Genomic DNA, 1,153,433 nt, shown 5'->3' with positions numbered 1-1,153,433 from the left:
AACCTGAATGTGTTTCACGACTCAATCCCCGGGAATCCCTTATTCAGGTGGCCAGGGAAGGGCCATCGCTATTGGATCCCAACCCTGGGGGTGGCCAAGCAAGGGAGGATCACCTGGCTAGGGGGTCCTTGGGGAGTGGGGAGGAGGCACTGGAAGGTGAGACATGAAATACCCCATTTCCTGACAGATATTCACCCCATATTCCCTCTAACTGTATGGGACACTACAACTCCCCTCCTTTCCTTATCAGCCCAATTACTGAGATGAGTAAGAGGAAGACTGAGACTAGGAAGATTGCCACTAGTAACATGTACTGGTCTTGTCCCAGTAATAAGGCCAGGCAAGGTCACGCACTCAGTCACAATCACACACACCTGAAACTCAGGTGCTGTTTTTCAGACTATAAAAGGTGGAGCACAGAAAGACACAGGGAGAGAGACAGGGGCCAAGAAGGAAGGCCAGCTGGAATGTGAGATGGAGGAGCATCTTAGAGAGAGCTGCCGAGTACCAGGCCAGGGAGAACAGGATGCAGAGATGCTGACAGGCTGCAGATTGAGGCAGGAGAAAGCATGGCGTGGGAGCCGGGTCTCAAGAAGCCAGGAGAGTTTAGAGAAGGGAGCCTAGGGGGAGGTTAGTCCCTTTCCTCCATGCACCAGCAAACTGCTTGTTTCCTCCCATGGGCCGCAAGGCCGCCTGGGAGTGTCTGAGGGGCAGGTGGGCACGACCCTGACCTCAACGAGCTGAAAGCAACAGGACGTGCGAAAGCAATCACAGCTGGTGAGTTCAAAGGAAGGGAGAGCCTGCTTTGTGATACGCACAATTGTGGAAAGCTACAGTGTTACACACAAGGCTACGCATTCAAGGATAAACACATTGAACTGAAAACTTGAATGTTTAAGTAAGCCAGCGAGGGAGCCGATGAGAAACAAAGTAACAGAGCAGTGCCGTGTGAGACGTCACGTTGTGAAACACTTCTTGAAAGATAATAGAACAGTGAATAATTACAGAAAAATGTGTTGAAAGCCATTGAAGGGAAAGGCACGAGGGAAAGAGGGCGTGCAGAGATCACGAAAGGTTAATGTGAAAGTGAATGGATATTTTTGTGAAATGAGCAACAGAATGGCCGAGGGCCTGTTCTGCGAAACCAAGTGCAAGAGGCACAAATATTAAGAAACCAACCCTATTGTCAGAGTGGTCACGCATAGAAGTGAGAATACTGTGCGGTTGCAAAAGACTCTGGCAAGGTGATAATAATAAGGACCCTGCTGTCGGAGTGGTCGCGTATGGGGGTGATAATACTATGCGGTTGCGAAGGTCTCTGACAGGTGAACATTGTGAAAGAGAAGTACAAAGGTTGGGGAAAGGAGTTCTTCCCGAGCTCTGTGAAGCAGAGCTGTTTAGCTGGAAAGTGTTTCAGCCATGTTTAAGTGTTTGAAGACAGGCAAGGGCAGCCTGTGAAAGTAACTAAGAAAGAACTTTGTGAATTTCTGTTTGTTGGGCAATTGTGAAGCCGGGTGAGGGAAGCCTGAAAGAACCCACTGAAGAGAACTGTGATGCATTGTGAACTGACATTGAAATAGGCCAGGGAGCCCTAACAGATTTATGGGAAATCTTTGAACTGTGCATACTATCCACCTTGAAATAAAACTTTGTAAGAACCCTATTGAACTGAACTTGGGGGAAGGGAGTGGTGAGCCACTTTCATTGTCATTCTGATATTCTTTTAATACACTCTTTATTTTCATACATTTCCCCACACTTAGTTATTGTGACTGACTTTGATCTTTTTATTTTACTTTGATGGTTAAGCCTACTTCCAATCTAGAATTAGGGCCAGTTAGGAAGTCTCCAACCCCAGACAAACTTAATAAAGTTGTTGAAACGTGTTCCTTTGTGCCTATGTCCTTACTTGTGATACAATGCCTGCCTCACACTGGGTATTCAATTTGCTGCCAAAGGAACATGTTCCACCCAGGCAGAGAAGGCAGTAACCCTACTGGACAGAACAAGTAATGTCTTGTTAAAATAGGTTAACTCGTGTGGTTGTACTGGATGGTCCCCCTCACTTGAACTTTATAAATCGCAGGCAAGGGCAGCTACAATTTACATAGCAGACATCTGAGCCTTTGTCAATTGTTTCCAATTGCAAACTACTGAAAATGCTTTTTATAAAAAATTGTAATGGGCTCTCAAGAGTACACCGAATATGTCCCTACACACCGAAATAGCAAAGCCCCTGGTTGCCGAAATATTGGCTAACAGGCCTACTCCATATTGAATTAGACTCTGGGCAACCCCTGAACTTGCCAAATATAGAGATGCAATGTGCTATGTATTGTCGCAACCAGGTGGCAGAGGTATTCAGTGATGTACGCATGTGAGGAAAGAACTGAGCTCACTGGGCATCTATGGCCCAATCCGTAACTTATACATTTGCAGCTGAAGGCCCAGGTTAAGAAAGAATATTGTCTCAAATCCTAATGTAATTGATGACTACCTGACATCAACGGTCCAGACTAGGGAATACTCACGTTGTAAATTAACCCTAGGTAAAGAAGACTACCTGGATAACATCACTATACCATTGACGAGACCATTGTATGCGAAAAACAGGCTGGGAATGGTAAAGAAGACTACCTGGATAACATCACTATGCCCTTGACGAGACCATTGTATGCGATGACAGGCTGGGAATGTTGCCATTAAACACGCTACTCTACAAGTGGCGGGTAATTGATTCTGATCTTTGTAAACTATGCATGTCTGGCAGGGAGGATAATGTTAATGTTAAAGGATATTTATACCGCGCACTATCACCACCGGAGTGGTCCCCTTGCGCTTTGGTGGTTCTGAAAAGGAAGGGGGTGGGGTGAGTTAGTGGGATTGAAGTGGGAAAAGTACAAGAGAGCCGTGATGTGCCGTTGCCAGCCTCAGCCCGTTGGGTCCTTTGGCTGGGCTTGCGGTGCTTTCCGTTCGGCAGCCATCGTGTGTTGTTGTGCAAGTCTATGTGTGGTTTGTTTTGTTGTTGTGGTGTAGTAAAGTTTGTGCGGTTTGTTGTGCTGTATAGTTGTGTTTGTGTATATTTAGAGTTTGAGAGGTGTATGTAGAAGGTTGAAATTGTTAGTGGGTTGGTTATTGACATCGCCGTTTAGAGGTGCATTGCTAACTGTCTACGCTCTTTCTAGATGTGGCACGTGAACTATCCCTGCATTTCTATCTAGATTCGGCACTGGCTTTACATTCACAATTTCATCTAAGTGTGGCACATGCTAACGTTCGCAATTTTCACAGCACTTTGCACATGCTATCATACATATTTCTGTCTAGATGCGACGGGGCTAAAATTCACCATTTCATCCAAGTGTGGCGGAAGGCTAATGTTAACCATTTCATCTCAGTGTGGCACATGCTATCATACATATTTCTGTCCAGATGCGACGAGGGCTAAAATTCACCATTTCATCTAAGTGTGGCAGAGGCTAATGTTCACCATTTCATCTCAGTGTGGCACATGCTAGCATACTTATTTCTATCTAGATGTGATGCGGGCTAAAGTTCATCATTGCATCTCAGTGCGGCACATGCTATCATACATATTTCTGTCTAGATGCGATGGGGGCTAAAATTCACCATTTCATCTAAGTGTGGCGGAGGTTAATGTTCACCATTTCATCTCTGTGTGGCACATGCTATCATACATATTTCTGTCTAGATGCAACAAGGGCTAAAATTCACCATTTCATCTAAGTGTGGCGGAGGTTAATGTTCACCATTTCATCTCAGTGTGGCACATGCTATCATACATATTTCTATCTATTTCTAAGTGTGGCACATGCTGATAATCACAATTCCATATGAGTGCGGCACATGCCAACAATCACAGTTCCATCTAAGTGTGGGACATGCTAGCATTCTTAATTCTTTTTAAGTGTTGCGTTTGGTAATCTTCATAGTTTCATCTAAGTGTGGCACATGCTTACATTCAAAGTTTCATCCAGGTTTGGTGCACGGTAGCATTCACAATCCCATCAGGATGCGACGCAGGCTAGCGTCCAGAATTCCTTCCAGGTGTGACACTTGTTAACATTGACTAGTATGTTAGGATGCAAGGCAACATTTCCCATACTGGCATGGATGAATTCAGGCTGGTTATCACACATTTTTCTAAGTATGCATGGTCTGAGTCTATGTCAGTCTATGTTCTGGAATGGTAAGGTAGAGTGGCGGGGGCTTTCTGGTGTAGAGTAATTGCTCTACACCCCACCCATGCCACACTTACAGTTTTTTGTTGGTGTCTGTCAGCTGCTGGCTTCACTGGCTTCCCCTGCGGACACCTGCAGACACTTTGTGGAGCTGCCTCTGCTGGAGCCGCCCTTTGCCTTGGGGTCCTTTGCAGCAGGGGCTGCCGGGCAGAGGGCTGCCCTGGGAAGGTGGTTTTAAGAATATGGAATGAGCCAATCGGGGTGAGGGGGTGGGTAGGGAGGCGGGAGGAGGGAAGGAAGGGGAAACAGAGGCAAAGGGACACACGGGAGACCACAGAGGGGCAGGGGGTCAAAGGCCACAATGAAGGTGCTGGGAACGGGGACGAGGTCCCAAAACAGTGCCGTGCTCACCTGCTATGCCAAGCTGCAATAATCAGGACTCCAGCCACCGGATGGGTGCAGATAGCCAATCACACAACAGGGGCGGGCAGGGAGGCGGAGGAGGGAGGGAGGGAAGGGGAGACAGAGACAAAGGGACGTGAGGGAGACCATGGAGGGTCAGGGGGTCAAAGGCCACAATTGAGGTGCTGGGAACGAGGTCCCTAACAGTGTTGTGCTCACCTGCTACGCCAAGCTGCAATAATCAGGCGTGCAGGGAGCATTCGTGGACTCCAGGCAGCGGATGGCTGCAGACAGCCAATCACACAATGGGGGCGGGCAGGGAGGTGGGAGGAGGGAGGGAAGGGAAGGGGAAACAGAGGCAAAGGGATGCGCGGGAGACCACGGAGGGGGCAGGGGGTCAAAGGCCACAATGGAGGTGCTGGGAACGTGGACGAGGTCCCAAAACAGTGCTGTGCTCACCTGCTATGCCAAGTGGCAATAATCAGGCGTGCAGGGAGCGTTCGTGGACTCCAGCCAGCAGATGGCTGCAGACAGCCAATCACACAATGGGGGAGGCAGGGAGGCGGGAGGAGGGAGGTAAGGGGAAACAGAGGCAAAGAGACGCGTGGTGACCACGGAGCGGACAGGGGGTCAAAGACAACAATGGAGGTGCTGGGAACGGGGACGAGGTTCAAGAACCATGCCGTGATCACCTGCTACGCCAAGCTGCAATAATCAGGCATGCAGGGAGCGTTTGTAGACTCCAGCCAGCGGATGGACAAACACTTTTCCTACATATTCTAGGATTGGAGGTAACAATATTTATTTATACCCCTCCTGGAATATTTGGGGAAAGAATTTTAGGGGTCAGTCGCTACTTTTTCACAGCAAGATCATCACATGGAACCTATTCACTGTGCTTGGGTGCTGAGAAACAAGTTTCTTAAAACTAACCAGATGAAATGAGCACTGATACAATAACGATTGGACTATTTATTTTTTACTGTGGGAGATTGGCACTGGTTTATTTTATGTTTATCTATTTGCCATGGCACAACGACCCAAAATGGTCGATGTTTTTTCTGGAATCCTTTTAAGATTGGCGTTTTAAGGATGTACATATGTATTCATGTATTTATTGTGATTGTTGTTTTGTATGTACTTTTTATGGTGTTGCTGAAATAAAAGTTTTGATGATGATTTTCACAGCATAAGGGAAAAAAAGTGTAGAGTATTAACACACATTACAGACTCTATGAATGCAAGTATCTTATCCGAACGTAATGAGGGATGAAGTCAAATCAACCCACTCACTATTCTCCAATGCAAGGTGATGCTGACTTTTGGCGTTCACTTAGCAATATAATCGAACGCAATATGTACAACAACTTAATGTCCGTACCTCACCTTGCCCATTCGTTCAACAATTCTCCTTCATGCCCTTCTCCGCAGTCATTCTTCTGCCTGGTCTCTTGGTCCTCATCCTTATCCTTCGTCTACCTCACCCGAATAACCCCCACCTTCCTATTTCCTGGCCCTCCTTTTATCCTCCTCCTTACCTCTCCTTTGGCTACCTCCCTCACCTGGTTCATCGGGCCAACTGCTAACTTCCTTTAACTTCTTCAATGTCACAGTTCGTTTCAGGGTTCCCTGGAGCATACGGATGCCGGATATACAACCAGACCGCTCCATTTCCCATTAACAGGTAATTGTCCATTCCTTGTGGGAGTCTATGTTGCTAGCCAATACAGAGTCTTCTGCGCTTAGGGCTGTCTGTCTGGTGCTGATATTTTCTGCTGCTAGGGGGTCTCTCACTATTTCTCCTCTAGTAGGACCAGCTGCTTGGGATATTCTGAGAATTGTAGTTTCCTAGGTAGACAGAAAGAGATTGTGAGCATTGTGCAGTCTAGGTATTGTGCAAGACAAGGTGGCACTTGAATCATGCATGGAGAAGAAGCGACAGGCACAGGGACTGGGGCCTTCCCAACTCCCATACCCCGTCTCTGAGGCAGGGCTGGCTCTAGGAATGCCCAGGTAGGCCTACCACCCATGCTGAGAGGGGTCCCCATTCCCTGGTTAGGTAGCCAACCCTGTAACATGGAGTCAAATACATAAGAGGGCTTATAAGGCATAAGGCATCCAAATGTGCAAGTAATCACCAAACTCTTTTCTTTCTGCTTTCAAGAGCATTTAGGTTGCCTGATAAATTGGATAAAGTGTGACGAATCCCAGGAGTTCGTCACCTCTCCTGAAGGGGGAGCCTGGCTGCGAGCCCTGGTATGCTGCTTTCTGTAGCCTAATTCTGCTTTTCTTCGCCTCTCGTCCTGAGGCCTGTGGCCTCACGTAACCTCACTACAGTTATACTATGATTTCTATATATCTATATCGTGCTACGTTTCTCATAGGTTAGAAGTATTTGGCTCTTCCAGGCTCCTTGTATGATCCTGTAGTTCCATATGGTGAGTTGCAATAAGCATCTGCAAGTTTGCTCTACATCTCTTCTTTGCCTTGTGTTCTGCATTTCGCTAATGAGAAAAATAATAAAAGCTTTCGACAGTATGATCAGTGTTGTGGCACCTCTATCCTAAAGACGTTGACTGGATTAGGTTTGAATGGCTGTCTCAGAGAATATCTATTTGCATATGCAGATGTCACTGGCCTTCCTGGGGGCTGTCCAAATAGTGAGTTGCATCTTGCGTTCTTGACTCTTTGGGCTGCCATGTTCATGGGGGTGAGAAGGGGCATTCCAGGGACCCTCTCTTCAAAACCAAGAAACCAACTAGGGCACAAGTGTACGTACTGCACTCCATGTCAATGGAAGATAGCCAAAGACACGGCTACCCACCCGTATGCATCTGCTATCATACACTATTTGAAGACACATCGCACAACACCTCTCCCATTAGATTGCAGCTACGTCCCACAACATAAATTCGGTCTTGCTGGACACATAATCAGTCTCCTGCCCACACATACTCTCACGACAACCTCACAGCTAAAATGTGACCACCTCTACTTATCTTCTTATTGGCGAAGATGCACACACGCATTCTAAGCGGCTCTGACGAATTTCCCATATCTTTGACTTTGGTCGCCTGAGGGGGTTCACCTACAGCGCTTTGAGGCCATAGGAAGGGGCAAAGGCGCTATACAATGACAAATTAAATTACATTATTCTAAGAATGAAACTATCAATTTAGCAAGTGGGCACTAATATTATCACTACTATTATGGCTATAATCATTATTATTATTCATAGCGTGAAAAAAAACATTCAGAGTGCTCCTCATAAGACCTGCTTAGTCCTAAGTCCTTACCAGGTCTCATTCCAGCTCATCTTTCACGTCCATTATCTTCCTTTTTCTTTCTCCTCTCCTTTGCATATGTAAGGTGTTTCTCCCCTTTAGTATGTAGGAATGAGTGAGTAGCAACCTGTAGGAGACCTGAGCATAGGAGTCTAACACCTTACTGCACACATGTGCAAAATATACAAAACCCAGGGGGGTAATGGATGGAGCCTCATGAGGGCCTAGAGTTGGTCAGCCCAATTTACTGACAGATGTACAGGTGCCCCTGATTAAATACACAGACACAGTCTTACTTCTTAAAACAAGCGTGAGCCGCTTCCGTTTATGTAATTGAATTCTGTCAAACTAATTCTTGGTACATATGAACAATATTACTCCACTGTGCTCCTAGCGGAGGCGCTCTCTTCTAGTACATGGAAGGAAACAATACATTACAGTTCTCATTCCATCACTTTTCCTTAGTATTCATTACATATTTGCTGCCATAATATTGAAATAGGTCCTGGCGTGATCTCTGAGGACAAGTTCATTCACATTTGGTAATTAATGGGTTAATTGTGTCAGTGAGGTCACTTTGAGACCGTGTGCATTCTCATTTGGTAAATAAATCATCAAATGGACCCGTTGGGATCTCATTGACATTAAACGCATTCACATTTGGTAAATCAATAATCAAATATCTCTGTGGAGTCACCTGAGAACAAACGCATTCACATTTGGTAAATAAATGATCAAATATCTCTGTGAGGTCACCTGCAAACAAATGCATTCACATTTGGTAAATAAATAATCAAATATCTCTTTGGAGTCACCTGACATCAAACGCATTCACCCTGGTAACTAAATAATCAAATATCTCTATGGAGTCACCTGACAACAAACGCATTCACCTTGTTAACTAAACGATCAAATATCTCTGTGGAATCACCTGACAATAAACGCATTCACCTTGGCTAAATACCTAATCAAATATGTAGTAATTGCGTCCCCTCACTCTTGGTTGTGGCAAAACATGCCACTGGGACGTACCACACCCAGCACCACAAACCACCAATCACCCAATCAGAGCACCGGGCCGTAATCCACCTCTCTCCTGTGCTAGGCGAAGCACCTCTGATAGATCCTAGCGGGACTTTACAGATCCCCCTCAGGGCCACACTCGGCCTTTCACACCCCGTGTCCCTGGAATCGGCCAAAACCCTCCTCTTTCTTAGGCGAGTTCCCTCATCCCCTCACTCCACAGCGCTACTGATCGTGTACAACCTCTCTGTGTCACACTGACAGGAGAGGACAATATTACCTTCACGTCTAGTCCACTGCTGCCCACATGTTAGCTGTATTGCCGGCACACGCAGGGTTGAGGGTTCCTTTTGTACTCTTTCTCTATCTCTCGTATCTCTCCAGCTCTGAAATCTCTCCATTGGCTCCCACTGGATGCAAGGATTAAATTCAAACCTTCTGCATTGTCCACAAGGCTTTCTGGGGCCTGGGTTCAAAAAACCTTCAGCTATCCCTCCGCAAATACCTCCCCTCTCAAGCTCTTTGCTCCTCTACCTCCAACTCCCTCGGGGTCAATCGTTTTTCAAAGAAACGAGATGGGGATAGATCTCCGTCTTCGGCTGAGGCCTCCCTCTGGAACAGCCTCCCTGCCACTCTAAAACTTGAGGAGAACCATCTCTGGTTCCGGAAGCACCTCAAGACCTTCCTCTTTTCTTCTGCCTTTGCTCCCCCTCTCCCCTGCTGATCTGTTCTCTCTTGGCACCGTGCACCTGGCCACCCGCTCTCGTCCGGGCCCAGATACCTGCTCACCCTGCCACCCTCCCGCACTGCCTCCGGGCCACCCCTTGCACTGGGGTCTGTATCTTTACCCATACAGCCCCCCCTTTTTCTTCCTGCACTTATCAGACCTACCCTGTCTGCTGCCTTAAACCTAACACTCGCAAATTGCTGGCTGCACTACCACTGTTTGTTGCCTTTATTATTTATTGTTATTTATCTGTTTCTCCTCTGCTTTGCACTTTCCACTTCTAACCCCCTTCCATGCACTTTTCCCCTCCCCCTCTCCCAGGCACTTGCGCATTCTCAATGTCACTGGGCCTAGTAAGATCGCTGTTTTGTTCTCCCCTGTTACCCTCCCTTGCCTTATCGTGCTCTGAAACACTTGTGTACGAGCGCGATAGAAATAAAATATAAATATCAATATCCAACCTGATTGCTTTTACTCAGTGCGAGAACATACTCCGCTCTCTCTTCCTCACGAGCGGTGGCGGGCCGGTGTGGCACCCGCCAAAGGCTCTTCCAGAGTCACGACCTTCGGCACACTCTCTCGACCCCGGGAGGGGAGAGAGAAATACCGGCCCCGATGGGCAGACGGCCTATGGGTGGGGGCCCGTCCCTGACACAACAGAGGGCCTGGATGCCCTCTGTGACAGTATAGAGCTCCCGTCTCTGCTAGTCTCTCCCGGCACTCTACCGCAGACGCTCCCCTCGAGCTCTTATTCTCCCTGGGAACTCTCCACTTGTCTCTGCCAGCAGGGGGGCTCACGCTGGTCCTGAGGTGAAATCAACTCACAGACGGTCCCACTCCCCCTGCTGGTGGAACCTACCATGATTGCTCTGGCACACACTGCGCGCCAAAACCACATAGCACAGTGAATCAGACACTGTGAAAGGTAAATAAACAAACACGCTCTCCAGACCACGTGACACACAGCCCATGCACACACGGAAACCCACAAGAAATGCGGGTTTACACATACATGCCAACCCTCCCGATTTAGGAGCCTAAAACAATTCTAACCTCAATGCAAGCCTATGAAAAAATTAATTTCTCCCATTTTCCTTGTCAAAATCTCCCTCCTAGGTGCTTTAGAATGTTGGTGTTGTATGCCTTCTTGCCTAATGTTGCTTTCTTCTTATCTTACCTTGGCACCAAACAGAGTCAAAATTAAATGTTTGGTGCGTGGGTTGCCCATAGCTCTCAACTCTCACGCTTTTGGTGGGTGTCACCCGCCTGGGAATCAGTTTCAACAGCCAAACCCCTTATTTATCCATTCACTTCATTTGGACTCTCCCCTGCCTAAAACAAAATCGTGTGTTTTCACCCTCCGATGGGACTCAAAAGGTTGAGAGTTATGAGTTACCACATGCTACCTTTCCATTAATCAATTCATGCCAAACATACAAGGTTACCATACCTGCCTAACCTCCTGTTTTATCCGATAGACTCTGGGTTTTTACACTCTTCTGGGTCTTCAGGGAAGAGCGTGGAGTCTCCGGGATTTCAATCCTTTATCCTGGTCTAATGACAGTTTGATCGTCAAACAGGCTTTCTAAAGTAAGGAATAACCTTTCTTCTAACATAGAAGAAACACAGGCATTGTATATATATATATGTCTTTTGTTTAGCATCCAGGTGTCATTGGTATAACTTTGGAGTGTATGGAGGATTTTTTCCTGTTATAAAGCACTTAACATAATTACTCAAATCATTGTATTGTGGTATACGCCCCAGAATCAAATTAAAGAGGCTGAAAGGCCGTCTCCGAATGGAATGGTGTGTGGCAGAGTAAAATACATTGTAAATGCCTTTTTTGAGGGCACAGGCAATTTCATTTAGTGCAGTTTTGTGCACATAGTCGATCACACAATTAATACAGTTTAGGAACTGGAGGAATTAATTTAGTGTAACATAGGCAAATAACTTTCTTTAGGGATTGCAGCTTTGTTGTGCATAGATTATAATACAAATAGGTTTTCTTATTAAAAAAAAAATCACATGTATTGATTGCATTCCTCTGTAAAGCACAAACTGAAAGTGTTTCTAATGGCAGCTACAACAACTGTGTTTACATTTTTGAGATGTTGGCGGGCATGTGGGTGGGGCTTTGTGCAATTTGGCAGAGCCTGTGAGCCTATGGGCGGGGCATACATCTCAGGGATTTTGATTTTCAAATGTAGGCAGGTATGAAGGTTACCCATCCTTATTTTGTACCACCAACTTTCAATAATTGATTAATTTGATACAAATAGGGAAAAAGACAAATCTCGAAAAGCACTAGAAAAGTGATGATTTGTATAGACTTAGTCATGCGACTTTAGAATGAACTATATATTCAATGTGTATATCCGCCGGTTTAATGTAGTGCAGACTGATTTATCTAACTACAGTGGATGTCTAAATATTGTTTCCATATGGTTGGTTACATGTCCAATTAATTACAAATTAAAAAAACAAAGCAAGATACCGTTCAAATAATACAACGGTGAAAATTAATCATAGAGATTGTAACTCATTTTTCTTTTGCGAATTCAGGCCTTTTGTAAATATCCATCTAAAGAATAGTTAATACGTAGTTGTACACACCGTGAAATGTTTGCTGTCATTTCAAAGGCAACGTGTGTCGGGTGGTCTCTTGGACTGGCCATTCCAAAATGGCCGCTTGGTTCGTTTATTGTTAACGTCAGGTCACTTTTGTCTTTCTTTCATTTTATTGTCAGTTATACCATGCCTGTTTGAAAAAAAACAAGCATGAGACGGGTGCAACAACGGGCGTTAAAAGAATGCATTGCCCCTCCCTTCTGAGTACATCAAGCGTAACTTTCAAACCATCCAATCAGGTCTCGCTTCCTGCCCTCATCGCTGCACAGCTGGAGCTGTTCTGATTGGTGCAGCTGGTCATCATTTCAATGTATACCAGTGTTCGAATTGACAGCGATTGGCTCTTGTTCTAGGACTGTTCTGTCAGTGTTAGCCGCGTGCGCACGCATACTTTTTGATTGGTTGCCGGGTAGCGCGCACTGTTCAGTTCGCCTAGGTTACATGTACGCCTGCGCTGATAGTCCCGGTGGCAGATCGGTGCGGGGGAGGGGCGTTTGAGGACGGCGGAGAGGAGGGATCGTTGAAAGACAGAGGGGCAAAGTAGGGAGAAGAGATCGCAAGGAAATACAAAACGGCCGTACGCAACAGAGCTCGTCCACCCAGGCGCGTCACTTCCCTTTTATTTCAGTTAATAAAGAGTAGGCCCTAGTCCCAGATCATCACAAAGAAGGGGAAGAACCCCCGCACGGCGTTCTGGAAACGTCTCTCCCCCAGAAATGGTGAGTTCAGATGTAAAGTGGGATGGGTGACAGACAAGGGTTGCTAAGGAGACACAGTGCTTCAAATCTGAAGTGTGCACTTATGTGTTATACTCGGCAAAATACATATGTTCGGCGGCAGTAGTTCAGACAGTGGGACGCAAACCCTGTATACCTGTACATCAAATGTGCTAAACTCTACTGGCTTCTCTAACATCAACAGTCCAGGACACTAACGTGTCAAGGACATTGCTTGCGTTTTGTAGTGGTCACGGTGCCCTGCAAGTGTTTGCCCCGCTCCCGCTATGACTTTTGCTCTGTCTGAACACGCTGATCCGTCCTGTCCGTTAGTAGTTGCCACCGTGCGCTTATGTATTTTCATAGGCGGTCTATGTACCCCTTGCACAACTAAGTAGATCTGTTCATCCCCGCCATACTGTGCACATAAAAAATATAGACTTATTCACAAATGTGCAGAGTGCTCTGTCACAATCAAATAATATTCGAGTCTATGAAAATACCGTATGTAGACCATGTCCACCTCTTCTATGCCGTATGCAACTGCCATGCTCTTGCTATACAATCGTTATACCTTGGAATTAAGTTCCTTTTATGCCGAAGCAGTTAAGGTAGACCGGATTTTAGAAAACAGCACCCTAATAATGGCGGGGGGGGGGGGGGGTTATCGGGTCTCTTGATCAGGCTTCTTTTCAGTGAGGCAAAGCCGTAAAACGGGTAGCCTATATTGGCCTTGATATAAGGCACGACCCCATATGGGGAATCCAGTGTTCAATCATACAATTCATGCGGCACCACCTTTAACCATCTCATGCATACCCACCTATTGAACAGTCGGGCTACACCCAATTGCTCCGCAGAGTAGCCTTCAGGACCCCACCGGTTGTCTGCACGTTCCTTATCTTTCCAGTCTTTCTTCGGCTCGTTACACTTTGTGTATTCATCCCTTTATTCAAAAGCCTACAGTTTACAGTTCCCAAACGAGACATGAACAAGCCATATAACAGGTGACCGTAACCCGTACACACGATTAGTACAGAACAGGAGTTTATCTTACCTTACTGCAACTGTATAAAATACAGATCCCGCAGCCTCTAGTATGTAGCTGCTATGTATTTCGTGTACTCCATCTCAGGAAGTTTGCTCCGTTTTGGTTTTCATACCAACACCCTATTTGTAAACCAGCTGTCTAGCCCTATATTATTCCACCAGTTCTTGTGCATTCTTCCACTATTTTTTGGGAGCGACAGTGTTTATGATGTAATGTTTGCTCTTTTGTAAAATCTCAATAAAATGTTTTTAAACAAAAAAAATCGGAAATGAATTAGTATGTTAAACCATTTTTACACGTTTTATTTTTACTTTAATGTAAGAAATTGCCTTTAGTTTTTTGCCTACATAAAAATATACAACTTTTGGCGGCAGTAATGTTGTCTACGCTTATCTGTGTCCATAAAATGCTCTCTACCCCCGCAGAGCGCTGAAACCGCTCATGAAATTTGAAAAAGCAGGTTACTGCAATGGAATCTGAATTGTATACCATATTTATTTGTGTCGTCTTGTTTTTGGCCTTGTTTTTGCAGCTTTAATTCGTGAACACGTAACTGAGTTGGTAACACATTTTCCTTTTTAAATCCTAGAATTCAAACGTTGAGAATCTGCCTCCACATATAATCCGTTTGGTTTACAAGGAAGTCTCCACACTGACATCGGACCCGCCAGAAGGCATCAAACTCTTTCCTAATGAGGAGGATATCACAGATGTCCAAGTCACCATTGAAGGGCCAGGTAATGCAACATAGGTTTTATTTGACATTTGGAATGTACTTGAGGCCAACGAGAAGGCAAGTTCAGTTAGTTTTGATTTCGTTTAGGTACTTCCTGAGTGCCGCTAAACCTCATGTAGAATGGGTACAGTAAGATCTTATGTATTGAGATTCATTACCCAGATGAAAACCGGGGGTACTCACGCTTGTGTTGGTGTACAGTGGCTCTTCCTTGGACTGGAGGGTGATGCACATATGGAGCAACAGAAGTCAGTCTGGTTGCCACTGAGGCCTGCTCTTTGACCATGAGGAAGAGCTGAATTGTGGGCAGCCTTCCAAGGAGTGTTTATTGCATTCAGTAGCTGAGGATAACACTTCTCAGTGCTATTCTGTATCATGTCAGTATTCGGTTTATGTTGGTCTTGCAGTTCCCAGTACTCGTGGTTGCAACCAATCAAGGTCTCGTACATTTACTGCTGGGCTTAAGTCTCTTGGTTTTGAGTACAGGTGTGTTCTGTCCCATGTTGCTGCAGCTTGTTAACTGACCATGACATAATGTGTGAGCGATGCTTTGACTGTAAACCTCCTCAAAGCGCAGTAGATGCAAGTCCTTGGTTGTTTTGGTCTTTCAGTTATGGGCGCGCAGTCGTGGGGAATGAAGGTATGCAATAATTACAAGCCTGCAGTCCATCTGGAGGTGAGGAGGAGGACATTGCGAGCTGAAGCCGCAATCGGCCTGGTTGCACAGCATCAAGGAGTTGAATGGTTCTCTCTTGGTTTATCTTGCTGCGACAGGGTCAAAGGGCTTGCAGACTGGTTCATTGTTTGGCCATATCTCCAGGCTTGTGTTTGTAATATCACATACTTCCTTTTTTGGGAACGGCTGAGATTTTGGCTGGTGGTACCAGCTGTGTCATTCTCTTCTGTGCTGGCCTGCAGATGTCCCTTTGTTGGCCATGGTGGCCAACGGTTGGGACCCTTTGGGTCAGTAAATTGCAGCAAAAATGTAGTTGCTGAAAATACCTCTGCAGTGAAAAAGTTGCCAACCAAAAAGTAGTCTGACAATATAGCTGAAAAAGTAGCAAAAAAGGCAGTTCTGATGCGGTAATGGTTAAGGTGGGTTTTCTGGGTCTGTGATTTCCTGGTTTAAGATAGGGTTTTAGGGTTGGGATGGTTGCTGCACGGCTGGTAATGTTGGAGGTTAGTCGTTAGGGTAAATTGAGTTTTAGGGGTGGGATTATGCTAAGGCTGGGGCTGATGGGAGTACTGTTTCGGTAAGTGTTAAAGGGATAGGGATGTGTGGGAGGGCTGGTGGCGATGGCATAGGATAGGGTTACAGAATAAATCTAGTGGTTGGAGCAACGTAAGCATTACGGGTAGGTGTTAAGAGTTGCAGCTAAGTTTAGGAGCAAGGGTTTGGGTTAGGGCAAGGGTTTTGTCATTTGTGGCAAGCTGGTGATGGGGTTGAAGTTGAGTTCACTGTTCATTTCCATTGATTTTTGTATTCTGTAACATGCAATACAATGCCCCAGCTTGCTGAAGGGGTAATGTTCCGGTTAATAGTTGGGTGAAGGTTTAGGAATGGAATTAGGGTGACTTTGGAGGTTTTATTCAAGGTTGCCCATTGTTAGTTACAGCATTGTACTTTTGTGCATTTAAAAATCTTTTTGGGGTGACCTTTTTTCTGGCTGGAAGGGGGTGTGCCCGCCAGGTCCTGGGCTCCGATTTACAGTTTCTCCAGGTTGAAGGTCATGGGATGACTTGGCCCTCCGATATTGATGCTAGAGTAGGGTTGGTCGGCCCTCTAGTATTCCTGGGTTACAGTATCCTGGGGTTAGCAGTGGCTGCCCAGGGTTAACCGTGCTGTTGCCCATACTAATCATTGATGAGGGAGTTTGTTTTCAGGACTAACATTTTGCCTCTTATTTGGGATGTTTGGAAGACTACTATGGTTGAGATCGGACTGCCCTGTTGGGCCTCCTTCGCTATTGTGGTGATGTGGCCTCTCAAACTCTGGGTGTGAGATAATTGCTTGGTCTTGCATGCCTTAGTCCTAGGTTGCGTTTGGTTTCAATAGTTTGGCTGGCATGCTTCAAAGGTTTGCTCCGAGCTAACTGCATACAACCTTGTTTCAGATTTCTGGATACCATCTATGGCTGTGGGCCTGCTGGTCGGTTTCCAGCTGCCCATCTTAAAAGTGGGAAGAACTTACTGGAGATATGTGGCTCTTGAGGGGCGGGGGGTGGGAGATGTTGGCTGGATTGATACCCTGCATTTCACTGGACTCGGGTACCTATTAAGAATTTCCTCCAATCCTTTATTGTGGTAGCAAATAAAATCTGCTTGGGCAACATGTTGGAGGATATGGGTCTGAATCTGGGCACTTTATCTGGTTGTTCACCATCTGTCTAAATCCTGCTTGCATAGTGCAATGTTGTGGAAGACCGCCATCAAACGCCTTTCCCGAACAAGGTTGTACTCTGCCTGGGCTCCCTAACGTTTCTCTCACTCCCCTTAATCTATGGGGATGGCTATTTGCCGACTGCTCCCTCTGTGCACTGATGGCATTCTTCATGAATTTAATTCAAGCATGTGCTGGTTGTATTTTTAGGTTTTTGGTATACTTTGTGTAGTTATGTACGAGGAAGAGTGTGTGGTGATAATGCCGATGACTTGCGTGTAATCTTACTTTACTCGTTCTCTGGTTCTGACCACTTTCCTCCCTTCATCTCCCTCCCTGCCTGGTGGTAAGATTCTCAGTTTCTTTGTTATAGATATTATGGGGGCAGTCGGGTTCTTACACCCAGCGGTGAGGGGGAGTGCCTATAAAAGGGACAAAGAGAAGCCATTTCGGCAGAGGGTTTTGGTGGAAGGCAGCTTACCTGATGCAGGAGTATGAGTAATGGCGGTTACCAGTAAGTAATCTGAGCTTTTAGTGGCTCAATTGTCACCTTTAAAATACTGATGTCCCACTACAATGGTGACGAGTGCTTCAAAGAACTGTTTTCTGTTTGATGCAAACGTCAACCTGTTTCTTTTGTAGCTGGCTATTGTGGTATTTTGGATCATTGCTAATGACTGACTTTGCAGACCAGTGAGCCCTGGCACGTGCTTGAATCTTTTGGTGTCTTTCCATACCACTTTATTTTATTTATTGGGTATTTATAATGCGCCTATACACTGTTTCGGGGCGCAACAAGACAAGAGGGTGGGGGGGGGCAGGGACGACAAACTATCTTACTCGGGCTTGTGACTTCGGAACGTGTAAGTGGTGGGTGATCCGGGCAGAAGGGCCAGGGGCAAGTAGAGAGGGCAGGGGAAGGAAGGTCCGTAAGGTAAGGGGAAGGAAGGGCTACACGGGTGCAGGCTCAGCCTGGCAAGTCCAGGGGGAGGGGCCCGGAAGGGCAAGTGTAGGTTGAGGTGGGGTCCAGAGACCAAGTGCACGGGTAGACCGAAATGGGGGGGGGCATGGTGCCGTGAAGACTCTGAAGGAAGCAGGCAGCAGTCAAGAAGCAGACAGGGACATTAGCAGGGCAGGGGGAGAGGAAAGGGGGAAGAGAAAGCTTCCAGTGGTTCTTGAACTTGATCCTCACAGCAACCGGGTGCTAGTGGACGGATTTTTAGGGCTGGAGAGATGTGGTCCCTGGGTTCGAGGCCAAGGTTTAAGTCTTGCAGCAGTCCTATTCTGGATTTGTTGAATGGGGGGCAAAGGGAGGAGTTGGGTAGATCAAGGAAGAGGCTGTTGCAGTAGTCCAGCTTGGATAGAACCCGAGCTCAGAGACATTGAGCTTTTGGGAGAAGGGGAGAATGCCTCTGAGGAGCGGTGCAGCTGAAAGTCGGCCTTCTTAGCAAGTTCCATGTGAGGTGAGTAGAGGAGTCTAAGATTACATCAGGTTTTTTCTCATGTAAGGGGGCCCATGGAGAGTGTGGGAGGGAGCATGGGTCCCAATGAGAAGAATTTCTGTCTTTGGCATTAAGGTAGAGATTGGTAGCAGTGCACCATGCCTGAATAGCAGCCAGGCACTCGGGAATGAGGGAGGAGGCGGCAGAGGAGGGAAGCTTGAAGGAGTGCTGCGTGTCATCGCATAGCACTGGAAGAGAGAAGGTGGAGAAAAAGTGGACTACAGGAGCCAAGTAGATGTTTAACAGCCAAGGCGAGAGGATAGAGCCCTGGTGGACTCTGCTGGTGGAGAGAAAAGGGCCCAGTTGAAATTGGGAAGGACGATCCGAGAGGAAGGTCAACCAGTCCAGAGCCAGGGAGTGCTTCTTGTGTTGGAGGTAATGTGTGCAAGGTAGTACAAGCTCATGCTCTGGTGTGAGCCCCGAAGTTCCTGTACTGGCTTATTAAACTTTCCCTAGTGAGTCCTAATCACTACCTCGCAAAGGATACAACTTGTGGTTGTGACTAAGACTTAAAGATCTGCGGTTGAGGTGATTTTTCCTCCTGAGTAAGTACATTGCTCTATTGGCTGTGCATAACGACCAACCCCATTTTGGCAGTGTGGTTCTCTCCATTAGAAGCTTTTTTTGTGACAGAGGTTCACAGATAAACCCGGCTTCCTTTGTATAAAAGGGTACTGAAATGACAATTTATGACTTTAGGCAGGTACAGCAAAGAGCAACATTTGAGTTAAGATGTCTAGAGTTTGAGTCCACATTCTGTATTGGCTGGACAGCTTTCGTGCTGCACTTCCCAATTATAGAGGTGTTGCCAAATGCTTGAAAGGATGCACAATTGTGAATGAAGTGCTGCCGGTCTGCATATTCCTGCCTTAAAGGGGAAGTGTGCTCATTTTTTTATTGTCCCGATCGTTCAGGCCTGTATTTTTAAGCATACTGTAATCGATCTTAACATTTTTTCCTATGCATTTTACCTTAGTTTTCCTCACTTTTACACATGCGAAAACGGGTTGGGCGTGGCCATCCTGTGCTATCTGTTGAGGCATCACACTAACTTAAGTGCGCCTGCAGCAAGAATACAGATCGCATGCCCCTCAAGCTGACATCACTATTCCAGACGATATGCTCCACTTATTTTCATGACGTTAGTGGCCAGCGTAGTGAAACTCACACGCCATAACGTCAGTTAACGCAGAACCAGGAAGATAAACACAATCCTCTCACCGCGTGCACCAAATCGGATAGGAAAATATTTTAAAAGAAAACATAATTCTGCAATATAGCACAAAGCATAAATTAGTTTTCAAAAATTGATTAGCAGAGGTTGCTAATTTTTTTGATTAGCAAACAGACCCATTTGATTAGCAATTTTGGACTAATAATATTAATGTCACCAGAAGTTATTTGTACCCAAGACATGAAATGGGCAACAATACAGCAGTTTTGGGTACTACTGAAATAAGACATTGGAGGAGTCCGGCCTTGCAAATTCTTTAAAATTCAGCTAGACCTGCAGGTCGGGTAGTTTCCCTATTCAACCTAAGAGAAATGCACTCGACCCATAGTAATGGACGACAACACATTTAAAATGCAATTTGTGTACAATGGTGCATGTCACTACAAACTCACTTTGTTTGGCACACTGCTGCCACCCAGAGGCCAGCCATGCACAGTGAACACCTTTGACATTTACTGCAAAGTAAATGTTACATAAACGTTTCAAACATCTCTTGCACATGCTACACAGCCTGCATAAAATGTACTCAAATATGAGAGTGGGCAAAAAGACTGTGAGCCACCGCCGAGTGCCTGTAGAATGTAAAAGGTTAGCTGCATGAATGAACACAAACAGATATGATAAAAAAGGCTCTGAAAACAGTTTGGCCAGCTGTCACCTGCGGGTGGTAATATATTAATGCAATCTTAAAGCAAATCGAGCTCTGGAGGCTAACTAAAGTGTTTTGTATTGCAATAGATCTGTAGATGTAAAGATTGGATGGAACTATTGATCACTACTTTGTGTAAGCATCTAGTTCGTTTTGTGTATTCATTATGTAAGAGGAAAGAAAGACTAAGCAGGGTGGATTGCGTAGCGGCAGAGAATTGAGCAAACTAGATGGAATATTGTAGTTTGTGGTCATCTCAATTTCAGGGTACCTGGTATAAAGCAACTGGGTGATAATTTAGAATGTCAATATGGGCTCGCTCATGGGTTGAGCATCACTTGCAAGATGTATGCAACCGCTAGGTTACAAAACTAGGTTTGCCATCAAATGCATTTGATCATGTACATTTTCAAGTGTTGACTCGTCAATATGACATCTTCCCCAACAAAATTAAATGTAGTTGACAATGACATTTAGATACACTAACCTAAACTTTACTGTAAAGCATGGAGATGATACAGTATCAAACTCATTATGCATGATGTCACAGCTTGCATTTTAGGAATGGAATTGCATGGCTGTCTTCGACATACTGGTGTTTGCCAGACAGGATATAGAAAGGTTAATAAAAGTAGCATCCTGATTATTTTGGGTTTGCAATTATCTGAAAAATAAATTCTTGCCTAGCACTCAGACATGCCTTTAGCACTTAAGAGCGTAAGAGATGATTACTGCTGCACTTTCTCTCATTTAGGACTTGAAGGGAACAGAGAAAAGGGGGGCAAGAGACGAGCTATGCTTTCATTGAAGTGGGAAATTTAAATAGCTCTTTGCTGCACAGGTTTCCATTTGATTAGCAAACTGACAGAATTGCATAGCAAATTGCTATGCGACACTGCTTATTTTATGCCTTGTAGCAAGTGCTTTTATCTATCAAAGAACTCTCCCAAAACTATTTAAGTCCACGAAATGAACTGTTTCCGCCATACAGGTTATAGAATGTATAACTTCCTCACGATATAGTACCCCAATTGTTGTGTTTTATGTTACACCAGCAGAACTTTTAATGACACACATGGTGTTCCTTTCGTGAGAAGATATGGATTTGATGGCCTCTCAATTGCAACGCTTTCGCCTCAGCATCTTGCTACATCGGAAACGGTGACAGGTTGCTCCTTGTCGCTGGTACCGCCAAAGGGCATACCGGTCCCTGTCTGTCTTCCCACATCACCGTAATGCAAAAAGCTCAGTTTAGGCTTAATTGTTGATCGAATAATCCACCCGACGGTAACTGGAAGCTATGGCATTCGCAGAACGGTACAATAGGTCTGTGTAGATAACAGAATAATATTTTTAGTAGCCTTCTTTAAATGAATATATCCATTTATCGTATAATTCTGCACCGGATGAAACCTAATCAACACAAAACACACATAATGAACACACATGACAAACCTGGGGGATTATTTTAGACCACGACGTCTGACAGGTTAGCGCTGTGAAGTAGATATAGCTCCCAATGGGATGGATATGGAGAAACACAGACAGATGGCTTTATGGAATTGGGAAGATTATTGATCGAAAAGCGAACCAAGATCTCTCGGAGAATGTTCAGCCTCCGGCACTTCACCCCACACCCACTTTATGGTGCACAATAATGCAACGTTGACAGCCCATCTGGATATACCACGGGACAAAGCAGTTTAGATATCGATAGCCTCCTTACAGGTTGTGGTTGCAGGTCGTCTATGAATAATCATCACAATATTCTCCAGCTAACAACCAGTAACAAGGCAGTAAGACATACTGCCCAAAATAGTAAAATAGTCAACACCAGGTGTCCTTCTAGCCTAGCGGTTGCTGACTTTTTTGCTCAAGACCAAATAACAATAGCAGCTTGTTTTCAGTGATTGAAGCCAGAGACGGTTCGATTTTGTGAAAGAATTTCACAATACTAAAACAGACCGGACGATGAGTCAGTGTGACTTGATTAATTTCCATTCCCACAAGCACCAGCCCACGACCTGACCTTCACTCCATGGAGAGATGAGCCCACCTGACCCACATGGAATTTGAAGTACGCCTGAAACTAACTAAGCAATGTAGCACAATCGTGTATACTGTCTTACTAATCCCTAGTGTGGGTTTTGACCCTTTATGTGATGTCATTACTGATGCTGTGGCCTCTCGAAAGGGAACGTTCATTCTGGAGGCTCAACGTTCTCGAACAGCAGACACCTTTGCTGATATTTTTTTGAATTTGGTACAATTGAACCTTGTTATCTCTGCTAGCTATCTCTTGGCTTTTCATCACACTTATTGTCGACGGGGCGCACCTCCACCTCGTGCATATATAAAGCAGATACCTTATTGTAACAACTTATTGCGTCTGCTATGGGGAGGCTGTTGGAACGTTTTTTTTTTTTGTTTTGTTCTTACTCCAGCTTTTCGCTCCTCCGCCCACAACTCCCTGAGGGTCAGTCGCTTCTCCAAGCAACAAGTTGGTGGTTGATCTTTCTTCGGCTGGGGCCTACCACTGGAACAGCCTCCCTGCCTCTAGCATATCATTTCAGTAATACCATGGATAGTACACCCTATCCGTTGTACTGACACGCTCGGCAAGAAATCACATACTGTAGTGAACTGGGCAATACATTTTTCTGATCTAGTGATACTTGTACTAGGCACAGTATAAACCTTTAACTTTTAATCTGGATAAGTCATTTTATGGCAGTTGGACCATGGGGGTGTAATATTCAATTACAGTAGTTTCTCTGTTCAGACTAGGGGAAGCAATTACTCATCCTTAGTATAGGATAAGTTACTCAAGGTAAGTAAAACCAATACTATAAGCAACTGAAAGGCAGGTCAAACCTATCTGTCAAACGGACCATGCAAACCAAAACCCAGTGTTACACTGTATGAATGACCCAAAGTTTGTCGGCAACATGTAAGGCAGACTTTAGGCTAACAGCATGTCAATGGAACAAAACCAGTTATTATCCTTGGGGGGAGGGGGTTATAATCAACTGAAACAAACATTACTTTTGAAGAAGTCACAACCAGTTCACAGGCAAGCAAAATAACCTTATATATACTTTCAAGGATAGCATAACCTTTCAAAGGCAACAAAACTTGTATATACTTGGCAGAAAGGTGGGAGCATGATTTCTTGTGTTGTGAGAATAGTTTGAATCCTCTAATGAATCATAGGAGTTGTTGAACAAATGACTCCACTTGCCATTAATGTTAAGTTTGTCCGTGTTACTTAATTTATATTTAAAAAGAGAAAGGGGATACTATCACCAAAAGGGATCAAAAGATACTTTCTACCCTTCATGAAATGTAGTTCTGTCAGGGTTAGCCATTGAAAGTTAAGTGGTGCACCCAGTGCTCCAGATAAGATTTTGAGGTGGGAGTATTTTATGCATGCTTTTTCAAATTAGAGAGTAAATGCAATATCAAGAGTAAAAGTGTGTTCTCCTCTGCAAGAGAGTAAAACGTATCCAACACATACTATCGAATAGTATATTTTAAAGCGCAATATGCAGAGAGGTGATGGAAGTCTTTCTTGAAAGTAACAGCTTTAAAGTTTTACTGCGTTTGTTCCAAGTACATTTTTCTGAACAAATACAGTAAAACGTTAACACTGCCAGCTTCGGGGAAAGGCTTCCCTCGCCTCTCTGCCTAACAACAAAATGCAAGTGCACACATCCAGGGGTGCACCTATGCTAAAATTTAGGCGGGGCTAACCCTTCAAATGTTGGGAGGGGCACCAACTTCAGAGACGGTGAAGAAGTGGCAAACTTACTTGTGTAGGGGCATCTAACTGCATTACTCATTGTAATGAGACTATTCCATTGCAGCTTCAATGTTAGAGGAGGGGGGCAGGGGAAGAGGCTGCAAAAAGACAGGCGACTACAATTTACTATGCCTGGCAGCAATTGGGGTAGTGCCAGAGATTACAGAAGGGAGGGAAGGCGGTGTAGGGAGGGGCGGAGAGATGAGGGGGAGAGGAGGGGAAAGAATGCAAGGCAGGAAGGGGGTGAGGGAGAAAGGGAAACCTCACGGAGGGCAAGGGGGGGTGAGAGGTGGACTTTAAGAGAAAAGGGGGCAGGGGAGAGGAGGGTGCCCTGAGGGGGAAAAAGGGCCAGAGGGGGCACACAGACACACTAGGGGGGCAGACAGGCACTCCGGGGGAGCAGAGGGGGCACACAGACACACTGGGGGGGGCAGAGGGGGCACACAGACACAATGGGGGGGGCAGAGGGGGAACACAGACACACTGGGGGGCAGTGGAGGCCCACAGACACAATTCAGGGGCACACTGGGGGGCAAAGGGGGCACACAGGCACACTGGGGGGTAGAGAACAGACACATTCGAGGGGCAGTAGGGGCACACAGGCACACTAGGGGGGCAGAGGGGGCACACAGACAATTTGGGGGCAGAGGGGGCAAACGGGCACACTAGGGGGGGCACACTGGCACATTTGGGGGGCAGAGGGGGCACACTGACACATTTGGGGCAGAGGGGGCCCACACTCATTCGAGGGGCAGAAGGGGCACACTGGGGGGCAGAGAACAGACGCATTCGAGGGGCAGAGGGGGAACACAGGCACACTAGGGGGGCAGTGGGGGCACACAGGCACATTCGAGGGGCAGTGGGGGCACACAGGCACACTGGGGGGGCACACTTGGGGGGGGGGGGGCCAGAGGGGGGCACACGGGCGCACTTGGGGGGTCAGTGGGGACACACAGGTGCATTCGAGGGGCAGTGGGGGGGCACACAGGCGCATTCGAGGGGCAGTGGGGGGCACACAGGCGCATTCGGGGGGCAGTGGGGGCACACTGGGCGGCCGAGGGGGCACACTGGGCGGGTAGTGGGGGCACACAGCATACCCGCCTACATTTGAAAATCAAAATTCCTGAGATTTATGCCCAGCCCACAGCCACAAGACCCCGCCCATTTGCACACGGCCCCACCCACCTGTCAAAAAGGTAAACTCGGTTGTTGGAGCCTTCCGTTTGCTTACTATAGTATTGGAAATAATTCAATCAGTGCTATAGTAAGCAAATGAAGGCAGCGCCACCACTGAAATATTAGTGCTTTCAATCCATGTCATTGGATTTAAAGCACTATTATTGTTGCGGCGGCGCCCTCAGTGTGGTTACTATAGCATTTAATGATTTTAGTGCTATTGTAAGCAAAATTAAGGCTGCGCCGCCGCCGAAATAATGCTGCTTTCAATCCAATGGCATGGATTGAAAGCAGCATTATTTCGCCTTTGGCGCTGACTTAATTTTGCTTACTATAGCATTGAATTATTTTCAATGCTATGGTAAGCATAATGAACGTGGCGCCGCCGCCGTAATAGTGCCTTCAATCCAATGACATGGATTGAAAGCACTATTATTATAGTGATGCAGGCAGTGGGCGCGAACATTTCGCGCCGTTCCGGGTCCCGTCATATTCTCCACCTGATTGGCTACCGGCGGCAGTGAATCAGGTGGAGAATGACGGACCCAGAAAGAATCTCAAAATTCCTGAGATTCAAGGAACTTTTCCGAAGACCCGGAGAAATGCTTGAAATTCCGAAGTCTCCGGAAAAATTCCAGAGGTTAGGCAGGTATGGCACACAGGCACATTCGAGGGGCAGTGGGGGCGCACACACTTACGGGGCAGAGGGGGAACACAGACACATTCGAGGGGCAGTGGGGGCAAACAGGCACATTCAAGGGGCAGTGGGGGCACACAGGCACTTACGAGGCGGCATAGCGGCGTACCTTGGTGGACAGGGGTAGACCGGGCCAGGAGTGTCCGAGTGGGCCTTGTGAGGAGGGCAGGCCAAGGCTGCCAGCATCCTCATTGGCCAGTTGTAAGAGGCCATGCCCAATCACAGGCACCCAGCGCTGAAAACAAAAGCACACCGGCGCTGATGGAAGGAAACTGCCATCTTGGAATGGCCATGCCTCGTGGTGTCAGTGAGTCAGCACACAAAAAAGCACATCAGCAGACACACGACTCAAAATTCTCAAACACAATCCTAACAAGAAGCAGATGCCACACATCAGTTCAATTTAGCCAGAGTCGCAAAGTCAACTGTGGCGCCATCGTGCACCGGAACATAGAGCCCAGGAGGGGGCTTACCTACATATGATAATGCAGGGCATCAGGATGTGAAGAGGAACCCATTGTTCCAGCTGCTCTGGTCGCTGTAGAAGGAGAAAATGAAATCTAGCATTTGCTAAATGTGTTACAGCGCCATCTAGTGGAATGAAAGAATAGGGGAATTCTCAACAAAGTACTGTGGCCAGCCTGCGTAAATGGTACGAAAATAAAAATAAAATGTGGCATATTTACATTATTTTAATGCGTAAAAAGCACCAATACGCTCCTTATCTGGGGGGCTGGGTGCACCTAAGGCGACCTAGCAACAACGGGCACTTATTGCCAAAAAGTTGCCAAAGAGGATACATTTGATTACGTTATTGAGAGCTATGTAGAGGCCAAAATATCACACCCATCAAAAGACTAAAATATTTGCATGTGTAAAAAGGTGCCCACTCAGAGGTGTAAGAGAACAATTCACCAGTAAAGCGAAAGGTTCTGGTAGTTATGGGGTTGACGCGGGTCAGGCGATTTACCATTACTATGAAAATCTTACCTACCATAGGCAATCGGCGCCATGCACTGCATGTGTGGATGTGGTTTTGGTCTAGCAGAGGGTTTGACAGACACCAAGCCTTAGTGTACATTTGACTGATGGCAATTATCCTTTTGCATGTCGGTATTTCTGCCACCCAAATTGGCAGTGCATCACTGATGTGCTAGGGCAATTCTTTTGAAATATAGTACCAATAGCAACCGGAGACTTGTCTTCTCGATAGAGCACAAGTAATATAAATGAAGGGAAGTTAAAGGATATACATTAATGAATCATGCACCCAATTAAATCTGCATAATTACTTTTTAATACCATTGATGTTTCTGTACAATGTTCAAATATTGGGGAACATATCGAAAATGTTGTGAGCAGATTATGAAGACTGCTACAAATCATTTAAATCTGGAAGTCCACCTTTAAACAAGTTCCGGTTCCTGCTGTTTTCGCTTGTTCCCTCCCAACGTTCTTGTTGTGAGCAAGTACAGCTAGTATTGTTCTGGCCTCCATACTGTCTGCCGAAATGCAACCTTTTGGGCCTGTACTTGAGGGCAATATTATGGAACACCTCCAAATCTCTTGTATGAAAGTGCTCTGTGGAGGGGAACGTGGCAGCAGTACCTTCGATGTGCACATTCGTGGAAATGTTGGTTTTCTGTCCATGAGTGTATGTTGGAACAATGGTGCATCAATGAATGCCATGTTTCAAATATAATTTCCATCACAAGTTTTAGAGGTCCGCCAAAGATGGTTACTAATAGACTCGCGCCACTTATTTTCCATACCCTTTTTTATACCAGCAGGTGTACATTTATTGGACTGATTTATCAAAGTGCCATACATCAAATTGATGCTGAATGTGTGGAAACTGCTCTTGCATGGCTTTGTCTATTGAAACGTGCCTGTCAGTGGCTATCCGGTCTATTTGCATTCCCCTGGATTCCAGATGTTCGACCGATTTGATGACATGTTTCTGCATGGCCACAGAAGATGTACATTCAGACACCTGCACACACCTGCACAATCACCGGACTCGCAATTAAATTTCCATGCCTTGAAAGTGGTATGTGCAGTACATTGTGGGAAACCGGGACTGTTGCCAGCTAAAATGTTTCAGTTAATATACTTTCCATTGACATCTGTTTGATTTTCCAAGCTTGACTAATAGCAGGGAATAAGAATTCCCTTTGATATTTGTAGTAATGGGTTTTAGCAAGGAACTCCACTCACAAATTCACAGAAACTGGAAATCTTACGGATCGACCAGCTGAAAAGTAAAGCTGCTGAACATAGATTTCCAGCAGCCACTTTGCCCAGCATCGGTTGAGCGGACCATGAAAAGGTATTATGGAGGTGGACACAGCTGGCATGGATTTTCCTCACATACAATCCCTAGCTGGGAGCTGTTGAATACAATGTATTTTTGCTCCTTTAATAGCCAATCATGTGGCATTTCGACTGTGGTGGACAAGTCCCCCAGACTAGGCAAACTGAAGTCGAGATCTTGGGCAAATATCTCAGTCAGTTGCGTTGAAGCTTCAGCCTCTGTTCAGGCTGTGATATTTGCACATGTATTGAAGAAGCAGGTAACATTGAATGTTTCTTGGGTGGAACATTTTTAGAGTGTGTAGATTGTGTCAAGGGGTCTGCGAGCAATTGCAATGCATCTTCATTGTCTTCAGTTTCATCTTGTCGAATCGTTACATAATAGCAATGGTCCATGGAAAATTTGTACAGTTCGCAGGTGAGATTTCATAAATTTTCCGGCAACTGCACATAGGCATCACGTCTGCTTATTGACTGGACCAAGCTGCACCTCAAATAGTAGTTACTCCATTGTGAAATCAGTCTTTATACTTCTCTTCCTTCTGGGCCTCTAACGGATGTGTAGGAAAACATGCTCAATGTATAGCACACATACAGCAGATACGTTTTGCATCTAAAAACCTAATATGAATAAAACATCTGCTTAAAAACTTCTCCCAACCAAACTTGTTGGTTCTTTACCATTGGTTTTCTTAATTTCCTTCAAAACCGCGGGCTTCTCTTTGCCCACTGCACCATCAGGCTGTTTTTTTTTCCCATAAGTTTTAATTTGCATGCAAACAAACATATGTACATATCTACAAACAGGACCAACTTGAGTGACTTGAGAACATTACAACATAAAAATGTATTCCAGTGTGATGTCCAATTGTATTCAATATTAGGTTATGTTCACCTCTGGTTCATGTACCTCCTAATTCCACAAATTGGGTGCATTCCTTGAATGGAATATCCATTTAAATAATAAAATGTCGATAGTACTGGAAATTTACATCCCACAAAGCACTTGCACACAAAGTAGTATGAAATGATAACCAGAACCATTTACTAAGTTTGTAGTAGCAACCCATTTGAATGAACATACTCAGTGTACGTGATTTGTTCCTAACGTACATTTCAGTGTACGTGATTTGGTCCTAACGTACATTTCAGATTTCACCTCGTAACCTTCCGAGATGACACATGAGTTCACAGTGCAAAACATACTGATTGTAACGTCTCCTTCAAAAGTAGCTTGCTTTGCAATGTTTAATCTTTTCTGCATTAGGGAGGAAGTGTAATGTTGGAACCAAAATCAGAAAAGTTTGAAACATTGCAAGGTTACATACATTTCAGTATCAAATGAGGACCAGTACAATATAATTACTTGATAGGCAAGTGAGCTTTATGTTGACTCTGGAAAAGTAATTGATGCAGAATTTTGCTCCTTCATTTTCAGTACTTTATCAGAAAGTAGTTAGACTTTTAAAGGGCAATATGCCCTTGTTTACTAATGGTCACAATTAACTGATTTATTTTGAGGCTCCAGAAAGTGGAGGCGGGTGTGGTATAGTAAAGTAAAACATTTAAAAATTCAATAGAATCTGGTAACTATGGAAACATTAGTAATGCACATTTTAGTACATTTACGCCAAAAGCTCTAATCAGTTCATGAAGTTACCTTTGCAATACACACTAGCTTAATTAAATCGAGAGATCGCTGAGAATACTTATGCGGACATTGTCGTCCTACATACCAACAAACATAACTAATTCATCGTCTAGGACTCGCCTGAGCCATTGTGTGCGGAAATTTACTTAGGATTGTATTTGGAAGCAATTTACGATGAAATCTGGGTCGATGCTTTTGTTGAGTACTTTGATTGTTCGTACATTTCCTCGGTTAAGTGCAGGCTGCAGAGGCGGAATAGATTGGCCGTCGTGCAAGACGGCCCGTTCTCTACTTTAAATCTTGTCCACTGGAAAACCGCAATTTATAATCCATCTTCTTATTAAATAGATATCCTTCGGGAATGTATGCAGGACTGTGCCCAGACTTTTGGCATGGCTCTCAGGAGGGCAACCGAAAACGATACGTGAAGGCATTCTTAAAGTCTGTAAGATGTGTATGAAAACAATATAATTAAAAATAATACTTTATGCCTGTGATTGAAGGAATTATAACAGCTCTGTCTGCAATATGTTTTACTTAAAGAAAACCTGTGTGACCTAGTCGAATGAACACAGCGATAACTTTCTCACAGAATTGATTGATAAACCGCGAATCGTAATGTTACTCGTCTTTCGAATGTACTTTCAAGCATCAAAAGGAAACCTGCTTGCAAACATGGACTACGAAATATTCCATTCTATCACAATGCAGTGATGCAGTGTGCGATTTACCGAGGTCAAAATACTTCAAACATTAGATAATGGTGAAGTCTTTTGAGAGAAATTAACATTACAATACTGGGTACGTTGGGTGGAAATAGAATCTTTGAGATCAGTGATCGATAAATATAAACAAGTAAACAGGTGACCTACCCTTACCTGGACGAACAAATGAGCCAATTCAGCAAGCAGGGGAGCAAGTAGCCCTAGAACCAGTATTCCGGGTACAGGTAGAATGTTGACGAGGATCCTTGTGGATCTGAGATGTTCTCCTGTTAAATGGCAAGGTGTTAAAGTGGGTGTGTATGTGAGACGTTTGTTGACATCCACTCATCCTCTATTGCAATGTTTCACGCATGCCATACCCACCCAGCCCCCTTGCGAGTGTATGGCCACAGGTGCAAATTGCCTTTGATACTGGAGGGGGGATGGATGGGACTGAGGCGAGCGCAAAAAGGCCCTGAACACTGCTGAAGGGAGACAAACTTATGTGGTTTGCAGGGGCGGGGTCTGGAGGATATCTTTGCGTTGTACATAGTGTTTGACACCTTAGCCGTTCGTTCCCACCTACTAACGAAGTGGGATCTAATGGATGGGGGATGGTGGATTGTTGTAGACGAGGTGAGCGCAAAAGATCACCAAACATTCTTTTATGTCCCTCATAGACGAGTGAGCGTGTTCTTGATTCACTGAAAAATTCAAACAACTATTAGTATATGCTCATTTGTATTTTATTTAGTTGGGTGATGTTGATGGCACAAACAAACTGCAAGCAGTTTGTGAAAATCCTCTGTACTGTCTGCTGTCACTGGGGAATTTGGCGCAAATTGCTCCAACGACAAAGGCGGATATTTCTCGTCTTAACGCAGAATCCAAGCATCCCATAAAGCCACCATGTAAACAAACAGTAGGCCACCAGCCTGTACCACCTGTGGAAGAGCAACCTACATTCTCGGGAGGATGGCTCAGCAGCAATGTGCTCGCCTTGGATGCAAGACGACACGGAGCAACACTGGTTCAATCCCCGGTCCGCGCTTGGACACCTCGGGGTATTAAGCGCGTTATATAACCTGTCATACCATACTGTCATTGAATGAACCTGACGAGTGTACCGCCCTTAACTTGAAAATGCATCCTAAAGTCTATGGTATAGTTGCCCTTATAAAAGTAAATTCATCAAAATATATTTGGGCTTTGAAGTCTCGACTCATTACTAAAGTGAACACCCAATCAATCCATAACTGTTTGGGCCACAATGGCGAAGAGTGGCAGTCTTGCAGTCCACTATGCCCTGAACATTCCTTGTTCCTGTGCTATTGATTCACCTGGAGGAGACTGTTTGGTGAGTCTGTCTACAGTTGCCACTGGTTTTTTTTCCCTGTGGGAGGACCTACATAATCTCCACTTGCGGAGTGGCAGTCTTGCAGTGTGGCAAGCGGTCTGCAGTGAGTGACTTTCTAAACGAATACATTGAACATTAACTTGAAGTGATTTGAAGCGTAACGTGGGATCATGACGCTCTCAGACAGCTGCTTGGAGTCTCAAGTCTTCGTTACTGGGGTTTCTTCTCCTCCTCCACCACCAACATCCAATTTTCTTAGTGGAGAAATGGAGAAGCCGCCCAGCAATCATTACCTTAATAATAAAGCTCTTCCTCATTCAGAAATCACTCTTTGCTCGCACTAAATCCACATTTGTGGCCGACACCAATGCCCCCAGCCAAACAAATGCATATTTGAAAATAGATACTGACATTGGAACTAATTCACCTTTCAAGCTGACTCCTGTATCCAAAGGAGCAAAGGTCCCTCTCTACCGACAACTGAAGTTGCTGCTAGCTTACTGCCTTTTAATGTTGAAGTTGACATTACTGCAAGTACAAGATTCCATTGTGCAAACATGTATACTATCACCGACGAACACATCTGTGATGACTGATTCCACCCGGCGCGGTAATGCTCCTCTTACCGTGGTAGACATTGATGCTGCTCAGCCGGAGCTCCCCGGACATGTGCTGGGCGGTGGGGGAGGGAGGCGCCAGTGAGCCTTCGGGCAGGACAGCCGCTGAGTGTGGGTGTCCGCCGAAAGAGGGGGGAGGTGGTTGCAATGTGCCTTTCGGCATCGTGGCCGCTGAGCATGTGTCTGCCAGCAGCGGCTGCCACGAGTCAGGTCGATCTTGCACAGCTCACGGCCGACCCAGAAGTGGAGCTGGCGGCGAGTGTTTGGGTTTCGAGCTGAACAGGGACGCTGATGGCAGGGATGGTTTGGGGAGTGGGGTTGTGAGCGTTTTTGTCTCCCGTTTCTTTGCGCTCTCCCAGTGAACAGCATCGGCCTCGGAGTGCCTCGCACACAGCAGCCACACCCATCTCCTCCCCAACTTACCTTTTTAAACGAACAGCAAGCACACAAAAAGAAAATGCAACATTATGCTACACGAACAATGGCCGGCATACTTCCTTGCGAGAATGAGCAAACCTACAAGCTCATGGAAACAAACTACACTGAAACCTCACTGCAATCCTGATGTAGAATCCTTTCACTAAAAAAATATAAAAAACATCAATGCAACGAGCAAAGTAAACATTGAAACCTTTTTTCAATCTCTGCAGTGCCATGACTTTACGGATCACATCTCCAGAACCGCATTTGAAATCTCGGACCAACAAATGCTGAACATGTGGCTGTCAATGGAGCGCAATGAATGTCTGAAGCAGACCTCTGGCACAACAGTCAACTCGAAAGAGGGTCATGGGCTGCACAACCGTGAAATCGCCAATTGGGCAAACTGAGATGTAGGATAAACAGTCCAGTAAAATCCATGCAAACTCGTTCTCATCTGCATTTGTGAGCCAAGCTGCAGTTCGTGCTTCCCAGTTTATTAACCCAACAAAATTCAGACTGGGTCAATACTAATTCAGTAAGAACACAAACTGAAAGCACTAATTGCTCAAATGAACAAACAAATCGAGCCACTCCTTCAACTAACCATGAGTTCACAATGATTTCCACACTTGCGTCAATATTGTGAACCCCAAACTATTACATACTATAATTAGACCCCCAATCATAAAGGATAAACGAGCATGGAGGCTTTCGCGCTTTTATGAACCCATGTAACTTAATCCACCATTAATGCCGCTCCCAAAACAAATTTCCAAAAGTGGGGCGCAAACTGATTGTCCAATCCAGGTTTAGGTTGCTGCTCAAACCGACCACTCTTTGGTCAATTCAACATACTTTTAAAACACATTGATAAACCAACAACCCAAGAATCAGCTTTTGCTGAGGGTCACCTTCCAACGACCATTCCAACAGAGACACCTGCAGAACCGATAAACATGTGCCCGATATTTAACAAACAGAATAAAGCTTATACTGTAGTAGCTTCGACTTCACTAAATACGTGCCCATTAACAGGAAGACAACAAAGGCAAAGTCTAAGACATGACAAAACAAACAAGCAAAACCAAGAATCAATTGACAAATAATGTAACAAAATCAAAGCAAAGTAAATCATTTATTAAAAATATCACTTTACTGATTGCCGATCAATCATGGAAATTGTTAACGGATGAACAAACGTGCATGTAACCTTGAATCTCAGAAAACAAAATTATCAGAGAATCCTCAAAACAAGGAGTCTCCAACTATAGATTTGAGCACATATTCTATTACATCTTCCGGTCAACATATAGATGAAAATGAAAATGTCTCATTGCACGAACCGCTCATCAAATTCTGAAGACTATGCTGATCTAATGCAAAACCCAGTTGGAATAAACAACCGCAAGGTCCAGTGTTGATGCAAACCGAACTACGAACCAGGATTTTAAATCGTACAGTATCGGGGTCAATTTGCTAGACATCGAACGAAGTTCATCAAACCAGCGCGGTGTTGCAACTCCACAGGTGAATCTACTAACTGTAATACATGAAGAAACGGGACCAATGGCGTCAACTGACCAAGGAGGGACACTCCTGGTGGACAATTGTAATTCAGAGGCAAGAACAGCTCCAAACAAACTGGTTGAGCAACGATAACGACTACAGAATGTCTATACTAGTAACTATACTAGCCCCCAACAATCACTAAAAGAAAAGTGGTAGAAAAAACGCCCCACAATCCATCTAATAACAGCCTCGCTGCAATATCAGGAATGAAACAATCCGACACTTCAATCCGACTGGAAAGGATGTCTACCGAAGCCGACGGATTAACTCTATTAGAGTCGACGTCATTCGGTTATTTCATCTGCAACATTAAGACTACTAACAACCCGAGACCTGTCAACAATAGAATTCATTGACAGAAAGCGTCAATAGAAAATCATTATTCACTTAAAGTGTGCTAATAAAATTCTGTTAGAAGCATCAAATTTGCGTTCATTCGGATTTGCCTTAACTACATTACACAATTTGGACCCAATCAACAATGTACCAGCAAAGGCCGTGACAAGGCCGACCAACCCAAAGATCTTAATCAACAAAAAGATTCCACCCTTCACCCACGGTCGAGATTCCAATCGAACAAATTGAAGGGGATTACATTAGAAAAGTAGAAACTCTGACAAGAGGTCAACAGCCAGCCACTCCCGAAATTGGAACAGCAGAAAATTGGAGGTGGCTAGCAGGTTTGTTTGCAACAAAAATGTTGTTAGTTTATGTTGCAAACAAACCTGCTAGCCACCTCCAATTTTCTGCTGTTCCAATTGTGAGTTGGAATACTAGAGGATTTAACCTCTAAATGAGTCCACACCACTAAGATCGCAAGATATCTGTCTACAAGAAACATGTTACAATCAATGCCCAGCATGGAAGGATACTCGGTATTCCTAAATCCAGCTGTAAAAGGCCGTCGTGGAAGACAAACTTCAGGCCTTTTAATTGCAATTAAAAATTCACTAAACTTTTTTAACTAATTGCGTCTAACCACTGGAACTCCCATACGCAATGTGTAGTGTGCACCATGTCTGACACTACCTATAAGCGTTCAAACATTTTAGTGTTAATAAACCTATATTGGAATCCAGTAATAAAAAAATTGAATAATCTTCCCACTTACTCATTTGTGGCAATCTGAATGATTTATGTTGGAATGACAATGGCTATGACACAGATGATGACTCGATAGTTGCATCGGCTGCAAGAAAGAGGCATCACTTGGAGACGGCATATGTCGCAAAGAAATTGATAACCTGGATTATAACAAACCAGGTACTGCAACATGCAGAGGAAAGACCAATGAGATCGAGTTCAGAGAATGTCACACTACACAACTACAATGTAGGTAGTTGTGACATCTGAGTGACCACAATCTTCTACAGATGGAATGGGGCTGCTACCCTGAAAGCTTAACAGATGTCTATACTAGTCAACTGTAGGTGACGCAAGGAAGGAGCTGGCTAAAGATCTCTCCTGCTAAAATAATGATCTTTCAAGAGAACTTAAACGTTAATCAAACAGCGATTCGCAACATGTGGCAATTTCGTCTTTTTCATTACTACGTCAGATGTTTGAACCAAAGGACAAAAACGGGATTTGAACACAAGCATTGTTACCTTTTTATTGGCCACACAAAAGAAAACGGATTACAAGTGTCAATTTATCAGACCAAACTCGCATCATTAAGAAAATAAAACAAATTCCGTAACTGGAGAAAGCCATTTAAGATCATTAATACTGAAAGACGCTGAACAAATGTTGAATTTCATATCTAAAAATACTTCCGGAATATGGTCAATGATTAATCAGTTGGATATTCCACAAAATGCAATGTCATCGAATATCCCTGCATCATGCTGGTGCCGCCACTTTTCTAAGTTCTTTGACAAGACTTTACATCTCCCCGATCGAAAAGAACAAGGCTGCAATTGGGACATATTCGACATTAACACACAACTGTTCAACAAGCAATAAGTAGATTGAAGAGATCCCGTGCTCCGAAACCAGATGCTTCAACAAATGCTCTCCTTCAAGAAAATATTACTCAATGGTATAAAATCCTGACCGCCCTATTTAAGCTAATAATAAAAAACCAACAAATCCCGGCATTGTGGAAAAAAGAGGTCTAGTCCAATGAATTATCAACCAATTGCTTTACTCGATATTGCAGGGAAATTATTTGCTACCTTAGTCTCTAAATCATTGAGGCATTGGAGTACAGAATCAAATATTTGTGACATCTGGCAAAGCTGCTTCGTTAGATGTCTGGGAACAACATTACTTTATTTTAAACATCTTAAATGCCTAGACCCAACGAAATAAAGGCAAAAAAAATGTACGCTGCCATCATTGATTTAACTGAAGCATTTGAATGAGTAGATCGAAACACACTATGGTAGAAGATAAATTTGACGAAATGTCAACAGCAATTATGTAAGCAATTCAAGAATTGTACTCCCTTCAATTCATGTACGCCTCGATCGTGATGGGCACGAACCAAACCCATACAGACCAACATAGGGTTGAAACAAGGATGCCCTTTGGCGCCTGACCTGTTTAATTTTTTTGATAGCAGATTTTGAATATGCATTCCAACATACTGGGTGCTTCCCCCATCACCCCCAAATTGGAAGCACTTTCATGAATCCGCTTTTATACACGGACAACATTGGCTTTCTAGATCAAACCGCTGTGGGATTGCAAAGACAACTCGATGCATTCCATCATTATGTGCAATCAAATGGGTTCCAAATAAATCCGACCAAATCAGAGTGACTTTTGGTGAGAAAACCTCTACAACGAGGGGAAAAAAGAATAAGTTGACAATAAATGATGTGAACATCCCACAGGTAAGTGTGTACACTTACCTTGGGGTATGTCCGAACATAAGCCAAACTGATAAACCAAGATTTGATCAATTAAGAAATAAAGCTATTCGAGCTAGCCAAGGCAACATTTTATTAAAACAGTACTGTGAATTCTCGCTCAGACCATTGATATTTTATCGTTCAAAAGTCGTACCCTTACTTTTATAGTATGGGTATACTTAATCCTGAACTCATGCAGCTCGGTAACTTAGCGGTCGTGTGTCTGAGTTTTCTTGGCAGCAGCAGTTCTCCAGCTCATTTGGCATGACCTTGCAACGATTTTGTGACTAGGCTCGGGCTCATGATCCGGTGATTCATCGCCCCTACTATCCTTCGATTTTCCCCATCGTTTCATCCTCTTCTTTCAATTACTTCCTCCTCAGAATACTTAAGCTCGTACTGGTAGGGCTGTATTGTTGCCATTCTACAACACAAAACACAAACACTGAAATCTGTTAGATAGCTGAACAGAGCAGAAGCGAGTCACAGGGCTTCCAAAAAAAAACAGTGAAACGATTGAAAAAGCCACTCATGTCAGAGAAGGGGTCTGTTTATACTTGTTGAGGTAAGTAGAGTCCTGCCATTTCCGCTTGCGCACCCAGAACATTGACACGAGGCGTGCATTGGCGTTGTGAAAAGGGCCTTACCCGTTTAGTGATGTCAGCTTCAGGTGTGGGCGATCTGTATTCTTGCAGCGACTGCTCTTGAAGTTAGTGCAGTGCCTCAACGGATAAGATTTGCACAAGATGGCTGCGCTCAACCTGTTTTTGCATGCGTAAAAAGTGAGGAAAACGAAGGTAAGATGCATAGGAACATTTTAAGATCGATTACAGTATGCTTAAAAATACATGCATGAGCAATCTGGACAATACAATTTTAGAGGGCACTTCCCCTTTAACTAGAGGCAACTGAGCGTGTTCATGAATCTGTCCCGCAGACCAGCTGTGTTGTAAGCCCCCAAGAGCCCTCTGCTGCCAGCATATTCCTTCTTGCCCTGTGAGGTCTGATGCAGTGACTGGAGCATCAATTACCTAAGGTGAGTAACGGCTATAGATGCACAAATGGTAAAGACTGCCTACCGCAAAGTATCATCCATCCAATTCCTGGGAGTCCAAGTAATGGTGCAGGTGAGTAACTTTGTGCTTGGCTAGTAGCTTACGTTTATTCCTACTACACTGTACCCCAGTATCGGGCCACCCTTCTGTTCCAGCATCCCCTCCAGTGTGGTGGTTGACATGCTTATAGGAGTCTTATTTATTTTCACCACCAGAATAGATATAGCCAAACAGTGTCTCGTGTGCTGGGTACCTGAATTGTTAGTTTTTCTGAAGACCATCCATGGCTTTATGAAACTATGAAGCAATACAGAAACTCTGACTTTTAGTATAGACCTGTATTTGGTAGCATGGACAGATAGGTTATTTTTTGAGAGGGGGCTGTAGATGGGTATAAAGAATGTGTAGCCTACATATGGTCTAAAGAAACATTTGCTCACTGCTGTATTGTAAAAATAAAGGTTTATATATATATATGCAGGCCAAGAGAATTATTCAGAAAGAAAAGTACTATTCAAAGTTATAAATACATTAAAAAAAACAACACGGTTTATGATAAGTATACCAAAGCATAAACCACATTTAGAATGGATTTACAGTTCAAGGTGAGTAAAATCTAGTGTTAGACATTTAGAATATAGTAATTCAAGGGAAGTAAAACCACATTAGTGGACTTTTAGAATGGCAATGGGCAAGTCCAGCTAAGCAGACCCTATTGGTAGTACACTGTTCAGTTTCTAGAGTAATATTACTTTTCAGAATAGTGGAACACAGAATTTAAGGTAAGCTACGAGAACTGTATAATTTTTTCAGAATGGCAGTAAGCTAAATCTAATGTTACACATTTAGAATGACTGGCATGGTGAATATACCCTTTTTCTATTTCTGGAATATGTAGGCACACCAATATTACTTTCTAGAAGAGTGGAACACAATTCAAAGGCAAGTATATAACTTTGTATACTGTTCAGAGGGGGGCGGAGGGGCAGTAAGCAACTCAAAAGGTAAGTAATACTGTAACACTTGATTCCTGAAACAGAATGTTACGTTACACCACTTAACCACTTACACATACCAACTAAGTACTTTGCAATACTAGCTATATTTTCTGTCAAGGCCTATCCTTTTGGAGTCCTTTCCTATTTTAGGGCATGAGTGTTCTCCGAGGTAGAAGGGGGACCCTGGTGGTCCACCAGCCACCTGTGGGCAGATCGGATGAAGCAGAGCTGTATGAAGTTCTCGAGGATTTCTTTTCAGACAAGTATCTGACTTTCGATCTAGTGGAAGTGTTGAGGGGATTTCTTAGAAGGCTCCCTATGTGCGTTCCAGCATTCGGCCTGGGTAAACCTGAACCGCCACACAGGAGCCACAAGACTTTAGGTAAGTATTTACCCCAAGCCACACAATACCTTAGCAGTGAAGAGCTTGCAGACGGGCGCTACACTATGCAGCAGCACAGGACCCGGTCTCTGGATTCTTAGTCGTGGTGACAAGACAGGACACTAGGTGGGAACTTAAAGCTGCAGTCGAGAGAAAAGGCTCCTAACAAAGGATTCTTCGGTGCTTCTCGCGACTAATTTTTGGCAACCTTTTCAAGGTACCAGATTAAGGACCGTCGTTGCTGAGCAGATCTGCCTTGCTATCTTGGTCCAACACTCTGGTGAAGGGACTTCAAGGAGTGGAATCCTGCTTCTGTAGATCTTGGCGGAGTCCACCAAAGTTTCAGCGAGATTGGTTAAGTTCTAGGGTATTGAGGGTTTACAGTTCATGAAGGTCACAGCTCGTGCGATGGCTCGAAATGCTACTGACTGATTGGTCCCACCAGTCTATGGGTTGGAGTCCTCTTTGCATCAAAGTGGACAGCACAGGCATATCTGGTCACTGCAAGTAGCTGCAGCAGTCTTCTCTTTGTCAGATTCAGCTCCAGTGCTCGACTTGTCTTCAGCATCCAGATTCAGGCCATTTATACAGGAATCGACACTCGTCCTCTGCAAACTCTGCCTGCAGCTTACAGAAAGGGACGCGTGGCTGTCCGATCAGCACAGCCAGCCACCCCAGTGGGAACTGGATTCTCTCGGGCACAGGACTCCTCCCTCACTTCCTGTCTTCAGACACACTAGTGCCTCGGACTACACAAACGGTTCCCGCCAAAGCCTGAATCAAACGAGGACTTCCTCCCACCCAGGACGCTGAAGGACCGAGAAAGGATAAGCACACTAAAAATGGCGAAAAAAAGAAGCTGCCATTCTAGCAGATTGGTGACTCTTCTGTGCATTACCACGGCTGTAATGACAGCCTTCCAGTAAAAATAATCACAAAAATGCGCACTGACACCAGCCATAATAGTAAGCTTGTCACTAACTTAAATGTTGCAGGAGATTTGAGAAAGTGGATAGTTAATCCCCAACACTCCATACGTGTGCTGGTCTCGCAATATAATCGAGAGATGGTCTGTGGGAGCGGCTTATTCCTTTTTGAATTTGGGACTCTTCTAAGCATACCTGGCCAACCTTGATGTCTTGGTTAACCATAAACTGTTGGTGATCCAGTCGGCTCGGAGGTCACATGCTTGTGAAGTGGTTACTTGCATATAAATCTATATTGCCCTTTTCTGCCCAGTGAGAGAAATCGGTCTACTTTGTGTGCCTTCCCAAATTTAATGCTGTAAAAATTTTACCCTAGAGCAGTTTTCCTGGGAATTTTGCCTTGGCTGCTTAATGAATTTTATCAAGCCCTGCAACATCTTGCCTCTTGTTGGAAATGTTTTTCTTTATTGCGTCATTAAACGAACATGACCATTGGTGGTTCAGTTTCAGCAATGATTTTCATTCAAATAGTTTCAAGCATTTTTCATTGAAGTTTGCCAATGAGCATCTCAATGCTCCCACTTATACAGAGCTCTGACACCACACAGGATTAAACCATCAAAGGTAGGTCATGCTAAAATGTTTTGTTAATGGGGGGGTAGGGGGACATGTTGTGGCTGAGCAAGAATAATGTAAGGGAAAAAGTGAAACACAAACTACCCCTGTCTACCGCTTTGTATCTTACTGTACACTTTTGATTCTTATTTCACTAGAATTTATGTGGACATCCACGACCCTGGATTTAGAAAAATATATGTAACATTTATTTTATTTCAAACCATTAAAAAAAACATAAATTTCGACAAAATTGCTCTGATTTCTGCCAAACAGTTATTTTGATTTCAAATATAAACCATACTTGAAATGGCCATTTGTGAATATTTGTCCAGCAATGAATAGTGGATCGCTGTCTATATGGAAAAGTTCTCTATTTAGAGAAATGATGGCGTTTTCGTCAATATGATGTGGCAGGATTGAGTATCGACGTGTTTCAGCCTATCTGGTGATGAATGAACCACCTCCTGTAGTGGATTCGTCAGATATTGGTGTGAAGGCTTGACAGATGATCAAAGGGTAATGTTCAGGCTAATGTTCTTGTTGCTATGTTGGCAAAAGAAATCTAAAACAAGATAAAAAATGACTAAATCGGGAGAGTGGGACCATGTGAGGCCACACCGACTGTTAGCGGGGACTAGCGTGTAACAGCATTCAATGAAAATGAACATAAGGTGTATATGTTGAGTATATATATTTCACTCTAGACATCAATGCAAGTAACTAGATGATCTTGTTACAAAATATCAGCTGAGTGCAAACCCTATTTTATGCAGACCGTAGGTCAAGCTTGTCCTAGGTCCATAAACGTGGGTCACGTACCATCAGGTCCAGAACCTATTAGGAAAGGACCAAAGCTGCATTTAATAAGCTAGCGTGTGGCTGCACCGTCTATTATTGGTGCTCGGCCTTCATTACTTATGTGAAGTGTTTATGGGTGTACCCATTATCTCAGTGCGGGCATGCAGAGAATCTACTGCCAATTGACTGAACCACCTGGTTCCAGTGAGTGTGCCACCTCTATTTCTTATATCTCAAAAATGGAGAAGTGATCATTTAAGGAAATTCAGAAGGGATGATATTGTGCCTTATACCCCAAAGCATGCTTTGTCCAATGGTGAGCAAAGACTACCATAATTTGTATGGAGGGTGCACGTGTTATTCTCCCTCCCGAGTACACCTTCCGCCATAGCTAGGTTTTGATGGCGTGGAGGATGTATATAGACCTCGCCCCCAAGAGCATGGTATCCCGTTGTTGCTTTAAAGAAATGAAAAATGTGCTGTCGGTACTCTGGTACGTGGCCTTCCCCCACAGCTTCATATTTGTTGCTTACCAGTGTTTTGAATACATGCGTTCGGTCGCAGGAGCTTTCCCTTTTTACTATGTCCTAGCTGTAATGCAGACACTATCCCTGCCTACTGTGCACTCTCATCTAGGTTGCAGTGTTACAACGCCTGTCTAATAGTGACAGAGTAAGAGTAAAATTACCAACTTCTATAGTATGTAACACGTTCAGCCTTGTAAGTCCTGTACCACTCTCTTCCAGATGTATTTTGATTGGAAGAGACTACAAGTAAAAGAAAAAGCGCACCGGGGAAGGTAAAATTGATATTTTCTTCCTTTTTAAACACTTGTGTGGCATCTAATGGGGTAAACAATCCTTTAATAACCCATAGATTGTCACGCTGACCCTGGATTGCTAGGGTTAAAATGACACAAATGCAGGGGAAATTGATAAGTTCCTTTTCCTAAAACACAAAGGCAATACAGACAGCACTTCCCATCCATTTTGACGTTGTTTGCTACATCTAAAAAGGCGCCAATTAGCCTATTTTTGATAGCTTGAGCAAACCTTTTTATATTGTCCCACTCCCCTTTAGTAAAAACGAGTCATAAGCTAAATCTGAAAATGTTTGCTGCATGCCCTTCCATCTTGTTCAAAGCACTTATGACCACTAATTATGCTGCCTGCGCTGGATAATGTGACGGTAACCTCTGCTTGGATGCTATTACATATTCCCCTTATTGCGTACTATCGCTACTCCAGTATATCTCCCTCCTGTATTGGGGTCTCTGCTTCACGACTAGTCAATAAAGACCTCCTGCCCCTCTTTTTTGACCTGCATGTTCCCTTCCATCATGTCCATATTTGTAGCTCAGTCATGTACATGCCTGCCGCAGGTTCTGCTATGAATGTTGCCTGGTTTACCAAGCAACCCCTCACCGGCATGGCTGGATTTGTCTGTATTACTTTGTTCCCCGATGTCCTCGTATTGTTGTGCTTTTTAATTTTTCCAAGATGGCATATAAATGCTCCACACAGTACTATGGGGCATCCCACGGTAATTGTCAATGCCTTTTCTGTTGCAAACGCTGCAGCCAGGAGTGCTTGTTCGCAAGGGAAATGTCCCTGCATGACTGGGTCTGCAAAACCACTATAATAAGTCAATAGTTTGTGTCCCTGTGGCTTTTGCGTGAGGGCCACTGTCACCCCTGAGCCATCTGAGTGAGAAAACAAACATTTTCCTCATAGTTGGAGGGGGGGTGGCCAACCCTGGCGCATGGGCCGATGCTGCTTTTAGTTCTGTAAAGCTTTTGTTCATATCTGATGTCCATTTTCTTTCAGTCTTCCCCTTCTGTGCTTCCTTAAGGGCCTGTAGTAAGGGTTTTGTTGAATGTACAATAATCAAACTCATGCACTGCAGTAATTTCATAATCCCAGGAACGTCTGTTTCCTTGAGTGACGATCGGTTGTGTGAATTGCCTTTACGCTTGCCTGTTTTATCTTGTGTCCTTCATTGGATTTTTTTGTCCCAGGTACACAACCTCTCCTGGCAGTTTTGCCTTAGCCACCTTATACCCCTTGTCTGCTAGTAGTGTTAAGAGATGTGCCAAATCGACCCTACACTCTTCCTCAGTCTTACTGCACACTAACAAATCGTCAACCTTCTTGTATCACTGTGCTTGACACTTGAAAGCTGCTCAAGTCCATTTGCGTCACACTGTTGCGAATGCTGGGTGATTCGCAATACCCCTGGGGCAACCTAGTGTTTTAGTTCCCTGGTAGCTAAACACTGTCCAATATCTAGTATCTGGGTGTAGTGAGACAGAGAAGGCATTCATCAGTTCCTTGGCCGTGAAGTGCTTGGCTCTTGCTGGAATATTGCAGGGGAAACTGGGCCCCACCCTCCACGACCCACCGGTTGATTACTTTATCGGGTATATTTCTGTATGTGGAATGCATAGTGTGTGTAGAGTAGATTTCCCCACCTCCTGCCCCCCATACCCGCTTATGTGGACAAGGGGTCTTTTGCTCAGGGCAACAGTGCCCCTACCTTAATTTCATCTTCACTACCCCTTCTTTGAGTATCCATACATCACAGGCCCTTTGTCCATAGTTTCTCTGGAACCGGATGGGTCTGCTTTCCCCTCTTTACCAGTTGTCAATATTGGCACCAGTCTTTTTTGATTACTTTTACTGGGCACGGTATTTGTAGCTGGAATACCACCTCTCCCTCCTCCCCATCGGAGAACAGTTATTCATCCATTACTCCTGTTACCATCCGTGTGGGGCACCACGTTCTGTCTTAACACCTCTGTACTTCTGTAGCTTGTTCTGGCGGTTGTCACATTCTGTGGTGTCATTGCCTCATCAGTCAACCCCACCCTGCTGCCACTATGGTTGTGCTGGGGCAAATCCTTGCTACTGCGCTATTTGGATCACTTGTGCCTGAGCATGTCCGTGCGTAATGCCCCATGTTCCCGAAACCCTATATCCTGCATCCCTGTATCCCACCCCCTCTTCCCAGTTGCGAGCACCCTCTCCACATCAAATTATGCCCCTGCATGTAATTTCCCTGCTGTGTGGCTACCCACTGTGGAATATACTGTAGCTGGACATAAACACCCTTCGCCCCAGTTTCCCCACGGGAACCCCTCCCTGTTTGGCTGCTGCCACTGCAGCAGTGTCTGGTACAAGCATTTCCCCTTCCATTGTATACCATGCCAGTTTCTTTTATACCATTTCTGCCGCCTGCCTCTCGCGCTCCTTGCTTCCTTTTACCGTAGTGTAATATTGTTGTCTGGATCTCTGCCCATACCATCTTGTCTAACAATCCCTGGATACCCATATTTGGTCAAACAAGGGTATGCACTCGTCAGAGTTCCATGTTCCTTCATCAGAGATTCGGCACCGGTTTTATATATCCTGTGGGGTACTAATCTGGATTCATCTTGTGTGCCATTATTAAGACGTCGTAGCTCTCTGGGTACATGCTTCTCAAGACCTCCCACATGTCTGGTCGACAGTTGTTGCATGGAACCCCATCATGTTGGGGCTCAATTTCACCCCCTTGTGCCCGGCCTACTCCCATATTTTGTCCCCTTACTCTTCTATTATGGCCATAAATGGACTTTTCATATCCCCTATTGCCAGCATCACCCCAGCTGTCCTTCTCGAGCGCCTTTTCTCCAGCATGGGGTCTGGCATGGATTCACATGCTCATCAATATTCCCCGTCGTCAGGCCGGGAATCCTCGGTATAGAAAAAATCAGTATCCGTTTCGTTTCTGATCTGTCTTTCTCAGTAGTAACCAATCACTGGTCTCTGGGTCATACTGCCCCAGCCAATGACTGCCCTCTCCCTAAGCCCCTCCCCTGGCAGCCATCCTCAGATTTTTACAGCATGTGCAAGTGTTGGGAGTCCTCGTGCTTAGCTCTCGAGCTTTTGCTGCGTTTTCGCGCTTTTTTCAGGAGATTCTCTTTTTTCTCGGTTAAAAGAGCCTCAAGCTCCACCGTTTCTACTTCCGATAAACGGGGATCCGTTTCGGCGTTTTCTACGCCCCTCAAGGGTAAAGATTTCGTCGAGTTATGCTTTTGGAGCATTACAGAAGTTCCGAGGCCTACCCCGGACATGGCCCAGGAGAAAGGGAGCTCGATGCCCGGGAAGCTATTCAGGACCTGCCCTGGATGCCAGCTTCAGAACGTTTTCAAGGAGGACGAGCATTCGTTATGCCTCTGTCTCCATGAGGACAAGACGCACAAGGAAAAGGACTGCGCGTTTTGTGGAAACATGTCGGAGCGGACCATGAAGGATCGCCACATCCGTCTCGCCAACTGGCTGGAAGGTAAGAGCCCGCCAGGCGAGAAGAAGTCCGAGCGGTCTTCTAAGTCCTGTGAGGGTGCTCCGGCGATGGGGGCCCAACAAAAGGCTAAGCACCACGAGTCCGCGGGCACCGGGAGCGCCGAACGGTCGGGCTCCTTGGCTGCCAGGCAGGGCGCACCCTCCCCGGCGCCATCGACCACGGGCCAATGCTCTGGCTCGGGTAAGAGGAAGTCGGAGAAGCTTCTGGAGAGGTCCCGGTCGATCTCGAAGACTCCGGCAGAGGGGGAGCGAGGCTCAGACCCTCCCCCGAAGGTGAAGGCCCCAGGCGTACAGAAGGTGACGTTGGCCGTGATTCACCCTGCTAGGACCTCGATTGAGGATGCCGCGGCCCTGGCTCAGCCTGTGGAGGCTACACCAGTGGAGGCGCCCTCAGGTACCAGTCTCCCTGCCACCGCGGAGGGGGGAGTCTTTCAGGCCCATCGAGAAGACCCCCACAAAGTCCTTGTTGGAAAAAAGGGGGCAGGGGGTGGTGGCCGTCGTGGATACGGACAATGACCTCTGAGGAGCTCATCCAAGTCGTGGAGGAGACACAGCCCATCGGGAGGGATCCCGACGAGGGCGTTGTTGATGCAGACGAGGCTCCTCAACAGCCCTCGCGCCCGTCGTTTCCGGCGCCGCAGGACACCTCAGCGGCCATTTTGTCAGCCATCCAGTCCTTATGCTCGGAGATTTGCCCCTTCCCCCGACGGAGGAGCCTGAGCCAGGACCTTCAGGGAGCCCACCGCCTAAGAGGAGGACGCAGCATCCTAGGCCTCCTCTGCAGCCTACTCTGCCTCCCCCCCCGGTCCACTACCCACGGGGATGATACAGGCATGGACACGACTACGACTGGTACGGATCACGACGGAGGCAACGACTGGACGTGTCGCCCCCTGCCCGGGCGTCCCCGCCCAACGAGATTGGATCCTTCCATGCAATGATCTCCAGGGCATCCGAGCTCTTCCAGCTCTGCCCCGAGGAAAAGGAGGGGTTCCTTTACCAGCGGCGCGAGGCTAAAAGGAAGAAGGTCCTCGCCATACCGCTTCTTGATGACATCTGGGATGAGGGGCTCGCCCTCCTCAAGAACCCTGCCACGGCTCCTGCAAAGAGGGACCGGTACGAGAAGAAGTACCAGGTTCCCGACGCTGCCCCCTTGTGCCTTAGAGCGCAACCTACCCCGGACTCGGTCGTCGCGGCGGCCAAGAAGAAAGCGGGGGGGGGGCGGCATCGGCCTCGACTTCAACCTCCACTCCGGGCGGCGAGCGTAGGAAACTGGATGCGATAGGACGACGGGTCATCTCATCTGCGCTGACGACCATCAAGGCGGCCAACGCCCTGGCCATCGTAGCCCGCTACGACAGGGAGTTGTGGTTTAAGATCGCCCATCTGTTGGACTTCCTTCCGGATGCCAAGAGGGCTGAGGCCCTGGAAATCTTGCAGGAAGGTGGACCACGCCATTACGATGGCTATGGACATCGCCGACACCGGTTTCCGTCAGTTGGGCAACGGCGTTTGCCTGAGACGACGAATATGGCTCAGGGCGATGGATTTCCGCCAGGACGTTCAGACCAAGGTTTTGGACATGCCCTTCGATGGGAACAACCTTTTTGGCAAGGCGGTTGATGAATCCCTTCAGGCGATCAAGACGGACACGGAGACGGCCCGTGCAGTGGGGGTGCTCCAACAGCGACGGCCGTCCTTTCGGAGCTCCGGAGGCAGACAGGGTGCCTCCAAGGGAGCCGGCAGCAGCTCCTCTACTTAGCGTCAAGTGGCAAGGTCTTCGCAGGAGGCCTACAGGGGACGCGGCAAGTCGGGTGGATCCCACCGTCGTCGCCAAGGTGGTCAAGGAGGCAAAGCAGCCTCCAAGCAGGATTGAACCATCCGTCGGGTCGGGCCCCCCCCGAAGCACCCCAGTGGGAGGCCGGCTGACGAAGTTCGTCGGCGTGTGGGAGTCCATCTCCACCGACCGTTGGGTGCTGGACGCCCTGGCCCTGGGGCACGCCCTCGAGTTCCAGAAGTGGTGCCCCCGCATTCCTCCCGTGGCCAGGAAGGAAAATCACGTCCCTCAACTGCTGTTGGAAGTACGGGCGATGCTCAGGAAAGGTGCCATGAGCTTGTCCCGAAGAGGCTTCGGGGCTCCGGAGTTTACTCAAGATACTTCCTCGTGAGGAAGAAGACAGGAGGATGGCGTCCCATCCTGGACCTGCGACGACTAAACAAATACATCAAGGCACAGAAGTTCCACCCTCCAGCGCGTGCTGGGACAGCTGGAGGAGGGCGATTTCCTGTCGTCGTTGGATTTGGAGGATGCTTACATCCCTATTCTAAAGAGGCACCGAAAGTTCCTCAGGTTCGTGGTCAAAGGGCGGCACTACCAGTTCAAGGCCCTCCCGTTCGGATTAAAATCGGCACCCAGGGTGTTCACCAAGTGCCTAGCACCGGTGGCGGCGCGGCTGCACCTGCAGGGGATCCACGTCTACCCCTACCTGGACGTCTGGCTCATACGGGAAAGGACAAGGGAGCTCGCCGTGGAACACACTGCGAAGTCCGTCCAGCTGCTCACGGACCTGGGGTTCTCCATCAACTTTCCAAAATCCCACCTGGTCCTGTCGCAAGTCGCCCTGTTTCTGGGAGCACAGCTCGACAGTGGCGCGGCGGGCCTCACCGTCGGAGGAAAGGAGGACCATCCTAGGAAAGGTGCAACGTCTACTGGCCACGGACGTGGCCAAAGTGAGGTCTATCAAGTCCCTCCTCAGAATGATGTCCTCCTGCATTTATCTGGTGCCCCATTGCAGACTTCGGATGCGGCCCTTGCAAGAATTCCTCGACGCCCACTGGATCCAGACGGGCAGCTTCGAGGACAGGATCTTGCTCGACGAAACGTTCCGCCAGGCGATACGATGGTGGGGTGTCCGTGCTCATCTGACAGCGGGAACAGGCTTCCTAGCCCCGGCCCACCAGGTGACTGTGACGACGGATGCCTCCCTGGAAGGTTCGGGAGCGCACACCGGGGGCCTCCACGCGAGAGGTCTTTGGTGCTCGGAGGAGAAGACACTCCACATCAACATCTTGGAGCTCCGCGCAGTGTTCTGGGCCCTCGGGTCCTTCCTTCCGTCCCTCAAGGGCAAGGTGGTGAGGATCTTCACCGACAACACCACCACGATGTTTTACATTCAGAAGCAGGGCGGAACCAGATCCCCTGCCCTGTCCAAGGAAGCCCAGGATCTGTGGCATTGGGCCATCGTACAAGGCATGTTTCTGCTACCCTTTCATCTGGCAGGGATAAAAAAAACACCATCGCCGACTCACTCAGCAGGGAGCTGCGCTCATGCCACGAGTGGGAACTGCGCCAGGATCAAGTGGACCGACTCTTCCGACGATGGGGCGAACCCCAGATCGATCTCTTCGCCACGGCGGCGAACTCCAAGTGCCGGAGGTTCGCCAGCAGGTTTCCCCAACCGAGGAGCATGGGCGATGCTTTCTCGTTCCCCTGGGACGGCCTGTTCCTTTATGCATTCCCGCCGTTGCCATTGTTACTCCGGATCGTCAACCAGCTCAAAAGGTCCCGGTGCAGGATGATCCTCGTCGCACCGGTGTGGCCGAGGCAGATCTGGTTCCCGGACCTTCTGGACTTGTCAGCGTCCACACCAGTCAAGCTACCGACGGACGCGGATCTTCTCTCCAGAGAAGGAGGCGCCATTCTTCATCACGAACCAGAGTCGCTGAACTTGCAGGCCTGGCTCCTGCAGCACTAGAGTTTGGAGGATCCGACATACCGGCCGACTTCAGAGAGGTTCTTGCAAAGGCCAGGGCATCCTCAACTCTCAAGTGCTACGGACACAAATGGAAGAGGTTCTCTGTCTGGTGCCGAGCACAGAAGATTAACCCTCTGCGGATTACTGCCCCTCAAGTATTGCCGTACCTACTGTCTTTGGCCAAGGCTGGCCTATCTCATGCCTCCATCAAGTACATCTGGCTGCTGTCTTACGTTACACCAGAACTACAGGACGAGCGTCCTTGTGGTCTCGTCTGGTGAAGGAATTTATGAAAGGACTGTTCCGATCATTCCCGCCGGTCAAGGCCTCGGCCCCGGGGTGGGAGCTCATCGTGGTACTAACTAGGCTCATGGGGGGTGGGGGGGCATTCGAGCCTATGCATTCAGTGCCGTTGAAGTTTCTGTCGTGGAAGACAGCATTCCTCGTGGCCATCACCTCTGCACGACGAGTGTGAGAGATCCAGGCCCTGTCTTGCAAGCCTCCGTACATGACTTTTCACGACACAAGGGTGGTGCTGAGGACGCACCCCTCCTTCATGCCCAAGGTGCCGTTGGACTTCCACCTCAACGAGCCCTTGGTGTTGCCAGTTTTCTTCCCGTCGCCGGCTGAGAGGACTCTCCACTCGCTAGATGTGGCTAGAGCGCTGAAGTTCTACGTGGACCGCACAAAGAGTTTCCGGAAGACATCACAGCTGTTTGAACTTTGGACCTGTGAATCGAGGGAAGGCTCTCTCGAAGACTTCCATTTCCAGATGGCTCTCCGGCTGCATCATGCACTGTCACCGGTTGGCAAACCGACTGCTGCCCGGCCGTCAGAGCCCATTCGACCAGAGCGATCGCTGCTACTACAGCGTTCCTGTCTGGTGTGCCCCTGCTCGACATCTGCAGGGCTGCTACGTGGAGGTCGATACACACCTTCACGAGATTCTACTGCGTCGACCGGGATTCCAGAGAGGAGTCCAGAGTCGACCAGGCAGTGCTGCGCAACCTGTTCGCCTAAGGTGAGCCTGGTGAGGAGGTAAGAGTTGCTTAATGTTGAGTTGTTGTATTGCTTGATATTGAGCCTTGTGCCACCTCCCGTGGTTGTGCATGTTTACACTGCTATGTATTGTTATAATTCATGAGCATGTGAATCCATGCCAGACCCCATGCTGGAGAAGGTACAGGTTACTTACCTGTAACTGTTGTTCTCCAGCATGGGTCTGGCATGGATTCACATGCGAACCCTCCCGCCTACCCCTCTGCGGCTCTTCACTTGGTCATACTGCCACTTCACGTGCTACCAAATCTGAGGATGGCTGCCAGGGGAGGGGCTTAGGGAGAGGGCAGTCATTGGCTGGGGGCAATATGACCCAGAGACCAGTGATTAGACAGATCAGAAACGAAACTGATACTGATTTTTTTTCTATACCGAGGATTCCCGGCCTGACGACGGGGAATATTCATGAGCATGTGAATCCATGCCAGTCCCATGCTGGAGAACAGTTACAGGTAAGTAACTTGTTCCTTACAGGTAAGTAACTTGTTCCTTATCCATTTGCTGGGCCCTCCCACAAAGGCGGAAAGGCTACATAGTGTGTTGTCTCGGTCCATTGTCTGCCACAGCACGTAATGTGCGTCCCCTTTCTGTAACTGTGGCGTCTGCTTCGCCCTGCCCCTTCCACCTTTGTGGTCTGAGCCAGCCCTTTAACCTTCCCCTTCCTACTACGAAGGGAGGCTGACCAGTCCCTCCCCAGTAACTGCTGTCTTGTCTTTGCTTTCTCCCCCCTTCTGTCTTTGTCGGGTCCACTCCTCCATCACTACAGTCTCCACGTTATTCTTACCCCCTCCTTCTGTCTCTTACTCTTCCTTATCCAATCTGAATTGAATCCTCCTTGACAATCATTCCCCCTGGTCCCTTCTAAGTTTTCCTCCATACCTCCTCCTTCCATTACCCTCGGTCTTCATTAAATAATGCATACACCTGGTGTCGTGACTCTCTCAATGTCTGAGTATTTCCTCTACCTTCTCCCCCCCTCTCCCCCCCCCCTCTGTGTGCCTCATCCCGCCGTGTCTCTATCCTTCTTTTTCTGTCTTTGTCCTCCTCTGGGTTGTATAGCCTAATGCAGGCCGTAATGTCGGATAGACGCCTTAGGGTGGGGATGGAGAACTTGGTTTGTCCCCCCCCTTGTCCACTTTCTCTTCATTTCCTCATACACCTTCAAGAGCCCTGATATATTCTATATGCTCTACTACCGGGGTCTGCCCTCACTATGCAGCTCTTCTGCTCTAATGCAGTGGTGCCCACACTTGCATGTCCACTCCCTATTTGGTGGCATGTATGAATATCTATGACGGTCCTAAACGCCATAAAATAGTCTTACTGTAAAGTCATACCCCCTATAGCTAGACCCGATTGGAGCAGACCTGCCCTCTGTGCTCATCCCCCTCCCATGTGGCTCCACATTGTTTCCTGCTCACATTGCTTCCTGCTCCTCCCCGCAAACAGTTTGCAATTAGTAACACAATTGTTCTGACCTCTGGGTCTTTATTGGACTGCCATTGGCCAGCACCAGAAAGGAAGAAACACGAGACGCCCTGAACTAGTGCGAAGGGAGACCGTCACACGGCACCTGCCGGATGTTAATCATCGCAAATGATATTGTGGACACTTTGGGCTTATTACTTTCCGGGGACATCAAAACCTAACGTCGGATTGGCTCTTCTTGAGTGCCCCTCAGTTCCACAGCTTCCTTCCTGTACCTGCTGGCCAAGGGGTGATTCGAAACCGCCTTGATGCTGTGCAAGTTCCCTCTGGATTAGGTTGATTTCCCCAGCTCTCAAGCGCCCCCCCTTTCCCCCAGCCATTGCACACAGACTTAATGTTCAAATCCGGCCCATGATGTGAGGTCCACCTGTGATACCATCATGAAGTGTGCTTACCTGCATTGTCGCCACCCTCACCTTTGTGGCGGGTTCTCTTGTGCCAAATTGTTATATAGTGCCCCTCAGTGTTAGTCTGCATGCCTGGTCCTTGTGGCTGGCCACAGTTCCCTGGGGTGCTCTTAGGCTGTCCCAGCCCACACACCTTATTCCCACAAGTAGGTGTACCCGCAGCTTCTTTACATAACACAACTTGATCAGTGGATGCACGTTGTGGAATCACTGCCGATTTGGAATTAAAGTATATACTTTTCATGCCACAAGACTACCTTCTGAGTATATGCAATATTGGATTAGATGAAGCTTGTACTGACTTTTTAATTGGAAGACCTTTTTTAGTCTTGCCAAACATTACTTCCTAGTTCCTACATCTAGCATGACTGCAAGATGAGCTCCTGCTGGAATCTGCATCTGAGGCAACGGAACAATTAACTGCATGGTCTTTTTGTACGTCTCCAGTTTGCAAATGATTTACTGCTGCCCCATTTGGCAACTTTCCCAGCCGAAATATGAATATAAATTCACATAAGTACTTTTTACTGTAAAAGTCCACATTGGTGACTTCTTTCAAAAGGAATTCCTGAGTGCCACAATTTAATTTTCTGACCGGATTTGAATCTCAAAGCCGCGAATACCCACAAATTGCCAGTGGACATTGATACATAGTTCCATATAAATTAATGTAATATTTGTAAAATAGATTTATGAATGTAATACTGCACCTAATTGGGGGGCAGTGGGGCTTTACAGGGCATGGACAAACCGTGCCCAGTAGTTCTTGGATGAATATCACCCACATATTAAGAACTGAGTAAGCCGTAGGACATGCTGGCTGAAGTGCCTTCTGCAAAGTAATGCAGTTTTGCTCTGGGTCTTTGCATCGATAGACGCTAGAAGTGTAATTCTCCTAGCAACAGTTTTCATTTGTGGGCATTCGCCGTCTGTCTTCAGTGTCCATGCTGTGCCCATTGGTCTTGGATTGTCTTGCTTCTTTTACTTCATCAGTGATATCTGGTTGAAGCCAATGCATACAAGCCATCCATTTTAAATATCAAAAAAGGCTGGGCAAAAAAGTAATGCACGACTGACATATGTAGTAATAAAACCTGTTCATCTACATTTTTGTAAACTAAGGCAGAATGATGTGATGCAACTTCTGGGGGTAACGGTGGTCCAGGGGTGAATATCGGTTTCTAAACAATCAATGGGCCCCACACCTCTAGTACACTAGAATGGATCCAATCAGATTGGAAAGATGAGCAAATTACGAACCACTGTGCCCAATTTTTGTTAACGTGGATGAAACTGCAGGCTTATCTCCGAAAGGTCATGGATCGTTGGTTAGTTGCAACACAGCAGAAATTAAAAGGGACCATCCGGTCAATTTGCATAAAATCACAACAGACATTTCTAGCACACTACAAAATACTACCCACCCTGCATAGGAATGCAGAGGAAAGAGATTTCAAAGGAGGAAAAGAGATGCACTCTGGGAACTGACAGGCGGTTAGTCGGCCAAGTAAATACGCAACAGTTCAAGGATACTTGGTTTCAACTCGAAAGGAACAATGGCTCGTAAAATGTCACTAGCGGCCTTTGGAGACGGACCAATGGGACAGAACCACAATGTACCTTGTTCTGTTGGAGTTCTTGGTGCTAGACTGGGTTGACTGTTTCAGGGTGCTTTGCAGCTTTTGCAACAGAGTTCAAGACTGGAGACCGCTGTGATTATCAGGCGGCAGGCAGTTGGACAGATGGCTGCATGTTGGCCTACACAGCAGCATGGGGTCTGGAATCATTGTCTCAGTGCTGGTCAGCGTGTCTGAAGCAGTGGTCCAGGCCTCTCGGGCAGCCTTCTTGACTGCAGCGTAACATTGGCGCAGTGGTTGCAGCTCTGGAGTTGCTATTTCCCTCTGTTCCCTGGGAGTAGTTTAGGGGCAGGATTTTGCTTCCCTCTTGGAGGTTTTGGCCTTCCTTCACTGACGGAAGATGTAAGACAGACTATACCTTCAGCCAGGGTCCAATGCCAAGATCTTGTTGTTCCTTGCAAAGTCTTCAGATCTGCCAAAAGAGGGACTCGTCTTTTTAAAGCCAAATGGACCACATGGATTGCTGTAGGCCTTAATAAACCAATCCTGGGACCCCACCAACCATCGTCTGTGTGAGAGGTCATAACCAGAGTGCTTTCCAACAGAAAGTTAGTCCCACCCTTCTTCCTGTCTGTTGTGGATCAAAGGGTCTCTCTGGTTAATGTAGATTTTTGCGCTTCCGGATTAGCGGCAGGTCTCACTTGAAATTGCAGGGGGACCATACTGTGTCAAACCACATACATATGAGTCTGTCATCCTGCGGGGATGACTACAACACAAGTCCCAGACATTTCGATACTGAAGTAGAGAGCTGGCATTGGGCTGACACAGTGCATATGGAAGGGTGTTTCCTATCTTTGGCCTCTGCAGCCAGGCCCCATTTGGGCCAGTTTGAATTAAACTGATTGTTATGCAGATGATACCACCAGGTACATGGCTCAACAAAAGGACCGGGCGAATCCATGGATCCTTTGTTAGGCTGGCCATTGTAGGGGCAAGGTTTAACCCTCCCTTCTGGAGATGCATTGTGTACTCCACCTGTTGGATCCCAACTAAATATGACTGGTGGGCTGATGTCCTCCCAGAGAACACTGGTCTAGGAGTATGTCATGAGCCTAGGAAAATGTGTGTGGATTAGCCCAACACATTTTCTGGAGGTTGATCTGCCATCATTGAATTTAAATAAAAAAAAAAAAAAAAAAGTTTAAGCCCAGGCAAGGGCACACCCACTGGATGGTCTAATTCCTCACAGGTAATCTATTTGTAATATTACATTTGCCATACGTTTAAATGCTATGAATTTCACTACACACGTTACTTCTGGCAATTGCATATATTAAATCACATTTTAAGATCTTATTAGAGACCGGACCATGGCAGATCCTTTTGTAGTCAGAATTTTAAAAGCGGGAGTACTTGCATCCTCTGCAAATCTGCACTGTTAACCTACGGATAAGCACTTACGATGGAGAATGTCCTAGACGGTGACTTAGAAGGGCTTTATTTTGCACGTGACCATGGCGAAACAGATTTCGATTATGTATTAAGTCTTGTTAAGTGACTGCGGGTGTAACCCGGAGAGGTGCATGACCCGGTTAGGGCCGCCGGAGCATTCCATTTTAAATTGCCCATGTCCTCACCAGATGGCTCTGGCAAGCAAGGGTGGATGCCAGAAGTATATGAAAGGGATGCACTAAGCACACCATGAGGTGTGGCATGATTGATTCATTGTGCAATGGTGGTGAGGTGACATTCCTTGTCAAATACTTTGAGGATTGGCTTCTGTTCAATGCTGTGGTTGTGCAACCCTAATTGTCATCTGAAAGATCTGTCACTTGTTTAAGGGTTATAGTTGCTGGTTTGGGCAGAATTTAATTTTTATTTTCTTAACCCACTGTTTTGTCTGTATATGGACTTCTGAGGTCCAACCTGTCGCCACAATAGCTGTTTCAAGCAGCCTTTTATATCCCAAGGTTACTGAAAGTGTCCTGCTTAGGCTGGTGTCTACAGTTGTGATTTTGACTGCTCAATGCTTGTAGCCTTTTTTGTCTATATTGGTCTTAAAATGACCATTGGGTAGCAATGCAAAGGCCTACGCAGCCATTTTACTTTTGGCCATTGCTTTCTCTGGGCAGCATGATGCGGCCTAAATGCGGTGGGCTCACCCATGCACCCTTCATTGGTGGTTTAAGCTGGATGGGGTGTATCACCCCAGACTGCACACCCTACAGCCTTTTTGGAAGGGCATGGATTTGGAAGTTTTTAGGGAAGAGCATGGTTGCCTGGGCAGCCATACTTTTTGCATGATGCAGTGTTGCACAGGCCACGAGACCGATTTTCTTGCTGGCTACACCCTCAAGCCGCCCATCAGTTGGATCCTACTGTGACCTTGTTTATCCTGCCACTGTTCTTCCCAGTGGTTCATCCTCTGGTATCTGGGTTATTGCTGCTTTTAGTCTAGATCTTCTCTAGTTGAGTTTTCAGTATATTTGTCCCGGTGAACTCTGCTTCTGATAGCTAGCCCTAAAAATGGAACCCCTGTAGCTGTTTCTCCTGCAGTTTCCTGGTGGAGCCTGCTCCAATCTTCACCAAGAGTACCTGTCCCTGGTCTTAGGTGCCTGGGATTTGGTATTCAGGAGTGACTTGGAATAGGTTTTAATCACTAGTTTCTGTTCCCCTAAGAAATGCTGGTGATGCGGTGAGTCCCACTAATTGTAGGAGTGAGCTGTAACCTCGCCAGACCAGTACAGTAATTCCAGTGTATTTTGACCTGTGAGATTTTCTAATTCATTATACTTATCTTGGTACTTGGCCTTGTTTTCTGTTGGACTACTCTGCTAGATCGATTATAATTTATGCGGTGGAATAGATGCCTTCTTTTAAATTACCCATTTTAGTTCTATTACATTAACACAGATGACCAAACTAACAGTAACTTAACCATTGAGTGAGTTGGACCTGTATGGTTCACAGCCATCTCCGTGCTCCCCTTTGTGTATTAACACAATTGTTGACATGCTTAACACTCTGGTTCGGTCGACAGCTCTTCCTGATCTACTGGTTATATACAGACTCGGATCTTAAGGTTGGATTAGCAGGAGCCAGTTTATGACCCCTTAAGCTTTACATGTCTTGTGTCCTAATGTTCATTTATACATTGTCCTACATGCAGTTACATTCAAATAGATGTTTCTTGTGTGTCAGTTGTCCTGGAGAGCCAAAAGTAGCTCCTGGTAGCTGTTGGTGACAAGCTAACCAGGCTCTTCTTGGCTACACACAAGCGCTTAATAGCTCCCAGCTCCCCTCAATTTCAATTCCTGCAGATTAAGAAGATGCTCCATTCTTCTCCCAGGGATCTCCAAAGTTATGATGGACCTTTTAAGCCTGCTTTTCCAAGATCCAGTGCCTGACTTCTGCCTGTTCTAAAGGGGATGCTCTCTCTGGAGTTTTATTGGCCTAATAGATCGGACAGTTTTTTTTTTTGAGCATATGTTGATCGCTCCAGAAATTCCAATGCATTTTATTTACGGTTTTCCCAGTTGCACATGCAAACTCACGGGCGCTCCTCAAGCTAACAGCAACATGTCAAACCGATGTGCTCCACCTCTTCTCATGACGGTGGTGCATAGAGTAGCCAAACTTACCCTTTCATCGCGTTATCGAATGCAGATCCAGGAAGATCAACACACAACCAGCATAAATTGACCTCTTTTCACCAAAAGAAAACAATTTCTTTTTTTTTTTTTGGATCACTTTATTTTTAACTTCAGAATGAAACCTACAAAATAACAGTAACATCAACATATCCATTACATCATGGATTTGCACTCAGATTGTGAAATACATAAATTTGCTAAATCAATCATTAGTCTTGACATTAATAAACTACTACAAACCTCTATTTCACAACCACAATTTAAACATCTGACTGTAGTAGACAATACATCAACAAACACAACACCATATAACAATCACGATAATCCCCCCCCAACTACTGTATACAGAAAACAATATATGTGGTTAATGAGCTTCAGCTGCATAATTAATTAAAAGAATCCCAAATTCGAAAATAATGCCCCCCTCCTTGTTTTGTAGCATTACTTTCTCGTAGTTAGATGAGGTGCGGACATCTAACAGCCACTCATCTACATTTGGCTTTTTCCTTGATTTCCAAACTTTTTATAGATTGTATCCAAGGAATCGTGGAAAACATTTGCAGTTGTTTACTACAAGGCATATAGTTACAATGTTTCGGTAGACTCTCATTCCATCAAATCTATTAATCGCTGTACTTGGATTGTGAAATCAAAGTTCTTTGTGGTAAAATTTAATGCAATTGTGTTCTATTTTCGATTCATTATCGAAGACATGGCGTTCAGTTTGTGAGAAGTCTCCTTTCACGTCAAAATGCAACACTTTGCCATCCGCAAGTTTTCATACCAATAAAGGCTGGCATGTAGCTCTGGATAACTGGCAGCCAAAATGGTCAAACTGGTGTCTCACGATTGTCCCAGAATATGGCTATTACAATTCCCTTACTGATGGTTACTCTCCAGATTTGGTTAAAGAAAACGTCCACAGGAACATTGTAGCCATGGAACGCGCACATCCTAATCACCAAACTGTACATTTGGGAAGGCAAAAATATATTTCAGTACCCAATTTGAACACAAAGTTGGACAATAAATCCAACATGTTAAATCTACATTTACGATGTCTAGTCTTTGCGTCAACTTGAATCAGTGCGGCACATCGTTAATCATGAAGCATGAAATGGCATCCATATTAAGGTTCCTTACATTTGCTGGTTTTCATAGACTTGTAAGGTTGAAGCACCTTCTGGTTTGGCTCTTATGAATAGAAACTTCATTTTCATACGTTATATTTCATTATAGTAAATCACATTTCTTTGTGGTTACTCGGCACATTGTGTCCTTAAAATTGTTAGTACGAGGGATTCGGGGACAAATAACGGAGACCCTGTATGTTACATTGCCAAAGGAAAGATTTTCTGGAAAAAAATGCCACAAAAATGAAAAATATCTCCCAGTTTCTACTCCACGAGAACGGGGGGGGGGGTCTTGCTTCGTGTCCCTCTTCCAAGACCATGAAGTTGCCGTCTGAGGAGGAGCACACCAGAAACGGGTGTCCATGTTCTTTTGGTGATTTATACTGTGCACCACTTCCATTTTAATGGTCTCCAGGTTCCCTGTCCCACCCTGCTCTGGGCCACTTTAGCAGCCTAGAGCGGGACACCACACAGTGCTGTTCGGGCTGCCCCGAGGCAGGGGTCCTGCAGGCATCAGCTGCTTGCTTGACTGCTTATTGTGGCATGTTAAGGTTTGTCATAGATGCCCAGAAGGAAGGCCATCGTGCAGGGAGGGAGGCAGGCCCTGGGGAGGGGGTTGTTTGTACTGTGTGACATGCTTGGTTTTAAACCAAGCCTAGTTGTTGCTTGACTGTAGTGCAGTTTGTGGCTGTCAGTTCAGCACTTTCTTGCTGGGTCTTGATGGCTTCTGTGTTGCTGTGTGTTCATGCTCTGCCTGCAGAAGGACACTGACAGCAGTGTGGCCTTATGCTCCTGCTCTACACACCACATGCACAATGATTGGCAGAGCGTGAGCACACAGCTCCATGTCCCACTTCTGTCCAAATGTGAAGGTAATGAGACAAGTCACAATATGTGGGGGCAGGAACAATTGTATGTGTTATTTAATTTTCCAAGATGCATTTGGTTAGAGAAGTCTTATGACTTATTTTGTGGCATGACCCCAATCTTGAAACACTGGATACTCCCCCGATTACAGTTTGTAATATGCCACCTGCACCCAGGTGACGAGTATGCATGTTTCTGTTCTTGCACCCTCTATGGAAAAAACAAAACCAGCATCGAACACATGTTCTTACACCTAGGCACCAATAGGTGCCAACTGCGGTTTCTGCTCTGGCTGTTTGGTTATGGGTTGTAGGGTCCCATGAGTGGGTTTCGCAGTCTTGGTGATAGGTTTGAAGGATGCAAGGTATAGGGCTGGTGCTTGGTTTGTTGGGAGGCTAGATGTGAGCTCAGCAGTTTGTGCTCTGGGTCTTGGTAGTGTTGGCTTTTTTTTTTTTACTTTTTGCATTTACACGACTTACTGGGACTCACTAATATAATTACATTACTGTTGCAAGAGCTTTTACAACCAGGTGCCAGTATTAATTCAATGTAAATTCAAGCACCCCATCGCAACAAAACCTAACCAAATCACTTCTGGCCACAGTCAACCCACCTTTGCACCTCATCTAGTACTGTTACTGAACACACTAAACCTGCATTGCAACCTTAGACCTAATACAACTTGGACTAATGCAGAATTCGGTCCATCACTTATTCACCCTTGTGACCCCCGCCCTTCCCTCTAAATTAGTATCTGTGCTGGATAAAATCGCAGTCATTATATAAATCCTCTCTTCACGTCTCCCTCGACTATGGGCTTCAAAAGGCCGTTCAACTACACAGCACTTCTTACGTACAGCAGCATATTCGAGCATGCAATACATTATATAAGTTGGAAAAAAAACAATACTACAGGGAAATGGACAGACAGCGGGTGTGGGCTACTTGTTTAGGTTGGAGAATGGTCTATGGAGCTACAGACTTGGCCAAAAATGTTGATAGATCACCAGACCAATGTATACAGATGGATGGGTAGATGGATAAAGATGCAGACAGATTTACTCGGATCGAACGATCTATAGAGATGCATACATGGAATGTAGATTGCTAGTTCGATCAAAGTATACATTACTAAAAAACATATATTACATTTGCGGGATGAGATGGATGGAGCAATTCAAGGACAGTGATGCATCTGTACATTGATATAGAAAGATTCCATAAAGTATAGAGATATGGATAGACAAATATATAGTCGGGGGTTCTCGAATTAATGTATAATAAAAATATCTCGATAGTTACATTAGTGAAAGCATAATTAGAGCAAACCGTTAAATAGCTTCCCATCACCTCACCATGTGATACCACATTTTATTCACAACCCACCCTGGAATATGTTGTTGTTAATGAAGAAACAAAACTTTAATATACTGCCATTGGTCTGCACCACTGAGAACAGGTTACAAGACACCTTGCATCTGGTTGGAAAGGTGACATTCACACAGTACCTGTTAAATTACCTCCGTGGCCTCTGTGGTAGATACTTTGAAGGCTGGCCTCCTCGTCAGAGCTCAGGGATTTACAGTCTGAATGGTCCTCCCAGTATTGACACTCAGTCCAGTGGGTCTAGGCAGTATTGTCACCAGTACAGATACCGAGCCAGCCTCCCCTTACTATCCTGGGCTGTTTGGCTGACCGGCCTGCAATTACCTCATGCAGTTCTGGTTTTCTCAATTAACATATGACTTGTAAATTGAGCCGCCTCCCCACTGTGCAAATCCCTATCATTTTGATCACGTTTGAAATTCAAAAAGTTCCCGAATCCAGCCTGCTCCAAGGGATTTTGCTCTGTGAATTTGTTGTGCTATTTTTGTTCTTTCCCTCCTTTCACTTAATCCTAGAGCAATGTCTTGGACCAAGTTTACATCCAATGTTTTGTTACCCTCACCATTCCTGTTGAAGTCCATTATACAGTGCGTGTCTGGCACTGAGTCCATGTTGTTCCCCCATGTGGCCACCCCCACCGTGAATTTGCTTTATTCCTGTAGTTGATAGGTGTGTCCCCCTATCTGGTGCTGTATCTACCCAACCAATACCCCAACCCCCTCCTTCACTCTATGTTGCAATACTGCTTCCCCTTAATTTTTTTTTTTTTTTTTTTTTACACACCCATGCCCTTGTTACCCTGGTCATGTCCCTCTCTTCCTTGTACCTGTTCAAGTATTCCCCAAACATCAATATTTTTGTGCAGTCAGGCAAACACTCCCCTGATGCTTCATAATTCTCCAAGTCTGGTGGTGGTTCTGACTCACACTTTCACACTGAACTGTTACTCACCCAACACCTCCTTGACCTGTATTTTTTTTGAATTGCCATTGCATACCCTGTCTTGTGCTGGTGGCATTTACACACTGGATGATCAGATGACTGATGCAGGTAATGAGGATTGCGACGAGCAGAGGGACAGTTATCTTAAAGGGATGGTCTAGTAAACATTTTTATTTAAAAAATAGATAGGCCACATAAAAAAATACTACCACCCTCCATTTTAAAACTTCCTATGTAAAATTTTGAGCTATTCAAGCTCAAAATTCGAAAAAGCAAGCACAGGGGCGCAGCCATTTTGTGAAATGGAGGCCCTCCTGTGCTGGCTTTTGCTTTTGCGGCACTAATGAAGGAAAAGCCAGCCAGCTGTAGTAAACAGTCTACCGCTGGGTGGCTTTCCCTTCATTAGTGCCGGGACTCGGAGGACGCGGACCGGAGACCAGAGCAGGAAAGCTGCAGCTGAATCTCGGTACGTGCTATTCATTTTTTTACAAAAAATAAGCACTAGCTGCGGTTTTTTTCCTCCGAGCCGCAGGAGCCTGAGAAACTTGGAAAGAAAAACCACAGCGTTTTCCAACACAATAACGTTGTATATATGTTTGTGGTCGCTTCAAAAGCGACCGCAAACATAAATACGTTTTTAAAGCTGCATTTTTTTTTCTAGGTTTTCCGGGCTCCTCCAGCCCGGAAAACTTAGAAAAAAAACCGCAGCTAGTGCTTATTTTTTGTAAAAAAAAAATAAATAGCACTTACCGAGATTCAGCTGCAGCTTTCCTGCTCTGGTCTCCGGTCCGCGTCCTCAGAGTCCCGGCACTAATGAAGGGAAAGCCACCCAGCGGTAGACTTTGTTTACTACAGTTGGCTGGCTTTTCCTTCATTAGTGCCGCAGAAGCCAGCACAGGAGGGCCTCCATTTCACAAAATGGCTGCGCCCCTGTGCTTGCTTTTTCGAATTTTGAGCTTGAATAGCTCAAAATTTTATATAGGAAGTTTTAAAACGGAGGGTGCTAGTGGCCTATCTATTTTTTAAATAACATTTTTTACTAGACCATCCCTTTAAACATAGCCACAAACCAGTTTAGTACCCAGGCAAACAGTGACTCCAACCTGGATGCTGGTGAAATGTCTCTTCTTTCATGCAGTTTTTCCCTCTACCGCCTCTGTGCTAGTTTCATTTGTAGCGTCTTTGGCAGGAATTGCGGTACAGCGCATGCAGAGCTGCCTATCCTATGACGCACCCCTCCCTCCATTGTCGGATCGAGAACAAAACTGTTATTGTGAGTCGCCAACCGTAGTGCCTTTAGTTCTTCACGCACTGCGTCTTTTCAGTTACATTTGCTAGTTGGAACATGTTTGGAGCGCGTGATGGGATGGAATGTTCTGTAAGCTCTTGGCCGATCTGTTTACAACTGGACCTTCTCTTCCTCATTAACTTAGGTTTATTAGTTTATCTGCTGCCATTTTCTCCTTAGCCGTGGACCACCAATGTCTGGTTGTGAGTAGTCTGTCACAAATTCCCTTGCAATCTGGTGGTAATTGGCTGTATTCTCTTGTTCCGCACGCCTGCCAAGTGTCCATTACTACAGCGTTCCCCTTCAGCCGTGAGTGATGTCCATCGTCCTCCTGCAGCCAGTATTCATCTCCAGCCTTATTGTTCCGTTGCCCCTAAAACTGAATATTGTCAGTGGATTTGTTTGCTGGATGGGTTTTTCGTTTATCCATGTTCAAGCTTGCCCCGGTATGGGGTGCTGTTCTGCGCTGAGCAAGATGGCTGCTTAACTTGTGAGCTCCTGTGCTGGAAACATCCTCAACCTGGAAATCTCCCGCAAACCGCTAGTGCCGTGCATCTGGTCACCGAATATAGTTGGCTGAAGACATCTGGAGCATATTGTCTTAATCCCAGCCCGAATCGGACCCAGGATCCTGTGTAACGGTCCGCAGGCCTGGCGAGCGAGCCACTGCGCGCCAATTGTTCTCCTCACCTTCAGCCCTCTCGTTAAGCTGGAGGAGAGGGCCGACCGGACTGTTGGTGGGCCGAACACAGGCTGGCGGTCGCCCCTAGCTGACGTCAAGGGGTCTGTGGCTGCGGGGATCTCCCCCCATCACACCTCGTCCTGGGGGTGCTGTGGCTGCTGGAGTGGGCGGATCTGTGCTCCCCCTTTGTGGCCAGCTGCTGCTGCTTGCAGGCACTGGTGATCGTGGTCACCCTGTGCGGCGGAGGCGGTGGCCGCTCTTGGGCGGACTTGTTACCTCAAGGGGGTGCTGGGGCGTCCCGGTGGCCCACTTCTGGCCGGTCCTCAGCCTGCTACCGCTGGAGGGCTGTGTCTGCCCTGGATGCTGTGGCTGCTGACTCTTCCTTTCCCCGTCGACTCCGCGCCAGGGCGTCTGGGCCGGCCCGGTCCCCTGTGCTACTAAGCAGACCTTGCTGAGAGCTGGTGACTTCGGGAGGGGTGGCAGCTGAGGCGCTTCACAGTGGGGCGCTCGGGAGGTCTCGCTCCGCTCACCCTGCCCTCAGGTTGGTGATTCCGCTTGCTGGACTCCTGTGGGGTACATGTGGGAACCGCAGCCCCTTTTTTTGACAGTCCACGGTGGGGACACGGGCGGTGTCCTTGGAGCCTCACGCTCCATAGTCCTTCTCAATTGATCACATGCTCCAGAATTGTGCCTGCCGGGTGTGGAGGGCCACACCAGCTCCGGCTATTAACTGCAGTTCTACCCATTCCTCCGGTGGTAAATACACTCAATTGATTTACCCTGTTGACCATCCCAAGCAGGGATGGTGGTACTCGTAAACCCCTCTGCCCTCCCTGCCAGTCAGGGCGCGCTTTGGTGACGGCGCCCTGGAGCTCATCACAGGGAACCGTGCATACAATCCTCCCCCCGGGGACCTTGTTTGTATTATCTCTATAGCGCAACTGGGCCCTGCTGTTCCCATTTCCAGGCCCTGCTGGCTTGCCCTGGTCAAGTTTATCACCCCTAACCCAGGGCCTCTACGCACCTCCACAGCTCCCATATCATCTGAGGTCCCTGTTCATCCTTGGTGCTGGCTGTCTAGTGCTCCGGACCTTCTGGGGATGCTGAGGGAACAGGTTATTACAGGTGCATCCCATCCAATTCTCCCTCCTATGGGCAACCTTGGGCTAACTCTCGGCCATTGTCTGCGGCCCTCCCCTATCTGCTTACTTGCATTCCTCATATACCGCTCCCCTGCGCCCGCAGCTCCGTTCCTAATCCCCACCATGACTAAGGGCGCAGGAGCGAAAAAAGCTCCAACATGTTCGCCAAGACATTGGCTGGCCGTGCCGAGGGGAGTTCGAATACGGCCCCTGCCACCTCGTCTCCATCGGACCCCATAGACCTACAGAAAATGATTAAATGCGGGAGGGGTTCACCACTTTGCACTCCAGTTCGATGATCTGAATGGCTCAATGTCCTCGATCAAGGCACATATTGAAAAAACTGAAAGCCAAGTAGCTGAAATCGAAACAAGAGGACACTCTGTGCGCTCTTCGAGCAGAGGTCTCCTCGCTGTCCAAGCGGGTGCATGACATAGCAAAAAAGAATGAGGACCTAGAATCCCATTCCAGACATAACCACCTCTGCATTATTGAGGGTCCCTGCGGATAATATCAAAGAACCAATGTAGGACTATCTGGAGCGTGCTTGACTTGGACTACTGGATTCCCCTAAACTGTCACCCCAGTTAGCTATAGAGAGAGCTCATCAAGCTTTAAGAGCAAAGCCCAGACCTTGTGCGCCCCCGTGCCCTATTATAGCTAGGGTGCTGAATTTCCGGGATCTGGATGCCCTTCTAGGAGCGGCGAGGGTCAAAGAACTGTTTCTAGGGTCTTTCAGGATTCATCTATACCACGATTTGTCAACCGTAGTGCAGCAGGAACGCAAAATCTTCCTTGCAGTTAAGAGGCAACGTGACCTGCAAGTTTAACGCTCTATGCAGTACCCAGCCAAGTTGCGTGTTGAACACTCTAACCAGGTCTTTTTCACGATGCCTGAGGAGGCCTCCAAGTTCATAGATGAATATTTCCATGGCTAACTTTGCTTCGCTAGTCGGTTTCCCTACGGTCCTGTTTAGTTATGGTACAGAAGGGGCCTTGTACCCCATCCTAAAAGTGTGGGACCTCTAGCCAATAACCTGTTCTTCTCCAGCATGGGGTCTGGCGTGGATTCACATGCTCATGAATATTCCCCGTTGTCAGGCTGGGAATCCTCGGAAAAGAAAAAAGCAGTATCAGTTTCATTTCTGATCTGTCTTTCGTAGTAGTAACCAATCACTGATCTCTGCATCATACTGACCACAGCCAATGACTGCCCTCTACCTAAGCCCCGCCTCTGGCAGCCATCTTCAGATTTTTACTGCACTTTCAAGTGTTGGGATCCTCGTGCTATTGCTCTGGAGCGTTAGTGCTATTTTTTTCAAGTTTTTTTTCTCAAAAACTTCGATTTTTCGGTCAAAAGAGCCTCAAGCTCCACCGTTTCTTCCGATCAACGCGGACCCGTGTCTGATTCGTCTACGCCCCTCAAGGGTGAAGATTTCGTCGAGCCATGCTTTTGGAGGACTCCAGAAGTTTCTCAGGCCCATCTCGGACATTGCCCAGGAGAAGGGCAGCTCGACGGCCGGAAAGCTGTTCAGGGTCTGCCCTGGATGCCAGCTTCAGAATGTCTTTAAGGAGGACGAACACTCCTTTTGTCTATACTGCCTACATGAGGACAAGACGCACGTGGAGAAGGACTGCGTTTTGCGGCAATATGTCGGAGCGGACCATGAAGGACCGCCATCAACGTCTCGCCAACTGGCTGGAAGGGAAGAGCCCGTCAGGCGAGAAGAAATCCGAGCGGTCTTCTAAGACCTTTGAGGACGCCTCGGCGACGGGGGTCCAACACAAGGCCAAGCACCGCGAGTCCGCTGGCACCGGGGGCGCCGAACGGTCGGGCTCTACGGGCGCCAGGCAGGGCGCATCCTCCCCAGCACCATCAACCATGAGCCAACGCTCTGGTTCGGGTAAGAGGAAGGCCGAGCACCCGGCGAAGCTCCTGGAGAGGCCCCGGTCGAGCTCGAAGGCCCCATCGGAGGGAGAGCAAGGCAGTGACCCTCCTCCCCCCCCCCCCCCCCCCCCCCCCAAAGGAGAAGGCAGTGAGCGCACCTAAGGTGGTGAAAGCCTTAATCCATCCGGCCAAGGCCTCTATTGAGACAGTCGCGGCGGCCCTGGCTCAGCCTGTGGAGGCTACACCAGTGGTGGCGACCTCGGGGCTCAGTCTCCCTGCCACCGCGCAGGGAGTCCTCTTTTATGCCCATCGACAGGACCCCCGTGAAACCTTCGCCGGAGAAGAAAAGGGGGGGAGGGCAGGAGGTCGTCGTGGATTCGGCCTCAACCTCTGAGGAAGAGCTGATCGAAGTCTTAAGCCACAGCGTTGGCGAGGAAGAAGGCCAGCCCGTCGGGAGGGACCCCGATGTAGGAGACGACGATAACGTTGAGGGTGCCGACGGGGCCCCTGACTGCCAGTCGGACTCCCCTCACCCAGTGCCGCAAGACAACTCGGCGGCCATTTTGTTGGCTATACAGTCCTTATGCTCGGAGATAAGAACGAGACTGCCGTTACCACCAGCGGAGGAACCGCTCCCGACAGGGGACCCTGAGCCAAGCCCTTCTGGGAGCCCTCCCCCTAAGAGAAGGATTCATCCTCCACCTTCTTTTCATCAATTGCGCCCTGTTCAGCCCTCCTCCCCGTCCACGACTCGTGGGGATGATACGGGGACTGACACGGCCGCGACGGGTACGCGGTGAGGTTTACGATGAGGATCTGCCGTCGTCACCTCCCACCCGGGCTTCCCCGCCCGACGAGATTGGATCGTTTCACTCCATGATCGCCAGGGCATCCGAGCTTTTCCAGCTCTGCCCGGAAGAGAAGGAAGGTTTCCTTTATCAACGGCGCAAGGCCAAGAGGAACACGGTCCTCTCCGTGCCTCTACTGGACGATATTTGGGATGAGGGCCTCGCCCTCCTCAAGAACCCATCCACGACGCCGGCTAGAAGGGATCGGTACGAGAAGAAGTACCGGGTCCCGGACGCGGTCGTTTCCGCGGCGGCCAGGAAGAAAGCGGGGGGGGCGGCCTCTACGTCGACCTCCGCGCCGGACGGCGAGGGAAAGAAATTGGATACGATGGGACGCAGGGTCATCTCGTCTGCAGCGACGACGATTAAGGCGGCCAACGCCCTGGCTATCGTAGCCCGCTACGACCGGGAGCTGTGGTACAAACTGGCCCCCCTACTGGACTTCCTACTGGACGACAAGAGGGCGGATGCCCTAGAGATCTTGCAGGAAGGAGAGGTGGCGTCGGACCACGCCATTACGATTGCGACGGACATCGCTGACACTGGATTTCGCCAGTTGGGCAATGGCGTGTGCCTTTGGCGGCGTGGATGGCTCAAGGCTACTGACTTCCGTCAAGACGTGCAGACCAGAGTCTTGGACATGCCGTTCGATGGAAACAATCTGCTTGGGAAAACGGTGGACGATTCCCTTGAAGTCATCAAGGCAGACACGGAGACGGCCCGGGCTCTTGGGGTTCTCCAGCAACCGCGGCCGCCCTTTCGGAGCGGCGGAGGCAAACGGGGTGCCTCCAAAGGTTCCGGCGGCGGATTTTCCACCTACCGTCAAGCGGCCCGTTCGTCATCGCAGGAAGCTTACAGGGGACGAGGCAAGTCAGGCGGACCCCGCCGTCGTCTCCAAGGAGGTCAAGGCGGCAAAGCCTCGTCGAAGCAGGACTGAACCGGCCATGGGGTCGGGCCCCCACCGAAGCACCCCGGTGGGGGGGCCAGCTGGCGAGCTTCGTCAGCGTGTGGGAGTCCATCTCCACTGACCGTTGGGTGCTGGACGCCCTAGCCCAGGGTCACGCGCTAGAGTTTCAAAAAAGGTGCCTGTGCGTCCCCCCGTGGCCAGGAAAGAACATCACGTCCCTCAACTTCTCTTGGAGGTAAAGGCGATGCTCAGGAAGGGCGCCATCGAGCTCTTCCCAAAGAGGCTTCGGGGCTCCGGAGTTTACTCAAGATACTTCCTCGTGAAGAAGACGGGAGGATGGCGTCTGATCCTGGACCTACGACGACGGAACAAATTCATCAAGGCACAAATTCATCAAGGCACAGAAGTTCCGGATGGTCACCCTCTAACACGTCCTGGGTCAGCTGGAGGAGGGCGATTTCCTGTCGTCGTTGGATTTGGAGGATGCCTACTTCCATATTCCCATCCTAAAGGGACACCAAAAGTTTCTCAGGTTCGTGGTCCAGGGGCGGCACTATTAGTTCAGAGCCCTTCCCTTCGGACTAAGGTCGGCACCCAGGGTGTTCACCAAGTGCCTCGCACCGGTGGCGGCGCAGCTGCGCCGAGAGGGGATCCACGTCTACCCCTACCTGGACGACTGGCTCATCCGAGCCAAGACGAGGGAGCTCGCCGTGGAGCACACGGCAAGGACCGTCCAACTTCTCACGGACCTGGGATTCTCTATAAACTACGCCAAGTCCCACCTCGTGTCCGCGCTAGACGCACTGTTTCTGGGAGCGAAGCTCGACAGTGTCGCTTCTGGCCTCTCCGTCGGAGGAAAGGACGAGGGCCATCTTGGGCAAGGTGCAGCGGATGCTGGTTGCGGACGCGGCCAGAGTGAGGTCCATCAAGTCCCTCCTCGGAATGATGTCTTCTTGCATTTACCTCATCCGCCTGTGCAGGCTCCGGATGCGCCCGTTGCAGGAGTTCCTGGACGCGCGCTGGATCCAAACGACGGGCAGCTTCGAGGAGAGGATCACACTCGACGAGAGTTTCCGACGAGCGATCCAGTGGTGGGGCACCCGCGCGCATCTGACGGCGGGCATGGACTTCCAGACCCCCGGCCACCAGGAGACACTGTCCACGGATGCCTCCCTGGACGGGTGGGGAGCACACACCGAAAATCTGCACGCGAGAGGCCTTTGGCTCCCGACGGAGAAGTCCCTCCATATCAACGTCCTGGAGCTCCGTGCAGTGTTTTGGGCCCTCAGGTCCTTTCTTCCGTCCCTCAAGGGCAAGGTGGTGAGAATCTTCACCACCACCACCACCAACAACACCACCACCATGTTCTACATCAGGAAACAGGGCGGAACCAGGTCCCCAGCCCTGTCCAGGGAGGCGCAGGATCTGTGGCATTGGGCCGTCGCCCAAGGGATGTTTCTGGTGCCGTTTCATCTGGCAGGGATAAAAAACACCATCGCCCACTCACTCAGCAGGGAGCTGCCCTCGTGCCACGAGTGGGAACTACGACAGGATCTAGTGGACCGCCTCTTCCGACAGTGGGGCACACCCCAGATCGATCTGTTCGCGACGAACTCCAAGTGCCAGAGGTTTGCCAGCAGGTTTCCCCAGCCGAGGAGCATGGGCGATGCTTTCTCGTTCCCCTGGGAGGGCCTATTTCTATACGCGTTCCCTCCATTGCCATTTCTGGTCCGACTCGTCAACCAGCTCAAGAGGTCACGGTGCAGGATGATCCTCGTCGCACCTGCGTGGCCGAGGCAGATATGGTTCCCGGACCTTCTGGACTTGTCAGCGTCCCCGTCAATCAAGCTGCCAGTGGACGCGGATCTTCTCTCCAGGGAAGGAGGCGCCATCCTCCATCACAACCCGAAGTCGCTGAACTTGCAGGCCTGGCTCCTGCAGCGAGGTTCTTGCAAAGGCCAGGGCGTCCTCAACTCTTAAATGCTACGGACACAAATGGAAGAGGTTCTTTGTCTGGTGCCACGCACAGAAGATTAACCCTCTACGGATTACGGCTCCCCAAGTACTGCCGTACCTACTGACGCTGGCCAAAGCTGGACTGGCGCATGCGTCCATAAAGTTTCATCTTGCTGCGATCTCCCGATACACCAGAACCACGGGGCGGATGTCTTTGTGGTCTCGTCTGGTGAAAGAGTTCATGAAGGGACTGTTCAGATCGTTCCCGCCGGTGAAGGCTCCGGCCCCGGCGTGGGAGCTCAACGTGTTGCTGACCAAGCTCATGGGACCTCCGTTCTAGCCTCTGCACTCGGCTCCGTTGAAGTTCTTGTCGTGGAAAACAGCGTTTCTTGTGGCCATCACCTCCGCACGACGGGTGGGAGAGATCGAGGCCCTTTCCTGCAAGGCCCCGTACTTGACTTTTCACGACACAAGGGTAGTGCTCAGGACGCACCCCTCCTTCATGCCCAAGGTGCCGTCGGGCTTCCACCTCAACGAACCCTTGGTGTTGCCTGTTTTCTTCCCGTCGCCTTCGTCGCCGGCTGAAAGGACTTTGCACTCTGCACTCGCTGGATGTGGCTAGAGCGCTGGATGTGGCTAGAGCGCTGAAGTTCTACGTGGACCGCACGAAGAGTTTTCGGAAGATGTCACAACTCTTTGTGAACTTTGGACCTGTCAATCAGGGGAAGGCTCTCTCGAAGGCTTCCATTTCCAGATGGCTCTCCGGCTGTATCATGTACTGTCATCGGTTGGCAAACCGACCGCTGCCTGGCGGTCCAAGAGCCCATTCCACCAGAGCGATCGCAGCTACCACGGCGTTCCTATCTGGTGTGCCCTTGCTGGACATCTGCAGGGCTGCTACGTGGAGGTCGACGCATTCCTTCACGAAATTCTACTGCGTCGATCGGGATTCCAGGGAGGAGTCCAAGGTCGGCCAAGCAGTGCTGCGCAACCTGTTCGCCTAAGGTGAGCCTGGTGAGGAGGTAAGAATTGCTTAATGTTGAGTTTGATGTAATGCTTAATGTTGAGCCTTTGCCACCTCCCGTGGTTGTGCATGTGTGTACTGCTATGTATTCTTTATTCATGAGCATGTGAATCCATGCCAGACCCCATGCTGGAGAAGGAACAAGTTACTTACCTGTAACTGTTGTTCTCCAGCATGGGTCTGGCATGGATTCACATGCGAACCCTCCCGCCTACCCCTCTGCGGCTCTTCACTTGGTCATACTGCCACTTCACGTGCTACCAAATCTGAAGATGGCTGCCAGAGGCGGGGCTTAGGTAGAGGGCAGTCATTGGCTGTGGTCAGTATGACGCAGAGATCAGTGATTGGTTACTACTACGAAAGACAGATCAGAAACAAAACTGATACTGGTTTTTTCTTTACCGAGGATTCCCAGCCTGACGACGGGGAATATTCATGAGCATGTGAATCCATGCCAGACCCATGCTGGAGAACAACAGTTACAGGTAAGTAACTTGTTCCTTACACTGCGGGATCAACCATCAAGGCGGCCAACGCACTGGCGATCCTGGCCTGATACGACAGGGAGATGTGGTACATGTTGGGCCTGATTTTTGGCATTCCTCCCCGACAGAGGCGATGGCCCTCTTCCAGTTGGGGAGAGGTGGATTCTGACAATGATGTGGCTCTGGACATCGTGGGCACAGGGTTCCGGCAGATGGGGAACGCTGTCTGCCCCCATCGTCCAGTCTGGCTGAAGGCTACGAATTTCCACCAGGAGGTCCAGGCAAGGGTACTGGCCTTCCCATTCAGAGATAACCTTTTTGGGAAGGTAAAGTCCCTGCAGGCTATCAAGGCGGTTAGGGACTGCCTGTACCCTGGGCACGCTCCAGAACACAAAGGCTTCTCCTCGTACTGCCCGCCCTCCAGGTCCACGGGCCAGGAACCCTTCAGAGGCCGTTCCATGGCCTACAGTGGAGGTGGTCGGCTCTGCTGAAGCAGAACTCAACCAGCCAGGATGTCAGGCCCCACACATGCACCCCGGTTGGATGCCGTCTGACAGGATTTGTCAGCAAGTGGGAGATGTCCACCTATAGGTGCTGGACGCTCTCGCTCACGAACAAAACCTGGAGTTTCAGCACAGATGTCCGTGGATCCCTACGGTGGCCCTGCAGGAGCAGCACATCCCTCAACTTTTGGGTATTGGCCATGCTGCGAAAGGGGGCGATAGAGCTGGTTCCATGATGACTCCCGGGCTCCGAGTCTACTCCAGATACTCTCTAGGCAAAAAGGAAACCGGGGGCTGGCAGCCCATTCTAGACCTGCAGCGTCTCAAGTACCAAGATGGTCGCGTTGCAACACATGCTCAGCCAACTGGAAGGAGGAGACTTCTTGATGTCACTGGACCTGGAGGACGCCTACTTCCACATCTCCATTTACAAGAAGCACTCGCAGTTCCTAAGCTTAGTAGTGCAGGGACGACACTGCCAGTTCAAGGCCCTCCCCTTCAGCCTGAAGTCAGTCCCCAGGGTGTTCATGAAGTGCCTGTCACCGGTGGCAGCCGATTTGCATCTACGGCAGATACACCTGTACCTGGATGACTGGCTCATTCGGGCCAGTTCACGAGAGTTGGCCGTCGGACACACAGACGACCGTACAGCTGCTGACGGATCTGGGACTCTGCATCAATAATCTGAAGTCCTGTTTGACACCTCGCAGAACACTATGTTCCTAGGAGACAGACTCCATACAGTCTCCTGCCTAGCGTCACGAGGGTTGTGGCCATTCTGGGGAAAGCGCAACGGCTGTTTCACTGAAGACCGCCACGGTGTGGACCATCAAATCGCTTCTTGGCATGATGTCTTGCATCTACTTAATCCGGCTCTGCAGGTTACGGAAGCAACCTCTTCAGGAGCTCCTGGATGCTGCTGGATTCAGGTGTCCGGAAGCTTCGTGGACAAGATCCCGCTTGACTAGGTGTGGCGTTCACTCAGTTGCCCGGGGCATGGGGTTTCAAAGCCTCCATACCAGGAAACTGTCGCCACAGATGCTTCCCTGGAAGTCTGGGAGCCCACACCGGACATCTGCAAGCCAGAGGCCTGTGGCAGGCGGAGACATTTCACATCAATATCCTGGAGCTGCAGGCAGTGTTCTGGGCCCTCGAGTCTTTTTACGGGCAACACCACCATGATGATCTACATCAGGAAGCAGGCGGCACTCTATCCCCAGCGCTCTCCAAAGAGGCGCTGGACTTGTGGCACTGGGCTGTCGGACTCCTCGTCTGCTTTCACCTGGCGGGAGTCGGGAACACCATTGCTGACTCATTCAGCAGGGAGTGCGCTCCTGCCACGAGTAGCATCTTCGGCAGGACCAGGTGGACTGCATCTTCATCCGTGGGGTAGACCCTAGATCAATCAGACAGCGGCAAACTCCAAATGTCAGAAGTTTGTCAGCTGATTCACCAAACGTGGAGCATTTGGGGATGCGTTTTCCTTTCTGTGGAAGGCCCATTTCTGTACACGTTCCCGCCTTTGCCTCTCCTGCTGTGAGTCATCAATACACTCATGTGCTGATGCAGGATGATATTCATCGCCCCAGCATGGCCGAGGCAGATTGGTACCCGGACCTTCTAGCATCTCCCTGGATTTTCCACAGAGAAGGAGGCGCAATCCTGCATTCACAACCCAGGATTGCTGGACCTGAGGGCTTAGCTCCTGCAGACCTAAAGTTCGAAGGCTACAAGTTGCAAGCGGACTGCTGAAGGTCCTTGCCTAGGCCAGAGCATCATTGGCTTTGTAGTGCTACAGTCACAAATGGAAGTGTTTCGCCTGGCCCTGCAGATCCTCCCTCGTGTTATCCTTTGTCAAGGCCAGACTGGCGCACGCCTCGATCAAGGTGCATGTGCCGGCTATCTCCCGCTACACCAGTTTTCCAGGACGATCTTCTCTTTGGTCTCACCATCTCATCCTGGAGTTCCTCAAAAGACTGTTTCGATCGTTCCCACCTGTGAAGGCTCCTGCACTAGAAACTCAATGTGGTGGTGACTAGGCTCAGGTGGGAGTTGGGGGTGAGGGGGGGGGGGGGGGATGGACTTCAAGCCTATGCATCGGGCCCCTCTTGTTGAAAACTGCTTTCCTTGTGGCCATCACCCCTCAAGGAGGGTGGGTGAGATCCAGGCCCATCCTTACAAACAGCCATATCGCACTTTCCACGAGTCGAGCGTTGTGCTGCGGATGCACAACCTCTTTCATACCAACGGTGCTGTCTGAATTCACCTTGGTGTTACCCGAGTTTTAGCCTCCGGCTGAAAGGGCCTTTCACTCAGTGGATGTTGCCCGTGCCCTGAAGTTCTACATGGCACGCACAAACGTTTTTTGGAAGACATGAACTTTCGTGAACTTTGGTCCTGTTAACCATGGGAAAGCATTGTCCAAGGGCTTCCATCTCGAGGTGGCTCTCTGCATCACGCACCGTCATCGGTTGGCGAACCGACTGCTGCCGGCCAGCCGTCTGATGGACCACTCCACCATAGCGAATGCTGCAACAACGGCGTTCCTATCTGGCGTGCCTTTGCTGGACATCTGCAGGGCTGTTACTTGGAGGTCCATGCACACCTTCACGAAGTGCTACTGCGTCGGCAAGGATTCCAGAAAGGCGTCCAGAGTCGGCCAAGCAGTGCTACGCAAATTGTTCGCTTAAGGGGAGTCTGTTCCAGAAGTAAGAGTAAATGCTTCTGTTGAGCCTTGTCTCCTCTCGTGGTTGTGTAACTTTGTATTGCTATGTATTTGCTATTCATAAGCATGTGAATCTATGCCAGACCCCATGCTGGAGAAGGAACAAGTTTCTTAACTGTAACTTTTCTCCAGCATGGGTCTGCCATGGATTCACATGTGAACCCTCCCTCCTACTCCCCTGCGCCTCTTCTTGGTCATATTGCCACTTTACGGGCTTACCAAATCTCAAGATGGCTGCCAGAGGTGGGGCTTAGGGAGAGGACTGTCATTGACTGGGCGCAGTATGACCCAGAGGACAGTGATGTGTTTAGAGGAGAAATACAGTTTGTAAGGAAAGTGAGCAGTTTTTCTCCCAGCCTGACGGAATATTCTTGAGCATGTGATTCCACGCCAGACACATGCTGGAGAGCAAGCTACAGTTAAGGGACTTGTTCCTTTCACATTAATGAGGAGATTGAGCTCCCACTTTCTTTACAGATCCCAAGGAAGAGGCAGAAAGGGCTCTTCACTGCCTGTAAGTCAGAATTTTAGTGCTCTTCCATCTGGACAGAACGAAGGGCTTCCGCAAGACAGACGCCTCGTTTTGTCACGTTCAGTGGCTCAAAGCCGGGTCAGCAAGCATCCAAATCTTCCATGGTTAGATGGATGACCGCAGCAATCCAGGAGGCATACAAGGTGCAGCAGAAGGATCTGCCAAGGGGCATGCATGCAGGCTCATGCCATCAGGGCAAGGCAGCGGCGTCGCTTTTTGGCACCATGTGCCATAGCAGGTGATTAGCAGGGTGGTAACGTAGGCCTCCCCTTTGGCCTTTTGCAAACATTACTGCCTAACTACCAGTGCCAGGGATTACTCGGCCTTTGGCCAAGCAGTCCTGCGTAATTGTTTTGCCTAGAATGTCAAGCTCTCATCCCCAGGGTGGTTATCAGTAGTAATCGCCCGTACAGGATGGAGGAAATAAAGGGATGTAGGAGCAATTGAGTGTTACCCGCCATCGGTCCTTCGTCCGGTTCAGGGTCATGGGCTTCAATTTCCAATACAAAGTGCTACCCTTTGGCCTCAATTCAGCCTGAGAGTCTTTACCAGTCTTATGAACGCACTAGCAGCCCTTATCAGGGCCCAAGGTCTCCATGTCTACCCATACCTAGACAGACTCGTCTGGGCGAGTTCTCCAGAGGCGGTCCAGCGTACCTCCTCCGCCCTCATGAACAATCTTCAGCCAACAGTCTAATGTTCCTCGGCCTCATCTGGGATACGAGATCGGAAGGTTTTTCCCTTGGACAAGATTTCAGCCATCAAGGGGGCCACGTGTCACTTTCACAGCAGAGGTGACTTCAGCATGGTGGTACCAGCACCTCCTGGGTATCATGGCGGCACCTTAGAAGAAATTACAGCTGCAATTTGCATCAGGAGCAGGGTTCACAGGCGGAACTCGTCAGAATTCCTCCCTTCCTACACCATGACCTTGTCCTCCCTTCCCACACCATGACCTTGTCTGGTGGCGTACAGACTGCAATCTGAGGATAGGCAGGCCCTTGCGTCAACCAGCACCGCAGGTTACCAACACCATGGATTTGTCCCTGGAGGGATGGGAAGCTACCCTGGACAACCACAGCGTCCAGTTTGGTCCCGGCAGGAACAGAAAGCACATATCAATTGGTTGGAGCTGAAGGCCATCTGGCTGGCTCTCAAGGCCTTCCTATCGCAAAATGATCCTCATTCAGACAGACCACTTCACCAGCATGTATTACCTCAACAAGCAGGGTTGCACCAGGTCCCCTCCCCTCTGCACCCTCGCAGTCAGTATCTGGGAATGGGCCCTGGCGGATGATATTCACCAAACGGCGATCCACCTTCCTGGGTTGTTGAACCTGGAGGCGGACAGACTCGACAGGCTGGGGGAGGACAATTACTAAAGGCAGTTGGAACAACCAAGTCCTTCAGCAGATTTTCAACAGATGGGGTCATCTTCAGGTGGACCTCTTTACCACTTGGCTCAACAGGAAGTGCCCACAGTTCGCATCCTGGCAGGGACAGGGTCTGGGCGATGCGTTACAGATTCAGTGGAACAGCATGAACGCCTATCACTTCCCTCTACCTCCAAAGGTACGCAGGGTGATACGCAAGGTCAGAGTCCCCGCCACTCTGCATCATTCAGATAATTCTGTGGTGGCCGGCGAGGCCATGGTTCTTGGGGATTTTCAGCCTGTCTGACCTACCTTTGATGCACCTTCCGCTGGGCCGAGCGCATCTGTCATAACGGGGGCACAGTCATACACCCTACCCAACAAAAGTTAGTCCTTGCAGTGTGGTTCCTGAACTGGTTACTCTGAAACATCTGCGCCTCTCACAGGCTCTCCTAGACATTCAGGTTGCTAGGAGCGATGCTGCTAGGAGCCAGACTAGGTTTTGCCACTGGGCTGAGTCCAGGAAGTAGATACTCTTGCTCACTGGACGATGTGGAATTTTTCTCCACAGAGTGGAGATAGAGTGCAGATAGACGCATGCCGCACCTCTCTGGCGGCCATCTGAGCCTACCGAAATTCGGCAGAGGTTGTTTTCTCATCCGTCAATCCAGTGGTTGGACATTTGATGGGACTCACTAGGCTCTACCCGCCCATCAAGAAGCCACACCCTGTGTGGGAACTCAAGATGGTGTTGGGCGCCTTGGCGCATAAACCTTTTGAGCCTATGGTGTCCAGATATCGGCTGGTCACCATGAAGACTGCCCTTTTGGTGGGTCTTAAGTCTGCACGTTGTCAGTGAGATCAAGCTCTAGTGGCTTCTGATCCATGCACTACCTTTCACGGGGACAAGGTGGTCCTCAGAACGCATCCTGCATTCCTTCCTAAGGTAGTCTCGGCGTTCCACCTAAATGAGAGAATACTCCCTTCTTTCTTTGCAGACCCCAAGGACAATGCTCAGAGGGTTATGCACTGTTAGAACTTCAGCGCTCTCCTATCTGGACAGGACCAAGAGCTTCTGCAAATCTGAGGCTCTATCACCTTCAGCAGGTCAAGGCCCGGATATCCGTCTTCCAGGGCCTCCATAGCTAGATAGATGGTTGTATACATTAAGCAGGCATATGAGGGGCAGCACAAGCCACTTCCGGCAAACCTGCATGCCCATGCTGTCAGAGCCAAGGCCATAGCAGTCACATTGCAGGCACGTTCCGTGGCAGGTCATTAGCAGGGCGGCCACATGGGCCACTCCCTCAGCCTTTTGGAAGCACTACTGTTTGGATGCCAGCTCCAGGTCTGATGCAGCATTTGGGCAGGCAGTATTAAGGTACTTGTTTTCTTAAGGAGGGTCACCTCTCCACCCTGGGGCTACATTCAGTTTTAATCGCCCCTACAGTATGGAGGAAAGAGGAGGGACGTAAGAGTAATTAGTTGCTCACCGTAGTGACTAACTTACTCCCTTTCCTCCATACGTCCCATGACTCTGCCCGACGGGTCAATTGTTTCCACCAGTCAATGTTTCCACCACAGGCTAGAAAAACATTAGATTTTTGTATGTGGCTACAATGCCTCCGCTCATCGTTTATGTTGGGATGTTGGTGCTTTTATGTATCACATTGTTTAGGCATGATTAAAGGTATGGGTTATGCATTATACATGATGTATGTACTTTTTTAAAAACACTTTTTTTAACTTTTGCTATACATTTCTGTTGGAACGGACACCGTTGGTCTACCTTGCCTATGGCCATTGTATGTATTTAACAGTTTGGGTTGTGTTTAATCCCAGAATGGGGCACCCCAGGACGCACCCTGATGAGACTAAGTCAGGATGACTTCTCTCTGAACTCGATGAGCCTTGAAAGGAGTCACTCAGACGCTGTGCTCTGAAAAGGGTACCCACCAGGAGATTTCTTTCCCTTAGGTGGACTGGAGGAACGCTGTGGAAGACTTCTCCCACCTGAGTTCCCAGACCAAGGTGGGAATCTCACTAGAAGCATGAATTCCACTAATCTGTGCCTAGATACTCGCGTCAAATTGTGAGGCTCTGTCACTGCATATTAATGTCCACAGGAGATGCAGCGCGATGCCCTTGTGCTCCGGCATAGGCAAAAAAAAATTACTGCAGAACCGATGTAAGAAGACAAATTGAGAAACAGGGTGAAAAAAAGCTTTGCAGATGTTTTCGTTCGATCCAGACTGCTCACTGAAGGGCGATGCAGTGGCTAGAGCTTGAAAAGGCGAGTCTAGAGCCATGTGTGCCAGCCCTGCAAAAAATGGAAAAGGACTGTTTTTGTATGCTAACAGTGCTCTGGTCCTGTCCAGAATATCCCACCAATATGGAGGAAAGGGCAGGGAGCATGGGGGATTAAGATTTGTAGAATGCGACTCCTTGTTACTTGGTGGTAGCTCCTAGACACTGGTTAATGTGGTATACCCCAGAGCTGCTTTTTGTGACTGCTCATCCAGTCTGAATTGTTCCCTTTGAGGCCTACATAAATTAACTATTTTTATACATTCTGCCTAACTGTGGTTTCGCCATGTCTGCTTGAATGAACCCTTCACCGCACATCCTCCTAAATCTAAGCCTGCCTGTTTACATTTCCTTCCCACTCCCCCCCCCTCCCTTCCTTCCTTATCTATGTCTTAGCTCTTGCACTATCTGAAATGTCGTCAGGCCGAGTATGATGGCTAATTTCACATCCTTACTGTTCATGGCCTGTAAGGATATCATTTTATTTTCCCTTGTTCCCTCCCGTGCCTTGAAGTGCTTTGAAACATGTGTATAGGCGCTATATAAATAAACTGTCATATCATACTGTTCAGCCCCCACTAGATGAGGTTTGTCCCCGTCATCAGAATAGGGTGGCCCCTCAATCGGTCTACATGGCCGATTCTGAAAATCCAGTCATTTTAATTGTGTGTCTTTATCATCCTGCCTCTTTTGGGTTTACTTCTGTAGCATTTGTGATGTCTTAATTATGCCCAGTGAATTGAGCCTGCAATTTTGTAGAATGTCACGTGCTTGCTTAAGAGCAAGTTGTTCTGTACAAGAGAATGAAAGTGCTTGTGATTAGTGCAACAGCTTGACACGAAGTATGCTTAGGTAACATAATTCTCCTCTTTGTAGAGGGCACCCCGTATGCTGGTGGATTGTTCAGAATGAAGCTCATTTTGGGGAAGGATTTTCCAGCTTCACCACCAAAAGGCTACTTTCTCACAAAGATATTTCACCCAAACGTTGGCTCGAATGGAGAAATCTGTGTCAACGTATTGAAAAAAGATTGGAAAGCCGAGTTGGGCATAAGGCATGTGCTATTGGTAAGTAGCCCTGTACAATTTAGTGAAATGAAGTCTGCTGAATCTGTTAAATTGAGAAGTTCTTGCTGTATCCAGTTTTAGTTTACTTTATATCAGAGTGGTACATATATCCACAGGTTGCTCCTGTATTTATGTTGGGCTCAGTGACTCTGGAAAATCCTGATGGTCTACATGTTCGGCTGTAGGGCACAGCACAAGCCAAAAAGTGGGGATTCGAGTATTTGCTTTTCATTTACCACCAAAACCTTGCTCTTCCCATTTCCTCCCCCCCCCCCCCCCACCCTCCTCTCTTGAAACCCTCGATCGGCACACAAACACTGACCCAAACACACCACTCCTATCCCTCATTACACCCACGGAAGCCAGCAGCGTTTGCAGAGGCACACCGTGACAAATCTTGTTCCAGGGAGACGAGGACTGCAGAGACCAGCCAATTGCGTTTGACCAAGAAAAACAACCTTTAAGACTAACTCCAAGTTTACGGTATGTATACCTTGCACCACATGTGTGGACACGGGCATGGCCATCCTTCTATGCACCCTTGAATACCGCTATGGCTATGCTCTTCCGGTCTAAAGCTCACATAGCCGGCCACACTGAAACCCCTGACGTACCTCAACACCTATGCCATTAGTATACAGTGACAAGCTATGAAAATAGCTGGGCATATATCGAATTTCTCCAGCATGGGGTCTGGCATGGATTCACATGCTCAAGAATATTCCCCGTCAGGCCGGGAATCCTCGGTATAGAAAAAATCGGTATCCGTTTCGTTTTTGATCTGTCTTTCTTAGTAGTAACCAATCACTGGTCTCTGGGTCATACTGCCCCCAGCCAATGACTGCCCTCTCCCTAAGCCCCGCCTCTGGCAGCCATCCTCAGATTTTTACCGCATGTTCAAGTGTAGAGTCCTCGTGCTGTAGCTCTCGACCGCGCTTTCAGGAGATTTTTCTCATTTTTCAGTTAAATGGAGCCTCAAGCTCCACCGTTTCTCCATCCGATCAACGGGGACCCGTTTCGGAGTTTTCTATGCCCCTCAAGGGTGAAGATTTTGTCGAGTTGTGCTTTTGGAGGATTCCAGAGGTTCCGAGGCCTACCCCGGACATGGCCCAGGAGAAAGGAAGCTCGACGCCCGGGAAGCTGTTCAGGACCTGCTCTGGATTCCAGCTTCAGAATGTGTTCAAGGAGGACGAGCATTCGTTATGCCTCTGTCTCCATGAGGACAAGAAGCACGTGGAGAAGGACTGTGCGTTTTGTGGGAACATGTCGGAGCGGACCATGAAGGATCGCCACCGCCGTCTCACCAACTGGCTGAATGCTAAGAGCCCGTCAGGCGAGAAGAAGTCCGAGCAGTCTTCTAAGTCCTGTGAGGGCGCCCCAGCGACGGAGGCCCAACAAAAGGCCAAGCACCGGGAGCGCCGAACGGTCGGGCTCCTTGGCTGCCAGGCAGGGCGCATACTCCCCGGCGCCATCAACCACGAGCCAACGCTCTGGCTCGGGTAAGAGGAAGTCCGAGAACCCGGCGAAGCTTCTGGAGAGGCCCCGGTCAATCTCGAAGATTCCGGCAAAGGGGGAGCAAGGCTCAGACCCCCCCCACCCCAAGGTGAAGGCCCCAGGCATGCAGAAGGTGACGATGGCCTTAATTCACCCTGCTAAGACCTCGATTGAGGATGTTGCAGCGGCCTTGGCTCAGTCTGTGGAGGCGACCTCAGGATCCAGACGTCTCCCTGCCACCGCGGAGGAAGTCGTCTTTCAGGCCCATCGAGAAGACCCCCACGAAGTCCCTGTTGGAAAAGGAGGGGATGGGGCAGGTGGCCATCGTGGATACGGACACAACCTCTGAAGAAGAGCTCATCAAAGTCGTGGAGGAGGCCCAGCCCATCGGGAGGGATCCCGACGAGGGCGATGACGAGAGCGACTGTGTCGCCGACGAGGTTCCTCAAGAGCCCTCGCGCCCGTCGTTTCCGGTGCCACCGGACACGGTGGCCATTTTGTCAGCGATCAGTGCTTATGCTCGGAGATGAGGACAAGGTTGCTCAAACACCCTGCCCCCCCAACCCCCCAGCGGAGGTACCCGAGCCAGACCCGACGGAACAGGAGCCTGGACCTTCGGAAAGTCCACCGCATAAGAGGACGCATCCTCCGCCACCTCTGCGGCCTGCTCTGCCTCCCAAACTCCCCCAACCCCCCCCCCCCCCCCCCCCCCCCTCCTCGGTCAACTACCCACGGGAATGATACGGATACAGCTACGACAGGTACAGATGACGACGGGACGTGTCCCCGATCGCCCCCTGCTCGGGCGTCCCCGCCCGACGAGATTGGATCCTTCCATGCCATGATTTCCAGGGCATCCGAGCTCTTCCAGCTGTGCCCCGAAGAGCATAAAAAGGAAGGGTTCCTTTACCAATGGCGCGAGGCTAAAAGGAAGACTGTCCTCGCTGTACCACTTCTTGATGGGGGGGGGGGGTGGGCTCTCCCTCCTCAAGAACCCTGCCACGGCGCCTGCAAAGAGGGACCGGTACGAGAAGAAGTAATGGGTTTCCGACGATGCCCCCTTGTGCCTTCGGGCACAACCTACCCCGGATTTGGTCATCTCGCCGGCGGCAAAGAAAGCTGGGGGGGGGGCATCGGCCTCGACATAAACTTCCCCGCCGGACGGCGAGGGCAGGAAGCTAGACTCGATTGGACGGGTCATCTCATCCGCAGCGACGACTATCAAGGCGGCCAACGCCCTGGCTATCGTAGCCTGCTACGACAGGGAGTTGTGGTTCAAAATCGCCCCTCTATTGGACTTCCTTCCGGACGCCGAAAGGGCTGAGGCCCTTGAAATCTTACAGGAAGGTGAGATTGCTTCTGACCACGACATCACGGTGGCAACGGACATCGCCGACACCGGATTCTGTCAGTTGGGCAACAGCGTTTGCCTGAGATGACGAGGATGGCTCAAGGCGACGGATTTCCGCCAGGACGTACAAACCAAGATTTTGGACATGCCCTTCGACGGGAACAACCTGTTTGGGAAGGCGGTTGATGTGTCCCTTCAGGCTATCAAGACACACGGAGACTGCCCGGGCACTGGGAGTGCTCCAGCAACGACGGCTGTCCTTTCGGAGCGCCGGAGGCAGACGAGGAGCCTCCAAGGAATCTGGCAGTGGCTCCTCGACGTACCGCCAAGCAGCAAAATCTTCATCTCAGGAGGCCTACAGGGGACGCAGCAAGTCAGGTGGTGCCCGTCGACAGGGAGGTCAAGGAGGCAAGGCGGCCTCCAAACAAAATTGAACCGACCGTGGGGTCGGGCCCCCGCCGAAGCACCCCTGTGGGAGGCCGGCTGACAAGGTTCGTCAGCGTGTGGGAGTCCAGCTCCACTGACCGTTGGGTGCTGGACGCCCTGGCCCAAGGCACGCCCTCGAGTTCCAGAAGTGCCCTCGCGTACCACCCGTGGCCAGGAAGGAAAATCACATCCCTCAACTACTGTTGGAAGTAAGGTTGATGCTCAAGAAAGGTGCCATCAAGCTCGTCCCAAAGAGGCTTCGGGGCTCCGGAGTTTACTCAAGGTACTTCCTCGTAAAGAAGACAGGAGGATGACGTCCCATCCTGGACCTGCGACGACTGAACAAGTACATCAAGGCACAGAAGTTCCAGATGGTCACCCTCCAGCACGTGCTGGGACAGCTGGAGAAGGGCGATTTCCTGTCGTCATTGGACTTGGAGGATGCGTACTTCCACATCCCCATTGTAAAAAGACACTTAAAATTCCTCAGTGCAGGCCTTGGACCACGAACCTATCAGTTCAAGGCCCTCCCGTTCGGATTGAAGTCGGCACCCAGGGTGTTCACCAAGTGCCTCGCACCGATGGCGGCGCGTCTGCGCCTGCAGGGGATCCACGCCTACCCCTACCTGGACGACTGGCTCATGCGGGCAAAGACAAGGGAGCTCGCCGTGGAGCATACTGCGAAGACAGTCCAGCTGCTCACGGACCTGGGGTTCTCCATCAACTTTCCAAAATCCCACCTGGTCCCGTCGCAAGTCGCCCTGTTTCTGGGAGCCAAGCTCGACACAGTGGCGTGGCTGGCCTCGCCATCGGAGGAAAGGACCAGGACCATCCTGGGCAAGGTGCAGCGTCTGCTGGCCACGGACATGGCCAGGGTAAGATCTATCCAGTCCCTCCTCGGGATGATGTCGTCCTGCATTTATCTGGTGCGCCTTTGCAGACTTCCGATGCGCCCCTTACAAAAGTTCCTCGATGCCCGCTGGGTCCAGTCGACAGGCAGCTTCAAGAACAGGATCCCACTCAACGAGACGTTCCGTCAGGCGATCCGGTGGTGGGGTACCCGCTCATCTGTCGGCGGGCACGGACTTTCAGACCCCAGCTCACCAGGTGACGGATGCCTCCCTGGAAGGTAGGGAGCGCACTCCGGAGATCTTCACGCGAGAGGCCTTTGGCTCCCGGAGAAGTCACTCCACATCAACATCTTGGAGCTCCGCGCAGTGTTCTGGGCCCTCGGGTCTTTTCTTCCGTCCCTCAAGGGCAAGGTGGTGAGGATCTTCACCGACAACACCACCACGATGTTCTACAACGAAGCAGGGCAGAACCAGATCCCCTGCCCTATCCAAGGAAGCCTAGGATCTGTGCCATTGGGCCGTCGCCCAAGGGATGTTTCTGGTGCCTTTTCATCTGGCAGGAATAAAAAAACACCATCGCCGACTCACTCCGCAGGGAGCTGCGCTCGTGCCGCGAGTGGGAACTACGCCACAATCGAGTGGATCGACTCTTCCGACGATGGGGCGAACCCCAGATCGATCTCTTCACGACGGCGACTAACTCCAAGTGCCGGAGGTTCGCCAGCAGGTTCCCCCCTCCGAGGAGCATGGGCGATGCTTTCTCGTTCCTCTGGGACGGCCTATTTCTTTATGCGTTCCCTAAGTTGCCGTTGCTGCTCCGGCTCATCAACCAGCTCAAGAGGTCCCGGTGCAGGATGATGCTCGTCGCACCGGTGTGGCCGAGACAGATCTGGTTCCCGGACCAGCGTTCACACCAGTCAAGCTGCTGACGGAAGCGGATCTTCTCTCCAGAGAAGGCGGCGCCATTCTTCATCACAACCCAGAGTTGCTGAACTTGCAGACCTGGCTCCTGCAGCACTAGAGTTTGGAGGGTATGACATCCCAGCCGACTGCAGAGGTTCTTGCAAAGGCCAGGGCGTCCTCAACTCTCGTGCTACTGAGACAAATGGAAGAGGTTCTCTGTTTGGTGCCGTGCACAGAAGATTAACCCTCTGCGGATTACGGCCCCTCAAGTATTGCCGTACCTACTGTCGTTGGCCAAGGCTGGAATAGCTCACGCTTCCATCAAGATACATCTGGCCGCCATCTCACGATACACCAGAACTACAGGATGGGCGTTCTTGTGGTTTCATCGGCTGGTGAAGGAATTTATGAAAGGATTGTTCCGATCATTCCCGCCGGTGAAGGCCCCTGCCCAGGCGTTGAAGCTCAACGTGGTGCTGACCAGGCTCATGGGGGGGGGGGGGCATTTAAACCTATGCATTCGGCACGTTGAAGTTTCTGTCGTGGAAGACTGCATTTCTCGTGGCCATCACCTCCGCACAACCAGTGGGAGAGATCCAGGCCCTATCTTGCAAGCCACCATACTTGACTTTCCACGACACGAGGGTGGTGCTGAGGACGCACCCCTCCTTCATGCCCATGGTGCCGTTGGATTTCCACCTCAACGAACCCTTGGTGTTGCCAGTTTTCTTCCCATCGCCTTCGTCGCCGGCTGAGAGGACTCTGCACTTGCTGGACGTAGCTAGAGCGCTGAAGTTCTACGTGGACCGCACAGAGTTTTCGGAAGACATCACAGCTGTTTGTAAACTTTGGACCTGTGAATCAAGGGAAGGCTCTCTCGAAGGCTTCCATTTCCAGATGACTCTCCGGCTCCACCATGCACTGTCACCGGTTGGCAAACCGACCGCTGCCCGGCCGTCCGAGAGCCCACTCGACCAGAGCGATCACTGCTACCACGGCGTTCCTATCTGGTGTGCCCCTGCTCAACATCTGCAGGGCTGCGACGTGGAGGTCGACGCACACCTTCATGAGATTCTACTGCGTCGATCGGGACTCCAGGGAGGAGTCCAGGGTCGGCCAAGCAGTGCTGCGCAACCTGTTCGCTTAATATGAACCTGGTGAGGAGGTAAGAGATGCTTTATGTTGAGTTTTTTTGTATTGCTTAATGTTGAGCCTGTTGCCACCTCCCGTGGTTGTGCATGTGTATACTGCTATGTATTCTTATATTCATGAGCATGTGAATCCATGCCAGACCCCATGCTGGAGAAGGAACAAGTTACTTACCTGTAACTGTTCTCCAGCATGGGTCTGGCATGGATTCACATGCGAACCCTCCCGCCTACCCCTCTGCGGCTCTTCACTTGGTCATACTGCCACTTTACGTGCTACCAAATCTGAGTATGGCTGCCAGAGGCAGGGGCTTAGGGAGAGGGCAGTCATTGGCTGGGGGGGGGGGGGGGGGAGTATGACCCAGAGACCAGTGATTGGTTACTACTAGGAAAGACAGATCTGAAACAAAACTGATACGAGGAATATTCTTGAGCATGTGAATCCATGCCAGACCCATGCTGGAGAAGAACAGTTACAGGTAAGTAACTACTTGTTCCTTACTTCACTATCACTTCATCATTAAAAACGGCGCACCCGCCGACGTGCCTGATCTCTTGGCTGCTTACTGCTAACAGTCCACCTAAGTCCTAACTTGGCAAAATGCACACTGTGCTCCAGATAGTATTTTACTCCCCATTTTTAAAAGTTGGTAGTAAATCTTATTTATTTTAATTTTTTTAGGGAGTAAAACTAGAAGTCCCATTCTCAAGAAGTAATAAGCAAGTAAAAATTAACACGTTTTTGTAATTCTTTCATTGCACCTAGTTCATGCAAATTAAAAGATGCTTCCATCAAGTAGTTAGCATAGTTCTCCAGCATGGGGTCTGGCATGGATTCACATGCTCATGAATATTCCCAGTCGTCAGGCTGGGAATCCTCGGTAAAGAAAAAACCAGTATCAGTTTCGTTTCTGATCTGTCTTTCGTAGTAGTAACCAATCACTGGTCTCTGCGTCATACTGACCACAGCCAATGACTGCCCTCTACCTAAGCCCCGCCTCTGGCAGCCATCTTCAGATTTTTACCGCACGTTCATGTGTTGGGATCCTCGTGCTTTTGCTCTCGAGCGTTAGTGCTATTTTTTCACGTTTTTTCTCAAACTTCGTTTTTTTTCTTCAGTCAAAAGAGCCTCAAGCTCCACCGACTCTCCATCCGATCAACAGGGACCCGTGTCGGATTAGTCTGCGCCCCTCAAGGGTGAAGATTTCGTCGAGCTACGCTTTTGGAGGACTGCAGAAGTTTCTCAGGCCCGGACCTGGCCCAAGAGAAGGGAAGCTCAACGCCGGGAAAGCTGTTCAGGGTCTGCCCTGGATGCCAGCTGCAGAACGTCTTTAAGGAGGACGAACACTCCCTTTGTCTCTACTGCTTACATGAGGACAAGGCGCACGTGGAGAAGGAGAAATCCGAGCGGTCTTCTAAGACCTTTGAGGACGCCCCGGCGACGGGGGTCCAACACAAGGCCAAGCACCGCGAGTCCGCTGGCACCGGGAGCGCCGAACGGTCGGGCTCTACGGGCGCCAGGCAGGGCGCACCCTCCCCGGCACCTTCAGCCACGAGCCAACGCTCTGGGTCGGGTAAGAGGAAGGGCGAGCACCCGGCGAAGCTCCTGGAGAGGCCCCGGTCGAGCTCGAAGGCCCCATCGGAGGGGGAGCGAGGCAGTGTTCCCCTCCCCCCCCCCCCCAAGGATAAGGCGGTGAGCGCACCTAAGGTGTTGAAGGCCTTAATCCATCCGGCCAAGCCCTCTATCAAAACTGTTGCGGCGGCCCTGGCTCAGCCTGTGGAGGCTACACCAGTGGTGGCGACCTCAGGGCTCAGAGTCTCCCTGCCACCTCGGAGGGAGTCCTCTTTTGTGCCATCGATGGGACCTCCGTGAAATCCCCGGCGGGGAAGAAAAAGGGGGGGGCAGGGCGTCGTCGTAGATTCGGCTTCAACCTCGGAGGAGCTGATCGAGGTCTTAAGCCACGGCCTTGGTGTGGAAGAAGACCGGCCCGTCGGGATGGATCCCGACGCACATGACGACGACATCGTCGAGGGTGCCGACGGGGCCCCTGATCGCCCGTCGGATTCCCCTCTGCCAGCGCCGCAAGACAACTCGGCGGCCATTTTGTTGGCTATACAGTCCTTATGCTCAGAGATAAGGACGAGACTGCCGTTGCCGACGGAGGAACCTCTTCCGTCGGGGGATCCTGAACCGGGACCTTCTGGTGTTCCCCCGCCCAAGAAAAGGATTCACCCTCCACCTCCTTTTCAGCCGTCGCGCCCCGTCCAGCCCTCCTCCCCGTCCACCCGAGGGGATGATACGGGGACTGACACGGCAGCGACGGGTACGTACGACGAGGATCTACCGTCGTCACCTCCCACCAGGGCTTCTCCGCCCGACGAGATTGGATCGTTCCACTCCATGATCGCCAGGGCATCCGAGCTTTTCCAACTCTGCCCTGAGGAGAAGAAAAAGGAAGGATTCCTTTATCAACGGCGCGAGGCCAAGAGGAAGTCGGTCCTCGCGGTGCCTCAACTGGACGACATTTGGGATGAGGGCCTCGCCCTCCTCAAGAACCCTTCCACGACGCCAGCTAGAAGAGACCGGTACGAGAAGAAGTACCGGGTCCCGGACGCGGCCCTCCTGTGCCTCCGGGCGCAGCCTACCCCGGACTCCGTTGTCTCCGCGGCGGCCAGGAAGAAAGCGGGGGGGGGGGTGCGGCCTCCACATCGACTTCCCCACCGGACGGCGAGGGAAAGAAATTGGACGCTATGGGACGCAGGGTCATCTCGTCTGCAGCGACGACGATTAAAGCGGCCAACGCCTTGGCTATCGTGGCCCGCTACGACAGGGAGCTATGGTACAAACTGGCTCCCCTGCTGGACTTCCTACCGGACGACAAGAGGGCGGATGCCCTGGAGATTCTACAGGAAGGTGAGGTGCCGTCGGACCACGCCATCACTATTGCGACGGACATCGCCGACACTGGGTTTCGCCAGTTGGGCAATGGCGTGTGCCTTAGGCGGCGTGGATGGCTCAAGGCTACGGACTTCCGTCAAGACGTACAGACCAGAGTCCTGGACATGCCGTTCGATGGGAACAACCTGTTTGGGAAAACAGTGGACGATTCCCTTCAGGCCATTAAAGTGGACACTGAGACGGCTCGGGCCCTGGGGGTTCTGCAGCAACGACGGACGCCCTTTCGGAGCAGCGGAGGCAAGGGCGCCTCCAAAGGTTCCGGCGGCGGTTTCTCCACCTACCGTCAAGCGGCCCGCTCGTCGTCTCAGGAGGCCTACAGAGGACGAGGCAAGTCTGGCGGACCCCACCAAGGAGGTCAAGGCGGCAAAGCCTTGTCGAAACAAGATTGAACCGGCCGTGGGGTCGGGCCCCCACCGAAGCACCCCGGTGGGAGGCCGGCTGGCGAGCTTCGTCAGCGTGTGGGAGTCCATCTCCACCGACCGTTGGGTTCTGGGCGCCTTAGCCCGGGGCCACGCGCTCGAGTTTCAAAGAAGGTGCCCGCGCGTCCCCCACCCCCCCCCGTGGCCAGGAAAGAGCTTCACGTCCCTCAGCTTCTCCGGGAAGTAAGGGCGATGCTCAGGAAGGGCGCCATCGAACTCGTCCCAAAGAGGCTTCGGGGCTCCGGAGTTTACTCGAGATACTTCCTCGTGAAGAAGACGGGAGGATGGCGCCCCATCCTAGACCTGCGACGTCTGAACAAGTTCATCAAGGCACAGAAGTTCCGGATGGTCACCCTCCAGCACGTCCTGGGTCAGCTGGAGGAAGGAGACTTCCTGTCGTCGTTGGATTTGGAGGATGCCTACTTCCATATTCCCATCCTAAAGGGGCACCGAAAATTCCTCAGGTTTGTGGTCCAAGGGCGTCACTACCGGTTCAAAGCCCTCCCCTTCGGACTACTGTCGGCACCCAGGGTATTCACCAAGTGCCTTGCACCGGTGGCGGCGCAGCTGCGCCGCGAGGGGATCCACGTCTACCCCTACCTGGACGACTGGCTCATCCGAGCCAAGACGAGGGAGCTCGCCGTGGAGCACACGGCAAGGACCGTCCAACTTCTCACGGACCTGGGATTCTCCGTGAACTACGCCGAGTCCCACCTGGTACCCGCACAAAACGCACTGTTTCTGGGAGCGAAGCTCGACAGTGTCCCTTCTGGCCTCCCCGTCGGAGGAAAGGACCAGGTCCATCCTGGGCAAGGTACAGCGGATGTTGGTTTCCGACGCGGCCAAGGTGAGGTCCATCAAGTCCCTCCTCGGAATGATGTCTTCTTGCATCTACCTCGTTCCCATGTGCAGGCTCCCGATGCACCCGTTGCAGGAGTTCCTGGACGCGCGCTGGATCCAAACGACGGGCGACTTCGGGGAGAGGATCACACTCGACGAGAGTTTCCGCTGAGCGGTCCGGTGGTGGGGCACCCGCGCGCATCTGACGGCGGGCATGGACTTCCAGACCCCAGACCACCAGGAGACAGTGACCACGGATGCCTCCCTGGAAGGGTGGGGAGCGCACACCGAAAATCTGCACGCGAGAGGCCTTTGGCTCCCGACGGAGAAGTTCCTCCATATCAACGTCCTGGAGCTCCGTGCAGTGTTCTGGGCCCTCAGGTCCTTCCTTCCGTCCCTCAAGGGCAAGGTGGTGAGGATCTTCACCGACAACACCACCACCATGTTTTACATCAGGAAACGGGGCGGAACCAGGTCCCCAGCACTGTCCAAGGAGGCGCAGGTCCTGTGGCATTGGGCCGTCGCCCAAAGGATGTTTCTGGTGCCGTTTCATCTGGCAGGGATAAAAAAACACCATCGCCGACTCACTCAGCAGGGAGCTGCGCTCGTGCCACGAGTGGGAACTACAGCAGGATCTAGTGGATCGCCTCTTCCGACGGTGGGGCACACCCCAGATCGACCTGTTCGCGACGGCGACGAACTCCAAGTGCCGGAGGTTCGCCAGCAGGTTTCCCCAGGCGAGGAGCATGGGCGATGCTCTCGTTCCCCTGGGAGGGCCTGTTCCTCTACGCGTTCCCTCCTTTGCCACTGCTAATCCGGCTCGTCAATCAGCTCAAAAGGTCACGGTGCAGGATGATCCGAGGCAGATATGGTTCCCGGACCTTCTGGACTTGTCAGCGTCCCCGCCAATCAAGCTGCCGGTGGACGCGGATCTACTCTCCAGGGAAGGAGGCGCCATCCTCCACCACGACCTGAAATCGCTGAACTTGCAGGCCTGGCTCCTGCAGCGCTAGAGTTTGGAGGATACGACATACCAGCCGACTGCAGAGAGGTTCTTGCAAAGGCCAGGGCGTCCTCGACTCTTAAATGCTACGGACACAAATGGAAGAGGTTCTCTGTCTGGTGCCACGCACAGAAGATTAACCCTCTACGGATTACGGCTCCCCAAGTACTGCCGTACCTGCTGACGCTGGCCAAAGCTGGTCTGGCACACGCGTCCATCAAGATTCATCTTGCTGCGATCTCCCGATACACCAGAACCACGGGGCGGACGTCCTTGTGGTCTCATCGTCTGGTGAAAGAGTTCATGAAGGGACTGTTCAGATCGTTCCCGCCGGTGAAGGCTCCGGCCCCGGCGTGGGAGCTCAACGTGGTGCTGACCAAGCTCATGGGACCTCCGTTCGAGCCTCTGCACTCGGCCCCGTTGAAGTTTCTATCGTGGAAAACAGCTTTTCTTGTGGCCATCACCTCCGCACGACGAGTGGGAGAGATCCAGGCCCTTTCCTGCAAGGCCCCGTACTTGACTTTCCACGACACGAGGGTAGTGCTCAGGACGCACCCCTCCTTCATGCCCAAGGTACCGTCGGACTTCCATCTCAACGAACCCTTGGTGTTGCCTGTGTTCTTCCCGTCGCCTTCGTCGCCGGCTGAGAGGACTTTGCACTCGCTGGATGTGGCTAGAGCGCTGAAGTTCTACGTGGACCGCACGAAGTGTTTTCGGAAGACGTCACAACTCTTTGTGAACTTTGGACCTGTCAATCAGGGGAAGGCTCTCTCGAAGGCTTCCATTTCCAGATGGCTCTCCGGCTGTATCATGTACTGTCATCGGTTGGCAAACCGACCGCTGCCTGGCCGTCCGAGAGCCCATTCCACCAGAGCGATCGCAGCTACCACGGCGTTCCTTTCTGGTGTGCCCCTGCTGGACATATGCAGGGCTGCTACGTGGAGGTCGACGCACACCTTCACGAAATTCTACTGCGTCGACCGGGATTCCAGGGAGGAGTCCAGGGTCGGCCAAGCAGTGCTGCGCAACCTGTTCGCCTGAGGTGAGCCTGGTGAGGAGGTAAGATGCTTAATGTTGAGTTTGATGTAATGCTTAATGTTGAGCCTTTGCCACCTCCCGTGGTTGTGCATGTGTGTACTGCTATGTATTCTTTATTCATGAGCATGTGAATCCATGCCAGACCCCATGCTGGAGAAGGAACAAGTTACTTACCTGTAACTGTTGTTCTCCAGCATGGGTCTGGCATGGATTCACATGCGAACCCTCCCGCCTACCCCTCTGCGGCTCTTCACTTGGTCATACTGCCACTTCACGTGCTACCAAATCTGAAGATGGCTGCCAGAGGCGGGGCTTAGGTAGAGGGCAGTCATTGGCTGTGGTCAGTATGACGCAGAGACCAGTGATTGGTTACTACTACGAAAGACAGATCAGAAACGAAACTGATACTGGTTTTTTCTTTACCGAGGATTCCCAGCCTGACGACGGGGAATATTCATGAGCATGTGAATCCATGCCAGACCCATGCTGGAGAACAACAGTTACAAGTAAGTAACTTGTTCCTTACAGGTAAGTAACTTGTTCCTTCCTGTTGTACTATGTGCACTACTGAGCCAAACCTATTCATGAAGCTGTGAGGGTGAAAGCGGGGGTGCAAGATTCTTTTTTATTTTTTTTCCTGTTTTTGTTGGGAGAATTTGTACTCTGTATTTTGTCACCCGGCATTAATCGGTCTCTGGCTTGGACGTGACATCTATTAAAAATAGCCTGCACCGCACCCCGTGATCTTTGTGTTTTTCAGCATGCCACGATCTGAACACAACACACTGCAAGCAAGCTGTTTTGTACTCCCAAGAATTCGATAACTTGTGTGGTGCAAAATATTGCTCATCGGCTAGGCTTGTTGTCTCGGCCTCTATCATAGCTGGGTCTGTTGCTCAGTGGACTAATGCATTCATTTCAGGGACCTGTTTGAACTCCTGGTCACAGATTTCAATCTCGGCAGCTCCACTCAGCCCTTCATCCTTACAAGGTCGATAAAATAACTTCTGTTGGGTAGCAATAAACCTCTGTTCTGTCCATGGCGTCAAGATAACCCTCTTGGGGTGAACGTGCGCTCTACAAATAGACCCGTCGTGTCATGAGATTGCCGACTCTGGTTCGTGTCTATCCATGATAAAGGCACGAGACGCTCTTCCTCAAAGTTCAGAGTACTAAGCCCTCAAAGGAATGTCATGCCTATTCAGATTCAGTTGACCAGGTGTCTTTGAAGAAAAGAATCTCACTACTTTAGTTAATACCATCACCCCATCACTCTTTGATGTAGAAAGTCTCTAGTCATTGGAATTCTCGCTGGAAAGGCAGGTAAGGTTCACGTCTAAATCAGATCCTGCAGAGAACCTGAACAGTTTAGACTGAAAATGCTTGATGCGTTTGGAAAAGCAGCCCCATGGACTTTTCGGAGTCTACAGCAAAGGGTCAGAGCCCACTGTGTGAAGCAAAGCTGTCGGGGACTCCCAAAGGCTTGAGTGTGCAGACCTCAAAAGGGCCCCATGGTCGTCGGCAGTGTTCCGTAGTAACCGTTTTTGGAGATGTATTCACACCCTCTTTGAGAGGCCCATCAGCATCAAAGACCCATCAGTGCTGTGCTAATTATTGCTGAAGTTCCATTTGGACTAGAGCGCGTTAGGGATTGGGCTTTGTAAGTTTCAGTACAAGCGCCATACCATGGTGCATTGGGCTGCTGTCTACAGCAGTTGCTAACCTTGCTACATTTGAGACTTCTCTGGGATATGGGAGGCATCGATGGGACAAAATAAACGATGGGACAAAACGAATTTAGGATCTGTCTCCTCTCCCAGGCGTCCTTCCAACATGAAAAGATTAAGAACTCAATGATCACCTTCAATCAAGCTTTGCCTCCACCTCCTTTGTGCCTGGAGGGTGAAGACTATCTGACTTCGGCTCATTAGCTAATGATGCTCTTGTGAACTCAGTTAAGCTTGCTCACTACTCAGCAGAGCACCTTTTAATTACTCAGAATACTGAGAATAAGCGTTTCAACTATTGTGTACTGATGTGTCCCCCCCCCCACACCCCTCCTCTCTCGCGGTAGATTCTTTTTCTGGAAATCTAACATTAACTTATAAACTTCTTTGTATTAACTTTGTCCACTTTTTCCCTTTAAAAAAGGACTATCCAGATCTTTCAGCTATTTGAGGGACTCTAGGCAGACCACATTGTGGTGGTTGCTGGTCACATGACCAGGCACTGCTCCACCCATCTATTTCTGCAGTCCTCACCAGCGGCCCCGCTGGCAAAGGACATACAAACACCAGGGCTTCACCTTTGTGCCTGATCATGCTTGGGGCCAGACCTGCTGTCCTGCATTCACCAACAGTCTACTGCTACTACTACCACATCATCATGTCTCCTCCATCCATCTAGAGCCTATCCCGACCCTCGCTAGGCTTCTAAAGTCCAAGTGCCCTGGGCAGCCCCAGCAAGCTACCCTAGCAAACCTCATCCATGTCACCTATGTACCAATCCAACCCTCATGGACAACTCGCATGCCCCCTCAAGCCCCCCAACTGCCCACCCCTCCATTGCTGATGAATGCTCACTCAGCAGCCGCTCATGCTACTTGCTACCCCTTTATCACTGACATGGTTTACCCAATTCTCCGTAGGCTACTTCATCAACACATCGACAGACCAGGGAATGCAGAAGGTGTAGTGGCATTCATCCACAGAAAGCGTTATTCCAAGCTGAATATTGCCTCTCCCATAAGCTTGTTCGAACACTGCATGCCGGGTCCTTTTTAATCTCGCAGAATCGGTCACCATTTCCCCTCATCTACAGTCCAAACTGCAGGAATAGCTTTCATTTCCGTCCTCCACCTAACGCTCATTTAACAAAGTAGTAGTCTTTCTCGTATCTGAACATCCCAGTCTCACACAGACAACCACACCTAAGCTTTTTGCGTTGACTGGATCTTCTCCAGCATGGGGTCTGGCATGGATTCACATGCTCATGAATAGTCCTTGTCAGGCTGGGAATCCTCTGTAAAAGTAAAAATCAGTTTCATTTCTGCACAATCTTTCTCCTAACGACCAATTGCTGAGCCATACTGCCCCCAGCCAATGACTGCCCTCTACCTAAGCCCTTCCTCTGGCAGCCATCTTTAGATTTTTACTGCATGTTCAAGTGTTGCAAGTCCTTGTGCTTAGCTCTCAAGCTTTTACTTCGTTTTTCACTTTTTGGGAGAGTTTCACTCTCTTTTTCAGATTTCTCCAGCTCCCCTCAAGGGTGGATTTCGTCAGTTTCTTTGTGGAGGCTTCGAGAAGATTCTTCAAGCCCACACTGCGTGGACCATGTTGGAGGATTGTCCCTCTTTTCAAGATTTGCACCGACTGCGGCTTGCAGAATGTTTTCATGGACGACCAACCTTCCCAGTGCCTTTCTGCCTGTTCCTGTCGCACAAGGAAGATTGTGCATTTTGCTGTGAACTCTCAACACGCAGGTTGAAGGATCGGGGTAAGCGGCTGAATGAATGGCTACAGGCCAAGTCCTCTGCACTGGATGGGTCCCAGGAGCATGGCTTTCCTGGATCTGGGAAAGCTGAGCGGGATTCTACATCCTTTGAGGGAGTCAACGAAAGGCCAAGCACCGCGAGTCCACTGCCACCGGGAGCGCTGTTGCGGTGGGCTCCTTGGCGGCCAGCGCACGTCCAACATCTCCAGAAACTTTGATCACAAGCCAACGCTCATCGGAACATCCGGGACAGCTCAAGGTGGCCCCGGTGACGGCCAAGGAGAAGTCAAAGCCTGCCTGCTCTCGACAGAAGGCCAAGGGAGAGCGGGGCTCCGACCCTCGCCCTAAGGAGGAGGCCAAGCAGGACAAGGGACCGGTTCTGACTTTGAAGGCCCAGGTGAACCCAACAAAGGCCCAACCTTCCATCGGGGTGATGATGCACCCCTTTCAAAGGAGGCGGGCCCACAGGGTGCACCTCCGAAGGCAAGAGTGTCCCTCCCTGCCAGGAGGGAGTCTGCATTCCAACCCATTGAGAAGACCCCGGAAAAGATGCCGGTCATCTCCTCGAAACATGTCCTCTCTGGATGAGAAGAAAGGGGGGGGGGGGCAGTAGGAGCGGAGGTCCTCCAGGGCAAGGATATCTCCTCAGTGGAGGACCTAGTCTACCTTCAGACCGTCCAGGAGGGCGGAGGTGACGAGGGAAGCATCGGGCCCTAAGATGAGGGTGACGATGATGGTCTAGGAAGGCGACGGAAGGCCTCAGGGCGCCAAGGGCCTTGGCACTCTTTCTGTGCCTCGGCTTCCATTTGCCCTCTGCCGCCCCGTAGAGACCTCTGTGCCCTCTACTCTAGATACACTGGTATCTGAGATACGGATGAGGATGCCGGTTATGCTGACTGCCCCGCCCGCGGTGACGGCTGACCCTCTGGCATCGGGGCAACCACCGGCCAAGAAGAGGAAGAGGCACTTGCGGCCTCCTTACCACCCTCACCTCCCCCGAGGGATGAGACGGATCCTGACACGGCGACGACTGGCACGTATGACAGTGGTATGGGGGACTTCCCGTCGCCGCCCAGATACTCACCGCCGGATGAGATAGGCTTGTTTCATGCAATGAACTCGAGTGGTTCAGAGCTCTTCCAGCTCATGCCAGAGGAGGAGGGTTTCATATATCAGCGAGGCAAAGAGAAAGACCACCCTTTCAGTCCCACTCTTGGATGACATTTGGAACGAGGGCCTGTCTCTCAGGAAGAACCCTTCTACGGCCCCAGCAAAGAGGACCACCTGGAGAAGAAATAAAGGGTGTTGGACTGTGCGCCCAAGTGCTTGCGGGCACAACCGTCACCAGACGCAGTCTCTGCAGCAACCAAGAAGTCATTGGGCACTTCGACCTCAGCAGCGTATACCCCTCTGGACAGCGAGGGGAAGAAGTTGGATGCTATGGGACGACGTATCTACTCTGCAGCGACGACCATCAAGGCTGCCAATGTCCTCACTATCGTAGCGTGCTACAACCAAGAGCTGTGGTTCAATTTCGCGCCCATTCTGGACGACAAGAGGGCGGGGGCGTTAGGGATTCTGCACGAAGGCGAGGTGGTGTCGGACCACGCCATCACGGTGGCCACGGACAATCGCCGACGCACGGTTCGTCAGATGGGCAACAGTGTTTGCCTTCGTCGTGGCTGGCTCAAGGCCATCAACTTTTGACAGGATGTCCAGACGAGGGTTTTGCACATGCCTTTTAGCAGTGACCTTTTTGGGAAGGCTGCAGATGAGTCTGTACAGGCCATCAAGGCGGTCACGGCACGTGCCCTGGGCACGCTACAGCAGCGACTGCCGTCCCTTAGATCCTTAGTCAGCAAGCCTCCTCGTTCTTGCAATGATTTCGGCGGGGGCTCCTCTTCATACTGCCAGCCCTCCTGCTCCTTGGTTCAAGAGACCAACGGGGACCGTTCAAGGCTTTCAAAGTAGGACGTCATCATCGCCAGGGACCCCAAGGCGGCACTTCGACGTCCAAGCAAGAATGAACTGGACATGTCGGGCCCCCACCCGTGCACCCTGGTAGAAGGCTGGCTGGCTATCTTCCTCCACGTGTGGAAGACCATCTCCACTGGGTTCTGGACGGTCTCGCCCACACACAGCCTGGAGTTTCAACGGAAGTGTTCCCAAATACCACCGGTGGCCCGTCAGGAAAACCACGTCCCTCAGCTGCTGTTGTAAGTTCGGGCCACGCTAAATAAAGGGGCGATAAAGCTCGTCCCAAAGCGGCTCTGTGTACTCTAGGTAGTTCCTGGTGAGTCTTTGGGCTGGAGGCCCATTCTCGTCCTCCGACTAAACAAATTCATCAAGTTCCATAAGTACCGAATGGTCACTTCAGCATGTGAATGGACAGCTAGATGAGGGAGACTGTCGTTGTTGGACCTGGAGGATGCGTACTTCCACATCCCAAGTTTCTGTGCTTTGTCGTTCAGGGGAAGCATTACCAATTGAAGGCTCTTTCCTTTGCACTGAAATTGGCGCCACGGGTCTTCACAAAGTGCCTGGCGCCGGTAGCGGCACATCTGCGACTGCAAGGGATCCACGTCTACCTTTACTGGCTCATCTGGGCCTGCTGAAGGAGCATCGCTGTCGACCACACTGCGAGGACCGTCCGCCTACTGCCGGTTCTGGGGTGCTCAGTGAATTATGCAAAGTCCTGCTTGCCTATCGCAGGACACACTGTTCCTGGGATCCCGGCTGAACACTGGGTCATGCCTGGCGTCACCGTCGAGAGAGTGGCGGCCATCCTGGGCAAGGTGCAATGGCTGCTTGCTCTGAAGATCGCTAAGGTAGGGACCATAAAGTCTCTGATCGACATGTCGTCGTGAATTTCTCACCCGACTGCAGGCTACAGATGCGACCACTGCAGGAGTGCCACGATGCCCGTTGGATTCAGGTGTCCGGAAGCTTCCAGGACAAGATCGCTCTCGACGAGGGGTTCCGGCAGGTGATAAGTATGTGGGGAGTGTGCTCTCATTTGATGGAAGCGTGGATTTCCAGGCCCCATCACAGGCCCCATCACATCAGACTGTAACGACGGGTGCCTCCTTTGGAGGGATGGGGGTGGAGGGGGGGTCCACATTGGAAGTCTTCACGCCAGAGGCATGTCTGCCAGAGAAGACGTTGCACATCTACGTACTGGAGCTACAGGCTGATTTTTGGGCCCTCAAGTCATTCCTGCTGTTCCTCAAGGGCAAGGTGGTGCTCGTCTTCACAGATACCACCACAATGTTTTACATCGGAAAGCAGGGGGCACCAGGTCCCCAGCACGCTCCAAAGAAGCGCTGGACTTATGGCATTGGGCTGTCGCTCAGATGTTCCTCATCCCGTTTCATCTGGCAGGAGTGAAGCACAAGGTCGCCGACTCTCTGAGCAGGGAACTTCGCCCGTGCCACGAGTCAGAGCTTCGGCAGGACCTAGTGGAGAACCTGTTCTACAAATGCGGCAATCCCCAGATCGACTTGTTTTTGCAACTAGCACTAAGTGCCAGAGATTTGCCAGAGGGGAAGCATGGGGGATGCATTTTCATTCACTTGGGAGGCCTCTTTCTGCATGCGTTCCCTCCGTTGCCGTTGTTACTTGGTCATCAATCTAATGTGTTGGTGCCGGATGATCCTTGTTGCACCGGCGTGGCAGAGCTGATACCCAGTCCTTCTCAGCGGCACCAACAGTCAATCTGCTGGTGGTTGCATATCTTCTCACCTGAGGAGGTGCCATTCTTCACCACGATCCAGGGTTTCTGAACCTGAAGGCCTGGCTCCTGCAGCGCTAAAATTCAGTGGCTACGATATCCCGGCAGACTGCAATGAAGTTCTCGCCAAGGCTAGAGCATCATCTACTTTAAAAGGCTACAGACTCAAGTGGAAGAGATTCGCTATTTGGTGCTGTTCCAGAAGATTGACACACTGAGGTTCCAAGCTCCTCGGGTACTTCCATATTTGCTGTTGTTGGCCAAATCGGGGCTGGCTCACGCCTCCAAGGTTCAAATGGCGGCCATCTCCTGCTACACCAGATCCCCAGGACGACCACCGTTGTGGTAGCACCGATTGGTCAAGGAATTCGTCAAGGGACTGGTTGGGTTGTTCCCCCTCCCCCCCCCCCCACCAGTGATGGCCCTGGCGCGGGAACTCAAGTGGTGCTTACTAGGCTCATGGGACTTCTGTTCGAGCCTCTGCACCACTCAGTTTTTGTTGTGGAAAACCGCTTTTCTAGTGGCCATCACCTGTGCAACGAGTGAGGGAGATCCAGGCCCTCTCCTGCAAACCACCCTACTTGACTTTCCACGAGATGAGGGTGGTGCTGCGACGCAACCCTCCTTCATGCCCAAGGTGTCGTCGGACTTTCATCTAAACAATCCCTTGGTGTGTGTTTTTTCTGACGCCTTTGTTGCTGTCTGAAAGGACTTTGCACTCGGATGTGGCTAGAGCGCTGAGGTTTTATGTGGCCCGCACAAAGTTTCCGGAAAACCTCTCGGCTCTTTGAACTTGGGTCCTGTGAACCATGGGAAGGCCCTGTCCAAGGCTTCCATTTCCAGGTTGCTCGCCGGCTGAATCACCCACTGCCACTGGTTCGCAAACGACCACTGCCTGGCCGTCTGAGCCCACTCTTCCAGAGTGATCGCTGCCACAACAGCGTTCCTGTCTGGTGTGCCCCTGCCGTACATCTGCAGGGCTGCTACGTGGCGGTCCATGCACACCATCACAAGATTTTACTGCATCGACAGGGATTCCAGGCATGAGGCCAGAGTCGGACAAGCAGTGCTGCGCAATCTGCTTGAAGGTGAGGAGGTAAGAAATGATATTGAGCCTTGCCACCTCCCGTGGTTGTGCATGTGTGTACTGGTACATATTTATGAGCATGTGAATCCATGCCAGGCCCAATGCTAGAGAAGGAACAAGTTACTTACCTGTAACAGTTCTCCAGCATGGGTCTGGCATGGATTCACATGCAAACCCTCCCTCCTACATTTCTGCAGCTCTTCTCTTGGTCCTACTGCCACTTTACTTGCTACCAAATCTGAAGATGGCTGCCAGAGAAGGGGCTTAGGTAGAGGGCAGTCATTGGTTGGGGGAAGGAGTATGCCTCAGAGCTCAGTGATTGGTTGTTAAAAATAAATCAGTTTATTTTCCATCAAGGATTCCCAGCCTGACCACAGGGAATATTCATGAGCATTTGAATCAATGCCAGACCCATGCTGGAGAACATTTACAGGTAACTTGTTCCTTAAGCAACTGGTGCTCTGCTCAACACACAAAGGCATCACCCTATTGCGCCCCCTACCCCCCCCCCCATATCTGCCCAGACACTATCCCAAGCTACTGGTCTGGCCACACCACAATCCCACTGTTATCGCCCTCCTAATCACGGCCCACAAACGTCATGTACATCCTCCCTCGGCACCACTTCAAAAATCTTGGGTCAGTGAACTAGAAGCAAACTTCTCCAGCATGGGGTCTGGCATGGATTCACATGCTCATGAATATTCCCCGTCGTCAGGCTGGGAATCCTCGGTAAAGAAAAAATCAGTATCAGTTCGTTTCTGATCGGTCTTTCGTAGTAGTAACCAATCACTGATCTCTGCGTCATACTGACCACAGCCAATGACTGCCATCTCCCTAAGCCCCGCCTCTGGCAGCCATCTTCAGATTTTTACCGCACGTTCAAGTGTTGGGATCCTCGTGCTATTGCTCTCGGGCTTTAGTGCTTTTTTCGCGCCTTTTGTTAGGAACATTTTCTCTTTTTCGGTCAAGAGCCTCAAGCTCCACCGTTTCTTTATCCAATCAACGGGGACCCGTGTCGGATTCTTCTACGCCCCTCAAGGGTGAAGATTTCGTCGAGCCACGCTGACGCCCGGAAAGCTGTTCAGGGTCTGCCCTGGATGCCAGCTTCAGAATGTCTTTAAGGAGGACGAACACTCCCTTTGCCTCTACTGCCTGCATGAGGACAAGACGCACGTGGAGAAGGACTGCGTTTTGCAGCAATATGTCGGAGCGGACCATGAAGGACCGCCATCTGCGTCTCGCCAACTGGCTGGAAGGGAAGAGCCCGTCGGGCGAGAAGAAGTCCGAGCGGTCTAAGACCTTTGAGGGCGCCCCGGCAACAGGGTTCCAACAGAAGGCCAAGCACCACGAGTCCGCTGGCACCGGGAGTGCCGAACGGTCGGGCTCTACGGGCGCCAGGCAGGGCACATCCTCCCCGGCGCCATCAATCACGAGCCAACGCTCTGGCGCGGGTAAGGGGAAGGCCGAGCACCCGGTGAAGCTCCTGGAGAGACCCTGGTCGAGCTCGAAGGCCCCATCGGAGGGGGAGCGAGGCAGTGACCCCCCCCAGGAGAAGGCGGTGAGCGCACCTAAAGTGGTGAAAGCCTTAATCCATAGAGACAGTCGCGGCGGCTCTGGCTCAGCCTGTGGAGGATACACCACCGCGGAGGGAGTCCTTTCATGCCCATCCACAGGACCCCCATGAAACCTCCGACGGAGAAGAAAAAGGGGGGGGGGCAGGAGGTCATCGTGGATTCAGCCTCAACCTCTGAGGAGCTGATCGAAGTCTTAAGCCACAGCGTTGGCGTGAAAGAAGACCAGCCCGTCGGGAGGGACCCCGACGTAGGAGACAAGAACGTCGAGGGTGCCGACGGGGCTCCTGACCGCCCGTCGGACTCCCCTCAACCAGTGTCGCAAGACAACTCGGCGGCCATTTTGTTGGCTATACAGTCCTTATGCTCAGAGATAAGGACGAGATCGCCGTTACCACCAATGGAGGAACCTCTCCCGACGGGGGACCCAGAGCCAGGCCCTTCTGGGAGCCCTCCTCCTAAGAGAAGGATTCATCCTCCACCTCCTTTTCAACCATCGCGCCCTGCTCAGCCCTCCTCCCCGTCCACGACCCTTGTGGATGATACGGGGACTGACACGGCCGCGACGGGCACAGACGACGAGGATCTCCCGTCGTCCCCGCTTCCCCGCCCGACGAGATTGGATCGTTTCATGCCATGATCGCCAGGGCATCCGAGCTTTTCCAGCTCTGCCCGGAAGAGAAGAAGGAAGGTTTCCTTTATCAACGGCGCGAGACCAAGAGGAAGACGGTCCTCGCTGTACCTCTACTGGACGATATCTGGGATGAGGGTCTCGCCCTCCTCAAGAACCCATCCACAACGCCTGCGAGAAGGGATCGGTACGAGAAGAAGTACCGGGTCCCGGATGCGGCCCCGGACTTGGTCGTCTCCGCGGCGGCCAGGAAGAAAGCGGGGTGGGGGGCCTCGGCCTCTACGTCATCCTCCCCGCCGGACGGCGAGGGAAAGAAGTTGGACACAATGGGATGCAGAGTCCTCTCATAGGCAGCGTTGACGATTAAGGCTGCTAACGCCTTGGCTATCGTAGCCCGCTACGACGGAGTTGTGGTACAAAATCGCCCCCCTGCTGGATTTCCTACCAGACAAGAGGGCGGAGGCCCTAGAGATCTTGTAGGAAGAAGTGGCGTCGGACCACGCCATTACGATAGCGACGGACATCGCTGACACTGGATTTCGCCAGTTGGGCAACGGCGTGTGTCTTAGACGGCGTGGATGGCTCAAGGCAACTGACTTCCGTCAGGACGTGCAGACCAGAGTCTTGGACATGCCGTTCGACGGGAGCAACCTGTTTGGGAAAACAGTGGGCGATTCTCTACAAGCCATCAAGACGGACACGCAGACGGCCCGGGCTCTTGGTGTTCTCCAGCAACGACGGCCGCCCTTTCGGAGCGGCGGAGGCAAGCAGGGTGCCTCCAAAGGTTCCGGCGGTGGATTTTCCACCTATCGTCAAGCGACCCGTTTGTCGTCACAGGAAGCCTACAGGGGACGAGGCAAGTCGGGCGGACCCCGCCGTCGTCGCCAAGGAGGACAAGGTGGCAAAGCCTCGTCGAAGCAGGACTGAACCAGCCGTGGGGTCGGGCCCCCACCGAAGCATCCCGGTGGGAGTCCGGCTAGCGAACTTCGTCAGCGTGTGGGAGTCATCTCCACCGACAGTTGGGTGCTGGACGCCCTGGCCCAGGGTCACGCGCTCGAATTTCTAAAGTGCCCGCACGTCCCCCCGTGGCAAGGAAGGAACATCACTTCCCTCAACTTCTCTTGGAGGTAAAGGCGATGCTCAAGAAAGGCGCCATCGAGCACGTCCCAAAGAGGCTTTGGGGCTCCGGAGTTTACTCAAGATACTTCCTCGTGAAGAAGACGGGAGGATGGCATCCCGTCCTGGACCTACGACGACTGAACAAATTCATCAAGGCACAGAAGTTCCGGATGTTCACCCTCCAGCACGTCCTGGGTCAGCTGGAGGAGGGTGATTTCCTGTCGTTGGATTTGGAGGATGCTTACTTCCATATCCCCATCCTAAAGGGGGCACCGAAAGTTTCTCAGATTCGTGGTCCAAGGGCGTCACTACCAGTTCAGAGCCCTTCCCTTCGGATTGAGGTCGGCACCCAGGGTGTTCACCAAGTGCCTCGCACCGGTGACGGCACGGCTGCGCCTGGGGGGCGGATCCACGTCTACCCCTACCTGGATGACTGGCTCATCCGAGCAAAGACAAAGGAGCTCGCCGCGGAGCACACGGCGAGGACTGTCTAACTACTCACGGACCTGGGATTCTCCATTAACTACCCAAGTCCCACCTGGTGCCCACGCAAGACGCGCTGTTTCTGGAAGCGAAACTCGACACAGTGGTGCTTCTGGCCTCTCCGTCAGAGGAAAGGACGAGGGCCATCTTGGGCAAGGTGCAGCGGATGCTGGCTGCGGACGCGGCCAGGGTGAGGTCCATCAAATCCCTCCTCGGAATGATGTCTTCTTGCATTTATCTCATCCGCCTGTGCAGGCTTCGGATGCGCCCGTTGCAGGAGTTCCTGGACGCTTGCTGGATCCAGACGGGCAGCTTCGAGGACAGGATCACACTCGACAGCTTCCGACGAGCGATCCGGTGGTGGGGCACCCTCGCGCATCCGACGGCGGGCATGGACTTCCAGACCCCGGGCCACCAGAATAGTGACCATGGATGCCTCCCTGGAAGGGTGGGGAGCGCACACCGAAAATCTGCACGCGAGGAGCCTTTGGCTGCCGACGGAGAAGTCCTTCCATATCAACGTCCTGGAACTCCGTGCAGTGTTTTGGGCCCTCAGGTACTTTCTTCCGTCCCTCAAGGGCAAGGTGGTGAGGATCTTCACCGACAACACCACCACCATGTTCTACATCAGGAAGCAGGGCTTTACTAGATCCCCAGCCCTGTTCAAGGAGGCTCAGGATCTGTGGCATTGGGCCGTCGCCCAAGGGATGTTTCTGGTGGCGTTTCATCTGGCAGGGATAAAAAACACCATCGCCGACTCACTCAGCAGAGAGCTGCGCTCGTGCCACGAGTGGGAACTACGACAGGATCTAGTGGACCGCCTCTTCTGGCGGTGGGACACACCCCAGATGGATCTGTTCGCGCCGGCGACGAACTCCAAGTGCCGGAGGTTCGCCAGCAGGTTTCCCCAGCCGAGGAGCATGGGCGATGCTTTCTCGTTCCCCTGGGAGGGCCTCTTCCTAGATGCGTTCCCTCCATTGCCGCTGCTGATCCGGCTCATCAACCAGCTCAAGAGGTCACGGTGCAGGATGATCCTCGTCGCACCTGCGTGGCCGAGGCAGATATGGTTCCCGGACCTTCTGGACTTGTCAGCGTCCCCGTCAATCAAGCTGCCAGTGGACGCGGATCTTCTCTCCAGGGAAGGAGGCGCCATCCTCCATCACGACCCGAAGTTGCTGAACTTGCAGCCCTGGCTCCTGCAGCGTTAGAGTTTGGAGGTTACGACATACCGGCCAACTGCAGAGAGGTTCTTGCCAAGGCCAGGGCATCCTCAACTCTTAAATGCTACGGACACAAATGGAAGAGGTTCTCTGTCTGGTGCCACGCACAGAAGATTAACCCTCTACGGATTACGGCTCCTCGTACTGCCGTACCTGCTGACGCTGGCCAAGGCTGGACTGGCGCACGCTTCCATCAAGATTCATCTTGCTGCGATCTCCCGATACACCAGAACCACGGGACAGACGTCTTTGTGGTCTCATCGTCTGGTGAAAGAATTCATGAAGGGACTGTTCAGATCGTTCCCGCCGGTGAAGGCACCGGCCCCGGTGTGGGAGCTCAACGTGATGCTGACCAAGCTAATGGGACCTCCGTTCGAGCCTCTGCACTCAGCTCCGTTGAAGTTCTTGTCGTGGAAAACAGCGTTTCTTGTGGCCATCACCTCCGCACGACGGGTGGGAGAGATCCAGACCCTTTTCTGCAAGCCCCCGTACTTGACTTTTCACGACACGAGGGTAGTGCTCAGGACGCACCCCTCCTTCATGCCCAAGGTGCCGTCGGACTTCCACCTCAACGAACCCTTGGTGTTGCCTGTTTTCTTCCCGTCGCCTTCGTCGCCGGCTGAAAGGACTTTGCACTCGCTGGATGTGGCTAGAGCGCTGAAGTTCTACGTGGACCGCACGAAGATTTTTCGGAAGACATCACAACTTTTTGTGAACTTTGGACCTGTCAATCAGGGGAAGGCTCTCTCGAAGGCTTCCATTTCCAGATGGCTCTCCGGCTGTATCATGTACTGTCATCGGTTGGCAAACAGACCGCTGCCTGGCCGTCCGAGAGCCCATTCCACCAGAGCGATTGCAGCTACCACGGCGTTCCTATCTGGTGTGCCCTTGCTGGACATCTGCAGGGCTGTTACGTGGAGGTCGACGCACACCTTCACTAAATTCTACTGCGTCGATCGGGATGCCAGGGTCGGCCAAGCAGTGCTGCGCAACCTGTTCGCCTAAGGTGAGCATGGTGAGAAGGTAAGAATTGCTTAATGTTGAGTTTTGGATGTAATGCTTAATGTTGTGCATGTGTGTACTGCTATGTATTTTATTCATGAGCATGTGAATCCATGCCAGACCCCATGCTGGAGAAGGAACAAGTTACTTACCTGTAACTGTTGTTCTCCGGCTTGGGTCTGGCATGGATTCACATGCGTACCCTCCCGCCTACCCCTCTGCGGCACTTCACTTGGGCATACTGCCACTTCACGTGCTACCAAATCTGAAGATGGCTGCCAGAGGAGGGGCTTGGGGAGATGGCAGTCATTGGCTGTGGTCAGTATGACGCAGAGATCAGTGATTGGTTACTACTACGAAAGACAGATCAGAAACAAAACTGATACTGATTTTTCTTTACCGAGGATTCCCAGCCTGACGACGGGGAATATTCATGAGCATGTGAATCCATGCCAGACCCATGCTGGAGAACAGTTACAGGTAAGTAACTTGTTCCTTATCAGACTTGCCCACCATAAGGAATTCCTCGGTTCTAAAATTATTCAAAAACTGCTTTGACACTGGTGGACACTATCGGCCCCTAAAAAGCAGCCACGTCCCCCTATGACCCTGTCACCTCCCCCTCCTCCCGAGCTGTGCTCCAATAAATGCTCAATCTGAGACCTAGAGAAACAGGCTCAAAAACCAGAACTCTGGAGAGATCACCTCAAACCTCTCTGCACCAGCCATATGATTCTAATTGAGGCCAATGCTGCTTACTCCTCAACCCTTGCTCAAGTTTCTAACTGAAGTCAAGGCCTCTTTGTGCTGGGCAAGGGTTTGGTACAATGTTTTACTAGCGAGGTGCCACCAACCCAGGAGAAATGCAATGGATTAAACTTTTATTTAATAAAATACCAAATACAACATTGAATCGACCTCCCACAGCATTAGACATTCCCCCACCCCCTTGGCTCTTCCGGCACCTTAGCGCACACTTCCCCTCTGGACCGATGGCATCCTGGCCTGTTCAACTGATGGCTGTGTGCTCAAGGCTCATTCCTGGAGACCCTCTGGGCTGGTCTCCTACAGTCTCTTTTGGATAAACCGGTCTGAGACCAAGACTATCTTGCCAAGTGCTGGCCCATTAAGAACCCCCTTTTATTAATAAAATCTTGGAAAAAGTAGTTGCTACACAACTATTCATCACTATCGCGCAACTACTCCTCAACGACTATGTCTGGATTTCTCCACCGATGTAGTATCGACACTGCCACTGTCCATGAAGTGCACAATGCCCTCTAAATCATGCCTCCTTGTCCACATGGCTGCATTTGACAGTCGGCTACTTAGGCTTCACCATTGACAGCCGTCTATCCTTGCATAAACACTGCCAAGAAGACCCAAATGGCCTGGCTCCATTTCCAAATTTTGCAAAATCAAACCTTTCATCCCTCCGCTGGTGCTTGTTGTCTCTGATATTGGTGGGTGCAATGCTCTGCAGTTAGGGCTCTCAGCCAGCCTATCGGTTGGCTCCCCTAAAAGCAGGCCACCACTCGGCAGCATGTCTTATTATGGTTGTGTAGTGATTATCCTGGGGGGGGGGGTTGTGGTAAGGGGGGTGGTTATGGAGCCTTTGGCGGCGAAAAATTGAGCTCCCCCCCCCCCTCCCTTAAAATGTAGTATAGCATGCGGCCTCTGGCTTGAATGCCCCGCTGAGGCACAGCAGTCCCTTTTTCTGCACGGACTGTCTGACCGGGCAGCCAGTGCAGAGACCTTTTTTTTAAAAAAAGGTTTTTAGCTTTCCGTTGCTGCCCCTTTTTTTGTTTATTCAATCTTGCCTAACTTCCCTTCGGTGCCTTGCCTCCCCTGGAGCATTCCGGCTGCTGGAGGATTCGCGATGTCTCATGCTGGCCTCAGACCCCCATGCCTGAGTGTTTGTGGCCCGACTACCGCTGGGACACATTTTCCGCTTGCAGCGCGCTCGGTCTTAAAGCATTGAAGAATCAGTTGTCGCAGTGGAGATCTCCCACACTTTTCTTCCACCCCACCTGATTGACTTTGTCTCCAGGACCTCTCAAGATGTTGGCCCTCTGTTCTGCGTGGTGACTCCTTCCCCAGGGTTCCCACGAATAGGGGTTCCTCCAATTCAGGTTCTGACAGGTCTAAGGCCTCGAGGGCTACCGTCTCCCACGCTGGGGCAGACCTGAAGCCATCCCGACCACCAGCTCCCAAGCCAAGGTTCTTGTGGTCCCATACCAGGCAGTCCCCAGAAGGGTAATCAACTTCGTCCTCTTGGGGAATGGGATTGTCAAGTGCCACCTCAATGGGTCTTTCCTTGGCTCGATCCAGCAGGTGCCCAGGGCGTCCAGCCTACCGGAGGTCGCTCTGAAGTTGAGTTTGGGTATTAAGACTACCAGCCGAGGGCTCAGCGCCCACCCAAGTGATCTGAGGTAGACACTTGCGCTGCAGGTGCAGGACCTGAGTTGTATCTTGTTTCTAGGCCTGTCGTGGCTGATGGCCTTCCCGCCCAACAACCCTGGCAATGGCACAAGGCTTCAAAATGGCAGAGAGGCACGTGGTTAAGCCTGACAGGTTGGTGGCCATCTTGGATACTACTCTGCGCCGCCTGTGCTTTTGCCCATTGAATGGGCTTTGCGTGAGCCCAGCCCCTTCCCTCTGGAAGCGGCAGCAGATTGTGCAGTACAGGCATCTGGTCTCCTTAGATATACATTTACCCATGGCATCCTTATGACTACACGCCTTGGGCGCCTAAGCGCTTTGACGAGGAGTGGGTCCCATTGCCTCGAAGGGCTGGGCCCCTAAGGAACTGGCGGCTTGTGAGGACTGCTTCAAGCACTTCCTCCTGCTTGCCCCTCAGATGAAGGGGCTCCTGAAGGATATATAGGGAAGGTCATACTGCACATGGGCCTCCCTGTCCCCATCCTCTGGGCGGTACTCTGTTCCTACGGCGCTGCCAGACCCTCCCTGGCCCAGGCCTTAGCGGTTGTTCAGACCCCTCCACCGCCTCCTGTACCACCAGCGTCTCCCCCTCAACAGCTGTTAGAGAGGTCTTCAGAGCTGGGCTTGGTCCCCATTGGCACGTGTGTCCCAGGGCCCAGATTCACCTCCTTCTCCGGCTTTAAGGGATTCGGCGACCGCTGAACACGGGAGGCCTGACGGGTAGCCCAGCGACAACAGGAGGAAGCGGCAGAGAACTTTGTGTTTTTCCGCTACCCCTGCCGACGCCAAGAAGCTGTGACATCAAGGTCTGGGAACAGGGCTGATCCTATCTGTAGTCTCTCCGGGCTTCAGTCTTCCTCTTCCTTTAGCACCCTCTCCTCCTTAGTCGGGTTGGGTTCGGCTCTTATGGGAGGTGCTTATACCTGCATATAGCCATCAACTAACCGCATTGTAAGTTTCTGCGGTTCACGATTATTTCGTACCACTTTCAGTACGGGGCGCTGCCCTTCCGTCTGAACTCAGCCGCTCACGTCTTCACACAGTTGATGAACGCAGTGGCAGGCCTTCTCTGCTTGGAGGGCAATCATCTGTACCCTTTTTTTGGATGACTGGCTGGTGACGGCGGGGGGTCACTCAAAGGTGGGGCACGCCTGCCAGCGATTGGCAGGTAACCTTCATCGGCTGGGGTTCTCCCTCAACCAGAGGAAGTCAGTTGTGCCCATCTCAGGAACAGGTCGTTTTAGGGGTGCTTTGGTACACAAGCTTTCAGCAGTTGTCCCCTTCACCGAGAGGCTTCTGTTCCTCCGCAAAAGGCGGTGGGGCCTTTTCTGGCCAACTCGACCACCTCTGCTTGGTGGTTCCAGCACATTCTGGGCCTGATGGCCTCCTGCGTGGTCCCTGTCCAGTAAGCGTGCATGAAGATGACGCTGCTCCAGCTGGTGGCCAATTGGCATCGGGAGATGGGATCTGCAAGATTCCAATACCACTGCTCCTACTGCCTGATCTTCACTGGATGCTGGATGGCATTGTTTTAGTGGGAGCCCCCTTCAAAAGACCGGTGCAGGTGCCTATGCTGGTGGTGATGACCGTCTCCTCCCTTCCGGCCTGGGGGGTACTCTGGAGGACTACATGATTTGGTGCAAGGTCCAGGACGGGAACCCTCCTGCATATCCATCTGTTCGAGCTCAGGGCAAAGGGGCTGGCCCTCGAGGCATCTTTGCCCATCAGGGATACGTCTGTTCTGGTCAGGAGGGACAATTCTACTACAAGTTCTAAACTGAACAAGCAGTGTGGTACCTGCCCCCACCCTTCCAGCAACCCCCTCTCTGCATAGAGGCAGTATTAATCTGCGAATGGTCCCTGTTTGAGGGTATTTGGATTTCGGCATTCCACCTCCCAGAGGACAGCAATGCAGAAGCAGACCAGCTCAGCCGCTTGGGCTTCAACACCTAAGAGTGGGAGTTGCAGACTTTGTTGCCCGTGTTCCAGCATTTGGTCGGGTGAGGAGGGGTGGGGGTTTGCGGACCTTGTATCCCCTCTGAATTCCAAGTTTCCCCAGTCTGCTTCATGGGCACAACTGGGGTCTCTGGGAGATGCCTTCCAGATCTGCTGGCACAGCCTCAGGTGTTATGCGTTGCCGCCCACCCCTGTGCTCCAACTGACCCTTTACGTTCGGGCGGGCTTTAATGGGTTGCAGCCTCATCCTGATTGTCCCTAGTGGCCTTCAAGACCGTGGTTTTCATCTGCTGCAGTTCTCCTGGGGTCCCTTCACCTCTGATCTGCAGCAGGGGAGTCCCGGCACAGTAGGGCGAGGCATGGGAGAATCTGGACCCAGCCAAGCTGGCGCTGGTGGGCTGGTTCCTGACTAGCTGAGGCTTCAACATGCTCAATTTTCAGATGGCAACTTGGACATCATTCAAGGGGGGCCTCGACTTGGTCCCATAATAAGAGTACATGGTCTAGGTTCTGCCATTGAGCTCGTGACAAGGGTCTGGACCCTAGTAAACGGGGGTCAAGCCGGCGGAAAAGGAAAGAAAAGGTTCACTCAAAGGACAACGTCCAACCGTGAAGAAGGGGAGAAAGTCCCCTTAGCTGCAGTTCAGATCACCATACATGAAACAAGCAATAGTTTAAAATACTATTATTAAGGGTCTGGACCCTGTCAACTGTCTTCTGGATGACGTACTGGCTTTTTCAGCGCACTTGTCTCATTCTGGAGTTTAGGTGGATACTTGTGGCCATTGGGGCTTACAAGAATTCCTCTGAGCATATTTTTTGCACCCAACCCAGTGGTTAAGGCCCACCTTAAGGGTCTGTCTAGGTTTTTTCCGCCAGTTCATAAGCCGCACCCAGTCTGGGACCTCAATGTGGTTCCAGCAGCTTTGCAGCGCAAGACTTTCAAGCCGATGGACTCTGTGGACATCTGCTTGTTGACACTAAAGACTGTTACTGTTGGCTGTCACCTCTGCGTGCACGGTTAGTGAGCTGCCGGCATCCTCGTGCAAGTACATTACCACTCTTCATAGCGACAAGGTCATCTTGCACACTTGCCCAAACTTCTTGACCACAGTGGTCTCCATTTGATCTGAATCAAATTTGTCTGCCAGTGTTCTCAAACCCACAGAGGGGGGGGGGGGGGGGGGAGTCCTGCATTATCTTGGCCTCGAGGGTTTTATCTCTCCGATGAAATCCTTCAGCAAGTTGGAGCCATTGTTTGACCTTTTTAGGGCTCCTCCCAGCTTGCAGGCTTCCATCGCCCATTGGATGGTCGAGGCCATTTCGGAGTCGTACACAGCCATGGGCAGTCCTGTTACTGAGGGGATTCATGCCATGCGGTTAGAGCCCAGGCCACGGCTGTCGCGGTTTCATAGACCTGCTTCTTTGAGATGTCATCAGCAAGGCGGCTAATTGGGCCACTCAGTCAGCCTTCTGTAAACACTACACACTGGACGCTAGCTAAGGCGCGTTGCTGAGTTTGGTCAGGCTGTTTTTAAGAGCCTTTTTGCTTTGCTCTAGATATGAGGCAGGTTATTACAGCTCCACCCTATGTTCTTGTTCGGTGGAATCATCCACAAGGATGGAGGAAGAGGGATGGGGATGTATGAGTAGTTAGTCACCATAGTGACTAGAGTACTCCTTGTCCTTAGCCCCCTTGCCTCCATACGTCCCACCCGCCTTCTCCCTGCTAATATTTAATGGGTGTAGTCGGGTATCTAATCGCCTAATGTGCTCAAAGGGGTCTGAGGTAGCGCCGCGGGGATGGCCATACTAAATTTGAAGGGAAGCTCAGTTTTTAGCTGTCATTTCGGTACCGTCCCCATGTTGGGAGACGCCCACAAGGATGAAGGGAAAGGGAACTAAGGACTGCGAGTACTCTAGACACTACGGGGAGTACATTTAATTTTGAATATAGAACCAAATTGATTATAAAAAAAAAGCATGTGACATGGAAAAGTTAGTGTGCCTAGTTGACTAATTTCAGTCAAGTTTTGGTGACGACCGCACTGATTTCTTTCGTACTAAACATTATTCTAGGTTTTGTCGTGATTTGTTGCAGGCATTTTTCTCACCTTTCACAAGGGGTTATGCGTTTGCCCAAGGCTGTGCATGCGACTTAAGCAAATCTTTCTGGGGGTAATCTACAAGTAGCGTTAAGCCCCTCTTTTAATGGCTGTATAGGCATGTATTCAGTGACCGTTAAGCTGTCAGGCTTTGCAAAATGCTGGCCTGATTTCTGCAGGTCGTTTGATGCCTCTATAAAAAATGCTCTGCTCCTGCATGGGGTCTATCATGGATTCACATGCTTGAATATTCCCAGTCAGTCTGGGAATCCTCGGGGGGGGGGGGGGGGGGGGGGGCGGCGCTTAGGGGGCAGTAGGGGAAAGTTTTACTTTCACTTAACAAAACTGCATTTCTCCCATAAACCAATCGCTGTCCTCTGGTTCATGCTGCCCCAGCCAATTACAACCCTCTCCCTAAGGTCTTCCTCTGGAAGCCATCTTCAGATTTTTACTGCACGCTTCAGTGTGGTGTCCTGAGTTACTTCTAGGTGTCTGAAGTTATCGTCAAAGTTTCCAGAAGGCCATCAGGCCTACTTTGTGCCCTCCGACCATGACTGAGGAGAAGGAAGGAAAATCCCTCTTCAAGCCCTGCACCAAGTGAGGGCTCCGGAACATGTTTGTGGAGGACAAGCACCTACAACGCCTCTACTGCCTGCATCCAGACCACAAGGAAGAGGATTGCAGGATTTGCTGTCTTCTCCAAGAAGACTGCAAAGGACAGGCACAGTAGACTGGAGGCATCGATGAACACCAAGGTCTCTGCCCCAAGGAGGTGCATGAATCACCCAAGGTCGGTCAGCCCGAGGTCCCTGGCTTACAAGTCCTGTGCGGACACCTAATCTGTGTGGGCCCAAGATGAGGCAAAGCACTGCAAGTCCAGGTCCTTTGGGGCTGCTGCGGAAGTGGGTCCCACAGCAGGCAGGGTGCAATTGACATCACCCTCTGCCTCCATTGCCAGCTGGCAAGTTAGCTCCTCCTCAGATAGTCAACCAACCCAGCCCAGCTAAGCTGTGGACGGAGAAGGCCAAGCTGCCCAGGCGGCACAAGAAAAGGCTTTGAAGACGATTGAGCTGGTGGTGGCTGCTCTTTCGAAAGCTAAAGGGGCTGACCCAGAGAGGGTAGCCCCCACAGCACTGAAGGTATCCCTCCCTCTGAGGCGAGAAGCCGCCCTGGTGACTTTGACAAGGTCTGCCGCACGCCAGAGAAGGGGCCAACCCCTCAGATCCTGGTTCCAGCCCCTCAGGGTGCAGGGGGGTGGGGGGTGGGGCAAGGAGGCCCCTGATCAGTCTCAGACCGGGTCTCCAGCCATGGAAATGCAGTCCATGGAAGGCAAGGATGTGGGGTCCACGAGGGCGCAGGGCCCAGTAGTCCGATCACACCAGTCCTGCCGAGGGATGTGTCTCTGGACATCCGATCAACCTTCCACACCTTGGTGTTGGAGATCCAGTAGAGGATGCAAATCTAGTTGCTTCCAGAGGGGCTTCGGGAGAGGGCTGTCATTGGCTGGGGGTCAGTATGACCCAGAGGACGGTGATTGGTTTATGGGAGAAACCGTTTAGTATGTGAAAGTGAAACCGTTTTTCTTTGCCTGAGGAGTCCCAGCCTAACTGGGGCTATTCAAGCATGTGAATCCATGACGGATCCATGCTGGAGCACAATAGTTACAAGTAAGTAACTTGTTCCTTACTCTACAAACATGCAGAATTTGTCCAACCGGTTTGGAGGCAAGGTTGACGGCCACCTTACTCCAGATAACGCCAATCTTAACCTGAATTGTCAAAAAATGATTCTTTGCTGCAGTAGGAGAGGAAACCACTATGGTATGGAAGATTGTGGGTATGAAAAGAAGGGTTGTGTAGCCCTGTTGCATAACTAGTTGCTTGGTCACTGCATGCTTAACTTTTGTGTACTATTATGCTCCTGTGAACATGCTCCATGTGCAATGGTACAGACTTCAAAGTTTGGTTTAAAGATATATAAATGCAACTCGTACGTGTGCTTTCTGCCACTACCAGTGGTTACGCTTGTAACTGTAGAACAATGGTTTTTTGATTTTTTTTTTTTTTAAAATCAAACAGTCCACAGTAGTCTAAACCCAGCTCTCGCGTTTTGCTAGTCCTCCTTCCCAACTAGTTGGCAATTGCCTGTTCGCCAGCATGGGGTTTTCGAATTTTCTACGCCCCTCAAGGGCAAAAGCGTTGTTTCCACTTCTCTGAGGATTCCGGAAGATTTTGAGGCCTACCTCATGGAATTGGCCCAGGACAAGGGAAGCATAACGCCTACTGGATCGAAGCTGTTCAGGAGCTGGCCTGGCTGTGGGCTTCAGAACGTCTTCAAGGAGGATGAGCACTCTCGGTGCCTCTACTGCCTTCACAAAGACAATACGCAAGTGGAGAAGGACTGTGCGTTTTACAAGAACATGTCTGAACAGACGATAAAGGATAGTCGGACTCGACTCGCCAACTGGCTGGAGGGGAAGAGCCCAGCAGCAGGTGAGGAGAAATCTGAGTGGTCTGCTAAGACCTTTGAAGGCGCTCTGGCGACGGGGGCCCAACAAAAGGCTAAGCACCGGTCGGGCTCCTCGGCTGCCAGGTAGGGTGCACTATCACCGACGCAATAACCACGAGCCAACGCTCTGACTCGGTGAAGAGGAAGTCGGGAGAACCCAGGTAAACTTCAGGAGAAGCCCCGGTTGATCCCGACAGACAGCCGAGGTGGAGTGAGGCGGTGACCCAGCCCCCCCCCCCCCCAACCCCCAAGGTGAATGCCTCTGGCACGGCCAAGGCCGTGAAGGCCCCGATTCCCCTGGCTAAGGCCTCGATCGAGGGAGTCATAGCGGCCCTGGCGAAACCTGTGGCGGCTTCCCCAGTGGAGGCGACTTCAGGGGCTAGAGTTTCCCTGCCACCCAGGAGGGAATTGTCTTTTTCGGCCTATCGAAGACCCCCGTGAAACCACAGCAGGGAAAAGAGGGGGCGGGGGCACGGTAGCCATAACTGGCTGGATGCCCCCTCTGAGTTGGCAAGCATCCAAAGGATCCTGCCCAGAATTTCGAGGATTCCAGGGCCCACGGGAAGAATCTCGACGAGGAGAGCGACAGGGGAGCCGACGAGGAAGATAGGGCCGCGGAGGACCCAACACCCTGGGCGTCGGTCCCTCTGCAGCTGGTACCCGTACCACAGGACCATTCGGGAGCAATCTTGACCCTGTGCGCCAAGATGAGGACGAGGATGCCCTTACCCACCCCCAATGAGGAGCCCGCGGAGCCTGGTCCGTCGGGGAGCCTGCCTAACAAGCTGAGGCGAGTACAACATCCCCCCCCTCTTTTCAGCTTTCACCCCCATCCCCTCCTCCGAGGGACGAGATGGAGACGGCGACGACGGAATGGACCTCCCCTCGCCACCTCCTCGGGCCTCCCCACCCGACAAAATTGGCTCCTTCCATGCCATGATCGCCAGGGTATCTGAGCTCTTCCAGCTCTGCCCCGAGGAACGAAAGAAGGAAGGTTTCCTCTACCAACGACGGGAGGCCAAGAGGAAGACTGTCCTCTCATTCCCATTGCTGGGCGACATCTGGGACGAGGGGCTAGCGCTCCTGAAGAACCCGTCCAAAGCCCCTGCCAGGAGAGATCGGTATGAGAAGAAATACCGGGTCCCGGACTCTGCCCCATGTGTCTCGGAGCACCCGGATTCGGTAGTCTCCGCGGCGGCCAAGAAGGCGGCGGCAGGGGCGACGGCGTCTTCATCAACATCCCCACCAGACGGCAAGGGGAAGAAGTGGATGCCATGGTATGACGAGTCATTTCGACGACGATTAAAGTGGCCAATGCCCTCGCGGCACGCTACGACAGGGAGCTGTGGTTCAAGATCGCTCCTTTGCTGAACTTACTTCCGGATGACGAGAGGGCAGAGTCCCTACAAATCCTACAGGAAGGCGAGGTGGCGTCGGACCACGGACATCGCAGACACCGGTTTTCGACAGATGGGCAACGGCGTTTGCCTTCGCCGGCGCCTTTGGCTCAAGGCCACCAGTTTCCACCAAGACATGCAGACCAGGGTTTTGGACATGTCCTTCGACGGGAACAACCTGTTCGGCAAGACTCTGGACGAGTCTCTACAAGCCATCAAGGCGGACACCGAAGACGGCTTGGGCCTTGGGTGTCCTTCAACGACGGCCGTCCTTTCGGAACGCCGGAGGCAAGCAAGGTGCCTCCAAAGGATTCGGCGGCGGCTCCTTGTCGTACCATCAAGCAGCCCGCTCCTCGTCGCAGGAGGCCTACAGAGGATGCGGCAAGGCGGGAGGATCTTGTAGCCACGGAGGCAAGGCCGCAGCAAAAACAGGATTGAACCGACCATGGCATCGGGCCCCCACCTGAGCACCCCGGTGAGAGGCTGGCTGGCAAAATTCATCAGCACGTGGGAGTCCATCGCCGACCGTTGGGTGCTTGGATGCCTTGGCCCGCGGGCACACCCTGGAATTTCAAAGGTGTCCCCGTATTCCACCCGTGACCAGGAAGGAAAACCACATCCCCCAGCTGCTGCTGGAGGTACGGGCGATACTAAGAAAGGGGGCCATCAAACTCGTCCCAAAGAGGCTCCTGGGCTCTGGAGTGTACTCGTGATACTTTCTCATCCGAAAAAAGACCGACGGTTGGCGACCCATCCTGGACCTTCGTCGTCTAAACAAGTACATCAGGTCCCAGAAGCTCCGGATGGACACCCAGCACGTGCTGGGGCAGCTTGAGGACGACGATTTCCGATCGTCGCTGGACTTGAGGATGCCTACTTCCACATCCCCATTCTAAAAGGACATCGCAAATTCCTGCGATTCGTGGTCCAAAGGCGACAAGATCAGTTCAAGGCCCTGCCCTTCAGACTGAAGTCAGCACCCACAGTGTTCACCAAGTGTCTTAACTCCAGTGGCGATGCAACTGCACCTCAAGGGGATACACGTCTACCCCTACCTAGACGATTGGCTCATCCGAGCAAAGTCAAGAGAACTCGCCGTCGATCACACAGCGAAGACAGTCCGACTGCTCACAGATCTGGGATTCTCGATCAACTTCGCGAATCCCATTTGGTATCATCGCAAGTCGCCCTGTTCCTGGAAGGCAGGGTCGACACAGTGGCGCGACCGGCTTCTCTGAAGGAAAGGACGAAGGCTATCCTACAACTATTGGCCATCGACGTGGCCAGGGTGAGGCCCATCAAGTCCCTACTTGGCATGATGTCCTCGTGTGTCTACCTCGTGCGCCTATGCAGGCTGCGGAGCAACCTCTCCAAGAGTTCTTCAACACCCGTTGGTGGCAAGCGACGGGCAGCTTCGAAGACAGGATCTCACTCAATGAGACTTTCCACCAAGCGATCAGGTGGTGGGGCACCCTCGCGCATCTGGCGTCGGGAATGGACTTCCAGACCCGGTACATCAGCAAACGTGACGGATGCCTCCGTGGTGGGATGGGGAGCGCACAACAGAGTTCTCCATGCAAGAGGCCTTTGGCTCCCGGAGGAGAGGTCACTACACATCTGTCCTGGAGCGCCGAGCCGTGTTCTGGGCCCTCGGGTCGTTCCTTCCGTCCCTCAAGGGTGGTGAGGGTCTTCACCGACAACATCACCATGATGTGCTACATCCGGAAGCAAGGGGCCACCAAATCCCCAGCCCTAACCAAGGAAGCGCAGGACCTGTGGCACTGGGCAGTCGCCCAGGGGATGTTACTGATGCCCTTCCATCTGGCAGGAATAAAGAACACCATTGCCGACTCACTCAGCAGGGAGTTGCGCTTTTGCCACCAGTGGGAGCTGCGGCAGGATCAAGAGGATCTCCTATTCCGACGATGGGGCAATCCCCACATTGACCTATTCGTGACGGCGACAAACACCAAGTGCCGGAGGTTCGCCAGCAGGTTTCCCCAGCCGGGGAGTATGGGCGATGCCTTCTCATTCCCCTGGGACGGCCTGTTCCTGTATGCGTTCCCCCGTTGCTGCTGCAACTCATCAATCAACTCAGACGGTCCCGGTGCAGGATGATCCTTGTCGCACTGGCGTGACCAAGGCAGATTTGGTTCCCAGACCTTCTGGACATATCTGCGTCCCCCCTCTTCTCCCTCCCCCCTCCCTTTACCCCCCCCCCCCCAGTCAAACTGCCAACAGACGCCGATCTTGGCGAGACGGAGCCATCCTCCACCACGACCCGGGGTCTCTGAACCTGCAGGCCTGGCTCCTGCAGCACTAGAGTTCGGAGGATACGATATCCCAGCGGACTGCAAGGAGGTGCTTGTAAGGGCCAGGGCGTCCTCGACTCTCGTGCTATGGGCACAAATCGAAGAGGTTCTGTTTGATGCCGTGCACAGAAGATTAGCCCTCTGCGAATTACGCCCCCTCAGGTGCTGCCGTACTTAGTATCATTGGCCAAGGCGGGGCTGGTACATGCCTCCATCAAAATCCATCTGGCGGCTATCTCCCGATACACCAGAACTACGGGGCGATCATCCCTATGGTCCCATCGCCTGGTGAAGGAGTTAATGAAGGGACTGTTCTGATCTCTCCCGCCGGTGAGGGCTCTGGCGTGGGAGCTCAATGTGGTGCTGTCCAGGCTCATGGGGCCGCCATTCGAGCCTCTGCATTCGGCACCGCTGAAGTTCCTGTCATGGAAGAGAGCGTTTCTTGTGGCCATCACCTACGCACGACAAGTGGGAGAGATCCAGGCCCTTTCCTGTAAGCCTCCATACCTGACATTCCACGAGACAATGGTAGTGCTGAGGATGCACCCCTCAACACGCCCCTGGTGCTACCGGTTTTCTTCCCGTCACCGGCTGAGAGGACTTTGCACTCGCTGGATGTTGTGAGAGCGCTGAAGTTCTACGTGGACCAGTCTTCGTAAGACATCACAGCTGTTTGAACTTTGGACCTGTGAACCAAGGGAAGGCCCTCTCAAAGGCTTCCATTTCCAGATGGCTCTCCGGCTGCGTCATGCACTGTCAACGGTTGGCAAATCGACAGTTACTGGCCGTCCGAGAGCCCATTCAACCAGAGCAATCGCTGCTACCACGGTGTTCTTGTCTGGTGTGCCCCTGCTCGACATCTGCAGGGCTGCTATGTGGAGGCCGACGCACACCTTCACGAGATTTTACTGAGTCGACTGGGATTCCAGGGAGGAGTCCAGAGTCGGCCAGGCATTTCTGCGCAACCTATTCGCCTGAAGGTGAACCTGGTGAGGAGGTAAGAGATGCTTAATGTTGAGTTGTAGTAATGCTTAATGTTGAGCCTTGCCACCTCCCGTGGTTTGTGTGTGTGTGTGTGTGTGTGTGTGTGTGTGTGTGTGTGTACTGCTATGTATTCTTGTATTCATGAGCATGTGAATCCATGCCAGACCCCATGCTGGAGAAGTAACAAGTTACTTAAGTGTAACAGTTCTCCAGCATGGGTCTGGCATGGATTCACATGCGAACCCTCCCTCCAACCCCTCTGCGGCTCTTCTCTTGGTCCTACAGCCACTTAACGTGCTACCAAATCTGAAGATGGTTGCCAGAGGAGGGGCTTGGGTAGAGGGCAGTCATTGGCTGGGGGAAGTATGACCCAGAGACCAGTGATTGGTTACTAGTAGAAAGAAAGTTCAGACAGTTCAGAAACAACTGATTTTTTTTCTTTACCGTGGATTCCCAGCCTGACGACAGCGAATATTCATGAGTATGTGAATCCATGCCAGACCCATGCTGGAGAACAGTTGCAGGTAAGTAACTTGTTCCTTCTAGAGTCAGGCCACCCCCACCAGTAAAGGAGATGTTCCAGAATCACCAACTCTTTAAAAAAAAGTTTTACCGTGCTTACAAGTCATGCTAGAATAAGGAACGGAAGCATGTGAATAGCATAAAGTTAAAAAGCTTTAGTCAAACTAAATGAAATTTTAAATTTAGGAGAGAAGTACATATAGCCATATAAAATGTTCGCATGTACCCTGACAAGCACTTAACTTTCACAGATTTGTGAATGGCCTATTAATGCTTGTTCTGTTTCTTTTCAGACCATAAAGTGTTTGTTGATTCACCCAAACCCGGAATCTGCACTGAATGAAGAGGCAGGGCGCCTCCTGCTGGAGAACTATGAAGAATATGCTAGCCGTGCCCGTCTCCTTACAGAAATACATGCACAAGGTGCTAATCTCCGTTGCAAAGGCACTAGTGACCCCTGCTCGTCTTCAGCTACAGGAGTCAGCAATGGGGATGGGCCCATGGCCAAGAAGCATGCAGGAGACAGGGACAAAAAACTTGCAGCCAAAAAGAAGACTGACAAAAAGAGAGCTTTGAGGAGGCTATAGGACAGGTCTGATAGACACGTGGTGAATTCCAAATCATGAACTGAACACTTTGGGTTCAATGCAGGCAGGAAGGGAGGAAGGACTTGGGGAGCCAACACAATAAAAAGTATCTTTTCCTTTTCCTCAAGTTTTTAAAAATACTTTTGTCAGTTTTTTCAATATTAAGTTATTTAAATTATAAAATCTATTAAAGTACTTTTTTTCTAAAGAATCTTGTCTTTATGTCATTGTTTGAGCACGCACATGTAGAGGAGTGAGTAATCTATTGCACATTTACTAAAAGCAAGTACAATAAGCCATGTAAAAGTGTAGCTCTTGCAGTGAAGAAATGGTGCGTTGGAAGGTTTGGGCAAAATTTTATATCTTATATTGGGGTATGCATTGTTAATCTGCTTAGAATCACATGCTGTGCATAGGTCCGACATCCAGTGGTCACTGCAGAGTATTGCATTTTGTTTTTCGTAGTCGAAAAGGGGACGTCGACAAGGCGTCTGTAACACTATCCCTATAGTGACGTGCGTTGTACCCACAATCCCTCACGCGTCGAGGTCCCTCAGATTGTTTTTTTCCGCCCAGCTACTGGTCGCCTTTACGCGTAGCTCCTCGAGAGACATTGCAGATTTCATCTCCTCGACCTTTGGTCGTTTTCCTATATTAATATAGAGCATATCGATCCCCCCCTCGACGCTGTTGTGAAGCTGTCTCCGCCGAGCAAGATCTTCGACGGAGGGGACGAGCGGAGGAGATCCTTCGGCGTTGCCGAACACGTGGCCTGGCCTCGCAGGCCATATACAGTAGGGAGAGTGGGGGTCGTGGGACATCTCTAGTTTTCGGAGAATGCCTTTCCTTTTCCCCTTCATTTCCCTTGGGGTGGTTATCACGATTTATTGCCTCGGCTATGGAGAGGACACCCTTTAGGTTTTGCCCGCTTTGCAAGGGCAAGTTTACTTGGAAGGACAAGCATTCACGGTGTAACCGCTGCTTGCCCCTCGATCACAAAGAGGAATGTTGCACGGCTTGTCGGCTTCTTAAGCCGAAGACTCTAAAAGACTGTAGGGTCAAGAGGTGGGCGGCCTACGCTATGTCGAAGGCCGACGCACTACCCACCGTTGCTACCTCCGACAGTGACGAGGAACGTGATACCACAACCTCCGCTACGGAAGTCGAAAACCCCCCTAGAGAGCGCGCACGCGCTTCGTCGTCTGTCCCCGGCCCCGACAGGCTCAGCTCACGCCCTGCTAATGGGGATGAACACCCACACCCCGGCGACATTGACGCACACAAGACCACACATAAGCACACAACCCATGGCTCTTCTTCGTCGAAGGCGAAGAGAGCATCAGCGCCCAAGGAGACGCAGGTTCCACCGGCGGCCTCCTCGGACCGTTCGGGTTCGAAGCCCCTCTCACAGCCGCGACTGGGCTTTCGGCAAATAAGGGCGCCGCCCCCAAATCATCGGCCGGCGCGCATCAGCAGAAAGCGCATGCCGCCGTAGAGCGATCGACACCCATAACGTCGAAACCACAGCCCTCCGCTGACAAACGAGTCGCTGAGAGCTTGGCGAGGATCGTGGTAGCCGACGCCCACAAGCGTACGCCGAAAGACACCGAGCGCTACGCAAAGGTCGAAAGACACGCCGAAAATGCCCGAAGAAAGGCAGGGACGATATCCTTCAGTCGAAGGGATTCCCAACACACCTGAAGGCTTTCCGGAGGGCGACGGGACACTTTCCTCGACGTTGTGGGAGAGGTCGAGCCGTTTTCAGCTACAAGACACCATTTTTTCCCCCGCTAGACCGCTCAGGGGTACCCCATGAAACCATGGAAAGGCTCCATCTCTGCATGGAAAGAATGGAGAGGTTTATGAATACCCAGAACCCTCCCACTCCCAAGAGAATATAAGAAGGTTCTCAGGAGGACCCCAGGGCCAAAATTCCGAGACTAGTCAATCCCCACCAGGACACAGCCTCAGACTTCCATAGTGTATATGACCTCACTGGGGAAGAACATTATTTTGAGGAAGAGGATGATTTTATGGACGAGGAAGAGGGACGGAACCAGGAGGAAGGTCTGGAAGACAGCCCAGACTTGGTAGGAGAAGGCTTCGGAGAAAATCCAGAAGGACCTTCCCTGGCAATCCCCATCAATATATTCCGACACTGATGTCCTGAACCTAAATCCTCCTGACAATTCACCTATTAGAAACACGTCTCCCAAATGACGATCAGCCCACATTTAATGCCCTGTTGCGCAGAGCTGCAGCACATTTCGAACTGGACACTGGGCTGCTCTCTCCTGAATTAGACTTTGTGGAAAGAGTAATTAAGGAGAAACCCCCGGTCAGTCAGACCATTCCCCTCCTCGCTTCGGTGAAGAGAAGAATCATCCCTTCGCTGTCCACACCCGCACTAATCGGAGGGGTCAATCCTAGAATTGAAAAACTTTTCACTCCTTCACCCTCAGACCCGCTGTACATCAGGGGACATTCCATTTCGGATTCCCTGGTAGTAACCAACACAAGAAAGAGGGCAGGGGTACCACTTTCCACCAGTGAGGCACCACCTGACAAGGAGGGCAAGCGGTTATATGCCCTTGCAAAAAGTTACATCCTCGGCTGCCTTTTCGGCAAGAATTGCGAACAACAATTCTTTGCTCGCTAGCTATGCGGACGCGCAGTGGGCCAAACTGCGCAAAGACGCCGAAGAAGCGCCGGAACCATTACGTACACGCCTGCTTACAACTATTGGCGAAGGAACCCAGGTCAACCAGAGTATTGTAAAGAACTCTCTGGATGCGGCAGAAACAGCGGGACGTTCCCTAGTTCAGGGAATAATCCTAAAACGCCACGTATGGCTGCGCAACTCAGGGTTCAAACCGGAGACACAGGCGTCTTTAATAAATAAACCTGTTGAAGACTCAAACCTCTTCGGGAAAGCGGTGGATGAGGCTCTGGAGATGGCTAAAAAAGAGTTTGATACTATCAAAACTCTTGACCAAATCTCTAAGCCCTCTACCAGGCTATGGCAACAAACGCTTTTTTCGGTGGCCAACGCCAACAACAAAACCAGCAGCAACAGTACCCTGCCACCAATTTCCAGACCAATAGTGGCCAGTACAGCCAAAGAGGCCAGCGCCGGGGCAAAGGAAGAGGCCGGGGGTCCACCCCCAGAGGCTCCCACGCCCCCAACAACACCAAGTGACGCGAAGATTCGCGTCCCCTCCCATGCAACACCGGTCGGGGGCCGGATAACATCCTTTCTCCAGCATGGGGTCTGGCATGGATTCACATGCTCATGAATATTCCCCGTCAGGCTGGGAATCCTCGGTAAAGAAAAAACCAGTATCAGTTTCGTTTCTGATCTGTCTTTCGTAGTAGGACACCGTATTCATGAGCATGTGAATCCATGCCACACCCATGCTGGAGAACAACAGTTACAGGTAAGTAACTTGTTCCTTCTTCCAGCATGGGAGGGTATAACGTCAGACCGCTGGGTACTTTCCACCGTAGCCCACGGATACTGCATCGAATTGAACAGTTCCCCAACATACAAACCCCCGAGGGGACGTCGCATGACACCGGAACATCTTGCCATCCTTCTCCAAGAAGTACAACAACTGCTGGAAAAAGGAGCCATAGAGGTCGTACCTCTATCTCAGGTAACAGAAGGTATTTATTCAGTGTACTTCCTTGTACCCAAAAAGGATCTAACAATGCGCCCTGTATTAGATCTGCGCCCAGCGAATAAGTTTATCAAACCCCAAAAGTTTTGTATGGTGACCTTACAAGAAGTGATCCCACTGCTATCACAGGGAGATTACATGACAACATTGGACATGAAAGATGCATACTTTCATATTTTAATGTTGCCAGCGGACAGAAAATACCTCCGGTTCATGATAGAGGGCAAACACTACCAGTTCAGAGTGCTACCCTTCGGCATAGCATCTGCACCAAGGGTATTCACGAAGGTGCTGGCAGTGGCAGCGGCCCACCTGCGCAGGTTGTCATCCCAGTTTACCCTTACCTCGACGACTGGCTCATAACAGGGGATTCTTACGAAACATGCTTCTCCAATACCCAAAAGACTGTAGACCTTTTGTTCCAGTTGGGCTTCTCCATCAACGAAAAGAAGTCCAGCCTAGACCCCAGCCAAATCAAACAATTCCTAGGGGCTCTAATTCAAACAAAGGACGGCCTCGTCTTCCCCTCCAAAGAGAGGGTCCAAAACATGCTGTTTCAGATCCCTCAATATGTGACCGGTCGAGAGGTGACGGTACGCAAAGCAATGCGCTTGCTAGGCATGATGGCGTTGTGTATTTATTTGGTACCTCACGTGAGCCTGCGCATGCACCCAATGCAAGAGTGGCTCAACAGCCAGTGGTGTCAGGCCAGCGGACTATGGGACGATCTAGTGGTGGTCTCGCAGGCCTTAGTTCTCTCGCTACGGTGGTGGACAAAGGAAAACCTGGAAAAAGGGAAACCCTTTGCCACACCCGCGGCGGAAGCCACTCTAACCACAGACTCATCCCTCACAGAATGGGGGGGCTCACCTATCCCATCAGACTGCTCACGGAGTGTGGACTCAGAACGTAGCATCCAAACACATCAATCTTCTGGAGCTACTAGCGGTGTTCAAGGCGCTAAAAGCCTTCCAGGAACACCCACAAGGCAGGACAGTGATGGTCCTTACAGACAGCACCACAGCCATGTATTACATCAACAAGCAGGGGGAACCCACTCTCCAGGACTGTCCAAACTGGCCTAAAATATATGGAAATGGTCTCTCAAACAAAATATGTTCCTACTGTCACAACATGTACCAGGGGAACTCAATCTGCTGGCAGACAAACTCAGCAGGGATTTCCCCCTGCGCGAAGAGTACGAATGGCGACTGCACAAAGACATCGTCTTCGTCTTCACGCAATGGGGATTCCCAGAAATAGACATGTTCGCAACCCTGGAGAACTCGCAATGCCAAAGTTACGCCTCCAGGTACCCCCAGAACCAATCAAGGGGAACGGTCTGTCGATTCAATGGTCAGGGAAATTTGTTTACGCTTTTCCCCCCCGACTTCCCTTCTCAACAAGGTGGTGCACAAAATGCACCAGGAACAAGTAACCATGATACTGGTGGCCCCAATGTGGGCCCGACAGCCATGGTTCGCTCACTTGCTGGAGATGTCCATCTCCCCCAGTGAAACTCCCCTGCCCGTACAACATGCTGTCACAAGACAAGGGCAGGACTCTGCATCCATGCCCCCAGAAAAAGGAACTTAGCAGCCTGGCTCCTGAGATCATAGAATTTGGACATCTACAGCTCCCGCAGAGATGCATGGACATCCTCAGGGAAGCCAGAAAACCTAACACTCGCCACTGCTATTCTAGCAAGTGGAAGAGATTTGTCATCTGGTGCAGAGGAAAGAGCATCAACCCAATTGACTGCTCTCCCACACATATTGTTCTATACCTGACCCATTTATTGGATTCAGGTCTAGTGTTCAATTCCATTAAAGTCCACCTAGCGGCACTTTCTGCATACACCACTTCCCAACTCAGTGTCGTGGTGGAAGATCCCTGTTCTAAAGGCCTTCATGGAGGGAGTAAAGAGAATACACCCCCCGATAGCTGACCCAGCTCCCGGATGGGACCTTAACGTGGTACTTACCAGACTCATGGGCTCACCATTTGAACCCATGCACAAAGCATCTCTTAAAGACCTCACTCTTAAGACTGCTTTTCTAATAGCTATCACCTCCATCAGGAGAGTAAGTGAACTACAGGCTCTTTCTGTTCTAGACCCCTTTGTTACAGTTCACAGAGATAAGGTGGTTCTACGCACTCACTCAAGGTTTGCTCCGAAATTCATCTCAAAATTCCACGTAAACCAGTCTATAGAACTACCAGCGTTCTTTCAAAATCCTTCCAACTTGGGAGAAAGGACTCTGCACACACTAGATGTCCGCAGAGCGGTCATGTTCTACATGGAAAGAACCAGACCACTGAGGAAGACTAATCAGTTCTTCGTCTCGGTGGCAGCAGGAAGAGAAGGGGATGCAGTTTCAAAGTCCACTATTTCTAGATGGATTGTTCAATGCATCACTCTATGCTATACTCTTGCTAAGAGAGAACTGCCCTTTAGGCCAAGAGCACATTCTACTCGAGGCACGGGGCGTCCATAGCATTCATTGCAAATGTTCCCCTTGAGTCCATCTGCAAAGCGCTGGAGTTCTGTGCACACCTTTACAAAACACTGTCTAGCTGCACACTCTAGATCTGACTCCCAGGTGGGACAGGCAGTATTAAGACATCTTTTCTCTGCTGTTCCTTCTCATAACCCACCGCCAACTCCGGGTACTGCTCGCTAGTCTATGCACAGCATGTGATTCGAAGCAGATTAACAAACATCAGAAGACAATGCATTACTTACCGTAAAAGCATTTCTGATAGTTGTATCTGCTTAGATTCACATGCGCCCACCCTTCCTCCCCGCTCGGATGGAAGGAACATAGACATCCTTTTCTATTTCTCTCTTTTCTGTACTCACTCACGTCTAGAAGGCTCCCTCAAGGCAGAAAAATACAAACAGAGGGACCTCGACGCGTGAGGGATTGTGGGTACAACGCACGTCACTATAGGGATAGTGTTACAGACACGCCTTGTCGACGTCCCCTTTTCGACTACGAAAAACAAAATGCAATACTCCGCAGTGACCACTGGATGTCGGACCTATGCACAGCATGTGAATCTAAGCAGATACAACAATCAGAAATGCTTTTACGGTAAGTAATGCATTCTTATGCCTTGGCTGTGTCGAGTCATGCATTTCAGTAATGCTCAATTCCAGGCCCTGCTACTTAACACCAGTGTGAATGCATGTACCTTGATGGGAACACCAGAGATTTTCTTAAGAAGCGAGGCAAAAGGAAAGCCCCTGCACCTAATGTGATGTTACCTGGCATTTGTATAGCGCCTTATGTATCATTGGTATGATCTCGAAGCGCTGGTAGGTTGAACGCCCTCGGGAACCGCAGTTCAAGTCAGTCGAGAGAGTCGTAAAGTACGTGGAAATCCTTGAAGGGCAACTGAGCAGGTGACTTTAGTGATTTAAAATATACAATGGGCATTGTGCTTTCGATAACTAGAGAAATCGAAGATATGCAGAGTCTGTGTTTGTTAAAACGTACTGATATTGCGGATCGTTCCTTAGTAGCATTGTCCTAATTCAGTAATCGTGTACAGAAATGTTTTGTATCCAGGTAAAGATGTCATCTCCCCTCATTGGATGGTGTATGCAGTCTTATTGCTGCGACATTGCAGTTGTATGCTCCCTCCCTGTGTTTTGTCACCTCCAACCACCTACCCAAAAGCACACTTGGTGCTCAGTGTTTTTCTTTTGGCTTGCTGCATCGCTTGGCTGGGACCTGTTTTCCAGATATCAACATTTGGGTCTCTGGTCCACATTATTTACTCCATGAAGGCCCTTCAAAATAGCAAGCTTTTCTTATCAGGACTAGTTTTAGTACATAATTTGTTTGTGTTTTCTTTTTTTGTTTGGTCTTATTTCAGTAATCGTGCATAATTCAGTTTGGAGGTATACTGAATGTCCTTTAGATACTTCCAGTAATGGCTATAGTGAATGTGTGTGGAAAGGCAACCTCCATCGTTCAGCCCCAGGTTCTCCCAAGCCATGTTTCTGGAGAATGTACCAGGAGGCATCTTCCATTAGAGGGAAAAACCGGCAGTAATTGAACAGGTTTGAATACCCAGGTACCTTCTTCGAAACTGGCAACAATCTAACAAAAGATGTCTTCCCAGAATTCTTAGCATTCACAAGGCCTTTGAACATGTGCCAGACGTTTGGGGGGGTGGGTGGTGGTGGGTTGACGGTGGCCTTACGGACACAGACTTTGGTTCCTGCTTTAGTGCTGATTCTGGAATTTCCTGGCCAAATCCTGAACTTGCATCTCGCGTCTGAACTTCCCTGGACTTGTATTTATGGAATCTGTGGAGAACCCAAGCTGACCTGACCTCAAGGAAAACTCAAAGCTCAAGACAAGAATGCAGAGTATTCAATCTGAATAAGAGTCCAAGTAAGCCACCTAATTTCCTATTCCCCCCCCCCGAGACTTATGCTTCTGGTCTATATACACCTCTGTTTTAAGTGTTACTCCTAAATCTCGTCCCCCTTTTCTCCATACTTATGGGATATTCTGTCATTTGTGACGGGGCAGAGCACTTTTTGGTAGCTTTCCAAAAATATTCATTTTTATGCGGAGCAAGCATGTATGGCTCTAGCCCCGCCTTCCTGAGCCCTGCACATCACCATTCAGTCCTTTTCTCCACACGGTCTGGAACAGACGCACTTCGCAGCACAGGAATTTTTTTCTTACCCTGCTGTTTTGTGCTTCGGCTCTACGGTACGTTTTCTTTTTTCCTATGTCGGAGCCTAAGGGCTTCAACTCCTGTCCCTTGCAGATGTTGGTATGCGGCAGTGGACACTTACAATCTTTGCCTAGAGTGTCTAGGCTCAAACCATTGGTAGAACGTGTGCTTCTACTGCAACTTCCTCTCAGTCCAGGCTCTCTAAAGAAAGCTTGTCAAGTCTGATAGCAAAACATTTTTAAAAGGAACAAATCTCATACACCTGGCCCCGCTCAAGATTCCATTCTTAAACGAGTCCTAGTATACAGAAATTCAGCAGGCCTTGTTTAATAAACTGGAAAAAATCGATTATCTGAGGATTAAACGTATTATAACAAAACAAGAATTGGAAGACAATGTACACACTCCTGTAATTAAGGTTAAGGAGCAGCCTATTTTCTACTTCCAGCTGATCTCTGAACTGGCTAAAACCATTGCTCAACTTAAAAGTACGAGCTGCAAGGGGATCCTCATTCCAGCAGTGACTAAATTAGTTAATACCTCTTTCCTTTAGGGCTCCAGACAATATCAAAAATGCCTGGATTACTACTCTTTTGAAGAAGCGTAACCTGTGCCCACATACTCCACCGAATTACAGACAGATTACAAACACCACCTTTCTGTTAAAAATCCTGCACAGTGGCTTACAATCAAATCTCTATTTTAAGAGCAGAATCAGATCCTTCATAACTATCAATCGGGGTTCAGAATTAATCATGGAACCAAGACGGCTATCCTGGCCTTATAATCCCATGTCCTTCAGAGTATGGATAAGGGCCAAATCTCTACTCATGATTCTCGACCTTTTGGCGGCCTTTGACCTGGTGGACCATAACATTCTGTCCACCAGGTTAAGTAATAATGCCAGGTTTTGTCTGGCAGAAACCAATTGGATCTCTCCTTCTTGAAGGGTAGGCAAGTTGGGGTCGCAAGTGATCTCGCAGAAGCCAAACCTACAGCCCTCATGTATGGCGTCCTGAAGGGAGCATGTGTCTCTCCTGGCTTTTATAACATTTTTATGATCCCTTTCTTTCAGATGCTTGAACATGGAGGGATCATATTTGCGAATTTCGCAGATGAGTGTCATACCCATGTCAGGTTCACATCAGGACGACAAAATATTTATCAATAAAATCTGTCAAGATTCAACATTGGATGGTGGCCAATGGTTTGGCCATCAACAGCTAAAAAAAACTGAGCTTCTATTAGTTGGGTCAGAGACTAAACTTGAGAAACTGGGACCAATTTACAATAATTTCAATATAGATAATTGTAACATTGAGGTTATGAGTAAGATGAAGACCCTGGGCATCTACTTAGACACAAATGTGAATATGAAAACAGATAAACGGTCTGCCTCCCCTTCCTATTTTATCAAACTGTTTCATCATCTAAGACTTCATCTCTGGAAAAAAAACCTCAGACCCTAGCCAGGGCGATAATAGGATCCAAATTAAACTATTGTAGTCTTCTGGTGGGCATTCCCCTATCTGACTTTCACTGTTTCCAGGTAGTCCAAAATAGAGCAGTGAGGTTCATTAAATCTCTTAAGAAAAGAGAGCATGTATCAGATGCAAGAAGTCTCCACTGGCTCCCCATTCAGGCCAGGGTTTCTTTCTGGTTACTACATAGCACCCATAAATGTGTGCGGGGCCAAATGCCCCCTACCTTAAAGAATCCATCATACCAAAACGCAGCTTCAGAGCTCTAAGATCAGATGATTCCAATCTTCTTGCCATCACTCGATGTAAGACCAAGAAGGCAAGGAACAGTGCCTTTGCATCAGCCCCCCCCCCCCCCCCCCCAGGCATGGAATGCCTTAATGCCCTCACTAAGAGCTATATCATCCAGTGGTCTTTAAGAAAAAGCTTAAGACAGTACTTTTCTCTTAAGTCCCACCTGCCCTACGAACTCCTGGAATATCATCTTCAAGATTATTTTGTCTATGCGACTATCCGATTCCCCTTTGTTATGTCTAGTTCATTGTATATTCGTGAAGCACCCATAAGCCTATGGGTACCTGGTGTGCTTTATAAATCCATGAAAGTGTGAGGAGCTTTTACACTGTGTTCCTCCGATCCATTTAAGGGAATTAATCGTCTTGTTAGTACCTTCCCTTTCAGAGCACCCTATTCAGATCACACTTTTACGGTGGTCATCCGGTTTAGGGAGGAGTCCAGACACTAGCATCACCAGGGCTTGCCTTTAGGTGCCCCACTTGAGGACTAAACTGGATATCTGACTCCCCTCTGAGGTTCCCTTTCTTGGGGGCTAAAGATACTTGGGTCACCCCTGATGTTCCGTAGAGACTCTCCCAGCAAGGCTGAGGATCCTTGTTCCAGAGCTAATGAAACCAGATTAATTTCTGAGCTTCCCCTCAAAAGGGCTAAGGCTGAGGGAGCAAAGTGGTTTGAGGCTCGTCCGAATTCCACAGCTCTGTCGAGGATCCCTCAAAAAGGGCTAAAGAAACATTTAAAGCTCCAGGAGCCAAAACCACCAACAAACATGTGACGCACATTACCAGAGTCACAAAATGGCAGCTCCTTCAGTGTCAACAATTGCAGCCATTTTGTCTGTGCCCAAGGGATCAAGGATAACTGCGACCCACTCCCCCTCCTCAGAAGTCAACTGCTGAAAATGCAGGCCTTTTTAACCCCCTTACACCACATACATATGCAGTGGTGTAAGGGGCTTGAAGAAAGTCCGAATTTTCAGCAGTCGGAATTCTGGAGGTGACGTTTTGGTATATTTCCCACCCAAGTACTTGCCGTCTGCATCCTTGGGGAAAGATCCTGAGTCCAAGAATGCCCTAATTACTTACTGTTAATCTTCATTACTCCTAGTACTTCCTCCTCACAGTACTCGAGGCCCTGCACTCCAAGAACCCATTTTCACTTTCTTTTCATGTATGCCTCCTACTTGCACATACTCCCAGTTACCAATTTCCAAGCATGATCATGAGACCTGAGGATGGTCATTGGTACTGTGATGAGGAAGAGTAGGAGCAATGTAGAGAAGTAATCTAGACATTACTGCCATGTTCTTATGCCTTGTCCCAGTACTTCTCTCTGAGGTGTACCGAAGCATAGGAAAGGGGAGGTCCCAATGATCCAGACCAAAAAGCCACTGCATCTCATCACCAGCGCAAGTCTCCAGAAAGGCAACCAACCTGTGCCAAAAGACTGCACCACTTACCCCAAGAAACGCAACCCCAGCAGCCTAGGTGGCCGTACAACACCAGCCGAGACAACCAAGGAGGCTGCCAGTCCCCGAACAGGAAGACTGCTAACTTGTGCCTGGACAGACTGTACTAAACCGCAGGCAACTGTCAGGAGAGACTAGAGCCACAACATAAGATGAAACTGCCATTGGGAGTACGGACTGAAAGGATGATGCAATCCAGCTCCCACCCAGCCCACACGCTGAGCGAAGAGCTCTGCAGGAGAGTGAAGGCTGCCCACAGGGAGCCCGGAAAGGTCCCTGCAAGCTTCCCGTCTGTCCCCACCACCCCCAGGAACACAGAATGAGACTAGGAAGATTTAACCCATCCCCCACCAGTGCCCATAAACTCCCACAGCGCCACCCACAGATGGCCAAAACAAACGAGTGCCTGGCAAGAACGCTACCTGCCACCAAAGCAGAAATACAAATCGCAGTACACTCCTGGCGCCAAACCAGTGACCCGCATTTAGAGGGCAAGGCAACCTTGGGAACCGCTATGAGCTCGAACACTGAATATCGAAGAGAATGACAGTCTGTTCCCTAAATGGGAACCACCCAAAAAGAGCCACCCCTCCTGAACCGCTGCATCATTACAGGGGAGAGGGGAACCAGAGGGAAGGCATACAGCAGACAGGCAAACACAGGAACAGGGCAACCAACCCTCCGGGCACCCACGGCTCGGAACCTGCACAAACTGGACCACGGTTGCAGAGTATGTGGAGGTGAAGAGACCCAACACATGGACCCGATTCTGACTGTCGAACCTGCTGGGGGAGATTTAAGGGGGAAACTAGACGACGGCTGAGGCGAACCCCTCAAGCGACCCCACACTATAGAATGGGACCAGAGGACCATCCGCCCAGAACCCAGATGTGCCATCAGGGCATACAGGGGCAATTATCCCAATGCCCCCCTTCCCGGTTGGGCCTCTTAAGGCAGAGGCATGTCTGGCCTGACCAAGATAGTCTGCCACTGACCCAGAGATAGGCAGAGCATTGCAAAGGGAGACAGTCCCATCCAGTTGAATAACCGAGATGGGTAACCCACAACACTAGTCTGCTCAGAGTATCTGCCCCCACCCAAGACCAGCCTCTGGAGCAAGGATGGGAAGGCATGGGGTGCACCAACACCAGATCTGATCACAGTACATGGGCCATGCAGGAACCACAAAAGACAGGATATGGGAGACTAGGAGCCTCCAGTGGAGAAGAGGCCCTGGAACAAGGAAACCCAAGAAGCCATGCCACCAGCAATAGGCCTCGCAGAGATCCCCTAATTCCTGAAAACAATGGCCAGGTCATGTAGATGACTCGGCAGCCACAACAGAGGTAAGACCTTCCCTGTACTGGCACAGCACTGGGCCCTAAGAAGAGAGGGCTTGAACGGAATGCTGCCAAGTTATCTGGAACCACCAAATTAGAGCCTGACAAGAAGACAACTGACCCAAATTCTCCCCCGAAGTCAGTCTTTAGGAGCTAAACATCTAGTCAAGGAAACATGTGGAAGCTCTGCAAATGAAGGTGAGCCTCTACCATCGTGAACACCCCAAGGAGCCACCTTCAAACCTGCTATGCAAGACCAGGAATAGACCACAGGATCCAGAGAGCCAGTGGTCAAACGGCTATCTACACCACCTCCCTGTAACGCCTCGGGCATGGCCAACAGCACTCCCATTAGACCACAGATAATTGAATAAGACACATACGCTAGGACTGCATATGAGTGTCCATACAAACCCCATCCGGAAAGTCCCATAGAAACCAGGCATCTGACTACCACAGGCCCCACACGGAAAGAGCTGGAGTCAACCAACCAAAGGCCAGCTGAGAAAGCCAGGAGATCTGCTACGGACCTGCAGGACCCGTGGCATATGGACAGGAGTGCAGGCCCTGCGACCTCTGTCAGATCCAGGAGCAGACCATTGAGGGGAGAGGCTACGTTCCAGAACAGGAGGACCCAATGACCTGGACAAGGACTGATGTCTAAGCACAACCGTTCGGTAACCGCAAACAGCTGAAGTCCTGTGAAAAAATGTCCTAATCTCCAAAACGGGGCGGGGGTGGACGCAAGCAGAACCCTGCTGCTAAGGCAGAACCCCCCCACACACCAATTGCGACACGGGATCACAAACTGCCCCATTGACCAGGGTAGTTGTACAGAATGTCCCAGCACAGCCCAGCTGTGATCCCAGACATGAGCCCTAGAATGGACCGACCGCAGGTCAGGCAGCCTTACAAACTGCCAGACAGCCCAGTCGGCAGACAATCGGAGGCTGGCCAGGACAACACCAGTCACGAGAGCATAAGGGATGAAGACAACTCATGTCGCCAAAGGAGGGGCAGCCAGAAAGCATGGCATGGCAACAGGTACCGGCATGGCAACAGGTACCGGAGCTGCCATTGACCATTGCACTGCAACATGTCTAGGAGAGTAAAACGCATTGCAGTGAATGCATGCAATCACTGATATCTGGGTCAGCAGAACCCTGTCATCCCAGGACTGGGAAAGCACTAACATCCACACTTGTCAAGGCACCACCCCTCTTCTGCAAGACATGAGAAGAGGAAAGGTGATCGACTCAGAAGAAATCTGCTGGCCCAGACGGCACCTCTGCCAACCAGACCCATTAGATAAAAGGCCACCTGGGCAGCAGACTGGGTACACCAAGAACCAACCGCTGCCCCCTCAGCCCGGGAAGAAACCCACACCTGAGGTCACCGAACCAGTTACTTGGCAGCCCTAGGCCCAATGGCCTGGTGCTCTCGCAGGCTGCACAATCACCCCCCTTTTTTCTCCCCCCAGGGATACTGAGGGTCTTGGGGCTTCTCAGGCCAAGCACCCACTGATCCACTGGACCCCAAGCCCTGCATGGAGTTGAGCACATCAATCTGGGAGCAAATCCACTGCCTTGCCAGAGGAGCTGTCCAGGGGTCCTGCAGACGGTGCTCTCTGGTGCCCAGCACCCAAAGAAACTATTCCTGGCCGAAGGACAGGATTCTTTTTTAAACTGGGGATTGTGGGAGGAGGTATTTTAGGAGGTATTATACTTGAAAAGAAAGTGGAAAAAGTGGTTCCTGGAGTTGAGGTGGAGCCTCAGCACAAGTCTTGGTATGAGGAAGAGGGACTTGGAGGTAATGGAGTGGAATCAGAGAATGTCCCGACCACCTACAATCGCTCTTCCTTCTACTTAAGCACCGGTACACTACTTTGATACGCGGTTGTGGGTGTTGAGTTATTTCTATGTTTCTCCAGCATTGGATCTTTCATGGATTCACATGCTTAGAATATTCCCCGTCGTACCTCGGTACACATATATAGTCGTTTCCTATAGGAAAAAACTTCCGACACTTGTGTGTCCTATCCACATCTACGTCCTCTCTGGGGCTGTTCACGCATGCCCCGTAGGACGTAGCGGTATAAAAGCCCCGCCCCCCCGGGTGCCGTCAGATTTCAACCGTCTCCAAAGATAGTGGGATCTCCTCGCGGAGTCTCTACTGCTAGATTTTGTCGAATTGTCGAACTCCTGTGAGTTTGTTAATTTATCGGAATGTCGGGAAAACCTCTATTTCGCCCGTGTGCCACGTGCGGATTGAAGGTTTACGAGGGGGACGGCCATTTAGACTGTATTTATTGCCTCCACCCTCACCACTCGGCAGACCAGTGTGAAATATGTAAAGGTTTTTCCCAGAAAACCCTGAAGGATCGAAACCGACGGCTGGTATCCTGGTTAAATGACGGTGCGGGAGCGTACCCTCAGTCAGAGGTGGGCTCTGTGCGCAGCGTGGCCTCTGCGAAAACATCAGGAGCCCCTCGACGCTCAACTTCGTCGGAACCTCCGGCTAAGAAGTCACGTCCTGCGGAAAAGGACGTTCCACAAAGTCACTCTTCTAAGGACTCTTCTAAAGACTCTGCAAGAAAGACATCTTCGTCAACTTCGTTGAAGAAAGGAAAGGAGAGGCCTAAATCCTCCTCGGGCGATCAACACAGATCAGCCACGAGTAGAGATTCGGATAAACGCAGGGAGAGCGCTGTGAAGGCGGGACTGCCTAAACCACCTGCAGGCCCAACGTCGACGACGACGAACCAGTCGGTGTCCTCACTGCCGCTGACGCAGTCGATTTCACCCGTCATCAACCCAGCGACGACCTCGGCGACGATGTCCTCGTCGACGGAAGTTCTGGCCTGGAGACCAGAAGTATTTGATATGGGGTTGCCTGACACATTGCTACAGGAACAGGCAGCGTCAATTGCCTCGAAAGGACCTCCTGTCTACGAGCCAGGTTTCCATCAGGAGCAACCTGCTCTCAGGTGTTTACCCAACCTCCAAGCTCTCAGGCGACCCTGTGCATGGAGGTACTGTCCTCCTTACGCTCGCTGCTGAAATCGCTGGACGAAAGGCTTCCACCTGTACCGTCGACGCCCCCTGTCGACGAGCCCGGCCCTTCACACCGCCCGACCAGATCGATCGGGATTCCAACTACTCCTGCAGTCCAGGAGGAAGGTGAGCTTTCGGACTCCCTATCTGACCACGGGTCAACGTCAGATATATCCCTTTCACCATCTAGGGATCCATCCTGGGTGTCGGATGTGGAAATGGAAACACCAAAGAGTCCCACTCACCCGTCACCACCGGACGATATAGGTGCCTTTCATTCTATGATGGAAAAAGCGTGCAAGGAGTTTGGCCTGGTCCAACAGGAGGAGAAAAAGGACTGTTTTCTTTTTGACCATATGGGCAAGAGTAGACGCTCAATATTCTCAATACCCATTTTAGACCATGTCTGGAAAGAAGGTGTTCAAACCATGCGTCACCCATTTTCTGAGCCGTCTGTCAAAGGCCGCATTGAAAAGAAATTTAAAGTACCAGACTCTACACCAAAGTGTCTTTCGGCTCAACCTACACCGGACTCGGTGGTGTCGGCGGCGGCGGCGACAAAAGCAAAGGCCCAACATAAATGCTCTACCCCTCCAGATAATGAAGCGAGGCGCCAAGATGTGTTTGGTAAGAAGGTTCTTTCTGTGGGGGCCTCAACGGTGAAAGCAGCTAACTCCCTGGCGATTGTGGCCAGCTATGACAGGGAGATGTGGCACAGACGGGCACCTATCCTGGACCACCTCCCGGAAGAACATAGAAGAACGGCGATGTCCCTGGTTCGAGAAGGCGAAGAAGCATCGAATCATGCTATTAACATAGCGGTGGACCTGGCAGATTCGGGTTTTAAACAAATAACGGAGTTGTTCTAAGACGCCAGGCTTGGCTTAAGTGCACCAACTTCAGACCCGAAGTACAGTACAAAGTTTTGGACATGCCCTTCGAAGGTGATCTTCTTTTCGGAGAAAAGGTGGACGAGGCCTTGAAGGGCATGAAGGAGGACTCGGATACAGCACGCTTGTTGGGTTCTCTCCAGAGTGGTAAGCCCTTTCGTTCTTTTCGTCCCTTTAGAGGAGCATCTGGAAACTCAAGATTCTCAGCAACCAGGGGTAGATCTTTTGGTAGATAAGCGTATCCTTCCCAAGGATATAGATGCGCCTCTCAGACCTCAAACCGGCGCAGAAACTTCCAGTCTTCCAAGAGACGACCAACTTATTCGTCGTCGACGAGCAAACAGAAAGACCAGCAATGACGGGAAGCGTACCGTTCTGGGAGGAAGAGTGTCAAGCTGCATCGAGGAATGGGAGACCATCACAACAGATCAGTGGGTTTTGGACACCGTGAGGTACGGACATTCCCTACTATTCAAATGCAAACCTCCAAAATGTCCACCAATACACCTATCCCAGCCACATCTAAACATCTTGCGGCAGGAAGTAACACTCATGTTACAGAAAGGCGCCATCGAATTAGTCCCTGCATCGCAGAAAGGCCTAGGGGTATACTCGCGGTGTTTTGTGGTAAAGAAGCCAAACGGAAAATGGCGCCCTATTCTCGACCTGCGAGACCTCAACAAGACCATACAGAGTCAAAAATTCAAAATGCTTACACTGCAGGAGGTGATCAGATCCGTCCAAAGGGACGATTTTTTTGCGTCACTAGATCTACAGGACGCGTACTTCCACATTCCGGTGTGTCAAAAACACAGGAGGTTTCTGAGGTTCATGGTAGGTCAGACACATTACCAATTTGCAGTGCTCCCATTTGGTCTAAAGTCCTCCCCAAGAACGTTTACAAAATGTTTGGCACCTGTGGCAGCCTGGCTGCGAACGGGTGGGCATCATGTATACCTGTACCTCGACGACTGGCTTGTGAGGGGATCCTCCCCAGCGTCGACCAACGACAGCGTACAAGCCACCTTACAACTTCTGCAACGACTGGGGTTTGCAGTGAACTTCGAAAAGTCTTCTCTAAAGCCCTCAAGGAGCTTGAAGTTCTTGGGAGCTCAATTCGAAACCCACTCGGGAATAGTGAAACCATCCCTAGACAGAATATTGAAGATCGAACAACTGACGAGTCAACTTCGCCTACGGAGCACATTTTCCGTGAGAAAATATGTGGCAATCCTGAGTTCCATGGCTTCGTGCATCCACCTAGTAGCAAACTGCCGATTGTTCATGAGGCCTCTACAGGAGTTCCTGTCGGACAGATGGAAGCAGGCGACGGGCAGGTGGTCAGACAGGATAACCGTCGACAACGAGGGTGTCATCAGATCCCTCCAATTGTGGAAAATCTTTCACAACCTGGACAGAGGGGTTCCTCTACAAGAGCCGGAATTTCAGAACACCATCACGGACGCCTCCTTGACGGGCTGGGGAGCACACATGAACGATCATCAAACCCAGGGCAGATGGTCTTCAACCGAATCGCACCTACACATCAACGTGCTGGAACTGAGGGCAGTGAGATGGGCCTTGAAATCATTCCTTCCACATATCAAAGGATCAAAAGTAAGAGTGCTGACAGACAACACGACAGCCATGTTCTACTTGATAAAGCAAGGCGGCACCAGATCCAGGACCCTTTCGGCGGAAGCCCAAAAGATCTGGCACTGGGCGTTGAAACACAACATATCCTTAGTGGCTTACCATCTCCCGGGTGTGAAGAATGTGCAAGCGGATTCCCTGAGCAGGACAATGGCTCAAATACACGAGTGGGAGCTGGACACCGGTCAGCTACAAATAATCTTCGAAAGGTGGGGGACCCCCTCAATCAACCTCTTCGCAACGAAAGAAAACAGGAAATGCGAACAGTTCGCGACCAGATGGCCTCAAAAAGGATCCCTGGGGGAAGCGTTCTCGTTTCCTTGGACGGACAAATTCCTGTACGCTTTCCCCTCTGTTCCCCCTTATACGGATGACAATCCAAGGGATTTGCAGGTACAAATGCCAGGTCATTCTAGTGGCACTGTATTGGCCGAGACAACCATGGTTTTCCGACCTCCTACATCTGTCGTTGGAACAGCCTATAACTCTCCAGAAAGTGCCGAACCTACTGTCCAGGGACAAGGGAACGGTGTGGCACCACAATCCGGACAGCCTCAACTTAACAGCATGGCTCCTGACTTTTCAGAGTTTGGCAGCTTGAAAGTCTCGTCGGATTGCCGGAGAATTCTGCAGGTGGCTAGGGCCCCTTCGACTAACAAATCCTACATATGCAAATGGCGAAGGTTCTGTACGTGGTGTCAAACACAGCACGAAATTCAGCCTTTAGAAGTAACCCCTGAACAAATTCTTCCGTATCTTCTTCACCTAGCTGAGTGGGTTGTCATCATCGTCCATCAAAGTGCACTTGGCGGCCATTTCAAGGTTTACGATGAGGAGACAGTCTTCACCATTATTCAGTGACAGACTGGTGAAACATTTCATGAGGGGCCTCTTTAGAACTTTCCCCCCTACGAAACGGTTCCCACCGTCGTGGAGTTTAAATGTGGTGTTGGCTGCCTTAATGAAGCCTCCATTTGAGCCAATGTCCTCTTCATCCATGCAGTTCCTATCTTGGAAACTGGCTTTCTTAATTGCCATTACATCGGCTAGAAAAATGTCGGAATTACAGGCATTGGTCATAGATCCTCCATATATGAGATTCTTTAAGGACAAAGTAATTTTATCAACTAACCCTACTTTCATCCCGAAAATACCGACAGTCTATCACAAGCACTCGACCCTGGTCCTTCCTACTTTCTTTGCGTCCCCGTCGTCGACGGCGGAAAAAGCCCTTGATACTCTGGACGTCAAAAGGGCGTTGAAATTTTACCTGCAAAGGACGCAAGATATCAGAACTACCAGACAGTTGTTCATTGCCTATGGTCCGTCGACGAGAGGAAGGGCAATCTCCAAGCAAGGCCTGGCTCGTTGGGTCTCTTCGGCAATTACTTTTAGTCACTCCAAGGCCGGGAGACCCCTACAAGGGCACCCTAGAGCCCATTCCACAAGATCGACAGCCTCTTCCGCGGCGCTGTGGGCAGGAATTCCTCTGACCGACATCTGCCAGGCGGCGGCATGGTCAGTCCCACACACGTTCACACGCCATTACTGCCTGGAAAGGCAGCACGCGGATGAAGTACAGATGGGAAGGGCAGTTCTGCGCCATCTGTTTCAATGAGGTAAGCCAAAAACGGTTAAGCTTTTGTCTTTTGCCTTGTCTATTCTGGTTCTTTAGTGTGTCTGTTTTGAGCTATATATATATATATATATATATATATATATATATATATATATATATATATATGTATATGTGTGTGTATTATGAATATGTATATATCAGAAAATATGTTGCTGCTTACGTGCCTATATACTAGGTTTTGGGGTGTTTTTTGTGGTGTATGTTACATTGCATTCTCACCTCCTTCTTTAGGATACTGCTATACAATCTATTCTAAGCATGTGAATCCATGAAAGATCCAATGCTGGAGAAGGGAGTAGTTTCTTACCTGTAACTCCATTTCTCCAGCGTTGGTATCTTTCATAGATTCACATGCGCCCACCAGCCTCCCCGGAATGCAATGTGTAAGATATGTGCATAAGCAGGTTCTCCTTTCTACTTTGGAGGGGCCGAAATCTGACGGCACCCGCGGGGGCGGGGCTTTTATACCGCTACGTCCTACGGGGCATGCGTGAACGGCCCCAGAGAGGACGTAGATGTGGATAGGACACAAAAGTGTCGGAAGTTTTTTCCTATAGGAAACGACTATATATGTGTACTGAGGGTTCCTAGTCTGACGACGGGGAATATTCTAAGCATGTGAATCCATTAAAGATACCAACGCTGGGGAAATGGAGTTACAGGTAAGAAACTACTCCCTTCATCACCATCTACTGAGACCCCCGGCACGTTTTGCTGGAATTCTGGACCCTTTTCTTTAATCCTGAATGAGTGGAGCCTTTTCCCCCTCATTCATTCTTATGGGCTCTGTCTTTTGGAACTTTCCTTTGTATTTTACTGTCCTATGGAGTCTACTTTCCTCCATATCTCTTTTTAAGGCCTATGTATTTTACTATTTCAGCACACAGCTCCTTATGGGCAGTGTTGCTGGGGACCCTTTGGGTTCTCCTTTTGAGATTTTTTTATATCCTAGAGTAACTGCAGTTCTTAAGGATTTGTATATCTCGTAAATAGTCTGCAGGATTGGCACACACCACCTTCTGTGGAGTGCCAGAAGGATGCTTGGTATTCCCCTTCTGGCTGTTCCTGTGACTTTTATGTCGCATATATAATCTAGTTATGGTTGTTGGCAGTGGAAGAGTTCTACCAAATATTGTGTGCATTTTCTACTGCAGGCTATGTCCTAGTTACACACAATAGGGGCACCCACGTTTTAACTTGGTGGCTCCTTTCTTTTTTCGTCATTACCAGCATGGTAATTCTTTGTCAGCCCTTCTACCGTCCTCTGAGAGAGAGAGGCCTGTGTATGTGTTGCCATTGGCAGGAATCCGTGTGTGTCCCCGCCTAAGCTCCAGTGTCTGGACAGGTAGGAAGTGGTGTAGGAGTGTTTTCACTCCCCTGCCCTTTGTCTGCCTGAGTGTCTGAATGGAACCAGCTCCCACTGGGGTGGTCTGGCTGTCCTGATTGGACAGCCACCCGCCCCTTTCTGTAAATTGCTGATAGATTGCAGAAGTGTGTGTGCTGGAACTGTATAAAAGGTGAGGCTTCTGAGGTGAAGGGCAAGTCAATTGAATTAACCAAAGACCACCAGAGATACCAGGAGGCCTGTTGCCCATTCAGAGTACATAGTCGTAAAAAGGCTGAATTCTTCCAAGTCTTAGCACCCTCAAGGACACTCAAAGACCCGATCCGACACGTCCAGACCTACTCAGCAGTGTGTGGTACAGTAAGAAGCGAAGATTGACCGGGCCAATTGCGTCCTTTGTGGGTGCTGCAGAAAAGGTGCCAAAACTGCAGATTGAAGTTCCTCAAAGCCGTGCCAGAAGTCTTCCCCTGTGACTGCTGCTGAGAAATCCCGTCCATTGTGTCCTGCCTTTCGTCATCGGACCAAGGAATCCAGAGGTCTGGTCCAGCGCTGCCACATCGTGGAAATTCCAGGCTCAATCTTTTCTTCTAACCTATTGCTTACCTTGATCCGTAAATTCGCTCCAGAGTGTAGTTCACCATGAGGTGTCCAGGGTACTCCTCGTACATCTAACCCAAGCCGTTGCTTTTGTCCCTTTAGCAAGCCCTTCACAGGATCTTTGACATTGATTTAATCTTCTTACTTCCTAAAGACTAGTGACTTAAAGTATCCACAAGAACTTTTCGTATTCTGCTGCTTGTCAAGACTTAAAGCCCTTTCCGAACTGCATTTAGCTGGGGTTGTGTTTTGGAACTTGAACTACTTGCTGTGCGAAAAAACTTCCTCTACAACCTTAAGCCGTGCTAGTATGTCACTAACAAGCTATTTTCATTCCTAATAGGCACCATCTTATGTGTATGCAGAGTAAATGTCTTTAAAGCATTTCTGCTAAGATTTGCGATTGTGCTTTATTACCGATAATACGATGGAACTTTCATTGCTGTTAAATGCTGTAACAAATGTAACTACAAACTAAGCAGTGGCCTATGAAAAGTATTCTAAAATATTCCTAAGTGTTTTGGTTTAAAGTATTTTAAAGTGAATCGAATCTTGTGTAAATATCAAGTTTCTTTGGGTCCATTACTAACTAGGTTCAGTGTACTTCTCATCTTCCTCTGATAAGATCATAAGCCTGACTGCTCTGCCACTCTACCAAGGTTCCAGCAGTAGTACAGACTGATAAGTTGGGGAACTCTACAAACAACTGGATAGTGTTGTGAAGTCTTACTTTCCAGATGTCTTTGAGAAAACAAGAGCACAAGGTAACTCTGAAGCTGTTCCCTGTCCATCAAAACACGCAGGCAGGGGCTCACCTACACAGTGTAACAGTATGGGAAAACAGGGTTTTAAGCATAATGACTGATAAAATATAAGAATATTGATTAAGTGTTGAGTATGGCGGGGACAGTGTTTATTTATAAATGTTTATAAAATAGCAAATGAAGATAAACAGGAGCTACAATGTATTCCTGCAAAGGCAGCAGTATGCTAAGTAGCGGTAACCTGACCATGCAAGAAGGAAGACTGCAAGGTCCCTTGTAAGGCAAGAACAGTTTTGGGCGAGCTATGCCAGTATCCAGTAACACAGTTCAACAGTATATAAGGCGCCTGCTTGGCATCCATCTGGAGGAGCTGGCCACGGAAGGACAGAATGCTGGTCTCAGGGGGCAGAGTCCTTTGCCCCCTGCCATCCTGATTTTTGTACAGGTTAAATTGTTATGCTTGCAAGACTACTCTTGCCCTTAATTTCCTAGAGGGGTGAACTTTAATCTGGTGTGGGCGTGATTAGGGGTACCCCTGTAAGTATGGGCTACCTTTCAGTGGTGACCCCACGTGACCTCAGTCTTCCCCTGTGCTTTGCGAAGCCCAGGCCTAGTCACCAGGAAAAGTGCCACGCCCATCTATAGTGATTGGTCCCCTTAATCAAAAAACCCATGTATATTGAGTGACCTTAGAAGGAGCCATTTTTAAAAGAAATCCTCTCCGCTCACTGAAGTGGGCGTGCCTCCAGAAAGACAGGCCAGCTTCGTAACAGAGGAAACTCGAGTGAACAATGCCCACGTGAGTTTAGTCTTGCAAGTGATAACATGGAACATGTTTGAATGATCTGGTGATGTGAACAAAATATTTAGTGATGTGAATGATACTATGGTGATGTGGAGGATGTATGAGGTCAATGGAATAGGACTTTTGGTGATGTATTATGTAATAGGATGTTTGGTGATGGATAGGATAGGTTGGATTGGATTTCAGGTGATGCGTTAAGGAGTGGATTGGTTAGGAGGTGGGTTATGTATTGAAATTGTTGTGTATTTTTGTTTTTCTACTTTTTATAATGGAAAAAGGAAACCTTAGCATATAAAAGACTGATATGAAAGCCGAGGATATGAAAGGGATCCTCGGCATATAAGACTGATGAAAGGGAGCCCCAGTTTATAAGGATTGGCAGTTAAGGAATCTTCAGCCATAATAGGTTGAGAAGGTAGCACCATACATTTTTCTTTTGACAATAAATTCAAGAAGTGGTATTACAGTGGATATAAGGAAAAACTAATGGCTCGGTATAAGGAATGGGCCTGGATTTTAGTCAATTATTTTTTATATATATTCTCTTGCTGTCTTTTGTGAGAAGGAAGGAAGGTGGATGTGTCACTGTGTGTGAAATCAAAGTGGAGAAAGTGGGTTGGTCTGTACCTTTTGTATCAAAAGCTTAAGCATGCAATAGGGTCTAAGTGAAGTATTAGGGACGCGTGCAACAAACTCCATTAAAACACATGCATAGGGTTCTGCCACTGTATTGTGACAGAATAAACAATGGATAGTAGAAACAAAGGAAGGGGGGTATGTCCTGCTCCTGGCCAGAGCAGGGCTCCCATAACAAACCTGCTAGAATAAATGTCTTTGTAGCAGCAAAATATAAAGGGAACAAGTCCCCCAAAAAAGATTTTAGATCGCTGAGAAATTAATGAAGAATATGGAAGATCAGGAAGGTGAAAGATCCAATGTAAGGGGAGATACCCTGTAATCCCTAAACCTGCAGTGGGGTATACAAACCCAGTGTATAAGCCTCCAGTGGTAGTGTCCACAAGATTAGCAACTAGGGGAATGGGAGGGTATGGGGGGTGGGGGAAAGAGTCCAGCTTTTGCACCTCCATATAGCCCATCCACAAGTGCTGATCTACCCATTGCATTGGTGTACCCAGAGGGTCCACTAGTAGACCTAGACAATGAGTAAAGAGCATTGTGGTAAAGGTTAGTCAGGTTACAAGAACCTGAAGACGTATCACCAGAAACCAGGGTACTGGTGCAGACAAATAGGGGAATGTAAGTCGGGACATTTTTTTGTTTAGGTTTAAGCCTGGGGCAATAAGAAATGTTTGTTTAAAAAGATGATGGGCAGAGGGTAGGGACGGTCCTGTGACAAAGTAGAACAAGCAAGGGATAATGGAGGGGAAGATCAAGGTGGCAGAAATAATGGAGGCAGGACAAGGAGATCAAGGAGAGGTGGTGAAAAACCTGTTCTGCCCCAAGGAGCAGTGAGGAGGGACAGACCAAGAAATGTACCAGAATTAATGGTGATATTATAAAATTGGAAGAAAAAATGGGGTAGAAGACAAAATAGATATGCAGTGGCCTCTTATACATAAAGGAGTAGGGATAACGCAGTATGTGCCGTGGCCTCAAATGGACACAAATTATTGAAGCTCCCCCCCAGTTTATAGCTGGAGCTAGTAAATGGATTCATGAATTTTTTAAACCACGGGTAGCCTTAGCACTAGGAGATTTTAAGTCTACTGGTCGCCATAGTTGGGGACCAGGCTGGGGACATATAGGCAAGCCGGAGTACTCTGGGGTAAGTCTTTCAGATAATGAACATGATGGAGCAGCCTTTAATGAGTTAAGGGCACGGGTATGGGATGCCCTACGAAGGATGTAACCAGATACCCCTGACTTACATTCTTTAATGCAGTTTACAAGGGGGGTTTGAGGACCCAGTTAGAGGTTGAAGTTACAGGAAATGTTATCGTGAAGAGGGGATTACCAAAAGATGTCCAGAAGGCACTAGATAAAATTGTCAGAATTGAAGCCAAAGGGTGGGCAGAGATAGAAAGTATAATAGTTCACCATTGTAAGGGAATCAAGGAGCTGGACAGGGAGACAGCCCAGAATTGGCAAACAGACGAGGCAAAACTATTGGAAAAGAAACTAAGTAAGGTTGTCATCCAAGCACCAGTGACGGCACCAGCTCGGGGGTAAAGGACAGGAGACACTCCACAAATGGGGAATGCCACAATTGTGGCACTATGAGTGAAGGGGGACAGGGACAATAGAGGGGGGTTGTACCCCAACACAGTGGCAGTATGAAGGAGCACCAAGGGGAAAGAGGATGATTTTGAGGAGCAGGAGACTTTGGGAGGCTAGGGCCTCAGGGAGGAGGATTGGGAACATCACAGTGCTGGTATTGCAGGAAATGGGGGTATTTCGCAAGGGAATGGCGGAACAGGCCTGGGATGGTATTTAATTATGGGCCATTGCCTCCAGGGCAGGGATTCCAAGGGACTCAAGGAATGGAACAGCAATTTGGGCGAGGGAATAAAGATCAGTTCCCTTATGGGACTGACGGGCAAGGGCAACGTGGGCAACAACTACAGCAGGGTGAGGGAACACAGTTTAACAGGATGGCAAGGGGGACAGGTGCCCCATTCCAAGGAGTTTCAATGAGCACTCGCATGTCCAATCCTATTGCTAACCACACACCCTGAAGAGGAGCCCTTGGTGGAAGAGGAAATGGGGGTGGGGACGCGGCCGGGGGGGAGAAGGCAATTTATATTTATGGTAGATTCAGGTGCAACTAAATCATGCATCGTGAATGGGGAACTTTTGTGTGGGAGTGAGGGGCCAATGGGCCCCTCTCTCATCGCTTCTCAGTACAAAACTCGGACCAAGTACCTCTAGTGTTGGGTACGCCCCTCGCCCTTATGCGATGTTAACTTTGGGTTATATTCGCGTAGATGGGACCACCAAGCAGGACACAGGGCATCCATTTTTTGTGCCCCCTTTCGACTCAATCTTGGTAACCAGGCCTCACTGTGATAGTACAAAATGCATCTCTCCCTTTTGCCCGCCGCAGTAGCTCGGAGCACATGGCCCCCACCCTCCCCACTCCAACTGGAAAACTCTGCTGCTCCATTCTCACGCTGAAGCCGGAGCTGCTTGCAACAAATAATAAATGTAACATCCCTTTTCCTCTGAGATCACTGTCCTGCATGTGAACCAACATGAGCCAAGCACATAGCTAGTCCATCTCCACAAAAGTGTCCTTGCCCTCTTACCCTCGCCATTTGAAACTTATTGCCATTCTAACCCTGTGTCCTTGCAAGGCATTCCTTTCATGTGCCAGACTGCCAACCATGCTATAAAGCCCACCCAACAGACCCCCAACTAACTTTATACCCCTGCTGCAGTATATCGTGCCCAATACTAACAAGTGCCACATACCTGAGATTCTTGTGAGACTAACCCTATAGTTCAATGACAGTATTATAGTGGTCAATGCCTGTAAACCTGTGACCTGTATAACCCAAATGTTGTAGATGATATAAACTCTTGAGTGATTTGTATAATGACATGATACACTACTGAGGGTCTTTTGATCAACTATTATTTAGTGCATGCATTACTCAATGTATGTTCTTAGCTTAGTGACCACCATGTTTCACAGCGACCTGACCTTCACCCATCCGGAGCACAGATGTCTGACGTCAATCCTCCTGCCAACCAAGCAACCAACCCGGAGGAAGAGATGATGCCCACACCTAAGACACCACCCTGGCTGACCAATCCGGGTCCAACGTAGCATCATATGTTAGATATGCCAATGTCCTATATAAATATGTTGTAACCTTGATGTGGTCAGAGCGCTCTCGGAGATCTAGATAAACTTTTCCTTGAACTCTCGCAGCCTGCTCTTCTGTGCCTTATTCCCTGTCCAGGGAGTGTCTGTTTTATTCATTTTACACGTGTAAAACAGGGAGGGCACAAACATTTGGTGAACCCCTGCGACGTGATTGGAGAGGTGCCTTGAGGCCCGTGCCGAGCGGCGAGATCCAGGACGCCCCCAGCAAAACCATCGCCTCCGCGGCCCACCAGCCTGTGCGCGCTACGAAGGGTCAAGGGTTCCCGGTTGATGAATACCCGACTGAAAAGCTGCTCGCTGAGGCGGGCCACGGCTTGGTTGGGGTGCGAGCCTGACTGGGGTCAGACTGCGAGCGGCGACCCTCAGGTCACCTGACTGAACATGTGAGTGCCGGTTGCAAAGGTTACGAAGGAAAGGTAAGGGGGAAATAGGGGAGAGAGGTGGTAACGGGTAATAGGGAAGAATAGGGCCTGTGCGAGTGATGAGGCTTTTCTGATCTATCCTTTATATGGCCATTATGTTTTTGTAAAAAGTGAAGAGAAAAAAGAGGTGGTATCCTAGCCCGAACAGAGTAGAAGGCGGCGCTGCGTAGTATTGTCTTGTCCAGTGCAGAATAAATAAGTGAAGATGCAGAGAAAATAGTAGGAGTCTCGTATATTGAGTAGACTCGGAGTAGTTATTTAGAACATTCTTTTTCTGGGTACGAAAGGATTCTTGGAAAAGAGTAAGGGTGTAAGAGGTGGGGAGTGAATGAGAAGAGTAGGCGAAACGGGAAAGGGGGTGGAAAAAAGAGCAACATGGATAAAACGCGCACAGGTAGTGCATGTGCATGATAAGTGTTATATGTGCTTTTGTGTTCTGTCCATTTTTCGTCAAGAATATCCAAGTACTGTGATTAATTTATGGTTAAAGTGGCAAAATATGCAACAAATGAACTGTTGAATTTGAACATGCAATAACTATAAGGTTAACGTTGAAAAGTGGTTGATATATTTATCTTGATAGATATATGTGCATACAAATTACAAGTAATTGAGAAGACTTGTGGTGTATTATCCAACTAGTGAAGAAGTGATTAAGGGGAAAGGGAGGTTGAAAGGTAAGTATAGACAAAGGGAGGAAAGTAAACACCTCGTCATGGGGGGAATAACACCACTAGCACATTTGTCAGCACCTTCCGTTATACAGTGAGAAAATACAAAAATACCACGACCAATGGTTGACGGATATAAAAGTGGACAGTGTGACGCCAATTTGGCCAGAAGGTGGGTCATTCGACAAGAGTATTAGATTTAGTATCCACACACTTGTTAGCAAGGTATAATGGGGAAACAACTGCAAAACAGAAGGGAAGTACTAGACTTGTGGCGAATGGTTGAAGTTACGCCTACAGCAGAGGTAAATGAAGAAAAAAACGGACCGAAACACACAAAACGCAGGAAGAGGTAAGTGGAACGCCAAAGGGTGAGTGCACAACCACTACAGCTGAAGGCAATACAACTAAGATATATCCTTTAATGTCAAGACCAGCAGTAGGATATAGTGAGCCCCTGTACATACCAGCATGTCCCACTCCCGCACCCACAACCGGAGCTGTTGCTACAGCACCACCACCACCCTATGATAAAGGAGGTTTGTATGGCCGAACAAGCGCACCCCCCATGAATTTGGAACACTTCACTGGAGAATTAGACCGCCAGCTAGCGCATGCACAGATGGAAATAACGCGGCTAAGAGCATTGTGCGATAGGGGCCAAATGCTGACAGGGGGAGGAGAGGTGCCACCATTATCCATAGCGGATCTAACGCCAACATTGAGCACAGAAGGGGAAGTAGCGCAAGCGATCTCAGAGCCAGCGCGGTCAGTATCATCACAAGGAACACGCATACCACAAGGGCAAGTGAAAGAGTGGCGGTCAGGGGAATTCCTGTTCCATCCAAATGACAAACCCCTGAGACTTATACGCCCACCCACCCCAGAAAGTGAGAGGAGAAGGATGTGAAGGGAACAATGAGCAAGAATCAGAAATAGAAGGTGTGGAGTGACTTAGACGAATATGAAGAGGCAGCTGCCGAGACCGAGATACACCATCGTCACCACTATGGCAGGGTAGACTAAGACAGCGAGGGGGAAATATGATGGTAAGTAAAATAAAGAAAGGTCCGGTAAGTAAGGTAGGGAAGAAACACAAGTTACAAATGCCATTGATACATAAAGGAACAGGTAAGCCACATTACATTCCATGGGCTCAAGTGGATAAAAGCAACTTGCTAAAGGTCCCCCCCCCACTGTCAGGAGGGGCTGGGAAATGGATACATGCCTTTGTGAAAAACACAGCAGGAGTGCCGCTAGCGATAGGGGATGTGAAGAGCTTATTAGTGTCCGCAATTGGTGACCAAGCAGACGCAGTGTGGGAAAAGGCCGGATTCCCCGTGGTCACGATGAGTTGTGACCGTCACGATCAATCGCGTTCAAGCACAAGTATGGGATGCATTGAGGCGCACGTTTCCAGATATTCCAGATTTACATTTAGTGATGCAGTGCACAATGGAGGAGAACGAGGATCCTACGCAATTCATACTGCGGGTTCAGGATTTATGGAGAAGCGAAACTGGCACGGCGTGGAACCAGTCCACCGCCTTGTTTTATTTTATCATCAAAAAGGGGCTCCCGAAGGAGATGCAGGAGGTCTTGGACAAAATAGATGGGATAGAAGCCAAGGGCTGGCCTGAAATGGAGTATAATTGTGCACCACTGCAGGAGGATCAAAGGGAGAGAAAAGGAGATGGCACAAAAAAGGCTGGCAGACGAAGCAAAGCTGGTACAGAACTAATTAGTGAAGGTCGCCGCCAGCGCAACCAGACCGAGAAAACGAGGGGGATGAAGGAGTGGGAAACAGACCAGCAACAATAGCAGCGGTGCGGGCCACAGGAGGACAAGGGCAGTGGAACGGAGAAGAGCAATACGGTGGACAACAGTGGCAAGAAAGAACAGCAAGAGGAAGAGGTGGGTACTGTGGCCAGAGAAGGGGGGGTTTGGAGGTATGGGAAATAGAGGATTTGGCGGTCAGGGAATGAGAGGCGCACCACAAGGGTCATGCTGGAACTGTGGGAGATGGGGAACACTATTACAGAGATTGTAGAATGCGGCCTTCAGGATATTTCCAGGGGCAACAGCCCATGGAGAAAAAACAAGGTTGGGGGTACCCACACCCAGGTAGCCCCTATGGACTACCGATGGGAAGTGGGAGACAGCAAGACCAATGCTATAACGATCCTCAGGTGCAGCAAGGACAGCAACCACCTCCACAACCTATGGCAAGGCAAAATGCAGTGGGCAGCGCAAACAATAATTGCTATGTAACGTGGCGTGACCGTGATTGGAGACAATGTCTTCTCAGTACCTGGGCAAGAAAGACATTCAGATTAGGACAGCCCACAGGGAACACTTGCATGTCCAGTCCTATCCACCACCCTATGTGCAGAAGAGGAACCACTAGTGGGGGCAGGGATAGGAAATAAGCAGTTTATCTTTATGGTAGACTCAGGAGCGGAGAAATCATGTCTTATGGAAGGGCGGTTTCCGCTCTCAGGCAGGAATTTAGAGACGCAGGGGTTCTCTGGGGCTATTTTAAAAGTTCTTTACACTAAAGACCTTGATATAACGGTGGGGGGAAAAACCGTGCGCCCAGTACGAGCGATGTTGATGATCAGCACAGTAATGAACGAAGTTATGGTGCGAGGAATACCCATTGATATAAGCATGTTTATTTATGGCATCAAGGTATTAGCACGAGCGGTGCCAGAGATAACGAGAAAAGAATGGAGAACACCATCAGATTTCATATTCCGCCCAATTGCACACACAGACGTCGTGCCAGGCACGATAATGTCCATAGACATTGAGGCAGTTCAAGTATCCAGCAAACGTATTGTGGTCATAGGACTGGACGCGCATGGGTGCGAGTGGAGAACTGTTATGCATAGACACAAACATAATGCTACGAGATATAACAGACAAGGAATTATTCGCTGATGGTGAGAATGATGGAGAAATAATGGAAATAAGCATACCATGTGATATTATGATCCAGTACAGAGAGGTACATAACCCACTGATGGCTAGCATTAAGGCCCCACTGACTATATTTGAGGAAGACATGGCAAGGGGAGCACCTGAAATTTGGACCACAGGGCCCCACGATGTAGGGCTACTGCATGAGGTGACACCAATTAAAATAAAACTCAAGCCGGGTACAATACTGCCGAGGGTAAAACAATATCCCATATCAAGAGAAGCGGAGGTGGGAATTGGGTAAACCATAAATGCACTCCTGAAGCAAGGCATCATAGTGCCGTCAAACTCCCCATGTAATACAGCGATTTGCCCGATCAAAAAAGCAAAGGGAGGGGCGTGGAGGATGATCCAGGATCTCCGCCCACTCAATGACGTCATTCAAAGAGAGTTCCCATTAGTGCCTAACCCGGCATCAATATTGTGCAGTGTGCCGAAAGAATCAACATGTTTCACTGTAATTGACTTGAAGAATGCTTTCTTCTCCATACCACTCGACCCAGGATCCCAGTACCTGACAGTGTTCACATTAGGGAACAACAGGTATGAACATCGCAGACTCCCGCAAGGGTATTGCGAATGCCCCAGCATTTTTAACAGGGTGTTACAGGAAAACATTGGAAACATAGATGAAGAGAGCACCATCATTCAGTACGTAGACTATTTACTCGTCTGTAGCCTTACAGAAGAAAAGTGCTGAGAAGACTCGATAGCACTATTGAATGTGCTAGCCACCAAAGGATACAAGGTAGACAAAGGGAAATTGCAATACTGTCTCGCCGAGGTTGTATACCTCGGACAGCTAATATCAAAAGATGGGAAGCGAAAACTCCCAGACAGAGCAGCTGCTATACGCAACATAATAATCCCAAAAACTGTGAAAGACATGCAAAATTTTCTTGGCATTAGTAACTATTGCCGAGCATGGATCCTTGATTACGTGGCATACACACTCCCCTTACTACAAACGTTAAGAGGCACAGAAAAATAGAGCTGCAATAAAATGGACGCAGGAAATGATAAAACAGTATTTGAAATCAAAAGACCTCATTGCTGACGCTCCAGTACTCGCGAACCCAGATTATGAGAGGGAATTTTTCTTGTTTTCACACTGCAATTGGACACTGACAGCAGTACTGACGCAGAAAACATCACTAGGTCACAAACCATTGGCTTACTATAGTGGGACACTAGATCCAGTAATGCAAGGGCATTTCACGTGCTAACAGGCTCTCGCAGCTGCGGCCTTCGCGATTGAAAAGAGCGCCACCATAGTCATGGGATGTTCAGTGACGCTATATGCGGAGCATTCCCTGTTCGCCATCCTTGAGCAATCAAAATCAGCACTAACGACACAAAGAGCAAGAACATATGAAGTAATAATTTCAAGCCCCAACGTACACGTTGTGAGGTGCAAAACAGTGAACCCAGCAACATTTATTACAGAGCCATGCAGAGGACATACAGGAACACGATTGTGCCACATATGAGGGGGAAGGTGATGACATCCTGAAAGCAAGCGAAAATGCCCTACAGGAGGGAGAAATATATTTTAGTTGGGTCAGCATCAATAAACCCTGAAACAGTGGAAAAACACGTCGGAATGGCGGTAGTGCGCATGGAGGAAGATGAATGAGACGATTGTGCAAAAGCGCCTCCCACCCCATTATTCTGCACAGGCAGCAGAATTAACTGCCCTGATTGAAGCACTGCACATAGCCAAAGGCTGTGCGATGACAATATATTCAGACTCAGCCTATGCAACTACCACGGTGCACTCAGGGTTGTCACGGTGGCGTAGACGAGGATTCAGGAGGGCAGACGGTTCTCCAGTACAGCATGCAACATTGTTGAATGAGCTAATAGATGCATTAGCAGTACCATTGGCAGTGGTGAAATGCCAAGCCCATACCAACTACACAGATGCAATCTCATTGGGAAACGCGGCAGCCGACGTGGCAGCGAAGGAGGCCTTGTATTTCAATATGACATCAACACTCGAATGCATTGCAAAAGCAACCACCACAGATCCACAAGAGGAAGCATACAATAATACCCCAATAACGCAGATAATAGTTACAAAGAAGAGCGCCCCAAGAGCAGCAAGAACTGTGGAGCAAACTGGGATGTAAACAATCAGCCACATATCTCATTTGGAGGCAAGAGACAACAGGAAAGGTTGTAATGACCATAGAGTTACTAGAAATAGCATTCCAACAGCTGCATTTCCCTGGCCATGTAGCAAAACACATTGCCGCAGACATCCAGGAACACTGGATCGTCCCCAATTTGCAGGAACACCTGTCAAAATTCATTGTAGAGTGTATAACATGCCAAACATATAATTCAGGAATAACATTAAGAACACTGCGCGGTACCCTGCCCCGACCAACAGGACCATTTAGAGAGCCCCACATAGACTATGCTGATATGGGAGAGCGGTGTAATGGAGCAAGATATTTGATTGTGGTGGTGTGCCCCTTTTCAAGGTGGGTGGAAGCGGGCCCATGTCCTCACCCAGACGGAAAATGTGCGGCCAAATTCCTTGTGCGGGAGGTGTTTTCACAATGGGGAATATGCAATGTCATTAGATCAGACAACGGTACGCACTTTGTGAATCACCTCTTTAAGGAAGTGACATCACTCTTGGGGGTAAAACACAAACTATGCTCAATTTATCATCCAATGGTGAATGGGGTGGTAGAAAAAATCAACGGATTATTAGAGTAAGTTATCTAAGCTCTGCAACACATTGAAGAAAAACTGGGTGTATTGCTTGCCCCTAGCACTGTTCCAACTCAGGACGCAACCATGTAAAGACCACCATCTAAGCCCCCCACGAAATTGTGACTGGGAGGTGAATACACATGCCAGTATCCCCGATTAGAAGAGCCTCGGATGGGCACAGAGCTGCCACAGTGCTGGGGGAAGAGTTCAAGAAATACCTAACCTAGTTAACACGCGCAGTACGCAGCATAGCGTGACAAATAGCACCGCCTTTTACTGAAAATGTGGTGACTGATACTACCACACCGGCCACAGACAGTTCAAGCTGGCCACTGATGCCAGGAGCACATGTGTACATCCGCAGCTTTCTGAGAAGGTGGAATTCACCCAGGTTTCATGGCCGTTATGAGGTCGTTTATAGTACACCCACTGCGGTGAAGGTAAAGGGATTGAAGTATTGGGTGCACTTATCCGATGTGAGGAGGGCACACAATAGTACAATTCCCCCAGGAGGAGCAAGATAGCGCCACTGGAACCACAAATGAGGTTGAAAACGAATAACAAAATTGTCAATAAAGAGAATATGCCGAGATAAAAGTAATATGTATTTTGTTCTGCACGGCTTATCTCCTCCTTCTTTTCTGTGTTTTCCTCCTCATCTTTAATTGGCCGACATATTGTCTATACACCAACTATCTCTCCCTCTCTATCTCCCACCATCGTTCCGATTACTATCTCTATAGCAAGTGTACATGTGCAATAGAGTAAAAGAACAAGCATGACTGAAAATGATGATTAAACATGAAGTTGAACAAGAATGTAAATACATGGATATATTGGGGTGACTTAACTAATTTATATCGCCCCTCCAGGTGAAAAATGGCCCAACGACCTACAATCGGGGAGAACTAATTAATGCTAGATATTGATAGGGTCACCATTAGGGCTAAAAGGTTCAGTAACGTTTAATGTGTCTTGAAATGCGCTGCAATTTTGATGTCAGTAATGTTGTTTTTCACATCTTGGTATTATACCCTTTTATCGTTTGTTAATGACATGCAAAGGGGGGGAAGCGGGGCTAACATGATACGAGAAGGATCACAAATGATATGGACTGGGGTAAAGACTATATGGAAAGAGTCTCATGAGATTAATGTCAACAAAACAGATGTGATGCAACCCTCAGAATACATCACTGTAGGATCAACAAGTTTGTCAGTGTTACGTTTTAATGTAAATATGAGTAATGCTCATGGATATAACAAATATAATGGAGATTGTTATTGGGCAAATGATTTAATTAACACTAGTATTAATGCACAGACAACCATACACCCTACCTCATACAACATTGCTGTTACTGATGACGATACACATGCCATATTGAATAGCAATGATACAACCTGGGCCGGATTGTTGTCAATACATTACAAAAGAGTGAAAAACAATAACGAGGAAGGGGGGGCCGGAGGGAAAAGATACGACATCTCACGACCTGGGGTTAGATGAAATAGAAGATCCCCGCCACCCTGATCAATCAAATAAATGGTATTCTGACATGAGTGCCACGGCGAAGGAAGCAACAAATGAAATCTGCTACGACTGTTCACTCATTCCGCACGCATCAGGAACACCAAAAATGTTAGTACCACAGGAAGTGCCCTTGTCGGAGTCCCAATGTTTAATTCATCTGGTTTTATGCAGAATAAAGAGCATGTTCCAGGTGCACACCGTCACATTGAAAAAGCTGTAGAATGAGAAAACATGCACAAGCAGACGCCAAGGAGTAATTTGCCTCAAAGAACCATTTCTTGTCATCAAGGGGACGTGATATGCAGAAAACAAATGGCACGAAGAAACAATTGAATGCAAAGCAGAAGCACTTTGAGGCCTATCAAATGACACTTTCCAATGGATAAAAGAGGTATGTGACCCCATCTAGTCGCAACATGTCGCAAAGCTCTAACGTGGGTCACAGCATTAGAAAAACCTATCAAAATAAAAAAAAAGTGCCACATGAACTGTTTCCGTGGGGAAGGAAAAGTGAACATGGGGGGAGACAAAGAGATGTAACAAAACGGTAATCATACCTGACATGAAGAAAGGCACAGCTGCACTAATGGATATGTATTGTGTTTGCAGCAAACAAGCTTATCTGCACCTGCGGGGGGCATCATGGAAAGGAACTTGTGCTCTGGCCACCCTCCACACAGCCCTGATGGTAATACCGGAAAGCCATCTCCAAGGGTCAGCAGAGCAATCGGCTGGCATATCGGCAGCAGAGCAATCGGCATATCGGCAGCAGGGCAATCGGCTGAACCATCGACAGCGCCCCAACTAATAAGAACAGAAGCTCCAGAATATGAACTATTGTCAGAATATGAACTAAAGAAAAGATTGACATGAAGTAGAAGGTCCTCCCAATTACATCTCATCCGAATCATCGAAACTCCTTGCTGAGATCCCGCAGAAATACAAGCTCTTCATCAGCAGAGACATTTTTTGCCTCACTTCTTGCCCCGGGACTGCAAGCACGAGCGAACGCCAAATGGTTTCAGATAGTGCGCTGGGAGCTCATTCAACTGGCCAACGACACTGAAGAGGGGTTCAACGTGATAAAAATAGAGCTCTGCATGCTGTGCCTAATGACAATGCAAAACAGATATGTCCGAGATCTCCTCACGGCGAGGGACGGCGGTGTTTGCCGAAAAATTGGGGGGGCGTGTTGCACATTCGTGCCAACTGAAGATGCTGATAACGGGACACTCTCCCATGTGATAACAGCAGTGCACAATCTAGGGGAGAGAATAAGAGCAGAAGAAAGCACATGGTTCGACAATTTGTTCAGCTGGACATCATCATGGGTAAATGTGGCAATGAAAATATTGATCCCCATCATCGTCTTTGTGCTCCTGTTCTTTTGTGTGTGCCAACTGGGACTACGGTGTTGTGAGAAAAGCATGCCAACCTCAGCTATGATGATGGTAACAATGGCCGTCCGACAATGGTAGCTACCATGATAGATGCACAAATGCAAACAGAGGAATACACTACACCACAATACAGGATGACAGCAATTTACAGGCAATATGGGGATATAGTGGATAATTTGCATCATACAATGATAAAAGAACCAAGAGAATTGCAATGGTACCAAGAAGTATGGGTAGATCTAGATGGGGATGGAGGAATTTACTTAATGTGTACACCAGACGAATATGCCAGAAGAGGAAATGGCTTAAGAAGTGGATGCCAATAAAAATAAAAGGCACCCCCGCATGGGACGAGGCTGTGGCAGAGGCTGAGTACGACCGAAGGGAGAATGAAAAGAATAAAAAGTAGAAGTATTTGTTACTTTAGATGTAACGAAAGGGGGAAATGGGTGGGAGCGAGGGGCCAATGGGCCCCTCTCTCATCACTTCTCAGTGCAAAACTCGTACCAAGTGCCTCTAGTGGTGGGTACGCCCCTCGCCCTTATGCCATGTTAACTTTGTGTTACATTCGCGTAGATGAGACCACCAAGCAGGACACAGGGCATCCATTTTTTGTGCCCCCTTTCGACTCCATCTTGGTAACCTGGCCTCACTGCGATAGTACAAAATGCATCTCTCCTTTAGCCCGCCGCAGTAGCTTGTCGCGCCTTGAAACACTTGTGTATAGCCGCGTTACAAATGCCATATCATATCATATCATCATCATTATCATCATCATGGCCCACACCCTCGTCCCCACTCCAACTGGAAAACTCTGCAGCTCCATTCTCACGCTGAAGCCGGAGCTGCTTGCAACAAATAATAAATGTAACACATCCCTTTTCCTTTGAGATCACTGTCCTGCATGTGAACCAACATGCGCTAAGCACATATCTCGTCCATCTCCACAAAAGTGTCCTTGCCCTCTTACCCTCGCCAGTTGAAATTTATTGCCATTCTACCCCTGTGTCCTTGCGAAGCATTCCTTTCATGTGCCAGACTGCCAACCATGCTATGAAGCCCACCAAAAAGAGACCCCAACTAACATTAGACCCCTGCTGCAGTATATCGTGCCCAATACTAACAAGTGCCACACACCAGAGATTCTTGTGAGACTAACCCTATCGTTCAATGACAATATTATAGTGGTCAAGGCCCGTAAACCTGTGACCTGTATAACCCAAACGTTGTAGATGATATAAACTCTTGAGTGATTTGTATAATGACATGATACACTACTGAGGGTCTTTTGATCAACTCTTATTTAGTGCATGCATTACTCAGAATGTATTTTCTTAGCTTAGATAGTGACCACCATGTTTCACAGCCACCTGACCTTCACCCATCCGGAGCACAGAGTCTGACGTCAATCCTCCCGCCAACCACGCAACCAACCCGGAGGAAGAGATAATGCTCACAACTAAGACACCACCCTGGCTGACCAATCTGGGTCCAACATAGCATCATATGTTAAATATGCCAATGTCCTATATAAATGTGTTGTAACCTTGATGTGGTCAGAGCGCTCTCGGAGATCTAGATAAACATTTCCTTGAACTCTCGCAGCCTGCTCTTTTGTGCCTTATTCCCTGTCCAGGGAGTGTCTGTTTTATTCATTTTACACGGGTAAGACAGGGAGGGCACAAACATTTTCCATTATCAAGTATAACACTTTACGTGCAGGGATTCTCTGGGGCTAATTCTACAGTTCTGTACACTGAGGAGCTGGATATGGAAGTGGGATGGGAGGTAGTACGAGCCCCTTGTCATATTCAGAGTTCCCCTGTGAACTTGTTGGGTAGGGATCTGCTCAGTAAACTAAATATAACCATATCATTTACAGATAAGGGGTTATGTGTAGCTCGAGCAATGGAAGTAATCAATCTAATAGCAAGGGAGTCAGTAGTACATGGGGTTCCTGTGGTCACATATCTTTTTCTATGGTATTAAAGGTATTAGTAAAAGCAGTGCCTCCAATTGCGACTAAGTGTTGGCAAGTGCCTACACTTTTATTTTCCACCCCATGGTGCCAACCGAGATGGTGGCAGGGACAATATTGTCATTAGGTTTATAAGGACTAGTTGTACCAGACAAGAATAGTCCTGATTGGACCAGACCAGGGCTGGTGTGATTGACGCACAGTCCTATGTGTAGACCCAACAGTATACTTAAAGAAAATGACTGAGTTATTTGAGGACAGTGAACAAAATGGGGAGATTATTTTGGAAATCTGCATCCCCTGTGATATGGCGCATTATAGGGAGGTACAGTGCCCCTGATGGCAGTGGTGACTGCTGTTTTTATTTTTTGAGGACGTTATGTGCCAGCACAATTATAGACTGTTAATCCACATGATGTTGGGTTACTGAGAGATGTGACCACAGTACAGGTTACATTGAAGTCAGGTGCTTAGCACAATCATTCAGAATGTGGATGATCGGTTGGTATGTAGTGAAAATGAACATCTGTGCAGGAGAGATTGTTTCATTATTGCAATTGCTGGCTCATAAAGGGTACAAGACAGATATAAAAAGAAGCTATAATACAGCCAACAGGAGGTACTATACCTGGGACAACTCATTTTTGCAATGGGGAAAAAAATACTACCAGATATTGTGGCGGCAGTATGCGCTGCACCTAGGCCCAGTGCTGTGAAGGAAATGTAGCAGTTTTTTGGGCTTCTGCAATTATTGTAGGGCATGGATCCTAGACCATGCAGTCTACACAAGTCCGCTGATACAAAGTCTCAGCGAAGGACAGAGGACTTGGAATGGACTGAGAAATGAATAGACAATTTGAGGACTTAAAAGAAGCTATTTGCACGGCCCCTGTTTTAGCAATTCCGGATTATATATAGGAGTTGTATGTATTTTTCCCACTCTGATGAATGGCTCCTGCATTGACGGAGGAGACATATGTTGATGTGTCATAAATAATTGACATGGGGACGGGAGGGAGGCACACAGGGGTAGTAGAGGGGCACAGTAAAGGGGTGGGAGGCGAAATGGTGACCACCCTGTAGAAAGTGAAACCACAGTTCGATACACATTATTGCCCATATTATCACTGGACAGTTATTACCTGCGGAACTGATCAGCCCCAGGTTTAAAGGTTCACATGAGGTGGTGTTCTGTACTCCCCTCGCTGTCCGTATGAAGGAGTTGGATATTGGAGCATCTCTCGGATGTCCGAAGAGCAACTGAGACAAGGAAAAGTTCAGTAAGGACCTAGCCAAAGAGAGAGTGGCACACGCCTGATTTTATTTTTTGTTGTTTTTTTTTCGTTTTTTTGTTTTCTTATTTTCTTTCATTTAGTATTTTTTTCTTTTTGTAAATCTTTTTTTTTCTTCGAAATTATTTTGAAGGTCCAGAACCCGGTGCGCCCTGGTGGGAAAAGGGTCGCCTCTCTTCCTCCTCCTTTCCCTTCTCTCCCCTCTCTCTGTCTGTCTCTCCAGGTATAAGCAAAGATGGATGACCAACCTATGCTGTGTAGGGATAATATTAAGACAAAAGTAACTTGTTCTAGGAACTATGTGTTATATAAAGTATGATCTTGTTTTGTATGACCCTGTTCGTGGTTGTTGGGGTAGATGAAGGTATGCTTGTTATATGGGGTGGGCATTTAAAGGTGGAGTTGGGGGGGGGGGGGGGTGGACAGTTGGGAAAACAAAAAATGCTAAAATGAATATCTATAAAAAAGCAAATGCAAAATGGCTCACTTTTTGCCTGCCCACCCCTACAAGTTTTCTAAGATGAATGAAACAGGAAGTTTGAATGATGTTTGATTTATATAAGGGGTTGGGCTTTGATAACTATTTCAGACATCCAGCATCTAGAAATGAATAGCTGGTACTCTGAAATGCGCATTGCAGGAAGGAATATAATAAATTAAAGCTGTTATGTGTGCACTTATCCCGCACACATCAGGGGCTCCTCAGGTTTTAGTTCCACATCCATTCCCAATTACAGAGGCACAATGCCTGGTACATCTTGCACTATAGGGGATAAAGGGCCACATTCAAGGCACAGAGCATGCAGTTGAGGAGCATTGATCTAGACCCAGCGTTATGCAATGGCAACACAAAATACCGCCAGTGCCTAAAAGTACCATATTTTTCCGTGGGAGGTTACTCAAATGTTAAGGACAAGTGGCAATGCACCACAATGATGTGCCAGGCAGATGGACTGATAGAGTACAGTGCAAAAGCAATAGCCCAAATAGAGACTGTGTGTGCAAATATGGTCCCAATGCATCACAAGGCTGACATGGAAAGCAACAATGAAGAAGCCAGTGTGAATACATAGAGCCATGGACTCCATGAAGGAACAGTTCCTTGTGGTGCAATCACAGTGCAACCAAACTCTTGTGATCCCTGATATGATGAAAGGTACGTCAGCTGTGTTGGATTACTACTGGGTTTGTGGCCAACAAGCCTACTTGCACCTCCCACTCTCATGGAGGGGCAAACATTCACTGGCCACCCTGCACTCAGTGCTACTATTAATACTGGAAGAACACCTGAAGGGAGAAGAACTGCCTGTTAAGGTGCCAACAGCCACCCAGAGAAGCTTGCAGATCACACAAGAATTTGGTATGGTGCCAGAAAAAGGACTATTTCAATGGCGGGGAAGAAAAAAAAGCTCAAACTGTCTCAAAAGACTGTTCCGCACTGCTTAGAGGAATACCCGAGGAGTATCAGCCTTTTAGCTCAGCAGAGGCTTTCTTTTTTGGCTCCTGGGTTACAAGCAGCTGCTGTACTTTTATACCCCCGAGGATTCTGAGAATGGGTCACTATCCCACGTCATCGAGGTGGTGCACGATCTAGGTGTTCAAATGAAAAAAGAAGGTGGAGTTAAGAACACTGGCTATTGCTTGCCTTTCATTGGGTCCCGTCATGGCTGGGGGCAGCATTAAAACTACTGGTGCCTGTGATCGTGTTCTTCTTGGTTCTCTTATTCGCATGCCAATTATGCGCCGGTGTTTTAATATCCCTAATAGTGCAAAGATGATGGTATCAATTGGAGTATCTAAAACACCTTGCCATACTATAAACAGCAAAACTCAATCTAATATTGCTGGGTTTGTAGATATGTTGGGTGGGGATGAGGGTGTTACTATAGAAGTAACAAAAGTGGGGAATGTTGGGGAAGAGCTAGTGCCTTCCTGCACGCCCCCAATCGCTTTACAATTGGGAAAGACTTCTCTAAGTACTATAGCACTGAGAGCTTTTTTCATGCAAAAATAATCGCATACAGGCGTGGCCAGGCACTAAATGAAAATCGTATTTAAATATATGGTGCAAATAACTTAGTTGACAAAATTTGTAAAAATGTTACATATTTGGTTTTCTCAGAGCACGGTAAAGAGGAGAATCCTCTCTGCCAAAAGGAATGCAGCCTCTGTTAAAAATAGACTACAGGCACTGTCCTAGTGCTCGCTTAGGCTGGCAGAGAGCACGAGGTAACTCAGCAGCTGTTCCCTGTCCATCGAAACACCCAAGCAGGCTGGGGGTCATATAAAGAATTTAACAGTATGGGAAAACAGGGTTTTAAGCAGAATTACTGGACAAGATAAAATATAAAAATATTGAGCCAAGTGTTGAGCGTGTGGCTGGAAGGTGTTTATATATAAATGTTTATAATATAGCAAATTATGATAAACCGGAGCTACAATGTATTCCTGCATAGGCAGCAGTATGCTAAGTAGTTTGTAACCTGGCTATGCAAGAAGGAAGACTGCAGCGTCCCTTGTAAGGCAAGAACAGTTTCGGATGAGCTATGCCAGTATCCAGTAACCAAGTTGAACAGTATATAAGGTGCCTGCTTGGCATCAGTCTCGGCCACAGAAGGAGGACAGAATGTGGGGGTGGGGGGCAGAGTCCTTTGCCCCTCCCCCCCAACCACCTCCTCATTTTTGTACAGATTAAATTGTTATCCTTGCAAGACAAGACTCTTGGCCTTAATTTCCTAGAGGGGGGGGGGCTTTAGTCTGGTGAGTGTGATCATGGGTACCCAATATATTTAAGGGGTACCCCTGTGTGTGTATGGGCTACCTTTCAGCAGCCAGTGTCAACAGAATTGTGGAGGCATAATACATTTGGCAGACTGGACCCAACTCCACAGCCAAGACCATCTTCAGAAGAAGCTTTTTGCTGTTTCCAAAACTTCATGCACTCTGACCTCTTACAGGAAGATCCTCCAAGGCCAGTGGTAGTACCCCCCTCCAACTCCTCTTCCGGTGGAGCGTCCACCTGAGCCAGAGGCGCCCAAGACCAACAGGACTGTTTCAAGACTTATCTATCGAACGTCCGAGTTCTGGCTCAGGACCTTTAGACATGGCTGCACATTATGTTGATACTTTGGTGCGTGGCCTTGCCGTCAATGCCACCTGCCAAGCATGGCTCTCTGCAACCAAGTCCACAAAGGAGACCCAAACGAAGGTTCTGGATCTTCACTTTTAGGGTAAAGAACTCTTCGAGAGATCTATTGTTGAGGTGGCAAAAACTACAGAAAGCAAAACTACATCCAGTACTGTAGCAAAAACTGGCAAACTACACCAAGTACTCCAACAGCAAAGGCACTTTCCGCCCTCACAAAGCCTCTAGCTGCAAAATCCTCTTGCCTCAAAAGATGGACTTTATTTCCAGATCTGTTTTTGCATGTGTCTTGATATGGGCAAAATCTTCCTCGGGGCCAGCCCTTTGAGAGCAAAAATACCCAATTCAGCCCAAAATACAGGTTCTATTGTGCTGAGCAGTGATCTCATGCTAGTGACAAATGACACTTTCAAAGTTTTAGCATATTTATTCTAAGCAGTGAATTTCATATACATTTGGGATTCAAGTTAGAGAATATTACAAAGCATAAACCTTAGAGCAATGCAAAATATAGTGAAGCATGGAACTTAGATAAACATAGAGAAATATAGAGAACATAGAGAAACATAGAGAAACATAGAGAAACACAGTCTTACGTCCCTTTAATCAGCACTGGGAGACCTTGGCTTTTCATAAGCTAGCTGTAAAAACAAGCCCCGCTCAGAAAAACAAAGCTGGAGGACACCGTCAGAGCCAATTCCGGGCACTTGACCGTGCATGAATCAAGTCCACAGGACGATCTCCCACCGAGTCATGTGTGCATGGATATTTTATAATCTCGTGCTGTCAGTCACCATGACGCACAGTTCCAGAACTTTCCCTGTGCAACTGGCTCATGGAAAAAACCCAACTCTCTCTGAGAGGCTCCCTGCTCGCTCCTACCCCTCCCTGGTTCCCATCTGCGAAGGCTGAGGAATGTCTTATCAGTACCTTCCCAGAGAAAAGGAAGATTAGCTTGGAGCCAGGGCTACCGTTAGTGAGGCTGAATATTCTAAGGGAAGCAGGGATGTATTAACCCCATCTGCAAGCTCTAAAAGGCATGCACTCATAGCTTAGTGTTTATAGCGCTTAAGACTGGCTATCTAAGCGCTATATAGGTGCCATGATGTTCCAAACACTCCAAAAATACCTATTAGCTACAGAGCTAGGGGCCCTCTCCCTGCCTGTCTATCAACAATGCATAATGTGACCTATTTCATACTAGGCCTGCATATTCCTTGTAGCTCACTACTGCATAATGGAAGTGCTACAACAGACTACTGTCAGCATTTTTAGCACATACTTTGAATACACTATTGGCTTTCAGCGGCTAATGTTGTCATCTAAAGCCCTGATTGGCAAGGTTGCAATTTCGTGTATCACTACATTCCACCCCTATTCAACGTTTGTGCGACAAATGCTGACTAATACCTATCAATATAGTATTTAGTGCAGTGATAAAGACCTTGGGGCTTTGCAAGAGGTTTAAGCAAACTACCTTCTAGCGGTTAGTTAGCGTGGCATGCAAGGTAAAACACTACCTAAACAAAAATGTACACAAAGTGAACAGTGACATATACCCTTGCCAAAACCTGGCCTACACAAAAATACCTACACAAAGTGAACATGGACATTTACTCTAGCCAAAACCTGGCCTACACAAAAATACCTAAATCAATTTTGTATAACTGATTGTCAGTTAAAAAGCAGCATGCAGTTAAAATGTCAAGGCAATCCAGTGTAGTCTAATCTACAATGCACTATTGCATTTATGTATGGTTACCAATTCTAAAACCTGGCAGCCTTTCACTCTAAGGGCCTACCTCCCCCTGATCCCAGGGCATTCAAGCGTGACTATGGGCTGTGTGACTAGACACTTCCCCCAGGTAGGTGGAACCCAACCAGAAACCATCTAATTTCGTGAACAAGGTGAACCCATGGGCACCAGGTTATCTAAATAAAAACAATTCTACTAATTTACATCAAGCATGGCATGTGTTATTCATGCAATTAAAAGCAAGCAATTCAATCCATATGTATGCTGGTAACTGTAGCTCTGCGTGCCAGTGTGTGGAGGATGGTCGCCCCCACCCAGTAAAAAGCCAACACCTGCTGATTTAACAATGTTTGCCATACAATGCATCGTGTGTATTTAGCAGTCTTGTTGACCTGCCCTATGGCAGACAAAAATGTCTTCATACCTAAAATTCTGCCATCTTCAGTGGTTGTCAGTACTTGTAGCAGTGTTGGGCGTATCAATGGGCCCCACTAGGCCAGAAGTTCTATAGCAGAGCTGGCATCAGAACCCATAGTGGCTAGCTTATTGTGCACAGTTTCTATGTCACAAGCATATAAAGCTCCTGCAATTAATGAATCTAGCTCCCTAGCTACGCGCACTCTAGTGATGGGCCATAGAAATGGACTCCATTTGTAGCAGCTTGGTAGTACTAAGGAAACATTGCCTCATGGTAAATCTATGTCTAAGTGTATCACTGTAATAATGAAGGTGTGCATTACCAGCCTACAATTTACATGTTGTCTTACTACTGGAAAATCTAACAGGTTCACAGTGTTTACCTTCTGTGACTTGGAGAATACCCTTCTTCAAGTGGGATATCTACCATATACAATATTAGTTTTAGCCACAAACACCATACTACTATCCGGCAGTGGCTGTTTCATCACATCATGGTAAAATGCATTAGTCAAGTTATAGTCCATAAAATCTTGGCGAGAACACTCGCTGCAGTTCTTGGTCAGAAAAACATCACATTAGACAAATTAAACAAATCGTATCCATTCAGTGACAAAAGATGCCCGACAATGTGCCAGGCCAGTACACTAGCAATTCCATGTGGATACTCATTTGTAGCGCTTTTCCAAAGAATTATTCCAAATGTCTACAATCAAAAGGTGACTCTTTGCATTAGTGTGCTGGAGACAGCTGTCCCCACAAAAACATGAAACTGGTTGGTTTAACAAAAACCGTGTCACACTCTGTGTCATAAAATCAAACATCAAGTCAGTCATGGTTTCATTTACCTGCCTTAAGCTGGCTGTAAAAGTATCCAGTGTTTCAAAGATTACCATTTCAAATTATAGCTCACACACTTGGCAGCATTACTTCAATTAAGAATCTTAACCTACGCACAGGTGACTTTGATGTGCGCACTCATCTTATCTCAAAATAAATTACGCTACTGCTTGCATAATTCTGCTGCCCCAACAATTCATAAATCATTCTCCTGCCTACGTGTAACGTAGAAGTTTTTTTTTTTCAAAGCAAAAAGCAAAACATCTCTGGTTAAAGCAATTCAGTTGGAAGAGTAAAACCATTTCGTTTTTTCAGATTCATCTCAACATTGCATTTAAAAACCATTTTTCAATGTGTTAGCATTCAATTGCTGTGTCACACAGCTGTTTGTGGTGCCTGATGTTACAGTCCACAATTCATTGTCCATAGTCCTTTAAACAAGAAAGGGCAAGTCATGTCAATTAAGTTATTTCCAGCAACTGAATCATTTGAATGTGTAGCATCAAATATTTGATAATTAGCCAAGTCTGCACCGTGCCAGTTCATCAAAAGTTATTACTCTGTTGGACACTTTTCGCAGGTTGCAGCATTGAGTGCGGTGCAGGGCACGTTTAAATTTGAAATAGCATGTCGCAGTGGCTCGCTTTCTCTGAGAATGCGTCTGTTTCCTTGATCAGTGTCAGCCGGCATTTGCACACGTCTACCCCCCAATCTATTTCTTGGTTATTTGCCTAGGCAAAATACAAACAGAAATGTTAGGATTTCATCAAAAGTTCAATATCATTATTCTTCATGTTAGGATGTCATCAAAACTTCAATATCAGCGCTATCCACCCCTTCCCATAATACCACCCCCATCTTCAAAAAGTCTCATCAGGTAACTACACACTTTGTCATTGCTACTGCAATTATTTATCACCCTTCTGCATGTTTCTGGGGGCTTATTTACACTCAACCATACGGGGTGTAACTGCCTAATCACAAACTCATTTGTGCAATGCGATCATAGTTGGTCAATGGTACCTCAGACTGATCTGTGCTTTTACAAAGCCATATAATAAGTACCCAGGTCGCACAATGCTTTTCTTTTTTTTTTTTTTTTCACCAAAGCGATCACCAATGCCAGGCGCCAACTTGCTTCCAGTGTCTCATGATCTTGATTTAGTTTGCCCTGCTGGCATCACTCCATTTCTCAAAGGTAAAGTCTTTCAGTCCAATACCGCCTACAGTTGTACAAGCAGCAGCTTTGTTTATGTTTCTCCATACAGGCAGTGTCTTTCAAGCCTCTGGTTTTTTCACTTGTCATTTTTTTCAAAAGGGGTTTGCTGTTTCTTGGACCACCCCTTTGAGTGCGATAGTCTAAGTCAGTTTCTTTTGTTGCTTCAACAAATCATTCATTCTTGCACTAAGCCATGAGGCTTCTGGATCATGGCTAATGTGCAGTGTTCATGTTATACTTCAAAGCCCCGCTCTGCATGTTGTCTCTTGCAAAACGGCTAAGCACTTTTGTCAGTTCTGCTTCCATCTGGAATGCCATAATGCCTTTGTCAGTTACTCCATCCCTGGCAATGTAGCTTGCAGTTTGCCAGATGTGTATTTTCTCTTCTTAAAGCGCCTAGAGGTTTCTTCTCCAGTGCACAGCGCTTTACTTCAGTTCACATCACATGGTGCATGGGAATGCAGCTTGCACAGCAATAGCGTTTCACTTCACTTCACATCACATCACATGGGAATGCGGTTTGCACAGTAATGTCTGTTGGAATGGGCAGCTGTCTTTTCTTGGCCCATTCACAGATGCATAGGTTAATGTTCAGATGTGATGTGCCCGTCTGCCATCCTGCATGCCTTTGTTCCCTACCACAGTGTTCATGGGCAAATTCTTTACTTCTGAACAGTTCTCTGTCTTTGCACCCCCTTCCTCAGGAATGCAGGCATTGTTTATCTTTCGTGTGCACCTGGCAGCGCCATGAGCACGCAGCTTATCTCTTTTTGCTCTATAACTCTTACACTGTGGCGGCTTCAATGGAAAGGCACTCGTTTCAGACAGTTCATCCAGATTAACTCTTTCTTGAAGTGCAGTATTCTGTCCAGCAACTCAGAAAAGCATCATTTCACTAAACAGAAGTGCAGTATTCTGCTTTTGTTTGCCTTCCTTTCGCGCACCTCGCCCAAAACAGCTTCAAGGCACAAGCTCTGCACACACAGCAAGACTCTTATTTTCAAAAGAGGCACTTTTCTTGTCATCAGATTCTACTCCATGTAATTTTGCAAAATGTCAAAGCGTCTTTTTGCCTGTTTTAACCTGATTAATGTCCCATTTAAAAGCATACGTTTTCTTTTCTTGTAATGTGCGATCTTTCAAGAGAACTCACAACCCACTAAATCTTTGTGCTATCTTATCACACACAGATGTTTCATTCTGTTGTACCATTGCCAAACTATAACCACTCATTTCAGTGCATTTAAAAAATAAAAATGCCAATGTTTAGTGCAGCTCCCTGCACGTTTTCCTGCAAGAGCAACCCACACTCTATATTGCTTGTGGGCTGTTTAATGTGTCAACAACATTTTTTCATCATGTATCACAGTCAACAGGACACTATTTCCAAATCATGCATCACTTATAAGGCAACAGCACAAATCCATGGCATAGCATGCGAACAGTTAAAAATACTCCAGGGGCAATTTAGAAAAATATAAATTGTTTTTTCCCCAAACCATTGCAAACTGATTCTGCAAATTCAAATCAATAAACAAAAATCGAAAATCCAAATAACATTCACTCACTTTCTTTTTAAGTGAGTCTCTCACCCATTAAAAGCATGGCACAGCTTAAAATGCAATATAACCATTTTAGTGTGTTTCCTTTAAAACAGAATTCGCCACCACCAGCACATGGAATTTTACAGTTGCCAAAAGAAAAACAAACCATTTAGGCTCTCAGCACAGATGTTACTCATTCTCCTAAGCATGGCTCCTCATTATTCAGGAATGCCAACATTCAAAAGCATACATCAAAAAAGCGAACCTTCGCCTCCGAACATTACAGCCCCCACTCGCTAGCACACTGGGGCTGAGTCAATGGTAAAATCACTATTCACAATTTGCATGTCAAATCCTTGCAATTATTTTTCCCTGCCCTCATGACAGAATAGAGATGAGAACTCCGTCTCACTATGCATTCCAAATTACAACTTTAAACTGGGGAAACCGCATGATAAAATTCTTTTCTAATTGAGCATACATCTTTCTTGACCATTCATCGGAGTGCTTTAAACAAAGCCATTTCCCGCTTGTTTATCGCCTTGTACTCCCTGGCTCCATCCCAAGCAATAAGTCAGTCACGACTGATTTACTGAAGGGAGTCTTAACCACACAAGCTATCGGCCACGGCAAGCCGACACAACATTGCTGCCTTTTGAAGTCTCAGAGCTGCAGTGAGACCACCAAGGAAATGCGACAGCCTGCTCCCCACTCTACACTGTGTTCTCTCACACAATTTGTCATGTCACAGCACGGCACTGCTCTTCACAAATCCAACAAAGCTGCCACCAAATGTCTTGATATGGGCAAAATCTTCCTCGGGGCCAGCCCTTTGAGAGCAAAAATACCCAATTCAGCCCAAAATACAGGTTCTATTGTGCTGAGCAGTGATCTCATGCTAGTGACAAATGACACTTTCAAAGTTTTAGCATATTTATTCTAAGCAGTGAATTTCATATACATTTGGGATTCAAGTTAGAGAATATTACAAAGCATAAACCTTAGAGCAATGCAAAATATAGTGAAGCATGGAACTTAGATAAACATAGAGAAATATAGAGAACATAGAGAAACATAGAGAAACATAGAGAAATACAGTCTTACGTCCCTTTAATCAGCACTGGGAGACCTTGGCTTTTCATAAGCTAGCTGTAAAAACAAGCCCCGCTCAGAAAAACAATGCTGGAGGACACCGTCAGAGCCAATTCCGGGCACTTGACCGTGCATGAATCAAGTCCACAGGACGATCTCCCACCGAGTCATGTGTGCATGGATATTTTATAATCTCGTGCTGTCAGTCACCATGACGCACAGTTCCAGAACTTTCCCTGTGCAACTGGCTCATGGAAAAAACCCAACTCTCTCTGAGAGGCTCCCTGCTCGCTCCTACCCCTCCCTGGTTCCCATCTGCGAAGGCTGAGGAATGTCTTATCAGTACCTTCCCAGAGAAAAGGAAGATTAGCTTGGAGCCAGGGCTACCGTTAGTGAGGCTGAATATTCTAAGGGAAGCAGGGATGTATTAACCCCATCTGCAAGCTCTAAAAGGCATGCACTCATAGCTTAGTGTTTATAGCGCTTAAGACTGGCTATCTAAGCGCTATATAGGTGCCATGATGTTCCAAACACTCCAAAAATACCTATTAGCTACAGAGCTAGGGGCCCTCTCCCTGCCTGTCTATCAACAATGCATAATGTGACCTATTTCATACTAGGCCTGCATATTCCTTGTAGCTCACTACTGCATAATGGAAGTGCTACAACAGACTACTGTCAGCATTTTTAGCACATACTTTGAATACACTATTGGCTTTCAGCGGCTAATGTTGTCATCTAAAGCCCTGATTGGCAAGGTTGCAATTTCGTGTATCACTACAGCATGTTTCAAGATCCAAAGTCCTAGTCAGCCAGACCTCTCCCGTAGCAGCCCTCGATGCAAAGACAATTTGTATCCCACTGTGCAGCCTTCAACTCCTCGTCGGACAAAAATCCCAATGGTTTGGAATGGTTCCACCTGACTAGTCTCTACATCTAGAGGCTTGATGGAGGATCATAAAGGATCTTTGGGTTCTCCTGGTAACCTGTTAGGGGTTCAGTCTCATATCCCACCAGTTTCTGCTTGCCTACTCTTATGTCCTGTCCCCTTTCCTCCATACTGCTTGCATGGGCGTCCCTTCCTAGGGATGGGAGAATGAAACTTTTTCACCAGAAAAAAATCATCTTCCCATTTAAATTTAGAGGTGCAGCCCTGGGAGCATGTGCTGCCCTGACTCCGCTCTCCGGTGCCACACTCCAGTCCACTTTTCCTTTTCGAGCCACACCCCAGTCTCCTTTTCCGCATCGACTGGAACGGGACGATTTCACCAGTGCTCCTGGGTTTGGCTTCGGCCATGTAATACCATGCGCTCTTCCACAGATACTTTATTCTGACTTTGTCTTTTATCAATCAGATAGTCGTTGCTCTGGTGCCACGCTCCTCCCCGGCGCATTTCGACTCCAGCAGGTGTCCAGCCTGCGAGGGGCTCTTCCCTACATCAGATCCCCACGCTCTTTGCCTCTGCTGCCTTGGCCCCGACCACGGATGGGAAGGTTGTACCTCATGTGACGCACTCTCCTCGCATGCCCTGAAGAATAGACTGGCTAGGTGGAGGGAGCTCTTCGAGAGATCCCCTCCAGAGGACCTTAAGGACTTCATCAAACATCGATCCAGGCCCATGGTAGGGCCGCTCTTTTCCAGCGCACCCCGCAATTGCGACACCTTTCCAAGGAAGCCCCTGAGTGGGAGGAACCTCTCAGGTTCTTATACCAGCACAAGTGCCGAGGTTAATTCAGCTAACGGCCCCCAGGCTGAGGATGTCCATAGACTCTCATGAAGAAAGTGCTGAGGGACCCGAAGGTTCTTTCACCGGGTGTACACCCGAGGGGCTACACCCTTGTACCGGCATTATGGCTGAGGGGGTGCCTACACGCAGCACTACGGGCAACTTCACTGAGAGCGACACTCCTACCTGGCCTCGGCCCTAGGTGCAGGACAGGTCTCGCACTCCACCGCCAAGAGCCCTGTAGGAGGCTGTGCCGAGTGAGTCAAGCACCCAGACTTCGGCACGTGGCAGGCAGCTCGACAAGATGGCTGCTCTTCCGATACCTCCCAGAGGAATGGTGCAGGTGGGTGAACAAGTTACAAGGTGAGACTGGGGTCAACCAGGTACATGGCCTACAGCTTATCCATCGGCAGCGCCGGGCAGGTTCCCTTTGCAACCGAGACAGAATACGCATTGGCCCCAGCAGCCGCGTATGATCCAGTCAATATCACCTGCCACCCCACCGGCCTGTGAGTACAGGTTCTTTGAACAGTTCCTCACCCTCATGAGATCTCCTCAGATGGTGGCCATCCTCAGGGATGCTATCGGGGACATGCTGCCTCTGGCCCCGCCCCCCGCACCCATAGTCATTCCTCCTAGGGCTCCAACACTCAGGCCCCTGTGCAGCCACCACTACCCACGCCTGCTCTTTGATTCCAGCTCCCCTTCCTCCCACAGTTCAGGTGGTTCCATACCAGCATCCTCTGCAGCCTCCGGCTCCGGTCTCCAAACCCCACCACTCCTCCTGCGCTGGACAAGCCGGACGCCCAGGTGGGGACACACGAGGAAGAAGACCCTGACACACCATCAGCCAAAGCCTTCCATGAACGGCTGAGTACCTGGGCTTCCTCAGCCCGAAGTCTAGCAACCAGGGGCAAGGGTGCTCGCTGAGGTCCTCACTCTATGCCCCTCGGCTAGGACGGGGATCCCGATGCAAAAGAACATTGTCGACTTGGCCAAAAGGGGGTGGCTCAACCCCCATTCGGTCCAGCCGGTCGATCGACGCCAAGCACCGGCAAATGGAGAGGGATACACTTTCTTGCTGTTAGGACACCCTCAACCACACTCTTCGGTGATTGCTGCAGAGTCACTCTACTCAAAGCCTCAGTCCTCCTCGGCCACCTCATCCTCAGTGTTGCTAGGCAAGGAGAAGATTTTGGAGGCGTACGGGAAGAAGCTTTAATCCAACGCCTGGCTGCATCTTCGTCAGGCCAATCTGGATGCCATGCTGGCAGCGGTTAACCATAGGCTTTGGCAGGAAATAGCTGACTTCCTTCCAGAACTTCCGGTGCAGAGCCAGTCATGTTTCAAGGTGGGGACTGGCAGAGGCTAAAATGGTACTGTAAGACTGCATGGAGTCCACAGTGGCCCACATAGACACCTCTGGCCAAGCTCTATACATCGCCACGAACATGAGGACGACGGCCTGGCTCCGGGCTACTAAATTCAATTTGGACATTCAGGAACGCATATTGGACCTTCCGTTCGAGGGTGGCGACCTCTTCCACCCCACCACTGATTGAGGAGCTAGATAAAAAGAATAACACTTCACAAACGGCGAAGTCTTTATCCTTACGAAGGCCAAGGGGCAGAGGTTTGGTTCTGCTGTTTCCAAGAGTGGAGGTCCAGGCAGCCTGACTGTTTGCTGAGCCAACACCGGTGCAAACAACAAAAGGGGTGGGAGGTAGGGGTGTGGGGGGCGTAAGGGCTTTTTTCCAGCCCCTCTCCTCCTCAACAGCCTCAGAGGGAAAGAAGACATGGCGTGCCCCTTCAGGTCCATGTGTCTGCAGTGTGGGGACAGGCACAATTCTGGCGTCAGTATTTCATGGACCCCTGGTTCCTCTCTGTAGTTTCTATGGAATGCCACCTACCGATTCCTCCCTCCTCCCCTCCACTCCCATAGATTGGGACAGCCATTATGTTGGCGGAGATTCTGGTTGCTTTTCGAGAGCCAGGCAGTGGAAAAAGTGCAAGCCTTTCCAAGCCTCCCAGCAAGGATTGTGATTCTAGTCTAGGATTTTTGCGACACAGAAGAACTAGCAGGCTGGCCTGAGAGTTGTGTTGCACCTTTCCACCCTCAATCTCTCCCTCCCACTTCGAAAATTCAAGCTGGTTAAACCAGCACTCATAGCGGAGACATTGTGCAAGTGGGACTGGATGTGCTCCCTGGATCTGAAGGATGCTTATCTTCATGTCCCGTTTTGGAAGCTGCATCGCTCCTTTCTATGGTTCAGGATCATGGGCTGCCACTTCCAATACAAGGTGCTACCCTTCGTCCTCTACTCGGCTTCCCAGGGTGTTTCACCAGACTCATGAATGCAGTGGCGGCCCTCCTCAGGACCCAGAGCCATCACATCTACTTGTACCTCGTTGATTGCCTCTTCAGAGTGACATCACCAGAGGCGGTGCACCACACTTCCTCCGCTCTTATTAGCACACTCCACAACCTGGAATTTTCGCTCAACCTCAAGTCTCAGCTGCAACCCACACAGAGACTGACTTTCCTGGGCCTCATCTGGGACCCTTGACTGAGAGTTTTTCCCTTCGGAGGACAAGATCATGGCCATCAAGAAGGCCACGTTTAACTTCCTCAACTGAGAAATATATTGTGTACCATTTTACTGTTTTACAGGGTGCTTTGTATATTTTTAGGAGCTTGATCTATTTGTTTGGGTAGAAATTGCATTTATAACCTTCTAGTATTGTATTCTAAACAATGTGAACCCCACATATTTTGCATTAGTTAACTTTTGAGCTTATACAGCACTCTCGCTTCCACGAGATGTGTAATTGCTCCGAACTGCATTTTCAATCTATTTTGTAGTTTGGGTGTGTGTTTCTTCACACGTCAGGCGCGTAAGCCTTTAGGGTCACGACTAACAAGGCGTTCGATATTCTTGCTCCTCTTCGCCCTTCTAAGAATAAGAAAGGCTACAAACTTTGTTTCTCTACTGAGCTAATTTTGCCCAGGAAGAATAAGAGGAAATCTGAACGCCATTGGTGAAATCATCCCTCTCCTCTCACTCTGACTGCATACAAACTATCAGTCAAGGAATATAAGGACCTGATACTGGAAGCTAAATGTCTATCTCTTAATACTAGAATTGAAAGAGCCTCTTTGAAATGCAATAAACTCTTTACAGTTCTTAAAGAACTTAAAGGTCCTACTACTGAATCAAGAGATAGTATTGATGACTGATGTCAGGACACACTGAACAGTTTCTGTCAGAAAACTCAACTTCAAAAACAATAGAATCACAATGCTTAGTAGAAGAAACATTGATCTCAAGCTCCGATGGTTCTGCTCAACCTATAAATCTCTTTTCTTTCACTAAAATGATGTAACAAAAGGTTTTAGAGATTATAGAAGGGCTCAAGCCAACATCGTGCAAAGGGGACATATTCCCCACTACCCTCTTTAAGGAATTTGCAAGTACTCCAACACTGTGGGTCACAGAACGTGTTAATCATTCTTTTTCCGAGGCTTTGGTTACAACTGTTATCAAGTAGCCTGGATTACCCCACTTAAAAAAAAAAAAAAAGGATAATCTATACCCCTTGGTAACGGAAAACTATCGCCCATTACAAATGTTCCATTTATACTTAAAAATCTCGGACAAATAACTTATACACAACTTGAAGCATTTGTCGAGACAAATAACATCTTGGCAAACGTGCAGTCAGGTTTCCGATCCATCATGGCACTGAGATGGCTCTGTTGGACCTGAAAGCTAATATAACAGAAATTATAGAAGATGAAGTTCTGCATTATTGCTTTTGTTGGACTTGTCCTCTGCTTTCGACTTGGTCGACCACGACCTATTAGCAGAGAGTCTTCAAAAAATAGGCTTATGTTCTCCAGAAGCAGTATCTTGGCTAAAATCCTTCCTGGACCCTAGAACTACCTGTGTTGCTAAGGGAACCTCACAGTCTCAGAAGGTTCCTGTTACTTGTGGTGTCCCCCCAGGGATCATGTCTGTCCAGGCTGCTGTTCAATGTATATATATATAAATGTATATATATCAAATGCCTAGGTGACCTCCTTAAGTCCATGGATGTGCAATTTGCCAACTATGCCAATGACACCCAGATTGTTGTTAAACTATCTGGGATCTACAAGGAGGACCTGGTAACCATCAATGAGATATTTGGGGCAATCCAGAAACTAGCTTTTAATGATAAGAAAACAGAGCTGCTTATCATTAGCACACCGTTCAGAATGAAGAACTTGGATACTTGTTACAAAGCTTTTGAGATAAATGGCAACACTATCCCGGTGTCCGGCCATGTTAAAACTGAGTGTTTTTTGATGCCCAACATATATTGTGTACCATTTTACTGTTTTACAGGGTGCTTTCTCTCGTTCCAGGAGCATGTATCCTATCTTACATCATCATGTGCTTTTTTCATACATCTTCTGTGGCAAATTCGTCCTTATTTGTCAGAACATAACAGAGCGTCAATTGCAGCAGCTATAGTTAACATCAAGTTTAGAATACTGCAATAGCCTCCTCATGGGAACAGCTAAGGACAATATCAGAAGACTTCATGTCATACAGAACTGCGCGGTTCGTGCTGTCTGTGGTCTGAGTCGCCAAGCAGACATTATAGAATATCGTAAGAAGCTACATTGGCTCTCGAGAGAGCAACGACTTAACTTTAAAGGGTTAGTCATTCTTTTCAAATGCCTTTCAGGTGATGCATCTGATAATCTTAAAACTAGATTAAAAAAAGCCACACCAAAGTAGACTGTGATTTAATAACCAGATGTTATTGATCCAACCTTGCACAACCCTGAAGAAACTGGGTGGAGCAAGCTTTGCTGCATGGGCCCCTAAAAATTGGAATTTGATTCTGTTACAAATAAAACAATGTACAACATTGCAGCAGTTTAGGAAACATCTCAAGACATTTCTCTTCGAAGCTTAGGTCCGACAACAAACTACTCCGGACACCCTGACTGTCGGTCACTATGTTTAGTGACTTTCCCTACTCTCCCCCCCCCACTACCTTGGCCTGTTTGTTTTCTGTTGTCTGTCTATGTGAGCGCCCTGAGACCTTTGGGTTAGTGTTGTGCTATATAAGAATTTAGTTAGGTGCTGCCAACACTTATTGGGACTCATTGCGGCAGTCCTGCTGGCTGTCCCCCACACAAGACTTAGGATGAGGAGATTAACGCTGCACTTCGCAACCTCATGGAATCAGGAGCGTGGCTCCCAAGCAGAGCTGATTAGCATTCCTCATTCTCTCCACTCAGACCTCACATGGTAGTCCAGAGACTGCATCAGGTCACCATCCCTACTGACTCCTCTCTTGAGGGCTGGGGGGCCCACTCTGGACAGCCACAGCGTCCATGGGGTATGGACCCGGCAGGAGCAGGAGTCTCAAATCAACTAGCTGGAACTGAAGGCCATCTGGCTAGCACTCTTGGGTGCAAGGTTGTCTTCATCCAGACAGACCACTCCACCAGCATGTACTATGTCAACAAGCAGGGGGTTACCAGATTCCCTCCACTGTGCAGAGTAGCCGTCAGCCTGTGGGAATGGACCCTGGTGAACATCTACCTCACAGTCCTCCACCTTCCGGGAAGTCCAACTTGGAGGCAGACAGGCTCCACACGCTGGGAGGGGGCAATTACGAGTGGCAATTGAACAAACAGGTGCTGCAGGAGATCTTCAGCAGATGGGGACATCTGTAGGTGGATCTTTCTGCCTCCTGGGACAACCAGAAGTGCCAGCAGTTCGCATCCTGGCAGGGCAACGCATTTCAGATTCAGTGGAACGGCATAACATCATATGCCCTCCCACCACACCACTGGTCCACAAGGTGATCTGCAAAATAAAGGAATCTTGTTACCTCAGGATCATTCTGATAGCTCCATGGTGGCCGGCAAGACCATGGCTCTCAGAGCTGCTCAGCCTCGTGGACAGGCCACCCATTCACCTTCCAATGGGCTCAACACATCTTCTGGCGCAGCAGGGGGACAGGGTCATCCACCCCACGCCACAGATACTAGCCCTCGCAGCCTGGTTCCTGAGCAGGTCACTCTAAGGCACCTCAGCCTCTCACAGGCTAACCTAGAGATCATTCAGGGTGTGAAGAGCAAGGCTACCAGGAGCCAGTACAAGAGTAAGTGGACTAGGTTCCGTCACTGGGCAGACTCTAAAGAGATCGAACCACCACCTTACGTGCAAGTTGGACGATGTGCTTTCCTTCTCGGCTCATCTTGCACACTCAGTGGTGCAGGTGAACACATGCTGCAAGTATTTGGCAGCCTTAGGGGCCTACGGAAACTCAGAGGAGGTCTTCTTCTCTTTCAACCCGATAGTCAAGAGGCATTTCAGTGGCCTCGCCAGACTTTACCAGCCCATCCAAATCCACACCCTGTGTGGGACCTCAATGTAGTGTAAGGCGCCTTGGCGCACATGCCCTTCGAGCCAATGGCATCCGCGGACATCAGTCTGGTCACCATTAAGACAGCCCTGCTAGTGGGTCTCGCTTCAGCTCGCAGAATCAGCGAGATCCAGGCTCTGGTGGCTTCAGAGCCATACACTACTTTTCACAGGGATAAGGTTGCCCTGCAGACACACCCAGCGCTCCTACGAAAGGTACCCTCCGCTTTCCATCTAAATGAGGGAATATTTCTACCTATGTTCTTTGCCGAGCCGAAGGACGAGACTCCGAGGTTCCTGCATTGTCTGGATGTCAGATGTGCTCTGAAATTCTACTTGGACAGGACCAAGGGCTTCTGCAAGTCAGACGCACTGTTTGTCATCTTTGGTGGGTCAAGGCCCGGGTATCGGGCATCGAAGGTCTCTATAGCACAGTGGATGGTCTCTGCCATCAAGGAGGCCTATGAGGGGCAGCACAAACTACTTCCAGCTAACATGCACTCCCATGCGGTCAGAGCCAAGGCCACGGCCATTGCATTTCAACGGCAGGTCTCCTGGCAGGTCATAAGCAGGGCTGTCACCTGGGCCACCCCATCGGCTTTCTGTAAGCATTACTATTTGGATGCCGGCTCTAGATCAGACGCGGCTTTCGGAGTGGTGGTTCTAAGAAACCTATTTCCTTAAGGAGGGTCTCCTCTCCACACTAGGGCTACATGCAGTATGGTGGAAAGGGGACGGGACGTAAGAGTAATTATAAGTTACTCACTGTAGTGACTAACATAGTCTTAGTCCCCTTTCCTTCATACGTCCCACCACCCCCAATAAGATTGGTGTCATTAGGCAATGTTAATATATTGTAGACGTGTCTATGTGGACTGAGGTGTGGTGCCTGAGGGCGGAATCAGGGCAGCGCATGCTCCCAGGGCCGCACCCCTGTGCATCTCTAAATTTAACGGGGAAGAAGGTTCTGTCTCCCGTACCTAGGAAGGGACGCCCATGCATACAGTATGGAGGAAAGGGGCATTAGTCACTATGGTGAGTAATTTGAGTTCCTCTACAGCAGACAGGATGTCCTATCGAGGTTCAGAAACTTCTGCACATAATGGTGTGGGGGCTTCCACTGCTGCATTTTTAGTGTCGCCACTCCACATTAGCAGCGATTGCAGCATTTCTCAGGCTTCAGGGAGTCCACGCCTATCTGTATTTGAACTGGCTCCTCAAATATCACTGTCCTCAGAAAATAGCTTCACAAATATAAATGTTACTTCAGTTCCTTTTCAAACTGGGATTGTCTGTGAACTGGAGGAAGTCTTTAATGACTGCCTCGTGAGATCTGATACTGTCCAGCATGGATTCACATGCTCATGAATATTCCCTGTCTTCAGGCCGGGAATGTTCACTTTCACTTACAAACAGTATTTATTCTCTAAACCAATCGCTGTACTCTGGGTCATACTTCCCCAGCCAATGACAGTCCTCTCCCTAAGCCCCTCCTCTGGCAGCCATCTTCAGATTTTTATTGCACGTTTAAGTGTTGAGTCCGTGAGCTACTTGTAGTTTTTCTTCTGACCGAAAAAGTTTCTATTTTTGTCAAAGGCCCTGTGTGCTCTTCTCTCCATCTGCTGACAGCGGGGACCCATTTGCCAGTTAATTTCAGTGCCCCTCAAGGGCAAGGATAGTCGAAGTTTCCAGAAGGCCATCAGGCCTACTCCACACCTCCGGCCATGACGGATGAGAAGTAAGGAAGACACCTTTTCAAGCTCTGCACCAGATGCCGAACACGGAACTGGTTTGTGGAGGACATACAACTTCAGTGCCTCTTCATCCGGGTGACAAAGGGGAGTGTGAGTTCTGCCTCGGCTTCTCCAAGAAAATGATGAAGGATCGACAGACTGGCAGTGTGGCTAAATGCCAAGGCCTCTGCCTCGTGCCCTAAGCAGGGTCATGCCTCACCCAGGACTGGCCAGTCTGAGCAGTGGGCTTAGAAGTCCTTTGAGGGCACCTCATGCGTGGGGGCCCATGACAAGGCCAAGCACAGTCTGGTTCCATCGGGATTTCCGCGCAAGCAGGTCCTGCAATGGGCTGGATGCGATCGGTCATCTGCCTCAGTCGCCAGCCAGCGATAGAGCTGCTCCTCAAAGAGTAAAGAGTCCAACCTGGCTGAGCTGCCAGAGAAGCCCAGGATGGAGGAAAAGGCGGCCAACCTGCCCAAGAAGGCCCAGGAGGAATCCTCAACGATTGAGCTGGTGGTGGTTGCTCTTTCGAAGGCTGTCACGCACCCTGTCACACGCTCACCTGATAGTGATACCACTCCTGCCCGAGACACTGGACTCCCTGTAGCTCGCCCTTCTCCCTCCATTCCATCACTCCCCCCTTTCACAGTCCGGGTCTCACATGTGCTCTCTGCTGCCTCGAGTGCACAAGCGCACCTCACGCGCAACAGAACGCTTTCCAGGTTGCGTCCCTTTTTACACGGGCAGCTTCCCTGGCGCCTGGGTGATCGACGAAACGGAACTGGGCTTCCGCGTCACGTGACAGGTGCTGCACGCCCACGTGTCCCGGGAGGCCGCCCACGTGTCAAGAAAGCGTGTCATGTGATGAAGGGTAACGCCAGAAGCGCGAGTATTTAAACACGGATTCCCGTGTACTCGCCGCTTCACAGCTGTTACTTGTAACCTGTTTGGATTCTGGATACTTTGGATTTTGACCTTGCTTTGGGTACACAGACTATTCTTGGAACTTCCCATGCTTCAGTTACTTTGGATGTGCATTGACCACGGATTGTTATCGGACTGCAACACGGATTACCCTTCGGCATCTGGTCACCTGGACTTCCTGCTTTTGAGTTTCACAGTTTAACCATGCTCTTGGCATCAGGTGGACACTACACTACATCACTCTTGGGACTATGGCCCTGAATGCTCTAACTGGAGTGGCACTATCCAAGTGAGTCCCAGACCCCCTACCTACTAGGTTTAGCAGCCTTCTTCCTGGCCTCTCTGGTAAACTCTTGTCACGTTGTTTGGTACAGTTTGTTACTTGATTGCTTGGTACTTAATCAGTGTTTTCTTGCAGAGGATTGTGGTCACCAGAGGTTCGTGGTTCCGGAGTTGAACATCTCCACCTGTGGCCTCAAGGGCTGCACAGGGAGTGATTTGGATCCTCTCTGTATGGCACTTGGGGACAGAGGTCTCTCCTGCCTACATGACACTTGTCTCGACAAAGGCCAAAGAAGCTGACACTGCAAACCCCTACTGTGCCTGGGTGTCTTTGCCTCAGCAGGGGCGGTGGCAAAGCCTGCTGGCACGCCAGAGAAGAGGATGCCGTCTGTGACTGGCCCGACCTCTCAGGGTGCTAAAGGGGGGGGGGGAGGGGCGATGAAATCCCAGGCCATCCACAGGCCGTGCCCCAGGCCATGGAAGTGTCGTCCATGGACGATTAGGACCTGGAGTTCCTGTGCACAGTCCACAAGGACGTGGAGGACCATGGCAGTGACAACTGTGTGGTGCCTAGTGTTCCGACCATGCCAGCTCAGCCAAGAGATTTATCCCTGGACATCCTATCAACCCTAGACACGTTGGTGATGGAAATACAGAAAAGGATGCCAGAGGCCTCAGTCCCTGCGGCCCCCGATCATACGCCTGCTAAAAAGAGGAAGCGTCATCCTATGCCCCCGTATCAACCTCCACATCTGTGTCAGGTTGGCCCCCGCCATACCCTCCAGTAGACACGGGAATGGGCATGACGGACAATATAGTCATGGTGGGTGGATCTCAGCAACCGAGAGCATCCCCACCGGATGAGGTGGGGTTGTTTCATTCGATGGTCGCCAAAGCTTCTGAGCTTTTCCAGCTTATGCCCAAGGAAACCAAGAAGGGTTTCTTGTACCAGAGGCATGAGGCCAAGAGGAAGACCATCATGGCACTACCCCTCCTGGACGACATGTGGGAGGAGGGCCTGGCCCTCTAGAAGAATCCTTGCATGGCCCTGGCCAAGCGGCACAGACTGGAGAAAAAGTACTGGATGCTGGAGTCCGCAACCAAGTGTCTGCGGTCTCCCAACCATCACCAGACTCTGTGGTTTCGGCAACCGCGGAAGAGGTTGTCAAACCCTTCCTTGTCGTCCTCAGTCCTATCGGACAGCGAGGGGAAGAAGTTGGATGCCATGGGGAGGAAATTTATTTACACCGGCGTCGACCATCAAGGCGACCAATGCACTGGCAATCCTGGCCAGGTATGACCGGGAACTGTGGTACAAGTTGGGCCCAATTCTAGTGTTCCTTCCCAATGACAAAAGGATGGAGGGGATCGCCCTCTTCCAGGAGGGAGAGGTGGCTTCAGACCATGCCATCAAAGTGGCGCTGAAAATCACCAACACGTAGTTCCGGCAGATGGGGAACAGTGTCTGCCCCTGTCATCAGGGCTGGCTGAAGGCCACACATTTTCACCAGGTGGTCCAGGCGAGGGTAATGGACATGCCCTTCGAGAGTGAAACCTCTTTGTGAGGGCCGTCGAGGAGTCCTTGCAAGCCATCAATGCGGAGACGGCCCGTATCCTGGCACTCTCCAGCCACACTGCTCTTCCTTTCGCGCCTCCAGAGTAATGTTGGGCAGGTCGAAAGATGCCTCATCGTCGTACTGCCAGCCCTCCAGGTCCATGACCCAGGAGGCCTACAGAGGCTGTTCCAAAGGGTACATGGAGGTGGTCTGGGTCAGCATCCTGCCTTGAGGGCAAAGGAGGACTGAACCGGCCAAGGCATAGGGCCCCCACCCATGCACCCTGGTGGGAGCCTGGCTGACGTGATCCATCAGCGAGTGGGAGAAGATCTCTACCAACAGATGGGTGCTGGACGCTCTCACCCATGGACATACGCTGTAGTTTCAGCACAGGGGTCTGCGGATCCCTCCGGTGGCCGGGTAGGAGCAACACATCCCTCAACTCTTGGAGGAGGTATGGGCCATGCTGCAAAAAGGGGCGATAGAGCGGGTTCCACGGCTACTCCGGGGCTCCGGAGTCTACTCCAGATTCTTTTTAATCAAAAAGAAAACTGGGTGCTTGAGGCCCATTCTGGACTTGCGACGTCTCAACAAGTATGTAAAGTCCCAATTCCGGATGGTCAAGTTGCAGCGCGCGCTCTGCCATCTGGAAGCAAACTTCTTGACATCGCTGGACCTAGAGGATGCCTACTTCCACATCCCCAGTCGCATGCAGCACTGATGTAGTGCAGGGGCAGCACTACTAGTGAAAGGCCCTCCCCTTCAACCTGAAGTCAGCCCCCAGGGTGTTCACCAAGTGCCTGGCACTGGTGGTGGCCCATATGCATCTATGGGAGATACCCATACCTGTACGACTGGCTCATTCGGCCCAGTTCGTGAGAGTTGGCCGTCGGACACACAGACGACCATCCAGCTGCTGACGGCTCTGGGATTCTCCATAAATTATCCAAAGTCCTGCTTGACACCGTCACAGAATGTGCTGTTCCTAGGAGCCAGACTCTATACAGTCTCCTGCCTAGCGTCGTTCTCTGAGGAGAGGGTAGCGGTCATTCTGGGGAAAGTGCAACGGCTGCTGTCACTGAAGACTGCCATGGTGCAGACCAAGTCACTTCTCGGTATGATGTCATCTTGCATCTACCTTATCCAGCTCTGCTGGTTACGGATGCAACTTCTTCAGGAGTTCCTGGACGCCGGTGGGTTCAGGTGTCTGGAAGCTTCACGGACAAGATCCCGCTCGATGAGAAATTCCATCGGGTGATACGGTGGTGGGTTGTTCACTCCGTCACCCCGGGTACAGGGTTCCAACGCCCCCCGTGCCAGGAGACGGTCACCAGGGAAGCTTCCCTGGAAGGCTGTGGAGCCCACTCAGGATGTCTGCACGCCAGAGGCCTGTGGCAGGCAGAGAAGGATCTTCACATCAATATCCTGTAGCTGCAGACAGTGTTCTGGGCACTCGAGTCATTCCTTCTGTCTCTGAAGGGTAAAGTGGTGAGATCTTCAAGGACAACACCCACGATGTTCTACATCAGGAAGTAGAGGGGCACTTGATCCCCAGCACTCTCCAAAGAGGCTCAGGAATTGTGGCACTGCGCCGTCGGACAAGACCTGTTCCTCATCTCCTTTCGCCTGGCGGGAGTCAAGAACACCATTGCTGACTACCTCAGCAGGAAGTTGCGCTCCTGCCACGAGTGGGAACTTTGGCAGAACCAGGTGGACTGCATCTTCATCAAGTGGTGCAGGCCCCAGATTGATCTGTTTGTGACAGTGTTGAACTCCAACTGCCAGAGGTTTGCCAGCAGATTCCACCAACCGGGGAGCATTGGGGACGCATTCTCCTTCCCATGGGAAGGCCTGCTTCTGTATGCGTTCCCTCTGTTGCTCTCCTGCTGCAAGTCATCAATCAACTCAAACAGTGCTGATGCAGGATAATGCTATCGCTCAGTCGTAGCTGCGGCAGATTTGGTACCTGGACCTTCTCAGCCTGTCAGCGTCTCCTCTGGTCAAGCTACCGGTCACCGCGAATCTGCTCACCAGAGAAGGAGGCACAATCCTGCATCACAACCCAGGACTGCTGAACCTGAAGGCTTGGGTCTTGCAGCGCTAGAGTTTGGAAGATACGATTTGCCAGCAGACTGCAGGGAGGTCCTTGCCAAGTCTAGAGCTTCGTCGACTTATGCTCACAAGTGGAAGCATTTTGCTACATGGTGCCGGTTGCAGAAGATCACTCCTCTAAGGGTCACAGCCCTGGAGATTCTTCCATATTTGTTATCCTTGGCCAAGGTGGGACTGGCGCACGCCTCTATCAAGGTGGATCTGGCAGCTATCTCCCGCTACGCCAGTTCTCCAGGAAGATATTTTCTTTGGTCCCACCATCTCATCAAGGAGTTCCTGAAAGGACTGTTTCGATCCTTCCCGCTGGTGAAAACCCCTGCCCCGGCGTGGGAACTCAATGTGGTGTTGACGAGGCTCATGAGGGGGGTGCCCTTTGAGCTGCATCAGACCCCTCTCATTCCTCTTGTGGAAAACTGCTTCCTTGTGGCCATCACCTCTGCCAGGAGGGTGGGTGAGATCCATTCCCTATCCTGCAAACAGCCATACCTGACTTTCCATTAATCGAGGGTGGTGCTGGGGACACACCTCTCGTTCATGCCGAAAGTTCAGTCGGAATTCCACTTCAACGAGCCCTTTGGTGTTACCTTTTGTTTACAAAGCCTTTGTCAGGCTGAAAGGGCCTTGCACTCGCTGGACGTTGCTCGTGCTCTAAAGTTCTACGTGGCACGCACAAAGCGTTTTTGGAAGATTTCTTAACTGTTCCTGAACTTTGGTCCTGTGAACCATGGGAAGGCCTTGTCCAAAGCTTCCCTCTCAAGGTGGCTCTCCAGCTGCATCACGCATTATCAGTTGGCTACCAGCTTCCCGGCCATCCGAGAGCCCACTACACCAGAGCGATCACTGTGACGACTGCGTTCCTGTCTGGTCTGCCCCTGCTGGACATCTGCAGGGCTGTGAATGTGGAGGTCCGTCCACGCACACCTTCACGAGATTCTACTGCATTGACATGGATTCCAGGGATGAGTCAAGAGTCGGCCAAGCAGTGCTATGCAACCTGTTCACTTGAGCAGAGTCTGTTCGAGAGGTAAGAGTTCATTGCTTCTGTTGAGCCTTGCCACCTCCTGTGGTTTATTTTGTACTGCTAAGTATTCTTTATTCATGAGCATGTGAATCCATGCCAGACCCCATGCTGGAGAAGGAACAAGTTACTTACCTGTAACTATTGTATTGGTCTGGCATGGATTCACATGCAAACCCTCCCTCCTATCCCTCTGCGTCCCTTCTTGGTCATACTGTGTCTGTACGTGCTTACCAAATCTGAAGATGGCTGTCAGAGGAGGGCTTAGGGAGAGGACTGTCATTGGCTGGTGGCAGTATGACCCAGAGTACAGTGATTGGTTTAGAGGAGATACAGTTTGTAAGGGAAAGCAAAATAATTTTTCTTTTACTGAGGATTCCCGGCCTGACGGTGAATATTCATGAGCATGTGAATCCATGCCAGACCCATGCTGGAGAACAATAGTTGAAGGTAAATAACTTGTTCCTTGTTGTTTTCTGATGGAACACAATGATGGCCACAGTCCTTCTAAGGGACGATTGGATAGGAGACTTAACCCATATATGCACCCTTTATCTGAATTCCACCCACTGGTCCGCGTGGTGTCCCAGAGGCTGATCTTAATGTAATCCTCTGTTTTAGCCTTGCCCGTGGTAAGGTTATAGATGAGCTGAACACAGCTGACTCTCAGAACTGGTTTCAAGTGAGTGATCTAAACTCCCAGTTTATTCGGTTGACCCCAGAGATGACTCCTCGATTGGTGGTTGAACCTCTCCATCCGGGGGGACGTGGAGGGGGGACTGCAGGAGGCACAGGACTGCACGCTTGTGTTTATAGTTTTTGGTGGCCAGCAAGGTTCTGTTTTTTTGGAGCTATGGTGCTGTCGGTCTCTCCACTGATCCAGTTGCTGGAATTCTTTCTCCTGCACCAGTTCGACCTATATGTGACATCCCTCCCCACAATCTTTCAACTGGGGAGGAAGGATAGCTCGGGGGCAACGCGTTCGTCTTGGAAGCAAAACAACGCAGCTCAACACAGTTTTGAATCCCGATCCCGCACTAAGAAACCACTTGATGGTATTAATCGTGTTATAAAATAACTATTATAACTTAGCGTTCTGGTTTCTGAAATCAGGTTTTTGGCACAATTCAACCTGTCTGATGAAAATATGTGCATTATCCAGGCAGCTCTCAAACATACGTACGCTCAGTACAAAAGCAAATGGCTCTGCTTTTGCTACTGGTTCCTAAACAAACTCATCAATCCTCGTCCAGCATCAGTGGATAGTTTGCTCCTATATCCCGGAACTTGCATTTATTTGCACTTGTGCTGTGCATACCTGTCTGCATTGTGGCTTTCCTCAATACTGACGGCTTTGTTCACTCTCACAAACCCATTCATACAATGTCAGTTTGCTGGCCTGCATCTTTTTCCCCCCATCAAGCTCCCTAAGGCAAAATGGGACCTCAATGTGGTGCTCCCAGCCCTGGCATCAGCCGTTTGAGCCTAAAATTGTTCACCTGGCAGGTGGCCCTCTTGGTCCTATCACTTCAACAAGGATTGGCGAGCTTCAGGGCCTCTGCATTGAAGAACCCTTTGTTCTTCCATAGGGTTAAAGTGTTACTGCAAACGCACTAGTCTTTCCTCCATGAAATTATTTTGGACTTTTTATATTAAACCATCACCTTACCAGTGTTCTTTCCGGACCCTTTGTCCTACTTAAGCTGTCGGGAGAGCCCTTGTTCCATCTTCCTGGGACATAGGACTTTAGAACCTCTTCACTTTTTTTTGTCACATTTGGAAATGCAAAAAAAAAAAACTCCTTTAAGGCACACTTTCCCGCTGGATTATTTCCTGCATCACAGAAGCCCACACAATGCAAGGCCTAGATTTAGAGCATGGTAAAGTGGCAACTGTGGCTTTCCAGAAGTACATTCCCTGGGAAGCCAAAGTGTCAACTTGGACCTCATTCCTCCTTAGTGTTCTGCAAACATGGTCTTGGCCTAGGCTCTAGAGCTGATGTTTGGTGAAGGTCCCCGGAAGCCTAATCTACCCAATTTCTACAGTCAGTGCTTGGGAATCTCCCACAAGTACTGAGGAAAGGGGATGGGAGGAGTAAGAAAGTTAACCGTAGTGACTAACTTACTCCTAGTTCATAGTTCCTGTTCCTCCATATGCCTGCCCCTTGAAGAAGTTCCCTTTAATTGCTAATCTCTATCGACCTTGGCGATCGAAAAGTACTGAAGGGCGATGCGCTGGGTGGGGCTTAGAAAGGCGGGGCTAGAGCCATATGGCACTGGCGCAACATACTATTTTCTGGGATGCTACCAAAAACGTGCCGTGGTCCTGTCCGGAAGGGCAGACTATCCCACAAGTATGGAGGAAATGGGACTATGGACTAGGAATATGTTGGACACTTTGGTGAGTAACCTTTTCTATCATGAACACCACAATTCTTTTAGGGATCTTTAACAAAGAGCCGTTAACAGGTATCTAGGAATTACTTCACTAGGTTTGCCGCAGCAACTCTGTATCCCAGTAGGTGACTGATGCCCAAACTAAGTTCGAGGGTGGCCTTAATGTACTTGCCTGACCATTTATTCTGGTCCTGTGAGAATCTGTTTTGAGAGTTGTGAATCTAGCAGCAGCTTGCATAATGATCGGCAGTTAGGGTGTGACACCAGGCTCATGTAGATTCTTCTAGCTTGACGCTCCTGACCACTGCATAGTTTCTGGGGTTTAGATTCTTGCTTAAATAGTGCAATCGGTCACAGATAATTGGCATTGCTTCGTAATTGTGCGCAAGATGTTTGTTCTTTCAGCTAAGTGAAAAATAACCCGTTTTCACTGTGGACAAGCCTGAATTGCTCAGATCCGTGGAGCTCATATTAGATCACATCCAGACCGCATGCTCCAAGCATTTCAAATCCATCTCAGAAATCACAATACAAACCCGATTGCTTCTTGTCTGTACAGTATCAAAATGTGCATTCACAAGAGGCCCGTGAGGACAGTACACTGCCCCCTACTGCTTGCATATTGTAATGGTTAAAGTGAAGTTCTAGATGTGATCTTAATTATAAACCATAAACCTCATTCAAATGGATTGTGTCCTCTCACGTATGCCTTATCTTTTGATATATTCTTCTCCAGCCGCTTCGGATTTTGTTTCTCGGCAGAGGGCGCTGTGCATCGACGCAATGTACTCAAAGTCCCTCGAGGGCCTCTGTTTTCGATGTTGATAGCATCACTGGTACATATAGCACACCAGCGCAAGTTGACTTCAGTTCTATTTTTCCACGATAGCAAACGATTCGAGAATTTCAGCAGGCTTTGGTTCCAATTACAAACTGCGACAAACTCAAACGATGTCCTTGTCATCGACAACATCAACCCCGAAGACTGGGTTAAAAAAATACCACGATTGCGGAGCCAAGATGTTGCTCATGGACCATCGCGTGTGTTTGTGGTGTCTTGGCGTGGAGCATGAGACATCAGACTGTCGATCCTGTCAAGTAATGACCGGTAAAGTGTTGAAAGTGAAAAGAGAAATTAGCGGCGGGTAGGCCCCAATCGAAATCCCCCTCTGCGACTGTCGAAAAAACGCTCATCTGAGTCGACTCTCCTCGAAGGAAAAAGTCCACAAAGCACTCTCAATCCAGGAGTGGGTCGCACCATTCTTCCAAGATGATCACCATAGGTAACCTTCCAAATCTTCCTCTCCTGAGAGAACAAGATCTTGCCCAACCAAATTGTCGACTCCTGCTGAATAGGAGGCATTCAGATAGAAATGATAAACATTTTTGAGAAGGAGGCACCAACCCCCTCGAAACAGATGACCAATAGTCACACTCCTGCTGTGCCGTTGAAGGCCTACAAGGAAAGGCCCAAGTCGAAATCCCACGTGCCTTCAAAACCGGGACACAGGCCAGAAACCCCATGAGAACCTTCAAGATCTCGACTCAACGATAAATCGTTGATTCTTGAGTCGGGGATAGAGTCCCTCGAGGGCTTTGATAAAGTCTTCGAAAACGTTGCCATTAGCGCCGAGACTGACTCAGTCTAGGCCATTGATTTCTTGTGTCGAAGCCATCAGTTTCGAGACCATTGACTCCTTTGTCCTCTACACATTCCATTGTCATTAAGGAGTTTGAAAAAACCTTTAAACCTTTACCATGGAAGGATTTCTTCAAGTCTTTGTCTTCAATTTATGAAGAACAGGTGTGCAGTTAAAAATGTCGAAAACAAAATGTCCAAAAAAAAAGTCGAATGTTTGATTTTTTTATTTATATGTATTTTTTGGGTTTAGTAAGTAAAAAAAGGGGTAAAATAAAAAGGAAATACAAAAAAAGAGGGGTTAGGGGGGAACCCCCCCATTTCGAATAAAAAACGTAATAAAAAAGAAATGCGACTTTTTTTTTCGACATTATTTTTTCTATTTTTTGACTTTCGACATTATTGCTTTCGATTTAATGACTATAAACCTGAAGAACATGAACCTTCAAACCGATGGCACGACTTTTGGTTTACAGTATGGTATGCCAAATGTCCCAGAAGCCCTGATCTCAGAAGAGTCAAGGTTAAAACACTTACCCGTCAGTCAGCCAGTGGAATTGACACTTCACCTGAACTTGAATTTGGAAAACCGGACCCAGCAGACTGATGCCCCATACAAACATCTTATGTCTAGGGTAATAGTTTCTATGATGGGGAAGGCCTGATCCCCCCCATTTGAGCAGGATGACCTGACCAATATTTTTGATAAGGGTCCTCAGAAGGATCTGGTATTCCCTTTTCATAAAAAAGGGTAAAGGCAAACTGGGAGGCACCTTAGGCAAGTTCAGCAGTGAATAAAAACTCCAGCAGAAAGTACAGTCCATCCAGTAACAATGTGGACTATTGTCTAAACATCCTATGCCAGAAAGCCTGCTGGTTCAGGCTGCGACTTCTGCTTCTAAACATGCATCTTATCCAACAATTCCCCCAGACAGGGATGATGAGCATTTCGACGCTTGGGCAAGGGAAGTGTTTTCTGCTGGGAGCATGGCTCTTAAATCTGCAAAGCCACTTGTGCCTTAGCTAAATTTACGTTCACCCTGTGGGACTGTATAACCATGCTGGCTGAGCATTTTTCCAAAGGGGAAGAAAGACGGCTTCCTGACTAGTATAAGAAACAAAGGAGGCTATGTGTGAGTCTCCTCAGTCAGGACTGGACTCTGCTGACCGTATCAGCTGAGCCATGGCGGCAAGAAAAGTAATACGCAGGTTTGCATGGTTGAGGAATTTGGGATTTGCACTGGACGTTCAGGCCAGGCTCATCAACATGCCCTTTGATGGCACACAGCTGTTTGACAGCAAGGCTGTTGAAGGCCTAGATGAGCTGCAGACCTCAAAGGCGTTGGCCAAATCCCTTGGTGCCGCTATCAAATAGCCCCAACCATCTCACACCAGCGGATCATCTTGGAGAGATAGCTCCTTTTGAGCAAGAGGACTGGAAAGTCAAAGGGGCCAAAGAAGATTCCCTTGTGATGGACGAGGGAGAGGAGCAAAGCCCGCTCAGGTAATGGCTACTTTACCATCAGCCGCTGCTTCAGAAGTCTCAAAACCTCTGAGCCCTTAACCCACGAGGCCCTGGTGGGAGGCTGACACTCTCCATCTGCAAAAATGTTGGGGTATTACTTTGATGCGTGGGCATTGGAAACAGTAGACAAGGTTTACTCCCCCCCCCCCTTTCTGAAAAGGCCTCAAAACCATCCACCGGGGAGCCACTCATTGAAAGTTCCAGTCCGTTCCTTGTTCAGGAAATTTTGAGCAGTCATAGAAAGGTGCTATAGAACCAGTACCTGTATCAGAGAATAATAAAGGGTGGGCACACTCCTATTTCATAATCTCCGAGGGTGGAGGATTGAGACCCATCTTGGACATCAGATGTTTGAACAAGTTCCTCAGGAAGGACAAGTTCAATATGGTAACACTTTCTCAGATCCATCAGGCCCTCCAGCTCCAGGATTGGATGGTGTCATTGGACCTTCAGGATGCTTACTTTCATGTACCTATCCATCACAAGCACAGCAAGTACCCAAGGTTCACTGTTGGCGGTTCTCATTATACGTTTCGAGTTTTGCCATTCAAGCTAACCTCCGCCTCAAGGGTTTTCACCAAGTTGATGGCAGCGGTGGCAGAGAGTCTCAGGAGAGGGGGGATTCACATCTACCCCAACCTGGACGATTGGCTGATCCGGACACGTTCTTCAGAGCAAGCCCTGGAACATCTGTGCATCAGCTGCCACTCTTTACAGACTGGGCTTCCCCTCAAATACAAGATGTCCTACATGATATCATCTCAAAGACTCCAGTTCATTGGAGCGGTCTTGGATGCATCCTTGGGAAAAGCCTTGCCACCCTAGATGAGGTCTCATCAAATTCTGTACATGTTCACCAAATTCCAGAGTGCCCAGTCTCTTCTGGCCTTCGACTTTTTAAGGTTGCTCGGCCACATGGCATTCTGCATTTTTCTGTTGCCACAGGCTTGCCTGAGAATGAGATCTCTCCAATGGGCTCTCAGGACTCCGTGGTTTCAATTCTCAGGCAAGATGTCATCCCTGCAAGTTCCGAGCAGTCACGCAGGATCGTCTCTGGTAGGCTTGTGATGACAACATTCTGAAGGGAGAACCTTTTTGACAACCAAGTTCTGAGATAACAGTAGTGACTGATGCCTCACTCACGGTATGGGGAGCCCACGCCAACTATCTGACAATCAGAGGTCGTTGGCCTCCATTGGAGTCCAAACTACACAATCTTTTAGATCTGACGGAGATCAGACTAGCGCTTAAGGCCTTTCTGCTCAGGGAAAGAATGTCCTGATTATTACGAACACCATAGTGGCCATGTACTACCTCAACCAAAGGAGGTGTAGGTTCACTACCAATGTTCGGGGGTGATACAGCTCTGGTTCTGGACAATTCAAGAAGGAATCTCCCCATTGGTGGTTCTCCTAGATGGAAAGGAGAACACTGAGGCGGGTACTCTGAGCAGGCAGAGCACAGACTCCAACGAGTGGGAAGTAGCTCAGGAAGTCCTTCGAGATCTTAACCCTTTGGGGAACCACTCAAGTGGATCTATTCACGACCAGTTTCAACCGGAAGTGCAAACTGTTCTGCTCCAGGGAATTTCTCCCAAGAGAAGCTCTATTTTTATTTTTCTATTTGATATTTATATAGTGCACAAAACAGAGGCATCTAGGCGCTTTAACTGAAGAATATGGTTACAGTATGTGCTTGAAGAAAACAGGTTATAATAGTTACAGCCGGGCATATGTTGGACCTGGATAGTGCAAAAATAGGTGCATATCACACAGATGCAAAAGTCTAGCAATGGGAAAATACATGGTGCCTGTGATGGAGGGAATGCATTGGAGGGACATGGGCTCCCTGTCCTTGTCCTGTAGTCCTTTTTCATATGTGTTCTGTATTGTTTTCTGCCCAGGAGTCCAAGGGGGAATTTGTGGCCGTGCAGCTCTTCCTATTTTTGGTTTGGTGTACAGACCCTTGGGATAACCTCATGGCACCCATGGGTGGGGGCATAACCCTGTGCCCTTATTGTATGTTTTTGGGCACCTTTGTGTGACCCACAGAGCAGGGTATGGGCTGGTGGCAGCACCATGGTGCATTTTACAGGCGCTCTGAGTATCCTGAGTATATCTAGTTTCTGGTATGTGACACAAAGACTCAGACAGCCCTGCCCGAAACTGGTATGAGTGCAGTGTGTAGTGCTGAGAGGCTGGGTATGTGTCCCAATACACATTTCTTGTTGTGAGTGTCTGAGAGGGAGGAGGATGGCCTGAATGTACTGTAGGCCTGATTGGCTGCCTGACTGCTGAATGCCCTTCTGAGTGATCGGTTGCCTGAGTGTGACCCAGCAGGATGAATGAGAGCTAGAACAGTATATCTGGGGGCCTCTCACTGCTAGAATTCGTTCAGAAGCTGAAGTCGAAACTGATGCTTGGTCTCAACGACTGAGCCCGAAGAAGAAGGTTGACTGCTGTTAGCTTCACCACAATCTGAAAGCCGCTGTGACGTCGAGACTGATCCAAGAGAGGACACGGCTAGGAGACCTCTTCCCGAGCTACGAGGGACCATCGTGCATCGCTAACCTTTGCCAAAGCTCTGTGGAAGTCATACCCTCCACAGGCTGCCAACCGGAGACTATTACCGCAGAGGAGAACGGAGAAGCACAAGACATTCCGTCCACCGTTGTCGACCATGGTTCACAGGTTTGCTATAACCGATGGAGGCCTGTCGAAGCCGTGTTGCCTAGAAGCGAGGTGTCAGTAGCGCTCTTGCCCTCGTAGTGTAGCCGAGGAGTTCTTCTCGCCAATCTACCGAACTAGTCAGTACAATCAACAAACAGAACAGTTGATTGGCGGAAAGATGGAATGTCAACGAAGAATCCAGAACCCGATGGAACAGGATACTGGAACGGGATGTCTTCTCAAGGTGTACAGGCAAGACCCCCAGACAACTGCACTACGAGCAAATATCACATAGATGCGATGTATGCAAAATAAACGCAGAAATCAGAATAGAATCCACCACTAACCTGTGTAGTTCTTCAGAATCTCCGATTCTCCGAATATTCCCAAGGAAGGAATAAGAAGGAAGGTAGAGACCAACCCAAGATCCAGAAATGAAGGCAAAGCAAGAAGCAGGAGAAAATCCACGCTGACTGTCCAAAGAGCGAAACCTAACCCGACGGCACGAGGACGCCTAAAAGGTACAACAAGGCAGTCTCTAGTCCGTGTACCAAAGGTGACGAGTTCCAATGTAGGTGGACAATCCTAGCAGGGTAGGAACGTGGACGATCCGAGGTCGAAGAGCAGGGCTGGCAGCAAAAGTACAAAGGAGTATCCAAAGCAGGTCCGTGGGCGATCCGAGGTCGAAGAGCAGGGCTGGCAGCAAAAGTACAAAGGAGTATCCAAAGCAGGTCCGTGGGCGATCCGAGGTCGAAGAGCAGGGCTGGCAGCAAAAGTACAAAGGAGTAACCAAAGCAGGTCCGTGGGCGATCCAAGGTCGAAGAGCAGGAAGACAAGGCAAGGGGGGACAAGAAGCTGGAATACAAGAGAAAGCAAGCCGCTAGAATACAAGATTCAGAAGCGCCGGCAAAACGAACAGGCGTGGCTTATATAACAGTCACATGATCACTATACGTAAACTTAACGTGTAGAGGGAAAAGTGACAGACGTGAGAGGACGCCATCGTCTCCATGCCAACTTCCAAGATCCCGGCAGACGAGATCTTAAAGGAACCGTAACCACAGTTCGTTGACGAATACGAGAGCCACAAGTATTAGTTCTCGTGGAAGCCGGATAACTACGGCGTCCCAACACAGATGATCTCTGCCGATACTTGACAGTTTCCTTCCCCAAAGAGGCCCCCACACGCCGAGATCTCCGAAAACGGGACAACAAAACCGGGGCATGTACGTTTTCGCATGGCTCCCAGGTGCGATCCTCCGGACCATAACCCTTCCAGTCAACATAGTAGAGTCTTCTACCGTTCCGAACCTTGGTGTCCAAGATGGCTGACACCTCATATTCCACAGCACCCTGAACCCTGAGAGGCGGAGGATGGGAGGGAAGATGGGTATTAGGACGGCACGGTTTGATCAAAGACACGTGGAATACTGGGTGTATTTTCCACGACTGGGGAAGAACCAGACGCACCACTGCCGGGTTGATGACATGCGATATAACATATGGCCCAACAAAACGTGGGAGCAACTTCCTCTGACCAGGCAGGCGTAAATTGGGAGTAGACAACCAGACGTTCATGCCTGGGAGATACACCGGAGCAGGGGTACGATGCCGGTCTGCATATAACTTGGTCCTGTTCTGAGCCTCCAACAATTGTCTCATAACCTGGACATGGGTGCCGGAAATGTCCCTAACACAGGCAAGGGCAGCAGGATTGTGAGCCGGCAGGTCAGGTGCGAGAGGCAAGGAACGCGGATGCTGCCCATACAGGGCAAAGAAAGGAGAAACCTGTGTAGCAGTGTGGAGCGAATTATTGTAGGCAAATTCGGCCATAGACAGTACCGAAAGCCAATCGTCCTGACGCTGAAAGATGAGACACCTTATGTATTGTTCCATAGTGGCATTCAGACGTTCGGTCTGGCCATCCGTCTGCGGATGATAAGCACTCGAAAATCGAGCTTCGATACCTAATGCAGCCGACAAAGCTCTCCAGAAGCGTGAAGTAAACTGAGGACCGCGGTCGGAGATGATTATAGAAGGAAGACCAAACAACCTAAATACGTTCCGCAGAAAAAGATCCGCCAGTTTAGGAGCAGTAGGGATCCCTTGACAAGGTACGAATAGTGCCATTTTGGTGAAATAGTCGATGACCACCCAAATAGTATCAAAACCGTCCACCGGAGGTAGTTCCACAACGAAATCCATGGAAATGGAGGACCGAGGATGATCTGGAAGAGGCATAGGTTGGAGCAAACCCACGGGTTTGCCATGTGATGTCTTACACTGAGCGCAAACCGAACAAGTATTTACGTAATCAGTAACATCCTGCAATAAAGACGGCCACCAACACCATCTTTTCATTAGATCAACCGTCTTCCTAATACCGGGATGAGCAGCCAGAGAGGAGTCATGACACCATTGTATAGCAGTACGTCGCGTCTCTGGAGTAGGCAGGAATATCTTACCCTGGTAATAGGGCAAGGAATTTATGTTCTCCAGCTTGTATTTGGTTACTTCTGACGGATCGTTTCGAAGCCATTCCTGTATAAAGGACTTAAGTGACGGACGTAAAGAGCAACCACAAACCACCTGAGTGGGTAACAGAGGTACACCAGTGGCGTGAGAGGATTTGGCGGGTCCATGTAGACGAGAGAGAGCATCCGCTTTAGAATTCTGAGAACCGGGACGATAGGAAATAGTGAAATCAAACATTGAGAAGAATTCATGCCAACGGGCATGTCGTGCAGTGGTGCATTTCACTGACTGCAGGGCCAAGAGATTCCTATGATCCGTGAACACCTGAACAGGTACTTGAGAACCCAGCAAATGATGCCTCCAAACCAAGAACGCGTCCCTGATAGCCAACAATTCGCGCTCCGTGATAGTATAATTCCTTTCATAAGGTGTTAACTTTCTGGAATGAAAGGCTACTGGATGTAAACCTGCATCGTCTGGGCAAGGTTGGGACAGGATAGCCCCCAAGGCCACATCCGAAGCATCAGCCTCGACAATGAATGGTTGGGTTGGGTCCGGATGTTGGAGCACAGGTGCCGAGGTGAAGGCGGACTTCAGAGAGTCAAACGCCTGTTGAGCCTCTCCATCCCAACGGAAAGATCTCTTGGAGCTAGTCAGAGCCGTAATGGGACAGACAATGGTTGAAAAGTCTTGAACGAAACGTCGATAAAAGTTCGCAAAACCCAAAAAAGATTGCAGCGCCTTCAGATTGTTGGGAACCGGCCAATCCAGAATAGCAGAGACTTTAGATCTGCTCATCTTGACTCCTTTGTTGGTGATGTTAAAGCCAAGAAACTCGACCTCTTGTACATGGAAGAGACACTTTTCCAGTTTGGCATATAAATGGTTGTCCCGCAAACGTTGTAAGACTCTACTGACCTGAACAACATGGGTTTCCTGGTTGGGGGAGTAAATCAAAATGTCGTCTAGATAAACGATCAGAAATTGATCCAACATATCATGAAAGACTTCATTTATGAAGAACTGGAAAGTGGCGGGGGCGTTACTCAGGCCGAAAGGCATTACAGTGTATTCGTATAGACCGTATTTGGTTTTGAAGGCGGTCTTCCATTCATCCCCTTCTCGTATGCGTACAAGGTTGTACGCCCCACGTAAGTCTAACTTGGAGAAGACCTTGGCTGAGCCGAGCTGATCAAGCAAGACTGATATCAGAGGAATCGGGTATTGGTTTCTGACCGTAACCGCATTCAAGGCCCGATAGTCGATACAGGGGCGAAGGTCCCCCTCCTTCTTTGGAACAAAAAACAGAGGGGAAGCTGCCGGAGAACGCGAATGCCGAATGAAGCCGGATTTTAAGGATTTATCGATGTATTCCTTAAGGATGACATCCTCCTTGGGTGTTAATGAATAAATCCTGCCAGATGGTATCTTGGCCCCAGGAATCAATTCTATAGGACAATCAAAAGGCCTGTGGGGTGGAAGGATTTCTGCCCCACCTGCGTCAAAGACATCCCGATATTCTCGATACTCTGAGGGCAATTGAGTGTTAAGAACCGCTCCTATCATAGAGGCGGCATCCATGAGAGCATGGCTTGGGCTGGGGGTTTTCTGAACTGATGTCAAACAGAACTGATCACAATGTTCTGAGAGGAAGTTCACTTCCCCCGACTGCCAATCCACCACGGGGTTGTGTAGTCTCAACCAAGGAAGTCCCAGGATGACTTTAAGCTGTGGGGCGGCAATCAGGTCAAAGATGATCTCTTCAGAATGCCCACATTCCGTCCTCATGACCAACGTAGCAGTACGTTCAGTCACTAGACCAGAAACCAGGGTTGAGCCATCGACCGCATTCACGACCTCGGGGCAGTCTTTGGAAACGATCTGTATACCCATCTCTCGAGCATAATCACCATCAATATAGTTCCCCGTAGCACCTGAATCCAAGACAACTGGAATCACCCGTCTACCGAGGGAGGTGGAATAGAGAGTGACGGATAAACAATAAGGTGTAGACATGAGGGGGTTGCTGTAAAACCCACCCGGCAACTGAACCCCTTCTATTGCCGGGCTTTCGCGTTTCCCTGTTTCTTAGCAGGTTTCTTAGTACATGATCGTAGTAAATGATCTGATGACCCACAATAGAAACAAAGGCCGTTCTTTCTTCTGTGTTCTCTGGTTTCTGCTGACAACGGTCCCCGCAATGCTCCGATTTGCATTGGTTCTGAGGACCCGGTGGCAGGACTTGACGTGGCGGTCGTAAGAGGAGGAAGCGGTTGCCGTTCCCCCCTTCTCTCTGCTTGCCTAGAGTCAATTTGAAGTACCAAATCAACCAACTCAGAGAATGCTGTAGGGATTACCGGTACCGTAGATAGAGTATCTTTAAGGGAGTCAGACAACCCTTTGTAAAATAAGGAGGCCTTCTTCTCCTGTGGCCAGTTAGTTTCGGCAACCAATTGATTAAACTTGGCTAAGTAAGCCAAAAGGGTAGAAGTTCCCTGCTGTAAGGCCAATAACTGTAAGTCGGTGGCTTGCGTAGCATAGCGTGTATCAAAAACCCGACTCATAGCCTCAATCAAGGCGTCACAATCGTACAAGAGGTGACTGCCCTCTTCCAATAGTGGATTGGCCCATGCCGCCGCCGTACCACCCAAGTGTGACAAAAGGAAGGCTGCTTTAGTGGTTGGATCCGGAAACTGTGCTGGCCTACATAGGAAATGCAACCTACACTGGTTAAGGAAGGTTCGATAGGTCTTAGGGTCACCTAGAAACCGCTCTGGTGGAGCCAAGGGTAACTGAGCAGTCATGTACACAGGCCCCGTATCAGAACGGGCGCGAGATAGCCCAGAACCCGAGGCCACAGTGGGTGAAGGCGCCCCAGCACCGGTGGGCTGAAAACCAACCTGTAGCTCATCAATGTGCCTTTCGGTGGCAGCATGGGCATGAGCCATTTCACTGCGTAAATCCGCCACCAATTGCATTATGGCCGACAAAGACTTGTTGGCATCCATTTATATAGAAGGCTTCTGAATATGTCAGTAGCTCTCTTGCCTTCGTAGTGTAGCCGAGGAGTTCTTCTCGCCAATCTACCGAACTAGTCAGTACAATCAACAAACAGAACAGTTGATTGGCGGAAAGATGGAATGTCAACGAAGAATCCAGAACCCTGTGGAAATCGATATGATATTGTGACCCCAATCGCATTGTTTAAATGTCTGTTGGCCTACGCCAAGCTGTCTAAAGAATATTGTGAACATAGGTTCCGCGGCAAGGTCTTGACCTTAATGTATCGTGTAAGCTGCCATCTTGGATCTAGCCGCCATTTTAGGTATTCTTGCAGTGTGGAAGTCACCCCGAATCACAAAATGGAGGCCGAATGACATTGCGAGTAAGACTTCGGCCATGGTGACCTCCGCACACGTGAATGAATAATATGTCCACAGGCTACTTGTTAGGGTCATGAACTAAGACCCTGTCCTCTGTTTAACCTAGGTGTAAATATGTAACTGTATCAGCGGAACCGATCTAATATATGGAGATTGTATGTTCGACCTGGCTACGAACCCTAGCCATGGTTCCAGAAATGGTTAACTTGTAGGAGGGCTGGCCAATGCAGTACTAAATGTATAAAAACCCAAGCATCCCGATGATCGGTCTCTCCCACTTTCAGTGCGAACCTAACGTTGAAGGTTCGTGTGTTAGTCAGAGGGCCGAATAGCTATTCGCATGTCAATTGACCTTGATAACTTGGTAACTTTGTAACTTTGAAATAAAGCGCTTTATATGGTCCTTTGTAACCTGTGTTGGTGTGTTTCCATTTGGGCTTCCCGGCCTCATGTCAATTTCTCTGTTTCCACAGTTGGCGCCCGAATAGGGACCCTCAAGATTGATGCCGGATCATTGAAGGTTGACGCAGACTATCGAATCGGACGGTGTGATTCTGCGGGCCCGACCGATCGAGACGCGATACCTCGGCAGCGCTGCACGATCCGATCCTTGGGCGATAGTCGTGCGGTCTGACACGGCATCTTGACGAGGGTCCAGATCCGAGGCGGGCAGATTTGCCGAAACCACTGAACACAGGTAAAATTTGTTAGTTGAAGTCCTTTGAAAACCGTACGGTCCTCCTTAGGTTTGGTCAGGTGTAGTCGTGACCCGGCTCTTAATTTAACCCTGACAATTTGAATTTGGCGTATTGTATCTGCAGACACAATTATTGGACCAGGTAACACCAATTCTTTGAGAAATGCCTGGGAAATTGTCTAGCTGTTTTAGGGCTCTATTCCGCAGCGATCGACAATCTTTGGAATTTAGCCGTCCGGCACCACAGGAGGGGTCGCCGGCGTGTACTATGTACTGTAAGTATGGCATTGGTAGTATTGTATTTAATGACATTTGGCACAGACAGACCAGAAATGCCTCCGAATTTCAGTGGCCAATCAATGGTAGTTTTGAGATCCCCCGTATTGAATACTTAGTCGATTTTGCTTAAGAAGAAGGCTAGGCCAGCAGCCTTTGATGTGTTACAAAATTGGAAAAAGGAAGCATTACAGCAGCTTAAAAGTAGGGATAAACATGCACGACGTCATAAAACGAATGCCGAAAAGGCATTGTTATATGACAAGGAAAAACGATTTGATGAAACCCAGAAAATGGACAGAGCTTTTTCGCTCGGAGTCCAGAAAATTTACCCTTCTAAAGATTTCCATGTTTCCGAGGAGTTTATTGAGAAAATATTAAACGAACGGAGGCCTGATTCTTCAGCGCCACCTCCGTATGCTCCTGTTGTGGCCGCTCTTCCCATTCCTGCTATTGCTCCTATCGTTATTCCTACTCCTCTTACACAGCCTACTACCCCTAGTTCCTTAGTTGTCGCTCCTCCGTCTATTTCGTCTGCTACTTTACCTCTTTCCCCTGCACCCATGTTAGGTTCACCTACACTTTCGATTTCGGGGAGTCCTGTGTTTATTAAATCAGATCCTGGTGCAGGGTCGGGGATAGTGACTCGTAGTACTGTTCCTGCGGGCAGGAAACAGGAACTATTTGCTTGGGCTAAACATTGCATGGAAAAAGGTGATCAAACTGAGGTATTTTCAACATTATCTAATTTGCACGATTTTCCCGAGAAAAACGTTTTTATTGAAGGACTGGGGATTCATTTAGGTGTAATGTGGGGTAGATTGCAGACTTCGGATCTCCCACAAGGGGTGAGAGATCTGAACGCTTTGGCACTCTCAAGGGATACCGAACAGAAAGTATATGGACATGTTGATAGATTGTTTGAGTTTAGACAGGATTTTGAAAGATTACAAAATGAGGATGATGAGGACGATAGGATATATATGCAGAAACGGTTCCTTTCGTGCCGAAGATCAGTACCCGAGGAAGTACGGATCTGTACTAGAGATGCGGTTCGATGGATCTCGGATTCATCAATACCGCCGGATGAGGTATACGATACATATAGTCAATATACGGTAGAAATGCAAAGGAAGGTAATTCAAGTGATGGTACAGCACTTGCAGGAAGAATGTATAAGAAAGAAGGTTGGTTGCCCCACAGAGTTATTAGGTATTTGTAAAAGAGCTTTTTCGCCTGACACTTCCACAGCTGCTTTAGCGCTTGATTTGGCCTTATTACTCAGTAAGCGGTCGGAGGTCCCTATATCTCAGTTGCCTATGAGAGAGGTCCCTCCGACCCTTGTCCCAAAAGTAGAAATCCCCGCCAACGCGGCGACTGGTGCTCCCGCGGTGGATATCCCAGCACATTACGTATCACAGTTTGTTCACGTCCCGTTTTCTCGACAGGAAGTGAACACGATCAGACAATCAGTCCCTGATATTAGGAAGAACCCGACAGGGTTTTATAAAGAAATCGAATCCGTTTTGCAGTCTTCCGTGTTCACCTTAAGTGACATGGATTTATTGTTTCCAGTGCTTTTACCTGTTGATGTATGGAAGCAGGTACGGACGGTAGATGATGTGCCGGGGTTGGGGGATACATGGGTAAATCTAACTAGAATAGATGGGGAACGACCAGCTGGTGAGAAACCACCCCAGGTAATACTCACTTTACCTGATAGAATAGTTGCCAAATTGAAAACTATAATTCCAGAAAAAAGGATTATTTGGGACAAGCTTACGGCCTGTGTCCAAGGAAAAACTGAAGGTACCACTGAATTCTTTAATAGGTTTGAACAGGTGTTCTCCGACTTCAGTGGACAGGATTTGGGTACAGAGTCGGGGAAGAGGTTGTTTGTGGACAAATTTGTGCGTGGATTGTTGCCCGACATCCAGTCACAAATTATGTCCTCAGAGAGCGCTTGGCAGGCAAAATCTCAGTCAGAGGTTTTGCATATGGCTCAGTATTATGAAAATCGGGTTAATAACGAGAAAGAGAAAATCGAAAAAAGAAGGGGTGACCTAAAGACTAAGGTATTGTTGCAGCAAATTGTCAGGCACCCCAGAGGAGGTACGACACAAACTAGAGGTCAGTACATTCCAAGAGGAAATACTCCTCTAAATTCTATTAATATTAATCAGTGTGCTTATTGCCGCCAGGAAGGTCACTGGCGAGCACAGTGCCCTGCCCTCCGTCAGAGGTCAGGAGGCACATTCGGAGGTATGGGTAGGCGACCACGGGGCCGCCCTGGAGCAGGGGGTCCTGATAGAGGTCAGCTTCTACGAGATCCCCAGCAACCTTTTTCACAGGAAAATCAGACTTCGAGTATGGACTCAAGAAATATATTTGATCACCCTTCCGCCGTCTATCTTTCTGAGGAACTTCCCTTTGATGAAGTTCTGCCTTACTAGGATTGCCCGAAGCAGCGTTTGGAACCTTTACCTATTCCCGTTATTCAGAAGGGCCCCTATGTTGAATTATTGGTAGGGAATAGGAAACATCAGTTCTTGATCGACACTGGAGCGCAGAAGTGCTCCATTGACCATTCTCGGGTTCCAAACATTCCCCTGTCAGGGCAAACAAACGTTTCTATAGGGTTCTCTGGTATACCAACTGTTTGTCCGGTCTCTGCGCCGGTATCCGTTTCTTTGGGCCCTTTTACAGACCAGTGCCCTTTTCTTCTTACTTCAAACTGTGGAGAAAACTTGCTGGGGTTGAATTTGCTGAAGAAACTGAATGCAGTGATCCATTGTACCCCTGACGGAATAAGATTGACAGTTTCACCACAGCAACCTTTTAACTCCCAGTACTTGATCCGACCTCTACCTCCCGAGTTCGGTATTGTCCCAGAATGTTTGTGGGCAATAGACGACAATGATGTCGGAATATTGCACGTTGAGCCCGTCAAGATAGTATTGAAACATGGGGTTAAACTGCCGCGCATTCCGCAATATAAAATTTCAGTTGAGGGCGAGCGCGCTTTGAAATGCATTGTCTCCGATTTTGTACATCGTGGAGTGATCGAAGAGATTACAGGTAGCTTATGTAATAGTCCGATCCTACCGGTATATAAGAAAGGCGACAATGCAATTCCGTACCGGTTTATAATAGATCTTTGTGCTATTAACCGGGTAGTGGCCCCACAATTTCCAATAGTGCCAGATGTAACAACAATCTTAACAATGATCCCTGCTACGGCTACGCACTTCAGTGTCGTAGATTTGAAAAATGCCTTCTTTAGTATTCCGATACACAAGGAGAGCAGGTATTTGTTTGCGTTCACCTTGGGGGGACGCTCATTTACATTCACAAGAGCACCTCAAGGGTACACTGAAAGTCCTAGTATATATAGTAGAGCCTTAAAAGAGCAGCTCGATACCCTTGAACTGCCACCTACTTGCACGCTGCTTCAATATGTAGACGATTTGCTCTTAGCTGCAGACTCTGAGAAAGCTTGTAAAGAAGGCACTATATTGTTGCTTGTTCATTTAGCTGAACATGGTCACAAAGCTTCACTTAAGAAATTTCAATATTGTTGCCAGGAGGTTGCCTATTTAGGCTACCTCCTGTCAAAGGAGGGGAGAAGATTGACACCTGAACGAATAAAACACATTTCTGGCATGTCTGTCCCAAAAACACAGAAGGAAGTCAGAGCCCTGATAGGGATGGCGTCCTACTGTAGACTGTGGATCCCGAATTTTGCCCTAGTGGTAAAACCGATGTTGGCTTTGACGAGGAAGGGCATTTCTTTGCCACTGCCATGGGAATCGGAACATCAACGATCATTTGAGCTTCTCAAAGCCGCGCTGTGTTCAGCACCGGTTCTGGGTACACCAAATTACGATAAGGCCTTTGTGTTGTTTGTGCATGAATGTAATGGATGTGCTTTGTCTGTGTTAACGCAGGAACATGGAGGGAAGAATAGGCCGTGCGGCTATTATTCCTCCGCCCTTGATCCTGTCGCATGCGCTTTGCCGCGATGTCTGCGCGCTGTTGCTGCTGCTGCTGCGTCTGTAAAACAGAGTGAGGGGATGGTCCTAGGCCACGATTTGATTCTGATGGTACCTCACTCTGTTGATATTCTATTGAATAAAACTCAAACACAACACCTTACTTCTGCCCGGTTGACCAGGTATGAATTAGTTCTATTTGCTCCTCATATCCAAATTAAAAGGTGTTGTGTTCTCAATCCGGCTGAACTTTTGCCTCTCCCGCAAACTTCTGCTTGCGGCGATGATGGATCACATGACTGCCTGTACGCCACCGAACAAGAAACAAAGGGCAGAATAGACCTCTCAGATACTCCTTTGGAGAATGCGGAAGGGGAGCTGTTTTGTGATGGCTCCTGCTTTAAACTTCCGAATGGCACATCTACAGCTGCTTATGCAGTTACTACTTTGAACAAGATCGTAGAAACTAAAAGGATTCCGTATAACTCTGCGCAGGCCGCAGAGATTATAGCGTTGACTCGTGCTTGTGAGCTCTCCCAAGGGCATAGAGTTAATATTTATACGGATAGTCAGTATGCCTTTGGGGTGGCTCACAACTTCGGAAAATTGTGGTCGGAAAGAGGGTTTCTGACCTCACATGGGACCAAGATTCAGCATGGTCCCTTAATAGTACAGTTACTTTCAGCACTCTCACTCCCTAAACAACTAGCGATTATGAAATGTGCAGCTCATCGTAAGGTCATAGATGATGTGGGCAAAGGAAATGCTTTTGCAGACTCGATAGCTAGACAAACAGCTACAGACCTTAGCACAGACATGTATACCTCAAGGGAAGTGAGAGATGGTTGTATAATAGATGAAGGCATTGGGTCTGTGCGAGATATTCAGACTGATGCCTCTGTTGATGAATCTAGGAAATGGGCTGAAGGCATGGGGAAATTGGATGACGAAGGGTGTTGGGTGGACGCATCTGATGGGAAATGGTTGCTTCCTGATTCTTATGTATTAGCAATGGTCACAATGGCACACGGTCCAACACATGTGTGTGCCCAGCAAATTGCGAAGATATTACAGCAGGTTTGGGTGAATGATAAAATTTTGGAAACTGCAAAAAGATACGTTAGGAATTGTATGATTTGCCTACAACACAATGTGGGTAAAGGGACAGTGACTCCAAGGGGAAGTTTCGGGCCCCCCTCTGTACCCTTTGAAACCATTCACCTTGATTTCATTGAAATGGAACGTTGTAATAACTTGAAATATGTTCTTGTCATCATTTGTGCTTTTAGCAAGTGGGTCGAGGCTTTCCCTGCCAAAGATGCTACCGCCATGACCACCGCAAAGATCTTGGTGAAAGAATATTTTCCTCGATTTGGGCTCCCGAGGATAATCTGGTCGGATAACGGCCCACATTTCATCGCAGCTGTAATATTGCAAATATGTGTTGCCTTAGGGATTGAGAAACGTTTTCATTCAGCTAGGCACCCTCAAAGTGCGGGGTTGGTAGAAAGACACAACGGTATTTTGAAAAACAAACTTGCAAAAACATGTGCTGAGACTAAATTAAAATGGCCAGATGCTTTACCTATTGTATTGTTAGCTATGCGCACCACGCCCCAGACTAGAACTGGGCTTGCTCCATTTGAGGTAGTGATGGGAAGGCCTGCTAATATTTGGGGCCTCCCTAAACCTAAAGCCCTGAGGGATGTGGAGAATGTATTGCTTGTAGATTATTGTAATCAATTGACTAAAAACCTGTATTTCATCTACCACCAGGTGAAGGCCGCTTTACCTGTACGGTTTACGTTCCAGGACACGATATATTGCCCGGCAGCTGGATCCTGGTAAAGGCCTACGAAAGGTCTTCCTGCCTCGCGCCTCGCTGGCGGGGACCCTACCAGGTTTTATTGGTCACCAGGACGGCAGTGCGGGTGGCAGGAAAGAAGAACTGGATACATGCAACACACATCAAGAAGATCCCTCACCCGACGCCACAAGTTACAGAAGAAACAGAACCCCTTGCTGATGCTGCACTTTCTGATCTCGGAGTAGCAAGCAGCGTTGTGAGTGCGTCGGAGAAGTTCTCTGAGGAGCTCGGGGAGCCGTCCATTTTGTCTCCGCACTCCCTTGATCAATCACTTCCGGAAACTCTGGTTTCAAGTTCTGCGACTTCCGTCGCCACCGACGTGACGCTCCCCTCAGGGAGCGACGATATTTTGCTTTTAGATTCGGAAAACTTGGGTACCATCAGGTACAACCTTCGAGCACGAAAATAAAATCGTTGCACGAGTATCGTGCATCTGGAAGAAAAAGGAGTGATTGGAATACTATTGTCTTTCCCTTTTTTGGAACACAGAAAAGGAGGGTTCTGTTGGCTAGGGTTGGGAAGGACTAAGAAGTCGCGCGGCCGAAGTGCCGCCAGCAACGAACATTGGGGCCGTCGATCGGGACAACCATGATGCCTGCCGCCTTCACCGCTGCTCCTCGTATTGAACTATTAGATAAGGAGGTGACCAGTTCGAACAATGGACAATGTGCCTGGGCCCTGAAAACGTACTGTTGTGTTCTTGTTTTGATTATTGTTAGTTTTGCAACTGCTGCCGTGGGACTTTGGTACTTTGAAGAGATTTATCCTTTGAAGCCTCTGTTACCGACCGAAATTGTACCAACTGTTTTGACTCCCTCTGTACACCTTCACACTCTGTCCCCTAGGGACTCTCGGCATAGACAGAAATATTATAATAACACTCTGATGATAGTGATGAATGCTACGCATGCTATTTTTAATAAGAGTAATTGTTGGATTTGCACGCATTTGCCACAACATGGGAACAAGGGACTGGGATGGTATATACATCCCTTACCTCTAACGACTTCCTGCTATGCCTCTCTTAGAGCACTCTTCTTTGGCCGATGGAATGATAGCATCTCAGGGAACTTCGATGGCACTAATTTGAATGAATTTGAGAGACGTGAATTGACTCCCCTGGGATGCTCGCTTTTCGCAAATAGGAGTAGACCTAATATCGCTTCTATTAGGCCGTCTGATAAACTTTCCTTTCCTTTCCAAAATCTAGTTTCTTTCAAGATGGCTCCGATAGGCAATAAGGATGCCATGCCTCCTTCTTATTCTGTAAATCACAATCCTGATTCTGTCCCTTTCTGTGTACAAAGAAATGGCACTAGGCCAATGGGAGATTTCGAGCCTTGTATACATATTGTAAATTTGACTGGGGAAAATAGGCCTTTGTATGTAGGGGGACCCGTTTATTTTGTTTGTGGTAGTCTAGCTTTTCCCTGGTTGCCCAAGGATTGGCAGGGGACTTGTTATTTAGGGATATTGTTACCAGGTGTATTTATAGCCAGTACCTTAGAGGTATCCAAGGCTCGCCCGCGACGAGATAGTGATGGAGATACCCCCGGACAAGTGTTCGGGGATATAGCCAAATCAGTAGTCCCCTTTTGGGGACAAATAGCAAATTCAGAAAACATTAGGGGATTAGCGAGGGTATTGGAGAAAACGATCAACCGGACCACGGACATACTTTACAATATGACCTTAGAGCAAAAGGCGATAAGATTGGTAGCACTGCAAAATCGAATGGCATTAGATGTCATTTTAGCCGAACGAGGTGGAGTATGTAAATTAGTGGGGTCCGCTTGTTGCGTTTTCGTACCAGATTCTTCACCAACAATATTTAAAGCAATTCAGAATTTACACATTCTTAGTTCTGAAGTCCATATCCCTGTAGGAGACTGGAGCCTTAGTACCTGGTTTTGGGATTCTCTGCGATCTTGGGGGTGGAAGGTGCTTTCTGTCATTTTAGGTACTTTAGGGACTCTGTTATTTCTTTGCTGTTGTTTTCAATGCCTCCCAAGTATATGCGGAATGATGGGGGAATGTTGTGCCCAGGTAATGAGCGCAATAGGGCGAAAGATATACACTCCGAAGACAGCATCTAAAGAGTTCATGTTGCAAGAAGTTCTTACGAACGACCTTATGGCTATTGATATTTCAGACAATGATGCGGAACCTATGAATGATAATGCCTTCAAGTATGTTCGAAAGTATTAGAAAACTATGTTTTAGCACTTGGCATAGGCCAAAAGGAGGGTCTGTGGAAATCGATATGATATTGTGACCCCAATCGCATTGTTTAAATGTCTGTTGGCCTACGCCAAGCTGTCTAAAGAATATTGTGAACATAGGTTCCGCGGCAAGGTCTTGACCTTAATGTATCGTGTAAGCTGCCATCTTGGATCTAGCCGCCATTTTAGGTATTCTTGCAGTGTGGAAGTCACCCCGAATCACAAAATGGAGGCTGAATGACATTGCGAGTAAGACTTCGGCCATGGTGACCTCCGCACACGTGAATGAATAATATGTCCACAGGCTACTTGTTAGGGTCATGAACTAAGACCCTGTCCTCTGTTTAACCTAGGTGTAAATATGTAACTGTATCAGCGGAACCGATCTAATATATGGAGATTGTATGTTCGACCTGGCTACGAACCCTAGCCATGGTTCCAGAAATGGTTAACTTGTAGGAGGGCTGGCCAATGCAGTACTAAATGTATAAAAACCCAAGCATCCCGATGATCGGTCTCTCCCACTTTCAGTGCGAACCTAACGTTGAAGGTTCGTGTGTTAGTCAGAGGGCCGAATAGCTATTCGCATGTCAATTGACCTTGATAACTTGGTAACTTTGTAACTTTGAAATAAAGCGCTTTATATGGTCCTTTGTAACCTGTGTTGGTGTGTTTCTATTTGGGCTTCCCGGCCTCATGTCAATTTCTCTGTTTCCACAACCCGATGGAACAGGATACTGGAACGGGATGTCTTCTCAAGGTGTACAGGCAAGACCCCCAGACAACTGCACTACGAGCAAATATCACATAGATGCGATGTATGCAAAATAAACGCAGAAATCAGAATAGAATCCACCACTAACCTGTGTAGTTCTTCAGAATCTCCGATTCTCCGAATATTCCCAAGGAAGGAATAAGAAGGAAGGTAGAGACCAACCCAAGATCCAGAAATGAAGGCAAAGCAAGAAGCAGGAGAAAATCCACGCTGACTGTCCAAAGAGCGAAACCTAACCCGACGGCACGAGGACGCCTAAAAGGTACAACAAGGCAGTCTCTAGTCCGTGTACCAAAGGTGACGAGTTCCAATGTAGGTGGACAATCCTAGCAGGGTAGGAACGTGGACGATCCGAGGTCGAAGAGCAGGGCTGGCAGCAAAAGTACAAAGGAGTATCCAAAGCAGGTCCGTGGGCGATCCGAGGTCGAAGAGCAGGGCTGGCAGCAAAAGTACAAAGGAGTAACCAAAGCAGGTCCGTGGGCGATCCGAGGTCGAAGAGCAGGAAGACAAGGCAAGGGGGGACAAGAAGCTGGAATACAAGAGAAAGCAAGCCGCTAGAATACAAGATTCAGAAGCGCCGGCAAAACGAACAGGCGTGGCTTATATAACAGTCACATGATCACTATACGTAAACTTAACGTGTAGAGGGAAAAGTGACAGACGTGAGAGGACGCCATCGTCTCCATGCCAACTTCCAAGATCCCGGCAGACGAGATCTTAAAGGAACCGTAACCACCGTTCGTTGACGAATACGAGAGCCACAAGTATTAGTTCTCGTGGAAGCCGGATAACTACGGCGTCCCAACACAGATGATCTCTGCCGATACTTGACACGAGGACCGCTTGACGCCATGTCGCCGACGACCAGAGCTGCAACGCTCCACCTGATTTAATCCAAGGACGCACTCGCCTTTACCGTCGACCGCTTTGGCCCACCAGTGAAAGTCAAGACCGCCGAGGAGCATCCACCGGTGGGTTTCCTGCCACCCGAATACCGCAGAGACGCCAGACAACTCGACACCCTTGCTGGGCCAAAGTTCTTCATAGACTCTTTGCGGTAACTATCAGCGTCGAGGTGCCCCACACGCCTCATCTTTGCAAGACGTCCACGATCGATCGTTCACGAGCACCGCAAGGACCGAAGCTGCTGCCTCAATGCTGTTGTTCACCATTTCTTCGAGGGTACTCGACGATCCATGGTTCCTGCCTTAAAGGGAGCCGCTCAAAAAGGATCTGTCGACGACCCGACGTCGAACTCTGCTATTCCAGGTACATTGGTGTGGTAGAACTAATTTAGAAAGAAATAAGACTTATAGAAACAATATATTTTGTATATCTTTATTACAGGTTGCCCAGGTAGGGGGATCCTCACACAGAACTGTGTCTGGTAAACAGGGCCAGTATTCTTCCTATTGTTTTAACCAACCTGCTTTCCTCCTATGTCTATTGTTGGTTCACTTTATTAACTGATTTGTATGACATTCGAACTGAGTACAGTTGATGCATTTTAATGGAATCGAAGAGTAATTGTGGTACCACATAGAAACTGTAAATATTTACCATTTTAGATTAACTTGAGCACAAAGTGTGTCATTGTGATTGTGCACATAACTTGAACCTTATTTACATAAAGACTATGTTTTCCCTAATATAGTGTGTGGACATTCCTTTGTGGGTACTTGGGGACTACACTGTACTTAAGAACCAGCCCGCATCACCTCCAGAGAGCTTAAGCCTTGATTGCCCGTCCATAGCTAGTGTAATAGAGAATCTTGGCTGGGGTCCTCTGTGCCTCTCCTCTGCCATATAGAGAGCAGGAGTACAGACACCCCCTCCAGTCTTTACAGTGCCGACCCCATGTTCAGGCCGGCAGCAACACACAGATGCAAAAGACCAACAATGGGGAAATACATGGTGCATACCCCATGTTACAGGGCGGCAACAACACATGGATGAGAGAGTCCAGCAATGGGCAAATCCATGGTGCCTACCCCATTTTGCAGGGCGGCGGCAGCAGCAGCACACAGATGCAACAGTCCAGCAATGGGCAAATACATGGTACCTACCCCATGTTGATGTTGCAGGGCGACAGCAGCAGCATGCAAATGCTAAAATAAATTCGGAGCACTATCAGGCTTGGAAGAATGGGATGCAGGGAGGGGGGAGGACATCAAGGGCAAGAGAGGGGTGTGGGAGGCACGCAGTATCATAGGTGACCGGGGGGGGCACACAGCATCACAGGTGACCAGTGGGGATCGGGGGAGTAGGGGAGCACACAACATCACAGGTGACTACGGAGGGTTAGGGGAGTACACAGCATCACAGTTGACTGGTGGGGGGGTAGAGGAGCACACAGCATCACAGTTGACTGGTGGGGGGTAGTGGAGCACACAGCACCCTGGGAAACCGAGAAGGTGGTAAGGGAGAACTCAGCATCACAGGCGGTGGGGGGAAGTGGGGTAGGGAAGCACACAGCTTCACAGGCGACCCGTGGGGGAGATAGGGGAGCACACAGCATTACAGGCGACCGGGGTAGCGGAGCACACAGCACCATAGGCGACCAGGCAGGGGCAGGTAGGGGAGCTCAAAGCATCACAGGTGACCGGGGGGGGGGTACCTGTAGCAGACAGGGAGCAGACAGGAGCTTTGTGGTGGGCCTTGGATGCTAGTGCCAGAACCCGCTTCCCGGTTGCCTGGATTGGTCTATCTAGACCTGTGCAACCAATGGTGGTGCCGCCATCTTGAAGGCACTGAAGCAAAAAGAGACTCCAGTTCACCAAAAAATGAAAAAAAAGGCAGCAGAACCCAGGAACTGGGTTGAAATACAGAATTGAGAGTGCTCTTGTCGCAATCTGCACTTTGCATGAATATGTTAAACAATTTTGCTTTCAGTAGGATAAAAAAACATCACATCAGGAGTGATGGCCGCCGAAATGAAGGGCTTACCCAGCAAAATTAGCAGCTTTTTGTGGTTTCTTGCAGGTGGGCATAAATGCTCAGGAGTGAGGGCAGCAGGGCTCTGTGTGCCTAGAGGAGCAAAGAATAAAGAAGGTGCATTTGTAGTGGACTGGGAGTTTCCACTCTTGTATACATTTCCTCCAGTCACGGGCATTCCTCACCTGATCAGGATGTTGAGAAAGTTCAGGAAATCCATGATCCTAATTGCCCTGGATTGGGCCAGGAGGACGTGGTACCTGGACATTCTGGACATGTACATCTGCCCTCTAATGTGTCTTTCATAAAGAGGATTTTCTCTCGGGAGTGGTGGGTCCGGTTCTCAATCCAGAGATCAAAACACTGATCCCTCACGCTTGGTTTCTGAGAGGTTGAGATATGATTGGGGCCTTCCGGATGCCATAATGGAGATTTTGCTTTTGGCCAGAAGGCCATCAACAAAATCCTTGTGCCATTGCTGTTGGAACAACTTCTGCAGCTGGTGTAGAGAAAAGGATCTGGACCCTTGTATGTGCAGTACCTATGGTGTTGTCCTTTTTGTTACTTGTTATTGTGCATTTGTATAGCACTTTATATACCATTGGTATGATCTCCAAGCACTTTTGTGTTGAACGCCCTTGGGGACCGCAGTCCAGATCAGTGGAGAGAGTTTGTGTAGTATATAGTGCTTGGGTGCACTCAGTATGTGTGCAGCCAGGTTGGTTGGCACGTTGGTAGCCCTATTCTAATATAGGGTGTGGTGGTTGTGAGAGATCGGTGGAATATGAGCAGTTAGGAAGGTGGCCGCCGAGTCTGCATTCTGCGGCCAATGGACTGTGTAAGAGGTTTGTATGCAGCTAGGCCTATTTATTTATTTATTTTCTTCGTGGGGTGTAGTTGCGTTCTATCAGGCTGTTGAGGCGTTCCTAGAGTAGTGTAGGGTATGTGTGCAGTTAGGCCTAAATTGATCGAGGGGTATAGCTGTGTTCTATTGTTTGTTGGTGTAAAGTGGAGAGTGAACATATTCGTATGAGAGGTGAGTGATGGTGCTTACTGGTAGGAGGCCTCTGATTCGGATTACTTTCGAAGCCCAAAGTGCATGCCGTGTTTGTCCTGGATGTTCATGGTAGAGGATCTTCGAGTCAGACCTTCTGATTGGAGCTAGTATGTTATGTTCACTCAGTTGGCGGTCTTTACGATCTGTGACTCCATTTTAGGTGTCAGAGGACCCATATTCTGGGTCCCTTGTCATGGTTGATGGCGGGTGGCTGGGTGACTCGGCATGATGGAGGTTATAGATGTGAAATCGCAGCAATTTAGTCTCATCGAGGAGGGGTGCCAGAGGGCAGATTGGGTGGAGGTAGGACTGCGTAAATGGTATTAAGCCTCAGGAGGGTAGTTTGTAGCCTTATTGCTTGCCTGACTTGAGGATGTACCGCTTTGTATGCCAGGTGAGGGTAACATGATAAGGCCATGTTTGAACCGTAATGCTTAAGATTCTGCAGTAGTGGCTCTGTGGGAAGATTCCCGGTATGCAAAAGTGGTTTGTAGAATAGGATCAGCAGCAGGAGATTTGGTGAGAGAAGGCCCAGTCACATTTGCTGTAAGTGGGGCTGATTGGGCTTGGGGGTGTGGCAGAGTGGAGTCTGTGGATTTGGCAGAAAGACAGAGGCTTGCATCTCCTGGGGGGGGAGGTGGTTTGCTTCCTTATTGGAAGATAGTGATTGGGTTTAGTTATGGTGCTGCTGAGCTATGGTCCCAGGATGATATGTACAGACAGTCATCTTTTGGTTTTAGAGCTTCAGTGTCTCCGGTCTGGATGAGATGAGCATGTCAGGGCGAAGTATACAATTAATAGGGGTCTTTGTAGCTGGGCAACGATGTTGAGGGTCACCGGCTGCATGTCCTAGAGCCTGTTGGTTGCTACTGTTGGCATAAGTCATGACTGTTCCAATTTCTGTGATGGTGTCATTATTGGCTAGTTTCTGGTCCAGCAGTTATTTTGAGGTACTGCCGAATTAATCAAGTTATGGTCATTGGTGGAGTGGTTTGGTGGTCGCTTTCAATGATTAGGGAAAAAGCCAGGTTTTCAATGCTTTTACAGAAAGCCATGTGGTCCATGCTGGGGCTCCCGAATGGGGCCTCTAAAGGATACTTACTGGTGGGTGCTTTCAATCTTCAAGCGCATGTTGGCGGAGGTATCATACTTCAGGATACTGTTAGTCATACAATTTCTAAAGGGACTTACTAAAGTGTTCCCTCCATCTTGGGTTCCGATTTGGGACCTTAAGCTTGTTCTAAAATTCCTTATCCGCTTCTTTTGAGCCACTCCGTTCGTGTCCATTAAGATTGCTGACTTTAAAGACCATCCTCTTAGTTGCATTAACATCAACCCGCAGGATGAGCAAACTTCAGGCCCTATCTTTTAAGCCTCCATATATACTACCTTCTTTAAGGACATGCTAGTTTTTAGTCAAACCAACTTTTCTGCTAAAAATTATATCTGATTTTAATTTATCCCAGAAAATGGTTTTACCGCCTTTTATCTGCCGTCTCATCCTGGAAAGTATGAGGAAAGGATGCATAGACTTAATCCAAGACAAGCTCTTAGCTTTAACATCTCTAGAATGACTAGTTACTTCAAGACGGGCAACCTTTTGTTGGGTATACAGGTCACAAGTTGGGACTTTTAGCCACTGGGTATTATGAAATGCTACAGATTGGCTGAGAACGATCCCCCAGAAGGCCTTGGAGCCCATTCCACAAGGGGCATGGCAACATCTCCTTCTTTACAAGAGGGGGGTGCTGATACATAATATTAGTGCGGCAGCCACATGGTCGGCCATTCAAACGTTTACAGAATTACTGTATGGATTCAGGCCAGGAAAGAGGATTTGAGAAAGAGGTTTTACACTCTGTCTATGACAAATCTTAAAAGCACTTGTAAAATTCTTACTCCCTCTTAATCCTGTTGGGAAGGAACCAGGGCCCTCCCGCACCCCCAAGCGCTTTAGACTCAGGCAAGACCTCTTTTAGGCACCATAATGGACTAAGTGAGGGGCACTGGGAAGCCTCCATCATGCAAATATAATCACATGCACAGACATTGGCAGGCACTGAAGAAGGCAGTTATTGTTTAAATATAAGGCACAATTAACTGGATAGATTTGTAATGTAAGATCCTAGGCATTGTAAAATCTTAGAATTGTCAAACTCTCCTCTCCGTCCCAGAAAGAAAGCAGCCTGTGAAATTCTAAAAGTGACCACAGGCGCTTCCACAGTGTTTCATCACTATGGCCAAGTACTGGCAGCACACTGACTCACCAGCTGTCTACTGTCCATCAAGGGTCCTTGCAGGCTAAGAATAGGAATTACATGTTCTGTGCGACAAAATGCAGAATGGGATATATTATAAAAGTTAAGGGTGGAGGAGATTACAGTACCAGATGAAAACATTAGTAGAATAAGTGGAATATGGAGAGAATGGCCCTCATTACGATCCTGGCGTTGGACCATGGTGCTGTTAGCACCATGGTCCATGCCGGTCTCCGCCATGGTGGATGGCGGAATTACCGCCCCCATCACAAGGTTGGCGGGGGCGGTAATTCCCCATTCACCATTTGCCCTTCCCCATTCCCATTTTGCCCCATAGGGCATAATGGGAATGGGGAAGGCGATAATTACGGCACCGCTAATAGCGGTTGCCGTAAATTATCCCCAAGGTCCCTTTGCGGCACACACTTTAACGGCTGGTCTACACCAGCCGTTAAGTACGGGTCCCGCAAAGGGACCTTGTAATCAGGCGGTAATGGTTTAACGGCGCTGCCGCCTTTTACGGCGCTGTTAAACCTTTACCGCCTGGGTCGTAATGAGGGCAAATGACTGGAAAAGTTTGTATACATAAAAATGTTCATAGGTAGCAAAATGAAGGAAAGCATGAGCTACAGTATATTCTTGCATAAGCTAGTAAAATGTAGAACAAAATGGCTGACAAAAAACACTGACAATGTAGATAAGGCTTTGGAGCATCCCTATTATGGAAGAAGGACAGTTTGGGATGAAGCTATGGTCCAAATTAGGCAGGAAAGAACGGAAGAGGGACAGGAGAACACCATTCACGGAGCAGAGTCCTTTGCTACCATTCTTATTTTTGTAAGATTAAACTTGTTATCCTTACAAGATCAGCTTTTGGCCTTATTCCCGTAGAGGGGTGTATTCATTCTGGTGGGAGCGTAATTAGGGACACTCTTACACTCCCTCCTCCAAATTTGACACTGCTTTGGGAGTCTTTCAAAAGGTGACGAATACGTGGGAGGACACAATTCATTCGAGGAACAAGTTACTTACCCTGGTAACTTTCTTTTGATTGGATGGTCCTCCCATGTATTCCTCATCGCCCCTCTGTAAAGACTGGAGGGGGGTCTCTGTACTCCTGCTCTCTATATGGCAGAGTAGAAGCACAGAGTACCCCAACCAAGATTCTCTATATGGTAACGTTGGATGAGCAATAAAGGCTTAAGCTCTCAGGAGGTGAAACGGGCTGGTTATTAAGTACAGGATAGTCCCCAAACCCCCACAAAGGAATGTCCACACACTGGGCCTCATTACAACTCAGGCGTTAAGGGTTAACGCCACCGTTAACCCTTAATGCCTGATTCTGATTTTAACGCCTGCTTTTAGCAGGCGTTAAAATCCATGGCGCTAACCCGCCATGGTGCTAATTACGCCGCCGTAATTTACGGCGGCGTAATTAGCGCCTTCCCCACTCCCATTATGCCCTATGGGGCAAAAATGGGAATGGGGAAGGGAAAATGGGAAATGGGGATTTACCGCCCCACTCACCTTGGAATGGGGCGGTAAATCCGCCATCCACCATGGTGTAAACAGAGTTTACACCATGGTGGTAAAGTTGGTGCACTTAGCACCAAGGTTGTAATGAGGCCCACTATGTTAGTGATAACACAGTTCTTTATATAAATAAGGTTTAAGTTATATACACACAATAACACACTTTGTGCTCAGGCAATACTATAATGTTAAATGCACAATTTCTATGTGGTACCATAATTGCTCTTTGGCTCCATTAAAATTCACCAACTGCTGACAGTTTCAAATGGCATACAAATCTATAGCAAAAGGCATCAACCATAAACTTGGGAGGAAAACAAGTTGGTTAAACAAATAGCAGAATACTGAGCACCAGGCACAGTTCTGTGTGAGGATCCCCCCCACCTGGGCAACCTGTAAATAAAGTATATCGACAAGACCAGTCCATATATTGTTCAGCAGAGTCTTATTTCCTTCTACAAATGTTCTACTACCCCAATGTACCTGGTTTAGCAGAGTTTGGGGACGAGTCATCGACGGATCCTTCTTGAGTTAACTCCCTTTAAGGCAGGAGCCACGGATTGTCGAGATTCCTCAAAGAAAAGGGTGAACAATGTTGTCGAGGCAGTAACTTTAGTCCTTGCAATGCTCGTCGACGATCGGTCGTGGACGTCCTGCGAAGATGAGGCAAGCGGTGCACTTTGGCGATGATAGTTTGTTGCCGCAAAGAGTCAATGAAGAATGTAGGCCCAGCCAGGGTGTCGGATTGTCAGCATTTGGCGTCAGTGATCAGGATTCGACCACGGCTGGCTTTTGGATCTTCGTCGGTGTCTTTGAGGACTTCGGCTGCGGGAAACCCACCAGCGGATTATCCTTGGTTCCTCTGCAACCTTTGAAAGACCAAAGAAATATCGAGGCTTAGTACCACAAATGAAATGCGCCAATCACGGGTTGAAAAGATACTAGTATCTTTTATTACTGTACAGTATGAAACAGGAGAGAGATAGAGTGGAATGCCTCTTTTTTGTTTAAGGGGGCTTGACTCGAGAGGACAAATATATAATTCGACGAGCAGAGTTGACAGCTACCCCTATTCAGCTTTGCATTAAGTGATAGGGATGATAGGCAGTAGGCTAGTTTAATACATACTAGCTTATGGTGGTCACATACAGACTGGAAATGTTATTTTGGAAAAAACAGGTACATTTATTTAGGACTTTAGACACATGTTTAAAATTCATAGGTAACAATTGCACACTACTATTTGCAAGTAGTATATGAATCTGCACAAATATCTGCTATTAACCCTCACTCAAATGTAAAGTGTAATTATTTGAACTTTTTCTGTCACCCACCTGGGCTTATTTGTACCTTTTTAAGGTCTAACCTTGTTTATTTGGACCTACGTATTTTTAAACATGTGTCTAAAGTCCTAAATACATTTACCTGATTTTTTCCAAAATAACATTTCCAGTCTGTGTGTGACTACCATAATCTAGTATGTATTAAACTAGCCTACTGCCTATCATCCCTATCACTTAATGCGTAGCTGAATAAGGGTAGCTGTTGACTCTACTCGTCCGATTATATGTACAGTATCAAAGCAAAACAGATAGCTATCTGGCTCCCAACACCTCGCAGTGTGTACCAGAAGACATAGTGAGGGGTGAGAGTGCTGGTCATCTAAACACAGACATAGTTATACCATTTTTGAAACATTGTACAGCCTCTCTCCAAGCTAATAAGTTACTGGCTAGAGTTTGTGCCCAGTTCATATGACAAATATTACAATATTGTACAAGGGATTAAACAAATTTGTATGTCCATGAAGTTACAATGATGCTTGTTGGTTCTCTGATCCACGGTAAGCCTTGTTCCAAGAATTGCTAGAATGCAGTTCAGCCCGAACACACGATCTGAGTTTGTTTTTCATTGTTTCATTGTTTATATGAGGATGAGGCTTGTGAGCACAGACAACACTTGGATGACAGTTCATTCGAGTCACAAGGTTTCTTTACATTGGTCAAACAGTCTGCTCTCGGTCAGTCTAAACATTAACAGAACTCAAAGGTCGTTCGGTTTAGCTGCAAGTTGAAACACGGTCTACCATTTTAGAACATAGAAACAAGAGTTGAAATCAAAATGGCGGACCATTCTTAACATGACGGCGACATCGATCGAAAAGCAGAACATTTCAGATGCGGTTTTCCGTGTGACGCGAAAGGGCTTAGGCTAATATTCATAATAAGGTGGTAATATGTGAATAAGGTTTAACAAACCCTCCTTTTGGCCTAAGCCAAGAGCATTACTCAAACATTCGCTTTACTCAAAACCCCACACCTCAATGTCGTACATCCTGAATCACATTCTTCAGAAATATCAATCGCCATGAGTTCCTTGATAGTGATATCTTTCATTACAAAAGCGTTAGCAGTTTCCTTGGGCACATCTACCTTTGGTCCTAATGTACCTATAGCTTGTGCACAACATCCCCCTAACACTGAACATATGGCAGGAAAACATTGTACACAACAACAGCAGAACCATAGAACACCATGAACTATCATTAAGACTGAAAAGAGCTTACAGCCCCATGAACGTAGAAAGTCCCAAAACCAAGCACTAAGATCCCATTTTCCCTCGGGGATATGTACTTCTGTACTCAATGTGTGCAGATTTTGTATTGCTTTGAATATATTAGGGGAGGAGTCAGGTACGAAACACAGCAAGCAGATCCCACCAATGTGCATACCCCACCACGCTCGGCTAGGATGACGTCTAACACCATCCTATTCTGAAGGGCCACTAATCTGACTGCTTTTTGTTCCAGCGTCATGTTGTATAGTATATCGGTAGTTCTGTTGATGGTTTACTCCAATACTCTTGCTAGGCTCCTAATATCCTCAGAGTTCATTATCTGTCCCCAAAATGGTACAACGGATTTTGCTACATCACCCATAACCTGTGAAGGAGTATCACCATTCTCGCCCTGCCTTGGACGAGCTCTACAGACCTCAGAGGTGCTAGCCACATATACCCCTGCTAACAAGATATCCAAGTAACAAGTACCCTGCCCATCTCTAGGTAACCAAGGATAAGCTTCATTGCCACAGATAAAATAAACGGGATCACCTACATACAAAGGTCTGCCCTCACTAGTTAGGTTTGCAATGTTGGTACAACCCTCGAATGTACCCATCGGCTGAGAACCATCCCTTTGTTTACAGAAAGAAACAGAGTTGGGGCTATGATTGATAGTGTAGGAAGGAGGCATGGCATCCCGGTTGCCTACGGGAGCCACCTTGAAAGAAATTAGCGATTGGAAAGGACTAGGAAGTGTATCAGAAGGCCTAATAGAAGCAACATTGAGCCTGCTCCTATTCACAAAAAGGGAACATCCCAAAGGTGTCAGGACTCGTTTTTCGAATTCGTTCAGATTAGTCCCATCGAAGTTCCAAGAAATACTGTCCTTCCAACGACCAAAGATTAGTGCCCTCAGTGAGGCGTAGCATGCAGTAATCAAAGGAAGAGGATGAATGTACCAGCCCAACCCTTTTTCCTCGTGCTGTGGCAAATGTGAACACACCCAGCAATTTGTTTTGTTTAGAATTGCATGGGTGGCCTTCATGATTAATAGGAGAGTGTTATTGTGATAAGTCTGTCTGTGTTGGGAATCCCTAGGAGGTAGAGTGTGCAGATGCATCAAAGGTGAAGACATAGTGGTAACAATTTCAGTTGGTAACAAAGTCTCAAATGGACCCATCCTTTCTAAATGCCAAAACCCAAGCGAAAATACAACTGTCGTACCAATCAAAATTGTGACAAGAAAACATTGAGTCCTCAAGGACCATGATCTTTGATAATCAAATTCTTTGTCAGCCATAACTCCAATAGTTTGCTCCGTATGAGTAGAGTTAGAAAAGGGCATTGTTTCTCAGAGTCCATTCAGAAGCCTCTCTGTCAGGCTCTTTTACTTCATCCGTCGGTGGCCCCTGACCACTTAGCTTATCTTGCTCGAAGGTAACTTTGCCGGTCCCTGCCACTTATTTCCGTTTCAGCGAGAGAGTGGCAAGGGACTAGCTCAACAGTGGTTTCTTGTGAGCACAGCCGATGCTATGCTGTAAGTCTAGTGCCCCGGACGCAGATCGTACCTCAAGACTCCAGGTACGGCGTGATCTGCGAACAAAGTGTTGTCGCTTCCTGATGGAAGTGGTGAAACAGAAGCAAGATTGCTCAATGATGCAGAAAAATCCGAAGAAGAATTCAAAAGCAAAGCAGCAATCTCCCCAGGCCCCACGGGCTTAGGAAGGGTTTCCGGGCACCCTTGGTGTCAGTCAGAACGGGCTTGTGGTGAGGAACAAAGTGAACAATTTCTTTCTCTTCTCCTCCGTTATGCGGCAGAAGAAAAGGTATCTTCTTAACGTGTGTTGCGTGTATCCAATGTTTCTTTACGTCTACTTATATAGCGGTCTGTGTGGCCAACAGGACTTGGAATGGTCCTCTCCAATGCGGTGCAAGACAGGATGCTCTTTAAAAAACCTTGGTGAGCACCCAGTTGCCAGGTCTACGTCAATGACCTGGCCCCTCATATTTTACTGGGAAGGCTTCTTGCACCTGTTGAGAAATCAAATACAAGTTTTGAGTTAACTGGACGCAGCATTCAGAAAGGAGCAAATGCTCCATGTCTTTCATTCGCTTGGGCTTAGGCATGTTCCAAACATTGGCTGGCCTGCCCATCACTATTTCATAGGGTGAGAGCCCAGTTTTCATTTGTGGGGTCATCCGCATAGACAATAGAGCTATCGGCAAGGCATCTGGCCATTTCAAATTGCTACTGGTGCAAATCATTGCCATCTTATTCTTCAATATACCATTATGGCATTCTACAATTCCACACTCTGAGCGTGTCTGGCCGAATGGAACAGTTTATCGATCTGTAATCCTGTGCATATTTGCAGGATAACAGCAGTGATAAAATGTAGACCATTGTCCGACCAAATGACCCTCGGCAACCCAAACCTAGGAAAATATTCCTTAAGCATGGTTTTCACCATCATTCTTGCTGTGGCTTCTTTTACAGGGAAGGCTTCGACCCATTTGCTAAAGGCACAAATGACTACCAGAACGTATTTGTAGTTTTGGCAGCACTCCATTTCGATGAAGTCATGTATTATCTCAAAGGGCACAGAGGGGGGACCAAAACTACCCCTCGGTGTCGATGTACCTTTCCCCACATTATGCTGTAAGCATATCATGCAATTTTGAACCAAACGCTCAGCAGTTTTTGAGATATTTTCATTTACCCAGACAGGTTCTAGCAGTTTACACATTTTTCTAGCACATATATAAGTCGGACCACGGGCCATTGTAACCATAGCAGTGACATAAGCATCTGGTAGCATCCATCTTTTCTTGACATTGTCTATCCAACAACCTTCATCCTCTAAGCTTGCTAAACCCTCAGCCCATTCCTTAAGCTCTTCTGGAGTGGCATCAGCTTGAATGTTTTTCATAGAATCAATTCCTTCATCTATTATACAACTATTAGTGGCTTCTTTTGTTGCATACATTTCAGAATGCAAATTGGTGGCAGTCTGTTTGGCTATCCAGTCAGCAAAAGCGTTTCTTCTCCCCACAGAATCTGTTACTTTCTGGTGTGCGGCGCCTTCATTATTGGTAGTTTAGTAGGAAGCGCAAGTGCTGAGAGTAGCCGAACTATCAAAGTGCCATGTTGAATCCTAGTTCCATTTGAGGTTAAAAAAACCTCTCTCCCCATAATTTACCGAAGTTGTGTACCACCCCAAAGGCATACTGGCTATCTGTAAATATATTTACACTGAGCCCTTTGGAAAGTTCACAAGCTCGAGTCAATGCGATAATCTCTGCGGCCTGCGCAGAGTTCGAAATTCTCTTGGTTTCCACAATAGTGCTTAATGTAGTGATCGCATAAGCAGCAGGGGATGTACCATCCGGAAGTTTGAAGCAGCAGCCATCGCAAAACAGCTCCCCTTGTGGATTTTTCAATGGTGACATTTAAATCGATTCTGCCTTTGGTTTCTTGCTCTGTGGTATAGAGGCAGTCATGTGACATCTTGTCACTGCAAGCAATGTCTTGCAGAAGGGGCAATAGTTCGGCCGGATTTAATACGCAACATCTCTTAATTTGGATATGCGGTGCTAATAGAGCCAGCTCGTATCTTGTTAATCGCGCTGAGGTAAGATGTTGCGTTTGCGTTCTGTTCAATAGAACATCTACAGCGTGGGGTACCATCACGGTTAAAGAGTGACCTAAAACCATACCCTCACTTTGCTTTACAGATGCAGCGGCAGCAGAAACAGCTCTGACATCTCGCAAAGCGCATGCAACAGGGTCAAGCGTGGAGGAAAAATAACCGCACAGTCTATTCTTCCCCCGTGTTCCTGCGTTAACACAGCCAAAGCACATCCATTACATTCATGAACACACAATATAAAGGCCTTGTCATAATTTGGTGTGCCCAAAACGGGTGCTGAACACAACGCAGCCTTGAGCAGATCAAAAGCTTTCTGGCAATCCAAGTTCCACAGTAATGGCAAAGAAATGCCCTTCTTTGTCAATGCCAACATTGGCTTTATCATTAATGAGAAGTTTGGGATCCACTGTCTACAGTACAAAGCCATACCTATCAAGGATCTGACCTCTTTCGGTGTATTTGGGACAGACATGCTAGAGATGCTTTTTATCCGTTCAGGTGTCAGTCTCCTTCCCTCCTTTGACAGGAGATAGCCTAAATAGGTGACCTCCTGTCGACAATATTGAAACTTTTTCAATGAAGCCTTATGCCCATGCTCTGCTAGGTGGATAAGCAGCAACACAGTGCCCTCCTTGCAAGAAACTTCTAAGTCTCCAGCTAAAAGAAGATTGTCAACATACTGCAACAATGTACAAGTGGGAGGCAGCTCAATTGTATCAAGCTGCTCCTTCAAAGCGCTGATGTAAATACTCAGACTCTCAGTGTACCTTTGTGGCACATGAGTGAATGTAAACGTGCGTTCCCCTAGGGTGAACGCGAACAAGTATCTACTGTCAACGTGCACAGGAAAGCTAAAGAAGGCATTCTTAAGATCCACAACACTGAAATGAGTAGCAGAAGCTGGAATCATCGTTACTATTGTGGTCACATCAGGCACAATTGGAAATTGTGGAGCAACAATCTTGTTGATGTCACATAAATCAATAATGAAACGGAAAGGAATCGCATTATCCCCTTCTTATACACTGGTAAAATCGGGCTATTGCACAAACTTCCTGCAATTTCCTCAATCACTCCTCGATGTACAAAATCGGAGATTATACTTTTTAAAGCTTGCTCACCGTCAACTGAAATCTTATATTGTGGAATACGTGGCAACTTAACACCTGGTTTCAAGACAATCTTGACAGCTTCAATTTGCAAAATGCCAACATCATTATCGTCAACTGCCCATAAACATGCTGGAACTTTATCCATTCAGTCGGTAAAGGCCTAGTCAGAAATTGTGAAGCAGACAATTGCTGAGGTGAAATTGTCAAATGTACTCCATCTGGAGAACAATGAATTACCGCATTTAATTCTTTCAACAGATTCAATCCCAACATATTCTTGCCACAATTCATCATCAAAAGAAATGGACATTGATCTGTGAATAGCCCCAGTGAAATTGGTACCGGCTGAGAAACCGGACTAACCACTGGTGTGCCAGAAAACCCTACAGGAATGTTATTCTGCCCTGACAGTGGACTATCTGGAACCCGTGAATGATCTATGGAACACTTCTGCGCTCCCGTATCTATCAAAAATAGATGCTTCCTAATCCCCACCTTCATTTCTACGTAGGGCCCTTCCTGATTGATGGGAATAGGCACCGGTTCCAGACTCTGCTTCGGGCTGTCCTAATGCAACAATATATCATCAAATACGAGATCCTCCGAAAGATAGGCAGTCGAAAGATTATCAAACATATTCCTATTATCAACACTATGTTGCTGACTATCTTGCGAGAATAACTGTAGATTCTGAGCAAACTGACTTCTGCCAGGACCCCCTACCGCTGAGTGGCCTCTGGATCGTTTACTCATGGTACCATATGTGTTATTTGATCTCTGCTGAAGGATCGGGCATTGTGCTCGCCAATGACCTTCTTGTCCACAATAAGCATATTGGTTCATGTGTACAGGACCAATCTGCGCATTACTCTGTGGAGCAAACTGACCTCTGAACTGTGTACTCCCACCTCTGGTTCCTCGAACTATCTGTTGCAACAATACTTTAGTTTTCAAGTATCCCTTCTTCTTTTCTATCCTCTCTTTTTCATAATTGACTCTATTTTCGTAATACTGAGCCATATGCAATAATTCGGACTGTGATTTAGCTTGCCAGGTGCTTTCGGAAGTCATTATTTGTGATTGGATATCAGGCAACAATTCATGCACAAATTCGTCCACAAACAATCTTTTCCCTGACTGGGTACTTAAATCCTGACCGCTAAAATCTGAAAATAATTGTTTGAAACGATTAAAAAAATTCGGTAGCACCTTCGGATTTCCCCTGGGTGCAAGAAGTAAGCTTCTCCCAAACTATCATTCTCTCTGGAACTAGAGTCTTTAATTTAGTTAATATTCTGTCTGGCAGTATCAGTATCACATGTGGCGGTCTCTCACCAGCTTTCCTTTCTCCGTCTATCTGTACCAAGTTAACCCATGTGTCACCCAGCCCTGCCTGATCATCTACAGTTCTATCTGTTCCATAAATCAGCAGGTAGGATCACAGGGAACAACAAGTCTATGTTACCCAGAGTGAAAACTGACGAATTCAAGACAGATTCTATTTCTTTATAAAACCCTGTTGGATTTTTCCTAATATCTGGAATCAACTGTCTAATAGTATTCACTTCCTGTCTAGGGAACAGGACATGAACAAATTGTGAAACATAATGAGCTTCAATAGTGGTAGCTGGTGTGCCTGCTGCGGCATCAGCTGGAATTTCCACTTTAGGAACAAATGTCAGAGGAACCTCCCTCATTGGCAATTGAGAAGTAGGTAACCCTGAACGCTTGTTAAGCAATGGAGCTAAATCGAGCGACAAAGTAGTCAAAGCAGTGTTAGGTGAAAAGGCTCTCCTATAAATAATCATCAAATCTGTGGGGCAACAGATCTTTTTCTTCATACACTCATCCTGCAGGTGCTCTACCATTACCTGGAACACTTTCTTTTGCATTTCTGGGGTATGCTGACTAAATGTATCATATACTTCCATGGGAGAAATCGAAACATCTGAAATACATCTAAGCGCATCCCTTGTGCAAATTCACGTCTTTTCACTCGTTGATATACAAGAAGGAAGAAACTGTTTCTCCACATACAGATGGTCCAATCTACCACCATCTATTTCATCATTCTGAAACCGATCTAACACCCTCTTAAACTCAAAAACTCTCACAGCATGCTCATGTACTTTCTCCGCAGTGTCCCTTGAGAAGCTAAGACATTCAAATCCCTCAACCCTTGTGGGACATCCATGTCCGTCAAATCATTCTACATTTCAGCCAAGTGCCTTCCCATCCCCTCTACAAAAATATTCTGTTCGGGAACACATTCTTGGTCAGAAATTGCAGTTAAGACAGATGATTTTTCCCCTTTTTCTATACATTTCTTAGCTCATACATATAATTCCCTTTTTCTAGCTTTCGAAACTGTACTTTGAGTCACTATTTTTGATCCGGCACTTGCCCTATCACTTGCCCCATCATTTGGTACAAGTGGAGCAGAGCCACTTGGAAAAGAGAGTTCCGACAAATCCTGTACAACAGCTAGTGGAGACACTACCACTGGCGGTAAAGACTGAGTTAAGGGAACAACAACTGGCAATAAGGGCAGACATGCAGAAGGAGGAGCAACAACAGGAAGAGGAGCAACAACAGGAGGAGGAGCTACAACAGGAGGAACATGAATAACAGCGGGAGTAGGTGCAGCAGCCGGAAGAGGTAAAACAAATGGAAGAGGCACATAGGGAGGAGGTGCAGTAGCTACAGTCCTACGTTCATTTAAAAGCTTATTAATTAGTGCGTCAGAGGCATGGAAATTCTTAGACAGATATATTTTCTGTACACCAAGTTGGAAAGCCCTATCCATATTTCTAACAGACTCTGACTGTTTCTTTTGATCATACAATAATGCTTTCTCTGAATTAGACATGTGACGACGTGCATGTTTCTCTTTACGCCTTAGGTTGCTGCATAGCTTCCTTTTTCCAATTTTGAATTACATCAAATGCTGCAGGCCTAGCCTTTCTCTTTAACAATATAGATTCCAAATAATCTATACGAGCAATCTCAAAACTACTATGAACTGGCCACTGAAATTCAGAAGCATGTCTAGTTTTTGCCAAATATCGTTGAATACTATACTACCAATGCTGTACTTACAGTCTATAGTGCATGCCGGCGACCCCTCCTGTGGTGCTGGTCGGCCAAATTCCAAAGATTGTCTGTCTCTGCGGAATAAACCCCTGAAACAGGCAGAAATTTCCCAGGCATATCAGATCACTGGTGTTACCTGGAGTCGTTTGAACCCGCGAGTACAAATCTGCAACCAAATATCAGGATACTTAGGAATCGGGTCACGACTCAACTGATTACAAAGGACTAAGGAGGTCCGATCGGATTACAAAGGACCCTCGTGTTTGGCGATTTCAGCAAAACAGCCCGCCTCCATATGGGGACCCTCGTCAAGATGTCCTCTCAAACAGCGTGCTCACTGTTCAGGGATCAGAAGGTGCAGTACTGTCGAGGTGTCGCATCTCATACAAAGGGGCCCCTTTTTCTCCCTCTCCGATCCCGGTCTGATTGCTGCGTCTTCTCTTCAGCGAGGTGACATCAATCTTGAGGTCCCTATTAGGGTGCCACCTGAAAGACCAATGAAACATCGAGGCTTAGTACCACAAATGAAATATGCCAATCACCGGTTGAAAAGATACAAGTATCTTTTATTACTGTGCAGTATCAAAGCAAAACAGATATCTATCTGGCTCCCAACACCTCGCAGTGTGTACCAGCAGACACAGTGAGCAGTGAGAGTGCTGGACATCTAAACACAGACATATTTATGCCAGTTTTTTTTATAGCACATTTTATTACATTTTGTGCGGTAAGTCAAAAACATACAAAAACGCAACCATATAACTTTGCATACAAATGGCAGAGTAGTACAAGCGGATAGGATCTGGATATAAGCAGACGTGGAAACGCAGTAGTTGTGAGATATAGATGCGAACAAGTCAGCAAATGGCCGTTTACATACTAGTCTTTCTCAAGCAGCCTCAAAAGGTGATGTTATCGTTCCTGACCTTGGCAGAGTTGCGCAACAAGCTCGTTGTCCATTCTGGATCTGAGTTATAATGTCTGTTCCCATTTACCCCAGATTTTATTTGCTTTGCCCGGACAGCCTCTAGCTTGGTAGACTCGGCGTTCCATTAGGATGATGGCGTCCACATCTGACATCCATTGGTCATATTTCGGGGTAACTTCTGAGCCCCACAATTGCGCAATGTTCCTTTTGGCAATTCCTGTGGCTGACGAGAGAAGAAGCTTTTCGAAGCAAGACATGTCTACTGCATCTTCAACACCCAAAAGAAGGAGTTTAGGGTCTGTTGGGATTGGGCGGCACATAACTTTAGTGAGTCTTTCGCTACACTTATGCCAGAAGTGTTGTATATGTGTACATTGCCAGAGGATATGATGGAAGGTCCCTTCTTCCTGTTTGCAGCGTAGGCATTTGGGGTCGGTCGCTTTGCCCCAATTATACAGAGCTACTTGGGGATAATATATCCTATGAAGAATCTTCAATTGAACAAGCCTGATTCTTGCAGAGATGGCAGAGACTCTAAAATACATCAGAGTCGAGATCCAGTCTTCAGGTAATATTGGGCCCACATCGCATTCCCATTTCATCTTCAGATTCAGCACCTCTTTTGTGGCAAATGAGGAGATAGCGTTGTACATAGTAGACGTGACCTTGTTATTCACACTGTCTATGACTATATTCCTTTCCATAGGCGTACATTCCGGCATGTCTGCCATTTGGACCCTATGTAAGGTGAGTGCATGTTGTCCATAGTGACAGTGTTCAGTGTCCGGGAGACCATATGATGCCACGAGCTTGGGAAACTGGATCAACTGATTGTCCACGAATACCTGCTGAATGGTCAGTATGCCGGCTGTTACCCAGTTTGGCCATTTCGGGAAATTGCTGAGGCTCGAGAGGTGAGCATTGTTCCAGATGGTTGGACAGGGGTAATTTTGTTGTCCCATCCCAAGTGTTTGTGTACTTCCTTCCACACCAGGGCTGTATGTCCTACTATCGTACATTCAGTAGGGCGAGTCTGTTTACAGTAGAGGCTTTCAGTCGGGGACATGCCGTATCGTGCAGCTAATTCGGCTTTTATATGGGGAATGGACGGGTCTCTGTGCAATATATCATTGACTGTCACCATCTGTGTCTCCCAGTAGTAGATCTGGATGTTTGGAAGTCCTATTCCCCCTCCCAGACTGAGCTTTGGAGGGTTTGAAGGGCAATTTTCTGGTGTTTCCCACCCCAAAGGAGTTTACGTGTTGTTCCATCTATTCTACGGAACTGGACATGGAGAGGGCGTTTTGAAGGATGTTTAAGAATCGGGGTAGGGCCAGCATCTTAAAGAGCGCCGCCCTGCCTAGCAATGTCAGTGGCAGTGCTTGCCAGTGGGCTGCATCTTGTTCGTATCTTTTAACTAGTGGATGCAAGTTTTGTTTTACATAGCTATCCAGCCCATTCGTGATTAGAATGCCCAGGTAGCAGAACTGAGTGGTTTCTACTTGATATGGGAAGACCGATGCTGGTATGCAGTCTACCCCTTTTACCAGAAACAGCACAGATGTGGACCAGTTTACTCTAAGTCCACTGAAGGCTCCATAGTTAATCAGTAGTTGCGTGACCACGGGGCAGGAGGTCGCTGGGTCACCCAGGTATACTAAGAGGTCATCCACATAGAGGGATGTCCTATCTTCCCAGTTCGGCCCCCATCTGAAGCCAGTCCACGTGGTGGTGTCCCGCAGAAGGACTGCCAGTGGTTCCATTATTAGTGCAAACACCATTGCCGAGAGCGGGCAACCTTGTCTGGTTCCTTTCCCTAATCGGATATTACGTGAGGGCCACCCGTTTACTCTGACCTCCGCCGTTGGGTTGTTGTACAGGAGTTGTACCCATTTAATGAACGGCTCCCCAAATTGCATCTTGCACATTATTGCCCATAAGGCCTCCCAGTGAACTGAGTCGAATGCTTTTTCGAAATCTATGGCCAACAATGCAAGTGATTGTTGCAAAGCAGGTGCTCTCTCCAGCGCCAGGTGCAGCCTGCGAATGTTCATTCTCGTGGACCTTTGAGGCATGAAGCCGCATTGGTCAGGGTGGATCAGTGACGTAATGACCAATTGTAGCCTGTTGGCGGCTAGTATTTTGGCTATTATTTTGGCTTCACTGTTGATTAGGGATATGGGTCGGTAGGAGGTGCTTTCCTCTGGGGGTTTACCCTTTTTGGGGATCACTACGATGGTGGCTTTACGGAGGTCTGGTGGGAGTTCGCCCTTGGCTAGGAAGTGTTCGAACATGTTGAGCAAGTGAGTGGGTATATCTAGATGGTTCAGCTTTTTCCAGATGTCAAGTGGGAACCCATTGGGACCTGGGGTCTTGCCTGTTTGGAGTTGGGCAATGGCTGTTGATATTTCGTCAGCCATAATTTTGTTGTCTAGAGTGGTAGCTTGTTCTGTGGTAAGTGTTGGGAGGCCAATGTCGTTCAGTATGGTGCTGACTACAGGGTTGATGGGGGGGTTGTAAAGGTCCTCATAGAATTTTGCAAAACGTTCTGCAATCTCTGCATCGGAGTAGATGAGATCTGCATTCGAGGTTCTGATGCACTTCACCTTCTGTTGTCCTTCGTCGCGCTTTTCCAGCCACGCAAGCATTTTGCCTGCTTTTTCCCTCGTTTCGTGCAGACGTGCTTTCATAGCAATGTGTGCCTTTTTGACACAGTCTAAGGCTAAATTGTGGAGCTTCTTCTGTGCCATTATAAGGGCTCTGTTCATCTCCAGGGTGTCTCTGGCAATGTGATCTAATTCCTTGGACGTGACTTCGCTTACGGCGTCGGTGATTCTCTCGCGTTGTACCTTCTTTTTTGCCGATGTCCATGAGATGATTTCACCGCGTAGGACTGGTTTGTATGCTTCCCATAGTGTATTGGGATCGTCAACCGAGCCTGCGTTCAATTCAAAATAGTTGGAAGTAGCTGCCTCCATTTTTTCTTGAAGGTCTGGGAACCCCAAGTATTAGGCGTTCAGCCGCCACAAGGGGGCGGTCGTGGTCTTGCCGTTTCCAGTTCCAGTACCAGTGGGGAGTGGTCGGAGATCCCCCGCGGGAGGAAGAATGCACTGCATACTTTATGAATATTTTGGCATGGTAAGAAGAAGTAGTCTATTCTGGACATCGAGGCGTGAGCCCCAGAATGGAAAGAATACTGTCGAACCTCAGTGTGCAGGTCTCTCCACGGGTCACACAGGCCCAATGCTGACACGAAGGAATCCAATTTGGTAGTGGTGGCGGGATTCCTGGCTCTCAAGTGCGTGCAATCGAGAATATTGTTCATGACTTCATTGATGTCCCCTCCTAACACCCATTTGTCTGCAGGGTTTGCTGCCAGGATGGGGGTAATTTCGGTTAGCAGGTCATTAAGGAGAAGTGACGGGGAGTACACTGCCATGAGTGCTAGGGTTTGGTTCCATAGCGTTGCTTGGATGTGTACATAGCGGCCTCCTCTGTCTTGTAGCGTGTGCGTGATCACAAGCGGAAGTCTTTTATGGATTAGTATGAGCACCCCTCTCGCACCCATGGAGAAGCCAGCGTGCACTTCTGTGCGGTAGTTTGATCTTTGGAAGAATTTGGACACATTTCCTGCAGGGTGTGTTTCAGACAGAAAGGCTATATCTGGGGAGTGTCTATTTAGGTGCTGCAGTACAAGTCTTCTTTTGATGCTGGATCCCAGCCCATTCACATTCCATGACAGGAGTTTGAGCCTTCTTTGGGTTGAATTAGTCTCAGGTGCCATTGGCTGTTTGGGGTGTAGATTCGCTCATGTGTTTCCTCGGTTGTATACGCGGCAGTTTTACCGCGTTTGATCTGTACAGTGTACTCATCGTGTCTTTGCATGCTAAACATTGAAAACAGAAAAAAGTCATCCTCAACTCCCCCAACCCCATACTCCACCCCAACTGAAGCATCTGTCGACCCAATATAAAGATTCAACCAATTAAACCTTTAACTTTCGATTCGTTGCCTTGGTTGGGGGGCGGCTGTTCGGTCGGTCACCAGCCTAGATATGTCTTATGTTTTAGTTTCCATTGTGGAGCGTGAGCTCTGTTGCGTTACTTGTGCAATGTTTCAGGCATCTTCACTGGCTGTTGTAGCTCCTTATGCGTTTTCTTGGTGCTGATTCTCAATTTGTTGCTGCTGTTGCAAATCCATGTCGGGTGGGTGCTCAGGATGTGGTCTATTGTGTTCACCCCCCTCCCCCTCCAGGGCCCCAGTCTCCATCTATGTGCCTCTCAGCCCAACTCCACGCCTCCTTGGGATCTGTGAAATGCACCGATGTACCCTTATGGTAAATCTTAAGTTGGGCTGGAAAGATTAGTCCGTATTTGACACCGAGTGAATGCAGGTGCTTCTTGAGCGGATCGAATGACTGGCGTGCCTTTTGCACCACCTTGGTAAAGTCAGGGAAGAAGGCGATTTTTGATCCATTATATGTTATTGTCCCTTTTGATCTCGCCAGCTGCAGCACTGTATCCCTATCTCTATAGTTTAGAAATCTTGCGATAACTGTGCGCGGCGTTGCTCCCGGGGTAACCCTGCCAGTTGGGATGCGATGGGCCTGTTCGATGGAGAAATATTTTGAGAAGGATTGTGTATCATATGTGTCCACAAGCCATTCCTCGAGGAATAGTTCCATACAGTCCCCCTCTGCCTTCTCGGGAAGGCCAAGTATGCAAACATTGTTTCACCTGGATCTGCCTTCGCTATCGTCCACTCTAGCCTCCAGGAGCTTGATGCGTGCCATCATGCCGGACACATTGCGGTTTATCCCCCGTAGGCGGTCTTCGGTTTCCGAAATTCGTGCCTCTGCCTCCCCAGTGCATGAAGTCAGCTTTTGCAGGTCATGTCTTAGTAGGGACACGTCCGCACCGATACTGTCCATCTTTTTTTCCATTGAAGTTCTGGAGCTGGCAATGGCACCCATTATATCTCTGAGGGAGATATCCTCTTCCATGCAGTCTGACTCAGATATTTGCGGCCTCTCCTGGGAGTGAGTCAGTGGCGTGGTAGCATATTGTTCAATTCTGCTCTGCATAGAGGTCTTCCTGGGTTTATCCTTCCCCATTTCCGGGTATCTGGTCCGGTACTGGCAGGGATTCGTCCCGGGCAGGACGGGAGGGGACAGCGATGGGGCAGGAGGCTGATAGTGCTGCTGGGCCGGGAGTGTTGTCGCCGAATCCAGGAGTCGTGTGGGCGGAAAACCCAGGGATCTGCGCCAGTTGTGGAGTTGTTGGTCCAGGGACACTTTGTGATCGAGGCGCCCACCAGTCACTGAAGTCCCACACGGAATTGCCCTGGATATGAACCTGCACACCCGTGCGCTCAGGCAGTAATGGTCGCACCACACTGTACAGCAACACCTTGTGTTACGCCCTCGTTGTAGGTGCTTGCCTTGTTCAGTTTAAGGAGGTGACAGCAGTTCAGGGCACCAGTTCTTTCCCGGGTGCAGGGGTCACCCACTCATCGGGACCTCTCGTTTTGTGTCTAGTAGCCGACTGAGTCAACCCATAGCAGAGCGCCAGTCTGTGCACCCATGCAGTCCAGGAGATGAGTGATAGCCGGTGGGTGCCTACTGGCTTCATGATAGTTACAAACATGCAATTCTGTGTATTCTGTTGAGGCTGCCCAGTTCGTTCCGCACAGAGGTGAAGGACAGGCCCGCTTGGTCGTGTGCTCGTGTGCTGAACTCTCACTGCAGGCAAAGTTCTCGGTGTTACGAGCCATGTAGTCACTTCAGGCGCATATGGTAGGTACACTAATGCCCATCACTGCCAGGGGGAGGATTCTACAGCCGTTCTGGGATATATGCAATATGGTCTGCAATAGGGAGTGGTGGGGCAGCTCTGCACTGTAGAGATTCTCTCCGCCGCACACCAAACCTTTACTCAGTGATACTGTGTACCACATACATTCTGTGTATTTGAGGGGCCAAAGTGCACGCCTTGTGTTCGTATCTGTTGTGTTATGGTTCCTTTCATTGGGTGGGGCAGGGTCGGGGTAGAGATGGTTCATGTGTGCTCCCGTTAGTCCATGCTCCGGGGACAGGGCCCGTGGGTTCTTCCTGTCCCGAGCCGCCCGTTGCGCAGTTGCCTGTTTGCCCCAGTCCACGATTCCCCCATGCCCGCTCCGTAGATCCAGGGGGGACACCAGGGCTTCAGCAAGGCCACCCCAACGAGCAACGGGGGATTCGGGGGGGTCGACAGTGTCTTGAAACTCGAGCCCCCGCCCGTTGCCGCCCCCCTCTCCTTATCGCACAGTTGTTCTCCGGAACGGAGCAGCAGGTGTCAGTAATTGCAGGGCGTAGATGACTCCGCAGGCGCTCTACGCAATGCAGAGCGCCCGTGCCATTGCAGGCAGTGTATCAGGCAGCGGCCGCTCCGCTCCCGCGCCGCTGCAGCGACCCGATGAGCAGGCCTCGACGCATCTCAGTGTGTGAAGGACGCCGCCAGGGGTGGGTAAGTGGCGCACAAACGTGTCCCCTCTGTCGTAGAAGTCGGATCAGCACTGCATCACCCCTCGCCTCACGGCGGGAAACCACCCGGCTCTCCTAGGCCTTACAGAGCAGTCAGGGCACAGTTGGTCGTGCAGTGTCGCTTCAGGGGCAGGAGCGCCAGTACCACAAAACGTGCGCTGGCTTGCACAGGGGCGGAGACCGGCAGGCGCTTTTTGCTCTCGCCCGTCCCCTGTGTCCACAGGCACCAGGAGGATCGGTGTCTCGCTGCTACAGGCGGTCCCCAGGCACCGGGGCAGGCTTGTTTACACCTCCCTGTAGCCTGCCTTCCGCTGTCGTGTCTCGATCCCTCCGTCCACTGCTTACATCGGTCTCATGGTGGCCATCTTGGGAGCGCTGCTTGGCGCAGAGACCGCGGCCACAAAACTACGATTGTACAGCATATTTGCTCCGGTTTTTGTTGGGGGTCGATGCAGCATGTAATCACACAGCTGTAGGAGGAATTTTAAACCATCTAGGGTGGGTAGATGCGCAGGATGGATGCAGGATTTGGCTGGCGGCACAGGAGCAATGGAGGTTTACGTCTCCATCGTTCAGCAGTTAGCCACGCCCCCCCATTTATACCATTTTTGAAACATTGTCCAGCCTCTCTCCAAGATAATAAGTTACTGGCTAGAGTTCATGCCCAGTTCATATGACAAATATTACAATATTGTACAAGGGATTAAGCAAGTTTGTATGTCCATGAAGTTACAATGATGCTTGTTGGTTCTCTGATCCACGGTAAGCTTTGTTCCAAGAATCTTTACAATGCAGTTCAGCCAGAACACACAATCTGAGTTTGTTTTCCATTGTCTCATTGTTTATATGAGGCTTGTGAGCACAGACAACACTTGGATGACAGTTCATTCGAGTCACAAGGTTTCTTTACATTGGTCAAACAGTCTGCTCTCGGTCAGCCTAAACATTAGCAGTACTCAAAGGTCGTTCGGCTCAGCTGCAAGAGAAAAACACGATCCACCATTTTTGAACACAGAAACAAGAGTTGAAATCAAAATGGCGGACCATTCTTAAAATGGTGGCGACATTGACCGAAAAGTGGAACATTTCAGATGGCGTTTTCCGTGTAACGCGAAAGGTCTTAGGCCAATATTCATAATAAGGCAGCAATATGCGAATACGGTTTAACACCTTGACATTCTCCGGCAGGACAAAGCAGTCGACGGTGATGAGCAAGGGAATCCTTGATTCAATGTCTTAGGTAATGGAGCGTTGCGGCTCCGGTCGGCTATGATGATCATCGACAGCGATGGATGTCAATGTCCGGGTGCTTCGCTTCAGATTCCTCGGTGGTCCCAGTCTCCGGTCGGCAGCCTTTCGATGACTGACTTCCAGGGAGCCTTGGTGAAGGTTTAGCTGGTGCACGATGTTCTCGCATAGCTAGGGAAGAGGTCCGCCAGCCAGGTCCTCTCTTGTATCAGTTCTTGGAGACACGACAGCTTTTGGATTGCGGCGAAGGAAAGCAGCAGCAAAGCCTTCTTCTAGCTGGGCTTCAAGGTAAGCATCATGTTTTGACTTCAGCTTCTGAACAATTTCCATCAGTGAGGGGTCCCCAGATATAGTGTTTGGTCTCTCATTCACTCTGCTGGGTCACACACAGGCACCCAATCATCAAGAAGGGCATTCGGGCAGGCAGACAGCCAGCCAATCAGTCTCACAGGTCATTTGGGCCATTCTTCTCCACCCAGACACTCACAACAAGGAATGTGGATTGGGACAAGCATCCAGCCATTCAGCACTCCACACTGCATTCATACCAGTTTCGGGCAGGACTGTCTCATTCATTGTGTCACACACTAGAAACTAGACTCCCATAACATGAAATGTATATTGGTCACACACTTCATTCACCCAGGTTCCACCCCATGGGCGTACCCACAATATACAGTCATTGGGAAGGCTCCAGCCAGTCTGGCCTGGACGTTCCCACAATACCATATATGTAAGTTCCACCTAACAGCCAGTCAGGGGAAGGGACAGAGTCAGGGCTTCCCAGGACTTTGGGAAAACAAGGTAACGGGCAATAGAAAGCAAGAGGCCACAGGGGCCATCTTGTCTTCCATCAGGAAGCCACTGATTCCAATGGCAGGGCCCTGGGTATCCCAAAATGGAAGATACTCAGAGCACCTGTCAAATTCAGCATGGAGTGCCACCAGCCCATACCCTGCTCTGAGGGCCACACAAAGGTGCCCAAAAACATACACTAGGGGTACAGGGTTGTACCCCCACCCATGGGTGCCATAAATGTATCCCATGGGTCTGTTCACCGCCAGCAAAAAGAGGAAGAGCTGCATTGCCAGGAGTCTCACAGAGACTCACAGAGACTCCTGTGCAGAAAATAACACAGAACACACATGATAAGAGGACTACAGGACAAGGACATGGAGGCCCTGTCCCTCCAATGCATTTCCACCATCACAGTCTGAGACTGTCACAGACTGAGGTTAGGGTGGTCTAATCTCCCAAGAAATTGACACCCTCATCCAGACGGTCAACATACCTTCTGGAAAGGCAATCTGAATTATCCTGACTCTTCCCTGGTCTATGCGCAATGGTGAAGTCTAGCCCTTGCAGGCTAATGGACCATCAGAGCAGTTTCTGGTTTTCACCCTTCATCTGCATAAGCCATTTTAAGGGCTCATGATCTGTTTGGACCTTGAAGGTAGAACCTGTAAGGTAGGGCCTAAAATGCCTAAGGCTCCAAACTATGGTAAAACTTTCCTTTTGAAGAGTAGTACACCTACGTTCTCTACCCTTGAGTTGTCTACTGATGAATTTGATAGGATGTTCTCTCCCTTTGTCATCTAACTGGGACAAGACAGCTCCAGTTCCGGTGTCGCAGGCATCAGTCTGAACGATAAAGGGTCTGCTGTAGTCAGGCGCACACAGCACAGGTGCCCTACACAGACTTTCCTTCAAGCCAATAAAGGCCCTCTGACAGTCTTCTGTCCGATTAACCTTCCTCGGTTGGTTGGGTGAAGTCAGAACCGTCAGAGGGGCAGCTATGGTCCCATAGTCCGCCATGAAGTTACAGCAGTGAGACCCAAAAATGCTCTCACCTGGGTTTGAGTAGTGGGAGTCTCCCAGTCATGTACATCCTGTACATTACTGGGGAGAGGTTGGATTAAACCCTCTCTTAGCGCATGACCAAGATATGTGACTTTATCCTGAGCTATCTGGCACTTGGTGGCCTTGATAGTGAGGTTAGCCCTTTTCAAGGCCTGCTACACCTTATACAAATGAGTCAAATGCTCCTCCCAGGTGGACCTGTAGACAGCAATGTCATCTAAGTAGGCCACACAAAAGGCCTCCAGCCTACTGATCGCATGGTTGACTAATCTTTGGAAGGTGGCATGTGCATTCTTCAACCTAAAAGGCATGACTCTAAACTGGTAGAGTCCCCCAGGCGTTGAGAACGCAGTCTTTTCCTTGGCATGGTCCATCAGAGCTATTTGCCAATAGCCTGAGGTAAGGTCAACGGTGCTCACAAATTTGGCAGCACCTATGGTGTCCACAAGCTCATCAACCCTGGGCAATGGGTGCGTGTCAGTTCTGGTGATGGCATTGTCCCCTCTGTAGTCCACACAGAACAGCCAATCCTTGGTACCTGCCTGGGAACTTGCCTGGGGCGCAAGGACCACTGGACTGAACCAGGTACTGGTTGAGGGTTCACTAACACTGAGATCCAACATCTTGGCGACCTCAGCCTGGTTGTGGTTCTTAACCATGTCCGACATTCGGTATCACCTGCTTTTGACAGGCACACTGCCACTCACCAGTGTCAATTTCGTGCCTGCACCACGGTGTGAGGCCTGGTGTCAGTGAGAACAGAGGGGCATACTTCTGGAGCAAAGCCCTGCAGGCCCTCTGCTACTCTGGTGTCAGATCTGGAGAGAGATGCGCTTCCTCCACTGAGCCATCCTGAGGGTTGCTATGCAGCAAATCAGGAAGGCACTCACTCTCATCCTCTTCTTGCTCTGAAGCTAGCAAGAGGGATGAGACTGTTGCTCGCCTATGGAAAGGCTTGAGCCTGTTGATGTGGAATACTCGAGGGGCTACCCCAGGGACTCCCAGGTCAACCAGAAAGATGACTTCGCACATCTTGGAGATTAATCTGAAGGGTCCAGTCCACTTATCTGCCAAAGCTCTTAGCTTGGTAGGCTCCATCCCAAGGATTTCCTGTCCTGGAGTCCAATCCATTTGTGATGCTTTAAGGTCATGCCAGTATTTGTTCAATTCCTGACTTGCCTTAAGGTTCTCTCTTGCTTGGCCCATCATCTGTGTCATACTCCATCTGAGGCCTAACAAATATCCCCCCACTTGCTTGGCACCTGGAGGGGTGGCTTCCAAACCTTCTCTGATCAAGGCAAGCGGCCCCCTCACAGCATGTGCAAAGAGCAACTCAAAGGGGCTGAAACCAACACCCTCTTGAGGTACCTCTCTGAAAGTGAACAGCAGGCATGGCAGGTGGAGATCCCATTTCCTCCTTAGGGGCTCTTCCAAAGCAAACAGCATGCCCTTGAGAGTTTTATTAAATCTCTCAACCAGACCATCGGTCTGGGGTTGGTAGGAAGTGGAGAATTTGTAGGTCACTCCACACTCTTTCCACATCGTTTTCCTGTAACGCAACATGAAGTTGGATCCTCTGTCGGACACAACCTCCTTAGAGAATCCAACCCTGGTAAACATGCCCAGGAGAGCCCAGGCATCCACTTTGGCAATAACAGTCCAAAGGGGTATAGCCTCACGGTACAAGGTGGCATGATCTACCAAGAACAGGATGAACCAATGTTCACCTGAAGTGGGAGGGTAAAGGAGACCGACAATGTCGATGCCCACCCTCTCAAATGGTGTGCCAACCACTGGCAACGGCTGCTTGGGGCAATGCCACTACATCCAGTCTTGTCAGACAACTGACAAGTGGGGCAGGTCCTGCAGTGGGACTCCACTTCTACTCCCATCTGGGGCCATTACAAATGTGCAGAGAGCCTTTGCTTTTTCTTCTTGGTCCCAAGATGACAAGCTATGGGCACCTCATGAGCCAACTGTAGTTGGAAGGGCCTGTAAACCTGGGGTACCACCAACCTCTTGAGGGCACCAGGTTCAGACTTAGTGGGCTCACTACAAAGGAGCTAACCCTTGCAATACATTTTGAAAGACCTAGGCACTTCACCTTGTGCCTGGGCCTGTTTCCTCAGACCCTCGAGAGAGTGGCACTCTCTCTGTCCCTTACAGAAGTCTCCCCTGGAGGGCCCCCTTCAGTTAGCAGGCATTGAAGGTCAGGGCGATCCTCTGGGTTGACCACCTCTCCCGCAGGAGGGTCTTCTGGCTCTTCCCCCTCAGCAGTTGAGTCTGGGGTTACCACTGGACCCGGCCCGTCTGGAGCATGAATCCCAGTGGGTGCTGCTGAAGCTGCAGGAAGAGAAGGAGCCCCCTTCACAGAGGTGGCCTTCTTTCTCTTCCTTCTTGCCTTGGGTCTCACCTTTGGCTTGGGTACCTGACCCACAGTCAGACCCGGTGTTACTTGTGACCTAGTGACTGCAGCAGCAGTCAGGGGGAGACCATCGGAAATCAACCCCAACTCCACTAGATTTTGTCTAACAAAATGATAGCAGGTACATTGTCCTGAACCAGGAAAAGAAGCTTTGCTGTCATGTCTCCAATCATGATTGTGACTTGGGCTACAGGAGATGATTTGGGAGGCCCACCAGCTAACTTGGTAGTTCTCAGAGGAGGACCCACACAGTCCTCTGGCTTGAGCAGGGGCCTGTCCACCACTGTCATGCTTGCCCCGGTGTATATCGAACCAGTAGAAAGATGGCCATTCAGAAGGACACTTCTCAAGAATTGGAGGGTGTTCTGTGGGATTGTAGCCAGTACTTCTGCGTACTGGTCCCAGGCCCCAAGGGACACTAGGGTAATCTCTACAGGAGCACCGAAGGTGGCTCCTGTAGAGGAGGCGAGGACAGTGGCCTCCACCTCAGACATGGAGCAAGGGTAGGTCAGGCTGACAGCCTCGACTCCATATGCCTTACCGTTACACTTGGGGGTCATCTTTCTTGTGGTCCAGAGCCCCACAGTCCAAACTTGTGCCAGGAATGTGAGGTACGGTACTGGAACCACTGGGAGCCTGCTTTGCAGCAGGAGGACCACTACTCTTACTCCCACCCACATAGGCCTTATCCCCACTAGATGTCTGGCTCTTAGGAGAGGAAGGTTTAGATTTACTTGACTGTGACTGCTTTTTGGACTACTCAGACTTCGGAGAGGCCCCCTTTTCTTGGTCCTTGTTCTTCCCACTGGGTTCCTTATTGGACACCCGATGGGAAACCCACTTGTCAGCCAGCCTGGTCGGCTTAAAGGGATCTAAAATGTTCTGGTCAGCAACATACTGACGCAGCTCTGGTGAACAGGCTTCAGAAAAATACTCAAAAAACAAAAGGTGGGACAATTCAACTAAGGTTTTCACCTTGTAACCACCAATCCACACCATCATGTTCATATGTGCAGCACTCACCCAGTCAATCCACAACACATTCTCTATTTTCTTATATTCCCTAAACCTTTTGAGGTATTGGGTAGGTGTCTTTCCAAACTTGGCAATCAGAGCAGATTTCATACTCATACTGACCCCTTTCTTCCACACTCAGTTTCAGGATACAGTCATACCCAGTCTGAGGCACTCTGCTTAACACTTAGCCCAATCTCTTTTATCAACATCATGGATTCCAAAAGCCATTTCAAACGCTTCAATCCATTGGAGGATATCATAACCCTTCACATACACACCAACCAAATCTTTCATAAACTTGGTGGCAGGGGACCTGACACTCTCAACTGGTTTTGCTGAAGTGTCCACTCTAGCTTTCTCTAGTTCAGCTTCTGTTTCCAACTTTATATATTCATAGGCCAATTTCATCCTCAATAATTCAAGTTCCAAGGGATTCCCTGAAGAAACATCGCTGGGTTTCAGAATAGAGAAATCACGAGAGCTAGCACTCCCAGAAACCGACTCAGTAACAACCCCACTGTCAGGGTCCTAAGTGGTTGCATCCCCCCCTTCAAGAGCTTCACAATCAGTATGGTAGTCCACCAGGGCAGCTATCAGCTCAGCCCTAGACTTGTCTTCAAAGTCAAAGTCTAACTCCCTGGCTTCACAAGCACTCTGGAGAGCTTCTAAGATCATTCTAGTCAATTTGTCATTTGCAATAGATTCCATTGCTTGTAATGTAGTTATCTAGTACACAACTAAACCTCAGTTTAACAAAGTGTGGATATTTTCTAAGTGGCAAGGTTACACACTGATTCTTAACACCATAAGCATCCCACCGCTTCCACCAATGTAAAGACTGGAGGGGGGTATCTGTACTCCTGCTCTCTATATGGTAGAGTAGAAGCTCAGAGCATCCCAGCCAAGATTCTCTATGTGGTAACGTTGGATGAGCAATCAAGGCTTAAGCTCTCAGGATGTGATGCAGGCTGGTTCTTAGTCCCCAGACCCCCACAAAGGAATGTCCACCCACTTCATTAGTGATAACACAGTTCTTTATATAAATAAGGTTCAAGTTATATACACACAATAACACACTTTGTCAAAACCTTCCACCCCACCCCCTTTAATCCAGCCTAACACTTAACTTCCAAAAGGCCAGCACCTTACTACAGGAGCAGCATATATGCCAGTAAGCAGCTCTATGCCCACAGCCACACCAACACCTTGGGGTCTACTACCGAAACAACCTCCGACAACTGTACTAGATTATACTGTCACGTGTGCAGGACTTTTTATGTCATGTATCTGGTACTAACATGCTTTAGATGTCTTAAATGCCCACCTACACCCCACAGATCTGCATCAATAGCCTTCCCCATATCCCGCTCTCATTTAGCCCTAACATATTCATTAATGCTCCTGTTACACATGCCCAGAATCTTCTCTATTTGTGTCAACTCCCGCTGTATCTTGGCTCCCCACTTCTCTGCCGTCACCACTCCCTTGAGATGCAGATATAGAAACATAGAACTTACCTTTGCCAAACGCATTCTCCAACTCCTGTATGGATATGTGCCTCTGCTTTGCCCAAAGTTGCCCCTCCCTCTCCAACGCCATCTCGTTCCAGGCCTGAACAATTGCATTTTAAATGTAGTAACACAAACTGCACAAAACAATTGCCTCTGCAATGATTTCAGCAGGGCCTTGCTGGGCCAATGTCCTGCCTCGCCTATCCCCCGATTGGCCTTGTCAGGCCTCAAATGAGAGTCCTAGGGAGCCAGCACCCTTTCAAGGACCCACTTTAAGGATCTTGAATCCTGTCTGGCCCTGTCCGGCCATGGAAGGTCATCTGAAGCAGCATTGTTCAAGGTACGTGAGTTCGTGCTCACATAATGTGATATCTAAGTTGAGTATGTCTTGTTGCCTGCCTCACCATGATTCCATCCCACCAACCTCTGCGCTCCCTGATCTGAATGTCACTGTTTCTGCTGTGCCCAAACTTGTAGCCTCTGCCCACTTTGTGCCCTCTCTCCTGCCTTAGTCTGATCCAATAGCTATGGCTCTGCAACCGCACCTTGTGCCGGTCCATACATAGGGCAATTTGACAGCCAAACCTTCAGTACGGATTACCCCTGTACTCACTCTTGCCCTCGCATGGCAAGCATGCTGCCCATTATCCACCACACAGGCCTGCAGAACATCTGTGCAGCACAGTCGCCTGTCTACCCCCATGTTCTTCCCCCCTTCCCGGCACCGGTGCACATTCACACACAAGCCTGCATCACAGTGCAAAAAAACGTGTTGCCTCACATTTCGCTTCCGTGTTTAGGTCTGAAAGGCTCCAGCTTGCCTCAGCCTGTACAGTACGCAAACTGCAAAACCCATGTTGCATTGTGGCCCCAGTCAGAATGGAATATGAGCAACGGCACCAGAACACCTAATCACCCACTCGCAGACCTCGTGGTCAGATCATATTGAGCCCTGCAGCGTTTGTCCCAAGCAGTGCTACCAACCAAAAGAGCATGCCCAATTCATTATCTCAGCTCTAGCAACATTCCTGAGTTGGCCAAGACTGGCAATGCCTCACCTACCATTCAGCTACTTCTCTCCAACTCCCCTGCCTTACTTCAGGAAGCGCTTCTTACACACCCTCCAATCACTGACTACTGTTACCACACAGGGGTTTAGAACACCTCATGACACAGATTCAAACTCCAGACACCCCCTTAGCCCCCCAACCAAGGCACCATAAATGCACTATCCTTGGGACACAATACCATATCACCCCTAACCAACTCCACCAACTACCCATCTGCTAACACACAACTCAAACTCTACACTCCCACAACTGACTGAGACCACACATTTTAAAGTAGCCTTTAAAAGCAATCCTGCATCACAATTCCTGGTTCTCTCCTGAACTCTGCGCCTCCCGTTTTAGAAATTTTAGTTGTAATTTGTTTTTAAACTCTTTTAAAAATTGTGTACCTTGTATTTTCCAACATTGTTTAAGTTCTTTTAGCCAAGCAAGGACTTGCTAAATTCTAATTGAGGCCAGGACAGTATTGTCATAACGATCGCGTGTTGCTAAGCAGTAGCACCCGACGTATCACCCGACGGGAACTACAAGTACCAGCAAACTTGTAGTCCATGCGCGTTCTTATTTCCACGTCAGGCGCGTAGGGGCCGGTTAACTCCGGTTTGCTCTGGGTGTGCTCTGCTCTGAAACCTCTCCGTCATCCAATCCAAGGTAATTACCTATCTTTAATACTATTGTGTGGCTGTTTGTGCCATCATGGAAATTATTGTCAACGGTACAGACAGTGCACCAGACGGGGCTACTAGAATTGCTGATAATAATCAGCTTAATGAGTTGGTGATACCAAACTGCAACGAACCGCACATAAACTTTAAAGTGGGCTTGCTTAACACTCGCTCTGTAGTCAAACATGCACACAACATAAATGAATTGATTCTGGAACATAATCTTGATTTATGCTGTCTGGCTGAAACGTGGTTTAAGGACCCCATTGGTCCTTCATGTGAAACAGCTGTCCCATCTGGCTACATTATTTATAGTGTAAACAGAGAAGGGGCTCTGGGAGGTGGGGTCGCCATTATAGCCAAGGAAACATTAAAGATGTTTAAAACTACTTTCAGCTGTGACTATTGTGAAACCATCCATATGAAATTGACAATTACCCCCAATAGCTGCTTCAATTTAATACTGGTATATAGACCTCCGTCACTGAGCACAGATTTCTCTAATGAATTTTGCTCCCAACTAGTTAACCTGAAATCCATCAATGTATCTATGCTGGTAGTAGGTGACATCAACTATTGACGAGGGAATAAAAAGGACAAGGAAGCCATTTCCTTGGAGAAAGAACTAAACAACCTAGATTTCATGGTCGTAAATGAGGTGCCTAGTACACCTCAAGGGAATCAACTTGACTGGGTTATAGCTAATAATTTAAAATACCAAAACTGTAAGACAGAGCCATGCATATGGGTGACAATTTTTTAATAACTTTGAACATTGAACTCCAAGCACTCGAGATCATACATAATTCTCACATCAAGGTCACCAGAAGAAACTTTAAAAAGCTGACATTAGACCATATTCAGCCATGCCTAGAAAAAATACCTGCCTCCTTTCAGGAGTATGATAGCTGCAAGGTTATGCTCAAGTAATATGCCACATATATACAAGAAATGGTAGACAAAATTGCGCCACTCAAAACCAAATTAACTAGGAAGATTAGCAATCACAAGAAATGGTATAATTCGGATATAGATACTATTAAAATTGAAAAAAGAGCCCTTGAAAGGAAGTGGCACTCAGACAAAACCACTGAAAACAAAGAGAGATGGAAAATAGCAAACAAGAAGTATAAAGATAAAATAAAACAAGCGAAGGCTAACTATTTTAACGCGGAAATAGAACTAGCAAACAACAAGACTAGCAAACTTTTTGAAATATTAAAGAGCGTAGAGACACCGCAAATTCTTACTCCACCTCTACTACCTTCGAAAGAAGATTGTGACACTGTGCAAAACGCTTTTTCTGCCAAAATAGCTAAAGCTAGGCAAAACATAATCAATGCCAGAAATACATTTTAACAGGACATCAGCACCAAGGAGACAGATAAAAATCTGGAACAGGAGATTTTTACATTTACACCCATAACTGAAACAGAGCTTTTGGATTTGCTTGGCCATATGAAGCCCACGTCCTGTGCCGAAAATGTTTTACCACCTAACATAATTCTTCAAAATAAAGAGCAATTTGCTCCCATCTTGTTAAGGATCATTAATGCTTCCTTTAAAGAGGGTATAGTTCCTGAGGAAATCAAGAAGGTCACCATTACATTCCTAGTGAAGAAAGTAGGGTTGGATTCCAAAGACCCAGGGAACCTACAGCCGATTACAAATTCCAATTTTATGCTTAAAATTTTAGATACAATTGCCACCCAGCAGTTGCAGGCTCATGTAGAAACCAATGCAGCTCTACATCACCAACAGTCCGGTTTCAGAGCATCTCACAGCACAGAAACGGTGATGTTGGACCTGCAGAACCATATGTTAGGCCTCATGGACAAAGGCAAAATTGGAATACTGATGTTGTTAGATCTCAGTGCGGCATTCGACCTGGTTGACCACGATTTGCTGGTCAAAGCCTTGCGAGATATTGTGGGTTGCTCCGACACGGCATTAAAGTGGCTAGCCTCCTTCCTCACAAACCGCCAAGCCAGAGTTCACTGGGGTGATAACTTCTCTGACCCCATTCTAATACTTTTTGGTGTGCCCCAGGGTGCCAGTCTTTCGCCCATGCTCTTCAACTTGTATATGCGTGTACTGTGTGATATCTTGACGGAATCAAGAGTTTTTTTCACCAACTATGCAGATGACGCGCAACTCATAATAGAGTTAGAAGGATCACATAGGGCAGACAGCGTAAAGATTGGTTTAATATATAGTAAAATCGATGACTGGATGCAATCCAACTGGATGTGCCTAAACAACTCCAAAACGGAACTCATGTTATTCGATTCCAGCCGACTTCTAGACAAACTGGGGGGGGTACAAATCATTCCAGATTAAGGAGGCCATTATAACAGTATCCAATGAGGTCAGGACTCTGGGTATGATGATGAACTCTTCCGTTAATTCAGAAGCACAGACCAACCTCCTGCGAAAGAATCCAGCTTATTATTTGAGGCTCATGTGGGCCATTAGTCCCTTTCTGAGTGAAAACAATATGACTACTATAGCTAGGGCAGTTGTGTTATCCAGGTTAGATTATGGCAATGCCCTTCTTATAGGTGCCCGGGCCAAAGACATGCAGACCTGTCAAGTCGTTCAGAATGATGCTGTAAGACTAGTAAAACACCTCACGAGAAGAGATCATGTTAATAAGGCTATAAAATCACTCCATTGGCTTGGAGTTGAAGAAAGGATCAAGTTTAAATCCCTCACTCTAGTACACAAATGCCTCTTTGGAAACGCACCCAACTACCTGAAGAAGAATCTGGTACTACACACACGGAAGAGACTGCTGCACTCAGCAGGGAAAAACCTGCTCGTAATACACAAACATAAACTTAAATCAGCCATGGGTAGATCATTTATAGTGCAGGCAGCTCAGTTGTGGAACTCATTCCCCTTGAACTTGAGAATACAGGAGAATCATTCACAATTTCGTAAAACTTCTGAAGACTCATCTCTTCAAGTAACTCTCTTCATTCATAACACAGCGCACTTAGCAGTTCTAGCGAGGCTCCCTAGATAGTTTGTGTCCGTCTCTGTTAATGCGCCCTGATGCCTGCGGGCTACCGGCGCTATAGAAGTATACATTACGTTTACATTACATCCAGACTTGCATGGCCTCCCACATCTGTGTCTTAATGAAAAGACAGATATTGTTGGTAGATAATACTCCACGCTCAAGAAACGGTGCTGCCTACAAACCCTTCACAATCGTGGATATGTGCATCCAAGCCTACAGCAGTGTGAAAACCCTTGCTGTTTACCTGGACTCCACTCTCTTCCGTACTAGACAGGTCAATGCTATCACCTGTTCTGCTGCCCACACTTCCAAATGAATCAATGCTTCCAGGCCATTCCTGACTGCAGATAATTGTGTCTCTATTGCCAGAGCACTTATAGGATCCATGCTAGACTACTGCAATGCCCTTTTTGCTGGGACTTCCTCTCACACCATTAAAAAACTACATACTATTCAGAACAATGCCCTGAGAGTAGCTCTCAATACCTCCCAGCATGATCCCATCTCGGCAGTAATACGATGCCCACTGGCTTTCTATCTGGGAGCGTATAATCTTTAAGTCACTAGCAATCACGCAGAAGTGTCTCTCCAACACAGCACCTTAGAAGTATACGTCACAAAAAGTATCCACTTTCCAATTAACCAGACCCACACGCTCAGCCTACACAGACCTATTGACCAGTCCGAGATTGAGAAGAAACAAATCTGGGGCGCTTCAGCTGCTTGGTGTATCTGCTACTAAGAAAAGGAGCGTACTTCCCCTTCACCTCTTACTGGACCTTCAGGAAACGCCGCAAGACCCTACTATTAATGAACCAAGTTGACTTAGCAAGACTAAGGTTTTGAGATACCTATAACCTTTCTTTTAATCTGTAGCCAGCGCCTTGATGTCTCTGGGTTTAGTGCGCTTAATAAATGCTAATAAATAAATTAGGAAAAGGCAGTACTTGTGCAAGCTGCTGTGCCATATTAAACAGACTATGAAAAAATAAAACCCAAAGTGTAGATATGCCCACCTTTTAAAACAGTCCTACAGATCACTGTCCCTTTAAGAATCCGAGTGCTGAAATTGATTAATTTCTCGCAATGCAAGTCTTTACCCTTACATTTGATTTTTTTAACTAAACTTTATTCGCTCATCATTGTTCACATATACAATCGACTTTGCATTGCCATATCCTCTTTTGCATAGCTCCGTTCCAATCAATATTGCAAACTGTAGTAACTGCAACACCTCCACTCTCCAACCCACCTCCCCCAAACCAATCTTCTGAGAGCAGCCCCTTGTATCCTGCTCCTTTCAGCTCATTCCTCTTCCTGCTCTAATATCCCAAGAAACTTCTGTCTCTTCGCAATGTATAGCTGTGTAGCGTCCTTGAGCGCATAGGTCATAAAGGGTGACCAAACTTTACAAAATGTTCTCAGTGACCCCCATACTGTCTCCGTCATCGTTTCTACATCCAGTGTCCCAGATTGCATAGTACCATTGTATAACGGATGGCGGTTCCATCTTTTTCCATTGCTTTGCTATACACCGCTTTTTCAGCCATCATTGGGGTTGACCAGAGCGTTACAGCACTCCCACCCATTCTCTGTCCCCCATCAGGCAAGATGCTCAGGAGCACTGTCACTCCAAGCTCCATATCGACTCCTCGTATCCCAACCACTGTAGATTTCACCTCCTGCCAGAAGTGCTTAAACTGCAGGCATCCCCATCAAATATGTTCCATCGTTTCCACTTCCCCACACCCCCTCCAACACGCTGCTGACACTGAAGTGTACATTTTATGGAGACTCTCTGGGGTGTAGTGCCATTGGTGGAGCAGCTTGTATTGTAGTTTACAATGCTGTACCGAGGTGTATGGGAAATGCCAGCCCGTTAAGGCTTTATTCCATACCTTGTCCGTGAGCATCCTTCCCCGTACCTTCTCCCATTTTCTCCTCAATGCCCCATCACCCCCATCCGCTCCTCTGCGCTTGACAGAATCCTATAGATTGCTGAGTTCAACCCCTGCTGCTTTTGGTAGTGGACATTAGCTTCTCCCATTCTGTCTATTCCCTTGTGGCCTATTTCCATAATTGCAGGGGCTCCCACCCAATGCCATATTTCTTGATAAGCAAATCAGGCCCCCTTTCTTAGGTCCAGATCCCTACAACAGCTTTAAAATTACCTAAATTGAGTTACTTCATACAGATATCCGATCTCCCTTATCCCTACCTCTACCCTTCGATTAAACCTGTTGTAGTCCTTTCCTGGCAGGAAGGCGGGGTTCCCAAATATGGGTGTTCGTGGCGGCGGCCACAGAGCCAAGTGAAACCTCCCATTTAAGTGATCGCAAATCACCAGGGTGTACCTTGTGATCGAGTTTTCCATTAACCCTTCTGGTCTGTCCTTCTATCTCATCCCCAATATTTTTCAAAGATGCTCTCCCGCCACTTCTTGCTCCATGTGCACCCAGTGTTTTTGATTCCATGCACTCCCCCATTCTGCCATGGTTATAAATTGCGCCGCCTGGAAATATTTAATTATATTGGGGCAACCCACTCCTCCCTGAGTCTTATTCCTTAATAGGATTTTCCACCCTATCCTCAGCTTTTTCCCATCTCAAACCCCATGAATACTCTCCTGGATGTCTTTCATCCTCTTTGGCAGTGACAGGGGGACCGCCTGGAACAAATACAGGGGTCTGGGAAGTACGTTCATTTTGACAGCAGCTATCCTTACTATCCATGATATGTACGTCCCTTTCCATCGTGCTAGGTCCTCTTTCATTTGTTTCAGCAGCGGTGGGTAGTTTGCCCTGATTATCTGTTTTAAGTCACCAGGTTCACCCCAAGCTAGCTAACTGGTCCCTTTGCCCACTTGAACGGGTTATTGTTCTCCAGCAGTCTCATCTCCCACTGCCCGACTGATATATTTAGGATCTCTGATTTTGCATAGTTCACTTTGAAACTGGACACCTCAGAGAAAGCACTTATCGCCTCCATAATTGCAGGTAATGAAGTAATGAAGTCCCCAGCTTAGTCATCATCAGGACCACGTTGTCGGCAAACAGGCCGATTTTGTGGCACGTCTTCACCCACCTAACCCCTTGCACCTCCCTATTCTACCGTATCTGCTGCACAAAGGGTTCCATCACCAGAGCGAAAAGCAGTGGGAAGAACGGGCTGGTCAGCCTCCCATTCACTTTGACGTTGGCTTGGGGATTCTGATAATTTGCCTGTATTGTTCTCAGAAAATTCAGTCCCACTTCCACCTTGCTGAGTGTTTGTTCCAGGAAGGCCCAGTTGAGCTGGTCGAATGCCTTCTCTGCATCCAACATTAATAAGCATGTAGGTGTGTCACTGCCCCCTTCCAGCCTCATCAATTATGTGGTGGGCCCTTTTTATATTGTCAAACATGTTTTGACCCTGTTTGGTCTTGTGCTACCAGATCCGGGAGAATCCCTTTCAACCTCGCCGCTAACACCCTTGGGTAGTGTTTTGCATCCACATTAATGAGCGCTATTGGGCGGTACGAGGAGCATAACTGTGGGTACTTCCCTTGCTTCAGGATGAGAGCGATGTGTGCCATGTTCATAGATGCGGATACCTCCACTTTTTCTCGAAAGTCATTTAAAAACCTCCGTAAGGGCTTTAACAAGCAGGTCGCTGAATGTTATGTAAAATGCTGCCCTCAGCCCATCCTCCCCCGAGCTCTTATTTGCCTTAATTTGTGTTATTCCTCCCATGTTATAGGTTCTTCCAGTTGCTCTCTGTGTTCAGGGGATCATCTTGGTCCTTCCCAGCCTGCTAGGTATGTTTTGTGCCCCTCCTCAGCTGCTGGTTCCTCCCCGTACAGGTCAGCAAAGAATTCCCTGACTATCTTGCATTTGGCTCCCTCCATTCCTACTTGTCTGTCCCTTTTATCCTCGAGGGTGGTTATGAACGCCTTCTGTTCACTGGCACTTAACTGTCTCGCTAAAACTGTCCCCACTTTATTAGCATGTTCATAAAACAACTCCCTGCTCCTTAGGAGGGCACTCTCCACTGAGCTATGAGTTAACTGTTTGAGTTGCCCTCTCACATGTGCCAGTCTCTTGGCAACCTTATTTGTTCCTTTCTTCTTGTGCGTCCTCTCGAGTTCCAGTATTTCTGTTTCCAACCACCCCCCCATGCCTCTCTCTTTGTTTCATGGCTCTGCTTCGATGCCCCTATGAAGTATTCCTTACTGTGCTGCTTAAACGCATGCCATCTCTCCCCCGGGCTGATTCTCTCTTGAGATATGCTCCCAGTCTCCATCCCCCAGGCCCCCGTGCATTTTCTTCCTCCCATTCTAGTGACACTGGAGCGTGGTCCGATATTGTTATGCTCCCAATATGGATCTTTCTGGTCACTTGAACCACCCTCTGTGTTGCCATAATATAATCTATTCGGGAGTAGGTCTTGTGGACGTGTGAGTAGAAGGAGTAGTCCCTCTCCTGTGGGTGGTATGTCCTCCACACATTGTTAAGCCCGTCCTCCTTAAACCTTATTCTCAGCGTTTGGACATTGTCCCTGTTACATGCCCCCTCAGCCCGTCTTACCTGTCCAAGGCCGGGTCTGCTGCTAGGTTAAAGTCCCCCGCCACTATTAGCTCCCCCTCCTACAAAAACCTTTCAAAGAACCCTTCCTGTCCTTGGTTGGGGGCATAAACTGATGCCCATGTGTATGTCAGGCCACCCATCATCTCTTTCACCATCACATACCTCACCTCCGGACCCCGTTTCACCTTAGTCCCCTCTACTCGTATGGAATAAAATTGCCACCCCTGCCCCTTTAGTTCCTGTGGCTGCATGATACTGGAGTGGGTAGTCCCTGCGTAAGGGGCCCTCATCTCCCTTCGTCAAATGTGTCTCCTGAAGGCAGCCTATTCGCACCCCCTCTTTGTTGATTTCCTGCAGGATTGTGACCCTCTTGTTCGGGTTGTTCAGTACCCTTACGTTCCAAGAGTTTAACCTATACATTCCTTCCTGTTAGTTTTTGCACCAGGCTGCCCTGACGCCCCTGTTTTCTTTGATAACCCAAGCTTTGATCTTGCTGCCCCTGAACTGCTTGTACAGCCCCAACTTGTAACTATCCCTGGATCCATTGTCCAGGTTCTCGACATAGCCCCCTTATGAGAACAGTGTGTGACATTCGCGCCTCCTACCAGTCACTCTCCCCATTCGTTACCCTGCATCAGGCTACACTCTAGTCCTTTAGTCCACTTCAGTGAGTCTCTTCCCGGTTCACATTCCCCCTCTTCATGTCATCTTCATCTTTTTCCTGCTCTAGCACTGAGGACTAGATCGTGCTTCGCCCGTCACTTCTCCTTGCTAGTTTTTCATATTGCCCCCACCCTGCTTCTCTTGGAGCCACTCCACAGTGCCCTCAGTTTTCGTCCTCGACCTGGGATACAGTTTCTTCTTCTTTACCCATGCGAAATTGAAGCCTCATTGGGAAGAGCCATCAATATTTCATCTTTTATTCAGTTCCTCCATGAGTGGCTTGAACAGTTGCCTTCTTGCCAGTGTGGATTGGGACAAGTCATCATACATTTAGATTTTGCATCCTCTTACTTGGATTTTCCCTTTCACCCTGGCTGCCCCCATGAGCTGTGTTTTATCTTTATAATTGTGCTTTTTCACTAGTATGTCCTGAGGCCTTGCTCCTGGGTCTGCTCTCTGGCTGCCCACTCTATGTACTCTTTCTATCGCCATGCTTCGGCACTGTTCTGCTTCCACTAGATTTTCGAACATCTCTCGGATGCAGACCTCCTGGTCAGAGCCCTCCACCCCCAGGTCCTTACTCCGAGTATTGTTTCTTTGTGACCTATTTTCTAGGTCCTTGCACTTCTCCTCCAGAGCCCTTATCCTCTCCTCTGCCTCCTTTGTCTGCTGTGTCCATTCGGTAACCTTTTTATCCAGCTTGGTTAAGTGCTCCTCTACCCCCATGACTCAATCCACTAATGAGTCTGTCTTTGCAGTTGTTTGTAATCGCTCTTCTTTTACGCTAGCTCCTTCTGCCTTGACTGTCTCTGTGAGCTCCCCTTTGAACTTGGCCAGAGCTGCAAGCAGGTCTTCCTCAGTAAGTGCCATCTCCTTGTCACTCTGCTTCGTCGGATTACCAAAGGGGAGCTTTGTTTGTGTGTGTCCCTTTTGGCGCCCCTCGTGTGCCTGCACTCCTGGTATGGTGCTCTTCTTTTTCGGTCCCATCTGCCTTCCCTTACTCCATACGTTCGGAGGCCTTTGTCCACCTTCCCCGGATTTGTCCTACTGGGGCTCCCTCTCACTGTGGATTGACCTCCACTCCGACTTGCTCTTCCTGATCAGTTCTTTTGGTTCATGGGAGGCTCTCCCTGTAGTCTCTCTTCATACTCCTCTCTGGTGAGTGGCCCCCCTCTGGGGGTCCTCCTCCAGCGTTGCGTGGGCCTCCGCTTGGTGAGTTATCTTACTGCCCTAATGATAGGGGAATGAGGCCCTGCACGCTTCTTGGGGCCTTAGTGGAGTTTTCCTCTGCTCATAATGCTTCCTCCTGGCCCTGGTTGCTCGTTCCGCCTGGGTTCCCCTGTGCTGCTGATTGTTATTTGCCGGGTATGTGTTAATCCCCAGACCCCAGGGTTCCCCCTGCTGTTAAGCAGGCTGTTGTTGTGCCTTTATAGGCTATACCGCCTCAGTGAGCACTCTTCTGGCTCTTACAGGGCTATGTTTCTCTGTAATCGCCCGTGCGGGATCCCCGCTTGAAGAATTCTTCTTCCACGGCTGTTGCGTCTCCCCGGGACTCTGGGCTTTTCAGGGTTTTTCAGGGCTCTTTCTCCACGTCTCGCTCATGCCTTCCAGCTCCGCTCCTCACCTCGCTACCGCAAGATCTTCAGCCACTTGGATGCCTGCTCTTCTTGGAGGGCAAGTGCATCCCGCGGCGATCCTACTCTCCGTTTTCCCTCTTGTGCAGCTCGTTTCTTTCTGATACGCCCCAGTGCCTCTGTATGCTTCTGTCCCTGCTTGGGACATTTTACACAGCGTTTCCGCTCTTCCCCACGTGGGGTCTGGTGGACCGTAGTGATCCACATACAGTGACTGTCCCCCGGCCCCGAGGCAGTCTGGAGGACTGGGTACCTCCTGCTGCTTTCCTTCTCTCCAGGCTCCTCTCCCGTGCTGCGCGCTCCTTTCTAGTCCGCCTCCTTCTGTCCTTTCTTTGGGATGGTTCACAAAGCGCACCCACTTCTCCCCATGTGGCGCCAGTTGGTCTCACTTTCTGTGGCTTTCTCTCGGCCCGAGCCGATTAGGAGGTGAACCTGCTCCCTCCCCCGGATCTGTTAGGAGCTGCCCACCATCTTAGCAGGGGCATCCCATTGCCATGTCCCCCCCTCCCCAGATCCATCAGACCCGGCGGCGCGGGCCGGCACTTTCATCCCCACCTTTTTTGCCATACCCCCCCTCCCTCTCCCAGTTCCCGTGGCGGCCCGCCGCTGCAGTGATCAGTGAACAAGAAATAACAGGCAGACACATGTGTACATTTGGAAGGGTTAATGCCTCAGCAGCTTTATTTGCATAAAGTCTTGGAGTTATTTTACAAGTGATCCGTAATTCACCACACCACAGGTTCTTCTACTCCGTGTGAAGTTACCTAGGAACGCCCCCCCCTCTACTCCCTCCCCCTCCCGTCGGTGTCCGGTGGACGCCTCCGGTGGAGCCCGGCCCTTGCTATCATCTTCTCTCTACCCCTTGGCCATCCAATGTTTCGTTTTCCTTGGTCCATACTTCATGCTTTGTCCCCTCTTTATTATCATGACCGGTGGTAGCCCTGACCGCCACCCGCTCAATGTGTCCCATGTCCACTTCTATCTAACACAGGCAGCCACTTGGTGCCTCGCTAACAGCAGGTTCCTATACAGACACCACCAACAGTGTCCCAATGCAACTCATACCCCACATACATACACAGAGCCGACATCACCCTCCAGTGCCGACTCACAACTTTCTCCCTGCCTACACAGTCATCGCTCTGCGATGTCCAGCTATCCTAGCGCCCCAATTCTCCACTAACGGACCCCCATCTTCTACAGTGCCGCTTCTGCTGCAAGCCTCTCGCCCCAACTGACCCGGCCCCTGTTGCCCCCCTATCGCCTTGCCGTCCCCCGGCCAGGTCTTCGCCGGGCCCCCTCAACCCCCCCATACCCTCTCTCCCCAAGCCTCCCTACCGCATCTATCCCAGAGCCCCCCCCCAGCCTCGTCCTCCTCTGTGATCCCTGTCCCTAACCCAGACCATTCCTATCTCTGGTTTGCTCGTCCCCTCTCCTGTCCTCAGGATTGCATGCCTCGGGCCCCCCCCCCAGTACAGCCTAGGCCCACTCATCCCCCCAAGGCCGACTTCCCCCAGCCCCCCCATTCCCTCCTAAACCTTGAGTCCCCCCTTCTCCCTTCTGCTCCCTCTGGTCACCTTCCTGCCCTATTTTAGGCCCCCCACCCCTCGCCCCCGTGTCTCCCTCCTTCTGTGAAGACTTCCCCTTGCTGCTTTGTCTGTTAACGTTACCAGAGCCCCCGTAGTCTCTTCTTGCTCCCCCTCCGACAGGCTTCCCTTGAAGACCTTTGTTGTATGTTTGTGCTTCATTCCTTTTATCCCCCCCGCCCCTCACTTTTGGGTTTGGAAATGGTTTCCAAGTCCCCTAACTCCCTCCCCTTTTTCCCAGGGCCTCCCCTGAGTCTAGGACTCTTGGGGCGCCGTAAGATCTAATCTGTTGGCTGTGCATTCCCCTATGGGCCTGCCAGTGCTTTGCTAAAGGGATCGCAATGTAACTCCGCTGCGTGACCTGAAAAATAAAGACAAATTTAACCAAACTTCTCTTTTAAAGGGAGGGGGCGCGGGAAAGTTTAAAACAGCCGCGCTCACGGGCGGGGGCAGGAACCGAAGGAAGTGACTGCCTTGGAGGCAATCCCACCCTTTTGTAGGGCTTCTTCCCCCTCGGTTTCCTACCCCGCCCCCCCCCCCCTGTGCCGCTTTCTCTGCAACTTCCGGGGGCGGGCCTCCCACCGTGGAGTGTCTGCCCACTTCCCCCATCCTAGGGGGAGTGGGGGGAGGAGGCTGGCAGGGCAACCCCCACTAAGGGGTGGCGCCCGCCATGCCTCATCCTTCAGCGCATTCGCCCGCCATAGCGGGGGCATCCCATCGCCATGTCTCCCCCCCTCCCCGGATCCATCAGACCCGGCGGCGCGGCCGGCACTTCCATCCCCACCTTTTTTGCCATAACCCCCTCCCAGTTCCCGTGCCGACCCACCGCTGCAGTGATCAGTGAACAAGAAATAACAGGCAGACACATTCGTACATTTGGAAGGGTTAATGCCTCAGCAGCTTTATTTGCATAAAGTCTTGGAGTTATCTTACAAGCGATCCGTAATTCACCACACCACAGGTTCTTCTACTCTGTGTGAAGTTACCTAGGAACGCCCCCCCCTCTACCCCCTCCCCCTCCCGTCGGTGTCCGGTGGACGCCTCCGGTGGAGCCCGGCCCTTGCTATCACCTTCTCTCTACCCCTTGGCCATCCAATGTTTCGTTTTCCTTGGTCTACACTTCATGCTTTGTCCCCTCTTTATTATCATGACCGGTGGTAGCCCTGACCTCCAACCGCTCAATGTGTCCCATGTCCACTTCTATCTAACACAGGCAGCCACTTGGTGCCTCGCTAATAGCAGGTTCCTATACAGACACCACCAACAGTGTCCCAATGCAACTCATACCCCACATACATACACAGAGCCGATACCACCCTCCAGTGCCGACTCACAACTTTCTCCCTGCCTACACATTCATCGCTCTGCGATGTCCAGCTATCCTAGCGCCCCAATTCTCCACTAACCGACCCCCATCTTCTACAGTGCCGCTTCTGCTGCAAGCCTCTCGCCCCAACTGACGCGGCCCCTGTTACCCCCCTATCGCCTTGCCGTCCCCCGGCCAGGTCTTTGCCGGGCCCCCTCAACCCCCCCGCGCCCTCTCTCCCCAAGCCTCCCTACCGCATCTATCCCAGAGCCCCCCCAGCCTCGTCCTCCTCCGTGATCCCTGTCCCTAACCCAGACCATTCCTATCTCTGGTTTGCTCGTCCCCTCTCCTGTCCCCAGGATTGCATGCCTCGGGCCCCCCCCCAGTACAGCCTTGGCCCACTCATCCCCCTAATGCCGACTTCCCCCAGCCCCCCCATTCCCTCCTAAACCTTGAGTCCCCCTCTTCTGCTCCCTCTGGTCACCTTCCTGCCCTATCTTAGGCCTCCCACCCCTCGCCCTCGTGTCTCCCTCCTTCTGTGAATACTTCCCCTTGCTGCTTTGTCTGTTAACGTTACCTGAGCCCCTGTAGTGTCTTCTTGCTCCCCCTCCGACAAGCTTCCCTTGAAGACCTTTATTGTATGTTTGAGCTTCATTCCTTTTATTCCCCCCCGCCACCCTGCCCCTCACTTTTGGGTTTGGAAATGGTTTCCAAGTCCCCTAACTCCCTCCCCTTTTTCCCAGGGCCTCCCCTGAGTCTAGGACTCTTGGGGCGCTGTAAGATCTAATCTGTTGGCTGTGCATTCCCCTATGGGCCTGGCAGTGCTTTGCTAAAGGGATCGCAATGTAACTCCTCCAAGACTCTCTGCTGGATGCCGGCGGCAGAGAGTTCCCCCACCAGTCTGCGCCGGATGCTTTCCTCTGCCGAGCTTCCTTCTTGCTCTACCCCCAGTCTTTGCCTTGGTGTCCAGCCCCCTCTCCCCCGTTCCCATTGCCCTGTGACCTCCTCTGGGCTCCTATGTGCAACCCACCTTCCATAGCGCTTCCCTCCATTCTAAGCACATGATCGAGGGTACCCACCTCCGAGAGGTGTGTTCTGTCAGACTCGAAATAACCAGGTACCTTTAGAGTGATCAACGGGTGTTGTACCCATACCATTCCTCTGCTTTTCAGAAAACCCCCCATCCTGCAATTGGTCTTCCTCCTGGCCTCCTCTATTGCCCCATGTCGTAGCGCCCCCCTCCACTCCAGTCTAGGAATTATTTCCGACCACATGACCTCGGCAACCTGAAAAACCCTACCAATTCTAGTAAATAGAGACCTTAGCAGCTCTGATAATTCCTTTCTGCCTTTTGCCACTAGGTCGTTGCCCCCAATGTGCACCAGCAAAACGTCTGGTAAACCATGCTGTTGAATAGCCCGTTCGAGTAAAGCCCATAGATGATTGCTTTGGAGTCCTGCCTTGGCTATCCACCGGATCTGCGTATTGCGAAGTCCTAGATTACCATCCCTGTGTGCCTTCCGTGCTCTTCCCGCTGCCCTGGACACGAAGGAATGTCCCACAATCCATACCCGGGCGGAATCTGGGGAAACATTGAAATCCATTACCTTGGGTTAAAATGTGGCCCCCGCCCCGCATCTGGCCCCCCTCCCCCCATCCACCCCCTCCCATGGGCACGCTGTGCCGACTAACGTACGTAGAGTTTATACTTGTCCGATTCCCATCTCCCGATCCTTTTGACCATGTCCTCCCCCAGGCCCTCTCTACTTGCCGTTGTCGCTGCGCCTATGCGGAAAGAATGAGTGGAGTATAGAGCCGAGTTTTCCCCGGATCTTCCCAATGTGGTACCCAGGACCCTTCTGAACTGGAACTGAGTGAGGGGTGCCCCGTCCTCATGCGTGAACAGATACCCTGCTCCGCCCTTCCTAATCTTCAGGTATGCCTCCATGTTCTGTATAGGACAAAATGCGTCTTGCCCCAGTCTCGCCAGAACCAAGGAGCAGCCCTTTGCCCCCTGATCAGTTTTGGATACCCTTATTGTGAGAAATAGTGTCTCGTTCTTAATGGAAACATCACCCAATAGCAGTGCCCTGTGTTCACTGTCCGCTTTAGCCTTCACCACCAGCTCGCTAATACGTAGTGCCCCAAAAAAGGCCAGTGCAAAGCAGGCCTTAAACATCGTGCTCTCGTGCGCTGAGTAGCATACCCCGGCCGTGGCAGTCATGATCTTCCTCAGTAATTCAAAATCTATGGGTCTCCTCTTGTGGATTGGTTGTGGTATTCCCCTATCCTTGTCCCACCTTTTCAAGGCTGTTCTTACCAGAAAACCTTTGGTTGGGTCGTGGCAACCCTCCAGTTGACAATGAAATGCCACTGCGCTGAGATGCGCAGCCATCCATGACCTAGATTTTCCCCCCTCCTTGGCCCGAAGCACAAAAAAGTGCACCCTCTCCTCCCCACTTGCCGCCCCCCTGTGCTTGGTGAGTTCTAAGAATGTGGTAAAATTGGCCCTGTATTGGGCTCTGGTGCTCCCGGCCAGCGCCCTGGAGGCTAGCTGTCGCATTCCCTGACCTAGCTTACAAGATGCCACAGTTGGTTGTTGAACGGTGTCATTTTGGGCAGTGCTTATGGATGCGCTTTCCAGAATCGTGCCATCTGTGAACGAGAAAGTGCATCTGCTGCTGTGTTAACCACCCCTGGGATGTGGCGCGCGTTAATCGCTGTATTCATGTACAAACATTTGCGGACTAAGTGGCGCAGTAAAGACAGCGTGGCAGGGCATCGCGCATAGTTGCTGTTTACGGCCTGTACTACTGCCATATTGTCTGACCATATCACCATACGCTTGTTGGTTAGTTTGCGCGTCCAGATGTGCAGGGCCGCTACTACTGGGAATAGTTCCAGCACTGTGATGTTGGTGCATAGGCCCTTTCTACCCCAACCCTTAGGCCAGTCGCCCCTGCACCATTCCCCCCCCAGAATGGCCCCAAATCCTACCCGCCCTGCCGCGTCCGTGAACAGCTGTAGCTGGGCACACGTTGCCCACGGAGACTGCCATAGGCACACCCCATTGAATTCCGTCAGAAATGTGCGCCATACCCTGAGGTCCTCCTTCATTCCTGACCCCATGCATACCTTATGCCAGCCCGTGTCCGAGACCCCAGTGGCCGCGGCCAGTCGTCTGGCGAACACCCTGCCAGCTGGACTGACCCTTGTGGCAAAGTTGAATTTGCCCACGAGTGATTAGATGGATTTTACAGTGGCTCGGTCACAAGACAAGGCCGCATCGATGTCTGCAATAAATTCCTCAATCTTGTTCTTTGGCAGACGGCATGCACCCTCCTCCATATCCATTTCGATCCCCAAATACGTTAATTTGGTGCAGGGCCCTTGCGTCTTGTCATCTGCCAAGGGGACTCCCAGCTCCTCTGCTAAGGCCATGAATTTGTCCAGGAGGGAAGCACATATGTTCGTGTCGCGGCTACCCACGAAGAGGAAGTCATCAAGGTAATGAGTCTTGCCGCCCCTCCCCTCGAGTTTACCAAGTGCCCATTCAAGGAACGAGCTAAATGCCTCAAAGTACGCGCACGAGATGCTGCACCCCATTGGCATGCATTTGTCCACAAACACCTGACCCTCCAATTGGAAACCCAGTAGGAAAAAACTGTCCGGGTGCACGGGCAGTAATCTAAAAGCTTCCTCTATGTCTACCTTAGCCAACAATGCCCCTCTACCCACTAAACGTGCCAGGCTGACCGCTTGGTCGAAAGAGGCATAAGACACTGAACAATCTGCTTCGTCCAACCCGTCGTTGACTGACCCCCCTTTCGGGTGTGATAAATTGTGAATGAGGCGGAATTTGCCATTGTATTTAGTATTTAGTATTTTATTTATTTCTATAGCGCACCAGGCCCAGGGGCAACCGGGCGCTTAACTTAGTTACAACAAGATGAAAGCATGACAAGGCAATGTGACAGAGTATTACAGGATTATTACAGGAAGATTTACAAAATTTACAAAATATACATTCAAACGAATATCGATAAGGCAGTGATTTACAGGATAGTTAATAAGGGATGCAGAGTAGGTCAAAGTGCAAGTAGGGCAGTAAGCTGGTGTTAGAAGTCTTGGGCGGATAGCCAAGCTTTGGTAAGGTATTTGAATTTCAGGAAGGAAGGTTCTGCTCTAAGGTCATTGGGGAGTGAGTTCCAAAGTTTGGCTGCCAGGATGGGGAAGCTGGTTCCACCAGATCTTTGGAGATTAAAACGCGGGATGTCAAGGCAGTTGGCTTGGGCCGCTCTGCGAGGTCTGGTGGAATTGTGGAAAGAGAATCTGTTTGCCAGGTAGCGAGGGGCTTGGTTGTGGAGGCATTTGTGTGTGAGAGCCAAGGACTTCAAGGAGATGCGATGTGGGATAGAGAGCCAGTGCAGGTTGCGCCTGGTGTCAGATATATGCTGGCGCCTAGGAATGTTAAGGGCCGCTCTGATCGCATTGTTTTGGACAATTTGTAGCTTGTTTAAGTTGCGGAGATTAGTACCTAGATAGAGGGCATTACAGTAGTCGACCTTGGATAGTACAAGGGTCCTGGCCAAGGTTACGCAGTTGGCAGTGGTTAGGAACGGGCGACAGGCGGTGATGAGCTTGCAAGTATGCGCTGCTGCAGATGAGACTGCGTTGGATTGTCTAGTCAAGGATAGGGTTGAGTCGATGTAAATCCCTAGGGTTTTCGTGTCCTTAGCAATCGGGATGGTGTTCCCATCAATGGTGAAAGACTTGAAGGCAGGGTCAAGTTTAGTGAGTTTTTGTGGTGAACCAAGAATGAGGAGCTCTGTCTTTTCATCATTTAGGCAGAGGCCGTGTTGGGCCATCCACGCTTGGATGACCTGGTAGATGGCGTTGATGGCAAGGGAGTCAGTTGTGTAGTCTCCTGTGATGGGGATTAGTATCTGTGTGTCGTCAGCGTAATTGGTATACGTGACGCCCAAATGGTCCAAAATATCAAAAAGGGGTTTGGTAAACACGTTATATAACGTGGGCGAGACACAGGACCCTTGAGGCACACCACAAGAGACCGGAGCGGGTGGTGCGGCCGCAAGTGGGGAGAACACGCGCATTGATCTATTATCCAGGAAGGATCTGATCCAAGTGGCGGCATTTTCTGAGAAGTGTGCGGCTGATTTGAGGTGATGGCAGAGAATTTTGTGATTGACAAGATCAAAAGCAGCAGAGAGGTCCAGGAGAAGTAATAACGCCAGTTTGCCTTTGTCTTTGAGATCTTCGATCTGCGTTTTTAAATCAATAAGGGCGGTCTCAGTGCCATGGCGAGGCCGGAAGCCTGATTGCCTGAGTCCCAGAAGTTTATTTGATTCAAGGTATTCCTGAATTTGTAGGTAGGCCGCGCGGTCAAGGATTTTTAGTAAAAAAGGTACAGTGGTAATTGGTCTGTAGTTTGTGGGTATGCTGGGATCCAGGGTAGGTTTTTTCAGAAGCGGGATGACCCATGCATCCTTAAGATTGTCCGGTACAATCCCAGAGCTAAAGGAGGAGTTGATGAGCGTAGTGATGAATGGTGCTAGGTCGTGAGCAGCTTCCTTAATAATAGGTGCAGGACAAAGGTCACCCTGACAATTGGACGGTTTAAGGCTAGTGATAATCTTTTCCACTTCGAGAATGGAGAGTGGAGAGAAGCTAAAAGGAGTCAGAGAGTCTGTGATAGAGAGGTTTATGGTAGGTATAGGGATCTGTAGAGGGTTGGATTGAAGGCTAGATTGTTTGTTGTTGATTTTAATTTGGAGAGTGGCAATCTTACCTAGGAGAGCTTCTTGGATTTTGGAGCACCAGGTGCTATCTTTGGTACATGTGTCAGGTGGAGTAACAGGAGTTTCAAGTTCTTTTAGGATTTTAAACAATTCTTTGGTGTTAGATTTGGCTTGCTCGATGCGTTTGTTATATGTGTCTTTTTTTGCCTGGAATATAGCTTCCTTGTAGTTAAGGGTGGCCAGGAGTACGCGTGATTTGTTAGCTAGAGAGTGATTGCTTCTCCAGTGGGATTCTGCAATTCGTTTTTCTTTGCGTAGTGCTCTGAGATGGGGTGTAAACCAAGAGTTTAGGTGGGCTCGAGGTTTAGATTTTCTCAGTTTCGAGGGTGCAATGGTGTCTAAGGCTGTAAGCATGGCCCGGTTGAATGTGTCGACCAGGGCCGTAGGGTCAGAGCATGAGGGATCCCGAACATTGAGAGCTGGAAGGAGGAGGGGGAGGAGTCTATCGCAGGTAATGTTGCGTTTGTTACGGGTGGCCATAGCCGGGGCAATGTTGTGAGGGAGGCTGATAGGTTTGGACACAATATTGAATGTAATTAAGTTGTGGTCTGTCCAGGCGCACTGTTGGTTAGAGGTGATGTTGATGGGACAGTTGAGGGCGGCTAGCCAGTCAAGGGTTCTGCCCTTGTTGTGGGTAGGTTGGTTTAGGAACTGAGTGAATCCAGCATTAGTGAGGATGTTGTCAATAGACGAAGCAGCAGTGTCCTTGGGGTCGTGGAGGCCTAAGTTGAAATCCCCCAGTATCATGACCTGGGAGATAGCTTTGGTGTTGTGTGTGAAGATGTTGGAGAGGTCCTCCGCGAAGGTGGATAGTGGGCCGGGTGGCCGGTAGAGTAGATGGAAGGTGATAGAATGGTTGGGTGTGAGAGCTAGTTTAGCTGTCAGTGCTTCCAGAGTGGAGGAGTGATGTGTGGCTGAGAGGTGGAAGTTCAGAGCGTTTTTGTGGATGATGGCGATGCCACCTCCTTTAGATTGGATGGAATTACGGTCATGTCTGATAATGTTGTAGTCAGGAGGGATAGCGAGGGAGAGAAGAGGACCTGAAGCTGGGTGGAGCCAGGTTTCAGTGATTGCTATAAAGTCGAGGTCAAGGTTGAGGATCAAGTCAGCTACTTCTAGGGCGTGAGCCGGGAGTGATCTGGCGTTGATTAGCGCGCCTTTGATATTGTTTAAGTTAGGGGAGTTGGAAGATGGTGGTAGATTAGGTGAAAGTGTAGGTGGTGACAAAGGGAGAGGCAGTTTGATGCGGTGAGCTAAATGATGGGAAGCGTGGGTAAGACGCGAGCCAAGTCTAGCATTTCTCAAGGAGATAGAGCAGGGTAGGTTAGGTAAAGGTCTGGTGGCGAAGTGCTGGATCCAGAGGGCTGGGTTGTTAAGATAAGGGTTGGTGTGGTGAGCGTGGGATGGCATAGTTGAGGTGTGATGCAAGTAAGAGTGGTAGATAGAGGTGGTGGTATGGTATAGTGCAGTGCAGCCAGGGTGCAGTATAAGGATGAGAAGGGTACAATTTTTTGGTACAATCCCTAGCGGGGAAATGATGAGGTTCGCCAAAGAGGCCATCTGATAGGGGCCTGCTACCCTGCCTAACTCTATTTCCTTGGTGACCTTGTCTCTCACCACTTCCGACCACTCTCTGATAGATTTTGAGTTGGATTCCGTTCTGGCACCTATGGCCCCTTTGTATGGGATGCGAAATCCCATCGTGAAACCTTCCGCCAATAGGTTCCTTCCTTGAGTCAGAGGATATCGTGATAGCCAAGGGAGCAGCCTTTCCACCCTGATGGGTGAAAAGCCTTTGTAGTCTAGTTTGTCGGCCGACAGGCTCCTCTCCCCCACCCCCTCTGCTCCCGGCCACCCCTTATTACCGTGGCAACTTCGCGTGTTTGATCCCATCGGTGTCCACGCCCCTGCCCACATGTTCCTTGAAGTACCAGCTAAGCAGTCACCTTGAAGAGATAAATGTTTATTTAGGTTACAGACTGGCTGGACATTGACATAAGAATGACACAATGGTATTTATTGATCGAGCCACCTCCCCCCGCACCATTAGCAGCAGTATTATCGAGCTTGCTTTGTCGTTTCGCCCGTTGCCGGCCGGCCCCGGCAGCTACGTGCTGCGTGACCTTGTGCCCCGCACAGAGAACAAGAGTGCCGAAACCTGCAGCATGGGCCCCAGTTGCAGAGGCCCCCCTCATTGAAAAATCTGCAGTAGAGAGGGGTCCTCCCAATTGTATGATTCGGTGGTACCCCACCCCCCGCCCTAGCCGTTCCTTGTGTGGGAGCTGCTGGTATGGCACTCAAGGCACGCCCCCCGATTGCGCTAAACAGCTACCGTTACCCCATGCCATTGACTCTACCTTTCCAACTTCCAATGGCCCCACTTTAGTAACTACAGGCCCCATGGGTAGACCTGTCCCTGGCAGCGACAAGCCCTCATTTAGGTCTACAATGTGATTGGCCCGTCCCCCCCGTAAAGACAATAGTTCCATCAGCCTGTTCAATGGTCCCCCTAGTTGATCCCAGCCAGTCCTCCACCGATTTTTGGACCCATTTCAAGCCAGGGTCATGTTCCATCCTAAGATGGAAACGTTGATCCCTCAGGAACCATTTGTTGCCGCCCAATAGGTTGTGCTCGTGTATGACACAAGCCCTGTACCCCTTCAGTGCTGGTCTTAGGGAGGGTCTTTTAGGTGAATTGTTTGGGCCAATATTTTGAAATCCGCCAGCCAATTTGCCAGGGTTTTTGCTGGCCTCACTCTTTTCCTGGACTTGACCATCTCCCTCCCACCTATTTCATGAAATGTGTCTTGACCTTCAATTTCATGTTGTAAGAGGATTCAATTCAACACTACAGCTAAGTCAACGCCTAGTCTATAATACTGAATGAAAACCCTTATTGATATAACTTTATGTCCAGTTCATGCGTTCTGGATGACTACCCCTATATAACACCCCTCTCTTGGAATCCTCCTGACCCCACTGAGCCAAGAAGTAGTTCTGTTTTGCAAGTTAAAAGGTTTAATTGATAATTTAAACAATATATATATATATATATATATATATATCACGCCTTATAATAAATTAGTAATTGAATATCACACTTAATCTGATATGATAAAGATTAACAACGGAGAATCTGGCACTAGCACACTTCTTTATAATCACTAAGGAGTTGACATGAAATGGATAAGATAGCATCAATACTTTTATGGTTTCCAATGGATGCAATGTGGAATGAAATGCAGTACAGAAAATAACTTGATAGGATTTCAGCAAAAGACAATGTAATCACTTTCTTGGACAATTCACCCCCCCTTTTATGCAATGCAGGGAAATGGAAGGAAGGCACACAATTCTCAGAAATGCAATTCAAATGTAATTCAGTTCACCCAGCAACTTAGACTACAGAAGTTTAAAACACAGGCAAAATGCTTTTATATGTGCTGGCAATAAAGTGAAAAATATGCTAAAATGCTTTTAATTCCCTCTAGGAGGTTCAGGGTGAGTGAAATCAAGTTAATATCAGTCCAGGCTCACTTTAGCAAGGATCTAGGAGTAATTGGTAGGTTAAACGAATTTTTGGCAAATGAAAGGCAAGCAGCAGCAGATTTTTACACTGGAGAAATTTGCAAATCGCGCCAAAATTCGCGAGTGCGTTTTTCACGATGGCGGCAAAACTATATGGGGTAGGAATGCGGTTCTAGGTTCGTAGAAAAGCCACGATTCCCAGCTTTCTGAGGAAAGTTACTTCAAGTCTCTAGCACAAACGGTCACGGAGATATGAGCGATTAAACAAAGGTCGTTTTTCAGATTTGAAATTTTAAAGTTCAAAAAGACAAGTGCAGCTTGCAACTAGAAAATGACAAGTGACAGCTTTACAAATGACAGTTGACAGTTAGGAGGCAATTCTACTTAGATTAAAATAGCTTGAATTATATTATCTTAACTAAGAGATTGGTTCTGCACAGTCTTGCTAGGTACTCACACTATATTCTTGAATTAGAATGGGCCTCGCCACGGATCTGGACAGGTTTTAGACTGGACTCTGGTCTCTGCACTTCACAGTGATCTGGGTCTGCTCTCTCTCTGGATTCTGAAGATTGAGGGATTTAAAGTCTGGATCTTTCTGCACAGCTTTCTCTAGAGATTGATGGAGGTAAAGTATGGATTTCCAGCAGAGCGTCCCGCAGCAAATGGATTTGAAGGTCCCTATCTGTCCTATCTGTCTGCTTTTATGTGTTTTTTTTATGGGTGTGTGTGCAGCATCACTAGACCCTACCCCTCTCCACTTATCATTGGCCAAGCTTTCATTTCTCCCCTGATTGGGGGAGCTAAGTTGTGTCAGAGTGATGTCATTTTACAGCCTGCAGAAAGTCCACTCCTCCTGTCAACTTACACACAAATCTAGATTTGAACCAAATACATATTTGCAGAGGTACATATTGTTTTAAAATCATATGCACCCCTCACATATCACAGGAGGTATCCCCTGTTCAAACTCTGCTCTTCCTGGGAGCTTGCATTCAGAAATGGCAATATTTTGCACTTTTTAACTGGTTTGCAATACCGGACATTACCCCAAATTTACACACATGTGCGCAAGGAGTATGGACATTAGTTGATGAAGTGTCAGATTTTTCACATGCACACATTTTGAGTAATATCCTCTTTTCCGCTAAAACTCCCCTGAACATACCACCGGTTCTAAAAACCTCTTAAAATGTGGGCAGAAAAATCACAAGAATTATGGTATCATTTATATAATTTTCACATGTCCGCTCTATGAGTTATTCATCTTTTTAGAGTTATGTTCTGGCCCCAAAGGGGTGTGGTTTTCCCCCAGCACAAGGTTGAATTTCTGGTTTTTCCAGTTCTGCAAAGCCAGCTTGCTCTCACAGGCAGTGCTCCTCCCCCTTGCTTCAGGAGGAAGCTACTTTTACAGCCCCCGTAATAAAACCTTTGCCTGAGTCAGGACAGGGCTTTGTTCAGAGCTCCTGTATTCTGTGGGGGCTCCCCTTAATTCAATTATCAAAGAGATGGCATATCCTTAGTGTGGCCAGCAAAAGGCAGATAGGCCTGGGAATACAGCTGTGACTCAAGTTTCACTCCTGATGGGGGTAGTTGTCAGGCAGAATTCAGTTTCTCAAGCCAGGTTTCAGATACAATGTCACTTTTTGTTCCCCAGTTTAAGTCAATACAATTGTTTACATATGCAGCTAGAATGCTGATTCTAAGTTCAAAACTATGACATTTAAACAATTGCAACCTATGTGACACTCAGAAATAGGTCACTCATTTCTTTTAAACATTTAGATTTTTAGTGTGTTTCAGTCCAAATTTACTTAAACTGCTGAAATCCACAGCTCAGCCAGTCTTGTTATAAACCTTCAAGTCACTTCAGAATATAACTTTACATTGGATCCACCTTTCAGTAAGTCTTTCTTTGGCATGTTTTGGGTTCATTTATTCAGTTTTACACAAAAAAAGTAAAATCTGGTGTTGTTTTAAAACGCCGGCTTTTGGATAGAGGTGAGTACTGGTACTGCACCCCTTTTTGGGATTTAAGAAAATGAATTCCCAACAGTTATGGGTTTGCTTTTGGCAATCAGCATTGCCACTCCCAATGGTTTCAGACTACTGTGTGGGTAGTCCAATGGTGGTTTTAGGCAGTGTCCTTCTGTGCCCATAACATCGGCAAAAATGAGTGGCAGCCTATTCTTCATGCATTTCCCTGTGCATTTTCTGGGAAGCTCTGGCCATCATTATGTTTTCCATGTCAGTACTGCACAGTTTTGAGGTAGGGCTTGGATGCGTGGATAAAAACATCCCACAAGCCCCCCTTCTTGCGGTGGCCATCTGATCCTTCACTGGTGGGACCCGCAAGATCTGGGATGTAGTTCTCATCTTCTACCGGTAGATGGCACAGTTCAGCATCTTTTCCTCCATCCAGTACTGATCGATTGGTTCTCCTCGCCGGTCCTGATGGGAATATTGGGCGGTACCCCGGGCCCATTGCGTCTCTGCTCCCGGTCTCCGGATCGTCCTCCTTGTCCCGTCTCCAGGTTTTCTTTCTCCTAGGACGACAAAGGAAGAGCGGCAATACCTATTCATGGACATTTCCACCACTGTTGAGATAGTGGGGCAGCATATGCATTTCATCATAACGAAACATTACATTCTTATTTTGAAAAAAAAAACTAGTATAACTAAGAGACAGTTTCATGCAAATCACAATATTTTAGAGACTAGATGTGGTATGTTTTATGGTTGGAACTGAATTAGTCTGAGACAGTACCCGCTAGGATTCCAGAGGATTCCTCCAGTTGTTGCAGAGCGTGCCTGGGATGGCAACATTTCAACTGGTTTATGTGGACCCACTTGTCTTCCCCCGCTGCCAAAGGACCTTTGGGGATGTGGATTTTGTAGGCCACAGGGGAGATCTTGTCGATGATCTCAAAGGGTCCCTTCCATGTAGGCAAAAATTTGCGCTGCTTGGCCTGGTTCCTTTGGAAGTTGTATAGATAGACTCGGTCTCCCACCTGATATTCCTTCCTGGAAGTTTTCAGGTCCTAATGGGTCTTCATGCTATCAGCCGATCTTTCTAGATTTCGCTGAGCATAAGCAAAAGCATGTTGAAGGTGTTTCCTTAAATTCTCCACATACTCATGAGTAGTGGAGGCATTTATCAGTGTCTGCTCTTGGGTCCTGTAGAGCAAATGCTGAGGAAGCACCATCTTGCGCCCAGTCATCAACTCAAATGGTGACATTTTGGTTGCAGATGAAGGGGTAGATCTGATGGCCATTAGGACCAGAGGTAATCGGATATCCCAACTTGGCCCAGAATCTGCCACAAACTTTTTTAAGATGCTCACAATTGTCCGGTTATATCTCTCTACTGCCCCAGAAGAAGCTGGTCTATAAGCAATATGCAACTTCCTTTTGACCCCCAGTATCTCCCACATCTTTGTCATTACTTCACTGGTGAAGTGGCTACCCCTGTCTGACTCAATCCTTTGAGGTAGACCAAAACGGGAAAAGATGTGGTTAATCATCAAGGCAGCTGCGGTTTCTGCCTTGTAATTTGGGGCTGGGAGACATTCCACCCACTTGGTAAACAAGCATGTCACAGTCAACATGTACTTATTCCCCCTAGCAGAGCGAATCACGGGGCCTACAAAGTCGATTTGTAAATCTGACCATGGCAGTGTCACCCCCTCTTTTGGAGAGGCGCACGGTGCGTGAGGGATGATGGCTGAAATTGTGCACACACAAGACACCCCTTCAAGTATTGGTGGAGGTCCTGCCCCATGTGTGGCCAGTATGCAACCTCTCTTAAGATTTCCAATGTGGTGTGGCCGCATCATGGGTGTGACTTAACATCAGGCTTCGGAATGAGGTAGGAACCACCCACTGATCGTGGCCAGCTTTGGATTTCCTTACCAACAAACCGTCTCGGATCTGGAACATTTTTGGACATTTCATCAACACTCTTAGGTCCTCTTTCCCAATGTAATCGGTATCCGTCAGGGGAAAGTTCTCAGGGTCCTCAAGGTGTTGGTAAAACTTACCAATAACTGGATCCCCCTTCTGAGCTGTAATCAAATCAGCATCAGGGGTCTCCTTACTCCATTGTGCAATTGAAAGGTCGTTGTGAGCATTTGTCTGGGACCTAGTGATAGCAGTGACCTGGATTTCCCCCAACAGGGACTCAATCTCAATTAGATCCCCTTGGATGGCTCCGGTTTTGGCCAGCTGATCAGCTAAGTCATTTCCAGTTTTGTCTGGTCCCTCTACTTTGGAATGACCCTTGATCTTTTTCCAATAGATGGTCATCTCATTCGAGGTGACCAGATCATCAATGTTTTGGATCAACTTCCCATGTTTCAAGGGTTTGTTGTTAGCACATAACATGCCTCTGGTTTTCCAATTAACCAGGTGCTCCACGAACCCATTCCGTACAAAATCCGAATCTGTGATTATGACCAGTTCGTGGAGTTGATGCTGGACAGCAGTGAGGATGGCCTGATGCACAGCCATCACTTCTGCCACCTGACTACTTCGTGGACCAATTTTGTATCCAGCGGAGGGTTCTGGGGACTCATTCACCCATGCATTCCCTACGCCGGCCACCAGTTCTTTCTCCCCGTTGTTGTCAACATGGTACGAGCATCCATCCACATAGACAGTGGGCATTCCCTCACACTTGTCCTCCTCAAAGACTTTGTGTGGGGAATTAAGGTATGCCTCCATGTTGTCCTTTATTTTTAGACTTTCGTCCTCGAGACAGTTTTCTCTGGCACAATCATGCAAGTCAGCCAGACCTTGCGTGAGGGGACTCTTCTTGTTTTGGCCATATCGGACCTCCACAGGAAAGCCTTGCATTGACAGAATCCAGGAAGTAATTCGGGAATTACTCACATTTCCGGTCCGGATTCTATCACTTTGGAGATATTGCAGAGGCTGGTGTGGAGTCTCCATTATGATGTGTTCCCCCTGGATAAACGGGTGGTAATTCTTCAATGCCCACACCGTTGCCAGGAGTGCCTTCTCACAATCGTTGAATTTTTCCTCCACAGAGGATAATGTTTTGCTCGCATAGGAGATTACTTTATTGACCTTGTCATGCTTTTTGTATAATACTGCCGTCAAGCACGTATTAGAGAACCCCGTCTCCAGGAAGAACTCCTTGTTTCTGACAGGGTAAGCTAGGCAAGGCGCTTGTGAGAGGCTTCTCTTGAGTTGTCTTACTGCCTCGGCTTGTTCTGGACCCCATTCCCACTTGACCCCCCCCTTCAGGAGATGAATCAGGGGTCTGGTGATCTCTGTGTAGCCCTCAATGAACTTTCTGCTGTAATTAGTCAGTCCAAGGAGGCTCCTTAGTTCCAGCAGAGTTGTGGGGTCTTTCAGTTTCTGAAGTGCTTCCACTTTCTTTTCCTGGGGACAGAGACCCTGAGGAGTAATCTCATGCCCCAAGAAATTAACACGGGTTCTACACCACTGTGCTTTCTGAAAGGAAAGTTTTGCTCCGGCGGCCCTCAACTGCGTCAGAACATAACGGATCTCCGCTATGTGTTCCTCCACAGATGAACTTTTGATGAGGACATCATCTACATAAGCCAGGTTACCCCTCGCACCCAGGTCAGGCATGGCCTTATGTAGGAAAATGTTGAATTCATTGCCGGAGTTGAGGTATCCGAAGGGAGTCCGGGTCCATGTGTACTGCTGGCCCCCAAAGGTAAAAGCCAGCTTGTATTGGTCCTCCCTACTGACAGGCACGGTCCAGTATCCATTGCTCAGGTCTATTGCAGTGAATACCTGTGACCCCTGGATCTGGGCCAGCCCTTGGTCAATGTAGGGCAGAGGCCATCGGGAAGTATGGACCCGTTTGTTGAGCTCCCTGAGGTCGGCGCAGAGTCTCCACTGGCCGTTTGGCTTCAATATTCCCAGCACCGGATTATTGAAGGTGCTGTGGACTGGACGGATTATTCCCCGGGACTCAAGGTTCTTGATTATTTCAGTAAGGGACTCCATTGATGTGAGAGGCAAGCGATATTGCTTCACAAACACAGGAGTCATGCCAGGGTCCGTGGGGATTGTTGTTGTGTGGATGTCAGTGCGACCACAGTCATATGAGTCTACCGCAAAGAGATCTTGGAAATCCAAGAAAACTTGTTTCAACTTTTGCTTTTGTTCCAGAGTCACACAGGCATCAGCTAGGTTGACTCTCTCTTCCACCATCTGCCTGAAGCCTGGAAAGACTTCTGGTTTGGCTATCTCAGCGGCCTCCTCCAGCTGGGTGGAGAAGTCCCTGGTCAGAGTGCTGATTTGGACTGGAGGCTTCAGGTGGGAAAGGCAGCCCTCATGGACTTGGAAAATCACCTCATCCCTCCTGAAGTCACAAGTCACATCTTCCTTACCATAGGGGCAGGAAGTGTACACCAGGAAGTTCCCCCCATGCCGGGTAAAAATCCTGTCTGGTGTTGTATTGTCATCACTGTCACTGTCAAAGCAGTCCTTGGGGATTGGCCCTAACAGTTCATTTCCAAGATCAATGGAGAAATGTCAGTCATCAACCGCCATTCCAATAATGGTGCCTGCGGCTAGAGTAATACTCTTTAAGTCGCTGTTATCCACCTCTATTGGAATGGTGTCATGTTCTATGTTGACTAATGGAGTTGGGTTTACCCCCAACCCTTGCTGTTGGAGAGAAGCGTTTAGATGTATGTAAGCATCAGGGTTTTTCAAATATTGTCCTCTTTTAACTTTCACTTCCAGGGAGAATTGTCGGGTCCTTTCTGGGATGGTGACTTCCTCTTTGATCTGAATTTCAACTGCATAAGGTAGCAATTGAGCTGACCTAAATGCTTTTTCTGGATCATCAAAGCCCATGGGATTATCCGCTAATCGCGACCAAGCTTTGAAGTTTATTAGGTCCAAACTAATGGCAAAGCGATTGAGAATGTCACTGCCTAAGTAAAAGGCGGCAGGGACGTCTCGCACGACCCAACAATTGTGGACTATGCTCTTGTTGCCAATGGAGATTTTGAGCATACACCTGCTTGGCAGGAGATGTTTGGAATTAGGCGCTTCCAGGTCCATTTCCCATTTGTCTATCAGTTTGAATGTGGGAATGGCTGGATCTTTTGGGAGTTGGCGAAACATGGCTTCGCTGATGAAGCTCTTACCGTTGTTAACACACACTCGGGCGAGAACAGAGTCCTTCCCATCATTTAACTGAACAGGGATGAACAACTGCTCTCCAATTTGCTGAATATCAGCCAGGCTCTGAGCTGATTTCACATCTTTCTGGACTGTAGGAGTGGGAGTTTCTGATTGTGGATTAGTATAGAATCTCAGAGTGTTTCCTTCCAGCGTGGAGTACCACTTTAGACTGGAAGGAAGGTTGATTTTCAGAAATAGAGAGGACCCTCCATCACCAGTCTGTTGTCCTACTGCTATTACTGTCACGTCTGGAATTTGGCTATTCTGGAAGTGAAATTCTACTTGGTCAGATTTTTGTTCAACCATGTGGCAGGTGCCGTTTAAACTAACATGGTTGACACTCTGTTTTAATTTTATTGGTCGGCTAGTCTGGGTCCAGAGGACCTTGTTTACGCAATCTATTAAGGGTGACAACCTCCTCAGGAGGTCATTCCCTAGTAAACAAGGGGTGCCCTCTGGAGTCACTACTATGACTGGGTGTTTTACCTTGTGTCGCCCGATCTTAATGTCCAAGTCTGCAGTCCCCTCAACGGGAATTTCCTTCCCGTCAAAGTTCTGGAGTTGTCCAGGAAGAGAGGTGAGAGGAATTTGGTAATTCTCTCCCCTTCCTGCATTCAGTTCGTCAAAGGCCCTTCTGGACAGAAGGGTAGCTTGAGATCCAGTGTCCACCAGTGCCAAAATTGTACCCTGCCCCTGTACTTGTACCGGGGCATAGTATCTTCCCTCCTTCTCCTCAAGGGGGCACAGATAATGCACATTTTTGGACAACTGGTGGGCTAATTTTCTGGTTTTGGACATTGCTAGCGAAGAGATTTGGGCAGAATTCTGTGGAGAGCCTTGGGAATCTGAAAGAAAAAGTTGGCAACTGGAGATCAGAGCCATTGTGGGTTCCCCTGGCTCCGGTTCTGGGCCGCCCCCCCCTTTTTGGAGGCAGTCACCAGGATGGGTTTGAACCAGGGGATTTTCTTGCTGTTGGTTCTGGGATGAGATGGTGGGCGGCGGTAGCTCAGTCTCCACATCTCCCCAGTCTGGATTTGCATCCCTAGGGACCCATTTTTCTTTGGGAGGAGTTCCCCCCTCTCTGAAGGAGAAGATCCATTTCCCAGGATCCTCTGAGGATCCCTCTCCCTCAAATTGGAAGATCTGTACCTCCTGCTCAAACTGTGTCTTTTTGGGTCTTTTGTTTCTCCTACCCCCCCTCTGTTCCTTAGGAGGCAGACTTTCAGGGGCAAGAGATTTTGTTTCCGGTTCCTGGGTTTCCAGGGGCGGTTTACAAGTGAGGAAGGAAGCTTCCTCCAAGGCTTTACACCCCCCTTCTGCTTGTGCCTCCTCCCTGGGAACCGGTGAGTTATCGGGGTGCTGCCCCCGTCATTGTTCTGGAGCACCAGGTCCAGAGTTGGGTGCGTTCTGCGCCAGCATGCCGTTCTGAGGGTTCTGCTGCGCCCTCAGTATGTGACCCAGATCCCGCGCCATGTTTTGAACCTGGCGCTCTAACTGGGAAACCAGCTCAGGCTGATACGGGGCCCTGTTTTCTCCCCTGGGCTGATCCCGGGAAGGGTAGCTGTCCCTCCTCTGGTAATACCCCGGGTTGGGAAGATTTGGGTACCCCTCCACCCTTGGCCTCCCCTCTCCCGGATTCAGTGGTCTGGGCTCAGGGAATTGGGGAAAGAAGGATGGATGGTTTTGGGGCTGAAAGTTGGGTGGATACCTGGGGAAAAAGTTCTGCCCAGGATTTGGAGAATTTCTGCCCTACTGTGGGAAGTTAGGAGGGAAGTTCCCTGGGTTAGGTGCTTGGCTGGATCCCCCCCCCCCCTTGGGCTGGAGGAGTCCACACATAACCCAGGATGGGTCGATTTCCCTTGTAACGGGGACTTACATAATCAGGAGAGCGAGGGACCCCATTTGTGGGGCTGCCTCCCTGGCTCCCTGTCTGTGACTGGCCCGAGGACCTTCTGGGCCTAGCATTATTAGGTGCAGGTAGGTTTTTAGGCCCCCCCATCTCCAACTCTAAAACGGGGGTGACCTTTACCTCTGCCACCTTGGCAGCAGCAGGGGTGCTGTTGGCTTTGGGGTTTTTCTGGGCATTATTTCTGCTATCTACCGGTTTCTGCACCTCATAGATCCGGGTAGCCTGTTCAATGACCCAGTCTAAAGATCTTTTCTCGTGAAAATCCCTCACGAGCTGGGTCATTATGTATTTGGGCAAGGCATGAAAAAATGTATTAATGAATTCTCTACTGTCTGTGCGCACCCTTCTGGTGGTCTGCGCAAAAGCACGTTTCAGTTCTTGCACAAATTCTTGTGGGGCCTGATCCTCCCCACATTGCAAATTGTAGGCTGCCTTGCGAGCCTCTTGAGGATTTCTATGAATGGAAAAATGTTTCAAGATGGCCGCCTTATAGGTGGACCATCTTAAATGATTTTGGTCCTCCAGCCCCGCAAAGAAACTGGAGTATTCCGGGGAGAAGGTCCACTTTACATATTGAATACAGCTTTGGCTGTCCTTCAAATGGAAAGTCTCCATCATTTGCTCAAACAACTCTAAGTGCTCCCAAACAGAATACTTAGCGTTCTTATGGTAAGGCGTGATGACGCTCCTGATCGCCTTAATCTGCTTTAAGGGGTCCTTAAGCAAGGCCCTTTTTGCCTTATTGGCCTTTTTGGTTCGGGTAACCCTTGTCCATTCATCCTCTGACTCAGAGGCACTGCTCCCAGAGGTTCCTGTCTGTTCTTCCAGGTTTTCCCGGATTCTGCGAGCCTGGGAATGGCTGGCAGAATGTGGGGACCTGGTCTCCTGTTTCCAGTGGTGCTCAGAGGAGTCCTCAGATCCCTCCTTGCTGCCAGGATTTGCTGGGTACCCCCCCCCCACTGACCTAACTGGGCAGAGGTTTTCAGGATGCCCTTAAGGGGCCTACTCTCCTGGGGTTCCCCACTGAACTGTACTGTACTTGGGTGCCCATACCCGAATGCCCACCCCTCCATTCCTGAGTGGTCCTGGCCTATGAGCCCCATACTTTTAGCTGGATAGTAATCTGCCATCCCTGTGGCCCTGTGCTCATGTGCGCCAGGGGACATGGGGGTGGTAGAGTCCAGGGACTGGGAGAGATGAAGGCCCCTGGTATTAGGGCTCCTGAGGTTATGGTCAGGAGTCTCTCTTTCCCAGCGGACCTCATCTCTATCCGCCCCTGCTCCCTGTTGCAATGCAAGAGCCTGCATTTGTGCTTTCAGTTCCTCAGTCAAGGCCTTACTAGACTCTATCAGTCTCTCCTGCATCGCTACCTGTTGTTGGAGCCTATCATTGTGTTGACAGAGGGCCTCATTTTCCCTCTGTGCTTCCTGGTTGGTCCTGGAGAACTGGGCCAGTCTTTGCTGCAGGAGGTTTACCTCCTGAGTCCCATCCCTACTGGCCTGCTCCTTTCTTGACAGAGCATCTTCCACCCTTCTGGTGTGCTCTACCAAGTTCTGGTTTTCTTTTTGGAGGTCACCCAGCCCCTGGAGGGCCAGGTGATTTTCTTCAATTTCCTTTTTTAAGTGGCAGACTTCCTGGCCTAAAGTGTCTCTTTCCTGACTGAGAGCCTGCATCTGTGCTGCCAGGTCGTCCCTCTGTCGTTGAAAGGCACCAGCTTTTTGGCGCTCCTCATCAAGCTCTGTCTGGGTATCCAGGTCTTTCAGAATCAGTTTATTGCTCTCCTCTTTCTCTCTATCTAGCTGGCTTTGCAGGGTGACTACCTGCTCCGCGCATGCCCTGTTGAAATTGATCTGTTGCTCCAACTTTTTCTGGTTCTGCAGTAAGGAGTCCAAACTGTCTTGGTGCTCCTTCTGCAGGGCCAGAAATCTGGTATCCTGGTCCGTCTTTTCCTGTTGTAGGATGCCCGTATCCTCTTTTATTTTAATGATATATTGCCTACTATCATTTTCTGACTCCTGGCTCCTGAGCTGCCTCTGCTCAGAAGAGTCCAGCTCAGATTGCGCCTTCTGTAATGCCAGCAGTTGCCTACTCACCAGATCTTGGCCTTCAGCACATTTGTCCTGCATGGCTCCCATATGTAAATATAAATATGCCGCTACCCTGGCAATCTTATTGTGTTCATCTTTGGCTTTAGGAGCCATATATAGTTCACTCAGGGCCACATGTAATGGACCCTGATCTCTCCATAGGTCTGACCCTGTTTCAGTGACCTGTCGCGTGATGGCCTGCAACCAGGCATCCTGGCCCTGTTCAGTCCATTCACCTCTCACAAATAGTTTATGTAAGAGGTGCTCTCTGGCTATTTTCATGTCTACTAAGGTCGTCATTCTAGAGATTGGTCTCTGTCCTGACTTACAGAAATTAGTATTTTATTTTTGCAAAACAGACCCTTTTCTTAGAGCGTTCCTATGAGGAGTGCTTTACAGCGTAACACAGCGTGGTGATCCGACCGGATATGTGTATCCGGTCAGCTGGCACGCTGTATTAATCTGCACAAATGGTAGATCTAACCCAAACGTCCGGCACGAGCCCCCAATTTGTAAGAGGATTCAATTCAACACTACAGCTAAGTCAACGCCTAGTCTATAATACTGAATGAAAACCCTTATTGATATAACTTTATGTCCAGTTCATGCGTTCTGGATGACTACCCCTATATAACACCCCTCTCTTGGAATCCTCCTGACCCCACTGAGCCAAGAAGTAGTTCTGTTTTGCAAGTTAAAAGGTTTAATTGATAATTTAAACAATATATATATATATATATATATATATATATATATATATATTTCACGCTTTATAATAAATTAGTAATTGAATATCACACTTAATCTGATATGATAAAGATTAACAACGGAGAATCTGGCACTAGCACACTTCTTTATAATCACTAAGGAGTTGACATGAAATGGATAAGATAGCAACAATACTTTTATGGTTTCCAATGGATGCAATGTGGAATGAAATGCAGTACAGAAAATAACTTGATAGGATTTCAGCAAAAGACAATGTAATCACTTTCTTGGACAATTCACCCCCCCTTTTATGCAATGCAGGGAAATGGAAGGAAGGCACACAATTCTCAGAAATGCAATTCAAATGTAATTCAGTTCACCCAGCAACTTAGACTACAGAAGTTTAAAACACAGGCAAAATGCTTTTATATGTGCTGGCAATAAAGTGAAAAATATGCTAAAATGCTTTTAATTCCCTCTAGGAGGTTCGGGGTGAGTGAAATCAAGTTAATATCAGTCCAGGCTCACTTTAGCAAGGATCTAGGAGTAATTGGTAGGTTAAACGAATTTTTGGCAAATGAAAGGCAAGCAGCAGCAGATTTTTACACGTGGAGAAATTTGCAAATCGCGCCAAAATTCGCGAGTGCGTTTTTCACGATGGCGGCAAAACTATATGGGGTAGGAATGCGGTTCTAGGTTCGTAGAAAAGCCACGATTCCCAGCTTTCTGGGGAAAGTTACTTCAAGTCTCTAGCACAAACGGTCACGGAGATATGAGCGATTAAATAAAGGTCGTTTTTCAGATTTGAAATTTTAAAGTTCAAAAAGACAAGTGCAGCTTGCAACTAGAAAATGACAAGTGACAGCTTTACAAATGACAGTTGACAGTTAGGAGGCAATTCTACTTAGATTAAAATAGCTTGAATTATATTATCTTAACTAAGAGATTGGTTCTGCACAGTCTTGCTAGGTACTCACACTATATTCTTGAATTAGAATGGGCCTCGCCACGGATCTGGTCAGGTTTTAGACTGGACTCTGGTCTCTGCACTTCACAGTGATCTGGGTCTGCTCTCTCTCTGGATTCTGAAGATTGAGGGATTTAAAGTCTGGATCTTTCTGCACAGCTTTCTCTAGAGATTGATGGAGGTAAAGTATGGATTTCCAGCAGAGCGTCCCGCAGCAAATGGATTTGAAGGTCCCTATCTGTCCTGTCTGTCTGCTTTTATGTGTTTTTTTTATGGGTGTGTGTGCAGCATCACTAGACCCTACCCCTCTCCACTTATCATTGGCCAAGCTTTCATTTCTCCCCTGATTGGGGGAGCTAAGTTGTGTCAGAGTGATGTCATTTTACAGCCTGCAGAAAGTCCACTCCTCCTGTCAACTTACACACAAATCTAGATTTGAACCAAATACATATTTGCAGAGGTACATATTGTTTTAAAATCATATGCACCCCTCACATATCACAGGAGGTATCCCCTGTTCAAACTCTGCTCTTCCTGGGAGCTTGCATTCAGAAATGGCAATATTTTGCACTTTTTAACTGGTTTGCAATACCGGACATTACCCCAAATTTACACACATGTGCGCAAGGAGTATGGACATTAGTTGATGAAGTGTCAGATTTTTCACATGCACACATTTTGAGTAATATCCTCTTTTCCGCTAAAACTCCCCTGAACATACCACCGGTTCTAAAAACCTCTTAAAATGTGGGCAGTAAAATCACAAGAATTATGGTATCATTTATAAAATGTTAACATGTCCGCTCTATGAGTTATTCATCTTTTTAGAGTTATGTTCTGGCCCCAAAGGGGTGTGGTTTTCCCCCAGCAAAGGTTGAATTTCTGGTTTTTCCAGTTCTGCCAAGCCAGCTTGCTCTCACAGGCAGTGCTCCTCCCCTTTGCTTCAGGAGGAAGCTACTTTTACAGCCCCCGTAATAAAACCTTTGCCTGAGTCAGGACAGGGCTTTGTTCAGAGCTCCTGTATTCTGTGGGGGCTCCCCTTAATTCAATTATCAGAGAGATGGCATATCCTTAGTGTGGCCAGCAAAAGGCAGATAGGCCTGGGAATACAGCTGTGACTCAAGTTTCACTCCTGATGGGGGTAGTTGTCAGGCAGAATTCAGTTTCTCAAGCCAGGTTTCAGATAAAATGTCACTTTTTGTTCCCCAGTTTAAGTCAATACAATTTTTTACATATGCAGCTAGAATGCTGATTCTAAGTTCAAAACTATGACATTTAAACAATTGCAACCTATGTGACACTCAGAAATAGGTCACTCATTTCATTTAAACATTTAGATTTTTAGTGTCTTTCAGTCCAAATTTACTTAAACTGCTGAAATCCACAGCTCAGCCAGTCTTCTTATAAACCTTCAAGTCACTTCAGAATATAACTTTACATTGGATCCACCTTTCAGTAAGTCTTTCTTTGGCATGTTTTGGGTTCATTTATTCAGTTTTACACAAAAAAAGTAAAATCTGGTGTTGTTTTAAAACGCCGGCTTTTGGATAGTGGTGAGTACTGGTACTGCACCCCTTTTTGGGATTTAAGAAAATGAATTCCCAACAGTTATGGGTTTGCTTTTGGCAATCAGCATTGCCACTCCCAATGGTTTCAGACTACTGTGTGGGTAGTCCAATGGTGGTTTTAGGCAGTGTCCTTCTGTGCCCATAACATCGGCAAAAATGAGTGGCAGCCTATTCTTCATGCATTTCCCTGTGCATTTTCTGGGAAGCTCTGGCCATCATTATGTTTTCCATGTCAGTACTGCACAGTTTTGAGGTAGGGCTTGGATGCGTGGATAAAAACATCCCACAATGTTCTAGTAGGGACAATTTCCCCTCCCATATCTGGTTTTTCACCTATTCCGGTAAGAGTCATGAAGAATAATCATCCCCCGTTGCGGCCGGCAGCTTGGAGTTGTTCCTTGGACTTGCCCCCCCTTTCTTTGGATACCTATTTGCCTGTCCCGCCCTCCCCCGCTGTACTGACTATTGGCCTGCTGCTGCTTACCGCCTGGTTCCCCCCCTCCAAACGTTGCTTGCGCCCGTGGTGGCTGAGCCCGTATTATTGACTCTTGTAGCAACAGGGGTGACCTTTGCCTCTAGCGCCAGTACCACTCTGGTAATGGTACGTACTAATTTGGACTCACCATCCTCTTCCGTGTTCAGACGCACTGAGTTCTAGGCCGGCTGCACTCCCTTGTCTCTGGGAGTCACCGGTTTGTTTGGGACCATGTTCGCCGGCGAGTGCGGTTGCGGGATGGGTGGCGGAATCTTAGGAGCGCTGATGGGGGCCATGTGAGGCGCCCCCATAAGCGCTTTTAATGCCGCTAGTTCCTCCTCCAAGTCCCTTTTTGTTTTCTTATGGTGCAGTCCCACGCTCGTTTTCGCCGTTCTTTTGCGATGTACACCTGTCTCCTGACCACCACTTGGCAACGGCTGTTCTACCCCATTCACACCTTTGTTGCCTGCGGCGCCTACGTGTTCGTTGTCCGTTTTGTTCCCTTTCGGCAAGGACCCCGGGGTTGCGTTGGTGGACGGGATTGCCGGTCCACCCATCCTTCCCATGGCTGCCTGCCATCCTAAAACCTCCGTGAGGGTAGTAAATTCGGCCCACGATTGGGCGTCCATGCCACTCCCTGTTGATGACGGTCCCGCGACCTCCTACCCCGGATGCCCATCCTCCAGTAGCACGAGTTCGGCGACGTCAAGGTCCGGGTTACCTGTGTTAGCGTGAACCGACATGGTGATCTATAAGAGACAAATTGGGTGTGTCACTAAAGTCATGCTATTCGGGGTACTCAACATCCGCTACTTGTTCCCAGCCTGTCTGTACCCCCCCCCTATTGCTGGCCCTTGCAGTGAGTCTTGCAATACCCCCGTCTTCCACCGGCTTTGAGCCCGTTCGCGCACCTAAGCACTGCCATCAGTCTACCTCTTGATCCTCCCCCGCATGTACTTGGTTTGAAGTACTATGCTGATGCGAGAATGTAAGACCCCAGCCAGTCAGCCAGTGTTAAATCAACATTTGGGATGTCTACAGAAGGAGTGAACGCTTCTCCAGGTGATGTGGACTTTAATAGTCACCCTTGACCGGAATGTATTGAACATTATTCGCCACAGGCATATCTTTGAATTATTTAAAAAGACTACTTGTTGTGAAAACTCATGAACTACCAGATGAACCTTCATTTACCCATAACACGATTAATATCCCAGTATACAGTGAATTGAGTGGATCTCCACCCAGGTCCTTCCAGCAGTCTGGGATACCCCACCCAGACCAACATCTGGCTAGTATGTCGTATCACCCCACAGTGCGAATGGGGCGAGATCTGGCCACAGGACCCAATTATTGAACAAAACTATGAAAGTTGTCTGAACAATGATTTATTTTAGAGGGGCCACCAACATTTCCCATTTTTCTTCCATGCGAGTTTCTCAGATGCTGTGTGCAGGCCGCAGCGTACTTTAGTGTCGGGCAGCATAGGCCCACAACGCAAGGGAACAGGCCTGGCAGGGGGCCAAGCTTCTCAGGGGATGCCCGGGGCATTGTGTGATGGCGTGGCATATTGCCACTGCTGGAGGTCTAACAGCTGCCGTCCTTTCAAGGTCTGAAGGGGGTAGTAGGTGCAGGGTTGCAGAGTAGAGACTGGTGCCTTAAGGGCGGCTGTTTTTAAATGGTGCTAGCTGCAGGGTCCCTCATGAGAAGTACGGACGGGCCTCAAAAGGACGCCTAACCTGTTTGGAGACATAGCGCCGCCTGGAAGGAATGCCCCACGGCACCGTAACCCATGTGGGCACGTGAGCAACAAGCCCTGGCGTCCTGGCGGGGTCAGGCTAAGGACAAGTTCTGCCATATGAAAGGGACACACCCCCCTGCAGCGCTGCCGAGCTTCCTGCGCGTAGAATTAGGACACAAGTGATGTTATCCCAATATCCCGCCGTAGAGCGCGGGCCTTAATGCACACGGCGTTGCGCTGCAGGTGGTGCCCGCGGGGTACGCAGCTCTATTTCCAGGCAGGAAAATGCGATTTGATCGTTGCCGCCGCCCTCGATGCGCGCCTTTTTCCTCTCTAATGTGGGGGTGTCTCACTGCCTCAGAGTATTCCGGGATCTTCCACCTCCGCTCAAGTTCTTTCCTCCGGTTGTGAGGGTGCGCTGATGCTGGCTATTGCATTGAGGCACCGGGTAGGGACGGAGCTCGTCTTCCACACGTCTGCTCAGCCCACCATCTTGGTCACGCCCACACCCTTAAATATTTTAGGTTGGAATTGTCTGTTCGAACTTCAGTGCTTGAAATTTGACTGCCCAACCTGGTGCTCAAAAATCAAACTTCCCAAAGTCCCCCACAGTGACTCTAGACAACTTAAGTTAGCATGTCCCTCTGACCTGGGCATGGTGAATCCTGAAAACCACCATGTGACACAAGCTTTAGTAACTAGGGCAATCCTAATGTGATCCCCCGAGACATGGGCTGAATCTTCCCAGGGTACGAGCAGACTTTGGTTTATTCACTGTTCTTCTCGGGCATAACGCAAAGTCAACGCATTGGGTGAAGATGGCTTGTAATACAGGCATCTTTCAAGCTAGTAGTGAGGAATAAGCTATAGATGGATGCAACACAGTGCTTGACAAGGACTTGCATGTGGCTTTCCATCCCCGTACAGTCCTTTAGAACTTCTCAGCATTGCGAATGCCTGAACATTTGACATTCACGTTTAGTAGTAAAAAGAGTATACATGTAATTTATGCTTATAAATATTTGCATGCACCTTTTAACCTATGCACAGCCGGTCACGCTACCAATAACACATCTGTTGTGCATCTTCACTTCCCAGAGGCCTTTCTGTTGCCCTTTGAGAGGAACTCGTGGAGCACAGAATTCTTTTTTGAACCCTTTAGCTGTTGGTCATCTGGTTGAAAGACCTATAGATGCTCTCTGCTACAGAGTGTGGGGCATGTAGAAAATAGGGGGGCACATGCATCCTTAAGAGATTTGTGCACAAGCCTGACTTGCAGGAGAGATTACTTGCTGTTTTATGTGGTACATAAATAGCTGGATTTAGAAAGTTCACTTGACACTTACATGACCTTGGTTCATGATCACTATTGCCCCAATTGCCTCAAACAAAGGTGGTAGGAATGTAATTGGTGTAGGGGACCAGTGAACACCAGTGTCCTGCGGTCCTTCCCTACCATATGTTTGGGATAGCTGCACTGCAGGCTGGATATGTAAAGGCCTCTCCAAGGAGGATACTGTCACTTAAAATGAGGTTTGGTGCATGTGAGCATCCCTCTGCATTACGGACACCTCCCTGTTTTTCCACCTATGTGGTTGAATGTGGGAAAGCGCTTTCTGTCCACCTCCCTTTTGGTGTTTTTTTTTTACCTACCCTGTTGCTCCACCCCTCAAATCCCAGAGGGGCATACTCATACGTCCCATCCCCTTGCCTCCATCCTTGTACGCGTCCCCAACATGCGGACAGTACCGGAACCTTTGTGAGTGAAAAATTGAGCTTCCCCTTTAAAATAGTATAGTGTGTGGTGGCCCGGCCTCGAGCATGGGAATGCCCGCCCTCTGGCACCTCACCTCAGTCCCTTTTTCTGCACAGACTGTGTCAGACCTAGCAGCCAGTGCAGAGAATTTTTTTTAGCTTTCCGCTTGCTACATGTTTTGTTTTTTCTCTTATTTAACTTCCCTTTGGTGCCTCACCTCCCTCGGCGCCTCAGACCTCCATGCACTCTGTGTTGAGTGTTTGGGGCCCGACCTCCGCTGGGACACATGCTTGGCTGGCAGTGCTCTTGGTCACATGACATTGATGAATTGGTTGTTGCGGTGAAGGGAGAAAGTCCACACTTCTCCGCCCCATCATAAGGATTTAGTCTCCAGGACCTCTAGTCAAGACAAGGTAGGCCCTCTATTAAGCATGCCTCCACAACGTGACTTGTTCCCCTGGGTTCCCACGGATAGGGGTTCTTCGGATTCAGATTCTGGCAGCCTCTAACGCTACTGACTCCCAAGCTGAGGGGCTCAGAGGCCCTACCACTCCGTCCTCAGAAGGGGAATCAGGTTCTCTCCAGAAGGATGTCCTGCAGGTGGCACGAAAGGTCTGGGATCATCCCAGTGCCAACTTCCAGATGAACAAGAAGTTGGACAGCAGGTTCAGGCTGACGGACTGGGAGCCAATCCTCTTGGGCTCCCACCCGCAACAGCATTCTTCAGTGGTGGCTGCGGCCTCCTTCTATTCCAAACCAGTGTCTTCGTGTGTCTTCCGTCACAGGAGCCACCACCAGTTGTCTTTCCAAGGAGGACCGGGTTCTAGAGTCTTTGGGAAAGTGTTGTTATTCCATCTCAGGACTGCATTTGTAACAAGCCAATGCAGATGCCCTCTTGGGTGCGGCTAACCGGAAGCTGTGGAGAGAGCTCAGGGAATTCCTGCCTGTCCTCCCTTTGGACAAGCAAACCTCCTTCAAGACTGGTCTAGCAGATGTCCGGGCCATTGCGCAGGACTTCATGGAGTCTTCGGCCTCTCACATCAACACAGCCAGCATAGGTCCATGCCTTGGTGTCCAAATGAGAAGGATGGCGTGGATGCAAGCCACTAATTTTTCATAAATGTGCAGGAGAGTATCCTGGATCTGCCCTTCGAGGGCGTGGACCTTTTTCATTAGTCAACCGATGACGAGTTGACAAAGAAGAAAACCTCCACTTAAGTCCTTAGCCACCCTGACAAAACCTGGACAGAGATCCTTCCCTCAGTTCAAGGGGAGGAATGAGTTCAAACCCTGCGGGACTGTAGTACACGAAGGCCTGACGGGTCGCCCAGCGCCGACAGGAGTGGCCTCTGTGTGGGGTTTTCTGCTCCCCCTCCTCTGACGCCAAGAAGCAGTGACATCAAGGTCTGGGAACACAGCTGTTTGGCTCTTTTCCTGGAAGTGTCTACCTGTGGATCCTACCTGTAGTCTCCACGGGTTTCAGTCTTCCTTTGCCGCTACCATCCTCTCCTTCTCTTCATCAGATCGGGTTCCCGGCTGTTTTGTGGGAGGTCCTTTTCGCTCTTGCAGATGCAGGCGATGGAACTGGGTGCTCTTTTAGAGAGGGCTCTGGGTACTATTCCAGTTTTTTTGCGGTACCCAAGACAACTGGTTGGTGAAGGTGTGGGTCACCCGAGGGGGTGTTTTACTTCTGCCAGAGATTGCTGGATATCCTTCATCAGCTGGGGTTCTCCCTCCACCAAAGGAATTTGCAGTTCTGCCCATCTCAGGATCTGGTCTTCCTAGCGGTGCGTTGGGACATTACGGTTCAGCAGGTGTTCCTTATGCCCAAGAGGCTTCTGTCCCTCCGCAAGGCGGTGGGGCACTTTCGGGACAACTCAACCACCTTGGCATGGTGGTTCCAGCACATTCTGGGCCTGAGGGCCTCCTGCGTGCTTAGTGTACAGCATGCTTGATCCATCTGGTGACAATTCGGATCAGGAGACTTGGTCTCAGTCAGACATGATCCCAATACCACCACTCCTACTGCCCGCCCGGATCTTCACTGGTGGCTGATGGATGGCAATGTTTCAGTGGGAACCTCCTTTATCCAACCGGAGTTTACACTGGTGGTGATGACTCCTCTTTCTGGCTGGGGGGCTACTTTGGAGGGCTATGCAATTCATGGAGCATGGTCCAGGTCGGAAGCCCTCCTGCATATCAATCTGCTCGAGGTCAGGGCAGTAGGCCTGGCCCTCAAGGTGCTTTTGCCCCTCATCAGGGACTAGTCTGTTTTGGTTAGAATGGACAAATCTACTACGATATTTTACCGGAACAAGCGGGACGACACCAGTTCCACCCCTCCTCTGCATGGAGGCGGTATCGATCTGGGAATGGGCCCTGATGGCTGAGCCGCATTGGGGTTCAACACCTACAAGTGGGAGTTGCGGTTCGCAGAGACCTGGATTCCCTCTGAATTCAAAGTGCCCACAGTTTGCTTCATGGGCAGGACGGGTTCGGAGTGGGGTCTCTGAGAAATGCCTTCCAGATCTGTTGGCACGGTCACAGGTGTTATGCCCTCCCACTTACCCCTCTGCAAGTTTCGGTTGCTGACTCGTCCTGATTGCCCCCCCACTGGCCTTTGAGACCTTGGTTTTCGGATCTACTGCAGTTGTGCTCCCAGGGTCTCCGTCCACCTTCCGATCTCTAGCAGGGGACTCCTGACGCAGCAGGGCAGGTGGTAGAACATCCAGACCCAGACAAGCTGACACTGGCAGCCTGGCTCCTGACCAGCTGAGGCTTCAACATGCTACATTTTCAGATGGCAACTGGGGCATCATTCAGGATGCCCTCAACTCAGTCCCAGTATGAGTAAATGGACTAGGTTCTGTCAATGGGCTTGTGACACGGGTCTGGACCCTGTCAACTGTCCTCTGGATGGTGTACTGGCTTTTTCAGCACACCTAGCTCGTTTTGCAGTTCAAGTAGGTACTTGCCGCACTTATTTGGCTGCCATTTAGGCTTATATAAATTCCCATGAGCATGTGTTTTCTGCGGCCAACCCGGTGGTTATGGCCCACCTCATGGGGTTGTCTAGGCTTTTTCTGCCAGTGCATAGGCCACAGCCGGTTTGGGACCTCAATATGGTTCTTGTACCTTTGCATTGCAGGCCTTTCGAGCCTATGGCTCTGTGGACATCCGCTTGGTGACACTAAAGACAATTTTACTGGTGGCTCTCACCTCTGCATGCAGGGTTAGTGAGCTGCAGACGTTGTCCTTGTGCAAGCCCTTCGCCTTCCGAGAGGGCCCTGCATTCTTTGGTCCTCCCTTTTATTTCTCTTGCACAAAATCCTTCAGGGAGACTGAGGCATTGTTTGTGACTTTTGGGCTTTCCTCCCCCGGCTTCCAAGGCTTCCGTCGCTCGTTGGATAGTTCAGGCCATTTCGGAGGTGTACACGGCCATGGGCAGAACTGTTCCTGAGGAGATTCATGCCCATGTGGTGAGAGCCAAGGCCACGGCTGGCACGTTTCAGAGAAATGCTTCTTGGGATGTCATCATCAAGGTGGCTACTCGGGCCACTCCGTCAGCCTTCTGTAAGCACTACTTACTGGGCACCAGCTTCAGGTGCAAAGCAGAGCTTGGTCAGGCAGTTCTGAAGAACCTTTTTGCATCATCCTAGATCTGTGCCTGGTTATTGCAGCTCCATCCTGTGTTCTTGTTCGGTGGAATCGCCCACAAGGATGGAGGAAAGGGGAAAGGATGTATGAATAATTAGTTACTCACCATCGTGACTAGAGTACTCATAGTCCCCCTTCCGCCATACGTCCCACCTGCCTTCCCCCGCTAGTATTCCAATGGCTAATATTTAATAAGCGTAGCCAGGTATCTAAGCATCTGTGTTCAAAGGGACTGAGGTGAGGCACTGGAGGGTGGTGCCTCAGCAGGGCGTGCCCACACCTGAGGCTGCGCCCCACGCTATATGCTAAATTTATAGGGGAAACTCAATTCTTCGCTACCAAAGGTTCGGTGCTGTCTCCCACAAGGATAGAGGAAAGGGTACTATGAGTACTCTAGTCACTACGGTGAGTAACTTCAATGATTTTTGTATTTGATTGGATATTTTTTCTAAACATTGATGCCTCTGCTGCATGTCATTGACAGGGTCCAAGCAGTGCATATGATGCGCAAGCTCTTCTCACAGAGCATGTTGGAGCGGTCACTGGAACTTCACTCCAGTAATTTCCTCTCACTTCTTTCGCTATCAAACCAAGGTTACTGGGAACATGCTTAGTCTTCATGCTCAAGAAGTGTCCAGTACCTTAGCCCACTGCACTATATAGAGGGATTGAAGACTTTGCATCCTAGCGATAAGAGAGCGTCTAGCCTGGATGTGATCTTATTTTTATACTGGTTAAGGTTTCCACCTCAGACCATGCAGGGCATCTGCCACCTCCTGTTCAGGTGTTCGCTCGGGGTGCACGCACTTGTGAGTATCTCTGTGGAAAAGCAACTAGTTGCCAGGCTTGGCCTTTGGTACCAGACTACTTTTAACTTCAGGAAATGCTCAATTATACTGACGAGGTGGTCTGGCTTTGATCTGTCCAGATAGTCTGTATTCTACAGACCACAAGGTCTCAAAGAAGGTAGTATAAGAAGTTGAGCAACTCCCAGAGTGCCACCCCGCTAAGGCTGCTGTTACTGAAGTAGGAGCTCTAAGTAGCACAGGTGCAAACAAGTATTTTTCAAAAAAAGGTCGCGGGCGCCCCTCTCCAGAAAGAACATGGCATGATAACCTGTTCTGTGGTTCTTTCCCACTTTGAGAGTCCGCAGCCACACTTTAGCTCACTGTACCTTTCACAGATGGGAAATATCCATTTGCATATCAGTCTTTGTCCCACCCACATGGGCAGTCCAGCACCGAAATGCTATGGCAAACAACAAGTAGGTGAAATCTGATTCCTCTACAGAACATCACAAGAGGAAGGATCATGGGCCTCATTTGGCACCTGCGTCGGGAGCAATTTTTTACTCTGCTAATAAACCTAAAAATCACAAGCATAGGGAATGACACTCTTAAGGTGAATGAAAGTTGCAGTTTGCCATCATAACTGATTTTGTTCCGTCTGATAATTTTACAGTACTGCCTCAAAGTTTTTGGTTTGCCTGTGAGTGAAGTGGTTTCAACCTGTACTTATGTTCTCCCTGGGCGTCAATGTTCCTTCAACCAACACTCGGTACTGTTATTTCTAACTAATGTTCAGGTACCAAGACAGTGTTGTTGAACATATTTCAGAATAGAATTAACACTTAATGGGCCCCACCTTTGCACAAAGCTGATATTCCAATGCTTGTAATACTCCTGTTTCTTCTGTAGAAGAGGTGCCTACACCTGGGCCTTCAGTACCCTCTTCAGGTGTAGTACAATGTATTGCTGCTTCTGTTATGCAATCAGTGATGTCTGATCAGCTTTTGCGCTGTTCCTGGAAACTAAGTCTTCAAAGGCTAACTCTTGTGGGGCCTTCCTACCCCATCCTGCCTCTGGTACCGATGTAGCTCCAGTGAACCCTACCCCCTCCTAAAGTACTGAAGGGAGGAGGACTTTAACACTTTGGAGGAAGAGGTTGAAACTCTGCTTCCCCGAACCTTTTCATCTAATGATTTCTGAAACTGTTAACTTGTTGGGGAGAAGCTGGACCCCCCACCCCCCAGGTCAGTGGGGGGCCAGCAGCTATACCCTCACCAGCTATGGGAGGCCCCAACACCTCCCATATGGCCCCCAGAAATGCAACGGAGTCCCAAGCAGGCAGCAGCATGTTTCAAACTGCATTTATTTCTGGGCAAAGAAAAGAGAAAAAATAAAACACAGAGCATCGTGCACATCGCGAGTTCAGGCGCCGTCTCCCCCGGGGCTGGCTTGCAAGCCAGCTTTGTAATCACACTGCAGGCTGACCTCACAGAATTGGATCAGCTCCCAGAAACCTATCTCCTCCTGCTATTGGCTGCTAAGTGGTAGGTTACCTATGTAGCCCTTATAGAGAGCCTGACAATTGGGTGTTAGCCTTTCTGCGTCAGTGGGTTGATTTAGCTGTGCCAGCCCCCATTACCTAATTCTATCCTGTTACATTATGACTTTGTTCCCATAACTTTTTAGCTGAACAAGCAGTTCGCACCTGGGCTCTGGGCGCAGATTGGCTGGGCTGCGCCATTCTTGTTACAATTTTATGTTTCAAATGTTGTGCGAGTCCTTGAGAAAATGTCTTTCTTTCCCAGAAAGAAAAAAAAAGCACACTGGGTTGCCGTGATTTATTCGCATTTGTGGCAGTCTTATCTTGAATATGCGGCCTTGGCAGGTCGGATGTTTTGCGAGGAACATTGATGAGGCTCCCGCAGCCAGTGTTCAGTGAGTGAAATGAACTTGGCTGTAATTTTCCTGAAACATGGCTTTACACTGTGCATTTAGACCATGTTAATTCATATAGGCATTTGCAAGCCTTTAAACAGGGATTTTTGTGTTTGTAGATTCTGATATTGCAGCATTGATTCTAATGTAGCATGGAAGTTGCACTGTTGGTGAAGTGGGTGTGTTTCTGCATATTTGTCACCCATGGGTGCGCTGGGGCCTGGTTCAAATGATAAGTGCGCTCCTTGTTCTTCCTGCTGTTCTTCTATATATGCGCTTGGGGTGAGGGGGCATGGGTTTGGTCTCGATTTTCCCTCTTCAGTCCCCCCTCTGGTCGACTTTGTCGACCACACCACCAAGCAACATTCACCTCCTTCCGGTCTGCATATCTTTGTCAATTCCTTGAAGTGTCCATAATTTTCTGCATTGTTGTTGATGAACAGTACATATAGGAGTGTTCTCCTTCTGTGTTCCACCACACTCACTTCCCTTCGTACTTCCTCTGATCGCAGGGAGTGGCCACCTTTATTACTGCTGGAACCATGTTGCACACCGCTATCTTAGTCCGGCTCTTCCTTTCACCATGTCTCTTATTTGCATTTCGATGTCTTCTTCTGTTGTTCTCTTACACCTTGCAATGTATCTCTATCTTGCACAATGATGCTGTGCTCAGTACTAGTCCTTCCGTTATCACCTTCAATCAACCAGGCAGTCATGATGTCATCCATTACCATGCAAGCACTAGCTAGTTCTTTGCTTTCTCTTTTCAGATGCATTTTTTGCTGATCATTCTTTGGTATGCTGGTACTTCACCCAATCATTCTTCTGTCTCGCTCGAGAAGTAATTCCCCCCTCTTTTTACTTCTCTGTCTGTTTCTCTTCTTCCGTTGTTTTCCATCTTGGTGAATGTGTCACTCTTCACATCTTCCTTGGTCATCCCCAACAAGGGCATGCTGATGCGCACCAATGAACACTCTCCTCCCCAATTCAGTGGTAGTTTCTCTTGATCTTTAGATACATGTGCTCAATAGTAGTCCATAAGCAGTGATGCTCCTGCTCTCATCTCGCAACTTCTCTCAACCTTCTCGCATCCAGAATGATTGTCCACTTCTTGTCACTGTTGTGCTGGTAACATAACGTTGGTACCTTAACAGTACACGTCCTTCTTCAGTGACCATCTTTGCTCTTTTCTCTCACTCCGTTAGGCACTTATCATATTTTTGTCTCTTTTATTTTATTTTTTCTTCTCTCTTTTTGTTTTTCTTTCTTCTTTTATTATTTATTTATTTATTATTATTTTTTTTCAATCTCACTGTTGCTGTCTTCCCTTGCAATCTTCTTCACACCTTGGGATACATGGGCGTCGTGCTCTTCTGTGGTGATTTCTGTTGTAATCAATTCTCTCACGGCATATGTTAAAGAGCAGTCAGGACAGCTCTCTCCAGTGGTGTCCCTACCAATTTTGTACATGTGTGCATGTTGTTTGTCACTTCTGCTATGTGTGTTATGTGTATGTTTTACTCCCTTTGTGTCTGCCCTTACCTCTCCTTACTTTAGCAGTAGCTTTTCCTCACCCACTGACGCCGTAAGTCTTCCTGCTTAGGTTAGGGAATGTTAGCAGGGGATACAGCCGTAATGCTCACTATTACATATCATTTTCAAATTACCACCCCCATTATTTCGTTCATCATTAATAGTCCCATCGTGAAGGTAAAAGTCCCTATTTGCGTGCCCATAACCACTTACGCTGCTGGGTCCTTGCAGCTGATGAGATGATAAAGTTGCCCGCCTGAAAATCGCAAGAAAGGAGTTAATACGTTAGTACTTGTTAGTAACCTCAAGCTCCGCGAACTAAACAATCACTAAGGGCAAAAATCAAACCTCCCCCTGGACATTTCGCCTTTTCAAAATTTCTCAATATGGGTAGGGAAAATCTTGGGCTGTTTATTCAATGGAAGCAAGGAAATATACTTCAGGGAAACATGCTCTAAGGGGTCTGAGGTTCTTGATAGGGTGGGCAATTGAGTGGGGAATGCTACACAATGTTTTAATCAGTAGGCCTCACAATTTCTAATGGAAGATAACATTAAGGAAATTTCCTACACATTTCTAACAGCATACATACGCAACAACCTGCATGTGCGGGGAATGTACCCAGAAAATGGGTAGGCACTTAATTTATGTGAAGATACTCATTACACACTTGAATCATATATATGCAATTTGGGTGCTAGTGTACAAATGGGCCTTTGGATCTTTATATTTACTGTGCTTTTGTTGTAAGCTATTTATAGTGCGTGCCTTTGTCCCGTGGGGCATCAGGCACTGACAAGCTAAATAGGGAAACATCAGGGTGGTAAATTTGTCATATAGGGTGGCTGTGTTTCTAAATTAAGTGCACCATGTTACTTAGTTAAGATAATCGCAGGGTTTTTAAATCCTTTTTTTTTTTCCTATGGCTCCTCTCTCACTTCTCAGGGCGTGCCTCGCAGTGAACTGCAGGCACTTTAAGCTGGTACTAATGAAATTCGCTACCAATTATTCGCTACCTGTCTCTCCCCCCTCTTTTGTATTTATTTAGTTATTTATTTATTTATTTCCTCTTTTCTTTCAAACCCAACCCTCACAATTTACTCCCACTCTCTCTATCCCACCCCATGTCCACTTTTTAAACCCTACCTACTCTGTTAATTACTCATTTAGTCTAGTATTTTATTACTCCACTACTGTAATTACTGTTACATTTAAACAATATATTTCTCCCCCCAATATCTGCTCTCAAATTTTAATACAACCATCATTCTCCAGTTCGTGCAGCAATGACCTCTTTCCCTTTGTGTGTTGGCTAATGCATTTGTGCCAGTGCTAGTTTCAAAAGCGCTAGTGGCATTACCACTTGCACTGTCATTTTGTCGCCAAATTAATTCTGTTGGGAACATGGATCATCCACCCTTTACCCCTATTTCTCTCCTCCTGTGGTGAACTGTCAATGAAATGTAGGCCTCCCCCCTCAAGTGCACCTTCTTCCACCTTGTGTGTCTCATTCATGAGCCCAGTCTCCTCACTGAAAGATGTGTGCTCAAAATGTAGCTAAATGTACTCTCTTGTGATGCTCTATCATTATGCACCCCCCTCTGTACCGTGCACCCCCATTATGCTTAAACAATATTCCTTACTTTCAACATGTGTATGTCTGGTGTTTAACAAGTTATGGATTTCTCTGTTAATAAGGTGGTCATATCCACATTGCTCATGATGTCACAAATCTCTCTTCCCTAATGCATGGCCTAGTCGCCCCACTGTCACCCAGAAAAGAAAATGTTTTGATACCTATCCTCACCCCTATGCAATTGTCCTCTGCATTATTAAGTGTGCGTGAGTGTGTGTGTCGGCGCGCATCTCGGCCGCTCTGTCGGGGAGGTGGAGCATGAGTGTGTGTGGCAGAGTGAGTCAAATCAAGTTTGTCTTGGGCTGTCCTATTAGCGGTATAAGGTCAATCTATGTCCTTTGAAAGATTTGTTCCCCATCAGGAAGACCCCACCCAGTCATGTAACCGGTACCATTGCTATTGTGTCAGTGTTCTGTATGGGTGCTGGCTGCTGTGCAGTGCCCCTGTGTTGTGATTCTAGTCAGTCCTGGGGTAGTGGTGCTGTCATTTGTTGTGTCTGTACATGTAGTGGTAACAGTACCTGCGTTGGTGCTTGTGGTGTCTGCTGAAATGATCCCATCCTGCCCCATGTATCCTCCCCACATGGGCGGTGCATATTGTGGTGATTGTTGACACTACTATTGTTATTCTTGTGCGTGTGTGTTGAGGCTGTTTTTAACTGCCCCTCCCATTGCATACTTTAATAATTTATTTTGTGCCTACTTATCCTCATCTGCCTTTCTCTGCCCCTGTGTCATCAAATATTACACTCCCGGAGGTTCAGAAGGGTGAGTCCCTTCTTCCCTCTGCTCGCGCTGGTTCAGCATCAGCTGACCCCTCGCATCTTCCCTTTCCTTCGTGCACACAGTTCAACTGTAGCCATGTGCTTTTAAAGCTATTCCCGTGTAAGTGCTGTGTATGTGTGTCCTTAGCGATTGCTGCACGCTTCTGGAGAAGCCGCCTATGAGCAGCCATGGTCTTTTTTAATTTACCTTCAGTACTTTTTAATCTTTGCACACTATGTTTTACTGACTTACTTCGGCATGGAAGCTGTGTGCTACACAACAGGTGAAGGGGAATCGTTTCTGTATTGTGTGATACATTTTACCTCTATTCAATTCGAAAATTTCGATAGTCCGCTGTTCAGGGAGCAAAAGTTAGAAGATAATTGAACATTTTTCAACTTCTGTGAGCCTTCTTGGCTCCGCACCTTAGCCAGTGCAGTCCACGTGCAGCCCATCTTCACCAAACCATTGCCTTCTCCGGCACACCCCCACAATCTTGCGCATGTGTCTTCCACACACCGCCTCTGGGTCACCTATTCTCCAAATCCAAAACCACACCACTATCTCCTCACCATCAAAACTTTGTGTCCTATCCATCAATCTGAAGGTGACGTCACCAAACTAAAAACACAGTGCAAATGAACAGACAAATGTGCATACACAGAACAATAACCCATTTCTCCCAATCCCACAAAAATCCCAAAATAAAACCCCACAATCCCCACAGCTGTCTTCCTGTCTCAACTGGAACAAGGTAAACCACAATAAAACTCTTATAATTGGACTGCACACGCTGCGTCGCCTAGCGTGTGATATGCTCCTCACCAGGGGACCTTAACCAGCCAACTATCATCCACTCACTGAACTAAAGGCTCAATTAGCAGGGAACCTCATCTACTCATTGATCTATAACGTCAATTCATAGGAAATCCAGACCCCGTACATGAAATCACCATCCAGACCAATCAGCGCGGCACTCCTGTTCTATATGTAGGGAGTCACTACCCCACCCAATAGGCTCAAAAACACAAGAAGGGACCACTGCCACCGCCCCAGTCCCAACTACAATTCACGTGCCGATCACCACCAATGCGCTGAATTTTGCGACAATGTACAATCACCCACCACCCAATTTACAATCCCTCCCTCAGTTTCTACCCAAACAAAATAACTTAACATTTCTGCAACATACTGATCAACAATGCATCATAATACTTTAAACATTTCCCCCCCCCTCAAAGCCCATGTTGCTAGTTGACTTACATTTTCCTATGCAGCACTGGCAGTTGCTCCGCTGCTGGACACCCCCTCAATGCGCTTCACCGGACCCCTTCTCCTGCAGGGCTCTCACCTGCCCTCAAGCGGGGTATTTCCAAGTGGCCCCCGAAGCCTTTAGCCGGTTACGCGTTTTCCGGTGGTCTTCAGGTGCAGGCGAGGGTCCCACAGCTTCCTTGAGTCGGCGGCAGGGAGCTCAGGTCAACGCAGGGCTTGCGCAGGCAGTGCTCATTTACCCATGTTACAATGAGCAATGAGCCTCACAGAGGGCACCAACTTGTTGGGGAGAAGCTGGACCCCCCCCAGGGCAGTGGGGGGCCAGCAGCCATACCCTCACCAGCTATGGGAGGCCCCAACACCTCCCATATGGCCCCCAGAAATGCAACAGAGTCCCAAGCAGGCAGCAGCATGTTTCAAACTGCATTTATTTCTGGGCAAAGAAAAGAGAAAAAAAAAACACAGAGCATCGTGCACATCGCGAGTTCAGGCGCCGTCTCCCCCGGGGCTGGCTTGCAAGCCAGCTTTGTAATCACACTGCAGGCTGACCTCACAGAATTGGATCAGCTCCCAGAAACCTATCTCCTCCTGCTATTGGCTGCTAAGTGGTAGGTTACCTATGTAGCCCTTATAGAGAGCCTGACAACTGGGTGTTAGCCTTTCTGCGTCAGTGGGTTGATTTAGCTGTGCCAGCCCCCATTACCTAATTCTATCCTGTTACATTATGACTTTGTTCCCATAACTTTTTAGCTGAACAAGCAGTTCGCACCTGGGCTCTGGGCGCAGATTGGCTGGGCTGCGCCATTCTTGTTACAATTTTATGTTTCAAATGTTGTGCGAGTCCTTGAGAAAATGTCTTTCTTTCCCAGAAAGAAAAAAAAACGCACACTGGGTTGCCGTGATTTATTCGCATTTGTGGCAGTCTTATCTTGAATGTGCGGCCTTGGCAGGTCGGATGTTTTGCGAGGAACATTGATGAGGCTCCCGCAGCCAGTGTTCAGGGAGTGAAATGAACTTGGCTGTAATTTTCCTGAAACATGGCTTTACACTGTGCATTTAGACCATGTTAATTCATATAGGCATTTGCAAGCCTTTAAACAGGGATTTTTGTGTTTGTAGATTCTGATATTGCAGCATTGATTCTAATGTAGCATGGAAGTTGCACTGTTGGTGAAGTGGGTGTGTTTCAGCATATTTGTCACCCATGGGTGCGCTGGGGCCTGGTTCAAATGATAAGTGCGCTCCTTGTTCTTCCTGCTGTTCTTCTATATATGCGCTTGTGGTGAGGGGACATGGGTTTGGTCTCGATTTTCCCTCTTCAAACTGTTAACATGCTGGTCGAAAAGCAGAGCTGTGGTTGCGCTCGAGAGCTGGTCCAAGAAGGCTGTTCCTTGGTGAGCTCTGCTCTCAAACATTTGGGAACATCCAACTTCCCGGGTGGTCCCTACCCCTTGCATAGTGGGGGAGATCATTCACACACCTCCTGGCACTGCTACCCCACCAGCGGGAACATCCTTGGTATGGAGTACCAGCACACTTGGCAGGTGGTGTGGCTGCTTGAGACTACGAGGAGGCTGTGAGTGGAGCAGTGGATGAATCGACTGCCGGGTCCCGAATCCAGACACAGCTGTGGGGAGCAGTGTGGCGGCTTGGGCTCAGTCTCCCTGGCTGAGGTGAAGGGAAGAAGAGTGGCGGAGTAAGCAGTCGGATGGGCACAGCCCCCATAGTGGTGCTGGAAGGCAAGCCAGGAGGGGTGCTGGCTCTCGCTTTGTGCCAGCTGTTGACAAAGGCTTGAGGGTGGAAGTCAGCACTGGGATAGTGCAGGAAGGGGACATATTCAGATGCTGAGACTGGACCAGTCCTCCTTATCCCTTGGTCCTTGAGGAGGCTCTCCCAGCTGGTGATAATGGCTGCATTGAAAACCCCTGTGCACTTGGGGGGTGAAGGAGGCTAGATAGTTGTGCGGTTAAGCGCAGTGCCACAACCTAAATACTTAACCAAGACACCAGGAGAACAACTGCAGGTTGGCGGGATTGCATAATGACTTTGTTAAACTGCTGACTCCACACCATCTTACCATGGGAAAGGGGACAAACACCAGAGTTAAAATTTCTTTGACAGTGGCTCAGTCCCCAAGAAGCCTAAAGCCCCCTAGAGACACTCCTCACGGTCAAGCGTGAGATGACTTGCTCATTGATCCTGACATCGGGCAAACCGACAGGGTTAAAGAGCTGCTGCCACAACTAAAAGTGGGAATTAGGACATTCGAATCAAAAATTGACACCCTGAGGAATAAAGTAGACCTCATGCAAATGTGTCTGGATAAACAGGTGGCACAGAATAGATGAGGAGGAAACCCGCATATCTGAACTTGAAGATGCCTCAGCAACTGTGACAAACCAGGCTGCGATCCGTGGAAGCATCCCTTAAAGCAGTGACTGAGAAGAATGACTACCTGGAGGGTTGTGCAAGGCGTAACAATATTCATCTGGTAGGCTTGAGGGAGGCCGCAGTGCATGGCTCGATGGAAGAATTCATGCAGACTCTCTGTAAAGGGCTTTTCGATAATTCCTCACTGCAGGTCACAAATGAGGCCAGCAGATGGTCCCAGATCAAAGGTTGTTGGGAAGACAGAGCCCAACTAACTCCCTGCCAAACAAGCTCCAATGGTGGTCCAACATGCACAGCATAACACTGGGAACCCCATTTCAAGAGCCAATACCCCAAAACATGCTAAGGACTGACAGCTTGCCACGCTCCTTTCTGAAAACAGAATTTTGTAGCTGTTTTTGAAGTGCAGCACCCATTCCTTCTCTGAAATGGGGTTGATAACTAGTTGATGTTGGTTTACCTCTGTTTCATTTACTGGTTCCCAAAACCCTCTTGTTTTGCTCCCCTTAATGCAAGCTAACATTATTTCACCATCTATTTGGTGCAGTTTCGCATGTTGATTCTTTAGCCAATTCTTATATGCTTGTTTCAATTTACAAGCCTGTCCCCTACTCGATAATCCATTTTCATTAACCCTTAGGATACTTCTAAGCTCTCTGTGTAAAATAATTTTCTTCTCTTTCACTTCTCGGTTAAACACATGCCTGTCTTTTGGATGTCCACCCGCTTTCCTATTCCCCACTGCCGACAGCCTTGCCATGTTTTTTCCCAAGTAGGCCAGCAAATGTCGAACTGAGTAATTGACAATGTTTCCTTCCATGGGGGTTGAGTCGAAATCCAACATCATTGTGGTGTTACATTTTTCCATATTATGTGATGACCACCACAATCTGTTGCTCCTTACATTAACTGACACTTTACTCACGAACTCTTCTCCTACGTCCTTATTAGTCTTCCACCGCAACTGTAAACATAACTGAGCATGGTCACTATGTATCTTAGGCCTCGTTTCGTAACTGATGATCTGAGAAAGCAATTTGTGTGTCAGAAAAACAGTCGATTCCTGAAGCATAGCCCCTGGCTGACGATTATACACTAATCTCAGACTCCAACTCTCAGCAAAGTTCAACCACTGGGAACCATGTATTAATTCTTTTCACTAGGGGCTGCGCTCCACTTTTCAGTGACGGGTTAGTCAAGCATTTTATGGAAGGATTATTTAATTTTTCCCTTCATCTAGGAAAATACTGCCTCAATGGAGTTTGAACACAGTCCTTGCTGGGCTCATGAAGACTGAGTTTTCCAAGAATTCAACCATTATGCTTCCTACATTTTTTCAAAACGCCACACAACCAGTGGACATTGCCTCACACTCTTTAGATGTAAACAGGTTGCTTAAATCTTATTTGGTCCGGACTAAGACCTTCAGGACCTTCACACTTTGTGGCATTCGGCCTGTCGAGTAAAGGGAAAGCAATTGCAAAATGGGGCATATCCAAGTGAATCTCTGCCGCGATTTCGTTTTGCCATGCAAAAGCTAATACGCCTCTACATGCCACAGTACGACCACACTCTACAAGACCCGCAGCTGCTTCAGCAGCACTATGGGCAGGCATTTCCCTAAAGGGCATGTGCCAAGCAGCCACGTGGGCGATGCCACACACCTTTACAAAGCACTATTGACTTCAGTCTCAGTATTCAGCGGACCCACGGATGGGAAAGGCAGTTTTACAGCTTCTGTTCCAATGAGGTACGCCCTGCAGCTCTAGGGGTAAGTTAATTCGCTGTTGAGTTTCTGTTTTTACCTACTGTCGCCTCCTATGGCAGATCCAATTCTGGGGAAGGGATAAGTTGCTTACCTGTAACTCCTGTTCTCCAGCGTTGGTATTGTCCATCGATGCACATGTAATTCTCCCGCCTACCCCTCTCTGTCTCTTCTTGGTTCCTACTGCCACATTACGTGTGCTTCCAAATCTGAAGACGGGAGAACTATATCTTTAGATGGGAGACAAATCATACTAAATGTCTGGGTGCGGAAATTGCTAGGGATTCAGGCATACTCTTCCAGGAGAATTATGGGAATGCAATAGAAAAACTCGCAGAGCAAGTGCATAGATGGCATGGCCTCACACTCTTCCTGATTGGCAGAGGTGCCCTGATTAAAATGGAGATGCTTCCCAGATTTCTATCTGTTTTCTTGAATATCCCCTTGTGCTTCCCCACCTGCTTTTTCACGCAGCTCATGGGGACATTATTATTGCTTCTATGGTTTGATAAGTGGCAGTAAGATTGTACTTTCCTGCACACGTAAGGCCTGGTTGAATTTGCAAAAATTGTTCGTACATTTCCCATTCAGTCATACAAGGTAAAACAACACCAAATCCATAGAAATCCTAATGCCCTCCCACCCATGCCTACATCCCTATCCCCCTACTTACCTTTTCTTCTATCTCACTGGTCCCTGCAATGGCAGTTCCCTTTTACTTCCGTGATCGAGAACCGGCGCCGCAGGGTCCTTTTTTTTTTGTGTCGGGTCAGCTGCGGGGGTGCCCTCCGCAACCCCGCTCACTATACAGTATGGTTTAGTGAGTGTGGTGTTGCGGGGTATATCCTACAGCTGTTCCAACCCAAAAAATAAAATGACCCACACCACCAAATAGATACTACAAAATGTCCTACAAACATTTAGTCAGTGGGACATTTAATAGTATCTATTTTCGGTAATTTGGTGGTGTAGGTCATTTGAATTCGGTCATTTTGACAAAATCCTCTATTTGAGGGGCGAGTTACATAGCGACACAAGTATTGGAAAAATACTTACAGGGGAAATATGCCACACCGGAAAATGAGCCCAAATGGGACAAATCAGTGAGTACAGTATATATGGCTTCCATTGACATGATCAGTGCCTTTGATGCAGTCAGTCGAGGGAGGCTATGGCAAAAACTCCTGCTGGCCGTGATGCCGGTCCATTTGGTCAGAATGTTGAGATTGTTACATGTAAATACAGAACTAAAAGTGCGGCTGGACGGGGCGGGGGCAACGACCGTGCCGATTAAGACCTTTGTGGTGCTGCGGCAGGGTTTTGTGGTGGCACCAACCCTTTACAACTTGTATAGCGCAGATTTAGCAAGAGTGTGGAAGGGAGGCATAACCAATCCGGTCAGGATGGGTTCAGTCACACTTGACTCGATTGCATTTGCAGGTGATATTGTTTTATTTGACCTCATGCCCATTGGCCTTCAGCGGAAATTAGCATTGTTCCACTCATACGTGGTGGAGAACAATCTAAAAACAAATGGTACTAAATCAAGTGTCTGTATCTTTATGACCAAAAAAGTCCAAAGTCAATGACATGGTAGGTAGGAGATGAGTCCATAGAACGGGTATCTTATACCAAAATACGGGCCACAGCTAATGAAAATGAAGCAAGTTTATGCTCAGCTTTGCTCTTTCTCTTTGACTCCATTGATTCAACTCTACTGCATACAAATTGAACCTATAAATCTCTATGGCCTGGACATTACTTTGACTGATTTGGGGGATAGCCTGAACGTAATCCAGGGCAAGCCCTGGAAGAACACCTTAAGGCTGGCCAACTCCACCCCAAATTCAGCCATAAGATATGAATTTGGGCTTGTATTGTTGGCAAGTAGGGCCATATGGTGAAAGCTGCTAACTTATGTTAAACCTTTGAACCCACCATTACACTGGTATTCGAAAACTGGGGGGGTGGGGAGGTACAGACCGTACCTCAGGGGCTTCCATTACGACCTTCAAGAAACACATGGATACCTTGTTGGGTGAGATAGGATCCTCTCGCAAGGAGCTTGCCCTAAACCCGGCTAAGACAACAAAGTTATTCCAATATGATTGGGGAAAAACAGTAGATGAACTGGGGAAATATTCACTTTATAAAAAACATTCCAAGCTGGTGTATAAAAGGGAGCAGGTAGCCAAATATATACTTATCTTTCCATGCGCTAGAAGAAGAGCACTCTATTTGCGTTTTAGATTAAATCAGCTTCCTTCGTTGGAAAGATTGAATAGCTGGCAGAGGGCGCAAGGCAATGGCAGCTGTAGATTATGTGGGGAGGAAGGCCTGTTAGAATCCCTGAAACATCTAGTGCTGGGCTTTGATGCTTGAGGGAAGAAAGGGTTAAACATTTCAATATTAAAATAGGTAACAAAGCATGGTGGTGTAGTCTAATGAGTGGGCAATCGCAGAGTCTGATTCTGGTGTTATGCGAATTTCTCTGTAAAATAGTGAAGAGGTTGAAGGAGGACACCTCGGAAACATGCTTGGTTCTAATAGCAGAAAGGTGCTAGGTTGGGGAAGAAATCCACAGCAGTTTGTGGTGGTCTTCTGCTAGCAGTCAGTTTTACACAATGCTATGCTAATTAGCGAAAATAAACTAGGTTATTCTAACTCTTATATTTTATATGTATAATGTATTGTATCTTTTTTATTTATTTTAAATTTGGGACTATAGTGATTGGTTATTATATTTTGTATGGTATTGTGAACGTTTCTCATTTGTTTTGTGTCTTGTACCTTAAACTCTTGGGAAATAAAACACAATAATAAAAAAAATTTAAAAAATTGAACAATATGGAGTTCATAATATTCACATTGGCCGCTGTGTCAGGGTTTTAGCTACTTAGAGGGTGAAGGACCTAAGGAAAACACTCTAAATTTCTTTTAAGATCTCAGATGTTGGCCTGTTCATTTCATAGGCTCCTAGGCCTTGTGGCTTCTTGTGCCCTGATGGTTTCCCTGTCCAAGCTCACAATGCAATTGGCACATTCATAGAACCAACTTCAGGACAATCAAATGTCTACAGTCCTTATATTTGTGGCTCTCCAACAGGATCTTCTCAGGTGGTTGCTGGAAAGCGGTCTTCCTAAGGGAACTCCTTTCTGAGATCCCCCACATGAAGCAATGACTACGGCTCATCCGTCCCTCTTTGGACTGGGTACCCCAGGATCGTTCCCTTCACACTCTTTGGACCTTGGCAGAGAAACAGCATCACATCAATCCTTTCCAACTGTGAGCTATCCTTCTTGGTCTGAAGGCATGTCTTCTTATGAATTTGGGCAAGGTGGGATTCTTCAGACAGTACTTATCAGTCACACCACCACATGTATTTTCTACAGAGTTTAAAGGGAGAAAATTCCTGGTGCTCATCAATCCAGGGTTCAGTCCTAGTAGGGTCCAGAACCTGCTCTCATGTTGGGCCCCTCAACCGATTTCTATTCATGTGATGCTGTGTGTCTTTGTCTCTGTGACAATCTCTATTTGACTCACATTGTATGAGTGTCTCGCGCTTTGTCTCACTCTATATTGTTTTGTGCCCTTTCTAAGTTTCTATTCCTCCTCACTCACCTGTCCCTCCCCAGTCATGTTCTTGACCTGTCTTTCACTCCCTCCGTAGGTACCTCTGTGTTTCTGTGTGTGGGCCTGGGGCGCATGGCACGATGAAGCACCTGTCAGGTACATGAAAGAATGAGCATACAATGCATAGCCTGGCTTCAAATCTGGCCACCCTGCTGAGTTACTGTGTAGATTATACCATGCCTTGGTTTTGGTGTGAAATTCAAACCCTTTCATAGACATGGGCAGTGATGGTGCCATAAACTCATTGGACTACCCCCAATTGTGCAAGTCTATGCAACTTTTAAACCGCAAAGGTTCTCTGAACAAGGAAGCGTTCAATGACATAATTACCGACTGAATGAACCTTACACAGCCAATTGTCAACAGCTGTCTTAGCGCCAGTAGAAACACCCCATAAACATTGTTGCTCATGTATAGTACCACCAAATCAGATGTACGCACAAACATGTGCACGTTTGAAAACTATATCTGGAGCTCACACTTTTTTGAATGATCTAGACCCACCCTGAAAATATAATTGGAGCAGGCCAAAATGGCATGCAATTCTCCATTTCAGTGGTTGCGGCCCTTGCGGCGTGGGTTACATCATAGCTGAGGCACATGCACAGCACTGCTATCCTTTTGTGTGTACTTTCATTCCTCTGATATACTGAGTGTTATGCACTGCAACATCAGACTTTTGGAAGAGTGGATTTGGCCAAATATGAACCAGAGTAAAATATTTCATAGAATAATGTTTTCCATGTTGTATGTGATGGTTGGAAGGTATTGTGTAGGACAGTTGCTGGTGGCTCCGGGGGTGCGTGTATGGCTCAACTTTTGTTTTGCAGCATAGGGTGTGTAGGAGACATGATGGGATATTGCGGGTAGAGAGGAAGATGAGGAATCCGGTAAATCCTTCAACAGCAATGAAGGCATGAACTTAATCCTTGGTTGTGGTATAATTTAGTGAACATTTTAATTTCTCCTCATCACGTTGTTGAGTACTGTCTCTCTCTCTCCTCCAGCTAGGAGAAGTCCTGGTGCTCAATGCTGGCAAAACTAAGAAGTGGATGTAGTCAGAGCCAGATATTACTGTCTCATGCAAAGAACTGGGTGTCTACCTTTGGTCTGGAGATTTGATAGTGGGCACAGCAGTCTGGCATCCACCTTAGTCCAGTGCATTTGGTGGGACAAGAGAATGTGACAGCAGATTGGACCATGCAAATAACAGTCAGGAACTCCATCCAACCATCCTAGATCATATTTTCTAGGACTAGTGGAGCTCTCCAGGTGGACCTGTTTGCTTTCTCCAAGAATGCCAAATGCTTGTCTTCGGGATGTCGGGAGACTGGGTTGCTTGTCTTAAATTCCCATCGGTAGACAGCACGGCTTATGTGTTCCTGTCAGTGACACTATTTCACAAGGGTATCCTCCAATAGAAGCAATCTCAGAAGTGTCATTGTGGTGACTCCACCTCCTCTCCACCATCCAGAGTCTAGTTTTTGGACCTCAAGTCTCTGGCCTCATAATGCCTGATATTTCTCCCAGTATTCCCCAACTTCCGTCTTAACATGAGGGGATGTTTTTCTCCCATTGCATCAATCGAACTTGATACCTGAGGAATTCACTCTTGGTCATCCTGGCTTCTCCCAAGAAAGCATGCAGACCATCCAGATGGCCATTAATTAGGCTACCAGAAACCAATTCAGGAGAAAGTGCTCCAATTTCCCCTCTCATCCCTGGTGAGGGGCCTCAATGCCTGCAATATTCTTTGCACCAGGTTATCTCGTTCATTTGGAATTAGTAAATTTAGACATCACGTTTGACTCTCATAGATCTGGTGGTGATTGGGGCACACAGAAGCTCGGTTTCTGGGTCTTTTCTTCCAACCAATTAAGGTGCCACTTCTGTGGCCTTATGAGGCTCTACTCGTGAGTTAGAGCCCCTCATCTTGCTTGGGATCTGAATGTAGACTTGTCAGCGATAGACACAAGCCCTTAGAACGTACCGCACAGTTTAAGCTTGTAACTTGGAAAGCTGCTTTCCTGGTAACAGTGATGCCAACTAGGCAATTAAGTAAAAATCAAGCTATCAATTTCAGAGCATTAAATTATTTGTCAGAGTTTGGGTGGTTCTCCAGACTCACATTTCCTTTCCTTCAAAGGTGGTATCAGCTTTTCATATCAGTCAGGAAGTGGGTCTTCTCACATTTGTTTCCATCTCCGAGTTGGATGCTGTTTATGCTGGATGTTCGTTCGTACTTTAAGTTCAACCAGGATCCACACCAAGAGTTTCAAGAACGATGACCAACTATTCATTACTTGTGGGGGTTGACTAACAGTGAAAAAGTTCTCTACAGAATTGATTGTGAAGCAAGGATGCTGGACACTGGAGGTGGAGGGAGAACTGACTTTATTAGCATGGACCCCGTGTAGCACCAGCCACCACGTATCTCCTGAAGCAACTGCAGGTTAAAACCCTGCATACATCTCATGGACACTTGTTACATCATCTATTCTATGTTCTGGTTCTACCAGAACCACTAATGCACTTCTACCTTCCCAATGAACGACACTCAACAATACAAAAGGAAACAAAACAAGAACCAAAAGGAAGAATAACCATAGACAAATTGACACTGCATGTGAGCAACAAAACAGAAAAATGAACACTGTGCATGTTAACAAACAGATAACAACCTTCACACTGCCTAATATCTCTTACACTCATAATCTCTCATCCTGACAGGAGGCATCGTAGATCTGAGTGTGCAAGCCGCTGCACGAGCCACTGCACCCTCCATAGGTTCCTTCTCCCCACACAACGCTGCATTGTAAACTACCCTTGCACTCCGACTCTTCCCCCTCCCCCTCATCCTCTCGCATACCCTGTTTCAACTCACTAAGCCTTTCTCTACTACTGACCTCACCGCCAGCACACAACGAAGATCCAGCCTTCACTTGCGTGGGTGTGCCCTCCAAGTCTGTGACAACACCCCGACTCATCGCACATCCTACCCAGACCACCCTGTGTACCCTCCTGAACAGAAGTTCTTCTCTTACTCCATTGTGAACCATCATCCAAACCAATATAGCCTGTACCAACCTTCAACACAGTGCTCTGAGACATTATTATTATAATAATAATTGTTCATTTATAACACGCTTAATACCAACGAGTGGTTTTTAACCTGTGAGTTATACTTCCTTCCCTGAGGTCATGTAAACACTCATGCCCTTAGGCACAAACCTCTGATTTTGTGGGTCCCTTCGCACCACACTTCAGCCTCATCTGCTCTTGGCAGAGACCCACCCACTCCAACACCTCACACATGTTCACATTGGTAACTGACCCACCTGCAAGGGCCACCAGTCAGAGCTTTGACCCCGCCTTCCTGCCCTCATGATTTTGAATGGAGAATGCCCAGTCAAAATGGTGGTTGTCCATATACGTCCTCAAAGCCTCTGACACTAAACTCTGCCAAAATAAACCATTAGCAATAGCCAACTGAATCGCCCCCTTAAGAAACCTGTTCATCCTCTCCACCAAACCATTCACCGAAGGATTGTACAGCGCTGTCCTTTCATTCCTAATAGCAAACTCAGTCAGGAACTCTGCCATTATCCGTCACAACGCTACCAGGTACCCCTTCCTTGTCGAACACTTTCCTCAAAAACTCAATTGCCTTGTCCGTCGTCACAGACTCCATGGCGGTTGGCTCCACCCACCCATCTTGATGCATAATACACCAAAACTACTATGAATCTTAACCCACCACCTAAAACATCCATAGGAGCCATGATGACTAAAGCCAATTTCAACCACACCTCGCCTGGCACCGTAACCGGAAACACAGGTCGTCTACGCACAACCTTACTCTTGTCCCTTGTGGCACACATAGCAGAATCCTTAACTAAGGCCTCTACCTCTGTGTCCATGCCCTGCCACCAATACGATTCTCGTACCCTCCTCTTTGTCACAGATCTGGCAAGGTGACCCTCATGTGCCAACCCCACCAATTTTGCCCTCAAATTGGTGGGCAAGATCAACCTATCACCCCTGGTCACACCCTCCGGCCCTTCTGACAACTCATCCAACACGTGTATGTAACGCTTGCCCACATCAGAAGTGTCTCTTCTGTCCCACCCTCTCTGCAAACGTGCTCTGATCCAACTCAATTCAGCATTCTCCTCACATTCCTTCTCCCATAAACTCTTCTCCAATGCAGGAATTACACACACCACTTGTCTGCCACTCACACACGTAAGCGAAGGTAACCTCGACAGACAAACTGCGACCACATTCCTGCTCCCCGGAATGTGTTCCACTACAAAACTGTACTCTTGAAGATCCACCATCCATTTAGCAATCCCAGGGGACGTCGGCCCCAGCCCCTTCATTGTCAAAACATGCGTCAAAGGCTTGTGATCTGTCCTGATCACATACGGAGTGCCCCACAAACATTTTCTGAAATGCTTTGATGCCCAACATGCAGCCAAGGCTTCTTCTCAATTACCGCTTACCGCTTGTGGGCATCCCTAAGCGCCCTGGAAGCAAAAGCTTTGGCCCAATACTGACCTCCCTGCCACTGTGTCATCACGGCCTCCAGGACCATGTCACTCATGTCAACCGTCAACAAAGTCTTACACTTGGCATCGAAAAAACACAACTACAGAGCCTTGTCAACATTCTCCTTGATCCTGTCAAATTCCTCCTGACACTGTAAGGACCACACAAAACAGTATTTTTTCTTCAATAGCACTCACATGCTGATGGTCTTTTCAGCATATGATGGAATAAACTTCAGGTAGTATTCGGGCATGCCAAAAAATGACCGAAGTTGCTTTTTTTTTAACAGGTGTGGTCGCTTCTCTCATTACCCTCACCAACTCCTTCTTGGGCTTTATACCATCATCATCTATGGTGGGCCCCAAATACGTCACACGCTGCAGACCCACCTGAGTATTCGCCAATTTAACTGTCAAACCCCTCTCTTACAATGTTTTCAATACCTTGTGCACCGTCTTGTTGTGCTCCTGTATGCTCCTCCCCCACACCAAGATATCATCTTGAAAAAATTTGACACCAGGGACATTTCCAAACAATGCCTGCATTAACCGCTGAAACACAGCAGATGCCGATGCTAAACCAAAAGGCATCCAACAAAATCTATAGGGGCTCATCAGGGGTTGGGCGGAGCAGTAAAAATGTAACAGGAATGCTATTACCGCTGCATTACTGCTCTGTCCAATCCTGAGTTTGGGTGGAAAGGTTGAACTTTATTTGGCCACTTTCCACCCATTTTCAGTGCAATTACTGAGGCGCGATTTGCGCTTTGGTAATTGCGCTGATACTGCCCTATTGTTTCCTATGGACTCTTAAAATAATGGGGAGTATCAGCATTGCCACAACTTGGTATTCATAGCTGATAGCGCTGGACTGAGTTGTGGTAACATTATTTGCATTGGGCGGTATCCCGGCAGATTTACGGCGGGATACAGCCCAACTTGTGATGACCCCCATAACCTCTGAAAGGTATCACAAAAGATGTAAGCAGACATTACTCTATATGTAGGTCTATTTGGTGGTATGACGACGTAGCTCGAAAGTGGAAAACCCGGCTGCCTGTCCAATGGTTACCAGCAACCCATTCATGTTTGGCAAGGGATGTCTATCTGCCCATATTCTGCCATTCAAGTCTCTCAAGTCCACACACATTCTCAAAGCCTGGTCCTGTTTCCATGCCAATACTACAGGTGACAACAAATATGATGACTCAATCTCAATTATATTGGCATCCTTCAATTTCTGGAGCTCCTCCTTGAGTGCCTCCCTTGCTAGCACTGGAATGTTTCTGTCCAATTTCTCCCCAAATACGGGGGAGACATGCCTTTCAAATATTCCACAGACATACCTGTCATGGGGTGACCACCGTCCCCTTTCTCTAACGCAGAACACAGGCACGCTCCTGCTGAGACAAATCTGTATTTCCAAAGCCTCTTGCTTGTTCTACCTCTGGACGCTTGCCCCCTTATGTGTAACGTACCGTTTGCCAGTAGTAGACCAACCTTTTAATTCAATCCTTACCCACTCATAACTCAGAACATTTATGGGCACTTGGCCGTACGCACTGGGGTTGATATCTGGCACCTTGAGGTCAACCACACCCTTGCCATAACTCTCCACATATACCTCAGGCGAAATCATGGTAAACAGCAAGCATGAATCAACCAACATTTCCAATGGGACACCATTCACTGTTAACATGTCCCATGGCCCCTTCTTTTCCACCCCTTATGTTTGCAACAACGCCCCCTCCCCTGCGCTGGTGTTCACACTCTCTTCTGCTTCAACCATCCTGACACCCTGCCGATAATAATTTCCCCCTTTTTCTCCACCTCCCATGTTCAGTCTACACATCTGGTAAAATGACCCTTCCCATTGCAGCGTCTGCACCCCGCTGCAAGAGCCAAACAGTCCTTTGCTCCCGTCATGTGACTTGACCAACCACACTTCTCACACGGTTGCATCCCATAAGCTCCTGCTGCGCCCTTGTAGAATCTACCTGACTAGCCCTCTATTCTCACAGGCCCCTCTGCTTTCCTCTTTGTTCACTACCTGCCTTCCTGTTGGCCAGCACCGCCTGCACTGTATCTCCCTGTGAGAATGAATTGCTGTCGATCCATAGTCTCTCTCTGACCTTAGTGTTGCTGTCTTCATCAGTATTTGATCCCTTATATATTCTTCCTCTACACCAGTGAACTTACAAGTAGCCATAACGGTCCTCTATGCTGTGACGTACGTAACAATGGATTCTCCCATTCTTTGCGCTCTTCAAAAGAAATGGTACTGCTGCAGTACAACATTTGGTCTTTTGCCAAAACGCACCTCCAACTTTTTCAAGTTAGTCTCATACAGATTTACGACTGTCTCCCCTTCCCCGCCTCCTGGAGTTGCAATCCTTACATCTTCCCCAGGCAAGTGTCTGAGCCCCTTCATGCCCAATAAATTTAGAAGCACTGCCTCCTTCTGATCATTGGTATAGGTGGCACCACCAGTAGCCCTCAAGTACACTTTGAAAGCGTCCACCCACAGGCCCCACACTATAGGGGTCTCATCAGTGTTTGCCAAGAATGTAGAAGGGGACTTAGCATTGTTCTGCTGCATGATGCATGTTCCTTAGGTGTCTCCATCTTCTTTTTTTTAATATGGACAGGTAAAACATGTTACTTGGTATCTCATGCACAACACCTCCTTTTTTAAAAAATCTTCCCTCTTTCCGCCTCACCTCCTTTCCAGAGTAAGGTGATGGCAATGCCATCCACGCAAGTGGAATGCTGTAGCCGTCCTGATGCCGCTCAGATACTTTGGTGGTCAAGGCAACCACAATGTTTGCTGTCGTACAGAGGTGCTCTTTACTAATTTAGCGCACGCATTGTCACTGCTCAAATATGCTTGTGCACCAACCATCGCTATAAAACGGTGTGGTATGCATGCCCGCCCAGATCACTTTCTGGTCCAAGCCTCACCTGGACCAGACAGCGTGGGGCACAAGAGCAAGACTGTGTCAGCAGCCTCTGATCTGTGAGGCAGCTCCACCAGCAACCGAGTCGCTGTCCATTACGAGCCAGGAAACTGACCGGCCCGCTACCATTACCTCCTCACGTGGATTAGTCACAGGTGTGTTTACAATTGCTCATCGTCAGTGAAGCAAGGATGCCGAACACTGGAGTTGGAGGGTGTTGTGTAAGACAGAACAGTGCATAGGCCCACAACCTGCCTGAGTTATGATAGGGTTAATTGATTTTCGGAGCACACATTGAATGCTTACAGATTTCAGCTTTTGCTTTTTGCAAGCGATGTTCCATGTAAACAGGTACTCTTTTGCTCCAGAGGCTCAGAATGATCTGGGTTGATGATACGGCTGCATTCCAGAGGCACTTCTCAGAAGTGGCCAGCCTCTGGGAAGGGAGGGAGAAGAGTAAGGTGGAACCAGGTGCAAGACAGTACATTTCCATAGCAAGCAAGTTAAGGGAAAGCTACTAGAAGGGTTTACGTGGTATGTAATGGACAGGCTCACTTTATAAAAGCTTCATGCAAACAGGAGGGAGGAGGGATTCATCAGCAAGCTTGCAATGCATGCGAGACATCCTGGGATCGAAGGCTTTTAAGCGACTGTTCCTGGCTGCTGCATTGCCTAGGGTGCTGGCCTGTGGGGGAAGAGCTTTTCAGTCTGGTGTCCATTGAGGGTCTCTGGCGCAGCCAAAATAACGAAGGAACATAAGACCGAGCTTGTAGTAACTTGCATTTTTCCCCATTAGCTAGCATAAAGTCTTGTGCAGTTTGTAGTGATTATTTGCAATTTTATCTACGTATTGCAAAATAAAATGATTTAATGGCCCTTGGCAACGTGCTTCACTTTACTGGAAGGGATTACACCAGAATAATTCTGAGTCCAAATAACCAGACAAACTCAAGAAGATGGCAATTTGCAGTTTTATTAGCAATAATCTAAAACAGGGAGTTCACAACGAACATCAACAGACGTACGCTCATTCTCAGCGATTTCCACATGAAATACAATTATATACTCTGTGCATCAGAATGACGTCATGCTACGTGGCAATAGTGAAAAACCTATCAAGGGTTGGGATTGGTTAAGGGACAAATCTAGATGTACAATCATATAGGAGCTAGGTTTGTTTTTGGCTGTCAGATATCATGTGGATCTTATGACTACCTCTTCATATTTGTCATTTAAGAAAAATGAGTGTTTCATTGGTTTCTCAAGCTATAACCTCCTTCGTTATATGGACTAATACAATTGGTTGGGCACGCTTGTGCCATGTCTGGAACATTCGGTTTACTTAGCAGCACATAAGCCAAGACCCAGGGGCAAGTAGATAGGACCACCCAGTTAGCCCAACATCTATCATCACCCATACCTTCTTCCATATTCTCTTTGTACTTGCCCTTAGAAAGAATATTCTTGTCTTAGGAATGCAACAGAGTGAGGATACTCGCTATCGTGTCTGGAACTGCAAGTTCAAGCCCTATTTGCAGCCTCGACTCACGTGACAAGAGACCACGATTCTGTTAATTCTGCAACCTTTTACTTCGTCATTTCTCATCTAGGATTCATACTTTGTATTCATTCAGTATTTCAGGACTTTGTGCACACTTTCCTATGACATCATCAGTCGATTCTCTTAGCTCTTTCTCATATTCCTTCAGGAATCTCCTCCTGCAGACATCAAGTCAAAGGTACATTCGATATAGTTGTCTTAATGGATACTGTCTTTCAAATACTTGCTGTGGTATTGGTACAATAGCTGGTGTTAGACAGGGCACAGCCTCATCTCTCCAATACAGGTGAGGTAGGGGGGTAGGATCTCCTGTGGATGTGTGCACCTGCTCCTCTACAAAAATACAAGGTATGATTTCATTTCCATCTGAATGAGTTCATTGTTTCAAGAAAATATGAACCTGCAGAGGTGTGCACTTGTTCTAGTCTGCCCCCGCAGAAACACACACCCCCATATTGCACAGACCGAGAACTGCCTTTTTTAGCACATTTTATAGCTTTTTTTTCTCTGCTCTGCCCCCGGGCAACCTTGCTCTCCCTGCTTCCTTCCTTACCTTCTGGCTGCCTTATCGCTTCCCGCTGATTGCTACTTCTATTATCTGAGCTTCGGAGTCCCCGGCTCGGAAACTACTTTTTCTCTGTTGGCTGGACACCAGTTACTTCCAATACCATCCGGATTCCAGTACAACGGAAGCTGTCTACTGCACTTCAGGGCTCCAACTTCATAACAAAGATTGTGTTTCTTTGTATCCCTTGGGTGCATACGTTTGCTCTGTTGTATAAGGGAAGGTGGACACCTGTTGGGCTTGGTCTCTTGGCATCGCTCCAGACAGCATCTCAAAGACTTTACCAGCTCTAAGGTTAGTCACATGATATTGAGTCATTACAGGAACACGTTTCTCCTCAGGACCCCCTCTAGTGTATTAAACTATTGCCTACCTCTAGTGTAACACTCTTCTCCTCAGGATCACCTCTAGTGTATTACTCTATTGCCTATCTCCAGTGGAACACTCTTCTCCTCGGGATCCCCTCTAGTGTATTATACTATTGCCTAGCTCTAGTGGAACACTCTTCTCCTCAGGATCACCTCTAGTGTATTACTCTATTGCCTATCTCTAGTGGAACACTCTTCTCCTCAGGCTCACCACTAGTGTATTACTCTATTGCCTATCTCTAGTGGAACACTCTTCTCCTCAGGATCCCCTCTAGTATATTATACTATTGCCTAGCTCTAGTGGAACACCCTTCTCCTCAGAATCACCTCTAGTGTATTACTCTATTGCCTATCTCTAGTGGAACACTCTTCTCCTCAGGATCCCCTCTGGTGTATTATACTATTGCCTAGCTCTAGTGGAACACTCTTCTCCTCAGGATCCCCTCTGGTGTATTATACTATTGCCTAGCTCTAGTGGAACACTCTTCTCCTCAGGATCACCTCTAGTGTATTACTCTATTGCCTAGCTCTAGTGGAACACTCTTCTCCTCAGGATCCCCTCTAGTGTATTACTCTATTGCCTAGCTCTTTTGGAACACTCTTCTCCTCAGGATCACCTTTAGTGTATTACACTATTGCCTAGCTCTAGTGGAACACTCTTCTCCTCAGGATCACCTCTAGTGTATTATACTATTGCCTAGCTCTAGTGGAACACTCTTCTCCTCAGGATCACCTCTAGTGTATTATACTATTGCCTAGCTCTAGTGGAACACTCTTCTCCTCATGATCACCTCTAGTGATTTACACTCTTGCATATCTCTAGTGGAGCATTTAGGATTAGTAGATAGTTCCCAGGCCTGGGATTGGCATATGAAGGTGCAATTACACAAGGGAGGGTGCATGCCCACTATTAAAGCACCATCTTAGAAGAACTTGGTTTGGTGTGAAAGACCCAGAGAAGATGTCAAGTGTTCCATTACATTATGTGGCCATGTATTTTAGAAAAGTGACAATTTGTGAAGAGTAGAAAGGGCAAATGGGATAGAAATATTTGCTGTGTTGTGAGACAAGAAAACTCATGCTAATTTGGAAATGTAACGGCGCCTTTCTGTCTGAAAGGAAAGAGTTGTGGGTGTAATGATTTCATAGCTGTTCTCTACAGTCCAAGAAGGAATAGTATACATAAATATTTACAAAATAAAGATGATCTTGGATAAACTGAGATGTCTAATGTAAAAGTCTCCCACCTGGGTTCATACACTGACTGAAATGCTGATGAAATGAATATTGAGTTTCAGCCAATATGTCACTGTGTAAGCATTAAAAATAAATTGTTAGCAATAAATCCATGTGCGTGTTAAATCTCTTTATTCTCTCTTCACTTCCTGGAATGGAGGCAATTAATTTGTTTTAATTGGTGGAGTGACCACCTCTATTACAGTTTTATGCTGGGATGAATGTTATGCACTTTTTAAACTTTCTAGTCAACATTGTTGTATTCCTTTGAATTTTGAGTAATGCGATATGCATAGGACCCTATTTTATTGAATTCAGACTACGTATGTTTCATGCAGCATATCAGTCCATATAAATATCATATGATTTGTGATTATTCAGACATGTAGGAAAGGCGGGTGCTCTGAAAATACAGAAGATAATGATGCTGTGACAAGTCCTAGGTGCCGATGCACCCCCTGCCCACCTGTAAAATCACACCACTCCTTGCAGGAATGACAGAAAGTGTAATAGGTGAGGTGGAAGTGACTGTGGTGAGAGAAATTGACACATGCTGGAACATACCAGCTCTAAGAAGAGGGTTCATGCCCAAGCCTGCATTTCTGGAGCCACCAATAACATGGCTGAACTCTTCAAAGTCTGCAAGGAACGTGCCAATCCTACCACATACTCTTACTGCCTGAATGTACCTAGATATAAACTGCAAAAAGCAGGAGGAAGCAGTTTTTCACTTATGGCATCAAAACCTTGGAACTCACTAGCTGTTGACCTACGATCCTACTTCAGCTTTAGGAATCCTGGCTCCTATCCTCTGATGTATAAGTAATGCACTAATCTGACTTTTTTCGTAAATATCTGCATGTAACAGGTATAAACTCCTGTAATTTATTGTAAATATGTCCTGCTGTGTTGCTGTCCTATCTGCATATGTATCTTATGAAACTATGTAACACGCCTAGCTTTTAGTGTTTTGCTGTCCTCTCTGTATGGATCTCTGTAACTATGTAACGCGCCCAGATACCTCAGGGTTTGGTGCGCTTTATAAATTAACAAACAAACAAACCTGTATAGGACCAGCCACAAAGGATCTCCTGAAGCAACTGTGGGTTAGAATCCTGCATACACAGATACTTATTACAACATTGTGTTCTATGTTCTGGTTCTACCAGAACCGCTACTACAGATTGCTAGCTTGATCGGCTCTTGTATCTATGGGTCTTAATAAACCCTGCACAAGCCCCTCTGAATTACCTACATTCCCATGCATTTAAGCCAGACCTTATGGCCGCACCTCTTCAGCCATATTCCATGGTATGCAATCAGTAAAGCACCTATGTGGGCTTCTTGCTTGGCTTTCTGGAAGCATTACTGAATAGACGCTTCTGCTAAATCAGATGCTAGGTTTGGTCAGGCTGTCCTAACCAACTGGTTTGGCTAGAGCACTTCAGGGAGTAATGTATTGTCCCCTAAGTCTGGAGGAAACAGGATTGGGCATAGGAGTAAGATAATTATCCAGCATTAGATCTTTTAGATTCACATACTTATTAAAATCTTTCCAGACACCAAAGTGAGAATTCCATCTAAATAACTTTTTCCACCTCCCAATGCATTACATTATGTAAAGTCCCGAAGGTGAAGGTATTGTTCTAAGCTGAGCAGGACTTGTGTTGACCATGAAGCCCTATTGACATGTTAACTCTACCCCATCGTGCTACACCTCACATTTTAATTTCAAGTCATATTGTAGGGAGTCTCACTTGAGAGCTCTTCGCTGGGGTAGATTATATTGAGGGAAAAATCATTTGTTTTGTGGATTTTTATCTTCAGCTGGCCAAGGGTGGTGTTAATCTTCTTGAATATGTCAGAGGAAAGGGAGGTATGTATAAGCCCTCAGAGTGTGTGCAGAGAAACATCTTAGGATCACTGCAGGGTGCACTGGCTTTAACCTAATGATACAAACCAACAAATTGCCAATCCTTACTGTCCATAACCAGGAAAGAAAGAAGAGCCATGAGGGTCTGGTATGTGAAATCAGAACACGAGGTCTCAGAAAGGCCTAGGGCAAGTCAATGGTTAGAAATAAATCTGCCCTGGAGAACATTAACTTCACTTCTGGACCGAAAACAGCTGCAGCATAGAAACTGGTGAGAAAGACTTGGAAATTGCGGTCACCTCCGTAATCGCTTGCTACTGGAGTTTGTGATGCAGTGCTGTTCCAGGCATCGAGTGCAAGGTTTAGGCTTGAGTGGTGGGCAACAAGCCCAGTGTTGTCTCACCAGATACCATTCCTCCACTGGTGCCATACTCAGCATAAAAGCCTTCAACGTCTTCAGCTTCAATGCAGAAAATAAATGTCACTAGTTGTGACCCTGAAGACTGACATTGGGAACACGGATGTCGAAGACTGGTGCCCATTCAATTGGTGTGACATTATAGGTACTGGCATTGATGATATTGACATTGGGTAAAGCAGCCATGCCGCAGCCACCTTCTTAAGATAGCAGATTTATGGTGCCTTGGGTGTCCGGTGAGGGTCAGATGTTGAAAACATTCCATAACAAATGGGTAGAAAGTGACTCTGAAATTGAAAGAGAATTGGAAGACAGCTATAAGGACCGAGAAGGAAAAGAGGCAACCGTGAGCTTGACAAAGAAACATCTTGTGAAAAAGTAGCCCGCTCAGAAAGAGGGCCGATCCCCTGAATACTTCTCAGATGAAATGACAGCCTCTGAAAGCTTTAGTAGCTGATTACAAGGCAAACAAGGAAATACCTGTATGCTGTGGCCTACTGGGAAAAAGGCAGGATGGGGAACTTTTAACCGATGGGTGAAAGCACTGGAAGGTAACGGATATCCCAATGTAGTCATGGAAATGGGGCAATCAGAAAATTTAGTGGATGACTGGTATGCCATTCACCCTGATGACCATTTGTTGCACTGGCACCACAGAATGACCCATGTGGGGACTAGATTACCCATAAATATGTTCCTATAGCCAAACATTAAGGAGGATTATTATAATTGCTTATTTATAATGTGCTTAATACTGAAGAGTTTTCCTAAGCCCGAAGCCTGGATTTGAACCTGTGTTGCTTTGCATTGTCTTGCTTCCAAGTTGAGTGCATTGCCACTGAGCTATACTACCAGTGCCAAGCTCTGTTTTAGGACTTGGTGTACATAGCCCTAATGCATTTAGGTTTATGGAGGCTTTTGGCCTGCAAATTGGGCCGGACATGAGGGTGGGACATCTCTTTGCACTGGAAAAAGACAAAGAGTAAGGTGCCATCTTAACTCATACGGCGCCCCATGGATGTTAGAATTTTCAAAGCCCGACATTCAGTGCTGTTCTTAATAAAGAATGTAGAAAACATACCTGCTCAGGAGCTGCCCAGGCTCCCAGCACCAAAGCTGTCTCCACTTTTGGCATACCGATAATAATGTTACTGATGATGCACTGTGGCAGCTGCCATGTTTGGTGCCAGATGCTGCTCCCTTGTTTCTACGCTATTTATTTATTGAGCATTTTTTAGGTGCTTACACAGCGAAAAAGTGTTTCAAAGACCACAAGGGCAGTGATGAGGGGGGAGGGCCTGGTAACCTGTGCGATTCATGAATGACCATTCCACCAGTCTCAGTGGCAGTGAGGTGGTTAGCAGGGAAGGGAAAGAGGTACAGAAGGGCATAGTTTTTAGAAGTTTACGGAACTTAAGGAGGTCCGGCTCAAGTCTGAGAGGGGCAGGGAGGCTGTTTCAGAGAGAGGCACCAGCTGAAGAGAGAGACCTGCCCTCCATTCTCTGCTTGGGGAAGCGTTTGACAATCAGAGAGTTGGATTTAGAGCAGCGAAGGGCTCTAGCAGGGGAGTATTTGGGTAGAGAAAGTTGGAGATAGCGTGGACACAGGCCCCAGAAAGCCCTGTGGATGATTCAGAGAGTCTTGCATTTGATCCTCATGTTCCCCCGGAAGGTAGTGAAGTGATTTTAGGGCTTGAGAGATACAGTCCCAAGGATTAGTCTTGCAGCCCTATTCTGGATTAGCTGAAGGCAGCGAAGGGAGGAAAGTGGGAGATTGCGGAAGAGGCTGTTGCAGTAGGCCAGCCTAGAGGGGACCAGAGCTCTGGAGACAATGAGCTTCTTGGGAAAGGTGAGGAAAGAGTGAATGCCTCTAAGGAGGTGAACCTAGAAGTGAGCATTCTTGGCAAGGTCCAAGATGTGAGGGTTGAAGTAGAGAGAGGAGTCGAAGATGACCCCAAGGTTTTAGCCTTGTAGGATGGAGAGGGTATAGAGCCCAAGCAGGGTGGCCATAGAGTAGGAGGGAAACAGGGCGCAGGTGTCCCAATGAGAAGGATCTCTGTCTTACTGGCATTAAGACAGAAATCGTTAGCCGCACAGTGTGCCTGAATAGCAGTCAGCAATCAGGGATGAGAGAGGAGGCGGAGGAGGTGGTAAAGGGAAGTTTGAAGGAGAAATGTGTGTCATCAGCATAACATTGGAAATGAGGAGAGAAGGAGGAGATTAGGTGAGCAGGAGAAGCGAGATAGATGTTGAAGAGCCAAAGCGATGGGATAGAGCCCTGGGTGACACTGCAGGTATAGTGAGGTGGTGGAGGAGAAATGGCCCAGTTGCAGGTTGGAGGGGCCATTAGTGAAGAAAGAGGTCAGCCAATCCAGTGCCAAGGGTATCCCAGAGCCGTTTTCAGAGGATAGGATGGTTGACCGTGCCAGAGGCAGAGGAGAGATCAAGGAGATTGAGAACAGCAGGGGAGTTAGAGTCAGGTTTTGAGAGCATGTCGTCATGGGTGTTCAGGAGAGCAGTTTCCATGCCTCGGCATGCCCTGCATCCAGATTGATGGTAGTGGAGGCAACCAACAAGTTCAGTATGAAGCATCAGTTGGGGAGGACCAGCTTCTCCAGGAGTTTACCTAGGAAGGGGGTGGTGGAGATAGGGTGATAGTTTGCTGGGCAGGAAGGGTCAGCAGACAGCATTTTTAGGAGCAGGTGCACAAGGGAGTGCTTGAGGTACAGTGGGAAAGAGCTGGTGCTTAAAGGAGTGGTTAAGGAATTCGGCAAGAGCCAGGGCGAGAGAGGAGATGTTGTCCTTAATGGTTCTGGAAGAGCAAGCAAGCACCTGTTTGTATGAGACCTTCATAGAGTGGACAACTTTAGAGACCTCATCAGGTGCAATGGGTAGGAGGGAGGCGAGTGTGGGGTTGTAGAGGGGTTGGGGCAGGGGGGTGGGAGAGCAGTGGAGTGAATGGAGACAGGGGTGGAGGAGAGTGAGGACAGGGTGCCCTGAGTTGTAGAAGTAAAATGAGAGGCCAGGGTGGTGCAGAGAGCCTGGGAAGGAAGGGGAGAGGTGGAGAATGCGGTAATATTGGTGAGTTCCTCGCACATTTTGAAAAGTTCGGCCAAGTTGTTAGTGGCTCCAGAGATGTGAGGTTGGATGTGGGCCCTCTTCTTGGAGCGGATAGAGAGGCGATATTGCCTTTGAAGCAGGTGACAGGCCAGTTTATTTCAGAGGATGAGCCGAAGGAAAAAAGCAAGATCAAAATCGTACCACCCATTGCTTTTGGAGGCAGGCTTCAGGCGGATCCTCATGACAGGGGCAAGGATGTCAAGGCTGTTAGAGATGGAGAGGTAAAGGTTAGCATGGATAGAGCTAGAAGAGGAGTCAGAGGTAGCGGTTTGGGAGGATGAAAGTGGAGGTTAAAGCAACGACTGGCAATCGCTTCATTGGTCGAATGACGGTGAAGGAGGCTGGCACTGCGGAAGGCAGTTCAGACAGAGGGCCGAGGGGTCACAAGATGGAGGGGAGGAGGGATGGTCGGATGAGGAGAGGGGGTAGTGACCCAGTTGGAGATGGGGATGTCTTCAGAGATGAAGGCATCCAAAGTGTGTCCAGTAGAGTGGGTCAGACTGGAAGGAAGAATAGTAAGAGAGAGGGATTCACAGAAGTCATGGAACTGTGAGGTGGCTGATTTAGGAGAGTCAAGGTGAATGTTAGGGCCATTGTGATAGACATTCATGATGAATCTGGAGGATGAGAAGTAGTATGCCAAGAGTACTTCCCATCTAGTACCACCATTAATGGGTGAAGCGGAGAGAGTGGAGATCAGGTGGTGAGCGAATAGGTCTGAGGAGGGGACAGAAAAGAGGATTTTGGTAATAGTCTGCCTGGAAGTAGCAGTGACGTAGGTGTCAGCAATAGGTAGGTCTGGATTAGAGGCAATGAGGTTTGTTTTAGCTTTTTTCTATCAGACTTCGAGAGGGAGATAGAATATGTAATAAATCAGCAATCAGAGTAGATAGGGGAGATAGAGAGCGCCATGTGAGTGGCAGGAGGGAGCAGAGACAGACTGGGGAGCTGCACAGTGCACAACTAAACTCACAAGGGGGCCTAGAAGCGAAGGTGCAGTGGAAAGGAGGTACTTTGGATAATATATGCACAGGTACTAAAATGCAGCTCAAGACAATCAATGCCCAAGTTTAAGGCACATCTAAGTTCAACTATTCCACAAAGTACTAACATGAAGCACGACAATCAACTCGCTGGCAAGTAACAGCAACCCAACATGAATGACACGAAAAGGGGGTGGGGGAGTCAGTTGAGCGGAATTACTTTACGGAATTACTCCTTACTCTTTGGACTACCTACTTCTCATCTCGCCCCCCTCAAATCTATCTACCATTCTGCCGTCCATACCCTCTGTCTCCTTACCTCCTGTGACTCCATCTCTGCTTCCCTTTCCTCCCTTGGCTGGCTTCCCTTACACTCCCAACTTAAATTTCATTTTCTCTGCTTAGTTTAAATCTCTCCATGGTCTTGCTCCCCCCTTATCTCTCCTCCCTCCTCTCTTTCTACACTCCCTGCTGCTCCCTTCGTTCTGCTGACCACTTCCTTCTCATTGTTCCTCCATCCCGTTGTATCCCCTCCCGTTTCCGCTCGTTCCAGCTCCTAGCCCCCCTGCACTGGAACTCCTTACATCTCTCAATCTGCTCTATTCCTACCTTCTCCTCATTCCGCATATCCCTTAAATCTCTCCTTCTCCATCCCCCGCCATGAAAACCTTCCCCCTTCTTGCTACCCCTCCTTCCTTGATCTTTTCCTCATGATCACCTCCCTCCCCTCCCCATCCACCCCATTCTCACCCTTCTACCCCCTTCCGTTTTCCCTCCTCCTTCTCCTCCTCACCCTTCCCTCTCAGTTCTACTGCACTACTCTCCCTCTTCCCTTCAGTTTAATTGCTCTACTTACTGTTTTGTTGGTTCTGATTTATAATTGTAAATTGCTTCTACTGTTATAATGTTATATGTATCTAGTTGTCAAAATGTACAGCGTTTTGGAGTAAAGCGCTATATAAACATAAACACAAATACAAATTACATCAAATAAGCAAAATGCTGCATTTTAGCAAGCTAGCGGAGGTCTATCACAGCCAGATTCGATTTTCAAACAGTTATGACATTGTGACAATTTAGGCAGGCTAGCGGAGGTCTATCACAGCCAGATTCGATTTTCAAACAGTTATGACATTGTGACAATTTAGGCAGGCTAGTGGAGGTAAATCACAAACAGATAACATTCTTGTTCTAAACAGATATGCGAAATTGTAGCAATTTAGGCAGAATAGCAGCGATCTATCGCAGCCAGATTCGATTTTCACAGAGATATGAAACAATTGTGGCAATTTTAGGCAGGCTAGCAGAGGTCAATAATAGAATTGTAGCAATTTGGCTTCCAATACCGAATGCAAAATGTAGCAGTTTAGACAAGGCTAGGAAAGGGCAGGGAACAAGGGTTTGAATCAGTTTCAGGTTTACAACTAAATGAGAATGCGAGCGTTTAAGAAAGCACCCAGACAAAGGCAACAGTATATAGCAACCTCGGTGGTAAGAATACAATGGGCCTCATTACACAGATGGCGTTAAGGGATTATCGGTACCGGTAAGGGCACCGGTGCCAGTAATCCCTTACTGCCCTACTACGAGGTTCCTTTGCTGGTCCCTACCTTAACGGCTGGTTTTACCAGCCGTTAAGGACGGGACCCGCAAAGGGACCTTGGAGGCAATTACGGCACCGCAATTTGCGGTACCGTAATTGACGCCTTCCCCATTCCCATTGAGCCCTATGGGTGCTCAAATGGGAATGGGGAAGGGCCAATGGTGAATGAGGAATTACCACCCCGCCAACCTTGGAATGGGGCGGTAATTCCGCCATTCACCATGGCGGGATCAGTAAATTACCGGCGGCAACCATGGCGCTAGTAGCGCCATGGTTACCGCCTTCCGTGTAATGAGGCCCAATGTCTGGGAGATAAACATTTAGTGAAGGCAGGATCTGAGCGTAAAAGGTGGATCCTGGTGGGAGGGGACGAGACCGTGCTGGAAATGTAGATAAGGCGAGGAGGAGGGAGAGTCAATATGTACACATAGGCTGAGACTACAGATATGGAGTTCCAAGTGAGGCCGACAGCACTTTGAGGTCTGTGGGCAATTTAGCGCTTTATAAAAATTAAATAGAATAGAATACAATATACGCTGACAAGAGGAGGCTCAAGGAATATTGGCAGGCTAATGAGTGTCAAAGGGGGCAAAGGCGTGGTCCAGGATGTCGGCGTCACTCTAAGGGGAGCGCAAGCTGAGGCAAGTGACCGGTGAAGGATCCAGGCAGGGTTCAAAGAGGAAGCGAGAACTGGTCTGGGGGAGCCGGAGAGATGACCACAGTGGCGTGCACTTACCCATTCGGTAGGTGAAGGAGCTGAGTGTCGGGCACCGGCAGGCCTAGAGCAACACAGGCGAGGTGGTGGAAGAGTCAGCCGGAGCAACATTGCGGCATGGCGACCATGCTTGAAAGACCAGACAGGGGCCTTAGCGTGGGCCTTGCCAGCTCCCTGATTGGCCCGAAGAGTAAAGTTCAGGCAAATCACTATGGAGGCATGATGAGCATCAGAGCACTCCGGGGCTCCGAAAGGCAACGGCCATGATGGGGCCAAAACACCTAACAGCTCAACTGGGCTGGAATTTAGAAACCAAGTTGGCCACGCAATCACGAACACGCACATCACATCAGTGCAATAAAAGGATTTTTGAAGCGCTCGCTGTAGATGGAAGTGAAGTGTAAAATAGATACAAGCCCTTCAGGGCTTACCTATATCAGGATCAGGTCGAGCATCATTGCTGTTGCCTCATGTTAATTGCGAGCTGCTGCTTCTGCTGTGCCGTGCCGTTGTTACAAAGATGTAAGGTTTGATTCATAAACTTACATCTTTTACCTAGTGAAGCGCTCATTGCGCCACTGTGGCAGCATGATCATCATTACACTGTGCATGCATGCGGGCGTGGTTGGCCCGGGGAGTCTGTGGTTTGGCATTTGCTTCTTTGAGGATCTTTGGCGGGAGGCATCCATAAGCCGGACTCGTGCGGTGGGGCTGCATTTTGCATTAGGCCTCTGGGCACTGGTTTACCCAAGCACCACGCTGAGGTGTGTGCGGTGGGGGTGTCTGGACAAAAAATCTCAGCCAAAACAAGCATGTCTCTTTCCACAGTCAGGCCCACCACCCAAAGGCCACCTGTGGAAGGCAGAATATCTAAGTTTTTCTCATGTGGGAGGAAAGTATGACAGCAAAGTCGTGCACCAATTAATTCATCTGGGGCATACCTTGGAAATTCAACAAATGCCCGTGAAGGGGTACTTTTTTGCGAATTTTAAAGGAGATTTCAATAATGATTGACAAATGAGAGTGTAAAGACTTCCCAAACACCAGTGGGGACAGGGAACGTACTTTTTTTGTCAGTGGTACCGTGGACCTCTCACACCCCAGGAATTGCTTTTCCCCATCCAAGACTAGATAGCAACATACCTGATGCGCAATCCAACAAAACATAATGTGTCCTACTCTATCCCTCATCTAAGCAGGATACCATTCAAGGGTGGCTAAACTACATGCTTCTTGTTGGCTTCACATCTCACCTGGCCCTGACTGACAAATCAATTGGGTTCACTATAGAGTGCGCTCTCTCCTCCTGGTAACATATCAACAAAAAAGCCCAAACTGCCTGGAACCAGTTGAACCTCCTCCAGAAGATTACACACTTTCTTCCATCGGAGGACTTCATAACCACAGACGAGGCCTTGGTAATGTCTTGCATTGTTAGCGGAAAGGTCCCTCTCTCCGTCATTAAGCCAACACATCTTCCCTTAAGGCCGCCCAACATGTTGCAACATGACTCTTAATGCTAACCAAGAAACAACATCTATTGCTTAAACACCTACCTACCTACCTAGCAGCAAAACTCTAACTCGGGTGGGTCGTGCTCCTATACGAAGCAGGCCATCCCTAAGCTTGAGCCAAAACCTGCAAGCCAGAAAACAACAGGAAACCATCCTTTTCCTGTTAAGCCCCTGCCTACTGGAACACTATCCCTGTGGCAACCTGGACTGCAGCAATGCTCTTGCAGTTCAGGAAGGAATTCAAGACCTTACTTTTCAGTCAATGCCAAGGTGCCACCTAGTCTCCTTGTGTTCCCACATCACATGCCCCCACCTTATCTGGAACATCCCAGGCCACAAATTATAACACCCCTCTTTACCTCAGATTTTACCCGCAATGTGTACAGCTCACTTCCTCCAACTCAAGCCTTCAAAAACCGAAATCCTCTTGTTCCCTCCTTTCCTCCTTCGACCCTTCACTTTTCCAACTGCGAGCGCAACTTTGGAATAATTTTGGACTCCTCACTATCGTTCTCTTCTCATATTTCTCACACAGCCCGTAAATGTCCGTTTCATGTATATGGTCATCTGCTGACTCTATGCCTGCTTGCTGTGAGTCTACATAGCAAATCTGAGGCCCTGATATCGAGGTGTTGGAGAAGGAGGTGAGCCTGCTCTCTGCCTGATCCAGAGTTGTGTTGGGTTGGGCGGGGTTGCTCGGCTTGGGCTGCTGCTCAATCACATCCAAGGCAAGGTATGTTAATGTGTAGCTGTCTTTTTGGTGGATCCTACTCTAAAGTGAACGGGTGACCCTCTGGATTAAGTGGGTCTATCCCATGTAAGCCTTCGATTGCAATCCTCCTGCATGGGATGTGCCTACTGCTAGAGCCCAAATCACCAAAGAGAGGTCTGAATGTGCAGATGTTGCAGCTGAAACCCCTATCCAGCCCACGGTGTTTGATTCAGGGGCTGAAATGGCATACTTGCATGAGGGGCAAAACCCTGGAACAATTGAACAAGCCACATCAGAGCCGTGTACACCGTCTGCTCCTTCGCTGCTCAGAGGGAGTAGATTTTCTAAGGTTTGGAAAGGAGGGCACGCAGGAAGCAGCGGTTAAAGGATCTAATAGGGGGGGGTTACTGAGGATAATGGGGATTAAGAGACTTTGGGCCTCATTACACGGTAGGCGGTGAGCCATGGCGCTATTAGCGCCATGGCTCATGCCGGTAAAATACCGGCACCGCCTTGGCGGAAAGGGGATTTACCGCCCCATTCCAAGGTTGGAGGGGCGGTAAATCCCCCTTCCGCCATTGCCCTTCCCCATTCCCATTTCTGCCCCATAGGGCTCTATGGGAATGGGGAAGGCGCTAATTACGGCACCGCAATTTTGCGGTGCCGTAATTAGCTCCGAGGTCCCTTAGCGGGTTGGATTTTAACGCCTGCAAAAAGCAGGCGTTAAATCCCCCAACCCGCAAAGGGACCTCGTAGTAAGGCGGTAGGGATTTACCGGTACCGGTATTTTACCGGTACCGGTAAATCCCTACCGCCATCCGTGTAATGAGGCCCTTTATTTTTTAATGGCCTTAATGCTGAAAATAAATCTACAGTGATTGAGGTATGTCCTATTAGGGGTACCTCTATTATAAGAAGTGACAAGGTTAAAGAAGGAAATGCTAATTGGGGAGGCCGGTTTATATTGATAGCATCGAATGCAAAAGCATTTAATGCAAAAGCCTCGAAAAAATGCATTGAAAAAATGCATTTTTTTCTATCTTTTTTAATGGGGGGGGTCCCCCCAACCCCTGTTTTTTTACCCCTTAAACCCTATTATAATTAAAACTTTACCTACGAAAAAAATGCATTTTTTGAGGCGTTTGCATTCAATGGTTTTGCATTCAATACATTGTATTCGATAGAATCACTTGATACCGGGGAGGCCAAATGCTGCTTACTGGGTACTCTTGTATAAAATGGCCGCTCGGAAGTGCAGCTGGCCCTGATTTAACGTTGGCGACTCCACCTCAATCCCCAATGGAGAAGACAGGGAGAACTGTACCAGAAGACCCCCTACAGACTCTTTTGTATATTAACTCCACACAGGTGGTGTTGGTCTGTGACCTAAGTAACCCTGCACATTGGCGATACGCTAAAGAGCGTATTATTTCTAAACTAGATAGGTGTGATAGTATATCAGCGTTCTGACAGTGGTTACAATGAGTTGATAAGGGAGTATCAAGTCTTTCTACAGTGCCTGCACCAGTGCCTGCATCAGAGGTTAAAACCCCCAGCATTCACACGGAGCGGCACGCGGAGTTGGCTCGCTGAGGTGCAAGCAGTCAACAGCAGTCTACTGAGGCTAGGAGGTGAGGAGACATGGTCTTGCAAGCAGACCCTAAAGCTCTGCCTCTGCTTTCCAGAGCGATAGACTTACACAGTGTAAAGACACACACATTGGACAATTCGACCCCCCAGAACCTGCCTCAGCAAAAAAGCCCTTCAGGCAGGGTGCTGAGGAGCAAATATGCCCAACTACAAAATTGGAAAGGAAACCACAAAGACTCGAGTGTGGGAAAAAACGGTAGTCCTAACCTCATTTCGATCACTGTATTACAGTAAAAAACAACACTTACAACTGCACAAACATCTCCGATACCCAGCAAAATGGACGCTCGCCTTTTGGAGGACCCGAGCTCCGATTTTGAAGACGCTGAAGAAGGAGCGCCGACGAGAGAGTCAGAGGAAAGCAGTAAGGAAAGTAGCGGGGAAGAGGTACCTGTCACGCAAACAACCTCTTCCCGCCCCTGTCACTCCCTCATCGCCCCCTCTCCCAATCTCTTGCTCAACGCTGCCTCCTTGTCCCTTACTTGGGAGCATGGCGGTCTGTCCTGGAGAGGCAGCACCGCACGCACGAATCGACCTACCGCTGGTGGTGGTGCCGCCTGAGCCTCTTTCTCCCCTGCCGCCGTCTGTTCGTGCTCCGCGGGCTGCCGCTGCGGCGAGTGGGGTGGAGCCTGGAAGTGGCGAAGGACGCTGTCAGGCCGACCTCAGCCCGCGGTCCACGGCGTCCAAAGCAGGGGGAGATGCGGTTGGAGCCTTGGCGGACCCAGCGCTGGAGACGGCGGGGAGCGGCATGTCTCTGGCCTCGGCTGCGGACGTCGGGCGGGCATTGTCAGCTGACGAGCAAGTTTCGTGCTTCAGCTCACAAGTGGAGACCTACACCAGCCCAGTTGCCAAATTGACGAACACATGCGGCAAGGACACAGGGGCGCCCTCTGCTGCCTCTGGGACCTCTCTGCGCCCTACTCAAGAAACCACAAAGGAAAAAGACAACCTTCAAAACACCCCCTGTAACACAGAGGGGGTAGAAACCATGGATTCGGATGCAGATCGTGACTCAACGCACAATCCATCAAATGTCTCGAAAAATGATTTCATCACGCAAAAAAGAGACATAGCAATGGCCCTACTAAAAAAAAGAGCTTTAACAAAAAAGATCCTTAAGGAGCAGGGGGAACTCCTGCACAACGATCGTCAACAACAACAACAACAAAAAAGGACTCAAGGCACCAACTCAAAAGGGAGAAGCCGGGAAGTTTTTCCAACAGAATTCCCTGACGTCTCACGCCCTAAAAGATTTCTTCTCCAAACAAACAAAGAAGAAACCAGAATCCGAGGTAAAACTTTCAGTTGCTGAAATGTTAGACGCAGTCTTAGAAGCCCCCTCGGCCTAGAAACAAAGGTAAACCATGGAAGTCCCTTGCAAAATCATCTTAGCCGAGGCCTCTGGTGTGCAGAACCTTGTCCCAGGCCCAAAAAGCTCTGGTTACCTCTACGGGAGGAAAAACGATCAAACCTTACCATATAAGGGGGCAGTTAAGGCCCAAATCAACTTGTTAGACGACGATCTACCGCCTCATTGCCCGGAGAGATCGGGACAAGAAACTGAATTATTAATGCCATCAGTTAATTCCACGATAACAAATGGATTGGATCAAAGAAGTATATTCCAACCTCTGCTCGCTCAACCAGTGTTGGCCCAGCAGGGGAAAATACGGAATACTGCTGATCTCCCGTCCAGGAGATCTTTAATTCAAGGCGATTACCCAAACAATATTTCAACCCCAGTCAGAAATGGAAGACTCAGCGACACTTTTGGAAACCTTCCCAAAAATACTCCAACAAAAAAAACGGATCTTGTCACGATCATGTCGGCAATTACGGTGGGACTGGCCCCCTTTGTAAAACTATATGAGTCAATAAATGACTCAATGAAAGATTAATTAGCACTCTCAGCCATGACAAACACCAAACTAACTTTCCTGGAGGGTTTTATTACAGCACTAACCCATCAAAACATCGAGAAAGTAAGACAACGCGACGAAAAATTCGCCCGACTTGAAAATCTAATTAAATCCAAATTTAATGCAATTTACTCGTGTGAAACTCAGTTGAATATCGAAACGGAGCAAACTGCATTGCTGAGTGTAAGGGATCCAAAAACTGTTGGTGTAAACGACAGCTCCACTAGGTCTATACGTCGCTTTGACACAAAACTGAGAAAATGGCAAAAAAACTAAGAACTGCCAAAAGTTGCTACAATCTTTAACATGGCAAAGCTGACTCCATCAGTACCACCCCAAGCAGCCACGTCTTCTAAAACTTCTAAAATGTCCCGAGGTCTAGTCTCCCGCAATACATCAAAGGAACAAGCGATAATTGCATTAGATAACTCCAGTACATCTGTGGCAGACTCTTCGGGAAATTTGTCACTCTCAGATTTAACAGTGCATTTGGATCAAGAAGGAGTCTCTGATTCCCCAGACGATATTCAACAAAACCCAGAGCGGACTGCAAATATAGCAATTAAAACCACCACTCAAGAAAAACAGAAGATCGTAGTTGTGGAACAAACCTTAGAAAAAAAAAATGAATCCACCCGTCAAAGACTGAAAAGCACAAATGAAACACATACGGCCAAGCTACGGTCATGAGCAACAGCAGCCAAAAGATTCTCTCAAACACAAATCTTCAAGATGGAGCAATTGACAGCCGGGAAAAACTCTCTAATATTAAAGAGAAAGACAATTCTCAAAATCTTAGCCAAAATTCCAACACTGAAACATCTAGATACGGCGGACCTGGTGTTGATTGAACCATATCACAGAGACAAGAAGACAAAAGCATACCTCCATGTCACAAAGACGGCAAGTACTGATCTAAAACAAGAGGTGATCTCGGCCCTAAACAAACTAGGCTTTGCCTTTGCGGAAATTACCACACCGGTGTTAGTGGACAGAAACGCGCATCCCTCAAGTAAAGTGGCGGAAAAGCATCCCGATCGCCAAGCGAACATAGAAGAGCAGTTCACAAACAAAAGAAGCGAGATGTACAAGGAGAAAGGGGAAAACCGCCGAGGTAGATTTCAATCAAAGTACTATCCAAAGAACGAGAACACAAACTACAAGAAACCAAAATACACTGAAAACATAAGAAAAAACAATAGACTGGAGAAAGATCGCAGACACGGCTCCTCGACCGACCAAAGCTCTGATTGGTCCCATAACAAAAGATGTGAGCCCTCAGGTCCATGGAGATGGCTGAAAAAGGTGTTAAACCCAAATTCTCCAAAATAACAACGAAATGGTCCAGCGACGTCACCCAGCAACTCTACCTCTGAATTCCCTCCAGAGATCCAATTCAAGGAAACATCTATGTGCTCGTGGAATACGAGAGGCCATGAACATCTGACCAAACCAGACACATTTAATTTGGCCCAATTTGATATTATTTGTCTTCAGGAGACCTGGCTGATGGAGAAACCAAAAATAGATGGATATGAAACCTATATCTCGCCAGCGAGTAAGGGCATGTTCGGCAGACCATTGTCAGGCCTCTTAACTGCTGTCAAACTTGGCTCAGGTATCTCCATCCAAACGAAGGTGACAGAAACTTACGGCATTCTGGCACTACAAACAGAGTGGCTTCGACCCAGATAAAGCAACAGGGGGAAAAACAGAATCCAATTTAGCAATCATAAATGTCTATTGGAATCCGCAAAGAACTAACAACGCCGATTTCTGCAGTGCCGTCGCGGATACCCTAGACAAATTCACTGCCGAACTGGGCACCAACTTCATTGTCATCTGTGGAGATCTGAACGCCAGGTGTGAGCAACCTCTGACAACTACACATCCGTCGCCATCTTTAGAACGAGGTGTATTATGGACAGACCTCATGGACTCCAGAAATTTCCACAATGTGGCAACATTACGAGGCTATCTTCCAGCGATTCCAACCTGGGAATGAGTTGACACCTCAGCGACGCTGGATTATATATTCATTTCACATTCGCTTCTACCTTCTGTAGAGTTCTATGAAGTCTTCAGAACCGAAGCCAGTGACCATAACTTGCTGACAATGACTCTCGAATCAGCGAACATTCCAAAAGAAATCTATCCTTTTGACGTGGAGGTATCATGTAAAAAAGTGCGAGTCCAACTTACAGCAACAAATGTCAAGGAGATTGCTCAGAAATTTGACGAAGAAAACAGAAGCCCCGAGTCCTCGCAAACCAGACCAAATTATCTCCCTCTTTTTTGTGACATACAGAAAAAAGCAAGGAAATCAAACTCCATCATATGGAAATAGGACTCATGAATATGACACCCAACTGGTTCTGAAGAGAAGTGAAGTTCGCAAACTGATGCGGCGGGCCAGAGTATCGGACAACATTGAACAAAAAGAAATTGCCATAGCTGCTACAAAGTCATATAGACTATGGTTGAAACACCACAAAGCTGCTATGTATCAGAACGATGCTGAACAAATGTTGAAAACTTTGACATAAAAAAACTCGAGAGATTTCTGGGCTTTAATTAAAAACAAAAGCAGTGAGACAAACAACCAAATCTCAAATGTAATTCCGGAATCGACTTCGATCACCTTCTTTGCAGCCCAATTTGCATCTCTTCCCGAAACTACAGAAAATGATATACCTCCCACGGTAACAACATGGGCCGACCTTGCTGATCAAGACGAGATTTTGACCGCAATCCTGAAATTGAAAATGTCAAGAGCACCGGGACCGGATGGTCTAACTAATATGGACCTAAAACAACATCCTCAGGAATGGTCTGTTCTAATAACAAAAATGTTCAGTCAATGCCAGACAAAGAAACAGATTCCCAAAACATGGACGGAAGCACTTATAGTTCCCATTTTCAAAAAGGGAAGCAGAGACAATCCGGCTAATTACCGTCCCATAGCCCTCCTAGACATCATGGGCCAGATTTTTACTAGTCTTCTACTTACCAGGTTCCATGGATGGGCTAGATCATCTCCATGTTTGGGCCAATTGCAAACGGGCTTTGTCAAAAATGCAAGCACAAGTATAAACATCATGATACTAAACATCATAAAAGAAAATGTGAAGAACGGTGCACCAAGAGTTTTCATAGCTTTCATAGATTTGACTCAAGCGTTTGATAAAATCAGTCGCTGGAAACTTTGGTCCAAACTATCTAACTGGAAATGTCAGCGGGAAATCTTAGATCCAATGATTGCACTTCATACGGACACGAAGCTGAGAGTTCGTCTAAATAGACAAGAAATGATGTCAGACCAACTTCCGTCAGAACGTGGCGTGAAGCAGGGATGTCCGCTCGCCCCTGCCCTCTTTATTGCATTCCTGGGCGATTTCAAATACACCGAACCGGCGGTAAGAGCCTTCCCACCAAAAGTGGGCAGTACCTCAATATCCAGACTACTATACGCGGACGACCTGATCCTTATGGATCAAACCCAAATAGGGCTTCAGCGCCAACACACCAACTTGGCCAATTACATAGACGAAAATGATCTGGAAATAAACATCGCCAAATCTAAAATTCTAATCATGGAGAAAAATTGACCAATCACTAATAACAAGGGATGCTGGTACTTGAACAATACCAAATTGGAAATTGTCACTAGCATAAAATACTTGGGAATAATGTTTGATGCAACACGTTCGGAAAAAGCTATACACCAGGCCCTGTGGGTGAAAATTAAAGCATTAACCACTCAAACCAAGCTAATAGACCTGAAATATGGAAAATGTTCAATACTACCAGCAATACAGTTCTACAAAAAAAAGGTGGTGCCATCAGTAATCTACGCTATAGACGCGGCCCTGAACATCCAAGACACGATATGGCCAAAACTGGAAGGTTTTCTATGGAAAGCGGTATTGGGCCTCCCCAAATCGACATCAATTTCAGCCATCAGACGCGAACTGGGACTACTATCGCTGAAAGCGTCGGTCGATCAAAGTCAGATAAGACTACTGCGGAAAATTATTTCACCTGATGCACTTCCATTATTTAAATTGATTCAGAAGGAACTTAGCCAAGGACACTGCATCACCCTAAACAAATGGGAGCAGAAAATGCAAAAAGCTGGCAGACTTAGCCTGTATGTCCGAGGATTTAATGCAAAATCCTGGTAAAATAAAGAGGAAAATAGCTCAAGAGGATTGGATCCAAACATGTGAGGCAGCCATGTCAAACAAGCTACTTGCCCACCTACCGCCTACAACAAATAAGCTGGCTTTACCTCTGAACTATTGCATAAAATTTCCCGATAAAAGACTACAGAACATATTCATGAAAATGAGATTCAGCCTAATGCCAACACAAGCAATTAAAGCCATTCGGACTAAATCTTTATTCAATACTTGCAGACTATGCCCAGAGACACAAGCAGTGGAAACCGTAAGACATTTACTCTTGAACTGCACCAAAACAGCACATTTATGAGAAGCTTTCCTGTTACCCCTAATGTGCGATGTGACACTCCGAGAAGAGGACACATGGTGGTGTCGCCTGGTCGCAGGTGAAAAGACAAAATGGACCTCAGCGGCAGTAAAGATGCTGAAGGCTGCACTTAAACTTATGTTAGAGACTGGCAATCCACCCAGTGTCACATAACTAAGTTCTATCATTTGATGTGGATCCTCATCTTTTTTCCGTTATCCTGAATGATCCTCGATGTTTGCAATGTTTCTTTTGTTTCTGTCAATTTTACGATCTTCATGCACTATTCTTTCATTTTTCTACTATGTGTGACATGAGATATGATTTCTTGTAAAAATCAAATTTTGTTTTGATTATAGACAAGGAAATAAAAAATAAAAAAATAAGGGAGTATCGAAGTCCGATTATGCAATGTAGGACAAGTTCTGTAAAGCGGTTCAGGAGGAGCAGGGGGATGAGCGTGTGATGAGTAACATTGGCAGTAATAAACGGAGGGCTAACCTACAATACTCACCATCTCCATGGACGTCTACACCGTTACCAGCAGGAATCACGCGAGGAGATACACGGCTTCACCAAGGTTCCATTGGCACAGCAGGTGTGTGTTAGGGAAGAGATCGCGAGGCCTCCCCCTCCCGCGGGTATCCGGATTGAAAAGCCAGTGAGGCATGGGATGAGAGAGGCACTGAGAAACACAGTGTTGGCCTGGCCGTGCTAAAGAGCAGGATGGAGATGCATTAGACCACAGGAACCCAGAGTACTTCAGAGGGGACAGACTGCTGACTGGTTCGTGCCTGTCAATGAAGGCTGCATTTCAGTAGCTTGTGGTTTAAGCAATCTTCCTCAGTTTCCCAGTATGTGCTCCAGTTTATCTTTGGCCCCATCCAATCTGAATATTCTTATGGATGTTGCAAAGGAGTGATGCGTTGGGCAGTAGCTGCAAAGGATTTGTCTTATGGGAATTAACAGTTTGTATTTATTTGTAGGTGGTTCTCTTTTTAGTTCTGTTTTATTATTTTTGGGGACCTTTAGTTATTGTAGTGGGTTTTGTTTTGCTTGTTGTATGTAAGGTATTTTATTGCGTTTGCTTTCTGTTTTATGTATTGCTGCACTGCGTTTGTTATTTCTGTTAGTACCCTGATGCCTCCAGGCTAGCTTAGGCGCTCTATAAATAATAAAACATAAACATAGAAGCTCCCTCGTGGCCACCCCTTTCTTTCCTTCAAAGCCTCTAAGCTTCCAATCTCCTCTTTACTCTTCTCCCGCATTGACTGCCCCCTAACAGGTCTTCCTGCTTCTCATTGCACCCCCTTATGCTCTATGTAGGATTCTTCTACCCACCTTCTCTTTCTTTTGGCAACCCTACTCCTCCATCTCTTCTTCTCTTCATTCAGCCTTCATTCACCCTTAACTCCATTTACTGCACCATCCAAGCTTGGATGGCAGAAAATTGGCTGTGCCTCAACAGCGACAAAACCGAGCTCCTACTCATTGGGTCACCAACCATCCTGGGTATCCTCGATAAGAATTATCGCTCCTTCACCATCGATAGCATACCCATCGAAGTGTCCCACACAGTTAAAACTCTCGGAGTCTACCTTGACTCTAACCTCACCATGAACAGGCAGGTCAACGCCATTGCATCCTCATCGGCCTACTACTCTAAACTGCTCAATGCAGCAAGACCTTTCCTCACCACGCAGAACTGCCTTACTATTGCCAGGGCCACTATCGGTTCAAGACTGGACTATTGTAATGCTCTCCTCGGAGGCACATCCAGCAAAAACATTGCCAAAATCCAGCTTGTCCAAAACAATGCACTTAGGGCCGCCAATGGTCTTCCAAAAAAGGATCACATATCGGACCTTAGGAGACAGGTGCACTGGCTTCCCGTTAAACAGAGAGTTATCTTCAAAATCCTCTCCATTACCCACAAATGCCTCCATGATCTAGCACCCCCGCTATCTATCCCAGCACATTTCCATGCCCACCTCCACCAGGCCGTCTAGGCTAGCCTACACTAACCTGATTACCAAGCCCAAAACATGCAGAGTTCGTGCTGGTGGCTCTAGCTTCCCAGCTATCGCTGCCGACCACTGGAACGCACTCCCCACTCACATCAGGGCTATCAACTCCCATTTGGCATTCTGCAAAGCCATAAAAACCAGTCTGTTTGTCTGAAATGTTCGTGCCTAGCATTTGCTCGGCACTCAACTGAAATTCTATGTCTGCTTAATGTACCTGCAACTGACCGCCTTACGATGTAACTAAGTAATCGCATGTTCCAAAGTCGTATTCTTGCCTACTTACAGCTTCTTGAAAAAGCGCCTCAATGCCCGTGGGCTGTAGTGCGCTATACAAATGTAAAAAATAAATAAATAAAATAAATCCTAACTTTTGCTCTTCCACTTTCTTTTCACCGTCTTAATTTACTTGGATTCTGTTCCCTTGTTGATACACGGGTTGGGGGTTTGCTGGCTTGTGCTGTTTTATGTTTCCGCTCCTGTATTGCTATGGTTGCGCTGATATTTTATCTATGTCCATTAATATGGGAATATGCTTTTCATGTATGAATTTCGCTGTGATTAGGATGATTTGCCTAATACTACTTTTATTGCTGCAATCCTACATAGATCTGTTTTCATTGCCTTACTTGATCTATAGACTCCGTTCACCACCCTGCGGCTCACTTGGAGTTCCGCATTGGCTATGCGCCACTTTGCTTGGCGCTACCTTCTATTTCTATTATATATTGTTTTCATTCTGCGTGCCTTTCCGCCTCTCCTTTCTTCCCTTACAATTCCCACTGCATCGGCTTAACATGCTACCTTCTGTTGGTATCAGGTAATAATGTCCCCATATATAATGCCACCGGGAAAAGCCATTGGCGACATTATATATGATGACCTTATATATGGCGACAGGTTCCTGGGATGTCCCCTGCTCCCATTTAACAAAAAAAAAAAGGGTTGTGGTGGTGTCACCCGCATGCTCAATGCCATTATGTCTGTGCTAAAAACTGTGACTTTTTTGTCAGGGGACATTAGCATCCCACTTAACACCCTTCAGGCTTGCACCACATTGCGCGCTTGTCTGCACGTCCTTTATTCCACCCCTGATAATCTGTGGAGCCCAGAGCCGGCTGACCTATTACCCTGGTCTTGTACAATGACGACTTGAGGCACTGTCTTGTGGTTGGCAATAAAAGGCTGTGGTTTTTATTGCACAAAGTATAATCATAAAACATATTTGGTCAATTTATTTATCCAAAAACACACAATGATAAACACTGTTATCTTTTGGGCACCGGGACCAGGGGGCGCCTACCTGGCCCGTGCCGCCAAATTCTTACCACAACCTCGTGGGCCCCGTTCGTTGCCCTGTTATTCGCTCCTTCTCCCTTTTTCCTCTTTTTCGGTGGATGGGATTGGGAAAAGAAAGAAGTCTCCTTCATTCGCGGGATGACTGTTGGTTGGCGCTCTGTTTGAAGTACCAATGAGAACTGGATTCTTACTCCCAGCTCCCTCCTTTTATTCCCCTTCCATAGCCCAGGGGCTATGCATGCTTCCATGGGCTTGTTGACCTTCTGGCCGGCTGGCGCCGACGGCCATTCACACCTTGGTGTGGCCTCCTTTTACTGATTTTGTTCTGTCACCCTAGCTCTTCCTGTCCTTGGGCTTGTCTCTGTCTCTGTTGGCATCCTGTTGTGTACCAAATGTTAGGTGTGGTGTGCACTGGGAGGAAAGGCACCAAGCTTCCTCCCTGCTTTTGCTGCTCGGCTGCCTAAGGCAGCCATGGTTGCTTGGGTGAGTTACATTGCCCTGGGCCCCCGTGTCTGTCAGCTCCATTGGTGCCCTATTCTGCGGCACTGGCCACACTTCATCTCTTTTGCTACCTTCTTTCGATTGCCTTGACAATCCCCCCTCTTTTTTCACCCAGAGTTAAGGGTCGACATCCTCCTTGCCCTCTATAAACAATTGCTTTGGTTCAGCTTCACAGTTCGTCTTTACCTCCCCCCTTTTGCTTCATTCGGTTTTGAAAGGCTCGACTCCCCCCCACCCCCACCCACTTGTGTCATGGTTCAGGCTAGCCCTTCAGCCGCTGTTTACCCCGGGTTACTATTTCCAACCCTGCAACGTGCCTTTCGCCCAGCTATTTACTTGCTAAATTTCCTTAGCGGGGGCATCCTAACGCCATTCACCTCCCCCCACTGCACGCCCACCACCCAACCCACCAGTAGCCCCGGTATTGTGTAGGCCGGCACCTCCCCCCAGCCGCCCCTCCCCGGTCCCGCCCCCCACCCTCTCTCCCGCGCCGGCCTACCCTCCTTCACATTCCCTGTGCACTCAATAATAGGCGGAGACATGTTGTACAATTGGAAATGTTAATGCCACGGCAGCTTTATTTTGCATAAAGTCTTGGAGTTATCTTACATGTGATCCGTAATTCACCACACCACAGGTTCTTCTACTCCGTGTGAGGTTACCTAGGGTCGCCCCCCACCCCCTCCCCGTCGGCGTCGTGCAGTCGCCTCTGGGGTACCCCGGCCCTGTCTATCTTCTCTCTACCCCGTGTTCATCTGTCGTTGATTGCCGCTTGCCCCCATCCATATTGTTTGTTTCTCCTCTTAACTTTGGTCCATTGACCCAAACTGCAGCTCTGCCCGCCCCCTCCCCTCTCTGCGTCCCCCAGTTCCCCTTCTATCTAACGCAGGCCGCACCTTGGCGCCTGGCAAGTTCCTATACAGACACCACCGACAGTGTCCCCACATCACATACATACACCGGGCCGGCCCCGCCCTCCGGTGCCGACCCACCACCACTTTCTCCCTGCCTAAAAAGTCATCGTCCTGCGATGTCCATATGTACTAGTGTCCCATACTACTGAGACTCACAGTCCCAACTTCTTCTCTAACACAGCCTCTACTCGAGACCCTCATCCCCCAATTCCTTCCCCCCGGGGGGCTTCCCCTTGTATACCTTTGTTGTATTTTGAGCTTCGTTCTTTTGATCCCCCCCCGGCCCTCTCTTTTGGGTTCGGAATAGTTTCCAAGACCCCTATCTCCCTCCCCTTTTCCCAGGGCCTCCCCTGAGTCTAGTACTCCTGGGGCGCCGTAAGGTCTAATCTGTTGGCTGTGCATTCCCCTATGGGCCTGACAGCGCTTTGCTACAGGGATCGCAATGTAACTCCGCCGGGCGACCTGAAAAGGAAGCAGATTCATTACAACACATTTCTTCATAAAGGGAGGGCGGGTGGGAAAATACTTCTGGTGCTACACGTGGGAGGGGGGCAGGAAGCCGGAGGAAGTGATCGTTCCTACGACGATCCTACCCTTTTGTAGGGTCTTCCCCCCCGGCTTCCTGTCCCCCCCCCCCAAACAATCCCCTGTACCCCCAGCCACTTCCGGGGCGGCCCCCTCCCCCTCGGCCCCCCCCCTCCCTGCCTTCGTGAATTGGCCCCTCCCCCCCTCGCCCCCGTGGGCCACCAGGAAGCTGAGGCTCGGGGGGGGGGGGGGGGGCAGGTCTCTGGCCCGGCAGCCCCCACTAAGGGGCGGCGCCTGCCATGCCGCGTCCCGCGGCGCATTCGCCCGCCGTAGCGGGGGCATCCTAACGCCATTCACCTCCCCCCACTGCACGCCCACCACCCAACCCACCAGTAGCCCCGGTATTGTGTAGGCCGGCACCTCCCCCCAGCCGCCCCTCCCCGGTCCCGCCCCCCACCCTCTCTCCCGCGCCGGCCTACCCTCCTTCACATTCCCTGTGCACTCAATAATAGGCGGAGACAAGTTGTACAATTGGAAATGTTAATGCCACGGCAGCTTTATTTTGCATAAAGTCTTGGAGTTATCTTACATGTGATCCGTAATTCACCACACCACAGGTTCTTCTACTCCGTGTGAGGTTACCTAGGGTCGCCCCCCACCCCCTCCCCGTCGGCGTCGTGCAGTCGCCTCTGGGGTACCCCGGCCCTGTCTATCTTCTCTCTACCCCGTGTTCATCTGTCGTTGATTGCCGCTTGCCCCCATCCATATTGTTTGTTTCTCCTCTTAACTTTGGTCCATTGACCCAAACTGCAGCTCTGCCCGCCCCCTCCCCTCTCTGCGTCCCCCAGTTCCCCTTCTATCTAACGCAGGCCGCACCTTGGCGCCTGGCAAGTTCCTATACAGACACCACCGACAGTGTCCCCACATCACATACATACACCGGGCCGGCCCCGCCCTCCGGTGCCGACCCACCACCACTTTCTCCCTGCCTAAAAAGTCATCGTCCTGCGATGTCCATATGTACTAGTGTCCCATACTACTGAGACTCACAGTCCCAACTTCTTCTCTAACACAGCCTCTACTCGAGACCCTCATCCCCCAATTCCTTCCCCCCGGGGGGCTTCCCCTTGTATACCTTTGTTGTATTTTGAGCTTCGTTCTTTTGATCCCCCCCCGGCCCTCTCTTTTGGGTTCGGAATAGTTTCCAAGACCCCTATCTCCCTCCCCTTTTCCCAGGGCCTCCCCTGAGTCTAGTACTCCTGGGGCGCCGTAAGGTCTAATCTGTTGGCTGTGCATTCCCCTATGGGCCTGACAGCGCTTTGCTACAGGGATCGCAATGTAACTCCTCCAAGACTCTCTGCGGGCTGCCGGCGGCAGAGAGTTCCCCCGCTGCGCAGCATGTGGGCCCCACAAACCAAACACCCCCCATCCCATTACACGCGCAAGTGTCCCACAAAGCATGGATACATGTTCAAAGCTGTGTTTTATAACCTAAACATGAGCTTCCAGCCCTGGAAAACAACCCTCACCAACGCATGTTTATAAATAACGATGCTTCCATCTAATGAATAATGAAACAATGCAGCCAGATCATACTCTCGAAATCAATTCACTTAAATCTCCCCAGGGTTCGAAATTGCTGGCGGCCATTTATATCCCCGCTTCCACCCCAGGAGAGCCCGGTTAGCCTAAAACCCAACAGCCACCAAGAAAAGGATATGTTATGTCTCCATTCTTGGCGAACAGAGAAGTGTGATTGCACAATGTTGAAGAGCTATATTAGTGTATTTGAAAAGACAGCACAAAAAGCTTCCAGGTGCATGGTCTGTGAAAAATTGTGGACCATTATAACACATGACACACTGCATCCTCCTTCAAATGAAAGGTTCCACTAAGGCACCAGCAATGCCTCCTTTAGACTGTGGTCTACTAAAACGCCAGGGATATTGCACATAGACACCTCCAGGCCGACCAACACAGTGTACTAGCATACCAATGGCGGACGTAGCCCAGTCACATTTGTGGAATTTAGCCCATTACAGGAAATTGTAGGGCTGAGCAGTATGAGCCTTGACAGGCCACCGTGCACATAATTCCCTTGAAAACTATTCAGAGAAGATTCGGGCATGTGCTGCATGGTGAACCGTCTTCAATGGAGGTAGACATCCATCAAGAGCACCAACGCAATGGAAACAAAAACACCTGCCCACACGCATTAACTTGGGTCTATCTTGGTAATACCTTCCTCTGGAAGTCCAGGGTTCGAAGACTTTAGCTTCTGTGCTATTGCTGCCATTACAGATTTGGAGACCGATTTTCTGGGACCAGTGTGGGTGTAAAATACTATCCTATCCACTTTACCGGGGACACAGACCCCATTACCCCCAAAATAGGTTTCACAACCATATGTGTTGATACACATTTCTGTTCCAATGGCAATGTCAATCAGGGAACAGAGCAGTCAAAGAGTATTCAGACACCCGCCGCCCCCCTTAGAGAGATTGCATGCGTAACCCACTGCACTAAAAGCCTCACCTCTGGCAGATGCGCCCTACCGGCATAACCGGCCCCTTCACGTGGCATGGCGCAGAACAACTTAAGGTGAATAGCGAAGGCATTTCCCTTGGCAAGTCTCATGATTGTGAAGGGTTCACCACTGATATGCAGGATATTTAAGTGGAAATATAAGCCCATTGCCACCTTTTCAAACCTGAGTCTAGTATGTGTAGAATATGAGTGCGTGTAACTTATCTTCCACCAAAATGGATGCCTACCTTAAAGGCCATTAGAGACCGCCCTTCCCTCCACAGAGCACCTCTCTTCCACAGTATGTCACTTCAGCCAAGCACCATCCTTCACCAGACCCCCCCCACCTCCCCACAGAGCACGTCTCTTCCACAGTATGTCACTTCAGCCTGGCACATTCCGCCACCAAAGCATCGCTCATATACTGAGCAATTGGCTCCTTTGGATAGGAAAAGAAACATATCTAGCTGCGACATCTCTCCAAAAAACCTGACGCCAGACGTTGGCATCCTTCCAGAAACGGGACAATATTGAGAAGCATCTCTCATGAGCCTGGCTTCAGTCCATGACATGACATCACTCCAAGAAGCCACCCTCACACCCTGGCAGGACTTCAGCTACCAGCCATATTCCTGCAGTGTCACTACGGGACCCTGACGTCGCCGTAACACCACTAGGAACGGAACATAGCACGATACTTTGACTTCACTACAAGAAGCTGACGACACACCATATCCTGCCCCCCCCCTCACCCCCCCCAACCCACAAGGGCATGACAGGACCATGGCATCGCCGCAAAAAGGTCACAGTCTATCGGGCACCGCCTTAATATAGTGTTCATCAGGGCCTATGGAGAATATCGCATTTAATGCAACTGTCCGGACTTTACTCTGGGTGTGCTTAACCTCTCGGAGGTAATTAGTGAAGGTCGTCTTGATTACACACCTGCCCCCCTCCCCACCCCCCCCCCCCCAGACAAAAGAAGCTTACCAGCCTTCCAAGAATTCCGGAGCAAAACGGAATTACACGCCTCGACGAACGAACTGCAGTGCTGGCCACATGAAGTAGCGCCGGCATCGTGCGGGCACGCCTCGAGGCGCCCGCATCTCAAGGAGGGAGTAGCGCAGTCCCGGAAAGAGCACCGCTCGTACTCCGTGAACCGCGACGGGACAAGTAGCCCGAACACTAGTGCATCGAAGCCCAGAGTATTGAATGGCTGCGCCATGATAGGATTGGTCCCAATTGCCCGGCCTCTTATAATCATATACCTATAGAATCTGTGATGTGCGCCCCGAGGACACCTAACAGGCTTCTATGCGCTCCCGATAACATGCAGATAAGAAAGGTGATCCCGGCCTTACACGAAGTGTTGCGTGTCGGGTTTGCGAGGGGCCAGGGCACAAGTGGGTGTTGCTGTATTTTACCACATTCGCGCATTGGCTACTGGGCTCGCTGCACATTGCAAAAGACAATCAAAGGAAATAAATGTGTATTCGGGGAGCGTACCTGGGATTCCGTCTGCCCCCAGGGCAGGAGCACCTGCAGCCAAATTTTGATGCCGAAGAGCCCTCGGGCAGCCGTGGGGGGCGGGGAAGGGCGCTTCTAGTGGAGGCCGGGTCACCAGGAGCTAGGCATGCCACTCTGAAAACCTGCCCACTCATTGACGACTTAAAAGTCCTATGCCAATCACCAACCCCAATCAGAAGCGTGCCTTGCAGGCTCTGTCTTTGGGCGTGCCCGCCAACTTCTGGATCCTGGGCACGAGATAAAGATGAGGGCGCACCTCGACTTCTGGACCCCCTTGTTCAGAGGGTGCCGCACCCCATCCGGAGGCACCCTTTGGCTCCCTATTTTTGTTGCCTTTGGCTCCCTATTTTTTGTTGATGGATTCCTGTGACGGAACTTGACCTTTCCTTACTTTTCTATAGCCCCGGGCCTGTCTGACGTGCTCGCTGCTCACTGTAAATCTGCTCGTTACCCGTAACTACAATTCCCAGAATGCATCGCGTGCCCCGCCTCCGATTTTTTTTTTTTTTTTTTTTTTTTTTTGTGTGTAAACCCCCTCCCCCTCTCCTGTTTCCCGCACTCGGCAAAACCCCACACCAAACGCGTAACACTGATAACCCGCGCATGGGAGCCTAAGTGACCTACAATACTAAACCGCCCCGCACAACGACCATCGGCCGAAAACCATGGCCCACTTACCCCTTTGTCGTGCAGTTCAATCCTCCACCATAAACCTGCATCGTGACCCATGCCCTTACTGTGCCAACTGATAAGGACTGTCCTAGCAAGAAGGAGTACTCCAGGCTACCCCGCCTCCACACCCCCTTCTCTCGCGCTTCTCGTGGGGACCTGTGCCCCATTCCAATAAAATAAACAGACTGGGGCGGAGGCCCGTCCTATTGAAGCAACAACCTTGCACGTTTAAAATATATTTGGCCATGTCCACTTGCACCAAGAATTCAGCAAAACGTTGCTACATCCAAACCCATGCATGGGAGCTATCCCATCCACCTTCCACCATGTGTTCCGCTCATAATTCCCACTATGCAATTTTGTAGTTCCCCAAAATTACGCTCCACTACCATGGACCCAGATGCCCTTACTGTCTGCTATGTCGTTTACTCGCGACTATTCGACATGTAAAACACCCCTCCGTATCCCGAACAATCGGCGCCCGCAGCCACGTGTTTGCTCGAGCAGCGTTTTTTCGCCCTTCTCTCGCTGCCAGCAACCAATCTATAACGCAGCGTCCCTCCCCCAGCGTTCCAAAAACTCCTAAAATGTGGCATCAATTTACCCAGTGACCGACCGACCTCATTTGCTGCGACCTCGTGTCAAGCCCCCACCTCGCCTGCCCCCCGCAAATTAACCTGCCCATAGCCGAAAACCTCCCTCTCTAAGCCATTTACCTCCTTTTATGCAAACTCCCCAAAGTTGCCACTCCTGCTCACTCGAACGTGCACCCTCCTTCACGGGAACCACTTGAACCGGACCTCTTCCTTCACCAGCCCGAACCAGCAACACCACAGGAAGGCAGGCAACGGCGACGACGGTTTCTTCTCTACTTCTGGTGCTACACGTGGGAGGGGGGCAGGAAGCCGGAGGAAGTGATCGTTCCTACGACGATCCTACCCTTTTGTAGGGTCTTCCCCCCCGGCTTCCTGTCCCCCCCCCCAAACAATCCCCTGTACCCCCAGCCACTTCCGGGGCGGCCCCCTCCCCCTCGGCCCCCCCCTCCCTGCCTTCGTGAATTGGCCCCTCCCCCCCTCGCCCCCGTGGGCCACCAGGAAGCTGAGGCTCGGGGGGGGGGGGCAGGTCTCTGGCCCGGCAGCCCCCACTAAGGGGCGGCGCCTGCCATGCCGCGTCCCGCGGCGCATTCGCCCGCCGGTCTGCTTCTTTTGGGACTACTTGGGGACTATTCTAACCTTCTTGCCTGTTGTTGGCATCTCCTGATATGGACCAGGCCACCCGCTTTTTTCAAGTTCCCTTCCTTTTCCACTTTTATTAATTCCTTGCCCTTTCCCATCCCACCGTTTACCTGAATCCATTCCTTCTACACTTGGATATCTTTTTCATATCATTCCCCAACTTATTGGGCATCAAACATCTCATCTGGTCTCCCTACATATTTTTTGACTCTGGACCTGCTTATTTAACTACTGCAACACTGCCTGCATCTCTAAGCTGTTCTGTGTCCCACGTTCCGCCAGATCTTCCTATTGGTGAGAGAGCTTACTGACAATTTCGTACCTCTATGGAGAACAACTTTTCTGATAGCGACCGGGCTCCCACCCACGATTGTGGACTACCTTTCTACCACTTTGAGAACTCCCAAGGCAATGAAAGATCACCACCGGGGGAATTAACAAGGGACCCCTCACCAATGCTAGAAACTTTTTGGCTCCATTGCGTCATTGCCTTGCATAAATCTTACAACTATAATCCTGGCTTTTACCTATTCCTACCCACAGGGTATTTCCCTGCACTAAGTATTTTCTCTCTAGTTTTGGACATCTGATCCCAACCCTTAAACCTTCTTGTGCTCCTCTCCTTAAGATTATGTTCTCCCACATTATCCCTGGTGTTTGTGATTCATGCACTGCCAGAAGATGACACATGCTTCGACCGGACATGGGTCTTTTTCAAGGCGCGTGTGTAGTAAGTGCGAATTATGTATTATTGGTGAGCTCTGGGAGTGGGCTCTTGTTGAGTAACAACCTGAGAACCAGAGGGCCTTTGCATACAGATCGGCGGTCACACTGATCTTTCGATGATCATCGCATGCCTTGAAAAAGACCCAAGTCAGGTCGAAACACCTGTCGGCTTAAGCGTCTTAATAAATCACACAAACACGACGTGATAACATTTCTCATTTATTGCTTGAGACTTATATGTAGCTATACAGAGTAAAGTAACATCACAGACAGTGCCTGGGTGATACTGGTTCTTACCTCTAACGCATTATAATTATTTAAACATATTGCATTTGCTCTCTTGTAATCAATGAAATTCATTAGCCCTTTTAATTCAAGTATTGTTGTCTGCTTTTTGTTTCGGGACTGAGGCAGTTGCAGAAGTGTGGCATAAAAAGTAGTGGAACTGTGACTCCGGGGGGTTGCGGGGGTTAGGTGAGGGTGAGCAAGTGGCAACACGTCTTTCAAAGGGTTGTAACTGCCAAAGAGTGGTAAAATGAAGAGGTATGCTTTAACTTAAAAAAAAGAACCGTTGCAGAATGGTGAAAGTGGTTGTAAAAAATAGTGGAACTGTTAACAGTAAAATGTATAAGTATTGGTACACTGTTCTCGATAGCTACCGCTCACTTCAAATTCTGTGCGAAGGGTATTATGGTCTCTGCATCGACAGACCTCTGGGTCTTTATCCTTGGTCCCATGGAAACAGCAGAAACTCTATCCACCTGGGACCAGTGTTGTGAGCTTTCACTACGAGTCTATGACAAAACAAAAGTACTTCAAAGGTACTTAGTCAATCTTCAGACCTGTTTATCGGGGTTTGGCTGTTTCAGAATACTCAGCCCCCATAAATCTCCCTAAAACTGGTTATGTGCAACTTTAATCCCAGCCCAGACCTCCTCGTCTCCTGATTCCAGTGCTATTGTGCCGCCATATTGGAACTCATGTTTTAGTTTCTCATCATTTATATGAGGGGACTTGTTACGTTTACACTTTGGCGTACTACAGTCCCCTACACCTAATTTTCAACTTTTCCATGGCGGAGTGCAAGAGGGGAGCATAACATGGTAGCCACGCCACCCTCCTTGTGGAACCTACCATGCAAAATAAGTAAGCGCTGTCTACCATTTATGCCTGGCAGGCAGCATTTACAATGGATTTATATGGACTCCGCCTGCATTTTTGCTGGTGTTAAAAGCAGACTGATTCTATAGGAGTCTGCAGCATTTGCGTCGGCATGAAAATACATTTCTGGTACAAATTCTGGAATAGTTATATGGTGCAGTGGATTGGGAGGCAGAATCATAACTTAGGATTCACGCCTCTTGTCCGCCATGTAAAAACGTGGCGTGGAGTCAAATCACTGCGTACAACATTAAGCATTCATTTGATTTCAGTGTTGAATAAGAGATCCAGTGTGCCCCCCTTTAAGTGAGTGGGCAAACGTGTGCTAGAACATTTTGACATGGAAAAGTGCTGAAACCTGAAACTCTTCAGTTCCAAAGGTTTTCCCGACAACACCTCAATATTTTCAACCATTTACTGCGAGCATGTGGCGTAGCCCAAAAGCACACAGTCATGTTCTTGCTACTTCATCAGACGTAAAGGGGCTCATTTTTGAGTTCCCCATTATTTGACAGCGACGAGCCGTTACATGTAGACATACACGTAGGCGGCTCCCCCCTCCCAAACCTTGGCCATATGGATAGCGGAGAGCAAATGTGCCGGGTAAAAGGCGGCGTACACGCTCTTGCCTTGCAATTTTGCACTCTGCCATGTTAACGAGGTAACGCTGGCAGGCAGTGTTTACAATGGATCCCTATGGAGTCTGCATGCTTTATTCTGGCGCACAGAGTCAGCGGGCTCAAGAGGGCTCCCCATCAATAATGGCAGAGAGGAAGGGAGGTGGTGGGAACATGTTCTGCCCCTACTTTCTGCCATACAAATGGACGAAAATGAGCTGTGACGTGGATGCGTTTGTTTCGTAAATGCCTTACATAAGGCTTTCACGCCATGCATTTACGTTACGGCTCCGATGAAAATGAGCCCCCAGGAACACTTGCACAGCTCTTTGCATCTACCCTTAGAAGTCACACTGGGACGGTATCACACAACCATATGTTTAACCCATAAGGTGAAGCCCTTTTTGCACTGTACTCTTTTTTTTATAGCATTTTTATTCTCACACCTAGAAAGTGTCATATCTGTCTCCGCTGCTGATGTTACACGTCTTCTGAACACAGCTACTCAACGTACGTTTCTTCCCAGATAGGGTTCTTGTCGGCTTGAAGGCTGTAGTGCTTTTCATTTTGAACCCTGCTTTCTACAGGGCATTCTAGCACTTCATCATACACTCATATCTGATCAATCTCCAAATCGCTATGTTACCTCTATGCATACCATATAATCCCTCTGGGCTGGCAGAAGTGTACACTTTAGCATGTACTATATCAGTCATAAGACTGTAATAACATACTACTAATCTAACAGTAGTTGTTGAAATCAACACGATAAATATATGCTACTAACCCTCACTTAACCAACTGTGATACAATAACAGTTTGTCACTTGTTTTACCTTTCATTGTAAGCCAAATTAGGCTCATATGTGACTTTTACAAGTCAGTTTTTGTTGTTTTTACTGTTTGTGAACTTACTATTTCTATATATGTGTCCAAATCTACAAATACATTGATTTTTTTGTCCAACTGCAAACCTATCTGTGACCTTCAATGGCTAGTATTCAAAAACTAGCTCCATGCCTCTTCTAAGCCCACCTCCTCTACACGTTTGACCTGGGGTCGCTGTTGACTCTTCCTTTTTCCTTGTTACAATATCAGTCACTTGCACATAACGGCAGAGGCCTTAATTAACCAGTGCAGACATGCCCAATATCCAGTCCATGGCTGTTGCTTTAGGCTGCTCGTCGCTCACTTTGGAGAGGGCAGTGTCTGTTTTGCTCTAGGGTGCTTCGCTGCGCACGTGGATCTGCCCACCCTTTCACAATGGGCCTCGTGCTGGCCTTGTGCTTATTTGAATCAAGTCTTCACCTCTTGCAATTCAATATTCCCATTCTGGTCTCACTTGGTCTGAACTAATTAATTGTAATTGTTTATTTGTAAAGCACTTATGCACAAGTGAAGTGCTTCAAAGCGCTTCAAGGCGGGAAGGAAACAAGGGAATACAGTCTTCATTCTTAGGCCTTGAAGATTCTGAATGATCTGAATGATTATGAAAGTTTTTAATTCATAACTACTCATGGGGTCGGCGTCTGCTTTACACCCCTCTTCATTTGATTCTCCTATGTTTGCATTTAATCCCTCTAGTTTCCTTGTGCAGTTTGTTCACTCCATGTACCGTTAGATTTGTGTATTCCTTAAAAATCCTATTTGGTCGCATACATTTTTCATTTAATTTCTTTTCTTAATGCAACTTGCATGCACAAACCATCAGGGGGCAATATACGCTCAGGAAAGACAATCTTATTTGACTATATCTTACTAAATACAGACTCGTTTGAATCTCAGCCAACTCCCGACTTTGTTCCATGTTTGCTTATACGGCGAATGCAGGGAATATTCCGAGTGGCTAGGACTTTTTCCCACACCCATCCTTAATCCTTTATTCCACATCCTAATACATGGGCAATTTTAATTATATACAAAGTTCTTTGCATCCTGCACACCACCTCTTTACACTCCCGAAATGCCTTTTCGCGGCAGAAACAGACCCTTTAATTCTAAGAGTTTCAGGGTAGACCTCCAGAAAGTGCCTGGATCACAATTCATGGTCGTCCCTCGGATCTCTTCTCCACCTGTTAACATTGCAATATACCGTCACGCGTCGCACAGACACCCAGTGTGGCGCTGCCCGATGACGGGCGTGCACGCGGCGGCGTGGCGTTGCACGCCGTCGCGTGCAGTATAAATAAACGGGGCGTTCCCGGCCGCGTCAGAGCGACCGGGAAGCCCGAACCAAGACGTACATGTTGGTCTGAGTTCTTGGGGCCGGGGCTTACGGCGAAGCGCGCGGGGGGCGCGCCAGTCACCCTCAACAGTGGCGACGAGTGGGGGAAACGATGCCCGGGCCCGGCGGTGATAATCGGAATAATTTTTCACCTGAACGAGGTAGAAGGACAGACTTCGTTTCATGCCGCGGGTAGTGCGTTGCCCACGAGGCTGGCGGCCATTTTGTGCAACGGCTGTGGGATTTCAAGGAGCTCCGGTTTGGGCCCTGAAACGACCCCAGGCCTAATTTTTGGACATTTCAGTAGCTGACAGCTACATCTACACGGCGGTATGCCCATTTAGTGCATCGACTCAATTTTGGGTTTCCTACGTCGAGTGGAAGCTAGGAGAAGGCCTATCTTGACTGGGCCAGCTGAATCCAGTTACTATCTTGGCTACCAATTTTTGGAACACACAAAGGCATTCTGCTTTTTCATCCCCTTCATCATCATCCTGGTGACTCCATCCATCTTCATCCTCTTCATCATCACAGAGGTGGCAGGAGTCACTGCATCCAGGGGTGGTCCAGGCTGAGGATCACTTTGGGCTGAATGTTTGAGTTGCGGCCCCTATCAGTATTATGGGCGTGCCTGTGCGCTCAAACTCATGAGTGACACTGAGGACCAGGACGGAGCACACAGTGTGGCGGCGCAGTTTCATCCTCGTGCACCAGTGGCCCCGCAGGGTCTTCTACCTCCAATGCAGCAACCAGCAGCTCCAGCAGATGGTCAGGCAGCGGTTCCCGCCCTCCAACCCCCAGTTCAACCTGCTGCTGCTCCTGGTGTTCAGCAGGCAGCGCCTGCCATGGCGCAGGTACGTGCACATGCTGCCCTGCAGCCCATCCCCGAATTTGATGTGTCGGGCCCGCCATCCAGCCTGGGGCCCCGATGGAGAAGGTGGGTGGACCGTCTGGACATGTATTTCAGGGCTGCGCAAGTGGTCGATGATGACACAAGGCTGGCCACAATGTTGTACTCGGCAGGGCCCTCTGTCCAGGAGATTTTTGAATCTTTGCCACAAGGGAATGGAACCTACGATCATGCAAAGGCCGCCCTCCAGGCATATTTTATGCCCTTAGCCAACGCGGACTATGAGCGATTCGTGATGCTCTCTGCCAAACAAAAAGATGACGAGACCTTGGACACGTTCTATGGGCGCCTAAGGCGTCTGTCGCTCGCCTGCACCTGGGGCGATGCAGAGGACATGATCAGGACCATGCTTATCCAGGCGTGCTCATCAGGCAAACTCAGGCGCCAAGTGCTGAGGGAGCCGGGGATAACGCTCCAGCGCATCCTTGAGCTAGGAAGGAGCCACGAGGTGTCAGAGGCGAGAGCGGCAAGAATGGAGGCCGGGTCGCGCCCCATTAAAACTGAAGAGATCTGCACGATGTGGCGAGGGTGGAGAGGTGCTAGGAGATATGGCGGCGGCACACGGGACAGAGCTGGGAGGGCAGGCGAGATTTGCCAAAAATGCAGATACGACCTGCCTCACCCAGCGGAGTGCCCTGCAGCTGGAAAGACATGTGGACGGTGCGGGTTGCCAGACCACTTCTCAAGGGTGTGTAGGGCGGCCTTGCCCGTACTGGTGCCAAGGGGCCAGGGCCGAGCGGTCTCCACTCGCCAAGGTCGGCTGTCCAATGTCGCCCAGGTGGACCAGGGTGAGGAGGAGGCTCAGGCGGAAGAAGCAGAAGAAGAAGATGAAGAGAACATATTCTTTGTCTCAAGTGTGGAGCTTCTAAGGGGCAGGAATCGATGTCAACCAAGGTGCGTGGTCGAAGTGAACCAGTCTCCCGTCCCTGTACTCGTGGACACAGGAGCATCGGTGAACGTCATGGCCCGAGAACATTACAACGCCATGGATCAGCCGCCAGGCTGGTCACGCCAAAGGCCCGCATCTTCGCGTTCGGTGGTGTGGAGCCCATCCCTCTGGACGGGGCCTTAGTGGCAAAAGTGGAACACGATGGCTCCCACATCACAGCCTGCTTCTACGTGACCCCAGTGAGTAAGAACACTTTGTTGAGTTGTGCAGCGGCGGAGGCTCTCCGCATCGTAAGCTTCGCGTACTCTGTCTACCTGGAGGACATTAATGACTTGCTGGAGAAGCATCATGCCCTATTCAAGGGGATTGGGCAGATGGCCGGGGAGCCGGTGCGGCTGCACATTGATGAGTCGGTACAGCCGGTGGCCCTCAAACATCGGAGGGTACCTTTCCACCTCCGTGAGCAGGTAGATAAAGAACTGTACAGCCTCGTCGATCTAGACATTATCAAGAAGGTGGAGGGACTGACTCCCTGGGTGTCCCCCATAGTGGTGGCAAGGAAACTCGAACAACCGGGCGCAGTCAGGATCTGCGTAGACATGAGAATCCCCAACAAGGCCATCAAGAGAGAGAGGCACCTCACACCGACGCTGGATGACATCATTGCGGAGGTGCAGGGTGCTCGGTTCTTCTCGAAGCTCGACCTCAGGGCCGGATATCATCAGGTCGTCCTCCACCCCGACTCAAGGTACATTACCACCTTCACCACGCACCGGGGACTATATCGCTACAAGAGGTTGAGTTTTGGGGTGTCCTCGGCCACGGAAGTATTCCAGAACATCATTCGGGGTGCCCTAGCCGACCTCGAAGGCGTCCTAAACATAAGCGACGACATTCTGGTCTTCGCAAGGACGGAGGTGGACCACCTGAGGCGTCTGGCGAAAACATTCGAGAGGCTGCAGTCGCTGGGACTCACATTACATAAGGAGAAGTGCGAATTTCTGCGCCCCTCCCTGGAGTTCTTCGGGTTTGTGTTCAGGGAGGGGGGGGGTGTCTCCTGACCCAAAAAAGGTTCTGGACATTCAGAAGGCCCAACCACCGGAATCTGTGTCGGAGGTGCAAAGCTTTTTGGGCATGGTCACGTACTGTGGCCGGTTCATCAAGGACCTGGCATCCAGGTCTGAGCCCCTCTGGGACCTGACAAGAAAGGACACCGTCTGGAATTGGGGTCCGCTGGAACAGGCGGCCTTTGATGACATTAGGAGCGCCGAGGACACAATGTCATTCTTTGATCCCGCCCTATCATCGGAGATCATCGTTGATGCTAGCCCATTCGGCCTGGGTGCGGTGTTGACACAGATTGACCGTGATGGCGGCGTCCGGCCAGTCGCATATGCCAGCAAAGCGCTGTCAGACGCCGAACAACGCTACTCGCAGATTGAGCGCGAGGCTCTGGCGGTGCTGTGGGGATGTCACCATTTCCGGCTCTATGTACTCGGACGCCCGGTGATGGTGGTTACTGACCATAAACCTCTGCTGCCCATCCTAGCGGGGTCGTCATCCAAACCGCCGGCACGCATTGAGAGGTGGATGCTGGCTCTATTGGAGTATGGGGTGACCCTGGTTTACCGGCCAGGGGTAAACAACGCAGCTGACTACCTATCCAGACACCCCGGAGCGCCTGGAGAAGGAGACCGTGACATCTGTGAGCAAGAAGCTGAGGAGCATGTCCAATTCGTGGTAGAGGCAGCCACGCCGAATGCCATGCCTCTCCAGGATCTAGAGGCTGCGGCAGCACAGGATGAGTGCTTCAAAGTATTGAGGCAGTCCATGCAGCAAGGCTCCTGGAAGTCAGCGCTCGAGGCCCTGGCGGGACGCACTCAGGAGGCCCGGACTGGTCTAGAACAACTATGGAAGGTTCGCGAGGAACTGTCCTTCTCGGCGTCGGGCCTGCTGCTTCGGGGTGATCGGATTGTGGTTCCCCAGTCAAAGGTGGGTGAGGTGATCGCGCTAGCACACCAGGGCCACCAAGGGGCCGCCAAGATCAAGGCCCGCCTCCGGATGAAGGTGTGGTTCCCCGAGCTGGAACGCAAGGTGGACAAATTTGTGGCGGCTTGTGTCTGGTGTCAGGCAGCCTCGCCCTTACAGCGGGAGCCGGTCATCGAGGCGATGCCGAGGGGGACCCATCCGTAGGAGGTGGTTCATGCCGATTTTGGATCCACCACCATGGGCACCCACTTCCTAGTCCTGGTGGACGAGTACTCCCGGTACCCCGAGGTGGAGTTCGTGGAGTCCGTGGTGTTTGAACATGTGGTGGTGGCGGTGGAGAAGTTGTTCGCGGCTCACGGATTCCCTCACACGCTGTGTTCGGACAATGGTGCGCCCTTTCAGGGTGAACGATTTGCTGAACTGATGGTGAGCTGCGGGGTGGTGCACCAGAAGATCATGCCTCTGTGGCCTCGAGCGAATGGGGAGGCGGAACGCCTGATGAGGACCCTCAATAAAACATTTCGAATTGCCCAAGGACAGGGGCAGTCCCTACAGAGAGCCCTGTACCAATTCTTGAGGGTATACCGCACCACGCCACATGCGTCCACGGGGGTGGCCCCGGCAGAGGCAATGTTCAGAAGGTGCCTGCGAGGGCTGTTGCCGGGGGTCGGAGAGCGAGAACCTGCAGTGATTGATGACCAACGAGTCGAGATGGACCGGCAAACAAGAACTGAGCAAGAAAACGTGCGGAGGGGGCTTCGCCCACAACAGCTGGAGCCGGGCGATGAGGTTCTCATTTGCAATCGACACCCGCATGGAAAACTCTCTTTGCCGTACGAGCCTGAGCCACTGGATGTCGTGGCCGTCCGGGGCTCCATGGTGACTGCGTCGGATGGACGGTCGGAAGTGACGCGCAACGTGAGTTTCTTCAAAAAGATCAGAGACCCTAGAACTGACCCACCTCCTGACCCGGACCTGGGAGGAGTCCTGGAGAACGAGCGAGACCCACCCTGCATGCCGGAGTCCCCAGTTCGGGGTCCGTCGGCGGACAGATCACCCGTGCCGGAGGCGAGCCGGAGGTACCCCCAGAGGACTGGGCGAGGGAAACCAGCTCGCCTCACTGATTACGTGCTGGGACAATTGGCTGAAGATCCAGAGGGTGAGAAAGTCTAGCTAAGGGGACCCGGGTGGATGCCAATAAAGGGGTGTTCATGGAACAGGGGTTGTGTGATTTGTTTTCGTTGTCCCATTGTTTTCATGACTTGTTTCAATTGCAGTGTTATATAGTTTGCAGTGAATAGTTCAATGATAGTTGTTGGTTCTCCCCGAAAAAGGAGGAGTGTGGCGCTGCCCGATGACGGGCACGCACGCGGCGGCGTGACGTTGCACGCCGTCGCGTGCAGTATAAATAAACGGGGCGTTCCCGGCCGCGTCAGAGTGACCGGGAAGCCCAAACCAAGACGGACGTGTTGGTCTGAGTTCTTGGGGCCGGGGCTTACGGCGAAGCGCGCGGGGGGCGCCAGTCACCCTCAACACCCAGGTCTGTTCCAGCCCCTGGAAGAACCCCTTCCTACTCCTATACCCTGCCCCCCTTCCTACACACATATGAGGTTTCTCGTGCCACGCGGCCGGGACTGGAGCATGAAACAGAGCAAAATGTTCAACAACAGAAAAGGCAGCAGTGCTCACCTGCGCGAGAGCATCCCATGTGCGCATGCGCGCACCAACCGCCAGTTATTTTCTCGGTGGAGGGAAACAAAGTGTTGCAAACGGCTGTTTTGTTTTCCAGTGCGCTATGTTTTTCGGTAACAGGTTGTTTTTAGTTCTTGCTTTATGCATGAAGATTGAGGTTTCAAATGGTGTGTATCGTCAGGGTCCTAAGGCCGACCTAAACCACCTTTTTCCTTCTGTCCTGGGCCTGGTCAGTGTTGGGCTGCTTTCGTCACGTGGGACGCACTTTCTAGTTAGGTGATTTTTGTCAAGGCTTTTTTCACCTATACCCTCAACAATCTTTACTACTGACACATACCAGTAAAGATTTTTTTTTTGTAAAACAAACAACTTTTAACAGTAACCAGGAAAAAACACAGTATTCCCTTAGAAACACAGGGAGTGAACCCAGTCCAAGATGGGGCTCAGGTCAAGCCCTTCAATAACAATGTGCAGGGGCACACCCCCATATAAGTCCCTTCCGCTAAAAACAACTCCTCTTTCTTTGCTGCTGACGCATGAGCTAAGTACATTCGTTTAACACGCTTGTACTTTTTGCTAGTCAGCATTTCAAAAGTGTGTTTAATGATACTTTGTTACATTTCTATTGTGTATTCATTGTTGCGACCACTGAATGTAGCTCTCAGCGGTCGCGTGTAATTGCACGCTGCTCAAGCGTTCCATTTCACCTAAGGCCTTCTAGCTTTTCCCGCTGCCCATCTACGAGGTGTGGGAGGCAGCTCCGCCTTCGTTCGCCACTACACTTTTCTCCTCACACGCCCACTTTTGTTATCTAGCGTTCGCCTGCTCGGCGACGGCTAAATTCCTCATGGCCATTATTTGAGTAACGCTCGCCTGCTCGGCGGACTCTCGGCCACATTCAGCGTTTTATGCTGATTTCGTTTGCCTGCTCGGCGGGCCCTCGCTCGCAGAGCGGCGTTCTTTATGAAACAAACATTCGCCAGCTCGGTGCAGACACACTTATATTTTACTTTGTTTTTCCCATCAGATCTAGACGGTTGCTGCGAGGGAGTGCGCGTGGGAGGAGAACAGCCCTCCCTTTCCAGTTTTTCATAAGTACGTTTGTCTGCTAACCTGCTTAGCTTCCAGGCACAGCCTGGTGTTATCAAGAGTACTTGTTGTGAAGTGTTTTGCTCCTGCTTGGCCTGCAGGTTAAGACTGTGTGAGTCCACTTGTCTGTAATTGGTGGATGTATTGTGCAAACACGTCCCTCACTCATTTATTTATTTAGTTGCGTTGCTCCCTCAGCCTGTTTGGCTTCCAGGTGCTCCCTGTTATTCTGGGGAACGCATTATTTCATTTTATCATTTCTTTTTCTTTGGTGTGGGGGCTACAATTATGCATGCATCCAAAGGGTCGGAGGGGGCCCCTTATGCTGATGCTGATGCTAGTACCCAAGCTAGGCCTTTGGAGAAAATGGAAAGGTCTGGGGAAGATTGTGGTATGAGAGGTTTGGTGGAGGGTTCCCTAGCGCCCCCCCCGTCAGTCACTGGACTCTGCTCTACTGAGTTTAAATTCAACCATAGCCTCATTTGATAGGCTAATTAATAAGATTGCGAATTTTCACCCCAGCTCGGATCTGTGTCTCTCTTTAGCCCCTAAGAAGTGTACTCCGAAGTCAAAGAATTTAAAAGGACAACTCTGTCCTGTGTATAGTTCCTCCTCTCCTACTGCTTCCCCTGGTAGGGTCCTGAAGCGTAAACTGGGGGAGGGTATTTCCCAGGCAATTGCTACGGGTCGTGCCACCTCAACTCCCTTATCCTCTCCTGACACTTTGGATGATTCCAACTCCCCACCTAAGAGCCATAAAAAGAAGGGGTCCATTGTAGATTTATCCCAGGGAGCCAAGGGTTCATTGTTGGATGAAAGCGGGCTACCATTTTTTGACCCCCCTCTCATACAGCATCCGAGGTCTGCTGAATGGCACACTTCGGCGGCAGTTTCCTCTTTCATACATGATTGGGTCAGGAGACCGCTTCCCAAGGAGGACAGGAGCAAGTTGCGTTCCGAATGCACTAGGCCATTCATTCCAAATAAGGTGGCTTTTACCCCGGATATCGATCAGTCATTGGTGTCCTTTTTGTCTCAAAAGGGGAAGGACCGAAAAAAGGGGGTTGACAAAGCCCTTCGTAGTTGTCAGGATAAATTACTAGACATGTTAGGGCCCCTGACTCAAATATTTGAATTATCTGAAGAGGCTGCGCTCACCAATTCCCTGATTGATGTCCAAGCACTTAGGGGTTGGCTACCAAGGACAGTTTGCCTGCTCGGCAATGCAAATGCTAGCATTTCCAGGGAAAGACGCAAATCCCTTCTCATGCGCATTGACTCTAAACTGCTGGATATGGCCTAAGGTCCAAGGTAACCTGTTTGGTGACAGGTTTTTTAAAGATCTCTCTACATATGTGCACACCTTCACTGGCTTTGATAAAGCCCAAACCAACATCAGCAACGTTTTTGCCCCCAGGGCCGGATGAGGTAGAGCCCGCTCTTCCGCCTGTTGCTTCCGGGGTTCTTTCCGCCCGCAACAGTATGCCTCCCGAAGAGCACATCACTCTTCCTCTGCTAGAGTATCCCAGGCTGCCTTCTACCCTCAGAGAGGTTTTCAATGGAGAGGACAGGCCAGCAGAGGGGAGTGTAGAGCAAGATCTGCTCCAGGTATTACCACATATTTTAAGTGTTTCTTTCCACAAAGGTTTGAGGGGCAGTGTGGCAGAGTTCATCCATCGGTGGGAGGAGCTCACCTCAGACCCATGGGTATTGCAGGATCTCATCTTCAAGGGTGCATTGTTCCCAGCTACCTTCAGAGCCTCCCAATTCCTAAGCATGATTTTTCTGGTTCCAAAACACAAGGAGGGATTTCATCCTGTCTTAAATCTGCAGGCTCTCAACTCTTTTGTAGTCTACCAACCTTTCAAGATGGAGAGTTTTCACCTTCTCATGGACACCCTTCTCCCGGGGATTAGATGGTGAAAGATGGACCTCAAGGATGCGTTCTTGTAGTGCCAATCTTTCCCCTTCATCAGAAGTTTCTCCAGTTCTGCTGGGGGGGTCACCTTTGGCAGTTCGCCTCTCTTCCGTTTGGCCTCTCGTCAGCCTAGGCTTCACCAAGTTAATCAACCTGGTGATGGCCTGTCTCAGGGCAAAGGGGATTCAAATTATGATTTATCTGGACGACATGCTCCTTCTGGCGCAGGATCTCCAGGTTCTACTGGGTCACTTGCATTTGACAATCTCCCTGTTACAAGCCCTAGGCTTTGTGATTAATGTAAAGAAGTCCATATTCCATCCTACTCAATGCATCCAGTTTCTGGGCTTCAATATAAATATCAGACAATGCATCCTCCTTCTTCCAGACAGCAGACTGTCAAGGATTCGGAAAGTAATCCACCTCCTTCTGAAAAAAAGGATGGTGTCTCTCAGGCAGTTAGCAAGAGTAGTGGGGATGCTTTCCCCCTCCATTCAAGCCATCTTCCCGGCTCTGTTACATTACAGAGGGCGGCAACGCATAAAGGGGAAGCATCTTTGCAGGAATCTGTCGTATTCTCAAATGATGGTGTTGTCTCCCGATGCCAGGTTGGAGCTCTTATGGTGGCTCAAACATATGACCGCCTGGAATGGAAAGGCGATCTTTGGTCCATCTCCCAATGTAGTTCTAGAGTTACTAGTGGGCTCCTTTGCGGTCAAGAGCCTCCTCAAAGACCATGTGAATGGCAGTGTCCTTCTACGGATGGACAACGTGTCAGCGGTCAGCTGCATAAACTAACCAGGGGGTTCCCGCTCGAAAGCCCTAGCAGATCTAGCAAGGGAGTTTGGTACTTTTGTCTAGACAGGAACACCCTCTTGAAGGCGAAATGTCTCCCAGGAGCCGCAATGCTGTGGCAGACTGGAATTACAGGTACCTCCAGTACAGGAGCGATTGGATGCTGGACAGGACGGTCTTTGCCAAGATTCTGTTCCTCTGGGGTCCAACTTAAGTAGACCTTTTTGCTTCTCGCCTCCACTTTCAAGTTCCTCTTTTTTTCAGTTGGAGACCCGACCCCTGGGTTTTAGCGAACAACGTTTTTCTCCAGGATTGGGCAGGTCCCCGGTCCTATGTCTTTCCTCCATTCCCCATGATTGCCAGAGTACTGGTCCAAGTACGCAGCCACTTTGTGACATTGATAATAGTAACCCCATATTGGCTCTCTCAGGTCTGGGTTCCTGTTCTCCTGTAGTTAACAGTGGATGTCCCTCGTCCCTCATCTTCTCTCTCTCCACCCTCCGTTCCTATCGGACTCGACGGGAATCCCTCACTACTTGGCCCTTCGGCGGCATCTCACCCTAATGGCTTGGAAGATTTCAGCTCTTCCTGGTTCTTCAGAGGACTTTCGCAGGACTCTACTGGCATTATCAAGGATTCCTGGGCAGCCTCCACCAAGTCAGGCTATTCCTCGGCATGGAGCCGCTGGGTGGGCTGGTGTTTGGCTCGACACCTATATCCCATTTCTGCCCCTACGGTAGAGGTAGTTAATTGTTTGGTTGAATTGTTCAAGGAGGGCAAGGCTTATAGAACCATTAACGGTTTCAGGTCAGCCATCTCAGCTGGCCACGTGCTAGTTAAAGGAGAGCCAGTAGGCAGGCATTTTTTAGTCTGGAATGCCCTTAAGTCTATCCGCATTAAGGTTCCCCCTAAAGCAAGATATTCAGTTCTTTGGGATGTTAATAGGGTCTTGGATTTGTTCCTCTCTTGGCCCTGTAATGACGATATATCCTTGCAACAGCTTTTTTCAAAGCTAGCCATGCTTCTGTGTCTCATTTCAATTAACAGGGTGTCAGATATCAGAGCTCTAGATGTTAACAATAAGGTTTTCTTCCCACAAAGGGTGACTTTCTTTGTGTCTAGAAGAACTAAATGTATGATTTCTTCATTTCATATCCAGCATTTCCGGAACACATTAAACTGTGTGTTGTACAATGTTTAAAATGTTTTGGATTAAAGACAGGGGGGCTTAGACCACCGGGTACCTCTCAGCTGCTTATTTCCTATAGGAAGCCTTATAAGCCGGTATCCCTTGCCACTTTGGTTAGATGGATTAGGTGGGTGATGAAGGAAGCTGGGATTGACATTTCTTCCTTTGGGGCACATTCAGTCAGGGGGGCCATTGCCTCCAAAGTAGCCTTTGAACACATTTTGAAAGCAGCTGACTGGTCTGACTGGTCTGATGTGGCTATTAATTTAATGCAAGGGCTTTAAACTTGCATAATATGAAGTCTCCTGTCTTGACATAGAACGACTAATCCCCCTCACTAACGTGAGAGGGGGGTTCAGATTCTATTGATTCTATTGAAGACAAGGAGGCGAGTATTATCCCACCCACCCTATTCTGTTTTGTTTACATGCAGTTTCGGGTTAAGGAGATTCAGACAAGGAAGTCTCTCGAGAGCCTTCGGATGGTGTGGCTTGTAAGGATCCCGAAGTTGGTCATCCGTTGGAGCGTTCATGGTTCCTTTTTTCTCTTTGGATGGCGTCATAGTGCAGCTTCAGAAGAGGAGTTGCTTTTAGAGAACTTATATGGGGTGGGTCCCTGCTGATTGGTTATTGAAGGGCTTGACCTGAGCCCCATCTTGGACTGGGTTTACTCACTGTGTTTCTAATGGAATACTGTGTTTTTCCTGTTTACTGTTAAAAGTTGTTTGTTTTACAAAAAAAAAAATCTTTGCTGCTACGTGTCAGTGGTAAAGATTGTATTTCATAATACTCGCCTCCTTGTCTTTAATAGAATCTAAACCCCCTCTCACATAAGTGAGAGGGAGTAGTCATTTTCAAGGACAATTTATGGTGTACTTCAATACATGATGCCATGTTTGGGGAATCTATGTGGTATCAGGGATAGTATTGATGCCAAAAAGACACTGGGCCTCATTCCGAGTATACATGTATTCTGGTGGTAGAGTTGCCAGGAGACCGGCATTTGGTACTTACCTTTACCGGCGGGACGGTGTTCATCCACATTCATGGAGTCTCATAGGACTCCATGAGGGGATTTGCCGTCATTACCGCCACCGAAATGACGGATTTTATTGTTGGTAGGGTGCCTGGCTAAACTCCATCTTTCAGCTGGAGGTAACCAGTGTGCCCCACCAGCAAACCTGTAGTCGGGCAGTCCAGTAAAGTGCTGGTATCCACAAATACCAGCACTTTTTTACCGGACCGCCCAACTTGGAATCAGGCCCACTGTCTGGGGTAGATTTATTATGTCTCGGGAGGATAGCTCAGGGGCAACGTGCTTACCTTGGAAGCAAGACGACACGGAGCACCACAGGTTTGTTACTCAGGTCCGCGGTTAGAAACCTCTGGGTATTAAGCACGTTATAAATAAAATATATCATATCATGTAAGGTTATGCCTTTTTGAGTTCAGACCAACTACAGAGGCTGAAATGATTAAAATCATTGGGCAGCTCAAGCCAACTAGTTGCAAGGGACATGTTTGTCCAGCCATAGTTGTGAAGTATTGCTTGCCGTTCTTAATACCATCAATAACGAAATGTGTAAATCAGTCATTTGTGGAGTGGCATGTCCCGGACTGCATCAAGATATATCCATTGATAAAAAACCTAGGCTGGGTCACTATGTGCTTACTAACTATAAGCCAATTACGAACGTCCCCATTCTCCTTAAAATCTTAGACAAGGTTGCCTATCTGCAGGTGCAGGGTTACCTTATTGTCAATACCATCTTGGGAAAAGGCAGTGTGGGTTTTGTGCAGCACATGGCACTGAATCAGCCTTATTAGGCGTAAAATGAAACATTCTATACTAAATGGACAAAGGGAAGGCCGTTCTGTTGATGTTGCTGGATCTTTCTGCAGTGTTTGACTTTGTTGACCAGGCTTTGCTTGTAAATAGACTCAAGCAGGTAGCAGGTTTCTCACCATCTGGTTCAACCTGGGTTAGTTACTTTCTTGGTAATAAATCTGCTAGAGTCTTCACCTGGGATGCAGCTGTGGATCCGGTAAAGATCCAGTACGGCGCCCCTTAAGGGTCATGCCTATCACCAACACTATGCAATGTGTACACATTGCCTTTGCTCCAGCTACTAGATGACAGGGGGATTAGTTATACCAACTACGCTGATGATACACAGGGCCTAATCCCTCTTTCTGCTGTTTATGAAAAAGATCTTGATGTGATAAATTCGCCATCCTCCTTGATACAGCAATGGATGATGGATGTCCAATTGTCTGGCATTGAACAATGCTAAAACGGAGCTTATGGTCATAGGCACATAGGATAAGCTCAAGAAGCTGGGATCCGAGTCCTAAACCTTTGATATTTCAGGATGTAAATTGAACACCTTATCTGAACTTAAGATTGTGGGGGTCATTTTCGATCGGCACTTGGACATGAGATCTCATGTTAACTTCCTCATCTCCTCAACAGCTTATTATATCAAGCTTCTGACCCAAATTAAATCTTTTATCATTAAGCAGAGCTGTGCCATTGTTGCTGAAGCCATTATTGGCAGTAAGATTTATTTCTGCAGTAGCCTCTTGTATGGTATCTGCAAGAGCGATTTGAATAGGCTCCAGGTACTTCAGAACAGCGCGGTTTGGTTGGTAGGCTGGCTAAGGCGGTGAGATCATGTCTCGCAGGCCAGAAGAGACTTGCACTGGCTACAGGTAGCTAAGAGAATCTCTTTTTGGCTCCTGACAATAACACATAAGTGTTTGTTTTGGCATAAGCCCTGCATATTTGTCCGAATGCCTGAATTGGTTCTGAACCATAGAATGTTGCGTTCTAACCAAGCCGACTTTGGTTAATAAAAGTGCCTTTTTTTTTGCTGATGCTCCCATGCTTTGGAATGCACTGCCCCCTGATTTAAGAGATATCTCTTTGCTAAATCTCTTTAAACCTTCTCTGAAAACTCACGTCTTAGCGTGAAATGCCTACTTCTCTTTGTTTATTCTTGACCTGTATTTTGTTACTTGACCTGTATCTTGTGTCTGCGCCCCTTTGCCTACAGGCCTTTTCTTTGGCGCTATACAAATAAAATACAATACAATACAATGGTAATTGTTTGGCATTCTCTCCCCTTTCCATGACTCCAGAGCAACTCATTGATCTGCGAGTGATTGTCTGGGCCTTATCCTTTACCGCATGCTCACTTAAAGGGCCGAAGTAATAGGACATGTGAGGTTTCCTGGTGTGCAGTCCTCCCTGTTGGGCTAGACCAATGTTTGAGTAAGTGACGGTTTTACCACGCATTTATGGTGGCGGTTCCCTCTATAGGATATGCCTGATCTTATGCACCCCATTCTCTCTCCAGCTAGCCTGATCTTAGGTAGGAGGGAGGGTATATTGCATGGGAAATGTCCTAATACGGCCTTAGTGCTTTGCTCTGACAAGGAGCTCAATAGATAAAATGGCTTACTTGTGTTGCCGGTTTGTTAGGGGTTAAGTTAGTGCCGAAGAGGTGTTTCACTTGTCCTTCTTTATGTTTTAGTTCCTATAGTACCCTATGAATGGTCGACCAACTATGGGCCCTGCCAGCACAGCGCACAATGTAGACAGGGATTCAGATGAGGCAAAGAGGAATGAGTCTTCAAAAAGCTGTGTGGGTCCACAGCAGTGGCAGTATCTTAGAGGTCCAAGTCAACACTGGTTCTGCCACCTGTTCCTTCAAAGGCTTCCACACCACAAGACTTCCCGCATTCAATACAGTATTCCAAGTGGCATAGATTACCGCACCCCATAGTCTTTTAGCATTGCTCTTAGTTTCAACGCTTTCATTATCTCAATTTCCCATTTAATCACCAGTAAGGGTTTGCTTTCTTCACCAAGAAAAGACACTGTTCAAGCGTTTAGACACATGTTGACATCCCTGGTCAAGAAAGCTTTCTTTGTGGGTATTATTAAGGTGGTCTTATCTCTTTAGCCTAAATTTCCACTGCCAAGACCAGTCTCCCCACCTCTGTGGCAGCAGGCACCAATGAAGCTGTCACCTATTCCAACAACTTCCTTTTGTTCTTCACCCTTTTTCATCAACGCCCAGGGTTCCAGCATATACAAACCTTGACCCTGTCCAACCAGATCATCTGTTTATTCAGCCAGACACTGCAGCCGATGAGGATCTTCTGGATGATGCTGATGATGAAGAAATGCATTCTGTTAAAGCTTTCCATGAACGTGTGGTGTGTGTCGTGGAGTACCTGGACCTACAGGTCCCAGAACCTTTGCCAGTCTAATCTGGGGTCTTCTATGCAGTTCCATCATCCAAAACAACCCACGAAAAGCATCCACCTGCTCTTAAGAAGATGTGCAAATTGTGTAAACCTCCAACTAATTGGAAATTGGATTTGTATTTTAGTTTATTGCCAGACAAGAACTCATGCTTTGCCTCTAACCACCCAGCCCAGTCAGTGGTTGTATCAGCACCCTTGCAGCAACATCACGGATTGCCAGATTTTTCCACCAAATGTTTCCCTACCCTGGCTGGGGAGGAACAGGAAGTGCATGATGAGGGGGGAGAGAAAGTCTACTACAAGAGCAACTTCCACCTCAGACAGGCTGATACAGATGCCATCATGAGGGCCTACAATATATGCCTGTAGAAGGATATTGCAGAATTTCCCTCATCATTGCCAGAGGGAAAAAGGGACCCATTTCTGTCTGGTGTGTGGGGTGCAAGACAGTTGGCCATGGATATGCTGGAGGATCTCCAATGGTTACATCATTATCATTTTGAAGATGGTAGTTTGGTTGAGTTGATCAAAATGCACACATATATGGGTACTCACTCTTCCTCGTCACAGTCGGTCTCACACTACTGCAATCTCACTCTTCCTTGTCAGAGTCCCACATTGCCACCACATCACTCTTTCCCTTCTCAGTACCCCTCTACCACCAATTTACTCTTCCTCTTGACAGTACTTCACTACCACCAACACACTTTCCCATCACAGTCCCTTACTAACACCACCTCACCCTTCGTTGTCACAGTCCCCAACTACCGCACCTCACTCTTCCTCATCACAGGTCCCAACTAGCCCACCCCACTCTTCCTCATCAAAGTCCCCAACTACACAACTTCAGTCATCCTCGTTGAAGCCCCTCTCTAACCCCACCTCGTTCTTCATCATCACAATACACCATTGCTAATCTCTCCTTATCTAATGGACACAAAAAAGATGAAATACTTGATAAACCCAGATGTTGTGTAGCTCAAGAACAGATATTCATAACAAATGATATGACATCAGTTATGTTATCAGGAAACAAAGACAGAATTACAGGTGGTGGAAGGTATAACGTAACACTATTCAGTGAAAAAACTTTAATCAAGGGACAGTTAAGGTGAATACGTTCAGCGCCACAAAACCCTGTAAATTCAGTGAAATAACTTTAGTTGAGGCACCATTAAGGTAAAAAAATCTAATGCAATGTAATCCTTGAAATTCAGTGAAGAAACATTAGCTAGAGTGACATTAAGGTGCCAATGTAATGCAACAAAACCCCTGAAATTCGGCCGGTGCTGGAAGCTATGCCACTTTAACTATGCGGCACAAATTGCACAGCCCGTAATCACCCTATGACATCACACATGACATCACTGATGAAATCGAATATGACACCTGAATCCACCGTACGCGCGCAAGCTGTGCAATGTGGACCTCATGGTTGAACATGAACTCCGACAATTCACAGATTTCTGAAGGTGGCACAGCTTCCAGCTACTGCTAAATTAAATCGGCACCTTAATGTCACTTCAATTAAATTCTGCTGAATTCTGCTCTACGGCATCTACGGCCGGTGATGCAGAGTGCTTACAATTGGATTTATTTTAAGCTGGTATTTAGTTGAGACTACTTAGTGCTGGAGTTAATTTTTTTCCACTGTGGAGCCTGATCAGTAGCCTTGCTTCTGTGTTCGGTATGCTTCTTGAATGTACTTCACGAGGTAGTGTGGCATCCCAAGGCGTAATCTGTTGGCATAGTCGATTCTTGATACAACCTGTTCTATGACGACAAGCGACCTGTGCTGAAAGGTGAGGAATAGCATGATCCTTCTGATTGACCGAAGATGGTTCACACATGTATCTACTAGCGCAGTGATTTGCACTTCCAGAGTGAATCCGTTTTGCCTAAGAATCATGAGGTGCTTGATTAGGTTTGAGGTTTTTGGGCATGTTCCCATTACAACAAATCAATTTAATTTGACACATTAAGGAGAAAACAGACAGTAAAGGGAATGAAGATTATTGTCAGAAAAACAGTGCGTTGAATACTGTCACACTGGTCTATCTTAACATCTCTAAACGAAATGCACGCTGCATCACAACAGAGAAATATAGTTATCGCATACAAGGCAAACAGACAGTGAGTAGAATCATTATCAGTGAGTTCGCACCCAAAAAACACAATGGGCCTCATTACAAGGTAGGAGGTAGCCTTGCCGGTAAAACCAGCAAGGCTACCTCCAAACTTTCAACAGGGTCCGGCACTCGTGAATGGGCAATTACCAGGGTATTCTGGCCCCCGGTGGACCCGGTAATTGCCCTTTTCCGGGTGCCGGAATCGGAGGATCCCCATTCCCATTGAGCCCTATAGGGCTCAATGGGAATGGGGATGCTTGTAGCACCGGCACGGTTCATTACCGTGCCGGTGCTACAGGCTTGCTGTGCTCGCGGGTGCCTTTCATTCCACCAGGTCAGATTTGCCTCTGATGCGCCCAGTGAACCCAATACAGAGATAGAGGTCCTTGCAGGGTCATTACACTTAAAAACAAGGCCTAGTCATCACTCACATCAGAACTTCCAGAGGTTCTCACAAAGAGGAAGAACCTTCCACCCCTCAGGGGCCAGGATGAGGCAAATCCAGGTCTTGTTCTCGCTGTAGGGCTTCTAGTGTTGGAGCAAATTAACGATGTCGTAGGAGCCAGATACTGCGAACATTCTGAGGTTCTTGGACCACACGTAACCTTTAATGGGATTGAGGATAGCTTTTTGAGATGACTTATCTTCTTAGCATACTACATGCTAGGAAAGAGGGCCGTGGCAATTGAAGTCCCTCAACCGCAAGATTTCCTAATAGACTTGTTGAAGAGTCATGACATAGTGTGTATGCCTCATGCCATTTTTCCATTAGGGCCTCTACTTGTGCGTGTATATATCACAGGCATTCATGAAAAATCCTAACTCCCTCGGGGCGGCTTTGGATTATGGTCTGACTGTACCAATCTCCTCCTCAAAATGAATATACTACCCCAATATTGGTTGGACATTGACTATGATGCTTTAAAACCTATGGCCTTAGCATGCTCTTCTAATATTAGCACAAGATGTCAGTACTGGACGCGGGGGCCGAGGTGGTATTTCGCACCAAACTGGGAAAGATATTTAAACACGTTGGAGAGGTTTAAAGGTTGAGGGTCTTGTTCTCCCCTCTGGTCTTGCAACGGAGTAACTTGGAGCCTACCCTAAAGTCAATGGTTCCAGAATTCCCTCAGTAATGTCCTCCAGGCCTCCGTCTTGAGGCAGAGGATGGGTTAGTTGTTCTACATTTCTCGGTTATGCCCAGGCATACTCTCAGCTGTCCCAGCCGTATTATCCCTGGCTCAGTGGTTTATTGGAAGGTTTTATGGGGTAAGAGGATGGTGAACGCAGACGTTTTCAATTGCCTAGGAAGCTTCCATCTTAGAATGCTGGGTCTTGGTCATCATAGTCCATGGTTATCACATTGAGTTTCATCAATTTCCTTATCTGTCAAGTTATATAAAGGCACTGTTCACAGGATCCTGACAAAGGGACAGGATTGATTTCTTGGTATAAAAGACATTCTTGCAAATGGTGCAATAGTCTTTGTGCCAGAATTAGACGAGGGCTGGGTTTTTATTCAAACTTCTTTTTTTTCGTTCAACGACCTTAAGCAGACCTGTGTTGTAGCTCAGAAAAGTGGCTATTTTTCTCAAGGGCACTACATTCAAGATGGCCTCTTTCCCTTCTATTTGTCACGTGCTCTCCTGTGGCAATTTCATGAGCTCTATATAGCTAAAAGGCTCTTTCGATTCTGCAACAGTATCCCAAGTGTCTATAACTTTTGTTATATGGATCCCACTCCAACCCTTCAGATTCAGATCCCCCCACCATGTCTTCAGAGAGGTGCTTTGCCCGTTTGGTAGGGCTCACGGACACAGAGGGGATCATCAACCGGCCTTATCTAGATGACTGGTTAACCCATGCTCCAGCTCTAAGTTATTGAGTCTATGTTTTCCTAGCTTTGAGTTGCAATCATTGAGGGTAGCAGTTCATAGTTTTCACAAAACATTTTTATTCATGTTTCTTTACATTTTTGTATGGTTCATTTAGATGATCGATGAAGAATTTTTTTCCAGATTGTTTAACCGCAGATCATGTTTTGGGTTCTTAAACAAAATCTTTAAATTAGCTACTTTTTTCTGTCTCATTGACAGAGGTCATCATATAAATCAAATTAACGGTTATCTCAGTGCTCACCCTCACAGTGAGGTTGTCAAGGCGTTTATGCATGTTAGGTTCATTCAGGGGTATGCGCTTGACGCTACTAGGAGTTGTATGAGGATGCCTTGGGAGATTACAGGCTGTCGACTATGTCGCATGGAGGAGACTGAGCCTATAAAACATATCCTGATCGGATGTGAGGCACTCAGTGTTGTCCGTTCTAACAATCATAGGGCACATGGCAACTTTATATATTCCTTAGATTGTTTCCATTTGCGGCTTAGATATTTTGACGGGGATGATATAAACCTCATTTACTATTTGACGAAAATGTGGGGGGAAATAGTGGAAATATTGCGCGACCTGCCTAGCTGGTTCACGGTGGGTCTGTGGCACCCTCTAGCATTTCATAGGACTAGGTCCGTTTATCTGACAATTTGCAGGTGCTGGACACATATTTTACGTTGAGGACTTTGTTGTTGTATTAAGTGTGGGACTGATCATTTTGATATAACAATTTGTATAACACAAAACCTTCAATTGGTCTCCCTCCAAAATTGATCTCCTTTTCCAAACTTTCTTTACTTCATCAAAATTATATTGTCGTTATAGTTGTTGCTTGTAATATGTTTATATGACGATTTAGAAGATTTGAGAGATGTTTTTAACCTGTGTATAAAAGGCCTGATGGGGCTGTATTATATTATATGAAATAAAACAAATAGAAATTACTTAATGATTAATGATTACCTCACGCTTTAAAAATAGAAGTTCCACTTGTGAGCTAAGGTAACATGTTTCCACAATGGCAGTGGGTGGTTTTAATCTAGCCGGAAAGCTGCTAGAGTGATCCCTCTCTTAAAGAAGCCCACTCTGTACCCCACGTTCCTGGCCAATTTCCGTCCCATCTCACTCCTTCCTTTCCTTGCTAAATTACTGGATTCTTTGGTCTCTACTTTACTCTCCTCCTACCTGGAATCATCTTTTCTTCCTGACACTGCGCAGGCCAGCTTTAGATCTGGCAGAGGCACAGAGAGTGTTCTGATCGATGTCCAGGGCGACATGGCCAGGCTGGTGCACTCGGGTGGGGCACCAATTCTACTGGATCTGTCAGCGGCCTTCGACACTGTCGACCACCCATCCTGGTGCCCCGTCTTGCCCAGATGGGTATATCTGGTCAAGTACTGGCATGGTTCACCTCGTTCCTGGTGGAACGCACTGAGACTCTCTCCATGCCTCCTTTTTTATCTGCTACATGCCCTCTTAATTGAGGAGCGCCGCAGGGTTTTTCCTTACCCCCGATTCTTTTTAACATCTATATTTGGGCATTAGTCAGTCTCATCCAGGCGTCATGTGTTATTCGTATGCCGACGACACTCAGATTCTGATTTGTTTAGATCTAGATCAGGCTGAGATAGCATTGTGCTTGCGAGAATGCCTGACGGCCGTGGGTAAGTGGATGCACCACAATTGGCTCAAATTGAACGGAGATAAGACTGAGGTTCTGGTGGTGGGGTGTCCTCCTCATCTGTCATTTTGGGTGTCTTCTTTCTGGCCTGCATCCTTGGGTAACCTTCCCACTCCCACAGGGAAGGTAAAGAACCTAGTTGTTACGCTAACAGCTTCTCTTTCCATTGAGAGTCACGTTGCTACTGTATGTCAAACTGGTCATCTGCAGCTGAAAGTTCTAAAAAGAGTGCTGCCTCAAATTTCTGAACATCTTTGTCCCCCGGTTGTAGCTGCCCTTATTCTATCACGGCTAGATTATTGTAATTCTCTATATTTAGCCCAACAGAGTGGCCTCATCTGGAGACTCCAGCACCTACAAAATCTAGCAGCTAGAGTAGCTACTGGCTTCCCTATGGAGCACATATCTTTCCTGTTGTTCGCCTCCTCCACTGGCTGCAAATGTATCAGCATATTAGATTCAAAGCTCTGTGTATCGTCCATCGGGCGATACACAATTTGGGAGCAGAGTTTTTGCAAGCCAAGTTTGTGCGCTTTCTCCCTAGCCGCGAGCTTTGCTTTACCACTGCCGATCTGCTTGTGATACCGCCATATAAACGTGCAAGGATAGGAGGTCGCTCTTTCTCTGTGGCTGCTGCCATTGCATGGAACGAGCTGCCACCTCATACAAAGAAACTACCTGGCCATCTAGCTTTTAGGAAAGCGATAAAGACCGTTCTCTTCTAAATCTTGTTGGCTTTACCCCTTTTATGGACAGTTTGCCTTCTCTCCAGTGCCAAGATGCCCATGGGCGAAATTCTGCGCTTAAGAAATTCCAAATAATAATAGCATAGCATTGTTCCTAAGTACACTATGAAAAATATGGTTATGAAATCCCCCTAATGCAATATGCATTTCATACAAGAATGGATCACCATATGTATTGTTAATATCAGTGTGTAAAGGCCCATATTACCAAATGATTGTGAAAGTAAGCAGACGTCCATGGCCAAATTGCTCCCCGAGAAGAGATATCGGCACATACAACCACTGAGACCTATGCCACCACCAAGGGACACCCTATCCATGCCTCCGCTGCCCACCCTCTGGCATCCAACCCTGCCCGCTTGGAGCTTGAGAACTCAGTGGGAATACAGCGCAGGACATCGGCACCCAACCATCCCAAAACCTTTGCTACCACCCACTCTATACCCAAACGCTCTGCCCCCACGAATGTCCGGCACCATGCCCATGCACTATGATGTTCTCAATGTTGCTAATAACGCATCCAATCCTTGTGCCCCATGACAGATTGCACCTTGCCTATGCACTATTATGTTCTCAATGTTGCTAATAACGCATCCAATCTGTGTGCCCCTGTGAGTGACTGCACCATACCTATGCACTCAGGCTGCCCTTCTGAGTGATGACACAATGCCCACTCCTACCCACACAACCAACACCAATGGTAACACCAGTAGCTGCCATTTGCTGGCTAACTTTGACAATAGACCTGCACTGCCAACCACCGACAACTGCACTGCAAATAATTCTTCCTCAATACTAGAGAATCTACCCACCCCCAAAACAAATGCAACCACCTTGTGCTGTGCGCTGATCAATATCCAATCCATTTCCACACATACTGTCGACATTCACGACCTCCTCACAACAAAATATCTCGACATACTGGCGCTCACGGAAACATGGCTCCATAGTGCCTCAGGTCCCTCCCTTATTCTAGCGGTAACTAGGATAGTATACCTAGGATACCTTCCTGAGGATAGTGTACCTGAAGGATACACTATCCTCAGGAAGGACAGAACAAAGTCCAAAGGTGGCAGAGTAGCCATCATTACCAAAGATACACTAAGTATTAGATTATTTGACACTGCTATCGATAATTGTGACATCCTATCCGTGAAGCTGACCTCCTCCCCCACCACCACCATCACCATTCACATCATCTACTCACCTGCAAGCCCTACGCAATCCTTCGAGGGAGACCTCCTCCTAACCATCAGTGACAACATTGAACTACAGTCTAAAATCATCCTCCTTGTAACCTTAACTTGGGACTCAATGACCCCAATGATCCACAAGCTACCTCACTTTCCAATTCCCTAAATGCGCTAGGCTTCAGCCACCGCATCAATGCCCCAACACATGCCAAAGGCTGCTTGCTGGACTTGATCACAGACATCAACTGCCCGGTCTCCATTATCTCCAACACCCCTTGACCATTGTCTGACCATCACGTCATTGCCTTCACCATCCCACTTGCGCACCAGAATAAACCCTCCTCCACTCCCCCATCCCTAGCCCATAGCTCCTGTAAGCTCACCAAAGAGCACCTCTTACCCCATCTTGCTCCACTCAAACATGAAAATCTACATTCAATGGACCCCGATACCCTAGCTAATCTCTTTGACACTACACTCACCACTGCTGTCGACTTTCTCACCCCTCTCCTGCACAAAAAAGCCAAACCAACAGGCCACACTAACACTTGGTTCACAGTACAAAGTATTTCTCCACACTTCAAAAGCTGCGCCACACTATAGTATTCCTGAATAAGGATTATTATTTATTATGTTGCCCTTTGGATAACACGTGTTTCGACACACAAGTGTCCTTTTCAAATCAGGGCTAATGATAACACTGTTGTTTCACAATTCACAATTAATTCACAAATCAAGTGTGTATATATATCAAAAGAAATAAAAAAGAAAATAATAGGTGGACACATGAAACAAACATTACATTATTGATATTGCTGTTGATCAATCACAGAAAGTACAGGAGGGGCGGAAGGGTGGGAGGTTTGAGGTAAATGAACAAAAGAAAATACAATACAAAGAGAAAAAAATGCAAAGAGAAACAGAGTGTTAATGAATATGTCACTATCAAAGATACAAGTCAAATAAGATATTATCAATCCTTAAAATAAATGATAAGGTTTGATTTGCACCCATGGTTGCCTTACCTATGTTCCCATATCATATAGTTCCAATTAGTTGACGCACAATATCCCGGGTTGAATCCCCCTATAAAAAATCAGGTAAAAAAATCTCGGATTAGGTAATACATCCATGCAGTGATACATATATGTATCACTACTTAAGATGCATTGATTTAGCAAACTGCAGCATTGTTAGTGTGATCAAGTTAAGGTAAGCAATGATAGACAAGGGCACGAGTGAATCACAACAGAAAGACTGATTCCTATACGAGCGTACGTGAATAATGCTACTGGTACACAGAAATAATAACAATAATACTTCTGGGCGAACATTGGTGCCGTGGTGCTAATATCACAACTGATAGCGTCATTGTTGGAACGACAAGTATCCATGACTGATGTTTGTTTTAAAATTAGACGAGCTACGCGTCAGTTAAACTCCACGTGTTGACTAAATCAGTATGCAAAAATGCATGGAGGGCGTTCTGGTACACTAATATAGTGTTAGTGACGATCGAGCATAAATGCCGCGGTGTTGATCAGTGGCTGAGAATCTACTCAGTCAACTTTACCAAGGCTTACCTGCACAGCGCATAAAAATGTCCTGCCGTCTGTTGCGAGAAAGCAGGCTCACTTCCTGAGTTTACATGGGTTGTCGTAGCAACCCAGTCCTACTACTATTTCGATGGATGTCCCATTCTGTGTGTATGTACAAGAAAGATGGACGCCATGTTTGAAGTACAATACTCGTATTGATATTCATTACAGTCCGGAAACAGACTGCAGGTTTCCATGGGTTTAAGAATTATAATTTGATTTATAGTTTTAAGGGATAACGAGACAACATAACTCTCAAATCTGGCCAATACATTATTATTTACAATTGGTACGCGATTAATTACCCTGCATAATAAAGTAGGTGGTGCTAACCACGAGTACATTTTACAAAGTGGGGCAAAAACCATGTTGTGAGACATAAATGGTTGCAATTGTAATTCAAGGACAAAATAGCCTAGGACAAGTATAGTCCAGCGCATACAAGCAATCAATGAGTTCGTGGTACCTGTACAAACAGGCATGGAGTGACATTAGGATTCCTCTTATTCATTGGACATCATATTCAGAGAAAGTACGCCATCTCATGATCTTGATTCAAGCCAAATTCCGTTGCTCTAAATTTGCAAATAAGACGGGCTTCCATCTGGCGAAGGAGAATTTCTCTATTCCCACCTCTCTCGCCCAGAGAAGCCTGTTGGAGCCCGATGAACCTTAAATTCATTTTGTCATCTAATTGATGCTTTGTATGCCAATGTAGTGCAAGTGGCAATGTGGAATCCGGTTTGCTCATGGCATAGACATGTTCCCGTATTCTGAACCTGAGTTCTCGTATGGTACTTCCAATATATATGCGTTCACATGTGCATATGATAGCATAAATTATGTATTTACTGCGACAATTTATAGTGTCCTTAATGGAAATACTTGTTCCTCTTGTATCCGAAAAAGTCTTGGTATTGGGGTATGCTAGTTTGCACATGCCACATGATCCGCATTTTCTGAATCCTGATGGTAAGCTTGGTAACCATTGTTCTGGTTGCTGTGTTAGTAGTTTAGGGAGTAGCGATGGGCTAAGGCTTGTTCTCAAAGTTCTGGCTTTAGTGAAAATTAAATTTGGTTTGTCATCAATGATATCTTTAAGGTGTTCATCTAGTTTTAGCAAATGCCAATTTTTATTGCTGTACCAGGAGGAGAGGAAGGAGGGGGGGTACAAGACAGCGGAAATCCAGATGCTCTGGAAGATCACAGACGTTTGACAAGAGCCAGGGCTCGGCTAGCCACAGGAACACAACCGACAATGACCTTGTGATGAATATCTCATCTAAAGAGCTGTCGATGGACGAAATTAAATTACTCAACAAGGGCCTTTCCTTTGCCCCAACGTACAGATACAATCACATACAAACACAAATTGATCTATTTAAATTTACAAGAAAATTGAAACTAAAGAAGTTCTTTGCAACCCAAGTTCAGCAATACCAACCAAGACAGGAGAGACCAGTACCTAGTATATTGTCCATACAGGATATTGAGAACATTCATCTCTTACAAACTATTGAAGAAAAAGACTTGGAGCTGCATCAAACTTTTCATGATTTAAGAATACAACCGATTGGCATTTCTACAAAACAATTGAAAATTAAATCCAAATTCACACCACAATTTGCACAAGACAATATGATTGATGCCTTTCACAAAGTGGTTCAAATGGATATCAATAACCTTTTTGAACGCAAGAACAAGGCGAGGAATAGATATAAGACTAAAAATTACAATTTAACCTCGGAAGAGAACAAAGCCCTTAAAAATCTACAAATGGATCAGTCCATATTCATCAAGGAAGCTGATAAAGGGGGCAAAATCATTATCATGGATCGCACAGATTATATCAAGATGGCTGAGAATCATTTACAAACCCCCCTTTGCTATGAAGAACTTCGAACTAACCCTACAAGAGATATCCAGAAACATATAATGGAGCAGATCCAGGCTTGGGAAAGGAAAGGCCTAATCACTGAAGACGAAAGAGCATATATATCTGTCTCAAACCCTGTAGTCCCAACCATTTACTTCCTACCTAAAGTGCACAAGACATTCACCAAGATTCCGGAAGGGAGACCAATCGTCAGTGGTATTGGTTGGGTCACAGAGAAAATAAGTGAATTCATTGACAATATACTAAGCCCACGCGTACCTGAAATCAGAGCCTTCTGCAAAGACTCCACTGATGTTATTAAGAAACTTCAAACTGTACATTAGAAGGACACCTACAAACTTGTTGCCTGGGATGTCCGTGCCCTTTATACTTCGATCAAGCATGAGGCAGCTATTGCAACCATTGAGTATATGTTTCGTGGGGAAACTGCATCACACTACCATTATGTAACTATGCTAAAAGAAATGTTTACAACAACTTTGGAAAATAACATTTTTCTGTTCGATAAAAGATACTTCAAGCAGAAACAGGGAGTAGCCACAGGCGTTAAATACGCACCGGCTCTTGCAAATCTCTTCATGAGTAAATTCGAGGATGAATATGTTTACACAGACCTAAATGCACGAGGCAAGATTGTGATGTGGACCAGATTCATTGATGACATTCTACTAATTTGGAATGGTAACGATACAGAATTAACTGAATTTCAAGATCATCGAAATACCAATGAAGAAGGGATTTGTCTTACAGGACCATCAGTACTACCAGTATAGATTTTTTAGATCTTACAATATATATCATGGACGGCAAACTTTGGACCAAAACCTTTCGGAAACCGACTGAGGCCAATTCAACCTTGTTCGCAACTAGTTGTCATCAAAAATCAGTAATAAGCAACATACCAAAGGGAGAATTTACAAGAGCCAGGAGAAACTGTACTAATACAATTGATTTTCTACAGGAATGTGATCTATTGAAAAGCAGATTTCACCAACGAGGCTACAACAAAAATTGCATAGATGTGGCATACAAAAAAGTCAATGCAATGAATAGGGATGTAACCCTTACACCTAAAATCCCTAATAAATCAAGAGAGGAACAAAATAAAGTGAGCTTCGTTACAACTTTTTCCGACAACAATTTTGAAATTAGAAAAATATTGAATAAAAATTGGCATTTGCTAAAACTAGACGAACACCTTAAAGATATCAGTGATGACAAACCAAATTTAATTTTCACTAAAGCCAGAACTTTGAGAACAAGCCTTAGCCCATCGCTACTCCCTAAACTACTAACACAGCAACCAGAACAATGGTTACCAAGCTTACCATCAGGATTCAGAAAGTGCGGATCATGTGGCATGTGCAAACTAGCACACCTCAATACCAAGACTTTTTCGGATACAAGAGGAACAAGTATCTCCATTAAGGACACTATAAATTGTCGCAGTAAATACATAATTTATTCTATCACATGCACATGTGAATGCATATATATTGGAAGAACCATACGAGAACTCAGGTTCAGAATACGGGAACATGTCTATGCCATGAGCAAACCGGATTCCACATTGCCACTTGCACTACATTGGCATACAAAGCATCAATTAGATGACAAAATGAATTTAAGGTTCATCGGGCTCCAACAGGCTTCTCTGGGCGAGAGAGGTGGGAATAGAGAAATTCTCCTTCGCCAGATGGAAGGCCGTCTAATTTGCAAATTTAGAGCAACGGAATTTGGCTTGAATCAAGATCATGAGATGGCGTACTTTCTCTGAATATGATGTCCAACGAATAAGAGGAATCCTAATGTCACTCCATGCCTGTTTGTACAGGTACCACGAACTCATTGATTGCTTGTATGCGCTGGACTATACTTGTCCTAGGCTATTTTGTCCTTGAATTACAATTGCAACCATTTATGTCTCACAACATGGTTTTTGCCCCACTTTGTAAAATGTACTCGTGGTTAGCACCACCTTCTTTATTATGCAGGGTAATTAATTGCGTACCAATTGTAAATAATAATGTAATGGCCAGATTTGAGAGTTATGTTGTCTCGTTATCCCTTAAAACTATAAATCAAATTATAATTCTTAAACCCATGGAAACCTGCAGTCTGTTTCCGGACTGTAATGAATATCAATACGAGTATTGTACTTCAAACATGGCGTCCATCTTTCTTGCACATACACACAGAATGGGACATCCATAGAAATAGTAGTAGGACTGGGTTGCTACGACAACCCATGTAAACTCAGGAAGTGAGCCCGCTTTCTCGCAACAGACGGCAGGACATTTTTATGCGCTGTGCAGGTAAGCCTTGGTACAGTTGACTGAGTAGATTCTCAGCCACTGATCAACACCGCGGCATTTATACTCGATCGTCACTAACACTATATTAGTGTACCAGAACGCCCTCCATGCATTTTTGCATACTGATTTAGTCAACACGTGGAGTTTAACTGACGCGTAGCTCGTCTAATTTTAAAACAAACATCAGTCACGGATACTTGTCGTTCCAACAATGACGCTATCAGTTGTGATATTAGCACCACGGCACCAATGTTCGCCCAGAAGTATTATTGTTATTATTTCTGTGTACCAGTAGCATTATTCACGTACGCTCGTATAGGAATCAGTCTTTCTGTTGTGATTCACTCGTGCCCTTGTCTATCATTGCTTACCTTAACTTGATCACACTAACAATGCTGCAGTTTGCTAAATCAATGCATCTTAAGTAGTGATACATATATGTATCACTGCATGAATGTATTACCTAATCCGAGATGTTTTGACCTGATTTTGTATAGGGGGATTCAACCCGGGATATTGTGCGTCAACTAATTGGAACTATATGATATGGAAACATAGGTAAGGCAACCATGGGTGCAAATCAAACCTTATCATTTATTTTAAGGATTGATAATTTCTTATTTGACTTGTATCTTTGATAGTGACATATTCATTAACACTCTGTTTCTCTTTGCATTTTTTTCTCTTTGTATTGTATTTTCTTTTGTTCATTTACCTCAAACCTCCCACCCTTCCCACCCTTCCTCCCCTCCTGTACTTTCTGTGATTGATCAACACCAATATCAATAATGTAATGTTTGTTTCATGTGTCCACATATTATTTTCTTTTTTATTTCTTTTGATATATATACACACTTGATTTGTGAATTAATTGTGAATTGTGAAACAACAGTGTTATCATTAGCCCTGATTTGAAAAGGACACTTGTGTGTCGAAACACGTGTTATCCAAAGGGCAACATAATAAATAATAATCCTTATTCAGGAATACTATAGTGTGGCGCAGTTTTTGAAGTGTGGAGAAATACTTTGTACTGTGTTTCCAAGGGGTCGGGGTCAAAGCCCCTTACTTGTCCCACACCAACAGCGACACTAAATTGTATATCTATCACGGCGCATGGGAACTGTGCAGTTGGTACGGATCAAAAACCCCGTAATTGTGTTATAACACTTGGTTCACCCAGACCTAATTGACCTCGGCTCCAGCAAGCGTCTAGCTGAAGCCAACTGGAGAAAGAATCCCTCAGATTCCCTTAGACTGGTATTCTCTAGAGTGGCCAAACAGTATAAACTAGCCATCATCCATGTGAAAGCCACGGCTTTCAACACCAGAATAGCCAATGCCAAATCGAACTCCAGAGAACTATTTACCATCCTCATGGAACTAGAAGCACCCACCTCTCTACCCTATACCATCACTAAAGACAAAACCTGGTGCACAGACCTTCAGACCGCCATGTCACTAAAAATAGACTCCCTACACAAGAAAATCCAGAGCAAACGATTGGCCTTGAAACCTGGACATCTTTAAGGGCCTCAAGCCTTTCAGATGCAAAGGTGACGTCTGCCCAGCCCCGCTCATCAAAGACTGTGCAGAAACGCTTAATCTCTTCATCACGACCTTCATTAATCCCTTCTTTCAAGCAGGCACCGTACCCTCCAGCCTCAAGGAAGCCTGGGTTCTTCCTTTACTCAAAAAACTACTCTTGATCCTGCCCTGCCTAACAACTACAGACCAATCTCCACAGTCCCCTTTCTTCTAAACATCCTAGATCAAGCAGCGTATTTACAAATCCAACCCCATCTGAAAGCTAATCAAATCCTAGGAACCCGACAATCCGGATTCCGCCCAGGTCACAGCACAGAGTCTGCAGTCATCGATCTTAAAAACCAGATGGAAGAGATCAGAGATGAAGGTAAACCTGCACTTCTCCTCCTACTGGACCTCTAAGCTGTCTTCGACCTAGTTGACCATAAATTCCTTTGCGACCATCTGACCACATCAGCGTCCTTCTCCCCTGAAGCCACTATGTGGATCACCTCATTCCTTGACGGCAGAGTAATGAGAGTCTTCTCTGACCAAGCGAGTGCCTCCTCACGCCAATAAAATGTGGGGTACCACAGGGTTCCTGCATGTCCCTGACACTTTACAACATATTCACCAAGCCCCTATTCGACCTCCTGGACTCGCTCAGCATAGCCTACACCAACAATGCCAATGATACACAAATACTCCTCCACCTCTCCAGCAACTACACCAAGGACAACGATTCGCTCAACAAAGTCTACTCAACCATCCAAGCTTGGATGGCAGCACACGGCCTATGCCTTAATGATGAAAAGACTGAACTCCTCTTAGTCAGACCGACAATGGTCTTAAAAAAACCTTACCCGCAATACGCAACACTTCTTCCAGGCCCACAAGAATGGTATACTCCAACCGACTAGTCCAACCTAGAGTCAAACAGTCCAAAGCGGGCGGCTCCAGTTTCCCATCCATTGCAGCAAAACAATGGAACGACCTGCCACATGCATTAAGAGCGGAACAATCGTACTGGGCATTCCGTAAAGCACTAAAAACTTGCCTGTTCTATTAATACACCTGCCCCCCGCTCCCTGGATCCTCCCCGTCCCCACACCTGTGCGGATCCTCACTGCCACTCAACCAAGTCCCCATGGCCTCCCGACCTGATCTCTCCTCCTCCTGCCCATACGTCTGCTGTTCTTTTTTTTTTTAATCCCTTGTATAATCGCAAACCTATTTTATTTACTGTGTCCAAGTGTGCAACCATTTGTTTAAATGCTATGCACTCCTTTTCTAATAGCCTAATTAGGCCAAGGCCTAATAGCCACATGTAACTGGTACCCTGTAACCGCGCTGAGATGCCTCTGGGTTTTGTGCGCATTATAAGTGAATAAATAAATAAGTTATTATTTAGCACTTATGCTAAAGCGCTTTATATAGAACAAATATACATACAATATCACCTAACCTGTGTTGGTACTCATTTATCAACCTCAGAAGGATGAAAGGCTGAGTTGGCCTTGCCGGGATTCGTACCTGCAACCTGCAGATCACACACACATCGCAGCAGCGAGTGCCCTTCCCACTGAGCTATCTTACAGGTTATATCTATTTTACTGGTTATAGTAAAATGAGCAATTACATGTCTGAATGTTCTCAAAGTAAGAAAGCAAATTACACTCTGTAGTGGATGCCATTAAACTGGTAACAGATTTAACAGCAGGCCAGTTCATCTGCAGGTAGGTCTTGTGCAAAGTATATCAAGCCTGTGCAGATCTACTTTTCAGACTTCAGAGGCTGGCAAATTACAATAATTTAGAGTTGTACAGGGAAAGCAGCACACTCACATGGCATCCCATACTCTGGGCACTTGTTACCTCTGTTGGGAAGGAGCTTGTGCTTTTCTTCATTCCCAAGCTTCCCAAGCACTTTAGAATTAGGCACACATTCTGTTAACTGTTTTCTAAGCACTACAAGAGTCCAGGGGGAGGAGGGTCAGTAAATGAAGATATTTAGTATTTAAATATAAGGTGCAAATAACTATTTAGCTGAATTAATTTGTAATAAATGTTAAATTGTAGTTAGTTTAAAATCTCAAAGCCCAAATTCCGTAGGATCCGGCAGCCCATACCTGTCATCATGCCTCTTGGATATTGACCACTGGATGGCGACCAACCATCTCATCTTCAACCTTGGAAAACCGAAATCCTGCTCTGCGGGAAAACATCTCTCATCCCCCAACCAATCCCTTGGCCCGAAATCACTTGGACAAGCACCGGCACCTTTAAACATGGTAAAAAACCTTGGATCTGAATTCGACTATCTATCCCTCACCCATCACACCACCACCGTATCCAAAACCTGTTTTCTTCACTTACGTATCCTCAGGTGGATTTTCCCCTACCTCACCTATCCCCACCGCTTCTCGGCCATCAACTCCATCATCCTCTCCCGCCTTGACTATGCAAACTGCCTCTACCTAGGAGCTCCCCACATCCCAACTACGGAAACTCCAAAGAATCAAAAATGTGGCAGCACGCCTGCTCATCAACCTTCCCACCAGAGAACACATCAGCCCTACCCTGAGAGTCCTCCACTGCCTCCCTATTGCTCGATGCACCACCTTCAAAGCCATGTGCATCACCCATCGCTCAATCATATCACTGGCCCTGAATTCCTGCAAGACAAAATTGTCCCTTACCAACCTTCCAGGAACCTCAGATCTCGCAATGCTTTTCACCTAGTGATCCCACCGCATAGCTACATAAGACTTGGTGGCTCCTCATTCTCCGTCCAAGCGCCAATCATCTGGAATTCCATTCCCTTACACATTTGCAACATTTGCAACATCAAAAACCACATGAAATTCAGGAAGGCCCTTAAAACCTGGCTCTTCCCAATTCTCTCCTAAGCCACCGCACCGGTGCATACACCACTAATAAACTCCACCTACCTTGATCGTAACTCAGGGGCCGGCAGCTCTCGCAGCGGTTTCACCTGGCACACCACCACATACCGCTGAACAACACTGTCTGCTGACTAGAACTCCAGGTAAGCCAGCAGCTTTTGTTGTGGCATTCCTGATCCACCATCAACCCTCCCACAACAACACTCTAACTCAACAAGCACCTGAGCTAAACCAGCAGCCTTTGCCGTGGCTATACTCACATCATAATCACCACATACCGCTCGACAACACTGCCTGCCGACTAGAACTCCAGGTAAGCCAGCAGCTTTTGTTGTGGCATTCCCGATCCAACATCAACCCACTCACAACCCCATTCTAACCCAACATGCACCCGAGCTAAACCAGCAGCCTTTGCCGTGGCTATACTCACATCATACTCACCGCGCCACTGCCCACCAGTCCACATGAGAGACAACTAACAATGAGATAATTGTTCCTGGCTAGCACACGCAGTTCATTAACTATTTCACTGCCACTTTTTACACGCATCGCTCATTCAGGGTAGTGCCCAACACTAGCAATTCCCCCACCACAAACCTATCCCCCAAGCTAATTACATCAAACCATCGATGACTGTGATATTACGGATGCTACTATACAATAGGGTGAAACCTACGACTTCCAAGCCTGCACCCTCTCACCTACACAAATCTAGGAGTAACCCCCTCCATTTGTTCGTTATATGTAGACACTTCCTGCACCGCGAAACCTGGGCCGCCTGCCCACCATACAGGATTCTCAATCTTTGGTGCACCCTCCAAGCTGGCCTACTTCATAACGAGCCATTCTGCAGTGTGATACCCAGGCCTCTCTACCCTATACAGAATCCTCAATTCTAGATGTAGCCTTGAACTAGGCTCGCCAAATCTCTAAAGCTCTGGCACTCTGAAACATGGGCCTTTCTCTGAACTGTACATGATCCTCTAATCGAGGTTTTGACTCCTTCTCTGCCTATAATACGCTGATACCGGCTTCAGTAGGAAACCTAGGCCCATTGCTATGGGACTTTCAATTCTAGACCCGGACAAATAAGCAATCTTGTAGCCTACGGTATGTATAGCGCACACCACTAGCATGGACACAGGCCACAGGCACGGCCAAACATCCATGCACGATAGAACACGTCTACGGCTAAACACATCCGGCCTAGTTTCACACACTGAAACACCTGACGTACCACAACACCTCTGCAACTAGCATACAGCGACCACCGCCTGAAAGGAACCCGGTATAGCTGGCCTCACATAGACTCTCTCAACAACAGCATTCTATCTCTAAACTTCAAGAGCACCCACAAACGTGTCGGACCACTACTGGGCTGCTTAGTCGAGCCTTGCCAGCCACCCAAGTCTTAGAATGGTAAACATGCACACACACATCTAAGCTAATCCCCTAGAATCTCTAACCACATTGACTACTGTCACCAAGTGCGTTCAACCAAAGAAAAAACACATTGAGGCCACACAAGTAGGGAAAGAGCGCTATATAAATAACAAAATACACTACAATACACAGTGAATGCTGCATTTGCTAAAAATAGACTACAGACATTGCCTGGTGTCGGCTAGCTCTGGCAGAGAGAATGAGGTAACTCGTAACTTAGCAGCTGTTGCCTATCCATCAAAAGCCAATGGAGACTAAAAGATTCAATGCACGACATACAGAACTATGAAATCAGGTTTAAAAAAGATCGTAGGACCACATAAACATATGGGTAAGATGAGTGTAGTATGAATGAACATTTGTTATAAAAATGTTTAGTTTTTCCTAGGGGCTAGGCCTCAGGGTTTGTAACAATCTGCAGGGCTGCAGTGTGTCTATGCAAGGTAATAATATGTTAAGTAGCATGGCTGCCAGAAATTGCTGATGATGAAGAAAGGAAGACTTTGTAGAATCCCTTGAAAGGCAAAAGGGAAAGTTTTGGATGAGCTATGAGCGTATCCAGTAACCAAGTTGAACACTATATAAGGCACCTGCTTGGACTCAGTCTGCAGGAGTCAGCCACGGAAGAGGGACACAATGCTGGTGGGGGAGCGGCAGATTCTTCTGCCCCCCCATCCTCATCTTTGTACAGATTAAAGATTGTTATCTTTGCAAGATAAGACTCTTGGCCTTAATTCCCCTAGAGGGAAGAACTTTAATCTGGTGTGAGCGTGATTAGGGGTACCCAAATATATTTAACGGGTGCCCCTGTACGTTAGGCTACCTTTCAGTGGTGACCCTGATATTACCTCAGTCTTCCCCTGCACTTTGCGAAGGGTAGGCCTAGTCACCAGGAAAAGAGCCACGCCCATCTATAGTGATCGGTCCATGTAATCAAAAACCCCATGTATATTGAGCGACTTTAGTAGGAGCCATTTTAAAATAAATCCTCTCTGCTCACTGAAGCAGGGCGTGGCTCCAGAATGACAGGCCAGCTTTGAAATGGAGGAAACTCAAGTGAACAACGCCCAAGTGAGTATACTCCTGCAAGTGATAACAACATGGGAACATGTATGTATGATATGGTGATGGGAATGATAGTATGGTGATGTGAACAAAATATTCGGTGATGTGAATGATACTATGGTGATGTGGAGGATGTACGAGGTCAATTGAATAGACGGAATCAGACTTTTGGTGATGTATAATGGAATAGGACTTTTTGGTGATGTATTATTGAAAAGGACTTTTGGTGATGTATTATGGAATAGGACTTTTGGTGATGTATTATGGGATAGGATTTCAGGTGATGTGTCAAAAAGTAGATTGGATAAGAGGTGGGTTATGTATTGAAATTGTCACATATTTTTGTTTTTCTACTTTTTATAATGGAAGAAGGGAGATTCAGCTTATAAGGACTGGGAAGTAAGGGATCCTCAGCCATAATAGGTTGAGAAGGTAGTACTGCACATTATTCTTCTATGACAATAGAAGCAATGGGAACCTCAGCATATTAAAAAATGCTGGGAAGGTGGTAGTACAAAGGATATAAGGAAAAACAGTAGTGGCTTGGTAAGGAATGGGCCTGGATTTTAGTCAATTATTTTTTATATTTTCTTTTGCTGTCTTTTGCGGTAAAAAAGGAATGAAGGTAGACAAGTCTCGGTGTGTGGGTGTATTTGTGAAATCAAAGTGGAAAAGTGTGAAATTAAAGTGGAAGAAGTGGAATGGGGTGGGGAAAAAGTGGGTTGATCTGCATTTTGTGTAAAAAGCTAAAGCATGCATAGCAAGAGGGTCCAAGTGAAGCATTAGGGACGAGCGCAACATTATGGAGGAGGAAACTCCAATAAAAACACATGCTTAGGTTTCTGCCGCTGTATTGTGACAGAATTAATAAACAATGGATAGTAGAACAGAGGTGTAGACAGGGTAGGGACTGAGTGGGCAAGGCCCACCCAAAATCTGTGAATGCCCACTGAGCAGCGCTGTGTGGCAATTTAAAGATGTTAATGTTACTGTGATGGGCCCAACCACATTAGCTTCAGGCCCCGCTTGTAAGACAATCCTGGCTACGCCTTTTTTGTAGTAGAAACAAAGGAAGGGGGGACGTCCTGATCCTGGCCAGAGCAGGGCTCTGATAACAGAAACATGCTAGAAAAATGACCATCATTGTAGTAGCAAAATATAAAGGGAACAAGTCCCAAAAAAGAAAAGAGATTCTAGATCTCTGTCAGTTAGTTGAGGATATGGAAGATTAGGAAGGTGAAAAAGAGATCCAATGTAAGGGGCTATCCCCCGAAACACCTAAACCTGCAGTGGGGTATAAACACCCAGTCTATAAGCCTCCAGTGGTAGAGAGAGTGGCAACAGGAGTATCACGATTCACAACTGGGGGGCTCAAGAGCTTTTGAACCTCCATATAGCCCATCCAAAAGTGCTGATATGCCGGCAGGGGGTCCAAAAGTAGACATAGACAACGAGTTAAGGGCATTGCGAGAAAGGTTGGTCAGGTTACAAGAACCTGAAGTATCACCAGAAATAAGGATACCGGTACAGAAAAGAGGGGATTTGTTTAGATTTAACCCTGGTGCAATAAGAAATGTTTGCGTTGAGAAAGATGATGGGCAGAGGGTATGGACGGTCCTGGAACAAGAAGTGGAACAAGCAAGGGATAATGGAGGGGAAGATCAAGGGGGTAGAAATAATGAAGAGGCAGGGCAAGAAGGAGATCAAGGAGAGGAGGTGGCGAGAAACCCGTCTCTGCCACAAGAGGCAGTGAGGAGGGACAGACCAAGAAATAGACCAGATTTTATGGTGGTAGTACAAGATCAGAAGAAAAAAATGGTAGAAAAACAAAATAGATATGCAGATGCCTCTTGTACATAAAGGACTAGGGATAACGCAGTATGTGCCATGGCCTCAAATGGACAAAAATAATTTGATTAAAGCTCTCCCTCAGCTAATAGCCGGAGCTAGTAAATGGATCTATGAATTTGAGAAACAAACATCAGGGGTGGCTTTAGCACTTGTAGATTTTTAAGAGTCTACTGGTCACCATAGCTGGGGACCAGGCTGGGGACATATGGGCAAGGGCTGGGGTAAGTCTTGCAGATAATGAGCATGATGGAGCAACCTTTGATGAGGTAAAGGAAAGGGAATTGGCTGCCCTACGAAGGATGTACCCAGATACCCATGACTTACATTTTTTAATGCAGTGCACAATGGGTGATGATGAGGACCCAGTTAGGTTTATTCTTAAGTTACAGGAAATGCAGATGGTTCAGACAGTACAATTTTTCTATTTTATTGTAAAGAGGGGACTACCAAAAGAGGCCCAGAAGGCACAAGATAAAATTGTGGGAATTAAAGCCAAAGGGTGGGCAGAGATACAAAGTACAATAGTCCACCATTGTAAGAGAATCAAGGAGCGGGACAGGGAGACAGCCCAGAAGTGGCAAACGGATGGTAAACGGATGAGGCAAAACTATTGGAAAAGAAACTAAGTAAGGTTGTCGTCCAAGCACTAATGACGGCACCGGCTCAGAGTGAAAGGTGAGGAGACACTCAACAAATTGGGAATGCCACAATTGCGGCACTATGGAGTGAAGGAGGACAGGGACAATGGGGTGGCGAGGCACACTACTCCAACCCACCGTGGCAGTATGAAAGAGCAACAAGGGGAAGAGGAGGATTTCGCGGAGCAAGAGCAGGAGGCCTTTGGAGGATAGGGCCCCAGGGAGGAGGATTGGGAACATCACAGTGTTGGTATTGCGGGAAATGGGGGCAATTTGCAAGGAAGTGCAGGAACAGGTCTGGAATGAAATTTAATTATGGGCCATCGCCTCCAGGGCAGGGATTCCAAGGGACAACAGCAATTTGGGCGAGGGGATCAAACTCAGTTTCCTTATGGGGCTTACATGCAAGGGCAACGTGGACAACAACTACAGCAGAGTGAGGGAGCACAGTTTAACAGGATGGCAGGGGGAACAGGCGGACCCATTCCAAGGAGTTGCAATGGTGGGGGCGGCCCTTTTTCATTCCCCGGGACAAATACATATTCTGATTAGGACAGCCCACAGAGAGCACTCGCGTGTCCAATCCTATTGATAACCGCACACCCTGGAGAGGAGCCCTTGGCGGAGGTGGAAATAGGAAACAGGCAATTTATATTTATGGTAGATTCAGGTGCAACCAAATCATGCATCATGGAGGGGCACTTTCCATTATCAGGTAAAAACTCTTTCCATGCAGGTATTCTCTGTGGCTATTTCTAGAGTTCCACAGACTGAGGAGCTGGATATAAAAGTGGGAGGGGAGGTAGTACGAGCCCCCATGTTATATTCAGAGAGTTCCCCTGTGAACTTGTTGGGTAGGGATCTGGTCAGTACAATAAATATACCTGTATTATTCACAGATCAAGGGGTAGTGTGTTCCACTCCAGGGATGTGTGTAACTCAAGCAGTGGTAATAATGCAATAGCAAGGCAATCAGTAGCACATGGGGATCCTGTGGTCCCAGGTATATTTTTCTATGGTATTAAAGGTATTAGTAAAAACAATGCCTCCAATTGCGACTAAGTGTTGGCAACTGCCTACAAATTTTATTTTCCACCCCATGGTGCCACCTGAGATGGTGGCAGGGACAATATTGTCATTAGATTTATAAGGACTAGTAGTGTCAGACAAAAGAGTAATGCTGATTGCAACAGACCAGGTCGGGTGCGAGTGGCATAAAATATTATATATAGACCCGACAGTATAATTTAAAGAAATCACTGATAAGGAGTTATTTGAGGACAGTGAGCAAAATGGGGAGATCATTTTGGAACTCTGCATCCCCAGTGAAATCATGGTGCAGTATAGGTAGGTACAATGCCCCCTGATGGCAGTGGTAACTCAGATGTTTTAATTTTTTGAGGAGGACATGCTATATGTGCGAGCACAATTATGCACTGTTAATCCACATGATGTTGGGTTACTGAGAGATGTGACTCCAGTACAGATTACATTGAAGTCAGGTGCTTAGCACAATAATCCAGTATGTGGATGATCGGTTGGTATGTAGTGAAAATGAACAACAGTGCGGGAGAGATTCTGTTACATTATTGCAATTGCTGGCTCACAAAGGGTACAAGGCAGATAAAAAGAAGCTACAATACTGCCAACAGGAGGGACAATGCTTGGGACAAATCTTTTTTTGTAAACAGGTACAAATATTACCAGATAGGGCGGTGGCGGTATGCGCCACCCCTAGACACAGTACTGTGAAGGAAATGTAGCAGTTTTTTGGGCTTATGTAATTATTGAAGGGCATGGATCCTAGACTATGCAGTCTACACAAGGCCACTGTTACAAAGTCTCAGGGAAGGACAGAGGACTTAAAATGGACTTACAAAATGACTAGACAATTTGAGGATTTAAGCTATTTGCATGGCCCCTGTTTTAGCAACTCTGGATAATATACAGGATTTAATTTATTTTCCCACTCTGATGAACGGCTCATGCATTAATGGAAGGAGACATATTATATGTTGATGGGTCATTACATTACATTACATTACATTGCATTTGTTATGCGCTCTATTGACCCTTGGGCATAAAGGCGCAGACAACAGAAAAAAAAAAAAAAAAAAAAAACATACAGCATAAGGAAGACGTCCTTAAAGAAAGAAAGATCATAAGGCTCCACAGAAGTTTTTCCGCTATCCCCAGTAATATGAAACAGCGCTATTGGAGAAGTCTGTATTTTTCAGTAAATCAGGCAAACAAGAAGGTCTTCATAAATAATTGACCAGGAGACGGAAGCACACAGGGGTGGTAATGGCGTGTGGTAAAGGGGGGAGAAATAGTGACCACCCCTGTAGAAAATGACACCACAGTTTCATACACAGCATTGCCCATATTACAACTGGACCATTATTACCTGGGGAACTGATCAGCCCCAGGTTTAAAGGTCCATATGAGGTGGTGGTCTGTACTCCTCTCGCTGTCTGTATGAAGGAGTTAGATATTGGGTGCATCTCTCTGATGTCTGAAGTGCATCTGAGACAAGGCAAAGTTCAGTAAGGACACAGCCAAAGAAGAGACATTTTTGAGGATCCATGCCAGGGTGCCTGATTTTTTTCTTTTTTTTTCTTTTTAGATGTTTTATTGTTTTTTAATTTATATCTTTTTTCAATTTATTTTTTGATTTTTCAATTTTTTGAAGGTTCAGAACCCGGTCGGCCCTGGTGGAAAAAGGGACTCTCTCCCTTTCCCTCTCCCTTCTCTCCTCCCTCTCTCTCTCTCTCCCTCTCTCTCTCTCTCTCTCTCTCTCTCTCTCTCTTTCTCTCTCTCTCTCTTTCCCTCTCTCTCCGTCTCTCTTCCTCTCTCTCTCTCTCTCCCTCTCTCTTCCTCTCTCTTTCTCTTTCTATTTCTCTCTCTCTCTTTATCTCTTTCTCTCTTTCATTCTCTCTTTCTTTCTCACTCTCTTGCCTTCTCTCTCTCTTTCTTGATAACCTTTTTTCTCCTCTCCAGGAATAAGCAAAGATGGCTGACCGACCTCTCTGTTTTGTAGGGATAAGATTAAAACAAAAGTAATTTGTTCTAGGAACTATGTATTATATAAAGCACTATGTTGTTTTGTATGACCCTGGTTGTGGTTATTGGAGTGGATGAAGGGATGTCTGTTATATGGGGTGGCCATATAAACGGGGGGATGGACAGTTGGGGAATAAAATGCTATAATTAATGTCTATAAAAAAGGAAATGCAAAATGGCTCACTTTTTGCGGGCCACCCCTCCAAGGTTTCTTAGACGAATAAAACGGGAAGTATGAGTGACGTATGATTTATGTAAGGGGTTGGGCTTTGACACTATTTCTGACATCCAGCATTTAGAAACATTGAATAGCTGGTACTCTGATATGCGCATTACAGGAAGGAATATAATCAATGAAAGCTGTTACATGTGTGCTCTTATCCCGCACACATCAGGGGCTCCTAAGGTTTTAGTTCCACATCCAGCCCCAATTAGAGAGGCACAATGCCTCGTACATCTTGCACTGTAGGGGATAAAGGGCACATTCCAGGCACACAGCATGCATTTGAAGAGCATTAATCTATACCCAGCGTTATGCAATGGCAACACAAAATGCCGCCAGTGTCTACAAGGACCATATTTCTCCTTGAGAGGTTACTCAAATGACAATGATAAATGGCAGGGCACCACAGTGACGTGATGGACTGATCGAGTACAGCAGAGAAGCAATATCCCAAATAGAGACTATGTGTGCACAAATATTCTTCCAACACATCACAAGGCTGAAACAGATTGCAACAATGAAGAAGCCATTGCGAATAGACAGTTCCTGTTGGCGCAAACATACAGTGCAACCACACTCTTGTGATCCCTGAAATGACTAAAGGTACAGCAGCAGTGATAGATTTCCACTGGGTTTGTGTCCAACAAGCCTACTTGCACCTGTCACTCTCATGGAGGGGCAAAGCGTTCATTGGCCACCTTGCACTCAGTGCTACTATTAATCCTGGAAGAACACCTGAAGGGAGAAGAAATGACGATCGAGATGCCAACAGCCACTCTAGCACCTAAAGAAGCAGAAAGAAGCTTGCAGATCACACAAGAATTTGGTATCCTGCCAGAAAAAGGACGATTTCAACGGCTTGGAAGAAAGAAGAGATCAAACTGTCTCAGAAGAGAAGACTGTCCCACACTGCTCAGAGGAATACCTGACAAGAATCAGCATTTTAGCTCAGCAGAGACTTTCTTTTTCATCTTTTTTGGCTCCTGGGGTACAAGCAGCTGCTGCACATTCATTCCCCCGGAGGAAGCTGAGAATGAGAATGGGTCACTATCCCACGTCATCAAGGTGGTGCACAATCTAGGTGTTCAAATGAAGAAAGAAGGTGGAGTTCAGAACGCAGATTGGCTATCGCTTGCCTTTGATTGGGTCTCATCATGGCTGGAGGCAGCAGTAAAAATAATGGTTCCTGTGATCGTGCTCTTCTTGGTTCTCTTCTGCACATGCCAATTGGGTCTCCGATGATGTGTTCATATAGTCCCTAATAGTGCAAATATGATGGTATCATTTGGGGGATCTAAAATACCTTGCCATACAAAAAACAGCAAAACTCAAACTAATATTTCTGGGGTAGTAGATATGTTGGGTGGGGATGAGTTTGTTACTGTAGAAGTAACGAAAGGGGGGAATGTTGGGAAGGAGCTAGTGCTTTTCTTCATTCCCAGGCTTCCCAAGCACATTAGAATTAGGCAAAACTTCTGTTAACTGTTTTCTAAGCACTACAAGAGTCCGGGGAGGGGGGATGCGGTCACTAAATGAAGATAGTTTGTATTTAAATATAAGGTGCAAATAACTATTTAGCTGAACTGATTTTAGTTTAAAATCTCAAAGCACAGTGAATGAAGCCTGTGCTAAAAATAGACTACAGGCATTGCCTGGTGTCGGCTAGCTCTGGCACTGGCAGAGAGCATGAGGTAACTCAGCAGCTGTTCCCTGTCCATCAAAAGCAAATGGAGACTAAAAGATTCAATGCACGACATACAGAACTATGAAATCAGGTTTAAAAAAGATTGTAGGACCCCATAAAAATATGAATAAGTTGAGTGGAGTATGTATGAAAATTAGCTATAAAAATGTGTGATTTTTTCTGGGGGCTATGCCTCAAGGTTTGTAACAATTTGCAGGGCTGCAGTGTGTGTCTATGCAAGGTATTAATATGTTAAGTAGCATGGCTGCCATAAATTGCTGATGATGAAGAAAGGAAGACTTTGCAGAATCTCTTGAAAGGCAAGAAGGAATGTTTTGGATGAGCTATGCCAGTATCCATTAACCAAGTTGAACAGTATCTAAGGCACCTGCTTGGACTCAGTCTGCAGGAGCCAGCCACAGAAGAGGGACAAAATGCTGGTTGGGGGGGGGCAGAGTCCTCTGACCCCCATCCTCATCTTTGTACAGATTCAAGATTGTTATCCTTGCAAGACAAGACTCTTGGCTTTAATTCCCTAGAGGGATGAACTTTAATTTGGTGTGGGCGTGATTAGGGGTACCCCAATATATTTAAGGGGTGCCCCTGTAAGTTGGGCTACCTTTCACCTCATACATGCAAACAAACATTCTGAACAGAATGCCAGGGAGATAGGAAAGAAAGACACATTTCAACAAAGCATTCATAGTGGCACAATGAAATCAAGGGCCCCTTTATGTGCTATGGTCGAACATTTCTAAAATGTACACAAGCTTTTAGGCACAAGGATTTTATGAAGCGACTAAGGACACCAAAATGGAATGTCTTGTGATGATTGTAACAGATACAACGTCAGAAAGGAACATGCTATAACTGCAACTTGGAAAAAGCCAAATACATAGTCGAAATGGATGCTTGTTCTACTCTAAATGTGTTTTGTGCGTTTTTTTGTCTGCATTGTAAAGTTGAGGTGTTTAAGAACAGACTGAATCAGCGACTCACCCCCTAAAGTGTGCATGAAATATTCCTTTAATGAGTCTAGCAATTATTGTCTAGAATTCCAGAAAGACAAATTATTTGTTGTTCCTATTCTTTCTTATTTATGGTCTTTGCTCAAAGTGTTACACTTGTGGAACCCCCTTTTTTTTAAAGAGACCTGAACAAGAAAGCCAACCACCCCAGAAACAAAGAGCCACATGGTGCTGGCCACAGCCCAGAAGAGTCAATTTAAAAAGATTTTTTTTCTCCTTTTTTTAGGGGTTAACAAAGGAGACCTCTGGGGTCACACGACCCCCAAATAACATCGCTGACCCAGAGTCTATGCCAATAGTTGGCTAGACCAACTACTGTGACCTGAAGATAATCGTATCTGTATGTAAATAATGAAAATAAACCATAACCAGTTTTGTAAAACACAGAAGTGTGTATATTTGGTTTTAGATTACAAATTAGATATAAAGACAAGAGCAATCATAATATTATTACAAAAAAGAGAAAAAAAAACAATTTGAATATCTGTTACTAGTAGTCTGCTTTCAATTGGCGACGTGTTTCGGGGATGAACTCCTCTTCTTCTTAGGCCTAAACAGACTATAAACAAATATATATATATATATATTACGCACAGTTGAATTTTGCAAAGTATATTGTACAATTATATCCTTACTATTGAAAAATTTCTGAACCGGAAACTCAAGTGTGAAACTCTATCCGAAATTCGAACATAAATGCTAAACATATATTTCCATGTACATCAGTTTGTATAGCATTGTCTTATAAAAACCACAAATTAAATCTGTAAACAAGTGTGATTGATTTAAAATACACAAATGATGACCCCTCAAAAGGGGCATCAAACTTGGGTGGACCGGGACCCTGCGAGACTCACTGTCAGTCAACCCGAATAACAATTAGAAGTTAAACAGTAATCGTTTATGTATGGTTCAAATTACCTGATATTGTAAGGTGGAGACGATGTAGGTGCAATATCTATTACCACCAGAAGGAGCAGGGGTAATGCATATACAGAGAACTCCTTCAGAGTATGCGTAATGGCCATCAGCCGATTAATCTACAGGCGCTAGTTCACTCTGTAAGATATGGAAATGGAAAGGGCACTGGTATCAAGAATTTGTGTACACCTTAGTATTAAACATAGAAAAAATGTCCTACGATATCCAATGGTAACTCAGAAAAACATGTTGATAGAAGATAGGCACTGCACACCAGTATGGGGGTAAGCGGTATCCCTAAGTAAGTAAACAGAAAATATTGTGAGATAGGTGGGTCCGCGAGGTACACATAACTTACACTATTCTCATACTATTTGCAAATTCAGTGAAAAAGAGATGAAGGTGCTAGTTAATCACAATTGGCCAAGGGCTGGAACGGGTGCTTAACACCATTAGTATCTGTCCCATGGGCTGGGACGGGGCAGAAATTAAGGTATTAACGTTCTGTGAATGGGGCACCTTGCGGCATCCTGTTCACGGAATGAAAAGACTGTTCAAAGATGGCCACCATGGAAAGGGAAGTCAGAGTTCTGTACAGAGCCTCTCTTCCCTTTCCACAGCAGCCGTTGGGAGCAGAGAGGAAGGAGCAGCTGTCACTACCTGCTGTTTCCTCCTCAACTGAGACCTCCAGTGATTCCTCTTCAGGGGTCTTCTTTTTCTTCTTGGAGCTCTTCTGAAGAGGGTTTCCTTTCTTTGAATAAGATAGGGTCTCTCTCCCCAGTATGCCACCCTGTCTGTCAGGTGCTCCCCAACAGGGTGGTCGGGAGCTAGCCCAAAATTACAGGGAAAAGCCTCCAGGCATAAAAACCCTGTGAGTCTTAGCCGGAAGATCCTTAGTCCTAAGGAGACTGCTGATTGTGTCAATGAAGACGAGATTCCGTTCCTTAATGAAACCTTCCACTGGTAGGTCCCAAGGCACTTGTAAATCTGACTGCTGGCTTCCACCCTGGCAGGGTGGAAGGAATCCAAAACGAACGCTGGAAAGGTGCACAGTACCGGAGGTTGGCGACAGAAGAAGCAGCCAAAGGCAAACAAGCGAAGAAGAGGAGAAAGAAAGAAATGAACAGCGGAAGCTAGGAGCAAGCAGGGAACCACAGGTAAGCAAGAAGCTACGGGATGCTCGAAACGAAAAGGGAAAGAGGGCAAAAATAAAAAGAAGGAGCCGGATGGCCAACAGGAGGAAAACAGGAAGGGACGGAAAGCAAAAGGCAATGGGAGATAAGGGAGTGAATCTCGGACAAGAAGAGGAGCGGAAAAGAGAAAGAGTGGAGGAGGAACAGAGCAAAAGCCAAAGGGCAGAAGCTGGAAAAACAGAGAAAAACAGCTACGGCAAGGCAATGCGAAGCTGTGTTGTGTGTTTATTCGCTGGCGGTGGCCATCTTGGAATAAACTAGACCGCTGCTAAAGAACGTGCTAAGAACGTGATTTAACTAATAATGGCACCGCCAACTTCCCCATAGTTTCCAGGACGGCATGACAGCAGCTGCAGAAATTAGGTAAGTGAGGGGTGGGAATTTTTTAAAAGATGTGGGGGAAGATGGTGGCCGGGGGAACAGGCCGTCAGGCGGCTTGAAATGTGAACTGAGATTGTCAGTTTCAGCCTGCGTTCCTAGTCACTTCATTAGCTGGCTCCACCCATCAGGGTGTTAATGATCAATGAAAGTGGAAGGGGACACCAAAGTGACAGTGCTAGTGATTCACTTCATTGAATACCCCTCAGTTCAGTCCATAAAGCCTCCATCACGCTGGTGGATTGACCCTGGATTATCACCGGCAGGAACCTACTGCTGTTCATAGGCAAATATTATGTCTAACCTATCTATATTGGGTCACCATCAAGGGTTTCTTCACTCTGTGCCCGACTCCAACAGCCACAACCAAAGCTTCAGAGAAAATAAATACTTGCTGTGTGTCCAAATAAACACACTCTGTGCTAACCACTAACAGATGGGCCAGCTGATGAGATGAAGTAGAGGCTGGAGAAAAGGTTGCCAGGCCTTGTTTTCAGCAAATGCAAGTGAGGAAATCACCTTAGGGCCAACGACCCAACCCCCTCAGAAGGGGCCTTAGATAAGGCTCAGAGACATAAGCGCCCCAGTTCTACTAGATATCAGGCAGATATAAATGTCACGAAAAATAATGTCTCGAAAGCCAGAAACTTGAGACCCAATAATCTAAGAAGTTGGCAAGTAGAGGGCAGACGCGAATCCAGTCTGGCACAAGAGGTTGAATAGAAGGTGGAGGCAGTAGAAAACTAGGGAACAGATGGGATTCATTTCTCTGCAACCCTGATCCCTATCTAAGGCCTCCTGGTCCACTGCGTAGTAACTACCTCAGCTCTAAGGAAAGACATGCCTGCAGTGATTTCGACAATATATAGTACAAGGCACAGAAATTACTGCTTGATCTCCATCAATTCAGAACGTTGGCCCAGAACTCTAATTTCTTGCCAGCAATTAGATATAGTTCTTTCATTGTCCCTTAAGACTGATGGCATCTTGGGTTCCAAGTCTTAGTATGTAATCGCAGTCTCCGTTCTCTCTCAGGTAATCAGAGGAACTTTGACTCTGAGTTCTGGGACTCAGGGGTTCTCTATTCAGTCTCTTTGTCAAGGGTAGTTGGGAACTTTGATCCCAAGACCAATGATTCAATGATTCTCCTTTCAGGAAGATTCTCAAATGGCCTAAAGAGCGTCCTCTCTAAGTTCTATTGTGCAGTGTCTCTCTTAATAATCACCTTCTCAAATGGCTCTACCAAAGTTCTCCTCTCCATCCCCTGACTATCTCCTTGGGTTGCCATCTCCACAAGGGTGGGTACACAAAACTCTCTCCAGTCTTGGTTTCTCTAAATGCTTGCTCGCTGTCTCCTAGTCTGGTCAGTGGTGCAGATCTCCCACTCAGGGATTTCTCAGTTGGCTCTGTGGGATTCCATGGGTCAAACTTTGCTCCTCTCCCTCACACTGATCCCTCATAGTGGTATGTGGCTCTACCAGCATCTAGGGGTGTTGTGTCTCTACTCGTCATTGCTGCACATTGGCTCTGCATCTGACATCCACTGACTCTCCGCTACTTGGCCTACTTGCTCAGACTCCCCACAGTTTCCACAGGCCCACCTGCAGGGCAGCTCCATCAATATTGCACCCTCTGGTTTCTCTGTGCTTTTCTGGCTCCACTGACAGTACCTCATAACCAGGACCAGTAAGGAGAGAGTCATGATTCTGTGCCCTTCTCATTGACAGACCTTCACCAAACACCAACCTCAAACTAAGCCCTCCTACAGGAAATCTAATCGTTTCAAAGGTTCACAAGACAAAGGCAACCTACCCCCATTTTGAAACCATGCTGAAAATGACGCAATGCTGATTTGTACCATTTTAAGGGGAATGGACACATAGATGATTTTCATTTTGAAGAGTGGGTGGCACCCTGCGGCATCACACCTGCAAACACTGTCACACTAGCAGCGCTGCAGACATCAGAAAGCCCCTACGGAGGTTCAACGGAAATTGTACGGATGCCATCAGCACTCCCAGGTCTGCAAAACTTAGGGGCAGCCCAGGATGTTTGGGTGGAGAACCAGGAGGAGACCCCCCGCCCCCTTAGAGCACTGAGGATAGCTCTACCAAGCACATCATTTGACGGGACCCTAAGCATTAGCAGGACATTCTCACTGTGCGGGTGAGAATTCACACCCCAAACAAAAATGTTTGAAAGGGAAGAAGGGATTGCAAACTCAATGAGGACAACACAGTCAAACTACAAGCAGGTAAGGAATCCTGAAAACCAAAAAAGGAGAAAAGGGATGAAAGAGGGAATGGAATGCAATGCAGGACATAGCTAGACCCAGCACATTCCTGGTGAAGCCCGGCGAGCTACCAACCAGATGGGAACTATGGCTAGACTTGTTCCAAGTATACCCAAGTGGTGTGGGGTTTGGGGGTGCAAAGTTCTATGATTACCACAAGGACGTGGCACTTCCCTGTAGCCTAGGGACGGAAGGAGTGAGAATTTTTAGAAACCTTCCCAGTACCGCGACCAGAGTGGGAGATGGAAGTGAGACTTTGAGCGCATCAGGCAAAAAGAATGAAGAGGGATTTCAGAAACTAAAGGAACACTTCGGCAACAAAACCAACATGATACTGGAACGTTACCTGGTCTTCGCTCGCAAATTGGTGAAAGTCGGGAGCGTAGGCAACTACAGCGCACCACTGAGGCATCTTATTGCCATCTGAAGCTTCAAGGGCCAGGGGATGAGCACCTGAGAAGCTAAATGATCATGAATACCTTAGACCCCGTAATCTAACAAAAACTTTGTTGTGCGGGAAAAAACCACCCTACATGGGGCAATCAAAATGGCAAGGAGCGTGGAGATGGGCAAAAATGTGTACCAGGATAGTAAACAATGCCCAGACTGAAGAGAGAAAGATGTGCCGCATAAGCTCCCCAATGCGGGCGAACCAGCAGATGGTAGCGACCTGGAAGTATTGACAATAGGACAAACTAGGCAAACAAGTACTGCAAGCACCCATCAGAGACTGAAGTCCATGGACCAAAAGGAAGGGAGATCCAAACCAAAGTGACAAAGTCCATGCTGCGGCTGGTAGAGACATGAAGAAAAGAATGGCCCGTATTCAGGAGCGAATGGATTAAGCGTGGGGCAAAAGAATATTACACATGAATGTGGAAAAAAGCACGGGCAATGCGGAAGGGTAAAACCAATTCAGGAAGACCCCAAGGGCGAGGGAAGACTACCTGCTTGGTGCCAAGGCTACGATAGGGCTGGCTAACCATAGCATAAGTCCCACAAAAATGATTCTAGATTCAGGTTCACCATACACCGTGGTGGCCAAAGAGACTTACACAAATACCCTCATCAGGAAAAGGTCAGCCCTTTGCAAAACCATAGTCAAGCAGACTGGCTAAGGGATGTCCCCCAAGGATGTCCATGGATTCACATGGGTCACCCCCAAATGCCAAGAACACACCACTATCTGGCACCTATATGTTGCAAAGAGGGGGTTGTTCAGGAGGAGACAAGTGAGAACTTTTTGGAGAAGTACCCAGCACTATTTCGGAATGACGCAGGTAAGCTGATCGGTTTCTGACACTGCATAATGCTAAAAAGAGAAACGCACCTCAAGGTACACAAGGTCAGCCCAGTCCAGATGGGACTAATTGACGAATTACACAACAAACTCAAGAAGCTGTGCGACAAGGGCAACATAGAACAAAACAAGTCCTCTGACTGGCTTTCTCTGTTAGTTATTGTGAAAAAACCCAACAACACCATTAGGATGTGTGTGCTCTTAATGTACTGAAACTCTTGCATCTGGGTAGACTGTCTGCCTCTACCGACCCAGGGGTGGACATGCCTATAGGGACCTCTGGAGATTTCCTGGTGGGCCTCTGCACCCTGGGCCTCTTTTGTGTGATTTTTCCAAATTCTCCCATGGGAAAAGGTTTGGTCTTGCTGAAAACCTGCAATACAGGGCCACTTTGAACATTATTTGCAGGGCCTCTTTTGGTTCCCAGTCTGCCCCTGTACCGACCATCCGACACATGCTTGTCATTCTGGATCCAGCAACCATCTTTTACAATTTGGACCTAGCCTCTGCAGGCCATCAGATTGTACTGTGTGAACAATCAAAGCCCCTCACATCGTTCGTGACACCCTTGGGAGCGTATTGCTATTAATCCATGCCCTTTGTTCTAGCTTCGGTGGCCACAGACTTTTCCAGAAATATGCTAGAACTATTTTGAGGAATACAAGATGTGTTCTTTAATCAGCAGGGCACACTGGTCGCCGGTAGAACATGGGAGGAACATACCGCAAGGCCGATAGCGCCCTTGAGCGTTTTGAGGGCCGTGAGTCCTGCGGGCGAATTGGCGCTCTATCAGGAATTAAAATAAATAAATAAATAAAATGACTCATCTGAAGCTTAAAAGGTGACACTTTCGTGAATAGAAGTGCTCTGTCTGGGACACGCCATTTGTGCCTGTGGGAGGAACTCGTGGACACCATGCTAAGAGGAGACCCTCCAGAAGACAAGCAGCAACTATGTGTATTCCTTGGACTTGTGGAGTACTCTGCTAAGTTCGTTGAGTAATTTGCTTGTAAAACAAGCCACATGAGGGAACTTCTTAAAAAGAATATCCACTTTACATGGTCAGCAGATTGCCAAAGGGAGGAATAGGATTTAAAAAAAAGGATATCAACAACACATCACCTCTGGGCATGTTTAACACTAAAGGCACACACAAGGGAGTGAGTGGCATCCCCCTCACACAAACGTGTAGCAAAGTCACTATTGCATTTGCATCCATGATGCTCGCAGGTGTGGAGAAAAAGCACTCTAGAGTACGAGTGGCTTCTGATGCCTGCGCTGTTTCAAGTCCTCAATATGGGGGCTATACATCACGATCAAAAACTATGGGAGCTTTACTGTGAATTGTAGCATTGTCCTATTAAAGGTATAGCCGCGTGGCTAAGGGATCACCTTTACTGGGTTCTATGTCATATTTCTACATTATAAAGACCGATTTGTTTTGGCTGTTTTTGTGTTGGCTTTAAAGTTTCCAAAATAGCACATACTGCCCCCCGTCCCGCCCCCGCAATGTGGTCACTTCCCCACCCCCACCTTCTCCCGCAGGTTGTCTTGTTAATCGAGGGGTTTGACCCCCCAGAACCTCCCATTGCCCCACCCACCACCCTCTTCCCACTCAAATATACAATCACTCCCCACACATACGTACACAGACACACAGACACACAGACACACGTACACAAACACAAGCACACACACTCACACAAACACACACGCTCACACAAACACACACTCACACACATACAAACATACTTACCTCCCAGGATGTGCCTGTCTTCTAAAGCTCGCGCTCGGTCACGCTTCCTGCCTGTCAGCCCCTGTGCGCACTCGTGTTCGGCAGGGGCATGGCAGTTCGATTTAGAAACACAGCTCTGTGACCGCACAGAGCAACCTTTCTAAATCAATCTTTTTTTTCTAACAATTAAAATAAAACTAGCTTTTCACTTAATACCCTTTACTGCCCATTGCAATCCAACGGCTGACCCGAGGAGTGCTGCGACTTCCACATTTAGAGGATCAGATGTGCTGAATTCTGGTCACTTCTCCCAGCAGCCAGGGGTGTAATTTTAGGGGGGACAGGGGTGTTTGCCCCCCCCCCAACTTTCATGGCTCACCATTTTGTCCCCATTCATTTGGCTGGGCATCATTTCTACAGATGTCATGTCCCCCCCAACATTTTCAGTACAGTCACTCCACTGCCAGCAGCGTGCCTAATCCGGCCAGATTGCCCTCTATCGCGTCTTACCCCGGAGCTAGACTTCCTGCACCAATGTGGCACATATTCTGCACCCCCATTCACCATCGCTTAGACAAGATAAGGTGTTGAGCGTCTATTTGAGTGGAAAGGAATGATACTGCTGTTTTGTTCGTTTTCCAGGATGGAGCGCATAATTGCTTGGGAGGTAGAGAGGTTTTCATGTGTGAGGTGGTCTTTGTGTGTTCAAAGGGGTTTTGTGGTGTTTGTCTGACCCCCTAAATTACTTGACTTTGCAAATGAGTTTGCCGCGGTCATGCCCTCCTTACAAGTTTGGTGGATTTCTGCTTCAGAATTCTGCAATTGGCCTTGCGAGCACAGGCGTTGCTAGGTTGGGGGGGGAGGTGAGGGCTGTGAGGGGCTGTAGCCCCGGGTCTTTTGGTTGTAGCCCCGGATAGAAGCTCAGGGGTTAAAACCAAAAAGGCTAGCTAGCCCCCAGTCCCGACAGTCCCAAAATTAGCATAGCCCCAGATCTTTTCCAGACCTAGCAACACCCCTGCTTGTAAGAGAATTGATCTGATATGAGAAATCCAATGCTTTGGTGATAACGGAATGTCTGCGCACGGTGACTACACAGTGTCTGCAGGCAGTCAGTGTGAAAGTCTGTTAGCGCACGCAAGCTTTGAAGAAAAGATCGTTGACGCATGGAGTGAAAATGTCAGGTACTTATTGAGAGGTTTCCAACCCATAATTAGTACATTTAATTCATTTCGTTTTATTGAATTTATAAGGTGCCTTTCACCAAAGGTTCCGAACAAAATGTGTCAAAAAGCAGTACAATCACAGGAAAATGTAAACATGCGTTAAAACCGAAGAGGGAAAAGGAGGCAGAGTTAACCGGCAAGAGAAGATAAAAGATGAGTTTTTAGATTTGCCTGGCAGAGCAAAGTGAGAGGGGAAGAAAGTTCCAGTGTTTAGGAGCTAGGAGAGCAAAGGAACAGAAACGAGAAGAAGCACAGGGGGATTTGGGGACAGTTAAGAGAAATACATTCTGTGATCTGAGAGAACGAGATGGAACGTAGAGTGAGAGTGATGAAGAAAGATAATGGCGAGCCAGACCATGGGTACATTTGAAGACCATAGAAAGAAAGTGGTAGAGGAGACATGTTTCAAAAGGGAGTAGTGAAACAGAGAGTAGGGAAGATGTAAAAGAAGATAGAGCAGGTAAAGAAAAAAAGGAGCCGAATCGAGGAGTTATAAACAGAGCGAAGGGGAAGAAGATGTGAGGCACGGAGACCAAGCAACAGAGATGAACAGTAATCAATGCAAGACAAGACGAGAGAAGTCGTTTCGTAGCATGTAAAAAGAGAGATTGGGGCGAGCACGACGAATGTTGAAAAGTGCATAATGGTAAGAACGCACACTAGAAGAGACGTGAAGTGAGAACAAGAGAGAAGGATCACAAGTCACGCTCAAGTTACACGCGGATGGTGAAAAAGGAAGTTGGTGAATACAACATATTCTTCTCTCATGCAATTCTATCAAAATTCCAATTGAAGATTTTTTGAAACCAGCAACGGAAAATACTTGATGTCAAACCCACCTGGTAATCAGGCGGTCGATAAAAATAACATGTATTCCAAATACTCCCTTTTTGTACTCTTACCATAAAACGCATAATGAGGGCTTCACTGTTTAAGACAGTCTGGGCGGAAATTAGGTGGCTTTAAATAATCATGATAGCCTCCTTCTCATCCAGGCAAATGACCTCCTTCCCAGCAAGCCGCCCAAATGACAGCTGAAGTTCCAGGGCACTCAAGACAAATTCTATTTCAATTTGTAATTTCAAGCTTTGATTTAGATTAACAAGCCTTTCCAGCTCAAGTAGTGAGCAGTTGTAAGGGAAAGCTGCTTGCAGCCAATTCTTGGTATTGAGGCTCTAAATAGTGCTGAGATTGGCAAGCGCCGAAGTATGACACATAACTTCCTACTCCCCCGCATCTGCAGGGTAGCGCCGATATTAGCTTGTCGATTAACCCTCATTACCTCACCTAGGATTAAAAAAAGGAGCAAGCCGACTGTGAGCTGTGCTTTTGAAGCTATTTGACCGTGCGTGAGCCTAGGAAGCTCCATGCTGGTGGCAAGCAATGAATCAGTCCAATCAGGTGCATTATAGCCGGTGCCCATGCCCGCTTGAATTAGTTGGAACCCATCAGTTGGCCATGTATGTCTTGATGTTAGTTCCCCAGCTGTATGCCGCTCACTGACTCAATGATGGGTCCTGGTTAAAGTAATGCTTATCAAAGGATATGGCCATCCTTGGATGGGAATATTTACGCTGGTAGGTGTATGGTTAAGAGCAGCTGGGTGGAGATGTGCTGTACACTTTGGGCCTAATTCACAAAAATGTGCACAGGCCCAAAAAATAATGAGACTGCTTTGTTTAAAAGAGACCTAAGGCCCAATTCATGACATTTTTTGCATGGTTCAATGTGACTTTGCACTGCTGAAAAGTGACTTTGCACTGCCGACACAAACCCTGAAATGGAATTGTGAAAAGTGTATTTTTGCAGAGTAAAGTCAGTGCAAAGTAATTTTGTACTGGAGAAATGACCTTGCACTGACTTTACACTGCAGAAATACACTTTGCAGAGTTCCATGAATCAGGGTTTGTGTTGGCAGTGCAAAGTCACTTTTCCGCAGTGCAAAGTCACATTGAACCGTGCAAATAAATTCCATGAATGTAGCCGCTAGACTACACAAATGTATCTGGCCAAAGCCTCACGCTAACCCTACTGCCAGAATGTAAGGCTCCTTACCATTCCACTGACCTTTGACTTGAATTCAGAATGTGGGGTATTTAAAAATACTGCTTTCATCTTCCGACATTTGTAAATGTGTGCTGACACCATGTTGCTTTGAAGGACTTGCCAGCGGCTTGATAGATGACAACTCAGCTGAGCGTGGGTGCATGTAAAGGACCCAAAAAGAAGTCCCTTTCACATGAATGGCAGCCATTTTAAACACTGAAACAAAAACGGCTTGGACTTTGTTGTTGTTTTTTAAGTAAACTTAAAGAGCAATGTGAAAAGGGGCCGACCTGTCATTACCAATTGATAAGCAGCATTTTAATTTACAAAGGAAGGAGGAATCAAAGATCCCGGTCACATGGAAAACAGTTTTTTTAAACATTGAAAACAAAAACGGCCTGCACATGCGTGTGCAAATAAAAATGGTTTTAAAAAGTGAAAGTGGAAAAATATCACTGCTGACAGAAAAATTTCAGGAAAACAAAACATGATGTGTAGGTTGACCAAAAGCAATGCATATTATGTTTCACTTACCGAAACTCCAGTGACATTTGAATAGCCACTTTGTCTTCATGGAAAATGTCAGCCGAAGGCAGACCCTTTGCAGGCTGTGGGCAAAACCTCACAAGGAAAGCTCCCACTCTCAGCCTGGATTTCACATCTCCCATCTAATGACCAACCGCAATAACATTTCCTATTAAAGGTGTCAAAATTCAGTGTTCTCCAGACCTGCAGGCTCTGAAAGCATTGACTTCAAGAAAAAGTCACCCTTGACAGCAGCATAACTAAATTGGGGGCACTCGCTTCAAAGAGCAAGCTTCCAACACAAAGGAGATTGATAAAAAAAAACTGTGGGCACAGGCTGACCCAGTGAAAACAAATGGCGGGAAGGCAGGAATCAGGGCCATTTGTCCCACATGGAGATTCACAATTAATTTTAAAGGACTATTATCATTTAGGCTTTTTTCTCAGGTATCGTAAGGCGGATGGATTTAATCTATGGGCCATTTTCTATGTAATTTCCAGGCGATTTTGGGGATACATATATTTCATCCCTGTGTGACTCATGGAACTGTAATGGCTATCTAAGATGTGTTTCTGGCTGATCTGAACATGTTCCAAATGTGAGAGTTGGTGAGCGGGTGGAAAATGAAATTAGGGGTATGCATGCTTTTTATGGAAACGGCAGAAAGATGCCACATGGCCGTGCTACATGATACAGATTTGGTGGTTAGCTTATCTAATTCTCCATGATAAGCTGAAACAAAAAATATGTTTAGTATGGCAGTTGCTATTAAAATCATGAAGGAGTGATACATAACTAGTTTTGCCATAAAGTTGAAAGGAGAACAAAGGGGCGATGCCAAATGGGAATTGACATATGTTGCTCCAGACCCCTAAACCAATCCTGACTTGGAGGCTGGGTTTGGGATGAGAGAGAATGGTAACTGTCCAATCCTGGTGGCAGGGATTATTGCAGTGTACTTCCCCAAGATTGTAAAATTGGTGGTGTCATCACTGCTATATTAGGGGGACTGCACTAGGACAGGGAAGACACAGAGAGGAACAGACAGAACAATGAGAAAGACAGGACGACAGAGAGAACAGACAGACCATCAGGAAGGCTGCTGAAACTTACCATCTGACAGCTGTAAGGAGACACCAGAGGAGATTGCTGAGAGTGCATCTGGGTGGAGCTGTCTATTTCTAGGAAGGCCTCAAAGCTGACTGGGTGCTATGGTGGAGAGCAGGAGGCCATCTTTCAGAGTGGAGTGACCAGACCCCTGCCCTATCTTTCCAGAGGGTCCTGAGATGCAGCTGGCTTCCTGGACCTTAAACAGAGGCTTGCTATGTAAGTAGAACTGAGCTCTCGGAAACCAAAATGTGGGGGAGACTGCTTGCCTTGAATCCTTTCCTTTTATAGTGGGTGGAGGGGCAAAACTGTGTATATCCTTAGCCTATTTAACCAAAAATATTAATTTAATTAATTCACCATTTGGCAGAACACTACAGGGTGAATTTTGATGGAAATTGATGGAAATTAATAAAGCTCACTTCCCAGTGTGTGCTGATAAATATAGCCTATATATTGTGTAATCATTGTTGTCCAGCTGACCCTGACTTCTTTAAAGAAGAAGGGTTTCTTTGTTGTTAAATCAGTCCAACCTTTTTATCCAGCTTCCCCAACTCAGGTCTTTCAGTAAGAGGGGGGGTCTGAAACTCCTTAAATCATTCCAATTGTTCTGTCTGACTTCCTAACATAGACCAAAGCAAGGGGGGTCTGAAAAATAAACCTTTAAATCACCCTGTGTTTATTTAAAACGAAATTGTGGGCGAAATCATAATTACCAATCTTGAAATCCTACTGCTAGCCTTTTAAGCCAGCAGGAAAATCAAAATCGCACATCACATGATAAGTGCCTTTATTGTTGATCAGTGCAATTATTTCATGATTTGAAATGTGCAGTAAGTGAATAATTGTGATTGTGTTCCCTTTAATTCACTTTTGTGATTTATTTATTCTGTGAGAAGTTGATTGTGTTATGCCATGGATAAAGTGGTTTTTGACATTTTCATGCTAATTTCTATTACTTTTAATTTAAATAAATACTGATATATTTCCCTTATACCGGCCTGGTTCTTGGCTCATTGTTAGCTCAGGGGAGAGGGATCCAAGGGGCATGATATGTGACTGAGATAGGGCTAAAAAATAATCTGTTAAACAATTTGTTGCATAACTATGTGAGTGGGGAGTGAAAGAACTCCCCTTGTTGAGGGGTGGCTTCTCAATAAACTGTTACATGAGTGAATGGAAGGGCCAGTCTTGGGGTTGCAATTTCCGAACAGGCAATGGTAATCTTACAATAATGCCATAAAATGGAAAAGGTACTCCCCCTTGCAGTGCCCCTGGGAAACTTCGCCCATAGCCTCCCCCCCCAAAACAGTTAACCAAAATGTTATGCTTGTGAGGGGCACATGAAGTTGGGCCTTAGTCCTGAAGCTACTAGTCCCATGGATGCACAGAATGAAATCCTCCTTCAATTTTTGATTGCTGCACACATCACCTTTCAATTCCGAATATGAAAGACCGGCCAGCGGTAGCACTGGGGTCCATAGCGGACTTTGCGCTTCAGGGAGGGGGATGCCGGTGATAGAGTCAGAGCCAGATCTAGTGCATTTGAGTAACTTTCCACTACTCTTATGTCAGCATAGCTTACATTGCCAACTTGAAGCAACAGATTATGAAGCAGAGACTATGGAAGGAGGTGGAAGCATAACTGTTAGAGGCGTTGGTTAATTGAAAACAAAGGACAGAGTGGCTATATGGGCCATGAGGCACTCGAGCCGTGCTACATATCTCAGTTGGAAAGCTGTGGAACTTAATTTTGATGTGGTTGATTGTGCATGTACTGGCTCAGGGAATCTCATGAACCTTTGTTGAATAGCCTATACACACCTGGGGAGAAGAAGTCAAGCCTCATTACTTACACTCCCTTGTTCTGGTGGTGCGCTCCCCTTGCAACGTTCCACAGGAAATAAAAATGACCTTTGCTTCGCCTATGTGTGATAAGGAAAACCACCCATAGGATTCTGGGCCAGAGGCACTTGCTGAGAGCCCCAAAAGAATCATGACCAGTAAAAAAGATGATAGGAACCTCTTATCTATGAGAAGCCAGCAAAAGGAGCACGAAAAAAAGGATGTGTCAATCAGAGGAAAGAGTCGGTCATGAAATAATGAATGGGTAGAGTCATCTGGAGCCAGAAGCACTGTGCTATCCGATAGCGGGAGATAATGCCAGAGGGCTGCTTTGCTGGATACACTTGCATGAAACTGGTCAAGCCTGACAAAGCCAAGAAATTGGTAAATGTCTCTGAGGAAGGATTGCCTGACAAATTCAAAAGGACAGTGAAAGGCTCGGACAAACGCTTGCCTGAAAAAGACAAGAGATTGGTGTGAATGTCCCAGAGTGGGTTGGGTATACCTAGGCTTTGGTCCAGTGCCTGCTGGGCCTTGAGGCCCAAGCTACCGTTCACTGATGAGGCCCAATGAGGCCGAAACATGTCTGGGGATGCTTGTGGTCTCGTGCAAACAGGAAGTGACCAAGCAGTTCGGGCTGGCCTGGCCCTTTTGGGGTGAGACCAAGCCTGATTTGAATATGGTTTTTCCCCTTTTGTAATGGCTTGGCAGGAGAATAACGATGGTCTGGAAGGTTACCCAGAACAATGCCAGAGGATAACATGAATTCTAAACCTTCCAGCCATCACCTCTTTTGTTTTATGAATGTCTTAGAACCAGTTGTCTGGTAAAGCCAAGACGTTGTTGAGAGCCTCTATTAGACCATTGCATGACCAAGGCCACACGTTCATGAGAGCCTATCAGGAAGGCTTCAAATATGAAGCCATGAGGATAGTGAGACCCTCACAGAGACACAAGAGCAACAAAGCCAGTCAGGGCCTTTAGTAAACTGTTTGGTGTGACCCGAGGCTGGTCTTTCCTCTGAGTGACATTGTTGAATCCAAGAGGTTGCTGAGTGCCCTGAAAATAAGTGATGAGACACGGTCAAGAGGGGGTGAAGCCTCTAAAAGACTGATGTAGCAGTGAGCTGAAACTTTTAATTCTGGTACTCCATGCCGTGTCAGCTCACTGACCTTTGCCCGAATTGATGACGCGACACAGAGCAGGAATAGGTGAGAAGGAGCGTGAAGTGCGTGGAGACATGCGCACTGGTCACGTCTCCTCCAATAAAGCTCGAATCACCGGGTTTCAGTGTATTTGATAACATTACTCTTATAGCAAATAAATGCTGGTATACAACTACAAATTGTGCGTACCGTAGTTCTTCCAAACCCCACAGTGGTACCCATGGTTAGGTCAGGGGTTCATGCATTCCCTGACGGATCACTGATCCCCAAGGAATAATAAACACTGCAGCAACCGCACATGTACCACCAACACCCTCTGACTAGCAGCATGCAGGGAGTCATTCCTCCACCACCATTTCTACACAATCCAGGTGTGCCACCCATTCCTTGAGATCAATGGAAATCCCAATTCTGCACCTTCAATGAAGCTATTGATGGGGCAGAGTTTGCACCACACAGAAAGTCTGCTCTTCTTTAGAATACTTCAGGAACAGAAGGCCAACACCTAAATAGCCAAGAAACCGGATAGGTCAGTACATGATAACACGTTTGAAGACGCACTAGCCAGACTTTGAGACAAGTTTAGAAAAGTTTGTAATATAGTATTAGAATGCCAAAGGCTCTAAAGCAGGTTGCCATTGCCGTCAGAGTCCGTAGGCGATATTGCCATGGCCCTCAAAGAACTTGCAAACACGTGTGTATTCGGCAACCTGGCTGACAAATGTATTGGAGACCATCTAATAGTCCACTGTCATGATCCCAAAACACAAGAAGCGATGTCGATGAGTGGAGACCCAACACTTGACCAAGCGTTCACCACTGCCACAATGGTGGAAAGCTTTCTACGTTCCATGACGAAAGTAAAACAGATGCATATCAAAGAAGAAGTCTGCATTGTAAGATGAAGAAATGACAGGTGAAGGTTTACCACGGACAGTAGTATGACAGAGGTCAATCAAAGAAGATGTACCATGGAATATTGAAAAAGAGAACAATCACGTCAGTGCTTTCGACGTAGAAACCAAAATTGCATTGCCAGCGAGAGACATGCCGTGCTACAGGAAAGGAATGCATGGAGGGCCACAAAATAGGGCATTTCACAACCTAGTGCAATACCGGGAGGTGATGAACCACTGCGTCACTGCAGGACATGCCAGGTGACAAAGAGCCAAATGAACAACTAGAGCAATAGTTGTATGCATCAAGGACAACAAGAACCTTCACAGCCAACCATACTGCAACATTAGAATAGACAATGCAAGCACCCCCATTTTAGCAGAAAATTACTTCCAGCTATTCCTTCATTGCTGGAACCATCTCCACAAACCAGAATTAGCACCAGAGGCCAACGGTGGTCACAGAATAGACCTGATAGGCTATAGACAAACCATGGTATTATTCAAAGACTGATCAGCTGTGGTAAAAGTATATATGTCAACCAAAGTCCCAGCAGTACTGGGTTGGGACGGGTTTACTGTGATTTTATTGTTGAAATAACAGTGACATACAATTACAAAGTGGAATAAATATTGCAAGAAAAAATATCAGCCTTTTATATTTGCCCATTGTGAAAATACCTTTCTTTGGGTGGACTCCCCCTTAATTCTCCTACTTCTAAACTTCTACTGATCTGTAATGTTTACCCACTCTATTAATTCTAGCAATATGTTTTCATCTTTGTAAATTCAGTCGTTAATATTTCCTGCAATACTATCACTGGGTACCGTTGGGACGATCAGTGACTATTGGAGATCAAACTAGATCCATGCTCCAAGTAACAAGTATTCTCTGTTCAGTGCACAACAGTCGCAAAAGTGCTTGCACATAACCAGAACATCTTTGGGACACTCAAGCAGTATGTACATAAAATCATCCTTTGCCAAAACTAAGTTCCTGTGGAGCAGAAAGTGTGTCCATTCCCTTAACGGCACACAATGACCTCAAGCAACTCCTTTGTGAACTACTAGATTAGGGTGATATTGAGCTATTACAGGCAACCAAATGGTTGAGTCCCATAGTTCTCATCAAGAAATAAGGAAGCCATACATTATGTCTTTGTGTGGATCTCTGCAGCCTGAACACAAACATTGTTACAGATTGATACCGGCTACCAAACATCAAGGAATTGCTGCTGTCAGTGCAAGATGCAAAAATCTTCAGCTAACTAGATTTGAAACACATTCATTAAATCCACCTCCACCTAGATTGAAAAGTATACACTGCTTTCACCACATATCAAAGCATATTTCAGGACACCAGAATACTGTTCAGCTGTTCTCCGTAGCAGGGTGTACCAAAGACTCATTACAAATTTGCCCATACATGCACCAAATGGAGCTTTCTTCCAAGATGACAATCTAGTCCATGGCAAGGACAAAGAAACACACTGTGCCACATTAAGCGTCCCCTGAAAACCCTTGTAGACACCAAATTCACCCTCCAAAAGGAAAACTGCAAGTAGAAAGTTATGTACCTAGTGTGCACCATCTGTGTGGCAGGAATACGTTCCAGGATTTCCCTAGTAGAAGCCATTACTCCCAGTTTGACCAACAAGGAGCAACAACGCTATTTCCTGGGCCTATTAGAATACTACACCAAATTTGTAGATGCCTTCTATGTGAAACCTGAAACGCTCAGAGTCCCCCTCAAGCAGGGCGAATCATAGGAGTGGTCACCGACATGTCAAACCGCTTTCAACACGATCAAGCCCTTATGGTCTAGGTGCGATCAACATGCAGAAAGGGTACAATGTTCATTCATCAGCAGTTTTTTTTTCGGATGCGTTTTTTTACCGAAATCTTTTCTCCGAAAAACTAATTGAAAAATATAGGGGGTTGTGGGTAAGGGTATATAAGGGGTGTGGCTTTCGGGATTAGTGTAAAATTAATAGGGGAGGTAGAGGTTGTGAGGGAGAGGTTGAGGGAGGGAGAGGGAGATGGAGAAGTTGTGGGGACCCCTGAAAAATAAAAATGTGGATGAGTTTTTTCAAGAAAATAAATTCCGGCAAAAAAAACATCAAAAAAACCACTGTAGTTGAATGAACCGCAGAAAGAGACAAAAATTCATGCTATTTTTACATTCGAATCCAGACCCCTCACTGAATGACTTGTAAATCTGTTGTAAATTGTATACACAGAGAGATACACATGTATTAAGGAAGGGGTGCAAATACATTGGGCCTCATTACGAGTTTGGAGGTAGCCATGCTGTTTTTAGCGGCATGGCTACCCCCAAACTCGGGTCCGGGGTTGTGTCCCGCAAAAGGGGACTTACCGGGCCATTCCGACCTTGGAGGGCCCAGTAATTCCCTTTCACGGGACCCGGACCCGTACGTCCCAATTCCCATTTGAGCCCCCACAGGGCTCAATGGGAATGGGGAGGATGCTAACAACAGGCCCATTAATGACGGGCCCGTTGTTAGCATCCTGTACTGCTAGTGGGTCCCGCTCTGCACGTCTGGTCTGGCCAGGCGTACAATGCGGGACCCGCTGCAGAACTCGTAATGTGGCGGCCCGGAATGAACGGTGCCCGTCCCTTACCGGCACTGTTCATTCCGTGGCCGCCACAGTCGGAATGAGGCCCATTGTGTTAATGAACTATGTCAGATGGTTGTAGATGTGATGCTACCATGTTTTGATGCAGTGAAGAGAGATTTCCTGTATGTGAGTGTGAGTATGTATGTGTGATGGGATAATCGAGTGTGAGCAATTTTTATATACGTAAAATGGATTACATATGTTGAACTTTGTAATTGAAATAAAATAATGTTTTGAGTAAAGAATGTAGTAGGAGTACAGTGTCATCCTCGATCTACTGATCCAGTGTGTGTCATAAATACTGTTTTCCTACCTGAGGGACCAGAGATGAGACTCAGGTACCCTTTATTTTTTGAAACCCTCACTGAATGAGAAAACCACTAATTGGTCATACAGAAAGAAATGCTTGTGTTAAAGCCCGTCAGGAACTACAGTTGGGGAAGACGCTTCGCCCTTCCTTCGGAGAGATCCAAAACCCCTGCTTCACATCCTGACACGAGGTGGTACCAAAACAAAGTCTCATCACGTCTGGAATGACTAGCTGCGAAACTGCAGGAACTCATGTTCACTGTTGAATATGTACCAGGCTAACAGAAAACACATGCCGACTGCCTATCAAGGCTCCCAAAGGCCCACAAGCACAATAGTGATTTGATTGTAAAAGACTGCATAATTGCGCCCCTGCAAGAAGCGGAAGTGAGCAAAGCATCCAGCATCTCAGCACAGGAAAGGTAGACACATGTGAATCACCCACACCCTACGACTGGTTAGCCACGTACACTAAGTTGAGCTGGCCTTCCGAGACGGACTTAGCACTCAACATATGCACCCTTTCAGCAACATCGCACCAGAGATCACAGACACAGATGGGTTAATTTGCAGGATTGAGAAGCCGATTCCACCCACGGTGCTCCTCAAAACCCTGCTGCCATTGGTTCATGAAGGACATCTTGGCAGCAGCCTGTCTAAGAACAGGCTGTGAGAACAGTACCGGGGGCCAGGTATGGATAGCGGCATGGAGAAACACATGCATGCCTCTTCAGCATGTAAAGAGGGAGATAACCGACTCCTTACCACCCATGAAATCTGTACAATTGACACGAGTGTCAAGGCAGGAAATGGGGATCGACTCTGTAGGCCCTCTGGAACACATGCCCAAAGAACCGAGATACTCAGTAGTTCTAGTTGGCTACAGGCCTTTCCAAAAAGGAACAGCATTCAGCATCTCCACGCAGCTCTCTACCACACCAGCGGCAACGGACAAGTGGAAAGAGCAAATAGGATGATAAAGGAGGCAATACAACAAGCCAGAACATTTGGCTTAATCTGTCATGAGGCAGTACCAAAGACAATCGCAAAACAAAGGGCGTGATGACTGGAAGGTTTGGAATGAATCCTAACCTCTGGCACGGCTCTGGACAACCCTCCAGACCTGCCAAGCCAGTACAAAAGGGGAATGACCATTTGCAGATCAGGCTTGGTCCCACCCCAAAAGGGGCAGTCCAGCCCGAACTGCCTGGTCACATCCCTTCTGCACGTCACCACAAGCATCCCCAGACATGTTTCAGCCTTTTTGGGCCTCATCAGTGAGGAGTAGCTTGGGTCTCTAGGGCCAGCAGGGACGGGACCCACGTCTGGACATACCTGTCCCACACAGGGTTACTTACGCAAAACAAAAGAGGTGATGGTTGGAAGGTTTGGAATGAATCATAACCTCTGGCACTGCTCTGGGCAACCCCCCAGACCATTGTTCTTTGCCTGCCAAGCCATTACAAAAGGGGAAATACCATATAAAGATGGTATGCAGTGATCTTTTTGAGAACAAAAACCAAAGATTGAATTTTGAAAGAACACAAAACAACGAAAACAAAAATAACACTATTTTTAAAAGTGTACAAATTTAGTGTGGGGGAATGGGAATAGTAGTTTTGGGGGAAAAGTATAAAACATTAAAAAAGGGGAGGGTTGGGGGGATATACCCCCTAAAACAGCAAAAGTAAAATGGGTTATTTTTTCTCTCGATGTTTTGGGTTCGTCAAAAATTCATTCTTTGTTTTTATTCTTGAGAAATCACATGTAACCATGCAGATAATGCTTGGTCATACACCAAAAGGGGCAGTCCAGCCCGAACTGCCTGGTCCCATCCCTTCTGCACGAGACCACAAGCATCCCCAAACATAATTCGCCCTTGTTGGGCCTCATCAGTGAGGAGTAGCTTGGGTCTCTAGGCCCAGCAGGCACGAGACCCACATCTGTGCAAACCCGTCCCACTCGGGGTGACTTACGCAAAACAAAGAGGTGATGGCTGGAAGGTTTGGAATGAATCCTCCCGGCACTTCACCCACTCACCTCTCTCGCGCAGTTCTTGTTGATGCACTTGCACGATTTGAATGTCACAAGGCCTATAAGGACTGTTTTGTTCTTGTCATCCCTGTCCCTCCTTGTCTTTTTTACCTTGTAACACATTGTGCATAGGTGCATCATAAATACCCAATAAATAAATAAATAAATAAATAAAATAAAACGTACGCCTGATCTCAATCTATTTCGAAGCATCAGCAAATGTGCTGCTTTCAATGGTCCACGTTAAATGTACACACTATGTCACACTGAGGGACGGCAAATGCTCAAACCTTTCTATATGGGTCCTCCGAACCCATGTTCAAGACACTTTTTTATGGTAGTTGACCAGCTGATAACAACCAGGCAAGAAACCCACCACACTTCAGGTGGTGTACAGATTTAGAGCGTCCATGACATTACCTATTTCCCAGGGACACACAGGGAGGATCGGTTGCCATGTCAACTGATATGACTCTTGAAGCTTGCAGGACACATGTTGTGATCCTTGCCCAGATGATAGCGCTTCGCTTGAGAGTTTGGGAAGAAACCCATGCAGAACGTTAGAAGTACAAAGCATGAAACAAGCCCACCATCAACCTACTAGTGGGCAATCAACCCACAGCATGACGTCTGTCAAAGATATGTGCATTGCAGAGTACATTGAGTTTACTCTAAACCCTCTCCACCATGTGGTGGCCATTAACACCTATCAATGAGGCCTTCCAGCCAAGGGCTGTCCAAAAAGTGTATTAGCAAATAAGGCCAAAACCCAATATTTTTTGTTTTCGGGGGAGCAAACTCACAATCGGGTTAAATTAACAAAAAGCGGAGAAAAAAAGTACCAGGGACCTGGTGCTTAGGAGTTGCTTACCCCTCACTACCTTCATTCAGAGCGAGGTTGGATACAATGTTAGTCACACATACATATGATTATATAACAGCAAAAAAAATGTTGTCAATAGCACAAAACACCAAGGGTAGAAGAGAGAGAGGCATACAAGCGAATAATTTTAATTCACAATCTAGAACATTAAAAAACTACAAATAAGAACATCAATCACATACAGATCAAATGAAAAGACACAAAAGGAAAAATGTAAAATTAGTGTCAAACAATTATATAAGGCAAGGCTCCAGGTGACAAAAAGCCTTAAGGAGAACAAACACAGGCGAGATGAATTAATACACCTTCACTTCCTGATACAAAAATGTTGCAAAATAGCGAAAATTTAGCATTTGCTGAGATTCAAAGTGTCGACATGTTTCGGCCAATGCTCATATGGGACAGTTTCTCAAGTGTCCATACAGAATACAGTTGTAGTGGCCATCATCAGGACAAGACATTTCTTCAAACACAGCCTTATAAATGATTCGATATTGGCATCACACAGATCTAGAAAAATGCACATATATATAAAATTAATCACAAAGCATAGACACACTTACATATATATTGAAACTAAATAACAATGACAATGTGGCCTCTGGTATTTGGACATACCCTATATCGGCTGATGGAATAGCCTGACATTCTTTTAAATCCTTCAATTGTGTCACATAAACAAACCAAATTCGAATACATGCCGAGCATCATGCCCAGAACATTTTGCGATAGAAACATAACATTGTATGACATAAGAAAAAGTAAATCCAACCCTTACCAATAGCTACTGTATAGGGTGTGATAAAGAAAGAGACAAACAATGACTCTTGTGCAAACAGAAATGTAGCACAGTATGATTACTTCAATAATCGTTCGGAGGATTCATAGCGCACTCTGCATGAATGGAAGATAACAGAACATTAATTCCATTTTATGCCATTCTAAACCCAAATCTATTTGTAATATAGTTTGTGCCAGTGTATAATGTTGGACCAGGGTAACGGTAAAAACATCAAGCCAAAAAACGTTGTCGGGTAAACTTATTTTCTTTTTAGCCCAACCCGAGAAAAACTAAATGAAAACAGACTCTAGCATAATTCCTTAAGTATTTATCATCTAAATGATGCAGAGCAATGAGAACAAGTGTGTCGCATGCGTAGACAAGTCATCTATAGTTAAAAAACAGCAAACTTGTTTGTTACGAAGGGAAACATAACCCTTCCAAAGGACATGTCAGAAGGCGTACCTTTGTTTACACGGAACAAAGTCCCTGGCGATTTTTGACGAGCAACAGGCGCGATTGTATCAGCGTTGCATAATCACGTAAATCTATTGCCAAGTGAGTCCAAAGTAGTTTGACACTTAGTCAGTAGAGGTTCTGCACAATACAAGAAGGAAACCAGTTAAACTTGGCAGCTCGATGCGAGTCGAGCGAGTAACTATGGGCGCGATGGAGAACCCACGCTTACCTTAACATACTGCAGAAAGCAAAAAGGAGGCAAAAAGGAAAACTCTCGTCACCGCCGCTGTGTACCAAATGGTCAGAGCGGTAGTGCGGAAGGAGAATTTAAATACGTGTAAAAATCACGTGACGACGGGTAAAGACTTTGTTCTTTAAAGGTGCAGACTGTACACCCACCTCCTACACAAGGATGCATTGAAACGCTCTTGTCCAAATTTGCCAATGTTCCAGGGAGATTCATGCACAGCATGTCAAATATCCACTTAGAAGGAGTGGCAACGATGGAGGGGGTGTCATAGATGAAAACTTCATCTCAAAACGTCCTCTTCAAAATGTAGTATATACGCATGTTAAGAGGACCTACTAACATGCGATCTAATAAAACGCGACGCTCGAATTAAGATCTCGGCGTATTGGCGGTGATGGTGACCCCAAGAGCCAAGCTCCAAACAGGAGTCCGAGGGTATATAAAACACCCCAGGGGCCGCGGGGTCTTGCAGGTCAAGAAAGTGTGTTATCTGCGAATTTCTGACCACATCACGTGATCAGATTATTCCATTCCACCGAAGAATTGAGCCCCTGGTTGACCGTGTTCAAAGTATATATTAGTCTTTGTTCAGCGCGGCTCAGAGACAGATCTCTATTTCCTCCTCTCGGTAAAGGGGATATTTTTTGAATCACAAACCATTTGAAATCCGTATAATGGTGCTTTGCTGTAATATAATGAGAGACCATAGGTTTGTTCTCAGTTTTATTCTTCAGGCATGACCTGTGTTCACAGATTCTGAGTCGAACAAGTCTATTGCAAGTCTATTGACCTGAATGGCAAAGTTTGGAATTTAAGATCATTCTCCAACTGTGCTTCAGATTGGCTTATATACGGAATTAAATGTCCGTGTAACCTACTGTATATAGGAAAAACTAGCCGCACAGTTCGACTCAGAATCTGTGAACACAGGTCATGCCTGAAGAATAAAACTGAGAACAAACCTATGGTCTCTCATTATATTACAGCAAAGCACCATTATACGGATTTCAAATGGTTTGTGATTCAAAAAATATCCCCTTTACCGAGAGGAGGAAATAGAGATCTGTCTCTGAGCCGCGCTGAACAAAGACTAATATATACTTTGAACACGGTCAACCAGGGGCTCAATTCTTCGGTGGAATGGAATAATCTGATCACGTGATGTGGTCAGAAATTGGCAGATAACACACTTTCTTGACCTGCAAGACCCCCCGGCCCCTGGGGTGTTTTATATACCCTGGGACTCCTGTTTGGAGCTTGGCTCTTGGGGTCACCATCACCCCATTTTTTGGTGAGGTGTTGACGCCAATACGCCGAGATCTTAATTCGAGCGTCGCGTTTTATTAGATCGCATGTTAGTAGGTCCTCTTAACATGCGTATATACTACATTTTGAAGAGGACGTTTTGAGATGAAGTTTTCATCTATGACACCCCCTCCATCGTTGCCACTCCTTCTAAGTGGATATTTGACATGCTGTGCATGCATCTCCCTGGAACATTGGCAAATTTGGACAAGAGCGTTTCAATGCATCCTTGTGTAGGAGGTGGGTGTACACTCTGCACCTTTAAAGAACAAAGTCTTTACCCGTCGTCACGTGATTTTTACACGTATTTAAATTCTCCTTCCGCACTACCGCTCTGACCATTTGGTACACAGCGGCGGTGACGAGAGTTTTCCTTTTTGCCTCCTTTTTGCTTTCTGCAGTATGTTAAGGTAAGCGTGGGTTCTCCATCGCGCCCATAGTTACTCGCTCGACTCGCATCGAGCTGCCAAGTTTAACTGGTTTCCTTCTTGTATTGTGCAGAACCTCTACTGACTAAGTGTCAAACTACTTTGGACTTACTTGGCAATAGATTTACGTGATTATGCAACGCTGATACAATCGCGCCTGTTGCTCGTCAAAAATCGCCAGGGACTTTGTTCCGTGTAAACAAAGGTACGCCTTCTGACATGTCCTTTGGAAGGGTTATGTTTCCCTTCGTAACAAACAAGTTTGCTGTTTTTTAACTATAGATGACTTGTCTACGCATGTGACACACTTGTTCTCATTGCTCTGCATCATTTAGATGATAAATACTTAAGGAATTATGCTAGAGTCTGTTTTCATTTAGTTTTTCTCGGGTTGGGCTAAAAAGAAAATAAGTTTACCCGACAACGTTTTTTGGCTTGATGTTTTTACCGTTACCCTGGTCCAACATTATACACTGGCACAAACTATATTACAAATAGATTTGGGTTTAGAATGGCATAAAATGGAATTAATGTTCTGTTATCTTCCATTCATGCAGAGTGCGCTATGAATCCTCCGAACGATTATTGAAGTAATCATACTGTGCTACATTTCTGTTTGCACAAGAGTCATTGTTTGTCTCTTTCTTTATCACACCCTATACAGTAGCTATTGGTAAGGGTTGGATTTACTTTTTCTTATGTCATACAATGTTATGTTTCTATCGCAAAATGTTCTGGGCATGATGCTCGGCATGTATTCGAATTTGGTTTGTTTATGTGACACAATTGAAGGATTTAAAAGAATGTCAGGCTATTCCATCAGCCGATATAGGGTATGTCCAAATACCAGAGGCCACATTGTCATTGTTATTTAGTTTCAATATATATGTAAGTGTGTCTATGCTTTGTGATTAATTTTATATATATGTGCATTTTTCTAGATCTGTGTGATGCCAATATCGAATCATTTATAAGGCTGTGTTTGAAGAAATGTCTTGTCCTGATGATGGCCACTACAACTGTATTCTGTATGGACACTTGAGAAACTGTCCCATATGAGCATTGGCCGAAACATGTCGACACTTTGAAACTCAGCAAATGCTAAATTTTCGCTATTTTGCAACATTTTTGTATCAGGAAGTGAAGGTGTATTAATTCATCTCGCCTGTGTTTGTTCTCCTTAAGGCTTTTTGTCACCTGGAGCCTTGCCTTATATAATTGTTTGACACTAATTTTACATTTTTCCTTTTGTGTCTTTTCATTTGATCTGTATGTGATTGATGTTCTTATTTGTAGTTTTTTAATGTTCTAGATTGTGAATTAAAATTATTCGCTTGTATGCCTCTCTCTCTTCTACCCTTGGTGTTTTGTGCTATTGACAAACATTTTTTTGCTGTTATATAATCATATGTATGTGTGACTAACATTGTATCCAACCTCGCTCTGAATGAGGGTAGTGAGGGGTAAGCAACTCCTAAGCACCAGGTCCCTGGTACTTTTTTTCTCGGCCATTAACACCTCCAGATTGCAAAGGGGAGATGGCAGAAGTAAAGAAATGCATCATCAGGCACTGTTGCTGTCACATGAATGATTAAATGTAGCATGTCAGCACTTGGCAAGGCTGGGTGGCACAAAGCGCAAGTCATTTAGGCAAGTTTCGCGTTCCATTGTGCATTGTGGCAGCATCAGGAGGGGAACACAAATCATGACCCCTTAAAGAATCGCACAGTTGAGTAGTCAACCTTGTGCTTGACAGTGTTGGTGGACAAGAACCTCTGAACATGGGGCATCATACGAGAGCGAAAAAAGGGGTCATTTCATCTACCGCAAGCTTGCAAAGTGTACTGTCCACATAATTGTCTTCCTTACGCAAGGGCCTTGATATGGCCTCAATCAAATGGAATGATTGAATGTTACATGGGCATCCTGAGGGGGAGACAAGGAGGATTGCTGAGGTTCATTGGGGTTCCCTTTAACAGGCCATTTGCCAAGTACTAAGAAATTACAGAAACACACCACACAGCACAACAAACAAGTCCCGGACAAACTCATAATAACAGAACATCAGAAGATAATATGTGGGCAAGATTTTAGTCAGAGGCAGGACAAGAAGAGGTAGAAGGACAAAATAAGGGCATTGAGTAACTGCCCCTGAAGAAAAGAAACCTGGTTTTGATGCTCCATTAGTAACTCTGAAAGTCAGCCATTAGAGCTGATCAGAGTCCTCTGCAAATTGTTGAGGAAGGACGCCAGATTACAGACAGATCTCTAGGTTGTACAATAATTCAAAGTATCTTTTAGTTTTAAGGGATACACGCAGGTTTTGGAAGCTGTGGTCACTGGGAGGACATAGGGCCGTATTACAAGCATGGCGGTCCGGAAACAATGTGCTGGTAACACTGACCGTCGAAGTGCGAGTCACGATGCCTGTAACAACATTGCTGCAAACAGTGGCCACTGTTCGACCGTAGCCAACTGCACCTTCAATGGAAATAGCGGCAACCCCGGAGGGTGTGGCAGAAACACAAGCGTGATGGTAGTAAGGCAACATTATGACCACTGTCTACACGGAAGCACTGCCAACAAAATGCTGGTGCCACCGTGAAAACCGCGCCGTAAACGCAGCATGGGGCAGGCGTTAAGCAGGCTCAAGTATGTATTAACAGCCCACAGGTGCCCCTAATCAGCCCAGCTGAGCAGCATGAACACTGTGAATGCTGAAAAGGACCATACCCACACCTCACACACACAGCAACACAGCCATGCCGCCACTTGTAGCTGCAGCCATGGACTTGAGGTTGCACCATGCAGTAGTGAATGTACACGCGTAGGGCGCTGAAGATTGGCAACAAGCCGACAGGCAACAGTGGAGAAGGAGGAAGAGATAGCACATGCTCATGGTGAGGAACACGGGCCAGCAAGCCGTGCCACATAGGCACCCACCAATACCCCGCACAAGGGCAACACCCTGTACCCTGACTGACAGCCAAATACATTTAGCCTCATCACGAGTTGGGCAGTATCCCGGCAGTATTAACACGGGATCACGGGCTGGCTGGTAACTGTAATTCCCCATTCCCCATTGGATCCAATGGGAAATTTTCTGCGCAATTACTGCTGGTGCTATTACGTGCAGTAATTGCGCCAAAAATTGGCATTTTGGTAAAGCTTGAGGTAAATGTTGCCAGCCCGAGATTGGGCAGACCCTTAAATGTGGCGGTAATATTATTACCGCCACATTTAAGGGCTACCGCCCAACTCGTGATGAGGCCCATACTCTCTACCACCTGGACAGGGTGATAATCCTCACATTAGTCAGCCTCATCCATTATGACATTGATAGCGCTATCGGAATCCGTACTGCCATACCCCCACTGTTGAGGTTCGTGTCAGTGCTGCATTTCTTGGCAACTGGCACATTCCAACACACAGTGGCCGAGTTACATGGAATATCAGAGCCTGCGTTTTCCAAAGTGCTGGTTCTGGTCCTCGATGCCCTCTTCTGTCACAGCAAATTGCCCTGCCAATGACGCTAGCACAGGTCCATGCTACCAAGATCAGGTTCCATGCCCCTGCCGGCATGCCCAATGTGCTTGGGGCACATGACTGCACACACGTAGAGCTAGTGGCAAGGCCTCCCACAGAGGAGGTGTACTGCAACCATAAGATGTTCCACTCCCTGAATGTGCACATGGATATGACCATCACACATTGTTGTGCCAGGTTTGCAAGATCCACACATGGCTCTATGGTCCTGCGCAACAGCACGGTTCCCGGCTATATGTTACGTTACACTGGACAGTGGACCTGGCTACTGTGCGAGTGAAAACAGCAATATCAAATGCTTTGCACGTGAAGTGAATGGGGGGTTATACACTGTCATTAGTGCATGTCTCGCAGGCACCATGCAAATACAGTGACCCAACCGCATGAAGTGTCTTCCCACAAGAGGCACGTACCACATGGGTGCGTTGAGGGACACAACAGCACAAACTGGGCATGGATGGACAAGCACATGTAATGCATCACAGGTACCACAATACATCACTCCTAAAGAATGAAGCACAGCAAAACCGCACCATGCCCCACCCACAAACTCCACCGCGGTGTACTAATCCCACACACGTCATGACCAGCAGAACCTGTCAGCGGTTCTTGCAAGGTGTCACACGTCCAGCAAGTCCATAGACACAGATGCAGGTGTCACACATCCGCAAGCACCAATGATGCACCGCATTGCCCACACACTGATGTGTCCATCACTTTGTCCCTTTCCATGCAGGAGACTCTGGATACCCATTACTCCCATGGCTGTTGACCCGGTCAGGCATCCACAGGATCACCATGAAACTGCCTACAACCATGCACACATACGTACAAGGACGACGATTGAGCAGACCTTCAGCCTGTTGAAGGCACGCTTCAGTTGCCTGCACCGCACAGGAGAGGCATTAATGTACAGCCCTGTCAAAGTAGGGAAAATCGTCTTGACCTGTGGCATGTTACACAGCATGTGAATCAGGAGCAACATTCCCTGGCAGACGATGGAGATGAGTGTGATGAGGGAGCACATGCACACATGCGACAATACCGTGACAAGGAGGACACGGACTGATGGGCAGCATGGCAAGAACTGATTAAAAGTAATTTTTTAGCACACAGCACCCGCACCTGCATAAGAAACTGTGCACCAATAAAACACATGAGCACAAATGAAATGTCCAGTCGTGATTTTGAATGCAACACCATGGGCCTCATTACGAGGTTGCCGGTCTGGTAATAACGGTACCGGTATGCTTGCCGGTACCGTTGTTACCAGACCGGCAAACTCCGAGTTGTGCTCGCGGTTGCCTTTCATTCCGCCAGGTCTGCCCTGGCGGAATGGAAGGCACCCACGAGCACAGCAAGCCTGTAGCACTGGCACCGTTGTGAGCGGTGCCGGTGCTGCAGGCATCCCCATTCTCATTCAGCCTTATGGGCCTGAAATGGGAATGGGGATATACCGGCACCAGCACCCGTGAAAGGGCAATTACCGGGTCCGGCGGGCTGGAATACCCCAGTAATTGCCCATACGCGGGTGCTGGATTTTCATGCTCGTATGGAGGTAGCCTTGCCGGTTAAACCGGCAAGGCTACCTCCAACCTTGTAATGAGGCCCCATGTGTATTGAATGTGAAATAGAAAACTCAAATGTGTGGCTCAACAAACCCCATCCCACCGCCCCACACCCCACCCCAAATTACAAACCCTCCCCATGCAAACTTACACCAACCCCCCTTAACACCCAACTACCCATGCAACGCCCACCCCCTAAAAAACAACCCCCCAGCCAAGACACTCTGCGAATGTACAGCAGATGCACATCACCACTATCACTCTCTAGTGTGTGGTGAAGAGTGTCACTCTTCCTGTCACAGCCATGATCACTTCCTTGGCTTCTTCGTGGCTGCCTTGCTCTTCTGAGGCTGTCCGAAGAGGTGCCCGGATCTATGCTTTGGGCTGCTCTGCTTTGAGCTAGCGGGTGTTGGGCTGGTTGATGATGTGAGGGGTTGCCACATTTCCTTCGCGTACCCTCTGAGTAGCATCATTGCAGAGGTTGCCCGTCCAAGGTCAAGTGCACTGCACACTCTCCCTGATCAACTGTTCCAACGCAGGTAGCAAAGAGGCCTCCTCCTGCATGAGACGTGCCTCCTCTAGGTTCTGCTGTCAGATAGTGACATCGCTGTCAGATGATGTGCCGGAGGGTGGAAGAAAGGCATGGTGTTAGACACCTCTGTGGCCTCCCATTGCCTTGCTACATGCATATTGGACTTCGTGTGGCATGGTGTTGATGGGTCATGCCATGGGACATTTCATGCTGCATTCATGCAAGTGTCACATGGTGCCAGCTGCAGGTAGATGAATGTTAGTTCATAGAATACAGCTGTATTTGGCCTTCTGTCGTGGTGATGTTGTATTTTGCAGGGGATAGTGCCATGCAGGTGTGGCTGGAGCGGGGAACTGTGATGTAAATGGGGGGTCCAGTGGTCAGGGGACAGAAGGGACCAGGCCCATGTTGATGTGGGACATAGTAGCAGGTCCAAGTGGTGCATGTAGGGTTTGTGTTAAGTTTGGCTGGGATGTGGATGGTCCATAGGGAGGCTGTGTGCAGGTGCTGTTGAGGGATGCCATTGTCGGATTGTCATAGATGGGCTGGCACAGTAGACACACATGCGGTATGTGGTACCAGACAGACTTCCGTGTGTGTCTGGGGGACATGCTATTTCACTTGCCAGCACAGGGTGCCTGTGCACTGTTCACAGGGGTTTACAGGGTCACTTCCAGGCCCAGGGGCCCAGGTGATTGCTATCTAAAGTACCCTGGTAGTGCATTCAGGTATGTGGGAGTGTGTCAACAGGGTGTGGGTGGCCTACTGCTATTTGTGGTGTGGAGGCAGTGGTGGCATTGGCCATATGGGTGTGGCCATGGAGTGGTCGTCGGACTCAGGGGTGGTTGCGCTGTGGGCCTGCCCTGTTGCCATGCCATGTGCAGGGGCGAGATGGGGGATGTTTCATGACATTTGCAAATCACTGTTGGTGTGGTACAGTGGTGATGGTAGGGTAAGGCAGGGCAGGATGTATGTGTTGAGCTGACCAGACAAGTGAATTCCCCTTGACACATAACAGATGTGGAGTGCTTTTGTGGACTGGGTAGGCCAACATTGCACTTGGCCATGTGAGCATGGCAGCTTGGCATCCCGACTTGGCAAGGCAGGGCCCATCAGGACGGCTTCGGTGCGTGCATGGCTGTGTGTGTGTGATGTTTGCACATAGCTCCTGATCTTGGCACGCCATGAAGGGGTGGGGGGGTGACTCGTGTATGGGTTTGTGTACATAGCATCAGGTACTGCTGTCCAGTGGGCATATGTGTGTGTGGATAATTGTGGACTGGGTTCATGTGTCCCTGGGCAACAGCCATATGACATTATTCAATGGGCATCATTACGGGCACGGCAGTAACCCACTGGTGGAGCCGGCGGGTTGCTGCCATCCTCATGACACCGATTCCGGCACCTGACATCCCGGGCCACAGGGACTGGTGCTCTACCGGTGGCATCGTGGTTTCAGGCAGTGGAACTGTGGTACGTGTTAAGCAACCACACGCCAGTGGCAACAGGGGATTGCTGACTAACTGTCAACAGTGTTTGTTATGTCGTGGCAATTTCTACTCACTGCCCTCGCCAGGTTTCCCTGCTCCAACTTCTGCATCTCTGATGCCTTCAAATCCCTTCATGTGCAGCACGTTGCTGCATTTTTCTCCTCCCATGGCATGAGTCGTATCAGAGAGGAGGTTCCACCATGAGTGGCCATGTATTGCCTGCGGTGGGCTGACAGTAGGTTCCTCGCCTTCAGGAGGCAGTTATCCCACCAATTTTTTTGCAGTCGTGGATGGCGCAGGGTGTTGTTCTAACTGCAGAGACCTTTCGGGCACCTTCCTCCCAGATGGCGTTTTTGCATATTTGGGTGCTGTGGCGGTGATCCTTTGCAAAAAGATCCACTGCATTTTGGACAATGGTGTCTGTGAGGATGGTCAGCTCTGCCTCTGTCTCTCAGCAGGGACGTCATTTCACCAAAATACCAGGGGTAGCGGGAGTGACATCACACGACACTTGACCTCTGATGACATCACGGGAAGTGATGTCATTTGACCCCGCCCCGTAGCGATATCGCAGGAAGCGATGGAGTGCGACCTTTCACCCTTTGACAAAACAGGAATTGGCATCACATAGCATTGTTCCTGAGTACACTACGAAAAATATGTTTATGAGATCACTATAATGTGATATACATTTCATACATGAATGGATCACCATATATATTGTTAGGATCAGTGTGTATAGATGTTATATCTTGAGTGTCGTGTAGATACGTGAGACCTCCGTCCTCAAGTGCCGCACAGGGAGAATGACTTGCTCACTCTCTATGCAACCTTTGGGGCCGCAGGTGGAGAAGTCCGGAACCACGAAGTACTGGAAGCCCCAAGGAAGCTGTGAAGGAAAACAGCGTTAAGTACCAAGCAAATAGGGTAATACACAGGTAACAAGGAAACAGCAAGGATCATACCGGGAATTGGCGGAAGGGATGATGTAAACCTAGTGGAAGGATGATTCTGAGGCTCACGTGGGCAGAGGTCCTGGACAGGAGACTCTTACTGATAGCTGATGACTTGGAAGGACGTATGTGACCCAGGCGCAAGGATTTCTTAATGTACTCTTTGAGGGCTTGGTCTTCGGAATGGGACAGGGAATAGATACAACCCGAGGGTATAGGGGCCCCAGGAATCAAATCAATTGGGCAATCGTAGGGACGGTGCGGGGGAAGGACTTCAGAGGAGCCTTGATCAAATACTTGAGCAAAGTCCTGGTACACCGCAGGAATGTTTACGGTGACCAAACCCACTACATGCAAATCAGAGGGATCACTATTTTCCGTTATACTGAGTTGGGCAACTGCGCCTAATGCCGATGCAGGCGTGTCCTCCTGTCCGTTCGTGGGGAGACAGAAGTTCTGGCAGAGCTCGGATTCAAAGTGCACGTGACCCATTCCCCAATTAATGTGTGGATTATGGTCCCGCAACCAAGGCATTCCTAGTATGACACCAAACTGAGGCATGGCTATCAAATCAAAATGTATGGTTTCCTTATGGACAGACTGGATCGTCAGTATGAGTGGTGCTGTTTGCTGGGACCAGAAGTAAGTTCTGTCCCATCAACTGCTTGTACCAGTTCGGGTCAGATCTTGTTTACCAAGGGCAGGTTCAAGGCTCGGGCTAAGGTAATATCAATGTAGTTCACGGAGGCCCCTGAATCAATGATGATCACTACGGGGTGGATGCTGCCATTAGTGGGTTGCAGAGTGGCTTATACCTGAATGGGTCTAATCCTACCAAACACCGGGACAGGCACCGGGGAGAAACATGAGGAGCTCGATCCCACCCCCGGGTCTAGGGTCGAGCAGCGTGAAAAACCTGGTTCTTGGGTTTCGGTCTTCGGGGAGATTCTTTCACGAAATGGCCACTCAACCCACAGTAGAAACAGGCATTATCTGCCCTTCTGCGTTCCCTTTCTCTTGATGTGATAGGACTCCTGATACCTCCGATCTGCATAGGTTCTCCAGTGGTATCAGAAGTGGACGAAGAGGTGGCAGGGCCTGTGGAATGGGGAAACCCGGCCTCAGCTCTTCGTTCAGAGCGCCACGCATCTACTTGGAGGGTCAAATCCACAAGGGCCGGGAATTGAACTGGTAGGGATGGAACCACTGCTAGTGCATCCTTCATAGAATTACTTAACCCTCTGTAGAAGACCACTGACTTCTTGCTTTCTGGACATGATGTTTCGGCCGATAGTTGATTAAACCGAGTGATGTAATTAATAATGAGGGATCCCCTACCCTGGGTGAGTTCCAGTAGCTCTAAATCATGAGATTGCGCCTTGTACCTGGTGTCGAACACTCGTGACATTTCCGATACCAGCTGATCAAAATCATAGAGGGCAGGGTGGTCATTTTCTAATAGGGGGTTTGCCCATGTAGCAGCTGTACCGGCCAGGTGTGATAGGACGAAAGCCACTTTTGTGGTGGGATCAGGGAAAGCAAGAGGCCGGCACAAAAAATGTAGCTTGCATTGGTTAAGGAAGGTCCTGAACTTTCTGGGGTCTCCATGGAACCTTTCTGGGGCTGCCAAGGGAAAGGGTGAGGGTAGAACAACAGGAACGGGAGTAGGGGTACTAGGAGTCGGGGTTGCAGTGGGTGGTGGTACTGGAGCAGCGTCCCCGAACTCCGGATCCGCGGGTAAGGGATGTTGGGAGCTCTGTAATAAATCAAGGCGTTGATGGATTGCTGTGTTGGCAGCGACCATGTCGGCCCGTAGTACCGTAATTGCTTGGATTATAGCAGCCATGGGGTCCTCCGTGGCACCCTCCATATCTGACACGACAAGACTTCACAGACTGTTATATCTTGAGTGTCGTGTAGATACGTGAGTCCTCCGTCCTCAAGTGCCGCACAGGGAGAATGACTGGCTCACTCTCTATGCAACCTTTGGGGCCGCAGGTGGAGAAGTCCGGAACCACGAAGTACTGGAAGCCCCAAGGAAGCTGTGAAGGAAAACAGCGTTAAGTACCAAGCAAACAGGGTAATACACAGGTAACAAGGAAACAGCAAGGATCTTACTGGGAATTGGCGGAAGGGATGATGTAAACCTAGTGGAAGGATGATTCCGAGGCTCATGTGGGCAGAGGTCCTGGACAGGAGACACTTACTGATAGTCAAACCGGACCCCACCTGGTGAAGTACTGCAAGCAAGATTGAGCCAGGTAACAAGATTCTAGGCAAGGGCGATGGAGAAGAGCAGTCCGTACAGTGCTCCAGAGTCTGTAACAAATGGTAAACCAAGAGAAGTCCGTGATAACAAAATCGAGGTCAGGAGCCAAGAGTAGCAGTCCGATCCGGTGGAACAACAGCAGAGCGTAATCCAAAAAGAAGTCTGTGATAACAATCTGAGATCAGGAGCCAAGAGTAGCAGTCCGAGCCGGTAGAACAATAGCAAGGCGTAATCCAAAGAAAATCCAAGAAGCGTTAGCCGGGTCCAAGACAAACCATGAAGCAGAGCAAGATTCGCAAGCCAAACAGAGTCTCTGAGGAAAACAGCTGTGAAGCGCGGTACTGAGATACTTCACTGCTTAAGTACCACTCGCTTCCTGGTCACGCGATGCGGAACCGCGTCACGTGCTCGTGAGTCTGGATCACGTGATCGCAAATCCAGGTCACGTGATCGGACAGCAGCGCGACGCGAAGAAGTACCTCTGCTCCTATGGTGGCCTAATCTCCACGGCAACTGCCAATGGAAAAATGGTCGCAAGCGTGACTGCAGGGTGTGAGCAAAAGGCTGCTGTTGTACTGGTGTGCAGGGTGGTCTGGACCGCCGACGTGAGCCCGGAAGGTAAGTGGAAGGGGTAAGCGGGCTGAAGGGAAATCACTGGTGGAACGGATGGGGGACATGACAATAGGCCATATTACCAAATTACTGTGAATGCAAGCAGGCGTCCATGGTCAAATGATGTGTTATTATATAGCACTTACGCTTAAGCACTTTATATAGAAAAAATATACATCCACTATCACCCATCCTGTGTTGCTATTCATTTATCTACCTCGATTTATCGAGAAGTATGAAAGGCTGAGTTGAGGTGTTTAAGAACAGACTAATTCAGTGACTCACCCCCTGAAGTGTGCCTGAAATAAACCTTTAATGGGTCTAGCAATTATTGTATAGAATTCCAGAAAGACACATTATTTGGTATTCCTATTCTTTCTTATTTAGGGTCACTACTGAAAGTGTTAGACTTGTGGAACCCCTGTTCATTTTATTTTAAAAGGCCTGAACAAGAAAGCCAGCCACTACAGAAGCAAAGAGCCACATAGCGCTGGCCACAGCCCAGGAGCTTGCATTTAAAAAGAAAAAGAAAAAAAAGACACTTTTGTTTTTTACATTTTTTTTAGGGGTAGCAAGGGAGACCACAGGGGTAGCAAGGGAGACCTCAGGGGTCGTATTACAACCCCTGGTGACCCGTAAATGATGTTCCTGTATCTCAGGGTTGCGTGATGACATAGCTGGTGGTCGACTGGTGCTGTCAGTAGGTGTGGATGGTTACTGGAACTGGGCGATTTCAAGTGGCTTGTGTTTTGCAAAATGGCTGCCAGCGAGGTCCCTGTTCCGGCGATGACGTTGTTTCCGTTCCTGCAGTTTCCGGTGCCTCTGTTTCTGTTACCGCTGTTTCCAGTGCTGCAGCGTCCGGCATGGACATGCAAGAAATGGTGGCACCAACGCTGTGGCTTAAAGTGCATCCGACTTCTGGGTGTTTTCACAGTGCTTCCATGTGTCTGTGGCAACATTTCTGGCATGCCGGTATGCACGCAGCCGACAGGTCATGCTCTGCCAGCGGATCCGTCACAATGTGCCACCGGTAACACGGAATCACCAGGATTTTACTGGTGTACACGTAATGAGGCCCATGGTCTCCACTGTTGGGGTTAGACAGATGTGGCAGAAACTCACCCTGATTAAGAGGATCTACATGGACACGAGAACCTGGCACCACATTCTAGTAGAGAGATTTGTTCAGTGGCAGCAGAGTGCCATATATCAGGGTTGGGACTATCACAGAGGGCTGAGTGGGATGCACAAATGAGTGGAGTCTGGAAATATTTTTGCAGTCTTTTTATTCACACAATCCCCAAGGAAAAAAAAATACCAAAATGAAACCGATCTCCAGTGTAAAAGAAAACCAAGTCTCTCACTAGCCCCAGGGTGTTTAATCCCCCTTGCAAACTATCCAGATGCAGGTTTTCCAGGTTCTGCACCCATGTACAGCTAGCAAAAGAGTCACCAGTTATTTCCGGGTCACCTCCTTGGGACACTTGCTTGGTACACTTCTGCGTCGACTCGGCCTAGTTCCAATCATATTCAAGCTTTTCAAGGACCAGGAGTAGGAGCCAGGTGTCTTTCTTATCTCTCTCTAGCTCCAGAACCTTGCGCAACCTTCCAGGTAGCACCCATGTTCTTCACTATTTTGCACATCTTCCCCGAGTCTCGGACTGCCTCCCGCCTCTTCCACCTGCCTTGGGCCGACCTGGCCTCCTTGTTGTTTCTTCCTCTTGCTATCAACAGCTCCTCATCCAACTTTTACTATTTCGACCTGGTTCTTTCCTCGACCTCCACATGTTATTCCTTCCTCCGACTTCCCAGTCTTTTCTCCTCTTGCTAACACCTCCTCCTCCAATTCTTCACCACCACCTCCTAATGTTGCTGTAGTAAATAACAATTGCACACTGGAAGTTAAGCTGCACTGTGGTTTGTTTCTCACACAGGAAACTATTTACATTGAACAGTTTATTCACTATTCCAGGATTAAATGCAGTCTTTGGTATTGAGTTTTTAAGTATGATATGATATGATATTTTATTTGTATCACTCTCATGCACAAGTGTTTCAGAGTGCGACGAGGCAAGGGAGGAGGAAAAGGGGGGTTAAAACCAACGATCTTACTAGGCCCAGTGAGATTGAGAATGCATAAGTGCAAAGGAGAGGGAAATTGCAAGGGGGAGGGGAGGAGTAGAAAGTGCTGAACACGGGATGAACAACAACAGGTAGTGCAGCAAGCAGGTGGCAAGTGCAAGGTTAAAGTGCAGACACAGGGTATCTAATATGTGTAGGTAAGGGGACTGTAGGGTTGCAGATACAGACCCAAGGGCAAGGGTTTCCAGGATGCAGTGCGGGTGTGTAGGCGGGTGGGCAGGGACCTGGGCCCAAATTTAGAGGATAACCAGGTGCCCAGTGCCAAGGCAGACAGATGCAACAGGGGAGAGAAAGAGCAAAGGAAGAAGCAAACAGGAAGGTCTTGATGTTCTTCCGGAACTGAAGACAGTTCTCCTCAAGTTTCAGAGAGGCAGGCAGGCTGTTCCAGAGGGAGGCCCCAGCTGAGGAAAGAGATCTACCCCCAACTTGTTGCTTTGGAGAAGCGAGTGACCCTGAGGGAGTTGGAGGTGGAGGAGCCGAGAGCTTGAGTAGGATGGTAAGGTATTTAAGGAGGGAGAGTTGAAGGTATTGTGGACCCAGGTCCCAGAAAGCCTTGTGGACAATGTAAGGTAACCAGCAAATGTCCTGCAGATGTCCTTCAGGTGAACAGAGCTGGAAACTTTGCCTACTTCAGCTCGACTCTAATTCGCTGCGCTTTCCTCTCGCCACACGCTTCTCCTTCTGGGTCTCACAAGGCTGCATTGATCGCAGGCTCTCATGAGACTCACGCACCACAGTTGCTGCTTCCTCCAACCCTCAACACTGCCTCTTGACACCATGTCCTCCAACTATTTCCCACCTCCTCCTAATGTCGCACTCTCATTCAAACTCTTGGTACCTACTCCTAACACGACCACCACCTCCTCCTATTGTTACTTCCTTCTTCTAGCTCTCAGCAAATCCTTCTGCCACCACCACCTCCAACTCTTCACCTCTGCCTCCTGGCAACCTTTCCCCCTCTCACCTCCAACAGTCTCCTCCCCTCCAAAGTCATTGTAATGTGCTCCAAGATCCTCCAACTTCCATCCAGAACCTGCTCCAACAACCCACACTACAGGGCCGAACTGGTTGGTTTAGGTAGGCTGCTTCCCCCTCCCAGTGGGAGGGACTTGGGTTCAGGATTTGCACCTGTGGGTCCTAAACATTGGAGATGTGTTATTGATCGCATTCTTGTGGGCCAGATGGAGAATGAGTGGGGAAACCTAAATCTATAGGAACCATGGTGGCCATTTTGGAACTCTTGTGTACACAGGGTGTGTCATGGAGAACTGACAATACCTAAGATAAGAATATATCAAATATGTGGGCAGTTAAGTCTAGATTGGGAAGGGTAGGGGTGTTTATTTTGATCCTTTCTATTCCTTGCGATTATGGGTATGAACCCTCAAGCTTGCTAGTTCGTTTACTTTTTCTGCAGATTCGCCAGCCTCACAGGACCCTTGAAAAACATACTTGCAGTCTGCAGAATCTCTGGAGAAACTTACAAGGACCTCATCAGAGGTGCGGGCAAAGGGGTCTTGGCATCCCTGGTGTAGAGCTGTGTATCATCATAATTAAAGAAGTGCATGTTGTGAATTCAAATAAATTACAGTAAATGGGAGTCATAGACATTAAAAGGAGCAGTGGCCGGGTCAACATGTTTGGGGTTCCTCAGGTTGAGGGGCAGAAAAAAGAAGCACTATCTCACAGGAAGGATGCTATGGGTTTCCCTGCGTCCACCTGGATCTGAACACCATCCACGACAAATAGCGTTATGGCAGGGTGAATGTCGGCTTAAAAAGTGCTGGTTTGTTCTTAGATGCCAAACAGAACAGATGGTCCTGATGTATTTTAGTGGCATTGAGGAGGGGCAATAATGTGTTCATGGACTTGATGACCAATTGTGTGAACAGGTCAAAATGTAGCTGACATTTACCTACCAGCATGAGGCTTTGTCTTTCTGGTACCGGCTTGATGGAAAAAGTGAGCCGCAGCTTCTTAAAATATTCTCCTGCAACCTGGAGCATGGTCTAAAAATGTCATTGGGATTTTGGAGCAGCAAGAATGACTTTCTCAAACCCAGATTCTATTGTTGCAGGAGACCATTTTGGAAACAAATCTTCTGGGGCTTTGAGCTGGTTCTATTCCAGCTTAACATCCCTAGGGGGTGGGCCACAGCAAGGACATGTGGTTTTTCTGATCACTTTTATTAAGAGCATTGAAACCCTTCAACCTATAGGGAATGTATGTATGTACTTATGTATGTATTGATTTATTTATGTAGGGGATGTATAAAGCACAAATCTAGCTCGAAGGCAATGGAACTTTGTTATGCAGTCTGTGATTGCTTCATGAAGTCCAGCAATAAGACTAGCAATTTGTGCTTATTAAGCTTAAATAGAAGCTGTTCGCTGAAACTTAAGGGATTTGTCCTATGGGGCAGCAATGTCTATTGTAGATCTTAATGCAGAACCAGGTTCCATGGTCCTGGACAATGCTGGTGTAATGCAGGAACACATCTGGTGAATCCTGCGTGCATGCTGTGGACAGTTGTCAGAAAGCACCAAAGTATTAACTGAAAAGGATACGGTACTTAAAAGGATACAGGTGGTAGGGTCTTCCGGATCCCTGTTCACGCGTTTTGATAGTTGTGAAGTCAAGTTAAGACCTTCCAAATGATACAACTCTCTGACTGGTAAAACAGGCAGAGCGATGGATCACTGGAAAGGGCGTGGGTAAGGTATAAGAAGTCAGCCTAGAACAAAATAAAGTATCATGAATAACTGTCCCAACCTGGGTATGATGGAATAGGAAATGTCATGAATGCACACACTGACCTTGAGTCTAGGGCAGATGAATCCAGCAGAGTCTCTTGCAGAATCCAAGGTAGAACAAACGACAAGGAAGGGAAGATTAGTAAGGGAGACTTATCCCGAACGGAACGAGGCTCACGCTAGATACCGGGTTGATGCACCACAGGATAGCGTCCAAAGTACTGTTCACTGTCACCTTCCAATTATCCTTGAAAGTTTCCTTCCCACGTAGTGTAAAGTATAGAAGTGAATCAATCCCCCTGTTAATAACACAGGTGCAGGAGTTGGAATAGCGCTCCTTTTAGGGTATAAACAAAGTACACGCGGTTCTGGACAGCCGCGAAGAAAAGAGCGTGTGCGTGTGGATTACACGCGATTAGGATTCAGGCAGTCCAGGCCAGCAGCGCTTGAAGACAACATATGCGTGTGGATTTACACGCGAGCAGGATTCACGCAGTCCAGGCCAGCAGCGCTTGAAGATAGCGTGCGCGTGTGGATTTACACGCGAACAGGATTCACGCAGTCCAGGCCAGCAGCGCTTGAAGATAGCGTGCGCGTGTGGATTTACACGCGAACAGGATTCCCGCAGCCCAGGCCAGCCGCGTTTGATGATAGCGTGCGCGTGCGGAATTACACGCGAACAGGATTCACGCAGCCCAGGCCAGCCGCGTTTGAAGATAGCGTGCGCGTGTGGAATTACACGCGAACAGGATTCACGCAGCCCAGGCCGGCCGCGTTTGAAGACAACGTGTGGATTTACACGCAACCAAACAGCTCCAGGAATCAGCGTGTGGCGGAAAACACGCTATAGAAGGCCAAAAAGGTAGCTGTAGTAACCAGCAAGGATGCAGACCGGAGGTTCAGCTACACAACGCCAAATGATTCGATCAGAAGCAGCGAGTGAAGTTTCCACGCTGCTTAAATACGCAATGCCGTAGTTCACGTGACGAAGCAGAATACACGTGAGTTAGCGACGTGAAAAGTGCAAACGTCGTTTTCCCGGCAACGTGTCGAACAACCGCCATTTGGAATAGAACGGTCTAGCTGTTCTACGAGCGTAGGAGGTAGGACCACGTCCAGCATGCATGACAGTGCCATCCCCCAAAGGGGCAACCTCTCCCCTTCTCGTGTGAAAACGCTTCAATAAAGCAGGAGCATGAATATTAGAAAGAGGTTCCCAGGATCTATCTTCGGGACCATAGCCCTTCCAGTCCACCAGATAAAACGGCCTACCAGAACGTAGTCTCATATCCAGTATGTCCTGTACCTCGTATTCATCCGAACCCCGCACAGAAATAGCAACAGGCCGCACAGGCAATCTAGTAGCTTCAGAACATGGCTTAATGAGTGACACGTGGAATACGGGATGCACTCGCCATCGTTGTGGCAAAGCCAGACGGACAGCAGCCGGATTAATTACTTGGAGCACTATATACGGACCAATGTATTTAGGTAATAATTTCTTTTTGCCCGGAATTCTCAAGTGCTTAGAGGACAGCCATACTTTCATACCAGCCGTGTAGACGGGTGCGGGTATTCTATGTGCATCGGCATAGAACTTGTCGCGTCTTTTAGCCTGCTCCAATTGCTGCTTCACCTTCCTCTGTAATTTCTTCAGATCACGAAAGGTACGGCCTGCGGCAGGAGTATCCAAAGACAAGCTGGAATCCAAAGGTATTGATCGAGGGTGCTGTCCATAAAGCGCGTAGAACGGTGAAGTGCCTATGGCACTATGATAGGAGTTGTTATAGGCGAATTCAGCTGCCGGCAGGACCGTGAGCCAATCCGATTGGTACTGCAGACACAGACACCGCAGATATTGTTCCATAGTGCAGTTGACTCTTTCGGTCTGTCCATCAGTTTGAGGGTGATAAGCACTGGACATCCCATCATCAATCAGTAATGCAGAGGTTAGTGCTTTCCAAAAGCGTGACGCAAACTGTGAGCCCCTGTCTGTAATGATTACTGACGGTAGACCAAAGAAACGAAATATATGTTGGATGAATAGGTCAGCCAGAACAGCAGCGGTTGGTAAACCATTACAGGGAACAAAAAGAGCCAATTTAGTGAAATAATCCACTACAACCCATATGGTATCGAACTCCTGGTTTGGTGGGAGTTCTACCACAAAGTCCATAGATATCATGTCCCATGGTTTGTTAGGGACAGGTAGGGACTGGAGTAAACCCACTGGTTTACCAGGAGTGCTTTTACATTGGATGCATACAGAACAAGTAGATACATGATCTATGACATCACTTGACATGGACGGCCACCAGCACCATCTTTTGAGTAGTTCTAGTGTCTTCTTCCGTCCAGGATGGGCTGCGATCAAGGAATCATGATTCCACTTGAGGGCTTTATTCCGCGTTGAAGACGTCGGTAGGTAGAGCACTCCTTGTGTGAATGGTAAACCGTTATGTACGTCCAGATTCATATCCTGGATAACTTGTGGATGACTTTTCACCCACTCTTGTACTTCGGTTTTTAAGGATGGTTGAACAGAACAACTACATATTACATGATCTGCCAACAACTGATTCTGTACTTGTGCTTCTTCCTTCGCCTCTTCACTCATACGGGACAATGCGTCCGACTTAACGTGTTCTCGGGCAGGACGATATGTGACCTGGAAATCGTATGGGGCAAAAAAGACATGCCATCTGGCCTGTCGGGCCGTAAGGCATTTCATGGATTTGAATGCTTGAAGATTTCTATGGTCAGAGTACACTAACACCTGATGTTTGGCCCCAAGAAGATGGTGACGCCATTCTCGGAAGGCATCCTTGATAGCCAGCAGTTCCCGCTCAGTGACGGTGTAGTTCCGTTCATATGGGGTAAGTTTGCGAGAGAAGAAAGCCACTGGGTGCTCCTCCTTGGTTTCTGTGCAAACTTGTGAGAGTACCGCTCCAGTAGCGACACTGGATGCATCCGCTTCAACGATAAACTGGCGATCTGGATCTGGATGTTGAAGCACGGGTGCAGTGGTAAATGCCTCTTTCAACTTTTCGAATGATGCTTGGGCATTTGGGTTCCAACAGAAAGGAACTTTAGAACTAGTTAAGGCCGTCAAAGGGGCTACTGTTTTGGAGAAGGAATGAATAAATCTGTGATAAAAATTCGCAAAGCCTAAGAAAGACTGTAATGACTTGACATTGTGCGGAACCGGCCAATTCAATATGGCCTTCACCTTGGAACGGCTCATTCGAGCACCTAGATTGGTAATGTCATAGCCCAGGAATTCCACTTCCTGTGAATGAAAGACGCATTTCTCGGCTTTCACATAAAGAAGGTTCTCCCTGAGTCTTTGTAGGACTGTAGAAACGTGTTTGACGTGTTCCGCAAAAGATGATGAATAGATCAGGATGTCATCCAGATAAATCACCACGAACTGGTCCATTATGTCCCTGAATATATCATTCATGAAGAATTGAAAAGTGGCGGGAGCGTTGCACAGACCAAAAGGCATCACTAAATACTCGTAAAGACCATACTGCGTCTTGAAAGCGGTCTTCCATTCGTCGCCTTCACGAATGCAAACTAAATTGTATGCTCCTCGCAAGTCCAATTTGGTGAAGTAACTGGAGGTACCTAATTGATCCAATAGAACGTTTATCAGTGGTAAAGGATATTGTTTTTTTATGGTAATGTCGTTAAGTGCCCTGTAGTCAATACAAGGCCTTAGATGTCCCTCTTTCTTCAGAACAAAGAATAGAGGAGACGCAGCAGGTGATTGTGATGGCCGTATGAAACCCATCGCTAAAGCTTTATCAATGTATTCTTTCAACACAACGTCTTCTTTTGGGGTCAGTGAATATAAACGACCTGTAGGGATTTTGGCACCAGGAATTAGTTCAATAGGACAGTCATACTGTCGATGGGGAGGCAATTGTTCTGCCTGGCCCTTGTCAAAGACATCAGCATACTCAGCGTATTCGCATGGTATGGTAGCGTCGCTTTGATGTACCACGCTGATAGTTGAAGCTCCCACCAGAGAGGCCAATATGTGTTGCTTGATTGACACCTCTTGACTGGTGAAGCAATGTTCATTGCAATGATTCGAAGGATACTGGAGCAATCCCGAAACCCAGTCAACGGCGGGATTATGAAGGGTTAACCATGCAAGACCAAGTATGATCTCGTACTGCGGAGCAGCTATGACATCGAAGATGATTTCTTCCGAATGGTTATTCGATAATGTCATCTGAACAGATACCGTCTCCTGGGTTACCATACCCGAAGTCAAAACAGATCCGTCCACGGTATTAACCGTTTCAGGTTTGTTTTTGTTTACAAGGGGTATGGAACAGTTCTTGGCATATGTGATGTCTATGTAATTGTTGGTGGCTCCGGAATCAACCATGGCCTTGGAAACCAATTCTCGTTCCCCACAACGTAACGTCACCTCAACAATTACGGGTGCGTGTTTAGGAATGGTACTGGAGTCCGATGAAACACTCGACATAGGGACTCCTGCTATTGTCGAGTTTTGGCGTTTCCCGAACGCTTGATGGGTTTTTTAGGACATGTCGCCAATAAATGCTCGGATGAACCGCAATACATACATAAATGGTTCTTTCTTCGGTTCTCTCGTTCTGCATTGGACAAACGGCCTCTCACGACGCCAATCTGCATGGGTTCGGGGTCGTTCGAGAGGACTGCCGGTGTCTCTGAACGCCCCGAGGCTTGCATGAAGGGCTTTTTCTCTCCTTTCCGAGCATTCCTTCGGGCATCGATTTGTAAAACCAAATCGAGCAGCTCTGTGAATCCCGTAGGAACCACCGGAACTGTAGATAAGGCATCTTTCAGTTCTTCTGAAAGACCCTTGTAGAAAACAGCCGTTTTCTTGCCGTCAGGCCATTGAGTTTCGGCCGTTAGTTGATTGAACCGGGCAATGTAAGGCAAAAGAGGTTGATTGCCTTGTTGTAGATTAAGTAACTCCAGATCCATGGCTTGAGTAGCATAACGCATGTCAAAAACTTTACTCATAGCAGCCAAGAGATCATCACAGTCGTACAACAAAGGGCTATTTGTTTCCAACAAAGGGTTAGCCCAAGCAGCAGCTGTGCCCCCTAAATGGGAAAGCACGAATGCTGCTTTTGTGGTTAGGTCAGGAAAAGATGTAGGACGGCAAAGAAAATGGAGTCGGCATTGATTAACAAAGGTTCTATAGGTTTTGGGATCACCAGTGAACCGTTCCGGAGGGGCCAAGGGAAACTGAGTGGGCATAACCACATTAATAGTTTCCTGTGGGGGTGTCATGGTCCCAGATCCAGATGCAGTGGCCATTGGAACCTGTGCTCCCTGAGGACTACCGTGCATGGCGTCTTGCATAACGTCCATACGGTGCCGTAACATGTCCTGTGCCGTAACCATTTCATTTCTCAAATCGCTGATCAACTGAGTCAAAACAGCTAAAGGATCCGTACCCTCCATGGCTTCTGATTCTGTCAGAAAGCACCAAAGTATTAACTGAAAAGGATACGGTACTTAAAAGGATACAGGTGGTAGGGTCTTCCGGATCCCTGTTCACGCGTTTTGATAGTTGTGAAGTCAAGTTAAGACCTTCCAAATGATACAACTCTCTGACTGGTAAAACAGGCAGAGCGATGGATCACTGGAAAGGGCGTGGGTAAGGTATAAGAAGTCAGCCTAGAACAAAATAAAGTATCATGAATAACTGTCCCAACCTGGGTATGATGGAATAGGAAATGTCATGAATGCACACACTGACCTTGAGTCTAGGGCAGATGAATCCAGCAGAGTCTCTTGCAGAATCCAAGGTAGAACAAACGACAAGGAAGGGAAGATTAGTAAGGGAGACTTATCCCGAACGGAACAAGGCTCACGCTAGATACCGGGTTGATGCACCACAGGATAGCGTCCAAAGTACTGTTCACTGTCACCTTCCAATTATCCTTGAAAGTTTCCTTCCCACGTAGTGTAAAGTATAGAAGTGAATCAATCCCCCTGTTAATAACACAGGTGCAGGAGTTGGAATAGCGCTCCTTTTAGGGTATAAACAAAGTACACGCGGTTCTGGACAGCCGCGAAGAAAAGAGCGTGTGCGTGTGGATTACACGCGATTAGGATTCAGGCAGTCCAGGCCAGCAGCGCTTGAAGACAACATATGCGTGTGGATTTACACGCGAGCAGGATCCACGCAGTCCAGGCCAGCAGCGCTTGAAGATAGCATACGCGTGTGGATTTACACGCGAGCAGGATTCACGCAGTCCAGGCCAGTCGTACTTGAAGATAGCGTGCGCGTGTGGATTTACACGCAAGCAGGATTCACGCAGTCCAGGCCAGCAGCGCTTGAAGATAGCGTGCGCGTGTGGATTTACACGCGAGCAGGATTCACGCAGTCCAGGCCAGCAGCGCTTGAAGATAGCGTGCGCGTGTGGATTTACACGCGAACAGGATTCACGCAGCCCAGGCCAGCAGCGCTTGAAGATAGCGTGCGCGTGTGGATTTACACGCGAGCAGGATTCACGCAGTCCAGGCCAGCAGCGCTTGAAGATAGCGTGCGCGTGTGGATTTACACGCGAACAGGATTCACGCAGTCCAGGCCAGCAGCGCTTGAAGATAGCGTGCGCGTGTGGATTTACACGCGAACAGGATTTACGCAGCCCAGACCAGCCGCGTTTGAAGATAGCGTGCGCGTTCGGAATTACACGCGAACAGGATTCACGCAGCCCAGGCCAGCCGCGTTTGAAGATAGCGTGCGCGTGTGGAATTACACGCGAACAGGATTCACGCAGCCCAGGCCGGCCGCGTTTGAAGACAACGTGTGGATTTACACGCAACCAAACAGCTCCAGGAATCAGCGTGTGGCGGAAAACACGCTATAGAAGGCCAAAAAGGTAGCTGTAGTAACCAGCAAGGATGCAGACCGGAGGTTCAGCTACACAACGCCAAATGATTCGATCAGAAGCAGCGAGTGAAGTTTCCACGCTGCTTAAATACGCAATGCCGTAGTTCACGTGACGAAGCAGAATACACGTGAGTTAGCGACGTGAAAAGTGCAAACGTCGTTTTCCCGGCAACGTGTCGAACAACCGCCATTTGGAATAGAACGGTCTAGCTGTTCTACGAGCGTAGGAGGTAGGACCACGTCCAGCATGCATGACAACAGTAGACTGGACGAATATTGTATGAAATTGACTGTGTCAAAGCCGATTGTACCATTCAAGCCCCTAAGAAGTGGAATTGCAATTCTAGAATGCAGTATTACTAATGATGTGACGCTCCAATAAATGACTGCAATCACCCCAAACTGTGTCTCAGTAGGAGGAGAGTGTGAATGAAGACTCAGTAAAGAAAGGTCCCTTTGAGTTTGTTTAGAAGGTTAAGCAGCACTTGGTGTGGATGATAATGGCCACATTATTCCATTGTTAGACCCATTGGACAGCAGAGGGCCTGGCTCCATTTCTGCTGCAGGAGGATGGATGGATCACGCTGCACCATTTTCTCTTGCTCCCTTGGTTGAGAGGTCATCAGAGAGAGAGATGGAGATAGAGAGAGGGGTGAGAGAAGGAGAGAGGGAGAGAAAGGGATATATATAGAGAGAGAGACAGAAAGAGGCAGAGAGAGAGAGTTAAAGAGAGAGAGAGAGAGAGAGAGTTAAAGAGAGAGATATATATATATATATATAGAGAGAAATGCAACATTCTTGAAAGCATAACTTTCTGGTGCCTCTGTGGGGTGCATTTAAAGGCCCCAAACAGAAGTCCCGTTCACATGAATGGCAGTATTTTAGACACTGAAAGAAATGGCCTGGCCTTTGTTTTTCAAGTAAAATTAAAGAGCCATGTGGAAAGGGGCCTACCTGTCATTACCAATGGATAAGCAGAATTTTAATTTACAAAAGAAGGAGGAATAAAAGAGCCCTGTCACATGGAAAACAGGATTTTTAAACATTGAAAACAAAAAAGGCCAGCACATGTGTGTGTGTGTGCCAACAAAAACGGTTTTAAAAAGTCAAAGTGAAAAAATATCGCTGCTCACAGAAAAATGTCAGGAAAACAAAACATGATGTGCAGGTTGACCAAAGGCAATGTATATTATGTTACACCTACCAAAACTTGAAGAGCAACTTTGTCTTCATGGAAAATGTCAGGCCAAGGCAGACCCTTTTGCTGGCCGCAATAACATTTCCTGCTAAAGTTGACGGAATTCAGTGTTCTCCAGACCTGCTTGCTCTGAAAGTATTGACTTCAAGAAAAGTCACCCTTGGCTGGAGCATGACTAATATATGTGAAAATGGGAGTGCCCACTTCAAAGAGCAAGCTTCCAACAAAAAGGAGATTGATTTTTAAAAAACTGTGGGCACAGGCTGACCCAGTGAAAACAAATGGTTGGAAGGCAGGAGTCAGGGCCATTTGTCCCACATGAAGATTCACAATTAATTTAAAAAGGACTATTATCATTTAGGCCTTTTTCTCAGCCATCATAAGGCGGGTGGATTTCATCTATGTACCATTTTCTATGTAATTTCCAGGTGATTTGGGGGATATAAAATCCATCTTCCTGTGACTCTGGGAACTGTAATGGCCAGTTAAACTAGGGTTCTGGCTGATCTGGACATGTTCCAAAGGTGAGAGCTGGTGAGTGGGTGGAAAAGGAAATTAATTATATGCTAAATAACTTACATATTCATAACTGTTGTGCTTTTTATGGAAACAGCAGAAAGGTGCCACGTGGCTGTGCTAGATGAAACAGATTTGGCGGTCCGCTTATCTAATTCCCCATGATTAGCTGAAACAGAAAATATGTTTATTCTGGCAGTTGCTAGTAAAATTATGAAGTTGTGATACACAGCTCGTTTTTTGCCAAAACGTTGAAAGAGAACAAATGATGATGACAAATGGTAATTGCCCTATTTTGCTCCAGACCCCTAAACCAGTCCTGACTTGGAGGCTAGGTTTGGGAGGAGAGAGAAGGGTAACTGTCCAATCCTAGTGGCAGGTATAATTTCAGGGTACCCCCCAATATTGTAAAACTGGTGGTGTAAACGCTATTATATAAGGGGAACTGCACTAGGACAGAGAGACAGAAAAAAGGAGAAAGACAGGAGGACAGAGAGAAGAGACAGACCATCAGGAAAGCAGCTAAAACTTACCATCTGAAAGATGTAAGGAGACACCAGGGGAGACTGCTGAGAGTGCATCTTAGTGGAACTGTCTATTTCTAGGAAGGCCTCAAAGCTGACTGGGTCCTATGGAGGAGAGCGGGAGGCCATTTTTGCGAGTGGAGTAATCAGACACCTTCCCTATCTTTCCAGAGTGTCCTGAGATGCAGCTGGTTTTCCTGCACCTTGAACAGAGCCTTGCTAGGTAAGTGGAACTGAGCCCTTGGAAACCAAAAGGTGGGGGAGTCTGCTTGCCTTGAGCCCTTTCCCTTTATAGTGGGAGAGAGGGGGGAAAGCTGTGTAGATCCTTATCTAATTTAACCAAAATATTAATTATTCATTTAATTAATTCCCCATTTGGCAGAACATTTGGGTGAATTTTGATAACATTAAAAATAAACAAAACTCACTTCCCAGTGTGTGCTGAAAACTATAGCCTATGAAGTAATTGGGGGATCCGTGTTGTCCAGATGACCCAGACTTCTTTAAGGAAGAGGGTGGTCTTTGTTCTTAAATCAGTCCAACCTTTTTATCCAGCTTCCCCAACACAGGCCTTTTAGTAAGGAGGGTGTGAAATCCAAAATTCCCCAAAGCATTCCAATTTCTCTGTCTGGCTTCCCAACCTAGACCAAAGCAAGGGGGCGGGGCTGGTCGGAAAAACAAAGTGATAAATCACCTTGTGTTTATTTTAAACCAAAAGTGTGGGCGAAATTATAACTGCCATATGTATTTTTACCAATCTTGAAATCCTACTGCTACCCTTTTAAGCCTGCAGGAAAATCAAAATCTCTCAACATTACGTAAGTGCCTTTGTTATTGATCAGTGTAATTATTTTGTGAAGTGAAATTTGCAGAAAATAGGAATTGTGATTGTGTTCTTTTTAACACACTTTTGTGATTTATTTATGCTGAGAGAAGTTGATTGTGTTGTGCCACGGATAAAGTGGTGTTTTTGACATTTCATGCTAATTTCTATTACTGTTCATTTAAGCCAGGTGAGTGCAGCCGCGTGCATTTTAGTCGCCTAACCACCCTTCCTGGTGGCATCTGTGGTCCCCCTGCCCCCTCGGTAGCCCATCCGCCTCCCATTCTCTCCCCGCATCCATTTCCTTATTCCCCAGCCCTCCCCGCCTCCCGCTCCCGCCCACCCCCTCCCATTGGTCAATCCAACCCACACAACAAGCCTAGCGACTCGCGTGCCTGCCCCTTAGTCCTCCAGAGCCAGGTGAGTGCAGCCGCGTGCATTTTAGTCGCCTAACCACCCTTCCTGGTGGCATCTGTGGTCCCCCTGCCCCCTCGATAGCCCATCCGCCTCCCATTCTCTCCCCGCATCCATTTCCTTATTCCCCGGCCCTCCCCGCCTCCCGCCCACCCCCTCCCATTGGTCAATCCAACCCACACAACAAGCCTAGCGACTCGCGTGCCTGCCCCTTAGTCCTCCAGAGCCAGGTGAGTGCAGCCGCGTGCATTTTAGTCGCCTAACCACCCTTCCTGGTGGCATCTGTGGTCCCCCTGCCCCCTCGATAGCCCATCCACCTCCCATTCTCTCCCCGCATCCATTTCCTTATTCCCCGGCCCTCCCCGCCCTCCCCGCCTCCCGCTCCCATTGGCCACATCAAGGGGACTTCCATTCATGGCCAATCTCCCCAGGGCAGCCCCTGCCCGGCAGCCCCATCGGCTAAGGACCCCAAGGCAAAGGACGGCTCCAACTAGACGGCTCCAGATCGTATCTGCAGGTATCCGCAGGAGAAGCAAGAAGCCAACAACAAGTAAGTGTGGCAAGGGCAGGGCCAGAAGCAACTACTTCAGGCCATACTACCCTACCATCCCTCTAACACAGCATCAATCCCTCTATAGTTAAACTCGGAATCCCAGCATTGCATTGTTCACAATTGCATTTAGAAGTTGCGTCCAATAGCCTCTCTGAGGAAAGTTGCATTTAGAAGTGTTCCCAATTGCATTTAGAAGTGTTCCCAATTGCATTAGCAGTGTTTCCAATTGGATTTAGGTGTTGCGCCCAATAGCCTCTCTGAGGAAAGTTACATTTAGAAGTGTCCCCAACTGCATTTAGAAGTGTTCCCAATTGCACTTAGTAGTGTTACCAATCGCATTCTGAAGTTGCGCCCAATAGCCTCTCTGAGGAAAGTTGCATTTAGAAGTATTCCCAATTGCATTTGGGAGTACTCCCAGTTGCATTTAGAAGTGTACCCAATTGCATTAGCAGTGTTCCCAATTGGACCTAGGTGTTGCACCCAATAGCCTCTCTGAGGAAAGCTGCATTTAGAAGTGTTCTCAACTGCATTTAGAAGTGTTCCCAATTGCACTTAGTAGTGTTACCAATCGCATTCTGAAGTTGCGCCCAATAGCCTCTCTGAGGAAAGTTGCATTTAGAAGTATTCCCAATTGCATTTGGGAGTGCTCCCAGTTGCATTTAGAAGTGTTCCCAATTGCATTAGCAGTGTTCCCAATTGGACCTAGGTGTTGCACCCAATAGCCTCTCTGAGGAAAGCTGCATTTAGAAGTGTTCTCAACTGCATTTAGAAGTGTTCCCAATTGCATTTAGAAGTGTTCCCAATTGCATTTAGAAGTGTTCCCAATTGCATTTAGGTGTTGCGCCCAATTGCCTCTCTGAAGAAAGTTGCATTTAGAAGTGTTCCCAAATTGCATTAAGTAGTGTCCCCAATTACAGTTTAATAGTATTCCCAATTGGATTTAGGTGTTGCACCCAATAGCCTCTCTGAGGAAAGCTGCATTTAGAAGTGTTCCCAACTGCATTTAGAAGTGTTCCCAACTGCATTTAGAAGTGTTCCCAATTGCATTAGCAGTGTTCCCAATTGGACCTAGGTGTTGCACCCAATAGCCTCTCTGAGGAAAGCTGCATTTAGAAGTGTTCTCAACTGCCTTTAGAAGTGTTCCCAATTGCATTTAGAAGTGTTCCCAATTGCATTTAGAAGTGTTCCCAATTGCATTTAGGTGTTGCGCCCAATTGCCTCTCTGAAGAAAGTTGCATTTAGAAGTGTTCCCAAATTGCATTAAGTAGTGTCCCCAATTACAGTTTAATAGTATTCCCAATTGGATTTAGGTGTTGCACCCAATAGCCTCTCTGAGGAAAGCTGCATTTAGAAGTGTTCCCAACTGCATTTAGAAGTGTTCCCAACTGCATTTAGAAGTGTTCCCAATTGCATTTAGAAGTGTTCCCAATTGCATTTAGTAGTGTTCCCAATTGCACTTAGTAGTGTTACCAATCGCATTCCGAAGTTGCGCCCAATAGCCTCTCTGAGGAAAGTTGCATTTAGAAGTATTCCCAATTACATTTAGTAGTGTTCCCAATTGCACTTAGTAGTGTTACCAATCGCATTCTGAAGTTGCGCCCAATAGCCTCTCTGAGGAAAGTTGCATTTAGAAGTGTTCCCAATTGCATTTGGGAGTGCTCCCAGTTGCGTTTGGAAGTGTTCCCGGTTGCGTTTGGAAGTGTTCCCAGTTGCGTTTGGAAGTGTTCCCGGTTGCGTTTGGAAGTGTTCCCAGTTGCATTTAGAAGTGTTCCCAACTGCATTTAGAAGTTGCACCCAATAGCCTCTCTGAGGAAAGTTGCATTTAGAAGTGTTCCCAACTGCATTTAGAAGTGTTCTCAACTGCATTTAGAAGTGTTCCCAATTGCATTTAGTAGTGTTCCCAATTGCATTTAGTAGTGTTCCCAATTGCATTTAGGTGTTGCGCCCAACTGCCTCTCTGAAGAAAGTTGCATTTAGAAGTGTTCCCAATTGCATTTAGAAGTTGCACCCAATAGCCTCTCTGAGGAAAGTTGCATTTAGAAGTGTTCCCAATTGCATTAGCAGTGTTCCCAATTGGACCTAGGTGTTGCACCCAATAGCCTCTCTGAGGAAAGCTGCATTTAGAAGTGTTCTCAACTGCATTTAGAAGTGTTCCCAATTGCACTTAGAAGTGTTCCCAATTGCATTTAGAAGTGTTCCCAATTGCATTTAGGTGTTGCGCCCAATTGCCTCTCTGAAGAAAGTTGCATTTAGAAGTGTTCCCAAATTGCATTAAGTAGTGTCCCCAATTACAGTTTAATAGTATTCCCAATTGGATTTAGGTGTTGCACCCAATAGCCTCTCTGAGGAAAGCTGCATTTAGAAGTGTTCCCAACTGCATTTAGAAGTGTTCTCAACTGCATTTAGAAGTGTTCCCAATTGCATTTAGAAGTGTTCCCAATTGCATTTAGTAGTGTTCCCAATTGCATTTAGGTGTTGCGCCCAACTGCCTCTCTGAAGAAAGTTGCATTTAGAAGTGTTCCCAATTGCATTTAGAAGTTGCACCCAATAGCCTCTCTGAGGAAAGTTGCATTTAGAAGTGTTCCCAATTGCATTAGCAGTGTTCCCAATTGGACCTAGGTGTTGCACCCAATAGCCTCTCTGAGGAAAGCTGCATTTAGAAGTGTTCTCAACTGCATTTAGAAGTGTTCCCAATTGCATTTAGAAGTGTTCCCAATTGCATTTAGAAGTGTTCCCAATTGCATTTAGGTGTTGCGCCCAATTACCTCTCTGAAGAAAGTTGCATTTAGAAGTGTTCCCAATTGCATTAGTCGTGTTCCCAATCGCATTCTGAAGTTGCGCCCAATAGCCTCTCTGAGGAAAGTTGCATTTAGAAGTATTCCCAATTACATTTAGTAGGTGTTGCACCCAATAGCCTCTCTGAGGAAAGCTGCATTTAGAAGTGCTCTCAACTGCATTTAGAAGTGTTCCCAATTGCATTTAGAAGTGTTCCCAATTGCATTTAGAAGTGTTCCCAATTGCATTTAGTTGTTGCGCCCAATTACCTCTCTGAAGAAAGTTGCATTTAGAAGTGTTCCCAATTGTATTAGTAGTGTTCCCAATCGCATTCTGAAGTTGCGCCCAATAGCCTCTCTGAGGAAAGTTGCATTTAGAAGTATTCCCAATTACATTCCGAAGTTGCGCCCAACAGCCTCCCTGAGGAAAGTTGCATTTAGAAGTGTTCCCAAATTGCATTAAGTAGTGTCCCCAATTACAGTTTAATAGTATTCCCAATTGCATTTAGGTGTTGCGCCCAATAGCCTCTCTGAGGAAAGTTACATTTAGAAGTGTTCCCAACTGCATTCTGAAGTTACGCCCAATAGCCTCTCTGAGGAAAGTTGCATTTAGTAGCGTCCCCAATTGCATTTAATAGTGTTCCCAATTGCATTTAGGTGTTGCGCCCAATAGCCTCTCTGAGGAAAATTGCATTTAGAAGTGTTCCCAATTGCATTCTGAAGTTACGCCCAATAGCCCCTCACAAGAAAGTAGCTGTTAGAACTGCCTCCACTCGTATTCAGATGTCTAATGTCCCCAATTGCATTTAATAGTGTTCCCAATTGCATTTAGGTGTTGCGCCCAATAGCCTATCTGAGGAAAATTACATTTAGAAGTGTTCCCAATTGCATTCTGAAGTTGCGCCCAATAGCCTCTCTCAGGAGAGTTGCATTTGAAGTGCCCTCACTTGTATTCTGAAACTGCGCCAAATAGCCTCTCTAAGAAATTACATGTAGTAGTTTATTAATGTTCCCAACTGCACTTAGGAGTCGCGCCCAATAGCCCCTCAGACGAAAGTTGCATTTAGAAGTGTTCGCAATTATACTCTGAAGTCGCGCCCAATAGCCTCCCTAAGAAAGTCGCATTTAGAAGTACTCCCAATTATATTCTGAAGTTGCGCCCAATAGCCTCTCTGAGGAAAGTTGCATTTAGAAGTGTTCCCAATTGTATTCTGAATTTGCGCCCAACAGCCTCTCTGAGAAAATTGCATTTCCTATGCGATCCTATACATGGGAAAGCTGAACTTAGAACTGCATTTAAAAGCTGCATTTAGAAAGTGTGTCCAACTGCCTCTCTGTGGAAAGTTGACCTTAAAAGTGCACTTAGAAGTGTGCCCAATAGCCCCTCAGAAAAGTTGAATCCAGAAGCGCATTTAGAAGCTGCTTCTAGAAGTGTACCCAACAGGCTAATTTGTGAATCTAGAAGTGCGCCCAACAACCTGTCTTTGCAACTCTAACTTAGAAATAACTAACAGTATAACTGCGCAATGTAGAATCTAAAATGGTGACTACAAAGTTGATTTAGATCCATGCAAAACACCGTCCCTGTATAAAGGTGAATTGAAGACGTCCACCACTACCGTGCCCTACTCAATCCTATCAGTATAACCAACAGTACCACTGTATAATATAGAATCTAAAACTATGACTAATAATCTAACACCCCCTCTAAGCAAGTAGAATCTAGAGGCTGACCGAATATCCTCCTTGGGGACAAACGAACTTAGAAGTGTACCCAATAAACTAAAATAATCTCGATCTACAACTCTAACTAGAAAAGCACCAAATAAACCTAATACCATCTGTGAGCAGTTGAACCTTGAAGTGTACCTAAAAGCGTGTCATCACCGATCTTAGAACTACAATCAGAAAGCCCTCCTAAACCAACCTTAAAGCTTACACCAATCATGAGTGCACCCACTCCACCAGAATCAGTCAGAAACATCTCCCATGGACCACCCCCTTCCTCCGATCTGTCTTCCTTCCCATCCCGCCCCTACCAAACCCCCCCACCCTCTCCCTCACTCCCTGCCTTTCCCCTCTCCAAACACCAAGCCAGGGGAGCACGATGGCGAACCACCCACCCTAAAACCACTCATCCCCTGAACCCCACCCCCGACCCACCAGCATTTCCCATACCCGCTCCCCTCTCTACCATACCTAGCACACCCCACCCTGCAATCACCCACCTCCCGCCCTCCCCTCATACCCCTGCCACCCTCCCCCCCGACCACACCCTTTCCCCTCCCTAAAAACTGCACGGCTAGCCCTAGCAAGAACCGAAGCTGCCTCCTGCTCACCCTCCGACCCCCCTACTCTCTCCCACACACCAGTCGCAGCAAAGAAACTAAAGAGGAAACGTTCTTGGTCCCCCTCAATCTCCCAGCACTCCTCGCCTCCCCTGTCTCGACCCATCACCTCTATCCCGCAATCCCCTCCTTCCCCCGTGGCTTCTCCCTGCCTGAAACCCCTCTCCCTCGATTTCTCATCAACTCCAACTGAAACTCCTAACCGCCAACATCCCTCTTTCAAACCCCCCAACCAAAACCCGACCATCCTATCACACGCAGCCTCCCAACCCCACCCGAACCCTGCCAATCTCACTGCTCGCCCACTATTCCCATCTATCATCACCCACCCTACCCCCTTCCGTCCACGCCCCCCGTCACCGCCCCGTCCCGCTCCAGCACCAAGACCATCCTTAGCTGCCGATGTGAACTGCATCCTATTTAACGCCCGATCAGTAGCAAAAAACAGACATTCCATCTTTGACCTCCTCACCTCTGCCACACCCGACCTAGTTTTCATCACTGAAACCTGGTTCTCTGATGACTTCGGCCCAATCACTAATGAAGCCTTTCCTCCGGACTACTCCCTCATCCCACTGAACCGCACGTCCAGGGGAGGAGGGGTAGCATTCGTCTTCAAATCCCTCTTCCGCGCCTCAATCATCGACAACCAATCCTCCATTCCATCCTGCGAATCGCTCCTTGTTAAACTATCCCTCTCCCCTTCACTCTCGTACAGCTTCCTAATAATCTACAGGCCCCCTGGCTACGATAGACACTTCGCAAACAACCTTTGCGATTCCATCTCCACCCTCCAACTAAACCATCCCAACCTCACCCTTCTTGGAGACTTCAACATATGGCTCGACATCCCCACCAACCCCATGACATACTACCTGATTGACGGTTTAGATGCAATTAATCTCCAACCCCACATAAACGGCCCGACTCATTATAAAGGACACACTCTTGATGCCATCTTCAGCTCCAACACACTGATTCATCTAATGCCGCCCACACCTATCATCTGGTCCGACCACTTCATTCTCTCGTTCGCCATCCACTCACCTGAACCCCTTCCCATACTCGTATCTGAACCTCCGAACATACGCAAAAGCTGGAAGAAACTAATAATCACCCCGGACCTAGCCGAGGCACTCCTCCAGTCTCTATAACCTACCTGCCATCTCAACAACCAACTAACCCCTGAGGCCTTTGATTCATGGCTCAACTCATCCCTGATGCACCTGACCCCCTCGTGCAAACCATCAACCCGACTTGGCCTTTTCCCCAGATGGTTCACTCCTGAGTTAAAGAACACTAAACGACAATACAAATACCTAGAACGCAAATGGCATAAAGAGAAAACCCATGACAACAGGACCACCTTGGCCCGACACCTGTATCGGTACAAAGCCGAAATCCGGAAAGCAAAAAAAGCCCACTACAACTCACGAATCCTAAACTGCAAAAACCCATGCAAAGAACTTCACAAAATTATCTCAGAATTCACCAAACCGGCATGTAACACAACCATCCCGACCGCGTCACAATCACTATGTAACTCACTTTCCCTCCACTTCTACTCCACGGCCATCGAAAGGACAAAAACTCTGACCACCAAACTGGCTCTCTTACAACCACCAGGCAATCCTCAGCCCGTACCGGCCAGCCCACCAACTGCGACCCCTACGCAACCAACGTTCGAATCCTTCAGTCCAATATCACCAGAACAATTTCTCAAACTCCTATCCGACCGCAAACCATCTGGATCACCACTGGACCTTTGCCCAGCCACAACCCTTAAAGAAATCTTTGCCTCCACCTGCGCAGGAGAACACGCAAGATCTATCATAAACGCCTCCCTTTCTTCCGGTATCTTTCCAGATGCATTCAAATTTGTGCACGTCAAACCTCTGATTAAAAAACCCTCACTCGACCCTCTCGAGCCAAAAAACTACCGCCCCATCTCTAACACCAGGTTCCTTGCCAAACTCATTGACCGAACAGCCTACTCCCAACTAAATGCCTTTGTTGAAGCCAACAATCTCCTAGACCCCGCCCAATCAGTATTCAGATCTTGCCACGGAACTGAAACCACCCTAACCTCGATCTGGGATGACCTTAAAATGACTGCTGACTCTGCAGGATGCGCCGCACTAATCCTTCTCGACCTATCAGCCGCCTTTGACACGATCAATCACTCAATACTCCTTGACCGCCTCCACTCCCTAGGAATCCGTGGAACCGCCCTTCAATGGATAGCCTCATTCCTCAAAGACAGGCACCAAATAACGACACTCTCCAACTTTACATCACAAGCCCGACCAGTTGACACAGGAGTCCCACAAGGAGCATGTCTATCCGCCCTCCTGTTTAATCTCTATCTGATCACCCTCCCACCAATAATTCGTGCTCACAACATCCTGTGTTACAATTACGCAGATGACACTCAACTACTTCTAAAATTCCTGAACGCGAAACCCAACTCCCAACCTGACCTGACCTCTTGCCTCCTTAACATCGAACGCTGGATGACCCAAAGCCACCTCCTGTTAAACCCCTCCAAAACAGAAATCATGGTCTGCGGCAACTCAGATTTTCTTCCGCACCCACTACCCTGGCCACCCGCCATGGGCAACTCACCGACCCCCTCTAACACGAGTGGATGAGTGAAAAGAGCGAATGAGTATGGATGAGTATAGATGAGTATGGATGAGTGTGGAGGATAAATGCTGTTGGCAGATGAGCCTGGAGGATTGTTGAGTGTGGTGAGCGGATGAATAATAAGAGCAAATAGATGTGGAATCGAATGATTGTAGAGAGCAGCTGAGTGTAGAGAGCGGCTGAGTACGGAGAGCGGTTATGTGTAGAGAGCAGAAGGACGTGCAGAGCGCAAGATCGTGCAGAGCGGAAGAGCGCTGAGAACGGAGGCACATATAGAGCGGAGAAATGTGGGGAGCGACCGAGTGGGGGGAGCGACTGAATGTGGGAAGCGTATGAGTGTAGGGAACATATGAGTGTGGGGAGCGTATGAGTGTGGGTAGCATATGAGTGTGCGGTGCGCATGAGTGTGAGGAGCGGACGAGTGTGGAGAGCGGACGAGTGTGGAGAGCGGACGATTGTGGGGAGCGGACGATTGTGGAGAGCGGATGAGTCTGGAGAGCGGATGGGTATGGAAAGCGGATGAATCTGGAGAGCGGATGAGTCTGGAGAGCGGATGAGTCTGGAGAGCGGATGAGTCTGGAGAGCGGATGAGTCTGGAGAGCGGATGAGTCTGGAGAGCGGATGAGTCTGGAGAGCGGATGAGTCCGGAGAGCGGATGAGTCTGGAGAGCGGATGTGTCTGGAGAGCGGATGAGTCTGGAGAGCAAATGATTGTAGAGCGCATGAGCACGTGGATCAGATGAGTGTCGAGAGTGGATGAGTGTCGAGAGCTGATGAATGAAGAGGCCGGAAGTATGTGGAGGATGAGAGGGCGGAGGAGAGAATAGATGAGTGTGGGAAATGGCTGAGTGTGGGGAATGGCTGAGTGTGGGGAATGGCTGAGTGTGGGGAATGGCTGAGTGTGGGGAATGGCTGAGTGTGGGAATGGCTGAGTGTGGGGAATGGCTGAGTGTGGGGAATGGCTGAGTGTGGGGAATGGCTGAGTGTGGGGAGCAGAGCGTACGAGTACGCAGAGCAGAAAAGTGTGTGGAACAGACGAACACGTAGAACAGAGCCGACGAATACGTAGAACGGATGAATGAATGGATCGGACGAGCACGATGAGGAGAGCGGTGTACATAGAACGGACGAGTATGTAGTGCGGACAAATGTGTGGAACAGATGAGAAGGTGGAGCAAATGAGTGTATGGAATGGATGAGTCTGTGGTGCCGATAAATATCTGGAGTGAGTGAATATGGTGCCGACAAGTGTGTGGAGCGGGTCAATACGTAGAACGGATAAATTTGCAGAACAGATGTGTATGTGTCTGTGTGTGGAACGGACGAATGGGTGAAACGGACAAATAGGTGGAACGGACGAATGGGAGGAACGGAGTAAGTGGAGCGGACGAATACATGGAGCGGATCAGTACGTAGAGCGGATGAATTCATAGAATGGATGAATGAGGGGAGCGGACGAATGTAAGAAACCGACAAATACGTAGAGCGGTCGAGTAATATATCAAGCAGACGAGTAGTATGTTGTGCCGATAAGTGGATAGACCAGATGAGTGTGTGGATCCGATGAGCATGCGGATTGAACGAGGGTGTGGACGATGTGGATGTGAACGAATGTATGGAGCGGATGACTGTATGTAGCGGACGAATGTATGTAGAGCGGACGAGAACATGTGGTGTGGATGCCGGTGTGGAGCGGATAGCTGTGTGGTGCGGATGCCTGTGTAGAGCGGATGCCTGTGTAGAGCAGACCGGATGAGCGTGCAGACCGGATGAGCGCATAGGCAGACTGGAGTGCATGCGCGGGGAGGACGGGAGTGCATGCATATGGAACACATGAGAGCATGCATGAAGCACACTGAAAATGAGGGATAGACTAGAGCACGCAAGACGAACTATGAATGCGCGAGTGTGTACCTGATCGCATAAATTGCGTGACGTACATAATAGGCATTGGTATGCGGGAACATTTGAAAGAACATATATCATACCACACCCCACGCCTACTCTCCTCTTTACACCACCACTCAAATAGAACACAGGGATACTATGACACCATTCGGTATAACTGTTCTCATATCAACATCTCCCGCTCACTCCCCATCACTCTAAGTAACCACCGCTGGTTTTACACCCCCAGCCAGGCGTTTCTCCTCAGGCCTAACGCAGCCACACTCGAGCTGGATACATTCTGCCAGAGCGAACACATTCTCCTGACCTCTCAACCACCACACCTACCGCTAAGAAGCAGCTACCACATTAACTCCGCACCAGCTGCACACATACCTTGTGCGCACACGCACCTTTTGACTCTCTTCACCCTCTCTACTGACCCGAACTTCGGTTCCCAAGGGCGTTCAACCTACCAGCGCCTTCAGACCATACCAATGGTATATAAGGCGCTATATAAATGCAAAATAACAATAACAACAATAACAAGAAATAAATACCAATATATTTCCCGTACACCGGCCTGGTTCTTGGCTCATTGTTAGCTCAGGGCAGAGGGATCCAAGGGGCATGATATGTGTCTGAGATAGGGCTAAAAAAAGAATCTGTTAAATAGTTTGTTGCATAACCACTTGAGTGGGGAGGGAAGGGACTCCCGTGTTGAGGGTGGCTTATCAATAAAGCGTGACACCTTGTGAATGTGTGGTGTATTTGCACTCCTCTGCCACCACCAGCCACTGATGAGCTTCAGCTCTACTCAGAGTTTCTTCCCCAGTGGATAGTAGCATCTGGGAATTGAGGAGATTGCTGTCAAGGTGGTTGTAGTGTAGGGGCCCTGTGCAGTATATTCTTAAACGTCACCAGATGCGGGTCTAGATCCAAATCATGGTGGCAAGAATCGCAACCAGATGACATATGTGGTGTGAATCTAGCTCTAGGGGAGAAGAGAGCTGTACAAGATCAGAAGGAGCAGTCACATGGAATCCAGGGAGAATGGATGCAGAGGTCGTCCTCGGTGCTCTGGGTAGAGTTCCCTGAAGAGCAGAGTTTCCGTGTATTTTCTGAATTTGCGAGAGGCTGGGTGCCAGCCTGGCTACTCGGAAGTTGTTTCAGGGGGCCTGCTTTGTAGGCTTGTCCTTTCTCCATCTCTGGGATTCCACTCTGGAGAGGGCTTGGCTTCAGGTATCGCGTCGCAGATGGTGGGCCTTCAGGCCCTGTGAGGTGGGGGCTTGTACATCTTTTGATCCATTGGGGGAGAAGGCATACGGACGAGGAGTACCGAAGTCACCGTGAGAATCCCTGGGCTTGTTTAAATGCGCAGCTCATTACCTCTCACCCTCTGGAAAAAACAATATGGGTGCATGAACAATTGTGTGCCACTCAAAGTGATATTTTCACTTTAAATGAACCATCTCTCTCTCTGCCTTCTTTCCAAGTCTAATGCTCCCAACCACGAGGAACCTCCTAAGGAGTTGCCCCGCTGGAGAGGCCATTTCTGTGTACAGTGCATCAAAGACATGAATATCTATTTCTAACACTGCCAGCAGCTCTTCTAAGGAAAGTATGATAGCATATATATATATCAATGGATAGAATGCCTGGGCCAGTCAGGCATCCACTGTTTGTTTTGTTTACTGACTCTACTGACTCTCCTTGCCCATATAGACATGATACTGTGCTCAAGGGGTTGCCCTCCGATACTGCATCAATGCCCATTTACCTGAATTCAGAGTGGTATGTGTACCCATGTAATGCTTCTGTAAGGCAAGGGCATGGGTTACCTCACAAGCACTGAGCACAAACGACCCTCTCAACACTTTAAAGTGCAAAACCCGTGTGTTGCCGTTTTAGTGAAAACGTCGAGTTTTGATCCCTGTAGTTGAACTCAATGGGGATAACTTGCTGCAATGGAAAAGGTGTTTGCTTTCAAAACGTCTGCCTGTTGAAATCTGATGAAGAAGGCTTTTGGGACTTTCGATAGCTATTGCTTTTTCCATCGCAGCCTAATATTCAAGGTCCAAGAAAAGGTTACCAAAATGCAAATGTTGTGACACTATAAAGACTAGGGGGCGGGGCCCGATGCATGGAATTTTTTGCACGGTTCAAATTGACTTTGCACTGCTGAAAAGTGACTTTGCACTGCTAACACAAACCCTGATTCATGGACCTGTGCAAAGTGTATTTTTGCCGTGCAAAGTCCGTGCAAACTCCGTGCATAGTCGTTTCTGCAGTACAAAATTACTTCGGACTGCGAACGGCAAAAATACACTTTGCAGAGTCCCATGAATCAGAGTGCGTGTTGGCAGTGCAAAGTCACTTTGAACCCTGCAAAACATTCCATGAATAGGGTTCCTAGGACTGCAGTGTGGCAGTGCAAGTAAGTTGTTCTTGGTTTAGGGACCAGAGGACTGGTGCACACGTTTACTGCTTGCAGCGGACATTCACATACATCAATTCAAGATGTAGGCAATGTAGAACTCTTGCCATGTACAGACTGCCGAGGGGATCAGCGAGACAGGAATAAGCAGACCTTTGTTCGGGAATCACACATGTTGGATCGTGGGGGTGACAGATACGGTTGATGCTTAGCAGGAGTGTTGCTAGGTCTGGAAAAGATCCGGGGCTGCCCTAATATCGGGACTGTCAGTGGGCTAGCTAACCTTTTGGTTGTATCCCCTGAGATTCTATCCAGAGCTACAACCAAAAGACCCGGGGCTATAGCCCCCTAAGACCTCCCTCGAGACCCCCCCCCAGCAATGCCTCTGACGCTTACTTCTAGTTGCAATGCTTGTTACCGGTCTTGGGGAGCATTTCCATCTTAGCACCAAGATAGTCTCAACTGGAGTGAGCGCTGAGGGGGTGGCGCATTAGAGCACTTCAGTCCCCACACAGATGCTGATGCTGGTCTGGCCTTCTTCCATGTCTGAGCTAGCGCTATACCTAGGAGCTGGCGCTATACCCAGTGATGTCACCAGGCTCCGACTGGCCCATTGAGCAATAGGCCCGTGGCCGAACCAAAAACGCAAAATGCTGGTGTGGGCCCGTTTTTTTTGGGAAAAATGTGCCACTTTTTGGGCCAATGTGTGCCAGTTTTATTTACTTCACTATGAGACTAATTGCTTTGACCAGTGTTGCCGGATAAATATTCTTTAAAATGCACAATTTGCATCACATTTTATTTTAAAAAAACTCCCCCCGTGGGTACTATTCAAACAGTGTCACAAAAGGAATGAATAGCCATTTTCAGCGGTGGGCCACTTTTTCATTGGTGCCCGAGACAATTGTATGGCTCAGTCCGACCCTGGATGTCATGTAGCCTGGAAGGTAGCAGAGTGACTGACAGGTGTAATAGCCAATTGAAGGGAAGTATTTTAACAGTTGGCGCTGGAAGGATTCTGAGATTCTGTTATGTGAGGGGGGAATAAAAAGGAGGCTGAGAGTTTTTGGTAAGGTGAGCCAATATGTCCACAGATTAGGGTTTTGTATTCCTAAACTCCAAGGGCTTCCTTCCCCTGCTCACGAGAGGGGAGCCCCAAATCACACAACTGCATGGTACTTTTCCAGTGACGTGGCCCATGTTGCAACAGGGAGCTTTGGCTGGAAACTCGCAAACATATGTTTGCCCTTTTTTGCTGGTGTGATGCCTCTTTGGAGCTCCATATTAGGAAAAAAAGTAGATTTTTGATGTGTTGTGGTGAGAAGGCCCATCAGGCATTTGGCAGTGCCACAACAGTGGGAAGGGCTCAGCCGGCATGTCTGGGTGTGCTCCATGAAGCGGCTTGCGGGCTAAGCTCTCTGACACATAACAGGGCTGTCATTAGCCTCTAGCTGCTTCTCCCAGTGGTTTTTTCAAATGAGTGGAGGTGCGGGGGGGGGGGGTCATACTTCCCAGATAGTTATATTATGTTATGTTAAAGGTATTTGTACCGCGCACCGTCTTCAACGGAATTGGTCCCCAATCACTCTGGCGGATCTGTAAACGAGAAGGTAGGATGGGTTAGTGAGGTGAAGAGGGAGTAGGATAGTGAGAGGAGTGGTGTACTGCTGGCAGCTTCAACTCGGTATACACCATGCGCTGAGCTTTGGTGTGAGTATCGGATCGATGTCAGTTTTCGTGTGCTGTTGGTGCTGCTTGTGTTGTTGCGGTGTGGTGAAGTGTGCACAACTTGTTGTGCGAGAGATGGTTGTGTGAGTTTTTTGAGTGAGATAAGTATGCAGAGTCTGTATCTGATTCCCCTGGGTGATGCGCTGGGGAAACCTGACCCTTTTCTTTGTCTATCCCCTCTCCCTCACCCCCCCCCACACACATGAACCTTTGAGTAAACCGCTGGCCAGGGTCCGGATTTATGTCAATTTAGTGAGACATTCTCTTGCAGTTTCCCCAGCGCCGAGCAAAGGTTTTGCCAATACAGCCCTGGACTCCGCCCATGTCATGCATGCTAGAGACCCCTTCAAGCATATAGGGACAGGGTTACGGCGACATGTTGACTTGCTGGATCCATGCACATAGTTTGGTGCACCATACAATGCTTATCTTCATTAGTCACCTGGTACCTGAGCCAAGGTCACCCGATGAAATAATAGTTTTGGTTCTTTCCATGAAGTTAGTTTGGCTGGTGGACAGGAGTTGCACACATGAGCCTGAAGATGTGTCTGATGTCTTATCTGAAGATATCAAGGCACCTGCCACCTCATTAACCACTGGCAGGTGGAAGGCCGGAGGGGGTCCCATGTGATAATGTCGCTAGGTAGGTGACTTTTATTTCCTGACCCCTAAAATACTTTCCCTAAATATTCTGGCAGGGGTATAATTGTATATTATAAACTCCTATCCTAGAAAATTTGGGGAAAGTGTTTGATTTTACTGAGGGTGCATTTTTTGGGGAAATGCCGCCCCCTGGTGGCCTCTTCCCAGGCGACTTTATCACTGGACACCGCCATTTTATGCATTTGAATCAGTCTTATTCGCTCGTGCATGCACTTTGAGCTACACACACAATCTCTTTTCCCGCCCAAAATCCTAAGACTCGGTACTTGGAGCCTTCAAACTGCGGTGTCAGACATGTAACTGTGCCTAACCTTTTGGGGGAAAAGGAGTTTACAATTAAAAGTGGTGCACATTTCACCTACCTCCAGAAGATCAGGCTGAGTTGGCCTTCAGTGCATCTTTGCAACCAGACTCGTGGCCATCCCAGACAGGCGAAGCGTCTCTGGGTTTAACTTGTTTCTCTTCCAGACACCTGCTCACTCCATCTCTGGGACAAAATGCTATCAATGAGCGACACCAGCCCCAGGGCAGAGGATTCATAGGAACGTTTTGTCTTTATTTCAGAAAACACAATAGCAGCTCCTTAGTACTGCGCTCTTGCGCTTGAGCGTGAAACCAGTGGATTTTTAGCAAAACAATCCATTTTTAAAAATATAATACACTTGTGTTATTTGTTATTCCGTTAAAATTGTGTCTACTGTCAGAAATACTCAAAGCCATGCTGGATGGCCCCAGAGCTCCGCCAAAGAGCGAGCACAGGGATGGGAATGGCAGACTCGGATGAAAGGAGTGGCATAAACCATGCTAGATGGCCCCAGAGCTCTGCCAAGGAGCAAGCACAGGGATGGTAATGGCAGACTCGGATGAAAGGAGTGGCATAAGCCATGCTGGATGGCCCTAGAGCTCCGCCAAGGAGCAAGCACATGGATGGGAATGGCAGACTCGGATGAAAGGAGTGGCATAAGCCATGCTGGATGGCCCCAGAGCTCCGCCAAGGAGCGAGTACAGGGATGGGAATGACAGACTCGGATCAAAGGAATGGCTGAGTGGAGATGGAATGTTCATGGCGGTTTTTTAACCTTATTTTAATAAAAAAACAATCATTTTAATGACCTTGGTCCAAACAGGGCACGCGGCAGAGAGAACACTAGCTACTAATTACTGCAGTCCAAATTCACAGACAAAATGTATAGTACGAGTGAGAGATTTATATTTGCCCCCTTTTAAAATGCCTTGGGGCATTGCATTATTACCCTAAAGGGCTTAGATTTGCTAATAATAATACTAGCAAAGACCCTCATTACAGGGCTTCGAAGTGGGATGAAGCCGGATAAAGCACTTTAAATATGGGAGTTTAGTGCTAACGTCTGGTCTGAAACTCCTCCCCTGTGACAATCAGTGGAATATTGCACTTCTCCAACCTCCGCGCATGCTTTGGTTTTGGAAAGCAACTCCAAAATCTGTGTCAATGCAATATTTTGCTGACATCAGTTCCAAGGGGCCTCATTACGAGGTTGGTGATAACCCACCGGTGCTACCGGCGCATTGCCGCCAACCCGGTAACACTGATTCTGCTGTCTGATATCCAGGTGCCACCGGGATATCAAAAGTGGCGGCGGAACGGTAAATCCCCATCGAACTCCATGGGAATGGGGATACTGGAGCACCGGCACCGTTGTTAACGGTGCTGATGCTTCTGTGAGAGACATGCCGGTAGGGGCCTGAAATCCCAGCAGGTCAGGCATTCCGGGGATCCGTGCACCCACCGGCATTCTCGTAGTATGACCGTCCGGAAAGGGTGCTGATATGTTGCTACTGGCACCCTTATTACCGGACCGCCAACTTGTGATGAGGCCCCATGTTCTCTTTCCGGTGAACTCGTTTTACTTTTTTTCCACTATAACTAGGATGTCTTTCTCTGTGGCTTGCATCTGCCAGTGTGGGCAGGGGTTTGTTGCTTTCAAGAGATTTATACCATCAAAGAAGATGCCGAGACACCAGGGAACCACACTGCGCAGTCTGATGTGGAAGGCACCCACAATCACCGATAACAAGATGATGCAGCCCAACATTGCTAACCGGGGCGACATATCAGACTACCCATAATGCATCAGTGTGTGCTTCCTAGATACAGTGGAAGTACCTAAAATGAAAAAAATGCTCTCAATGTGTGCACTTTTTAGAAATAAAATCAGTTTTAAATCACTAAAGAATACCCTCAATTGCGCAAGATAAGTGCGCGTGCTACTTCCCATTTTAAGAGACTAGTGCGCTGCAGATGTCTGGATTACCTTTGCTCAGAATCCTGCTCGTCCTACTTCCATTACTTCAGTGAGGGCGTCTGATCCTTCCTCAGGGCACACTGCATATCCCTGATCCGACCTTGGCACATTTCTTCATTTGTCCTTAAAGGCATCCTCTCATTAACTGATTATCTTTTTTCATTCATAAACCTTCAAAATGGCTGCTGGAGACATGATTGACCTGGTCGCAACTAACGGGCCGAGGAAGAGCACGGCTTGGAGGAATAACCATTACCATATGTAATGCAGATATCAGCTCCTCTTCACTTTTCCTCATCCCATAATTCCTTCAATGAAGGCCAGGGACCGATAAAAAGCCTGAATTGTGTCCATGACCATCTTCATCCTCATCCGTCCGCTGCACGGCAATCCACATTTCCCAGCAGGTTGCTTAGGTAAGAATGACACAGGCCCCCTAGTGAGGGATCATCACTATGATTAGAGCCAAGATCTTGGTGGGCCCTCTTGGTGCTCACTTGATGCCGTACGGTAGATCTCTGAACTGGCAACGTTGCCCCAGAATCACACGCATCGGAATCACTGATGGGAACATTCAGGTAGGTGTGTTACAAGTCCAGAGGTTAAAGGTAACACCCATTGTGGATCAAAGGACTCAACCTCTGCAAGGACTCCATCTTCAGTCTGATTCACTTGATGTACCAAATCCGCGTCTTCAGATCAAGAACTGTCTACTAGTCACCTGAGACCTTTGCATCCGTGAGGTGTATTAAGTACCATGCTGTGCCAACTTCCTCAAATGGAAACAGGACGATCACCTTCTTCAAAAACATCACCAAGTCACCAGGATCCTGACTCCTGATTGGATTTCAAGGCACATGGGTAAGCATGCAATTGAAATGTATGGGTTGCCTTACACATTCAAAATGGCATCCATCTTGAACCACATCTTCGACTCAGATGTCCGAAATCCTCTACTCCCAGATCCAATAAAGGAAGACAGGTGACCTCCAACAGGCTAGCCCAAAGTTGTCCCTTTATCTTGGCATGTTCACCTTTGTGTTTGATGTGGTCTTTATAAACCAGACCCCAGTTGGGCTGCAAAGATCGGTTGAAGACTTGCCAGTGTACCCTGGACAGTATAACCTATCTACTAATAGAGTTAAAACAACAATCATGGTTGTGAAAAAACACTATACAGGCCTTTCACCGTGGTGATTAATTGAGAAGAAATTGGAGGTGGTGGCTTTATATTTTTAGTTGGAGGTTTGACTTGGCCCAAGACTTTCCTGGAAAGCTCATTGCCTCTAAACACAACAGAACTAAAATCCCATTGAGAGGTCATCCCTCACTTTTTGGCCAGCACAGGCGCCAACTTGTTCACCCCACTGCTTACTGAGCATAACGTACAGATAATTCCCATCCGCATCTCTGATGTAGAGGAATGCCAGAAAAGCGGAGATTCTTTCCTAAAACGACTCGTGGGTTGGGTGTCTACTAATAGAGTTAAAACAACAATCATGGTTGTGAAAAAACACTATACAGGCCTTTCACCGTGGTGATTAATTGAGAAGAAATTGGAGGTGGTGGCTTTATATTTTTAGTTGGAGGTTTGACTTGGCCCAAGACTTTCCTGGAAAGCTCATTGCCTCTAAACACAACAGAACTAAAATCCCATTGAGAGGTCATCCCTCACTTTTTGGCCAGCACAGGCGCCAACTTGTTCACCCCACTGCTTACTGAGCATAACGTACAGATAATTCCCATCCGCATCTCTGATGTAGAGGAATGCCAGAAAAGCGGAGATTCTTTCCTAAAACGACTCGTGGGTTGGGTGTCTACTAATAGAGTTAAAACAACAATCATGGTTGTGAAAAAACACTATACAGGCCTTTCACCGTGGTGATTAATTGAGAAGAAATTGGAGGTGGTGGCTTTATATTTTTAGTTGGAGGTTTGACTTGGCCCAAGACTTTCCTGGAAAGCTCATTGCCTCTAAACACAACAGAACTAAAATCCCATTGAGAGGTCATCCCTCACTTTTTGGCCAGCACAGGCGCCAACTTGTTCACCCCACTGCTTACTGAGCATAACGTACAGATAATTCCCATCCGCATCTCTGATGTAGAGGAATGCCAGAAAAGCGGAGATTCTTTCCTAAAACGACTCGTGGGTTGGGTGTCGAAGCGTTTGTGGGAGCTCTGTTAATCTTGCTCCATCGAACTACTGAGATTGGCGCACCGGCTGATCTCAATTGTTGCTAAACATATGCGGGTGAATACTAAACTTGCCTAAAGAATAGTGTCGGCTTAGAACTCTGTTCTTAGAAACATACCTCCCCTCACCTCGGAGCCCCTCTTTCAATTCGTCATCAGATGAGGAAGAGGAGGAGGTAGATGAAGAGTATGTGGATAACCTGTTTCATTTGGGCATGAGAAATCCGATCCCTCCTCACACGGGGGCCGAGGGGGGGGGAGGGGATCTCTGCGGCTCTCTTGTCTCTCCCCAGGCTGCTCTTTTTCAATATGCTTCCTTTAGCTCAGTCTCTTTATGCCCCCCCCCCCCCCCCCCCGAACACCCTGAGCCTCGCCATACACAAAGCGCAAACTTACCGACCCCTTTGCATACTCACATGCAACGGTCTACCTTTGTTTCGCTACGAAGCTCCACCTCCTCAGTGACGAATCCAGTCAGGAGCCACTCGTTGGCCCTGATCGGGCTACGCCAGGCTTTGCCTTCCTTCTCTGTACACCCGCAGGCTTACGGAATGCCTCTCCTTCTAGAGACTGCCGCAAAGGTAAGGGAGGTCCACTAGGCCCGCCACCACGTTGTGTGCGCAATTTCCTTGCACTGGCACCACAGAATGGAACATCCAGCTCGGAGGGACCCTTCCTCTGGGCAGTTTACTCTAAAGTCACTGCGTCTTCATGTGTCTGCCTGGAGTGACGCAGTCCCGCCTTAAATTATCAAGACAGAAAGAAAACGGGACCTTGCCCATTCTAGTCACTGGATCTACATTAGCATGGCAAAAAAACCAGAATGCTCAGTAAATGGCAGGATCCCTTTAAGGTGAACAGAAGGAATAGAAAAAGGATGCATAAGGGACACAAAGTGTGCCTGGAGGAAGGATCAAACTTTTTTCACTGGAGTAAGTCCTTGGTGGAGGAAAAGGAGCAGGATGTATCTGGCACAGTGGTGAAAATACTCCACAAATGGTGAAAGAAGAGCTTTCCACTTCTTGAGTACGTAAAATTGAAATAAAATCTGATTTCCTTTAAATCGAACAGTGGAATACACCTGTGTGTATTTGGGGAGCACTGCTAACAGAGCCAGCTGTGCATTACACTTCTATTTATTTTTCTCCATGCATTTTGTAATGACTATCTCCAGTTGAAGGGCACAGCCAACTTTTACATTGATAGTTGCCAGCCCCATCACTCTCTGTGTTGCAAGGTGATCAGGCAACTACGATTCCCAGCATGCTTGAGTGCGCGTTTGGGCCAAAGCTTTGTCAACAGCGAAATATTGGCACACACCTCCCTGTCTTTGAAATATTTGGGCCTCATTACACGGATGGCGGTAAGGATTTACCGGTACCGGTAAAATACTGGTACCGGTAAATCCTTACCGCCTTACTACGAGGTCCCTTTGCGGGTTAGGGATTTAACGCCTGCTTTTTGCAGGCGTTAAAAACCAACCCGCAAAGGGACCTAGGGAGCTAATTACGGTACCGCAAATTGTGGTACCGTAATTAGCACCTTCCCCATCCCCATTGAGCCCTATGGGCCAAAAATGGGAATGGGGAAGGGCAATGGTGGAAGGGGGAATTACCGCCCCGCCAACCTTGGAATGGGGCAGTAATTCCCCTTTCCGCCAAGGCGGTGCTGGTATTTTACCGGCATGAACCATGGCGCTAATAGCGCCATGGTTCTCCGCCAACCGTGTAATGAGGCCCTTTGTATCTTCAAGAAGCCGTTCCTCATCTGTATTATAGTACGGGCTGTACGGGCTATTTCACCACTCCTCCCTTGCATTAGTGCCAGGCTGGACGCTTTAAGGACACCATGGTAGCGCCTGGTGCCACCCTGCTAGTGACGCACCAGAGAGCTTCCCACAGTTGTGTTATCGCCGCGCAAGCTCAGGCTATTTCCCAGGGAAACTTGTTTTATACTGCAATTGAATCGCAAATTAGGACCTAAAGGAAACTACCCGAAAGAAAACACTCTCTGTGGGTTTTCGGAGAATAAAAATGTGCACGCTTTTGAGAAATTTCAAAGAATTTGGCTTAGCGTAAATGTTAAAGGTACAAAGCAAAGCATCTCTCGCATTCTTTGCCGGGGATATTTTGTGCGGCACTGCCTTTTATTATTTGATGTTTTATGGATTTAGGACGAGGGAAACAGTAAATGCCTAATTCACAGAAGCGTTTTATAATAGCAAAACCCCATTCGAAAAAAAACGTTCTGGGAATTAGGCCCTACTTTGTGTTACGTTTGCGCGACAGTGGCTAGTCGCCACAGCGCAGCGGGAAATTCCAAAACACGAACACATTCCAACCATTAAGAAACACAGGGTTCAAACTACCGAAAGGGCCACAAAAAACGTGGTACCTGTACTTTCTTAGGAGCTTGGTGCCTGCAGTGGTCAATGTGCTTGTTCCAACAATGAGGTGTGGCTGCGCAAGTGGCAGACTGCTGCTGGGCAGGAATTAACCACAGAGGGCCACAGACGGGGGGTTGTAAAGAGCTAAATACATTGGATCACCCATTAATATGCAGTCAAAAACAGACAGCACCCCTTGCAGCAGATGAAACTGAAATGTGGTACAGTCTGTTACAAACAGCAGCCTCATTGGCCTATCCTGACATAAGAGAATTCCTGAAATGACCGTGGCTCTTCAATCCATTTAGGAGTAGGTCTAGAGTAGAGATTTGGCGCATTTGGCCGCTATGCGCGGCCGGCCCATCACGGCAAAGACCCTGTGAAGCCAGCCTTACTGTGACAACTCCACAAAGACCATGAAGAAACCCAACCCACGACTACACACTCTACCCGAGAGAATGGAGTAATGAAGCTTAAGCCTTGATATCCAGGCTGATGGAAAAATCTGTCAGCAAGAAGAAGAAAACAAGTCTAGAGTAGAGCACGAGACCCCGTCCTATTCCTACCGGCCTTCCAGAGGCAATGACTTGCCTGGGAAAATGACCTTATACTGGTGCAGGTCTTTAAGCCGCTGCCCATTTTCCCCTATCAGCCATGTTTTAATTATTGGAAAAAAAACGAATGTGATGCAGATATTCGTCAGGTCAACACAAATTCACACTTTTACATGGAATTTGGGGGATGCTAGAAATCAGAGTTCTCTGTGCTAAGGTTTCGAGGCCTCTTCTGTCCTCTTTCTATCTCTGACTCTTGGGTATAACCGCCACTCCCCAAGTGAAGATGAAAAGTAGGGGGACCTGAAATGAAATGCAGCTGGGTCGGAGGTAGCTGGAATGTGGAAGGCAGGATGGAATTCGTTTTTTAAACATTTTTCATGCACAGTCTATGACAAATATAAACCACTCAAGCCAGCGCCCCCTGCTGTTCAGCATCGTATACAAAAATATAAAATTGCTCATAGCTTTTCATTTCAGACGCAGTATCTAAGGTCAATATTGGAGGGGACAGGGAGATGGACACGCCCATCGCTTCCTCGTGTCGTGACCAGGGGGTCTATTTCCTGTCCTTGGTATTCTTGTTGAAGAGGGTTGGCCGGGACGTTTTTTTTTGGCAGCACCCCGCCAATATGGCTTATATTCTGAAATACTTCGACGCATGCGTGGTTGCCGTCTACCGGCTGGCCCTCTCTCTAAATTCTGCCAGCAGCTACTCTGCGGCTTGGATTCAGTCAGGCTGTATGATGTGTGGTGTGGGGGTGGGAGGAGGAGGGGTCACCGCGCCAAAATGCACGGCTGACATGCAATTGCCCTTCCCCCACAGCCCCCACAAGAGAGGGACCTTTCACTGCGCTGAGTGTTGAGCTGGGACACTCAACGGACGACAACAACGACTGCCAGGTAATATACACGTGGAAGCAAAATCGCCTAATGAGTGAAGGCTAATCACTCGAAACGTTTCAAACCTGACAGGAAGAAGCACACAAGAGGCAAATGTAATGTGTTAGGTGACGTTATAGCAAGGTGCGAGTGTGTATCTGCGTGTGTATATACATAGAGAGCCGGGATAACACCAATATGGGATGGTTGACTGGCGGGATGCACAGTACGCCTCTATTCGTGCCATTTGGCACCCCTACAGTGGTGATGGCGCAGTATAAACGCTTTTGAACAAAACACAATTGGCACTGTTTCCCAAGTCACGTGTGGGCAAAGGAGTGGCCCTGGAAATCGTGCGCCATGAGTTAAAAAGGGACCCTCGTGCCCCGCTCCCATTGTGACAACAAATTATTTGGATGGGGGCGGGTCCCCCGTAGGTCAGGGTTGGGCCTGTGACTGCGTGACCTTGTGCACCAGCCTGCGAGGGCGCAGTGAGTATTCCGAGTTGCTAAGCAACAGGCAGATAGTCACTCTCAACAAAGCCACAGGATGCAAGACATTTCATAATGCAGGACTGACACTGAAGGTGACACAGACTAAATTCCTATTATTGTATGGCTTTCGCTCATGGTTTCTAGAATTAGGGGTGCATGTATATGTGGTCATTTTGTTTCATGTTTAGGAATGCTTTGGGAATAAAACAACACTTTTTGTGAAAAGGCTATTGCAAGTCATCTCAGCGATTCAATACCTCATCAAATCAGCCAGGTGCAGGATTGCCTCATAGGACACATATGCCGTGCAACATCTTTATAACATTTTGTCTCTCTCTCACACACACAAACACACACACACACACACACACACTAGATTCCTGACATAGCATCTTTCAATGCACAGAGCACAGATAATCAGATGCGAGGTCCCCATTGTGGTTTAGCTGGTCTTCTTCGCTGCAAGGGGGGGGGGGGATATGCATACTTTGGCCAAAGCCAAGAGAAGCCCCAGGTAGGGGCCTGCTTGGCCATGAGATGGAGCAAGGGATCCGTGTTTTGGGGAGACCCATTGATGGAATCACACTATTGATGTTATTGGAACGTGAGAGTGAAAAGAGGTGAACCATTTTTTTCCCTATTATCGGGGCAGAAATCAGAAGGTTGTGTATTGGCAATTAAGCAAGCACTGTTTTTTTTTCTTTCTCTTCAACATCTTTTCCTCTGTCCATTTGCAGCCACGCTCTCAGCGTTGATCTGGCCTAGGTTCTCAGTGGTGCAGATCTGGCATAGGTCCACAGTGGTGCTCATCTGGCCTAGGTCCTCGGTGGTGGTGATCCGACCTAGATTCTCAGTGGTGCTGATCCGGCCTAGGTTCTCAGTGGTGCAGATCTGGCCTAGGTTCTCAGTGGTGCGGATCTGGCCTAGGTCCTCTGTGGTGCTGATCCGGCCTAGGTTCTCAGTGGTGCGGATCTGGCCTAAGTTCTCAGTAGTGCGGATCTGGCCTAGGTCCTCAGTGGTGCTGATCCGGCCTAGGTTCTCAGTCGTGCAGATCTGGCCTAGGTTCTCAGTGGTGCGGATCTGGCCTAGGTTCTCAGTGGTGCGGATCTGGCCTAGGTCCTCAGTGGTGCTGATCTGGCCTAGGTCCTCAGTGGTGCGGATCTGGCCTAGGTTCTCAGTGGTGCTGATCTGGCCTAGGTTCCCAGTGGTGCTGATCTGGCCTAGATTCCCAGTGGTGCTAATCCGGCCTAGGTTGCCAGTGGTGCTGATCCGGCCTAGGTTCTCAGTGGTGCGGATCCGGCCTAGGTTCTCAAGGGTGCTGATCCGGCCTAGATTCTCAGTGGTGCTGATCCGGCCTAGGTTCTCAGTGGTGCTGATCTGGCCTAGGTTCTCAGTGGTGCTGATCTGGCCTAGGTTCTCAGTGCTGCTGATCCGGCCTAGGTTCTCAGTGCTGCTGATCCAACCTAGGTTCACAGCAGTGCTGATCTGGCCTAGGTTCTAGGTTCTCAGTGGTGCTGATCTGGCCTAGGTTCTAGGTTCTCAGTGGTGCTGAGGCTGCCTTTATGCAATTATCTCTAGTGGATCGCATTCAGCCTCTGACAGTTCTCAATCTTTGCATTCAGCTTAGAATTGTAGCATGGAGTGGTGTGGGGGAGTGAGGGGGCGGGCGAGGGGGTACTGGCATCTGTGCCCAGAGATATCCAGATTTGGTGAACCCACCGGTGTCAGCTAGGAACAGGATGTCTGTGTGAACTGAAAAGAGGGTGACTTTGTGGAAGTGTCAGTGTCTTAGAGTGAGTAAATGAGTGAGTCCACATGAGCAGGTGCAAGTGATCACACAAGACCACATGCCGGCATGATGAGGAAGTGGATGCAGTGGAAAGGAACACATGTTTTAAAGTTGCCAAAACTTTGATGACCTTGTGCGGTGCCAGTGTGCGCCCAAGGCAACATAGATAAATGGCCAAAGGCTGGCATCCACACAGAGCCAGTGTTGGCAGAAAATGAGCGGGTGTCATGATGAGAACCAATTTCAGCAGAAGCCATGTTATGTGCATTGGCAGGGTTAGAGGGTGTGTGTGCTTCATTGGTGCCAGTGTATTGAGCAGCAGACGAACATAAGATGTTGCCGCAGATGCTTAAAAGGGTTTGTGCAACAAGGCATTGTCTGGGATTGGGGTTGGTGAAAGACTACCTGTGCAATATGCGTGCCCACACTGGGGCAAGAAGAAGAGCAAGCAGTGCGCTGCCTCGAGAGTTTCCTCATCACACCTGTCCCACAGTAGGTTTGAGCAGGAACCCTTCGCAATTGACTACACCCAGGGCCGCACTCAGAACTTGACCACAGCTCCCCTCATTCCATCAATAAATGGTACCCAAGACCTTAAAAAGCAAACACAGGCACGGAAAGTAACATACCATGATGTGCCCATTCTCTATACCACAGAGTCCCGCATACCACAGGATGGATCCAACGCAGAGCTGTAAGACTCATCCAGGACAAACAGTGCACGGATCCGCTCCTGCGTTCCCTCACTCAGATGAGGTAGAGGGGGGCCATGTCTTTTTCCGCAAAGGTCCCGGAATTGAGAAGCAGGGGCTCGGCACACTGTGGATTTCCATGTTTCTCTTGGCATTGTTCCGCAGTCAGTCCTCTTAGTCCGTTGCAAGCAAAACTTGAAAACATGACCAGTGTCCAAGGCCCACCCATTGGGTGGAAACCCCCCGGGCGGGGCGGGATTATGTGTCACATGTTTGGAACAGGGGAAGATCAAGCAGGGCAACCAATAAAGATGCGTTCCAAAACCATCACCATTGTTTATATTTTTTCTCTCCAGTCCATCCCCCTAAAAAGTCTGTTTCTTCACCAAACCACAGTGATAGTATTAGAAAAACAAAACAAAAATATTATTTATATATATATATATATGTTGTATAACTATATAGAAACCACACATCCAAAGTTATCACTTTCAATGCCTCGTTTCCCTCCCGCCTCCAAACCCACCCTTCCAAAAACTCACGCTCTGTGAAGAAATAACTTTTTAAAATTGCAATAGAAAAAAAAGCAAAGTGTCATCTGTTAGCCCTTGTTACATTTCAAATGAGCCCGCCCCTGCAAGGCAGAGTCCGGGGATTACATCAAAAAAGTTTTTCGTAATGTAGTCATCTCTCATTCTGTTTTTTTTAGTTTTTTTTAAAGTCTTTGTTTATTTACAAAAGCGAGGAAACAACTTGCACAAACCGCAGGGAGCGAAGGAAAGGTCTAGCTATTCAGTAAAGGGTTTTATTATTTTTTGTAAATGCAATGTCTGCTTTCTTTAAGTGGGAACAATCCTTTAGCGAGTGGGCATTGCCACTGAAAGCTGCAGAAATCTCTCTCTGCTGGAGCTTACCCTTTCTGAAGCAATGAGTGAGATCCCACCTTTGCGCGGAAGACATCATCTCCCCCATCTACCGGTGAACCTTGGTAATCGCAGAAGACTCTAGGGAAAAACTGAATCTTTACTGAAAATCAATTTTACGCCGCATTTTTCAGATTTAGGGGGTAGACATTTCTCAAACTCTGCGTCCTTTGTATACATTGAGTAAGAATCAAAAAGCACAAGTTCGGGATCCACTTTACATTTTCATAAGAGTTCACGTTTCAACGTGTTGAAAAATATGAAATTCAATGCACTCACCTAGAAAATGCTCATGCTCTTGTGGAAAGAAATGAGCAATTCAAGAACTTGAACGCGGTTGTCTGATTTGACAGGTGGCGCACAGGCACCAGATCTTGATTTTGTGTTGTGGGGCAGATGTTTTTGTGTAAATCAGCTGAGTTATTTTTCTGGGTGTTTAGCTCTTTGTCCCTTCTTTTCCCGATTGACTAACATTCCCAGTTTCCTGGAGCCTAAAATGAAAGTATGGAGGAACATGAGAACAGAACCCAAACTAGCCCCAATATGAAGGGTCCGCTTGAGAAAGGCCGGCCCACTATATCTACAAATTCGAATGGAAGGAATTCTAAAATTCAAACTCATCGGCCTCAGTTGGGTGGATCGTGTGCCTATCATGAAATGTTCCAAAGTGGCGGCTCTTACAGCTCAAAGTTGGGGTTCTCTGTGTTTACTCTTTTGGGCAATTTGAGTGGGCCATGGAACAAGATTGTTCCCCACCTCCCTGGAAGCATGTTTCCCAAATGCCTCCCTACCACTTATTACCCCTTTGCTCATTGCTGTGAATTGATCAGTTAGAATGTGTGGCCTCCACCTACGAAAATCATTGCCGCCTTTACCCGCTGAAGGCCCCAAGATCAAGGAGAAAGAAGGGCCGCTCGTCTCAACATACGGGGTTTTAGGGCTGACCCTTATGGACAAACAAAAGCTCTTCTTGGAACACATCATGGTTATCCTGCCTACAATTAGTCATCAAATGCTATTTTCATCTTAGAAGCATTGAAGGATAATGCCATCTAAACAGAATGTCATGTAACTCAACTCTTAACACCATTGCTAGCATCGGGGCCAATGCATTAAGAAAATGGCATTGCGGGGGCCGTGAATCAGTTCCCGATGGCACAGTAGGGCCATGTCAAGAAATATGTGCTTTTTAAAAAGGATTTCATGCAATCCGAAATAGTTCTGTTTGGAATGTCTGTATCCATTATAGCAGTCACCTGCTTATGCAATCTTGGGCAAGTGGATTTCGAGTTTTTTTTAAACATTACTGGAATTATTTTTGTGCTTTGTAGAGCATGAGGGTTGACGGGTCTCTGCTCTTAGAAGGAGTGCCAAGGACAATTCTACTCCTTTAGAAGTTCCCTCCAGCCCCAGAATTGGCGGAGTGCAGTTTAAAAGAAACACTGCACCCAATCAATCACATATCTTCTCACCACGACCCCTTTGTGGCTTAATCCTCAATACCAGGGTGTACACCACTTTTGCCTAATGGCAACTTTGCCGAATTCGTTGTTTGCTGCTTTTTTTGCCACTTTTATTTTTATCACAAACAGGTAGATGGTAAGTTGGGGTAAGTTATAGTAGGGGATGGGGTGGAAAGGAGGCTGCAGGGGGTCTCCCCGCTGTTAAGTGTTAAAGAATTAAGCAGCATCGGCCAAGAAAAAGCAGCAGTGTTTCCATTTGGCAAAAATAAAAATCAGCAAATGTTCCTAGCACCAAAACAAAGGCACTCATAGGAGGTGTGGCTATGCAGACTCGCCCTGCAACACATCTACACTTTCACATGAATGGAAGCAAAGACACACTCAGAACGTTCTGTTGCTCGAAAGCTGTGCCATTTTCAAGGTAGTGTTTTCTGCCAAAGAATTTGCCTTTTGAAATTGTTTTGTTCGTAGCTATTGATGTGAAAAAAGTGAGTTTACTTTAGTGCAAATTTGCATGTCTGCATATACTTCCCGTGTCACCTTCATCGATGGGCCATCAATTCAAAGGCAAGCCTCAAGAGATGATCGGCAAAAGGGCCAAGGTAAATGCTTCCTTTTAAATGCTAACCAAAATTGAATTTATTTTACATTTCTTTTTAGTCCCCATGAGATTCAAATTGTTTCATATAGTCAAGGTTCAAAATGGAAAGTGGTAACTTTACTAAGAGAAACCACCAGTTTGGGAAAAACACAAAGACATTGGTGATATCTTAATTTCCACTAACTCATTGAACAAAGTCTCTTGAACCTGGAGTTTGAAATGATTTTGTGATGCAATGTTCCCAGAAGACAAGGTATTATCAAGTGATATCTTCCTTATTTTAAAAATGTCCCTTGATTGTTATCATTGGGAGCCATCTTGGATAGGGGTGAACTAGGAGAAGATATCAGATGTTGGAATGTCTACACCTATGAGATGCCTTGTAGGCAAAACCTGTTTCTGAAAGAGTCTGTGAGGATCATTGACGCGGTCGATGATTGCACTTAACCATAAAGGATTTTGTGGAATTGGCTAAGGAGCTTCGTGGCCATTGTTTTTTGACACACTAAAGTTAATTCAGACTTTCTTAGCACTTCTCCTGGTAGGTCTGGTTACTTCTGGCAGAACAGTTCTTGATGTCGGCATAATATGTGCCAGAAGGATCTGTAGCGGGAATCTCTGGTGCGTTCAGGAGATTCCCTTCTAAGTAATATGGATTCAGAATCATCCATAATCAAAATGATTTGAAGTGAAACTTTGAATGGCAATTCAGATCCTTAAATGAACAGACTGCCCTTTTTGGAAATTCTAAATTGCAATTAAGAATGCGAACCTAGTGTTATGAACTGAAAAAAAAGAATTCATTCTGAACTGTAATTAAAAGTATCAAACTACAATATGTAACTCTTCGGCCATATAATGTGAGAGCAGAACAGGCTATTTGAGTTAACAAACCACACCTGTCACAGCGTCCCCTAGTAGCCATCATTGGAAGTTCACCCACAGTTTAGTGCCACAGAGCTAAAGCACTATGGGTAAGCACAGCCATTACAAATAAACCTGTATGTCGGCTCCATGGTTCACGGTCCTAAAGGGGACTACTATAGCTCTGGCAGCTGAAGACTGGCAACCACACACGTGCTCCACCCTCATTTCAAAGAACAAACGTGGATTCTACAAATTGGGCAGTGACTGTATGCCAGCAGTTGTCTGTATATTAGGGTGACACAGTGAGCCTGGTTTTCCTGATCTGGCACATAATCCTATCCTTCTATGTCTAGCTGTGGAGAGTTGGGACTGTCATTTTTTTGCACCGAAATTCGTGATATTTTCCTTCACTGTTCATTTGCTTTAAATTGCCCACACCGATTCATGGTCCCATTAACGTATTACATGCATTTGACCACAGAATCGTACATAGACATCAGGCACTCTAAAGCCTCGTTATGTCTCAGTTTGGCCCTCATTGCATATCTGAGTGACATTGAGCTTTTTGGTTAAGAAATGATAGCGCAAACATCCCCATTTTAGAGCAGGAACTACTACCATCCAGTAGGACATCACCGATCTTTTTGATCCATTGGACTCCGTCATTGCCTGACTTTGGCTACGGACACTGGCGCGCCACCCTGACGGGCAAGCGCTTTTGAAAGGACAGCATAGAGGGGCATGATGTGTCAGCCACAGGCCAGGCTCTACTCTCGCTGTAGTGACCACTTGGAAGACCTAGCACCCCTGGAAATCTCTCGATCTCCCTGTAGACCACAAACCCCTTGGCTCAGGTGTCTGCCACTAGCGACCCCGTGCCTGAGCTGCTGAGCTAGTGCCCTCTGGCTGGGGTGGCCACAATCTCCTTTGAGGACCTCATCCCCTTTTATGATGTAAATCAATTCTCACACAGCACAAGGCAGTAGGCTGTCATATATCTTATGAACAAGTCTGAGAAACGTAATGCGATCTGGGTACACCACCAAGCCGATCGTGTGATGAAGAGATACAACAAAAGATGTTGCTCTCCATATCAAACGTAATTTACTTTCTTGCTTGTTCAGATAACTGGCACTGAAGGAAAGGAACACGATGACCAATAAGCCTCTGCCAATTTTGGCACTTATATATTTGGCTGGAAAAGTATGTCACCGCCAAAGAGATGCACTTGCTCCACTTTGGGTGCCCGTTGCTCATCCAGGCTTGCTGTTGCCTTGGCAACTAGATGCATGAAGTGCTGCCTTCAAAAAGGAAAAAGGGAAAAAGGCACTGTAGAACCGGATGGAAAGGAGACCTCGTGCAGGGCAACTTGAGATCTCCGCAGACAAGAATGTTAACTCAAATGCTCGCCTTTCTGCTGAGCTGTCTATAGACCAGTCTTGTTCTGCTTCCTCCAGGCTCGGACTGGCCTCTAGGGCAATAAGGCAATGCCCAAACCAAAAACGCAAAAAGTGGGTTGGTATTTTTGACCATTGTTGCTAAATAGATATTCTTTAAATTGCACAATTTGCATTATATTTAATAATAATACTAATAATTCGCATGTATATAGCCCTACGAACCCTCAGGCATCTGAGCGCTGCTTATTATTCCCCACAGTGTGTGGTGCTCATTTATCGACCTCAGAAGGAGGAACGGCTGAGTTTGGGCCTAACGGAATTCAAACCTGCGTCAGCAGGCTCTGCACAGATTTCAAAGTGAGCGTTCTGCTCGCTGTGCTACCGGACCGGCTTAATTGTACGATTTGATCTGGGGTACTATTCAAAAAGTCTATCACAAAAGGAATGAGTTGACATGAGTAACGGTGGGCCACTATTTCATTGGTCCCCGAGACAATGTTATGCCCCAGTCCGAGCCAGCCTTCCTCCACGTCAAAGGGAAAAGTTGCCAAATGAGAATGATGCTTACGCATACTTTTTAAAATCCTCAACATCTGTAAAATTCTAAATGTAACAGAGTGCCCCCTTTGTTTAGCCCATGAAAGAGGCTGCGGACAGTGCAGGGTGCTGCAATAGTCTGGCCCCAAATCACGCTTGACTTCCGGAAAAGTCAATGGGTGGCAGCTGGTACTCAGTGCTGGCGAGTCGCACTGGCATGTCAAGAAAACTGGGCCGCTCTCCCATTGAGCCATTTCACCAGTGGCCCTCCCGCTTGCTCCTACAATAGGAGGGGCATATGGTGCCATGTCCCGGGACACCATGTCTCCGGTCCTGGGATGTCCTGAAAGATATCATCGATTACCAGGGACATGTGCCCAATTCGCTCATCTAAACTGAATCCGTTCCTGAACTCCTAGTGGCATTGTCGTGTATGGCCATCCTGTCCCCAAATCACAATTCTGTTGCTCTGCGCAGGAATTGATGGTACTTTTCTTTCTCAGAGTTAACAGGTGACTGTTGTGTCTATTTTAGATTGTAAATGTTTATTGATGATTTATTAGATGGTCAGTGCCAACTGCATTATAAATGGGTACTAATTCGGGCCTTTAACAAGGGTCCCCAAGACATTATTACCTGGTACAGCCCTGAGGATCCCGTTTTTATTGCTATGAACACATCACATTAACATCCCGGCTTACTAATAGCAATGTATTAGCTTCAAACAATGGGTTGCATCGAGCATGTTATTGGGCAGGCGTTAGAAGCTGCAAGATTGCGCGGAATGCAGGTTTATAACATGAGATTCATCCAGCGCTCCAAGCACCCTGATTGGCTGCTGCGCCCTCCCTGGGTGCTAATAGAAGGTATTCTTCCTCCAGCCTGTACACATTTGTTTGATATCAGGCCAGAACTTTCAAATAAGTAGGCTAACAGCAGAAACTTCATGGCGTTAAACTAGTTTGAATCTGATCTAAGGTGCCGGAAAATGACAGTCATGCCACATCACAGCAACATAGAATTTGAATGGCTGTTACAACCCCGGGCCCGGCTGCTATCCAATACATGTCTACTCTTGTCACACAGATCTTTCAGGATCTCCTCTAGTTTCAGGACTCAGCATGCTCTTGTAAGCGATATCCAATAGCAGGTAGTCTAGCCAGGACCCCACCTCCCTAAGCACCAGCAGTGGGAGTAGGTTTTAACCTTTTCTAAGGTTGCAGAAGTTATCTACTCATTTAAATGCACCAAGCAATCAATAGATTGTATGATCAGGTTTATCTGGTCTCCGGTGTGAAGGTGGTGCAGGATCCATGGTTGTGTATAAGCCGAAACGCCCCTCACGGCAAGATACCCGAGTATCCCTATTAGGCTCAAGGAAGCATGCAAAGGTGTCAGCTGTTCGGTTCAATCAGGATTTGGGAAGGATGAACAAAAAGCAGAGAATGGACTTTGCCACTTTCATAGCAAATACAATTCCAATTAATTCCCCCCGCCAACTGGTAAGGTACCGCAGCTTTTGGGCGATTACTTGCCAACCAAATATTTCTCATCCATGCAGCTCTACGCAACTCCCTAAAACAAACTAGGACCCAACAAAAGGTGTGCAGAATGGGGAACCATCTAGGATTAAGCTTTGTATTGGGAGTAAGTGCTCAATCACTCAGTTGAGAAATTGATCAGGAATCAAGCCAACATTTTCCATTTACATAGAAAAATTACAATAAGAAATAAATTGCCCACCTCTGCTGTGTGCAAATGAGGTTATTACCACATGCTACCAAGTTTCAAAAGTCAACATCGAGATTAATAGAGGAAATGACACGTCGCGTCATATATAGCTCCCTGGCCTAATTCCTGACATTCCCAGACCTGATTCAGCATATTTCTTGTCAGGACCTGGATCTTCAGTAGGGCATGTGAGGTGCCAGGTTTTGCGAGAGAAAAGGAGGCGGAATGGTGGACCTCAAGTGCTTAAATGCCTGGTTGTCCTGATGGCCAGACGAGGCGCTGATGTGTTATTATACAGGGCAATTGGAGAATGGTGGGCAGAAGTTACCCTTGGAAACGAGGCTAGTTACATTTAGTCAGTGCTGCCATCAAGCAAAGATCCTCCCTACTTTCAAATTTTGAACCTTGACGTATACCAGCAATTGGCCAACCAAGCCTGCAGTTTTGGGGAGCGGCAGTGTCTTCAGCAATGACTTTGAATCGTTTGTAGCAAAGGGCGTGAGATATCCCTCCCTTTGATTCGTTCGGACAACCAAATATGGCCTTTAAAATCCTGGGATAGTTGGAACATTCTCCATAAGTAAATTGTCTTCCAAAAGTTCAGTGTGAATAACGCATAGATCTAAAAATGATATGTGCGACTCACATCCGCAGACTACCTTTAGGAAACTGGTGATATGCCTCATCGTTGCGTAAAGTTTGGCTGAATGCTTTGTTTCTCTTCTGAAACTTGAAACTGATTTTTGGGGAGACTTCAGATTCTTTAAAGATTGCACCGATTCCTGCTGGTTTGGGGGGAATCCATGATATGCATAAGAAAAGCCTTTCACCTTGCAAAACAGTACTAACGCAGCAAGACATACGAGAGATAAAAGGGGGGGGCCCTATTTGGGACTGGGGAAGTTGGTGGTGAACACGGTAAAAATGCACTGACCATTAAGTCCACAGAAAGTTAAGCGGTTGGACCAGTTTTGGGACTTAAGCTATTAAAGGGTCTGTGTGTCTGTGTTTTGCCTGTCTTTGAAAGTTGTATGGATCAGACATCCTTTTGAAGGCGGAAACGTTTCAAAAGCGTGAGAGTGGATAAAAAAGTTACTCCCAGACACAAATGTGGTCTGTGTTGGTGTGATGCTGATTGGAACATGGACATCTTCATTATTAGCGTTTGGGTATCCATCCAAAAATGTCGACTCCCATCACTGCGAATGCGATTACAACGCATCAAAAACAACGAATTTCAATGCAAATATAGTTGGGGGGGTTGGGGTATCAATAAAGGGGGAGGGGTTGGGTGGGACTCCTCCCTGTCAGGTAGGGGAGGGGCTGGGTGTGGGACCCCTCCCGCATTTTTGTCCATTGAAATGCATGTTGAAAAATGTGTTGTAATCGCATTCGCAGTAACGGATGTGATATTTTCACATAGATACAGCGTTTGTAGCACAAGGCTGTGGGGTTACTATCTACCCCACACAGAATACCTAAAGGACAAACCAAAGTCATGCCCTTTGGAACAAAGTCCATTGAAAAGAGAAACACTGGTGGTATGCTCACACCTTCGGCTACAAAGAGGAAGCTTGCAATGGTAAGGGTGCAGTCAGGGGTGGACTGGGAACCAAAAGAGGCTCTGGAAATAATTACTGGGAACCAAAAGAGGCCCTGGAAATAATTTTCAAAGTGTCTCCATATGACACATTTTCAGCAAGCCCGATGCTTTTCCTATGAGAATATTTGCAAATACTACACAAAAGAGGCCCAGGGTGCAGAGGCCTACCAGGAAATCTCCAGAGTTCCCTATTGGCCAGTCCACCCCTGGGTGCGGTGGAAAGCTCGATACTGCCCTCTGTTCCAAGAAAAGAATGGATCCCTGTGCGGTTTATACAGCTAGGCACCGGGAAGAAAGAGAAGAAAGACAAACAAGGTTGCCGCCACACTGGGCCTATCTGCCCATCACAAAACGAGTGGTGTCACCAGCAAAGGAACACCCTTCTCAAAAGGTGGATTTTTCCCCCACATTCCAGTCTCTCCCTCCTCAGATTTCTGGATTACAAACTAAAACAAAAATAGATCATCTTTTTTTTTTTCTTTCTATTTTCTTAATAAGGCATTGTGCTGGCTACTATAGGGCTGCACGCAACTTTTGTTACCAACGTTGTATTAGATATAGAGCAGAGGACAGCGGAAGTCTGATGGAAGTGAGTGCTGTTCCTATCTCAGAGTTCGTGTGTAAAGACTCCATTGGATGCCCCAGAATTAAATAGGGATTCGCTTCCCCTTTGTTGCGGAGGCACCCCGAAAATAAATCTCCCCTCCTTCAACACGAAATTATGCTAAAGCGTCCCTTTAAAACAACACTTTCGCCTGCGTCAGACACTCACTAAAGTGTTGGAAGAGGATTTAGGGAGAGTGGTTTGCTGCTCTGGGTACCCCAAATGATTTTATTTCATGATATTGTATTTGTATTGCATGTTGTATGCTATTTGTGTGTTTTTTAATGTCCCACGCCATTGACCTTCAAAATGTCACTGGAGGGACCTTACTTTTTCATCACGCAAGCTTTGTTCACACCTCCAAATGCCTAACCTGCTACACAGAGGCGAGGTGTCTCGCCCTCGCCTGCCCCCGCTTTCCTTTTCTCGTGCTCTTTCTCACTTGCTACGCTTGCCTGTCCCTGACGTCGGCTGCACCATCATGTCTGACGTCATAAAAGAGCGGCGGGAAGTGCCGCGCTAGGCAGCTGGGCCGTTCTGAAGAAGGAAAAAAAGTCTATCCTCGTGAAAAACAGAGAAAACAAAAGATCTACAGAATGTTCCCATCCGTTCCCCTGCCAAACGGGTGGTCAGTGGGGGAAGGGTTGGATGGTCAGGGTGGGGGAAAAAAAACAGATCAGAGAAAGACACGGCCTCTTTTCAGGTGGAAAAATAAAAGCAACAACCAATCAGGCAGAGCTCAGACAGTGACCTCATTCTTGCTTCCGGTGCGGAGGTGCTGACTAGGGTGGTGCCCAGGGATGAATTGCAACTGCTCAATGGTGTTTTGTCGTTTGGCGGCAAAGGCCTGTCGTCGGTTGGCCGTGTGGTTTCCCATGTCCCAGGTGGACTTCGGTGAGCTGGCAGAGGTGGGGTGAGAATTCATCTTTATCATTTGATGGCGATCTAGCACAGGGGTGCTGGCACAGACGTTGGTGTGAGACAGGGCCTTCTGGTGACCTAGCCGCAGCTCGTGGAAGGGGGTCGGCCCACTCCGGTGATGCATTCGCTCGGGGGACAGCAGATGCTCTTGGGAGTGGATGGCCTCACGAGACAGTAGGTGCTCATGCGAGATGACGCGATCCCGGGGGATGGTGTAGTCGTACTGCATAGGGTGGTAGTTGTCAGAGAGGATGTGCTCCTGGGACATGACCCGTCGGGGGGTCTGACTCTTTTCCCCGTAGCCGTCGCGGTCATAGTTCATCTTCATGACATGCAAAGGCAATGTCCCACGCGTGAGCTCTGCCAGATGTCTCCTTTTCACGTAGAAGTCGTCCATGTCTTTCTCTGCTTCAGAAGGGGACAGAGGACAAAAACAGAATAGAAATACTTATTCACATGCAGCTTTAAATATACCAATTAACTATGTTCTAACCTCATGCCTTTCATTTCTGGCTATCCCATGGTTACTAGGAAGCAAGCAGACAGTTCTATGTAATGTTGCCATGGCGCACACACAGGTATAATAGAGGAAATTTAACCTGGACTGCATGCAAAATGGAATTTGCTCTCCCTGCATCCAAGTTTCTGCTTTTTTTTTCCTTCCTGACTTGTCTGAATTGGGTATTTTCTGAATTGCAAGTCAGAGGGTCGCTGAGAACAATTACCATCTTCGTTATTGGAAGCACCGGCAGCAAGAAATGGAAAAAAGCCTACACCCAAAAAATTCAAGGCCCATGGTAACCGTGGCAAACATATGCTTTCGCTCGTTTGGGACTCTAGCCTGACAAATACTGTCTGTTGCCTTCTTAGTTGCCACCGATCTCTCATCTACGCCCACCGGTAAAATAGGCATTGGGAGACCCTCACACTCTTTCAGGTTAGGGAGGCGGACAGGTGGTGGAGCCCACTAGGCAACCTCTAGCTGTCTCGTCTTCCCATTTTTTAAATACATTTTGATATTTGCCCAGAGGGATTCAGAGCACCTGGATTCACTCATGAAGCGTGAAAGAGCTAGAAAGGGCCCAGGACTATGTTGATTAATATCTGTGTTGGACCATGCCCATCGTCCGATGCCCCCTTGGGTGGCCGAGCTATTCTGTGGCAAAGGACCTTCTGGTGATATGCAACCTCTGATTAGACAATGGACCCAATAGTTGAAATAGAAGCACTCATTAATTGTGAAGAATAGAAAGACACGGGCGAACAAAGAACCTATGCATAATACTTTAGAGACAGAGGGTCTCATTCCGAGATTGGAGGTAGTCATGGTGCTATTTGCGCCATGGCTGCCTCCAATACCGGGATCCGCACCAGTCTTGTTCAATGGGGACTTACCGGTGCAGTCCGACCCTCGCGGCACCGGTAAGTCACCATTGAACAAACCATTCCCCATTCCCATTTGAACCCCCAAAGGGCTCAATGGGAATGGGGAGGGCGCTAATAGTGGGCTCGCGACTTGCAAGCCCGTTATTAGCGCCCTGGTCCCTTAGCAGGACCCGTAATGGACGTGTGGTCAGACCACACGTTCCTTACGGTCCCCGCCAAGGGACCTTGGAATAGGGCGGTAAGGGATTACCGGCACCGGTCTCCTTACCGGTGCCCGGTATCCCTTACCGCCCAAGTCGTAATGACCCCCCGAGACAGGTGGACTCTATTAATTTATTCCTTAATTAATTTAATTATATTTGATTAACTTTCTACTATCTTGGAACACTTTTTTTCTGCACCCCTTTGACGTCATCACCAAGTTACCCCAGCATTAGGGTCAAATATGGGTAGAGAAAAGGTGGCATGGTAATCGATGCTCACCTGGGCCCTGACCCCCTGTGTGCTTTCTAGACCTCTTACTGTGCCATGAAGCCTCCCCAAGGACTTTGACTATTCCAAGCTAGTCCCTGCCCCCGCTTTAGCCACCCGGAAAGCTTTCCAGTCAATGCTTCCCACCCCCTCATTCAGTGGAGTTACTTTGCTGAAAATGTTGATGGGGGGGGGCATAGCATCTACATGAAAGGGGCCCCTGCCAAATGAGAGGGACAACATGCTGTGCAACAAAAGTTGGGGGTGGTGGACAAACATCCTTGTCACCCTCTAAATTACACCCATGCCCTCACAAAGTATCCTCTTAACCCATGATTCACCTGACATTCTTCAGGGCATTATAGCCCGAGATGTTTTCTTATTCAGGAGTTTTCATCCCCAAAAATACAATCCCTCTTGCTGCCGGATCGTACAAAGAACGGGAACCCGGCACTCCAAATAGCCTCTTCCTATCGGTATTACAACATACAGAGACGACACAACTAAGACTATGTAGCATCTGAATAGAGAAAGGCAGAAAACGCACAAGTCCAGCAGCATCTACCTCTAATATGTAGCATGCTCAAAGACTGTGAGACCAACACTCCAACCAGCTTCTTCTTATTGGATGTACATGCAAAGAAGGTGGACCCAGCACCCAACTAGCGCCCTCGTCTACTGTCGGGATCCCCCACTCAATCTACCAACCAGCCTGTTCCTCGCCAATTTCCAACGGCCTCTCTTGGTATACAAACATGCGAAGGCAGCGAGCGTCTTCCGCTCCAAAGGCTCTGACGCCCAATCACACACACAAACACATAGACACGCACACAAATTGTATAGGGAAGACTACTTACCAAGTCGCTTGAGGGAAGAGTATCTGCCGAGCTCCGACTTCATGGCGGTCTCATAGGACGGTGGCAAGTGGGAGAGGTTATGGAAGGAGCGAGCCGAGGACATGGTGTTGTACTTCATGGAAGAGTTTGGAAGCTGCGCGTTGTTCATTCTGCAGTCTGGACAGGGAGAAGCAGCAGTCAGGTGGGAGAATAGGACACATAGGAGAGAGGTGACCGACAGTGGGGAGAGGGCGTAGGAGGTAGTGGCCAAAGTAAAAACCCATAGGTGCAACTAATGGGGAAAAAGTAGGTTTGAGAAAAACAGTGAATAAGACCAAGTTGAAAGAAATTGATGGGGGGAAGACTGGTACATAGGGATGCATGGCAGCAGAAAAGGAAACAAGAAAAAGTGGGAAGACTGAAGCGGGTGAGAACGTACACGCGAGAATGACTAGATTGGCATATAGAGAAGTCAGCAAGTGATGGGGAGTGTGGATACATGGAAATAAACAGAGCAAGTGTAAGTAGGAAAGGAATAGGACAAGAGATGAAGGCAGAAGAATATATAGATGAGAAGATACAGATTGAAAAGAGAATGTGTGATTAGAAAACAGAGGGTAGCCAGCATAATAGAAGAAGGTAGTGTAGGTAGATGTCAGTTGATGTGGAAGGGGAGCGGAACATAAGCATAGAGGATGCACGTACTGGATAGAGGATAAAAGTTCCAAGGAAAAAAACAAGAGAAAATAAGGCACAATGGGGCTATTAGGAATTTTGCTGAAGGACACTGATGAAATATGAGGGCAAATGTGAACTGGCGGGCGAGTGGATACAATAATGGCAAAAAGATGGCACGAGGAGAGACCAGGAAAGGCCTTTAGATGTGAAATGTGGATGTGGGATGCAGAACAGAGACGAGAATGGGAGGCATGGCGATTGAGATGACCAAGCGTGAAATTGAATGGTTAAATAAAAAGTGATCAAGAGACTGATGAAAGAAGACAAAAGGAAGCTGGAAAAGAAAAACAAAATGGAGTGGGTTTAGTAGGAAAATCAATGAATGTACCGGTACATCATTTTTAAGTTGGTGGGGGGCAGTGTTTAAGGGCCTATATGTGTTACCCAGAAGGTATTGAGGGGATAAGAATAGGAAGAGAGGGAGCAGGCAATCCCAAAGCCTGAGAGGATGGAGGTGAGGAAGGCTAGAGGAAGAAGCATGGCGTGAAGCATCAAGGAGGAACAGGGGGTGAAGACACTGAACAGTTAGGAGCTAAAGCTGAGGTTTCCTTATGCACACAGACATTGCAACACGCTGAGGAGGGAGATGAACATGAGGTGTGCAGGGTTTACAGCCAGGACTCGAAGGAAGAGAGTGAGGCGGCAAGACTAACAGAGTCTAGCCTTTTGAGGAAGTACATTTGCAGCTTCTTTGTGGTCACTCTGCAGATTTGTTCACTGTTATCCAACCCCAGGAGTCGCCTTTGCCAAGGCCTAGTGTGCAGGTGGCTGCCGGCCCGGAGAGCCAGGAGATGGGTTCTCTCCCTAATCGAGTACAAGAAGCATAATACCTGAGTCTAGAACTGTCCCAAAGACGTGCAGTGGTGTGTGCCATTAAGAAACTACGTATAAAGCTCGATTCTGCTCGCATTCACATTTATTAGGTCACCAGCGGCTCCTAACATTTTTGCATTCAAGAATTTAACAACTGGCTCAGTGGTTACATAGATGCTTGAAGCTTGATTTCTGTTGTAAAGTTTACCATATTTGCCCTAAATATCCCTCTTCTCGCCGTGTTCTCCCTTCTTGCATTCCTCACTTTTGCTCACTATCCCTCTAGTAGGCCAAGGTCTGGAGTTCCCCGCATGCAGGGGAGTACACTATGCCTCAGACACGCATCCAGCGCTCCGAAGCTACTATGTTGGTGATTTAGTGTAGTATAAAAGCAGAGTGCCATAACCTAACCCATTGCCATGTTTTACAAAAGGGCATGTTAGAAGATAGAAAGTCCTCTGGGTACGACGTCCTTTCATCGTGGGATGTTTTTCCCCGGGGTATTTTACAGCACATTTTTTTGGAGGGTTAGAAAAATATATAAATTGGGTGTGGGTGTTTGGGAATATATAAATAATTAAAGGGGATGGGGGATTTGGGTGGGACACCCCAAAAAGAAAAAATTTGATGAGTTTTTTTGAAAAAAATCCACTGTAAAAAACCCTGCGAAAAAACATCCCGGAATGAAATGACATGGAACCGTCCTTTGCACAGTCCCAAGAAAATATGAAGAGGCCTCAGAACGTTATAGACAAGTCTTTCTCCATTCTCCACAGAAGATTAGAAGGATACAGGAAAGCGATTATCCTGGGATTTGGGAAAACCAAATAGAGCTGATGTGGAACAAAAGGGCATCCTAATAAATGCCTTCTCTCTTGAAAACTGAGTAGAGTTCCCTAGAAGAAAGGAACCCTGCTAGCTGACGCTACAACAGTTCGAAACGGCATCTTCCAAAACCCCCGTTTGAAGTGACTGGATGCCATTGGCTTGAAGGGCTTGTGGGGCGGTACTACAAAACAACAGTTGACTCAGTGCTCTTATAATGGTTATATATGCATCCTAAAAACTGGGCCCTGTTTTCCCTTCAAATGCACACATGTGCAATCATAAACTGGGGCCAGTAATCTATGTACTCCAAGTCCCAGAGACCAGCAGCCAAAACCTTTTGATTTATGGCACTCGGAGACCTGTGGGTTGGGTACTGAATGGTTTAATATCTCAAATAAAAAAGTGCTGGTGAGCTGGGCAAAACAGTTGGAGCAGCTCTCGAACGGAAAGGCAAGTTATTGCGGAAACAATTTCAGCCTCAGAATTCCTGTAAGTACCAGGTTCTGCAGGAATGAAACTGGATGTCAGAATTAGTTTTAGCAGGAATAAAAGATTAAAAAACTGTAAGAAGCCGACACAGAAATCTAACGATCTAAGTAGTAGAACCTCAACCACTTGCCTTTGTATTTGTCCAAGCAAGCTCAGCGAACTGTGTTAACGAACTGAAGCTGTCAACAGCCCATCACTGCTCTCTTGCACTTATCCCGCTCGTTCCCACTAACTTCATCCCCACCCCCTTTTCATTTTCAGGTCTGCCAGAGCGCCAGGGGACCACTCTGGTGGTGATAGTGCATGGTACAAATATCCTTAAACATTAACATTATCATTCTAAACAGGATCAATACTGTGGTGTGAGAGCCGCCCGGGATGACTGACAGATCCACTGTAAGCAAACTCCTAATTTCCGGATTGATTCGTCATCTCCTCCTTCTGGTGAGAGCTTGTCTGTCCTCGGAGGAAACAGCAGAGAGGAGTATTGGCTCAAGCGTAGGATATCCGAGTCTGCTGGACGAACCTGGGCACGCCAGAATCAATAGTGCTTCCTGACCTTGCACACCTTGTGAATCACTCTGAAAATAAGAGGCACACAGTGAAATGCTTAAAGCAATTGAAGGCCACAGCTGATCCATTGCACAGGGAGCCTGGGCACCCTGCCTATGCTTGAAGCAAAGAGTGGACATTTCCATTCTCTGTGGTGGCAAATTGGTCCAGGGACACATTTCTGAACCTTGATGAAGAAAGGGAATGATCTACGGGAGAAGCTCACATTCCTGCTTAGGAGATGAGCCTGGGTGGTGTTGATCCATGCCACGTAGAGGACTTCCAAGTTGATGTTTTTCAAAAGAGATCTTCATTTCTAAGTCACAAAGTTAAGAGAAACAACTTGCATTGTGCATTTTTCAGGTAAATCATTATGGATGAGTTGTCCAGGTAAACCTCTACTCTTTTCCATTCGAGAAGGGGAGGGAAGATGTCAGATCCGCAAAGGTGGCCTTTGGCTCCTGATGGTTTATGGAATGACTGTTACCTCTTGGTATCAGAGGCTATACACTGCTCAGAACAAAACAGGATACACTCTGACCGTACTGCTAATAATTGGTTGCAATGGAGTCTTTCTTCCAAAGACTACCATTCCAGGTTGATTTTCTCGTTTTATGGGACAACAATCTACAAGGGTTGCAGAGTATTTCTTCCAGTGTGCAATCAAAAGCTTTGCGAACTTTGCATTCACATCCTGGCAAAGGAGAGCCACTTGGACCTGGGAGGCCATAAGACCCAGAACCCTCCTAAACACCATACCCTGGCTCGAGTTTGATTGCAAGGCACAGACGAGGGCTTATGTGGAGACAGAATACAATCTGGTGTGCGGGCGCTGCTGAGTTCCTTTTCCTGCTACAGTATCTAGCAGAGCACTGATGAAACATAGGCACTGAGTGGGATCCTGAAATAGTCCTCTTTGTTTACTGAGATACCTATATTGTGGTGGAAGTAGGGCGTAAGGTGAAGGGATCGACAGTCAAATGAAAGAGAGGCTTCTCTCATCAGCCTTCCATCCACGCATGGGTAGATGACCCTCCAGACTTCCACACATTTGGATTCCGCCCCGCTCACAGAATACAAATGATGTCTGATTTCCGTAGATCAGAAGTCGATTTTGTTTCTTCAATTGAGGCTTGGAAGCTAACACTAGGAATCTCATCGTGGGCCTTCAGTTAATGTGCCCAGGTTTGCTTGCTGACCTGACATTTTCGGTTTCATGTTTTAAAAACAGCGCCTGCCAGAAGGGTATCCTCAAGTGATCAGACAAAGAACCTGCTTGATTTAAGAAGGGACATTTAGAGATTTAGCAGTAATGCCTACAACGTATTTTGTAGTGTCCCCTCTCATTTTACATTAGTTTGATTCTTCATTTTTTGAAGATGTTCCCAGAACTGTCTCATTGAATAACGTGACAACACATGATCCAGAGCATCCCGGGGAGCATAATTCAAACTATTTGTTGTATGTCCTGGAAGAAGAGCCAATTTATCTGGCTCTCATGGATCTGAGAACGGCCTTTGACAAAGTTAATTGTGTTAAGCTTTGGGAGGTGCTCAGATCCATGAACTCTGGTTAATCTCCTCGTCAGACTGCTCTGTTCAACCCATGCCTGTGTGAGGAGTGGTGCCAATGGGAGGTACACTGCTTCTTTCCAGTGGAGCTGGGGGTGCACAAGGGCTGTGTCCTGGCCCCCCGCTCTTCTGGTTGTATATTAATGGTTTGCATGACTATTTACTAAATTCTCCTCGGGATGTCCCTAGGATGGGCAGCCTGACTCTGCCGTCCCTAGTATACACAGACGATATGGTTTTATTGGCGCGTACCCCACAAGTGTTGTAGAGGCCCAGTCAGGATTATACCTCATTTATGGATGCCTTGGACCTTGGGGTTAAAGTGCAGAAGTCAGCCGTGATGGCCTCTTACAGGGGGAGGCGCACCTTGAAATGTAATGCAATGTTTCGCAAGGGTCTACATATACCAAGAGTCCATAGTTTAGATTATCTCAGGGTCAGGTTTTCTTCCAACTTTAGTCCTGACCCCCATTTGATCAAACTGCGAGATTCAAACAGGCCCTGGGTGGGATAACCAGAGCCATGCATATGCCATAGATTTGTCTAAGGACAAACCCATTGATCTGCTTAAAGATGTGCAATAGAAAAGCAATCTCGGTCGCCAGGTTTGCTATGGAGCTTTGGGGACACAGTAATGTTATCTCCATCCAGGTGGTGGAGAACAACTTCTTTAATAAAGTTTTGGCCTTCCTCATTCAGCCACCAACCTTGGAACACATTTAGAACTAGGCTGTAAATTCATGAGTGATATAATCTCAGTACAGTCTGTTTTTCACTGGCTCAGACTCTGGGGCAACTCTAAGGCTGTATTGAACCATGAGCTAATTGGATATTCGGTCCTTAAAGATCCCAATGGGAGAATCCCCTGATTGAAATATGTTAAGGCGAAACTTGCATAAGTTAGTGTGGCCCATTTGTTCTCTCCGTCAGACATTCTAATTGTTAGTGAAATAAGAACTGCGACAAGGAGGGTCAATTTGCACATCTCGGAGTATAGAGAGTGCCAGGAGATTTTGAAACACTTGAATAGGAGGCTTGTAATCATCTTGGCACCTGGCTTACAAAGATATTTGCCATAGGCTGAGAATCCATCTTATTGTATGCTTATAACCAGGGCACCTTTTGATTGTGTTTTCGTATGAGCCGTGGTGGCGGCATAGACCGAGGATACTGGCAATCAAACGAATTTCTGGGCAACGATGACATCTGTGTATGAAGTTTGTGAGGCTACTAAGGTTCTGAAAGTGTTGAAAGAGCTGGGTTGTGTTTCCTTATGATTCAAGTCATCTATTTGTTGTTCTGTTTATTTTTCGTAAAGAAAGTCGAATGTTTGCCAGAACACAATAAAAACAAAAAATAAAATTGTGCCCCTTGTGTAATGCATCCAGGGAGTATCTGGCCCATCTTTTTACTATGCCACCCTGCCTATCCCAGACTGAGAGGGCATACACTAAAACCACTGCTGCAGGAAATGGGGTTTACTCAGTATAGACCTGCTTTGACCCATCGGCTTTGGGTGGAATCCCCCTGAGGGCACTTCTGTCTTTTTGAGGAACGCATTACTCATCAGGAAAGATTTAAATTGAATGAAATTTATAGGAATGGGGTCTGATCATGTTTACGTGCAGCCCATGGTTCTTTACACCTTGCCCATATTTGGTGCAGGACCCCCGGGGTCCCACTCTGAGGTAGGCTATGGACAGAGAAGGGCAGGAATGTGTGGGTTGCCTTGAAGGTGTGGCAGGTTGCTTTGGGGGTTGCGTGGGAGGTGGTGTTAGAACCCTTTGGGGAAGGCGGCCCTCGATGCATGCTTGTGGCAAAAGGGCCCCACATAGTGCTTGGAACAGATGGAAAAATCACATGAGGCCCGGCGACTGAATGTCTGGCCAGGATAGTAGGTGCTCATAGTAGGGACCACCCTATAGTACGCCAAGAATAGTAAAGATTAGTCATGTGTTCAGAATCCATACAAACTGTCCAAATAATACACGTTGACAAACATTTGTGTATGTTTACACACATATTCATATGAATATTCTAAAAACCTGAGCGCATTTGACTTTTTATTGAGGAGCCGAGCCACACTAGTTAGTTGCTCCCCATGGAAAATAGGACAAGTGTCACCAAGTTTCAAATGCACCACCAATCGAGAGATACAGGTCTGCCCTTGAATTGCCATTAGGGCCCCAAAAGGCTTCAAATTTGCCAAGAGGTTGTGCTTATTAGAGAACACTATGCCCGGGGCTGTACCATTTGCCTGTGATGCTTTCTAGGTAATGAGTAGCGCGTTTGTTTTCTCTTTTATTGTAGATGGCTCTGTATTATTCTTGTGGTACTTGTGGCTTGTTGGAGAAGAAGGCTCTGCAAGCACCTTGGGAGACGTGTCAATGCAACAGCGCGTTGAACCACCAGGGAGTACCCCTATGTGAGGCCTCATGGGGACATTTGGGGTAACCTAAGTGTAGGATTACTTATATGGACCTTCTTTGGATATATAGTTTAGCCTCTGTACCTCAGGACAACCCTGTGTAAAGTTGCTTGCACCCCTTGGGTCTGCTCATGAGGAAAGACCTCAGCATGATCTCTGGGGCGCCTCTCATGGAGATGGCCATGATCACACTGCCTGTTTAGTTAGCGACTCCTTAGTAGTTATCACGTGAAGTGGGAACGGCCTATACTATTTGGAAAAGAATTTGTGTCAAGTTAATAAAGTTTTATCTCTGTATTTGCACCGTCACAGTGAGCCACCATCGCAGACAGTAGCTCAAATGCACGCCTAGGCCTGAGATCAGGGGAACGAACCCCTAGTACTGTATGCTCCCGTGCAAATGATCACTGCAGAATTATGTCACTCCTTGTGGCTGTACAGGTACCAACATACGTTACACAATTTTTGTTGAAAAATATTAAATATTTAATAAGGAGACAGCACTATGAAAAAACAGAAGCCCATTGCATTTCGGATTAGTTCAGAGTCCTTCATCAAGGACCAAATCCGCCTCCTTCCTAGTGATGCAGCTCCCCGGTATGGATCTTGATAAAAACAGAGGTCCATGAAGAAAGCACACTGGGTCTCTTACATAGTAGCGTGAGGGTTCTCTCAGGCTCTTTGAGGAGTTGAAGACTCCTTCCGCCTTCTGTGCCCTACATTGCAAATACCCTATATCCGGCCATAGGATCAGCCCTGTGTAAGAAGAGGTTTAGATACAATGCAGTTCTTCAAATTAAAGCTCCAGAACTCCAGGGGAGGTCAGGTTGCAATAGTGGTTAGATAATGGTGCAAGCAACTTTGAATGCCTGTAACGCAAAGCGAATCACAAAGAAAGCACAAGAACATGCATCGGGCATCAAGATTCAAAAGACTGATTCCACAAGGGCTGCTTTTTTGTAAATCTCTTTATTGGAAGTTCTGGGAGTGGGGAAACCATAGGGGGAATTTAATCTCCGGCAGTCAGAGCACAGCACGAAAAAGAAGCCATCAGGTTTGAAAATGCCTACGGGGTTCCTGAATCCGGCACAGGGTGAGTGAGTATGATGGTGGGACCTGAGTGTGCCCATTTATCTGAGATTTCATTTCAAATTTCGTAAAGAACATTTTTCAAATGCATCGCTGCTCTGTTTGGTACTGAGCATAAATGCCTAACCACCTAGTATGGAGGAATGACTCCCTACATTGGCAAAGCAGGGATCGCTGCTCACGAGTTGGCCTAGGCCATCGCATCACATCACCCCTCGCTCCACCTGACTCGCTCTCCCCCGCCACCCTGTACAGCTGTGCCCCTCTGTATCCCACCCGCTGTATTTCTGTTCTGTTGTTACCTCTGTAAAGTGCTCCGTTATGTATCTGTATTGTTGTATACCTCTGTAAAGCGCTCGGTTGCTTCTCGCACCTAGGTCAGCGCTCAATAAATAGCATAATAATAATAATAAAAAGGTGCATGATGGAGTCTAGATATCGATACTCCTCTGACGCCAGGATTCACTCATTGGGCCGGAGTTGGAGAGGTCCCAAGTACATATGATCAGAGCCGTGCCGATCCCTTATTCTGCAGGTGCAGAGGGCGCTGCAGCGCAGGAGTCAGATGCATTGGCGGTGCTACGAGTAATCCAAGTACGTCAAAGCATCTGCGCTTGATGGCAGTCAAGGTCGACGAGAGCTGACATTTAGAAAAGAAGAAAACAGCTACGCCCTCCCCCCACCCACTGAGTACCCACTACTGGAGTGCCGCTAGAGGATTCGTGATTGGAGGTTTACTGGAAGATCCATGGTACATGAAATGTCATTGGGGGACTGTTCAGGGCAGGGAGGAAGAGATGGAAATGCGCATTGATATAGAAGTAAATTAGCAGAGGTCAGAGAAGATGAGCGCCACGAGTCAGACTCACCCTTGCATGAAAATATCATTATGAATTTTATTGGTGTCATTACTTACCAAGCGTTGCAGAGTGCTTGGGACTGTTGACTGTAAGATGAATAAAATTATGATGCATGTTATCTGAGGAGGAGAAAAAGACATTCTATCAGAGTCCGCCCAGCAGGTCCGCGAGCTGCATACGTTCAGGTGGCCTTTGCAAAATCCTTTATGAAGTGGATTGTCGATGTTAGCGGGCTGTTAAATGCCCTCCCAGGGCTGGCCAATTCTTTTCCCAATCAGTGGATTGCGGGAAGCGGTACACAACTCTCCCTTGTGACTTCTTATTTGTTTAAGCAATTAACATTTAAAGTAAAATTCATAACCATCACATTCACTTATACATCAAACAAGGAATCTACAGCATTAGTAATAAAAAAAAACCACAATAGCAATTAAAAAAAAAAATACTAAAATTCTACAAAATGGATCCACTAATTGAATGCATTGGTAAACATATTTTCAAAATCATTATAAAAAAGCAACCTAAGTTGGCTTCCATGTTGATGCGATCAAACCGCGTGCTAGAATTAAGGCGATAAAAACAGTGCCCGCATCCTCTACCCGGGAGGGCCCTGCCAATAAAGCCAATGCCCACCCCAATGTGATCACTCTTCCTAGCATTCTGGATTGCTGCTCAATGAGGTTCTCCCAAAGCAATCGTGGGCAAGTCATGAACATATCTTTCCACTGCCAACAAAGAGAGACTGCACCAAAGTCATTGCTAGTCAGCTCAGAATGGGTTCAACAGAGACGGAACATGCAATAACTATGGCTATTTCCTGGAAGGGTCCTAAGGATAAAATGAAATATACATTAAGAGGTGCACAGCTCTGTTTTCCACACATAACACCACTATTCCATAACCATTTATCGTATTTTTCATATTCTTCTAAATTATGGATAAAGCATAGGATTTGGTACATTCAGGAAACGCAACACTTGATCCCATTGAGCCATACAATATTGGAGAACTCTTACATTGATTCATAGACCCTCTTTGGAAAGTGTGCCATTGCATGTATCTAAAAAAGTGAATCTTCTGTCCTGATCATACTGACTCCACATTTCTAAAAAAAGGCTTGATAACAGAGTCAGAACAAATATCCCATTCATGGTTATCCCTGCAGCTCGCTAGCAGGGTCCCCATTTAGGAAAAATTTAAACAGATCAGATTATCCCATATGATCCCATATTCCATTACCCAAGCACTGAGTCAGATCTTCCGCAAAATACTACACATATACTTAATTACATTAGAATGTATTACTTTATGTGAGCAGCAACCTCCTTTTAAGATGTCCGCCGCTGTCCCTGATGTCCTGATGGAGACCGTGATCACTGAATTTCTGCCCTCTGCAGCAGTGGATTGGACGGTGTTTCATTTACATGGTGATGACCCGGCTCCCCACAAAGGTCCACCACTAAGGGCCATGCTCCCTGCCTGGCCCTGTCAGGCCATGGAAGGCTGCCAGAAAATATTCCCCTCAAGGTATGTGACCGTACCCCAATCCGGTGAAAGAATTACCCTTTTAGAGCCTATCAACCTCCCGCGCCACTCTGAGATCCCACCTTCCACCTTTCTCCTGCCCCGCACTTTCCGTTTTGGGCACAGCACAACCCTTGCCTCCCCCTTCACACCAGCAGAACCTCCCATTGAGGCATTGCTTAAACGAGTCTCATGCTGTACTTTGGTGCCATGCCTGGGCAATGCTTGGGAGGCACACCTTACTTTGTGCACTACACACCAGCATAATATGTACAACATTCCAATGAATCCTCTACTTAGTAATCAGTGTCTGCGGGCGCATACAAACTCCACTACCACGCATTCTGCTTCCTCTGCCGACACCCAACCGGTATATTGGCAAATACGGGTGGGAACGTCACGCCCCCTTTCTTGTAGCTACCCCTCCTTCCAAGGGCACCATGACCCTTGATTTAGCCGCCACAGATACGCCTACGCTGAATTTTTGGAACGCCACCATGGTCCCGCTTTCGATGTTCACAATCAATAACTAAGCTCTACCCTGCACACCACTGCCAACTTACATTGATTGTCCTATTGCCAGCATTAGTGACATGTTGCCCAGCCCACCGCAAATACTTTTATCCGGCCCATCTTGCGTAACCCGCCCACTTTTCCAGGAGCTGTGCCGCTAGTGATGACACATCCATCGTCACCCTAGTGGAACCTCAATTATGTAATGCAAAAGTACTGCTATCAGGATCTATCCCTAACCTTGCTAAGGATTCGTCCCCCCTGCAGAGAATTGCCACAATACCTGCACTTCAATCCATATTCACGTCAAACACAGTAAGACCTCACAGACCACAGAGTTACTTCCTTAAAGGGAGACTTAGTGAAAGCAAGATCAATCCTATCCCATCTCCCTGACATCTCAGACCTTTTCACCTTAAACAACCTTGACCTATTAGCCATTTCTGAAACCTGGCTACATGCCACATATGGCCCGGCAGAAATCTTAGCTATGCTGCCTAAATACACCATTCACCACAAAGAGCAAGCAGACTCAAGAGGCGGGGTGGCCCTTATAGCAAGAGACTCTCTCCCTATTAGGGAAATCTGCACCTCAACCTTTTAATCAGGAGAATTACAGACCACAGAGCTAAGTTGCTCTCAGACCACTACGATAACCATACACTTGGTCTATCGTGCACCAGGATCACTGCTCTCCTTTGAAGAGGACATCCTGCACCTCCTATCTTCCAGCTCCAAACCCTCACCTAGGACTATACTCCTGGGTGACCTCAACTTGGGCTTTAAAGGTGAGGCTGACATGAACACATTATCCCTAGCCAGCTGCTTAAGGTGCTTGCATTCATACAGTGTATCCTCAGCCCACACACTCCAAAGGCTGCATCTTGGATTGGCTAGCTGACCTGAACTGGAAAGTTGCAATTACTTCCATTCTGCCTTGCCTCCGGACTGATCACAACATTATCTCATTCCCTATACCAGCTTCAAACCCCCTGCCAATAAGGGCACTGCCTTTGCCCCCCACACTAACACAGAGTTCTCGCAACATAACTAAAACCTGCATCCTTCCACTGCTGGACGAGCTTTCCCCCTCACAGGCATTTTGAATGATCCTGCCTCTCTGGCAGACACTTACAACCAAACCCTAGCAAGGTCCATCAACACTGTGGCACCCCTCACCCAACAGAAAGTCAAACCTGCCTTGCATCTCAATGCCTGTTTCACTGTTGACCTCAAAGCCCTCCGCTTGAAAGAAACGTGAGATTGAAACCAAATGGAGGAATAACCCCTCTGAATCTAACAAACCCGGTGTGACCTCCTCAGCGAGGAAATACAAACAGGTGATACTTCAAGCAAAAAGTACCGCCTATGATGCGAGAATCTCTAATGCAAAATCAAGCTCCCTTAAGCTCTTCGCGATCCTACGAGAGCTTGCATCACCCGCGCCTCCTGCAACTAACTGTACCAAGGACAGTTCCTGGTGTTCCAATATCCAAATTGCCTTGCTAGATAAAATTGATAGACTCCAGAAGAAGATCCTAATAAAAATAAAACACCTTGAACAGTGTCTTTCCCTATTCCCCTGCCACCGGGTACCCAGCTTCCTTACAAAATCTACCCCTATTTAACTTTAAACCAGTCTCAGAAACTCAGGTTATCCAGATAATCAAAGGTCTTAAACCCTTTCTGCTGCCAAGGGCATGTCTGTCCAGTCGCTGTTATTAAGGACTGTGCCGAAGCCCTTTCACCCTTTATTACCAACCTCGCTCACCACCTATTCATTCTCAATGAGCTTAAAGGATGCATGGGTCCTCCCTTTGCTGAAAACCCCCACACTAGACACAGCCAACAAACTACCGCCCAATCACCACCATCCTCTTCCTCCTCAATATCATAGATCATGCAGCATATCTCCAGAGCCAGCTTTACCTGGAATCTAAATACCTCTTAGGTTTGCGCCAATCCGGCTTCCGACCAGGCCATGGCACAGAATCTGCACTGTTGGATTTTAAAAAACAACTTGACGGGATTAAAGATGCGGGCAATTCAGCCCTCCTCCTTCTGCTTGACCTGTCGGCAGCCTTTGACCTCATGGACCACCAAATTCTGTGTCAACACCTCACCTGGCCAGCTCACTGATGAAGCTATCTCCTGGATCTGCTCCTTTCCTATTGATAGATCCATGAGAGTTTTCTCAGACAGTGTCTCTGCCCCCCTGCCACATCACCTGCAGCATTCCCCAAGGCTTGTGTGTCTCCCCCACCCTCTACAACATTTTTGCCAAAACCCTGTTTGACCTTTTAGATGACCTGGGCATATCCTACACCAACTAAGATGATGACACACAGATCCTCCTCCGTGTCACTGGAAACTACTCTACTGACTCCAGCACCCTACAGCCCGTCTAACAATCCATCCAGGACTGGAAGGCCACCCACCTTCTCTGCCTTAATGATGGAAAGACTGAAATTCTCTTGGTCCGCTCACAAGCCTTACTCAGCAAATTGGACTTTGCTTACAACTCCACTATCAACGGCATTACTATACCATTATCCAGGGATGTGAAAACCTTGGGCGTTTACTTAGATGCCACCTTGTCCCCAACAAGGCAGGTCAATGATATTGCATCATCTGCTGCCCAGAACACTAAATCCATCAATTCCTGCAGATCCTTTCTTTCTACAGACCGCTGCCTCACCATTGTCTGTGCGCTCATTGGCTCCAGACTGGATTATTGTAATGCTTTATTTGCAGGCAGTTCCACTCGCAACATCAACAATCGTCAGGTCATTCAGAACAATCCACTCAGATCTGCACTAAACATTGCAAAGCGCAAGCACACTTCGGCTGTCAGGAAAAGTGCACATTGGCTACTTTCTCGCAAGCACATTATCTTCAAAACATTAGCCATCACACACAAATGCCTCTCTAACACTGCCACTACCTTTCTCAAAAACTCAAGAAAGGGCAATCGTCAAGACCCACTCGATCCTCCCATACCCACCGTCTTAGCACCCCAAGATTCAGACTGAAGAAATCCAGGGGGATAAGCTTCCCGGTCATTGCCTCCAAGAACTGGAACGCTCTACCCTTGACACTAAGATTGAACAATCTTACTGCACCTTCTGAAAACATCTTAAGACATTTCTTTTCTCACAGGACTCGACCCTTGTCTGAGTCACCTATGGATTCCGTTGAACACAAATGTATATTGCTTTGCCTGTTGTACAAACCCAGTAACCAGAGCCTTGATGCCTCTGGGTTTAGAGCACTCCATAAATGCATAATTAAATAAAAAAATACATGTAATGCATTTTAAAACCTCGGATGATTAAATCGATAGAGGAAGTCCACTTCAAACCTAGGCTATATCATCAATTCTAGCAATGTTTAAAATCGCTGTGCCCTACCCGGATTGGTAAATCATTTCAAGTAACTGATTGAGGCAACAAAAAAAATATTAATCAAAGTCGGGGAGCACCAGCCTAAATGTCCGCTACTAATGACCTTTTCCACTTATGTACAGTGATACATGTTGGCTTTGCAGGGATCTATGAAAGTTTCCTATTTTCTGCGAAATTACATTTTGTCACACAAAAAAGGCGGAGAATCCCATGACCCCCCACTTCTACATCCTCCTTCTATATACCATACCCAAACTTACCAGCTATATGCCTGCAGCAAAAAGTATTTGGTTAAAACTGTAATTTGCCAAAAGTGGGTAATAGCCTTCCAGCCCAGATAATGGTAGTCATTAAACGTTTCAACGTAACAATGAAAGCCTCAGTATCATCATCTTTACCATCGGTACACATCCCGGAAGGGCTATCAGCATCATCTGCCATGCCCCTCATTGATGTTTTACTTTTTCTAGAAGGGGCTTCAAAATCAGGTCAAATAATTATTTGTGCATACTGGTTGCTTTGATCACTAGATATGTTTTGGACCAGGCGATTAATCTTAAACTGTAAAGGAAGGTAGGTGTTATCAGAACCCTCTCTATATATTTCTTTAACAATATGTGTGCAGTCTTCCCCTCTCATTCACTCATCTTCTAAAATTCTGGCTGAATTGGGCTTTTGGGCTTCAACACAGTGACAAAGTTTGGAACCAGTCCGTCCTCACATCCGAATCCTGAAATTGTCTGAATGACTGTACACAGGTTATAGTTACAAACACTTTAATGTTAGGGGGAGTGTTATGGAAAAAGAATTCAGCACCAAGCGCAGTGGCCATCATGTGTTGAGGTATTCAAGCATTCACACCTTTTTTACAGGAATATTTGTTACATATTAAGATACGTGGTCAGGCTTTGGTTCCCAAAATGCTCTTTGATTGGTATGCAAAGCAGACAGGAACAATAACTGTTGCTATGTGTGCCCTTCCCCGTTCTCATTAGGGTACTTTGAAAGAGTACAATAGGAGTCTATCAGACTGTCTACCCTGGAATAATGATCTTCTGTATCAGAAAATAATTTGAATTGGTGACTATGTTTTGATAACGTGATTTGCTCAATAATGCAGTGTGTAACCTTCTCCTTATGACTGCACTATATACTGGAAGTGATGATCAGAAACAAACCTTGTAAACTTTCAAAAAGAGGCAGTTTACAATGTTAGTCCAGTAAATAATGTCTATTCAATAGCTTATTTTGCTGAGACAACGCACCATTCTATGTCTCAAAAAAGCCTTCCTTCTTGGAAAGGTTCCCGCTCAGGTTAAAATCAATGACCATTTTCTTCTGGGGCCATAAAGGTAATGTTTAATTTCACGTGCAGGCCTGTCATTGGCTGGTAGTGCTGTTCAATCCAGAATGCACAAATGCTAATTACTAACAAAAATAGAAAATATCAAACACAGTTGTAGACTCTGCGGCCTTGTCCCCTGCTCAAATGCAATGTCTGTTAGAACCTCAACACCTCCTGTAGAGTCGACAATGGTCCTCCTACCCCCCCACCACTTCCCCCCGCACAGACAATGCTTCCTCAGTGTGATGGTGACCGTCCTGCATGACCCACGTGAAGACAATGTATGTCTTCAAACACCAGGCCCGTCTCCACATCAGAGGATGCTCTGTCGCTGCTGCTATCATTCAAGTTTAAATCCTTCAAAAAACACAGTATCCTTCCCCCTTCAAGATATCTGTTGCCTTCTCTGGTTGAGCTTTTGTCAGCAATAGCTAGGGGGCTCCAGCAAACGCACACCTGACATTGCCACTCTGGCCCACTGAGACACAGAGACGAATGAGAGAGGCAGAGAGCACTAGATTGCCATAAAGTTGATCAACGTGACCTCTATTTTAGCAGTGTTGATTCTGTAACCCGCCACCTCCGTGAATTTGTCTATCCTTTTTTAATTTAATTTTATTCAACATCTCATCTATATTGGCCTTTGCAGTTTTCAGAAATGATGCATTGTTGCCTGCATAAAGTCCACTTCCCGGGACTGCAGCAAGCATTGAAGTAGAATCTTCAATTGCTTGCCAAATAGACACTGCCGATGGATCTATAAATGCACTAAAAAGCAGCAAGGAGAAATGGGGCAGCCTTGCCACATCACCCGTTGTGTCATGAGCCATCCTATCAGCTCCCTGCCCGCCATTAGTTCCACTCCAACGCCTCCATGTACGTTTTGGATCCCTTAGAACTCACCACAAAAAGTCCTAGCTCGCAGGTAGCATGCTTTTTAGCATCTAATGACACATGGACCTCATTACTAGGTCGGCGGTAACCTGCAGGTGTCACTGACGGGTTGCCGCTGACTCCAAAACACTGAATCCGCCACCTGACTTCCCGGTGCAGCGGGAAGTCAGGTGGCAGGTTTGGTAACTCCCCATTCCTGTGGAGTCCCATAGGACTCCATGGAAGTGGGGAGACGGAGGCACCGGCACCGTTTCTAATGGTGGCAGTGATTCTGTGACGACTCTGTCTATGGGGACGATGCACCAGGCAGGGTCAGACCTGCTGGGCGCTGTGGCCCTTGCAGGCAGATTCTTAGTGTGGCGGTCCGGAAACAAGGGTGCCAGTAAGCTTACCGGCACCCTTGTTTCCTGACCGTCACACTCGGAATGAGGCCCAGGATAGCAGTTGATTTACGTGTTTTCCTTATTATCATTTTGATAATAAAATGTGTGTTGACAGTGAGCTGCTGAACCAGATTCAATCAGGCTTGATCCTAAATGTATTACTTTAGCTGTGAGCAGGAACATCATGTAGGGTCGCCAGAGGTCGCTTTGGCGACCTCTACCGATTGGCTGGCGACCTCTGCCAATCACTTGCGACCTCTGAGGGGTCATGGCCATGGGGGGGGGGGGGCGTGGCCACCACAGCAAGCACGGTGCCGTGGGTTCCTCCATTTTGCCTCGCCTTGAGCCGCACAGCACATGTCGTGTGCTTCAGCCTTCACACTGCTGGTGCCTGGTTCTCGTCGTCCCTCATGCCGTGTCCCGTGAAAGAAGGTAAGACAGGAGTTTGAGCGGGGAGTTGGTAGTGTGCTCTGCTGGGTGGGGTACCGGGTCCTACACTTGTCGTCGGGTGGCGTCGTGCTGCTGGTCATGTGCCGGCACCCTGCAGGCCGCAGGGCCGCCGCGCCGGCCGTGGCCGCCCAGGCAGGACCCACACCAGCCTTGCAGCTCTTTAAAGTTGTATGTTTGTTTGATCGTGTTCAGAGTAGACATGCTTAAATAAAGCTGTGGACACGCCCTGCGACAGCACTGCTGTGAGTCCATTTGAAGAAGGTGCTACACCATACATGAGGTTGCCTTCACTGTACATTGAAGAGTGAAAAGAGTGTGATTTTGGTATAAATATTTGCCACTAGCACAGTGCAATTTCTGCCACTATGGCGGTCTCATGGTGAATAGTTCTGCAAGTTTGAGGCGGTGGAGTCAATGGAAGTGCATGGCAAGATGCGAAACCTGGGGTTTTCATGTGTGCAGATCCAAAGAACACGCTGTGTTTTAGTGAAGTTCAAGGTGAGTTGGGTTAGAGCAATGGGCGTTGCACTGCCAGATGAAAGCACCTGGTCTTGTTGTAATGTTCTATTGTGTGCTAACAAGTGTTGTGCTTGAGCTTGGGTGACTATGGTGGGGTTATGATATATGATATGGCATTTATAACACGCCTATACACAAGTGTTTCTAGGTGTGAAAATAGCCATAAAATAATCGAGTGGATTAACAGGTACAAGGGGGGGGGGGTGGGCTGGGGGCTGAAATGCACCCTTTATGCCGGACTTGAGCACATGAGGATGACGGCCTTGTTTAACCAGGACTGTATGTCTTGCACAACTGAATGTGCCCAATCGCAGTCCATGTATGCTATAGAACACCCATCCTATGCCCAGAATGAGTGTCAGGTGATTTGGCATATGATGGCATCAGACGTTATGTGAGCTTGCACCTTGCATATTATAATGATATCTGTTTTATGAGGCTTTAAGTAGAGTAATAAGACAGTATACGGCCATTTGAGCCTGCACTTGGCATGTAAGGCTGCACTCTCTTTCATGTGAGGCTTTCAGTAGAATAATAAGGCAGTGCGTGGGCATGAAAGGCGGCACTCTTTTTCGTGTGAGGGTTTTTGTAGAATAATAAGGCAGTACGTGGGCGTTTGAGGCTGCACTCTTTTTCGTGTGAAGATTTAGTAGAATAATAAGGCAGTACGTGGGCGTTTGAGGCTGCACTCTTTTTCGTGTGAGGATTTAGTAGAATGATAAGGCAGTACGTGGGCGTTTGAGGCTGCACTCTTTTTCGTGTGAGGATTTAGTAGAATAATAAGGCAGTACGTGGGCGTTTGAGGCTGCACTCTTTTTCGTGTGAGGATTTAGTAGAATAATAAGGCAGTACCTGGGCGTTTGAGGCTGTACACAGCGGTACCATCTTTCATGAGAGGCTTTAAGTCGACTAATATGTAAGTGATTGTGCGCTTGGGGCTACACTTGGGCATGTAAGGCTGTACCATCTTTCATGTGCGGCTTAAAGTAGAATACTATGGCAGTGATAAGGTGCTTGACACTGCACTTGGGCATGTAAGGCTGTGCCATCTTTCATGTGGGACTTTAAGTAGAATAATAAGGTAGTGGTTGAGCATTTGAGGCTGCACTTGGGAATGCAAGGGTTTAAAATCGTTGATGTAAGGCTTTAAGTAGAATACTATGGCAGTGATAAGGTGTTTGAGGCTGCACTTAGACATGTAAGGCTGTACCATCTCTCATGTAAGGCTCAAAGTAGTATAATATGGCACTTTTATCCTGGCTTTCCCCTATCCCTATACCCGCCTATCCGCCCCTGTCCCCCTAGAATGTGATTTCGCTCTGTAGACCTGTTGAAATAACAGGGCAGATCCACATAAAGAGGGGATTTGGGTTCATGCACTTCCCATGCCAACATGCCTTGATGCATGGCTACATATGATGATCCATTCTTGTATGAAATGTCACAATACAGTGATAGCGTAACCATATTTTTCTTAGTGTACTGAGGGACAATGCTTCATGATGCCACTTCCTGTGATGTCACGCGTGGGTGTGGTCAAATGTCTTCACTTCCTGTGATGTCATGTGGGGGTGGGCTCAAATGACATCACTTGAAAGGACTTTGCCCTGTCTGTGCCTGTCTGGGCATGGAGGGTACTGCCGCCAGTCACTGCAGTTTCCAGTGTCCATCACGCCTCACACTTTATCCTGGCAAACCGCCTCATCTCCTGGAAGGCAAAACGAATCCCTTGCCTTTTCATCTATTTCCTGCATTTATTCCTCCCCGCCACTCGCCCCCTTGTTTTTCATCTTCTGGTTGCGATTCACCAGCAGTAGCCCGCCGCCTCATCTCCCCGCTTAGTGGTTTCCGCAATTGCTCTTGCACCTGGCGGCCTAGCTCTTGTTTGGGCTTGCCTCATTATTCTCCCACCGTTTGCGCCCCGACTGATTGCTTACCTGTGGTAGCCCACACACCTGCTGTTGACGTCTGCCAGCATGTCTCACCACCTACTGTGTCCTTCCTGTAATGTACTGCTCCCACCTTGTCCAGTCCTACGCTGTGCTTCTCAGGAACATATCATCACACCTACATTGTGTTAATCGCCTATTACCTTAACAGTTTAATGAACCCACTTTTGACTACGGTTGCCTTCCCCATTGACCATAGTTCAGGATCTAGGACCTTTTGCCGGAGCCTATGTCTCTGTGCGGCCCCTCCTTCTGGCCGTGCCTTGTCATTTTACATCTACTATCTTCATTATGTCCCCAGCATGCCTCCTCCCGCCCCCTCACTGTGAAATGTAACTTTGCCTGTGAAGAGGCACTATGTAATTGTTTTACTGCCTAAGAAGTCGTTTTTACCCCTTTGTACTTGCCAACCTGATGTAGTTCTCACAACTTTGTGGTGATGCTTCCCAAATTGTGCACCCCCCTAAGTGTTCCATGTTACCTAATTGTTCCTACATAACTTGATATAGCCCCCTGCACCACAGTTTGAAGCTGTTTCCTTTTGTGTTCCCTGCCACTTGTAACCCTTGGACTCCCCATTTGTCCAGCTCTGCGCTTGTTGTCTTCAGCCACCCCAATAATCACTGGTTTGACTTCCACCACCTTGCCCTGTGTATTGCATCTTGCTAACTCCAAACACCGGATTGACTTTCTCAGCCCTGCGCTGTGTTTCCCACCCTGCCTACCCCAAACACTGGATTGTCTTTTCCAGCCCTCCACTGTGTTTCACACCTTGCCTCCCCCAACACTGGTTTGACCTTCTCAGCCCTGCGCTGTGTTTTGCACCTTGCTTACCCCAAACTGCGGATTTCTTTTCACAGTCCTGCGCTGTGTTTCGTACCTTGGCTCCCCCAAACACTGGATTGACCTTCATAGCCCTGCGCTGTGTTTCGTACCTTGCTTACCCCAAACACTGGATTGACCTTCATATCCCTGCGCTGTGTTTCGTACCTTGCTTACCCCAAATACTGGATTGACCTTCATAGCCCTGCGCTGTGTTTCGTACCTTGCTTACCCCAAACACTGGATTGACCTTCATAGCCCTGCGCTGTGTTTCGTACCTTGCTTACCCCAAATACTGGATTGACCTTCATAGCCCTGCACTGTGTTTCGCGTCTTGCCTACCACAAACACTGGATTTACTTCACTTCTATCTACTGAGTCCTCACTGGTTGTCTTCTTGCCCTATGTAGCCCCTCATTCCAGGAGGCGAGGCTTTTCAAGTCTGCAGTCACTCATACCTGCTTGTCATGATTGCATGTCTGGTATTTCCTTAATGCAGTTAACCTACTTGTTCCTGCACTTTTTAACTTGTTTTGTATTTGACGTGCCTCTCTCCCTCTTACCCTCCTGCGCTTCCCCCCTCCTCTTAGCCCCTTTTTGAATGGTACTTTATGAGGAAGGGGAACATGGGGAGGAGTGCAAGACATGGCGAGCATGCAGCAGCGGGACCCGAGTAGATCGTGGTGGGGCACATGGGAGTAAATCCCAGTGGGCAGAATCCCAGCAGGGCACCTTTAAGCAGCATAGCGTAAAGTAGAAAACAGAATAGCAAGCAGGTTTGGGAGGGGTGCAAGCAATCATGCAACATATAGCAAGGCAGAAAATGGCCTAGCAAGGCATGATAAGAGTATGACAGGGCAAAACAAAACAAAACAAAGTGGTTGGGGCGCCATTCCGCAGTACTATCACTGGCCTATCTGGACAGCTGCCATTTCCATGTCCCATTGTCAATCCCCCAGATTTGTGTTTTTCATTCTAACTCTCCCTCTCCCCCCTCAACTAAGGTGTTGCCGTAGCTGCTGGCATGTGAAGGGAAGCATGCTGACATGCATGTTGTGCGATGTGAGGAGCCGGGGTAGAATGGCAATCCCACAACACTGCAATATCTCTGACACCTTACTAGGAACAGATATCTAGCAGATCCTATTGGAACACTATGCACAGGAGCCAAAGACTGGACCATGGCAACAGGTACTAGGCCAGATGCTCTTCCATTGCATACAAGTAAAAGATGTATTATTCCAGAAGCAAGGAATGTGAAGGCTGCCCACATCTGGTGTCAGATTATAGCTGATGTTATGGCAGGAGTCTTCAAAGTGTCCCATTTATTTTTGTATTTATTTATTTGCATTTATTTCAGCGCACAAAAAGCAGAGGCATCTAGGCGCTAGTTACAGAGAGTGAATAGTACATTCGAGAAGTGCAATATTACACATAATGGTTACAGACAGAATAGGAGAGTTTATACAGGCTAGCAAAGCCTCACCTTACGGTGCGGGGGCTACATCAAGTATGGAGGTACATGGAGCATTATCCGTCGGCCTAGGGTTCCCCTATTCTCAAGCATGTATGTAGTATTTATCTAATTTCTGTGGGATGTCTTGCAAGAGATGGTGGGGGGGGTGGGTGTCAGATATCCTCTGCACAAGATGTAAACAGCCCCCAGTGTTGGTGTTCTGGAGGGAGAAGCGAACTGCCTCGCTCATCAACAGCTTTTTGCATTACAAAAAGGGAAGTTCTATGGACCCCTTTGAAAGTCAATTGAAAACATTGAAACCAGCAAGCCAGGGCTCAAATCTCCCCTCACATCAGATCCCTCACATGACCAGATTATGTGATCCAGGGCAAATCACTTTATCTCATTGTGCCTTTTTTTCCTTAACTGGCAACAATTTTCCTTAACTGGCAAAATATGCATAACTTAGAAGTGATTTAGTTCAGTGTGTATTACAGAGAAACTCTCACGCACATATGGGTTATTGCTCCATGTGTAACTCCATACTGCTTGTGTCATAGGCTACACCTCACAACTGAGTAATGCGGACCAAAATAATATTGATAATTGATAAATAGTGCACACTGTAAACTCGATTGGCTTTTTGCTTACTGATGGCAATGTCTCCTGTGAGCAAAGGTCCCATCCACACAGAAATAAACCATATAATATATTTCTGTGCAAGTGTATTTTGAATGCGTGAATTTATACTTACAAATACTTAACCCTTTGATGTTTGTATCCCCCGTTTTTTTACGTCCAGATAGAGAACTTTAGCTCTCTTCTAGACCTCTTGAAGATTTAAATTAGAGGGACCCTGGTGCCAATCTGCTGCTCCGCGATCAGAAAGAGTGACGTGTTCTATTTTAGTGTTTGGACCTTTAGGGTTACACTGTGACGGGAGCTAAGAAACCCAATGACACATGGAGGTGGACGGGTTCATTATTGTACAGCCTTGTAAGCATGGCCAAGTGGTGTATTGTGTGGTTTTGTTTTTCATAGAAAGTAAACAGAAACCATCATTTGTATAGGAAGGGTTTCAATGCAGTGAAGCCCTCTGCTGTTTGGTCAGCCGTCCCGCCATGGGGAAGAAAGCAGTCAGTACTGGTGTTTGAGGGGTCCCTTACAATATAGTACTGTGCTCCTGGGCACACGGTACATCCAGGGCTTTGGTGGACCAAACAAGGATAGGAATATAAGCCATCAGCAATGGGAAGTGAATATATTATTGCAGCTGAGCCTTGTGGGAATCTGTGTTAAAAAAACGAATAGTAGATTTGTCCGAATTTCGGCTGTACGAAAATTACAAAAAAGCAAACGTTTCAGTTTCGTTAAAATAACTTTAATTATTTTCTCTGCTCTGACATTTTACTTTCGATTAATTCATGGACAGCCAGCCTTGTGATCTTGCGTTCTTAATTATACTGATTTTTTTAATGTACTTTTCAGTTTATAAAGAGACATTTTGCACAGCATCAATTGATCCATAATACAAGTCACACATAATACACATAAAAGTACTAATAACATTTTCTAAAATTACACTTGTCAGATAAAATTAGTTATTATTAAAAACCATCCGCGGTTTAACAAATTAAATACATTTCATCAGGGATTTACAAGCCGTCTATGCGAAGCGAAAGTACAAAATAAGGTGCTAGTGCTTAATCTTACTTAATCAACAAGTCCCGTTCTTTCTTACCCCTAAGATCTAAAATCAGAACTTTCTATTTCTTTAAAACCAGCAAATGAATATCATTTAAAAATCTTAAAAGGGTTAGTGCTAGGCTTAATTTGTATCCTGAAACGATCATCTGCCAAAAAGCTTGTATAGTAAGCCAGGCGGGATCATGCGAAAAGTGTTTAAAATATTGTTTTCTTAACTCCTGCAAACCCTGGCACTCAATACCAGTGTCCCTTAAGCTATCTGGCTTACCAGGTATTTTGCAATGTTCACAGGTAGAGTTTAAAAACGAATACCCCTTGCTCCTAATTGACTGTAATTCTCCAGTCACAAGCAAATTCAGTCCAAATCTTAAAAACTGCATGCACCAAATCCTGTTGCGTCCATAAGTCAGATATTTCGGCACAGTCCCATAACTGCATAGGTCCCACCTAAGATGTTTGTATAGACCCAAAGTCAGAACAGTGTCCCTAGTATCGCTCCAATACTTAATAAATACTCTTTTTCTTAGGTCAGTAGTATTCTCTACTGAAAGAGTTTCATCAGCCATACAACGAGCCAAAATGTTCTAATAATACAATTCAAAAACACTCTCTTATCACCTTGGAGATACATTTTTAAATCCTCATATAAGGAATGTCCTTCCTGGAAAAGTACTTTTCTAGATAATCTTTATATTTGCCATAATACCAGCCTCTCGTAGATATCAAACCCAGTTCATATTGAATGACTGAATTAGGAACACAGTTTACCAAATGCAATGTTCTTTTCCATATGAACCCCTCAATCAGTCCTAGGTCAATCTTACCTGCAGAAGGGCCGATTTCAAATCCGTAAAGCAGGGACAGGACTATTTTCCTCAAATAAAAATCCAATAAGGGTTGCTTTGAGTAGCGACAATATTTAAAGTGTATTTGCCTCATTTGCGAGACAAAACCTTTTGCCCTTGCGGCCAGATTCATCAAGACAGCATCCTTTGAAGGATGAGACCACAGATGGAAACTCGAATATGTTATGGCTGGTTGAGTTATTATGCTTCATTATGAAACATGACACACAAGAGCACTCAGATCAATTTAATCCCCTGTGGGGCGCAGGGAACCCTCTCAAACTACCTCACCATTCATAAAAACCCATCCTGTAAATGGGGCTCAAATTATTTTACTGTCTCTGTGACCCTGAGAGAGTTATTGCCTGTCGACAAACTTAAGACTCAGGGTCTTGCATGCTAAAATACAATTTTAAAAATACATTAAAAAAAAAATACAAGTTCAGAGGCAGGTTAATGTTTCTTAAGTGGCTCCTGCTGTCTCATTGATACAAATACTAACCATGCCCCCTAGTCATACGTGCATCTTTGTATATTCTGAAAAGTGAAAAACATTATACATTTTTCTTAGAAAATATTATAGCATACATTATGATGAAAGGCCAGATGCTTCACCTGTTGTTACCATTAGAGGGAGCTGTTGCCTTAGGAAAGTGGTCCTACTGTGTTCATGAAAACCTAACCAATATTTATTTTTCTATTAACATGAATGACAATCAATTACAATCAAATATACCACATGATATAGTAATACTCTGAAAAAAGTTTCTCCTCATGCACTTTGCCCGTGTACAGAGGCTTTCACACTAGTTTTTAATAAAAGGTAATACAAATGTTACAATGAAAAAAAGAGTGATAAAGGCGACGAGTGCACATCAAAGTGACGTTTGTTAAAGTTGTTAAACATACATTTCCAGGGCAAAGGCCTGCTGGACCCCCAGCCCACCATGGAAGGATTGTAAAATACTTTTGTCCGCACGTGACAATTCACTTTGTCTACCACTTGTTTCCATGACGTTTTGCAAAGCTGCTGAGGGCTGTGGGCTGAGAAATGCCTCGCTCTGGTTAATAAAGCTTGCGATATTTCTCGGCAGTGTATATTCTGAATACACTTTTGTAAAGTAGATCAAAAACTAGTATATATATATATATATATATATATATATATATATATACACACACAATTGTTATCCCCTTAACTGCGCTCTGCCTCATTTTTGAGCTGGTGCTTAAGGGCTAGAGTGGGCTAGGCACTAAATATTCGAAATGTCAGGTAAAAGTGCAAGTGAGCAGATAAAACTGACTTCAACACCAGCCAAAGATTGCCCAAGCACTCAAGACCATTACTGAGTTCTAAAATGACTTTATTATCTCACAAGTTGTGCAAAACATCATAAAAAGCATACAAAACAGTTCCTGGGCAGACCAGGTGTAATGCAGCACTCACCCCAACGGGTGGAAAAACGCCACGTGTTCTGCTCGACTCGCGAGCTTCCTCAGGCTTGTTGTTGTTCCAAACTACCATTTTCTCGTGTATTTAGTAACTTGCGTACGGAGTGATAGGGCCCTCCCACCTGTGAGACGCGCATCACATGATTGCCGTACAGTGTTCACTTAATGGAATTCTATGGTTCTAGGCAGCGGTAAATCCGCCATCTTGAAATGTCTACGTGATCTTGTCAGGATTAATCAGGGGAGTACAAGGCAGCGAATATGGCAAGGGAAATGTGCACAAAATCGCACAGTGAATAACCTTAAATCAAACAACGTACACACAAGAACCACGACTCATATATACTAAAACCCAGGAGTGCAGATAGAGTGAAACAAAAATACCTATATATGAAAAGGGATGTGGGGTAAGCACTTAGAACCTCCTTATGACTGAAAGGAAAGTCGGCAAACTCCTTACCCACTATGCTATTACAGATACTGACAGCGCTAAGCCCAGGTAGAGGGCAAGCAAGGACAGGATCTGTGTGCTGACACTCTGGATGATACTGAATAAGGAACTTAGAAACAGTACTCACGAGAACCGGAAAGACCACTTGAATGTCAGTAAACCCACGAACCCAGTAGATCAAACATGGACCCAGAAGGCTATAACAGCAATGGGTGGAGGATAACTAAATACCTAAGACCTAAGTCAAGGAGCAAGTAGGAATTGTGATTGAAGAAATAGTGAGGAAAACAAAAGGCATTCACACAGGGACTAGTTACAACAGCACCCCACACCTAAATAATAAAATGGGAAATAAATGCAGAAGTGAAATGGAAAACATGGCATGGATCCCAATAGGAAGTAAGGATCAGGAGCAGGGAAAATGATATCACAAAAGGAAACCTTACCCACCCATCCAAGGAGAAAAGGCAGGAAACTAAATCTAAAAAAGGAAAGCCTAATGCATCAAGTTCTTCAGTAGCAAAGGACAGCATCAAAGAAACAGAAAACACAGGCAAATTGGGCTGCATCAAAGGGTAAAGCACAGAGAAAGGCTGCCTGCAGACAGAGGAAGACAGAAAGGGAAATCCAAAAGGCAGAAATCAATTAAGCACATGAATCTGAAATCCAGGGCGGAGGAACAAGAAACAGGAACTAGGAACTAGGCACAAAAGCTAGGAACAAGGAACAAGGGACTAGTCACAACAGGAACACTGCAACGATGACCAGCGCTGGACTGAAGCAAACTGAGGCTTTTAAAGCTGCTTAACGAGCACACCCCTTAAGTGTGCCGCCTGCTGCACCTGCAGCCACAGGTGTTGTCTATCCTCCACCCAACCTTGTCCTGCAAGGGAGGAGGTGAAGCAGTGAGCCAAGCATTCTGGGAAGCATAGTCATTTGATTAAAGTAGCATGCTGGCTGCCAAAAACCTGGAATGGATCCGGAAGGGAAGTAACTTGGAAAATAAGGTTTTAGCGCTCCCAATTCATCCCAGCACTGTAGCATTAGGTTCGGAGGAAATGTCCAGTAGGGAATAAACCCCAAAACATGCCCCCAAGTGGTGGGAACGGGAGCGAAGGGAGCGAGTCGTGACAGTATACCCCCTCCCACGGCCGTCTCCAGGCGACCGTCACCCGCACAAAACATCTTCCTTCCATGATAGGAGCGCTTTGTCTTTGGAGGTGGCACTGATGGAAACGGTGGCCTGTGGGCAAAAGCAGATGGACTGGAATGAATAGAATCAGGCTGCAGTCTAGAAGAGTCATAGGCAGGCTTCTGGTGAGGAAGAGACTCATGGTTCGAAGAAAGGCATGAAGGACTTGCAGAACCTGAAGCAGAGTTGGAAGGTCCAGGAAGCTCAGTCACTGGGAGTGGACACTTATAAGTCTTTGAGGAGGGAGGCAGGCTGGTGCAACATGCCTTAGACAATGGTAGAAGCCCTGTTATCCTTTCTGCCGAGAGTGGACACGCAGGAGGTGAGGAAACTGCAGGTTTCAGGAAATGTTTATGTTCAGCAAAAGAAGGTGGCGGCCGAGGTAGAGGTTCGGATCTTTTTCTGTCATCCATCTGGGAAAAGGCTTGTGGTTGAAAGTGACTAAGGTTTGACTGCATATGTTCCATGCCTTGGAGGCCTGGAAGTCCTATGGGTTGTTCGAGGCTGGCACTCCCGGTGACAGTCGTGTAGCCACCTTGTTGCACGTGGGATACAACCGCAGGGATGTTTGGCATACTGATAGGAGTGATAGACGCAGTACTTGGTACATCAGGCACACTCGCAGCAGGAGCAATAACAGGCACATCTTGAACTGCAGCAGTCATTCCCTTCCTTTGGCTACTTGCACCCAACTGGTGCTGCTGCTGGGGGGCCGTGCCCGTCCCTTCCTTCGGGCTCATGCGTGATCCAGCAACAAAAAAGCTGTCAAGTGGCTGATCCGAACCGGACCCCAGATGCGAACCACCCAGCCCGCTATCCTGGCCGGCTACTTGTTCGGTGACTGGGCCGTGGCGGATGGTATCCGTCTCCCTCTCGTAGTACTCCAGGCAAGTCCAATGGCCTCGCATGTAAGGCTCTCCCGAGTCATGATCCAGCTTGTTGTTTCTGAAGTGGGAGCTGGCAGAAGTTTCAGACTCAGATGTTGCATCTTCGGGAGGCTCTGATGCTACAGTCAAGCAGTTGGGAGAATTGTCTTGTGAAAAAGGCAGGCAATCTGGTGATCCCCCTGAAGCATACAAAGGGCTGGCTGGACCTTCATCGGTAATAAATGGTTGGGATTCAGGAGGAATCTCTGGAGCAGAAGAATATGCAGCAGGATCTGACAGTGTAGACAGGTACACCTCCGATATTGGCCGCAAGGCTGAGCAGGATACAGGTCTCTCATGAACTGAAGCCAAACTAGCAGTAGGCTCTGGGACCGAAGACATGCACTTAGAATGTACTACCAGAGGCTCCATGGCTGAAGGATAATCTGCTGTATGAGTCACTGTAGCCGAAGACTGGCATGCCAGAGGAAATTCTGAGGCTGAAGGCATGCAAGCTGGAGCCATCTCGTTAGCTGAAGACAAACTTGTCAAGGTCTTTGGCACTGACCACGTACATGGTGAAGGCTCTTGAGTGAATGGCAGACATGGCAGTTGTTCATTGATTGAAGACACATGTGTCAAAGATGACTGCAGAGCTGTGGACTGGATAATAGAAGAGTCAATGGTTGTAGGAGGACAGACTGAAGTCCCAGAAGTAGACAGACACATTTGTGGCTCAGGAATGGAAAACACCTTTAGAGCAGTTGACTCCTTGGCACCAGTAACCAAAGACTGAGCTGTACCCCTGCAGTCCCTCTCCTTAGTGGATGGCACAGAGTCTCTTCCTTTGTAGAAGTCAATATCAACCAGAGGAATCACCATAGTAAAGTCTCTGTTAATCAGGATTTCGTCAATTGTCCATTCCTCTGTCTTAGCTTCTGAAAGTGGCAGATTAACAATCAACAGTTCAGGAATCGTCTGCCAGGTTTTTGGTTCAGTATACTGTGGAATGGGTCCATCAAAATCTGAAATCTGTATTGTCTCTGACTGCTCGTTGTGACCAAAATTGGCAGAAGGAAGAGCAAACACAGAGGTAGCATCGTTTTCCACATCAACTTGAACGTCTACTTCAGTCTCAGCAGCAAGATCAAGGGCAGAACCTAAGCCTACAGTAGTGACTGATTCTGTGTATGCCACCATTGTGGATTGTGTTTGGAAATCAGAAGCATGTATGTGTTCAAGCTCAGAATTATGACAAACTGCTACACAGGAAGTTTTAGGTAAAGGAGTGGCTTGTAAATCTTCAGCTAACTGCAATCCCTGACAAACAGCAGAACAATTGTCGGAAACTGTGCCCAGATTAAGCGCTGTGCTAGAAGAAAGACTTTCATTCCCAATAGATCTAACATATTGACAAATATCATGGTTTACCAAAGTCTCTGCACTCAGGGGCTGAACAGTGTTCACTTCATCAACATCAACGGATAAAGTCTGAGGTGTATTCAGTAAAGAGTGCAAGGTTTTATTCTCTTCTTGTAAAGAAATGAGTTCTTGTCTTAACTCCTCAAGCTTAGCTCTTAGCATGTCCTGCATTAACTGTACATCACTATCAGTGGGCACAGGGGGAGGCATAGTGGCATCAGGGCTGGATCCTGCACTAGCAATCTGGATGTGCACTGATTGTACATTGTCATCTACTGCTTGCAGGTTCTGTGATTTATACTTTCTCTTACCAACTTGGACTGTGTTTCCCTTAAGCAAACTATTGACATTAGACCTCTTGGCATTAGGGACTACAGTATGTACTTGTGCAAAGGAGTATGCTTTAGACTGAGGGTAGAAAACAGAAGTTATGCAAGGAACCCCTCCATTCTTTATGTTTGTACCATGAAACTGTTCAATCTGAGGTGAAGCACAACTGGAATCATGGGGTTCAACAACAGAGGTACTCTTGTGTAATAAGCCTAACAGTGTGTTGTTTTCTGCTGCTAAGGCTTGTGCTGACATAGAATCTGGATCAGAATAAAAGACAGAACTAGGATCATGCAATGTAAGATGTGCCATCCTGTGGGAAAAATACTCTGCACGTAAATGCCCATTCGTGACAAGGAGTTCATTTAAGTCAGGACTAGTGATTTGATTGTCACAGGTAAATGTAGGGGAAGCTTTCTGTACAAATTTGTTAGAGGCCTTGCTGCCTTTCTTTCTTAAACTTGCCATATTCAATGGGAATTTTGGGCTGGTCATTCTGTCAGGATTAATCAGGGGAGTACAAAGGCAGCGAATATGGCAAGGGAAATGTGCACAAAATCGCACAGTGAATAACCTTGAATCAAACAACGTGCACACAAGAACCACGACTCATATATACTAAAACCCAGGAGTGCAAATAGAGTGAAACAAAAATACCTATATATGAAAAGGGGTGTGGGGTAAGCACTTAGAACCTCCTTATGACTGAAAGGAAAGTCGGCAAACTCCTTACCCACTATGCTATTACAGATACTGACAGCGCTAAGCCCAGGTAGAGGGCAAGCAAGGACAGGATCTGTGTGCTGACACTCTGGATGATACTGAATAAGGAACTTAGAAACAGTACTCACGAGAACCGGAAAGACCACTTGAATGTCAGTAAACCCACGAACCCAGTAGATCAAACATGGACCCAGAAGGCTATAACAGCAATGGGTGGAGGATAACTAAATACCTAAGACCTAACTCAAGGAGCAAGTAGGAATTGTGATTGAAGAAATAGTGAGGAAAACAAAAGGCATTCACACAGGGACTAGTTACAACAGCACCCCACACCTAAATAATAAAATGGGAAATAAATGCAGAAGTGAAATGGAAAACATGGCATGGATCCCAATAGGAAGTAAGGATCAGGAGCAGGGAAAATGATATCACAAAAGGAAACCTTACCCTCCCATCCAAGGAGAAAAGGCAGGAAACTAAATCTAAAAAAGGAAAGACTAATGCATCAAGTTCTTCAGTAGCAAAGGACAGCATCAAAGAAACAGAAAACACAGGCAAATTGGGCAGCATCAAAGGGTAAAGCACAGAGAAAGGCTGCCTGCAGACAGAGGAAGACAGAAAGGGAAATCCAAAGGTCAGAAATCAATTAAGCACATGAATCTGAAATCCAGGGCGGAGGAACAAGAAACAGGAACTAGGAACTAGGTACAAAAGCTAGGAACAAGGAACAAGGAACAAGGAACAAGGAACAAGGAACAAGGAACAAGGAACAAGGAACAAGGAACAAGGAACAAGGAACAAGGAACTAGTCACAACAGGAACACTGCAACGATGACCAGTGCGGGACTGAAGCAAACTGAGGCTTTTAAAGCTGCTTAACGAGCACACCCCTCAGGTGTGCCGCCTGCTGCACCTGCAGCCACAGGTGTTGCCTATCCTCCACCCAACCTTGTCCTGCAAGGGAGGAGGTGAAGCAGTGAGCCAGGCATTCTGGGAAGCATAGTCATTTGATTAAAGTAGCATGCTGGCTGCCAAAAACCTGGAATGGATCCGGAAGGGAAGTAACTTGGAAAATAAGGTTTTAGCGCTCCCAATTCATCCCAGCACTGTAGCATTAGGTTCGGAGGAAATGTCCAGAAGGGAATAAACCCCAAAACATGCCCCCAAGTGGCGGGAACGGGAGCGAAGGGAGCGAGTCGTGACAGATCTGATCACAGAAGTATATATACTAAAATTAAGGCAGCAATTGGCCAAATTAATAATAGGCTTGTGCGCGCAGGAAACAGGTAGAACGGTCCAAAGTCAGGCCTAAACTCACACAACATGGCCGTCATCGAACTGGAAGTGGGGCTCTAGGGAAAACCCCTCTTCCATGTCCATCTTGGCTTGGGGGGCATAGGAGGTGCGGCACAGCGCCGTCAGTGCAATGGTGAAAGATAAGTGCGGGAAGGGAAGAAGCAGCAAAGACTTTGCAGAAAGAGTGGGAATTGGGCAGCCGTGTATGACCAGCAGTGAGCTTGCATAGAATGCGTGCTTAGGTCATAAAATTCAGCCTATGTTCTGAGCAACCTGATTGGCTGTTGCACCCGCCCCAGGAACTAATACCCAGTTGAACGTTTTTCCATAATTTTTTGAATCAAACTGTATCTGATACACTGAGTGGATCACCAGTAATTTAAATTTCGCTGTGCACCTGATGCGTAAGGCAGACCCCAATGTGTGCATAGTTCCATTTTTTTGTTGCCCTGTTTTTTCTTTTTCGGAAGTAAACGTGACTATCAAGCCATTCATCTGAAGGGCTCTGTATTGTTAGCTACAAACAACCCCCACAGTGCTCTTAAAATGAACATTTCCCTTGGCCTGCTGTTACACGTCGTAACCACAGGGTGCCCCATAGCTCTGCAGTAGCGACAGTATTTTAGTCATCGTCTCATAGCTCACCAACTCCCTGTACTCACTCACTTGCTGCTCATACAGATGGGTTGGTTGTCGTGGTTTCTGCCGCAGCTCATTGCTGCATGGTCAGCTCCCTCCCTCTGTCTCGAGGCGGTTGTAAGCTTGGCAGGCATCACTAAACCGTACCAGTGTGCAGATTTGTTCAGCTGACTGCTCTCATGCCCGTCTACTAGTGCTGGCAACAGGGTCGTTCAATTTTACCCAATTGAATTTGACCTCACACCAGGGGAGCCCGCCTGTGTCTTGTACAGAGAAACTTGAATATCTTTTCTTAAGTAGCATTCAGGGTCTATGCTCCCCTGCTGTCTACCTTTCTTTGTTCTTCTGTGCAGAGGTCAACAACCATTACATTGATAATCTGAACACCAGGCACACCTGGCAATGCGACATCTACGATGTTGCTACACCATAGAGCCGTGGTATTTAAACTGTGGGGTGCATCCCCGTCCCTGTGAGGCCGTGGCCTCATTCGTGGGGGATGCGGGACTCCAGCCTAAGTGAAAAACATGAAATCTTTTTTTTTTTTATTTAAAGGGAGGAAAGAAACATCCGATGTGGGATGGGATATGCGCGTTTGTGCATGTCCCATCCTACCATGGCCCCTGCCACAGGCTGTTTTTGCAGCAGGTGTGGGTGGTCTTTTGGGTTGTTTTTGTAGTGGATGGGAGGACCTGGGGTTATTTATGGAGAGAGTGGGGGAGCCCTGGGGTTTCTTCTGGAGCAGGTGGGGCCCTGGGATTGTTTTTGGAGCGGGTGGGGAGCCCTGGGGTTGTTTTTGCAGAGGGCCCTGGGACTATGCAGGGTGCAGGTTAGGGGAGCCCAGGGAGTGGGGTAGCAAGGAGCGGGGTAGAGGGGAGCACAGGGCGGGAGCAGCTCATCCATAAAGGGCAAACGAATGTCAACCCGGCGGCCCCCTCATCCATTATGGAGGAGCCGGCCCAGTGAAACACTGAGCGCTCCCTCCGCTGCTTTTTCCAGCTCAGGGAGCACTCCTGGGCCGGCTGAACTTTCAAAGGGAAACACTGTTTCCCTTTGACTGTTCTTTTCCCCAGCCGCACATGCTCAATGAGCCAACGCAAGGCTGGGGGCGTTTCTGCTTCGCCAGCCTTGCATAGCTTATTGGAAAGGCTGGCTAGATACTGCATGTCTGTATGCGCGAGAGGGAGCTCCTGCGCCTCCTCGCACATACAGACAGAGCAGGTTGGAGTGGGGAGTTTTCGTGCAGGAACCAGAACGCTTTTGCTTCCTGATTCCTGCTCATGATGCAGGAGCTGGAGCCCAGGGGAGGAAACATCAGGGCCAGGGCAGAAGGTACGTTTATGTTCTTTTTTTAAATTTAAATATGTGTATGGATGCACATATGCTTGTGTTATGAGTGAGCATATGATGATGGGTGCTTGTGTAAATGATAGAGTGCTTGCTGTGTGAATGCTGCGTGATTGTAGGTGTTTTTGCAGGTCCAAAGAGGTGATTTTAGTGAGTTCGGGGAGTGGAGGAGGGTTGTACAACAAAGGCATTTTTTTTAAATGCCTTTTGTTGCACAATCCCCCTAACGACCTGCCAAAATCAGCTCTCCTTCTGAGACGCTGTGGAGCCCAGGGGACAGGGATGGTATTTTTTACTGGACATCTATTTTTGATGCCTGCCCCCAGGTGCCCCAAGCTCCTAGCATATACACATACTCACGTTGATTGTGTGAGTGTGTTTGGTGCTGTGGGGCCCAGGGGACAGGGATGGAAAATACCATGTCTGCCCCTTGGGCCACCCAGCGCCAATTGCAAACTGGCTTTTTACCCAATTTATTTTTAAAGTATGCTCTAAAATGTAACATTTTGACCCATTATTATTATTATATACTTCTTTCACATGTTTGTAAATATAAGTTTGCCTTATATGGGCATTTATTACTGTTGTGTGAAGCATATTCCTGTATATCTTTTAACTGCCTCACATAAAGTTGTTACAGTGCCAAATCCGTATATGGACATTACAAGCTTGCTAACCCTGGCAAGTAAACATGCGATCACTTCTTTCATGGATGGATAAACATGTTTTATTTCCACGTCTGGTTTAAAGTTGAATCTTCCTGTGTTACCATGTCCATGATAAATCAGAATAGACTCATTTTGTAATCTCCATGGAGATATAGACTCTTCACAGGGTTCTATAGCATTGTGTATATGTGTGACCCTCTGGGGCTGAGACCCAGCTGCAGCAGGAGGGCTTCTTTTCTTCATGAAAATAAATACTTCAGATGGAGAAACGTATCTGGCTCCTGGGAATCACTTCAATTATTTAAAACATTTCACAGGGGAAGAACCCCCGATTCTCGCTTGATTGGTTAGGGCTCTCCCACCAAGATCGGTCGCTATGGCGTATCTGGTGGAAATTTTTATGCCCCTCCAATCCTCCCTTGATTGGTTAGGGCTCACCCGCTATGTTCGGTCGCTATGGCATATCTGGGGGAAACCTTTATGCCCCTCCAATCCTCCCTTGATTGGTTAGGGCTCACCCGCTATGCTCGGTCGCTGTGGCATATCTAGAGGAAATCTTTATGACCCTTCAATCCTCCCTTGATTGGTTAGGGCTCACCCGCTATGCTCGGTCGCTATGGCATATCTGGGGGAAATCTTTATGCCCTTCCAATCCTCCCTTGATTGGTTAGGGCTAACCCGCTATGTTCGGTTGCTATGGCATATCTGGGGGAATCTTTATGCCCCTCCAACCCTCTCTCAATTGGTTAGGGCTCACCCGATATGCTCGGTCGCTATGGCATATCTGGGGGAAATCTTTATGCCCCTCCAACCCTCCCTCAATTGGTTAGGGCTCACCCAATATGCTCAGTCGCTATGGCATATCTGGAAGAAATCCTTATGCCCCTCCACTTAAAAAATTCACCAGCAGCAACTGGCCCAGGGGCTGTGCTGGGAACGGAGCGGTGGAGCCCAGGGCCTGCAGTGGGAGCAGGATGGCGGGAAGCCGTGGGATGGTGGTGGGAGCAGGGTGGGGAGCGCCCAGGGACTGGGCGGCTAGGAGTGGGTCGAGGGAGCCCAGAGACTGTGATGGGAGCAGGTGGGGGAGCCCAGGGACTATACTGGGAGTAGGGAGCAGTGACATCGCGCAATAGTTCATAGCTATTTGGACTTACTGTCCATTTGGCATTTTTGGGGAGGGGGCCGGCCTGCCAACATTTTGCTCAGGGGGCAGCGGGACAGAAAAGTTTGAAGACCACTGCTGTAGAGGCTTTGTGTAATGCCTACATCCACTAAGGAAGCCACATTCTTACCATGATGTGGCTCCGGGAGACCTTTACTCCAGCAAGGAAGAGGGGGAAAAGGTTGGGAACTATAAATGAAACAGACAGTGTTTGGGAATTCTCCCTTTCCATGTAATCTATTACTTGAGTGATTAGATGAGCCCCATAGGGATACAAAAATAGTGCACATTGGAAATCTGCTAACCACCAACGTATATATGTTCTGTTTTTCCTGTGCCCCTTCTTTGTTTTGCAAACGTTTACTATGCTACATCCATGGATGTGTGTTGCTGACAGAGCCACATAAGCCAGATCCATGGATTTGTGTTGCTGACAGAGCCACATAGGCCACGTCCATGGATTTGTGTGGCTGACAGAGCCACATAGGCCACGTCCATGGATTTGTGTGGCTGACAGAGCCACATAGGCCACGTCCATGGATTTATGTTGCTGACATAGGTACATAGGCCAAATCCATGGATTTGTGTTGCTGACAGAGCCACATAGGGCCACATCCATGGATTTGTGTTGCTGACATAGGCACATAGGCCACATCCATGGATTTGTGTTGCTGACATAGCCACATAGGCCACATTCACGGATTTGTGTTGCTGACATAGGCACATAGGCCACATCCATGGATTTGTGTTGCTGACAGAGCCACATAGGGTCACATCCATGAATTTGTGTTGCTGACATAGGCACATAGGCCACATCCATGGATTTGTGTTGCTGACATAGCCACATAGGCCACGTCCATGGATTTGTGTTGCTGACAGAGCCACATAGGCCACGTCCATGGATTTAAGTTGCTGATATAGGCACATAGGCCACATCCATGGATTTGTGTTGCTGACAGAGCCACATAGGGCCACATCCATGGATTTGTGTTGCTGACATAGGCACATAGGCCACATCCATGGATTTGTGTTGCTTACATAGCCACAAAGGGGCACATCCATGGATTTGAGTTGCTGACATAGGCACATAGGCCACATCCATGGATTTGTGTTGCTGACATAGCCACATAGGCCACGTCCATGGATTTGTGTTGCTGACAGAGCCACATAGGGCCACATCCATGGATTTATGTTGCTGACATAGCCACATAGGCCACGTCCATGGATTTGTGTTGCTGACATAGCCACATAGGCCACGTCCATGGATTTGTGTTGCTGACATAGCCACATAGGCCACGTCCATGGATTTGTGTTGCTGACAGAGCCACATAGGGCCACATCCATGGATTTATGTTGCTGACAGAGCCACATAGGGGCACATCCATGGATTTGAGTTGCTGACATAGGCACATAGGCCACATCCATGGATTTGTGTTGCTGACATAGGCACATAGGCCAAATCCATGGATTTGTGTTGCTGACAGAGCCACATAGGGCCACACCCATGGATTTGTGTTGCTGACATAGGCACATAGGCCACACCCATGGATTTGTGTTGCTGACAGAGCCACATAGGGCCACATCCATGGATTTGTGTTGCTGACATAGGCACATAGGCCACATCCATGGATTTGTTTTGCTTACATAGCCACATAGGGCCACATCCATGGATTTGTGTTGCTGACATAGGCACATAGGCCACATCCATGGATTTGTGTTGCTGACATAGGCACATAGGCCACATCCATGGATTTGTGTTGCTGACATAGGCACATAGGCCACATCCATGGATTTATGTTGCTTACATAGCCACATAGGGCCACATCCATGGATTTGTGTTGCTGACATAGGCACATAGGCCACATGCATGGATTTGTGTTGCTGACAGAGCCACATAGGGCCACATCCATGGATTTGTGTTGCTGACATAGGCACATAGGCCACATCCATGGATTTGTGTTGCTTACATAGCCACATAGGCCACATCCATGGATTTGTGTTGCTGACAGAGCCACATAGGGTTTCCCATCTGAAGGAAAGTGTCCCCCAGACATCATTTGGCAATGGGGCCATCTCTCAGACCTCAATCTTTCACGCTTGCTCTCCGTGTAGAGAGGAATGGCGAGATTCATGGATTTCTTTTGCACGCTTCCAAGTGACTTTGCACTGGTAGCACAAACCCTGATTCCTGGAACTGTGCAACCTGTATTTTTGCAGTGCAAAGTCCGTGTAAAGTCATTATGTACTGCGAACACGGCTTTGCACTGCAAAAATACACTTTGCACATTTCCAGGAATCAGGGTTTGTGGCACCAGTGCAAAGTCACTTTGAAGCGTGCAAAAGAAATCCATGAATCAGGGCCCCAAATCTGGTGCACGGCCTGGTGGGCTTTTCCCTCGACGGCAGATAAAGCCAGAGATGGTCAGCTCTATGCCAAGGCCCGAGCTCTAACTGAAGCCAGGCTGCTCCTGAAAAAGCTGTGGGGCCTGGCGGCGGTGGAGGAGCAGCCAGGCTCGCCCAATTACAGGCAGGCTGTAAGACCTCGCTCAATCCCCGGGTTTGACTCCTGCTTTCTTGTCCCATCCCCTCACTTGACTCAAACATCCGGGAATACCCAAGAGCAGCGCGCATGCGTGTATGGATGGGCTTTGTAAAGCGCACTTCTAGTTGCGAGGCAACAGAGCGCGGTATGTACGGGACGCCTCCAGGGGGTTGCAGGTGGGATGCGCGGGTAGCAGAGGCTGCTGGCCTGAGTAGGGGAAGCAGGGCTGGGAAGGCGCTCTGGAGAGGAAGGAGTAGTGTTTAAGATGGAAGAACGAACTGTCACTGCTCAATAGTCTAGGCACTAGGCAGGGGTGTTGCTAGGTCTGTAAAAGAGCTGGGGCTAGGCTACTGTCGGGACTTGGGGCTAGCTATAGCCTTTTGGTTGTAGCCCCTGAGATTCTATCCGGCGCTACAACTAAAAGACCTGGGGCTATAGCCCCCTCAACCCCCCCCCCCCGCCCCCTCACCTCCCAGCAACGCGTCTGTGTTGCAGCATACAGTTAGCCCAGCCTCAGTTTGTGGGGGCACGTCAACAGCTTTTTGCTGAGAGGCAAAGCTAAGCTTCTGGGGGGGGCCTGTACCCTTTCTCCACATCTTTCAATCCGGTGAGTCTTCAAGACAGGAGCGACATGATGGTTTTGGGATTTTTCCAGGTTAGTGCCCATTGACGTCTATGGGGTGTAATGGGGCCTGCTGTGATAGCAATCTGAGTCCGGGCGGGTGACAGCACCCAACCAAGCGAGGGTGAGTCGAGAGGTATGTGTTCACTATCTCACTTTCTGGATCCCTCCTTCACCATTGCTCTTTCTGCCACTTTTATCCTTTCACTTCCCCCTGTCCCCTTCACTCACTCTCTCTTTTACTCTTGCTTGCTCTCGAACTCGCCCTTTCATTCCTCTTCTCCTTTGGCCGTCTCTATTAGTTTCACGCTCTCTATGTGTCCCCCTTTACTGTGTCCCCCTCTATGGTGTCCCTCTCTATTGTGCTCCCTCTCGGTTTGTCACACATTCTCTCTCTCATTCTCTCCCTCTCCCTCTCTCTCACACTCTCCTTATCTCTCCCTCTCTCTCCTTAAAGTGGCCTGCAAAATCGAGGCCGGGCTCTCAGGGGTCAGCGCCGCAAAGGGGCATGGTGTGGCAGGGGGTCGGCGCCGCAATTAAGAGGCAACACTTCACTTGAATGCCCCCTGTGAGGCCACGCCCCCGTGAGAGAAGTGGTCGAACAGGCAGCATTCAAGTTAGGTAAGTGTTGCCTTTTATTTGCGGCGCTGACCCCCTGCTAGGCACCCCTTTGCATCAATCACCACCTTCTCACCTGGGATCCGAGGGTGATGATCCCTGCTAATGGAAGGGGTGTCTGGCTGGGGGGTGCGGGGGTGGGTGGGTTCGGCGACACAATGAAAAGGCCAGGCTTTTTTCCCAAAGCCTGAAGCTCTCGCTTAAACACAAGAGCTTCAGGCTTTAGAACAATAAGCCTTAGTTCTATCAGTGGGCTGGGGTTAGCAGGGGACTTTAGGGAGCCCCGTCTCAGACACCAGTTTCAGAACGGGCCCCGCAATTTGTTTCACCCTCCATTTGTGCTCCTTTCTGTTGGCCTCATTCAATTTGTTCCACTCCTCGTGTTCGTCTTGGTGTACAAGCGTCCCTCTTAATTAGTACCCGTCTCTGTTTGTCTCACCTTCCATGCCTGCCCTTCTCGAGTTGTTTCTCTGTGAATGTGTCTCACCCTCCATTTGGGCGCTCTCTCTCTCTCCCTCTCTGTGTGTCTCTTCCTATTTGCACTCTTGCCTATTGCCCTCCCTTTCTACGCTCTCTTTTTGTCCCACTGTCTATTGTATCTTTGCCCTTTGCTGTCTCTGTTCCTTTATCTTGTATCCTTCTACTGCCAGACTCTCTTTCTCCCCACCTCTCCTCCAGACCGCTCCTCACCACAACTCTGCAGGAAAGTCCCTCTATCTATCCATGCACGAGCCCGGCACCTGAAAATCACAGCATAGTTAGGTGCGCCAGAGAGCGGGCAGAGATGTGAATAACTTTGCAGGCCTGCGAGTGTCTTTCCAGGTGTGAAATCACTGAGAACCTTCTGAGCAAAGTGTTCTACTTCCTTGTTTTAAATGGAGCAGAGTGGCAAATCAGGCCGTAATGCTTGTAGCCTTTGATTTACCTCTATGGCACATTTTAATCCAGTGACATGACGGAGGAGGGGCCTGGAGCGGAGATAAGATCTCAACCGTGCATTGCTCCTCCGTCTTCTCGGTGCGGGTCGGTGCAGGTGTACAGCGAATGGATTCCTATGGAATCCGCATTGGCTTTGCACCTGGACAAGACCAGATGGATTTACTAGGAATCCATTAGTAGACACCACTTGTAGATTATTTTTGCAGGCAGTGTTTATCTTATTCGTGAGACAGAGGGAGGAGTGAAAGAGTGAAAGCGAGTTTGCCTAGCTTTCACTCTTTCCTTCTCCCCTTTGCCTTGTGAACTTATCACATTGCATGCAGAGGACCCAAAAGCACGCGAGGGCTAATGTTGGTGTTCCCCTGAAAATGTCATGCAATGTGGCCCAGCTCCACTCCTGCATGCAGGCCTATCATGGGAAGAAGAGAAGAGCACCGGTAGAAGGCATTCTCATGTGCAGGGTCGGGTATACTCATAGGTGGATCTCAGGGATAAAGGATTGACTCTCCATTTGGGGAATGGAGAGGAAGTAGGGACTTCATGTGACGCTAGTAGGAAGTCTACCAGCTTTGTAGTGCAAGTAGGTGTTATGGCGGGCTCTGTGTCACCAGATGACTTCCTAGGGATCACCATGCCCTTCCCTTCATTTCCCCATCAGTTGCCTTCTGGGAGATGTAGTATTGGGTCACTTCACTGAAGTAACACTAAAGTAAGAGCAAGGCCGAGGACTAGAGGAGAGGTGTTCCTGGTGGCATGGAGTCATCTGGTAACACAAGGGCGGGATCAGGGTCCTCCTACCTTCATGTAGTGCCCAGTGGGGGAACTTTAAGCACTGTGCTGGGGATAATCTCTGAGATTCTTTCCCTGCAGACTCTTAGCTCTGCCCCCCCCCCCTTCCCCCTCACTGAGGAAGGCCTTCTCCTGTCCTGGATCTATCCCCATCATGGCAGGAACTCTGGCTCCTTCAGTCTTGAGTTAAGTCCTACTTGGACTTCTTCACATCCCCAAAAAGCCAAAACAATTCTGAAAATCAGAACCGAGGGAGCAACACCTTCCATAGACTGCACTTTGTTTAAAATATACCTTCCTTGGAGGCACTCTTCAGCAGTTTCATGGTGTTCTGTGTTCCTTGAAAGGCTCCCAGAGGTCGACCCTGCACTCTCTGTAGCCGGACTGGAACTATGACTTGTCCAATTGGTCCTTGGTCCTCTTATTTCTTGCTTCTGAGATTTAAAATACAGATGGCATGGGAGCTCCGCCTCTGATGGCATGGGAGCTCCATCTCTGATGGCATGGGAGCTCTGCCTATGATGGCATGGGAGCTCCGCCTCTGATGGCATTGGAGCTCCGCCTCTGATGGCATGGGAGCTCTGCCTATGATGGCATGGGAGCTCCGCCTCTGATGGCATGGGTGCTCTGCCTCTGATGCCATGGGAGCTCTGCCTATGATGGCATGGGAGCTCCGCCTCTGATGGCATGGGTGCTCTGCCTCTGATGCCATGGGAGCTCTGCCTCTGATGGCATGGGAGCTCCGCCTCTGATGGCATGGGAGCTCTGCCTCTGATGCCATGGGAGCTCTGCCTCTGATGGGATGGGAGCTCTGCCTCTGATGGCATGGGAGCTCTGCCTCTGATGGCATGGGAACTCTGCCTCTGATGGCATGGGTGCTCTGCCTCTGATGCCATGGGAGCTCTGCCTATGATGGCATGGGAGCTCTGCCTCTGATTGCATGGGAGCTCTGCCTCTGATGCCATGGGAGCTCTGCCTCTGATGGCATGGGAGCTCTGCCTCTGATGGCATGGGAACTCTGCCTCTGATGGCATGGGAGCTCGGCCTGTGATGGCATGGGAGCTCTGCCTATCGTTTTACCTAACTAATAATTTGTCGCAGAAGTCTTTCTCTCCCAAAAAGCTAAGTATGGGATTATTTTGACTTCAAAAAATGGAATGACCCCCATATTTTTAGGCTTGGGTTTGTATGACTTCTCCCAGAAAACAGAAATAAAGCACTGGCTGCACTTGGGCGAACAATAGTAATAGCTATGATTTCTGTGTCGTTTGAGTTCTGTCCCTCGCCTGCCCTCAGTTTAAGAAGGACACTCCTACAAACCAAGATGTTTCATTTTATCGGGGAGGAAGGATAGCTCAGGGGCAACACGTTTGTCTTGAAAGCAAGGCAACGCGGCGCAACACAGGTACGAATCCTGATCCCGCGCTTATAGACCACTCGGTGATATTAAGCATGTTATAAATGAACAATAAAATGTAAAAAATAGTTTGAAGCGCAGACCTAGCTCGAGAGCAGGACATATGCTGCATGCGTGATTGACAGTGCATGTATCTCTTAAGAAATGGAAATGTCTAAGCAAGGAACTCTTGAGGAATCCGTGCTTCTTCCCTGCTCTGTGCATCTGTCTCATTTAGCGCGCCGCAAGGAACCTCCCATATGGATTTAGCAGTGTTCTGGAAACCAGGATAAAGAGCATCTGCCCGGAACTCCCTGCCAGTGGTGGAAATGGAAAAAATTGGTGGGGGATCCCACAAAGGCTGGGTAGGGGGCAGAGTTTGGGGGAAGGGGCGGTCTCCGAGGAAGCAGGGTTTCAAGGGGCAGAGCTGGTAGTTAACCTCCAATGAAAGGAAATGTCCAAACTATATATCAATTCCACTTTAAACCACTTCCATGACACTGGTGGTGAGTTACTTCACTATGTAGATAATAGTTCTGACCACTGTTGCTGAGTAAATATTTTTTAAAATGCACAATTTGCGCCCCATTTTATAAAAAATAAACTCCCCCTTGCGTACTATTCAAACAGGGTGCTTTCTGTTCGCCATAAGCAACATTTACTTTTACCTGAACTACACCCGGCACAGCTCCTGCAGCTCCCCTCTGAAAGCAGTTGAGTGGCTGTATCATGTGTGATAGTTTCAATGTTAATAGGGGTATTTATTTATTCATGCAATGTCGGATACCTGTATATTTATTTATGCAATGTTTGTTGGATACAGGTATCCGACAAACATTGCATAAATAAATAAATAATCTGGGTCCATGTATCCGACAGACATTGCATAAATAAATAAACCGGGTTGTGGCTGATGTCCCGGTCGTGGCTGAGGACTGTAACATCCTCTTGTGTCTTCTTGCACTGGGTCACGAGAGGAACTTACAGTTGGCTTGCAGCCGCTTTCTTTCTTTTTTTTCCCCCCCAGCGCTGACTCTGACCAGATCCCAAGATCCGGCTACACATCTGGTGCCGGATCTCGGCAGGGACGTCATTTCACCAAAATGCCTGGGGTAGCAGAAGTGACATCACATGACCAATGACCGCTGATGAAATCACAGGAAGTGAAGCAATTTGAACCCCATCTCGAAGTCGATATCACGAGAAGCAAGGGAACACAACCTTTCACCCCTTGACTAAACAGGAAGTGGCATCACATAGCATTGTTCCTAAATACACTACGGAAAATATGGTTATGATGTCACTATAATGTGATATACATTTCACATACAAGTTGGATCACCATATGTATCGTTAATATCAGTGTGTATAGGCCCATGTTACCAAATTACTGTGAATGCAAGCAGGCGTCCAAGGCCAAATGATAATGATGTGTTATGTAGCACTTACGCTTAAGCGCTTTATATAGAAAAAATATACACCCAATATCACCCAACCTGTGTTGGTACTCATTTTGGGACTTCAGAAGGATGAAAGGCTGAGTTGAGGTGTTTATGAACAGACTAAATCAGTGACTCACCCCCTGAAGTGTGCCTGAAATAAACCTTTAATGAGTCTAGCAATTATTGTACAAAATTCCAGAAAGACACGTTATTTGTTATTCCTATTCTTTCCTATTTAGGTTCACTGCTCAAAGTGTTTTATTTATGGAAACCCTTGTTTTTTGAAGGTGCCCGAGCAAGAAAGTCAGCCACTTAAAAAATAAAGAGGCACATGGTGCTGACCACAGCCCAGAAGCTTACTGTTTAAAAAAAAAGAAAAAAAAGTTTATTTTAAAAAAAGATTTTAGGGGTAACAAGGGAGACCACAGGGGTAGGCAGGGAGACCTCAGGGGTCGCAGTTGCGACCCCTGGCGAGCCTTAAATGACGTCCCTGGATCTCGGATCCGGTGAGAGCCGGCCCAATCACCAGCACTGCTCCCTGCACTGTCAAGTGAAGCCACTGACAGCCTTCACATTCCTTACGCGTAAACTATTCTGTGGTAATTTACTTCTCCGTGGGGAAAGAAATATACATGTGTCTTTAGAGGTTAGCGCATATGGGGGTTTGGAGGGGAGGGGGGGCGAGGACGGCATGGGGTGACTTGTGGAGCCACAAAGCTTCTTTCACAGGTGGCCGGACCTTTTTTTTTTTTAACTCTGACGCGCTGCAGTCCTTGCTGGGCTTAATTGCAGGTATGAGCTATACCGTTCACTGAGTGATTGGGTCTGACAACGCCTGACGTCATGGCGCTGCCTCAACACCAGGCGAGTGCGTGGGCTCCTTTCGGCCTTGGCTGTGTGTCCGCTGTGAAGGAGTTTGTACTTTTTAACTTGTCAGAAAGGACACGTGTCATTCAGACCTGTTGGAGGCACTGAGGCCGTTTCTGTAGCAAAAAACGATCTATTCTTGCAGCTGCCCTCATCATATTCCAAAGCCCGCCTTTGTCCAGCGGGCAGAAGACCCCAGGCGCCTCACTGCACACAGTACACGTGCAAGGTAGGGTGAAGCCTGAGACGGCGCTCAAACTGACCCCTCCCCCGCCAGGCATAATGAGACATTAGAAATGTGGGCCTCTTTATTTCCCGGGTGCAGGGGTCGAAGTGTACGAAAAGCAGTAGTGGAACTATGAAACCTGCTGGCCTGCCCCCACTCCCCACAAACCCCATGCCCACGCCCCCTCCCAAACCCAATACAAACTTCCAAACACATGCACTTGCGTTTTAAGGGAACGTCGAGTGCAGTGCACCGAAGTGCAAGTTTCAACTTCTTCCTACACTTTCATTTTAAAATGAAACCATTCCGGAACGGTTTCTTTTTAAAATAAAAGTATAGGAACAGTCAAACTTAATTTTAAAAAGTAGAGGAGCACCGCTCCCGCTCACTTTGGCTACTGCCCGGGTGACTCTTTCAACCAACGAGCCTTCCTTCTGACTGCCCACGGTAGCCCCCCAGTTACACCAACGATAGCACCACTCATCCTTAGAGCAGGCTCGGACTGGCCTATAGGGCAATAGGGGAAACGTGGACAACACACTGTGCACACCTTGATTTGGACGATCTTATTACATATAGGTTGTATATTTTTATATATATCTAGAGATATTAAACAAAGTAAAGGTGCGGGGGAGAGGTGCTCAGCCTTGGTACCTAGGCTGGAGATAGAGGACAAAAGAGAGTGTTTTCCTATTAGGAAAGCTTCGTCCCCTGCACACTATCTAAAAGGCCAAAGCCTCATGGTGATTAGAGAATCGTTAAAGATGGAAAGTCTTTTAAAGGCATTTCAGATATATATTCAAAATTTCCCTAAATAATTACATTTTGACAACTTGAAGGATAAATTCATAAGCAAGACGATTTATTATTCATACAAGATGGTAGGCCCAACGCGTTTCGAGTAGCAAACAACACTTCATCAGGGGAATTTTTTCTTTAAGAATAACATTTCTATAAAGAAAAGAAACATTTTAAATTTAAACAATATAATATTTTTAGTCAATAAGCAATTTCGAAAGCAACAATTTCAAAACAACCTCAATTCAAGGACATCTCTGAGATACATGTCAACACACAGATCCTGGACTTAAAGTGTACAGTGCATAATTCAAATGGACTTAATTGTTTTAGAGTGTCTAACAGCCTTTAGATTGAAACCGTTCTCAAAAATTGACAAAAACTTAAAACTCTTAATTTGAATCAATACAGATACATTTTTCATCAAAACAGATACATTTTTTCGTACAACCAGGTTATTACTGGTGCTAAATGCCTGTATATGCTATTCACGGAGAGAATAATTCAATGCTCTAAGTGTTTTTGAACAAAAATGGATAAACTGAAGTTGTCACATAAGGAACAATTATAGCTAGTTGATCTTACCTATTTAAAATAGGCCAAAAAAGATGGAGTGTCTTGTATGGCCATAGATGAAAGTGTTCCTGAGATGATTTCGCAAAGTTTGTTCTTGACCTGTCGTGAGATCTGGTCAAAGAAGCAATATTTAGATAAGGAGAAAGACGCTGTCTTAATGACAAGAATATAGGTATCTGGTTGTCATGTTTATGCATAAGTGAAAGCACACTTACAAGTCTTTGGTTGAAACCGGTCCAATGGTAGAGCTGACCAGTCAATGGTCACTGGGTATCTTAATCTGGTAAACGGTTAATCGATGAAAACTAATCCAAATCAACTGTTTCCAAGAAGAGTAACCTAAAAAACCAAGGTGGTAGAGGTAAGTAAAGGGGAAACGGGTATTTTTTAGAAAAGCTGTCACGGACCAAGTAAAGGCTATGTGGCCAGAATGGAAATGGTTAGTCTCTTATTATGATTCTACATAAAAGTGTTTGGCAGAAGAAAAGCTTTATTCCCCAAAGTACCTGGCTTAGAACAAGTTAAGGCTATGTGGCCAGATTGGAAATAGTAAGTATCTTATTTTGATTCTACATAACTAAGTGATACCAATAAAGTGATAAAGTCCAAGTCAACTTACTTCTCTTCCTTTTTTACAGGTCCCAAAATGGAGCAACATCCAGACTGGCGAAGGCTGTGGAGGTGTCTGCCATTTTGTGATGGAACTCGTCTTTATGTACCTTTCGGACAAGCTGACGTCATTCGCGCATGCGCGAGTGACGTCACTGTTGTTTAAATATTGAGTGAGTGACGTTGTTCGCGCGTGCGCGTGCAACGTGTAAATAAAGGTGTCTATGTAATCAACATGGAATATTAGGTGATCAGGTGCTCCAAGGGGCATGTCGCCTTGTTACAGCTAGAAAATAAGTTTTGAAACGATTCCAATGAAGGTGGAAAAGGTGCATGTCACATTATAGGTAATGACTCCAACTTAGTGACGTCAATCGCACATACGCGTTGTACGTCCACCAAGTTAAATCTCTACATGTGTGTTAAAACACCTAGAGGGGAGAATGAAGAAGATAAGCCAGTGATAGGTTTGGTGCAAATGGCTGTCTGTATTTTGACTAACGTCATGTTTACACGTTTGACTAAAAATACAAATTAAATTTTGTCGGATGTAACTGTGAGGTCTTATTGACTGCTTTTCAAAGGTCCACAGGACATGCTTGGGTAAATGAGGGTGTTAAACCTAATGGTAAGTAGAACAACCTACATGGGCACATGGTCATAGATGCAAAATAGTCATGGAGTACCTGCCTGATTATTAATGGTCAAAGAAATGGATATCTTAGTGTCGACCATTATCCACATTTAAACATGTGATTTGCCTATTTGACAAATATAGGACCTTGTGTAAACCATTATACACTTTTTATCATGTTGTGAACCTTTTTGACAAATATAGGCCATTGTGTTAGCACTACCCCAATTGTATGGGTGTACAATCTAAAGCAAAAGCATCACTAAAAGCAGTTTCTTGAAGATGAAAATCACAAGTGAAATGACAGCAGATAATGTAACTAAAACACTCATATGTGAAGAAAATAAAGGTTTTTGTTCTAATATTCGATACCCCATTAATGCTAGGGTATGTTTGATGGGAGAATCTATTTAAAAACAAAGAAGCAATAGTAACCTATAAGCTTTAAACTGGTAGCAGCAATTGGTTTACTTTCATAGATGTTAAAACTTTAGAGGAATGGTCCAAGGTAATAGTCCTCATTCATGCCTAGTGGTGTCATTGCGTCAAGCCGTTGGATCCAAAAAAGTTCTCTTTGTAAAAGTTGTCTTTTTAAATCGCCACCCCTCGGGAGTGGGTGTATTACTTCCAATATGATCATTTTCATTTGTGAGATGTTGTGGTTATGGTCTCGGAAATGTCTAAATACAGGAGATTTGATATTTTTTGTTCTTATGGAAGACTTGTGCTCTGTCCATCTTTCTTTGGCTTTTCTGTTGGTTTTTCCTATATAATAGACTCCACAGGGGCAACGGATGGCATAGATGACGTTTTTGCTGTCACATGTAGCATAGTGTCTCAGACTGATTTTTTTACCTGTATTGGGATGTCGTACATATTCTCCTTTAATGATGTTGTTGCAATGTTGGCAGTGGAGACATGGAAATGTGCCTGCTTTTTGTTTAGAAAATGTTGTTTGTAGTGTTTTTTTGGCCTTTCCGCTTTAATGAGTTGATCCCGTAGATTTCTTCCTCGTCTGAATGCCGTCATAGGGGGATCTGGAAACAATTCTTGTAAGGTTTTATCTGACTTAATCAGGTCCCAGTTTTTGTGTATTATTCTTTTGACTTGAAAGCTTTGTCTACAGTATTTGAAAGAGTGAATCAAATTTTTGGGAACTGGTTTACTGTTGCTTGCTAGGAGTTCTTTTCTTTCCTGTGATTCGATTCTTGTTATGGCTTTCTGTATTGTTTCTCCTGGGTAACCTCTTTCAATGAATCGATTCCGCATGGTTTCATATTCCATCTGTAATGTGGTAATGTCAGATGTAATACGTTTCACCCTTAAAAGTTGGCTGTAGGGGAGGTTCTCCATTGAGGTTCCTGAAATTTGTAAATAAAATGTTCCATTATGTCTAAAGTAGTTGTTATATAGAATGATGTTGATTAATTCTATAGCTAGTACTTTGTGAATGCTCTCCTCTGTGAGATTAACAGAGTTGATGATGTTCAACATCCAGACCGGCGAAGGCTGTGGAGGCGTCTGCCATTTTGTGATGGAACTCGTCTTTATGTACCTTTCGGACAAGCTGACGTCATTCGCGCATGCGCGAGTGACGTCACTGTTGTTTATATATTGAGTGAGTGATGTTGTTCACGCGTATAAAAATTTCCAGTGACTCCGGTTTTCTATGGATTACCTAAAATCCACAAAAATGCCACTGACCCTCCCTTCAGACCCATAGTTGCGGGGACAGAAAGTGTCTTTCAGCCGTTAGCCATATATTTGGACATGGCACTACAACCAGCTGTACAAAGCACTCAAACCTATCTAAAGGACACCACCCACTTCCTGAACATCATCAACTCTGTTAATCTCACAGAGGAGAGCCCAATTCTTTTCACAATGGACGTGAACAGTCTATATACCTCAATACCACACAGAGAAGGGATAGAAGCATTGGAATGGTTTCTACTAGAAAACAAAAACGTCAACATTCACAAAGTACTAGCTATAGAATTAATCAACATCATTCTATATAACAACTACTTTAGACATAATGGAACATTTTATTTACAAATTTCAGGAACCTCAATGGGTTCATCAGTGGCACCTTCATATGCCAACATTTTCATGTACCAATTTGAAACGAAATTTGTACTACAAAACCAACAGTGGAAAGAAAAAATTAAATGCTGGCAACGATACATTGACGACATTTTTGGTATATGGCTAGGCACAGAAAGTGAACTTCTCCAATTCTGGAAATAGTTAAATACCTGCAATGAAAGAATCGGGTTCACAATTGAAATTGGGAAACCTTCAGTTAATTTTCTGGATGTTACAGTGGAAATACATGGACCAGGTCTTAAGACAAAAATATACAGGAAACCAACAGATGTTAACAGCTGCTTACATCACAGCAGTTTTCATCCGAAACATTTAAAGGAGAACCTCCCCTACAGCCAGCTTTTAAGGGTGAAACGTATTACATCTGATATTACCACATTACAGATGGAATATGAAACCATGCGGAATCGATTCATTGAAAGAGGTTACCCAGGAGAAACAATACAGAAAGCCATAACAAGAACCGAATCACAGGAAAGAAAAGAACTCCTAGCAAGCAACAGTAAACCAGTTCCCAAAAATTTGATTCACTCTTTGAAATACTCTAGACAAAGCTTTCAAGTCAAAAGAATAATACACAAAAACTGGGATAGATAAAACCTTACAAGAATTGTTTCCAGATCCCCCTATGATGGCATTCAGACGAGGAAGAAATCTACGGGATCAACTCATTAAAGCGGAAAGGCCAAAAAAAACACTACAAACAACATTTTCTAAACAAAAAGCAGGCACATTTCCATGTCTCCACTGCCAACATTGCAACAACATCATTAAAGGACAATATGTACGACATCCCAATACAGGTAAAAAAATCAGTCTGAGACACTATGCTACATGTGACAGCAAAAACGTCATCTATGCCATCCGTTGCCCCTGTGGAGTCCATTATATAGGAAAAACCAACAGAAAAGCCAAAGAAAGATGGACAGAGCACAAGTCTTCCATAAGAACAAAAAATATCAAATCTCCTGTATTTAGACATTTCCGAGACCATAACCACAACATCTCACAGATGAAAATGATCATATTGGAAGTAATACACTCACTCCCGAGGGGTGGCGATTTAAAAAGACAACTTTTACAAAGAGAACTTTTTTGGATCCAAGGGCTTGACGCAATGACACCACTAGGCATGAATGAGGACTATTACCTTGGACCATTCCTCTAAAGTTTTAACATCTATGAAAGTAAACCAATTGCTGCTACCAGTTTAAACCTTATAGGTTACTATTGCTTCTTTGTTTTTAAATAGATTCTCCCATCAAACATACCCTAGCATTACTGGGGTATCGAATATTAGAACAAAGACCTTTATTTTCTTCGCATATGAGTGTTTTAGTTACATTATCTGCTGTCAATTCACTTGTGATTTTCATCTTCAAGAAACTGCTTTTAGTGATGCTTTTGCTTTAGATTGTACAACCATACAATTGGGGTAGTGCTAACACAATGGCCTATATTTGTCAAAAAGGTTCACAACATGATAAAAAGTGTATAATGGTTTACACAAGGTCCTAGATTTGTCAAATAGGCCAATCACATGTTTAAATGTGGATAATGGTCGACACTAAGATATCCATTTCTTTAACCATTAATAATCAGGCAGGTACTCCATGACTATTTTGCATCTATGACCATGTGCCCATGTAGGTTTTTCTACTTATCATTAGGTTTAACACCCTCATTTACCCAAGCATGTCCTGTGGACCTTTGAAAAGCAGTCAGTAAGACCTCACAGTTACATCCGACAAAATTTAATTTGTATTTTTAGTCAAACGTGTAAACATGACGTTAGTCAAAATACAGACAGCCATTTGCACCAAACCTATCACTGGCTTATCTTCTTCATTCTCCCCTCTAGGTGTTTTAACACACATGTAGAGATTTAACTTGGTGGACGTACAACGCGTATGTGCGATTGACGTCACTAAGTTGGAGTCATTACCTTTAATGTGACATGCACCTTTTCCACCTTCATTGGAATCATTACAAAACGTATTTTCTAGCTGTAACAAGACGACATGCCCCTTGGAGCACCTGATCGCCTAATATTCCATGTTGATTACATAGACACCTTTATTTACACGTTGCACGCGCACACGCGAACAACGTCACTCACTCAATATATAAACAACAGTGACGTCACTCGCGCATGCGCGAATGACGTCAGCTTGTCCGAAAGGTATATAAAGACGAGTTCCATCACAAAATGGCAGACGCCTCCACAGCCTTCGCCGGTCTGGATGTTGCTCCATTTTGGGACCTGTAAAAAAGGAAGAGAAGTAAGTTGACTTGGACTTTATCACTTTATTGGTATCACTTAGTTATGTAGAATCGAAATAAGATACTTACTATTTCCAATCTGGCCACATAGCCTTAACTTGTTCTATGCCAGGTACTTTGGGGAATAAAGCTTTTCTTCTGCCAGACACTTTTATGTAGAATCATAATAAGAGACTAACCATTTCCATTCTGGCCACATAGCCTTTACTTGGTCCGTGACAGCTTTTCTAAAAAATACCCCGTTTCCCCTTTACTTACCTCTACCACCTTGGTTTTTTAGGTTACTCTTCTTGGAAACAGTTGATTTGGATTAGTTTTCATCGATTAACCGTTTACCAGATTAAGATACCCAGTGACCATTGACTGGTCAGCTCTACCATTGGACCAGTTGTTCCACCAAAGACTTGTAAGTGTGCTTTCACTTATGCATAAACATGACAACCAGATACCTATATTCTTGTCATTAAGACAGCGTCTTTCTCCTTATCTGAATATTGCTTCTTTGACCAGATCTCACGACAGGTCAAGAACAAACTTTGCGAAATCATCTCAGGAACACTTTCATCTATGGCCATACAAGACACTCCATCTTTTTTGGCCTATTTTAAATAGGTAAGAACAACTAGCTATAATTGTTCCTTATGTGACAACTTCAGTTTATCCATTTTTGTTCAAAAACACTTAGAGCATTGAATTATTCTCTCAGTGAATAGCATATATAGGCATTTAGCACTAGTAATAACCTGGTTGTACGAAAAAATGTATCTGTTTTGATGAAAAATGTATCTGTTTTGATTCAAATTAAGAGTTTTAAGTTTTTGTCAATTCTTGAGAACGGTTTCACTCTAAAGGCTGTTAGACACTCTAAAACAATTAAGTCCATTTGAATTATGCACTGTACACTGTAAGTCAAGGATCTGTGTGTTGACATGTATCTCAGAGATGTCCTTGAATTGAGGTTGTTTTGAAATTGTTGCTTTCGAAATTGCTTATTGACTAAAAATATTATATTGTTTAAATTTAAAATGTTTCTTTTCTTTATAGAAATGTTATTCTTAAAGAAAAAAATGCCCCTGATGAAGAGTTGTTTGCTACTCGAAACGCGTTGGGCCTACCATCTTGTATGAATAATAAATCGTCTTGCTTATGAATTTATCCTTCAAGTTGTCAAAATGTAATTATTTAGTGAAATTTTGAATATATATCTGAAATGCCTTTAAAAGACTTTCCATCTTTAACGATTCTCTAATCACCATTAGGCTTTGGCCTTTTAGATAGTGTGCAGGGGACGAAGCTTTCCTAATAGGAAAACACTCTCTTTTGTCCTATAGGGCAATAGGGCCCATGGCTGAACCAAAAACACAAAATGCTGGTGTGGGCCACTTTTTTGGCCAATTTGGGCCAGTTTGATGAGTTAATTTACTCCGGGGTTAGTAATTTAGACCAGTGTTGCTGATTAAAGCATCACACGTTATCAAAGTTCTCCACCTTGGTTACCATTCAAATAGGGTCACAAAAGGAATGAATTGCTATTTGCACCTGTGGGACAAATTTTCATTGGTGCCCGAGACAATTTAATGGCCCAGGCCGACCCTGCTGTACAGGGTGCGACTATGCAATTGGCCGGATGCGCACCAGGTGCAAGCGACATAGACACACACACGCCTATTAAGAACCATGCCCATCGAGAGTGCAGCATGACCACGCTGACACGTAGTGGTACGTCGTATGGTATGATCTTCTGTATGCAATGTTATTTTATGTCCGTATGCAAAGTATACGTGCCAAACATTTCCCATTGTGAAACTGCCTTACTCAACGCCATTTTTTTCCCCTGGCGGACCAGAGAAATGAAGGGCGCCAGTTGCAGAGACCCATAGCATAGCCTCACCCAAAACCAATACTAACTGCCAACTAACATTGCAGCCTCCCAGGCTAACGCCCGCGCATCACTCCACACCACCGTAACACTGAACCCACCATATCAAACCCTTGACGACAACCACAACACACGTGACAGGCATGAACCCGACTGGCTTACCCTTCATATCCGCACAAGGTTACACTGCATCAGTGAGTGTGAAGCTTACCTTCCCACGCAGCCCAGTTTCCTCCAGTCTGCTCGCATCACCAGCAAGGCAACAGCTGCGTTACTATCCTCTTCTTCCACTAATGTCCATCCCAACCAACATCAACTCAACACATCTCTTGCTGGTCCCGAAGCTTCTGCAAGATGCCGTGTAAATTCAAGAGTTGTGCTAGATATGACCCAATCACATAACTACATTCCAGGGCAGTGCAATGAATATTTTGCATTTTTATCTTGCAACATACTTGAGTACCAGTACTCTCCTTTCACATAGAAAAGTTGTAGTACTCAACAATCTCCTGTATGCCTGAGGTCAAAACCAGAGTGCTTTGCAACAGAAAAGGTAAGGGGGTGGAAACATGTAATACTAAGTTCCACCCATCTTCCTGTCTGTTGTGGATCAAAGGGTCTCTCTGTGGTTCCTGATTAAAGCGGAAGGTCTCCATTGAAGCTGTGGTGAGGATCAGACTTTTGGTTGCCTCTAAACCACATACTCGTACCTTCTGAATGGGGATGACTACTGTAAACACATAGTCACAGACATGACAGACCACTCACTGCCCTTTATACTGAGAGGCAGGAGCTGGCTTCAGGTTTACACAGTGCATATCAAAGGTTGTTGGGGTTTTCCTGGCTTTGGTTAACCTCTACAGCCAGGCCCCATGTGGCCCTGTTTGAACTATATCCATTAGTATGTTAATTATGTTAATTGCTGCAACCATCTGCAGAGGGTGAATAAACGGACAGGCCAGATCCATGTAGACTTTGATAGTTAATTAGGCAGGCCATGGCAGGAGGAAGGTTTTGGCCCTCCGCCTTCTGAGATGCATCATGTACTCCACCTGTCAGATCCTAACTATATATGACAGGGAGGACTGTGCCTGCAGGCTGTGTCCACCCAGAGTACACAGGTTTACATCATGTATGTCATGCGGTGAGCATAATAAAATGTGTGCAGATTAGTCCCACACATTTTCCGTAGGTTCATCTACCATCATTCAATTTCAATTTCTTTTAAAAGTTCAAAAAAGCCCAGGCGAGCCCCCACCCACTGTGCCGATGGTCAAATTCCTCACAGTAAATCAGTGACATCATCAGACAGAGACCATAAAAAGGCGATCATGAAACGGCATCATCAACCAAAGACTGTGTGAGAGGGCTGCAAGGCATAGCCAGCTATTGGAGTCAACAGACTGAGGCTGCGGGAGAGACAGTCAACAAGAGGCAACAGATGGAGTCTTCCAAGGGCCAGCCAATAACACATCCCTCCAACTTCACTGATGGCCAGGCTAGCCAATCATATCATCAAAGGGACACCAGTGAGGCCAACTGGTGCCCTCTTCTGCTGACATTCCTGAGGAACACCTACGTGTCCCACAACTTCACCACGAGAACTAGACAAAAACCTTCGCCAAAGCACTCGTAATATTTTCACTTCTCTGTCCCGGAAGACAATCAAGGCCCTCCTGCTTTCCTGCTACTGAGTACCCCCACCACGCATTCCCTCTCAGAGACACCCCCATTAATCTCATTACATGTAGCTTCCCTTGGCGAGGGCTGCGTGATTCATGACCCCAAAGATTCGAGATGCTTATGGGCCCCAGTTGGACTGTCCCGCGAAGATGCAAGACTCTTGACCGCCTTACACAACAGCCGGAATGTTCCATGAACCGATGAAAGGGTATTTGTGTTTGTATGTATTTTGTATTGATATTATTTGTGAGCGCACTACGGCCAGACGGCATCAATACGCTAAAAAATCCTCCCCCCAACAGACTACCTTAAGCCAGATAGAACAGATGCGTCTTCAAAGGTTCCTAATGATTGTATCGAATGCAATAGTTTTGAATGCAAAGGTTTTGAAAACAATGCATCAAAAAAAATAATAATGGGGCTCTCCTCCAGCCCCCGTTTTTTTACCCCTTAAAACCCATTATAGTAAAAAAAAACCTTTACCTACAAAAAAATCAATTTTTTCGATACTTTGGCATTCGAAACTATATATCTGATGCAATGCCTGGATACCGTCTACAACGCTTTGCAAAACTGGGAGTGATCACCAATCTACCGCAGCATCGGGGGCAGGGCCTTCCACAGAGTAGGAGCCAAGACTGAAAACCTTGTGGTTCCAGTGAATCCATCTCAGGATAAGTGAGGTATTACAGGCGGCAGGCTACCTGTGAATGACAGGTTTTTTGCAGCCATCATCTTGGCCCTCCTATTGTAAGTGCTTGTGCTATTACGCTGCTTCGACATAATTAGGCTGTAAGCGCATCTTACACAGCCCAGCACCTAGGGCCGGCACTCTCTTGGAAATGTCACCATAAGCCGAGGAGCTACACGCCAGCCTGATTATGCTTGGGTTGGAGACAATTTCCTTTTATAAAATGTCACGTAGCCTTTGACGCTGGTTTGGCACCGCAGGCGGTCTCTTCAGCCCCCGGTTCATCAGCGCCGAGAGGTATCGCGCCCTCTTCATGTTCCGTGTGCTCGCTTCCCCCAGCTTGCCCTGTCACCCTGTCCTCCCTCCTCCATGCTGCCACCACAATTAATACTATAGGCCCTTCAAAGCTTGCCATTGCGGGGGGTCTCCCCATCAGTGATATACATTTTTCAGCAGCGTCTGCATTGACAGCGGGGTGGGATGCATATACTCACTGAGCCATATGACCTTTTGTCTCTGTGCTTCTGAGCAGGTGGTGGGGGGGTGGTTGATTTTCCCACTGTGATGCTTTCTGGTTGAACCGCAGAGGCCGAACAGTAGAGTCAAGGCTGGATTTACATATATGCAAAGTATTCCATACAATAGGATAGCCCGGTAGGATAGCTCAGCGGCAATATGCTCGCCTTGAAAACAAGACGATACGAAGCAACACAGGTTTGAACCCCGGGTCCGCACTTACAAACCTCTGGGTATCAAGCGCGTTATAAATACACAACTAAGTCGTATTCCTGTAACAGCGCCTCAATGCCCCTGGGCTGTGCAAGCGCTTTAAAAATGCAAAAAATTAATAAATAATTAGGGCAATACAAGAAAGCTGCACCTTATTGCTATTAATGTTGCAAATAAAAGCAAAAAGAAGCCAACAAGTGGGGAGGTTGATTAAACCTGGCACCCTCCCTCCAAGACAGGCCCAGAAATGGTATAACCCACCATTTTTGATAGATCTTTTCACTTGTCAGAGTGCCCGCAGTATAATCATACCCATTAATCCAAGTCTGAAATATGGCCAGCACTATTACGCATTAATCAGGACTGCCCTTTGGGCCCCCGGAAGGCGGTCCAACATACCTCAGCCTCTCTCATCAATGGTCAAGCAAATGTGGCCACATCACACCAATCGTCAAAGACTTGCACTGGTTACCCTGCCAGGCTGTAACGCCTTCAAGGTAGCCTGAATCACATAGCAGGCCCTGATGACCAAGTCGCTCTTGTGTCTGGTGGACGACAGCAGAGGTAAAGTGTCAGGGGGTAAAGTGATGTTGACATCCATTAGCCCTGAACACTGGGGGTCAGGGGGTTAGGGTATCACCACTAAATAGCCCTATTAACGACCCACACCTCTGCACAGAAAATAGGAGTGGGAATTGTAGCACACCACAATGAATAACATTGTAAGGGATATGTGCCACTGACAACCAAAACTGAGGGGGTACGATAAGGTCAGAGGCGTAGGCAGGGTAGGGCCTGAGGGGCAAGGCCCACCCAAAATCTATAAATGCCCACTCAACAGCGCTGTGCTGGTATTTACAGATATTTTTGTCAGTGCAGTGGGTCCAACTACATTAGCTTCAGGCCCATTTGCTAGACAATCCTGGTCACGCCTCTGGATAAGGTATTGTCACTAACCAACCCCACAAAACATCTCACCCCTCTGCATACTCCTCTCAAACTCTGAACTAAACACAACCATACCTCTACAGCACAACAAACCGCATGCACTTAACTACACCGCAGCAGCGAAACAAACCATACATAGCCTTGCAAAACAGCACATGAGATCTACCGACCAATGGTGTAAATCGAACCGAAGCGGCCAACAGCACATCACAGCTCTCTTGCTCTTTTTTCCCGGCTCAGTCCTACTAACTTACCCCCCCACACCTTACCCTCTTGCTTTCCAGATCTGCCAGAGCACCAAGGAACCACGCAGGTGGTGCTAGTGCGCGGTATAAAAAACCTTTAACATAACTAGGATCCTGGATATGACCAGACGGGAAATCAAGAACCGTTACAAGAAAGCAAGAAGCCATTATTATCATTCAATGCACAACCGCTCTGTCAGAACATTCCGGCTCCGCGCAGGATGAAACCCCCTCTCTCACACTTCAAGAGTCTTCTCTTCACAGAACATCTCGTCTGCCACAGGCTTAGCCAGAATTGTATAACAAGTGGGAGCTTGAAGCTAATGTAGTTGGGCTCTTTGAAGTGACATTAACATCTGTAAATGCCCACACAGCACTGCTGAGTGGGCATTTACAGATGTTGGGTGGGCCTTGCACGTTCAAGCCCTACGCTGTCTATGCCACATATCTCGGTATCCCGGGCTCCCGCCTCATCCCGTGCCTCGACAACCGCCCTGTTCTTTTGTATCCTGCCCACTCTCGAGCAAGGTTTGAACTACAGAAATCAGCATACATTCATACCTACATTCAAGACCTCTATACAAGGGCTGACAATCTCCACTGGCCCGCCCACTACCAAGCAGCTTCAGCCCTCAACTGAAACATGCAGAACACTCATGCTTCCCACTCACTAACGTTCCACACGACATCACTCATCCACGCCGCACACCTGCATTACTCTGCAGCATGCAAGACAAAATATCACATATCCTCCTCATATACTGAGCCCAGAAAACAGCATACACAATGAAAGGGAAGCACAGTTTACACCTATGGCATTCCGCCAAACTGTTTCTGATGGCAGCAGATGTGGTTTGGCGGCTAAACCGCCAAATGTGGAACAAGCGACACGCGTGGCCATCATGGCTTCCCCCCACTTGACCAATCTGTGAAATACAGTATCTGTCTATGCCTTACAAAAGTTGGCCTGATTTGGAAACAGACTTTACACCATTATTATGCACTCTTTAAAAGCAGGATGTTGACTATGGATGAGTGAAAGGCAACAACATGCATCGGGTTTTGTATTTTCTGCTTCACTCTAGAGTCTAAGGACATCCAGCCTCATTACGAGTTGGGCGGTAAGTGGTTACATTGCCTGTAACTGAGTTACCTCCAATTTTAACACCACACCAAATTATTTTTTATTTATTTATTTAGAATTTGTAAAGCGCGCCTAACCCGTAGGTATCTGGGCACTGGACAGGCAGAGGTAAAAAAAACAACACACACAATTGCAAAGGAGTAAACCTATGTGGTGATACAGTTTGAGATTTACAATATTTACAAATATTTACAATATGGAATTTACACTATGTAGTATGCTAGTTCATAGAACTAATTCACTGGTAGGATGGGTGTGCAGTGCTGGCGGTTGAAGTTTAGGAGCCACCTTTTGAGTTTTCTGTGGAATGAGGTGTGGGAGGGGTCAAATCTGATGGCATTGGTTCTTTCAAATTTGGGCACCATGAGGAGAAAGGCTGTGGAGGCTCGAGTAGATTTCATGGTTTGGGTGGGGCCAAGCAGCTTGGTAAGGTATTTAGGGGTCGTGTTGGTAAGGCATTTGTGAGTTATTGCAAAGTTTTTAATCTAATTCTGTCCTGGATTGGCAGCCAGTGTGCTTTCCGTTGCTTTTCAGAGATGTGCTCTCTCCTCAGGGTATCAGGTAATATTATCCCCATATATATGGTCGCCGTAAATAATATTGCCGGGAAAAGGTTGTGGCGATATTATTTGGGTGACCACATATATGGGGACAGGGGGAAAAAAAAATATTTGGGGGTTGCGGGGTGTCCCCCGCATGTTCCGTGCAATAATGTCGCCACAAAAAACGGCCATTTTTCGGCGATATTTTTGTATGGCGAGATTTTTGTGGCGACATTATTACATGGAACCCTCCTCAGGAAATTTAGGGCAGCTTGAAGGGCATTGTTTTGGGTGACTTGAGTTTTTTGATGCTGCTAGTCGATCCACCAGCCAGGAGAATATTGCAGTAATCAATTTTGGATAATATAAGGGCTCTCGCTAAGCTCATACAGTCGTCGTTGCAAGGTACGGTCTACAAGCGTTGATGAGCTTGGCTGTATAGGTTGCTGACGAGATGGATGTTTTGACTTGTCTTGATAGGGTTAGTGAGGAGTCTGGGTATACACCTAAAGTTTTGACCTCTTTTGAGACAGTGATGCTGTTCCTGTCTATAATGAAGGTTTTGCATTTCGGGTCAAGTTTCTTTAGGCATGTTTGGGCATCGACTAGCAGTAGCTCGGTTTTGTCGTCGTTGAAGCAGAGCTCAAGTTGGGCCACCCATGTATGGATGATCTGTTAGATATTATTGAGTTTGGTGGAGTCTTTGTCATAGTCCCCTGTGAGGTGCAGTAGGATCTGTGTGTCATCCGCATAGTTAGTGCAGGTCACTCCATGTACATCTAGGCGGTCGAACAGAGGCTTAGTAAAGATATTGTATAGAGTGGGTGACACGCAGGATCCTTGGGGAACTCCCTCGGGAACTGAGGCTGGGGTGGCGTTTGCTATGTTCGAGAAGACACTCATGTGCATTCTGAGAGGAAGGATTCTATCTAGTTGATGGCTTTCGCAGAGAATTGGGCAGAGCTGGCTAGGTGGCGGCATAGAATTTTATGGTTCACTAAATCAAAGGCCGCAGAGGTTTCCATTGTCAATGATGGCATCCATTTGGTTTTTAAGGTCGAGGAGCGCCGTTTCCGTACCATGCCTAGGTCAGAAGCCAGATTGGCGCAGGCCCAGAAGGTTATTTGTTTCCAAGTGTTCTTGGATCTGGAGGTAGGCAGCACGGTCTAAAATGTTCAGGAGGAACGAAACTGTGGTAATCGGATGATAGTTTGTTGGTATATTAGGGTCTAGCAACATTTTTTTTTTAGGAAAAGGAGTACCCAAGCATCTTTAAAGTTCTTGGGGACAGTGCTTTGTGCAAATGAATTGTTGATGAAGGGCGTGATGAATGGGGCCAGTTCTGTGACACATTCTTTGATGAGTGGTGCCCGGCACATGTCCCCTTGACGTCTAGAGGGTTTCAGGCTGGAGATGATTTTGATAACCTCTGTGATGGAGACAGGGCTGAATTCAAAAGATGAGCGAGGTGTGGCCACGTCATGAATGTCGCTAACCGTATCTGGAGTGACTACCTTGTCTTTTTTGTTGGCAATATTAGTTTGGAGTGTTAAGACTTTATCCATAAGTGCATTTTGGATATTGGTGCACCAAGTTTTTTATCTTTGTGACACGTTTCTGGAGGGCTAGTTGGTGTCTCAACTTCCCTCAATATGGTAAAAAGTTCTTTGATCCCTGATGTGGCATTGGCTATTCGCTTGTTGTACGTGAGGCTTTTAGCTTGGAGAATAGCTTGTTTGTACTTTTTAGCCGAGGTGATGAAGAGTTCTCTGTTAGCTATGGTAGGTGCATTTTTCAGCAGGACTCTGTGGTGCGTTTATTAGTTCTTAGATTTGTAAGCTTGGGAGTAAACCAGGAATTGAGGTGAGCCTTGGGTTCGGATTTGTGTGCTAGAGTGGGGCAATATTTTCCATGGCTTGACAGATGGTGGTATTGTACAGATCTACTAGAGCAGCAGGATTGTTGGAAGAGTGGTCATATTCTGTGAAAGGTCCTAGCAAGGGAAGCATGTTGGTACTGTTGATATTGCATATATTTCTGGCGAGTGAGGCTGGGGCCAAGTGTGGAGCAGTTTTAGATGTGTCTTTTTTAGGTATGGTGAAGGTGATGACATTGTGGTCTGACCACGGGCAGGGGAGCTGGCTGTGACGCTAGTCAGCCCATTCAAATTGGCAAGCCAATCTAAAGTTTCGGCCTTAGTCGTGTGTGGCTTTGTCTATGCGCTGTGTGAAACCTTGGGAGGAAATTGGGTTTAGTATGACAGTTGCATTAGAGTCTAAGTTGTCATGTAGGCCGAAGTTGAAGCCGTCTAGAATAATTATTCTAGATGACGGCTTAGTAGCCCTAGAAAGGAGGAGATCTATGTCCTTGTCGAAGGATAGTAGTGGGCCTAGGGGTCTGTATAGTCTGTGGAAGGTGATAGTAGCAGTGCTGGGAGGGGATAGTTTGAGTGTGAGTAATTCCCTGAGGGAAAAGGTTGTTTGGAGGATTCTCTGAAGGGCAAGGAGGATTTTGCGATTTGGACGACTCCACCTCCTTTGGCTGAGATTCTGTCTTTCCTTTAGATTGTGAATCCCTCTGGGATGGCTAGGGATAGTGCCAGGCCAGCTGTTGGGTGTAGCCACGTTTCTGTCACAACCAGTAAGTCAATTTGGTAAGTGGTTATGAGGTTGGAGATGTCGAGGGCATGTGCTAGTAGGGATCTGGTGTTGATGAGTCCGCCCTTGATAATGGCTGACTTGGTAGAGGAGTATGGCTTCAGGGGATTAGTGTTGTACACCTGGTTGGGATTGGATTCTTTAGTGGTAGCCAAAGGCTTACAGGTATTATTCTTGAGCATAGGGCCAGTGTGGTTGTAGGTAGGTGCACGCAGAGAAAATGGCAGTGCGGGTTACGCTTTCTGCTGGCTTGTGTGTGGTAATGAGTGGGATGCGTGGACTCAGGAAGAGAGGTGTCTTGGTTAGATCTGTTTCATTGTGTCTAGGGACTTTTGCAGTTCGGACTAGAGATGTATCCTTCGAGTAGGGGGGGTTAGCGCTTGTGGAGAATAGGAAGCTTATTCCTAATGGAGTCCAGTGTGCTAATGGCCTTGGTGTAATGCTCAACGTGCATGGCAGGACAGCTGGGAGTAGACTTGTTTAGGGTGATATGCGGGGGTGCACTGGCGAGCTGAGTGCTTAGGGGGTTCCTTACACTTTGGTTCAGGGTGTCAGGGCGTGAGGTGCAGGAATCGTTAGGTACTGTGTGCCAAACATCATTAGAGATTTTTGGCCTGTGAAGGCTGTGGCACACAATGTTAGGCTCCATGGGAGCTGGAGGAAAATCTGCCCACTTAACGCCGAAAAATCGGCAGAACTGGCTGAATTACTGCAGTGGAAAATTTCAACGTGGTTATTTCGTATAAAAAGCCCCATTGGGTCCACTGGACCCAAAATAAATGGGGAATTACACTGCCACCACCGCTTGCAATCAAGCAGAAATTCCGCTTGACCAAGTGGCAGTAACGGTAATTCATTAGGACGATTTTTTGGCAGATTTACTGCTGAATTACCGCCTAACTCGCAATGAGGCCGAAAGTGCCTGACAGAGGCTAAACCAAAGTCAGGTTTATGTTAATGCCATGTATCTAGTACAGCAACAACATAGAATCACTAAGCGGCTCGTTTGTTGGTAGCTCCACCACACGCAAGGCTTTTCTTTTAAAGAGTGAAAAGATTACTGATTAATTGAATATAGTCAAAACAGTTAGAAAATAAAAGTGATACTAAGCAAGACTTGTGTGTATTCTACCAAAAAGACTGTGTTCTAACTCTATGTGCCTTTTAGATAGGTGGGGTACTTCTACATGCCAGGAACAGGAAGCAGGAAGAGATTTGGGGGATAAAACAATAAAAAGGCAAGTAAATGTCACAAAAGCTCACTAAAATTGTTTAAAGCTGTTGAGAATCACACATATGTTGAAAAGTCATATTGCCACCAAATAGGGCTTGGACAACTATTGTATGAACCAATGCACTAAGAGCCTCTTTGCTAACCGCATAATGAGATGTCAAAAGATTGCAGATGTATACGCAAAGTTACGATTTTTTCCTGCGTCTCAGATTTTCTGCAAATGGTGTATGGTGCTTCTACTTTTGGAGATTGGGTTGTGCTAAAGGGACACCTACATGCGGAAACTGGTCCATTGGAGTACAGCTAGGCAGGAGATGGGATGCGAGAAGGGACACAGTTTGTGGGTATTGTTTGGTTATTAACCCACCCATTGACTGCCCATGGCCATGCTAATCCTGATGGTCATTCTCAGCCATGCCCTGCCCCCACACTGCCCTAGACACATCCTGCTGAGCTCACTTTGAGCTAACTCTATAAAAATAAAACCAAACCTTGTCCTGTAAGGGCCTGGTGGTATTGGCTTAATTGAAGCTGTACATGTGCTGTACATGTGAACTGGAGTGATAAAAAAAAAGTCTTAACCAACTGAGCTTTCAGCCACTTGATCTATACGCAGTATGTGTGTCCTCGCATCTACTCCTTGCACTGAAGGCCTGTTAAAAGCAAGCACTGGTAAAGCCAACAGTTTTGGCGTGTGTATAAGTATTAGATAGGTATTTTCCAGGTACTGAAATCATGTGCTCAGGCACTCACACCATTTCTAGCTGTTGCCATGCCACGGCCAGGAGTAGCATTATGGCAGTGCCAGGCATATGCATATCCCATGCCTACACAAAAGACAGAACAGTTGGCTTGGCCAACGCTTGTTTTTACATAGTGCTTCCTTCACTGTTGTAGCAATGGGTCGATACTGAAGTAGGGCGGCAGTCGGTGCAGAGGCGGTCAGCTTTCACACCGGGTTGCTTGCTGCACCCTCTATGCTCCTACTGACAGTACAAAGAGCAATCTCAGTATCTGCAAAGCTTTACTTCTTGGACCGCAATTGGCTACAGTTTTTTTGTATGGGAAGGTGTTGGGGTTCCTGAGCTCACCGGGTGTGTGGGGTTTACAGCTGCTAGGCATAGCCGCACGAGAACCCGCAGAAAGGGCCCATTTTGTTGCTGAATAGAGGCAGGCCGGTCTGTTTCGCCTTCCTGCACCGACACGTCCCTCCTCAGGGCTCTGCCGCGATGCCCATCTGGGATCAGGCATCACAGGTTGGGTTACAGAGGCTTGCCGTGGGGTGGACACCCTGGAGCTCATCCCGGAGGGTGGAGGGAAGCTGCCGGGTGTCAAGGGGTTTCCAGCTCCTGGATTCGTGGAAGATCAGGTGAAGAAGAAGTAGACTCCTCCCCTCGTGCCCTCATTGGCAGAGCTTCTTTTATCCGTACCAAATAGGGTGACCAAACGTCCCGGTTTTGCCAGGACTGTCTGGGTATTTGCATCTCCGTCCCGAGGTCCCGAGACTTTTTTAAGTTAAAAAACCCTGGGGTTTATGGGGGTTTGCGGGGGTTGTCCGCCCCACATATATTTACGGAATATTCTACCACAGAAAATACACTTCGATGACATCGAATTCGACCAAATCTTTTCGATACAATGACATAGAGCCTCAGTGGGCCCAGCCCAGTATACGAGCCATCGCTTTGCGCTCAGCTTCAGCTCAACCATTCCCACACACCACTCTCTGGCGCGCCTCATTTGCATCCCAGTGAAGCATAAACTAAAAAGCGCTCTGGTGCCATCCGCAGGCATGCCATGCAAAGTGCCCATCGCTCCTAATGCCACCTGGAAGCATCACTGGGCGCCCTGAATCCCCAGGACTTGTAGGAGGAGTGTGCAGGGGCTGGGGGGCCTCACCACTTCATACACTGCCTGAAGACCCAAGACACAAACGATTAAACGGGTGGGTAGCCAAGGAGTTCCTTGCAGGTGGCACCCCACAGGAGGACTATTCCTAAAAGCAGAGCGGGTACATCCTGCGGCGGTCCCAATGAATCGCATTGTATTCCAGCTAAAGTGCCTAAAGAGAGGCCCCCCCAACTCGATGCACTTTTGCTGGATTAACAATCCCAATTTGGCCATTGCGAATGCCGACATAATTATGATGCGGGAAACATGGCTTGTGGATCTCCCAATTTGGGATAACTACGATCTATATCTTAATCCCGCTCTTAAGAAAAAATTGGGAAGACCAACCTCAGGCCTGCTTATCGCCATTAAACAACTTCCCTCATTTTCATCTGAACACTGGCTCTCTCCCAGCTCTTTTCTACAAGCCGTGAAGCTCAAAGCTGGTGGTTCCAGCTATGTTCTAATTAACATGTACTGGAACCCGATAGGAATATCCGATCATGCTTTCATGAAAGATTTAAATCATTTACTGGATTTAATCTGTGTTGATAAACCGGTGCCGCATGTTATCCTGGCTGGTGACCTTAATTTACATTGTTTAGAACCTTTCTACGACAAATCTAGATCGGATCTATGGTTGCATTTTGTTGATTCTCGAAGTCTGCAAATGGTAAATGGTACTTTTGCTGATGACATTCCCCCTCACCCCACATGGCATAGAGGTACATCCACGGCAGTAATTGATTATATATATGTCAACAAGAACCTAATTAATAATGTGACCAAATGTAAAGTTATAGACACTAACTTAAGCGATCACAATATTCCATTTGTTAATTGGACTATATCAGACATCTTGGAAAGTCCATATTCCCAATGCGCAGCTGGCCTTCTTTCCATCAACCCAGGCTGCAATAGATTAAGATGGTCTGCAACGTCCTTACAACGGTTTAATCAATTTTATGCTATGGAACTACTCGAATCCAGTGGGGTGAAAACAAAACATGTTGACTATCACAACTTGATGCAATTGTTTCAACGCAAAGTATCACATGAGGCAAAGCCAAAATCAGTACATTTGCATGTGTTCAACAAAGAAATTCAATCTGCAAAATGTTATACAGATCCTGCAAAAGGCAAATTCTTAAAACAGCATCAGAACAAAAGAATGGCCTAAAAACTAAACATAGGAATTGGATGCGAAGCATGAAAGCCACTCTATATCAAAATGATAGTGCTTGTATGCTAAGGAATCTTGCTGGGAAAAACACTGCCCAAATATGGGCGACTATTAATAAGAGTTCAACAGGACACCAAATTGCATTACAATGTAATAATGTCCCACATCAAGCTTGGGTTACACATTTTACGCAATTGTATGAGCTCCCGCAAATTTCATCTAATGATTTAGCATCTGTGGAAACAAATACATTCGTTTTGAAGTTTGATAAAGAGGACATCTCATACTTCATAAAGAAAGCTACCATCTCTAGGGCTCCAGGACCCGATGGCTTGTCCAACTTTGCTTTGAAACAACACCCAGATATTTGGACTGACATTTTGTGGAACATGTTCAACAATATTATTCAGACTCAAACAATGCCAGAAACCTGGACCCACTCCATAATCTTACCAGTTTTCAAGAAAGGTGACAGAACTCACCCCGCTAGTTATAGGCCCATAGCACTGCTGGATGCACCCAGTAAAATTTTTAACCGCATCGTACTTAGATACCTTAATGCCTGGGCCACCAATCACCAAAGAAGGGATCCTTTCCAGGCAGGATTTGTTTCTGGTTTGGGTACTACCCCAAACATAGTCGCCTTGAACATGATAAGATCGCACTGCTTTACACAAAATCAATCCTTATATCTGGCATTCATAGACTTTCGGGTTGCATTCGACTCCATTGACCGCAATCTTTTGTATAAAAAACTACTGCGATATGAATGTCCACCTTCACTTCTTGCAATAATTAAACTTCTTCATACTAACACCACCCTACAAGTTAGATTGACAACAGAAGGGTTGCTATCTGTGCCTATTCATACAGCTCGAGGCCTTAAACAGGGTTGCATCCTGGCCTCGTTTCTTTTCAACCAGTTTATTTTAGATCTTGGCGAGTCCTTTTCTGTCATACTAACTGATGCACCAAAACTGGGGCAACAACTCATCCCATGGATGCTATATGCAGATGATTTAGTTCTTTTATCAACAACTCCACGAGGCTTGCAAAATCTACTTGATACCCTATCCACCTATTCTTTGAATAACAATCTTACCATCAATTTGGAAAAAACACAAGTAGTGACCTGTTTGACAAATGCAAAAGAAGCCGGTAAAAGAACATATAAGTGGCATTTGCAAAACGTTGAATTGCAGAATGTTTCTGAATATAAGTATTTGGCCATTTCAATCTATAACAAAATCTCAGAAAAATCATATATAGATTCTTTGTCATACAAGCTTCAAACATTAAAATCACAGGCAACTATCCCAATGTCCAAATTCGGTAAATTCTCAATTCACCATGTTATGTCATTCTACCAAGCAAAAGTGGTTCCTATAATATTGTATGGTGCTGAAACTAAACTAATACATAGCTCATCAGTATGGGACATGCTCGAGTCTAAATTTTGGAAAGCATTGCTAAAACTTCCTAACTGTACCCCATTGCCACTCATAAGGTATGAACTTGGTTTGATTACACTTCATGTACAATTAATATGGAAAATGTGTTCATTCCTACGCAAATATCTTTTAGGTCTTGAACATCGTAATATCTTGAGTCCTGTTGCAGACTACCTTGTGAATTCTAACCATCTTTTTCCACGCACTTGGAGAAACTGCGTCTTGAATGCTCTATCTGATGCTTCTATACCTTTACTTGTCCTTTTGACAAATCCAAACCGAGCTAAACTAAAATTGTATCAAAAAGATAGTGTAGGGAGAAGTGGAAACTTGCACTTTCAGTGCACTGCACTGAACATTTCCTGAAACCGCAGACGCATGTGTTTGGGGGTTTACATTGTGCGAGGGAGTTGGCGTAGAGATGTGGTTTGTGGGGACCAGGGGCAGGCCACTAGCGGACCTAGTCCCATTTCTTCTTTTCGTACAATTCGATCACTGCCCCATGTTACACATTTTCAGCAAAGCCCAAGCCTTTTCCTATGAGAACATTTAGAAATGCCACAGAAAAGAGGCCCAGGGTGCAGAGGCCCAGGGTGCAGAGGCCCACCGGGAAATCTCAAGAGTTCCCTATGGCGACCCCCCTGTCATTAGCGGGGAGCCTCGTTGTAATTTCTGTTAAAAAGATATGCAATGTAGGTTGTTTTGGGGAGATGATTTTTCCAGTTGACCTGTTTCAGTCAGCTCTGGCGGGACTGTCTTCAGATATATGCCTGTCCACAGTTAAAATAAGTGCATGCATTTCTCTGCTCCAACTGTATGGACTTCAAACCAGGCCCTCTGCACTGATCCTCCAGGACCCCTCCCTATTACAGCATTTCTAAATGCTACTTCCAAGGAAAAACCTTCCTCTTTCTAGGCCTACCATACCATGTATCAGAATGGGTATATCTGGAGTCAGCCATTTTGTATGTATCTAGAGGTGGCACTTCACTCAGACTATCATTTGGAACACTTGGCATAGAAACCCTTAGTGGGTAATTAATAGAATTTAGCGCACAAGTGGCGCACGCGGCTGGCGCACAGTGTGCGCGAGCGAATCTCTGCGCCAGCCGCGTGCGCTAAAATCCATTTCCGCGCACCGCGTATTCATGGATTTCAGCTACCAAAACCAGCCGTGGCGCACAGTGGCGCAGCGACCCTGCAGCAGCGCCAGTTATGCCCCCAAGAACGCCCCTCGCGCAGGGAAAAGCCATCAAAATCCCCAATCCAGCGCAAAGGGCTGCACTAACCCTGTACCAGCACGGCAAGCGGGGTACGTGTATTACTGGGGTTCGCGGGAAGTTTCACACGTGATTGGCCCTGTGCGAGCGGGGTACGTGTATTTAAGGGGTGCGCGGGAAGTTTCACACGCGATTCCAGGAGGGTACGTGTATTTCAGGGGTACGCAGGAGGTTTCACACGCGATTTCAGCAGGGTACGTGTATTACTGGGGTTCGCGGGAAGTTTCACACGCGATTCCAGCAGGGTAGGTGTATTTCAGGGGTGCGCTGGAAGTTTCACATGCGATTCCAGCAGGGTACGTGTATTTCAGGGGTGCGCGGGAAGTTTCACACGCGTTTTCAGCAGGGTACGTGTATTACTGGGGTGCGTGGGAAGTTTCACACGCGATTTCAACAGGGTACGTGTATTACTGGGGTGCGCGGGAAGTGTCACATGCGATTTCAGCAGGGTACGTGTATTTCAGGGGTGCGCGGGAAGTTTCACACGCGTTTTCAGCAGGGTACGTGTATTACTGGGGTGCGCAGGAAGTTTCACTGGGGGGTGCCAGGGAGTCCTACACGTGATTTGGCAGTGTGGGTCCTCCCAGGTGTTCCCTGTACACCCTCCACGGCCCCTGCAGGCAGCGCAAGCCACAGGGAACTATCCTGCAACCCTGGTCATGTCCCGCAGGCAGCCCACCCAACATGGGCATGCCCCCTAGCAAAGGCACATGTCTCCTTGCACTACTGATCACCAACTCATGTCCCCTTGCACCCCCACCCCCCAGCAGTGTGGGGCACCTGCCAGCAGGCCCCCACTCATGTCCCCTTGCACCCCCACCCCCCAGCAGTGTGGGGCACCTGCCAGCAGGCCCTCACTCATGTCCCACTCATGTCCCCTTGCACCCCCACCCCCCAGCAGTGTGGGGCACCTGCCAGCAAGCCCCCACTCATGTCCCACTCATGTCCCCTTGCACCCCCACCCCCCAGCAGTGTGGGGCATGTCCCCCAAACACCACGCCATGACTATACAGACCCATGGCCCTAATGCCAACCCAAATCCCACCCCTCCACCCCCCAGTGCAAACACCCAACGAACCACTGCACCCACTCCCTAGTAAATCACCCATTCCATGATAGTCTGAAAAGAACCAGCATGCCCCTCAGCAAATGTCCTACAGAGCCACACAGTTGCAACACATGACTGTGCCAATGCTCATGGAGACATGCACCAAAATCATCACTGTACACCATACAATAATGTTGAATAAAGAAATGTATTAAAAAGTATAACAAATGTCAAAATGAAAAGCACACATGCAAATGAAGAAATAATTTTTGAAATAAGAAAAAGAAAGTCAAATCCAAGCAAGAAAAGAAATCCAAAACATGTAAAAATATAAGTGGTGCATCCCCAAAGTCCATAGAACGAAATCCAAAGATGAAAAGAATAAAAAAACATTACTCCATGTGAATATGACTAAAAGAAAGTATATACATGTCCTGAAAATTGAAAACGAAAGTCTGAAGGGTCCATTATCCCAAAAGCAAATGAAACCTACCAAGAACCCTATCTAAAATACAACTATATACAAAAAGTGGAGCAAAGTCCGTGGACTCCAAATCATAATAATAAAGAAATGAAACCTAAACTTAAATAACTATATATAAAGGCGGCGGGCTAGTCCGACGGCTCACTGGTTGATGTCATGGGCCAGGGCATCATCGAACTCCTGTTCAATGGCTTGGAGGCGGGCATGTTCCCTGGCCCCGAGGTCTCGCAGGGATAATGCGGTGTCCAGCTCCAACTCCCTGCGAATACCCTCGAGGCACTCAGCCCGCCTCAGCGCCCTCCGCATGGAGTTCTCCGCCCTGACCATTGTGAGCCGTTCCTCCTCCGCCCGCCGCCGCTCCGCTGCTCCGCACCTATCTGCTCGCCCAACCGCTCCCACACGGAAGACACTCCCATTCCAGGGTTCTCCTGCCCTCCAGCCGATGCCTGCCCCCTGATGTTGATGGCCCCGAGCCATGATGCCTCCCGCGTCGAGCCTGCCGCTGCCTCCGACGCAACTGCCTCTGCCAGCACGACGGCATCCAGGCTGATGGAATCCACCGACGCCGTTGTGCACGTGCCCTGCTCGATGATGCCGTCACATCCTCCATCTGCTGTGGTCCAGTTGCTGGTGTGTCCACCCCTGCTGGACCTCCGACTCCCGACTGTGGCAGGGATGGGATCCCCACTGAGTTGGCTGCGTTGGTCGGGGCAGGTCCACAGGGGGCCCTGGTGGCATCTGGGCTGGAAGACGGCATGGAGAACGACTGGCGCATAGCCTCCACAGAGGAGGAGAGGGTCGCCAGAGTGGCCGACACATGTACGAAACCCCCGAACATGGCCGCTCCCAACTGGGCCACGTTGGCACGGTGCTCTTCGTGATGACGTGCGTGCTCCCCCGGGAAGCACGCACGTCATCACGAATGACACCCGTGCGCAACGTGACACCAATCGGGACCTTCTCCATACGGCCAGGGGTCCCCTCGTCTGCAGGTGGAGGGGGGTCAGATGACATGGACATCCCCCCTACCTGCGGACGGGCCTGGGATGGGGCATCCCTGCTGGTGCATGGTGGTGCAGTCACAGTGTCAGGGACAGTGATATGCACAGGCCCCTCCACGGCGACCTGTGCTGCCTCCTGCCCCTACCCCTGGGCTGCACCACTTGCACCAGCAGGGATGCCCCCACCAGGCCCCATGTGCGGCTCAGTAGCGGCCTCCTCCTCCTCTGTGGAAACCACCAACCTGGATGGCTCCACACCGTCTTCCGCCGTTGCAAGCCCCTGTGGGGGCTCACCCACCCCTTCCGCTGCAGCCGTGGGGGCACCCCTGCCGCTTTGCTCCACAGCGCCGTCTCCGTCCTCTTCTTCACTTGGCGCTGTCTAGAGGGAGACATAGAACATAAGCATCAGGGTACTGTACAATGGTCCCCTAGACAGGAAGCAATAGCAGATGAGTGGCACTGTCAAAGATCACTTCCATCATGTCCCTCCACAACACATGGGTCAGTGCAGGCAAAACACATGCAGTAACAGGCATGGCGCATGCTATGGACATTAGCATACATGTCCAAGGGACTCTTGAAACATACAATGTTGTTTTGGAACTCACATGCATCATGGGTCATGCCTATCACATGCACACACTTCACCGTAGTTTCATCCATCTGGCCTCGTACACCCCAGACACAGTGGATGCAAGGATAACTAGGCTGCATCCATGGCATTCACAAGTCACAGACACGCAGGTCAGACACACAGACATGGACACCATACATGTACATGGCATCAGCACCCATCCCTCACCCCCACCCATGTCCAGGAACAGAGACTGGCATGCTCTCATGTGTCCATTCCGCATAGGGCTCCCCATGTTGCATTTAAACACATGCACCAACCGTGTGGTTCACACATTACTGGTCTCACATGCATGACCATGATGTCCCTGCACACACACATGCGTACATGTCACACATACAGGCAAGTATCAGACAACCAGCACACTGCAACATGCCCTGTCTCACACAGCAATGCTTGGCCACTTACCGCTCGACTCCAGATGGGTCTGCCTCTCAAGGATCTGGGCATGGAGCGCTGGGCGTACACGTTCCAGGACCCTCATCTGGATGTTACTCATGCTGCCCCGGCCCCGCTCCATGAGGCGCCGGGCCTTTATGAGGGTCCTGGACCTCAAGTCCTCCCAGCGTTTCTTAACTTGCTTGATGTTGCGGGTTGCCACCCCCTCGGCGTTGATGGCAACAACAAAGTCGTCCCAGATCCTGTCCCGTCCTTCCTTGTCGGCGCGTGATGATCCGAAGAGGGCATCATAATGCCCCAGGACAAGCTCCACCAGGACACCAACTTCCTTCTGACTGAAGCTGGTGGCCCTCTGCCCCTCTGGCTGGGGGTCGCCAGTGGTCTCAGATGGTGTTTGCCCCGACATGGCGACCTCCAAGGCAGGCGTGGGTGGGCAATTGGGTCCTGGGGCTGGGCTGTGGAGCGATGGTATCCCAGTCGGGAGTCTTCTGTTCCAGCAGGGGTGGGCACCTCAACTGGACCCCTGCAGATGGCTGATGTGCAGGCACCAAATGGCAGGGCACGAGGGCAGCAGGCAGTCAGGCAGCAGCAGATGGCAGGTGGGAGCGTGCTCGGGGCTCTGGGGGGGCAGTGATTGGGCCTTTTGGGCAGGAGCGTGGTCTTCCATGTGTTTTCGCGTGGCCAGCTTGATACAGAGTGATTTGGCATGTGAAAAAATTGCACGTCAGCGTGTAATTCGAGGAAAGGCACTTAGCGCGTAAGCGCGTCTGCACGCATATGCGATTTCATTGGACCAAAGGCCCTTAGCGCGTAAGCGCGTCTGTGACGTATCGCGCACGGGGGTTGCCCTGGCAGGGCTTGAAGATCCCGTGGATTTCCATTGCTCTGTACGTGCTTTCCGTGGGGTGCGGTGCGTGTGTTTTCCAGGCGTTGGGGTTCACACGCTATTACTTCACAGCGGGTGGGTGTTGGCTACGCGTTCTTCTACACGCAGACGGTGAGTGGTACCCCGCTCGCCCAAGGCCTATCGCGTGTAAAGCTTCCCGCGCACCCCCGAAATACACGTACCCCGCTCAATCGCGTGTGAAACTTCCCGCGCACCCCCGAAATACACGTACCCCGCTCAATCGCGTGTGAAACCTCCCGCGCACCCCTGAAATACACGTACCCCGCTCAATCGCGTGTGAAACTTCCCGCGCATCCCCGAAATACACGTACCCCGCTCAATCGCGTGTGAAACTTCCCGCGCACCCCCGAAATACACGTACCCCGCTCAATCGCATGTGAAACTCCCCGCGCACCCCCGAAATACACGTACCCCGCTCAATCGTGTGTGAAACTTCCCGCGCACCCCCGAAATACACGTACCCCGCTCAATCGCATGTGAAACTTCCCGCGCACCCCTGAAATACACGTACCCCGCTCAATCGCGTGTGAAACTTCCCGTGCACCCCCGAAATACACGTGCCCCGCTCGCACAGGCCCAATCGCAGTATGGGACATTCATCATTGCTTTATATTGCCACTTTTGTAATGCGCAGGGACGCTACCGCCTGCCTTCGTGTGGCGGACGTGTTCCGGCTTGTGCGTGTCTTTGGCTGTGCGCGGCTTTGCCCTATTCGATTCCATGAATATGTGTGGTTCGAGTGCGTGTGGGCGTTCCATCTGCTTCCCTGCAGTACATCCCCAGTTACGCCCTTATTTTCGCGCGTTGTTCCCCATTCCGCGCGTTATGCCCCGTGTTCCACCCACTTTCTGGTGTATGCGCCGAGGTTGTGCGCTTTCACTGTGCGCGTCGCGCACGCCATTCGGGATGTTGCAGTGACGTGTGCGCCATGCACGGGTTTGGCGCACATCCCAAGGAAAACACGCGCAGGGACTTCCATGAATCGCACACGTGCGCGTGTGCCTGTTTTTTCACGCTTGCGCCTGCTTGCGCCAAGATTTTCGGCGCACATTTGTTCCATGAATCGGCCCCTTAATGTCTTCCGTATTAGAAATGCGGCCTTGTGTTCAGTGTGTGTGCAGGCAGCAGCGTTAAAGGTCACATAATTGTGATGACTATGTATTGTCTGTTGCACTGATATCTGTATAGTAGCCCATGGTTGCACAATATGCAAGTGCTTAAAGATTACAAACGTTTTCATTTTCTGTAGTGTGACACAGGCACACATACAAAATAATAGGTTATATGGTGACAAGATTTTCAAGAGGAAACACCAATTCCGGAACTGTCCCAGCAAAACCGGGACGTCTGGTCACCCTATAACAGTGGTCTTCAAACCTTTTGGCTTGCCCCCTCCCTGAGCAAAATTTGGGCAGGCCGGGCCCCCTAAAAAATGACAAATGGACAGTATGTTCAAATGTCTATGAACTATTGCGCGCAGTCACCACACCCTACTCCCAGTATATTCCTTGGGCTCCCCACCTGCTCCCATCACAGTCTCTGAGCTCCCTCATCCCACTCCTAGCACAGTCCCTGGGCTCTCCCCACCCCATCACAGACCATGGGCTCTCCGCACCCTGCTCCCACCACTATCCAAGTGCTCCCGCCCATCCTGCTCCCAACACAGTCCAAGGGCCAGTGGCGGCTGGTGAATTTTTTAAGTGGAGGGGCATAACAATTTCCTCCAAAAAATGCCATAGCGACTGAGCGCAGTGAGGGAGCCTGAACCAATAAAGAGGGGTTTGAGGGGTTTCTGCCCCGTGAATTTGTTTTAAATAATGGGTTAAAATGTTGCATTGCAGAGTATACTTTAAAAAAATAGGTAAGAAACCAAACAGTTTGCAATTGCCGCTGGGGGACCGAGAGCGCAGGCATGACATTTTTTGATGGGCATCTATGATAGATGTCCAGTAAAAAGATACCACCCCTGTCCCCTGGGCCCCACAGGGCCAAACACAATCAACATGTTTATGTGTTTATGCAAGGCGCAGGGGGGCCAAGGGGAAAGCATTGTATTTTTGACGGGACATCTAAGATAGATATCCAGTAAAAAAAGACCATCCCTGTCCCCTGGGCTCCACAACGCCTCGGAAGGAGAGCTGATTTTGGCAGGTGGGTAGGGGGATTGCACAACAAAGGCATTTTAAAAATGCCTTTGTTGTACAACCCTCCTTCCCCCCATTAGTCCCACTCGTCAAAAGCACCCCTCACCATACACTCACTCATAACACAGGCATACACCCATCCATACACATATTTAAATAAAAAATAAATGAACATAAACGTACCTTCTGCAGGGGGCTATGTGTGGGTGCTGGAACGCCCCGCTCCAGGCTGCTCTGTCCATTTGTGCGAGGAGGCGCAGGAGCTTCCCCTCACACATACAGACATGCAGTGCTCTACCTGGCATTTCCAATGAGCTATGCAAGGCTGGTGAAGCAAAACACCCCCAGCCTTGCAGGGCTCAGTGAGCATGTGCGGCTGGGGAACTGAACTGAACTGTCAAAGGGAAACACAGTTTTCCTTTGACAGTTCAGCCAGCCCAGGAGCACTTCCTCAGCTGGAAAAAGCAGCTGAGGGAGTACTCAGTGTTTCACTGGGCTGGCTTCTTGGCTCCTCCATAATTGGTGATGGGGTCACTTTGTGGATGCCCCCTTGCCCATTATGGATGAGCCGCCAGGCTCGGACTGGCCTATAGGACGATAGGGCAATGCTCGTACCAAAAATGCAAAACGTTAGTGTCGGCCAGTCAAAATGGGCCACCTTTTTGGCCAATGTGGGCCAGTTTGATGAGATACTTCACTATGCAGCTAGTCATTTTGACCATTGTTGCTGAATAAATATTCTTTAAATATCACTAAAGCAAAAGAATATTCAACTGCAGCTGCGTGCCACTTTTTTATTGGTGCCTGAGACAGTTTCATGTGAGCCGCTCCTGCCCATTTTCTCTAATCTAAATAAAAAATAAAAATAAGTTTTTGTTTACATTTCATGCGTGGCACTCTCCCCCCTGCCCCAGGGGAAGTGGCGACGCCCCCTGAGGCGGCGCGCCCCCCATTTTGAAGACCTCTGCCCTATAGGTAAGTCCTCCAGGCACACCCAGTCTCTGATAAACCTACCTACTATAGGGTCTTGAGGTTCTACTTTGTATCCACAGGTGCTGCCACTTGAGCCTGAGCAGGGCCAAGCATCGCATCTCGTTTCGTGGTGACCTCCAAACAAGATGGGCACTTTCCCACATGAGACAACGCTGGGTCCCTGCTGAAAGGTAGCTTGAAAATGCAAAGTCTAAACCAGAGCAACTCCCTTACGCGATTTAACGGCAGACTAGACCACTCACTAACTAACACAGGGTCCTCACACTTCTGGCTGCAATTATGCTCCAAGACCAAAATATTTAAGCTTTTGCAAATTTCAGAGTTAGCTCTCCAATGCAACCTAAGATGGCTGCTATGGGATTTCAACTCTATCTTCAAGACCGCTTCTCCCTAGCCCTATCAGCTGCGCCTCCGGACTCGACAAGAACAAGAGCTAAGGCACTGTAGGAGGTTTGGTGCGGTCACGCACTCTGGTTCTTTTGCTTTTGTGTGAGTGTAAACCTTTGTTACACTGAGGAAATGCAGTGACAGGGCAAAGTTAGCTATCCACTTGTTTTGAGTTAAAGCACCTGCGACCCCTGGTGACCCGCAAATGACATGCCTGGATTCTTTCAAGAGGATTAACTGAACCATGCTGGGTGGATATTGCCTCGGAAAACTGATGTTGGTGAATGCAATCAACATCAATTTTTTAAAAATAATTTATTTTATTTATTTGTCTGACAAAAACATTATCTAACGATATCATCTAACCGGTTTAGTGTCGAAAACAGAAATAGTGATATTCAGTTTCACATACACATTTTAAATGATTTTCTTTTAAAATGTAGCAGAGCGTGGATTTCTTTTAAAATGTAGCAGAGCGTGGATGGAGCAAGAGGGACAATGGATCGCTGCGCTGATCCGGTGTTCTGTGTTAAGGTTTCTTCCTGCTTCCTAATTGACGATTCCCCATAAGCGTTGCTCAAGACGCCATGTGACTGATAAGAGTTAGAATAAGGGGAGGCAAGGACCGGAAATGAACACTTTGCCACAGACGTCTCTTCTCCTGTTCTCCTGTTCCTTCCAGCGTTTTTTCTGCTTGCTGAACTTGCTGCCTTTCAAGAGGCTTTAAATATTGGCCACGCCCCCTTTTTCGGCGTTTGCCATAAATTGGAAAAGTGCGCGCACCAGCGCGCGCGCACCGAGGCAAGGACCGGAAAGGACTACTTTGCCACAGACGTCTCTTCTCCTGTTCTCCTGTTCCTTCTAGCGCTTTTTCTGCTTGCTGAACTTAGTGCCTTTCAAGAGGTGAAAGACTTTTAAGGACTGTTACATATATATTTAGCTTAAGGAAACATACTAAATGTTTATATTTCACTTGTTTTAGGCTTTAAATATTGGCCACGCCCCCTTTTTCAGGGTTTGCCATAAATTGGAAACGTGCGCGCACCAGCGCGTGCGCACCGAGGCAAGGACCGGAAAGGACCACTTTGCCACTTCGCTGCGGCGTCGTGCGTGTCCAGCCCACTCCTTGCTCAACAACATTTCAAGTTTTCGAGCAGAGCTATCAAAGCCTAGTGCTTAGTGCCACTGAACGGGTTTAATTTGAATGGAGGTTTGCGTTTGAAATTGTCTGCGCAGTTATCAAGTACAAGTGAATTACTTGTTAGGCACTGTTGGTTATTGTTAGGCATTGCATTTGGTTTGTTTTGCGTTAAACATCATTTAAACAGCATCTGCATTTTCGATCACATTTATGTTGCAACGCTTATACTTGCTAAAATCTGATATGCCTGCTGACCTACTTACCGCAAAGAAAGGGGGGGCGGAGGGAATGTAAAGGGAGGGGGCTCCATGCGCATATCACGCAAAGCAATAACACTTACACCTGTGACTCGATGTGCTTCCCTTACCCCCTCACACAATATTCGTAAAATTGTTCCCAGACTCCTTTCTAACCCCCCCAACTCTAAATGTGCCCCCAAGTCACAATATTCTGCAGACAGTCATACCTCCGTGCAACCTTGATTGAGCGCGGAGGCGGAGATTGAGATTGACATTGAGACCGAAAAGGTTCCAGTAGTGTCAGATGAAACACTACTGGGAAACACTTGGGTACCCCTCCGTTTGCCCCCAGCGGAAACTCCAACACACGGAATTGTCGATGAAAGCCCTGATACCAGCCATGTAATACCTGACATCTCATTGCATGCTGATGCCTATGACCTTTCAAATGAATCAAAGACTTGCACTGCCTCAACGCCGAGCATAAATGGCTCGGTGTTTCCGAGGTCTCCGGCTGTCTCCTTCGTGCATCCTACGCCACGTAGGAGCACAGCCCCTCAATCGGAGCCCCGTGAAACGATTCCAGTTCCCCATACCATGGTAGAAATTACTCTGTCGGCTGTAAACATGACCATAGCAAGCCTTTTCAAACTGTTTGAAACGTTAGTCAAAATTGACAAGGTAAACGGAGTTGATACAAGACATTTCTAGCTGGATTGCGGAAGAACTTGCATCAAAAAAGAAACAAGCACTAGAAACTGAAAAACGGGGACTTAATAACCCTTATGCAAAATCATCTGAAGTCACCACGCGAACCACGAATGAGAATTTTTCAGCTGTTCCGCTCATTGAAAATATTATATTACCCGTGTTATCTACAGAGTTGATCCTTGATCCACAAGTTGATCCCAAACTAGAAATAGAGTCAAGAAAAAACAACTCTTGGATCAGCATAGAACAAAATTCACGGGAAAATATATCAGAACCAAATCAAACACTGATTGATGAAGGACATTTCTAAATATTCGCTAAAAACAAAAAAACGCAGCAGTTCAAACAAAAACTCACAATAAACATGTGAAAATCAAGATTAGGGAGGAAGAAACAACAGCAAGCGTCAGTATCCCGAAAGAACAAAATAAATGAAGCGACAGAGAACAAATTGGATGGTGACAAAGACTGCTGTGAAAAGGTGTGTGAAAATGCTCCTATTACCTCCATGGGAGATCATACGCTAACACATCCACCCCTAAATGACCTACTTAATGTACTAAATGAACACCAGCAATCTGCCAGTTTGGGAAATGAGACCAACCCCGCAGCAATTAAGGATGTTACCCCAAAAGCACCAGAAGAACAAAAAACTGTGCAAGTTCCATTGACAATGAAAAAACGAATTAGTGATCCAAATAATGACCCATATCATGAACAACGTAGGCAGGACATTAGAAAAGAAGTTGAAACATATTTGAATATGCTAAAAATAAAAGAAAACAGTGTTTGCAACCACCCTCCACAGGAGCTCCTGAGACCTACTTTGGCTGAGGCACCTGTGAGCAACAAACAGCTTTCAATGATTAACACGAATATGGAAAATAACTTCAGTCATAGCGATATGTGTGCCGAGATGTTGCTAATGAATCAAGCTAACCAAACGAAAACAATATATGGAGAACCATCCTTCAAGCCTGATGAGGCCCTACCCAATCAACAAAGAGTATCCAATCGAGAAGCAGTGGATGCATACAAAAATGCACAACAAAGAAATGGTAATTTAAGAACTCAGCTACCTAACAAGATCTGCTCTGGTGCAAAGTCAACCACAACGCAAAATTATGAGAACCAATTCCCAGCACTCGACAGGAGAAACCCAGAATCACTCAGAGATCAGATTGATTCTCACAAATTAAGCTCCCAACCCGACTGCTTCATAGTACACGAGCAAAGGGTGGGATTTGCTGCGATACCAACTGAAGATGTGACTCCGAATAATAAAGCACAAGCCTCAAGATACTTGCTGCAAGAACATACTCGCATTGAAATGTCGATCAAATCTTGCCTAGATGAGTATTTTGGAAAGAAGGAATGCAGTAATGGATTTAAGGGATTACACCAGAACAACCCAATGACATCGCTGACTAACAGAGCTTCAGAACAAAGAAACAGAATCTTGAAGAATGGCCACAGTCCTTCTGCCCCAAAGAGAGCAATGCACAAACCATGGATACCAAGAATCAACAGCCTCGAGACAAGAACTTAGACCACTCAAATAAAGCTGATAAAAAAGAACCAGCAAACAAATTGACTGAAAAGAGATATTCATTGATTTTGAAATGTCGTGCTGCCCCATATGCCACTTACGACTTGTGTAGAACGAGTGTTCTAAACATATTTGGAGATATTCCTGAACTGGAGGACGTATCAACTGCAGAAATAGACCAGATTGAATACCTGAATAATGAGGATCTTTCTATTGTACGATTATGGTTAACATCAAGAGTAGTCCTGAATGCTCTATGGAAAGCTAAGATGGAGATATTCAAGTTGGGCTTCATAATCGCCCACGATCCGCATGCAAGAGGGCAAGTTGATCAACAAACTGTCCAGGCTCCTAAACATGCGCCTCAAATCTATCAAACAGCTGCAGCAGAGTCCTTCATGCAAAAAAGAGCATACCAACCAGCCAATTGTGTCCAGAAAATCTGCCTTGCTTCCTGGAACACCCGTGGACACAATCATTTACAGCAAGAGAAAGGAAATTGCTTGGAGGGTTATGATATCATAGCCTTACAAGAAACATGGCTGAGAAATACTCCTCTTTGGAACAATCACGAAGTCATATTGTCACCAGCTGCAAAAGCTTCTACGGGCAGACCCACTTCAGGACTGTTAGTGGCAGTTAAATTAACCAATGGCCTAACTGTGAAACCTTGGGCTGCGCCAAATGATTTCCTCCAGCTGGTGAGGATCAATCTACAGAACTCGTCCTTTGCGCTGATAAATATGTACAGAAATCCGGCGGGCATTACATATGATGCATTTTATTGTGCTCTGACATCACTTTTGGATCTAATCTTGGCCACTTCAGACATCTCGGCCACCATAATTTTAGGGGACATTAACCTAAATTGCATATCTAAACAAATACAAAAGAAGTCAGTGCAAGTTGATAGGTGGATTCGATTCATGGTAGACAGAAATTTCAAACTGGCCAATGGATCCTTACCTGGAGATGTACCCCGAAGAATGCTTGGCATCGTGGTGTATCGCCCAACATCATTGATTACATCTACGTAGATGAAAACTTATTTAGTCAAGCTACCAATTTTCATATTGTAGAACAATCCAAGAGTGATCATCATCTGCTCTCACTAACATGGTCTTGGTCCTATCAAAAAGCTTCCGACTCACAAAGCAGAATGAAACAAAGTGTGATGGTGAATAATGCAAAATCTAGATTTAGATGGACCGACAAAGCTCTGTACATGCTAGGAAAGGACCTAGATGCGTGCAGGAAAAATGAAATCTCTTACATTGGCCCCATGAACAAGTATAAAACGGTGTTTAGTAAAAATGACCAACAGGCCTTCGATCATAAACATCAGTTCAAGCAGGAGGGGAAAGATCGAAAAGCGGCATGGAGAAGAGAAAAACTTGCAATCCAGCTATTACCACGAGTGCATCAGGCGCAAGCTACTAGAAGAGCAAAGACCAAATATAGAAACTGGATTCGTGGAAGGGCAGCTCTCTTGTTTCAGGCGGACAGCGAATGTATGCTGCGCAGTATTAATAATAAAAGTACTGCTGAAACATGGGCTTTACTAAATAACGCCCAATATGACAAGCAGAATCATGCCCAGATTAATGGCGTGTTAGAATGGCAGTGGATACATCACTTCTCAGAATTATACAGAGATGTCACCAACTCGAATATAAATCACGGATTTCCCAGAGCAACCATATGGAACTTAGAGTTCTCAATAACATCTATAAGAGAATTGATAGTATGATCAAGTAGTTCCAGAGCTGCAGGACCGGACGGTCTGAGCAATGCGATGTTTAAGGCAAACCCGACTGCTTGGGCTGTCATCCTTGAAAAAATCTTTAGAGCAGCAATATATACCAAAACCATACCTGACTCTTGGCGCACCTCGATTGTGGTGCCCATTTTTAAGAAGGGTGACAGATCTAAGCCGTCCAATTACAGGCCCATTGCCTTGCTCGATGCGCCGGGCAAGATCTTTGCAAGAATTGTGCTCCAAGAATTCAATGCCTGGTCCAAACATGACAGAAAACGCAATCCTTACCAAAAAGGCTTTGTTCCAGGAATGGGCACTAGTATAAATCTGACATGCATAAATGCTATCAAGAATCAAGCACGAAGCATTAGACAGCCAATCTACCTGGCATTTGTTGATTTTAATCATCTACAGACAGGACAGGATACCGCACAAGAGAGACCCAATACACAATGCACAGAAAGGCTACACAGAAAGGATTGTACCTCTTACAAACTTGAGCCTAACCAGTAATAAGCTGATGAAGCATTTTAAACAAAACTGGCTTCTAATGCATGGTAAAGTGTCCACAGTTCCTCAGCCACTACCTCCTCACTATTACGCAGGCATTAGGGGTTATTTCAGCAAAAAAAGAGCAGGCCGATGCTTTATCTAACAGAGCTGGCATTAGCCTTTCTCATTAGCGCTGGCCTGCAGCTAGTGAAAATCATAGTGTGGCAGTGTAGCAAGGGCGTTTGGCCTAGCGGATGTAATTTGAGGCAACTTCTATGATTGCTTTATGTGTTTAAGTCTGGGCACAGTATGGCATGCTCGTCAGAGCCACATACACAAAACATCCCAATGTGCTCTTCTATGGACATTGGGCACATCAGACCACAACAGGTAAGTGTTCTGTTACATAAGGGAGCACCACATAGACACCATTAACCAACAGGTTAGCGAGTTGTGTAGCGCACAAATCATTGTTGCAAACATATCACAGCATTGATTTGCCACGGTCTATAGCAGAGGTCTTCAAACTGTGGGGCGCGCCCCCCTAGGGGGGCGCGGCCGCATCCCAGGGGGGGCGCCAGAGCCCAGCATGAGAAGTAAAAAAAAATGAAAACATTTTTTTTTTTTTTTTTTTTTTAGATTGGAGGAAATGGGAAGGGGCAGCTCACATGGTCAGACTGGACCATAAAACGGTCTTAGGCACCAATGAAAAAAATGTCCAGCAGTTGCAAATGGATATTCAGTCCTTTAGTCACAAACTGTTTGAATAGTACCCAAGGGGTTGTTTTTTGTTCAAATGTAAACAAATTGTGATATTTAAAGAATATTTATTCAGCAACAGTGGCCAAAACTACCAGCTGCATACTGAAGTATATCCTCAAACTGGCCCACATTGGCCAAAATAAGTGGCCCATTTTGACTGGTCTACACTAGCATTTTGCATTTTTGGTACGGTCATCGCCCTATTGCCCTATAGGCCAGTCCAAACCTGCCGGCTCATCCATAATGGGTGAGGGGGCGTCCACCCACTGGCCACCTCCCCCATTATGGAGGAGCCGAGGAGCCAGCCCAGTGAAACACCGAGCACTCCCTCAGCTGCTTTTTCCAGCTGAGGGAGTGCTCCTGGGCTGGCTGAACTGTCAAAGGGAAACACTGTTTCCCTTTGACAGTTCATTTCTCCAGCCGCACATGATCACTGAGCCATGCAACGCTGGGCGTGTTTTGCTTCGCCAGCCTTGCATGGCTCATTGGAAATGCTGGATGGGCCACTGCATGTATGCATGTGCGAGGGGGTGCTCCTGCGCATCCTCGCACATACGGGCAGAGCAACCTGGAGCGGGGCATTTTAGCAACCACGCGCAGGCCCTTGCAGAAGGTACGTTTATGGCGATTTATTTTTTATTTAAATGTGTATGGACATGTGTATGCTTGTGTTATGGGACTGTGTTGCGACCAGGATGGGTGGCAGCACTGGAATAGTGGTGGGAGTAGGGTGGGGAGTGCCCAGGGTCTGTACTGGGAGTAGGGTGCGGTGACGGGACACAAAAGTTCATAGCGATTTCTACATACTGTCCATCTGGCACTTTTGGGGGGGCCCGGCCTGCCCAAACTTTCCTCAGGGGGGGCCCAGGCCAAAAATGTTTGAAGACCACTGGTCAATAGTGACACAAAAACCCTGCTTTCCTAATCAAGGTGCCAAGTGACATTGCAGTGTCATCTGGTGTGCACGCTAGGCAGTGGCTTGTTTAGAAAATTGAAAGCCCTTTGATGCTGAACGGATGCATTAAGTCCATGTCCCAAAGCAGCCACCAGAATACTTAAGCAAGAAAATTACAGTTAACCTTCCCAAGGATGCGCCATATGTAACTAAAAAGTAATATTAAAAAAAAACACGTTTTGTTGTGTCAAATAAAGAGACATGAAAATAAAGAAAATAGTTTTTAAATGTTCCTGTGTAGCATTTTAATTCTCTTTGAAGAATGCATAGGTTTTGGTCAGCTAAATGATACTTGTGCAGGCCTGGTGAATAAAAATGCCCCATGTTTCAGTTCTTAACACTGAAATAGCGCATACTGTGTAAAAACAATGGCTCGTTACGTGAGCCATCACTTATAAATTGCCCGACTTGAAAGGCTGTCAGCACAAAGAATGAGGGGCACAGGGTGTCTGACTCCAGAGCATCTCATGCTGCGTTTGAAATATGCATTCCCTTGTTTGCATATTCAAACGCATCACAGTCGGCAGAGAGCAGCCAGACGCACATCACACAGGAGCACACACCAGCACAGCAGGCTGCTTCATCTGTTGTCCGGCAAGGTCGGAAACAACTTTCTGGGTGGGCCCCTTACTGCGCCCCCCTCCTGAGCTCTTTAGCTCTGCACCCCTAGCCGTCACCCGCTCAGCCCGGGCCAAGAAACGAGTCTGGGTAGGGGGGAACACGGAATTCGACGCCAGGCTCTGATATACCTGCCTACACCATGGCAGGCCATGGATGTCATTTAGGGGTCGCAACTGCTGAGGTCTTACCCCTAAAAAAATAAATCTAAAAAAAAAAGTTCATTTTTATTTTTATTTGTTTACATTGAGGCTCCTGGGCTGGGGCCAGCAGCATGCGGCTCTTTGTTTCTGGAGTGGCTAGTTTTGTGATGGCTATAGCGGTAAGATAGCTGAGTGGTTTGAGCGCGGGCTGCTGCAATGTGTGTGTGATCTGCAGGTTGCAGGTTCGACTCCCAGCAAGGTCAACTCAGCCTTTCATCCTGCTGAGGTTGATAAATGAGTACCAACTCAGGTTGGGTGATATTGTATGTATATTTGTTCTATATGAAGCGCTTAAGCGTAAGTGCTATATAATTACACGCCATTATCGTCTGGCCTTGGACGTCTGCTTGCATTCACAGTGATTTGGTAATATGGGCCTATACGCACTGATATTAACAATACATATGGGGATCCATTCTTGTATGAAATGTATATCACTTTACAGTGATATCGTAACCATATTTTTCATACTGTACTCAGAAACATGGGTTTGTGATGCCACTTCCTGTTTTGTTGTGAAGTGAAAGGTCGCTTCCCGTGATGTCACTTCGGGGTGGGGTCAAATGACATCACTTTCTGTGATGTCATCAGAGGTAAAGGGTCTTGTGATGTCACTTCCGATACCCCTGGCATTTTGATGAAATGACGTCTCTGTGGCAGGCCCCGCAAGGCCCTTACAGGGAGACTCTTTTGGCGAGATGCTTGTGCCTTTTGGGAATGCAGGCAGTAGAGGCAAGGGTGCACTGAGAGGCAGGTGCCCGCCTCCAAGTGGTGGCTTCCTTGGCACTGTCATCATACCCAGATCCTGACAGGTGGCATAGTGACCTACCTTTTTAATCAGTATCTTACCATGGTTGTGTCCAAGAGAGAAAACCCTGCTTCTAGTCAGACCAAAAGCAGATATAAGACAAGATTGCGCTGAAGTTGCTCTGCTGGAGGCAGCCACGTTGCTACAGCAACCCATATATCTGTCTCTTTCAGTGAGATCTTAATTTTAATGAGAATCTGCGTGCGCGTGTGCGCGTCCGCAATGTCGCACTTTTGGTCACAGATTCCCGAGAAGCACAGAAGGGAAAATGTCTGCACGGCCTTTAAAAAAAAAAAATCGTTTGATTTTTACTCCCTATGTTCAACTTATACTTTCCCCGTCATAACGCATCCATTATTCTGTTGCAAAACAGAATCACTCCCCTGCCTTTTGTATGTTTTGCAACTGTTTGCGGCAATTGCAAGGCCACCAACCCTTTCCCTTGTACAAGAACATGAATAGGTGCGGGGACAGTTGCCATTGTGTTCAGTGCCGCTATGCTCCTTGACATGTTTGTTTATTTATTTACTTATTTCAATTCTCATAAAGAACCGTCTATTCCCCACATATCTGTGGAAAAATGTGCCTACCTCTAATCTGCATTATGGGCACCTGTCTGATCTCAAAGGACGCCTTCCCGGTCCCTTACTGGGCCTCATGTATATTCATAGTCTTTATGGGAGAGCAAAAGGGGCACTTGCCCCAGACTCCCTCCTGGGAGGGGGCCCCACAAGACTCCCCCATTGTTCACCAAACGTAAATGGCACAGGCCAGGATATGTTATGGCTGCTGCTGAGGCTCTAATCCTATTGCCTGTCTGCTGTGGACAAGTACATCCTGCTCTGTTCAGCTCCTCCTCTAAGGCTTTCTGTGTTCACTGTGGTATAGTCTTTGCGTTCACCGTGGCACTGCGAGGGTAATGTTGATCATGTGCAATAGCCAAAGTTGAAATGCATATTGATAAATGTGAGTGTCGTGATGGTTCAGAAGATAGCTCAGTGTGTTTCCCACTCATTGCAGAGACCTGCGTTCATATGCAAGAATCCAATACCAAATTCCAGCGTGGCCGACCAAGCCCTTCCTATGTCTGAAGTTGATAGCCTACATGTGTATGTACTTTGTTTTTTTGGCACAACAGGTGCTAGTATCAGCAATCTACCAGCAACAGATAGTGGTTGCTATAAAAACAAGCATTGCACCAGTATGGTGAAGGGCTGGAAATTGGTTTGTTCAGACGGGTACTTGTGAAGCCTAGGCAGCCCCCACCAATGATGAACATAAAGTGGTAGCCTAGAGAGTCGAGGAGGTATCCGAATTCAAGACCGAGGAACCAAAGCGTTCAATCTTGTATCCTGGCTTTTCGGGCCGACGATCCAGTGATCCTGTCCAAATCATCCTATCATTGCCATTCTGTGAGAAATGTGCTTTGTTACATGCTGGTGACATTGTTTAGTCCTTCCCCTGATCTTTCTTTTTGTATAGGACATTTGAGTGTAAGGGGTTCTAGACAGAAGAAAACAGACTAGATATCGCAAACCTTTGATGAGTACATTCTAAAATCTGCTTATTTGACACAAAAAGAGGTTTGTTTTTTAGTACAAGTCAGAGGTTTTTCTGCATGTTTATAAACAATTTCATAAGCCTGTGTTTTGGGCAGGGGCATTGCTAGGTTTGTAAAAGATCGGGGGCTACGCTAATGTCAGGATTGTCGGGACTCGGGGCTAGTTAGCTTTTTGGTTGTAGCCCTTGAGCTTCTATGCAGGGCTACAACCAAATGACCGGGGCATTAGCCCCACCAACCCCGCCTAGTGATGCCTCTGGTTTTGGGCATATTTAAAGGTTTAAAATACAATAGGGAAAACTAGATACATTTTTGTTAAGATCACATCATTGAACCTGCTTGTACTCGTCTAGCTTCATTGTCTTACTTCCCTTTTTGATGGAGACAATGGAGCTAGACGAATTCCCGTTTTGCATAATATGCTTCAATGACATTTTGTTTTAAAAATTTGTCATATTGGGTTATGTGATTTGTGTACTTTGCCATAAAATGGGATTATTTCACTTCATGGTAAGAACTGGAAAAGAAGGCGGTAAACTGCAGACATGCCAGAGTGGGTGCAAATCCCAGAGTCACCTCTTGACCAATGTGTGATCCTGGGCATCCCATTTCATCTTGTCTTGCCTAAATTGTCATAATTGTCAGTGCCTTAGCCTTTCAAAATGATTGCCCTTCTGAGTGAGTTCCTTCTCAGGGTGTGATCTTCAAAAAAGCCTCAGTCACGGGTTGACTGCCTGTAGTGCTGATTCCTCTATAGTAGTGAGCATTGATCTAATACACACCACAGGTCTGTTAGCTCTCTAATGGGGACACCACTCGAAAGCCGAGTCCCACTTCTAATCTCCGCCTTTCTGGACTACAAATACCTTCATAATAGTTTTTAATCTGCACCCACTATCTGTGCTGTGATATGTGTAGCCTGTGCCTGGCTTGCAACCTGTCTTTAGCATCCATGTTCTGATCTGCACCCACTTTCTATGCTGTGATATGTGTAGCCTTCCATGTTCTAATCTGTGCCCACTATCTGTGCTGTGTTATGTGTAGCCTTCCATGTTCTAATCTGTGCCCACTATCTGTGCTGTGTTATGTGTAGCCTTCTATGTTCTAATCTGTGCCCACTATCTGTGCTGTGATATGTGTAGCCTTCCATGTTCTAATCTGTGCCCACTATCTGTGCTGTGTTATGTGTAGCCTTCTATGTTCTAATCTGCACCCACCATTTATGCTGTGTTATGTGTAGCCTGTGCCTGGCTTGCAACTGGTCTGTAGTATCCACGTTCTGATCTGCACCCACCATTTATGCTGTGTTATGTGTAGCCTGTGCCTGGCTTGCAACTGGTCTGTAGTATCCATGTTCTGATCTGGACCCACCATCTATGCTGTGTTATGTGTAGCCTGTGCCTGGCTTGCAACTGGTCCGTAGTATCCACGTTCTGATCTGCACCCACCATCTATGCTGTGTTATGTGTAGCCTGTGCCTGGCTTGCAACTGGTCTGTAGTATCCATGTTCTGATCTGGACCCACCATCTATGCTGTGTTATGTGTAGCCTGTGCCTGGCTTGCAACTGGTCCGTAGTATCCACGTTCTGATCTGCACCCACCATCTATGCTGTGTTATGTGTAGCCTGTGCCTGGCTTGCAACTGGTCTGTAGTATCCATGTTCTGATCTGGACCCACCATCTATGCTGTGTTATGTGTAGCCTGTGCCTGGCTTGCAACTGGTCTGTAGTATCCATGTTCTGATCTGGACCCACCATCTATGCTGTGTTATGTGTAGCCTGTGCCTGGCTTGCAACTGGTCCGTAGTATCCACGTTCTGATCTGCACCCACCATCTATGCTGTGTTATGTGTAGCCTGTGCCTGGCTTGCAACTGGTCTGTAGTATCCACGTTCTGATCTGCACCCACCATCTATGCTGTGTTATGTGTAGCCTGTGCCTGGCTTGCAACTGGTCTGCACCCACCATCTATGCTGTGTTATGTGTAGCCTGTGCCTGGCTTGCAACTGGTCCGTAGTATCCACGTTCTGATCTGCACCCACCATCTATGCTGTGTTATGTGTAGCCTGTGCCTGGCTTGCAACTGGTCCGTAGTATCCACGTTCTGATCTGCACCCACCATCTATGCTGTGTTATGTGTAGCCTGTGCATGGCTTGCAACTGGTCTGTAGTATCCACGTTCTGATCTGCACCCACCATTTATGCTGTGTTATGTGTAGCCTGTGCATGGCTTGCAACTGGTCTGTAGTATCCACGTTCTGATCTGCACCCACCATCTATGCTGTGTTATGTGTAGCCTGTGCCTGGCTTGCAACTGGTCTGTAGTATCCACGTTCTGATCTGCACCCACCATCTATGCTGTGTTATGTGTAGCCTGTGCCTGGCTTGCAACTGGTCCGTAGTATCCACGTTCTGATCTGCACCCACCATCTATGCTGTGTTATGTGTAGCCTGTGCATGGCTTGCAACTGGTCTGTAGTATCCACGTTCTGATCTGCACCCACCATCTATGCTGTGTTATGTGTAGCCTGTGCCTGGCTTGCAACTGGTCCGTAGTATCCACGTTCTGATCTGCACCCACCATCTATGCTGTGTTATGTGTAGCCTGTGCATGGCTTGCAACTGGTCTGTAGTATCCACGTTCTGATCTGCACCCACTATGCTGTGATATGTGTAGCCTGTGCCTGGCTTGCAACTGGTCCGTAGTATCCACGTTCTGATCTGCACCCACCATCTATGCTGTGTTATGTGTAGCCTGTGCCTGGCTTGCAACTGGTCCGTAGTATCCATCTTCTGATCTGCACCCACCATCTATGCTTTGTTATGTGTAGCCTGTGCCTGGCTTGCAACTGGTCTCTAGTATCCATCTTCTGATCTGCTCCCACCATCTATGCTGTGTTATGTGTAGCCTGTGCCTGGCTTGCAACTGGTCCGTAGTATCCATGTTCTGATCTGCACCCACCATCTATGCTGTGTTATGTGTAGCCTGTGCCTGGCTTGCAACTGGTACGTAGTATCCATGTTCTAATCTGCACCCACTATCTATGCTGTAATATGTGTAGCCTTCGCCTGGCTTGCAACTGGTCTCTAGTATCCATGTTCTGATCTGCACCCACTATGCTGTGATATGTGTAGCTTTCGCCTGGCTTGCAACTGGTCCGTAGTATCCATCTTCTGATCTGCACCCACCATCTATGCTGTGTTATGTGTAGCCTGTGCCTGGCTTGCAACTGGTCTCTAGTATCCATGTTCTGATCTGGACCCACTATCTGTGCTGTGTTATGTGTAGCCTGTGCCTGGCTTGCAACTGGTCCGTAGTATCCACGTTCTGATCTGCACCCACTATGCTGTGATATGTGTAGCTTTCGCCTGGCTTGCAACTGGTCCGTAGTATCCATCTTCTGATCTGCACCCACCATCTATGCTGTGTTATGTGTAGCCTGTGCCTGGCTTGCAACTGGTCTCTAGTATCCATGTTCTGATCTGGACCCACTATCTGTGCTGTGTTATGTGTAGCCTTCCATGTTCTAATCTGTGCCCACTATCTATGCTGTGTTATGTGTAGCCTGTGCCTGGCTTGCAAGTGGTCTCTAGTATCCATGTTCTGATGCTGTGTTATGTGTAGCCTGTGCCTGGCTTGCAAGTGGTCTCTAGTATCCATGTTCTGATGCTGTGTTATGTGTAGCCTGTGCCTGGCTTGCAACTGGTCCGTAGTATCCATGTTCTGATCTGCACCCACCATCTATGCTGTGTTATGTGTAGCCTGTGCCTGGCTTGCAAGTGGTCTCTAGTATCCATGTTCTGATGCTGTGTTATGTGCATCCTGTGCCTGGCTTGCTACTGGTCCGTAGTATCCATGTTGGAGCACTTTTGTATCCTGTGCCGCAGAGAATCTGAGTCGCCTGTGTGCATCTTTTCCATACGATCCGTGTCCTGCATTTATACGATGGCCCGTGCACCTTCCTCGTGACTGCTGTTGATGAAAGGTGTCCTGTACCTATGCTAGAAACCAAGCACCCTGGCCATGGACTGCTAATGTTGCCCTTGAAATGACACTTGCTTATCATTCTATTTACAGCAAGAATGAAGAGGGTAAGGGGACCGGAAGTGGGTACCCATGCTTATTTTGATGGCTGGGAGGCAGCAGATCAAGTTGTGTTGTGATTGCGACGAGGGGGGGTGTGTGACCGGATACTGTGGATCCCTTCATTCATTTGGTTCAGGGAGAGGGACCCCAAACATGTTGTGCCCGGGTCCCGCATGTGCTCAAGGTGGCTGAAGACTTTCTCCTTGTTGCTGAAACATTCGGGGTGATTAGATGGAAAGATGGTTTTTTCCACATCCTTCGCTCATGTGCTACGTTTTCTCAACACGCCTTGCCGTCTCCCTATGTATATAGTTTGATATATCATGAAGACCATTTTCCCAAGGGCTCCAAGATCATCCAGTCATTGTGGAAGCGCTTCTCTGGATGCACCCAGCAGGTCTGTCTATCTGTGCAAAGCTCCTCGGAGTGCCTCTCCATTCGCCCCCCAGTGCCTTCACACTGTGCCCTTACCTGTGCCCCACACGTCTCACATGTTCTGTCCAGGTATTCACGCCTACTTGTGTATGGGAAAGGGTTCTATGATTGCACCTGGCAAGGAGAAAACAGTGAACCCGAGTTTTAGTGCCAGCTGAAGCTACGCCATCATCAGCGCTGGTCATTGGGCCAGCTCTCGCCGGATCCAAGATTCGGCACCAGATGTGCAGCCGGATCTCGGGATTCGGGATCCGGCCACAGTCAGCCCCCAAACCCATGCTCTACGCGACGCTCGCCGGCGGGCAGTGCAGCTCCTTGGCCAGCCCGCGATCTAATCTGCCCTGTACTCTTTGTGCACCGTGCTCTGCTCGCACCGTGGTGGGCTCGGAGTCTAATCTGCCCCATGGTGCAAGCGGACTGTGAACACTGCACAGAGCCTTTTTGTTATTTTGTATCCTCCCCTCGGGTGCTTTAATGTTCATTATACACCCGTTTCCTTTGTCTCTCTGGTGTTTGTTCTTAGTTGGTAACCAACTAAGAACAAACAGCAGAGAGACACACGGAGCTGGCACACATTCCAATCTGGCCTCTATAAAATGCAGCACATCAGATACGCTATATATTATGTGGTGTGCTGCATTTTTTAGAGGCCAGATTTTAACGTGTGCTGGCTCCGGTGACCCTGTGTAATTTGTCTTGTCTTGGCTCGTGCACGGAGTAAAATTGTGGTTTGTGAGTGATGGTGTGGGCACATTTTTTTGCATCTGCATACTGGCTGCCAGGGTCGGACTGGGGCATCAAATTGTCTCGGCCTCCACTGCAAAAGTGGCCTACAGTTGCACATGGCCATTCATTCCTTTTGTGCCAGAATGTTTGAAATTGGCGTTTTAAAAACTATTATTTTTGACATTTCCTTTGATCGGAGGTTGACTGCCAGCTCCCCCCTCTCTAAACCCCTCCTCTTCAGACACCGCCCTCCACCCCAAACTCCACCCCCACTCGGCCCTTGTGGGATCCCTCACCAACTTTTTTCCATTTCCACCACTGCCCATCAAAGAGTATGCAATCTGTTTATCAGGATAGACTTGCTTATTGGTGCGTGGATAGCTAGAAACGGCCAATCTGTTCTTTACAATAACTTGTATCCGCTATACCACGGCTATGGTCCATCAGCCGGACCGAGAAAGGGACCTCCTCCCGCGTGTGCCAGGCAAGCTGGGTCTCCACGTACATCGACTCCGTCCTCACTGCTGTGTCTGCCAGCGAGGGTGCCAATTAGTGGCAGATGTGACAGGCACAGTCACTGTTTACTCCCAGCCTGATCATTTTACACTTCTCCTAATGAGAGTGCTGTGGAAATGTGCTAATTGGAAGAGTAAGGCTGTGCCGCTGCATGTCTGGTGGAGGGTGCGATGCGCCGTAGAGTGAGGACCCTGGCTCCTGAGTTCAGACCTACATCACCATCAAGCGCAGCCAATGTCAAAAACCACTCCCTCCAGGCCTTCCCGCCTCTACTCGCTTCCAAATACTCAAGATTCTCGGACAAAACCAATGGACAGAGAAACAGACGAAGCCATCTGTGCCACAGAATGAAAGATTCCAGGTTCCTGCCGATAACAAGACCGGCGCAAGGATTCTCACGCAGCACAGGAAAACAGCCCCACGGTCAACTTGAGCTGCGTCCCCAGACTGTCCACCTAACAGCTTCATCACCAACACGTAACAAAGAGGCTCATCCCAAATGATACAGAACCACTTCAACAAGGAGATAGGACATCAGAAACAGAACGCCCTGCCCGACCGAACAACGCTGAGGAGCGTCCCCTATTGGATCAGTAGACCCCTGACCCCAGTGTCCAAGTGGAAGACCTTCAGCTTCAACAACAATCCAGAGAAGGTACAATCCCTCCCACTGCTTCCACCCCCAATAAGACATCCCCAAAGGGCCTTCCGCCAACAGACGGGACACGAGAGCCAAATACTGCCCCTTTAATCACAGCCGACATTGCCACCAAGGGAGGCCCGATGAACACCCTCCACACCCATTATCTGATCACTGATAACAGAATTCAGGGGTCAATGAACTGCAGCTCCCCAGATGTTCAACTGTGACTTCCATGATCCCTCGCCATTAACTAAGCTGGCTGGGGCTGATGGGAGTTGTAGTCCAAAACATACGCAGAGTCAAAGGTTGATATCCTATTAATGAATGCGACATTAGAGGTGTGACTGAAACACAAATTCTGCCTCCCTAAAAAACATAATTTGGTACAGCAGGTCTTTGAAGGACAGCAACAATGAAAACACCTTCTTCAGGGCAGTCCTGGACCAGACACTACACCTGCAAACTGCTGCAGAGAAAAATCTCGGTAGTTGAAGATACCCTGCGGGCGGCTCCCCTGAAAATAAATGTGAGGCAACACCACTTGTCAACAAGAAGTAGTGAGATGTCGCACATACACACAAACACACACAGGCACAACCCAGTTGTGGTCGGACCACTCACTGCTCACATTTGATCCCTTTAACATGGCACAAAGACCTCGTTGCAAGCTATGTCCAGTGTCCAGTAAGGTGAGACAGACTGAGAAAGCAAACACAATCGACTTTCATAAGACCCGCAACAGAGGACCAAGAGAACCAAGAGACCCAACATAGCATGGGACATTCTTGGAAACTCTTTGCTCAACATTAGCATGGCACGTGGTGAAGACACACCCCAAAACAAGAAAATACTGAAACAGAAAAAGAAATATAATGAGTGTTCCTGATCCACCTCATCCAGAGAAAACAATGTCTCTGACGGCTTCTGTCATGTGATGCTTGACCTTGGTTTCAACTCCTGGGTCACTAAGCCCACACGTCAGAATGGTCACTTTCAATTTTCCTCTCGACCCCATTCATTATATTCCCCTTCCTTGGGGGAATCCAAATTCTCTTCAGACCAAACTATATAAATACTGGATCAAACTTTGCAGAATACTTCATACCTCCCATCTCTTGGGCCTCGTCCGTCATTGGCCCAGCATTGCTTGCCAGCAATCTCAAAAAGGAGCTTGTAGCAGTACTTGACACGATAGTGCTGCTCAAAGTGGAATTGGCAAACAACATAATTAATCGAGCTAATAAATAGCTCGAAGAAGATTCAGAGGCTTTGAAGATATTGGTAAGAAACCACGAGCACCGCTGGCACAGGCCCCGAGCTCCTGATGACAAAGTGCCCATGGACTTTGCTGCTTCCTTTCAGGAAAAGATAGATTAGGTGAACCTCACAGCCAAGCAGCAACTCTATCCTACTTCCGGCTCTTTCCTAACCCTCGTGCGACTGGCGCCTTCTCCCTTTGCTCTCTGGTTGCTGCTGAGGACATGTTCTCTGTCTCCATGAGGAAGCTCAAGGTTTCAGCCGAGCCACTCCACCCATGCACTAGCTCCTTCTTGAAAGGGGCCATGCATATTCTGGATCAATCCTTTGCTGAACTCTGCACTGCTTTTTCCACCAGTGGCATCATGGCCGCTTCCCTCAAAGTGGCCCCTATCATTGCTGCTTCCAAAAGAATGACTGATGAAGAATCATCATCATCATGGATGGAACATTTGGGTCCCATTTACAGCATCCCCTCCCTGGGCAGAATCTTGGAAAATACAGCCAGTCAACTCGTGGCTCTAGGGAAAACCATGGTCTTCTGCATGAAAACCATCCTGGCTTCTGTGCTTTCAGGAGCACTGAGACAGTCTCTTATTCATGGGGGAAAATCATGGAAGCTGTGGATCAGAACATTCCTGCTGTGCTGGTTCTTATAGATTTCCCAGTAGCCTTCCACACAATTAACCATAAAGAAAAGTGTCCAGAAAATCTGTGCTCTGGAGGACAACGCTCTCTCTGATGGATTAGCAATTATCTCAAGGAGCACACCTGCCTTGTAAAAATAGGCGCCTTTAATTCCTTCATAGATCAGCTAACCTTTGGCATTCCCCAATTTTCCATTATTTCACCCTGCTGTTGCATACAAATGACTCTCAAATCCTCTTGGAAACCCGCCCTAAGGAAAAGGATAATGATGGGATTTCCACTTTTGCTGTAAAATAAAAGGACAGGATTGGACAATTGACTGTAGTTTGTGTCTGAATCCGGCTACGACTGAACCTTTCTGCTTGGGCCCATTCCTGGGGTGTTTCTCCACTACCAATTCCCACGGCTAGGACCGTGGGAATTCTTTTAGATGACAACATATCAAACATTCTCAAATCAACCTTGCTGTTTAAAAGAATCATTTTCATTTTCTGACCTTCAAAAGAAACTTCCTGGTCCTTGAAATACTTGAAAAAAGTCAATTGACTTAAATACCCGTTTTGTCCAGAATAGACCATTGTAACTCCACTTACCTGGGTCTCATTAAAAACCTTGGTGTTAGGCAGAAACCTGTGCAGTTCCCTTTGGGAACACTGCAAAAGATTTAGGACTACAGGTGTTGGCAGTAAACCCACTTGGTAGTAGTCTGTACCACCCAGATTTACCTGGTAGCTGTGGCTGAGCAGTCAGACTTCCCTCAAGAAGAGTTAGGCAGTATGCAAAGTATACACAATAGGCACTCAGACACAATAGCACAAGCAAACACTGACCAGAACTTTGGTATCAAGGTATATAATTATTTATTTAAAGACACACTTGTTGACACACTCCAGCACTATTATTGTAAATCACTTCAAACACAGTTACTATTAATCTATATACATCCCTTATTCCTTATCAGACAAGTCTTAGTTAACACCACTTATTTCCAGACAGAGGTGAGCGCTTAACTATAGATGGCACTCCAATAAGTTAACGAAAGAGGGAGGGAAAAAAGGCAGAATGTAGGAAAATACACCACACTAAATACTTAGGAACTCTTAAGCAAGGCAGGAAAGTCAAACGTTACTTGTGAGCCAAAGTCCATAGGCCGGGCCCACTCTTGGAGAGAGCAGGGCACAAATGCACCCAAGATCACACAATGACAACAGGCTCAAAAAGTCTTGCAAGGAGTTCAGAAAGGTTTTAGTTAGGCTCAGAAAAGTTTAGCCAGGGTGTCCCAGGCTAACCCAGGTTCGAAAGCCGGGGCTAAATCTACCCCGTACAGTCGGTTGCAAGGGAAGCCAGGCGGAACACGGTACCTTATGTGGAAAGGATCCTCCAGCGGGGGCAGTTGTTCCTGGCAGCGGGTGCAAGTCACGGCGTCGTCCAGAGGAAGAGAAGATCTCGACGTGGAGGAAAGATGAAGGTCATTGCACTGCCAGGGAAGAAACCAGCCGCAGAGTTTTCCGGTTAAAGGTACTACCCTTTGATTCGCGGTAGTGGTAAAACGTGGTATCCCGGTTGCCGGGGTGCTTGGCACAGGCAAGGTGGCTACGAGATGCTCCAAGAAGCGAAAAAGGAAGCAGACTGGTTCTCCCCACCAGTCGAAGGAAGAAGACTCTCCGGGCTGGAGACCTCCTCTGTCGTTGGGAAAAGTGGTGAGACGGTTCAGCAGGGCTCCACCGGTGGTGTTGTCGTAGAAGGTCAGCTCAGCTTCTCCCTCATCGGATTCTTAGGTCCTGTGGCGACTTCTAAAATTCCAGTCCCCAAAGCCCTGCTTTTATGCAGAAAACCCCCATTCACTCAGCCTAGCTGTCACTCAAACATGCTAAGTGGTGAGCCGGTCGGCTCACCACTTGGGCCAATCAGGATGGAGTGCGAGGCATCTCCACCCCTCCACCCCTTCTAAGTACCCCAGACAGAGTGGCACCACTTTGGAGGGCTTCTGTGGAGAAGCCCGCCAAAAAGTGGACAAAGGGCTCAACTTGGGTTGGAGTCACAGAAGCGAACACAAACGCCATTTTAGAACCGAGTTCTGGCAAAAAACACCAACCGGGGGATTAATATTAAATAAATAAACCGGTGGTATGTTCGAGGCTATAGGAATTAAATAATTAAAGTTGATAGCCTCGAACAATGGGAAATCCCATAGAGATATATTCGCGGTCGAATATAAAAAGTAGTATCCACTGCCACCAGCCAAAATTCGATCAGGGGGGACGGAGACGTGCCCCCCTCGACTAACAGACCCAGGGGCAATCGAATTGCCCCGTCCAGTACGTCCACATTAGGATGGTTTGTACTGGTTCTGTTCAGAATTTGAGACTAGTAAAGTCAATGGTGACTTTACATGCCCTGGGAGACAGTAGTCAGTCCCAGGGTATGGAGTCTATATTGGGGATCAGTATGACACCCCTGTGTTACTGCACTGAGGGTGCTGTGTAACACACATCACAAAAACACATGAAGCCCTATGGAGTAAAAGACCCCATAGCCCATTAAGCACATCTAGAGTCAAAGAAACACACTCAGATCATGCCCAAGAGTGAGGGTAAAAGAGTTTCACTCTTGGCAGGAGAAAAAAATAAACCCCAAAAATCCAGCAAAGCTGCTGGGGGACTCACTAGGTTTGGGAAATTAGCCTTTACAGAGAATTCTCCTAGCACTTGGCTACCATCTGCAACTTCTCAAAATAATGTGGCCAGGATCACTTTTACCCTCAAGCCCTGCAACCCCATATCTTCAGCCTTGAAAGTCCTAAAATGGCCCCATTGAACAAGCCATTTTCTCTTTTCACAACGGTCCGTCTAACAATGGAACTAGGCATCTTGCTCCCAGGGTTTTCATATATATGCTCCCTAGGAATTTGAAATCTGCTCCACTTAACCTTCTCATCTCACCCAAGTTTCGGGGAAATTGTGGAAGACCTTACGCATGAAGGTATTTGTGTCCAAGCACTGGAGGATATCCAGTGATATTACTGAATAGGTAATAACAAAAAACATTTTTAACGAATCGTTATTATGGAAAAAATACAGATGTTTTTAAAATATATATGTGGGTGGGGTAAGGGGTTAAAATGGGTGGGGAGGTGTATGGGGCGGGGTTATAAACAAAGGGAAACGGAGGGGTAGGGGAACCCCCCAAATAAAAAAAAATGTTTTGTTAAAAATGTTTTTGTTCTTTTTTAATTTGTTAATATCACAGTGAACTGCACTGGAGTAATCCATCCCAGGACTTATTATCTGGACTCTTTGGAAAGATACCGCTAACGGAAAAAGTATGGCTTATGTCAATATTCACACACACCTAATAAAAGTTAATAAATAAAGCAATACATCTGCCCGACTAAAGGCTGAAGCAATGTTAACATGACAAAATGGGACAGGTAAGAAATACTGGTAACAACAAGTATAAAAACAACACAAAATAAGAGAGCACATTCTACAAGTTCCTCTTCTCCCCCTTCTACACAAGAGACAGAGAAACGTATAGCTGTCCTTATCCAGGTGGAGCCGCCTATCAAATAGTGGATAGAAAAGTAACACATACTACTAGCAAAAAATGGTATGCTATTAAAAAAAGAGGTGTGGGTGGGGGAGTCAAGCCAAACAGTCAGGAATCCCATATAATGGGACAGCTAAAGACCAACATCAGAAACTCCCAAACAAATACTAGCAAATGGTTAGATAAAAGGATGTTTTAATGAATAATGACTTATCCAAGCATACTCCGTTTAGTAATACACATTCAAAATATACATTACTCAGCTCAAGATAGCAGGAAGTCATCTCACCCCCACATCTGGGTAACCTACAGGTATAAAGGATTACATATTGCACCAATAATATCTTTATAAAAAAATAAAATCCAATAGACTGTGTGTATGCTATGGTTCATGCGTTACCGCCAACAGTTTGGACATAATGGTATCGCTATCCTAGTAATGATGCCAGGTACAGCATACGAAGCCTGTATAGAGTGCGTGTCACGTGCTCTGAGTTTACCTGATAGAAGGCATGGCTACTTAGTGATGGTACAGTGAATGCAGCGCGAGGTGCTCTCAACTCTGTTCGCCATTTATTATCCAATATTTCAGACTGCATGGCCGATGCGCATTCCATGACATCTTCAACATATGCAAATCTGTCAGAACTGCCTTCTCCATGGTAACATACTGTCTGTCAATGATATTATTGGTATAATATGTAATCCTATATAGCTGTTGGTTTCCCAGATGTCGGGGTGAGATGACTTCCTGTCTTTCACCTCGAGGGAGATTAGTTTCCCCACAAACGGCTCATCTAAAATGTATGAGTACTTTTTAAGTGCAAATGTATAGAGCAGGCAGCAGTAGGACATAGATACAAGTACATGTTTTGTTCTGGGTTGTTCTGGGTTACTGAGATCCAAAAACTTGAAATTAGGCACTGGACAGTGGCTCCTTAGTATCCAATGAGTATCAATTTACACATACGTTAGGTGTTTGCAACATTTGTTGATTTATTTTTCCTTCAGTAATTCACACATTGGTTGTCACTCTTCTGACCAACATATTAATTGCTAAAAAAAACGTCATATGTGACATACTTTTATTCCATTAGAGCCGACACGTGTTTCAACCTTTGAGGTCTTTCTCAAGGCAAATGTAGGGTTAGCGTGTTCCCGGATGGTTGTAATTGAAATTCTTATGTTCAGCAATGGTAGAGGGTGACACCACTTACTCTCGGGTGAGTGTCCGTGTAGTCTCCTGGTCTCGTGTTGATCTGCTTCAGTGTCACAAGAGTGACAACCAATGTATGAATTACTGAAGGAAAAATAAATCAACAAATGTTGCAAACACCTAACGTGTGTGTAAATTGATTCTCATTGGATACTAAGGAACCACAGTCCAGCGCCTAATTTCAAGTTTTTGGATCTCAGTAACCCAGAACAACCCTTGCAAACATTGGGACCTTAGGAGCCTGCTCCCTCTGAGATCCACCTGACAGGGGGCAGGCAACGTAAAGAAGATAGCAACGCACACACTAGCGCAATACCCACCGTCCTAACAAGCTCTCAAACCACTTTAACTACATGTTTTGTTATGTCTCAAATTGTAGGTACTGAGAGCAACATTTTTTAACACTTACTCAGGAGTGCCCTGTGAAGATCTTTTGGTAATGCACTTTAATCATGAGGCTATCTTGAGTTGAGGAATGTATATTTTGAATATGTATTTCTAAGCAGAGTATGTTTGGATAAGTAGGTGTTCATTAAAACGTTGGACCTTAAACACCATTTAAGTTGTCCCTGATGCAATCAAAATATCTGGACCCAGTGACATATTAGTGACTCTAGTCTACATACACAGAGTGATAATACAGTTAGAAGCGATATTTTCATGGTCGTGAAGAAGGCAAATAATTTGTTTGGAGCTTGCCGAAACCGGTTGACCACATATTCAGGAGATGGCATAATGTTTTACATGCCACGCTGAATAACACATAATGGGCAAGAACGAGTTGTATGTTTTCTAATTTTTTAATAGGGTATTGGATTCCCATGGGAACGACTGTATGAGGACAATAAAATTCAATTTCCTTAATAGTGGTCCCCTTTTTTAATTCTTCTTCCTTTTTTCGAATCATTTTGTAGCATTTGTTTGGGATTTCATGTTGTTTGTCTTTAGCTGTCTCAATACTCCATTATATGAGACCAAGGACTGTGACGAAGATGTACTCAGACAAAGTAGAAGGACTATAATGAAGGAACATACTAATGGTGTAGCAGAAGGACTGTGATGAAAGAGAAGGGCTGTGATGAACTGTGATAATGGAGAAGGACTGATGAAGTAGGAGGACTCTGATGAAGGAGAACTGTGACAAAGGAGGTCTGTGATGGAGGACTCTGATAAAGAAGACGCACTGTGATGACAGAGAAGGGGTTCCATGTAATAATGTCCCCCGCAACCCCCAAACCCTTTTTTTTCTTTTTTTTTTTTGGCTGCCCCTATCCCCATATATATGGTCACCCATATAATATCGCCACAACCTTTTCCCGGCGATATTATGTACGGCGACCATATATATGGGGATATTATTACCTGATACCGGAGAAGGACTATGAAGAAGGAAAAAGACAATGCCAAAAGGACTGTGATGAAGCAGAAAGACTGTGATGAAGGAGAAGGACCCTGATAAATAGGAGCAGTTTATGAAGGAGAACTCTGATGAATGACTGTGATCAATGAGAAGCACAATTGCAACGGAGAAGATGTGTGATAAAAGACTGTAATAAAGGAGGATGACTAATATGACAGAGACTTTTACAAGGATGAAGGACTGTGATGCGGGAGAATGATTGTGACAAACGACTGATCAAGGAGAAGTGCTGTTATGTAGGGCTGCTGAAGGAAAAGGACAATGGCAATGAATGACTGTAATGAGGAAGAAGGAATGACGAAGAACAAGCAATGTGAAAAAGGAGTAAGGCTATGCTTAAGGACTTCTGAAGGAGGACTGTGAAAAAGGGTATGGACTTTGATGAAGGAGAAGTTCTATGGCGAAGGAGAAGATGGTGATGAAGGAAAAGTAGTGTGAGTAAAAGGACAGTGCTGAAGGGGAATGACTATGACAAAGAGGAACTTTGACAAAGGAGAATGAAAGACTGATGAAACACTACAACAAAGGAAAAAGACTGATGAAGGGTACACTCTGCTATGAAAGATGATAACAAAGGAGAAAGTCTGGGATGACGAAGGACTCTGACAAAGCGAATAAAAACTATAAGGAAGCAGGGCGACTGTGATGAAGGTAGAGAACTGTGATGAAGAAGAGCTACGATGAAGGACTGTGGTGAGGAAGGATTGTGACAGAGAGGACTGCGATGACAGAGGTCTGTGATGGCGGACTGAGATGGAAGACCGTAGTCAAGGAATAGCACTACGATGAAGGAGAAGGACTGAGATAGTGGTTAACTGTGATAAAGGAGAGTCACAGAAGGTTGGAGAAGGTCTATGATGAAGGGGAAGGGCTGTGATGAAGGAGTCTGTGACAAAGGGCTGTGATTTTAATACTGTGTAAAATAAGGGCTGTGATGAAGGAGAATGAATGATGGTGGAGGACTGTGTCAAAGGACCCATGAAGGAGAAGAGCTGTGACTAAGGAGAAGAAATGACAAAGGAGAAGATGGTTAAGAAGGACTGTGATGAAGGAGAAGGACTACTATGAAGAGAAAGGATCGTCATGAAGGAAAATGCCTGTCATGAAGGAGTAGGATTCTGATGTAAGTGGACATTGATGAAGAAGGAAGGACTGTGACTAAGCACTTTAATGAAGGACAGTGATGAAGGAGTAGGCCCGCGATGAAGGACTGTAACAGAGGAGGAGGACTGTGATGAAGAAAGACTTTGATGAAGGGGATGGACTGCGATGGTCGGTGATTAAAGAGAAGGACTGTGGCAAAGGAATGTGACAAAATAAGGACCAATGAAGGACTCGGTGGAAGGTGCAGGACTGCCTCTGAAAGAACTTTCCTGTGTCTCTATTTTCTGTAGCATTGTTATGCCCACAAGGTGGCAATCTTGTGCCAAAACCAAAACCAAAAACAATAAGATAGGATGTATTCACTAGGTTTGGCTGCATGTACACCATGAAGGAAAAGGAGAGCAGAATTACAAGCTATCCCTATACCAGTCAGAATGTCCATAAACACAGGAATACTTTACTTTCCACCAAAACTTCAAATAGGTAATAATACCACCCAGTATTAAAGCACTCAGAAGCTGGAGGAATCTGGCATGAAGCACTATATAAGAACCAAAATGTTCACTACCCACTGCCTTCAAAGACATACCATCCACCTCCTATAAAAAATAACATAAGATTGAAGTTTACACCAGAGTAATCGGACAAAGTGACAAACCTCGAAAACGAGATCAAAGCCTAGAACCATGCAATATATCCAGGGTCTGCAACCCGTGGCTATTCAGAGGTTTTGGACTACAACTCCCATGACCCCTCATCATTGACAATGCTGCCTGACACTGATGGGAGTCCAAAATATCTGGAAAGACAAAGGTTGCAGACCCTTGCCATAGAGCCTACCCTAACCAACCCTTTACCCCGACATTATGGAAACAACACTTGACGACTGCTAGTCAGGATTTAGACCCCCAAAACAAGACTCGGGCCTCAATACAGGACAAGAGAGAGAATCTCGTGGATAAAGATCTCCATGCAGCTGCCATCCTCCCTTCCCTCCCGGCGGCCTATGAAACGGTACATCATGGCAATCTAAGAGCGAGTGGCTAGAAATGGTCATTACAGGCCCGGGTTCTAGCCGATCATTGTCAAATAATCAAGATTGCGTGGTTTGCAGACTTTATGCAAAGTGGTTTAATGTGGCGTATCCTGGAGGTCATCCTTGTCACCAATTGCCAGCCTACATGTGCAAGCAGCCATTGGCTTAGGGACCTGGGCATCATCACCTGCAAGTTCAGCTATAAGTTGACTACACCAAGCCGGTTAATAGATTGGGGAGGCAAACTAAGATAACAAACTACTTAGCCGCGCGGAGCGCTCGATGCGTGGACGGATCCCTTGCCTTAATGGTGAAAATATCAATACTCTGATCTTGGGTGGCACGAGGGAAAAGCCAGCACCATTTGTGCACTGTGGGCTGCAGCGCAAACCTGGAAACCAGAAACGGGTGTGACCTACTAGTCTCCACCCCAGTAACCCAGTGATGGAAGAGATCAACCTCTGACTGTACACATTCTGCACATTGTTACTACTCCTTAAATCAAATCATGACCAGTGCTGATCCCTATACTGGCCATGGCATGGTGGTGCTACAGTAATGGCACCTGCACTGCAAATACAAAGTGGGAGTATTTTACTTCCTATTTTTTAAAGTTTTATGTACAGAAATGTTTTTGTAAGAATGATTCCGTTGCACCTAGCTATTCAAACATATTAAAAGGTACATGTGTACTTCTTCCGAACAGTCAGTTTATAACCGTAGTTTCTTCCTGTGGTACTATGTGCACTGCTGGTCTGAACATATCCATGGAGCTGTGTGGGTGAAAGCAGAGACGCACGGTCCCACATGTCTGTTTCCTATTACTCCCTATTTTTATTTTTTGGGAGTGTTTGCCTATAGGGAGTAAAGTAGCCGATACAGCCTTATATGTAGGGCTGTCTGCACTGGTCACCCCAAAACACCCATAATTGACTGTGCATGGGCCTCACTACAGCTGTGGTGGTAACAGTGAAACTGCCTGTTTTAACACCTGACACTTTTGACCGGCGGCTGTATTAGAAAGGCATACCGCTTTTAGAAAATACTGTCTGATTACAAATTGCAATACCACGTTGTAGTACCTCCCTTTGAACTGCCTGCCCAAAGGTTGAGGTTAACATTTGCGTCCACTGAAGTCTTCTAATAAGATTTTTCCTGTCATAAACGGATGCCCAGAGAAGCATGTCTGCATGTGGACCCCCAAAGTGGATGGAAAGGGAGGCATCTCTTACGCTCATCTCATCACCCAGTGTAATGCAGAGAAGGGCAGGCCATGAATCTTCTCTGCATTATACTAAATTGCACGGTAGTGGGATGTTCTGATACCACACGTAAACCATTGCCATCCCCAACAGGAGGATGGGAAAGGTAAAAATAAAATGCATGCAGAGTTAATCAAATACCACCCATGGCATTTCACTCCATCTGTATCCAAAACCGCCATGACAGCATTAAATCCATAAGGAGGTGGTAAAGTAATTAATCGCAATAGTTCAAGCACACCTAGTTTCAATGCAAATAGAGCAACCATTCGTAACATGTCACTAGGGGCCTTCGGAGAAGGACCAGGGGGACAGAACCACAATGTACCCTGTGCTTGTAGAAGTTCTTGATGCTCGACAGGGTTGACTCGGTTTCAGGGTGTTTTGCAGCTCCTTCGACAGAGTTCAAGACGGGAGACAGCAGCGGGTTCAGCGAGCGGGGCTGGACGGACGGCTGCAGGATGGCCTACACGGTGGCTCGGTGTCAAGAATCATTATCTCAGTGCTGGTTGGTGGGTCTGAAGCACTCGTTGAGGTGTCTCGGATGACGTTAGTGATTGCGGCGTGATAACAGTCAGCGTTGCAGTCGGTTGCAGCTCGTGGGGCTCAACTGGCTCGAAAATGTCCTTTAAGGCGGACGCTGGTTGGTGTTTGGCGATTGTATGCCTCCTAGCTTCTTCACTCGGCTTGTGTCGTCCTTTAAGGTGGATGGACCAAAGCTGAGGAGAGTGTTGAAGGCACCAGCCTTGTCCTGGGTTTGGTTCAGAGACTCTCTGACACTTCCCACCTAGGAAGCTTGTTTGCAGGGCACGCTGTGTGCTGGCCGAGTACCGGTTCTGGAGCTGCAAGAGGATCCTCTGGATCCAGTATCTCCGTCTGTTCCCTGGGAGATGTTTTAGGGAGGGATCTTGCTTCCCTCTTTTGAAATCCTGGCCTTCCTTCACTTGGGAAAGCTGTAAGGCAGACTGGACCTTCAGCCAGAGTCCAAATGAGTTCTTGTTAGTCCTTGCAAAGTCTTCAGATGATCTGTCCAAAAGGGGGTTTAGGCCTCATTTAAAGCCAAATGGGCCACAGTGATTGGTGTAGGATATTCTTACCTTAATGAAGCAATCCTGGGTCCCCACCAACAATCTCCTGTATGCCTAAGGTCATAAACAGAGTGCTTTGCAACAGAAAGGGTAAAGGGGTGAACACATGTAATACTAAATCCCACCCGTCTACCTTTCTGTTGTGGATCAAAGAGTTTCTTTGGTTAATTGAGCACTCTGTGGTTCCTGATTAAAGTGGCAGGTCTCCCTTGAAGCTGTGGCAAGAATAGACTTTCTGTGTCATTCAATCCAAATACTCTTACCTTTTGAACGGGGTCCACATGCAGGGGTTACCTATTGTAAACACATAGTTACAGACATGACAGGTCACTGCCCTTGATACTGAGAGGTGGGATCTGGCTTTAGGTTGACAAAGGGCATATCAAAGGTTGTTGGGGTTTTCCTGTCTTTTGTTAAACCTCTGCAGCCAGGCCCCATGTGGGCCAGTTTGAAGTATACTCTTTTAGTATGTTAATTATGTTAATTGATGCCACTATCTGCATGCGGGTAAACAGACAGGACGGATCCATGGAGCTTTTGACAGTTAACTAGGCTGGCCAGCCATGGCAGGACGAAGGTTTTGGTCCTCCCCCTTCTGAGATGCATCATATACTCCACCTGTCAGAGCCTAACTAAATAGGACAGGGAGGACTGCGTCTGTAGGCTGTGTCCACCTAGAGCTCACAGGTCTATGTGTATGTCGTGCAGTGAGCATAGGTAAATGTATGCAGATAAGCCCCACACATTTTCCAGAGGTTGATCTACCATCATTCAATTTCATTCAAAATTTCAAAAAAGCCCAGGCGAGTGCACACCCACCGTGTGGATGGTCGAATTCCTCTCAATATGGAAGTGGACATTACCAGAGGAGCTGTCACAAACTGTTCAAATGAAGAACATTACCATAGAAGCTTTCATATACTATAGCAAATGCAGGGAATTACCATTGGAGCTTTAATATATGGTTCAAATGCATAGCATTACCGCAGGAGCTGTCATGTACTGTGGTAAATGCAGGGCACTACCATTGGAGCTTTCACAAACTGTACAAATGCAGAGCATTGCCACAGGAGCTTTCATATACTGTTCAAATGCAGAGGATTACCACAGGAGCTGTCATATGCTGTGGCAAATGCAGAGCATTACCACAGTAGCTGTCATAAACTGTTCAAATTCAGAGCCGTACAACAGGAGCTGTCCTTTACTGTAGCAAATGCAGAGCATTACCAAAGGAGCTGTCATGTACTGTGGCAAATGCAGAGCATTACCACAGTAGCTGTCATAAACTGTTCAAATGTAGCGTCTTACCAGGGTCGGACTGGAACAAGAAATAGGCCCGGACACCCAAAAAAAAGTGGCCCTCCCTCGCCTCAAAAAAGTGGCCCAGCCTTCAAGGTCACCTCAAAAAGTGGCCCACCCCTTGCATCAAGAAAAGTGGCCCTCAAACCATCATCAATGCAAGCAGACGTCCAAGGCCAAATGATAATATGTTATTGTATAGCACCTACACTTAAGCTCTTTTTTATAGAACAAATATGCATACAATATCACCCAACCTGTGTTGGTACTCATTTAACAATCTCGGAGGATGAAAGTCTGAGATGGCCTTGCAGGGATTCGAATCTGCAACCTGCAGATCACACACACATCGCAGTAGCAAGCGCTCAACCCACTGAGCTATCTAATCAGCAATAGTAAACTGAGCAATTGTTATGTAGTGGATACCATTAAACTGGTAACTGAGATTTAACAGCAGACTAGTTAAGTTCATCTGCAAGTCTGTGCAAATTTGGCCGCATTTCAAGACTGCGTGCATCTACTTTTCGGGCTTCAGATTAGAGGTTGGCAAAATAGGGAAAGCAGCACACTCACAGGACATTCCATACTCTGAGCACTCGTTACCTCATACATGCAAACAAACATCCTGAACAGCATGCTATGCAGATAGGAAAGATAGACACATTACAACAAGGCATTCATTGCGGCACAATGAAGACTAGTCAATGGCCACTTGATGTGCATGGTCAAATATTTCTACACTGAGCACAAGCATTTAGGCACAAGGATTTCCACATTTCCAAGAGGCAGGCAGCATTTGAAGAAGGTGCATCCGTTGCACCTTTTTTTTATTCTTTCAGTAATGGGGCAATGGAAGCAAAGTGTTTTGCATAGGTTCAATCACACTGACATGTAAGCTGGAGTATGAACTCAGGCATCCTGGCTTCACGGGACTACAGCTAAAGAGGCAGTGCTTTCTTGTTACTGATTGCTTGATTACCAAGCATCAGGTATTCCCCTCATAGGCTATTGCGGGGAATATGGTTTGCGGTAATACTGCATTACAAATCTGACTGTGCATTATTCTAAATAGTACGATGTGCTACTTCCATTCCCATCCCCCACACTGACTGGGATGGAACTTTTTTTTGGTTAGTTAATAGCTACACATGGCATGATTTCTGAAAAATCGGCACATTTTAGCAGTGGCAGTTGGGCAGCAATCCGTAACACTGCAACAGGCCCTCATGTAGTCCGTATGGTGTATACTGTATGCCGTCAGTTATCATTACATTCACTAATTTAAAATATTATGTAAAATGCCTGTTTTTTGCAAAAATGTGAGCTCTTTTTCAAAAGGTATGTTTCTTGCTTGGGCTCAATTATACTGGAGTGTGTTTACTATTTATAGTTCACAAACCACATACATGAAGAGCTCATTTGTTGGACACATGTGTGCCCTCAATGATGCATTCAGCAACTCCTCTCTGCGTCTCGTGTTAGTGTTAAGTGGATGTAAAAATCAGGAAACTGGAGCTTGTATGTGGAAGCAACAGGGAGGAGAAAGGGAGAGGACTCAGGAGCCTTTTTAATAAATCACATTTTTTATGGATGACACACACAGAAACACACTGACCGTCCACCCCGGCGAGCGAACGAACACCAAAGAAGGCAGAGCTGCCAGGGTGTTGCAAAAAATAACAATGAAGGGCACCTTAGGCTTCGAACACAACAACCCCCAGTAAGGAAAATCCAGGAGTGTCTCCTAATGTTACACTCGGACTAGAGCGTAGGTAACCCCCTCCCTCCACCCAACAGCAACACACTGGCCCCCTTTGTGCCTGCGCGGTGCAAGTCCACCCCGTCAAACAACAAACATGAATGTATGTGACCGCAGTGGTCCTGTCAGCTTTGCCCTTTTATGGGACAGCCTGACAGCCAATGACCCAAAACATTTTCTGGAAATGAGTTCACACACAGGCGCTTTCCAAGTACGGCGAAATTTGTGATGAGTATTTTTTTAATAAACTACTAAACAGTCAACATGAGCAAGCAAAGGTGTGCCAAAGCAACGTGGAACATTTGCTTTGAGATGTAAATGGCCCCACCCCCAGTCCACTGCTAATTATCCCAAGCATTCCCTCGTGTGTATGATGTAGACCACGCTAGATGTTTTTCCATTGCAGGCCATCATCAATTGGAGGGGTCTGCGAAATTTATGAGCCAACTCGTAGACCGGCAGCTACTGCCATCCAGCACTGAAGATACATGGGGCTCCAGTCTGAGCATAAAAAAAAGGAAGTGCCCGTCTCCACAATCATGTAGAGTAGAGTGTGGAATGCAGTGTGGAAAACATGCCACAGTCTGTCGCTCTACTTATCACGCAGAGTTGCGATGCCCTGTGGTGCATAGCTCCATTCCCTCTCTTTGGGTGGGTGTCACCAGCCCTGGACAATGTACACCCTCACGTCAAACCCAAGACCCCTCCATAGACTTCAATGTGCCTAAATCATCAAAAACAAAAACATCCGATTTCATCTGCATTGTCCATTAACCAGATTTAGAGGCCAACCATAGTAGTCTTTCCTTGCTCCTAGCTGCCAGTCACAACTCTCCACAGCAACGCCCAATCATGGCAAGCAGTGAGTAGGAGCATGCCCTGCGGGTCGCTATCTCATGTTTTTGCCCCACATGCATGGCACGAATGTTCCTCTTTCACCCCAACAGCATAGCTTGCTGCTCCTTGAATCTAATGATGCTGTGGTGGGCACTGGTGGAGAGAGAGTTGTAAGAGTAGTGATCAAAAAGGGTGAAGGGGAGGCAGTGGGAGAAAATGAAAGGGCAACAAAGAATGGAGCTTTGGTTATCAGGGTGTGGAGCTAAGAGATACAAAGTGAGACAGGTGGGGGGGACATTAATGATAATGATGTGTTATTTATATAGCGCCTTAATCCAAAGCGCTTTACATACTTACATACAATATCACCCAACCAAAACTGGTACTCATTTATCGACCTCGGAAGGATGAAAGGCTGTGTTGGCCTTGCCGGATTCAAACCTGCGACCTGCAGATCACGCTCAGATTGCAGCAGTGAGCGCTCAACCCGCTGAGCTATTTTACCGCCCATAACAGCATTTACGGCCGGTGACTCTTACCTCCTCAGCTCAGCCAGGGGTGTCTCTCCATCTCCGCTGACGCTGTGGGGTGGTGACTGTGTGGGCAGGGAGGATCGGGGGGGTCGCCCGTGCCCGAGTGCCTGTGTGCCCTCCTGGGCTGGCCTCTGCTGCACTGCTGGAGACGAGTCGAGGGACTCTTGCTGTGGTGTGGAGACAGGGGCCTCGACCTCGCCCATGGCACTGGTAAGGTCCTCATTTGTGCGCAGCTTCCTGCAGGCTACAGCTCCAATCCTGACCTGGGCTGGGAGTGAGGGGTGGTGGCGGCACGGAGTCTCGCCGCATTTTCATTGGCCATGGCCAATATTAGTTGCTTTCAAATTTGCAAAGTAGCGTGCAACGAAATGTGTTGCTTGCTTCCTGCAAAGTTGAAAGCAATTTATCGTGCCTCTGACCAAGCCCAGCCCTGCAGGCGGCTTCCAGGCTCCTCCATCAGACTGCCTGCTGCTGCCCCAGGTCCTTCAAGGACGAGCAGTTGCAGGAATCTGTTACTTTTTTACAAAACACTGGTAGCGGGCCGGGCTGAGGCCAGCCCGACCCACTACCAGTGTTTTGTAAAAAAGTAACACTTCCTTCACAATCACCTAGCAGCAGCGCCATGGTGTCAGTCTCGCGCCGACTTGCTGCCCGCAGGCCCTGATCATGCAGAGCAGATCAGCACCGCAGGCAGCCCTGAGCCAGCGCGAGACCGGCCCAGGCATGGGCTTGAAACCGGCCCCTCGCCAGCCTCTAAGGATTTCGTATCGGCCACGGGCCGATCGGCCGACGGGCCAATCCGACACTGCCGTCTTACCACAGGAGCTGTCCTTTACTGTTCAAATTCAGAGCCTTACCACAAAAGCTTTCATTTACTGTTCAAATGCAGAGGATTACCACAGGAGCTGTCATATACTATGGCAAATGCAGAGCATTACCACAGGAGCTGTCATAAACTTTTCAAATGCAGAGCATTACCACAGTAGCGGTCATACACTTTCAAAATGCAGAGCATTACCAGAGGAGCTTTCATTTACAGTTCCAATGCAGAGAGCTGCCACACGAGCTGTCCTTCACCTTAGCAAATGCAGGGCATTACCACAGGAGCTGCCATATACTGTGGCAAATGCAGAGCATTACACCAGGAAGCATTACACCAGTAGCTGTTATAAACTGTTATAAACTGTTCAAATGCAGACCATTACCATAGGATCTGTCACACACTGTTAAAATGCAGAGCATTACCACAGTAGCTGTCATAAACTGTTCAAATGCAGAGTCTTAACACAGGAGCTGTCCTTTACTGTTCAAATGCAGAGCCTTACCACAAGAGCTTTCATTTACTGTTCAAATGCAGAGCATTACCACAGTAGCTGTCATAAACTGTTCAAATGCAGAGCATTACCACAGTAGCTGTCATTTACTGTAGCACATGCAGAGCATTATCACGTGAGCTGTCATATACTGTTCAAATGCAGAGAACTACCACAGGAGGGGTCATAAACGGTGGCAAATGCAGGGCATTACAAGGGAACACTGCACGTTGGATACACCACTTCTGCATAGGAGCACTGTATCGTAACGTGCGAACTCCAGAGCATTAGAATGGAAGTACCGCAGTAAAGTCACTATAGCATTACCAAACAAACACTGTAATGAAGTCTGCCACATTCTCAAATTGATCACAGCAACTCTGCATGACAGTATGCACAAACCACCCGATCATCCTCGCAACACTGCACCAAAATGCATAGCTTTCTGTTGGCCTGTACTGCTATAGTGGGTCATGTTCCCCCCGAGCATCGTAGCACCACTTGTATAAACATCCTTGTATCCACAGCATTCCGATAGGAATTGTCATCTACTGTGCCAAGTGCAGACCATTACAGGCGAATGCTGCATCTTAGAGCCACCGTATCTGCATAGGAACACCGCCTGGCAAAGCGCCAGCTCCAGAGCTTTAGCATAAAAGTGCTGCAGTCAAGTCATTCGGCTAAAAATATAGCCTTATCAAAGACACGGTGTACTGTGGTCTGCCCAATTCTCCAATTTATCATAGAAAGTATGCACCAAAGTATGCCAAAACCCTCACATCCGCCCAGCAACACTGCACCAAAATGCATACTTCCCACTGGCCTGTGTCGCTAGAATGTGTAATATTCAGCACCCCTTATATACACATCCCTGAATCCAGGACACTGCCACAGAAATAGCGCATTCAAGCGTGTCTGACCCAGACGAAAGGGGGCTCGACAAGAAAGAGAGAACGGACTAAGCCCCTAGTAGGAAATAGCACGAGCCCTAGGGTGCTATTAAGGTACCTTCGCACATGCGCAAACCCTGTTTGCAAATGATTGAACACTGTCTGCACATGCTCTATCACATCAGACCCCGTGCAAATAACATGCGTGCTGTTTGGTACAGTGCTACTAACATTAATGCACATTCTCAAAGATACTGTAGTACCTCCCCTACAGTGTGTTGCTCAGAAACACATTTCAAGCATCTGCTTGGAAAATGGTAGCACACTCTAAGCCTGAGGTCAGCAACCTGCAGTTCTCCGGCTATTTTCAACCGTGGCTGTCGGGAACCCTCGCCATTGCCTGTGATGGATAATGCTCATGGGAGTTGTAGTCCAGAACATCTGGAGTGGCAAAAGTTGCAGACTTTCCACGGGGATAAAAAAAATATTCTAGAGCACCTATAATCTGATCGCCTGCTATAACGTACCCCATCAATTGTCAAACAATGGCATATGGTATGAAGAGAAATGTCCATAAAGTGCCAGGGCACCTTTATTTATTTATTACATTTATAGCAGCGCACAAAACCCTCGGGCAACAGGGCACCAGTTACAGAAAGTGTGAAGTAACAGTCTTAAGATATACAGACACAGTCAGGTAGGTGCATAAACTGGCAGAGCCGTGCCGCATTATACGGGGGGCTACATCAGGTATACAAATGAGCAGTCACAATCAGGTAGGTGCCAAAACTGGCAGAGCCGTGCCTCATGGTACAGGGGGCTACATCAGGTATAGAAATGAGCAGTCGCAATCAGGTAGGTGCATAAACTGGCCGAGCCGCGCCTCATGGTACGGGGGCTACATGAAGTATACAAATGAGCAGTCGCAATCAGCTAGGTGCATAAACTGGCAGAGCCGCGCCTCATGGTACGGGGGCTACATCAGGTATACAAATGAACAGCTGCAATCAGGCAGGTGACTAAACTGGCAGAGTCGCGCCTCATGGTACGGGGGCTATATCAGGTATACAAATGAGCAGTCGCAATCAGGTAGGTGACTAAACTGGCAGAGCCGCGCCTCATGGTACGGGGCTACATCAGGTATACAAATGAGCAGTCGCAATCAGGTAGGTGACTAAACTGGCAGAGCCGCGCCTCATGGTACGGGGGGCCACATCAGGGATACAAATGAGCAGTCGCAATCAGGTAGGTGCATAAACTGGCCGAGCCGCGCCTCATGGTACGGGGGCTACATGAAGTATACAAATGAGCAGTCGCAATCAGCTAGGTGCATAAACTGGCAGAGCCACGCCTCATGGTACGGGGGCTACATCAGGTATACAAATGAACAGCTGCAATCAGGCAGGTGACTAAACTGGCAGAGTCGCGCCTCATGGTACGGGGGCTATATCAGGTATACAAATGAGCAGTCGCAATCAGGTAGGTGACTAAACTGGCAGAGCCGCGCCTCATGGTACGGGGCTACATCAGGTATACAAATGAGCAGTCGCAATCAGGTAGGTGACTAAACTGGCAGAGCCGCGCCTCATGGTACGGGGGGCCACATCAGGGATACAAATGAGCAGTCGCAATCAGGTAGGTGCATAAACTGGCCGAGCCGCGCCTCATGGTACGGGGGCTACATGAAGTATACAAATGAGCAGTCGCAATCAGCTAGGTGCATAAACTGGCAGAGCCGCGCCTCATGGTACGGGGGGCTACATCAGGTATACAAATGAGCGGTCACAATCAGGTAGGTGCATAAACTGGCAGAGCCGCGCCTCATGGTACGGGGGGCCACATCAGGGATACAAATGAGCAGTCGCAATCAGGTAGGTGCATAAACTGGCAGAGCCGCGCCTCATGGTACGGGGGCTACATCAGGTATACAAATGAGCAGCTGCAATCAGGCAGGTGACTAAACTGGCAGAGCCGCGCCTCATGGTACGGGGGCTACATCAGGTATACAAATGAACAGCTGCAATCAGGCAGGTGACTAAACTGGCAGAGTCGCGCCTCATGGTACGGGGGCTATATCAGGTATACAAATGAGCAGTCGCAATCAGGTAGGTGACTAAACTGGCAGAGTCGCGCCTCATGGTACAGGGGCTATATCAGGTATACAAATGAGCAGTCGCAATCAGGTAGGTGACTAAACTGGCAGAGCCACGCCAATGGATTGGGGGGCCACATCAGGGTTACAAATGAGCAAACACAATCAGGTACCTTAGTTAACTCTACTGTGGGATACTCTGGGTCGATAAGGGAAGACAGATATTATGAGTTGGAATGCACTGAGAAATCTGAGCGACTGCCGCAGCTCATTAAAGAGAAAATGAAAGACTGAGCGAAAAGGGCCGATATGATGCCCCCCCCCCATAAACAGGAAGGGAAGATATCATTGCTAGTTTAATTCAGAGGTGCGCGATATGCGCAGGAACATTTGTACAAGCAGCACAAATGTAAAGGCCTAGTCAGGGCAAACTCAATGAGCTGAAAAGAATTAGACAGCTTTTCCGTAATTGTATACAATATATCTTAAACAATTGAAATTCTTGCTCTGTGAGGCCAAATGCAGATATCTTATAGAGCAAAAGAATACAAACGCAGTTTGTGGGGGATAACAAGCAACTGAAATGCTGGTTCATCAGAGGTCTGCAAACTGTGGCTGTCCAGATGAAGTGGCTCATGAGCTCCATGATCCCTCGCCCTTGACTATCCTGGAAAGCACTGATGGGATTTGTAGTCCAAAAGATCTGGAGAGCAAAGGTTGCAGAATCCTGGTCTAAATAATGATTACAAGATTTGTTTTTCAGAAAGGATTGTGAAATATACTTCTGCAACTCCATCCTCATTCCGTAACTACACCTGTTGACACTCCTCTTCCTGTGGAGTGTACATTACACAAGGGTGATCTACGTAACATCCTCTTGGGGGCAAGAGGAGTGTAAAGAAGAGTGTAGGCCTGCTGTATGGATGGTTATCATATATAGTTTATAAAACATAGATCTTAATGTGGCAATAAGCCATGAGACAGCGGGCCAATACAAGGAGCGTAGCGAGGGCCTTAACAAAGCCCCGGGGGCATAACCGTGGACTGTATTGGCCTGCCGTCGAGGGGCTTATAGCCATTAGTACCCCGGCCTGTCAGACCAGGGTACTAATAGCATTTTCTTCTGTTCCGAAACGCTACTGCATTTCAGAGCAAAAAAAAAAAGGGCAAATAAAATGGCCGCCGGGAAAGGGAAAACGTAGTTTGTTTTCCCTTTCAATGGCGGCCATCGGGATTGGACGCGCTGGGAACAGAAGTGTTCCTAGCGCGTTCACTCCCAAGAAAAGAAGAAAAAAGAAGGTAAGTGGGGTTGGGAGGGTGGGGAGAGGATTGTTTGTAGGGGAGGGTGCTGGAGGAAAACAAAAACTTGCCTGAGTCCCCGGCGGGGGACGAAGGCAGCCTCCAGCCTTGGGGAGGCTCGGAGTGCGTATTACCCCGTTTCGAGCCTCTTCATTGGCTAAGGGGCTGCCACGCCCCCACCCCCGCTGGGAACCAACGCAGGCACGTAGGTACGTCCACGGGATTACACTGTGGTATGGCTCGGAAACGAGCCAATCACGTTACATGGATCCGGTGGACACACCCACGCCGGGTACTAATGAGGAATAGGCTCTCTCCTTCCTTAATGCAAGGAGGTTGGAGGTTGTTGTGGCATCCCAGCTACCTGGAAAGGGATCCTTATGCATAAGAAGGATGAAAGGGGTCCACCAAGTAGGTATTGCTTGACAGCCATTTTGATGTGGCGGGCATGCTCTCTGAAAACTCTTCAATGTTATGAGGACCTGCATGGGCTAGTGAAAAAGTGCAGTGGCTTCTGAGGGAAACTGGGCTTCAAGGTGGCCTGTCAACTGTTCCTCTTTGTGTGCTTCTGTACCTGAATGGAAAGACAGCAGTGGCAGGTCCAGCGGGCATCTGCATACCACATACGTGGGCATATCCACAGCGTGTGATCAAGTTAACAGCGCACGTCAGTGGAATAAATGAGCAGTCTGGTGTATTTACTCGTGACTCGCGTATGATTACTACACTTTTGGTTAATTTGGAAGACAAGAAAATTCCTCCCACAGTCGGGACTAAAACAAGGATGCGTATTAGACCCTATCGTTTTCAATCTTTATGTGTCTGGTCTACTGAACACACTCTGTAAGTACAGAGCTTTCCCGCCTAAAGATGGCCTCCCTTCGATTCAGTGGTTAGCATCCGCCAATCATTCCATATTGCTTAGAGTCACACTTGCTGGAATTTAGAATTTGTGGCATACCTTGTGGCAGCATTCACCACCTTACGGCTTACTTCTGAAATATTGTAATACACACACCATGTCCTTTGGCATATTCCCCTCGGCGTATGGCTAGCCATAAACTGTTGATTTGGAAAGACTACACATATCATATTGCAAGATAATGTTTGATGATACATTGTGGGGTAAGCCAATGGAGAAATCATATATCTAGGAAAGGGGCCCAGATGATGAGGAATGGGTCCTCTTGACAGGAAAGCATGGCTGTCTAACAGGACAACCTCTCGTTTCCATGCAAGGCGACGGCACACCTTCAAGATTTTTTGAGGCTCAGTGGGTGGCTCTCAGGAAATGCCACTATTCCAGATGCAAAGGATGCCAGAATCTGGAAGCAGGTGCTAGGTCGTCATCTGGAGCTTATGCCCAACTGAAAAGGCCACACTTAACACAAATGCTATCTATTCAAGGATCCTGAAAACCTGTCTATTACTATCTGACAAAATCATTATTGTCATAGTGGATTTGAGGAATGCATGAGAAAAGCTTTCTACCTTAAATGTGGTAGTAGAATAAGCAATGATAGCCAACACACCACACATGCCACAGCACCACCATTTAGCCATCCCTGTAACATCACCTCTTCTTCAGAGCCACTGAGATTGTGTTGTGGGTATGGACATTTGCTGAAAATTATGCATTTTGCTTCATGTAAGATTGTCTGAACTGGAGGTGAACTTACAAGGGTGGCTACTGGGTGGTGCTGTGGCATGTGTGGCTCGTTAGCTGAAATAGCCTATCATATTCTCACATTTCTGGTAGAAGGTTTTAGCTTACCAAAACATTGATGGCGTTTGCTAAACATAGCCCAATGATCCAATCACAAGGATGTCAAACTACACTGCACTGATTGTGAAATTAATTTGTGGTTGCCTGTATGCTTGGGTTCTGTCTGTCTTGGGTTGACAAAGCTATCTGTAAAATAGCTCTGCTCTAAAAGACAAAGACAATCTTACATGGAGCAAAAGTATGATTTTGGGTTAATTTGCATATCCACAATGCACTGCTCATCTCTGTGAAGTAAAGGTGAACTTCCATGCATAGTTATGAGTGGTGCTGAGGCTTGTTAGCTAAAATGGCCTCTTCTACTCTGTTAGCATCTGGAAAAGTCTGATTTCACAGGATGAGAACTAGGAGCCAGTCCTACGAGGGATCCTTTTCAACCCTGTCAAGAACAATGACAGTCGGGTTATTTTCTGTCACTGGGAAATGTTAGCAGTACTTATTATTTGTATCAGCCACCACACATCGTATTGTTTCTATAAAGTCTGCCTAAAAGAGACTGAGTTGTGCAAAAGACTGCGATGGAAGTGTTATGTGTGACCCTCCCATGTGTATTGCCCTTTTAAGATGTATGTCCTTCCCAGATGGTCCATGACTGTGCCCTGGCCCAAGCTAATAATAGGAGCCCCTGAAGACATGCGCAGGAGACCGGCTGCAGACTCCAACTATGGAATTCCTGTTGTCTCCATCTTTCACTTTGGGCCTACAGGCCTATACCGTGTGATCACGGTCCCGCGGCCCTGGCCTGCAGGCCCACACCATGTGATCACGGTCTTGCAGGTCCCTGTTCGTCTGGGCCTCCACGACCCGCTCGGTGCCCTGGGTCCAGCCCAAGCACCCACCATCCAGGATGCTGCCAGCATCCAAGGTGACCCTGGCACCCAGGCTGTGTCCCCACAGGGTCCTACCCTGCGGCACCTATAAGTCCAGGTGACCCCGGCATACCAACATGGTGCTCCCAGCACCTGTGAGGTTGGGGGCGTGTCCGCCGCCGGCCACACAACAGGAAGAAGTCCCTTTTCTGATCGGCTTCTTGCCCTGTATGAGATGAGGTTGGAGGGGTGGACTTTCTGCTGCTGGGGCAGCTGAACGCGAGATGCACTGTTGCAAATGATCTCTGGGGCTCTGAGAAATCAGGCACCCAAATTTAATGCGCTTGAATTGCTTTGGTGCCGTTAAAATAGGGGAGTTGTGTACCCCCTTGGACATCATTATGGGGGTAGTTTATGCTAGCCCTGGATCTGCCCTTGGTCCCCATTCCCTGGTCTTGCAGCCCCAAAATACAGTGCTGGAGAGAGTAAGCAGACACTGCTCCCGAATAATTCATGACTGGAGCTGCACTGCTTTCATTTTTACCAATCAATTTTTAAATGTACCAAACGTGCTGCTTTGTAGCCCAGGGAGATCATGCAGGGCTAATGGACCTGTACGCCAATCATTTCTAATGACAGCTCTTCAACATTGCACTGAGCAAATTAGGCTTGGTGATTTTCGCGTTAGACTGCAGAGTCTGCTATGCCGAACCTTCACCTGAATGCTCATGTTCCAAACCAGTGTCCTGCCAGAGGTTGATCCTGCTCTCCTGCTCAGCCTGTCGTTTAGCCAGAAGCTATGCTTTTGATTGCCAGATTGTGTCATACAGAAAGTCAGAGGTATTAGTTGGATGTATAGCACCACTACCTCAATAATTCAATATTCGTCAATCTCGTTCCCTTCTTACATTTGATGCCACTAAGTTTTTGATTTCTTCACTCATTTATTCACGTGTATTCTATTGTTCTGCCACACTCTTTGGTCTCCCTGTTTCTCGCTTGGCTCCTCTAAAGTCTGTTTTTAATGCTTCTATTCGTCTCTTATATCTTCTTACCTTTCCTGACTCAATTTCTCGGCCATTGTCTTCTCTTGGTTGGCTTTCTTTTCACTCTCGCCTCAAATTTTATTTTCTCTGTCTTGTTTTTAAATCTCTTTATGGCCTTGCGCCCTCTTATCTTTCCTCTCTAGTTTTGTTTCATTCTACCTCGCGTGTTCTTTGCTCTCATTGTCAATTTCTACTAGCAGTTCCTTGCCCCCCCACCCGCGTGCCCAATCACGGTTGCGCTGCTTTACTTTGCTAGCTCCATCAAACTGGAAAGTTTTTCCTCTATCTCTTTGCTTTATGACCTTTTACTTTTTATTTCGCACCACTCTTAAGAATGATCTCCTTCATCTAGAAAGACAACGATGAATACCGACTATTAGCTTTTAACTCTGTATTTTTATTGTACTGCAAGGTGTGTCTCTGTTCAGCGCTCTGGTGTAAAGCGCTATATAAGTTGCAAATAAATACTAAGTACTAAAATAATGTAAATAACGGTATTCACAGTGACATTTACATCTACCTGTATGGCCTACATAGGTGTGTACATAACAAACACATGGAGCAGATAATATAGATTTTGAGCTATTCATCCAGGGGATACATTGGCTGCACCCAATCATTTCAAGGCAACATCTTGAATGATAAATAGTTGGTTACTAAAATAACCCTTTCCAATTATGTCACTTCCTGTGATGCCAGCAGGGTCAAAGGTCACAAGCCGCTCCACCACTTCTGTTGATGTCATCTGGTTCAGTTGCTATGTAATGCCATTTCCTGTGTTTCCTATGACATCATTGGGTGCACAATGGCGCTTCTGCTACGCCTGTCGTTTTGGTGAATTGACGTCCTAGGTGTCCTTGCGGAATCTTGTGTTATTGTGGCTTGGGCAAGGATGCATGGGTTGGCAGAACGGAGATGGCAGTGGTTTGTGAAACTATGCTCCCAGTGGGAGTTGCTAGTCTCCGGAGCATGCTGTCTCAGAAGATCAGTGCATGGTTGGAAGGGGAAAGACTGGTTGACTTAACAACGCTTCTGATTGAATGGGGATAATCGGCAGAACTCTGCCTTCGATTGGGGATCATTTACAGCCTCACTGAACCGTTGTCTGCCAGCATTAGGATCCACTCCCAGTTTTTTCATCGCAGAGAGGTCCCCTTTCATGCTCCCGATCCCAATCGCTGTAGTATAAGATCTCACAACTACTAGTCTCAGACTGAGCACAAGGCTTTGGATAGGTTTACTGATGCTTCTACAGCTTCTGCCTGAGACCTGATGAATTTCAAATCCCGGGAAACTACACCTGCCTGAACCAATGGGTAAAACTAGAAGATAATTTAGATATTAAAATTCTGGTTTTCAGTGGGTTTTGCGTCCTTTATTCAGGTGATATAGGTGGTCAGTGGACACATGTTTCGAACTCTCACGGTCTTCATCAAGGCCAAATTAGTGGGTTTTCCAAGGCCAAGTGGCGATTCCTTATGGGTCTGTTGGGCTCTGGCGGCTGTGTTCACATCTGTTTCTACTGTTGTGCTTAGATATTGGTCGGGTTGGGCAATGGATATCTGGCCTGTTGGCCTGTAGAAGGTGTCCTCGGGGTACGTCTGGCTGTTTAGCTCAGAGCCAACCGGACCTATATCACCTGAATGAAGGACACAAGACTCACTGAAAACCAGAATTTGAATAGCACTTCTTTTGAGCGCAAGGTATCTGGGATAAACTACCTTCAAGTCAACAATACACAAGGCCAGCACCTCCCCCTCCTGTGACCTTGCTGCAGAATTTTAAAAACATATCAAAATCATGCCAGTGCTGCGCAAGTTGAGTCAAAATCTAGTGCCCAACCCTTTCTACTTACAATGGGTATTACTACTTTGATTATGATTGGCAGGGACGAGGGAAACTACTAAATGCAGTCATGGGAGCCGGGCATGGGGGCGATGTACATTTTCTAGGGAAAATTGTATTCTTGGAATAACAAGTAGCTATGAAAGCCATGGTTAATGTGATTATTTCCCCAAATCACGAGAGTGCCAAATGTGGACAAGTTTGCTCAGTAAAATTACCCGTGTTTGGTTCTCAGTTTTCCTGCTGGAATGATGTATTCTGAATTCAGAAGGTTATTCATGGTTTTGGACACAAGCCAGGGAATAAGCAGGCCCCAAAATAGGAAGAGGAAAAAAGTTTCAGCAGGGCATTGATAGCTCCCGCCTTTATGTATGTCTGGGGGGGGCTGGGGGGTAGATCACAAGTGAAGCACCTGCCTCACCAGTGGGACCAGCCTGCACATCACAGGATTGAAGCCTGGCAGGGCCAGCACAGCCTGCAATCCTGCGGAGGTCAATACATTGAGTACCATTAACTTGGGATATCATGACAGCACTTAGATGCAGGAGGGCGCAGGAACCAAGCGCTATATAAAACATGAAATGACATTTGTATCATAGGCGATCATGCGATTTTCATTCCCATCTCTATTCCCGTATGCTTTTTTCACAAAGCGAACGCAGTTCATTAACTCCCAGGTTCCTCTTTCTCCAGTTCTGGTGCTGTGAGATGGGACACTGGAATCGGGGGGATCCGGAATCCGAATTGCCCTGATTACCCGTTTTCCAGGGATAGATTGACCATAAGCAGAGACGGTCCCCCGATAAGATAAGCAGCTTTGCTTCAGTATTTTCATTCATATCCTTGGGAGAGATTGTGAAACCACTCCTTGTTGGTGGCAGGGTTTTCTTTACGAAGGAGAGCGTCCGTCTGAGGGCTGGTTACGAGAACTAGTGCTCGGAGACTAAATCCATCTTCACTTTCAACTTGAAGTTCAGAAAAGGATGCACGTTTTTTTTTAGGGATGCCAGAGGATATAGGAGAATGGGCAGGGCTGTAGAGGAGACTGGAGGATGTGGCAAAAGAAAGGGGTTGCTGATCCAGACACGGAGAGAGTACCATCCCACAGCTGCCACGCTGGTGGGTGCAGTTGGGTACCCCGGTCCATGTCTTGCGGTGGTGGTGAGGCTTCTGTGCAAGAGAATGCTCTCCTCCTAGCTAAGTGGGCATTATTTGAAGCATGGCCCACCTAGGAGCTCCTAGCCTCCTGAGAATGCTAACGAGAGCCAGGAAGTGGAAATAAGCGTTCTCTTACGAGTCCTTCCGGGTCAAAGGGTATACGCGACAGAGGTGCTCTTTCAAGAGGGGCCTTGCCTCAAGTTTCATCCTTATCTTGCTCTATCATTCACCCTGTTCCCATGCCGTGGGCGACTGGGGGATAATTGCTGCATTTTTCATAATCACTTTCATTCCCTTTTTCATTGTTGAAGGAGCTCATCTCTATGATTGTACCTTGGTCTCCAAAAGCACCTTTTGCTTTAAGGACAGTTTTGGGGCATCATGGGCTGGCCGGTGCCAGTGTTTGCATCATCCGTGATGACAAAGAGACTCGTGACGTTCCAGGTGACTCCCTGGCCCAATTCAGGCACTTTCCCAGCCAATACATGTCATATTTGTTTATTATTTTTTTGTTACCGGGTGTGGCCGAGGTTTAGGCCTCCCAGCCAATGAGGAGGCTCAGAGCGGGGACAATATCATATGGTAATCCCGCCACTCCGAGCCTCCTCAGTGCGGGAGGCTGGCATATTCCCAGCTGGGTTACCAGGTAAGTTCTACCCCTTGCCCCACACCCCTCTTCTCCCTCCCCCCTTTTCCGTAGCTTGCGCTCCATCCCACCTCATCCCACTTACCTAGTTACCTTCTTTTTCATTCTCCTGCGTTGGGAACACTACTGTTCCCGGCGCGTAGCGCTGCACGACTAACAACCTTCGGCGCTTTGCTCAAACCTGCAATATGGGCCCTGGGGCATTACTAGAAGCGGTAATGCCCACCCACCCCCGCTCTCTGGGCTTATTGCTTAAATAAAACCCTTTAGGAGTAGTTTGCAATCCTCTTATTATATATGATTGAAAAAGTGCTGCTAACACCAGAATGTGCTCTAGGGGAACAGGAACTGCTAAAGGGTGAAGGGGTTGGGAAGCGATAATATTCAACTCAACCCAGAGCGCCGTGTTAGGAAAACAGCTATATCATGCCTGAAATTCACAAGACTAGCAACAAAAATACTGCTCTGTAATGTAGCACCGTATCCAGAGAGCCGTATCCACTGGATATGGATATATAAATATAAGTGAACTGTGCCAGGGAGAGTGAAGACTGGGTGTGTAAATATAATAGGCCTGTGCCAGACCGAGTGAATGAATGCTGAATATATAAATACAAGTAAACTGTGCCAGAAAGAGTGAACACTGGTTGTGTAATTAGAATAGACCTGTGTCAGAGCGAGTGAATGAATGCTGGATATATAAATATAAGTGAACTGTGCCAGAGAGAGTGAACACGGGATGTGTCATTAGAATAGACCTGTGCCAGAGTGAGTAATTGCTGGATATATAAATATAAGTGAAGTGTACCAGAGAACGGGAACACTGGGTGTGTAAATAGAAAAGACTGGTGCCAGAATGAGTGAATGCTGGATATATGCATTTGGGTGATCTGTGCCAGAGCGAGTGAACACAGGGTGTGTAAAGAGAATAGACCTGTGCCAGAGCGAGTGAATGAATGCTGGATAAAAAAATATAAGTAAACTGTGCCAGAGAGAGTGAACACGGGATGTGTCATTAGAATAGATCTGTGCCAGAGTGAGTGAATGAATGCTGGATAAATAAATATAAGTGAACTGTGCCAGAGCGAGTGAACACAGGGTGTGTCATTAGAATAGACCTGTGCCAGAGTGAGTGAATGAATGCTGGATAAATAAAAATAAGTGAACTGTGCCAGAGAGAGTGAACACGGGGTGTGTCTTTAGAATAGACCTGTGCCAGAGTGAGTGAATGAATGCTGGATAAATAAAAATAAGTGAACTGTGCCAGAGAGAGTGAACACGGGGTGTGTCATTAGAATAGACCTGTGCCAGAGTGAGTGAATGAATGCTGGATAAATAAATATCACAGGCTTACATAATCTCATCCTGGACGGCCCTTACGCTTACATCTGTCTATGCCCCCAAACTAACCAACCACCCACTAAAAGGAAAGGAGTCTGAAAGGCTTGTCATTGCTTTAATGCAGTGCTGCAGTACGTGGGGGTGGGGGTGTCTGCTGGCTCAAGCAACGGGCATTGCGACATCACAACTCAACTGTAATAACTGAATGGAGGTCAGTAGTGATGTCACAACTAGCCTGTAATTGGAACATAATTGTCATGCTTTTATACAGTTACTAGCAAAAAGTACCTGTATTCTGCATGGTTTCTGTAGACAGACATAATAACACTCTGGTCAATTGTTGACAATCAATGATCCTGTGGGTTGCGGTTACGCCTATCGCTTGATGTGCTTTGCACTGTGAAGTAAACTGCACCGAGAATGGGTGTGTGTGGCTGGCTGACATACCACGGAGGAGACGTGAAGGGGAGGCGAGAGTTGGCATGCTGCAGCATACTCAGACCTTCTGTGCTCTCTCCCCACCTGTCGCCTCACCCTGGCACGCTGCAATGCGTTGCAGTGACAATATCTCAGAAACGGTGCTTTCTAGGACCTTGAAAGTGGTTTTCATGGGACCTTTGAGTTTTGTTCCTGGCGTCAAGACGCCCAAAATGAGCTTTGTCTGGTCATTCTACGTTGATGTTTCAACGCTTTTAGGGCAACCATCGCATCTGTGAAGGTGCTGAAATCCGGGGAAAGGGGTGGGGTGTCCAAATGCCATGTAGCCAGTAATGTCAGGAGGGTCCTAACACGTAACTCTGCAACATTTGGTGCACATTGGTGGAACAGAGTGGAATATTATAAAGCACAAACTAACAGATTTTCTGCTTTATATATATATATAGCAGGCTGCCATGTATTATATATGAATACAAATTAATATTCTAAGTAATGGAAGGCAAATCTGACGGAGAGAGTAAACACTGGAGAGTTAATAGGAGAGATCAGTGCGGAGATGTAGATAGCAGTGATCTGTGGCAGGCGGAGTGAGCACTGGATGTGCACAGAAAAGACATGTATGTAATAGAGATTGAGTGGTCAGGATGCACATGGTAGGCGTCTGTGCCATCAGGAGAAGATTATAGATGTGATTGCCACTATTTACCCAAATCCCTACAGGTCTGAAGCGGAAGGTAACCCCGAGAAGATCAAGAACTTCTTGATGAATATTCCAGCAATGATCAGGTCAGGAGGAGGTGGGAGGAAACTCAGCAAGAAGGCACATATTGTAGAAGCCAATACGGATGGCGACGTAGGCCTGGATAGGACAAATGTGGTGTTTTTGAAAGCCTTTAGCACCATATTATTGCCAAGAGTCCTGCCAGTATTATTTCCAAGATTCCTGCCAGTGTTAGTGCCAGGCTATTATGTAAGCCTATGCCAAAAGGACAAGCAATAAAGAGGTTAAGGAATTTGTAAAGGGTGACCGTCAAAGGTGCAATGATTGTAATTTTGGAAAAAGCAGGCAAGTATTTACTGTACACATACAAATATACCACCTGCTTTCTCTTGCCAACTGATAATGCAAAATGTTTGCGGAAGGGTTCGATGAATGCACGCGTCACGAAGTTTGATTAATGTGGACACAGTAGGGTTTGTGAGTGCAAAACAAGGCCCAGCAGACACATGTCCACTCTGTGACTTTACTTATATCACAGATAAGTGGAAGAAGGACTCCTTGCCGCTGGATACCGGGAAAGACTTTCGATAGAGTGGAGTGGGCTTGTCTGTGGAATACTCTTTCATGATTTGTGTTTGAGGGGAAATATGTATGGCAAATCCAAGTATTGTAAAGGTCATTAAAGCCTGAATATCTGCTAATGATACATGCTGTCTTTACTTTTACTTGGGAAGACGGAAACACGGACACGCAAGGACTGGCCTTTGTCTACGATGCTATTTGCCATTGCCCTGGAGCCCTTTCTTGGCTGGTCAGAATTAACTCAGAAGTGAACGGAGTAACAAAAGGGTCATGTGAGGTAAAATGGCTGTCTATGCAGGCAATGTGCTTCTTTTCCTCGTCAGCCCAGAGGAATTGATAAAAGATGTGCTGAGCAGAGGCGTTGCTATGGGAGGACCTGGGGGGGCTATAGCCCTGGGTCTTTTGGTTGTATCCCCAGATAGAGGCTGAGGGGCTACAACTGAAAAGGCTACCTAGCCCCGAGTCGTGACAGACCCAACATTACTGTAGCCCCGGATCTTTTCCAGACCTAGCAACACCCCTGGTGCTGAGTATGGTATACACGGTCTCAACATATTGAAGGCATAAGTTGACAATTTTTGAGAGTGAGGTCATCCCACTGTACTCATGGAGAAATGGAACTGCAACTATGGTTCAGTTCACATATGGCAGTCCCCAGAATTTAATACTGAGGGATCAACTTCAGGAAGAAATTAGAAAGAAGTATTGAAATGGCCGAGCACTGTGTATTCGTAATGGCGCAGGACATGTTGCTCCAGGTTGGTGGGGTCATACGGAAACAGTAAAGATGATGGCCAACCCAGTGGTCTTTTACGCAGTTTGCAGGCTTTCCCTGGGCTTTCACAAAACAGTTGAAAAATAAATGATTGCGCTATAACCATTATACTGCGGGCCTGGAAAGCAGGCTAAAATATCTTTGTTAAAGCTGCAAAGAAAGACAAATAAGGGTGCGCTCCATTTTATTTATTTTATGATACATGCTACATGTTCCGGGTTTGATGGTAACCTACGTGATCATAAGAATGATACCCAATTCTGCACCTGCATCAGTGTGGAATTTGGACAGCTTTCATGCGAGGAGCACTGCCACTCTCAAGTCTCGCCGCAACTGTCAGCAACGCTCTAGCCCCGTTCTTGTTATTGTTTTTTTTATAACGCACCTAATACTGTACTTGAGTTCGGTTTCTAAGCGTGGATCTGGGATTCAAACCTCTGTTGCTATGCGTGGTCGTGCTTCCAAGACCAGCGCGTGGCCCCGGTGCTATCCTCCGTTCACAAGCTGACATGTTTCGTACGTCACAAGCTGAGACCAATAAATAATCAATCCCACTACAGACGCATAGTAACCCTGTGGCCTGCACATTGCTTAAACATGGCCGCCTCAGCACCCAGAACGATGCCCTTGGATGTATCATCTCTTCTGGACATACTTTGTCTGCTTACATTTGGACATCAAGGCTTATGCCACACACAAGTCGAAGATTCATTAAGCACCATTCCTGATTTGCTCCTCACTGGGCACGGCGCGGCTGCCGCACATGCAGACCACTATAACTGTGCTTTGGTCGCTATAAATTATTATGTTCTGAAGAAGGCGTTCTAAAGCGCACATTGATGAAACATGCACGCCAACCGTTTCAAGGTTTAGCAGATGTCTTCCTATGAGAGTGATTGCTCCATTGCTGAAGACACTTCTTTTTTTTAAATTTAGATTTTGTGATTTTGTTCAACAGAGCAAAGCTAGTGATCACATATATACATAAAAATGGCATCTGACGGGGCACATTCCTGTCTCCCACACTCCCTCCTTTATCCACTCCTGTGCTTTACATAAAGACGCCCATAATTACAAACTGAGATGAAGGGAACACGACCATATGTCCTCAAACAAGCCCATTTTCTTCAGCCTCCTCAATATAACCCTCTCAGTTAATGATGTCCTATCTAGCGCCTGGATCTGTCTCTTCATTGTTGGAGGCCTCGCTGACTTCTAACCGTTTAATATAATTTGTTCAGCAGCCATAGTTACTCTAAGTAGCCACCACTTCTGCGAATACGTCAATTACTCTACCGTCGCGTCACTCCCTAATAACAGTGTCTCAAAGTCAAATTTCCAGACAGTCCTCGGTACATTGTTTGTCACCTCCGCGACTTCCTTCCAAAAGTTCAGAAGATTACTGCACTCCCAATGCATGTGTTCCATCGTCCCCGGCCCCAGCAGACTTCCAAGTCAATCACCCCCCCTCTCCGCCATGTTGTCGTGTGCCCATTAAATGCTGTTCAACAGTTTAACCTGTGTGGCTCTTTCCCCCCAATTCTGCACCATTACCTTAATGTTTCGGTATATCTCATTCAATTTTCCCCCACTGTCCTCTCACCCTTCCTTTTCTAATTGACAGTTTCCCGCTATAATCATAACCTTGAGACCATGCTATGACATTTTCATGATATGCTAAAATAATTGGCAATAAGGAATTCATTGTTTAGAATCAAACACATGTCCTCACCTACATGCATTCATGAGCTATTCACTAACTCAGTTTCCTTTATTCATTTCGAAAAATACAGGTACATGGTCTCCTTAAATAATTCCTCCAGCAATCACTGGTTCTTTAGCTCTCAATGTGCCTAGATTCCTGGAGGGTTAGTAGCTCGCCTAACTTTCCACTGCCTTTATAGTGTTGCGCCCAATAAACCAAAGCGGTATCAGGTGAAAAAACAGATTCTGCCTCCTATCCGGTTTCAGCTTTGCCCACAGTGGAGAGCTGGGTGCACTCTCATCCGGGGACAATTCCTAGGCTTGCTGTAAAAATACCTAGATATGTCCAACTACATATACACCTTCCACTCTAGGGCCAAGGGGTTTCTTCGGTTAAATCTTGCAATCAGAATAAATAATAAACTGATTAACTGGCCCTCATTGGATCAGGAGGGTGTGTGGCTCATCGAGCAGCTTAAGGGCGAAGCAACCTCACATTTCAATATAAGCCGAAAGACAATGAGCAGCAAACCAGGTACCATATCCTGTCTCGGGAGGATAGCTCAGGGGCAACGTGCTCGCCTTGGAAGCAAGACAACACGGAGCAACACAGTTTCGATCCCCGCTCCGTGCTTAGACACCTCTGGGTATTAAGCGCGTTATGAATAACCTATCATATCATATCCCCACTGTGCTCCACTCGCAGGACTACAGTTCTCCGGCCATTCGCCAGCTATCTCGTTGAGCCCCACTCTCATCATCCACTGTGCACGAGCTGCTGGAGGCCAAGCGAGAGGGTCCATGCATCCCGGAGAGTGGCACCATGCGGGATGCGGCTTTGGGTGCACCACTCGCTACTAGAGTAGGGATGATCAGCAGACGCCCTTACTTGAGCTCGCTAGAGAAGACAAATATTAACATGTTGTCTCTTCTCGTAGACTGTCCGATTCTTAGTCTGACTGTTTAATTTAATGTAATTTGATTAACTATTGTACGGAACAACAGATTTCGAACAATTTGAGTTTTTCAGTTCTAACCCTGAAATCTTGATTATACATTTTAGGATTCAATTGTTTGTATATGTTTTTGCTCTTTATTCTGTATTTCTCAAATTTGAAAAGATCATCATTTCTTTTTCGTGATTTGTGTATGCGATTTGTGCAACTCCTTTTATTTATGTATTGTGTAATTCTTCCACATATGTGCTGAACTTTGTGTCTAGGGGAACTCTGTTTATCCCCCATTCTTGGATAAAGGTTGATTTTGACTTAAGGTCTTTTGTATAATTTCTCAACATGAGTTATTTAGAAATGTTGTTGAACAAACGTTGTTGGTGTAAATAAATTCCTAATGTACATATTATATATATTTTTTCCTAGAAACCTTTGTTATTGCCCCTGATGAAGAGTGTTGTAGCACTCGAAACGCGTTGGGCCTTCCACAGCTTCAACATCAAGAATAAACAATGAAGAATGGTTCTTGTAACCTTATCTGATTCAAAGTCATTTTTTTGAACAAATTACCTTTTTCTATGTATTACCATTTACAGATTTTCTTGAATTTATTAAGAAACATCACTTGTTAGATATATCTAATTGTTGGTCTGGTATTCCAGATATTAGATAGTGTGCAGGGGACGTAAGTTCCCGGCCTGGGAACTTATATTCTCTCTAATTTCTCAACCTTACCAGACATCTGTGATGCTTTCTGATTATTAGCCCCAGAGTTGAAGGTTGTACCTACCTTTTTGTTTTATGTCTGCGCGGGACGCGTGGCGTTGGGGACACCACTCACTGAACAGCAATGGAGACACATCTGGCCTCCAGTCAGATGTCAGTCACCGCTAAATGCTTTCAGACCACAACTGCTGGGCATGGCAAGGGGGCCAGCCTACAGATGCTCTGACATCCTTCTGGGCCGATATATTCCAGCGGGTGGAACTGGTATCAGAACACCTAGTCCCAAAACAATTGCCCAGACTCCGGAGTCCAGTTCTTTTGGCCCCTTTGAGAAAATGGATATGTAGGGCTTTGTTAATAGCCATAAAACTAATTTCGAAATGGTGACAAGTGAACACTGAACTATCTATTGCTGTTAGATAGCACAGCGAGTAGAGTGCTCGCTTTCACATGCGTGCAGAACCTGTTCGAGTCCCGGTAGGGCCAAACTCAGCATGTCACCCTTCAGAAGTTGATAAATGAGCACCACACACTGTGGTTAATAATAAGCAGCGCTCAGATCCCTGAAGGTTCATAGCGCTATATAAATGCAAATGATTATTGAGCACTGGGTTTAATCTACCCCGCCTCTCAGAAAGCGAGAAGGTATTCTGTCAAAAGAGGGACTTCTGGGAATGCTATGACCGTATATGGTCCTTCCTTTGGGAGACTGCTGTGAACCTTCCCTTTTATGTGTGTTTTTTGGTACTGGGCTGCCTTTCATTTAGGGGTTCCCTAATGTGGGTGCGCTCACTGATAGATGAGGGTAAAAAGTCCACTGTTACAGACGCAGAAAGCTCAAGCTTGCGGCGGGGGTCATTTTTTCTCTGTATACTTCAATGCTATTAAGTCGTTATACCTCACAAATGCCAACATGCTTTTTTTTACCGCACATTGGGGCTCATTCTGAGTCGGGCAGTCTGGTAAAAAAGTGCTGGTATTGGCAGATACCGGCACTTTACCGGATCGGGCGACTACGGGTTTGCCGGTGGCGCACCTTGGCCTACCTCCAGCTAAAAGCTGGAGGTTATCCAGACACCCTACTGGCAATAAAAGCCCTCATTACCACCACCGGCAATGCCGGTGGCGGTAATGATGGCAAATCCCCTCATGGAGATTTAAACCACACCGCCGGCACTCGTAATCTGGCTGCAATGCTCAAGGACGGAGTGCCTGAAACGATAACAGCCTTTGCCGGTATCCTGGCAGCTCTACCGCCAGGATACCGGCAAGTCTGTAATGAGGCCCATTGTTTCCCACATTTATGCAGCCAAATGCAGGGATAGGCTTGGGAGAGGCAAAATGGGTTGGGGAGAAGGTAGGGATGGTTGCTGGTATAGTGAGGAGGTGGGGAGATTCCCCCTTAATTGTGTGGCAAAACAAATCCATAAAACATTTTGCAGTAAAATAAACGCTATGTTAACATATGCAGTAAAAACACACGGATTCATTTTCTCATTAAAACTCTTTTTTTTAAAATAACCAAACAGGCAGCATGGCGAGTATGGCGATAAAGGTCATAGGTGTATAAAAAAGCACCTACATATGAGGTAGTATTTTCAATGCTATTGTCAACATGCGGTACAGAGGAAGTACTGCATGGGGTACATCTTTACCCCTGTGCACTGCCCCCTATGTACTCCATGGGGCAAAAGCCCATGCACTCTCAACTCATAATTGGATGATATTTTGACAATAGGGAGTAATAATGAGGCCAAACACAAGTGATCGCTGAGTGTGCGCTCATCCTAACTAACCTGGGAGAGTGTTGTGAAATGGGAGCTCAGTGGGATTTTTCCTGCACCTTTATAACATTTCGAGGGCTGTTCCAATATGTTTATATGTCAGAAATGTAAACATATGTACCTTGTTTCCTCCTTGCGGACGTTGTCCTATGTTGAGGTGCTATGCATATGCAGTGCCCCGTGTGTGTGTGTTTGTTTGTTTGTTTATTTATTTGATAATGCGCCCCGAACCCTTAGGTAGCTGGGCACAACAGAGATAAGTATACTTCAAGCTTAGTTACTACAGATACAAATAGTACAATGTAGACGACACACTTTAGTCACCGCGAGTAGGTTACAGAGGTGCAGCAGAGCTAAAGGTGGCAAGACATGGACAAATGGTGCCAAGGGATTTCAAGACTAGATTATAATAGATACAGTAGGTACCATCATGACAGCTTCATGATTTGGTTACTATAGATACAATGGGTATAGAGGTGGAGGCGATAAGACATCTGTGAGGGTGCTGAGTTTGTAGTTTACAGTGAGGGAGAGGTAGGTCCCAGGTAATCAAGTGTTAGCGGTCATTTGTTCGTAGCCAGTTGATCATGTTATGTCTGAATTTTCGGTAAGGTTGTTCAATTCTAAGATCTAATGGAAGTGCATTCTAGGCGGTGGCCGCCTTGACCAGGAAGCTGGAGCCTCCTCCTTTGGAACGTCGGAATCGCGGAATCTCAAGAAGGTGGGCATTGGCTGATCTGGTAAGTCGTGTAGAGGTTTTCCCATTTACTCTTTCTGTGAGGTAAGGTGGTGCTATATGGTTCAAACATTTGGAGGTGAGTGATACGATTTTGAGAACAATTCTGTCTTTTATTTTTAGCCAGTGGACATCTCTTCTGAAGTTAGAAATGTGCTCTCTGTTAGGAATGTTAAGTGCTGCCCTTAGGGCGTTATTTTGTAGCCTTTGCATTTTGTCTAGGATGTATTTGTTTGCGGCTGATTATAGGGCGTTACAATAGTCCAATTTGAACATTATAGAGCGTTGGCAAGTGTGAGGCAACTGGTTTCGGAGAGGAAAGGTCAACAGGCTCTAATAAGCTTACAGGTATAGGCAGTTGAGGATACAAGGGAGTTGACCTGTTTTTTAAGTGTTAGGGTAGGTGTGTGTGTATGAGAGAGAGAGTGTTTGTGTGGTATTTTGTGTAAGACATGTAATGTGTACTTTGTGGTTTTTTCTTCCCTACTCGACCTGCCTACAAGACATGGGCTACAGAAGGCCACATAGTGCAGAGATGTAGGGGTTTGGGATAAGATGTAGGGTGAAATCATTGGTTAAGTGGTTTATCTGATATTGATTTTGAAAGATTTGCTAAGGTTTCAGCAGCCCTAATGTCCCTGGCTGGGCATGGGGTCTTTACCTTTGAAGTGTGGGTTAATGTTTTTACTGCAATCTCTCGATACATGCAATGTGCTGGTTATGTAAATGCAAGGCAGAGTGAACGCTGCATATATAAATAGAAGCGTATTGTGGCAGGGAGCGTGGATACGGCATATGTAAACAGATACCATCTGTGCCATAGAGCATGAACGCTGCATATGCAAATAGTAAGGCCACGTGCCATGCGAAGTGGATGCTGGATATGTAACCAGAAGAGAGCAGGGCCTCAACGGCAGGCCTGTAATTACTACAGCACTGCGCCAGTCAGAGTGAATGATAGGTGTTGTGGCAAATCCCTAACCTGCTTGTTCCTGGGTTGGTGGATGCGGCGGTCACGAGGGCCAGGTGTCGCCATCAGCCATCTGCTGTGTTGATGCTTGGCCCGGAGGAGGTACATGGCGATCCCCTGCACCACCCCAGCTTTCCCCAGTGTTAAGGCCCTTTTTGCTGCTGGATCTTTAAGGCTTAACATTGGTCACTGTGCAAATGGCCCTCTGTGCTGTCACTCTCCCGTTTGGTGGCCTTGTCTAATGTCGGGAAGCCTTACGTGAGCTGAAGAGCGTGGCGGCAAGTCCGTCGTCCATTTCTGATGTGGAGGAAGTGACGCCACTGCCAGGTCATGAAGAAATGTGCGAAGGTGGTCACCTCCGCAGCATCCGAAGGATGCACGTGACAGTCAAGTTGGTGGCCAAGCCTAAAATTGCCTCAGTTTATATGGCTGAAAGTATGATGATAAATAAAAACACGTGGTATTTTAAATAAGGCTTGTTTTTAAAATACCACCTAATTATGAGGATGTACCATATGGGATATTTACTGCATGATCTGCGCACAAAGTACTGCAGAGAGAGAATATTGGCTATTTACCGCATGCGTTACTTTCAATGGACACCCTGCGGTAAATGTCCCATGCAATACCAACTTATAATTAGGAGGTATTTAAAAATTGGAGGTTTTAGTGTAGTTGATATTTTTGGGGGATTGTGATAAATTTGGGTTGAAGAAATACGAGTTTTTTAAAATAAAAATGCCAATGTTTTACCATTACCTCCAAACTCATACAGAGGAGCTAAGGGTTTACATCGTAGATCGGCTCTGACTTGCAGGCACTGGAGAGCTGAACGGACACAATAAAGACCGCCTACTTTGGAAGGAGGTTTATGTGACGATGGAGCGCCCCGTCAGTGTTCTGCCGCCAGAGCACTCTGGGATACTCCAGCAAAGGGCCTCATTCATGTGCTATACCCCCAGAGGCGCTCCCTTGAGAAGTAGGGCAGAGACAGGGGACTGGCGGGCCTCGCCACAAAACCCGGGAACAGCGCCTGACGTGAGCCACAGTCAGAATATAATTAGAGACTTGGCCTAATAATATGTTGCTTTGTATTCCCTTTTCTCCTTCATGCAGTGGAAGAGTCCATTAGATGTTCCGCTTCACAAGAAAATTGGTACTATAACAATGAGTGTCTTGCGCAGTGCTTTCTAACATTCAGTAATATCTTACAGAAGGGGGCGGAGCAAGAAAGCCAGGAACGCGCCACAGAATAGGCATTGACATAACGAGCTAAGGAGAAGAGGGAGTTAGGGAAAATAGGCACGGAAAGCCGAAGCGGGCTGTGCCAAGTAGTTAATGCCATTTGAGGTAGGCAGCAAAGGAAAACTATCAAGGGTAGCATGGATTGGAAAAATAGGTAGCGACCGTGAGCTAGCTCAGCGAGCAAGAACGCGCTAGATTCATTTTATTATATCAAATTGTTTAATTAAAACTTGAATACCACCTACAACATCCCTTTTAAATAATACATGGCATCCATGATTCATTGTAATATCTCCACAAGTGAGGGGGTATCAAATCAACTTTTCAACACACCTACTATCTTCTGCCACCCATGTGAAAGAGCAAACACCATCCCAATACCCTCCGCCTCATCCAAGCATGCCACGCAACCTCCACTTTACTCAAGCCTTGCTCCCAAAGTGGCCGAATACCAATCCTCTTTCCTTGATAGGAGACAAACACTCTAAGGCTACAGGCCTCAATGTCTCAACGTGTTGGTCGCCACATAATCTACAGTGTCTCTGGAGTAAGGGCACCTCATTTCCAAAGCCTAATGTTTCATTGGTTTGTAGCAAACCGTTTTTTGTGTCAAACAAGCAGACCTTAAAATATGCTTGCCTGAGGCCCACATCATCTGGTCCACTCTCTATTGTCTACCAACCCTTCCACCCAAATGGCCTACATAAGAAGAAAGATCAAGTAATGGGCTAAACGATACCAGCAGCATGCAAGAAGGCAAACCTTACAGAAGGCAGCAAAGTAATTCAAGAGATATTATATGATTTTACCAGGATCACTGCATCGTCTGCTGGCGAATCCAGGATACAAACATGAATGCTGTCGTTCCATAGTCTTGAATTTGGATACTTATTCACCTCTTGGACTAACAGTTTATGCCATCATTGGAGGCAATTGCCTAGGTTTTATAAACACCCCATCTGAACAAACCAATTTCTAGAACTTCACCATACTGATGATAGGTTAGTTTTTATAGCAACCCCTATCTGGCACAGGTACATTGCTGATAAAAGCAGATGTTGTTCTGCAAAACCAAGTACGCAGGCAGGTTGATAACTTCAGACATAGGAGAGGCTCAGCCAGCCTTGCTGCAATGTGATATTCTAATTTTGCATATGAACACATATCTCTGCAATGGGTGCTTCACACACTGAGCTAACTTCTGAACTATTGTGGCACTCAATTTATCAATATGCATTTCACCATTGCCTATTTCACATGATCAACATAATTCCCACAGAAAGGAAAGCATGCTACAGAGTTGTGCCACAAAGAACACATAAACAATGTATACCACGGTGAACACAGAAAGCAATACATGATGAATTGATCGAAGCAGAATGCATTTGCCAAAACAGAAAGGCAATGGGGTTAGAGCCTCAGCAGCACCCCATAACATATCCTGACGTGTGCTATTTAAGACTGGTGAACAATGGAATTTTACTTCTTCAGATCAGGCAGCCCTGTGGGGCTCCCCTCCAAGCTGGGGGCCCTGTGCAAGTGCCCCTTTTGCCCTCCCATAAAAACGTCTCTGTCCATAGAAGCTGATAAGCAGGAGTGTGCAAGAAGTAGCAAGGGAGCCTGGATGACGAGAGCAAAGAAGAATGACCAGCTAGCCCAATATGGCAGGCAAGAGAGCTGAAGAATTGAGCATCTCTATAACAAAATATTGCACAGGGGCAGGGTTCGAAATTGAAGGGAGCTGGGAGCTATTTAGCGCCTGCTGCTAACCTAGCAGAGCCTGGTTAGCTTGAAACCGACAGCTACCAGGAGCTACTCTTGGCTCCTCTGGCGAACTGGTGCCTTCCAAACATGTAAATGTGACATTAACATTGAGTATTTGAGTGCTGAGTATTTTAGCATGTTAATAAAGAAGAATTAGAACACATCTAATACATATTTAAACAAATACAATGGGTCGGACAAAATGGACAAAATGTTAAACGAGCATCTCTGGTAGCTCCTGTTTCCCCTGCGGGAGCTCCTGCCTACAGAGTGATGCCCAACACCCAGGAGCTGGTTTTTAGCTCCTGCTCATGGAATCTCAATTTCGAACTCCCTGCAGGAGCAAGACAGCAAGGCTTGGAGGAGCAAGTAGAGTAAGACTGCTTAGCAGTCAGGAAGGTGTCCAGTCAACTCGTCGAAAAAAAACTGGTCGACTGCAATTTGGTCGACGCAATTTGGTCGAAAACCATTTCGTCGAAAATTTTTTTTTATTTATATATTTATTTTTTGGGTTTTCGTTTAGTTAAAAAAGGGTTTTTTAGAGAAAAAAAGGGGGTTGGGGGGGGACCCCCCCAAAAAAAAAAAAAAAAAAGGGTTAAAATAGAAAAAAAAAAATTTCGACGAAATGGTTTTCGACCAAGTTGCTTCGACCATTTGTCTGGTCGACCAATTTTTTTCGACGAATTGACTGGCAACCGTCAGGAAGTATGAAGCAGAAAGGCCACGCAACTGTGGATAGTGAGCTTACCTCGACGGCAAGCAATCATGCAGGCCGAACCAAGGAAGCATGCACAGTTCCAAAGAAAAAGCACATGCAAGCATGCATGCAGTCGTCAGCTGTATGGTTAAGGAAAAACAGACGGTTCAGTTGAAGGGGCATTGAACACAAACTATTTGAGCATGTTATCAATCCAAGGACCAGGCAGACTTCAAGAACAAGCACAGATGAAAACGAAAACCAAGGAAGCATGGGCAGCAGACGCTCCGAGAGCACTCAAGGAAACCTCCCAGAAATAGGAACTCATAGATCAAAAAGACCGCCAAACCTGTCCACTCACCCTCATTTTGATCGAGCTGCTCGCCTTGCACTATTTGCACCCAAACAACAAGCTAAATGCCTTCTGTAGACGTCAATGGGATCACCTTTGACCAAACCGATGTTATTGCACTCCTCAAAATGGCACACCCATTAACTTCAAAGGGCTCACCCTCCAAAACATTTGACTTCCTCACCCCCTAGGAAACTCAACTGGTCTAAAGGTATAAACTGATGATCCAGCAGAGATGCCAAAACATATGGGTATCTGGTCTTTCCATCAAATTAATTTCCATCAAATGTTTATCCATCGAAATGTATTAATTGAAATGCATTTCTATCAAAAGCATATTCGTTGAATTAATTTCGATGGATTTCGATGGATTTCAGGCAAGGTTTAGAATTAGGATTAGGGCAAGGGTTAGGGTTAGGGCAAGGGTTAGGGTAAGGGTTAGCATTAGGGTTGGGGTTAGGGCAAGGGTGAGAAATAGGGTTAGGTTTAGGCCAAGGGTTAGAATTAGGGTTAGGGTTAAGGTTAGGGCAAGGGTTAGGGTAAGGGTTAGAATTAGGATTATGGTTCCCTTGGGATTAGAGGGGCATGGGGGGTCCCCCCCCCCAATAAATAATAAATACCACAAGTTACAGGGAGCTGTCCAGCGCAGAAATACATTAAAGATTTCAGCACGGACAAGGGTTACATTTTGAACATGAGGGTTGGTGTGGGGGGTAAGGGGGGAGGACCCCTGGGGGTTGAAGGAGGTTTGGGGGAGAGACCCCCCAATAAAAAATAAAAACAGTAGGTTACAGGGAGCTGTCCAGGCCTAAAATACAGATTTCAGAGCTGGACAAGGGTTACATTTTGAACATGGGGGTTGGTGTGGGGGGTTAGAGGGGGAGGACCCCTGAGGGCTGAGGAGGGTTTGGGGGTGGTGGACAAGCCCCCAATAAAAAATAAAAACCATAAATTACAGGGAGCTGTCCAGTGTTAAAAATATGGATTTCAGCACTTGGACAGCTCCCAGTAACATTATGTTCCATTGAATTTCCATGCAAAAAAATGTATAATGTTTATGTAACAAAACCCTATCCGATGAAAGGGTTTCGATGCATATGCACTTTGCACTTTATGTATGGGAATTTGATGGAACATTTTTCGATGGAAAAAATTCAATGGTACTTACCTTCGATGGAAAATATTCAATGGAAAGACCATAAACCAACATATGCCAAAAGCAGAACCCGCCATGGAATGCGTTAAATGTGGTAGGCGAATTCAAGTAACAAAAGACCAGAAAAAAGTATGACTGCAAGGCAAGAGCAATCAAGGCCAGAGAGTGAAAAAGCACTGACCGCAAGAGAAAGAAACCTAAAATCACATGAACTATGGGGTATAAGTGAAAGCAAGTATAACCAGCAGGAAAGAATGGATGCCAAAAGTAATCTCATTTGCATAGCAAAAATGTTTGGCTGGCAAGAGCTACAGTAAAGCATAGACGGTAGAGGCATGCATTCATGGAAACCAAAAATGCACAGGTGGCAGAAGCAAGCAAAGCTAGAAAGTAATTGTGGGCAGTAAGCAAGCATGAACAGTAAAACGAAGATAGTATACGTAAGAAAAAAGAAAGTGAGTCAGTAATACACACTGGGCAGAAAGACAAGTAAGTATAAATAGCAAGAAAGCAATGACAACAATAGCGATCAGGATGCACAAATAAGCCTGAAAGAGCCAGCATGTAAATGGGAGGAAAACACCGTGGACAATAGAGCAATCAGGCATGTAAAGCAGTACACCATGGACAACCAGGGTATGCAAGTATTGGTGGCAAGGAAACGTGTGGCAAGAACACACAAGTATGGAGTGCAGGAAAGCTTAAAAAGCCCAAGCAAACAAGCATGCACAACAACAATGCCGGTCAAGTGGCACAGCGAGTAGAATCAGTGCAGAGCCTGCGAACGCAGGTTCGAATCCCGGCAGCGCCAAACTCAGCGTTTCATCCTTTCGAGGTGGATAAATGAGCACCACACATCGTGGGTAATAATAAGCAGCGCTCAGATACCTGAGGGTTCGTAGCGCTATATAAATGCCAAATTATTATTATTATTATTATTATTAATACAGCGTGGATGCCAGGAGGAAGCAAGCACTGGGTATTAGGAAAGTGCGGATAGCACACGCAAGCAAGCATACATAAAAGGAAAGCATTGATGACAAGATCAATCAAGCACCACTCCATGCACACCTAGAAATCGTGAATGGGAAGTGTGGGAAAGCAGAAGAGTCAGGGCCACAGAGAAAAGACAACACAAACGGCAACACAGCATGGGCAGCAAATGAAGAAAGTGTCTTTAGTAAAAGAAAAGAAATCAACAGCAAGAAATGCAAGCACGCAGGGACAGAAAGAGGAACACAGATGGCAAGATAAAGTACAAACATTAAAAAGTACATGGAAGACAAGGGCAAACTGCAAGAATCACGGACTGTAACAACAGGCAAGCAAATATGGCAATCAAAAAACGCCTTGATGACAAGAACACAAATAATCGAAAGCATGGATGACAACCTCAAGTAATATAGAAAGCAAGCCGCCCAGACAGCAGGAAGAGGGAGCAAGCATAAACTGAAATAAAGCATATATGCAGAGACAGCAGGAGAGAATTGACGGAAAGAAGGTCTAGACAGCAGGAAGGTATGAAGATGAACAGCAAACAAAAGCAGGCGGTAAGGAGCAGGGACATATATCAATTACACAAGAAAGAACAGCTAATTGCATGTGGAAGCAAGACTTAACAGCAAAAAGCAAGCAAGCAAACACACAGCAAGGGAGCATGGACAGCAGTAAAGCACCAACATCAAGAACACCCACGCATAGAAAGCAGCAAATGCAAGCAAGACAGTCTTATTGGCAAGAGCCAGGGAGCAAGCAAGTATAGACAGTACACAGACAGCAAAGGCAAGCAAGTGTGACCAGAAAACAATCATCGGGTATGGGTAGTGAAATAAAGCATGGGTGGGGGTAAAAACAAGCAAGTACCATAACAGTAGGGACTACAAAATGGTCAGTCTTGGGTGACAGCAGAACAAGAAGCAGGTAAGTTAACAATGTAAGAGATGTACCAAGGCACTGCGATGAAAGAGGCTTGCCTCTTTGCAGCAACCAGTTTGTTAATGTGCTACATTCTGCAATCTTAAGAGGACCCTTATTTATGTTCTTGCACCATTCAATTACAAGGTCAAAGGGCAGGACGGTGCGCATACCCCCCCCACGCTGCCGCCTTCACAGGCACAGGATACACAAAAGTACAAGATGGAGGCAGACGCATGCCGGCAGAGGTATCAACACCCCAGGTCCAGGTTCAGGTTACGCTGCACTCACCGTGGTTGTTCTTGGCAGACTTCACAGGGTTGTAGAGGTTCTTGGGAGGCCTTGAAGGTCCGTTATCCTGCTGTCCGGAGCCCAGGCTCGTGCTGTTGTTGCGTTCAGTACGGTTTGATGTGATAGACTGATGCCGCAGGATATCCACCAGAGCCCTGAAGAAGGTATGGATGGAGGTTAGACTACAAATGCCCTTAATACGTCAAATCCATAGGTGGACTGGCCTTAAGGGAAATTGAGAGATTTTATGACAGGCCTGTGTTCCTGGAAGGGAGGTAGCGTCAGGGACGGAGTCAGATACCTGCCAAGCCGGAAGCATGGGCCTGTAGTAAAATCTCCCTACTTTCCTAAAGTCCAAAGTGCCACGAAGCCCTACCGGCCTTCCAGAGACATAGCTCTATCAGGATATCACCTAATTGTGTTCAAGCGCAAAGCCCCTCTGATAGTTTCACACCAGAGTGTGGTGTCAGTGAGCCTCACCTTGAACAGACCCAGGCATCAACAATTCAAGGAGCATGTGATAATAGTGTCCATCTTCATTAAAGGGAGATAACAATAATTTTTAGAGTGCTTTTCCATACCAAGATGGGCCTCAATATGAGTTCGGCAGTAACCCGACAGTGCTACCGGCATGTTGCCGCCAAACTCGTAACACTGTTCTGTCACCTGACATCCAAGTCCCGACGGCCTGGGATGTCAGGCGGCGGAATGTGTCGGACTCCCCGGGAATGCAGACACGGAAGCACGGGCACCATTGCTAACGGTGCCGGTGCTTCCATGAAACCCATCCCTGCAGGAGCCGGTGCCCCCGGCAGGTTAAACCTGCTGGGAGCAACGGCCCCGACAGGGATACTTATAGTCTGGCGGTCCGGAAAGGGTGCCGGTACTCTGCTACCGTCACCCTTATTTCCAGGCCAAATTTATAAGCAACTTTTAACAGTTAAGTCGATTCCCAATTAGCATGGACAGACTACTACGGGCTAACCTTTCTCATTAATGACCATATAGCCACACATTACAACAACAAAAGATATAGGCAGAAATACCTATCGAAGATGAGCTCATTTAAATCTACTCTATGTCCGTAAAGAACATTCTTCTTATATTGGAGCTAAACCTAGACCCACAAGTCCACCCAAGTGACCTTCATCAATCTGTACGCCCCGTTCTGGGCCTTGCTGCCCCACCTCTGACTACAGCTTGCAGAGGGCAAATGTATGTCAAGAGGCCCGGCACACTGAAAGGTTATAAGAAACCCAATCTAACCTTTGGATGTTGGAGCAGCAATGGCTACAGCCAACAACATCGGCTACAATGTGTCCTTCACGGTTAAAAAACATTTTCTCTTCGACATACATTTCCAAAAATATATTCTCAGTGTTAAATTAATTAAAAACTGGAGGCCATTTTAACCTCAACAAGGTTGAACAAGGAGCTATATGATATATATGGGATAATGCACCCCGTACAAGACCTTATAAGGATTTTGTAAGTCACTGAGGCGTTCCCTGACCAAACATAGGGATGAGGCTGAAGGTCGAGCTCCTTTACAAGGGGCCTCATTCCGAGTGCGGCAGTAAGGGGTTAACGGCGGCGGTAAGGATGCCGGTGCCGTTAACCTCTTACCGCCACATTCCGACCAGGGAGCTAATAACGGGCTCGTTAACAACGGGCCCGTTATTAGCTCCCTCCCCATTCCCATTGAGCGTTATGGGGGCTCGAATGGGAATGGGGATGGCTTCCCTGAATGGGGAAATACTGGGCCCTCAAAGGTTGGAATGACCCGGTAAGTCCCCATTCAGGGAACGCGGACCCAAGTTTGGAGGCAGCCATGCCGCAAATAGCGGCATGGCTACCTCCAAACTGGTAATGAGGCCCAAGGTCTCGGAACTCTGAGGCGACTTACAATATCCTTTTCACATACAGCAGGGGATATTTTATTCCTTATAATACATGGCCACACACTCTCTTCTCCTTTACCACCTGGCCTCTTGCTTAATCTTATGGATTGGATTTCAAGAAGCTAACAAGGCGCTTCTAATGAGTCCCAGAAAATAGTTTGAGGAGTATATTTACATGCATGGAAAACACGTTTTCCTTTTGTGCTTTAAAATAAGTTAAAACATGCAGATTCCAGCTCTCTTGTGTTAAACTCCAGCAGTGCACAAATGAAACAATCTGCTGTCAATTATTGTCTGTAAAGCATCACATAATTTCTTTTTATTTTTAACAAGCAAGGCGTTTGAAAAGGGTGTCATTGCTTTGAGTAAGTGCTGCAACAACATCTGGAGTTCTGTTCTGGCTCAAGTGGCAGGCTTTGTGATGTCACACCTAAAGCATAATAAATGATTCCAGATCAGTTGTGACGTCATTTTCTTCTGTTACAGGTCAGTTGTGAAGTCACAACTAGTCTGTAATAGGAAAATGATTTCCAGGATTTTACAGGGATTTTGCTCACTGCCATGTATTACAGGCGACTTATTTTCCAATTAGATTGACACTGCTCTCAGCTCAGCCCTTTTGTTCCACTTCCAGATGCAGATGCAGAAACACTACCAGGGTGGGACACACCCACCTACTCGTACAATTTCCCAGGACTGCTACCGCGATCTTGTATGCAAAAGCCAAAGCATCACATCCCCTAAAGGCCTGTGTGCTGCTCATACCTCCCAAAAAATGAGCCCTACCACAAAAGAAAGAGTCCTTAATATCAATAACTCTTTCTTGACTGGACTGATTCCAGTTGTCTCAACAAGAGCAGCAGTGCTCCCTTTATTAAAGAAGCCAACGCTGGATCGGATGGAGCCAGCTATCCGTCGCCAATTTTGCGTCTGCCCTTTATTGGCAAGATTGTAGAATCAACTGCCCTATCCTAACAACAGTTATTTGGTGACAATAACTCTATTTTTGAGTACCAGGACAGAGGCCTGGGATTGGGACAGACACTAGTGTTTCTGCTATGTTGGACAACGTGGGAGGATGGAAGATGGTTGCGTTTCCGGGGCCCAGAGTTTGTTAGATCAGTCAATAGAGTTTGACACCATTGACGGCCCCATTCTCTTGTGTCCTCTCAACTGTCTTGATATTACTGACCTAGCTTTAAAGTGGTTCACTTCCTTTCATAGTGACCAGTCGGAATCTTAGTGGCCAATTGAGTTGAATCTGGCAACATTATAAAGTCACATGTGGTGTGCCTTGGGGCTCAGCCCTTTCACCACTTGTATTCAATATAGGGGTTCATTATGAGTTTGCTCGTCTGGAAATCAGGTGCCAACTCCAAGTCTGCTGGTAGGGGCTGTGTTCTACTCGCAGGCCTTACCTGCCGGTAGCTCATGCCCCTACCGGCAGACAATCGCTGCAATCACTGACACTGGTATTACCGGATCTAGTGATTGTGGCATCCTCATCCCATGGAGTCCTGTGTGACTCAATGGGAATGTGGATTTACTAGTGTCTCCGCCACCCGTACAATTGTGGTAATACCAGGATATCGAGCAGCAGAGATGGTACTGTAGTCCCCTGGTATCCCGCCGGAATTACTGTGGGATATCAGGGGACATGTAATGATCCCAATATGTACAAACACAGGCCAGTTTGATTCTTTCACACAATACAATGTTCTGATTTGTGGGGAAAAAGACAGCCCCTGACGACAGAGATGGAGAGGCCATGCTAGGCCCCATTGTGAGAGTGAAGCTGGCTCAGTGTGGAGTGCCATTGAAATATAAAAGCAAGTACAAAACAGTGATTTCAACATGAGTGAATGAGCAAGAATGGGCCTCCCTCCATTTTGTTACAAGGTATAGGCAGAACTGGAATACTGGTAAATGCAGCCGATGTATTCCAAGTAAATGTGGCATTGCAGATACTGGCATTCTGTAAATGCCCACTTTGACAGATTCAAAACTGCACCAGTGCACATGGAAAGAAAAGATACATTTTAGAAACGGTGCATTTGAAAGCTAAAAAGGAGGAAATGATGCCGTACATTTGAAAAGTAAAGTCGAATGGCAAATTGCCTTCAAAAAGAATAAAGAGACAATGTCAGCACATGAAATGACAATATTTATAAGGAAAGGCCTATTTTGTTTTTGGCATAAATGAGCACTGGTGTGTTATGTAACTGTGGTCTCTTTGTGAAGAATACCAAGAGTGAACTTATTTCTGTTTATACAGTATATAAAGAAAGATTATATTGTGAACAACAGGACCTGATGCAGTATTGAAAGTTACATGTACACGGTGGGTAAATTAAATATGCTAGCCATTAAGAATTGTGAACTGCAACTTGTTTTTCTCTCTGAGCTGAAACTGTGACCCCAAGATCTTTGGGGCTGGGGCCACCAAGGAAACAGGTCTAGTTGTCCATTTAAATGCTAAGATACACAAAGACGTAGATTGAAAGTATGGGATGTACAGATAACATGACCAACAGAAATTATATTTGAGGTCAGGCTTTACATAAAATGTGCATTAGCTCTGAACAAAGACCCTTTGAAGCGCAGCAGAAGAAGGGTAGAATAAACACTGGTCCAAGCAGGTGGCTGTTCACATGCTTCAGGGGAAATTAAACTACTTCTCATAGCATGTAGTGGCATTAATTAAACATTGAAAAACATTTCCTAAATAAAAAGAGCATTGTGTGTCCTATCAAGCCCACCCCGGGGGTCATTTTAAAGGGAATAAAAAGCCAATTGGGTCCATATAAAAATGTTTTTTTAGGATGTACATAACTCAAGTTATCATTAAAATTATGATTCTGGCATTTTCATAAATCTGAGGTATTGGAAATATTGATAGACTAATAGACGGTGAAATTAATGTTGAAAGTATGTAGTGTCAGAGTTGTAACTATTTTGGCGCAGGAGCAAACAGCAAAAGACAGTGGCTCCGGCAAGGAAGGGCGTGCCAAAATAGAATTAGTATTTTCCGGCTCACCATAAAACACAGAACTCAAAAATATATATATATTCATGTGGTTATCTGAAAGATTAAGGTAAGTGCTATATTGTGAGATTTATTTCTGAATAAAAAAATTTAATAACCCACATGTCACTTTGGGATGACAAATCTTTCTCGTCCCTTAGCATACATCATACATATCTCCCATCCTCTGGTCCTATCAGCAGCCAGTGAGCATCTTGGTGGGAGGTGCAGGATCACATGATACCTACTCTTGCCCACCTTCATTGACATCCCTTCTCTTTCAAGTGCAGTCCAAGGTATGTTGTTTGACTTTGAAGGTGATTGCTGGCGGTCAGCCCAGCTGCCTCTTATTGAAGTTATGTTGTTAACGAGCCCTTTCTCAAGCTGACTTTAGCTTCTGGAACTCCCTGTCCCACAATATTCACTTATTGATAGACTTTCTCCTTTTCATGTGGTCCCTAAATGCATGCCTGCATAGGCTGTCATTCCATACTCAAACATCAATCTGTGATTTTGGTTGTTTTTTATAGTTCTCTCTCTATACTGCATACTGATATTGTAGTTCTCGCAGTGTCTCTCTGTTATGTTACATTGACTTGTTATGAAGTGCTTGGAAAAGAGCTGCAACACTTCTCCACATTGTGGGCACTATATGAATTGATGAAATACAATCAATAACGAAAAATAAATATTCCTGTGTTCCTTTAAATCTTTAATCTATAAATTGATGTTGCTAAGATCATCCTTTGCATATCAATAAGATACGCAGCGAATAATAAAGTACTGGTACTTCAGACTCTTGTTGGTATGGAATTTATCAGCGACATCAGCGCATAACCAAACCAAAACTTGACATATCACTCTTTTGTGTATACTTTTGTATAATATGTTGAAGAAGAAAATAAGTTTCTACCTTTGAGACTACTTCTCCAAAATCCACAGTGAGAAACGTTCCTTTGCCATACAATCCTGCAGGTGTTGGGATATTAATTTGTCAAAGGTCTTCTTACTACCAGTGATCGGGAGCTTGTTTAAGTTGTGTGTGTTTCTATGTTGCTTTTTTGTCTAATTTTTCCTCAAACCATCTTCACATGTAAATTAATGAATTGCGTTACGCTGTGGCTACATTTGTTTGTCGCACACGACTAATAACGTTGGTGATGTATCTGTCTGTTCTCTGTCATAATCATTACTTGGATCTGTTTTCATGGAGTATGTTTTATTAAATTCCAGAACCTATATGGTCCATAACTAACCGGTGTGCGGTTGGGTTCAAGGCAATTGTCTTTAACTAGACAATTTATGATCCAGTGAAATCAAAGCCTGAATTACATACTGTTTTGACAGTTGAATTGCTGTCCTCTACAACTGGGAGATTCTCACATGCCATTGGTAGCTCCAATAAAGTCACAATGAAAGACGACAGATTCACTGCAGTCGGGATTGTGGTCTTTGGGAAAATTCCATGCAACGTTCAATGCTGAGAGTAGCTGGATGTTAATTGAACACCTAAATTGATGTTGTCCTGCCGTGAGAAATCGTCTGCCAAACTAAACATTTTAACCCATTATGGATCACTGCAAAATATTTCCCACATTGAGGCAAAGTATGGTACCACTAAAGGAGTGATATCCCCATATATTTATTTATTAAGACCAAACACTGCCCTTGAGTGTATTTGTTGCAAGTGTTTTGGAGACCAACGCCAGTGTTCCTCAGAGATCAATAATGACTTCAGATATTATCAATTAAAATGACCCTCAGGCAAGGGTAGGGCTAATGGCCAACAGGCAGGTGTGGACATATTTCTAAGCAGAAAATCGATTAACAGCAACATTCACTCTACTCAGAATTAACTACATTCAGCAGAGGGCAGGATTCGCGATACTAGTCAGAAACTAGGGTGCTCAAAACAATGGTTTTTGATATGGGACCTTATCTCACAACAGCCACCATGAGACACAGTAGTAAAGTGCCATCCATTGGAGCTGGCGAGGCACTTACCTTTTTTCTCACAAAGAAATGCTGATGGCCTCACTGGAAAGGTTCCTTCCCATTTCTCGAGTGGTTAATGTGCTTAATAAATACTGGCTCATGGCGGATTTGGAAACAAGCCAGTGTTCATCAGACTCATTAGTTGATACCATCGTTGGCCTTTCAGATAAGGTATTAATCTTGTCGCAAAGACCTAACTAAGAAAACATAAGGGATCATATATTGCTTACTAAGCAAGTTATGATTTAACTTTAAAGAACTGAACGTGATCTCGTGCAACACTTGTTGCCCCCTTCCATTGACTGTTTCCTTACAGCTTTCGTTTAGGATTCCTGAGCCAGTAGACACCAGGAACATATATCAGTCGGATAGCGCTCAGATCTCACACACTCATACGCAGCCCCCCCTCTGATAAAGGCTGTTGGGTTTGACCAAGACCCCTTAGAAAAAAATACTAGTTTTGGCAATTGGCTCTCATCAATTCCAGGTCAATTTCCAAACATGATTTGTACGTTTCTGACCTGATCTCCGAAAATAATTTAGATTTTTAGCAATTACAAAAACTTGGTTAAAAACCCACTTAGGTACTTAACTTGCGATAATAGGTCCTAATGGTATCCGCACCTTTAGTCAACCATTTCCTAGATGCCCACCACACCGCAGATGACATCAAGTGGTGGGTTCTAGACATAGTAAGAGATTCAACTAATGTAACACGGAGTTTGCACCAAAAAGAGGCCAGATGGATCTACAGATTGTCTACCCATATCAATGGCTTGAACAAGGAGTTTTTACCTCCTATATAAACCCCGGGTAGTTTGCCTTTGGAACGTTAGTCCTTCGCCCTGATGTGTTTCAGGATGACCCAGGAGTACATCTTGTTCCACTTTTGACATTGTGATACAAGACCACAACCATCATCTTAGTTGCCAGCTCCTTCAGAAATAAAGAAAAAAACAAAAAATATCCACCCTATTCTGAATCATCTTATTAGGATTTTAGTGAATGACACCACTAAATAAGGGCAGGGATAACATTTTTCTCTGTTCGGTGGCCCATCCAGGTCCTTGCAGCCAGTTCAGAAACACAATCCTTCAAGTTCCTTTGAAACAGGCACAAATTACACTGCATATCTCTATGGATCACCTCCATTTTCTAAACCATGCACTCTCACGGACAATAGCTCCGCAATCGCGGTGCTTCCTTAATACACACCATTGTTGCATTGTTAAGGGTCACCAAGCCTATGGCCCAATAGTAATAACAGGTATTATTTTCTATTTAATTATGCACAATTAGAACACATGCACGTATTTCCAAATTTGAAAACAACGCTCTGTAAATACTGCCTTCCATTTCCTAGGTTTAGAGTAACGCTCGTACCCAGTTGCACACAACCAGTTAATATGCATGTACCTACAAAATTTGCAAGCATGGCTTTACAAATGCTGCCATTAATTTTCTACTCTGTGAGGTACTTTCTTACATAGCTGTATACCAACAGCGAATATGTGCTTTTCTAAAAACTCACTAGCAATGCCTTGTAAGTATTGTCATTCACTTACTACTTCTTGAGGAAGGCTCGCTTTCTATCCACCAATCACAAGTGCCCCTTGAAATCTGACAAGTTAATACGTAGCTAGGGCTTGAATTTTCTATCCAATCAGGCTGTCGCTCTCACGACCAAGCTGCAGGCTGGTGTACACCCAGCTGTCGAGGAGCAAGGACACACACAAATGCTGCGCCAAAACAGGTACGGAGTGTGAGCATTTGCCGCTCGCACTTCTCTTTCTAACCCCAATACAACTTTAACAATACAACGTTGCGTACTCAGCATAGATTTTCAAACTGTGTTCTTTTCACAGCTTAACGCTGAGAGGTCCGTGTTTTTGACTCCATTCATGCAAAGACGGCTCTCCCTCTTTTTTGAAGCATCATTTGACTGAGTTTCATGGCGCTCTGCAACACCATTTGCAGGTATGCCGCTGTTTCGTCCTTTCTTTTCTTTTCCTTTTGAAATTCACCTTTGGCGACCGCCGCTCCTTTTTTGCATACAATACTATACAAACAATATTGATGAGCTGTTGTTATTTCGCCACGACTTCTTGCAGTTAAACACTTGGTGAGCTTTGTCCCTCCTTTACTTACATAAAGCCTTCCATCCATACCTATGTTTGTTTAAATTACAGGATTGTACCTTGCACATTTCCTTCAACAATTTGACTTACTGCACCTGAACCTAAGGCATCGACGTGGAAACTCCACCTGTGGGTTGTCAGCAGTTTACCTGCCTGATTTGCAGCATTTTGCTCCCCCAGGGTCCTACTTGGCCAGTTCCCTACAGATCGTGCCCCATTGATTGGGTAAGCTGTATGTTAGGGACTCATAGCTATTAAGTAGTTAAATAGTAACGAAATTAATGCTCAGATGTCTCAGTCAAACTGATTCAGTAAGCCACAAGAAATTAATTTTATTTTTTCTTTGTGTCTGCTTCCCCATAGGGACAACTTGCCCTGAGGAAGGCATTCTTTGAAACCATTGCCTGGCAGGAGGCACTGTTGCCGAAACGTTTGGTAGATGTCCAATTGGACACCAGCACGTAGGCAGACCTGCCAAGAGAATTATGAATAAAGACTGAAGAAGGACAATCACTTTATGAAATTACGAGTTTAGAAAGAGAAAGAATTCTCTGTCCTGTCCCTATATTCTTTTTCTCAAAATTCCCTTTTTTATTTACTAAATGTTTTCTTCACATTTTTTCCTGTCCCTAACTTTATTCATTTTTGGATATTATGTACTTGCCTAAGTGTGATATGGTTGAATTATGTCATAATATGTTTTCCCTTTTTCGTTGTGAGTATTAATCTGCATACATATTGTTGATCTATGTTTTTTTCTTTTTGTAACTAATTGAATAAATCCAAATATCATTTCTTGTTGGCTTCTAGAATTTTGATTTGGCTTACATCAAACTTCAGTGAAATAACCATAACACTGAAATACTAACAACTATTCCTGAGATTTTTAAGAACTTGCTCTCCATTACGGTGGAACCGTTGTTTTACTGCCTAATGGTTACTCCATCAAGTATGCTAAGAGGGTGAACGGTAAAGGTGGGGTCGATTGCCCTAATACACAAGCCTACTCTAAATGTCATCGCCAGCCCCTGTGAAGCCATAGACGACTGCAGGGCTCTGTGTGTGAAATTACTTCTTCAGAAATGCCCCATGCGTCCCATTTTCCGTATTTACCATCAACCTAGTCCTCCCAAATCCCAACGGCCACTAGGCAGAACACGTTTGGGCCTCCTTCTCATACCTAGATAGAACACATACTAAGGGTCATATTTTGGACTGAATCTTATTTTGCAATTTAGAGAGCAAACAGGTTTCCCATCTCATGGTCTGACCATCAACCAATATTTAATTCCATTGCGAGCTGGAGTTTGCAAAAAAAATCAGGTTCACACTTCTCTCGGTTCAGAATCTATTGTGCGTTTTCACCAGAGAGAGGACTGTCATTGCCTAACAGCCTGCTTCGAAAATTCAAAAAGGAGTTAGACAATTCATGACATACTGCAATGACAGTACTGTAGATGAGGAAGTAGCCTCAGTAAACTATAAGGCCTTAAAGAAACCACAAACAAATAATGCTTGGGTCTCTGCTGATGAAGGAAGCCTAGAAATTCAAGTTAGAAGGCTTGGAAGCCAATGGTGAAAAACACCCAGACACTAGAAAGTATGCTAGACAACCATATTTGAAGTAAAGAAGACACATTTTGCTAGCTACACAGATTCAGCCAACAATGCTCCTAAAACTCTATTTCAAGTTTCATCTAAATTGGCTAATCCATTCCCTTCTGATAACCTGGCCATTCCCTGGGAGGAAATGTGTAACACCCATCAATCATTCTTTACGTCTAAAATCACTGACATTTTATTGGCCAAAATGTCAGTGAATTTAGAATCTTCGAACAGCAACCCCACTGCAAACACAAAATTGAATGAACCCATAATTGCTAACCAGGCTGTTTCAGCCTTTTCATTTTCTTTGGTATCACCTTTGATGGTGGTCGAGGTGGTTCAAAAATGAGCCCTGCCTTCTTTACTGTGGACCTTTGCCCTTCTTCATATAGCACAAAGCATTGGCCAATCATCTGTTCTCTGATAATGTAATTTCTAAAACATATTTGGACTCCGCCATGGTGAAGAAAAGCTGTCCCTAGATCCTCTTAAATGCTCCAATTACAGGTCGAAGTTGTATGTTCCGTTCTTGGATAAAAGTCTGGACAAAATTGCCATGAATTAATTACAAGCTCATCTGGAAGAAAACTAATTATTGGGTGACGTCCAATCAGGATTTAGCAGGCCGAACTGACTTGGATCGACATAAAGGATGAATGGCTTCCTGCCGTAGATACAGTTCAAAATGGGATGCTGTGCTGCCGGATCTGTCCGCGGCTTTTGACACTTTTGACCACCCAACTCTTCTATCCCATCTGGTCAACGTGGCGGGGATGTCACACCAGGCAAGTGAAAGGAATAAAGACTTTCTGAGCAGTATGGTCGCTTGAGTATGTATAGGAACCCATCTATCAGTGGACTCTCATCGTAGAGGTGGGGCTATTCAGGGGCAGTGCTTTAAATGCAAAAAATGAAGTGCAGGGACTCACCAATCAAAGTTTTAAGTGGCCCATGGCTCAGACTGGAAGGGTCTAAAAGACGCTCTTATTCCTGAGCCTGGATAAGGCTGATTGACCCATTTCAGTTAATCTCACACTGTGCCACACTCCATTTTTTCGCAGTTCTCCATTTGCCTAACATTGTTTGTGTGCCGCACTATTCGTGTGTCATTCTCTATTTGGGTCCACTTCTATGTGACTCTCTCTGAGGAATTGGACCATCCGGACGGGGAGAGTGCGCTAGCCTGGGCTTTTTGATTTTTTGATAAATGAAATTGAATGATGGGAGAACAATATCCGAGGATGGTGTGAGGCCATTCCACACAGGAGGGAAGCAAAGTCCCTCCCCTAAACATCTCCCAGGGAACTGAGGGAGATACCGGACTCAGAGGACCTGTCCAGCAGCTCCAGAACCGGTACCCGGCCAGCACACAGCGGGCCCTACTAGGTCTGCCAGCAAGCTTCCTAGTTGGGAAGTGCTGGAGAGTCCCTGGACAAAGGACAAAGCCATTGGCTGCAGTCACTCTCCTGAGCTTTGGGCCGTCTGCCTTGAAAGGACACAAGCCCTGTGAAGAGGCTGGGAGGAGTGCCACACAAGCATCATCCAGCATCCATCTTTTCAAGGAACTTTTCAAGACAGTCGAGTCCTCAAGCCGCTTCCGGCTGCACCGCTGACTGTTGTCATGCCGCAGTCACAAGACCCGTCCGAGCAGCCTCGACCAGCATGCCAGATCCGCCAACCGGAACAGAGACAACAATTCTAGGGCCACACGCCACGCGGACAGCCTGCAGACGTCCGTCAAGCCTCGTTTGCCAAACTGCTTGCCGCCTGGTACCCGCAGGTGTCTCCCACCCCTAATTGTGTCTCAAGGGCTGCGAAGCGCCCTTGAACCACCTCAACACTGTCGAGCACCAAGAACGTCTTCAGCACCAGGTACATTGTGGTCCTGACACCCTGGTCCTTCTCCGAAGGCCCCTAGAGACAGTTATGACCCTTTGCCCCCTTGGTGCTGGAACCGAATAACCTTGAACTGTAAGACTGATTACTTTACCAACTACCCTCCTGTCAGTATCCAGAGTGCACCCATTTCCTTTGCGAAACTATCAATCCTCTGTGGTCCTTTACAGGATCGGTCATATTTGTAGTGTGCTAGAACTGTCTGTTGTAGTAATAATAAAGTAGATATTTGTATACAACCTTGACTGGACAGACCCTTTTATCATTGGGTAATAATTGCATTTTCGCTGTGTTGCAACTAACTAACGATCCACGACCTTGCAGAGATAAGCCTGCCGTTCCGTCCATGTTACCAAAATTGGACACTGAGGTCCAATCTCACTTGTATTCCAACCTGTTCGGATCCCTTCTGGTGTACTAGCGGTGTGGCGTTGAGTGATGGTTTAGAAACTGATATTCATCCCTGGACCACCGGTGTCCCCGGAAGTTGATTTGTCACATAATCTCCACACACTCCCACTTCAGTTATGTTCTCACACTCTCTTTAACTCTCTGTGTCAGTCTATTTTTTTAAGAATGGTCTTTGGAGCATGCTGTGCAGAAACATCTCAATGATTCCAACCAAAATCTCAGTATAATGGTTTACTATTAAGTAATTAACTTTAAATTTGATTCTTTCAGCCAAAAGCAAACATTTTTCAAAGATGCTTATGAATCACAGAGTGAATTTTCCCTGTTTTGACATCAGCATTGTAACGTACAAAAGAGTGTATGCTTTGAGGACTCACAATTGTTTCAGGCAATGAATGCACAGTGAAATTAAATTATTTACCAAGAATCCAGAACCTTGGCTATGCCGTGAATCTGGGATCCTTCACACAAACCTCCAGAAAAGGTTTAAAACACGTAATTGCCCAGTCTTTCAAAATCGATCCGTGCTCCATGAAAGCCCTCAAGGAACCCCGTGGGTAACAGGTGGCACCCAGTTAGGAAAATGGCGTGCCACGCCCAGTGTGCCGGCAGCTCTGGGGCTGCATGCATCCGTCCTTTTGTTCCACCGGGTTGGCCTTGAAGGAGACAATACAGACACTGCGGGTGGGAGAGTGAGGAGGAGGGAGAAAGCACAGCGTTCCACAGCAAAGGCAGCAGGAGCTCAGTACTGGAAGAAACCTACAGCACGCCGAATCCAGGCAGGATGATTCCTTGCAGGGCATCCCATATTATACATCCGTATGACGGCAACAGGTTGTGATGGACATGAAGAACATAGCCCAATGGCATTACTGAAAGTATCAAAGGTAGAATATGAACCAGGATTTATGGAACATTGAAGATGACAAGCCAATCACACAAACCACTCCAATCAGGAGGTGCATTGTGAAGAAGTTACCTGCCCAATTAAGCCTTGATAAGCACCAGATAGGTTGAAACACGTGCCGGCTGGGGCACTTTTCATCACGAATTATAACATGTACAAGGTTGAGTTATGATCTGAATGGACTATAAGTCCAATCTGTACAATAAAAGTTCATTTTGTTATCCTATTGACAAGCTAAATGTTACTGGTGTAGAGCAATTGATGCATGTTTAATTAGTGATAGGCAGGGGCGGAGCCTAAGAACACCAGGAACTTCAGCTATCCAGAATAACCCCTGCGAACCCGATAATATAATCAAGTTTTACTATAACCCAAGCACACCCCTACCCCTGGACAGCCCCCAGGACAGTACCAGTTAAATGAAATGCTTTTATTTTTATCTCGCAATGTAGTGAGTACTGGTACTGTCTTTTTGGCTTTGGGATGTGCCAGCACTCATTTTCTCCAAAATAAGAAGGGCAGGTACCGAGGGCCCTGTAGGACCAGCCCATTAAAAACATTGTTCAGGGGGCATGCCTGGCCCCCTCCTTTTCAATGTGTACATCAAACCTCTCCACAACCCTTTATTAGACCAAGGTGTGTCTTTCCAAAACTAGGCTGATGATACTCATCTGGTCTTCCACCTTCAAGGCCCATATGACCATGTCCTAGAGAAGATTCAATCAATTTTCGGCTTCGTAGTAAATTGGATCAAAAAGAAATGGTTGTGTTTTAACCTCTCTAAACCTGAAATTCTTCACGTTTAGAACACCTCTCTCAGACTGCCACCCTCTGTTCTAAGCAACATCCAAGGTGACCGTATTGCGGCTGAAGATAAAGTGAACACTTTAAGAGAGTTTCGACTTCCAGCTAACCGTGGAGAAACCTGCGAATCGCGTAGTAAGCAATATTCCACAAGGCATAAAATAAGCTGTGTCGCAGAGCAATTTTCTATTCAATTCTGTAGGCTTGCTAATTAAATTGGCACTTGTGGAGCAAAGCTAGCTATTTAAGTTATGCTGTTCAATGAAAGCACAGCTCACCCTGCATTCCTCTTGCCTTCAGAGCTCTCGCCACCGTCTTTTCTCTGTTCACTGCAAGTTCAAAGTGGGCTAATGGAGATAGAGTGAAGCAGTATTCATCCCCTTCACTCATGCACCAAAAGGCCTTTCTGGGAGTGCTACGCATATTTGTTTTTCTTTTTCAAATAATTGCAAAACAGAAATAATGAGACAATACTGTTATTAAGCTAACTGTATCCTGTCTGCCAAAGACCAGTTTGTGTTATTCTTTTTAAAAGGCTTTCCATTCCTTTTCTAAAAATGTAATTGGTTACATAATGTATAGTTACAGCATTTCTACTGTAAAACACTGCATTTTCTCCATGCTTTACGACTAAGTGTATCTCAATCTTAGTGGTGTCAACTAGATTTCATTTTGTTGGGCAATATGCATCATATTGGCGAGTGGAAACTTTTGAGAATGTACCTGACCATGCTGCCAAATGCTTTGATGGAAAATCTAGTTCTGTGGCCTGCTGGTTACATACTACTTGCAACTGGTGCCCAACCCATGAGCTGATCCCCATACTCCTTGACAATCTATTTTACGGTGTTGCTTTATACCCAATACTCTGAAAGGGAGATGGCCGCAAACTACAATATTCTGTCTTGTTTGCCCAGCTCTCTGCCTGATACGCCATCCACTCTGCTTAGTCTTTTACATAATGAATACACAAAGCTAACTTGATATTTACATAAAGTAGCGATCAATAGTTTCATGCAGTCTGTACATCTACAGACTTACTGCAAAACTGTACAATGTGGCTAGCCTCCAGAGATCCCGTTGCTCTATGATTGCATTATATATTTGCACCTGCAGTAGAGAGCTGGCCAAACTGTTTTCAGAACCCTTTGATCATTTCTATTTACTTGTGTCCATTCATGCAGCTAACCTTTTTACAGACACTCATTGAGGGCTTGCAAAGTATTTTCGCCCACTCGCATAGTCGAGGAGATTTTAAGAAGGACCAGCACCATTTGCAGGGGGTGTTGGAAACATTTATTTAACCTTTACTTTGTTTGTAGTAAATGTCAAATAAATGTTTCACTGTACATGGCTGGCCTCTGGGTGGCAGCAGTGTGCCAAACTAAAGTGGGTTTGTGGTGACATGCACCATTTTACAGAAAGTGCATTTAAATGTGTGGTCATCTATTGCAATGGGTCTAGTGCATGTCTCTTCAGTCGAGTGGGTGAACCAAGTTGCTCAACCCTCAGGTCTAGTGAAATTTTAAAGAATTTGCAAGGCCTGACTTATCTCACTAATGTCTTACTTCAGCAGTATACAAAACTGCTGTATTGTTGCTAATTTTATATCTTGGGGACAAGTATCTTCTGGTGGCATTAAACACATTAGTAAACAATTGCTAATCAAATGGTTTGTTTGCAAATCAAGAACAATTTAATTAGCAAACTCTGCTAATCAATTTTTGAAAACTAATTTATGCCTTGTTCCATACTCCCCCGTGCTCCTCCTGCAGGTTATAGGTTTGCTGTCATAGCAGTATTTAGGACTTATAGCCCGAGCCATCACAGGTTCAAAAGTTAATTACTGCAACCCTCTATTTTCGGGAGCCCCTAAATATGCAACAAATCCGCTGCAAACCTTGATTAACTGCACTGCCGTGATCGTCACAAATACCTCTAGGCAAGAGCTCATGACTCCAATTGGATATGTTACCCCTGCTATCCTTTGGGTCCAGGGTTACATTTACAGCCTTGACTCTGGTCCATAAATTCATTCATGGAACTATGTCACACTACTTGAAATATCGTCTCCAAGTATCTATTACAAATAGATTGCACCGCTGTGCAGGCAAACCTCTGCTTAACGTGCCTAGTGTTAACATAGCTGCGCGTTTTCCTTTCTGGCAAGTACCTTATGGAATTCTCTACCCAAAGATCTACGCCCAACTCCAAAGCTTCCAGCCTTCCATCGGAAACTAAAGACTTGCTGTCTAGATGACAGGCCTTTTGCTTTGGGTTCTGATTGTCACCCATCCTGTCTTTTGTTAAGAGGAGAGAATATGAAAAGCGTGAAAGAGGGCAGAAAGAGAGGTTGAGAGTGAGAGAGCGAGGGAGAGAGGTGCGGAGAGACAGACAGACAGACATTGTACTGGTCTTTTCTACTTGCCTTATCACTGGTACAGCCCTGATTTATCTTCCAACCTCAACTCTTCATCTTTCCCTTCGACTTCCCTGCTCACCCTTTTATTCTTCCCCTTTTCCCTCTCTCCCTTCATGCGCTTTGAAGAGGCCGACAAATGACATTCAGCACTGTAGACAAAACCTAAATATATACGTATGCTATCGATTTCTTGCTAGAATGTAGTCAAAATGTGTGACGAATCAACCTCTGGGGGAACTAGTAGCCCAGGAATAAATATCGGTTTCTAAACCATCAATCAGCCCCACACCTCTAGTACACCATAAGGGATCCAAACAGATTGGAAACACATGCAAATAAGAAACCTGCTTGTCCAATTTTGGAAATGTGGATGGAACGGCAGGCTTATCGCTGCAAGGTTGTGGATCGTTGGTTAGTTGCAACACTGTGATGCCTTGGGGTTGAGATGCTGACCTCTCTCTGACTCCGTCTGTCAAGCTGACCTGCCAATAACCCACTGTGAGGTCAAAGGTACTCATGTACTTGGCATCGCCAAGCTTGTCAATGACTTCATTGGACAGAGGAATGGGGTGAGCACCTCTCTTCATGACAGAATTGAGCCCCCTGTAGTGGACACAAAAGCGAACTTCAGTGTAACGGTTTATTGAAAAGCCACCCTCAACACATGGTTTTCCTTCCTTCCCCACTTAAGGTGTGATGCAACAAACTGTTTAATGGACTCTTTTCTTTAGCCCTATCTCAGACACATATCATGCCCATTGAATCCCTCCCCCCTGAGCTAACAATGAGCCTAGAACCAGGCCGGTCTACAGGAAATATATCAGTATTTATTCAAATTAAAAGTAATAAAAATATGCATGAAAATGTCAAAAAAACACTATATCCATGGCACAACACAATCAACTTCTCTCAGCATAAATAAATCACAAAAGTGAGTTGAAAAGAACACAATCACAATTCTTCACTTTCTACAAATTTCACTTCAAGAAATAATTAAACTGATCAATAACCAAAATGATTATCATGTTGTGTTGTGCGATTTTGATTTTCCTGCGGGCTTAAAAGGCTAGCAGTAGGATTTCAAGATTGGTATAAATACATATGGCAATTATGATTTCACCCACACTTTTGATTTAAAATAAACACAGGTTGATTTAGCAGTTTGTTTTTCAGACCACGCCTACTTTGGTCTGTGTTGGGGAAGCTGAACAGAAAAATGTGAATGATTTGGGCAATTTTGGATTTCAGACACCCCTCCACTGAAAGGCCTGTGTTGGGGAAGTTGAATACAAAGTTTGGACTGATTTAAAAACAAAGACACCCCTCTTCCTTAAAGAACTTGGGTTCAGCAGAGCAAAAAGGATTACACAATTACATTATAGGCTATAGTTTACAGCGTGCACTGGGAAGTGAGCTTTGTTAATTTTGAATTTTAACAAAATTCACCCGTAGTTTTCAGCCAAATGAGGAATTCATTAAATTAATATTTTGTGTTAAATAGGGTAAGGGTCCACACAGTTTTGCCCCCTCACCCACTATAAAGGAAAAGGATTCAAGGAAAGCAGACTCCCTCAGCTTTTGGTCCCCTAGGGCTCAGTTCTATTTACATTGAACGCCTCTGTTTACAGTCCAGGAAAGCCAGCTGCATTTCAGGACACTCTAGAAAGATAGAGCAGGGTTTGGGTCACTCCACTTTCAAAGATGGCCTCCCGCTCTCCACTCTAGGACCCAGTCAACTTTGAGGCCTTCCTAGAAGTAGACAGCTCCACCCAGATGCACTCTCAGCAATCTCCTCCGGTGTTTCCTTACAGCTGTCAGATGGTAAGTTTCAGCAGCCTTCCTGATGGTCTGTTTCATCTCATGTCTGTCTATATGTTCCTGTGTGTCTGTGTCCTTTTCTCTCAGTGCAGTCCCCCTTATATAGCAGCAATGACACCACCAATGTACAATCTTCGGGAAGTACCATGCAATAATTCCTGCAACTAGGATTGGATGTTTCCCCTTCTCTCTACTCCCAAACTCAGCCTCCAAGTCAGGATTGGTTTAGGGGTCTGGAGCAACATATGGCAATTCTCATTTGTAATCGCCATTTGTTCTCCTTTCAAATTTTTGGCAAAAACTAGTTATGTATCACAACTTCATAATTTTACTAGCAACTGCCATAATATACATATTTTCTGATTCAGCAAATCATGGGGAGTTAGATAAACCAACCACCAGGTCCTTACCATGTATCACAGCCATGGTGCAACATTCTGCTGTTTCCAGCAATGGATATGTAAGTTGGGGAATCCGATGCTGTTTTTGATATCATTGTTGATTATAGTACATCACAACAGCAGTATTGAATTATACATCTGGTGGTTGTCGATTTGTCAAGATTTTGCTATTCTTAGTGACAAAGAATAGCAATTGTATTTTATGTAATTGTTTTACATTTTGGATATAACTGTGAAAATTAGAATGTATTAAATTTGTGAAGCGAGATTGTTTGTTTGCGTATGAATGAAGTGTGACTGGTGTATTTGTTTTGGGATGTTGTGATGATGTTGAGCCCAACCAGTAAAGTTAATGAATTTGGAAATGTATTGTTGTTGGCACTATTGATGAATTCTAGAGGAGATTAAATGATGTTTAGATTTTTTCTACCTATGAATAAAAATGCTAACCATTTTATTGTGTCCAATGTGTTGAATTGAATCCTTTCTCCTCATGTATGTGTTATATATGGACACCCGGTCCTCTATGATGTATAGGTACAAAATGAGGGTTTTATAGGCGTACATATACCTGAGCTCTCCTACACAGATTCACAAGTTCTATGATCTTTTTTGTTAAAGTAAATATTGGTTATGTACAGGCCAGATCACAGAACTGAGATAAGCCTGTTAACCCCTGTTACTCCTGTTGGTTGCTATGTACGTTATTGCCCATATCCCTGATTTCATTCTCATCACCAATTGTCATATTTGGAACATGTTCAGATCAGCCAGAAACCTAGTTTAACTGGCCATTACAGTTTCCTGAGTCGCAGGTGGAGGAATTTTATATCTCCAAAACCGCATGGAAAATACATGGAAAATCGTACACAGATGAAGAAAATCTGCCCTATGGTGGCTGAGAAAATGGCCTCAATGATGATAGTCCTTTGAAATTAATTGTGAATCTTCAAGTGGGACAAATGGCCACCCTCCTGCCTTCCGGCCATTTGTTTTCACTGGGTCAACCTGTACCGAGAGCTTTTTTTTTATCAGTCTCTTTGTCTTTTAAACTTGCTCTTTGAAGTTGTTGCCCCCATTTTCACACATATTGGTCATTCAATTTTACTTGAAAAAGAAACACAGGGAAAGCCGTTTTTGTTTCAGTGATTAAAATCCTGTTGTTCATGTGAAATGTACTTCTATTTGGGGCCTTTGAATGCACCCCACATCAGTCTTCCCACCACTGGTCTTTTCAATGACAAGTGCCACTGGGCTAGTCCAAGGGCTGTGGGATGACTCTATCACTCCTAGGGACAACATCTTGGAAACTTCCTCCTTGACGGTGTTCCTTACCTTAACGGACATCCAGTGAATCCTACTCTTCAACGATGTACTGTGTCCAGTGTCCACATCATGGGTGCATCAATCTGCGCAATCTGGAGTCAGAGAAAACAGACTGGCAAATTGTTCCAGTAAACGTTGACAGTTTGTCAGTTGCTGAGGTTGTGGTCTACCACCTCCAAGATATGTGTTCCCTGAGCTGGTTTGAGGATCCAAAGGACCCACAATGTCCATGCCTATTCTCTCGAAAGGCTGCTTAACCATGAGTAGTGGAATTAGGAGGCCTTTGTGGCACCACCTGACTTCCCAAAAGCTTGACAAGTTGGGCAGTACTGGACAAATTCCTAAACCTTTCCGGTCGATGTCTTAGTCACTCCCAAGTGTCCCGCTAAAGGATTTGGTGAGCCAAATCCAAAAGGAACTTTCTGTGGCACCGGGGAATCACCAACCTTCTGGTGCCCTTGACCTAAGAGTCTTTTGGCTCACTGTGCAGGAGTTCATCCTCCCAGTACTCTTTGAATGGGCCAGGTGCCTCACCCTTACCCTGCTCCTTTGCCTGCTTTGCAGACGCGCCAGAGTGGGACATTCTTCTGGGCTGTGAAGAAGTCAGTCTGATCTGGACCCCCAGCTGTTGTGAACACATCCAGCTTAGACAGGCCCTTCAGATCTGTGCCCACATTGTCCCCATCTCAGGTTCCTGCGCTGCGTCAGGCAAATTTGAAGTCCTTGAGTACCCTGCTACCAAAGTAGGGTCCTCAGTGGCTACTGGCCCCTCTCCCATAGGGGTAGGCAACTCGGTAGTCTGTGGAACTGGAATGGGGGCTACCGGCCATGCCTGTCCTTCCAAAAAGCCCTCTGGAAGCACTCCAGGCCCTATGGCTCTGGAAGTGTTCAATTTGGCAATCTCTTTGGCCCTCGATTGGGTCGCCGCTGCGACCATCTCAGTATAAGGAAGATCATTACCCAAAAGACATGGTTCAGGGATGGAGTATTTCCCTGCTACACAGCGATGGTTTGTTTCACCTTGCCAGCTGAACTCCATTATCCCCAAGGGGCACTTTTTCTTCCGTCAAGTCCACTGACGCTACAATCAGACCCATTAATATATTGGTCTGGCTGTACTCACTGCCAGGTGACAGCCGTGATGCTAGCCGCAGTGTCTTGAACCGCAGGAGTTTTGTGTCCATTGATATACACATATTCTAAATATAGTTGAGTATTATTGGGAATTGGGATCTCTTCTGGAGACCGGTACTGTTCCCACTCAGTGTAACCAATCCACATTCAGCCACTCCTTGGCCTAGTGGGAAGCCCTCCTCTAGGAGGCCCACACTAATGATGGCCTCTTACATGAGTACAACCTTCACTATGGCTTGCTTGGGTAAGCCCTTGCACGCAGGATCCCCTTTTGTATGGCCCAGCTCCTTACACACGAAACAACCTTTAGGTGGTGAGAAAGCAGGTGTCCCAGTGTTAAGGGTGCCTGCGCTCTTCTTTTCAGTGTGTAGAGCTGAACTAAAGTTTTGGGATTTCCCTTCATTCTTTTGGGGACCTAACTTCGTAAAGGATTGGATTGGACCTTTGTCCTTTCCATCCTTGTTTACTTTTTTGTCTGAAGATTTCTCTTCCAGTTTGGATGGGATCGCCTGAGCCTTTTTTCTGGACTCAAGTACTCATAAACCTGTCAACAGCCTTTGCAAGCTCTCTAGGGTCTATGATAGTCTTGTCCACAAGATACTTGTGTAGGTCGACCTCACAATTCTTCAATAGAATTGTACATCCCTTTAAATGTGTCAACTTTGTTACCAGCCACCCACCCGCTCAGATATTTTAACAACAAATGTGTGAACACTTCAAATGTCTGCCCACTTTTCTTTCCAAGCTCTCTGAAGCTCTTGAGATACGGTTCGTTGGTTTTACAGAACTTCCTCAGGAGGGCTCCCTTCATGCTTTCATAAATGGTTCTTTCCTCAGGAGTTAACTGAAGAACTGCAGCAGTCCCTGTTGTCAGTAAGCGACTCATCAGTGCTGCACCCCACAGTACCTCGTCCACCTCCTGTAGCTGAAAAGCAATCACTTCAAATCAGTCAAAAATATCCTTGCCCGCTTCACAAGCTTGCACTAAGTCTTTGGGGATGTGCTGCCGGGGCTTATCCCTGGCACTCCCGTCTGAGCCACTACTGCTGCTTTCGCTAGAGGTGGATCTGTGGCCTCCTTCTCTTCTAGTGCCAGCTTGAGCAGCTCTATGGCGGCCCAATCCCACTCTATGCAGTGACCTTGTCCCGCTGTTTCTGTTCCTCTAGTGCTAGTCTCCTCCTCCATCAGTAGCTTTCGAGCCACTACCTCATTAACATCTGGAAGAATTACTGGGCCACTTATAGACTGTGCTGAGGCCTGGGGGACCTCTGGGATGCCACACTAGCCTCTGACCTCACTGATACTCCAGAGTGTTGAGCAACCACGCTTGTCCGCCGTCTGGATGGTTGTTGAAAAACACTGCTCATGCTGTCTTCCTCGTCCTCTTTCACTTCCCCCTCTGGAAGGTCTTTTCCGTTTGGTTGCAAGGGGTCTAACCCATCCCCTGGGGTCTTCTCCCTAACTGCCCTCGCTTCTACCCAAGCTTGGAGGTTTGTCAGCAACACAGGCTTATTAACGTGAGTGCTGCAGGGAAGTCCCCTCTCTTGACATAGGACGCGCAGGACATCCTTGCTCATGCCTTTCACAGTCTCTATGTCAAGATCCATGATTATTACAAAATAACTAGCAGTGTTTAAACGTTGCCTGCAACAGTACTTTTATCGTTGGGTGACTAAGCTGTGCACAAGGCTGCAACTAGATCTGACCGCCTTCCACCAATGTGGAGAATCAACTTCCGGGGCACCAGTGGGCCAGGGATGAATATCGGTTTCTAAACCATCAACCAGCCCAACACCTCTAGTACACCAGAAGGGATCCAAACGGATTGGAAACACAAGCCACTTGTGTAACGTGGATGGAACATGGCTGGAACAAGTAACGTGGATGCAACGGCAGACTTATCTACGCAAGGTAATGGATCCTTGGTTAGTTGCAACACAGCGAAAATACAATTATTACCCAATGATAAAAGGGACTGTCCAGTACTTTATTATTATCACAACAGACAGTTCTATCACACTACAAAATACAACCCAACCTGTAAAGGAATGCAGAGGACAGACAGTTTCGAGAAGGAAAGGGGATGCACTCTGGCTACTGACAGGAGGGTAGTCGGTAAAGTTAATTGCAATAGTTCAAGGATACTTGGTTTCAGCACAAAGGGAGCAATGGGTCATAAAATGTCACTAGGGGCCTTTGGCGAAGGACCAGGGGGACAGAACCACAATGCACCTTGTTCTTGTAGAATTTCTTGGTGCTCGACAGGGTTGAGTCGATTTCAGGGTGCTTTGCAGCTTCTGCAACAGAGTTCAAGACGGGAGACAGCTGCGGGTATCAGGTGGCTGGCAGTTCAGCGATCAAGGCTGGATGGACAGCTGCAGGCTGGCCCACACGGCTGCTCTGGTCAGGAATTGTTGTCTCAGTGCTGGTTGGTGGGTCTGAGCACTGGACGAGACAGCTCGGGCGTGAGCGACTGCGGCGCAACAAGAGTCAGTGATGCAGTCGGTTGCAGCTTGAGGCACTCGACTGGCTCTAAAATGTCTGTTAAGGCAGACACTAGTTGATGCTTGTCGATGCACTCCTCCTAGCTTCTTCACTGGGCTTGTGTCGTCCTTTAAGGTGGACGGCCCAAAGCTGAGGAGAGTGTTGCAGTCAACGGCATTGTCCTTGGTTTGGTTCATAGACTCTCTGGCACTTCCCACTTAGGAAGCTTTGCTTGCAGAGCCATGGCAGGAGGAAGGTGTTGGCCCTCCCCCTTCTGAGATGCATCATGTACTCCACCTATCAGATCCCAACTAAATATAACACGAAGGACTGCACATGTAGGCTGTGTCCACCCAGAGTACACGTGTCTATGTGTATGTCATGCAGTGAGCATAGGAAAATGTGTGCAGATTATCCCCACACATTTTTCAGAGGTTGATCTACCATCATTCAATTTCATTTAAATTTTCAAAAAAGCCCAGGTGAGCGCACACCCACCGTGCGGATGGCCGAATTCCTCACACAAAGTTACCTGCTCTTTGCAGGCTCTTGCCCTTTGCCAAGGTGCATCTTCATGTTTTAGTTATTGACTGAAGTATGCTATTACATGTATCCGTGCTTTCACTTGTCTAGTATGCATACTATACATACAAAGTGTTCCCCTATGTTAACTTTAAAGGCAAGTATTAAATTCATAAATTGAGGAACAAAGCTAAAAAGAAGTTTCTTTGTAAGGTCCCAGAACGTCACGGTGACTAGCAATATATTATTTTAATTCATATAATGCATTCTCACACGTCACATATTTATCTATACTTGGGGCCAAAGCTATCTCTGATGCAACAGAACGATTGCTTGATTGCCGAAATCCAAACAGCAAAATAAAGCTTGTACTTTGCTTCAAGCAAATATTTTAAGCAATTAAATGCAACTTTGACATGTTTCGTAACATGCAGCTAGAATCCTGCACCCTTGTGCGGATCCCCCGCAGTGCACCAAATAAACACCCTGCGGTAAATGCTTGCTTATATCATCAGCCAATGACTGCAAATCGTTCTGGATAGAAAGTTTAGGGGGATTCAGAAAAGCGACTCATGAGTTTCATTAAATTCTTATGTGGCATCCTGGGGGCGTCTCCAACGTCATTCGAAGGATTGTCGCCAATTCAAATGCTGTTTTGACACTCGGGGATAAAGATGGAGGAAGGACAATCCACGAAAGAGCCAATAGGTTGCGTTCTAGCAAATGTACGCACCAACCTCTGGCGGTGAGCCACTATTCTTCTACATAGCAGGCCAGATGGCTGACTCCATCATTGTGAGATACTCTGCTGATGGACTGGATTCAGTGCTAGACCAGGACACGTCAAGAATGGCCGGAGGACTCAACACCAAATGTCCACACCCCATAACGAGGCTACAAAGGGAATGCGTCACTTGCGGGTGTTTAGAGACTCTGGCCAACTGCCCAGTTCACTGTACAGCCAAGCTCTGGCTGGCCTATTGGCCAATAGGGCAGTGCCAGAACCAAAACGCAAAATGTTAGAGTGGGCCCGTTTCTTTGGTCATAGTGGGCACTTTGTTGGCCTTGTGGGCCAATTACATGATCTACTTCACTATGCAGCTCGTACTTTTGACCATTGTTGCTGAATACATATTTTTTAAATTGCACAATTTGCATCACATTTGATAAAAAATCTCCCCCCGTGGGTACTATTCAAACAGTCTTTCACAAAAAGAATGAATTGCCATTTGCAACTGTGGGCCTCTTTTTCATTGGTGCCTAAGACAATGTGATGCCCCAATCCGACGTAGGCCAACTTCACGGAAGGAAGTAGCAAACGCTAGCCAGTCTAGACAGAATTCTTCCAGGAAGTGCAGTTCACCCTCTTGGCGGTGATCTAAGAGGGAGACTACCACCACGGCTACACCATAGCTCGGTGCAGCGGATTTTGAAGAAAGGGAAGCCGCGCGTCGACTGTGCAAGCTGCATTCCAATTTCTCCCCTGAATGCAGACTGTAAAATCATAGCAAAGTGTTTGGCAACCAGAATGGACTAGCAATGATCAGATGGTATTTAAAGCAACCAAACAGACTTTCTAAAAGTCAGATGTTTAGCTGAGAAGTGCTATGAGGCATCGTCTGCTGAGCACATGCAACCTACATGCTGTCCCATGAAGTCACCGAGCCATGTGTTTAGGAAGCATGAAGTGGCCGGTACTGGAGGGACACTTCTGCACTAGCGCCTCTGTGGAATGCACATGGGGCCTCATTCTGAGCGTGCTGGTCTGGAAACAACGGTGTTCCCAGATGGGCGGGTGCCCTCCCGTCCGGCAGGTTAGACCTCCTGGGCGGGACGGCTTCCGTGTCCCCATTTCCATAGAGTCCTGACTTCCCAGCCGCCGGACTTGAACTGGCTCGGTGGCACCGGGAAGTCAGGCGTCGGTCATTTAGCACCGGCAGGGTTACAGCTGTACCTGTAATGAGGCCCATGGTGCGTAAAGATAATGCATGCCGAGGTCCTCTGGGTCCACAACTACCAGTGGTTATGCAAAACCTGAAATATACAGACCTATGGAATTCATAAATTGCACATTGTACTTCTTGAATGCACGTGGAGTGTCGTTATGCCCTGCTACTTCCTCCACGCTGGGCATTTGATCAGGGTCTGAAATGGGGTCATGCCCGCACTGTACTGCCAACCTCATGGACCTTAAACTGCTCCCGAAGGAAGTCAGACGAGTCGAGAAAAGAAGCTCACAGGTGCAAGTTTACGCATCGGCATGTGCCCCTGCCATGCTGACTGGGGTTCTGAAGTGCGGCAACGTTATGTATGGGGCACAGTTGGCGGGGGGAAGGGACGCAGCAGGCAGCCTGTCAATCTCCTCCCTGGGAGAGCAGGGAGCTAGTCACATTTGTTATCGTTCCGCACTGCATGGACAGAGAAAGGGGACACACGCCGGCCCCGCCCTTATCCATCTACCTCTCATGAAGCAGCCAATGGCGTAACACTCGGCTCAGACTAGAGTTTGTGTTAAGAAGACGCCAATCTTCCAAAGTAGCACCTCCTTGTGAAATGAATTATGGGTAAAGCGTGTGATAATGTCTGCGTAGCACTGGCCTGCCAGAATGGAGGATGGGGGATGTTTATGGTGGATATAAAGGGCTGCTTTCTATGCTGGCTTGATCCAATGAGCTAGAGGCTGCCTGCAGACGTGGGAGGATGCATTTGGCTACAGCAGGAAGGTGTAATATGCGGAGGGGAGGAAGGGACATTCATTTACGGTCTTTTAGCAGGAGGCTAGGCTCCTTTTTTGTGCGGGACGTTTGAGAGGAAACGAATGAGTTACTCTGCGTCATCTGAAAACCACTGAAGTTTCTTTAGAAAATAATGTGTTTCTTGTATGTTAATCCAGTTGAAGCAAAAGACTGCAACTCCCAGAATTCATTCTGTTGCACAAAAGCCCAGGGCGTGGAAAAGCATGCTCAGGTGATATGGACTCCCCTTGCCGAACAATGCTCTTTACGGGGAGGTAATAAACAGTTTGGGTAACCATGGAAATGCAATATTTGTGCACATTTCGTTTGTTACTGCCTTTACGTTTTGGCAAAGGGGTCAGGAGTTGGAAAAATGGAAGGCTTGAAGGCCGCAGGGATTGCACTTAAGGGGATTACTTCCTTTGGTGGTGTGTGCGTGTTTTATTTACTGTGAAAACATGTATTTGCAAAGGCAGAAAATGATTATGGTAGTAGCAACCAACGACAAAGCCAACCGTTTTGACATGTGTCGAGTGAAAAGGTTTTGTTTGGTGTACTGTAGGTATTGAGACCCTGCCTAGCGTTACAACTGCATGTCCAAGTTACCATCATTTTATAGTTTTTTTCAGGAAATGTTCATATAAAACATATTACATGTATTGTCATCATACAGTAAATAATGGACATCATTGCCAGCTAGTCACACAAATGGGCAGCCTTTGCCATCACAAGGCACAGTAAATTTGCTTCTTCTAACTCTTGTGCCTACATTGCTTCTGCAAACCCATGTTCCCTCCCTGTTGCCATGTGGGCGCTTTGAAACACATTGGCTGTATAAGCGCCTAACAAATGAACAGGCAATAAATAAGAAGACAGCAACCAGCACAATTCACTAGGCATTTCAATAGGCTGGCATTGCACTGGCATCATATCATTATAATGTGGTGTTTTTTATAGAGCTACACGTAGATGCACCACGTCCAAGCTCTTTGATGATGTGTGTTATTATTACCCTCGGAATGAAGAAGGGCCTAGTTGGTGCCACCAGGGTTTCACACTTGCCGCGTGGCATTGTCCCATTCCCAAAATCAGCACGTTGCACATGAGCTGTTCATCCGGCCACTATTTGCCAGAGGTTAATAACATATTGCCAGGAACTCACCCCGTTGGGTAGCTATTGCCATCACATGACTAAGTATTCATGTTCTTATCTAGATATTGCCATCCTATACTCCGATACTCTAACCATACACTAGGTTTCACCCATTAAAAGCTCATTTATTTATTTATTTTGTCATTTATATAGCGCACAAAACCGAGAGGCATCCGGGCGCTTTTAGCTTAAGAAAGTTGGTTACAGTGGTTACTTAGCTTGCAGAGGTAGCTTACATTGGTTACAGGACACTTGCACAAGACGGCTTCACCTCATGGTACGAGGCGCTACATCAAAACATGCAGTTCTAGGTAGGCAAGCGTTGTTATACTTTGCGTAGGTGCGCAGATCATAGGCATGACTGCTTCACCTCAGAGCCTGCCTGCTTCTCTTATAGCGCTTTGAAGTCGTTCTAAATCATTCCTTGCAAGCTCACATTATCTAATGTAGCTGGGAACGCCCTTCATTTTTCACCAGCGCCTCACTCTTTCCATATATTTCACACCCATCTTCCATCCTTCTGGAGCATTTTGAACAGCCTCGGAGCGCTGTGTTCCCTAACAGAGCGGAGCCATTGGCTCTCCTACAATTGACAGCAGCACTGTTCTAAACATAGATCCCAGCTGTAGACACTTCTGTGGAAGCATCATCTCAGAGAGCGTCCCCCATTTAGACAACCAACAAAAACATGAGATAGAACAATTCATTCCTGTTTACAATATTGTTGTATATGTTGCCCGCGTAGTAACTCCAAGCACAAGACAATAAAGCGGAACTTAAAGTGCAACGATGACATGAGTGTGGCGAGGGAGTGCAGTGCGAGGTAGCAGTAGAGGATGCGGGTCTTTGCAGTGGACTTTGCGGAGGCCATCACCCTTGTGTGCTTTTAAGTAATTAAAAAAGATTGTCCCAATTTAAACAGTGCTGTGACTGGGATTTGAACCCATGGCGGCTATCAGTCCAGACACGTAGCCCCAAGAACACAAGAAATGCTCAGGACGAAGCTGTACAATGCCATATTTTCATTTTCTGCTACATAGACATGCAAGGTACACACCTTTTATACTTAGCCAGCAATGTTATAGGAACATCTGTTCTCTTGGCAAATGCTATTTGTCCTGTGCACTTTCTTCAGTTGGGAAAGACAAACTGAAAGAAATGTGCATATTTCACTCAAGTATATGTTCACCTCTTGAGATGTCACTTCCCATTGTGCACGTCACAACACCCCGCTCTCTTTTTTAGGACTTGGGCCCTGCTGTTTCTCTGATATTTGAGTGGGAGGGTGGATGGAACCGGTGACCAGACATGTGAGCATATGTTGAGCATGTCTTTCAGTTATGTCTAGAAGAAATGTAAGCACGCTTATGATCTCCATCCAGTCTTGTGGTGTTTGCCTCCTTTTAATTACTGTTTGTCCTAAGCAGTTTCAATTGTCTGATATTTGGGAATGGGAGTGAAGATGAATGCATGCAAAGGGTTTTCCCCAGCTTTGTCTCCCCATAAAGGTGGGTCAGAGGCACGCCAAGGAAACGTAATCTTTGGTTCTCTGTTCCAAAGTGAAGTGGCGGGTCAGGAGCAGGAACCAGACTGGCCCAGGGAAGGAGAAAAGCAAGATGAGGCCTTCTTCCTCTTAGGTACAGGTTACATGGGTTGGAGGTGGCAGAGAAGGTCATTGGCATCCATCCTGTTTCCTGTGTCTACTCCAAGTCCTCTAACTGGCTTTCTTGGAACCTCACGGTTCTCCAGGTTCCACACACCTCATGACATTCCATGAGGCCTCTCTCTGCCATCGCTCATCATTAGCTTACACTCAGATCACAACACAAAGCTTCAGGTGAGGAACCCATTCCAGATCCCGCCACCGTTCTCATAGTAGAAATCAGGCATTGAGGCCAATCAGGTTGGTCAAATAAAGGTTTTGCATATGGCCATCAGGCGGCCGCGGCCGCGCGCTACCAGCAATGTTCCTTGATGCAGAAGGAACCTGAGACCCTGAAGCGGGTGTACATGGATGTATCCCAACAATATGGGCCTCTTGAAGGCAGTCTACAGTTGGCTCACAGCTAACGGTCACCCCATGACCTGGCTCCTCCGTCTTTTGGGACATGGGCACTTCGGGGATGTCCCGGGGTGCTTCTGTGCTTTGCTAGTGTCTGGAAACAGCTTGACATATTTATGTGAGAATGCAAAAGATAGGCATTTTGGGCGAGTGATTCAACACAATACATGCGTCTGTCCCCCTGTTGCTGCTCATGGTCCTTCCCAATGACAATAATTGGCTTTCTTTTATAGGTCACTTAATACGGAATGGAGTGGAGCCATTATGAACTTTGACCTGTGTCTGCGTCTCGCCACAGACACTTGCTAGACTATTGGCCCTTCAGATGGTGTCTGTGTGGGTGCCGAAGGACCTGGCCATGTGGAAGCCCTCGGAGATGTGGGCATCCATTTGAATCCTGCTGTCCCAGATATGCCGGTGGGGGCTGAACTAGATGGTGACTGCTCAATGCATCCTAATGGGGAGGGCAAACTGTACAGAAAGGATCGTCCCACCGAGGGTCAATGATGGGATCACGATGTTGCCTCGTCTCCCAGGTTCGTCGCTGTTTGGACGGAGGAACACAGCTCTTCAGAGATGTGTGCCGATCCATCAACCCCCCTCCATTGGAACTGAAATTGCCAAACAAGGAAGGGGGAAGACACGTTCCCACCTCCAGGAGTACCCACTTCCTCTTCTCGTCACTTCACGTCCAGAGGGGGGTGTTACCCCAGACAGGCGAATGGGAGTCGTAGTGCAGTTAGGGGCGCCCACGCGTAGCCATAGAATGGCGGCCAGGAACACCATGAATGCTGATGAAGACTATGCTAAATAACATCATGCAAACGAGAGAGAAATGAATCAGGCACACCAAGTCCGAAACGAATAAAAACATGTTCAAAATGGATTTCAAAATAGCACATCTTGTTTTACTGATTGAGTCTGTGAGTCAAACAATTGTAGATTTATGGACTCAATCCTGTTGTTGATAGCAGCCCATCTACAATATGGTGCTGTGTATTTTTTATTTATTTATTTCATGTGTTGATAGCGCCCAAACCTGAAAGTATCACGGCACTAGGTTACAGTACACATAATACAGTAAGAGTGGTAGGAAAACAGTTAGTATCAAGGCGCTAGGTTGCAGTAGTTTGCAGAGCGGACTTCGCCCATCCCGGTTCTTTGTCCATGGCCCAGGACTACAGTGGATGGATAATGGAGGCCTGAGAGACGTATTGACAACCTTTGTCCAAAAAAGGAACACTATTCGTGGGGCGCTGCCAACCCCCTCTAGGATTTATCCTTTCTCACAACCAGGAGGGCAAAGAGGCAATGGAAGTGCTGCATTCTTATGTCTCTCTCTCTCTCTCTCTCTCTCTCTCTCCCTTTCTCTCTCTCTCTCTTTCTCTCTCTCTTTTTATTGCAAACGCAGCTTTGTATTGCAAATGCAGTCATTAAAATATAAAAGGGAATAATTGAATTCGACCACCATTGGACTGGCTCGTTTTAAAATGTTAAAATATTCATTTCTAGTGATCAGCTCCGGTTTGTAGTTTAGTCGCAATAAGAATGCTACACCCGTCTTTCTGAGCAAAGCACCCTTTCAAAACCTAAAATATCTATGCAAATTATTTTCTGATGCAAGGTTTTCATTCCAAGATGCCCACCCAGTATGGTACACTCCTAGTCCACTCTTTCAAAATACACCTTTCTGAAAGGGCACCATTGTGGGTTCTTGGCTGCTTTCTATAAAATGAAAGATCATTTTGGAAATATTAGAATGACCGTAGATCTTTATGTACAGCCTGTGATTAAAAGGGGTGAGGGGTCGTACTTGAATCACTAGGTATATAGTGCTCAATAGGGTTCGGGGGTGCTCATTTAATTGTCACAGATTCACCCTAACATGGTACAATTTCTAACATTAGACAGTGTATACTGTGGTTCGGGCAAGCTCAAGCTTTGGGTGTGAAGAAAGGCTGCTTGGGACGCCAGTGCCCATTGGGGGCACCCAGGGAAAAGCTTTAATGTCCATGTGCAGAACTGTAGCATGGCCTCGGGGGAAGAGGGCGGTTGCACGGAGCCTTATGGGTGATAGGTTACCTTGGTAAGCTCACACTTTTGACATGATCGGGGTACAGCCCAGCCAGTCCTTGAGGACACCCTCCCACTCTTTGTCCATTAAAATACGACAATCTACAGACTCAAGTTAATCGTGTGCCCAATTTGTACTTTAAAAAAAAGATCCTCGTTCGTGGTGCAGGCGCTTAATGAGTTGTGCCTTTTTTTGTTCACCGTACAACTATATTTATTGTGGCACAACTGCATTCCCTGTAATTATGGGTTGTAACTTGAAATATATGTTTATTGTCTTAAAATACCCTTTTACTGAAGGGGTGAGAGACACTTGAACAACTCCCATGCATAATGTAGCACTGAATGTTAAATTTAGCCGCTTTTCCTTCTGGGAGGAGGTTTGTGAGGCGGTATCTCAAATACTAGATTGTACTATTACTCCGTCCCCAATGACATGTTTATTCCACGAGCTCCCCCCGCACCGGCCGTGACCTTAGGAGGCTGGCCGGTCTCTGCGACCCGCTGTATAGTGTTGCACTGGTCGGGCCCTGGTGCCCCCACCTTCAACCAATGGCTTCAGGCTGTCACTTGGGCCTCGGATCTAGAGGAGCGCTCCTTCGCTATGCAGCCAGAAACGAGTAGACGCAGGAACATCTGGGCCCCTTTTCGATGCTATCTTTACTCCCTTTCTGCTGAAGATGGGGATGACAGCGACAATCTACTATCTCCTGACCCTGGTTAATATGTCCATGTACATGTTTTGGTACCTACTTTTATCATGTAAACCTTATGAGTTCCTCTGTTAAGTCCCTGGGCGGCTACATTGCCCGATTATGTACTTAGTATGCCAGATGTGGATGGGTCATACAATGCTCATTCCTCTCTGTTGTAATGTCAAGCAAAATTAAATAAAGTTATTAAAAAAATGCCACTTTAAAAATGACTGAAACCAGGCGGCCATTTTAGCAAACATGTTTGTTATTTAAACCAAGAAAATCGATTGCTCACGATGTAGTCTCTATTCAATGTGATAATGCTGCCAACCTTGTTCCAAACAAATCTGGCCAATGTTATACAATGTGATAATTCACCCACACAATGAACACAGCCGCCCCGAACTCCACCCCACCACGTGCAGCGAACACAGTGTGCATTCCCAGCATTGCTCACTCACTCACTCACCTTGGCACATGCACCTCCCGGCCCCGTGGTCGCTGGGACGCTTTGTTGAATGCGATCTTGGCCCCAATGCCCACCGCCAGGGTGAAAGTGATGACACCACAGATGACGTAGACAGTGCTGTTGGTCTGGTCCTTCTGGGGATTGTTGTCCCCGTTGGCACTGGTGGTGCTGGACTGCGACGTGGCGGCCCACACTGGCGTGTCGTAGTTGCTACAACTGTTCTGGTCCAGTCGATTGTGGTGGTGCTCGCAGCAGAAGCGGTAGTGGCACGTGCCACAGCAGTAGCGGTACGTGCCCGTTGTGCAGTTGAAAGTAGTGTCATACTGGCCCATCACGTCGTAGTAGCCGTGACATATGTCGGGTAGCGACTGGTTCTTCCGCGACGTGACGTTCTGCGGCGCGGAGGGTCGCTTGATCTTGGCGAGCAGCGTGGGCAGGGCCCGACTGTGATTGGCTGGCCGCAAGCCCTGGGCAGCACTGGCCGTTAGTGCTGCGTACATGGTCAGGACATCCAGAACTGCACAAAGTAGCACTGTCACAAACTTATACATGGCAGTCCAAGGCTGCAGAAAGCTGATGAGGTTATAAAATATAAAATCCTCTATGATGGCGGTGAGTCGTGGTCCTGTTACTTCGCAATGCAAATGTTTCTTGTTTTCCTAGAAAACACTTCAGTTCGTCAACAGGAAAAAACTCACCTGTTGCATCCTATTCATTCTTGGGCATAGTTTTTTTTCCTTAAAAAAACTGTCTTCGTTTAAAAAAAATCCTTTTCAAGCAAAACCTAAATGAGGAAAGAGACAGAACATGTCAGACAAATAGAGCAGGTAAGAGTTTGAGTTCTTTGTGGATTAGTGCTTATTTCTGCCATACAGTTTAGTTTGCCCCAATCCTATGCACACATGCGCATGCAACTGTGTTGTTTTCATGAGAAAAAAAAGAATAACAAAAAAACCACCCATGTTTTCGTGGATTCTGGCACATAAGATGTGGTGGGATTGCTGCTCCATTTTAGGACCACATCTCTTTCACCCTTGCAACACTCCTCCTTCACTTTTTTGCTCATTTAACTCCCTTCTGTTGTGTGAACTTCTTCCGGAATAACCACCTTCCTTGAGTGCCCTGCTCCGCCCTCTCCACAATGATACACTTCTACCAATCTTTGGGGGACGAATCAGTGGCCGCCATCACAATAATGGAGGCAGCCGTGGCTGGAGTCGGCCACGCCCCTGGTGGATAGCGGCGAATCATTGATCAGGACAACGATGGATGGACCGGGGAGTTACCGACAGGCAGCCCAGCGGTTGGTTGGGCATTTCCATCCGGACTTTACTTCCACATCAGAAAGAGGCGTCTGGGAGATAAGTTTTTGTAAAAAATACTCGCTATCACTGCATCATTTTATACAAAAACATATCTACCAAAAGTCAGTTTCTGAGGTGAAAGTAAGGAGAATGATTTCCATTTGGCAGTGCTCCAACCAACTGTTATCAGTATTACTCAACTCTGCTGCTTATTTTATTGACCTCCGGCTTTAAACACGTCTGTGCAGGTTGCAGGTTGCACAAGTCTCCACATATCACCACAGATCTCCACAGACCTCGACGCTGGGAGTGCGCGAAGCCCCATTATTGGAGGGTGTTTGAAATTGATGAAGTCTGGTTATTTTGCCTTCTTTATTTTTTTTTAGCTTATTTGTTTTCAGGAAAGGTTTGCACCTGTTTATTTTCTGTATTTTTCATTTGTGTGGAATTCGTTTCCCTGAGTGCTGCAGCCCCTGGGTGCATTTGGGCAAATACACTCTTTTCTCGTTGGTGAGGGCACTGTCCACCCCAGTGTTGTGTTGCAGGACTCCCTCTTTTACTCTTGAGACGACCTTTCCAATGAAATCCTAGTCAAGGGCCAGGGATACTGAAAATTCGAGGTTGCAGTATTGATGGATTGGGCATTCTACACCAATGGCACCCATACACCCCTCCCCCCCTTCGTTCACGGTCATCATTTTTTGCAGACATTCCACCCCCTTTAGGCCAAGGCATATGGTGCATCCTGCTTCCCGGGAGACTTTAAGGAATCCTCACTTCACTGTTTATCTTATTTAATTATTTAAATGATGGGATCGCCCAAACACGGGGTGAGTGGGGGAGGGTCATTTTTGGCTTGTGGCTGTGTGCACGGTGTGAGAGCTGCTTGAAGCATGCTGGAGAGGCTGTGGAAGAGTTCTGCGAGAAACAACCCGGGGTTCTGCTCCAGCCCTGATCGTCTGGTCGGCAGAGGCATAGATAGGGTAGGACCTGAGCGGGCAAGGTCCACCCAAAATCTGTAAATGCCCACTGAGCAGCGCTGTGTGTGCATTTGCAGGCGTTAATGTCACTGCGGTGGGCATAACTACATTAGCTTCAGGGCCCACTTGTTAGACAATTCTAGGTATGCCTCTGCTGGTCTGATGGCCAGAAGTCTTAGTGAGCCCTACTGAGTAAAGCATCGTAGCAAGTTAGAGTGAGGTCTGAGGTGGCCTGAAGCTTGACAACCAACCTAAGAGCGGTGAAATGAGTGACTGTGGCTTTCAAACCCCGAGCAGCTCTTCCACTGACCCAGAAGGTTCACACCTCCAATCCACCTCCACAGAGATAGAAGCGTTCTTGAAGAAAGCTGACATACAAAAACATATATCAGCCGTCTACCACCCTCAGGGGAATGGACAGGTTGAGACAGCAAACAGACACACAAAAGGTGTAAACTAAGCAACAGTCTCAGAAGGACTGAAATGGCTCGAGCAAGTACACAAAGCCAGAGCATCCGATAGAGTCTCAACCAACAGTGTATTTAGAGTCTCACCATTTCCCGTGTGGATAGGATGGCCTGGGAGCACCTCACCTCTGCCCTGATGAGTCATAGAAAGAAGCAAAAATGCAGAAGTTTGAATTAAAGCTATACAGAACAGAGTAAATAAAAGACAAACAGCTGTAAAGAATGACAAAACACCAGAAGATCACCCATCACCTGAAAACAGGTGACTGTTTAGGAATTAAATGACCTCAAAAGAATTAGTACAGTGCCACAGTGCAAGTGACAAAAGTCAGAGGAATACACATTGTGTATAGGCGCGTTATACATGCCATATCATATCATATCACATCACATAAAACCACAGGCAGAAAGACGGCAACCTGGAGTTGGAAAAGCAGCAACAGTTCACGTAACTGTGAATGCAGCAGAGGGAAGAGCTAAGGCAGAAGGAACCAGACTACATTTCTGCCAAAGAAGGAACTCGTAGCAGCACTGAGCAGATAGGTGGAGAAGCTGAGAAACGCATTGCCCTATCGGCCTTGATAAAATAGCACTACAAGAGATCTGCGCCATGCACTGATTGAACTGTTTCCAACAGAAAGGGGGCGATGACCTTCCAGGTGCTGCAAGACCCATGCAATTCCACATCCGGGGGAAACGGGGAGAAGGAAGGGCAAGCAAGGCGCGAGCACAGCGGGAAAGTGGAGGCTTCACTGAAATGGCAGCTTGATCGCAGACTGGGCTGTCGAGTTCTGATGGCAGCGGCCCAGCCAGCTGGAATCCCCCTGTCACCCCACTGAGGGCAACTCACCCCTCCTACTCCCCAGAGTTGGACAATGGCCTCCGCTTCCTGCTATTCCTCTGACTGGAGGTGCAGCTAGTCATGTGAATGGATGTGGCAGGCACTGAGGGTTGCCAACACAAAAGGATGCTGGGTAGAGCTGCGTGCGATGGGGGAGGGGTGCACAGACCCCCCCTGAGATTAGGACAGAGCTCGGCACCAACCTGCTGGCTTGGAAGTTTAACTCAGTTGTTTTTTTTAGCATTCATTTGAGAAATATTAGGGTACATTTTGAAAGCCAAATGAAAAGATTGTTTGTTTTTACGTGCAACTTTTATTTTATTTTGAGAGTTGCAGCCCCGCCCTCCGGATGCAGTATTTACTGTTACCGCATGCGGGATCGAAAATATTTAGATTTTCTTAAAATACTGCACGGAGTATTTCAGAAAATCAGAATTGTGTTTTTTTGTAATGTTTTTAAAAGCCTCATCCATCCCAGTGTGGGAGAGGGAAATAGACTTGTTAGAGTAGCAGATCATGGCACTGCTGTCTCGCGCCCATGGACCCACCTGCCCGTCACTGTGCAAATGGATACCCCCATGTGGGGGTTTCTGCTGCACAAGTTTGTCTCTTAAGATGAAAGCATGACACAGCACACACCCTTTATTTTTATTCATTTATTTAAATGTATAAGGCCCACAAACGTCCCTGGGGCATCATGGCGCTGTTACAGATGGGTTTACTTAAAATGCGGTTTGAATACTGTAGTCCTCATTACGAATTGGGTGGTATTCTGAAAATAAATCTGCTGGAATACCGCCCACTGGAAGTACCGCCGGATTACAGGTGGCAGTGGTGGAGGAAATCCCCATTTCTTCAGAGCCCATTGCACTCTCTGGGGCTTTTTCAGCAGAATGAGCGACACAGTAATTCCGATGATGAAGCTGATTTTTCAGTGGACAGTGGGAGTATTTACCTCCAGCGTGTTTCTGGAGGTAAATCCGCCACTCCAGGACCATACTAGTAGCATGGCGGTGCAGAAAAAGTGGCTGTAAATTCCATTACCGCAATTATTTTCCACACCGCTATACTTGTAATGAGGCCCACTGTGTCCCGATAGCTCTTTCCACTCTTTTCCACATGGATATAAAGACATTGGACACTATTTTTCTTTTGACGGTTTTGTGAATGTATTCTATTTAACAACACATGTATTTAGAAGAGGGGCCCTCCAGGTTCCTGACTAAACTGTCCCGACCCAGTCCACAGTTGGCCCTCAGTGCAGAGGGGACATTTTTGGGCAACAGGACCACAGAACTAGATGACTGAATTTGAGTGCTCATAGTAATTCACGTGTAATTCATGTGGTGTCCACTCACATTCACTTTGGCAATAGATGACTGAATTTGAGTGCTCATAGTAATTCACGTGGTGCCCACTCACATTCACTTTGGTAATAGATTGAATTTGAGTGCTCATAGTAATTCACGTGGTGCCCACTCACATTCACTTTGGCAATAGATGACTGAATTTGAGTGCTCATAGTAATTCACGTGGTGCCCACTCACATTCACTTTGGCAATAGATGACTGAATTTGAGTGCTCATAGTAATTCACGTGGTGCCCACTCACATTCACTTTGGTAATAGATTGAATTTGAGTGCTCATAGTAATTGACGTGGTGCCCACTCACATTCACTTTGGCAATAGATGACTGAATTTGAGTGCTCATAGTAATTCACGTGGTGCCCACTCACATTCACTTTGGCAATAGATGACTGAATTTGAGTGCTCATAGTAATTGACGTGGTGCCCACTCACATTCACTTTGGCAATAGATGACTGAATTTGAGTGCTCATAGTAATTCACGTGGTGCCCACTCACATTCACTTTGGCAATAGATGACTGAATTTGAGTGCTCATAGTAATTCACGTGGTGCCCACTCACATTCACTTTGGCAATAGATGACTGAATTTGAGTGCTCATAGTAATTCACGTGGTGCCCACTCACATTCACTTTAGCAATGGATGACTGAATTTGAGTGCTCATAGTAATTCACGTGGTGCCCAGTCACATTCACTTTGGTAATAGATTGAATTTGAGTGCTCATAGTAATTCACGTGGTGCCCACTCACATTCACTTTGGCAATAGATGACTGAATTTGAGTGCTCATAGTAATTCACGTGGTGCCCACTCACATTCACTTTGGCAATAGATGACTGAATTTGAGTGCTCATAGTAATTCACGTGGTGCCCACTCACATTCACTTTGGCAATAGATGACTGAATTTGAGTGCTCATAGTAATTCACGTGGTGCCCACTCACATTCACTTTAGCAATGGATGACTGAATTTGAGTGCTCATAGTAATTCACGTGGTGCCCACTCACATTCACTTTGGTAATAGATTGAATTTGAGTGCTCATAGTAATTCATGTGGTGTCCACTCACATTCACTTTGGCAATGGATAACTGAATTTGAGTGCTCATAGTAATTCACGTGGTGCCCACTCACATTCACTTTGGTAATAGATTGAATTTGAGTGCTCATAGTAATTCATGTGTTGTCCACTCACATTCACTTTGGCAATGGATAACTGAATTTGAGTGCTCATAGTAATTCATGTGGTGTCCGCTCACATTCACTTTGGCAATGGAGGACTGAATTTGAGTGCTCATAGTAATTCACGTGGTGCCCAGTCACATTCACTTTGGTAATAGATTGAATTTGAGTGCTCATAGTAATTCATGTGTTGTCCACTCACATTCACTTTGGCAATGGATGACTGAATTTGAGTGCTTATAGTAATTCACGTGGTGCCAACTCAAATTCACTTTGGTCATTCAGTGGCTGCCTCTTGTTTAGGCGTGTCAGAATTACCGCCTCCTTTACCACCCCGCTGAATTGCGAGGAGGTGGAGGAAAAGCATTCTGTTTACCCCCAATGATCATCTGATTTACATTGAGGAATTACTTCCCACAGTAAATGTGTCAGAAATCCCCATGGAGTCCTACGGGCTAAAACAGCGGGGATTGACACTGCCATGCCGCCACTTGTAACCACGTGCCAATGGACACAGGACTGAGTGGCAGTGCGGGTAAATGATTGTAATGGGAAAACAGCAGAGTTACCATCAATTCACTACCAAACTGGTAATGAGGTTCTACGCGTCTTTTTAATGCTGCTGGTGAGTTTAGAATTATTACTTCCATCTGTTGGGTGGAGACATCATTTGGAGGAATTCCGTTATGGAATTACAACTCATAATCCTGTGGTATTTACTGTGTGTGGTATTCCCAAGAATAATTTGAAAGACATTAAAAACAGGCAATACCTGTAATGCAAACGTTTTTCCAGTTTAAGTCACACCCATAATGGGAGCCAGATTCAGACTCCACTGAAGGGACTAAGATTGGTTTGATCACATTAGTTGTGGCAAGAAAAATATTCCACACTACAGTCCACACCATAGACTACAGTGCCTTGGTGGTTGTTACCCCAGTAGATCAAGTCCTACCCTTAACAAGCAGTGCATGCTGCTGCTGTCCTGGTTTGTAGCAATGCACAGAAGAACCAAGGATGGCTTCCTGTGCATTGCGCAAACAAGGGGGGGTCCTGGGAGTGTCTCTCTACCGGCCTATATCCCGGGTTAGAGTCTCAACCAGAGTCTTTAGCTCACCATCCTTTCATAGAAGAGAAATTTCCACTACATGTACATCTTTGTCCTGCCCAAGGGCAGTCCAGCATCGAAATGCCTGGCAATTCTCTTCTGAACAAGAGTAGCCACTGCAACCACAGACACGTGTTTCAGCCTGGTTGGGCCTCATCAGTGAGGTGGAGCTGTGCCTCTCTAAGAACTGTGAGTAAGGGTTCCACGTCTGGATTACCCTAGTAACTTAGGGTAAAAACCCAAAGCTACTTAATATGCATAAGTAAGGGGGGTTCTGGGAGTGTCTCTCTACTGGCCTATATCCCGGGTTAGAGTCTCAACCAGAGTCTTTAGCTCACCATCCTTTCACAGAAGAGATATACTACATACCAGTCTATGCCTTTGCTTAATTTTATGAGTGAATTTCGTAGGAGAGGGAGTAATGCTGAGTGCGTTGAAGGAATCTGGAAAAGATGTTGCACTCACTGAGGATCTAGCTGAACATTCCCCACATCCCATCTTTCTAAGGACAGGCCTCCCCATAGATAACTGCCAGCACTCTATTAAGGCTTCGCCCTACACCATCTCTATGCCTAGGCCCCTCCAATCACAAACTGTCTATGCTCCCCTCTAAAGAAGCCTTTTCTGCATGGTGGTGTTTCAACATTACAGATATGTGTCGAAGTGGAGAAAACCAGGACAACCTTACTGTGTAAATCAAAATAGCAACTACAGCCAACAGCATTGGCTTCCAACAGCCAGATCCAATATGCAACTTCGATCAACTGGGATTTTCCTCACAACAGTTCAGTTTATACCCCAAATGCCCAAATGCTAGACCCTGGATCTCATAGAAATGGTTTGTAAGTGGTCACCTGAAATGTTCATCTGGGAAAACATCTATGCGTATACACCTTAGGATTTCCAAATACCAATTAGTTAAAATTCCAGGGTTCTACAATTTTTGGCTTGCTGAATGTTTTGGACTACAACCACCCATCAGCCCTTGCCAGCACAGTCAGTTGTAAGGGCTCATGGGAGTCGCAGTGCAAAACATCTGGGGAGCTGAGGTTACAGAACCCTCCCCCAGAACAAGCTGTCAATCCTGTCAATTCAAACTTTTTATGTTAAAAGATTTACACAGGAAAGCATACAACAGGTGTCAAAAGGTCAGGTTGGAGGTTACTAAACAGCCATAAAGAAGTAATTTGCCCCCTCAATTCGACACATACAAAGAGAACAACATGTCTTACGCAACAAAAATCAATTAACACTAGACAATGGCTAGTAGTGAATGAACATTTTGAGCCCAGCCATACTAGGTCAACAAATGCAGTTCACTTATATTTTATTCTTAGTCATATTACAGTTAAACATTTTTCAAAACTTCTCCAATTGATAAAAAATTGACTTCCATGTTGGGATATGCTCGCCGAGAATCGCTTCTTGTAGCCTGCAGACATTATATTGTTGGACTATTGCCTTCAAGAGCAGTTCCTTACGATGCATACATGCAGGATATATGACTAGACCGCGCATAGTCTCTTAAACTGAGGAGACTCACACGGGCAAGGCTTCCTCTGCAGTTCCCCATGGCAGTTTGCTGAGTTTAAAGTTCCAGAGGTACCGTATCACTTCCTGCCTAGAAAGGCCTTGCAAATAGCTTCCCATCTTCTTTTGTTATAGTCGCCTGCCTGTCTATACCAAGGCCTCCATGGTATGAACTGTACTTTAGTTCCAAAAATATCAACTGTCTAAAACCTGACCTGCGCACTTCCAACTCTCTCTAACACAGACTTGCTTGATATGAATGCTTTGTACGCAGGCCTCCAGAAATGCCAACTCTTCACTTCAATGCATCCCTGAAGAAGCTACTCCAAACCTATGCTAGCCTAGACATTTTCAAATACAGCTCTGTACATATGCCCCAGGAAATACAAACTCTACAAACCAGAGTCTCCCCAAATGCAAATGATATTTGAGATACCCTACAAACCAACTCGCTATCCATAGACCACCCTAAATTCCAACTCTCCGTACCAAGGCTGCTCTATATGAGTGGATGTAAGAGAAGGTGTGAGTGAGTGACTGGTGGGTGAAAGAGTATGAATGTGGTAGTGTGTGTTTGAATGTTCTGCATGGGGGTTGGTGTGTGCCTGTGTGGTGAGTCCAGTGTGAGTGAATGTGAGATTTGATGTATGGGTAAGTGACCGGTGGGTGAAAGGGGATGCATGTGTGTTTAAAGCCCTGGGAGACTGGGGATCACTGGAGCATTTTTGCCACATACTTGTATTTTTGGGCAGAGCCAAGTTCATATGTGTCATTATCTGGCTAGACTGGCATTTTGGTGCAGTCAGTCTAGCCATTGCTTTCTGTGTATTGACATGTATTACTTGGCATCTTTAAAAAAGCAAGCATGATAAGTAGTGTTACTTCGCTAGACTGATGTTTTGATGTAGCGGCCTGTATATTCTTTTACTGTAGCATGACTTTTTATTATCTGAGCATCTATGATGAATCAAGCAGTGTTCTTATGTCTAGACTGGCTTACAATGAAACCAGTTTGGACAGGTTTTCATATTGTGACATGTCACTTTTAATGGCAAAACCAACAGCAGTATGTTCTTACATAGGAGTACTGGCATATATTGACAGAGCCGGTTTTGTGCCCAGTGCCAGTAATGATACTATAAAGAAAATCTTAAAGCAAACAGGAGCATGGTCTTATATGGGAATACTAGCATATGTTGGTGGAGCCAGCATGGAAATGTATGGGCACAGCAGCTTAAAAATGTTTTTATACTTGCATAAATTGCAGGAGCCAGCATTATAATGCATCAGGACATCCTCTCTGCACTTTTGGTGACTTGCAACTATCGTACTTTTTTTCATGATTTACCCTACGCCCTACAAAACCGACCTTTGGCTTTTTACCCACATTTTCACAGAAAGTGTGCTGTGTAATGCACCATTATTCAAAACATTTTCTCAGGGGAGGGAGAAGAATCCCCCATGATCCCCCCCATGTTCATTAGTTTGGGTTCCCTTGCTACGCTCATTCGCAATCACATACTTATGGCAAATATTTACACCCTCCAAAAAACAACTCACCATCCGCCACTGGTGGTGGGTAAATCTGTGGACCAGGCACCGTCGCCTTCTTTCTATGTTACTTTAAACATTTAAGCTTTGATTAAAAAACATATTTACTTCTTTCACTTGCAGTAGTGTATGCCCCTGCAGTGGCATAATCATCATGGACATTACACACACATGGTGGTCTGGACCGGCCCGGGGTGTGGCGTACCTGGTACTTTGTCAAGGAGTTTAGGGCCCCCTCCACAGCGTGGCTCGCAGCGGAGCCGCCAAATGTTGTGCTACGCCATTGGGCATCACCGGGTCTGACAAAGGGGTAGTGTGCAGTGCACGCCTTGAAGTCTGATAGTGAGTCCCCGGGTGAGAAGCAACTTGTGGGTGTTTTCAATTTAAAATAACTGTGTGGTGTTATGGATGTATGTGTGCAGCAATGATATTACATTAAATGGTGTTTTTCCTTTAAGTCCTCTAGCACCCAGTATTACACTTAGATCATAAAATGCTATGGGGGATCTCAAGTATATTGAAAGAACCTTTCCCAGGTATTACACTCCAGCAAAGATAACATTATCAGGTGCACTCCACTATGTGCACGCAGACCAGTCTAATAGGTTTCTTCTATCGTGGTGTTAGCTGACTCATTGATCCATTTGTAACCAGGGATTTTGTGGATAAAATCCTGGTCAATGATTTAATTTTCAGGCCTTGCTCATGCAGCATTTTTCTCCTGGGTAAACAGAAGCGCACGCCTCCCCAGGGCAGTGCATTTTTGGCTTGTTTAACACAGCAATGCCACAGAAAACGTGTACTTCTGTGTCCATTGATCTATAGATGTTACATACACTAGCTGTAGCCTGCATTAGAGATTTCGGTTACCCTGTTACAAATACTGTGTTAGAGATTTTGGTTGCTCTGTTACAAATACTGCATTATGTATGTTTTACATGTAGACCCCACGCCGAATCTGGAAAATGACATTCCCCAAATGTGTGATCGTGGACAAATCAAGCCTCCCTCTGTGCCTCGGTTCTTATATCTGGCTGAAATTAGAGCCCCTGACGCATCTGAGAAATTTGAAGGTCGTTTGCCATCAATTCCTGTGATGTCACTTGGGGGTGGGGTCAAATGACTTCACTTCCTGTGATGTCATCAGGGGGTCAAGGGTCATGTGATGTCACTTCCACTACCCCTGGCATTTTGGTGAAATGACATCCCTGGCTGTAATCTCAACTCTTCAGCTGTTCCTAAATCACTATGGATGCGGCATGCACAAATGAGACTGCGGCTTTGCATTTTTAAGCCAACACCACTGGAACTACGTCGACTCTGCGGGCAAAGCTTGAGCTTTGATCATTAAGGAATAGCTGCTTCACTCGCCTAATGAACAAGTAACTGAGACTACACATCATGCAGGCAGTGCCTGGAGGGGACATCATTTGCAGGACTATGATTTTATGTAGCTCTCCCTACACGATAAAGCCTAACTTAACACAAGGCATGCATATATACATACCCTCCCCGTACTCCTTTATCCCAGCCCCTCTGCTACCCCTGCAACCACACTTGTAACCACAAGGGTGCACCCTTTATGAACAGCGTTCCATTGATTCCCAGCTAGGGTTGCAATTTATAAATCCCATATATACATAGACAAATTGTACAATAGAGACAGGAATTAAAACATAATATGCACTCTGATATCTGCAACAACAGACTTGCCTACTATCTATGCACTTCTTTATAGATGACCCCTGGCAAAGATAGAAATACATGCAATAAATATATAAGCACATTATAGCATGGATCCCAGATATATAATCTTGACATTGTACTAGGAGTTGTATAGCTTAATACCACTTATGGTCTCAGACTGCTTGTGAGCATCTTAAAACAATATGAGCAAATAAAGGGTTTGCTTTTCAGACAATTATGGTTTACTGGGCAGCAGTGGTTCCCAAAGGGATGTGAAGGGCAATAAAGATGGTGGCAGCCTGGTCTGTCTGAGGGGCCCCATCTCCAGTAATGAACAGTGATAACCCAACAGGACAGAAAGTGTGTGCTGTACTCAGAGCAGAAAGTGCCTTGGTGAGTAATGAAAGGAAAGTACTTTCTCCGGGACAAGAGGCAACCTTGGTGCCACAGAGGGCGGCGGATGGCTCACAAGAGGGTAGCAGGATTTGAAATGATCTATGGGTTAGTCCACGTGGTTGGTGAATGTTTTCCATGTGATGAGCATGAATATTTTCTGAATAATGGCGAGGGTGACTAAGAGTAACAAGTGAGCGCAACATAATTAAGGAGATTTTGAGAGGATCTCCCCTGGGAATATTATTTAAATAATGTGTTGAAATGGTATATTTTGCAGCACAATATTTGAGACAATTGGCTAAAATCTTTGCAATTTACATTTGGTTCTCTGGGGTAGCACATGAACAAGTCTGGAAAATGTCATTATTCACTGGCAGTCATGTCTGATGAATAGTTTCAGTGGATGGGCCTAATTATTTCCTCAAATTAGCACAAGTGACCGACCATACCAAGGGAGTGCAAGATAAATGTAAGAGGGTTCATGCGTGTGGGGATGAAGGGTTCTCCCCAAGAATCTTTTTCTAAATAACGTTTTGAAATTATGCATTTTAAAAACAAATTTGTGAGAAAAAAAAGGCAACAAGTCATACGATTCAGTAAACTTGGTGGCCATGTTCTATCTACGATAACAAAAGTCACTGTCGCCACATGCATACGGATGAGGCCACAAGCAATCTATGCCAGTAATGGTCACTGTAAATCACTTGCATGAAGCTGTAGTCACAATCTCTATTTGCTAGGAATGGTCCCTGTAAGTTAAATGCAAGAAGCTGCGGCCACAACCTGTCCATAACAGTAGCAATCACTATAAATCACTAGCATGTCCCTGAGGCCACAATCCATCTATTCCAGTAATGGATGGTTACCATTAATCACTTGCATGAAGCTACGGCCCACCTCTCTTTGCCGGTAGTGGTCACTGTAAATCACATGCATGAGGCTGAGCATGACAATACAATAGAAATCAACATTGCTCTGCACCCACCATCCCAATTTAAGGGTCAGTAATGTGCTCATTTCTATTGTACTCTCAGATCATACAAATCCATGCATTCCGTGCAGCCATGCTCACACCCATGCCTAGACACCTACACACTAATTCAGACACATGTGCAGATCCACACGCACCACTCTGATGCAAAAAAACAATTCATACATGCACAGCTACAGACTCACTCAAATAATCTCTCTCTCTCTCTCTCTCGGAGATGACCATGTTGGGCTCTCTGGCGCCACTGGCCCACATTGTTGCCTAGAATTGCACGTGCCATTTTTGGCTTTAAAAAATTGGTAAATATGACAAATCAGCCAAGGCGCAGTCCTGAGGGCGACAAGTGGGATGAACTGGGCACCAAGGAAAGGCCGAGCGGGGGCATACCCTCCACCCCCCAGGTCTGCCTCTGACTCTGTCTGCGACCATAGGGAGATGGAGTCAATCCAAGAGACGAAAGGCAGAATCCTTCAGAGGTCTTACTCAAGAGATATCACAATAAAATACAGTACAACAAACCACATAACCAAAGTACATAATAGCATGTGCCAACAACGTCTGTGGTGTAAACATTATTTCAGTGGACAACTACAACTATCACCCCGATATGCAAAATCAAATTCTACAGTAATTATTCAATACTGACTGGCATAGGTCCTGTTGTGGACCTTCTTCAGTGGAAAACACCTCCAGGGTGATCATGTAGATCTGTGAAGATAAAACAGACAAAAAGACCATTACTCTTTGATGGCCATAGCAGCAGCCTCAAACACACATTATTTTAATTTCAAAAATGTTTTATTCAAAAGAATTAAATAAATGTCTAGTACACACTACTTGTTTTTTTTTTAATGTATTAGGTGTTTATGGTCATTCAGACCTTTACATTCTAATCTTACACAATTGAACATATTACACATTCTCAGATTAATACAAATACACTTAAAAACCTGTTCATTTACATCATTTACACTTAATCTTAAAACCAATTATTTTACAAATAAAACCAATTCATTTTAACAATTAAAAGACATCAATTTTTAGACAATCAATTGCATCAGAATGGAACCGCCTTTTGCAAATTCTAGCTCAGGGAGAAAGTTTAAAGATGAGTTGGACAGCAGGTCCGATTTCCCTCCATGTATACATTACTAAATGCAGAAGGTTCACAATGCAGCCAAATGTTTTTCCACCTTCTGCCATATATGTAGTGCGGCTGCAGTTGCTACCAAAGATTTTGCTCAATATAAGGAGCTCCAAAATGGGTCTACGGTGTGATCCACGCAGTTGTGATAGCCCTTCTCATAGAGGGGGGCCAACCCACTACATTGGGTAAGTATGTATTTGGCCGATTCCACTGTTGAGTTACACATATGACGAAGTCGGTCACCTCGTTCCAAACTGATCCACGCCCCTCTGTTCTCGTAAACTGGTATTGTTTTGAGGTGCAGATGAAATGTACCAACTTTGGCGAGTAACTTTTTACCAGGTAATCGCAAGGTTTATTTAAATTCATGCCCTGTGTAGAGTACATGTCGTATCTTCGTTTGATAGCAAAGTAGTCAATGGACACCCTACGATCGTGATTCTTTGACTTTCTTTCAAAATCCAAGGCATATACTTCACCTAGTGAATCTGGTAGGCCCTTCATGCCAATCATCACGCAGTGATTCAATACGAGTTTTTGAGTGTTAGCAAACCAGACACTGCACCCGCAATGTAGCTCATGGGACTTGATTATGTTTGAGGGTCTACCCTTTTCGCTAAAGTATATGGTGCCTCACAACTTGCTAACAGCCAGCTGTCAGAGGGCATGTAAGGATGGCAAACCTAATTCTAGGCGCATGGCTTCCACAGGGGCTGATTTTGGTAGACCCTCCATCGACCTCAGGATTTCCCTCTCCAGTTTGGGCAGTCAAAGAACTGATCCCAGGGGCAACGTCTCCAGTGCATATAGTATCCCGGGTGCTACAGATGATTTGTATGTACTAAGTTTGGCCTCCATGGAAGGTCCCGCCTGCCTATCAATCACGTTTTTTAGAGAGAGCCATTTAGTCCATGCTGAGGCGCACACCACCCACACTTGATGTGCACTACTCAGGCCGTGTGCTATGTTCATTGTTAAATATTTATAGGAATCAACCTGTTCTGAGATTTGTCCACCTAGTCGCCATGTAAACCTTTCACCCCAATAGGCTCCCTTACCTATTGACATGACCTTTGTCTTCCCTGTCTTTACTCGAAGGCCTTTCGACTATGCATACTTTGATAATGCGTGAATTGAGCACTGAAGACCCATTGGAGTGCGGTCGAATAAAACAGTATTGTCTGCGTATGTGACAGTACTTATCTTTTTGCCCCCAAAGGTTGGTGGATGGTTGCGTACTGCTTCAAGAGTTTGGGAAAAATCTGCCACATAGAGATTATAAAATAGTGGGGCAAGCAGACAGCCCTGCTTGGTGCCAGCATTAGTGCAGAGTGATCTCATGCAGGGGCCATCTGTGCTAGCCTAACTCTCACTACGGTATCCGCATGCAACTGTCTGATAAAGTAAAGTAGTGACTCATTCAAACCCCAGCCTGACAATTTATCCCAAAGTCTATGCATATGGCATGTTTAGTGCTATACCCCGTCCTGAAGCCCATCTGCGTAGGGTTTAGTATTTGTTTTGCATGCACCCATGTTGAAAGGAGTTCCAACAACACTCGAGAGAAGATCTTGGAGCTAGTGTCCAGCATGGCTAGAAGTCGGTAATTGTCCGGGTTCTTTCGTGAACCCTTCTTATATACTGGAATCAAGATTGACTCCAGCCATGTGGAAGGGTAGACACCAGTCTCGCAATCATGAAGGACTAGTTGCTGTAATAACTCTGTCCAGTAATCTGGGTCATTTTTCAAGACCATATTGCAAAGTCCACCTGGGCCTACAGCTCTTGATGATTTGGACCTCACAATTATTGAGGCAATATCTGCCTCCTTCACGTGGCTCCAAAGTATTGAGCCTGTTTTAGGACCTTCAGGTACGGATATCTTGGGATCAGTTGTCATCCAGTGGATTTTATTAATGTGCTTGGTCCAATTATTTTCATAGCTACCATATACCATTCGCTCAGTTCTTGCATGACTAATGTTTCGCAGCAGGAACCAGAATTTCTTGGTGTCGTTGGTTTTGATAATTCTATCAATTGGCTACCAGTTTCGGGCATTGGTGTTGTATTTGTATGCACGCAACCAGCACTTATACTTTGACCCTGTTGCCACTTTAAGTCTGCGTTTTTCACTGTACTATATTTGTTTGTTTTTGGTTATTTTGCGAGTGGAGGCGTTGTAAGATCTCTTCCTTGTTACTATTTCTGAGTCATACAAATGTTCAGTACTAATTGTGTTATTTGGTCGCGTGACTCGTTGCCTCGTGTATGGGTTATACCAATCCAGGAAACATGTCAATTCCCAATAGTGACCGCTTAATACTACCTCATCATTTTCTGTGATGGTTCTCAGGTTTATGTAGAACTGGCTGAGGTGGAAAGCTGTGCGTTTAAGGACAGGTTCATGCCCATTCTCCTTCCGTGCTGTTTACTTGTTGTTTGAAGTTTTAGACTCAATACAGCATGATCACGTAGGTCTTTGGAACTAACATGCAATTGTGGCAAGTATTTAAGTGTAACAGTATTTACACAAATGAAGTGGATACAGCTTTTGTAGGTTCCATTTGACCAAGCCATCATAGGATCACCCGAGTTGTCAGTGAGCATCTCCAAATCATGTTCTAGGAGGGCTGCACGCCAAGTCAGGGCCCTTATCTGGGCTGCGCATCCTCGCCTGCCCCCTTTGCTTCCATTCACTGGATCTGTACAGTCTACGTTAAAATCACCACTTACAATGATAGCCGCTCTGGGATGTCTACCATACCACTTATGTAATATCTCTGTGACTGCGCACATAAAACATTTAGTTAAGTCTCCGCCTGAAGGGTCACACAATCTCAGCAATAGGGATCGTACAAAGCCCCACGGGGGGTGTGTGAGAATTTCTGCCAAGAGGTTCTTCGGTACAGGTCTGTCAGCAAACCCCACTAGATTATTTTGCACCTATACAGAGCCCTCCTTTGGGGCGACCCAGTTTGACTGGGGCTGCAAGACTGTGGACCATACTATAGCCATCAAGTTGGAATGGGTAGGTCATCGAGGTTTCCTGCAAAGTGAAGACCTCAGCCTGGTCAAATAAGCTAGCCCTCGTATGTTTCCAAGAAATTGGAATTCCTCTTGTGTTCCAGGTAATAACCTTTACTGTGGATTTGTCCTGTGAGGAAGGATTTCAGTGAATAGCATGCATTATAGACCAATTGCCCTCTAATCTCCTTGGCATTCCCCCTGTAGCCATGTTCTCATAAGCCGTAGCATATCCAGCAAAAGTGCCCAGTGCCCCCTGTCCAAAAGATTGATTATTGGGTGCCGAGGGACAGAAAACAATGCGATCAAAGCCCAAGGCCCAAAGTGCTTGGGCATGCTAGCATATACGTTCCGCAACAATTGGCCAATGGAAAGACGAAATGGCCCAGTTCATTGCACTAGTATATCTAGGCAGTTCTATGAGTGCTATATCGTTGCTTGATATTGTACGAAGCTCCGGTATGGTGTGCAGCAGTTTCAGGAGCCATTTCCTATTTAGGAAAGGGCTACTGGTTGTTGGAGAAAGTTCAACCAATTTTAAGTGTCGTACGTCTGCACACCAAGTAGATTCTGAGTAGGTAGAGACATTCGAGCTGTGTGAATTCCCAGAGCAATTATACCAAGGGACTAGTGGGGTGGACATGGCCTGAGGGACAGGGAGTGATTTCTGTACAACCTCAGAAGATAACCCATATTGTGCACTGTTGGTGTCCTGCTGTTTTGGGGAGGGACCCAATTGGTCTATGGAAGTCAGTACACTAGAAGAGTACCCCCGCGAAGTTGTTGCTGAGGCATGAGGCGGCTGGCTTGTTCTTGGTACTACCCAGTTATCCAGTGGGTCTTGGAGAATGACCCGCCTGACATCTCTAATGGTTAGTTCATTAACGACCAAACAAGGCCCCATTGATGTAATTGCAATTGGAGTATTCTTAGAGTTTGCGTTGGTCATAGTGGGGCTCTGCTCCAGTCGTGTTTTATATGTCGCCAATGGCTGGTTTCCCCTGGAATCATCCCTAGGTTTCGGTTGCTTTACCAGCTCTGGGGCTGATGATAGATTCAGAGTCAGTAGAGCTTGCTCCTCCGAGTCAGCAGTAACTCTAACTAGGTCTGTCACTGCCGCAACGAGGGCCTTAGGATTAGATGGCGCCGGATGCGGCACAGGTTTGTTGACGATAGGGCCAGCTAAGCCCCCCACCTGTGGAACGATGGTGTCAACTTTATGTGGTGATTGGGCAGCATGATGTCATGTCGCTGATTTTGCAGGGTTCATGGTTTTTTGCCCCTTCCGATTTTTGTTATGCCCGTCAGTATCCGTGCAGCAATCCTTCAGGCTAGCCTCGTATATTTTGCCCAATAGCGTATTTAAATCTCGCTGTTCTTCTGCTGTGCCAGAGCAGAGACGGAATAAAGCCTCTTTTTTGGATTCCAGGTTGTACAGTTTGCTGGGTTTGTCCAGCTCAGCCTGCATTACTGGCATAGATTCCCCCCCCCCTGTTCCCAGACTCATAGTCTTCCTCTCCATCCTCCCTTTCACTGTTGCTCTGTGGTGGAGAGGAGATCTTCCAGAACAGGAGTGTTTGACAGGGTGGACCCAATCACGTTGTTATATTCTGATTTAGAAGGGCCCAAGGAATTGCGTCGTAATTCATGCAGTGGTTTAGTAATGAGCCATTATTATCAATGTTAGAAAACCCAGGGGAGAGGTTTGATAAAGTAATTATGGGTTCTGGCACACTATCCTTGCGGCTAGGCGGCTCAGCAGTCTTTGCCGCAGTGTTTTGCACTTGCACTGTCTGTGCTGCTCCCATGAAGATGATCATTTTCGGCGGTGTAGATCCTTGTGCCCCTATATGATCCTTCTTGACCTTTATAGGACGAGGGAGGCCTCCCAGCTCTCGCTTCCCAGTGAGTTGGGTTCTGGGGTGTTTGCCCTTGCGCTGTGCACTGCTGCGTAAGCCATACATGTGTAGAATGGATTTTGGCATTGCGGCGGGATTGGGTTCAAAGTTTATCTTAGTGGGCTGGGAAAGGGGTGGAGCTGAGTTTTATGCTTGCTGGATCAGGCCTCAGCGTCCACCAGAGTGCGATGTTAACAAGGTGTGGCCACCAGCACTTGCCACCTTTAATTCCTACTTCCGCGTTGGTGGTCGCAACTATAATGTAAGTGATCTCAGTCAGCGATCCCAGCCTACATGTAGTGATGGCAGTAGCAAACAGTATTCAGAGTTCCAAAGTGGTGATAGAGGCCTCAACAGCCTCTCCCTGCCACAACTGCCCTTGGATGCCCTTTGTGGCAGTTTGCGCCTTTGCAGGGGTTTTATGGGGATCCCAACAGAACTTCCTTCCCCTCAGGCAATGCCATGTGGAAACAGTGGTAGGACTACCAGTAGTTCTTACTGGTTTCTGCTGACACGCAGCGCCGATGCTTCAGATCTCCGTGTTCACAAGTAGTAAAATGAGGGTTTTGCAGGCAGCCTCTCCCTGCCACAATTGCCATTGCATGCCTTTCACCTACACACACAATATCAAGGTAGATGTAGACAGTAATATGATGCCAACATGTTTGGAATTCATGGTAAAGATATTTCCAAAGCTCTAAAAATGTCCTTGCCTGGCAGAATATAATTGGTTGAAGCATAAGGAAGGGCGCTTCATGTTAGTTAGCAACCTTAAATTAGGCTTGGATGGCATTTCCTTTATTGACACACTATTTCCTGTGATAGTGGCAGAACAATTGGGGTATAATGACACAGACCACAAAAGCATGGTATCACACATCATTGGTGTAGATTGTCACACACTATTAATGTTCCATGTTCTACATAACTAACAGTTAGTGTAATGTCCATGTGGCTAGCACATGAGCTAAGCACTCGCCTCAGACATGGGGCTGAAGGCACTTCGCAATTATAAATCCCACGGCATAGTCAACTCAGCTTTTCATCCTGCCAAGATCAATACATTGAATACCATTAAACTGGGTAATAATAAAATCTGTTATTAAAGTGGGGTGAAATGGGAGGAATCGCTCATGAAACACAATATCTGAACATGCATTATAATAATTATTATTGTTATTATTATCATCCTTATACACTGGTGAAAACCAAGCTCATCAGGGTAATATGTCACAATACATTAGGGCATAATGGCGTAGTACACCCTTAGGGTGTAGTGTCCCACAGCATTATGTTATGTTGTCTTGCATTTGTATAGCGCCTCATGCCATGGGTTATGAGAGCAAAGCGCTTTGCCTGTCAGAGAAGCAAAGGAGGAGTATAATAGAACATGCAATAGTGGTAGGGAGCAGCAATGCCAGGTCATAGTTGGGATGAGGCTGAATGATAGATAGGGTGCTCAGGAAGGCCCGAGAAGGAAAACGAGGCGGAGCTACATGTACATTAGTACAGTGTAACATACAATTATACTACAATGTTACACACACCATTAGCCGATAATACTAAACACCATTTGTGAGTGCCACAAGCCAATCCTGTAAAACTCTGGATACCATAAGGATAGTATGCCATACAATATTAGTGTTGGTGTATAATTTCACACACTATTCATGGATAATATGACATGCTGTCAGACTATAATCCTACACACCATTAGGGTGAAGTCCCATGTTCCCTCAGGACATGTTCCTACACAATATTCATGAATGATATCATACAGGTTTAAAAAGAAAGTGAATGGAAACAAGGCTATTGGTTGGTGACGCTAGATGTAGCAGCATTGTGTACCTCAATTAAACATGAGCAATCCAAGCTATAGAACATTTCTATAATAAAAGGACTGCACCTTATTTCTGAGAAAAGACAGTGTTATTGGATTTTCTTTATCTAATATTGAAAATCAACTTTTTCATGTCCAATAATAACATTTATCAACAACTAGTTGGAATTGCCATGGATTCGAAATATTCCTCTTTGGCGGATAATTTGATCATGTTTTTTTTTAAAGAATCTTATATCTATAAATATTAGACCAATGCGATATTAAATTGTGTCGATACATCAATGATACCCTTTTGATTTGGGCAGGCACTGACCAAGAACTTTTACAATATGTAGCATTTCTAAATGACAATGAATATGGTATCAAATTTACACTCACATACAATAAAGTTAAAGTATCTTTTTTAGATCTAGAAATGCTAGTTTTGAATAATAAAATTGAAACCAAAACTTTCAATAAAATGTCGGAAGCCAATACAACATTCTTTGCTAATAGCTGTCATAAAAGAAGTATAACTAAACATGTACCATGGGGAACTCCGAAGGGCAAAAAGAAACTGTAGAAGACTGACTTTTTCGAACAACAATGGGAGATCTTGAGAACTAGATTCTTGCGAAGAGGGCACAACTCCAGAATCATTCGCAGTGCACAATTAAAAGCAAATACACGTAAAAGAGGGGATTTACTAATATCTAGACAAAGGAGGGATCATATACAGGATACATGTCTGTTTATTACACAATACAGTGCTCAAAGTAACGTCATCTACAAAGTATTGGGAAACATTGGCAGACTTTGTTGCTAGACATAGAATTGCTTCAATTTATTGATCCAAAATCAGGAATCGTGCACAAACCATATGTAATTTAATAGCGCCTTGCATTTTGAAGAATATGAAAAAAGTCCAAGCTGAAGGTAGACTGGCTTCACATAAGAAAATAAGGTTTTTTTGATGTAGAGATTGCAGCTACTGTAAATATACTGAAACAAATATACATTTTACAAATGGGAAAGAAATATCACTTGAAATCAAATAATGTATGAACTGTAGAGCGATTTTGTGATGTATGGAATCACTTGCATCTGTGGCAAACTTTATATGGGCAGCATTATTAGACCATTAAGAATAAGAATGTATGAACATTTGAGTACGTTGAAAATTCAAGACATGAAATATCCTTCATTTTGCGGCATCCAAAAAATTATACGCAATGAAAGAGGAACAAGAAACAATTGAGATAACAGGAAGCAGGATACATCTTCCTTTTCTGGAGCACAGAAGGGCTTCACTCGAACCATGAATGACATTAATATTGGGGATAAAACACAGGTTGGATAATTATGTGAAAGAATCCTAAGGCCACCTGCAATGGGATGGCACTCCAGGCAGGTGGTACCAAATCATCTTGAAGAAAGATGGAGGTAGACCTATTGGAGGGAGCTGCAGTGGGTACAAAGTCAACCCTGGAGTGAAATTGCTCAAAGTGAAAATCATCACAGAGATGATGCCTAAGAGCAGAATTGGAAGAGGGCATGTGGGAGCAAAATGCCAGGTGGGCAAAAGTACAGAGGACCCCCACAAGCATAATCACAATGGGGCACACTCCTGATCCCATGGACCTCCGTGTTAAGAGCCCCGTGCAAGGTTTCAGCATCATTGTGGTCACTGGGCGAGTTGGATAGGTGGGGGAATTTCCTTACGGTCCTGTAGTTCTATGAGAGGGGTTTGAGGCTTTTTGGAGACAAGGTATACTTCGGGGAGACACAACAAGGGATGATGGCCCCTGCCCCATAAACTATTGAACGTCTATTGACCCAACAGTCATTGTCCAGATGGGCAAGAGTCCCCGCAGGCAGCTTAGCCCAGCACCTGAGGAAGTTAGAGTGGGTTGTGAAGGTGGCTCTCTGCTGCCAACCAACATACTAAGGAAGGTGAAGTTTATCTCACAGGCAGTCCTTTCTCTGAACTGAATGTTTATGCGTCCCATAACCCTTAGCACTTTGCTTATGGTAATGCAGCAAGTCTACAGTCAATGCACAATGTATCTATCTGATAGAGGAAGCAAGAATGAGAGAGAGAAGGAGCAAGACAGAGTGAGAGTTACTGTGGCACAGTGGAACATTAAAATGGCAGCTGTCAGTAGATTCCAGCAGTATGAGTGCCCTGTGTGCTTGGTATAGCCATCACAGGCAAGGTAGAGAAACAAGATGATTATTAATCTCATGAGTGGGGATTACTGCTGTAGAAAAGCTAAGAAGCATCATTTAAAATCACATGGAGAGTGCATAGAAACCATCTGAAAGATCCAAAAGGTAGTTCCTTGCTACCAGAAAAGTAACTGACGAGGAGTGACACCTGACAAGTCTGATTCAGTGCATTTCAAATGCCCATTAAAAGCTGAGGAAATTAACTTAACATAAACAGCACATACAACTATGTAAGATTACATTCACACGCCCCAAACCAACCCCTTCCTATCAGCAGAGTGTATCCGTAAACATGGATACCTTACTAGTGGAATTTGGTGACGTTCCAAATTTGCATTGAAACCTGAGTAACATAACATAGCATAATATTCGATAACATAAAATGAATTGCACATAAGCCTCTATAAGATTACATTGCAAAGGTCCACATGTAGCCCCTAATTTTCAGTGGGGTATACCATTGAGGAAGAAAACGCTAAGGGCCTGATTCGTTGAATTTTGTTTGCAAGGTTTAAAGTGACTTTGCACTGCTGAAAAGTGACTTTGCACTGCCGACACAAACCCTGATTCATGGAACTGTGCAAAGTGTATTTTTGCAGTGCAAAGTCAGTACAAAGCAATTTCTGCAGTACAAAATGACTTTGCACCGAGCGTGCACTGATTCCCATCTTTCTATGTCCCTTCCTACCATGACAACTGTGCTCATCTGGAGGAAACTGCACTTAGAGGCCTGGAGTGGGAGAGTGACCAGAGTATGATCTTGCTCCAGCTGAGCTGCTACGACGTCCTATCCAGGAGTTCCCAGACAGAGCTAGGAAAGTGCCATTGAAGTATCCTTTGGTGGCTCCCTTGTGATAGCTTGGTGTAAGCTAAAACATCTTAAAATTTCCCAAAGGTCCTGAACAAACCTCCTAAAATGCCCATGTTATGAGCATCAGACTATGTAAATTATTTTCTAATGATGTCTCTGAAGATTTGACATCCCCTCTCAACCCATCCTCTTTTAAAATTCTAGCTCAATAGGGTTCTTTGGGCCACTTTTGGACACTGAACCCATTTTATCCAATCCACACTTCCAAGTTTTTATGCTGCTAAATGAGTATATATTGTTAAAGTGTTGCAAAAACGTTAATTTTCGGGTGAGTGCTGTACAAAATAAAATGAGTCCCGGCCACAGTGTGTATTATGTACTTTGTGATCCAAGCATACACCTCGTTTATGACAAACACATTTGCCAGGTATAAAGATCTGTGGCCATTCTTATGTTCCCAGAGTGCTCTTTGATTTAATGCAAAGCAGTCAGCAAACCTTGTTGGTACTATTTGTCTCCTTCCCCCTTTTCATAGAAGAATTTTGAAACAGTACACTAGAATTGTACCAGACTGCCCATCACGGAGTGATAACCTTCTAGCTGAAAATAGTTTATATGGCTGCTATAGGTATTGATAATATACTTTGCTCCTTTACACATTTGTAACATTCTTATTACGACTACAGTTTATGCTGGAAGTGATATTTAGAAACTAACATTGTACGCTTTTAAAAAGAGCCAGTTTATAATGTTAGTACAATTAAATAAGTATGTTTCAATAGCTTCTTTTTCAAAGAATATGCTCACTTTCTTCTCTTAAAATATCCTTCCTTCTAGGAAAGAGTTGCACTCAGATTAAAACGAATTATCTGTTTCTTCTGTTGTCAATGTTTAAATGTGCATGCTGGTCACTGACTTGTTGGAACTGTAGAGGAGCGGACGTGTATGTCACTCATAGCCTCTGCCCCCTCTCTGCCCCCCACCTCGGTCACACTGGATGAACGACAGGATGGCATTGTGTGTAAAACCAGGTATCATCCCAATACCCCATTGAGTGTATGAGATGCACTCAGACAACCGTATCAAATGTATCCTCGCACTGAGGTGGTAGCAGGAGATTCACACTCACCACTGAATATTGAGGAACTGTAAAGAGAACCTGACAGGGTCAAAATGATGTCATAAGGAGAAGATACAATGGCACATTGAAACAATGTAAAAATACTTCAAGAAAGAAGATGTAACTGAAGAAAGAAGAGTAAACATACGTGCAAGTAAGAAGAAACCATATATACAAAGACGATAAGTAACCAGATGAGTAGTGAATGTATGTACGCAGAAACGCAAGGTAGATGAGCGGAGCCATAGAGAAGCTTGCTGCAGTAGAAAACATAACACGGGTGAAGCAGCCATGTTGGAAAGATGGACACCGGCTCTCAATAATAGAAAGTGAAGAGCTCCACGGAGAAAGACCAGAGCTGCGAGCTGACAGAGGCTGGAAATACAAATTCACACGTGAACAAAGAATAGCTGCTGGCCAGAGATCAAGGATGCAACAGCGAGAAGCTACTGAAGGTTACAAGGGGAGTTACTGAGGGTAAGCAACGTACGCAGCACATATTTCTCTTAGATTAAGCGAAGAAGAAAACATTTGCAGTGCCAAGTATTGGACAATCAAAGACGCAGAAAGCCTATGTGAGGTAGAGCAAACCAAATCTCCAGAGGCCATGACACCCAGCTTAATTGAATTAAATAGCACTAACTAAAAGGTTGAAATGGACCAAATCATGGTCTCCTCACACATGATTCAGAACACAAAAACAAGGCCTATTCATTAAGCTCCAGGCGAACATAATGGTGTACGTACACTCCCTTGAAAATCCCAAAGCAAGAACAGTGCACAAGGTCAACTATAAAGAAGAAGCCTTGGCTGAAGTCTTGGCCAATGAGAGATGGTGGACTAATTGGGCAAGTGGGCAGTAATCTGATGTTGTTCACTTCACCTGAGTTTCGTTTTGCTTACGTGCTGCTAGTGAGCCGAGTGTCCTAGGTTGGGAGAGGATGTCAACCTATCATGAGGGCCTATGCAACGATGAGCATACAATGTTGCATGGACCAATCCACTACTGTTATAATCTGTATTATACATAGTTAGAGGAAAGTTCGAAGCTTGCTTACCAGAAGAGGAGTAGCCAAGGGAATGATTAACACTTATAGACTCTAAACGTAGATATGTTCCCCTGACCAATCTCCTAACCCGATAAGTTTTCTTATTTGCCATGTAGGATAGCATCATAACTGATGCATTTTGAGGTATAAAGCCTTTGTGTAACCAAACCATCAGTGTGCGCGTGTGGACTGCATGTCGTTGTTCGCCATTTTGCCCTACTTTATTGAATTGATAATAAAGTCGTATTTTGCCATATTCTTTGAGTCTGTCCGGTCATTTAGGTCCAAGACTGTTTATTATGCTAATCCCATGATGCGCATAGATACGCCCAAAACGTGCTACTGCACAGAACCCCCACATGTGTCTGAATATTCACATACACTAATAATTTAAATAAATGGTAGAAAATAACAAACACAGTTTTAGATCCTGCAGCATGATCGTCTGGTCGCTTACAGGGTCTGTCAGAAGCACAGCATCAGCTGCAGAGACTAGCCACAATCCTCGCAACTCTCCCCGTATGGATAATGCACCCTTAGTGTGAGGGCGACATTCCTGCAGGACACATGCAATGACAATGTATGTATCCAAATACCAGGCTGGTTGCCCACCTTGGGGGAGGCCTCTGTCACTACTGCTCTTATTCTACTTTTAACCATAAATAAACTCTACGCACCCTGACCGCAACAACTGGTGTGGCTCAAATCAAAAGTGGAGGCAGCTTTTGGTGGCAGGGGGGTGGATAATACGTTGCCAGCCAGAGGCTGGGGGCACACGGGGCACCAAAGGGACAAAGGGGGGCAGCTACCCTCCCTGCCCCTCCCCTGGCTCTGCCACTGACTCAAATGTGCACCTGACAACACTGCTCTCGCCAACAGAGAGAGAGGGAGAGAAAGGGAGAGAGAGAGACATAGAGTGAGACAGCAAGGCAGAGAGAGACACAGGGAGAGAAAGAGAGTGCAGAGAGAAAGGGACAGAGAGAGTAAGTGCTAGATCGCCGTAAGATATTCTGGGTACAACTAGTAAACACATATTTAATTAACCACAGTAGTACAAGCTCAAATGGTCTAAAATCAAAACATTGGGAAACATAACCAAAATAGCTGGTTAATAGTTTTTCAGAGAATCAGCTTTGTGGAAAGCTGATTCTCTGAAAAACAGTAAAGAAAGGAGTTGGAAAACTTCTGAGTGTTCACTGCAGGTCCTTAGTGTGTGCCATGTTTCTCCACATCAACTTGCTGGGGGTGGAGAAACTGATGCCCCGTTTGTTTACCTTCTGTCCCTCCGTTCAGTGTTGGCCGGTTAATCTCTCGCAAAGTCTTGTTAGGGTAAAAACAGCTGTGCATTCAATTACAAGATGATGGAGCGCAGGTGAGGGATTTCTATCAGTATGATGCTGCTAGGGCGTCACCGAGTGTAGTAGGGGCCGTCGCAGGAAACCCCTTTGCAAGGGGCTTGGGAGGGATGACACCCTCGTATAAAATGATATGATAGGTTATTTATAACGTGCTTAAAACCCACAGGTTTCTAAGTGCGGACCCGGGGATTGGACCTGTGTTGCACCGTGTCGCCTTGCTTCCAAGGTGAGCACGTTGCCCCTGAGCTATCCTCCCGAGACATCTCCATCCTGCGGAACCTTTAAAGTGTTCTTCTCAGGCCCCTCAGTGTTGACTTCAGCATCATAGGCCTACGGACAAAGGTACCATGAAACCCTAGGCGAGGCAGAACTTCCTCGGTCACGGGGAGGATGGTAGGGGCAGCCACATCAGAGCTGCAGGAGGGATAGAGACAGGAACAGGGAAGCAATAGTGGAAACAAGAGGGAGAAGAAAGTGTGAAAGAGAGACGGAGAGAAAAAAAGATGAAGGACTGGGGAGAAGGAAAGGAAGAAAGAAATACAGAGGGAAAGAAAGAAAGAAATAGAGAGAAAGAAGGAAAGAGGGAAAGGAGGAAAGAGGGAAAGGAGGAAAGAAAGAAAGAAAGAAAGAAATAAAAAGAAAGAAAGAAAGAAAGGAAAGAAAGAAGGAAAGAAGGAAAGAAGGAAAGAAGGAAAGAGAAAGAAAAGAAAGAAAGAAAGATGTAGGGGAACATATACGAATTTGGAGAAGGTGAGAGGAAAACTGGCAAAGGTGAAAGTTAAGAGAATGAAAGATGTAAAGATAGAGATGAGATTGAAGGTAAGTGAGGAGCGAGAAAGTCTAAGAGATGGGAGTGAGAAGAAACTGGTAGGAATGGAGATGAGGGAAAGGCAGAAGTGGGGTGAGAGAAGGCGGCTGGGGTGATGGAGATTCTGGGAAAATAGGAGGAGAGGTGGAGATGGGAAGCAGGCATGGGGATATGAAGAGAAGAGGAGGACAGAGTCAGAGATGGGGTAAAAATGTGAGTCGAAATGATGAGGGGGCAACTGATATTGAGCGACGAGAAGAATACGGGCACTCGTTGAGAAAGATCTGGTTGAAGCCCAAGATGAGGAGGTCGAAGGTGGAAACTAGAGGTTGAGATTGGAGCAGAGGTGGTGGTAATCTGTTCAGTGAGAACAATAACCACAGAAATGTCCTGTGCTCCAATTAAGCACCTGGCTTCAAGCAGCAGCACCCGTGAGTTCCAGCAATTGATCCCCGCCATCCTGTATTTGTGCGATGTGCCTTTTATTCATCTTGTGCAAACTGGTTCACGTCACGTAAAGTAACATTGCAAATATCACCAGATTATGGGCCTCATTACAAGTATGCCGGTCTGGCAACAGCGGCCGGTAAACTACCGGTACCGTTGTTACCAGACCGGCATACTCCGAGTTCTGCATGCAGGTGCCTTTCCGGCCAGCAGGGCTGACCTGGCTGCCGGAAAGGCACCCGCTCGCAGACCTTGCCGGTAGCACCGGCACCGTTTTGTTTGATGCTGGTGCTACCATCCTCCCCATTCCCATTAAGTCCGTAATTACCGGGACCACCGGAGCTGTAATGCCCTGGTAATTCCCCATTGTCAGGAGCCGGTAAAAAACCGACTCCAGCGGCAGCCGTGCAGTTTTTACTAGCACGGCTACCGCCAGGGTCGTAATGAGGCCCTATGAGTTGGCAACACATAGGACCAGACGTCCCTGGTTTTGCCGGGACTGTCCCAGTATGTGGTGCTCTGTCCCCCTTTCTCAAGATTATGTTCCCACTGGAAACTGCAGTGGTCCCTGTTTTTTGTAGTAGGTCTTCACAGCTGGCAGGCGGGAATGCACAATCTCGCACAGAAGAAATGTTGCATTTTACAACTTAAGATAGTGTTAATTTGTGATGAATTAATTATAATATGCGTTTCTTTGAACAGTAACACTTAAACTCCCTTCTCCTCGAAAAGCTACTGAAATGTGGTGCCTTGGTAGCCACTTTTCAAGAGTTAGTCCTGCTTTTATGTTAGTTGCTCAGTCCCGTTTTTTTGTTTTTTAAATCTGGTCACTCTACACATAGGATATGTAGGGCATGGCGTACACAGAAAGAACCTCACGTTGTACAAATTGGATATTTACCCCTTGTAGTACTTTCTGTGCCTCCATGCAGTAAGTATTCCTTGGCCCCCGAATCAAAATAAGTCGGCATTTTGAAAACAAAAAACATTTAAAATACCACATATTTTACCATTAATTGGTAACCTTAATTACCTTAATTAATTATTGCACAACCGATGGGGCACCGGGAGGTGGAAGGGTGGAGGGCATGAAGACACCACCCAGTAAATGTTTTTGGACAAGAAGCAGTGACTGAGGTGGCAATAAAGTTAGTGCCCATCCTGCTGGTTTACCCAGTAAACAACATAGAGGCAGAGCCGGCCTTGGGAGGTGGGGGGACGAGCCGGGTGACCCCGAGTTTTCGTAGCGATAAAAGATAATGTTAGGGAAGATATTCCGTCTCAAACAGGTTGGAGGCATGGTCTATCTTCTTCTATGATTGACTAGATTTTTGCAACTGGTCACATTTTAAACAAATAAAAACATTTTCTTGTAAAGGACACTACGGCGGGTCAGAAGAACACAGACTCAGTGGCAGAAGGTGTGGCAGACGCCTCATCGTCTAGAAATGCACCCGCGGCGGAGGGCTCATTCAATGACAATAGGGTGCTAACATGCCCTATTCATATAATTACCTCCTCGCCGGAACGAGGAGGTAAAAAAATAAATAAGTGGCCCATCCTGGCCCCACCCCCCTTACGCCCTGCCTCCGATTAACCACGGCCGTGCGGGGGTGAGGAGGGGCGCCAATTCGCCCAGGGCGCTGCTGCCCTTAAGGCCGGCCCTGCATAGAGGTACATGTGTCATGTGAATTCATCTGTGCTTCAGGTGTACAGATTCCACTGCATGGCAGCAACACCGAGTGTACACAGAATAAGAACAGCGTTGCACCCCCCGCGAGTATGAAAGCAGTGCGCAGCGGGTGTATGGAAACAGCATCACAGAAGCAGCAGCACCTTGATCAGGTCTACTGAAAAAGACTGACAGCTGCAGCAACAGTATTCACACGCTGTGCACAGAAACAGTACAAGTGCAGCAGTGATACCTGCTGCAGGTGGACAGAAACCGTGCAGGTGCAATAGGATTGCCATGGACATCGATTCACTAAAATGCCAGGTGTAGCGGATGAAACATCACACACCCGATATCACAGGAAGTCATGCCAAATGACCTTTGACCTGGGTGATAATAATAATAATAATAATTGTGCATTTATATAGCGCTATGAACCCTTAGGCATTTGAGCGCTGCTTATTATTGCCCACGGTGTGTGGTGCTAATTTATCAACCTCGGAAGCATGAAATGCTGAGTTTGGCACTGTCGGGATTCAAACCTGCGTCGGCAGAATGGGATCAGTTCCTCTTTAACCCTGGTGACATCACCTGAAGGGGCTCGTGGGTGTAAAAGAAAGTACATGTATGTACAATTTTGAAAATACCAAACAGGTACAATAGCAGACAAGAATATTTTAGAAACTAACCACATTTTAACATGGCTGCTGCGTGTATATGACATGGATGGGGAGCCAATAGAATCAACAAAGGCAGAGGCACTGCCATATGCCACTTCAGCATTGTATGGCCGGTTACTTCCATATTAGGCCAGTATAGCTGCACACCAGGTATTGTCATTATATGATAAATGGAGCCACTAGTTTGCCAATTGCTGTGATTCTGCAGTATCCAAAAATCCAATAGATGCAAGTCACCATCAATGTACAGGAGCATTAATGCTTTGATCCATGATAATGATTTGTTATTTATATAGTGCTTTCGCCAAAGCACCATTCATAGCACATATTTAAATACAATTATCATCATTCCAACCTAAGTTGGTACTCATTCATCAACCTCTGAATAATTAAATGCTGAGTGGGCTTTGCTGTAATTCAAACCAGTATATCACACATAGATCGCAGCAGCAAGCACCTAACCCACTGAGCTATCTTAGCGCTTTGCTATTAAAAATACAATGCCATAATAAGAAAACATGGCAAAACTGGCCGCACAAGGTAGGCTAGACACGTAATAACAAGTATCATGCTGGCTGTAGCCTTGATGATGCACAGTAAAAAATACCATGCCACAGCAAGACATACTTTGATGGGTTGCACCAAAATGACAATCTAACCACATAATAACACTTATCATGCTTACTTTATCATACATTCCCAAAAAAGATTCCAGGCTACAGTAAGGAAAGGCTAGACTGGCTGCACCCAAATGCAAGTGTAGCCAGCTAATTACACTTATGATTGGTTTATCAGAGATGACCAGTACAAAATGTCAAGCCACAGTAAGAAATTGCTAGATTAGCTGCACCAAAATGCTAGTCTAGCTACGCAATAACAAATATTATGTTTACTTCATTATATATGCCCAGACAATATGCCATGACACAGTAAGAAAAGGCAATACGGGCTGCACCCAAATGCCAAGCTAGACAGGTTATATCACTTATCATGATTACTTTATTATAGATGTCCAGTGCAAATGTCATGCCCCAGTAAGAACTGACTAGATTGGCTGCTCCAAAATGCCATTCTAGCCACTAATACATATCATGCCTGCTTTATCATTGATGACCTTTACATAAAGGTAGACTTTACACACATATTAGAGCACCCCTCTCCTGCCCCACCCCTCCCACATGTCTCTTCTCCCTCCCACTCTCCTCCAACCCCCAAATCAACGTCTCAGCCCAGTATTTTCCGCAATTACTCTCTTTCTCATCCCAGAACTTATGGATGAGGCAAGGTGCTTACGGGGTGGGGAAAGAGTGGCAGTAAGAGTGAAAAAGATTACATACATAATCCAGGTACTTAAAAAAAGCACACACAGTCACACACCACTTGCTTCATTCACGATTCACTTATACAAGCACGCCCAGTCACCCAAACATCACACACACACTGCATGATACACACACACATACATTAAATAGCACTCTCTCTCATGCACACACACATACACACACGTTTACATTAAAAAAATATATGTCCTTACCTTTCGGAATCCATTTCTGCAGCTCCTCCTCTGCAGGCATAACTCTGGCTCCCATGCTCCAGCCATACGCAAGGAACCAGCTTTGGTTCCTGCCATGCGGAGTAGAACACAAGAGCCAGAGCCATCCATGTCCTGGGGCTCGGGGACGGGACTTGGTGGAATTTCAAAATGAAATAATTTCTTCTTTTTGAAGTCACTCTCACTGACGAAACCGAAACAGAAATAATTAATTTTTTAAGTATTGGTGATTTCAAAAAGAACTGATTTATTTTTGAAATCCGAGCCCCCAACGTTCAAGGGTCGCAAAGGCAGTGCCAGGGGTCGCATAGGGATTGCCAGGGGTTGCAGTAGCGACCCCTAGCGACACTCAAATTAAGTCCCTGAGCACTGCCTTTACGAGCTGCACATATACAGCAAAACAAGCTGTAAAGGGCCTAGTAAATGGGCATTGGTGCAAACGCTTTGCCCATAGTGCCCCAGAAGCACAATCGAATCACAAACAGCAGAACTATCTCAAACAAAGGGCGTACAGAAGCACCACAACCTTAGTGCCTCATCTGCCACATTGCACACACACTTATTGATGCAACTGTGTTTACCATACATGTCATAACGAAGCACCGTGACAGCAGCAATGCTTGCGGAATAAGGTGTGTGTAAGGTTTGGCAGCAGTGTAGTAGCTTCAGTCCCACTTGCACAGGGGGAGCAAGAAGAGTTCCTCTGTGTTAGCACTACCTACACTAGGTGCCCCAAAACATTGTAAACACAGCAGTACTACAGTACACGCACCTCCATTACTACCACGCAGGCCACACATGAGATGAATACACTCTGAATAGGGTGACCACATGCCTCACTGTGAATGGAACAACATATTGCTATCAGTTGAACGAGTCCAGTGGGTTCAAGCAGAGGATTTGCCAAATATGTCAGAGCTGCTAATACACTGATCTGTGTGGGGGCAGCACTCTGTGCCTTACCATAGGAGAAACATCCTGCTGCATACAGCCCATACAAATCAATACCAAACTGCCAGGCATCTCTTCTCTGAACAACAGTAGCAACTACAACACAGACTCATTGGGGATCATTACGACCCGGGCGCAAAGGGATACCGGGCACCGGTAAAGGCACCGGTGCCGGTAATCCCTTTGCGCCCTATTCCGAGGTCCCTTTGCGGGTCCTTCCTTAACGCCTGGTTTTAGCAGGCGTTAAGCACAGCACCCGCAAAGGGATACCGGGGTCAATAACCGTACAGTAATTTACGGTACCGTTATTGCCGACTTCCCATTGAGCCCTATGGGGGCTCGAATGGGAATGGGGAATGGCATTTCAAATGGGGACTTACCGGTCCAGCAAAGGTCGGACTACACCGGTAAATCCCCATACCACCGAGTCGGTGGCAGTACCGGTATTGGTGATGGTCATGGCGCTAATAGCGCCATGACTAGCACCAACCTCGGAATTTGGGCCATTCTGTCTAGCTGGGCATCACTGGGGTAGTGCGGCAGTGCTGCTACTGTGTTTATCTGGGCACAGAGAACAGCGGGTCCATCTCTGGACCTCTCCTTCGAATTTACGGTGAGTCCCCAAGCAGTTCAAAATTTGCCAGAAATATGAGCGCCCCAGGTCCCATACTGAGAATGAACACGGTCAAAGAAACTATTCTATGAGATGGTGCCCTTTCAGTAGGGGCTATAATCACGTCTTAGCTCACTGTGCCATAGCAGTGGGCAGCACGCCAGCACCAGACTGACATGCAAATTTATCTATCTTGTATACAGATCTGTGAAATAAGGCAACCAACCAGGAGTTGTTAGTGATCTATTGGCAGGGCTTTAAGTGGCTGGGGCTAGCCGGGGCCGAGTCCCGGCAGGGTCCGAATATTCTGTCTGAGACAGGGCCCTGCCGGGGTACGCTTAAGTCCCCCACTAACCGCAGCCCACCAGGCTATTACATTACAAGGCTTTTTTCCAAAGCCTAAAGCTCTTGCGTGTAGGCGAAAGCTTCAGGCTTTAGAAAAAAAAAACCTCACCTTTCGTTTGTCGTGCCGACTCCGCTGCAGACACCCCTTTCATCAGAGATGCAGGGGTGATGATCCCTTCATCTCTAATAAAAGGGGTGACTGGCAGGGGGTGGGCGACTCAGTGAAAAGGTAAGGCTTTTTTTAATGCCTGGAGCTCTCACGCTAGAGTTTCAGCCTTTATACAAAAAAACTTTGCCTTTTGATTGTGTCGCCGACCCCCTGCCAGACACCCCACCAATGGTAATCTTGTGCCCTTGTTCCCTTGTGGGCAGTGGCGTAGAATTTGTTTTTTTTCCAGTGAAAATGAAAATAATCCCCTTGGAACGTATAGAGACTTTCACGCAATTGGCCTTTCCTGAGGGTTTGGGGGGTGGGCACCCACGTACTAGGCACCCCTGCTTGTGGGTTCATCTCACTGTGGGATAAAACCTGATGTCAGCTGCTGGTTTAAAGAGGTGGCCGTTTCTGTGCTAATGGTTTCTCCAAAGTTCCAGAGGCTTCAAGTGTTGGGGGTCTCCTGTCCCTCTGTCAGGGATGGCACTCTGTCAAGAGTGGCACAGGGAACCCAGGTAAGGTTTGGGTGGCTGTGCTGATGTAAGGTGACAGGTAAGCACACACACAGCAGGAAGCTCAACAAGAACGAAGAGTAGGCAACTGTAGCAGGAAATACAAAGGTTCAAACAAACTGGATTCCCTCTTGGGTGTATGCAGAAATGGGAAAGAGTGTTCCACGGACCTTAGGAAACTCCAGCCTTCTGCCCAGATTGCTATTACATGGGCCATCGCTGTATGCTCATGGCTGGGAACAACAGCAGTGGGTGTCTGTAACAGTGAAACGCGACAAGGGAAGGGGCAGAGGTTGCCTGCCGGAAACCAACAGTCAAGCTCTGTACAAAGGGATCTACATACGATACAAGAGAAGACAAGAACAGAAATATCCAGGGAAAAGGAAGTCAATGAGCAATCAATCAGAAGGAAATGAAGGAAAAGCAGTATAACTGAAATGGGTAACCTAAGGCAAGGACAGAGGACTCAAGGAAGAGAAGGACAGGGATCAAGAACAGGGGGTTGCAAACAAGGAAGAGAGCAAGGGGGCAGCAGCCAGGAAACAGGGGGGCTGCAAACGGGGAAGCAGGGCTGCAGTAACGGATGGCACAAGGTCCAGGTAAACTGTTGTGGACTGCAGAGGACTGTAGTAGGTTGCAAGGCAGGGAGCCCAGAGGAGCAGGGCAGAGAGCTGTAGTAGACGGCAGAGGGCCCAGAGGAGCAGGGCAGCAAGGAGCGAGCCCGAAGGAGCAGGGCTACAAGGCAGGGAGCCCAGAGGACAAGGGCTGTAGGCAAGGAGCCCAGAGGACAAGGGCTGAAGGCAGAGGAGTGTAGCAAGCTGCAAGGCAGGGGGCCCAGAGGACAAGGGCTGTAGGCAGCAGAGTGAAGCAGGCTGCAAGGCAGGGAGCCCAGAGGACAAGGGCCGTAGGCATCGGAGTGAAGCAGGCTGCAAGGCAAGGAGCCCAGACAGGGCACTGGAACAAAAGCAGGATAAACCAGGAACAGCATACACATTCGTGGCTCAAAGCAAAAAGGGGCTGGGAGACTCTTGATGCAAGAGACTGAGCTCCTGCAGGCAGCTGCTTAAATACGGCCCTGCGCTGTACTGAGGCAGGCTAATTGGAAGCACCTGGAGCAGCCCACCTGAAGATAATCTGCCTGCTCCCTCTCTGGTCCTGAGATGGTGGAAGCAGCACAGATCGCTAGGGCTTCTGCGGATTGTGGTTCCAATACTGACGAATGGGAATGGCCAGGAATTGATAGCTGTAGCAAGGTGCATTATGGTACATGTAGTTAGTTGAATTAAATAGGAAAGTACCAATGTTGTGCAAATGGGAATTAAGGACCAAAGTGCGAATAGGGGTTGTTCAAAGTGTATTATAAAGATGAATGAATAACAATTAGTCCATGATGGTTGCCAATGAGTGCGCCCGTGGCGCAGGCATGACACCCTCGTTCTGGTCACATGTGCTAGGGCCTCTGCCTCTCTATAGGTTCCCCAAGCCTATCAATGTCAGTGCCTGCAGGTGAATGTACTTTTTTAAAGTATATCTGTAATGTTGAATAGGATTTTGGGTAACCCGATCAGAGTTTTCCTGACACTTGGCCCTGATTGACAGCTGCCTTTAAAATGGGTGCTTCTAATGTCAAACTTCGATACGTCCTCAAACGTGGGCTGATTTACCCTTTAGCACGTATGCATGTCTTTTAACCCCAAAATGGGGGGGATTAAAAGGCGAACAGATCCATGCCAATACGCAAACCACCACTCTCCCCAAATTCCAAGAACCTTCGAAGCATTTTTTTTTACCATTGGTGTCTATTATTAAGTGAGTGGTATCTGCGTGTTGTTGTAAACTCTTTTATTGGAAAACTCGTAAGGCAGTACAAAGGTAAATGGGGTCCCCAGCCTCCACAACCTAACCGCTCCCTCACTTAACTCTAAAACCTCCGCAGCCATTCAAGTCCCAACAGTTCTCCCCCACAACATAATGCAATGTGAAACTATGTACAAAATGAAAGATGAAAAGCACAATATAACACACCTCCCATTCCCCATTGAACAATTTAAATGCAATTATATAGACACAGACCCAATAACCAAGAACTGCATCCCTCCACGAACACACACATTCTTTCTACCCGCCAATCTTCCTTTATTCCAATTCAACAACATTGTCCCGGGAGGATTGCTCAGCTGCAACATGTTCGCATTGAAAGCAAGACGACATGAAGCAACACAGGTTTGATCCCCGGGTCCGCGCTTAGAAACCTCTGGGTATTTAAGCGTGTTATAAATGCGCAACTAAGACAACAAATTCCATTATGCTACTAAAAAACCAACAGCGCCTTGATGCCTGTGGGCTGTGTGAGCGCTTACAAAATGCGAATAAAGAAATTGTCAAATTCCATTTTTACTCTCTGTGGACCCCAAAACCTCAGCTCATATTTTGGAACTTTCCCAGGCCTCCTCCCAAACACCCTGCTCACCACTGGCCACTACCCCATCTCACATGATTCTCCTGATCAACCATCTCCCTCATGCACAACCCCTTGATACCAACCCTCTCCCTTAAATCCCTCTAACTCCACTCCACAAAACCTGATCTGCAAAACAAGAGTGGATTGGCTCCTGTGTGTAGTTTTCTTCTTCGCATCACCTCAAACGGAATTAAGACAGTGGTGGCACGAGGCGCTAACCTGTAAGCACATACTCTCTTCCTCACCAACTCCTCCCAATTCTGTACACTATTGACAGTCATCCTGATCTCTTGCAGAAGTGTGCAATTAAACAGCTCTATAGCACCACTGTTTTCAGGATGATACAACAAGATGCGCTGATGTTACACCCTGATAGTCTCAAGAAATGACTCCACGATGTTTGAAGTCAATTGAACTCTGTTATCCGTCAGAATCTTTCTTTAAAAACCCTCCCTCTGACACACATCATCCAAACATCGAATTACGGTGCTGGAGTCAGCCTCAGCTGCAACTTGTGCCTCAACCCACTTCGAGAACAAAATAATCAAAGTATGACATAATTCTTCCCCACATGCCCCATTAATGGGTTCTAAGATGTCGAATGCCACAAATTCCCATGGCCCACTAGGCACCTCAATGGAACTCCATGGCTGTACACATTTCTCATAATCTTTCCTGCCTCCCGACACACAGTTCACTCCATCACCAACTGCTCAATCTCGGCATCCAGCCCATGCCACCAATAATCTCTCCGCAATATATTCCTTTGATCTTGGTCATCCCCAAATGCCCCCTATGAGCCATCTCCAAAAATCCTTTTCTCACTCCCGGCAGCAGCCCCAATCGCCCAGCTCTACACAAGAATTAGCCCTCTATGCTCAACTTATCCCTGACCTTGTGATAATACACCAACCCATCCGTCGGTGTCCAAACCATCCACCCCCTCCTTACAAAATCCAAAGGTCGAAAACTATACGCATCCCACTCCAGACCCACTGACAACTCCCTATCCATTACGGTCCCCTCAAAGACCAAAAACACCTCCTCCCCAAACTCATCGTTCTTTGCATCATGTTCCTCAGGAACCCGACCCCAACCCCTCAGCAGGTAATCCGCAACAACATTGACTTTGCCCGGCACATGTTTCACCTCAAATTCAAAACCCTGCATAGAGGTGACCAACCTCATGAGGATCTCGGCACTGCTCCCAGACCTTTATTAAGAAACACACCCACTAATGGCTTGTGATCAGAAAACACCTTAAATGACCTACTCCACAGGAAAGCCTTGAATTTCATTATCACCCACCCCACACTAAATGCCTCCATCTCAATAATCGAATGCCTACGTTCAGCCCCTCTCAGCACTCGTGAGTCAAAAGCTATGACCCTCGCAACACCTTTTTGGCTCTATAGGAAAACCACACCTAAACACGTATCGCTAGCATCAGTCATTAAAAATGTGTCTTAAGCAATGTTAAAACTTTCCAACGCTGGAGCTGTCATGACAGCTCTTTTTATATAATCAAACTCCTTTTGGCATATTTCACTCCAATCAAATGCACATCCCTTTATGCATAGTTCTCCAATGACCTTGCACCTGTCCGCAAAATTCCTAATGAATTTGGCGTTATATTCCACAAGTCCCAGAGAAGACAAAACACCCTTTTTATCCTTTGGTGGTTCCAAGTCTACTATGGCTGAAACCACTTCTGCTTTGGGTTCCACGTCCCTCCCACTAAACTTATATCTCAAGTAATCAATCAATGACAAGCTGAAGCAGCACTTCTCTTTTCTAAGGGTAACACCTGCCTCAGCCAATATCCCCAACGCTAAAGCCAGATGCTGATCATGCTCCCCTATATCCTTACCCATAATCAGCAGGTCGTCTTGGAAATAGACTATACCCGTGACTTCTATCAACATAGAATACATGACCCTCTGGAAGAACGATGCTGCAGACACCAGCCCAAAGGGCATCCTCTTAATCCTAAACGTACATTCATATGTCACAAATAGGGTATCATTCTTAGAATCCGAATGCAACTTAACCTAGTGATAGGCCGAGGCCTGGTTAAGCATGCTGAGCACTTCAGCCCCTGCAGTTAAACTCATCAACTCTCCTATATTCGGAAGGGGAAACTTATCCATTCTGGTGCCTCCACAACCTCAATCATACAATCCTTCATCAGTTTATCAATCTCCTTTTTAACCTCTTCCCTCAAAGTAATGGGAATATTTCTCATTCACGCAACAGCAAGCACTGCATCCTTTTTCAATTTGCTCTTACAGTGATACCCCTTCAAACATCTTAGCTCCTCTCTGAACATTTCCTTGTTTATCCTTTCAAAGTTATCTTCAAATTCTACAACCACCACGTTAACTGGCATACTGGGATCAATCTTAATCCCCATAGCACTTTGTTCATACTACTTGAAAAGATTTCCTCCCTTCTCTGATACATAAATATTCACTAAAATTTTCTTTCCTTTACACTCCAGGTTTGCTCTGAAAAAACCTAATATTTCAATTTTAACGCCACCATAGACACTTGCCTTTACTCTTGGAGTGTCCAACCTTAACCCTTGAAACATTTCTTCCCACACATCTCACTCGATTATGCTATAATCTGATCCAGTGCCCACTAGCATGGAGATGTTAGACCCTTTTACATGCAGTTTTTCTACTTTCCTGGATCTGGACCCAATTTGGCTGACTGACCAGATAACACCCTCAGCACATGGGTACTGTGCATCATCACACTCTTCATCATATGAAACCTCTGCAAGTTCTTGAACACTTGGTCACGAAAACTTTTCGCAGCCCCTGGCAAGTTGTCCTTTCTTTCCACACTTGTGGCATTCCTCCTTCAGTGAGATCTCTCTGAATGTGCAAAGTGGAAGGTGCCACCACACCCCTAACACGTTTTAGGTGTGGCCGTTTTCTTCTCTGCAGTGCTTGGCATTTTTTGTGGTTCACTTTTTTGTGGACCTCCCCCTTTCTTAATCACCATTCTCTTCTGATCCTTGCGGTCCAGTATCGCACATACCTTATCCGAAGTGGAACCCCCATCCTTTTCTAGTTCCTTGACATAGGCCATCATGTGCTCCATTTTCTTGGAGAGATCCACCACTTCTTCCAGGCTTGGGTTTCTGTTTGTCACCTTGAGCATGAATCAATCTCGTAGGCATTCATTGTACATTTCCCCAAAGTTGCATTTATTAGAAAATTCACGTAACCTTATAATAAAACCTTCAATGTTCCTCTGTTCGTTTTGCTCACGTGTTACAAAATAATATTGTTCAAATATGATACTAGACTTCTTCTGAAAGTGAATATCCAACTTGTGTAGAGTAACTTCATAGGGATTCAGATTTTCTCCACCTTTACCCTCCCCACTGGAAAGTGACACCCCAGGCTCAGTTTCCACTGGAGGTGACTCCCCCAGATCGGCACAAACTCTCTTTCCCTCGCTCTTAGTTCAATGAGCACCAGTGTCCCCTCCCCCCTCCCACGCGTGCTCACACATGCTCAATATTTTCATGTCCATTCCTTGAAATGGTGGGAAGATCCCCACCCCCAGGCCCCCTTCCTGATAAATGAGGCTTGTGATAGTCACCCGTTACATTTAGGCTGCGGTAGGTGCCCCACAATCCCTTGTTTTGGTTGCAGCTCTTATATGTCGCGTCAGCAGCCCCTAATGGAGATCAAATTAGTCATACGGGTAGTGCTGGATGTCAAAGGTGCTCGATTACACATTTGCTCTAGTGGGGGGCCATTCTATCAGACTTGCCGCGGGTTACCTGGCCTGTCCATATGGGTAGGTGTGTTGCCAGCTTGCTGATGGATCGCACTATTTACTAATTGAGGTCCCCATCACTTAAAAGGGTTCTCAACTGCATCTCTTTATTGTATTGTATTGTATTTAGTTATTTATATAGCGCTCTTTCCCCACTTGTGTGGCCTCAATGCGCTTTGAATCCCACTCTGAAAGATATTCCCCTTTCGCTACCATGCAAACATGATGGATACACGTTGACCCCTGCACTCCCCAACAACGCCATCACGTCCCAGCTATACCGAACCACACGCTCTTGTGGACAATCAATCATTTTAATTCAAATTATAACAATGAAGGGTTTAAAAAAAAATATATTAAATAACAAATGAAATGGTTGGACTGCATTTTCCCAGTTGATATTTTCAAAGGTTATCGGACGCAGGTGGGGGCGAGGAAGGGAAAAACCCCTTAGAAAGAAAAAAAAATACATTTTAGGACATTTTAAAAATGATGCTCTCCTGCTAAGCAGCCTGCCGGCAGACTTAACAACTGAATATTAATATGGATCTCCTGCTGGCATTGTGTGGTTTGCTGAAAGAGGAACATTGTATATGTGGATCAGTGGTGATTGGTTCTCACTGTTGTCATTTTAATGGAAAGAGTCCCAGATGTCCAGGGCTTGATAGCACAGTTTTTGTTTTGCTCGTTTTCCTTTAAAGTGTGCCCCTGTTTTGTGTTAAGTACTTTTGCACTTTTAGCACTAGTAGGTATGTGTGCTTTACTGCTGTCCAGGGTTTAAGTCATGGCACGAAGTCCATTGGTACATTCGATGCTGCGTTGGCGGGCCTTAGAGTCCGTGGTACACGTTTGCATCTCTGAAAATGCAGAAATTGGTATTTTCCTAAAGTGCAAATCACTGAGGTCTGCCTCTGTGATTTGCTATTTCGGGGCTCCTTTCTCTACTGGATCAGCGGCGATCAAGAGCGTTGGCAAAATGATGTTAAGGTGCTGCCCAGCAGGGCTTCGCGTTTTCTGCCCAGTCCATGCCTTTCTTTTCAGCAGCGCCTTCTGCGCGTCTCTTATGAGGAGGCCGCAGCAGACACAGGTGTGAAATGGAGAGTGGGACTAGTCCATTTCTCTAACAAGTAACAGCTCACCGTGATGGCGCCGCCCACACCTGAACGCAGCCAGTGGCCTTCTCCACATGCATGAAGCAAACTTTAACATGCTGGCTGCTATCTAGCATGGTTAGCAGGTGAAACACGTGCTCGCCTTTTAATGGCATACTTGCATGTTATTCAAGTCATGCACCGCAAGAGGCATGCGTGTGTCAGACCATAACTAACATACTTCTGCGGTGTGGTAGTGAAGTACAGATGGATGCCAAATCTAAAGAATGGGTTTATCACTCAGTCCTGGCATTATGGATGGCTTCATATGGCATTCTGGTACTTTATCGTCTCCATATGGAAATACAAGTACTAAAGAAGATAGGACTTAAGGCGAGTAACTTCAGGGTCTACCTAAATAGTTAAATACGTACGCTAGTTGAAAGAAGTGTGCAATGGGTTGCCTGCATCACCAGCGTCAGTGGGCTTTAGACTTTTTGAAAAGGCTGATGGGAAGGGTCTCTTGGCGCTTTCCTGCAGACCTTTCCCATCAGCCCTCGCATCAGGCCACACTCTCTGGTCTGGAAGGCCCCGGGGTCCAGCGGCTGCATCCTCCACGGATGCTGGGGAATAAGCCCTGAGCGAGGAGCAGGAGGACCCGGCCATGTTCTCTGTATGTGTCCCAGCGCCCCCCAGGGGCATTCATGGTGCAGAGATGGTGAGCGAGCACATAAGTGGGGCCGGGGAGGGTTCAAATGAATGACAGAAACAAGGGAAGAGGGGGCTTTGGAAAACACCCATTCGCAATTCCAAAAGATGGGGCTTCTGTGCAGGCCTGAGAAAGGCACTTGCCAGGCACCATTGATGGTAGAAGGTGCACAATGGTGTGAGTGCCTGGGCGTCTGATGCAGTGCCTGGCAAGTGCCTAATACTCATAGACCAGCCAAAACAGTAGGATTTGCCAATGCTTGTTTTTAACAGGACGTCAGTGACAGACACGCATAGTGCTTATAAATCAAGTGGCTCAAGGCAGACCTGGTTCAGACATTTTTATTACACCAGTAGCATGTTTACTGCTCTAATTAAGTAGTTATGGGCCTCATTATAAGCATGCTGGTATCGAATTAATGTGCCAGTAATTCCATTTGCCGGCACGTTTCCAGACCGTCATACAGCAAGTTTGCCGGTAGGGGGGCCTGATTTACCTCCAACCAACAGCTGGAGGTAAGTCAGACACCCCACCAGCAAAAGACAGCCAGTAATACCAGCACCGGCAATCCCCCTCCTATGGGAATCCATGGAATGGGGATTAACATACCCTTACGGACACCTGTAAAAGTATCTATTGTATGTTCTTTTGTGATCAAAAGAGCATTGTTTCCGCATGTATATAAATAAATCAAATAAATAAATAATCTGCCAGTAATTCAAGCAGACCAGTTGCCAGTTACCGTACCACTGTTTGGTGGTATCCCACCAGATTTACCAGCGGGATACCACCAAACTTGTAATGAGGCCCAACAACTCTCAGAAGACTTCTTTGAAAAAGTTTGATGGTGAGGCTTGAATAAAGTAAGCTGAAAGTGTTACTATGGGAGGGGCTGTGGGGAGGGGTTTTGGGTGGGCATATAGGCAGGAACTGGGTTGCAATGGCCATAGGAATTAGCATGCTATAGGCAGTCAATGGGTGGGCAAATAACCAATAACACCTGCAAGCTGTGTGTCCCTCCTTGCATGCCATTTCTCCCTATATGTACTCTAATGCAACAGTGTTGGCTTATAGGTGGCGTAATAGCCCAAACTAATGAGGATGAACATGGGTACAACTTTAGACTGCGATGAGAGTCAAAATCGATTGGCTGAAAACTGAGATGCTTTCATAATGCCCCCTTCCTGGAATGACAATGACAATATTGCAATGGTAAATTGGGGGAAGAGCAGGTGCCCCACTCGACCCGTTTCCAGGACCATTGTGCTCTCCATTGAAAAGCATCAATCTCAGAGGAAGAAGACAGCTATGCATCTTAAAAAAGGCCCAGTCCCTGTTCTCCAGACATAGAGCATTTTGTGCACCTCCATGTGTTCCCATCTGCTACTTCCAAGATACAATAAGCCCCACCCGAACACTTTGCATGCCACCCAGGCTGCCAAGGACACCCCATAGTAAAGGAAAATGAAAGCCATGCCAACATATTCACAAAACATTCAATTATTGAGAAATTGCTTGGGAAGGGATTTCACTGCTAATAAGACGGGTATGACAGGCCAGCTTCGGTGCTCCCCAGAGCAGGGGGTGATGGAATCTGCTCTCATTGGATGTGACGGGACGCGGGAGGATGGAAGACAGCCGCCATCCACCATTGCTGGAAATGAGCTGGGTTCCCGTGCTCCAGCCTGAACTCGGCTATCCCCGGAGCGTTTTTTGTGAGGACGTCTCCTCGGTATCAATTATCCCAATCATGGGCCTGCAAAGCTGATCTTTCTTCTTATCGTGTACCTACAACCCACGCCACCCTCCTCTGTGACGTTTAGGCGTCAGCTGGTTAAAAAGCCCAGTGGGTAGTGTCCACTGCAGAGATTCTGTGTGTGTGTGTGTGACCTACAAGTCCAGGCTCGATCTCGTAAGGTGCAGCTAATAAACTGTATTTTTTCCACAAATACTACCTGTCTCAAACACCCTGCACACTACTTCCAGCATTAGAATGCAGCTATCCTCATGAATAATTCGGTCTAGCTGCACAAATACCTAGTACACACATGCACTATTTACTTCGTTGACCATCTGTGAGGAATTAGACCACCCACATGGTCTTTTTTGAATTTTTAAATTAAATTCAATGATGGTGGCTCATCCTCTGGAAAATGGGTGGGGCTAATCCGTACACATTTTCCTATGCTCACTGACCGACATACACATAGACCTGTGTACTCTGGGTGGACACAGCCTATAGGCGCCACCCCCCCGTCATATTTAGTTGGAATATGGCAGCCAAGGGTACATCAAGGCTTATCAGAAGTGGAAGGCAAAACCTTCCTCCTGCTATGGCCAGCCTAATTAACTAACAAAGACTCCATGGATCCGCCCTGTTATCTGCTGGAGGCAGCTTTTCATACTAAATCAGAGTTAATTCAAACAGGTCCACGGGGGGGGGGGGGGGCGAACAAAGGATAGGGCGGATCAACTGTGCACTGTGTCAACCTGAAACCAGCTCCCTCCCGCCTTTCATTATCAAGGGCAGTGACCTGTCATGTTTGGAACAGCTGTGTACAGTAGTCATCCCCACCGGGGGACCCCATTGAAAAGGTACGAGAATGTGGCTTGGCAGCGACTGAATGTCTGGTCTCGCCACAACTTCAAAGGAGACCTGCTGCTTTAATCAGGAACCCCAGAGAGCTCAATTAACCAGAGAGACCCTTTGATCCACAACAGAGAGGAAGATGGGTGGGACTTAGTGTTACATGTTTTCATCCCTTTACCTTTTCTGTTGCAAAGCACTCTTTATGACCTCATGCATACAGAAGATTGTTGGTGGGGACCCAGGATTGGTTCATTAAGGTAGACTTAATCTACACTAAACACTGTACTCCTCCATTGGGCAGATCATCTGAAGACTTTGCAAGGAGTAACAAGAAGAACTAATTTGGACCCTGGCTGAAGGTACAGTCTGCCTTACAGCTTCCGCCAGTGAAGGAAGGCCAGGATTTCCAAAGAGGGAAGCAAGATCCCTCCCCTAAATATCTCCCAGGGAACAGAGGGAGATACTGCATCCAGAGGACCCTGTAGCAGCTCCAGAACCGGTACCCAGCCAGCACACAGCGTGTTCTGCTAGGCTCTGCAAGCAAGCTTATTAGGTGGGAATTGCCAGAGAGTCTCTGAAAAAAACCAAGGACACAGCTGATGCCTGCAACACTCTCCTCAGCTTTGGGCCGTCTGCCTTAAATGACGACACACACCCAGTGCAGAAGCTAGGGGTAGTGCATCGACAAGCATCAACCAGCGTCCGCCTTAAAGGAGATTTTCTAGCCAGTCGAGCCCCTTGAGCTGCAACCCGACTGCACCGCTGACTGTTGTCACGCCGCAGTCGCTATTGTCCGAGATGTCTCGAACATTGCTTCAGACCCACCAACTAGCAATGAAACAATTAATCCTGACCCTGAGCCGCTGTGTAGGCCAGCCTGCAGCCGTCCATCCAGCCTTGCTCACCGAACTCCCTGCTGCCTGAACTGCCTGCCGCTTGATACCTGCAGCTGTTTCCCATCTTGAACTCTGTCGCAGAAGCTGCAGAACACCCTAAAACCGACTCGACCCTGTTGTGCATCAAGAACCTCTACAAGCATAAGGTACATTGTGGCTCTGTCCCACTGGTCCTTCTCCGAAAGGCCCCTAGTGACATGTTATGACCCATTGCTCCCTTTGTGTTGAAACCAAGTATCCTTGAACTATTGCGATTAATTACTTTACCGACTACCCTCCTGTCAGTATCCAGAGTGATTCCCTTTTCCTTCTTGAAACTGTCTGTCCTCTGCATTCCTTTACAGGGTGGGTTGTATTTTGCAGTGTGCTAGAACTGTCTGTTGTGATAATAATACATTAGATATTTGTATACAGCCTTGACTGGAAAGTCCCTTTTATCACTGGGTAATAATTGTATTTTCGCTGTGTTGCAACTAACCAACGATCTTCAACCTTGCAGAGATAAGCCTTCCATTCCATCCACGTTACCAAAATTGGACAAGAAGGTTTATAATTTGTGTGTGTTTCCAATCTGTTAGGATCCCTTCTTGTGTACTAGAGGTGTAGGGCTGATTGATGATTTAGAAACCGATATTCATCCTTGGACCACTTGCGCCCTGGAAGTTGATTCGTCACATTGGTGGCAAGCGGAAGGATCTCGTTGGAGCCTTATGCACAGTTAATCAATCAATGCAAAAAGTCTGGTTCCAGGCAACGTTTAGACACTGCTAGGTATTTGTAATAATCATGGATTTTGACATGGAGACTAGACTTTCCCACAGCACTAGCTGTGAACGCTTCAAATGTCTGCCCACTTTTCTTTCCGAGCTCTCCGAAGCTCTTTAGATACTGTTCTGCTGTTTTACAGAACTTCTTGAGGAGGGCTGCCTTCATGCTCTCATAAACGGGCCTTTCCTCAGGAGTTAACTGAAGAATTGCATCAGTCCCTGGTGTTTGTAAGCGACTCATCAGGGCTGCAGCCCACAGTACCTCATCCACCTCCTGCAGCTGGAATGCCAGCTTGAGCGTATCCAAACCAGTTGAAAATATCCTTCCCCACTACATAAGCCTGTACTTAGTCTTTGGGGATCTGACGTCTGGGTTTATCCCATCCCGGGTACTCTGGTTTGAGCCACTACTGCTGCCTTTGCTAGAGGCGGATCTGTTGGCCTCTTTCTTCTCTTCAAGCACCAGCTTGCGCAGCTCTATGGTGGCCCTGTCCCACTCAATGGCGACTTTTTCCCACTGTTTCTGTTCCTCTAGCGCTAGTCTCCTCTCCTCGAGCAGGAGCTTTCTAGCCGCTACCTCATTAACAGCCAGAACAATTACTGGGTCCTTTAGAGACTGTGCTGAGGCCTGGGACCTGTGGGATGTCACACTAGCCCCTGTCCTCACTGACACTCTCAAGTGTTGGGAAACCACACTTGCCCCCCTGCGGGATGATTGGCGAGAAACACTGGCCATGCGGTCATCCTCGTCATTCACCCCCTCTGGAAGGTCTTGTCCGTTCGGGCACACAGGGCCTAGTCAGTACCCTGGGGTCTTCTCTCCAACCACCCTCGCTTCTACCCAAGCTTGGCGGCTGGTCCGCAACTCAGGTTTATTATTATCCTTGGTCATGCTTTTTATAGTCTCCATTTCAAGCTCCATGACTATTACTATTACCTAGCAGTGACTAAGCATTGCTTGCAACAGTACTTTTATCATTGGGTGACTAAGCTGTACGCAAGGCTCCAACTGATCCAACCGTTTGCCACCAACGTAACAAATCAACTTCCGGGGCCCCAGTGGTCTTGGGATGAATATCGGTTTCTAAACCATCAATCAACCCCAGACGTCTAGTACACCAGAAGGGATCTGAACAGATTGGAATTCAAGTGAATTATAAGACCTGCTTGTCCAAATTTGGTAACGGGTGATGGAACGGCAGGCTTATCTCTGCAAGGTCGTGGATCGTTGGTTAGTTGCAACACAGAGAAAATGCAATTATTTCCCAATGATAAAAGGGACAGTCCAGTCAAGATTGTATAGAAATATCTACTTTATTATTACTACAACAGACAGTTCTAGCACACTACAAAATACAACCCACCGTGTAAAGGAACCCAGAGGACAGACAGTTTCACGAAGGAAAGTGAAGCACTCTGGATACTGACAGGAGGGTAGTTGGTAAAGTAATAAATCTTATAGTTCAAATTATTTGGTTCCAGCACCAAAGGGGCAAAGGGTTGTAACTGTCTCTAGGGGCCTTTGGAGAAGGACCAGGGGGGCAGAACACAATGTACCTGGTGCTGGAGAATTTATTGGTGCAAGACAGTGTTCAGGCGTTTCCATGGCGCTTGGCAGCCCGTGAGACAGAGTTAGTGGCGGGAGACAGCTGCAGGTAACAGGTGGCAGGCAGTTAGGCAAGTGAGGCTGGACAGATGTCTGCAGGCTGTCCGGCACGGCGGCTCAGGGCCGAGAATCATGGTCTATGTGCTGGTTGTCGGATCTGGGGTCCTGGTCGAGGCATCTCGGACAGTTCTGGGGACTGCAGCATGAAAACAGTCAGCGGTGCAGCCGGATGCGGTTCGATGACTCAACTGTTTCGAAATTGTCCTTAGAAGGATGGACGCTGGATGATGCTTGTGTGGCCCTCCTCCTAGCTTCTTTGCTGGGCTTGTGTGCTTTCAAGGCAGATGGGCCAAAGCTCAGGAGGGCGTTAGCAGGCAATTGCCTTGCCCTTTGTCCAGAGACACTCCGGCACTTCCTGCCTAAGAAGCTTGCTGTCAGAACCTAGCAGGGCACGCTGTGTGCTGGCTGGGTACCGGTTCTGTAGCTGCTGGATGGGTCTTCTGGGTCCGGTATCTCCCTCTGTTCCCTGGAAGATGTTTAGGGGAGGGATCTTGCTTCCCTCTTGGAACTCCTGGCCTTCTTTCACTGGCGGAAGATGTAAGATAGACTGCACCTTCAGCTCGGTTCCAAGTGAGTCCTTCTTCTTACTCCTTGCAAAGTTTTCAGATGATCTGCTAAGTGAGGGGTTCAGACCTCTTTTAAAGCCAAATGGGGCCAGCAATTGATCTAGGCTAAGCCCACCTTAATGAACCAATCCTTGGTCCCCACTAACAATCTTCTGTTATGCATGAGGCCAGGACCAGAGTGCTCTGCAACTGGACAGACAAGAGGGTGACAACATACACCTAAGTCCCACCCATATTCCTGTCTGTTGTAGATCAAAGTGTCTCTCTGGTTAACTGAGCCCTCTGTGACTCTTGATTAAAGCGCAGGTTTTCCCTTGAAGTATTTGCTGGGACCAGACTTCCTGTCTCCCCAAACCACATACTTCTCCCCCCTGAAAGGTGTCAGCTCTGCAGGGGGTTGCCTATGGTAAATAGTGGACCCAGACATGCATTTCACTGCCTTTCATACAGAGGGGTGGGAACTAGCTTCAAGCTGACACATTGCACACCAAAGGGGTGTTAGTCCGGCCTTCCTGTTGTCTCTCCGGCAACCAAGCCCACTTGGTAGGCTTGCCTCAATTATCTCTCACTAGTATGCACTGCCACCAGCCGGAGAACAAAGGAATGCAGATCCATGGAGCCTTTGATATTTTAATTAAGCTGCTCATGGCTGGAGGAAGGTGTGCCTTCCCCTTTCTTCGACTGCTTTGATGTACCCAAGGCTGTCACATTCTATGTGAATATGACAGGGGAAGACAGAGCCTGTAGGCTGTGCCTTCCCAGAGTACAGGTGACTATGTGTTTGGTGCGGGAAGCAGATGAAATGGGTGCGGAAGGTTCGTCTCCCATCATTCATTTTCATTTATTAAAAAATCAAAAGAGCCCAGGCGAGTGCACGCTCCCTGTGCGGATAGTCAAATTCCTCGCATTTGGGTTATGTAAATGGTTAGGAGGTTCCATCTCTTTGCCTAGATGTTTTTGCAGTGATGCACACTTAAAACGGTGCATTAGGATCTGTGCATTTGCATAATTTTTCAAATTTATCTTTAGAAATCGGGAGCAAGCCCCCCACACTCCCTGCCTTTTTTAGCGTCTCCCCACCTCCTCCACCCTTTTTTTGTCTGTACCCCTACCATCAGTGCTGGAAATGGAAAACATTTACTGGGGGAACCCTCTCATCCTTGGAGGAGCAGAGGAGGCGGTGCTGAGGGGCATGGCTCCAGGCCAGGCCACGCAAAACAGCATCATAGTTCCCTTCATAGAACCCGATCCTGGTGATTTGCATAAAAGCAAAGTGCATGATTCATAGAACATAAGAATGCCCACAATCTTAAATTTGAAACATGTCTTATAGAGATTCCCTTCTGAGGGAATAATGGAAGTTATGATCTGTCACACTACTTACCCTAAGAACAAAAATGGCTGTACATTGCAGGACATATACACCAGTTTCTACCGCTGCAGTAGGTATGTGAGGTTTTGGCTGTTTATGTAATCGATCTCCCAGGCTGAAGGTGTTTGCTTGTTGAAATGTGGGTTGCTCGTGCATGTGATAACTCGAGTAGTATTCTGTTCCCTGCTTGGCAGTGCTGCAGAGTCTTCTAGATGTGGCAGAGCAGATCTGTCAGGGCTCTGGGCAAAGCCCTGGATCTGGGGACAAGGCGGCATCTTGCAATAAGTGGCAGGGCCCATTTTTCTGATATGAGGTACTGTATAACTGGCAAAAGGCATGATTGCATTTTTTGGCTCTTGATTTTGCAACTATTTCCAAAATGATCTTAGTAGGCAAATCACATTGTTGAAACAAATGGCACATGTAAAAATATATCTGGCCTAGTGAAGACAAGAAAAAAATGATTTCTCATACAACACAAATATGTACAATGAGGGAAAATGCATCCATGCCTCTAACAAATGTCCACCTAATCATTTTCTTTTGTAAACATACTTTTTCCACTGTGCAACTAAGGCACTTTACCTAATACCTTCCATTCTTTAGTTGGTGCAATATTTGTTACATTAAGAAGCACTGAACACTACCAACAGAAAACGCCAATCGCACGCCACATGGAGGAGATCCCAAAATCCTGGGACTAGAGCAAAAGAACCATATCACACCGGTCCGAAATCCTGCCGTTGGCTCCATGCGCTGCAAAGACTAGAGTTCAACCCTCAGATCCATATGGCACTTCAGGCTGAGGTCACTTATGGATGGGTTTAAAAGGTACACGCTGACAGCAGCATCTGATCAGTAAGTTCTGGACTCTTTTGCATCTCCAATTCCAAAAAGGGGGAAAAAACATTAGTAATACTGTGCCCCACACTCTGGAATGGCCTCCCCAGATGCTTCAAGTTCCAGGAGAACCATTGCCACTTCAGGAAAGGATTTAAACTGGTCCTGACCTTGAGAACCTACACAGCCTGACGCAACGCCACTTTTAGGATAGGCGATGCCTGGAGCTGGTCTAATCTAAGACGCAAGCCTGCACCCCAAGAAGAAGCTGATGTTAGGACTTCTAAACATTGGCATGCGGCTTATTAGCTCCTGGGGTGGACACGCCAGCCAATCAGGTTGCTCCAACTCTGGACTGAATCTAACAATCTTAGACCCCGTTCGGAGCAAGCTGCAGGCTGCTCACAACTGCCCTTGCAACCACGCCCCGCCCATTAACTGTCGACTTCCTGGGCTGCGGTGTCACTCCTCAGCAACTCCCGTGCCGCCATTAAAATGGAAGCGAGGCTTCACATGGAGCCCCCAGCTTCAATTTCACTGCCATCCATGGCGGTTGAGTATTTCTTTCAATGAACAAGTTGCAATGAGTGCCCAATCTGTTTTTTTTAGACAAATTCATTGCCATCAGGACCCCCATTTTTAAACCCAGGGTGATAATAGCAATATCATTTGCCTGGCAACCCTCTGAACCACGGGCCCAGGTCCCTGCACTCCTAGTTGCAGACCTGCACTGCCTCCTGGCAACCCTGCACTTGGGGCTGTATCTTGAACCCTACAGTTCCCCTACCTGCACTATAACACTTGCTTTCTGCACTTAACCGCTGCACTGCAACCTGCTGCCGCATTTCTTGTTTTTCGATGTCTCGATCCTATGTCCTGCACTTGCCCCTCCTCCCCTTCAGGGATGTCATTTCACCAAAATGCCAGGGGTAGCGAAAGTGACTTCACACAACCCTTGACCTCTGATGACATCACAGGAAGTGATATAATTCGACCCAACCACCAAGTGACATCACGGGAAGCCATGGAACACAACCTTTCACCCCTTGAAAAAACAGGAAGGGGCATCACGCAGCATTGTTCCTAAATACACAACGAAAAAATAAGGTCAGATTATCTCTATTATGTGATATACATTTTATACAAGAATGGATCCCAATATGTATCATTAATAGTGTGTATAGTGTAATATCACCAAATTACTATGAATTCAAGCAGAAATCCAAAGTCAAATGATAATGATGTGTTATTATAAAGCACTTACGCTTAAGCACTTCATATAGAACTAATATACATACAATATCACCCAACCTGTGTTGGTACTCATTTATCGACCTCAGAAGGATGAGGGGCTGAGTTGAGGTGTTTAAGAACAGACTAAATTAGTGACTCCTCACCTGAAGTGTGTCTGAAATAAACCTTCAATGGTTTATAGTGATATCATCGAATGTAAAAGCATCGAAAAAATTCACTTTTTTTTCATTTTGTTTTTAATGGAGGGGTCACCCCAACCCCTGTTGTTTTACCCCTTAAAACCCATTATAATAAAAATAAATCCTTTACCTTTAAAAAAATGCATTTTGTTGATGCTTTTGCATTCGATGCTTTTGCATTCGATGCTTTGTATTCGATGGAATCACTAGATACCCCTTTAATGAGTCTATCAATTATTGTGTGGAATTCCAGAAAAGACAAATGATGTGTTATTCCTATTCTTTCTTATTTAGGGTCACTGCTCAAAGTGTTACACTTATGCAACCGGCTGTTTTTTTAAGAGGCCTGACCAAGAAAGTCAGCCACTCCAGAAACAAAGATCCACATGGTGCTGGCCACAGCCAGCCCAGGAGCTTACATAAAAAAAATATATATATATATTTTCTTTTAGGGGTAGCAAGGGAGACCAGAGGAGTAGCAAGGGGGACATTATGGGACGCTATTACAACCCCTGGTAACCCCCAAAGGATGTCCCTGCTCCCGTTCCCCCAGCACTTCTCCCCTTTCCTCTCCCCTGTCACTGGGCCTAGTAAGATCGTTGTCTTGACCCCCTTGTCCTCCTCCCTTGCCTCATCGTGCCTTGAAACTCTTGTGTATAGGCGTGCTATAAATAAAATATCATATCATATCATGTCAATAGTCATCAGGCACGTGGGCTTCACTTGGGCCTCTGGCTGTTACTGGCCTATGAAGCCTGATAACCCGGAAGATATTGCTATATATTTAAAACTGTAACGAAATTTCAAAGATGGCTGCTGTGTCTGCGCTAGTGGACTATATGTGACAGTGGACCCTGAGAAATATGCGGAACCTCTCCTCAGTGCCATACCATCCCTCAGGCGTGAGATAAAAAATAAAATGGCCGCACACGCTGCGTCATAGATGTATCATATCCACCAGGTTATGCACCTCTTGGGTCCATCGCTCTCTAAACAGTAGCTGCGGATACACTGCAACCTTCACATCATGTCACATCCTGACGCCATATAGTTATCGATTTATAGTTGTGTGATACTTTTGGCAAACGACATCCCACATTTAACAACAAAACAGGCACTATTTCATGACTGCATAACTTCAGACTGTTTTTGCAATATTTAAAACGCGTAATCACAATGTCTCCAGCCTATAAGAGGTCTTATACTATGAAATCAAGCGCTATTGAGCGCCAAGGGGGATAACACATTTCTGGGATGTGGCCGAAGAAATGCATATTTTATGAATATATTTCTTGAATGCCACAGAGTGTGAAACAGGTGACGGGGAATTGCAGGCAGGATGTGTCTGGTACCGGCGGTGACATCACATTATGACTTGCTGTTGCATGTTGCACATTCAGTCTGTATCATATTTTAAAAAGAAGCACAGAATAAGATATCATTTTTCGAAGACACAGCTGTGTTGTGCTCTATTGTGCAGCGTAGACTGTCAGTTGTGCTGCAATATCTGACTGCGTGTAGCAGGGCCCTTTGTCCTTGCAGTAATGCATCGCCAGGCAGCTTGCAGTGCCATGCCATTTATGATGCCTAATATTGCCCTAATCTGAACTCATTAATCCCCTGCCTTTATTATCGTGACAAATGCACCTGTCCTATACTTGCAAGGCGTTATGGGATTTCATCGAGGAGATTTGTCCAATTCAAATCCATCTATTTCTTTCTTCTTTTAAGCCATTTGCCGCAAGCATATACCCCCCCACCTGAGTTATTACGCTTCCCCACCCCCACGCATATTTGCTGTCAAATTCGTCCGAAATAATTTGATGGATTTGGCTTCGACCATATCTCTTGCGATGAAACCCAGTCTTGGGAGGATAGCTCAGGGTCAACGTGCTCGCCTGGGAAGCAAGACGACACGGAGCAACACAAGTTTGATCCCCGGGTCCGTGCTTAGAAAGCTCTGGGTATTAAGCACGTTATAAATAACCTATCATATCATATCATATCCCGCTTGCAAACCGTTGTCTCGTTCTGAAGGAGCCTGCAGGCAGCGTGTCGCACATTATATTTCACCATAAACAATTCACTTTGGGGGGCAGACCCGAGTGGGAACACACAGCACGTTAGGCCCTTCATTCAAGGTTGTGCAATTGTAATGCAGGAGGCCGTGGCTGTTCCCTATGTTGCAGGAAAGGAAAAAGCCCGTGCGTGCATGGACCACTGATTCATTAAGAAGGATCTATTGAGTAAAAGACAGCTCCGTTCCCACTGACGCACACGCGGCTGCCTATCGATTCACTCGGTGAGGATGGAGACACCATAGTACATAATGAATGTATTGGATCTTAAAGATGCCAGAAGACAGGCCCACTGACAGCTGCTCGCAGCCCAAACCGCCCTACCAGGGGCTTAGGGAGCGTGAGCCACTCTCTCCTGAATACTAAGCAGCCTATCCTCCCCCATGGCCCGGTGCGGACCCCGTGCCGGACGCCTTTTGAAGAACAGTGAATTAGGAAATGGCCGCCGGGACTGTAACACGCCTCAGCTCTGATCTCCAATGAGGAGCGCATAGATGGCAACGTAGGGTTTATCCTCCAATCACCACGCCCCCACCCAGCCTATTTCTCTTTCTATTATGTTTTGTATTTAAAGACACACTGCTATTCATTGACTGTTAAGGCCAAAATCTGTGAGAGGCTTACTAGAATATTGTTCACAGGTGGAACCAGTAAGGCAAATCAGATGTCTGCTAAAATATTTGGGAAGCACATTGATTGGACAGAGATTTTAGTATAGAATCAGCATTGTGCAAACCAGGTTCCTATATTATGCAGCATTGGAATTAATTAGGGAATTTGTTAAAGTGAACTTCTGGAAAATGAAGATAATTTTCATTATTTCTAATCTTATTACCAGACAACCATATTTTTTATTTAAGAAATGTTCTGCCACTTAAAAGATTAAATTCACACTAATGTTGTTTCCCATTAAATTTAGCTTTGTTTCCGGAATTAGTTGTTTTAATTCATTAATTTGTACTATCACTCGTTTAATTGTGCTTAATGGTAGTAAAGGGACTTTTAATAAACGTATACAACATGATAACTAGGATGAGAAGCTAGTTTCCTAAAGCGCCATCAACATACATATGGCTACATATAGGTTATTAGAACAGTTTTTGCTCTCATCCTTTTGGCAAATGTTGAAACGCTTGCGTTTTCACTCTGAGTTAGAAGTGTAACCCTTATGTGAACCCCCCTGTTCTCTACACCTAGAGTGGCACCAACCCTCAGCCAGGCCTCGCAGATGATGCTTCAGAAAACAGACACGTGTTAGGGGTTGCTGTTGGTGGCTTGTCAGTGCTGGACTGCCCTCGACCAGCATGCATTGCAAATGGTTAATGCTCCTCTGGAAACACACAATGAGCTAAAACGTGATTGTAGACCGTTGTGAGTGGGCCCATCCCATAGAACAGATGTTTAGGCCTTCCTCGTTCTCAGCAGTGGAGCTCTTAACCTCTGTGCGAATGTTGAAAAGCTTGGGGTTTCACCCTAAATTAGAAGGGAATTCCAAATCTGGACCTCTTGCGCTTTCAGCCTATAGAGCACTGAGGGCCCGATTCATGGAATATTTGCCTGGTTCAAAGTGACTTTGCACTGCCGACACACACCCTGATTCATGGAACTGTGCAAAGTGTATTTTTGCCGTGCAAAGTCCGGGCAAAGTCATTTTGTACTGCAAAAATGACTATGCGCTGCCTTCAGACTTTGCACGGCAAAAATTCAATTTGCAGGGTTCCATGAATCAGGGTTTGTGTCGGCAGTGCAAAGTCACTTTTCAGCAGTGCAAATTCACTTTGAACCAAATATTCCACAAATCGGGCCCTGAATCTCTGCCACGCATCAATGATATAATAACACAGGGGTCTGCAACCTTTGGCTCTCCAGATGTTTTGGACTACAACACCTATCATTCCTCAACATTGACTATGCTGGCTGGAGCTGATAGGAGTTTAAGTACATCAAATCTGCAGAGCTAAGTGTTGCAGATCCATGTGAAACCCGCAAAGAAATACATATAATACAAAAAAGCAAAGAAAGGTTCGGGGTTTGTGTCGGCAGTGCAAAGTCACTTTGAAACCTGCAAAACATTGCATGAATCGGGCCCAAAACATTGTAGACCTTTGTGAGTAGCACTTAATAGGTTATTAGGCCTTGCGTGTTCTCCTCTCTCACCCTTTTGGCAAACACTTAGCTACATCATTAAGTATGAAAGTGCAGCCTTGAGAAAGAGTGACGTGTGTGAAACATGGGTCAGCTGCTATGTGGCATAAGACTAAATCCTCATTTCATTAAGACTTGAATGAGCATACCTCTTGACCACACTACTCGGGCACAGTAAGAATGCGTGCCCACCCACTCACCAAACTCTTCTACTGCTTGCTCAAAACAGCCATTAATTTGCTTTGGTGATCCAGCGACAGTCGATCCAAAGGAATTTTCTTTGCATAGTTTTTGTTAGATTAATTTGTTTGATATTTTTATAATCAGGGAAGTGGCAGGGCTGGTCCTGGTAAATCTGTTTCATGTTTGGTGGATGAAGGATGGTCCATCGATCCAGCCATTCCCTTCCACGGGAGGGTGGGCCGAGAGACTGGCCTTCCCCACCCTTGTGTTGTTGCATAAGAGACCTAAAGAGAACATGTTCTTCCAATACCCATGGCCTTTATGACTTGATAATCACAAGACAGTGAGATGTACTTATGTGCATGTTTCCTGTTCTGGAGGCAAATGTTGTAACATTATATATTTAATTTATTTATTTAATATTTATACTGCGCCAACGGCCCATGCAACAAAACAACAAACAGATACAATATATAGATTATATATGATCATTATGGCGTAGGTGGTCAAAATATATCTATATGTTATTTTAACTGATAATTCTGGTATATCAGAGCACAAAGAAAATGTGATTACTTCACAAATATGAAACCTGCTGTGCACATTTAGTGCTTAAACATAAAAGTTTATCCAGCATAGCTTACATTTTGGAAAGTCACCAATAGTGCATTTGCAAAATAGGAATGGCTGTCAAATGGTGATTAAGTATAATAAATGGGTGGGACGTCTCCCCAGCAATGCATCCCTGTCGCCCCTGTACTTTACCTCCAGGTGTGCATACGTGAGCATTCTTAGGGGAGTAATTGGGAGGCGGCAAGGGGACGTGAAACGTGCACGCTGCTGAATGCTGATCACCGCTTGTGTGGGTATTCACACACGCTTATCAGAACAGCCATCCAGGCATGAGTTTTCATAGGTTATGATTATATGTTGTACGTCCTGTTAGCGCTATTATGCCTCCAGGCCAGTGACACGCGCTTTATAAACATAAATAAATAAATGAATCATGCAGTACACCAATCGGTGAAATATTTGGAGGATGCGCGTCGGGAGGGATAACAGTCCCGAGGAAACATGTCCTGGCAGGAAAAAAATTAAGAACTCATTCAATAATGTTTTGCAAATCGTTTGGGTAAGTCTATCATTTTATTATTTGCATTACTGTTATTGCTGCTATTATTATAAGCTTTTATTTACTATCAAGATGAGATATACTTGCAAGTAGCACTTAGCACAGGTCAATAATTATGGGTAAAAATGAGTATGTCTGAAGAAGTGTGGAATATGGGTGATATGGCATGATTTGGCCTAAATACAGCTACTTCCGGATTTAGTTGAGACGCGCCACTCTGCAAATCATACCCCAGCGCCAACGGAAACGCGGGGCAATAAAAAAGGAAGAACTGACAATAAAACTACTCAACACCCAGAGAGCCCATGAAACCAACTAACCACCCCCTTCTCGTCTCCACACCCTCACACCGCTCACGTACTACACACGCCCAAAGGGCTAGTGAAACAACCCACCCAAGAAAGTGCAAACCGCACACCCCTCTCTAATCATAGTACAAACCCAATCCCTACAAACAGCTCAGACACTGGACGCCACCCGTACGGACACAGCAAGTCCAGTGCACATGAAGCACAAGCAGAAAGCTCACATGCACAGATGCCAGTTGCTCCTGGTTCTGCACGCATCAGCAGATGAGCACACATTCTGCCCTATCCCTCTCTCCGACACTAGCCAATCCTACCTACTTCTCTTACAGACCCACGTGAGTGCTGGGGACCGTGTAAATGGCAGCGTTGCGTTGTGTAAGTCAACATAACATAACGCGTGATGCACAACTTCAGAGAGAGTTTCGGGGAGCAATCTATCTGTAGGCACAGTCCAGGCATGCGCATCAAGTTAGGGGTCCCAGATCCCTTCTACGTGTCCTCCCGTGCAGCTCAGAGACTTCCTCTATTCATCTGTCTACCAATAGGGGTCATTCGGATTTTTGCCGTTAAACGACGCGGATCGTAAATAACAGGCGGCGGTAGGCTCGTCTCCTGCCCTTTACATTCCATGTCATTTTGGGTTTCTTTCCCGGATTGAGCGCAGGTACAGCGCATAAAGCTACTGCTTCTGTTTTCTGGGCTTCTTGCATGAAAAGTGGCGGCATCTAGGCCTGCATCTCATTTTGATGCTGGTTAAGAGGCTTGAGTCCCTATGTATTCCACTTGCCTTATGCAATCGTAAAAAGCGCGTGACAACCATAGGGATTCCTAATAATGCCAGCCATCCCGCACGCACCTGGCAGCCGGCACGATCGCTTCGTTTCTGGTTGGGGTCTAAAAAGGCACAAGAACCTGGAACTTCCTATACCCTGACCAGAAAATAATCAAAATCCCCCCTAACCACCCGAGGACCGTGCAGGTGGAAGTGTTTGCGGATCTGCACTGCATTTAAAATGTGTGTTCCTACATTCAGAGCATACTTGACCCACAGCAAGGCTTCTCTGCCCAGGTTTGAGATGACACTTGAAAAGGATCAGTGTGGGAGTGGCTTGGAGGGACTCATCAGTGAGCAGATGAATCCTCGAATGTATCTCCTGCCACCACAGTAAGGGATCAGGAGGATCCAGATGCCTGCTTTTCCATGCATCCAGCACTGTAGGAATCCACTTTTCTAAGCCTATTCCTGAGTACTTTACACATTGCATATAATACAAAAAACCAAGATCACAACTTCACATGAGGGCATAAGGGATTCTTGTTTGTGCTTTCTGCGACATGCAAATGCTATATACGATTTAGGCGTCCTTCTTTTTGAATACCATGTCCTGGCATAACGTAAAACCGCCGGTTGGCAGAACTTCTGCATGGTCAACAAGCATGTTTCCCAGCGCCTTCAAAGCGGCGCCCGGCTCGATTGTCTCGGTGCCGACTCCCCCCTTTGGGAAACACACAGCTCAATTATCTCAACGCCAACTCGACCCATTGGGAAGTGCAAGACTTGACTGTCTCAAGATCGACTCGACCCACTGGAAAGAGCGTGACTCGGCAGCTTTGATGCCAACTCGACCCATTGGGAAGCGCTTGACTTTACCGTCTCGACATCGACTCCACCCACTTAACAGTGCCTAGAAGCCGGTTTTGAATCTGTTGAGCAGAAAGAACAAGACTGAACGCCATCTGTGGTGGTACTGTCCGCTTCGGCTGGTTTCAAGGGCCCAGGAGTAATTTAAGACCCCATTCTATGCCTTGTGTAAAGACACATTTGAAATTGAATAATTGTTTACATACCCATTTTCTTACCCAGAGTGTCAGTCTGCAGATTCAGTGTATTCCTAGTGTTTTTAATAGTGAGTTTGTAGTTTTAGTTTAATGAAAGAGTCCTATTTTTATCAGACCTAGATGAAACCTTTCTTTTATTTTGGTATCACAGTACTATTGTTGTTTTGGATGCGTCCTTGCTGGCGAACGCCCCTCTTAAAGAGTGTGGCCCGCTCGTGGCCCTGTGTGCTCTGTAGGAGGTGTACCCTTCCCGGTGTGCCCTGTCCGCTTGTCATCACTGCTGGTTTAGTAGTTGTGTGGGGCAGAGTAGGAGATTGGAAAGCACTACTCATCGCTGCGCTTCTGCAGAGCACTAGTCGCCCCGTCACACCTGTTTTGCGCGCAGATTCTGATGACGCGCTCCTCCCCCTAAACCCCACAGGTGGGACCCAGGTCTCCTGACAGGGAACCAACGCGCTTTCCCCATGGGCACCACATCTTATCCACCTGAGCTGCTGCCCACTAGCAGACGGCCTGGCTTACTCTTTTTTTTAAAAACACATTTTATTAGTTTTAACAAGTGCATATAACGTACAGGTGAGGTGAGTACTAGGCCGTTATCTCAATAGTTCATACAGTCACATTGCAGCCGAGGCCACGTCGAGGGTGGGCGAAGGGCCACCTCGGGCGGCCAGGACGGAGGGGGGGGCAGAGGGGAGAAAGGGAAGAGGGAAAGGAGAAGAAGAAAAGAGGGGCCGAAGGGGGTGAGAGGCAATGGGTCTCATTGATTGTCCATCCATTTACCCCAGACTTTTTGAAATTTGCGAGGATGGCTTACTCTTTGACACCATGCAGTATGTGCGCAACAATTATACTAACTCGATATCATTATTTATCAAATCGCTTTTTTTGTACACGTGGGTTTTCAAATAGGTTTTTATACAAAAACACCACAGAATACGAACATTTAAAAAACGGGATGCTTCCGCAGCAGAAAACAATTACGACATCTCTTCACAACTCTTGGTTGTGATCAAAGCTATGGGTGTGAACTGCCGAAGGTGCGAGAACCTGAGGCAGAATGGGGAGGAGGGATGCCAACATATCTCCCATCATCAAGGCGAAGTACCTCAGATGAGGCACAAATTGGCGTTGCTAGCGGGGGGGCTTAGAGGGGCTTTAGCCCCTGGTCTTTTGAATGTAGCCCCGGATAGAATCTCATGGGCTACAACCAAAAGGCTAGCTAGCCACGAGTCCCGACAATCCCGACATTAGTGTAGCCCCGGATCTTTTCCAGACCTAGCAACACCCCTGGTGTCTATTCGGATGAGCCGCATATAGGGGTGCGGCTGCCAAAAGAGTCCAGAGATCGCTTTAGCCAGCAATGTGCACACAAGGTGAACAGTCGATCTGAAAGAAGAAATTGCACAAGCAGGTGGAACTGCAGGGTGAAAAGGAGTGATGAAAGAGCAAGGAGTGTAGCTTAGCCAATCCTTTTCAGGGGGTAGTTTTCCGTTTTTTCAAATCACACTATGTGGTGTACACACATGAAAAGGGCAGGGTGGCGCGTGGTGTCCGACACTTTCTGCGGTACTTTCAACAGAAGCCATAGCTACACATCACCGTGACTGCCGTGTCTTCTGACCTTTTTTGTAAAGCCTTATATTCGCAGGATGTATCTCAGGCTTAACCACATCTCTTCAGGTGTCCTACACAAAATTCTCATTTCCGTTCCTAAACCGCCACCCTAACCATCCGACAACCACATTACAAGCACTGGCATATCGTGGTTTCACTTAACCTATGTGGAGACAGCCATGGCTCAAAGAATTGCTGTAACTATGAGTGACACATGAGACACTTCAGCATAAGGAATGCACTACATAAATGGTCAATATTCGTATATGTATATATATATATATATATATATATAGAGTAACACTGTAGTCTGTTAGGCCATGCATGAGTAAATCTCCGTGTAGTGCATACCTAAACGAATCACTTCAAGGCAATAACACTTATGTGTTATAAATAAAAACCAAGGCACAGAGATGTAAAATGATTTGGCCAGGATCACATACTTTGATTTAGTGGAGAAGCTGGGATTGTGGGTCAGCTTTCCTGATTTTGCAGTTTGTCATTCAGACAGTATACTATAGGCGGTGGGGAGAGGAGTATGGTGGTGCAGTAAAAAAGTGATGATAATGGAAGGAATTCCCACCACTTTACCACCCGTCCATACGAAGAGTTGGGAGGTAACATTGAAGAAAAACCTCCAGCACTAGGCTGGAGGTATTTTCTCCGCCTCCGGTAAGTCTAGTCCACATGGACTCCATGAATGGCGACTAACAGCATGTAATCTCCACTTGTAATCAAGCGAATTTGCCACTGATACGAGTGGCAATAACGGTAACCTACTATGACAGCATTTCTGGGGAAAATATTGCCTCACTCGTAATGACCCCTTATATCTCCTCCCATCCCTATGTTTATCTACAGTCAATGTTTTCTGCTTAGTTCTCTTTTGAAAGCTACACTATTGCAATATGTCCAGTAAAGCTGACTTGTAAAGCACCAAACCACATGATAAATCAACCTGACAATAAAACAAGGATGGTTGCTTCAGAAAGTGTAAAAGGACACAAAAGAGGATATGTATCTGCAAAACTGTTACACAGCAAACAAAGAAGCTGGATTAGAAATATACCTGTCAGTCTCCACACTACAATGCAAAGAAGCGAAGCAACTGTGTGTGTATAAAAGAAATCAGTGCACTACATTGATTTTCTATGAGTAAGAGTAAAAGAAGTTTACAAACTAGTTGGGAAAACCTGTGCTTCTATGTGTCATTTAGCAATTTATAGTGTGGTGTGTTCAGATAAAGATACCTGTGTATACCTTAACATAAGAGATTATGATGACAACATACCTCAGTGGGTTTGAGGCACTGCTGCAAAGATATGTCTGGCTGTGTGTATGTATGTATGTATGTATAGGTGTGTGATCTCTAAGTCACAGATACAAATCTTGGTAGGAAGGACGTGCTGTTTCAATGCGTCTGATGCCAATAACTGTAGGATGTAGGACTGTTTATAAATTGCACACATTCTGCCACTATACTCCTGTGACAGGCTGACTTACCACAAACTGCCATCTACTAGATCCAAACCTCTGTGGGGGAACTATCGATGGCAGGTCCAAGAAGTGTGCTTGGGGCATACCATGGTCACAAATCCTAGGGGTGTAATTATGATAAGATTTCCCACCAGCAGTGTCGGGAGGGGATATAACTTCGTTTGTTTCACCTAATAATGGTAGCCTACATTAAAAATAACTTCAGAGTAAGAACAGTTTGACGGGCAGTAATGATGACTAATGAATGACACATGACTTCATTCCATCATTTGCACACATTTCTGAAAACTATGCGGACCCAGAGCTACTGTATTGCCCAATGGGCCATATGGGGTTTTTCTGACAGTCTTTTTTTTTTTGTCTTAGGAAATGTTTCCCCCTTACACAGTAGTGAAGTTTAATTTTCCCAATACAAATTCTGATCTACGAGTAGCAGATTTACAGGATGACGCAGCCCGGGAGGGCCGGACTGGTGAAGTAGCTTACTGATTGACATTGGGGTAGCCCGATATATGTCATGCCTCTAAACCTACATCGTTTTTAAGAGTATCACCCACTCTGGGCTAAGTTCACACTCAGGGCAAGCGCCATGGTTCTCCATAGACTTCAATGGTGGCTGGTCACTTAATTGGTGTCTCAAACGTTTGAAAAGCGTGAGATCTACAGGGCGGGGACTACATTCCAAAAAAGCTTTACGTATTGCTAAGCAGCCACATGACATGTCAGACGCCTCCATCCTGAACTGGCTGTTCATTCTCAGACTTGATTTCCCACTTCTACTTCCTTACCCTATATGGTGGTTTGGAAGCAGGGATATATATTTCCCTAGTTAAAGTATGTTTTTCCCTCTAAGTTCAGAACTACAGGTACCAGAATGCAAAGAAAAAACAACATCTGGACTGGATGAACTGCTCATAATTGACAGTGGACAGCTTCCATTGCCCCCATTATTTGAATGACAAAGTGCAGACAATTAGACTCCCTCTCGGGAGGATAGCTCAGGGGCAACGTACTCGCCTTGGAAGCAAGACGACACAGAGCAACACATGTTCGATCCCCGGATCCGCGCTTTAAAACCTCTGGGTATGAAGCGTGTTATAAATAACCTATCATTTCATGTAGTGCAGCTGTTTCATTTATTTAGATGTGTGTGCCACCTTATGCAGCAATCGCTCTAGAGGGCCAAGCAAAGAAATCTAAGCTTGACGTTATTCTGCTTTCGATTTTCAATTATAAATTCAGAGCTGCAAGGGACAGAATGCAAGAAAGGAGGGGGCTGGGGGTGGAGGTCATATTCACATGCGACACGGACAATTTGAGATGACAGTGTAGCCTCCTGTGTCTTTGTTGTATTATTATAAATTATGGTGGCTTGTCTTTTTTCCATTATTTGGAACTGGCAAGCAATGTGTGCTTTATGTGGAGAAAAGGTGCAGCTTTGCAAAGAAACATTTTATTTGCTTGTGAAACCTACATGTTTTTAAAGTGTTCAATTGGCCTGTACCAGGGCAAATGAACCAATCAACGGCTGTGAGCTACTGCGCGGACTTGGCTTGAAAATGCATATGGCCAATCAATGTTAACAAACCCCATGTTAACGCTTTTCCTAAAGAATTGGAATTCGGAAGGGTCAGGAAAGGCGAACTTGCCCCATGACCCATTTGCGATTCGTTGATTTCTGCCGGGCAGGTCCTATCTGGCATTGGAACTGTCTGTACATCTCTCCTCCCAAGAGAATGAAGCTGTTCCTTCTATGCAGGCAGGAAGTGTCGCCATGACAGGCTGGGCTCAACTCGCACCTTCCGATTCCCTAAAGGTGACATCGGAGTAAACATTGAAGGGTTAGACCCCGCCCACACCCTCATACACTCCCTGAAGCTGCGACCCTGGGAAGGACGTATGTCTTTACTGAAGGGCTGTCAAGCAAAGGAGACACGATTTAAGAACGGACAGGTCGACAACTTAAAGTGAAGCTGTGGCACATGGTTTGCTTGCTGGTTGCTTACGCCACCCGACGTCTGCATCAAATCGTTGATTGGCCGTTATGAGTGGGAGAGGATCCGGAAAGCAGTCATAAGAACAAAGGAGGAGGCACCTGACTTTAAATTATGTTGGTTTTATAACAATTATGACTGCCTAGCCGGGGTGTTGCTAAGTCTGGAAAAGATCTGGGGCTACGCTAATGTTGGGACTGTCGGGACTTGGGGCTAGCTACCCTTTTCGTTGCAGCACCTGAGCTTCTATTCGGGGTTACAACCAAAAGACCCAGTGCTCTAGCGCCTCCTTCAGCCCCACACCCCTAGCAATGCCTCTGTGTCAATTTGCAGAACAGCCGCAGGATTGAGTGACAGAACGTGGAAAGAGGGGGAACAGAAGGGAGGATGATGGGGAGGAGCTGTCTGAGGGTGGTGGTGGCGGCACGGGGTTCTGTTGAGGGTATGTGCTGGTCAGTGGGCGCTGCCTGGAGGTGTTTTGTGGCTATGTAAGAGTGTAGGCTCTTTAGGTGGCGTGGTGCATCGTTTACCCGTATGCGCGCGTCCCTTGGTGCAACCCAAGGAGACGCTAGGGACGCAGGGTGAGGACAGAAGAAAGACAGACAGCAGCCTATTTGTGCACGGAGCGTTCACTCACAGTACAGCTCCATGTTCTGAACGGCGAGTGTTGCTTAAATGTTAGCACACCTTCTTATGGTGCTTCGGTTCACGATATATTTAAGAAAATCTCAATATCCCGGCACGCAGGTCCCCAACCCCTTCTGGCTGCGGGTGGCTGCGGTCAATAGGACCTGCCTAAAAGGGATCTGCGCTCAAGGTGCGGCCTTGAAAGGGCGGCGCCCAAATACAGAGTACCGGCTAATTTAGGGGGAACTGGGTTAATGCCCATAACTTAAGATGGCTGTAACAGACAGCTGTCTCTTACTCTTCCCACAGATGTTTTTAACGGTATAAACCTAACTACCCTGTGTCCCTGGTACTTTTTCTTAATTGCAATGGTGAGGAACTCTATGGCAGAGGTAATTTAATAGCGACATTTACAGCATGCTTGCCATTTGAGAAACCAATAGCTCAGGGGAAAGAAATTACTTAACGTTGGTGCCTAATAGTCATTCTAGAATGTTCTTTACAGGAATGCGATTCTTTCAGTTGCCTCTATCGCCCTATAGATTTGCACGGCAAGCGGCCTACACTAGCACACATGGCTGTGATGGGATCTCCCAGGAAACAATTACGCATTTTTTTCATTTGTTGTTGCTGATATAAATTCCTTTATCGGGTTATCTTAATTTTAGATAATGCCAACATGCTAATTTTTAATGACTTAAGAGTTTGCTAGTCACTAGACAAATACTTTCCTACAGCACTTCACCGCCAGAATAAGAACATTTTCAACTTGCTTAAATTTGATCAAAACAGCTTCTTTATCAAATGATACATTATTTCAATTTTAATCTGATATTATTAGAAAATGTTTTTAGCATATATGGGCCTCATTACGAGTTTGGCGGTATCCCAGCGGTAAATCCACCGGAATACCACCCACCTTAATTCCCATTACTGCCACTTGGTCTGGCAGAATTACCACCGGATTACAAGTAGCGGTTGCAGTGGAAGTCCCCAATGTTTTTTTTTGGCGGAATTACCGTGGTGGAATATCGGTAATTCAGCTGTTTCGGCTGATTTGTAGTGAGTGAGAAAATGTACCTCCAGGATTTTTCTGGAGGTAAATCCTCCACTCCCGGCCCAACCTCATAATTTGGCATAGTGGTAAAGTTGGCAGTACCAGATTTACCACCAATCTTACCACTTATCGCCATACTTGTAACGAGGCCCTATATAGTGTTGATGTGTAGAAATCTTGTTGATACTCTTCTAATTGAGAAATTCCTTTATTGCCGGGTTATCAAACTCTATTGATGTTTCTATTTAATTCTGATGTTTGACTCAAAGATGTAATATTTTTATTTTGCATATCGTGTACTAATGTATATTGATGCTGCACTGTTTTATGGACAGCTGTCCAAAATAAAATAAAATGTACATAGCTGTCCCCCTTTCCTAGTTGATGAAAATGGTGCCACTGCCCAGTGGTGGACTGGGCTATAGGGAGCTCTGGAGATTCCCCGCTAGGCGTCTGCACCCTGGGCCGCTTTTGTGCGATAACCTATTTTATTTCCACATTTTCTCATTGGAAAAGGGTTGGGCTTGCTGAAAATGTGTAATATGGGGCAACTCTGAAAATGATTTGCAGGGCCTCTTTTGGTTCACAGCCCACCCCTGCCATTGCATCGTGCCAGCCAAAAGGCATTCCCTGCTTGCTTTGGGATTTTATAATCTCGTGCCCGCCCTAAACGAAGTTGACTGCTCTGTATGGAGGAAGTCGATTGCTTAACGACATTTTCATCTCCAATGTTGGCACTTTGGAGATGAAACACTTGTGTATGAGCACAATATAAATAAAATATCAATTCAATTCAATTCACATTTCCTCCTGTGATCTTGAATGTATAATGTGATCCCCAGCAGGACCAATTCTAAATTATGTATGTGCCAAAAGATGTGCATGGCCCTGTAATTTGCATATGTGGTGACATCACAGGAAGTGGCATCATAACCTTTGATAAATTGGAGCATGAATGCCGATGTCCACCTTATGATTCGGGAGGGAGATGCTAGGCTGGTCCCATTTTCTTCTTTGCATCCTGTAGTCCAGGATTTTTAATAGGAAAAGTAAAACTACAAGTCCCAGAATGCAAATCATAAACCACAACTGGATCAGATACTCCAGATTGTCCTGCGGCATGTTGGCTTGTTGGCGTGAGCATCATAGGAAGTGACGTTACAAGGAGTGGAACAACAGCAAAGGGACTTCAGTGAAATGGGTGAAAACAAATGACAGGATACCAGTGCATTTCAAGATTAGATAGTGTTGCCCCAACAGCAAATGTTTAACACGGCTCCTCTTTTGACTATGAGAAGCCACTGAGCTGCAAGTAGAAATCTAGCTGGCATAACTTCACCGGGGGTGGCACAGACCTGCAGGGAACAGTTGTGACTCTTTATTTCATCTGCCTTTCACCCCTCCATCGCTGAATAAAGGAAGCATCCGTGTGTATGGTAATCTTGTAGGCACTCCAGAGACCACTTTTACATAACATTCATAGTACCCCAGATCCCCCACCCCAGGCCCATCCTCTGGAGGTTGGACCACCTTTCTTGGTGGTCAAGGGCCTCGCCATCCAAAGGTATTAGGTCCTGTGATTTCCAGCCAGGCAAAGCATCCCTGGTGTCCCCCATCCATAGGTGGTAACCCCCCCCCCCGTCTCCCATCTATCCATTATCTTTGTTAAGGGACACAGAAGAGGGACAAACCCAGGGCCACTGAGAAGCAAGAGCTGATGCAACAGCGAGATGCAATTATTTGTGAAGGTTTGACCTTCAAAAACAAGCATATGTTATGTTATGTTATGTTATGTTAACAGAACTTATTGAGCGCACGTACGTCCTAAGGCATCTTGGCGCTAACAGCGTGATAGACACTTTTAATAATTAAGCTGAAATCAGAACAATGTTGTATTTAGTAGCCGGCGGAAGACATGATGATCAGCAGCTCCCCGTAAGACCAGGGGAAGATAATTCCAGGCTTTTGCAGCTGCCACCGAAAAGGCGCGCCCCCCAGATCAAGCTAGTCTATACCGAGAGAGTGACCGCTACCAAAAGAGCTGACTGGGAGCGCAGAGAGCGTTTAGGCACATAGCGTAAACATTTTGCTTTCAAGTATTCGGCTACACAGCCATAGAAGGCTCGGTGCACCATACATATGGACTTAAAAAAGATCCGGTCTGCAATGGGAAGCCAGTGCAGCTGCCTTAACAATGGAGACATGTGGGCTCCAAACGGGGGATGAAGGACAGCTCTGGCCGCCGCATTCTGGAGTAACTGCAGTCGCCTAATCAGGTAACCAGGTTGAGCCAGGCACAGCGAGTTGCAGTAGTCCAGTATACTAAGGACCAAAGCTGCAACCACCGGGGCCTGACATGCTACAGGAATAAAAGGAGAACCTTTCGAAGAACCCGGAGCTTAAAATGGCCGGACTTGCACACCACTGTGACCTGCGCATACTCCTGTGCTTTGAGCAGGCTTGCAAAGTACAACCTTTACAGAACACACCAAAATGGCAATCCATATACCACCTTTATTGAAACCTGCTATGGGAAAACTGATTCATTCCACAAAGTATAAATAACACTATTGAGAATAAACATCTTGAATCCGACAAACTTGATCGTTTCTAACACTTGCACCTGTTTTTTAGATCACCATAATATGATGCAGAAATCAGGGAAGGCACACTACTGCAGTTGTATATAGCAGTTACTCAAAGTACAGAATACAAAATATTGCTCAAAATATCGACTTAAAAATCTAGAAAAAACAAAATCTCCAGTTTTAAAATTGAGAATAAACCAAAAAAAGTTGAATTTGAGAATGAATTTGGAAAGGCTGGTTGAAGGGGAAAGACTAATGAAGCAGGAACATCAGGGCTGGGTAGGGTGGGTAGGTGAGGGTTAAAGTGGACCCTACGAAGCCTACTAAGTATGTGTGGCTCCAGGAAATGTACTCCATCTGCAGCGTGGAGAGGGTTGCGACAACAGAAGAAAGCGAATTTATTTGAAGGCATATGGGGCAGATTTCTTGATCTGGATCTGGGTTGACTTCATGTCTGCCATAATACAAGTGGAGTCTGGAAGAAGATATATTTTCTCTCTCCTCTTTTGGTGTTTTTTCGCTTTTTTCCTCTCTTCTTCTTTCCTTTCTCCTCGCCTTTTTCTCCCCCTTACCTCTATTTTATATGCATTGTGTACGTGAAATACGGGTGTGCTTTTTGCGTTAAAGACCAAAAATTATAAATGAAATAAATAAAACAAATCCTACAAAGGATCAACTAGGGGTTAGGAAGCAGAGTAGGGACTGGGACACTTATTACGTGTTTAAAACATCAATTAAAGTACAGTTTGTTTTTGATTTTGTTTAAATCATTATATTTTCAATTGGACTGTACTAACAATGAAATGGACAGCAATTCTATCATTTGACATTCGCCTTTTCCTCATTCAAGAATTCTGCATGCTGTCTTTGTCCATGTAAAAGCAAAAACAAAGAGGTGATGGCTGGAAGGTTTAGAATGAATCTTAACCTCTGGCATTGCTCTGGGCAACCCTCCAGATCATCGTTCTTCACCTGCCAAGCCATTACAGAAGGGGAAAGACCATATTCAAATCAGGCTTGGTCCCACCCCTAAAGGGACAGTCCAGCCCGAATTGCTAGGTCACATCCCTTCTGCACGAGACCACAACCATCCCCAAACATGTTTCGGCCTTGTTGGGCCTCATCAGTGAGGGTCTCTAGGCCCAGGAGACACAGGACCCATGACTGGGCATACCCGTCCCACTCGGGGTGACAATGCAAAAACAAAGAGGTGATGGCTGCAAGGTTTAGAATAAATCTTAACCACTGGCATTGCTCTGGGCAACCCTCCAGACCATCGTTCTTCGCCTGCCAAGCCATTATAGAAAGGGAAAGAGCATATTAAAATCAGGCTTGGTCCCACCCCAAAAGGGGCAGTCCAGCCCGAATTGCTAGGTCACATCCCTTCTGCACGAGACCACAAGCATCCCCAAACATGTTTTGGCCTTGTTGGGCCTCATCAGTGAGGAGTAGCTTGGGTCTCTAGGCCCATGAGGCACGGGACCCACGTCTGGGTATACCCGTCCCATTCGGGTTGACAAAGCAAAAACAAAGAGGTGATGGCTGGAAGGTTTAGAATGAATCTTAACCACTGGCATTGCTCTGGGCAACCCTCCAGACCATCGTTCTTCGCCTGCCAGGCCATTACAGAAGGGCAAAGCCCATATTCAAATCAGGCTTGGTCCCACCCCAAAAGGGGCCGTCCAGCCCAAATTGCTAGGTCACATCCCTTCTGCACGAGACCACAAGCATCCCTAAACATGTTTCGGCCTTGTTGGGCCTCATCAGTGAGGAGTAGCTTGGGTCTCTAGGCCCAGTAGGCACGGGACTCACGTCTGGGCATGCCCGTCCCACTCGAGGAGACAAAGCAAAAACAAAGAGGTGATGGCTGGAAGGTTAAGAATGAATCTTAACCCCTGGCATTGCTCTGGGCAACCCTCCAGACCATCGTTCTTCGCCTGCCAAGCCATTGCAGAAAGGGAAAGACCATATTAAAATCAGGCTTGGTCCCACCCCAAAAGGGGCAGTCCAGCCCGAATTGCTAGGTCACATCCCTTCTGCACGAGACCACAAGCATCCCCAAACATGTTTCAGCCTTGTTGGGCCTCATCAGTGAGGAGTAGCTTGGGTCTCTAGGCCCAGTAGGCACGGGACCCATGTCTGGGCATACCCGTCCCACTGGCAGTGACAAAGCAAAAACAAAGAGGTGATGGCTGGAAGGTTTAGAATGAATCTTAACCACTGGCATTGCTCTGGGCAACCCTCCAGACCATCGTTCTTCGCCTGCCAAGCCATTACAGAAGGGGAAAGACCATATTAAAATCAGGCTTGGTCCCACCCCAAAAGGGGCAGTCCAGCCCGAATTGCTAGGTCACATCCCTTCTGCACGAGACCACAAGCATCCCCAAACATGTTTCAGCCTTGTTGGGCCTCATCAGTGAGGAGTAGCTTGGGTCTCTAGGCCCAGTAGGCACGGGACCCATGTCTGGGCATAACCGACCCACTGGCAGTGACAAAGCAAAAACAAAGAGGTGATGGCTGGAAGGTTTAGAATGAATCTTAACCACTGGCATTGCTCTCGGCAACCCTCCAGACCATCGTTCTTCGCCTGCCAAGCCTTTACAGAAGGGGAATGACCATATTCAGATCAGGCTTGCTCCCACCCCAAAAGGGGCAGTCCAGCCCGAATTGCTAGGTCACATCCCTTCTGCACGAAACCACAATCATCCCCAAACATGCTTCGGCCTTGTTGGGCCTCATCAGTGAGGAGTAGCTTGGGTCTCTAGGCCCAGCAGGCACGGGACCCACGTCTGGGCATACCCGTCCCACTCGGGGTGACAAAGCAAAAACAAAGAGGTGATCGCTGGAAGGTTTAGAATGAATGTTAACCATTGGCATTGCTCTGGGCATGTCCATGTAAGAGGCACACACGGACTGTTTCACACGCGTAGGCTCCCGTGACCTCATACATATAAATGTTTGTGGAGGAGCTGCCCAGTGTGTGGCCCAACAGGTCGGAATGAACAGGGATTAGGTTGAGAGCTGCCAGCAGGGGTGTTGCTAGGTCTGGAAAAGATCTGGGGCTACGTTAATGTCGAGACTATCGGGACTCGGGGCTAGCTAGCCTTTCGGTTGCAGCCCCTGAGCTTCTATTTGTGACTACAACCAAAAGACCCCGGGGCTACGGCCGCCCAACCCCAAACCCCTTCTAGCAACGCCTCTGACTGACAGCTTGTTGAAATGCACCTACTCAGTGCTTACTGAGAGACCTGTATTCTTTGTTTGTGTCCAGAGTTCCCCACAGCACAACTCTACGTCTGCATTGCCCACAGCCAACAGTGAGGGAAGCCATCAGCGCCGGTAGGGGAAGAGATTGCCACTCGAGATGCCAGGATGACAGGAGGGAAAGGAAGCTCCGAACCAAACTGGATCCGTGATAAAGGAGCGAGCGTGTGCCCTCAACACAGTATTGTTTGTTTGTTTGTTTGTTTATTTTATTTGTATGGCGCTCCAAACCCAGAGGTAGAAGGGCGCTTAAGAATTTGGTTACATAGTTGAGAAGTATCTGTGTGTTGCATACTTCGTACAGGTTTATAATATGTACATATATATACAGAGGTCAATAAATAGAGCATGTGTAGTGCGTACAATATACAATTTTCAGAGTAAGTACAGTGTCTAAGCTAGTAATCGCGCAGGTCTAGAGTTGGTGGTGTTGTTCTTTGTTTAGCAGCCAGCTAATGACCTGCTTCCTAAAGATCTGGAAGGATTCGAGGGTTTTGATGTTGAGCGGTAGGGAGTTCCAGAGTTGGGGGGCAAGCACTGTAAAGCTTGCCCCTCCAGCTCTTTTTAGGTGGAACCTGGGTACTAGTAGACAAAGAGTGTTGGAGGATCTGGTGAGTCTGGTGGCAGGTTTCAGGGTGAGTTTATTAGCTAGATAGGGTGGTGCTAGGTGGTTGAGGGCTTTGTACGTGAGGCAGATGACTTTTAGATCAATTTTTTGGCGTATGGAGAGCCATTTGCAGGCTTTCCTAGTGGCAGAGATCTGCTCTTGTCTTGGAATGTTGAGGGCTGCGCGCAAGGCGTTATTTTGAGTTACCTGCAATTTATTGAGTACGGATTGATTAGCGCCAAGGAACAGGCTGTTGCAGTAATCCAGTTTGGATTGTATTAGTGCCCTGGCAAGGGTGAGGCAGCTGTTGGGTGATAGGAAGGGTCTGCTGGCCCTAATGAGCTTGCCGGTATAGGCAGCAGCTGAGGCTGTCATATTGGTATGTTTGCTAAGGTTAGTGTTGGCATCTAGATAGAAGCCAAGGGTCTTTACGCTTTTGGCTATGGGAATGGAATGACCATCGATGGTTATGTTGTTATAGCTAGGGTCAAGTTTGGTTAGGGTGTTGGGGGAGCCGACGATTAGGAGCTCTGTCTTCTCATCATTCAGGCAGAGACCATGGGAGGCCATCCATGCCTGAATGATGGAGAATATTTTGTTGATCCGGGCAGTATCATCCAAACACATGATTGATAAGCATGCCAGACTCTTGCTAATTGACCCATATATCAAAGCTAAGGCATGCTTATCATGATGATCCAGTATCATCCAGTATCATCCAAACACATGATTGATAAGCATGCCAGACTCTTGCTAATTGACCCATATATCAAAGCTAAGGCATGCTTATCATGATGATCCAGTATCATCCAGTATCATCCAAACACATGATTGATAAGCATGCCAGACTCTTGCACAGAAAACTTGCCGGTGTGAAGAATTTAAGCCCATCCCATGGTTCTCCAGGAATGGGCAACCCCAATGAAGCATATGCTATGCCCAGTCATGGGCGTCATTTTAATGGGGGGCAAGGGTGTCTGTCCCCTCCAACTTTCGTGGCACACCATTTTGTCCCCCTCATTTGGCAGGGCCCTTTTCCTATCGATGTCATGTCCCCCACCCCAACATTTTCAACAAAGTTATTCCACTGCACCCAGTTCCAATTACAGCTCGAGGTGAACTGAGCAGCCTATTGGAGACGGATGGAACCATCGAAGCAGTGGAAGCCGTGTGTTGGTTGAGTCCAGTGGTTCTCATGAAAAGGAAAGACACAGGAAAGCTGCGCATGTGCTCTGAGAAGTCTAAAAAAACATTGTGATGGATAATGACACATTTCCTAACATATCAAAGCTAAGGCAGCTACTGGGGGAGGCTGCAATATTCTACAAGTTAGATATGTGGAACGCATATCACCAAACACCCAGCCCGAGGGCTCTCGCGGCATTCATAACACCACCAGGAGTATATCAATTTAACCAAATGCCGCTTGGTCTCCCATCTGCAGCCTCCGCTTTTCAGCGAATTATTGATCATTTGCTCACATCCATATGGACCCATCATCACCAATTTAAGAAAAATGCTTAAAGCATGTCTCTTTCCCCACAGCCTCTCCTGCCACGGCCTAGCTATCCTAATCTTCAGGCCCTACCTTAAAACATTTTGTAACCTCTGTTTCACCTCCAGGGACGTCATTTAGGGGTTGCCAGGGGTCGCACTTGTGAGCTTGCTACCCCTGTGGTCTCCCTTGCTACCCCTAAAGAGAAAAAAAGAAACTATTTTTTTTTTTACAAATTGAAGCTGGTGGGCTGTGGCCAGCGCCATGTTGTTCTTGGTTTCTAGAGTGGCTGGCTTTCTTGTTCAGGCTTCTTAAAAGCTTCTTAAACATTACAGGAGGTTCCACAAGTGTAACACTTTGAGCAGTGACCCTAAATTAGAAAGAATAGGAATAACAAATAATTTGTCTGTCTGGTATTCGATACAATAATTGCTAGACTCATTAAAGGTTTATTTCAGGCACACTTCAGGGTGTGAGTCACTGAGTTAGTCTGTTCTTAAACACGACAAATTCACAATGCAGACAAAATCCTCCAAAAAGTCCTTATAGTAGAATCAGCATCCATTTTGGACTCTGTATTTTGCTTTTTGCAAGTTGCAGTTATAGCATATTTTTTCAGCCTATACATATTGTCATCCATTCTTGTATGAAATGTATATCACGTTACAAGGGATGTTGTAACCATATTTTTCATAGGGCCTCATTACGAGTCCGGCGGTAACCGAGGCGATAAAACCGTCTGGTTACCTGCGGACTCGTATTACCATTCTGCCTCCGTGATTCCCGGAATTACCGGGGCATTACAACCCCGGTTTTCCGGGAATCACGCAGGCGGAATGGTGTTAAACCCCATTCCCATTGAGTCCTACGGGACTCAATGGGAATGGGGATCATGGAAACACCGGCAGCATCTCGTAATGCTGCCGGTGTTTCCTCGTCCGCCTGCAGGCGGGCGGTGTTAAACCCGCCAGGTCAAACCTGGCGGGAACATCACCTCCCGCCTGCAGGAGTCGGGATCAGGTGGTCCGGAAACAACAGTGGCGGCGGGTTTACCGCCACCGTTATTTCCGGACCGCCTGATTTGTAATGAGGCCCATAGTGTACTTAGGAACAATGCTGTGTGATGCCATTTCCTGTCTTGTAAAGGGGTAAAAGTCGTGTTCCATCGCTCCCCGTGATGTCACTTGGAGGTGGGGTTAAATTACATCACGTCCTGTGATGTCACCAGAGGTCAAGGGTCATGTGATGTCACTTCCGCCCCCCCCTCCCCAGCATTTTGGTGAAATTACATCCCTGTTCACCTCCCACCTCTGGAACGCTTCAGCCTTGTAATGCGCTCTGAGGCCCTCTGCGTAGGGCCAACATCGAACAAAGAAATTCAAATAAAGTAATGAAATAAAATCCATTTTTAAATTAACACATTTTGTCTACTTTAAAGATGTTGTACTGGTATATGGGAAAGAGCAGGCACAGCGAAAAACAGCAATAAACACTGTGATGGAGAACCTCACGGGGTGTGATTGCGATGCTGTGGAGTGTCAGTAGTGGAGTACATGCGTAACCGAAGAAGGTATCGAACCAAAATAGGGCCTGGCTCTGGGAATAGAGTCAGCACTGCCCCAGAATACAAGCAACAGCTCAAGCTGTTCATTGGTCTAACTCAGTGGTCGAAGTGGACGAGAGCGGTTGGGAGCCGAGCTCCTCTACTTTTTTAAATGAAGTTTTATTTTAAAAAGAGACCATTCCGGAATGGTTTCGTTTTAAAATAAGTGTAGGGGGAAGTTGAAACCTTGCACTGCACTGAACATTCCCTTAAACAGCAGGCGCATTTGTTTTGCGCATTGGAGGGGGTGTGGTGATGGGGTTTGTGGGGAGGGGACAGGCCAGCAGGGAACATAGTTCCACTGCTTCTTTTCATACACCTCGACCACTGGCCTAACTGAATAAAATTCAAGGTTTGCAGAAAACCTCTCAACCAAGACTGAACCTGTCAGGAATCCTTCAAACCAATCAAACACACCATTTCGAATGCAGCCTGCATCAGGCCCTTTGAGAACTCTATGGACACATGCATTACTGTAGATGCCAGCATATACAGTTCTGGAGCCACGCTGGCACAGAAGAAAGAGCAGCAGGAGCAGGCGGGTGCCTACTCTTCGAAATCGTTGCCCTAGTCTGACTTCTACTACTTGTAATTGTAATTGGTTATTTATAACGGCTTAATACCCAGAGGTTTCTAAGCGTAGACCCAGGGATCAAACCCGCGTTGCACTGTATCGTCTTGCTTCCAAGGAAAGCGCATTGCCCCTGAGCTATCCTCCCGACACTTGGTGATTGAGAAAGAAATGTTAGCCTGTGCTTCTACAGCACAGCATTTCTGATGCTAAATGTAATGCAGATGGTTTTAATTGTTAACTGATCACAAACTGTGTGTGAACATACCGCAAGCAGGAGGAAATAAACCTCCAACACCACTTCTAGCCAGGTTAGCAGTCACACAACAAGAGTAAACGATTGACGTCAACTCTACTCCGGGATGGAAGAATACACAGGCGGATTGCATGTCACGCCTACCTGCTAAAGTGCCAGAGGAAACAGACTTTCTCATTGACGAGTGCCTTGTAGCATCTGTGTGGGATCTGAGAGAAGAATGGGACAACAGCATCAATGAAGAGTTCTGGATGCAGCAGGACAGTGATGACCGGGATAGGGAGAAGATGAGACAGTTTTCCAGCCATGCTTGGCCCGATGGCAAGGAGCCGCCACAGAGGATAGCTCAGGGGCAATGCACTCGCCTTGGGGAAAAAGACGATGCGCTACAACATTGGTTCGAATCCTGGTCCAGCACTTAGATGCTGGAGAAGGCCGGCATTAAGGGCGACACAAATCAACACTAATAAGCCTCTGCAACCTTTTTGGAAAAAGGTCAAAGAGGCAGCATCATAAACGACGCTCATGAAGGACATTAGGGAGCGAAGATGATGAAGGAAAGTCCCCATGAGTATATCGGCGGCCGGCCATGGACTCTAAAATAGACCTCAAAGTTTGCACTTGCCACAAGTGCGTACTGAGGGACAAGAGGCTGCACAGCAATCTGGTTTGTGAGCTTGGGTACACATGGCGAGAGCTGAGAGAGAGGACACATTGCCTGAGCACGCACAGGATCATCAGTGGTCAGGGGAGTAACAGGGATTTGCATGGCAGGGACAAGATCAATGTGTTGAACCCTTGACCCAGCAGCCATTTTATAGTCACTTATTGTTCATTCTCTTTCTATCCCTTCTTCCCCATTTTACCCCTAATCCTCGCTCAAACTCCTTCTCCATACCTTCCTTTCCAGTTTTCCTCTCTCGCCTCTCTTTAGAACTAGTAACTTTATTTTGTTACATAGTGCCTACTTCCAGATTGTTGCCCGTGTGTAGAGCTGTAAATAACAGTTGTTGCTATTACCAAACTAAACAGTACTCGTTTCCTCAATCTCAGAAGGATGAAAGGCTGAGTCGACTCTAGAAATTCCAACCTGTACATACCAGTCACCCACATAGCTCAGAATTGTATATGCTTTGACGAATCAAGGGAATTCATCCCTTCTACCCAAGAGGGAGCCCCACCCTACCCCGTGAGGCTAGGGAGGTGAGCCCACTCCGCAATACCCTCCCTAGGGTTAGAGGTAATTGAGACCTCACTGGGACAGACTCACCCTTACGGAACCAGGACTCCCGTTCCTCTAATGAACTCCCTAACTCCTCTCCCATGAAGGCATACATGGGACTGCCTAAGATACTTAACATCAATGAAAAACAAGACTGGACTAAAGATAACATTAACATGCATCGTGAGTATCCAAGAAAAGAAGCTGTCTCTTTAAGGACAAACCTCGACTTCACTTTGATGAGGACGTTTCAGTAGGAGGACATGCTGAGAAGGGGTAGAAAGAGAATCATATGTTAGCAGGGGATGCCCCATGGTAGCGTAACGCAAGCGGAAGGTGGAGCCAGCGAGAACCTTGGAGCCTGTGAAACTCAGACAGACTCTGAATTAAAGGACCAGATGCTGGGAAGACAGCGTACTGAATTGCCGGGAAAACGTAGGGTCTGAGGACCAGAAAGCAGTGACATGACCACAAGTAGTGTGTGGTGGGCAGTGATCCCTACCAACTACGCCAACACGATGATGTATCCACAATGGCCTCAGTTTCCAGGAGGGACGCTGGACCGTAGCATGAAAGTGAAGTAAGGAAGATGCAAAGAGACACCAACAGAGAAAACAACCGAGAAAGAACTACCAAGCAGGAGAAAAGGTCCAGAGGGACTACAGCCCCCGAGACATTTCCCCATGAAGAAAGGGGTAATGGGGAAACGGGAGGACTGGGAAGGCAAAAGTTAATCATTATTTAATAAGTAAGGGGGGTTGGGATGGGGGAGTGTGTTTTATGTATTGTCCTTTGTCCTGATTTTTCTTGTTCTCTTGTTGATCTGTATTGTTCGATGATACTTTAGTGAATCTAAGCTTGGTATTTATATGTGATTTCAAATTGATTTGTTGGATCTTTACTTTGCTTTGTTGTTGCATGTGTTTTGTTTTCTTTTTGTATTTTTACTGTAATTATTCATTCATTCTTCAGAATCAATGCGTGGTTGTAATATATTTTGTGGAAATTATAAATAAAGTGTTTAAATAAAAAATAAAAAAAAGTTAATCATTATATCAGTGGATAAACACATCCCAGTGAATTTATTAAAACAACAAAGTTGATCAATCTGAACTGTAACAAAACAAGAGGGGACATTATTTGTAAACCTGAGAACGAGAACATTACTCAGTGGACAAGATTACACTGGGAAGAGAGGAGAAGATCTCAACCCCTAAGCAGGATTAAGTGGAAAGATCCTTCTAAACCCCTGAAGAGAGAGGTAATGGGGAGAACGGGAGGACCGGAAAGCCAAAAAGGGAACCATAACACGAGTGGGGAAACTTGTCCAGAGAATTTGTTGCAACTCAAACTATGAAGTTGATACATCTGAACTGTAACAAAATAAGAGGGAACATCATATGTAAACCAAGGAAAGAGAATATTAATCCGTGGATAAAACTACCCTGGGAAGAGAGGAGGAGACCCCAACCCTCAAGAGGGATTCATTGGGAGTAGTAGAAACAAAAGAGTCTGAAATATGTAAAAGAGAAAGAGATAAAAAACAGAACACCAAGGTAAGTCTATACTAAAAAATGGGACATAATAACAATCCTGAGGGTATAACCCAGCCAAGAGAAGATATCACGCAAGGTTGTAACCAACCAAAATATGTGGATGCAAGTATCTAACAAACTTTACGAAAAAGTCCAGGGAAAAATATCCCACAAGACAAGTGAAGAGTGCAATACCTTATCCAAGAACTGCAAGCCCTGGTGCAGAAGGTGGCTAGAGGCTATTGAAAATATATTAAAAGAACATGCAAGCAAAGCAGAACATGGCTTCACCAGGAGAAGGGAGTCATTCGCCTAGCCAATAGTTGGTTTGAATAGGAGAAGGGTCAGATAGGGTTTGTTTTTGACAGTGGACTGTCTTTTTGATTACGACATTTTCAGATGACTGACAAGCACCTTAGTTATATAGGTAGGGAACACACACCCATAGTTATAGGGAGAGAATGTCCATCTTAGTATTTAATAAGCCATTGCTGGAAATGTCTTCAAAGTGTCCGTGTGCTTCTTCTGATCCACCACAATACCCAGAGCCGAATTAGATGCGTCCACTTATTTATCAGTGGTGCCTGGCTTCTCTGCTGTCACACCGTAGCAATATTCATTCAAAGTCCTCCGCAGTAAGAACCTTCTGAAATACATTCAAACTAGTAATGGTGAAAGAAGCACTGACCCCTTTTCTCACCCAACATCAGTCACTTTAACACTAATTTCTCACAACTACGCAAAGACAGAGAATTCAATTGATGTTATGTAATGCATGTCAAATAAAACACTGCATTTGCATTCAAGTACAATATTTGTATACTTTATTCCCCCACCTTAAATATAATACTAAAGACTACAAGTCCCAGAATGCAAAATGTTGTGAGCCTGAAATATTCCTCTGGGTTTTACAACTGTAGTTCCAAGACATGCATCTAAAGAAACTGTGATTAAATCACCTGCTTGCAGTTATGTCTGACATCAGCATTCAAGTGATTTTTTGTGTGATGAAATTTGCAAGAACACAACAGAGCACAGAATGTTCATGGCCAACACTAGATATTTCCCAGAACATTGTATTTGTAAATCAGTTTGTCGTTTTGGCGAGTAGGACATGTTGCTGGGCCTGTGTGGGGGATTTGAACATTGTTATGTTGTAATGTTGTTAGGAGGACTCGTCACAGGTAGTGCTCACTGTGTCATACGCAGTCCTCTTGCTCTGCTCAGAGCGGTATGTCCAATGCGTCAGGGACCATGCGCCACCCCATGTAGAGGCCGCCCTGATCACACACCCAAGGACCCAAGAGTGATAACTACGCTTGTGAGCATGTTCATGCTTTTTGAGATGTACTGACAATTGACCTTCACTTTCTGTGTCCTAACACAAGCTTCTCCAATGCAATGTTAATGTACTGCTTAAAGTGATATCTTTTTACAAAAAATGTTCTTGTAAATTTAGTTTATTACAAACTTTATATTACATTTCTATCATACCCATTTTGAAGAACGAAAACAAAAAAACACAAAACCAGATATTGACATCATCATTTAGAACATTGTAGCTAATGTATAAGACTGCAGAGTTATTTCGACAGAATATTGTCAAAATAGCCAATTGCTGAGCAGCAAGTTAACTTAAACCTTCTGCCGGATAAGAGAGGCTGCCACCAGTCTTCCATATTGCCCCTTGTTAGAGCATGTTTCACTTCCAGGCATTTCGAAAATTAAAATCAAAGGCGCAACTTGGCCGAATGTACCATTATCCACTTTACAACGATTACATTTATAAATGGCTAAAACTGTGCAATTTGTCAGAGGAACACAAAACGTTGATATACAATTATCCCCTGACGTTGAGTGCATTTTACAGGTGATCTTGCCACCAGTAAAATTCACCCTAGAAATGTTTAGCAAATGTATTCAAAGACACGCTGGATGCCGCTGCTAAGGTTCCAACTTGAAAACAAACTCCAACTGTGGAAGCGATCATTGACCTTATTATAATAGTAACATAAGAAAAAACCTACAGATCTTTGCAGACGTCTGAAGAGATAGCCCTATTGGGGGGCAACTGTCATATAAATACCTGACAATGTGTAAGTACACCTCAAACAGATGCTTCTGATGTACAATTGCAATCTTCTGTACAGTGTCCTCTTAGAAGAGACTGGGCTGTTGGTCAGCCAGTGCAAGTTGATTATGGTCAGATCCTAGACCCCGGCTATATGCTAATCACTGCTAATCTATTGGTGCTCATTTTGTCTGCCCCACCCCCTGACTTCCCCTTCTTAAGGTGCCTCCTAACCTCTTCGGTTTCACAGCTAGTTAGCTGATGCAGGCAGATCTAGATAACGTGACCTGTGCCCCACCCACCTACCAAACAGCGCTAATCTTTTGCTGCTCTTTGTTTTTTCTTACCTGCCCTTTTCTTTCCCTTCCTAACTATTCAATTTCATTTCATCTCTCACCTGGGTGTCTGAAGCAAAGGGCAGACGCCGAAAAAGGGCAATTCCTGTTTAGGTCTGTTAGGGCCCGGAAAGGTGTTGTCCAATTTAACCTAATGCCAATTGGACCTACTCCCATTTGGCTGCATCTTTTTAACTCGGTAGGTCAAATGGGACACTTTAATTAAAAAATAGTTGTGGGGTAAGGGAATAGGTTGAGGCAGAGGGAAGTCGGGGGGAGGTGGGTGGAGTCTCCCCCCGCATTAGGAGGAGTTGCGGGGGTCTCCGTCCGCAGTAGGTAAAAATGAATTAGGTCAAACAAATTAGGTCAAATGGGCAGTAGGTCAGGTTTTTTAGGTCCAACAACCCATATCCCCAGCAAAAGGGCCTAAACTCCTGTTCCACGCATCCCATGTAAGACATCAGCATGTGCACTAGACATCACTCAACAAGTCCCATTCACCATCAACCACACGTGCAGCTAGTCTGTACCGCACTGCCACACAACCACTCCAACCCACAGAACCTCATCCACATCCTACTCATAATAGCCACAGTCGACCTCTTAAACAAGCAGGCAACCTTATGCTCATCAATGCTCACTCAGCAGCACAATATGCTATAGTCATTGGCGACCTCATCACCAGACTCAACCTAGATGCACTATTTATCACAGAGACATGGCTCAAGTTCATCTCTATCCGCATGCTGGGTGCCCTCATCCTCACGGGCTACCGCATCCAACACAAGGGCTGTCAAGGGAAGACTGGTGGAGGTCTCGCTATTATCCGCAAGACGCCATGGACATGCACCTTCCAGTAGCACACTGCTCATGCATCCATGTAACTCATCACTTGCCGCTTCCTGCTCACCTACGCTCATGCTACCTTTCACCTGACCTACTGACTATCCCATCCCACCAAGGCCTTCATTGATGAATTCAAAGATCTCATAACAACAGCATCTTCCAACAATACAACTTAGGTTTTCTCAGAGATGTCAACCTATCCAGTAGTCCCCAACCAAGGAAACCAGAGAGAGACGAAACTGTTTGACACCGTGAACACCAAACAAGCACAGAACCAACCCACAACAAAGGCAACACCCTCGACCGTGCATACATTCATATATAACCTGAGCCGCTATGGCCTCCCTCCTGCAGCAGAGAGTATGCCAGCCAGCCCTGCATGAGCCCCGTCTTAGCCACCGAGAGTGGCACGTGAGAACCGTTACAGGCAGTCTCTGGCAGCACCACAGAGTCACACTTATCTGAGTTTTGGGTACATTAGGAGCTGGGAGGGTCATATCAGTTGGTGCTCCAGGGCTAGGCACATGTAAAGCTAAAGGGCTGGGGGATCTCAGCATAGGTGCAACACAGGCCAGAGGATCATGCAGTGCCTTGGGGATTATTATGCTACAAACGGGTATTTGAGGATTAAGGGCATTCCTTTCTAGGGCCAGTAAAGGGCGGGAGGCATATGAGGCTGAAGGTATGTGTTCCATTATTAAATTTGGAAGTCATAGCAGCAGATCAAACTATGGTACTACCCCCAATTCCCTACACCTACACCCAATAGTATTCACTTCGCAAGACTTTCACTTTGTATCACAGTTTGCTCCATTTGGTCTTGTTCCTGCCAGTTGGGGGCATGATTTGGGGACTGTATTTATATTAGACTTACCTTCTGAACCCTACAACACAGTACTGTAATGATTTGGGAGCTCAAAAGCCCTGTTTCCCATTTAACTTCCCTTCCAGATCCATTTTGGGTTTTTGGCAGTCAGTATGCTTTTTTAGTCAGAAGACTGCACTTCCCAGTATTCCTTGCTCACTGCTTCATCTGCACCCCTGCAGGAGAAGGTTGGGTGGAGGATAAGGAACACCTGTGGCTGCAGGTGCTAGCACGCATCGCACCTGAGACGTGTAATCGTTAGCCAGCTTTAAAAGCTTCACTTCGCTTCAGTCCAGCACTGGTGATGTTGCAGAGTTCCTGTTTGTTACAGGTCCCTTGTTCTTGGTTCTTATGTATAGTGTTTAGTTCCTAGTTTCTTGATTCTTGGATTTCGAAATGAGTGTGCTTATCCGTATATTCCACTTTCTGGATTCCCTTTCTGTCAGCCTGTGTTTTGCAGCCAGCACTTTCCCGTGCTTTCCTTTTGCTGTGCGCAGTTTGTCTGTGTTCTCTATTTCTTTGACTTTGCCCTGTTCTACAGTGTAACCCTGATCCTGTAGACATCCCTCATTTATAGATTTACTATTTTGTACCATTTTCCTTCCTTCCCTTGACAGGGACGGGGGAGGTTTTGCACTTGAAATGTTGTTTTCCCTGCTCCAGTTCCTTTAGTTTCTCTTGGAATCTATTCCTGTGTTTCCCTGGCACTTCTCTCTTTTTTGCATTGTTTGTTAGATGTAGTGTGCTGTTATATTCAGCTCCTGTGTGAATGCCTATGTTTTCCTCACTATTCTGTAAGCACTATTCCTAGGTGTACCTTGTCAGGAGTCTTATGTATTAAGTTATCCTCCCATTGCTGTTATAGCTTTTCTGGGTCCCTGTTTGATCAGCAGGGTCGTGGGCTTTGCCGACATTTCAGGTGGTAGTTCTCGCTCTTGTGAGTATTGTCTTTAAGTTACCTTATGCAATACCATCAAGCGTGGTAGCTTGCAGATCCTGTTATTGCCGGTTCTGTAATGTGGGTTTAGCACTGACAGTGCCTGTAACAGCAATTGTGGGTAAGGAGCTTGCCGACTTTCTTAACACTCATAAGGAGCTTCAAAGTGCTTACCCCACATTCCTTTTCATATATTTGTATTCTTTTCACATTCTACTTGCACATCCAGGGTTTTAGAGTACATGCATCTTGGTTCCTGAGTGAATGTGTTTGACACAAAGCTCGTCACTGTGTGATCTTGTGCACATATCCCTTGCCATATGCTTTTGTCCTCTCATGATAGAATGACCAGCCTAATTTTCCCACAATCTACCTAAGTATTTGTCGAATATGGCAACTTCAAGTAAGAAAGGCAGCAAAGCCTCTAACATGTTTGTACAGAACGTTTCTGCTACATTTACCTGCGATAATCAAATCACGAGTGCTGACACAAATGAAATCCTTGTCGCGAATGGGCAATTACGTGCAGAGTATTTGTCCCACTGGATGGCACATCCTACATTGCCAGATCCTGTTTCAGTCTATTATTCTGATCCTGATTCTATGTCTGCACAATCCTTAGCAGCAGAAAACAACACACTGTTAGCCTTACTGCACAAGAGTACCTCTGTTGTTGAAGCCCAAGTTTCAAGTTACACTTCTCAGATTGAACGGTTTAATTATAGAAACATAAAGGATGGAGGGGTTCCTTGAATAACTTCTGTTGTCTACGCTCAGTCTGTAGCATGCTTCTCTGTACCAGAGCATGCTGTCGTGCCTAATGTCAAAAAGTCTCGGGGTGATAGCTTGCTTAAGGCAAGCACAGACAAAGTTGGTAAAAGAAAGAAGAAATCACAGACCCTACAAGCAGTAAACGACAATGTGCAATCAGTGCTCATCCAGATTGCGAGTGCAGGATCCAGCCCTGATGTTACCACGCCTCCCACTGTGCCTACTGATAGTGATGTACAGTTAATGCAGGACATGCTTAAAGCTAAGCTTCAGGAGTTAAGAGAAAAAATGGTTTCTTTACAAGAGGAGAATAAAACCTTGTAGTCTTTACTGAATACCCCTCAGACCGTATCTCTTGTTCATGTGAACACTGTTCAGTCCCTGAATGCAGAGTCTTTAGTAGACCATATTTGTCAAAAGGTACGATGAGCTGGGACTGAGAGTGTTTTTTCTAGTGCAGCTCTTAACCAGGGCACAATTTCTTACATGTGTCCTCTTGTTTGTCAGGGATTCCAGTTAGCTGATGACACATTATGTACTGCTTTACCTAAGATTTAAGGTGCAGCAGCTTATCACAAACCTGAACTAGCAACCACACAAGCTTCTGATTTCCAAACACAATCCATTAGAGTGGCCTACATACAGGCCCTACAGTGGTCTTATGGTCTGCACTTGTTCCAGCTGCTGAGACCGAAGTAGATGATCTAGCTGATGTGGAACGCAATGCTAACTGTGTTAACTCTTTCTCCTACCAATTTAGGTCACAACGAACAGTCAGAGAAAGTACAGATTCCATGCTCTGATGAATTCATTACACAGTCTACAGAACCAGAAACCCCGTGGGTGATTCCTGAACTGTTGGTTGTTAATGTGCTACTTTCAGAGGCTAAGACAGGTGAATGGACAATTGACGAAATCTTGATTAACAGAGACGTTGCTATGGTGATTCCTCCGGTTGATTTTGACTTCCACAAAGAATGAGACTCTGTGTCATCCACTAAGGAAAGAGACTGAAAATGTACAGCTCAGTCATTGGTGACTGGTGCCAAGAAGTCTACTGCCCTAGAGGTGCCTTCCATTCCTGAGCCACCAATGTGTCTGTCGACTTCTGAGTCTTCAGTCTGTCTGCCTGTAGCCTATGACTCTTCTTCGTAATGGTCCCCAGCTCTGCAGTCACCTTTGGTACACGTGTCTTCAATCACTGAACCTCTGCCATGTCTGCCATTTACTCAAGAGCCTCCGCCATGTGCATGGTCGGCCCCAGAGACGTTTACATGTTTGTCTTCAGCTGCCAAGATAGCTCGAGCAAGGAAGTCCTGAACCTTAAATTCCCCTGTGGCATGCTTGTCTGCAGCTACAGCGACTCGTACAGCACGTCACTCGTCACCCATAAAGCCTCCGGCAGTCCATCCTAAGTGTTTGTCCTCAGTCCAAGGCCTACTGCCTGTTTGGCTTCAGTTGATGAGACACCTGTGGCCTGCTTATCCTCTGTGCCAATATCAGAAGAATACCTGTGTACACTGTCAGATTCTGCTGCATTTCCTTCAGCTCCAGAGGAATCCTGAATACCAACCATCTACTCCCGAAGCACCTCTTACGCGTTAGGGCGACCACCAGAGTATTCAGCAATAGATATTGAGACTGTTGCATGCTTGCCTGCAGCTTCTACTTGTCCCGCCTGTCTGCTCTCAGCATACATTCTAACAGTCTGCCATGTCTAATGAATGTTACACTCGCCTGCTATCATCCTCAATGACTTACAAGTATCTGGGCCCAGGGACTGAGTTTCCTGTGCCTTCAGACTCTGTGCCAGATCCTTCAAGTCCTTTACAACATTCTTTAACTCCTGGGCATCCTCCTCACCAGCTCCCTGCTTCTGATTCTTCTTTTCTACGGCCTGATAAGCGCTCTAGTCCACCTGTTTTTGCTCACAGACCTCCATTTCCATCAGTGCCACCTCAGAAGAAAAATGACTGCTACCATGGAAACATAAAGCCTGGTCCAGGTGGAGACGCAAGAAGACGGCCGTGGGAGGGAGAATACTGTCACAATTTGCTCCCTTTCCTCTTGTTCCCGCCACTTGGAGGAATGATTTGGGAACTGTTTCATATTGGACTTACCTTACGAACTCTACAGCACAGCACTGTGCTGATTTGGGAGTTCAAAAGCGATATTTCTCATTTCACTTCCCTTCCGGATCCTTTTGGGGTTTATGGCGGCCAGCATGCTTCTTTAGTCAAAAAAACCTACACTTCTCAGTATGCCTTGCTCACTGCTTTATCTCCACCCTTGCAGTACAAGGTTGGGTAGAGGATAAGGAACATCTGTGGCTGCAGGCGCTAACAAGCGTCACACCTGAGGTGTGTGCTCATGAGCCAGCTTTCGAAACTGCAGTTAGCTTTAGTCCAGCGCTGGCCATTGTTGCAGTGTTCCCGTTTGTAACCGGTCCCTTTTTCCTGGTTCTTATGCATAGTGTTGAGTTCGTTTTTTCTTATTTCTTGTTCCTGGATTAAGTTGGCCTCCCTTTGCTGTTATAGATTTTCTGGTCCCTGTTTGATCAGCAGGGTTCGTGGGCTTCGTTGACATTTCAGTAGGTGCTTCTCATCCTCGTGAGTATTGTCTTTAATTCACCTTACACAATACCCACAAGGGTGTTAGCTCACAGATCCAGCCATTGCTTGTTCCGTATGTGGGCTTAGCGCCGTCAGTCCCTGTAACAGCAATTGTGGGTAGGGAGCTTGCTAACTTTGTTTGTATCATAAGGAGCTTCTAAGCACTCACCCCACATCCCTTTTCATATATTTGTATTCTTATCACATTCTACTTGCACATCCTGGGTTTTAGTGGACATGTGTCTTGATTCCTGGGTACCTGTTGTTTGACATGTATCTATTCACTGTGTGCTCTTGTGCACATTTCCTTTGTCATATTCATCTTCTTTGTCCTCTCATGACACTTTGTCACTTTTACTGGTACTTCTCCTGTATTTCACTTCTTATTCATTTTTATTTTTATTTATAACACTTGTGAAAAGGCCCAGACCTGAAGGAATCACGGTGTCGTACAGTACAAATGAGCAGAGCAGACAGTAGGAGTGACCAGGCTGTGCAAACCGAGGTAAGACATTATTTGGGTTTGTCAAACAACCAGGTCTTGAGTAGTTTTTTGAAAGTGGTGAAATATTGCTCATTGTTAAAGTGTGAGGGTAGCTAGTTCCAACGTGTGGTGCAGTCGCACAGAAGCCAGCTGTGCCTGCATTTGTTTGTTGAAGCGTGGAGTGAACAGTGAGGTACTGGAGTTGGATCTGAGTGCACGTACTGGGGCAGATTGGGTGAGGTAGTTGCTGAGGTACATTACCTTCCTTTTTGCAGGGGGAGAGCCCTGTTTGCCACCCCCTGTCTTGTCTAACCCATATACTTACCTATTCCCCACCATTGACCCCAACCCTAACCTTACCAGAAACCATACTATATCCATTTGCACCATGACAATGTTAAGATGCAGACGATGTAAAAGAAAGAAGAAGTAAATAAATGAATGAAGAGGTAAATGTCTGAAGACGTGAATGTTCTAGTGGTAACAGGTTTTCTGGGCGAAGTAAAGGGGATACCTAAATGGTAAAGGGAGATTTCTTACGTTGACAAATCAGCTTGTTGATATTGATATTTTATTTCTATCGCGCTCGTACACAAGTGTTTCAGAGCGCGACAAGGCAAGGGAGAGGAACAGTGGAGAACAAAACAGCGATCTTACTAGGCCCAGTGACATTGAGAACGTGCAAGTACATGGGAGAGGGGGAGGGGAAAAGTGCATGGAAGGAGGGAGAAGTGGAAATTGCGAAGCAGAGGAGAAACAGATCAATAACAATAATTAAATAATAAAGGCAACAAACAGTGGTAATGCAGCCGGCAATTTGCAAGTGCTAGGTTTAAGGCAGCAGAAAGGGTAGGTCTGATAAGTGCAGGAAGAAAAAGGGGGTGCTGCATGGGTACAGATACAGACCCCAGTGCAAGGGGTGGCCCGGATGCAGTGCGGGAGGGTGGCAGGGTGAGCAGGTACCTGGGCCCAAAGGACAGAGGGTGGCCAGGTGCACAGTGCCAAGAGAGAACAGATCAGCAGGGGAGAGAGGGAGCGAAGGCAGAAGAAAAGATGAAGGTCTTGAGGTGCTTCTGGAACTGGAGATGTTTCTCCTCAAGTTTTAGAGTGGCAGGGAGGCTGTTCCAGAGGGAGGCCCCAGCCGAAGACAGAGATCTACCCCCAGCTTGTTTCTTTGAAAAATGACTGATCCTGAGGGAGTTGGAGGTAGAGGAGCTAAGAGCTCGAGAGGGGAGGTATTTGCCGTGGGATAGCTGACGCCACTGGACCGGGAACAAAGTAAAATGGGGACTGTGCTACGTTTTTGTGATCTTGCTTCACCCTCCTCCACAAACACATAAAAGACACACAGATCAAAGGACCCCAGGACAAGCAGTGACACAATGAAAACACTCCAAGGGAGGACAAGATGTGGGGATCTCAAAGGCGAGTAGGGTAGGGTGGCACCAGGAGGCAGGGTGAAGGAGCGTGGAGGAGAGGGACATGGGGCTGTGTCATGGTCTAGAAGTGGTTGAATTCAGAGAGTATTCTTTTGCCAATTTGGGACACACTTAACAATTCACCAGGCCTATGGGAGATCTATTTTATCCATTATTAAATGATAAAAATGCAGAAAGCAACACATTTGATGATTAATAATAATACATGTGCACATTCAGGTCTTCATGCTAGATTCCTCCCCCTTGTAAGCACTGAAGTAGCTGATGTTGTTATTACCAAATGTTCTTTTGATCAGTTACTTGTGCTTAGCAACAGAAGTATTGTCTTGGGAGGATAGCTCAGGGGCAACGCGCGTCGCCTTGAAAGCAAGACATGGAGCAACACAGGTTCGATCCCCGGGTCTGTGCTTAGAAACCGCTGGGTATAAAGCCTGTAACCAATTACAATTGTGGACCTCAATATGGGATAATGACAAAGCAATCCCACATCTTTTGTTTGCCTTTTATTTTCCATACACCTGATAAATGAAACTGTCTTCATTTTGTTTTGGCTTGGCTGGCGCGGGAGCGGATTACTAAACTCTATTTACATGAGTTAACACTGCCTTGTAATGAAGCTGCTTGGGGGTAGGTCAGCGGTGTGCAACCTTTGTTACTCAAGAGGTTTTGGGCTGCAACTCCTGTCAGCCCACTGTGAAAGTTCACAGAGGTTTTAGTCCATAACATCTGGAGAGCCGCAGGTTGCCGAGCCCTGAGCTAAGTCGTCTAATCATACAGGTCAATGTGACCATAGTTCAGTGAAGACTAACATCCCAGCGTTGCTTCTTTGCCCCTGGGGTGCCAGTAGTAGGAAAAAGTATTCACTTCTGCTACTCAGGAGACAGAATTGTAAGCCGTGTAGAGAGGCCTAACTACAGCACACATTCTCCCACCACTTAGTGTATAGGTTCCTTTGTGGCATGTGATTGAGGCAGACAAATATTAAGTTTTCATAATGACTTTTATTTTAATGATTGTGTTTTATAGGGAAAAAGCATTGATATGAATGTAATTGGTCGAACTATGATTGATATGTAAATAACATTTTATTTTAGAGCAATTAGACTGATTAATACTTGTTCACTTAAAATGCGCATTTATATCTGTGCACAGTACTGGATTTTATGATCCCTTCGGAATGATTATTTGACATATATTATATATTTTTACATCTGATTTTATGATTAACATGTAATGTATTTTTCTGTTTGATTCTTTTATGGCACCAGTTCCAAATAAAGTAGGAGGACTGACCCGTCTAATTTGCAATGCAGTCCTTTGCCTCATTTGGTCCTGTGTCTGGGGGTGAGAACCCCAGAGTTGGGACCCCCGACCTTCGGACTAGGTTGATTATCTCAGTGGCTTAGGCGTATTCCATGGTTCCGCTGCCTGACGCGATTCAGAGACAGTCAATTGGAAGAGTGGCTGTGTCATGGGCTGTTTCTGGAGATGGGCCGCGTCAGGGTATTCCTTCCGTACGCTAATGCTCCATTTAGTACCGTCGCCCATAAATCGGTTACTGCATTAAAATTACCTGGGTGGCCCAAGCATCTGCCTTGACTCTGTGGTTCTTTCATTATCACCCTTATGCGTTCTTGATAGCTCTGCATTGCCTACGGAAGGTGAGGAAGAAGAGGGACCAATGGTTCCTGTGCACATTACTTACCAGTAATCGTCCTTGCAGCGCGATCTACTCTTCCTCGTCTCAGTCCTACTTCTCCGCCTGCACCAGAGATTATGGGGACTACGGCTGTGCTGTAAGGACACCGGAATATTTGAGGGATTTCCACCATGGTAGGCCCACCCTTTGGGGTGGAGAAACTACAGGTGTATCCACTTTTCTTAGTTAGGATTTAGGCGGGGTGCCTGTCTCGTCGTTTTTTGCGGAGACATTATTACAATGAACATGCGTGGGACACCTCTGAAACCCCTGTTTTTTTTTTAATAGGAGCAGGGGACATCCCTGCAACCCATCCCCATACATAATGTTACCATATATAATGTTGCCAATTGCTTTTTATTACTTGATACCCTATATATAGGCGGACCTAGTTCCCCCATTCTTTGCCTGACTTCTGATCTTGCCCATTGCTGTGAGGAGACCTCTTGTGCTACGGGCAGGGATATGGGGAACAGCCTATCTGGTAGGATAGCGGGTCATCATGGTGGGAGGAAACCTAGCCTTACCTGACACTGACCTTTTACGTCATGTGCTGCCGGTTTCACCAGCTCCCAACCCTAGCATAAAACAGCTTCTGACCCATGAAGAGCACTGTAAGAAACATGTCCTACTGGGAGCCATCACATTTCCAGAACCACAAGCAGAATGGGCATCCCCTAGAAGCAGTAGGCACAGTCCTCATAGACGTTCCTTTAAGAAGATCAAAGTCGATGTCAGAGGAAATCTGGAGTTACTTCTCCGTGATCTCTAGTAGTGGAGTGTGATCTGGGCCCTCCTCAGACTCCACTGAAAAGCCTGATAATCCCTAAGTGGGACCTAAGGGCTCTGGGGGGTAAAGGTATTGTAGATCTCTGTATATAGGAGGAAACATAAAGTGGAAGGGGTTCCTTTGAGGTTGAACCATGCCTTCTTATCTATGTAATGTGCAAGGGTATCCAGTGATTATACCTAATAAAAAATAGAGAATTCATTTTAACAAATAAAAAATACTGAAAAAATACAGATTTTTTAAAAAATAGGATATGTGAGGTAAGGGCTAAAATCTGGTGGGGTGGTATTAAACATGGGGAAACTGGGGCATGGGGGCACTCCCCCTAACTCCCCCCATTCCCAAAAAAAAATATTTTTTCAGTATTTTGGGTTCGTTAAAATTTAATTCTCTCTTTTTGGGTTCGATAAAATCCCATAGATCCATGTGCAAGTAGGAGAGACTTGACCTTTGCGGCTCCAGGGAATTTATAGGATAAATCTAGTTTGAGTATTTGGAAACAGAGGCCTTTGTCCGAGTGCTTACAGTCTTTCAGGATTCTGCTCCTAACACTAGGAAGCGTAGCTAACCACTGGGAGGTACCGGATGTACACAACCTCCTACAGTCTGAGCAGTATCCTCCCCACATTCTAAGCCAAGATTAGAGCTAAGGTGTGCAAATCCATCCTCTGTGACAACCTTACTTACAAAGATATTTTCCCGGAATGTGCGAAACCCTTTCTTGCTCCCCTTCTTCTGTTGGGATTGTTTCCCGGGATCCTCAGAAATGCCCGTAACAGCTAGGGGTACTGATGGGAGAGAGTGGGCCAACAGACTGGGTGATTGTGGGATCACTTCCAACATGGGGGGCAAAGGCAGAATCCCTCCGGGGAATCTCCTGTCAATCACTGCATTTACAGTGTCCTCCACCATTGTCTGAAACCGTTCAGGCAGAGGGTCCCCACAATAAGAGGGGGAGCATGATCTGTAAGAGCGATGCCTTCTTCAGTCTCTCTCCATCTCACTTATTCCCAACAAAGGATGCAATAGAAGTTTGGCCAACAACCCATGTTCCAGAATACACATTAAAAGGAAGGATCTTTTCTACTTTAAGAATCCACTCCACTTAATCAATAGAAATTGAGTTCACACACAACGTGGCAGCCCCCTCTGACGCATCACAGTGCGACCACCTTGATTTGACATCTTGGGCACTTGGAACTAGACACAATGGAAGGACTATATCCTCCACAGCAAATTCCCCTTCCGTTTTTGTTGAGGCTTGTGGTTGCCACTGCTCTCTTCTAAGCACAGTGCTCTGGAGGGCTTTTAATGTGTGTTTCTGGTGGGGGCGATGGGGAGGAGTGATAAACTGCTGTGCCCCAATCCGAGTCAACTGCCACCCTTCACCGCACTGAAAGAGTGTACATGCCTCCTGCTTGGCAGAGCCATATGAAACAGATGTGATTTCATCTGTATGAGTAAAGTAAAACAGACAATCATTGCCAAATACTTACCTTGACTCCATGTAGGGAGGGTAAGTGGTTGCCCATCCCCAGAGACCGAGAAAGGAGAGTAAGATTGGGAGGACAGCCGGGGAGGCCTCTAGGATGTGTTATCTTGCGTTTGTACAGAGCCGTTTGCCTTTGTTTATGTGTCTGGAGGATAGCTCAGGGGCAACGTGCTTGCCTTGGAAACAAGACGACACAGAACAACACAGGTTTGATCCCCGGGCCTGTGCTTGGAAAACTCTGGGTATTTTGCGCGTTATAAATAACCTATCATATTCATATCATGGCGTTGAAGCACTTCTGCCTGGCAAAGGAGGCACATGATATTATGATAATATTCAGTAGTGGAAGAGAGGAGCAAAGTTGGGTAGATAGTTGGGATGAGGGCGAGGGATAGACGAGATACACAGGAAGGCATGAGATGGAAAAGGTAGAGGAGCTTTATGTACAAATGGACCAAATTTATCCTGGGACTCAAGTGTATTCTATAGGGCCTGGCGCCAAGAAGGGAGATAGCGGGAGAGGAGGTGTTCGTTGCGCCAGGGAGTATGTCTGTAATTCACCCACAGCATGGTGAGCCTGGCCATGTTGAAGCCATGCCCAGGAAAACACAGACAGAAAAGCCCTTCTACTTACTTCCCCAGGCCCCAATAACATTCTGGAGAGGCTGCATGCCAGAAATTGGTTACATTCTTTATTTTTATAAAATGCTTCATGCCAGACTCCAGCCTCTAAAGACGGAACCGGGTATCGACCGCATGCTAGTCAGTACTGTCTTATTTCCAAGACAAGTGCTTTACTCCTGACCTATCTTCCCAGACCAATCTGAATGGGCAAGTTTTCAAAAGCTCCCTAAAAAGAGATTTTAAATACTCAAGATTTTTTGGTTTCCTCATTCGTGTCCTGGTTACCAAAACCCTATGCTTGCTCTTGTGTGCAAAGTGCTTAATGGCACAAAGCTTGTCTATGGCTTGGCTGTGATCACACTTTTGAGCCTTCAACAGTATCATGGTGAGCCAGGGCATGTAGAACAATGGCCAAGAAATCACAGCGTGTAAAGCCCCTTGGCCACAAACGGCCAGGCTCTATAGATGGGAAAGCTGGAAAGACATATGGCCACATTTAGCCAAGGTTGGGATTTCAACCACAACTTCCTTGGGAGCCAAAGACCCAGTCCAGCCTTCCTGGATGTTCCCGGGTCCTGCTAGGACCTTTAAGGTAATGGCTATATTGATGTGTGAGGCAGGGATCCTCTTAGGCTGAGGAGTTAATTTACATAATCCAGTCTTTGACTAGCCTTCGCCCCATGGACTGCGGTTACTTGGAGCTTGGGAAAATATTTTAATGTTATGATGTGTGTATTCTGCGACAATCCTGTGTGAGTGGATTTGACGCAGGAATTGAAAACCACAATTCAATCCTGCAAGAAAAAGGCAGATGCAAAAAAAACGTGTCATAATATCTGCTAAAACATCACCAAAAACAAGCACATTTTTCACTAAGTCCCTATTTGTTGCACAGTGGCCAAGGCGAATGGGACTTGGTCTTTTATCGTAACTGTGGCAAAGTGGCTGTGCTCTTTTACTGCTACAGGTGGGGTAAGGTGGAGCATAACAAACCCCTTGAATTTCAGTGAAAAAAGGTTAGCAAAGAAACAGTTGAGTTGGACCCGCTCAATGCAATAAAACCCCTAAAATATATATACCAAGTAAAGCTTGGAAGGTATGTGGCCAGATTTGCAGAGTGGGTTACAATCCCTGCTTCACTGTTTAGCCAAAGTGTGTGATCCCGTTCAATTATTTAATCCCACTCTGACTCTAAACTGCAAAAAATGGAGTTCTTATTTCAAATAGTGTGACCTTATTGACAGAATTTGAGAAAATGACACCCTTGGACTGGGACAGATTTAATGAGTGGGAGGAAAATAATGTACACTAGTGCTCCTCTGTTAGTGGACCTTACAACCGTCACCTCCCACTCAAAGTACATCCGCCTGGGATGCCTGTGAGGGAGTGTCTATCAAGCAGTAACATCAAACTGTGGCCTGTTATTTCTAAGTAGTCTGCTGAGGGTTAAGAGTTAATGGCTTCATTGCAGCTGCAAATGTGCTAGGGGTTTAGTAGAAAATTCCTTAAACAAGTGTGTTCTCAACCACTTGATTTATATTATATATTATATGTTGCTTGCACTCAGCTCCTGCCTAAACAAACATTGACCAAGTCAATAGTTTTTGCTTGTGGCTAGGTATATGATAGGCACATGCCAGAGACTAATATGCCTAGATAATCACACGATGTTCCAGCTTTTGCCATTTTATGGCCAGGTAGTACCATTATGACAGCGCCTGACAAATGCCTATCCCATGCCTACACAACAGCCAAATATGTTGTCTTTGCCAGGGCTTGGATTCAATTGAAGTGACTGCAATTGGGCAAACAAGATGCTTACTGGCAACTACCAAGTGTATTGAGCTTAAGGTACAGGTGTGGGCTTGCTCAAAGTACTGAAATTCTGTTTTGCTCAAGTACTGTTACTTACCACTCAAAGTATTCAATGAGAGCAAAGATACAGCAATTAAAAATGAACATTAAACGGTCTCGTCACAGAAGGATTAACGTCCTGTAGTTTCCATATAGAAACATTACATGTTTTACTACTGACAATGTATAGAGCCCTACACAGTTCACATTGTATTGCCAATCACAATATGTTAAAACTAGATGTGTACTTGTGTGTCTTAATGTAAATGCTGATTCACAGATAAAACGAATGAAAATGTTCGAAAAAGATGTGTGTCAAATATTATCTTGTTTAATTTGCATGCACAGTTGTATCAAAGATTTCTATTCATGAATATATTGTTTTGCTATTTCTGTCAGGGTCGAATCTAGTGCCACTAGGTTATTATTCCAGCCAATGTCTTGTCTGGCCACAATACAAACATTTCAAACCGAAGACCAAGCTCCGACCTGCCCCGCCCTGTCCCTCCCGCACCCTTCCCCCGCTCCCATCTGTCCCGCCATCCCACCCCCTCCTTTTTGGATTCAGCCAAAGTACCACTAGTTCCTTTTTTCCACTCCCACCTGTGTCCATAATATGTATGCATGTTCACCACTTTTGCATCCGAGTATGCACCTGCCCCTTGCTCCCCACAAACCCCATCGCCCCTCCCACGCGCAATCCATACCCCCAAACACACCTCCTGTTAAAGGGAATGTTCAGTGCAGTGCACTGAAGTGCAAGTTTTAACTTCTTCCTCCGCTTTCATTTTAAAACGAAACAATTCTGGAACAGTTTCTTTTTAAAATATAAGAATAGGAACCGTAAAACTTAAAAATAAATAAATAGATGTGCACTGCTCCCAACTGCCCCCACCCACTTCGACCACTGCGAGTATGCCATGGGTTCACGCTCTCAGGTCAGTGCCTTGATTGCATGCCCAAAAACAGTCCAAGGTCCAGAACCTGTTATATATAAAAGAACCAGCTAAATGCATTTTAATTTCCATGCAGGGTGCTAAAAGCAGGGAGCCTTCAGATGACATTATAAAGTGGCCTCAGGAATGCCTGATTCTACACGGAAAGCAAAGGGTGTTGCTGGCAGCCCAGTACAGGCTGCATTTTAGGCAGGGAATGAAGTCACTTTTTTAATGCCGTTTTTATATAGCATGGACCAGGACCAGAATAACGCATTAGAGCGATGTGCAGGTAATAAAACATGTATAATGCCATGGCCTAACAACAACACAGTACCTGTTTATATTTAAGTTATTTATAATAATAATTATGCCATCAGGTTTTAATATAGCACTTTGTGTTGGTTTATCACCCTTCTAAGCGTTTTAATAATATGTGTTATGATCAGAAACAATGCTAGCATAGCTTGATTTGCTACTGGGCTGTGGAGGCCATAGTGGCGAAAACCAGTGGCTGTCAAAAGGACATCGCAGAATAAGATCCTAGGGGTAAATATTAGGACTTTTTGGGAACCAATGTTGGGTTCTTTTGGGGTAACCATTGAAGGTGCACGTTTCTGTTACTGTCAGAGGAACGCAGACGTGGTGACACAGTGGTGGCCCTCTCAGTCTAGAGTTGTACCCATGCTCATTTCCATTTTTTTTTAACAACCACCTTTCCTTGTTTTCAACATTCATTTTAAACACCCCTTATTTCCGAAATCAAGGAGTCCGTAAGACAGTCTGATGCTTGAAATGTTCTAAACTGAAATTTCCTAAACTGCACAAGACAACCAGACATCTCTGTGTATTGTCCTACTTGTCTTCACATCCCAGAATTGTTTCACGCAAGCATCTTCTGAATAAAATGTGCAAGTGTCTATGCATTATTACCTCACTGTTTTCATGGCAACTTGGACACATCACACAGCAGCTAGAACAACGCCTGATTTGCTAGAACAAATCAGGCGTATGTGGTGCAGGCATTTACTGTGGAGTATATGCAGAATGAGGGGCTTTGGAATGCTAATGGCCCCTTCTGACTGAGCTGTGACTTCACAGAGAAGAGGGTCATTGGCACTCTCCATTTCACACCTTTGTCTGGCCCAGCCCAGTAATACATGATAAGACGTAAAAGGAATCCGCACAACCAAAAAAACCTTTGTCCGGATTTTGCGGCGGCCAACCTCTGAGGATGCAAGGATGCGTACCACACAGCAGTTTAAGTGCCTCCACCGGGGGTGGACAGTGTAAGAGGATGGCATAAGCTGCTATTTTAAGGGGGAGAGGGTAAATGGAGCAGGGGAGGGGTCTGTCAAGTCCATGCAACAGGGGTGATCAGCTCGGACGAAGCACGGTGGTGGTCTCCATGGACAACAGAAGAAGGGACTCAGGAAGGAGGAGGTGGGTGTGGGCTGCAGCGCAGTAAGGAAGCTAAGTGAGTTACCATGGCAAGGTGTGTGGGTTGCCAGTGTCTCACAGTGGGAGAGGGGACTCGCCTGCAAGGTGCGATCGAAAATGGCAGTGCAGACTACACAACAGTGGTTATAGAGGGACGAACAGAGGCAGCAGGGTTGGTAGGGAGAGGGCAGAGGCAGAGACGAGGAAGAGGTAAGTGACCAGAGGAAGCAGGAATAGCGTTTTTGCATTCAGTATTTTTGTAGGTGCATTAATGGACTGATACCCATTGACGTTGGCAGTAGGGATTCACGTGACATGCTGGATGGATGAGAAATTGTGTGCATTCTTATGTTCCCATAATGCTCTTTGCTTTTATGGAAATCGTCAGGCTTGGGTTTTATGAAGAGAGTCTGTGTTGCATGACCTGGCCTGGGGTCACGCCCATCAGCCCTTTCCTCAACCCCCACATCCCTCGCATCCCCCCCCCCCAAAGAGGCTAGGGTTCCCCCAGTAAATTATTTCCAATACCAGAACTGCCTGGGATGCCACGTTATCAAAACAAAAGAGGTAATGGCTGGAAGGTTTCAAATTAATCTTAAACTCTGGCACTGCCTCCAGACCATCATTTTTCTCCTGCCCAGACATTACAGAAGGGGAAAGACCAAGGGGAATCAGGCTTGGTCCCACCCCAAAAGGGGCAGTCCAGCCCAAAATGCTTGGCCACCTTCCTTCTGCACGAGACGACAAGCATCCCGAGACATGTTTCGGCCTCATTGGGCCTCATGAATGGGGAGTAGCTTAGGTCTCTAGTCCCAGCAGACATGGGACCCACATCTGGGCATACCCGTCCCACTCGGGTGACTACAGCCAAACAGAGGTGTCATCCAACACAGCCTAATCTCATACTTAGGAAGGAGCCTTTGCTAAAATACTGCAAGATATTTATTGTTACAGCAATTCAATTACGAATTAGTGTGCAACACACTGGAATCACCCACAGCACGGCATTAATACGGCTTCAATTGATGCCTTGATAAAGACGATGTGTCGAAACACGTGTAGCCTGTGCAATTCTGACATGTCTAACAGAATGTTCTAGAAAAGTCAGACTACAATAATAAAATCACCTTTTTGCCTAATGCATGTTACTAGCATTTACTTGTCTTAGCTTATCTTCTGTGGTAAAGGGTAAAACCAACATACTAGATGTGCAGCTGGCATACAGATTGACCTTTCGTTGTTGTTTAGCGCACTGGGATTCGAGTTTACCGTCATGTAATTAATATATAATTTAGAGCAATGATTATGCATTGTTTCCTTGTTCATAATGCTCTGGCAGGTGAGTGGCATTCATAATAACTTATATATGCCGCGCTATCACCAAAGTCCTGTACATAGAACATGTTTACTAACAATCATCTTTGGAATTTGGGACACAACATGTCTACTGCAACCGCCATTTGCAAAATCCATTTGCAACCTCCCATGGTTTCTTGTGTTTGGAAGTAGGATTCAACCCCCCCTGCTCCCCACCAGTGAACCAGGGGCAAGTCACTTATTTGCCAGACAACTTGAACATCTGAAGGGAATGCCTTTGAAATCGGTTGCCAGGATTGTAGTCTTCAGGAAATATTTAAATATAGCTTTTTAAATTTAAAAGGTAGGCTCCTTTTATACTGTTCCAGAACATTATAGGAAACACTCCTCTCTTGGGTTCTTTTTCAGGTGTACATGATTAATCTCTGAGAGTCAAATGTTTATGGACAGTAAACTCCCCAGCCCATCGCCCACGCCCGACACTGGTGGGAACCCACGGCAAATATTTTCCATTTTCACCGCAGTATACAAATATTATTTTTACCCAATCTACCTATTTAATGACCTTTGAAGAATTAAAGGCTGAGCTGGCCGTGTCAGGATTCACCTTGTATCCTATCCTACAGATCACGCAGGGTTAGTTCTCCGCTGTGAGCACTTAACGCGCTGAGCTATCCTACCAGCTCGATGCCACAAAGCCCCGTCTGGGTTGGTTTTTAGGGATTACATATTCTTGCTTGAGATGGCTGTATTGTAACACCACCGGGCTGCGATGAATACAGAGTAATTACTAAACACGTCTGCCTGTTTTCTATTCATCCCGTCTCCATTTAATATGCAGAGGAAACAAGTCTTGAAAATGTGCGAGATCACACGTTCTCGAGACCCGTTTTCTCTGCATCTGAAATGAAGACGGCGACGAGAACACAAAGAACATCTGCGCATTGTTTCGCGAATGGGCGGACCCTACCCTCCCGGCGGGATGAATTCATTTGGGGGGGCTCCAGGCCTGGTGCAATCAATTCACGGGTCCGGCCGCGCGGCTCCGAATCCCCCTTCGCGAATGTTGGGAAAGGGTGTAATCATGTCTGGAAGCCTAGGCCATGATAGGGGGAGGTTAATTGATTTGGTACCTTCTCGCCACCAAGAATTCAATTATGCAGCCTTGGAAGTCTTGGTAGAGGGGTGGATCGACAGGGCACAGGTCCTCGAGTGACCCTGAGTTTAGCTGCAGGGTCGGATTAAATTTGGATATTGAAGGCGATGAAGGTTGCGTGTTTCTTCATGGCTCCGCCCACACTGACGCCCACCGTGTCTGGTTCAGAGAACGAGCCCGGTGTGCAATTCCCCCCTCGACCCCCGTTTAATGGTGCCTTCCAGGCCCATTTCATAAAGCAGACAACAGGTGTAATGTCACTTTCCTCAGCCCTGTAAGAAAGCCTCCGTGTGCACTCCATTCCGCAATCCGACGCCCTCACCTGGTCAGGAAGAGCATTACAACAGGGGTAGACCTCTGATTCGATGGCTCCCGCATGTTGAGTACCCAAAGACGCCTTAAAATTCATAGGGCCTGATACAAATAACATTGAGAACGCGTTGTGAATCAGGCCCACCTAATTTTATACCCACTATAGTTCCAACACGTTCAGAAGAATAAAATACTATGAGGGGCCGGTCAACGCTGCAAATAGGGGTTTGGGCGCCCGTTGCTGAGGAGCATAAAGCGTCAAAAAACAAAAACACATCGGAAGAATTAGATATATTAAGAAGAGGTGAGCTGAAAGAAATGGAATATATAAAAAAAATCCTACATTCATTTCCATGGTGTAATGTATCTATATATGTTTTTCTATAGCACCACTCACCCATACGCCTCAGGGCGCTTACAAAGAACACATAGGGCCTCATTTTGAGTTTGGAGGTAGCCATGGTGCTATTAGCGCCATGGCTGCCTCCAAACTCGGGTCTGGGTTCCTTGAATGAGAAATTACCGGGCCATTCCAACCTTGGAGGACCCGGTAACTCCTCATTCAATTTACCCATCCCCATTCCCATTTGAGCCCCCATAGAGCTCAATGGGAATAAGGACGGAGCTAATAACAGGTACGTTATTAGCTCCCTGGTCCTTTAGCGGTTCCCGCTAAGGGCGGCTGGTTTTACCAGCCGCCCTTAGCGGGACCCCCTAAAGGACCTCAGAATGCAGTAGTAAGGGGTTAACGGCACCGGCATACTTACCGGCGCCGTTAACCCCTTACCGCCGCACTCGGAATGAGGCCCATAGAAGACAAAAGGGGAAAAAAACAGAAACCAGGCAGAAGAAAGGGGCAGAGCCAGGACCATAATAGGAAATCTAGAAATATGAGTATGTTCTCGGGTCCTTTAACCAAGTTCTATATCAAAAGAAAAGTCTTCAGTGAGCAGTTGAGTCACTATACTGACTTTCCACCGGGACGCCTCGAGGTGAGTGCAGCACACGCAAGACCCTACTGGGCCCTGATCCTGACCCCATCCAGTCCCTCTAGAGGTCCCCTGCACCTGCGTGCACAGTAGCTTGCCCCGGCCCTCGCGCTCTCTCTCCCCCTCCCGACCCGCCTCCCAGCCCGCCCCCGCCCCTGATTGGCCAACCGAATTCCTCGTAGAAACTAGGCCTCTGCAACTCACCTCGAGCGCCACTTTCCACCGGGACGCCTCGAGGTGAGTGCAGCACACGCAAGACCCTTCTGGGCCCTGATCCTGACCCCATCCAGTCCCTCTAGAGGTCCCCTGCACCTGCGTGCACAGTAGCTAGCCCCGGCCCTCGCGCTCTCTCTCCCCCTCCCGACCCGCCTCCCAGCCCGCCCCCGCCCCTGATTGGCCAACCGAATTCCTCGTAGAAACTAGGCCTCTGCAACTCACCTCGAGCGCCACTTTCCACCGGGACGCCTCGAGGTGAGTGCAGCACACGCAAGACCCTTCTGGGCCCTGATCCTGACCCCATCCAGTCCCTCTAGAGGTCCCCTGCACCTGCGTGCACGGTAGCTTGCCCCGGCCCTCGCGCTCTCTCTCCCCCTCCCGACCCGCCTCCCAGCCCGCCCCCGCCCCTGATTGGCCAACCGAATTCCTCGTAGAAACTAGGCCTCTGCAACTCACCTCGAGCGCCACTTTCCACCGGGACGCCTCGAGGTGAGTGCAGCACACGCAAGACCCTTCTGGGCCCTGATCCTGACCCCATCCAGTCCCTCTAGAGGTCCCCTGCACCTGCGTGCACAGTAGCTTGCCCCGGCCCTCGCGCTCTCTCTCCCCCTCCCGACCCGCCTCCCAGCCCGCCCCCGCCCCTGATTGGCCAACCGAATTCCTCGTAGAAACTAGGCCTCTGCAACTCACCTCGAGCGCCACTTTCCACCGGGACGCCTCGAGGTGAGTGCAGCACACGCAAGACCCTTCTGGGCCCTGATCCTGACCCCATCCAGTCCCTCTAGAGGTCCCCTGCACCTGCGTGCACAGTAGCTTGCCCCGGCCCTCGCGCTCTCTCTCCCCCTCCCGACCCGCCTCCCAGCCCGCCCCCGCCCCTGATTGGCCAACCGAATTCCTCGTAGAAACTAGGCCTCTGCAACTCACCTCGAGCGCCACTTTCCACCGGGACGCCTCGAGGTGAGTGCAGCACACGCAAGACCCTTCTGGGCCCTGATCCTGACCCCATCCAGTCCCTCTAGAGGTCCCCTGCACCTGCGTGCACAGTAGCTTGCCCCGGCCCTCGCGCTCTCTCTCCCCCTCCCGACCCGCCTCCCAGCCCGCCCCCGCCCCTGATTGGCCAACCGAATTCCTCGTAGAAACTAGGCCTCTGCAACTCACCTCGAGCGCCACTTTCCACCGGGACGCCTCGAGGTGAGTGCAGCACACGCAAGACCCTTCTGGGCCCTGATCCGGACCCCATCCAGTCCCTCTAGAGGTCCCCTGCACCTGCGTGCACGGTAGCTTGCCCCGGCCCTCGCGCTCTCTCTCCCCCTCCCGACCTGCCTCCCAGCCCGCCCCCGCCCCTGATTGGCCAACCGAATTCCTCGTAGAAACTAGGCCTCTGCAACTCACCTCGAGCGCCACTTTCCACCGGGACGCCTCGAGGTGAGTGCAGCACACGCAAGACCCTTCTGGGCCCTGATCCTGACCCCATCCAGTCCCTCTAGAGGTCCCCTGCACCTGCGTGCACAGTAGCTTGCCCCGGCCCTCGCGCTCTCTCTCCCCCTCCCGACCCGCCTCCCAGCCCGCCCCCGCCCCTGATTGGCCCTGACAAGAAGATCTGCACTCATTACCAGTCCCTCCAGGGCAGCCCTCTGCCCGGCAGCCCATCAGCTAAGGACCTGAGGCAAAGGACGGCTCCTACAGAGACGGCTCCAGGTTGTATCTGCAGGAGAAGCAAGAAGCCACCAACAAGTAAGTGTGGAAAGGGCGGGGCCAGAAGCAATTACTTCAGGCCATACTACCCTACCACTCAACTAACAAAGCATCGCCACTGTAAATTCACTATATTTGCATTCTGAAACTCTGCCCTCGGTATGTGAAATTTGCATCTGGAAGTTGTACCCAATAACCTATAAGTGTATTTAGAAATTGTGCCCAATAGCCTCTCTCTGAACTGCGCCCATTAGCCTCTCTAAGGAAAATTGCATTTTGAACCGTTCCCAATTGCATTCAAGAGTGGCGCCCAATAGCCTCTCGGAGGCAAATTGCATTTAGAAGCGATCCCAATTTGCATTTGATATTGTGCCCATTAGCCTCTCTAAGGAAAATTGCATTTAGAAGTGTTCCCAATTACATTTAAGCGCCGCGCCTAATAGCCTCTCTGAGGAATATTGCATTTAGAAGTGTTCCCAATTGCACTCAAGAGTTGCGCCCATTAGCCTCTCTAAGGAAAATTGCATTTAGAAGTATTCCCAATTACAGTTAAGCGCTGCGCCCAATAGCCTCTCTGAGGAATATTGCATTTAGAAGTGTTCCCAATTGCACTCAAGAGTTGCGCCCATTAGCCTCTCTAAGGAAAATTGCATTTAGAAGTGTTCCCAATTACAGTTAAGCGCTGCGCCCAATAGCCTCTCTGAGGAAGATTGCATTTAGAAGTGCTCCCAATTGCACTCAGGAGTTGCGCCCAATAGCCTCTCTGAGGCAAATTGCATTCAGAAGCGATCCCAACTTGCATTTGATATTGTGCCCATTAGCCTCTCTAAGGAAAATTGCATTTAGAAGTGTTCCCAATTGCATTCAGGAGCTGCGCCCAATAGCCTCTCTGAGACAAATTGCATTTAGAAGTGATCCCAATTGCATCTGATATTGTGCCCACTAGCCTCTCTAAGGAAAATTGCATTTAGAAGTGTTCCCAATTGCATTCAGGAGCTGCGCCCAATAGCCTCTCTGAGACAAATTGCATTTAGAAGTGATCCCAATTGCATCTGATATTGTGCCCACTAGCCTCTCTAAGAAAAATTGCATTTTGAACCGTTCCCAATTACATTCAGGAGTGGCGCCCAATAGCCTCTCTGAGGAAAATTACATTTAGAAGTGTTCTCAATTGCATTTAGGTGTTGCGCCCAATAGCCTCTCTGAAGAAAGTTGCATCTAGAATTGTTCCCAACTGCATTTAGGTGTTGCGCCCAATAGCCTCTCTGAAGAAAGTTGCATCTAGAAGTGTTCCCAATTGCATTTAGGTGCTGTGCCCATTAGCCTCTCTGAGGAAAGTCGCATGTAGAATTATTCACAATTGCATCTAGCTGTGTTCCCACACTTAGGTATTGCGCCCATTAGCCTCTCTGAGGAAAGTTGCATGTAGAAGTATTCGCAATTGCATCTAGCTGTGTTCCCAACTGCATCCTGAAACTGCGCCCAATAGCCTCTCGCAGGAAAGCTGCATTTAGAAGTGTTCCCAATTGCGTATAGAATAGCCTCTCACCTAATCCCAATTGCATTTAGTAAGTGATCCCAATGGCATTCTGAAATTAAGCCCATTAGCCTCTCTAATGAAAATTGCATCTAGAAGTGTCCTCAATTACATTTAATAATGTTCCCAAATGCATTCAGGTGTTGTGCCCAATAGCCCCTCGCAGGAAAGTTGCATTTAGAAGTGTTCTCAAGTGCATTCAGTAGTGTTCCCAACTGCATTTAATAGTGTTCCCAATTGCATTTAGGTGTTTGGGCCCAATAGCCTCTCTGAGGAAAACTCCATTTAGAAGTATTCCCAATTGCATTCAGGTGTTGTGCCCAATAATCTCTCTGAAGAAAATTGCATGTAGAAGTGTCCCCAATTGCATTTAGGAGTTGCGCCCAATAGCCTTGAGTAGTGCTCCCAATTACATTAAGTATTGCTACCAATTGCATGTAAGAGTTGCGCCCAATGCGTCTAGAAGTGTTCCCAATACCATTTAGTACTGTTCACAACTGCATTTAATAGTGCTCCCAATTGCATATAGGTGCTGCGCTCAATAGCCTCTCCGAGGAAAGTTGCATCTAAGAAGTGTTCCTAATACCAGTTAATAGTATTCGCAACTGCAATTAATAATGCTCCCAAGTGCATTCAGGTGTTGTGCCCAATAGTCTCTCTGAGGTAAATTGCATTTAGAAGTGTTCCCAACTGCATTCAGGAGTCGTGCCCAATAGCCCCTCGCAGGAAAGTTGCATTTAGAAGTGTTCTCAAGTACATTCAGTAGTGTTCCCAACTGCATTTAATAGTGTTCCCAATTGCATTTAGGTGTTGGGCCCAATAGCCTCTCTGAGGAAAACTCCATTTAGAAGTATTCCCAATTGCATTCAGGTGTTGTGCCCAATAATCTCTCTGAAGAAAATTGCATGTAGAAGTGTCCCCAATTGCATTTAGGAGTTGCGCCCAATAGCCTTGAGTAGTGCTCCCAATTACATTAAGTATTGCTACCAATTGCATGTAAGAGTTGCGCCCAATGTGTCTAGAAGTGTTCCCAATACCATTTAGTACTGTTCACAACTGCATTTAATAGTGCTCCCAATTGCATATAGGTGCTGCGCTCAATAGCCTCTCCGAGGAAAGTTGCATCTAAGAAGTGTTCCTAATACCAGTTAATAGTATTCGCAACTGCAATTAATAATGCTCCCAAGTGCATTTAGGTGTTGCGCCCAATAGCCTCTCTGAAGAAAGCTGCATTTAGAAGTGTCCCCAATTGCATTTAGTAGTCTTCCCAACTGCATTTAGGTGCTGTGCCAAATAGCCTCTCTAAGAAAACAGCATTTAGAAGTGTTCCCAATTGCATTTCTGAAGCTACCCCCAATAGCCTCTCTAAGAAACTGGCATTTAGAATTGTTCCCAAAACTACAATTAGAAACTGCGCCGATAACCTCTCTGAAAAAGTTAAATTTTAGTAGTGTCCCGAATTACATTCATTAAGTATTACACTCCTTGAGCCTACGTGCGTATGTAGAAGTTGTGCCCAATAATCCCTCTAAAAAATCTCTCTGAGACTAACAACCTAATACCCCTTCTAAGCAAATAAAATCTTGAAGCTGTCCGAATATCCTCCCTGGCGACAGAGGAACCTAGAAAGGTACCCAACAAACTAAAATAATCTCTGTTTAAAACTCTAGCCAGTAAGCACCAAATAAATCTAATACCTTCTTGAGCAGTCGAACCCTGAAGTGTGCCTAAGATATCACATCTCATGGTATAGGAAGGGTCTCAGGATTGGAATAGGAAGGAGTTGATATCACATCCCATGTTATAGGAAGGATCTCAGGTTTGAGCAGTTGAACCCTGAAGGGTACCTAAAAGCGTGTCACCACCGACCTTTGAACTACAATCAGAAAACCCGCCTAAACCAATCTTAAAACTCGCACCAATCATGAGTGCACCCACTCCACCAGAATCAGTCAGAAACACCACCCATGGACCACCCCCACTCTCCGATCTGTCTCCCGTCCCGACCCGCCGCACCCAAACCCCCCCACCCTATCTCGCACCCCCTGCTCTTCCCCTCTCCAAACACCAAGCAAGGGGGGCACGATGGCGAGCCACCCACCCCAAGACCACTCATCCTCTGAACCCCACCCCTGACCCACCAGCATTACCCATACCCGCTCCCCTCTCTATCATACCTGCCACACCCCACCCTGCAACCACCCAACTCCCGCCCTCCCCTTATACCCCTGCCACCATCCTCACTCGACCTCACCCCTTCCCCTCCCTAAAAACTGCACGGCTAGCCCTAGCAAGAACCGAAGCTGCCTCCCACTCACCCTCCGAATCCCCCACTCTCTCCCACACACCAGTCGCAGCAAGGAAACTAAAGAGGAAACGTTCCTGGTCCCCCTCAATCTCACAGCACTCCTCGCCCCCCCTATATCGACCAACCACATCTATCCCGCAATCCCCCCTCTCCCCCGCGGCCTCCCCCCACCTGAAACCCCTCTCCCTCGATTTCTCATCAGCTGCAACTGAAACTCCTTACCGTCAACATCCCTCTTTCAAATCCCCCTTCCAAAACCCGACCATCCTATCACACGCAGCCTCCCAACCCCTCCCGAAGCCTGCCAATCTCTCTGCTCGCCCACTATTCCCATCCATCATCACCCAACCCACCCTCCCCCCCCAAACTCTCCACCACTGCACCCTCCCCCCCCACCACCAAGATCATCCCCGACTGCCGATGTGAACTGCATCCTATTTAACGCCGATCAATAGCAAAAAACAGACACTCCATCTTTGACCTCCTCACCTCTGACAAACCAGACCTAGTTTTCATCACTGAAACCTGGCTCTCTGACGACTTCGGCCCAATCGCCAACGAAGCCTTTCCCCCCAACTACTCCCTCATCCCACTGAACCGTCCGTCCAGGGGAGGAGGGCTAGCATTCGTCTTCAAATCTCTCTTCCGCGCCTCAATCATCAATAACCAACCCTCCATTCCTTCCTGCGAATCTCTCCTTGTTAAACTATCCCTCTCACCATCGCTCTCACATAGCTTCCTAATAATCTACAGGCCCCCAGGCTACGATAGACACTTCGCAAATAACCTTTGCGACTCTATCGCCACCCTCCAACTAAACCATCCCAACCTCACCCTTCTTGGAGACTTCAACATATGGCTCGACATCCCCACCAACCCTATGACATACTCCCTGGTTGACGGATTAGATGCAATTAACCTCCAACCCCACATAAACGGACCGACCCACTATAAAGGACACACCCTCGATGCCATCTTTAGCTCCAACAACCTGATTCAGCTAATGCTGCCCACCCCTATCATCTGGTCTGATCACTACATTCTCTCTTTCACCATCCACGCACCCGATCCCCTCCCCCTACTCGTATCCGAACCTCCGAACATAGGCAAATGCTGGAAGAAACTAATAATCACCCCAGACCTAGCCGAGGTTCTCCTCCAGTCTCCACCACCATCCTGCCCTCTAAACAACCATCTCACCCATGAGGCCCTTGACTCATGGCTTAGCGCATCTCTGATGCGCCTCACCCCCCCCCTGCAAACCATCAATCCGCCGTGGCCCTTTCCCCAGATGGTTCACTCCCGAGCTGAAGACCACTAAACGACTATACAAACACCTAGAACGCAAATGGCATAAAGAGAAAACCCATGAGAGCAGGACCACCTTAGCCCGACACCTGTATCGGTACAAAGCCGAAATCCGGAAAACAAAAAAGGCCCACTACAACTCCCGAATCCTAAACTGCAAAAACCCAAGCAAAGAACTCCACAAAATTATCTCCGAATTCACCAACCCAGCTTGTAACACAACCATCCCGGCCGCATCGCAATCACTCTGTGACTCACTCTCCCTCCACTTCTACTCCACTGCTATAGAAAGGACAAATACTCTAACCTCCAAACTAGCACTCTTACAGCCACTAGACAATCCTCAGCCCTTACCACCCAACCCATCAGCTACAACCTCCACGCAACCAACGTTCGACTCCTTCAGTCCATTAACAACAGAACAGTTTCTCAAACTCCTATCTGCCCGCAAACCATCCGGATCACCATTGGACCCATGCCCTGCCACTACCCTTAAAGAAATCTTTGCCTCCACCTGTGCAGGAGAACACGCAAGATCCATCATAAATGCTTCCCTCTCTTCCGGTACCTTTCCAGACGCATTCAAATTGGCGCACGTCAAACCTCTGATTAAAAAACCCTCGCTCGACCCGCTTGAGCCCAAAAACTACCGCCCCATATCAAACACCAGGTTCCTCGCCAAACTCATTGACCGAACCGCCTACTCTCAACTTAACGCCTTTGTTGAAGCCAACAAACTCCTAGACCCCGCCCAATCAGGCTTCAGAACCTGTCACGGAACTGAAACCACCCTAACCTCTATCTGGGACGACCTTAAAATGACTGCTGACTCCGCGGGATGCGCCGCACTAATCCTTCTCGACCTATCAGCCGCCTTTGACACGATCAATCACTCAATACTCCTTGATCGCCTCCACTCCCTAGGAATACGTGGAACCGCCCTCAAATGGATAGCCTCATTCCTCAAGGACAGGCACCAAATAACGACACTCTCCAACTTTACCTCCCAAGCCCGACCAGTCGACACAGGAGTCCCACAAGGAGCGTGTCTATCTGCCCTCCTCTTCAATCTTTACCTGATCACCCTCCCACCGATAATTCGTGCACACAACATCCTATGTTACAATTACGCCGATGACACACAACTAATTCTAAAATTCTTGAACACGAATCCTAACTCACGACCTGACCTGGCATCCTGCCTCCTTAACATTGAACGCTGGATGACCCAAAACCACCTCCTGTTAAACCCCTCCAAAACAGAAATCATGGTGTGCGGCAACCCAGATCTTCTCCCGCACCCTCTACCCTGGCCAACCGCCATGGGCAACTCACCGATACCCTCCAACACAGTGAAAAATCTTGGATGCACCCTAGACTCTGACCTAACACTCTCGCGCCAAGTCAACAATGTCTCAAAGTCCTGCCACTACCACCTCAAAAACCTTAGGCGCATCTTTCCATATCTATCATTTCCTAACAGAGTCTCTGCGGTACAATCAATCGTCATCTCACGGCTGGACTACGGCAACCCCCTATACCTCGGAATCCATGCCTACCAAATGAACAAACTTCAAAGAGCACAAAACGCGGCGGCCAAAGTGCTACTTGCGCTTGGTCCAAGAGACCACGTATCCCCAGCCCTCAAGACACTCCACTGGCTTCCAGTAGCCCGTAGGGTAGCTTTCAAAACCTTATGCCTCACCCATCGAGCAGTACATAAAACTGGACCACAATATCTTCAAGAAAAACTAATAGCTTATCACCCCACTCGCACCCTCAGATCAAGCACAGCCGGCCTCCTAGTAATTCCTAAGACAAACTCAGTCAGGTTAGGCGGAGCATCATTCTCAGCCCTAGCCCCAACCCTGTGGAACTCTCTCCCACCCCACATCAGGCTAACCGAGGAGCTAACAGCTTTCCGCAAACTACTGAAAACCTGGCTCTTTCCCTAAAACCAACCGGTTCCATTCTAGCATCATCAAAATAACACCGACCCAGCGAAGCACCCAAAGCAAAACCAAATGTAAAAAAAAAAAAAAAAAAAAAGCGAATGCCTTTGGAAAATGGGTATGGATGGCGGAAGACTGTGGAGGGCGGTTGCCTGGGGAAGATGTGTGTGGAGGGCGGATGCCTGTGGAAGATGAGTGTGGAAGGCGGATGACCATAGAGGGCGGATGACCGCGGAGGGCGGATGACTGTGCAAGGCGGATGACCGAGGAGGGCGGATGTCAGTGGAGGGCGGATGTCTGTGGAGGGCGGATGACTGTGGGGGGCGGATAACTGTGGAGGGCGGACGACTGTGGAGGGCAGATACCTTTGGAAGATGAGTGTGGATGGCGGTTGACCGTGGAAGGCGGATGACTATGGAGGGCGGATGACTATGGAGGGCGGATGACTGTAGAGGGCGGATGACTGTAGAGGGCGGATGACTGTGGAGTGCGGATGACTGTGGAGTGCGGACGACTGTGGAGGGCGGACGACTGCGGAGGGCGGACGACTGCGGAGGGCGGACGACTGCGGAGGGCGGACGACTGCCGAGGGCGGATGACTGCCGAGGGCGGATGACTGCGGAGGACGGATGACTGCGGAGGGCGGATGACTGCGGATACGAGTCCAATACCTTCTCTGATGAAATGAATTTAGAAGTGTTCCCATTAGACTCTGTATGGAAAATTGTACTTAGAAGTTCGCCCAGTTCCCTCTCTGGGAAAGTTGCATTTAGAAGTTTGCACACTGAAAGACCATATAACCCGTCACACCACACCCCATGCTTACTCTCTCCTTACATCACCACTCAACTAGAACACAGAGATACTATGACACCATTCGGTATAACTGTTCTCATACGAACATCCACCGCTTACTCCACATCATTCTATGTAAACACTGCTGGTCCCACACCCCCAGCCAGGCGTTTTCCTCAGGCCTAACGCAGCCACATCCGTTCCGGATAAATCCTGCCAGAACGAACACATTCTCCTGATCTCTCAACCACCACACCTACCGATAAGAAGCAGCTATTACACGTGTACCGCACAAGCTGCACACATATCCGGTGCTCACACGCACCTTTTGACTCTCCCTACTCTCTCTACTGATCTGAACTTCGGTTCCCAAGGGCGTTCAACCTACCAGCGCCTTCAGACCATACCAATGGTATATAAGGCGCTATATAAGTGCAAAATAACAATAACAATAACAATAACTATCAACGAGGTATTTGGGGAGAACATTCCACAGGGCGGGAGCCCAGGAGTTGAAGCTGGCTCCCCCGATTTTCTTCAAGATGATACGTGGTTGGCTCAGACGATGTAGGGCCAGTGTGAAAAACATTTCCAGGGCCACTTTAGGCTCCCAGTCCACCTCTGCCCCACCCTATACACATAGTCCTACTTTTATGTTTGTGGCCTGACCCGTTGTTCATTTTCGAAATCTGTTCACCCTATATATGTGTCCAAATAGAGAATTTTAAAACCCATTTTCCCTGTTTATGGATTAAGTAGTTACACATTAAATAATATAAAACATTTGTTAAGAGTGAGGAATAACGTACTGGAAGGGTTATAACAAATTGTTTACTTCAAGAGGATGAGGAGAGATGTAAAGAAGGGGCTGGGGTGCATGGGAGAGAGGGTAACACGAGCAGAAAACCAGGGTAACCGCACAAAAGAATGCCATGGTGTAGAGGCCCCCCTTGGAAATCTCCAGAGCTCCCTATGACCAACCCACCACTGTGGGGGTGGGGGTCTCTGGGTGTTTGAACAGTTGGGAGAAATGAGTTACCCAGATAGAATGGTTAGGCCTATTGCTTCCATCATTTTTACACTTCAATTCAAATCGAAAGTGTGTGAGAAAACATCACGCACACGTCTAAAGCACATTGTCCATTGTGAAAACAGGCACTTCCTGAATCAGGCTATATTTTTGGGATTTTTTTACTTTATCAATGATTAGTTAAAAAAATAAAATGAATAGTCCATTTGTATCATTACTACTCTTATTACACCGTTTGGCCGAATCAGCATAAAAGTAATATTAATAACGGCAGTATATCATTATTATTTTTGCACCCTTTTTTCTATTTAAGTAGTTTGTGGCAGTTCAGCGAATCTGGGGGTTAGCCTAGCCAGAATTCAGGATATTTGAACCCAACCTGACCCTTGAGGAATTCGGGGTCTGGACTCATCAGCTAACCTCCCCCCCCAGGATTATAACGACCTGCCCCCGCGCATGCGCACTAGGTTTGCAGGTCCCAGCGCGATCGCAAGTCTCTGGCCTGCGTCAGCTGGGAGTAGTCCACCCGGTCCTAGCGCCCGTTTCCTTTCTTGTGCTTGTCAATTTACTGCAAGTACCAGAATGGACAGGAAGCATCAGGACTTGGGGAATTCCGGATGCACCACCATTTTCCCCCTGCAACTCTGGCGAGAGGACCTCATCCTCTAGAAGGAGCCCCCGATCGGGAGCCACGTCTCAGTACACAGAACCGGGGGCAGAGCTAATCTATGGGCCAGGCCCCTCTTTTGGATCCTTGCTAGATACATCACCTGCAAACTCTCTCTGTGTTATGCAGAACGCTCCTCATTTCTGTAGAGCTCTTCATTGGCCCTGAAAATATTCGTATTATTTCCATGCATTTATTTACTGGTGATTTAAAAAGCGCCAAATGAGGACACAGTGACTTCGAACACAATAGCGTCATGTTGGAGAGATTTAAAACTCTTCAGGGCACTCCTGCGAAACTTCCCCAAATGCAGTCTAAAATTTTAGAAAGTCTGGTCTTGGTAAATGAAGCACGAGGAAGAGAAAAGTGTAACAACAGTAACAATGAGCACCTGCATAGCATACACTGCAAGCTGAACTGTCTCTACGCACTCTACTACCCCAGGCTGTTACTATTGAGCTCAATAACATTTGGTGTACAATGTCCGAAGGATGAAAGGCTGAGACATTCTGGGTGGAGGAGCAAAGATGTCTCAGCCCCTCTCTGCATGCCCCCCCAACCCTCACGGCGCACAATGATGTCATGGTGATGCCGGGCCCTTTGCAGCAGGGTGAGCCGTGGGGTCTTGAGTTGTAGACGAGCATGCACGAGCCTCATTGTGACCCGCGCATGCGCGGTTGTAATAAAGACGGTCTGTGCTGCAGTTGCCGCTGGGACCTTGGAAAGCACAGACGTACGTGCAGCCGACTGAGTGATTGTGTGAATGTGTGTGTGTGAGTACGGGGCGGCCCGAGGCACGAGCAAGCCCATCACATTGGCGACGAGGACGGGTGTGAAAAGGAGGATATTCCGACACGCGCGAGCGTGTCAACGGTACATTCCTTCCTCGAACACAGCACGGACCCAACATGAGTGATGGCGGCCAGTTGCATTTTTCACGCGTAAGGCAGTAGCTGCCCGCACGGGTGCTCGTGCGCTGCCCACGTGCTGAAGAAGATCCAAATCTTCAATTTTTGGAACCCCTGTGGTTCTCCAGTCAGGAGGACCACATAAACTATCAGGAAGGTGGGGCTCTTCACGGTGGAGAGCTGGTGAGCCTCTTCAGACCACATTCTGGCGCCTGTAGCAGGTGCCAAGGCTGAGAAGCAACAGGACATTTTTCAAGGTATGTATGTGTCCGTGTAAAGTCAGGTTTGCGGCCTCCAGGACAGCGGGAGGTGTCTGTGCGGCCTGTGAAAACATGGCAGACAGCGACGGAGAAGCAACTGCGCCATCCACAGTGAGGCGTCGGCAAAAGGGCTCTTTCCTCCCAATGCAAGAATTTGACATCTCCGGCCCACCCTCGAAACTCAGCCTGAAATGGCTATTGTGGATCAAGAAATTGGACATGTATTTCACAGCCACCGGAGAGACCAATGACGATGCAAAAAGGGCCACTCTACTATATTCAGCAGGCATAGACGTTCTACGCATATATGAGTCCCTGAACTTGCAGGTGGTGACGTATGCAGCTGTCAAAAAGGCACTCCAGAACTATTTCATTCCGTTGTCCAATGTTGACTTTGAGAGGTTTCTCTTTTGCGGAGAGAAGCAGCATGAGAACAAGTCTCTCGACAAGTTTTGCGCACGTTTGCGACAGATGGCAAGCACCTGCATGTGGGACAACAAGGACAACATGATCCGCAATCAAGTTATACAAGGGTGCGGTTCTGGCAAACTTCGCAGGCAGATTCTGCGAGAACCAGGTATGACTCTAGCCCAAATATTGGACAGTGGCCGGGTGTATGAGCTTGCCGAGACGAGGGGTGCAAAGATGGATGCAGCTGTGCGCCCAGGCAAATGTGAAGAAGCGTTAGCCGTGGGGAGACAGGCCCCGTCAAAATCACGATGGAGCCAGAAGCGCCAGGAGACGACCCCTGCGCAGGGGAGTGCGGTCATATGTCAATACTGTGGGTACGATTTGCCACACTCAGAGGACTGTCCGGCCAAGACGAGAGTCTGTGGAAGGTGTAACAGTCCTGTTCACTATGCCCGAATGTGTCGCGCAGCCGCCCCCGTGTCCACGCACAGAGGGCCAGCAGGGGCGAGTGGAGGTGGTTTTCGGAGACAACGCAGCATCGCCATGCTGGAGCAGGACACTCAAAGACTCAACATCGCTGAGGAAGAGGAGGATGAGGAAGAGGTCTTTTTCATTTCCAATCTTGCGACGGGCAAAGAAAAGGCATCAACCTATGTGCATCGTAGACATTCAGGGTGCCCCTACCCAGGTTCTGATTGACACTGGCGCCTCTGTGTGTGTACTTGCCACTGACCACTACAAGGCCATCCCAGGGCTGCACCCGTTGGATATGTCCAAAGCCAAGATATTTACTTTTGGTGGTGACACACCGCTGCCCATTCAAGGTGTGTTCGTGGCACCGGTGACTCGGGGAGACAAAACCATCAAAGCAAGATTTTTCATCACCGACATCAGCCCACACTCACTCCTAAATTGTGCTGCGTCGGAGGCGCTTTTTGCCCTCGAAGTATATCAGGTGGACACAGACCGGCTACTAGACAAGTTCTCCAGTATCTTCAAGGCGTGGGCAAGTTGAAGGCTCCCCCAGTGCGGTTGCACATCGACGACACGATTCGGCCCACCGCCCTAAAGCATCGACGAATTCCGTTCCATCTTCGGGCACAGGTCGAGAAGGAACTGCAATTGCTGGTGGAAATGGACATCATTGAAAGGGTTGAGGGGCCAATGCCTCGGGTTTCACCCATTGTGGTGGCGCCCAAGCCTAAACAGCCAGGTGCCGTCCGCATCTGCGTGGACATGCGTCTCCTGAATGCTGCCATCAAACGGGAGAGGCACATTACACCCAAGTTGGACAACATTGTGGGAGAGCTACAAGGGGCAAAGGTATTCTCGAAATTGGATCTGACGTCGGGGTATCACCAGCTGGCGCTCCAGCCAGACTCAAGATACATTAAGACTTTTACTACCCATGAAGGCCTCTATCAATTTAAACGCTTGAGTTTTGGCATTTCTTCTGCGGCGGAGGTCTTTCAAAATGCCATCAGGGGCCCATTGGCCGGTCTCAAAGGAGTACTCAATATGAGTGAGGACATTCTGGTCTTTGCCGAATCCCAGGCCGAGCACATGAAGAGACTGTAGTGCACATTGCAGAGGCTGAGAGATCTGGGCCTCACTCTACACAAGGGGAAATGCGATTTTTTCAAGGATCAGATTGGATTCTTTGGATTCATTTTCCACGCCAATGGTGTCCCGCCAGACCCTGAAAAGGTCAAGGACATCCGTGAGGCTGCGGCACCCCAATCCCCCACGGAGGTGCAGAGTTTCTTGGGGATGGTTAATTACTGTGGTCATTTTATCAACGGTCTGGCGTCCCTATCTGAACCTCTACGAGCATTGACTAAAAATGAAGCCACATGGGTGTGGGAGAAGAGAGAACAGGACGCCTTCAAGGAGATCAAGCGCGCTCTCTCAGATCGAGACACAATGGCGTATTTTGATCCCACCGCCGAATCCTAGATCGTCGTTGACGCCAGCCCCGTGGGACTGGGGGCTGTTCTCATGCAGGCAGACACCAGAGGTGATATGAGACCCATCGCATATGCGAGCAAGGACCTCACGGACACCGAAAGGTGCTATTCGCAGATTGAGAGGGAGGCTTGGCCATCCTATGGCGCTGCCGGCATTTTCGTCTGTACATACTGGGGAAACCCGTAACAATTGTGACTGACCACAAACCGCTTCTGCCCATTTTAACGGGGGTATCTTCGAAGCCTCCTCTGCGGATCAAGCGCTGGATGTTGGCGCTCATCGAGTATGGGGTCAAGCTCGTGTACAGGCCGGGGACGAACAATCCGGCGGACTACCTGTCTCACCACCCGAACTATGAGAGAGCACAGGGATCTCAGGAGCTGGTTGAGTGCCAAGCGTTTGTCCATAACATTGTGGAATGTGCTATGCCGATGGCTCTGTCCAGAGAGGTCGTGGCGGAAGAATCATCATTTGATGAGGTGTTCCAGATTATACAGGCCGCAATAAGAAGTGGGGACTGGAAAGAGGTACTACAGAACAACACCAGGCGGGATGTCAGGGCCCAGCAGGATCTCCAGGCGCTTTGGAGGGTGAGGGATGAACTCTCGATATCGGACGATGGGCTGTTGCTGCATGGACGGCAGATTGTCATTCCGCAGTCGCTGAGAGCTCGAGTTCTGGAACTGGCGCACATGGGTCACCAGGGGGTCGCGAAAACCAAGGCGCGGCTAAGACCCAAAGTATGGTTCCCGGATCTGGAAATCCTAGTGGAACTACATGTGAGGAGGTGCCTGCCATGCCAAGCAACAAGTCCCATTGAGAAAGCGCCACCCATCAGCTCCATGGAAAGAAGTGAGAGCCCGTGGGGCACTGTCCATGCCGATTTTGGGTCGACCGGGAGGGGCATGTACTTTCTGGCGGTAGTTGACCAGTGGTCAAGGTATCCGGAGGTGGAAGTTGTGGAATCCACAGCAAGCAAATTCACCATCATGGCCCTGGACAAGATGTTTGCTACCCAGGGTTTCCGGGAGAGCCTATGCTCGGACAATGGCCCGCCGTTTACGGGGAACCAGTTTGCGCAGTATATTAAAGAAAAAGGGATCCAGCATCGCAAGGTATCGCCGCTATGGCCCAGGGCTAATGGAGAAGCTGAAAGACTCATGAGGACCCTGAACAAGGTGTTCAGAATATCAGCCCATGAAGGGGGTGACCTGAAAAAGAAACTGGTTGAATATCTTCGGGAATATCGTACCACACCCCATCAGTCAACTGGAGTTGCGCCGGCAGAGGCTCTGTTTGGACGCTGCCCGAGAGGCCTTCTCCCGGAAGTCGAGGGCCGTGAGCCAGGGGTCATCGACAACGACAGAGTACGAGAGGAGAGAGCGGCATGCAACAAGAAAGAGAGCGTGTGGAGAGGTCTGCAAGAAAAGGAGGTTGCCATGGGTGACGCGGTGCTCGTGCGGAACCGTAGACCGCAAGGAAAGCTGTCACTCCCATATGAGCCCCAACCGTGGACGGTAACTCATGTCAAGGGAACCATGGTCACTGCTGCGAATGAAAAAGTGACCGTCACCCGCAACCAGTCTTTCTTCAAGTAGGTGGACGTTAGTCATCATGAGGAAGAGCAGGAAGGGGCATCCCCGCCCAATGCGGTGGCAGATACCCCGGAGGGAGATCCACCAGAGGACATAATGCCACCGAGGGACATCCCGCTGCCGACCCCCAGGAGCAGCAGCCGATATCCCATGTGACATGGTCGCAGACTGCCTGTTCGTCTCAAGGACTACGTCCTGGACTCAGGAGACTGAACCGATGCGGCAGTCAGGTCAGCGGCCCCATTGGGCCCATTTAAAGTTGTCATGTTTTATTGATGTTGTAAATTGTTTTTTTTTGTTTAAAGAAAAGGAGGGATGTGACGTCTTGAGTTGTAGACGCGCATGCGTGAGCCTCGTTGTGGCCCGCGCATGTGCGGTTGTAATAAAGTTGCCACCGGGACCTTGGAAAGCACAGACGTACGTGCAGTCGACTCAGTGATTGCGAGGCACGGGCAAGCCCATCACAGCGTAGTCGGCAGATAGGGAAGGACTTTCGCAGGCTTTTCTGGGGCGGGAGATGACCGGTGACATGAAGAACCACCTTTTAAGGGCAGCCTGAGGAGGGGTAAAGTATTGACTGCCTCCTCAGGAGCCTGCCACTGGTGCTGCTCTGCACTCCCCCCACTGCAGCTCATCTAGAAGCCTTTTTCCATCCCACTCTCCCTGAAATGTTTAGGTTGGGGGGCGGCGGCCGGTGGAGGTCCAAGAGGATGATGATTTGCCCCCTTGGGGGCCCTGGTGCCTAGGATCGGCTGGTGGGGAAGGCAGGTGGCCTCTTACTGATGGGGGGGCTTTGGGCCAATAGGGGGCGGTGAGGAGGGAGCGCGATCAGGAGGCAGTCAGTATAAGTACTGTGTATGGGGCCTCCTGGTACGGCCCCCAAAATGGCATGACAGGGAGGCACCTCACCATCATGCCCGCCGAGGTGGGCTGATTGGACCACTTGCCGCAGTGTTACAGGGAATTTATGCCAATGTGTTTTATTGAATTGTTGATATGACTATTTACTGTTTTTCGGGTTACATTTGTTGGATTCCTTTTGTTATTAATAAATGTGTCTGTTTTGTTTCCAAAATGGGACTCTTGTGTGTTCCTCCACCCTTGTGCATTGCCACGTGCTCAGCCCAAGATGTTCCAGCTTTTCCCACTCCATATCCCAATTCCCCAGCGTGTTATTTGGTATTTGTAAAGCGCTAAACTGCTATGGGTGTTACCTCATAGCACCGAGGGCCCGATTTTCAACAAAGTACAGTTAGCATGCTTAACAGCACTCTTATACTCAAGTGGGCATGGGCGTCATCACAGGGCACGACAGTGCACCGCTTGCAATCCACCTGTTTCTATAGAGAACGGGCAGATTGCAAAATCTCTGCAGTACTGTCGTAAAATAACGAGGTAATCGTATTTTTATGAAAGTGCTGTCGGGACCACGGCGGATTCAACGTCGTAGCTCATAACATAAGTCAGGAAGAGAAGCATGACTAACATTTCAGCCAATAGTACCCAGAACCAGAAGGGACTCTTCCAAAACTACAAACACAAACATACAATAACCCTTGTAGTACAAAGCCTTTCGACAAAAATCAGGTTGGCAAATTAACCCGCAATAATGACTGCCCCCCTGGTAAAAATGCTCCTAGCATGCATCTGTTCATACCCGAAGAGTGAATAAAAACAGCATCTTTTTGTGTGATTTCTCAACCCTGATGAGAAGTCTCTAAAACAAGGGACGCTGCTTCACAGTGTGGCACTCCTCAAATACCAGCGACACCAAAGTGGTGCCGTATATGTGCGTCCACTTTTTGCCATGTGCTAAAGTGGAGGAGTGCCACACGAACCGGCATGTAAAATGCAGATACCGAAAGTGCCGGTTGCTATGTTGGTTTATTGCCCATCCTAGCAACCGGCACATATATTCCAAAAGTGGCGCATTCATTCCGACTTCCGAACAATGCGCCAACTTCAGAGTTGGTGTTAACTACCGAAAAGGTAGTTAACCCCTTCTGCGACCTTTTCAATACTTAACACCTCCTTGAGAATCAGGCCCTGAGTGCCTTTCCGGTAGTGCAATGCTGCACCTAACTGGGCTTCCCATAGACTGTATTGTGTTATATGGCAGACACTGCATTCATGATGACAGAGCGATCACAACATTATGCGAGAGCCCACGGGCTGACCATCATTCCACCAAAAGGCCGGAGGCAGAATCTATGTGTGGTTTTGTGTGGTTCTGTGTGAGGGTGTATCCGTGGCTAGTGCTGGTTGTGTGAGAGTCTGAAATGACACATGAGGCCTGTGACGGCGTGCAAGAGATACTTAGGTGCTAGTGGGCTTGGTACGCAGGCTAATGTTTGCAAACGTGGTATCCATGCAGCACCGATGGGCTGTGGCAATGCTTCATGTGAATGCTGCATACTGCAGCTACCAAAAACAACAAGGCAGTGTCTCACAAGAGCAAGAAGCCCTTCAATATCATTTATTTCAACATGGGGCTTATTTAACCATATTGAGGAACGAACACGGCGGACAGGGGCAGATTCTTTTTTTTAAATGAATCCTAAAATCACAGCAACCTAATTTATTTCATTAAACAACACATCACGTAAAACATGTTATAAAAGTCCCTACCGGGTTAGCATTCTTCTAATATTCATAAAGTGCTTTGATAGTGATTGCATCCTGCATAATTTCTGTGCAAATGACAGCATGGTAATACAAGAAAGACGGCAGGACACACACGTCTCAATTCCTATACAAAACAATAAATGGTCTCCTAAGTAAACATTGTTTTTGTGCAAAATACAACATACAGCCTAATAGAGCACAAATACAAGAAAACAAACATGCAACTCTTGTTTCATATTCCAGACGATAATACATCTCTACCGCAGGTAGCAAACATGTGCTGACTGGCTAGCCATTCCTGGTAGATACGTGCATTTTGTGAGCTACCATATATCGGGAGCAATGCGCAGGAATGACCATTGGTGATGCCGCGTGGCACCTCAATTCATTTGTATGCAGGGCCGGCTTTAGGGGTGGGCTGCCTGAGCGACTGCCCAGGGCGCCTTGCCATTAGTCACCACCACGCCAGTTCGGGGAGTTTTTCAAGGTCTCACCGAAGCTGACATGGTGGCGGCAGGCGCCCTATTGAAATGAAATGCGCTCCTCTCTCGGGAGCGCTGCGCATTTAATAACAATAGGAAGCTGATGTGACGCATCCAGCGCCTATTGAAAAATTTGGCGCCCCATTTTTGTTTTGCCACCCAGGGCGCTACAGCCGCCGAGGCCAGACCAGTTTGTATGCATTAGGTTGTGAGGTGTTGCACGCAAAAAGAGATACACTGCACGTATTCCGTGATTTTCGGGAGGGAACCCTTCCCAAGTCAGCCGTCAGACCTCTTTTTCCAGGTATGAGTGCAAGCACGCAGTGTGACCGATGATCCAGAACCCTAAGTCACTGGTGGACCTGGTGACGGGCGAGCAAATCACAGCAAATTCTCCCGCCAATAATAACTGATTAGTAAGTCCCTCCCAGAAACATGGTCCCGAGCAGTAAATACTGACCCGGGCAGGTTTTGGCCACAGCACCCCAGCACCAGTAATCACATTATGGACAGCCAGATTTTAACCTAGCATTAATTAGTCCTTTTATCAAGGAATTTTCACTGCAGATTTTTACCGCTATTTATTGTAATGAATTTTTGCTGCAAAACGAAGAAGGTTTTTGGGTGAGGTAATACAGCATGTGAGGAGAGGGCAGGGGATTTGTGGGTGTCGGGGGTGGGGAGGGAGGTGTCTCTGTTTGAATTTTCCAGCTAAAGAAATTGGCTAAACAAAATACTGCAGTTTAATATTGTAGGTAAAAACACGAAGAATTATCCCCTCAGCACTAGAAATTATGCTGGAACCAGCGAATAGGACAATACGTCAGTGCCAGCGTGGGGCAGTTTTCGGGGCCAAAGTGGGTGATATGATTAAAAAATGTTTTGAAAAAATGCACCCACAGCTCATACTAAAGCAGGTCGTCGTGAAGAGTCAATAAATAAGTGTTCGGGTGCTATCGGCCCGGAGTTAAAGCCCCTAGCATAGCGAGCGAGTTTAACACGGGTCTCGGGGCCGATAACACTCGATCAGGTAAGCCAATCCGGTAACCCGGGACGATTAAAGCATTGTATTTTGATTCAATGGACGGGACTCCTCACGGCCTCCCGTTCATTGAATCAAAATACTTCACTAAGATGCCTGCCATGGATCTGGAAGGAGGGGCTCCGTATTCCATGGTGGCCACAACAGACCGAGAGCAGAAGCAGCCGCAGTGGCAGCGGCGGCATCTGCCGCTGCCACAATCTGGTACGTGGGGACAGGAGGGGGGAATGGAAAATAAGTGAAGGGACGGTGGGGGGGGGGGAGAGGGTGGGCGGGGGAAGCAGCCATCAGGTTTCTCGGAACGCGGGCTTAGATCGGTAGTTTGAAGTCAATGGAAATTGACACTCCTGGGAGAGTGATGACAGTTTGATGGGAGAGGGATGCTAGATTGGAAGCTTCGGAGATTGATTGGCAGGAGAAAATTGCTCCAAGGTGGGGATGCCTTTTCATGTTCAGTCTTGCTACATGTGGCTTCTTGAGGTGCTACTCACCAAAGCTGCTCACCACTTTACCTCTGCACACACTTTCTGGCAGACCCCAGCTCGTACCCCCACCCACTGCACCCACTAAGACCATCCAAACTGAAACCCTGGTACCGCCAGCTTGTCATCCAGTGACCCTCGACCCATCCCCGCTCTCAGGATGGGCATCATTAATGGCAAGCGGGTCTGGATACCCTACCCCAGGAGGTCCCTTCTGTATGAACACACGCCAGTGCACTCCCCACAACCCACCTAGAAACACACCAGCCCACAGAAAACGGGCTCCTCCGATCTGCACGGTTCACCCTCCTGACTCTGCCTCCCTTCCAATAACTTCCCCTCCCACCATCCTTACAGGATTTAACGCCAAGAGGCCTACACATTGGCAAACCTTGTACCATTCAAGACCAGGACACATTACATTACAATGCCGCGAAAAAGGCAAAACGCAGTACAGGCGCGAGAATTTATGAGACAAGCTTTGTCACATTACAGACAAGAGTTTGAAGCCCAGCCAATCCCAAAATGTATATGAGGCATGCGCAAACGTGCAACGACAGCCTCACCAGCAGAAGCTGGCACACGGAAGACTCCAACTAGCCCTTGCGACTTAGGTACACTCTCTACAAGGGTATGCTGCACTTCATGTATACACGTGTGCCTCCAATTCATGATTAAGTGAGCCAGTGAGGGGAGGAGATCAGAAAGTCCTGAATAAGAGTGGTTCCCCTGATTCATTCGTATGGCGCGTCTCCACTACTTTAGGAGATGCGTGTGGTGCAATGCTTAGCCGTGGTGGGCTAGACATGCTTGCACAGGGCATCAGTACTATGCTCAGGCAGCATCAAGGTTGTGTTCTATGGAAGGGTGTCACCAGTGTGCTGCACAGTAGCAGCATGTCAGTAACCATGGAAGCGATGCTGGCGCAATCCGTGCTCTCATCTTGCGCAAGGGTCAATGGCCTTCTACCTGGAAGGTACATCTCCGTTTGGCTGTGGTGTGCTCTGTGCACACATGCCAAGATTGTGGATCACCTGGGAGGGAGATTTTGTCTCGGAAAGTGGGAGAATGCAATTTTCCCATTGAATTGCGTTGGTGTTAGGATATATTTAGGAGGGAGAAAGTAAAGAATAGCAACAAGTTTGAGTCTCTCAATCGGGAGGGCTGGTATGTATGTCTCTGAAGTGCTGTGCACAACAGTATGTGATATATGAGAGCCATGCATGTCCAATCTGGGAATAGAGACCTATGGCCCAATTCATGGAATTTTGGGCCCTGTGCAAAGCAACTGTTCACTAGTGCAAAGTGACTTTTCACTGGTGCAAAGTGACTTTGCACTGCCAACACACATGCTGATTCAAGGAACAGTGCAAAGTGTCTTTTGCCATGCAAAGTGACTTTGCACACCAAAAAGACACTTTGCACTGTTCCATGAATTTGCATGTTTGTTAGCATTGCAAAGCCACTTTGCAGCAGTCAAAAGTCACTTGGCACCGGGCAAAACATTCCATGAATCAGGCCCTGAGTTTGATTACGGTCGGGCGCGGTGTCACACGCACTGTCGGCTTTCTCGTTGCAGCACCTGCAGCATGTGCTGCAGCTGTTACTCTGCAGGTCAATAGAGAAGGAGCACTGTACCAACAAGTGTGGATTCCGACTGGAGTAACCAAAAAAGGCGGACGGTACGCTTTGAATTTTCGTCTTTTGTATTGGCGTTTGGCAGTGACATGGCGTGACTTCGGCTCTACAGAAGTACAAGGATATGTAATGGCTAAAATACCTACTCAGCCCTCACACTTCTCCACACCAAACCTGATCCCATTCATAAAGCTAAAACAGGCACAGACAAGAGATATTTCTTGTTCCCCTTTTTTGGCAATGTGGGCCGAGGGATAAATGTACTGTTAATAGGGGTACGACTGTGAGACAAACCCAAACAGTAATAGTGCAACAGTTCCAAAACAAAAAAAGTCCAATCACAGTTCTATAAAAATATATTCTTTGATTAAAAAAAATCAATCATACAACCAACCAAAAAAAACACTATCAAAAACTCATCCCTTTAAAACAAGACAGAAGATGCAGAATATGAATGTATTGGCACGCTGGATACTTTTGCAGGGAGGAAACAGCAATGTCGAGGAAAAGGGATATGTATTGGTTAAAAAGATGCAACAGGTAGTGCAGGGTGACAGGATCACTTGAGAGTACCTGATTCCAATGATAGATGGTTCAATGGTATTGAACCAGGCTTCGAGATACCATAGATCCGGGTTGAACTTTGTTAGAGTGTGACAAGTTGCGTTGTTCCCAGGTGGCGAGTTGGAGTGGAGTCTATTCGATCGATGTCCTATGCGGCTGAAATGCGATGTCAAGCAATACAGGTCAATGGATTACCCAGAGAGGTTCAGCAATCGAGCGTGGTGCGAAATGATGAGTACCGCTGATTCGATTTGATGCGTGGTGTAATGATCAAGCAGTTCAAGTTGGGCAGCAATGCGAAGTCCTGGCGGTCCATGCGTAGTTCAATGCAACAGTCTGATGTCCTCTGCATGGTACACTGATGCTTGAGATGGACAAATGACATGGCTCTGCTGGGGAGATGTGGCATCAAGCCAGTTGGATGATGCAGCAACAGCGGTACAAAGGTGAATACCAATGGCAGCACTGTGGGACTTGGTTGTCCAAAAGTGGTGAACGCTTCCCAAATGCAGTTCAAGTTGGTTCAAGTGATAAAAAAACAGGAGAACTGTCTGATTTAGCCCCCTGGATTATGTGAGTCCCACTGCAGGGTGCTATAGGGCATGGCATGTTCTTTCAGTCTCTACTCTGCCAGCATAGGGAGGTTTGCAAACAGAGTGCTAGGCCTTGAACCGCAACAAGGTCACCCAAATGTGCCCTGGGAGTGGGTAGGGAACAGAGCTTGCATCTGCCTTGGAGCACTCCTTCATCGCAATGGCTGAGAACTTTGGGAAGGTCAATGCTCCTAAAAGAAGTCCAAATGACTTCTTCAAGTGCAGGAATGAATCAGTGAACTAGACATAGACCACCCCCTTTTATAGGTAAGCGGTCACAGAGGGTTGGATAAAAACAAGCCTGCTTCAAACTGCCCAATCTGTGCCCTTGTGACAAGTGACCCTTGCCTTTTGATGTCATAACCAGAGTGTCTTGTTCCACAGGAAAGTGGAGGGGGCAGGAACAAGAGAATAGCCCACAGAAAAGTAAAATGGAGGAATCCTTATTCAAAACCGCTTGCTCTTTCTGACTGTCCTAGATCTGCTTCTTTCCTAGTTTACAGCTTTAAAGGCTTTCTGGTGTGCAAGCCCCTCGTGTGAGGCAGGCCTTTGTTATGGAATTGTCTCTTTTAAGCCAGGCTCCCTGGGCATTTCCAGTTGGAGAATCCGGACCGGGGCATGGAAGGAGTTAGCCAACAGAATCACGCCTCCTGCCTACTCTCCCATTTACTGGAATGCACAGAGGCAGGTGTCTGGAATCCACGTAGCCTCCCATAGCTGGTGTGAGGTCACAGGGATGAGACTGTGATGCTGCAGATCCAATGTGGCTGCAATCACTATGTGAACTACCAGCCACATTGCCAGAAATTAGGTTTGGCTTGTTTTCTCGAGATTACCTTGCCACCAGGTCTGTAGTTTATTATAACTAGGAGGGTTTCAGAACAGAGGTGTGGATTTAAATGCAACCTCTGCACTGTGGTGACGTGGCTGTCACAGCAGCTGTCAAACAGGGCACCTTTGACCTCTGAATATGCCATGTGCCACTGGAGAGCAGGGGCTGCAGAACGGGATACTGATGCAGCAGGGCACAGGTACACAGTATACTTTTGGCACCGAGCTTTATGAAAAGGAGTCTGGTTAGCAGACTGCCCTTTCTGAGATGAATGCCCCACTTCACTGAATTATTAATAAAAACCAAAGAAGCCAATGCGTTTACACCCTTGCCAATTGGCAATCCTTCATAGGCTGGGGAAATCACAACAAATTAACTGAGGACTCTGGGGACGCAGGTGAGAATGAACTTCTGGGCGTGTTTACCAACTTTTCATTTTGGCTACAGGAGCACAAATTCCTGCACCAAACAAAGCAAAGGAGCCGTACCCATTCCAGTGTCAAAAGAACACATTTTCCAGCACAATTTTGCTACATTCATTGGAAAAAAGCATAGGATTTGCAGGAAGGTCTAAACAGATAACCTCTCTGCAACTGTCACCTGACCGGCTGAGCTGTCTTTGCCGCATTCTGCTTTCATATCCCCTAATTCCCCATATGCTCCCACACGACCACACAGCTTTGACTTGCTTCCCCGCCCTCACCAATGAAGGGTCAGGTAGTACCAATGTACTCATCGATATGAGGTGGCCATCCCAGTTTTTAAGTGAGCAGCACTTGCTAATGTTGTAAGATACATGCTAACACTTCAGCCAGCATGAGAGGAGCCAAACGCCCTGCCACGCCCGGGGGTTTAGATGAGCATGGCACTCAAACTGGATTTCTTTTTAGTTTTTGGCTGCCTCATACAAATACTGGCAGGATCTCCGTTGCATTTCTGCCCTCTTTGTTTGAGGGGAATAGGAAAGTGCCCCAGATGCCCCCATGGGGCAAAATTGCACTTCTGCCCTCTTTGAGGGGAGTAGGAAACTGCCCCTTATGCCCCCATGTACTCGGTCCCTGCGCTTCTCGGGACAGATTACAGAAACTTTGAACCATATTACCGCTAAGTCAAAGTTTTCCCTGACACAAAAATGCATTGAAAGCGTGTGTTTTTGTTTGCTGTTGCAATAGCCGGGCAGTTTGGCGAAAAATTGCTCTTGCTCCAATGCAAAGTTGCTGTAATATCGCCTCGGGAGAATACGTTCTGGACTGGTGTGGCTGTTCATGGAAACGCCCCTTGTTTCCTTCACCCATCAGGAAGGTGCATGGGTGTCAGAAAAGCTATTCAGAAAGCACATTTAGGTGTGAAGACTCACAATCCCTGATGTTTGACTGAAGATTAGACCCTGGTGTTTGTGCCTACAGCCTGAACTGGACTGCAGTGACCCGAGTCCACTCACCGCATTCACTGACAGGAAGCCTGAAGAGCTTGCCCTTCACAGTCGCACATCATCTGCATGCCTGGCAGGGTATTAAGGGGACCACGGGCTCCCCTGCGACAGGTAAGCCAACACAGTGGGGATCTCTATTGAAGGTAAGCCCTGAAGTGCTATATTTTACATTTTGATTGAGACCTGCTAACATAGCCGCTACCTTACCGTCCCCCGAGTGACTGCATGGAAGCCCGCCTCCTCAAACAGACGATTGGAGGGCTGCTGGCCTATTGCCTCCCACCTTCGGGAGCTGGCAGGTGAGACCACCTACTAAGGCCTGCGCATATGTTTCCCGTCAGGCCTTGTCCAATCCTGGCCTACTGGCCAATACCACTAGGACCGCTTCCCCAGCATCCCCTCTGGTTCTCGGACCCCCCAGGGTCATGTCAGCCCTATTCCTCGTCATATCGAAGCCGACGCGCGGAGACGAAAACATAGACTTTTGAGGTGGGATTATAACCCGAAATATTTACGAAATCAAGACCTTATTTACCAAGGAATGACTAAGAATTGGACTCATGTGAATGTGATTCATGCCCTGATTTGAAAAAGGCACACGACGTGCCGAAACACGTGTCATCCAAAAGGGCTCTCCTTCGGGGGACTGGACAGAATTTTTAGAATTTTTAAAATTATAAATAAAAAATTGAATACAAACTGAAACTTGTGTGGCGCAGTTCTTGTGTGAAAGCTACAAACCTATTCCTCGTCATGCCTGCATTTTCGTATGGACCTCATATCCTTCATCTGTAGCGAGAGGTAAGGTTTGGAATGGCTGCCGCCTTCAGTGACTTTAAGTGCCAGGCTATTATGCAAGTCAATGCAAAAAGGACGCGCATACTCGTCCTTGGCATTTAAGGGGTATTTGGCCTCCCTCGTCTGAAGTAGCCCCCTGCACATTGAGCGCAACCTTCCCAGACCTTGACGCTGACTCACAACCTCACGCATCTACTGTTGTTTTCATATATGTATAGTTTTAATGTGTTGACTAATCTCTCATTGAGCCCTGGCGTGCGTCTAGAAGCTTTTGTGCCACCATTTCACGCATAACTGCATCTTTTAGCAAAGCAGCCCTTGGCCCTCTGAGTGACACGTTTTCCAAAACACTGCTAGTTTTTTTTACTATGCATCCTTCACATCTAGGTTTATGTTAATCTTGCTCACCTACTTTGCCTTTATGCATTATTGCAATCTGGTGACCCGTAACTGCTCTGCAGCCGTCATTATGCACTACCCCATGCTATTCCGCCCTTACTATGGAATATCTAACATGTCCGTTGCAAGTCTCCTGCTCACGGCCTCAGCACCTCTGTCACCAGTATGTGTGCCATTTCCAATGTTGTGTGCCTATGTTTTTTCTTTGATCACTTGCACACCTGGCATAGCCCCCTGCACCATGAGGCGAGGCTTTCCCAGACTCTACACTGTGCCTATGTTTTTTCTTTGATCACTTGCACACCTGCCATAGCCCCCTGCACCATGAGGCGAGGCTTTCCCAGACTCTGCACTGTGCCTATGTTTTTTCTTTGATCACTTGCACACCTGGCATAGCCCCCTGCACCATGAGGCGAGGCTGTCCCAGACTCTGCACTGTGCCTATGTTTTTTCTTTGATCACTTGCACACCTGGCATAGCCCCCTGCACCATGAGGCGAGGCTGTCCCTGACTCTGCACTGTGCCTATGTTTTTTCTTTGATCACTTGCACACCTGGCATAGCCCCCTGCACCATGAGGCGAGGCTTTCCCAGACTCTACACTGTGCCTATGTTTTTTCTTTGATCACTTGCACACCTGCCATAGCCCCCTGCACCATGAGGCGAGGCTTTCCCAGACTCTGCACTGTGCCTATGTTTTTTCTTTGATCACTTGCACACCTGGCATAGCCCCTTGCACCATGAGGCGAGGCTTTCCCAGACTCTGCACTGTGCCTGTGTTTTTTCTTTGATCACTTGCACACCTGACATAGTGCCCCCGTACCACGAGTCGAGGCCTGGTGCGGGCTCTCAAGATATATACCCAAAGTCTTTTAACTTTTATGTTTGGTCCTACCCACTGGGGACTGTGCTTTCACACTTACTGCACCTAGCGCCTAGATGCCTGAGGGTTTTGTATGCTGCTATAAATGTATGCACAAATAACTAAACATGTGGGGCACAGCTATCATCACGCATGCTCTCTTTGGTCACTCTTTCTAATCAGCTATATTACAATGTATGTAAAGATCCCGTAGCAATGCACCTGGGTGTGTACGGGACCCTGCTTCATCTCCCATAAACACCTAAGGGGGGCGGCAATGTAACACTTGCTGCGGAAGCCTGACCTGAGAGATCTTGGATGAGGAGCCAATGCGCATTCTGATGACGAGGTCTTCTCGTGGCTAGGGGTGCTAAGCCTGCAACATATGCTCGAGTTTTCCAACCGGTCCAAAGCAGCTCGTCCCTCCGTAGTGTTTTCCAACTGGTTTCTCCTTTCAATCTACTCCTGACTGGGCCCCACGTGCCTCTAGGCTTGGTATTCGCTGATTTACTATTCCGTATTATATAAATGTGGTCCCAGGTGAAAAGAACCACGATTTAACCGAAAGGCTGGCGCACATCTCAAGCGTATCACACAGCCAAACACAAGGCGGCATACTATCTCTTGCACTTTGAAACTGCCTCTTGTAGACAGTATGTTTCATTTCAAACACATCAGAATATACCTTCATTTCTGCAATTGTGATCTGTGGTCCACCTTTTTGGACCTACACACCAGGGACGTCATTTCACAAAAATGTCTGGGGTAGCGGAAGTGACATCACATGACCCTTAACCTCTGATGACATCACAGGAAGTGATGTAATTTGACCCCACCCCGAAGTGACATCACAGGAAGCGATGGAACACGGTTGTTTACCCGTTGACTAAACAGGAAGTGGCATCACATAGGTTTGTCTCTAAGTACACTAGGAAAAATATGGTCACAATATCACTGTAACGTGATATACATTTCGTACAAGAATTGATCAGCATATGTATCGGAAGAAATAAACATACTATAGCTGCAACTTGCAAAAAGCAAAATACGTAGTCCGAAATGGATGCTTGTTCTACTCTAAATGCTTTTTGGGAAGTTTTTGTCTACATTGTGAATTTGAGGTGTTTAAGAACAGACTAAATCAGTGACTCACCCCGTGAAGTGTGCCTGAAATAAACCTTTAATGAGCCTAGCAATTATTGTTTAGAATTCCACGAAGACAAATTGTCATTCCTTTTCTTTCTTATATAGGGTCACTACTCAAAGTGTTACCTTGTTTTTTTAAGAATCCTGAGCTAGAAATCCAGCCAGAGAAAGTGGCACAAGGCATTGGCCACAGCACAGCAGCTTCAACTTGTAAAATAAAAACCAAAAAAAAAAACCCTGGCGACCCCTAAATGATGACCCTGCTACACACACCCATGGTATCATTAAATATTCAATTCCACTTCTATAACATTCCTTCGCTCTGCCTGTAGCATATGTTCCCTCTTTCCCATTCTTCTGTCTTCTCCATACTCCTTTTCCTCTGGAAACCCTGGGAGGAGGCACAATACGCCCATTTCCAGACATGCCCAGGCGCTCTGAAACTAGTAAGGCGGTGGTTTGGCACTATAAAATCCCTTCAGCATGAAATAACACATTGCAGCAGCACACTGAGAGGACCCCCGCCCTGTTCATCCAACAGTCATCTCCTTCAGCCCTCTTCAAGTACCTACAGAGCCAATCAGAACCTTCGCTGCACTCAAACCCTCCAATAGTTTTAACTGTGTATGTCACTTAGTATAACCCACTTTGATCCACATTTTGGACTCAAAAATGACCCAAAGAGGGCACCAGCCTCTGATTACAAAGCTAAAGGGGGATAGACGGGAAAACAAAAGCAACTTCTAAAAAGAAAAACTGTTGAATGACAGAGAAGAAAAGAAACAAAGAAACAAAGAAAGAAAAAAAAATAAGAGAAAGGAGGGAGGGAGAGAAAGAAAGGGGAAAACAAGGGAAGAGAAGAAAGAACATATATGAGGGAGGAAAAAGTGAGTGGAAAGAGCAAAAGTTATGGGAAGGAAGTAAGAATGGGAGAATGCAGAAGGGTGAATGAATGACCCCGGGAAAAAATAAGGAACATAAGAATCTGATGGAGAATGGATAATAAAAAGTCGAAACAGAACGGGAGAGATTAAGAAGGGAAAAGGTTGTGCGCAAAGGGGAAGTCAAAAGGCCAGACAGGTAGACGATAAAAGGGAAATTATAATAATAATTATGAACAAAGATAAGGACCGAAAAAGAAAGCTAGAAAGGGTGATGGGAAGAAGAAAAGTGTCAAGGGAAACGAGGAGACAGTAATGGGAAAGGGGAAGAAAAACAGGGTGGAAAGAAAAGAAAAAGAGAAAAAGAAAAAAGAATAGGGAAAGGTTAGAATGAAGGAAGACTGGAAGAAAGAGGGACCTCGGAAAGATGGGAGACAAAAAAGAGGGGTGGGGGTAAGAACAAGAGGGAAGGATGAAGGGAAGAAATGAAACATGGATAGAAGGAAAGAACTAGGAAATAAGGGAAGGAGGGGAAGAAAGAAGAGAAGAAGAGAAATAAAGGAAGTTGGTGAAAAGGGAAAAGGGAGAAGATTCCTCGAAAGGTATAACAAGGAACAAAAGAGGGGCTAAGAAATGTGGAGGAGGGAGAAAGAATTGGAGGAAACAAAGCAGTGTAAGTCCCGAGAGGGTGGGGGGGGCAGAAGTGAGGGGGGGCACAGATGGCAGGGAGAGAATTCCATCGAGAGTTGAGAGGGGAAACGTGGCTATTGTGAGAGACTTGATAACAGAGGTGGGTGGAGAGGGGAGAGAACGGAGGAGAGGACTTCCGACGAAGGGCATTAATGCACGGTCTATGATGGGGGGGGGGTCAGAATCTAAAAGGGACCCAAGGAGCTCTTGGGGAAGGTTTGCTGTGTGTGAGGGAGAGGCCGCTGGAATGACAGGTAGTGCCACAGGCCAGGCCCCAGATTCACCCACTGAGCCCTTTGTGGACCATGAAGATGGCATAGCAGGCAGGGCGCGCTGCCCACAGGAATTGAGGTGCATTAATGGAGCGCTGCGCGGGTCCTAGTTCTGGAATAGAAGCGGCCTAGGGGTGAAGTACAAAGCAAGCCACGGGGCTCCAAGCACTTCTACAGTGGGGTGCCGAATGACAGGCCAGCAGTAAAGTGCTTTATAAGATCCAGCGCCATCTACTTGACCTTAGTGGACAGGTGGGTTGTAGTGTTGGTTGGTTTCTTTACTGCAGGCTCTAGGCAACATATGGCAGTGTGCAGTCTACAGTGATTAAGGACATCATCTCTGTAGAAGCAAGTTCACATTGCATTGTTTTAGTGCCTAGAAGGGCCAGGGGTAATGCAGTTTACATCAGCCCACCCCTTAAACATACTGGCATAAAATCTTCCAAACATGTTGTAGCTGCGGTTTTCTTGTGTGGCTAACCCAAGCCACACAAAGAAGACCCGCCCTGACAGGTCGTGGGCGCGCTCCTAACTTTACTTGTCATGGTCCTCGGTGCAGCACCTGCTTTCAGCCACTAGCGGTCACATGTATGCTCTTATGCCACATTCTTCACAGGGGATCAAATGAGGTCCACAGATTACACCAGCTTCCTTTTTAGGGACCTCTTGAAATCTACAACTAAACACAAATGTTGGTACGCAAAACACAGGATTTAATTTCACATTTGCAGCTATCACTCATCAGTGCTTTTCTTTGACTCTTGCCTGTTGGAGAACAGCACACGCACACACACACACCAGCACACCGCTGCCTGGATGTTTGCAATTTGCTGTCTGAACACACCCTCTCCACACCAACTACTTGGACGGGTTTCTGCCGGGTCTTACGCTTGGGAGGCCTTTCTGAAACGTGACCTGGACATAGTGTCTGCTACATACGCGAGTATGCTGCCCCTTTAACCGGAGAGAGATCCCATCACAGCGGACCACGTTGCGAGGGAGACGTGGCAGGAAGTAGACGGGGAATAGGAGAGTAGCCAGTAGGCGAATTGTGTTGAAAGGAAGAGGTGGCACAGAAATAAAGGTGCACGTTTAAACCGTTAACTCGTGTCGCGTCTTAATATTATATCCTAGCCTTGGTGTGGGCAAACAACTGGCAATGAGGTCCAGCACCCACAGGCATCCGGCGACCAGCGATCCTGCTGCCTGTTCCATACCGGCGATCCCGCTGGTCCCTCCTCCTCCAAACGGCAATCTCGCCTACTCCCGCTTGCTGTTGGCCTTATTAAGTACCAGCGATCCCGCAAGTTAGACGGCGATCCCGCCGCCTGTCCTCCTCTCCAGTGAGCGCCACTCACAGCACCGTCGGCGCCCGCACTGCCGTTCAGCAGACTCCCACGCACCCGCAATTGCGCTTCATCTCAGGCTGAGAGCCTGTCTCATCTCCTCTCCCCGGTATGCAGTCTTTCCATCAAATCAATTTCCATCGAATCATTATCCATCGAAATTCAATCATTGAAATGTTTTTCCATCGAAAAGCATATTCATTGAATAGATTTCGAAGGAATTCCAACTCACATACCTTTAAAATCGATGTATGGATGTTTGGGTTGGAAATTCAATGGGTCGAGGAAAGGGTAACATTATGAAAATGGGGGCTGGGGGCTGGTTTGTGTGGGGTGGCCTGGTGGTTGGGGGGACTTTGGGGGGATCCCCCCATTAAACAATAAACTCAAGTTAGAGGGAGCTGTCCAGTGCTGAAATACATTATAGATTTCAGCACTGGACAAGGGCTACATTTTAGAAATGGGATTTGGGGGTGTGGGGTTTGTGGGGTGGACCCCTGGGTATTGGGGGGGTTTGGTGGGGGACCCCCCCAATAACCAATAAACACTACAAGTTAGAGAAAGCTGTCCAGTGCTGAAATACTTTATAGATTTCAGCACTGGACAGCTCCCTCTGACTTGTGTAGTGTGCACTTTCATTTTATTTTCTAGGACTGGGGACCTTTATTTTATTGGGGGGTTAGAGGGATCCCCCATTAAAAAATAAAATATAAGTGCAGACTACACAAGTTAGAGGGAGCTATCCAGTGCTGAAATAAATTTCAGCACTGGACAGCTCCCTGGGACGTAATAACGTTAGGCATATTTCATCGACTTTCCATGCAAAAAATGTAAAGTGTTTATATAACTAAACCCTATTTGATGAAAGGGTTTCGATGCATAAGCACTTTGCACTTTATGCATAGCAATTCGATGAAACATATTTCAATGGAAAAGATTTGATAGAACGAACCTGCGATGGAAAAACTTCAATGGAAAGACTAGTAGACCCTCTCCTCTACTGCTTTTCACTCTGACAGGCCTCCTACACCCACGTCGAGACATATCGTTTACAAGGGCACATCAACAGGCACAATTTTGCACTTCCTGCTCTACCCAGCAGGTGGACAGCTCACACTCCTTGCTGCTCCTCAATAGGCCCTTCCACACTGGCGGTGAGGCACGCCGTCCGCCCAGGAACTGTCGACAGCACCTGCCCGCCAGCCTGCACATCTCGCTCTGCTCCACCAGGGGTGTGCCACCACGGATTTGACACTCTGGCACCATAAACTACCACTGGCATTGAGCCCCTGTTGCACCCAACCAGGTCAGACGTCCCTGGAAAATACAGCACCCTGGTGCTCCCCAGGCCCTACTATCCACCACCTCCAGAGCGGCATTGCTTAGGAGGCCTCTCCCATTCACTCTTGCACCACACCAGGACAAATGCCTCTCCTGGGAAGAATTGGTGGATAAGGTCAATGATTTTGTTAAAGTATTGGCGGAAGATAAGTTGCCAGCCCTGGCGGAGGTTTTCACTAATTTGGCCGGCAAAGAAATTAAGGCCATCATCAATTACATCCCGGATGGGGAAAACAACACCTATGACACCCTAGCGAAAGTACTTAACAAAAAATGTATAATCCAGTCGAACAGAGACTATGAGCGCTATGTTTTCAATCAATTTACACAACAGGCCCAAGAAACCATTGATGAGTTTGTTACACGTCTAAGATAAAAACAAGTGCACTGCCACTTCGCACAGTTTTCCGACATTGAAGCCATCCAGCTACGCATCATTGAAGGATGTATCTCCTCCACATTCAGCAAGCAACTACTCAAAAGGCCTCTTTCGATGAGATTATAGAGCTCGCCAGGGTATACGAAAAAGTTGTCACCCAAGCCACCTTTATCAAAAACCAACATGCCAAGAAGTTGATAAACATGAGATGGTGGCTGCAATTGAAACCTAGACACCAGGAGACCGGGCACAAACCACTACTTGACCATCCAGTCACCCCCTGACACCTGTATGTCAGCCGCTCAGGCCCCAAAGGTTGTGTTACAGGTGTGGGTTTGCGTTCCCACACACAGGGGGGTTCCAATGGCGGGAAAGAAGGGCACTTTCAGACAGTCTGCAAAGAGGGAAGGCCATTACCAACTATGAGGGCATGCCCCATGGCAACCTGTTGCCAAAGTAACAGGCTGATCCCACCCCCACAAGGTCAAAGATTGCACCCCCAGGGTATTCCGCGGGCCCACGCAGATATGTAAGAGCCATGCAGGACATGCCAGACGACGAACCGGGACATGGTGATGAATGTTTCTACCCTCACCCACAGTACAGGGAAGAGTACGATGAACCGCCACTGCACGACAATTCCACCCCCAACCTCCTCTGATCCATACCAAAGCGACCTGCAAGGGTATGAGCAGGACTACTCAGAGCATTGGGACGAATATGTCAACCTAATGTATGACGGCCAAATGGCAGGTGAGGCCCAGAGAGTCCTCATTAACATGGGAAGCAAAACACACTGCTTCCTCAGAGATACTTGTGCTACTGTCAGCATCATGGGTGAGCAAGAATTCCTGCAGATGGCTGACAAGCGTATCCTCTCCAGGTCTTTGATGAGAATTATCCAATGGGGCACTACCAAACAACTCCAGTCTATTGGGCAATTTCAATGCACCCTAGTGGAAAACAATCGTGTTGTCACTGCCACCATACATGTAGTGCGTAGCCCAACCAAAGGACAATGCCTCGTCAGCTATAAAACCACCAAACTGGGCCTCATTGACATTCATTACCAGGATATGGATGAAGTACAGTGCATTGCCCACCCATACAAGCACACAGAAAAAAAATATCTTCCGAATGGCTGCTGAGCCACTCTCCAAGCATGCCATTCAGTCCAGATTCCTGCTGCTGTTTCAGGGCCTAGGCAAACTCAGAGGGGTCATCATTAATTTGCACATAGACCACTCTGTAAGGCTGGTTCCCCAACACCCGGGTAGAGTGGGCTTTCACCTACAATCAGCAGTGTTACAGGATATCAGGCAACTCCTACAGAATTACATCATTGAGAAGGATGTGGGCCACATGCCATGGATCTCCCCGATGGTGATAGTCCCTAAAGACGAGGTCACATCACACTATGTATTGACATGAGGGTGGCTAACACCACCATCCACCGGCAGCGAAAGCCTGATCCCAATATTGAGGACATGATAGTCCAACTTATCTAAGCTACCACCTTAGCTAAACTCGACCTCAAACAGGGGTATCATCAGTTCATCAGTTGGAATTGCATCCCGAATCCAGAGTCATCACCATATTTTCCACTAATGAGGGGCTTTTCCGAAATAAAAACACCTAAATTTCGGTATCTCGTCTGCTGCCGAAAGTTTCCAGGAGTCCATCCATCAGGTTATTCACCCCGTCAAATCCACCTTCAATTACAGTGATGACATTCTGCTCTACGGCATGTCCCAGCAAAAATGCGACAAAGCGTTTCTAGAGGTCTGCGCAGTGCTACAGGCCACAGGTGTCACTCTGAACTTGGAGAAATGCAACATCAACAAACGGAAGCTTTGGTTTTTTGGACATGTGTTCTCTGATGCAGGAATGGTCCCAGATTGCGACAAAGTCAACACCATATCAAGTCTGCCTCTGGCCACACAGGTGGCAGATGTCCGCTTGTTCCTCGGCATGGTGGGCTATTGCGCCAGTTGCCTCCTACACTATGCCACTCAGACAGAACTACTCCAACGCCTCCTGCTGAAAGATGCTGTGTTTCAGTGGACGACGGAGTGCCAGAGGGCGTTCAATTATGTGAGGATGCGCTTGCTGAAGCCAAGTGCATGGCATACTTTAATCCCACTTGGCACACAGAGATCACTTTAGATGCAAGCACGGTGGGGCTAGAGGCCATGCTCGCCCAGACCAAAGAGGAACAGGCACAATGCAAACACATTGTGGCCTATGCAGGCAGGGCCATCTGACCCACAGAGCAGCCGTCTGTCACTGTTTGGAAATCCCTGCACCAAAATGCCCCTATCAATTTTAAGATGGGGAATCTGTTTACAGGAGTACGATTATACCATAGTGCACAGACCAGGTGGTGACCGCAAACCCACAGACAACATTTCCAGACATCCACACGATAAGCAAACAGACATGAGAAGAGGGGAGTTTGAGTACATCGGGTATGTCACAGCAAATGCAATGCCTACAGCACTCAAGTTGGATGAAGTGGCAAAGGAGTTGCTGAGAGATCCCTCCATTACAATGGCCATACAGCTGATCAACCAAAATAAATGGAGAGACTATCACAGACAATTCCAGTTCCATCCAAGGACAAGTAAGGCTGAGATAAGCAAGCTGTCAAAAATACACACAGAACTGGCAGTGATAGACCAAACCATCTTACTGAGTGGATGCAGACTAGTCATACCCTTGGACATTCAGGAGGGCAGTCATTCACACAGCGCATGTAGGCCACAGGGTGCAGAAAACACACAAAAAATACTATGTCACCATGTATGGTTTCCCCAACCTGAATACCATGGTAAACAACATGGTACAACACTGTATACAGTGCCAATGCTTTAAATATCCATTAAATGTGTTACCTACCAGTCCCTACAAGAAGGACACCCTTTCCCTGTGTGGGGTGCCTGTACCTAGGAGAGAGGTGATGCACCGCCTGTCTAAAAGGGATAGAGAGGAGGATCGTCCCTAAGTCTACAATGTGTTTCACTGTCTGTGAATCTTGAAGATAAAAAGTCTCAATCAGTAGAGTAACATTTCTAAGGGGAGCTATTTCAATCCCAGGCACCTGGGCCCAGTATAATTATTTATTGACCTCCAAAGAAGTGTGTTAACACTAAGTTGTAGACTAATTGCTTGGTTAAGGGAACCCATAAGGGAAAACACAATAAACTGTTAATGGAAGGAGTATGTTTTTCCGCACTGAATAGAAACACTTTTTCGGATAGAACTGGCATCCGGGACTATTTATTCCTCGGGGATTAGGCTCTCGGATGATTGGGTTGAAGGAATTAGTAGACGCTACAGTCCACACATTAGCAGAGGTGTCCAGCATACCGGCATCCCTGCGATATGGACATTACATCTAACATTTTGCAACCGGGGCTTGAGGCACACATGGAACAGGCTGCATTAAGGAGCGCTAACATGCAACCCTTTGGATCAGCAATCTATACAAGCAGGACACTGGGACCCAGTGTCCTAGTACTTGTACTTGTGCTTGGGCATAGTCAGAAGTCTTTCAGATCCCAGCAATATCACTGATATACTCTAAGCATAGTTCAGCAGAACATTGGCACGTGCAAACTCAAAAATCATCTTTTCCAATACTAGGTGACCCATGAGAAAAACATGTTTCCCATGGACCTTGACCACCGATAGGGGACCGGGACAGCCACAAGATTGCCCAGACATGATCCAACAGTCCGGGTAAAAGGTAATCATAATCATTATGACTAAGAGAACACTGGGTGACTAAGGGGCACTATGGGGCAACAGATTGAGCCCTGTCTTTGCATTTGTGACAGTAATGGTTTTCACCATACCGATAGAAATTTTGCAGAATAGCACTAAAATGTTTAGAGAAAAAAAGCAATTACTTACTTACTGCACCTATACCAAAAGTAGTCTTAAATACTTCTCCCTAGGTAGATGTGTTGACTCCCCCCCCATATCCATCAGGAGTGATGATCTGATACAGACAGAACGTAACAACTTGGTCCTGAAGAAGATGACAAATCTAGAAAAGTCATGGTAACCTGTCGACCACCTCAACGCACGATATCACGAAGAACACATGGGATACAGGATTGAAGCAATGTTATCGTAATAGAGAACAGGTTCTCTCTAAAATTCTCACCAACTAACAAAAGTGTGGAAGAAGAAATCTGCAATCCACTAGTGGCTTACAGAAGCTACCTGAACATTCATTCCTTATTGGTTGGGTGTCCACAGTATGTCCTTTTTGACAAAGGCACTACTCTTAATGCGAGACTCCTTCCATTAACAGTTTATTGTGTTTTCAATACAATATTTTTTATGGTTTTCCTTAACCAAGCAATTAGTCTACAACTTAGTGTTAACACACTTCTTTGGAGGTCAATAAACAATTATTCTGGGCCCAGGTGCCTGGGATTGAAATAGCTCCCCTTAGAAATGTTACTCTACTAATTGAGACTTTGCCTTTTTATCTTCAAGATTCACAGACAGTGAAACACATTGTAGACTTAGGGACAATCCTCCTCTCTATCCCTTTTAGATAGGCGGTGCGTCCCCTCTCTCCTAGGGACAGGGAAAGGGTGTCCTTCTTGTAGGGACTTGTAGGTAACACATTTAATGAAAATTTAAACTAACTACTGCGTGTACACAGTTGGCCCCTAAAGTGTTTATGTGTGTGATAACCAGTGACTTTAAATTAACACTTAAGGTCGAATATTGGAGTAACGAATCAGTATCCCTGATTGTTTGTGTGTACAGTGCCAATGCACCATCTGAGCAGAACCACCACTACCGCTACAACATATGGAGATCCCAGAGAAACCCTGGCACAGACTAGCAGTAGATTTATATGGACCAATGGAAACAGAGGAGTACCTAATAGTGCTAAGAGATGAATTCTCAAGATTTCCAATCGTCAAGAAAATACTGACAGCAGCATTCCCGCAGGTGGCAGCCCTCATGGACGAGATACTGAGTGAATGGGGAATCCCCCACACCACCAATGGACCGACCACCATTCAATGGGTATGGCTTTACAAGATTTGCCAAACATATGGGTTTTATTCATCAGAAAATAACACCACTGTGGCCCGAGCCCAACGGAATGGCCAAAAAGTTCATGTCCTATATAAAGAAGACGATCCACAGAGCACAGGTCAAGTCACCAAGCCCTCTGCAGGATGCTAAGGGACTATCGGAACATGCCCTATGATTCCACAGGCAAAGATCCAGACGCAATCTTGATGGCATACCAAGGTGACACCAGGCTTGCCACCCTGCCGGCAGATCAAGGAGACAGAGACAGGGATTTAAAGGAGAAGGACGCTGCCAAGAAACACCAAGCAAAGGAAGAGACTGATTGTAGGAAAGGGGCATGACCGAAAGAGTTTAAGCCAGGAGAAGAAGTGCTCATATGGCAGAGAGTCATGTGGAAAACCGATTCTCGATATGCTCCAACCCCCTTTAGGGTAGATGAGGTGAAAGGAACTATGTTTACCCGTCAAGAGCAGAGACCAACATTTCACCAGGAATGCATCACACTTCAGACACCTGCTGCGGCATGATACAGAGGTGATGGACTTTCCCGGGATTGAGACGTAAGAAGGAGGTCTGTCGGATGACCCGGAGACACCCATGGAGGAAGAGAATAAGCCCCAGCAGCAAAAACAGGCTACAAGAAAAGATGAGACGCAACAAGAGATGAGCAGTCGCCTGCAGATGAATTTCAGAAAGCTGCATTGTCTAGTGGAAGAATGCTGAGGTGACCCCAAGAACATTTGCGGGGAGGTGATGTTACATAGGGCAGTGTGCTGCCCCTTTAACAGGACAGATATCCCATCCAAGCGGATCACATGGAGATGGACACTTTGGAGGAGGAAGGAAGGGGGGAGGAAAGCTGCCAGTAGGCGTATGATTTTGAAAGGAAGAGGTTGCACAGAAATAAAGGTGCATGTTTAAACCGTTACCTCGTGTGGCATCTTAATATCATATCCTCGCCTTGGCATGGGCAAACAGTGTCATCTGGGGGCAACGATCAGCGCATTGGCACTGCAGTTTAAACTGGCCACCTATGGACATAATCTCCATTTGACAGTCTTCATCAAAACACATATAATTCTGCTGTTTCCGAGGAATGTATGACTTTGGTGCACCTCTCTTCCTAACAGTAGGCTTGAGAGGGTGCGGCCCTAGACAGTGGCCCAAGCTTGATTGTTTCATGTGGTAAACATTTTCTATGGTAGTGTTAATCAAATTGCTCAACTTCTTGTTATATTGGTACTTTTCAGATAAAGAACAGAATGAATATTGATACAAAGCGCTAGCCATTATTATCTCCCTGATTTCTGCAAAAATCGACCATGCAAACAGCACTGACCTAGGTATGCTGGACTACCTCACAAAACACATATAACACTGGTTCTTAGAGCACTCCTCTGTCTACCAATAAAAAAAGGATCCAGTTAAGGGTGCCCATGATAAAATGGGCGCTTCTTGGTGAGCTCCCGGCAACTCCTGAAAATCCAAATTAATCTATGGCACTGCAAGGGTGGTTTTTATGGATCAGTCTTCAGTAAAACTTAGGGTAACCAATGAGCCCACTTATACCCAGTGGAATTTACGGACAAGCGTTATTTCAGCTTATTGCAGCAGCGCCCGTGCCCGGCACGATGCAGTAACGCCATGATGGGCTTAGATGGGGAAGGCTGCTAACAAATGATTGGATGACCCAGATGAACATTGCGTCCGTGGGGGAGCCAGCTTGGAGCCAGTCAGCGGCTGATTTGAGATTGCCTGAATCAGTTAACCGAATTGCAGCTCCTCATTTAGATTGCTCGTGGGGATACAGTGAGCCCGATCACCAGTTGGGCAAGACAGATTTGCCTGTGGTGAGCGCGAATTGCGGCACCCAGGTCCGTGTAGGCCAAAAAGGGGAGGGCCTTGTGAATTGCATTGGATGAGGGTCGACAGTGTATTTCCTCGGAGGCTACGTGGTAAAAGTTGACCGGTAACATCTACAGTTTAATACAGCCCACGAAAATCAGACAGCCGATCTGCAGCACTGTAACCAGATTGGGCCTCTGCAGAGTTGCTGCTGTTGCTACCGGAGGAGAGCTGGAGGGCACCCAACCCTGCTTATCTTACACAGAATAGCTGCCTTGTGCCACAAAAGTGGTGTACCAGGTAGGTGGCGGCTGAATCGCTGGAATATTGCGGAGGCCTAGCAGCGGCTTGTAACATCGACAGTTATCTGTTAATTGCTCACCGTATGCTCCTGCATAGCCGTGAGGAATATTATGGATACCTGCAGATGCCTTTGGCATTCTTAGGGATCCTGGTTCTGGATTACCTGGCTTTGACTGTGTGGCACAAAACTACCTTTATCACAGAATATATGGTCAGCCGGGATTAACAAGCGTGGTGCCTCTGCAAGATGGGAAAGATGGGAAAATCAAAAGGGCATCAGTCTAAAGTTCGATTTGCGACCCCTACCCAAGGCAAACAAACTCCTTTTCCTGATTCGGGTGCAGAGGTGGATAAGGATTCAACGCTCAATCCTCCTCCTCTTTGCAGGATATCAAGGAATGTTCGAGCTGTTGCAGGCAAGTCTTCTCTCAACGGACAGTAAACTCGATACATTGACTTGCAAGGTAGACCATATGCAAGCCCAGCCGAATAAGCACAGTGACAGGCTGGATGAAGCCAAAACATGGCTCTCTCTGTTGGAAGATGACACCACGTCAGCTTCAAGAGATATGACACAAATTAAAAGAGCACTTAAAGAACTCTCAGATAAACATCAAGACTTTGAAACGAGAGATAGGCGAAATAATCTGAGGATAGTAGGGGTTCCTGAGTCGGCTGATTCCGGATCCATGAATGTCCTAGCTGAATCTACTTTTACTGGGTCAAGAGGGCTTTTCAAAGGCATTTGTAGTTGAGCGGGTGCACCACATTTCTGGAGGAAAGCCACAAGTTCCGGGTGCATTGCCCAGACCGATAATAGCCAGAATACTCAACTATAGAGAAAGAGAATATGCATTACGCCGTGCAAGGGAGAAGTGCACCCTTACTTATAAAGGTGATCAAATCCATCTCTTGACAGACTTTTCCAATAAGGTGCAAGCCTCCAGGAAAACTTTTATAGAAGTCAAGAGGAGCTCAGAGAGAAAGGATTAAAATATGCAATGCTTTATCCAGCAAAGCTCTGTGTTGAACAAAACGGTCAGGTGATGCTCTTCCAGTCCCCTGAAGACCCTTGTTGTTTTTTGGACTACATTTCTAGTAATCCTAAACATTTGGCAAACAAGAATAAGCTGGGTGACTCCTTTTGTGGGGGTTCTGGTTTATTTAAATGTGTATGTCTCGCCCAATGTCAATTGACACTGCTCTGTAGTGTTATTGAAGCAGAAAATGGGGTGGCTTGGTTGGCTGGGCTTCGAGCAGTACTCATGCGTCAAAGCAAGACGAGTAATGGTTCATGGGGTGAGGGTCTAATGGCAGGTTGGGGTTGCTGGTGGGGGAGGGGCGGTTCATGGGGGGTTTCTTGTTTTGAGTTTTGTGTTTCATGTTCTGTTACTTCTGACAGCAGAATTGTCTTGTTCCGAGAGTTTTGGGCAGTTCGACGGCTGAAGGAAGGGGTGGCTGTTGAATTCCTCCATCACTATGCTTATGTGATGGGGAGGTTAACTGTGTTCATAGATTTGTTCTCAGCCTTGTGGGTTCTGAATGATGATTGACAGGGTACACTGTATGACATGGAATATCTGTGGTCTTAATTGCCCTATGAAAGCGCAGACGCTATTGTTATACATGCAAAGACACCAAGTTGATGTTGCTTTTTTGCATGAGACTCACCTCTCTCCCACAGTCGAATCAAAAAGTCCTGGGTTTGTTATAGGTATTTCTCCTCCTTTTCCCATTACTCTAGGGGTGTTTGTATTGCTGTGCGTGGGGCATTGGGATTTTGTTTAATTGACATGGTAAAAGACCCTGCGCCCCATTACGACCTTGCAGGTCTGGAAACAAAGGTGCTGGTAAGCTTGCCGACACCCTCGTTTCCGGACCAGCAAATTACAAGTTTGCCTGCCAAGGTCGCTGCGCCCGTCAGGTCTGCCCCTGCCGGTTGCAGCAGCCCAGTTAGGCAGATTCTTCACGGAAACTCCAGCACCGTTAGCAATGGTACTGTTGCTTCCATCTCCCCACTCCCATAGAGTCTTATTAGACTCTATGCGAATGGGGAGGTACGAAAAATCTGGCGCCTGACTTCCTGCGCCACCAGGACTTGTAATGTCCCGGTGGCACCGGGAAGTCAGGGAACGGAAAAATGTTACGAGTCCGGCAGCAACCCGCCCGACTCATAATGAGGCCCTCTGAAGCAAGGGCGCTGATTGTTACAGAGGTGCTACAGGGCCAATATGTCACGTTGGGTTTATAGTCATAATGTAGAAAAAAAAATGTCGACTTACAAAAATGTTGAAAAAAAAATTTAGAAAACAATAATGTCGAAAACCTATACATATAATGAAAAGAGTAAATTTTTAGTAAAAAAAATGTCGAAAAAAATGTCAATTAGCACTATCAATAAATAAATAAACAATAAGAGTATAATTTACTAGGGGGGCCCCCCCCAACCCCTCTCACCCAACACCCCCGGCCACCCACCCACACCCCTCCACTACCCTCTCACCCCTCATACTCAACACATTTTAATTATATATATATTTATTTATTTTTTTTGAAAAATTCGAAAAAATGTAGAAAAAATTCGACATTATTGTTTTTCGACATTATTGTTTTCTAAAAAAAAATTCGACATTTTGACTTTCTACATTATTGCTTTCTACATTATGACTGACCACCGTCACGTTGGTCAATTAATGGACCCAATACTGACTCCCTTGACACATTGGAATGGGTGAGACGCAATTACTGAAGTACTCTGCTAACATTATCATCTGAGTGGGCGATTTGAATGCAGTTTTGGACCCTGACATGGACAGAACTGGGGCGTTACACAGATCATTCTCTAAAGCTGTGCAGAAGCTTCACTAGATTTGCTCAACCAGTGAACTTGTTGATGCCTGGAGGGACCGTCATCAACATTTATGGGGTTATACATATAAATGGGCAGTACCCCAATCTGCGTCCAGACTAGGTTATGTACTTGGTGCATAGGTGCAGCTTGGTCTATGGAATGCACTATTTTGGCTCATACATTGTCGGATCATGCACCTGTGACTATTAGTGTGGCTATCCCTGGTAAGAAGAGGGGGGTAATAGTTGGATCTTCAAGAATGAGAGCCCTTCTGATGCAGTGTTTCGGGAATCTATTCAGGTGGAGGCTGCCTCTCATGGTATACTCTGGGAGGCCTTCAAATGTGTCATCTGCAGGGAATACATTGCCAAAGAGGCTGGAATACTTAAGACTCTCAGGGCTGAGTTGATCCGTAGTGAAACATTGCTTCAACAAGTGGAGGCGAATGCATGTTTCCTCACTGAGTCTTTTATAAAGGTGCAATTTCATGAAGAACTAGGGAATTTTAGAGAGGTCGCTTAGAGGGAGGGGACATAGTTACACAGGCAGACATCTGTCCGTCAATGTGCATAGGGTCAACGCCCAGGTAGATTGCAGAGCTTTTGCAGTTAGGATCGAGACTCCTAGATATCACATTAAAGCTATAAGAAATTGTGCAGGAGCCCTGCAACATACGGATGATGAAATCACTCAGGCTCTGGTGGAGTATTAAAGTAATCTACATCCTGCCAATGCGACGGCACATCTGTGTCTGATAGAAAAGTACTTTGATCAGATAGCATTGTATTGGTTTACTCAGGGAGAATGGGAGAGGTTGAGTACTTCTATCACTGCCCAAGTGGTCCCTAACCCCATCAGGGTTCTGCCTATAGGAAAAGCCCCGGGTCAGGAGGGCTGTACGGCCGAATTCTAGAAGACATTCTTGACTAGTTTGGTGCCACACCTTTTGAATATGTTTCAGCAGGCTTTGGCAGGTAGGATGTTACCAGAGTCGATGACGGAAGCTGTACTTACACTTCTCTTGAAGCCAGGGAAAGAGGCTGATGTATGCTCATCATATAGGCCGATTGTGCTTATAAATATAGCCAATTAAATTTTAGCAAGGAATTTGGCTGCAAGGCTAGCTCCATTAATGGCTAAGTATAACGGCTGATCAAGTGGGCTTTATTCCCGGGATGATCACATCTTATGGATTTTGTAGCGTGTTTGGCCTTGCTCTCTACACTGGATCAGCAAGAGCCAGTGGTTGTTTCCGTTTTTGATGCGGAGATTGCCACTGAGAAGGCATTTGACTCTTCGGAGTGGCCCTTTATGTTTATAGTGCTTAGTTTCAAGGGTTTTGGTGAGGTGTTTATATCAATAGTATCTCTTTTATATGCCACACCGGTTGCACAGCTTCATTTAATGAACGGATTTCTGGACCTATTCAGATGGGTTGAGGAACAAGGCAGGAGTGCCCTCTTTCCCTCCTGCTGTTCACCTTGGCAATGGAACCGATGGCGGAATTAATTAGGGCCAGGCATATTCATAGAGGCACATGCTTGTTCACGCACTGATTGATAATTTCATAATATGCAGACGACATGATCTTGTTTCTCACTGAACCAGTGGTTAATTTGGCACCTACTTTGGCCAATGTTTTTGAGTTTGGGCAATACTCCGGTCTTAATATTAACCCCATTCAGTCAGTGTTGTTTCCTTTAACTGAGAAGATGGGGAAATATCGAGATGGGTTGTGCTTCCAGTGGCATGGAGAAAGCACTGGCTACTTGGAATTGAGCTTGCGCAATCCCCCCCGAGATTCTTTATCAAAAAAACTATAATGCAAAGAGTGTTTAAGTTAGGACTGCCGTGGAGAGGTGTAAACATCGACCATTGTCTGTACATTCGTATATCCTTGGTAAAAAAAGGATTATTCTTCCAAGGTTTTTATACACTTTCCTGAATGTACTGATTGAGGTACCAAGGTCCTTTTTAAGGAGATGAAGTCCATTGTCTCTGGTTTTATTTGGGAGGGTAAACAACCACAAACGCGCTGGGATTAGTTAATAGCTCCTCTGGAAAGGGGCGGGCTTGCACTCCCCGATTTTGAATCCTATTATGATGCAGTGAAAGCTTTGTTTCTACCCTACGGGTACCCCCCTAACCCGGAGAGATCTCACGTTCAGATTGAAAGTGCCCTTGCATCTCCAGCACTCTTGGGAGCAGTCATACTTACTTCGCTGAGATGTATTGGTAGAGCTAGAAACATGGCAGAGGGCACTTGTAAGGCTTGGTGACGAATTGAGCAAAAGTCATGCAGTGATGTAATGTATTCTCCCATTATGCCTGTTGTGCATGTCCAAGGGATCTCACTAACTGGTGAAATGGGTTATATCAATGTATGATTAAACTGGGTATTTTCCGATGGCAACATGTATTTCCCATAGGACAATTTCTCAGTGTAGATGAGTTTAAACTTTTGAGTTGTTCAACTACGCTGGGCTTGTTGCTTCATTTCTGATTTAGGAATGTTTTAAAAGAATTGAAACATCCTTTCTGGTGGCACCATCTGCTGCACCTCTTCTTCATGGTGTGATAGCTGCCGAAGGCAATGGGACATTGGTTTCAAGTTTATATGCAAAAATGATTGATAATAAAGTGGGGTGGGCTGGGGACGCTCACGGGAAATGGGAGGAGTCTCTGGATACCCCTATCCCGGAGAATGTGTGGCACTATTGCTGTGCTCAGACTACAAAGGTAGTAACAAATAGTAGATATAAATTAATGCATTTGAAAGTTCTGCATCAGTTCTATCTTAGTCCCATAGGCCTGCATACATTTTCCCCGAGGTTTCGGATAAATGTTTGTGATGTAGGTTCTCTCCAGCTACCTTTTTTAATTCATCATGGCAATATCCACCAATGTATGATTATTGGACACAGGCATTTCGCACAATAGGTGAGATAATTGGAGTGCAAATAACTCCTTCTCCTTTGTTTCCTCTCCAGGCCTACACAAATGAAACAGCTGGACATGTCAACCATCTCTTGGGTCTCCTTCTGGTGCTAGTGGAGGGAAGGGTGGCCATGGTCTGGGGAAGGGGGCGTCTGCCCAGGCATGATCACTGCAAGTCTCATATCCTGCATTGCCATGATGTTGAAGCGGAATACTGTGCTACTGTGCACCCCTCTGTGAGAGCTAAACATATATGGGATCCGCAGGTATCCTATTTGTTCACTGAAAGCACAACTGGATCCTACTAATTCCGCAGACTCGACTGATGATTTCTTGCAATTGATGTTGTTTTAGGAAAATGTGTTGAAATTAGCTGATTGCCTGTAAAGTGCAACTGTCTTGTTTGTTTGTACAAAAAACAATAGAATTAAAAAAAATAGAAAAATAAGGATCCGGTTTAAAGTACTCTGCATTGCCCAAAGAGCACTTGAAGGTCAATGAACAGAATTCCTCCAAAACGAAATCTCACTCTACCAACCTACCAGAGACCTTAGATCGCGAAGCAACATACTTTTCTAAACCAGAAGATTTGGCAGAGAAAGACACAGAGGCTTTGCCTTGTCCGCTATGGTGGCAAAACACTGGAACGCGCCACCAAAAGACATCCACACCCTAAAGGACCACCTGAAATCCAGGAACATTTTAAAAACCTGGCTCTTCAATGCTTAACAGAATTAAATTTTATCCTACATCCATTAAACAGCGAAAACAACACTCCTGAATAGTTTGACTTTTATTTGCATAGCCAACTAAAGGGAATGCCTTACTTGCCTGACCTGCCTAGAATACATCGCACGGCACCACAGAAGCTAAAATGACTGGAATACATTTCTTAGCATTTTCACATTGCCTTAATGTGAACGCCTTCGCTGTCTCCCAGAATATCTAAACTGCAACAGGACATCTTAACGCATCAATCACTAAAGCCAAACACCTCCCACCATGGCGCAACCGACTGCCCGGCTAACAATTTGAAAGCCCCACATAAACTCAAAGAACGCTCCCCACTTTTGACTAGTGCTCAGTTTCTCTCTGCCTTACGTACCACACACAGAAACAAACCAGCCACTCACAAACAGCTTCAATAAAAAAGACCCTCTCCCCAGACTTCAAACATCACAAACGTACACCTCTAATTACAGGTGGCATACTCAGCCCCAGGCTCTACACTATAGTCACAAGGCTGTCCCTCTGGATGCAAAACTTTCAACGAAGTCTCCTACATTACACACCTAGAAAGCTTACAAGCACACAGGACTCGGGGTACTTCCGATCTGCATCCTCAACACAAAGCACTGCAATCTCGCTTTTCCCTCTACTCCCAACTACCCAAACCCGTCCACTCTCTTCCAGATCCGTCGGAGCACCTGGGCACCATGCAAATAGCATTGCTGCATGGTACGCATCCCCATAACATAATGCACCATAAACCAAGTCGATGGGTAACTTTTGTTGACCTCCGATGAGTGGACTCTCCAGGATTCAACCATGTGACGCTCAGATTACCCTCATAGCCCTGCAATGGATGCCTTAGTCTGGGGATCTGCAACTTAAGATCACCAGTTGTTTTGACTACAACTCACATCTGACCTAATCAGCATAGTCAATCATGAGGGATCATGGGATTTGTAGTCAGAAACATCTAGATGGCCTTGATCCATTGACTATCTTACTGGCTTGCCAGCTATCTTACTATCTTACGGGCTCAGCACACAGGGACTGTCACAGGAGGATAGCTCAGCTGCAACGTGCTCGCCTTGTAAGACGACACAGAGGTTCGATCCCCGGGTCGGCACTTAGAAACCTCTGTGTAGGGCGTTGTAAATAACCTATCATATCAAATCATGCATATCTGCAGAACCTGTGTGGTACACCAATCATCCTTTTTATCCTGAGGCCATTGGCTGTGCTTGGTGGTCTCGTTTTGTAAATATGACTGGGGCCATGTAATTTGATGAGTATTTGCCAGAGACTTCCATCAACACGTGTTCTGTCTTTCCAGTTTATGGCATTGGTCTAAATGTGGTTAATTGGTGCTAAAAGCATGGACTGTGGTCACAAAATATGCAATGCATTCACTACAGATGTTCACCAAACTGGAACTGTGGTGGAGCCTGCACTCTGTGTTTGATGCATGGCACAAGTCGAGGGAACACGTGAGTGGACAGAGCCTCCCCACCTTTTTAGAGAGTGGGTGGCGTCACCCCGACATGATTTTGATTCATTTTTTTGAAAAAAAAATAATTAGCTATAACCACTCTAAGTGCCACAATCTGATTTGCACCTTAGTTGCACAGCTGTAAGGCAGACAAGAGCACAGGAAACTCTAGTAATGAAAATGTAAAATGTATCCTCTTGACATTCTGCTGTGCAGAGCCTGCTTTGTTACACATTCTCAGGTGTAAACGGGGCGCCATTTTTATACTTGACTGGCAACGTTATAGGAAAATATATGCTCTTGGCAAATTCGTATTTGACATGTACACTTAATGCAATTGGGAAAGAACAATGGAAGGAAATGTGTTTAAATATTCCAGCGGTGGGGCCATATGGCGGACAGCTTTTACAGGACGTCGCATAGTTTCTCCTCAGGGGTTGAGGGTACTACAATGACGCAGGCCATTGTTGACCTTTTTTGAGGGGTAAGCCGATCGAAACTTGACCCAGCCATCGAGTGAAGTGCTATTAAAGATGTGTGCTCTTGCACTCATTCAATTCAGTCACTCAATCAACCCTTTGCACTGCGCAACCCCCCCCTGCTCCTCCCCGCCCCCAGTTCAGCCGAGTCCCAAAAGAGCCGCAGTGGCTGCTGGAAGTCTGCTCTAAAATGGCAGCTCTGAGTGGCTGAGATTCCAGTCTGCGAGGTATCGCGAGTTATCAGTCAGTTCACGGACCCAAGCCCCGGGCCCGGTCTTGTTGCTGTGCAGACGTCTGCGCTGGCACAGGAGGCCGTCCAGGGCCCCCAGCTGCAGCCTGCGGAGGCCCAGCGAATACCAACCGGAACCTCCGCAGAGCAGCTGCGCTCGGAGCGCCGAGCTGATTGGCATTCAGCGCGCCCCGCTCCGAGGCTTGACTGGAATTAAATAGCCAGCCGCAGCCCTCTGGGGTTTGCTAAAGATGGCGCGCCGCCTGCAGAGGCAGGCAGCGGGTTAACAATTAGCCGGATTCTCGGGAGCGAGGGGGAAACCTTGCTATTGATTCTGCAGTGGCCTGGCCCGTGGTGCGTGCGTGATGTGATGCTGCTGGCCGTGGTGCACTGTGTGCGACCGTGGTACGTGCTGTATCGTGTCGAACCCCACGTGTGTGGTGGTATGAGGCTGATAACGGTGCAATACACAGGTGGACGGCTCTCACCAACGCCAACGGGTGTAGCACCAAGGGGCGCTTCGTGTAATGATTAGGAGCCTTTTGGGGCGGGGCTAATTCCTACCACAGAACCTGATTTAAAGTTTTTCATCTGATACGACTTCGAAAACACGTTTACTCTAGGATACAAAAGCGTGACTGGAGGAGCAGTCCCCAAACTCTCTTTATTTACATTTACTTTTGGTTATAAACACACAACTAGAGTAGCATTTTGGGGTGGGGCGGAGGTTAACCCTTCAAATGTTGGGAAAAGGGCTAACTTCAGAGATTGTGGGGGTGGGCCAACCATGCACTCGACTCTCCCCTTCACGTCAGAAACCACACATTTAAGAACTGCTGTGAGAATGAGCTGCCTCCTGCACCCCACCCCGCCAATCATTCCCCAGACATGCAAGTAGTCACACCCCATCACAATTTCTATTGCCTAAAAATGTATTTACACAAATGCACTTGCTAACCATGAAATGCTCACATTAGTAATTGCCGGGCCTTTGCTAACTGTGTATTGCCCGTGTCCTGTCCTGCCACTGCTCTGTAGGTCAGCCATGTTAAGTCTACATAGCCCAACATTTCAGGGCTTTGGGGGGACTAAAGCCCAATCTGCCCAATGGTCATTGCACCGCCTTCCTCTAGTAGTCTATGCTGCTTGTGCCCAAAGGCCATCATGACCTTTGGCCTAAACAATACTTGCCAGTGCTGCTCCCCTTCTAAGTTGGGTGTGCCCAAAGAACATGCTCCCTACCCCGGGGGCTGTCTCTGACTTACATGAGGCGCCCGTATTCAGTCGGCCACCCTTGTGGGACCCTGTGGGGAGAAGGAATGGAGAATGCGAAGGGGGTTTCTACAGCCCAGTGTGTTAGCGGGAGCTTTAAATCCAGAGAGCCTTGATCTGAAGTTACTGGGCTCCCACCCCTCTTTCGTACCCACACTAATAACGAGTAAACGTTTATTAGCACTGCCTCCCTGGTTTCTAATGACGTGGCTTTTTTTTCAGTGGTGTACATAAAGAGAGAACAGCAAGCTACAGCAAAAAGGGCCACACTGCTTCCCCCCTAGAGATGGCTGTTTTGTGTATCCATGTGTATCGTGTGTTATGTTCGCACCTGTGCACATCATGCTGTTTCCCAGAATGCCTGACTGTTGGCGGGCATGGCAGCCTGCAGGCGGGGGCAACCTGACTGTGCATTTTTTAAGAAAAAGAGTGCAGTCTTTGATGATTTGGTTTGGCGCTAAGGTGGCACTGCTCCAGGCCCCAAATGGTGTGGAGGTAGAGCGGCAGCTGTGTGCCTCCACAGCGATTCTTTTATAGATGCCAATTTTTCACAGTGGGCTCAGGGGTCACTTATGCGTTGCCCACACTGCCATGGGCCGCACTCTAAAAATGTGTATAATTTGCATAGCCACAACCACCTCACTAACAGGACAAAAAGCGCAGTGACCACTTCACATTGAGGACTATTGAATTAGAAACAAGCACAGTTTCTTTTAATGTACCTTTTTGTAGTGGTGCTTAATACTGCAGGTAACTATATTTGCCCCAATAGAGGTGACTGTTCCTCCGTTGACTGTGATTTGTGCTTAGTTTGACAGACAATCATCTTATTAGCATCACTGTACATTGTACTTTTGAGTTAACCTTTAATGGGTAGTCAGAAGTTATGGGATTACACTGCAGTGCTTTGTGATCTTGGGCAAACGTGTTCAGGTAATGTGTGTTCACTAGCAGTGGCTTTCTTCACAAATTGAAACAGCAGTAATACATATATGTTGTGATGGGGCACACACAGTTACCTGGACTTGCAATGAACCCAATTGTAAACGGGCACATATTGGTGCATGGGTTACTTTCAGAAATTACTTTTTTGTTCAACTCAGTCCCACCAATAACTTGTGTGACTGACTCCAAAGCACTTAAATCACTTTTTGTGTGGGGAGAGATGTCACAGCAAGACTACATGCGAAATCTGAAAAATTTAGGGTCACGGGAGGTCAAAGCTCTGCAACTGACCGAAGTGGACCTCGGTAAAGCCATTGTACAGAGTTGAAAGGCCCACTTTGCATGTAAAAAGATCATCAGTTTACTAATTGATGACATTGTTAATTAGCCTGCTTTTCTCGCGTGTTTCTTGACACGCTTGCAACCTCGCAGATTTGGTATTTTATTGCGGGTCAAACGGACGAGTGGCGGGCCAGTTGACGGCTCTGGATTTTCATTTTTTATTTGGGGTAGAAGGGGTAGGAGGCCCTGTGTTGGGCTGCGTGCTCCAAGCTTCCAGAAACCAAATGATCCAGCTTCTGGATAGAGATGTAGGTGGTGTGGATTGGAGCAGGCCGCCTTGGGCTTCTTTTATTATAAAATTCAGCTGTGCTCGAAGTGGGCAGGTAGCCTTGGAAAGGGGTGCCTGTCTGGCCGTATCATCCAATTTCCCTCCAGTAGGGTTCTGGGTCAGTAGGAATAGAACATGAAATGGCAGGGGTCAATGGCGGTAGACACTGGGATAGGTTGCTGGCTAAGAAGGGAGGGTATTCGGGGACTACTGCCTGCAACTTAATTGTTGGTCCTGTGGATCTAGTCACTTGTGCTGCAGAGGCTCCCCTTCGTCCTTCTTAGGACAGGTAATCCAACCCTTAAAGTCAGTCTCTTCAGGGTGGAAGGACTTCCTGTCCTGCTCCTCGGCCAATATGCAGGTGTGAGGCGTGCAACAGGAAGTCGGGCACGTGGCTCGTGAGAGCGTCCAGTAGAGAAAACAAAACAAACTATCTTGGTGCTCGTCCAGGACTGTTCTTCCTGACATAACAGGTGACAGAATAGGCTTCGAATTAAAGCTGTGGTGCCCAAAATAAAAGCTTTAGCACATGCTGCAGGTGCTGTGGCTGGGAACTACTAGTGGTTCAATGAACAACCTACATTTTTGATGTGATGATATGGTACAAAGGTATAGTTGGTGCAAGATGGAGACTGATCACTAGGGAGGCTGGTGAGCCCAAAGTGCATGGATGCGTTGGTCGGGATGTGATCTATAATTGGATTGGAAATTTGCAATGCTCTGATGTTTGATGATTGTTGGGAGGAGTGTTCAATTAACGTGTGTGGGTGGCTTAATTATTATGTGTAAGGTATGTTGGAACATAGAATTTGAGAACGTTGGTGTGGGGAGTGCTTAGTGGAGACCTTGATGGGAGTTTCGGCATCCATCCGGTGTGGCCTCTGAATGCCCTGATAGGGGAGCGTCTCTGGTGCGGAACTTTTGAGGAGTTTTGAGGCACACTGGAATGTGTTGGTGCTCCTAGCAACAGACACTATGCCATTGGGGAAGACACAGTGCCTAGAGACCTAACGTCAATCTCAATGATGATGCCCAATGAGCCTGAAACGTGCCTGGGGTTGGGGTTGCTTGTGGTCTTGTGCAGAAGAAATGTGACCTAGCAGTTCTTTCTTCACTGCTCCTTTTGGGGGTAGCACCAACTCTGATTTCCCCTTCTGTAATGGCATGGCAAGCTGAAAAATATAGTCTGGACAGTTGCCAAAAGCAATGCTGCGGATTATGATTAATTCAAAACATTCCAGCCCTCACCATTTTGTTTTGGGAAGAGACAATGGAGTGGGCAATGGTGGGTACCAGGTCGAAAGTGAAGTGAAATTGCTCCAGGGGAAAATCACAGTAGACAAATGCTAGGAACAGAGTTGCAGTGCGGCAGCTGGGAGCAAAATCACTATTGGGTAAAATTAGCATGTGACACCTGTAAGGCATAGCTCTCAACTCACACGCTTTTGGCGGGTGTCACCCGCCTTCTAAACAGCTGACTCACCCGCCAAGCCTCCTGCATGTCCATTCATTTCAATGGGCCTCTCACCCGCCAAAAATAAAATCGGGTGTTTTCACCCGCCTTTGTGACACAAATGGTTGAGAGCTATGGTAAGGCACTCATGGTGGCAACAGTAAAGACAGACAGAAGAGATCACGATTCAAGGGTGTTTATTTAAACAAGATGTAGGTTGGAAAAACGCCTAATCTAAATCTAAGATGGGAGCAAGCGCCGACCATCAAATAAAAAATAAGGCAGTCCTCGTCTTGTCAAAGTAAAAAAGGCCTATACTAAAAAAAAATCTATTGCCAAATCCTTACAACTAATTATAGAAAGAGTGTGGGATACGGATTTCAATAAAGGAAAAAGTGTTCACAAAATAATAAGTCAGGATGTGATTGCCAGGGTCTCCCTACCCCACGTTTTCAGCACGGGACAAGGTGGGTCTCCATCAGGTTCTTCGATGGTTCTCTTGCCTTCGAGGGCCTGATATTTTCAATACACAAGTTCTATTCCACACATGGCTTGGGTGACGGTCTCGCCCATGGGGCCCCCTCTTCCAGGCGCAGACCTCTTCCAGTCATACTCAACAATTCACTTTAACAGTTCCTTTCTCAAGGAACTTTGGGTGGTGATTTTACACCCTTGGATCTCTCTCTTCTGGGTTTTCAACACATTGTTCATATAGGGATGTAACGGTATTACGGTATACCGTTAAATATACCGTGAACCACTTAATTGAACAATAATAACCGTCACATTGTTTATACCGTTCATACCGTTAAGTGAGCTTTTCAATCTGATTTGGAAAGGCTGCAGTAAGCAAGTGCTGTGCAGTCTTGGTAAGGCACTGTTGGATGTGCCGTCTGCCAAGTAGTTTCAGTTTCAGAGGTTTTTAATGCCATTCCATAAACCACACGTGCCTGACACAAAATCAGTATGTTAGCAATAGGAAGAATAAATACAGTGCCAAGAAGGAAAAGGGTTTATTTATTTTTTTTTAATTTACATTTTTCTTTTAAAGCGCTCACACAGCCCGCGGGCATCGAGGCACTGTTAAATAATTTGTTTTTGTCTTAGTTGCGTATTTATAACGCGCTTAAAAACCCAGAGGTTTCTAAGCACGTACCCGCGGATCGAACCTGTGTTGCTTCGTGTCGTCTTGCTTCCAATGCACGCACGTTGCCGCTGAGCTATCCTCCTGGGACTTTGGGTTGGCGGCTTTGGGGTTTATATATTTATAATGGATAATGTTTTCTAAACATATGACAATCGGGGATTTCCCTGGTTCTATCATTGAATTTACATATAATAAGTCACACTACGAAATGTACTCATCTCTGTGGGTATTCCCTGCTGCCATACCAAAGGTTAACATGTCCATGATTACTGAACACCTTTTGGTCCGGAAGTAACTAAAGGCTGCAACGTAAAGAGAGAGTGTGTGTGCATGTGTGTGTGTGTATGTGTGTGTCTATGTGCACAAGCGTATACTACCATCAGACTCCATTGATCTGTGGCATGCAGGTTATCAAGATGGCACCATGTTCATCTTCACCAGTAGCCAGTGGGGGAGCTAAAAGCCTAAAAATGATAACCTAAGAAAAGCTATTCAGTTCGCTTTGCCAGTCGCAGCAGGGCTCTGCTCCCCCCCAACCCCCCTCTCCACACGTGTGTTTGTGTTTGGTGGAAGCAAGGGGTGGCATTTCAGTGGAAAGTATGTTGAAAAGCCCAATTCTGGCCCTGGGTGCCTGGTTTTGTTTGTGATGATAAATCTGACAATTTATGACCTTTTTAGAAAATATTTGTTAAGATTAGTTAACTCCACTTGCTATACCACGATAACCATGATATACCGTCATTTGGCAAGAAGGTTATTGTACCGTCATAAAACTAATACCGTGACACCCCTATGTTCATATAGCTTTAGACTCTTACACTCACAAGTCTCAATGTCTTTTCAAACAAACGTTCTGTGGACTTCCCTCCACCGGGTTCACTCCTTTCCACACAATACTCATGGGACTTCAGATTTTGTCCCCTTTTGTTAGCATCCCTCTGCCGGGTTCACTCTTGCCAACCTTTACAGCGCACTCCTCATACCATGCAGGATTCATCTCAAATCATCTGTCGGTCAAAGACTTTGAAGTGTACGGAAGATTTGACAAGACTCTCCGTATTACCACTTTGACCCCCTTCCACCTTTTCCTAAGGCCTTCTGGTTACTGTAGTTCAAATAGCAGGGTAATTGCCTAGAGTTTCTTGAGTGAACATCCACATGGTGTTTGATTCTGCTATGTTGGCTTTCCCTGTTTCTTATATCAACAGGTCTTTCAAAGTTCAATTATCCGCTTGCTACTTTCGTTCAACACAGTTTCTTTTTCGTTATCGGCTTTCCCCTTTTCTTACTGGCTGTGATGAACTGCTTTGCTTTCTTGTCTGAGTCAAGGCCGGTACCATTGGGCCATTACGTCTCTCCCTGGCTTGGCTGTCAGCGGGGGAGGCGCCGGAGCACCATTGACTTCTGCTGCAACACATGCTGGCTATTGTTCACAGTCTTACGATGCCTTCTCTTGTGGCTTCACAGGTCTCTGTCGATTAGGGCAAGGTCACTTCTCCCCTTGGTATCCTCTTGACTTGCGCCGTCTTTCGCCTCCTCGTGAACTGCCATGCTGAGTTAGCTCTCACGTCGTACGGTCTGCCTTGCTCATAGGGTGCTGTCGTGCTCCATCTTTTATCCCTGTGGGGAAGGGAAAGAGCAATCAGGTGTGTGTGAGTGCTGATCAATTGCCTGACCCTTGTGTTGGGTAATGTGAGGTAAACAGCTCTGGTGTTAGTCTGTTGTCTTTCCTGTTGTGCAAAAGTGTTTGTGTCTGAAAGGGGGGGGGGGGGTAGTGTTTTGGAATATCCTACATGTAGGATGGGGAAAAGGTGTTTAAAGAAGGGGGATACTGTGTGTCGCCCATCAGTGTGCTACCCCACTCCCCAAGGACCCCCATCCAGGTGATCCTCCCGCACTGGTCCACCCTCAGAGTCTGGATCCAAACGCGATGGCCGTGTCCTGGCCTCCTGGATGACAGATCCCTGGGGACTAGATAGGGAGACACCTTCAGGTTTCTGACACACCCAGGAGCGACGCACCTCTGGGGTAAAATTACAGAGGGTCACCCAGCAGCAAAACAACAGTGGCACACACACACTGGCAGATGTGCAGTGGGACATATAGGAGCACATCCCAGAAGGCAGAATCTAGCGCTGAGAGCCTCTTAATGCATATTTTGTACCAAATGAATCATTCTCTCAATTGAATCCGCTTAATAAAGAGTGTGCTGTATTAATCCTTAAGTGCAGATGGCATATATTTTCATCCTAATTTTCAGAGGAAATCATTGAAGGGCTCACACCTGCACTTGAGAGGATGAAAATTATCAAAATAGAAAATCCCTTCACTTCTATAGAATTCGAATCTGTGAGTCTGGGTAGGCAAAGGTTTTGTTGCCAGCTTCCCCCCCCCCACACCTTAGATGAGCCACTGCACCCCCCTTTGCATGCCCGCAAAGATCTCTCTTACAGCACAACTGTGTTCTAGTGGCTTAATGTAGGATACTTGCGAAGGGCTAGTTTTACATGTCTAAATATCCCTGAACGTTGTTAGCAATGCAGCCTATATCAATGTTCAAAACAATATGTTCACTCTTTTGCCATTCAAGTAAATGGTCTTAATTGTGCACCACTGGCCCCGCACTGACGGAGAGTCCGCGAGCGGCCAATGCTGAAACAGATGGTGGCCAAATGGCTCATTATATCAGGACATCATGGGGCTGGCGTGCAAAGCTTTTTCCAGGCATAAACCAGACACACCAGGGAAAATATCATTTAAGAAATGGCCAAGGGCATGCTATTCATCTAGGGAAAACACCATGACAATCATGGGTGAAAGACAAAATGATGTGTGTGCAATTTGTGAACTGATCGAACATGTAACGCACCTGTACGTTCCAGGTACATCATCACAAGGGGTCTTTCGAATGGGCTTGTCCTGGACAAGGGTGGACTGGGAAACAAAAGAGGCCCAGGAAATAATTTTGAAAGTGGCTGCATGTTACACATTTTCAGAAAGTCCAACCCTTTGCCTATGAGAACATTTGGAAGTGAAATAAGTTACCACACAAAAGAGGCTCAGGGTGCAGAGGCCTACTTGGAAATCTCCGGAGTTCCCCATAGGCCAGTCTACCTCTGTCCGGGAATGCCCTGGACACTAAGTGATAATGGGATTGCTAGCCACACACGCTCCTCAATGCAGTCTTTGCACTGTTCTGTTCACTCAATTTACAGCTGATGGTGTGTAGGAAGGGGAGACATACACTTATAAATGTATTTTTGTTGAATGAAAAAGCACTTCTGAATTCATCAAGCTTCCTTACCTGAACGATGCATAATGTATGCATGCGTAGTGCTAGAGAAATAGGCGCTATTCATTAACGCATATGAATACAATAAGCTTACAAGTGTGAACCGAACCGTCCATTACTTACCCACGCATTGGTCCAAATTGTTTACGACTTACAAAACGAGCCATTATATGCCATCAGTCTCAAGCGTAAATTACACAATACATTATAGACCCGCATGTGCATGCTTTTGTGAACAGGCTCACATGTTTCCAGTTTGGACCTGCCCTTTACAACCTATTGTATGTTGTAGATTACTCCAACTTATTGAGTTGCAGATAGACAACATATCCGCTCCCAGGAACCAAATCCTAGGACTAGAATAATGCCCTGTCATTGGCATGGCTCAATATGGTTGAGCGAGCCTGGCTTCACCTTATGAAAACATTTTCGGGGTCAATTCCCAAATAAGTTACTCAGAGTAACTGTGAGTTAAGTCACAATGACTCATTGTAACTTCTTTTGTGAATCGAAAAGCCTTCTTCAGGAGTAAGTCACAGGTAGTTACTCATCAATATCCTTTATTTGTGAATTGGCCCACTTGTTTGAAACCAGATGACAACATTACTGACCCTGTAACAATGCCTATGTTTATCACAGATGATGGCTAAATGTCAGTGGTGCAGAATAAAGTGCATACTTGAATTCCACTGGGCGTGTCTAGGTTCAGCAGGGAGTACCTGCCGTGGGACATTGGTTGTTCCGGTCGATCTCCTAATTTGCCTTACTTTATTATGATCATTATTAGGGTGTGTATTAAGCGCGCACCTAGCTCTGGTATGCGACCGAGCGCCTTGCAAGGCCTGGGGGTAGGGGAGCAGATTGCGAGGGATCAATACAAGGGAGTGGGGTACTCGGGACAGGGGAGGGGCAGGAGGGGCACTTTGGCAGCCAGGAATCTTACAAGCAAAAAGGGGCGTAAGCAGGTTATAGCAGATCGGCCACTGTCCAGTTAGGTGGGGAGTGGCAGGGGTATGGACCTACTCATTTACGTGGTCCATGAGCGCACTAGGTAAGATGGTCCACGTGGGAAATCATACCATATAGCCTTCAAAAAGTCATCTTTCAAACTTTTAAAAGTAATGTATTTTCTGTGTTGTTGTGTTACTCTTTCTTGCAGTATTGATCATTTCTATGGGTTATTAAGATGTTTGGCTCCCGAAGAAGGAGGAGCAACCTAAGAGCAATAGGATCTCAGTTTATATACAATTGAAACACATATTAACCAATGATCGAGTCACCTGTCAATTCAAACTATTGACCTGAGAAAATAATGCACTCAGAAGTGTTAAGAATAATTGATTCAGAATCTCTGAGCAATATTTTGAATGACTGATGAATAATCACGTTTTTTAGTCTCATAAATGATTGACGTGAGAAATCTATTGAGTAAAATGTGTTGAACTAAATATTATCTTCCAGGAAGTTTGTTATTGATCACCTTTATTACCTCATTCCCATTGTGTGGCATTGACCCAAATTGAGTCGTGTCTGTCAACATTTAGAGATTTTGTGCTCTCACCCCAACATTTTGATTGTTCGTGTAGTCCACCGTTTGGCATTTGTATGAGCAATGAGCATTGGGGTCTAAAAGAAGAAGTGACAGATGAGAAAATGTTTTTTGTACATTGGGGAATCGCCATGTCTTTGCTCTTTATGGTTTTTCTAAATCCACATGTGAGTGATGGCTCGTATGACCTTGGCATGGATTAAAGTTCCACAGCGGAGTGGCAGCACCTGCAATAGTGGTCTGTGGCCCTCGGAGAAGTCAATCATTGGATGAGTGATGCCCGAGAGAAATCGAGCATACGTCCATTGATGTTCGTTGTAACTCCCTGTTTTAGATCATTGTTAATAAAACAGTACCTTGCCATCTTCCTAAATTGGCAAGTTATTGGTTATTGGCATGGTTATTTGGACTCGCAGTCACAGGTTCGGCTCCCAGCAGTGCCGACTCAGCCTTTCATTCTTCCTTCTTCCATGATCGACAAATTGAGTGTTCAGTGTTCCCAATGAACAAGCTTTTGTATCTAATTTGTAGGGTCAATTGGTGGAGTACGTATCTACTTCTATGACCTCCTTGCTTCCTGCATCTAAATACTAAAGCCATACCTTTGTTAAATAAGAATCGGCAAAGGTGACCATTACCCTTTGCTAAATGGAACAGCTCCTTTCAAGTAGGTCTCCTCCCTGGTCTCAGGAAGTGAGGCCAGAGAGGTGACGTGTGAAGCAAGGTCAGCAACAGTAGGCTAATATCATCGATGGTTTGTGACGATTGACGATGGTTGACCATGGTTGCATCATTTGCCCTGCCGCACAGACCTTTGGTAATGCACAGGTCACCCTTGTGGATAAGGTGACCAGCGCATTTCTCAAAGCAGCACAAATAACAAAAAGCGCATTCTCTGCACATTGGGCCTCATTATGACTCTGGCGGTAGCCATGCCGGTAAATACCGGCACGTCTGCCACCGGAGTCATGAATTTTCTAGCACCCGGCAATGGGGACCTATCGACGGTCCCAGTAATTGCCCATTGCCGGGCGCTGGAAAATATTACTCCCAATTCCCATTCGAGTCCCATTGGACTCAGTGGGGAGGACGGATGCACCAGCACCGTTCATGAATGATGCTGGTGCATCGGTCAAGGTCTGAAAAGCACCCGCTCACAGAAGTCACAGTTTGCCGTTACGGAGACCACGGTACCAGCAAGCTCACTGGTACCGTTGTTTCCGGACTGGCAACCTTATAATGACCCCTATTGTCTTTTATTGGTGTTACTGTTTTAGGATTTGGCCCACAAAGTTTAATACTGAAGGAAATCGGGAGGTGTCACCAGCTTCTCTGAGATGTGCATGAGCAAGTCTGTTGGATTCACATGTGCATGCGCGCATCTCAAAGATCCTTCCGGCATCTGCAGCTCTGCCCTGGTTTCGGGATTTGTAAATCAGGGCGAAGGTCGTGGGCGAAGGTCGTAGGCGGAGATCCCAAATGCTTGCGGCCACCTCCTCACTTGCTCCAGTGCAAGTCTTGTGCATCGGGCCGGAGACTTGAGTTGCTCATGCACTTGTTTCAGTGGAGGTAAGAGTTGGACCAATGTGTTCCTTGATGTGTCGCTGGGAGCTTGCTGAATATTTGGATGAAGGTTTTCATTGCAGTTGATGCTAGGGGACACCTGTGTACCCGAATATTGTAGGCACGTAATGTGTTTTGTCATTGCAAGGCACCTACCACAAAACAAACCTCTGTGCACATGTAAAAAACTCCACACTGTGATGTCATCGGAACAATGAGCATATATGTCAGTTGCTGCGCATGCGCAATACCGATCGAGGTGTAGTCGTTTTTGCATGTCAGTTGGCTTTGTGCATGCACCCTTGGTAAAAAAAATGATGTCGTGGCAAAGATTGTGCTCAAAAGATGGCCGTGCAGCTGGCTCCTTGCAACATGCTGCCACATACCTGTTGTAAACTGTCCCAAATGTTAAATATTGAAAAATGGCCGCAAAGGCTCCTGGGACAATAAGGCCAAAGACATGTGCTTGCTTCTGCTAACGCAGCCCAGTCTGTGGAAGGTGTCTTCACGGCCATTCATTTATAAGTCAATTTGCAAGTATAATAATTATGACACGAGGGAAAAACTGTATATGTGGACAGATCAGATTGCTTCATATAAGACAGCCTGAGAAAAGCGGTATCACCCTTAATTTCACCTATAAAACGTCCCCTACACTTCCTGAGTCTACCTTCACTTTGGCAGATATTTACTTCTTCATGCCTTTACTTCTTCATGCATTTACTTCTTCATGCAGTTACTTCGTCTGCATCTTCACGTGATGGCAATTGCATGTGGTTAAGAGTAGCCTTGGAGTAAAGGGGCGGCAGGGGAGTAGACTATGGGGATAAAATGAAGGGGGACACAGGTGGTCTCTCCCTGTATATAATGACGTGAAAGCTAGGAGAAGTGTAAAACAGGAAAAGTCAATGTGACTAAATTAATGTACGGTGAAATGAATGCAGGTGAAGTAAAGACTTGCATCCCACAGAAGATGGTGCAGAATTGCCTGCAGCTGGTCACATAGCTCAGCTGATCATTTCATCTACTGCAGATGTTAATTTGCATCCTAAACGCCATAGGTTCAAATCTTGAAACTATCACTTCCGAGATTCATAAAATGAACAACCATCAAATTGGGAAATAGTAACAACTACATTGGCGCAAAAAATGGCTTTAAGCAACAAATTCATGATAAGCTATTTTACATGTTCTGTTGATTGAGTGAAAATTGAAACAGCTGAAGGAAAAAAAGACTTATTTAAGGAGAAATATAGATTTTGATTTCTTTGGCCAGGAAATTCGAGGCCTCTCGGTGCATGCTGGGCCCGCCGGTAGGATTTATACCTGCTTTGGCTCATCCTCTAATGAGGTGGGTGGTTTCGCGTCCCCAGAGGGGCAGTCGGCATCCCTTCAATGCTGGGGATCCTGAGGCGCCAACCTTGAGATGAAGAGTTCAGATCCTAGCTGCAGACTTGGGAGGGGACCTCATCCCGGAGAACAGCAGGCATCGTGCCGCGGAGCATCAATAATGCACAGGCTCCTCCAGCCCCCGTCGCGCAGCCAGCTGCTGGTACCTCCTTTAGCGACTGGCTCTATCTCACCTCATGATTAGATTTTTCCCGAGCCCCTCCTTCCTTGAACTATGTAACTAAGGTAATTAAGGCGTTGTGTAGTGTCTACATCGTCTGCTGGCGTGGTATCAGGAGACCTCGATTCTAGTTTCTGCTTCCACAATTGACCTAGTTTTCTGATCTTGAGCAAATGAATTTATCTCCCAGGGCCTCGGTTCCCTTATCTGCCCACATTAGGAATACTTAAAAAGCCAACTAGCCCACCCCAGTGTTACCCGCTGTGGGAAAACCTATTCATTTATATTCAAAAGAGCTCTCCTGTGCTTTCCATAATTGAGTAGGCTACAGCTTGTGCTATCGGCGCTTCTCTCTTATGTGTGTCACTCTGAAGCCTCTTCGGGGGCAGGGAATTGTTCTGCGTGCCCCAGGTAGATTTGTGGAGGGTCAAAGGTAGTCCTCCATAAGATCCCTACCGCAAGATCACACAGAATCTTCCTCTAAAGTCAAACAGGGGGTTTACCAGAACATCAAGCTCACCTTTTGGTAGAGAGGCAGAAGGCTCAGGTTATAATCGGTGCAAAGTGGATCGTGGAGCTCACAATGTACACAGAGAGGGTCTTAGTATGTTAATCTAAAAATGGAAACTTTCATTCGTGGAATAATATTAGGGGTGTACTTTAGCCAAACTGAGGATAATGAAGACATGAGAATGGAAAATATGTTGCCATTTATAGATAGAAAGCAGTAATAGGTATATAAGGGGAAGAGCATTGGGTTTTTTGGGTTTTTTCATTCGTGCATTCCACTCAAGCAGAAGCGGTGGAGCATCCCTTGCCTGGAACACTCCAGGCAGTGGTGAGTCTGGGACTACCCGTGAGCCAAAGTGGAGGCTAAGAATCCTTATGGCAGCCCAGACTCAGCTGAGCCTGTGGCGTAACACAAAATGTGGGGGCCCCCCTGCGAGCCATGGCCATGCTGAGGGGGGGCCCCATTCAATCTCGGCAACAAAGCACAGGTCGCGCCACACTCTGGGCATGCCTAGCAACCATGCATGTACAATGTGCATGAGGATCATGCTGCTGGAAGGAAATGCTCCGCACTGCACTCGGCAAAAGATGGCAGTATGTGTTTAATCAAACCTTAAATCTTTCACCTAGCGTAGAAACAAGGGTGCTGCGCCTGACTCCTGAGTCCTGATACCCAAATGTACCAGCCAACTCTGTGCATGGGCAGTAATATTATGCAGAGTTATGATACCATAAAACATGTTCATGCTTGCACTGCCAGTATCCCCATTTATGAACATTCTCTTTTTGGTATTGCCCTTAATGTCAGTAAAACTCTCCTGCCGCAAGAAGAAAACATGTTACTGCTGCTGCACACATTACTTGCCCAACTCTGCACCACCATCTAAGAATACACATGTTGACTTTGCCCTCAACGCAGCAAAAGATGCAATGCTACAGTAAGAAACCATTTCCTTGTTTGGCTGCACATATGCCTCCACCCAATATGTAAGAAGACTCATCATGCTGACTTAACCTTAAACACCAGTAAAAACATGCAATGCCACAGAAGGAAAACATACACTTGTTGACTGCACAAGTGCCCCCAAACTCCCCATGTAAGAACAGCCATTATGTTGACCTTGCCCCTTATGTGAGTAATAAATGCCATGCCAAAGAAAGAAATGCCCAGTCTGTCTGCCCTATTATTTTATAAACCCCCTCCCCTCCTCCATGTTATAACATGAATCAAGTTGGCTTTGCCCAATAATACCCGTAAAATATGTAAGAAAACATCCATGATACAAGGCTGCGGCCCCTTGCCAGGGCCCCAGCCCTGCATGCACACATTCATACCCATTCACCCACCAGCCACTAACCCATTAGTGGCTGGTGATTAAGTTAACTGGAGGGGTGTAAACATTTCCCACAAATATCCCAGAGAATGCAAGCGTACCAACGGAGTCCGAACCAACCAAAAGTGCTTCGGGTGGGGAAGGGTCCCTCTGTCCCCGAGATATTTTAACCAATACTAGCTTAAAATGGTGCGTTATATAATACACTTTCTTTGAAAAACAGGTTAAAAAGCCAGACCATTTGCAGTTGATTTTAACCCAAAAATCCAACAGATGCAATTCTCCAACAGTGCACAGCAACATTTCTATAATGCCTTTGCCCATAATATATGCCAGTATTAAAACATGTTTGTGCAAGATGTGTCCATACATGTCCACTTTGGCAGCACCTATGTATATGTCAGCATTCCCATATAAGAAAAGAACATATTCACTTTGCACATAATGCCAGTAATGATACTATAGGAAAATGTATCCAGGCTGGCTCGGCCAATATATGCCAGTATCCCCACAGAATACATACTCCTGTTAGCTTCTCCATTCAAAATGGCATGCCACAATAATAAAACGTGTCCAAACTGGCTGCGTGAAAATGCTAGTCTACTCACATACTTATCATGCAATAACATATCATGATTGCTTAATCATGGATGGCTCGCCAATCAAAAGCTCATGCCACCCTAAGAAATGGATAGACTGCCTGCACCCAAATGCCATTCTAGCCAAGTAATAATAACATTTATGCTTGCTTTATCATACATGCCCAGTAAAAAATGTCATGCCACATTAAGGAATGACTAGACTGCCTGCACACAAATGCCAGTGTAGCCAGGTATTAACATATCATGTTTGTAGCTTTCTTTATCATAGATGGATGCGACAAAAATGCACAACGCCCCCTCAACCCACCAACCCCTCCCCACCCGCCACCAAATCCTGCCCCTCAGCCCACACATGCCAAAATCAGCTCCTCAACGGCCGTCCCAGCAAAAACTCACTCACACACGTAGGGAATGTATTAGGCCAAAATAAAATAGAATTGTGCTTTGGTAAAAATGGTCTTGCCACAGCGCCATTTAGTGTAGGACCGAGGCTCAACCACCCCAAAGTTGAGGAAGCTCTCTGCTACAGAATGCTGTGCATTTGGAGTCTCAATACATGCAGTGATATCACCTTCCGAACTGCATCTGAAAGCTGTCCTAACGCCGACATCGAAACAGTACAAACCTGTATACATGTCTCATGTTTTGTGCACACTTTACTGTCATGATGACTATTCTGACAGATGAAATGAGCTGATTCTGGCAGATTGTTAAACTGGTCAGGTTGCAAACACATTTCTGGCAGAGCCTTTCATATGCATGATGGAACATTTCCAACTCAAAGACCCTGCAAAGCACCATTCACCTTGCAAATCTGTGATACTTAAAGTGAGCAACACAAAGCACCCGTTTAAAGATGTGTCTTGACATGCAAACAAATAAAGTTGCTTTAAGCAACTAATCCAATGATTTGAACATCGCAAATAACAACGAGCTGGATGTTTGTGATAAAGAATCTTCATATCTATCCTTGTTTACTACACAACTTCTACTATTACATGTCTTAAATCACTGAACGTACAGTGGGGTTGCCTAGATTTTTCAGGCTGGCACTATCTTACATTCTGGGACTTATAGTTTACCAATCGAGATGTGAAAATGAAAGCCACAATGATATTCTTTTGGCTTAACATGCTGCTATAAAGATTTACATGTTGTCATCTGGCTTTATTATGTAATTTGTGTTTTTGTAAGTAAACTCTATAAGACATTGGGGTCATTACAAATTTGCCGGTCCGGGAACTACGGTACTGTTAAGCTTGCCGGTACTGTAGTTCCCAGACTGGCAAACTACGAGTTCTACTCGCGGGTGCCATTACGGCCGCCAGGTCTGTCCTGGCAGCCGTACCGGCACCCGTGAGCAGAGCATGTCGGATGCACCGGCAACAATTCACTAATGATGCCGGTGCAACCGGCTTCCCCATTCCCATTTGAGCTCTCTGGGGCTCAAATGGGAATGGGGAAGAATATATTCCGGAGCCCGCGAATGGGCAATTACCGAGTCCGGCGAGGCTCTAATGACCTGGTAATTGCCCATTCGCGGGAGCCGGAATTATTCGCAAGTTACCGCCAAACTTGTAATGAGGCCCATTATTACTCTAGACCTTGACATCCAATTATTTGAGCCAAAGCTGTGATCCTGGTCACCCCGCGTGCCCCTGCATTTGGCCGCCCATCCCACTCTCTCCTTTTTGGATTCAATCTGAGTACTAGTTTCTTCTTTCCACTTCCAATGCTGGTTCAGTTACACACACGCCCAGAACCAGCACACACTCACTCAATCACATACATTGCATAGGGCACACATACATAAACACATCCATCATACACATGAAAACAACCTTGCTCGCATGCATGCACGCACGCACGCACACGCATTTTTTGTTCATACCTGCTGCCGATGTGGGGGAATCCTCTCTCCGTCAGGCATCCGCCTGAGCACCGCCACGCTGACAGGAACCAGGAAGCAGGCCCCTGCTTCCTTGTTCCTGACATGCAGAGAGGAGGCACCTCCATTACAATGAAACATTCCGGTTGCGCAGTGGAATGGTCCTTCATCCCGTGGTGCAACCCGAGCGTTTCCTTCTGAAAGAAATCATTTATTTCAGAGGATTCTGGAGGCTGGACCCTCCCCCGGGACATGGCATGGTGGGCCCCCCTGCACCGTGGGGGGGCTCCCACTACACCAGTGAGCTGGGCATCGGATCCAGACAGGGTGAGCTTGCAGTCTATAGGCTAAGAGTTTACACAGCATGGCGGTCAATAGAAAGGCCAAGCTCTCAGATGCAGAACTATCCAGTGGTCCCATAAGAGCTTAGTCTAGCAGTCTACAACACAGAGCTGTAAACAGGGTAGTGCCTGAGCGGGCAAGGCCCACCCAAAATCTATAAATGCCCCCTCCTCAGCCCTGTGTGCTCATTTACAGATGTTAATGTTAGTGCAGTGGGCCCACCTTCATCAGCTTCAGGTCCCACTTGTTAGGCAACTCTGGCTACGCCTCTGCTACAACAATGAGCATCGAAGAGGGAGAACAGGTAGGCTGCTTTCAAGTGCTTGCTCAGGACACAAACATTTCATAAACGGATAGATTCTGTATGTCCCAGCCCCTCAGTCACGGGGTGGGCTGTGATGAATACGACTTTCTATTAGGAATGCAGGGATGGCACCAGATATAATGCAGCATCAAATCCCCACATACTGTACAGCATCCGGGCACTAGGGTGCTCTCCAACACAAGGTTACAATCCAGTGGCGCTGTGCTCCTCTGGGCCTTAAGGAACGCCCAGGGTGATAAAGGCTGTCCTGGGGCAATGCAAAGAGACACGTGGTCACAAACAATATGCAGCTCAGAGAAAACCCACTATTCCTGAAGGACCACATTTGAGCATGTCCATGTAAATAAGATTATACGGTGCTGTCACGGATCTGTGCGCTACTTTTGGTAAGGATAAATATCCTCACACTCATTTGGGTGCAAACCACTTGAGTTTTATTATTTGTAAAAAAGACATGTTGTCCATGTGTGGTCAGCGGACACGTGTTTCGACCTCTAGCGTCTTTATCAAGGCTGTTGTTTATAATTATACATGTCAAAGCGTGATATTTGTGACAAGTGACAAAGAGTGACATATGTGTAAACATTGTGTATGTAAGAAACCGTGGGTAAGTGTATTTTGTGAAACATTCATACGAATGATTTAAACATAGGTACAGTGAATGATAATCATATATATATATACATACACATTGTAAACAATTAATTTGTCCAGGTTATTTAGGCAGAAAAAAGGAGAGAGGAAGGGAGGGACGTCAGTTAGTATTTCGTACTAGTTGTTGGCGTAAACGGGAGACCACTGTTAGTTTGGTCCGGTCTTACCTAGGGTTAGGGCCCGATGAGTCCTGGCCTGTTTAGTCCTGTGTAGGTTGTCTTTGGTTGAGCTCCTGGGGTGGCACTCTGTGGGCTAATATCAATTCCGGAAAGGCTGGGAAAGGGAAATGGTCGGATTAGACCATAGTTGCTGGCTTCGGAATGGTTTACATAGGGCTTCTCGGCCCCGTGTCCTACCTCAGTGATTTGGGTGACTGTTGGCGCTGAGGTTAGTGAATCCGCCTGTGGTGGTCATCAGTTGGGGAGTGTTTGTGGTGCCACCAATATGTGGCAGGTGATGGCCGTGGTGCCATTCCCATGCCCTATGGTGTTGGCCTGTGTGATTGGGAGTGATAGTTTGGTCCATAGTTATGGGTGCTGGTTGGCACCTGTGGTTGTTTAAATAAGTGTAAATAAGATGTTCATGTAAATATGAATAGGATAAAGAGGTCTTTGCAAGTCCAGGCAGCATCCATCATTAGGAGGGATGGATTAATCAGCCCTCAAATGAGTGCATAGCAAACATTTTCTCATCAAGGATAGAACCATTGCAGTCCTCAGATTTAGGATGTTAACCATCTCACGATTAGAAAGTAAAGGCTAGATGTGATTTTACTAAAGGTAAAATCAGAGGGGTCCATTTCACCGAAGTCAAAATACTGCAAATATAGAGAATTGTTTATTTTTTTTATTTGCGTGGTCCCCCAAAGGCCCTGTTTTTCTATCCTTTTAACCCCACCCCATCCCCACCAATTTTTACCCCTTACCCGACTACCATATATATATTATTATTTGATAACCATTTTAAGTATTATTTTAGGTTTCGGTAAAACCTACCACTCTTTTATTTTCGGTAACATTACTGGGTACCGAAGGTAGACCACTCTCCATTTCTAGCGAAGCTGGGGAGCTTCTCCTGCTAATTTCATAGTGAAACATTTTCCAACCTAAGTGGCTCCTTTTTATAGTTCAAGGAGGGGGACATCAAACAGGCAGTCATCCAATCACCTCACAGATACTCTGACAGGACTCATTCATGACATTTTCTCCAAGGGGGAAATCCCCAACATGGCAAAGGTGCCATATTTGACACAGATGGGCCTTTATTGTACCACGCACTTTGGTAAATAAATCAGCCGATCAGTTTGAAAGATCAGCGGTATGTGTTTGTTACTTAATGCAGGTCGTGATGTATGAACCCTTATAACTTCTTTGGGGCATACGTGTAAAATCCTTGCACAACACGGAAGTCCCTTACTTGACACTGGCTCAGAGTGGGAATCAGTTAATACATAATAGTGACAGGTTGGGCACTGAAGCAAATATCGTGTTATCATATAGCTCTCAACCATTTGTCTCGCAAAGCCGGGTGAAATCACCCGATTTTGTATTTGGCGGGTGAGACGCCCATTGGAATGAATGGGCGTGCAGGAGGCTTGGCGGGTGAGTCAGCCCTTTGCAAGGTGGGTGACACCCGCCAAAAGCGGGTGAGTTGAGAGCTATGTTATCAGGGGATGTAATGAAAAAGGCCATTGGTTGCCAGCGATGTAACCGAGCTCCGGGCCCGGACAATGTTCCGGCAGATCTATTTGTTATTGCGCCGTATCTTTGGGTACCATTACTCACATAAGAGTTTAACGCAATATGTGCGGGCGGGGCTATTCCACCATCATGGTCTATGGCAGTTATCCGACCAATATATAAGAAGGGTTCCTGGGCTTCCCCTGCTTCTAACAGCCCCATTGCACTCCTGGATTCTCTGTTCAAAATACTGGGTCGTGCCATTCTGGAGGACTGGGCATTGAGTAGTGGAGTTCTTTCCCCGGTCCAGCTAGGATTCAGGCCAGGGATGGGCACAGTCGAGCAGGTACTTAACCTTCATTTGGTAAATGCAAATTCACTTTACCTGAAGGGGGAGCCCATCTATTTGGCATTTATGGACCTGAGCATGGCATTTGACAAAGGCAACCGTGCCAAGTTGTAGGATATGCTCCAGTCCATAAATTGCCCTGGAGCCCTGGTGAACCTTTTGGCCAGGCAGCATAGTACCATGCAAGCATGTGTGAGGAGTGGGACCAATGGGTATTGTACGAGTTCTTTCCAAGTTGAACTGGGGGTATGCCAGGGATGTGTGTTGGCGCCCCTACTCTTTTGCTTATATATTAATGATCTCCACAAGCATCATCTAAAATCTTCTCCTGACGTCCCAGAATTGGGTGGCCGGCTCCTACTGGTCCTAGTATATGCGGATGGTTCCGTCCTAATGGCCTGCACACCAATAGCTTTGCAGGCCCTTATTTCAGAAAATGCTGCTTTCATGGAGAGGATGGACCTGGTGGTAAATGCAGCAAAGTCGGCGGTGATGGCCTGTTGGAAAGGGAGACAGAGGATTAATTTCAGGCCCATACACTATGGGAATAGTGTTATCCCCAGGGTGGGGGTCAGATTGTCTGCCAATGTTGGTGCCATGGCCCACGTAACCAAACAAGACCAGCAGTTCAAGCAGGCTTTGGTGGGGTTTCCAGGGCCATATCCTTGTTCAAAGCAAAGACAATTGCCCCTTTGCTGCAGTTGTAAAAGGGACAAGTGGCCTCAGTCACCATATTTGGCCTGGAGTTGTGTGTCCACTCCAATGTTAATGTGGTCCAGAACCTGGAGAACCAATTCCTGAAGAATCTGTTTGGAGTTGCAAGCTTCGGCTCTGAATTTTGGAGTACACATGGAACTGGGATGTACACCAATTAGCGATACGATCTCACTGCAACCAGTACTGCAGTGGCCCAGGTTATGGGGTAATGGTAGGGTGTCACTTACCCATGAATTGATCACTGTCCCGATAGATAAGGATCCGGGAGACAAGATGTCATGGCTGGCTTATATTATTATAATTTTTTTTTTTTAATTTTTTATTTTGTGTTGATCAAATTTCTTTGATTTTACAAAAAGCTGCTCGGTCTGAGCAGGAGAGATCTTGGTCTTTTGTGTTGGGAGTGAGTTACTCTGCGGGTAAAAACGTTTGATTTACAGATGCTTGGAGGTTATCTTCTTTGAGGCATTTTGCCAAGGATAAGTCTATGATCTTTGCTGCTGCAATCGTCCAAGATGTTTTGTTTCCACTTATGAGTCGGTTCCACCAGACTTCTTCTTCTCGTAAAATAGAGGGCTTTAGTAGCGGGAGTAAAAAAGCTTGCCTTAGGTCGATTGTTTTTGTGCAGGATATTAAAAGATGGCGTATTGTTTCGGTTTGTGTGGGATCTTTGCACAGTCTGCAAGTACTCACGTTGGACAGACCTCTCAAAGCTCTAATTTCATTTTGGTAAGAGGTTTAGTCGTGCCCTTAAAAACAGTTGTCTTGTTGTTTTGTCAGGAAATCTTCTCACTATTAGTGGGTGATTGTTTAGTTTTTTTGTGTGTTGCGGCAAATGGGCGAGAAGTTTATTTGTTGTTGCTTTTTCTTGCGTGAGTATCCAGTCTTGTAGATCCATTTTCTTTTTGATTTTGTTGGGGGTGAGGAAAAGTTCTTCTTTGGTGAAACCGAGTTCTATCAGAGTAATTTCCTTTTTTTTCGCCCAGGCGGATAACGATTTGCAGTTTCCTCTTTGAATTTCTTGATTGATTAGTTTGTACTGACTTGGAGCGTCTGGCATGATTATTTTCCTGTATAGCAACATTTCATTTGCATCCACTGTCGCGTTCAATGAAGTTAGTCCTAGTTCTCTTCGGATTGCCGCTATCGCTGTTGATTTTGGGAATTGCATTACTTCTCGCCAAAAGTAGCCATCCAACTTGACCCAGATGGTTTTTGGGATTGTCAGGAAGGCTTCCCCACCATATGTCAGCGCTGGAACCACCTTGCCCTAGAAATACTTTATGATTGGGAGCAAAGAGAAGCGGCCAAATTTCCTGCCCATTGCTCGACCCTGAGCTGTTAGTTTTCTGGTCTTCTCCCAAAGATTGTGTTGCATTCTTACTTCGTTGCCTGAGCTGTCAATTAGTACTCCAAGATATTTGAACTCTTTTACCACTTCAATTTTGGTGTTCTCGATTGACCAGTGGAATGTTTTTTTTCTAGCAGTTGATTTCTCGAGGATCAGAATTTTTGTTTTCTCCTTGTTTATTTCGAGGTTGTTTTCTGAAATATAGTTTGCTAAATTGTTTAGTTGGCATTGCAGCCCAACAGGGGTTTGATCAAGGAGTATATTATCATCTGCGTAGAGAAGCCTTGGAGTTGGGTATCACCCAGTTTTGGTGCAAAGGTTCTGAGATCTTTACCGGAGTCTTTGTAATCCCCAATTAAAGCCTGGAGCATCCTTGCTTTACACCTCTGCTGATTGTGATTTCTTTTGATGGAGTTCCAGCGTGGTTTAGTTTTACCCTCATTGATGTGTCTTGATGCAGTGCCTTTATAGGCTCTAGTAATTGGGGTGGGCATTTCCATTGTTCCAGTTTGGCCCATAGCCTGCTTCGGTCGATTTTGTCAAAGGCCTGTGTTAAGTCCACAAAGGCTATGAAGACCTTACGTTGCTGTGCTCGAGTTTTGTTCTTTATGATATTGAGTATCATGATGTTTACTTGTGTACCAGTGTTCTTCGTAAAGCCTGATTGGAGGGGATCCCAGCTGGGTGAGGTTGAAGCCCACCTTTGGAAGCCTTTTAGCAACAGTGAGCCAAAGATTTTCCTGATGGTATCTAATAGTGCTATTGGGCGGTAGTTAGTGGGATCAGTTCTGTCGCCCTTTTTGAAGATCGGGACTACCGTGGCCTTTGTCCATGAGCGAGGTATCAATTTTGAGGTTGTTACCGTTTCGAAAACAAGGCTTATAAACTCGGCCCATTCTTTTGGGTTGTTTTTTAGGTCTACATTTGTTATTCCATCTGGTCCGGGCGCCCAACTAGGCTTTAGTTTGCAGATTGCATCTTCTATATCTTCAATGTTGGAGATGTCTTCCCAATTTGAATTGTCGTTTGCGGTGTTTAGGGTTTGTAGTCCGTTGGGGTTTTGGAATAGGGTGGAAAAGTGGGTCGTCCATCTTTCTTCACTCACTGTGTTGGCTAGGTTGTTGGCCTGGTTGCTGTCTATCTTTTTTATGAGTGACCAGAAATCTCTGGAGTTTCTTCCCATTACCTTTTTGAGCATTTCTTCTGAGTCTTGTTGGTATAGTAGAATGCGGTAAGATTTTAACCAAGCTTTATATTTTGCTGTTTCTTCTCTTAGTTTTTTTTCCATAAGTATCGATCTTGATTTTGCTGCAAGGCGTTTTAGTTTCCTTAGTGCACGGCGCTTGAGTACCAATAGTTTATCGTACTTATGTCTTTGGGGGTTGTCTTTTTTCTAACCCGTTGTGGGGTTTGTCTGTATTTAATTAACAGGGGTTGGTAGTCTGGTTCAGTTTTACACCGGTTAGGCTCTTTGGCAAGTTTCTTTTTGTAGTTTTGTGCCAGATCTTTTATCCTTTCAGCGTTCAGTCTTAGGCGGTTGCCTTGGGTTGTTACTTCCACTTCTTCCGACATTACGTGTTTGACTGGGCGTTGTGTGGTCCATGATATTAGAAGGATGTTATGATCGCTTTCCTCTGTGCGTAGGACCTCAAATGAGGTTAAGAGTTCTAACATACCTTCTGAAGCGAATATATAGTCGATTGTTCCCGCTTGAGATGCTCTTTCCCAAGTTGGAATTAGGGGTTTTGTTGTTGACAGCAATGCCGTGTTGTGGAGGTTTCTGGAGTCCATTCATTTTAGCCATTTATTGCCTCTTGAGTCTCCTCTTGTATCGCTGTTGGGTGATGTTGGGTAAGAGCTTTTATGGGGACATTTAGCGTTCAGGTCTCCGCAGATAATTAATTCGGTGGTTTCGGAGTTTACTTGGGTCTCGTCTATTTCTGTTACAATTATACGAAGAAAATCGTCATCTGAGATTTTGTCTGGGTTCCAGTACGTTGTTATTATTACGATCAGGGTTTCCCAGCTTTTGTTCGTGATCGTGTTTTGTCGGCTCCACTTCACCTTAATTGATAGATGGTTCTGTGAGGAAGATAGCTCTTTGTCTATTTCCAGACCGCTTCCTGTTCGAACTGCGATTAGGAGGCCTCCATATGGACGGCCCGTTTTTCCTCTTACGGCTTTTGAGGTTGTCAGTTTGTAGCCGTCTAAAGCTGGTGAGGTTGTCAGCCAGGTTTCTTGTAGTGTTAGAATGTCGAAGTCTCCTAGGTTAGTTTTTCCTGTTATCATCAGGTGTTTGAATCCTCGGGTGTTCCACGATGCCATTTTCAAAGTTGTTGTCGTTGAGAGCAGGTTTGTTGTTTTTCCTAAGGGTGAATCTTTCTCTGCTCTCGTTGGTCGTTGCTATTTAGTAGGCCTGTTTGGGGTTGTTTTAGGAAACCAGGACCATAGCTGTTTTATTGGTCCAAGGGAGAGTCCGGTTGTCCTTTTCTGTTCTTTATCTTTAAGGTTGATTCTTGGTGTTGGGAGCTTTTCTGCTGTTGTTTCGTTGCCATCGTCGTTGTTTATCTTTCTGGGTTCTCTCTGTTTCAGTTGATGGGGTATTTCTTTCTCACCTTCTCGACTGGTTTTCAGCGTTGGATGACAGGTTTTTTGCGGGGTGTTTCCGGTGGTGTTATCACCTTTTCTGTTAGCTCCGAGGCGGTGCGACTGGAAGTTGTCCGGGCTGGACTGGATCTGCTGGTTGGTTGTTTGGTTGTCGGTCCAGTGTTCCATCAGGAGATAGCCTATTTGTTGTAGATCTGTGTCTGTTTCTTTAGACTGGGTGATTCTTGCATTCTTTTTTATGTGTATGTATGCTTTTGCTTTACGGGCCTTGTGGTATGGTTCTACTAGAGGGATGTCTTCTGGTTTCAGGTGTCTAAGGGACTTGATGTTTCTGAAAATTTTCATTATCGTTCCTCTATTTAGAGTTACTGCTTCAGAGTTGTGATCTGTTTGTTCCATTTTGAGGATTATTGTCTGGCGGTTTTCATCATTCTTTTTCTTTAATGCGCGGGAGGTCCATTCTTTTCTGGGCTTATTCCAAGGGGCCTTTTTTCCTGATCGGGATCGGCTTATTGGTCTGCGTCGAGGGGTTCTTTCCTTTGACCTCCTGGTTTTATTTCTTTCAATGTTGGGGGTGTCTTTGTTGTTGACGTTGCATCTTTCATCCAAGAATAGGGCTTGACTTTTTTGGGATACTGGCAGGGATGGCTTTGGTTGGGAGGAGAGGTTCGGTCCTTTCGGATATCTTAAGTTCACTCTGGGGGTGTTACGATGTGGTGTTGCGCTTTTTCGTCTTCTTTTTGTTTGTTGCTTTGATTTTGGTGGGGTCGAGTCGATGCTGATTGTTGAGACCTCTTCAGCATCTTGATCTGGCGTTAAGTGTATGTACAGGTTCATTAAGTTTGTATCCGCCAAGAAGTCTTTTGTTGTTCTTGGCGATTTTTGAATAGATTGTTGTCCCAGTTGATGAGTGGGGGGTGATTTTGGTTGCTGGTTAGTAGAAGTAGTTTGTTTTGGAAGAAGTATTTTTTCTGGTCTGCCACGATCGGTAGTTGAATCTTTGGTCATTGTGCGATTTTCTGCCAGTGTATTTTTTTCTGAGGATTGGGTCGGTAGATCTGTTGTTGTGTTGAGTTGGTTGGGTGACTGATTCTTCTTGCGTGTTTCTTTTCCTTTGGTTCCCAGGATTTTCTTTATTTTGGGCTCTTCTGGTAGTCTGCTTCGGAAACTGAAGATCTGGGCGCATAGTGGTTGCTCTGTTTTGCGTTTCTGCAGTCGAGTAATGTTTTTGTTCTCCCTTTTCAGCTCTCGGAGTATGGTCTTTAGTTTTTATTTCTTGTTCCTTGGCCGTGAAGAAGCCTTCTAGAAAGATTAGTTTCGTATGCATGAGAGCAATTAGGGTTGTGTTGTCTTTTAGCGTGTCATTCAGGGTCTCGTAAAGTTTGCCGAAAGGAGCTAGAGCTATGGTTATCGCTGACATTATGGTCATCATGTCTGGTTTCCTTGACGGAGTTTCTGTTGTTTGAGGGAGGCTTGTTCTGCCGGGTCTAGCCGGTGATGTTTGGGGCTGTTCAGATCTTGATCTTTCTTGTGTCTGATTGTGTGGCAGGTAACTTCCTCTTTGGTCCCTTGTTAGGGTGCTTGTTCTCATGGGTCTGGGCGTTAGCAAAATTTCCCAGTCTGCTTCGACTGCTGGAGCTGGTGGGTCTTGTCTTTGATCAATGATTTTATTTGTTGCTGTTTTGGGAGTTTGGGATTCCGGCGGCTTGGTTTGGGATCCAATGTTTGTTTCTGCTTCTGAGTGGGTTCCATTGGCCTGGGAGGGTGCATCTTCGTCCAGCTGTGACTTGGTTTCCTTTGGAGGCAGAGGGTCGATAGAGTGCTCTCAGTGTTCGTCTATGATTGCCGCTTTTGGTGGTGGTTTGTCCATGAGTTTGCCAATTGGCGTTGTCGGGTCCTGTGTTATGCTGTTGAAGTTTTGACTAGGCTGGTCACCTTGTTTGGCGATGTTTTACGTTTTTTCCTTTAAGTCTAGGGCCTTGGATGTCGTTTTGCGAGCTTTAGTTGTCGGCACTGGGTCAGTTAGGGCCTCCAGTATCTCGTTGTCGGTTAATTCATTGAGAATATCGTGTTTACGTTTCCCCTGTCTGGAGAAAAAGTCTTTCAGGGAATTGCAGAAGGTGGTTTTTAGTAGTGCTTCATTTGTGGGGTCCTGTTTCCCTTTTATCGTTTTTTGCTGATTGCGGTTTTTGTTAGTTTTTCTTTTTGTCTGGCAGCCATTAGCCTGCTTGGTTTTCTGTGTTTTTTGAGCAGGCTGTGTCAGACATTTTTTTTTTCTTGTTAGTTTCTGTGCCGGGTGCTGAGTCTGTTTCACGTGTGACTTTTTTGCCTGGAGCGAACTCTTCCCAAACACTGTTTGGTTGAGTTCCATCGATCGCCTCTAGGGGCGCTCTTCCAGACTGCTGGGGTGTTGGAGCGAGGGGCTGGGGAGGCATGCTGTGATTCTCCCAGCCCTCAGCTCCTGCTGCTTCCTCCGCGGTCTCCGACATGTGAACCATAGCTGCGACAGTGCTGCGAGCCGGTCACTCCGCGGGAGCTGGAGCTGCCTGCGACCTGGTCGAAAGCCTCGGCGTTCGTCCTTCGCAGGTGGTGCTGGGAGCCGGTGAGATTTCTCGGTTTCCTGCGGCGCTCATGTTATTGTTGTGAGCGGGCTCATCCGCGGTTGCTCCCCCCTCTGGGGCGAAGCCCCTCGCAGCCTGTCCTCCGACCTGCTGCAATGGGCTGCTCTCGGCGGGGGGGAGTTGGCGCGAGGTCGGGTCTTTGTTCGGCTCCGCATTTGATTCTTTTGTGATTTGCGGCTGAGAGGCCGAATTATGGTGCGTTGTCACGCCGGCTTCGGTCGCAGGCGACGACTGAATGCTTTGAAAGTCTTTAGCCAATGACATGGCTTTTTTTGGTGCTGCAGGGTTAAAGATGCAGTTTGAGCGTCCGCTGGGAGTCCCGCTTGGGGTGGTTGAGAGTAGGGGGGGATTTGGATTTGCTTGAACTGGTAAGCGTGCTTTAGGTGCTTGTTTTGTGGCTGGTTGGCTTGTTGATTGTGAGGTTTGAAGTATTGATGAGCTGGGCCCGTACTCCTCAGATATCTTTTTTCCGGTTCTTCGACCTCTGTTGTTGGTCTCCCCTGCGAAGATTTATTTTATTTTATTTATTTTTTACATTTATAGAGCGCACTGCAGCCCATAGACATCGAGGCGCTATTACATGAAAGCGTAAGCAGCAAGATTGTGTAAACATAGGAAACATAAGGTACTTAGTTACAGAGAGAAGAGCGGAGCATAGTTACAAATGACATTCGTAAGCCTGTAAATATAAAGGCAGGAAGGTTTAGACAAACAGCCTGGTTTTTAAGGCTTTGCGGAAGGCTAGGTGAGAGTCAAAGGCAAAGGATTTGGTAGCGTCGTTTGGTTTATTTCTCCAGGCTGAGAGGGCAGCTCGTTTCTTGGAGCGAAGCTGAAGAAGCTCTTGGGAGAACCATGCGTTGGTATGCTTGGCTTTCTTAGATTTTCTGAGAGTGAGAGGGGCGACGGCGTCAACCGCATTGGTGATTGTCAGTTTGAAGGCGTTGGCAAGGGTGTCAGGGTCAGTTGAAAAGGGGGCTTGGAGAGCCGGTACCTCAAGGAAGGGCGTGATCCTTTCTACAGTTAGTAAGCGGGAGCTTCTTGCGAGAGCTGCAGGAAGTGGGATGGTGGGTTTGGGGGGCCCTTTAGAAGTGTCCAGGTCAAATTGGATGTGATGGTGGTCTGTCAACGGGACAGGAGAGTTACCAGTGATTAGCACTGGGCAGTTGTGGTGGCCAACCCAATCTAGAGCGCGCCCTTTGAGGTGGGTAGGATTCGAGATCGTTTGTGAGAATCCGAGAGTGGCGAGGGCTTTATTTAGGGCGGCCGCGTGGGCGTCATTAGGGTCGTTGAGGCCTAGGTTAAGGTCACCTGTGAGAAGGACTTTGGAATTTTTCTTTAGGTTCGCTGAGAGTGCTTGGATGAGGGATTCCTGGAATTCGGCAATGGGACCTGGAGGTCGATAAACAATGTGAAGGGTCAGGGTGAGGTTGGGGGAAAGATAGATTCTAAGGGGAAGGTAGTCACAGCTGCCAAGTTCCCCTTCGATCCTCCTAATGGTGAGGTTGTCTTTGGCGATGAGGGCTACTCCCCCGCCTCTGAGAAGGTGTCGGTCTTGCCTGTAAATGGTGTATCCGTCTGGGATGGCCAGGGAGAGGGCAGGCCCTGATGAGTCATTCAACCAGGTTTCAGTGATAATAAGGAGGTCAGTGTTGTTTTTGAGAATTAGGTCATGAATGTCTAGAGCATGTGCAGGAACAGAGCGGGCATTAATTAGGGCACACTTAAGGGTGGAGGTAGGAAGGGCCGTGGCTGAGATGGCCACGGGGTCATGCGTAGGCAGGATAGTTGTGTCAAGGGCAACAGGCACAGGTGTGTTCAATATAGTGGGAGCAGCAGACCCAGAAGGCAGGTTCAATACAGTGGCAGGCAAATTCAATACAGTGGCAGGCAAATTCAATACAGTGGGAGCGGCAGACCCAGCAGGCAGGTTCAATACAGTGGGGGCAGCAGGCGCGGCAGGCAAATTCAATACAGTGGCAGGCAAATTCAATACAGTGGGAGCGGCAGACCCAGCAGGAAGGTTCAATACAGTGGGGGCAGCAGGCGCGGCAGGCAAATTCAATACAGTGGCAGGCAAATTCAATACAGTGGGAGCGGCAGACCCAGCAGGCAGGTTCAATACAGTGGGGGCAGCAGGCGCGGCAGGAAAATTCAATACAGTGGCAGGCAAATTCAATACAGTGGGAGCGGCAGACCCAGCAGGCAGGTTCAATACAGTGGGGGCAGCAGGCACAGCGGGCAAATTCAATACAGTGGCAGGCAAATTCAATACAGTGGCAGGCAAATTCAATACAGTGGGAGCGGCAGACCCAGCAGGCAGGTTCAATACAGTGGGGGCAGCAGGCACAGCGGGCCAATGTGCAACATTGGGTGCTCGTGTGGAAGCTAATGGGTGGTTAGATTCATGGCAAGCAGTGCCAGTGAGGCAGAGGGTGGTATTGGCCGGAGAGGTATCACACCAGCACCTACTGCCGAGACGCTTATTGCGAGAGCTTATACTTTGAGTGCGAGTCCGTTGGGAAATTATGGTACGTGAGTTAAGTCGTGCATTTCGGGCAGTGCAAGGTAGGGTGTTGAGGAATGTGGATTGGAGGCAGCTGGATGGCTTAACTAGATGATGGAGTCTGGGAGCTCCGTCCCGCGACGTCGAGCAGCGGAGAGCTGCAGAGAGAGGCAAAGGCCTTTTCCATAGGCCTTTGCCAAGTGGCGGCTTTGCCTGGCGGCGGGCCTCCTCTCCCTTTAAAGCGGGAGAGGAGGGGCTGCAGGCCGCGGCGCGCGAGTCAGCTGACTCCGCTCCTCCTTTGTTGTGCTCCGTTTCCATGGAGCCCAGACACGGCTCCAGAGGGATGTTGATTGCGGCGGAGGCCGCGTGGGGGGTGATGGCGGCGAGGACCGGGCTGGTTCCTGCTGTTGGGGGCAGTGGTCCTGGATGCGTGGCTCGCAGCGGAGCTGCAGAGAGAGGCAAAGTCCTTTTCCATAGGCCTTTGCCAAGTGGCGGCTTTGCCTGGCGGCGGGCCTCCTCTCCCTTTAAAGCGGGAGAGGAGGGGCTGCAGGCCGCGGCGCGTGAGTCAGCTGACTCCGCTCCTCCTTTGTTGTGCTCCGTTTCCATGGAGCCCAGACACGGCTCCAGAGGGATGTTGATTGCGGCTGAGGCCGCGTGGGGGGTGATGGCGGCGAGGACCGGGCTGGTTCCTGCTGTTGGGGGCAGTGGTCCTGGATGCGTGGCTCGCAGCGGAGCTGCAGAGAGAGGCAAAGGCCTTTTCCATAGGCCTTTGCCAAGTGGCGGCTTTGCCTGGCGGCGGGCCTCCTCTCCCTTTAAAGCGGGAGAGGAGGGGCTGCAGGCCGCGGCGCGCGAGTCAGCTGACTCCGCTCCTCCTTTGTTGTGCTCCGTTTCCATGGTGCCCAGACACGGCTCCAGAGGGATGTTGATTGCGGCGGAGGCCGCGTGGGGGCTGATGGCGGCGAGGACCGGGCTGGTTCCTGCTGTTGGGGGCAGTGGTCCTGGATGCGTGGCTCGCAGCGGAGCTGCAGAGAGAGGCAAAGGCCTGTTCCATAGGCCTTTGCCAAGTGGCGGCTTTGCCTGGCGGCGGGCCTCCTCTCCCTTTAAAGCGGGAGAGGAGGGGCTGCAGGCCGCGGCGCGCGAGTCAGCTGACTCCGCTCCTCCTTTGTTGTGCTCCGTTTCCATGGAGCCCAGACACGGCTCCAGAGGGATGTTGATTGCGGCGGAGGCCGCATGGGGGGTGATGGCGGCGAGGACCGGGCTGGTTCCTGCTGTTGGGGGCAGTGGTCCTGGATGCGTGGCTCGCAGCGGAGCTGCAAAGAGAGCTTTGCCAAGTGGCGGCTTTGCCTGGCGGCGGGCCTCCTCTCCCTTTAAAGCGGGAGAGGAGGGGCTGCAGGCCGCGGCGCGCGAGTCAGCTGACTCCGCTCCTCCTTTGTTGTGCTCCGTTTCCATGGAGCCCAGACACGGCTCCAGAGGGATGTTGATTGCGGCGGAGGCCGCGTGGGGGGTGATGGCGGCGAGGACCGGGCTGGTTCCTGCTGTTGGGGGCAGTGGTCCTGGATGCGTGGCTCGCAGCGCAGCTGCAGAGAGAGGCAAAGGCCTTTTCCATAGGCCTTTGCCAAGTGGCGGCTTTGCCTGGCAGCGGGCCTCCTCTCCCTTTAAAGCGGGAGAGGAGGGGCTGCAGGCTGCGGCGCGCGAGTCAGCTGACTCCGCTCCTCCTTTGTTGTGCTCCGTTTCCATGGAGCCCAGACACGGCTCCAGAGGGATGTTGATTGCGGCAGAGGCCGCGTGGGGGGTGATGGCGGCGAGGACCGGGCTGGTTCCTGCTGTTGGGGGCAGTGGTCCTGGATGCGTGGCTCGCAGCGGAGCTGCAGAGAGAGGCAAAGGCCTTTTCCATAGGCCTTTGCCAAGTGGCGGCTTTGCCTGGCGGCGGGCCTCCTCTCCCTTTAAAGCGGGAGAGGAGGGGCTGCAGGCCGCGGCGCGCGAGTCAGCTGACTCCGCTCCTCCTTTGTTGTGCTCCGTTTCCATGGAGCCCAGACACGGCTCCAGAGGGATGTTGATTGCGGCGGAGGCCGCGTGGGGGGTGATGGCGGCGAGGACCGGGCTGGGTCCTGCTGTTGGGGGCAGTGGTCCTGGATGCGTGGCTCGCAGCGGAGCTGCAGAGAGAGGCAAAGGCCTTTTCCATAGGCCTTTGCCAAGTGGCGGCTTTGCCTGGCGGCGGGCCTCCTCTCCCTTTAAAGCGGGAGAGGAGGGGCTGCAGGCCGCGGCGCGTGAGTCAGCTGACTCCGCTCCTCCTTTGTTGTGCTCCGTTTCCATAGAGCCCAGACACGGCTCCAGAGGGATGTTGATTGCGGCGGAGGCCGCGTGGGGGCTGATGGCGGCGAGGACCGGGCTGGTTCCTGCTGTTGGGGGCAGTGGTCCTGGATGCGTGGCTCGCAGCGGAGCTGCAGAGAGAGGCAAAGGCCTTTTCCATAGGCCTTTGCCAAGTGGTGGCTTTGCCTGGCGGCGGGCCTCCTCTCCCTTTAAAGCGGGAGAGGAGGGGCTGCAGGCCGCGGCGCGCGAGTCAGCTGACTCCGCTCCTCCTTTGTTGTGCTCCGTTTCCATGGAGCCCAGACACGGCTCCAGAGGGATGTTGATTGCGGCGGAGGCCGCATGGGGGGTGATGGCGGCGAGGACCGGGCTGGTTCCTGCTGTTGGGGGCAGTGGTCCTGGATGCGTGGCTCGCAGCAGAGCTGCAAAGAGAGGCAATTGCCTTTTCCATAGGCCTTTGCCAAGTGGCGGCTTTGCCTGGCGGCGGGCCTCCTCTCCCTTTAAAGCGGGAGAGGAGGGGCTGCAGGCCGCGGCGCGCGAGTCAGCTGACTCCGCTCCTCCTTTGTTGTGCTCCGTTTCCATGGAGCCCAGACACGGCTCCAGAGGGATGTTGATTGCGGCGGAGGCCGCGTGGGGGGTGATGGCGGCGAGGACCGGGCTGGTTCCTGCTGTTGGGGGCAGTGGTCCTGGATGCGTGGCTTGCTGCAGAGAGAGGCAAAGGCCTTTTCCATAGGCCTTTGCCAAGTGGCGGCTTTGCCTGGCAGCGGGCCTCCTCTCCCTTTAAAGCGGGAGAGGAGGGGCTGCAGGCCGCGGCGCGCGAGTCAGCTGACTCCGCTCCTCCTTTGTTGTGCTCCGTTTCCATGGAGCCCAGACACGGCTCCAGAGGGATGTTGATTGCGGCAGAGGCCGCGTGGGGGGTGATGGCGGCGAGGACCGGGCTGGTTCCTGCTGTTGGGGGCAGTGGTCCTGGATGCGTGGCTCGCAGCGGAGCTGCAGAGAGAGGCAAAGGCCTTTTCCATAGGCCTTTGCCAAGTGGCGGCTTTGCCTGGCGGCGGGCCTCCTCTACCTTTTTGCGCGGGGTACGCAGGTTCTGGGTTCATTTCTTTTGCAGCCTGACAGCCTTTCAGTCCTGACAAGGACTGCAAAGACTGCTCAACTCTGCTCGAACTCCGCGGTGCTGGGTAAGTTTTGTAGGTCCACCCACAAAATGGTGGCTGTAGAATGGAGCACAGAGAGAGAGGCAGCCCTGGTGTCTCCTTCAATTGTTTAGAAATAGGCAGAATATTTTCAAACAGTGAAGAAGTGATTCAAGTCTCAAAAAGATTCAAGCATAAATGATTCTTCAATAGTTTCCAAACTTCCAAGCAAATCACTTTCTGCACGCCATTTGAAGAACAACTTGGCGTAGGTGGGTGGTGAATGTAGAAAAGGTCCTGGACGAAACAGCCAAATCAAGGGGCTTGAAGAGCAGAGTTTCTGGCTGACGGCGTGTACGGCTGTGGACAGGCTATGGACATGAAGCAGCCTTGATTAAGAAATAGCTGAGGGTGATCAATAGCACACATTTGTACCGACCCAGCAGTATACTCTCTCGTGGAGAAATAAATCACTGGACTGCATGTTTCTATGAGTCTGTGTGCATGGAGAGAGAAAGTATGGAAATCATGAAGCCAAAGAACCGTGGATTGATGACAATCGTCCCTGGGTGTTCAACATTATTTACTATGGGCGGAATCTCCCACAGATCGTGTCCTCGTAACCAGGGAAAGGTTTCACTGCATCCACATAAGGGCTGTGGTGGCAGCATGGTCAGGGGAGGGTGCAGATCGTTCTTGCCCGGCACGCGAAGCTCCATACATGGACCTAGCACACTTGATTTTCTTTTGCTCTGCCTATGCACAGGCGAGGAAACGGCTTATTCGACCTTTTCTGAAGGAATTGGACTTTGGACAACATAGGCCTGCCCTAGCATATTTGCTTTGGGCGCATTCACCATGTGTGTGCTGGTCGTTACTCTTGTATCTGAAAATTACACTTTACCATAGGAAACAACTGATAAGTACACTGCCTCGACAATGAGGTTTTACATGCTACTCAATGAATTGTACTCGCAACCCTTTTCAGTTGTGATCTCTTAGTGAGGTTTTATGATTGTGTGATTTTGTGTGATTTTACTGTTATAATTGCTATATATATTTGTATCTTGTCATGTTTTTATGGATTGTTTTTTTATGCAAATCCGAACTATACTTGATGATGAATAAAAAATTTGGGATTTAGAGAGGGGTGGCGGCATAGGAGAGCCCATCAATGAGGACATATGCCATCTGTGTGTCCTCTCGATTGGCCCGATCCCCTATGTGTGTATCCAGAGCATGGCATGGAATGCCTTTTTAGCGGATGGTTTCCACGTGATGACATTAGATGGTTGTTATTGGTCATCTCTTTTTTCACTGTGAAAATGGCCTTTCATGTTGTATGTCCCCTCATTTCCTTCCAATGTCCCTTCAGAGCTTCTTATTGGTTGGAGTATAAACACATTCTGCCCTAACCCAGGATATGGTCAACAGCAAGGGGTGCTTAAGAGAGTGGAAACCGTCAGAGTGAGACCTTGGAGCAAGAATAATAAACTGGGGCACGTTTTATTTAGATGAATAATGGAATATAGTGCTAACCGCCTGGCATTTTGGTTGGGAATTCCAAAGACATGGTCATCATTCCCTGAAAGTGGGCAGGTCTGGGCACAAAAGAGGAAGTTGTGTATATTGACATAGTGGGTTGCATTGCTGTGGTCGTAAAGCAGGAATTTTTATCAATTTTTCTGAATGGTGAGAGGGAGGTTGAGCTCTGTGGGACCTGGAACATAAGTGGTTTCCTTTCCATAGATGTGGTTTAATGCATGGTCACAGCATTTATTGTGTCCGTGTGTAATCAGAAGGCATCATATGCTAGCTAGATATGGGTTTCTTCCGTTCTAGTGCTGTTGTGAACAATGCAGAGGCACTTGAACTGGATATGGAGGATAGCACAGGGGCAACGCGCTTGTCTTGGAAACAAGACCACGCAGAGCAACAGAGGTTCGAATCCCAGATCCGCACTTAGAAACCGAACTCCGGTATGTTATTAGGCACGTTATAAAAAGAGTTTGGAGGTAGCCATGGTGCTTTTAGTGCCATGGCTGCCTCCAAAATCGTATCCGGGTCCATGGTCTGTGAATGAGGAATTACCGGGTCATTCCAACCTTGGAGGACCCAGTCATTCCTTATTCACAAAACCATTCTCCATTGGAGCCCCCATAGGGCTCAATGGGAATGGGGATGGAGCTAATAACGGGCCTGTTGATAACGGGCCCGTTATTAGCTCCTTGGTCCCCTCACAGGATCTAGAAAGGACATCTGGTTTTGCTAGGCGTCTGTTCTGGGTCCTGCGAGGGAACCTCGTAATAGGGCGGAATGGGTTTTCAGGCACCATTACTGGTGCCGGTAAACCCATTCCGCCAACCTCGTAATGAGGCCCTATAAGCCCCGGTGAGATTTGGAGAGGCCCTCCTCGAGCTCCCTTATCCCACAGCACAGAAGCCCTTAAATCCAAAACCAAAAAAAAGGTTTTACAGGAGCCCCAACTTCAGCATCTGGCAGCATGGCTGAACGCTCAGGCTGTAGCCTAAAGAAGGCAGAAGGTGGAGCCCAATTTAGAGTGGAGAATATGGATACAATCTCAATAAATTAATAGGCTCTTAAAAAAGGGCCAAAGAGTTATATTTTAGGAAATACACAGAATGCCACGCATAGCGAAGAACAGGCCCCCTCCAGCCTCTGTGATGGTCTGGAGACCTTTTTTGGTGGCTTTGCTGGTGTGCATATCAAGACTGGATATGTGGCCTGGGGTGACAGGCTGCGGTATTGGGTTATTGTATTGGTTGGCATGTGTAATGGCAGCTGCTACAGGTTGGTTTTCATCATGCCTACTGCATCCTTTCTAGGTTGATGAACATGAGTATTTCCAAGCCATCCTGGCCCATGGGTACTCCTTGCCTATCAGGTGTCTGCAAAGCTGTACCAAAGGGGTTCCCAACAGGAATCAGATTGGGTCTCATTACAAGGTTGCCGGTAAAACCCGTCGGTAGGCGGCCGGTTACCGGCAACCCCGTAACACTGTTTTCGCCACCTGACTTCCCGTGCTCTGGGATATTATGGTAGGCGGCTGAAATGGTAAATCCCCATTCCCAGGACTCCATGTGATCGGGGACACCGAAGCACCATTACAATTGATAAGGGAGCCGCTGCTTCAGGGAAAAGCATGCCGTTAGGGGCCTGAACTCCCGGCAGGTCAGGCCTGCCTCTGTGCCCCTACCAACAGACTCTTAGTTTGGCTGTCCGGAAAGGGTGCTAGTACGTTGCTACCGGCAACCTTATTTCTGGACCACCAATCTCATGATAAAACCCATTGGGCCTCATTATGACCATGGCGGCCGTGGTATGAACGGTGCCGGTAAGGTACTGGCACCGTTCATACTGGCCCGCCACATTACGATTTTGCTCGCGGGTGGTGGCATGCACGCCTGGTCTGGCCAGACATGCATACCGGCAAACGCGAGCAGACCAGGATGTTAACAACGGACCCGTCATTAACGGGTCCATTGTTACCATCCTCCCCATTCCCATTGAGCCCTATGGGGGCTCAAATGGGAATGGGGAGGTACCGGGTCCGGGTCCCGATAATGGGATTTACCGGACCCGCAAATGTCGGAATGGGCCGGTAAATCCCATTTTTCGGGACCAGGACCGGAAATTGGGGGCAGCCATGCCGCTAGAAACAGCATGGCTACCTCCAAACTCGTAATGAGGCCCATTGTGTTAAAACTCCTCCTTCTTTTTTTGTTGTTAAAATTTTAATTATTAAAACACTTGGATTACAACATTACACAATCTGGATACATATAATCAATAAGCAATCAACGTAAGCAAAAATAAATGTATCAGAGAACAGACAATGCAGCTGAGGGGACATGAATGAATGCCAGGTACAGTGGCCCACACAGATGGGGTCGAACCTGAGGGCCAAAATGTAGACGGTAGAGCACAGGGACCAGGCATGGCCACATTAAGTCAATCTGGGAAGTCTCTTGCGTTCGTGCCAGGTAAGCTTTGAATGGCTGCCATATGTCTTTCGGGCACCTCTCCTCTTGTTGCATAGAAGCCCACTGGTCTTCAGCATCGCTAGCCGAGGCAACGGCACGCAGCCACTGATCCATTGAAGGTATAGTAGGCCTTGTCCAGCGCAGCAGCAAACGTCGCATCACTAGCAACAGGCATAGATTGATAAGTTTACGTGTACGCCCCATTATTTCTTAAAATACGTGGAAAAGGCATTGCATGGGAGTAGCATCCAGCCTACCCCCGGTCATATCATTCAGAATACCACAGACATCCTTCCAATATGTGTCCAGACTAGGGCAGGCCCACACCATCAGCAAATACTCTGCATTGTCTTCATCAAAACTCCTCCCCTTCTTGCCTCAAAAGTTGCTGTATTCTTTTGTTGATCTTAACATGATCTCCACTGGAAGAACATCAAAGTTGGATCATATTGATGTGCACTTCCCGGCAATTGTTCATACCTACCTACCTACCTACCTGTTGGTCAAACCACATAGCTTTGTTCTTCAACCAGAGGCATCTTGGGGAGTGGTCACCAACTTCTATGGAGCGAGAGGGATGAAAGAGCAGCTCGGACTGATGGATTTGAACCATTGACTGAAGAGTTGTACAATGCACAAAAAAAGGCACACTTCTCAGACTGTCCGCAAGGTTGTAAAGGTTTCCTTGGGACCCAAACAGCCCCCAAGTTGTGAAACCCAAAGTTTTCAATCCATGGGGGTGTGCTACAGTTCGTCAGTCAATGGAGTTCTATGATCCATAGATGGGGCTTGTAGGAGTGCTATTTATGGGCGTCAATTGTGGGATCTGCAAGAGTGCAATGAGGTACCCCTGGCTTCTCCATTGGTATGCCTTGTGCTTCCATGGGGTCATCCCTGGAAGCCTTGAAGATAGAAAGTAAGCAAGGATTGCCTGGTACGTGTTGACTTCTCTTCTCGTCCCTTACCTTCCTCCTCGTAGCCCCCTTATCCACTAAGAGGCTGCTGAGAGGATAACAGAGTGACAAGGGGTGAGACCTCCTACCATTTGATCTGACCCTCGACCTACTGCATTCTCCTGTTTGCTCCTGGGAAGGAAGGGGAGTAGCACATGGTGACCTGTCCTTTCATCTCGTGTGGCCACCCTGGCGCGTGCAGCAGCAAGTCCGGCCTCCCCGGTCCTGACTAACTGTGTGGCAAGGATAGAGTCTGCACTCTTAAGGTAAGGGGTGGGTGGTGGTTGGGCTAGAAGGTGGTGGGAGCTGTGACGGCCATGGCCGTCCTTAGAATTCTATGATAGCACCTGGCAATCTGAAGATGTACCCTGCATCCAGTGGCAACACTGGGCATAGGAGGCATGTCCATGCATGCGATAGCACCAACGGCATACTTGATGCTGTGCCTGCCACATTATGGAGACACCAGGGCATGTGAGTCTGTGCCTTACATGTGGTGACTATAACAGGCATATGAGTAATTTAGTAGCATACGATGGCACGGCACAGACAATTTAGGGTGCATTTTGCATATAATTAAAGTCCAGCGACTCATGAGGCTGCACCTTAGACATGGTCACTATAGTATCTAGTCATGGCATTGGTGGTAAACACATTAATGGGGTCAACAATTCTTGTTCTCCCACCATCCATCTTTTTCTACAAATATTCCTGGACTGGAGTGAGTTTCTTGAACTGTACCAATCCTAGAATATGTTAAGATGCCTGTTTAGTAGGAGAAAGAAATATTCTTGGCCCCAACAATGTTTTTTCCACTGCTATGGAATCTAAATATGAGCCATGGGAAGCATTTGCTGGCATAAGATGGCAGTGCGGGAGTAAGGGGTGCTGAGCATGGTATATTTTGGCAGCACCTGGACCTGTGAGTCTGTACCTTACATATAGTGACCCTGCCAGGCATATGGCGCCTTTGCTGACACAAGAGGGCCTTATAGGGGAAACGAGAGCTTCACTTGGCGTATTATGGCAGTACGTGACTATGTAAGTCGGTACCTTATATGTGTTATGTTACTTGGGCATTTTTAAAGTGCGAAAACCTGATAATTAGACCTGACACAAACAGCTTTATGTGACATAAAAGGGCAGTAATGGGAAAATGAAGCATACACTTGGCACATCTTAGCAGCACCGTGGCATGTGGGGCTTTATCTTAAGTATGGTGACTCTACCAGTGACGCTAGGCTTTAAATGGCCTCGGGTGGTGGTATTGGGATTTGTGAAGCTCCACTTGGCATATGTTTGCATCACCTGGTCCTCTGAGGGTGACCCTCATACATGATGGCTACGCCTGGTATTTGAGGCTTTGCCTGGCATAAAATTGATGCTTCCTGGGCATTTGAAGGGTCACTTGGCTTATGTTGCCAGCACCAGGTCAAGAGGCTCTATGCCTTGTATATGATACCGATATCTGACATATGAGCAGATAACTGGCATAACATAGAAGGATACAAAGGACAGGATAACTAGTGCTGCATCAACCTTAATCTGCTGCAGAATTGATCGCCATTTATTTGAAGAAAATGACCAATTAATAGTGCATAAGTCTGTGTCTGCTTTTTTTTCGAAACATTCTCATATAACCATTTTTGGTGTTAGTTTGTTTTCTCTTTGCACATGGTTCTTACTTTTATTTTCTTTCGTTTATGTGTTCAGAATGTTAATGTTACTGATTCTGACTTCTGGCATTTTGCATTAGCGGATACTAAGTGCTGGAAATGCTAATGCGTGTTTGTTATGTGCTAGCATGAGATCCATTCACTATATGGTAATGGCAATGATCGTTTCTACTTGTATAGCGCCTCTACAAAGGCAAGTGTTTCAAAGTGCTCAAGGAGGGTGGGAACATGGGGGGGAAAACAGCAGTCGTTCAGAGCCCTATACGAGTACTTTTAAATTTCTGGTTGCCCCTACAGTGCTTGAGAAAGGACCCTGCCTGCAGCATATTGTGCTTTTCTGACTTGCTCGATTAATTGGATGAGAACACTATCGAGTTTTTAAAGAGATTAGATATTTAAGCATACTTTCCATCCGTATTAATTGAAGCTACTGCTATTTACTTGAAATTTAGTAGAAGTAATATGGTAAACATCTGTTATGCAAACTATTTACAAACTTTGTGCGTCCCCCGGGTCTCGCAGAGACCCTTCTGGCAAGCGCCCAATCCAATACTCCATGTCATCCACATAGAATGTCCCCTTCAAATTCTGAACTAATTACTAACACATTAGGAAGTTGACACGTTTCAACCATTTACTACAGTACAATGGCCTTCTTCGTGGTTGCACTTTTGTGAATCTTGATTAATTGTATTTCTTTACTCTTCTTATTGTAGTGTTCAATGTTCATGGGTAGACTGGGGACCAAAAGAGGCCCTGGAAATAATTTTAGAAGTTGTGCCATATTACACATTTTCAGCAAAGTGAACCCTTTTCCGATGAGAAAATGTAAAAATAAAACAGGTTGCCACGTAAAAGAGGCCCCGGATGCAGAGCCCTACCGGGAAATCTCCAGAGTGCCCCATAGCCCAGTCCAGCCCTGTAAATGTTACTATGCTGCGGAACAACTTGAATTCGCTGCAGGTCTTCATGTTACCCTCCATTGCTACTGTCTGATTTTCAGTGTTTTTGGAAAGGGCCTCTCATCAAGATGAGGCCTTGAAACACTGCTTGGACATATTCATGTGCGAGAAAGTCCTGCTATGAAGCTTTTTTTACGGTGCCTTTCCCCACCAGAGTGGCGTTGCGGCACCAGCTCCTTGTCTGAGAAATTGGAACCGTAGAGGAACAAGCTTAAAAATGAGCAAAAAGGCGGAGAGGGGGTCGAAAATATGAGGGGAATGGCCAACACGGAAAAAATTGGAAAGCTACATGTGGGGGTGGAGGGAATGGGATTGTATGAGTAGGGTTGCGTGTGTAATAGTAGGCCGTGGATCAGAGGAAGTGCTGTCCTAGAAGGACGGGAAAATGACATCTCGTTTTAACAAGCATTGTGCAAATGACAGAGATCTCTAAAGACTACTGAAAGCAGACCTTCGGCTCCTGAAAAACAATCCTAAAAGAAAACTATAACTTTTGTTAACTCTAGGGCTTTTTCCCCTGAGCTTGCGTTCAGTGCACGTTCATAATTATTGCCCATTCACAAAGTGCCTGTAGCTTCAGCTGACTGCCACTTTCCCTGCTCTAAACAAAGCCTGCAGCTGGCCCAAGCCCACTCCCGCCATTCGCTCAATCCCAAGGCTTGGGGAAGGGATTGGGTATGGACCCTGTCGTCGTTGTGGGTTATTCATCTCAGCCGGAGGACTGGCAAACCTTCTGGACTCTTGCTCGGAGAACTCGGCGCTGCCAGGAGATTTTCAGCCACACCAACTTGGGTGTTTCTTTGGACCTGTGTAGCTTGGATATTTTAACTCCAATAAAGGGCGGCAGTTGTTGTTTCATTGTGGATTTCAGAAAATCCTTCAGCCACTTTCTATAGGAGGCTTACAACGAAGAGCACCTGAGGCTAGGTTAACCTGTGTTGCTCCACATCGTCTTGCTTCCAAGGCGAGCATGTTGCCCCTGAGCTTTCCTCTCGAGACAGGACGCAGGTGGGGCTATGAGGTCGCTGCCGCGAATGTGTATTAATACCTTCAGGAGAGTGTAATGAAAAGGTGTATTCAAGGTCTGTGGAGTATTCAGGGTAATCCGTTGAAGCTAATATTAGACAAAGGGATCATAAATAAATAAATATTAGACAAAGGACCAATGTCGCCAATAAAGTGCGAACGTGATGCAAGGGAAATGGGCCAATGAGAGGCCAGAACGGATGGTTCCTTCTGGAGCCGAAGTACAGCCTGCAGTGGGAAGTCTAGGCGATGACGCGGGCTGCGTCCCTAGGCCCAGCACCCCAGCAGTTTCTTAATCGATCAGGGCCAGGCTGGAACAAAAAATAGCCATGGGCACCCAGAAACATGGCCTCACCTTCGCTATTCGCAGTCTGCGACTTTTCACAACAAATGATTAGAGGATTAGGCCAGACGACATTTCTTAGGACAATTCGTGGTAAATGGTGCATTTTAAAGCACACTGGACTATTACCACTGGAAATCAGCAATGCATTAAGTTATCGGTGCCATGAAGGAGCTCGACTGCAAGGGCCACCTCCAACGTCACCCATCAATAAATTAAAGTCTTTGTAATGGTAAAACAGCTGGCCCACTTTAGCCCATGAGGAGGTCCTTTGCCCATTGCCCGATGTCAGTGCCAGCGATGATTCCACAGGTAATTGTAATTGGTTGTTTATAACGCGCTTAATACCCAGAGGTTTTTAAGCGCGGACCGGGGGATCGAATCTGTGTTGCTCCACGTCATCTTGCTTCCAAGACGAGCGCATGGCCCGTGAGCTATCCCTAGACTAGACTCGTTCCCTCCCTTGTTTCCAAGCTCAAATTGCATTAAAAGATCATCAGGCGGCTAACTAAGGCAGACATCCTGAAGGAGGAATTTTCACAGCGGTGTCTAACTAATTGATGTCTGTGTTGCACCGAGTGGCAGATTTAAGACAAAGGGCCCGTTGGCAAAAATGACAGGTCCCAAGGTGGGTGGGTCAAATGCTTTGCTTTTTTAAAGTTGTGTATTTTACTTTTTCCTGTGTTTGGGGGTCTGACTCTAGCTAAAGACAGCTGGGACCCCTCACCAGGTTTGGCTGTCAGTGGTGGTAATTTTGAATGATGAAGCCTGAGGCTAATGTTGCAAATTCTAGGGTTCCAGGCAATGGGCAATGGGAAGGGACATTACAGGTGGTGATATCACAAGACACTTACTGCAGCATGCAGAACCATTTTGGGCATGGCCCCGGTGTTCTTACCCCACACACCTGAAATGTCATTAAACATCACAGACTTAAAGGAGCTCCCCTTTTAATCGCAAAACATACAAGTGGTTACCTTTTTTGTGGGTGCTGCTTGTGGCACTTAAAAGACCCCCTAACTCCGAAACCACCGCCTCGATATCTCCTCCAGCCCCACAGGGCCCTGTCGCAGGGCAGTGAAGGAAAATGGAGAGGGAATTAGGACAGGACAGTGAGGGCGAAAAGTAGAGCAGGGGCAGGCAACATGAACACTGATGGGACAGGAGTGTGGAGAATGAAGGAGGGCAGAAGTGTGAGGGAGAGAGTGAGGGAAGGCAGGAGGTAAGGTGATTGCACAAAGCCAGGTGAGGGTAAAAGGGTGCATGGGCATAGAAAATGAACGAGGGCAGGAAAATGTGGCAATAGTTAATCAGGTACAAGAGTGAGGGGAAATGCAGGGTAAAGAGGATTGTAGGGAGTGGTACTAGAGAGCAGGAGGTTCAGGAGTGCAAGGAGAATGGGGAATAATGGAGGCCTAAAAAGTCAGGTAGAATTGAAGAGTGACGGAGGGCGGGAGAAAGGGAGACAAGGGAGGCAAGTGAGTGAGGGATGGGGAGTGGTGCTGCAGAAATGCAAGCAAATGGTGTGTGATGTGGGTAAACGAGGGAGGGAAACATGGAGTGAGGGAAGGCAGGTGAGTATGTGAATAGCAGCAAAATGAGGAAGAGGGCAGTATCTTTATATAACAAAGAACCTTTGGCAGAAATGGAGAAAGAAAAGGCAGCAGGATTAAGGGAATGAGGCAAGAACAGGGGACCACAGTGTTAAAAAAGAAAAAAAGAGCAGGAAAGAGGAGGCTAGTAGAGAGGAAATTGCTGGTAAGGAAAGAATAAGGGGGCAAAAAGAACACAGTAGGGGAGAAAAGGGAAGTAGGAGGGAAAGGAGTAAAAGGGGAGCATATTTGTGATGTGAGGGGAGCGGGTGCTTGCCCTAGCTGCCCACCAATACGCAGTCACAGCTCCAATAGATACATGAACTGGGAAACAATTAAAATGCAGCCACTTAGATAAGGTTGTATTGAAATGGGCCAGAAAGTTCCACATGGCTGATGAAAATCCCCTTTGTGTGAGTTCTCCGTGTTCACCTTTAACCAAGTTGGCCACTAAACAAGCTCTGAGGAAACCCAAGGTTGGGGAACAGGGCTGGGTGAGTCTGTAGGGTGGGCAACCATCCCGCATTTTGCATGACTGTCCCAATTTCATAGGCCGTGTCCCTCACACAGCCAGCTCGAGACAGAAATAAGGCCTGGCTTTCCTCCTCTGAAGCAGGATTAGCTATCCAAAGTCTTTCCAGCGTACACTTTTCTTGTGACAGTTCGAAGCGCAGGGAAGCAAAGCGCGTTTCGCACTGCTCCCCTAGAACCCTCATGTTCAGCTTTGTGTCAACCTCATTTCAATAAACCGATTAGAGTTTGATGACCCAGACTTAGGGGTGCCTGGGTAAGGACTGTTGTCCCTTAGATGGTGCAATTAGTGGTTGATAATAAATGGGAGGGGAGTATAACGCTGCATGCTCTGTAAAATTATGTCTCAAGCAGATTACCTTATATAGAATTCTCTTTCATCGTGAAGACCTTTTTTAAAACAAAATGATATTGTATTTAGGTCTACATTCCTTTGCAGTCTGCTACTGCAATCATGCATTCAGGATGGCAAAAATAAAGCTATACATGTCTTTTTGCTTGACCTATTTCTATAACAATGTATATAATGTTAGGTTAGTATCTTGTGTGATTTGTGTACTTTTCAATGCATTGAAACCCAAACTTAAAAAAATATTTTTGACCTATCACTAGGAATATATATGTAGTTGAGTGCTTAAATAACAGTCTGGGTGCAAATACTGATTTCACCACTTCAACAAAATGTGTGATCCTGGGAAAATCATGTAATCTCACTGTGCCTGATCAGCTGACACTGGGTGTCACTAGAATTGATTGAGTCTGCAATTTTTCCCATGAAGAAAACCCCTCATGGTTTGCTAAAATATTGAGCTGTACAATGTTTATATATTGCACAGCACATTATTCTCTTGACTTACAAGTGAAAACTTATTTTAATGTGTGTACCAATGGGTCCTAGAGTTTTGAAGACTGATGAGACTGCTGTGATGTCGCTTGTGATCATGTCAATCCATATCGTGCAAATGATGGTCTGCATATCTTTAGCTGGACAGGTCTGGAAGACAAATTAGAACATATCAGTGCCTAGCATGTGGATTAAAGGTGCTAATTCAGCACCAGATAGGGGGGTGCACCTACCACCTCTGAGAGTAAGCAAGTGGGGACGGGACACCTCCTAGGGGAGAAAGACACAGGTACACAAACAAACTGCAGTGACGCCATGAAAGAAGGCCTTGCGGGGAAATGCAGGGTTAGGGATGCACTGTGTTTACTATAGGCTCAGGGAACCTTCCCTGCTAAAACACATTTAGCAGGGATGCCCCCAAGGTTGGGCCTTGCCCTGGAAACCTGCTCTGAAGACATGATCAACACACCACGGGGCCGGGAGGAGGGAGACAGAGCTCAAGCTGCGCGTCACAGGCAGACTGAAGCAGCTAAAACAACACGGGGTGATGTAATGACAGGGCGGCAAATCAATCCTACGGGCACTCAGGGGCAGAGGGGAAGTCGACCTGAGCCAGAGGACCATTCACATATCTACGACTGCCTGTCGGCAGGTGGATTTGGGAATGGGAAGCTGAACAGAGTGGCGTTCCTTGGAGGACCAATCAAATGGTAAGTTTCTATGTCCCTGGGAGGTGGCCAGCCTTCAGAGTATCCACCACAAGGGTTGCAAAGGCCCATATCCAGCAGGTATCGTGTGAATGTCTCCCTTCCCACTAGGAGCAGGGTGTCTCGTGCTCCTTTTGCAATGGTGCTGACCAATGGTAGAAAAATAAAGTTCCAGTGTTCAGCACAAATGTTTTTCACTAATTGCAAACTGTTATGATATGAAATGGCATTCATAGCGTGCCTATACACAAGTGTTTCAAGGCGCGAGAAGGCAAGGGAGGGGAAACAGAGGACAAAAGAAATGATCTTACTAGGCCTAGTGACATTGAGATCATGCAAGTACAGGGGAGAGGGGAGAATTGCTGGGGGGTGATTTGGGGGGACGGACAAGTGCAGGACAAGAAATCAACACAAACAAGTAGTGAAGCCAACAAGTGGCCAGTGTGGGTGTTAGAAGTGCAGACAACATGTGTCCAGGAAAGGGGATTGTAGGTTTGCAGATACAGACCACAAGTGCAGGGGATGCGAGGAGGCAGTGCGTGTATGCATTTGGACGGGCAGGGGACCTGGGCCCAAACTCGGAAGGTAGCCAGGTGACCATTGCATGTATCAGACAGGAGATCAGCAGGGGAGAGGAAGAGAGATGACAGAGGCAAAGAGTAAGGTTTTGAGGTGCTTCCGGAACCGGAGGTGGTTCCAGGGAGGGAAGAGAGGCGATGAGTTGGGATACTGTTGATCTGTTTGCTCCAATCATGTTTTACTATCATACATTAGCTCTAAGGATATGACGTAGTTTAACCAATGAGTTTCTTGGGAAACATGGAAAATATGAAGAGTTTGAGCTGCAACTGTTTCCAATACCTTGACCATTGTATTTGTAGTATAAAACTAATGTTCGCTGTATTCCCAGATGACAGCTCTCATCAATCAGTTTCAGTCCACTGTTCTGTTTGATTTGTGCTCCCCCAGCTTTAAGAAACAGCATTGTTTCTTGTCCAGTGTGTGCTCCTTTTTTATCACGATTTTTATATGGTGGGACATATGCCTAACAGTCCCACAATGTTGTGATTTTGTTCTGTGTATGTGTTAAAGAACCTCAGGGAAGGAGTTTGGGGAGCTCAAGCAGCTGCTCCTATTTTGGCCACCAGCTGGCTGCACCTCTTATGTATTGTCCTTATTTATTGTTTATTTATTACTATCTATCCTATGTACTGCACTTCCCCTCACACTTTTCCCCTTCCCTCCCACCCCTGCACTTGCACGATCTCAATGTCACCTGGCCTAGTAAGATCGTTGTCTGTCTTCCCTCTGTTCCCCTCCCTTGCCTCGTCGCGCCTTGAAACACTTGTGTACAGGCACGTTATAAATGCCATATCATATCTTACTACACAGCAACATCTTTCTTACTTTCATGGCATAAAATGTGCACTTTGCCTTGTGTGCATGTTACAGGCTACTCTTTGCTGGCTGCTTTCACCTTAACAGCTGACTTTAATGTGCGCTTTGCAGTAGGTTACAGATTGGCTTTTGATAGCATCCAGCAGTTTTATTACCTCTTTTACTCTGGTTTCATCTGTTAGCACATTGCTGACAGAGCAATTACTAACTTTTCAGTGGCGGTTTAGCGTTTCAGCTCCCCTCTGGCTGCCTGCCCGGTGAGTTTATAGAACATTAAATTGCATTAATTCGTATTTAAGCAACCCCAGGGTGCCACAAATGGTATCCACCCCACCTAACTGTAGGCAAGGGGGCGGGGCAGGCAATCATATTGAAATGGGCCCCCACGTACCCTAAAAAATGATTAGCTGGGCGAGTGATAAAACTGCCGTTTGTTATTCCACTGTTTCTGACTGCCAAAAAAAAGAGTCCATTATTCACTTAAAAGATTTTCTTACTGAATCACCACTATAAGGTATGTTTAACATTTAAACTTGTGGACATTATGGTGTTCCCATAATGCTCTTTGCTTTGATGCAAATCGGTAGGATTGAGGTCTATATAGAGATACTGTGTTGCGCAACCTGGCTGGGGTCCATGCCCCTTAGCCCCTCCCCCTCCTTCCCAAAGTCCCGCCCCTCCTAAGAAGTGGCGGTTCCTCCCAATAAATGTTTTCAATTTCCAGCAAAGATTACAAGCCACAGATTCCGTTCCCTTGAGCCAGGGGTCTGCAACCTTTGGCTCGACTGATGTTTTGGACTAAAATTCCCATCAGCCCGTGCCAGCATAGTCAGTGGTGAGTGATCATGGGAGTCACCGTCCAAAACATCTGGAGAGCCGCAGCACGAGCGTTGCTCTCGGTGCTCTTACAAACCAGATCGAAATGGTTTTTGGCAACCAACCGCCACCTACACAGGGGCACATAGCCTCTATACCTTCTTGGCCACTGCCCTGTGGTGCGCGAGGGCTGCATTCTGAGAACCGCACTGCCAAGTGGTCGGAATTAAAGGCAAGGGTAACTGTGTTGTGTGTGCCTGACACCAGTTCTCCCTCCATGCACAGAAACCCCTATTTTCCTTGTACGTGCCAGGCTCTCGGGAGCACTCACGTGTGACGGGATGGCGAATGACAAGCAAACACACATATTGATTTCTTGGGGGTCGGCGGCCATTAAAATTATTGAGAAAAACAAGAGCTAAAATGATCAGTGACTGAGCTACGGAGCGTTTCGATCATTTCCGGTCCGTGAACGGAGAAGGCTACTGGAGCTCGGAGGTTATTTTCTGTTTAAAGAGGAAAAGAGTAAACGCAGCAATGCTGTTTGCAGGTGCTTTGCATAAGGGGGTAAAAATGAACTCGGCATCGACTTGTTGGGGAAGAGGACGTCGAACATGAGAAGGCGGTGAGACATAAATAACAGTACAATTATTGCCAGCATACACAAAAGCGCCATAACAGTTTCACAGTAAACATTAGTTTACGATTATGTACGACTGGTTACACGAAGGATGCAGGGGGGGAAATCATGCACGTCATTTAGGAGTCCCGGGGGTACCGTTTGATACCCCTGCTGGTGGCCTCTTTGGTATCCCCTGCACTTAGACCTGGGAGAGCCAGGGAATTTATGGGTAGGGCCAAGCCAGGACCGAGTATCAAGGCCTGGCCTGGCCTGGCTCTTAGGGCCAGACATGAGCCCAGCCTGGGAAATGGCCACACGAAACAGGTAGGGGCCTGGTTGGGGAGCAAGAAAAGGGGGTGGAGCAGACGATGAGCTAAGATGTTTGGGGAGGAAACACAAAATCCCAGCTCGTAGTTCTGTTTCTCTTCAGCACCTGGATGTCCAAGGGCTTTGGCGCTTTATAAGCAAAACAACATAACAAAAGGCTAAAGGGACAAGAAAAAAGGGCTAAAATGGACTGCGGCAAGAAAAGGGGTTAAAGAGGGCAAGGAAGGCGCGTGGAAAGAATAGGAGCTAAAAGGGGTTCCATGTGATAATATCCCGGCAAAAATGTCGCCGTACAAGAATGCTGCATTTTTTTTCTGGCGATATTACCCCATGGAACCTGCGGGAGACACCCCCACAACCCCCACATTTATTTTAATGGAGCAGGTAGCAACCCCTGCTCCCAGACATTTCTGAACTGCGCACCTGGCTACCCACTGACTTCGGGCCTAGATCCCTGCCCACTCAGCTGCCTACCCGCACTGCCTCCTGGCAACCCTTGCACTTGGGTCTGTATCTGCAACCCAACAGCCCGCTTAACTGCACTTATTGACACCCGTTTTCTGCACTTAATTTTGGCACTTGCCAGCTGCTGGCCACACTATTGGTGTGTTGATCACGTGTTCAGCACTTTCCACTCCTCCTCTACCCCTTGCACTCTCCCCCTTCCCTCTCTCCTGCACTTGCACATTCTCAATGTCACTGGGCCTAGTAAGATCGTTGTTTTGTCCTCTCTTGTACCCCTCCCTTGCCTCGTTGCGCCTTGAAACACTGGTGGATGGGCACGATATAAATAAAATATCATATATCGTATTATTTACCCCATATATTATCCCCCTAAATAATGTTGCCTATGTCATTTCCCGGCGACTTTATGTATGGCGACATTATTTATGGGGATAATATTTCCTGATACCCTAAAAGGGACTGGGCAAGAAAAGGGGTTAAACAGGACGGGGGGCAACAAAAGGGGATAAAGGAGTGATGATCAACAAATAGTGCTAAAGTGGATGGGGGTAAAGAAAAGGGGCAAACTGGGTTTGGGGAAGCAAAAGGGGATAAGGGGCAACAAAGGGGACCATTGAGTAGGCTGCTGGTCACCAGGCTGTGCCACTCAGTTGCTCCGCCCAGCTCCAGTTTTAGCGCCTTCGAAGCCTCTCCTTAAGGACTCTAGGCTAGCTCCAGGCAGACAGCATTGAGTAGGCTGCTGGTCACGTGACCACACCCTGCCACTCAGTTGCTCCGCAGAAAACTTATTAAATCAGTCCTCCTTAGGCATCATCGCCGGTGTCCTCAGCAAAAGGACGTGCAAAGACAAGGACCTCACCTGTTTGTGCCTGTTAGGGCTTGATATGGCTAAGGGCCTGACCTGCTATCGTGCAACTCACCTGCAAACTAATCGCTACTACTGCTACTCACCAAACGACATCACCATGTGTCTCCTTCCTTCACAGCCCATCCCCACTCTCACAAGGGTTTGAATGGCCAAGTGCCCTGGGCAGCCTCGGCAAGCCACCCTAGCAAACCTCATCAATATTGCCGTACGCCCATCTAACACCCACAGACCACATGCACACGCCCTGTCATGTTAATCAATGATCGCTCAGCAGTCCCTCACGCTACAGAGATTGCTGACCTCATCTCGTGCAACAACCTTGATGCCCTTTTCATCACCGAAACATGGTTAAACCCATCCTCCCCACATGTTTTCGATGTCGTCCTACCCCAAGGCTACTGCATCCAACAGGACGACCCGCCAGGAAGGGCAGGAGGCGGAGTGGCAATCATCCACAGGAGCGATTGGCCTTGCTCCATCATCCCCTCTCCTAGAACCAGCTCATTTGAATAACTCCCCTGCTGGTTCCCTCTATCGCACAAGGAATCCATCACCTTCCACCTCATCTGCAGAGCACCTCACAGGAGTGACTCTTTCATGCAGACATCTTCAAATTACCCTCTTCTGCCAAATTAGCATATTCAAATAATTTTTCAGTGATTTTAACATCCCTGATTCACAGGCTGTCAACCACACTCAAAGCAAGCTTTTCACACTAACCGCTTTGATGGTCCTTAAGCAAATAGTGCTATCCCCCACACACAACTGAGGCAGCACCCTAGACTTAGGGCCTCATCATGATTCTGGCAGTAACCCTTAAATGCGGCGGTAGCGCTATTACCGCCACATTTAAGGGTCCGCCAGATCATGGCCTTGGCGGATTTCCCCCCAGCTCTGAGCTGGGGGGAAATCTGCAGCAAAATTGCTGATGTTTGGTGCTATTACCACCAGCGGGAAATCTGCCAGCGGTAATAGCGTGAATTTTCCCCATTAGGCCCAACGGGGAATGAGGAATTCCCGAATGGGCCCATTTGGGAATGGGCACTAGCCGTTCTGCCAAACCTGTGATCCAGCGCTAATAGCGCCGGGGGGTTTGGCAGTAGGGCTAATAGCACCAGCGGTAATACCGCCGGCGTTACCACTCAACTCGTGATGAGACCCTTAGTCTTCAAATCATCCCCTGTATCGCCTGTACAGACCCTATCCCACTTGACGGGTCTGACCACACCGCCATCCCATTATCAGTCACCCACTCGACTGCGGCTCAGAAATGTCAGGCTAAACAGCCCCCTCACTCAACGCTGCTCAGACAAACCTCCCCACCACAGGGAATGTCTTGGGTCTCCTGGAATTATTCAGCAACTCTGCTATGAAACTGGTGGACACTCATGCCCCCCCTAAAATCCAGCCCGGCTAAGGCCACATCATCCGCCAAATGGTACACTCCCAAGCTAGTATACAACAAACGCTCAATCTGAGCTGCGGCACAAAAACCATAACTCGGGAGACCTCACCAACCTCAAATCCCTGGGCGCAAATTGTAGGATTCTGATTACTGATAACCTGCATACTACTCCACCATCGTTGCGGCAGCCTCTAACAGGAGCAAAGCCCTCTTTGAAGCAGTAAAGCATTGTACCAAACCCTCACCCAACCCTTAGGTACCAGTAACTCAGGAAAAATCTGACAGAATCAACACATTTTTTATTGAAACAAAATAGACACAATCCGAGAGACCACCGAATCAACCTCTCACAGCATTAGCATCCCCTGCACCCCAGTACGCGTACTGCCCCTCTGGACCGAATTCTCTACTCTTTCCCCTGTATCTCCTGAAAATGATTGCCTCCCTCAAACCTACGTTTTTCTCTGATGATATAATTCCGGCCTCCATCATTAAACAATTGACGGGCGTGGCTCTCAATGCGGTCCTCAGCATCATCAATGTCTCCCTTGTAGAAGGATCACTCCTGGACACCCTCAAGACTGATCTCATACGACATCTTTTGAAAAAACCAACCCTATATCCAGACAACCTGGCCAAGTACAGGCCCATTACGAACCTCACGTTTATTGGCAAAATCTTGGAAAGAGCAGTTGCTACATAACTACTCGTCAGAATCGAACAACTGCACTTCCTAAATAAATGTCAGTCAACGTTCTGCCCAAAGTGTAGCATCGAGACAGCCACCATCAAGGTAGTGGAAGAGGCTCTCCAAATCATGGATAAGGGTGACTCATGATTCTGCGTCCTCCTTTACATCTCAGCTGCATTCAACACTGTTGACCACCACATATTTCTCTCCCACCTTGCTGACAGGATGGGATTCTCTGGCACTGTCCTGAATTGGTTTACCTCCTACCTCTCAGGCAGACACAAGGCTGTCCAGATGAACTTGTTGCGTCTAACCGACTCCAGGTCTTCTGTGGAGTCTCCCAGTGTTCCATGCTCTCACCAATCTTATTTAACCTTTACACAGAGCTTCTGGGCACTCTCCTCAAAGATCCCTATATAGCCATCCACCAATACGGAGACGATAGTTATACTTGAGAGTAAATTGCAAGCAGGACATTACCTCTGTGATTACCTAGCCATCATCTAGTCCTGGATGGCAACTGCCTACCTCAAACTAAACCCATGCAAGCCTGAATTCGTCCTCATCGGCCCACCTGCTAAATAGCAACCTGTGCAACAATAGCTCACTGATATGCGCCTGGAAGGATTTGAGCCACAACTCTCAGGCTCATAAAAATCATTAGGCTTCACCATTGACAGCAGTCTGTCCTTCCAGAAACACATAGCCAAGAAGGCCTAAATGGCCTGTCTCAGAATTTCTACCCTTTGAAAAATCAAACTCTTTTTCCCGCCACAGGAATTCCGAACATTAGTGCAGGTCTGTGTGGTCTCACACACCAATGGGGGAAATGCTCTCCTGACATGGCTCCCAGCTGATTATTTAGCTCCCCTAAAAGCAGTTCACCACGATACAGCACGTCTTATTACAGGAGCACAGAAATGTCATCAAATTGCCCTCATCCTACATAAACTACATTAACTTCCACTCCAAGCCAGGGTACTGTTCAAGACTGCATGCATCATCTACAAAGCAGTCACGAGTAGCACACCAGTGTACCTGGCAGCTAAGCTCCACATATCTGGTGGCACACGCTCCTCACTCAGCAAATCGACCAACTGGCTTGAATCACAACTCGTTTGCAATGAGCGGACCCACAACCAATCCTTCTCTTGTCATGCACCCACTCTCTGGAACTCGGACACAGTGTCAGCTTGGAATGCCCCCACAATTCTCCAATTTGCAAATCTCTCAAAACATGGCTCTTCCAACAACACCTGACCAAGGACTGTTTCCAACGGATGTACATACCGACACACAGACCTCACAGTACTGCGCTACTTTTAAAAGATGCCATCCCAAATACTGGCTACTCGCACTATGTGCAGCGCTCCGCTGCTCTCGAGCTAGGTCTGCACTTTAAACAATAAAATAAATAAAGTAAAACAGAAAGGGCTCTGTGGGGGGGTCAGTGAAAGGGGCAAAACGGGTCTGGGGCCAGTTAAGGGGCAACAAAAAGGGCTAAATTGGACTGGGGTTAAATGGGACTGGGGCAGCTAAAAGGGTTAAGGGGCAGAAAAGGGCATAAATGGGACTGGGGGTCAAGGAAAATGTCAAAATGGGACTTGGGCAGCTAAAATGGTTTAAAGGGCAACAAAAGGGGCTAAAAGGGACTAGGGGTCAAGCGAAGAGGCACAAGGGGTCTGGGGCAGCTAATTGGTTTAAGGGGCAACAAAAGGGGCTAAAAGGGACTGGGGTCAAGGAAAGGAGCAAAATTGGTCTGGGCAGCTAAAAGGGTTAAGGGCAACAAAAGGGACTAAATGGCACTGGAGGTCAGGAAAAGAGGAAAGCGGGCTTGGGTCAGCTAAAAGGATTGGGGCAAGAAAGGGGGATAAAAAGGTACTGGGAGGGGCAAGAAAAGGAGCTAGTGGGCAACAAAGTTGCTCACTTGCCAGTTTGAGTTGACTGCTGCCTTACAATACCACCAGGAAGTGTACCAGTCTTGCCCCAGCCAATCAATCAGTGGCTGGGGCACGACAAAAGAAAGACACACTACTGTTGTGCCGGCAGCGCTAACAGGAGTGTGTCTGCCTGCCTTCCTGTCCCAACCAATGAGTGGCTGGGGAGGGACCGGCAGTCAGGCAGCCGGTACCGGGAGACAGGCAGACGCACCCTTGGATGTGCTGTCACCAGGAGCACGTTGTTTTATGTTTTATTTATTAACAAAAAAGCTACGGACTGGGTGGATACCCGGTGGGGCTGAGGCCGGCCCCTTCTCTGGGCAGGCACTGACCTGCGAGGGAGGTCAGGCCAGAGCCCCACCAGGCTCGCCCAGCTCTAGGGCACTGCCCTTGCGACCCCTCTAGCAGAGGTCGCAGGGGCAGTGCCAGACACAGAAGGGAAATAGGCCTTGCAAAGCCGTGTTCACTCATGTTTTAGTTCTTGTAGTACTGCACCTGCACCCTCCTCCACGCCCAGCATGAAAAAGGAGGCTGCTGGGGAGGCACGGCTGGGGGGGAAGGGGTGACAACGCTCAACGCCCCTTTTGTCTGCGTCACTATTTCTGTTATACATATACACATATTGTATTTGATGCTCACGTGATTCCAAAAGGCTCAGAGGTTATTCGCTATGTTTCTTGTGATGTCTTCACGGGGCAGGGCTGAAACATTAAATGATGATGACACTTCCTCTGATGTCAGGTGCACGTTGTCACTTCTACTACCCCTGCATTGTGAGGTGTTTATGCCACGGTGTGCAACTCGAGCTCCATCTCCATCAGGGGATAGGATAGGAGGTGCTTTTTATGGCAGCCAAAATCCCCATAACAGTGGTGATGTTTTTGATTTCGTGGGATAGAGTTCCAATGCAAGGGAGAAGGGATAGAAGTGTGAGGAGAGGAACAGATTACGTCACCAGGGCTTATGACTGCAGGGTTCTAATAGTGGTTGAGTGGGCTGGTAGTGGTAGAGGGGCGCAGGAGAGCAATTTGGTTGCACTAGCAAATGGAAGCATACATGGGCCAGGATGAACGATGGGAATGTCTGGCTCAGGGGGACATCATAGACAGCAAGTGACACACGTCTGAGTTGTCTGTGATGTCAACAAGAAACCCAAGGTGGCGAGCAACAACGCTGCAGTTTTAGGCTGTGCCTGTATAGTGTGGGGCTTGCATTGCCTTATGTGTAATTGGTGATGCTGTGCTCTATCTCCGTGGTGCTCATCCTAGCAACCTTTCTTGGATAGAAAGGTGGGTCCGCTGTTGCTAGGATTCGAACCTGTCACCTGCTGCGTACACGCAGATATCGCCATGTATTCATTTTCAAGGCAATGACAATGCAGAAGCCTTTTTACTTGTATTGCTATTGCAGTCGGCCATTTCTGAACCTGCCCGATCAGTAAGATGGACGAAGTCTGGCTGCCCTTGCGGCCAATAGCTTGCTCTCAAGGGAGCCATTTCAGCCAATGAGAGTGGACAAAATATTCCACCGCCCTGATTGGCTGACTTTCCAGGTGCTTAGAGAATACAGTAGACAAAAAGGTGAAGAATGGCAGAGGGGTTCATTTTTCTCCCAATCTGCCGTTACTTTCAAGACTGCAAACATCACCAGTTTCGCCGACCTCCTCACTAAAGGGCATGGCTTTTGGGTATGCCCAAAGAACATGGCAGCCAGGAGCACGTACCAGGGCACTAACGCGAGGGTTACATTGTCAAACTATATCAATGCAGATGTAAACAAAATCACTGTAAAAACTTTGGTTCAGGGAAGTTATTATGTTCTGATATGAGATGTTATGTTATGCTATGTTGATTTAAACCGCGCACCGCTACCACGCAGGGACGGTCTCCAGGCGCTCAGATGTTACAAACTCCCAGAAAAAAGAAAAAAACGTAATTTGAAGAGACATTGAGGTTATGGTCCAAAACCTAAAACACTGAAATGCGCCAGTTTCTAGTAGGAGCAGAAGCATAACCCACTCCACTGTCTACCGCGTATGACGTCACACATGACGTCAAGGGAGTGATGCGTCCTGGACAATTTCCATTGCCAGAAGTGGAAGTTTCCAAGATCCCACTGGAAACTCCTTAGAATACAAAAAGTCAACTGCACCCCAAGAGCACGCATGAATGACGGCTCAGGTGACGGGGGCATCTTATTCTTTTCATTTTTTAATTCGCACTAGAACCCCCAGTTGTGAACAGGTGCCCACCATTAAAAATTGGAAGCGGACACTTCGCTGTGGCAAGGAGCTCTGACATTCCCATGACACCCTCTGCTCCACTGTGGTGGTCGGCACTGTGGCCAGGCGCGAGAGGGATCCCGCCTTCTCTCTGCGGGAGCATGTAGAACCTAAGATGGACGCCCTTGCTTTCTGCGGGAGAGTGGGCATGGACGTCTCAGAGTCGGTTTCCCAGCCAGGTGAAGGGGAGTACGGGAATGCTGGCCACTGACCAGCCGCAGGGCAACGATGCAGAGAAACGTGGCTAACGTAAACACAGGGCCCGATTCAGAGAAGTGTTTTATAATGGCGCAATCCCATAGGAAAACGCTCTGTGAATCAGGGCCTACAGTCTCTGTAGCCCCCATGCAGGACTGTGGTTGCAGGATTACTAACCCCGAGGCTAGGCTAGGGAGTTGAAGGCGCAGCCCAAGTGACCAGTGCTGACCACTATGGGGGCCCATGAGCACCAGCGCACGACTGGGGACACATGCACACGTTTCTAGTCTCCCAACTCTCAAAGAAGACCTCTAAAGAGGGTTCCCCAGTTGAGGGCCAAGAGAGAGCAAATACAGAAATATCATTAACCGCAGGAGCCTAACCGAAGTAGGCTATGCAGTATGACGCGGCACAGTCTGCAGTACTTGGTTGGACAGTGCTCACCCTGCAACCTGCCCATGCTATGCTATGTCATGCTATGCTATGTTACGTTATGTTGCTATGATTTTAAACTGCGCCAAATCACAGCTGCAGTTGTTTCAAAGCACAGAATCCTTGTCCGAATTGTACCGTGGCCCTACCCGGGGTCACCAGACCATAGTCTGCTGGGAAGAGTAGTACGAGCAAGGGCGATGCAAGTGGGAGGGAAATCAGGGGTGGAGTTCCAGACACAGGATGTGCTAAATGCTTGTATTAGCATGAAAGCGTGTTCATTCATTACCTATGGACTGTTTAAAATAAATGTACTGCTCATTTGTATAGCAGCTATATACAGAGAAGTGTTTCAAAGCTCTCAAGGAGGGGGTTTGGGGAACAGTGGGGAAAACAACAGTCAATTGGAGCCCTTGATTTTCTGAATGATACAGGCCTGCACAGAGCAGGGTAAGTGCGTAAAAAGAGCAAATAGTACATGTAACAGTGAAGATAACTCGTTCATGCCTGACGACAATCTTAGTTTTTCCAAGTGCTTTACACAAATAGGGTAAAAGTGGGTGGGGGGCAGGGTAAGACAGACAGGCTACTATAGAATGATAAGCGGGGGTGGGTCATAGTACACATCCCTCGCTCTATCTTCTATGTGTTGAGCGAATCCGCATGCTGGAATTCCAAGGCAGTTTTGTGTGCATTATTAAATAGGGATCAAGTAGTGTTGGGTGTGCGAGAGGCTTGGGCGCGCTTGGGTAATCAAGGTAGATATGTAGGCCTAAAATACTCATCATGTTTATGGTGCCAGAAGTATAATTTCTGAATAAAAGCTCTGAGACTGGCAATCCAACACCGAAGGCTGCATAATCCACGAGTAGGACGCGTGAGAGGTGAATGTTGTTGGTAACAGAGCTGGACAGACAGAATTCATAAAAATAAAGATGTTATGTCTGGCCCTAGATGGAAAGTAAACAAACACCCTGAGTCTCCTTCACATGGATGGGGAATAAAAGCAAGCAAAATGTCCTTGCCCTTATTTTTCCTCATCTGTCCATTTCCTTGATTGCGTGGAGTTCTGCATGCAGTGTTCTTGCATGCCCGTGACAACACCACAGTCATGCAGGAACACTGCACATGGATCCCAAGCACTGCACGTCGGAATCGTCAGGTGTGTGGGGTATGTCCAGGGAACACTGGCGCTCGAGACCTGGATCAATTTCCCGCAATAACCATTTGTGATGTCATCATTTGCTACACAAACCGCTCTTGTAGGTAATCTGGGTGTAGGGGTGCAGACGCGGAAGGGATTGGGCAGGTGGGAGCTCACAAGGCATCGGCCATTGTTTCTCCCAGAATTGTGGGACCTATGTGATTATTTTTTCGAAAAAAGGAATCCGGCGGCCGAACCTTTCCGGTTTATTCCCCCGCACATTTCAACGCACGTGGACGGAGTCCCCTGCTCTCCCCATGCTCCCTTTACAATATGTACTACCCTAACACACAGCCACATATAAATGCACTGAAATGCTCATTTCGAAATTTAGCATTTTCGGCCGCAAAATAATGGGGTGATGCCGAATTGAGCACAGCCAAAAGGAGATGAAGAGTCTCCGCAAGCATGCAGTGAATCTCTGTGGGGAGTAAACCCCAGGTTTAGACCGAAAGCCGGATGGAGTATTCCGTCGTTCATGGCTACGTGCCAATGAGGCGGAAAGCGCTCTGGTGAAAAGGGACCTTGCTATCCCTTGTAAAGCTGGTCCCGAAAATCATTTATAACAAACCGGTACACGGCTCCCAGACTCCCAAGAGACCAGTGGGATGAATGCAAATTCCCAGAGCCCTTGCAACGCACAGGTGGAAATGACGAGGATATAAGCGTGTGAAATAAGGAGAGCCAGAAAGTCCTGAGGGATCCACTATGTGAGGTCCACACGTGCTGTCGAGGGCTTGATGGAACAAGGAGATCAGTTGACAGTGCATGATCAAAAGGGGAAACGCACCCCTTTACATCTGTATATGCTAGAAAATATGGCGGACATTGTTATGTGTTCTCCTGTGTGATTGGGCATAGCAGCTTCTTTCATTGTCTATTTATCTGCCATTTTGCGTTAGACAAAATCACATCAAAACAGGTCAAAGAAAATTCATTAAAGTGGTCAGTAGAAAACATTCAACCCCGTGATCTTTCGCGCAGGGAAGCAGGTGTGTGGTCTGCACTTCATGAGGTGGGGATATCCATTCTGTTGGAATGTGTATGATCTATGCATTTTATTTTCTCCTTAGCTTTTCCTAAATGTTCCCCTCACCCCACTTTTCAGTTCTGCCAGATCCCACCTGGGGCCTCACATCACGATACACCCGTGAGACTGGGAGTTGGTTTGTATGCCATATGGAGATTTGTAGAGAGATAATCTCTCACATCCCACCAAAAAAAACGTAGTCTAATGATAATTAAAAAAAAGATTCTGGAGAATTGGAACATTTGGTAGCGTGGCTGAACACCAAGGCTGAACTCTGCGGACAGCGTATTGGCTGGGCAAGATCAAAGCATGTGACACAGACTATTGACAAGTAAAATCGCGTGACATACTTTAAAACGTATGGATAATAGAAAGTCATTAACATAGTAAAGCTGAAACTAACTTCATTCAAATATTTAAAAAATATTTATACAAGAGTATCTCTCTTCTGCAATCGACTCAAGCAATGGCCATTGTCATTAGCTTCCCCTGGACACCCCAAACGGTTATACGTTTCTATCGAGTCTCGAGTAAATACGGAACTCCTTAGTTCCGGATCTACTCGAGACTTTAAAGCAGTCTAGAGTAGGTGCAGTTGTGGAAACCTGCACAGAGAGTAGGCTTGGTCTTGTACCAAGCTGGAGTACTCACAATCCAGAGTCAAAGGATTTCCTAACTGTAATGAGTGTCTTATCAAGATGTTGAGGTGATTCAGCAACCCTCAGGCACTGGGTTAGAGTGATGTTCCCCGAAAGAAAGACAGGCCTCCCACAAGGTTGCGAAGGTCGCCATACGACACACACAGTTCCCAATCCGTACTATGTGTGCTGCAGCTGCTCAGTCATCGGGGGAGTTGTGATGCACAAGTTTGTCTTGTAAGTGTTAAGCAGCGTTATTGTTATTGGGGTATTTATTGAGTGCAGACCTAGCTTTGGGGAGCAACAGTGCACTTTGCAATCATAGAGGGAAGGACATGCTGAGGGCAGCAGAGAAACAAGGCGTGGGGAGCTAGCAGAGGAGGCGGGGGGCGGGCAGTTTGGTAGCAAGGGATCTGTAAGCAATCAGCGGAGGAAATAGTGGGGAGCAGATCACTCAGGTTCAGGTAGGGTGGAGAGTAGAGGGTGTGTGGACCTCAGTGTTGCAAATTATATTTTATTCAGGTTTTTCAGCAATGTATGACACCCTTGACTGAACCATGCTAACCTGACTGTATAAATGTACATTCCTTAATTGACCTACTGTAATATAATTAACTGTATATATATATATATATGTAAATATGTCCTCTCGCCAGTTTTTACGAAACGTAATGCTATGCGTTATACTCACCAGTACCTTATCCTGCAACCAAGCTTCTATGTAAACGTACTTTCCTGTTCTCTGTTGCGCCCTGTTACCTTTGGGTTTTGCGCGCCATACTAAATAAACAAACAAATCCCACGATTGCATTAACACAATACTCGGGACCCCAACAGTACTGATTCACGAAAAACAGTCACTGTGACTTTGCAGGTAGGATTCACGTTATCTAGAGTTATCTTCCTTGCACTCCCAACCAACTCATATAAGCATTCTTAGCGTACTTCATATATCAAGCCCTTCTACTGGGAAGCAGACCATCATACATGTAGGAAGCAAAACAAAAGAAGGAGCGAGGGGAAAAAGCAGAGAAGGAACAGGGCAAAGGAAGATGAGGGACAAAGAGGGAGGAACCCATTAATTGAATCTTAATTTGTACATCAGATTACATCTGTGGTAATTATACATTACAGCCGGCAAGGTGGACAAAAGAAGAATTCGCATCAGCAAGCACGCATCTTGACATCATGCAGAAGAGTGTATTGGGTTGCCCAAAAGACCCTACTCCAACTTTAAGACACCTGCTCATAAGTAGACTTTCATTATGAGAAACTTAACCTCAGTACCATTTATACGTGGTCCCATAGCAGAAGCACTCCAATGGAATTACTAGCCCATGTGTAGGTTCACCCACCTTTGCCCTTGGAAATTAACCCAAAGGTGGGCATTCAATATATTCTGTGACAGGATCACACATATGATTTTACACATGTCTATGGCTCCTTCCATCCGTGCCATAGGCAACACTAATTTATGTGATCAGCAAACCAAAGTACACCATGCAATCTCTGAGAAGCTGTTGACATTTTGCCAACTGTTGGTGATCACCATGAAGGTCATGGACAGTGGCACATCCAACAGACAAGCCATAGATTCCCTAGAAAAAGGAAGACACCCAGCACACCCAATCATGACAGAGCGAAAGGATACATGTCAGATTTCCTTAATACTACTACACATGAACTTCCACTGTGATGGCCAGTACCTCTGGATTTTGGGCAGTGGAATATCATGCATGAGAGAGTGCCGGAGCTTTGTGAGCAGAACAAGCTGGTTTTAGGGTCGCAGTGGTTTGGCTCTGTACAACCACTGAGTTCCATGACAATCTGAATAGGAGCCAAATTATTGTTTGGAATAACAGAGTAGACTTGGATGCAGAAAGCCAGCTATCCCAGAACCTGTCCCACTGTGCTATGACAAGGTGGATCTCCAGCTCTGTTACCAACCTGTCTCCACTGCATACTACTTCCTGCAATATCCTGTACCACACAGAGGACTTTAGGCCTCACCACAATGTACGTGGGGCATCAATGTCTTTCCAGGCGATCCCTCCAATGAATTATCTGCCTTTAGCGTAGATAATGGCCTGTCCTAATTGCACATTTTATGGAAACTGCTATTCTTTGGTTATATAGAGTGGAAGGATTTCACATCTATCCTCCCACTAGCCAAAGAAACACTTCCGTATGCAAAATGGGAGAGATTAGGAACACATGAGTTCAAAGAGTTACTAAGGGGTGCCTCGGACGGAGGAGAAAGGTCATGAAGTCTGAACACTTAGCGTACGGCAAAAGATGAATGGTGTTCCCCAAAGTCTGCCAAGGTCACCCCTCCCAAATTATTTTGACATTGTTGCGTGGCAAACTTGTACACAGTCTTCATCCCTGCCACAGAAATCATGTCAACAGTTTGTAAAGGGCTCCCAGGAAAGATACAGGCCTGGGGATCGGTAACATGGCTAGCATGAGGAGAATCCTGGGGTGACCACCATTTTGATGGCCTTTAAGTGAACCCGCCCATTGTGATTCTTATCACCTCTACCTCACAGAACATTTCCTCCATCCCAAGCGGAGTGTCCTAGAGCCCTCCAGTATGAGCTGGGGTAGGAATAGTGGTAGAGAAAAGCAAACACTTGTCTCTATGAATCAGAAGAGAGAGTAGGCAACAGACCTTTGCATTAGGTAACTGCACTTAGTCATCCACACAGGACTGATTTACTAAGGATTTACTAAGGTCACATATATTTTATTAATGGTTCGCTGCTCAAACCTTCTACAAACCCTTTTCTTATCAAAACATGCACCATACACAATATGTCAATATACAGTACTTCAAATAGATGCCTCATATATAATGCGTATGCTCAAATGTTTCTGACTTGATTCTCAGTAATGAACACTCAATTAATTCTCTTACACTCTCCTGTATAGTGTAACTCTTTTAATTATGACAAATAAGTAATAAAGAAACATTGCTACTATTATTGTAACTACACATTACTCACTCAATATGCAAAACGCTATGAATGAATTTGCTTCTATCATTGTCATTGCCTCTACTTCTACTCAAGACCATTCAACCATCTCAGAAGCATAATTTCCACTTCAAAAGTAATTGCACAATCTCATGAAATGGACTGCCTTTCCAATACCTCTCCTCTTTTCCAATGTGATATTAAAGTTGAGTAAAACAGTCTCTCATACTCACTGCTATCCTTAGAGTGTGGGGAATTGAGAGCTGAAGGCTGGATGCCTGGAGCCTGGACGAAGTCTTGTGATCTGCACAATCCAACAATAATCCCAAAAATATTAAATCCAATTGGAATAAAACACCTATCTGAATCACCATGGTCTCTTATCAGCAAGCAACAAAAAGGTACAAATGCCTTAAAGGAGTTAATGTCAATTGAAGCTGACCATGGTGTATTCAACAGACAATTATGAATACAATATGTCCATGGGTGGTTAGTCAATTGCCTTCGGTAAAACTGCTTCTCTACGCAGCTCAGTGATAAACAGTAGTTCTTAAAAGGCAAAAGAAAAGTCTTTTTGGGACTCTTGAGTCCAACCATGCAATTTCAGATGCCTCAAATCCAAGCAGAAAAAAGGAGGGTGATCCCCCTCCCCTCTCCATAGGTCCAGCCTGATTCTTGGGTCCTCCAGAATTTTGTCTCCAGCCTTGCTTTGTCCAGTGCCACAAGCTCCCTGCGTCTACCCCCACTAGAGGCATATAACACAAGAGTGAACTGGTTACCCCTCTCTTAGGTCTGTGCAATTGTAGTGAACTAGCATATACCTACAATATATATATATATATATATATATATATATATATTATTTTTCACACTGTACTTGACCAAACACATTTATATTTCAAAGCAATATTGTATTCTAGGTCTGACATTTAAAAAAAAAAAAGGCTAATTCATACATAAAAGCAATTTATAACATCAACACAGCAGACATAACAGATTCTATTCATTTTTGATGTTATACCAAAAAACATACAAATGATGTTTCTGTGCAGAGGTTAGTGACTTGTGATACTTGCATCTCATGTTCAGTATTGTTGGTGAACATAGGAAAAAGGAGGAACAAAATATCTTCCTTTCTTTGAAAGGCTTTGTAACGGTAAATTGCAACACAAGAACACAGTCAAAAAAGTTGGCAGATATTTCATATGAGAGGCTTCTCTTGATGGCATGGCCTCAAAACAAGGCAAGGCTCTTGAGTGTGGCCTTGCAGATGGTTGACATATGTTGTAGCCCCTAAAGATGTGTGGGTGTCACCCATAACGTCTATGAACTATAATTTTCTGGGCCTTCTTCAGGACAAAATATTTCTTAACATCATGGTGGAATTTCACAACAACCCCGTAAGTGTGTTCCATTTCTTGACACTACAATATAAACAAATATATACATCCACATTAAAATCAAATTGCATCAATAAAGAGACCATGCTGTGTTTGGTTGTGGGGAGATTCTCTTAACAACTACAGTGTGAAAAATAATATATATACACTATAGGTGTATGCTGGTTGACTACAATTGTACAGACCTAAGAGACGGGTAACCAGTTCACTCTTGTGTTATGTGCCACTTTGATATCTTCCCACCATTGAACTGTTCCCCCAAAAACACAAAATAGGGAAGTACCCAATTTGTGTATTGCCCCCACTACAGGACGGCTTTTTATAGCAACGGAGTGTTGTTTCCTTAGACCTGGAGGCCAACTCCTCCCCAACGACACTGCACCAATGGTATGATGCTTCGCAGCTAGATGCTGATGGCTCGATGCCAGCGGCATGAAGACAAATTATCTGCTACAGCTCAAGGCCAATGGCACCAAGCCACCTAATCTCTGTGCCCCAGCAGTCCATCTTCCTCACGTCTGGCCTACTATGGAAGCCCTGTAGTCCATTGTAGAATTTCCGAACTTTGTTAATGTTAAAGGGAACACTCAGAACTATTTATATAAGCAAACGCAACAACTGGAACACATCCCAGACCATTGGAGTGCATCCCAGAAGTATTGTTATTGTAGTGTACCTATTTGTTCCAAAACAATAGATTAGTCTGTCTCACAGCCCAGACATTCAAACTGATTGGGGAAATATGTTCATAACTGTTAATATATCCCCATTCCATAAATACATTTCAATACATTAAACTAGGTACATGCCAGTATGCCTAACTACTACATGGCTTGAGATATCGCTCAACCCCAGTCATACTGAGACATGCATTATAGAGATTAACTCAATACTAAAGCCTCAACCATGCTGAAGACCTTCTCAGCATTGATCTTAGTTATTTCTTTTCATGCCTGTCATATTCCAGGTGATGTGGAATCCTTGAAAGTAGTTGACCATGCACCATTTATTGAGGGGAAGAACTTTAATCTTCCTGCAGTTTACCTTTTAACCAGATATGGCTGAGTGCTCATCAATTAATATCAGTATGATGGTGAAGAATTGGTCTGGTTTCAAACTGTCCACATATAATGTATCCCTTTTATAATTCCTATGGTTGTATTTTACTCTACTATTCAACAGGACCATTATTTGCTTCATTGCTTAAGATCTCGAAGTTCACTTTCTTCATTTTTTAAAAACCTGAGTATTACCAGTTACCACGATTTCCTTCTCAAGAAATTTGACTGAGGCCTACGGTTTGCATATAGCGTTCTGTTCAGCTTTCTTGATGTGGTCCGAGTGTAAAATTAGGAGCTCACAGAGTGTTTCTTTGTGAACATACCATTCTTTTTCCAGAGCCAAGTCGCCAGCCTTGTTCAAGTCAAAGAAATTGTAGAAATACATTTGAATCATTTATTTATTTATTTATGCATTTGTAAGGCGCTGAAAGCCCGCAGGCATCAGGGCGCCAAAATATTTACACAATAAGGATGACCGTCAAATGACAGGACAGGGAAAGGTTGAGGGTCAGGTTAGAACAGAGAATGAGTTACTCGAAGAGAAGGTTTTTAGAGATTTTCTGAAAGTTCCTAGGCCAGGTTCCGTTCTCAAAGTGTTAGGAAGTGAATTACAGAAAGTGGCTACTTTTACTGGAAAAGATCTTTTAAGTCCCTTTGCGCATCTATAGTCTTGGAAGGTAATCTACATTTTGTTAGTAGAGCTCAATATTCTGGATGGAAGATATTGTGGAGTTAAGGTTTTTAAATAGACAGGAGCATGTCCAAAAATGCATTTATGAAGTATGGTTCCTGCCCTGAAATTGATTAGTTCCTTAATGGGGAGCCAGTGAAGATTATGTCTGTGCTTTGAGATATTTAAGTATCTTAAAACATTCTTAACAATGCGTACTACATCATTTTGCAATACTTGGAATTTTTTCAGGCTGGTGTTTGAGGCTCCATTCAATAGAGAATTGCAATAGTTGAGCCTTGACGTAATAGTGACTCGAGCAATAGTTGCACTATTTGCTTCAGAGATATAATGGTGAATGTTTCTAAGAAGAGGAAGATGGTAGTTACAGTTTTGGCTCAGCTGGTTGACATGTGCCTCAGAGTTCAGAGATTCCTCTAATTGAACACCCAATGTTTTCACCTTAGATTTCACATGGATGTTGTCTGTGATAGTAAAGCTCGTAAAGGCGGGGCTCAGGTTCCCCTGGGCCTGTCTTGTGCCAAAAATAAGGATCTCTGTTTTGTTGCCATTCAAACAAAGGCAATTAGAGGACATCCAGAGTTCTAGCTGATGGTAGATGTTAGTAAGAGCCCCAGAGTCAGTTATATAGTCCCCGGTAGATTCTATAACTAACTGGGTGTGGGACACGTAGTTCGTATAAAATACAGCCAGATTGTCTAGTAGGGAACAAAATGGCCTAACGTATGCATTAAACAGATGGGAGATGGGATAGGCTAGCCGCTGGGGGGGGCCACACCAAATAGGGGCTGTTGAAGAGCATGCCGTTCCCCACTGAATTTTAGATTCACTTTCAGATAGAAAAGAGTGGAACCAGTTGACCGCCCCTCAGAACAGAGTCCTGGGTGATGTGGGGAGTGAAGGAGGCATTCATAATCCACCAGATCGAAAACCGCTGACAAATCCAACAAAACCAGCAGTCCTGTTTTACCTTTTCAATTATTTCCAGCCTGTGTGTGATTGAAGGTCTACTAGTGCAGTCTCGGTACTATAACAGGGACGGAAACCGGATTGTTTATTGTCGAGAATGTTATGAGATTCTAAATATGTTTGAAATTGCAGACAGGCAAATTTGTCGAGAATCTTAAAGAGAACATTACAATTTGTGATAGGCCCGAGGTTGCCGCGGTGCTTGTGATTTAATTTGTTTGTTTTATTTCACCACTGCAAACTCCTCCTTTTGCAATATGGCCACAACCAATCTCTTTTTTTTAAAATTCACATCTTAATTAGCTTTGCTATAATACAACAACACAACAATACAATATAACCTGATATACTACAATATATAGAATAACAACTTAATACAAAGAGTGTACATAAACTCAGGCCGAGCTACCCAAGCACAAGTCCATAAATCAAATTATTTCCAAGAACTTCCCCCATATTCCTTCATACAGATTAATTTTCTTTCGATTATCCAGAAATGCTCTCTCCATCAAAGACATTTTACATAAATCCTCAATGCAATCTCTATCTACTGGGCTTGTGGCAGGGCACCACTATGTCCAAAATGGCATGCACCGAGCAAGATCTGAGATTGTTAAAAACCTTAATTGGTGAAAATGTAATCCAGTTTCGAGTGAGATATATGTGGATTAGCATAGAAGGTGCACTGTAGATCACATGGAGGCAGTGCTCGCCACAAACCAGTAAGGGACAGAGCACCCACCACATCAAGCTTACTTCTGTAACCTTTCCATTCTGCCTGGCTGGAGGCAGATACTTTGCTCTGCCAATGTTCAAATGACAAATTGCCTCCTGCTAGCAAAGGATTTCCTGTGAACTCTAGCAATATTTACTGGATGTCCAACAAGAACACTGGATTATCACTGGTGGGCGCTGACCACAACCCATCTGCCCATTGGATCTGCAGAGGTCTTCAGGATTTTACAAGGTTATTTCTTGCCAATGAGAATGGCTCCACCCTGTTTCAGATGCAGTGCAGGGGAATATAGTGAGTTTAGCACACAGTTGCTCTTAGGCTAAGCAGACTTGTTGAGGTGGGTCTCCTGCAGAAGAGCAAAACCTCCGTTTTCTCAGTGCATGGAATCCATATGTTGCATCTTTTTTCCAGACCAATCAGGCCATGCACATTCCATGTGATGAGTTTAAGAAAACCAGTTGAAGGACTCAGAGCTGACGGCTCAACCAATCATATCCATTTGAAGTATGCAGGTCCTTTCACACTAAATAGACGTATTCCTGAACACCACAGCTTCATTAGGAAAATCATGAAAACCAATGACAAACTAATGCTAACAGATATAGTAACCGGGGTATGCACTTCTAAGGACAGAGTATGGGATACAGGCAGGGAAAGGAGTCTATTTGTCAGGAAGTGTGCAGGAGGCTGCACCCGCAGGACTGGCTCACCGCCTTCATTGCGCTGGAATTTGCCCTGGAAGCTGCCCCACGGCACTACCTTTCCCAGACATATCAGCGCGACCACACGTAAAAACCCATGCACGTAACGCTGCAGCATGCATGTGATGTCCTGACACGCATGTCATCATGGAAACGGCTGTCATGGAGCAGTGAAAGGACTAGAGGTGACAGGAGTCAGCGCTCAACAACACTCTAGTGAGTCCTGTGATGTCATGCCTATCTTCGTATTCTTGTGATTTGCTTACCTGTTGCCAGACCCTGCTTGCTCTTGGACCACCTGCCCTTGAATTCTTGTGATTTGCTTACCTGTTGCCAGACCCTGCTTGCTCTTGGACCACCTGCCCTTGAATTCTTGTGATTTGCTTACCTGTTACCAGTCCTAGCTTGCTCTTGGACCACCTGCCCTTGAATTCTTGTGATTTGCTTACCTGTTGCCAGTCCTAGCTTGCTCTTGGACCACCTGCCCTTGAATTCTTGTGATTTGATTACCTGTTGCCAGACCCTGCTTGCTCTTGGACCACCTGCCCTTGAATTCTTGTGATTTGCTTACCTGTTGCCAGTCCTAGCTTGCTCTTGGACCACCTGCCCTTGAATTCTTGTGATTTGCTTACCTGTTGCCAGTCCTAGCTTGCTCTTGGACCACCTGCCCTTGAATTCTTGTGATTTGCTTACCTGTTTCCAGACCCTGCTTGCTCTTGGACCACCTGCCCTTGAATTCTTGTGATTTGCTTACCTGTTGCCAGACCCTGCTTGCTTTTGGACTGCTTGACCTTGAAATCGTGTGATTTGCTTACCTGTTGCCAGACCCTGCTTGCTCTTGGACCACCTCCCTTGAATTCTTGTGATTTGCTTACCTGTTTCCAGACCCTGCTTGCTCTTGGACCACCTGCCCTTGAATTCTTGTGATTTGCTTACCTGTTGCCAGACCCTGCTTGCTTTTGGACTTCTTGACCTTGAATTCTTGTGATTTGCTTACCTGTTGCCAGACCCTGCTTGCTCTCAGACCGCCTGCCCTTCAATTCCAGTGGTTTTCTTGCCTGCCTAACATTATATTTCTGGTTGCGCATTCTCCCTCTTCTTGCCGGACTGTTATCTTCAGAGACTTTGCTGGATTTACCTTCTTGGATTGCCTACCTTTAGATTCATCCTTGTTCTTTCGGGAGGGCCTTTGTTTTTATGTTGTTCGTTTTTTCTTCCTGGCGTTGGGCGTGACACCCGATCACAGTTCTTTCCTATGCACGGAGATCCTTCTGCGAACTGCTACTGTTAATTCTTGCTCCTGAGGTAAGGAGGGGGATGGCAGTGTATGCGTGCTTCTCTCTAAACTCTCCTCTCTTTTCCCTCGTTTGGGCAATGTGCCCAGCCCTTGCCTGCTGTCCTTTCCAGGAACCTCCGCCATCTCTAGTTGAGGCTGTCGGAGGGTAGTTGGTGGGTTGGTGGGATTCATCAACAGAAACAGCCCCGTTAGGCGCTCAAGGTGGAGACATCATGGCACTATCGCTCTTCGTACCGCAAACATCAAGAACTAGCTTTGATGGAATTGGCTGCCCACCGCAGCGTACAGCATCCATCCCAATAACAGACAGGAAATCTGTATACAATCCACACTGCAGCCATAGTATGATAACCAATATTTAACAAGTATAGCACACAATGGTACATACAACATTGACTAAACCATGCCTGAATGCAGGCCCTTTATGGGAATCAAATATCCGTACAACATATACTTAGTGCACAATGCCTCTATATGTTTTCAAGAGGGGAACTTAATTGCGGAAATCCAGCCTCCTTGTGAGGCCTGATGCATGCTGGTGCTCATATTATCTTAGCTGATGTTGTTAATGTACCTCTGGGGCTGGTGATGGGCCTCGAATGACATGGCCTCATTTCCTTGTTTGACCTTCTTCCTTGTAAGGCTGAGCAGACCAAATGTCATGGTAAGGCACTGGAGACAGGTTGTATCTCCAGGAGATACTTCAGGGTCCAGAAGTCATTTTGCAAATACCCTGGTCCAAGGTGTTTTTCTGCTTGTAGGATGGCATGTGCTTGCATTAAGCAGAGACCATAGATCATGATGAACCTTCATGTTTCCGACTATCGTCATCTTCGGCCCCAGACTGTGCGCTCTTTGAAATTCTAGTGACCCAGTGATGGATTGGCCCAATATTTGGGGACTAAACATGTTGGGGGTCCCCACAATGTTCAAACTCTCCCTTTTCCTCTGGAATGCTGCAAATCCATGGGTTATTGTCACGGCTTCTGTTCTCAAGATGATGAGTCTGCTCTTCTCCTCGCTTCTTGAACTTTTCAACTTTATCCTCATACTTGGATACCCTGTCTTCCCATGCATCCGCTCGAGTCACAAAACAGCTCAGGCCATCTCTAATGCTCATTGCTTCATGTTAGATTTTTTGAATTTTTTTTGCTTGTTAGAGACATACACGGCTTTAGGGTGCTCCGATCCACCATTGCCAACATGAGCGATAGTTCTGGCATGGCCTTGGTGGGAGATGATGGGTCCAACTTCCATTTGACTCCTGACTGACAGAAGAGAGGATCTATCTTTATGGGCACATTTTGGATTTGCCGGTCTTGGTTTCCAATGTGATTTAGGGCAAAGCCCCGAGTGACTGGGCTTCCAGCATGCAGGTGACAACACCTGTCGATATGAGGGCTAGGTTTTTTTTATTATCCAGTTTTGTTAAAAGCACATTCTAGCAGTGAGTACATTTATTCGGATACAACACAATGGGTCAATCAATACTCAACTCTACGTCCCGTGACAGCTCTACAATGGCCCGTCCTCTAAGGTTTCCAAGAAGTAAGAGTACAACTAGAATGTACATTATACACTGGTTGAAATTCCCTGGTGGAGCATGAAAGCAGCTTACATTAGGGTTTTATCTAATAGTTGGCAGTTCAATTTGCGCCCTGTCCCTAGGCATTTCCTTGCTATAGAGACAACTTCTATGGTCCCCAAATATCCTTGGACTTCCATGAGGTTATCAGATTTCCAGTTCATGGTCAAAGCGTGTTGGAATTTCCTTCAACCACCCTTTGACAGTCGGAGCAGGACCTTTCATTCACGTCCGTGCCACACAAATTTGATCAGGACCATGACTAGATCCCAATAACTCCTGACCCCCGTTCGAGTTTGATCCTTCCACCCGAGTAATGCAAGTAGCGGGGAGGCTCCAATTTCAATCCCAATAATTTTAGAGGCAATCTGAACCCCCCTACTCCCAGAAATCAGCAATTGCAGTACATTCCCATCCTAGATGAGGATGGCCAGCATTCCCAGCATTGCATTACAAACAACAGTCCGGCATCCCAGCGTGCATCTTGCAGAGCCTTCTGGAGATATAATATGCTTGGTGCAAATACCTCAACTGCATCATACAATTAAAAGATACAATTGTATTCAAACTTTGTATATATGTACACTGTTGATCAGAAAACACTCCTTCTCTCATCTCTCACGGGCCCCTTCAATTTACTCCACCGATCCGCCTCCCACAATATTCCATCATAGTGACTAGTCGCTTCCCACTGCGTCGTTTTATCATTTACGTCATTGGGGGGAAACCCTGATGGCTCTCGGGGAAGGAGGCGTTTTACGTAGTAGCAAATACATGAACACATCAAGTGAAGCACAACCGTCCAATTTTTTAAACTGCGGGGCCGGCAGAAAGCGCTGCTCCAGGAATATGTCACCAAAGGTGCGAAACTGAAGTCTTCCATCAGTTCAATAAAGCATCTTTCCGCAGTGAGCAGACTACCAGAATTATGACTAGTAGGAAGCAGTAGTGAGTATAACCTCTCGTATTGCAGCAACTGCAGTATCCTTAACCACTCCTTGTGCCAGTCTATTACCACATTGATTTTCACACCTTTTCATGGTGCCCCGGCAGCAATTACAGAGGTAAGAAGCGACGGTGCAGTGATCGTTCTTTCCAAACTTACATGCGGACAGATAGGGGCTTCAGCGTACCAGTATGATAAATAGTGTGCTTGAGCCACCAAATAATATCTATATAACTTGGGGGCTCCCAGTCCCCCCATCTCCAGTGGTTTACTCTAAACCACCCATCTGACCAAGCAACTTTACCAGCCCATACAAACTGTATATGCAGACTACACAGTCTGCAAAAGAATGCCACCGGCAGAGATATTGGGTTATTCATAAACAGGTATAGAAGCTTAGGCAGAACCATCTTAGGCAGAGGTGTTCCACCAACCAGGGACAATGGCAAATGACTTAAACGCAAAACTGCGCCCTTAATGTATGCTGCAACTGGGTTGCAATTTAACTTCACTAGCGAGTTCCTGTCGCTAGATATCACAGTACCAATATACTTAATATGACACTGCCTCCGTGCCCCTCTGCCTCCTTAATATGATCCTGCCTCCATCAGACAGGACAGCCCATGGTGAGATGTTCACGGAAATCGTTCAGACTTTGCTCAATTTATCTTTAAACTGGAATAATCCCTGTGTCTCTGCTGCATCCAACAACTCAGCCGAACTCTTTAAAATCTGGAAGGAGCTGAACAACCCTGCTGCAGTCTCTACCCCTCCTGTTGCCTCCCAGGCTCTTTGCAATGCCCTTACCTCTCACTTTATCTCTAAAACCCATGGAATCCTCTCTCCCTTCTCCTCGCCAGCCCCTCCTCTCCCCTCTCCGTCTGTGCATGCTGACCCTCCTTCAGCCAACCCCCAACCTCTTTCTCATCCTTTCCTCTTTTCTCCCCTAATGAGGTTGCTAGACAAGTCTGATCTATGAAAACCTCACCAAAACATGTTCATCCCTGTTCCTCTAAAACCATCAAGGACCTTGTCGATATCCTCGCTCGGGCCCTTTGCCGATTACTGAAACCACTCCTTTGCCTCAGGATCCTTCCATCCCCTCTGAAGCACTCCCTTTTGCATCCTCTTCTCAAGAAACCCACAGCTGATCCTTCTTGTCCGGCTAACTATCGCCCAATTTCCATTACTCCCATTCTGGGCAAACTCCTGGAAAAGCTGGCCATCTCTCAGCTTAACTTTCATTCCGATTCTGTTTGCTGTCTCCATGACCACTAGTCTGGCTTCAGAGCTGCCAGAGCACAGAAACTGCTCTCCTGAACATCCATGAAGATCTGCTCTCCAACCTTGACTCGATCATTCCCTCTGTCCTTATCCTACTCAACCTCTCTTCTGCCTTTGACACAGTCAACCATACCATCCTGCTCAACCGCCTACATGATAACCTGGGTATCACCAATCAGGCTCTGGCCTGGCTGACCTCTTTCCCCTCTGATCGACCCTCCCAGGTTCAACTTGGGTCCTTCCTATCATCTATCTCCCTCTCTACCTGTGGTGTTCCCCAGGTGTCTAACCTCTCACCCTGGTTTTTCAACCAATACCAGCCAATACCTTGGCCCTCTTCCTGCTCCCACCTGCAAGGCTAAAAACCTTGGGGTCATCTTCGACTCCACACTCTCCTTCTCTCCTCATATCTCTGACGTCTCTAAGAAGTCACACTACCAGCTGCACCTCCTCAGAGGTATTCTTCCTTTCTTCTCCTTCCCCCAGAAGCTCACTGTCTCCAGAGCTCTGGTTCTCACTAGGCTTTACTATTGCAACAACCTCCTTCTAAATCTGCATGCCTCTACTCTCCGCCCTCTGCAACTCATCCAGAACAGTACTGCGAGACTTGTCCTTGGCCTCAAGCCCAGGGATCGTATCTCTCCAGGACTTAAATCTCTGCACTGGCTCTCAGTGGCTGCGAGGATTAAGTTCAAAACCCTCTGCATTGTCCACAAGGCTTTCTGGGGCCTGGCACCAAAATACCTTCAGCTATCCCTCCACAAATACCTCCCCTCTCGAATTCTTCGCTCCTCTACCTCTAACTCCCTCAGGGTCAGTCGTTTTTCTAAGAAACGAGATGGGGGTAGATCTCTGTCTTCGGCTGGGGCCTCCCTCTGGAACAGCCTCCCTGCCACTCTGAAACTTGAGGAGAACCATCTCTGGTTCCGTAAGCACCTCAACACCTTCCTCTTTGCTTCTGCCTTCGCCCCCCCGCCCCCCTTGCTGATCTGTTCTCTCTAGGCGCCATGCACCTGGCCTACCCTCTGTCTTCTGGGCCCGGGTACCTGCTCACCCTTCCTCACTGCCTCCGTGCAACCCCTTGCACTAGGGACTGTATCTGTACCCATACAGCCCCCATTTTGCTCTTCCTGCACTTATCAGACCTACCCTGTCTGCTGCCTTAAACCCAGCACTTGCCACCTTCTGGCTGCACTGCCACTGTTTGTTGCCTTTATTATTCATGTATTATTATTTATCTGTTTTCTCCTTTGCCCCGCACTTTCCACTTCTCCCCCCTCCCATGCACTTTTCCCCTCTCACTCTCCCATGCACTTGCGCGTTCTCAATGTCACTGGGCCTAGTAAGATCGTTGTTTTGTTCTCCCCTGTTTCCCCTTCCTTGACTTGTCATGCTCTGAAACACTTGTGTGACGAGCGCAATATCAATAAAATATCAATTTCAATAATAACCTCCTTAATATCTCTCATTATTGGGTCAACATTTTTGTCTGGGATCTCCACAAATAACATAAAGCTGGCAACAAAATGATTAGCTAATGAATATATAGCTGCGGCCCCTCTCAGAGTGCGCAGCCCAGATCCATTCCACCAATGGTCCAATCACTGCGCCAAAGAGAAGTGGTGATAATGGGCATCCCTGCCGGGTCCCTAGCTGGATTGTGATCACAGGGAAACCATTCCGTTTGTATAGACTTGAGCTATAGGGGAGGAACATAGGGGCTTTACTAGCAACAGAAACTCGCTGCCCAGACCCATCCTAGTCAAAACCGCGAAGAGAAATGACCACTCAATGGAATAAAATATCTCCTTTCTGCATAACACAACTACAACCACTGGGAATCTGGGTCCAAGCTGATCTAGCAGATAAAATATCCTTTGGAGATCTAGACGGTTTACCTACCAGAAACAAATCCTGCCTTGTTTGGTCTAGAGATAGAAGGAAGTATCGGGAACAACGGTTGGCAAGTATTTTGGCAAATATTGTATCATCCACATTAATTAACGATATGGGGCAATATGATGAACATGATTCCGGTGATTTTCCAGGCTTTAACCGAACAGTAGCCAGGGCTTCAGTAGTCGAGGTTGGAGGAACCCCTGCTTCATGAGATTCAGCGTACATTGCCATAAGATGAGGTACCAATAGGCCGAACCTCAGTCGAGATTCTATCTGACCCCAGAGTTTTTCCGCCCCGGTGCCCCTAACATGGCCACTTTCACTTCTGCCTCAGAGATGGGCAAATTAGGAATTTCCCTAGGGGGTCCATCCAACCAAAAAAGGCCAACCGTTTCGAGAAAAAAACTTCAACGCTTCCAAACTACTTAAACCTCCCCGTTTATATCCTCATCCTTCCTACTTTGGGATCCATCTAGCTGTTGCATGATGTCAATAAAGCCACTACCTCTTGCCCCCCATGCTGCTCATGCCAATGTCCTACCGTGTCTCCGACCCTGTCCATATTGCCTGACTCGAGCCACCCCATGAATACATGTAACCTCCTGGGAAGCAATGTCCTGAAATGTCTCCATCTCCATATGACCCTGAGCCGAAATGCTTGCATCTTGAAACGCCCCATACGGTATCTTTAACTCCTTAAGGACCAGTGACCGAAGTATGCGGGAACGGTCGGGAGCGGTGTTCCATTCCTTTTATTTTTTTCTGTTTACCATTCCCCTACATTTTACGACCATATTCACCATTCTATATAGAGGATGTGTCCATTCACATCCATGTGCAAGTGTAAGATTGTAATAGGAGCCTTAGTCACTAGTCGCTTAGACTGTTGCAATGCCAAGACTGCAACAGTTGTCTCATGTTGCACTATGCTTCCGCCTATCCTCTCCCCTGCCGAGACCACAGTGCCACAACTTTGTTCGGTACAATTCTATCACTGTTAAGGACACCTAACGCTGATGTCCTAAGAACTCCCGCTTCCCTGGATAGCCCTCATATAAAAACATAAATGGTTTCCCAGATCATGGCGGTCGGCATTACAGAACCCGTGCTTGTATTAAAACACCCCGCAATATCCTTGCGTATCATTTATTTAAAAGCCACATCTGAGAGGGTCTTGCACTGAAACTGCAGCCTCGTCCGAGCCCATGTTTCGGTGGGAATTTAGACAGACAGAAGCTTATGGGGAGTGATCGAATAGTGTGCAATGGAGGGCTCCGGAGCCGAAGGCCCGGGATAGCATCAATGACGGATAGGTTGAATGTAACCAGCTACAGCGTACGCCTCTCCAAACCCCTGTGCCACTCCTGCTCACGAGGCACAGGTGTTCTAGGAGGGACAGCGAAGCGATGAAGTGGAAAATGGTTCAGTACCTCTTTCATTGGGCATTACTAATATTATAATTGGTTATTTATAACGCGCTTAATACCCAAGCGCGGACCCGGAGATCGAACTTGTGTTGCTCTGCGACGTCTTGTTGCCAATGCAAGCGTATTGCCCCCGAGCTATCCTCCCGGCAGTGGGAAGATCCTACAGCACCCTGTATGAGGTCCCTGTGATGGTTGCAGGGATTAAGATTTTAAATCAGCAGAGACATATGGCAAAGTAAGGGAAGGCTGGCATACTTAGTGTCCTGCACAGGTCAGCTGGGTTTACAAGGAGCACGACTGCGGTACACAATGTGCCCCCAGGCTCATGCAGTGCAGGCAGAAATACATCTAGGTGAGGTTGTTTTTCCAGCTCCGGCTCATCATGCGCCTCTCCCCCACTCCCTTGTGTAAGAGACTCGAGGCTAGGCTCTCGCTTCTCCCATTCAGCTCAGCGCGCGCAGAATGGATAGAGTGCAGGCCTATGAACCGCACTATCACAGGGCCCCGCGGGTTTATTGAGAGACGAATGGAGCCTTCCAGTCCAGTGTCTTCATTCATCAGCCTTCATCCTGCCACACTGAAGAGGTGATCACTGCCTGCGATCACACGAACTACGCACATCCTGCTCCTCCGCTGAACTCCATCATGCACCCTGGGTAACGGAAGCCCCAGGGTCTGGCTCCTAGTGTAACGGAAGCCCCAGGGTCTGGCTCCTAGTGTTGTGTCTCCTCTGCTCAGCTCTCGCGGCGCTCTGCCACCATCGATGCTGCTAGGCTCTCATGGAAGCCATTTCCCCTGCATCAGGGGCACACAGGGCAAGTAACGGCCTGCCCGCACTAGCCTAGATACAGGCCTCAGCCAGGGCTCGGGCCGTTACTGGCCCCGTGTGCAACCCCGACAAGGGGCTGATAGCTATTTGTAAGACAGGACTTCGTATGGGGTGTCAAATAGCTGTAACTTTTTTTTTTTGGGTTATGTTCGTCTTGCGCATGCCCAAATTCCCCCTGGAAAAAAAAAAAAAACAATATGGACGCCACCATAGTAAACAGAAAAGGAACGCAGACTGGCACAGACAGTAAACATTGTAAACATTATTATTATTATCAAGATAATGTTTACAATGTGGACAACTATTAGTGAACACTATTTGTTATGAATATATTGCAATTGAATAAGTCTATATGCAAACTTCGAGTTCTTTGAATAATTAACTTTTTTAGATTTGAATGAGATGTAGGCAGTATGAATGAGTGCGTTATCGAATTGAAATTTATATTTGTACACCTTTTACAATTTGACTTTATAATTAGAATGAAATAAAATAATGAATCAGTTCTTACAGCTCTAGTCTCTATCTCACCAGTTTTTTCCTCTTACCTGGCATTATATTTGTTCTATTTATAATTGTTCTACCTCAAGGTGCCAGGGTACTAGAGGTACCCACCTTTGGGTTTGGCTTCCTACAATCCGCCACACAAAGGCAGGCGTAAGTACACTTGCGTGTAGTATTTGCAGCGCTGAGGTGGGGTTATAAATTAGATTTTTGGGTGTGTGTACTCAATCTGGGTTTCGATCTAACTTAGCTGTGTGCATAAGCAGTGTAGCAGGGTGCAGGAACGGGTTACCGGGGTTCACATGCACATTTTCCGAGTTTAGACTGAGTTACGATTTTCCATACGCAGGTTGTCGGGGTGCCGGGAACAGTTAAAGGTCTGCTATCAGGGGACCCCACATATTGTTTGAAGGGTGTGTGTATTCAAGCCCGGGGGAGCACGCAAATGTAGCTGATCTGGTTGTTTATGCTTTGTGCGTGGGCGTGTCGTGGGTGTTCCGGCCGCGACTTGCGGTTACATTGCGTGACGATTTCCATGAATATGTGGAGTGCATTTTTCATTCTGCCTGCAGGCTCGCGCAATGTCCTTCTCAGCGCGCGGCCCTCGTGGGATTTCTGTGCACATTTCAATGAATCGGGCCCTAATTTTGACCTTTTTTTATTCTTACAAAAAGGCATAGAAAGGTTTCCCTTTTTATCTCTCTTTCTACGCAAAGGTGATATCAGATATGTGACACCTGGTCTTGGCTTCCGCTTCCTTATCACTTCGTCTGGTTGGCAACTTCTTTGCAGCCTGTGAGCTCAAACTTGGCCCTTTGGGGACAACCAGGTAGACCAGACTGAAGCACAGCTCCTGCCAGCAGCTAACATCCTACTAGCGTGACCAACTTTAGAAAATGCTTTCGCAGGACTCTTTAGACATGGTAGCGCATCCGAAGCGGCCTGCAGTGGGAGCGATTCAATATGGTGTAATTTCGCCCCACTCCCATTCACTTTTCTGATAACAGTGGCAAATAACATTTTAACACATACACAGCACAAATAAAAATGACAGTCAGAACCTTATACGGGCAGGACCTCATTTGTTAGAGCTTTATCCATGCCCTGTGGGTTAAAATACATGCACATGTCTTAACTTGCATATCCGTTGACAGCGACATAAGTGATTTCACAGAACGTGCACTGCAAGAAGCATCACCAATCTTTGATACTTAGAGGCCCCATGGGAAGTGACATCATAGGAAGTTGCCATGAGTAAGTTGAGTTTCAAATTACTTTGTGGGGTGAAATAAATGAATGACACTATTATTATAATTATATTTAAAGCAACTCTATAATCAATAAACTATGACACTTAAAAAAATGTGTATATATAACATAATATAATTACATAAGCTATGAACTGACTCACAAGGACACAGATAAAACACAGTGAGATTAAATGATTTGCCCAGGATCACACACTTCGGTTAGGCGAGATGTCGGCCTTTTAAGCAGCTGACCATATATCTACCGAGGTTCCGTTGATTTAAATATTTATTAAGGCTTTGCTTATAGAAATGCCTTGAAAAGAACACACCTGACATAATGAACTAGTATGTCAAAACAAACTCAGAGTACACCGTCTAAACTGTCATAACAAAACGGAGAGCAAAATTAGTCTTTAACTTTATTTTCCCCATCCTGCATGGAAGGTCAAAGTAGCACAATGCAAAGTAATGCCATCCAAAACGATCACACTGGGGTCTAAACCCAAAGCCTTATTTCATGCATGTTGCATTACACGCCCTTCCCATTTCTCATCACCCCATTTACATTTCTTAAGGGACAAAAGTCCCTCCTAACAGCATTGTCATGCTCTGGCACAGAGCAACATGTAGAGTGAACAGGCGTAATGGAATCTATGTGGTTTTCAAGTACCAGCACACAGATGAACTGAGTGGGAAAGGACTAAACCGCAAGGCCTGTCAGAGCAACAACAGCAAAGGCGTCTTCTTTATAAACATGCTGACATGTTCCAATGTTAATATGGGTATTTATTTATTCATGCAATTCACACTGTCAGCAAGAGAGGTTTCACTCAGGCAGCACAGAAATAAAGTCACTCTGTCAGCAAGAGAGCTTTCACTCACAGCACAGAAAGGATGTCACTCTGTCAGAAAGAGAGGCTTCACTCAGGCAGCACAGAAAGGAAGTCACCCTGTCAGCAAGAGAGGTTTCACTCACTCACTAAGCACAGACAGGAAGTCACTCTGTCAGCAAGAGAGGTTTCACTCACAACCCAGAAAGGAAGTCATTCTGTCAGCAAGAGAGGTTTCACTCAGGCAGCACAGAAATGAAGTCACCCTGTCAGCAAGAGAGGTTTCACTAACAGCACAGAAAGGAAGTCACTCTGTCAGCAAGAGATGTTTCACTTGCGCAGTACAGAAAGGAAGTCACACTGTCTGCAAGAGAGGTTCCACTCATGCAGCACAGAAAGGAAGTCACACTGTCAGCAAGAGAGGTTTCACTCAGGCAGCACAGAAATAAAGTCACCCTGTCAGCAAGAGAGGTTTCACTCAGGCAGCACAGAAAGGAAGTCACCCTGTCAGCAAGAGAGGTTTCACTCACTCACGCAGCACAGAAAGGAAGTCACCCTGTCAGCAAGAGAGGTTTCACTCACTCACGCAGCACAGACAGGAAGTCACACTGTCAGCAAGAGAGGTTTCACTGAGGCAGCACAGAAAGGAAGTCACCCTGTCAGCAAGAGAGGTTTCACTCACAGCACAGAAAGGAAGTCATTCTGTCAGCAGGAGAGGTTTCACTCAGGCAGCACAGAAATGAAGTCACTCTGTCAGCAAGAGAGGGTTCACTAACAGCACAGAAAGGAAGTCATTCTGTCAGCAAGAGATGTTTCACTTGCGCAGTACAGAAAGGAAGTCACACTGTCTGCAAGAGAGGTCCCACTCACGCAGCACAGAAAGGAAGTCACACTGTCAGCAAGAGAGGTTTCACTCAGGCAGCACAGAAAGGATGTCACTCTGTCAGCAAGAGAGGCTTCCCTCAGGCAGCACAGAAAGGAAGTCACCCTGTCAGCAAGAGAGGTTTCACTCACGCAGCACAGAAAGGAAGTCACTCTGTCAGCAAGAGAGGTTTCACTCACAGCACAGAAAGGATGTCACTCTGTCAGCAAGAGAGGCTTCCCTCAGGCAGCACAGAAAGGAAGTCACCCTGTCAGCAAGAGAGGTTTCACTCACGCAGCACAGAAAGGAAGTCACTCTGTCAGCAAGAGAGGTTTCACTAATAGCACAGAAAGAAAGTCATTCTGTCAGCAAGAGAGGTTTCACTCAGGCAGCACAGAAATGAAGTCACCCTGTCAGCAAGAGAGGTTTCACTCACAGCACAGAAAGGAAGTCACTCTGTCAGCAAGGGAGGTTTCACTCACAGCACAGAAAGGAAGTCATTCTGTCAGCAGGAGAGGTTTCACTCAGGCAGCACAGAAATGAAGTCACTCTGTCAGCAAGAGAGGGTTCACTAACAGCACAGAAAGGAAGTCACTCTGTCAGCAAGAGATGTTTCACTTGCGCAGTACAGAAAGGAAGTCACACTGTCTACAAGAGAGGTCCCACTCACGCAGCACAGAAAGGAAGTCACACTGTCAGCAAGAGAGGTTCCACTCATGCAGCACAGAAAGGAAGTCATTCTGTCAGCAGGAGAGGTTTCACTCAGGCAGCACAGAAATGAAGTCACTCTGTCAGCAAGAGAGGGTTCACTAACAGCACAGAAAGGAAGTCACTTGTCAGCAAGAGATGTTTCACTTGCGCAGTACAGAAAGGAAGTCACACTGTCTGCAAGAGAGGTCCCACTCACGCAGCACAGAAAGGAAGTCACACTGTCAGCAAGAGAGGTTCCACTCATGCAGCACAGAAAAGAAGTCGCACTGTCAGCAAGAGAGGTTTCACTCAGGCAGCACAGAAAGGATGTCACTCTGTCAGCAAGAGAGGCTTCCCTCAGGCAGCACAGAAAGGAAGTCATTCTGTCAGCAGGAGAGGTTTCACTCAGGCAGCACAGAAATGAAGTCACTCTGTCAGCAAGAGAGGGTTCACTAACAGCACAGAAAGGAAGTCACTCTGTCAGCAAGAGATGTTTCACTTGCGCAGTACAGAAAGGAAGTCACACTGTCTGCAAGAGAGGTCCCACTCACGCAGCACAGAAAGGAAGTCACACTGTCAGCAAGAGAGGTTCCACTCATGCAGCACAGAAAGGAAGTCACACTGTCAGCAAGAGAGGTTTCACTCAGGCAGCACAGAAAGGATGTCACTCTGTCAGCAAGAGAGGCTTCCCTCAGGCAGCACAGAAAGGAAGTCACCCTGTCAGCAAGAGAGGTTTCACTAATAGCACAGAAAGAAAGTCATTCTGTCAGCAAAAGAGGTTTCACTCAGGCCGCACAGAAATGAAGTCACCCTGTCAGCAAGAGAGGTTTCACTCACAGCACAGAAAGGAAGTCACTCTGTCAGCAAGGGAGGTTTCACTCAGACAGCACAGAAAGGAAGTCACTCTGTCAGCAAGAGAGGTTTCACTCACGCAGCACAGAAAGGAAGTCACACTGACTGCAAGAGAGGTTTCAATCATGCAGCACAGAAAGGAAGACACACTGTCAGCAAGTGAGGTTTCACTCAGGCAGCACAGAAAGGAAGTCACACTGTCTGCAAGAGAGGTTTCACTCACGCAGCACAGAAAGGAAGTCACTCTGTCAGCAAGAGAGGTTTCACTCAGGCAGCCGCAGCAGAGACAAGTCTGACTGATAATAAGCAACGTGCCACTCACAAACCAGGACCACCACAATGCTCAGACTCCGATAACAAGTGGGGCGCCGCTCATTGATTGAAGTGCATGCATTCTGAACACAAGAAGGTGCCTCTCCCAAGAAGAAATATGCACTCTGACAAAGAGAGGCGTCTCTAAGTGACATTCCAAATACATGGACTCTAGCAGGAGGAGTGGGCCTTGTATCCACTGCAGGAAAATATGCATTCTGACTGGAGGGGCGCTTCTAGGCCACCACACCCACACTGGCAGTGAGAATACATAATGCTGCTTTGCAGATATAGTTTTTACAAGCATACATTTTAGAATAACCAAAACCCAGGACTGGCCACAAACATAAAAGTAGGACTAGCGCTGCCATCCAATTAAATCCCCTGCTTCCCTTCTGCCCCACTGGGTAAGATCACACATTAAAATAAATACAAGTTCCAGCACCTCTCTAGTTCCATATAAACTGCCGATTCGGCTGTGACACTACAGGGCGTAATTCACAGAAGTGTTTTATAATGGCAAAACCCCATTGGAAAATGCTCTGTGAATAAGGGACTAAGCGTGTTAAAAAAAGACCTTTTGCTTTGCTTGTCATTGAAGGTTTTGCAATGGGTGTTTTTATTTACTCCCAGGGCGCATTTAGTAAATGCGTGCAGTAGTGAATAGAAAGGTTGGGTGTTCGAGACTACCCTGGGGTGGAAGAGATGTACATGACAAAAGTGATAGCTGAAAGCAAGAACGCTGCTTATGATCTATTTACTGCTTCTCAACCCTGTCCTAAAACCGGAATTCGGTTTTTAAATTAAAAAGAAACTGTCAGGGGCTTTAACCCAGTGAGCTATTTCCACAACGAAAGACGAAAAAAGCTGCTCGAGCAAGCCGGGGTCAGGCATATCAGTGTTGCAGACTCAACAAACGCCATTGGGCCTCATTACAACCCTGGCGTTAAGGGGTTAACGGCGCCGTAAAAGGCTGCGGCGCCGTTAAACCCTTAACGCCCAATTCACACTTTAACGCCTGCTTTTTGCAAGCATTAAAGTCCAACCCGCTAAGGGACCTTGGTGCTAATTACAGCACCGTAATTTACGGTGCTGTAATTAGCGCCTTCCCCATTCCCATTGAGCCCTATGGGCCAAAAATGGGAATGGGGAAGGGGCCATGGTGAATGGGGATTTACCTCCCCGCCAACCTTGGAATGTGGCGGTAAATCCGCCATCCACCATGGCGGAATCCGGCATGGACCATGGTGCTAATAGCACCATGGTCCAACGCCAGGGTTGTAATGAGGCCCATTGTCTTGAACAATCACGCTCATTTGATTTTCTGTAAGCATTTTCAAGTTGTATGGCACAACATCTCATGCAAGCCCCATCTTGAAAGGATGAACGGCTGAGTTGGTTGCACCAAGGTCCAACCCTGCACTGCACTTTGCAGTAGGTGCCAAAACACCACGACGGACAGCTTGCACAGAGATCTCGGTAGCGGGGCTACTTCCTGGCAGCCCGACCTCACCATAGGCAGACCAAACTCATAGCACAGAGTTATTTGCATGGAGAACATTACAGAGTGCACTGCCTCCAGTGCTTTAAGTGGGCTGAGTCGCGATGGAAGAGGATCCCGCCACCATGATTGAGTCAGGCAGCTGTGACTGGCAGAAGTGCCAGCCAGCTACAGCGTTGCGCTAAAAAGCGATGCTGTGGCTGGCTGACACTTCTGTCAGTCACAGCTGCCTGCAGGAAACACACTGCAGCGTCTCCAAACTGTAACTTCCTCTCCTGATCCTTCACAAGGAGTCAGGAGACAAAGATACTGTTCCTTTGTTGCCTGTGGGCCGAATCATGCCCGCACCCGCTCCCCAGGTCACCGAGGCATCTTTGACCCTCTGCGAACCTGGGGGCTGTGCGCTGCAGATTCGAGAACCAAGCCCACAAAAGAACAGACCCGGTTTATTTATTTATTTATGCACTGTTTGTCGGATATGTGTAAATAACAATGCATAAATAAATAAATAAATAAACCAGGTAGTGGTCTCTTCCCGATCTGCGCACGACTTAGTTAATTTATTTATGTATGTATTGTTTGTCGGATACGTTTATTCGACAAACAATGCATAAACAAATAAATAAATCAGGTCTGTTCAAGGAGTGAAACCAAGGGTGCGAGAACAGAAAAAGGAACAAGGGGAATGAAGTAAGGGGAGGGGGCGAGCGGGAGAAGAAGTAGAGTAACAAGTGAGTGAGACTGAAGCGAAAAGTAGGAGAGGACAAAAGAGTGAGAAATAAAAGTGGTGAAATATTCTAATGAAATAGGGAAAATAAGGGGAGGAAAGATAGGGACACAACAGAGTCGAGGGGTGCATACATTGGGGAGAAAACTATGGAAAGAGAATGACAAGGAGGAAAGAAATACAAGAAAGTGACAGAAAACGATGTTACGGAAGAATGAATGAGAGAAATTAGGTGAGAGAAAAGGAGGAGCGGAAAGTCAAAGGTTAGAATGGAAAAGAGGGGTGAAGGAATGAGAGCAGAGGAGGAGAGGAAAGACAAGATTGGTGCGAATAGAGAAGAAGGGAAAGAGAAGGAGGAAAGGAGAGATGGAAGGAGAGGAAATGTAGGTGTGAGACTGGTGAAGAGGGGTGAAGGATTGAAAAGAGGAGAGGAAAGGAAATACAGCGGTAAGAATGAGAGAAGGATGAGGAGCCATGGAAGGGGAGGAAAGACAAGGGTGAGAATGCTAAAGAGGGGGGAAGGAATGGAAGAGAAGGAGGAGATATGGAGGAAGAGGAAATAAAGGGGTGAGACTGGTGAAGAGGGGCGAAGAATGAGAATGGAGCAGAGGAGTGACGCAATGAGAGCAAGGAAAAGGGAAAGGCAAGAAGAAAGGGATGACAGGGAGCATGGAGAAGAGTTAGCTGACAAAACGCTCATCGTAAGACACTTCTTGAAATAATGTAAAATGACCTAACAGCAGTCTGACCTCATACATGCATAGACAGACTCGTTGCTCAGGCACTCAGCAACGACATGCCTGTTTCTTTTTGGTTTTCCTTGAATCTTGATCGTCCCTGAAACCTTGTTAGTGTTTTGATAGGCTGAAGTGTTTGGTCCAACACATTTCCTCTACATCCCATCATCTCAAAAAGTGCCACCTGTTCATTCCTCTTCCGATGTGCACAGCATTCATGACACAGAGCAACATCCAGGCAGCACATTGAGAGTTGTGTTACACAGCATAGCCATCCTCAGTCATCAAGCCCATGCTGCCACCCCCATGGCCTCCGGCTCCAGTTTACCTCCACTGTGGTTCTTTGATACAGTAAGTGAGGCCCACCTCCAAGGTCCTACATGGTTGCTCTTGCTGGGTTACCCGAACAACTACTTCAAAGAGAATTTTTGAAGGTGTTCGCGGTGTATCCGACAAACAATGCATAAATAAACCTAGTAGTGCGCTGAGTGGGAACAGTTCTTGGGTCACACGGCCTCACCTGCATACACAACCTGGTTTATTTATTTATGCATTGCGTGCCGGGGGCACGTGCTTGATTTATCTATTTAGTTTGTACCAAGGAGACTGTGTTGTGATATGCACTTAGTTATATAGGCCAGACCATTTTTTACATGTTTGTCTTTAGGCCACGCCCATCGTGCAAGCCACGCCCCTAAATGAGGCCCCCCTCAATTTCTTACCCCACTTAAAGCACTGACTGCCTCCCCTCTTTTAATAATAGGTGCTGTTGTTGTCCAGTGATCGAATTGTAAAGAACAGAACCAACGGTGCTCTAGCCTTGCCTGCAAACTTTTAAAAGGGGGCAGGGCTTGTCCTTTTGTTCATTTACCCTAAAGATGTGTTTGGACAGATGCTTGTAGGGGGGCCTTACCGTCTTGTTTTGGCCCTGTGCTCTGATAAAGGCGGTTGTCTAGTCAAATGTTCCCATTCTGGATGCCTTTCTTGCAGGCATGATGCAGTCATGTATGTTGCCCAGGCTCCCCCGCCTCCCTAAACGCCCTGGGTAAATATGGCTGCCATGACAACTCAAGATGGGTAACTCCAGACCGCCAGCTCGCCCGTGCCATCCTCGGGGGCATTTCTTCCTCAAACAACATCAAATCACATCAGATCGCTCAAAAAAGGGAAATCAACCCACTCACCCAGTTCAACCCTTCCACCCTCCCCCCCCCCCGCCTCCGATAATGTGGATGATATCCCGCCTTCCTTGTGTATTACCAGTCCCTTTAGCCCTTAACGCTGCCTTCCACTTGCCAAACCAGCAGCAGTCTTTCATCTCATGCAATCCCTGGCAGGGGCCGCTTTGCTTAGCTCCAGAAACGAAAACAAAGGGCCAACTAGTATGTCTTACACGACAAACATTGGCTTTCACAAGGCCAACCACTCTTTTCCAGCTCCTCACAGCGGATAGGCAGTGCAGGAAAGAGGAGCAGGGTTGTTCTGCATGCACAGGGCAGTGCAGAAAAGAGGAGCCGGATAGTTCTGCATGCACAGGGCAGAGCAGAAAAGAGGAGCAGGAGTGTTCTAAATGCAGAGGGCAGTGCAGAAAAGAGGAGCAGGATTGTTCTGCATGCACAGTGCAGAAAAGAGAAGCAGGAGTGTTCTACGTGGAGAGGGCAGTGCAGAAAAGAGGAGCGGGATTGTTCTGCATGCACAGGGCAGTGCGAGAAAGAGAAGGATTTCCATGCACTGGGCATTGCAGAAAAGAGGAGCAGGATTGATCTGCATGCACAGGGCAGTGCAGAAAAGAGGAGCTGGAGTGTTCTGCAAGCAAAGGGCAGTGCAGAAAAGAGGAGCCGGAGTGTTCTGCATGCACAGGGCAGTGCAGAAAAGAGGAGCAGGGTTGTTCTGCAAGCACAGGGCAGAGCAGAAAAGAGGAGCGGGATTGTTCTGCATGCACAGAGCAGTGCAGAAAAGAGAAGCAGGATTGTTTTGCATGGACAGGGCAGTGCAGAAAAGAGGAGCCAGAGTGTTCTGCATGCACATGGCAGTGCAGAAAAGAGGAGCGGGATTGTTCTGCATGCACAGGGCAGTGCAGAAAAGAGGAGCAGGATTGTTCTGCATGCAGAGGGCAGTGCAGAAAAGAGGAGCGGGATTGTTCTGCATGCAGAGGGCAGTGCGGAAAAGAGGAGCAGGATTGTTCTGCATGCAGAGGGCAGTGCGGAAAAGAGGAGTGGGATTGTTCTGCATGCACAGGGCAGTGCAGAAAAGAGCAGGATTTGCATGCACAGGGCATTGCAGAAAGGAGGAGCAGGATTGTTCTGCATGCACAGGGCAGTGCAAAAAAGAGGAGCCAGAGTGTTTTGCATGCACATGGCAGTGCAGAAAAGAGGAACAGGGTTGTTCTGCATGCACAGGGCAGTGCAGAAAAGAGGAGCGGGATTGTTCTGCATGCACAGGGCAGTGCAGAGAAGAGGAGCTGGATTTGCATGCACAGCGCAGTGCAGAAAAGAGCAGGATTTGCTTGCACAGGGCATTGCAGAAAAGAGGAGCAGGATTTGCATGCACAGGACAGTGCAGAAAAGAGGAGCCGGAGTGTTCTGCATGCACATGGCAGGGCAGAAAGGAGGAGCAGGGTTGTTCTGCATGCACAGGACAGTGCAGAAAAGAGGAGCTGAATTGTTCTGCATGCACAGGACAGTGCAGAAAAGAGGAGTGGGATTGTTCTGCATGCAGAGGGCAGTGCGGAAAAGAGGAGCAGGATTGTTCTGCATGCACCGGGCATTGCAGAAAAGAGGAGCAGGAGTGTTCTGCATGCACCGGGCATTGCAGAAAAGAGGAGCAGGATTGTTCTGCATGCACAGGGCAGAGCAGAAAGGGGCAGGAATGTTCTGCATGTACAGGGCAGTGCAGAAAAGAGGAGCGGGATTGTTCTGCATGCAGAGGGCAGTGCAGAAAAGCACAGCAGGATTTTTCATTGTGCAGAGGGCAGTGCAGAAAAGAGGAGCAGGATTGTTCTGCATGCACAGGACAGTGCGGGAAAGAGGGACAGGAATGTTCTGCATGCAGAGGCTGCCCGTCTTGATTCCTCTCTGGGTCTGGGCCTGGAGCGAAAGACGCGTGGGCGGGCCCCTCATTTTCATTGTGAATCGTTTTCATCATTGGAAGTGACTTCACATCAAATGACCTGACAGTGAGTGTCTTTGATTCTCGAGTGCATTCTGGGAAGTGATGATAGAATAAGTTGCCATGAGACAAATAACGCATGCTGTGCAATATGTGAATGGTCCCTTTACAGTTATGTGCAGAGCAACACTCTAGTAAGCCAGTGTACATTATGAATGGATCGCTTCTGCAGACTCCCAGTCTTGGCAGGTAAGGCACAGAGAGATGTAAGGATTTTCCCCGGACCTCACACTTTGTTTATGATGTGGAGTCGGGATCAGAGCACAGACTACATTTTAGGCCCTTTGGTGACATATTTTAACAGTTGTAGTTCATACAGATGTTTTGGCTTGAAAATGTAAAAAGTAATTACGTACACAATTCGCACAGTGAACGAACCTGACAGTATATAAAACTTTCTAGAAACACTTTCAGCAAAAAGATTATAATTGTAGCTTTATTCCCCTATCTTATCATCAGTGAAAACCTCCAAGTATCAGTTTGCTCACCAGTGTGAGCCGAGCCATGTGCACTGAGTTTTACAAATGCAATATCAAGACATAGGATCATAGGGAAAAAAGCAGAATGAGGCCACTTGCGCATAGTCATTGTTTCGCGGAGCATGCATCTTGTTTTTTCTCTAACCGCATTTCCCATCACCGAACATTTTTAACCACTCACTCCGGTGCCTGAAGCCATCTACCACTAATCACTTCCTGTTTTATGTGCTTAGTCGAAAACTGTTAAGAGTGTCACATAATCCTGTACAGTCCTGTGTAACTTTTTTTCTTTGAAATGCAAAAAACAAAAAAAGACAAGCAGGAGCCGAGAATTTACAGTCTGCACTCTGCACTAGGAAGATCAAGCACCGGGAACATCATGTAGCCTCAAAACAACAGCGTGTAGGGAAAGAACACTTTTGATGAGAATAGGGGCTAACAGTACACTTTAGGAGAAAATTATTCATTAATGGTATAGTGTCCTATTGGTTCACGTCACGCTTCTACCTTTGCCATTACTCACTCGATGTGTCTCCTTTTATCCTTTTTGAAGGATTTGTTAAGTCCATTAATATTCCAGCAAGTAACCTGCAGGTTTCACACACACATACACACCTTAAAAACACATACACACACACAGATCCACGCCCACAGCCATACACACACACACACACATGCACACGCACACCCAAGCATGCACACCCACTCACACTCACTCACACGCACGCACGCACGCACACCCACTCACACGCACTCACTCGCACTCTAAAAGCTGCACTGTGTCTATGATTGGCTTGGCGCAGCCACACACATGGTCTGCACACACTGCAGTGTTTGCACTCTGTCCGGGTGGATAGCTGGCTCACAAGTAAATGAAAGCCTCTGACACGTGCTGCTGCCCTTTTTAATTCTTCGTCAGGGCAGAGTTGGCCTCTCATCTTTCTGAGGTTGGTAAATCGAGTACCGTTAAAAAATGGAGTAATACTGACACCTATTGCAGCAGCGCTTAGAAGCCGGAGGCCTTAATGGCGCTCCATCACAACATACGTTACTGTTGTTTGTAACACAAGCTTAGTGTTGGCAGGCACCCTACTTGTAAGCATTGCACCATTTGTATCATGTCCCTACGTGGTCAGACTCACCGACAGGCTATATCAACACTGCATTATTGATACCATGTGCCTGGTGCGGTCAGACACCTGGACAGAGTGCATGCCGAGCTCTGGTTAGCTCATGTGCTTTGTGCACCCCGCCCCGCGGGCCCACTGTAAATATTGCACTGTTGCTTTCATGCACTTTATGGTGCTTTATCATGTGCTTGGTGACTACAGGCAGAATAGGCCCTAAACACTGTTTCTTGCTATTTTTTGCACGGCTCCAAGTGACTTTGCACTGCTGAAAAGTGACCTTGCACTGATTCATGGAACTGTGCAAAGTATATTTTTGCAGTGCAAAGTCAGTGCAAAGTCCTTTTGTACTGCAAAAAGGACTTAGTACGCACTTTGCACTGCAAAAATACACTTTGCACAGCTCCATGAATCAGTGCAAAATCACTTTTCAGCAGTGCAAATTCACTTTGAGCCGTGCAAATAATTCCATGTTTTGGGCCCTGTATGTGTTTAATGCAGCCAGTCGCACACAGCATGCAAATGCCCAAATCTTAGTATGACGAGCTTAGTGTGGGAAGGCACGAGTGGATGGTGGCCATTGCACGGTCTTCAACCTGTTCCTATTGCCGTCGGGTACGTAGTTTGCGAAGGCTGCCCTTTCGAAATTGTAAGCATGTTGCAACCAGCTATACAGTCTGCAAACACCGCACCAGTCGCATGAGGCGCTTACTGCCGCCAGATGCTGCACTCTGATGCCCGAGTGCAAGAGAAGTATGCAGCTCTGCTATATTCCGCTCCACTGCACGGACATTTCGGAGGTAGGGGTTGCGATGAGCTTCAGCAGGGGAATGCTGTAGGCCCTGGGTAGCTGATGGCCATAGTTGCCAACAGAGGTGTCGCTAGGAGAGGTACGGGGGGCCTGGGCCCCTTCTCTGAAATTCTGCCCCCCCACGTCAGCTGGGCTACTCCCTCCTCACTGCCTGCAGTGCTGTGTACGCCTGCACGGCACACACTTCATTAATGAAGAGGTGTTAAGTTCCCACTGCCGTCAAGACCAGCTCCTCCAATCAGAATGTAGCGCACAAAATTGTGAATGATGGGTCATTAGTGACTTAATGGTTTTGTGCCTACATTCTGATGGGAGTGGAGGTGCAGTGGGGTGTGGGTAGTTGGTGTGCACAAAAGGGTCTCTGCATGAATGCTTGTGATGTCACACATTCCCTTTCATAGGCGGCCCCCCTACTTTTGTCTGTGGCCCCCTTACTTTTGTCTTTGGCCCCCTCGGTGCTCCCCCTAAATTTGATTCCTTCGACACCACTATTTGCCAATGAGGCAAGTCCTCTGGCATTTGTAGGTAACCCTTAAAATTAGGAGGTACCAATCAACCATGTGACCGAGACCCAGCTCTAAACTCCCTTACCTTACAGAGCGCTCCATGAAAATGTTCTCGTAGTCCCGGACTCGACCGCCCGCAACAGGGCATGAGAAAAGAGATCTGCTGACCAGTAAGAGCAGGAAGCCTAAACCTTAGCCTAGAGAGCCCAGCTACAACCCCCCCCCAAGCCCATGATCCTTCTGGATGTCCCAATTTCCTATGCCATCAAAGTTAAGAATCTTGGGCTTTTGTGGGACGCTGACCTGTCTCTCGCTCTGCAGACCAATTAAGTTGTTAGAGAATCCCTTTATAGATTGCAGCTACTAAGAAAGGCTCTCCGATTTGTTCCTGCAGTGTTACATGCTTAAGTGGTGGGGGCGCTATAAACCCCTGCCTTGGCTATGCTCACAGTCTCTACACGGGTATATCTAACAGCTTGTTACGCGAGAGGCAATCTGTCCAAAACGCTGCTGTTCGTTTAATTTTTGAACTTGACAAGGTTTCCACCTACTGTAGACAGCTCCACTGGCTGCCTTCCCTGCAGAGGATTACGTTTAAATTGCTCCACCTTATGTTCTAGTGCTTGCATGGTCTGGCTCCACCTTATCTATGTAAGAATATTTTTTTGATACTGTCCAACCCGTTCTCTTCGATCTGAGAACAAGAACCTTTTGGCGGTGCCTCGTTCTCCATTCCACTCTCGTGGCGATAGACGATTTGCAGTTACAGACCCGAAGTTGTGGCGCTTGCTTCCGTTGGACCTCTGCAACATCAATTCCCTTATAAAGTTTAGAAAACAATGAAAAACTTTTCTTTTTCAGTGAGCCTTCTTCTTGGAGTCCTTTGTAGTATCAGCTGCGCCCAAATACAGCCTGATTTGCATATGGTGCTTGTCCTTTCTCTAATGGCTTGGCATGCTGAAGAACGATGGCCTGGAGGGTAGCCCAGAGCGGAGCCAAGGGCTACGATTAATTCTGAACCTTCCAGCCATCACGTGTTTTGTTTTGCTTTCGCAGACAATTCAATCCTATTCTCAATGAACGTCTAGCACTCGGATATGATATAATAGGTAATTTATCAAGCACGTAATACCCAGAGGTTTCTAAGCGCAGACGCGGGGATCGCACCGGTGTGCTCCGTGTCGTCTTGTTTCCAAGGCAAGCACGTTGCCGCTGAGCTATCCTCCAGCCAAGAATGCCCCTTCTCACGGCCAATGAACTTGGTCATAACTCCTCTTCCACCTCGAATAGTGAGCAGACTTAGACTAAATCCTTGCAGAACTATTCCTCACCCCAGATGAACTCAGTGGTCAAGAGCTCGAATCAATCTGTCCATGCTTCGCAAGACCCTCCAAATGCTGCAAGCCACCGATTGCGTGGAACTGCTGAGGCCTTGGTCCTTGTGACCAAGGAAGACTGCTGATCGCTGTGTTCGCTAGGGAGCTCTTCCTCAGGATACTAAATCTGCAAAACCCGGCAATCGAGAGGGCACCCAAATCTGAGGAAAGTGGAACATGTTACAGCCTCCACTGGCTCACTATAACGCAGGAGTGAGCAGGATGCCCAAGGCGCATTGGAACAACAGCTAAAGGCATTTTGAGAAACTGCATCTCATTACACAACAGTGACGCTCTATTGCCAGCCTTTTTATAATTATAATTGGTAATTTATAAAATGCTTAATACCAAAGAGGTTTCTAAGAGCAGACCTGGGATTTGAACCTGTGTTGCTCTACACGCGTTGCCACTGAGCTATACTACCTGTGCCTTAAAGCAGCTAAAACATGAATCCAGAACCCCTGGAATCCAGTGCCCGAGAATGTGCACAGTCTTAAAACCAAACTTGAAGCAGGACCACATTAGGCGAAGGTTGGAAAGCACTTGAACAGTGAACCATGTAAAGTGACCTGGGATAGACACCTGACACCCTGACGCAGAGACTGAGGACTAGCGGATATGAGCTGGGATAGACACCTGACACCCTGACGCAGAGACTGAGGAATAGCGGATATGACCTGGGATAGACACCTGACACCCTTGCGCAGAGACTGAGGAATAGGGGATATTAACCTGACAACCTAACGCAGACACTGAGGAATAGCGGATATGACCTGGGATAGACACCTGACACCCTTACGCAGAGACTGAGGAATAGGGGATATTAACCTGACAACCTAACGCAGACACTGAGGAATAGCGGATATGACCTGGTATAGACACCTGACGCAGAGACTGAGGAATAGGGGATATGACCTGGGATAGACACCTGACACCCTGACGCAGAGACTGAGGAATAGGGGATATGACCTGGGATAGACACCTGACACCCTGACGCAGAGACTGAGGAATAGTGGATATGACCTGGGATAGACACCCGACACCCTGACGCAGAGACTGAGGAATAGGGGATATTCACCTGACAACCTGACGCAGAGACTGAGGAATAGGGGATATGACCTGGGATAGACACCTGACACCCTGACAAAGAGACTGAGGAATACCGGATAGGGGCACCCACCTTACATCCGGATGGATTCTGTCAGTCCACTTTGGTTGTTATCAGGTCTACCCACAACCCCTAACTGGTCACCCCCACCGGCCCCACGGCAAGAGTGAGGCTTATGATCTGGAAAGCAAATTCACCAAGAACTCTTTGGAATGAGCCAGTGCGGCCTTAATGGCCCATTTCACTCACTTATATTTGCTATCTTCTTCATATTTTTTATAACCACGTGCTCTGAAGGTAGAACATGGTGATATATGTAGCTGGTTATGGGATAGTTGTAAACTTGTGACATGACACATAAACATGAAGCAGTGCACAGTTTGTTCCATTCTCCCACTGGAGGCAGACACGCATACAGGCAGGAAGGAGTATTCACTCAGAGGACTTTCTCTTATGTGAAATGTTGTTTCTATTGACTTCCTGTCATGTTACATCATGTGCTCCCCTGTGTCCCCATCGGATGCATTACCATTGGTCTGTTTGATGAAACTCATCCTCTGACTAGCCGGGCCTAATAAGGAACAGGGAGGGCGGCGTTGACCTTGCAGTTTCCCGCTCTCTGCCTGCCCACCTGCGGGTCTCTTCTTGTCTCTCTCTGCATGTGTGAAGTGAGCGATGGGCTAGGTGGCATGGCTTTGCTGTGAATGACACAGAGGGATGAGCTCTTAACATTTCCTTGCCTTAGGAGGGTTTTCCGCCATTTATTTCTGTCTCACCCTCTGGCCCCAGAGGTGTACAATGAGTCAAAGCTGCAGAGTCCGGAAAAGGCCGTAGGAGCTCAATTGTGCGTATGACCTCCACCGAAAATGTACATAAAGCAAGCAAGCCCAGGTTTGAGTGATAAACGGGTTTGTGTTTTTCCTTACCACAATAGAAATTGCCCCGCAGGGAATTTCGACAGTGGCAGTGCAAGCAGTGGGCAGGATGAAGGACGTCTCCCTGTCCCAGCGCAGCCTGCTGCCACCTGCTGGGCCGAGTGAGCTGAGAGTGCCAGCTACAGACACGGGCAGGTTGCTTGGCAACCAAACTGAGATCCCCTCCCAGGCCACGCGTGGTCCTTTAGTTTCCTGCTAGGATGCTGAATACTTCTGTCCAGCCTGAACTTTTACAAGTAAGTTTAAAAATAAAACATGTTTGCCCGCCTGCATGTTTTAAATGTCATGCAATGTGAGTGTGTATATGTATGTGTTCAATGTTAAATGGTAAAGGTATTGTTATAGCGCACCGTCGCCAATGGAATTGGTGCCCAGGCGCTCAGGCGGATCTGTAAACGAGGAGGCGGGTTGGGTTAGCAAGGTGAAGAGGGAGTAGAATAGTGAGAGAGGTGATATGCTGTTGGTGGCTTCAGCTCGGTATACACCGTGCACTGAGCTTTTGGTGCGAGTATCAGATCGAAGTCAGGCCTCGTGTGCTGTTGGTTTTGCTTTTGTGTTGTTTGGTGTTGCAGTGTGGTGAAGTGTGTATGTCTTGCTGTGCGAGAGGTGGTTGTGTAGGTTTTTGTGTAGGTTAGGTATGCAGAATTTGAGCTTTTTGGTTATTGGGTTGAACTGTTCACAATTCTATCTAAGTTTGGCACATGCTAACATTCACAATCCCAGGTGTGGCACTTGTTAGCATTCACAATTCCACCCAGGTGTGAGGCCTGCTAGCATTCACAAACCTGTCTAGATACGGCGCAGGCTAGTGTTCGCAATTCTATTCAAGTGTGGCCCATGCCAACATCCACAGTTCTGGGTGAGGGAATTACTAATATTCACAATTCCATCCAAGAGTGGCGCATGCTAACCTACACAGTCCTGTCCAGATGCGACGCAGGCCAGTGTCCAAAATTCCGTCTGAGTGTGGCACATGCCAATAATCACAGTTCTAGTTGTGAGGCCTGGTAACATTCACAATTCCATCCAAGAACGGCGCTTGCCAACCTACACAGTCCTGTCTAGATGCGAAGCAGGCAGTGCCCACAATTCCGTCTGAGTGTGGCACATGCTAACAATCACAATTCTAGGTGTGAGGCTTGCTAACATTCACAATTCCACCTAAGAGTGGTGCTTGCCAACCTACACAGTCCTGTCTAGATGCGAAGCAGGCAGTGCCCACAATTCCGTCTGAGTGTGGCACATGCTAACAATCACAATTCTAGGTGTGAGGCTTGCTAACATTCACAATTCCATCTAAGAGTGGTGCTTGCTAACCTACGCAATCATGTCTAGATGCGACGCAGGATACTGTTTAGAATTCCGTCTGAGTGTGGCACATGCTAACAATCACAATTCTAGGTGTGAGGCTTGCTAACATTCACAATTCCACCTAAGAGTGGTGCTTGCCAACCTACACAGTCCTGTCTAGATGCGAAGCAGGCAGTGCCCACAATTCCGTCTGAGTGTGACACATGCTAACAATCACAATTCTAGGTGTGAGGCTTGCTAACATTCACAATTCCATCTAAGAGTGGTGCTTGCTAACCTACGCAATCATGTCTAGATGCGACGCAGGCTACTGTTTAGAATTCCGTCTGAGTGTGGCACATGCTAATAATCACAATTCTAGGTGTGGCACTTGTTAGCATTCACAATTCCACCCAGGTGTGAGGCCTGCTAGCATTCACAAACCTGTCTAGATACGGCACAGGCTAGTGTTCGCAATTCTATTCAAGTGTGGCCCATGCCAACATCCACAGTTCTGGGTGAGGGATTTACTAATATTCACAATTCCATCCAAGAGTGGCGCATGCTAACCTACACAGTCCTGTCCAGATGCGACGCAGGCCAGTGTTCAAAATTCCGTCTGAGTGTGGCACATGCCAATAATCACAGTTCTAGTTGTGAGGCCTGGTAACATTCACAATTCCATCCAAGAACGGCGCTTGCCAACCTACACAGTCCTGTCTAGATGCGAAGCAGGCAGTGCCCACAATTCCGTCTGAGTGTGGCACATGCTAACAATCACAATTCTAGGTGTGAGGCTTGCTAACATTCACAATTCCACCTAAGAGTGGTGCTTGCTAACCTACGCAATCATGTCTAGATGCGACGCAGGCTACTGTTTAGAATTTCGTCTGAGTGTGGCACATGCTAACAATCACAATTCTAGGTGTGAGGCTTGCTAACATTCACAATTCCACCTAAGAGTGGTGCTTGCTAAGTTACGCAATCCTGTCTAGATGCGGCGCAGGCTATGATATGATATGATAGTTTATTTATATAGCGCCTATACGCAATGTGTTTCAAAGCGCTTCAAGGCAAGGGATGGAACAAGGGAAAATACAACCACATACTTACAGGCCATGAACAGTAAGGATGTGAAATTAACTATCGTACTCGGCCTGACGACATTTCAGATAGTGCAAGAGCTAAGACATAGATAAGGAAGGGAGGGGGAGAGTGGGAACGAAATGGAAACAGACAGGCGACTACCGTACTAGGCCTGATGACATTTCTGGTAGAGCCGGAGAAAAGCAAAAGGTGAGGGAGAGGGGTGCAGAAAGGGATGGGAGGAACAAAACAAGCAACTATCATACTAGGCCTGACGACATTTCAGATAGTGCTGGAGGGATTGTGGGGAGGAAAAAACAGTAATGGGAGGGTGGAGGAAACAGACAAGGTTGCTATCATATTAGGTCCAGGGACAATTCTGATAGAGTAAGTGCATAGAAGAAAGTAAGGGGAGGAGATAGGAAAAGGGAGAAGGGAAAGGAGGAGAGAACAGAGAGTAAGCAGTCAAAAAGAGTGGAGAAGCAAGAGAGGAGAGCGAATACAATTGCAGAAGTCGGTAGTAACACATAATGTTGCAAGCCAGGATACAAGATGAAGATGGGAACAGCATGATTCAGGGCCACCATGAGTACAAGATGCAAAGGAAGTCCAGCATGAGAGGTGAGAAAGAGTGACGCATAATGAATGAATGAAGTCCATAAAAGTCAAATCCAACATTGGCCACAAGACGGTGATGGTGAAGGAAGGCACCAGGTGGGCGGGGCTTGCTAAGTGGCTAGTGTTTAGAATTGTGTCTCAGTGTGGCACATGCTAATAATCACAGTTCTAGGTGTGAGGCTTGGTAACATTCACAATTCCAATTAAGAGTGGCACTTTCTAACCTACGCAATCCTGTCTAGATGCGACACAGGCTAATGTTTAGAATTCCGTCTCAGTGTGGCACATGCTAATAATCACAGTTCTAGGTGTGAGGCTTGCTAACATTCACAATTCCATCTAAGAGTGGCGCTTGCTAACCTACACAGTCCTGTCTAGATGCGACGCAGGCCAATGTTTGTAACTCCATCTAAGTGTTGCACATGTTAATATTCACAGTTCTAACAAAGCAACGCAGGCTGGTGTTGACATTACTATGACCTTAAAGGCTAATATTCACAGTTCCTATCCAAATGCAGCGCATTTTACCATGTACAGTTAAAAAGAGGTGTAATGTAGAGTGGTTTTCTGAAGTAGAGTAATTGCTCTACTCCTGTCACATCGCGGGGAATCTGGCGGCTGTGGAATAGGTGGAGACTGCGTCCGCCTTTGCTGGCACCATCACGTACAATGAAAACGTGAGGTGTCGGTCTAGTTGTTCCTGCAGCCTCCCGACACCGGTATTTATACATTTCACTTCCGGGGTCGGGTTGCGTTGCAACGTACAGTTTTCGTTCTGTCTTTTGCCTGCGCTATCTCCGTTTGGAATTCCCTTTCTGATTATCACTGTTTTCTTACATTTTTTTTCCTCCCCGCCTGTTTTTCTGATCCACTTAATATTCCCTTCCACCCTCCCGTCTTCCGTGAGTGCGCTTCCCTTCGTTTCTTTCAGTTTACTTTTTCCTGGCTACCCTGGTTCCTTCCTTCCTCGCAGAGTTTGTTCTCCTTCCTCTCTCCTTCTTTTCTCTCCACTGATTTCCCGGTTCCGACTTTTGCCTGCATATCGGATCGCCCTGCCTCGCCCATTCCTGCTTGGATTTACCTGTTGCTCCTCCCGTGTATCGACCACTGCCTGTTATTCGGATTGCCTTGCCTACCATTTCTGGCTGGAGTACTTACGGGTTCACTCTTTCTGAGTACCGCTATCTGCCTTTCTTGTCAGCACTTCCACCCTCGCTGTGTTGGATCCGTTCCTACTTCACTACAGTATCCTTTGGAGTCATAATACTCGAGCTCTCTTCAGCTGCGGAATCTCATCTCTTCAGGGGTTTTTTATGCCTTTGGCTTTTTCCCCAGTATTCGGCAACAGCGGAGGGTTGCCACAGATCACCCTTTGGGTGTCACTGTGGCGTCCTACCTTGGTCGCCTTCATCTGCAAAAAAAAAGACTCGAGCAAAAGACAACCCAACGCTGTCACAACGCCGGAAACTTCAAGGTGAGGTGGAAAGGGAGGAAGGGGAGTCGGGGGCATATTCGGAAGAAGAGGATAAGTTAGACCATACTGAAAACTCCCCACCCATGCCACACCTACTTTTTGTGGTTGTTGCTGGTTGACGGCTGGCCACTGGCTTCCCCTGCTGACACCGGCAGACACTTTCTGGAGCTGCCAATGTGGGAGCTGCCCTTTGCCTCGGGGCCCTTAGCCAAAGGGGCTGCCGGGCAGAGGGCTGCCCTGGGGGGGTGAATTAAGAGTCAAGCTCGGACCAGTCAGGGCCGGGGGATGGGCTAGGGGGCGGGAGGAGGGAATAGAAGCAGAATGGGTCGGGTGAGAGAGAGGACTGCGAGCGGGGCTGCAGCTCACATATTTTTACAAAAATACTCCTAACCAGGGCCCAGGAGGGTCCTGGGGTTGCACTCACCTGCATCTGTGTGTGTGTGTGTGCAAGAGTTTGGATGAGTGCAACAAGCGTGAGGGAGAGATACTAACTACATGCATGCAAGTGTGTGTGTGTTTGTGTGTGTGACTGAATGTGTGAGTGAGTGAGACAGTGAGTGTGTGTTTGTGTGTGGGCTAGTGGTGTGAGTGCATGTATATATTTGGTGGGGTTGGGGTACTAACGGGCTCATCAGGGAGATTTACAGAGGCAATTCCTGAATATATTATGTGGACGACTTCATGAGGGTGATTTTGATATTGTGGGAATAACCTAATCAAAGTGATTGAAAGTAGAAATATAGGTAAATGTTGTGCACACAGCATTACAAAGGAGTGATTTACTATGGAATTGCTGGCAGCATCGTGAAACTGTTCTAAAATGTCAATGATGGCATATATTGTGAACACAGGCATCACAGAAAATGTTTGTGTATAGCTGGCAATATAGCATATACTGGATTTTTTCATGTGTTCCTATACAGAACCGATTTTATATTGCATGGCTTTTCCCTCATTTTCTCAACATGTGTGCTATAAAATACACCATTTCAATCCATTATTTCAAAACATGTCTCGGGGGAGGGGGATCTGCCTGAACCCACATTGCTTAGGTATCTCTTGCCAGCATTGGCAGCTCAGCAAATTCAGAGGAACTACTAATTCCTTTTGGCTCAAAATATTGGAACTGGCCATTACTTCCAGAAACAAATATTTCTAAAAATACAACAAAGCTGACAATTCCCAAAAGGGGTTGAGATGACTACAGTTTGAGCCCCTCTCCCTGCACCATTCATGCGCGTGGGCATTAAGAGTTATGGGGGCAGGCCACAGAAGCACAGCACAGTCGGGTTTCCCCATGAAGAACACCGGGGAGAGGGTCTGAGGGCGGAGGTGAAAAAAACAAACAAAGAAATCATAAAAACAGGCTCGGTGGAAAAAACTTTTCTATCATAGAAGTAGTATATGCACTTGGCACAACTCGCTGTGAAACATTTAGAAAGTTGGTGTCCACACAAGAGCCACCTACCGTCCTGCCACTAGAAGCTGTTTCTGCCAAAGTGGAAGAGAAGACTGCCAAGTAAAACCATGCCCCCCGGCAGTGTAATGCTCTGGGCTGAAATGGGTTTGACACCTGGCCCATTGACAGGCTCATTGTAAACAGCATCATTTGTTAGTTTTGGCTCATCGGTAGGGTCCTAGCACCACCAAGGGAGGCAAAACATACAATGATGATGTGAAGGCTGAGCAATGGCCTTGGTGTGCTTCAGCTGCTTAGCTTTGGATTGGGTGGCGTCGTGGCCTTGCATTTAGTATTGGCTCCTAGGTGCTCCGCGGCGCGAGGTTACATTGCTTTGGATTTCCTGTTGGTGCTCTGGCACCAAACGGAAGAATCAAATGATACTGTTTTAGATATCAGAGATGTAGCGCGAAACAGGGGGAGCCAAGAATATTCTCAGAGGACTGAGAGTCCTCACCAGAGGGAAACGGCAGGGTCAGCAACTGGAACTGGGGCGCGCAGGGGAGCGGCACACCCCTTGCAAGATAGAGGTCATTTGGCCACGTGGTCTTGAGCCTTCCACAGTCTCTCTTCCTGGGACCTACACTGGGAGGGGACCTGCACGACAACATGTGTTTCCTTGGGCAAAGCCATAACTGTTGGCCTTGCAGGTGCTTGTTTTTAAATGTCACCGATTTTATGATACATGGAATTTCGAAGAAATCATCTTTCTTTCAAAATATATTTTTATATCGACTTTTTTTTATCATATACATTTGGCCTGACCACAAACCAGGCGTCACCAGTTTCTCATGCCACGTGTGGTAGAATGCATCAAACAATTATTTGACGTCACTAAAATCAACATGAGGAGATCTCAATATAACGGATAATAGAGTGCACAGCATCTCAAAGGAGACCCTGCATCCCTTGTATAAAGGATAACAGAGTGCACAGGACCTCAAAGGAGACCCCGCATCCCTTGTATAAAGGATAACAGAGTGCACAGCATCTCAAAAGAGACCCCGCATCCCTTATATAAAGGATAACAGATTGCACAGCACCTCAAAGGAGACCTTGCATCCCTTGTATAAAGGATAACAGAGTGCACAGCATCTCAAAGGAGACCCTGCATCCCGTATTTAATGAATAACAGAGTGCACAGCATCTCGAAGGAGACCCTGCATCCCTTATATAAAGGATAACAGAGTGCACAGCATCGCAAAGGAGACCCTGCATCTCTTATATAAAGGATACCAGAGTGCACAGAATCTCGAAGGAGACCCTGCATCCCTTATATAAAGGATATCAGATTGCACAGCATTTCAAAGGAGACCCTGCATCCCTATAAAGGATAACAGAGTGCACAGCATCTCGAAGGAGACCCTGCATCCGTATTTAATGAATAACAGAGTGCACAGCATCTCAAAGGAGACCCCGCATCCCTTATATAAAGGATAACAGATTGCACAGCACCTCAAAGGAGACCTTGCATCCCTTGTATAAAGGATAACAGAGTGCACAGCATCTCAAAGGAGACCCTGCATCCCTTATATAAAGGATAACAGAGTGCACAGCATCTCGAAGGAGACCCTGCATCCCGTATTTAATGAATAACAGAGTGCACAGCATCTCAAAGGAGACCCTGCATCCCTTATATAAAGGATATCAGAGTGCACAGCATCTCGAAGGATTCCCTGCATCTCTTATATAAAGGATAACAGAGTGCACAGCATCTCGAAGGAGACCCTGCATCCCTTATATAAAGGATATCAGATTGCACAGCATTTCAAAGGAGACCCTGCATCCCTATAAAGGATAACAGAGTGCACAGCATCTCAAACGAGACCCTTCATCCCGTATTTAATGAATAACAGAGTGCACAGCATCTCAAAGGAGACCCTGCATCCCTTATATAAAGGATATCAGAGTGCACAGCATCTCAAAGGAGACCCTGCATCTCTTATATAAAGGATATCAGAGTGCACAGCATCTCAAAGGAGACCTTGCATCCCTTATATAAAGGATAACAGAGTGCACAGCATCTCAAAGGAGACCCTGCATTCCGTATTTAATGAATAACAGAGTGCACAGCATCTCAAAGGAGACCCCGCATCCCTTATATAAAGGATAACAGATTGCACAGTACCTCAAAGGAGACCTTGCATCCCTTGTATAAAGGATAACAGAGTGCACAGCATCTCAAAGGAGACCCTGCATCCCTTATATAAAGGATAACAGAGTGCACAGCACCTCAAAGGAGACCTTGCATCCCTTATATAAAGGATAACAGAGTGCACACCATCTCGAAGGACACCCTGCGTCCCTTACGTAAAGGATAACAGAGTGCACAGCATCTCGAAGGAGAACCTGCATCCCTTATATATAAAGGATAAGAGTGCACAGCATCTCAAATGAGACCCTGCATCCCTTATATATAATGGATAAGAGTGCACAGCATCTCGAAGGAGACCCTGCAACCCTTATATAAAGGATAACAGAGTGTGCACCATCTCGAAGGAGACCCTGCGTCCCTTATGTAAAGGATAAGAGTGCACAGCATCTCGAAGGAGACCCTGCATCCCTTAAATGATCTTATTTAGCATGACAAGTATGCAGACATGTTGATTTATATCCAGTCGATTCAATGTTTATAGATGGATGCATAAAGTAAGGTACACATCATTTACATACACATTCATTGGATGCCAACACACATTCCATTTTACGTACACCATAGGTCTGCAACCTGGGGGCCCGCGGATGTTTTGGACCAGTACTCCCATCATCTCTCACAATTGACTTTGCTGGCTAGGCCTGATGGGAGTTGTAGTCCTATATATCCGGAGAGCCAAAGGTTACTCACAGCTGAAATACAGTTGCACATACCATGAAAACATATAGCAACTATGAACGATCCATTTCTATAGAACACACAAAGCAATAAAGATGTAGAATGAAAAATGAAGTAGAAGCACAGAGAAGTTATTCACACTTCTGGGCAGCCTGTGCCGTGGTGATATCAAATGTGTTCAGAAGCAACCGCAATCACCTGTGCTACTTTTGAAAGGTGTTTGTTTTTATAGCGCACATGTCAAAACCTTTTGCCTCTTGGCGCTTTGGAACAGTGGAAAGGGAGAAGGGTTAAATAGTTCACCTGGTAAAAAAACAGAAGCTGGTGCTGCAGCTGGACGAGGTGGTGAGGCCCAGCATGGGTCCCCATGCCCCCCAAAGCGAATACTCATTGTGCGGGCGGCGCAAGAGATAGGCCTCCCACTGCAGCAGTGGTATTCACATTTTTTATACTGAGCCAACCCCCACCCCCACTTGAGTATAAATATTGTTTCCTGCTGCCCCCAAAAGCTATAACTGCTTATATTTTCTATTGAAAGCAGTCATTGTAATCCCTTTTTAATGAGCCTCGTGCGCACCTGACTATCCTCCAAGCCCCTCCCCCCTTTTGGGGGTGTCAGCCCCACAGTCTGAAGACCACTGCACTAGAGCAAGACTACAGAGAGGCACTGCACCATCACTATAGAGAAAGTCTGCATGCAGTGATGGTTGCATTGGTACCAAGGGGATTTTCCAGGGGCTGCATGCCGCAGCGGTTCGCGTCTTTGGCTTGTGAGGTCAAGGTTGTGGGGTGCAGGTGGGGGGGGCGCATGCTTGCAAATAGGACACAGGGCCTCATTCCGAGATTGGTGGTAGTCATGGCGCTATTTGCGCCATGACTGCCTCCAATAACGGGTCCGGCACCGGTGTTGTTCAATGGGGGATTACCGGTGCAGTCTGACCCTGGCGGGACCGGTAAGTCCCCATTTAACAAACCATTCCCCTTTCCCATTTGAGCACCCATAGGGCTCAATGGGGAGGGCGCTAATAACGGGCTCGCGACTTGCAAGTGCGTTATTAGCGCTCTGGTCCCTTAGCGGGACCCGTAAGGGATGTGTGGTCAGACCACATGTTCCTTACGGTCCCCGCAAAGGGACCTTGGAATAGGGCGGTAAGGGATTACCGGTCTCCTTACCGGTGCCCGGTATCCCTCACCGCCCAGGTCGTAATGACCCTCGCAGTCACGACATGAGGGTTTTGATTGCAGCAGAGAAGTGCACATGGGATTGACTTGATCTTAGATGTGGGGCCAGTGAGTTCCAGAGGTGAAGGCCCGCAATGGAGAAGCACCTGCCAATCCTTTTGTTGCGGAATTGGCATAGTTAGGAGCTCGGGCTGATAGAGGTGGAGCACCACGGTGGACTGTTAGCCTGGAACTTCGTGTCGCGTGCATTTAGAGGGAAGATTGTTCATGCTTTTTTAATGTCAGGCATATAACCATTAATTTTTTTCTGACCCACTCCTTGAACCACTCTAGACCCTTTAGATGGGCAGAAACCAGTTGTCTTTTTATTCCATAGATTAGACAACTGGCCTCATTCTGGGCCTTTTAAAAAAAAAATCTTTTTTATTGAGCTTGACACAACAGTGAAAGAGTGAGCAGTGATCAATATTCAACAGTTACAGTGATAATGCATACAGCTGGTATTCTGGGCCTTTTTAAGCCCAGGAAGGTAGACTCATATAGAGGGAGCTGCCATAGTCTAATATGCATTTATGGGACCCCTTTAAAGGAGCTACATTTAAATAAAAGGATTTCTTGGTCAAAGTTCTATTTTGGATTTTGGAGTCGAGACTCATGTTGGTGCAATGATAATGTATAATGGTCTAGAGCAGGGTTGTCCAACTCCAGGCCTTGAGGGCCGGACTCCTGATGGGTTTTCATTTCATGAGAACAAATGTGCATTCATTTGGAATCATTACATGTAAATTCATCTCATGAATATTAATGAGGGGTATCTTGAAAATCAGACACATTTCTGTCCCTCGAGGCTTGGAGTTGGACAACCCTGGTCTAGACTATGATCAAAGGGCCATGGGCCTCATTACAAGGTGGGCGGTAAGGGGTTAACGGCGCCAGTCATGGTGCCGGCGCCGTTAAACCCTTAGTGCCCTATTACGAGTCTGCTCGCGGGACACGCAAAGGCCGCCTGGTAAAAACCAGGTGCCCTTAGCGGGTCCCTCTAGCAGACCAGGGAGCTAACAACGGGCCAGTTGTTAGCTCCCTCCCCATTCCCATTGAGCCCTATGGGGGTTCGAATGGGAATGGGGATGTACCGTGTCCGGGTTCCTCGAATGAGGAATTACCGGGTCCTCCAAGGTTGGAGTGGCCCGGTAAGTGCTCATTTGAGGAACCCGGACCCGGTATGCAGTAAGGGGGTAACCATGCTGCAAATTGCGGCATGGTTACCTCTAACCTCGGAATGAGGCCCCATGACTTTTAGGCTGAGTTGCTAAAGCGGAAGAGAACCTGCCCAGTGCTACCATCCCCCATTAACATCAAACAAAGTAAGAGAATGGCTACAACTATGAAAACATTTGTGATATTAAAAGAAATAGTCTGGCAACAGTTTTCCAGTGCATCCCAGAACCTCTCACAAAGCAACTTGGGCAACACATTAGGCCAACGCATCGTTTTTTAATTAGTGCAATCTAAGATTAGGCAGGTGATCAAACATGGACATACACTGCATATGAGGAAAAAAAGGTGCATTTGACCTTATATGGGCCGCCGCACTGACATTCTGCACAAATGTGTCCATGTGTCCATTAGGATACACTATGGGTGCTTCCCAAATGTTTGATAATGGGGGACCTTCATCGGGCTGGGAAGAAACAATCTAACCTGTTCCCCTATCTTCTACACGCACAGCAGTGGCCTAAGGCGAAATTCACGCTACGGTTGAACAAATCCAATGCGCATTTATCAGGAATGTGTGACAAAACAATGTCATATTCCATAGGTCATGCTTAAAAACACAATTCAGTCATACACATAAATATCTAGGATGTGGATCTTTCGGTTTCATGCACTAAGGAAGGATGAAACTTTCAATTTTTAATTTTTTGTTTCTTTTTTGCTGTATTGTGTGTATATATGTTACACTGCAAAAGCTTGGAAAGCCGTCACTTATTCTGAAACGGAAGACGACATCCCATTCACATGTTTAAAGAACACCGTGTCATACCGTGGGTTTATTCTAAAAATGTGACTTAATCACCACCTGTCGTAGACACTCTGGGCCTGATTCATGGAACATTTTCCTATGGGATTGTGCCATTATAAAACACTTCCATGAATCAGGCCCTCTACCTTGATGGTGCCAGCTAGATTCTAAAAGCAACAACTAGGTTCCCATCCACACCTCAGTACTAGGCGCTACACATGGGATTGTCATTTTTCTTAAAACTCTTTCTCTATTTTTCTCGAAACCCATTCTGAAGTCTCTCAACAAGAAACCTCTAGATATTATGTGCAAAATTACTAGCAATTCCAAATTATTATTGTGTACGGCCAAAGTATAGTGCGATATAGAACGAACAGCTCCATCGGGCACGCAGCTGACATATGTCATGAATAAGTCCGGCTACAAGTCGCCACATTATGTTTCTGTCCCTTGACAGGAAACTGCCTATCCTAGGCAGCTCCTACTATTCGTTAGAAGGGCCTTCATCAGGACATGCAGAGGCTTGTTTCAAATATAGCACAATCTATGCTCACAAAAACGTATTTTGGTCTTTTTTCTTTTCTTCCTTTTGTTCTTGTGGAGAGCTCTTTCTTCTAACACATGATCAGTGCAAATTTTTTTATATCTATTTTTTCAGATATAATATCCATCGACTTCTGAGATTCCTTTACTTCTTAGAAAGACCAACGTTGATGTTGGCTAAAAAGCTGAAGTTGTGAGGGTGACTCCTCTCGATTTCCTTAATGTTCTTGGTATTCTTAATCTGCCGCCCAAGTTGCACGCTCTCAAAACAGCCAAGCCGCCCGCGAATTTCACTCACGAGCGTTCTATTCTGGAAGGATCCGATCAACGCTCGTGTGTCCAGTGGACAGCAACGTGGATTCACTGGACTCCCTAACAACACTGTAGGCCCCAACAAGCCATTCACACCGCAGCAGCATGGCTCATTCTACACCTATGCAAACACTCACACATCACCCCAGATCTCTCCCAGCTACACTGGCCAACAATACCCCAGAGAATCGCTTCCAAAGGACTCTACATCGCATACAAGGCCATCCACCTCAACCCCGCATCCTTCCTTCCCAGTAAGATGAAATGAACCAATCGCCCACACAGACACCAGACCAGCCAACTGACATCTTCTACACATTCCACGCTTTCACCCAATAGCCACCCATAGACTGGAACATCCTCCCGCCCCACATCCGTGCTGCGGCGTCAGTCACCACCTCCTCATCATCTCCTTCAAAATCGTCAAAACGTACCTCTTTCCCTGCACTCAAACAGCCAGATTCCTTCCCCTGCTATCCTTGGACTATCCTGAGCTTCCTATCCTGTTCTAAATCCCTCTGAACTTTGGCAGGCACTCCAGGACCCTCTGGGTAAAGCCAGCGTTGCATAAGAGTTTAAATTAAATAAATAAAATACTCTGTCTGAGGTCTCAACTTTTGCATTCATCCCAAAGAGATGGTTTTGGTGGCGGACCTCATGCTCACATGTAAAGTATTCTGGAAAATGGTATCCTGAAGCTGCCTGTCAGTGCAGATGTGTAACAAGCAGTCATGGCTCAGCAGCCCTAACAGTGCCGGGATTCCACCTTCTGCCAGAGGCATAGACAGGGCAGGGCCTGAGCGGGCTAGGCCCACCCAAAATCTGTACATGCCCACTCGGCAGCACTGTGTGGGCATTTACCGATGTTAATGTCACTGCGATGGGCCCAACCACATTATCTTCAGGCCCCCTTTGATAGACAGTCCTGGCTACGCCTCTGCCTGCTGCCCAGGCGCCATCTCATTGGTGAAGGCAGCAGCATCACCCGCACTCTTGAGGGGCAATTTGCTGAGGTTCGCTCCAAGCCTGGCCTGCTACTGGATTTTCAGCAGTGGGGTTGAGCTTAGGGAATACTTTGCCAGGAAGTGAGGCACGCGTGCGACCTGGAAGGAATCACAAGTGGCTGCTGCAGATGCCATTCCGAGGGCAGCGCTCTGAGGAGGCCGCAAGCCACAAAGCGCCCAGGTCAGGGCTCTGCAACCATTGGCTCTCCAGATGTTTTGGACTAAAACTCCCGGCAGCCTATACAGCATGGTCAATAGCAATGGATCATTATTATTACTGTTATTATTTTTGATATGCAATATATTGAGCGCGGACCTAGCTTCGAGAAGCAACCGAGGGCTTTACAGGGGTACACAACAACACAGATGCATAACAGAGCCCTTTACAGAGGTAACAGCAGAACAGATATACAGCAGGGCGTAGGGTACAGAGGAGCAGACGGGAGGGGTACATGTGTGCTAGGTGGTGGGGAGGAGGGTGGCGGGTGGCGTCTACGGAGTCAGGTGGCGCGAGGATCATGGGAGTTATAGTCCAAAACATCTGGAGAGCCCTGACCACGGCACACGCCACTACCCAACAGCAAGAACCCAGAGCTCCTGATTCACAGACCTGGAGCACAGCGCAACTTCGCTGCCACACGTGTCCTTGGCAAGCCTAAGGGCTGTTTGAACCGGAGGGGAAGGTTCAATGCGGCAGGGCATGTGGAGGCTGGCAATTCCAGATACTGCACATGTGGACCTGTGAGTACATGCAACTGACATGAGACCGGGCGATACCTTTCTTCCTGGAGATTTTAGCGCTGGCCAAAGCTGTTTTGGGCCCTGAAGTAATTGCAAACATTAGTTAATAAGCATGTGGTAAATATGATTGGGCATGGCAGCACAGGGAAAGTTATGGCGCAAACTGCCCCTAATTGCAACCGAGAATAATGGGAACTGACAGTACCCGCCATTGGCCAAAGACAACACCGGGCATGTGGGCACTGGTCATAACTGTTACTGGGCATGCCAAACTGGCCAGACATCGACCTGAGCATGTGGAAACTGGGAATCCCTGTAACGGGGCATTGTGGGGCAACTGGCGATACCTGTTAATGGACTGGCCAAGGCGGGAACAGACCACGCCACTCTTCTTACTGTGCACGAGGAAACAGGAGGCTGCTGTTCCTGAGCACAGGTCAGCTGGGAACGTCTGTTCATGTGTGCATACGTGCTCCTGGAACGGTGAGAACTGGTAATGTATGTTATTGGGCACGGGACTGGGAACTGATCGTGGCTACTACCGGGCACATGAAGCCGGTCCCTTCTGCACTCCAGGCATCCGGGCATTGGACGCATCAGCTGTTCCCTACATGTGCAGCAGCCTCAGAACTGGGCCAGCGTGCATACTACAGCAGTGTGGTGGAAACGGGACACCTGTATATGGCCGCACTGTATGTATTCTCTTGCACGTTTGGAAACAATTCCAATTACTGCGGTGCTGTAGCAACTTGCAAAATGTGCATCAGCGGCGTAGCCAGGATTGCCTAATAAATGGGGCCTGAAGCTCATGTAGTTCAGCCTCCGCAGTGAGATTAACATCCTGTCACTGTCCACAGAGCGCTGCGGAGTGGGCATTTACAGATTTTGGGTGGGCCTTGCCCGCTCATGCCCTAACCCGTCTTCGCCTCTGATGTGCATTCCTGCGGCCTAGTGGCAACTGGGCAAATATATGCCTCCATGCGGCATTGTGGGACCAGGGCACGTTTGTTGGATGCTGTAGCGGTTGGAGACCTGGGAAAATGCCTTTGCGCGGCTTTGCGAGAAATGTGACAGACATATGTGCAATGCCGCCTCCCTTTCTGAACTTTGGAGCAATTTGAATGAGTGCAGCATTTCAGTAACTTGAGAAATGCATGTATTTTCTGCGACATATTGAGAACTGAGCAAATATATGCACTTCTACAGCATTGGTGGGGATCCATGTGTTAATATCCCCGCAAAAATATCGCCATATAAAAATATCTCCATATTTTCCAGCGATATTAAGGCATGGAACCTGCGGGAGACACCCCGCAACCCCTGTATTATATAAAAAGGAGGGGGGTACCCCCACAACCCCCGCTCCCAAAAATTACTAATATTATCCCCACTAAAAATATCGCCTATGGGCATTGTGAAGAATGGGCAAGTGCACCCATCATTGCAGCAGTGAGGAAATGGGGCCCCGTTGAGTATTTATACAGCAGTGTGGGCATTTTCCTGTTACCTGAGGCGCTGTGGAAACTCATTATGCAAGCCGAGGGGTATTAGAGACAATGAGCAGTAATGTGCTGATCTGGAAGTATTTTGTTTTGGCATCGGTCATTATGGGCTAGAATGCGGTCTATTTTTGCTTGCTGACTGGAGCTGTTATTGAATGCATGCCGGGGTGGGGGGCAGGGGGAGGGACGCATGCGTGATTATGTGGATGTCTTACATTTTGCTGATGGCAACCCAGGGAAGATTTTGAGTCCCTGACGCACTAACGTGATCCCGTGTGACTCATTGCGGCTATTGGCTCTCGGTGTAGCCGCTGCTGGGAAATTGGCGCTGGAGGCTCGGTGTGGGGTTTTGGTAGAGTAGCCGGCAGTCACCGGAAGTGGTTAGTGGCACGCGGGTTCGGCCACTGTGGCGCGATGGCTCCGAGCTGTGGGACACTAGTGGCCTGATTAAGTTTTCCTGTGGGATGGCGCCATTGTAAATCAGGCCCAAGCTCTCTTTACAAGTGCCTTTAAACCCTCCTTCGCCCCGCTCTGCCTCAAGGTTTTATTGCTTTACGTCAGATGTGCTGGAAACCCACACCATGGTCACACATTTCCAGTCAATTCTCCGCGAGGACCCCACACTCCCAAAGAATGAACCGTCTTTAACCCCAGTGAGATTTGCGGTTTTGTTACAGTAGCAGCGTGCGATTTTTATTTATTTATTTAATGTATTTCTTAAGCGCTGGAGGCAAAGGCCCCGAGGTATAGGAGCGCTATAACATGTCCCACTTGCAATCCTTGTCACCAGCCATGCATTGGTGTGTGAGCCCTCGAGTTCTGCTTAAATCCCACCACTTCCCGCATCTACGCCTGGTCCACTCTGCTTTCACATGCTGAGTTAGTCATGCCTTTTGGGCAGAACCTCTGATCGTCCTATAAGTCGTGTTTACACAAGGTAGCTTGCCACTGAATGTAGCTACTCATAATTAAGTGGAACACCTGTAAAGTTATCCTTAAGGCCCATCCAGTTTTGACCGACATTACTCGTTCAGCGAATCACATTCTTACCATTTCCTCTAGTTAACAGGAACCCCTCGGGGCAGAGCCACCCGCCCGCCCCCTTATAGTTTTTGTTGCAGCCCTTTCCAATGTTCACCTTTGTTATTGGCCCAATGTGCTTTGAAATGTACTATTGTAGCCTTATAGACCGAGGGAGGGGTCATTATCATAGGATAATGACCCTACTTCAAGGCTGAAGGCGAGAGCCGTAAATTGAGGACACCCCACAAGGTCTATGAGGCTAGTATTACATAGCGGTAGTAGCACATTTTGTTTAGGTGTTTTGGTAATTCGTTTTATAATGAGAAAGCAAAAAGACATACTCAGTAAATGAAATGTGCTTTTATTTTGTAGTGTTCAAATATCAAGGTTGTCTTCATGGATGAAGCATTTCAATTGGAAACTTAGTTAAACCGGAGAGGGCTTAACATGAGTATGCACTAGGGGTCATGTCAAAGTAAAGGGGTGCTCTATGAGGAAGAGAAAGAATCCTCCCGTGAAAAAACAGGTCCCCTTAGAGAAGTGTCTTAGACATCTTGCTGGACATTGCACTATTGTTTCCCTCTCTTCTTTTGAAGTCAGAATGTTCAGAATGTAGTCAATACTCTGCACTCTGCAGCTTCTGATTGGCTGAGAGGAGGTCAATAATGGTCTCCATGTGCTAATTGAAATTAAGTTGTCCAAATATCCCTTGGGATAGAGTAATGAAATATTCATTGTGTGCTTAAAAATGGGCCCGTGTTGAACACCTCTATTAAAGGAAGTCTTTAGGGGGAGACTCTGATCCTCAATCAATCTTTTATGTTGCGGTTACTGGCTGAAACCCATGCCCCCCAAAGGGCCTACACACACACACACACACACACAAACGCTCCACTAGCGCCCCCGGAGCATGTTGCGCGGACGCTCGCCAACTTCCTGGGGATGGTACTGACGACGCAATGCCGGGCATTGAGATGTTGAGGCGGCATAGCAGCAAGGCTAGAGGAGGGTGGAAGACAGGGCAACTATGCCTGAACCCCTGTCCACGAGAGGGAAGCATAGGCCTATGTTATTTATTTATTTATTATTATTTTTTACATTTGTATAGCGCACAAACAGCCCATGGGCATCGTGGCACTGTTACTTGTAGGGAACTTAGTTGCAGGGAGGTACAAAACACATTTTTTGCATTTTACATGTTTTACATTGGTAGCACATTAATACATATTTTACATTGGTAGCAAATTAATACAGTCAGCTAGTTGCAGGAACCTTTGCAGGTTTATCAAAAGATGTGGCGAGTAGTCCCAGGGGAGTGAGGTGTTGATCAGGCGAACAGAGTGGTTTTTATGGCTTTGCGGAAGGCACTGAGTGCGGCTTGACGATGTATGTTGACGATATAGCCTAGCAAGTCGCTGATGAGGAGGGGCGCGACTGGTGCAAGACGCAGAGGCAGACATCTTAAGTCATTGCAGAAGTGGGGTTTCTCTAAAATGCCCTGTGGAGCTGGAGCAGGTGCCAATGTCCCTCTCCCACAAGCTTTACATAAAGAGCAACATTGGGTGAAAGTAAACTCTTTCTCTCTCGCCGGTTCCACAATCTTCGGTGCCAGCGGGCACAAGGCTCTCATTATTTGCGAATATTACTATTCGAGTCAGTGCCCGGAACCATCGTCTTTCGGTGGTTTCCGGCCACCAATTCAGTTTTTAGTTTTGGCTGTATTCCTGCTGGTCTCGGAACACGTGCTGACGCAGCTGCCCTTTTTCAGTTTCACAGTGGCTCAGTCTCACTCTTTGTGCCATCCTTAATCTTTTAAAACCAGCCAATAATGACTTTGAGAATTAGCATAGTTTGTTCGGCCAATCGCTTGTGGGCCCAAAGCCCTGTAAATATTAACATAAACGGCTACATCCGCTCAGCATTATTTATTTGTTGACATTCATATAGATCCAATGTTCAATTTGGCCTTTTCGAAATTCACACGTGACTTTGAGGTGGCACACACATTTCGGCAGTAGCCACTGAGCTATCTTACCTTACCACAATCATGTTGCTCCCAATTTGCTAAAAACTAGCACGGCCTACCAATGCCGCCTCATAAATGTATGGCCGCTTCTCAGCCTGAGGCGCAAGAGTGAAATGAATTGTCAAAACCTTTACGTCTGTATTGTATGCAGTTCCCCTCCACATTCACACAGACATCTACAGAAACCATATGCCATGGAAGGGTTCTATGTCATTTCATCGACAGTTTTAGTTTCGATGGGTATTTTTATTAATAATTTTCAACGCAAAAACTCATTGCATTTTTAATTTTTTATTTTGGGGGGTTCTCCCACAAGGCCCCTACCCATATTGTTTTTTCTCTATTCCCCGTCCCCCCACCCCTTATATGCACTTTCCCACCACCCCCTATATTTTTATCTGAGTTTTTTAATTGAAAGATTTTCGTTAAAAAACCCATCGAAAAAAAAGTCTGTCGATGAAAGGACGTTGTACCCCATGGCATAACCATGAATTCCCAGGTGCCGTCATCAGAGACCAAGTGCGGCCTTGCATGTGTAGGTCCTACCATCCTGTGGCACGTGCAGCCTCACATGCCCTGTAACTGCCAAAACACACGGGTTGGAGCCATATGTGTCTGTTTATTGCCAGTATATGCCAGGGTGACCCCTAATATGCCAGGCATAATCATGGGATCTGGTACATCTGATTTTCCAGATACAGGCTAGGAAGAATCCAAGACTATTCAACCCTAGAGTTCTCTGTAAGATAGAAGGAGATGAAAACAATAAAACGTTCAGTTAAGTTACCACATTCTAGATGGCACACGTTTTCTAGTTGCAGGTGCCTGTTCAAGTGGTGCCTGTTCAGGTGGATGATAGCTATGTGTTGCGATGGAGTTAAAATCAGCAAGTAGGGGTGATACATAAATATTCCACCTGACGGCCAAACTGAGAGAAAAAATGAACAATGTAGGGCGACTGCTTTCGTTAACCCGTTCAAGCCAGTCGGCTGAATCCACGTGAAGGCAGTAGAAGGAAGAGGACACAAGGCGGCAGATAATAGGACCATCCTCTTGGGACTAGCACACGATCACGGGACTGGTGGGAAAGCTTCATATCACTGTGAGCGCTCCCTGGAAATATATGTATCCACTGTGTCCTTAGCATCCAAGGCTCCGTGCTTCAAATGTCTTCCCACTACCCTTATTTCTCCACTCTAAGACACAACTGCACACTATTGCGCCTCAGGGCACCTCCTCACAACTACTTCACCCGAAGGGCACCTCTTCAGAAACATTGCCCAAGCACCATTGCGATCGGGCCTCCACGAGCCTCTGGCCACACTAGCATCCTGGCCTGCTGTGCTCAGACACACTATATGCATACCAACCAAGTCACACACACACACACACACACACGACAACTGGATGCCCCTCTAAGCAGACATGAAACATCAGAACACTACGCCTCTCCAACCAACTTACATCTAACAGCCTAGGCCAATGCATCCTAGACCTTGGGCACACCACACAGCTCTTCTCTGAAAACAAATTCCTCAAAGCGCTTGACACCAAATACCAGGACACAGACCCAAACACAGTACCTGAGTACTTGCGAGTGCCATGCATCAGTCTAGAATCTTCACGCCACACAACCGATCGAAGCCACACCTCTCTCTTTCAGACAAAGCCTTGCAAATGGGTTGTGGAAAGTGGAATAAACCCCAGTAACATAACATAACATCACATGACGACATCACATGGGGCAACAAATAAAATAGTCATGAGCAAAAGAGACCATGACAGTAGAGTAAACCTGGGGACAGCAACAGAATGTCTGAAGTACGACCAGAAGCAAAAAACCTACATTAAGAGAAAAGGCTGGAGACTGCAACAGCAGAACACAGCCAATGAACAACAAAACACCAAAAAAAAGGCAGCAGGGCCCTGCCAAAGATGCAGACGCACACCGGGCATTAGTAGGGAGGCAAACCAGCACAAGAAAAGGGGGCCAGATATGGGACGAACAGGAAACACGTGTTGGTGGATGTCCCTTCCTACTGTGTTTCTTGTGTTACTGCTGGGGTCTGACTTACCTGTTACCTGCAATCAAGAGTATAAAGAAGTTTCCTTATGTAGACGGGCCACCTTAACACTATTGCGCCTAGAAGCACTTTTGGTGCAGCTGCACGTTCAGGGCGTGGTCACATGATTAGGCCATAAAAGACCAGTGAACTGCATTTTCAGTTCCATGCACTCACAGAAACGTGGGTGAGTCCTCCCAATCTTTACAATATGTTGGAGTTGTATGGAAACCAATGCACAGCTATAACTCAGGCATTCCGTCCCATTCCCGCCGTGCCGTAATAGCATTAATCTAATATTATTGTTTTTAGCCCTATCTCCATCCCCCTTCTCAATGCATTACTGCCAGTGTGGTCATGTGACCAAGCAGTTTGAGCAGGACTGCCTCTTTTGGAGTGGGACCAAGGCTGATGTGCATATGGTCTGTCCCCTTTCATAATGTCTTAGCAGAGGAAGAACGATGGTCTGGAGGGTTGCCAAGAACAATGCCAGAGTTTAAGATTCATTTTAAACCTTCCTGCCATCATCTCTTTTCTTTTGCTTAGTCACACCGAGTGGGACGGGTATGCCCAGACATGGGTCCCGTGCCTGCTCGGCACAGAGACCCAAGTGACTCCTCATTGATGAGGCCCAACGAGGCTGAACATTTCTGGGGATGCTTGTGGTTTCATGCAAAAGGGATGCGACCACGCAGTTCTGGCTGGACTGCCCCTTTTGTGGGTGGGACCAAGTCTGATTTGCATATGGCCTTTCCCTTTTTGTAATGGCTTGGCAGGCGAAGAACGATGGTCTGGAGGGTTGCCCAGAGCAATGCCAGAGGTAAAGATTCATTCTAAACCTCCCAGCCATCACCTCTTTTATTCTGCTTAGTCACACAAGTTATCGCCACACCCCTCCCCCACTTACACTGGCTCCCACGCCTCAAACTCTAGCAATCAAAATTCTTAACCGTTAGTTTGAATGATCACTCCTCACTTGTGTTACCCTTGCTCCTCATAAACTGTGTAGTACTGACACATTGGTGATGCAGTGATATGTCTGAAAATAAATACATAAATCTATAGCCCGCCCACCCAAGTGCCCACCTTCCGAACAGGCATTACCTCCTCTGACCGGTCCCTCTGAAGTCAGGATCTGGACCTTGTCAGTTTGTCTTTTCTGTAATGCTGCATGTACTGTGAAATTGTAGGTGAACACAAACTAATTTACAAAAATGTAAAAATAATAATCTGGAAACTCCCCCACCCCCTTTTGTATACCAGAAACTTTTCTTTCTTTCAGGGCCCTGCAGAGGGGTTTCATCAAGCACTTCTGAAGGTGGTCCTGGTTTAGAGGTGTGTGTGTGTGTGTGTGTCCATGCGTGTGCTTGCTCTGCAAGTTAACCCTTTCACTGCCCTTAAAACATACATATGTCCTAATTCTCATACGAAATCATTGAAGTCCCAGCAGTGAAAGGGTTAAACAAACATGTTAAATACATAGTTCTTGCCAGGTTGTAACACCTTCTTTCTTTAGTTATTTGCATGGAGATTCCTTCTCCCTTTACTCTACATTTGTATTGGCCAGCAATAAAGTGATGATCACTCATGCATTATTAAAAAAAAAAACCGGATGTTTTTAAGCTATACCACTCCATATGCCTACAGGCGACTATTCCTCTCCCAATGCCGCACTGAATGAGACCCCTTTCCCTGTCAGCCGCACACCACCTACTGCTGAGCTTAAATTAGTGAGGGGCTTCGCTAGGGTTGAGGCGCACTCTTTCAAGATGGCCATTCTCATTGATCTCAAAAACACAGAGAATGGTATTGGAAACTCTGTTTAAACTGTCTGCCTACCTTAGAGGTCATTGGTCCCAAAGTGAACATGCCTACGGAACTGAGAGGATGTTGTATGTGTGGGGTGGTCCCACTCGAGACCCTTTTCCATCTAGTGCTGGAATGCCCCGCATTTACGAAGGAGAGGATACTGTACCTGGGTCCTTTTGTACATTCCATATCCCTGGTGTTAATTGTTTATGAGGAAGACTGATGCTAACGTCGAATAGGCAATCATTTTAGCGCTGACCAAGTTATTGATGAATATTTCTGCCCAACTGAAGTGAGCAATGATCCAAGGAGAATTGGATTGGCGGGTGATCTGGGAAAATTAGTGAGGGGACAACGAAAGGGGGGTTGTGAATTATATTAGTTAATATGGGAAGGTGGGACCTCTTGTTTTCTGGGATTTCCCATTTGTCCTTTTTCTCTTATATTCTGTTTAATGTGGAATGTGTATGGTCTTTTAATTAGTTGGGTTTTTGTTTTATGTATTATTAAGAATAGTGTAAAAAGGTTCAATGTAAACAGAAAACCCTTTTTGGTTTTAATAAAATAACTATTTCCTGTTTAAAGAAATAGTGTTTCGGCACTAATTTCTACACTGATAAGTCTTTAGAAAAGTCCCTCCCACTAATAATTGTCAGTAATCAGTCACCTGCTCATCTTCGACCTCAAGCTCACCCAACCTACATTAACCCACTGACTTCCTGAGTTCACTCATCCTGAGCCCCGCCAGCTGCGGTGATTGTGGCCTTTGCAGATGGTGCAGTGTGCCTGTAACCAGTGGAGTTCTGATCGATCCCGGAGGGATGGCATAAGGGCTTGCAATTTCTATCCCCTTGTTGATGCGTGCATCCCCCATGGACTGCTTTCTAACTCATTTGATGTAACCCAATTGTTTACTGTTCTTTTAAATGTATTCTTTTAGTGTTTCCTGGTTGATAAGATCCATGTCTCTGCCGTTTTCAGTCTCTATTAATCAACAGGCTTGAAGATTTCAATAAAGATTGTATAGAAAAAGTACAGCGGTCATTATTTTCTTGGATGCTATCAATATCACAGAACTGCAAAAACCTTTTTTTTTTTTAGTTTTGGCTATTAAGTGGCAGTAAAGTGCCATCTATAAGCCAAAACTATTACAGCAGAGTGCAGCTAGGATGAAACTGCGTATGAGGAGGGACACAAAGCTTGTAGGTGTTCTTTTCTTATTTATCCACCCATTGACTGCACATGGCCATGCTAAACCCTAGGGCTATTCCTACCCACTTCCTGCCCCTCACTCCCAAAACACATCCTCCTGGGATCTCTTTGAGATAGCTTTATCAAGCCTTACCATCAAACGGTGTGCTCACAGTGCCTACAATTGTTTTTTTAAAGCAGTCTTCTGAAAGTGAATTGGAGCGGTAAAGACGCCACTGGTGTAACTAACTATCGACCAGGTCTGCCTTCAGCCACTCGACTTTAAGCAGTATGCATGCCCTTCAATGAAGATCTGTTAAAAACAAGCATTGACACAGCCAACAGTTTTGGCATGTGTATAAGCATTAGGCATTTGCCAAGACTGCTATTATATGTCCAATAACTTGTAACTTTTGGAAGGTTCTACCATTGATGGCCTATAAATGTGGCAGTGCCTGGCAAATGCCTTTCTCATGCCTACACAAAAGACAAAAATGTTGGCAAGGCCAATACTTGTTTACCTTTCAGGCACCTGGACACAGGAATGTCCTCAGATGCCCTGAATCTGGTCTCACTCAGCAGGATCTGATTCAAGCATAGAGCAGTGATCTGCGACCTTTGTCCCTCCAGATGTTTTCTACTGCAACTCCCATCCGCCCTAGCCTGCTCAGTCAATGGTGAGGGATCATGGTAGTCGTAGTCCAAAACATCTACAGAGCCAACATTTGCAGCCACCTGGTCAGATCTCCTCCTCCCTCTCTGAGTGGGCGGACCTTCACTCCTGGTCTTGACCTTTCAACTCCTCCTCCTTCTTGGAGACTTTACTATCCACCTGGATGCTTCCTGTCCTCCCTCTGGACTCTTTCGCCACCTCTGCGACTCTCTCTCACTCTCTATTCTCCCCTCTGGCCCAACTCAGCTTGCAGGGCACACTCTGGATGTTCTGATCTCCTCAGACCTTCCCCTTTTTGCCCCTCTCACCACTCCTCTCTCCTGGAATGATCACTTTCTCCTTTCTTCCCATCTCACCCTCTCTACCCCTGAAGCCAAGCCACTACCACCATTGCCACCCACCTTCTCGGTCATCCGACCCATGAAGCGTGTGTCAGTTGAGGCTTTCGCCACCACTTTCACTCCCCCTCCTCCCCCTTTGGCTGCTTCTCACTCTCACACAGCCCTTTCCATGCTCCACTCTGCTATATCCAATACTGCGCATATTCTTGCCCCTGTCATGCGAATCGGGCTGAAGCCCAAGGCCAAGTGCAACTCCTGGTACGACTCTGACGTCATCACCCTAAAACGCAAGTGCAGGGTGGCTGAGAGGAAATGGTTTGCTTCATGTACATCCTCTGACAAACTGGCCTGCCGCCTGCTCCAAAGGCAATACCGCCTCTCTGTCCTCACCAAGAAGAGAGCTCACATTCAAGCCTGCGTCTCTGCGGCATCTAACAAATCAGCTCAACTCTTTGAAATCTGCAAGGAACTGGCCAATCCTGCCACCGTCTCTACCTCTCCTGTCCCTTCCCAGGCTCTCTGCACAGCACTGGCTTCTCACCTCATCTCTAAAACTCAGGACATCCTGTCCTCACTCTCCACCTCTCTCCTCCCTCCCTCTACTCCCTGCTCTTCCTCTGGCCCTTCTGCAGCCACCTCTCCTACCTCCTTCTCTGCCTTTCCCCTGTTCTCAGCTGACGAAGGTTCGAGACAAGTCTGTTCTATGAAAGTCTTGTCAAAACAGGTTCACCCCTGTTCCTCCAAAACCATCAAGGACCACATTGACTCCCTGGCTCCTGCCCTGGTTGACTTCTGCAACCACTCCTTCGCCACTGGAGACTTCCCATCCCCCCTGAAGCACTCCCTTGTGTACCCTCTTCTCAAGAAACCCTCTGCCGACCCCTCCTGCCCGGCTAACTATCGGCCAATCTCTATCAGTCCCTTCCTGGGCAAACTCCTTGAAAAACTGGCCATCTCCCAGCTTAATCTCCACACTGAATCTGTTGGTTGCCTACATGACCATCAATCTGGCTTAAGAGGTGCCAGAAGCACGGAAACTGCTCTCCTAAACATCCGTGAAGACCTGCTCTCCAACCTTGATTCTAACACCCCCCGTGTCCTCATCTTGCTTGATCTCTCTTCTGCCTTTGACACTGTCAACCATGCCATCCTGCTCAAACGTCTCCGTGATAACCTTGGTATCACTGGTCAGACCCTGGCGTGGCTGACCTCTTTCCTCTCTGACCGACCCTCCCAGGTCCAACTTGGGCCCTTCCTCTCCGCTATCTTTTACTCTACCTGTGGTGTCCCCCAGGGGTCTAACCTCTCCCCCTGGCTTTTCAACCTTTAACTGGCACTTCTTGCCCACTGCATTGCCGCTCTCTGCCCCAACTTTCAGTGCTGTGCGGATGACACTCAGCTCATTTTCAGGCTACCCTCGGCCACCTCTTCCCCTTCCCTCACATCTGACTGTCTTTCTGCTATCCATGAATGGTGTGCCGCCAACGACCTCTGCCTTAATGCCAGTAAGATTGAGATTCTCCTCATCGGCACTCCCATTCCCTCCTTTCCTGTCACTCACTGGCCGGCCTCTCTTGGCCCTCCTCCTGCTCCAACTTGTGAGGCTAAAAACCTCTGGGTCATCTTTGACTCCACACTCTCCTTCTCTCCTCACATCTCTGACATCTCTAAGAAGTCCCACTACCAGCTGCACCTCCTCAGAGGTATTCTACCTTTGCTCTCCTTTCCTCAGAGGCGCACTGTCTCCAGAGCTCTGGTTCTCTCTAGGCGGGACTACTGCAACAGCCACTTTCTAAATCTGCGTCCTAAACGCTCCGCCCTCTGCAACTCATCCAAAACAGGACTGCAAGACTTGTCCTTGGCCTCAAGCCCAGGGATCGTATCTCTCCAGGACTGAAATCTCTGCACTGGCTCCCAGTGGCTGCAAGGATGAAGTTCAAAACCCTCTGCATTGTCCACAAGGCCTTCTGGGGCATAGGGCCTCAATACCTTCAACTCTCTCTTCCTAAATATCTTCCTTCTAGAGCTCTTCGCTCATCCGCCTCCAACTCCCTCAGGGTCAGGCGCTTCTCCAAGCAACAAGTTGGTGGTAGATCTCTTTCTTTGGCTGGGGCTTCCCTCTGGAACAGCCTCCCTGCCTCCCTGAAACTTGAGGAGAACCATCTCCGGTTTCGGAAGCACCTCAAAACCTTTCTCTTTGCTTCTGCCTTTTCTCCTCCTCTCCCCTGCTGACCTCCTGGCGGACTCTGCACTGGTGTCCTGGCCACCCTCTGATCCCGGGCCAAGGTCCCTCCCCCGCCAGTCACACACTCCTGCACTGCCTGCCTGGCATCCACCGCACTTTGGGACTGTTCTGTATCCCTTCAGTCCCACCACCAGCACTCAACACCTGTCTGCCCTCGCCTTTGCACTTGCCACCTGCTGGCCGTTACTTTACTCATTGTTATTTTATTCCCATTTACTGCACTTTCCCCCTTCCCCTCTCCTATGCACTTGCGCAATCTGAATGACACCTGGTCTAGTAGGATCGTTGTCTGTCCTCCCTTTGTTCCCCCTCCCTTGCCTCGTCACGCCTTGAAACACTTGTGTATAGGCACGTTATAAATGCCATATCATATCACATCAGACCCCTGGAATAGGGGTGCTAGCCCGGGACATACTACAAAGCACCAGAGACCAGTGTAAAATGTGAGAATCGTGTCCAGTAGGCAAGTTCCAGAGCTTAAGGTGAGCACAGTGACATGACCAGTGTGCTGCTCCAATGGGATTTTAAATGACTATTATTCTGCACAAAGCAAACTATAAAATTCTGCTGAAAAAGCAAACAGTAAGCTGTTGTTTAAAGCAATATCTTTGAAAGCATCTTCGCAAGACTGGGTTCTGGTAGCTTATGTGTTACTTTTTCCCGAAATACATTGAAAACAACAGAAGTTAAAAGGGACAAATGACTGCTGTGCAATGGGACAGCATTTTCGCCCATTTTGAATGAAGACGAGCCTCAAATAAAATGTTACAAATAACATATTTAAAATACCTGGATTTAATATTGTATTTGAAATGCTTGGGGTTTTGCTGAAATGTTCCTAGCCAAAATGTGGCATTTCAATAGACGTGACCAGGGACAGAGCAGCCTGGATAGAACTATGAAGGATTGCCAAAACTATGGTGACCAGACGTCCTGGTATGTGTAGCTCTGTCCCCTTTTTCTCAAGATTATCTTCCCATTGGAGACTGCAGTGGTCCCGGTTTTTGGTGGTAGGTCTTCATAGCTGGCAGGCAGGAATGCACAATCTCCCACAGAAGAAATGCTGTGTTTTCCGAATTAAGATAGTGGTAGTTTGTGATAGATTATAATCCGGGTTTATTCCACCAATAACACTTAAACCTCCTTCTCGTCTAACCGACACTGAAGCGTAGTGCCCTGAAAGCGACTTTCAAGAGCTAGTCCTACTTTTATGTCTGTTGCTCTGTCCCGTTTTTTTTATTTTTTAAATTTAGTCACCCTAGCCAAAACACAGTGGGCAATGGTGGACTGCAGGCCTCGGGAGCTGGGTCTTTCTCGGGCACCTGAATGCCTACTGGACATCTAACTGGTTCCCCACACATGCCAGTCCGCTTCTGCAAAACGATGACTGCCTATCAGAAAGTAGGGCCTTGCACAAATTGGGGTTCAGGGTTGGATTGGCCCCTTGGCCTTTCAGCCTGTGGCCGGGCCGAAATCGTCCCTGGGGAGAGGGGGCCGGTTTCTGGCCATGCCTGGGCCAGTTTGGAGAAGAAAAAAAATGGAGAAAAAAAATAAAGATTTTTTCACATTTTATTTTCAAAACACCTGCAATGGCATAATTCATCAAAGCAAGGTAACATATGTTACCTTGCTTTGATGATTGATTTGAATGCATGATGTCTGCATCATAAATTATGATGCATGCATCATTCACATGCTGCTGCAGCATGCAGAGTTGAGGGGCTGGGGCCGCCGCCAGCCCGGCTGCTGTCACCGTGCCACCACTTCAGGGGGCACGGTGCCCCCTGGAGTGGCTGTGCTGTTGTACTAGTGATAAATATGTATTAGCGATATTAGTGATAAACGACCAGTTTTAGAGTAGAATAAGCATCCATTTCGGACTATGTATTTTGCCTTTCGCAAGTTGCAGTAATAGCATGGATTTTTTTCCTGCCGTTGTCTCTGTTATGATCATCACAAGACATTCCCTCTCGTGTGTCCTCGGTCACTTGGCAAAATCCTTGTACCTAAAAGCTTCTGTACAGTGTAGAAATATTTGACCATAGCACATCAAGTGGCCATTGACTTCATTGTGCCACAATTAATGTTTTGTTGTAATGTTATGTTATGTTATTTGGCATTTATATAGCGCTTTATATATCATTGGTATGATCTCAAAGCGCTGATAGGTTGAAAGCCCTCGGGGACCGCAGTCCAGGTCAGTAGAGAGAGAAGGTGTTATAGGGTGCCTGGGTGCACCAGTTATGTGACCAGTTGATGTAATTGCCAGATGGTAGCGTCATCCTAGCGTTAGGTGTGGTGGTGAAGATATCAGTTGAATGTGTGCAGTCTGGTGGGTGGACATCCAGACTGGGTTCTGTCTGTGTCAGGCCTGTAGGACGCTTATGTGAGCAGCTAGGCTGGAATGTCATGTGATAGCTGCATTTTATTAGAGTGATGAGGTGTTCATGGGGTAATGTTCGTATGTGAACAGGTAGGCCGAACTGAACAGGGGTATCGCTGCAATCTAATTGTGTGATGGTGTAGAGTAGAGAGTAAGCATAATGATATGGGATGGGAGTGTTTGCGTGGGTTTATGAACCAATGCAGCAGGAGCAATATCTAGGTTGAGGTTACTAATAATTTTTGTTCTTCTATCTATGTGTGGCACTTGCTGACATTTACCATCCTGTCTAGATGTGATGTAGGCCAATGTTCACAATTCTAACTAGGTTTGGCATTACCAACATTCACAATTCTGTTTGGGTCTGGTGCAGGCTAATGTTCACAATTCCAACCAGGTGCAGCATTGCCAACAATCACAATCCTGTCTGGGTCCGACGCATGTCAATGTTCACAATTCTAACTAAGTGTGGCATTGCTAACAATCACAATCCTGTCTGGGTCTGGCACAGGTTAATGTTCACAATTCTTGCTAAATGTGGCATTGCTAACAATCACAATCCTGTCTGGGTCTGGCGCAGGCTAATGTTCACAAATTCTAATTAGGTGCAGCATTGCTAACAATTACAATCCTGTCTGGGTCTGGCCTAGGCTAATTTTGACAATTCTAATTAGGTGCAGCATTGCTAACAATCCTGTCTGGGTCTATCTTTCCTATCTCCCTGGCATGCTGTTCATGATGTTTGTTTGCATGTATGAGGTAATGAGTGCTCAGAGTATGGGATGTCCTGTGAGTGTGCGGGTTTCCCTATTTTGCCAACCTTTGAAGCCTGAAAGTAGATGCATGCAGGCTTGACATGCAGCCAACTTTGCACCAGACCTGCATATGAACTTAACTTGTCTGCTGTTAAATCTCAGTTACCAGTTTAATGGTATCCACTACAGAATAATTGCTCATTTTACTATAGCCAATATGATAGCTCAGTGGGTTGAGCGCTCGCTGCTGTGATGTATGTGTGATCTGCAGGTTTGAATCCCGGCAAGGCCATCTCAGCCTTTCATCCTTCTTAGGTTGATTAATGAGTACCAACACAGGTTGGGTGATACTGAATGCCTATTTGTTCTATAAAAAAGAGCTTAAGTGTAAGTGCTATACAATAACATATTATCATTGGGCCTTGGACGTCTGCTTGCATTCACAGTAATTTGACAATATGGATCCATACACACAGTTATTAATGATGCATATGGTGATCCATTCCTGTATGAAATGTATATTACATTAGTGAAATTATAACCATATTTTTCTAGTGTACTTAGAAACAATGCTATTTGATGCCACTTCAAGTTTTGTCAAGGGGTGAAAGGTCTTGTTTCATCGCTTCCTGGGATGTCACTTTGGGGTAGTGTCAAATGACATCACTTCTGGTGATGTCATCAGAGGTCAAGGGTCATGAGGCGAGGGGTGGGCCACTTTTTTGAGGCGGGGGGTGGGCCATTTTTTTTTTGGGTGACCCGGCCTATTTCGTGTCTCAGTCCGACCCTGTTGGGGTTTAGGGGTTGGACAGATTTTTTTCTTTTAAAGTTGCATATTCCGAAATGAACCCTTTATGGAATCTTTTACACATAAAATACTTTTCTAGAAACATTTTGTAACCCTATAAACTGAAACCATACTTGCTTGTTGATATTGTTAACCAAACTTTACTGCTTTACACACGCAATCTGGCGTAGTTAAGAAGAGTAAAAAAAAGCATGTCTTTTATTTCTTTGGTAAAGTGCCTCTATCAGGGTTTGTGCTAGCTTTTAATTGCATCTCTTCAACTTTGGCTGAAATCCTAGTTCACTGTTTGATATTTGGCTGAATGCTGACGTTCCATTCCGTAGCCCCCTACTAAAGAGTCTCCTAGCCGTGGTAAACCGAAGGCCCGTTCGCTGAATTATGTATTGATGGAGGGGGCGTCCCTGCTCCTGAGTGTGACTCACTGAGAGCGACTGTCACTCTCATCCAAGCCATGTCTTTAGGTGAGTCACAGCAGCGAAATCACGCGTTCCACTGCGCTTTGGTCGATAATGCGCATGCGCGCGCGCCTCACTGATTGCGGCCTCAGCCGCATACGAAATCACCTGGAGGCATATTTTTATCTTAGTGTTCCAACGGCTACGGTAGGCGCAAGGGTCAAACTAGTGACGAAATCTGGCGCATCATCTCTCGTGCGACAGCACGGATGGCCTTTGAAACGGCATGGGTTCCAAAAGGGCCTCATTTCCCGAAAGTGACCAATTTTGGAGCCACTGTGAGCTTCTACGGGCTGCAATTTTCAATGGTATAATTTCAAAAATACCTCGCATGTTCTGAGAACAGCAGGCATGGCAGATGAGAACTCAACCTACATCACAAGAAACTCGCCATCGCTCGAGCTGTCGCAGCAACCAGGCTCCACTGAACCAGCACATTTTACGCAGGCATTCTGTTAAAATAAAAGGGGCAATGGTCCGAAAAAAAGTATAGTTTACTGCAATTAACTATAGCAATTAAAGCAAAGGGAAAAGAACTGGGAAATATCTCGCCCGTAAGAAAGCAAATCACTATCAGTACCCACTTATCCATAACTTGTGGACCCAAGAAGTTAGTGATTGTCCCCCACTCTGCGTTTTCTCAGTGACCCCTGAAACATTGTGTAAGTGTTGGCAATAAAAGGCTGTGTTTTTATTGCACACCACGTAATACTACACAACATAATAATCACCATATAATACATAATTTACATTTTTGGGCACGAGGTCCAGGGTTGTCCCTCCTGGCCCGTGCCGCCTCCTCCTTCCCACGACAACATGGACCCCATTCGCATACTTGCCAACATTCTGTGACCAAAAAGATGTAGGATTTTTCAAGTTTCAAAAATAATATTTCGCATAACAATTACATCACAGGAAAATACAAAACAGACATTTTTGGCACCACTGGAGCCTTCTAAAATACACAACACATCAAGTAGCACAACATGGAAAGATGTTCAAATGTTTAAAATGTAAAATTCTGAATGGTTAACACCAAATTCAATGACCTAACTTGACAGAAGGTAATCACACAGAGCTGGTAGGCAACGTGTGCCACTGCCCTGTAGCAGCAGCCCGGGCAACACATATGTATTCCTGCAGTGCAAGATGACTAACTGAACAACATGGAGACTGATACTCTTCTCAGTCTGATATGCAGATGCTGTGTGAGGGTGGCACGCTGTGCCACTTGCCTTCACTGGTGGTTCACCCTAAACCTGTCCCGGAGTACAGGGCAGATTCATGTAGCTGTCAGGTCAGTGGATTGGTCTGAGCCCATCACTCAAAGTAATCACTTATCTGCCCACCGCACAGACAGACTAACTAATGTGTTGCCTGCTTTGTGCTGGGCAGGTATCAATCAGCCTGCCTTAGAGTAACATAAATTACCTGCCCCTGTAAAAAGCAGTAGGATCTGTCACACAAATCGGTAGGCAGTAGGACTGCTTAAAAAGCAGTTGCCTACTGCCTAAATCAGTAGGGTTGGTGAGTATGCGTTTGTTGCCCTGTATTTCTATTCTTCTCTCTTTTCCCCTTTTCTTGGGTGGGTGGGTTTTGGGAAAAGGAAAGGTATTCTGCGTGCGCAGACTACTTGTGCTGGTGCTCCGTGCAGAATACCAAAAGGATTGTACTTTCTGCTGCTCAGGCAGCTCCTTATATCCTAAAGAAAAGGCCCTAGGCTATGTCTGCTTGTGGGGGCTTTGCCGTGCCCCCGGCCAGCTTGCTCTGATGGCAGTTAGCACCTTGTAGTGCCCATAGCTGCACACCTGCGCACTTCCTGTCTCCCTGATATCCTGTGTTTTGCACTTGTTATTGTGCCTTGGCACCCTGCTAGGTCCCTCTTCCTGCCTGGCCCAGTGTGGCTGGGGGAAAGGGGAGGGGTTGCGGATACCCCTGTGTATCTGGCTGCTGTTTTTTGCAGCAGTGTTGTGACACGAGTCATGACATCCCGCGTCATGACGCAGGAGAAAGGAATAAAGGGATCTGCTTCATGACTTTATGGCATTTGCGATCGGGCTGATGAACCTCCACCATTTGTGTCCATTTCTTATTTGCGCGCCCTGCTGCGCCATGCGCATAGGCCCGGATCAAGCCAAAAACACTGGCGACAAGCGCTGAGAAACCAGGCGCATGCATTCCGGTTTTGAATCCTACTGCTTCTGAGATTCCGCTCTGCATGGATCACCATCCCTCAGCAGGTAGCAGTGAATTTGGTGCTCCTGTACGACAGTAAGGGTCCCCACCCCTTAAATGACATCCCGCTGCATCGCACTGGCCCCGCCAGTACACCCTGGTCCATCATTCACAGTGGAACAGGGATTTGAAAACTTGAAAATAAACAGCACGGCTCTCGCAGGAGAGTGCTCGTGCGCTACAACCTTGCCCCCCCTGCCACACCATGGCCCCCAAGGAAAGAAGCATCACAAAAGCACCTGGTGCAGCGGCTCCCAAGAAGTGGCTGTGTACCCCTGAGACGGCCTTCTCACCAGCCATAGGACTGGGGCAGTGGCTCCACTCGAGCTGAGGTACAAACCATGATTGAACAATGCCACGGACTACTTATCTCGACACCCAAAGCTAACAAGCAATGTCTACCCAGAAAAAGCAGCAGCAGCCGAGGAGCACCTGCGACTGGTCATAGAAAATTCTGTCCCCAACTCGATGAACCTCAAGGAAACCAAGGAGGCCTCCGCAAATTATGGATGTTTCCAGATCTTGCGCCATTGAAACGGAACAGTGGAAATCAGTTCTCGGATATCTGAGATCGAAGACACAAGAAGCCCGGCACACACTGGAATAGCTGTGAAAAGCATGGGGTGAGCTCACGTTCACTGAGGACGGACTCTTACTTAGAGGACCGCACATTGTCATCCCTGCAGAGCTAGTTGACAGAGTGATAGCACTTGCTCACCATGGCCACCAGGGCGCAGCAAAAACTAAGAGCTGCCTCAGACTCAAAGTCTGGTTCCCAGCCCTAGAGTCGAAGGTTGAAGGGTTCATCAAGGCATGCACATGGTGCCAAGCTGAAGCTCCTCACACCAGAGAAGCGACTATCCAGAACATGCTGAGGAGTGAGGAACCATGGGACACCATCCACATGGATTTCGGATCGACACAGAGGAATTCACAATTTTTGGTAATGGTGAACCAGTGGTCCAGATACCCAGAGGTCAATTTTGTCCCGTCACTAGCCCTCCAAGATGTCATCCCTGTTATAGAAAAGATGTTTGCAACCCATGGCTTCCCTAAGGAAGTATGCTCAGACAATGGAACCCCCTTCCAGAGCACAGGCTTGGAGGAGTTCCTAGCCAGAAGAGGAATTGGTCACAGGAAGATTATGCCTGTGTGGCCAGGGGCAAACGGCAAAGCAGAGCGCTTCATGCATGCACTTAATAAGTGCTTCCGCATAGCACATGGACAAGGATCATGCGAAAAAAGAGCCCTCTTCCAATTTATCCTCGAATACAGGACAACACCTTACTGCTCAACGGGAGCAGCCCCCGCTCAAGCACTTTTCCGAAGGTGCCTCTGTACATTCCTACCAGACCTAGAGGGAAGAACTCCAGGGACAATAAATAACCAAGAAGTGCAAGCCCATGACAAATGACAACCCAGATGGAAAACAACAGGGGAGGACTAAGAGACTACGACATAGCTGTCAGAGACACACTCCTCGTAAGGACTCGCCATCCTGAAGGGAAACTCTCGCTCCCACATCAGTCCATCCCGCTGAAGGTCGTGCGAGTACAAGGCTCACAAGTGACAGCCACCAACGATCACAGACTAGTAACACAAAACTTGAGTTTCAGCACCCACTCGGATGCCAGTTGAGTGGCAAGGACAGAACCGGGACTCTGCAGTCTACCTTCCCCAGTCGGATGATGGAGAGGATGAGGAGGGGGAGCCCTACCCCATGACGCCTGCTGAGCCAGCACCCAGAGAACTCAAGCACATCCAAGGTCCAGCCCATGCCAGCGGAGCAGAACAGCGATACCCCGTCAGAGACTTGAAAGGGCCCGTTGTGTGGCTCAAAGACTGACTTCAGCTCCTGAGGTCCCACCACCAGAAAAGCCGTGAGTTGCCCGCTATACAAGAACCTTATGCTTGTAATGATTGTGTGAAGCTCACACCATGGTTTGTTCATCAGTTGTAACCCGTTCAAATGGCCCAAGCTCTGTTGTTATAAAAAATGGGAGAAGTGTTCTGTCATGTGACACGCGTCATTGACGTCCCGCGTCATGACGCAGGAGAAAGACTAAAGGGATCCGCTTTGCGCTTTTACGGCAGTTGCGATTGGGGCCGGTGAACCTCCACCATTTGTGTCCGTGTCTTATTCGCACGCTCTGCTGTGCCATGCATATATGCCGGGATCAAGCCCATAACAAGCATGTGTTTTGCCCCTCCCCCTTTGTCTTCTTTGCCCCCCAGGTTACTGGCCCACGCTTTTTAGCTTTGGCGTGCCCCCTCCGCAGCGCTCTCTAAACTCAATGTAACCTACAAGCCACAAACACATCAGTGCTCTGATGCGGCCAGTCATCTCGGTGTCCACAGTGCACGGAAACAGCTACGAATGTCAATTGTCCGTAAACTTTAAAGCAAGAAAACAGAACAAGCTGCCATTTCGAATGCATGCACAGACAATGGAACCTCACAGGGCCAACAGAAAGCACCAGGAGAGACCCGCGGCCCCATTCTGAGACTTTGCTTCACCCAGAGAGGGAGGATCACCAAGCACCACAAGGAAGAATCTCCACAAAAATGGACTCTAAGCAACCCAACACCAATCAAAGACAGAGGCCCACAACCAGGGGTGGATCCAGAGGTCAAAGTGTGTGAGAACGAAAGGGTACAATGTTACCGGAGTAACCCGTCATCGTTACCTTACTTTATGCAACTGCAACTTTTTAAGGTCTTTTTTGTTTATCCCTATAGGGGACTAAAACCTGTGCGCTGCTGATTCCAAGCCAGTGTAACATTGCACTGTGCTATCTCTGAGTTGCTTGAAGAGGATTATTTATTTCAATAGGCTGCTTGGGATATACAACCCATTCCCAAGGAGCCAAACCCCCCAGGTTGAATGGCTGTTCTTTAAGAGGTGCGTATGGTGGGTGGTGAAGGGGAGGCTGTGTGAAGGTGCATGCTGAGTGGGGCAATGACACACTAAAGGTGAACATTTAAATCCATTTCCTTTCATTGTGTTTTCTTTAGTCTTACTAGAACTGGTGTGAAACACAATGTTGCAGGGTGGAGTGGAGGAAAGGAAGGACCCAGGTATGGGGTTTGAATGGGGGCAGGGGGTGACAGTGAGAATGGGGGGAGTGGGTAGAAAAGGGGGCGGGCAGAGGGAACATAGTTCCACTACTTTCTTTTTCACACTTTGCCCACTGGGTGGAGCCAGCCTCAACATTTTGTGGGACTGGAGGACAGTTTTAAAAAGAAGTCCAGAGTGGGGCCATGAGTGATCACCCTTTACCCAACACCTCTCCAAGTCACTGAATGCCCACTTCTAGCTGTGGCTCTGCGTTGTGTGCTCTGACCTCGGGGCCAAAGCGGGACAGTTTGATGAGTAAGTTCACTATGCGGCTAGTAGCTTTGACCATTGTTGCTGAACAAAAAGTCTTTAAATTCCACAATTTGCATCACATTAATCAAAAACCTCACCCTTGGGTACTATTCAAACAGTCTGTCGCAAAATGAATGAATGGCCTTTTGCAACGGCGGGCCATTTTTTCATGTGATGCCCCAGTCCGACCCTGCAAGGAGGCAGAACCTCGTTTTCTTTCTTCCCTTTCTTCCTTCTTCTTCCTTCTTCTTCCTTCTTCTTCTTCTTTGGACCTTTGCATCCATCGTCCACCCTAACCATTGGGATGTGCTAGCCATGTAAAGGCAGAGCATTTGTTTTGATCGTAGGGGGTATATTGATGCTGCTGACTGCTAAACACTATTGATCTCATGGGCACACGATTTGGCAGGCTCGCCGTCGCTCCTCCCCTTTCCCATCAACGCCCCGGACTTCGCATCACTGCAGAATGCTGCCTACTGCCTGCCATTTTCTAATTTGGGAGGGCTCCAGCTCCCCCAAGCTGGTGACTGGCTACACCACTGCCCACTGCACACCACCAGAGGGCCGAAACAGGCTACCTCCATGTTAGATTGCTCCAGAAATACAGGCACGTATAACAGGGAGACGCGAGCCAAGCAGAGAGCAGGCAGCGGCAGTAACCTAGGAGGAGAGTTGATAAAAGTAACATCTGATGCTTATGGATGTTATTTCAAAGCCCATTAGCTCAGATGACGTCGAGTAGAAGAGAGCATGTGCCATGCTTGTAATGGCTCCGCGTAAGATTTTGATGTTGAGGTGCTTTAGTGTCTACATTTTGAAGTAGGGAGTACAATTATTTTTAGGGAGTGGAAAAACTCCCATTCTCAATAGGGGTACTTTACAGGCAAAAAGTAGATGCCTTTTGTAATCCATGCTTCCTTCATTTAGGAATATCTACCACAAAGTTCCTCGTCTGAACAGTTAGTAACAATGTAGGAATTCCTTCCTGAGGCACTGTTCTGCTGGAAACATATCGGTGGAGCTGTGGCGACAAAGCAGGGGACAGACTCATATGTGTACATTTTTTCCTCCATTTTGTTGGTAGTACTTCCTGTTTTGATTGTTGCATGTACCTGTTTAAGGGAGTAAAAGCGTCCGGTTTGTCTCTTGCGTGCAGGGTTGCTATTTACCATGTTTGTTTTGCTTGATCTGTTCTGCAACGTCTCCCATTTGAGTTTCTGACTTTGTCATGCCTGGATCTCTCTTCCATGCTCATTCTTTGCCCTCAGGGACTACTCACGGGGTAGGTTCGGCCGGGTTCAGTTTTAGCGTTTACTATACACTATAGGTGGGCGAGCCTGGCGAGGCCCGACTGGCCCTGGGCTCAACCGGGTGCTCCATCCTGACCCTCGTTTTGGGATGGTACACCTGGACGCCACGGGCCCACCATGGCTGCTCAGTCTCCAGGAAAGGTGAAAGAAAAAAAAGAGAAAAAAAACAGCATAGTTGCGTGCAGGCCTGCCCACACACCACCCTCTGATCCATGACTTCCTGTCCCGCACCCAGACAACATGATTGGCTGGGGGCAGAACAGGGAGTTGTAGAGGAGCAGGTGGACGCATTTACTCTAGCTCCCGTCATCATACTGGAACACCAGGAGAAGAGCTGGATGTGGGACCCCATATGTTTTCCCTATACCGCTTTGAGTGTATGAGAGACGATGTGCACTCAGACAACTGTACCGAATGTACCCTCGTACTGAAAGAGTGGAATGATGTCAGCATGCACCACTGGACATCATGTACTGTCGAGTGAAATCTGAGGAGGGCAAAGTGATGTCATGGAGAAGATATATGAGGACATACAGAAATGATAGGAACATACTTAAGAGTGACGATGTAATTGCATTGACAAGAGAAACAGGTACGAAATGATAAAGTAATCATATATATAAAGAAGATAAAGTAACTTGCTGACCAATAACTGTAAATATGCAGTAATGCAAGGTAAATGAGATATATAGAAGCTTGCTATAGAGGAAAATATAAAGTGGCTACGACGTCTATGATAGGAAGATGGATGTCGGCTCGTGTTAAGACTCAATCCAGTTACCTCAGAAACAGACGATGGATGCCGAGTCAGGAAACATTGGAGAAATGGCTTTGTGTGCAGAATAAAGAGGAGGCTATGTTGGCTTGTGATCAGGGGAGTTATTTCAAGGAATAATTGCAAGGCGCAAAGGGCGGCAGACGGATAAGCCACATACCTAAGACAAATTTCTCATAGATTAAGCAAAGAAGAAAACATTCACAAGAGCCAAGCATTGCACAATTAACAGTGAATAATGTTTATACATATGGAGTGTGCCAGTCTCCAGAGGCCAAGAGGAGCAAGAACACCCATTATAATTAAATCAGATAGCAGTAAATTAGAGGTCGAAATGGACACATTTGTGGTCTCTTCACACGTAATTCAGAAGTCGAAAACAAGGACTAATCATTAAGCTTCGGATGAAGATAGTGATGTGCTTACACTCCCTCAAATTTCCTAGAACAGAGAGCAACTACAAGGTCAACTACAGACGGGAAACTTTGGCTTATGGTTGGACTGATGAGAGATGATGGACTAATTGGGAAAGTTGGGAGTAATATGACGTGACTCGAGCACCTGGGTTTCATTTTGCTTACGTCAGTCAACCTGGGTGGAGCTCGCCCCCCTGAAACAAAGAAATGGCGAGGCTCGCTTGCCCTTTCTCACCAAGGCGTGGGGAGCATAAGACACATGTCCCGGTTCCCGGGCACCGACAAGAGCTTGCCAGAGTGCGGCGGTGACTGAGCGGTAAGGAGGCACGGTGGCCCTATGAGATCAAAGAGGTGTGGGGGGCAGGCCCTGTGGTCCTTCTGCCGGACATGGTTTTCATGATAACCCAGACAGTTTTCTTCAAACATTGCCTGGCTCACAAAAGGATCCCCGACACAGAGCAGTCCATGGCTATCGGCCTGGCAGGAAGCTGGCATTAGTGATAGAGCAGGTGAGAACTTGGTGACTTCCTACTTATAGGTAACAGCCAAATATCGTATAACTCCCCCAAAATCAACTCAGGGAGATCCCTGTATATTTATATTGAACTATAGTATAGCTTAAACTCCCTGGCAGCCAGGGCTGCCGTATCCCACCTACAAAAGATCCACAGGATTGACCCTCAACATTACTCCAGCCCAAACATGGTGAAGGACAAGCCAAAAAAAAAGCAGCACACAGAGCAAGATAGAGCAATATACAATAAACACTCCTGCCACCCCCAGGGTGCAAACACCCAGCGATTTGATGGGAGGATGGAGGATTCAGGGTATTCCCTCTGTCTTAAGGACGTGATGAGTGTCATTGTGCGGTCTAGGTCATCCATGGAATGGAACACCGATGGCCCGGGCTCAGAAATAGCCCTGCTACGTCATGATTTGCATAAACTGTCCTCACGAGTCGGGGATGTCGAACAGCACATATCAGACTCACAAGATGCCATCAAGACTTACAGTACATTGATGATATTTTGGTGGTATGGCAAGGCTCACGCGAAACGGCACAAGTGTTTCTCACATGGTTGAATAGTCTGAATAGACATTTGCAGTTTACCATGACTCTAGAACAAGACAGGATTAACTTTCAGGACTTAACACTCTACCATGTAAACGGGACCATTCTTGTAAAATCTTTTCATAAAAGCACGGAGAAGAACTCTTCTACACTACCAGTCCCACCATATAAAGCATTTGAGGGACAATCTGCCGTATGGACAGTTTCTTCGATTAAAACGCAATAGCTCCACCAGAGAAGCATATGAGGAGGAAGCACAACATCTTAAAGCCAAGGTTAGGAACAGGGGTTACCCCAGAAAATTAATAAAAAGGGCAGCGAAATGCACCTTCACTAACAGAGAAGCCCTGCTAGATGACAATCCCAAAAAAGAGATGGAGGACAAAATGGTATCTGTGAATACTTTCACCCACCATAGTCTAGCCATTCAGAATATCATTTCCAAACATTGGAAATTGCTTAGGACGACTAAATCTAACCCAGATTTGCCTCTCTTTGCCTACACTAAATCTATGTCGATAGGGAACAGGGTGAGTTCTAGTCGCTATCAGGCACCCACGGCAACCATGAGTAGTATCAGAACTCAATGGGGTTTACCCCCGGTTGTGGGTCATTATCCATGTGGGAACTGTGCTGTCTGTAAATTGACCAAAAAGAGTAAAGAAACAGATATTGGTTTAAGCGTCCCCTGGATACATAAGTCTTTTTCAAACTGTAATACAGAATTTGTAGTGTATCTGATTACATGCCCATGTGATCTACACTACATTGCGAAAACTAACCGTAAGATCAAAATTCGTATTACAGAGCACAAGAGCTGCCTGAGGAATAAGGTGATGCAAGCACCTCTGGTAAAACACTTTGTGGAGAAAAGCCACGGTGTAGAAAGTTTTACGTGGACAGTCCTCCTTGTGATTACAGGTGATAATCCAGGTCTGAAGAAGAAAATCCTGATCCACAAAGAACAGAACCGTATCTTCAAAACACAAAGTGACCTTGTGGGCCTCAATGAATCTATTGAGTGGCACAAGATTAAATAGACTTCGTTTTTATCTATACACTATAAATAACACAGGAGTTTGTATGCTAGTCAGTGTGCCTACCAACAGGAGAAGAGTTGTGCATCTCCATGGAGGCTGGTTTGTTTCTACTCACGTGTTTGTTTTTACTCCCGTGATCGTTTCCGCATCATGCAAGTTCCCAGCGGTTTTTCGTTTGCTGTACTTCACAGCAATTCAAACTGCATTACTGATTGAATTGCCAGGAAGGCGTGTGTGTAGTGATTAACGTGACGGTACCCGCATCATGCAAGTTGCCAGTGTGTTACCGTTTGCTGTTTTTCACAGCAATTTGAACCGCATTTTTTTCGGATTGCCGTGTAGATATCTTTAAAAGGCCAACAACATGAATAACGGACTACGCTTGTCTGGCAGCTCTTAGACCTTTAATCAACAGCACTAGCAAGATGGCGCTGCCTACTGCTCACACGGCGTCCACCGCAGATTTTTGAAACCGCGAGCTCGAATTGGAGATGTGAATGGACTGAGAGTTATACACTGCACCCATACCTTGAGGTTGAACCTTATGAAATTCCTGCCTGTGGTAAGCAGCATGATTGGATTTTGTTTGTTGCTGTTTTGCACTACGATGCGAGTTACGATTGGGTGAAACGCGATGTACAGTGAAGTGAAGCCCACGCCAGTAACCTAAGGCTCTTTTTCTTGCCTGTTCAGTTCTGCAGCACAAGATTGTCCTTAAGAGGCTCGGTGCCCCTCCTGATTTCTTCCGAGTTAGGAAGGAATCTAGAAGAAATAAGGAGTTTTGCACCTACTGGCCTGAAGGTAAACCAGGGTGCCGCAGGCACCCCATAGGAATGCGTACTGGACAGTCATTGGAGTTAATATGTTAGATGCAAGAGTAGCTCATTGGGGCCACTCGTGAACCTAGAGTCTTGAGATCCGTATGCCTATGGTCTCTGCTTTATAACTAGTGTTTTTATATTGAAATATATCGAAATATAAAACCCATGTATGGGTTGGTGAACTGCGAAATGAGGCCGCATAGCTATGCACTTGTAGTGTTTGGTCGTTTTTGGGTCATCTTTCTCCCTTTTTTGAGTGCTTTAAAATTTAAAATCTAAAATGTAAATTTTAATTGTATTAAATTACTGAAGGTGCTCACAGTAGCGCTGTGTGTTTTCTGGGCTCTCCATAAAGTCTGATACATAATTTCTGTATGATTACAGATTACCCTTCCTAATGAACTTCGGAACGTGGTGGGACTGGCATATTTTGAAATTCCAGTACATGTTTGAGGACTAAACCACATAAGCCTTGAGGTAAATAATTAATTTTTTGCCTCCAGGTAGACGTAATCTAACTGTCTTTTAAAGTTGATTGTAAACATAGACATTGGGCTAATTTTGCTCCTTGTTTGTTTTTATTTCCCCCTCACCAGCATACCCACCTGTGAAAAACAGGATCAAGATCACATCTTTTTAGTGTTCTTAGAAGTTTTGTCAAGGTCAAAGTGACATGCAAAGTTGTGTTCCTCCTGAAGAAAGTTCTGTATTAATTCTGTACAACTGAAACATGTCGAGGCAAAAGACTAGTAATGAACAGTACTAGCTAAATGTGTTTTCTTTATTGTTTTGAAACCCGGCGAGGGTTTATTGTCTCACCTGTATATGTCATTGTTAATTCTCAGGTGTGTTTGCCCGAAGTCATTTTGACATCGGTGTTGAATAATTGTAAAGGAATATTGTAAAATTCATTATTGTCACGCGCACTTTGTTCTTGTCTTTTAACATATATACTCGTACTTTTTAGATAACTTTTACTATATTGAATAAAATGTTGATACATTTCTGGAATTCCGTTTAGGAGCATGGGTCTGTCTGGATGTGTGGGGAAGTTTACTTTGTTGTTCTCTATAAATTGATCAAGACTTTGGAACATCAAATGACAACAGTCTCGCAACTGCTCAAAGTAAAGGAAAACCGAGTGGATGAAAGCAAAGGTCGGTCCTGGTGCAATAATATTCACATCCTGGGGATCCCGGAGAAAGCAGAAGGTTCCAGCATGGAACTCTTTCTCGAACAATGGCTTGCAGACGTGGTGGTGCCCAGGAAATTCTCCAATAGTTTTTCAATCGCTAGGGTGCATAATATACCTACAGACCAAACTATGCCGGGTACGACACCACGCACGGTGATCGCAAAACTACTTAGCTACTAAACTGCCATGACCATGATGCAGGACTGCAGATGGCATGCAGAAGTGGACCAATCACCTATAATGGCTCCAAAATTGCTTTTTTCCCAGACTATGTTCGAGAGGTACAATGTGCTAGATAGTCCTTTGACTCAATCAAGTGAAAGGTTGCAGACCCAAGGTATTAACTATAGATTCCACTTCCCGACTCAACTCAAGATTTACCATAAGGGGGTTGCTCATCACGTCATTGACCTGAGTGAAGCCTGGAATTGGCTTGAAACACATGTTGAGATGGACACAAACTCAGAGGAGCACAGGGACAATGCCCAGCTGCCACAAGAACAAAGAAAGCATGCATGACCAGCGAAGCCACAAGTATCAGCTCCTACTCCCCAATACCATACCCATTGCATCACGAGACATGACACTGTGTTTTTTGGTTTACTCTTTCCATGCTCTGGCTGAGCTCAATAGTTGGTCCCAGAGAGAGGCACCGCTATCACCCTACTGATGAGGCCCAACCAGGCTGAACCACGTGTCTGGGGTTGTTGTCGGTACACTTGTTCAGAGGAGAATTGCCTAACATTTCAGTGCTTGATTGCCCCAGGGCAGGACAAAGACTGATATGTTATGGATATTCCTCCTCTGTGAAAAAAATAGTGAGCTAAATAATCTAGCTAAGACTCTCAAAATCGGGACTAATGGCCGGCAGAGGGACTCCCAGAACCCTTGTTGTGTTTGCACAATTAAAGTAACTCACCCTGAATTACTAGGGTTATCCAGACGTTGACCCCTTGCTCACTGCTCTTAGAGAGGCACAGCTACCACCCTACTGATAAGGCCCAACCAGGCTGAAACACGTGTCTGGGGTTGCTGTCGGTACTCTTATTCAGAGGAGAATTGCCTACCATTTCGGTGCCGGACTGCCCCAGGGCAGGTCAAAGACTGCTATGTTATGGATATTTCTACTCTGTGAAAGAGATAGTGAGCTAAAGAATCTCGCTAAGACTGTCAAAACCGAGACTAATTGTTGGCAAAGGGACTCCCAGAACCCCCCTTGTGTTTGCATTGTGCTCTCCCCAACAACTATCTGTTAGTAGTAATAATTTAAATTCCACATTCGGGCAACAGGTACTTCAGGTTGGGATGGAGTATTGGGTGGGGGGTGTTCAGGAAGTTAAGGTTTTTCTATGTTCTGATTGGTAGATAACAGCACTAGAGTACACCACATGGCCTATGTTGTACTCTGGGACCACTAGACAGATGTGCATTATCCTCTGAAACATACAATTGGACGTACATGGAACCTAAAGTCACTGAGAAACTCCTCAAGTTTCTTATATGGCAAGTGAACAGCCTGGGATCCAATATTAAGCAGCAACTAGTGTTACAGCTCCTAAACAGACACTCCCCAGATATAGCTTTACTCACTGAAACACACGTGGCTGGGTCAGAATGTACACTTTTTCACAGATCATATTATAAAACCTCACTACATTGAGGTTTCTCTATGTGGGCTAGGGGGGTTCTTGTTCTTATACATAAACGTCTCCCCCTTAAATTATTGGCATTGCATCAAGACCCTACGGGCAGATATGTATTGATGATTGGTGAACTATGTTAATGTTAAAGGATATTGGTACCGCGCACTATCACCACCAGAGTGGTCCCCTGGCGTGCAGCGACCTTGCGCACCCTTGCATCTAAGCCCCTCCACCGCTATCAATGGAATTGTTAGGCTACATACAGATCCTGCTTTTAAACCACCATGCTGACCTTTGGGTCATGGGGGGGATTTTAACAATGTTATGAACGTAGCACTAGAACGCACAGACTTACAAGGAAGAATTCCAACATACCCATGAAACTTTCCCCCTTTTCGAAGGCATTGGGCCCGTGTGACGCCTAGAGGGAGCTACATACACTAGAACTCCCAATACAGGTTGTATGATATGATATGATATGATAGGTTATTGATAACGCGCTTAATACCCAGAGGTTTCTAAGGGCGGACCTGGGGATCAAACCCGTGTTGCTCTGTGTCGTCTTGCTTCCAAGGTGAGCACGTTGCCCCTGAGCTATCCTCCCGAGACGAAAGGTCAACACACTGGGTATGATCATGAGTGCTGATGCTCAGGCTGCCTATGTGACAAAAAACTGCTCGTATTATCTTAGGCTATTAAGAGCCATAAAACCTTACCTTAGAAAAGAGAACTGCACAACGATAGCCAGAGCAATTACACTATCGCGGCTGGACTATGGCAATTCTCTAATGCTTGGTGCAAATAAACACTGCACCACAAAACTCCAGCACACCCAAAATAACACCATCAGGATCATTAATCAGAAATCCAAGTCTGACTACATTAGTAATGCCAAAAGGGAGCTTCACTGGCTCAAGATGGAGGACAGGGTCATGTTCAAGGCCTTGACTCTGGTCCATAAATGCCTTTATGGGAAAGCACTGGCATATCTGAAATCAAAAATGCCCAGATATGTTCCAGGACGTTCATTAAGATCCGAACATAGGGGCCACATCACTGTAGCCACTCACAAGAAATCCAACAAAATGGGCAAGCTTTTCCCCATATCCACAGCCATCAAATGGAATAATCTGCCTGTAGATCTAAGACTAGAAACCAATCTCCTGAGATTCAGGAAAAAGCTGAAAACCCACCTCTTTAAGTAACTCTCAGTAACTATCTCAAATAGTCCTTAGTCTTTGCCTCTTCTGTACTGCCCCGTCCCCATGCCAGTCTCTTTTTGGTTGTTGGAGTCTCTTTGTTGCGCCCTGATGCATGCGGGCGACCAGCGCGATATAAATAAATAAATAATAGAACACAGTTTCTCATTTCACTCTAGGGCTCGTGCATCCTTGTCTCGGATTGACTTCTTCCTTCCCAGGTAAGACGCACATAAAGTGATTTCAGCGAAGTTTCTAGCAAGGGGGATCTCTGACCACTCGCCGCTGTTGGTAGAGGCAAAGAGCAACAGGGTGCAACAAGCATCACAATGGTGCATAGATGGATACTATCTTGGGTTCCCTGAATTTATTGAGAGCATAACAACCAAAACAAAGAAAAATTTCAATTTTAATAATGAAACGGTAGAAAACCCAGCATTATTATGGGAAGGATATAAAACGGTGCTTAGAGTTGAAATAATTTTGTGGATCTCGGGCAAGAAGAAAGCTCTGATGCAAAGGGTAAGGGATGCAGAGTGTGAGGCCGTGCAGCTTGAGGCAGATTTCCTTAGTACTGGCTCCCTTGAGACACATGAGTCACTTCTAAAAGCCAGGGAGATACTTCGGAATGTCTCCCTAGATAATGCGCAACAAGCCCACTGGGCGGAATGCAGTCATATCTATGAAGCAGGGGTTAAAGCTGGGAAAATGCGTTCATGGCTAGAAAAAAGAGACGAGGGCCATGGGCAAGTCAGGGAATTAATCAACAGTACAGGGGGTGTGATTAGAGAAGATTAAGAAATTGCAGAGGCTATGCTGACTTTTGCGAAGAGCTATATCGGGTTCCACAGAGTTCCTCCAGGCCTCGGGACACTAGCATACTTGCCGGCCTTACTCTCCCTTGCTTATCAGAAGGCCAGAAATCACGCCTGGAAGCAGAAATCACGCCTGGAAGCAGAAATCACGCCTGGAAGCAGAAATCACGCCTGGAAGCAGAAATCACTGAGGAAGAAATTGCTAATGCTATTACTGAACTCCGCTCTGGGAGAACCCCAGTCTCAAATGGCTTCCCTATAGAGGGTTGGAAGAAACTGGGCACGAAGGTGGTCATCCTTTTGTTTAATATCTTCTATTACAGTAGAGAAGATGGCATTCTACCCTCGGATTGTTGCACAACTATTATCGTGGTGTTCCTGAAAGAAAAACGGCTGCAATCTGCACTTCTTATCGACCTATTTTACTTATTAATAGGGAGGCCAGGATACACGCCAAAGAGCCTGCTAATAGCTTATTATCAGTCATTTCATCTCTGATCCACCCAGATCAATGTGGATTTATACCAGACAGGTCCACATATATAAATATCTGGTTTGTACCGCTGGTGATTGAACAGACCATCACCCTCCAGGAGCCACTAGCACTTCTCTCGGTCGACTTCGAAAAGACATTCGACTGTCGTGGGATAGTAAATGGGAAGTTATGGGGAAAATAGGATTCAGAGACAATTTCATCAAATGGGTTACCTTGCTCTATAAATTACTGGTGGCTGATATTCGGATGAATGGAATGACGCCTAGATCTTTTCTACTGGGTCATGGTACAAGACAGGGGGTGCCCACTGTTCCCCTCTTGTTCACTCTAGCTATTCAACCACTAGCTATACGACTTAGGATGGATTTAGCTTGGGTGGGTTTCGGCTGGCCATCTGGGTGGGAAGACCGAGTCTCTAGACGAAGACTCTGTCTTCCTTCCCAGCTGGCCAGCAGAAACCCACCAGCTATGCTAATAGATTGTCCGCATATGTGTGGACAACCTATTAGTATATCTGGCTAATCCAGCTCAATCTTGCCCGATAATGACAAAACGGCTCCTGAGATATGAAGCTTTTAGTGGCGTGTGGGTGAACTGGAACAAAACCATACTTTTTCCAATCCTGGGCAACGACTAAGCTATCACTCCCGCTGCCCGTACCTGAAGGAGAAAGAGGGCGTGCAGTATTTAGGCATCCATATTGGAATGGACCACTCCAGGTTTTCCGCTGATAATCTTCACTGTATTACTGAATGCTTCTTGCAGGATGTCAAACACTGGAAATCCCTCCCGCTACCTTTGTTTGGGTGGGCTGCCTCATTCAAGAGACTGACACTACCCATGTATTTATACATTCTCTAAAATTCCCCCCGGTGATCCCTAAGCAGGATTTCATCAAGATTGTAATGGCTCTACGAGAACTACTACAGGGAGGAAAACAACTGTGGATAGCCCTTGCTGCACTTCAGCGCTCAATATGGGAGGGAGGCATTGTGCTGCCGAATGTCTGCCGCTACTACTAGGCAGGCCAATTGTCAACATTTAATGAATGGCTTCATAGTGATTCAGGCTGCCTCACATCATGGCCGAAACAGCATGGATATGGGAACTAAACCCATTTGTGTCCTCTATGGGAAGCTGGGGCAAACATCCCTCCCGAAAATGACCCAACATGTGGTACAAATAAGAAAAGCGGTTCATTAACAGATTGGTTCGGGTAACAGACTGACATTGGTACATCTGCTATGGAATAATGCAGAAATACCTGAAGTGAACACATTACAAAGGTTCACTGTTTGGGTTGACTCCAGTATCCAAACACTTGGTCGATGAGGGAAAGATTAGACCCTTTGCAGAACTACAACAGACAAACACGGATTACCCAAAACGGAGTGCTATCACTATCTACAGATATCCCATGCCCTGCTCAAATGCCAGGCACCATTTACTTTTAATTGTACACACTGCCTACCATTTTCACATGGCAGGCAGCATGTACAATTACAATTAAATACTGCCCGACATTCTCGCATGTCATGCAGCATTTAATTTTACTTAGGAAAGCTGCTTGCCATGCTCGTATGGTAAGCATCATTCACAGTTACAAGTTAATGATGCCGGACATGCAAGCATGTCATAAAACATCCCCAACTGTCTAAAGTACAGTCATGATCTTCTGGTGTTCAGTACATCCAAGAATTAAAGGATACCACACTGCGCATGGTGTGTGTGTGGCCCTCGAAGAAGCAAACTTGACTTTAAACAGAGGAAAGTGGGAAATCAGAAAACATATTGTGTAGTTTTTTTTGGCACATCTTTTCAATGAAAGGCATTAAATCACATCCTAAAAAAGAGTGTTCCTCTTGGCACTCCTTTTAGGGGGTTGCCAACTGTTGCCAAAGGTATATACAGGATTGTGCCTTAGTCAGTGCTCCACTTGAACACCTAACTGAACAGGATCAAGAGTGCCAAGCTGCATTTTATCAACCTCATGGTTGTAACTGGTATATTTGGAGCCAAACTTATTCGCCAAAAATACTGTGAATGCCAGGCTTGCGTGCCCCGCTTCGTTCATACAGACCAGGATTCATGTCCCCTCTGCGCATTGTGTCTTATGTCAGCAAAGGCCTTGGTGCGCCTGAATAATCCAACTCGTAAACCAAAAAAGAGGGTCTAGCTGCCATGTGGCCTTGTAAACACTACTGTCTTTTTTGTGTAGTAAACCATTTTCCGTCAACTGCAATGATAGGGCTCTTTCGACCATACTCGAGAACCCTGGAGTGAAGATGCCCCTTAGGATAGCCAGTTGGAAATGGCCACTTCAGGAGTTCAGGTTCAACATTGTTCACAAGCCAGGAAAAGATGCCAACCATGACAAGTACTGTTGTGGGTATCCGCTACATCAGGAGAAGCCCAAGGTGGAGTGCCATGTTAATTGTGAAGGATTTCCATCATCATTGCATCCCAAAGTCTTTGCACGGGCCCACGAGGTTCAGTCGGGTATAGTATCCACCACAATGCTGGCTACCCACACTCTGTACAGCGCTCTGCTGCTCTCGAGCTAGGTCTGTGCTTTACACAATACAAAATTAAAATAAAGGACTATTACACCAGAAAGCGTAGCTCCTGCAAATGCACTCTCTAGTTGAGGAAATTCTAAAAAGGTATTATAAATGTCTGAGTGTTATGTTAATGGAAACTATTAAAGTGCAGCATCTGCCAAAAGGCATCGTGGAGGTAACCCACAGCTAGGCAACTCAGAAAAACAGAAATACTATAAAAGGCAGGTCTTCTGAGAACAGCGAAACAGAAGATGGTTTCTGGCAGCACGGAGAGCCACGGGGAGAGAATTCCATAGCTTTACCGCCGCCATAGAAAAGGTGCGGCTGCCCAAACGGGACCGTCGGATGCGAGGTACATGAATGCTATAAGAAGTCTGAGAGTGCAAAGGCCGAGATGGTACATAAGGTTGCTCCCTACACATTACCAAAACTACAGCAGATGTGATGCAGAACGAGTGAAGCAGCCTGTAACCCAGAAAACAATGTCTCCGTTTGATGATGATCCAGGGCCATTAGCTGTTACCAATGTAAAAGGGTGCATGATTACAGCTAGAAAGGAAGGACAATCCATTGTCAGAAACTCATCATTCTCCAGGAAGAGAAGCAAGTCGTTAACTCCTGCATTTTGTCACTCGACTAATGATGCAGGAGATGATGAGATATCAGATGAGGGTTATGTTTCGTAAAAAGTCAAGCACAAGCAGTTGATGATGCAACTGGTCAATCAGAAGGTCACTCTCGAAGAGTGATTAGAAGACCTATTATATTATTATTATTATTATTATTAATAAATTAATTGAGTGCAGATTTGGCTTTGGGAAGCAACGGAGCGCTTTACAAGTCACACGGGAAAGTAAACAGCAAGGGAAGCAGAACACAAGGGATCAATACAAGGGAGTGAGCAGCTAACAGCGGGAAGGAGTAGGAGGAGGGCAGGCAATGTGGCAGCAAGAGATCTACCAGCAACCAGGGGAGGAAACAGGGGGGAGCAGATCGTCCACGCTCAGGTTAGGTGGGAAGTGGATGGCGCAGGTGTTAGACAGGAGCCATTCCTTGAAAATGAGGGTCCTTCCTTAAATGTAGAAGTGAGGGAGGCGCGTTTGATGTTGATGAGGAGAAGGTTCCAGAACTTTGGCACGTATGCAGACCAGGCCTGTCTTCTGGTCCTGTCCTTCCTGCACCAGCGGAGGTCACATGTCCTTGCTTCTTGCGGGTCGTGGGCTTCCAGAGATGATGAGTTTCTCAGTGAGGTAGTTGGGGTACTTCAGGGAGACAACCTAGTAGATGATGCATCAGGTTTTTAGGGTGATATGTGCTTGCAGTGGGAGCCAGCGCAGTTTTAGGGTAAGGGTGATATGGTTGACCTAGCATGTGGATGGACGAAATGGAATGAAGTTATAGGTTTATTTTTCGGTTTGTGGGAGATGCAATGTCTTAGCCCAGTCCACATCGTTATGAGACTGCAGTTTGCGTTAGGACTCAAGGGAAATGACGTAGTAGGAAGAAGAAAAAGGTTGTAAACACACATGCAGTATGAAAATAAAGATTGAACTGTGAGCACAAAGCTGGTGTCTCGTATATCCTTGGGAGCGACAAAACAGGTCAGGGGCAGAAGCGGGCTGACCTGTTGAGGTAAATCAAGAGATTTTCTAGCAGTCCAGTTAACCTGGAAAGCTGGTATGGTCGGGAAGGAGTCAAACACTCGTCAAGCACAAGCTCCAGCGTTTCCTGTGGGGCTCTCTGCCACAGATTGAAGGTCAGTGGTTGTTATTTTGACTTTTGATTCTAGCCTTGAGGGAACTGGGGCGCGGGGGCTGGAAGAATACAGCGGAAACAATGGGTCACCCTAATTAATACCCGTCCATGTGTCTGTCTCAGGGCCAGTATGAACAGCGAGCCTAGTCTACTGCAAGAGATCGGCCTCTAGGCCGCCATGGCGGTTAGTTCAGTTGCGCGCATTTCGACGGGACCAGCTTTCCTTTGCTCAGTCAGATAAACCCTGCGTTAGTGTTGGTTGTCATAGCGACCAGAGCAATACTTCTGATCATGTGGAACGTGCATAGTTTCTGCAGCATCAGGAGGGGAGCTGTGCGTTTCCCATCACAGTAGAGCCGTAACAGTTGGCCGCAGGATGCTGCCGGTATAGCAACGTCTTGGGAGGTTGTTTTTTTTTGCCGAAAGGTTCTCATAAGCTGCCCTTACGGTGGACGCGTGGAAATCAAAGAAGAGCTGGACTCGGGGGTTAAGTAGCCATGCCAAAGTTGGGCGACGTGCCTGCACGTTCCCATGCTTGTGCTAGAATTAAGAGGTGCCAACATACGGGGGAAAGGGGTTGACTGTAAAATGAAGGTGTGTATAGGCGCTATATAAATAAACGATCATATCAAGGTGGGTGCTTTCTGCCAGTAGGTTTTCATTCCTCAGGAGTCATATTAAAACTCTCCGTGTACACAGAGTAGACGTGTAACAGAAATGAGTGGCAGATGCAGGGCTCAGGTTCTATAAAAAAAAAGGTGAGGGGCTCTGACGGACGCAATTGGAAGTGACGCCACAAGAAGTGACGTCACAAGAAGTGCACATATTATACAATGACATATGCACGTTTCATTCAATTTGTCTTTCCCACTTTTCAAAGTGCTCAGGCCAAAAATAAGCATTTGTCAAGAGAACATATTTTTCAATAACATAGCTCGATAAGTATAAAAGGTGTGCACCTTTTATGTCTAAGAATCTTTAACAAAACATGCCCTGTATGGCAGAATGTCAACATGAGACATGTTACAGCTTGATGAAAAGAGATTTGGATGGCATAGTGGCCAAGTGCCTAGCCTCATAGTCACAGGAGGTGGGTACTGTATACTTCAAGTGGGTGAAGCATATTAAAATGTTTCTAACACACAAGGGGACAGCGTCTGCCCTCTGAAAAAAGTGGGTGATGCCATCCATCCACGTGTTCCCTTGACATGTGCCCTGGCTGAATGGCTGCCACTAGGTCTGCTTGTGCACTATTCTGCCTCCCTGTCCTCATGGATGAGTGCTGCATCCTCTGTGCATGGTTGGACAGTAAGAGCACACAGATTGACGGTACTGTGATAGGATGGAATAGTGCGTCACAGTGTGCGCAATTGGCAGTTTTGCGGTCAAACAGCAAAAGTACAAGAGAATATAGAGGACAACAGAAAGTTCTGTCAAGAATGCTGTATCTCAGGTGGAGCTGATGGAACCATTATATATGCCTTGAGACCGGGAGTTCATTGGTGGATTGATTACGCGTGTATAGCGTGCCGATGCCCTCAACAGGTTTTTAGCAACAGTGTTGGCTTACAAGCCCCAGGTCGTTTTAGGCAGATGTATGGATGGGGATACTCAAGCTCATGCATATCTTAATTTAATGCGAAGCAAGGGATTTACGAGAGCGCCGGATTCACCATTTGGTAGCGAGGCTGAATGCTCAGCCTGTGCTGTGTACAGGCAGAAAGGCTGGCTCAGATTACAGTATAGCCCATAAAGGCAATTTCAATAAATAAATAGAACATCAGATTATAGTAAAATTGTACATAGTTATTTATTCGCATAACAATAGAACACAATATATGGTAGCAAAACTGTAATAAAAAAGATCATAAGAAATAGTAAAGCTCAAGTTCTCTCTGAACACTCAACACATTTATAACTCCCCAAAAAAGCTCTTGCAAGGCTTTCGGTTTTCAAGAAGGCCATGTCCAGGTTTGGATACTTTCCCCGTGCGTCGGCTTGCTCTCATACCAAGTCGGAACACTGGCCGTCCAGCAATGACGGGTTCAACAACAACAAGCAACAGAAAGGCTGCCAGGTCCAGTCATGCGCGCTCCTGGCCTTTTCAGTACTTTGCATGCATTGCGTATCACCTCGGTCGATCCGAAGCCACGCACACAAAAGGAGTGACAGCACAGGCCCATCAACCAGGCTGCAAGGGCCTCCTCCAAGCGGTGCTGAGCCTATATTACACACACTGCCACTGCTCAGTCACACACAACGCTGCACGGCACGCGCTTGGTTGCTAGGTGCTCTCCTGCATCAGAGCATCCACACAGCAGGGCTGGACACTGTTGCCACAATGGAAGTGTGCACTGTGACTAGGCCACGCTTTAGGCAACAGCCAAGGAGGCACAAAGATCTCTTGAGACATTACAAGAAGAAACCGAGATCGCAAATAACATTGATGCTAGGTCTCGGGCCAGAGGAGACTTGGCTCGCACAGAGCTCGTCGGGGTCTCCTACAGGGCAGGCCCGGGAGGAGGCTGCTAGGAGAAGACACCTCTTGTCCAGTGTAGAGCAGAGGCTGCTTCAGACTCAGCAAGGCTCTTGCTGACACTTGGCCTCATTCCAAGTTTGGCGGTCCGGAAACAGGGGTGCCGGTAATGTTACCTGCACCCTTGTTTCCGGACCGCCACACTACGAGTCTGCCTGCCGTGGCCATCGCAACCGGCCCCATGCAGGCAGACTTTTCATGGCAGCACCGTTAGCAACGGTGCCGGTGCTTCCGTCTCCCCACTCCCATGGTGTCCTATGGGACTCCACGGCAATGGGAGCTACCAAACCCGCCGCCTGGGAAGTCAGTCGGCGGAGTCAGTGTTTCCGGGTCGGCCGCCACCCGCCGGTAGATCTGGCGGGATATCGCCGATCTCGGAATGAGGGTGTCATATTGCTGCCCTTCCAAGGGCACTTACTGATGAAATCCGTAACAAAAGGTAATGCCACCCTGGGGTGTTGCCAGGCCATTGTTTTCCATGTAGCACCAGGATAGCACTTGTGAAAGCCCGAGTCCTTCTACATAGTGTCTCATACAGACAAGAATGTATGATGTTACATCGTTTTCATAGGATTTCCTGGCTTATCGGGTTTCTACCACATGCGTCTGCTAACCTCAGTTACATGCTGCTAAAATATTCGATAGCACATATTCAATGAACTGTGTCTTTATCAAGCAGGAAGTTCTCAAATTGTATATATATAAAACAGCATTCTGTGTTTCGCATTTCACCAAAGTTGCAAGGAAAAAAACACAAAAAAACAAAAGGAAAGACAGCCGATGCTTTATTCTGGCGCCACAAGGTCGCGGCAGCCACTTTGGCTGCATTTACACAGCTTCTGAACGTAAGCTGCAATATCCTTTAAGCGTTTCTAGCCACCCCCCCCCCCACCCCTCTGCCCTCCTCAGTGGAAAGGGCCCCCCGCCTCGCGAGTGTCACTTTCTGAAAAGCTGGCCTCGGAAAGGCTCAGCCTCCGCGAGCCGCCGGCGGGAGGGGCACTTGCTCGGCCCCACTGGCGCCGATCAGCTGCGGTGGCGCATTCGAGTGTGAGGCGGTCCTGCAGGGGGCGCAGGTGACAGGATACACCCTCTCTCGTTCAAGGAAGAGAGGCGGCCACGGGAGACGTCATGACAGCCCCCAACGGCTGCTTTGGTGACATTAAAGGCGCAAAGTGTGCTCAGATGCTGAAGGATAGTTATTGGTTTTCATGTGATAATCACACTGCATCTCACAGCCAGGATTGTGCCAAATGGCTATTTGCGATGGGTAAATGGTTTGTTTTTCAGTGCCATTCGCCGTACAAAAGTCCCCTTATCTTAGGGAGTAGTCTGATGCGCATTCGCACAGCTGGAAAGATGCATTTCCTGACTTCTGTGCTGATGAGCTGCCAGCTACCATGACTACCAAAGAATAGCAGGACCAGCAGCGGATAAGAGAAAATAGCGCGACTGTCAGCGGGCCGAGCTGTTGCGCTTTGAACCCAGGGAACAAATTCTAGACTCAGCTCTGGCACTTGAACAAAATGAAATTTCTGTTTGGGGTAAAATACTTTATCTTCCTGTGATTCAAATTGCAAAACAGGTGGCATGTACTATGTCATACAAAAATAACTGCACCGTGTTCCGTCTAGTACTGCCCAAATGCAGTTACCAACCAAATACCGAGTAGGCCTAATTTATAAAAAGTTTAGCGTGGTGCAAAGCGACAAAAGCACACTTTGCGCCATGCTACATGTAATTTTCCGATTTACAAATCGGACTTTGTGATGGCCCATCCCACTTAGCGCTGTACAGAAGCGCTTTACGCGACACAGTGCACAACATGCGCGAAGGGACAACGCAGAGAACAAAGCGGGGGAATCATGCAAAATCCTCATTAAAGGAGCAAAATGAGGAAGAACATGGATATGGGGAGGGAGGCATCGGAAACAAAAAACGAACCCGCCCCATCAAGCGCTAAGTAAACCCTAGTCATAGACGCAAACGTGCCATCATTTCTGACTCCAAAGGAGAACGATCTTACCACCACCCGTCAGAAAGCGCAATGAAAGCCCATGCATAAAAAGAGTACTCCAACCCCAATGAGCATACAATTGCCACAATGCCGGATCCTGCATTGCTAGCACTGATTTTACTACATGAAGGATGAGGAGGAGGGCCAGAATCTTCCCTCCACAACAACAAGATTTGGGATGCCAGATGAGGAGGTGCATGGAAGATACCGCTGCTCTCCACATGTCATTCTAGACCTGGCCAGGGAGTGGGAGAATGACCTGGAATCACCCACCATGTGCTCACAAGCTGTGACACCTCTGGTCAAAGTGCTTTCAGCCTTACACTTCCTGGCCACTGGATCATTCCAGCATACCACAGCCATTGTTGGGGTATATCACAGCCCACACAATCAAGGGGCCTCCACCAGGTCTTGCGATGCATCCTAGCATGTGTGCATAGGCCCATTTACATGCCACGCACACTGCAGGCAAGGCAGAGATTGTGGCCTGAATTCTATGCAGTTGCACACTTTCCCTGGGTTCTGGGAGCCATCAACTGCACCCATGTAGTGCTGCAGCCCTCCCACATCCCTGGGAGATTGAGCACAAACATTGCAACAGGAAAGATTGGCCTTCCATTAATGTGCAGGTGATCTGTGATGCCAAGGGACACATCATGCATTTGAATGCTAATTACCCAGAATGCACACATGATAGCTACATTTTGCGGCATTCCCCCATATAGCAGTCCCTTGCATAGGGAACCTTTGGAAACACCTGGCTTGTGGGTGAGTATCAACTACCACACACACACACACGCAGTCACATGACACAAAGGAACACAAGAAATTACAGTACGTGCAATTAATAATCATGTTGTGCTTTGCAGGGGACAGTGCCTACCTGCTGTCACCATTTCTGTTGACACGGGTCAGGAGTCCAGCCACCACAGGGGAGATGTGCCACAGCGCAGCACACATAGCCACTAGGGGAATAGTGCAGCGCACATTCGGAGTCCTCAAGTCCCACTTCCGCTCCGTTGACCACTCAGGTGGCGTATTGCAATATGCACCCCCTGTAGTTTGCAAAATCATTCTGCCATGTTGTGTCCTGCATAATATTGCCACACATCGTGACATAGCATTAGAGCTGCAGGAGGGCCTCATCCAGAGGCACCACCCATTCCTTTAGCAGGCCAAAGGGCACAGAGACAGGACACATGCAACCAGGTACTACAAATCTACTGCACATGAATTGCAACCCCTGTGGAACACACACAGTAAAGCCACATCCCTGATTGCCCTCTATGATGCAACCTGCGTAACTGGCTCTTGACCAGGGCTCATCTATGCCCCTCTCCTGTTCATAATTGAGTGTAACTGGTTGTAACAGTGCCTTGATGCCTGAGAGTTTTGTGTGCTCAACAAATGTACAAATACATAAATAAATTGGCCCAATCTGGCATTGCCCATAATAGCAGCTGATAATGCTTGTCTGGGAATGGCAAACAGTGTATGTCCCATGACATTCAAAGTACAATGCACCCCGTCGACATTCTTAACATGAAATTAACAAACCATGGCCACAGTCATTTCAAGTGGAAATGTAAGTTTCCATGTCACAGGCCCAAAATACCAAATATTGCAAAGACATCCCCAGCGCACAGTCTCAATTCCATGTGATTCCCTGTGTTGCATGAATCAAGTGCAACAAAAATGTCTCACTTGACTGACATCTTGATGATGTGACCCACTGCACCATTGCTGCTGCTCCTGCTCACCTCTACTCACCACTACCATGTCCGTGCTCCTGCACTGGTGAAAATCAACAGCTGCACACTCACCCCTCCCTTCCTCATGCATGTTTCTGATACCCTCAACATGTCCCTTGCCCCATCATGAAGATGTCCTCCAATTCTCCCAGAAAGCAATGTAGCCACTCACACAACACACAAACATGAACAAATGATGTAGGGCTACACACCCCTCAATATCAACAGTTCCTGATCACATCAATGGGAACAAAGCAGCAACATTACACATGACACATGCGAAAGGCATTTAAGCCACCCACACCCTCACCTCACCAGCAATGCACCTCATACGTCACACAGCATCTACATGCATACTTGTCATCTGGATAATTCTCTTACGTGGATTGTGAGAGTCATGTGTGGTGCATGTCTATGCACCATGGACAAGGGTGGACTGATAACCAAAAGAGGCCCTGGAAATAATTCTCAAAGTGGCCCCATATCACACTTTTACAACAAGCCCAGCCCTTTCCTATGCAAAATAGTGGAAATACTACAAAAAAAGGGTCACGCTGCAGATGCCTACCGGGACATTGCCAGCCTCCCCCATAGGCCAGTCCACCCCTGATCATGGAGTGGCTACTTGACATGACACATGTCAGGAGACAGCGTGCAAGGCTGACATGACAGGAGCGCAAATATAATGCCACAATAAAAAGAAGCCACTGCATCAGCCTTCACCAAAACAATTTGCACAGGAATATCCCGAGGAGATTGGCTCCAAGAAGCACGTCGTGGAGGTGTAACCAGTAACACACAGCGCATGCATAGCTCATCAAGGAGACATGCACACACACACAATCATGTATGAAAACTCACATCTACAGTGACAGTGCCCATACCCCAATCATCACCTTATGTAAATAGACACGCTCAACCCAACGTGTGCCACATCATGCCACTATTGGGATGCATAGGTCAACGGCCATGAAAATGCACGACAGTGCGCAAACTTTCCTGGTGGTACTGCTGTAAATCCCTCACCACCTCCACCTAACACTGAGCCTCAAACATTGATGCTAGGAGGGTCAGTTTCTAGCAGAGCGAATGGGGACTTGGATGCAAATAGGGTAGTCAGGGTGTCCTCTCTGGGAGTGTGGGCACTGGATGAGGCAAGATACCTGAAATTACATTGGATATTTGTTTGGACCTGCTAAAGGAGTCTGTCGGACAAACTGCACTTACACACATCAATGTTGATTTGAATATTCACCTCTACGAGGGAAACTGTAGCAGTCCACAAACCTCTTCAGTTGATTCCACTGGGAATGGCTGCATGTCCAGTACCCCAGTATGCATGGTCCCCTAATCCTCCAATCCGTGGCTTGTTGCCGGACTTAATGTGCACTGACATGATTGCACAGAGCATTGTATTTTAGTCACCTTTGCCATCCACATTTCTGAATACCCAGTTGCCTTGAGCCACTCCAATCGACACATATTCATCTGATCGGTGACCTCCTGCCACATCCTCCACCGCTGGGTCACAGGAAGGGTGCTGCCAGCCCAAGGGTACTGGTCCACATGGTTTTCCTCCATCTAATCCGTGGGGATTGTCAGCTCCTCATCTGTGAAGCGCCTCTTCCTTCGTAGTCCCTTCTCCTTTACCTGTGTCTCTTTCAGTGGTGCTGCCTGTGCCTGCTCTGCAGGCTGGGCCTTCTTACTCCTAGTTGGCATTGGTGATACTGGGGCACCTATAGGCTGACCACCACGTTCAGCAAGTGGACCCTTCTTCTGCCCTCCTCTTTGTCCGAGTCTTCTCCGCTTAGCCCTCTCAATCATGATGCAGGCCAAGTTCACGGCAAGGTACACTCAAACATAGCTGCCTCAAAATCTGCATGACTCCCCCTAAATATCACCGCCTTTGCAGATGGCAGGGAAGGTACATACAGGTTTGTGGTGCTCGTGAGCATGTTATTTACAGAGTAACGTGTGTATGCAGGCTGCGCGCAGCACAGAATTTACGCAAATAAGTCCCTTCTGCTGATTTTATTAATGCTGCCTCATGCATAATCTAGAGAACCTTGGTGGTCAGTCATAATCTCGAGAAAAAAATGTCGAATGACAAAAATATCGAAAAAAAATGTCGAAAAAAAATATGTCGAATTACGTTATTTTAAATTAAATATTTATTTTGGGGTCCGGGAGTAAAACAAAAGGGGTAAAACAAAAAAAAAAATCAAAAAGGGGGGCGGGGGAACCCCCCCCATTTCGAAAAAAAAAACGTATTGAAAAAAAAATTTGACATTTTTTTTTTGAAATAATGACTTTCGACATTTTTGTTTCGACATTATCACTATAAACCCTAGAGACACCTGTGCCATTGCGGTTCCTTCTGCATTGTGCCATATCTTGTCACCTCCAGCCATATCTTGCTTCCAGACCTCTACATCTCCTGCTGCCTGGTAGTGTGACACTTGCTGCTGACCACTAGCACTACTTTGGAGTGCCTGGTATTCCCTCCTAGCCCGTTCATCTGTAGCTCTTCTGTCAGGCTCTGTGACCACCTCTTCTGCCATATTAGGACTCCCACATCTGTATACAACCACCACACCTCCACAGAATGCGTAGTCAGGGCTCAACTTCACCCCACCAGCTTCAGGTGCACATTGTACGCAACATCGGCCAGCACCCCCAAGGTGAGGCTGAAGGCTGTTAACTTCTCTGCTGCAGAGGTTGGCATCCTGGGTGACCATGTTGTGGCCCAATTTAATGCTCTCTTCGTTTTGCAGAAGCAGCTTGGAATGTGTGGCCATTAGAAGATCTGGGTAGACATCACAGCTTTCATCAACATGGAGGTGGTGACAGCCCATATAGTGGCCCACGCTAAGAAGTGCTGGGACAACCTACCTTAGAATCTGGAGCCAGGTGAAGGCGACCCTTCAGATAGGTGCTCCTGTGAAGGTGCACTCTGCAGTCAGCCATCAGGTGTCATTGCTTCACCTCTGGGTCCTAGAGGGGATCAACCCAATTGTCCATGCCCAGGTCCTCGACATGCAGGCACTTATCTAAGCTCTGGTGAGAATTGACAGGGTAAACATTTCCACGGATTCTGTATGTCCTGCATGGGTATGCATGATTTGAACAAGTCTGTGCTTTACACGGCATGTGTGTTGCACAATTCTTAACTGGCATGCAGCCTCATGCTGACACCCTTGGCATCACAGGCCTGGCACAGGATTGACTGACCGCCTTCCTCTCCAACCGACCATCCCAGGTTCAACTTGGCCCTTTTCTCTCCCCTATGACACTCTCCACATGGGGCGTCCCTCTTGGCTCTATCCTCTCGATGTGGCTTTTCAACATCTACCTTGCCCCTGTGGCCCACTTGATCTCTTCCTTCTCTCCTCACTTCCAGTGGTATGCTGACAGCATGCAGCTCTCCTTCAATCTTCCCTCCTCTTCCTCCTTTTCCTCCTCTCTCATCCCTGGCTGTCTGACTGCTATTCAGCCATGGTGCACTGCCAATGATCTCTGTTTAATGCCAGTAAGACTGAGATCATTTTCATTCGGACACAGGCTCCCTCCTTCCTACCTCTCTCTGGCACCCTTCTATGGGTCCCCTCCCCTCACCCTCTCGTAAGGCAAAAAACCTTGGTGTCATCTTTGATTCTTCTCTCTCCTTCTCTCCTCACATCGCAGACCTTGCCAAGAAGGCCGACTATTAGCTGCACCTCCTCAGGTGCATTCTCCCTTTCCTTACCTTCCCCCAGAAACTCAATGTCTCCAGAGCTCTGGTCCTCTCTAGGCTTGACTAGTGCGACAGCCTCTTCCTTAATCTTCCTTCATCCTCTCTTCCTCCCCTTAAACTAATCTAGAATAGGACTGTGAGATTTATCCTTGGCCTCAAGCCCAGGGACTGCAACTCTCCAGCTCTAATTTCTCTCCACTGGCTCCCAGTGACTGAAAGGATCAAATTCAAAACCCTGTGCATCATCCACAAGGCTTTATGGGGCCTGGATCTCAGCTACATCCAACTCTCTCTCCCTAAATACCTCCCTGTTAGAGTGCTTTGGTTTGCTAGCTCCAACTCTCTGAAAATTAGACGCTTCTCTAAGCAACAAGGGGGGACGGGGGGGTAGATTTCTCTCCTCCAGAGGAGCATCCCTCTGGAATGGTCTCCCTGCCCCTCTTAGGCTTGAGTCGGCTCTCCTTAAATTCAAGAAGCTCCTCAAGACTCTCCTTTTCTCCTCCTCATTGACTCTTTCGCCTCCCCTTCTAACACCTTCTTCTGCCTCAGTGACTGACTGACTGCCTGGCTCCCTCTGCGTACTACAGGGCTCCAGCCCCCCCCCCCAGTCCACCCCCTTTCCCTGCACATACCTGAATTCCCTTGCAATTGCTCTCTGGCCTCCCCTTAGCACTTGCACCTCGCCTCTTTACCCTTTTCCCTTCCATGTTAGCACTGTGTTTTTTTTCGGAGAGCGCCCCCCTCCCTCTCACTTCTTATTCTGCACTTGCACAATCCCAATGTCACAAGACCTAGTAGGACCATTATTGTATCTTTCTCCCTTGTTCCCTCCCCCATAGACGGCTTACACATAGCCAATAAATAAATAAATTAATAAATACATACATACATACATACTTACATAAAATGTGCATCCAATGTGAGATGCTGACAGCAAGGTCTCAAACAGGAACAGTTGCCAGACTGAGATGTTGCTGGCATGTGAGGAACATTCATGCACACTTCTCTATGGTTTGTTCAATTGTGTATGATGATTGCATCATCTTCACTTAGCAGCTGAGACTGCCACATGTGTATGGATGGGTGGCCATGGCAAATTAGTGCATTTCACCATCTGGATCGACATTGTGACCTTCCAGGCCACTGAATAAGGGGGCACACATGGTGTGTCATTATGACATTTGTACATGTTGGGAGTGACAGCATTGATGCTTGGTCCTCTGCAACGGGTGCATGTACGTGTTGCATGCTTTCATGTGGACTGTCTGGGGTGCATGTTGCTAGATGTGGCTGGATGATGTGTCTATGGTGCCACAGACACATGGGACCAGGTACCCTTTCCAGGGCCCTGCATGCAATATAGACTTGGGTCCCTGCTCCACTGGTGATGTGATGGGGAATGAGTTGGTGTCCGTATGTAGCCAGACATCAATGTGCCATGTTCACATGTGCATGCCTCTATCATTGTAACTTGTCATTTTGCGTTCACGTGTGAGACCAGATTCATTCATATTTCCGCGCATGGGCCTGTGTGTGTGAGGCAGTTGCTTGTTGACTAATGGTTCCAGCATCCTACTAATACAATTGGGGAGTGCACACATGCATTGGCCCTGATGATTGATTCCTATGTTCTTTGTTCCCTTTTCCACAGTTGCAGCAGCTGAAAAACAGGGTATGGGTTGTGCGGTGGAGCTGCAACCAAGGGAAAAGGCCTCTAGATGCGGGTGCAGACCCCAGGAATGCCCAGTTGGATCCGCCTCCTCTCAGGGCGATGTGTCTGGGGGAGCGGTGCATACATCTGGCAATGTTGCTGAAGAGGAGTCCCAGGATTGTATCATTGTGGTGGACACCTCAGCAGCAGTGGGACAGGGTGGTTGTGGTGACGTTACCACACAGGGGCCCCAAGGCATGGATACCTCATTGGAGGTGTCTGGGTGGAAGGAGGAGGATGTCGTTGGAGGCCTGCCCATGGTGTCAGGTGGGAGTACAAAGGAGGAGGTGCAGGCTGCACACCTGGCCCTGGGACAGGAGGCTGTGCAGGCCACGGTGGAGGGGCCAGAACAATCTCCTGTCCCTGGGTCATTTGCTGCAGCACTACCCACCTTCACTGATGCCTTCACCCAGACAGAGCCCGCAATTTCCGGCTGATGTGGCCATCTAGGATGCTGTGCTGCCACTGCTGATGGGTGGCATGAGGTGCCAGGCCTCATGAGTTGCTTGCAGAGCATCACAGGCAAATGGGCTGTCTCGTGTCCCACCTGGCAACAGCACTGATTTCTGGTGACCTCCCTGGACAAGCCACTGCAATGTCCCCCTCCTCATCATCCGTGCCCCAATCATCCTCAACGTAGGCCTCTATGCCAGCTACCACCATGTTCTCCTGTGCCCCTGTCCCACTATTGGCCAGTCTGGATGGGACTGTGTTCCGGTGGAGGTTGGATTCCATACCATGGCAGATGAGGTGCCACTGAGCCTGCCCAAGAAGCTACAGGGGAACAGGCTGTGGAGGAACACCAGGCACTTGATGGCAGTTCAGGTGCTGTGCTCCCCCCATGAAGACTGTCATCTAGTCCGAGGGAGTACCTGCACCACAGAAAATTTGCCAGGCAACAAGTGATGCAAGGGGCGGGTGTGGATGGTGAATCGGCTTTGGCTGAGGCATTGTCTGAGATAGGCATGGACTAGCGCGCTGACTCTTGTATATAGTTCACTAGTTGAGGTTTTCCTTTTGTTCTAACTTTTTCAAGGACCAATTTCTTAATTCCTTCCTTGTACATAGTTTTGCATCAATACAGTTATATTTTATAATTCAATCCCGCCATTTGCCCTCTCTTTTTGCCATGCGCAGCATGTGTTGGCTTGCAGGAGTATGCATGCGTTTGCGCTTCTTTGTCCATGTGCAACATGATCTCCAACTATGTATGTCCTATGGGTGTCATGTGGGTTTAGAGCTCACTCTGTGGGTCAGATTGGTACTGACCTATTTGCTGGTGGACATGTGTGCATGCTTTATATGAGTGTAATGTTTAGTTAGTTGCCTTCATGGACAATATGCATATGTGCACAATGTTTGATGTAGGGAGTTGACATGTTTGGAGTTACAAGTGTTTCACGTGTTTTCCATTTCCATCTGTTGCTTGGCTACTTCTGTGCTTTGTAGAACAGGCATGTTGGTCATTAATGTACATGGTATGCGTGGGTCTGTCAAACATGTATGCTGTGGTTGGCATGGCACTTCCTTTATACATGTGTTCATGGGTGTTGAGTCATGTTGGGAGTTGTTTGAGGTAGGCATGGTGTAATTACTTTGATTGCCCTGCCCATATGGCCATGTAGACATGTGTTTCATACGTAGGGAAGGGACCATTAAAGGTGGGGGTAGCAAGGGATGGCTGCCTGGTGCAATTCCTTGTGCAGGGGCATTACATGTTTGCTGTCAGTGTATCAGTATTAGTTGAGTATGTTTTGGATTGTGTGTCTAATGGTGGCGATATGGGGAGACATTTGGAGATGGTGTTTTGGGTATCTGGTCTTTCCATCTAACACCTTTCCATCGAATACCTTTCCATCGAAAATTATTCATTGAATTGCCTTTCCATCGAAAAGCATCTTCATTGAATAAGTTTCGATGGTTAGGGTTAGGGTTAGTGTTAGGGGATAGGGTTGGGGCTAGGGTTCGATTTAGGGTTAGCTTAAGGGTTACAATAAGGGTTAGGTTAGGGTTTGGGTTGGGGCTAGGGTTAGATTAAGGGTTAGATTATGGGTTGGGTTAGGGTGTGGGTTGGGGCTAGGGTTAGATTTAGGGTTAGATTAAGGGTTAGATTAAGGGTTAAAATTAGGATTTGAATGGTTGTTCCCCACTACCCCAACTCGATCATCCCTACCCTTAACCCTGCCCAACTTCCCAACCCTTAATTACATCTATACATTGACTTCCCCATAAAGTCATTCAGGCGAAGTAAATTAAATTGAAGGAATTTACTTTGTTAAAACGACAGCATACGCATGACGTTACTTTAGTTCAGTGCAATATATGTGTCATGCATTTGATTCAAAAAGTAGCTGTTTGCACTTGAGCAAATAAAGCCAAATGGCTTGCAGCTCTCGGGGCTGGTAAACGCAGGCTTCCATTGGCCGTTGGATACTCCGGCCCGTTCCCCATTTGCAAGGTTGTCTGCGGTGATAGCCCTATGCATGCTGATGAGGCTGCTTCCCACAGACATCCCTGACAGGCGGCATTTCAGCGAGGGAAAGATTGACATGAGCCGGATCTGAACAGGGTAGAGTGACAACTACACACCAGGCGAGTCTGCGTTTAGTGGGCAGGGCATACAATCCTGTCTAGGTGTGGTGCAAGCTGAGATTCACAATTCTGTCTAGGTGTTACGCGAGCTAATCTTCACAATTCTGTCTTAATATGATGCAAGCTAGTATTACAATTCTGTCTAGATGTGACGCAAGATAATAATTACAATTCTGTCTAGGTGTTACGCAAGCTAATCTTCACAATTCTGTCTAGATATGACGCAAGCTAATATTACATTTCTGTCTAGATGTGACGCAAGCTAATAATTACAATGCTGTCTGGATATGACGCAAGCTAGTATTACAATTCTGTCTAGGTGTTACGCAAGCTAATCTTCACAATTCTGTCTAGATATGGCGCAAGCTAGTATTACAATTCTGTCTAGGTGAAACGCAAGCTAATCTTCACAATTCTGTCTAGATATGACACAAGCTAGTGTTACGATTCTATCTAGATGTGACGCAAGCTAATGATTACAATTCTGTATAGATATGATGCAAGCTAGTATTACAATTCTGTCTAGGTGTTACGCAAGCTAATCTTCACAATTGTCTAGATATGACGCAAGCTAATATTACAATTCTGTCTAGGTGAAACGCAAGCTAATCTTCACAATTCTGTCTAGATATGACACAAGCTAGTATTACGATTCTATCTAGATGTGACGCAAGCTAATAATTACAATTCTGTCTAGATATGATGCAAGCTAGTATTACAATTCTGTCTAGGTGTTACGCAAGCTAATTTTCACAATTGTCTAGATATGACGCAAGCTAATCTTCACAATTCTGTCTAGGTGTGACGCAAGATAATAATTACAATTCTGTCTAAATATGACGCAGGCTAGTATTACAGTTCTATCTAGATGTGACGCGATGTTAATCTTCACAATTCTCTCTGATCTGCCAGAGCACCAGTGGGCCACTCCAGTGGTGATAGTGCGTGGTGTAAATAACCTTTAACATAACATAACATAAACATACACTGTAATCTGCAGTGGAGAAGGAGACTTCCCTACGAACACAGGCAGAGCTCTCAAGTTTCTCGTGGCCATGCGTGGAAACGCCATTCAGTCCTGTTTTTTTCCTTTGGATTCTGGGACTTGTTTTTTATTTCCCAGAATTCCAAGCAAAAACAGAACTGAATGGCCTTCTCACGCATGGCTGCCGGAAACGTGAGAGCTCTGCATAGACCTTCTGTCGGTGGTTTCATCACCAAATCAAGGGACAAAAATATGAGGTTATGCGCTCTTTTACTAACTAACTATAGTGCCAATTGTTCCTCTCAAAATCTACGATAATATTATAATGTTTTGGAAATATAAGCGAGGGTAGCGCAGAAGTCTTGGCATTATATGCAAATTGGGAACATGTGTTCTTTTTATTTCCCCGCCTGGGCAGATTTAATCAGGGTGGCACCCATTACATTTGGATTGAAAATCCGGGGAGAATGCCATCCAAGCTACTGAATACATGAATAAACAAGTTTAACATGATAGCCCTAAGCGGTTCTCTGGAGTGATGTGTGCATGTTGAATCCATGTTCCGGGATTCACATGTTTTAATTATATTGAGGTTTAGTCTACACTACTCCTGAGAGGGGGTTCCATGGCCCTGTGCCTGAAGAACCCCTTATTTTACTCCAGAGACCTACATCTCCTCTACCATAAGTGTGTCATTGTAGTGACACGAATTGTTACAGCGCTTAGTAAATGGGAGAACCAGGTATAAAGCACTGTATAAATCACCAAATGATTGCTGCAATTATTATTATCTTTTGTTATTGTTATTATTAATATTATTATTATTATCATTATTGTTATTATTATTTTAAAAAATGTAATTATTATTATGTATTCTTCCAACCCATGCACTGTGGAAAATGTCATAGACTCTTACTCCTCAAATAACTAGAGGGATATGCTCACCCTCTCTATTGGGTATGAATGTATTTGTATTTGACTATCTCTCCCTTTTCGCACATCTCGTTTTGTACACACTTATGTCCTCGCATCTCCCCTAGTAGGATTTCTGGAGTAGGCCTTGCTTTGTTCTGACAGTCCCCACTAGAGTGCCCCTGGTCTACTTGTACCCTTTTGGAAAAGGGGCATAGGGAGCTTTGCATAGTTACACAAGCTTTTTAACATACTGTACCATTGATTCAAAGAGATGTGAATTAAGAGTGCCAAATTGGCTGGACTTCTCACACCTAACCTAGGTTAACAAGAAGTCTCTCGGAAGATTTGCCACCAAACTTGACATACAACTCCAAACATGGCCTTCAAAACTAGACGAAATCCTTAAGATGCAGCCACAAGAACTGACCATGATACTCCAAATGTGGCCTAAAGGACTGGGCACAATAATCAAGATGCAGGCACAAGAACTGATCCTGATACTCCAAATGTGGCCTAAAGGACTGGGCACAATAATCAAGATGCAGCCACAAGAACTGATCATGATACTCCAAATGTGGCCTAAAGGACTGGGCACAATAATCAAGATGCAGCCACAAGAACTGATCATGATACTCCAAATGTGGCCTAAAGGACTGGGCACAATAATCAAGATGCAGCCACAAGAACTGATCATGATACTCCAAATGTGGCCTAAAGGACTGGGCACAATCAGCAAGATGCAGCCACAAGAACTGATCATGATATTGCAAATGTGGCCTAAAGAACTGGGCATAATAATCAACGTGCAGCCACAAGAGCTAGCCACAATACTCGAGAAAAGGCTACAAGAACTGGTTTAATAATCCAGACATGGCCTTCTGAACCAGGCACAATAAACAGAATTCAGCCAAAGAACTGATCATAACACATCAGATGTGGCCTCCAGAATTGGGCACAATACTTGAGATGCAGCCAAAAGAAAGTATCATGTTACTCCAGATGTGGATAAAAGAACTGTTCATATACTCCAGAATGCAGCACACCATCTAAATCTGATTTTGCCGTGCTTGTTCCCCATGTTAAGCTAATCGCCTTTTTGTCTGCTAGGTAATCCTCCCACTGTGCAGCCTAGCATACCCCAGCGTCTCTGCGCTATAGTGTCATTATGCCTGGAACCTTTCACATGGTTGTGTAGCCCACTCTAGTGATTGGACATTGCAACCGAGCTGCCTGAGAGGTAAGTGGCTGTAACTTTATCCCCATGTGTTGCCAGCACAGCTACATATGTTTTAGAAGGAAGAGAAACAAGCAATGACAAAGTCAAAAGATGTTGACTAACAAATCAATTGTGTTCTTATATAGTTAGGGTGACCAGACATCCATGTTTTGCCAGGACTGTCCGGGTATTTTCACCTCCGTCCCGGGGTCCCTAGACTTTTTTAAGTTTAAAAACACAGTCCTGGGATTTGGGGATCGGGGGGCTACCATCCCGGTTTTTGTCTGGATATCATGATTTTTGCCAAAAACGAGAATGGTATCTACCCGATCCCCAAATCCCGTACCTCTTGACCCCAGTGCTGCAACATGACATGGAACAGGCTACCCGCATAGAAGTAGGACTACAGTTTCACCGCTAAAGCTGTTGTCCTACTTCCATGACACTGGCCTGTCCCGGATTTTTATTTTCAAAATCTGGTCACCCTATATACAGTGCTTCATGCCAGATTCCTCCCGCTGCTACTCTATCGACTGGAAGGACGAAAGGCTGAGTCGGACTATGCACAGGATTGGAACTTGCAAAGTGCAGGCTGTCCTCATATCAACGACCCACACTTTATATGCAAGCTCATCCCCCAATCGATGTCAGGTGCAGCCTTGCGTGCCCCAATAAACTTCATGCAGAGAATGAAGGCAGCAATGAAGTCCACGCAATTACAGGGCATGACAATCGTAAAGTACTCACCTCAAAACAGGCATACACTTCAAACAATAAAAGTAGAGCAAAACAATGCTCTCCGAGGCGTTGCACATCTGCGACTCTTTCCGTTAATGTGAGAGCAGACGCGAACAAACGCAACAAACGGACACGCGGAATGTTCACCATTCAGCCAATCACAATGCCAGGAGTATACATGGAAGGGAACAGTGACACATCACTGAGCATAGTCATGCATCTGCCATTTACCCAGGGACGTCATTTGGGGGTCACCAGGTGTCGTGGCTGCTACCCATGTGGTCTTCCTTGCTACCCCTATCAAAAATCTTTTTTTTTAAACTGAGGTTTCTGGGCTGTGGCCAGCACCATATGGCTCTTTGTTTCTGGGGTGGTTGGCTTTCTTGTTCAGGCCTCTTAAAAATTCAGGGGGTTCCACAAGTGTTACACTTTGAGCAGTGACTCTAAATAAGAAAGAATAGAAATAAAACATAACTTGTCTTTCTGGAATTCTATACAATAATTGCTAGACTCGTTAAAAGTTTATTTCAGTCACACTTCAGGGTGTAAGTCACTGGCCCTCCTCATCATAAGGTTGGCGGAATGGGTTTACTGGCACCGGTAAAGGTGCCGGTAAACCCATTCCGCCCTACCACGAGGTCTCCTCGCGGGACCCGCAATGAGAACCTGGAAAAACCAGGCGTCCATACCGGGTTCCGCGAGGACACCAGGGAGCTAACAACGGGTCTGTCATTAACGGGCCCGTTGTTAGCTCCATCCCCATTTCCATTGAGCCCTATGGGGGCTCGAATGGGAATGGGGATGGACCGGGTCTGGGTTCCTCGGACGGGGAATTACCGGGTCCGCCAAGGTTGCGATGGCCCGGTAAGTTCTCATTCGAGGGACCCGGGCCCGGATTGCAGGCCACTGATGAGGGCCACTGAGTTAGTCAGTTCTTAAACACCTCAAATACAATGCAGACAAAACCTTCCAAAATGCATTTAGAGTAGAATAAGCATCAAGTTCGGACTATGGGCCTCATTATGCGGTAGGAGGTAAGGGATTACCGGCACCGGTAAGGGTGCCGGTAATCCCTTACCTCCATATTCCGAAGTCCCTTAGCGGGTCCCTTCCTAAACGCCTGGTCTGACCAGGTGTTAAGGACGGGACACGCTAAGGGACTTCAGAGCTAATAACGGTACCGCAAATTGTGGTACCGTTATTAGCTCCTTCCCAATTCCCATTGAGCCCTATGGGGGCTCAAATGGGAATGGGGAATGGTTCTCAGAATGGGGATTTACCGGGTCCTCCAAGGTTGGAATGACCCGGTAAGTACCCATTCTGAGAACCCGTACCCGGTATGCGGTAAGGGGGTAGCCATGGTGCTAATAGCACCATGGCTACCTCCTACCGCGTAATGAGGCCCTATGTATTTTGCTTTTGGCAAGTTGCAGTTATAGCATGTTTGGTTCTGCCGTTGTCTCTGTTACGTGCAGAAATCCTTGTGCCTAAAAGCTTGTGTAGAAATTTTTGACCACAGCACATAAAGTGGCCCTTGGTTTCATTGTGCCACCATTAATGCTTTGTTGCAATGTGTCTATCTTTCCTATCTCCCTGGCATGCTGTTCAGGACGTGTGTTTACATGTATGAGGTAACGAGTGCCCAGAGTACAGGATCTCGTGTGAGTGTGCTGCTTTCCCTGTACTACTCTAATTTCTTTAATACACAGTTATGAACCCTCCCAATAGTATGTATTTTGCCAACCTCTGAAGCCTGAAAAGTAGATCCACGCAGGCTCGATATGTGGCTAACTTGGCACCAGACCTGCAGATGAACTGGTCTGCTGTTAAATCTCAGTTACCAGTTTAATGGTATCCAGTACAGCGTGTAATTTGCTTTCGGACTTTGAGAACATTCAGACATGTCATTGCTCATTTTAGTTTAGCCGGTAAAATAGCTATAGCCGGTAAGATAGCTTAGTGGGTTGAGAGCTTGCTGCTGATATGTGTGTGTGTGATCTGCAGGTTGCAGGTTTGAATCCTGGCAAGGCCAACTCAGCCTTTCATCCTTCTGAGGTTGATAAATGAGTACCAACACAGGTTGGATGATATTATATGTATATTTGTTCTATATAAGGCGCTCATGCGTAAGTGCTTTATAATAACACATCACTATCATTTGGCCTTGGACGACTGCTTGCATTCACAATAATTTGGTAATATGGGCCTATACACACTGATATTAACGATACATGTGGGGATCCATTCTTGCATGAAATGTTATCACATTACAGTGATATCGTAACCATATTTTTTTCGTAGTGTACTTAGGAACAATGCTATCTGATGCCATTTCCTGTTTTTGTCTGGGGGGAGGTTGTGTTCCATCGCTTCCTGTGATGTCCCTCTGGGGCGGGGTCAGGTGACATCACTTCCTGTGATGTCAGAGGTCAAGGGTCGTGTGATGTCACTTCCGCTGCCCCTGGGATTTCAGTGAAATGATGCCCCTGCATTTACGACTATCCATAGCAATAGTATTTGCTTAGCTAGATGGCACTTTGTAAGTGGAGGTTGCATGGAAAATACTTAGGGTGTGATGATCTCGTGTAAAATGCTAATTATTGTCATTACCCTGCAATGATGGTTCCATGTGTTAATATCCCCACAAAAATATTGCCATACAAAAATATTGCCATATTTTTGCGGCAATATTAAGGCATGGAACCTTGCGGGGGACACCCCTGCAACCCCTATATTATTTTAAAGGGAGCGGGGGATACCTCCGCAACCCCCGCTCCCAGAAACCCCAAATATTATCCCCACTAAAAATATGACCTATGGCCGTTCCCGACTACCATATATGGCGATATTTTTGGTGGGGATAATATTACCTGATACCGCAATGATCTGTTGGCAGAAGCCTCATATTAATTGCTGACATTGCAGGCCCGACGCTAGCATGCCATTGGTAATGGGGTCTCGCTCATTGCTGACAGGGTGAGTGCCCCCATCCCTGGTGTCATGCTCCCGCCCACAGCTGACTCACCCTGGCATCTCCCGTTTGAGGGACCACTTGCCCATTTTTGGCAGCGCGAGCCTCCTGGGCATTAATGCTCCCTTGCTCGCGCCTCTACCTGGATCCTGTGCAGTCACTGGCACGACCGGTGGCCACATCAGTGCAGTGCGAGTCGCTGTGCACGCCACTGATCCTATCTGGAGTGGACCCACGCCCTTCATGGTTGTCACATTCACCTGTCACTGCCTCCTACCCAAGAGTTAAATTCTACAGGGATGTGATCTTTGTATCTGTTCTTTCTATCCACCCTGACAATAGATTGTCTATGAATTATTTCTATTGTTTGTAAACATCACAATAATGTGTGTCATTATGGGGACTAGTTATGAATTCCTTTTCCCCATTGGTTTTTAGCATGTTTTTGCGTCTTTTAGTACTTTGGTGTGTATGCCACGGTATGATGAGTTGTGTGTGTATGAATGCACCATGTATGTTGTGTATGAGTGATGATTGTTTAGCCGATTTTTGGCATATTGTTGCTGCTGTTTTGCTATGTTAAAATGATCAGTGTATAATAATTTTCTGTGATTTATTCACTAGTCTTCAATTTTTGTATCACTTTAAATACATTTTGATACATTTTTTCTAAATATACTTTTCTCTGGACATATCTTTTCTGTTTTTTGACAACCGGTGGCCACGTCAGTGGCGTGTGAGTCGCCCTGCACGCCACTGATCCTATCTGGAGTGGACCCACGCCCTTCATGGCTGTCACATTCACCTGTCACCGCCTCCTACCCAAGTTGGCAAATGGGCTATCGTCTGCATGTCGCTGTTCAGTTTGAAAACATAAGAAGGCACGAGACCAGGTGTGGTGCCTGACATGCAGACTGTGGCAGAAGCAGCACTGCATCACAATCACACGTGCTAGCCCAACTTGACGAAACTGTGATCTTGGGCATACTGTCTGCATTATGGGGTATACAGCTTGCATACTGCGCTAACCATTCACCACCATAGTGGCCCTATGGTGCAGGGACCTCATCAGAGAAAGATTTACGCCAGGCTTAAGATAAATAATATTTCTAATTAAAAAGAAGTTAGAGACCGTGTGACATGTCATGTTGTCTCAAAAAACTAAAAGTGATCTTTTCCTAATCTTGAGCCACTTCCTTGCCCTTTCACCTAATTCCACATTCGCCATGCCAATGGTGGAGGCCGCGGGCAGGTGCTTTGGTTTCCCCAATGACCCACGTGTTCTTCTTCAGTGTTTGATTGCCTATTTGAACCCACAGCCCGTGTTGCTGAAAGTGTGTGCCAGCGCAGCAATGGTTTTTGGGGGGTATTTTCAGGGGGGTAGAATTCGCCCGGTGCAAAAATGCATTGAAACAAGTCGTATTTGTACCATGGCCCAGTTGTCCAGGGGAGTAACTTTTAGGGTCTCGTGTAAATCTCATGATTTCTTAATGGGTCAATCAAGGTTCCCACGTGTAGGCCCCGACCCTTCAAGAACTCCCTTAGTCCAGATGTGCCTTGAAGAGGTAAAAGCAGTGCTCGTATCACCCCTCCACCCACCCCACCCTTCCTATATCACAGACCTGGTACATTTCAGTAGAGTGTATCGTTCTCAAAAATCGACCTCAGTGTAGACTCAGTAATTGCCTGCGTCGCCAGCTTTCACGGGTTCTGACTTATTTCCATGACAATGGCCGCCCGCCCGCGCGCCCATGAGGTGCCATTGCCAGCCCAGATCAACGTGGGCTTCTCCTAATCTCCTTTCCCCGGTGTACTGCGATGACTTCTTGTGCCTAATTCCCTGCCTCATTTGCCATGCATGTATTCACTGGCGAGCCGCTCATTTCATACTTCGCTTGACTTCGACACTTCAGCTCGGGCTCACTAATTCCCATATCCATGGCTCGCGCCACTTTATGCGGCGTCACTGCTTCCCTGCCTGGCGCGCGTCTCTCTGCTCCTCAGGCGAGAATCGCGAGATGTCGGCTCTGCGCTACGGGAAGCCTTTGGGGTCACCTGTCCATCTCCCCGGGCCCTGGGAAGAAAGGGAGGGAGGCGAGTGCACATGCCACTTCGAGTCCCTTTGCTTCCCTTGGCATGGCATCCTTTACGGGGGTGGGGGCAGGGATGGACTGGGAACCAAAAGGAGGCCCTGGAAATAATGTTCAAAGAGATTTCAGCAAGCCCAACCCTTTTCCTATCAGAACATGCGGAAATACCACACAAAAGAGGCCCAGGGCGCAGAGGCCCACCAGGAAGTCTCCAGAGTTCCCTACAGGCCAGTCCACCCCTGGGTGGTTGGGGGGTGAGGGCGCTGCTCTCATGCCCTACCATGTGACAAGAGGTGTGGGTGGGCTTCTAAATCCCCTCACAAGGTGCTGTGCATGTCAATAGAGAGATTTTATTTCCCAAATGAGTGTCCGCGCACTTTCCCACACATGGGTGGGCGGGGCTTTCCAGATGTTTAGGCCCTAGCCAGTATAGTCAATGTTGAGGGATCCCAGTAGCCATAGGTTATAAACATATCTTTCATGTTCAAAACTGAAACCTGAACATGTATTACTGCCGGATTAGATGGAAGGTTACTAAATCTCTACAGGAGGTAGCATGGGTGTAATAGAAAGGCAGCCATTCCCTCCCTTTGGCTTTGTGGAGTTCTGTGGATGGCAACTCGTTCTCCATTGTGGTGCTAAAGCAACGCGTCCTCTTCCTCTGAGCTCCTACAGTGCCCAGGCATGTTGCTAATTTGCTCACATACTTTGGGGGAAAGTCTCATGTTCTCTACCTCTGCCCCGATGCACTTCCGTGGAATTTCACTAGGTCTCCTCATTGTCCTTGTGCGCTTTTGTTGTTTTCCCCAAAGTTATCTGGGGTTCTGGGTTTCACCCTACTGCCGCCTGTTAACCAAACTAGGCAACTTCAGCTCAGGGAAGGGGTCGGAAAAAGGTGGTACCAAGGCAGATGACTCCCAGATGAGGCTGGCAACCCCCTGAGGGGGTACTGGCCTTGACAGCACCCCAGGACTCCTCATAGGTTTGCTAGCCGTGTTAGCTCGGGCAGTAGCCTTAGGTCTGTATTCTCAGCAGGGAACTTACATACTGAAGGTCACGCTTACACAGGCGTGTCTTCAGGGTCATCCACTTATGCCTACTGCAGAACTGCTTATTCAGCGGCGGTGGGGCCCCTGCAGTGCAGACCTCTGGGGGCCACACTGTCGGCCTGCAGCCTCACATACTCTCTCTGCTCCTCACCCACAGTGCTGTGAGGCGGCCTTTCTGTGTCATGAAGCCCTATACAGGCAAAAAGCATGGTATAACCTTATCTGCCGGCAATCCTGTAACATACACTGGACGGGATCCATGAACTGTGCAGCGTCTTCACCGTCAAGAGCCAAACACGAGGAACGTCGCCCGGCGTGGGCATGTTTGGTTCTTAGCATTGTTCCCTTGATGTCACTGGGTAAGGGGAATTACCCACCCAACGATTTAGGCGTCTTCGCTATCAGCCAATATATGACAATATATAGTGAAAGTATGACAACCCCATGACTCATCCCTCTGCATGTGAACATGGAAGCCGGGCACCCCGAGGGACAGCTCACACACCTGATTTCCCTTCCCATGGATGTGGACCCCATTGGCCTTACCCACAGTCCACTCCGAGCTCTCTCAATGGGCAAACCCTGATTCGCCTCTTTGGGGGGGTCTACCAACTTAAGGTAACACTGAATGGATAAACAAGCCTTTGTCTTTCTGGGGTACCCTTGAGCACATCACGCACTCATTTAATGACTCATTTCGGCACTTCGCTGCAAAGTACTAGGAACTGCCCACACGGGTACATGCTTGTTTCCAGGAGCAATACGTATGTTCCCTTTCATGATTTATTTTTTATTTAATTGTTTTTTTTTAATTTATTTGCATTAAAATTGAAACACCATTTTTATTTAGCAAAAAACACAACAGTACATAAAACAGATCAAAAAATAGTTGATTTTACATCACCAACTAAGGAAGAAACAGGAAATAAAACAGAAGATTTGAAATTAAAATGTTTCAGTCTATCTAAAGACATCCCCATCCGGTAGAACTTCAGTCACAAAATGAACTATGGCAATGACATGTTTTACTTTTCGACCATCAATGAGGGATCTCCACCCTGTGTCTGTGTCGGTACTTCCGAAGTCAGAAAAGAGAGATCCGAAATGCTTGGCTCGAACTGTGTTCAGAGCCGGGCATGCTGTTATTAAGTGAAACAAAGTTTCAATGGACAATGCTTGGTCCTTGTTAGACCCCGATTTGACCTGATGTCATTTGTCGATAAAAGTTCATAGGTACTCGCAAGAATTGATTTCTGATCCTTAGGTCGGGGAACTGCTTTATTGTTTTTTTTTTATGACGCGCTTAATACCCGAGTTCAGTTTCTATGCCTGGATCCGGGATTCGAACCTCTGTTGCTATACGTGGTCTTGTTTCCAAGACCAGCACGTTGCTCCTGTACTATGCATGTTTTAATTGTTCAACAGCGACCCTACAAACATGCAAACTATCACAAACGCCATCCCTTCCCCTCATCGCTTTGCTTCCTGTAACAATCTTCCATGTGCCTTTAACCTCCCCCTTTGCCCTGCTCTGCGCTCCTTCTTTGTGTTCTCACGTGGGTGGCGCAGAAATCTCCCCTCTTCGGACACGCCTCTGCGCTGTTAGATCACTGCTGAGGTAACTGGCGCCATATACATACACTCTGAACATAACAGACATCCTTGGCGGGTCAGTAGTTGTTCACAAGTGACCATGTGCAGTTCCACTGAAGGTAAGTCGTTTTTAAATGTTTTATTTGTGTTATGCTTTCGAGGTAAACCTTGCACAAACCACATCTGATTTCATGGTGGCGCTCTGTAGTTTGCCATTAAGAGACCCGAGTGCTTTCATGAAGAGCTATACCTTGTCTCTTCCCTCAGGCCTCGCGCAGTTCCATGGAAGGTCTCTAATTTGCTACTTCGGCCCTCTCGCTCTGAGGGTAATAATTCTGTAATGCAGGTACTCATGCCCTTTCATGGAGGGTTATTAATTCGCAATGTCTGAACTCATGCATGTCCGCTGTGGTGGAGTTGAATTCTCTGTAGCCGTCCCGATGCGCCTGTATGGAAGGTTACTACTTGTTCACACCAAGACTCATATACATCTGCTGCAAGGGAATGATTCTACACATCTGCACAACATGCAGAACTGTGGAGGGTTAGTACTTCTCCAGCTCTGGTCTCATGCACTTCCACAACGTGGTGGCGATTCCCCGCCACTGGCCACGTGTGCTTTCACGGAAGGTTTCTAATTCTCGGCACCTGCATCATTCAACTACCCCCAGAACGTTAATATCTATCCATGTCTAGTATCAGGCACTCCCATTAAAGATGGCTAGTTCACCACAGCTAGTTTTACGTACTTCGATGCAAGGATGCACTTCCATTGAAGATGACTAGTTCACCACATCGGCTTTTATGCACTTCCATGGAATGTGATGCTCCTTGTCAAAACAATGAGTTCATCGCATCGTTTCACACAATTTCATGAAAGGTTGCACTTCCGTTGAAGATGAAGATGGCTAGTTCACAAAATCTGGTTTGATGCACTGCCATGGAAGATTGCTCTTCCATTGAAGATGACTAGTTCACCACATCTAGTTTCATGTCCTTCCATAGAAGGTTACACTTACACCACCGCTGGTTTAATGCACTTCCATGAAAGGCGGTACTCACACTGGAGATGACTGCTACAATCCTTCTGGTTTCATGCGCTTCCATGGAAGGTTGCACTTCCATTTAAGATTGCTAGTTCCACACCTCTGGTTGCATGCACTTTCATGGACGGTGGCTCTTCTATTCAGAATGAGAAGTTCACATCTGCTTTCATACACTTCCATGGAAGATGACTAATTTACCTAATCTGGCTTTATGCACTACCATGGAATCTGGTACTTTCAATGAAGATGGCTAGTTCCACACATCTGGTTTCATGAACTTCCCTGGAAGGCTGTAATTCCATTGAAGATAATTAATTATCCACATCTGGATCATTGCACTTGCATGGAAGGTTGTACTTCCATTGAAGTTGAGGAGTTCACAACATTGGGTTTCTTGAACTTCCATGGAAGGTGGCAATTCTCTTGAAGATGACTAGTTCACCAGACCTGGTTCATGCAATTCCATGGGTGGTTGCACTTCCATTGAAGTTTACTAGTTCACCACACCTGGTCCCTTGCACTTACATGGAAGGTTGCCTTTCCATTAAAGACGACTAGTTCACAACATCTGGTTTCATGCACTTTCAGGAAAGGTTGCTAATTCTTCGTCTGAGCGCTCCGGCACCTTGTCAGGGGATCGATGTAACAAAGTGTTGGCCTGTTTTATTTCTGTGGCAGGCATAACATTCTTCACATCTGACCTACTCCACCTCGCATTCTCGATATCTGTGTCGCACACTTATTAAAGCATAACTAATTCATCAAATATATCCTTATGATTATCCACTGAAGATTGCAAATTCTCCCCACCCAACCCCATGCAATTCTATCAAAGGTCAGCACTTCTTCCCTCTGGCAGCATGTATCGATGCTGAAGGTTACCTCTCGCGAACAGCACCTGGCCTTCCGGCCCCTTATGCGATGGTAACTAATGAAGCACATTCAGCCTTATGCACTTGTATGGAAGTGTCCAACTTTGGCCTCTCTGGCCTTGTGCACGTTCACGAAACATTACCCACTGCCAGAGTTTTCAGTTTCATCAGAGTTAATATTGCACCATATTTGAGCCATACCCATCCTTGGAAAAGTGCTGACTCTCCACATCTGAACACATGCACTTCCATAAAGGATGTGAATACTCTACGCTGGGCTTCCTGACTCTCTACTCAATGTTTATTTCTTCTCCATACCTGGCAGCATGCACTGGCCGCAAAGGTCACTGCGGCTTTCTCTGCACCCAATGCACGTTTAGGGAAGGTTACTGCTCCGTACCGGACCAATACACTTCTGTTGATGGTTGCACCCTCCCCATAGCTGACCCATGCACTCCCATGGAAGGATATTAAATCTCCACATCCGACCAATGCACTTAGAAGGAGGTGTATATGGCTTCATGCCCCTGCATTTCCATGGAGGGTTGCTACTACTCCACACCACCGCTGTGCACCTACTTGGAAGTTTAGCACCTCCCCATATCTGACCCATGCACTCCCTTGGAAGGACATTAAATCTCCATATCTGGCCAATGCACTTAGAAGGAAGTGTACCACATCTCTGTAGCCGGCTGCATGCCCCTGCATTGTCATGGAGGGTTGCTACTTCACCACACACACCACCACGGTGCACCTACATGGAAGTGTATTACCTTCCCATATCTGACCCATGCAGTCTATAGAAGGATATTAAATCTCCATATCTGGCCAATGCACTTAGAAGGAAGAGTACCACATCTCTGTAGCCGGCTGCATGCCCCTGCATTGTCATGGAGGGTTGCTACTTCACCACCACGGTGCACCTACATAGAAGTGTATTACCTTCCCATATCTGACCCATGCAGTCTATAGAAGGATATTAAATCTCCATATCTGGCCAATGTATTTAGAAGGAAATGTACCACATCTGTGTATCTGGCTGCATGCCCCTACATTTCCATGGAGAGCTGCTACTTCTCCACCCCATCACTGTGCACTTACGTGGAAGTTTACTTCCTCCCCATATCTGACCTATGCAGTCCTATAGCAGGATATTAAATCTCCATATCTGGCCAATGCACTTAGAAGGAAGTGCACCACATCTCTGTATCCGGCTGCATGCCCCTGCATTGTCATGGAGGGCTGCTACTTCTCAATCAGAGACGTCTTTATGGGAGGGCAAAAGGGGCACTTGCCCACGGCCCCCACCTTGGAGGGGGCCCCCACAAGGCTGCCTGATCTAAAGTAAGATTCCATTGTTCACCAGACTTAAATAGCACACTCCAGGAGATTGTATGGCATGCTGCTGAGGCGCTAAACCTACTGTCTGTTTTGACAAGTACATTCTGCCTTGATCAGTTAATCATGTAATGCTTTCGATGTTCACTGTGGAATACAAAGTTTGTGTGTTTCATACGGCACAACTTCTGTAGCATTCTTTCCTTCTTGTGGGTATTACGTTGTTCATGTGCAATAACTAAAGTTGAAATCCATATTGATAAATTGAGTGGCACAATGATTCAGACGTTAGCTCAGTGTGTTAAGTACACATTGCAGAGATGTGTGTTCATATGAAAGATAAGAAGAGCACATTCCAGCAAGTCTGGCTGAGCCTTTCCTATGTTTGAAGTTTATAAACCTACCTGCATATTTACTTGGTTTTGCAACATAAGAGATCCTATTATCAGCAATGCTCCTGCACCAAATAGGGGTTGCTATAAAAAACTAACATGTCATCCATATGGTGATGGTCTAGAAATTGGTTTGTTCAGATGGGGCATTCTAAAACCCAGGCAATCCCCTCCAAAGATGAGCATAAACTACTAGTCCAAAGGTGAATAAAAGACTGCGGGACCAAAGTGTCCATGCGTGTATCCAGGCTTTGCCAGCAGACGATACAGTGATCCTGGTCAAATCATATATCTCTTGCATTACTGTGCTGTCTCCTGTGAGGTTTTCCTTCTTGCATGCTGGTGGCATCATTTAGCTCATTACTTGATCTGTCTTCTTATGTAGGGCATTTGAGTGGAAGGGGTGGTAGACAGGAGAGAGCAGACCAGATATTGTAGGCATTGGGAAAGCATATTTTAAGGTCGGTTCGTTTGACACAAACAACATTTTGCTTTTTATATAAAAGTCAGAGGTTTTTCTGCACGTTTATGAATGACAATTTCACAAGCCATTATTTTGGAAGTATTTAAAGCTAGTACAAAAGACATACCTAGATTAAATGTGTTATATCACATTGATTGGTATGCTGGTACTTATATACTTCCCTTGATGATGGAGAGAATGTAGCTAGGATCATTCTCATTTTTGCGTAACACCCTTTTGTAATATTTTGGTTTTAAAAAGTGTCAGGTTTGGAAATGTGATTTATGTACTTTGCAAGTCAGTTTTATAAAATTAGATTGTTTTAGTACATGGTAAGAGCTGGAAAAGAAAGTGTTCAAATGCAGAAATTGCAGAGTTGGCACAAATCCCAGCTTCACTCCATAAAGCATTATGTGATCCTGGGCATCTCATTTAATCTTGTATTGCCTAACCTCTCAGTGTTGCCAGTCCCTAAACCTTTCAAAATTGTCAGCCCCTCAGTGTGATTTCATTTTCAGGGTATTATCTTCATAAAAGCCTCACTCATGGTCTCACTGGCTATAGGGTTGCTTCCACTATAATAGTGAGCATTGATATACTGCACACCACGGGCACTTGTTCCCCTGATCTCTAATGGCAACGCTATTTGTAAACCATGTCCCACTTCTAATCTCAGTCTGTCTGGATAGAGGCACCTTCCTGGTAGCTTCTAATCTGCCTCCACTATCCATGCTATGCTATGTGTAGCTTTCTCCTTCCTTCCAATTGGTCTCCTCTATCCATGCTTGAGAACTTTTGCATTCTGTAAGGCAGCTAATGTGAGTTCTCTGCCTATTCTGGGTTACATGTACCTTTTACATACAGTACTGCATTAATACTACAGGCTGCATACCTTCCCGGATGATATTGTTAAAAAGTATCCTGTTTCTATCCCAGAAGAGAAGTAAGCTCTTCCTAGATTGCTAATGTTGGCCTTCAAATGCTACTTCTTTATTAATCTGATTAGAGCAAGAATGAAGAGGGTCAGGGGACTTAAAGGGAGTAAACATGCTTTTTTTGAATGCTGCGAGGCGGCATGTCTCCCTATGGGTTTTGCTCACGGTGGGGGGTGGGGGGATTGCCACCAGATAAACTTGACCACTTAATTCTATTGGTTTGATTGAGGGAGGGGCCCCCAGAGATGTCCATGCCCAGGGCCCCAAAAAAAGCTTAAGATGGCCCTGTTCTCAATACCAGAGCCGTGCAGCAACGCGAACTTTGCCGCCTCTCCGTATATACACGATGCACTCCCATGGGAGGATATTAAATCTTCGTATCTGCTTAGATAGAAGTTTATTATCTCTCCATATCTGATCCGTGCCCCTCCATCTCCAGATCGCCCTGCGCCGACGCCAGATTTCGGGATGGCCACAGGTGGACCTGTGATGAACAGCCGTGAAAGCACTCCATATGTCAGGCCCTGACCCCGTATGCTTGCGAATGAAACTGGACAAAGGGAGCCGACTTCGCCATTGGGCTCCCGCTGTCGTGGGGCCGGGGAAGTGATACTAACTAGCCTCACACTTGCACATGGACCCACCCCCCCTACCTTCCTGTCTTCTTTTCCCCACCACAGGCCAGATGTGTATTCCTTTGAAGGCTGCTTGTGATTAATCCCCCTCCTCCATTCATTTTACAGTACACCCAGCCCATGCAAAACAAGCAAGGCAGCCTGCACTGTTCCCATGACAACCACACAGTGCAAAGTGGTCCCCTCCCCGCCACCCTTCTTCCCTCCCCTGGTCCCTCCCCCACCCCGTTGGATTTCTGCTTCGGCGATAGTCTCATCTTTGCGCCCTACGCACACATACCTTCTCTGCGATGCCCGGCCACACAGCACCCATGGCTGGGTGGCAAGGGGGGCTGGCAGCTTGCCAAACGCCGGCAGCACCCCATCTCGCACCCCCAACCACACAACTAACAAAGGCACATACACGCACATGCGAAGGGACGCCCCCATCCGCAACACATGTCCCAATGCATAGACCCCTTCTGCGGTCCACACTTGGGCGGGGGGGTGGAGGGGAGCAGCGCGCGCAGATGGATGTAGACACAGAAACGTAGACATGGGCAGAGAGGGACGTACAGACGGATGAGCGCATGGCGATGGGGGACGGGGAGCGCGAAGACGTACACTGCCACACAGGCACGGATGCACACAGACACACGCGCGCGCGCGCGCCCAGGCTGGTGGCTTGGGACGCAGAGACAAAGGGACGCAGGACTGGAGTGCGGGGATGCGCGGCTATATGCGCCGATTTAAACCCCCAGATATACCTAAAGAGTCGCACATATGGACAGGCAAAGATTGACTGTGGGATTGGATGGCAGGCATTGTGTGCGTGTGTGTGTACCTACTGCATGTATGTGATATAGCATACGGCATCGCATGTCCAACACTCCATTTCAGACACATCGAGATACATGATCCACAGTGCTGCATGTGACGAGTACACCGGCCTAGGATGCCCAGCCCTGCACGCGACGCGATATGCAATGACATATGATATGCATAGTACACTCTACATGCCGAGCAGGGCGGCCTTCCGTGCATGCTCTCCCTTGTGCACCATCACATGCACAGCGCTGCAGCAGTATCTTGCATGTCACTACTCAGGACCTGCAGGCTGCAACTCGTGGATCTGCCTCAGGGATGCAACGCCTGCACTGGTGGATATCACCGGCGCTTCACGCGATGCATAACGTGGCACGCGTGCATATACAAACATGTGCAGCTATGCCCAGGCTGCCTGGATCTATACGCTGCACCGCCTCCAGGCGTGGAAGCAGCAGCCGCAGCCAGCAGCGTGATGTTAGGGTACAGCAGGTGCATGGCTTGGGGTGCGTGTATCTGTACTGCGGCTGATATACAGTGCCGCAACTAGTGCACAGTGCTGCACACCCAGGGTGTCTGTCGCGCCTGTGACCGCACACGCCGAGCGCCGCGTGTGCCTCTATGCACGCGCAGCACGTGTCCCATCACGCCGCAGGGTGGAGGCGTGCGTGCCTGGGCCAGACAGACAGACTGAGGTCTTTGGTGTCTACCCACGCCAGGGCCGTGTGGGCCCCACGCGCCTTTGCCGCGCGCCGCTGCGGTCCCCCAGCGCAGCTTACTTATTCCGGGCACACACGCACCGCGCACCTGCCGTCTCCCAGGAACGAACACAAAAAAAAACAGCACGAGGCTGGGGTCTGAGGGAGGGAGGGGGCAGTGGCCGCCTGGCAGAGCCCGCACCGCCCCCCCCCCCCCCGCGCAGGATGGTCACAGGAGCGCTAGATGCGCTCGGTGGTGTGCGCAGGGCCACAAGGCGTGGCTTCACAGGGACCGCATAACAGAGGGGGCACTGGGGTTCGGGCGCCGGGTTCCTTTTCCGAGCGGAGTTTGTTGGAGAAACGCCAAAGTTCTAGGCAACCCCTAAAACAGTGTTGTTTTTACGCACACAGAACAGGCGCAAAAAGCAAATAGCGACACCAATGGAGCGTAAATGTGGCGATAAATTAACGCTAGGCAGAGACACCTTAGTGCCCCCCCCCCGCCTTCGGGGAGGCGAAGTGTGGCGCTTCTTGGCAGATACTGGATTGGCTTCCTGGCAGAAGGGGGTCTCGGTTTGGGCTTTGGAGCCCCTGTGCGCAGCATCCTGCGCCCGGAAGAAGCGGCGGCGCAATACGACAACAACAGCAGTCGGCGCAACCCCGAAAAAGAGAGGATGGGGCGGGGGTCGGCGGCGAGGAATTGGCGTATCTATCGAACCGTATTGGGTTATGAATTTGACAGATAAGTGTAATCTGGAAATCAAGTGCGCCTGGCATGTCCGAGTCTGTCTCTACCTGCCTGCCGTCTCCCATCACCCTCTCTCTCTCCCTATTCCCTCCCCACTCCTCTACCCCTCTCTCTCTCTCACACACACACACGCGCGCGCTCTCTCTCTATGTATAATGCACACCTATATAGCCGTTTACCCATTCCCGATCGCTCTAACCTGCGCCTTCTTTCTTATACGTGATCTTTTAATGGAGCACTCGACGTGCCATGAACAATATAACTTACCCCCCGCCCCCCCCCCCACACACCTAACCACCCTCTTGTAAACAGCCGACGAGAATACGCTTAACTGTCAAGTACAAAAAAAAGCCCTTACCTTTGCTACGTAGAAAATGCGGCCGCGGCAGCTACAAAATCCAGTGTTGCGCCTCCCGCGAGCTATCCGCGCCAAAGCGGCATTTACCAAAGGAGCCGGATCTGTTGCTTTCGCCCCCTCCCTCCTCGCGCTGGGTTTCTTTCGTTGCCTATTTCTTTTTTTTTGGCGCAGTTCTTTCCTTCCCGGCCGTCACCGTTTCCCCATGTATCATAGAAAAGAGAAGCCGAAAAACGTGAGCGCCCCTGTTAAAAAGAGGTGTTCTTTAGCGGTTCCAAAAAGGGCTGGGGATACATTGGACATGATGCGTGCCCGCTTCCATTGGCTCGTCCCGCAGTGCCAGGGGAGGGCTGCGATTGGCTGACGACACCCTGAGGAACTCTGGTAACCCCGCCCACCCTCCCCCACCCCTCTCATACCCTCCACTTCAGTCACTTTCATTAACAAAAGGGTTAGAATAACAACGCCCTGCAGTGCGTTTAAGCCTTTACGTAATCTTGCATGCACTTAACCATTTTCTATGCGACCATTTATTACCAAGTCGACATTGGTATTCATTTTACCACCCGGAGGTGAAGAATACAATGTTGGTATGTCCCTGTCAGACTTGAAAAGGCATGACGAGTCTGCTGGTGTTACCTCCGATAATGCCGCCAAACTCTATTACTGTTACCGCAGCCGGTAATTGGGCATTCATTGCCATATTTGTGCAGAAGTAATGACCGCCACACAGAAGAAACAGGTGGAGTTTCAGAGTTTCAGTAATGAAACCCATAATTAGGCAGAGCAGCAAAATAAGTGGTAGTTCCGAATACCACCTGTTTTACCAATGCCATCCAACTTGTAATGATTCCTGATGTCTTGAAGGTTCTACGTGGCGATCTGTAACAGGTGCCGACGGTGCACAGGATGTACAGAAAGTTAGGTGGGCATGAACCCGTTCCATTTTAAAGATAGCTTGCCACAGCACTGCCTAAACAACAGGTACCACTTATATCTCACCAGTGTGGGTTCTAGCACCTTGAAGCGCCTTTTGTGCTAGATGCAATTATAACAATAATCTCAGACCAAATAATCGGACAGACTCAAAGAATATGGCAAAGTACTACTTTATTATCAACTGAATAAAGCAGAGTCAACTGGCAGACATCAGACCAACGCATGCACACTCACAAACAAACTTGATTACATGGAAGTTTTATACTCCAATATGCGTCAATGATGATGCCATTCAACGTGGCTAAATGCAAAACCAATCAATGGTAGGGATTGGTGAAGACAGCATATCTACTTATAGAACATATAAGGATTAGTCCATTATTGGTTACCCCCTATCTGTAGGGCACACCTCGAACTACCTCCAAATATGTATAGTACTGATTATAGAGCTCATAAAAACAGTGGATTAGCCTCTGCAACATTGTGTGTTAGGTTTTCCCCCAACCGCACTGATTTGTTGGAATACTATCCCAACCTTGGACTTTTGGCTCCTTATTAGCCCGTACGTTAAACGAAATCCGATCAGACTACTCCCCATCTTCCCAATTAGTCCATCATCTCTCATCGGTAGGCTATCAGCCAGTCTTCCAATTGTAGTTTGACCTTGTGTCTGCTCACTATACTGGAACATTCAAGGGAGTGTGAGCACCCCACTATCTTAGTGTAAAGCTCTAATGAATAGTCTTTGTTTTCAACTTATGAGTTACATGTGAAGAGGCCACACATTTGTCAATTTCAGCCTTTCATTTACTACTATTTGATTAAATTATGCAGGGTGATGTTGCTCCTCTTGACCTCTAGATTCTTGCTCACTCTATCTCACATGAACTTTATATGCTTTTAACTGACCAGCAGTTTGGCTCTCACCGATGTTTTCTTCTTCTTCCATCTACGAAGAGTGTCCCACATTCAGAGCTTATCCATGTACTCCCTTTGTGCTCTGTGCTAATCCTTTGAAAATAACATTGTTAACCCGGGGCCAAGCTTGACTCATTGCCGACTCAGCACAGCTGTTTTCCTGCATCTCCTGACCTACAGCCTCTACCTGTCTCAGAGGTAGCTTGGTTAGGTACACCGTGAGCCAGCATCCATTCTCCTACTATGGCCATCCTTGCCATGTTATATATTCCCCTATAGCAAGCTTCTATATGTTTTCTTTCTACCTTGCGGTACTGCCTATTTCCAGTTATTGGTCAGTCAGTTGCGTCATCTTCTTTTCATCCATGATTACTTAAGCTTCATGTACATGTTACTATTAGTGCTTCAGTTAAATCGTTACTTCTAAGTATTTTCAGATTGTTTCAGCAGAGGTTCATATAACCTCTTCATGACGTCACTTTGTCTTCATCAGATTTCACTTTGACATCCATCCATAATATTCAGTAATGGACCCTGACATCATGGCAGGCGACATCCTTCCATGTAACATCCTTCCACACTTTCAGTGGAGGGGTAGATTCTGTATGGCTGTCTGAGTGTATAACGTCTCTCATACACTCAATCCGGTATAGGAACGATGCAGGGGATCCCATTTATGACTTTTCTCCGACTGTTCCAATATGACGGCGGTGATGGGGTGGGAATAGGCAAGATAGCGTCTACCTGCTCCTCTACAAGTGGCCCTTAATTTATCCTCTTTGGGAGGATGAACCGGTGAGCCAGAGCTACCAGGAGCTAAGTATCTTAGTAATAATAACCTGTCAAAAATATCCCAGACTTCTAAAAAAAAAAAAGAAGAGGAAAATAGCAGGTAAAAAAATGTGTTTCCACTGAAATGTTATAAATGAAATAAAATATATTTGAAAAGAAAAAACTAAAAAATGTGTTATGAAGGCTACTAGCAATAGCATGATTAGCAGCAATAATGTGAGGACTCCAGATATGCCCCCAAAACAATTTTTTTGTTTGCAGGCGGTACAATGAAGCAATTCTCTACCCTTATTTAAGAGGAAGCATGCAAACGGAACCTACCTAAAGGTGAGGTTCCTCAATTTGAGCAGTGTGATATTAAATCCTTAATCTAGCAGCACTCATGTTTAGTGCCAATATGCACATCATCATCGGGCGTTAATTTAAAGCGCCAAAAATCATATTTCCAATATGTGGTGAGTCTAATGAATACAAGACACTACAGACGGGCAGAGGCATTTCTAGGGGGTGTATGAGGGGACTATACCCCCGGGTCTACAACCAAAAGGTTATCTAGCCCCGAGTCCCGACAGTCCCAGCACTAGCGCAGCCCCGGATCTTTTCCAGACCTAGTAACACCCCTGCAGACGAGTGTCGTGAATACAATATAACTGGAGACGCTTAGATTGGGAATCCTGAGAAACCTAAAACTGTGTAGGAACGCACTGGACAACACAGGTAATCCAAAGTAATAGTCAAGGGATGTGGGCTCTTCAGAATGAGATGACAAGACATATCTGTTTCACCTTATGCTTTGTTTGGTTATTTTAGTATCGGGAGCAAGTCCCAGAGACACAAGTGATTTAACACTGTGACAACATTAGAGGACATAGATGGTGAGAGATAAGCTAGAGATAAGATGATATCCTTTCAGTTGTCTCATTTGGTGACAACACAGGGTGAATTTTAACACTTCATAGTTACTGAAGATGCACGGTCGTGTGATGTCGGGGAGTCATTCCCTCTCACCTGGGATGTTGAGTCACTGCATGCGCTACACGTGTTAGTATGGGTGATTTGAAGACATTGGCTATATTTTTCTTCATATCAGACATGTTAATCATTTACCTTACATTAAACTCTTGTTTTTTTCTCCTGGTTCCCTTGTTATACTCTCTGACAGGTGGAATGTGAATTCAACTAAAGAATTGTGTCACAAATATATGAATAACGTTATACTAGATCAGGAATCATATGTCTAGCCTTGATAAAGCCGCCTATGGCGAAACATTTGCACATGCACCAATGGTTAATATAGGCACAAGAACAAGGAGCCTGGCACATAAGGCTTGATGAAAAGTTCATTGAAACTTTTAGATTTAATAAACATCTCAAATAGAATATCAATGGTTGAAGTGTCCATTGATGAACTACACTGAACCGGGCGCACTAAATTGGGGGGGAAGTGTTTGTTCAGATATTAATTTACTTGTTTCTCTAAGAAGAATATTCTGCCAAAATATTTGTATTTTTTTATTTAAAGAGATGTGTTGAACGCCCTTCCTCTGTCCTAGAGTGTCATACCTCAACTCAACACCACTTTCTTCAATCATGCCTAGTTTCAACTTAAGGTTGGGGTAATGCCCAGCTATTCCCAGCACCCTTTCATCCCTCATATGCCCTGCTCTGAACCATAGTGCACTTGGCTGCAAGTGGTTTTGTTTTGATCTTTTTTAAATTCAACATTAAATATTAAAATCAAGTTATTGCCTCTATTTTCTGAAAGCTCTTCCACCAGTCCTTGGACTTTCATGCAAACACTTCAAAAGGTATATTCATACTTTCTCTTTTCGTATCGGCTTATTATTATTCTGTTAATGATGGTTAAAATTAGCAGAAACAATTAAATTCTTTGGGAGCTGCAATGCCACACCAAGGCTTTCCACCATGCAGAAAGAATACACGGGATTTGCGAAAATAGTACACAAAAAGTTTGACTTACCTCTGTGTTCCCAAGGGCAGGAACACAAGCAGGTCGATATTGCAGTGAGATGCCAGCAGGGCAGATGGGTGGGCGAGGAAGGATGGGTAGTTGTCGCTCAGCTAAAGGGGGATCCTTTCGACGGTCATGGCTTAAATAACTGGTGGCAGGTGAAAACACAAACTGGAATAATTCAAGAATGGCCACTGAGCCCTCACTTCATCTCTTTATTCCACTTTAAGTCACATTGAATATTTTTACTATGGGGTTTTATTTGCCCAACAAAAGCACACAAATGCAAGTAGAAGTTTATTTGTTTTGCACCCACTACAAATATGGTTACATTTGCTCAGGGATGGATTTCACTCTAAAAATAGGACCCTCCGGCTATGAGCAGCGTTAAATAGCCTAGCAGGGGCGTTGCTGGGGGGGGGGGGGGGCTAAGGGGGCTATAGCCCCTGATCTTTTGGTTGTAGCCCCGGATAGAATCTCAGGAGCTACAGCCAAAAGACCAGCTTGCCCCGAGTCCCGACAGTTCCAACATCAGCGTAGCCCCGGGTCTTTTCCAGACCTAGCAACTCCCCTGCTTGGAGGTCTATATTATACATTTTCCACAGACTGGAACAGCACCAACATAGCATAGAGTACAAAAGTATCCTGTTGTGTTCTCCAATGATTACAGGTGAGCATGAGCTAGCATGTGTTTCGCGTCCTTGATGCTTTCTCAAGGCTTAGTTGGGAGCGCTTTTTAGTAGGCGACATCTTGACCAGGGTTTGTTCGTACTCAGCTTTCGCTCGCCTCATTTCTTGCTTAATGGTTTTGTCTAAATATTGTGTTATCTCTCTGTTTTCAGAGGGCTTCATTTCAGTGTCTCAGGTTCAAAGCTTGCACCTGCAGGTCGAGCACCGATTTTTGCAGGAGATGCAAAGGCCACTGAGACAGCATAGGGCCCCTTCCTTTTCTCATTTTCTGTGCCATGCTACACACCTTCATGTTGATGGGTCTCTTCACTCCATTTCCTTGTCCTTTATTGCCATGGTTTTAATCAAGGATGTATGTCTGCAGTCCTCCCCCACTGTCTAGTCACTTTACAGAAGTACTGATACCCAGAAATCTAGGTATTCATTTTATCCGCAGAGGCACCCACTCACAATTGAAGCTCCGAACCGCGTATTGCGCCAACAGGCATGTAGCGGGTTATTTTATCTGCAGAACAATCCTGCCAGCTTGCATCAATAAGCCTTTTATATGTCTGAATTGTCCATTTTCTGTGTCACCTAATCTTGTTATTTTCTTACTTCATAACTCTTTTTCTGCATTACCCTCGTTCTGTCCCTCAGATTTTCCCCTCTCTGCTTTTCTTTCGTAATTTTTCTACCATCCCTTGTCTCTCAATATCCAGATGTTATCTTCCGGTGTTCTTCATTTCTTCGTTTCTAAGCATCCTGTTCGCCTTTTCTTCTGTACTCATGATTCCCCTCTTATCTCTCCTACTCTACTTCTTTCCTTATCTCTGCCCTCTGCCGCCCTCTCGTTCGCCTCTGTTGTTCTGTCATTCCAACCCTCTTTTGGCTTCCTTTCTATTTCTGCCCTTCATTTATCTACCTTCCTTTTGCTATTTTTCCATTCACTTCCCTTCCTTACATTGTCCGTTTTTCCCTCCCTTTCTTTCTCACCCTCTGTTTCTTTTTCTTGAATTCTCCTTACTTTCTCATTCTATCTCTTTCTTTCCATCTACATCTCCTATTACAGCTCTCAACCCCTCTCGTCACAGCATTCTTTCCTATGTAGCTATTTCCTTTTCTCCTCCTTCATTTTTTTATTCTCCTTTTCAATTATCTTTAATTATTTTTCCATTTCTCTCGTTTGTATTTTTATTTTTTATTTGTATTTGGATCTATATAGCAGAAACCTAGTTAGGAATCAATGGAGTGCACTATAATTAATTTGGGTTTAACAGAAGTCAATGAAATAGGAGGCTACAGGTCACAGTAACTTAAATATCACATTCTACAGGGGTGGTATGTACCTAGGAGTAGCAATTCCTAAGTGACCGGGAGGTATTGCCTAAAGAGCATAGTGTTGAATGCCTTCCTGAGCTGCACACTCATTGGAGCAGCCCTGATTGTGACCAGGATGGCTTTTAAGTAGGTTTTGGTGTAACAAGAGAAGGACTGTTTCCTGGTTTTCTTTTTGCGTGTCTGTTTCGTCATGTGCCTTCCAGCGGTCTCACTCCTAAAGGAGCGTTTCCCACCTGAGCCCAGGTGTTTTGTGGCTAAGTAGGCTGGTGTTCAAGCAATAGTTGCCTCGGGGCAGGTTTGATGAGCTTCCTGGCTGGAATGGTAGAAAATGTAATTACCATAGGATGGTGAAGATGGGGGAACATATCTGTGAGTTCCTGTTATGAGGCGGCTAGCGTTGTGTTGAACAGCCCTGTGGGGGGCCAGGTGTGTGGCTGGGAAAATGGCGAGGAAGGCGTTCCCTCCATCGAGGTGTGGGATTACCAGGGCCTGCACTATGGTTCTGAAATCCTCCGGTGCGGGGAAGGGTTTTATCTTCTGGAGGCATGCTAGTTGATACGTGATGGTTTGGGTGTTTTGTTGATATGTTGCCGGAAGTAGATAATGCGGTCAATAATGAGGCTCAGTGATTTGGCAAGCAGGGCTAATTGAGATGTGACACCATCAAGGTGCATGTCATTGAGCCACGCTTATATGGATTCTTGTTTAGATGCATAGCCTAACAGGGGGAATACCTTTTTGGTAGGACTGAGTTGCAGGTATGTGCTTGTCATCCAAGCTTTTATTCATTTATTTATTATTTTATTGTTTAAAGCGCAGACCTTGCTCGAGAGCAGCGGATCGCTGTAAAGAGTGTGGAGAGCCGGCATTTGGGCTGGCATCTTTTAACAGTAGCACAGTCCTGTGAGGTCTGTGCGTCGGTATGTGTGTCCATTGGAATTAGTCCTTGGTCAGGTGTTGTTGAAAGAGCCATGTTTTGACAGATTTGCGAAATTGGAGAACTGTGGAGGCATTCCGAGCCAACACCGGATCGAGTTCCAGAGTGTGGGGGCATAACAAGAGAACAATTGTTTGTGGGTCCTCTCTTTGCCGACGAGTTGTGATTGAAGCCAGTTGGTTGATTTTCTGCACGAGGAGCGTGTGTCACCAGATATGTGGAGCTTAGCCGCCAAGTACCCTGGTGTGCTACTCGTAACTGCTTTGTAGATGGTACATGCAATCTTGAACAGTACCCTGGCTTGGAGCGGAAGCCAATGTAGTTTGTGTATGATGGGAGTACTTCGTAACATTTCTGTGCTCCTGTAATAAGACGTGCTGCAGCAGGTTGGAATGATGTTAGGGGAGCCAAGAACAACTCAGAGCCCTGTCAGGAGAGCATTTCCCCCATCAATGTGCGTGACCACAAGGGCCTGCACTACAGTCTGGAAGTCCTGTGGTGGGATGAAGGGTTTGATTTTTTCAAAGGGTAGAGATTCTGAGCCAGGCTATTTGGACCTTCTTGGCTATGTGTTTCTGGAAGGCCAGATTGCTGTCAATGGTGGAGTCCAAGGATTTTGCTGAGTCTGAGAGATGTGGAGCAAATCCTTCTAGTCGCATATCATTGAGCCATTGTGGGACAAGCTGATTTTTAGCGTTGTACCGATGAGGATGAAGTCAGTCTTGGATATGTTTAGTTTAAGGTAGGCAGTCAACATCCAGGACTGGATGATGGCTTGGTAATCGTGTAGACGAATGATGTCCTGCGCGCTATTTACTCCCATATACAACTGTGTATCATTTGCATATTGATGGATGGCTATATTGAGATATTTGAGGAGAGTGCCCAGAGGCTCCATGTAAAGGTTAAAAAGGATTGGTGAGAGGATGGAGCCTTGGCGGACTCCGCAGGAGACCTGGAGTCAGTAGAACGCAACAAGCTCATCTGGATAGTAGAGGTAAACCAATTCAGGATAGTGCCAGAGAATTCCATCCTGTCAGCAAGGAGGGAGAGAAGGATGCGGTGGTCAATGATTTTGAATGCAGCCTAGAGGTCAAGGAGGATGAGGAGGCAGGAGCCGCCCTTATCCAGAAATTCTGGGGAGTAGTTGTGCAGCAACTACTTTTTCCAAGATATTGCCAATAAACAGGAGGTTCTTAGTGGGCCTGCAGTTGGCCAGGTCGTCTGGGTCTAGGGTTGTTTTTTTTTTCAAAAGAAGTTGTATGAGACCAGTCCAGAGGGTGTGCGGGAACGTTCCTTCTGTGAGGGAGGCATTGATGATGCTGAGGAGCGAATGGAGCGTCGGGCCCATCAATTGTTTAATGATGGAGGCTGGAATTATATTGTCAGTTTAGATGGAGGCAAGGCATTTCCTGAAGCATGAAATATATTGAGAACAATTTACTTTAAGGTCTGACTGAGTGCCGTGAGAACATTGGTGAAGTAAGATATTAGGGTTGTTGAGAAGCGACCAGGCGGGTTCTATATAGAGATAGAATTTCACTAGGGTGAATTCTGATCCCAGTGGGACTCCAAAGATGACCAGGCAATTGTTGGATCTAAACACAAGTAGGTCATCTTGGTTAATGTGATCATGGAGTTGGCTAGCTATTGCCTTCTCAATTATTTTCCCAATAAACTGAAGGCTAGTGGTCAACCAGTAGTTAGCAAGGTCGTCTGGGTGTGTGTGTTATCGAGGAGTAGGTGGATTTATCTTGTTTTAAAGGTGTTTGGGAAGATGCCCTTTTCGAACAATGCAGTGGCTATTTTGTGGAGGCGAAGAGTGAATCTTGCAAAATGTTTCATGATGGCAGACGGAATGATGTTGTGCTTCTATCAGATGGATTTAGTGATGCAAGAGTATCATGGAGATCCCTATAGGTTTGGAGTAAGAAGGTTGTCCAGGTTGTGTTGCATGTGTTTCTATGATTTTTCTATTCCTCTCTATGTATATCACTTGCTTTTCCCTTTCTGATTCTTTTCCCTGTTCTCCGTTTGCAGCCCTTCTTTTATGTTGCCTCCTCTACCTCATCTTTATATCCCCATCAACTTAATTCTTTTCTTTTCTCTAAGTATTTATTTCCCCCCTAAAGTTTACACCAATTCTTATCTTAATTGTCCTCATTATCATCCCCAACTTCTCTTTATTTTGCCTTGTCATGCAGTTCTCATTCCCATTATAAATAAAAATAACAAAGACACAGCATTCTGCGCGTATGTACTACTTCATGCAAAGTTACTGTCACAATCTCTCCCTTGTCTCTCGTTGCTGCACTTTGGGGATTGATTTGGGATGTATTCCTTATTGGACTTTCCTTCCAAACCTTACAAGACAGGCTTTGGTGATTTGGGAGATCTACATCCATATTTTCCATTTCACATCCCTTCCGGATCCATTCCAGGTTTCTGACAGCCAATGTGCTGCTTTAATGAAAGGACTATGCTTCCCAGAATGCTTGTCTAACTGTTTCATTGCACCATTGAAGGGCGAGGTTGTGTGGGGGATAGGAGAACCTGTGGCTGGCATGTGCTAGCAAACAGCACACCTAAGGCGTGTGCTCATGAGCCAGCTTTAAAAGCCCCTGTTTGCTTTAGTCCAGCACTGGTCATTGTTGCAGAGTTCCTGTTTGTGACCGGTCCCTTGTTCCTGGTTCTTATGCTTAGTGTTTAGTTCCTCGTTTCTTATTTCTTGTTCCTGGACTTCAAAATGAGTCTGCTTATGAGTATTTTCCGCTTCCTGGATTCCCTTTCTGTCTTCTTCTGTTTACAGTTAGCACCTTCCCGTGCTTTCCTTTCCCTGTGCAGCCACGTTTGTCTGTGTGCCTTGTTCCTTTCACCGTGCCCTGATCTGCCTTCTAACCGTGATCCTTTAGGTTCTCCTCATTGAAAGATTTCCTATTTTGTACACTTTCCTTTCCTTCCCTGGGTGGGGCTGGGGGAGGTTTTGCACTTGTAACTTCGTTTCCCTGTTCCTGTTCCGTTACTTTCTCTTGGAGGCTCTTCTTGGGTTTCCCTGGCCCTTTTTTTCCGTATTGATTGTTCGGTGTGGTGTGCTGTTGTATCCAGCCCCCGTGGGAATGCCTATGTTTTCCTCACTATTCTTTAAGTACTTGTCCTACTTGTCCCTGGTCAGGAGTCTTATATATTAAGGTATCCTCCATTTGCTGTTATAGCTTTTCTGGGCCCCTGTTTGATGAGCAGGATTCGTGGGCTTCGCTGAAATTCCAGGCGGTGTTTCTCGTCCTCACGAGTATTGTCCTTAAGTTACCTTGTATAATACTATTAAGTGTGTCAGTTCACAGACCCTGCCATTTCTTGTAATACATGTGGACTTAGCGCTGACAGTGCTTGCAAAAGCAATTGTGGGTGAGAAGCTTGTTGATTTCATTTATAATCCTAAGGAGCTTCTAAGTGCTTACCCTACACCCCTTTTCATATATTTGTATTTGTATAACGTTCCACTTGCACATCCTGGGGTTAGCCTGCATGTTTCTTGGTTCCTGAGTGCATGCTGTTTGAAACATATTACTCACTGTGTGATCTTGTGCACATTTCCTTGGCCATATCCACTGCACTATGCCTCCCCATGACAGTTACTGGAAACATGTGAAAAATGGGTGGCAATAAAGAGAGCTTGTGCCTTTTCTCCAGCCTCACCGCCACCCTACAATTTATTACTGGAAATAATCTTTAGGTGCCACCAGGCAATATACATCAGAAGACCAGGAATGCATTCTGGGTAAAACATCAACACTTCCATTGTGACTCCCTAACTTGTGCTTAACTGTAAAGACCAGACCTGGCACAGAGAAAACCCAAAGTAACAGCAAGTCTCGGAAGGATAGCTCAGGGGCAATGCGCTCGCCACAGAGCAACAGAGGTTCGATCCCCGGGTCCGCGCTTAGAAACCTCCGGGTGTTAAGCGCACTATAAATAACCAATTACATCACAACAGCTTGGGATGCTCGTTTGTCATATCTCTGAGACACTTTAAAGAGTTGTGATCTGTTTGGATGCGTTCCAAACAGGTGTTGTCTTTATTTTTTTGTTTAGTTTTTTTTAACACTTTCGACTACTCAAGTCTTTTGTGCAAACAAGTGTAATAAATAAACAAAACGTAAAATGAAAAAAGGAAAAGAACAGAGGAAAGATACATAAAATCCAGAAACTCTCATATTCCCCTTAAAGTCTTTTCTCTTCCACGCAGCCACCAAGTAATGTCGCCATTTCCGGCTCACTCCATGAGAGGCATCTGCCATTGAAAACGCAATCGCCAAGTCGCAGTTGACAATTCCACGTTTCCTCAGAGCAAGTCGCGGTACTTGGTACATAGCAAAGGAAAATGGGTCAGTGTTTGATCCCGAGCACGGGAACAGTGTGTGCGCACTGCTCATGCCTTGTGCAGTTTTGATAGTTCATGATTTATAAAAGGGTAGCTGATCCAGTCATAGCAAGCTGTCTTCTCTCCTCTCCTGTGAGCTGTCAGATCTGCTAAACATCGGTGCGGTGGCCGGGGTGTCATGAAGTCCCACCGCTTCATTGTGAGTTTATGGCCTCGTTCTCTCTCTTTCTCTCTCCCTCTGTCATTCTCTCTCGCTCTGTGTCCCTCTTCCCCTTTCTTCTCTCTCTCTCTCTCGCTTTCACTCTTCCTATCTCCCCCCTCTCTCCCTCCGTCTCTCCCTCTGTCTCTCACTCTCCCTCTCTCACCCTCTTTTCATCTCTCTCCCGCTTATTTCCCCTCCCTCCACCCTCTCTCCCCCTCTGTCTCTCCCTTACTGTCCCTCTCATTTCCCATTCTTCTCTCTCTCTATCTCGCCCTATCTTCCTCTCTATCCCCCTCTATCTCTCCCTCTCTCCCTCGATCTCTCTCCCTCTGTCTCTCCCTCTCTCTCTCACCTCCCTCTCTCACCCTCTCTCCATCTCTCTCCTGATTATTTCCCTTTCTTCTCTCTCTCCCTCCCTATCTCCACCCTCTCTCTCTCCCTCTGTCTCTGCCTTTCTCTCTCCCTCCGTCTCTCCCTCTCTGTCCCCCTCTCACTCTCCCTCTATCACCCTCTCTTCCTCTCATTTCCTTTTCTTCTCTCTCCCTCTTGCCCTAACGCGCCCCCCCTCTCTCTCTCTCTCTCTTTCTCTCTCTTTCTCTCTCGTTCTCTCTCTCTCTCTCTTACCCTATCGCACCTCTCTCCCCCTCTCTCGCTCTCTCTCTCTTTCTCTCTCTCTCTCTCTTTCTCTCTCTCTTCTCTTTCTCTCTCTTTCTCTTTCTCTCTCTCTTTCTCTCTTTCTTTCTCTCTCTCTCGCCCTATCGCGCCTCTGTGTGTCTCTCTCTCTCTTTCTCTCTCTTTCTCTCCCTCTGTCTCTCTCTCTTGCCCTATCGCGCCTCTCTCTCTCTCTCTCTCTCTCTCCCTCTCTCTCTCTCTCTCTCCCTCCTCCGGTAGTAATGTCACTGATGCAAGTAGGAAGTGAAGAGAAGATCAGATCAAGGCAGGAGCCAGGCTGATGGCAAGGGGGAGAAGGAAGGAAGTGCAGATGGTAGGAATCAGTGAGTGAAATCAGCAAGGGGTAAGATGAATTAGAGGAAGGGAGGTTCAAGTCCCCAATAAGAAAAAGAAGGTGAAGAGGTAGATGAAAAAGAAAGAGAAGATCAAGATGTTCAAGAAAATCAGTAGCTAGACCAGGGGACGATAAACAAGAAGCAAGACAGAAAAGGACTAGAAAAGGAGGAAAAATGGTGTTCAAAAGAGGGAAAGGCTGGGAGACCAGAAGGTGGGTATGGAGAACCCCAGTACCCCGCCACGCCTAGATGGACGAGGACTGTGGGAAAACGATGTAGAAGCAGTATGCAATGAGGCTGGAGTAAAAGAACTATCAGGAGTAATCCAGGTTTCAGTTAAGCAAAGGAAGTGAAAGTTACAGCAACAAAATAAATCAAGGATTGGGTGGGATTTGTTGCAAACTGAGCAGCTTTAAGGAGGCCAAAATTAAACAGGGGCAAAGGGTCAGAAGTAATTAGAGCGCAGAAAATATTGGAGTTATTGCGGGTGCGGGCAGAAGATGACTGAGGAAAAGTAAGATGGGATAGGACAAGGCATGGAAACACCAGGGAATAGCAAAGGTAAATAGAACAACACATGGATAGCAGATCGACGCATGATCAGCCATGGACAGGAGTCAACAGGAGAAGCCAGAACCCTTAGAAGGCGCCCTTTGAATGGGACGCCCAACGGCTTACGAGGCCCTAGACTGGTGGAGATGTAGGGCAAGGCACGTGATCCATCACGTGATCCGGACATCAGCTGGGCCAATGATGGTGATGGCTGCTGGGCCAGTGGCAAGGCCAGGCGGAGTGGGAGGGAGCAAGGAAAGAACCCGGTGTTCGGTGCAAGACCGCGATGGTAGGAGGGACCACGTCTGCCCCTTCCCCAGCATCAGCGCAGTCACTTGCAGGTGAGTGTCAGGCACTGACACATAGTCATCTGGCGCAGAATCAAAGGATGTTGAAAATGTTCTGGTGTCACGTGATCCTTCACATGACCTGGACCTAAGCTGGGCCAATGATGGTGATGGCAGCTGGGCCAATGGCAGGGCCAGGCAGGCCAGGTAGGACGGGAGGGGTCAGAGGAAGGACTCTGTGTGTGGTGCAACACCTCAATGGTGGGTGGGACCATGTCTGCTCCTTCCCCAGCAGCAGCGCAATCCCTTGCAGGCGAGATGGCAGGCACTGACACAGAGTGACTCTGTGCAGAACCAAAGAATATAGAAACGGTTCTGTGGAAACAAGTAACAAACAAACAGCAAGACTGCGTCACCTCTGGCTGAAACTGGTAAGCAAGCAAGTAGCAATAGCAGGATGACTTCTCCTCTGATACAAGAAATACACCAAAAAAGTAATTTCATATTTAACAGTTCGAAAGTCTGGGTTGCCTGTCGAGCAATCCATGGGGGGTGAAAAAATAATTCACAGCTGTTGTTTGGAGTGTCCTCAACAGTTCCTTCTCCAACACCGCTGGGTATCGTCCTTATCTCCTTCAGAGGTTATGTAGGGCCTTGGGCAAGGAGTCCCACATCATCACTGTCCAACGATGGGTCCACTGGAAGGAGGGTGAGAAGTTTCATAGACCCCGGTGAGGTTTCTGGAAGGTGCACTGGGGTCTCAGAGGGAGGGACCATGAGCTCTGGGTCTGGGTCTCTGTGACTAACCCCCACTCTATCCATCTAGTTGTCTTCCTCATGCCTCTGTATTACTCATATTCCTAGGGATCTCTTTCTTTAATTCTTTTTCCCTTTACTATTCACTCCTTCCTTACTCTGATCTCCTTTCCCCTGCTCGTCACCTCTGCATGGGCTCCTATTGGTTCTGCTGGTCGGCCAGATGTTGGACACATCTGGGGCACCTTCCCTCTGTGTCACTGCCTGTCCAGGGTTCCCTTCCACCCTCCTATTCCAAAGCCTTCTGACAGCTCTCCCACCACGCCTGCCTCCTTTCCCCCTATTTCCCAATTTTGGGCTGTCTCTGTTCTCTCCTACCCTTTTTTGGCAATTGTACTGCCCCCACCTGTTCCCAAGGCCCTTCTCACCTCTACTCCACCTTCACATGGTCTTTTACACCCTCTCCCCCATTTTCGTCCGCTTCCTTGTCATGCTGCCTGCCACCGTCTTCTCTCTTTGCAGCATCACTGGTCTTCCTTTACACAACCTCCTGAATGCCTCTCTTTCTTGTCTCTCAGAATTCAAAGGGCTTGTTCCGTCCAGCCTCCTGGCTCCCTTTCTCCCCAGCCTCCTGGCTCCCTTTCTCCCCAGTCTCCTGGATCCATTTCTCCCCAGCCTCCTGGCTACCTTTCTCCCCAGCCTCCTGGCTCCCTTTCTCCCCAGCCTCCTGGATCCCTTTCTCCACAGCCTCCTGGATCCCTTTCTCCACAGCCTCCTGGATCCCTTTCTCCCCAACATCCTGGACCCCTTTCTCCCCAGCCTCCTGGCTCCCTTTTTCCCCAGCCTCCTGGCTCCCTTTCTCCCCAGCCTCCTGGCTCCCTTTCTCACCAGCCTCCTGGCTCCTTTTCTCCCCAGCCTCCTGGATCCCTTTCTCCCCAGCCTCCTGGCTGCCTTTCCCCCCAGCCTTCTGGATCCCTTTCTCCCCAGCCTCCTGGCTCCCTTACTCCCCAGCCTCCTGGCTCCCTTTCTCCCCAACCTCCTTGGTCTCGCTATCCCAGTCAGGGTCTTTCTCCGCCGCCCCCTAGTACCGTCTCTTGCCAGCCTCCTGGATTTCTCTTTTCTCAGCTTCTTGGGATCCTCTATCCACAGTCTTCTGGGTCTTCCTCCTCCCACCCTCCTGGGTCGATCTCTTTACAGCCTCCTTGTCTTCCCTATCCCCAGCCAACCGGGTCTTATTGCCTCCTCCATCCTTCTCTCATACTAACCTCCCTTCTCTCCTCCAAGTCACCCCCTACTCCATACTCTCATTCCCCACCTTTACTCTCCTCCAGCTACCTTCAAAGCAACCTCCTCACCCCCAGAATGCGCTGTCACCCCAACTCCTCTATCTTCTGGCTCCCACATACCTGAGCTATAGGTTCTCCCCTTTATAGGGCCTTAGCTGTGCCTTACATCCTCCCTATGGCTTACGGGAAGTCAGGTGTGACTTCTTATGCAATTGGTATGGAGATTGATTAATGGGCCCCACCCCTGAGGGGACGTCTTGCAGTTTTGATGTGGGACTTGTGGTTTATTGGCCCCTCCCCATGGGCAGCCTCTCTCTGTTGCCACACCTTGGCCTCCCCCTCAGGGAGAACTCCCTTTGACTACTAGGCTCTTGTGTATGCGTGTGGAGACGTTGTGAGATGACTGGTTAACTACTTGAGGCGCTTGTCTTAGTTTGGCTCCCGCTCATTCCAGCGCAAGGTGGGGCCAAGCATTCAGGCGCTGCCGGCTCCTTGAGACCACCCCTCATACTTGGTTCCCTTTAAGAGCTCATGCTGAGGGATAGGCCCTTCTGACTAGTCAGTGCAAGCTCAGAGCAGAGGGTTGGGTAAACCATGGAGATCTTCCCCGCACCACTTCCGGGCCCGGCCTTACTTAGGGGGTGGTGGTTCCCGGCCTCCTTGGTCGCCCAATCCTGAAGTCCAGAGCAAGGCAGAGAACTTCATTGCACAGCCGCTTATAGTAAGAGGCTACACAAATGAAAGCAGGCAATACAAGATTTGAAAGAATCAGCCCCACAGGAGAAAGAAAACGCAACACATTGCACAATGATCTTGCAGCCAATACCGGCAATAAGACGTAGCCATATATTTTGGATGGATACCATGTACAGCCAGAGGCAGCCTAACAGCCACAGGGGACATGCACAGCTAAAATATGCGTCCTTCGGTAGTGAAAGCAGTGAAGGAGACCCTTCAACAACATCCAACCCAGAAGGAATCGGCCCTATGGGGGAGACACACAGTGGATGAGGTGAAGGAACCCGGGTCCATTTTCGAGATGTGCCATAATGAGCTGGTGGGCAGCAGCCTTTTTTAGGGGAGGTCTGGGAAGAGAGAAATGGAATTGGAGGGTGGGCGGTTATCCCTCTGACTACCTCAGAGAAGAGTGAGCCAATTCAGGCCCTAGATAGCAAATCTCTCACACACAATCTTGGCTCTCGTAGAAGCACGAGCACTCGATAAAGGTCTACAAACTGTCTCTTCTAGATCTTTCCACGCACTCATCACTAGGATTGAATCGGCGAAATGCGTAAGTGTGATGAGATTGAAACAGTTGTTCTCTAAATCGTCTGAACCCCAGAGGATGTAACTGGTTTACATGGAACCCCCAGCTTTTATCCTCTGCGGCAGGGCATGGCTGCTGGATCCAGCGCATTGGAACAAGCCGTCCTAAAGATCTACCACAAAGAGAAGTGGCATAGGTTCACGTCTATATCATGTCAAAGGGGGGACCAGCCATCAATGAGAGAAATTGGTAATAGCCTGGATTTTGTAACAAAACCATTCAAAACAGCAAAGCCACAGTGGCGATGGATCAAAGTACTCTGGCTTTTGAATGACTCTCAAAATGATCAAAGCATGATATGATATGATATGACATTTACAATGCGCCCGTACACAAGTGTTTCAAGGCGCATCATATGTAATCCAACTAAAGAAATGAGCGCACTGTGGAAAAAGCTGGCGAGGATGATCAAATCAAAGGGCGGATTTCAAAGAATGAGGCCCTGCTTCTGCCGTTGCCCCTCCTCTCCCCTGCTGATCTGTTTCTCTCGGCACCGTGCACCTGGCCACCCTCTGTCCTTCCGTCCCAGGTACCTGCTCACCCTGCCTCCCTCCTGCACTGCCTCTGGCCACCCTTGGCACGGAGATCTGTATCTGCACCTATACAGTCCCCCACTTTTCCTCTGCACTTATCAGATATACCCTATCTGACTAATCATGCACTTGCTACGTGTCTGGCTACAATACCTTTTGTCTATACTTATTTATCCCATTTATTATTTATTCTGTTCTCCCCCCTGTCCGCACTTTCCACTTCTCCCCCTCCACTCACTTTCCCCCTCTTCCCTTTTCCATGCACTTGCACTTTCTTAATGTTACTGGGCCTAGCAAGATCGTATTTTGTTCTCTCCTGCTCCCCTCCCTTTGCTTGGTCGCGCTCTGAAACACATGTGTATGAGCGCAATATAAATAAAATATCATATCATGCAAAGAAATCCTAATCTCCATATGTATTAAAAGCTCCTTAGGGCTAATAAGGGGACCAATTGTGTCAGGCATAGGTTCTGTGTAATAACGAGGTCTTGGCCAGAGATGGTGCTGATACTGGTGTAGGGACAGTAAATGTCTTTACTGAAGTTCCAGTCCCAGGTACAGTTTGCAGATAGACATTTAGGGAACATCAAGTAAGTAACTTAGGGATAACATCCACCAGCATCCTCACGCAGTCAACCCATCTTCCAACTGACACACTAAGAACCATCCAGAAGATAACATTCTCTCACACAGCATTCCATGTCAGTCACTCCTAGCATTCCATGCATACAGGCAGGGCGCAGAGAAAGGCAAGTCACAACACATCTTCCCTCTTCAACAACACAAGACAAAACACCCTAAGAAGAAAGAGACAAACGCTCACAAACCCGACACATGTACAACTTGCAGAACAAATCCTCACAGCAGCGCACCCAACACAAACCCTGTAACTTCCCTCACCATTCGCAAACAGTGGGACAATCTGCTCAATCTATGACCCTCCCCTTTTCTACTGAGTAGAGGAGAAACACCACACAACTGAAGAAAGGGTACCTCATCAAAGCTCTCAGACACCTTCAGGCACCCAACTACAAACCAGATCAGTCAGCACTCAAGAAAAACCATGCTGTAAATATATGTCAGTGTACCCCAGCAGGCACGGAGAAATGATCTCCCAACACAAACCTCCACACACACTCACCACTTCCATCTGGAGCAACTACACCTCACTGGCCGCACCATAACAGACATCCAACACTCCACAAGACAGAGCACTCAACGCACTGCATGCATCCAACACCCCACAATACAGAGCTGTCCAAGTACTCTGAGTGTCCAACACCACCCAAAAACCAACACACACTACGACTCCAATATAGAAAGCCAACAAAAGACCAAACAAAATCAGTTACAACTCACACCAGACATAGGTGAAACAGTTCACTAACAACATGAAAATAAAACATTTCCTTCTTTCTTTCTTTCTTTCTTTCTTTCTTTCTTTCTTTCTTTCTTTCTTTCTTTCTTTCTTTCTTTCTTTCTTTCTTTCTTTCTTTCTTTCTTTCTTTCTTTCTTTCCTTCAATAATGCATTGAAAACTCTGCACTTTATAAAAGTTCATGCCCTAACTAATGTTGTTCAATAAACTTCCAACCTGTAAACACAAAGGTTAAACAAAATATACTTCAACAACATGCACATTGTACTACCATTCTTAGTAAGTCCATGGCATAACTTACGTTATCGTTAAAGTCCAACTGTGGAATATATGTTAACTGTTTTTATGTTCTATGTTAATTTGCGTTTTTTGTTTGTTGTGTATGCGCCATTATGCCTGAGGGTCAATTGTGCACTATATAAATAAAAAATAAAAAACTGACGAATTAGACCATCTTTACGGTGGGCGTGCGTCGTGTGCTTTAAATGGAGCTAATCTGCACACATTTTCCTATGCTCACCGCATGACATACACATACACCTGTGTACTCTGGATGGACACAGTCTACATGTGCAGTCCTCCCTGTCATATTTAGTTGGGAACTGACAGGTGGAGTACATGAAGCATCTCAGAAAGGGGAGGGCTGAAACCGTCCTCCTGCCATTGCCAGCTTAATTAACAATCAAAGGCTCCATGGATCCGCCCTGTCCTTTTGTGTAAGCACTGTAGATGGTGGCAGCAATTAACACAATTAACATATGTATAGAGTATGCTTCAAACAGGCCCACATGGGGCCTGGCTGTAGAAGCTAAACAAAAGACAGGAAAACTCCAACAACCTTATGTGCACTGTGTCAACCTAAAGCCAGCTCCCGCCTGTCAATATCAAGGGCAGTGAACTGTCATGTCTGGGACCATGTATTTAAAGTAGTCGTCCCCGCAGGGGGGCCCATTCAGAAGGTACTATTATGTGGTTTGGCAGTGACCAAAAGTCTGATCTCGAAACAGCTTCATGGGAAACCTGCTTCTTTAATCAGGAACCACAGAGAGCTCAATTTATCAGTCAGACCCTTTGATCCACAACAGACAGGAGGATGGGTGGGACTTAGAATGACATGTTTGCACCCCTCTACCTTTTCTGTTACAAAGCATTCTGGTTATGACCTTACACATACAGGAGATTGTTGGTGGGGACCCAGGATTGGTTCATTAAGGTAGGCGTAGCCTACACCAATCACTAGAGCCCATTTTGCTTTAAAAGAGGGTTGAGCCCATCTTTTGGGAGATCATCTGAAGACTTTGCAAGGCACAACAAGAAGAGTAATTTGGAACTTGGCTGAAGGGGCAGACTGCCTTGCAGCTTCCCCCCGTGAAGGAAGGCCCGGATTTCCAAAGAGGGAAGCAAGATCCCTCCCCTAAACAACTCCCAGGGAGCAGAGGGAGATATTGAATCCAGAGGACCTTCTGGCAGCTGCAGAACCGGTGCCCAGCCAGCACACAGCGTGTTCTGCTAGGCTCTGCAAGCAAGCTTCCTAGGTGGGAAGTACCTGAGAGTCTCTGAAACAAACCAAGGACAAGGCTGTTGCCTGCTACACTCTCCTCAGCTTTGGGCCATCCGCCTTAAAGAACGACACAAGCCCAGTGAAGAATCTAGGAGGAGTGCATCGATAAGCATCAACCAGCGTCTGCCTTAACAAACATTTCCGAGCCAGTCGAGCTGCAGCCGACTGCACCGCTGACCATTGTCATGCCATAATGTCGTCTGAGACGCTTCAACCAGTGCTTTAGACCTGCCAACCAGCACTGAGACAACAATTCCTGACCCTGAGCTGCCATGTAGGCCAGCCTGCAGCCGTCTGTCCAGCCTCGCTCGCCGAACTCCCTGCTGCCTGATACCCCCAGCTGTCTCCGGTCTTGAACTCTGTCGCAGAAGCTGCAAAGTGCCCTGACAAGCACCAAGAACCTCTACAAGCATATGATGCATTGTGGTTCTGTCCCCCTGCTCCTTCTCTGAAGGCCCATAGTGACCGTTTACAACCCATTGCTCCCTTTGTGCTGAAACCAAGTATCCTTGAACTATCGCAATTAATTACTTTACCGACTACCCTCCCGTCAGTATTCAGAGGGTATCCCCTTTCCTTCTTGAAAATGTCTGTCCTCTGCATTCCTTTACAGGGTGGTTTGTATTTTGTAGAGTGCAAGAAATGTCTGTTGTGATAATAATAAAGTATATATTTGTATACAACCTTGACTGGACAGTGCCCTTTATCATTGTATAACAATTGTATTTTTACTGTGTTGCAACTAACCAATGATCCATGACCTTGCGGCGATAAACCTGCCGTTCTGTCTACGTTTGAACGTCCAACTTTCTGCAGCGTAATTTCACTTCGGATCCAGAAGTGAGGAGAGCGCCGCGTCTTCCTAAACTGCTGCACTAAATCTGTCTCGCACATGATGAGACCAGCTACCCTCTGCAGCACCACAACTGGCTTCCTCACAATGAGATCCAATGCACCTCAGAGCCTGAACTAAGCAACAAGTAAAACCTGCTGCCCTCTTCCTTTACTTCAGCTGCCATCTGCAGCCACATCTGGTTGCCCCACCCATCAAAGGCACAAACTCCAGCAGAGACACACACGGCTCCCTATCTCAGCAACAGCAATTCTGTGGCTAGCAAACCCCCAGCCACGCCACTGCGGCTCAAGGGATTTCCTGATAGCTCACCGCTCCTCCTCCACTCTACTGCTGCTTGGAGCCCTTTGCAGCTCACCTGCCTGCTCCTCGGCAGCCACGTGAACCTCTGGCCGGTCTGCAGCTCTCTCTCACTCCTAAGCTTGGCTGCCGAAGCAATGGACTGTCTTCAGCAGAGTCCCTGTCTTCCACCTGCAGACCCAGTTGGCCCTTGTCCCTGGCACTGCTCACGTCAATTATTGAGCCTCACAGGCTCCAGCAGCACTCCTTCCTTGAGAGAGGATCGTCTCTGGGATAGGGGAGGTGGATGTCCCTCTACGTGTTGTCCCTTCCAGGTGCTGTCTCCCCAGCACAGCCGAGGCAGGTTCTTCCAGCTCGTCGCTGGTGTAATGACAAGGTCTTGGCCAGAGCTGACACTGAGACCAGTGTAAGAAGAGGAAACATCTTTACTGCAGTTCCAGTCTCAGGTACAGGTTACAGATGCACATTTAGGGAACGTCAAGTAAGTAATTTGGGGATAACATCCACCTGCATCCTCTCTCAGCCAACACATCTTCCAACTGACACACTAAGAACCATCTAGAAGATAGCATTCTCTCACACAGCATTCCATGTCAGTCACTCCTAGCATTCCATGCAATTAAGGCAGGGTGCAGGGAAAGTCAAGTCACAACATTCTGCAACTGCTGTCACAATTTGTTGACTTTCTTAAAAGATCTTGTGAAGGAAATGAAATCATTTGTGTAGGACACAATCGTGATGCTTTTCATTTTGGCACGCAAGCTCAAAGCTTGGTGGCAACTAACATTAAGTCGCTTCAACATACAGAGAGCCTTGGAGCTATCGAAAGGGCGCTGGACAGACCAAATACTTGGATGTTCCAACTCAAATAATAATGGAACTAGCTGGCCTATCGCTCTCAAAGAATTGCTTTACATACAAAGGGACCCTTTTCCGATCAGATGTCATGTACAGCAATGGGGACTATATTCATTTGATACTTGGGGACGTATGTGTCGATGGGTTTGTGCATTTATAAGCCGGCGAACCACTACACAGATACAATGTGTTGTGTTGTATACACACCCAGGAAGATGAACGCAGACGCTTCGACGGTAAGTATAATTCCTTTCTTTATTGGTTAAGAGAATGGGTAACATCTAAGCTCATATCCATATTTCAATCATTTCAATGTATATTGAATTGCGTCTCTCATAGACATTATTTGTATGACTCAGTCAATCTATTGCTTGATAAGGCAGTGCAAATTCAAACGAAGTGTCCAAAAGCCAATACATTTCGGATGTTAATTCGTCTTCAGGGCTAAACACTGTACAGATAAACAAATAAACAATCTATATACAAGCAAGTCAAAAAAGGTGCAGTCAGGGGATTAGCACACACAACACAGGACAAACATCAAATAAAAGAGAAAAAAGAAACTATAACAAAAACAAAAACAAAGGTTACCATCTTATGCATTCAACGCTCATTTAGAAGTTTTCATGGGTATTTAAATAGTTGACCATATTACCTGTTAGTATCAATTGGTTGGTGCATTACTGTGAAAAGAAAACAGCAAATGTGCCCACATGTCAGCTTCATTATTTTGTAATTCCATGCTTAGGAATAACAAATGATGTTACATGGTACCCGAGTCTTTTCATGTAACCTCATACAGGTCAATGGTCCCGCTCCAAACGAGACCTCGATCTCAGGGCTGCAGCGACGTGCCAAAACATGTTTCATTCCCGTGCGCCAGTACCATGCGGGACGCGAGCTGTCCTGACGTCACAACGTGGGCCCACGCGTGACATCACACCGCACGAGAAAACAACCCAGTATTAGCAGGTAAGGCAGCGCTTGTGCATGTTACATGCAGGGTCGGACTGGGACCAGAAATAGGCCCGGACACCCAATAAAAAGTGGCCCACTCCTTGCCTCAAAAAAGGGGCCCACCCCTCGCCTCAAAAAGGTGGCCCACCCCTCGCCTCAAAAAAAGTGGCCCTCAAACCATCATCCATGAATCGCGTCAATTCACGACTTTACAGAAAATGCTACTTATGGCGGGTTCAAGTTTATTGTATATTCATTCTGTTGCGTCACCAAGTGCTGCGCATGCAGCATTTGCACATTCCAAGCCCGTGCCAGTGGCGTTGCTGGGAGGAGGCTGAGGGGACTATAGCCCCGTGTCAATGTTTGCAGTACAGCGCAGTGGGTGGGAGTGCTCAAGACAAAACGCTGTGCTTTGCAAAAATTACACAAGTCAAAAAGGAGCAGAGCAAAGAGCGACAGGTCACACTGAAAATTGAAAATGTACCCACCAAAGCCTTTTCAATTTCTCCCTTTGCAACAGCCTCTTCAACTGCCGAGATTAACTCACTCTAATTTATTTTCTCTGTTAAGTACTATATATCACCCACTTTAAATCAACTTCATAAATCAATCCCAGAATATTCAAATTTGAAAAGATTTTTTTTCGGTGATGACAGGAAAAAAAATCAACAGAGAATGTCAGATTTTCTTTTTTTACAGTGTGTCTTCTATCAGATCTGAGGCTTCATTGTGATGTCCGTAAACGTGCGTTACTCATTCCTACTAGACCCTGGTTGGCTCAAACATTGAACCAACTAGTGGGATCGGTACCAAGATTGCTGCAGCAGGTGCTAAATCCACTGAACTACCTCACCGGGGTTGGTCTTGGTGGCTTCCCCAATGGACAGCTACCTGCAGCTATTGGAATAATATAACTGCTATGAAGAGAAACGGAAGTGTCATTCTGCTGGGGGCCAGGGGAGGAGGGGCATGCTTTAGTCAGCTTCTCTCATTTGCAAGTCTAAATGCTTCCAATGAAGGCGGCCCACATTCGCTCAGTGGTGATGAAACTTGCAAGTCTTGATCACAAGCTAGGGCACTCGTTGCGCGACAACCCTCGCCGGAGGCTGCAACTGAGAAGGCCGCATTCTGGTAGAATTAAGGGTGCGCACCTTATTTTATGCGCACACATAATTAACGCGGGAGAGCTTCTTCGACCACATAAAGAGGGGATATATGGCAAGAAAGAAACACTTGTTGTATTCACCCTCTGGTGAAGTTTCACTGCGCACTCCTTTCCACTAAAGTTGCTTTTGATATGACATTTATAACGCGCCTATACACAAGTGTTTCAAGGAGCGTTTTGGAACTGTTATCCCATGTTTTGTTTCTTTTAAGGTATTGGAGACTGCAAACAGCAAATGAAAAGCCGCTATACCAGCGAAGGACTCACTAACTGCACACAAGCGACCATAGCCCTCCCAATAATGAAACCCCCCAATAACTGTCATACCTCACCACCACCCACTTCCAGACCAAATCCAAAATGCAGAAGCGACCGACAATAAGGAATGCCTCTGAGCACCACAACACGGGAAAACATGCACACACATAAAAATTAAAAAAAATAACAATAAAAACGTGATTCGTATTTTGGGCAACTCCAAGAGACCACCAGCAAGCGCTTTGGATAAATAAATACTATGCATGTTTACTATGCATGCGCTGAAGCCCTCAGCTAATCACAGGCCCCACACTTGCACAAGTTGTGTGATCCTGGGCTATTCCCGCCTAAAGCTTGCAAGTGAAATAATGTGCATACAAGCTGCCATTTGAAAGAGAGCAACCACAGCATTCTCCACTATCTATGAAAGTAGCAAGCCTGATTTACAAACACATTTACCAATGGGGAATCCCCGTTGAACAAGCTTGGTAAATCATGCCTTCATGTGTAGTAGAGGTGTAGCCGGGGAGGGTTTGTAAAATCTATGTTTAATTGACATGCATCTTTGAGATCAGCTCTGCCTGGTGGATCTGGTTTTAAATTACCCGCCCATGCAGATCCCCGTGAATCTGAATATGAAAACCGAGGCACATCCGTATGTCAATTAGAAAAGACCCTGCCCTCTGGGTGATCTGCATGCCAATGGGGCCCTCCCATGCCCAGGGTGTTAGTGGCGCTGTCTGCTTTCCCAGACCTAGTGGGGGAGGCGGGGCGTCTGGGCTGTAGCCAAGGGAACACTACAGGTGGAAGAAGGCAGGGCATGGAAACCAAGGCCCCGGGGTTACTTGAGTGAGTGGAGCTGCACCGTGCAGGCAGGGGCTGGGCACAACTCGTCACCCCCCTAGACAGTCAAGAGTCGGCCTCGCCCCGGGACCACCATGGGCAGCCGATGGCACTATATGGGCTACTCCGCTGATAGATGACTTTCCAAGTGCCCCCCACCATTTGATGGAAGATGAATCCTAAATGATGGCGCCACCGCGACGTGCCACAGTAGCGTGAAGGCTGTGTGCCCTGATAATGCCAGACATCACAGCAGGTGACAGGGCATGCTCCCACCCCCACCCTCCTAATATTTCACTCTGGCTTGACTTTACCAACTAGATGGGGCTTTAGGAGACAGGGGGTGCAAAGGTTACTCATACAAAAAAGACACACTATAACACCCAGAGCCAGATGACAACATTTGTGAACCAACGGAGTGTTTCCTATAGCTTGATGTTAGTGACTAGCTCACACAGTCCAGGTTTGCTCACTAACATATTGGCGATTTATAAAGTGCTTAATTATATATACCCTATCGTGAAAGCACTATAATAACCAGTCTCGCTGTTATTAACCAGTTGCTATCACCCAATTTGACCAGCAGTTAACCCACTAAGCAGTCTTTAGGACTCACTTATTCTTTGCCTTCATTCAAAATAAAAAAGAAGGCACAGCAGCGGAGCAAAGTTTGGAGGAAAATGAGGTAGATGGAGGTACTTACCGTCTGGTTCAGAGTCTGCTGCTGGCGGTGTCTGCCATAGATTCTACCCATGCACGGCTTCCAGAACGGGGCATCGCTGGAAACGAGAGGCAAGGGGCATTGTTGCCAGCCTTCGGTGGCCGCCCACCCAGTGCCAAGGCGAGATGGCAGTGGGGTCGCGTGAGGTCTGTGGTGGGAGATGGGAGCTCTGCTGGCTGTCAGATAAAGGTGTAGAGCTAGGCGCCTCCGCGTGTTGTGGGATGCAGTGAGGAAGCCGTCTGGGGTTGACATGTTTATCACTTCTGATGATGATGATGATGAAGCCCTCCTCCTCTCTGGCTCTGTGTACGTGTGTTTGTGTGCAGAAGGAGAGGGGGCGTACACACTCACACATCGCGCACAGGCCCTCTCTCCTCAGGGACTCATAGGCAGGTAGTTTCTAGCTAACTTGGTGCGCAGGGCCATACACTAAAATTCCCCCTCCTCCTTACTGGCACACGCAGCAGCGGACGGAGCGGAGTCGACGGGCAGGCACAATGGGCCATGGCACCAACCTTAACTTTGCAAGTGAAGTGTTACTTTTTTACAAAAACTGGGAGCGGGCTGCTCGCAGTGTTTTGTAAAACAGTAACACTTCACTTCACTTGCATAGTTCACCTGGCGGCTGGCGCCATGGTGTCTCACGCCGACTCTCTGCCTGCAGGCCCTGCAGTCAGCCCTGAGTCGGCATGAGACACAATGGTGCACTAACAAACAGGCTCCTCACCCGCCTCCATGCGATTTCCGATCGGCCACGGGCCGAAAGGCCGATGGGCCAATCCAACCCTGGTTACATGTTGCAGCAGCTCTGAGACCGAGGTCTCATTTGGAGCTTTTTCCTTGGGAACTTTGTCCCTTTGGGCAACCATTCCCCGTCTGGCAACTTAATGTGGACTGCTTCTTTTTTCTCTTTTATTTGATTTTTTGGCCTGTGTTTTGTGTGCAAATCCCCTGACTATGAGACGTAATTCAGTCACGCTGAACTTGTGAAATCTGCCTTGCACACAAATAACCATGTGCTCTCAGAAAAATAGAATACTCTAGCAATCCACTACTGCAATAGCAATTGCCGATAGCTCTGCAATCTTTCCAGTTATATATCTTGAGCAAGTCTGTAATAACAAGTCTGTAATAAAACTGTACAGTGAGTATATTTCAGGTACTTTGGGCCTGATCACGATTTGGGCGGGATCCAAGCTGGGATACTGCTCAACTTCAGTTGCGTTAGAGCCCATACAGGTTGGGCAGTGGACCCAATGGAATTTTCGCCATATTTACACCCAGCTCTGAGCTGGGCGGACCCTTAAATGTGGTGATAACTACTTTACCGACGTATTTAAGGGCTAACGCCCAACTCGTGATCATGCCCATGTTGACACTTCTAAAGCCTGGCAGGATGGTCTCGTAGTACAATGGCACACTCACATCCAGAGGGTAAGGATTTCACAATACCAGTGAGAAATAAAGCCAGTCATTTGCCTATGCCTTCTCATGGCTTTTACAGGACTTTAAAGGGCCTCATTACAAGTTTGCTGGTATTACAGACAGGATACTGGCAAACTGTAATACCGTTTCCACCACTTGGGCTGCCGGAATTACCGGCAGATTGCAAGTGGAGGAAAACACCAGTAAATCTCTATTCCATGGAGTTCTATAGGACTCCATAGGGGGATATGACATCATTAGCGGCAACAGTATTACCTGGCAGGTAATACCAGCAGTTGTTTGCTGGTAGGGTGATGGCTTTACCTCAAGCTCAGAGCTGGAGGTAAATCCACTACCCTCCAGGCACACTTGGAGTGTGCTGGTGTGGTAACATTCTGGTATACAGTAATACCGGCAAGTTATTACCGCATCAGCAAACTCGTAATGAGGCCCTTTTTTCAGTCAAGGGTTCAAAGCAATGTTGTTAAAAGAAGGACATTGAGCCTGTTCAGAAGACTGCACAGCTTTACTTAATAAAAATGAAGTGTGTTACCACTCCTCAGTCAGAAAGCAGTCTGTGTTGCACAAATCTTACTTCTAGGCGATAATCAGCACCAGATATTCATCTGCTGGAGAACACCATTGCAAAACGGCTTTCGTTGATACTAGGACAGCGTTCAATATGGGAAGGTCATGCTTTACTCAATAGCCATGGTGATAGAAGTTTTCAAGCACTATAAAGAGACACCCGGATCCTAAACAACATACACGGAAGACTTAGCTGGCTCACCCATTGTGAAGGGACAGCACTTCCATGGGGAGTGTAAGAGATGACACTTATACTCAGTAACACCTCTCTACCAGCCTATTACCTTATACACTATTTGCAAGTTGGCTTTCCCAAAGAAAGACTGCTTTTTTGGTGGCTTATAACTTTGCCACCATTCGACAAATCTGCACAAAACCTTCCCCTCAAAAAATATAGACTTGATGATGCCATTTGTGATGTCATCTTTGATGTCCTGTGTGTTAGTCTGAAGAGTGCATGGCAGGAGTGCTAAGATATTTTGTTACATAGCTTACCATAATTGGTGAATTTCTTTGGTTTTTGGTTTTTAGATTTTGCGCTGCAACCATAATGACCTGTTTTTTCACAGAATATTAGATACTGCGTCACATGGTTGACAGAGATTGACACAGAAACAACAAGACAAAAGGATGTGCCTTCAAAAGGCTTTTGAAGGAGCACATACAAATTGGGGCCAAAATAACAAACAAATCGGGTCTGAACTAAACTATAGTTGTAATGATGGTTATTTTTCAGGATGTGGATTGTTCGCCTCTGGGAAGTAAATAGTATTCATACAAAAAGGGTGCCCCAGTGCTCACTAAATCCGGGGTCGGGTCTCTCCTGGAAGATGAATATGAATACCAATAAGCTTATAGTATCAGGTTTATGGGGTTCCCACATCCTTCTCTCTTCTTCTTGTGGGCCCTCCCTGTGTTCTTAACTTTGTGTTTAAGAGATTACAGAACCCCCCTTCTCTCTTCCTCTCAGGGTCTCCCTCCATGTTTTTAATCTCTGCTTTAAGGAGTTCCCACCCACCCTTCTTCTGAATTTTAGGAGCTGGTAGCCTCCTCTTGGATATTGTTTTTTTTAAATTTATTTATTTACAAGTATATACAAAATAAAACAACATCAAAGTACAGAAGAATAATAAGCAAAAACCGGATCAAACAAAGTCATTGAACATATTCCATATCTTTTCATATGAAGACAACCTACATTTCAATTTGTAGATCAATTTTTCTGTTCTCGACAGACCATGCATTTCCAGAACCCATTCCTCAAATGATGGAGGGATCCGACTTTTCCATCCTCGAAGGATCAACCTTTTCGCAACAATGGTTGCTCGAAAAAGCCATTTCTTGAGGGCAGAGCTGACATCAGCTAGCTCAGAATCATCCCTCAGGATCATTGTCTTAAAGTCCAGGACACACCCTTCACCCAAAATTCTGACACATACATCACAAATGTCGATCCAGAAATCCCTGACCCGCACACAGCTCCATAGCATGTGTTCCAATGATCCAACTTCCTGAGTACAACCCCAACAATCAGCATTGTCAGCCATGCCCCTTTTATGTAATGTTTCCGGACACCAATACACATGGTTCAGAATCTTAATTTGTCTAGACCTTTCGCCCAGATTCAGCGAACATAAGGAGACATTTCCGCATATATTCTGCCAGGCCTCAAGATCAATCTCAGACCCAATCCTCTCGCTCCACACTTCCCGTAAATTGTCATTGCTCCGAAAATACGACAGAAAAAGTTTGTATAACCTACTGGCTAAACCACCTTCCTGTCTATTAGAATCCGTCAGAAAAATAGTTATTTCAAAAGAGTCAGGCCAGTCCACCTCACCGACAGACCTCTTGAGTCGTCTATAAGCCGAGTCCGACAAATCCTCAAAACTCCATCTCTCTCTCAGCTCAGCAGCAGTCAGCCACCGAACATCATTCCCCAAATCAGAAACCCTTTTAACATTCATCAGGAACCAATCGGGCCAAAAAAACGTCCTGAAGTTATCTCTAATCCTAGGATTCAGCCAGATAGAGGAATTCTTACACTTAAACGCATCCCTACCTAGCAATCACAAGACCTCAATCCAAGAGTAGCGCAAAAAGGACGTGGTTAACAAACTACCTCCCGGAATCTTTGTGTTACTGGTCAACAGTGCTTCCGGGCCCAGTGGCCCATATGCATTCGACTCCGCTACAGCCCATCTGTCCAGTTTACCATCCAATGACGGAATAAAAGAATGAGCAGAAAATGCTAAATGGTAGGCCTTAAAATTCGGAACTCCTAGACCACCCAAATAAATCGGACGCTGCAATTTCCACAGACTAAGTCTGGCCGGTTTTCTGTTCCATAAGAAATCCTGAACAAGGCGGTCTAGATCTTTCCAATAACTACACTTTATTCTCAGAGGAAGCATGCTAGTTATAAAATTAATCCTGGGAGCCAAATTCATTTTCAGGGCATTTACTTTACCCCATAGTGAAAGATTAAGCAATGACCAACTTTCCAAAACCAATTTGCAATCCCGTACAACCACACATGTTTTCATCAACCATACGGGAGACCGGAAATGTCAACCATACCCCCAAGTAGCGTAAGCGCCGATCACACCAAGTGAACCCTAGCTCCTCAACCAAAGGTTTATTGCATCTGTTGGACAGAGGCAATACTTCTGACTTCAGGCGGTTAACCTTATATCCTGAACAATCGTGAAAATTTGATAAAATCCTCATCAGACATGGTAGGGACATATCCAAATTCTGCAACACCAACAAGAGGTCATCAGCATAAAGCCAAGCTTTTTGCACCATACCCCAACATTCCACGCCTAGTCAATTTGATTCATTCTTTATGTAGATAGCAAGGGGTTCAATCGCTAAAATGAATAACAGAGGAGAAAAAGGACAACCCTGTCTCGTGCCCCGCTTCAAACAAAAAGGTTCCGACACCACTCCATTAGTCTTAACGTCAGCCGTTGGACTGGCATATAAAAGAGCAACCCAGGAAATAAAATCCTCCCCCAGATTCATCTTCCTCAGCACCGAGTATAAATAATCCCAACTGACTCTGTCGAAAGCTTTTTCCGCATCTAAGGATAGGACAGCTGCATCACAGTCCAATCTGTCTGCCATTTCCATAGTCAACAACAATTTCCTGATATTACTGGACGTACGCCGATTCTTCATGAAACCAGATTGTTCCTCCCCAATCAAATCCGGCATGAACTGTCCTTAGCGCATAGCCAGAACCTTGGCTAAGATCTTATTATCAGTATTAATAAGGCTGATTGGACGATAACTAGCTGGTTGATTGCAATCCTTATCCTTTTTTAAAAAGACTGAAATCGACGCATGGTTAGTACTCTTAGGTAACGACCCCACCAGTTTGCTCGAGACAAACATATCTCTCATGAGTTCCAAAGCCGAGTTTGGGAGGACCCTGTAAAATTCACATGGAAGGCCATCCGGCCCCGGTGATTTACCCACATTCAGCCCTGAAATTGCGCCTTTAATCTCCTCAATTGTTATCATGTCACCCAGAAGATCACGCTCAGTATCCTGAATCCTAGGCAAATTCAAATTACCAAAAAAGTCCTAACCCCTACCTGTAATACCTGCCTCATTGTCATACAGATTCTCATAAAAGTCACGAAAGATTGAGTTAATTTTAATGGGATCAAATATAATTCTACCCTCCGTGTCAATCATAGAAGCGATTGTCGATTCTGAGATCCTTTTCCTCAACCGGTATGCCAGACATCTTGGATATTGTTAGCTAGCTTTGTGGGTAGTGTCATGGTGGAGCTTCCCTATAACCGGATGTGGTCAGATGCATGGGCATCCTGTGTTTGAGTGACAGGTGAGGTTCCATGTGAACATTGGATTGGCCTCTTTTGTTTGTGTTGTGGCGCTGTTGCTCTCTTGCAGTGGTGTCCGTGTTTTAATGCGTTCTTTGTCTAGTGAGTTAGGTTTCTGAGCTCTTTCTCAGGGAGATGTGGTTGAACGTTTGGTTGTGGTGCGTGTGGGCTTGTGCTTGTTTTGTGTTGTGGTGGTATGGTTTTGATGGTTGTGTTCTCACGGCGTATAGTTATTGGTTGCGACATTACAGATTTTGGTTTGTTGTTTGGTTGCTCTGTGTAGTTGAGCTGAGTTCCACTCAGGGGTGGAACACCTGAGGCCCTGGCATGGCAGGCCAGGGCATAAGGAGGTTATGTTTGGTTTTGATGGTTGTGCGTGTAGTTAAGGTTGCTGCTGTGTAGGAGTTTATACCCTCTTGTGGGTAGTCCGTGCTTGGGTGTGGCAAACCCAAGACCCTGGTGTGGCAGGCCAGGGTATAAGGAGCATTTGTTTATTTTTGCTGGTTAGTTGTCCTGTTGTGTCAGTTAGTTTGGTCCTGGTGGTTATTAGGTTGAGTGTTGGATAGGTCTTGTGTTTTGATAGGGAAGGAGATGTGAGGTATCATGCATGCAGGTGAGTTTGATGCTGCTGAGAGAATGTTGGATGAAATGTAGAATGTGGGTTGCTGGAGATTCTGGAAGTGACTGTTGGTTGGAACTTCAGCATGGAACTGTGAGCTGGAATGATGAATAATCCCTGCGTTCGGATCTAAGCCATAATTTGTAACTGAAGAATAAAGTACATTTCCTGTTTTGTACTTACCGTTTCCTGCCTGGTTCCTGAGTCTAGTCCCCATGCTGGATGCTTCACCGGGGCTGGGAGTGACAGGGAGACTGGAGGCCACCTGAGTGGCTTGTCAAGGTGTTCACTAAGAATCTTATATCCGGTAATATAGCTCAGTGGGTTGAGCGCTCACTGCTGCGTTCTGTGTTTGCGACCTGGAGGTCACAGGCCTGAATCCCGACAAGGCCAATTCAGCCTTTCATCCTTCTGAGGTCGATAAATGAGCACTAATTTTGGTTGGATGATATTGTATGTAGATATGTTCTCTGTAAAGCGCTTCCATCTCTGATAGGCTACCGGTTCTGCAGCCACCTACTCCAGTCTCTCTCTCATCCTCAGCATCTGGTCCCAAGTCTTGTTCCTACAGGATCGTGCCCCCGACCATCTCCTCCCCCTCCAGGATGTCTCACCAGTCCTTTTGGGTGTACATCATGATGTCCTACGATCCAACCTATCTTCCTCTGTAATCTTCTCTGCCTCTCTTCTAATAAGAAGTGCCCCTCCTCCTCTTTAGCAATATTCCAGTACTGCTCTACATTTCTCTGTCACATCCTGATTGACCTCCTTGATGTTCATCCCTTTCTAGCCTTCACTTCCTTCTGCCAACTCCTCCTTCACCTCTTTGTTTGACCATGTTTCCCCTGTATATATCCTTCCTTCCTTCCTTCCTTCCTTCCTTCCTTCCTTCCTTCCTTCCTTCCTTCCTTCCTTCCTTCCTTCCTTCCTTCCTTCCTTCCTTCCTTCCTTCCTTCCTTCCTTCCTTCCTTCCTTCCTTCCTTCCTTCCTTCCTTCCTTCCTTCCTTCCTTCCTTCCTTCCTTCACACCTCTTTCAAAACCTCTTCCAACAATTCCTTAGCACATTTCTCTATCTCCTTCTTCTCTTTTTTTGTCCACCTGTCCCGATCTGATAACTCCTCTCAGGCCTCTGGGTCTCTCTCTCCCCACCCCTCCAAGTTGTTCTACTCCCAGGCCTCTGGGTCTGTCTGATATCAGACTTCTGGGCCGCTCTCCTCCCAACCCCCTGTCATGTTCTTACCCCATCTTTCTAAGCTTCTCCTCTAACCACATAGGTCTTTCCGTCCACAAGCTGCAGGAACTCTTTTCCCTCCTCCTACCTCCTGCTCTTGCTCCAGCTCCATCTTCAGCTACTTATCCAGCAATTTCTGTTCACCTGTAATAAATGGTAACTATCAACCCCCTTCAAGGTTCGACAAACTTGTGTATAGGCAAATTACAAATGAACAATAAATAAATAAAAGCAAATGATCAAACCATCTATTGCATTCACACCAAAAGATCGAAAGCACTGTTAATTTTAATATTTTTAGCAGCAATCTATATTTGTATACATGTGTCTAAAAAGCAGAAATGTATCTGCAGCACAAGCAGATCTAAATGAAACAATATAAATTTGAATTAGAAACTACAACAGTACTAAACGATGTATGACATCATAGCATAACATGTACAGAAAAAGACAAAACATAAATGATCACATAAATGTTACACTCTTTTTATACCATGTTTTGTATAGAATGGGTTGACAGGATCTGAATATAGTTATTTCAGTTCTTAAGACCGACATGTTTCGACTAAAGGGGCTACTTGACTAGCCACAGTCTTCCTCGGGGCTCAAATCAGAATTTTAAGGATCCTGATTAATGTGCCCAGTCCGTGTTCTTGTAAACGTCTGACTCGGATCAATCAGGATTTGTGGAGGTCTGAAAAATCATTCTCTCCAAATGTAGTTTTCGTTCAGCCTTAACTAAGTATGAATTGTCTTTGACTCTTGGCTGCAGGGCGCAACATACAGTGCATGTATTCTCACTAACCTCTAAATTACATGCTTTCCTGGCTTCTCCAGCTGGAAAAAGTAGCGTTATTACACATTTTAAGGGGATTTAGGAGTTTCTCAAGTTATGCCCGTTGTGTATTATTATCCCAGAACTCTGGCGTGCATTATAAGATCATAGGACGGATTAAAGAAAGGTGGCTCTGCCAAGTTCGAACCTGTAATCGTGGTGTACAACGAAATCTTTGTAACAGATACCTCACTCAGTGAGCAATCTTCTTCCCTATGTTCATTCTTAACTATACTTTCCTTCCACTCCCTCCATACCACCTCTCCTTCTCTTCAGTCAGTTTCATTCCCTGAGTTTCTTTTTTTTTTTTAGCCTCAGATTTCATATTTTGTACTCATAATTCCTGCTTGTCTTCTCCTCTATGCCCCTAAACAAACACTTCCAAATGCAGTTATTAGTTTCCACTTCCTTGCTTCTTTCCTCAGGGATATATATCTCTGCCATTAGGAACTTTCTCCTCAAGGTTCCTAAAATCTTTAACTTGGGAAAGCATATTAGAACCCACCCAATTCTTAGTGACTATGGCCTGCTGCCCCCAATATCTTTCAAAACAAGCAATATTATGAAAATACTTTGGGTTGCAGCACGGTTCCCTTTTATTTCTCTCTTAAGGGTAGTAGGTGCAGTTATGTGTGAAACTTACAGTTCTAGTGCCCAATCAACAGCTGAAATCTGGCCACCATTCATCCCAAAGCAAGGTTGAGCCAGGAGCCCCACAGGTATTCCCCTCCTGCCCTAGGCTTGACACCTTGCAACCAACATGATTTGATCTAACAGTAGCATTGCTGATGCTGTTGGATCTTTATGCTGCCATCGACCTAGTCGACCATGTTATCATTGCCGATCAGTCAGAGGGTCTAGTGGGTTGTTCCAACACAGCATCTGACTGGATCATCTCTTTTCTTGGCCCTCGGGTGTCAAGAGTGGCAGTGTATAATGTTGAATCCTCCCCAGATGTTCTTAATTCTGGAGTTCCACAGGGATCCTGCATATCACAATCCCTTTTCAATTCCTATAAGGCTGGACTGCCTGGGTGGATCATCTCTTTTCTTGGCCCTCGGGTGTCAAGAGTGGCAGTGTATAATGTTGAATCCTCCCCAGATGTTCTTAATTCTGGAGTTCCACAGGGATCCTGCATATCACAATCCCTTTTCAATTCCTATAAGGCTGGACTGCCTGGGTGTCCGATATATACCAACTGTGCAGATGACACCTAGGTGGTATTTGAACTGTCAGGCAACTATGACAATGATTCTGGCACCCTGAACAGTGTTTATGCTGCAATACAGACCTGGATGGTCTACAATTCCTTGGCATTGAATCACAATAAGACAGAACATCTTATTGTGGCTACTGGGCAGGGACTCAAGAAACTCGATACATCCTGAAGTGGGAGAATGGAAGAACAGGCTCCCGTCCTTCACCTCTCGCGCTTGGCCTAGAGGGTCACGGCCCAGACACCCGCCGCGAGAAGAGTTTGTCCATTTACCAGACGACCAGGTACCCTGGTACAGGAACATACGGATGTGTCCACCTGCCTGCCCAGCAGCCCGCACTGGCCATGCCGACACCTGCGGCTCGGATCAGCTAGACTAAAAACCACACGTCGTTAGAGATGCCATGACGACCTAGACAACGGGAAGCACATCTGTACAAGTATACACACTTAACATTTCCACACCAATCTACACGAAGAACATACTCAGTGCTCTGACGTAGGCGACAGGCATATTCACGGACGTGCATCTTTATTATTTTTACATAGGCTTTCAGAATGCAGAAACGCAAGATGCATCATGAACTCATCTATAACGCTTGCTCACGCTTCCCTTGAAACCCGTTACCACCATGAGAGGTATAATGGAAACACGATACTGGTCATGGAAATGTATGCTACTATAATCTAAAGCACCTATGCACCAAACAGACTACTTAAGCACCAGGCCCGAGTAGGCCTCAAACAAGAGCTCCCATGGACATTAACAAAGCAAGAGTCAGGTTGCTGATCCTGCAGAAAGAACCCGGTGGAGCAACCAGCCAAGGTCGCAATGTTGCAAACCCACATCCAAGAACAAATCATCAAAGGCACGATGTTGCAACCTCGCACTCCGCGTACCAACGTTAAAGTCATATCTACAAATTAAACCAGACACACAGTGGAAAAGCAATATTAATTGTGCAGAATTCTGCCTCAAACACGGTCCCGCCTCACGTGACTAAGCCGAATCTGACGAGATGCCAAAACCCAGGAGAGAAAAGGCGTCTGGGTCCCTCACTACGAGACACAGGCCGAGACACTTGAAAGGCTCAATGGACACCTGCTACAGTGGGAGCGGTCAGCCTTCCACCTATGAATAAATCCTCACATTGTCTGCACGTATCCATATTGAAACATTGTTGCAAACACAGGTACACCGAGAGCTGGGAACAACGGTGGTCCCAGGCTGGGGCGCTCACGGATGCACCAATCAGAACATGGGGCTCTTATCTCAGACGTCAGTAACATTAGCCAATCCTCAGGAGCCTTCATGTAACAATTCTTATGTATCTAATTGTAGGGACAACCCAGATATACCACCTGACTACACCTTGTCCACTAATATCATTCTCTATATGTGTACTATACTAACCCTACCACTCGAGCAACCAATTAAGAGTGGCGATAGGTTTTTTGTTAACTTTCTGAAGTGACGCAAGTAGCGCGTCATAATGCAGTAAAAAGGGCCTGCGAGCCCCACGATTGTGTGTGTGTCAGGACGGACGCGTACGCTCCTTGACCCATCCCTGCCGTTTTGTATAAATAAAGAGCAGAGTCGCCTTGCTCCTTGTGTGTGTGTCTCATACTCTATCTCATCTGGGATATACGGGAGGAGTTGGGGCCTCCCTGCCCGGAGGTCTGCGGACGGCCCGGCCGACCCCGGCAGAATTTCCCCCCGACAAGTTGGAGGCACTGCTGAGATCTGTTTAAGATCAACTTTTATTTTTAGTTTTTCCAGGCACTCCCGTTGCGAGGAGGCCCGGCGGCGCGGCCCCCTCTGCCGTTGCCCCCTTCTGAGGACTACAGGACCATCGCGGAGCCGCGAGAAGACCGGACAGCGCAATCCGGATATTGGCCCTCGGGAGCCGGTTGAGAAGTATCCCGCCCGCGGTCGGCGAGTGTCCAGACGTGGTCCAGACGAGGGGAGGTGGCGAGCCGCTTGGAGGGTGCACGCAGTCGAGCGGCCCTGCATCGAGAGAACTTGGTGAGCATGACACGCACAACAAGCAATGCGAAATTGTGAGGGAGGGGGAGGAAGTAAATAAGGGAGGGGGGAGGTATTGTAGAGATGTGCGGCGAAGGTTTAACTGAGTGTTGCTAATGGAATGAATGGTAGCAAAACGAGTGCGAGAACAGTCGGCTGACGTTACGCGAAAGAGGGGGGCGGGGCACGAAAACATCACGTGCAGCCGCTCGTAAGACACTGATGGTCTAAATTGCGACTAAGTGTGAGGGTGGGTGTGTGTGGTTTCCTACGACTTGACATTTATTGATCAATGAGTAGATGAGGTTCCCTATTGTTCGAGCAAGAAACTCGATAGGTAGATGACGTTTCCCTGTGGGCGGTAGCTAGTTACATAGTTGCCCAAAACGGAAGATAATTGGCTGGTTAAGCCCTCCTGTTAAGGGGCGTATCACACGCGAGGCGACGCAGTGTGCGCAGTCCGGTTATATTATTGATGAGATTACCTTGTTCCAGGAGAGACAGGAAGACAGCTGTAGGGTTAGCGGGGTAGATTGCAAGTGTATTTTGAACTTAAAAAACATAACAAGAATATACCAGTAGCTCGAAGAAATCGGTGACGTCACCAGTAGGGATTTAATAGGATATCGCGAGCACAAGGAATTTTGGGTTTGAGAGTGGTGGGGAAGAGAAGCATGATAAAGGAGCTGGTACGGAGATAAACTATAAACCAGTGGATCGAAAAAAGGGGAAAGGGGCGTGGCTGCGCACGGAGAACGCCGGCCACGGCAAGTGTAAACGGGGGAGGAGAACGGAGAAACAGGACGACTGTATAAGATCATCGTAAGGGGTACGCAGCCGCAGGGGGCTGCGTGCGCTTCGGCCGCAGGGGGCCGTAGGGGAAGGAATATAATATAACATCATATTTATTATTATTGCATAATTTGTCAAAAGGATTGTCGAAAGTCCCCACACTTGCGGGGCGAGGTAAGCAATACAAGGTTGTATATCGTAAACTGCTAGTAAGGGGAAGGGTAACAAGGGGAGTGAATTTATGTCATACGGGAGAGGGTCGGGAGGGTGGGGGAACACCCTCACTACCCCACTACAGCACATATGCACCACACTGCCACCACATAGGGAGAAGTTAATTAAGTACAGCATAGAGTGGACCCAGGGTACAGATAACAAAATGTTAACACCATGGCCGCCTAATGGTAGTTTCGATCCATATGCCCAACATTCACTACTGAACCATCTGCACAATACATACAAGGGGAAGAAGTTGGCAAACCATGTGGAGGTGTTTAACTTATGGAGGATGTTCCAGGGGTCTCGACCAGGACCAAATGGAATGTTCACTATGGGGGAAACACCGGAAGAAAAGGAGATTAAGAAAGAAGGAACGGGTGGGGAAAAGGAGTGCGAAAGCACAAAGAATACGGGGAACGAAAGACAGGGAGGAGAAAAGATTGATAAATCAGACGACATAAAAAAGGAACCGAGCAATGGGATACCCATAACACCGGGAGTGAAAACAGAGGGAGGAGGGTTGTACCCTTTAAGAGAATTAGGAGAAATAGCAGGACAGTTAAGGGCGGCTGAAGGATACTCAAACCCGGCATACAGCCCTCCACCATATGTGGCTCATGGGAAGATACCAATGGGGGACAGGAGGATTAGAGAAGAGCAGACTGTAGAGATAGGAAACGATGAGTGGATAGCTGCACAGATATTGTTGAAATTACGAGGCTCACTAACTGGAGAAGAAAGGGAGGCGGTAAGGAGAACAAACGAGGATAGTGCCAGAGAGAGTGAAATGAGGGGAGAGGAGCTACTACGGCAGAAGGAAGAGATTTTGGAGGAAAGATTAGCAGAACTAAGGGATGAGCAGAATGAACTGATCAAACAACTTGAGCGGGAGGAAAGAGAGAGAGTGAGGAAAAGGAAAGAAGGTAAGGACGAATTGGAAAAATTAAGGGAACGAAGTGAGGAACAAAAGAGAGAAGCTGAAAGGGTAAAAGGAGCAGCAGATAGGGTATCAAGAGTAGTGCTGAGAGAGAAGAAGAAGGAAGAAGAAGAAAAGGAAAAAGAAATGGAAATATGGAGGAGGAGGATAATATCAGAGGCAACTAAGAAATATGAAGAGGGGAAGGTAATAGAGAGTATAGTAGAAAGAGAAAGGGTGAAATGGGAAAGGAAGAAAGAGGATGAAAGGATATTGGAACAGATGAGCAACGAAGTAATGGAGGAGTTGAAAAGGAAAAGGGAGGAAAATAGTAGGGAAATGGAGGAGAGGAGTGAAGGAGGAAGAGAAGAGAGGGGTTGGGAGAGTGAAAGATGGGGAGATGTATATAAAAGTAGAGAGGTAGCAACAACATCAGCACAAAGGGGGACAGTTGGTAACAACGGAAAGGGAGAAAGAGACCTAATAGACTTAAAAACAGTAACAATAAAAGGAAAAAAGGCAGAGTGGGGGGTGCCATTTATGAATGATTTTTGCAGTGAGGAGGAAGGAGGAGTGGAGAAGGATGGAAGGAAGAGTGAAAGGGAAAGCTTAGATAAACTATACCTTACTAGAACAAACATAGATTCGCCCTGGATGAGTAGAAGATGGGAGGAGCTGGAGAGAAGTAAGGAGGAAGTGAAAAGAATAGGGGAAACACAAACCAATGAAACCACGCCACCCACATCACCATCGCACCCTCCCACGTCACGCCCTACATGTTCAACTACCGCGCGCTCTCTGCACAGAATAAAGCTCGCGCCCTTCATGAATGAACTTACACCTTATGCATGTCGGCTTAGGGACCTCCCTAGTCGCAGGCAAGACAGACAAATAAACATACCCATATTGAACACAGGAAATGATGAAAAAAGGGGAAAGGAAGAAGAGGGAGGTAGGAGCAGAGGTAGTAAGGAAGAATTTGAAGTAGTAAAAGAAATGGGGGAAGAGGAGGGGTGTGAAGACTCAACATTATGGAGCATAAAGGGTGACACAAGACAGAATTTAATGCCACTGCTGGAGAGAGGAGGGGTTAGACCACAGTATGTACCTTGGAAACATACGGATAAGGAAAATATAAAATGTAGGCTCCCATCACTAAGTGGAGGTGCGGGTAAGTGGATATATGAAATGGAAAAACACACCGCAGGACAGAAACTAGCAGTAGGAGATGTGAAGGGCCTGTTAATATCAATATTAGGGGATAGAGCGGATGACATTTGGAAAAGAGCGGGATTCCATGGGGTAACAATAACGAACACATCGCATGATGGGGCACCATTTGCAAACTGCAGACATGCGCTATGGCAGGCACTGAGAGTGCAGTACCCAGACACATCAGACATAGGAGCCATTACTTCCCGTAAGATGGGTGAAAATGAGGATCCTGTTGATTATATCCAGGATGTTCAAGAGAAGTGGCGCATGGAAACTAGAGAACAATGGGACAAAACACCAGCCATATTTTATCATATACTAGTACAAGGGCTCCCAGAAGGAGTTCAAAAACAACTAAAGAAAGTAGTGGGGATGGAAGCAAAACCATGGCCAGAAATACAACTGACTATAGTACATCACTGCAGAACATGGCAAGGAAAAATGAAACAAAAGGAAGAGGATAGGAAAACAGAAGAGGCCAAATTAGTACAGAAAAAACTTACTAAATACACAATGGAAGGGGCACTAATAACTACGCCCACACCAATGGCCCAAAGCCCAACGCAAGTAGTGGCTGCACAAGATCCCGCACAAATAACGCCTCCACAAGGTGTAATACAGCAAGTGCCGCCTCTGCAATTACACGCACCAAACATGGGAGGAGGGTACCCAATGCAAGGAACTGGGTATTATAGTTATAACAGAGGGAGAGGAGGGTTTATGAGGGGGAGAGGATATGGATATAATACCCAACAACAGGCTGGGGGACTAAGAAATAACTACCCCACAGGGCAACCCGTATACCAGGACAACACAGGGAGCTTCCCATGGCAAAACAGGGAACCACCCGTGTGTTGGAGCTGCGGACTATTAGGACACATGTCACGTACATGTAGGGTCAGGCCAGGAACACCAGCATGGAATGAACAAGCACAACCTAGGACATTACAAGAACAGCAGGACATACAACAACAGCAGACGTCACAAAAGGGGAGTGACCCACAACAACAAACAACACAACAGCCACAAACCTATTCACTGCCACAACAACAAATAACACAGTACCTGCCACCGCCACAACAACAAGTAGCGTTAATACAACCACCACCCCAAAATGAACGAACACAATTGGGTGGGGTGACGGTGTTGGGACACAACCCTTACACAGGGAATGGCCAATCATTGTACCCCCAATAGGCCAGCCCACAGACGGCCTTGGTGTGTCCCATCCTGTCAGTAACACCTAATAGTGCGGAGGAACCACGCATAGAGGTAACGATAGGTGACAAAAAATTATCATTTCTTGTTGACACCGGGGCAACCCGGTCTTGCATAAGGGAAGGTAAATTTAAGATGTCAGGCGAAGCCATGAACACCCAAGGATTTTCTGGGGCTAAAGGGTTGGTTCCATTTACTGATAATGTTTCCTTATCTATTGGAGATTATGATCTGTCAGTTCCACTCTTGTATTATAGTGCCTCACCAGTAAATATACTGGGGAGGGACATAATGAACAGGTTGAACATGACGATCTCCTTTACAGAGGATGGCATAATTTGCTCTACTCCAGGGATTAACATGCTCGCAGCACGACAGATTTTGCAAGCATACTGTGGACAGACAGCGATTAGGGCGGAGCCAGTAGATGGCGAGATATTCCAATATGGCACTGACATGGCATTTGCATGGATGCCAGGGATAGAAGGGAAAATATGGAGGAGACCAGCAGCCTATCTATTCCGACCAGAAACACCAGTTAATGAACTAGAAGGGAAGGTGTTTGTAGTGGACATTGAGAGCATTATTGCAACAGCTGATTATGTTGCTGTGCACGCCCAAGATAAAGAAGGGAGAGCATGGAGGGCGGTGATAGCACTAGCAGAAGGATGTAGGCTGACCCAGGTGTCAGATGAAGAGCTGTTCTCAGAAGAAAAGGAAGAAAATGAAATGGTGTTCATGATGAGTGTAGAAATATGGCTAAGAGTGGCTCACAAACAAGTAGCACAGAAAATTGCAATGGCACTTGAGGCACCCGCAGGCACCCCAGTCCCATTTTTTAAGGAGGATATGTCAAAGGTGCCCAAATCATTATGGACTATTAGCCCTTATGACGTGGGATGCATAAAAAGCATAGGGGGTGTAAGGATAAAATTGAAAAAAGGTGCCATACTACCAAGAGTTAAACAGTACCCATTGTCAAAAGAGGCAGATGAGGGCATATATGAAACCATAACGGCCCTTATAAACAATGGCATATTGGTCCCCTCAGAATCACCATGTAACACAGCTGTGTACCCGGTGCGCAAGGCTAAAGGGGGGTCTTGGCGCTTCATACAGGACCTCAGACCCTTGAACAACATAGTAGAAGCAGAGTATCCAGTAACAGCAAACCCGGCCACAATATTGTGTGGCATTCCAGCAGAAGCATCACGATTTACAGTGATTGACCTTAAAAATGCTTTTTTCTCAATACCATTACACCCAGACTCACAAGATTTGACAAGCTTCACTTACCGAAATACAAAGTGGAAACATACCAGATTACCACAGGGGTATTGTGAATCACCCTCAATTTTCAATAGAGTAATACAGATGGATTTGGGTAACGTTGAGGTGGAAAGCACAGTGTTACAGTATGTGGATGACATAATAATTTGCAGTACAAACGAAAGTAAATGTAGAGAGGACTCCTTAAAAATGTTGACGATACTGGCAGAAAAGGGGTACAAGGTAGACATGGAAAAGATACAATACTGTCAGGAACAGGTACTTTACATTGGTCAACTGATATCCCAACATGGAAGAAGGATTGCACCACAAAGAGCACAGGCCATCTCAAGCACTCCCGTGCCACAGACTGTGAGAGAACTGCAGCAATTTCTGGGGCTGTGCAACTACTGTAGAGCATGGGTATTTGATTACAGCTCATACATAGGACCCCTGCTTGAGGGTTTGAAGGAAGCAAATAAAGGGGAGAAAAAGTTGGGATGGACTATGGAAATGAGGGAGGCATTTGACGAATTAAAAGACGCGATATCAACTGCTCCAGTACTTGCATCCCCAGACTATGAGCGGCGCTTCTTTATATTTTCGCATTGCGACTCAGCAGTGATGAAAGCAGTATTGGCCCAAAAAACTAGCATGGGCTATAAACCAGTAGCATTTTACAGCGGTCACTTAGACCCTATAATGTTAGGCCACTTCTCTTGTGAACAAGGTCTTGCTGCATCCGCTTTTTGCAGTAGAAAAAGCATCAGCAATAACTATTGGGTGTCCAACTACACTATTTGTGGAACATGCACTATTTGCGATATTGAATAAACCTAAGTCCACATTAACGACACAGAGGGCATCAGGTTATGAGATTATTTTGTCTAAAGCTGAACTGGCAATTGTTAGATGTAGCACGGTTAACCCTGCAAGGTTCCTAGCAGAAGTAATTGAAGAGGGAGATTACGCCCACGACTGCACCCAAGTAACTGAAATATACTCATGTACTAGGAAAGTTGAAGAAAACGCACTAGAGGGAGGTGAGCTTTTGTTTATTGATGGGTCATCAACTATTGATCAAGGAGATGGGATACGAAGGACTGGGGCAGCAGTAGTAAAAATGATGGAGGCGCCGGTGTGTGTGGCTATGAAGTGTGTACAATTACCACAGCACTACTCTGCTGAAGCGGCGGAACTCGTTGCACTAATATTGGCATTAAAGGAAAGTTTTAATAAAAGAGTAACTATATATTCCGACAGTGCATATGTTACATCCACTGTCCACTCAGGGCTATCAAAATGGAGAAGGAGAGGGTTTAGGAGAGCTGATGGCACTCCAGTACAACATGCCCTCTTGTTGGCTGAACTAATTGAAGTAATAAACGACCCCCAAGAACTAGCCCTAGTAAAATGCACCGCACACACCAATGGAGAAGACTACGTTTCAAAAGGAAATGCAGCAGCAGACGCACATGCGAAATATGCTGCATATTTTGGTGAGATATGGAACCCCACAGACTCACAGAGAGGGAGAGGGAGGGGAATAGCGAGGGAGATGTTAATAAGAGAAGGGTACACCCATCTCCCAGCCACACAGATTATGGAGCTACAAGCGGCTGCACCAATGGCCGAAAAAGAAGTATGGGTGAAAAGAGGATGCACAATGTCACCAACCGACGCACTATGGCGCCAGGGTGGCACTGGGAAAGTTGTAATACCGTTGGCACTGTTAAATACCGCCTTGAGCCAATTACATCACCCTGCCCATACAGGCAAGGAAATAATTGCAGCACGAATTAGAGAAGATTGGTTTTGTCCCGAGTTAACCTCCCATGTGTCAAATTTTATCAGCAATTGCCTCACATGTCAACAGTTTACGGCCGGTCATACTCTAAAAGTGATAAGAGGTACAATACCCCGGCCAGAAGGACCTTTTCGGCACCTTCACATTGACTATGTTGATATGATCAACATCTGTCAAGGCAATAGGTATATGATTGTAGTAGTATGTCCATTTTCTAGGTGGATTGAAGCAGGGCCCTGTTCACACCCTGATGCGTTTAGAGCAGCCAAATTTATAGTAAGGGAGGTCTTCCCCAGGTGGGGAGTGTGCGAGGTGTTAAGATCAGACAACGGCCCCCATTTCGCAAATGAAATGTTCCAGCATATTACATCCCTGCTGAACATTAAACACAAATTTGCATGTGCATACCACCCACAGGCTAATGGTGTATGTGAACGCCTGAATGGCCTATTGAAGGAGGCAATTGCTAAAATACAACAAACAACAAAGAAAAGTTGGTTGTATTGCCTTCCGTTAGCATTGTTTGAACTTAGAAACAGGCCAGGGTCCGACCACCACCTCACCCCTCATGAAGTGGTTACTGGACGTCAAATGCGCCTTCCCCTAACACCAACGTCAAGGGCATTCACCGATAACGAAAGTTCAGCGAATGTGTTAGGAGATGAAATGTATCAATATGTGTCTTCTTTGATTACTAGTGTCGTGTTTGTGTCTCAACAGCTCGAGCGCACACGGGGCGGGTCTACCAGCAATCAAGAAAAAGACGAAAGTACGGAATTGGGAAAGGAGAACTCGTGCAAACTTGCCAAAGGTGACCACGTACTACTTCGCAATTTCAATAGAAGGTGGCACGAGAAGAGGTTCACTGGCCCCCATCTGGTAGAGGACGTATCAACAAGAGCAGTAAAACTAAAGGATAAGCGTGCCTGGAACCACCTACATGACGTAAAGATCTACAAACTGCAGACCCGCCCCAGTGCCAACGACAGGTCCATTGGAAGAACAGCAACAACATCGCCGACAGCGGAAGAAAGTTCCACCACAGACAACGACCCAATTGTTCCCTCGGAGACAATAACTGACGAAGAAGGGGGTGACCCCCATACTGCCCACCCCATGATCACTCGCTCAAAGAGTAGAAATACTTCCGCCATCTGAGCGCAAACCCCCCCATTGACTGCTAAGTACAGTTGTAACTAAAATTGAAGGACATTGCTTGCACCAATACACATGTAAACACGTGAATGTTCTCTTTTTCTCTCGCACATACAGGAACTGCGTAATATTGTATTGTTAAGAAAAGCTAATTAACAAGTTCAGTGTGCAGGTGTAGATGGTGCTGCCAGACGATAACTACCCAGAAGAATTGTCACACCAATTTGTATACGAAATAAAGAGGCCAACATACTTAAAAAGGAGAAGGGTACGTGTATACTACACAGCCTTCCTCCTGGCCATAGAATATTACATGCCCCACCTCCGCCCATACTTGCCGGTCCTAAGAGACCCATCACTTAGAGTAGCGTGGGAGCAGCTCTTCGCCTGGGCACTGAATGACTACTTGATAGGGAGAGCTTAAAGGAAACAAAACTAACATTTAATAACGAGCACTTTTGAGAATTTTTAGGCGGGCAACTGTAACGTCGCAAGAATAAGCTGCCAGGACCGCAGCAAGGTAAGAGCAAAATGCCGGTGAAATTAGCATATGTAATAAAAATAATAGGGATTTTTATGATCACCGGGTTCTTGGCTGCCTCTGTCTGGCAGTACAGCTATGCTATTGATTTTATTGCTGCACCCAAACTTAATATACCCCCGTCCCCTGCTGCAACAGGTGTTACGTCAGGTGGTAATCGTAATTTTGCACCCAAGCAAAATAGAGTTAAACGCAGCACGTACTCAGACAATAAAGGTATTGATAATTATGTACAAGATTCAGCACACGTCACAAACAACATATGGTACCAACACATGACCCGCATTGGTAAGCAGACAACTGAGGATAGCTGTTACGTTTGCTCATTAATACCATACGCCATGAGCGCTTCACGAACATTTGTTGCCACAGAAATAGATGAAAAAACAGCACAGTGCATAATATATTTGGCCCTGTTCCAAACGAAAGGAAGATTTCAAGGAACAGTAGTGCACATGACATGGAAAACACGAGACTCATACCCATATGAAAACAACTTCCTCAAGACCTATCTGAGTTATCACAAGACCAGTTTACATGCTGAAGCATTCAGGTACATAACAAGTGGCCCTGCAAAAGGAGAAACAAAGAAGGTAACACTGCAGTATCTACCATGTGATTGGTACGCAACTGAAGTTCCGGGTAAACAAGGATGCTGGGAGAGGCCGCTACTGACGATAACAGGAAAGGTGTTCCTGGGCAACAGCTGGGAGATAGGAGTGATTGGCAGCAACATGGTAACAAAAGAAACTATCTCAACTATCGAGACACACAATCATCGATGTTGGACGACGTGGATCAAGTATGTACCAATGCTCACGTGGGTAGAAGAAGATGAAGACCCGATAACTATACTACCATTGACTGCGCCTAAAGTATGCTACCAGCATAAAGGAGAGGTGGACGTAGGATATAACACCAATTGTGCAAGCGTGATGGAGTTGCCTGAGGGGGGAGCGGGAACAGCAGTAATAATGGACCATTATTGGGCCTGTGGGGAAAAGGCATATCATACACTGCCTCCCCTGTGGAATGGTGTGTGCACAATGGTACACGTCAATGTACCATCACTAGTGGTACCTAAGAAGCATGTCGATGTGGCGAAATTTCCTAAAATGGATGAAGGGGATAAGAGAAGAAAGAGATCTGCACCACTTCAGAAGGAGCAAGGAAACAGGACCAACAGCAATGATACTGTCCTAAACAGGAGAAAAAGACAAGGAGAGCCATTGACAGGAAATTACCTGTGGGGAAGGTCGGAAACGGAACTAACATCAATACCGCCAGAACACAGACTATTCAGCAGAGCAGCAATGTTCTTCTCCTCAATAATACATCCGGGACTGCAGGCATACGCAAACGCAAAATGGCTCCAAATAACAACGTGGGAACTAATGATGACCATCAATTCAACAGTAAATGGGTTCAACGCAATTAAAGAGGAGCTGCGAGCTGTAAGGATGGTAGCACTCCAGAACAGATATGTATTGGACCTTCTCACAACAATGGAAGGAGGAGTTTGTGCAAAAATAGGACAATCTTGCTGCACGTTCATACCTGCCAACGATGCTGACAATGGTACACTGACAGAAGCAGTTTCACAATTGGCCCAGATGCACTCCAAAATGATGGACGAAAGTAACGGTGTAAACAAGGATAAGAGCTGGTTTTCACTATTATGGTCATGGATGCCATCTTGGCTGTCAGATGGACTGAAAATAATAGTGGGATGTGCTATTTTGGCTGGAGCTACCCTGATCATAATTAGATTTTGGAAGGCCCGGAAAGCACGCACGACTGACGAGTTGCTGGAAATGGTGGGAATGCACCCCTTAATGCCAGCAGATGACGGCCAGCATACAGGTGTGATAATACAAGAAAGGGAGAAGTTGCGCACCCAAATCATCACCAATCATCTAGACCCACCATCAGTGAAGATTGAGAACCCAAGGAACCCCAGGAGCTACATAGGAAGATGGGTATACTGTACTCCTGGAGGAACATGTGAATACATGTATTGGTAATTTGAAGATCATGTAAACCATTATGGACATCTCGGAGGGATAACTAAGATATGGAGGGTAAGAGGAGATAACGAGAAGGATATGTTTGTGGTCGACAGGTCGACCAGAGGGGGGACTGAAGTGGGAGAATGGAAGAACAGGCTCCCGTCCTTCACCTCTCGCGCTTGGCCTAGAGGGTCACGGCCCAGACACCCGCCGCGAGAAGAGTTTGTCCATTTACCAGACGACCAGGTACCCTGGTACAGGAACATACGGATGTGTCCACCTGCCTGCCCAGCAGCCCGCACTGGCCATGCCGACACCTGCGGCTCGGATCAGCTAGACTAAAAACCACACGTCGTTAGAGATGCCATGACGACCTAGACAACGGGAAGCACATCTGTACAAGTATACACACTTAACATTTCCACACCAATCTACACGAAGAACATACTCAGTGCTCTGACGTAGGCGACAGGCATATTCACGGACGTGCATCTTTATTATTTTTACATAGGCTTTCAGAATGCAGAAACGCAAGATGCATCATGAACTCATCTATAACGCTTGCTCACGCTTCCCTTGAAACCCGTTACCACCATGAGAGGTATAATGGAAACACGATACTGGTCATGGAAATGTATGCTACTATAATCTAAAGCACCTATGCACCAAACAGACTACTTAAGCACCAGGCCCGAGTAGGCCTCAAACAAGAGCTCCCATGGACATTAACAAAGCAAGAGTCAGGTTGCTGATCCTGCAGAAAGAACCCGGTGGAGCAACCAGCCAAGGTCGCAATGTTGCAAACCCACATCCAAGAACAAATCATCAAAGGCACGATGTTGCAACCTCGCACTCCGCGTACCAACGTTAAAGTCATATCTACAAATTAAACCAGACACACAGTGGAAAAGCAATATTAATTGTGCAGAATTCTGCCTCAAACACGGTCCCGCCTCACGTGACTAAGCCGAATCTGACGAGATGCCAAAACCCAGGAGAGAAAAGGCGTCTGGGTCCCTCACTACGAGACACAGGCCGAGACACTTGAAAGGCTCAATGGACACCTGCTACAGTGGGAGCGGTCAGCCTTCCACCTATGAATAAATCCTCACATTGTCTGCACGTATCCATATTGAAACATTGTTGCAAACACAGGTACACCGAGAGCTGGGAACAACGGTGGTCCCAGGCTGGGGAGCTCACGGATGCACCAATCAGAACATGGGGCTCTTATCTCAGACGTCAGTAACATTAGCCAATCCTCAGGAGCCTTCATGTAACAATTCTTAGGTATCTAATTGTAGGGACAACCCAGATATACCACCTGACTACACCTTGTCCACTAATATCATTCTCTATATGTGTACTATACTAACCCTACCACTCGAGCAACCAATTAAGAGTGGCGATAGGTTTTTTGTTAACTTTCTGAAGTGACGCAAGTAGCGCGTCATAATGCAGTAAAAAGGGCCTGCGAGCCCCACGATTGTGTGTGTGTCAGGACGGACGCGTACGCTCCTTGACCCATCCCTGCCGTTTTGTATAAATAAACAGCAGAGTCGCCTTGCTCCTTGTGTGTGTGTCTCATACTCTATCTCATCTGGGATATACGGGAGGAGTTGGGGCCTCCCTGCCCGGAGGTCTGCGGACGGCCCGGCCGACCCCGGCAGAATTTCCCCCCGACAATCCTATAAGAGCTTTAATATTGCTAATGAACATATTAGGGTTACAGACTGTGTCAAAACCCTGGGCGTCCATCTAGATGCCGAATTGAGTGTGAAGCCGTGTGTGTCACACACATGCTCATCATGTGGTTAGGTTCCTTTACATCTCACTTAGCAATAGGTCAATCTTGGCATCAGCCTTGGTCAACTCAAGACTTGACTATTGTAATAGTCTTTTAAGTGGTACAACACAAGCTAACCATGTGGCTCTCCAGACTACCCAGAAAAATGCGGTACGAGCAGTCTTTGAAAACACCACCACATCACTGATTGCAGAAGGGCACTACATTGGCTGCACTGAGAATAAGCACAGAGTTCTGCATAAGATCCTAGTATTATCCTATTGAATGCTGGCCCCCTATCACTCCCCCTTATCTTTCAGAGTGGCTTACAGTTGATCATCCATCGCAACATTTTCGCTCTGGCAATAACTACACATTTAAGCAACCATGTTTCAGGCTGGCTACATTTGGAGGTGTTAGCTTTCCGGTACAGGCCCCCAAAGAATGGAATGTACTTTAATTAACAATCAGAGCTTCCAACTCCCTGAGGCAGTTAAAATGCACTGGTTCAATCTGAATCTAGGCTAAACGGCACTGTCAGCCCCGCAAATGTGAGAGGACCACTAAAAAATAAATTCTTGGATTTCCACCTGACAATTAATCGATAATGCTTACGTAACGTGTTATCTGGGAGTGTATTCGACAGCCTAGCAGCCAGGATACCTAAGGATCTGCCCATCACTCTGGCACACTTGACCCTTGGGATGGAGATAGACTACATTGGTCCTTTGAGTGCCTGAATCTAAAAGGCTTGCATCCGAGTACTGCATTGTAGGCGACTCACTATCTGACAAGTAAACAATGACACACGTCCTGTACTGGGAACATATATTCTTTTCTAGGCTTGTTATCAAACACCAAGTTACGGTGTTAAGTAAACCCATTCCCCACGCTTCTGTTCTTGGGTCACTTCTCTTGACTCTTTATACTTCGTCCTTCACTTACTTAGTATCTGGTTATGGGTTCCAAGTCCAGCTCTACGCCGATGATAAACAGATTTTAGTACCATTTTCTCCTTTTGATTATCTGCTGTATAGTCTGGGATGTCCTTTTCGCTTTCTCGGTCTTATCCCTAATAAAAACTAATATTATCTTCTTTCCTGCTTCTCCAAAGATTCTCCCCCTTCATTTGTATCTTTTTCTCTACTTCACCGAACATTTTCAAATCAGGCCCGTAATCTCGGCATTCGTTTTTATTCATCCTTTTCCTTTCAGGCTCAAATAGCTATGGTGGTTAAATCTTGTCATTTACACTTAGACAACTTTTGAAAAATGTGTCACCTGCTTTCTTTCTCTTCTTCTAAAATTGTGCATTGATCTATGGTTCTTTCTCGTCTACCCTATTGTGTTTCTATTAATGTCGGGCTCCCAAAGAATGCTCTTCGTCCTCTACATTCTATTTTACATTCTGCTGTTGGGATTCTTTTTCGCCTCCCTTTTTCTGCCCGCGTCTCTTCTTATTTTGCTCGGCTGACTATCCAGCCACGTTTTGAATATCAGTTTCTTTGTCTTGTCTTTAAGTGTATTCATGCCTTAGCTTCTCCTTATCTCTGTTCCCTTATCTTGTTATATCATCCTTCCCGTAACGTGCATTCAGTATCACTTTTTTTTGGTTGACCATTCCTCGTCCTCCAGGTGCGTCTTCATGTTTTTGCTCTTTTCAACTTCTTGGGCCAAAGCTATGGAATTCTTTACTACTTAACATCCGTTCCTGCTCTTCTCTTGCTCAATCTAAAAAACGTGTAAAAACGTATCTTCTCCAAACTGCTTTTCGTGAATCTGTCATGTGAAATGAGATCTCCCCGGCTTTGGTGTTTTTTATCATTTGTTCATGATTTTTGTACGGTTATAACATTTGGAGTTTGGGGTGTTAGGTGGAGCGGTAATGCAGCGTTAATAGCGTCACTGCTGCACGTTTGCCGCTCCGCCCAACCCCTGATGAGGCCCCAGGAGTGAAAGCAAGCAATTGGGCAAAAGCAAATGTGTTGGACGTTCTGGAGAAAACAATATCACTTGAAAGTTCAGTGGAGTATACAATCCCAGTTGCGCCAATCCAGTAATATCTTTGTGAAACTTAGATAGGTGAGAGCCAAAAGAATATGATTACACACTTTTGATTGTCAAAATTGAAGAATTTTTATTCACAAATGGTTTTTCAGTGCTCAAATTGCCATATTTTCAGTGCTCAGATTTCTTCACGCTTATTCTCAGTGCTCACAATTCTTTACTCTCTACACACGTGTTTCACCCTTTTTAAATTCAAAAGGGATCTTCAGGAGAGTTTCTGTGAAAAAATGCAAATAAACTCAAACTTCGCTTAAATGTGCATAGCTGATCAATTTAAAGACAAAGCAAATAAGGAATATAAAAGAGACAGTGCCAAACAGGACTGAAAAGTAGAAGCACAAGGGCATTCGAAAAAGCAGCGCATTAGGGGAACTGTGACATAGACTAAAATGCACGCATCTTTGCAACTGAAGGGCACAAGCAACCCAGGAACCAAAAGTAACAAAAGGGCTACAAGGAAGATGGTCATCCCAGATGACCATTGTAAGGGTGGCCTGCCAGTGCACAACCACCACCCACATGCCATTGCCGATTTCCTTCACCCGCTCCTCCTATCCCCCCCGGATGCTGCTGCTATCTTGCCACAGCTTCCATCATGGTCCCCAGACCTGCCAATACCGGGACAGACTTCGGTGAGTGACTCAGTCTTGATTCCGCCAAAACGGGATCCTGACAAGGACTATGTAAAGGTTGGCTTAGGTCTTTTCTGCTTGCCTCAACAAGCCTTTGCTGGGGATCAGTGTTGCAGGTGTGTGTCCCCTCCTTTGCTTGTGATGCCTCGTTGCATTGCTCTGCAGGATTCCAGAGTTGCCAGTGAGGTATATTGCTGTTTGTGGAGGATTTTGCTGCCGGAGGACTGATCAACTTATTAAGATTCCTCATTTAGGGATAAGTCAGGAAATGATTGCCGGGTGTGCAAAAATTCCAGTCAAATTGGACTCCCCAGTTGAATGCTGGGGCACTGACCTTCACAGTGTTGGGGGTCTGGCACCATGTTTCCATGTAATCCCCACCCCACCTAGGGGCTCTGTCATTGGGGTCCTCTCACTGTCCAGTTTTTGAATGGGGCAGTGGGGGGGGTACTGGACTTGGGCAGAGATGCTTCTTTAGAACTGCAGCTTGTCACCTGCCACACATTGCTTTAGTTTTCTCCCCACTACTCGGGAGATGTAGGAGTTGCCTGCTTCTGCCACCTGCTGGAATCCTGCTAGAAAATCTTTACTACTTCCCCCAAACCTTCTCTCCCCAGATAAGGGAGTATAGGCCAACTCAGTTGTACTCATGTCACCAGCCTCTGAAGAATGAAATACTTTGTTGGCTCATCCAGGATACACACCAGTGCCCTGAATCTTGAACACGGATCTTTGCAGCATGTGCATGAACCAACCATGGTACCTTCCTAATTGTACTCAAATGAACTATTGTGTGGGTGTAGCTGCTTAAAGATAGGCTAAGCAAATAAGCATTGGTAACCTAGAAATGTAGTTATGCCAGGGAAAGAGGAGTACAATATAAATATTATGAATGCAGGGCTTTGAATTCATCATAACCTATATCATTGCTCTGGGCAGCCTTCCATTCCATCATTTTATACCATCTGGCCATTACGGAAGGGAACCTGCCATGAAACGGAGAAGTCCACACTGAACGGCTAGGCCATGTGCCCTCTGCACAGGAACACAAGCAACCCAGCCATATGCCAGCCTTGGCATCTAGCAGTTGGGTGGCACTGCTTGTATTGGTGACAGGACCCAGACAAATGTTTGCTTACAGTGGCATGCAATGCTACCAAGAGCAATGCTGTTGGTTATGTTTGATACAAATCTTCCCATCGTTCACTTCATGGTTCTAGTTTGACTCGCTAAGTGGGAGAGTGTTTGCTCCGGTGTGGGCTCCTTGCTTGAAAGGCGTAGCGGAAATTAGGGTACATGTCACTGAAGAAGCCCAACTTGGTGAAACATGTCTAGCGATGCTTGCGTTCCTGGGCAGAGGTGACATGGCCCTGTAGTTCTGACTGGGGTGCTCGGTTTGTGGCAGGAGCAAGGCTGGTTTATAGATGGCTGTGTCTCTTCTGCAAGGATGTAGATAGGTTCCCAAACCTAAGGAACAGCAGGGGGCTATGAGTAACTGGAAACCTTCCATCTATCCCTGTTAAGTATTGGAAACCTTCCATCTATCCCTGTTAAGCATTGAGGAAAGCAGATAGAAACAAGGCCTAGACTCCATACCCACTGACACGTGAATGTCATGTAATTTCCTGTGATATCACTTCCCATTAAACCATTAAGGCTTGTCCTCCACAACCCTTCCATGGTAACTTAAAAGTTAGCAAAATAATCACACATGTAAGTTACCATTTGAAATAAGGTATATCTGTTCTTTTCTATCCCTTATCCCTGACTGCACATGCATTTGAAAAACACTGGGCCTGATTACGAACTTGCCGGTATCCTGGCGGTAAATCGGCCAGGAAACTGGTAAATGCTATTACAAGTGCCGGTGTAAATCCCCATTCATGGAGTCCCATAGGACTCCATCGGGGGATTTGCCGTCATTACCGATGCCGGTAATCACAGCATTTTCTGCCAGTAAGGCACCTGCCTCGCTGGAGGTAACTCACGTGCCCCACAGGGAAAACCTGTAGCCGGCCAGTCTGGTAAAGTGCCTGTATACGTTAATACTGGCACTTTAATGCCAGACCGGCCGACTTATCACGAGTCCCACTGCCTAGCAGCACGCGATAATGGACTGTATCTCATGTGTTAGCTGAGCTGAGTCCATATGTTTTTGCATATTCCCATTTGCATAGGTCACAGAGGCCCCTTGGAGCCCTCGTCAGTCCTAGTTAGGACCAGTGCTTAAAGTGGGCCGGGGCCTGCCGGGGCTGGGCCCCGGCAGTCTCCAAAAGGTGGGACTGAGCCGGGGCCCTGCCGGGGCCCCCGTCCTACCGCAACATTGGCAGGATGCATCTCCCGCGACGGGAGATGCGCCTGCAATGAAGTCAGGCAAGCTGACAGAAGTGGCAGCCAGCCACAGCGACGCTGTGACTGGCTGCCACTTCCGTCAGTCATAGTAACTGCATCTGGTGACCCCTCGCGCGAGAGGTCACCAGAGGCAGTTACTGTCCCCTTTGTTTCCCCAGGTCGCCGAGGCGTCTTTAACCCTCGGCGAACCTGGGGATTCCTCGACATATTTCGAGGTTTATAAAAGATGGCTTTGAAAGTACACATTTCAAGCCATCTTTTATAAAGCTTTGCCGACGGAAAATTTTGTCCGTAGTCAAAGCTTTATAAAAGATGGCTTGAATTGTGTACTTTCAAAGCCATCTTTTAAAACCTGAAATGTTTAAAAAAGATGGCCTGAAAACTAGGCAAACCGTAGGGTATACACACAAATATATATAAATGTTATACATTTGTGTGCGTACCTTACTATGGTTTGTGTACTTTGCAAGCCATCTTTTATAAACGTAGAAATGTTACATATTTCTACGTTTATAAAAGATGGCTTGCATAGTACACAAACCATAGTAAGGTACGCACACAAATATATAACATTTATATATATTTGTGTGTATACCCCACAATTTGCGTACTTTTTAGGCCACACACTCCCACAAGCCACGCCCCCAAATGAAGGCCCCCCTCGATTTCTTACCCCACTTAAAGCCCTGGTTAGGACCTTTGGAATATTTGATTTTGGCATCCCTGCCCCTTAGGTTTGCATTCAGCCTCGTCCATTTCAGTGGGCGGACTCTCCATCATCAGCTGCCTTGCACCCAGATCACCTCTGCACGCGTGCGCGGCGCTCGTACATCTCTCTGTGATTGAAGTGGCAGTCTTCAGGCAAATTGAATGTCAGTCTTGTCATCTAATGTGCTTCTGTTTCTCGGAATCAATAGAGAGACTCTCCCCATCCCCAAAACTCCTGCCGGCGTCTTCTTAAGAATGCCATTATCGTTTCCGCTTCTAGGAAATCTGTCCATCAGCCTTCTTCTCCATTCAGAGTAATCTGTGTCAAGTGCTGCGTGCGTGCGCGCGCGCGCGAGGTGCGCGCGCGCGCGAGCGAGCTGCGCGCACGTGCTGCGCCTCCGATAAAGCGTGCACAATGAAGGCAGACTCTTCTTGGCCAGACGTGCTTGGGAAAGCCTAGTCGACGCCACTTCCTCGGCAGGCAGCCTTCATCACCAAGGTCACTTCCCTAAAAAGTGTAAGGTTACTTGATTTTTTCAAAGATGTTAGTAACATTATTTTATACGGAGTAGAACATGTCCCTTTCCACATGGGAGTATTTTGAAGTAAGTACAAATGATTGCCAAGGCAGAAACAGATCCCCTTTGGCTACTGACGACATCAAAGACGTGTGTTTTTCTGCTCGTGTGGGATGCCCTGTTTTTCAGTTTGTGGGAATGAGGGTTACAGTAACGTGGATACTGGTCTTTGGTATGGTGTAACTGATCGCAATTGATGACTCGTGCCAACGGTGAGCAACATTATTTTCAATTGGGCGTTGGTGATAGTGCTAAATATTTTGAAACATAGAAACCACCACTACTATGGTGTGTCTGTCCCCATCACAAGTTACAATTCCCCAAAAACATAAATGTTGAGTTGTTTCAGTCACATATCCTCTCAGCAACACCTACTTTAGCGATATGTGATACACTTTTAACCGTATAACTGCTGTACAAATAATCTATAACATAACACATTGTGGGGCCTCTATTATTGTCTGCAATCGCACAAACCAATTTGGAAAATGAGTTCCTTTCTTTCGTGTTACAGTGCAATTAGACCCTGATGTCCCAGGGTTCATGCCACTCTTTCCGGGGTGGTGGGTGCGGGCAATTGTGTTCTGTTCATTTGTTGCCATAGTGCTAGATTAACTTTATTTTCAAATGTTTCCTTAGGCCTGTGACCCCTGGATTGGGCTGAAGGCAATGCGACTTCAAATTATGGGGACCAGTGAGAGAGCAGTGAGACTCCACTTCAGTTTTTACCCGATGATGAGTGACTTCAGCTCCAGGCATATGGTAGTGTCAGTTTCCACCCGATGATGAGTGACTTCAGCTCCAGGCCTCTGGTAGTTTCCGTTTCCACAGGATGATAATGAGTGACTTCAGCTCGAGACCTATGGTAGTGTCGGTTTCCACCCGACGATGAGTGACTTCAGCTCCAGGCCTATGGTAGTTTCAGTTTCCACCCGATAATGATGTGCGACTTCAGCTCCAGGCCTCTGGTAGTTTCCGTTTCCACAGGATGATGATGAGTGACTTCAGCTCGAGACCTATCGTAGTGTCAGTTTCCACCTGATTATGAGTGACTTCAGCTCCTGGCCTATGGTAGTTTCAGTTTCCACCGGATGATGACAAGCGACTTCAACTCCAGGCCTATGGTAGATTCATAGATTGGCCTGGATCAAAATATGGAATGCTTACAGATGAGTCTGGAGAAGACTTCCTCAACCTAGAGAGCCTTCTACTGGACATTAGAGTAAAAAATCAGAGAGTGCCCATATGTTTAGTGACCTGAGGGTGTACTCCTCCATTAGACTGTCCACATCAGATCTGTAAAACTCTACTGAGGACCCTCACAGAGTCTTGAGCACAAAAAGAAATTCAGACAAATCCCTCAAACTTCGAACTACCATATGAAATTAATCGACCTTACGATAACTTTCTAGAAGAAATGGCTTGGCCAGCTGGTGTAAACAACAACACATTATAATGGAGAGTTCACTTTTCAAGGGGATGGAAATTTAAGGCCTTTCCCCCGTGCAGCTAGTGACCTTCTGTCTAACAAATGAACCCCCAAAAATAAACTTTAACTCCTTATATAAGCCTAACATTTTAAGTGTCTTCCTATTTTGTTTGTATATATATATATATATATATATATATATATATATATATAGTTCTTTTGAGCTATAACCTTTGACCAACCTGATGAACAGGAACCATTTGTTGCTTAGCATTTCAATTCTTCTTATAATCTCTTTTTAGCTGTTTTAATTGTTTGCATGTATACTAGTGTACATCAAAATCTCATCTTGCAGTATATTTATCCACTGTTATAGTTCTTAAAGGAATTGTTTCTGGACTGCACTGTGAATATGGAGCATGCAAGCAATGATATCCCATTTGATGCTTAAACCACTTTACAATCTGTATACTCAGCCATAGAGAATAATCAAGTCCAATTATCCATTCATTAATGCATATTAGCACACAGCGATTGTTATTGACCACCTCACAGCCAATCGGAATGTTTTGAGTGCAATCAATAAATACAAATATTGACTGTGTTCTGAACATTTCATCTTCAAAAGCAGACAAGGAAACAGCAATATAACTTTCAGGCAAGATTTCATTCAACAAGGGCTGAGAGGATATTTTTTAACGTCCTATTTAACACACCAAACAGAAAGTTAAAACATGGTAAAATGCTTTTGAGTTCGTCTAGAGAAACCGTTTCCTTTTACATTACACCAAATGCACGCTAAACCTGTTTAAGTTCAAAAAAGTTTTAAATTTAAATGCTCCATTTTTGAGCACTACCATGTTATTTCAATATTACAAAATAAGACCACATTTAATTTATCAATTCAGTTTCCTGTTTACTTTACTCAGTATTAAAGGAACATTGTGTACTTCACCACCAAAACTCCAAAACATGTATTCCTACTATGTGCAATCCAAAAATGTGGCATCCCTACCGTCGCCCCGCATGCCCTTGGTCATGCGGTAGGGGCTGGGGGAGCACCACATTTTCAATAGGCACGGCAGGTGCCCTACTGTTATTAAATGCGCTCTGCTTCCGAGAGCGGAGTGCATTTAATTTCAATAGTGCACCTGCCGTGCCTTCTCCGACTGCACCAGTTCGGCAGAGCCCTTGAAAGACTCCCCCAGCTGGCGTCGAAGGGAGATGGGGGGGGGGACTAAGGGCAGGGCGCCCCAGGTGGTCGCCCGGGCAGCCCCCCCTAAGGTCCTGAGTTCCTGCCCATCTCCTTTCGGGTGGGCATTCTTCTTTTAAGTGGCGGTTTTCGGAGTGTCGTCTTTTGCCGGCGGCATGAAAATTGTGTCACGTGAATGCCTACTAGTTCAGATCAAATCCCATATAAACAATACTCCTAATTGATCATTGTCCATCATGTAAATGGCACAAATTAAGAAAACTCCAAACCCCTGTGATCGTTCTGAAAACACGCTTACACTCAGTGTACAAATATGGAAACAAAACTCACTCAGTGAACACAACACAAAAGAAAACAAATGTTTTATTACAAAAGAAAATATATCCCTGCATCAAAGCAGCAGTACAAGGAAATACAGTGACATGTCAAGAGAATAATAAGCATCTCAGGTGAATGCAGTGAAAAGGGAGAAGACACAGAAAAGCAATGGTCAGAACCGAGAAACATGAGGAACAAGAAGCAGTAACTTCACATGCCTGATGACCACTACCCATCTTGGTACCCTAATTACACCAGGAAGCCTCCCAAGTGGCGCACGTCATAAGGAAACGCCTGCAGCCATGGAGCGAGCCCCATCCACCCGAACCAGTAGAAACAGGAGCTGGATCACACCGCCTCCACCCACCGCCATCTTACTCCGACAAGCTTCCTCTCAGAATAATTATACAGTGTCACAAGCCAGGAGAGATGAGCCACATTCTGCAGTCTGACAAAGCACCACAGGAGGAGGGGACACAATCAAACAAAGTACCACACTACAATGACAGCACAAACATACTGAGATACCAGCAAAATAAGGACCTTGTATACAACCTCCTGTACACAACTAAGAATGGTAGAACACTTAAAAAAAGTGTGTCATGTCAACAGATATAAAATTGCTCACTGCACTATGGCATAATACAACTTTACTTGATTTAATTTATACAGGTGGAGCCAGAAAATGTCCCAGAGGCAAATGGGAGCCCAGAACTCCCTTTATGAGTCATAGGTGGCTCTTTCGGTATCTGCACCTATTTCCCCTGACCTCTAGGAGTAGTGAGAACCCTGACTGGTACTCTGACTATCCCCAAGGCTAGTGTTGGCATGGGCACAGCTACACCTATGTGCGCCACCCAAAGTCTTCCCCCTGGCAGAAACTGCCTGCTCAACACCTGTGTCTTCCCTCACAGAACTTGGTGCTATCACAGAGGCAGTCTGGCTAGTATCCTCCCATATACTTTCCACCACCGTGCTTGCGCCACTTCCCCTGCCCTCATATGCCCATGCAAAGTGTGACAGACCGGGGCGCATCAAGTACCATATAGAATATTTATGTATTTATTGTTTGCTTGTTAGGCACTTATACAATAAGAAAACACTGTTTCAAAGCACCCACAGGGCAGGGAGGGAGCAAGGGTGGGAAGTACATTAAAAACACAAAATGTAAGAGCAGTGGGGGAAAAAGATAGAAGGGACGAACCTACTATGCCTTGTGAGTATTCCGAATATGCGAGTGCAGCAAGGAAGAGGGAAGAGGGGGTAAGTGCTGGGGAGTCAGAGCTCATGGGTGAGCCCCATATGAAGTGCTAGGAATGTTGAGTGCTACACGGACTGGAGCCGTGTGAGGTGTAAGTGCGAACCTCCAGGGCGGAGGGTGTGCAGATGCAAGTGCTGTGGACAGACAGGAGCTGGGGAGAATTGATGTCAGAGGTCAGGGCCCTGGCGATGCATAAGGGCCCATGACATCGATTCAGCAACTGCGGGATTAGCAGAGGAGAGAAGAAGGGAAGGAGGAGGAACAGAGGAAAGTTTTAAGGAGCTTCTGGAATTTGAGAAGAGCTTGCTGAAGGCAGAGGGGGAGTGAGAGGCTATTCCATAGGAGGGAGCCTGCTGAGCAAAGTGAACAACCACCTGCCCTCTGTTTAGGAAAACACTTTACACACAAAGAGTTGGTGCCAGAGGAATGTACTGGTCTAGAGGGAGAGTATTTAGTGAGATTACATTGAAGATAGTGTGGTCCCTGGGCCCAGACAGCCTTGTGGATGATGCAGAGGGTTTTGAATGTAATCCGTGCAGCAACAGGAACCAGTGAAGACTTTTTAGTGCAGGAGAGAGGCGGCCCCTGGGCGTAAGGCCAAGGATAACTCTCACTATGACTGACCTCCAGATGTGCATTCTGTGGGTGTGGTGATTTATGGCACAGGCAAGCTGGACTATAGACCTGTTGAGCAGACATAGTCAATGTATTGAGCAATATATTTCCCAGGTACAGATGGTTGGCTCCCACACTCACTACGCTGGCGCCTGAATAGAAGCTGGGAAACTGTATCTGGCTGTCCTCATGCACCAGTGGCGTGTCGAGCGGGTGGCACATGCTACCCCTGGAATCTGATTGGCCACCACAGGTGACACTCCATTATCCTAAACTATGATCATTATGTGTGTGTGCACTCATACTTCATGCCACCCCTGCATAAGTCAGTGCCCCACAATACATTCTTTACACCTTAAAACACAACCTTTCCCTCTATACAGACAAGTGACTGGACATGGCCCATGAGCTGGTTGTCATTGCCTGTGTTTCCTGTTACATTACATCCCTAAATCCTCTATGGACCCATCTTTGTTCTACGCTGCTGCCTCCACAGCCAGTGTGACACGTCTCTGAAGCTCAACCTGTCCCTTGCATGACGTACCCCAATAGCTGCCCCTCTCCTGCCTCTGGTAATGGCGCATCCCTTTGGGCTCCCCATCATTGCTGTCCTCTCTAATCATTATGTGGTCTAGGGTACAAGTTCCCTCGTCTCCCTGGCCTACAGTGCTCCCCAACCTAGCAAGGGGAGTCAGAAATGTTGGCACCATGACCTGTGTCTGTGCCTGTTGACCCAGGCAGAGCACAACACTGTGACTCACAATTCCTAATGACCCCATTCCCATGGGATCAGGGGGTCCGCTGTGTTCATCCACTCAGGGCCGGCCCAAGGCATGGGCAGTCTTTGCCGTCGACCTGGGCCTAGCGCTCTTGGGGGCCCTGCATCCACCAGCTGCAGCGAGTTCACCGAGTTTTTAACAGGGGCTTGCTGCTTATCACACCGTTTTAGCAGAACATTTAAATTCGAAGCTCTTCATAAGTGACTGTCCATTTAAGAACTATTGTTTTCCACAAGGCGTTCAAAGGTGTATTTTGAAAGCACACACAAACAAGCATTGGCAATGCCAACAGTTTGGGCTTTTGTGTGAACATTGGAAAGGCAATTGCCAGGCCTTGCCCTAGTGGTATTTACTGACCATTGATGGCAGCAGGTGCAAAATGGCGTGAGTACCTAGGCATGTAAGAGCCGTTCCTGGCAAATGCAGATTACTTATAAACAAGCCAAAACTGCTGGCTTTGCCAATGCTTGTTTTTAACAGGATTTCAGTGGAGGATACACATAGAGCTTATAAATCGAGTGGCTGAAGGCAGACTTGGTTAGGGCATTTTTATTGCACCACTAGCGTGTTTACAACTCCAATTAAGTCATTAACTCTCAGAAGGTGCTTTGAAAACACACTGGCAGACACTTTGAGTGCAATGTTTGATGGTAAGGCTTGTTTAAAGTGATTAAAGTGAGCTCAAAGAGGTCCCATAAGGAGGTATTTTGGGCGGGGACAGACAGGAACTGGGTGCTAATGGCCATGGTGATTAGCATGGCTATGGACAGCCAATGGGTGGGCATAAAAGCCGAAGAACACCTACAAGATGTGTGTCCTTCCATTGTCCCTGGTTGCTTAGACTACCAAAGCGCAGGCAAACACGGAGAAACAGAGACATCAGGCTCGGAAGCACAGAGTCCCGATTAGCTTACTGAGGACATACCGTGTGTAGCATGCGATTCCTGCGAGGTCCCCATGGCAACTTCCCTTAAAGAAGTGCTACTAACTTAGAGACTGCTTGCCACAGAAGTTCAATCAGAGTGCAAGCTGCCTTACATATAGGCTCTCCTGCAAGAAAGATGTACTGTCTCAAGAGACTGTCAGTTAGTGTAGAACCGGCACTACGTCCTAGATAGAGGGTTATTTATTTGAGTACTCCATTTGAGCCTAGGGAGGCCAGGAACTCTCCCCCACTAAGAATCAGTACCCCTTGCAACACAGAAGGGGACGACCTTCTATAATTCTCGGTCCTGAGGAAGGGGTAGCACAAATCATCCAGCCCCTAAAACATACAGCCAGCTGTTTAACACTTTCTACATGCAACAGTGTGGCGGCACAGTCTTTATTTGTCTAGCTGTGTCCTTTAAAAGGACCCCCACCAAAAAAAAAAATAAACACATTACCAATGGACTAATAAGTCGCACTCTAAGTACTGGAGCGTCACTCAAGTGGCCTCTTCTGCTGGTGGTGGCAAGGGTCACCCGGTGTGCATCACATAGATACAATAATGGGTAGCTAGGAATTGCACCGCTGCAACACATCGTGTTTATGATTATTTTGTACTCGGCTGTCTCAACTTCGGTCGCCTCCTAGGAGTGTAAACAAGGGCAATCTGTTTTCCTGCACTATGCACCTGAACAAACACGTCCCCTACATTTGTACAGCAATGATCTGACCCCTTACTAGTATCGTGAAGAGACGAAGCAGCTCCCATAGAGCGTCATTATCAATAAAAAAAAAATGAGAGCTTGTATGACCACTTTGGCCTCCACCACTAACGATATATATATAGTACAGCACATAACCCTTGTGGGGAGGGAGGCTTCAGGGGAGAGCTGCCACGTGAACTCTCCCACTTCCCAGGCCATGAGCAACCACACGACTTCTGTGGCGGTTCCAGAGAAAGGAGGCTACACTACAATGAATGAAACGGAAGCTATTGCCCCATGAGGACAGTCTAACATTAGTCAGGTAAGTTCCCACCTTTTTGATTTCGGGGGATCAGAATTTAAAGGGAACTAAATATGAATGCGAAAAACTAAAGGTAAGTAGGATTACCCCCCTTTCCAATGCCCAAAAGTTTGAGAAAGACAAGTGTTTACAAACTTAAACAAATACAGTTTGTTGTTGTGCTATGTAGAACCCAATACACGGGAGAAGAATCAAAAAACATTTTTTTTATATAGTATATGATTAAAAAAAGGCACATAGTGCCACAAATACAAAAAACAAATAACAAATAATGTTGCAAAAGGATATTCTAAAACCTTTTTAAACAAACAGGGTATGTTGCACACAATGAACATAATCAAAAGGGTATGCACAAAACAAGTTGTACATTCGTGACTACTTTGTTTGCATCAGTGATCCCACACACTATTAGTATGGGTATTACAGATAAATGTCGACATGTTTCGGCCTTATGATCATTTAGACACTATCCCTAGTGCCTCGCATTCATTCTTTGGGCCATCTTCAGGACACAATTTCTTCCACAAAGGTCGGTCAACGACTCTATACCCCACTTGATATTCAACGTGGTAAATTCTAAAAAGACATATGAAACATATACAATATATCAGAGAAGCATTTTAAATTGCATGGGTTCCGATTACAAACAGTTTGGCATTTGAGTAGCGCAATGCAACAGAAAGGCCAAATCAAAACATACAACAAGAGACACATTTTCACTCATGATTCAGCACGGAGGGCAAAGTAAGGTGATCTGTTTTAACCTCAGATACATATCACTGTTTCTGCACTCAACAAATGACAATTCCTTGCTTACTCTAGAACTTGAATAGGTTATTTCATTTTATTAATTATTTTTATATTTAAAAAAAACACGCACAAACATCTTATTGTACAGATCTTATGATCAAAACCAAGTACTTCTCTGTGTTCAATTCTCACTTACATGCACTTGCATCTATCTATGGCTGTATGGTAGCCCGTGGCTAGATGACAATAAGGACACGCTCCAAGGTCTCATATTGTTGTCGGCGTGGCTTACAGGAGAGAAGGGGCTTATCTGTGGTCAGTTCCCCAAGCATGACTCTGTCTTAATAACAATTCTTGCAAAATTTTGCATAATGCCAAAATTGTGTACGGATATATAAGGCTTTTATTTGTTTCCCAAAACTTAATCTACGCAGAAGGGTTCTGAGTGACAGAACAAGACACTAATAGGAGGACTGTACTTCGACTTGAAGATGGACCAATATCCATGTTCAATACCCACTCTCTACCTCAACAAAGCGACTCACTTACTTTTATGTGGTACTTCCAGGTTGTACACAGAAAAGGCAACCTGCTTATTTGAAGGCTGACTGGACACCTTGTGCTTAGGATGAGAGGCTACAGCGCGGCACGTTCCCAACACCGGGGCAACTTCCATGGTAGAGAAAAGAAAAGAAACAGAGGTCACTCTTTTTATCGGGCGTGCTGCACAATCAAGACATGTGTGTCCAACACGATTAAAGGAAGGATCTACTCGGTTAACTCAACTCACATTGCACAATCAACTGATTGTCTTAGTATACTGCATATATGGACTGGCGCCGCAAGGCTCGAATCACTTCAGATCAGCAGAATGGACAAAGTTCAGGGCAGACAAACACGGCCTTCTATAGAGATACGAAGTAATTCGAAAAATCTTTTATGTTTGAAAAAGTACAGATGTCTATATTCAAAAACCCGTTTCTAAAGTGTAGCAAAGAAAACAACCTCTACATATCAGGAATGATACGCAGGCAAAAACAGGGCGGTGTGTCTCGCCCAGATAAGTCGTCGGACCGGCAGATATTGGGCAGCAAGAACTCGAGTGTTGATATTCTCAAGATCAGCTTCACCAAACAAAAGACGTATACGTGCGCTCGCAAGTATGCTTCCAAACTCTAAAAGTAAAAGAAAGCAATTCCAATTAACAAAAACCCTGTAGCGATCTCCGTGGAGGCAGAGCATAACATGCCAACATCTGGTCAACACTGTGCCAAATGCCTGGACACCTTACAGGGGGAGCAGGGAGGCGGAGGCTCTCACCTAATGCTCGTAGCTGCTCTGGTGCCGAAATGAGGCTTACCGGACTGCGGCCGTGGTTTTGAAAATACTGCAAGGTCACATGACGCGTGTAATTACACGCAGCTGTGGAAGCACAACTGTGAAAACATTGCGGAAAAGAAGGGCTGCAAGGCTACCGTATATATCTTAGAAGGCGCATGTAGCAAATATTCTACGCGTGCTTATGGCATAGAATGGAAAATATATTGTGCATAGTTATCCTGTTTAGGCACAGAAGTGTCGGGTTTCCAGCATGTAAGCCAACGCACTGGCCATTAAGTCTGACCAAGTGATTCCACATGCAAAATAAAATGTAATTTTTCTCATTCAGTGATAGTCCTATTTTACCAGCTGCATAGCACGATGGTGGCGAAATGCCAAGGCAAAGGGGAATGGGGTCCTGTTGTGGTCAAACACCGGTGTATTGGCCAAAGGAGTGTGACGAGAGCCAGACACGACGGTCAAGAAGAGAAGGCCCCAGATGTACAAAAGGAACAGTACAGAGGATATCCCTGGTTCGGGGTATCACCCAACAACTCCTAGATGAGTTAGTGGACAAACTTGGCAGAGTAAGTGTTTTACAAAAAGTTTTTTCCAAAAAGAGTTATTGGTAAAAGAAAAAGTAGCACAGGTGGAATCCGGAGTATAATTGATGGATATAGGGGTCACACAACTGTAGAACAGTCAGCAGCTATAACAGAGTGTTCCATTCAACCGATACATTTAAGCCCTGTTGGGCTGTTTTTAGAGTATAAATCCATTGTTGCTTGCATCGTGCCAATTTTATATCTGTTTCCGCCTCTTGGGGTGTTTTCAATTCTTTCAATTACAAACCAGAACATCTCTGTATACTTATGTTGTTTTACAAGCGGTTTATTAGCCACCTTATTTTTGAGACAGGATCTGTGTTCACAGATACGTTGTCTAATTGGTCTAGTCGTTTTGCCAACGTATAGTAAACAGGGGCATTTGATGCCATACACCACCCAGTCAGTGGCACAATTAGAAAAAGTCCGAAGTTGCCACAGTTTACCGTTTAAATCAATAGAAGAAATGTTTTTAGTCAGGGGACATACAGAACATTGTCCACAATTAAAGTGGCCAGTCACACGGGGAAGATTCCAGAGGGTGGACTGGGGTGTAACATGCTTTTTTTTGGGGTATGTATGTACCAACTTGTCCCTATAGTTCTGCTGCCTTTTAAAGGCAAATCTCGGTGGTTGGATTGAATTCAGTAGTATTGAGTATGTGGCATTTTTGTTTCACTATCCTTCGGAGATTGTGGCTGATGGGACTATACGTCGTGCCACATGTAATTTTGTCATCTTTACTTTTCCTCTCCGGGAAAAGGCAACTTTCCCGGTTAGCGTGTTGAGCTTGTTTAAAGGCATGATGGACGATCCTGCTTGGGTACCTGCGAGCTTTCAAAACGAAGTTTAAGATCTTTCCCTTCGTTGATAAAAAGGACAGTTACATGAAAACATGGACAAGCATAGAAGATTCCTCGAATGCAGATGACCGGATACAATGCATACTGAAAGGCCCAGACAAAGGAATTGTAACACAAGGGGAATTGCATTGACTCAAGTGCAGAAGAAGAGAGGGGGGGGACTGCCTGAATGCTGCAAGACACACCAGCTGCTAGTATATGGACAGGAGTTTGCAAGAGGAGAATAGGTCGAAGGCTGCAGGGATGCATAGCACACATGCTCCTGGCAGTTCCAGTGGAGATGGTGCAGAGCGAGAAAGATGAATACATCATGGAGTGGCAAGAAGTTCAAGCTGCTCACATGGGCAGAAAACAAGGTAGGCCTCAGTCCAGAATGCCCTCAAGAACATTGTCATTGCCAGGATGAAGGTTCAGTAAGGACTGGAGAGAAAGAAGGCTGCAGACACCGCTCAAGGGTACATGGCATGAGGGAAGGCACAACAATATTCACAGATCAACATTGGGCCTATGGTTCGCATGCAGGTGTCAACCAAACCGAGGAGAAGAATGTACCGTGGTGCCATTGAGCACACCAGCCTTGATGGGGCCCCCAGAAAGACACAGATGTGGATGGATTCCACAAACTGGACGCACAGCAGAGGAAGTAGAGGTCAGAGGGAGAAGAGGTCACTGAAGTTGAGCTGGATGAAGAGAAGGAGATGACCCAAAACATGAAGCAACCCAGAAGGAGCTCAAGCGACCTGAGGGGGGTGGCGATGGTGTGGAACCACCAGACACCCATCGTGGGCAGTGGCTTTGTGTGTGTATGGTCCAAACTGTCTACACCAGAGAGGGAATTGTTGAGGGGTCTTCAAAACCTCCCCCCAGCTTACCTGAAAACCCAGATGACAGATGCCCCTCACTGAAGCAGCCCCACAGACCATAATTGGATGACATCACCAAAGTAATCATAAAGAGGCAACATGGTTGAACACACACATAGAGGCATTAGCCAGGTGCAGCTGCTTGTAGAAACCTAAAAGCAACTAACATGAACAGCTATGAAAATAAAGATGGTAGCCACAGCTGCACTAAAATGAATGGAAGACATTGGAAAGGCTCAAAACACACGGAGATGCCTCACACACCGATTTCCCTGAGAAATGCAAAGCAGAGCTGGCAGGGCAGTCACTGTGCCCAACCTTGTCAAGGATACTGGGAGTGAGTGTTTCGAGCCAACAGAAAAAATAGAACACCTGCAAGTGTTGGGAGATGAAATTCTTCATAAATGCAAGCAGAGAGCACAATTATGTGGTCCCTACACACATGACCTGAACCTGGGGAACAAGGCCCATTCATCCGAGGCAAGCAGAAACTGTTGCTCCCATCAAACTGAAGACAGAAGATGCAAAAATGTGATACAGCATGAAGCTGGAGGCTGGAATGTCCTTGCTCAGGGCCAGAGGAGTCAGAGAGGTGGTAAACAGGCCGGACCCTGAAGCCACTCTCTGAACCCATTATTGTGCTCACATTCTGGTTAATTTCCCAAATTGAGAAGGATCACACTGGTTTCCTGTGGGTGGTGCCAGATGCAGCTACCCGATATGTCCAGGCCAATCAGATCATCTCTCCCCTATAAGATGTAAGTCTGGCTATACTGTTCACCCAATCGCAGCTCGCCCCAAGGTCCAGAAATGTTACTTTTTGATTGTGATTTAACGGTAGAACAAAACCTCACGACCAGCGTATAATGACTGAGAGTGCATTTGGCTGCTGCAGAAATCTGTATGCCTAGCTCTGTTTTTGAATTAATAAAAGCAGTAATTTGTCACATTTCTGGACGCCTCTATTTCTTGGGAATGGGGGATTTCCCTCGAGCCAACCTCTGGTTTTTAATTTCGCTTCAACACGCTCAGTCTCTAACCAGTTCAACCAGAGGCCCTTTGACCGGTAGAAGCCTCAGAAACTCCAATCCTCATGGAAGGTCCCACAAGACCCAGCCAGAGAATCCATTCTTTTATTTTAAGTACAGCACGTGGGGACACTGGAGTGTTATACACCCGGTGGGAGCGGTGGAACATGAGCAAATAAGAGAATGGAAATAAAAGAAGGGTTCTTGCCAATTGAGCTGAGTATCTCATTTATTTATTTTATTTCATTGTTTTTTTTATAATATATATATATATACCTGAGTTTGGTTTCTAAGCACGGATCCAGGATTCAAACCACTGTAACCTTCCATGTTCTTGCTTCCAAGACCAGCATGTTGCCCCTGTGCTATCCTCCGTTCACATTATAAGTAAGTCTGGGGACAAGGAGGAGAGAGGCGGGGGAAGTGTAGTTGACTGTGGGTTTTGAAAATAATAAAAGCATTGATTGGAAATTCATTTCTTTGACAGTCAAAATAATCTAAATTAAAGGTATTTAGCTAGTTTGGACAATTTGGCCAAAAATGTACACCAAAAAAATAAAAGCAGTCATGAAACTACTGGAAAAGCAACAGTTAACTTCTGTTAGCAAAACATACATTTCACTTTTATGCCCTGCATTACGCTGTCATATTGTGTTTTCAAACCAAAGTTGTCAAACAACCTGTCACAAACAATATTTCTACTATCACAAGGCAGAATTTTAAGAAAGCAGCAGCTCTCTTCTGCTGCACCCTGCCCAGAGTCCACCCTGGAACTCCATCTGCACCCCCCAGTCCACCAACAAGACTGGAACTGACCAGGAACAAAGAGGGATGGAATACATCTGAAGATGGCCGCCGCCGTAACAAGCAGTCTGCAGGGGACTCCACTTAAAAGCCTCTAACAACCAGATAGGTTGGATTGCAAATCAGTAGCTGCAGCCACTGTCCGCCGGATGGTGGAGCCGGCGGAATCACGAGACGGAATTCTAAGGTAGCAGTAGCCCTCTTCCGCTGCGCTGTGCCCAGAGTCCACCCTGGGACTCCATCTGTAGCCCCCAGCCAACTGAACAAGACTGGAACTGCACAGGAACAAAGAGAGATGGAATGCATCTGAAGATGGCCACTGCCGTAATGAGCAGCCTCCAGAGGACTCCACTTTCAAGCCTCCAATGACCGGATGGGTCGGATTGCAAACCAATAGCTGCAGCCCCTGTCTGCCGGATGGTGAAGCCAGCAGACTCAAAAAGGCAGAATTCTAAGGTGGCAGCAGCTCTCTTCTGCTGCGCTGTGCCCAGAGTCCGCTCTGGGACTCCATCTTCACCCCCCACACTTCACCAACAAGACTGGAACTGCACAGGAGCAAAGAGGGATGGAATACATCTGAAGATGGCTGCCGCCGTAACGAGCAGCCTCCAGGGGACTGACTCTACTTACAAGCCTCCAATGAATGGATTGGTCGGATTGCAGACCAATAGCTGCAGACCCTGTCCGCAGGATGGTGGAGCCGGCAGCATCACAAGGCGGCAGCAGCTCTCTTCTGCTCTCTGCTGCTTGCCGCCCCTAACTAACATCATTGGCAAAGGTAAGCCACTAACGATCATACTGGGAAATGGTCCTACTACCCCTGTTGTGCCACACACTGTAAACCTGCATTGCAGCATTATCACCATACTCCTCCACCCTACCACATTTCTGCCGCCAGTCCTGACTTGCATGATTCATGACCATGAGCAATCGACTCCCTACCAGGCCCAGGCCACAAAACCTACAGCCATAACATCAGGTCCCGCGACCAACCCTACTCTGCAACATCACATGAGGCAGTACACCGCACCTAGCACAAGCGCGAATGCACCTAGAAAGCCATTTGCGGTTTGTACGTGCACTACGACTCATAGATCAGCAGTCTCACCGACCCTGCATCTTGTAATCCTCAAGGCCGCTCCGCCGCCCACCCCTAGGTTTAAGGCCAGACCCGCCCGCGCTCTTAATGCCACTGCTAAACTGGCAACAAAAAACACTGTGAGCCTCATGGCCTCTGCTGCACCATCCATACTACCGACCTCCTTAACAAGGCACGCTTGCATGGGACCCACCCCAGAAAGGCTCCCATCCTCACATACATGCAGCTTATCACCTACTACCCCACCCCAAAGTATACCAGTCTCCAGCATAACCCACTGGCAGCCAGAAACCCCTCAGAAACAACAGGGCACACAGCACTAAACTAAGACCTCCCATTTTGACCCCCACGTGTCATGCTGCCCCTATGACCACTGAACAAAGAAATCAGCGCCTCAGCAGCCGACCCCACCACATCATCAGTGACTGTGCTCAACCATGTACCATTCTGAATTCCAGGCTTGCCGACCGCACGTATATCAACAAGAAGGCACTCTTCCAACAGCAGGCACATCCATATCTGCCCCAAACTCAACCACCCCCACACCTACTCACCCCACTCCCCAGCTCCGTGCTACTCCTCCAAAGCCACGCACACAGCACAAATCCACCCTACCAAGAGAGCCCTGATCAAATCTAGATCACCCACACACTCAACATCCATGACCTCATCACCTCCCTCGATCATGACATTCTTGCCATCACTGAATCCTGGCTTCATGCAGCTTTGGGACAGGCCCTGTCTCTTGCCTTCAATCCGCAATTCACTATCCTAAGAACAGATAGACAAGATGCCAAAGGAGGCAGTGTCGCCCTTATTTACAAGAACTCCATTATAATTAGAAAGTGCACATACAATATTGAGAGTAACTGTGACCTCCTATCCGACAAACTCACCATCTCCAATACCTACACAATCCTATTCAATCAGACCACCTGGACCTACAAACACGTTGCAAGAAGACCGTTTACACATATTGAACACTAACCTCAAGCCAACCTCAAAGATCATCCTCCTAGGTGACCTGAACATGGGCCTAAATGACCCCACAGACCAGAAAGTCACATCCCTAGCGAACCCTCTAAGTTCCCTTGGCTTCACTCACTGTGTCAATGCCTCCACCCACATCAAGGGCTGCACCCTTGACTGGCTAGCCCACCTCAACTGCAAGATAGACATCAGCGCCATCTCCCCATGCTCCTGGTCCAACCACCATATTGTGACTTTTTCTAACTCTCAGCCACCTGACAGCACTCGGACCCACCGCACCCTTCCTGCCTTTGACATGGGCACGGAGCTCTTGCAAAATTTCCAAGGACAGCATCACACCACTGCTGGCTGACCTCCAACCCAACCACATCCTCCTCTTGGCCGACGACCGGATGGTGCTAGGAGACATCGATCTAAAAACACTGGCAGCAGCCATGGACAATGTTGCCCTGCTAATAATGTACAATGCCAAAGCACTGACCCATAACAACTCATGGTTCTCCAGTGATCTGCAAGAACTGAGGGCCAAGAAACGCCAGGCAGAAACTTACCATGGAAGCACACAAAGCCCTTTTCAAATCAACTGCCAAGACCTACAAATCAGCCATCATGCAAGCCAAAGCAACCTCATAGAATCTCAGAATTGCCAATGCCAGCTCTGACTCCAAAGAACTTTTCTCAATCCTCAAGGAACTTGACTCACCTGCCCCACCTCCCCCAGGAATCACCAAAGATGTAACCTGGTGTGCAAACATCCAAGTGGCCCTTCTCAACAAAATCACCACCCTATAGGAGAAAATCCTTGCAAAACAATCAGCAATCACCACCACCCTACCTCCCTTCCGCAAACTCTTTACACCACAGGCCCCTGTCCGATTCCAGTTTCACCAGGTATCAGAATCAGAGGTGACCACTATTCTCAATAACCTCAAGCCCTCCAAATGCAAAGGTGACACCTTCCCAGCCCCCATCATAAAGGACTGTGCCAGGGCGTTGTCACAGGTTTCGTGTTTTCTCACCTGTTTATGTTGCCTTGCGGGATCCTTCGCTGGTGTTTTCTTCCATGATGTTCGGGTCTTGTATAAGCCCGCTCGGCCGTCGTCGGATTCCAGGATTCGTTCAGCTTCTTCGTCCGGGATCAAGGAAACTCCAGGAAGACCAGGAAGGAAGAGTGCACACGGGGGAGGTGTGCGTGGACCGTGGAAAGAACAGGTACAAGGAAAGGGAAGGAGAAGGAGAGGTCCGGGAATTAGAGCAGCAACTCAGTTCCAGGAGCACAACGCGACGCACGTCTAGCCTCAGCTAACGATAGCGTTGAGACGCGCGGAGCCGCAGGGGCGTGGTTAATTTATGGAAAGTGCTACATGGACGCAAAGGTCGATAGACTGTGTTCTGCGAATACGGACATGTTCGGTGTACTACAGCGAGTAACCCCCGACGTGCCAAGGACCAGGTGGACCAAAAGGGGCGTGATCGATGGATCATGACAGACGTAGCCTGAGCTCATGTAGTGCAGACGTGTGCTGCCTGAGCTCCCACTGGGATCCTGCCATTGATCCTGAAGATGGCACTAAAAGGCGTTTTTGGGATGAATTCATAAAAAAAACTGCTGAAAGTGTGTGCACTGGACCGTGTTTGACTCCATTCCGGCCGAGAAACAGTGCTACAGCCCGGCATATACCAAGATGGTGGCCGGACCCAAACTACAGTGAGGGACAGAACTGTAGGAAGCAAGAGTGGCACCACCAACCCGAGCGACTGCGGTACCAAACATCCTGGGATGGCAGGTGAATATTTGTTCATTGGGGGCCGACAAGAGCATATTGCGGAGTTGCTAGAAAGAAGACGGTGGTGGCAGCGCTGGACCACAACTGCGCAGCAGGTGAATCAGGAGGGAGCACCTTCCTGGTGCGAGCTGGGCACCAGAAAGAACCATGAGCGCAACAGAGGGAAATAAGTGCTGATGGGAAGGCGCAAGGAGATTAGCCTGAGTTCCAGGATGGCAAGGAAGATCCCCTGAGGGCAGGGACTGCAAGCGCAAGGACTGTGGACCTGGGGGCACACTTGCAGTACTGAAGAGAAGGGGGACGCCGCGAGGAGGTGACATGGTGATTATGCCGTGGTGTATTTAGAGTGGTGGGGTGTCAAGCAGCTCAGACACCCAGGTGCAACAGGGATCAGCAAAACTGTAACCATATTTCAAAGGGACAAGGAAGAAATATCGCCGATGCTGGGCGTGAATGTCCCACAGCCTATAAAATAATTGTCCACAGCCGGGATCGAACATGGCAGTTCTCCCAAGCCTGCACACCCAAATAAGCCAAAAGTGGCAAATAAGCGGGAAGCTAAGATGCTATTACATAATTGGACATCCTTGATCCACTGATAAAAAGCACTGGGGAGGAACACACATGGAAGGTCGAGACCCAACCGGATATATTGAAAACTTACTACTACAAGAAATTGCATGTGAGAAGCTGTCACAAGGGTTTGCTCTGGAGAGGGCCAGTTATCGCTAAGATACTGAACTTTAGGGATAGAGAAGTGATACTTCAGTTTTCCAGGGAGGGCGGAACAATACAGAGAGGCAGCATCAAGATTGCGATTTATCTGGACTACACATCCAAGGTGCAACAGAAACGGAATAAGTTTGTGCCCATAAAAGTGCAACTCAGAGGGCTTGGCATAAAATATATGCTAATGTACCCAGCCAGTATGAGGATTATGTACAGTGGAAAAATGTATTTCCTCGAGAACTCCAGCGGCTGAGACTATGTGGCTAGAACACAAAAATCTAGGAACTAAAGCTGAATGAGGTATACAAGATCACACAAAAATGTCCTTCCAGGACAGAAGATGGGTGCTGGAATCGAGAGGAACGTGGCCTATAATGAGAAAGGGCCTTTGCTATTTAAAGCATAAATAAATGTTTTGAGATGGCAATGTCGTACTTGGATAGTATCTGTCTGCGGAATTACAGGACGTGCTGAGAACTCCCAGAGGAAATTTAGCACCCAGTGGCACTATTGACGAGACTGCTGCTACCCGGGAGGAACCGCCGTATGAATCCTAAAGACAGTGGGGGCGAATGCAATCATCTGCTAGGTGGTGTTTGGACAACCCTGAACTAGGTGTTTAAAGGCATCAGCTGGTTGCTGGCCTTGACCTGGTACCCAATGACTAAACTAGGCCTTGAGGGTACGGGAACGCCCGAACAGGGAGACTCTATTGGGTGCTGTCTACCCCCAGGGTTTAGGGGGTTGTATTTGGTTTTGTTGGTTAGTTTTATGGAGCTCAAAAAAGGAACATTGTGGGTATGGTGGGGGTGGAGGTGAAGGTGGATTGGTGGAGTAGACCTGGAAGGGCTAATCTGTAGCAGGACACATGCGGGTAAGGTGCTTGGATGTGACCACAGGGCCCTGAGGAATTGGTAAGGGACAGTGGTGGGATACAGATAGCAGGGACCAAAGGACAAGGAGAAGTAAGGTGGGAGGTGAATTACACCCATTAAATTTCTGTCCTGGAATGTAAGGGGGCTGGGATTGTACATTAGGAGGAATAGAGTGAGGTCATACCTTATGAGGAAACAGATATCGGTAGCCCTCCTGTAGGAGACACACTTACTACTAGAGGGGCAGGAACAGGTTTTATCAAGATGGGATATGGCTCAACATTCTCACAATTTACTAGGGGTGGACTTATTTGGGTGGATGCAGCAGACCCCTTTCAAGTGTCAGGGGTGGTGACGAATAAAGAAGGTAGATACATTATTCTGTGCGGCTTCTTGAGCAATCACGAAATGTGTGTGATAAACTCCTATTTCCCTAACACAGCAATACCTACACATGTACGGACACTCGGGAGTAAAATTGCACTTAGAGAAGATGTACTAGCTAATATGGAACGGTGACTTCAATTGTGTGCGAGATGTGGCCCTGGACAGGTCAGCACCCCTTCGGGGATGGCCCTCCCTGGCTACTGAGGCTCTAAATATAGCACTATTGGAGCTTGCTTTGAGGGGTGCTTGGAGGGAACTACACTCAGACGTCAGGAGATATTCTTTCTACTTGTCCCCACATAGCCTCTACACAAGAATTGACTACTTGTTTGTGGGGATGGAAAATTTGGCGGAATTCACAAGTGCAGAATATGAAGGACGCACACTGTCAGATCACTCCCCATTGGTGTTTATATGGGCAATGAAAGGAACTAGCCCCTCTAGTATGCCCATGGATGCCCTACGAGATGATATCTTTAAGGATACACTACACAGCACAATAGAACAATATTTGGACACTAATATTGGCAGCCATGAGTAGCTGGGGCACTATCTGTGAGGCACTGAAAGTAGTAGTACAGGGAGACATCATAGCAAGGGCTGAAGGCATCTGCAAACAGCTGACAGCAGATTTGGAGGTGCTGGAGGATGAGAATCCTAGGACAGAGGCCCAGAAGCCCATGACTGGGCAGCTGGAAAAGGAACGTACAAAATTATGAATGCAATGTGCACAGGCGTGGGGCAGGCTCTCTAAGTTATAATGTGCCATGGGTGCCGGAAACTCACGTGGAAGGGGATAAATCAGGCAAAATGCAGGCATGCTTATGTAAGCGGGAACAACCTAGGGTACTGACTACAAGGTTGTTGGATGAATGTGGTGCTTAATGGAGGTCCCAGATGACCATAAATGAAATCTTTGCTGATTTTTATAAACAGTTGTACAGACACGACATGCAGGTACCACAAGAGAAGTTCGAGGCGGTTTTTGACCAGATTTGACTCCCACAGCTAGAAGAGTGCCAGGCCGAAGCCCTGGATTAACCTATCTCTTTAGAAGAGCTAAGGGAAGCAATAGCGGCACTTGCCCCAGCAAAGGCCCCGGGGAGTGATGGGTTACCATCAGAATTTTATAATTTTATAACAGCTCATTGTTAGTGGAGTCAATACTGCGGGTATTCAAAGAAGCATACAAGAAAGGCATCTTCTCCCTGGCATGAGGGAAACGTTGGTGATGCCTATCCCCAAACACGGGAAACCCATGGAGAGGTGCGACTCTTATCTCCCGCTGGCCATGTTGAACTATGATGCCAAAATATTGACTACCATACTGGCTGGACGACTGCGCAGGTCCATAGCTTATAGTACACAATGACCAAACAGGTTTTGTGCCCGGCGTTAAATCGGAATAGGACAAAATGTCTGAAAAGAAATTACCGACACCACCAAAAGACCTAAAACACACACTACAAAAAATTCTATCAACCAAAAGTTAGAACTTTTTGTGGTATGCGTTTAGGTGTTTTGGTGGGGTCGGTGTGAAAAGAAAAATGTAAAAAAGTATGTGGGGGTTTGGATGAGGGGTGTCTCCTGCAACACCCTGCTCACTGGGTTGCATGGGACACCCTCGCAACATCCCGCTCACTATACTATACAATATAGTGAGCGAGGGATGCGGGGGACACCCCTGCATGCTCACATGGGAAATGTACGAACATTTTGTATTCGTGCATTTCCCATGCGAACATTTCTGTCGCGGCAAAATCAGCCGCGGAAAAATCACGTAGATCCTTTAAATCTGCACTGACTGCAGCACATTATAGATCAAACCAACCACCAACTGGAGCATTTGGTGGTTGTATCATTTGATGCAGTAAAGGCTTTTGTTTCGGTCTTCTGGGAATGGATGTACATGGCACGTAAGAGTTTTGGGTTTGGGGAAGCATTGATTCGCTGGGTTAAAATACTATACACCAACCTGATGGCTAGAGTCAAATCCAGAAAGTGTATCTCAGGGATCTACAGAGGGGCACTCAGCAGGGGTGCCTGCTATCACCAATGCTATATATACTGGCACTGGAAGCCCTGGCGGTGTACCAGAGACAGGAGTATTTGGAAGCTGCAAGAGATGTGGGGGGCACAAAACATCTTGTGTCGATATATGCGGATGATGTTTTAATGTACTTATGTGAGCCAACTCACAACCTCGCCATTATTCTGGAGGTTTTGGAGGACTTTGAATGGCTATCCGTAATCATGTTTATCAGACAGAAATTGTGTTTATTCCCGCTGGCTGGACTCAGGTGGGAAGCTATAGTGGATTTGCCAGATCTTGGGCTGCAGTGGGAAACAACAACGTTCAAATACGTGGTGGTCCAGCTTGCACACAAGCCACACGACACACATAGACACAATACCATCAGGATAACATACAGGATTTAAAGGCCCATGAGATTCTGGTCCCGCTTACCACTCTCAGCTATGGGTAGAATCTCCATTACCAAAATGATTATTCTCCTGCGGTTGTTGTATGCATTTACGAATGTGCATTATTATGTACAACCACGGTTTTTCAGAGATCTTGAAACTACGATTAGGGGGTTTATATGGGGTGAAAGCTGCAACAGGATTGCACTTAAGATGCTATATTTGCCATACCAAGGGGGCGGGTGCAGCTTCTGAACCTGGAACTGTACTACCTGGCGGAGCAATTGCGGTATGTGACCATGTGGCTAGCAGACAGGGCAACAGCTGAGAGCCGTCTCCTGCAGACAATAGTGCAACCTGCTAGGCTCAAGGAAATCTTGTGGATCCCTGGTTCCTGCGTGGGTGCGCAATCCTTAGGGTGGAACTAGGCAGGCAAACCTGGACCAGGGCACTAAAGAAAACTCACTCACAAGACCCCTATTCCCAAAATGTTCCTATGATAGTGGATACCTGTACAAGCTTGGCGAAAGTGGGGACAGAATTCAGGAAACACATGGCATGTGCACCTGGGGAGACATGTTTGGGAACGGGGAATTCAGAGAGCTGGAAAATTTGGTGCAACAGGAGGGATTACCAGTGGGCCAATTCCTTCGACACATGAACATACGGAAGGTGGCCAAACAGAAGTGGAAGGGATGGCCTGCTGAACCTAAAGAGGACATGTTTGTGTCCTTGTTATACGATCTTGAAGATGGCTGCAGGCCAAAGGCATGAATTTATGAATGTCTCCTCGTAAGGGCACATAAGGCACATGAGAGACTTAAAGGGAAATGGGAAAAAGATGTGGTGTCACAATTTACAGATACCCAATGGGAACAAGCTTTGATCTTTGTTGAGAATTTGTCCCGAAATGCACGGTTCCGCTTGGTCCAACATAACATATTGCACCCAAGCAGAGTGGTCAAAATTAACAAAGGAGCTGTTCCTGGATGTCCCTGGTGTAACACTGAGGGGGCACACTTGAGTCATATGTTGTAGGAATGCACTTGGGTACGGATATTCTGGTTTTGTGCTGAGCAAGCATGCAGGAAGGCTGGCATTGTAAGGTTTGAATTGAATCGAATAGGAATGCCTGCTGGGAATGTACCCCAGACCCAACAAATACAGACATGTGATCAAGTTCATGGATCTGGCATGCAACCTAGCAAAGAGACATATTGCAATGTCATGGAAAAGCAAACGGGCCACAATATGACCAGTGGCATAGAGAATTTGAGCCTGGCTACCTTGCAGAGTCAAAGGTGTGGGCGGGGGCCACACAGGGCGGAGCAGGTGAACAATCAGACACATTTGAGGCGTGGAAAAGCATGAGTGTATTAATGTTACCACCCTCGGACGATAAGCCACCCTGAGTGTGTAGAACAACAGGTTATGGGTTGCATAATGTGAAAGACAGGACATGGTGGCTTTGAGACACAACAACACTGGAGGGCTTGGAGGGACAGCCCCAGGCACTTGTTCTAGGATCCCCTTCCCAGCAATCTGCCAGCAGAAAAGTTTAGTGGTGCTCGTTGTTACTTGTTTTGGTTTTTGTTTTCCTTTATTCAGGTACATGGATATTGCATGTGCCACTTATTATGGTCCGTATATTTAGCTGGGAAGAAGCTGCGACATTCTAATTGTTAGAAATTTGGTTTGCTATGTACCTTGATTAACAATGCTAACGGAAATTAATAAAAATACATTTAAAATAAATAAAGGCCTGTGCCGAAGCCCTCATCCCCTTTATCACCTGTTTTATCAATTCCTCCTTCGACTCAAGCATCATCCCTGCTTCCCTAAAGGAAGCCTGGGTTCTCCACCTACTAAAGAAAGCCACGCTGGACCCAGCAATCCCAAGTAACTATCACCGCATCACTGCAGTTCCCTTCCTACTAAAAATCCTAGACAGGGCTGCCTATAACCAAATCCAACACTATCTGGAAAATAACTGCATCCTCGGCTGCAACAATCAGGCTTTCGGCCTGGCCATGGAACAGAATCGGCCCTACTAGACCTCAAAAATCCACTGTATGATATCAGAGATGAAGGTAAGACCGCCCTCCTCCTCCCATTAGACCCATCGGCTGCCTTTGACCTGATCAACCATACCACCCTTTTCATCATCTCACAAGAGCAGGCAACTTCACACCAGCAGCCACATCATGGGCCTTTCTGGCTCAGAAGATCAATCAGAGTCTTTTCAGATGTTGCCTGCGCCCCACCACACTCCATACCCTGCTGGGTGCCCCAAGGATCTTGCGTTTCCCTCACACTCTACAATATTTTCACCAAGCCACTCTGCGATCTCCATGACTCCATCAGCAACTCTTACACAATGCTGACGATAGCCAAATTCTACTACCTCTCTCCGGCGACCACACCAAAGACTCCCAAACCCTAAATAAAATCTACCTTACAATACAAGCCTGGATGGCAGCCAACAGCCTTTGACTCAATGATGAGAAGACAGAAATCTTACTAGTGGGGACCCCATCTGTAATTAATAAAATTTGGCCCCCAATATACCAACTTCAACATCGATGGATTACAGATACCGGTCTCAACAGCAGTGAAAACCCAAGGGGTGTACCTTGACTCTACACTCTCCCTGACACGAAAAGACAATGCCATTGCTACCTCAGCAGTCTACACTACAAAATTAATTAGCGCGCCCAGACCCTTCCTTACCCCCAATAGCTGCCTTACTGTTGCCAGAGCCATTATTGGGGCCAGATTAGACTACTGTAATGCCTTCTTCACAGGAACGTTGGCTCACAACATCCACAAGCTCCACGTGACACAAACCAATGCCATACGTGCAGCACTTTATATTCTCAGAAGAGAGCACATAACAGAGGCCAGAAGGAATATCGACTGGCTGCCAGCCAAGGAAAGGATCATCTTTAAAGCTATGTTGATCACACACAAATGAATTTCCAAGTCTGCCCCACCGTACCTGGCACAGAGGTTCCACAAATCCCAATCCACCAGACCCATCAGAAGGGCTAACACCCACAGAATGATCCCACCCAAATATAAAATGACAAAAAGTGGGGGTGCGAGCTTCCCTTCAGTGCCAGCCAACCAATGGAACGCTCTCCCTCCACACCTAAGGGAAGAACCCTCCTACTGGACCTCCAGGAAGGTTCTGACAACATGGCGATTTACCTAAGCACCTGGATTTTCACCACCTTAGCCATTTGCACCTAACTCTTTTTTGCTATATTTGAGTGTAACTGGCCTAAGGCATATGACTTTTTGCTACATGTGAGTGTAACTGGTTGTAACAGTTGCCGCGATGCCCAAGGGTTTTGTGCGCTTAATAAAGGTAATGAATGTAAAATGTAAATGTCAATCTACAGCTGTCATATGCAGGAGTCAGTTTATTTAATTCCCACTGATAAAGACTAAGTTTATGACATAATTTCCTGTGATGCAAGTAAGGGGGGCCCTATGCATCTTTTTCCAACCAGGGCCCCGCAAATCCTAGGGCCGGCCCTTCATCCACTTGACTCGCAGTGCTCAGGATGCACGATGCTGACTGATTACCTCTCCAGTGCTCATACATGCCAACATTTTGCCACAGCTGGGAGATTTTGTAAGAAAAATCAGGAGAATGGAATTTTCCTATTGGATTGAATTGGGGTTAGAATTATGTTAGAAGGGAGAAAGTAAAAAATAGCATAGTTTTTTATGAAAAAAGTCCCGGCTCTCCGTGCATGTATGAGTGCTGCTTAGCAGGTCTGCCATCTGAGGTATAGCTTGTTCATTGCCCCACAATTGCTCCAAGGTCTGGCTGGGGAGGAAGTGACTGTGCGATCGAGAGAAGGAGAGACTTGGAAACGCCGAAAAAAGGAATGGCAAACATCGGGCTCATCAGATCCAGACATTTGCATTAGGCAGTGCTCTGTGATGAAGGACGTGTCCTGTATCAGGTATCCCAAAGCAAGGATATAAAATGATCAGGGCTGGACTAGGCACCACCATTTTGAACAAGGCCAATACTTTTCCTATGAGAACATTTGGAAATCAAATAGATAACCACAGAAAAGAGGCCCAGGGTGCAGAGGCCCACCAAGAAATCTCCAGAGTTCCCTGTGGGCCAGTTCCCTGTGGGCCAGTCGAGCCCTGTAAATGAGGCAAGGGGTGTAATGGCCGCTAATGAGGACATGTTCTCCACCGCCTGCACACGTCAACATGTTAGGCAACTGAAAGGCGATATTTGCATGGTCGATCTTAGCCCACCATGCAATGGCACATTAGGACTTGAACAATTCAAGATGGGTGCAGCCAGCGATGCACGAAGCACATCACGAGCTGTGTGCCTTTCTATGTTCACCTACGCCCATATGATCTCCACACACACCACACCCACATGGCTCTAAAATGTTGTTGCAAAGGGCTGATCCCAGCGCTAAGTCATCCCTGCCGTGGGATTTAAATGTGTTAAGTGCAGGTTGCCTTCATGTTAGCCATGAGCTACTCACGCAGACACTGTTCGACCGTGCCGGCACGCGCCACTCTGGGGATCTATTCTCAGGCGCGTCTACTGGCAATGACTTCTTTCCATTCATTGAATGTGTTCAAAGTACAGAGTTGCAGGCAACATTTCTTTTTTTTTTATTGTCATATTGTTAAAGCATAACCTTTGGCATACACAATACAAAGAAACAAGAAAAGGAAACAATGAAAATGAAACAACGATCGCCGTGAGCCAGCATTTATCTACAAGCCCTGTCAGGCTTCAGAAGCTATTCAGCCATATACTTCAGGACGCAACAGGCCTGCCCACATACGCCTTGAGAAAGACCCTAGGTCTAAGCACGTGTTGGCTATTCTTGACATGCAAATGGCATATACTTAATATACAATGTAACACATGTTTTTCTGCTTAACTTGGGCAGTCACTGTGATTTGACCAACGATGCATTAAATCCAACTAACCACAAGCATTGAACCTGAGGTTCCAAACCCAACTCCCTGGGACATTAAATACAAATACAATAATCCTGAAATCATACAAATATAATAAAAACTAATAACGGCTGAGACACTTATTCACCCAGCTTCAAACAATTCATAAAATCAACCACAGCTAAAACTGTTGTCGTAGAGTACCCCGAGAGGCTAGTAACCCAAAAAACCTGACAGTCAATGGAAATCCCCGAGAACACACATTCCATTTAAATTGAGGCAGTACACTAAAAGGTGTTTTAAAGGTTCACGTTCTCTGGGATTATCACAGAATCTACTCATTGCCTTGCCACCCTCCAGTAAACTATATTTAACTTGCACTTCCCTAGTCAAGAGCAGGTTCTGCCTAAATCTTAGAAATGTTCTACATACAATGCTATTCGGGTCTAATGAAAGGTAGACTTCCGTGTGCTCCTCCTCACCAGCCTTACATGTAGGAGCGTCTGAAATACGTGATCTTCAATTGTGCAACACTCTTAGGGGTCCGGCTCATCTGCAGAGCTGCCTACACAGGCTTCCCTGGCCTTCTTCCGGTGGTCGCGGTTGCTTTTTCCTCCACGGCCCAGCAAGGCCACATGTGGCTGCCCTTTTCTGCACAGTGTCGGCATTTGCTTTCCTGAAGTCGGGTACTTTCTGGCACATGATTTGAGCTGGCCAGCTACCGCTGGTGGCTGCTGCGTTCCTGTTTTCTGTGTCAGCGACGAGTGCACTGTCTCTTGCACCTCTTAGAGCTTGTCCTGGAGTGGCGAACGGTTCTGAGGGGCTGTTGGGGTCTAAAGAGGGGTCCCCAGGGCTGGACTGGGAACTAAAAGAGGCCCTGGAAATAATTACTGGGGACCAAAAGAGGCCCTGGAAATAAAGTTCAAAGTGGCCCCATATGACACATTTTCAGCAAGCCCAATGCTTTTCCTATGAGAAAATTAGGAAATACCACAGAAAAGAGGCCTAGGGTGCAGAGGCCCACCGGGAAATCTCCAGAGTTCCCTATAGGCCAGTCCACCCCTGGGGGTCCCGTCCCCCAATGTTGAGCCACACAAAGAGCCTCCCCTGCTCTGCTTTCTTTGAACTTGTTGTTAGCATGGCATGGTGGTGTCTTTGTGAACACTTTCTTGGCAGCACTCCGTTCCTGCGTGAGCAGCTGGTCTGGATGGACTGATGCAATTCGGCCTAGTCTCCTTTTCATCTTCTGGGGCATGTGTTGTGATTTGCGGGCGATTGCGAATGGCTTTGGGCTTTCCTGCATGCTGCCTTCACTACAAATAGATGAGGTTGGCTCATGCGCAATTAAGCCTCGGCCAGGGGTTTCAGGTGTACCTCATGTGTGGTTGTGCGTGAGCAAACAAGCAGGTGTTTCCTCAGGTGAGTGGTGAGTGACCTATTGCTGATAGGCATGTGTGATGGTGTTATGCCTCGTGTTCTGGGAGCAGGTGATGCATGGTGTTAAGGGGTACTGTCTCTTTAAGAGATAGACAGACCCACGTGGGCAAGCCACGTGGGTCATGACGTAGAAGGAGGGAGGAGAGTAATGGTTAGGTTTTCAGTTTCATAATGTATGTTAAATAAAGAAGACATTTCCAATCTCCTTGGCGTGTGATCCTTCATGTCCAGGCCCTTAGAGCCCAACAACTGGTGACGAGGTTATTGCCAGCATGCCAAGGTCCTCCTCCTCCTCCTTCAGCATGCGAGCGATCCCGCTGCGACATGCTCGCTGTCACAGCTGATCCGAGCCAGCATTTCCCGACCTACGCCCGATCCCGGGACCCGCCTCTCTCCTCCTCCTCCCTCGGCCGCAAGATCCAAAGAGTACTCCTCCTGGATGGTGCACAGGTGGAGTGTGTTGTCCCAATGCCGGGCGGCAGTCTGCCAGCAGCTGGGGCATTGCAACAGAGCGCGAGAAACAACAGGTGGGTGGTGCCGTTCCCCCACTGCTCCGGACCATCATAAAAAAATTGAATGCCAGAAAGGAATACAAACAATATTGAATGCCAGAAAGGCATACGAACACAGCAACGTGTCCCTTAAACCCTGCCTCCCTTACAGGATAACACCTACACCATCACCCTGCACAAAAAGTAGCCCCACCGTGCTCCACGTGCGCAAGACAACAAGGAAACACCCATCTCCAACGCACGCAAGGGCAGTGCCACTAGCCCTCACCAGCAGGTGCCTGTGGGCGGCACAACCTCAACCTTTTGACAGTAATCACCAATTAGCTGGCACAACCAGCTCTACTCTGCCGAGATTAGTTTGCCACCAGTCCACCAGCCCAGGCTCCCCCGGCTCCCATAATGAACACTACTGCTACTGTCTGGCAAATGCCACCTCGTTTCTCAATGACCCCACAGGCTGACAAAGATCCACGGTGGGTCGAATGGCTGGAGGACATTAGCAACAAAATTGCAGCTGCAGGTGAAGAAACCTCCCTGAGACTACGCAGCATGTTCCATAACTTAGCTGGAAATGAGATCAAGATACTCATGAAGACCATTCCAACTGCTGAACACACTGATTTTCCAGGGCTGCTCACGGCTATGAACAAGAGACTACTGATCGAGCCCAAGAGGGACTACGAAAGGTATATGTTTAATCAATGTACCCAGAGAATTGATGAGACAGTGGATGAATTCATCACCGCCTACAGATAAAAGACGCACACTGCCAATTTCATGCCTTCTCGCTCGATGAGGCCACCCGCCTACGAGTAATCGAAGGGTGTGTGTCTCAGACACTCAAAAAGCAACTGCTCAAGAAGCCACTCACCATCGAAGAGGTCAGCGAAATGGCCAGGATCCTCGAAAGGGTGGACAAGCAGGCAACGCAGATATCAGGCAACACCTCGACCAAACAAGACAAGGGCGAAGTGATAACGGCAATCCAACCAAACAATGCAAGAACAGCCGACAGACCCATAAGTAGCGGCTACATGATGACTCAGAGAACACAATGACAATTCTACGGCTGCAGGATGGCTTTTCGCCATGCTGGGACATGCCTTGCACTCTCCCAGAGGTGCGGAAATCGCAGTTGGAAAGGCCATTTCCAGTCAGTCTGCAGGGAGGGCAGACCTTTCCCCACACCACGCATGCCTGCGACGCCACAGTACAGGACATACAACAGGAGTCCACAAGCACAGACGTATCAGATGCGCCCATTCCAGCAAACCCCAAGAAGATACGTTAGAGTGGTTGAAGGCGTCTACCCAGATGGGGACACACAAGAAATTGAGACACATGACCAGACCACACAAATTCGACATGAATATGATGGACCACCACTGCCACACCAGAACTACTACAGAATGGCTCCACGGAGGTTCGAATACGAGAGTGACCAATACGACCAATACACACAAGATAAGTACGTCAATCTCATCATGAACGAAAGAGAAGCCAGAGAAGCACCCAGAATACCTGTAGAAATAGATGGCAAATATTTCTGCTTCTTAGTTGATTCGGGGGCCACTGTGAATATAATGGGAGAAAAACCAAATCCCTGAGAAACCAATGTTAACCAAAACAATTTCCAAGATATTGCATTGGGGAGCAGACATCCCCCTACAAGCCTTTGGATCCTTTGGGTGCCGGCTCATCCACGGTGATCGCTCCACATCAACTATCATCCACATAATTCGGAGTCCGACCAAAGGAAGATGCCTCCTGAGCTATTGAACAGCGTAATGCCTGGGTGTAATGGACATTCACATACAGGAAGGCGACTCCATCCGCTCAACGACCCTGACCCAAGATACAAGAGATCAAGTATACAACATATGGAACAATCCCTCACCAGTCAATGCCATAACAAAAGAGACAATAATGAATGAATTTCCACTCCTGTGCAAGGGACTGGGCAAGATGAAAGGCTCGCCTGTGAAATTACATATTGGTTCATCTGTTTGACCCGTTCCCCAACATCCAAAGAGGGTTGCATTTCATCTACAAGCAGCAGTGTCGGCTGAACTCAAGCAACTGCTGGATGACGGAATCATCGAACCTGCCACAGGTCTGACTCCATGGGTCTCACCATTAGTGATCGTGCCGAAGGAAGGAGGACACCTCAGACTCAGTGTGGACATGAGGATGGCCAATACCGCCATCCAGAGAGAGCGACAACCAGGTCCATGGATAGAGGACATGATCGTCCAGCTTAACAAATCTGTTCTCTTCTCCAAGCTTGACCTCAACCAGGGGTACCACCAGATCATGCTCCATCCAGAATCGAAGGGCATTACCACTTTTGCCACCCATGATGGACTCTTCTGATATAAACGCTTACATTTCGGCATCTCGTCTGCCGCAGAGATCTTTCACGAAGCCATCAGGCAAGTCATTCGGCCGATAGGCGGAGCACTGAACTACAGTGATGATATTCTCGTATTTAGTAGATCACGAGAGGAGCATGACGAGACTCTCTGTGCAACCTGCAGTGCTGTTCAAGGGGCAGGTCTGACCCTCAACATTGACAAATGCTGTTTCAGTAAAACCAAACTGACATTTTTCGGGCACATTTTCTCTGCAGAAGGCATGACCCCTGATCCCGACAAAGTCTCCACCATCTTCAACCTACAGGAACCCAATCAAGTAGCAGAAGTGAGATCATTTCTTGGCATGGCGGGGTATTGTGCCAGGTACATCCCACACTATGCCACCATTACGGAGCCCCTACGATGGCTACATCAGGAGGATGTTCCATTCATGTGGTCAGCAGAATGTCAAGGGGCATTTGATACCATCAAACAATCCCTGGCCAAAGCCAGGAAGCTCGCTTTCTTCGATCCGGAGTGGCATACAGATTTTGTTGTAGATGCGAGTCCTGTGGAACTGTGGGCCATACTGGCTCAGAGCAATGGGATTGATGGACACCCGAGACACATAGTGGCGTATGCCAGCAGGGCACTAGCACCCCTGAGACAGCATATTCTCAGGCCGAAAAAGAGAGTTTGGCAGCTATATGGACGTGTGAACATTTCCACAACTTCATTATAGGCAAGAAGTTCACCCTCATCACTGATCACCAGGCCCTACTGTCGCTGTTTGGGAACCCCAGGACGAAAATGCCTCTCAGAATTGAATGGTAGGGCATTAGACTCCAAGAGTGCAATTTTCAAATCATCCATCGACCGGGTGGTGAGAACAACCCGGCTGACTATTATCCAGGCATCCTACAGGCAAGCCGGTGCCAAGAAATGGAGACGCCGAATATATCAGCTATGTGACCACAAACGCACTTCCTCCTGCGATCACACTGGAGACCGTTGCCTCAGCCTCAGCTGCGGACCCATCAATGGCCCAGGCGATCAGCCTCACCAAGAACAACAGGTAGAAAGACTATCGGCGGGCAGTGTTGACACATCCTGGAGCATACAGAGATGAACTGGAGAGACTACCAAAAGTGCATGCGGAACTGGCCGTAAAGGACATCACAATACTTGTGCGAGGGTGCAGAATTGTTGTCCCAGCTACCCTACGATCCGAAGTCATCAAGACGGCCCATGAAGGACACCGTGGGGCAGACAATACCAAGAGACAGCTCTGATGCAACGTGTGGTTCCTGTTCTTAGATTCCGTGGTGGACCGGTGGGTCAGAAACTGTGTAATGTGCCAATGCATGGCAAAAGCTAAAGCTCTGCTCCCGTTCCAAACGACCCAGATCACCCCAGGGAAAAGGTTGCACTAGACTTTTATGGGGCACTCGAATCAGGGGAGTATCTTCTGCTGTTCATTGATGAACATTCCAGTTTCCCAATTGTGAAACGGTCCACATCCACAGAGCTCGCCCAAGTAGCAGCCATTTTCGATGAAGTCGTGAGAGAGTGGGGAATACCAGAAACCATCAACTCCGACAATGGTCCACCATTCAGTGGACATGAGTTTGCGGCATTCACAAAGCACATGGGGTTCAAACATCATAAAATCACACCTCGTTGGCCCCAAGCTAATGGGATGGCCGAAAGGTTCATGGCCTCAATCAAGAAGACCCTACAGAGAGCCCGCATTGAGAATGCTGACCCACACCAAGCGCTCTGTCGCATGCTTCGAGATTACTGCAACACGCCCCATGAGACCACAAACATGACGCCAGCAGAACTCATGGTAAAATACCAAGTCCGCACAAGAATCATAAGACATCCGGCAAGTCAGCCAGAAGCACACCAAGAAGTCTTAAGAAGAGTTGCAGAACGGAAAGAAAAGGCCTGTGTAGAGACTGATGAAAGGAGAGGGGCCAGACTGAAAGAATTCCACATTGAAGATGAAGTGTTGGTACAACAAACCATGGTCAGAAAAACGGACTCTCGGTTTGCCCCGAAGTCTCTACAGGTCACTGCAGTCAATGGAACCATGGTGACATCTGCAAACAATGAGAAAGAAGTAACGCAGAACAGTCAATTGTTTAAACATGTTGTCATCGATGAAGGCGAGAGCCCGCCACCTCCAGATCCAGATCCAGGGCCGCATGACGTCAGAGACACTTTGTAGACACCCCCTCGGTTCTCACCCCAACCTGAAGATAACTGACTGACCAGAAGGAAGTCCAGGTGAAGGCCCGAGCAGCCAGCCTCAACGGTTGTCAGGAAACCATTACGCCTAGTCGAGGAATGTTGAGGAGGAAGCAAGGACATTTGTCGCGGGGTGTTGTTAAGAGGTACTGTCTCTTTAAGAGATAGACAGACCTACGTGGCCAAGCCACGGGGGTCATGAGGTAGAAGGAGGGTGGAGAGTAACAGCTAGGTTTTCAGTCTCATAATGTATGTTAAATAAAGAAGACGTTTCCAATCGGTTTGGCGTGCGATCCTTTATGTCCAGGCCCTTAGAGCAAAACACGTGGGTTCAATGGTTACTTAAATAGGGTGGCAAATGTTTCTTTTTCTGCTACTGTTTCTGTGTCCTCCAACTGTGCATGCAGGTGGTCTACTGGCGGCTTGCAGGGCTGCCCTCATTGGCACAGCTTCAGGGGTCTGTGGCATGGCAACCTTTGCATGTGTCCCAGGCCGCATGCCCTGTGAGTCGGCCATCATCTTAGGATGGTGTAGGGCAGTGATGTTATGAGTGTGGAATCTCCATGTACTGGCAGCCCGTATCTCTGGTGTTGGGGTGGGGCAGCAGTTTATAGAGTGATGTTTATTACCATATCTATGGCAAGGGTGTTGATCATCCAGATGAGCGCAGGGCATAGATTGTCTGTGATGGCAAGTGTGTCTGCTTGACTCCAGTGGGCACAGCAGAGGCTGTCGGGACTCGTCTGGGCATTGGTTCATGTGCACTGTTTCCTTTCATGTCCCTCTTGTGTTGGAGGCAAGGGTATAAGTTGTGGATCGAGTATTAGCATTCATTTTTTTTTAAATCCCTATCCCAATATTGTGTTAGACATGCCCTTGTGGGTGCACAGCGTGTGTGGTGTACTTTTGGCATGCATTCAATCATTTCTGGGGGGTTGCCATCAGTGACGTCTTTATGGGAGGGCAAACGGGGCACTTGCCCCGGGCCCCCACCTTGAAGGGGGGCCCCTCAAGGCTGCCTGATCTAAAGAAGTCAGTTTCCTTTATTCACCAAACATAAAGGGCACACATCAGGATATTTTATGGCATGCTGCTGAGGCCAAACCTATTGCCTGTCTCTTGTTGACAGTTACATTCTGCTCTGATTAATGCATCCTGTAATGCTTCTGGGTTCACTGTGGTATACATAGTTTGTGCATTCACTGCAGCACAACTCTTGTAGCATTCTGACCTTTCTGTGGGGATCAGGGTGATCAGGTGCAATAGCTTAAGTTGAAATGCATATTGATACACTCGATTGCTGGGATGGTTCAGAATATAGCTCAGAATGTTAAGTACTCATTGTAGAGATCTGTGTTCATATGCAAGATTACAAAACCAAGTTCCAGCCAGCAAATTCAGACATTCCTATGTCTGAGGTTGATAACCTGCATTTATATGTACTTTGTTTTTTAGCACATCAGGTGGTAGCATTAGCAATGTACTGAAACAAGATAGCGGTTTCTATAAAAACAAACATAGCATCAGTAAGGTGACGGTCTAGAAATTGGTTTCTTCAGATGGGTGGTTGTAAAAGCGAGGCAGCCACCACTAATGATGACCATAAAGTGTTAGTCTTGTGATGCGATTGGCTAATCAAATTCAGGACCATGTAACCAATCCGTTCCTTCTCATATTCTGCCTTTGCCAGCAGATGATAGTGATCCTGGACAAATCATATTATATCACTGATCATACTGCGCTGTGTTCTGTGGAAAGGTTTACCTTCTCACATACTGGTGGAATAGATGAACACATTACCTGATCTTTCTTTTTATATGTTTATTATATATGCCATTTAATTGGAAGGGATTCTAGACAGAAAAAGGAGACGAGATATCGCAGGCCTCTGGCAAGCATATTTTAAGGTCTGCCTATTTGACACAAAACAGTTTGCTTTTTTATACAATTCAAAAGTTTATCTGCACATTTATAAATAACAATTTCACAAGTCTTTGTTTTGGGCATATTTAAAGAGCTTTAAAATACAAAAGAGAATACCAGATACAATCATTTAAGATCACATCAGTTAGTATGCTGGTACTTGTATACTTTCCTTGATAATGGAGAAAGCGAAGCTAGAAGCAGCCCGATCTAGCCCAATGTGCTGCTATAACTTTTGTTTTAAAAAATGGTCATTTTGACTTATGTGATTTGTGTACGTTCCAAGTCAGTCTATAAAATTGGATTGTTTTTTTTATGATAAGAATTAGAAAATAACTGCAAAATAAAATTGTAAAGTGCAGAAATGGCAGAATGGGTGTAAATCCCAGCATCACTTCTTAACCCATGTGGTGATCTCAATCTTATTTAATCTCGTATTGCCTAACCCGTCAAAATCACTGCTCCCTAAAACGTTCAAAAGTGTGATCTTCAAAAAAGACTCACTCATGTTTTCACTGGCTATAGTCTTGCTTAGTCTACAATAGTGTGCATTTATATAATGCGCCCCACGACCACTTGCCTTGCTTTGCTCTCTAATGGAAACTCTACTTGAAAACCATGTCCCTTTTCTAATCTCAGCCTTTCTGGATATGGACACATTCCTGGAGCTTCCAATCCTCACCCACTATCTATTCGATGGTATGATATGATATGATGGGTTATTTATAACGCGCTTAATACCCAGAGGTTTCTAAGCGCAGACCCGGGGATCGAACCTGTGTTGCTCCGTGTAGTCTTGCTTTCAAGGCGAGCATGTTGCTGCTGAGCTATCCTCCCGAGACAATAAATCGCTTTCTCCGTACTTCCAATCAGTCTCCTGTGTCCATACTTGAGCACTTTTTCTTTCTTTTAGGCAGAAAATCTGGGTCCTCTGTCCATTCTGGGTTATGTGCACCTTTTTCATACGATCTCTGTCCGGCATTTATACTATGACTGATGTACCTTCCTCATGGCTGCTATTCATGAAAAGTGATCTTTACCTATACTAGAAAACAATTACCCTTGTCGTGAACTGCTAATGTGCCCTTGAAATGCTACTTGTTTATCATTCTTATTACAGCAAGACTGAATACGATAAAGGGACTGAAAGGGAGTAACCATGCTTATTTTGATCGATGTGAGCCAGCATATCAAGCGATGTATGGTGGTGATCGCGATGAGAGGGGCGTGCAACCAGATATTCAAATCCCTCAATCCCTTTGATCCGGTGGAGGGGCCCCCAAGGGTGTCCATGCCTCAGGCCCCAAAAGTTCTTAAAATGTCCCTGGTTGCCATACGCACCTGGCTGTGCAAAGGCCCCATTGTCTGTGGACACATGGGAGCTCCTTCTCTTTTGACACTGAATGGGATAGGTGGCGTGCCTCTCTGCGCTTGAGACCGTGGTATGTCGCGAGCGCGGGGAGCACCTCTTTTCTAAAGGGATTATCTTTCTTGCTCAGTGTGTTTTTTGGGTTGTAGTTCGATCCATGTTGTAGTCCTTACACCAGTGGAAGACTTCATTTGCACCCAGTTGGCCAATTTATACAGTCAGTAGAGTAACTAAGCTGGAAATGTTGGAGGGGTCATGGCATCTAAATAAAAGGGGCTCCTGCAAAATGAGTGGGACAAAGGGGAGTGCCACAAAAGTTAGAGGTGGGGGGGAACACACCTGATATCCCTCTACAGTACACCCATGTATGCGGTTCTGTGACAGGCCATTTCTTTTCCTGATGTATTTGTATGTAGAGACGAGCTTGACGGTGTGCGCAATGTGGTTCTCGCTTTGGTGGTTTATACTACGTCATGTGCAAACTGGTTATTTATGGTTTCATCTTAGTGGCTTTTTTCCCGTGATTGTTCTAGCCAAAGTTTTCACTTTATTCACAATGAAACTGGTGCTTGTGTATTCATAGTCCCTAGTACTCGACCAGGTTCCGTAATACAGCCTGAGTTGTTTTCTTTATTTTTAAGTGTGAGCACAATCAATGTGTTTATGAAAGGTCACCAGATGAACCTCAAAGGCTTCTCTCCTCAAGAGCAGGGGCGTGGTGTTGTAGTGTATCTCTATGTGCTGGTGACATCGCTGACCTGGAATGCTGTGATGTCAGTGAGTGTAGAGTGCTTATGTGTTATGTTCTGAACAGGAGTTCCAAAAGTTATAATTGGAGAGTGTAAGCTGGCATGGAGGGATGTGCCAGTGTCTTCCTGGCATATATCTACCAATAAACCTACAAGTAACCTACCTGCTGGTCCGGGTGTTGGTTTCTGGTACCACGTTATTTCACTAGTGACAAGGATGGGATCCTGTTGAGGAGGGGGCAGCAGTTGAGTCCAGGAACATCGCCCTCCATGTACCCACGTCCCATGGGTGATGCCAGTTATGTCTGCTCTTGGTTTCCTGAGCTGGGGACAGCGTCTCAGCAGGCCGGGTGGTGCTGAGCTCGAGTGTCCAGGTGTTGAGGAGCAGAGCTGAGCTGCACATAATGCTGGGTGCAGAGCAAGGTGCTACTTTGGTGAAGGTGCCTCTTTGAAGTCCCTGGGTGTTCAGGGCGCTCGTTCATCATGCTTCCTGGAGGGGAGGCTGTACGGCACACAGTTCGGTGTGCAGAGGAGGAATGTGCCCTTGGTGGGTGTTCCAGCACTAAATGTGCTCCAGCAGCGTGCGCCCATTCAGGCCGGCGGTGCTTGAGGGCAACTGGAGTTGCTGGCAGGAGTGCAGAAGCTGTGTCCTGCGTTATGCTGTGCCGGTGGCCAGAGGGATCCTGGACCGTACAGGTGAGGCAGTGCAGGTGCAGGGATGAAGTTGGCCGGTGGCGGCCAGTGGCCGGGAGGTGTCTGGCGGTTGAGAAGTGCTTCAGCGTATGGCTGTGAGTGGACCCGTGGCTAGGGAGCGGCCGTCTTAAGGCTGCAGTCGAGTGTCGGCAGCAGTGGAAGGCGTCAGAGTGGAAATTCCCCGCGTCATAGACTTTGAAGACATTGCCGTGATGGGCGGGCAGCGGAGATGTGGCCTCTACGGCACCACAGGCAGAGTGATGACGTCAGTCTGCCGTTGTGATGCGTTCCAGCGTGAGCGCCTGGAATGGGGAAGTGAATTGGAACGCGCTTCGTGTGCAGCGTTCTGTCATGAAGCACACATTGGAGTGCAGTCTACGTTAGGAGCAGTATTACGTGGGACTGTTCCGGAGATCCGACCTATAGGTCAGTCAAGAGTGATGGGACTGGCAAGATTTGTTCACCGGCTAAGACAAAGTGCGGATGGGCTCGGAAGGTATGGATCCCAATAGTGGTGCGTCTGGGGAACCAAAACGGCATCCAGTGGGAGCGCAGAGTTTCATTTGGGGCACATGACAAGGAGGGATTTGAGGACTGCGTGCCCTTTTGGTTTGTTGGACAGGCGTTGCTGCTGCAGGGCCGGGCTTTGGAATGTTGGAGGAGTGGGGATTTGTTCCCGGCAGCAGCGCCACGATAGAACTGTTGGCGTCTTGGCGGAACTCTAGTGAGCCAGTATGTGTGTGTAAGGCCGGCGTGTATGGTGTTTTGTCTTGTTGTTGTGGCCTTTGTTAGTATGGGTCTGAAATGTGAGTGTTGGGGCCAGTATGATTGTGGATGTAGTGTCGTGGCCTGTGTGGTATACTGCAAGTGATGATGTTTCTTGTACTGCTAACGTGATTTTTTTTGCAGGTGGCTTTTGGGCTGTTATCCGGATTCGCAGGTGGTCGGACTCGTGGGTGGTGGGTTCTATTATCACTGTGTTGCATTTGAGTTTTTTAAAAAAAAAGATAAATGTAACCAGTATTGCTAACTTGAAAGTCTTTGCAGGTGGGGCCTAATTGGTCTCTCCGACCTGGACTCGCGGGTGGGTTTTCGGACTCGTGGGTTGCAGGTCCATCTTTTGTTTGTTGCCCAGCTATAGGGGTTCCTTTATTCATTACGGAAAGTCATTTTCCTACATGGAGAACTGGATTACTTTTTCGTCGTTGAGTGAGATTGCACTGTGCTATGGTTAAATGTATCATCTCTCTCGTGTGTGGCATGAGTTGTGCGTGGTGTGGTGAGGGGGTGTTGTGGAGATACATATTTGGGTTCTGGTGTGTGGTATTGGCCTTACATGATTAAGGTGTCCCACATCGTCGTATGGTAGTGAGGTTGTACTGCGGTTGGTGCAGTCAGGCACGCGCTTGGGGCCCTGAGGAGTTGTGTAGTGTTTTGGGAGGCAGTTGTAGGGTGCTGCAGTGAAATTTGGTGGTGATTGTTAGTGATGTTTATGGAAGCTTGGTTGGTGCCAGGGGTCCCATTTCCATATTTGTTAGTTGCTCCCCTGTGGGCAGTTTCTTTTTGGGGTGGGATAGTCCCATGGTTGTGTGTTGGTGTTGACGTTTCGGCAAGGACCAGGGGTCCTGGGTTGTAGTGATGGTGTGCTGCGGTGGTGCAGTTGGCTTGGAATAGGGGTCCTAGGTATGCTTTTGGTGTACTGTTATGGGAATTGGCAGAGACCTGGGGTCTTGGGTGTTGTGGTTTAAGGCATATGTTGGCCGCTATTGAGGTTGACCATGGTTTTCATTGTGTTCACATGTGTTAGTGTGCTCTTTATGAGCGTTGTTGTGGACTGATGCTAGTGGTGATGTGCTTGTTGTTGCTCTCTGTTGAGCTGGGATTGTGCCTGAGGTGGCCGCCCTGGTGCCCTAGGATGCAGACTAGGGCGGAAGGTTGTTGGTGCACGGAAGGTTTGGAGTGTTAGTGTAATGTATTTTTGAGGAACGCTGGGACATGGCAGGTCCTGGGTTCCAAGGGGCGGCTTGGAATAGGTGGAGTGCATGTTTATTTTTAATTTTGTTCCTCAAATATTTCCAGTTCAAGTTTTAAGGGGAGGTGTAGCCCTTTGTTTTACTTTTGTGGGTTCTTCATTTGGTGTGGCCTTGTGGGGACGGAGTGGGGTTTGAGTGTATTCTTCGGCACAACTAAAGTGCAGGTTATATTGTTCCATTTTTATTTGATGGCACGGCTTATGGTGTAGATTCTTGGGGTGCCACGTAGGTTATGGTTGTGCCATGGTTTTTGTGCTAAGTGTGGTGCAAGGTCTTTAGTGTTGTTTTAGGTTGGTTGGCATACGGTCTTTTAGTATTATGCTGTGTTGATTTTGGGGTTGTGAGCGAGCTCCAGGTGGACAGTGTCTACTAGGTATATTATTAAGTGAAAAAATGAAGGAGGGTGAGGCGCGCACTCCAGGTCCTGGTCAATTAAACCTGTTGCAAAAAATATATATCTGGGTTAAATCCCAAAATGGACAAGTATTCACCCATCTGCTGCAAATCCCAATGAACAAATATTAACAGGGTTAGATCCCTTCTGCTGCATTTCAGTTGCTCAGTATTAACAGGGTTAGATCCCATCAGCTGCAGTTCTGTTGTCTGTAGTTGTTCTCCTCCAAGCGCTTTCTTATCTCAAATAATCATCAGGGAAGCTGTGTATTCTTTAACATGTGTTACTGATTAGACTCAAAGGATTCTGGTAGCTGTAGTGAAAAAGATTTTTCAGTTCAGGTGACCAGGGACCGACACCCCTCCAACAGCACAAGTCCTTCCCAAGTTTGGGGGAGGGGAGAGAACCATCTTTATGATTCTCTAAAGTGGGGCACAGTAACCCCGGTGCCGCTGCCTCTGGAGCCCGGGACTCCCATAGCATTAAGTGAAAAAATGTGAAGAAGGGCGAGGCGCACACTCAAGGTCCTGGTCAATTAAACCTGTTGCAAAAAATATATATCTGGGTTAAAGATTTAGAGAATCATAAAGATACACGCCCATTTTATATGGATCCGGGCTCTGCCTCTGTGCTCTGGCACCACTTGCCACTGACACCCATGGCCCCTCGACTGCTCCAGCCTCACTGGAGCCTGCCAAGTCATTGAGACCTCATTAACAGCCCTTGCCACACTGTGGTCAGTTAGGATTTGGGTAATTTAGTACTGGGTATCGCCAAGCCCAACAGATTGTAGGGCTATATCAGAAGCCGGTAGGTGCACTGTAACCAATTAGGTTACTCACATCTGAAGTATGAACGTATGTATGTATTTAGGTGATGTATATAGCACAAACCTGGCCAGAAAGCAATGAAGCGGCGTGCAATAATAGGAGTAGAATTTAGGGGGTGGGGGATTGTCTTGTCGGTTTGTACTACTTGTGTTAAGGACTTGCAGATGGGACCTCATAGCATTCGTCCAGATACTTAGCAGAGAAACTTAGGCCCATCAAAGACTCCACACCGCAGGAACAGAAGACTCACCCATAAGGGAAAGTATACTGTCTTTATTATCCAAAACAGACAGGGATCACACAGGAAATCTAGTACTTTCAGCTTCCGAGCCTGTGTCACATGGTTTTATGCATGAATGACGTCACAAAATCAGGTCCACCCCAAAGACCTACTGGGGTGTCCTCATAGATCAGTTTGGGCAGGATAAATATTCATAAACTACACATTAGTATGTTTATTGGGTGCCCATATAAGGTGGCTCCGGCCTGAGACTACCCCTAAATGTTACAAACTACACTGTTGCAACATTTTATGCCACCTCACAAATGGAGCTTCTGGATTGGCTAGAGTGGGTCCTCCCAAGTCTGGGGCCCTGTCTGGCCACAGAGCTGAGTGTACCGTTTCAAGGTGATGGGAAGGAACATGGAGGGTTGAGTGTTCTATATTGTTACCACTGTCTGATCACCTAAGCCTGAGAGAGTGCCTGCAGGTTACAATGTTGGTGAGAAACACTATCATTCCACTCTGTCTTGCTGGGAACAGCTTCTCTTCCCAGCACGAGTAAATGAGCATTCTCCTGTTCTGCTGGGTCACGTGTGAGAGGACCACAAAACGAAGCCCTTCTTTCTGCAATTATGAGAATTTTATTCTGAATTCTTGCAGGTGCCTCGGAAATCAGGAGTTTTTCATCTGCCCCTGTCCTTGGCTGTAAACACCGGCTCTGTCAACACCACCTCTACGCCTCGTGCTGCAGGGATCATGTCTCCCCTTCCATGTATCCGAGGTCTGTCTTTTCCAACCCGATTCACTTCATTCACCCTATAGTTTCCCTACATGTCTTCATGGCTTCTTATGGTTAGTTGCAATAAAGCACGTGCAAGCTTGGTCCATGTATATTCTGCATCTTGCGGTTTCGCTTTGGTGACAGAAAGGAAAGGTTTTAGCATTATGTAAATGTATCCGTCCTCTACCTACAGGTGTTGTAAGCATGTTTTTTGAGTCTACAAGCAATAAACGAGGGCATGTTTGTGTAGCTTCATGAATGGATGCAAATTTGCTTCATGGCTAACACGGCTACACCGTGATGTCCCTAATGACGTCATGGATACCTAGCTTTATTATCAGTACACCTGGTTCATTGATGAGACCTCTGTCTCCTCAAAACCATCCACTGGATATGGTTTAAATGGCTGTCTGAGAGAATATCTCTTGTCATATCTGCGATGCGTTGGTGCAGTCGGTGACTGGCCAAAGTGCGGGGTGCACCTTTCATTCTACATTCGGCAGGTTGACAGTCACATAGGGGTCATAAGGGCCATTCCTGGGACCCTCATTTCACTTGTTTGTGAGTGAAATGTTTCTTGAGGAGCAGGGTTTTCAGATATTTCCTGAGTCTCAGGAAGCAAGAGCTAGCCTGCCTTTAGTAGGAAGGGTGCTCAGAGTGTGGGAGCATAGTAGAAGACTTCCTGTTTTCTGGTCTTCTCCTTCTTTCACTTCTTGTTTTCTAGTCTGGTGATATTTTGGCCACTGGTGTCATGATAATCTCCTGAGAAGGTGAACCTTTCAACCAAGTATCCAAGCGTCTTGAACAGTAGAGCTTTGTAGTTGAAGCAGGCTGTCTTGTATGTGATGCAAGCTTAGGGGGTAACCAGTGAACCAGTGAAGATCCAGAGAGTGTGGGAAATGTGGTTGCATTGCTTCTATCCCGTGAGGAGGCATGCTGTGGCATGTTGGACAGCTTTCAAGGGGGGCCAGAGTAGGGGGTGGGAGACCTGCCAGGCGGGGGATTCACCCGTGCAGTTGGGAGAGCACCAGGGCCTGGATGACGGATCTGAAATCTGAGGCAGAGATGAAGGGTTTGTTTCGGGGCAAGAGTGAGAACTGGTCCAATGCTGTTTGTGTATTCTTTACGATGTGTGCTTTAAAGGAGGCGATACACTGGATGGTGAACCCTCCACTAGTGTTGGAGAAGACATCAAGATACATCTGTGTCAGCCAGTTTTGAACTGGGTGTACTTGTTAGTGCCCCAGAGGAGGATTAACTCTGCTTTGGTAGAGTTGAGTTTCAGGTAGGCACTTGATATCCAGGCTTGAATGGGAGAGCGGTAGTGTTTCAAATGGTGAACGGCGTTGAGGCAGTTGCAGTTCTGAACAACCTGAGGGGCTTTGCACCCATTTGACCTGGATCTCAGCTGTACCCTTAGTCCCTGGCACCACTATCAGTAGTGCTAATGCTTCTTAGATCCTCCAGCCCTTGCCTCTGCCCTCGCCACCACACTTGGGCTCCTGGGTGTAGGCTGCTCTGGGGAGTGTGTCTGCTCATCCTTTACCCACAGTGCATGCTCCTGAGACTCTCTGCTGCCCTCTCTGGCTGCATACTGCCCCTGCATGGGGAATTGAAGAGACTGTTTCCCCTTCCATGAGCCACTCAACAAAGAGTGCGGCCAACCATATCGTAGGAGGATTTCAGGACCGGCAACATGTTTGCGATATGATCGCTTTATGTTTTGGATCTTAAAACATGGCAGTTGGGTCACTTTCCCAGGTGCTAATAGTCATGACGCCGTAGAAGAATATATTAGCTGAAGCACTTGCTTCACTCAAGTCAGTTTAATTCTGTCTTCCCAACCTTTAACAACCAATATAGCCCTGTGCCTTAAAGCAAAGTTGTACTCATAAAAGTACCTAATGATCACCAAATTATACCCCCAGGAAATCCAATATTAAAACGGTAGTTCCAGTACTTGACCTACCAATTTATTTACCAGCAGCGGGGGAATCCTTAACTGTATTAAAATTAATTCTCATAATGTTGATGCAAATCGCAAGTAACCAGACTTATTCTTATTCAATAAGAGAGACCGCCTCCACTCAAAGCACAGACATTTCAATGACAAATAATTCTGCCTGCTATCAAGTTAAACGCACAGGGATAAGCATGATGAGGTGGCAGATGTTCTACTTCATTAATAACAAAAAACAGTATTTGCACCCGGGGGAGGGTGCTCAGCCAATCAGGTGGCTGGAACAGCAGGCCAGAATACACAATCGCTTCCCACTGCTCCTGCCACCCAAGGCCCTTTCCCAGGTGGTGCTGTTGCCTCCCCACGTTAGAAAATAAAAGAAAAAGGAAAAAAGTGCCACCCGGGGAAGGGCCTCGGGTACCCTCCCTGTTGCCTCCCCACGTTAGAAAACCCCAATTTCCCTTCCCCCCCGCCTCAACTTACTTGCAGGACCGGAGCCTTGCGCTCTGGTTCCCGATGCTCCTCCCGTCTGGTTGCCCTTAAAACAGAAAAGGGACTAGATCCCTTTTTGGATGACGGCAGCCATTTTGGAACATGATTTCCATGACCGCCGTAATTCGAAAAAGGACCTAGTACCTTTTCTATTTTAAAGGTGGTGGCCATTTTTTAAGCTTTTTTTTTCTGCGACGAGAGATGGGTTTGTGCTGAGCTCATCTCACGTTGGACAAAAAAAAAGAAAACTATCCATACCCCAGAAAATCCCAGGGTGCAAATAGATTTCACGTCCCGGCTGGGGGGCATACACGGGCTTTAACGGCCTGCAGCTCGAGCTGAGGCCCTCGCTTCGGTCGAGTCTACCAAAGCGCGGGCTGGCGGGCCATTAAAGCCCATGTCCACCCCCAAGACAGAGCCTGAAAGCTATATTCTTGCTATTCCTCTGAAATGTGCACCTCATTGCTTCCTATATTTATTATACCTTCGTTAATCTTGGCTCCTGATGTTCTCAGACTATCACGTGTTCTTCCACTAATATTGAAGAAAACATGAGGTGGAACTTCGGGATACTTTACCTATTATTCGTTTGCATAAGTAAAGTGAACTATGATTAACAGGATATCTGTCCTGAGCAGACAAGGGCTCAGCTGCAGTGTTAAGCGCTACAGGTGTTCGGCGCTGTAAGGTGGCTGCTGTGATTATTCGTGCAAACTCTATTGCAGCTTTGGATCCGAGACTGTGCAACGCAGTGAGAGTTGGATGTGAATCAGAGGGCCTGCACATCTATTGGAACGCACGTTATTCGGGATATGGTATACCTCAAAGCCCATTGAGGCAGAGGGCGCCATTGTTCCCAGCTGTTCGGGGCTGGTAGACTGGCAGGCATGCCGTGCCTTCTGACTCTGAGGGTTTTTAGCCGTGCGCAGGCGAGATTTTCAAAGCAGACTGCAGGTGACGATGCTGCAACCTAGTGAGGTTTTTCTGCTTTTCTCTGAAAACGAGGTGGATTGACTGTGATTGTGAGCTGATGATTTTGGAAAAGGTGCAACATTGCACACAGTTACACAGGTGCACTGAGCACATTTATCACCTGTAAGGGGCAGGGGGAGATGGACTATGGATGCCCCTTAAGGAGTCCAGCGTCCCCCACTCTCCATGGCCTACAACAGACCTTTCCCCTGTTTTGGCTATTTTTATTTTCTATTTTAGCGAGCATTTGAAGAATATTTTAAATTGTTTTTATGAGAGATCTTATTTACTCTGTTTTTCCATTTATTTGTTTTTGCTAATAACACATTGCAAATGGGTATATTGCCCATTGCACTTTGGTATATTGTACACACCGTACTGTTCATTGTACATCGTGCAAAGCGCATTGCAAATTGGTATATTGCCCAGTGCACTTTGGCATATTGCACTTAATCTATTGCATTGATGATGGCTGTCAATGACATTTGGTTAGGTACCCTATAGTAATAAAGTATTATATACTCTGATACACTGCAATCTAGTAACACAACAATCACAGTGTTTTAGACTGCAGAGTCCCATACTGACCCCCCCCCCCAGGTTTGGTTTCACCCAAAGCCTAGGATGGCGTAACGCAAAGCCAATACCGCCATATCAACGAGGGTAGGTCCTAAAAGGGTATACTAGCTCTCTGAGCCTATCAAGGAGGTAAAAATTCTTATTTCTGAAATAAATGGTCTGTTGTATGACATAGATGGGGGCTCTAAAAGTGATTAAATCTAAGGCCCTGATTCATGGGATTATTTGCGAGTAAAACAGGGATTTGCATGCCCTTCTGCCCGCAAATCCTCATTCATCAAACAGGGATTTGCACGCAAAAAGGCACACAATCCCTGTTTTACATGCAAATAATACCATGAATCAAGGCCTAAGTGTGCAGTTTTGGATGAGTGTACCAATGCACTAAGCACAATAGAGAAAGTGGGAGAATAAGGTGTCATACCCGGTAACACGAGGACTGTAGGCCCGCGATGTGTAAGGAAATTAGATGGTGGTGGAGATCCCCTTGGTAAGTTTAGAGTGGAGAATAACAGGGGACAGGAAGAGGGAAAGAACTATCTCATGCCAGTGCACACTTCAAAATCTCTGGGCTCCCCTACTAGCAAGGTAATAGAGGTGTATTTACAACTAGGGCAAGCACAAGAAATCGAAAACCCCCCACGTCAGGCTTGATCATATCTTCACCCATCAGTATGGGGCTGTCGGATGGAGCTGGATCTATGCAACTTGCTATCTCACACACCCAGAGCCCCTCGAAGCCACCAAAGGTACCCCAGCTATTCCCCTTTATAATTCGTTTTCTTGTTGGAGGATGAGGACATAAGGGAATGGTCCTCAAAGGAAGAAGTGGTAAACGCGTCTCCCAAGGACGTGGATATCCTCCTGGGGTCTGGAAAAAACTCACCTAATCATGGCAGGGGACTGACTGATCGGGAAACATTAAGCAACCCAATATCAAAAACCCAAGAGACCCGAATATAATCACTCCTAACATTCTATCTGGGTTGTCAGAGGGGTTGCATGGTTGTGATTGTAAATGTAAGCAGGGCAATAAACTCCAGGACATTATGGAAGAGAAAACAGAGAGAAATGGTAGTAAAGTTAGCTGACAGAGCTGCGGGTTTGGGGAATGAATTTACTGGTATGGGCAAGGAGTGTGTGGTCACAACCTCTAATCCTTTACAAGGAAAGGAGGCGGGATGCACACCCATATGGTGGGGGGACTGACCGCGCCAGTTAAGGATAAGAGGGCCCAGAATAATCCTCAGTGGGTTAAAGCAATTTCAGAAACCATCGACAAGCACGCGACTGCCCATCCACCAAGATGTTTGGATAGTAACAGCTGCCATAGGGGCTTACCAATCAACAAAGGGTAAGCAGGAACTATTCTGCATAGGGACAAACAGGCGGGGGAAAGGAAGCAAGCTACAGTATATGTATTAATTCTCCTAAATTGAGACCTGGCACCTACAAAAATCAGGAGATGCTGACCATCAAGAGCATCTACTGGCTTCGCCACATTGGGGGGTGACTTTCTGTCATTAGAGAGGGCATAATTACTTGTAAAAGAGGAAGCATGGACAACAGTTCAGGCAATTATATCCAAATGACTGTGAAGCACGGGGTGATGGTTGAAAGGTTATTGGCAATCGAAGCAAGTTCTTATTCACCCCCTGGGACGTCTGTTTCCCTAAAGCCTTTTCCCTCTAAGGGTCAGGACCATGGAGCATTTGTGCAACTGTCTTCTGGGGATAGGCAGAGAATTGCACCACCGGCCGATGAGTTAGAGTTGTGGATTGACCCCCCCACCCTAGAAAGTATTACAGCACCGCTGGGATATAGGGTACTGTCATGGAATGTTGCTGGCATTGAGAGGCATATGATGGACCCAGACTGGATAGCTTCAATTCGGAATTTTTAGATTTTTAGGTTGTATGTATTCAGGAAACCTGAGCCCTGTTACCTATTGAACTACAAGGGTTTAGGGCATTCAACACCCCAGCAGCTAAAGGTGCAAGAGGAAGACCATGGGGGTCGGGGCTACTTACTCTTGTGGCGACAGAGTTTGAGTGGGAAACCGAGATGAGCGAAATGAGTTCTCCGGATTAAAAATGTATAACAGCCAAGAATAAGAATGGGCATATTTTGCTAATATTTAATATGTAGAATTGCCCACAAGGGACAAACCCACTGGGGACCCTACTACATTTGCAAGAACTAATATCTAAGTGGGATCGTTGGGAGCCTGACAAACTCCATATTATGGTCACAGGATATCTTAATCTCCAGTTCCAGCCCCTTAGAAAAATAGAGGGACTATGGGACAAGAAGGACCTGGGCCGAGAGATCCCTGCCTCGGAAACAGACTATCCTTTCCAGTCCCATAAATATGCACTAGATTCAGCTCGGATGCTACAATGTCTTAATCTAATGGCCTGCAATGGACGATGTAGTAAGGATCGTCCAGTAGGAAATACTTTCTTTGGGTTTGAATGCTCTTCAAGGATCAACTATACTCTAGTGTTGGATAGTGACTGGGAGCTTGTGGTTCATTTTACTATCATTGATAGCAGGAAAAGCGACCACAAGTCCTGACTTTAACAATAGGATTAAGGGACAAGCCTCCTAAATTCCCCGATCAATCAGCATTGATTAGGATATCTGGTAATGCCTGTCGCACTACTTAATGGGACAAAATAGTGACATCTGGGACTAAGCAAACCATTTATCAAACTGTATTGGCAAATGTAGAGAAAATCTACAATGATACACTTAGATACAGGGGCTGGCAGAATTTGATTATTTGGTTGCAGGTCTTTTTCCGTTGCTCACCTGACCTGCACATGAGATTGATAAAAGGATGACAAGAAGGGAAGATTGGTTCGATGGAGACTGCAGGTTGTCAAAGAAATATCTAATGCAGTGTTTGCCACTGAAGGATGGGTGAATAAGAATGAGTTGTGATTATGTAGATCTAATTGAAAGCAGAAAATTAAGGGGAAAAGGGAGGCATATTGCAAGGCCAAATGGGAAGAGCTCTTGGGAGCAGCTACTAGTGAGGATGCAAAGGCCTTTTGGTCGCAAGTGGCACATAAAAAGGGTTCAGGTGATAATATGCTATATTGTATTATCTCCCTGGAAAATTGGCTCCATCATTTTAGTGCTCTATACGAAGTAGCTAAAGTTACTGAGTGCACCAATGTTGAGGGATCCCAAAGTGGGGCCAAGAGGACCAGATCAATCCATCACTATAAAAGAGGTTAAGAATGCAATTGTTAACTCTAAGGGGCAAAAAGCTCCTGGTCCAGATAGGGTACAGACTGATTTGTTGTAAGATGAGCCCAGTGTATGGGCAGCAGTCCTGTGGAAAACATTTGCAGCAGTCATTAAACTTAAAAAGGTGCCCGATTCTTGGCAAAGAGCAGAAATTGTGGCACTTTACAAAAAGGGTGACAAGATAACCCCGGCAAATATAGGGCAATTTCCTTGCTCGACGCATCCAGGAAAATCTTTGCGAAATTAGTTCTCAAACAACTACTGGACTGGGTAACCTCAAAAAATGTCATCTTCCATCTTCAGGCAGGTTTCCAACTAGAGACCAGTTCCGTAGATTAATGTTTGTCTGTCCCTCCTTTTACAAAAGTTTCCAGTAATAAAAGGAGGGTGTATGCGGTCTTTCTAGATCTCCAGACCGCGTTCTATTGTGTCCCACGGGACCAGCATGGCAGGAATTAGTAAACATCGGGGGTGCCTGACTCCCTGCTATCTGTAATCCACCAGCTATAAACAGACGATACAGCAGTAGCGAGGTGGGGACTTGCAGGAGAAACTACTGATCAGTTTAGGGTTGACAGGTGGAGGAGAAAAGACCCAGTTGCACCTCGGAAGGACGGTTAGTTAGGAAGGAGGTCAGCCAGTGCAGTGTCCGGTCCATGATGCCAAGGGTAACGCAGAGCCGTTTTATGAGGATAGAATGGTTGACCGTGTCAAAGGCCAAGAGATCGAGGAGAATGAGGATGGCAGGAGAGTTGGAATCAGGATTAGCAAACAGATCTTCATAGGTGTTCAGGAGAGTAATTTCCGTGCCTCTGTATGCCCCAAATCCAGATTGATGGTCGTCGAGACAACCATCAAGTGCTTTGTGGTGGATCAAATAGGGGAAGACCAACTTCTCCAGGAGTTTGCCCAGGAAGAGGGTGATAGAGATAGGGCGATAGTTAGCCAGGCAGGAAGGGTCAGCAGACGGCTTTTTTAGGAGAGAGTGCACAAGGGAGTGTTTGAGGGAAAGAGGAAAAGAGCCAGTGGCAAAGGAGTGGTTACAGAAATTGGCTATAGCTGGGGCGAGAGAAGAGATGTTGTTCTTAATAGTTCTGGAAGAGCAGGGGAGCACATGTTCGGATGAGACCTTCATAGAGCGGACAACTTTAGAGACATCCTCAGGTGCTATGGACAAGAAGGAAGAGAGTGTGGGTGGGGGACAAAGAGGTGCCAAGTGAGGCAGGAGAGCAGAGGTGGAGTAGGGATAGGGGTGGGGGAGAGTGAGGCCAGGATGTCCTTTGTTTTAGATGTGAAATGGGAGGACAGAGCAGTGCAGAGAGCCTGGGAGGGAAGGGGAGAGGTGGAGACTGCAGTTGGATTGGCAAGTTCCTTGCAGAGTTTGAAATGTTCAGCCGTGTTGTTAGTGGTTCCCGAGATGCTGGCTTGAATGTGGGCCATCTTCTTGCAGTGGATAGAGAAACAATATTGCCTTTGAAGCAGGCAACAGGCCAGTTTGTCAGTGGATGTACCTGAGGTCTGCCACTTCTGTTCAGCAGCTCTGCACGTACGTTTCAGAGAAGCACAGGATCTCCCAGTACTGATTACTTTTATTCACATGTAAGCTGCAAGCTTGCGAAAAGAGTGTGCTCAGCAGATGGGAATTTCACATTGAGGTGTGAGTGGTCCTATACCGCACTGTAGCGAAAAGTATTGCCATCCCATTTAAGTCCAGCCGCTGTATATGTCCGACATCGCCGGAGGGGCACTGGACCATTTTGACTTTTGCAAGGAATGCAAAGGGGGTGGCAACCCCTCATCTCCCTTACAGGTAGCAACAATGGACACCCTCACCAGCCTCGAGGACCAAACACACTACTTTCGAGACGCAGGGTCATTGAGAACACCATCAAACAACATACAGCATATGCAAGAAGACCTGGGTTCAAGCAGATAGTCCCCAAATAGTATCCCAGCAACTTAGTAAATGAAACAAAAGTGTACACTTGATCAAGAATACAAAGGAAAGACACAAGTGCCAATTGGGGGCATGCCAATTAATCTATAGGGTTAACAAATGTGGTGGCCAATGGATTGATTGTTTAAGAAGAAAGACTTGGCACCTGGATATAGGTAGCAGTTTAAGAGGGACAATATATGCTTGATATGCACAGGGCCTTTTCTCCTCCACCTGTCAACCCTAAACTGATCAGTAGTTTCTCCTGCAAGTCCCCACCTCGCTACTGCTGTATCGTCTGTTTATAGCTGGTGGATTACAGATAGCAGGGAGTCAGGCACCCCTGAAGTTTACGAATACACATACACTTGAACAAATAACTTTGTGCGGATAATGTGCCATTTGCACAATATTTACTACTATAGTATCATAATAATAATGATAATAATGTATGTAAACATGTGCTATGTAAAGTGCCATATAAATGTCAAATTATTATTATTATACTAGACTACCGCACCAAACGAGGCCGAATGCTAAATGAGGAGGCAATGGATTGTTAGGAAGAAGTGATGATCAAAGCTCGACGAGATGTGCCAAGTATGCTGTGGTTTGTGATCTGGGAACAATGTAAAACAAATATTTCAAAAAGTTCTTTGTTGTCAGTCCTTCTTGGTCAAAGTCCTTCCCCCTTCATTAGTCCTTCAACATAGCATTTTCTCTCCATCCCAGTCCTTTTCTTTCTTCCTGGTTTTTCTCCTTAATCTCATTCCTTCATCATAGTGCTTCTCCTTCATCATGGTACTTCTTCATCACAGTCCTACTGCCTCATCACAGTCCTTCACTGTCCTTCTCCTTCATTATAGTACTTCATAACATGTCTTCTGCTTCATCAAAATCTTTCTCTTTCAATATAGTATTCCTCTTTAGTCACAACCCTTTTCCTTCTTTGTAGTCCTTCATCACAGTCTTTCATCAGTTTTTTTTGACAGTCCCTCTCTTTTGTCACAGCTATTCTACATCATACACATTCTTCACCATCATAGTACTTTTCCTTCATCACATACCTTAACCTTTTTTACAGTGTACCTTCATCACAGACCACCTCCCCAGCACTATCTTGTCTTTCATTGCAGTCCATCTTCTTCCTTACAGTCCTACATCTTCATCACAATCCTTCTCCTTTATCACAGTCTGTCTCCTTCCTCACAGCTTTTTCGTTGACCACATTGCATCTGCTATGTCACAGTCCTTCTTCTCTGTGAAAGTTGTCCTTTGTGACAGTCCTCCTTTATAACAGACCTCCTTCATCACTGTCCTTCTCCTTCATCACAGTCCTTTCTCAGAGCCCTTCTCTTTTATCATACTACTTCTCTTTCATCATAGCCCTTTCACTTCATGAAGTAATTTGTCATAATATGTCTCCTTCATCAAAGCCCTTCCCCTTCATCACAGTCCTTCTTTGTTGCCAGTCCTTCTTCTTTCTACAATCCTTCATCATATTCTTTCTTTGTCACAGTCCTTCTCTCGGTCCTTGACCTTGGTCAGTTTTTCTTCTTTATCACAGTCCTTCTTCATCACAATCCTTCATCTTTGCCACTCCTTCATCACAATCTTTCTCCATTATCACAGTCCTTCTTTGTTGCTGTTTTTCTCACCCATAAGTCCTCCTTCATCATAGAACTTCTCCTTTGTCAAAGTCCTTCATCATAGTCCTCTTTCTATGTCACCCTTTGTCAGTACCTCTTCATCACAGTATTTCATCACAGTCATTCATCCTCAAAACAGGGAATTGCCCATTTTCAATGCAGCCTATTTCCTGACAGGCCACTTTGATCGCACTGTGGACTCTCGGGAAAACTCCATGTGTTTTTCCGACATGGATAGTCAGAGACAGGAGGAGGGTGGACATTCTGTGGGCAGCAGCAACGTGTAAGCAGTGGGGCAAGGTGGGGAGAAGTGATATTCTTTAAGGGGTGGACATGAGGACAAATTGGAGAGGCAGCTTGCAGGAAGGAGTGAGCAGGGCCTACCAGGAGATCAGGGATTGCAGGGGTCTACCCCACACATGAGAAGAATGGAAATGGGGTGAGGGGCAGTCAGGTTGGGGCTGCAGGGATGTCCACTGCACAAGAAGAAGGAAGGAGAGGGGTTTGGAAAAAAGGAACAAAACTCCCTGCAGTGCCAAAACTGGACCTGGGGAATTGTGTCTCTGTAAAAAGTGCTTGCAGGGCATTTACTTGGAACCCATAATTCCTTCTCCTTTCACTCCTTCATCAAATTCCTTCTCCTATGTTACCATCCTTATTTTCAGTCCTTTTCCTTGAACACATTCCTTATTCTCGGTCACAGTCCTCTGTCCTAGACTGACCATCAGGTACACATGCTGTCAGTCAGTCACAGTCTTCCTGTCTATGATTCCCCACTCTGTACTGAGTCATCCATTGCCCCCTACATATGTCCCTTATTGTCTGTCTTTCTCTTTCTTTCTCTCTCTTTCCTTCTCTCTCTTTGTCTCTCTCTCCCTCTCTCTCTCTCTCACCTTCTCTTCATCTCACATTCTATGTTACTTGCAAACACTTGCTCTCATCATCATTATCATCATTCATTTTTGTACAATAAAAGTCATAACACAATACAATATCATCATAGAAATGTTCACTAAAAATATAATGGGTAGACCAGAATTCATAGAATAAGGCACAACTGTGGGGTTTAATGACAGCCCCAGAAAAAAGAACAGAAAGGCCAGGTTAGGAATGCATTCTTCTTTTGGAAAGGCACACTGGCAGAACGAAAAGCCAGCCTCACACTTTAACACAGCCAAGGTGCCTAGTGAATGCAGAGCGTGTGTCTTTCTGCAAGTGAAGCAATGAGTATGTGAAAAATAAAACCAGATTGCAAAAACAAAGTGAAAATGCACATGGTGAATGACAAAATGAACATCAGTGTTTCACTTTCAGTTGCACCATTGGGTAAAGAATGACTGTGAAGATAAACTGATTCAAAGGGGCCTTGCATGTACATTTCGCGGTGAGATATAAAGACATGGAAAAAAATGTTCCCTTTCCAAGATGAACATATTGTGGGAAGGGCCTGAACAGTGCCTGTAAAATGCATTTTTTTATAAAATGAATAAACGGCTTCACATGAAAAATACATGCCACAGACCGAAAAAGCTATTTTCTGTCAGATGCAACATGTAAAGGACTTATGGACCCAGGAAAGACATGACTGTAAGTTTCTATTCATAACACTTAAGTGATCTTCCCACATTACAGATAGTTTTGGCTCTCTAACTGAAAGTTAAATCTCTCTGAGGCCCTAACAGAAGGAATGTATGGAGTTACTAGGCGACTAGATCAAGAACAGAACCAGCCCTGAATGGGTGTAACTCCTAAAAATACAATCTTTTAAATTCAAAATGTGGTGTAGTTAAGATTTGAATGACAAATAAAGATTATTCCAAGGTGGATGTGTTGAAACAACTTTCATCCGAGTTTCGGAATGGAGTTATAATCGAGAATGTGTTTCTAGCTTCTGTGAAAATGTTCTGAGTACAAATGTTGGGGAGCTGGTGATTTATTAAATTAGATATCTGGGTAGAAAAGTTCACATTCATAACTATTATAATGTTTGTGTAAATTGCAAAAAAACACAGTTTGCACATGCTGCATCCTGCCGAAACAGCAATAATGTTCATGATTAGGGGAACACGAAAATATATGAGAAGTTATGTTTATTTGTAAAACCCAAGTTTTATCACTTAATACTTTTGAAGTGCAAAATTACATGTGTAAAAAAATGTCATGCAGGTGGGTGGATCCCTCCGTCACATTATTTCAATCATAGAACTCCAAGGGCATATCGGCAGAGAGGGGTTAAACCTTGGGGATGAGGGAACTGTAAGGGGTTCAATGAAAATTCAAGGCTAATAAGTTAACACCTCCTGATCTCAATATTTCAGGGGTGGGATTTGGGGGGTTAAAAATGTGACTGCACAGGCCAGAAAAGGAGAACTGCCTAAAAATCTTGAAGAGACTTGCCGATAATCAATCTGGGTGAATCCTGACACAGCTGCCTGACATAACATAGGCTGAAAAGCACCAGAAATTGCTGCAGGATTAACTTTGCCTGGGAAGACAGCAATTGAGAAAAGACAAAAAGAAGCTGGGATGTTTGCAGGAACACAGGGATGCATGCTGGTGGCTATGTTTGATGGAAGTTCCTGACCATATTCCTGTGCTTTTCCAAGAGAGGGTCCTGAAATGCTTGTGATTTTCCTGAGCTCCAAAAACAGAGATTTCCAATGTAAGATTGTCCAACAAAACCAAGGGTGTGAGGAATATGCCTGCCTTCATATGTACACTTAATAGTGGGTGGGAGGACAAAATGGGTTGACCATTAGCATATTTTGCTGAATAATAATTTAATTAATTGCCATATAGATTGACACAGGGGGCTTGAGGGAGTTTGAAAATTCCACCCTCTTTCCTAGCGGGAAATGAAGTACAGTCATTGAAGTAATTGGGTATTTCTAGTTTTCTTGTCAACCCCAGACTTCCCTAAAGTGAAAGGGGTGTAATTGTCCAAAACCAAAATTCCTAACTGTCCCCACTCCCCAGACCTGGTCTTTAAACAAAGGGGTGCTGAATGCAACTGAAGCCTGGGTTTTTGCGTGCTGGAGAGAGAAGTGCTTTGCCAAGTGAAACAAAGTTTAATTCCTAATTGAAATGCTCACTCTATCCTGAGAGTTAGTAAGTGACTCTGATAGAAGAAAGATTTGTATTGCTTGGAGTTGAAGTAGCAAAGAGGGTGCTATCAATCCTCCGTATTCTGAAAAATCTGTGTGATTTCAAAACTGCTAGCATTTTTCAGTGCGCAGGGAAACTGAATATATAAAGCACTGCATGTTTGAATTTCCTTTTGAACACAGAATAAGTTGCAGTTGTTTTAAAATTAAACCCATATCGAGAAATGCTAATGCTTTAGTAATGTACCACGGTATTATTCAATTTTGACATAAAAGGGGTTTGTGGTACAAGAGGATTGAACGTTTATTTGGCCTGTTTTCCATGCACCTGAGCCAAAAACAGAAAACGTGTGTTTTGTATTGAAGCTTTTTCTATCACAGAGAATGTGGTCTGAGTAACCATTAAGTGCAAGCACTAATTGAACCTCTAATTTAAATAAATATATATTTTTCCCATACCCTGGCCTGCATCTTGGCTCACTGTTGGCACAAGGGGAGGGATCTACGTGGATCTATATGAGTCCTAGACAGGTCTAGCTGAACAAAAAGAATCAATTTGCTGTGTCTCATCCTCTTTGGGAGGAAGGACATCCCCATGTTAAGGGTGGTCTCCCAATATAGCGTTACAAAGTGGGGACTTGCTTGCGGCATCTAGATTAATGTCTTTGATTCATAACAAAGTTATTGCGACAGACTATTCATTCTGGTGTAACTGCATTGAGGTGTATAGAAGGTTGTTCATGCTTTGTTAAAGTACCACTGTGACGTGAACCCTGAGAGCTAGGGTGGTGTATAGAGAAATAAGATTGTGCAGAGTACCAGTGAAAAAGTAAATTGATTTGAATTGACTTGGCATTGATTGTGGAACTCAGGCAGGAATAGGTTGCCTCTCTGCAGAGAAAGCATAGAAGAGTGCAAAAAGCATTCCTAATATCACTGCTGTTGAAGAGGTCGTTTACCAGTCGTAACTCAATATAACACAACAGATCATCAGGTAAATGATTCAGTGTTATTTATCATTTTTAAAGTTACCTTCTGTGTAACTATAGCATAACATGCCCTCCAACAATTCTTTCTATTCCCTCGTGAGGTGGCTGGCCTTAGACAGTGCTGGTGTGCATTTTATCTAGTGTGAGGGGCTAGATTAGAGACTTGCCCTATAACTAGTAGATCACAGTCAATCCTGTTTTCATTTCAAAAGCACAACTTTACATGTATGAACCTAACTGGTGTGCCAAATGCATTGCAGGTGATATCTGATTGCTTTATTCTATTTCCTTGCTAGGCCATTTAAAAAGACAAACAAATAAAAAACGTTCTGCGTGGAACATCTCTCATTGGTCAGTGAACCTATATTTTTGTCACTTCCCCAACATGACATCATGTATGGTTGTGTACTCAAAATGTCATATTGCTCTTAGCAAGGATTGTATTATTTCCTTGCATAGACCTTGGGACCATCCCATTGATCCTGTGTTGAGGTTTATTTCGGCCTACAAGTTTCAGTGGTGTGAGGAGTTACCACTTTCTTCAGGGCCACAGCACTAGATGTAGTGCTGCTAATAAAGTGAAGAAAGAGAGTTTTTTCTATGGCTGCTCACTGCACCTGGGGCTGAGGAAACGGGAAAGGGGGGTGGGTGAGAGAAGACACAACAATTACTCAATGACTTGTGCTCTCTATGTCATTTAGACTTCTCCCAACCCAGGGTCATGGAAGTTTCCTTGCCCAAAGAGCAAAGGCTAAGTTGGAGAGTCCAAAGAAGAACCTTTGAAAGCGAAGAAACTATGGACGAATCAGGTAAACAAATCTTCTCGTTCGGGAGCTGGGATCCCTTCCAAAGAAAAATGGGTCCTAAAAGACCCTGAGTTGTACAGGGTATGTATGGAGACCGACCCAGATCAAAAAATTCTTAGAACCCAACAATGTGAGCCAGAATGAAGAGCTATCTTCCTCCTAGAAGGTTCTGAGAACTGTCCCCAGGTAAAGGGGGACAGCAAGGAATCGGGGAGAGGATCCCCAATGACACAAATTGCTAAATGTACACATTTTCTTACATATTCCCAATCTCCGAAACAGAAAAGTTCAAAATCAAGAAAATGACAGCCAAGCTGGCAAATAACTCCACTTTCTTTGCAACCTTGAGGAGAAAGTGGGCAGATTTTATGCCCCTGTCAAGGTGCTGGGTCCGTGTGAATTATCAGCTCTTGTGGAGACTAAATCCCAAGCCATCCCCCTGTCCAAAAAGGCTTTTGACCAACTAAGCTCAGGAAGGGGGAAGGTCACCAATTTCCCCTCATGCCTCTTCCAGAAAACTGCTAAATTTTGATGGGTATAATATCCCTGTTGAAAGGACTGCGGATCTGGAAATCAAAATTGGCCAACATTGGTAAAAACATCCTGTGATAGTCGTGACTCCAGAGAGCACACCTTGTTTACTGGGGAATTATCTCCTTCATGAGTTGTCACCTCTGATCGATCATGTAAACAAGGTCCTCTGGGCCCGTACTAACTATCCTGTACATTTAAAAATGAGTACCAATTATGTAAGCTTGAATGTTGCTTGCAATTCAATCAAATGATAGTCAGAGAAAGTGGAATTCCATTTCTAAAATAATCAGGTCCCAGACATCACCGTCATCTCGGTAGTAGAACAAACTGGTGATGGGAACCCTTCTCCATTCTTGAAAATCAACTTCCTTCCAATTTTAAGTGGCATTCCACACTGAAAGGGAAGGGTAAACTATTCCAAGGTTAGAAGAAACACGGATTCCCATGATAAAAGACGACGAAGAACCAGCTCAAAGTCTGATGGACATTCAGAAAAAGGGCAAACAGTTGTTTCTCCCCATTCAGATAAATGAGGGGGAGGACCCTGTGCTCGTCAGAGTATGCCTGAATAATGTAAAAATCTTCATCAGGATTATTCAGGAAACCCCAAGGGATCAGACCATTCCCAGCGGTATATAGTCAAAGATTAGAATACAAAAGGATCGAAGCAATACTTTCGAACCAAAAGGATCTAAAAAAAAAAATTGAATGCCCATTTTTTTGGGGGCAATACCACTAATTTTTCCTATACGAAACAAAAAAAAACATTTAAAAAAGGACATTCGAAAATTCTTTTTCCAATCCTTTTGTTTAGAACATATTGCATTTGAAACTTTGTATTCGTAACTTTGACTGGACACCTTCCCACCTTTACATTGATAAATGGGAAGTGGGTATGCAAAGCCCAAATTCCAAACATTTCCTGCCTAGCTGGTGTATGCGAAAAATGACCATTTTCAACAAAAGCATAGAACATAATTGTTGGGTCATGACAGATGTCCCTGCCTCCTTTTATTTAAGTAGTGACATTCTCAACCAATTTGCAATTAATTTGGATTTAATTAATATGGGCTTTGACAACATCGAAAAAGCATTCCGGTCAGCTCAATTGCTCCCTTATGTGGTTGAAGTTCAAATGCGAGAAGAGATTACCATACCAGGACAGGTGCAAAAATGCACAATTCCCCTTAAAGTTATGCAAGGACAGAACATCAAACATCTGGACGCCTATATACATTTTAATTCCCATCTCCAACCACAAGGTTTGCATTTACTTCTGACACCTCTAGTAGATCTAGAACACAACACCATTTGGATATTGGTGGATAACAGAAACCCTCAAAGTATCAATTTGGGCACAGACACCATTATTGGAATGCTGATTGATGCCCAACATTATTCTATTGATTTAGGTAATGCAATCATCGGACCCATTGCAAACAACTGTTTCGACACAAGTGATGATATCCCTTCAGAAAAGATGTTGACTGGTCAAAGGGGGAATTCTTGGTGTACGCTTCCTGCCCTTATGGGGTGGAAGAGGTGACCAGTGACATCAAGAATCACAAGCTGTTATTTAGAGTGAACAACAGCTACCTCAAATGCATGGAACCTCCTGTCCACGTTAAGACCATAAAAAGAGATCTCTCCACCCAACTGGAGGACACTGCTGAAATTGCCAAGCCAATGTCTTTCCAGGTTTCACACAGATGGTCAAAGAACGGATCAATTCTGCTGTTGCCTGAGAGACAGAGGAGCAAAGACAAAAGCTGAAACAGGTATTCCTGGTGAACCCGGGGGGCCTTAAATTCAGTGATACGCCATGCATGGATGGGGATGCAGAAAAAATGATAAGACTGACTCAGGAATTTGGCAAAAGTCTCATCCGATTGTTTTATTATCAATTGTCTAAAACAGGGAGTTACAACGGACATCAACGGACATTGCACAGCAGATCGCTCGAAGAATTTCATAAAAACAACACATTTATAGTAAAATATCATCATACGTGATATCATACAATGTGGCAAACAAGAAAAACCTTCGGGGTGTTGTGGTTGGCTTAAGGGGAACATCTTAGTATACTTTCTATATAGGGACGGGTTGTGATTGAGTCTCTACAGTCTGGTGAACAATGTATGCCCATCCCTAGTGCAAGTCATCTTCAACAGTTATTAAGTACACAACATTTTATTGGCTACTCAACTATAAGGCCCTTCATTATATGGCCCTCTACAATTGGTTGGCATGCTCATGCCCTTCTGGAACATTTGGCTACTAGCAGCACGTAAGCTGGTACCCCAGGTGTCAGTGGGTGGACTTGAACGGTCTCCCCACCCAAGTAGCCCAACATCTCTCATTGCTCGTGCCTTCTGCCATTCAGATTGTCTTTGAACTTGTCCTTGCAAAGTATCCTTGCTCCTGAGAATAAAAGGGAGTATAGGCACACTCTTCTCACAGTTCAGGTCTGCACACCCAATTCCTATTTCCATCCTTGACTCACATGACAGGAGACCGTATTACTCATGGTGTTCTTTTATGCACCTTAACAAAGGCTGATTCAGCTTCTCACGTTCACTGTTCTTCAAGGATAGATAACCAGCTCTTGGCTGCTCCATCCTTTGACACCAGGCCAGACAGCTATTCCACAACTTTCCTCGATCTTCAGCTGCTTTCTTGCTGCAACGAAGCCTTCAGATCCTTCTTTCTCTGCCGGTCTAAGGTTACTAAAATTGTGACACCGAATGTCCAGCTTCTATATAATGGTGGCACCGCCTGCAGTCTATTCACTACGTATAGCCAGTTTATATGATTACTTAGTCTACTTGCGTTGCTGCATCTGTACAGATATAAAATGACTTGCATTTTCTGCAGTGCTCTTCACATGTGCAATCTTAATTCTGCATATGAAAGATCACTCAATTTTTTATTTTGTCATCAGATTCCATAAGGTCCATTTATTCTCTCCTTCATCCACTCTTCTCAGTGCATCACGCTTGCTCCTTGTGACATCACCAGCTTCTCTTTCTCTCATCTTCATATTCCTTCGGGATCTCCTCCAAGAGATCATCATCTCTACGGGGATACATCATATAGGGCAGTGGTCTTCAAACTTTTTGACCCCGAGCCCCCCCTAAGAAAAATGTCTCCGGCCCATGCCCCCCCATACACATGGACTCCAAAATTGTACTCGGTTGCGAACGGTTATCGCGCGCTGGAGTAGAATGGTGCCCCTAACAAAGGAGTGAATGCCAAACACCACGTTGTTTCAAAATCATTGCTTGCAATGATTCAAATCAGATTAGAGGACAAATATTTGTGAACAAAGCATTCCGATTATTTTGCTATAATACAGAGGACTCGACTAAAAATAGTGTTGGATATTTATTTCACCCAAACGAAAACACACAATATTGCTGTCCTGTAGTAACATGTGCTATGCAAGTGCTGTAACAATTTGTTTCTCAAGTACAACAATGTACTGTCAATGCTGTCACTTGCAAGTTGGACAGTGGCATAAAGGAGAACTAGTGTGAAGGGTGGGCCTGCCTTTCACCAGCCAGCCTGTCAATATTGGGTTCAATTTTTGCAATAGCCAACCGCAGGCACACCATTTTATCCCCATTCATTTAGCTGGGGAAACTTTTCATCAGATGTCATGTCCCCCCCAAACTTTACAGCAAAGGTAGTCCACTGCTTGCCTCCTCTCCTCCATGCCCCCTAATGTGGGGGTCGCAGAGGGAGAGGGGCGCCGGGAGGACCGTTGCTGTATTAATAACGCAGCTCCCCCATGGCAGATTGCTGGAGCCCAGCAATCTGCCATGGGGGAGCCACGTTGTAAACACAACACCGGCAGAGCAGTTCCAGACCCCCGCTTGCCTCCATGGGCGTAATCTTAGGGGGGACAGAGGTGTTTGTCCCCCCCCAACTTTCATGGCACACCATTTTATCCCCATTCATTTAGCTGGGGAAACTTTTAATCAGATGTCATTTCCCCCCAACATTTTCAGTAAAGGTACTCCACTGCTCTTCTCCTCTCCTCCATGCCCCCTAATGTGGGGGTCGCAGAGGGAGAGGGGTGCAGGGAGGACCGGTGCTGTATTAATAACGTAGCTCCCCCATGGCAGATTGCTGGAGCCCAGCAATCTGCCATGGGGGAGCCGCGTTGTAAACGCAACACCGGCAGAGCAGTTCCAGACCCCCGCTTGCCTCCATGGGTGTAATTTTAGGGGGGACAGAGGTGTTTGTCCCCCCACCAACTTTCATGGCACACTATTTTATCCCCATTCATTTAGCTGGGGAAACTTTTCATCAGATGTCATGCCCCCCCCAACATTTTCAGCAAAGGTACTCCACTGCTCTTCTCCTCTCCTCCATGCCCCCTAATGTGGGGGTCACAGAAGGAGAGGGGCGCAGGGAGGACTGGTGCTGTATTAATAACGCAGCTCCCCCATGGCAGATTGCTGGAGCCCAGCAATCTGCCATGGGGGAGCTGCGTTATTAATGCAGCACCGGTCCCCCCTGCACCCCTCTCCCTCTGCAACCCCCACAATAGGGGGCATGGAGGAGAGGAGGCGAGCAGGGGACCAAAACTGCTCTGCCGGTGTTTACTACGCGGCTCCACCATGGCAGATTGCTGGAGCCCAGCAATCTGCCATGGGGGAGCTGCGTTATTAATACAGCACCGGCAGAGCGTTTTCAGTCCCCCGCTCGCCTCCTCTCCTCCATGCCCCCTAATGTGAGGGTTGCAGAAGGAGACGGGCACAGGGGGGACCGGTGCTGCATTAATAACGCAGCTCCCCCATGGCAGATTGCTGGACTCCAGCAATCTGCCATGGGGGAGCCGCATTGTAAAAAACACCGGCAGAGCAGCTTCAGTCCCCCGCTCGCCTCCTCTCCTCCATGCCCCCTAATGTGGGGGACGCAGGGGGAGAGGGGCGCAGGGGGGACCGGTGCTGCATTAATAACACGGCTCCCCCGTGGCAGATTGCCTCGTGGGAGCCGCGTTAAAAATAAAGGGGAAGGGTTGACTTACCTCTCACACGTGTCGGCGGCATCAGCAGCAGCAGGGAACACAGGACACCACAACGAAGCCTGGATGCGCGATCCAAATGCAGGAAAGCGCGCGTCCAGGCTGCGTTTATTTCCTGTTTCATGACCACGCCCCCGCCACATCGCACTGGCTGAGCATGTGCATGGGAGCCAGTGGCTCCCCATTGCACATGCTCAGTTCAGTGCAGCAGGAAAAAAAAAAAAAGCGTAACTCTTTTTCTTTTCTTCTGTAAGGCATCACGCGCCCCCCCAGGCATGGTGACGCTCCCCCCTTGGGGGGCGCGCCCCACAGTTTGAAGACCTCTGATATAGGGTCTTCTCAATGGATACCTTTTCTCGAAGGCTCTCCGTGGAATAGGCGCCATCACCGGCTTCATGCACGTTGCACTTTCTGGCTTCCAACATATAGGAAGAATGGGGGTGGGACTTCCTGCAGAGGCATTCAGCTGCCCCTCTAAACTCCCCCCTCGGGTTGATTCATTGACCACTCCTTCATCAGTCTTCACATCTTGGTATCCTCTCTTGAAGAAGTGCTTTATCACTCCTTTTAGGAATCCTGCTGATTTTGCATGTTCATCAACGCCCCAGGTCATGTGGCTGCATTGTCCATTTTGACTACAATAGATCCATCGTCCAAGGTACTTCTTGTGATTTCTTGGATGCAGGAACTTTGTTCCCTCAGGTGCTAAGATGCTAGCCTCTATATATTTCCTGATTTCTTCATCTGTCAACTCCTGGGTCCAAACCCTGATTCGTGCCTTCATTGCTGTCTTTTTGCACTGTGTGATTATTATTCTGATCACACAGAATCCAAACATCACCATCACTAATACTGCTCCCAGGAACTTGAAGATATTCGCCATCCATTGTGGAACCTATGAGAAGATAGACGCAAACCAACTGTCATCTGCAATTTCTTCTATCTCATCTTCCATCTGATCATGCAGCTTTGTCAGCAACATTATGGTCTCTGTCAAGGTCCCATTCTCATCATCTTGAGAAGGTATGAACGTGCAACCTGATTCTCGGATTTTGGCACAAACTCCTCCATCCATCTCTGTGATCATATCAAGGACATATCTGTTCTGGAGGGTCATCAGTCTAATGGCCCTCAATACTTCTTTGATAGCATTGAATCTTTTTATGGTAGTGTTGATTGCCTGCAGGTGCTCCCAGCGAGTGATTTGTAACCACTTCATATTCGCCATCGTCTGGATCCCTGGCATAAAGATAGTCATGAATATTGCTAAAGTTTGACTGAACAACCTGTGCTCATATGGAATAGAATCAAAGGATTCTATAGATTTAGCTGAAAAATAATTCTCCCTCCTTGTTCAATTGAGAACCTCGAGTGATCTTCTCCTCCTTAAAAGGGTATCTGCTTTTGGAAACTCTCCAATATTTAGGTCATTCTTAGGAATCACTAATGCTGGAACATGGATAAGCACTATGGAACACATTTCTCCCCAATCTTTGGGCAGCTTCATGTAGGCCCTAGACACACAAACCCATTAGTGGTACATCAACATGACTGTTCCATCCTTCATGCCTGGTATGTCAAAAATTCGCCCACACTGGCAATTCTCTCCAACTTTCCTCATGCCATTATTTCTGAAACACAAAGACGCACCTTCCAGGGGTACTATCTGCAATGGTCCTCCTTTATCGTCAACCCATGTCAACAACTTTGTAATCTTCACCCATTGATCCTTGCATTCCTTTTCTGCAGTTTATATAACTGGTCCATACTGTCTAGTTATTACTGCTGGTTTTCAGACAACCAATCCCTCAGCCCACCCTTCATGGGTGAGCACTGCTACTTTAATATGCAGTTGGCCTCTTTCCCAACATCTCTGTATCTCTTCTTTATTTTTGCCTCGGCAATTTAACATCTTGTTTTCTTCCATTCTGATTCCTGCTCCGCTCATTCCAGGCTGTTCATATCTTATTACTAGATTCCTTGTTTCTGGCCTCCCTCTTGTCTTCAAAACTTGCACATAATTATCTCCTCTTTGATTTGTTTCTTTATTCATCCATACTAAGATGCTGTTCGACTCTGGAACTGTCCTCTTGTCATGCAGAGTGTGAGATGCGTCAGGCAATGAGCTTTGTTCACTGGTACATCTGTAGCTATGAATAATTTGGAAGTTCCCATGGCATAAGGTATGAAAGCACAGATGTAGCAACTCTCCTTAGACGTTCTCTCTCCCAATTTGTCATGTGCTGGTACCACATGTTATTACCCAAGTGTGCTGTACTATCTAGATAAGTGTTTATCCCATCATTGTCTTCCTCTGCACTCCTCCTGTGTCTTCCTAATAGGATATTTGCAGCCCATGGAAACAACTTTAAAGCAGCTTTATGCTGGGGAGACAACAGGCCTCATTAGGACCCTGGCGGTCCCGTAATGAACGGTGCCAGTAAGGGACCGGCACCGTTCATTATGGGCTGCCCTATTACGAGGACTGCTGCGGGACCCGCTCAGGAACGCCTGATCAGACCAAGCGTCCTTAGCAGGTCCTGCTAGCAGTCCAGGATGCTAACAATGGGCCCGTCATGAAAGGGCCCGTTGTAAGCATCCTCCCCATTCGCATTGAGCCCTATGGGGGCTGAAATGGGAATGGGGATGTACCGGGTCTGGGTCCTGCGAAAGGGATCTACTGGGCCCTCCAAGATCGGAATGGCCCGGTAAGTCCCCTTTTGCGGGACCCGGACCTGGAACCCGGAATGGAGGTAGCCATGCCGCTTTTAGCGGCATGGCTACCTCCATACTCGTAATGAGGCCCATCACATCGGTAATGGGCAAATCTACAAGAGTTCCTGGAGGGTGGAGAATCAAATGGATTTCTGCCTTATATGGATCAAAAGTGTAAAAAGATGAATCATGAGATGTTACTTAGTATCGCTATAAGCAGCCATCTGTTCACAGGGCTATTCTTAGGATCCTGTAAAAAAGTGTGGATGTCGACATCTCACCTGAGAAGAGCAGGATAAACTCGAAGGATAAACACAAAAACGGCAAGCTTAAGATGATGCACATCACTCTCTGGGAGGACCATAGAATTAGCCAGATAAATTCTCAATGAAAAATGAATCGGGGTGCTGTTCATGTTTCCAACTCTTAATCAAATGTTGTCCTTCAGGCATAATTGTGATACATCAGCATTTCTCTAAAGTTCATTTTCAAAGATGCCTGTGACTCAAGTAAAGAATTGCACATCTGCTATAATATCTATAAGGAGTGTCCAGTGGGAGCCACTGTCCAAATGCAAATCTGCATTTATTATTCAGTTTGTACCCTCATCGTCCTTCTTCTTTGTCATCGATCATGTCTACACACACTGAAAAGCTTCTTCTTGTCACACGCTGAAATTCATCTTCTTGTCTTGCTTCTGGATCGATGGCTGGGGGTGCTGCGGTCTCGCAAGCATATAGCTTGACGTTCTTCAGGTGTATCCACGCTTGTCTACCTTGGACTTTCACTGCTGAGGGAGTAACATTCTCTACACAAAATGGACCATCAAACCTTGGCTCGTGCAACTTCCTAGTGAAGTTTTTAATTAGCACGGTGTCACCAACAAAAAGTCTCGGTGCAGATAATAGTTAATTTGATCTGGTTGCTGAATGGTTTTCATCTGTGTTCTGAGACCGACCCCCCTGACGCTTGAGTTGATCTGAAATGAGAGAGATGCTAGAGGTCAAACATGACAAACATTCACGCAACTCATTTCCTAACATTTTTGCTGTACTCTGGGCATCACTTCTACTCCTTGATGGAGCAGTCAAAGGCATTCACAATTGCCTTCCTGTCACTAGTTCACTGGGTGTGAGGTGATGGTCTGAACCAGGCTGATTCCTTAGGGCATCTAAAGCTAAGGGCAGGCAATATATCCATCCCTTTTTCAACATTAGCTTGAGTTTGGCAATCCTTTATTTAAGGAGGCCATTGAGTCTCTCACATAATCCGTTCGCTTGCGGGTGATAAGCAGAAAAAAACTTGTTTCTTTGTTTACTTATAGTGCGCCACACCCTGAGGTATCTGGGCGCATTACGAGAATATGCATATCCATGGTTACAAAGTAGGTAGTACATACAGTACTTATACAGAAAGGCATGGTACATATATAGCGATACACAACTTAAACTGAAGGCAAGGTATGTGCATACAAAATACAGGATTACTGACGATAGATATATACAAGTAGGTACAAGTGGGGGTATAGGGCGGGAGTAGAAGGTCAGAGATGAGGGTGAAACTTCTCTTGCCATATAGTTCAGGGGAGAATGCACAGTCAATCCCTGCAGGTGAGGGGGTGGGAGTATCCTGGTATAGTGTGACTATACAAGGAGAGAGTTAGGGGTCTGTTGCGGAGTGTTTTTGGAGATCAGCCATTGTTTGGTGTCTTTTCTGGATTTGTAGAAGGATTGGTCTGTTCGTAGTGTAGGGGGGAGGGGCTTCCATAACTGGGAAAGTGCTACCCCTGCTCTTTTAGATTTGTACCTCTTCACTCTTAGGCAGCCGGAATTAGATGTTCTTGTGGGTCTAATGGGGTTATTTATGAAGAATCCGTTGGCCAGGTATTGAGGGGCAGCGTTGTTAAGGCATTTATAAGTCAGGGAAGCTGTTTTGAGCTGAATTCTTTCTTGGATGGAAAGCCAATTGTTATTGTGTCTAGTAGATGAAATATGTTGCCGTCTGGAGATACCAGGGCAGTTCTAAGGGCATTGTTCTGCAAGATCTGAAGTTTGTTGGTGATGTATTTACTGGCACCTAAGTAAAGTGCATTGCAGTAATCAATTTTTGATAAGACAAGTGCTCGAGCTAAGGTGATGCAACTTTTCGAGGAGAAGAAAGGTTTTGCAAGAATGGATAAGCTTGCAAGTGAATGATGTTGTCAAGGCTGTTACACTAACCTGTTACCGCATACTCAGGGAGGGGTCTACGTAAAAATCCAAGGTTTTTGTGCTTTATGCTCAACAAAAATCCTATCTGTTTGAACACTTAATTAACAGAATGTGGCCCATTATCAGATCTCAGCACTTCACACACTCCCCATCTTGGAAAGACTTAACGTACTAAAGGCTTTGCTGCGCAAGAGGCGCCAGGGTGTGTACATGGACCTGCTACGATCCACCTAGACAAGAGACACACCACCACTATTATATACCTGTATCTACTGTAGACTTGCAGCATATCAACATAGTCAATATGTAAATGCTGAAAAGGACCATTCGGTCAAGGCATTACTCCTCTAATTGTTTGCAGTGTATGCCCAGCGGTAAACTTTTGACATACGATGCAGTTTACTACATAAAATGCAACGTGTTCTAACAAATTTGGAACAAACCAGTTTTCAATAATTATTGCAGTTACATGCGCAGGGTAGTGCAGCTGTTCAAGCTCTACCTTTAACAATGCTACTGGCATCACTGGCTTTCCAGTGCTGTCCTGTCGCCATAATTCTTTAGTGGGTATAATAAATACCCCCTTTGCTTCCATATTTACTGCTCTTCCTGTGATGCACTTCCTTGAATCTCCATTAATTGAGTTCTCTGTAAATTATTAAATCCTTCTTTCACTTCCATTATCGTGACCACTTTCTCTTTGACATCTGGAGTATCAAAACTTGAGATATCTGGTGAATATGCAACCCTTTTGGCTCTGCCACTGTGGCTTCGTTCCCGCAAGAAATAAAGTCTGAATGCTTAGTATGTGCTGCGCATTTAACTATCAATATGGCTACTGGGAGCTGTAGTGCCTTAATATGCCTGTCCAATAAGGATGTGTGTTGCACTGGAGTGCCGTCTGCTCTGAGGTAGACCCTCCTTTCCCAACATGCTAGCCCTGCATGTCCGGTTGACGTAACGTAGGCAGAGTCACTGTACAACATCACTTCATGTCCTTCATGATTCTTGAGCTCGACAATAAGCGCTACCAATTCTGCCGCTTGCGCTGAAAAGTGAGACGCTAGTCTTGCACTTACTATAACCTCATACTCACCATTTTCTCTATGCCTTACTACAGCTGTGCCAGCATTTATTTCTCTACTAATTCGATCAATTTTTGGAAAACCACCAATTAAGAGAATTTCCCCTCCTGGCAATGCATTTTCTTTAACGCAGGTATATCATCATAAAATTCGACATAGTTTGCGCAGTCATGCACATGCTTGCCCTCTGTCACTGGCTCAGCTACAAATGTGGCAGGGTTCACTATTTTACACCTGACAATTTTAATTGCTGGGTTTGAGATCCTCACCTCATAAGCCGAAGCTCTCTGAGAGTTCAATGTACCTTTAGGTATCTCTAAAATGGCAAACAAACCATGCTCCACGGCTGCCAATGACTGTTCGCAAGGAAAGTGTCCCTTCATAACTGGGTCTAACATTCCACTGTAATATGCAAGAAGTGTGTACCCTAATGTAGTCCTCTGTGTAAGCACTGCTGTCATGACTGTCCCATTCATGTGCGAGAATAAGAAAAACTCTTCGGCATAATTGGGAATTCCTAAAACAGGAGATGTACAATTTCCTTTTTCAACTCTTTAAATCCTTCCTCCATTTCCTCAGCCCATTCTATTTTCTCCTTGTTTCCCTGTGCCTTCTTTAAAGCCTGCGAAAGGGGTCTTGTGTACGAACTATAGTCAAACAACCAGGCTCTTACATAATTACATAGTCTCAAAAACTGTTGCATCTGCTTTACTGTATGCCGTTTGCAATCTTCATAATCGCCACAGCTCTCTCAGTTGTCACTTTCTTTCCCTCATGTGAAATCAACTGTCCTATGTACAACACCTCTTCTTGACAATACTGCAATTTGTCCTTGTCTACCTTGTATTCCTTGTCATCAATTGAATAGAGTCCTGTCTGCACTCATCTTCTGTGGTGCTACTAATTAAAATGTCATCTACATATTAATCATAGCGCTCCTCCAATCAATATTGCCTAGGTCCATCTATAGGACCCTGTTAAAGATCTATGGGGACTCAGAGACTCTTGGGGCAGCCTAGTGTGTTTCAGGCGAGTCTGGCAAAACATAAATGAAGTCAAATCTTTTGAGTCTTTGTGTAACATGATTGAGAAAAAGGCATTTTTCAGATCGATCACTGTGAATTTCCATGCTTTCACCAGGATACTGCATAGTATGGTTGCCGGGTTAGAAACTAAAGGAAACCCTGCCTGTACAATCCGGTTAATCAGTCTCATATCTTGTATAAATCTCCACGACCCTCCCTTTGATTATTTCACAGGATACACTGCAGTGTTACACAATGTTTCTTATGGTACCAGAATACCTTGTTGCATCAGTGCTAAAATAGTCTTAAAAATACCTTCATCTGCATCTCGAGACATTGGGTACTGTCTTGCTCAAGGTAAGATTGCTCCTGGCTTCAGCTTTATTTTAACTTCCCCTTTTCCCTTCAATAGGCCTATGTCATAAGGGCCTGTAGTCCATAAGGCACTCAGCACTTTCTCCAAGTCTTTGTCAGAAAGTGGTGGACGCTGCCACATTATAGCCACTGTTCTCCATGGTTGGCCCTCATCATCCGTTCCTTTGAGCAATGCCATTTCCCCTCGTACTATGGCTGCATCTAATTCTAGAGGGATAGTCTGTCCCCCTCTTCGTCCATAGGTAACTGTGGTCTGAACAAGAATTTGTCAGGTATCCTCATAGTTCTTCCCACTAAGCCAGGTAGCCATGTCAATAGAATGCTCAGCCCATAAAGGAAAACCTCTGGCTCTATTGGTACCCCTCGCAGAGCCCTGTGAATGCCAATATAAATTCACCCACATTCATGTAGTGTATTCCAGAAATGGAACACACTATCCCTTCATCAGTAAAATAAGTTGTCATGTTGAGTTTTGTCATCAAATCTCTTCCCAAAATGTTAACTGGTGTCTGTCGTGAATACAACAATGGAACAGACATGTCACACTCTCCTATAGAGACTGGCAATTCAGTGGAACACACTATCCCTTCATCAGTAAAATAAATTGTCATGTTGAGTTTTGTCATCAAATCTCTTCCCAAAATGTTAACTGGTGTCTGTTGTGAATACAACAATGGAACAGACATGTCACACTTTCCTATATAAACTGGTAATTCATCAGTAAAAGGAACTCAACTCGTAGCTCCAGAGAACCCTTGAGCATTCATGGCAATTCCCGACATTGGATATTTTCCCTCTCGTATACATGAATGAGTAGCCCAGTATATACTAGGAAAGAAAAAGATTTCCCTCCCATCGTCACATCAACCCTCGGTTCTGGGGGTCTGGTGTCACTGATAATACTGAACACATCAAGTCGCCCTGTGAGCTGTCCTATTGTGGGTACATGGATACCCCTGTACCTGTAAAGGGATTCCCTCCCACCACATTGACACCTCCTATTCTAGGTGTCAGCAATTGTCCTGTGTTTGCATCCTGCTGTGTTTGCATGGGGGCGTGCTGTGACTGTCCTTGCAGTGGATTCATTTGAGCTTGCTGTGGTTGCTGTGCTTGTTGCGTTTGCGGCGTCTGATACACTGTTTGATCTTAGGCAAACCCTTCCCTAGCTTGTGAGCTATATGCTGGAGGATAAGCTGTCCGCCCTCTTGAGAATTAGACATTCTGTACATACCCTTGGCTCCCACATATGCGCGCAGTGCCCCTGTCATCCCACAAGTCCAACATACAGGAGGAGCCCATGTGGCCAATCCCCCTTAATTCAATATCCCTTGCATGTTCTGATTCTCATTCTGTGCATTCTGAAACCCACCTTGATTGCTTTGGAATCCACCCCTTCGTCTGCAGCCCATGCCTCTACCTCGTGGCATGAACTAATTCCCTCCTTGGTTCATCAGGCGCTGATGATTTTCCTGAAATGTACCCGCTGCTTGCTGTATTCCCAACCCTTCTCTGCTTGTCAATACCGCCCCTTCTATAGTATATTTTGTCAATTTTCTCTGAACTAATTTAGCTTCCTCAGGTTTCCTAGCCTCAACTCTCTTCCTATTCTTCTCCTGCAACAGCCGACAGTGATGCACTATCGTCAACTGTATTTCAGCCCATGGCTTTGCTTCCAGTGCCACTTGCATTTTCATCTGCCTCTGTACTTGCTCGGGCAACTCTTGACATAAAATGTGGTAAAATAATGCCACCGATTTTTCCCACGGTTCCCTCATTTCAAGGGTCCAATGCTCTTGAATGTCCTAAGCAAGAGGATCCTTGTCTTCTTTCACTTTATGTGTCATGATCGCACCCATGTCTGATGTGCCCTCCAGACATCGGCTCTGCAATTATTAAAAGGCGCTCCATCGTGCGCTGTATTCTGTGCTGTCACACTTGAATAGCCTGCTCTCTTCCATATGTCATCATCTCTTTCGCCAAGAATGGCTGCTAGGAGACCCTTAATGTCTCCTATTGCCAAGGTATTCCCTCCTGTCATTTTTTGTAATTCATAAATCCATTTTCCTGCTCCCGATTTTAAACTCAGGAGTTTGCATCTTAAATTATCCTTATCCATCTGCGGCCATGGAATATACTGTGGTCTTGCTCCCCCTTTTTCCAATAAGGCAAACTGCGTAAACCCTAACCCGCAATCGGCTCCCATTGTCTGCCTATCCATGGTGGGGACAATGGTTCCTGACCGCCTCCTCCCTGGCAACAATCTTAACCTGCTCACATATGGCAGTGATTCTCCCTTCTCACTATATGAACGTCCTCTGGGACGCTCTGGATATGCTATGGGATCTGGCGTCCTATGCTTAGGTTTCTCCAGATCAGACCATCTTACTTCCTAGTCTGCCTGCAGGCTTCCCTCTGGGGCACATGCACCTCCTCCCTCTTCCCCACGGAAGGATTCCCACTCCTAATCTGACATGTCTACTCCCCAACTAGTGTGACTCTCAACCCCTTCACCCTTATCTAAGGTCAATTTGCTTTACGGATAAGGCTCTATGCTCGAGGCTGAATGGATTTTCCCCTTTGCTTTGTAATTGTAAGACCAGGGTTTGATCTCCCTTCCCTCGGCTTCCCGATTTGCCACCTTCCCTTAACTTTTGATAGGCCTTATCGATTCTGTCTCCGATACTTCCTATATCAAAGTTCTATTCTAATGCCACTCTATATGGCCCTGCCTTCGCTCCCTTTAGCGGGAGGAACTTTTCCATTCTGTCCCATTGTATTGTTGGACTGGGCTCCATTAGCTACTTTTGAATGAGGTCAATATCATGCTTTCGCTGTCTTCTCTTTCGTTCTATTTCTTCATTTAATTCTCTTTGCTTTTTTGCTTCCCATCTAACTCTCTCCTATTCCTGTCTTATCTCTTCTCTTCTTACTCCTGCTCTCCTTTCTTCCTCTTCTTTACATATCTGTATTCTTTTATCCCTTAATTTCTGGGATTCGTCCGATTCTTTTCCTTTCTTGCATACCCCGTTCTTCCATTGCTCTCTGCCTGTTGTCATACTTTATTTGCTCCTCCGCCCTTTCTTCTTTCTTTTGTTTCTCCTCCTGGTACATCTGTCCTCGTCACTGTCTGATCTTTCTTTTATGCTCATCGTCTTTTAATCTTTTTTCTTGTTCCCTGTCCTTTCTATCCTGTTCGTACTGATCAACTTTTTTGCCTTACTTCCTCAGTGATTTTCCCATCTAGCTTGAGTAATATCTGTCCTCCCATCCATTCGTTCTGTATGAGCGTTACCTCATCAGGTTTATCCTTTTCTCCCTTCAATCTCTTCTACTCTCATTCTATTTCTGTCTATACATTTGATAGCTCACTTTTCTCTTCCTTGTTCTGCAAGATCTAAAATATCTCACTTTTTTCTCTTAGTGTCCTGTAGACTAACGTCACTTCTATAAGCAGGCGGTTCGTATATCAGATTTCTATATCCGTCGCTGCTTTCAATTCCTTTAACGGATACAATCCTATGTCTTCCGTACTATCGCCTTTATCTTCAGGTGAGGTAAGGGGAACAGAAGGCTCGACACCTTCATCTCTATACTGATTAAGCATGCACTCTTTGGGTGGCTGATCTTCCCTCTCTTCCTGGTACATCTTCCAAAGCTCTAAAATAGCTAACCTTTTCTCTAACTTCTTTCCTGTGTACGCAGCGTGCAAGTATGTGGTCATGTGTTGCAGTACCGCTTTTGACAATGATCCCCCTTGTGGCCATGGCATGACCATCTTATCTGCTGTGCCTTTCACCCATTCCACACAATACTGTTTGAGCTTGGGCATGTGCTTTGGCAATGTATTACATAAATGCATCAGAGGAGTTATATCTCCCATTGTGGCGAGTCTCAATTGACTGTCAATACATAACAGAGTTTATAAAGTACCTTTGCCGCTTTTCAATTCTTAAAAACAATAAATATGAGCGTGCTCCAACAATTGCCGCCCAAAACCCTTATTTCTCCAATTTTCCCTAGATAGATAGTATAACTTCTTAACTTTTTCTCAATTATTCAATGTCCTGCACATAGACTAGTTTACTCCAACTGGAGTGTGAGACAACCTCTTCTAAAACCCCTTGGGTTAGGACACTTGGGCACTTTATCTCTATCTCTCTCGCTCTCTCTCTTTTTACACAATATTTCCCTTTACTCCCGTTACTTTCTTTACTTTTGTTACATTTAAAATTACCATAATCCCATCCCCTTAGTTTGACATTCCCTTTAGTCTACTCACCATTTGCTCGAAACCCTCAGTATCGTATCCTCCTCCAATCAACCACTTTCACCTCCTGTCCACAAAGCGCCTGTGGAAACCAGGTAGGTATTTTGTCAAAGAGAGACCCTGCCCACCATCTGAATTTTCTTGCAAGATTTCAATTTGGCCGCTCTCCACAGGATCCTGTGATCAGGACTCTGGAGTCAACAGGTCGATGGGTCTTTGTCAACCACCCTCTGCTACCAAGTGAACCCGGGGGTCCTTAAATTCAGTAACACATCATGCATGGATGGGGATGTAAAATAACTCTTACACCAAATGATAAGAATGGCTCAGGAAGCTGGTAAAAATCTCATCCGACTGTTTTATTATCAATTGTCTAAAACAGGGAGTCACAACAGACATCAACGGACGTTGCACAGCATATCTCTCGAAGCATTTATTAAGAAAACAACACTTTTATAGTAAAAACTCATCATACGTGATGTCATACTATGTGGCAAACACAAAAAAACTACGGGGTGTTGTGATTGGCTTAAGGGGAACATCTAAGTATACTTTCTATATAGGGACGGGTTGTGATTTGGTCTCTACAGTCAGGTGGACAACTTATGCCCACCCCTAGTGCAAGTCATCTTCAACAGTTATTAAGTACACAGCATATTATTGGCTACTCAACTATAAGGCCCTTTGTTATATGGCCTTCTACAATTGGTTAGCACGCTTCTGCCCTTCTGGAACATTCAGCTCACTAGCAGCATATTAGCTCGTACCCCAGGTTGGTATCAGTGGGTGAACTTGACTGTGCCTCCCCACCCAATTAGCCCAACATCTCTCATGCCTTCTGCCATTCAGATTGTCTTTGGACTTGTCCTTGCAAAGTATCCTTGCTCCTGAGAGGCACACTCTTATCACAGTTCAGGTATGCATGCCCATATCCTATTTCAATCCTTGACTCACGTGACAGGAGACCGTATTTCAGCCTGGTTGCAGTATTTAATTGTCTTGAATTAATACACTTGGCACTCATGGTGTTCTTTCTCTGCACCTTAGCAAGGGCTGATTCAGCTTCTCACGTTCACTATTCTTGAAGGATAGATAACCAGTTCTTGGCCGCTCCATCATTTGACACCAGGCCAGACAGCTATTCCAGGCTTTCTTGCTGCAACGCAGCCTTCTGATCCTTCTTTCTCCACAAGTCTGAACTTACTAAAATTGTGACACTGAATGTCCAGCTTCTATATAATGGCAGCACCGCCTGCGGTCTATTCACTATGTATAGCCAGCCTATGTGATTACTTAGTCTACTTGCGTTGCTGCATCTGTACAGTTGTAAAATGACTTGCATTGTCTGCAGTGCTCTTTACACGTGCAATCTTCATTCCACATATGACAGTGCACTCGAGTCTTTATTTTGTCATCAGATTCCATAAGCTCCATACATTCTCTCCTTCAGCCACTCTTCCCAGTGCGTCACGCTTGCTCCTTGTGACGTCACCAGCTTCTCTTTCTCTCATCTTCATATTTCTTTGGGGATCTCCTTCAAGAGATTGTCATCTCTACAGAGATACATCATATAGCGTCTTCTCAATGGATACCTTTTCTTGAAGGCTCTGCGTGGAATAGGCACCATCCCTGTTGTTGTGCACGTCACAATTTCTGGCTTCCAACATATAGGAAGAATGGGGGTGGGACTTCCTGCAGAGGCATTCAGCGTCCCCGTTACACTGGACTTCCAGGATATATTTTCAGTGGACTCTTATGACTGTGGAGTAACATCTATTCATTCAACCACCATCCACACGGACCCAGAGATGGCTTGAGCATTTGTGAAACAATATTGGTTACCTCTCGTGTCCATGGAGTCACTCACAGAGATTAAGAACTTTGAATCCTGAGGGAAAATGTGTCCGATCCACAGTACCTTTAACAACCCGTTACTGAAATGCTAAAACCAAGTGGCCGATGGAGACTATGCAAACCTGAGGGAGTTGACCAAATGGGCCCACATGTCAAGATGGGCACCTCCCTACATCGAGCAAGGGCTGGCACTGACCCAATGGTCAAAAGTCTACACAGCCATTCAATTGACCAACTGCTACTGGCCAGTATTCGTAAGTGGGAAGACCAATATAAGCTTGCCTTTATCTTCGGGGGACGCAATAAACGTGTACCTGAACTCCCTTTGCATACATAGGGGGTCATCAGGAGTTGGGCATAGCGGTAAAAATGCTGTGGTACCGCTATTGCTGCCGCATTACTGCTCTGTCCAATCCCGGGTTTGGGCGGAAAGTGGGAGGTTTATTTCGCTGGAGGTGCAAATATCCCCTTTCTGCCCATTTGCGGCGCTATTACTGCGGCACAAATTGCGCTGTGTTAACAGAGTCCAGCATGCCCCATAGAGTCCTGTGGACTCTTAAAGAAACAGGGACTTACAGCCTTACCTTAACTCGGGATACAGCGCTAATAGCACTGGACCGAGTTGCAGTAATGCTATTTGCATTGGCTGTCTCCTGGCAGATTTACCGCTGGTATCCTGCCAAGCTTGTGATAGAGCCCATAAACCCTGGCAATGATCTAAACATCTTTCTGCACAAAGCCACGCCCAATTTGGGCGAAAGGGGAAACCTGGCCTGTATAGGTGATGTGGAGGAACATGTGGCAGAAATCCGCTATGTTCTGATCCAGTCGCAGAAAGCCGGAGCAAAACTGTCCTTTCAGAAGGCACAGTGGTATAAGACCCGAGTGAACATTTTAGGGCACAAAATCACTCCTGACGGTCTCAACTCCCAGGCGACGAAGGTGGAAGTTTTTATTGAAATAAAAAAATTAAAAGAACCTACTACTCTGCGAGAATTGAGAAGTCTTCTTGGAAAGAAAATAGTCATGTCTTTCCTTGCACCTTATAGGCCCAGGAAAGACATGAATGCAATTTTCTACTCCGAACACTCAAGTGATCGTCTCCCATTACAGATCTGCTTGGCTCTGTATCTGAAATTTAAATTTCTCTGAGGCCCTAGCAGAAGGAATTTATGGAGTTGCTAGGCGACTAGATCAACAATAGAACCAGCCCTCGATGGGTGCAACTCCTAAAAATACAATTTTTTAAATGTGAGCTGTGGTGAACTGCCTCATGATGTACAGAAGGCAAAGGTGGATCATGTGGCCTGAAAGATAAAATCTCTTCTACAGAGCCTGATTGGCAGGATTAGTTAATGACTTTAATTGCAGGCTAAAATCAACATCAGAACAGAAGCCGCAACTTAAATCCAGAAATGAATCTGAAAACTGCATATGCAAGGTGGTAGCCATAGGTTTATTTTAGTAATTACATTTTGCACATTAACCTTTGAACCGGTAGTGTTGTTACAACATCCATCTAAATCTGAGTTTCAGAACTGAAGTTATAATCGAGAATGTGTTTCTGGCTTTCCCAAAAATTTTCTGGATCTGAAAGTTCGGGAGCTGGTGGCTTATCAAATTAGATATTTGGGTAGAAAATGTCACATTCATAACTATTACAATTTCTTTGCAAATGGTGAAAAACCACAATTTACACGTGCAGCATCCTACCGACACAGAAATAATTTTCATAAGTCTGACATGATTAGGGAAACACAAAAATATATGAGAAGTTATGTTTATTTGTAAAACCCATGTTTTTGTCACTTAGGACTTTTTCAGTGCAAAATTGCATGTGTAAAAAAATGAAGGTCCCTCTTGGTAGATTCTTGATCACCCAGGCAATCAATTGTCAGGATTCCATTGGATTCCTCTTTGTCTGATCATAGATCGGTCCCACACAGGAAGAAACATTCCCAAATCTCCAATAGATATAACAGTTTACGTTCACCTTGGAACCCTGGTTCGTCATTGTTTGCGCATCCCTTCAGACAACGCTATGTGTTGCCTTGGAGACGCCAGCGCCCTTTCCATTCACGTAGGCGTTCACGCCTACGGCGGCGTGTTGTGCATGCGGTCAGCTGATCTGTACTTAAGCTCCGCCGCTGCGCACGGCGGCGCTTCTGAATTTGTAATTTTCAAAGCTGCGCATATTGTTATCCTGTCCTCAAGCTCTTTGAACCACTGGTCTGCTTTGTGACCTTCCTTGCCTCGTTCTTGTCTTTTGTTTACTTTACCTGGTGCTGACTCGAAACGACCACAGACTGCATTCGCTTCATCCCTGCACGTCTTACCTGCTTGCTGCCAAACCCGGAACGTCCACAGACTGCATTCGTCTCATCCCTCATGTTTTACCTGCTTATTGCCAACCTCGGAACGGCCACGGACTGCATTCGCCTCATCCTTGCACATCTTACCTGCTTGCTGCCAAACCGGAACGTCCATGGACTGCATTTGTCTCATCCCTCACGTCTTACCTGCTTATTGATAAGCCGGAACGTCCACGGACCACATCAGAACATCCACAGATTGCATTCATCTCATTCCTCAAGTCTTACCTGTTGATTGGCAAAACAGAACGGCTATTGGACTGCTTCAACTCCAACCATCGTCACTTCTTCCCGCTCTTACCTGACAGCTCAAAGACTCCAAGGAACTTCAAGGACATTAGCGCATCGGTGCAAGGATCAAAGAACATTAGCGCAACCGCACAAGGATCAAACACTCTTTAGGCGACCTCGTGCCAGCGGGAATAGGAAACAAGACATTGTGTTCCCAGAACTACTACTCCATTACAACAATCTCATCTTCAGAATCCATTCAGACCACTTATTGGTAAGCGCACTACTGTCTGGTTCTTGCATTGTCTTACTATCCTGTACTCATGCTAATAGTCACCTCTCTTGTTTCAGGGTACTCACCAATTTAGCTTGGAACTTGTCAGCCCCAATCTACCTTTCTTGCTTGTGAGTATCTGCTCATCACCTTGTTTAGATATTTCATTGTCTTGAGTCATATGTTAATACTTGATTAATTTCTCTTGCAGCCAGCTGTCTGGGCACCAAGGTGTAGCAATATTTTCGGGCAATACTCGCCTCAATCTGTCCTTTTGTACTCTTGAGGGGTATATTGTCAGAAAGACTCAATTGCATCACGACGTGTCAAGCCACCACTGCTGGATTTAGCCCTTGGGCCCTAATATCAATGTATAAAACAAAACACAATTGATCAAGACAAAAAGTGGCAGTCCTCAACAAATTATAAACAATTGTACCCATATATCGTACACAAATTCACATTCAATTAATAACAACTGGTAATATCACACTTTTCATCAAAACATTACTTCTTGTGCACCCTTTTAGTCTATTGGTGTGGCTCTAGTACAACAACAATGTAGTCATCTACACGTGTTTCGGCTGGAGTGTGCAAGCCAATTCAATCTGGCTCTCAGGTAGCTCCAGCCTTCTTCAGGACAAAAATAGGTGCTTCAATGTGCCCCATTTGCTATGCCTTGATGTGTTGATTTGCTTATCTCCAATTAAAACAGATGTTTGTATTACCATAAAAATATATAGAATGTCCCCACTTGTTAATTCTTATATAGGATGAGTCTGCTCATATTATTTCCATGTAAAAATCAATTGTAAAAGACCCTGTCCTACCACCAGTGGTGATTCTGGTGGCAGCTTTGGGATATTGGAAGAAATCTTATTTCTCGTTTAAGAACTCTATCAGTGTAATTTGGGCCATCTATTAATGACAGGGTGAAGAAAAAGCAACAATTACTGTTCTACCCCCTCTGGGTCCCTTTACACTTGTTTGCACTCTTTTTTAAATAAGAAAATAAACGACCTGATGGAGTTTGGTTACACAATACTGCTAGTGAAACTAGTAATTTGCCACGGGGCAGCGATTGCTCTCCTCTAGTGTGTCTTACACCATGAATAGTTAATTTCACTCACGTCTCGGGCAAAGGACCCTTCAGATATGCAATTACTTTTGATTGGGGCAGACATCTAGTGTGTCCTCTTGCTCCTGTGCAATGAGACCAATGCTTCCGTCTCTGTGTATAATATCACGGGCTGTGAGCCACCATCAATGGAGATAGAAATGGGACTGGTGAAGACTGCACCAGGGTGGATAGCGTCTTCCTTTGGCACTCTATTGCGGCACTATCTATATAGGTAATGTGGGGCACACAAGTGCCTTGCTCTCCTGTTGTATGGGTAATGAATGTGTCTCTTAAGGATAACAGCAAACAGGCATGCATATAATGCACATCAACACTGAATATAGAGAGAGGACTTCATGCCTCTACTCGCTGGCCTGTCGTCTGCCGACATCATACCGATGTCCCAGCATGAGATTGCTGCGTAGTTTATCATCAGTCCTCACTGGTTCAGGAAATTCACCCAGTGTAGAAGGGCATCTTCTCTTTTTGCATGCACTTCTAGTATGCCCTTCAATTTACATAAAAATATGGTTATTCCACTCCACAGAAATGTTCAATCCATTATTACTGTATTAAGATGGTAAATCCATTTCTGTTCCATCTTGTGCAGTTGTACTGCCAAGGCACCACCCTGTAGGTGTGGTTCCAGAGTTTGTAGAATGAACAAGTGCAGATCCTTATCTGTGTTCCCCATCTTGACATAATGCTCTTCTAAGGGCTTGTCATTAACCTTATTTCTGATGCATGATCTATGCTCAGATAGGTGCTGTTTTGCAGGACGAATGGTCTTCCCTACTTAAATAAGATTACAGGAACATCTAATGGTGTATATCACATTCTTGGTCTGGCAGTTAGTATGTTGTCTCAGTTCCCACTTAATATTGCCGTGTTCAAAGGTATGTTTTGTATTGGTGTATTTACACGCCACTCACTTGCCACATTTGTGGTGACCATTGATGGGTGGTAACCCCCACTGGTTAAGGACTGTGTGTTCACTATGAGTGTCTCTGTATGTATGTACCAATTTTTGTCTGAGACTACAGTTTTTTTTTTAAAAGCAAACAAGTGTTTCTGGGCCAGTAACCTTTTTGTTTGACAAGTTGCAAATTCTTATTCACAATCTTTTTTTATAACATTGCCTTTAGGACTGAAGGTGGTGACACAGATGAGTCTTTGGAGCTCTGTTTTCATCCTTGTGATCAGACACAACTTTAGGCTGGTGTTGGCAGGCCTTTTGTAGTTAATTTCAACCCTCTTCCTAGAGTAGCCTCTACCTATTAGTCTGGTCTGTAAATGATCTGCATTATGTTCGAAATCTACTTTCTCAGTGCAATTCCTGGGTATTCACAGAAACTGCCGTAGGGGAGATTGAGTTTGAAGCCCGAGGGATGGAAGCTTGTAAAATGCAGAAGACTGTTGCGCTCAGTGGGTTTTCTGTAGAGGGACGTGCAAAGATTATTGCCCACCTTGGAGATATTCAGATCCAGAAAGTTTACAATCGGTAAGGCTCCACTCTCCAGTCAATTTGATGTTGGACTCACATCCATTCAACCATTTTTGGAAATCCATGAGGGATCCAACCGTTCCATTCCACACCATGAACATGTCATCGATGTATCTTTTCCATATGGTGATGTAATTACCGAATGGGTTTGTTGCCACCTACTATGAATGTGTCCTCAAAATACGCCATATATAAATTGGCTGTATCTGGGGAGAATGTAACACCCATGCTCACCCCCTTCTTTTGTTTGCACAGTTGATTTCTAAAGAGAAAACAATTCTCTGTGATCGCCAGTCTTGCACATTCTAGAATAAATCCTGTGGGTGGCTTTTCTGGTGGTATTCATTGTTCTGAGACATGTTCCATAACTTTCAAATTTGCCATTTGTGAGATAGAGGTATACAATGCCTCTAGATACATTGTCAAAAGAATCCCTGTGGGTTCTACAGTAATATTTTGGATTACGTTAATCATGTCCGTCGAGTCCTTAATATATGACGGAGTCCTGACTACAAATAGTTTGAGGAAATGCTCTGTATATATGGATAAAGGTTCTAACAAGGAATCTATGGGCGGCTGAGTCAATGGGTCTCCCGGAGGTTCACTCCTGTTTTTATGGACTTTGGGTAGAGTATAAAACGCTGCTGTCTTAGGATGGGGTTTAAGCAAAAACTGGGCCTCCTCTTCACTTATCCACTCCTCATGAACTGCATGTTGGGTGAGACTTTATATCTCTTCTTGTAGAACTTTTGTTGGATCCCTGTCTAGTATTTTATATGCGGGTTGGTCGCTAACTGGTCTTATACATTCGATGTTGTAGTTTTGTGTGTCTAGAATCACAATAGCTCCCCCTTATCTGCAGCTTTAATGCTGATTTCTTGCTCTCAAGCATGTACGCTCACAGATTTTCAAGTTGTCTTGTTGGCAATTATGGTGTTTAATAGCTGCTAGAATCTGCTTAATAACAATGTTCTCAAAGGTAAGCAGTTCCGTTGGACATGCATATATGGGGGCATGAATGAGACTTGGTCTTCAGGCCAGTGAGATTACTTTCTCCATGTTGACTCCTCCTGCTCCTGTAGATTCTTTTTGATGTTGGGGAAGATAAACCTCCACAAAAAATGTTTACGGTGGATGTTTCCGAAAAACATTTTCGTAGCTCAATTTCACAGTGCTATGGGACAGCCCTTGTCTCCGGTACAAAAGACTGTCCTTTCGCTAATAGGTCTGTCTCAAATATGTGTTACGCTCACCTTAGCTCTGCAGGAGCACCTGGAACCTCTTTCCTCAGGGATCTGATCAGGGACCTCCTAGGACTGTGACTGATGCATGGGAACTCCCCCTGGGGTAGGAACACTAAGGTTAGGGAGCAGTGTAACAAAGTTCCCACACCCTCCCTAGGACCCAAAACCCTATGGACTACGCTCACCTTCTTTATAGAATAAGGGTGCTCTCCATCCTTCCTCTTCTTCAAGCAGAGGCGCATGTAGAAAACCAGTTACCTCACTGGTTGTAGACTTGACTCCAGCCCAGACCTGCTGCGGCATGATTTGCTTTCTGGCAACGTGGCAGTAATCCCACCTAGTCCTTGCCACAGTCTCAATACGTGCTTCTGCGTTGTGCATGCTACTCCTTCTGATGTTCAGTTATTGTTTATGCTATGCCAATGTTACAGTGCATGCTTCTGCACTGAACACACTTTTACTTGGCTGTCTTGTCTCTTTTCTGTATCGTTCTCCTTCTTTGCGTAGAATTTTACCTTGCGGTATGCTACTGTGCGTTCCTTCTTCTTGCGCGTGGTTTTCTAGGCTTTCATTCCTTGCGAGCCGGTTCTGTACCTTTTCTGCTGCCTTTCTTGTTGGTAATGGCTTTCGTGCTTTTTTAGTTGCAGACTTGTATGTGGGCGATGTTCCAGGCTTGATGCGCGCTCTTTGTATGTGCGTGGTACTTACTGTTCTTTCTTTCTTGTTTCCACAGGTTGCAGTGGCTTTCCCAGACCGGAGCTGTATCCGAAGACTTGCGGGTTCTAGATCGTTCGCCTGATTAATCCACAGGTAAGTATTTAGAAACGATGGTCAGGTCCTTGGAATAACGTTTCCTTCTTCTTTCTTGCAGGAGCTGGTACCGGTGAACGTCACGCTGTCAAGCAGAATAACGCGAGGTGAGGAGAACTGGCCTGGGTGTGGTTTATATATCTGGCCACATCCGACCATGCCCAAAGCCTCTCAGACACACCCAAAAGCTGGTCTGCAGCATTCAATGCTGTTTGTTCAGTCCTTCTCTATGTTGGAGGGGGACAGAAAGTGATCATCCTCAACCTTAACCATTGGAAAATGGATGTGGCGCCAAATGGGCCAAGCCTACACCCAACTGTGCCTCCCAGTATTTACACCTGAACTGGCATGAGCGCCCATTTAACGCGTATGAAGCCTGTGTGACCCGATGTTTTTTTTTTATATATGTGCATATGTGCAGGGATTGGGGTAGGAGCTTCCCATGGAGCTAGTGGTCATGACATCACTCCTCCCACAAGGCCCCTTTCAGGGACGGGATCCCTGGACCTGGCTTGGCTGGGTGGTTACGGTGACTTTCCTCACTAATCAGGGGGCATGCACATGTGTGCAGGGTACCCATGACCTGTCTTGTTGTCCATATCCCTTCCAGTCGACCATTCGATAAGGTAATACAGTTTAGATTTAACGATCTTAGAGTCCAATACCTCCTTGACCTCGTACCCCGGCTCCTCATCTACATCCGTGGGACCCATGGGTGTTTTCAGTCGGGTGCCAGGTTGGACTGGTTTTAGGAACGACACGTGAAACACTGGGTGGATGCGCAAGTGTGGGTATAAAGTTAACTTTATCGCAGCCGGGTTAGTTATGGCCTCAATGGTGTACGGCCCTAGGTATCTGGGACGAAATGTTTTCGATCCTTTTGTAGGCACATGTTTTGACACCAACCACACAGCATCGCCAATCATGTACTCAGGGGCCTCTTTTCAGTGTTGATCTGGGAACCTTTTGTGTCATTCCTTGGCTTGGGACAGACGACCGTCTCAGTTTCCACGCATAGTAAGTTGGTCCGGTCCTCACAGGTCACGACCCATCCCTTTGGGCAGGCAGTGGGAATAAATGGCAGCCCCCGAGGTGATGCATGTACCTAACAAGTCACCATCTCCGATCCTCTAGGCCTTGAGACAGAACACTAAGCCTTCATCCTTGTATTACTTTTGTATCATCCTGCCTTCAGTTCGCTGGGAATGATGGTCTCAGTCTGGCTCGGATGAATAGGCTCTGTCTTCTTGGTTTCAGGTCACATGTATAAGGATCACAAACTTAATTTTCCTGCATGCATTTATAAGTATTTACTGCTTTTACTTTTTCAGGTGTCCGATCTCTTCTGTTAACTTGAAACATTCCCTCTCACTGTGTCCTTGGCAAGACTGTGCACAATAGCTGCACTGACAGCCTGGTCTGTGTATCTCAGCAAAGTCAGCAGGTCAGGTCTCTCTCTGTCTTCTCGATCCTTCCAGCGTCTTCCCATTAATTTCAATGCGGCTGTGGTTTCCATCTTTGTTTTCATGGCTGTTCATGTTAATTGCGTTTAAGCATCAGCAAGCAGTTCATATGTACTCTTGTGCAACTTGGCGTTACTGCATAGTGAAGGAAGGTGTGTCCATCCTCTATCTAAGTGAGTCATAAGCATTCTATTCATGTCTAAGAGTAATGCGGCCTAAGTGTCTGCGTAACTTTGTGAAGGAATGCTTATGTGCTTCATGTCAAACGCATCTACGTCATGGTGTTAGTCGTGACATCATCAGCTTTCTTCATGGTTACAGTTAGTCGATTTGCTCCATCGATTGCAGGTGTATCTCTTCAGCGACATCATCATGATAGGGTCTAAATGGCTGTCTGAGTGAATAACGTTTCTCACATAGGTGATACATCGATGATGGGGAGGAAGGGGTCAGGAACGATGTACACCTCTCATTTCTGTAACATCGAGATGAGGGCAGGACTGGTGCAACAATAGACCCATTTAGATCTCCCCCTTCAAGGATTTAGAGAAGGACCATGACAAGGGTTAAGGCTGTGATGAGGACTGTGACATGGACTAAGATAGGGACTGTGAGAAGAAACAGGAGTGATGAGCACTGCGACTGAGACAGTGACAAGTGTTTGGGCTTTGAGAAGGAATAGGACAGAGTACTGGAAAACGAATAAGACTGCAACAAGGGTAAGGGATAGGACTAGGACTGTGATGAGAACAAAGCCTATATAAAGACTAGGACTGTTCCAAAGACTAGACTTAACTAAAAGATAGCACGAGGATGTGACAAGGTGGTAGACTAAGACAAAGACTGTGGTGAAGACTAGAAATGTGATAAGGACTAGGGCTTCAATGAGGACTAGTCCTTTGACTGTGAAAAGTGCTAGGACTATGATGAGGACTACATTTATAACTATATGGATAGGAATGAAAAGGACTAGTGTTGTGATGATTACCAGGACTAGAACTTGGAGTTTGCAGAGGAATTGAACTAGAGCTGTGATGAAGGCAAACACTGTAACGAGAATTAGGGCAAGGACTTGTGTAGGGCAACTCCCTGGCTCCTGTAAATCTCTCAAAGGTGTGCACAAAGGGACTGGTCATTGCAGATGGGTGTGGCTCATCAGGATGGGTCATCAGGAATCCTTTGTCATCGCGGGGGAGTCTGGGATCACGTTGGGGTCACCAATAATGTAGGGCAACTCTCTGGCAACCAGACTGAGAAAATACAACCCACTAGGGGAAAAGGCTAGGTGCACCCTTTTTTGAGAAGGACAAGAGCTTCATTTTGTATACAAAAAGGAATGGGCGACAGGGCATTACAAATCCACTGCCACAGAGCTCTGACCTCCTCCAAGATGGTGGCTATTTTATAAACATACAACTTGTCATTCATGACGCACTCGATATGCAGTGTTCACCAGCCACCCTCATTGGCTGCCGCCTATATACATGCTAATAGTTTCATATAGCCCACCTTCCAATTGGTCGCGTTGTCCTCTCCTCCATCTTCATCACACATGAGTAACCGACCTCTCCCATCTTGATGCACTACAAGAAGATTGGTTAGGCTAAAATAGCACCACCCTACCTTTACTCCTAACCACGTGATGTGCACCTTGTCGTCAACATGAACTTGGCAGATAACGTTGAGGTCAGCCTGGTCCTTGTGAACAATGCAATCCTTTTATCATCCCAGAAATGCTGGCATCCCCATCATGCCTGCCCTCTGTACGGGCATCACTCTTGGCTCACTCTGGCACAAATCACAGATTGCGTTGTTCTCTGCTCCCCCTATATCAGTTCCCCTCCCAAGTGGTACGACTGGTGTTCCACTAATCAATCCAATTCCTGAAGACTCATATTCCTGCACATCTGGTAGTTCAAGTAGAGTGACAAACGTTCTGGGGGCGTTAGTGTTCTAAATCTTTAGTTCATGTTTAGGCAACCCCAGACCTCTGCCCCGGCTCCCATGAGTATGGCCTTCGTACGAGGCCATAGCACTTCACCTGTTTGGCTGTGCGCATTCATGCCTAATTGTTCAAAGACTTGACTAGATACATTTATATGTGGGTGTGCGTGCCTGTTCCTTGCCATGCCTGGGAATCAAAATGTGATGATCAGGCAAGAGATGAGGCCTTGTTATTCTGTGTCTCCAACACAGCCTGTGAGGATTCAGGCCTACTCTTAACTGCAGCATTAACTCATGTTAGCTACCGTGCATGTCATATATTCTACATAACTATCGCAGAGCAATCCCCTCTGTTGTATATCCTAGCGATAGAACCGGTAGTGGCATATCTGCAGAGGTAATATATTACGGCATGCATACCGGTTCTAGGGACGCATCACTTGAT

The 1,153,433-nt window shown here is 47.0% G+C and overlaps 2 protein-coding genes and 1 long non-coding RNA gene across 5 annotated transcripts; 1 reads left to right on the top strand and 2 right to left on the bottom strand.

Moving 5' to 3' along the window:
- The first annotated feature begins 12,608 nt into the window (after window positions 1-12,608).
- On the top strand, window positions 12,609-123,618 carry UBE2S (ubiquitin conjugating enzyme E2 S). Its single transcript, XM_069607000.1, has 4 exons — window positions 12,609-12,991; window positions 14,629-14,776; window positions 81,634-81,824; window positions 123,114-123,618. The coding sequence occupies exons 1-4, from the start codon at window positions 12,989-12,991 to the stop codon at window positions 123,405-123,407; spliced, it is 636 nt and encodes a 211-aa protein (XP_069463101.1). The 5' UTR covers window positions 12,609-12,988; the 3' UTR covers window positions 123,408-123,618.
- A 342,755-nt stretch (window positions 123,619-466,373) lies between these two features.
- Window positions 466,374-1,007,057, bottom strand: SHISA7 (shisa family member 7). Of its 3 annotated transcripts, XM_069606998.1 has the most exons (8): window positions 1,006,739-1,007,057; window positions 682,457-682,518; window positions 671,249-671,294; window positions 668,411-669,194; window positions 634,435-634,589; window positions 499,885-499,947; window positions 490,482-490,637; window positions 466,374-488,175 (listed from the first exon to the last, which is right to left on the bottom strand). In XM_069606998.1, exons 4-8 carry the CDS (start codon window positions 668,959-668,961, stop codon window positions 487,586-487,588), a joined length of 1,515 nt encoding a protein of 504 aa, XP_069463099.1. In that variant the 5' UTR covers window positions 668,962-669,194; window positions 671,249-671,294; window positions 682,457-682,518; window positions 1,006,739-1,007,057; the 3' UTR covers window positions 466,374-487,585. The 3 variants fall into 3 exon arrangements, with proteins under 3 accessions (XP_069463099.1, XP_069463098.1, XP_069463100.1); XM_069606997.1 differs by lacking the exon at window positions 671,249-671,294; XM_069606999.1 differs by lacking the exon at window positions 671,249-671,294 and having other exon boundaries at window positions 466,374-488,172.
- Window positions 1,007,058-1,067,572: 60,515 nt separating this feature from the next.
- On the bottom strand, window positions 1,067,573-1,074,232 carry LOC138453834 (uncharacterized). Its single transcript, XR_011260542.1, has 3 exons — window positions 1,073,694-1,074,232; window positions 1,073,453-1,073,572; window positions 1,067,573-1,072,729 (listed from the first exon to the last, which is right to left on the bottom strand). It is a non-coding gene; the product is annotated as an uncharacterized lncRNA (long non-coding RNA).
- Window positions 1,074,233-1,153,433: the final 79,201 nt, after the last annotated feature.

Source organism: Ambystoma mexicanum, chromosome 1p (genome assembly GCF_040938575.1).
Source record: "Ambystoma mexicanum isolate Mex_15411 chromosome 1p, UKY_AmexF1_1, whole genome shotgun sequence".
NCBI classification, from domain to species: Eukaryota; Metazoa; Chordata; class Amphibia; order Caudata; family Ambystomatidae; genus Ambystoma; species Ambystoma mexicanum.
Note: the sequence above shows the minus strand (reverse complement) of the source record. Positions and strands in the feature narration are given on the sequence as shown.

Bases quoted from the DNA above. Each gene is read 5' to 3' on its own strand.
- SHISA7 (XM_069606998.1), bottom strand. From the start codon at position 668,961: ATGTATAAGTTTGTGACAGTGCTACTTTGTGCAGTTCTGGATGTCCTG. The intron at 499,948-634,434 runs GTGAGTGCAGCG...TCTCCTCCTCAG, and splicing joins GTCTGCCAAGAACAACCACG to ATAACATGCATCATAATTTT. The intron at 488,176-490,481 runs GTAAGTAGTCTT...CCCCTTCTGAAG, and splicing joins CTCTTCCCTCAAGCGACTTG to CAGAGAAAGACATGGACGAC.
- UBE2S (XM_069607000.1), top strand. The intron at 14,777-81,633 runs GTAATGCAACAT...TCCTCTTTGTAG, and splicing joins AGTCACCATTGAAGGGCCAG to AGGGCACCCCGTATGCTGGT. The intron at 81,825-123,113 runs GTAAGTAGCCCT...GTTTCTTTTCAG, and splicing joins GCATAAGGCATGTGCTATTG to ACCATAAAGTGTTTGTTGAT.